Source organism: Heptranchias perlo, chromosome 2 (genome assembly GCF_035084215.1).
Source record: "Heptranchias perlo isolate sHepPer1 chromosome 2, sHepPer1.hap1, whole genome shotgun sequence".
Taxonomy (NCBI): Eukaryota; Metazoa; Chordata; class Chondrichthyes; order Hexanchiformes; family Hexanchidae; genus Heptranchias; species Heptranchias perlo.
Genome location: NC_090326.1, coordinates 79426142 through 80579574, shown reverse-complemented (window position 1 = coordinate 80579574; position 1153433 = coordinate 79426142). Strand labels below are relative to the sequence as shown.

At 43.5% G+C, this 1153433-nt stretch overlaps 4 protein-coding genes and 1 long non-coding RNA gene across 7 annotated transcripts; 3 read left to right on the top strand and 2 right to left on the bottom strand.

Annotated features, from left to right (window-relative positions):
* The first annotated feature begins 275567 nt into the window (after positions 1 to 275567).
* On the top strand, positions 275568 to 368299 carry sp4 (sp4 transcription factor). Its single transcript, XM_068003661.1, has 6 exons — positions 275568 to 275691; positions 276005 to 276087; positions 276447 to 278076; positions 315844 to 316078; positions 330842 to 331041; positions 365734 to 368299. The coding sequence occupies exons 1-6, from the start codon at positions 275685 to 275687 to the stop codon at positions 365982 to 365984; spliced, it is 2406 nt and encodes an 801-aa protein (XP_067859762.1). The 5' UTR covers positions 275568 to 275684; the 3' UTR covers positions 365985 to 368299.
* Positions 368300 to 382173: 13874 nt separating this feature from the next.
* LOC137332178 (dynein axonemal heavy chain 11-like) lies at positions 382174 to 762626 on the top strand. Its single transcript, XM_067995882.1, has 82 exons — positions 382174 to 382398; positions 386609 to 386752; positions 400443 to 400645; positions 405044 to 405233; positions 405408 to 405507; positions 409821 to 410032; positions 413644 to 413877; positions 414916 to 415083; positions 438010 to 438126; positions 451772 to 451909; positions 453672 to 453796; positions 456032 to 456227; positions 462835 to 462939; positions 466362 to 466757; positions 469634 to 469966; positions 471396 to 471650; positions 475768 to 475937; positions 476730 to 476949; positions 477786 to 477902; positions 478041 to 478127; positions 487749 to 487907; positions 489791 to 489874; positions 494577 to 494735; positions 495827 to 495949; positions 496600 to 496722; positions 497518 to 497742; positions 499310 to 499401; positions 502076 to 502202; positions 506071 to 506223; positions 521991 to 522224; positions 531994 to 532125; positions 536968 to 537128; positions 555505 to 555661; positions 555791 to 555936; positions 556029 to 556145; positions 558173 to 558311; positions 559991 to 560083; positions 561207 to 561401; positions 562526 to 562603; positions 574370 to 574502; positions 578398 to 578525; positions 586965 to 587113; positions 588374 to 588524; positions 591830 to 591961; positions 597228 to 597401; positions 603524 to 603728; positions 606150 to 606315; positions 612983 to 613085; positions 615522 to 615761; positions 623532 to 623693; positions 624808 to 625001; positions 626196 to 626358; positions 631173 to 631296; positions 632827 to 632969; positions 636692 to 636853; positions 645625 to 645858; positions 646701 to 646847; positions 650696 to 650809; positions 651535 to 651678; positions 655910 to 656092; positions 659567 to 659668; positions 663515 to 663649; positions 681193 to 681366; positions 684832 to 685067; positions 685202 to 685324; positions 697594 to 697798; positions 700341 to 700505; positions 701282 to 701422; positions 702383 to 702553; positions 704506 to 704628; positions 706261 to 706454; positions 711242 to 711390; positions 714353 to 714480; positions 717072 to 717299; positions 719027 to 719218; positions 737255 to 737374; positions 744943 to 745185; positions 747419 to 747601; positions 748466 to 748581; positions 749922 to 750034; positions 759239 to 759379; positions 760883 to 762626. Exons 1-82 carry the CDS (start codon positions 382174 to 382176, stop codon positions 761128 to 761130), a joined length of 13413 nt encoding a protein of 4470 aa, XP_067851983.1. The 3' UTR covers positions 761131 to 762626.
* Positions 761910 to 791068, bottom strand: cdca7b (cell division cycle associated 7b). Of its 3 annotated transcripts, none has more exons than XM_068003641.1 (13): positions 790993 to 791068; positions 790111 to 790215; positions 787279 to 787401; positions 785212 to 785346; positions 783332 to 783466; positions 775511 to 775645; positions 773669 to 773962; positions 771378 to 771452; positions 770537 to 770722; positions 770064 to 770195; positions 769370 to 769519; positions 768044 to 768180; positions 761910 to 762774 (listed from the first exon to the last, which is right to left on the bottom strand). In XM_068003641.1, exons 1-13 carry the CDS (start codon positions 791011 to 791013, stop codon positions 762747 to 762749), a joined length of 1656 nt encoding a protein of 551 aa, XP_067859742.1. In that variant the 5' UTR covers positions 791014 to 791068; the 3' UTR covers positions 761910 to 762746. The 3 variants fall into 3 exon arrangements, with proteins under 3 accessions (XP_067859742.1, XP_067859749.1, XP_067859754.1); XM_068003648.1 differs by having other exon boundaries at positions 770064 to 770192; XM_068003653.1 differs by having other exon boundaries at positions 771399 to 771452.
* A 121238-nt stretch (positions 791069 to 912306) lies between these two features.
* On the bottom strand, positions 912307 to 1120364 carry LOC137340821 (rap guanine nucleotide exchange factor 5-like). The gene is made up of 26 exons (XM_068003627.1): positions 1120056 to 1120364; positions 1092739 to 1092795; positions 1091018 to 1091124; positions 1086220 to 1086341; positions 1063224 to 1063395; positions 1055334 to 1055418; positions 1051996 to 1052044; positions 1049262 to 1049338; positions 1040425 to 1040574; positions 988038 to 988153; positions 987599 to 987687; positions 977680 to 977758; positions 967846 to 967993; positions 967660 to 967757; positions 960855 to 960885; positions 951566 to 951644; positions 949893 to 950042; positions 949569 to 949666; positions 948878 to 949000; positions 934400 to 934569; positions 929648 to 929738; positions 928740 to 928790; positions 927268 to 927355; positions 918774 to 918838; positions 917496 to 917550; positions 912307 to 916579 (listed from the first exon to the last, which is right to left on the bottom strand). The coding sequence occupies exons 1-26, from the start codon at positions 1120227 to 1120229 to the stop codon at positions 916461 to 916463; spliced, it is 2643 nt and encodes an 880-aa protein (XP_067859728.1). The 5' UTR covers positions 1120230 to 1120364; the 3' UTR covers positions 912307 to 916460.
* Positions 1120365 to 1122188: 1824 nt separating this feature from the next.
* On the top strand, positions 1122189 to 1126838 carry LOC137333918 (uncharacterized). The gene is made up of 3 exons (XR_010966014.1): positions 1122189 to 1122236; positions 1123586 to 1123659; positions 1126622 to 1126838. It is a non-coding gene; the product is annotated as an uncharacterized lncRNA (long non-coding RNA).
* The last annotated feature ends 26595 nt before the right edge of the window (positions 1126839 to 1153433 follow it).

The following is a 1153433-nucleotide window of genomic DNA, read 5'->3' as shown; positions in this document are numbered from 1 at the left end:
GATGTAGATTTTAGGTTTTTCTAGATGGATGAGCTAAGATGGGATGACTAGCCTTCCTCTTCTGTATTTATCTTGTGTTATTTTGACAAGGATATTTCTACATTAATGAGAAAACTGTTGTACTATGAAACTACTGAAAGATCGGAAAGTTCCAGTTTTATATTGCCTCACAGATGAAAATTACTCTAAAATTCCTTAAGAGGAATCAACTGCATTTAACGTGATCTTTTGTTAAAGCTGCAGTATTTCTTTTCAAATGACTCTTCTTGACAGGTTCACTAAAATTAAAATCAACCAAAGATACTTCAATTTTCCTATTTGACCTGTTAAAAAAAAATCAATGCGCACACACAGGTTAAGTTTGAATTTCTGATACTGAAGAAGTTGAAGTCAGAAACATATATTGCAGCTTTTACAGGATGATAGCATGATCTAGGAGTACATTTCTACATCTTCTAAACTCCAGAGCTGAGAATCTACTGATGATGTAGGAAGAGGTTTAAAGGTTTAAACTGTTTCTTTAAGCATTGAACCAGTTTTAATAAATCTGTCAATTTCACCTTCACTCTGAAAAATTAAGCAGCTCTTTATAGGGTAGTCTGATGACATTTTTTGGATTTTTAAGATAGCTACTAGAAAAAAAGGAGCCAGGAAAAACATAAAAAATGAGACAGTTGCCTTCTGTTGTGGCCTCAGCTGATTTACAACCACTTCGCGTTTGATGTTGACTGGGATAATTTCATCAGTCTCCAACCCTTGTGATCATGGCAAAAATGACTAGTCAGGTGAAGACATAGCAGTAGATTACTTGTCACCTGTAGGAAGTAGTTGTCTTGATCTGAGAAGTGGGTTTACTCATGAATGCAATCATCTATTAGTTAGTCACATAACCGCAGTTAGTAGCCTGGGTGTTGCACTAAGGATGTAATCACCATATTGAAAGGTTGTTTCAAAACAACAGATGTGCTCATAACACATGATCTTTGCATTTTGGGAAAAGACTATGTTGTTCTGTTTCTTATGCCTGTTAAATTTGGATATGTGAATATATATGAGTGTGTATCTGTCAGTGCATATATATATGTATGCATTTCAGTGTGTGTGTGCCTCCAATGTAACAAAAGACATAACACTCCTATAAATGAGTTATGTACAATGTAGAGATAGCCCTTGGCTAGTGCACAAGGTATTTGCAGCTTTGGTGCCTCTTGCCACTAATAAACAGAGACAGAAACAGTAGTGACTGGCGTCAGGAACATTCTGCATTCACCCCTCGAAGGCATTGCTTAATACATGCCAAATCTTGTAGTTGGTTCAGCAAAGCCTTTCAGTGATGTTTATGATGTACAGTTCCTCATTTTATACCCCTGTAAATTTTCATCAATGAAAGCGGATTTCAAGACATTTCAACCTTTTTGTCTTGAAACGTCTACTTTAAAGGATAACACAAGTTGCTTTCTTGTTTTTGTATAAGCATAGTACAACTTGCAAAAAAAAAACTAGTCGCAAACTAAGGATAAAAACGATCATAATTACAATGGGGCATTATTGTTAATTTAAAATATACATTCTTAATAACCTCAGGGTGACTGATTAATTATTTACAGTGTTCATGAGGTATTATCGAATCATGACCAAATTATGCAACAGATAAAACATACTGGCCTAACAAAACTGTCTTAAGTTTAATGCACAACTAATAAAAAGACCACAAAGTACCTCTATATTTTTATGTAAGATAATTTGGGTTAGACCAGTAACATTGGAGTAATATATTTGATCTTCAGTTAGATTGATGAGTGTCTCAATGTGAGAGATTAAATCAGCAGCTAAGAATTTATTTTGAAACAAGACAGTGTATAAGACTCCTCCAGGAGTAGCCTAATGTTCATATACAGGTTCAGCAGTAACTTCAGAAATCTTGGTGTAGGTTTCCTTCTTTTCAAATATCAATTTCTAGCAGCCTGCATATTTTACAACTGAGTATTTTCTGTAAAAACTTAAACGAGATAAAACAAACCATCTTGTGCGATAGCAGCAGCAGCCTATACCAAGGCAATACCTTTCCTAACTTCAATTTACAAAACTAAGAGTAAGCAAAAAATGCACACAAGTTTGTACTTGCTTTTCCGTAGGGAATCAGATGTACAAACACAAATGTTTTCAATCATATAAGCATGTTAAGGCTTAAAACATAGCCCCTGTCCCCACGAGACATTTAGATAGTAATTATTTCTCCTTTGTGAAGAGCAGGCATGGTTCTAACAAAGCATATTGACAATATTTTAAAAGTTGTTTTAAGCCAAGTTTTAAGTTTGTACTGTAACATATTGATAGCTCAGCTGGTAATATGGCAGACTGTAGTGGAAAGCAAAACAAATTCATATTTCAGTAAGCAAGTGGTCAATCTATGGAACAGGCTCCCTAGGGAGACAGTGGAAACAGTTAGTATTGATTCATTCAAATGCAAATTAAATAGATTTCTTTCAGAGAATAACATTTTGGGATTCAGTATATGAGTAATCTGAGACAATATATGTGGTAAGTGTAGCATGGTTGAGAGGAAAAAGGTGATTTTGGACCTATGGGCCCCGATATTACCAGCGAGACGGGTTGGCAGCGGGGGGGGGGGGGCCGAATGGGCACGTAGGCGCGTGGGTAAACCGCCGAGTGAAATCCGTCCGTTCCCCACACGGTCGCGGGTAAATTGAAGCCACTTAACGTGGCTTCCAGGTTTCCCATCGGAAACCTGCACAGCGGCGTACTGCGCACCCGCATCACAGGCTGTCAGCTGGAGGAGCCCTATTTAAAGGGGCAGTCCTCCAATGACTGATCCTGCAGCAAAGAACCACACAGCATCATGGATCAGCCTAAGGGAAAGGCTACCCCCAGGTTTAATGATGCTTCACTCCAAGTCTTTCTGGATGGGGTGAGGAGGAGGAGGGAGATCTTCTACCCGGCGGACGGGAGGAAGTGGCCTGCCTCTGCCACCAAGAAGGCCTGGCTCGAGGTGGCGGAGGAGGTTACCAGCAGCAGCAACGTCTCCCGCGTCTGGATCCAGTGCAGGAAGCGCTTCAATGACCTAACTAGGTCAGCCAAAGTGAGTACACTTACTCATTCTCCTACACTCCATCGTCCACATCACCGCCCCCACCCCACAACTCCTTTTGCACTGCCAACACTACTCTATCACATCACTCCTCACACCCACTCAAACCTCATCCTCAACTTAACTGCACTTACTCACCTCCCCAGTACTCATCCCACCACTACCACTCAACCCAATCCTCAAACAATGTCATGGCTATGTCTCATACTCACCCTCTGATGCATCTCTTTCATGGTCAGCCTCACCCAAATCAATGCATTCAGCAGTTGGCCATGTCACCATCCCTCACACCCGCCTCTATACTTTCTCCCCTTATAGGAGAAGAGAGCCCAGAATGCACGGGAGAGGGCGAAGACCAGAGGGGGGCCGTAACATCAGGTCGTCCTCACGGACGCAGAACAGGAGGATCTTGAATTGAGCCACACCATCGAGTGCCTGTCCGTCAGGAACGCTGAGACTGGCACCCGACAAACGGCTGGTGACAGAACTTTAACATTCAGCACTCACAACAGCAAATGATGTTAACGTGCCTTGCCATCTTCAGCACCTCAACATCTGTCAGCATGCTTAAGTTTGCCTTCTGTTCTCTTACAGGGCCTTCAGTGACTGCTATGATGGCGGAGGGCGATTCTTCAGAGGACCTGCCGGCCTCTGAGGGGGCACCGTCACATCTGAGCGAGCCATCCACCAGCACAGATACACACACCTCAGTGGGTCCCCATCCTCAGTTAGTTGGGGTTGCATATAGCGAGTCACCACACACATGTGAGCACGAGCAGACACAAGTGGCACGGGCAGCTGTGGAGAGTCTGCCTCGGTGGAAGCATTCTTCTCCAGGCTCTGCTTAGCTGGACACAGATGCTGAACACTGGGGGCCATCCTTTAAAAGGAGAATGATTGAGGGGCAGCAGCACATTTGCGAGGTGCTGGAACAGGTGCCACGCACACTCTCCACAATCGCACAGAGGATGGATGAACTCAAGTATCTAACTAACTATCTAAAGCAGCATCCTGCTGGCTTTAATTGCCGGTGGGAATCCCGCATTCGGGCGCTACGCGCGCACCCGAGCGCTTCACTGGGGAACCCGGAAGTCAGCGTGTTGGAGCCGGGCTCCGAACCCGCTCCGGGATTCCACGATTTTAAGAGCCCCCCGTCCCTAACGCACCCGCTCAGCCATCTGAAAATCGGCCCCATGGTTCCCAAAGCTCTCCACAACTGGGGGTTTTCCTCATGTCATTTCTGGATCTGTTGTAGAATAATTGATAGAGACTGATTGCTATGACTTGTCAACAACTCCATTATCATTGTATCATGTGACTACCAGGTTGGTAGAGATGGACCTTGATCTTTTTTCGTCTAGCAATTCCTATGTTCCTATATAGATGGCATAACCCGCTGGTGTTTCATGGCTCAATAATAAAACATCTAAAAAGTTTATAAGCTGGGAAAAAACATGTTTTCAAAAGTCAAATTTCACCTCAGTACGTGCATTTGTGTTCAATTGTTTATGACAAATTTTGGAGTTGTTCATCATTAAAACTCAAATGCTATTATCAAAATATTCCATAGAGAGGCTTGCAAAAATGTTGTTGTCAGTTTTGAGGTGCTGAAAGCTGTACAAACTTTAGAGGCAGACTGGCACCTTCTTCTATTATTTTCAAAGATAAGAGGAGACTAAATTTAAATCATTGTATCGTAGTATGATACAGCACAGGAGGAGGCCATTCAGCCCATCATGCCTTTGCCGGCTCTTTGAAAGAGCTATCCCATTAGTGCTAGTCGCCTGCTCTTTCCCCATAGCCCTGTAAATTTTTTCCCTTCAAGTATTTATCTATTTCCCTTTTGAAAGTTACTATTGAATCTGCTTCCACCACCATTTCAGGCAGTGCATTCCAGATCATTACAACTCGCTGCTTAAAAAAATGTTTCCTCATGTCGCCTCTGGTTCTTTTGCCAATCATTTTAAAGCTGTGTCCTCTGGTTACTGACCCTTCTGCCAATGGAAACAGTTTCTCCATATTTACTCCTATCAAAACCTTTCATGATTTTGTACTCCTCTATGAACTCTCCTCTTAACCTTTTCTGCTCTAAGGAGAACAACACCAGCTTCTCCAGCCCCTCCATGTAACTGAAGTCCCTCATCCCTGGTACCATTCTAGTAAATCTCTTCTGCATCCTCTCTAAAGCCTTGACATCAATCCTAAAGTGTAGTCCCCAGAATTGCAGGTACAGCAAGCAATTAGGAAGGCAAATGTTATGTTGGCCTTTATTGCAAGAGGGTTGGAGTACAAGAGTAAGGAAGTCTTGCTGTAATTGTAGAGGGCTTTATTGAGACCACACCTGGAGGGAATCAAGGGATGTGGGGATTGGGTGGGAAAGTGGAGTTGAGGTCAAAGATCAGCCATGATCTTATTGAATGGCAGAGCAGGCTAGAGGAGTCATATGGCCTACTCCTGCTCCTATTTCTTATGTTCTTAAATAAAAACAGAAAATGCTGGAAAAGCTCAGCAAGTCAGGCAGCATCTGTGGAGAAAGAAACATAGTTAACGTTTCAGGTTGAAGACCTTTCATCAGACCTGTTCTGAAACATTAACTCAGTTTCTTTCTCAACAGATGCTGCCTGACTTTGCTGAGCTTTTCCAGTATTTTCTGTTTTTATTTCAGATTTCCAGCATTCGCAGTATTTTGCTTTTGATCTTACAGTCTTCTGAACACAATACTCCAGCTGAGGCCTCACCAATGTCTTATAAAGGTTTAGCTTAACGTCCTTGCTTTTGTACTCTATGCCTCTATTATTAAATCCCAGGATCCCATATGCTTTTTTAACAGCCTTCTCAACTTGTCCTGCCACCTTCAAAGATTTGTGTGCATACACCCCCAGATCTCTTTGTTCCTGCACCCCCTTAAAAATGTATCATTTAGTAAATATTGCCTCTCCTCATTCTTCCTACCAAAATGCATCACTTCACACTTCTCTGCATTAAATTTCACCTGCCATGTGTGCCCATTTCACCAGTCTGTCTATGTCCTCCTGAAGTCTGTTACTATCCTCCTCATTGATTACTACATTTGAGTTTCGTGTCATCTGCAAATTTTGAAATTATACCTTGTATACCCAAGCCCAGGTCATTAATATATATTAAAAAGAGCAGAGGTCCTAATACTGACCCCTATGGAACACCACTGTATACTTCCCTCCAATCTGAAAAGCAACCGTTCAACACTGCTGTCTGCTTTCTGTCCCTTTGCCAATTTTGTATCCATGCTGTCAATGTCCCTTTAATCCCATAGGCTTTAATTTTGCTAACCAAGTCTATTATGTGGTACTTTATCCAATGCCTTTTGAAAGTGCATGTACACAACATCAACTGTACAACCTTCATTAATCATCTCCGTTACTTCATCAAAGAACTCAATCAAGTTAGTCAAACATGATTTTCCTTTAACAAATCCGTGCTGACTTTCATTTATTAGCTCTTACTTTTCCAAGTGCCAATTAATTTTGTCCTGGATTATTGTCTCTAAAAGTTAGGCTGACTGGCCTCTAATTGCCGGGTTTATCACTCTTCCCTTTTTTGAACAGGGGTGTAATATTTGCCATCCTCCAGTTCTTTGGCACCATCCCCAAATCTAAAGAGGATTGGAACATTATGGCCAGAGCCTTCACAATTTCCACCCTTACTTCCCTCAGTTACCTAGGATGCATCCCATCTGGACTGGGTGACTTTTCTACTTTGAGTACTGCCAATCTTTTAAGTACCCCCTTTTTATCTATTTTTATCCTATCCAATATCGCTACTACCTTCTCCTTTACTGCTACAATGGCAACATTCACTTCTCTAGTGAAGACCGATGTGAAGTATTCATTTAGTGCCTCAGCCGTGCTCTCTGCCTCCACAAGAAGATCTCCTTTTTTGTCCCCAATCCCTTTGACTACCCATTTACTATTTATGTGTTTATAAAAGACTTTTGGGTTCCCTTTTATGTTAGCCGCTAAACTATTCTTATACTCTCTCTTCGATGTACAATTTTGCCTAAAACAAGAAAATTGTACCATTGGTACTTCAAACTTTGCACTTGTACAGATAACAGTAATACAAAAAGTTAATAATTGGAAAATTGTTTAAAATTTGCAAACTAAAAAAAAAACAAGTCATTCAAAAGCGATGAAAAGAAAAATCACAAATGCTGGAAATGTGAACTAAAATTGAAACATAGAGAAAATGCCTGTGAGGTAGATCAGCATCTGAAAGAGAAAGTCAAATTAACACTGCAGGCAGGCTCATCAGGACACTGGCGAGAAGGCACACCCAAATCATTAACCTTGCCCTTTAATGAACCTCCAATGTTGCTACTTACTTTAATTGTCAGCTCTAACTTCAGAACATCTCTGATACAAATGATACAATTTTGGGATGTTGAAACATAATTGCAGCAAAATTCATATGACTGAGGTTGCCCCAAAGAACATCTAAGGGGGAAATGTATTTAGGATTTCATTATACATAGCACTCAGAGGAAATCTGTTCCGCAAACTGCCTTTGCCAATATTTGTTGCACTTATCATTTTCAACACTGACTGTCCACTGTTTCGGTTTAAGTGAATAATACTGAGTCTAAAAGGGTTAAATTATGAGGCTAGGTTGCATAGATTAGCCTTGTATTGCCTTGAGTTTGGAAGATTAAGTGGTGATCTAATTGAGGTGCTTAAAATGATTAAAGGATTTGGTAGGGTAGATGGAGAGAAACTATTTCTTCTGGTGGGGGAGTCCAGAACAAGGGGGCATAACCTTAAAATTAAACCTAGGCCGTTCAGGGGTGATGTCAGGAAGCACTTCTTCACACAAAGGCTAGTGGAAATCTGGAACCGTCTTCCCAAAAAGCTGTTGAGGCTAGATCAATTGAAAATTTCAAAACTGAGACTGATAGATTTTTATTAGGTAAGGGTATTAAGTGATACGGAACAAAGAGGGGTAGATGTAGTTAAAGTACAGATCTAATTGAATGGCGGAACAGCTTGAGGGCTGAATGGCCCACTCCTGTTCCTAAATTCACTACGTTCCTATGAAGTGGTTGAAATTCCACTGCATAACATTTATAATTCAATGGTTGACTTCTCCATATGATAATCATTTGTTTGCTATTTCAACAATGTCAATAACCTATTTATTTTATTTATCACTTTCCCCAGAGCATATTTTAAATGGCGTAATGACTGTTAAAATAAGAAATTGAAGAATTTCACATGAATGTATTAACCAATAGGCATTACAAATATCTCACAATGGAAATTTGACCCAAAAAAATGCACACGGCAGTTTACAACAGTTTTTTTTCATCTATTTCCGTGAAAGCCTTTAATATATCTGTAAATAAGCCCTATCCCACTTTGGTCACAAGAACAATTTAAACTTTATTTGGCTATCTAGACAGATTTGAGCCTCAGCCATATTTTGTACATTTCAAGTTCAAGTAAGGTCACATTACTTTCAAAAATCAGAAGTTTCACTTTTTTTGAGACTTGAAAATCAGACCTGTGCCCTTTTCTCGCTCTGATATTTATTTCAGTGACAAAGTGGTGATTTTAGCAATATAGTACCTGAAACCGTACTCCTAGTGCCACCAGCACAGGCGCAGGTGCAGGAAAGAGGGAGCAGAAAATCAGGAGTTTTATCCCTGCTGGTTCCATTGGGTCTGCACAAGAGGTTTGCACTGTTACCATGGGGGAATCTTTGTTTCAATATGTCTTAGGTGTATTCTGGGGAGGGGGGATGTCTAACCTCCTCCAAAAAATGCACTGCCTTGTGCCATAAAAAGCTGGAGCAGAGATCAGCTTAGCAGCAGCTACCAGGAGTTCTAAAAGGTGAACTCCTTGGGGTAGAACTTGAGTTTTTGCAACAATATAAAACGGGTGATAGTGAGTCGGCAGCCTGTTGATGTCACTGGAAATAAAAACCGGGAGAGATGCAACATGGGCTGCCGACTCGCCATCACCCGTTTTACATTATTACACGGAGTCAAGATCTACCCCCTTGTCTTGGATTCCTACTTTGCTGAGCTAGTTTTTATTGTGAATTTCTCCAGTTTAGGTTGTGTGTTTCTTTTAAGATTCTAAAGTCTTAGAATTGTTTTATTCACTTGTGTGTAATTTGCAGTGCAGCAACCATTATTTTATTTTTGCACTTCCAAAGTTTCAGTCACCTTGCCTTTCTTAATTGAAACAACAGCATGGACATTTCCTTAGAGAGATGGAGAATGAAGAGGAAATGGCCTACGTCACTGAGAGGGTGCAACGAAGAAGGGTCCGCCCAAGTACACAATTGTGCAGTCCCAGGCATAGTTTCCTCCAAGTGTCATAGTATCATAGTATGATTCAGCACAGAAGGAGGCTATTCGGCCCATCGTGCCTGTACAGACTCTTTAGTAGAGGTATCCAATTAGTCCCACTCCCCTGCTCTTTCCCCATAGCCTTGTAAATTTTTTCCTTTCAAGTATTTATCCAATTCCCTTTTGCAAGTTATTATTGAATCTGCTTCCACCACCCTTTCAGGCAGTGCATTTCAGATCATAACAACTTGCTGAGTAAAAAAATGTTTCCTCATGTTGCCTCTGGTTCTTTTGCCAATCACCTTAAATCTGTGTCCTCTGGTCACTGGCCCTTCTGCCACTGGAAACAGTTTCTCCTTATTTACTCGATCAAAACTGTTCATGATTTTGAACACCTCTATCAAATCTCCTCATAATCTTCTCTCCTCTAAGGAGAACAACCCCGGCTTCTCCAGTCTCTCCACATAACTGAAGTCCCTTGTCCCTGGTACTATTCTAGAAAATCTGCACTGCACCCTCTCTAAGGCCTTGACATTCTTCCTAAAGTGTGGTGCCCAGAATTGAACACAATGCTCCAGCTGAGGCCTCACCTGCGTTTTATGAAGGTTTAGCATAAATTCCTTGCTTTTGTACTCTATGACTCTATTAATAAAGCTCAGGATCCCATATGCTTTTTAACAGCCTTCTCAACTTGTCCTGCCACCTTCAAAGATTTGTGTATATAGACCCCCAGTTCTCTCAGTTCCTGCACCTCCTTAAAATTGTACCATTTAGTTTATATTGCCTCTCCTCATTCTTCCTACCAACATGTATCACTTCACACTTCTCTGCGTTAAATTTCATCTGCCATGTATCTGCCCATTTCACCAGTCTGTCTACGTCCTCCTGAAGTCTGTTACTATCCTTCACATTGTTTATTACATTCCACAGTTTCGTGTCATTTGCAACCTTTGAAATTATACTTTGTATACCCAAGTCCAGATCATTAATATATATTAAAAAGAGCAGTGGTCCTAATTCTGACCCTTGGGGAACACCACTTTATACTTCCCACCAGTCTGAAGAGCAACCGTTCACCACTGCTCTCTGCTTTCTGTCCCTTTGCCAATTTTGTATCCACGCTGTCAATGTCCCTTTAATCCCATGGGCTTTAATTTTGCTAACATGTCTATTATGTGGTACTTTATCAAATGCCTTTTGAAAGTCTATATACACAACATCAACCGCACTACCCTCATCAACCTTCTCTGTTACTTCATCAAAGAACTCAATCAAATTAGTCAAACATGATTTTCCTTTAACAAATCCATGCTGACTTTTATTTATTGGCCCGTACTTTTCCAAGTGCCAATTAATTTTGTCCTGGATTATTGTCTCTAAAAGTTTCCCCAACACCGATGTTAGGCTGACTGGCCTGCAATTGCCAGGTTTATCCATCTCCCCTTTTTTGAACAGGGGTGTAACATTTCCAATCCTCCAGTTCTCTGGCACCGCCCCTATATCTAAGGAGGATTGGAAGATTGTGGCCAGAGCCTCCGCAATTTCTATCCTTACTTCCCTCAGTAACCTAGGATGCATCCCATCTGGACTGGGTGGCTTTTCTACTTTGAGTACTGCCATCCTATTAAGTACCTCCTCTTCATCTATTTTTATCCTATCCAATATCGCTGCTACAATTTACTGCTACAATGGCAGCATTCTCTTCTCTGGTGAAGACCGATGCAAAGTATTCATTTAGTGCCTCAGCCATTCCCTCTGCCTCCGCAAGAAGATCTCCTTTTTGTCCGTAATCGGTCCCACCCTTCCCTTGACGACCCTTTTACTATTTATATGTTTATAAAAGACTTTTGGGTTCCCTTTTATGTTAGCCACTAATCTATTCTCATACTCTCTCTTTGCCCCTCTTATTCCCTTTTTTAGATCTTCTCTGTACTTTCTGTATTTAGTTTGGTTCTCTACTGTATTATGAACCTTACATTCGTCATATGCCTCGTGTCAAAGGAGCTGTGCCATCAGGACAATGAGATTCACCCAGGAGACAGATGCAGAGTTGTGCCGTCTCCTCCGAAAAGACCTGCAAGTCACCCCCAGCCTGTTCCAGTGAAGGTAGCAACAGCCTTACAGTTTTATGTGACTGGCTCCTTCCAAGGTGCTATGAGGGCACATGCCAGATTAGCCAGCAGGTAGCGCATTAGTTCACTGCTGCCCTGTTTCAAAGAGCAAATGCATTCATTTACTACTCTAAAGATGAAGTAACAGAAGAGGGCAGAACATTTCTACAAGAATTCCCCCCAGGTTCAGGGCCTAATTGAAGCCATTCATGGGTCTACACTGGCTCCTCCCATTAATCCAGTGGCATACATTAACTGGAAATGATTCCACTCCAGTAATATCCAGCTTGTTTGTGATAACCAGGTAGATATATAATATCCTGGAAGGAGTCACAACTCTTTAATAAAAACAGAAAATCCTGGAAACACTCAGCAGGTCAGGCAGCATCTTTAGAGGGAGAAAAACAGAGTTAATGTTTCATCAGAGCGGAAGATGTTAGAGATGAATAGTTTTTAAGCCAGTGCAGAGCCAGGGAAAAGGGTGGCAAGAAAGGAACAAAAGGGAGAGGTCTGTAATAGGGTAGAGGGCAGAAGTGATTAAATGACAAAAGTGACGATAGTGCAAGGCAAAAGGAGATGATAATGAGACATGTATAGAAGCAAAAGATGGGTCAAGAGCAGGTGTAAATGGTTACAGCAGAATAGCAGAGACAGAGGGCATGGATAATCCAGCAAAGGCAAGAAGGCATGCATGGCCCAAGAATGTGATGGAAGAAAAGCAGATAGACCCCAGGGGATTTTTAACATCTTCCAGTTCTGATGAAAGGTCATCGACTCAAAATGGTAATTCTGTTATAACTGACATAAATCAGTTACACGCAAAATTCCTTGGAAATAAACGACACAGCTCAGCTCTTACGCCATTGTAGCATGAAAAGTATGAGGACATTTCGGGCCTGTGTCTCAAAGTCTATTACGTTCAGTGAATTGCTTTGATATACAGCAGCAAAGATGGCAGCCATATTTGGCATGGTAAAATCCCACAAACAGTAATTGGATGAATAACCAGTTAATCTGATTTTGATGGAGTTGCTTAAGAAGGAATGTTGACCAGTACAACTCCCTGCTGTACTTTGAATACAGCCAATGACCTTTAACCTCCACCTGAACCACAGAAAACAGCACACAGGGCCTCTTCAACATTCTATCAGAAGCACAACTCTCACAATGAAGCAGTACAGTGCCAGCCTAGTTTATCTGCTCCAGCCCTGGAGCAGGGCTTGAATCCACAAACATATGATTCAGAGGTGAAAGTGCTACCACTGCAGCCAGCATTGGGAAGAAAAGCCTCCACCAACAATGTCTGCCAAAGTGAGGTTTGCTACCTCTCTCTGCAGTTGTTGAAGTGTGAGTGTGGGTGGAAGGACACAGAGCACATCACAGGCACCCTGACCTGTCTGGCGTCTTTCCACTAATGCCCGTTTCTTCTGGAGATATCAGCTTGGAGTACTCCTGTTGACATCCCTCTGGTGCCAATAAAGGGAGCTCGGGGCAAAATAAATAAATAACAGCCACTGGCAGAAAGGCTCTGGGGGGAAAATAACAAAAAAAAGTAGCAAAAAGGGCCTTTAAAAGGCTCTCCCACCTGGAGGTCCGCGGAGGCCGTGTTCTCATCAGGTTTCACTGGACATGGAGGACTGACATCTTGCTTTGGGTGGGAGTTTCACATGGCTGCCCCAGATCCAACCAAAAGACAGATGGAGCCTTAAACCAGAGAGAATCTGATGGACTTCTGACAGATTTCACAACTTCTACATCCCGCTAGTGCCCTAAATCAGGACATCAGGAAGACCAAAATTGCCGCCAAAGTGTCCTCTCTCGGACAATTGTAAAGATAAGTTTTGGTCACTCTTAATGTATTTCCTAGTGGGCATAAATCCACAACACCTACCAAAACAGAAGAAAAGACAAGAATGAGAAAGGCCATCAAAGCTCATTCCTGAAGGGCTCTAAGGCACGTGCTTTCTAGCCCAGGTGCCCTTAACACATACAGTTTGTTCATCACACATGCTTTACTGATGATAGGCAGGTTTTAGACAGGTATAGGAGTTGATTTGATGATGTATCTTCTTTGTCTGCAGTTTTCCATTGCTGCCACCTTTTTCCAGGATTGGAAGCTTCCTTTCTCTTGCTTCCAGCAAGCCTCTCAATGAACTGATATAATCTTTCACTTCCTCTTATCATTGACATAATTTCTCCCATTCTGCTGATGGTACATAATAAGGCACTAAATTGGCAATCTCACTTGGAGAGGCCATAAGGATAACTGATGTAAGACACTGCAATACGATCTGCTTTTCTGGCCAAATCCTGAATAATCTGGGTGGAGAAAAAATGAACTTATATTTCCCTAGTTAGGGTTGAGTTCTCTTTTAAATAACTTTTTAAAACACTTGTATTAAGACAAAAGAAAGGATGGAACAAGTAAACAGTACTAAAATGCACTAATGCACAAACTGTAAGCACCAGCTCAAATTATATTTGCGTATTAAATGTCTAGAGATGCATTGTCAGACACAAAGATTCAAAAATCCAAAGCAAACAAATCAGTTGGCCCTGGTACTACCAGAACGTTTCTAAAGCCTGCAGGCAAAACATCATTTATATCACACAACAAACCTTTGACAATCTTTTTTTTATTCATTCTTGGGATCAATAGATTTTTGTTAGGTAAAAGTTTCAAGGGATATGGAGCAAAGGCGGGTAAATGGAGTTGAGGAACAGATCAGCCATGATCTAATTGATTGGTGGAACAGGCTTGAGGGGCTGAATGGCCTACTCCTGTTCCTATAGGAGTTAAACTGTCTTTACTGTGAATGTTTGAACCCACATTCTGTTTTTGGAGCTACTGAAACTTGATTTTTCCATGAATGCCATTGTTTTAGGCAATTATGGAATTTGAAGAAGACATTTGCAGCATATACAATTCTGTGCAAATTTATTTTGATGGGGAAACTTTGAGCCATTTTTCTTGAGGGAAAACATGGCATGTGATATCACACACTCTTACTCGGCATTCACATGGTTAATAGGAAAGCTACGTGCAATTTGAAACCTGCGCCAACGCTGCCCCAGCGCCAGCAGAGCTGGTGCACCGAGATCGTGCACTAAACGTTAGGTTGCAGTTTGGTTGAAACGAGTGTAACAAGCTTGATGAAATGTATCAGCTTTGGATACCTGAGGAAAAATGACAAATTGCATACAACAACTTAGATAATTTGTAATATTTTTTGTCAGTTCCCTGTCTCAGCCGCTGGAGGACAATGCCAAGTGGATTTGAAGGCGGTGGGAGGAGCTAGGATGGTATTTGCTGTAATGGAATTCTGGTTTTGATGTGCAACTGGCATCAAAGTTAGCGCTCTAAATACTGATCTTCCAAGCACCAGTGCACTGTGGCATTGAAGAAAGCACTCTGCAAACAGTAGCAATGGGAGAATGAGCCAAAACTGGCCAGCTCCTTTCTGGGCAAAACTGCAGCAGCGCCAGCTGGAATCAGCTGGCCTTCTGGCCCACAGCGACCCCCATCCCCAGGCAACACACTCATAGTTAAAAAGAGATGCTTCATTCACTGCCAAGCTCCCTGGACATTGAGCCCAGAGAGTGGGTTGGAACAGGAAAGAGAGTAAAAGGTATAGAGGGTGCAACATTCTTAAAATGCATTCAGGAGAACTTTTTTTAGCCAGTACGTAGCAAGCCCAACAAGAGAGGGGGCAGTTCTGGACTTAGTTTTAGGGAATGAAGCTGGGCAGGTGGAAGGAGTATCAGTGGGAGAGCATTTTGGTGGTAGTGATCATAATTCAGTTAGATTTAGAGTAGTTATGGAAAAGGACAAAGATAGAACAGGAGTAAAAGTTTTCAATTGGGGAAAGGCCAATTTTACTAAACTGAGAAGTGATTTAGCAAAAGTAGACTGGAAACAGCTACTTGCAGGTAAATCAGTGTCAGAGCAGTGGGAGGCATTCAAGGGGGAGATAGTGAAGGTTCAGAATGAATATGTTCCCACAAAGAAAAAGGGTGGGACTCCCAAATCTAGAGCCCCCTGGACGTCAAGGAGCATACAGGATAAGATAAGGCAAAAAAGGAAAGGTTATGTCAGATACCGAGTGCTCAATACTACAGAAAGCCTGGAGGTGTATAGAAAATGCAGGAGTGAAATTTGAAAGAAAATTAGGAAAGCAAAGAGAGGGCATGAAAAAATATTGGCAAGTAAAATCAAGAAAAACCCAAAGATGTTTTATAAATACATAAAGAGCAAGAGGATAACTAAGGAAAGAGTAGGGCCTATTAGAGACCAAAAAGGTAACCAATGTGTGGAGGCGGAAGATGTGGTTATGGTTCTTAATGAATACTGTGCGTCTGTCTTCACAAAAGAGGGGGACGATGCAGACATTGTAGTTAATGAGGAGGAGTGTGAAATATTGGATGGGATAAACATAGTGAGAAAGGAAGTATTAAGAGGATTAGCACCTTTGAAAGTAGATAAATCGCCAGGCCCGGATGAAATGTATCCCAGGCTGTTAAGAAAAGTGACGGAGGCAATAGCGGAGGCTCTGACCATCATTTTCCAATCCTCTCTGGCTACAGGTGTGGTGCCGGAGGACTGGAGGACTGCTAACGTTGTACCGTTGTTTAAAAAGGGAGCGAGGGATAGACCAAGTAATTACAGGCCAGTCAGCCTAACCTCAGTGGTGGGCAAATTATTGGAATCAATTCTGGGGGACAGCATAAATCATCATTTAGAAAGGTACAGATTAATCAAGGACAGTCAGCATGGATTTATTAAGCGAAGGTCGGATCTGACTAACTTGATTGAATTTTTTGAGGAGGGAACGAGGAGGGTCGATGAGGGTAACACATTTGATGTAGTCTACACGGTTTTTAGCAAGGCATTTGACAAGGTCCCACTTGGCAGGCTGGTCAGAAAAGTAAAAGCCTATGGGATCCAAGGGAAAGTGGCAAGTTGGATCCAAAATTGGCTCAGTGGCAGGAAGCAAATGGTAATGGTCGACAGGTGTTTTTGTGACTGGAAGGCTATTTCCAGTGGAGTTTTTTTTATTCGTTCATGGGATGTGGGCGTCGCTGGCGAGGCCGGCATTTATTGCCCATTCCTAATTGCCCTTGAGAAGGTGGTAGTGAGCCGCCTTCTTGACCCGCTGCAGTCCGTGTGGTGTTAGGAAGGGAGTTCCAGGATTTTGACCCAGTGACGATAAAGGAACGGCGATATATTTCCAAGTCGGGATGGTGTGTGACTTGGAGGGGAACATGCAGGTGGTGTTGTTCCCATGTGCCTGCTGCCCTCGTCCTTCTAGGTGGTAGAGGTCATAGGTTTGGGAGGTGCTGTTGAAGAAGCCTTGGCAAGTTGGTGCAGTGCATCCTGTGGATGGTACACATTGCCACCACAGTGCGCTAGTGGTGAAGGGAGTGAATGTTTAGGGTGCTGGATGGGGTGCCAATCAAGCGGGCTGCTTTGTCCTGGATGGTGTCGAGCTTCTCGAGTGTTGTTGGAGCTGCACTCATCCAGGCAAGTGGACAGTATTCCATCACATTCCTGACTTGTGCCTTGTAGATGGTGGAAAGGCTTTGGGGAGTCAGGTGTTGAGTTACTTGCCACAGAATACCCAGCCTCTGACCTGCTCTTGTAGCCACATTATTTATATGGCTGTTCCAGTTAAGTTTCTGGTTAATGGTGACCCCCAGGATGTTGATGGTGGGAGTTTCGGCGATGGTAATGCCGTTGAATGTCAAGGGAAGGTGGTTAGACTCTCTCTTGTTGGATCCGCAGGGCTCAGCACTATGTCCCTTGCATTTGTGACCAGAACTGTACACAGTATTCAAGCTGTGGCCTAACCAATGTTTCATATAGTTCAAGCATAACCTCCCTGCTCTTATATTCTATGCCTCGGCTAATAAAGGAAAGTATTCCATATGCCTTCTTAACCACCTTATCTACTTGTCCTGCTACCTTCAGGGATCTGTAGACATGCACTCCAAGGTCCCTCTTAAATGTAGGGGGCATGATTAAGAAGATTGCAGATGATACAAAGATTGGCCGTGTGGTTGATAGTGAGGAGGAAAGCTGTAGACTGCAGGAAGATATCAATGGACTAGTTAGGTGGGCAAAAAGGTGGCAAATGGAATTCAATCCAGAGAAGTGTGAGGTAATGCATTTGGGGAGGACAAACAAGGCAAAGGAATACACAATAAATGTGAGGATACTGAGAAGTGTAAAGGAACAGAGGGACCTTGGAGTGCATGTCTACAGATCCCTGAAGGTAGCAGGACAAGTAGATAAGGTGGTTAAGAAGGCATATGGAATACTTTCCTTTATTAGCCGAGGCATAGAATATAAGAGCAGGGAGGTTATGCTTGAACTATATGAAACATTGGTTAGGCCACAGCTTGAATACTGTGTACAGTTCTGGTCACAACATTACAGGAAAGATGTGATTGCACTAGAGAGGGTACAGAGGAGATTTACGAGGATGTTGCCAGGACTGGAGGATTTTAGCTATGAGGAAAGAGGAGGCTGAGGGGAGATTTAATTGAGGTGTATAAAATTATGAAGGGCCTAGATTGAGTGGATAGAAAGGACCTATTTCCCTTAGCAGAGGGGTCAATAACCAGGGGACATAGATTTAAAATGATTGGTAGAAAGATTAGAGGTAAGCTGAGGAAAAGTGTTTTCACCCAGAGGGTGGTGGGGATCTAGAACTCACTGTCTGAAAGGGTGATAGAGGCAGAAACCCTCATCGCATTTAAAAGGTGCTTGGATATGCACTTGAAGTGCCATAACTTACAAGGCTATGGACCAAGAGCTGGAAAGTGGGATTAGGCTGGATAACTCTTTTTTGGCCGGCACAGTCATGATGGGCCGAATTGCCTCCTTCTGTGCCGTAAATTTCTATGATACTATTCTGTGAGAGTATCTGTCCTTACATGTTCCATCCATCCACCCTTTTTGGTAAGAAACACTCAAACAAATAATAATTTGGATCCTTTCTTTCCCTAACATTTAATTAGACTTGCTGAAAATTGTAAAATAAAGATGGAGAGAGCAATAGATGTGATATTCATGTATGTTTTAAAATGCTTACACCTAAGGGCTTTAGAGGCAACAGAGAACAACAACAAAATTTGGTGTCAGAGGCAAGAGCTATCAGAAATTATTTGGTTATCTAGGTCTCTTCAACGTTAAAAAGAGATGTCTTAAAGAGGGAGGATAAGTCAGCTATCGGAGGATGCAGCCACTAGCTCATGACATTTTGAATATAAACAGGCAGAAACACTGATATTGAATTTACCTGATGATTCCAACATCCAATAGAATACTAAACATAGTATAATGAAGGACAGATTGACAAACTTAATCCAAATCTGAATATACACAGCAGTCACATAACAGGTACTTCAGCCATTTCCTTTAGTACAGCAGATTTCCTTATAATGCCAAAAAATGTTTTCCAAAGTTGATTTTAACCAAACTATAACTGCTGCAGAAAATGCTAACCACATAAACTCAGAACTTGCTAACATTGATTTAATGTACTGCTTCTTAATGTTTATTTTACTTATTAAAGCAGTTTGATTCAATGAGAGTAAAATTCCTGTGTTTAAGTGTTTGTGAAACCCAAGGATATATTTACAAATGCTTTGGTTCACGATAGTAAGTTAAAGCACTGCAGTTTAAACAATCTTGTTTACTCCTGGTGTCAAGTAGTGTAAATATCCTTCTTGTTAAGACTTCTAATCTACTTAGTACACATTTTCATACACTGTACAAACAAATGAAACCAAATCTGTTTTGAAGTGATCTCACATAAGGTGTACTTTAGGATTACCATTTGAATCCTAGCTCAGACAGATCAGCTACTCCAATCAGCTTGAAATCTGAGTTACCCAGTGAACTTAATAGGCCCTTGGCATATCTGTGCCTGTTATCTGATTGAAAAAAGAAAATCAAAAGGTAAACTTCAGGGTTCGTGGAATGGAAGACAAATGAGATGTCATAATTATCAAAGTGGCTAATTTAGAAAATTAAGCTGTTCACATAGGTGACATAATTACTTGTCACAATCACTCTCTTCTTCTCATTAGTGTTCTTCCTTTCTGGCACATAATAATATGAGGGCATAATACCTTTTTAGTCATTTCTATTTTTGACATAAACATTCTGAGTTTGCAATCAATTTGTCGTATGGATCATATTCTTTATTCCTTCCTTTCTTTTTTTCCTCCTATATATTTACCTACTTTTAAACAAAAATCTGATTATTTTTGTTTTGCTCTTGTTATCTTATTCTTATATTTTTTGTTCCCCTTCTTATTTTTAATTGATTATCTGACAGATATTGTATTCCGTTGGTGTTTATTGTTTTTAATATTTTAATATTGGTTTCAGAAATTGTGTCATTTACAGGAACTAGCAGCAGTGCTGACAATCATGTTTTTTATGAGTCCTCACATATAGAGAATTATTAGGGACAATTTCTGAGAAGGAAAATGAGTCTGGTTTGTAATGCATGTTTGCAAGACATGACATTGTAAATGGGCAAGGTTAAACATTTTGGATTAAAAACATGACTGTGAGATTGATTAGGGACCTGCAGTCTTGTAAAGATGGAGGGAAAGGGCTGACATGACTTATAGTTTGCTGAATTCAGAGAGATTACACTGATGTCATTCATTTGAACAGATAGTTCATCCTGAATGCATACATTGTAACTGTAATTTGTAAATTTCAAGAAAATAAACATGTCTAACCAGTTGTATGTGCACTGAACACTGAGAGAAGTGGGGAATGGCTAGACTTCTCTGGATGGCTTGTATGTGACAAAATAATCACGTCACCAGCTACTTTCCGATGTTTTGTTCAATGTGCAGGTCATCCATAAATCAAAAATCATTGTAAGAGAGACAGTTTTATTTAATATTATTTATTACCTGTTTATAAACTGGCAATGGTGAAAAATGTGTCAGATGTTGAAATCTTGCAACAAATAGGATTACAGTATATTTCATTTTGACCACACAAAGTATTGTATCAAATAACACGAGGAAACAACTCAAATTCTCTTTCATCAGTTATAGAAAAAAAATGGATCATGCCTTAGAAATAGATATCAACATTAATACATACTACTGTCTTCCTTTTTGTGCATCACAACTAGCATCATTTCATAATTAGGCCATAATAATTTTAAAACTAACAAGTTATTATCATCCATGTAATAATACTGGATTGATTGTTTCATCCTACTCATTTATAAACATAATCCCACACTTTGCCATTTTAAACAGATTGCAGTGCCTGTGTTTCCTACTGAGCTTTAGCAGAATAGTTGGTGTTGGTTTGTGCTCAAATTACAGGCTGACAATCAAATGGCTTCCAGTTAGTTTTTGGTGAATTAGATAGATCACAAAGAGTTAAATTGCAGACCAATTTGAGTCACAATTCAACAGCCATAGTTTGTAATGCGTGTCTCCTAGCAACTAGAAATCTGAGCTCCTTTTTATTGCATTTCATTGTGCTTCAGAAATTCTTGCTATTGACTGCATCTTTAGTCATCTCACTTTTGATGGGCCCCAACAAACTAGTTTAACGTCAATTTTAAATGAGTGATTTTTAACACTAAAAACATGTAAAATATTCTTTTTCAAAACTGGAGAATGTCACAATTATGTGTTAATTGATACAAACTTTTTATATTTTGATATTCTGTATTTAGGACACCTTTCATGGTTCTGTAATGTCTAGGCAGTGTTTAGAGCACTGGAGATTACATTAACACCCAGTTGACATAATGATCAAAATGCTTTTGTTTTTAATTTTTTTTAACATATTTTTTGAAGAGAATGTTAACTGCTCTTGACAGATCTCCCCTGGGTTGTTCACATACAGATCTCCAGCAATCTAAAAGTTAAAGTTTGAATACTGCATTTTGGTTGTGCTAGAAAAATATATTTCAAACCTGTTTTGATCCAAGGAATATATAGTTTAATATGGCTTTGAAATCACACCGTTGTATATCAGTGCCTGAACACTTAATGTGTTCATATGAAGTTCCTTTGTCTGCTCTTTTAATGGAGGCATTAATGCTACTATCCCACAGCATAATTTCAAAACACGGAGTCGATCCGCTGAAATTAATTTGTTGATGTCATTATTGAGTAACAAGAGCAATTTTCATTGCTTCTCAAACTCTCAGCCTTCCAATCCTACTTTATTAAATTCCCCAATCTCACACTCCTGGTGGGGCGCCGTGCTGAAAGGGAGCATAGGTCAGAGACGGGCAACAACTGTGCACTGATTCTCTGAACTGCACTCCCGTCAAGTGTGGCTCACCACTGGAAGCATGAGATTGGTGAATTTATTCTTATACGTGGTGATGTATATGTGCAGAGGTGCATGTGGCTTTCTTACTATGTCCCAGTGACAGTTTCAGTATTCACAAATAAACCTAAAATGGATCAATTCCAGTCCCTTCAGATGTTTTTTTCAATTTTCACCCTTCCTGTACCGAAGGACTCACACTGAAGTACGATCACTTAGAGGCCAACAGTCCCCCAGCACCATGCCAGGGTGGCCATCCTTCATGTGTGAGTATCGACAGTGACTATCAGCAGGTTGAGTTGATTTGAAGGACATTACAACTGAGCCCAAACTTGGCATCACCTGATGTTCCAGCAGGACTCATGGACTAGTGACCAGCAGCAGGAATACTAACATACGGACATAGGAACATACAAACGTACAAACATATTGACATATAAACGTATGAACATATGAACATATGAAAACGACAGGCAGGAAAAGATCCACTGATCCGTCTATTCTGTCCCATATAATTGTGATGCCTAGTGCATCACAATACACACATTCCCCATCTGCCAGGAGCCATGCAATCTCCCGGGAAAGGCGAAAAAGACAAATAAAAACTTAAGCCAACTGGGGTAAAAAATCTGGAAAATTTCTCTTTGACCCCTTTAGGTGATTGAAACTAGTCCAAGAGATCACATAGACCCTGATTTATTGTACAGCATATCTACCTGTTGTACAAGGTGATCTCTGCCCCAGCCAGAAACAGGTCCACCTCTCTCTTGAAGAATCCTTTCAGATTTCTCCCTTCCTTAGCTCAGCACAACAACTGGCACACTAGCTAACTGTTTTTCATATCAATGTAAACTGTATGGATGTATTAGGAAACTTTTCTGTGATTTGAATAAATCAGTTGTAACGTTGCCAGTAAGTCTGGGTATTAGGACAGCAAACTATTTGCTTGCTTTCACAGTATCAGTGTAATTCTGATTTATTGGTCTAAAAATTTGACAGACACTTTCAAAGGGGCAGAAGTAGGGAGGGTTGGCACTTCCACCACTGCTTTGGTCAGCCAGTAACCCAATCTCAAATCCTAGGAAAGGGGTCATTTAATTATTCGGGCTAGGCGCCCTGCACCTGTAGTGACACAGCTGAGGCACCCATCCCACTGCAGAGGTGGAATTAAGAGCAGCCCGGCAGGCATTACCTGAAGATAAAAGTGCAAAAACAAATCTTCACTCGCAACAGGAAATGAATGGGCAGCAGTCTTAAGGTAATTGATCCCTCTAGGATTGATTACCTTTGTGTTCTCGTTGTTGGGGTCTTCAGGAGGCCCAGAATGAAACCCACAGCTGCGCTCAGCAGGTGTTGGTTCCGCTCGGTCAATCAGGGGCAAGCTGCGTGGAAATCCTGGGACAGCCTGGGAATGTCCCCAGACGCATCACCAAAGCTGGCTGTGAACATAACAGGAACAGGCCTATGAAGTGTGGGTACCAAGAAAGTACCAGTTAAGTGCACATTATGTGGATTCCTAATAATTCACCCAATGAGGTTTTGGAAGTCCACATAATGGACTCTGGTGGATGATGAAAGACATACCACATGATCATGGATGGTGTCAAGCTAGCCCCCACATTTAAATTAATATCCAGTAACTTCCAATTCAAAAATATACATTTTCTTTCCTTCTTGAAGTGAATGGCCTAAATAGCATATTAAATTGGTGACTCCAACACCATCTAAAACCACCACATGAAGAATTCGCTTGTGACTTCTGAGATATATGGTCATTTTTACTCTTGGGTACTGTATTTCCTAGTTACCTACTGAGTATCATCTAGTGATGAGATTTTACATTTTTGTTTGAAATACAGATAAACTGCTCTTTCTAATTCATGCCTGGGGTTAATCAAGTGAAATTTGGGTATCAGTTTAGGATGAAGAAATTTTCCAGTATCTATCAATCATATGATCTCTTCATGACAATCTTGAAATGAGGAAGAAATAGACCTTCCACTAAGATCTAACTTGACTGCATCAGCACCAAAAAGAAACTAATTTAACATAACCACTCTTTGTCAAAAGTATATTCCCTACTATCTGCTTTCATCATCAATATTATCAGACATACACTGCCTTCTGACCCATTCTCCCCAACCCATTCATTTTTTTCATAATATTATTAATATCCCTGAGCTTAGTCCCACTGAAAACTCTATGGTGTTTTGCTATAAAAGTGTGTTCTAACTATTTTCTCTTTTCATGGTACTTGGCTCACACAAAATGCAATGTTTGGCAATGTCTCTTTGTTCTTTCCAATGAGGCTGAAGTATTTTGCAATGCCAGCAAAAATCCAGATGCATTTTTTTTTAGTGACTCTAGCCCGTATTTTAACCTCCCCCCCACCCCACCCCGCGCCCATTGAGAACGGGGCATGTAGAGGGTTAAAATAGGGGCTGGATACTCACCTCCCCATTCATACCGCACTCCCACCTGCCGCCAATTTAACTCCTGGGTTTCGAGAGGAGTGTGAAGCGCTCACCGGAGGCCCTCACAGATGTTAAAAAGTTGGAGTCCTATGACACAAATGAGATCCCTACGTGATTTTAACACACAGTCATGCGGCTCTCGCTGAGCGATCGACTTGTTCATCAGGATCGGGACCAGAAGAGGCCCAGGAAGGTAAGTTTAAAAAAAATGTATGGTTTGCTTGTGGCCCAGGAAGAGCAGGAGTGCTTCTCTGAGCCCTGCAATGAAACTTTGGGTCTCCCCTACCCCACGACCCCCCCCTCCCCGCCTGACCGCATTCACCTCCAAACCCCCTGACTCATTTATCTGAGTGCCAAGGACAGTTCCCTCAGATTCACCGCAGTGGCCTCCTGCCATCTGAAATTCCTCTTCCATCCGCCAGCCAGGATAGTGATTCCAGCGTCACTTCAAACATGGATTTGAGGCCAGGGAATTAAAGCAGCCTGGGCCACACATCAATGTGGCCAAGCCTGCTGGACACTCGCTCCACCCCAGCACCCCACCCCTCCCCATGCTGCACTCACACCCCGAGTTAAAATCGGGGCTCCTATCTTTGTTTACCCTTTATTAAATGCTCAGTTTTTCAGCAGCACTTTGCAGAATATTTCACTTAAAGGATTACAAAATATCTGTTGTAACTTGAATTGAGCATTTGCATTTGTTGACACCTAAAGCTCATTCACATTTCTGAGCAAGGGGAGACAACTTGGCTCCGAAACATAGGCTGCCAGTGAGTTGCATAAACCAGGAAGCGCAAACTCCCACCACTGCCTTGACGGATTTTTATACCTGTTGAACACATGGTAGTTACTCTGACTGTCATGCTGCAGTGTACTTGGAAAGAGTGGCAATGTACGCTGGGAGTGTATTTAGCTGCCATACTGAATGGCTCTATGATGTGGCTTGAGCATGGCATAAATTAAGCTGTCATTTTTGGCAGCATGTGCAGTGAGGCGATTTTGCTGTACTGTAACATTTGAGATGACAATTTTCTGCCTTCAGCAGTTACTGACAGATTTGTGTGATACATGCTTGAAGTGTCTGCTTGAGGGGCTGCAGTTGGAAATTGCCCTGTGGGTAAGGTATTGCCGGCATGAGCTAATCAAGCAGACATTCACTGAGATACTTTATGCTTTATCTTTTGCTACAGTTGTTCATTTCAATCAATTGAAGGAACATTTTTTTCAAAGTGTTTTTCATTAAGGTCAGATCTCTTAATCAAATGTTGAATGCATAACAAGTATGAAAACACAAATGTCTTATCTATTACCATTTTATGTATGAACATTTTATATGTACTTTATATTTTTTTGAAAATATTTGTGCACCGGTTATCTCAAATACCATCTGTTTATTGGATTCTACAAGACAGTCCGCTCAGAGTCAATAGTATAACATACACGGTGGCAGCATGACCTTTTGCATTATCTTAAACTCACTCCTTGTTACACTTAATCACTACACTTTATTATAAATGTAGGGTTATCCAGGTTACGGGGCTGTACCAGTATAATATACTAGTTCAGGGGCTACAAAGAGTAAAAGGACTACCACCGCTTGACAGTAGGGAGTTAGGAGCAAACAAACAGGTGCAGTGGAATGTATTTGTGTTACTAAAATTCACTTGTTTATTACTCTGTGTGTCTGATCAAAGGAACTCACACCAACGCATGGTGACAGCAACTGTACTTTTGTCAAAAAACAAGTAAGAAGAAAAGCTGTGGACCCCACAGAAGCTTCATTTCAAAAAGCAGGAGGAGTGGATTAAAGGGTGATCCCCAGATCCACCGCTTTCACCAGGGAGTGTCGCTCACAGGGAGCCCACTGCGGATACACAGCCCATGATTTTCCATCCATTAATTTTAATGGACAGAAGATCATGGGCTGCATACCCATGGGGGGGTAATTTTCACCCTCACTGACTGGGCGGTAGCCTGGCAGAGCGAATCGCCCATCTGTTTTAGAACCCGCCTGATTTTCATCCCATTGAAATTAATGAGGTGAAAATTGGGCGGTTTTATACAATGGGAAGGTGATTCACTCAGCCAGATTACTGCCCAGCTAGTGTGTTTGAAAATTACAACCACGACGTCCTGAGATACAGTCCCTGTGAGCATTACTCTCCACTGGGAGGGCTGGATCGCACAATCACCATTAACTTTATTCAAAGCTTTTGGTTTACGCAAAAAGGATGAGGAAATACAGATCTGTTTCTCTGATATATGTAGTAGAGGAAGAAGGATAAGATATTCTCAATTCATTTAAGCCAACAGAGAGATGGGGTACAATTCAGTCATGAACAGATTGAGAGACATCTCATTATGCAGAGAAATATAATTTTCGATGGACCAAAATTTAATCAAAGAAAACAAGAACGGTTTCGTAGACAGTATTGTTAGAACCCTGAAACTGTAGGGTAAGGCATTGAGAACATGGTGCACTAAACAATGAAATGATTTGTGGTAGTTGGACTGCAAGATGAAAGGCAGTTGGAAAGGCTTCAGCTTGATCCTGAGTTTACACTTAAGAAGGCGATATAGAGTGAAGCTGTTAAAAAGCAACAGTCAGTAGTTAGAAACCAGCCAAATGGGAAAGTAAATATAGATCCCCTGAAGGTATAAAGAAAATCTCAGCAGCCAAACTTCCTTCTGAAGAAAAATCACAAAAAAAGAGAGACACTCACCAATAAACTGAAGCCTGCTTTGGATGTAGGCATTCACCAGCACACCCCAGAGATTTGTGTCCTGATAGAGACATGACACACTTGTCAGAAGAAAGAAAATTTCCAAGCAATACCCAAAAAAACAGAATTCGCCCAATCCCATTCAAGAGAATGAGCATGAAAATGTATTTGCCCAGTGATTCAAACCCCTGGACTTTCAGAGCAGATGCAGTGGAAATGGGGAAAGTAGACTACAAATCTAAATATCTCAAACTCTTCAATTGTCTGGGCATGCTTTCTGGGAATACCAGTTGAAGTGAAACACAATGCGAAATTATTTCCCATCCTTGTTTCCCAGTGCAGATCCATTCCAATCCTACCAAGGGTTAAAGAGGAACTTGGCAGAATGGAACAACGAGATGTAGTTTCTGAGCTAGAAGCACCCACAGACTGGCATGCTGACGTTCTTATTGTCCCAAATCAAAAAGGGCACAATACAATGTTGCATGGATTTGACTAAGTGAAATTAAAGTGTATATTGTCAGAAATGTGTGCCACCATCAGTAGACCAGACTTTAGACCAGACTTTAATCCTGCTGGAAAGATTAAAAGTCTTTTCCAAACTGAATGCCAATTCAAGCTTTTGGCCAATAGTACCTTTATCAGTCCCATTAACAATATTTATTACAGCATTCAGGCAATTTTGCTTCAGAAGGCTACGAATCAGGATTTCCTCAACTTTGGCATCTTTTCAGAAATTGATGTTACAGTTGTTAGAAAGTGTGATGGACCTAGAATTCATCTTGTTTTAATTGATAGGAAATCCTATAATGTAAGTTTCTATTTAATTTGTAACTATGTCTAGTATTGTAACAATTTAAAATGGCTTCTGTTAACTGCTTTCTGGAAGTAATTTCTTCTTGCCTTTGTGCCTCAGTGAGGAGGGGGGCGTTGAACAAATAGACAGATGAGCCTGGATTTTCTATTCTTGGTGAAGAACAGGGCAGAATGGCTTCAAACAAATGCAAAGCCAAGCAAAAGTGTAGTATGCTGAGACTGCACACAGTTTTCTGTGGTCAGCTCATTATTCATCACTTTATGTGCAGCTTTGTCTTTGTGCACAGAGATAACCTAATGGGGGTAGGGTTGCCACCCACCCTGATTTCATTTGGACAGTCCCGATTTTGGGCTTTGAGTCCTGTGCCCCGATTGAACCTTGTAGGGACGCTCATTTGTCCCGACTTTCAGTTTCAGTTGAGGTTTCTCCAACAAGAAAGGTAGATTTGACACTTCTTACAAGACTGAAGATGCGTGTGAACACGACCCATTCACACACATTCCTGCCGGTAGGGGAGCTGTTAGGGAATAACATCAATTCATTTGTCAGTTGTAAGTGTCACCCACTCTTTCGCCAATATACTAGGATGTCCTGTGGCAAATTTCGATGTGGAGATGCCGGTGATGGACTGGGGTTGACAATTGTAAACAATTTTACAACACCAAGTTATAGTCCAGCAATTTTATTTTAATTTCTGGCAGCAATAGAAGATTGGAGTGTGGAATAATCGTGCTTAGATTCAATTTTTGGAACTAAAATGTTTAAGGTACCTCTCCTACCCTTTTTTTAGAGAACGGAGCGATCACATGTAGAACAATACTCCTGCAGTGGCTGAAAAGGTATGGGCATATTTATCCTCACAAACCCAATTAAGGAAAGTTTGGGCATGTCTGTATCTTCTTTAGCAAACCAAAAGGCATCAACCCTAAATGGAGGAGCAGAAAATTGTGATTAGGTATAATTTCAAGGAACGCAGAGAGTTAAAAGTAAATGAGGAGTCAAAAAATCATTAAAGCCTTTGGAAAGTGTTTTAGGTCATGCTACGTTTTACGTCACAACACGTATTACATGACATCATGTTTTACATCGTGACTCATTTCACGGTGCCTCATATTTACATCGTGCCAGGTTAAACATTGTATCACGTTTTACATCACGTTTTACATCAAGTCACATTTTATGTCACGTCACATTTCGCAACATGTTTTATGTCATGACACGTTTTACATCACGACACACTTCATGTTGCATCATGTTTTATGTCACATTTCATGTTGTCTCACGTTTTACATCATATCATGTATTATGTCATGTTTTCGCGCTATACGTCACTTCACCATTTACGTCGCATTACATTTTACACCGCGGCACGTTTTCCTTCGCGACATGTTTACCACACGTTTTATGTCAGTTTTGCTTTACCTCGTATCACGCTTCATGTCACGTTTGATGTTTCACGTTTTACATCGCGTCACATTCTACGTAGTGTCATATTTTACTTCACATCATGTTTCACACCACGTCACATTTTATGTCACGATGTATTTTACGTCACATTTTACATCGCATCACGTTTTACGTTGCATCACATTTTCCGACATTTTTTTGACACATTCTAGCTCATGTTTTACATCGGATTTTGTTATATGTCATGTTGCATTTTACGTCACGTTTCCTTTTTACATCGTACCATGTTTTATGTCGCAGCACGTTTTATGGCATGTCATATTTTCCGTCGCAATACGTTTTACGTCACACTTTACGTCCCATCATGTTATACGCCGTGGCACGCTTTGCGTCGCATCAAGTTTCGCATCACGTTTTATGTCACATTTTATTTTGCATCATGTTTCAATTCACCTCTTGTTTTATGTCGTAACATGTCACATTTTACGTCGCGACATGTTTTACGTCATGGTTTATGTTGCGCACGTTTTCCGCCGCAACACATTTTAGCTCATGTTTTACATAGTGTTTTCTTTTACATCGCATTGCATCTTATGTTGTATCACGTTTTCCGTCGGGACATGTTTTAGCTCATGTTTTACATCGTGTTTTGTTTTATGTCAGGTCACGTTTTATGTCACATTTCATGTTTCACTTTTTACATTGTGTCACATTTTATGTCAAGTTATGCATTTTGCATCGTGTCAGGTTTTACTTCGCGTCACATTTTACACCACAGCATGTTTTATGTCACGTTTCATGTCATGTTTCATGTTTCACTTTTTACATCATGTCATGTTTTACGTCGCGGCTCATTTTACGTTGTGTCACATTTCGCATTACGTTTTACTTTATGTCATGTTTTACTTCACATCACGTTTCAATTTGCCTCTTGTTATATGTCGTATCATGTCACATTTTACTTCGCGTCACATTTTACATTGCGTTTTGTTTTACATCGCATCATGTTTTACGTTGCAACATGTTTTACGTCATATCACGTTTTACGTCACATCATGTTTCAATTCGCCTCTTTTATGTCGTATCACATTACATTTTACATAGCAACACATTTTACATCACATATTCCGTCGCGACACATTTTAGCTCATGTTTTATATCGCATTTTGTTTTACATCATGTCACGTTTTACTAACGTCACACTTTACGTTGCAACATGTTTTACGTCATGTTTTATATCCTATCAATTTTTACGTCATATCACGTTTTCCGTCGTGACACGTTTTATCTCATATTTTACATCATGTTTTGTTTAACGTCGTGTCATGTTTTACGTCATGTTTCATGTTTCACTTTTTACGTTGTGTCACGTTTTATGTTGCGATACATTTGAGCTCATGTTTCACATCACGTTTTGTTTCACATCGTGTCATGTTTTAGTCAAGTTTCATATTTTACATTGCGACACGTTTTACGTTATGTTTCGCATCATGTTTTACTTCATGTCACGTTTTACTTTGCATTACGTTTCAAGTCACCTCTTGTTTTATGTCGTTTCACGACACATTTTACATCGCGACACGTTTTACGTCATGTTTTACATCGTGTCATGTTTTACATCGTGTCATGTTTTACCAAAAGCAAAATACTGCGGATGCTGGAAATCTGAAATAAAAACAGAAAATGCTGGAAATACTCAGCAAGACAGGCAGCATCAGTGAAGAAAAAAAACAGAGTTAGTGTTTCAGGTCGATGACCTTTCGTCAGAACTGAAAGAAGTTGAAGATTTAATAGTTTTTAAGCAAGTACAGAGCCAGGTAAAGGCGGGAAAGGAAGGGAGGAAGAAAGGGGAGAGGAAGAAAGAACAAAAGGGAAGGTCTCTGATAGGGTGGAGGGCAGGAGTGATTAAATGACAGAAGGGATGATGGTGCAAGGCAAGGTGGGTGGGAATGGGACATGAAGCAATTGAAAGAAATACAAGCAAATCGCTATTTCACTGGAAGGAGTGTTTGGGGCTTGTACTTCTTTCAATTTAGTATACTGTATTCACTCCTCTACATTGGGGAGACCAAATGCAGATTGTGTGATCGCTGTGCTGAGCACCTCCGCTCAGTCCACAAGCGTGACCCTGACCTTCCGGTCGCTTGCCATTTTAATTCTCCGTCCCACTCGAACTCTGACCTCTCTGTCGGTCTCCAACACTGTTCCAATGAAGCTCAACGGAAGCTCAAGGAACAGCACCTCATCTTTCAATTAGGCACGTTATAACCTTCTGAACTCAACATTGATTTCAATAACTTCAGATTTTTTTTATCCGTTCATGGGATGTGGGCGTCGTTGGTGAGGCCAGCATTTATTGCCCATCCCTAATTGCCTTCTTGATCTGCTGCAGTCCGTGTGGTGAAGGTTCTCCCACAGTGCTATTAGGAACAGAGTACCAGGATTTTGACCCAGCGACGATGAAGGAACAGCGATATATATATCATAACCATTGCTCCCATTTTTTCAGACAGTAGGTGCTGGTAATGGTTCTGCTGTTGCCATTTACAGCTCCTCAAGACCCATCTTTTGTTTCTTAACTTGTCCCATTCCCACCCTCCTTGCCTTGCACCATCATCCCTTTTGTCATTTAGTCGCCCCACCCCCCACCCCCTTTGCCTGTCTCTGTTTTTGCTTAAAAACTGTTAAATCTTCAACTTTTTTCAGTTCTGACGAAAGGTCATCGACCTGAAACGTTAACTCTGTTTCTTTCTCCACGGATGCTGCCTGACTTGTTGAGTATTTCCAGCATTTTCTGTTTACGTCAAGTTTTATGTCGTGACACATTTTAGCTCATGTTTTACATTGCGTTTTGTTTTACATAGTGTCATGTTTTAGTCAAGTTTCACATTTTATATCATAGAATCATAGAATGGTTACGGCACAGAAGGAGGCCATTTGGCCCATTGAGCCTGTGCCGGCTCATCCTAAGAGCAATCCAGTTAGTCATATTCCCCCGCTCTTTCCCCGTAGCCACATGACGTGTTTTAGGTCATGTTTTAAGTCACATTTTACATCAACTTTCACGTTTTACATCGCATCATATTTTATGTCGCGTCACGTTTTATGTTGTGATATGTTTTAGGTCATGTTTACGTCGCGTCAAGTTTTACTTCGCGTCACGTTTTATGTTGTGATATGTTTTACGTCAGGTTTTATGTCTCATTACATTATACACCGTGGCATGTATTACATCACATTTTTCCGACACATTTTAGGTTTGTGCCACATTTAATGTCGCATCACAGTTTACACCACGACATGTTTTCTGTTGCAACGCGTTTTATGTCACATCACGTTTTACATTATGTTTTCGCCACACATTTTACAATGTGTCTCATTTTATAGTGCTTCTCATTTCACGTCATGTTACATTTTATGCGTATCACATTTTACATCACGTTTCCGTGACACCTTTGAAGTCCCGTTTCATTTTATGTCGTGTCACGTTTTATGTAATGTCATATGTCATATCCTGTTTTACGCCTTCGCACATTTTCCATCGAAACACATTTTAACGACATGTCACATTTTATGTTGTGTCACATTTGATATCACATTTAAACTCACATCACAAGTTACGTTGCGTCACATTTTACATGGAGACACGTTTTACATTGCATCATGTTTTATGTCACGTTTTATGTCAAGACCCTTTTTGGGTTGCATCTCGTTTTTTGTCGTGTCATGATTTATGTTGCGTTTTATGTCACGTCATGTTTTGCATCACATTTTCATGACCTGTTTCACGTCACATCTCATTTTACGTCACCAGACTCTCACCCATTAACGCAGAACCAACACCCCTCGTAAAGCAAAGAGGTCAACTTAGCTTTCAGAGCATAGGCTCCCAAAATATACAAGGATGCAGGTATCCACACTTGCTCTGGAAGACCATCTGCACAACCTAAAGAAAGGATTTCTAAAAGCTGTAATTTCCAGGCACAAAAGGAAAAACTGCCCCTGAATTTCCACAGGGGTTCTTCTGATCTCGCAGATCAGCAGAACCCGCACAGATATAGCATGAATGCCTAAATCGTTATTTACACCTTTTCTCCAGGATTATGCTGTTCTCCTGCCAAAATTACAAAGGACATCGGAAAAATGTCCAAGGAAATTCTGTGCCACTATTTAGACTTATGTCTCTGTAATCTCCACCATCTCTACAATCCTCCGAGAACTCTGTACTCCTCCAACTCTGGCCTCTTGTCTATTCCCCCATTCACGTCACACCATGACCGTGCCTTCAGTTGTCTACACCCTATGCTCTGGAATTCCCTCCCTAAACCTTTCTGCCTCTCCACCTCTCTCGCCTCCTTAAAGACCCTCTTTACTCTGAACAAGCTTTTGGCTACCTGTCCTAATGTCTCCTTCTTTGGCTCGGTGTCAACTTTTGTCTGATTATGCTCCTGTGAAGCGCCTTGGGACATTTTACTACGTTAAATGTGCTATATAAATGCGAGTTGTTGTTGTTGTTGTTGTTGTTGTTTAGCAAACTTGCAAGAGTATGAGGAAAATACAAACTACCTTAGAAATAACCCCAATGCCAAAAATGTTGATGATAAGTTCAATCAATGTGTTGATATTAGTATTCAAGGGTCAATGTCAATTGAGGCTTGCATGAAGGTAAATTTCTGTGTTGAGTCTTCTTTAACAAGCATTTCATGTCAATAGAATGGCAGCTGTTCTTGAACTATCAGACATGGAAAGATCATTTTAAGTCTTGACTGGACATGTTCTCTGAAAGTTAAAACTTCTCTGACTAATCTTTCTGGTCTACCAGTAATAGCCAAGGGCTGTCAACACTAGCTAAGATCGTGCTGGAGGTTACTTCGGAAAAAATTATCCTTTTCTTGGCCTCTGACTTTTGTTTGATGATTTTTCATCTTTCATCTTCATTCTTGCTCAGGAATTGAAGATTAAACCAGAATGTTAGACTTTCTTGTTAAAGTTTTTGATGAAGAAATGCAGCAGAAAACTCATGGAAGTATCCTGTAGTCAATTAATTCAACTTTTCAAAGCTTTTTTGTAAGTCAGTACAAATAATCCATCTATCAGGAAGATGACAAACACCCAGCCAGAAAACACATTTGTCATGAGTGCCCTGGGGGGTGGAGGGGAGCTTGGAATATCATCATTGACATATCATCATTCTCTCAACTGAACTATAGTAAGGAGGAGATGCTGTACCTTTCAAGAGAAAAGAGTAAGGAGCTCCCCTTGATAGCTCATTCAGTTGGTGTGGAACTAAGCCGTGGAGATCAAAATGGTTCCAAGTTCGATCCTTGTTCTGTGCTCAGTAACTTGGGGCTGGATTCTCTTATTGGTGGGTTAGTGGTGAAGTAGGAATAATGCCCATCCATGTGACTGCCACTGACCTGCAGCAATTTCCCTCCCAGGGCCCACATTATGTATACAGGGGTGGGTTTGGAGCAGTAATACTGCTCCTGACAGCTTTACTGCTGTGGGAGAAAGGGAAATTTAGAGCTGCAGCATTTAAAATGTTGTACAGACGGACTCCCCCTCACATTCTCAGATACATTTGTGGAGGCCCTTTTGACAGTAGTGAGGACCAGAAGATTAAGTATTGGAGGTAACCTATGAGCATGGGTAGGGAATTGGTTAGGAGGTAAGAGACGGAGAGTAGGGATAATGGATATGTCCTCCATTTGGCAGGATGTGACTAGTGGTGACCCCAGGGATCTGTACTGGGGCCTCAGCTTTTCTCTATATTTATTTATCAATGACTTGGCTGAAGGAATAGAGAGCCGTATATCCAAGTTTACTGATGAAACTAAGTTAGGTGGCACAGTAAGTAATGTAGATGGAAGCAAAATGTTGCAAAGGAACATTGACAGATTAATTGAATGAACAAAACTGTGGCTGATGGAATTCAATGTGGGGAAGTGTGACGTCATCCACTTTGGACCTAAAAAAGATAGATCAGAGTATTTTCTAAATGGTGAGAAGCTAGGAAATGCGGAGGAGCAGAGAGATTATGGGGTTTGTGTACAGAAGTAACTAAAGCTAGTGGACAGGAACAAAAAATAACTTAAAAGACTAGTGGATTGTTAGATTATAGTGGTTTATATCAAGGGGCTGGAATACAATGGGGTGGAAGTTATGCTATAGTTGTATAAAGCTCTGGCTAGGCCTCATCTGGTGTACTACATTCAGTTCTGGGCATCGCACCTCAAGAAGGATATATTGACCTTGGAAGGAGTGCAGCGCAGATTCACCAAAATAATGCTTGGGGCTTAAAGGGTTAAAATATGAGACCAGGTTGCATAGACTAGGCTTGTATTCCCTTGAGTATAGAAGATTAAGGGATGATCAAGTTGAGGTGTTTCAGATGATTAAAGGATTTGATATGGTAGATAGAGAGAAACTATTTCCTCTGGTGTGGAGTCCAGAATGTGAAGGCACAATCTTAAAATTAGAGCTGGGCCATTCAGGAGTGATGTCAGGAAGCACTTCTTCACACAAAGGGTAGTGGGAATCTGGAACTCTTTTCCCTAAAAAGCTGATGAGGCTGGGTCAATTGAAAATTTCAAAACTGAGACTGGTAGATTTTTGTTAGGCAAGGGTATTAAGGGATACGGAACCCAGATGCGGTCAGGGGTATAACTGACCAATGCACAGGAAGTCCTGCTCCAGCATTGTTACAGCAGCAAAGCAGAATCTCGAGTCTTCAGGGCCTCCATGTCTAGGCTCATAGATGAAGAATGGACACTGGGAAAGGTGCTGTCAGCACCTTTGGAAATGTATGTTAGGATAAAACACACCTTTAGAAAAGAAGGGAAGGAAACTGGAAAAAAATCCAGTAGTGAAATCTTTTTGTACAGCTTCAAAATGTTTAAGAAAGAAAGAATAAACTTGCATTTATATAGCTCCTTCAGCACTGCGCTGATGTGTCAGCCAAGAATACATCCTCAAGTCTCTGTAGTGGGGCTTGAACTCACAACCTCTAGACTCAGAGGGGAGAACACAACCACTGAGCCAAGGCTGACACTTAAATGCAAATATTGGATAATCTTCTTACATAGGAACATGAGTAAGCCATTTGCCCAATTGAGTCGTCGCCATTATTTTTCTGCCATTGCCATTCTGCCATCTTTTTAATCCCAGTCCCCTGCTTTTTCTCCATATCCCTTAATGCCCTTACTTCCCAGGTAAATACGTATCTTCCTTTTATAAACCTCAATTGACTTTGCATTTGCCTTTTGTGTCAATGCATTCCACATTCTCGTAGCCCTTTCTGTGAAAAAAGTTTTTCCTGGATTCACTTTTAGCCAGGTCAGCTTGAATTCTAAGAAATGTGACCCCTTGTTCTGGATTCCCCTACTAGACAGAGCAGTCATTCTCTATCTATTTTAATCCCCTCATCTTCAAGGAATATAACCCAAATTTATCCAGTCTCTCGTCATAATTCAGTCCTTCCATCCATGTATCATTCTGGTGAGTCATCGGCAGACTTTCACCATGGCCTTCTCCCTAAGGTGAAGTGCCAGAAGTTGAACGCAACATTTTTTTGGTGTTCCTTTCAATCACTGCCAACCAACAAAATGACAAGAAATGTAAAAATAATAACTCCAATGTAATGCTGCTTTTCCTGGGAGAAACATTCTAAATGAACTGCTTTGTAATATCATCAGAATAAAAGAAATTGCATACTTATTGCAATGACTGTTACTGCAGTTTTGTGGAGGTTTTAATTACATTAGACAGCGCTGCAACATTTACATCTCATTGAAGGGACAAAGAACAGCTGATAAAGCATATGTGCACACGAAATCTTTGTGTACATAAAAATGACAATAGGTGGGAACTGGCCATATAAAGCGATATTAGATCTTTCAAAAAATGAATGGGATCTAGTGACAAGAATTGGGTCTTTATGAAAACGTGACAATAAGTGAAATCCACTCTATGACCTTTATAGTCGCTATACTTTAGCAGCCAGCGAATAATGAGATGTTAAACCGACTTGTTTAGACAAATAATTAAGAGATTAGCAATTACAAAAGTGAGAATGGATGACGTTTAATCTATTGCTTAAATGTACATTGTATGTACAAACTGTAAAACTATACACAAAGATGAAAATGGCCCTAATTGGTCTACATTTACCAGGTTTCTATAGAAACAGGTACACAGTTAAGTGAAGTAGGTTATGTTTTATAAAACAGCCTGGACAACATTCCTTCCATATTGGCTCTTCACAAATCCATTTTTCTCTCTCTTGCAAAGTTATTTGCTCACATTGAGATTAAAACAATGTTATTCTTTTCTCATGGGAAAGTATTGGGTAGCTCTGTAGCACAGCAGTTACAAATAAGCATAGAGAAACAAGCATAACGTACTTGAAATGATGAAGCATCTATGAAGATAGCTTTTTTAAATTTCCAATATCCATTTTGACTGATGAAAATTCACTCTGTGTAATCTTTTTGTGAAACAAATTGTAGTTAATTTAATTCTTCATACCCGCTCCATGCAAGCTTCCATCTTCGACTCACTTAAGTACTGTATGCAAAAAAAGACTCACGCACAATAGAGATTTTATGTCACTCTGCTAAATTGATGACTGCAAATGCAAAATAACAAAACACTTTGGCTGACTGCATTTGAGTGACTAGACTGCCGGGATGAAAGGGTTGTAAGTGGCCAGTGAATGCCATTTAATTAGTCTTTGCTATGTTAGCATTTGAATGGCTGCTTAGCTTTAAAAGCTGCCATTGTTTTGCCTTTCTGCTAATGATTGCAATCCTTGCCTTGCTTTAGATTTATATGGATGAAATTAGATGGAATTAGAAAAGCAAAGCGCTGGCTGCTAACTTTTGCAATAAAGATGTCGTGCCACAGTAGTCTTTTAAAGCAATACTGTGACACCTTTTTGAACGCCATCAAATGATATGTTTTAAATCATCGTATTGTCAATTTCACTTAAGCAAAGTCTTGACAAGTGTTTTGTTTCTGGTAAGTGAATAGCTGAAGAACCTATTCCAGTTTTTATTTACATTTATTCTATTTATTTACACATGTATTTATTCCAATTAAATAAGTATGTTGAGCACCAAACTCCTATTGAGAGATTACTCTTGATCTCAGTGGAGCAGCAGTTGGGAAACTATGACTGGCCTCAGCACGCCTGGCAGGGAAGAGAAAATATGAGACAGAGTAAATGTACATGTTTGTTTAACCCTTTGCTCTCACTGGAACATAATTTTTACTGAAACAAATGCATCGTTTTATTAGGAGGAGGGTGGGGGATGGAGACAACAGTCCAGTTTAAAGTGTGAAACTAATGAAACTCAAGTCAGAGGTGTGGCTCACTCAATACTTAACCTGTGACCCAGAAATGAAAACAGAATCATAAAATCAAAGAATGTTACAGCACAGAAACTGGCCATTTAGCCCAGCACATCTATATTGGTGTTTTTCTCCCCGTAAGCCACCTAGTCTAATCCCATTCTCCTGCTTACTCCTCATACCCTTTAATATTCTCTTTTTAAAGTAACTATCTTATTTGATTTGGAAAACAAATAAAATGTTAAAAAAGGGAAACTATAGGGCTAATTCCATGATCCCACACTCCCAGTGGGAAATCTGTGCTCAAAGGGAGCATGGCTTGGAGATGGGGCTACAACACTGTCGTCCCAATTATCTACCTGCGTTCCCTATGAATCCATTCCCTGCTGAACGTACAGGATCTCAGAATCAGCCCTCGTTATTTTTCCTTTATGTCATGCTTTGCAGCCAAATCACACATTTTGCTAAGACATCAACTGATGTTGCAGAGCAAATTCTTAAACACCTAATTGATATTAAGTAAACAGTGTTATTGCTGTAGAATAGGATATTGCAAACAGGGATTGATTGTATTATTCACTTGTGAAATCTATAAGGTGCAAGTGATTTTATCTACAGCAATTACTAAAAACTGCTTGCATTGGAAAATAATCGCATCAGTTTATTTATGTGTCAGATGAATGGAATTTTTTCCTGTTTGTGTTGCCATGAATACGCAGTTGCCTAATTACCCATGGTGTTTGTGTGTGCGTGTGTGTGTGTGTGTGTATTTAGGGCCAAGGTAGCAATGGCAGTAAATACAAGTGCTTGCCAGGAAGATCTAACACAGTCCAATGTTGTATTCTGAAACTGCTTAGACTTATAGAAACCAAAGGCAGCAAGCAGTCTCCAGATGAGTGCCAACCTTCTTTGTTCCTAATGAACAGCTAAAAAAGCTTTTAGGAAATGCTTGCAGTTTCCAGACTTTTCATTTCAATAATTGCTGCAAGTTGTGTAATTATCTGACTTTTCACCACACCTACGACCTAAAAACAGTTGGTCCAGGCTTACACAGCGTCTGATCGTAGAAGACATTGCATGTGTAATCACTGACTAGTGTCTGTGGATTGGCTTTGCCAGTGCAGTTGCTGTACACCTGAAGTATTTTCCCATTAGTTAGAAGGATATTTTAGTGCTGCAACATTAAGTCATCCACATCAAAGCTTTAAACAATTTGTGGGGAGAAAACTAGCTGTTAATCAATGTTTGTATACATTTCTCTCAAGTCTTCAAAACGAACTACTCACTTTAAACTGGATGTCGTGTAATGTTATGAGGCAGAATAAATGTACATTTATTTAACCCTCTGCCCTCACTAGAACATAATTTTCACGAAAACAAATGCTTTCTTTTGCTGCAGGGTAGGGGAAATTATGGACTGCGCTTCATCAGTGGCTTGTGGAACATTTCCACATTCTAACCTCCCTAAGGATTTTTTTCTAACAGCAACAACTTGCATTTATATAGCGCCTTTAACGTAGTAAAACATCGCAAGATGCTTCACAGGGACGATTTTCAAACAACATTTGACACCGAGCCACATAAGGACACATTAGGACAAGTCAAAGAGGTAGGTTTTAAGGAGCGTCTTAAAGGAGGAGAGAGAGGTAGAGAGGCGGTGAGGTTTAGGGAGGGAATTCCAGAGCTTAGGGCCCAGGCAGCTGAAGGCACGTCCACCAATGATGGAGCGAAGAAAATCGGGGATGCGCAAGAGGCCAGAATTGGAGCCAATGTAAGTCACCGAGCACAGGGATGATGAGTGAACAGGACTTGGTGTGAGTTAGGATATGGGCAGCAGAATTTTGGATGAGCTCAAGTTTACGGAGGGTGCAAGGTGGGAGGGGAGGCCGGCCAGAAGAGCATTGGAATAGTCGGGTCTAGAGGTAACCAAGGCGTGCATGAGGGTTTCAGCAGCAGATGAGCTGAGGCAGAGGCGGAGATGGGTGATGTTAGGGAGGTGGAAGTAGACGGTCTTGGTGATGGAGAGGATAACCTCCCAAGTTAACGACACAAGCTCTCACAATGGCTTTATGGGTAAAAGGCTCAGAAATGGCATGGCACAGCGTAGAGCATCTGGGAGAGCAGGTAAAACAAAATAGAGTGAACAGACTAAAAAGAGACCACTATGGTAAAGAAATTTAAAAAGGCCAACATAGGCAGCAAAACATTTATTAAAAAGAGAGCACATAAGTGAATTCAAAGGCAAAAGGCACAGTTGAAAGTAAAAGACCCCAAGGAAAGTAATCATTAAAAGGGGGCATCTGACGGAAGTAAAATCAAAAGGAAGTACTTGAGATAAAAACAGTAAAACTAAAAGGGGACATATAGCAAAAAAGGGAAACAGCTGAAAGAAGTATAACTAAGATGGAAATCATGGGGTGTGTTTGCTGTGGGATATTCGCAAATGTGACAGCATGTACAATGGAGGGGAGATAAGATGAAGAAACTGTTTGTTAATTAGTAAGCTTAAAGGAAGAGTTATGGCCTTACAGAGCAAGGGCAGACAGAAGTGATGGGATTTTTGAGGGTGAGTGTATAATATTAGATTCAGAAAGTGAGTCATCTCAGGTAAGTGCTACGTCCAGGCTAGAATCAGATCTTGAGAGTGAACAATCAGGGATTGGAGCTGGAGACCAATACAATCAGGAACAGTATTGTCATGACAGAGGGACAAGTGCTGAAGGAAGCCAAGGAAATAGGAGTGCTGCATGGAGTAAGGTTGGTAAAAGAAGCAAGACTGGTAGAAAACCCTGTGAAGCTACCCTAGAGATATTAGCAAAGATATATCAGGCACTGTCCAACATTGCAGAAGGTAATAAGGTCCCAAAAGAAAAGGTAGGTAGAAATCCAGAGAGGGCAGCCTATAATGTAATGCATGGCTGTAATGTAATGAATGACTGCTTCTTGATCAAATGCATCAAGGAAACCACAAGAGGAAATGCTTAGCTTAGTATTCATAAAAGACCCAGAAAATGTCCATGAAATGGAAGTCACAGCACCCCTAAAGGAAGCATTCACTGAATTATAACATTTAACATAATCTGGGAGTCAGAAATATCTAAGACCAGGAGCTAGGTGCATAACTTTTAAAGAATTGAATTCAATGAAATGAGGGAACAACTAAAGCAAATAGATTGGGGGAGGTTGTTCAACAACATTTTAGTAGAAAACAAGTGGAATACCTTTAAGGGTATCATGCTGAGCAAGTAGGATAAACACATTCCTAAAACCAACAAACTCAACCGAAAAAACATGACCCTAGATGGATTAAGAAACAAATTAAAACTGAGATAAGGAGGGAAACGTCCTGTATAAATCTTGCATGGAGAAAGGAGAAGGGGCGTGCCAGGATGAATACAACAAAATGCACAAACAAGTTAAAAGAGTAATTATAGAGGCAAAGAGAGAACTAAAAAAAAGCATAGTAGCTGAGGATGAGCAAAACAGTAAAAACTTCTTTCAGTATCACAATAGCAAGAGGGCAGTCTTAGAAGTAAGGGAAGATATGAACAACATGTCTTCCCTAAACAAAGATATCCCAAGCAGCAAAGTCATTGATTTTACATGGGATATCTTTGTTTAGGGAGGGCATGTTGTTCATATCTTCTTTTGTGAATTCTTGGAAGAAGTTGTAATTCAGAATATTTACTGTTTTGTGCTTATTCTCAGTTTCGTCATAAATGAGAGGGAGGTCCTATATAGGCTAAATGGGCTAAAAAAAAATAAAATCCTAGGAATAAATGTTATTTATGCCTGAGTGTTGAGGGAGGCTAGGAAGGAGATTTGTGAGGCACAAACCATCATTATGAGGGAGTCAATAAAAACTGAGGAGGTACCAGTAGATTGGAAACAGGCAATACGATGCCCATATTCAAAAAGGGTGACAAAACAGATACAAGCAACTACAGGCTCATTAGTTTTCCAGTCTATGTGAAATAATGGGCCGGAATTTGCTGAGAAAATAACAGTGTGTGAACGACGCACACCATTATTAATGTACAAATCATCTAGCAACTTGTGGCGAGGAAGAGATACCCCATAAATTGCGAATTGCCCAAGTTGCTGGTCAATTTGCTTCACTCCGCCATTAGCGACACAAAAACGGTATCTTGCCCTTAACCTCCCTGTGAGTCTCATGAAGTTGTTGTATTTGCATGTTAATTGCCAATTAAACTTGCCACAGAAAGTTAAGTCTAACAATTAATAGTGTAAGTACCCTTTTAATGACATGATAATTGTTAATGACTGCCAATCAACCTTTGTGGCCCAGAAAGTAAACAATTAAAAGTGTGGAGGCTCATTCCTTCAGCTGGTGAATTCTTGTTGGAGATTTTTAAAATGGCAAATTTAATATTTTTTCTTACCTTTTTTTTCTCTCTCTCTTAATCCAATCTTACTTTCTCTCCCTTTATTTCTCTTTCTGTATCTGATTTGACATTGAATACATCCACCTTCATTCACCCTCCGTCTCAGTTCTTTGTTTAATCCTCAATCCTTAAATCTCATTGGTTAAGGAGATACACTGCTGGTTCCGTCGTTCACCGTTATCAGTTCGGGCTTCCAGCAACTTACAAGGCAAAACACATTTTGAGCTGAAGGTTGCAAAAAAAAAGTTTAACTATCGGGCACGTCATGAGATGCCCCAGTCCAGCAAATTCCAGCCCATTGAAATTGATTATTAGGAGTAAACTTGAGGATCATCTAGTTAAAAAGGGAAAATCCTGCCTCACCAACCTCTTCAAATTCTTTGAGAAAGTGGCATCTCAAGTAGACTGTGGTAAGCCCTATGACATGATGTACCTTGATTTCCATAAGTTCCACATGAAAGGCTATTAATTAAACTCCAAACTGTCAGGTTCAGGATAACCTTGGGAATGAAATAAAAAACTATCTGAAGGGTAGGAAACAACGAGCACTCATTAGAGGAGTATTGTCAGAGGGATGGGAAATGATGAGTGGGGTGCCTCAGGATTCGCTGCTGAGGTCACATCTGTTTCTATTTCAGACACTAAGTGCAAAGGGATCAAATTTTCAGATGTTTCCAAACTAGGAGGGGCAGTGGAATGGGAGCATCCAGCTCAGAAATTACAGAATGAGTTATAGAATCATACAGCACACAGCCTCCTCCCGAGATCCCCACCATCACAGATGCCAGTCTTCAACCAATTCGATTCACTCCACATGATATCAAGAAATGGCTGAGTGGACTGGATACAGCAAAGGCTATGGGCCCCGACAACATCCCCGCTGGGGTGCTGAAGACTTGTGATCCAGAACTAGCCACGTCTCTAGCCAAGCTGTTCCAGTACAGCTGCAACACTGGCATCTACCCGACAAAGTGGAAAATTGTCCAGATATGTCCTGTCCACTAAAAGCAGGACAAATCCAATCCAGCCAATTACCGCCCCATCAGTCCACTCTCAATCATCAGCAAAATGATGGAAGGTGTCGTTGACAGTGCTAATGAGCAGCACTAACTCACCAATAACCTGCTCACCGATGCTCAGTTTGGGTTCCACCTGGACCACTCGGCTCCGGACATCATTACAGCCTTGATCCATACATGGACAAAAGAGCTGAATTCCAGTGGTGAGGCGAGAGTGACTGCCCTTCACATCATGGCAGCATTTGACTGTGTGTAGCATCAAGGAGCCCTAGTAAAATTGAAGTCAATGGGAATCAGGGGGAAAACTCTCCAGTGGCTGGAGTCATACCTAGCATAAAGGAAGATGGTAGTGGTTGTTGGAGGCTAATCATCTCAGCCCTAGGACATCGCTGCAGGAGTTCCTCAGTGTCCTAGGCCCAACCATCTTCTGCTGCTTCATCAATGACCTTCCCTCCATCATAAGGTCAGAAGTGGGGATGTTTGCTGATGATTGCACAATGTTCAGTTCGCAACCCCTCAGATAATGAAGCAGTCCGAGCCTGCATGCAGCAAGACCTGGACAACATCCAGGCTTGGGCTGATAATTGGCAAGTTACATTCATTCCACAAAAGTGCCGGGCAATGACGATCTTCAACAAGAGAAAGTCTAACCACTTCCCCTTGACATTCAATGGCATTACCATCACCAAATCCCTCACCATCAACATCCTGGGGGTCACCATTGACCAGAAACTAAACTGGACCAGCCACATAAATACTGTGGCTATAAGAGCAGGTCAGAGGCTGGGTATTCTGTGGCGAGTGACTCACCTCCTGACTTCCCAAAGCCTTCCCACCATCTACATGGTACAAGTCAGGAGTGTGATGGAATACTCTCCACTTGCCTGGATGAGTGCAGCTCCAACAACACTCAAGATGCTCAACACCATCCAGGACAAAGCAGCCCATCCACCACCCTAAACATCCAATCCCTCCACCACCAGCGCACTGTGGCTGCAGTGTGTACCATCTACAAGATGCACTGCAGCAACTCTCCAAGGCTTCTTCGACAGCACTTCCCAAACCCGCGACCTCTACCACCTAGGAGGACAAGGGCAGCAGGCACATGGGAACACTAACACCTGTATGTTCCTCTCCAAGCCACATGCCATCCTGACTTGGAAATATATCGCCGTTCCTTCATCGGTCAAAATCCTGGAATTCCCTGCCTAACAGCATTGTGGGAGAACCTTCACCACACGGACTGCAGTGGCTCATGAAGTTGGCTCACCACCACCTTCTCAAGGGCAATTAAGCATGGGCAATAAATGCTGGCCTTGCCAGTGACACCCACATCCCATGAATGAATTTAAAAAAAAGAAAAAGGCCATTTGGCCCACTGTGCCTTTGAAAGAACTATCCAAAAGTCCCATTCCCCCGCTCTTTCCCCGTAGCCCTGCAAATTTTTCTTTTTCAAGTATATGTCCAATTCCCTTTTGAAAGTTACTATTGAATCTACTTGCACCACCCTTTCAGGCAGTGTATTCCACTACGTAAAAAATATTCTCCTCATCTCCTCCCTGGTTCTTTTGCCAACTATCCTAAACCTGTGGCCCTTGGTTTCCGACCCTCCTATCAGTGGAAACGGTATCTCCCTATCCACTCTATTAAAAATCCTTCATAATTTTGAACACCTCCATTAAATCTCCTCTTAACCTCCTCTGCTCTAAGCAAACAATCCCAGCTTCTCCAGTCTCTCTACATAACTGAAGTCCCTTATCCCTGGTACCAATCTCCAAGCCTTGACATTCTTCCTAAAGTGTGGCGCCCAGAATTGGACACAATACTCCAGCTGAACTAAGTGTTAATTAACTGAGTTAAATTAAGTGGGCAGAACAATGGCTGGTGAAATTTAATGAAGACAAGAGTAAAGGTGTTACATATAGGAAGAAAAAATAGATGATACATGTACTCCATGAATGGAGTTGAGATAGCTCCATGCACCTACCTGCGGGCCTCTGCCGGTGTCCCAGCCAGCTGACATTTTCGAGGCTGAAGAGCAGCGAGCTGCATCAGGACTCTTGTTTGGCATCCGCAGCTCACCTGCCAAATTCAAATGAGGACAGGGCCTCAAAATCACAGCCGTCTCTTCAGTGCCAGAATGAGCGGCCGGCCAGTGCGCTTTGCCAGCCGGCCGCTCAGAAGTCAAAATCGACCTCAAAAAGTGATAAACATGTGGAGAAAATGTTCAGAGAGCAATGGAGGCAAAAACATTGGAAACATTTCAGAACCAATTGGATGCTACAATGGGTGGATGTTAGCATCTCTATGGATGGATAAATTAAACTGGACCAAATGGCTTTCTTCATCCGTAATTATATTGTGAACTTATAAATTCACTGCCCATTTTGGAACTGGGCCACACAGACCAGAATGGCACAACAACAACAAAAGCAGCAACAACAACACCACCACCACCACCACCACATTTACATGTTGCCTTTAATGTAGTAAAACGTCCCAAGGCGCTTCACAGGAGCAATTACCAAACAGAATTTGACACCGAGCCATATAAGGAGCTATTAGGACAGGTGACCAAAAGCATGGTCAAAGAGGTAGGTTTTACGGAGCGTCTTAAAGGAGGAGAGACAGATAGAGAGGCGGAGAGGTTTTGGGAGGGAATTCCAGAACTTAGACCCTAGGCATAATTTTATCATGGCAATGAATAGTCACGTGGGAAATGCAGAAAAATTTTCTACGCATCAGCTTGAGCGATCGCGACTAAATTGAAGGCCCTTAATGTTATTTCTGGGTTTCACATCTCCAAGCTACACAGCTGCCTTCTTCAGAGATGCAGCATCACAGGTGTAAGGCAGCTCCCCATTTTAGCGACTCCTCCCTGGAGTTGCTATTGGCTGGTGTCAAGAGCAGGAGCGACATACTGTACCCGGCTGATCGGGGGAGGCGCCCTGCCTCTGCCACCAAGAAGGCCTGGCTTGAGGTGGTAGAGGAGGTGAGCAGCAGGAGCATGGTGGCAAGGTCGTGGGTGCAGTGCAAGAAGCGGTTTAATGACCTAACCAGCTCAGGAAAAGTACAGCTACCGATTCACCTACATCCTGTGGTATACATGATCCCCCTCTCACTCTGTCCTGCCAAGGGTACTCCATCACATCACTCCTCACACTAACTTAAGTCTCATCATCAACTTACCTTCACATTCTGTGCACTTCCTCACCTCCCCATTTGTGAACCCACCACTCCCACTCACCCCAATCCTGATGCAATGTGATGAATCTGTCTGATACTCACCCTCTGATGCATGAGTTTCATTGTCAGCCTCACCCAAAGCAATGACCACGTCACCTTCACTCAGTCACAGGTCTGTTCTTTCTCCCCTTGTAGCAGAAGAGAGCGCAAAATGCACGGGAGAGGAGTAGGACTGGAAGGGAGCCAACACAAATAGTACCTCTGACAGAAGCGGAGGAGGAGACCTTGGATTTGAGCTGCATGGTTGAATGCCCGGCCGTCGGAGATACTGAGACTGGCAACCCGCAGAATTTGGTGACAGGACTTTAACATCCCTCACACACATCATGAATTGATGTTATCAGTGATTGACCTGTTGCACACCTCATTATGCTCATTGCAAACTAACTTCTGTGATGATTCTTAATATTGCTTTATGTTCTCTTCCAGGGCCTTCAAGGATTGGTGAGGAGACACGCGCCATGGAAGAGGGAAATTCCTCAGAAGGGCTCCATTCCTCTGAGGGTACACCGTTATATCAAATCGAGCCATGCACCACCGCAGATACTCACACTTTGGTGGGTCCTGTTAGGCAGATAGTTGGGTTGTCACCTGGTGATTCACCACTCACAAGTGTGCACGAGCAGACACTGGTGGCAGGCCCAGTTGTGAGAGTTTGCGTCAGGGGGACGCACTCCTTACTAAGCTTTGCTCAGCTGAACCCAGACGATGAACCACGGGGAACATCGTTGAGAGTGAGAATGTTCGAGGTACAGCTCCACCTATGCGAGATAATGGAAAATGTGCCACGCACACTCTCCACGATAGCAGATAGGATGGAGGAGTCCAACTCCATCACTAGTGGATTGGTGACACAGGTAAGTGTGGGAATGTCTTCGATGGAGAGAGCGGCAGCCTCCATCGAGCTTCAAAGACAGCTCTCAAATGAGTCTATTCAGGCCATGACAGCGACTGTGCGGACTCTGGATGCCAGCATGTCCGCCCCCATAAACAGGCACGTAAATACTTTTGCCGTGACCTTCAAATGCGTCACAAATCTGCTCCAAGCTGTTGTCCAGCAGAGTGGTAGGAGTGATGTGGCCCTGGCCCAGGAGAGAGATGATGGCAAAAGGGGATATGGAACTGGGGACTCCACTCAAAGCACTCCCACGTCTCACCTGTTGCCTCCCCCCCTCAACCAGTATCCGCAATGCTGCCTCCTCTCCCGATGGCCGAATCTGCCCCTGCACAGGTGCAGATGGAACAGTCTTTGGCGGGGCCCTCACGGGCTCCAAAACCCAGAGGGCGTAGGCCAATAGTATCTCAGCAGTAAGGGCAGGAATCTGAGCAACCTGCCACTGCCTCTGCTGAAGCCACAGGGGATGCACCACATAGAAGCGGTAGAAAGAGGAAAGCTAAGGTTTTGTAATCACCAAGGGTAGGCACAAGGATGTCTGACGGAATGTCACGTTTTTCATTTATATTTCTTACATGCACATTACATGTAATAATTGTCACCTCCACTTCCATGTCTTGTCCATTCTTGATTCCTTTTTGTGAAAGCGTCCTTTCATGTGCTTCATCATGAATGCCAAAACTTGATGCCACCCATTGGGCACGTTTACAATGGGTGCATGTATGGTTGAAGGATTATTTTGTGCAAGCCAGGGAAGGGGTGGGGAGGGGCTGGTGTTGGTGGTGGTGGTTGTTCCAAGTGATTTCAGTAGTTCACTATCTTCAGTTTGTAGATCTCCTTATGAGAACCTGTTAGAAAAGAGTGTCTCCCCAGCATCACGAGCGGCCAAGTGCACCGCTGCTCTGGTGATGGGTTGCCCATCTTCGTCCACCTCCTCCTCCCCCCCCTCCTCCTCCTCATCCCCCTCCTCCTCCCCCACACCTTCCTCCTCCTCCTCCTCCTCCTCATCTTCTTCAATGATGATTCATGAGCACATTCGAGCTCCTCCACCTGTAACCCATTCTGCTGAGCGATGTTGTGCAGGACGCAGCACACGACTATTATTCTGCACATCCTCGCTGGTGAGTACTGAAGGGCTCTCCCAGATCGATCAGGGCACCTATAGCGCATCTTCAGCATTCCAATGGTTTGTTCAGTGACAAACCTGGTGGTAATGTGACTGTCGTTGTACCACTGCTGTGCCTCATTCATAGGGTTTCTCACAGATGTCGTGAGCCACGTCTGCAAGGGGTATCCCATGTCTCCCAGGAGCCAGCCCTTAAGTCTGTCTTGTGCATGGAATAGGGCCAGGATGTTGGGCTCGTGCAAAATGAAGGAATCATGGCAGCTGCCAGGGAATTTGGCCCACACCTGCAGAAATCTCTTCTGGTGGTCGCACACCAGCTGCGCCTTAATGGAGTGATATCCCTTTTGGTTGATGAACACTCCTGGCTCACGTGGAGGTCCTCGGATTGCTACATGTGTGCAATCAATTGCGCCCTGCACCCGTGGGAAGCCAGCCAGAGAGTTGAAACCCACTACCCTCTCAGTCTGGCTGATGTAAACAATTTTACAACACCAAGTTATAGTCCAGCAATTTTATTTTAAATTCACAAGCTTTCGGAGGCTTCCTCCTTCCTCAGGTAAATGTTCAGGGTGTCTGGCTGATGTCTGGCTGATGACATCGCAGGAGAAGTTGACATAGTCGGATGCACTGGCAAACAAGCCATGTGTGACCTGTCGTATACACTTATGTGCAGACGACTGACACATCCTGGAGGTGTCACCGGTGGCGCCCTGGAAGGATCCAGATGCGAAGAAATTGAGGGCAGTGGTGACTTTAACTGCAATGGGCAATGCGTGGCCACCAGGTCCCGCCAGGAGCAATTGTGCATGAAGGAGCCTGCAGATGTCTGCGACCACCTGGTGACTCAATCTGAGCCTGCGTATGCACTGCTCCTCAGAGAGGTCCAGGAAGCTCAGCCTCTGCCTGTAGGCCCTCTCACATGGATAGTACCTCCTGCAACCTCGGCCCCTCCGTCGGTCCCCTCTCTGCTCTTCTGCTGGTCCTTGTGGCGCACCTCTGCTTTGTGCACCGGCAACTCCCAGAACTGCACACCGTGCCTGCTGCGGATGGTGATGTACATCTCCTCAGATGTACTGCTGAATAAATTCATTGCACCCCCCCCCCCCCCCCCCGATCTTGGTGTTGTCAGTTTGAGGGGGTCCAAAATGTAGGTTTACAAGAATTCTGAGTGTAAACAAAGAAATCTCAGTCTACACACAAAGAATTCCCAGCCACAGGTTTGTCTGAGAGAACTGATTGCTCTGCTGCAAAAACTCACCTTTTCTTCACGTGTCAATCAAATGTTTAAAGGTCCAAATGAGCGTCGGCTGCAACTCGCCTCCGTTTCCATGGTGTGTTTCAGAGTCCACGGGAGACACGTTCAGGAGAAGTTAAAATGGTTTGTGTAACCCAATACACAAAAAGTTAACAGCATTAAGTATGGCCCTTTAAATATCAGTCTGCCGGCTTTAGGTGCTGGCAGGACTTCCATGTGTCCGAAAACAGAGTATTTTTACTGCCCACCTGCCCCCAACCCACCCATTCTTGGGTGTTAAAATTTACCTCAATGTAACTCGATGTATTATCCTCCTCATTGTTTACTACATTTTCGAGTTTCGTGTCATCAGCAAACTTTAGAATTATGCCCTGTGTACCCAAGTCCAGGTCATTAATATATATCAAAAAGAGCAGTGATCCCAACACTCACCCCTGGAGAACACTACTACACACTTCACTCCAGTCTGAAAAACAACCTTTCACCAATACTCTGATTTCTGTCCCTTTGACAATTTTGTATCCACGCTGCCACTGCCCCTTTAATCCCTTGGGCTTCAATTTTGCTAACAAGTCTATTACATGGTACTTTATCAAATGCCTTTTGAAAGTCCATATACACAACATCAACCACACTACCCTCATCAACCCTCTCCGTTACTTCAGCAAAGAACTCAATCTAGTTAGTCAAACATGATTCGCCTTTAACAAATCCGTGTGACTTTCATTTATTAAGCCATATTTTTCCAAGTGAGAATTAATTTTGTCCTGGATTAATGTCTCTAAAAGTTTCCCACCACCGACGTTAGGCTGACTGGCCTGTAATTGCCGGGTTTATCCCTCTCCCCTTTTTTGTAAACAATTTTACAACACCAAGTTATAGTCCAGCAATTTTATTTTAAATTCACAAGCTTTCGGAGGCTTCCTCCTTCGTCAGGTGAACGATGTGAAATGAAATCCTCGAAATGAAATCGCATTTATAATTCACAGAACAATGCTTGGTGATTACAGACAGTTTTTTCAACTGCCCGTTGCCAAGGCAATCAGTGTGCAGACAGACAGGTGTTACCTGCCAGGTCTCACAGAATATACAAATCACCAAAAAAAAAACAACAAACAAAAAAAAACAGAGATAGAGAGGTAGAAACATAGAAAAGACAGCAACTGACCCGTTATATTAAAAACAGATAACATTTGTTCGCTGGTGGGGTAACGTGTAGCGTGACATGAACCCAAGATCCCGGTTGAGGCCGTCCTCATGGGTACGGAACTTGGCTATCAATTTCTGCTCGACGATTTTGCGTTGTCATGTGTCTCGAAGGCCGCCTTGGAGAACGCTTACCCGAAGGTCGGTGGATGAATGTCCATGACTGCTGAAGTGTTCCCCGACTGGGAGGGAACCCTCCTGTTTGGCGATTGTTGCGCGGTGTCCGTTCATCCGTTGTCACAGCGTCTGCATGGTCTCGCCAATGTACCATGCTCTGGGGCATCCTTTCCTGCAACGTATCAGGTAGACAACGTTGGCCGAGTCACAGGAGTATGAACCATGCACCTGGTGGGTGGTGTTCTCTCGTGTGATGGTGGTATCTGTGTCGATGATCTGGCATGTCTTGCAGAGGTTACCGTGGCAGGGTTGTGTGGTGTCGTGGACGCTGTTCTCTTGAAAGCTAGGTAATTTGCTGCGAACGATGGTCTGTTTGAGGTTGGGTGGCTGTTTAAAGGCGAGTAGTGGAGGTGTGGGGATGGCCATAGCGAGGTGTTTGTCCTCATTGATGACATGTTGAAGGCTGCGGAGAACATGGCGTAGTTTCTCCGCTCCGGGGAAGTACTGGACGACAAAGGGTACTCTGTTGGTTGCGTCCCGTGTTAGTCTCCTGAGGAGGTCTATGCGATTTTTTGCTGTGGCCCGTCGGAACTGTCGATCGATGAGTCGAGCGTCATATCCCGTTCTTACTAGGGCGTCTTTCAGCGTCTGTAGGTGTCCATCGCGTTCCTCCTCGTCTGAGCAGACCCTGTGTATTCGCAGGGCCTGTCCATAGGGGATGGCCTCTTTGACGTGGTTAGGGTGGAAGCTGGAAAAGTGGAGCATCGTGAGGTTGTCCGTGGGCTTGCGGTAGAGTGAGGTGCTGAGGTGCCCGTCTTTGATGGAGATTCGTGTGTCCAAGAAAGAAACTGATTCTGAGGAGTAGTCCATGGTGAGCTTGATGGTGGGATGGAACTTGTTGATGTTATCATGTAGTCTCTTTCGTGATTCCTTGCTGTGGGTCCATAGAAAGAAAATGTCGTCGATGTATCTGGTGTATAGTGTTGGTTGGAGGTCCTGTGCAGTGAAGAAGTCCTGCTCGAACTTGTGCATGAAAATGTTGGCGTATTGGGGTGCAAATTTGGTCCCCATGGCTGTTCCGTGTGTTTGGGTAAAGAACTGTCAACCCCAGTCCATCACCGGCATCTCCACATCATGACTACCATCCCCTTTTTTGAACAGGGGTGAAACATTTGTAATCCTCCAGTCTTCTGGCATCACTACCATATCTAAGGAGGGTTGGAAGAATGTGGCCATAGCCTCTGCAATTTCCACCCTTACTTCCCTCAGTACTCTCTGGAGTTTAGACGACTGAGAGGTGATCTCATTGAAACTTATAAGATTCTGAGAGGGCTTGACGGTAGATGCTGAGAGGATGTTTCCCCTGCCTGGAGAGTCTAGATCTCGGGGGCATAGTCTCAGGATAAGGGGACGGCCATTTAGGACTGAGATAAGGAGGAATTTCTTCACTCAGAGGATTGTGAATCTTTGGAATTCTTTACCCCAGAGGGCTGTGAATGTTGAGTCATTGAGTATATTCAAGGCTGAGATCGATAGATTTTTGGACTCTAAGGGAATCAAGGGATATGAGGATCGGGCAGGAAAGTGGAGTTGAGGTCGAAGATCAGCCGTGATCTGATTGAATGGTGGAGCAGGCTCGTAGGGCTGTATGGCCTACTCCTGCTTCTGTTTCTTATGTTCTTACGTTCAGCAACCTAGGATGTATTCCATCCGGACCGGGTGACTTTTCTACTTTGAGCACTACCAACCTTTTAAGTACCTCCTCTTTACCTATTTTCATCCTATCCAATTTCTCTACTACCTCCCCCTTTACTGTGACATTGGCAGCATCCTCTTCTTTAGTGAAGACAAACACAAAGTATTCATTTAGTACCTCAGCTATGCCCTCTGCTTCCACAAAAAGATCTCCTTTTTGGTTCCTAATCGGCCCCACCCTTCCTTTGACGACCCTTTTACTATTTATATGTTTATAAAAGACTTTTGGGTTCCCTTTTATGTTAGTTGCTAATCTATTCTCATACATTCTCTTTGCCCCTCTTATTTCATTTTTCAGTTCTCCTCTGCACTTTTTGTACTCAGCTTGGTTCTCTCCTGAATTATGAACCCAACATTTATCATAAGCCTCCTTTTTCTGTTTCATTTTAATCCCTATATCTTTAGTCATCCAGCGAGCTCCAGCTTTGGTTGCCCTTCCTTTCCACCTTATCAGAATGTGTCTAGTCTTGCCCAAACTATCTTCTCTTTAAGGCCTCCATTGCTCATTTACTGTTTTACCTGCCAGCATTGATTCCAATCCACCTGGGCCAGGTTCCTTTTCAACTCACTGAAATTAGCCTTCCTTCAGTTAAGTATTTTTAAGCTTGATTGTTCCTTGTCCATTTCAATAATTATTCTAAACCTGATGATATGATCACTGTTCCCCAAATGCTCCCTCACTGAAACATGCTCCACTTGCCCCACTTCATTCCCCAGAACTAGATCCAGCACTGCTTCCTTCCTCATTGGGCTTGAAACACATTGATCAAGAAAGTTCTCTTATATACATTTCAGGAATTCCTCCCCCTCTTTGCCCTTTACACTGTTACTGTCCCAGTCTATATTGGAATAATTGAAGTCCCCCATTATCACTACTCTAAAGTTCTTGCATCTTTCTGCAATTTGCCTGCAAATTTGCTCCTCTACCTCCTTCCCACTTTTGGTGGTCTATAGTATACACCCAACGGCTCCTCCATTGTTCCTTAATTATAACCAAATAGATTCTGTCTTTGACCCCTCAACTACATCATCCCTTTCTAGCGCTATAACAATATCTTTGATCAATACTGCCATCCCCCCCACCCCCACTCCTTTTTTCCTTCCCTATCTTTCCTGCATACATTATAACCAGGAATATTAAATGCTCATTCCTCCCTTTGTTTGAGCCAGGTCTCCGTTATTGCCACTATATCATAATCCCACGTGGCTACTTGTGCCTGCAGCTCACCAACATTATTTACTGCGCTCCGTGCATTGACACACATCCACTCTAAATCCATCTTAGTCTACCTCACATTTCCCCCCTGTCTGATCCCTCCTAATTCTGAACTACTCTTTATTCAAATGCTGTTTGTCTCTCTCAGTCCTCTGATCACCTTGTACCTCCTTTCTAATGTTTCATCCTGATGCCCCTTCCCCTGCCAAATTGATTTAAACCCTCCCCCACAGCACTAGTTAACCTCCGTGTGAGGACATTAGTCCCAGCCCTGTTGAAGTGCAACCGATCCTTCTTGTACAGGTCCCTCCTACCCCAGAACTGGTCCCAATGCCCCAGGAATCTGAAGCCCCCTTTCCTGCATCATTTCTCCAGCCACACGTAAACCTGTCTTATTTTAATGCTCCTCTACTCACTAACACATGGCACTGGGAGTAATCCAGAGATTACTACCTTTGAGGTCCTGCTCTTTAACTTCCTCCTTAGCTCCTGAAACTCTGTCTGTAGGACCTCAACCCTTTTCCTACCTATATCATTGGTTCCAACATGGACCATGACTTCTGGCTGTTCCCCTTTCCCCGGCAAAATGTTCTGCACCCGTTCAGTGACGTCCTTTACTCTGGCACCAGGGAGGTAACACACTATGTGAGACTCACATCGGCAGTTGCAGAAGTGCCTGTCTATCCCCCAACTATCAAATCCCTTATGACCACTGCATTTCTACACTTCGCTGTGCCCCCCGTGCAGTAATTTGCCCCACGGTGCCATGGATGTGCTCTAGACTGCACTCCCCTGAGGTGTCGTCACCCTCACAGGTATTCAGCATTGAAAACCAGTTAGTGAGTGCTACGGTCCGGGAGGATTCCTGCACTGCCTGCCTCTTCCTACCCTGCCGGATGGCCATCCCTTACTACCCTCCTGAACTCTCTGTAGCTGCGGGGTTACCACCTCCTGAAACGTCCACTCCAGGAAATTCTCAGCTTCTCGTATGCCCTCCAGTAACTCTTCTTTATCTCATTAGATTTAATTAATTACTCTGATTATTTTTATATTTATTTATTTACGGTTGCCCCTTGGTTTAAATTACTTAGCACCTCTTTCCCACTCTGCAGCGAATTCTCACTCTCACCAAATTCCCGTCGTCACTCTGTTTAGCAAATTCACCCAACCCTCACCAAGCTCTGTGCTTAAAGCACTCGCAATCCCAGGACAGGAACCAGTACAGACGGAAGATGCAGCCACCATCCCCCTCACTAAACCACCTCCCCCCACACCCCCCCCGCCCCGAGGCGGTGAGCAGAAGAAGATTCAGACACTGGTCTGTTCAAATTCAAAAGAGATTTATTACAAGAAATTTATATAGAAAATTAAAGCTTTTTGCAGTTCTCAAAATATAGCTATGTATAAGTGCAAAAACTTTAATGTTACAATTTGTAAGACCAAATGATGTAAACTTTGTAAAAATTGTGCAAAGACTATTAAACTTTAACATTTAAACATGAACAAGAGTGCAAAAATTTATCAAATTCCAAAATTGTACAAAAGTTGTATTACACTTTAACAAATATCTTCCAGCCTGGAAGCCTCCACCCCTCCCTCACCCCCCATCCCCCGATTGAACAATAAGGAGGAGCAAGTGGAGATGGTATTGACAGGAATTAAATTCCGCCTTCTGTTTCAAGGCGCCTCGCTTGGCCCCCCTGCCCAGAACCACTCTTCTACCAGCTACCCCCACCGCGCTGCCTAGCAGCCATAGTGAATGGTGCGGCTACTTAAGGTGTGGGGGAAGGATGCTGGTCTGATGAGCCATGGGCCTGTGCCACGTCGACTCTTATGGTCATCTGAGGGTGGAGCAGAAATGCTGCTTCCTGCATCCCAGGATTGAGATCCTGAGCTGTCTCATGCAGCCTGCCATAAGGCTGGAGTCCAGGGTGGTGCTGCCATCCATAGAGATGGAAGCATCAGCCACTCAGACTAAACGATTCAATCCACCAATGCAGGATTGATCTGCAGCCTCAGCCAATGCCCTGATCTGTGAAACGATGGCAGCTGCCAGATTCCGCAAGGTCTCATTGAGATACTGCAAACCGTGAGTCTTCATGCCCTCCAGTCTGTCTCCCAAAGCCTGAAGGGCAGAAGCCAGAGGGTCCATTAAGTCGGGAGCCCTGACTTCTACTTCGTCATCCTCTTGCAAGTGACCTGCCGGATGTCCCAAAGCAGCAGTCAACTGCTAAATAGGTTGCTAGGGTTGTACGGTTGGCTGTGCGATACTGCCGCAAATCACCACAGCAGAATCTGATGCCAGGCCAGCAAAGTTGTCCATGTTCTCGTTGAAGGAGCCCAGGATCCCCTTCCCCTTTGATGCTCGATCAGAGGCGCCTCTTCATGCCTGCAGCCGACATGTCAAGCTCCGCTGACTCACCTCTCTATGGGCACCTTCTGGCTGGTCTCCCCGAGAGACAGTTGCATCCTACACCTCCTCCAAATCTCCCCCCACCACAGTACTGCTGGAGTCAGATGCCCGGGAGCTATCGCGGCATGGAATAGCTCCCTGAGCACGGTTATCTGTGTCCATGCTTGAGCCTGGCTGAGGCGAGTCGGTTGACTCTGTCTCTGCTTGGAGGTTGAGGCTGCACCCCTAGGAAGGAGCGTTGGTGAGGAGCCCTAGCTTTCCATCAGCCCCTCATCTGCCTGCTCGATGAGCATGAGCTGCATTGTGAAGCCAGGGTGCTCTCTCCCCATTTCCCCCTGGAGCTGCTCCACCACACCTTCCCACACATTCACTCCCCCCTCCAAGTCATCCCTGTTCAACTCCTCCAAGGCAGCAGCCTTCGCTCTTCTCTTGTGACCTGCGGGGAGAAAACCAGAGGATTAGAATGATTGCCCTTGCCACGCTTTGGGGTGGCAATCCTGGGCCACTGTTCTATACAGTAGCATTGATAAATGGCCACTGGCTTGTAGGCTCTCCCCACCCACCTCGGCCGCCATCATAGCCATGATGGTACGGCTTCCCAGCAGCTCCACTGCCCTCTGCGCTTGTGTGGGGGGGAGGGGGGGTCAACGCACGGAGGTTTGGGATCCCACCACTCACCACTCTTCACCCATTCTCGGGCACTGTATACATTCTTGCCCCAGAAAGACATAGAAGAAAAAAGAGGAAAAAGTGTTATGAGCAATTGAAGGAGCTTCTGCTCTGCATCTATCAAGAGGGGTGGTTGTGGAAAGAAAGAAAGAAAGAATTTACATTTATATGGCGCCTTTCACGACCTCAGGATGTCCCAAAGCACTTTCTAGCCAATAAAGTATTTTGGAGTGTATCGCTCTTGTAATGTAGGTAATATCAGGTCACTGCTGCTTCGCCTGAGTCTGACAGATTGGGCATGGTAGAAAGTATTGGAAATTTGAATTTCTTACCTTCCATGACCTTGTCAGGTCATTAAACTTCGAGCAGCACTGGTCGGCCAGCCTGGGGACAGTGGATGAGGCATGAGTGCCTCAGTCACATCCGGCCATGCGCGCCTCCTCACCCCCCCTGATGAGGCAATCAGCCTCCCCGCCATGCCCCAATCTCTTCACGGAGGGCCTGAAGGTCCTGCTCTGCAAAATTGAAGACCTTCTTGCAGACATCCTTCTATCCTTCTTCTCACTATCAGTCATCTGCAGGGAGGGAAACGTTAAAGTACTTCAGACTCTCTACAGAGCGATTCAAATTAGTCACTGTGAAAGTTTGCAGGACAGAGAGATAAGTGTAGTATATCTTGTAGTCTCCAGCCTCACTCTGAAGGGGAAATTTTTATTCCTCACCTTTTGTGCTACTCCACCCTAGCACCTTGAGGCCCCATTAGCTCTGTTCCAGTTACGAATCGATTACGCTTGTTGATTGCACTAATTCATGGGAGGTTTTACGCTGATAACTGATGAAACCCACAGGAATACAATATCACTCAATGTTTGAGAAACTGCAAAACTCACACATCCTCCTTTTCTAACAGATTTACCATCTACTTAGGGCATCTCCAGGTGCAAGCTCACCCCGGGGCTGGGCCAAGAAGAAATGCAAATGCAGTTGCAGGCCTGTGAGCCTGCAGCCGCCCTGAGTGCCTCTGATCATTGTGGAGGGTATAAGATAAAGATTTCAGTACTTCCTTTAGTATCTTCAGGACTCCCATGGACTCTCCAGTTCACAGAGGGGGGCTAGGGGCAGGCCACTGTGCCAACTTTTTTCAGGAATCCAATGGTCAGATCAATCAGAAAATGAAACGGGAGACAAGTAATGCCCCCTCCCAACTCATTATAATATTACAGGCACAGTTATGTTCGCTCAGGATGCCCAGGAACATCTACTCATAGCATGCAGTAGTCCTAACATGAAACATTAAAAAAAAGGGTAATAAAAGGCCTTTGAATGTCTTAGACAATAATTATTGGACTATATGGTTAAGAATCACTGTTACTTGCTAATTGTGGGAAAACTGTGGGTTACTAAAAGTTTCTGGAAGAATTTACTCCTGCTGGTTTACCCACAATATTGTTTTCAGTCTGTGAGCAGAACGGTTGGAATTCTTTCCCATACAATCAGTCAGCCAATGGAAAGGAAGCAGTAGTAAATCCTATAAATCAATTGTGAGCTGCAATCAGGAGCCGATTAAACACCTGAAATAGGGCTAAGAAGACAAAGCGAGCTGATTATGCACCGAAATACTGTCAATTTGGGCATTACTGAGTGAGGAAACTTAATTTGATTAGTCAGGAGCTGCAAACCTTTCTGCAAGCACCTAGGGAAAGAAGGCAACACTTAAAAGGACTGATGGCTACAGTCCTCCACCTCTCTCCCTCCCAAAGCACTAGGTGCATCAGGCAAAAGAGGGATAGCATACAGCAGCAACACCAGTCAGCCACAATAGACCCATTACATCAGGTGTCCACCATTGAACTGTTCCTGGGCATCCTGAGCGAACATAACTGTGCCTGTAATATTATAATGAGTTGGGAGGGGGCATTACTTGTCTCCCGTTTCATTTTCTGATTGATCTGACCATTGGATTCCTGAAAAAAGTTGGCACAGTGGCCTGCCCCTAGCCCCCCTCTGTGAACTGGAGAGTCCATGGGAGTCCTGAAGATACTAAAGGAAGTACTGAAACCTTTATCTTATACCCTCCACGATGATCAGAGGCACTCAGGGCGGCTGCAGGCTCACAGGCCTGCGACTGCATTTGCATTTCTTCTTGGCCCAGCCCCGGGGTGAGCCTGCACCTGGAGATGCCCTAAGCCATGTGAATGGCCTGGGTAAAGAAGAAGAGGGGCAGCTGCTTCCTTTCAGGTACAGTGCACCTGAGGTGCCCTGTGCCTATCGATTGTCATAGAGGAAAACCTACCCTCATATTCCAGCTACAATCTAACCTTTCCTGCTTTTGCTGATCCTTCTCTGCCAGGTCCCGTGCTAGTGGAGCACAGAATACAAGTGGCCAAAACCTAGAAATATTGAAAAAAAATTCAATCTATTTACCTTTAAATGAGAACTCTCATTTTCTCACTGCAGCTTCTCCAGTAACGCCTGTTCATTTATGTAAGACTAACACATCACATCAGCAATATGAAGTGAGTTCCCCTGAAGTACCCAATCGGCCCAATTAAATACTCACACAATTTGAGCACATTAGCACTCTCACTTTGTTTTCTCCCTCCAGCAATTTTGATTGAGTCAGGAAACTTATGGTACACTAGAGCTGTGCAGCACGCCCGACATTGCTGTCCCATCTCACTCAGTTGTAGCCCATGTAATAGTTTACTTCAGCAACATTTTCAGGTTTACAACACTTGTACTGGCTAGTGAATGTTGCTAAACTGACCCATTTGTATTTGCTACAGGGAAGATAGGATGAAAAATGTCCTTCAAAAGTGTGCCTTGTGCAACAATGCATATTTAAAGAAAATGACCCTGTCAGTTGCAGTAACGCAGAAGGAATTGGTATGGTACAGTGTTTTAGTTCTTGTGAAGTTAGCTCCAAATTATTTTCCCATGTTACCTAAGTTCCTTTTGAGTTGAATCTGGTTAAATTGGTGACAAAATGTTATTGTACAAACTTCAAAATAATGATAGAAATGCAAACAGAAATCCACGTCACTGCCTTCTTCAGCATAGTTTGTTGTAACCTAACTATAGTTCTGCGTTCTACATTGTGAGTAGACTGAATATCGATGGATTATTTGCAGTGGGTTATTTCTGAAACTGGCCACTTTTTTCACTGTCAGAATTGTGCAATCTGTAACATGATGCATTCACATATATAACCAATAACATGAGCCTTTTAAACTGTCTGCTCTTGCAGCATTTTTTTTAACCAGATACAATTGCTCAATTTTCACTACATTCATTTCCAGGACTTTTTATCATAATGAAAAACTATAAAAGTTTCAGCTATTTTCTATCCCTCCATGATGTAATACACACCACACTGCCACCATATGGAACTTATGGCTGCCATGTGACCACATCCCTTTTTTAATGAGACATCTAGGTGGAGGGCAAAGCCTATAGTTCAGGGCAGTACCACAACTGAAATGAACCATACAGAAGATGAGGTAAATCAAGGGGCCAAAAATCCTTGGCTCCACTCCATCGGCTGAATTATGGGGTCACTGGTGACCTCAGTTCCTGACCCTGCAGGAGCATCTAGGGTCTGGGTGGGTGCAGTTCGTGGTGCCACCAGTATGGGCACATCTTGGACATCTGCCAGAGGAGATGGGGTAGGAAAAGCGGCACTAGCATAGCACCAATAGGAATATTTTTTAATTTAAGCCCATTCAGCCCCATTTTATAAGGAGGGCTGACATTGTTTATAGAGCCACCATTTGTACTGCGGGTCCAGGCCAGGAGTCAGACCTGGACCCACATGTGGGCCCAATTGAACTGCTGAATCTAAATACACATGTTACAGATTACACAATTTTGATGGTGAAAAAAGTGGCCAGTTTCAGAAATAATCCACTGCAAATAATCCATCGATATTCAGTCTACACACAAGATATAACCCAGACCTATATTTAGGTTACAACAAACATCCTAGTGTCCAGGACACTTGGCAGTAGCGAGGCCAGGGCCAAGGAACTGCCCAGCACAGAAATTCCCTTCCTTTGACCCAGCCGTCTCTGATGTCAGGGGCCACATTTTAGGCGAAAGCAAGCTACACCTGCAGCACCCTCCCCCACCACACATGCAAGCTTGCAACTGGCAAGAATCTGAGCAGAGACCTGGTGTTCCCTGGTCCCACCAGATTTCCGTTCGGCATCCTGTGCCCCAATTACACTGCAGAACCACCATTCTGGTCAAGGATTTTCATCGTGTTTAGGTAACACCAAACTTGGAGTTTAAAAGCCTGTGCATTGTAGGGAGAAGCCCCCCAGAATGAGGGAGGTAAGAAGTTCTGCAGTCCTTAGTTAAAGTGAACATAAGAACATAAGAAATAGGAGCAGAAGTAGGCTATCCGGCCCCTCGAGCCTGCTCCACCATTCAATAAGATCATGGCTGACCTTCCAACACAATGCCATTTTCCTGCACTATCCCCATATCCCTTGATGCCTCTAATTTCTAAAAATCTATCGATCTCTGTTTTGAATGTACTCAATGACTGAGCCTCCACAGCCCTCTGGGGTAGAGAATTTCAAAGATTCACCACCCTCTGAGTGAAGAAATTTCTCCTCACCTCGGTCCTAAATGGCCTACCCTTTATTCTGAGGCTGCAACCCCTGGTTCTAGACTCCCCAGCCAGGGGAAACATCCTCCTGGCATCTACCCTTTTTTTTCATTCGTTCATTGGATGTGGGCGTCGCTAACAAGGCCGGCATTTATTGCCCATCCCTAATTGCCCTTGAGAAGGTGGTGATGAGCCGCTTTCTTGAACCGCTGCAGTCCGTGTGGTGAAGATTCTCCCACAGTGCTGTCAGGTAGGGAGTTCCAGGATTTTGACCCAGCGACAATGAAGGAACGGCGATATATTTCCAAGTCGGGATGGTGTGTGATTTGGAGGGGAACATGCAGGTGGTGTTATTCCCATGTGCCTGTTGCCCTTGTCCTTCTAGGTGGTAGAGGTCGCAGGTTTGGAAGGTGCTGTGAATGAAGCCTTGGCGAGTTGCTGCAATGCATCCTGGGGATGGTACACACTGCAGCCACGATGCGCCGGTGGTGAAGGGAGTGAATGTTTAGGGTGGTGGATGGGGTGCCAATCAAGCGGGCTTCTTTGTCCTGGATGGTGTCGAGCTTCTTGAGTGTTGTTGGAGCTGCACTCATCCAGGCAAGTGGAAAGTATTCCATCACACTCCTGACTTGTGCTTTGTAGATGGTGGAAAGGCTTTGGGGAGTCAGGAGGTGAGTCACTCGCTGAAGAATACCCATCCCCTGACCTGCTCTTATAGCCACAGTATTTATGTGGCTGGTCCAGTTAAGTTTCTGGTCAATGGTGACCGGAATGCCCTCTTGAGCCCTGTAAGAATTTTGTATGTTTCAATTAGATCACCTCTCATTCTTCTAAACTCTAGGGAATACACTCCTAGTCTACTCAATCTCTCCTCATATGACAATCACGCCATCCCAGGAATCAGTCTGGTGAACTTCCATTGCACTCCCTCCATGGCAAGTATATCCTTTCTTAGGTAAGGAAACCAAAATTGTACACAATACTCCAGGTATGGTCTCACCAAGGCCCTGTATAATTGTAGTAAGACATCTTTACTCCAGTTCTCAAATCCTCTTGTAATAAAGGCCAACATACCATTAGCCTTCCTAATTGCTTGCTGCACATGCATGTTAGCTTTCAGTGACTCATGTACAAGGACACCCAGGTCCCTTTGAACATCAACATTTCCCAATCTCTCACCATATAAAAAATTGTAAACAATTTTACAACACCAAGTTATAGTCCAACAAATTTATTTTAAATTCCACAAGCTTTCGGAGGCTTCCTCCTTCCTCAGGTGAACGTTCACCTGAGGAAGGAGGAAGCCTCCGAAAGCTTGTGGAATTTAAAATAAATTTGTTGGACTATAACTTGGTGTTGTAAAATTGTTTACAATTGTCAACCCCAGTCCATCACCAGCATCTCCACAACATATTAAAAATACTCTGCATTTCTGTTTTTCCTACCAAAGTGGAAATCTTCACATTTTTCCACATTATATTCCATCTGCCATGTTCTTGCCCATTCACTTAGCCTGTCTATATCCCCTTGAAGCTTCTTTGCATCCTCCTCACAACTCACATTCCCACCTGGTTCTGTGTCATCAGCAAACTTGGAAATATTACATTTGGTCCCCTCATCCACATCATTGATATAGATTGTGAATAGCTGGGGCCCAAGCACCGATCCCTGCGGTATCACACTAGTCACAGTCTGCCAACCTGAAAAATACCCGTTTATTCCTACTCTCAGTTTTCCGTCTGTTAACCAATTCTCAATCCATGCCAGTATATTACCCACAATACCACGTGCTATAAATTTGTTCACCAACCTCCTGTGTGGGACCTTCTGAAAATCCAAATACACCACATCCACTGGTTCCCCCTTATCTATTCTACTGGTTACATCCTCAAAGAACTCCAATAGGTTTGTCAAACATGATTTCCCTTTCATAAATCCATGTTGACTCCGCCATATCTTATTATTTTCTAAGTGTCCTGTTATCACATTCTTTATAATAGATTCTAGCATTTTCCCTACTACTGATGTAAGGCTAACAGGTCTGTAGTTCCCTGCTTTCTCTCTCCCTCCTTTCTTAAATAGTGGGGTTACATTTGTTACCCTCCGATCTGCAGGAACCATTCCAGAACCTATAGAATTTTGGAAGATGACAATGCATCCACTATCCCTATAGCCACCTCTTTCAAAACCCTGGGATGTAGATCATCAGGTCCTTGGGATTTATTAACTTTCAGTCCCATTAATTTCTCTAGTACTATTTTTTTACTAATACTAATTTCTTTCAGTTTCTCATTCTCGCCAGACCCTTGGTTCTCTAGTATTTCTGGGAGTTTTTTTATGTCTTCTTCCGTTTTCTCTGCCATTTCCTTACTCCCCATTATAAATTCTCCCTTCTCTGTATGTAAGGGACCCACATTTTCCTTCACCAGTCTTTTCCTTTTTACATTCCTATAGAAGCTTTTACAGTCCATTTTTACGTTTCCCGCTGGTTTACTCTCATATTCTATTTTCCCTTTCTTTATCAATTTCTTAGTCCTCCTTTGCTGAATTCTAAAAAGCTCCCAATCCTCAGGCTTATTGAGAGACAGTGTGTTGAGTCTTGATTCCATGCTTGGCCCAAAATATGAACCACATTCTAAACAATACGGGGAAAAATACGGGGAATTCAACCTGGGACCACTTTGTAAGAATTTACATAATGTTGAAGGTTAAAATTGCAGCCAGTTTGCCCCATATCCACTTGCACAATAATATAACCTGTGGGGTGTAACAATAACACCTGAACCAGATATGGTCCTTCATATGTGTACTTTCTCAATCTCTCCATAAATGAACCGAGCAAAAGTTTGCTGAGATGAAGCTTGGTGCAATTCATATTTTACAGTGTGTGAACATACAGAGCAACAGCTCACATGGTTCAATCAATACATCATGTCTTTGCATAATAATGTAAAATAAAGAACACTCTAAGCTCTCCCACATCAGCAGGTCATTTGGCTTGTCATAAACAAAATGATTTCTGACTATGCTCTCTGACATCCCAAAGTTCTCACAGCCTTTGCTGCCTCACAGCATTCCATTTCAAAAACACGACTGACTTGCTGAGATCTGTATCTCTGTTTTATCCCTTGTTGTTCATAGCCAAAAGAAAAGGCCTGCCAGAACTCCTGCCAAGAACCCAGAACCAGCCATTCCCCAAAACAATAGGTGGGAGGTGGTTTATCAACTTCTGAGCAAATGAATTGCATAATATTTACAGTCAATGAGGAAACAACATCAAAGCTAATTTATTTGCATCTTAACCAGTTATTACATCACAGCTATTTATTTTAACTTGGGTGAATGCACTATGCTGTTAAACACAACATTTAAAAGTAAATCTTTCCTAAATCATTTCTATGGACAAAGTTACAAAAAATGCCAAAACATGACAGTGGCCTATAGGTAAGTAGTTACCATTAATAGTCCTTACTTTCTCCTTTAAGTGACTGGCACACGAACAATGGACTGGATGATCTCTTTTGCAATCATTTCTATGATATCTAAGTGTATAGCTTTCCCACAATTTGTGGGCTGTTTCAAGAACTAGTAAACAATCAACAGATTAGCATTTGCATAAGTAGGAATGGGGGTGTGGACTGCAACAAGACAATACACTTAGCAGAAAATAAGCCTCATTATAAGACATATAGCAGAAATAGGCTTACGTAGAATTAAACAGGTTAAATTGCTCTTTTAAGCACGGTATCTTGACAGGTATACACTTAAGGATAAGATTGGACTGTCAGTTTAAGCTGGGACAGAAAACTGCAATGCACATCCTACAACATTTCGAGAGAATATTCTTGTTTCAAATTGCTCATGAGCAAGAGTAAATTCCATGACATTTTGGACATGCATCTTTGCACCTTTTTGAACTGTGTAAAATGTACAGTACTTTGAAGAGATTATAGTTGTTTAAATATGAACATCTAAGTAGCCTGGAGTGGGTGACAAAATTCTGATGGTTAAAAAATGCCTGTCTAGGCCAATCAAAAGAAAGGGATATAACTTTTAAATTATCCACTTAGCCTCTAATGTTTCCTATAAATGGCATTTCAATCTTTTTTTCCACAGTACAGCAAAACAACAAGGCAATGATTGACGTTTATATCCTGAGGGGAGAGTGGAAATGTGTACTGGTGTCAATTTTACTGAACATGCATAGCAAACTCTTTTTTTCTCCCCCCAACTTCCAAAGATCAAAGGGGCAATAAACCTCTTTTAGGTTAAGCCATATTTAACAAGCAGTATCAGCTTATGGGAGGTTTTCTTAACCCTTCAGGTGCTAATCACCGCATTTCATAGGCTGGCTGCATGGAGCTTCTGTTTGTTTGGTAAGGTAAGGGTAACTCGACTCAGTTTTACTAGATTCAGCACAAAAGTGCATTCATACAGATGGCTCCGTGTTTATTATTCCATATTTTATGTTGTAATTATTGCATTTTGTGGGAGCCACAAATAGAGGTAATTGCATTTTAATATGTGGATTTATGGACTAATAAAGTATGAACAGGTCCCTGACAGAAGATGTCCATTTATTATTAAATCACATTGAGTGTGTCATAATTACTTCATTCGCAGGATACCAAACTCTGCTGTAATTACAGTTTAAAATATGGTTTAATAAATTATGCACATTTTCTTACTTATAAAATGGATCTGCATTACTGGAGCATTAACATTGTACTGATCTTTAATTTTCAGTCACGGAGAGGAGAATAATTTAAAGCACCATAGAAACAGACCACCAGCATACAAATAACCTACGACAACATTCCTAAATGGCTCACTTGGTGAATGTGCTGCTCATTGTGGAACTGAGCCAGATCAGGAAGGTCCCAGGCTCAATCCTCCTTGCTTTGTGTTGAGTTACTGATCTCCACAGGAGTTATAATTATTTCAGGGGCAAAAATCAGTCTAGATTCCCACACCTAAATATTATCCAGTGAATTATGTTAGAAAGTCCAAGGTTGCTAAAGAAAGACTTGAAGAAAATAAAACTGTAGAGGAGAGGTGAAAAGAGAGATGGGAAGGGACAAAAGAGAAATTGAAAAAAGGGCTAGCAGATAATATGAAAGAAAATAGTAAGTGTGTTTATAAGCATACAAAAAGTAAAAGAAATGCTTCAAGAGTGGATAGGACCAATCATGAAGTGAAGGAGGGAGTCTAATTTTAAGAGATGATGGTATAGCGGAGATATTAAATAAAGTTTGTGTCAGTTTAGGATGAACAGAGAGATCTAGGAGAGAGAGAGAGAAAGAAAGAAATTGCCTTTATATAGTGCCTTGCACAACCGTTGGGTGTCCCAAAGTGCTTCAGCACTTCACAGCCAGTGAATTACTTTTGAAGTATAATTTAGGGAAAGTATGAGTGCAAGTATATGCACCCCCTGGGCATGGGAAAGCAAAGAGGAGGGGTCGAGCCTAGGCTGCCAGCGGCCTGCAGTATTTTTGTGAAGCCAGGAGGAACATTCCTGCTCCTTCTGGCTCCACAGAACTTAGAAATGTTTTGCACAATTTCTGGAGCGGTCTGCTGGTTAGACAGCTCAAGACCTGGTACAACTAGGTGGAGCTTGCACGGGGCAAACTCTGCTAATTTGTACCCAAATTTTGCATCGGGGTCGTACAACTAGGGTTAGGACCCTGATTTGCACATGCAAGGTACCTAACACCCGTTTCAGGCAGGCACCTGGAGATCTAAATGTTGCCGGCTTCCAATTTAGCAGTCAGCGCACTTCCAGGGGAGGTCAACCACGGGAAATTGCGACCCAAAATTCATCCCCCATCCTTCGTTTTACACCCAAAAAACGAGCTAAATGATAATGAATTTCTCTCCCCATTGTTGAAGAAGATTTGTGAAAAATGGTAGGGCAAGACCATGGAGGAATTTAAAAATGATTAAATGAAGCTGATCCAGTAGGGAAAAGGGCACCAATGGAGCTTTGCAAGGGCTGGTTTTGTGGCTTTGTATATGAGAGGACTCAGGTTGCAGTATTTTGAATTAATGGAGGTTTGTAAAAGGTAGAGGAGGGGAGCCAGCAAGGGGAGCATCTGAGAAATCAATTTTGTGGCGGTGAAGCACAGATCAGAGTTTTAGCAATGGAAGGAGAGAGATAGGGATCCATAGTTCTAAAGGAGCCCATCTGAAATGTTAGGTTGGATCTTGCTGGAAAATTAACGGCGTGTTAAAGATGCAAGCCATTATTAATGCACAAATTAGCCAGCAAACTCAGGGGATTAAAAGATTTGCCATGAGTTGCAAATCTCCAGAACTTGCTGGTCGATTTACACCACTCCGCCGTTTGCTTCGTACAAACAGCATCTCACCCTTAGCCTCCCCGTTATTTTTAAGAACTTGCTGCATTTGCACATTAATTGCCCATTAAACGTGACACAGAAAGTTAAGTCTGGTAACTAATAGCGTAAGTACTCTTTTAATGATGTGATAAATGTTAATGACTGCCAATCAACCTCTCTGGCTCAGAAAGGAAACAATTTAAACTGTGACGTCTTAATCATTCAGGTAGTGCATTGTTCATAGAGATTTTAAAAATGTCAAATTTTACGCCTTAAATATTTTTTCTTTTTTCTTTTCTGTCTCTTTATTCCTCTCTCTCTTAATCCAATCTTTCTTCCCCTCTCTTTATTTCTCTCTCTGTACCTGATTTGACTCTAATTCACCCTATTTCCTTCTCCGTCGATCCACTGTTGCTTTCTCAATCCTTAAATCTCATTGGTTAAGGAGATAGACCGTTGGTCCTGCCGGTCACTAAGGTCCCAGATGCCCTGTTGTCCTCAACACGACATTAGCAGCTCGCACTTCCAGCAAATTCCAACCCAAAAAATTTTCAAGCTGATAGATGCACAAATAAGTCTAACTAACGGCGTGCGCCATGAAATGCCCTGCTCCAGCAAGATCCAGCCCGTTAACTTGCTTTTCTACACTAGCCATTTTTATGCTGCCACTGTTTTAGTTTGGATTCCTGGAGACTGGCATCTGTGAGCCTTTTCATGGGGTTTACAATCTCAAATCTCCTTACTTATTCTGGTGGCTGATTCATAGGCCCACAGAAAAACGGAGTTTAAAAGTGTGCCAGAGTAAGGGAGCCAGATTTTGTAGAGCAAATGCCAGGAGCTTAGTCACAGACGCCAGTCTCCAGGGGGGTAATTTTAACCACCAAGAATGGGTGGGTTGGGGGCAGGTGGGCAGTAAAAATAGTTTGTTTCTGGAGCGGGACCGCATCCCGGCTCCAATGCGCTCACTTCCAGGTTTAACCCAGGCGCGTTTGGATGTGCGGACACATCAGACACCCAGAAGTCCCGTCTACACTTAAAGCCAGCAGGCGGATAGTTAAAGGGCCAATTCAGGTAGTTGAAACACTTTAAGTAATTAACTTTTTGTGGATTCTGCAACAGAAACGGATTTAACTATTTCTGAACATGTTTCCCGTGGCTTCTGGAACACACCATAGAAATGGAGGTGAGTTGCAGCCGAAGCTAATTTAGCCCTTTAAACCAGTGATTGACACATCTCAATAAAAGGTCAGGTGTTGCAGGTGGGCACTCAGTTCTCTCAGACAAACCTTTGGCTGGGAGTTCATTGTGTTTAGACTGAGATTTCTTGGTAGAGACTGAGAATTCTTGTGTTCCGACAAATTTACCAACATTTTGGAGCCCCTCAAACTGACATGCTCAGGATGGGGACGCAAAGGATGTATTCCACAGTACATCTGAGGAGGAGGCACATCACCATCCGTGGCAGGCATGTCATGCAGTTCTGGGATCTGCAGGTGCACGAGACAGAGGTGCCCATTAAGTGCCTGGAGAACAACAGAGAGGGGACCAACAGAGGGACTGAGGTCGCAGGAGGCACTACCCATGTGAGAGGATCTACAGGCAGAGGCTGAGGTTCCTGGACCTCTCTGAGGAGCAGTGCCTCCGCAGGCTGAGATTGAGTCGGCAGGTGGCCGCAGACATCTATTTTAAAATTCTCATCCTTATTTTCAAATCCCTCCATTACCTCACCCCTCCCTATCTCTGAAAGCTCCTCCAGCCCTACAACCATCTGAGATCTCTCCACTCCTCCAATTCTGGCCCCTTGTGCATCCGCGATTTTAATCGCACCACCATTAGCGGCCGTGTCTTCAGCTGCCGAGGCCCTAAACTCTGGAATTCCCCCCTTTGGAATTCTCTCCGCCTCTCTAGCTCTCTCTCCTTCTTCAAGAAGCTTCTTAAAACCTACCTCTTTAAGCTTTTGGTCACCTGTCCTACTATCTCCTTATGTGGCTTGGTGTCAAATTTTGTTTGAAATCGCTCCTGTGAAGCCCCTTGGGACGTTTTACTGTGTTAAAGGTGCTATATAAATGCAAGTTGTTGTTGTTGTTGCCTCAGTTGTCTGCACATAAGTGTATATGACAGGTGACGGATGGCTTGTTTGCCAGGGCATCCGACTACATCAACTTCCCCCGCAACGACATCAGCCAGACTGAGAGGGCAGTGGGTTTCCACTCTCTGGCTGGCTTTCCATGGGTGCAGGGTACAATTGATTGCACACACGTAGCAATCCGAGAACCTCCACATGAGCCAAGACTGTTCATAAACAGAAAGGGATATCACTCCATCAACGCACAGCTGGTGTCAACCACCGGAAGAGATTTCTGCAGGTGTGGGCCAAATTCCCTGGCAGATGCCATGATTCCTTCATTTTGCGTGAGTCCAGCATCCCGGGCCCTCTTCCATGCTCAAGACAGAATTAAAGGCTGGCTCCTTGGAGACATGGGATACCCCCTGCAGACATGGCTCATGACACCTGTGAAAAACCCCACCAACGAGGCACAGCAGCGGTACAACAACAGTCACATCACCACCAGGTCTGTCATTGAGCAAGCCATAGGAATGTTGATGATGCGCTTCAGGTGCATGGATCGATCTGGGGGAGCCCTTCAGTACTCACCAGCGAGGATGTGCAGAATAATCGTCATGTGTTGTGTCCCGCACAACATCGCTCAGCAGAGTGGGTTACAGATAGAGGATGTCAAAAGCACTCATCAAGCATCCTCATCAGGTGGCAACATTGAAGAAGAGGAAGAGGTAGAGGATGAAGAGGACGAGGAGGAAGACGAGCAGGAGGATGTGGAGGAGGAGGAAGATGAGGAGGACAAGGAGTGCCGCACATGGCTGCCCATGATGCCAGGGATTCACTCATCTTGAACAGGTTCTCAGAATGAGATGTGCAAATTGAAGAGTTTGAAATACTCAAGCCATTTGGAACAACCACCACCACCACCCCCCAGCCCCTCCGTTTGCACAAAACAGTCCTTCAGCCACGCAAACATCCATTGCACACGTGTCCAATGGTGACATAATGTCTGGCCAATCATGATGAAGCACATGAAAGGGTGAATTCACAAAAGGGCTGGTGCAACATCACTCCCACTACCTGGCCAGCAGATTGGTGAGTAGATGTGTTGCGTTCTAAGGCCATGACTAATGTATCTGTCTGCCTGTTTATGGCAGCCGACATGTTGGTGTCCAGAGTCCATACAGCTGTTTGGACTCATTTGCGAGCCATGGTTGAAGCTCAATGGTGGTTTACCATTCTCTCCAGCGCAGACATTCCCATGCTTATCTGCGCCACCAATCCACTAGCGATGTGGTTGGACTCCTCCATCCTCTCCGCTATTATGGAGAGTGTGTGTGGCACGTTTTCCAGTACCTCACAAAGGTACAGCTGTACCTCAATCATTCTCATTCTCAACGATGGCCCTGGGGTTCAGCATCTGTGTGCAGCTGAGCAGAGCTTGGAGAGGGGTGCACCCTCCGACGCGGACTCTCCACAACTGCCCCTGCCATCAGTGTCTGCTCATGCACACTTGTGAGTGATGAATCACCAGGTGAAAACCTGACTATCGGCCTAACAGGACCCACCAAAGTGCAAGTATCAGCACTGGTGCATGGCTGTATGTCATGTGATGGTGCACCCTCAGAAGGAATGAAAACCTCTGAGGAATCGCTTTCTTCCATCTCGGCTCTTTGCTCTTGAAGGCATGAAGGCCGCGGAAGACAACAGAAGCCTATTTTAATTATTCATCAGAAAATTGACAATCTTTCCACTGACCATACTGAGGTCTGGAACAGTTCAATCATTGATAAAATCAATTCATCATGTGTGTGAAAGATGTTAAAGTTCTAGCCATCTTCAGATTGTCAGTCTCTCCATCTCTGACAGATAGGCAAGCAACGGTGCGACTTATCTCCATGGTCTCCCCCTCTGCCAGCTGGACTATTTGTGGTGGTCTGCCTCCAGCCTTCCTCCTCTCCCTTGCATTTTGTGCTCTCTTCTTCTACAAGGGGAGAAACAACAGACCTGTGAGTGACTGAAGGTGTCATATTCACCAAATGGATGCATTGCTTTGGGTGAGGCTGATAATGAAACTGAGAATTACTATCAGACAGATTCATCACATTGCATCAGGACTGGGGTGAGTAGCAGTGGTGGGTGAATAAATGGGAAGGTGAGGAAGTGCATAGAAAGTGAAGGATAGTTGATACTGAAACTTAAGTGGGTGTGAGGAGTGATGTGTGATGGAGTAGACCTGCCAACACAGAATGAGGCGGGGGGGGGGGGGGGGGGGAGCGGGGGCTGGGGGGAGGAAGGTTGCATTTCACAGGATATGGGTGAATCAGCAAATGTACTCACTTTTCCTGACCTGGTTAGGTCATTAAACCGCTACCTGTATTGCAGCCAAGACCTGGACACCATGCTCCTGCTGCTCACCTCTCCTGGCACCTCCAGCCATGCCTTCTTGGTGGCAAAACTAGGTTTCTTCCTCCCATCACTTGAGTAAATTACCTCCCTCCTGCTTCTCACTGCGAGCATCAGTAATTCCAGTGAAACATCAGTAAACCTGTGTACAGCCTTTGCATTCCTGGACTCCATTTCTCCTTTCTCCATTCTTGGACTGGCCCTTTAAATAGTGGGCTTTAAATCATATCATTCAGGTGTGCAGTAGGCCCACTGTGCAGCTTGGAGATGCAAAACTCGGAAGCAAAGGTAATTGACCGCAATCGAGTTACGATCGCAGATTTAAACGCTCACACTTGACTTTCGGATTCCCCATGCACAAATCCACCCACCCATTGAGTTCCCGGCTCCAAGTTAATATCATGCCCCCTGGAATCCGAAACAAAAATCGAAATACTGCAGATGCTGGAAATCTGAAACAAAAACAGAAAACGCTGGAGATAATCAACAGGTCAGGCAACATCCGTTAAGAAAAACACAAAACAGGTGATGTTTCAGGTATAAAACCGTACCTGAGAATTGAAAGATATTACAGATAAACAGCATTTAAGAAGGAACAGAATAAAAGAAAGGGGGTCGGGGGGAAATGCACTGAAAATATAAAAGCTGCTTTCAGATGTTGACTGACCAGCTGCATTAATCCAGCATTTATCAGTTTCAGATTTCTGGTATTCATGCTTTTCTTTGTACCTCGCTCATAGTTCAGTCCATTCTTGGCTGGCCCACTAATTGGTGTGCCTCACAATACTGCAGCATTTTACCATGGGAAGGGAGGGGAAAAAAAGGAATATTAGCCATCTTATTCCCAACTACCCATCAGCCAATCACAGTGTAGCACTGAGGAGGTTGAGGAAAATGCCCTGGTCCAGTCGATCAGCACCTCCTATTAGTGTAAAGATGCAGAATGAAGGCAAATAGCCATTTTAAAAAATGTGCATAAAAACACCAAAAGCTTCACAAACCTTTGATTGTGAATGACATTAGCCAATTCCTTTTATTTTTTCCTAGTCTAGATGCAGATTTACAGCTTACTATGACCCACTCCCCTCCCCCACACTTTATGTTTGTGTAATGCAGGTTCTAGCAATCGACCTAGGGCAAATGTTTTCTTTCAAATGCAGGCCTACTGTAATTGGAAGTCCTTTATATGTGAGAAACAGCTGAGATGTGTTCACAGGTAAGCATTCTTTCCCCCTTTACATGATCTTGTTCTTCTTTAGCCATAGAGCTTCATTGTCAGCAGGGGGGTTGGGAGGGGGGAAACCTATTCTCCTTGACTTTAATTATGTAGTGTTTTAAAATGCGTATTCCTGCAGGTGTGACCAAGTCTTTGTTGTGATTCTTTTCCCATTTCACCTGCATTAATCAGTAAAAACCTATTTGTATGCATACAGCTAATGTGCTAGGGGAAAAAGGCACAACCTGCTAAATAAACTCCTTGCACCTGTAAGAAGCAGTTAAATTGCTCTGTCTGCCATTATTCCCAGAGATCAAAGACTCATACTGTGAGGAACTGGAGAAAATGAAGAAAATGATAGACCTATTTGTCCTTGAGGTATAAAAGTGGACCTTTTTGAGCTTCTTGAAGGAGCAATTGTTTTACTCAGGTAGCGATGCAGATGTCTCATAATGTGAACTGTCTGAAGAGGAAGAAATTCATTTACCAGATATAGCTGGTAGCTGTAGTAGTCCTGCTTTGACCTTCAATCATTTTTTTTAGTTTAGCACAAGTTTTATCCTGTCCACAGGTCAGTTTTGTTGCAAAGGCCAATTAGTGGTGCTACCTTAGCCTGCAGCTAAAGCCAACTAATGGTGGGGCAAGCCCCATCGAGAGGTGATGAATAGCCTGTAGAGCCATAATTTGAGGAGGAAGCCTTTGAAGCATTTACCTTACATCGGACCTCATTGTCACTGCTGGCTGTTTGATCTTAAAATAATTCACTTAATGATCTCACCATGGGAGCTATTGGTACTACAAGATTAGGCTGCAAGGCCTAATGGACATGGGAAAAGTTATAAAGCACTCTGACGAAAGAAAAGTATGTACATGACAAAGATATGTTAGTGCTTCCTTTTGCATGGCTAGGAGGGAAATATTTTAACAGCATATTGAAAAATGCCATGGAGGATAGGTCACATGGGAAACAAAATGTCATTTCCTAAGACCGCCAGAGAGAGTGTCTTAAAGGTTGTTATTTTGAAAGAGAGGATCTCAATTTTTTCCTGAAGGGCCTAATGGACCCGTGTCTTTTCTACACTGTACGATGACATTGACACAAATTGGGGTGGTTTTTTATTACCCAGTGATAAAGCTATAGTGAGGGATACTGTAGGTCACTAAATTCTGATAATCATCTCTCCACTTTGCTTGCTTGTGTGTTGCTTTTGACTCTACTTTCTCAACCTGCTTTATGCCGAGCCTTTCCTAAAGTGACCCCTTAGACAAGAAAAGCTTTTAAAGATTTACATTACAGTGGATGCCTACAGACAGTGCAGGCTTTTGAATATTTTCAACGAGCTTTGATGCTACTTGTAATGCATGTATGTATTTTGCTGTATTTTTACACTTTCAAAAGCTCAGTTCAATTTTGTTAAAAGAGGAAACATTTCCTCTGTACACACCTCACAGGTTTAGAGAGCCAGGTGTGTGTTTGGAAGTAACTGCTTCAATCATTTTATAAAGTTTTGTGGTTTCTTTAAGTAATGGCAACATTTCTGAAAGAAAAGTTCATTTCACACAATACAATGTTTTGTTTTCCAATTTTCTCCCTTTCTCTCCCAAAGGCACTAACTCCAGTTCAGATACGGCTCCACAGCTGTTGATTCCCCCCCCCCACCCCCCCCCACAGTATCTCATCTCATTACTTAGATAGTGAGTGTTGAAAAGCTATTTTACAACAGAGGCCATTACAGCCAAGTCTGATCCTGTCCTCACCTGACAAATGTGCATTTTCCAACAAAAATCACAGGATACCATCAGCTGCTGGAACCATCGCTGATTTTTCCCTTCCTTAACCCAAGACTGCTACAACCAATTGTAACACTCCACTTCACACCCCAGCTGAAATCATATTAGCAAATCTCAGTACGGGCCAAGAATCAATACTGGGCGGTACCACACCAATGGGGTGAAATTACTTATGTCCATAATTTTGTTGAAAAATATTAGCATGAGTACAGTATATAGTATATGGTCTGTTGAAAATCCAAATGACAATTTGTTTTTCCTTTTTAAAATTAAAAATCTATTAATTGTGAAGTATAAAAGTGCTTAGGATTAACTAGAATGCGTAATTTTTAATGTAAAAATTCCAAATTTTCCGAGGGAACGTGCTCCCAGCACCCCCAGATATGCACCACCAATTTTATGCCTTCAACATTTGAATTTGCCTTTCACATTTTCAAGTACTTACCTCTCACATTTTCTACTCTAGTACAAATGAAGAATTGCATATACCCATTGCTTAAGGTACAAAGCTCTGTGTAACTACTTGCTTTCACATATCAAGTATGTTCTTGAGCTGTCAGCTGTTTGGGGGCTTGTCGGCTTTCTTGAAGCTATTTAGAGTCTGTGTCAGCTTTCTTGAAGTTGTTGGGCAGCTTTTGCTAGCTTTCTAGTTTGGCAGGTACATCATGGGGGTGGTGAACAGTAGGTTGCAACTAAAAGAAAATGCATCATGGCGATCTTGGTCCTATACCAGTAAACTGTATGTCAGATTACTACAGAGCAGCACTTTGGGGGGAGGGGTTCTGGATAGGCAACATTGGTCTGCTCTGCTCTTTCACCTAAAGTTAAAGGAGAAGTGACCTCTTGAGGAAAATGGGGGGATGGGGAGTGGATGTGAAGATAAATGCAATATAGTATTGATGCTGGATATTGCCAGCTTAGTTACTGCTGAATAGAAATTAACCTGAGGCAAAACATGGACGACTAGAACGTCACTTCTGGCAATGATGGACTCCAAATTTTACCCTCCCCCTTCCTCCTTTTCAAGTTTGTGGTACAGGTCAAGCATTGTGTGCTTGTGCCCCCTGGTGCCTTGCATCTCTGTCTGGTAAAGTTCTTCAGAACGAGGTTTCCATGGAATTTGGATGGTCAGATTAGAATACTGACAATCTAAAAGTCAGCTTTAGAGAACTGAAACAACCGCGGAAACCTGAGGATTGGATTAGGCTTCAGACTCTTCACGTTACGGGTACATTTTCCACACTCATGTCTACTGCCTGATGGTGGAAGGCTACTGGATATGGAATACCCTCTCAGGGAATTGGGGGGGTGGGGGGGAGGGGTGTGGCTGACAGCATCTCTTACTTTGCTGTCATGTTCAAAAGAAGAGCCAAGAGCCTGTTGCAAGAAATAAAATCAATATCAGTGGAATTTGGTACAGTGCTTGTGCTTGTGGATAAATAATAGGAATTTGAGCTCCTATGAATAAATTCTGCAGATCAGCAAATTTTAATGGAATACTAATTTTTAGTTCATGGCTTCTTCTGAATGGTTAATTCATCAAAATATCAGTAAATGGATTCCTTTCTTCAGTACCACAGTTTGAGAATACTCAGCATCCACAAACCCTCTGTAAAATGGTGTTTTCTGAAAAATGTACTGAAAAATACCAAATCTTAGATATTCTTCTTTGATATTATAATATCCAGTAACGAAACTTTCAATCATAGAATCATAGAATGATACAGTAAAGAAGGAGGCCATTTGGCCCACTGTGCCTATGCCGGCTCTTTGAAAAAGCTATCCAATTAGTCCCATTCCTCTGCCCTTTCCCCATAGCCCTGTAATTGTTCCCCCTTCAAGTATTTATCCAATTCCCTCTTGCAATCACTGCAAGATTGTAACAGAAATTATTGTTTTTACATTTTCATTAGCTACTGTATGTTATTATTACATAATATATGGATGACTAACTGATATAAAAATGATTATAAATACAAAACTAGGAAAGATTACAAGAAGGCAGTTTTAATTTCTAATAAGGCCACTTTCATAATGATGGCTAATTGATTCTATTCATTTGTGAATGACTAATGTACATTAACCTCTTCATTAGCCCTTATTTTGTTTCCGCTGTAAATTCTTACTTTGAATTGAAACTGTTGTTTGCATTAATACCAAAATGAATCTGGTATGAATTCAATTCCACATTGACCTGTACAAAGCCTCCAGAACCTTTCCCTCGGTTTGTACCAGTTTCTGCCTTGTGGAAATTATGGCTTTGATAACAAAGTTTGGGAGTAATTTAAACTTTTATCAGCAGGTGAAGAACGATGATAGCAAATCAGCTGTCCGTTTTACACCTCACTTGATTCTCTTTTCCATTTTTATCCTGGTGATAAAAAGTTAAAATTAACCCCTTTATCTTTGACCTGCACCATTTGACTCTAGGCAACAGAAGATATGTATGCAAGTGTGTGTGCGCGCTTGTATGTGTGCGCGTGTGTTTGCGCATCACGCATTGTGTGCCAGTGTGGTTAGATTCTAATGCTGTTGTTATGCTATGAATTTGGTCCCCAGATCATTCCACTATCAGTATAAGTTCAGTATAAGGTTCATTGTGTGCCACCAACAAATCCAAAACCAGCACACCTAGACCACAAGACCATCTTATGTCAGTGGTCTAGTATACAATGTTTGAATTGTCACATGCACCAGTGTTTCCATCACAACAGCATGACGCACATAGAAACCAATCCATCTACAATTTTTTACATCCAACTAATCTTAGGGTTATGTACTCATGTCAAAAGTAAATTTCAGTCAGTTGAAAAGGGTGCACACTGACTTTCCCAAGAAGCTGGAACTCCGAGTCTAACCTGGGGAGAGAATCGAGTGTGGGGCAGGTGGGGCAACTCGACCCAACTAGCCCGTGTGAGGGCCGGGCCATTTTAACACTCGGGCATCAGTATGACACTGAAGGAGCGACTCCTATCTGAACCTAGCGGAAGTGACGTGGACACTGGTGGGCAGGAGTGGGCCGCCTGTATTGCTGTGCATGCGTTTCGAGGACTTCTTGGGGTAAACATTTTTGGGCGCAAAGTATGCCAATTTAGCAGTGGGACGGTCTGCACCCAATCTGTGCAGGCATGGTCCCACTGCTAAATTTGTGGGACCCTTTTTAAGGCATCCAGGGTGGAAATATGTAAATATAATATGTGTCAAATGCCTGTTGAAGAACCACATTCAAAAACTAGTCAGCGATGAGCAGAGCAGGCATCGGGAGTCTTCAGCAGCCCCTCGGTAAGTTTAAATTTTTAAAAAATCATGTGGACCCAGGAGGAGCAGGAGTGCTCCTCCAACTCCACAGGAGTCGCGATCACCTCCCCCCTACCTCCCCCATAGCCCGCTCAGATCCCCCCTTCCGGGACTTACCAGAGGGCCACTGCCAACGAGGAAGTCAACCTGATAGTGAAGCCTTCGCTCAAGCAAGCTGCCTGTGGAGGCCTGACCGGCGTCGGCAGCTCATGCCGAGTATGCTGATGAGGCCCGAGGACCAATTTCCATCGATCCTCAGGCCCCTTGGTTTGGGCGTGCACAGGTCACTCAGCGCCGTGTCTAGGCCCAAACACAGGCCCAGACCAAAATCTACTCCTTTGACTTTATTTTGTAGCTGCCACACCTTCCCCAATGACTGTGGAAATTCTGCCCAGGCTAGTGAAAACAAAAGTACGTTGATGGGTTGCATGGAGAATCAAATTTCAGCCCACTGACATCCAGGAGTGATGGCTTCTTTTTATGGCTGGTCTGTTTATTTTGCTACCTGGGTGCCTCTGCTTCCACAGGCACCTCCTTCAATGGAGGCAATGGCACTGTCTCATTTACCCTACTGCACTCATTCTGGTGGCAGTGCTGTGGAGGTAAATGTAGTAACAGATGATCAAATATTCTGTGGAGCAACATTTCTGTGCTGTCGGGATCGGTGAACTGTAACTTATGGAAGGCAACCACTCAGAGTTGAGCAATAGAGGTTCTAATGTCAGGCCAAGAACCTGGAGCTTTCTGTTGAATTACCTTTGGAGGTCGGTGAGATATTTCACAGTGAGTGTCAGCGGGGTATTCGACTGCAGAGGGCATCAAAGACAAGCTTAATCGGGTCCTCATCTGATGTACACACATGTGCACTTTGCATCAGAGGGGTCACTGGATAGTGATCAGCAGCTGAAAATCTGTGTGATTTTTTCCTTCCCTAGCCCTAGGCGTGGAGGCCAATTACCAGCTAAGATGACTTATCTCAGCATAGGCCAAAGATCGACCATGGGACCCCATGGTCTGTATGTCTTAGCTACATGTTGCCTTTTTCAATTAAGCCATTGAAGGAGTTGATACAGCTTATTTTTATGTTGTACAATAGTGGATTCAAGTACAAAATGTATTTGAGAAACAATTGGAACTAAATAGATTACTATACTGGATACTATTTGAGATTCTGTGTAGTACTGCTCTAGTGTAAACCTGATTCTCAACTCCACCATATTGTAGTCACTATTTCCAAGATGCTCTCTCATATCCTGTGTTAGCATCGCCTGGTTATTACAGAGTATCAGGTCTAATGTCTAATGTTGCTTGCTGCTGCCTCACCTGCCCCCCGGACCTTGTAGGTTCTTTAATCATTTAGGTCCTTCTGTCCCCACAAAAATTCTTACCTATTTTTTTTTTGTCTTTTTCTGGAGTGGTCACCAGCAGTTCCTTTGAGGACCTCTGGTTAGGTTGCTCACCCCCTGATGAATCTGTGCTATATCGCCTCCAAGGCCAATATATATTTCCTGAGGATTGGTGTTCAAAACTGAACGCAGTACTCCAGGTGGGGTCTGTCTGCACCTTTAAATAGCAACTAACATGAGAATTATTAGTTGCCAGAATAACCACAGGTTTTTTAATGTTTAAGAGGATTTGTGACACTGGACAGCTTTTCCTCACTATCATATATTTTAATCTTACTTATACCTTCTCAGAAACACACAAAGGGGTCGATTTTAGGATGGCCGAGCGGGTGCGTTCGTGGCGGGGGGGCTCTGAAAATTGGGGATTCCCAGGTCGGGTCCGGAGCCCGGCTCCAACCCGCCCACCTCTGGGTTCCCCAATGACGTGCTTAGATGCGCGCGCAGCCCCCGCATGCGGGACTCCCACCAGCTTTCCCAATTAAACCAATTATTTTGATACTTCAGGTCGTTAGCAGACCTGATTGGGAGGATATTTTAGGAGGGGTAGTATTTTCATTTCAACTGAGCGTGTTTCCCGTACTGGGAGAAACACTCCAAGTTGAAATGGACGTGTTGCAGCCACCAGCCTGTGGGAGCTGCAAAGGTCCATTTGACAGGTGTGGGGGGGAGACCCTCACTCATTGCAGGAAGCCACTCTATCACTTTGGACAAAGTTTGGCCTCCACCACCCTCCTCCTAACACTACAATTCATCAACTTGGAACCTCAACTCCGGTGTGTAGACACATTCAGCTACCTTGCGGACCCCCTCAAATATACATCTTCCGGATGGGGGCCGCCATAGCTGCAGTCATGACCTCCTCGGAGGGCGAACAGCATCACCAGCCTCGCCGGCCACGCCGTCCACCTCTGACACGTGGAACTCCACAACACAGTGCTGACACATCCACCTGTACAGCAGGAGGGAGGGCATCCGCAGAGAGAGATGCATCGCAGAAGGCACTACCCTCGCCACAGGGTCGACAGACCAAGGCTCAGCTTCCTGGACCTCTCTGAGCAGCAGTGCACACGGAGGCTCAGAGTCAGTCGCCAGGTGGTCGCAGACATCTGCAGCCTCCTTAATGACGAGCTGCTCCCGGATGGACCGAGCAGCATATTCTTACCTGTCGCTGTCAAAGTCACCACTGCCCTCAACTTCGTCGCTTCCGCATCCTTCCAGGGTGCCACCGGGGACATCACCGGGGTCTCTCAGTCATCTGCACACAAGTGCATAAGGCAGGTCACCGATGGCTTGTTCTGCAGGGCCTCGCACTATATCAACTTCCCCATGGATGACCTCAGCCAGATGGAGAGGGCAGTGGGATTCCATGCTGTGGCTGACTTCCCACGGGTGCAGGGTGTAATTGATTGCACCCATATAGCAATACGAGCACCTCTACACGAGCCAGGACTGTTCATCAACAGGAAGGGCCATCACTCCATCAACACTCAGCTCATCTGTGACCACCACAAGAGATTCCTTCACGTGTGCGCCAGATACCCTGGCAGCTGCCACGATTCCTTCATCCTCAGGGAGTCCAACGTCCCGCCCCTCTTCCACTCATCCAACACCCACAAGGACTGGCTCCTCGGGGACAAGGGATACTCCCTGCACACATGGCTTATGACACCTCTAAGGAACCCCACCACCGAGCCACAGCATCGATATAACGACAGCCACATCGCTACCAGGTCTACAATTGAACATGCTATAGGGCTGCTCAAGATGCGCTTCAGGTGCCTCGATCGTTCTGGGGGAGCACTGCAATACATGTCACACAGAGTGGGACGCATTGTAGTCATCTATTGTGCCTTACACAACATGGCACAACAGAGAGGGGTGCCGCTGGAGGAGGCCCCATCCACATCTGCCACCCACATTGAGGAGGAGGACGAGGACGAGGAGGAGGAGGACGAGGAGGAGGAGCAACCCATGGGCAGAACAGCGGCTCACGTGGCTGCTCGTGAGGCCCGGGGGTTACTGATATGTGAACGGTTCTCCTAGCATCAGACAGTGTGAAGAGTCCAGTCCTCACCATCTGGACAGAGGAGTGGCCACACCAGCCCCCTCCCCCGCCCCCTGCAGAAAACAATGGTGCAACTACACCTACACCCACTGTAGAATGACCCAATGGGTGGCATCAAGTGTGCGTGTTCATGGTGAACCTCATGAAAGGGACATATTGCACAAGCCAGTCAAGAATGGGCAAGATATGACAGTAGTGGTGATAATAATAAGATTTATTGTGAATGTGGAAGAAAACAAATATAAATAAAAAACATGACAAATCATCAAACACCCTTGTGCATTCCCTTGTGCATTCCCTTTGTACTCACAAAACCTTTGGCTTACACTTCCTACTACTCCTACGTGGTGCTTCCCATGTGGCTTCAGCAGAGGTAGTGGCAGGTTGCTCTTGTCCACGCCCTGACCGATGAGATGCTTTGCGCGGACGCCCTCTGGGTTTTGGTGCCTGTGAGGACCCCTCCAAAGACTGCTCCACCTGCACCTGTGCAGGGGCAGACTCGACCACCTGGAGAGGAGGCAGCACTGCAGGTACTGGTTGAGAGGGGGGCAACGGGTGAGACGTGGAAGCTCTTTGAGTGGCGTCCCCACTTCCATGTCCCCTTTCGCCATCATCCCTCTCCTGGGCCTTCTGACATCTCATCTCCTATCAAGGCAAAACACAGAGAGGCGTGATTGAGTAATGGTTGCATAGTGACCTGCTGCATGCATTGGTGGGTGTGGAGTGACCGTGAGGGAGATGCATGGGAAGGTGCGTGTGAGACATGGCCATGAGATTGTATGAGGATTGGGTTGTGTGGTAGTGTTCGAATGGGAACTGGGGTGGTGAGTAAGTGCAGGCAAGGTGAGGATGATGGCTGAGTGGATGCGAGGAGTGATGCGAGAGCGTTGTGGTGGCAGTGCAGAAGGGGTTGTGTGGTAGTGGAGGTGATGTGGAAGACAGAGTGTGGGAGAATGCGTAAGTATACTCATTTTGGCTGACCTGGTTAGGTCATTAAAGCGCTTCCTGCACTGCACCCAGGTTCAGGAGATTTTAGTACTCCGGTGACCTCCTCTGCCACCTCGAGCCAGACCTTCTTGGTGGCAGAGGCAGGCCACTTCCTCTCGTCCGCTGGGAAAAACATTTCCCTCCTCCTCCTGACCCCATCGAGCAGCACCTGGAGTGAGGAGTCAGAGAACCTTGGAGTAGCCTTGCCTCTGGGCTGCTCCATGCTGCCAATTTGGTTGTTTGCTGCAGGAGGAGCATTGGAGGACTGCCCCTTTAAATAGGGCTCCTCCTGCTGACAGCCTGTGATGCGGGTGCGCAGTGCGCCCGCTGCGCAGGTCTAGAACAGGAAACCCGGAAGCACAAGTAAGTGCCTTCAATTAGGCTGCAATCGCGCGCGGAGCACCCTGATTTCACTGGGCGCGTTACCCACGTGCCCAGTCGACCCCCCGCTGCCAACCTGCCTCCCTCCTAATATTGGGCCCAAAGTCTCTGTAATTTCCATAATGTCATAACTTCCCTTGTTATCATAGACTTCAGATTTATTCCTAAGACTCCTGGCATTTGCAAAAAAATTTTGAAGGCATCTTAAATGGCCATTTGATCAAACTGCCAGAAGGCAGCTGGTGTCAATGGAACCATAACCCAGCAAAAGGCAGTGCCTTCTGGAGAGGAGAGGAGAGGAGAGAAGAGGGGAGAGGCGAGGGGACAGGAGAGGAGAGGGCAGGGGAGGGGAGGGGAGGGGAAGGGGAGAAGAGAGGAGAAGACTGGGGAGGGGAGAGGGGAGGAAAGGGAAGGGGGAGGAGGAAACTGGAGGTGAAAATTTAACTATTGAAGTTTTATTTTCTGGATCACTCTGTAAATGCTAAATCCACCAGCTGTATTGAGGAATATGACATTAGCATCAATGAGAAACAGCAGACAGAAAACATGCAAAATACTGATTCAAAAATGTCTATTTTGCTTTACAATATTGTGAAGTGGAAAATTCCTGGGTTACAAAAGCTGTTCCTGGTAATGAGCACATGATTCATCTGTAATCACAGACTTTTTAATGTTTTGATTTTACTGTATCACAGAACTATGATTTTCATTAGAGTAATAGGATAATAGATGATGAGGAGTGAGATATAGATTTTTACTTCATGATTGAATTACACAGGTCTTTCTTGTGAGTAATGTAAAAATTGGCATCTTGCTTATCATTTATTATTCTATTTATTATATGCTTGTGAATGCAAACAGATGAGGAATATTTGATTATAAATTTAACATTGGAATTTAAAAAGTGTTATTTTTTTTCTGGGCAGTGCAAAAACACACAGGTTCACACAGCTTTAATTTCATGGAGGTTTAGGCCCATTATCAGGCCTGAAATGGTCGGTGCGCTCTCAGCACATGCCAGAAGCAGTAGCCCAACGCTCGTCCAAAATTAGGCCTTGACCTCATCATAATTCCGGCGAGCTGCAGGCGCCTGTTGGGCCTCCTGAGGCAGCTTGGTAGTATCGTCTGGATCAATTTAGGCCGGTTACAGCTCCGGCTGCGGACCTCAGGTAGGTCCTGGCGGGAGGGGAGCCAAGCACGGGCCGACAACACCCCGCAATAATACCGTGGAGCCAGCAGGGACTTTCTTGTTCTTGGAATCGTAGAATCAAAGAAAAGTTACAGCACGGAAGGAGGCCATTCGTCCCATCGAGTCGGCGCCGGCTCTATGCAAGAGCAATCCAGCTAGTCCCACTCCCCCGCCCTATCCCCGTAGCCTTGCAAATATTTTCCTTTCAAGTACTTATCCAGTTCCCTTTTGAAGGCCATGATTGAATCTGCCTCCACCACCCCCTCGGGCAGTGCATTCCAGATCATAACCACTCGCTGTGTAAAAATGTTTTTCCTCATGCCACCTTTGGTTCTTCTGCCAATCATCTTAAATCTGTGTCTTCTGGTTCTTGACCCTTCCGCCAATGGGAAAAGTTTCTCTCTATCTACTCTGTCTAAAGCCTTCATGATTTTGAACACATCTATCAAATCTCCTCGCAACCATCTCTGTTCCAAAGAGAACAACCCCAGCTTCTCCAATCTATCCACGTAACTAAAGCCCCTTATCCCTGGAATCATTCTAATAAATCTCTTCTGCACCCTCTCTCAGGCCTTCACATCTTTCCTAAAGTGCGGTGCCCCGAACTGGACACAATACTCCAGTTGTGGCCAAACCAGTGTTTTATAAAGGTTCATCATGACTTCCATACTTTTGTATTCTATGCCTCTATTTATAAAGCCCAGGATCCCGTATGATTTTTTAAACCGCTTTCTCAACTTGCCCTGCCACCTTCAACGATTTGTGCACATTTACCCCCAGATCTCTCTGTTCCTGTGCCCCTTTTAGTGTTGTGCCCTCTAGTTTATATTACCTCTCCTCATTCTTCCTACAGAAATGTATCACTTTGCATTTTTCTGTGTTAAATTTCATCTGCCACATGTCCGCCCATTCCACCAGCCTGTCTATATCTTCTTGAAGTCTATCATTATCCCCCTCACTGTTTACTACCCTTCCAAGTTTTGTGTCATCTGCAAATTTTGAAATTGTGCCCTGTACACCCAAGTTCAAGTCATTAATATATATCAAGAAAAGCCTCTAGCGGTCCCTTTAAGGATAGGCCACAGCAGGAACCGGAAAAACCGAACAAAGCAAGCCCACCTACAGGTTCACCCAAGAGCCCTACCTGCAAGCCCTTTCTGTGGTGTGCTGGGGTTTTAGTATCCAGCATACCCATGGACCTGGAAATGGGTAAGCACGCTTCCCATACCCTTATGAATAGGTGTGCTTCACACAGGAGCTTCATACAACTGCTCCATGCCTGACCAGAAGATAGAATAGAGCCTAAAACCAGCAGGAGTCCGGCAAAACTGGTTACTGCTTGATTTCCCATTTTCTACTGCTCCATTTGCACCCCAATTCGAGCACTAAGCACATCAAAATGGGCCTCATTGGGCAAGTGACCAAAGTGGAAAATTGGTGAATTTTAAAGGGATGCATACTATTTATTAAATGAACGTGTCACAATAAAAGGACAAAAATTCTTACAGGCTTGGGAAAGGCTCAGATGACATTTTGACCCTTTGGCAAGTGTGAAGTGGAAGAGGGCTAAGAAATGGGAGGCAAAGATGAAACCCAACTATGCAGGCTTCAGTCTGCAGGCAAGTGATAGCCCAGCCACTATTTGACAGCTGCTGAAGTAGAGGTGGTGCAGCAGGAGGTAGTTATGATGAAGGTGGCCCTACTCCATAGAATTGCAAAGAGGTGGAGACAGGCTCGAAGTCGAACTGTCTCTGGCTCTGCCAGCACTATGCTGTGCTGCAGCAGTAGGTGTGCTAGCAATAGATGGCACAACCCTGCTTCTGGCTCTCTGGAGACCCAAAACCTTTGGAGACAGTTCACCATGTCATCACCAGGTAAGTGCAAAAATGCCTGCAGATGTGGTTGGTAGCTTCTTGGCGGGCATGGTCAATCAGGCCCCAGATCGCCCTGGAATGCCTTCCTTCATGCAGTACCACTGAAAGCATGACTCATTGCATCCAGCATTATGGTTATCCAGGAATCCAATTATCTATTTGTGCCATTGGCTCTGCTGTTCCAGTTTCCTTTAGGAATAGGAGCCTCTGCATGCACTAATCCTCTGCCAAAGTGATACATATGTGCACTCCTATCTGTCGATGTGGGTGCACAGATACAGATAGGCATAGAATACCTCTGGTGCTGTGTGACCACCTTGGCATCATTCCATTGCTTCTTCTCTTCTTAGTCCAAATGGCATTGATACAGAGGATTCCTAAAGGATTGGGTCCAGTGTCAGCTGGTGGGGAAAAGAGGCAGCCCTAGAACAAATGACACAAAGCTAGATATGTGCGTGCATGCGCGCGTGAGCACGCATGTGAATACACCATGGTGATGTCATCCGTGGTCAAATAGCTTACAGATCATCACTGCCTAGATTCACATATGAAAAATATTTATTTGGCTGAGGTACCACAGGGCTATGGAACCAGACCTCAACAAGAATCAGTGCCAATAGGGAGAAAAGGGAAGAAAATTGTTTTGTTAATATATCATATAAAATGGCCGTTTCTATCTGCTGAAATTGGCACTTCATTACTGAGTATCAAAATTTAACAACATTTTTAAATCCTAAGATGTATAACAGCCACTCATGTTTGCTTGTGACATTTTTGGGGGAAGGGAGAGGTTGGAGGGATGAAAGGGAACAGAAACATTTTGGATTTGAAGGTGAGTATTTGATTATTTCTGAGTGAGAAAAATTGTACATTTCTCCAGCAACTGTGGTGCATGAAGAGAAATCTTTGCACCTGCACCATTTGTGCTTCTTTTCTTTCTAATGAGAGAAATTCTAAGCAATTTAGCAAAGGTAGAGCTCAAGTTCCAGTTTATTCAGATCCTGGGAATTCAGATGAGATAAGATTTCAGGTTTAGTTCAATGCTCACTCCTCTCCCTGAGCGACAGTCCACAAGCTTACAGCAATGGACGTTTAACCCTCTGAGTAACACAGAATGTATTTTACAAATTGTCATGAGCCCACAGGTAAAGGCCATGATTTAAAATAAGAAATCAGATACTAAATGTTATAAAATAATAAACAGAACAATAGAGCCTTCCATATTTAAATATTCTCCAAATACATGATTTATATTCTGGTACAAAAACTGCAATTGCTGTCCTTGAAGAGTTAAATGAACGCTGACAAAATTAAATAGAATCAGAGTTCTTCCATGCCACCTTCTTAATAATTGTTGCCCATCAGAATTATGTGCAACTGATCCTTTTCAGCTCAATAATAATGTTGGCTAAAAATAAAATGGTACACGTCAAGGAAAATACATGCAGGTAGAAAGAGAACCACAGACAATATACTTTTTGTCCAAAATATTAATCAGTGGTTTATAATTATGATCCATAATCATTGCTGAAAACGGGAACAAATTAAATTTTAATTAACATTCAGATAAAAAAATTAAAATTCTTAAATAAAGACAAAAAATGCTGGAAATACACAGTAGGTCCATCAACATCTGTAGAGAGAAAAGACAGGGTTGCAATTTCACCAGAGACTACCCCGATCCCCCTCTCTGCCCCCCACCCCCCCACTTCCCTCCTAAGTTGAATTTGCCGAAGTGGCAGAAGCCCTGCTGATCCGAGTTCCGACCCAAATTCGGATGATCTGCCTCAACTGCACCTGAATTTCACCCCAGGAGGAGTGGAATATCTGAGCTATATACCCCTTGAAACATTTTTAAGTGATGTTTGTTGGAAATTGGAAAGGTAGATGGTACAATTATCGCATGCGTTGTTTCCTATGTGTTCCTAGCAAGTTAAATGTTCTTAAGTAATCAGGACACTTGCTGAAAGATTATAGTTTAAAATTAATTTTGACATTACATTCTGTAATTTAATTAAATTTTGGCATCAAATTTCTTCAAAATTTTGAGTGCTTATGAAACATAAGCCAGGTTGAAATATTTTAGAGATAATTCTAAAAATGTTGGCAACTCAGAAATGGTGCTTCATACCTGTTAAAGTATTTATTTATTGTGTCTGGTTTTTTTTTGAATCAATTCATTTGATTCTCTGTGAACTGTCAGCTTAAAAAAAATGAAATGACTTTTTTTTCTAGAGGACATTTTGAAAGCTTTAAGGGAGTTGAAAAGGGTAAGCATAGCTTTAAGTGGTCATGTGGTCAGTGCCATTCATCTAGACAGCACCTGACTATCCGTCAAATGTGGCAGAACCCTTCTCGACAGCCATGACCTCTGCCATAATGAGGGAAAAGTGTACAGTAAAGTGTCCATTATCAGGCAGTTGGGAGCAGTAAATTGGTGCAGTTTTCTAGCAATCTCCCAGCAAGTTGAGATGGAAGATGTGTGGGGGATCTGTAAGAGGTATTTTTTTTAGCCCACGATCATTTCTGTCAGATGATGCAGATCGCAGGCAGAGTGACTATTCAGTGGGATTTATGCTTTCAATTAAAGCAATGTTAAAGTGATGTAATGACTATCATTCCTATAGATGGTAACCACTCTGTGTCCCACCAGGAATAGTTCTAATGAGTAATGCAACACACCTGATGAACCCTAGGTCAAAAGTAAAAGCAGTAAATAATGTGAGATTTAAAACTTTTAAGTAGACAACTCTTTGATCTTTTCTGATAAGGCAGTGGGGGTCAATTTCCTCGGAGCTGCTCCGTCTTGCTGCCATAACTAAGTCGGAAGTGTGATGGAAACTCCGTTTCTGCACGCAAGCAGGGTTAATGCCGAATTGCCAGCGAAGTTAGGGCAGCGGAAGGAAATTCCTAGCCATTATTTTCACTTTGGGAATTAGGAGGGAGGGAGGGGGCAATAATGGTCCCTTTAAGGCCCACCGGTTAGGCCGCATGTAGACAAGGCTATCCTGAATGCAACCATCTGGGAAGTTTCAGGAAGGCATAGAGGCATTTGCAAACGCATAGAGCCTAACGTCTGTTTCAGGACACCTATACTGGAACCTTTACCAATATGGTGAGCGGCGCACTTCTGGCACAGAATTTGCACACGCACACCACCCGCCATATCAGACACTTAGGTGTCCGTTTTACACTTGTAAAACAGGTGCGGCATCAATGAATTTCTAGGCCAGGCTTTTTTCATTAGAACAGAGGAGATTAAATAGTTATTTGGTAGAGGTATTTAAAATTACAAAGGGTTGGGATGGAGTAAATAGAAACAGACTGTGATTGAGGAGTTTACAACAGGGGACATCAATATAAGATTAAATGTAAGAGATTTAGGACAGAACAGGAGGAACATTTACACAGAGGGTTGTGAGGCTGTGGAATGCACTACCAGGGTTAGTGATTGAAGCAGAGACCATGGGGGTAATGCTAGCCCGGAGCTGAGAAGGGGGCACGGGGGGTCGAATTGAGGACGGGAAACCCAGAAGTACGGGTTTCCTGGACGTCCTTACGATTTTGATGTAAGGACATCTTTTATTATTTTTTTGACGGTTTCCCGCCCGACAGGCCGGCCTGATTGACAGGCTGGTCTCAGTCGGACGGGAGAAGAGCAAGGAAAAGGTAAGTGTTCAGGTAAGTCTTAGATTGGCTGGATGGGGTGGGGAGGGGGATTGGGGAGGTCATGGGGGGGCCTGGAGGCATCGGCGGCCATGGAGGCATCGGGGGCATGGGGGTTACGGGAGGAGCTAGTCATCAGGGGGGGGGTCAGTCATCGGGGGGTCAGTCATCGGGGATCGGGGATCATGGGGGTATCGGGGGGTCATCGGGAGGGGAATCAGGGGTCATTGGGGGATCAGGGTCATCGGGGAGGGATCGGGTGTCAGTCACGGGGGTGTCAGTCACTGAGAGGGGATCAGGATCGGGGGTCATAGCGGGGCTCACGAACATTGGGGGGGGTGTCACGATCGTTTTGTGGGGGTCGCGAGCGTTTGGGGGGCTCGCTGCAGGTAGGTTTGTTGGACCTGGGGGAAGCAGTCCTGCTCCTCCTGGCCCACAAGCAGTGCTATAAAGGCATTTACCTGAAGTTTCAGGCCTTCTCGCGTCCTCTCACACAGCGTGAAGGAGAAGGCCCAGGAATCCCGGCCCCCTTGAAAGGTTTTAGTGACCAACCCACCTCCTGAGAGCAGGTTGGTTGCCTGCCCCTCGTCCCGCCCCGGTGAAAACCCAAAATGGGTGGGTTGGAGGCGGGTTGGGGGCAGGTTTGAAATTGTTGCAATTTTTAATGCCCCTCTATCCCCAATCCACCCATTTTTCCAAGTTCAAATCATGCCCCATGTCAACATTTAAGAATAGGTTAGATAGTCAGTTGATGGGAAGGTGATTAAAGGGATGTGGGAACAAAACAGACATGTGGAATTAGAGCAACTGCTCCTGTGAAGAATAAACACCCACATGGACAGGTTGGGCTGAATGACCTGTTTCTGTGTTGTAATTTTGATGTAATTCTATATATGTAATTTAAATTTCTTGTGTGAATCACAAGCATTAAAAGAAAATCACAGGATTTGTGAGTGAATCACAAATATTAGCGATACAGTTTTTTCCTCCCTAGCCCAGGGTACTGAGGTCAATTACACCACCCTCATTCTTACCTCAGCTGATATCAGATAATTCAGCACAGAACAGGTATTAAACCTCGGACTTTCCTGATCTATCAGGTTGATTTGAGCTCCCTTCGCCTGGTGGAAACTAGGCGGAAGGGCAGTTAAAATGGAGTGGGAGACTTAACGACTTCTTTTCCATCCCAATCTGGCCAAATGCAACATTAAATTGCAGGCGGCACGGATATCCGACCGAAGCCAGCAAGGTCCTCTTAAGTATCAGTCTCCGATGATTTAATCTTTTTTTAAACTTGAGGCCTGAGCGGAGGAGCCTTGATGGCTTCCTTACCAGGCTAAACCTGCCGTGAACAGCAGCCAGAAAGTAAGTGTGAAACATTTTTTTGAGTCTCCTTGTGAGCTAGGAGGATTCCTCTAGGCCCCACGACGAAACCTTGGGCTTCCCTTGCTCATGGCTTCCTCCCCTCCCCGACCGGGATTCCCACAGGTTCCTGGCGGTGGCCTCCTGCTCAAGCTCCGCCTATTTGTAAGCCAATTTTGCATCTGGGTCCTACACCTGGCGTTGGACCCCGATTTGCATAAACAATCAACCCAACACCTGTTTCAGGCAGATACTCTGGGCAACTAAAATTTGTCCAATCCAATATGATGGCCACCGAACAGCAGGTGCAGATCGGGCTTGGGAGATCACCACCCGATTTTGGTAAGTTTTTCCCTCTTTTTAAGACCAAGAAACGGGTGAAACGAGGCTGAATTTCTTCCACCCAGATTCAATTTGGAGAACATAAATCTATTTTTAAATGAATTAACATTTGCAGGAATGAGAAATAACAAAAATGCAACATAAGGAAGAACATTATTTTGTTTAAAGCAATAGACTAAAAAAAATGTGTCAACTTAGTTATATTTTAAAAATAATATGAATGCTCCTGTTTTAAAGCTAGCAGCCAGCATAAAGAAAAGTTGCAGAATTGTAAATAAGAGGTTAACACTTGAACAAGCCTGTGGGTGCAGTAAATGAATAAGCCTGTAGGCTTGTGGAGCTTTTACATTACAACAGTGACTGTACACTTCAAAAGTGCTTCATTGGTTATAAAGCGCTTTGCGACGTCCTGTGATTGTGAAAAGCACTATATCAATGCAAGTCTTTGTTTTTTTTAAATCACAACCTGAGCTGATGCTGATTTGCATTCAGACATGTTGCTGACCTTGGCTAGGTGGCTAGGCACTCAACCAAGCAAGGAGTGGAGAGGAACAAAGCAATTTGGAACCTAGCTCCACCACCAAATTTCAACTAGGGGAACAGATAAGGTGGTTAGAGAGAAACTATTTCCGCTGGTTGGGGATTCTAGGAGTAGGGGGCGCAGTCTAAAAATTAGAGCCAGACCTTTCAGGAGCGAGATTAGAAAACATTTCTACACACAAAGGGTGATAGAAGTTTGGAACTCTCTTCCACAAACGGCAATTGATACTAGCTCAATTGCTAAATTTAAATCTGAGATAGATAGCTTTTTGGCAACCAAAGGTATTAAGGGATATGGGCCAAAGGCAGGTATATGGAGCTAGATCACAGATCAGCCATGATCTTATCAAATGGCGGAGCAGGCACGAGGGGCTGAATGGCCTACTCCTGTTCCTATGTTCCTAGGTAGACCAGACTGTCTCGCTCTCCCTTAGGGAGAATTATCTGTGAAGCTGTGAGGGTAGGGGATGCAATTATCTTGTTCTTTAAGGGTACAACAGCCCTGGATGCCTATCCAGGGAACCAAGCACTGCTGCATCCAAGCTTGAGAGTGAGTTCTCAGCTTGGTCAATAGATGTTTTACTTGGCGGTGTCACCGGACTCCATCTAATTCCCTTGTTACACCAACATACCAGCACAAATACTGCTTCAGTCATACCATATGAATTATAGCAGCTGCACACACAGAACCCTTTAGCTCCCTCAGAGATTCACCACTGCACATATATGCTGGGTGTATGTGTCTGCCTGTGCACAGTGGTGGTTCAAGTTTGAAAGGAAGTTAGAACAGCCAGTATAATCCTGAGTATAATTTACCCACTGGCAGTCTGCCAACCCAAAGGTTCACACTCACATCAGTTGGTAGGTATTGGGCAGCTCCAATGTTGTCATGATGTTAAAACTTCATGTTGTGCGTTGAATTATAGACTGTTGTATAAGCTCCAGCTGTTAAATTGAAACCGACAAGTTGCTCCACTGACAGACCACCACCTTAGTTGGGTCTCAGTGAAATCAGAATTGTTCTTGGCATGCTACATTTATGTTGCAACGAACACACACTGCATGAAAATCTGGTATAACAAGGGCATTAGACACTGACAGGACCAGTCCCACCCCAGAGGTAGAAATAAATAACATCAGAAGAACCAACGATTCTACAAGTGCCAAATAATATCAATAAAGCGACAGATGTCCAAAGTGGTAACTGTTTACAAGCACTCACAGACCTTCTCCATACTTGGTTAACTTAACCCTATGTGAGTAGTCTAAATGCAATTCATATGATAACATTGTTAGTTAGAACTATCACCGCACATCTAAAACAAAGAGACTAGAAAACGATCTCTGGTGATGAAATGTTAAACATTTGAAACCTGTGACATCACACAAGTTCAAAACTGCAGCAACCAGTATTTAGTAGACTATCCGCTTCATTAAAATGGTTTCCTGGCATTCTGCTTTTTCATTAACTGACAGAGAAAAGAACAAATCAGCCATTGAAACAGCGCTGCCACTTTAGTGAAATGACTGAATTCTGTTTTTAGCAATTTTAAAAAATCCAACTATTAACTATGTTCAATTAGTCCAAGTGCCATGTGTTGCCTATTTAACCTTTTCAGCGACTTCGCCAATGGTCCATTTTATAAATGCACCACCTGGTGCAACACAGGGTCATACAGACCAGGAAGATCCAAGGTTTGAGCTTTGCTGAGATTAGTCTACTGACACCTGAGGGTAGGATCGTGCTGGAGAATAAGGGAAAATTCAGGTGGGATAGTCTACCACTGCCTCGCTTCCCCAATTAGGATTTCCCTACCCTCACCAGGACAACTGCTGGCTGCTCTGGCCCCACTGTCTAGACTGACAGATGAACAATTGAAATTTGGATAAAGCCCTGGAGAGCAGCTAGCACTGGTGAAACTTTACCTGAGTCATCAACTTTAGAAGAGGAATGGAGAAAATTAGGGAAAAAAATTAGGAAGGGAGAGAAGTAGGAAAATAGAAGAACAAATCAACACCAATATTTTTCAGTTTTCAACCTGTAATTTTTATGGTTTAATCTCTTGCTTCCTGTTTTATTTTTTTCTTCCGTCTTTTTTTTCCTCTCTACTCACAGATCATGAACCATCCCTTGGGCAAGAGATGAGCTGGCATCTTTTCTTCAGGCATCTTTTTTTAATATTCATTCCCGGGATATGGGCGTCACTGGCAAGGCCAGCGTTTATTGCCTGTTTGTAGTTGTCCTTGAGAAGATGGTGGAGGGCCTTCTTCTTGAACCGCTGCAGTCCGTGTGGTGAAGGTACAGCCACAATTCTGTTAGGTAAGAAGTTCCAGGATTTTGACCCAGCGACAATGAAGGAACAGCGATATATGTCCAAGTCAGGATGGTGTGTGACTTGGAGGGGAACTTGGAGGTGATGGTGTTCCTATGCACCTGCTGTCCCTGTCCTTCTAGGTGGTGGGGGTCACTGGTTTGGGAGATGCTGCCGAAGGTGCCTTGGTCAGTTGCTGCAGTGCTTCCTGTAGATAGTATACACAGCAGCCATAGAGCACCAATGGTGGAGGGAGTGGAAGTTTAAGCCAGTGGATAAAGTGCCAAGCTGCTAATTTTGTTGTGTTGCTGGAAGCTAATAAGAGTACGTTAGCAGCCTGCGATAACTCACCCACTGAATTTTCTTTCCCTCCCTGTGGGGAAATGTGTCTCCTTTTTTTAACTATGTTCCCCTCCATCTCTACATTGCCAAATTAAAATCAAATTCTGTGCCTTATCATACATCATCTGGGATTTTCTGCCTCAATGCTCCTGCTGCATGCCAGGATATTCCACATTTTCCAATCATTGGAGGTGTGGAATTCTCACCAGACATTCCGACCTGCACCAGGAGCATTGATGTGGTAAATCCCATCTGTAATATGATTTTCAGTAACTTTCTACTATTGAATATATTTAATACAAAAGTACAATATATAATATTTTTGAAAAGGGTATGAGGATGGAATATGTAGATTAAATAATGTTTTCTAACTCATGGTATTCCTTAGATAAGAAAAATATAATGAAAGTTAAATTTTGGTAGTGTTTTGAAGACTGTACTTCCACCATTTTGATTTTTATTAACCTGATTTTGTCGCAAAACAAGAGGCATCTGAAGCATACAGGTTACTTGACTTAAAGGATGAGGTAACTCTAGAGGTAAGTGCAATCAATGGCACATACTTAGCCATTGGGTACTTCAGTGAGTTTGCTTTTCAACATGTTTTATAGAGATCCTCCACAGAGCCTTGTAGATTATTATTCAGTACTATAGGCACTAAAGTAACATGCTGGAGTGACAGAGGACAAGGAGTGTGTGTAGCCTTGTACAACACCTGCTCATTATCATTGCTGTCAGAATGGTCGTCAACTTTAGAGCCTGAAAATGCATTTAGCCCTCATCAAATATAGATTAACATTTCTGACCAAACCCCCGCTACCCTTGATTACATAGATCCCTAGTCGTCTGCAAGGAATGGATGAAGTTTCGCCCCGTAGGCTGAGGACCCATCCACCCTTCTCAGACAGCCCCTTCAGAGGATTGCAAAAAAGGTAGATAGAGAATATCAGCAACCAACCAGGATGTTTACCCAAGACCTGGCAGTAGTGGAAAGGCCATCTCATGACCCAGTGAAAACAGGGTTTTTTTAGACAGGTAAATCACAGGGTCCTTTTCTCACATGTAGAATTGTACTACCACACTTGCTCGTCCCACTGAGGTGGCACTTAGAAGGAGCAGGAGATTAGGAAGTAGATAACACACACACGCTACACCAGTACCAATCAAACGTTAATGCAAGAATATAGATGTAGAGTAGAGAAATAAATTGATGACACCTTCCTTGGAATGACTGGCAATGATTTGTTGACCAGGAGGAACATGTAACTGTTGGTAACATACAAATGTCTAGTCAATCAGTCCTCACCATGCTTCAGCTGGGGCCATTTCTTCTTCATCCTCTTCCATCTGCTCTTCCTCTTCTTCATCCTCTGTAGGCTAGGGTTCTTCCAGACTTTCTGACGGCATGAGTTCCCTTGTCGTAATGGCAAAGTTGTCCAGAACACAACAGATGCAAACGATCTTTGAAACTTTCTTGAGGTTGTTGAGTAGGACACCACCTGATTTTTTTTGATGTGAGAAATACTGTTTCAACATTCCAGTGGTATAGTCTATGAGAATTACACGCATAATTGGGGTCTGGGCCGTACTTCTGGTGAAGTTATGGCAGCGGAGAAGCATCACCTCAGAGGAAATTCCAAGCCTAGGTTGGTTTATGTTCACTTTGGAATTTGCTGCATTAAAGGAGAATGAGCAGTTACATTGTGCTTTGTTATTAATGGAATTATAGTCATAAAGAAAGAGTGAAATTATTTTGTGCTGACTTACTCAATAAGGTGATTATTTTTTGCATGATCATGTAGGGCCAAAGAGGTCTGATGTGTTGTAATGTTCTAGGATGAGTATGAATTGAAGGATTTATCTTTTATTTGAAGGTGGTGGGGGAGGGGGTGGAGTTAAGGCAGTGGTGACAAAGGTCGTCTGTGTTAAATATGAGAATACTCATTGATAAGTTGTGCTTTGATGTCCCTTGCAGCAGTCACTGAGAGGTCCTCAGAGTGACAGTCATCCTGATGCTCCCCTCCATATTGTTCTGCCTCCAAAGCAGCTTGCACCACCTTGCCAGGAATGTCCAAACTGGATGAATTCCCCGGCTCTCCTGAAAAGTGTGTCAGTCACCTGATGAAGGCATATCCGGACAGCATCCTGGCTGATATTATACAGATCTTCCATGGTTGCCTGAAATGACCCAATGGGATAAGCATTGAATGCAATTGTCACCTTCCTGTGTGTCAGGAAGGGACAGAGAGTTTAACAAAGGTCACATCAGGGAAAAATAGTAAAAAGTTAAAATTAAAGGTGCTATATCTAAATGCATGAAGCATTCATAACAAGATAGATGAATTAATGGCACAAATAGAGATAAATGGGTTTGATCTAGTAGCCATTACTGAGACATGGTTGCAGGCTGACCAAGTTGGGAATTAAATATTCCAGGGTACTTGACTTTTAGAAAAGGTAGGAAAAATGGAAAACGAGTGGGGTAGCCTCATAAAGGATGAGATGCAGGCAGTAGTGAGGAAGGATCTTAGCTCAGAAAATCAGGATGTAGAATCAGTATGGGTGGAGCGAAGAAATAACAAGGGGCTGAAAACACTGGTGGGAGTAGTTTATAGGCCCCCTAACAGTAATAGTGTTGGACAGAGTATAAATCAGGAAATTAGAAGAGCATGTAACAAGGGTAATGCAATAATCATGGGGGACTTTAATCTTCATATAGACTGGGTAAACCAAATTGGCAAATGTGGTTTAGAAGACAAGTTCATGGAATGCATTCGAGACAGTTTTCTAGAACAATATGTTGAGGAGCCAACCAGGGAACAGGCTATTTTAGATCTAGTATTGTGTAATGCGACAGGGTTAATTAGTAATATTATAGTTAAGGATCCTCTGGCACAGAGTGATCATAATATGATAGAATTTCATATTGATTTTGAGAGTGATGTAGTTAAGTCTGAAACTAGGGTCTTAAATTTAAACAAAGCCAATTACATAGGTATAAGGGGAGAGTTGGCTAAGGTAGATTGTGAAATTAGATTAAAAGATATGACCGTAGATAAGCAATGGCAAACATTTAAAGAAATAATTCCATAATTCTCAATGAATATACATTCCCTTGAGGAATAAAAACTCCACAGGAAAAGTGATCCAACTGTGGCTAACTAGAGAAGTTAAGGGTAGTATTGGATTAAAAGAAGAGGCTTACAATGTTGTCAAAAAGAAGAGTAAGCCTGAGGAAAGGGAGGGTTTTAGATATGAGAAAAGGATGACCAATAATTGATAGAGGGAGAAAATTGAATATGAGAGTAAACTAGCAAGAAATATAAAAACAGATTGTAAGAGCTTCTACAAGTATGTAAAAAGGAAGAGATTAGCAAAAGTAAACATGGGTCCCTTGGAGGCAGAGACAGGACAAATTATGATGGGGAATAAGGAAATGGCAGAGACATTAAACAAATATTTTGTATCTGTCTTCACAGTAGAAGACACAAAAAACATATCGGAAATAGTGGGGAACCAAGGGTCTAATGAGAGTGAGGAACTTAAAGTAATTAAGATTAGTAAAGAAAAAGTGCTGGAGAAATTAATGTGACTAAAAGCTGATAAATCCCCTGGACCTGATGGCCTACATCCTAGGGTTTTAAAAGAGTTGGCTGCAGAGATAATGGATGCATTCGTTTTGATCTTCCAGAATTCCTTAGATTCTAGAATGGTCCCCGTGGATTGAAAGGTAGCAAATGTAACCCCGCTATTCAAGAAAGGACGGAGAGAGAAAACAGGGAACTATAGGCCAGTTAGCCTGACATCAGTAGTGGGGAAAATGCTAGACTCTATTATTAAGGACATAGTAACAGGGCATTTACAAAATCATAATATGATTAGGCAGAGTCAGCATGGTTTTATGAAAGGGAAATCGTGTTTGACAAATCTATTAGAGTTTTTTGAGAATATAACTAGCAGGGTAGATAAGGGGGAACCAGTGTATGTAGTATACTGAGATTTTCAAAAGGCCATTTGATAAGGTGCCACACAAGAGGTTGTTACACATGGTTAGGGCTCATGGGATTGGGTGTAATATATTAGCATGGATTGAGGATTGGTTAACGGACAGAAAACAGAGAGTAAGAATAAACTGGTCACTTTTGGGTTGTCAGGTTATAACTAATGGGGTGTTGCAAGGATCAGTGCTTGGGCCTCAACTGTTTTCAATATATATCAATGACTTAGATGAGAGGACCGAGTGTAATGTATCCAAGTTTGCTGACGATACAAAGCTAGGTGGGAAAGTAAGCTGTAAGGAAGTCGCAAAGAGGCTGCCAAGGAGTATAGACAGGTTAACTGAGTGGGCGAGAAGGTGGCAGATGGAGTAAAATGTGGGGAAATGTGAGGTTATTCGCTTTGGTCGGAAGAATAAAAAAACAGAATTTTTTAAAAGGTGAGACACTAAGAAATGTTGGTAGTCAGAGGGATTTGGGTGTCCTTGTACAAAAATCACAAAAAGTTAACATGCAGGTACAGCAAACAATTAGGAAGGCCAATGGTAGTTAACCTTTATTGCAAGGAGGTTAGACGACACAAAACTAGATGGGATCGTGAGTTGTGAGGAGGATGCAAAGAGGCTTCAAGGCAATTTAGATAACTTGAGTGAGTGGGCAAATATATGGCAGATGCAGTATAATGTGGATAAATGTGAAGTTATCCACTTCGGAAGGTAAAACAGAAAGGCAGAGTATTATTTAAATGGTGATAGATTGGGGAATGTTGATGTACAAAGGGACCTGGGTGTTCTTGTACACCAGTCACTGAAAGTAAATATGCAGGTGCAGCAAGCAGTTAGGAAGGCAAATGGTATGTTGACCTTCATTGCAAGAGGATTTGAGTATAGGAGCAAGGATGTCTTACTGCAGTTATACAGGGCCTTGGTGAGACCACACCTGGAGTATTGTGTGCAGTTTTGGTCTCCTTACCTAAGAAAGGATATACTTGACATAGAGGGAGTGCAGCGAAGGTTCACCAGACTGATCCCTGGGATGGCAGGACTGTCATATGAGGAGAGATTGGGTCGACTCGACCTGCATTCACTCGAGTTTAGAAGACTGAGAGGGGATCTCATTGAAATATATAAAATTCTGACAGGGCTAGACAGACTGGATGCAGGAAGGATGTTTCCCCTGGCTGGGGGGGTCCAGAACGAGGGGTTACAGTCTCAGGATACAGGGTAGGACATTTAGGACTGAGATGAGGAGAAATTTCTTCACTCAGAGGGTGGTGAACCTAAGGAATTCTCTACCACAGAAGGCTGTGGAGGCTAAGTCACTGAATATATTTAAGAAGGAGCTAGACAGATTTCTAGACAGAGAAGACATCAAGGGGTATGGGGAGAGAGCAGGAATATGGTATTGAGATAAAGGATCAGCCATGATTGTATTGAATGGCGAAGCAGGCTCGAAGGGCTGAATGACCTACACCTGCTCCTATCTTCTATATTTCTATATTTCTGTAAGAATAAGGAGGTCTTGCTGCAATTATATAGTTTCTGGTGAGACCACATCTGGAGCACTGTATATAGTTTTGGTCTCCTTCCCTAAGGGAGGATCTACTTGCCTTAGAGGGGGTACAACAAAGGTCCACTAGATTGATTCCTAGGATAACAGGGCTGTCCTATGAGGAGAGATGTGTAGAATGAGCTTATATTCTCTGGAGTTTAGAACAATGAGAGGTGATCTCATTGAAACATATAAAATTCTTAGAGGGCTTGACAGGGTAGATGCTGAGAGGCTGTTTCATCTGGCTGGAGAATCTGGAACTAGGAGTCATAGTCTCAAGATAAGGGTTTGGCCATTTGGGACCAAGATGAGGAAAAATTTCTTCAAAATCTTTTTTGCAGCTTCTCCAGTGCCTCTATATCCTTTTTATAGAGGATAAAAACTGTTCACAATACTCCAAGTGTGGTCTAACCAAGGTTCTATACAAGTTTAACATAACTTGCTTGGTTTTCAATTCTATCCCTCTAGAAATGAACCCCGGTGCTTGGTTTGCTTTTTTTATGGCGTTATTAACCTACGTCACTACTTTTAGTGATTTGTGTATCTGTACCCTGGATCCCTCTGCTCCTCTACCCCATTTAGACTCTTACTTTCCAAGGAGTATGTGGCCTCCTTATTCTTCCTAACAAATTGTATCACCTTACACTTATCCATATTGAAATTCGTTTGCCAATTACACGCCCATTCTGCAAGTTTATTAATGTCTTCCTGTATTTTGTCGCAGTCCTCCTCAGTATTAATCACACCTCCCAATTTGGTGTCGTCCACAAATTTTAAAATTGTACATTCGATTCCCACGTCCAAATCGTTTATGTAAATGGTGAACAACAGTGGTCCCAGCACCGATCCTTATGGAACACCACCTCCCACCTTTTGCCAGTCTGAGTAACTACCTTTAACCCCTACTCTCTGTTTTCTGTTTAGTAGCCAGCTTGCTATCCATTCTGCTACTCGTCCGCTGACTCCACATGCTCTGACCTTAGTCATGAGTCTACTACGCGATATCTTATCAACTGCCTTTTGAAAATCCAAATATATTACATTTTCTACATTGCCCTTGTCTACCCTTTCTGTTACTTCTTCAAAGAATTCAATAAGTTTGGTCAAGCATGACCTTTCCTTTTGAAATCCTGCTGACTGTTCTTTATTATATTTTCAGTTTCTAGATGTTTTTCTATTACATCTTTGAGTAAAGATTCCATTATCTTTCCTCCCAGTAGTAGAAGAATTAAGAGAGATGACAAAAAGCATGGCTTCACACACTCTGATTGTACTTCATACTCACTCATAAAATGATTAAACAATTCCCTGATCAACGGCTCCGCAAGTGTCTTCAAGGAATAGCTAAGCCATACAGACCAGACAGATCTAGTGTGTGCTGTTAGCTGATCTAGCCAGGACAGCAGTAGGAGCAATATTATTGGCCTCCAGGATTAGGGAGGGAAAATTGAGATGGGTTTCTGAAAGTATGGGCTCTATTTTAGCACCCGCGATCGGGTGCGTTCCTGGCGGGGGCGGCTCCAAAAATCGGGGATTCCCGGGGCAGGTCGGGAGCCCGGCTCCAACCCGCCCACTTCCGGGTTTCCCACTGACGCGCTGACATGCGCGCAGCCCCCGCATGTGGGACTCCCGCCGGCAATTAAAGCTGGCGGGGTGCCACTTAAGGTATTTATTTTGGTATTTCAGGTCGTTTACAGACCTGATTAATGAGATATTTCAGGAGGGGTGGGATTTTAGAAACAACTGGGACTGTTTCCCGTACTGGGGGAAACACTCCCAGTTGAAATGGACGTGTTGCAGCCATCAGCCTATGGCAGCTGCAAAGGTCCATTTGACAGGTAGGTGGGGGGAGACCCTCACTCATTGCAGGAGGCCACTCTGTCACTTTGGACAAAGTTTGGCCTCCACCACCCTCCTCCTAACAATAAAATTCACCAACTTGCACACTTACCCCGGTGTCCAGACACATGTACCTACCTTGCGGACCCCCTCAGATGTACATCTTCTGGATGGGGGCCGCCGTAGCTGCAGTCATGACCTCCTCGGAGGGCAAACAGCATCACCAGCCTCGCCGGCCACGCCGTCTACATCTGACATGTGGAGCTCCACAACACAGTGCTGTGACACATCCACCTGCACAGCAGGAGGGAGGGCAACTGCAGAGAGAGATGCGTCGCAGAGGGCACTACCCTCGCCATAGGGTCCACAGACCGAGGCTCAGCTTCCTGGACCTCTCTGAGCAGCAGTGCACACGGAGTCTCAGAGTCACTCGACATGTAGTCGTGGACATCTGCAGCCTCCTTCATGCCGAGCTGCTCCCAGTTGGCCCAAGCACAATCTTTTCACCTGTCGCTATCAAAGTCACCACTGCTCTCAACAACTTCTCCTCCGCGTCCTTCCAGGGTGCCACCGGGGACATCACCGACGTCTCTCAGTCATCTGCACAAAAGAGCCTTGCAAATACACCTACACCCACTCTGCAGTGACACAATGGGTGGCATCAGGTGTGGGTCTTCATTGTGATCCTCAGGAAAGGGCATTATTGCACAAACCAGACAAGATTTGCAATTACGTGGCAGTAGTGGTGCCAATATAATATGTAATGTGAGTTGGTCAGAAAATCAATATAAGTAAAAACCATGAGAAACCCTCAAACACCCTTGTGCATCCCCTTCATGCTCACGACACGTTTGCCTTACGCTGCCTACTGCACATATGTGATGCATGCCCTGTGGCTGCAACACAGGTAGTGGCAGGTTGAGTGAGGCTGACTGTGAAAGAGATGCATGAGAGGGTGAGTATGAGATAGAGCCATAAGATTGTTTGAGGATTGGGTTGAGTGGTAGTGGCGGGGTGAGTACTGGCGAGGTGAGTAAGTGCAGGTAAGATGAGGATGAGGTTTGAGTGGGTGTGAGGGGTGATGTGACAGAGTAGTGTTGGCAGTGCAGAAGGAGATGTGGGATGGGGGCGGTGATGTGGCAGACGGAGTGTAGGGGAATGAGTAAGTGTACTCATTTTGGCTGACCTACTTAGGTCATTGCAGCGCCTCCTGCACTGTATGCAGGTGGGCGATATGTTGGTGGTGCAGGTGACCTCCTCTGCCACTTCGAGCCAGGCCTTCTTGGTGGCAGAGGCAGGCCGCTTCCTCCCGCCCGCCGGGGGGAAGATCTCTGTCCTCCCCCTCCTCCTCACCCCATCCAATGATACCTGGAGTGAGGCATCATTAAACCTGGGAGCAGCCTTCCCCCTGGGCTGTTCCATGCTGTAATGTTTCCTATTTCTTGCAGCATCAGTCAGTGGAGGACTGCCCCTTTAAATTGAGCTCCTCCAGCTGACAGACCTTACTGCGCATGCGCAGTCCGCCCACCGCGCAGCTTAGCAGCGGGGAACCCGGAACAAGAGATAAGTGGATCCTATTAGCCTGCGATTGCACGTGGGGCTGACTGATTTCACCGGGCGCGTTACCCACGCACCCTATCGCCCCCCCCGCCGCAAACCCTCCGCCATGGTAATATTGGGCCCTATGTGTGTGGATGTTGGTGGACGGCAGGTTCAGGCTTGGCTGTGGTACCCCAACAATCAAATAGGCTTACACCTGAAAATCAACAATACTTTGCTAAGTATTGGAAAGTGCTCAGCACAGCCCATACAAAGTCAACACCTTCAGGAGGGGAAAAGGGGTTAGGAGATAATTGATTGAAAACGGAGTGAAGAAAGAAAGTGCAGGGACAATCAATGTCATACTATCAACCGATAAAACAGCTTTCAAATCTGCCTGCTGAAATTGTTCACAATGTGTTGATTTGACTGTTAAGCCACAGCTTTTATCATAATGAACAATTAAGAATAGTGCCAAAGAAGCTAGTTACTAATTTTGTTTGACGATATTGTATTTATAATCACATCACATACAAGCAGCACTGTTGATGATTTGATAATGCAGTCCATTAAATTCATGATGACAAAAGTTTCCATCACACTTGAATGAAAGCATGTGCACTATATAACATTGTATTGGGAACAATACACAACTGTGCTCTGGGGTGACAAGTTCTTTGTGAGTAACGCAGATTAAAAGTATGGGGGAGTTCCTTTTTAAAATGAAAAATAGAAATGTCTTTATTACTAACGAAAGATGCCCCCTCAAATATACGTGCTATCCACACTGATTAGGGTGCAAATTATTCAGCAATAATGCACAAACTATTTTGTGCTATAATTAGGTATTAAGTCATGTAATTGAATAAAAAATCTTGTCAACAATGTGATATATGAACCGATAGTAATGAGAACTTAGCAGCATTCCTTATTCTTTGGGCAAGGGACCTCTATATTAAAATATTAAAATTCAGTTACATAGTAAAGCTAGAAATCAGGCAGTTTAGTGAAATACAAGAAGAGAGAAAATACATAACTAATTCATTTTGGTTTAAAACTCAATGTAAATATTGAGGGAAGTGCCTCCACTTGACATCAATCACAATGTACATGTGTGCAGTTCACATTAAAAATTGTATTAAATCCCAGTTCAAATGGCAAAAAGATCTGTGTGGCATCCAACGGATCCCCAGATCACAAAATGAACAGATAGGTTCAGTTGAAGAAGACTCCATGACCAATGGAATCCATTCTTCCAGGATACCAAGCTTGCCATCTTCCCATTACAGCATTTAACTGTTACGGTCTCCTGGCTTCACCTAACCGTTCCAGATAGCAATCAGGCTCTCTGTGAGGAAATACTTCCTGTCAACTGTCCTAGATTTGTCCTTCGCAATCCTGAGCCTTTGCCCTCTTGTCAATGTGCGCTCCATTCACTGGAACCTTTAACACCAGGGGCCTGAAATTCCGAAATAGAGGAGGGCGTAGAGAGGGCAGATCTCCCATCAAAGGGGCAGAATTTGAAATGGAACCCAGATATGTGAGCATCCCAGGACAGGCAAACATCTGAGATGTTCCCCTATTAAGGTGAGGTGATCGCCCACTGATTCTGCAAGGTCAGCAGTGGAGGTCACAGTGGGCACAGTCCTAGCATAATTTCTGGCATCATGCCTCCTAGGAATTTCTGAACCAAAATGTGAATATACGATAAAGAACAGGTAAAGATCAGCTGGTCCATTGAGCTTGTCCTATATTGTCATTATGTAACTTCTGTACACCATCAACCCCATCCATTCACCCTCCCACCCAGCCCTCACCAACCAGCCACCCAATCTCCTGGGAGAGGCAAAAAAACAGAGAATAAAACCTTTGATCAATGTAGGAAAAAGCTGTGGCAAATTTCTCTCAAAAACCCAAAGGTGATCAAAGAAGTTCCAGGACACCACAGTGACTGGGAGATACATTCCCCAATACCCACCTACCTCTGTGTGTATTTATGTCGGCCACACTCAGGGACTCAGATAGTCAGATAGTTTGGATATCAGAAGTGAATCTGGGCTCACTGCCCGTGCCAACAATTGTTCTTGTTTTTAAATATTTTATTTATCTTACTGTAGCTTATGCTGGAAAATTAGATGTTGGATTCATTTTGCATAAAATGTTGTAATTTGGTTATGTTCTGTTTTATTATACATTCTATACTACATTCTATTAATCTTTGAACATTCTCATGAATTAATTTGGCAAACCATCCATCTTTACCCCTTGTAAAACTGAGAACTTACGCCTTATGGATGCTATGCCCCAAGGGGTATAGACAGCAAGTGATGTAGGTGAGCTTTTGATGTCTTAGCATCCAAGACACTCCCCATATTAACAACACTTATTGATCAAGGCTGCTGAAATATATTTACTCTGACCTTGCACGTTAGACAAAGCTTCTTATTGCCATAATGGATTGAGTGAACTTCATTAAAATAAATGTCCTGCCACTCAGTCTATATATTGTTCAGATGTTGCTAGCAAAGGTTTCTAATAGCCCATTTGAATCATTGGACACAAATAGGTTCTTCAGAGTGGCAAACATCCTTGGATATATCTTAAATGGCTGCAACTCTCTAGGGATAATCTTCCTAACTTAGTATAATATGATTGGGCGGCCCAGGTCCAAATGCTGATGCAGTAAGTAGATCAGTGTTTCTCCAAATGTTTTATGGTGGCAGTTGAAAGCAGACGTGTGCTTTCGCAGAGGAGGGGGGAGAATGTGTATATGAAGGTAGGTAACTTTCCCCCAAAGACTGAGGCTGATGTGCGTGTCTTATAAATGCTGAGGACATGAGACCCTCACCTGTGTGCCTGTGTGTGCTGGTGTTTTTGCAGAGTTCAGACTGTACCCACTACTAAAATGAGACCTCAATGTGTGTGTCCCGGGATGGTGAGGTTTTGAAGAGCTCAGACTTTACCCATTACAAAAGTGTAGCAGTTTTCATAATGAGCACCCAAATGGAAAATAAATAATTGCAGGCCTGGTTCAGAATGATGACTTCAACTCCTTCCAGCAGTTCTGGGAACAAGACAAAATTAGTAACACTGAATTTTTTTTCAGGTACCTTCAGATCAGATGCTTTGTTATGGATAATGTCAGTACATATAATTTATTATGCCTTGTGTTCCCTGTGGGAAATATCCCCCAGAATCTAAAATCAGGGGGACGATTTTAACTGTTCCCACTGGGCGGGAAACAGGTGAGAGTGGGTCAGCCGCCCGTTTTAGATCCTACCCAATTTTTTTTCCACTGAAGTCAATGGAAAGGAAAACTGGGTGGGAAGTAAAACGGACAGCCGGCGAGAACAGTTCACATCTGGTTTCATTGATTTATAGTATTTTTAATCAAACAAGTGATGAAAATTTGCACTCATGTTCTTTTGTGATGAAAGATGGGTTGTTTTAAATCATTCTACTTTCAGTTTCTAACTGTAATCAATTTGGGGACAGTCAAGTTAAAATCCTGAGTGGCACAATTAAACCTCACTTGCATAATCTCAAGTGTCTGTTGGAGAGGTGATGGCAAAATGGGCGTCTGTTACACACTGCTTGCATATGTCCTAAAATTCACCCCTTCTGAGGAACCTTTTTGGCAAAATTGGGTAATATTATAATTCTCCCACGCACAGTCATCTGTACATTTAGGCATACTACATTGAAGTGGAGGCTCCTTTGTTTCATGATCCATAAGATGAAGGCCTTACCCAGGCCAAACATTTACGGCCAGCTTGATTATCTCAGTAACCCTGGAAAGGTCCCAAAATGGCATCAGATATGCAGGCGTTCAAATCACAATGTACAAAACATGACTCAAGCTAACTTCCCACTATATTTAACAAATACAGTTCAAGACATATATACAGTAGGGCCGATTCTCCTCTGCCCTATTCTCAGATATCACCCAAAATAGGCGTAATGCAGAGGAAGAATGGCTACTAATCTTTTGCTCTGAATTTTGTTCCTGAATAGCACCGCACCTAAATTTACTCTATGGCTTTTCTGGTGTCTGTGTCTGAAGAGGAGGCGGCAATTCATGCAAATGAATGTCAGAGACCTCTGTACTCAGACTCCTTTTAATAGCACCATGTTCATTTCAAGGAGAAACTGCTCCCAGAAAAGCATGCTGTTACTGCTTCCAGAACTGTTGTTTAAGCGTCTTAAGGGACAGGCTGGTATTTATTTTTATAGGTTAATAAAGTTCTTTATTTTTTGAATAAAGAAATGATTTTGCTTCTTCTGTACTTGTTGTAGAATGCTGTTAATATTTTACGCTTAATGACGGTTCTGTACAGTGCTACCGTTGCTTTTATGATATTGCTTATTTGGAGGCAGACGGGGGGGAATAACCACAAGCCCCCATGACAGCTGCTGAAGTAATTTGACTGGGCCTCTCCTGAGCCACAAACACCTGTTTACTTACCACAGAGTAACGATCCCCACCTCTCTCCCTGACTGTACACCTTCACCATACCACCTGGAATAATCCCTTGTTCACAAGGGACCGAACCTCTAAACAAATGAAAAGACCACTGTTGTGCAATGTATAGCTTCTGGCCACATGTATATTAATGTAAAAACTTACCATTCTTCATCAGATAGTGTCCAGATAATAGCCCTGCACCGTTACCTGCAAAACAAAACCTTATGACTCTCCCATGAGGCTTTAACTGTACCTGCTCCATTAACAGTGCCTTTAAGGACGCACCCAAACTTCCTCCTCTCTTTTTGGCCTACGTACCAGTAGTGTTCCCCCACGTGTGCCCTCCTCATATTTAAATTATGCCTGACAGGAGGTTCGGGCTCTGTGGCAGTGAGATCTTGTGCAGCGCTCTCCTGGTCACAGTGTTCCCGGTCAGTATCGGGAGAGGAAGATTGCCTCTAGTATGTCTTTTTGCCTTGGGTTCCATAAAAATGAGTGTACTGCTGAGTATACTTGACTAAAATCATCCAGTAAACATATTGAAGGAAGGGAATGTTAATCTGTTTTTTGGTTGAAGGAGGAGTGTTAGTCAGAATGGTTCTCTTCAATTAGTGATGTCGTAGTTTTAATACCCACCCTAATAGATAGAGCATTGGTTAGGTATCTCATGTGAAAGATGACACTGCTCACAATGCAGCACAACTTTAGTAGTGCACTGAAGTATTAGCCTAGATTATTCTTCCAAATCTCTTCAGGGCCTGGGCCACAGTTCCAGCATAAGAGACCGGCAGGAGTGTGAAATCGGTAGGGACTTAGAAACACTGGTTCTCCGCTCTGAAGACATCACTCTGCGAATTCCCACTGGGAGCAATGGCTGGGGTGGGTGCAAGTCCCATCCATCTCATTGATGGTCTGACATCAGGAGGCAGACAAGACTGGTGGCATGGCATCACCCACCGGAATTCCCACTGCTCCCATCTCCTGTGTCCCAAGCAACCTGGATATGGCATCCAGGTCATTAGAGTGGTGGAAGTGGCACCCACAGGCGTCTCCAGGCAGGGGTCATGGCCTGGAAGACCCCCAAATTTTCCTGCAGTCATTTTTTTAATTGGCCCTCTTATAAAGGGCGATTAGCAACAGGTCCATAATTTTTTTGACAGGCCCCCCTTGGCTTCAACCCAAGCAGATTTTAAGCAGTGCTTTGACCTCTGTTCCACCGCCCCCCCCCCCCAAGGGGTGATCTGCTCAAGGTGTTTAAAATGATAGAAGGATTTTATAGGGTAGATGCAGAGAAGATATTTCCTTTGGTGGGAGAATCCAGAACAAGAGGATATAACCTTAAAATTAGAGCTAGGCCATTTAGGAGTGAAATCAGGAAGCACTTTTTCACACAAAGGGTAGTGGAATTCTGAAACTCTCTGCCCCAAAAGGCTGTGGATACTGGATCAATGGAAATTTTCGAGACTGAGATTGATAGATTTTTGTTAGGTAAGGGATGTGGAGCAGAGGCGGGTAAATGGAGTTGAGATACAGATCAGCTATCATCTAATTGAATGGCGGAGCATGCCGGAGGAGCTGAATGGCCTCCACTTGTTTCTAATGTTCCTGTGTTTCCTTTGTCACTCGGTTCCCACCACCTGCGATCCTAACCTGCAGCTGGCTGAGGGGCCCACCTAAAGCAGGGAGGGGCCTCATGGATTTATGCAAATAAGGGTCCTATTACATCAATAGGACCCAGTGGATTTTAACATGGGCCTGAGCGTGGAAGCTGTCCTCTGTATCTACCCTATAAAATCCTCTCATCACTTTAAACACCTCGATCAGATCACCTGTTGGGTGCCTGCTTGGGGGGGGGGGGGCAGTGGAAGAGAGGACAAAACTTCTCACCAGGTTGGAAGTCCTCCCTTAGGCCCCACAAGGAACGTTGTGGCCACCGCTCCTCTGGATTCCCATTCTTCCCTTCCCCGAGGCCCTCCCGAAACCCTCTCCCTGCCAATTACCTGCAAGCTGGCAGCTGGCCTTGAACGCTCAGTCTTTCTGTGCTGGCAGCCACTCTGTGCCATTTCCCACCCACGGGGCAAGAAGTGGACTGGCAGCATTTAGACGAGGCCTGACGGTTCTAATCGCCGAAGACCTTCTGCTGCCGCTGACAGGTGGGAAATTAACTCATCTGAGCAGTTTCCGCCTGAAAACTGCTCCGAGTGAATATCCACCTCTAGGTGTTTGTCTAACCAAGTGGGAGATATTAAACCCAAATTCAAATTTGACTTAAAACATTCAAGAAAAGGTCTGAAATTGTAGGTTGGTACATCTTGCCTACAAACCAACAGTGACTATATTTCAAAAGTACTTCATTGTCTGTGAAGCGCATTGAGAATATGAAAGGCTCTATATAAATTCTAGTTCTTTCTTTTTCTCTGTTAGGTCCACTTGCTAGTGATTAGTTTAATTGGTGTTTTAGTTATCACAGTAATCCATTTTGCTGCGTCTTTTTATATTAGGTGCTTTCACAACAGGGTGCAGCCAGAGGCAATTGTAATAAGGAAGGATGTCTTATCAGTTTGACCTTGCTGGTTGATTCACTGCAGAAATATGAATTGTTAGTGATTGCACTAAAATTAAGTTTGCCACCAAAATTGTAATAATCCTGTAATAGGCAATGATATGACAACAAATACCATTCCAGACAAATTATTTATGTGCGATAACTCAGTGGGTATATGTACCTTGTGGTGTGGTACTGAGCCATGTAGGTCAGGAACATTCCACATTCAATCCTGGTCTTTCACAAAATCATAGACTGCTACAGCATAGAAACAGGCATTCAGCCCATCAACAAGTCAGCCCATATTTCTCCAATTGAGCCTTCTAGTCTGATTCCATTATACTGCTCTCTCTCCAGACCCTTCAATATTCCTCTTTTTCAAGCAACTATTCAATTTATTTTTTTTAAATGTACTGTAGTCAACTGGGGTCACGTGGGAGATGCCACAATTGGCTCCGGGGTGGCAAGATGAAAAATCAGCCCAGCCCTAGTTCTTAATAATTACCTGGAGCCCTACTTCACACCCTGCTGCTGGTGCGTGTGCAAAGATGTCAGGTCAGGTTGAACTGTGATGCTCCCCATGACAAAATAACCCATTAACGTTCATTGTGCAGGAGTCACTTATGAATAATTACTATTTGGATGAGGTACTAGAGAGCAACTGTACCCTGGCATGAGTCACTACCTTCAGGAAAAAAGGATAGAGGTACAAAACAAAATTTTAAAGGTAAGTAAGTTGCAAGAAACACATACAAACACACAAGGGCATACACATACATGCTTTGTCTCTTTAGTCCAACAGATTTAAGATTTTTTAATGCTCATCAAAGTGAGGGTGCTGACACTGGGGAATGGAACACTTTTGTTTTCAGGTAGTGCATCAAGTGTCAGCTACAACTTATCCAACTTAGTAGGTATGATGGGAGATTTTCCTGGTTCTGTGTCCAGGCACACTGGACCGCATAGAATATCGGAAAATATAAATTAATAGAGGAAAATTGCATGACTTCTTTTACAGGCGTGCACTCTGACTCACCTAATGTTCCGATATTCGATGTTCCCAGGTGATCCAGTGCACCTAGATGCAGATTGACGAAAACCCCCCGTTAGATCTATAAAATGATAGAGATTTTACCTGTCTCAAAAAGCCTAGTTAAAAGCTATTTTGTCTTGTACATCCTATTGCTTTGCAGAAAAGAAAGTGCACTTTGCTGAAGAGGTTTGGTGGGGAACAGACTGGCTTGTGCCTACCACAAGACGAGGTACCCCACTGTTCTCGATACTACAAGAATCTGACAGTTATATACCCACACAAGATTACACATTTTCCTCTCTCCTGCACTTTCAAAAATTGCACTTACAAAAAAAGAGAAACAGACAAGTCTCTGCTTGTTTGGCAATTGCCATGATGGTCTGGAAATTTATGATGGGAAATATAAAATGGAGGAATGAATGTTTAGAGACACATTTTGGCCATGTTACACAGGTTGTTTTAAAAATATATTTAAAGTACAGTCCAATTCAAACGGAAAGTGTCCCAGTTGGACTAGATTTAGGAATTTGGCAAGTTAACCCAATTTGATTTGCCCCTCATTCTTGCAAACCACTAACTGTTATTAAGGTTTTCATTCTTTTAAGTGGTCTGATTGCCCAGTATTTAAGGTTCTCAATGAACAATGCTTCAGTTGTGAACCAGTCTTTTAACTGTTTAGTGTAATCACTTTGATCAGTTCTTTCCCAGTGTATTTTTGGAAGTGCCCCATTGCAGGAAAATGATTGACGCATTGATTTGTGAAACAGAAGAGCACCTCCTGCTAGCCTGAAGTGGAGCAAAGCATGGCAATTTGGAAAGTACAGCGATCTAAATTCCATTAACTAGTTCTCTTGACTGGAAAAGGATGGTTTTAATATGAACTGTTGTGCAAGAGAAGGACAGAAAGAAAGAAAAAATGGTAAATAAAAAAAAATACGCAAACCAAATAGGAAAAAAGGAAACCACCTGCCAGCAGATAACAGGTGCAAATCCTTTAAAAGTATAGTCTAAAGGCAGCATACAATCTACCTGTTGTGGTGGATCAGGTGGGAATTAAAGATGCCAAAGCATTACTTGAAGAAGGGCAGAGAGCTCTCCTGGCTCCTTGGCCAACATTCCTCCCTCAACCAGCATCACCAAAAACAAATTAATTGGTCATTCATGTCATTGCTGTTTGTGGGATCTTGCTGTGTGCAAAATTACTGCCATGTTCACCTACACAGCAACAGTGGTTGCACTTCAACGTAACTAACTGTATATGAAGCATATTGGGACATCCTGAAAGATGCTATATAAATGCAATTCTTTCTAATAAAGTTGCCAAATTTTTATGTATTTTCATCTTCAAATGCTTCGTGCCTAAATTGCATGTTCTTTTAGATATAAGTTTGTCACACTTGTTATTTTGTGTTTCACTGTTTTACATCTGTGGGCATAATGAGCCAATTTAACAGAAATCCATATTACTGAGTGAACGCCTAGTGCTTCATTAGACTCCAGACACTTAATCATATTTCTTACCAGCACAATATCCAACTGCTTTGTCACCATTACAGCACTAAAATCTTGCTGCTCCCATAAATGGCAGGCGCACAAAGCTTCCTTTATTATATGTTGTTGCTGATACACTGAGTAATAAGTGCCTAACTGAGCTTGCGCTTCATTATTCCAAACTAGTCAGCAGACGAACCCTTATCTTCAGCCTCAGGTTGCCCTTTAAAGGAAGAAGACTTCTCAATATTGCCACTTAGTGGTGACACTTGTAGATAATAAGCATCCTGGCTATAGCAGAAAAATAAATACTCTCTGAAAATCCATACAATGTGTGCATAAGGTATCAAATCAAAAATAAAATATGAAACACTAACTGCTTTATTTTTCATCAATGTCAAAAAAATATTGGATATTTATGTACAGTACAAAATCTTTAGTTCTAATCAATGGCTGGTTATTAACTTTCAGGCTGTTCACTGATTTGAAATGAAACCGGAAAACATCCTCTCAATCAAACATTTATAAAACAGGAATTTATTTTGAATTTGGTAATGAAATAAATCCCAATAACAATGCAGAATCGCATCTTAGATGTGTTGTTTTTAAGCACTAAATTGATCATAGAAATCACACAACTTCATCTTCTCAGATGTCTACTAACAAAGTGAAAATTAATATTTCACATGCAGATTTTTTAAAAACATCTTCAAGATATGATCTGATTTTATGGACACATTTTATTTCCAGAAGTTAATTGCCCCCTCAGTCATGCCATTCTCACTATCACCGGGAATTTGGAAATTGCAGATCCACCTATGGATCCTACACCTTGACAAGCTGGGGAGGTGGAAGTCATTTAAACAACAGTCTTTTATTGTTAATAAAAATGGTTCTTTGTTAAAATGTTCAATGTTAACAAAATGATCACTAGACTGCTGGGATGGGGATACAATTGTTTTCTTTATAAAATATGATTTTGTCATGCACCACTTGTTACAGATTACTACTATTATATATAGGAGATTTGATATTATAGAATCTTACAGCACAGAAGGAAGCCATACGGCCCATCGTGCCTGTGCTAGCTCTTTGAAAGAGCTATCTGATTAATCCTGCTCCGCCGCTCTTTGCCCATAGTCCTGCAAATTTTTCCTTTTCGAGCATATATCCAATTCCCTTTTGAAAGTTATTATTGAATTGCTTCCACCACCCTTTCAGGCAGCGCATTCCAGATTTATCCCTGTTTTAAAATCTTACTTAATTTATTTTTTTTAACTGAGAGTAAAAACTAGGTTGTATTTAATTTCCTGTTAATGTGGCCAAATTTGGTGAAAAGATTTGTGCTAGTAAAGTCATAAAAAATTTATTTATAAAACAATAGTAAAAATGCTAACTCAAGTGCAGGATTTCTTCTTGGTTCTTGATTGAGAGCAGGAATGAGTTGAAACCTTTTGTCTTCAGATTGTTTATCTTCATGGCCTGAATCTAATTTGTGCTAATTTGATGAAACTCTCAACAGATTTGTCTCAGCAGGGTCAACCAGAAAATGCAATTTTTGTTCAAAATCAAATTTAATTAGGTTTAATGCATCCAGAAACACCACTATATAAATAGTTAAAGAAAGTCCTTTTATCCTAGTGACTGGATGATTGTTTATACCTGACCACAATGTAAATTTTCATTCTTTTAAAATAATTAATTGTTAATTTTTCTTTCATTATCCTTGCCTTTTTATTCTTTCTTTCCTTCAATCTGATAGACATTTGTACTTTCATTTTTAAACTTCCTCTTCACCAGTGTTTCCTTTGTTTTATTTTCAGGACCAGAATTTATTTTTATTTTTTGGTTACAGTGAAGTTCTGGTTTCATAGCAGTAAATTAAAGTCACCTATAGCATGGCTGCAATAACTCACAAATAAGTATGACTCACTCAGCTTTACCTCATGAATCATCTGTGGCTCCTGAAGATCACGGCTGTGTTTGTCGCTGATAGACAAACGTATGGATTCAAACCCACTGCTGTAAATTTCTCACAGAATGACCCACAGTCATGTTAAAATCAGAAGCCCAGCTTAACACAGTTGTAGCATAAGGTGCAATATCTCATAGTTGAAGCTTATTAAATGTCACCCCACCCCATTTATGCAGTAGTATTTTCTAAGCAGTTGAAAAATAACTAAAGTGATTAATCATTTCTGTACCATTTATGGAAGACAAAGCTAGGCAAGGGGGAAATGCCTATAAAAAACAGAGGTTATTTTCATTACATTGCCAATATGGTTTTTATTTTTATTTACTTAAATGTGCTTCCCTTTCCCTTTAATTCATGGAGTAAATCTCTGTCATGGCAGTCTGTGCAAGTATTCAAGTAAAACATGCCCCATCTTCTATACCTTTGAAAATTTAGAAATAAGAGAAAAAGATATTATTCCTTATGGGCAAAATTTAATGATGAACTAGATGTGAGTAAATAGATTAATAGAAAGCAGTAACAAACGCTGCTACCTATCTGTTTTTTGGCTAGGCAGGGTTTTTTTTTGAGCAGGCAACAAAAATCCAATTTTCCAGGTTTTATCTATTTTTATTTGTGTCTGTTCTTTTAGAAGTTTTTTCTTATCCAGAAATGCAGGGTTCAAAGTAAAATATCAAAACTGAGCTGATCCAAACTATTACATTGGCTGCAAAATCATCGGGGCTTCAAAATGAAGTTCAATATCGCCAATAAGGAGAGAAGCAGCCGGGTCCAACTATATAAAGTGAGAGAGAACAAGTCCAAATAAATATCTGGCAAGTTATCCGGGAACCAGGGAATGCCTTCAAAAACTGGGTAGAAAATTTAAGGCTAGACGTAATACAAATATAAACAGATGAAAAGAAGGATAAGAATAGATCATCGGGCCCAACAAGCCCATCCTATCGAGTCGACAATGCAACCTCGAATATCATTCACTCTCACCCTTGCCACACTATCTCTTAGGAGTGGCGAAAAAACAGAGAAAAAAACCTGCAGTCAATGTTAAATAATAAATCCTCAGCATCTAAACATAGAGCTGACAAAAGGGCCCAGAAATCCTGCACGAGAGAGAGAGAGACTGCATTAAATAATATCAGATGATTGTTGAGGCCACACACAAGTTGAAATAATTTGCCTTAATACAATTTTTAAAAGCTTTTTCCTAGCCCCCAGCCCTGGCCCCACAGCCTGTCTGTTTTCGGATGTGGCAGATGGTGACAACCCCAACAGTAAAGGAATTCTTCCATTTGTGCTGCTACTCAGAATATGTTCCTATGTCTAAGTGTGTGTATGAGAGTTAGCCAACAACAAAAAAACATTTAAAAATTGCTTTTTAATCACCAATAAGTCGTTTTGCTGATTTTTTTTCGAGGTAAGATGACTACAAAGTTCATTACTCTCAGTTATACCTGTGGTTTAGTTTTATGATGGACAAGCATGAAAATTTAAGAAAAGCACTGACAAAAGCAGGGGGATGGAGGAGATGTGGGCCACATCTCCCTTATTAGCCAGCCAAATCCCACAGGAAATCACATCCAGTCACTTCTAACCTACACAACTCCAAGTAAGGGCCCCGGCCTGACCTCCTCCTACTGGAAACCCCAACACAATTTCCACTGGCAGCCCACACTCCCAAGGGCTGCCCCAACCTAATCTGATTTACACTCACAGCTCACGCATTCAAATAACTGAACTTACAACTGACAAGTTCGTCACTAGTTTAGTTAATTCAGCCTATGAGTAATTTATTTATTTAATTCAGACCATTAACAAAAAGTAGTACTAATAACTTCTACTCCTATATATAAAAATGATGTGAACTCAGTATTTTGTGTTTGGGTTATTATTTTCTACAATATATGGGTGATTAACCATTCATTCTCAAAAGAAAAAATATATCCTTTAAAATTTTACCCCATATGAAGTTCTGGTTTCACAGCAGTAAATTAAAAACAAATCCATGCTGACTTTCATTTATTAGCCCATACTTTCCCAAGTGACAATTAATTTGGTCCCGGATTATTGTCTGTAAAAGTTTCCCCACCACCAACATTAGGCTGACTGGCCTGTAATTGCCGGGTTTATCCCTCTCCCCTTTTATGAATCTTCTTCTGAGGTTTGGAATTAAGACATGTTGCTGAGTTAGAGTAGAGGGACCTTTACTCTGTAACGCGGCAGCACTTCCTCAGTGGTGGCACTGCCACCTCTGAGTCAGAAGGTCATGGGTTCAAGCCCCACTCCAGGACATTTTTTTTATTCGTTAATGGGATGTGGGCGTCGCTGGCGAGGCCGGCATTTATTGCCCATCCCTAATTGCCCTTGAGAAGGTGGTGGTGAGCCACCTTCTTGAACCGCTGCAGTCCATGTGGTGAAGGTTCTCCCACAGTGCTGTTAGGAAGGGAGTTCCAGGATTTTGACCCAGCGACGATGAAGGAACGGCGATATATTTCCAAATCAGGATGGTGTGTGACTTGGAGAGGAAGGTGCAGGTGGTGTTGTTCCCATGTACCTGCTGCTCTTGTCCTTCTAAGTGCTAGAGGTTGCGGGTTTTGGAGGTGCTGTCGAAGAAGCCTTGGCGAGTTGTTGCAGTGCATCCTGTGGATGGTACACACTGCAGCCACTGTGCGCCGGTGGTGAAGGGAGTGAATATTTAGGGTGGTGGATGGGGTGCCAATCAAGCGGGCTGCTTTGTCCTGGGTGGTGTCATCTTCTTGACTGTTGTTGGAGTTGCACTCATCCAGGCAAGTGGAGAGTATTCCATCACACTCCTGACTTGTGCCTTGTAGATGGTGGAAAGGCTTTGGGGAGTCAGGAAGTGAGTCACTCGCCACAGAATACCCAGCCTCTGACCTGCTCTTGTAGCCACAGTATTTATATGGCTGGTCCAGTTAGGTTTCTGGTCAATGGTGACCCCCAGAATGTTGATGATGGGAGATTCGGTGATGGTAATGCCGTTGAATGTCAAGGGGAGGTGGTTAGACTCACTTTTGGTGGAGATGGTCATTGCCTGGCACTTGTCTGGCGCGAATGTTACTTGCCACTTATGAGCCTAAGCCTGGATGTTGACCAGGTCTTGCTGCATGCAGGCTCGGACTGCTTCATTATTTGAGGGGTTGCGAATGGAACTGACCACTGCAAACATCCCCATTCCTGCCTTTATGATGGAGGGAAGGTCATTGATGAAGCAGCTGAAGATGGTTGGGCCTAGGACACTAACCTGAGGAACTCCTGCAGCAATGCCCTGGGGCTGAGATGATTGGCCTCCAACAACCACTACCATCTTCCTTTGTGCGAGGTATGACTCCAGCCACTTGAGCACGTAACCTCAGCTGACACTCTAGTGCAGTGCTCAAGGAGTGCTGCACTGTCAGAGGAGCCGTCTTTTGGATGCAATGTTACAATAAACTGGGGCCCCGTCTGCCCTCTCAGGTGGATGTAAAACATCCCATGACACTATTTGAAGAAGAGCAGGGGAGTTCTCCCAGTGTCCTGGCCAACATTTATCCCTCAACTAACACCACTAACACAGTTTAATTGGTCATTTATCTAATTGCTGTTTGTTCACAACTTTTGAAGTGCAGCCATTGTTATACAAGGAAATGTGGCAGCCAATTTGTGCACAGCAAGATCCAATAAACAGTAAAAGAAATTGAAAGAACAGTTTTTTGTTGAGGGGTTAATGTTGGTCCGGACACCAGACAACTCTTTGCTCTCCTTCAAATGATGCCTTGGGAACATTGCCTGAAACAGACATTAGCCCCTTTGCATATGTAAATAGGGCGCCTATACCTGGTTGAGGCCCCCTTCCCGAAAATGGGCTGCCTGCAACACAGCCGCTGGCAATATGCTGATGAGCATATCAAAACTCACTGGGAGCGGCGGAGGCGGTGGGAGACGGACCGGCGGAGGGAGCAGAGGCGGTGGGAGGCGGACCGGAGGTGGGAGGCGGACCGGAGGTGGGAGGCGGACCGGCAGTGGGAGTGGAGACGGTGGGAGGCGGACCAGCCATGGGAGATGGACCAGCAGTGGGAGACGGTGGGAGGCAGTGAGAGGCGGTGGGAGATGGTGGGAGGCGGTACCAGCGGTGGAAGTGGAGACGGTTGGAGGTGGTGAGAGATGGTGGGAGATGGTGGGAGGCGGTGAGAGGTGGTGAGATGCGGTGAGAGACGGTGAGAGGTGGTGAGAGACGGTGAGAGGTGGTGAGAGGCGGTGAGAGGCGGTGGGAGGCGGTGAGAGGCGGTGGGAGACGGTTAGAGGCGGTGGGAGGAGGTGAGAGGTGGTGGGAGACATTGAGAGGCGGTGGGAGGCGGTGGGAGACGGTGGGAGGTGGACCAGTGGTGGGAGATGGTGGGAGGCGGTGAGAGGCGGTGGGAGGCGGTGAGAGGCGGTGAGAGGTGGTGGGAGGCGGTGAGAGGCGGTGAGAGGCGGTGGGAGGCGGTGAGAGGCGGTGGGAGACGGTGGGAGGCGGTGGGAGACAGTGGGAGACGGTGAGAGGCGGTGGGAGACGGTGAGAGGCGGTGGGAGACGGTGAGAGGCGGTGGGAGGCGGTGGGAGGCGGTGGGAGGCGGTGGGAGACAGTGGGAGACGGTGAGAGGCGGTGGGAGACGGTGAGAGGCGGTGGGAGGTGGCGAGAGGCGGTGGGAGGCGGCGGGAGGCGGCGGGAGACGGCGGGAGCCGGTGAGAGGCGGCGGGAGACGGTGAGAGGCGGTGAGAGGCGGTGGGAGACGGTGAGAGGCGGTGGGAGACGGTGAGAGGCGGTGGGAGGCGGTGGAAGATGGTGAGAGGCGGTGAGAGGCGGCGGGAGGCGGCGAGAGACGGCGGGAGGCGGCGAGAGGCGGCGGGAGGCGGCGGGAGGCGGTGAGAGGCGGTGAGAGGCGGTGGGAGACGGTGAGAGGTGGTGGGAGACGGTGAGAGGTGGTGGGAGGCGGTGGGAGGTGGTGAGAGGCGGTGGGAGACGGTGAGAGGTGGTGGGAGACGGTGAGAGGTGGTGGGAGGCGGTGGGAGACGGTGAGAGGTGGTGGGAGACGGTGAGAGGCGGTGGGAGACGGTGAGAGGCGGTGGGAGGTGGCGAGAGGCGGTGGGAGGCGGCGGGAGGCGGCGGGAGACGGCGGGAGGTGGCGGGAGACGGCGGGAGGTGGCGGGAGGCGGTGAGAGGCGGCGGGAGACGGTGAGAGGCGGTGAGAGGCGGTGGGAGACGGTGAGAGGCGGTGGGAGACGGTGGGAGGCGGTGGAAGATGGTGAGAGGCGGTGAGAGGCGGCGGGAGGCGGCGAGAGGCGGCGGGAGAGACGGCGGGAGGCGGCGAGAGGCGGCGGGAGGCGGTGAGAGGCGGTGGGAGACGGTGAGAGGTGGTGGGAGACGGTGAGAGGTGGTGGGAGGCGGTGGGAGACGGTGAGAGGTGGTGGGAGACGGTGAGAGGTGGTGGGAGGCGTTGGGAGACGGTGAGAGGTGGTGGGAGACGGTGAGAGGCGGTGGGAGACGGTGAGAGGCTGTGGGAGACGGTGAGAGGCGGTGGGAGACGGTGAGAGGCGGTGGGAGACGGTGAGAGGCGGTGGGAGGCGGTGGGAGACGGTGAGAGGTGGTGGGAGACGGTGAGAGGCGGTGGGAGACGGTGAGAGGCGGTGCGAGGTGGTGAGAGGTGGTGGGAGACGGTGAGAGGCGGTGGGAGACGGTGAGAGGTGGTGGGAGACGGTGAGAGGCGGTGGGAGACGGTGAGAGGCGGTGGGAGGTGGTGAGAGGTGGTGGGAGACGGTGAGAGGTGGTGGGAGGCGGTGGGAGGTGGTGAGAGGTGGTGGGAGGCGGTGGGAGACGGTGAGAGGTGGTGGGAGACGGTGAGAGGCGGTGGGAGACGGTGCGAGGCGGCGGGAGACGGTGAGAGGCGGTGGGAGACGGTGAGAGGCCGACCGGTGGATCTTGCAGAGACGGTCGGCGGGAATCAAGAAAGAAAAACAAGGAGTGACGTCACAGGTCAGCAGGTAGTTGATTGACTGGTAAGTTTTACAGTTTCTTTTGCCCCTGTGAGTTAGGGAATTGGGTAAAATTAAAATAAAAGCTGGGAGCGTAAAACTGCTGTTAGTTTATTAAATTTAATAACAAATTAGTTTATTAACTAGACTAAGAAAACTATAAATAAACAGGGGAAGGAGCTGATTGGCTGGTAGCTGGTGAGCGTTTCTTTTTCTGTTGAGTGTTTTTTTTTAAGGCTTAATTTATTTTTGTTAAGTTTAGTAAACACTCTAATGAATCGAGGCCTGGCGGGGCAGCTCACACCCATCGAATGCACGGCCTGTGCCATGTGGGAACTCCAGGACACTTCCCGTGTCCTGGACAACCGCAAGTGCAGGAAGTGTCATCAGCTGGAGGAGCTTGAGCTCCGGATTTCGGAGCTTGAGCAGCAGTTGGCGTCACTGCAGTGTATCCGCGAGGCTGAGAGTTTCATGGATAGCACGTTTCAGGAGGTGGTCACCTCACAGCTTGACAGAGTGCAGGCAGAGAGGGACTGGGTGACCGCCAGACAGACAAGGAGGACCAGACAGGTAGTGCAGAAGTCCCCTGAGTGCATCTCACTCTCTAACCAGTATTCAGTTCTGAATACTGGTGAGGGAAAGGGTTCCTCTGAGGGGTGCAGCCACCAGGATGGTGTGTTGCCTCCCTGCTCCAAGTCCACAGCGCCATGGATGGCTCGGCTGTATGGGGGGGGAGGAGAAAGGTCAGGATGGCAATAGTGATAGGGGATTCTGTAGTTAGGGGAACAGACAGGCATTTCTGAGGCCGCAGACGTGATTCCAGGATGGTATGTTGCCTCCCTGGTGCCAGGGTCAAGGATGTCACTGAGCGGCTGCAGAACATTCTGGGGTGGGGGGAGGGTGAACAGCCAGAGGTCGTGATCCATATCGGTACCAACGAACTAGGTAGAAAGAGGCATGAAGTCCTGCAGGAAGGTTTTAAGGAGTTAGGAAAGAAATTAAGAAGCAGGACCTCAAAGGTACTACTCTCCGGATTACTCCCGGTACAACGCACTAGTGAGTATAGAAATAGGAGGATAGAGCAGATGAATGCATGGCTGGAGAGATGGTGCACGAGGGAGATTGGAGTCTGGAACTCACTGCCTGAAAGGGTTGTGGAGGCAGGAACCCTCACAACATTCAAGAAGCATTTGGATGAGCACTTGAAATGCCATAGCATACAAGGCTACGGACCAAATGCTGGAATATGGGATTAGAGTAGACAGGGCTTGATGGCCGGCGCGGACACGATGGGCCGAAGGGCCTCTATCCGTGCTGTATAACTCTATGACTCTATGGAGGGCTTTAGATTACTGGGACATTGGGATCAGTTCTGGGGAAGGTGGGACCTGTACAGGCTGGACAGGTTGCACCTCCACAGAGCTGGGACCAATGTCCTCATGGGGAGGTTTGCTAGTGCTGTGGAGGGGGAAGGGATTTAAACTAATTTGGCTGGGGGATGGGCACCAAGATGGAGCAAGGGAAAGGAGAAACACGGGGTACAAAGGATCAGAGAAGAAAGATAGCACGAGAGCAAGTAATTAGTACAGTATTAGGTGGGATCAGACTAAGAGAGAGTACAAGAAAGTCTAAGACTGGTTTGCAGTGCATGTGTGTAAACGCATGAAGTGTGGTAAATAAGGTGGGTAAGCTGCGGGCACAAATAGCCACATGGGAATACGATGTTGTGGCGATAACAGAGACCTAGCTCAAAAAAGGGCAGGATTGGGTACTAAATATTCCTGGATACAAGGAGTTCAGGAAAGATAGGGAAAGAAAGAAAGGAGGTGGGGGGTGGCAGTATTGATTAGTATTGATTAAGGAGAATATTGCAGTGCTGGAGAGAGAGGATGTCCTGGTGGGGTCAAGGACAGAATCTATTTGGTTAGAGTTAAGAAACAATAGAGGTGCCATTACACTATTGGGTGTATTCTATAGGCTACCAACTAGTGGGAAGGATATAGAAGAGCAAATTTGCAGGGAAATTACACAGAGATGCAAAAGCTATAGAGTAGTGATAACTGGGGACTTCAACTATCCTAATATAAATTGGGATAACAATAATAATATAAGGGGCAGAGAGGGGGAGGAATTTTTGAAATGTGTTCAGGATAACTTTCTTAATCAGTACATTCCGGCCCAACAAGGAAGGAGGCATTGCTCGACTTGGTTCTAGGGAATGAGGCAGGCCAAGTGGAGCATGTGTCAGTGGGGAAGCATTTAGGGAGCAGCGATCACAGTATCATAAGGTTTAGAATAGCTATGGCAAAGGACACGGACCGCTCTAAAGTAAAAATACTCAATTGGAGGAGGGCCAATTTCAATGGGATGAGAACAGATCTGGCCCGGAATCAAAGATTGGCAGGCAAATCTGTAATTGAACAGTGGGCGGCCTTTAAAGAGGAGATGGTTCAGGTACAGTCTAGGCACATTCCCATGAGGCAGAAAGGTAGGGCAACTAAAGCCAGAGCTCCCTGGATGATGAAAGAGATAGAGAATAAGATGAAACGGAAAAAAAGGGGCATACGACAGATGTCAGGTTGATAACACAAGTGAGAACTAGGCAGAATATAGAAAATTCAGAGGTGAAGTGAAAAAGGAAGTAAGAGGGGCAAAGAGAGAGTATGAGATTGGACTGGTGGGATAAAAGGGAATCCAAAAGTCTTCTACAGGCATGCAAACAGTAAACAGGTCGTAAGAGGAGGGGTGGGGCCAATTTGGGACCATAAAGGAGATCTACTCATGGAGGCAGAGGGGATGGCCGAGGTACTAAATGAGTACTTTGCATCTGTCTTTTCCAAGGAAGAAGATGCTGCCACAGTCTCAGTAAAGAAAGATATAGTTGAGATACTGGATGGGCTAAAAATTGATAAAAAAGAGGGACTTGAAAGGCTAGCTGTACTTAAAGTGGATAAGTCACCCAGTCCGGATGGGATGCATCCTAGGTTGCTGAGGGAAGTAAAGGTGGAAATTACGGAGGTACAGGCCGTAATCTTCCAAACATCCTTAGATATGGGGGTGGTGCCAGAGGACTGGAGAATTGCAAATGTTACACCCTTGTTCAAAAAGGGTGTAAGGATAAACCCAGCAACTATAGGCCAGTCAGTTTAACCTCAGTGGTGGGGAAACTTTTAGAAACGATAATCTGGGACAGAATTAACAGTCACTTGGACAAGTGTGGATTGATTAGGGAAAGCCAGCACGGATTTGTTAAAGGCAAATCGTGTTTAACTAACCGGATAGAGTTTTTTGATGAGGTAACAGAGAGGGTAGATGAGGGCAATGCAGTTAATGTGGTGTATATGGACTTTCAAAAGGCGTTTGATAATGAACCGCATGGTAGGCTTATCATCAAGATTATGGTCCATGGAATAAAGGGGGCAGTAGCAACATGGATACAGAATTGGCTAAGGGACAGGAAACAGAGAGTAATGGTAAACAGAGAGTAATGGTGAACAGTTGTTTTTCAGACTGGAGGGAGTTGTACAGTGGTGTTCCCCAGGGGTCAGTGCTGGGACCACTGCTTTTCCTGATATACATTAATGACTTGGACTTGAGTGTACAGGGCACAATTTCAAAATTTGCAGATGACACAAAACTTGGAAGGGTAGTAAACAGTGAGGAGGATAGTGATAGACTTCAAGAGAATATAGACTAGCTGGTGGCATGGGCGGACACGTGGCAGATGGAATTTTACGCAGAAAAATGCTAAATGATACATTTAGGTAGGAAGAACAAGGAGAAGCAATATAAACTAGAGAGCACAATTCTAAAAGGGGTGTAGGAACAGAAAGATCTGAGGGTGCATGTGCACAAATCGTTGAAGGTGGCAGGGCAGGTTGAAAAAGCGGTTAAAAAAGCATACGGAATTCTGGGCTTTATAAATAGAGGCATAGAGTACAAAAGTGAGGAAGTCATGATGAACCTCTATAAAACACTGGTTCGGTCACAACTGGAGTATTGTGTCCAGTTCTGGATACCGCACTTTAGGAAAGATGTGAAGGCCTTAGAGAGGGCGCAAAAGAGATTTATTAGAATGATTCCAGGGATGAGGGACTTTAGTTACGTGGATAGACGGCAGAAGCTGGGGTTGTTCTCCTTGGAACAGAGACGGTTACGAGGAGATTTGATAAAGGTGTTCAAAATCATGAAGGCTCTAGACAGAGTGGATAGAGAGAAACTGTTCCCGTTGGCAGAAGGGTCAGGAACCAGTGGACATAGATTTAAGGTGATTGGCAAAAGAACCAAAGGTGATATGAGGAAATCCTTTTTACACAGCGAGTGGTTATGATCTGGAATGCACTGCCTGAGGGGGTGGTGGAGGCAGATTCAATCATGGCCTTCAAAAGGGAACTGGATAAGTACTTGAAAGAAAAAAAATTGCAGGGCTACGGGGATAGGGCGGGGGAGTGGAACGAGCTGGATTGCTCTTGCACAGACCCACATGGACTCGATGGGCCTAATGGCCTCCCTCCGTGCTGTAACCTTTCTATGATTTCTATGATTCTATGAGGTCCCAGGCCCAATGTATGCAATTTCTGTTCATCTATGAGCTGAATCTTAAAACAAAAACATGAAAAGTATCTCTCCTATTCCTTCTTTATTTGCTCCCCCTAACCTAAGGGCAGGCTAATGCTCGGCTAGAGTCACATGGGCGCTGGTAGCCTTCTGACACCTCACCTAAATGGCCACTCTTAATGGGTGAACATAGGCAATGAGTGTTGGTAGGCTATTCAATTGTGGGGAAGGAGCATCACAGCAAAGCCCATTCCTGACTTCATATGATGCATATACATGCAATTGCCAGCAATAGATAGTAATCAGGAGTGAGAACTGAATGTTTGCCTTCCTGACCCTGGGACATTGAGGCCAACAGTAGCTCTTCCACCACACCTAGCAGAGATTAGGTAACGCAGCACTGAGCAGGGATTGAACCTGAGGCCTTTCCTGATTTTCACGTCTCAATATTCTCACTATTATACTAGGCTGTGCACTTACCCATTGATCCACCGAGGGATCCAACTATTTGGTACATTTTGATTATTTTCAACTTACCAACTGAGGTGCTGGATTTGCTGGCCTTTTCTAAGCTAGGGCCCTAAAATTCTATGGGGGCCTACTAGTCTCTCGCTGTAGCTCCAGTGAGTGACCAACAGAACTCCTGCAGAATTTCAGGGTCATTATATTTTGCATTTTATTTTTGGTAATAGCTACATCTTTCATCTAAGATAGTTTGTGTGAGCTATTTAAAGAGAATGGTGTTATTTGTAAACATGATAAACTTGAGCTATTTCACATCTTCACATCTGAAACAGTGCACTGTGCCTCCAACTTCAAGAAAAGCACAATGCACCATCATTCCTGGTGAATAACCACATCACTGCTCACAGGGAGTTTTCACGCTCTTGGTGGCAATGATATGCTGTTCTGCAAAAACTGTGGATGCAGAGTTGTAGATGTATATATTCCACTCGAGGTTACTTTGGTTAGTATAAAATAGCCTACTAGGTAAGGGGGTCAGACAGCACAAGATGGCGGGAAAAGACTTAAAGTGACATTACTTTTATTCAATCGACATGTAAATTACAATGAGAGCAACTGATTCCTAACTAGGATTATAAAGCAAAAATTGTTTTTGTGAAGAACTGTACTTCAATGTGTTAATATGCTTGTAATGAACAGCCCAGCATGCTATACGCTGGAATAGGGGACAGAGGGCTGATTAAAGTGCAAGGTGCAGATGAGTGATTTCACCAGCTTGAGGTCCCCTATTGCAGCGTTTAACACAGTGGAACATTCATTATAGCCATTAGTAGACAAGACAAAGGCAAGTGCGAGTCAGCAGTGGCAGTTTAAGAACTTACACGGTATTGCTTCTGATCTGCTGAACTTGCTCCAGGCTTGCAGGCTATTATCAGGCATTAATGGTTACACTCTCAGGCAATTGGATCACAGTCCTTTACAATAATCTATTTCCTAATCTTCAGTGTTTTCAGAGTTTTCCTGAAGAAATTAACTTGTTCTTTAAAGATCTCAAGTCAAGTAAAAACCTCTCAGCACATTTTTATTGCCATAGTTACAATCTGTAATTAAACCCATTCAAATTCTGGATTGAGTTGTTAGCAACACACAGAGCAGGTCAAAAAAGTAGTTTTGATGTTTTTTTGGTATTGCTTTTAATCTGAACCTGTAATGTCTGTCAATCTAAACCCTACAGTCAGTGTAACTTCAAATGAGAACTACCTGTAGCAATGTTGAAAGCTGCACTGTTTTACTTAAAGGTCTACTGTACATGATTGAAGGGAATCCTCAGGCTCGGGAAATAGACAACACTGTGCTGGTTATTAGAGCTTATCTTGCCATGTTATCTCTATGAGCAATGGTCAGAAAGGATTTTCATTCCATACCAGGGAAACTGCAGAGTGTCAACACGTTTTAACTAGATTGTTTTCCAGCAGTAATTCGACTGGGGGGACAGTTGTACTTAGAGTTCTGCATTAACTCCTAGAGTACTGAATGTTTCCATTCAACTTGTGGCAGGTCAATATAATTTCATCAATAAATAATCTTGCAGTATGAATTATGACTATACTGCTGCATGTAAGAAGAATTGAAACAGAAAGCACAAAACGAGTTCTATTACGAGTTGCAGTTCTCCGTACATGGATAGGTATATTATTTCTCGATGGAATCAGTTTGATCTTCTCCATGTTGTATGGAAACATTCAGTAATCAATTAGGGTTGTGATAAAGGGTCATATTGGAAACATTAACATCTCTTTTTCAGATGCTGATGGACCTGCCCTGCATTTCCAGCACTTTTTGTTTATATTTCAGATTTCCAGTGTTTGTGTTTTGCTTTTTATCTATTTTATTATGAGTGCCCTGTGAATAGAATAAAATATACAGGCTCTGTTTTGTGAGGTATGAAGGGACTATCCCTTTCCATCTGTCTGTGGATCATTGTGTCTATAATAGTGTTAAATGACCTATGTATTAAGTACAGGATTGCCTTTACAATTTATCACAGTTTACATGATGTGTACATAAATATAGGTCTGATATTTACTTAGGTGGCTCTCCATCTATTTAAAATAAAAATGTTGAAGTTTTATTTCCATGTGAAGTGACACTGTAGCAGCAGTGGGAGAAGCAGCAGCTATTTTGGCAGCATCAGCATTGACTGAATTAATGCTTACACATTTCGGTTGGTGACCTGATCATATGAGTAAAATATATAGAATAAATGAGTAAAATACATAGAATAATAATCATGGGAGATTTCAACTACACCTAAATAAACTGGAAAGAAGAGATCGGAAAGGGGAAAAGGGAGTGGAGTTTTTACAGTGTATTCAGGAATCCTTTCTTACCCAGTACTTAAGAAGCCCAACAAGAGAGGAATCACTGCTGGATCTAGTAATGGGAAATGAACCAGAGCAGACAAGAGGAGTAAGTGTAGGGGAACATCTAGGCAATAGCGATCATAACAATAAGATTTAAAATAATGATTGAGAAAGAAATAAGTAAAACAAAGATCAAAGTAATAGATTGGAAAAAAGTTAATTTTAAGGGGTCAAATGTACCAGGTTATAGTCCAACAGCTTTATTTGAAATCACAAGCTTTTGGAGCTTTCCTTCTTCGTCAGGTGAGTGAGGGGATGAGAGTGGAACTAGGGAAGATAAACTGGAAAAAAATTGACAGACAAATAGATAGAACAGCAGTGGGAAATATTTAAAAAGGTGATTAGTAGAGTTTTTTTTATTCATTCATGGGATGTGGGCGTCGCTGGCAAGGCCAGCATTTATTGCCCATCCCTAATTACCCTTGAGAAGGTGGCGGTGAGCTGTCTTCTTGAACCGCTGCAGTCCATGTGGTGAAGGTTCTCCCACAGTGCTGTTAGGTAGGGAGTTCCAGGATTTTGACCCAGCGACGATGAAGGAACGGCAATATATTTCCAAGTCGGGATGGTGTGTGACTTGGAGGGGAACGTGCAGGTGGTGTTGTTCCCATGTGCCTGCTGCCCTTGTCCTTCTAGATGGTAGAGGTTGCAGGTTTGGGAGGTGCTGTCGAAGAAGCCTTGGCGAGTTGCTGCAGTGCATCCTGTGGATGGTACACACTGCAGCCACTGTGCGCCGGTGGTGAAGGGAGTGAATGTTTAGGGTGGTGGATGGGGTGCCAATCAAGCGGACTGCTTTGTCCTGGATGGTGTCGAGCTTCTTGAGTGTTGTTGGAGCTGCACTCATCCAGGCAAGTGGAGAGTATTCCATCACACTCCTGACTTGTGCCTTGTAGATGGTGGAAAGGCTTTGGGGAGTCAGGAGGTGAGTCACTCGCCACAGAATACCCAGCCTCTGACCTGCTCTTGTAGCCACAATATTTATATGGCTGGTCCAGTTAAGTTTCTTGTCAATGGTGACCCCCAGGATGTTGATGGTGGGGGATTCGGCGATGGTAATGCCGTTGAATGTCAAGGGGAGGTGGTTAGACGCTCTCTTGTTGGAGATGGTCATTGCCTGGCACTTGTTTGGCACGAATGTTACTTGCCACTTATCAGCCCAAGTCTGGATGTTGTCCAGGTCTTGCTGCATGCGGGCACGGACTGCTTCATTATCTGAGGGGTTCAAGAAAAATATATTCCTCTAAAAAATAAGAACAAACCAGTCAATAATGAAACACCATGGATGAATAAAGAGATAATGGTAAAATTGAAACTAAGGAAAAAGGCATGCTCTAAGTACATAGGCAATAAAGGAGAGGATGACAAAAGGGGATACCAAGAGATTAGGAAAGAAGTCAAAAAGACAATTAAGAAAACAAAGAGGAACTACGAAATTAAATTATCAAGGAATATAAAAAGAAATAGTAAAGTATTCTACAAACACATAAATAACAAAATAAAAATCAGGATAGGGATAGGGCCACTAAGGGATGAACAAGAAAAACTCACAGGTAATGACAGCAAAATGGCAGAAATATTGAATAGTTACTTTGCCTCAGTATTTACCAAGGAGACTAACAAAGTGGACAAAACATTAGAAGAAGATATAAAGACATTTAATATAGATGTCTCAACACCATTCAGGACAAAGCAGTTCACTTGATCGATACCCCATCCACTCGCTTAAACATCCACTTCCTCCACCATCGGCCTACCATGGTTGCAGTATGTACTATCTACAGGTTACACTGCAGAAAGTCACTGAGGCTTCTGCAGCGGCATCTAGAAGGACGAGGGCAGCAGATGCATAGCAACATTATCACCTCCAAGTTCCTCTCCAAGTCATATACCACCCTGACAAATATTGACTATAAACAGAACCTACAAGAATATGCATAAATTACAGACTGGAGCCAGTCCAATTTGTTGAAATGGTACAAAATGTTATCCATACAAAGTAGGTTAAACATTTTTTAATGAGTATTTCCAAAGTCAATCTGAGCTGCTCCATTTGCATTGCTTCTCATAGTGGACAGCTCCTCTGGATGATAATATTGCACAGCATCTCATTGCTGATGGCTGGATGCCAGCAAGGTGTTTTCAGGTACAGATGGTGTCACCCTGTTAGTGGCAGCAACCTCACTAGCTATTGCAATGAAGTTATCTGCTTGAGACCCCAGCACCTTTGGGATTCAACGCCACATTTAATCTATCTGTAGAGTGTCAGGACTCTGTGCCAGTTCACCTCTAGAGTGACCAGTCTGGCAGTGTTTACACTAAACCCATTTAACGTCATTGAATTTGACCAAGAGTCACTCTGACATTAAACTGACAGTATAAGTAAGGCAGAAGGGGCTGTAGTGTATGCTCTGTGCTGAGCTACACCAGTGGGATTCTTTAATGAAAATACTCTGCAGCAATGTATGCAGAGATTTGACTGTTAGATCATATATATTTAACTTGTCAAAATGACAACTTCATTTTCTGATGGAGGAAAATTAAGTAATTATCTACTGAAAGTAAACAAAATTTCTCTATCCAACTGCAAAGCAAAGGTTTACTAATTGATCAGCTTGTTTACAAAAAAATGTCATACTTCATTTTGTGATTGTTCTGACAGTCGGTTGTCTGTTGGTTAATTTTCTTTTTTGGATGTTTTAATTGACAACCAAATCCTTTAAAACATTTGTCAAAGAACACTACAAAATAAGTGGATGTCAGTCCTCCAACCATATATTGAACTTTGAGAAGATAGATCTCGGGAGCGAATCTTTGTTTTCTGACTATAAACCACATCGATAAACCTAATCAAACATATCTAAAAAAAAATCCGGATTACCTGCATCTATAGAAAGAGGCATTTTCCATCATTGTTGAACTCATACAATGCAACACAAGGCTCCCACTATACCCACAGCCCCCCTCCCTGCAGTTACAAAGCCTCCATCAATCATAGTCCTCTCTCCTATCTCTGATTTATAAATGTCTGTGCTGAGTTAGCTTATCTCTGCCAATGCAGCGATAGGGGGTGTTACAGTTGGTCTTAGTGCCCCTGGGCAAGGTGAAGGGGAAAAACAATCAGCCAGCCAGCATTTACTATCCAGTGACCCTTGCTGGAATGCGTGTGTAGATTTTGGGTGAGAATAGAATCAGGCTCCGTTGTGATTACTCCTTATGAAGAGATAATATGCAGACACTCACGATAGGATTTTTTTTTCTCATCTGTTGCTTGATTGTGGGCATTACTGGGGTGGGCAAGAATGGACAATGGGACGGTGATCCAATACACCAGATCCATATCCAATTTTGCACAGTGAAATTGGTTTTCAGCGCTAGCGCAAAATGGGCAATAGCGAATCAGCCGCCCATTTTACACCCCTCACCCAATTCTTTTTTCCATTTGAAGTCAATGGAAAAGAAAATCGGGCTGATGTAAAACGGGTTGACAAATCGTTACTGCCCATTTTGCACTACCGCCGAAGTCCAATTTCACCCCCATAGGCATTTTCGCTGACATTTCCGTTGGACACCGGCAGGGGGGTTAATTCTAACCCCAAAGAATGGGTGGGAGGTTCAAATAATAGGTTTTGGAAGTGCGACCGCAAGCTGGCTCAAATGTGCCCATTTCCAGTTTTAACTTGAGCACGTTTGAATGCGCGCACCCAACCGAAACCCAGAAATCGAGTCCCCAATTAATGCCAGCAGGTGGATCATTAAAGAAGCAATTTATCTAGTTGAAATCCTTGAGTAGGTAATTTTTTGTTGATTCTGAACCTGAAACGAATTTTACTTCACCTGCACGGGTTTCCCATAGGTTCTGAATCTCATCATTGAAACGGAGGCGAGATGCAACCGAAGTTGATTTGGCCCTTTAAACCTGTGATTGACACATCTCAATAAAAGATCAGACATTCAACTGGTCTCTCATTTCTCTCAGGCAAATGTTTGGCTGAGAGTTCTTTGTTGAGAAAGTTTTAGGAAAATTTTGGAGCCTCTCAACCTGCCAAGATCAGGATGGGGGTGGGTGGCACAATGGGTGTATTCCAGAGGATATCTGAGGAGGAGGAAAATGACCATCCATGGCATCCATATCATGCTGTGTTGGGATCTGCAGTGCACAAGACAGAGGTGCGAAACAAAGACCTAGAGAACAGTAGAGAGGGGACCAACAGAGGGGCCAACATAGCAGGAGGCACTACCGTGAGAGCGTATACAGCAGAAGCTGAGCTTTCTGGGCCTCTCTGAGGAGCACTGCCTACGCAGGCTGAGATTGAATCGGCAGGTGGTTGCAGACATCTGCAGCCTCCTTCAGGAAGAGCTGCTCCCTGCTGAACCTGGTGGCCATGCATTTTCCTTGGCAGTAAAAATAACCACTGCCCTCAATTTCTTCGCCTCTGGGATCTTCCAAGGTGTTACCAGTGACATCTCGTGGGTCTCTCAATCATCTGTACATAAGTGTATAAGGCAGGCGACGGATGGGTTGTTTACCAGGGCATCTGATCACGTGAACTTCCCCCATGACGACATCAGCCAGAATGAGCGGGCAGTGGGTTTCCTCTCTGGCTGGCATAATCGATTGCACACACACGTGGCAATCCGAGGACCACCACATGACCCAACAGTCTTCAAAAACTGAAAGGGCTATCACTCTATCAATGCACAGCTGGTGTGCGGCCACAGGAAGAGGTTCCTGCAGATGTGTGCTAGATTCCCAGGCAGCCGTCATGATGCATTCATTCTAACATAGAATTACAACCCTGAAACAAGTCATCAGGCCCAACAGGTCCATGCCGGTGTTTATGCTCCACCTGAGGCTCCCCCCACCCTTCTTCATCTAACCCCATCAACATATCCTTCCATTCCTTTCTCCCTCATGTACATGTCTAGCTTCCCATTAAATGCATCTATGCTAGTTGCCTCAACTACTCCTTGTAGTAGCAAGTTCCACATTCTAACCACTTCCTGGGTAAAGAAGTTTCTCCTGAATTCCTTATTGGATTTATTAGTGACTATCTTACATTTATGATCCCTAGTTCTGGCCTCCCCCGCAAGTGGAAACATCTTCTCTACTTCTAACCCATTAAACCTTTTCATAATTTTAAAGACCTCTATCAGGTCACTCCTCAGTCTTCTCTAGAGAAAAGAGCCCCAGCCTGTTCAATCTTTCCTGATTGGTATAACCTCTCAGTTCTGTTATCAGCCTAGTAAATCTTTTTTGCACCTTCTCCAGTGCCTCTATATCCTTTTTATAATATGGAGACCAAAGTGTTCACAATATTCCAAGTGTGGTCTAACCAAGATTCTATACAAGTTTAACATAACTTCCTTGCTTTTCAATTCTATCCCTCTAGAAATGAACCCCAGTGCTTTTTTTGCTTTTTTTTATGGCCTTATGAACCTGCATTGCTACTTTTAGTGATTTGTGTATCTGTAACCACAGATCCCTCTGCTCCTGTACCCTATTTAGATTCTTATTTTCCAAGGAGTATGTGGCCTCCTTATTCTTCCTACCAAATTGTACCACCTCACAATTAGGTCTTCTGAAATTTATTTGCCAATTACATGCCCATTCTGCAAGTTTATTAATGTCTTCCTGTATTTTGTCGCAGTCCTCCTCAGTATTAACTACACCTCCCAATTTGGTGTCGTCCACAAATTTTGAAATTGTACTTCTGATTCCCACGTCCAAATTGTTTATGTAAATGGTGAACAACAGTGGCCCCAGCACCGATCCTTATGGAACACCATTTCCCACCTTTTGCCAGCCTGAGTAACTACCTTTAACCCCTACTCTCTGTTTTCTGTTTCGTAGCCAGCTTGCTATCCATTCTGCTACTTGTCCCCTAACTCCACATGCTCTGACCTTAGTCATGAGTTTACTATGTAGTACCTTATGGAAGGCCTTTTGAAAATCCAAATATATTACATTTACTACATTGCCCTTGTCTACCCTTTCTGTTACTTCTTCAAAGAATTCAATAAGGTTGGTTAAGCATGACCTTCTCTTTTGAAATCCGTGATGACTACTCTTTATGATATTTTTGGTTTCTAGATGTTTTTCTATTACATCTTTGAGTAAGGATTCCATTATCTTTCCTATCACCAACATTAAGCTAACTGGTTTATAGTTCCCTGGACTTGTTCTATCTCCCTTTTTAAATATAGGAATCACATTAGCTGTCTGCCAGTCCTCTGGCACTATTCCCTTTTCTAATGAATTTTTATACATATATGTAATAGTGCCTCTGCTATCTTTTCCCTAATTTCTTTCAATTTGCGTGGATGCAATTTATTCGAACCATGTGTTTTATCCTCACTAAGTTTGATTAGTTTATCAATTATCTCCCCCCTTTCTATCATAAATATCTTTATATCTGTTTTGATCTCTTCTTCTAATGTCACGCCCACCACATTTGTCTCCCTGGTAAATACTGAGGCAAAGTAATTATTTAATATTTCTGCCAATTTGCTGTAATTACCTGTGAGTTTATCACATGTGGCCCTATCCATATCCTGATTTTTCATTTGCTATTTATGTGTCTGTCGAATATTTTACTATTTCTTTTTATATTCCTTGACAATTTAATTTCGTAAATTCTCTTTGCTGGTCTAATTGTTTTTTTTACTTCTTTCCTAACCCTTTCATATTCCCTTTTGTCATCCTCTCCTTTGTTGTCTATGTATTTAGTGTATGCCTTTTTCTTGAGTTTCAGTTTTGCCCTTATTTCTTTATTCATCCATGGTGTGTCATTACTGGCTAGCTTGCTTTTTAGTGGGATATATTTCTCGTGGACTCCATTGATCAACGTTTTAAATGTTTTCCACTGCTGTTCTATTTCTTTGTTTATCAATAAATGTATCCAGATTATTTTCCCTAGCTCCATTACCAGCCCCTTAAAATCAGCTTTTTTCCAATTCATTACTTTGGTCTTTAACTTACTTATGTCCTTCTCAAACTTTATCTTAAACCTTATTATGTTGCGATTGCTATTGCCTAGACGTTCCCATACGCTTGCTTCCATTATCCGTTCTGGTTCATTTCCCATTACTAGATCCAGCAGTGTTTCCTCTCTTGTTGGGCTTTTTACATTCTGGGTAAGAAAGGAGTCCTGCACACATTGTGAAAACTCCATTCCCTGTACCCCTATACCTACCTCTTCTTGACAGTTTATTTTGGTGTAGTTAAAATCTCCCACGTTTATTAATCTATATCCTTTACTCATTTCACATATTTTCTTACATATTTCTTCCTCCACCTGCTTTCCACTATTAGGTGGTCTGTAGTATACCCCTATTAGTATGATTGATCCCTTCTTTTCTTTTATTTCAATCCATATGGATTCTGTTTCTATCCTTCTGTTAGGCATGTCCTTTTTTTCTACTGACATTATGTTATCTCTAATTAGTACAGCTACTCCACACCAACAACCTCCCCCCACCCCGCTTCTTCCTTCCCTATCTTTTCTGATTATGTTATAGCCTGTAATATTTAATTGTCAGTCTTGTTCTTTATTTAGCCATATTTCAGTTACTTGTACTACATCCAGTTCCTCGCTATGGATTATTGCCTCCAGTTCCCCCATTTTATTTTGGACGCTGTGTACATTGCTGTACAGGCAGTTTAATTCATCTTTAATAGTTATTCATTTTACTTTATTTTCAACAGTCCTTTTGTACTTCTGGCTTATAACAATATTTCTTCCTTGACCGTTGATGTTATCTTTATTCCTTACCCTGGCGTGACCTCTACACTCATCTCCTGTTTCTTTTATCTTTAGGCTTTTGTTATTGCTGCCAGATCCCTCCCCCCCATCTTGCTAGTTTAAAGCCTTTCTGTGTCAATGCAACATTCCAAACAGGAGGCCGACTTAAGGGCTGCCTCATTGGAGACAAGGAATACCCTTGTAGACCCCTGGCTCATGACACCCGTGGGGAACTCCACAAGAGCAATACAACCAGAGCCACATGATCACCAAGTGTGTCATAGAGCAAGCCATAGGCACGTTGAAGATGCACATCAGTTGCCTGGATAGGCTTGGAGGCAACCTTCAGTACTCGCCAGCAAGGGTCTCCAGAATCATAGTGGTGTCCTGCGTCCTGTACAACATAGCACAGCAGAGAGGTTTATAGGTGAAGTAGGACAAAAGCACTCATCCATCATCCTCTGTTGGTGACAACATTGAAGGAAAGGAGGAGGGGGAGGAGAGGAGGAGGAAGAGGAGGAGGAAGATGGGGCATCCATTGCCAGAACATTCATGCAAATTGCTGCCAGGGATGCCCTCAACTCTCATCGGTTCTCATAATAAAAATGTCACAATTAAGCCATTGAGATACTCAGGCCACCTAGCACAACCGTCACCAACCACCACTCCCCCCCTCCACCTTTGCCACAAAACAGTCCTTTAACCACGCATACATCCATTGCACATCCGCCCAATGGGTACCGTGATACATTGGCACTTATCATGAAGCAAATTAAAGAGTGACTTAACACTCGGGATGCAGTAATGACCAAGACATGGAAGTGGTGATAATCAATACATTTCATTGGGGCAATATAAAAAAAGGAAACTTCAAAACATAACATTTCTTCAAACACCGATGTGCACACCCTTGGTGAACTACAATTGCTTGAATGTACGATTCTATGTGGTGCATCCCCTGTGGCTTCAGCAGAGGTAGTGGGAAGCTGCTCAGATCCCTGCCCTGACTGCTGAGATGCATGCTTGGTTTCATTGGTCAGAACATTGAATACAGGAGTTGGGATGTCTTGTTGAAGTTGTACAAGACATTAGTAAGGCCACACTTGGAATACTGTGTACAGTTCTGGTCACCCTATTATAGAAAGGATATTATTAAACTAGAAAGAGTGCAGAAAAGATTTACTAGGATGCTACCGGGACTTGATGGTTTGACTTATAGGGAGAGGTTGGATAGACTGAGACTTTTTCCCTGGAGAGTAGGAGGTTAAGGGGTGATCTTATAGAAGTCTATAAAATAATGAGGGGCATAGATAAGGTAGATAGTCAAAATCTTTTCCCAAAGGTAGAGGAGTCTATAACAAGGGGGCATAGATTTAAGGTGAGAGGGGAGAGATACAAAAAGGTCCAGAGGGGCAATTTTTTCACTCAAAGGGTGGTGAGTGTCTGGAACGAGCTGCCAGAGGCAGTAGTAGAGGCGGGTACAATTTTGTCTTTTAAAAAGCATTTGGACAGTTACATGGGTAAGATGGGTATAGAGGGATATGGGCCAAGTGCAGGCAATTGGGACCAGCTTAGTGGTATAAACTGGGCGACATGGACATGTTGGGCCGAAGGGCCTGTTTCCATGTTGTAAACTTCTATGATTCTATGATTCTATGCTTTTGGCCTACGACCACTGGGTTTTGGAGCCCGTGAGAGCCCTGCCAAAAAATGCTCCTCCTGCACCTGTGCAGGGGCAGACTCGGCCATCGGGAGAGGGGGCAGCATTGTGGGTACCGGTTGAGGGGGGGGAAATGGGTGAGACGTGGGAGCACTTTGAGTGGAGTTCCCACTTCCAAGTCCCCTTTCGCCATCATCCCTTTCCCGGGCCAGTGCCACTTCACTCCCACCACTCTGCTGGACAGCAGCTTTGTGAACATAAGTGCCGCGGTGTAAGGCTACGGGTAAGGTATCTGTCATCCTGTTTTAGGTAGCAGACGTGCTGACTTCCAAAGTATGCACGGCCGTGGTCATGGCCTGCATAGCCTCATTTGAGAGCCTTGCGACCACTCTCTCCATGGCAGACATTCTTGCTATCAATCTGTACTCACCTTTCCTGATCTGGTTAGGTCATTAAGCCGCTTCCTGCACTGCAGCCAAGACCTGGGCACCTGCTGCTCACCTCTTCTGCCACCTTCAACCACGCCTTCCTAGTGGCAGAACCTGATTTCTTTCTTCCATCACTTGGGTAGATGACCTCCCTCCTAGTTCTCACAGCATCCAGCAGTACTTCAAGCGACGCATCCAAGAACCTGGATGCTGTCTTTGCTCTATGTGAAGCCATTCCTTCATTTACTCTTTTCTCCTCCAAAATTCATTTTTGTATTGGCCCTTTAAATAGTGGACTTCAGATTGTTTCATGCAGGTACACAAGTACACCCGCTGCGCAGCTTGGAGACGTGAAAATCGGAAGTAAAATTAAGTGCCTTCAATTGAGTTACGATCGCAGATTCTAACGCATTCTCTTTACTTCCGGGTTTCCCATGCGAAAATCTACCCACCCGCTGAGTTCCTGGCTCCAGGTAAAAATCATGTGCCGGATGTGAACAGATATAGTTAAATGAAGCTGTAAAGATACGGATGACATCATACAATCCATTATCCATCATTATCACCATGTTTCCAATGGACAAAATTAAAACCTGTATAAACAGACATCCAACTTCGCCAGGCTCAAATGGAAAGGTGGAAGTACTTTTAAAGGGCCACAGCAGGTAGTTTTGAAAGTCTAATGAAATCCTTGGCCAGGAATTTCTTCGGAGCTGCTCCCGCTCCACTGCTGTAACTGCACTAGAAGTGTGGTGGAAACCCTATTTTCCGCCACACTCAGAATGAAGTTAGGGCAGCGGAGCGGTAGTAGCTCTGAGGAAATTCCCGGCCCTTATTTTACAACCGTTTTGCAATTTTCTTCTTGCGACTGACTATTGCTTCAAACTCTACCATAGTGCCTTCTGCTATGGAGCTTTACACTTTTGCCCTCTCAGCCATTCTACAGAGGTCACAATGGGGTTTCCATTGGGAATATCCTACTACCTGTACTTATCAGAAAGAAGAAAGGATGAGGAATGGAGGGAGGCCAAGCTGGTCAGGCATGACAGGAGGCTTTTGCATCTTCTTCACATACCGCTCTGTGCTTTTCAACTCACATGGCTCCCATTGAAAACATCTCATCAATGCAACTTCCCAAATTTGCCAATAACAATGTCTGTATGCACAACTTCAATGGTACCATTATTTTATTTTCATTCCACTGAGGGTAATTTTGACTTTGTGCAATATTGTAGAATGGGTAATAGCAATATGGCAGCCTATTTTACATCTCTCCCGATTTTTATTTCCATTGTTGTCAATAGGAGTAAGGTGGCCCTTATCTTACTGTACCTAAGCCCTTAGATGGACTTGCTGCTGGCTGCAACTCTTGTGCTGTTGCGTGGGCAGCCTGGCCCTGCCTTCATTCCAGCCACAAAGGCCGGGCATTTCAGATAACTGAAGAGGAGGCAGCCATGTGTTGCTATCCTGAGAGTCAGCAGCCTCCCGATAGTGAATTCCTCACAGTCACTGGTCCTAGCTCTGCATGGCTATTGATCAGCAGGAAAGAAGGCCAAATGATGTCAATCAGATTAGTGAGCCCTGAAAGATGGCTAAAAGATGCTGTAACTGGTAACTGAGCCTGTCGAAGCCAGATGAGGCAGCCCTTTCTATTTTGGCGCCCAAGGTCTCTGTGGCACAAGTTTTGAGCATCTGTGCCAAAAGCACAGACTGGATTTAGGGTCTCTGTAATGGAGGTGCCCACTACAGATCATCCTGGAGCTGCCGCATGCTCCAGGATGACCTGCAGTGGTGCAAACCATTCATGATGGTGCCTCAGATGCTGACAGTGGACCCATCCAGTTGCCCTGTCATCTGCTGCACATTCTGGGAGATCATTTCCAGTGCCTGCACGTATGTGTAATGCTCTCCAAGCATCCTTTGTGAGATCTGGGTCTTTGGCCAAGGGCAGATACCTCTTGCTTCCTCAAATTCCAACCCCAGCTGCTCCTGGCTACTCAGGCTCTGTGCATCAACCTGTTACTCCCCTCCCCTCCCCCTATGTAATGCTCTTTTGTGTCAGCCTTGGTTCAGCAGTAGCACTCTCACCTCTGAGTCAGAAGAAACATAGAAACATAGAAACATAGAAAATAGGGGCAAGAATAGGCCATTCGGCCCTTCGGGCCTGCTCCGCCATTCAAAATGATCATGGCTGATCGTCTAACTCAGTACCCTGTTCCCGCTTTTTCCCCATATCCCTTGATCCCTTTAGCATTAAGAAATATATCTATCTCCTTCTTGAATACATCGAATAACTTGGCCTCCGCTGCCTTCTGTGGTAGAGAATTTTACAGGTTCACCACCCTCTGAGTGTAGAAATTTCTCCTCATCTTGGTTCTAAATGGCATATCCCGTATCCTGAGACTGTGACCCCTGTTTCTGGACTCCCCAGCCATCGGGAACATCCTCCCTGCATCTAATCTGTCTAGTCCTGTTAGAATTTTATATGTTTCGATGAGATCACCTCTCATTCTTCTAAACTCTAGTGAATATAGGCCTAGTCGACCCAATCTCTCCTCATACGTCAGTCCTGCCAGCCCAGGAACCAGTCTGGTAAACCTTCGTCGCACTCCCTCCATGGCAAGGATATCCTTCCTCAGATAAGGAGACCAAAACTGCACACAATACTCCAGATGTGGTCTCACCAAGGCCCTGTATAACTGCAGTAAGACATCCCTGTTCCTGTACTCAAATCCTCTTGCAATGAACGCCAACATACCATTCGCCTTCCTAACTTCTTGCTCCACCTGAATGCTCGCTTTCAGCGACTGGTGTACAAGGACACCCAGGTCTCGCTGCACCTCCCCTTTTCCCAATCTATCACCATTCAGATAATAATCTGTCTTTCTGTTTTTACAACTAAAGTGGATAACCTCACATTTATCCACGTTATACTGCATCTGCCATGTTCTTGCCCACTCACCCAACTTGTCGAAATCACATTGGAGCCTCTTTGCATCCTCCTCACAGCTCACATTCCACCCCAGCTTTGTGTCATCTGCAAACTTGGAAATGTTACATTCAGTTCCCTCATCCAAATCATTGATATATATTGTGAATAGCTGGGGCCCAAGCACTGGTCCCTGCGGTACCCCACTAGTCACTGCCTGCCACCCGGAAAAAGACTCGTTTATTCCTACTCTCTGTTTCCTGTCTGTCAACCAATTCTCAATCCATGCCAGTACATTCCCCCCAATCCCATGTGCTTTAATTTTGCACACTAACCTCTTGTGTGGGACCTGATCAAAAGCCTTCTGAAAATCCAAATACACCACGCCCACTGGTTCTCCCCTATCTATTCTACTAGTTACTTCCTCAAAAAACTCCAGTAGATTTGTTAAGCATGATTTCCCTTTCATAAACCCATGCTGACTTTGTCCAATCCTGTTAATGCCTTCTAAGTGTTCTGTTATCACATCCTTTATAATAGACTCTAGCATTTTCCCCACTACTGATGTTAGGCTAACTGGTCTGTAATTCCCTGTTTTTTCTCTCCCTCCTTTTTTAAATAGTGGGGTTACATTTGCCACCCTCCAATCTGTAGGAATTGTTCCAGAGTCTATAGAATTTTGGAAGATGATCACCAATGCATCCACTATTTCCAGGGCCACTTCCTTTAGTACTCGGGGATGTAGATTATCAGGCCCTGGGGATTTGTCAGCCTTTAGCCCCATTAATTTCCCTAGCACTATTTTTTTTACTAATACTGATTTCCTTCAGTTCCTTCCTCTCACTAGACCCTTGGTTCCCTAACATTTCCGGGAGGTTATTTGTGTCCTCCTTTGTGAAGGCAGAGGTATGTGTTTAATTGTTCTGCCATTTCTTTGTTCCCCATTATAATTTCCCCTATTTCTGACTGTAAGGGACCTACATTTGTCTTCACTAATCTTTTTCTCTTGACATATTTATAGAAGCTTTTACAGTCAGTTTTTATGTTTCCTGTTAGTTTACTCTCATACTCTATTTTTCCCCTCTTAATCAATCTCTTTGTTCTCCTTTACTGAATTCTAAACTGCTCCCAATCCTCAGGCTTGCCGCTTTTTCTGGCAATTTCATATGTCTCCTCTTTGGATCTAATACTATCCCTAATTTCTTTTGTAAGCCAAGGTTGAGCCACCTTTCCTGTTTTATTTTTGCGCCAGACAGGAATGAATAATTGTTGTAATGCCTGCACACGTTCTTTAAACATTAGCCATTGCCTATCCACTGTCATCCCTTGTGGTAAAGTTCCCCAATCTATCATAGTCAACTCGCACCTCATACTTTCATAATTTCCTTTATTTAGATTCAGGACCCTAGTTTTGGATTCGACTACTTCACTCTCCATCTTAATGAGGAATTCTAACATGTTATGGTCGCTCTTCCCTAAGGGTCCCCGCACAACCAGATTGTTAATTAATCCTTTCTCATTGCACAATACCCAGTCTAGGATCACCTGTTCTCTAGTTGGTTCCTCAACGTATTGGTCTAGAAATCCATCACATACACACTCTAGGATTTCCTCCCCCATAGTATTATTGCTAATTTGGTTTGACCAATCTATATGCAAATTAAAGACTCCCATGATTATAGTTGTACCCTTCTTGCATGCGTCTCTAATTTCCTGTTTAATGCCCTCCCCTACATCTCCACTACTGTTTAAGGGCCTATAAACAACCCCCACCAACGTTTTCTGCCCCTTGGTGTTTCTTAGCTCCACCTATACAGATTCCACATCGTGATTTTCCGAGCCAATATCTTTCCTCACTATTGCATTGATTTCCTCCTTTACTAGCAACGCTACCCCAACTCCTTTCCCTTTTTGCCTGTCCTTCCTAAATATTGAATACCCCTGGATGTTCAGTTCCCATCCTTGGTCACCCTGCAGCCATGTCTTCGTAATCGCAACTATATCATACCCGTTAAAATCTATCTGCGCTGTTAATTCATCTACCTTATTGCGAATGCTCTGCGCATTAAGACACAATGCCTTTAGACTTGTCTTTTTAAGATTGCTAGTCATCTTAGAATTATTTTGCACTATGGCCCTATTTGTTTTTCGCCCTTGTTTTCTCTGCCTTTCACAATTGCTTCTTCCCTTTCTGTCTTTTGTTTCTATCCTTGTTTCCCCCTCCTCTGTCTCCCTGCTCAGGTTCCCATCCCCCTGCTCGGGTGTAACCCGTCACGCTTGTACAGGTCCCATCTTCCCCAGAACCGGTCCCAATGTCCCAGGAATCTAAATCCCTCCCTCCTACACCATCCCTGCAGCCACGCATTCATCTGGTCTATTCTCCTGTTCCTATACTCACTAGCACGTGGCACTGATGGTAATCCTGAGATCACTACCTTTGAGGTCCTGCTTTTTAATTTATCTCCTAACTCCTTAAATTCACCTTGCAGGACCCCATCCCTTTTTTTTACCTATGTTGTTACCAATATGGACCACGACTACTGGCTGTTCACCCTCCCCCTCCAGAATGCCCTGCAGCCGCTCCGTGACATCCTTGACCCTAGCACCAGGGAGGCAACATACCATCCTGGAGTCACGTTTGCGGCCGCAGAAACACCTATCTGTTCCCCTTACAATTGAATCCCCTATCACTATAGCTCTGCCACTCTTATTCCTCCCTTCCTGTGAAGCAGAGCCACCCGTGGTGCCCTGAATTTGGCTCTTGCTGCTTTCCCCTGATAAGCCATCTCCCCCAACAGTATCTAAAGCGGTATATCTGTTTGAGAGGGAGATGGCCCCAGGGGACTCCTGCTCTACCTGCCTAATCCTTTTACTCTGCCTGGCGGTCACCCATTTCCTTTCTGCCTGCGTAATCTTTACCTGCGGTGTGACCACCTCACTGAACATGCTATCCACGATAGTCTCAGCATCGTGTATGCTCCACAGTGAATCCACCTGCAGCTCCAGCTCCAAAATACGGTTAGCCAGTAGCTGCAGCTGGACACATTTCCTGCATACATGGTCGCCAGGCACACTGGTATTGTCCATGACTTCCCACATAGTACAGGAGGAGCATATCACGGGTGCGAGCTGTGCTGCCATGACTTGCCTTAGATTTACACTGCGTTCACCTCTCAAACTCTCCTCCCGCTCTTGGACTCTCCTTTTATACTGTGCTCACCTCTCAGACTCTCCTGCCTCACCTGTGACGTCGCACAGTAGTTTTCTCTTGTTGCAGGTCTGTTGCTGCTTTTATCCCCGCTCTCAGTCTTCTGCCGCTCTGTGGAAAAAGTTAGGAAAAGCAAGGCAAAGCAGCACCTCCTTCCCCCACTTCACCGAACTCCCACACTCACCAAACTCGCAGCTGTTCACTCTGTGCTCCGTTGCACTCAGGTGTGGGTTCAAGTCTCACTCCATAATCTAGGCTGACACTCCAATGCAGTACTGAGGGAGTGCTGCACTGTCGGAGGTGCTGTCTTTCGAATGAGACGTTAAACCGAGGCCCTGTCTGCTCTCTCAGGTGGATGTAAAAAACCCCATGGCACTATTTCAAAGAAGAGCAGGGGAATTCTCCCAGGTGTCCTGACCAATATTTAACCAACATCACTAAAACAGATTATCTGGTCATTATCTTATTGCTGTTTATGGGACCGTGCTATGCTTCATCAGCTGTAAACTAACTTCTAGAGTTCTAGAGTTTCCTCCTCGTAAGAGGTGAGAGACCTGTGGTGGGGTGGGGCACCACCTGTATCCAATCTTTTCCTTGCATCAAGGGGTGTCTTCTCCTTTGAAAAGAATGCAGACAGTGTAAATGCCCTCTGGTTGACATGAGATGCTGAACAATCCAGCTGTTAACAGATAAACCATAATGAGGCGATGACAGGTGCAGGAAGTAAGCAATTACATATCACATGAGGCTTTCTATGAGGCACAAGCATGCAATGCTGTGAGTGAAGTAACAATTTTTTTTAAAATTTTTTTTTATTCGTTCACGGGATGTGGGCGTCGCTGGCAAGGCCGGCATTTATTGCCCATCCCTAATTGCCCTCGAGAAGGTGGTGGTGAGCCGCCTTCTTGAACGGCTGCAGTCCGTGTGGTGACGGTTCTCCCACAGTGCTGTTCGGAAGGGAGTTCCAGGATTTTGACCCAGCGACAATGAAGGAACGGCGATATATTTCCAAGTCGGGATGGTGTGTGACTTGGAGGGGAACGTGCAGGTGGTGTTGTTCCCATGCGCCTGCTGCCCTTGTCCTTCTAGGTGGTAGAGGTCGCGGGTTTGGGAGGTGCTGTCGAAGAAGCCTTGGCGAGTTGCTGCAGTGCATCCTGTGGATGGTGCACACTGCAGCCACAGTGCGCCTGTGGTGAAGGGAGTGAATGTTTAGGGTGGTGGATGGGGTGCCAATCAAGCGGGCTGCTTTATCTTGGATGGTGTCGAGCTTCTTGAGTGTTGTTGGAGCTGCACTCATCCAGGCAAGTGGAGAGTATTCCATCACACTCTTGACTTGTGCCTTGTAGATGGTGGAAAGGCTTTGGGGAGTCAGGAGGTGAGTCACTCGCCGCATAATACCCAGCCTCTGACCTGCTCTCGTAGCCACGGTATTTATATGGCTGGTCCAGTTAAGTTTCTGGTCAATGGTGACCCCCAGGATGTTGATGGTGGGGGATTCGGCGATGGTAATGCCGTTGAATGTCAAGGGGAGGTGGTTAGACTCTCTCTTGTTGGAGATGGTCATTGCCTGGCACTTATCTGGCGCGAATGTTACTTGCCACTTATCAGCCCAAGCCTGGATGTTGTCCAGGTCTTGCTGCATGCAGGCTCGGACTGCTTCATTATCTGAGGGGTTGCGAATGGAACTGAACACTGTGCAGTCATCAGCGAACATCCCCATTTCTGACCTTATGATGGAGGGAAGGTCATTGATGAAGCAGCTGAAGATGGTTGGGCCTAGGACACTGCCCTGAGGAACTCCTGCAGCAATGCCCTGGGGCTGAGATGATTGGCCTCCAACAACCACTAACATCTTCCTTTGTGCTAGGTATGACTCCAGCCACTGGAGAGTTTTCCCCCTGATTCCCATTGACTTCAATTTTACTAGGGCTCCTTGGTGCCACACTCGGTCAAATGCTGCCTTGATGTCAAGGGCAGTCACTCTCACCTCACCTCTGGAATTCAGCTCTTTTGTCCATGTTTGGACCAAGGCTGTAATGAGGTCTGGAGCCGAGTGGTCCTGGCGGAACCCAAACTGAGCATCGGTGAGCAGGTTATTGGTGAGTAAGTGCCGCTTGATAGCACTGTCGACGACACCTTCCATCACTTTGCTGATGATTGAGAGTAGACTGATGGGGCGGTAATTGGCCGGATTGGATTTGTCCTGCTTTTTGTGGACAGGACATACCTGGGCAATTTTCCACATTGTCGGGTGGATGCCAGTGTTGTAGCTGTACTGGAACAGCTTGGCTAGAGGCGCAGCTAGTTCTGGAGCACAAGTCTTCAGCACTACAGCTGGGATGTTGTCAGGGCCCATAGCCTTTGCTGTATCCAGTGCACTCAGCCGTTTCTTGATATCACGTGGAGTGAATCAAATTGGCCGAAGACTGGCTTCCGTGATGGTGGGGATATCGGGAGGAGGCTGAGATGGATTATCCACTCGGCACTTCTGGCTGAAGATGGTTGCAGGTGAAGGTTAGGCAGTGTATAGGGCCCCTTGGACTATCATGGTAAACTCTTGAAGCCCTTCAACACATTGAGGTGAAGGTGGTTGTAAGAGACAAACATGGTTAGCACAGTGGATTTTTGAATGATGTCGCTGACCCTGCCTTGTCTGACCTGGTCAGATCATTAAAGCGAAGGCACTGATTAACCATCCAGGATATCATGGACATTGTAATTACTGCTGAGGCCACTTCTCTCCACTGTGCTTGAGCTGTTCTTTTAGCCGGCCTCCTTCCCCATGTCTTGAAAGTACATCGCTCCTCATCCTCATTTGGCCAACAAACCCTTTATTTCAGGTTCCAAAAGTTTGGGGACTTTGCACCCTGAAGCCGCCCTCTCTGCCATTCAGCAAACAAGGTTTCTCCTCTACGGAAACAAAACTTGTCCTGAAGATGCCTGAGCTTTAAACTGTTACACTCATTTAAATCCTCCAGCAGCACATCATTCCCCTCCCCCATCCCCAACAGTGTGAAGCTCCCAATCGCAAGCAGCAACAATTCCAGGAGCCCACCTAAATTAGATAAATTAAGCTGATCCTGTAAAATTTGCTGGAGCAGCACTGAGTCATTGAACAGGTGGAAGTCCCACCTTGAGACATTTCATTGGTTCAGGCTCACACATGAACATTTGCCACTTAGGCAATGTACTGTAAAGTGGACTGCACCTATGGAATCATGCCCAACATGAGCCATTGTATTCAGGAACAGAGTGAAGACGGAAATATAAAGTAATGAATATATGCCAGCAGTGAAATGCCATCTTTCTCTGCTGTATCTATTTCTTTGCAATTAAAGTACAAGGACATGGTTATACTTTATATACCACCTTGATTTTCAGCAGTCCAAACCCAGTTTCCAAAACAAAGTGGGTTATCTTCAGGCAGATTAACCATAACAGGGTTAATTTTAACCTCAGCGGAAACTGACAGGATGGGATCGGCCGCCATTTTACACCACGTCCAATTTTACTTTCCATTGACTTCATTGCTCATGTGATACTCACATTTGCACAGAGTCTGGTCTTAAATAGCAGTTGTTTCTATTTATACTCATCATCAGAGGTGAAACCATTCTATACTATTACAGAGCAGTTTAATCTATACCATGTACATACATTCTTATAGCTCCTTTAATGTAAAAAAAACTCCCAAGATATTTCATATTGGAAGCAGTCTATGGAATAGATGCCAAACTATGGAGAAAGAAATTAGAATTGGTTACAGAACGCCTGCTGAAAGAAATGGGCTTTAAGTGGGTTTATAAAGGTGGAGGAGAGAAGTGGAGAGTCAGAGTGGTTTAGAGGCAGAGTTCTAGAGATTGAGGCCAAGGCAACCTTATGCCTCCATATGCCATCAAGGGTTGGGTGAAGGGAGGTGAAATGCACAAAAGACCAGAATTTTCGATGGGTTAGAAGGTGGGAGGAGGTTGCAGAAAATGGAGACCATTGGAATAGATTAAAAAAACATGGATAAGGGATTCAGCGAAAGGGCGATTTTGAGATTTAGCAAAAATGGGTCAATTGGTTTACATTTAAAATGTCTACTTACTGTGACAAGATAGATTATCATTTGCTGTAAATAGAAGTGACCACAACATATGATGCACTGATAGAACAGTTAGCATAAAATTTTACTATTTGTTTTATCTTGGCATTTAATATATGAAAGTACTTCTACTACAAATGAGAAACTAAAAGCTTAGAAAAAAGAAATAAACACCAATGTCAGAAATAGTCAAAATAGAAAGTGCAAGAAATGGTCAGGGAAGATATATTGGCCTTGGAGAGGGGACAGCACAGATTTACCAGAATGATATCAGGGCTTAAAGAGTTAAATTATGAGGACAGATCACATAAACTTGGTTTGTATTACCTTGAGTTTAGAAGGTGGAGTGGTGATCTAATTGAGGTGTTTAAAATGATGATGGGATTCAATAGAGTACATACAGAGAAGTTATTTCCTTTGGTGGGGGAATCCAGAACAAGGAGGCACAATCTTAAAAATGTTTTTTATTCATTCATGGGCTGTGGGTGTCGTTGGCAAGGCCAGCATTTATTGCCCATTCCTAATTGCCCTTGAGAAAGTGGTGGTGAGCCACCTTCTTGAACCTTCTTGAATTAGAGCTAGGCCGCGTAGGAGTGAAATCAGGAAGCACTTTTTCACACAAAGAGCAGTGGAAATCTGGATTTCTCTCCCTCAAAAGACTGAGATTGATAGATTTCTGTTATGTAAAAGGGAAATGGAGCAAAGGTGGGTAGATAGAGTTTAGATACAGATCAGCCATGATCTAATTGCATGGCAGAACAGGCTTGTGGGCTGAATGGCCTCCTTCTGTTCCTATGTCGCCAGCATCTGAAAGAGAGAGATAAATTAACATGTCAGGTAGAACCTTTCATTAGATGCAGGCCGTCATAGTCTGGGTATTCCCCAGTACTTTTGTCATAGCTAGAGGACAATTTCCATAAGCAGACCAAGTTTCCTATGAACCAAAATTTGCACCCTTATATATGTCTTGTGTGTTTGTGTGCCAATGTTTAATAATTAATCTCCAACAATATATTGCTCACTAGAAAATATGTGGGATGTTCACTATATTCTTCTGTCCTTTCTGACATGGAACATGTAAACTTTTAAGTTTAATCTCATGCTGCTCCTCGGTGATATCTGAATAGTGGAAGTGCATGAGGTGGCACAGGCTAAAATACATCAACAGATTTATGTACAAGGATTGGAACCATAGCGATCACGGTACTGGACTAGCAACCCAAAGGTCACAAGTTCAAATCCCACCATGGCAAGTTGTGAAACTGACAGCAAAGAAGTAGTTGTAGGGTCAAGAGAGGCGGTGAAGACATATATTTACTGTGAAACCTGTAATTTAGCGACACCTAAGGGAGTTGCATCAGTTGTTCTTTATTTGCAGGTGTCCTTATTTTCAAAACGGTCATTGTATGTACAGTAAATTATTTGGGACTGTCAATGAGTGTCCCTTTTTTGCAGATGTCCTTTTTTTGAAGGCGTCCCTTTGTACAGGTTTCACTGTATATGGAACATACCTATGGAAGTTATGTTTTCAGTACTTTCTACTTCTATAACTAAAACTTTGCTTTTGTTTTATTCATACTGAAGTACACTTGGCCAAAATTTTAGCCCGGAACTGGGAAGAGGGCGGGGATGTTGAATTGCGGACAGGTAACCCGGAAGTTCGACGTAAGGACTTATTTTTTTTGTTGGTTTGCTGTCCGACAGGCCAGCCTGATTGACAGGCTGGTCTCAGTCGGACGGTAGCATTAGGAAGGAAGAGGACATCTTCAGGGAAGTGTTCAGGTAAATCTTAGATTGTATGGATGTGGGGGCAGGGATGCGGGAGGCATGGGGGCACGGGTGGGCATGGGGGCATCAGCGGGCATGGGAGTTACCAGGGGGAGTCAGTCATCAGTGGGGGGGGGGTCAGTCATCGGAGGTCAGTCAATGGGGAGAGGGGACGATAGTCATTGGGTTCAGTCGGGGGGGGGGATCGGGGGTCATGGGGGGGTCAGTCATCGAGGGTCATTGGGGGGGCAATTGGGTGTCAGTCACCGGGGGGAGGGGGTCAGTCATGAGGGGGGGGTCGGGACTCGGGGTCATCGCGGGGGTTGCGATTGTCGGGGAGGTCACTGCAGGTAGGCTTGTTGGGCCTGGGGGAAGCACTCCTGCTACTCCGGGCCCACAAGCTGTGCCAGAAAGGCACTTGCCTGCAGTTTCGGGTCTTCTTGCCTCCTCTCACGCGGTGTGAAGGAGAAGGCGCGGGAATCCTGGTCCCCAGAGGTTGAAATCCCAAAACCTTTCAAAATGAAGGCCTGCAGCTCCCTTGAAAGGTTTTAGTGACCAACCCTGAGAGCAGGTTGGTTGCCTGCCCTTCGTCCCGCCCCGGTGAAAACTGGAAATGGGCGGGTTGGAGGAGGGTTGGGGGCAGGTCTGAAATTGTTGCAATTTTCAATGTCCCCCCCGCTTCCCCCCCCGCCACCGCCAACCCACCTGTTTTTCCCATTTAAAATCCTGCCCCTTGTGTTTCTTCCCCCTCCTCTGCCATGGGAACATAAGAATTGCTAGGTGAAAAAAGACCAAGGTCCAACTAGTTCGCCTTCTAGATCCTGGTAATTGCGATACGACGATAATGGAGTTGTTGACATAGCAATCATAGCAATTAATCTTTATCAATTAGTCGACAACAGACCCAGATATGAGACGAGAAAAACCCGCAGCGGTAGAAAGCTTTGGTAACCAAAGTTCCAAAGTCATTTGTTCCTTCCAAGCTTGCTGCACTTACTATGTGTTGTGTCTCAAATTATTCATATACTGTATCCTAAAATATTATTTTCTGAAGGAAATCTATCTAATTTGCCTTTGAATGAATCAACACTTTCTGCTTCCATCGTCTCCATAGGAAGCCTTTTCCATAGATTTACCACTCGCTCATTGAAAATGTTTATTTTTTTATTCATTTATGGGAAGTGATGCGACAGGGAAAGAGTGGGGGAGTGGGTCTTTTGGATAGCTCTTACAAAGGCACAGTGGGCCAAATGGCCTTTTTCTTTTTTTTATTCATTCATGGTATGTGGGCATCGCTGGCAAGTCCAGCATTTAGTACCCATCCCTAACTGCCCTTGAGAAGGTGGTGGTGAGCTGCCTTTTTGAATCGTTGCAGTTCGTGTGGTGAAGGTTCTCCCACAGTGCTGTTAGGTAGGGAGTTCCAGGATTTTGACCCAGTGACGATGAAGGAACAGCGATATATTTCCAAGTCAGGATGGTGTGTGACTTGGAGGGGAACGTGCAGGTGGTGTTGTCCCCATGTGCCTGCTGCCCTTGTCCTTCTAGGTGGTAGAGGTCGCGGGTTTGGGAGGTGTTGTCAAAGAAGCCTTGGCGAGTTGCTCCAGTGCATCCTATAGATGGTACACACTGCAGCTACGGTGAGCCGGTGGTGAAGGGAGTGAATGATTAGGGTGGTGAATGGGGTGCCAATCAAGTGGGCTGCTTTGTCCTGGATGATGTCAAGCTTCTTGAGTGTTGCTGGAGCTGCACTCATCCAGGCAAGTGGAGAGTATTCCATCACACTCCTGACTTGTGCCTTATGGATGGTGGAAAGGCTTTAGGAGTCAGGAGATGAGTCACTCGCCACAGAATATCCAGCCTCTGACCTGCTCTTGTAGCCACAGTATTTATGTGGTTGGTCCAGTTAAGTTTCTGGTCAATGGTGACCCCCAAGATGTTGAAGGTGGGGGATTCGGCGATGGTAATGCCGTTGAATGTCAAGGGGAGGTGGTTAGACTCTCTCTTGTTGGAGATGGTCATTGCCTGACATGAATGTTACTTGCCACTTATCAGCCCAAGCCTGGATATTGTCCAGGTCTTGCTGCATGCGGGCACGGACTGATTCATTACCTGAGAGGTTGCGAATGGAACTTTACACCATGCAATCATCAGCGAACCTTATGATGGAGGGAAAGTCATCAATGAAGCAGCTGAAGATGGTTGTGCCTAGGACACTGCCCTGAGGAACTCCTGCAGCAATGTCCTGGGGCTGAGATGATTGGCCTCCATCAACCACTACCATCTTCCTTTGTGCTAGGTATGACTCCAGCCACTGGAGAGTTTCCCCCTGATTCCCATTGACTTCAATTTTACTCGGGCTCCTTGGTGCCACACTGGCTCAAATGCTGCCTTGATTACAAGGGCAGTCATTCTCACCTCACCTCTGGAACTCATCTCTTTTCTCCATGTTTGGACCAAGGCTGCAATGAGGTCTGGAGCCGAGTGGTCCTGGCTGAACCCAAACTGAGCATCAGTGAGCAGGTTATTGGTGAGTAAGTGCCGCTTGATAGAAGTTTCGATGACACCTTCCATCACTTTGCTGATGATTGAGAATAGACTGATGGGGCGGTAATTGGCCGGATTGGATTTGTCCTGCTTTTTGTGGACCGGACATACCTGGGCAATTTCCCACATTGTTGGGTAGATGCCAGTGTTGTAGCTGTACTGGAACAGTTTGGCTAGAGGCACGGCTAATTCTGAGCACAAGTCTTCAGCACTACCGCCAGGACGTTGTCGGGGCCCGTAGCCTTTGCTGTATCCAGTGCACTCAGCCGTTTCTTGATATCACGTGGAGTCAATCGAATTGGCTGAAGACTGGCTTCTGTCATGTTGGGGATATCAGGAGGAGGCCGAGATGGATCATCCACTTGGAACTTCTGGTTGAAGATGGTTGCAAATGCTTCAGCCTTGTCTTTTGCACTCATGTGCTGGACCCTGCCATCATTGAGGATTGGGATGTTCACGGAGCCTCCTCCTCCCGTTAGTTGTTTAATTGTCCACCACCATTCACGACTGGATGTGGCAGGACTGCTGAGCTTTGATCTGATCCGTTAGTTGTGGAATCGCTTAGCTCTGTCTATAGCATGTTGCTTCCACTGTTTAGCATGCATGTAGTCTTGAGTTGTAGCTTCACCAGGTTGGCACCTCATTTTTAGGTATGCCTGGTGCTGCTCCTGGCATGCTCTTCTACACTCCTCATTGAACCAGGGTTGATCCCCTGGCTTGTTGGTAATGGTAGAGTGAGGAATATGCCGGGCTATGAGGTTACAGATTGTGCTGGAATACAATTCATTTTGAATTTATCCTCCTTCCAGCACATATCCTCTGGTTCTACTGTTCTGGACAAGGTGAAACTGCCATATTTGAAGTCAAAGCTTGGTATATTCACAACCAATCTCAATACTGCCTAGGATTCATAAAATGGAGGACATCCACAACACAATTAGAACAGTTACTGTTATACAGCAGTACAAAGCAGACACAATACATGTTCACTGAATAATATATCCTGCTTCCAAACCAAAAGCTTTAAATTTTGAAGAACAATCTCTTTCAATAAAAAACTGTTGTTTTCACTTACATAAAAACAGTAAATACTGGAAATGTACTGCAGTTCATTCAACATCTGTAATAGAGGACAACTGGATTAATATTTGAGGTATGACCTTTGATCAGAATCTTTCGTCTGTTGTGGTGAAGGGACACACCTGAAATAATAACCTATCTTTTCTTGTCCAGCTGTTGACCAACATGCTATGTATTTACAGCATTTTCTGTTTTTATTTCATATATTACCAGCCTTCATGTGCTCTTTTTGTCTCAATTGTTTTGTACCTTTTCCATGTCTAACAGAATTCACAAAAAAATTGTAGGCTACAGCAAGGTTACAGAAATTCTTTATAAGTGTGGAAGGTGCTGCATTCACTATCCCAAATAGATTACGCCTTTTCCTGTCCAAATTCTGTCACTATGTTAGTAATAGTTAAGCACAGTTAAAACCTTCGGTAGGTGTCTGCTAAGCGTACATCAGCCACCTACTTTTCAAGGTTATATAAAGCAATAATAAAGTTTAATTGGTGTGTACAGTTTACCAGGCACTCCTTTCAGCTCTAGTAATACAATTTCATGCTCAAGCCTCATTTGCACACCACAGCTGTACATTCACCTCTGTTGCGAATCTGTAGCTGACAAGCAGCAAAATTACTACTGTGGAGTTATTTACCTTGATCTACAGAGTTTAGACTCCCACCGCTTCAATCCAGACTCCAAACAAGCTGAGAATCAGGGGCCTTGCAGCAGGCCAAGTTAAACAGCTGGATGCAAATCTTCTGACATGCTGGTGCCAGTCAGACACACATGGTGGATTCATTGGATAATTTATCACCTCAACCTGGACTTTCAGCCAGATAAGTCCTGGAACAGCCTGCCCTGAAAACACCATTGGCCCTCTGCCACATACATAGGTGGCTACAGTAAGCCAGCACCAAAGCAGTTAATCGACCTGCCGCACACAAACTATTAAAAGTTATTTTGAATTGAATTGTTAAAGAAAAAGAAGGCAGAATGAATTGGCAGAAGAATGAATGATTGAAGACACAATGACATTGCTGCAATTGTGTCCTGCCTTTAAATATATAATAAAAGATTGCCTTGGAATACAGAATCAGCGTGGCAGACAGTGAAAACACAACAGTCAGTGGCACATTATGATCAGATCATCCTGATCCAAAACAAACACAGCCAGATAGTGTAAATAGCGCTGGAGTCTGTCTACATTGGATTTATTTGCACTCACAACAATTATTCTGCTTTCTCATGATATTGAAATTATACAGAAAAAAAATAACTCCGCTATTTTTAAAACTGAACTTTTATACTTCTTTTTGCAAAATATTAGAAAAACTTCAGGTGGATATGCACTGCATGTAAATATTGAATCAATGGAAATCAGTCTGTTCACATAGTAGCATTGCCTGTATAGAAAGCACTTGATTCATGGGTCACACTGCTGGGTAACATCATTACAAACAAAGATATTGCACCAAAGTTTGATGCTATGTCCAAGGGGATATACCTGAAATCATCTTTGGTCACCTCTCCTAATCTCCCTTTCTTTAGTTTTCCTTATGCTTCCATGAAGCACTTCTTTTGTTCCAGGAGTCATGAGTGTGTGTGGTTCATCAAGCAGCCAGAGGAAAAATAGATCAAAGGGCCCAGATTGAAATCTGGAGAATGGAGATGCTGGGTAGGGTAAACAAAGAGATAACAGTTGGAAGCTTACATTAAAACCTTCCACGCAGAGCACAGTCCATCTTGTTAGGAGCTCTTCTCCCAGGACAGTCAGAGAATTCCTTTATATCAATGTGAGCTGATGTCCAGAGATGCAGTTACCTGGTGCTTCTTTGAAGTGACTATTGCAACATAGTCATAAAAGACAGCCTACAAAACTCAGAAAAGCTGGCAGCTTCAAAACATCTGAAATAGTCCCAGAAAAGCTGACAACTCAAAAACAATGTACAACTGAAAAACAGCCCATGACCAAGGCCACTGCTTCAAGGCGATTGAATATCAACAGCAACAACAATTTGCATTTTTATGGTGCTTTAACATCGAAAAACAGCCCAAGATACTCCACTGAGGTGTATGGAAAATGGATGCCAAGCCAGAGAAAGAGAGATTAGGAAGGGTGACCAAAAGCTTGTTCAAAGAAGTGTATTTTAGGGAGAGTATTAAAGGAGGCGAGGTAGGTAGTGAGGTGTAGGGGTTAGAGAGGGCATTCCAGGGTTAAATAAGTTTAATTCCTTTTTATTACTTTTAATTTCAAAATTTGTATTATTGTTTTGAATCTCATTCTACAATTCAGTTTTTTTTGTGAAAACTGAAACCTATTGGCCTCATGTGTGACATATAGAAAGAAAAGAAAGTTGCATTTATACACTACATCTTGACATCCTAAAACACTTCACAGGCAATAAGTTACTTTTGAAGTGTAGACACTATTGTTATGTAGGCAAATGTGGTAGCCAATTTGCATACAGCAAGGTTCCACAAACAGCAATGAGATGAATAACTACCTTATCTGTATTATTGCTGTTGATCGAGAGAGGAATGTTGGCCAGGACACCTGGTAGTGGAGAACTCCCCTCCTCTTCTTCGAATAGTACTATGGGATCTTTAATGTCCATGTGAACAGGTAGATGGGGCCTCAGTTTAATGTCTCATCTAAAAGACAGCACCTCTGATAATCCTGAACTCACTCTGCTTCACTGAAGTGTCAACCTAGAATATGTGCTCAAGTTCTGGAGTAGGTCTTGAACCTATGACAGTATGACTCGGAGGAGAGTGCTACCACTGAGTCAGTCTGACATGAAAATTACGAGTTTCCATGGGAGTATAGTGGGACATGAGCTTGCCATTAGACCATAAGAGACTATAAGAGATAGGAGCAGGAGTAGGCCATTCGGCCCCTCGAGCCTGCTCCGCCATTTAGTGAGATTATGGCTGATCTGATTTTTACCTGAACTCCACTTTCCCGCCCTTTCCCCATATCCTTTGACTCCCTTGACGATCAAAAATTTGTCTAACTCAGCCTTGAATGTATTCAATGATTCAGCCTCCACAACTTTTTGGGGTAAAGAATTTCAAAGATTCACGACCCTCTGGGAGAAGAAATTCCTCCTCATTTCCGTCTTAAACAGGTGACCCCTTATTCTGAGACTATGTCCCCTACTTTTAGATTCACCCATGAGGGGTAACATTCTCTCAGCATCTACCCTATCGAGTCCCCTCAGAATCTTGTATGTCATGACTAAAGCTCCAGCTATATCAGTATTCTATCAGTTATATCATAGAGGAAAAAAATGGTGTATGCAAAAGTTAAGTTTTTTGGATTTAGAAGGTGCTCAAAGATTAGGAGAAGTGACATAAAATGTATTTCATTGAGGGGGGCAGGGGTTTAGGGTGTCTCCCACTAGAAAATTTTGATTTTTGACATTTTTTTGGTGCAGTTCACATCATATATGGAAAGAAAGCTTGGGCCACTGCCGCCCTGGACACCCTTCCCTACCAAGTAAGCACAATCCTCCCAAACCCCTTTACGATGACCTACCTGAGTACCGGCCAGGCGGCCTCTGGACCGCCTAATATTCAGTGGCCAGATCCCGGCAGACTGCCTTTGGTCAGCCAGGCAGCTTGTTGCATTTATGTTAATGAGGCCTGGCCATTAAATGGACTGTGCCTCTTGCAGCACCTCCCAGCCAGAAGCCCCCTTGTCTCACCGGCCGACTGCCCGGGAATTAAAAGTTCTCTAGCGATTCTAATTTCAAACACTTATGAGGCAGAGAGATAGAGAAAGAGACAGAGAGACAGAGAGAGACAAAGGAAGAGACAGAGAGAGTGAGAGAGATAGAGAGAGAGAAAGACAGATAGGCAGGCTCTTTCCTCATCCTAATGTGTTGTTTAAAAAAAAACAAGTTACATTTTGAAAGCCAACAGAGCCTCTTTCAGTGAAACAGATATTTAGGCAGGATAGGAGGGAGAATAGGGAAGAAACTGGTTCAAGGTGAGGGGCCATCTAGCCTTTCGCTACCCATCCTTTGGGGGTGGGGGGCAAGTGTGAGTTGAGAGGAGTGGATAGGGGGTTACGGGTGAGGTGAGTGACAGTAGAGCAATGGGGAGGGGAGGATGCAGGTGTTGAATGGGGAAGAGGTAGGGGTAGTGATGGGAGTGAGGAGCTTGTAAGAAGAGGAAGGTGAATGGGCGGGTGATGCAATGGGAGTGCAGGGTTGGAGGGAAGCAAAACTGATTGGGAGAGGGGATGAGAAGGGTGCCACTGAGAGCCACATTTTCCCCAAAACCTCTACACCAAATGAAACCTACATTGTCCCATCATACCACCTCCCATCCAAAAAGAAAGAAGGAAAAGACAAAGAGAAGCAAAAAGAAAGGTTAAGAGAGAGAAACAGAAGAGTAGAGGGACACAAAAGAGTATCGCGCAAAATCAAAATCTACCCCAGAGAAACAGGAGAAGAAAGACACAGAAGCCAGAAAAGGAGAGACAGAGCGAGAGAGAAACAGTAACACAAAGATAGCAGAGACAGGTAAGCGAGCAAACATATTCTCCAGCTTACCATGTGCAATGTCATAGACGATCAACTAGTGTAGGTATATATACACATACATATATATATATATATATATATATATATTAAGTATTAAAACAAAAGTAGTTATTGCAAGTCACAACAGGCTATTGAATTTTATAGTATCAGAAGTTAATACTCAGTGAGTATAACACAACAGGCCTATATGTATGCAGCTGCCATAGCTGAATGAGATAATAATGTAAATAATAATGTTCTTTAGGCCTGCTTACAATATCATAACATTATTGAAACAGACATAAATAATAGAACATTTTTAATGCAAAGGGCATTGATGTAAATGATGTAACAACAATTGGCATTTCCATAGCATTGTTCAGGTGCAGAAAGGCATCTCATTGCACTTTAAATCAAGAAGGAAAAAAATATTAAAATGAGTTAAATTAAAGCATTGGAGAATAAAATAAACTTTTAAATGTTTTCAACTGTCAGTCTCTCTCATCCAACCTCTAACTGCCTTAATTCACAAGGCACTCTATCCCCTCCAAACCTAGTTCACGGAGACACTGCACCCCATCCAACTCCCCACCCTTTCACAGAGACACTGGCCCTGAATTTCAATGAGGTCAGTGGTGCACTCCCAGCGTAAGTTAGTTGGGAGTACATCAGAGGGGACAGAAAATCAAATACACCAAGTCCTGGACCAGGCCATGAGTTTCCATTGGGACCCGTTTGGTGCCGAATCACCATCCATGGCAAACATGGTCCACGATGTTGGAGAGGGCAGGGAACGGGAATTCTCATGCTGTGAATTTCCTCAGCCCTAGTCACTCTTATGTTTGGTGACCAGAATGCTGGGATGAACCTGGTATTCAAAGCCTGTGAAGGGCAGAAGTGGAGCCCTTGTAAGGGGGCTGATTGGATATATTAAAAATATTTCTTCACCGGTGGCCCCAGCTGACACACTAATGGCAGGTCAGTGCCACTTTTCCCACCCTCTCCTCTGTTGGGCTCCCAAGATACGTCTATAGTGGTATGTGTGTTCACTAATTCTAATGAAATGACATCCACTGACCCCAGTCACCCAGTCCACCCAAAGCTCTGCCAGCAGAGTGGACCTGCAGAACTTCAGGGCTACTCTCTTCATGCTTCTCAGTTCATATCGCCACTCCTCTCCCTCTCCCTTGTCAAATCAACTTGGCACTATTATCACCCTTTAACCTAGAATATCTGGTCACGTTTCTCATTGCTGTTTATGGGACCTTGCTGTGCGCAAATTGGCTGCAGCATTTCCCTACATTACAACAGTGACTACACTTCAAAAGTATTCTTTGGCCGTGAATTGCTTTGGGATGTCCTGAGGTCATGAATGGTGCTGTAGAAATGCAAGTTCTTTCTTTCCTTTCTTTAGTTAAGCTGGTACTCTTTTTCCACCCCCCCTATTCAGGCACCTCCCTGCCCGCCAGAGTTCACGTTGGCACTCTCCCTTCCCATTCCCTTTCAGTTGATGTTATCCTTCCTCCCCAACCCCAAAGCACCCGTCCCAGCTTCTGCCCTTTTCTTCTCCCCTTTATTACCTTTGGTTTTCTCCTTCTCTCACCCTTTCTTATCCCCCCTTCTTTCTCCCTTCACTACCATCCACTCCTTCCTTGCTCTCCATTGATTTTCTCTCACCTCTTCCTATCCATTGTCCTCTTGCCATGCATTCTCCCCTCTCCCCGGCATTCTGCCCCACTCCCCTCCCCCTCTCTGCTTCCTTGCATTTAGCCCCCTCCTACCTGCCTTGCATTCTGCCTCTACCCCTCCCCCCTCCCCTTGCAATCTGCTCTTTTCCTTTCTCTTCCCTATCCTTGACATCTATTTGCCGCCACCTTCTCCAACCCGAGGCCAGTGACTAATACACTGGACGGAACCCCTTCTTCCTCTTTGTGTGTTCCCGACACTATTGGCTCAGGTTGCATGCTCTGTCTACTGTCTAGTGGAGGTGGGAACTTCCGTTCTCATAAGAGTTCCTGCCTCCAATGTACAGAAGCAGCATTCAGGGCTGAAAGTCCATAAAGAAGAGGAGTCGGAGCTATCACAGTACATTTGCCACCAAACACAGGAGGAATGGAATGGGGAGAAATGTGACAAGGACTTCATGCTGTCCACTGATTTCAAAACACAAGCACAACAGCATGATCGGAGCCCCAAATACTGTCAGTGCATGTAAATAGCGGATAGTTGGCATGTAACTATAGTTTAATTTCCCTGTTGATGAAATTGGAAGGCCGCTGTTGCTTTCCTGGCTTCTCCTGATGCTTCTAATGGTTCAATGAAATATGAAATAATGTATTACTATTGCTTTCATTGAACTATCCACACCTTGTAATGTGTTCAGAAATTACAATTGACATCTTTGTCGGAACCACCATGACTATTCACTCATTAACCTTTGCTCTCTGTTCAAAGTTATATTCATTACCATGTTAAGCTAATTACCACTTAAAACTGTCTTCATTTAATGCAGATCACCTAGTACAGAAATTCTGATCAGCCATGCAGCTACAGATTGTTAAATTTCTGAGGTTTTTTTCCTGCACAATGTTCTCCAGTCTGACTTCACCTTGTTCCACTACAACAAAGAGAGTTTTAATAAATACACTGAAATAGCCAACTCATCTCAATCAGAAAAGGGATATGTTGATTCTTGTTTTTTTAAAACTTTTTAACTACTTGATGACATTCAGGTTGGTTGTGTTAATTATACCAACTCTACAATAAAAGGCCAGGAAACATTTAAATACCAAGCAATACAGCATAAAAAAAATCAGACACAAATAGAGCTTTTATTCTAAATATCACAAAATTGCTCAAAGACGTACCTCAGAAGTTTGAGGAATTTCTGATTATTACACCAGAGTCTTGTTTTTAAAATTTCACTTTGGGCAGGCAGCCTCACCCACTTGGAGCTCATATCAGGAATTCAGGCTCACATTCGTAAATCAGTATTCGTAAAATCTTCCTTTAGTTTTTGCGCTAATAATAATAAAAAGGCAGAAAATGAGATGGCTGTGTGGAATTGGAGGAGAAATCATTGTTAGAAATGTACTGGATATGTTGAGACAGATAAGAGTGGAACCAAGTGAGGGCAGTTCAATGGACATGGACCATCGAGGAAAGGTGGTGGAGAAGGATAAAAGTGGTTGAGTGTATTGAATGCCACATAGGAACAGGAGTAGGCCATTCAGTCCCTCAAGCTTGTTCCACCATTCAGTTAGATCACGGCTGATCTGTATCTCAACCCCCTTTACCCACCTTTGACCCATAATCGCTTGATAACCTTACCTAACAAAAATCTATTGGTTTCAGTCTTGAAAGCTTCAATTGACCCAGCATCCACAGCCTTCTGGGGGAGAGAGTTCCAGATTTTTACTACCCTTTGTGTGAAGAAGTGCTTCCTGGCTCTAATTTTAAGATTACACTCCATTGTTCTGGATTCCCCACCATAGGGATGGAGGTGTACAAGGAGGGAGAGCACACCATGGTAACAGTCACAGAGGATGTCATTGGTGACTTTGAACAGTGTAGTCTTAGTGCTGTTGGCAGGGTGGAAACCAGATTGAAGGAATTGAAAAGGGAGGGGTAGGTGAGATGGGCACGGAGCTGGGGGGAGGGGTAGGTGAGGTGGGCACGGAGCTGGGGGAAGGGTAGGTGGGGTGGGCACGGAGCTGGGGGGAGGGGTAGGTGAGGTGGGCACGGAGCTGGGGGAAGGGGTAGGTGAGGTGGGCACGGAGCTGGGGGGAGGGGTAGGTGAGGTGGGCACGGAGCTGGGGGGAGGGGTAGGTGAGGTGGGCACAGAGCTGGGGGAAGGGGTAGGTGGGGTGGGCACAGAGCTGGGGGAAGGGGTAGGTGAGGTGGGCACGGAGCTGGGGGGAGGGGTAGTTGAGGTGGGCACGGAGCTGGGGGAAGGGGTAGGTGGGGTGGGCACGGAGCTGGGGGAAGGGGTAGGTGAGGTGGGCAGGGAGCTGGGGGGAGGGGTAGGTGAGGTGGGCACGGAGCTGGGGGAAGGGGTAGGTGGGGTGGGCATGGAGCTGGGGGGAGGGGTAGGTGAGGTGGGCACGGAGCTGGGGGAAGGGGTAGGTGATGTGGGCACGGAGCTAGGGGAGGGGTAGGTGAGGTGGGCATGGAGCTGGGGGAAGGGGTAGGTGGGGTGGGCACGGAGCTAGGGGGAGGGGTAGGTGGGGTGGGCATGGAGCTGGGGGGAGGGGTAGGTGAGGTGGGCACGGAGCTGGGGGAAGGGGTAGGTGGGGTGGGCACGGAGCTGGGGGGAGGGGTAGGTGAGGTGGGCACGGAGCTAGGGGGAGGCGTGGGGTGAAGTGACAATTCTTTCAAAGATCTTGGAAAAGGGAAGTTAGAAATGGACCAGTAGTTGGAGAGAAAAGAAAGCTTAAGGGTGGGCATTTTGATTAGGCGAATGATAACAGCGGTTTTGAAGCGGAGAGGAACAGTGCCTGTGAAAAAGGAACTGCTTACTTTATCAAGGAGCACTGAAGCAGGGAAAGGTAGTTGTGTGGTCAGGAGTTAATATGGGAGATTATCAAGAAAGCAGGAAATGGGTCTACTGGAGGAATTGTTCCTGGGGTTAGGGCTGGGAACAGCATACGGAAAAGGTTACAGAGTGATATGGAATTGTGTCTGGAGTGGGAGAAGAGCTGAGGCCTTGGGGAAAGGGAGGAGGAGGAGAAGGGGGAGACTAAGATAGCTGAGCAGATAGTCCCAGACACAGGAAAATCCATGAACTCCTCACAGTTGGCATTGGAAGTGAGGATGCAGGAGAGTGAAGATAGGATGCTGGAGGAGGCAATTTTAGAAGGGGAGGAGTCTGAGTTTGTCCTTACCCTTAAGGATAATCCAGGAGGATTTGGCTACAGATAGGGAGGCACAATACAACTTTAGGCGGGCGACCAGATTAGTCATGTGTCAGGTGTAGTCTGTGGCTGTAGTCTGTGGAACTGTACCAGGGGAACGGCACGGATCGGATATGAACATGAAGGGCCTGGTGTAAACAAGGGCAACAAAGATGGAGCAGGGAGCTATGAAGAAGGTCAACAGACAGTGATTTTATGGCTGGTGGAGTACTAGAGAAAAGGTAGATGAGACTTAGGGAATGTGTTGGTGTGGGAGCTGGAGGGAAGTTTTTCCCAAAGAGAAAGGTTGAAGGTGGACCAGAAGATGTGAATGTTGAGAGAGACAAGGAAATGATTAGACATGGCCTTGTCAATAATTAATACCTGAGATTGAATGAAAACAGGAGTAATCAGAGAAGCAGAAGCTGGAGAAGTTGGGTAAAGGTTAAAATCATAGATGATGAAAAGTGGTTTAGTGCAAAGATTAAGTGAAGAGACTAGTGAGGACACCTTGATGAGAAATTCATCATAGGGCTTGGAGAACAACAATGAATGTTTTAAAGGAGAGGTGGCAGAGGGGGATGTGCAGGAATGAGGAGTAGGGGGAAGCTGAAATGTGATGTGGCAATTTAGAGCCTGAGACTCTCTGTGGTTGGTGCTCTAGGTTTTTACTGAGGTACTGAACTCCACAACTGCTTGTTTGTGACACCATAAAACAGTGTTAATGTTAAGTCTTTTAGGTGGACGTAAAAGATCCCATGGTACCATTCAAAGAAGAGCAGGGAGTTAACTTAGTGTCCTGGCCAATGTTCATCCCTCAATGAACAGCACCAAATGGATAGGGTGGATAGAGAGAAACTATTTCCGCTGGTTGGGGATTCTAGGAGTAGGGGACACAGTCTAAAAATTAGAGCCAGACCTTTCAGGAGCGAGATTAGAAAACATTCCTACACACAAAGGGTGGTAGAAGTTTGGAACTCTCTTCCACAAACGGCAATTGATACTAGCTCAATTGCTAAATTTAAATCTGAGATAGATAGCTTTTTGCCAACCAAAGGTATTATGGGATATGGGCAAAAGGCAGGTATATGGAGTTAGATCACAGATCAGCCATGATCTTATCAAATGGCGGAGCAGGCACGAGGGGCTGAATGGCCTACTCCTGTTCCTATGTTCCTATGTTTAATTTCCTATGTTTAAAAAGAAACCAGATAAACTGGACATTCATTTCATTTGCTGTTTGTGGGACCTTACTGTAAACAAATTGTCTGTATTTGTCTATGTAATAACAGTGACTACACTTTAAAAGTAATTCATTGACTGTCAGCCTTCACTAACTTCCATAACCTCATACCATTGCTTGTTTTTGGTGATGTTTCTTTATACCTTTCAGATTTTTCATTTCCTTCTTTTGCTGTAATATTCTGACCTTGCTATTCAGTGAAGTAACCATCAGGTGAAGTTAGATTATACACGGCTATCATTTTTGCTAACTTATTACCCTTTTAAATAATACTATTGAAACAAACACAGAAAAACTGTATTGGTCTGTATGACAATCTTTAAAGGATGTAACACTCAAGAAAGTGACTCATAAAGATCAGCCCAGCTGTACTTTATTCATCAATCAACAGTGTTGTGCAATCTTCTGATTTAAAGTACAGTCATCCATTTACACCGGATCCTACTGGCTGTATGTTGAAATTTAATATATTAAATCTCACCTCACCTTTAGCACAGTATGGTGGAACACTGCATCGTCACGGAGCAGTAAGTTTGTGCCACTGAGGGGAAGACAGCAGGCAGACTCAATGCTTCCTTACAGAGTGATGATGTGGAGATGCCGGTGATGGACTGGGGTTGACAATTGTAAACAATTTTACAACACCAAGTTATAGTCCAACAATTTTATTTTTAATCCCACAAGCTTTCGGGGGCTTCCCCCTTCCTCAGGCGGTGTGGAAATGACATTTTCAAATCCTTCGCATTTTAAGATCACAGAACAATGCCTGGTGATTACTGCCCATTGCCAAGGCAATCACAGTGAGCAGACAGAAAGGTGTCACCTAAAAAGGCCACCGAATATACAAACCCCCAAAAAAAAGAGAGAGAGAGATAAGGAAGACAATCAATGACCCGTTATATTAAAAACAGATAACATTTGTTCGCTGGTGGGGTTACGTGTAGTGTGACATGAACCCAAGATCCCGGTTGAGGCCGTCCTCATGGGTGCGGAACTTGGCTCTCAATTTCTGCTCGACGATTTTGCGTTGTCGTGTGTCTCGAAGGCCGCCTTGGAGAACGCTTACCCAAAGGTCGGTGGCTGAATGTCCATGACTGCTGAAGTGTTCCCCGACAGGGAGAGAACCCTCCTGTTTGGCGATTGTTGCGCGGTGTCCGTTCATCCGTTGTCGCAGCGTCTGCATGGTCTCGCCAATGTACCATGCTCTGGGGCATCCTTTCCTGCAACGTATCAGGTAGACAACGTTGGCCGAGTCACAGGAGTATGAAGCATGCACCTGGTGGGTGGTGTCCTCTCGTGTGATGGTGGTATCTGTGTCGATGATCTGGCATGTCTTGCAGAGGTTACCGTGGCAGGGTTGTGTGGTGTCGTGGATGCTGTTCTCCTGAAGGCTGGGTAATTTGCTGCGAACGATGGTTTGTTTGAGGTTGGGTGGCTGTTTAAAGGCGAGTAGTGGAGGTGTGGGGATGGCCATAGCGAGGTGTTCGTCATCATTGATGACATGTTGAAGGCTGCGGAGAACATGGCGTAGTTTCTCCGCTCCGGGGAAGTACTGGACAACGAAGGGTACTCTGTTGGTTGCGTCCCGTGTTAGTCTTCTGAGGAGGTCTACGCGATTTTTCGCTGTGGCCCGTCGGAACTGTCGATCGATGAGTCGAGCGTCATATCCCGTTCTTACGAGGGCGTCTTTCAGCGTCTGTAGGTGTCCATCGCGTTCCTCCTCGTCTGAGCAGACCCTGTGTATTCGCAGGGCCTGTCCATAGGGGATGGCCTCTTTGACGTGGTTAGGGTGGAAGCTGGAAAAGTGGAGCATTGTGAGATTGTCCGTGGGCTTGCGGTAGAGTGAGGTGCTGAGGTGCCCGTCTTTGGTGGAGATTCGTGTGTCCAAGAAAGAAACTGATTCTGAGGAGTAGTCCATGGTGAGCTTGATGGTGGGATGGAACTTGTTGATGTTATCGTGTAGTCTCTTTAGTGATTCCTCACCGTGGGTCCATAGAAAGAAAATGTCGTCGATGTATCTGGTGTATAGTGTTGGTTGGAGGTCCTGTGCAGTGAAGAAGTCCTGCTCGAACTTGTGCATGAAAATGTTGGCGTATTGGGGTGCGAATTTGGTCCCCATGGCTGTTCCGTGTGTTTGGGTAAAGAACTGGTTATTGAAGGTGAAGACATTGTGATCCAGGATGAAGCGGATGAGTTGTAGGATGGCGTCTGGAGATTGGCTGTTGTTGGTGTTGAGTATTGATGCTGTCGCAGCGATGCCGTCATCGTGGGGGATACTGGTGTAGAGTGCCGAGACGTCCATCGTGGTGAGAAGTGTCCTGGTTCAACAGGTCCGTGGGTACTGAGTTTTTGTAGAAAGTCTGTAGTGTCGCGACAGAAGCTGGGAGTCCTTACAGAGTGGGAGAGGAAATCAATGAAAGCTTCACATCATGGGTTTGTTTGTCATGATCTACCCATTTATTAGCCTTTTTTAAAAAAAAACTCACTGTATCATACATGTCTGCATTATCTCACTGATGAGGGTAGAAATTCCTATGTGTTACGCCCATTTTTCAGCAAAGCAGATCAATTTAGCAGTGGGACAGCCTGTGCCCAATCTGCACAGGCATTGGTCCCACTGTTAAAATTCGTGGCAGCTTTCTTTTAGGCATCATGAGCGCACACCTAAAACAGATGTTAGGCCCCTTAAATATGTAAATTAAGGGCCTATCGCCTGTTGCAGGATCCCATCCAGAAATTAGCCAGCGATGAGCGATCTACAGCCGAAAAATATTTCTTAAAAAACCCATTCCTGTGGAGCTAGGAGGAGCAGGATTGCTCCCCCACCGTTATCGGAGTCATGAGAGTTTACCTGGTCAGGTTTTGCTGTTTATTGTACTCTACCTGAGATTATTTATATCTCAGTTTTTTTAACTGCTAGGAAATATCAATTCAGTGATATATAATAGAAACTAGTATTATCATCATGTTGTAAAAAATGCTTACTTCTCAAAGGTTAAAAATAAATTTTGCCTTCAAAAGGTTGAAACAGCACAAACCAACTGTAAATTGACAATGATCACAATTCTTCTATGATTCTACAATCAGTTCTGCCACCAGAGGGCACCAGTGCACAAGCTCTAGTATGGAAAACAAATATAGTAATTTAGTAATATTTTGGGCAGATCAAGGAAATTGGCTCATCTAGCCTACTTTCCCAAACAAGTGTGCACATGTGTGTGCTTATAACTTCATTCTCTTTCCTTTCGGGCAAAGCGTAATAAGAACATAAGAACATAAGAAACAGGAGCAGGAGTAGACCAATCAGCCCCTCGAGCCTGCTCCGCCATTCAATAAGATCATGGCTGATCTGATCCTAACCTCAAATTTAAATTCATGTCCAATTTCCTGCCCGCTCCCCGTAACCCCTAATTCCCTTTACTTCTAGGAAACTGTCTATTTCAGTTTTAAATTTATTTAATGATGTAGCTTCCACAGCTTCCTGGGGCAGCAAATTCCACAGACCTACTACCCTCTGAGTGAAGAAGTTTCTCCTCATCTCAGTTTTGAAAGAGCAGCCCCTTATTCTAAGATTATGCTCCCTAGTTCTAGTTTCACCCATCTTTGGGAACATCCTTACCGCATCCACCCGATCAAGCCCCTTCACAATCTTATATGTTTCAATAAGATCGCCTCTCATTCTTCTGAACTCCAATGAGTAGAGTCCCAATCTACTCAACCTCTCCTCATATGTCCACCCCCTCATCCCCGGGATTAACCGAGTGAACCTTCTTTGTACTGCCTCGAGAGCAAGTATGTCTTTTCTTAAGTATGGACACCAAAACTGCATAGAATCATAGAAGTTTACAACATGGAAACAGGCCCTTCGGCCCAACATGTCCATGCCGCCCAGTTTATACCACTAAGCTAGTCCCAATTGCCTGCACTTGGCCCATATCCCTCTATACCCATCTTACCCATGTAACTGTCCAAATGCTTTTTAAAAGACAAAATTGTACCCGCCTCTACTACTGCCTCTGGCAGCTCGTTCCAGACACTCACCACCCTTTGAGTGAAAAAATTGCCCCTCTGGACCCTTTTGTATCTCTCCCCTCTCACCTTAAATCTATGCCCCCTCGTTATAGACTCCCCTACCTTTGGGAAAAGATTTTGACTATCGACCTTATCTATGCCCCTCATTATTTTATAGACTTCGATAAGATCACCCCTTAACCTCCTGCTCTCCAGGGAAAAAAGTCCCAGTCTGTCTAACCTCTCCCTGTAAGTCAAACCATCAAGTCCCGGTAGCATCCTAGTAAATCTTTTCTGCACTCTTTCTAGTTTAATAATATCCTTTCTATAATAGGGTGACCAGAACTGTACACAGTACTCCAAGTGTGGCCTCACCAATGCCCTGTACAACTTCAACAAGACATCCCAACTCCTGCATTCAATGTTCTGACCAATGAAACCAAGCATGCTGAATGCCTTCTTCACTACCCTATCCACCTGTGACTCCACTTTCAAGGAGCTATGAATCTGTACTCCTAGATCTCTTTGTTCTATAACTCTCCCCAACGCCCTACCATTAACGGAGTAGGTCCTGGCCCGATTCGATCTACCAAAATGCATCACCTCACATTTATCTAAATTAAACTCCATCTGCCATTCATCGGCCCACTGGCCCAATTTATCAAGATCCCGTTGCAATCCTAGATAACCTTCTTCACTGTCCACAATGCCACCAATCTTGGTGTCATCTGCAAACTTACTAACCATGCCTCCTAAATTCTCATCCAAATCATTAATATAAATAACAAATAACAGCGGACCCAGCACCGATCGCTGGTCACAGGCCTCCAGTTTGAAAAACAACCCTCCACAACCACCCTATGTCTTCTGTCGTCAAGCCAATTTTGTATCCAATTGGCTACCTCACCTTGGATCCCATGAGATTTAACCTTATGTAACAACCTACCATGCGGTACCTTGTCAAATGCTTTGCTGAAGTCCATGTAGACCACGTCTACTGCACAGCCCTCATCTATCTTCTTGGTTACCCCTTCAAAAAACTCAATCAAATTCGTGAGACATGATTTTCCTCTCACAAAACCATGCTGACTGTTCCGAATTAGTCCCTGCCTCTCCAAATGCCTGTAGATCCTGTCCCTCAGAATACCCTCTAACAACTTACCCACTACAGATGTCAGGCTCACTGGTCTGTAGTTCCCAGGCTTTTCCCTGCCGCCCTTCTTAAACAAAGGCACAACATTTGCTACCCTCCAATCTTCAGGCACCTCACCTGTAGCGGTGGATGATTCAAATATCTCTGCTCGGGAATCCGCAATTTCCTCCCTAACCTCCCATAACGTCCTGGGATACATTTCATCAGGTCCCGGAGATTTATCTACCTTGATGCGCGTTAAGACTTCCAGCACCTCCCTCTCTGTAATATGTACACTCCTCAAGACATCACTATTTATTTCCCCAAGTTCCCTAACATCCATGCCTTTCTCAACCGTAAATACCGATGTGAAATATTCATTCAGGATCTCACCCATCTCTTGTGGTTCCGCACATAGATGACCTTGTTGATCCTTAAGAGGCCCTACTCTCTCCCTAGTTACCCTTTTGCCCTTTATGTATTTGTAGAAGCTCTTTGGATTCACCTTTGCCTGATCTGCCAAAGCAATCTCATATCCCCTTTTTGCCCTCCTGATTTCTCTCTTAACTCTACTCCGGCAATCTCTATACTCTTCAAGGGATCCACTTGATCCCAGCTGCCTATGCATGTCATATGCCTCCTTCTTCTTTTTGACTAGTGCCTCAATCTCCCGAGTCATCCAAGGTTCCCTACTTCTACCAGCCTTGCCCTTCACTTTATAAGGAATGTGCTTACCCTGAACCCTGGTTAACACACTCTTGAAAGCCTCCCACTTACCAGACGTCCCTTTGCCTGCCAACAGACTCTCCCAATCAACTTCTGAAAGTTCCTGTCTAATACGATCAAAATTGGCCTTTCCCCAATTTAGAATTTTAACTTTTGGGCCAGACCTATCCTTCTCCATAGCTATCTTAAAACTAATGGAATTATGATCACTGGTCCCAAAGTGATCCCTCACTAACACTTCTGTCACCTGCCCTTCCTTATTTCCCAAGAGGAGGTCAAGTTTTGCCCCCTCTCTAGTCGGGCCATCCACATACTGAATGAGAAATTCCTCCTGAATACACTCAACAAATTTCTCTCCATCCAAGCCCCTAATGCTATGGCTGTCCCAGTCAATGTTGGGAAAGTTAAAGTCCCCTACTATTACCACCCTATTTTTCTTGCAGCTGTCTGTAATCTCCTTACATATTTGCTTCTCAATTTCCCGTTGACTATTTGGGGGTCTGTAGTACAATCCTATCAAAGTGATCTCTCCCTTCTTATTTTTCAGTTCTACCCATATAGACTCAGTGGGCGAACCCTCGGATATATCCCCTCTCACTACTGCCGTGATGTTCTCCCTAATCAAGAACGCAACTCCTCCTCCTCTCTTACCTCCTGCTCTATCTTTCCTATAGCATCTGTACCCTGGAACATTGAGCTGCCAGTCCTGCCCCTCCCTTAGCCATGTTTCAGTAATAGCTATAACATCCCAGTCCCATGTACCCATCCATGCCCTGAGTTCATCTGCCTTGCCCATCAGACTTCTTGCATTGAAATAAATGCAGTTTAATCTAGACTTCCCTTGGTCTTTGCCCTGCTTTCTCAGACCATCTGTCCGGTCATGTTCTGTACACTCTCCCTTACTGCCTTTTGTTTCTGTCACCACTTTACTTCCCACTGACTTCCTGCATCGGTTCCCATCCCCCTGCCACATTAGTTTAAACCCTCCCCAACAGCACTGGCAAACACTCCCCCTAGGACATTGGTTCCAGTCCTGCCCAGATGCAGACCGTCCAATTTGTACTGGTCCCACCTCCCCCAGAACCGGTTCCAATGGCCCAGGAATTTGAATCCCTCCCTCTTGCACCATCTCTCAAGCCACGTATTCATCTTAGCTATCCTGTCATTCCTACTCTGACTAGCCCGTGGCACTTGTAGCAATCCTGAGATTACTACCTTTGAGGTCCTACTCTTTAGTTTAACTCCTAACTCCCTAAATTCAGCTTGTAGGACCTCATCCTGTTTTTTACCTATATCGTTGGTGCCTATATGCACCACGACAACTGGCTGTTCACCCTCCCCCTCCAGAATGTCCTGCAGCCGCTCCGAGACATCCTTGACCCTTGCACCAGGGAGGCAACATACCATCCTGGAGTCTCGGTTGCGTCCGCAGAAACGCCTGTCTATTCCCCTTACAATCGAGTCCCCTATCACTATAGCTCTGCCACTCTTTTTCCTGCCCTCCTGTGCAGCAGAGCCAGCCACGGTGCCATGAACCTGGCCACTGCCACCTTCCCCTGGTGAGCCATCTCCCCCAACAGTATCCAAAACGGTATACCTGTTTTGGAGGGAGATGACCGCAGGGGACCCCTGCACTGCCTTCCTACTCTTCCTCTGTCTGTTGGTCACCCATTCACTATCTCCCTCAGTAATTTTTATCTGCGGTGTGACCAACTCACTGAACGTGCTATCCACGACTTTCTCAGCATCGCGGATGCTCCAAAGTGAGTCCATCCGCAGCTCCAGAGCCGTCAAGCGGTCAAACAATAGCTGCAGCTGGACACACTTCCCGCAGGTGAAGGAATCAGGGATACAGGAAGGAGCCCTGAATTCCCACATCCCACAAGAGGAACATGACACGGCCCTGGGATCTCCTGCCATGACTTAACCCTTAAATTAGCTTAAGAACAACTACAATGTCAAGAGTATGCAGTATTCCAGGTGCGGTCTCACCAATACCTTATATAACTGCAGCAATACCTCCCTGTTTTTATATTCTATCCCCCTAGCAATAAAAGCCAACATTCCGTTGGCCTTCTTGATCACCTGCTGCACCTGCATACTAACTTTTTGATTTTCTTGCACTCGGACCCCCAGATCCCTTTTTACTGCAGTAATGGAGCAATGATTTTTCTTTGTAACTAAAGAAGTAGCGGCCATTCATTGCATTTATAAATTAAAAGAAGCAGTGGGTATTTAATGGAGTGGGCTTGGTTAAATCTTTAATAATTAATTAAAAGCAGTTGTCATTTTATTGTAATGGGATTGGGCATCTAAACCGGCGCACATTTATAAATTTATTAATTAAAAGAAAGTACTTGTATTTATATAGCGCCTTTCATGACCTCAGGACATCCCAAAACACTTTACAGCCAATGAAGTATTTTTGAAATGTAGTCACTGTTGAAATGTAGGAAAGTATATAAATGAAAGTAGTGGCTATTTAATCAAAGAGGATTGTGATAAACGTATTAATTAAATCAAATGAAGAAATAAAACATGGTTTCCCCCAAATGTATTAGAACCATAGAAAAGATACAGCACAGAAGGGGGCCATTCGGCCCATCGTATCCGCGCCAGCTCGAAGAACAACCAAGTGCCCATTCTAATCCCACCTTCCTGCACCCGGTCCGTAGCCCTGCAGCTTGCAGCATTTAGGTACTACAGGTCCAGGTACTTTTTAAAGGAGTTCAGGGTCCCTGCTTCTACCACCAATTCAGGCAGCGAATTCCATACACCCACCACCCAACGGATAAAAAAGTTTTTCCTCATGTCCCCTCTAATCCTTCCGCCAATCAGCTTAAATCTATGTCCTCTAGTTCTTGAACTCTCTGCTAGGGGAAACAGGTACTTCCTGTCTACTCTATCTGGGCCCCTCATAATTTTGTACACCTCAATCAAGTCTCCCCTCAGCCTCCTCTGCTCCAAGGAAAACAACCCCAGCCTATCCAATCTCTCCTCGTAGCTGCAATTTTCAAGCCCTGGAAACATTCTTGTAAATCTTCTCTGCACTCTCTCCAGGACAATTACGTCCTTCCTGTATTGTGGTGACCAGAACTGTGCACAGTACTCCAGCTGTGGCCTTACCAGCGTTTTATACAGTTCCATCATTACGTCCCTGCTTTTGCATTCTATACCTCGGCTAATAACAGAGAGCATTCCGTATGCCTTCTTCACAACTTTATCGACCTGTACTGCCACCTTCAGGGACCTGTGCACATGCACTCCAAGGTCTCTCACTTCCTCTACCCCTCTCAATATATTCCCGTTTACTGCGTATTCTCTTTTACTGTTTGGCCTCCCTAAGTGCATTACCTCACACTTCTCCAGGTTGAACTCCATTTGCCACTCCACCAACCCATTGATATCTTCTTGGAGTCTACAGCTATCCTCTTCACTATCAACTACACAGCCAATTTTTGTGTCGTCTGCAAATTTGCCAATCATGCCCCCTACATTCAAGTCCAAATAATTAATATATACCACAAACAGCAAGGGACCCAACACTGAACCCTGTGGCACACCACTGGAAACAGATTTCCATTCGCAAAGACATCCCTCAACTTTTACCCTTTGTTTCCTGTTACTGAGACAACTTTGGATCCAATTCGCGACATTTCCCTGTATCCCATGGGCTTTTACCTTTCTGACCAGTCTGCCATGTGGGACCTTGTCAAATGCCTTACTAAAATCCATGTAGGTAACATCCACTGCATTACCCTCATCAATCCTCCTTGTCACTTCCTCAAAGAATTTAATCAGATTTGTAAGGCATGACCTTCCCTGAACAAATCCATACTGATATCCCTGATTAAACCATGCCTTTTCAAGTGACAGTTTATCCTATCTCTCAGTATTGATTCTAATAGTTTGACCACCACCGTGGTAAGACTAACCAGCCTATAATTGTTCGGCCTTTCCCTCGTACCCTTTTCAAACAATGATACTACGTTTGCAGTCTTCCAGTCCCCCATTACCTCCCCTGTATCTAGTGAGGATTGGAAAATGATCCTCAGAGCATCTATTGTTTCCTCCCTGTCTTCCTTCAATAGCCTAGGAAACAATCCATCCGGCCCTGGTGACTTATCAACTTTCAAGGATTCCAGTCCCTCTAGTACTTCCTCTCTCGTAATGTTTACCTTATCCAATATTTCACACCTCTCCTCTTTAACTACTACATCCGGATCATTCCTTTCCTTTTGTGAATACGGAGATAAAATATTCATTTAAAACCCTACCCACATCCTCTGCTTCTACACACAAGTTACCCTTATCATCCCTGATAGGTCCCACCTTTTCCTTAGCTATCCTCTTGTTCTTAATGTACTGATAAAACATCTTTGGGTTTTCTTTAATCTTACTAGCTAATATTTTTTATGCCCTCTCTTTGCTTTCCTTATTTCCTTTTTTACGTCATCCTTGTACTTTCTATACTCCTCTAGGCTTTCTGCAGTATTTAGTTTTCTGTGACAGTCATAAGCTTTCTTTTTCTGCTTTATCTTGCCCCGTATACTTCTAGACAACCAGGGGGCTCTAAATTTGGCAGTGTCACCCTTTATCTTTGAGGGGACGTGTCTGCATTGTACCCGTAGAATTTCACTTTTTAGTGCCTCCCACTGGCTTGCCACTGATTTCTCCTCAAGTAGTTGCGTCCAGTCCACTTCTGCCAAATCACCTCTTAGTTCTGTAAAATTTGCCTTCCCCCAATTTAAAACGTTTACTCCTGATTTAACTCTGTCCTTTTCCATAATAATGCTAAAACTTGCTGAATTGTGGTCACTATCCCTAATATGGTCACCCACTGTCACTTCACCCACTTGCCCATCTTCATTTCCCAGGACTAAATCTAGAATTAATTAAATAAAAGGCTTAGAGATTTAATTGAACAGGATTGCATTAAAATGTATTAATGAAATATGAAAAGATTGTGCCAAAAATATAATAATGAAATGCAAGTAGTGAGTATTATTAAATTAATTATGTAGCATGTGGAAGAGGGCCGAAAATATTTTTTAAAGGTTTTTTTTGAGCTATTGGGACCAATATTTTCAAATTAAACTATATTGCAGATGGGAGAGAGAACTGAGGAGCAAAGCCTGAGGAACAGGGTTGGGCTGCGAAGAATTTGTAGATGCTAGTGGGGTTTGAAGAGTGGGGTAGGTAGGGAATATTTTTAATTACTTTTTATTGTGAATTGGGAGCGTGGCCTGAGCAGTGGAGTTGACTTGGGGAATGGGGTTGGCTGGGGATCGGAGCCTGGGAAATGGGGTTGACTTGAGAAGTGGAACTGAAGGAGCGGAGTTGGCTCGGGGAGTGGGTTTGGCTCGGGATGAGACCTGAGGAGTGAGATTGGCTTGAGGATTGGGGCCTGAGGAACGGGGTTGATTTGGGGAGTGGGGTTGGCTTGGGGAGTCACCTGAGCAGTGGGGTTGGCTGGGCATCGGAGCCTGAGGAATGGGGTTGGCTTGGAGCCAAAGGAGTGGAGTTGGCTCAGGAAGTGGGTTTATCCCAGGAAAAAGGCCTCATATACTATTTTTCTTATGTCTCTTCTATTTCATTTTCTTTCTGCTTTTCTTTTACTTACTCATTCATTAATTCTCCCATGTCTCATCTCTTTCCCATCATACCTTCTCTATTTTCTTTCTGTTTTTCTTTGATTGCACGTTCTTCCTCACCTTCTCCATCTTTCAGTACCTTTTCTCCCTCCTCCTTCTTTCTCATTGTATCTAATCTACTTTCTCTACTTTCTGGTTGCTTCTTTGTTTTTTAGTTTCTTCTGACTTAGTATGTGACACAGATAAATTTGAGGCATGCAGGAAGGAACAACAGAGTCTGGAGCTGGGAGGGAATGAGAATGTCCAAGACTTGCAGATAGTCCGAGAGAATGACCTGGAGTGTTCAGGGTGTGAGCGTTGAAGTGGCTCAGGAGGAAGGCTGAATATGTCACTGTTGGGGTAGCACATGTCACCTATGCTAACTGACACCAAGGTCAGGCATGCACACGGGGTATAAAAAACAGTGCTCGGGGGCACTGGTGTCAAGCATGTCATAAAGGCTGGGAAAAAATGACAATAAGGAGCACTGAGCTCACACATGCTCAAAATAGCAAAACATTGTGAAAGGGCCTGAGGCTCTGAGAGAGAGGCCTGTGTGGGCAAAAGTTGTTTGAGCTTTTTGGAAAATGGGATGGGAAAGTTAATGGATGAACTTGTGATTTATTTTCCAGAATTGTTTGACATTTTTTATGTGTCTGTTTATTATTTAGGGTTGGGGAAGCACCATGGCTGCTCAAAGAACTTTGCAAAACAAATTTCATGTGATTGGCTGTTTTCTTCTGAGTGGGAATTTTTTGAGAGACTTTGAAATGCGCTGCACGTGCTTTTAAGTAATTGGTTTTTGATTGTTTTTTCATGAATGTGAAGTTTAAGCCAATCAATCAGCACATGTGACCTATGGGCACATTGGGCATGTTTGACACTTTCCAGAAGCAAAACTTTTAATTAAATAGAATGAATAGATAAATGTACACGGTCACAACAATGTATTTAACAAATCTTTATAGTGTTATTAAAATAAATGAAAACATTACATTTTCATAAAGGAAGTAATATTACAGTTTTCTTTTCTTTTCTCCTCTTTTGGAATCTGGTTTCTCAGGCACCAGCAGCTCACCAGTACCTTGTCCAAGTGACCATTCCTCACCTGTGAGTCTAGAAAGCGTATGTTGGCAAGGTATTTGAATACGGGGGAGCATCACAGTTGAGCCTGATCCTGTCCTCAAATGAAGTCCACACACATATGCTTCTCAGCTAGATAGTGATCAAGGACCGATTGAGTTTTCACCTCCCTAGCGCCCAGATTTTGAGGCCAATGATAGCCGCAGCACCCCCCTCTCCCCCCAAGTTCCAAGCAGGATGGCTGAGATCAGGAACTCAATGTACGAGGAATAATGGAGCAAAACCGAATCCAGTTGTTGGCAAAGCATTGCACCACTTGACAGCTCAAAAGGAAATCAAGTCTTCCAGCTACCTTGCACAGTTTACATGAAGTCAAAGGGTTGATGTTATAAAACTGAATGGCTGCAGACAGCTGTCTATAGCAGGTGTTACTTTCTGATCCTTACACGAAGGTGTAAGGTTCAATCGACCAGGCTTCTCCAAGCTATTTTATAACATCATAAAAGATTGGGTTCCTTTGTAAACAGGTAGTCAAATCATTGGTGTAAATACTTCTCTATTCATAAGGTTTGAGGTCTGAGGCCACAGGTTTATGGTATCAGAAAAACGTTGTGAGGGTTTACGTTCTCTTTATATTGCCAATTGTGTAGCCAGCATGCTTCCAATCTCCAGTGTGCTCTGCTCCACAATTCACAATGATCAAAGATGAAGAAGGCCATTCAGCCCATCCTGGTTCATCCTGCCAGACAGAACCTACAGTTCCTTCCCTCCATCACAGTATTCAACTGGTTCTTTCATGATTCCAAGCTTTTGGCTTTCTCTATTCTATCTTTCTGCATGTTGATTAAATTTCATACAAAGAATTTCCTAATATCAGTCCTAAATTTGCCTTTTTCCATTTTGAACCTGCAAGCCTCTGTCCTGCTGGATTATTTAACTTGAAATAGCACTGCAGATATATCTTAATAGTATAAACTCCACAGAAATCTTACGCAACAAGCCAGATGCACACCTGGAATCATTGCTGGTCTGCAGAATCTATTTCAGGTACATCTAGGATGATCTTTGATCCAGCTACACTGGAAGGCAATATGTACAAGGTTAAGAGAGCTACACCCTAGTGTTATGTTGCATGAGGTAATGCAATATCTGGAGCATTTCCAATTGGAAAAACCTCTTTCTGAAATAACTCCCCAATATCGATTCTTAGTTCCAGCCAGATCAACTTTAAAGCAACTGCATCTGCACAAGCTTACTCTCAAATCAGAGCGAGTAGTACTGTGAGTTTACCTATTTCAGGCCAGATCACTACTGATACCAAACTGCCAGGACTTATGTGACATCTCCTGTTTATACCGTGATGGGTTCATCACCGGTGTGATACATTGCTGTAAAATAACCAGTGGTCACGTCCTCTAGTCACAGTGCACATCTCACCCATCGCCCACTTCCTACTGAACAATTCACAGAACAGTTCCAGATACCACTCCACCTTTGCAGAAAGTGCATTTAGTATTAATAACAATAAAATAAGTGATAATACTGGAAGATATTGGCTTTTTCACAATTTTTTTGGTGAAAAAATTAACCAAATGGGCACTGATGTGTTCTGAAGCTTTCAGACCCACTGAAACGCAAGTGACTGTCATAATATCAAATGATTGCCAGATGTGAGGACAGATCGACACATCAGTACATCTAGGCTGTCCTTTTGGTTTAAAAAACAGAATAAAAACCTTCTTATCCATGGTACCTAACTACTTGCTGTACACTTGCTTACATCAAAACAATTATAAAGGAAGAACTCACGAAGACTGATACACTGGCATGGTGCATCAAGAGAAGACATACACCTGTGCAGTGGAAATCAGCGATACACTAGCGCAGTGGTCAGTAGTGATAGACTAGTAAGGTGAAGAGCAGCAATACATTAATGCAATAGAAAGCAGCGAAAAACTAGTGCGATGGAGGGCAGCGATACACTAGTACGATGGAGGGCAGCGATACACTAGTACGATGGAGGGCAGCGATACACTAGTGCGATGGAGGGCAGCGATACACTAGTGCGATGGAGGGCAGCGATACACTAGTGCGATGGAGGGCAGCGATACATTAGTGCGATGGAGAACAGCGATACACTAGTGCGATGGAGAACAGCGATACACTAGTGCAATGGAGGGCAGCGATACACTAGTGCAATGGAGGGCAGCGATACACTAGTGCGATGGAGAACAGCGATACACTAGTGCAATGGAGGGCAGCGATACACTAGTGCAATGGAGGGCAGCGATACACTAGTACGATGGAGGGCAGCGATACACTAGTGCGATGGAGGGCAGCGATACACTAGTGCGATGGAGGGCAGCGATACACTAGTGCGATGGAGGGCAGCGATACACTAGTACAATGGAGGGCAGCGATACACTAGTACAATGGAGGGCAGCGATACACTAGTACGATGGAGGGCAGCGATACACTAGTGCGATGGAGGGCAGCGATACACTAGTGCGATGGAGGGCAGCGATACACTAGTGCGATGGAGGGCAGCGATACACTAGTATGATGGAGGGCAGCGATACACTAGTGCGATGGAGGGCAGCGATACACTAGCGCGATGGAGGGCAGCGATACACTAGTGCGATGGAGGGCAGCGATACACTAGTGCAATGGAGGGCAGCGATACACTAGTACGATGGAGGGCAGCGATACACTAGTGCAATGGAGGGCAGCGATACACTAGTACAATGGAGGGCAGCGATACACTAGTGTGATGGAGAACAGCGATACACTAGTGCGATGGAGAACAGCGATACACTAATGCGATGGAGGGCAGCGATACACTAGTGCAATGGAAGGCAGCGATACACTAGTGCAATGGAGGGCAGCGATACACTAGTGTGATGGAGAACAGCGATACACTAGTGCAATGGAGGGCAGCGATACACTAGTGCGATGGAGGGCAGCGATACACTAGTGCGATGGAGGGCAGCGATACACTAGTGCGATGGAGGGCAGCGATACACAAGTGTGATGGAGGGCAACGATACACTAGTGCGATGGAGGGCAGCAATACACTAGTGTGATGGAGGGCAGCGATATACTAATGCGATGGAGGGCCGCGATACACTAGTGCGATGGAGGGCAGCGATACACTAATGCGATGGAGGGCAGCGATACACTAGTGCGATGGAGGGCAGCGATACACTAATGCGATGGAGGGCAGCGATACACTAATGCGATGGAAGGCAGCGATACACTAGTGCGATGGAGGGCAGCGATACACTAATGCGATGGAGGGCAGCGATACACTAATGCGATGGAAGGCAGCGATACACTAGTGCGATGGAGGGCAGCGATACACTAATGCGATGGAAGGCAGCGATACACTAATGCGATGGAGGGCAGCGATACACTAGTGCGATGGAGGGCAGCGATACACTAATGCGATGGAAGGCAGCGATACACTAGTGCGATGGAGGGCAGCGATACACTAGTGCGATGGAGGGCAGCGATACACTAATGCGATGGAGGGCAGCGATACACTAGTGTGATGGAGGGCAGCGATACACTAATGCGATGGAGGGCAGCGATACACTAATGCGATGGAGGGCAGCGATACACTAATGCGATGGAGGGCAGCGATACACTAATGCGATGGAGGGCAATGATATACTAATGCGATGGAGGGCAGCGATACACTAGTGCGATGGAGGGCAGCGATACACTAATGCGATGGAGGGCAGCGATACACTAATGCGATGGAGGGCAGCGATACACAAGTGTGATGGAGGGCAACGATACAATAGTGTGATGGAGGGCAGCAATACACTAGTGTGATGGAGGGCAATGATATACTAATGCGATGGAGGGCAGCGATACACTAGTGCGATGGAGGGCAGCGATACACTAATGCGATGGAGGGCAGCGATACACTAATGCGATGGAGGGCAGCGATACACTAATGCGATGGAGGGCAGCGATACACTAATGCGATGGAGGGCAGCGATACACTAGTGTGATGGAGGGCAGCAATACACTAGTGTGATGGAGGGCAATGATATACTAATGCGATGGAGGGCAGCGATACACTAGTGCGATGGAGGGCAGCGATACACTAATGCGATGGAGGGCAGCGATACACTAGTGCGATGGAGGGCAGCGATACACTAATGCGATGGAGGGCAGCGATACACAAGTGTGATGGAGGGCAACGATACAATAGTGTGATGGTGGACAGCGATACACTAGTGTGATGGAGGGCAGCGATACACTTGTGCGATGGAGGGCAGCGATACACTAGTGCGATGGAGGGCAGCGATACACTAATGCGATGGAGGGCAGCGATACACTAATGCGATGGAGGGCAGCGATACACTAGTGCGATGGAGGGCAGCGATACACTAATGCGATGGAGGGCAGCGATACACTAATGTGATGGAAGGCAGCGATACACTAATGCGATGGAGGGCAGCGATACACTAATGCGATGGAAGGCAGCGATACACTAGTGCGATGGAGGGCAATGATATACTAATGCGATGGAGGGCAGCGATACACTAGTGCGATGGAGGGCAGCGATACACTAATGCGATGGAGGGCAGCGATACACTAATGCGATGGAAGGCAGCGATACACTAGTGCAATGGAGGGCAGCGATACACTAGTGCGATGGAGGGCAGCGATACACTAGTGCGATGGAGGGCAGCGATACACCAGTTTCCAGCTGGGCAGGACAGCAAGTTCGTGCTGGTCCATTGATTCCAGCTAGTGATATTTCTTCAACGCAAAACTGTCAGATCAGCAGGGAGTCAGGAAGAACAACTTCCGGATTTCTGCATCTTACTGCGCATGAGCGGTCAGGGAAACTTGCTCTTCAATTTGCCCATCGATAACGGTGAGCGCTGTTACGCTCACCATTATTTTACGAGCAATTTCCGGCCCACTATATAGTTCAAAACAAAGAGGGCAGCAGTGGACTCAGCGATAGGAGAACCTGTTGTTGGCTGCAAAAGACATTTGTGCCATTTGGATATGGAAGACCTTCTCTTGACCACCACATCTAGTAGTCCCCCTTTCTGTCACAAACATGTCATCATCTACAGAACCTCCTCTGTGTTCATCAACTCATATACTTCAATTCATGCCACCTCATTAAAGCCATTTCCAAACCTTACCAAAGACAACAGGGGCAAAATTGGTCTTTGATGAAAGCACAAAATGGGGAATAACAAATCGACAGCCCGTTTTACATTGCTCCCGATTTTCTTTTCCATTGACTTCAAAATCAGGCATGGTGTAAAATAGGCTGTCGATTTTCTATGGTCTGTTTCACACTTCCGATGAAGACCAATTTCACCTCCAATGTTTGCACGCACAACTTTAGTGCAATAAATTGCAATAAACTATAATTTTGTTTGCAACTTAAACTGTGTATGTGCCTACTTCTCATCACCATGCTTCACCTTGGTGCCGGCGTGTGACATTTGAACTCTTAACCCTAATCTAGTGCTCTTCCTTGCTGTGACATGAGTACTGGGAGAGTGTGAGCTCCTGTGTTCCAATAGGGACTGAGGTGGCCCCTGTCTCACAGCAGTTGAGGTGAATCTGCTGCTGTCTGCATCCCTTGTGCCTCTGTATGTGCAGCCGAAGCCCACCTTCTTTCTGCCACCTGAGCAGACAATCTGAGGGGCCTGTTGGGAAGGCATACGTGTCCTGCTATCTTGAGAGACAGCAGTATCATGTGAGCCCCTTCCTGTCATGCCAATCATACTGGGCTCTTGCAGTGTATGGCCAATGAGTTGCAGGAAGGAAGACTTAATGGTACAGATGATATCAGCGAAGCTCTGGGAGATGCTTGTCTGTATCCCAGCTCCAATTGCTCAGAGGACTGAAGATCCGGCCATCTCCTGTCTGGCATCCTACGTCTCTTCTGCAACAGTCTGAGCATCCACGGCAGAAGCACAGACTGCTCTTCGGGCTTCTACTGTGGAGGCTTGTACTGCTAATCAGGCTGGAGATACCACATGCTCCAGGGTGGACTGCAGTGCAAAGATCAGAATGCCATGGGTGCAGGTAGTGGACTCCTCTACTGATTTGCCATCTGCTGCACATTCTCAAAGATTATTTCCAGTGCCTGAATAGACGTTTGATGCTCTGCAAGAATCGTTTCTGTAAAAGCAAGCTCCATATTATCTGAGCCTCCAAGCTCTTCAACTGAAGGACAGTGTCTCCTGACCCTCCTAACAGTGAGGTCTTCTTCCTCATGTTCTGCTCCCAGCTTCTCCTGCCCATTCATTTTTTGTCTATCACTATGTGCACTTCCCTTTTTGCTGCTGTCAAATGCCCCTGGGTGCACATCTCTGGGCTGGTGCTTGGGAGAGAAATAGTGATTGATGGTGAACATGATGAAGCACTAGGGGAAGCCAGAAGCAAAGAGGCCGATTTGTTCTTCTACCTCTTCTGCTTCCTTTTGTGTCACATGTAGAGCAGAAGAAGACGACGAAAGATAAGAATACATTGATGAGGAACAGAGTTTACCTGACTTTCAGTACAAAGAGTGACATGAAGGTTTCATGATCTCGAAAACTGACAGGTTAGATATTTGTTAGGTAAGGGTATCAAGAAATGCAGAACATTAGGTAAATGGAGTTGAGGTACAGATCAACCATGATCTAATTGAATGGCAGAACAGGCTTAATGGGGTGGATGGCCTACTCCTGTTCCTACGTTTCTATATTTCTAGGTAACTTGGGGTACAATAAGATGACAATGAAGAGAAGCAGAGTGTTGTGATGAGCTTGCAGCTGATACCTGCCCTCCCATTTCCCTGTCTCCTTCGAATGCCTGCCTCCCCAGTAGCATCAAAGATACTTCCTTGTATGGAGTGAGATGGTGAAGGTTGGGGGATCCACTCACTGCCAACCTCTCCCTCTGTTGGTAAGGACAGTTTTCTCCTTTAAAAAGAATGCAAAAAGTGAGTGTGATCTCTGGTGGCATGAGATGCAGTCAAACTCAGCTGTCAGCAGGCAGACCATGATGGGGATGATAACAGATGCATGAACCAAGCAATTACACACCATGTCAGGCTTTTAGTAAGATGCATACATGTAAGACTGTAAGTGAAGGAACACTTCTAAGTAAGCTCTTCAAGCACTTTAACTCAGTCAGGTGGCTGTAAGTGGCAGGCAAGTGGAGTTCAGTGCATTCGTGGAAATGATGATTGGTCCCTCTTACCTTGCCTGACCTGGCAAAGTCATTAAATGTTTTGCACTGCTGAGCTGCTGTGTGCAGGGTCATGGAGCTGACACGACTGCATATGTCACCTCCTTCCACTGGGCCTAAGCAGATCCATTTCAGGGCCTTTGCAACTCAGACCCATACAGGGTCTCCTTCCATTGCTGCACTTCTATTGCATGCTTAGGAAAACCTGGAGGCTCTGTGCCTTCCTCCAGAACTAAAACATTTTTCTACTTAAAATCTTCAGCGTCTGTTCCCAAGTCAAGTTTCGGTGTGCCTGGCCCTTTAAGCTGATGCAACCAGTTAAATCCTGCCACAGCACACTATTTCCCATTCCCAAACTGCGGGCTCCCAATGAGAGGTGTTTACAACATCTGGAACCCACAATCAGTGTTACAATGAAGCTGTCTCTGGAAAATACAGAGGAGTCAGCACTAGTGCGGCCAGGTGGGCAGAAGTACCACTCCGCCACACTTCTGGCTGGCTTTGTGACCCATCAGAAAATCTCGGTTAAAAACATTAAATTCATACAAACACAAGATTTCAGTTTAGCTTATTTCCTTACGTTGATAACTGTCTATTTAAGTAAGCCAATCTGCTGTCACTCCTCTCCACAGTACAAGCCATGCAGCTGTTTCCTGCAAATTCACATTATTTTCGTCAGTTTTATTATATCTTCTCCTGCTATGATTCAAAGGTAAATAAATAATTTTAATTAATAATTCAAACACAGGGACATTGCATATTTAGTTTAATTAATTTGAAGTGTAATCTCCAGTGCATTTGAGTCTTGAAGAGAGACAGCTGGCAAATATGCCTATGGCAAATAACTTTCATAAACCTGTCATTATAGAAGCCTCTTCCTTGCAGCACAAGTTCTGTTTACTACCATTCTGTCATAACAATGCCTTCAGGAGAGAAGTCATCTTCCCACCTTGTGGGAACATCCAAGTTATTGTTTACCAGACAGTCTAAGTTCTTCTTGTCTAATCAAGAGTTATGGTTTGTGGTTAGTCTCAGGATTTAATTTTTTTATATATATCTGCACAAAACAAAGTTCTACAGCAGAAAAGTTGGGTGGAATTTTTAACTTCAGCAGGACATAAAACGGACGGTGGTGGATCGGCCGGCCAATATACACCTTGCCCAGTGTGACTTTCCATTGAAGTCAGGCAGCTGATCCGCTATCACCCATTTTATGCCTCTGCCAAAGTTGGAAGTTCCGCCCATTGTTTACAGCTTTCCAATTACTGCTTATATTAGAATGCCTTGCCTTACGGTTTGGCTGTAGGAATTATGGAAATTTTATGGGTTATGAGAACATTGGGAAATGCTGGAATCCATTATTAAAGAAGTGGCATCAGGGCACTTAGAAAATCATGGTTTTATGAAAGGGAAATGCAGTATAGCGTGGATAAATGTGAAGTTATCCACTTCGGAAGGAAAAACAGAAAGGCAGAGCATTATTTAAATGGTGATAGATTGGGAAATGTTGATGTACAAAGGGACCTGGGTGTCCTTGTACACCAGTCACTGAAAGCAAACATGCAGGTGCAGCAAGCAGTTAGGAAGGAAAAATGTATGTTGACCTTCATTGCAAGAGGATTTGAGTACAGGAGCAAGGATGTCTTACTGCAATTATACAGGTGCTTGGTGAGACCATACCTGGAGTATTGTGTGCAGTTTTGGTCTCCTTACCTAAGAAAGGATATACTTGCCATAGAGGGAGTGCAGCAAAGGTTCACCAGAATGATTCCTGGAATGGCAGGGCTGTTGTATGAGGAGAGATTGGGTCGACTAGGCCTGTATTCACTCGAGTTTAGAAGAATGAGAGGGGATCTCAGTGAAACATATAAAATTCTGACAGGGCTAGACAGACTGGATGCAGGGAGGATGTTTTCCCTGGCTGGGGGGTTCAGAACGAGGGGTCACAGTCTCAGGATATGGAGTAAGACATTTAGGACTGAGATGAGGAGAAATTTCTTCACTCAGAGGTTGGTGAACCTGTGGAATTCTCTACCACAGAAGGCTGTGGAGGTCAAGTCACTGAATATATTTAAGAAGGAGCTAGATAGATTTCTAGACACAAAAGGCCTCAAGGGATATGGGGAGAGAGTGGGAATATGGTATTGAGATAGCGGATCAGCCATGATCATATTGAATGGCGGAGCAGGCTCGAAGGGCCGAATGGTCTACTCCTGCTCCTATTTTCTATGTTTCTATGAAATGGTGTTTGACAAATTTATTAATTTTTTGAGGATTTAGCCAGCAGGATAGATAAAGGGGAACCAATGGATGTAGTATATTTGGATTTGCAAGAGGCATTCGATAAGGTGCCACATGAAAGGTTGTTACGCAAGATAAGGACTCATGGGGTTGGAGGTAACATATTAGCATGAATAGAGGATTGGTTAACGGGTACTGCAAGGATTAGTGCTTGGGCCTCAGCTATTTACAATCTATATTAATGACTTAGATGAAGGGACCGAGTGTAATGTACCCAAGTTTGCTGACGATACAAAGCTGGGTGGGAAAGTAAGCTGTGAGAAGGGCACAAAGAGTCTGCAAAGGGATTATAGACAGGTTAAGTGAGTGGGCAAGAGGGTGGCAGATGAAGTATAATGTAGGGAAATATGAGGTTATTCACTTTGGTAGGAAGAATAGAAAAACAGAATATTTTTTAAGTGGTGAGAAACTATTAAATGTTGGTGTCCAGAGAGACTTGGGTGTCCTGGTACAAGAAACACAAAAAGTTAGTATGCAGGTACAGCAGGCAATTAGGAAGGCAAATGGCATGTTGGTCTTTATTGCAAGGGTGTTGGAGTACAAGGGTAAGGAAGTCTTAGTACAATTGTACAGGGCTTTGGTGAGACCTCACCTGGAGTACTGCGTACAGTTTTGGTCTCTTTATCTAAGGAAAGATATACTTGCCTCAGAGGCGGTGCAATAAAGGTTCACTCGATTAAATCCTGGGATGAGAGGTTTGACCTGTGTGGAGAGGTTGAGTAGAATGGGCCTATACTCTCTGGAGTTTAAAAGAATGAGAGGGAATCTTGTTGAAACTTATAAGATTCTGAGGGGGCTTGACAAGATAGAGGTTGAAAGGTTGTTTCCCCTGGCTGGACAATCTACAACTAGGGGGCATAGTCACAGGATAAGGGGTCGGCCATTTAAGACTGCGATGGGGAGGAATTTCTTCACTCAGAGGGTTGTGAATCTTTGGAATTCTCTACCGCTGAGGGCAGTGGATGCTCTATCGTTGAGTATATTCAAGGCTGAGACGGATAGATTTTTGGACTCTAGCGGAATCAACGGATATGGGGATCAGGCAGGAAAGTGGAGTTAAGGATGAAGATCAGCCATGATCTGATTAAATGACGGAAGAGGCTCGACGGGCCATTTGGCCTAACCCTGTTCCTATTTCTTATGTTCTTATGTTAACACCATGAGAGGAATATTCTGTGAAAGGACAGCATGTGATTCCTTAACCCCTTCACCTTAACTCCTCAATAAGTATTGTCTGGGGTTTACCACCCAGTCTATGCCTATGAGTTAATAATGCCTAAATTTAGCTTAGCAAACTGTCCTATGTTACCAATTCAGATTATATTAGCATAAGTGACACACTTAGACGTACAAATTTTCCAGAGACAATGGCACTGGGGCTTCCGTCGAACTTTACCGAAGTCACGGTGGTGGAGGGGGAGAATCCCCGAGGAAATCCACCCCCTATGTTTAATAAACAATTGCCTGTATCTGGCTGGCATAGCCATACAATCTTAACTTCTGTAACCTATCTCTCTCTCTCTCTCTCTCTGTTGGAGATGCACTTTCTGATTTTACAAAGATACCCCTCTACATATACTAGACAATGAACTCCTACACCTTCTACTGAAAGACTACTACAAGAATGACTAAAAGAGCTAGAACTAAACTAAGAACTAAGGACTGAAGACTCAGAACTGAGGACTGAACTTTAGTATCAAGCACACTATCTTATATATCCTTAATTTCCACGAACGTCCTCAATTCTATTGACCAATCTGAGTGACACGTGTGTCAGAAGAGTTCAGCCTTTCTGGTATCGATCACCTCATACAGCTCTGTTGGTGTCCCCGATGAACTCAAAATCAATGAAACACTGACATTTAGATATTCCAGGTGGCATGTTCACTCCTGAGCTTCTCTATTCTTTGTTAACAAAGGGGTCACACACAGGTCTAGATAAGGCAGGACATCTTCATGTTACCTTAATGAGCCATCTCTGGGTCTGAGCATCACCCCCTTGGGATTAAAGAGACAGAGAAAGGAGTGGAAGGTTGTGGTTGTGTGGTGCTTTACAGGGATGCCAATGTACAGTGCAGGCGCTCATTCAGTAACCTGGTACCAGTAAGATGTCACTGACCTTGCCATCTCCCACAGCAAGAGCTGATTGCCTCCCCATGAATTGCATGGCCTTGTCCTGAAAGGACATGAGGGGTTTAAAGGTGGTGAAGCCCCCTCCGGTGGCCTGCCTTTGGTGGACTTTGTGCGCCAATTTCTCCTGCAAGGAGATAAGTAAGTAAAGTTAAGGCTGGCAGTTAAGGAGTGTGTGGCAAGTGGCATGGGAGAGATGATGTAACAGATGTGGGGGTGTGAGGGTATTAAAGTGGAAGAAGGAATTTTAAGGTTTTGCAAGGTAGTTGTTGATTGTTAGGGAAGCTGTGCAGTCATAGTGCAGGATAGGGAATTGGAGGCACCCTTAAGCAGGGAGCATCATGAAGGATTAATTGTGGAAGTGTTGCTTTAAGAGGATGAAGAGTGTGCTGGTGCCCAGGGTGGGTAAGGAGAAGCAGGGAGACATGTGCAGTATGTTGCCATGCCTGTCCTACTGAGCATGTGGAATTTCTTGCAGCATTGTTTCGCAGTCCTGGGGGTGAGAGAGTTGGCAATCACTGCCACATCTCACCAGGAAGGTTGGAGGTCTGGATAAGTGAGGTTGTGCATTCTTCTCCTCTGGCTTGGTGCCCTGCCCAGATGGCACTTAAATATTCTGTCCATGTGTGATAAAACTATTGATAAGATATGCAGTAAAATCATTTGCGATATGAATAAAAGAACCAAGCGGCATTCCTGTCTTACCTTCTTGTCCCGCAGTGAGTTGCTGAGTAATGCAGAGTGAACAGCATTTAAAAGGCTGCACAGAGGTTTCCTGCGGGTTCAGCTATTTGCACTGGTTTTACACCAACATCTGCACCAATGGGTATGCAAATGAGCAAACCCTCTGACAAAACTCCTGGTAACACTGGCAAAACTCCTCAGAAAACAGCAGAAACTCATTTGCATCAGATCACTACCATTTCTGGAAGTTTGTGACTAGCCTTAATTAATAAATATCAATTATGATAAACATGTTGCATAAATTGGTATTTCCAAAATGCATTTCTTTTTCTTTATGCTAATGAGCGATGCAGCAGGAAAGCTGGGAGCTGACCGAGTACATCACAGCTCAACTAAACATCACATTTACACGGTTTAATGTTCATGAAATGTTGATAGCTGTTATTATTGATAAATCCAGACAAGCATTATGTGCATATATAAATGAAAATCAAATTTGCTTTACTGTTATTTGTTGTTTATGATAATGAGATTGATTTTATAAAAAACACTGAACAAAGTAAATTGTATACACACATGTATAGTCGCATAGCAGTGTTCTGAAGTTGATATTTAAAGGGAACATATAATTTGGAAACAGAACCATGTGATCTTTGGTACCATTAGTAAGCAAGATTATACCATTGGGTACTCTCTCAAACATGTGTTTTCAGCAACTGTAAATAAATATCAGACTTCCTAAATGTTGTCAGCTCAGTTATCATCATCATCCAAGTATGTTAGTATATGACTAAACTCAGACATCCTGTAATAGCTCAAAAGATTACCTAAAGGGAGAATAGCTGAGAAGTCCTCCACCAGCATCAACTCAAAATGGCAAAAGCTCAGTTGGCTTAACTGCTGCCACAGATGTGATTAGGTTCAGACTGTGTAGGCTGAGCAATAAGTAACTGAGACTGGTTGGGATCACATGTGAAATGAGTCTGGCAGTCCTTTGCAGTAATCCCCATGAGTGTACAGTCACTGGCCAAAACTACAACTTTACACAATGACTATGCTTATTCTTAGATACATACTTTACATAGGGAGTGAATTTGATCTACAACACAACAACATGGATTCGGTTGCTTTATTTATTACTTATTCTTATTTTCAAATAGACTCTTTGTTACATATAATTAAGTGCCAAGTAGTAATGCAGTGTAAATGGAGGGCGAGAGGGGTGGGTTTGAAGTAACCTTATCAAGCAACCAAAAGTATATTTCAAGATTTCGGTGGTGGCGTAAAATGACTGTTTAAAAATTCTTCAGGAAATTGCTGGGTTTTATGGAGAAAATGGGATCCTTAAATCCTAACAGGCACAATCTGAATTATACAGAACTATTAACATTTATTTGAAAGATCTGGCAGGATCCCACTGGATATTTTTCGATGCCTGTAGGAGTTTTACTAAGGGAAAATTAAAGCTAATATAAATGGTTGACCCCTTTGGAACTGAGCGATGATGGGGTAAATTCCATTCTGTTGATTACAGTCAAACAGTTACCAAGATTCCTGAAAGAAAGTTTTGTCTTTGTACCTGAAAATCTGCTTGGTGCAACATCCTTTCAAATGGATTTATAAAATGGAATAAAAATATATGAGCTATTAATATGCTGTCACAAATTCAAAAACTAGTCAGCAAATTGATGTCTAGGTTCCAGTCAACAAAATCGCCAAATGGGAATTGTTGCTGCTGCTTGCCATCATGCAGGTGATAACACAGCTTCTCTGAGGCTGTAACCAGCATGGCAAAATACAGTTATAAAATCACAAAAAAGATACAATTTCCATGAACAATTACCACAGTCGTATGCATTTTAGTCTGAAAGGTATAGAAAGTTACTGATTACAATTAGTTACAAGGGGAGGAAAAAAATCAGTCTACACATTTACAGCCGCCTTAATTCAGTCAAAATCAATTGCTAAGTCAAACACACCCCAGCATTCGTTTGTTACATGCAGATTTCTTCATTAAAAATGCCAGGTACAGAGTCAGGCACGGTCACAGTATTCCACCTAATCTGCAATGTGCTGTCTTGATTGCTTGCAAGAAAACAGTATAGTTCTATCATATTTATCGTCTGTTTCCCAAAGGGAGAATGGAAATATTTCAATCAGCGTTTACATCTATCTGTAAACGACCTGAAAAATCTTTGGTGAATTTAGTAGATGGGGTTAAGGGGTTAACAGCTCATATATGTTTGATATCAGACTAAATTTTCAAGATGTGGCTATAAGGCGCTCGTGAAGTCTGAATTCTCAGAAGACTCTCATTATCCGAGAGGTTGCAAGGAACTGTTCGATCGTGCTGCATTATGTCCTTATCCAACTAATTTTGTGGCATAAATGTAGAACCAAGCTTATGGTAATAACAGCACAGTACACTTGTTCTTTGAGAATTAATAGGGGGAATTTTAACCCCCAACAATGGGCAGAACAGTGGTGGGGAGATAGGTTAAAATTTCAAAAATCTGAAACCCGCCTCCATTGGTTTTAACAGAGGAGGATTGGGGGGGGGAGGGGGGTGTCGACTAACCTGCTCTTGAAAGGCGGATCAGTTATTTAAATATGTTAATGAAGCTGCGTGCCTCAAATTTAACTGACTTTTACATTTAACGGCTGTGGGCCAGGTTTCACTGGGCTCGGGAAACTCAGCAGCTGAAGGGAGGCGAGAACGGCTGGATCCAGCAGGGAAACGCCTTTCCAGCACTGCTTGTGGGCCAGGAGGAGCAGGAGTGCTTCCCCCCCCGTCCCCCGTCCCCCCAAGCAAACCTGCCGCGATCTGCCGACACCCCCCCGCGATCTCCCCCCAATCCACGATCTCCTCAAAGCCCCCCGCTATCTCCAACCGACCTGTGATCTCTTCAACACCCACCCCCAACGCTCTCCCCCTGACCCGTGATCTCTTGAACATCACAGCCGCCTCCTCCCACCCCCCAGGATCTCTCCATCCCTCCCTTCCTCCTCTCTGCTCCCTGGCTGCGGCCTTCCAGCGCAGGCCTTCCCGGCTGCCAGCCGAGAAATGGAGATAAAAAATTCAAAGGAGGAACTGCGTTAAGTTGGGTAGAACCTCTGCGTTACCCGCATTTCCTGGTTTCCAGCCACTACGACCTTCCCACACCCCTCGCCACTTCTCCCTCCTCCCCTGCAGCATCATCACTAGACACTTTCTCCCTCTCTCTCCACCCTCCCCCGCACCCCCCCCTTCCCTTCCCCACAAACCTATGCAATCTCCTGGGAGAGACAAAAAACAGAAAAAACAACTCAGGGCCAATAACGGAGAAAAATTTCTGGAAGATTCCTCTCCAACCCCCTCAGGCAATGGAAACCAGTCCATCTGGTGTTATATTAGCACCTGACGAAGGAGGTAAGCTCCGAAAGCTTATGATTTTCAAATAAAACAGTTGGACTATAACCTGGTGTTGTAAGATTCCTTACACCATGAAAGGACACTGATCAAGCCACTTACATATATGAGTCTAACTGTCCACCCCTCTACCAAGGCCAGTAGATTGGTGCTAGTAATTGGATTTCATCATGTGTGGATGAATAAAGAATATCACAGACACTGAGACCCCGATATTTACAGGGAGGCAGGAAGGGTGCCTTGGGGACAGTCCCCGGCAAGCGGGGGGGGGTTGGTGGGGGAGGTCGGTGATCGGGTCTGGAGGGAGAGATGGGCCATCGGGGTTGGAGGGAGAGAGATGCCATCTGGGCTGGAGTCGGGGGAGTTCGGCAATCGCGGCAGAGGGGAGGCCGAAAGCTTCCTTTAGGGGCCAGGAAGAGCACTCCTGCTCCTCCTGGCCCACAAGGAGTGCTGAGAAAAATTGTCGAGCCAACAACTCCCGCCTCCATTTCACTGCTGAGGTTCCCGACCCCTGGGAAACCCATGCTGTAGCGAATTTTAAATCGGGCTCCCAATTGCACTGTGGGAGCCCGATTTAAATATTAAGGAAGGTCATAGGATATGCCATTTGGATGCACCAGCCAGCCTACTTGAAGAAGGACGAGGACCTGCTGTTGACTAATGTTGCTGAGTGGCTTAGGTTGCCTGCTACTCATTGAAGTAGCAAGCATTTTGAGCTTGACAAATATTAACAACTGTGGCGTATTTGTATATTTGTTATATTTAATGTAAAATGTGTCTTAATTAAGTGTCCCGCCTCTCCACAATAGCCGCTGCATTAAAAAAGGCGGCGAGCCCGTGCGCAGCGTGTTGAGGACGCGTATTTAAGTCTTTAACCCCTCCTCCTCCCAACCCTCTCCCACCCACCGTGGGGGTTTAATATCGAGGTCTGGATGATCAACCTCCCATGGTCAGTTCCAAGATTCGGAGGAAACTGGACCAACAGGCAAGCATAATCCAGCAGTGCAAGTGAGGCAATATTGTTTAATGTCAGATCACTTGTGCAGCACTGGTACTGCACTGTTATCATACAGTCACAGGTACAACAATGGCCTAAGTCTTCACTACAAATAGAGACTGAGGTTATTAAAGACTTCTGGAAGTATTTCACACTGCTGTTTAGATCGTATGCAATACAACTGTGTTTGTATTTCAATCAGTATTTTGTAGCTTTGTCTGAATTTCAGGTACATTATTTTTGGATTCCAAATGATGAGGATTGATGAATTGTCACAGACATGTAAGAAAAACTAGCACTGTCGATCGGGAACAAGCAACCTAAACAAAACCACATGAGCAAATCCTTAATATCTTTTCAAAGCTACCAATGAGAAACCAGCAACTCACAAATGACTGAAAAAGTTTCCTTCAGGTGCTTTGTGCGGCCATTTTACTTCTCAAAAGCCCATTTTATAAAGTTCAAAATAGCATATATAAAATAATAAATGTATACAATACTTAAACATAAAGTCAGTCAGTGGACGTTAGAAATGCCTCCAAGAAGCTTTCCCACATGTCTGTATTTCTGGGGCCTGGAGCCTGTGTTCTGCTACATTCCCAGCTTACATTGTGTAATGTGGAATTCCTTGACTGAAGAGCCTCCCACTGTCACTCTGAGTACGTCGCACAAGTGGATTACAACTCCCAAGATGCATTCAGTATCACTGTACATGTCACTTTCATGAGCTACAAGTTCCAGAGTGTAGCTTAAGAATTATTAATATGAGCCTAGAAATTCCAACCCCTGAAACTTACCCTGCAAATTCTGACCCAGGGACAGTGGGCAGACACATCCTCCATCTGCCCCATTTATGTCCCAGCACCACTATGGGGTCGTGTCTGGGGCATTCCCAGGAATTCCACTCATTGCATTCTCTGTCCAGTGAATCCCACACCTGCTGAGAGCAGATATGGTTTCTGCTGTAGGTCTACAAAAGGTCTGAAGATGAAAACTTTCAAAGGTAATCAATCTCTCAAAGTTCCCTGCAGGGATAAAATTCTTTTACTGAGCTCATTCTTCAACCCCAGAAGGGTCTTGGGTTTCCCTTTTCAGGGACGCAGTGGGTTGGGAGTCTCTTACCAATATACGAACCACGATGGACAGGAAAAGACCCACTGGTCCATCCAGCCTGTCCCACACAACTGCAATTCCTTGTCAATCACAATATATAAACTCCCCACCCGACCCAAAGGCCATGTAATCTCCTAGGAGAGGCAAAAAAACAGATTAAAAACTGGGGGAAAAAAATCTGGAAAATTCTTCTCCAACCATCTTAGGTGATCAAAACTAGTCCAGGACACCACTCTGGCCCTGATTAATGTCATACAGTACCTACCTTTTGTACAAGGTGATTTCTGACCCAGCCAGAAACAGATCCAGCTTTCACTTGAAGGAATTCAGTGAATCAGCGTTCACCAGACGACCTGGCAGCCTGTTCCACAGGTTCACTATTCTCTGGGAAAAATCCCTCTCCTGATATCATAGCATCATAGTACCATAGTAGACACACCACAGAGGAGGCCATTCAGTCCACCGTGCCTGAGCCGGCTCTTTGAAAGAGCTATCCAATTAGTCCCATTCCCCTGTTCTTTCCCCATAGCCCTGTAAATTTTTTCCCTTCAAGTATTTATCCAATTCCCTTTTGAACGTTACTATTGAATCTGCTTCCACCACCCTTTCAGGCAGTGCATTCCAGATCATTACAACTCGCTGCGTAAAAAAATGTTTCCTCACGTCGCTTCCGGCCCTTTTGCCGATCGTCTTAAATCTGTGTGTCATCTGGTTACTGACCCTTCTGCCACTGATAACAGTTTCTCCTTATTTACTCTGTCAAAACCATTCATGACTTTGAACACCTCTATCAAATCTCCCCTTAACCTTCTCTGCTCAAAAGGAGAACAACCCCAGCTTCTCCAGTCTCTCCACATAACTGAAGTCCCTCATCCCTGGTACCATTCTAGTTGATCTCTTCTGCACCCTCGCTAAGGCCTTGAAATAGTTCCTAAAATGTGGTGCCCAGAATTGAACACAATACTCCAGCTATGGCCTAAACTGTGTTTTATAAAGTTTTAGCATAACTTCCTTGCTTTTGTACTCTATGCCTTTATTAATAAAGCCCAGGATCCCATATGCTTTTTTAACAGCCTTCTCAACTTGTCCTGCCACCTTCAAAGATTTGTGTACTTACACCCTCAGGTCTCTCTGTTCCTGCACACCCTTTGAAATTGTACCATTTAGTTTATATTGCCTCTCCTCATTCTTCCGACCAAAATGCATCACTTCACACTTCTCTGCATTAAATTTCATCTGCCATGAGTCTGCCCATTTCACCAGTCTGTCTATGTCCTCCTGTAGTTTGTTACTATCCTCCTCATTGTTTACTACATTTCCGAGTGTCGTGTCAGCTGCAAACTTTGAAATCGTACACTGTATACCCAAGTCCAGGTCATTAATAAATATCAACATGAGCAGCAGTCCTAATACTGACCCCTGGGGAACACTATGGGGTCGATTTTCGCACCCGCGATCGGGTGCGTTCCTGGCGGGGGGCGCTCCGAAAATCGAGGATTCCCGGAGCGGGTCGGGAGCCCGGCTTCAACCCGCCCACTTCCGGGTTTCCCACTGACGCGCTGACATGCGCGCGCAGCCCCCGCATGTGGGACTCCCGCAGGCAATTAAAGCTGGCGGGGTGGCACTTAAGCTATTTATTTAGGTATTTCAGGTCGTTTACAGACCTGATTAAGGAGATATTTCAGGAGTGTTGGGATTTTAGAAACAACTGGGACTGTTTCCCGTACTGGGGTAAACACTCCCAGTTGAAATGGACGTGTTGCAGCTATCAGCCTGTGGCAGCTGCAAAGGTCCATTTGACAGGTGGGGGGTGGGGAGGGGGGAGAAGACCCTCACTCATTGCAGGAGGCCACTCTGTCACTTTGGACAAAGTTTGGCCTCCACCACCCTCTTCCTAACAACAAAATTCACCAACTTGCACACTTACCCCGGTGTCCAGACACATGTACCTACCTTGCGGACCCCCTCAGATGTACATCTTCCGGATGGGGGTCGCCGTAGCTGCAGTCATGACCTCCTCGCAGGGTGAACAGCATCACCAGCCTCGCCGGCCACGCCGTCCACCTCTGACACGTGGAGCTCCACAACACAGCGCTGTGACACATCCACCTGCACAGCAGGAGGGAGGGCAACCGCAGAGAGAGATGCGTCGCAGAGGGCACTACCCTCGCCACAGGGTCCACAGACTAAGGCTCAGCTTCCTGGACCTCTCTGAGCAGCAGTGCACACGGAGGCTCAAAGTCACTCGACATGTAGTCGTGGACATCTGCAGCCTCCTTCATGCCGAGCTGCTTCCGGCTGGCCCGAGCACCATCTTCTTACCTGTCGCTGTGAAAGTCACCACTGCCCTCAACAACTTCTCCTCCGCATCCTTTCAGTGTGCCACCGGGGACATCGCCGACGTCTCTCAGTCGTCTGCACAAAAGAGCCCTGCAAATACACCTACACCCACACTGCAGTGACACAAAGGGTGGCATCAGTTGTGGGTCTTCATTGTGATCCTCAGGAAAGGGCATTATTGCACAAACCAGACAAGATTCGCAAAGACGTGACAGTAGTGGTGCCAATATAATATGTAATGTGAGTTGGTCAGAAATTAAATATAAGTAAAAACCATGAGAAACCCTCAAACACCCTTGTGCATCCCCTTCATGCTCACGACACGTTTGCCTTACGCTTCCTACTGCACATATGTGATGCATGCCCTGTGGCTGCAGCACAGGTAGTGGCAGGTTGAGTGAGGCTGACTGTGAAAGAGATGCATGAGAGGGTGAGTATGAGATAGAGCCATAAGATTGTTTGAGGATTGGGTTGAGTGGTAGTGGCGGGGTGAGTACTGGCGAAGTGAGTAAGTGCAGGTAAGATGAGGATGAGGTTTGAGTGGGTGTGAGGGGTGATGTGACAGAGTAGTGTTGGCAGTGCAGAAGGAGATGTGGGGTGGGGACGGTGATGTGGCAGACGGAGTGTAGGGGAATGAGTAAGTGTACTCACTTTGGCTGACCTACTTAGGTCATTGCAGCGCCTCCTGCACTGTATGCAGGTGGGCGATATGTTGGTGGTGCAGGTGACCTCCTCTGCCACCTCGAGCCAGGCCTTCTTGGTGGCAGAGACAGGCCGCTTCCTCCCGCCCGTCGGGGGGAAGATCTCTGTCCTCCCCCTCCTCCTCACCCCATCCAATGATACCTGGAGTGAGGCATCATTAAACCTGGGAGCAGCCTTCCCCCTGGGCTGCTCCGTGCTGTAATTTTTCCTATTTCTTGCAGCATCAGTCAGTGGAGGACTGCCCCTTTAAATAGAGCTCCTCCAGCTGACAGACCTCACTGCGCATGCGCAGTCCGCCCACCGTGCAGCTCCGCAGCGGGGAATCTGAAGCCCTTCATCCTGCACCATTGCTCCAGCCACGCATTAACCTGTTTTATCCTACTATTCCTCTACTCACTAGCACATGGCACTGGGAGGAATCCAGAGATTACTACCTTCTCTGGCCTTACATAACTTGAGATTGTGACCCCTAGCCCTCCCTAACCTATTTAGTTGGAACAAACTGTCTACACAAACACAGTCTATTCCCTTCATCTTCTTTTAAACTTCGATCAAATCACCCCCAAGTCTACATTTCTCTAAGTTGTTGAGCCTATCTTGGTAACTAAGATGCTTCAAACTGGGAATTAATCTTGTGGCCCTCCTTTGCACCCTTTCAAAACCTCAATATCACCCACCATGTGAGGAGATCTAAACTGGGCATTGTCGGCCTCCACAGGCATGGGTCCTCCACCCTAATTATCCTATGATTTGGGGTACAGGGTACAGGGAGAAACAGGTTTTTTTTCTCAGATTTCTAATCCAGGAAAAACAACCTTTCAGAACAGCTGCCATTACAGTTCATCCTATCTATTAAACAAATAATCCATACTTTTTTTGAAGTCCAGTAGTGTTTATTTTGAAATTCTCTATACTGCCCCCCCTCCCCAGCCTCTCACTGTACTGCACTGTCCAGCCCCAGTGTATTATACTCACCCTACCCCCTCCCACTGTGCACGATTCAGCCACCTGCTTTCCTTTACTCCCTGGTCTCTTGCTGAAGTTCATTCCTCAGCCCCCCTCAGTGCTTCATTTCCTGGCCCAGCTGCACTTAATTTCCCAGTTCCCATGTAGTACTCTGCTCCCCGGCTCAGAATGGGGCCATGCTAAACATCACTACCAGAGTCTGGATCTCAGACTACCCACAAACAAAGCCGTGGGAAATCAATTAGTATGATATATGTTTATAGTGATATAAATATGTCAGTACAATATAACATTATCTCATGTACATGAATTATGACGATTTGATTGCAAACACCTGTAGTTAATAATGCCTTTTTTTTTAAAACCTAAAATTGTACTTATTTTTTAGATTGGACCTGGCCTGACCATCTGTGGATGGAAGCAACGTCATCCATCAGCCAGGTGCTTCCTCTTCCTCCTCAACCACCTCTCCCTGTTCCTACCCACCTGTGCAGTGTACATCACCTATGGTGCTCCCTCAACTTCACTATCTAAATCTCCCCGGTGTGAATGTACTTAAATATCTACTACCCTTTGTGTGAAAAAGTGATTCTTGATTTTGCTCCTAAATGGCCTAGCTCTATTTTAAATGATATGCCCCCTTGTTCTTGATTCCCCCACCAGAGGAAATAGTTCCTCCATATCTACCGTATCCGTTTAACATTTTAAACACCTCAATCAGATCACCCCTCAATCTTCTATACTCAAAGGGATACAAGCCTACTCTATGCTACCTGTCATCATAATTTAACCCTTTTAGCCACGGTATCATTCTGGCCAAGGCCAATATATTCTTCCTGAGGTGTGGTGCCTGAAATTAAACGCAGTGCTCCAGATGGGTGTAAAGTGGGCACAAAGAATACCAGTTGAGCAGTAGGCCAGCTTGCTCTTAATCTGCACAGTTGGTCTCACTGCTAAATTCATGGGGTCCATTTTATAGATGTGCTGGGCGGACATCTTAAACAGGGAATTGCCCCTTACGTGTGTTAATAGGAAGCCGAGCACCTGTTGAAGGGCCCCTCTACAAAATTTGTTCCCAATGAGTGGAGCAGGCGTCGGGTCCGCTCAGGATTCTTCAGTGGCCCCTGCGACCGCCAATTGAAGGTAAGTTTTTAATTTTTGTTTTAAAAAACCTTTCTAGTGGAGCCAGGAGGTGCAGGAATGCTCCCCACAATCGCCACACCCCCTCCCCCCCTCCGTTGCCCGATTCGACCCAACCCCACCTTCCTGGAAATTACCTGAGGATCACTGCCGACAGCACAAAATTCATTTTTCTCCTGGGGCGAGCTGCCTGCGGAGGTGCAACAGGCACGGCATCTTGTCCGTAAGATGTGGATAAGGCACGAGGCCCAATTTTGGGACAGCCTTGGGCCTCTCTATTTAGGTGTGTGCTGTTCACGCAGCACCAAGTCTAGGCCTGAAAACTAGAGGCTTCCATCATATCCCAAATGAAAAAGTTCACTTTGAAGCAGCCATTCTATTCAAGCTTCCTAAAGATGCCAGTGACATAAAAATTCAGTATGATAGTTACCTTCACTTCCATCAACACTGCTTGTTGATCTTACCTGCAGATCATCTTGCACCAGATAGCACAATTTGGCAACTGCTTCTGTGCTCATCAGATATTTCTATTTGGCTGTCTTGTGTGGATGTGTTTTGCCATAGGGTAGTTCACAGGCACCTTGCTGAACCTGCTATGCCCCAAATGCTCCTTTTCTGCAGTTTTCTCCATCTTGCCCTCCACAATATCGCAGCCGAAAATTGGTACTATATTCATCCTGCTGCCCCCAAATTTGCAAGAAAACAAGAATTCCAATAGGCACAGAATCCTCAGCAGTAGTCTTGCTAAATGCACTCCCTTACAATCAGAAGAACTGCACAAAGCCATATAATGTGCCAAATATGGTTTTGCACAGATGTGACGAACCAAACAACCTCCTTCTGTGCTGAAAAATTCTATGATTATTTGAACTTTTAATGATCTATGGTATGAATCAAATACTTCCACATTGAAGCTTCATGAATTTAAGTATGTCACGACTTGATTTACCAAAATTTTCCCTAACAAGTTCAAGGCACTCTTTATTTGGGTAGCAAAGCCATATTTCACAAATGAAACAGCTTGCTGCATTCCTCTGATTGTTCCAAAGGCAAAGGCCCACCCAAAATAAATGAATGAATGGCAAGGGTATTGTTCAGGCAAGTACAGCCATAATATTACATGGCATTAGTTATTAAAGTGTCCAACTTTATGCAAGTCAGTGTCTTTGTACATTACATTCTAGAAGCTGGCAATATCAATTTGACTAGGTGATTTACAGTATGTGAGCTCCCTGCAGAAGTTTACCACATATATGTTTTATTATGCTGTCAGTGTATGTTTTTTCTGCAAAGGCAATATACTTCATATACTTCATATTCAACTGTAGCTTGATCAGACCTAGTCTGGTTTTACAGCAGAAGCACGGGTTGAGTTTGACAGCAGGAGTCTTGTGTGAAAGCAAGGTATAGGTGAGAAATTACCACAGGATCATCATCTGCAGCCCACTTAAAGCAGCCACACTGCTTCCGGTAGCACATTCCACTGAGATTAAACAGCTTGTCCACTGTTTAAAAAATAATGTAAAATCTGGCTAGATGAAAAATTTACCTTTTTCAAATTGGTTCTTCCAAGTAGAAAGCACTAACTGTTTCTATCCAACTAACTTTAAGAGGAACATTAACAACCAATTAATGAGTTGTTGATAATGGCCCAGATTTTCCCACAATGGTGAGATTGGTGATTTACACTATAAACCCGTAAAAGAATACGCTGCAGTGAGCATTGCAGTGAATCAGGCACTCAGTGTCGATCTAAGAGCTGAAGTGACAGCAAATTCGCCATCCAGAACTGCTGTAGGGTTTCAGTGAATGGAAGTCTAACTTCGTAAATCAACTTTCATAGTATCACAGTAGGTACAGCATAGGAGGAGGTAATTCGGCTCATCGTGCCTATGCCGACTCTTTGGTAGAGCGGTCCAATTAGTCCCATTCCCCTGTTCTTTTCTCATAGCCCTGTAAATTTTTTCTCCTTCAAGTATTTATCCATTTTCCTTTGAAAGTTACTATTGAATTTGCTTCCACCACCCTTTCAGGCAGTGAATTCCAGATCATTACAACTCACTGCATAAAAAAATGTTCCCTCATGTCGCCTCTGGCTCTTTTGCCGATCGTCTTAAATCTGTGTCCTCTGGTTACTGACCCTTCTGTCATTGGAAACAGTTTCTCCTTATTTACTCTATAAAAGCCAGTCATGATTTTGAACACCTCTATCAAATCTCCTCTTATCGCTCTCTGCTCAAAAGGAGAAGAACCCCAGCTTCTCCAATCTCTCCACATACAGAAAGTCCCTTGTTCCTGGTACCATTCTAGTAAATATCTTCTGCAACCTCTCAAAGGCCTTGACATCCTTCCTAAAATGTGGTGCCCAGAATTGAACACAATACTTCACCTGGGGCCTAACCAGTGTTTTATAAAGTTTTAGCATAACTTCCTTGCTTTTGTACTCAGTGCTTCCGATAGCTGAGGTTCACCGATGAGGTCGTGACGGAATTCTGTCACCTGCTGCAGCCACAACTACAACCTTAGAGCAGGGCAAGGACAGCATTGCCTGTGGCTGTCGAGGTAACAGTGGCGCTGAACTTCCACGGCTCTGGATCCTTTCAGGCCTCTGCTGGCAAGATGTGCAACATCTCACAGTGTGCAGTGTACTGCTGCTTAAGGGAGGTCACGGAGGCACTGTACGAGCTACGCAACGAGAGCCATGCTGCCACACACAACGTCATTGAGCATACCATAGGTGTGCTAAAGCAACGCTTCCTCTGCCTGGACCGTTCCGTTGGAGCCCTGCAGTACTCAGCTGAGCAGGTATCCAGAATCGTTGTGGTATGTTACATGTTGCACAACCTTGTCATTATGAGGGAACAGCCCTTGCCACCGATTATCCAGCAAGACCTTGAGCCAGAGGAAGAGGAGGAAGAGGCTGAGGAGGAGGAGGAGGAGAAAGAGGCTGAGGATGAGGAGACGGAGGGGAAGTAGAGGAAGACGCAAGGGGGCAACAAGGAACACTGGTCCTGTCTGCCAGGGCTCTGATCCATAACGATATCAATAACGTGAACGACATCTCCCAAGTCACCAACAGTCCTACGCCACATGACCATCAAATCGTCCTCCATATGATTACACAATGCTTCCTCCCTCAGCTTATTGCAGAAAAAAAAACCACCACCAAATGCAAATTCAAACTTACATTTATAAATTAACACATGAAATGATGCAAACAAAATGAGACTATTCACCCCTGTACATTCCCTTAGTGCCTGTCGTTCGTGTGCCTTTACCTTTCCTAGTGTTCCTAAGAGGTGCAACCCAGTGGATGGAGCATGGGTGGTGAAAGGCTGCTGACCTTCAATGGAGGAGAGTGCAGATGGCCTTGGAGGACGACCTCAAGCAGCTCTGGGCCGGGAGGGCCCGGTTTCAGACTGCACCATCTTGGCATGGGCTGCAGCAGTCTGGCCTGGCTGGCTGACAGGCAACAGCAAGGGCACTGGCGGAGTGGCAGGGGTGGGAGCAGGAATGCTGTCGTTCGGACAGAGGACAGCAGGTTTGACTGCCATGGCGCCTCAGCACTCCTGGTGATCAGCTGGAGAATGGATTGCTGGAGTGCTGTGACGCCCTGAAAGCCCCGTTCCACAGTGGTACCCAGAGCCACAATAGCAGCAGTCTGTGCTTCCACAGCAGTGATCTGAGCTTCAACTGAAGCTTGCAGACCTTTAATGACACGGTTTGTGCTGTAACGGAAGTAGCGACATCGGCCATCAGACGCTGCATCATAGTGGGTTTCTCAGATGCGATGATGGAGGTGACCACCCATTCCATTTGGGTAAGGATGGGCTCCAAGCTCTGCGCAAAGTCCTGTGCCAAGTTCGAGGTGGACCCCTCCATGCCCCTTGATATTGTGCGTAGGCTTTTTGGCAGGCCTTCCAGTGTACCAAGCATTTGGTGGCGTACACCCATCAACCGTCTTCTGTAGCCTGAACTCGTGGGCAACGCTGTGTAAGAAACTGTTCCTTGGGGAACTGATTTAACCCTGGAAACACAAAACTGAGAATGATGAATTCATCATCTGACCCTTTTGCAGCAGAACCATTGTGCGACCTCCCCCTCCGGTGAGCTGGCACCTGTGGTATCCATTCCCCCCACCCCGACTCTTGCGCATTTATGCCTGGTGTCTCACCACACGCAGATCCCTCCTCTAACCTAGCCTCTAAAGGATGCGCGGTGTCAATATCTGAGCTGATGGATGCGAGTGTCAGATCAAGTGACAGTGTGGCTTCATTATCACTGTCTTCCTCCTCCTCCTCCTCCTCCTCCTCCTCCTCAGACTGTGCCGGCTCCAGTTCTTGGGTATCTGTAATGACAAAAGGAAACAGGTTGAGTTGTGGAGCGGGGAGAGGAGCAAGTAAGACGTGCGTGCTGACACCACCTACAGCACGTGAGTCAGAAAAGATTGTGGAATGAGGGAGATGTGGGAAACGAGAAAGAGGATTAAGTATGCGGAGACCACCTTCATTGGGACCTCCAGCGCTGCCAATAGGTGACAGGGGGTGTCGTGCGTGGAGCTGCGGTGCAGTTGGTAGGATGTGTCTCTTGACACTTGCATTCACTCACCTCGACCACTCGTATCAAATCATTGAATTTTTTTCGACACTGCATCCATGTGCGTGGTGCCATGCTTCTGGCTTTCACCTCCTGGGCCACTGCCTCCACAGGTGGTGTCTGGAGAGTCTCCTACCAACCTGCAGATACAGGATGGCCCTCCTATCGTCCACTCCCTCCACCAGGGCCTCCAGTGCGTCATACGAGAACCTTGGGGTGCGCTCTCTTTTCGGTCCAGTCATCCTGCCTGCCATCCTGCACTGTTCTCATTGACTGTGCACCTCCCCTTTAAGAGGTGCAGGCTGCCTTTAACTAGTGTTGGCCACGCACCATTTCGGGCATCCAGCTTGTGCGTGCAGCCTCTCAACAACGCGGGTAACGCTGGCTGCTCATACAAATCATGGTGATGACCAGGCAGCACGAATCTCACGTGCTGCCTGCATCGGAAGCACCAAGCGCAGGTTAATCTTGCACCGTGATGCCCGCGCCCGGTTTCAGAGGTTATTTGAATTTAACCCCCATTATCTTTGGTCATCCAGGGAGCTATAGTTTTGGATGCCCTTCCTTTCCCCCTCATAGCAATGTGTCTATTCTGTACCTGAACCAACTCCTCCTTGAAGGCCTCCCATTGTTCAATTACTGTTCTGTCTACCAATTTTTGATTCCATTCCACCTGGGCAAGATCCCTTTTCAACTCACTGAAAGTAGCCCTCCTCAAGTTAAGTATTTTCACATTTGATTGTTCCTTGTCCTTTTTTATAACTATTCTAAACCTAATGATATTATGATCACTGTTCCCCAAATGCTCCCCCACTGAAACATGCTCCACTTGCCCCACTTCATTTCCCAGAACTAGATTCAGCACTGTTTCCTTCCTGGTTGGGCTGGAAATATACTCTTGAACACATTTCAGGAATTCCTCCCCCTCTTTGCCCTTTACACTGTTACTGTCCCAGTCTATATTGGGATAATTGAAGTCCCCCATTATCACTAGTCTATGATTCTTGTATCTTTCTGTAATTTGCCTGCAAATTTGCTCCTCCATCTCCTTCCCACCTATAGTATACATCCGATAGCGTAATAGCTCCTCTGTTGTTCCTTAATTCTAACTTTCATCTACCTGTACAATTATTTTAAGCTGTATTGTGTCTTTTTGAGTTCTGAGTTTTTTGTCAGTTTCACTGCTGTGTGCGATCTATGAATTCATTTTAATTTTATACCACTAGTGATCTAATTTCAAAACTTTACATAAATCACAATGATTATGAAAATCATGGGACAGATTTCCTCGAGTCTTCACCACCCTCAGTTTTTCTGCATCCACCTCCTATCAGGTTAGCAGAGGAATTATCTGCAATATCACTGAACCTGCTACCCACAGATGCATCAAATAAGTGACTGTTGCATTGTTGAGTAGGGCCAACATGTTAATCCCCTTTCCTACTGAATCCGCCTTTTTGGAAGTGAGAAGAGGGCAAGGCATAACAACAGCAAGATGGTACTAGCCCTGAGCTGGTTCCTGTCATTCCTGCCAATCAGAAAATCTGCCCTAATATCTAATTAGGGAAATTCGCCAGAGTCAGCCATGTACAACTTGGTGCAAAGCCTACACTGCTGTGTTCCCACACACATCATGAAATTCTATCCTTCTATTCTTAATGCCAGATATACTCTCAGTCTCCAGTGAAAGAGGTTATAATCTGAAATTATAAATTCAGTTACAAATCCCTAAAATCAAGAGGAAAAGAGGCTCAATGGGACACAAAGGGCTCAATTTTAAAAGGGTGGTGGGATGGTGGTGGGGGGGGTCAATGGGCGCATGGCAAACCCGGATAATAAAAAATTACCTTTTCCCATGTGATCGCGACTTAATTGGTGGCCATTAATCTTGTTTCCGGTTTGCCGTCCGAAAGCTGCGCAGTGGGCGGACTGCACACCCGCATGACAGGCTGTCAGCTGGAGCGTCTGGATTTAAAGGGCCATTGCTCCAATGGATTTTGCTGGAGCAAAGACCAAAACGACCCAATGGAGCAGCACAGGGGCAAGGCTGCTCCAAGATTCAGCGGTGCCTCATTTCAGCTGCTATTGGCCAGGGTGAGGAGGAGGAGGGAACTATTTTACCCAGCCAACAGGAGGAAGCGCCCTGCCTCTGCCACCAAGTAGGCCTGGCTCGAGGTGGCAGAGGAGGTCACCAGCAGGAGCAACATCTCCCGCACCTGGATCCAGTGCAGGAAGCGCTTCAATGACCTAACTAGGTCAGCCAAAGTGAGTACACTTACTGATTCTCCTACATTCCGTCTTCCACATCACCCCCACCACCCCCCCGACACATTCTGTACTGTCAAGACTACTCCATCACATCACTCCTCACACCCACTTAAGACTCATCCTCAACTTACCTTCACCTCCTGATCACTTCCTCACCTACCTATTTGTCACCCCACCACTACCACTCACCCCAATCCTCAGCCAATGTGATGTCTCTGTCTCATACTCACCCTCTGATGCACCTCTTTCACGGTCAGCCTCACCCAAATCAATGCATTCATCAGTTGGCCACTTCACCATCACTCACTCACACGTCTGTACTTTCTCCCCTTCTAGGAGAAGAGAGCGCAAAATGCACACGAGAGGGCAAGGACTGGAGGGGGGGCCACAACAAATAGTGGTCCTCACAGAGGAGAAGGCCCTGCAGATCAGCTACACCCTCGTGTGACTGTCCGTCGGGGATGCTGAGACTGGCACCCCACAAACGTCTGGTGACACAACTTTAACATTCATCACGCACAATATGAATTGATGGTAACAATGATTGCCATGTTGAACACCTCAGTATCTCATCGCAACATGACACATCTGTGATGATGTTTAATATTGCCTTCTGTTCTCTTACAGGCCCTTCAACAACCGCAGTGTCGGCAGAGGGCGATTCCTCAGAGGACCTGCTGGCCTCTGAGGGCACACCGTCACATCTTAATGAGCCATCCACGAGCGTAGATACTCACACCTCGGTGGGTCCTAATAGTCAGTTAGTTGGGTTGTCACCTCACACAAGTGAGCACGAGCAGACACCGGTGGCAGGTGCAGCTGTGGAGAGTACGTGTCGGTGGGCACACTCCTCTCGAGGGTCTGTGAAGCTGGACGCAGATGCTGAACCCCAGAGGCCATCCTTTAAAAGGAGAATGATCGAAGGACAGCAGCACATTTGCAAGGTACTAAAACAGGTGCCAAGCACACTCTCTACAATAGCCCAGAGGATGGAGGAGTCCAACTCCTGCATTAGTGGAATGGTGGCACAGGTACGTGAAGGATTCTCTGAGATAGTGTCACAGGGATGTGAGGGAATCTCTGAGATAGTGTTGCACATAACTGCTGAAATGTCTGAGATAGTGTCGCAGGTAACTACGGAAATGTCTGACACATGTCACAGGTAAGTGCGGGAATGTCTGCGATGGAGGGAAGACTAGCCTCCATTGAGCTTCAAGCACGGCTCACAAATGAGTCCATTCAGGCCCTGACAACGGCTGTGCGAACTCAGGGTGAACAACATTCTGCCGCCTTAAACAGGCAGACAGATACACTAGCACTGGCCTTACAAGGCTTCACACATATCCTCCAAGCTCTTGTCCAACAGAGTGGTAGGATTGATGTGGGCCTGGCTCAGGAGAGGGATGATGGCAAAAGGGGACATGGAAGTGGGGACGCCACTCAAAGTGCTTCCACGTCTTACCCGTTGCCCCCCTCTCAACCAGTAACCGCAATGCTGCCTCCTCTCCAGGTGGCCGAGTCTGCCCCTGCACAGGGGCAGGTGGAGCAGTCTTCGGAGGGGCCCTCACAGGCTTCAAAACCCAGAGGGAATAGGCTGAAAGTATCTAAAGCAGTCCGGCCATGGACTTAAGCAACCTGCCACTACCTCTGCTGCAGCCACAGGGGATACACCACGTAGAAGCGGGAGGAAGAGAAAGGCGAAGGATTTGTGATCACGAAGGGTAGGCACAAGGGTGTCTAACAGATGGTCATGTTTTTCATTTATGTTAAAGTCACATTAAATGTTATCATTCTCATCACTACTGTCATGTCTTGCCCATTCTTGATTGGCTTTTGTCATGGGTGCTTCACCATGAACGGTGACACTTGATGTCACCCAGTGGGTCACTTTACAGTGGGTGTATGTGTAGTTGCAGGACTGTTTTGTGCAGGGGGGTGGGGGGGCTGGTGTTAGAGCTGGTCTTTTCAGGCGGTGTGAAGACTGCACTCTTCTCACTTTCTGATCTTATGAGAACTGTTCACGTATGAGTGACTCCCTGACCTCACGAGCAGCCAGGTGAACCATTGCTCTGCCCATGGGTTCACCCTCCTCCTCCTCCTGCTCCTCCTCAATGTGGATGGCAGATGTGGATGGTGGATGAGGGGATGGAGCCCCCTCAAGCGGTACCCCTCTCCGTTGCGCCATGTTGTGCAGGACACAACACACGACTATAATGCGACCCATTCTGTCTGGTGCGTATTGAAGCGTTTCCCCAGAATGACTAAGGCACCAAAATCGCATCTTCAGCAGTCCTATCACATGTTTAATTGTAGACCTGGTGGCGATGTGGCTGTTGTTGTATTGATGCTGTTGCTCGTTGATGGAGTTCCTCAGAGGTGTCATGAGCCATGGGTGTAGGGGGCATCCCTTGTCCCCGAGGAGCCAGCCCTTAAGGGTGTTTGGTGCATGGAGGAGGGTCGGGATGTTGGATTCCGTCAGAATGAATGAATCATGGCAGCTGCCAGGGAATCTGGCGCACACGTGAAGGAATCTCGTGTGGTGATCACAAACGAACAGAGTACTGATGGAGTGATACACCTTTCTGTTCAGGAACAGTCCTGGCTCATGTGGAGGTGCTCAGATTGCTATATGGGTGCAATTGATTGCACCTTGTACCCGTGGGAAGCCAGCCACAGAGTGGAATCCCACTGTCCTCTCCGTCTGGTTGAGGTCTTCCATGGGGAAGTTGATGTATTGCAAGGGACTGCGAAACAAGCTGTTGGTGACCTGCCTTATGCACTTGTGAGAGACCCCGGCGATGTCCCTGGTGGCACCCTGGAATGATCCGGAGACGAAGAAGTTGAGGGCAGTGGTGACTTTAACAGCTATGGGTAATGAGATGCCGCCAGGCCCAGCTGGGAGCAGCTCGGCATGAAGGAGGCTGCAGATGTCTGCGACCACCTGGCGACCCACTCTGAGCCTCCGTATACACTGCCCCTCAGGGAGGTCCAGGAAGCTGAGCCTCGGTCTGTAGACCCTGACGAGGGTAGTGCCTCCTGCGACGTTGCTCCCTCTGTTGTTGCCCTCTCTGCTCTTGTGTAGGTCCCTGTGGCGCAGCACTCTGTTGTGGAGCTGCAAGTGGTGGAGGTGCACGCCGTGCCTGGTGAGGACGTGATGTTGCTCGTCCTCGGATGTAGTGGTGAGTGCAGCTTTCACACCCCCCTCCTGATGGTGTCAGTTTGAGGGGGTCCAAAAAGTTGGTAAACATGTGTAAACAGAACAATTCTGAGTGGAAACCAAGAATTTTCAGTCTAAACACAAAGATCTCCCAGCCAAAAGTTTGTCTGAGAGAACTGAGTGCTCTGCTGCAATAACTTACCTTTTATCCCCATCTGTCAAACACGCATTTAAATGTCCAAATGGCTGCCGGCTGAAACACGACTCCCTCACCATAGCGTGTTTCACACAGCACGGGAAACATGCTGAGGAAGCGATGAAATCGCTTGCCAGTGTCATTAATTACATTCATGCACATTTCAAGTACTTTAAGAAGACTCTGGGTCGTGCGCGTTCTTCAGCGTGTTGGAGCCGGGATTTCTGCCCCCTCCAGAAGATCCCGATTTTCTTTGCCCCCAATGCACCCGGACTTCTGTTTTAAAATTGAGCCCATAAATTCACAAAAGTAGTTACTGAATGCACATTAACATTTAAAAAATTGAGATTTAAATACTTAAATTTGATTTTAAAGGTGCACAAATCCCAATTTGCAAATACACTTTGGTCGAAGCGTATATTTTGTCTTGAATTGCATTAGAATAAGGCCTGATATAAGCCAGCTGTGCACCAACATTACTGCAATACAGTCCCCGCTAAACTAATACTTCAAAACTTAGCATTAATACTTGTAGCACATAACATTTTAAAGAAGGTAACTTTCAGATTATTTGCCTAGTGACCTACTACTGTTGTCCTGCTAAATAAATGGCATTTGCAAAAGAGTGGAACAACAAACTCAGTGACAGGCATTTATACCAGTACTGAACTTTATAGATTATAAGGTTCTCCTGCAAACCCCAAAGGTATCAAAAGATGAGTGAACTCTCATTTATACTGCAGTCATTGCCTTCCCCAGTGCGCAATAAAAATGATTAACCTATTTTTCACAGCTATCAATGGCATCCCCTGTGTATCCTTATTATGATTAGCTTGTTTCCAGTGACACCCTTCAGGATCAGCAAAATGTAACTCCTGATGACCCCAATCTCATGCTAGGCAGCAACTCAGCTACAGAGTTAAACAAATTCTTTAACCTCTGATTCCATGCTTTTGCTTAGTATTGTGGGTCACAATTATAATCAGCATGCAGCTACGCAACATAACTTATACAACTAAATCACACATACATGTATATATTTTTCAATGAATTATCTTAAAGTTAGAATAGTGTTCACAAATCCTGTCTATCCTACAGCTTTTTATGAATTCTAATTGAAATTAATAGACCGTGTGCTAATTAGAAAACACTAATCACCTCTTTTAAAGGGACAGGAACACATGAGACCTGATTTTAACTCGGGGCAGGAATCGGGAGTGTGGAGCCAAAACAGGCAGCGATCTGTCCACCCCTGCCCAGAGTATGAGGCCCGAGAGATTTTAGCATGCTCTAATAAAGGGGCAGTTGAAATTTGCGGGGAATAGGAATGCTGCCTGGGACCCATGTCCCTGGCAAGGTAAGTCAGGAATGGAGGGGGGGGGGGCGGGGGGGATTTGGAAAGTTCGTGATCAGGGAGGGGAGGAAGCCCGGGGCAGGAGAAGCCCAAGGTATCTTTGTGGGGCCAGGAGTAGCATTCCTGCTTCACCTGGTCCACAAAGAACCTTTAAAAAGTAACAAAAAATGGACTTACCTGAGCCTCCTATCACCAGGATCCTCCCTGGTGCCAACTATCACTGGTGGGTTCGAGACTGTGCGGGCCTTAGTCGGGCCCACAATTAAAATGGTATGCACTCCCCAATGACGTCATTGGAATGCTACTTCACCATTTAAATTAGACCCCCTCTCTTCTGGGGCAGGCAGCCTTCCAGTGCCTGATTTTGGATTAATTAATGCGTCAGGAATGCATGATGTACCCCTCACCATCTTAACCCTCCACTCGCTGGGCGGGGAGGAATAAAATCAGGTCTAACGTAAAATAGAATATTCAGCATGTGCAAAGATTGGTGGTAAGATGGTAAGATTATTGTGATACATCAGTAGCTATTTGATAATATAGCAACCTTTATTTTTCTTGCATTTCTTCACACAAAGGGTTTTGCTGCTTCAGAAGGCCAGAGGTGCAGAGTCAATTGAGTAGTTTAAAAGAAAGATCAATACTTACTTGGGAAGGAAGGATATTAAAGGCATATGGAGAAAAGGCAAGGAATTGTGATTAAAAAGAAAGGGCTGCCATGGCTAACAAAAATTACAGTGCAGGGGCCAAATAGTCTATTTCTGTTCTTGGGAGAGAAAAATTCGACATTGTTGCATCCGTTTTTTGGGCATTAAATCAACGCTGGGGAGATGAATTTTGGGTTGCGATCTCCCATGCCAGATCTCCCATAGATGTGTGATGGCTACAAAATTGGAAGCCGACAATTTCTAGGTGTGAAAGGTACCCACCTGAAACAAGCATTAGGTGCCTTGTATATGGAAATCGGGGTCCTATTGCCAGTTGAGGATGAAGACGTTCCAAAGGTTTGTAGATTATATGGGATTATTTGGAACTGGGGATATGGGGATGTGGCAATCTTTTCTTTTATGATAAACCAATACACATTCAAGCAGATTAATTAAATTCAATTAATTCAATAAAATCTGGAATTAAAATACTAGTATCAGTAATGATAGCCATGAAACCACCGGATTGTCGTAAAAACCCATCTGGTTCACTAATGTCCTTCAGGGAAGGAAACCTGCCGTCCTTACCCGGTCTGGCCTATATGTGACCCCAGACCCACAGCAATGTGGTTGATTCTTAATTGCCCTCTGAAATGGCCTAGCAAGCCACTCAGTTGTAAAATCTCGCTAAAAAAAGTCATAATAAGAATTTTAAAAACTGGACGGACCACCCGGCATCGGACACGGCAATGGCAAACCAAGCCCAGTCGACCCTGCAAAGTCCTCCTCATAACATCTGGGGAGTTGTGCCAAAATTGGGAGAGCTGTCCCACAGAATAGTCAAGCAACAGCCTGATCTAGCCATACTCACAGAATCATACCTTTCAGCCAACGTCCCAGACTCTTCCATCACCATCTCTGGGTATGTCCCGTCCCACCGGCAGGATAGACCGACCAGAGGTGGTGGTACAGTGATATACAGTCAGGAGGGAGTCGCCCTGGGAGTCCTCAACATTGACTCTGGACCCCATGAAATCTCATGGCATCAGGTCAAACATGGGCAAGGAAACCTCCTGCTGATTACCACCTACCGCCCTCCCTCAGCTGATGAATCAGTCCTCCTCCATGTTGAACACCACTTGGAGGAAGCACTGAGGGTAGCAAGGGCACAGAATGTACTTTGGGTGGGGGACTTCAATGTCCATCACCAAGAGTGGCTCGGTAGCACCATTACTGCCAGACTGGGCCTGCGGCAGGTGGTGAGCGAACCAACACGAGGGAAAAAATAATTTGACCTCGTCCTCACCAATCTGCCTGTCGCAAATGCATCTGTCCATGACAGTATTGGTAGGAGGGACCACCGCACAGTCCTCGTAGAGACGAAGTCCTGTCTTCGCACTGAGGACACCATCCAACATGTCGTGTGGCACTACCACCGTGCTAAACGGGATAGATTCAGAACAGATCTAGCAGCTCAAAACTGGGCATCCGTGAGGTGCTGTGGGCCATCAGCAGCAGCAGAATTGTATTCCAGCACAATCTGTAACCTCATGGCCCGGCATATTCCTCACTCTACCATTACCAACAAGCCAGGGAATCTACCCTGGTTCAATCAGGAGTGTAGAAGAGCATGCCAGGAGCAGCACCAGGCATACCTAAAAATGAGGTGCCAACCTGGTGAAGCTACAACTCAGGACTACATGCATGCTAAACAGTGGAAGCAACATGCTATAGACAGAGCTAAGCGATTCCACAACCAATGGATCAGATCAAAGCTCTGCAGTCATGCCACATCCAGTCATGAATAGTGGTGGACAATTAAACAACTAATGGGAGGAGGAGGCTCTGTAAACATCCCCATCCTCAATGATGGAGGAGTCCAGCACGTGAGTGCAAAAGACAAGGCTGAAGCGTTTGCAACCAACTTCAGCCAGAAGTGCCGAGTAGATGATCCATCTCGGCCTCCTCCCGATATCCCCACCATCACATAAGCCAGTCTTCAGCCAATTCAATTCACTCCACGTGATATCAAGAAACGGCTGAGTGCACTGGATACAGCAAAGGCTATGGGCCCCGACAACATCCCTGCTGTAGTGCTGAAGACTTGTGCTTCAGAACTAGCTGCGCCTCTAGCCATGCTGTTCCAGTACAGCTACAACACTGGCATCTACCTGACAATGTGGAAAATTGCCCAGGTATGTCCTGTCCACAAAAAGCAGGACAAATCCAATCTGGCCAATTACCGCCCCATCAGTCTACTCTCAATCATCAGCAAAGTGATGGAAGGTGTCGTCGACAGTGCTATCAAGCGGCACTTACTCACCAATAACCTGCTCACCGATGCTCAGTTTGGGTTCCGCCAGGGCCACTCGGCTCCAGACCTCATTACGGCCTTGGTCCAAACATGGAGAAAAGAGCTGAATTCCAGAGGTGAGGTGAGAGTGACTGCCCTTGATATCAAGGCAGCATTTGACCGAGTGTGGCACCAAGGAGCCCTAGTAAAATTGAAGTCAATGGGAATCAGGGTGAAAACTCTCCAGTGGCTGGAGTCATACCTAGCACAAAGGAAGATGGTAGTGATTGTTGGAGGCCAATCATCTCAGCCCCAGGGCATTGCTGCAGGAGTTCCTCAGGGCAGTGTCCTAGGCCCAACCATCTTCAGCTGCTTCATCAATGACCTTCCCTCCATCATAAGGTCAGATGGGAATGTTCGCTGATGATTGTACAGTGTTCAGTTCCATTCGCAACCCCTCAAATAATGAAGTCCGAGCCCGCATGCAGCAAGACCTGGACAACATCCAGGCATGGGCTCATAAGTGGCTCGTAACATTCGTGCCAGACAAGTGCCAGGCAATGACCATCTCCAACAGGAGAGAGTCTAACCACCTCCCCTTGACATTCAGCGGCATTACCATCGCCGAATCCCCCACCATCAACATCCTGGGGGTCACCATTGACCAGAAACTTAACTGGACCAGCCATATAAATACTGTGGCTGCAAGAGCAGGTCAGAGGCTGGGTATTCTGCAGCGAGTGACTCACCTCCTGACTCCCCAAAGCCTTTCCACCATCTATAAGGCACAAGTCAGGAGTGTGATGGAATACTCTCCACTTGCCTGGATGAGTGCAGCTCTAACAACACTCAAGAAGCTCGACACCATCCAGGACAAAGCAGCCCGCTTGATTGGCACCCCATCCACCACCCTAAACATTCACTCCCTTCACCACCAGCGCACTGTGGCTGTAGTGTGTACCATCCACAGGATGCACTGCAGCAACTCGCCAAGGCTTCTTCAACAGCACCTCCCAAACCCGCGACCTCTACCACCTAGAAGGACAAGAGCAGCAGGTACATGGGAACAACACCACCTGCACGTTCCCCTCCAAGTCACACACCATCCCGACTTGGAAATATATCGCCGTTCCTTCATCGTCGCTGGGTCAAAATCCTGGAACTCCCTTCCTAACAACACTGTGGGAGAACCTTCACCACACGGACTGCAGCGGTTCAAGACGGCGGCTCACCACCACCTTCTCAAGGGCAATTAGGGATGGGCAATAAATGCCGGCCTCGCCAGGGACGCCCACATCCCATGAACAAATAAAAAAAGATATGTTAGATGTCCAACAGAACGTTGTGCAAGCAGACTGGCATACTCCATGTGATGTGGAAATATCTCCAACCCTTTCTGTTGTGGGTTGAAATAGTCTTGAATCTAGCCAGCTGTGCTTAAGTTAATTAAGCTATGCCTAGCCAACCACTATAGGCTACAGCACTATAATATTTGCTTTAAGTTTTATACTGGAATGATGATTCTATTACAACATTATTGTATGAGTCTGCATAACAACACACCATACAATAGCTCAATTCCACACAAGATTTAAAGACTGCAGAGGAAGCATAATTCCCCTTTATTTTTTAAATGAATTTCAACAAAACCTACTTCCTTCCACTAGAAGTCAAAATGATTGCTTTAGTAAATGCTGCACCATAGCACTGAATATGTTCACACTAGAATTTACTAGAATGGTACCAGGGATGAGGGACTTCAGGTATGTGGAGATTCTGGAGAAGCTGGTATTGTTCTCCTTAGAACAGAAAAGGTTAAGGGGAGATTTAATCGAGGTGTTCTGTAAGAAAAGCACTAAACAAGCTTTTTATATTATTATAAACCTATGTTGCATTATTAAAAATCTTATGTTAAAGTAAAATACATGTTAAGTCAGCTGTGAACAAAGGATTTCAGTCTGTGTAAAAAAACATGTTTCTCACGACCTTGTGAGAGAGAAAGCCCTTTTGGTTAACTAGCACCTGGGCCATCTTAATAGTGGTATCATTGAAGGAATGCAAAAGGGAGTTGGGATAGGACTATGAGAATTAATGTTGGGAGCATGGGAATGGGACTGATAGTCCCTTTCTAGACAGAGAAGGTGATTACTGGGAAGCTCAGACATACAGAGTTGTTTGTCTTTAAAACATATATAAGTGAGGTGCTTTTCAGTAACTAGCCAGAACATTCTGTGGACACGGCTGGACTGTCCATAAATCAGGCTGCCGAAGACGCGTTTTGAGGTCTGCTGTTTCGTGAACAATTAGCCAGGTTGTATCAATCTAACCAGCATACTTAATTGTACTATTGTACTTTAAACATCTCTGCGACTTGTTATAACTTCTTAATAAAGCTATTATACTTTGGCATCAACAGCCTCACAACCTTTATTCAAGGATAAGAACAGTATAAGTAAAAGGCATATTGGTATATATATTTTTACTTCATGTTCAAAATTATGAGGGGTTTTGATAGAGTAAATAAGGAGAAACTGTTTCCACTGATTGGTGGGTCGGTAACCAGAAGACACAGATTTAACGTAATTGGCAAAAGAGCCAGAGAGGAGATGAGGAGAATTTTTTTAACGCAGCGAGTTGTTATGATCTCGAATGAACTGCCTGAAAGGATGGTGGAAGCAGATTCAATAATAACTTTCAAAAGGGAATTGGATAAATACTTGAAGGGGAAAAATTTGCAGGGCTATGGGGAAAGAGCAGGGGAATGGGACTCTTTCAAAGAGCATGCATGATGGGTCGAATGGCCTCTTTCTGTGCTGTATGATTCTATGATATTTGCTATGGGGTATCCTGCCTACTGAACCAACTGTCGCATTGAAATAACTAGGGGTTAGAAATTCTCAAATCAGCAATAAATGCAAACAAATAGTTCACTAGTATTTTCTATCCCATTTTAATCACATATACTTTTTCACTAAAATTCTCTACAGAGGAAATATAGCCTTAGGTTATTTGTGTGAAAGCGTCAATCCTAGTTAATGAGTAGTTCTTTTAAAAAAATGGTATCTAATTCCATTTATTAAATTAACCTGCTTATGTGTTACCTCAATTGTGATCATCAGAATTTTTCTAATGACAAGTTTTTGGCTAACTCTGAACTGTTAATTAATTTTGATATCTTTCAAAATTGGAAGCAAATTTGCTGAATTTGGCCTGAGCCAACTTGAAGACAAACAAACTGTGGGCTTATAAAGTTGACAACAGACAAATTCTTGTGCAGTGCCCAAACTATGTAATCCAGAAACATAGTTTTTAGGGATCTGGTCCAGTCACTGAATAAAAGGCCTAATTTGCATGCTATGTAAAGCTATTTACTAATTTTCTTGGTCTGGCACTTATTCAATAAATAATGTCAGCTGTACCAACATGGAGAAAACTTTGCAAATTACCATTAACACCGGAATCAGTTCATCCTGATCAACTCCAGATACATCTTTAGGAACTTAGACAGGATGAATGTGTGGCTGCAGGGATGGTGTAGGAGGGAGGGATTTAGATTCCTGGGACATTGGGACCGGTTCTGGGGAAGGTGGGACCTGTACAAGCCGGACGGGTTACACCCGAGCAGGACTGAGACCAATGTCCTCGCGGGGGTGTTTGCTAGTGCTGTTGGGGAAGGTTTAAACTAGAGTGGCGGGGGATGAGAACCTGAGCGGGGAGTCAGAAGGGAATAAAGTTGAGAGCAGCAAGAGAGGGGAAGACCCAGGGGAAATTTACAATACAAATAGTACAAATAGTTGTTTAAGAACAAGTGAAAGGGAAAAGCGTAGAGCAGCGGATAGAAAGTGTACTCTAGGCACGACAGATAAAATAAAAACTAGAAGGCGTAAGGCGATTAACCCAGCATCAAAGCTGAAGGTCAGGCTAGGGTGTGTGGCCCAACTAAGAGTTCTATATACAAATGCACGGAGTATAAGGAATAAATTAAATGAACTACAGGTTCAAATTCAAATTGGAGGGTATGACATGATAGCTATTACTGAGACATGGCTGCAGGATGGTCAGGATTGGGAACTAATTATACCAGGTTATAAGGTCTACAGGAGAGATAGGGAAAATGGAAGAGGGGGAGGAGTAGCCTTAATGATTAGAGATGAAATCACTTCAATGATAAAGGGGGATATAACGAGAGGTAAGCAGCCAACCTTATGGGTTGAATTGAGAAATAGGAAAGGATCTAAGACTATAGTGGGAGTTATAAATAGGAGCCCTGGCAGCAGCTCTGAAGTGCTAGATTGTATAAATGCAGAGATTAGACAAGCGTGTAGGAAAGGCATAGTGGTCTTAATGGGGGACTTTAACCTTCACATAGATTGGGAAAAGCAGACTAGCAACTGTCAGAAAGGTAGTGAATTTCTTGAATGTGTCCGGGATAGTTTTCTACAGCAGTATGTCCTAGAGGCAACAAGGGGGCAAGCCATGCTAGATTTAGCTATGAGTAATGAACCAGATTTAGTTAACGGCTTAACTGTGCGTGAACATCTATCCAATAGTGATCATAACATGATTGAGTTCAAGGTAGTGTTTGAAAGGGAAAAAAGTGAATCAGCTGCTAAGACTTGGGCAAGGCCGACTTCAATGGGATGAGACAGAGACTGTCCGCAGTAAACTGGGCAAATCTGTTAATGGGTAAAACGACTGATGATCAGTGGGAAATGTTTAAAGAAACATTTAACGTGATACAGAATCGGTTTATACCCCTGAGGGACAAGAACTCTGCTTGCCAAAAAAAACAGTCATGGACAACTAAAGAGGTAAGCTACAGTATAAGACATAAGGAAAGGGCATACAAAAAGGCAAAAAATGGCACAGATCCTGGTGAATGGGAAAGATACAAAGAGCAACAAAGGGTCACAAAACAGATAGTAAGGGCTACAAAAAGAGAGTATGAAAAGAAACTCGCAAGGGATATCAAAACCAATACGAAGAACTTTTATAGTTATATTAGGAAAAAGAGGGTGGTCAGGAGCAGTGTTGGCCCCTTAAAAACTGAAAGTGGGGATATTGTCATTGACAATGGGGAAATGGCGGACATGTTGAACAATTACTTTGCGTCAATATTTACAGTCGAAAAAGAGGATAGCATGCCGGAAATCCCAAAAAAACTTATATTGAATCGGGGACAGGGACTCGATAAAATTGACATAAGTAAAGCAACAGTAATGAAGAAAATAATAGCACTAAAGAGTGACAAATCCCCAGGACCAGATGGTTTCCATCCCAGGGTTTTAAAGGAAGTAGGTGAGCACATTGCGGATGCCCTAACTATAATCTTTCAAAGTTCTCTAGATTCAGGAACTGTCCCTCTAGATTGGAAAATTGCACATGTCACTCCGCTTTTTAAGAAAGTAGAGAGAGGGAAACCGGGGAATCATAGAACAGTTAGCCTAACATCTGTTGTGGGGAAAATGCTGGAGTCTATAATTAAGGATAGGGTGACTGAACACCTCGAGAATTTTCAGTTAATCAGAGAGAGCCAGCTTGGATTTGTGAAAGGTAGGTCGTGCCTGACAAACCTGATTGAATTTTTTGAAGAGGTGACTAAAGTAGTGGACAGGGGAATGTCAAAGGATGTTATTGATATGGACTTCCAGAAGGCATTTGATAAGGTCCCACATAAGAGACTGTTAGCTAAGATAGAAGCCCATGGAATCGAGGGAAAAGTACGGATTGGTTAGGAAGTTGGCTGAGCGAAAGGCGATAGAGAGTAGGGATAATGGGAAGGTACTCACATTGGCAGGATGTGACTAGTGGAGTCCCGCAGGGATCTGTCTTGGGGCCTCAATTATTCACAATATTTATTAACGACGTAGATGAAGGCATAGAAAGTCTCATATCTAAGTTTGCCGATGACACAAAGATTGGTGGCATTGTAAGCAGTGTAGATGAAAACATAAAATTACAAAGCGATATTGATAGATTAGGTGAATGGGCAAAACTGTGGCAAATGGAATTCAATGTAGACAAATGTGAGGTCATCCACTTTGGATCAAAAAAGGATAGAACAGGGTACTTTCTAAATGGTAAAAAGTTAAAAACAGTGGATGTCCAAAGGGACTTAGGGGTTCAGGTACATAGATCATTGAAGTGTCATGAACAGGTTCAGAAAATAATCAAGAAGGCTAATGGAATGCTGGCCTTTATATCTAGAGGACTAGAGTACAAGGGGGCAGAAGTTACGCTGCAGCTATACAAAACCCTGGTTACACCGCACCTGGAGTACTGTGAGCAGTTCTGGGCACCGCACCTTCGGAAGGACATATTGGCCTTGGAGGGAGTGCAGCGTAGGTAGAATGATACCCGGACTTCAAGGGTTAAGTTACGAGGAGAGATTACACAAATTGGGGTTGTATTCTCTAGAGTTTCGAAGGTTATGGGGTGATTTGATCGAAGTTTATAAGATATTAAGGGGAACAGATAGGGTGGATAGAGAGAAACTATTTCTGCTGGTTGGGGATTTTAGGAGTAGGGGGCACAGTCTAAAAATTAGTGCCAGACCTTTCAGGAGCGAGATTAGAAAACATTTCTACACACAAAGGGTGGTAGAAGTTTGGAACTCTCTTCCGCAAACGGCAATTGATACTAGCTCAATTGCTAAATTTAAATCTGAGATAGATAGCTTTTTGGCAACCAAAGGTATTAAGGGATATGGGCCAAAGGCGGGTATATGGAGTTAGATCACAGATCAGCCATGATCTTATCAAATGGCGGAGCAGGCACGAGGGGCTGAATGGCCTACTCCTGTTCCTATGTTCCTACTTTCAAACGTTATCAGTGAAATAAGAACAAATACTGATTATATCACTTCTTTTCTGTTTATATTGGGAAGTACTAGTGCGTGCCCAGTGTTCTTAGCACTTGTAAAATGCTGTTATTTTCAAAAGAATACAAGCTGTATGTGCATTTTATCAAGCTGTCAATGTGACAAATTTCAAAAGAAAGTACCAGGAATTCATTAAAATTTTATGGCTGTGCTCTAACTTCAGAACAAATCTTTAACCAACTGCAGCACTGTGTTTAATGGTGTTGAGTGTATTTCTGCCTATAATGTGCATTGCACTTTATGACCATGGCTAGCAAGCAGATTCCTGATTTTTTTTAATTTAAAAAATAGACTTAATTAAAAAATATCAAATATACATATGGTTACCTATTCTGATCAGATACGGTACAGTGTCAGGGTGCCATCTTTACTTAAATACATACTTAAAAAGGAAAAATTTGCAGGACTAATTGGATAGCTTTTTCAGGGAGCCAGCTCAGACACGATGGGCCAAATGGCCTCCTTCTGTGAGAATGATTCTATTCCCGAGGGCAGGTATCATACATATGCCAATGGTTCTTTATATATTCATCCATTCAGATCAAGTACACTGTAACAAGGCAACTTTTAAGTAGCCTTTTTCTGCTCTTTGATACATCCACTTCTAAGACACAAAGGGACATTTTACATGTGCTGAGGTGCATAGAATTTGTATTATTTTTGTGTGGAACAGAAACCACGGAAACAAAGATCTCAGCTTCGGAAATAAATGTTATACAGATAATACAAGTAGTCTAACACTTCACAGTAAGGTCAGGCAATTTAGACGATTATATGCCATGATGCCACATTTAAATCAGCTGAAAATGAAACCTCCCATAATTCTCGTTTTTCCAGAATCTGCATAAACACACTTGTTTTCTTTGACCATTCTACATGGCATCCAATAGAGGGAGCTATTATATTACACAGCACGTGCATATTATAAAATTCCATTTTAGGGAGTGAGTGGTGCAAGTAGCAATCTTTCCACCTCCTGGACCCAAATTAGATCCAACCAGACTGATGGAATCAAAATCTCCTCTCTCTGATGGGTGTAGAGGCCCTTAGTGAAATTCATTTAGGCAGTTTTCGGTACACATAAGTTCACACCATAAAACTGGTCATAATTTGTGCACCAAAATGATCAATCTCATTTAGAGAGATCACAAGAATAGTTCTGTGAAAAAGAGAAAATTCACACTGCTGCCGTGGAGTGTGCTATTCTGAGAGTGAACTGAGGCATATTTTTGGGAAAAGTGCAAAGGAAACCTTTCTGCATTTAACTGGTGTTATACTTACATTGGCTTCAAACAGTGAAAGCAAAGGGCCAACACTCATTGAAAGCCACATAATTTAACCACACATACACACTACAGTTGCCAACTCTGGTTGGAGATATTCTTGGAGGTTTGATCACGCAACATCCGATCACGTGATGACTGATCACATTACATCTGTAAACGTTAGTGCATTTACCTTATAAAGGTTGGGTCCCCTATAGTTGAGTATCCTCGCTCGTAGTTCCCGCACAACAGTTGCTGGTGTGAAAGTTCTGAGAATCAAATATCCCCCTGCAGCCACAAACCACAGTGCAGTGTGAAGGCTGACTTGTGCAACTAGTCATTTTAGACAGTGAACAGTGTGCTGGTGCCCAAGGAAAAAAGGGGATAGTGGTTGATCTGTTACCTTGCCTGACCTCGTCAGGTTATTGAAACTGTTATAGCACTGGTCTGCAGTTGTGGGGATGAGAGAGGCGGCACTCAGTGCCTTCTTAATGTTTCCTCCCATGGGCACCCAACAGTCTTTTCCTCCTTTGCAGCATTTCAACCAGTGGTGTCTGACGGTCAGCTTTTTAAAATTGTTTACTATTCTTTTCTTTCTCCTTGCAATGCCCTGCTTCTTTCTTTGGGTGTCTCTGCCTGCTTCTCCTGTAGAAGACATTTTTCAAAAGTGTAATAAAACCTTACACCTTCTACTCAGTTACCTGATAGTAACCTCAGTTTTTGCCTGAGCATCACTGCTCAGCCCCAGCTTTTTACTGAAATCTCCTGCTAATTCTTGTATTTAAAGGCTGCACCAATAGCTTCCACCCCTCCCCCCTCATGGATTATTATTCCTGTGTTACACAAAAGTTGCACGACAGAAACGACAGAGGATACTTAAATGCCGTGACCCCAAGTGGAAGTCCTGGATCCTGGTGCAACAGTTGCCTAAAAACTTTGTTCATTTTCAGGGCCAATTATATTTTAAAATGTTGACCAACTGAAATGAAACAGGCAAAAATATTGAGCTGGCTCACTTAGCGGAGGAAGAAAAAGACAAGGAAAGCCCATTCCAGTTAGGAATGTTGAAATTGGAGGCTGAGAAAGAATGAGAGCAATATTGACAGGAAGAAGGACAATGCACATAGGAGGAAAAGAGGGAACAGCGTGAATTCAAGGCCAAAAAGAAGGAGACCCCGTGCCACCATGAGGCCAAGAAGAAGGAGAAAGAACACTGCTGTGCTCATGAACTGGCAGAGAAACACACATCAGCTGTGAGTTCAGTAAGTGAGGTCACAGACTATGGGCCCCACTATTCAGTTAAATTGAATCCAATTCCAAATTTTAAAGAAGGGAACGATATTAATAGTTTTATCCAGGCATTTGAATCGTTAGCCAGTCACCACAATTGGGACAAAAGAGAATGGGCCTGCCGACTCGCAACTTCACTATGTGGAAAGGTGCTCGTGGTGTTTTCTCTTTATCAATCCTATCAATAGTATGAACTATAGTATTGGTGCTTATGATTTAACTCCTGAAGCTTACAGGCAGAAGTAGAAGAAACTTGTGCTCCAGAATGAACCGCGCCTCTAGCCAAGCTGTTGCAGTGCAGCTACAACACTGGCATCTACTCAACAATGTGGAAAATTGCCCAGGTATGTCCTGTCCACAAAAGGCAGGACAAATCCAATCCGGTCAATTACCATCAGTCTTCTCTCAATCATCAGCAAAGTGATGGAAGGTGTCGTCGACAGTGCTGTTAAGTGGCACTTACTCACCAATAACCTGCTCACTGATGCTCAGTTTGCATTCCGCCAGGACCACTCGGCTCCAGCCCTCATTACAGACTTGGTCCAAACATGGATAAAAGAACTGAATTCCAGAGGTGAGGCGAGAGTGACTGCCCTTGACATCAAGGCAGCATTTGATCGAGTGTGGCACCAAGGAGCCCTAGTAAAATTAAAGTCAATGGGAATCAGAGGGAAAACTCTCCAGTGGCTGGAGTCATACCTAGCACAAAGGAAGATGGTAGTGGTTGTTGGAGGCCAATCATCTCAGCCGCAGGACATTGCTGCAGGAGTTCTTCAGGGCAGTGTCCCAGGCCCAACCATCTTCAGCTGCTTCATCAATGACCTTCCCTCCATCATAAGGTCAGAAATGGGGATGTTCACTGATGATTGCAGTGCTCAGTTCCGTTCACAACTCCTCAAATAATGAAGCAGTCCGTGCCCGCATGCAGCAAGACCTGGACAATATCCAGGGTTGGGCTGATAAGTGGCAAGTAACGTTCGCACCAAACAAGTGCCAGGCAATGACCATCTCCAACAAGAGAGAGTCTAACCACCTCCCCTTGACATTCAATGGCATTACCGTCGCCGAATCCCCCACCATCAACATCCTGGGGGTCACCATTGACCAGAAACTTAACTGGACCAGCCACATAAATACTGTGGCTACAAGAGCAGGTCAGAGGCTGGGTATTCTGCAGCGAGTGACTCACCTCCTGACTCCCCAAAGCCTTTCCACCATCTACAAGGCACAAGTCAGGACTGTGATGGAATTCTCTCCACTTGCCTGGGTGAGTGCAGCTCCAACAACACTTAAGAAGCTCGACACCATCCAGGACAAAGCAGCCTGCTTGATTGGCACCCCATCCACCACCCTAAACATTCACTCCCTTCACCACCGGCGCACTGTGGCTGCAGTGTGTACCATCCACAGGATGCACTGCAGCAACTCGCCAAGGCTTCTTCAACAGCACCTCCCAAACCCACGCCCTCTACCACCTAGAAGGACAAGGGAAGCAGGCACATGAGAACAACACCACCTGCACGTTCCCCTCCAAGTTACACACCATCCCAACTTGGAAATATATTGCCGTTCCTTCATCGTCGCTGGGTCAAAATCCTTGAATTCCCTACCTAACAGCACTGTGGGACGCCCACATCCCATGAACAATTTTTAAAAAATAGACTTCGGGAGGATATAGATAGGCTGGTGAAATGAGTGGACACATGGCAGATGAAATTTAACGCAGAGAAGTGCGAAGTGATACATTTTGGCAAGAAAAATTAGGAGTGGCAATATAAACTAAATGGTACAATTCTAAAGGGGGTGCAGGAACAGAGAGACCTGGGGGTATATGTACACAAATCTTTGAAGGTGGCAGGACAGGTTGAGAAAACGGTTAAAAAACATACAGAATCCTGGGCTTTATAAATAGAGGCATAAAGTACAAAAGCAAGGAAGTTATGTTGAACCTTTATAAAGCACTGGTTCAGCCACAGCTGGAGTATTGTGTCCAATTCTGGGTACCGCACTTTAGGATGGGTGCAGAAAAGATTTACTAGAATGGTTCCAGCGATGAGGGACTTCAGTTACGTGGATAGACTGGAGAAGCTGGGATTGTTCTCCTTAGAGCAGAGAAGGTTAAGAGGAGATTTGATAGAAGTGTTTAAAATCATGAATGGTTTAGATAAAGTAAATAAAGAGAAACTGTTCCCATTGGCGGAAGGGTCGAGAACCAGAGGATACAGATTTAAAGTGATTGGCAAAAGAACCAAAGGCAACATGAGGAAAACTTTTTTACGCAGCGAGTTATGATCTAGAATGCCCTGCCTGAAAAGGTGGCGGAAGCAGATTTAATTGTGGCTTTCAAAAAGGAATCGGATATATACTTGAAGGGAAAAAATTTGCAGGACTATGGGGAAAAAGCGGGGGAGTGGGACTAACTGGATTGCTCTTACAAAGAGCTGGCATGGGCTCAATGGGCTGAATGTCCTCCTTCTGTGCTATAATCATTCTATGATTCTATGATCTTATTGAATGGAGGAGCAGGTTTGAGGGGCCATCTTACCTACTCCTGCTCCTGTTTCTTATGTTCTTATTCCCAACTTCAAACCTGGTGGAGCCCAACACATGAGGACAAAAGATAAGGCTGAAGTATTTGCAGATGTCTTTATCCAAAAGCGTCGAGTGAATGATCCTATTCCGCCTCCTACCAAAATCCCCGCCATCATAGATACCAGGTTACAGCCTTTTCAGTTCACTCCATGTGATGTTAATAAATGCAATGGAAGCAGCAAAGGCTGTGGGCCCTGACAACATCCTAGCTGTAATGCTGAAGACCTGTGAATCAGAGTTACACACTTACCTAGCCAAGCTGTCCAGTATAATTATGACACTGTCGTCTACCCAACAATATTGAAAATTGTCCAGGTATATCCATATAAAACAGGATAAATTTAACCTGGCCAATTACTGCCCTATCAGCCTCCTCCCAATCATCAGCAAAGTGATGGAAGGAGTCATCAATAATGCCATTAAGCAGCACCTAATCACCAATAACCTGCTCAATGATTTATAGTTTGTGTCCCGTCAGAACCACTCGGCTCCAGACCTCATTATAACCAGACATGGAGACAAGAGCTGAATGCCAGAGGAGAAGTGAGAGTTGCTGCCCTTTACATCAAGGCAGCATTCAACTGTTTGTGGCCTCATGAAGCCCTAGCAAAACTGAAGTCAAAGGGGGTCAAAGAGAAACCCCCAGTGGCTGGTGTCGTACGTGACACAAAAGAAGGGGATTGTGGTTGTCAGAGCCAGTCATCAAAGGCCCAAAATATCACTGCAGGAGTTTCTTAGGGAAGCGTCCTTCGCCCAACCACCTTCAGCTTCTTCATCAATCACGTTCCCTCCATCAGGAGTGGAGCTGCTCGCTGACAATTCCACTGTGTTCAGCTCGAATTCACAACTTCTGTGATAATGAATCATCTCATGGTAGTCTGCAACATGACCTGTGTAATTTGCAGGCTTGAGCTGACAAGTGGCAGGTAACATTGAGGGTACATAGGTGCCATGTAATGACCATCTCGAACAAGAGAAAGTCCAGCTATCTCCTCTTGACCTTCAATAGCACCACCATCACCAAGTCCCACACCATCAACATCATGGAGGTCACCACTGACCAGAAGTGGAAATGGACCAGCCATATCAACTCTATGCCTTCAAGAGCAGGGAAGAGGCTGGGTACTCTGTGGTGAGTAGTTCACCTCTTGACTCAATATCCACCAACGGCACACAATGGCTAGGGTATGTACGATCTACAGGATGCACTGCTGCAACTCATCAAGGTTACTTCAACATCACCTCCCTTCCTTGTGACCTCTACCTCTGAAAAGGACAATAGCAACAATGTTGTGGGAACACGATCACTTCCAAGTACCCCTCTAAGTCGCACACCACTCTGACTTGGACATATTCCTTTATCGGCACTGGGTCAGAATCGTGAAATTCTCTATCTAACACCATTGTGGGAGCATCAGGATGGTGTGTTGCCTCCCTGGTGCAAGGATCAAGGATGTCTCGGAGCGGCTACAGAACATTTTGGAGGGGGAGGGCGAACAGCCAGCTGTCGTGGTGCACATAGGCACCAACGATATAGGTAAAAAAGGGGATGAGGTCCTAAAAGCAGAATATAGGGAGTTAGGAGGTAAATTAAAAAATAGGACCTCAAAGGTAGTAATCTCAGGATTGCTGCCAGTGCCACGTGCTAGTCAGAGTAGAAATAGGAGGATATTTCAAATGAATACGTGGCTAGAGGAATGGTGCAAGGAGGAGGGATTCAAATTCCTGGGACACTGGAAACGGTTCTGGGGGAGGTGGGACCAGTACAAACCGGATGGTCTGCACCTGGGCAGGGCCGGGACTGCTGTCCTAGGAGGAGTGTTTGCTAGTGCTGTTGGGGAGGGTTTAAACTAAAGTGGCAGGGGGTTGGGAACCTGAGCAGGGAGAGAGAGGAAAGCGTAACAGGAAGGGACAGAAGGTATGGAGTAATAGGTAAAGTGTTAAAAAAGGAAAAAGCAGGAACTAAGCGTCACAAAACAGATTTGAAAGTTCTTTATCTGAATGCACGTAGCATTCGTAATAAAATGGACGAGTTAACGGCACAAATAACTACGTATGGGTATGATCTTGTGGCCATTACAGAAACATGGCTGCAGGGTGACAACGACTGGGAATTAAATATGCCAGGGTATTTAACAATCAGGAAGGACAGGCAGGAAGGAAGGGGAGGTGGGGTGGCTATGTTAATAAAGGAAGGAATCACTGTAATACAGAGAAATGATATTGGGACAAAGCATCAAGATAATGAAACAGTTTGGGTGGAGATAAGGAATAATAAGGGAAAAAAAACATTAGTGGGCGTAGTATATAGGCCTCCTAATAGTTGCAACTCTGCTGGAAGAAGTATTAATCAGGAGATAGTCGGGGCATGTAATAAGGGAACAGCCATAATTATGGGGGATTTTAATTATCATATTAACTGGACAAATCAAATTGGGCAGAGCAGCCTTGAGGACGAGTTCATTGAGTGCATCAGGGATGGATTTCTTGAGCAGTATGTAACTGATCCTACAAGGGGGCAGGCAACCTTGGACCTGGTCCTGTGTAATGAGTCAGGATTAATTAATAATGTCCTAGTTAAGGATCCCCTTGGAATGAGCGACCACAACATGGTTGAATTCCATATCCAATTAGAGGGTGAGAAGGTTGATTCTCAAACAAGCGTACTGAGCTTGAATAAAGGAGACTATGATGGTATGAGAGCGGAATTGATTAAAGTGGACTGGGAAAATAGATTAAAGGGTAAGACGGTACATGAGCAGTGGTGTTCATTTAGGGAGTTATTTTACAACTTTCAAAATAAATATATTCCACTGAGGAAAAAAGGGTGTAAAAGAAATGACAGCCATCCGTGGCTAAGTAAAGAAATCAAGGATAGTATCCGACTAAAAACAAGGACATATAAGGTAGCCAAACTTAGTGGGAGGATAGAAGATTGGGAATTCTTCAAAAGACAGCAAAAAGTAACTAAAGGATTGATTAAGAAAGGGAAGTTAGATTATGAAAAGAAATTAGCAAAAAATATAAAAACAGATAGCAAGAGTTTCTATAGTTATATAAAAAGTAAAAGGGTGGCTAAGGCAAACATAGGTCCCTTAGAGGATGAGACCGGGAAATTAATGGTGGGAAACATGGAGATGGCAAAAATGCTGAACAAATATTTTGTTTCAGTCTTTACAGTAGAGGACACTAAGAATATCCCAACACTGGACAAACAGGGGACTCTCGGGGGGGAGGAGCTAAATACGATTAAAATCACTCAGGAGATGGTACTCAGTAAAATAATGGGACTCAAGGCGGATAAATCCCCTGGACCTGATGGCTTCCATCCTAGGGTCTTGAGGGAAGTGGCAGTAGGGATTGTGGATGCTTTGGTGATAGTTTTCCAAAATTCCCTGGACTCAGGAGAGGTCCCGGCAGATTGGAAAACTGCTAATGTAACACCGTTATTTAAAAAGGGTAGTAGGCAGAAGGCTGGAAATTATAGGCCAGTTAGCTTAACATCTGTGGTGGGTAAAATTTTGGAGTCTATTATTAAGGAGACAGTAACGGAACATTTAGATAAGCATAATTTAATAGGACAAAGTCAGCATGGCTTTATGAAGGGGAAGTCATGTCTGACAAATTTGCTTGAGTTCTTCGAGGATATAACGTATAGGGTGGATAAAGGGGAACCAGTGGACGTAGTGTATTTAGACTTCCAGAAGGCATTCGACAAGGTGCCACATAAAAGATTATTACTTAAGATAAAAAATCACGGGATTGGGGGTAATATTCTGGCATGGGTGGAGGATTGGTTATCAAACAGGAAGCAGAGAGTTGGGATAAATGGTTCATTTTCGGACTGGCAACCAGTAACCAGTGGTGTTCCACAGGGGTCGGTGCTGGGTCCCCAACTCTTTACAATCTATATTAACGATTTGGAGGAGGGGACCGAGTGCAACATATCAAATTTTGCAGATGATACAAAGATGGGAGGGAAAGTAGAGAGTGAGGAGGACATAAAAAACCTGCAAGGGGATATAGACAGGCTGGGTGAGTGGGCGGAGATTTGGCAGATGCAATATAATATTGGAAAATGTGAGGTTATGCACTTTGGCAGGAAAAATCAGAGAGCAAGTTATTTTCTTAATGGCGAGAGACTGGAAAGTACTGCAGTACAAAGGGATCTGGGGGTCCGAGTGCAAGAAAATCAAAAAGTTGGTATGCAGGTGCAGCAGGTGATCAAGAAAGCCAACGGAATGTTGGCTTTTATTGCTAGGGGGATAGAATATAAAAACAAGGAGGTATTGCTGCAGTTATATAAGGTATTGGTGAGACCGCACCTGGAATACTGCATACAGTTTTGGTCTCCATACTTAAGAAAAGACATACTTGCTCTCGAGGCAGTACAAAGAAGGTTCACTCGGTTAATCCCGGGGATGAGGGGGCGGACATATGAGGAGAGGTTGAGTAGATTGGGACTCTACTCATTGGAGTTCAGAAGAATGAGAGGCGATCTTATTGAAACATATAAGATTGTGAAGGGTCTTGATCGGGTGGATGCAGTAAGGATGTTCCCAAAGATGGGTGAAACTTGAACTAGGGGGCATAATCTTAGAATAAGGGGCTGCTCTTTCAAAACTGAGATGAGGAGAAACTCAGAGGGTGGTCGGTCTGTGGAATTTGCTGCCCCAGGAAGCTGTGGAAGCTACATCATTAGATAAATTTAAAACAGAAATAGACAGTTTCCTAGAAGTAAAGCGAATTAGGGGTTATGGGGAGCGGGCAGGAAATTGGACATGAAGCTGAGTTCGGATCGGTCAATGCCCTGTGGGTGGCGGAGAGGGCCCAGGGGCTATGTGGCCGGGTCCTGCTCCGACTTCTTGTGTTCTTTAGATTTGTGGTTGGGATCAGATCAGCCATGATCTTATTGAATGGCGGAGCAGGCTCGAGGGGCCGATTGGCCTACTCCTGCTCCAATTTCTTATGTTCTTATGTTCTTATCATCACCACAACGACTGCAGCAGTTCAAGGGGCAAGTCCACCACCACCTTTTTAGGGCAACTAGGGATGGGCAATAAATACAGCCTTGCCATTGTTGCATACATCCCGACAATAAAGAATAAAAGACATCCACACATTAATAGAATGGGAATCCATTTTTGTTTGTGAAGGTAATGAAATTTCTGGTAGAGGCCAGAATGGCCACATACGTGTTATCTATAATGCCCTGCATTTTGGGGAAATTTGCCTCAGAGAATAAGTGTATGTTGATGGTGCCTTCCCACACGGTAAGTTATGAAAGAGTTCTCGCTGGCCAGCAACGTATCTGTCACCTGCCATATGCATCGGTGCACTACTGATTAACTGATTTGGCCTAAGGTGGCTTGGAATGATCCAATGACATAAACGTTCATTGTAAACAATTTTACAACACCAAGTTATAGTCCAACGATTTTATTTGAAATTTACAAGCTTTCGGAGGCTTCCTCCTTCCTCAGGTAAATGTCCAACGATTTTATTTGAAATTTACAAGCTTTCGGAGGCTTCCTACTTCCTCAAGTAAATGTCAGGAAGGAGGAAGCCTCCGAAAGCTTGTAAATTTCAAATAAAATCGTTGGACTATAACTTGGTGTTGTAAAATTGTTTACAATTGTCAACCCCGGTCCATCACCGGCATCTCCACATCATAAACGTTCATGGCCGTGGTCACCTTCACAGATACCAGGAGAAATATCCCTGTAGCTGATCTTGTCTGAAGGTCAGGTTGGAAAATACAGCATATTTTGTGCATGCCTCCCTAGTGAAGATCATTGGACTCATCGAACTCCTCAGACATACCCAAGTAGCTGTGGCTAGATCTGTACACACAGCTCCTTGGGTAAGGGCAGGAAAGTGCAGTCTGATTACGGCATGAAACAGGCTGGCTTTTCATCCCCCTCCCTCAGATCCCCCTCCTCCAAAGACAAACAAGTAGACAGAAAAGAATACCCAGAAAAAATTCCAATCTTCTAAACTTAGTTGTAGCAAATTAAATTGCAGCTCCCAGAAATTCAGAGATAGATTGGTGAAAATCTATGGGCCTTTGATTCCAGCGTGTATGTCGAGATCTGCCCACCAGGAAGCTCTGCTGCTGACCCCACCAGATTTTCCATGGTCAGCGGGAGGTTTTCTCATTTTAAAGATACGTCTCGGGCATGCACCAGTCAAGGAAGGCCACACAGTGCAGCGGAGGCCCCCTCTGGATGAATATTCCCCTTTATAAGGGAGCCAAGAAAAATACTCCTTGTCAAAATCCTTGGGGATCTAGGCCAAATCCAAGGCTTATTTGTGCCTCTGCAACGATCGCTATGTCTTCCCTCACTGAGTGTACCAGCCACAACTCTTCTGACATGCGCACCAGAAGGGTGATAGAATCATAGAAATGTTACAGCACGGAAGGAGGCCATTCGGCCCATCGAGTCTGTGCCGGCTCTATGCAAGAGCAATCCAGCTAGTCCCACTCCCCGCCCTTTCCCTGTAGCCCTGCTGGTACAGGAACAGAGAGATCAGGGGGTATATGTGCACAAATCGTTAAAGGTGGCAGGGCAGGTTGAGAAAGTGGTTAAAAAAGCATACAGGGTCCTGGGCTTTATAAATAGAGGCATAGAATACAAAAAAATGGAAGTCATGAAGAACACTTTATAAAACACTGGTTCAGCCACAACTGGAGTATTGTGTCCAGTTCTGGGCACCGCACTTCAGGAAAGATGTGAAGGCCTTAGAAAGGGTGCAGAAAAGATTTACTAGAATGTTTCCAGGGATAAGGAACTTTAGTTACGTGGAAAGACTTTTTCCTTTCAAGTACTTATCCAATTCCCTTTTGAAGGCCATGATTGAATCTGCCTCCACCACCCCCTTGGGCAGTGCATTCCAGATCCTAACCGCAACCGTCTCTGTTCCAAGGAGAACAACCCCAGCTTCTCCAGTATTTCCACGTAACTAAAGTCCCACTATGAAAGCTACAAGCAGAACCATCCCTCTGACTCATGAAGACAGATATATCTGTGACTGCCTCCTTAATGAAGAGTAAGAAAAAAGGCAGATCTCCTCAGACATGTCTAGTGCGGCAAGACAGCATCATGTGTAAGAATTCTCCTTCTCATTCCTCCTCACATCCTCCCCTTCTTCCCCCAGCAAATAGAGAAGTATACTCAGCAGAATGCCAATCTTCAGAATTGTGCTGTTCACAATAAAAAAGCAAAGACGAGGCCAAACTGTAACTAGCGGTAAACACAATGAAAACAATGCTAAAGAACTGAATAAACAGTAAGTACTTCAGTAAAAAAAAGTTCTACAGCTAACAATGGTATTGCCCTTCAAGAGTATGATTTCCAAAATGGCTGAAGGTGCCTTCAATGCAGAATCTGTTTAAATAAGTGCTCAACAACTTCAATGTATTCCTGGTGCTGAGCATGTAAAATTTAAAATGAGGATACTGAATAAAAAACTGTGATCGCCCTCTTTGTACATATGACCTGTCCTTAAAAGAGCTCTGTGTGCATCAGGCAAGAAACAGGCTTGATTATGTGCCCCTGTTCATCCAATCAGTGCTAACAGCATTTCCAAACACATAATTTTCAGAAATTAATTTTACTGGCAAATCACTGGCTTGTGTGAAAATAGCTGTAGCATTTTGTTTGAAAATATTTGCAAGGGTTATAGGCCACCATTCATTAGAACAAAAGAAAAGGTTATTACATCATTTTATTTTTCAAAGTTTACACTTACATCATGGCAACTAAAATACCCATATATTACCCAAATATTGAAATTCCATTTACATTAAGGCCAGTTGTCATTACATCACCATGTTGTGAGTCAAGAAAATAGAATATTGAAATGAATTCATGCTAATGTGAGTCTCAGCAGATGTTACATTGTTATACTTTTCAAAGGTAAAATAAGACAGCAATTTTAAAATATCATAATTAACAGTTAAAGCAAAAAGATTGAAGAAAGGCTGAAGAGTTGACTGAAATCATAATTATGTTAATCAAAACAGCAATGCTGCTTAGCCAAGCTGTTTAGGATAGGTGAAACTATTCTATGAGGTTATCTGGTGGGTGTAGGTAAGCACCACCATCACTTGACTAGCACACTGCACAAGTACAAGGAATGAAATCCAGGTATGCAATGTTGAAGCCAGGAAGTAAGCCCACTTGTATGCAAATTTAAGGATGAATCATTTGCACTGAATTGAGATTTGCATACAATCAAAGCTTACATTGATCTGTGTAAGACTTATCTTACACATCTGATATGACATAGTGAAATGTCCCAAGACAGAATTCCACAAAAATTGGAAACAAATACTGTGCAAGAATTAGGAGAAACATTAAAAGATGGGGAAAGGCTGAGGAGTTAAGGAAGGGAATTTCAGAGTGCAAGAGAATGATGGCTATTGGAGTTCTTTGAGGATGTAACTAGTAGAATAGATAAGGGGGAACCAGTGGATGTGGTGTATTTGGATTTTCAGAAGGCTTTCGATAAGGTCCCACACAGGAGGTTGGTGAACAAAGTTAGAGCACATGGAATTGGGGGTAACATACTGGCATGGATTGAGAATTGGTTAACAAACAGAAAACAGAGAGTAGGGATAAATGGGTCTTTTTCAGGTTGGCCGACTGTGACTAGTGGGGTACCACAGGGATCGGTGCTTGGGCCCCAGCTATTCACAATCTATATCAATGATTTGGATGAGGGGACCAAATGTAATATTTCCAAGTTTGCTGATGAGACGAAACTAGGTGGGAATGTGAGTTGTGAGGAGGATGCAAAGAGACTTCAAGGGGATACAGACAGGCTAAGTGAGTGGGCAAGAATATGGCAGAATATAATGTGGAAAAATGTGAAGTTATCCACTTTGGTAGGAAAAACAGAAATGCAGAGTATTTTTTAAATGGTGAGAGATTGGGAAATGTTGATGTTCAAAGGAACCTGGGTGTCCTTGTACATGAGTCACTGAAAGCTAACATGCAGGTGCAGCAAGCAATTAGGAAGGCAAATGGTATGTTGGCCTTTATTACAAGAGGATTTGAGTACAGGAGTAAAGATGTCTTACTACAATTATACAGGGCCTTGGTGAGACCATACCTGGAGTATTGTGTACAATTTTGGTCTCCTTACCTAAGAAAGGAAATACTTGCCATAGAGGGAGTGCAACGAACGTTCACCAGACTGATTCCTGGAATGGCGGGATTGTCATATGAGGAGAGATTGAGTAGACTAGGCCTGTATTTTCTAGAGTTTAGAAGTATGAGAGGCGATCTCATTGAAACATACAAAATTCTTACAGGGCTCGACAGGGTAGATGCAGGGAGGATGTTTCCCCTGGCTGGGGAACCTAGAACCAGAGGTCACAGTCTCAGAATAAGAGGTAGGCCATTTAGGGCTCAGATGAGAAGAAATTTCTTCACTCAGAGGGTGGTGAATCTTTGGAATTCTCTAAATCGGAGGGCTGTGGAGGCTCAGTCATTGAGTACATTCAAAACAGAGATCGATAGATTTCTAGATATTAAAGGCATCAAGGGATATGGGTATAGTGCAGGAAAATGGCGTTGAGGTAGAAGATCAGCCATGATCTTGTTGAATGGCGGAGCAGGCTCAAGGGGTTGGATGGCCTATTCCTGCTCCTATTTCTTATGTTCTTATGGCTAAAGGCTCTTCCACCAATGATGGAGTTGGCAGAGTGGAGGATATGATCTTGGACATAAGTCTGAAGGAGTTATTCTTATTTCTTATGTTACAGAGCTAAGCCATGGGGTGGATTTATAAACAAGAAAATGGATATGTTGGGGAGTGAAGGTCAGTGAGGATGGGTGATAGGTCAGCAGGACTTAGTACAGAATAGAATGCAGGCAGATGAGCTTTGTACAAGTATCTGCAGGGAGGGGTAATCTATGACTTGATGTCGGGCAAATAGTTGGACAGTACTGTAACAGTCATGTAGTAAAGGGTAGTGGTGGAGGGGTAAAGCTGAATGTTGTCGTCAAACATATGGAAGCTGACCCCATGCTCACAGATAATCTCACCAAGGCGAAACACGTAGACAAGCAATAGGAGCAGACCAAGGATAAAACCTTGTGGCGCACCTGAGTTGATCACGTAGATGCATGGGAAGTCACTGAAGGAACTGTGCTGGCTATGGTGGGACTGGAACGAGTAGAACTATGAGGGATGGAAGACAGAGTGGTCTCCTGTTTCAAAGGCCATAGAGAGGTTACGAGGATGAGCAGGCGTAGAATGCATTGGTTGCAGTCACACAGTATGTCATTGGTGACTTTGACCAGGGTGATCTTGGTGCTGTGAGCAGGGCATAATCTGGAGTGCAACATTTCCAATAGGGCGTGGTGTGAGAGGTGAAAACAAAGCTAACTAGTGACAATGCATTCAAAGACATTAAAGAGCAAAAGGAGTTTAGAAAAGAAGAGGAGATTAAGGTAACATATTGGTAGGACAGGTCGAGTTTTGAAATGGGAAAACAAATCCTCTGTAAAGGGAGCAGTGATTGCATAAAAGTGATAGATTTAGTATTGAGCTCTATGTAAACAAATTGGGACATGGACAAAATTATGTTTAAACAGCTTATGCATATACTTAGATGGCCACAACTAAATATTATTAATATGTATATATTTTTTAAATTGTGTTTTATTACCATTTAAAATTCTCATCTTGATGGATGTTGTACGTGGACAGACACAAAGACAACAATTTTCATTTATATAGCACCTTTAACCTAGTAAAATGACAATACAGAAAGGATTAACTTTAATATATTTAAAATGTATATTTCCAAATTAGGTATTCCCCCAACACTTCAATATACTTGCACCTGTGATTTTTATCATCCTCATCTGTATTATTTGGAGAGGTCACAAGGGAAATCCATAGGAAAACTGTGTTACTTAAAGTTTCTAGGAAAATTTACTTCTGCTGAAGTACCCACAATATTGTGTTTTCAGGCTGGACAAAACTGTGGGAATTCAACAAATGGGCTACCCATTAAGGAGTGAGCAATGATCAATCCTCTAAAATAGCAGTGAGCTGCAATTGACCACGAGTTCAGGGAAAGCTAGCTGATTACTCACCAAATTGCTGTACATTTGGGCATTGTTGACTGAGAAAGAAAATAGTCTGACAAGTCATGAACTGTAAACTCTTTTGTATGGGCTCAGGGAGAGAAGGCACACATTTAAAAACACCCTCCCAGAAGCACATGGAAGATAGCTTAAAGCTGGCAACACCAGTAGGCAGCACAGTATGAGTGTGGCTGACTCACATTCTGGGCCATAAGACCATAAGCTCATAAGATCATAAGAGATAGGATTAGGAGTAGGCCATTCGGCCCTTTGAACCTCTGCCATTTAATGAAATCATGGCTGATCTGATTTTTAGCTCAACTCCACTTTCCTGCCATTTCCCCATAGCCTTTGATTCCCTTGCTGATCAAAAATTTGTCTAACTCAGCCTTGAATGTATTCAATGCCCTGACGATACATATCCTAGGGTGATCTGGGACTACCAGAATCCCAGCAGACTGTGCCAGAAACACTGCAATCAGCTAGCACACTTACATCTTCCACAAGGAAATTATCTACAAAGGGTGATAGGTTAGGTCCAACACATCTGAATAAAAAAACACAGGCACTATTCAAACTCAAGCGCCAATATTCACACACTACACACTAATGGAAATAAATGCTCTGCACTTGATTTTAACATTGTGCTGTGTATTTATTTGTCATTGGTGGCAATATAGCAAGAACCTGGTGTAAGGTGGAAACAGATAATTTTTGAAGAACTAAGAAGAAAGCATAAGGCAAAGTGGTTTGGGCAATGCTACGTGGCAGATATGGTTTGTCCCATTAAGAAGTGGTATTTTTTTTATTCATTCATGGGATCTGGGCGTCGCTGGCAAGGCCGGCATTTATTGCCCATCCCTAATTGCCCTTCAGAAGGTGGTGGCGAGCCGCCATCTTGAACCGCTGCAGTCCGTGTGGTGAAGGTTCTCCCACAGTGCTGTTAGGAAGGAAGTTCCAGGATTTAGACCCAGCGACGATGAAGGAACGGCGATATATTTCCAAGTCGGGATGGTGTGTGACTTGGAGGGGAACGTGCAGGTGGTGTTGTTCCCATGTGCCTGCTGCTCTTGTCCTTCTAGGTGGTTGAGGTCGCGGGTTTGGGAGGTGCTGTCGAAGAAGCCTTGGCGAGTTGCTGCAGTGCATCCTGTGGATGGTACACACTGCAACCACAGTGTGCCGGTGGTGAAGGGAGTGAACGTTTAGGGTGGTGGATGGGGTGCCAATCAAACGGGCTGCTTTGTCCGGGATGGTGTCGAGCTTCTTGAGTGTTGTTGGAGCTGCACTCATCCGAGCAAGTGGAGAGTATTCCATCACACTCCTGACTTGTGCCTTGTAGATGGTGGAAAGGCTTTGGGGAGTCAGGAGGTGAGTCACTCACCGCAGAATACCCAGCCTCTGACCTGCTCTTGTAGCCACAGTATTTATATGGCTGGTCCAGTTAAGTTTCTGGTCAATGGTGACCCCCAGGATGTTGATGGTGGGGGATTCGGCGATGGTAATGCCGTTGAATGTCAAGGGGAGGTGGTTAAACTCTCTCTTGTTGGAGATGGTCATTGTCTGGCGCGAATGTTACTTGCCACTTATCAGCCCAAGCCTGGTTGTTGTCCAGGTCTTGCTGCATGCGGGCTCGGACTGCTTCATTATTTGAGGGGTTGCGAATGGAACTGAACACTGTGCAATCATCAACGAACATCCCCATTTCTGACCTTATGATGGAGGGAAGGTCATTGATGAAGCAGCTGAAGATGGTTGGGCCTAGGACACAGCCCTGAGGAACTCCTGCAGCAATGCCTTGGGGCTGAGATGATTGGCCTCCAACAACCACTACCATCTTCCTTTGTGCTAGGTATGACTCCAGCCACTGGAGAGTTTTCACCCTGATTCTCATTGACTTCAATTTTACTAGGGCTCCTTGGTGTCACACTCGGTCAAATGCTGCCTTGATATCAAGGGCAGTCGCTCTCACCTCACCTCTGGAATTTGGCTCTTTTGTCCATGTTTGCACCAAGGCTGTAATGAGGTCTGGAGCCGAGTGGTCCTGGCGGAACCCAAACTGAGCATCGGTAAGCATGTGAGTAAGTGCCACGTGATAGCACTGTCGACGACACCTTCCATCACTTTGCTGATGATTGAGAGTAGACTGATGGGGCAGTAATTGGCCAGATTGGATTTGTCCTGCTTTTTATGGACAGGACATACCTGGGCAATTTTACACATTGTCGGGTAGATGCCAGTGTTGTAGCTGTACTAGAACAGCTTGGCTAGAGGCGCAGCTAGTTCTGGAGCACAGGTCTTCAGCACTACAGCTGGGATGTTGTCGGGGCCCATAGCCTTTGCTGTATCCAGTGCACTCAGCTGTTTCTTGATATCACGAGATGGATCATCCACTCGGCACTTTTGGCTGAAGATGGTTGCAAACGCTTCAGCCTTGTCTTTTGCACTCACGTGCTTGACTCCTCCATCATTGAGGATGGGAATGTTTGCAAAGCCTCCTCCTCCCGTTAGTTGTTTAATTGTCCACCACCATTCACGGACTGGATGTGGCAGGACTACAGAGCTTTGATCTGATCCGTTGGTTGTGGAATCGCTTAGCTCTGTCTATAGCATGTTGCTTCCACTGTTTAACATGCATGTAGTCCTGAGTTGTAGCTTCACCAGGTTGGCACCTCATTTTTAGGTACGCCTGGTGCTGCTCCTGGCATGCTCTTCTACACTCCTCATTGAACGAGGGTTGATCCCCTGGCTTGTTGGTAATGGTAGAGTGAGGACTATGCCGGGCCATGAGGTTACAGATTGTGCTGGAATACAATTCTGCTGCTGGTGGCCCACAGCGCCTCATGGATGCCCAGTTTTGAGCTGCTAGATCTGTTCTGAATCTATCCCATTTAGCACGGTGGTAGTGCCACACAACACGTTGGATGGTGTCCTCAGTGCGAAGATGGGACTTCGTCTCTACAAGGACTGTGCGGTGGTCACTCCTACTATTACTGTCATGGACAGATGCATTTGCGACAGGTAGATTGGTGAAGACGAGGTCAAGTAAGTTTTTCCCTCGTTTTGGTTCGCTCACCACCTGCCACAGGCCCAGTCTGGAAGCTATGTCCTTCAGGACTCGGCCAGCTCGGTCAGTCGTGTTACTACCGAGCCACTCATTGGTGATGGACATTGAAGTCCCCCACCCAGAGTGCATTTTGTGCCCTTGCTACCCTCAGTGCTTCCTCCAATTGGTGCTCAACATGGAGTAGGACTGATTCATCAGCTGAGAGAGGGCAGTAGGTGGTAATCAGCAGGAGGTTTCCTTGCCCATGTTTGACCTGATGCCATGAGATTTCATGGGGTCCAGAGTCAATGTTGAGGATTCCCAGGGCCACTCCCTCCTGACTGTATATCACTGTACCGCCACCTTTGGTCGGTCTGTCCTGCCGATTGGACAGGACATACCCAGAGATGGTGATGGAAGAGTCTGGGACGTTGGCTGTAAGGTATGATTCTGTGAGTATGGCTAGATCAGGCTGTTGCTTGACTATTCTGTGGGACAGCTCTCCCAATTTTGGCACAAGTCCCCAGATGTTAGTGAGGAGGACTTTGCAGGGTCAACTGGGCTTGAGTTGCCATTGTCGTGTCCGGTGCCTAGTATTCCATCCGGTTTTATTTTTATTATGACTTTTCGTAGCGAGATTTTACAACTGAGTGGCTTCCTGGGCCATTTCAGAGGGCAATTAAGAATCAACCACATTGCTGTGGGTCTGGAGTCACATATAGGCCAGACTGGGTAAGGACGGCAGGTTTCCTTCCCTAAAGGGCATTTGTGAACCAGATGGGTTTTTACGACAATCCGGTGGTTTCATGGCTATCATTACTGATACTAGTATTTTAATTCCAGATTTTATTGAATTAATTGAATTTAATTAATTGAATTTAAATTCCCCACCTGCCATGGCGGGATTGGAACTCATGACTTGGGATTATTAGTCCAGGCCTCTGGATCATTAGTCCAGTAACATAACCACTATACTACCGTACCCTTATTGCTGTCCTACTCCTTGGAAGCCATCTGGAATTAGTGCTTAGTGCACAAACCTTAATTGTTGCATTGCTGTAACCACTTATTCCTTATTGGCATTTTCACCCTCTTGCTCTGTTATGGTTTGGCTATTCTGGTCATCAGCATGCACACTAAGGCCTCCTTTCAGGTGAAGTTAAGACATTAATTACTTTGGATACCCTGGGGTGGAGGAGGGTTTCACTGTAAGGCTACCCTTGATAAGTTCAGATTTGTGAAGTGTTGCTCCAAGATCCCAATGGTATGTCTGATAATTCTGGTTGCAGTATAAGCTTCATTGTACTTGCACTCTACTTCTGTCTGTGGTTGCCTAATGGTGTCATGTGCCATGGCTACATAAAATAACCTTGGTCTTCTTGGTGCCATCCTTCCACTCTTCATTTTCCTTCAAATAAAGAAAGCACTGCTGACTGCCTTAAAAAAAGTAATTGAGAGAGCTTCTGAGGAAGCAGGTATTTCTGTTGGTTGCTGTTAGTCCACATTGAGATTTTTAAAAATCATGATAGGGCACATCATTGTGATGAGAGGCCTGAATGGATGCTGTTGATATGGAGCATCATCCATCAGCCATTCATGTCAGGAATTCATGTGCATCTACCTGTGCTATCCCGTCCATGGGCAGCACGCCTACAATTTTCCTGATATCTTTTACCAACAGGCAAGACTCCATGCCAGTAATGCACATTCAGAAAATCAACCCTAAAGACTCCAGCTTTGCCCCTACAGCCTTCCAATGCCTGATTCATCTGGGTGAGATAAATACATTGCATCCACATAACGTTCCTACAACAATATGGGGAAACCCCCCTGAAATATCCAATCTGGCACCTAAGTCAGTCAATCACATGATTTAAGCACATTAGAATTCACACTTGAATTTAACCCTATATCAACGTGGTTTAGGTCAGGAAACATGCGGTAAGTGAGCACTGCACTCTCAACATTGCTGCTCCCCTCACACTCAATTATCATCAGCATAATGCTTTACACTAACAGTAATTTCCAGAATGTCGGAGTCCTAAACAGCTCTGACTAGGTGATTATTCACACACCAATCTATTTTTCAGATTTTGTTAGATATGATTGATATGATATATATTTCTTGTGTTCTCATTGGGCATCAGGCAGGAAAGTGGAGTTGAGGTCAAAGATCAGCCATGATCTGATTGAATGGCGGAGCAGGCTCGAGGGGCCAGGTGGCCTACTCCTGCTCCTATTTCTTATGTTCTTATATGATATGATATCCACTTACCTGGAAATCAAGCTGCATCTCCCCACCAGTCTGTACAAACAAGTCTGATATAGATAAAGCAGTCATTACTCATACGCTGTTGTATGAATGTCTCTTTCCATCTGAACCATGTACAATCATTTCACCTGAACTATTTTGCCTTTGGCAAACATTGCTGCATGAAATGTGTCATGTGGTGTTGTTTCAAAGCTGTTTGACTCTGCTTTTTTTCCCCCTACATGAACAGGGCTATGTTACAATTTTATCTGAACACATGGCCATTTGCTTAATTTATTATACTGTGTGCCAGATCAACAGATGGTCTAAAATTACTGCACAAAGAATTCCTTCTTATTGTGTTATTAAGGGGAAATAATTCAGCGTTTGGTATAAGAATATAAGAATATAAGAAATAGGTGCAGGAGTAGGCCATACGACCCCTTGAGCCTGCTCTGCCATTCAATAAGATTATGGCTGATCTTCAGCCTCAACTCCACTTTCCCACCCTATCCCCATATCCCTTGATTCCCCTAGAGTCCAAAAATCTATCGATCTCAGCCTTGAATATACTCAACGGCTGAGCATCCGCAGCCCTCTGGGATAGAAAATTCCCAAGATTCACAACCCTCTGAGTGAAGAAACTTTTCCTCATCTTGGTCCTAAAAGGCCGACCCCTTATCCTGCAGCTATGCCCCCTAGTTCTAGACTCTCCAGCTATGGGAAACAACCTCTCAGCATCTACCCTGTCAAGCCTTCTAAGAATTTTATACGTTTCAATGAGATCACCTCTCATTCTTCTAAACTTCAGAGAATATAGGCCCATTTTACTCAATGTCTCCTCATAGGACAACCCTCTCATCCCAGGAATTAATCTGGTGAACCTTCATTGCACCGCCTTTAAGGCAAGTATATCCTTCCTTAGGTATGGAGACCAAAACCGTACGCAGTACTCCAGGTGTGGTCTCACCAATGCCCTGTACAATTGCAGCAAGATTTCCTTACTCTTGTACTCCAAACCCCTTGCAATAAAGGACAACATAGCATTTACCTTCCTAATTTCTTGCTGTACCTGCATGTTAACTTTCTGTGTTTCGTGTATAAGGACACCCAAATCCCTCTAAACATCAACATTTAATAGTTTCTCACCATTTAAAAAATATTGTTTTTCTATTCTTCCTACCAAAGTGAATAACCTCACATTTCCCCACATTGTACTCCATCTGCCACCCTCTTGCCCACTGACTTAACCTGTCTATATCCCTTTGCAGACTCTCTGCGTCCTCCTCACAACTTACTTTCCCACCTAGCTTTGTATCAGCAGCAAACTTGGATACATTACATTCGGTCCCTTCACCTAAGTTATTAATATACATTGTAAATAGCTGAGGCCCCAGCACTAATCCTTGCGGCACTCCACTAGTTACAGCCTGCCAACCTGAAAATGACCCGTTTATTCCTACTCTCTGTTTTCTGTCCGTTAACCAATCCTCTATCCATGCTAATATATTTCCCCAATTCCATGAGCCCTTATCTTGTGTAAGAACCTTTTGTGTGGCACTTTATCGAAAATCCAAATATACTACATCCACTGGTTCCCCTTTATCAACCCTATTAGTTACATCCTCAAAAAATTAATAGATTTGTCAAATACGATTTCCCTTTCATTAAACCATGTTGACTCTGCCTAATCATATTATGATTTTCTAAGTGCCCTATTACCACTTCTTTAATAATGGATTCCAGCATTTTCTGATGTCAGGCCAATTGGTCTGTAGTTCCATTTTCTCTCTCCCTCCTTTCTTGAATAGCGGGGTTACATTTGCTACCTTCCAATCCACTGGGACCATTCTAGAATCTACCGTCTACCTGTCATCTTAGTTGTGTAGAAAATGTATAGTTTCTTCCTCAAAACAAAATAGAACGTCAGAGTGTGTTGTCAATTATAACTACAATTGCACAATTCAGCTTCACTTGCTTTATTTAAAAAATATATTTTCATAGAGAAAAATATATTTTGTGAAGTAGCCGTCCAGTTAATTCATATGATACTTACAGAAGGGTACATTGAAAGACCATGCTGGTGATGTCCTTCATTGAGGGCTAAGATAATTTGGTGATGACCTCTGGGCATCAACTGGACCGGAAGGATTTCCGAGGTCCTGCCTGATTGGCGTGGTGATCTTGTGGTGTTGAGTCATCGATCTTTGTGGGGTTTTGGCAGGGATGAATGTTGTTAGTTTGTTCCTCTTTCAATTTCTTATAATAAGGTAGGAAAAGATCTTTCCTCTTTTACCAAGTGCAGTCTACATGGGTTATCATTCCAGTGATGGTGTGTTCTTGGAGTCCTTTCAGTAGAGTCAAAAACCCAGAAATCAAAGCCATTTCAGACACAAACAAGACATATGACTGCCTTTCACACACCTGTGATGTTCGATTTATTCTCTCAGTTTGCTTTTAAATGCATTCTGAAATAAGTCACATAATGAAGGCTGTTAAACAAAAATTAACTGCAATTAGCTGTTTTTATTCTCACCACAGCTAAAGTGAAACAGTGGTGCAGGGGTAAGTATTGAAGTACCCATAATCATAGGTCACTGGGCATCAGAATGCTTGGGATATGTTCCAACTGAGCTTTACAGCAAGATTTATCAAGTATTGATTCCAAAATATAATAGGTCACAATGTGTATTAACAAACCCAAATACTATAAACATTAATGCTGGCCAGCAGGTACATTCCATGAGAATCTCCTATTCATCACTAAATATAACCCTATTGAAACTGTTATATAATAATGTGCAACGGTAGCATTGTAGGACATGGGTTTGTGTTATTGATTCCCTATCACAGGTGTTAGATGTCAACTTCAGTTTTCAGAATAGTGGAAAGGAGGGAGATGCAGCTTAAGATTTGATTAACAACTCGAAGCGTTATTCCAAAATCTACCAACCAGATGCATTCTTTGAAAGTCTATAAAAACAGTACTCTGTATAAGGATGTTGTGGTAATACTGTGCTCTATAAAAAGTATTTGATAAGCTTTTTTGTTGGAATTGGAGAAAAGTTGTGTGTAATTTTTATTGTGATGGTATCAAACATATTTCAATATAGAATCATAGAAAATTTACGGCACAGAAAGAGGCCATTCGGCCCATCATGTCCACGCTGGCTGAGAAACGAGCCACCCAGCCTAATCCCACTTTCCTGCATTTGGTCCATAGCCCTGCAGGTCATGGCTCTTCAAGTGCACATCCAGGTATTTTTTAAATGAGTTGAGGGTTTCTGCCTCTACCACCCTCTCAGGCAGTGAGTTCCAGACCTCCACCACCCTCTGGGTGAAAATTTTTTTCCTCATTTCCGCTCTAATCCTTCTACAAATCACTTTAAATCTAAGCCCCCTGGTTATTGACCCCTCCACTAAGGGAAATAGTCCTTCCAATCCATTCTATCCAGGCCCCTCATAATTTTGTACACCTCAATCAAATCACCCCTCAGCCTTCTCTGTTCCAAAGAAAACAACCCCAGCCTATCCAATTTGTCATCATAGCTAAAATTCTCCAGTCCTGGCAACATCCTTGTAAATCTCCTCTGCACCCTCTCTAGTGCAATTACATCCTTCCTGTAATGTGAGGGCCAGAACTGTGCACAGTACTCAAGCTGTGGCCTAACTAGTGTTTTATACAGTTCCAGCATAACATCCCTGCTTTTATATTCTATGCCTCGGCTAATAAAGGAAAGCATTCCATATGTCTTCTTAACCACCTTATCTACCTGTCCTGCTATCTTCAAGGATCTGTTGACATGCACTCCAAGGTCCCTCACTTCCTCTACACCCCTCAGTATCTTCTCATTTATTGTGTATTCCCTTACCTTGTTGCTCTCCCCAAATACATTACCTCACACTTCTCTGGATTGAACTCCATTTGCCACTTTTCTGCCAATCTGACCAGTCCATTGATATCTTCCTGCAGTCTACAGCTTTCCACCTCATTATCAACCACACGGCCTATCTTTGCATCATCCGCAAATTTCTTAATCATGCCCCCTACGTTTAAGTCCAAATCATTAATATGGGCCTGGTCTTTCCATCAAATTCACCCCCCTGTTTGGGGCATATCTCCAACAGGGCAGGCCTTTTGTCCCCCATGCCCCAGAGATGACCCCCCCCCAACCCCGAACCTGCTGGTATTTCCTGTTCTGGGTTTATTTACATATGGACGTGGGCTCCCTGGCCACTGCCAGGGAGTCACACAGGTCTGGGATGGAGATTTGTTGCAGCAGGCCTTATGGTGGGATGTCCTACTCCAGAATGAGAATGAAGTAGCCAGTGAAATACGTTTTAAAAAATAAAATCTTTCTGATGAAATTTCCTTCTCAGATAGGCCTTTGCAGTGCCACGCTCTGAGAGCACATGACAGGCCCCTCTTGTCAATTTACCCAGAAGCCACTTCTGCTGACCTTTGAAGTAAAATTGAAGTCAATGGGAATCAGGGGGAAAACTCTCCAGTGGCTGGAGTCATACCTAGCACAAAGGAAGATGTTAGTGGTTGTTGGAGGCCAATCATCTCAGCCCCAGGGCATTGCTGCAGGAGTTCCTCAGGGCAGTACCCTAGGCCCAACCATCTTCAGCTGCTTCATCAATGACCTTCCCTCCATCATAAGGTCAGAAATGGGGATGTTCGCTGATGATTGCACAGTGTTCCGTTCCATTTGCAACCCCTCAGATAATGAATCAGTCCATGCCCGCATGCAGCAAGACCTGGACAACATCCAGGCTTGAGCTGATAAGTGGCAAGTAACATTCGCGCCAGACAAGTGCCAGGCAATGACCATCTCCAACAAGAGAGTGTCTAACCACCTCCCCTTAACATTCAACGGCATTACCATCGCCGAACCCCCCACCATCAACATCCTGGGGGTCATCATTGACCAGGAACTTAACTGGACCAGCCATATAAATAATGTGGCTACAAGAGCAGGTCACTGCGGTGAGTGACTCACTTCCTGACTCCCCAAAGCCTTTCCACCATCTACAAGGCACAAGTCAGGAGTGTGATGGAATACTCTCCACTTGCCTGGATGAGTGCAGTTCCAACAACACTCAAGAAGCTCGACACCATCCAAGACAAAGCAGCCCGCTTGATTGGCACCCCATCCACCACCCTAAACATTCACTCCCTTCACCACCAGCGCACTGTGGCTGCAGTGTGTACCATCCACAGGATGCACTGCAGCAACTCGCCAAGGCTTCTTCGACAGCACCTCCCAAATCCGCGACCTCTACCGCCTAGAAGGATAAGGGCAGCAGGCATATGGGAACAACACCACCTGCCCGTTCCCCTCCAAGTCACACACCATCCCGACTTGGAAATATATTGTCGTTCCTTCATCGTCGCTGGGTCAAAATCCTGGAACTCACTACCTAACAGCATTGTGGGAGAACCTTCACCACACGGACTGCAGCAGTTCAAGAAGGCGGCTCACCACCACCTTCTCAAGGGCAATTAGGGATGGGCAATAAATGCTGGTCTCACCAGTGATGCCCACATCCCATGAACGAATAAAAAAAAAAGCATGCCAGGGTCTAAAGGCAGTCCCTGCATCCAGTGTTCAAAGAAAGTAAATGGCAGGAAGCACGATGATGCAAAGAGCCTAACTCACGAAAAATGGCAGGAAGACAGGGATACGCCGTAGCCTTCCATCTCTGTCCACCCCAGATCTGCCAAAGAATCAGTGGGAGGCTGGCGCGGAGGGGGGGTGGTTGGCAAAGGTGGAAAGCATTGCACAATTTTCCTCTATGCACTTTACCCAGCTGATGAATTACGCACAAGCACAGAAAAAGATCTGCCCTTCTATCTCTTATATCCTTCAATTGCTTTGTTCATTAAAAAAATGTGCAACTCCCTCTTAAATTTGATCACACTCTCTGTCTCCACTGTCTCCCTTGGGCAGTCTGTTTTACATACTCACCACCCACTGTTTGAAGTAGTTAAATCTAAACTATCTGTTCTACTTCCTCTTCTGAGCTTGAGTCTGTGTCCCCTAGTTACAGGGTTTATGATCATGTCAAAAATGTATTTGGGTTCAGTTTATCTATTCACGTTGGAATCTTGAAATCCTCAATAAAGTGGCTCCTCAGCCTTCTATTCTCCAGTATAAACATTCCCAATTTCCTTTAGTGGCCCAACTCCATACTGTCCGCAAACCAGGATGTCTGATCTACAGCATGGTGACCAGGAGACAAACTTTTGTCTTCAGTGCTCCAAGTATTTCATACACCAGGGTCCTATATCGGGAACTCAGACACATGCCAAATATAATTTCAGCCCCACCTATATCGCACACAATTTTGGGTACATTTTCATCATCAGGGCTTCAGGAATGAAGCCCTGGAGTACGTATTGGGAATTTGGATGAATGCCCTTCACAATTGGTTCGAAAGCGCAGAGAGTTAAAGGTGAAAATTTACCCCAGAACTGCACACATTACTGCAGTCTGGGCTGAATCAATGCTTCACAAAAGTTCATTATTATCCCTGCACTTATGTTGAATCCTTCTCACTATGCACTCTCTTCATCTTCTGTCAAGCACTGTACCAAGGGTTTCAAAGATATATCCACCAGTAGCCTCACATCCCTCGGATATGTTCTGTTCTGTAGTCTACTACCATCCATCTAACATTTCCAGTGTTAAATCCTCTTCCTCAGTCTCATCTCCTTGCATTGGTCCACATTAAACAACATCTTCCACTTGTCAGCCCAATCTCCAATCCTTCAAAATGCCTCTGTAATTGGTGTGCTTCTTCCCTGCTATTTGGAGTCCCTCCAGTTTTATATTGGTCCCCATTTCCAAATAATTTATGCAAATCACTATACATTTTAGAAGGCTTCGCTCCCAGCACAGAGCCTCATTTGACAAGAGCACAGATCAGACAGACAATCAGGCACTGTGGTTAATATGCCCAATTCACAACACTCAATTGTCTGGTGATTGCTATACTATTCCAGTGATTAAATCAATGTGCCCTCTATTTAATTTTAATCGCCAGAAAAATGAGAGCACCAAGAATCAAGCAGTGCTCCCGTCAAGGTTCTACACCGGGAACAGTGCCTCACATAATTTATACTATAATGTAAATAACAGCATCCCTAACTCTGATTGCAGAGTTTATGGATTAGTCATATCACCAATTATGAGAATGTAGTAATGAATCTCTATTCACTTTATTCCCTGATAAAACTTTCCCCTTGTAAAGCTGATTACTGAAATCAACTCAGCAGTCAATATTTTCGAACTAACTAAACAGATAGTAATATTTTGAGTCCTTGAAATACCGAATAGCTGAGTTCATCTGCCATTGTTAAGTTACATTTTTTCCAGGCCAGCCTAATTAATAGAGATAAAAACAGAAAATGCTGGAGAAGCTCAGCAAGTCAGGCAGCATCTGTGGAGAAAGAAAGAGTTAACTTTTCAGGTCGAACACCTTTCGTCAGAACTGGAAGATGTTAAAAACTGGAAGGTGTCCTTTTAACATCTTCCAATTCTGACGAAAAGTCTTCGACCTGAAACGTTAACTCTGTTTCTTTCTCCACAGATGCTGCCTGACTTGCCGAGCTTCTGCAGCATTTTCTGTTTTTATTTCAGATTTCCGACATCTGCAATATTTTGTTTCTGATTAATAGAGAACCATATTAATATAGAATACATCATCAAGGGAGAGGATGGGCCAGGGAAGTAAGGAAATGAAGGGTAAACTGACTGTCGGCTTTTCCACCTCACAATGACCTTTTGTTGTATTGGCCAATAATAAAGTAGTGACAGCTGTTGTGGACACTTCAATGAGACAGGTAGAGGAGTCAGGTTACTGAAGGAGACTTGTGGCAAAAGGCATCTTCTATAGGAAATTGCAATGTAAAATATTGTTATAAACAAACAGGAAATAAAAAAATCTAATATAATACATTCCAGAGTAAATGAAAACAAAAATGACTTACACACCCTCAACTATTTTCTTTAAAAAATAGACCATTCTCCACACACAAGCTTATATTTTGCATAAAACATCATGGACACACAATAGCCTATGAGATCAATATTACCCCTTCTCCCAAACAAAGTAGGTGACCTCGTTCCCTAAACAGCAAACATTTCATTGTCTGACTAAGTTTGATTCCAATTTGCAGAAGTCATGGAATAATTAGGAAGAAAAACAGACAATTATTTGAAGATGAACTAAACTAAGGATTTTTTGAAGTACAATTGAAAAAAAATGTCACTTTTGCATTTAAGGTCCTTGAAAAATTACATTTTATTAGCATCAGGATTGGAGACATAATTAGCTAATCTGTTTATTAACGCAGCTTTATAATTAGTATTTTCTTTAACAAATTGGAGATAATCTTATCAGAGCTCAACTATACTAACTGAGGTCCAAGAGTAATTAAATTGAAGAAGACCATAAGTCTCAACTGAGGTGAGGCGTGGCTGTGGAATTTCTAATTAGAAGGAACTGGTTTGAGAGGCTGAGTCTGAATTTAATGTTTGATGTAGTTTCAATAATTGTTTATATTTTTCTTTTGATTTCTGTCTATCAGCCTATAGCTCACCAAATGACAAGAAATTAATCTCCATTCCAATTCCTTGGTTATAAGCACAGATGTACATTACATAACACAGCAAAATTAAAATAATTGCATTAAGCTTTTGTAAGAATTGCTGAATTATCTTTAGTTTGTTTACATGTTAAGTTAAGCACATATAAGTTTTGTTCTTATTTAATTTGTTTTGATTTTGGATAGAAACATAGAGAATAGGAGCAGGAGTAGACCATTCGAGCCTGCTCCGCCATTCAATATGATCATGGCTGATCCTCTATCTCAATACCATATTCCCACTCTCTCCCCATACCCCTTGATGCCTTTTGTGTCTAGAAATCTATCTAACTCTTTCTTAAATATATTCGCTGACTTGGCCTCCACAGCCTTCTGTGGTAGAGAATTCCACAGGTTCAGCATCCTCTGAGTGAAGAAATTTCTCCTCATCTCAGTCCTAAATGTCCCACCCCATATCCTGAGACTGTGACACCTCATTCTGGACCCCCCAGCCAAGCAAACATCCTCCCTGCATCCAGTCTGTCTAGCCCTGTCAGAATTTTATATGTTTCAATGAGATCCCCTCTCATTCTTCTAAACTCGAGCGAAAACAGGCCGAGTTGACCCAATCACTCCTCTTATGACAGTCCTGCCATCCCAGGGATCAGTCTGGTGAACCTTTGCTGCACTCCCTCTATGGCAAGTATATCCTTTCTTAGGTAAGGAGACCAAAACTGAACACAGTACTCCAGGTATGGTCTCACCAAGGCCATGTATAACTGCAGTAAGAAATCCTTGCTCCTATACTCAAATCCTCTTGCAACGAAGGCCAACGTACCATTTGCCTTCCTAACTGCTTGCTGCACCTGCGTATTTGCTTTCAGTGACTGGTATACAAGGACACCCAGGTCCCTTTGTACATCAACGTTCCCCAATCTATCACTATTTAAATAATACTCTGCCTTTCTGTTTTTCCTTGCGAAGTGGATAACTTCAGAAGGATCTGTTTTTGTTGAGCATTACTAGTGTGGTTGTTTGAATCATCTTTAAATTAACATCTTGACACAAATTTTCCCCCTGAAGGTAGGGGCCTGTTGGAAACGATGACACAATTTACTATAATTACAACTGAACCCTATTTGAGATTCTTAAGCTAATTTAACCCATCACACAAGGCATATTACATACTGCCTTGACTTGATTGTGTGGGTCTTCCTTTCTAAACTGTGAGTTCCTGTGATTTAATTAATTACCATGAAGAACAGGCATTTCACCCATCACTATTAGAGTCAAACATCCTTAGCTTAGCCCATCTTCAAATAATTGTTTTTTTTAAATTTCAGTTATTCCTTGACCCCTGCACAATTAAGGACCATTATTAAAGTCCCAATGAAAAGGGCAATTGAGATGTTATTCATAATGATATGTACAGATGAAAGAGAAAATCCATGATCCCACTCCAGCATCTTAACCAAGGTAGTGCAGGACTGCTGCTCACTGGTCCCAAAAACCCCTGATCTTAGCAGACTTTCCACAATAGGATAATTGAATAAAGTAGGTGGGTGTTCATGCCAGTATCAAGTGCCAGCAGGTCGAGCCAAAGAATTGCTGCATTTTCAAGAATTGATCTTTTTCCAGGAAGGCCACTTTCCTCATGACATCCAAACGCTTCCTGACCAGCTGCCATGAGGAAACTGACATTTTCAAATTTGGTTGGCCTCACCTGCACCACGTGGCAAGTACTGCGTGCCTTACAATGGGGATACCAGAGGTACCAGAGGAAATACCGCCAGTCCTGCCTTTTTCCCTGTTGTCACCAACAAAGGGGGCAGGTGCAAGAAGTGCCACCCCAATTTCCACCCCACCTACCATGATCATGGCCCCATTGCAACCAAAACCTCCAGGTAATTCAGGGCCGTGAACTCCAGGTCTGAAAAGGAGATTTTTGATTTTTGATCTGATTTTTGATTTGACTCTGCAGAATGCTGCACAAGTTTATCATTGATGACCTTAACAAGAATATTTTTTGATCTGTGTACTGGAAGACCTAATGGAAGAGTATCAATGGGCAGTAGGTAGCAGAGGAATGAGAGTGAGGTCTTGAGATGTCTATGGTCAGTCTAGTTATGAGGACTAATACTGAAGCAGGCATGTTTCAACTGCAGTACAACATCTGGAAGTAGTACAGAATTCCAGAAATCTACCTGCATTATGATAGCATGATATCACCCAACTTATCCCCAGGGGATGGGTTAAATGACCTTCTCTGCTATAAACTTCTATGATTCTATTAGAGGAAGATACAGGTCTCTGTGATTAGTTTTGGATTGTTCCAGCAAAGAGCTGGCACACACACGATGGGTTAAATGGCCTCTTTCTATGCTGTAAAGATCTTTTGACTCTATGGCACTTGTGATGGTAAATAGATTTAAGTATGTACAGACGGAGCAAAGCAGCCTGCATTCGGTGGGTGCTGCAGTTTCTTTCAAATCACAGAACGTTACTACACATTGACAGATATATATGCGTGATTGTGCATATGTACCTGTCTGTGCATAGAATTGCTCTGCTTTTTAAAAGGAAACCAGAGTGCCACTGCTGTGAAATAACATAAACTCACCAGTGTAAGCAAGTGTTTAATGTGCTTCACCCTTCCCGGGCCCCTGTGTATAAAATAAAAGGTTGCCATACATCCTGGAAGTCTGATCTGCTGTTTAGTCTGTTGAACACACAGTTGATTCTCTTAAATATATTCTCCCTTGTCTTTTGCTACTATTTTCTAAATAGATTTTCATAAATAATCAAAGCTCAGGAAGTTGATGAATGCTTCTAATATATTTTTTACAGCTGGACAAACTAATGAGATACTCAAACTGAAATAAACAGATCTTAAACTCATATCAGATAGTTACACCATAACGTTAGAGAAAGTCATACATCATTCTGGACTATTATAAGCCCTTCTTTGTAGCAGCAACTTCATTTGCACTTCCATAGTAAAAGCGGTATTCAACACCTGTTTCTAGATCTTTGTCTCAACACCGTGACATTTACTTTTTTGATTACAGATACTGCTTCCCTTTATCTACAATGCATGTCTATTTTTAGCCTTTTGACTCTAACTGAGGAAATCTGAATTTAGTCCTTAATACTTATTTCAGTTCCATTCGCAACCCCTCAGATAATGAAGCAGTCCGAGCCCGCATGCAGCAAGACCTGGACAACATCCAGGCTTGGGCTCATAAGTGGCAAGTAACATTCGTGCCAGATAAGTGCCAGGCAATGACCATCTCCAACAAGAGAGAGTCTAACCACCTCCCCTTGACATTCAACGGCATTACCATCGCCGAATCCCCCACCATCAACATCCTGGGGGTCACCATTGACCAGAAACTTAACTGGACCAGCCATATAAATACTGTGGCTACGAGAGCAGGTCAGAGGCTGGGTATTCTGCGGCGAGTGACTCACCTCCTGACTCCCCAAAGCCTTTCCACCATCTACAAGGCACAAGTCAGGAGTGTGATGGAATACTCTCCACTTGCCTGGATGAGTGCAGCTCCAACAATACTCAAGAAGCTTGACACCATCCAAGATAAAGCAGCCCGCTTGATTGGCACCCCATCCACCACCCTAAACATTCACTCCCTTCACCACCGGCGCACTGTGGCTGCAGTGTGCACCATCCACAGGATGCACTGCAGCAACTCACCAAGGCTTCTTCGACAGCACCTCCCAAACCCGCGACCTCCACCACCTAGAAGGACAAGGGCAGCAGGCGCATGGGAACAACACCACCTGCACGTTCCCCTCCAAGTCACACACCATCCCGACTTGGAAATATATCGCCGTTCCTTCATTGTTGCTGGGTCAAAATCCTGGAACTCCCTTCCTAACAGCATTGTGGGAGAACCGTCACCACACGGACTGCAGCGGTTCAAGAAGGCGGCTCACCACCACCTTCTCGAGGGCAATTAGGGATGGGCAATAAATGCCGGCCTTGCCAGCGACGCCCACATCCCGTGAACGAATAAAAAAAAATAATCCTATGATTATTCATTGGCATGGTAATTTATTCAGGAGGCAGCATCACATTGGTAGATAAACTGAATGTGAATTGCTTGTAGATTTGTGCAGAAAGTAAAAACATATAGAACCTTATATTCATTGAGTGTTAACTATGTTCATTGAGTGCTAACGACCAATATTCATACTCATTGCTTTATAACCATTGTTAAGTTGAAGCCATCCAATCATCAGACAATAGCAATACTCAGAACAGATTGGAAAATGGCAACTAAAAAAAATAAGAAAGCCAACATTTACAGGTGCTGAACCTTGTGACATAGGAGGCAATAGCCAAGATGGTGTTAATATTGGAAAGGAAAAGAATCCACTGAATCATCGCACACGAAAAGAGAGTTGAAGGGAGGTTAAATAGAATTTTACAGCACAGAAACAGGCCAATTGGTCCATGTCGGTGTTTATGCTCCACACAAGCCTCCTCCTACCTTAATTCATCTCAACATATCCTTCTAGTCCTTTCTCCCTCATGTACTTATCTAGCTTCCCCTTAAATGCATCTATGCTAATCGCCTCAATCACTCCTTGTGATAGTGAGTTACACGTTCAATGAGGTTGCTCAATACTGAACAGAATGACAAGATGGGATGGATTTTCCTTTGCAAAACTGTCCATTTTGGGGCAGTTTTGCAGTGTTAAAAATTAAAAAATTGAGTAGTGTAACTTTCCTACACAAATTTAAATTTGAGTGGAGAAATGGATTTCCGTATACGAATCACTCGCTTACCATGTTTTGAAGAGGAAAAAAAGAGGCGAAATTGGAAGAATTGGCGAAATTGTGCTGTAAAATTCTATTTAACCTCCCTTCAACCCTCTCTTCGTGTGCGATAATTCAGTGGATTCTTTTCCTTTACAAATATTAACACCATCTTGGCTATTGCCTCCTATGTCACAAGGTTCAGCACCTGTAAATGTTGGCTTTCTTGTTTTTTTTAGTTGCCATTTTCCAATCTGTTCTGAGTATTGCTATTGTCTGATGATTGGATGGCTTCAACTTAACAATGGTTATAAAGCAATGAGTATGAATATTGGTCGTTAGCACTCAATGAACATAGTTAACACTCAATGAATATAAGGTTCTATATGTTTTTACTTTCTGCACAAATCTACAAGCAATTCACATTCAGTTTATCTACCAATGTGATGCTGCCTTCTGAATAAATTACCATTCATTAATGTCAATGAATAATCATAGGATTATTGATGAAATAAGTATTAAGGACTAAATTCAGATTTCCTCAGTTAGAGTCAAAAGGCTAAAAATAGACATGCATTGTAGATAAAGGGAAGCAGTATCTGTAATCAAAAAAGTAAATGTCATGGAAGAACTTAAAATGAGGCAACACAGAAGACAGAAGTTTGTTTCCAACATCTTCATACCTACACCACAAGATTTAAAGAAAAAGCAAAATACTGCAGATGCTGGAAATCTGAAATAAAACAGAAAATGCTGGGAATACTCAGCAAGTCAGGCAGCATCTGTGGAGAAAGAAACAGAGTTAACATTTCAGGTCGATGACCTTTTGTCAGACTTAAAAACCTTGAAGAATTCTCTGCCCATCAGTGCCTCAGAAGGCTGCACTTTTCTGTGGAAGCTCTCGGAGAGTTATGCCTTATGCTGGATAAAGCTTGCAGCCCATATTAACAATGAGCTCAGCATTATCTCTAGCAGTGAAAGTGAATGCATTGAATTTTTCACCATTGGATTTTTCCAGATAACCTCAGGTAACCTTTGTCACATTAGTTAGGCAACAGTTCATCACTGTATAAAGTAGGTCACTGATGTTCTATTCAGGCAGGCCTCTCAACTCATTAGTTTCTCAATAGAACCCATAAAAGAAAGCGAGCAAACAGTTCAATTCTATAGACTAGCAGGGTTACCACAATAGCAGAGGGCAATTAACAGCACACATGGCCTTGAAAACTCCCTACAACAACCCCCTCAATTTCATTAATGAGAAAGGATTTAATTCCATTAGGATCCAAATATTGTGTTATGCCAATCACCTTATCCTACATATTGATACTCATTATCCAGAAAGCTAGCCAGAAAGCTGTCACAATGCTTTTATTATGCACCAATCCATGATACCAGCTCTGGTGAGTCAAAACCATATATCAGAATGATTGATAGGTGATCAAAGCTATCCCTGCAGTCATGGCTTATGACTACAGAAATTCTGCAGACAGGGGGGACAACAGATATATTGAAACCCATAGGACTACAAGAACTGTAATCAAGCAGATTATTGACATTCTGCAGTCTCATTTCAGATGCCTAGATAAATCCAGTGGAGCCCTGCAGTATAGTGCAGAAAGAGTGTCCAGAATCATTGTAGTTTGCTGCATGCTGCTTAATGTCATAGTGCAGAAAGGATTATTACTTCCTGAGGTAGAAGAGGATGAAAATGAGGAAGAGGGAGATGGCCTTCCATACCCTCGCTATGAGCAGGTTGCATAGGAGGGAGAGAAAGTGGAGCAAGAGACACAACAGCCTGCAGCCAGAGAAAGGAGGCATCAACTTATTGATAAATGAAATAAAAGTTTTTTCCTCATTGCCCCTTTACAACCCCAACATCATGCAGACCTACATTCCTATAGGGTATAGAGGGATATGGGCCAAGTGCAGGCAATTGGGACTAGCTTAGTGGTATAAACTGGGCGACATGGACATGTTGGGCCGAGGGGCCTGTTTCCATGTTGTAAACTTCTATGATTCTATGATTCTAACCTTGCTTCAGTAATACAAAACTCACATTCTCAGTTTAAAAAACTCATTCCCATTAAGTTACAATCTAGAAAAAGGAACTAAAAAGTCTGAGAGGTCAAGCGACTTTTGCCTTCTTTAACAATCTTTCCCAAATGAACCAACAATTACAAACACTCCAAATATAATTATCCCTTACTACCATGTCTACCCCTTGTGTCTAAATTCTAACTTACTTAATCAAGCTCCTACTCTTCTACATCTATGAGGTGTTTCCTGAGCAGTGTGAGGTTGAGAGGTAGATGGGTGGAAAAGTTCCCCTGGATGCATCAAGGAGTCAGGTGACACATATCTCAGTGATGCTCCAGTTTCTGAAAGACCACTTCTGATAGGATTTTGCTTGTAATGTAAAGGGTGCTGAGCCCAGGTCTGAGACTCCCTCAAGAGCTAGCATTGTAGATGTTTGCAAGGAAATCATCTCATTGTTATTCTCATAAGAGACAGTGACATCTGTTACTGCTCCTTGTAGCCCACTGGTGCTCGAAGATACAAGTGCAGATACAGAATGGATCCAGTAACTAAAGCGATTTACAGAAATGTTTTCTGTTCATTATCAGAAACTTACTTAGTTATCAGGGACAATGAAGATTCTCTGAAGACCTAAGGGAGCTAAGATTCACCCATGAGAGCAGTCCAAAATACAGAAGCTGAATTATCTAGAGTAAGAAGGATAGGAAAGACCCAAAAACATAAAAATAATCTTCCCCTTAGCCCCTTCTTCCCTAGATAGTATGGCTGTTGCTAAACCAAAGATAAGCATTTACAAATGAAAACATTAGTTTGGTGGCAGCAATAAAACCTAGTTTGTGATTTTACAGCACTGGTTTTAAAATAACAGAAAATCACAAGCTAAAGATAATGGGATTATCTTCCATCCCCAAGTTCTGAGAGCATTTTTTATCTCATTACTGCCATGTTTTTGGGCATAAACATTAAAGTCAATGGAAAAGAAAATTGGTCGGGATGTAGACCAGGCGCACAATTCTGTGAAGATTAGTGGCAGGTCAGAAGATTGGACAGAATATAAAAAACAGCAAAGAATGACTAAAAGAATAATAAGGAGGAAGAAATTAAGAGTACGAGAGAAAGCTAGCTAGAAATATAAAAACAGATAGTAAGAGTTTCTCCAGGTACTTAAAAAGGAAAAGTGTGAGTAAAGTGAGCATTGGTCCTCTAGAGAGTGAGTCTGGGGAATTAATAATGGAGAATAAGAAATGGTGGATGAATTGAACAGATATTTTGCGACCTTCTTCACTGTAGAGGATACAAATAACATGCCAGAAATAATTGTGAATCAAGAGGTGAAAGGGAGGGAGGAACTTAAAACATTTACAATCACCAGGGAAAGGTTCTGAAAAAATTATTAGAACTAAAAGCTGACAAGTGCCCAGGTCCTCATGGACTTCATCCTAGGGCCTTAAAATAAATGGCTGCAGAGATAGTAGATACATTGGTATTAATTTTCCAAAATTCCCTAGATTCTGGAAGGGTCCCATCAGATTGGAAAATAGTGAATGTAACTCCTTTATTCAAGAAAGAAGGGAGACAGAAAGCAGGAAACTACAGTTAGCTTAACATCTGTCATAGGGAAAATGCTAGAATCTATTATTAAGGAGGTTATAGCAGGGCACTTAGAAAATCTCAATGCAATCAGGCAGAGTCAACACAGCTTTGTGAAAGGGAAATCGTGTTTGACTAATTTATTAGAGTTCCTTGAGGAAGTAACAAGCAACATAGATAAAGGGGATCCTGTGGATATGGTGTTCTTGGATTTCCAGAAGGCTCTTGACAAGGGGTGCCACATCAAAGGCTACTACACAAAATAAGAGCTCATGGCGTAGGGGGTAACATATTAGCATGGATAAAGGATTTGTTAGTGAACAGGAAATAGAGAGTAGGCATAAATGGGTCATTTTCAGGTTGGCAAGATGTAATGATGGAGTGCTACAGGGATCAGTGCTTGGGCCTCAACTATTTACAATTTATATCAATGACTTGGACGAAGAGACCAAATGTATGGTTGCTAAATATGCTGATGACACAAAGGTAGGTAGGAAAGTAAGTTGTGAAGAGGACATAAGGGGCCTGATATTACCAGGAAGGCGAGATGGCAGCGAGGGAAGGCTAGCCTCTATGGAGCTTCAAGCACGGCTCACCAATGAGTCCATTGAGGCTCTGACAACGGCCCTTCGGACTCAGGGTGAACATTCAGGCAGGCAGATACTCTGGCACTGGCCTTACACGGCTTCACACATGTTCTCCAAACTGTAGTCCAGCAAAATGGTAGGAGTGGTGTGGGCCTGGCCCAGGGGAGGGAAGATGGCGAAAGGGGACATGGAAGTGGGGACGCCACTCAAAGCGCCCCCATGTCTCACCCGTTGCCCCCCTCTCAACCAGTAGCCACAATGCTGCTTCTTCTCCAAGTGGCCGAGTCTGCCCCTGCCATCGGTGACCTGCCTTATGCACTTGTGTGCAGATGACTGAGAGACCCCGGCGATATCCCCGGTGGCACCCTGGAACAATCCAGGGCAGTGGTGATTTTGACAGCGACTGGTAAGGAGATGCTGCTCGGGCCAGCTGGGAGCAACTCGGCATGAAGGAGGCTGCAGATGTCTGTGACTACCTGGCGACTGACTCTGAGCCTCTGTATGCACTGCTCCTCAGAGAGGTCCAGGAAGCTGAGCCTCAGTCTGTAGACCCTGTTGCGAGGGTATTGCCTCCCGTGACATCGCTCTCTCTGTTGTTGCCCTCCATGCTGTTGTGCAGGTGCCTGTGTCGCAGCACTGTGTTGTGGAGCTCCATGTGGTGGAGGTGGCCTGGCGAGGCTGGTGATGCTGCTCATTCTCGGATGAAGTGATGAATGCAGCCATGCCCCCCCCCAACCTGATGGTGTGAGTTTGAGGGGGTCCGCTAAGTAGGTAAATGTGTTTACACAGCAGAAATTTGGGTGGAAAGTGAGAATTTTGAGTGGAAACACAAAGGTCTTACAGCCAAAACTTTGTCTGAAGTGACAGAGTGCCCTGATGTAATAAATGAGGTATGCCCCCACCTTTCAAATAATCCTTTGCATCTCCCACTACCTGCTACAACAGGGAGTGTTTCCCATTGCACGGGAAACACGCTGAGGATCCTTCAAAATTGCACCCCTGCCAAAATCTCCATTAATGGGGTCTCTCAAGTACCTCAACTATCTCTCAAATTATGTAAATTATCATCCCGCCGGCTTTAATTGCCGGTGGGAGTCTCGCATTCGGGAGGTGCGCGCGCACCCTAATGCGTCACTGGGGAACCCGGAAATCAGCGGGTTGGAGCCGGGCTCCGAACCCGCTCCGGGTTTCTGCCATTTTATGAGCCCCCAACGCACCTTCTCCTCCATCCGAAGATTGGCCCCAAGGAGTCTGCAAAGGGATACAGATAGGTTAAGTGAGTGGGCAAAAATTTGCCAGATGGAGTATAATGTGGGAAAATGTGAACTTGTCCACTTTGATAGGAGGAATAGAAAAGCAGTATATTATTTAAATGGAGAGAGGTTGCAGAACTCTGAGGTACAGAGAGATCTGTGTGTCCTCGTACGTGAATCACAAAAAGTTAGTATGCAGGTACAGCAAGTGATTAGGAAGGCAAATGGAATGTTGTCATTTATTGCAAGGGGAATGGAATATAAAAGTAAAGATCTTTTGCTACAGTTGTACAGGGCATTGGTGAGACCACATCTAGAATACTGTGTGCAGTTTTGGTCTCCTTATTTAAGAAAGGTCATAATTGCTTTGGAGGTGGTTCAGAGAAGGTTCACTCAACTGATTCCTGGGATGAGGGGGTTATCTAATGAGGAAAGGTTTGACAAGTTGGGCCTGTATACACTGGAGTTTAGAAGAATGAGAGGTGATCTTATTGAAACATATAAGATCCTGAGGGGACTAGAAGGGGTAGATGCTGAGAGGATGTTTCCCCTTGTGGGAGAGACTAGAACTAGGGGTCACAGTTTAAAAATAAGGGGTCTCCCATTTAACTTGGAGATGGGGAGAAATTTTTTCTCTCAAAGGGTTTTGAGACCGTGGAACTCCCTTCCCCAGAGAGCTGTGGAGACAGGGTCATTGAATATTTTTAAGGCTGAGTTAGATAGATGCATGATTAACAAGGGAGTCAAAGGTTATAGTAGGTAGACGGGAAAGTAGGGTTGAGGTCACAATCAGATCAGCCATGATCTTATTAAATGGCAGAGCAGGCTCGAGGGGCCGAATGGGCTACTCCTGCTCTTAAGTTGTATGTTTGTATGATCCGCTACCAGCCATTTTGCACCTCCGCCGAGGTAGACTTTCACCCCCATGAACTCTTCTTTTTAGTCTGGCTCCTATATCATTGCCTTCCTATGGAATGCTCACCTTCCTCTCTGAGGATGCCTTTCGCAAATTTCTACCATGGTCATTGACTTCTTCTTTTGGTCACCTGCTTCTCATCCTAGCTTAACTAACCTGGAACATACTTTATTCTCCCTGGATTCAGAGAGTCTCTGTTGTGTAGTGGGGGACTGCTGTTCAGCAAGGGCCCTTGAGTATACTTTTTAATTGAAGTGAAATTGGTGGGATTCATTTAATTTGAATTAATTAGTTAAAGGGTAAGTCATGTCAGGACAGCCCAGCCCCGTGTTATGCTCTTCCTGCTCTATGTGGGAAATCAGGGACCCTTCCGGTGTCCCTGACGACCATGTGTGTGGGAAATGTATCCAGCTGCAGCTACTGACAAACCGCATTGCGGCACTGGAGCTGCGGATGGATTCATTAAGGAGCATTCGCGATGCTGAGAACGTAGTGGATAACACGTTTAGTGAGATGGTCACACCGCAGGTAAAGGTTGTACAGGCAGGAAGTAATTGGGTGACCACCAGGCAGAGTAAGAGGAGCAGGCAGGCAGTGCAGGGGTCCCCTGTGGCCGTCCCCCTCTCAAACAAATATACCGCTTTGGATATTGTTGAGGGGGATGACTTATCAGGGGAAGGCAGCAGCAGCCAACTTCCTGGCTCCAGGGGTAGCTCTGCTGCACAGGCTGGGAGGAAAAAGAGTGGAAGAGCTATAGTGGTAGGGGATTCTATCATAAGGGGAACAGACAGGCGTTTCTGTGGCCGTAAACGTGACTCCAGGATGGTTTGTTGCCTCCCTGGTGCCAGGGTCATGGATGTCACTGAGCGGCTACAGGGCATTCTCAAGGGGGAGGGGGAGCAGGCAGAGGTCGTGGTCCACATTGGGACCAACGACATAGGTAGGAAGGGAGATGAGGTCCTGCATCAAGAATTTAGGGAGCGAGGTAGCAGATGAAAGAGCAGGACCTCAAAGGTTGTAATCTCTGGATTACTCCCAGTGCCACGGGCTAGTGAGTATAGAAATAGGAGGATAGAACAGATGAATGCGTGGCTAAAGAGTTGGTGCAGGAGGGAGGGTTTCAGTTTCCTGGATCACTGGGCCTGCTTCTGGGGAAGGTGGGACTTGTACAAGTCGGACGGGTTGCACCTGAACCAGAGCGGGACAAATATCCTTGCGGGGAGGTTTGCTAGCACTGTTGGAGGGGGTTTAAACTAACTTGGCAGGGGGATGGGATACAGAGTGGAGCTACAATAGGGGGTGATGTGCAGCCAAATATAGAGAAAAAAACAAGTCAGCTTGGAAGACAGGGCAAATATGTGAGGGCAAGGCTGGATGGCATCTATTTTAATGCAAGGAGTCTTGCGAATAAGGTGGATGAACTGAAGGTGTTGATAAACACATGGGAGTATGATATTGTTGCTGTCACAGAGACATGGTTGAGGGAGGGGCAAGACTGGCAGCTCAATATTCCGGGGTACAGAATCTTCAGGCGAGACAGAGGGGGAGGTATAAGAGATGGGGGGGTCGCAATATTAATTAAAGAATCAGTTACTGCCATAAGGAGGGATGATGTATTAGCAGGTTCCTCCAATGAGGCCATATGGGTGGAGCTTAATAACAAAAAGGGGGCAAGCACTTTGATGGGAGTGTACTATAGGCCCCCAAACAGTCAGGGGGAGATAGAGGAACAGATATGTAGGCAAATCTCAGAAAATTGTGCAAATAATAGGGTAATAATAGTGGGGGATTTCAACTTCCCCAATATTAACTGGGATACTCAGAGTGTAAAAGGCTTAGAGGGTACAAAATTCTTAACGTGCATCCAGGAGAGCTTTTTGAGCCAGCATGTAGAAAGTCCTACAAGAGAGGGGGCGGTACTGGACCTAATTCTAGGGAATGTGGCCGGCCAAGTGGAAGAAGTGCTAGTAGGTGAGCACTTTGGTGACAGTGACCATAATTCGGTGAGATTTAAGGTGGTCATGGAAAAGGATATGGAGGGGCCGGAAATAAAGGTTCTAAATTGGGGGAAGGCCGATTTTAATAGGATAAGGCAGGATCTGGCCAAAATGGACTGGGATCAGCTGCTTGTAGGAAAATCCGCATCGGAGCAATGGGAGTCTTTCAGAAGGGAGATTGAGACCATACAATGGCAACATGTTCCCATAAAGGTCAAGGGTGGTTCCAAGAACTCCAGGGAACCTTGCATGTCAGGGGATATACGAGAATGGATTAGGAAAAAAAGGAGGGCTTTTGGCAGATACAAAAGGCTAAGGACGGAGGAAGCCCTAGAGGAGTACAAAAAGTGCAGGGGGATACTTAAAAAAGAAATTAGGAGATCAAGGAGGGGCCATGAAATAACACCGGCGAGCAAAATAAAGGAAAATCCTAAGATGTTTTATAAGTATATTAAGGGTAAGAGGATGACTAGGGAAAAAAAGAGGATGATTAGGGACAAAAATGGCAATCTGTGTGTGGAGCCGGCAGATGTAGGAGGGGTTCTAAATGAATTTTTTGCATCTGTTTTCACTATGGAGAAGGACGATGTAGACATAGAAATACGGCAGGGGGACTGTGATATACTCAAACATATTAACATCATTACATGGATGTTAGGTGAGGACAGAATTGTGCTGTTTTATCCCGATGGTAAAATAGCCCACTCACAAATGAAGGATGAATTATTTCAGGGTTGTCACTCCCCTTGGAACCTCAGCCCAATGTGGTTCAGGAAAGGAGGGGAGGAAAGATTTTGATGCAGTCCTTACATTGTCAATTATGCTTTGGTCAATGGTCCTGAATGTTCCATACACATTTGCAACAGCTTAAAAGGAATTGCTATTGGACTATGGTATGCTTTGTGACAGACAAACATATGTAATGCAGTATTTTTGCCTCACAGAATAATATGGCAGACCACATGGTACCATGTTATGGTAAATGGCCCACCTGGGAATTTTGTTTTTATTTGTTCCTGAGATATGGGCAACACTGTCCAGGGAGTATTTATTGTCCATCCCTATTTTCCCTGCAGGCATTTTGAGTGAACTATGTAATGTTGGACTGGAGTCACGTGCAGGCCAAATTGGGTGGGAGGGGGATGGTTCCCTTCTCTGAAGGACATTAGTGAACCAGTTGGGTGTTTAATAATTCAGCAGCTTTCCTGGTCATTTTCTACTGCTAGCCCATAAATTACCAGATTTATTGAATTCAATTTCATAACTTGCCATGGTGGGTTTTGAACTCACAACATCTGGGTTGCTAGCCCAATACCATAACCACTAGGTTACAAAATATGATATCCCTTATTCATATAATGGCTGTATGATTACAGTGTATTGGATGGACTCCAGAAACTGAGAAATCAATAAGGATAGATTTTCTGCCCATTGACTATGAATGGGTGAAAGATCTAGCACTATGTACTCATCAAATGAGAAATGCGAGTGAATGAGAGAGAGAGAGACAGACAGTGAGAGAGAGAATGCAGATAGACAAAAAGTAAGCATTAATGCAATTCTAGAAAGTTCAGAGGAATCTCTAAAAGGAACATCCCAACTGAAAGATATTTCTGCAAGTTATGTAACCTGTTATTTAGTATAATGCCTTTACATTGTACATGATGTGGAGATGCCGGTGATGGACTGGGGTTGACAATTGTAAACAATTTTACAACACCAAGTTATAGTCCAACAATTTTATTTGAAATTCACAAGCTTTCGGAGGCTTCCTCCTTCCTCAGGTGAGGAAGCCTCCGAAAGCTTGTGAATTTCAAATAAAATTGTTGGACTATAACTTGGTGTTGTAAAATTGTTTACAATTTACATTGTACAGTCTTTGACTGTTCCTTCATATTATTACTAATTGGGTTTACAGCGAGATGGAGCCTCCAAGCTCATACCTGCTAATATGCCTGTTAACCTATGCTCTGAAGACATTAAGAGCTCTGCTGGTGGTGGTGAACATTACAATATTACATTTTTGAAGAATTAACATTGAAAGGCAATTTTTAAGCAACAGATTTTATCACTAGGCCATCTTTCCAAGCAAATATATAAACTTAATAAACAGAAAAAGCTATCAACTTTCAATATTTATTGAAATTAAGGTGAATATTCACTCACTCCTGGATTCTAACAACCACAATTTATAAGTAGTAGCCTGTAGTATGTAGAGAAAATGTGATGGGGTTGATGATTTATGGAGAATAAAATCATAATTCATCAGGCTGCATAACCATAATTATGTAGTAAACCACCAACTCTGAGTTGTATTTCTGTTTTTATTTTCTGCTACATATAACTTATCCCAATTTTTAAACCTTTATTCAAGGAGACTTTTGAACCTTTTTATCACCAATTTTCTCCTCCCTCCTCCTCACAGTGTTAACCCTAGGGTGGGATACAGTTCCATGAGCAGTGGGGTTCCTTTGGTACATTGCGCAAGTTGTTGTTGTCCGACACTTAAGTCTTGATGGGGACAGTAAGCAGGCTTTTCAACTATGATGGATATCATAGCTCTGTACAATCCTTTCCTCATCGGCATCCACACATGCACACTGCCAGCAGGCATCACTGGCTAGCAATTAGAAGTGTGAACTTGGCCAGTTTTCCTTTCCTTAATCCAGAATAGTTAACCTGTTATAGACTTTCTTGTTGTATTTATGTTTGTATATTTATAATCGCCCCATGATTTTCAAGGAGCTCAAGTGAATAAGGCCATAAAAAATCTAATGGAATACTGGGTTTTATGGCAAGAGGTATAGAATATAAAAGTCAAGATGAGTGGTGAATCTATATGAAACCTTAGTAAGACTACAGTTAGAATAGTGTCTGCAGTTTTGGGCTCTACACTAAAGGGAGACAATAGAGTACAGCATATTCTCTAGGATATTGTCTATTATGAAGAAATACAAATATAAAACTTGAAAAATTGGGGCAGTTTTCATTAGAACAGAAGAGATTAAGAGGCAATTCGATGAGTTGTTTAAAATGGTGAAGCAATGGGACAGAGAAAATAGAAAAAGATTGTTTCCAGTGATTGAGCGGTCCAGAACGAGGGGATATAGGTACATGATTAAATGTAAGAGATGAACAGGAGAAACTTTTTTTACACAGAGAATTGTGAAGCTGTGAAATGCATTACCAGTTAATGGCCCCGATAGTAACAGGAGTGTGGATCTGGTGCGCACAAGCCCCAAATCAGAAGCGAGAGTAACGTTGAGACTGACCAAATAGCCGAAAAGTCAGCAGGAAGCAGCCGCCTAGCCGTTAAAATCGTGCTGGTTGGAAGCAGCCGGGGGAACCTGATGGAACGATCAGGGAAAGCCAAAGGTTTTCTTGTGGGGCTCCTTCTGGTCCGCAATTAAACTAATTTTTAAAAAAATTACCTTTCTGGGTCTCTTCTGGCCACGGCTCCTGTTCCTGGCAGGTTTTGCCTGTCGGGGAAGCCAACACTGCTACCCACTCAGGCCTCAGTTTAAAAGCTCAGATCGGGCCCCGGTGACATCATTGGAGCCCAATCTGCGTATTTAAAGAAGACCCCACTGGCTAGGGGTAGGAGTCCTTGTCGCCTGCAATTTAAAATTGCAGTCAGTCAGATATGTCTGGATAGGTAGGCCCGCGCTCCATTTTAACTGCTCTCCTGCTTGGTTTCCGCCAGGTGGAGGGTGGGGTGGGGGGGGGGGGGGGAGTTGAATTGAGGCCAGCGATTGAAGCGGAGACCACAGCCTAAATTTTAACCCTGATCCAGGAAGAGGGCGGGGCGAGGGTTCCTGGCGGGAAACCCAGAAGTACGGGTTTCCCGCAAGTCCTTACGATTTTGACATACGGATGTCTTTTTTTTCCTATTGGTTTCCCAACCGACAGGCCGGCTTGTCGGACGGGAGAAGAGCCAGGAAGTGGAAGCGAGCAGGTAAGTCTTAGACGGTGGTGGGCGGGGAGGCGGTGCGCGGAGACGGCGGCCGGGGGGGGGGGGGCGGCAGTGTGCGGAGACGGCGTCCGGGGGGGGGGGGGGTGCGCGGAGACGGCGGGCGGTGCGCGGAGACGGCGGCCGGGGGGGGGGGCGGTGCGCGGAGACGGCAGCCGGGGGGGGGGGCGGTGCGCGGAGACGGCGGCCGGGGGGGGGGCGGTGCGCGGAGATGGCGGCCGGGGGGGGGGGGGGGGGGGGGGGCGGTGCGCGGAGACGGCGGCCGGGGGGGGGGGGGGGGCGGTGCGCGGAGACGGCGGCCGGGGTGGGGGGGGGGGGGGCGCGGAGACGGCGGCCGGTGGGGCACGGAGACGGCGGCAGGGGTGGGGGGGGGGCGGAGGGTGGTTGCTGCAGGTTGATTTGTTGGACCTTGGGGAAACAATTCTGTTCCTCCAGGTCCACAAACAAATGCGATAAAGGCACTTACCTGCTGATCCGGGCCTTCTCGCTTCCTCTAATGTGGCGTGAAGTAGAAGGCCCAGGAATCCCGGCCCCCAGGACTAAAAAATAAAAAAGCTGTAAAAATGAAGGCCCACAGCCTCCTTAAAAGCTTCCACTGACAAACCCACCTCGTGAGAGCGGGTTGGTCGCCCTCCCCTCGTCCCGCCTCCGTTAAAATTGAAAGTGGGCAGGTTAGGGTCAGGTTTTAGTTTATTTTTTTTTTACAATTTTTACCTTCCCAGCCTCCCGATCATGGGGTTAAAATTTAGGCCCATGTCTTTTAAGAATAGGTTAGATAGGTGGTTGAACGAAATGGGAATAATAGGAAGTGGGAAGAAGGTAGATACATGGGATTAGGACTACTGCTCGTGTGGGGGATAAACACCAACTGGTAAGGCAGAACAGCCTGTTTCTGTGTTGCGATTTCTATGTAATTCTAAGTAAATGTAATTCCACTTTGTACTTTTAGTTTTTTCTGACCTTTTGTGCTTCATATTTCTTTAGCCTGTAGGCTCTAGTCTGAGAGGGTTACATTCACCACTTAAAGAGAGTATGTTAAATCCAGAAAACAGACTACTGTATGTGGGATAATTGTTAACCTCTCAAATATACACATTGGTAAGGACCAAATACAGAAAAGGTATAACTTCCAGATCTTAGGGGACACTATCTGTTTGCTTGAGCTGATTTTAAACTGTTGATAAATTGAAACACTGAGGGATATCAATGATGAGAAATGGAACATTTTTTACTTTTGACATCAGAAGTCCATTTTAACTGTAACAGACTTCAGGAGGACACACAGACACATGGCAGATGAAATTTAACGCAGAGAAGTGTGAAGTGATACATTTTGGTAGGAAGAATGAGGAGAGGCAATATAAACTAAATGGTACAATTTTAAAGGGAGTACAGGAACAGAGAGACCTGGGGGGGCGGGGGTGGTGGTGGGTGTACACAAATCTTTGAACGTGGCAGGACAAGTTAAGAAGGCTGTTAAAAAAGCATATGGGATCCTGGGTTTTATTAATAGAGGCATAGAGTACAAAAGCAAGGAAGTTATGCTGAAGCTTTATAAAACACTGGTTGTGCCTCACTGGAGTATTGTGTTCAATTCTGGGCATCACACTTTAGGAAGGATGTCAAGGCCTTAGAGAGGATGCAGAAGAGATTTGCCAGAATGGTACCAGGGATGAGGGACTTCAGTTACGTGGAGAGACTGGAGAAGCTGGGGTTGATCTCCTTAAAGCAGAGAAGGTTAAGAGATTTGATAGAAGTGTTCAAAATCATGAAGGGTTTTGATAGAATAAATAAGGAGAAACTGTTCCCAGTGGCAGAAGGGTCAGTAGCCAGAGGACACAGATTTAAGGTGATTGGCAAAAGAACCACAGGCGACATGAGGAAACATTTTTTTACGCAGAGCGTTGTAATGATCTGAAATGCACTGCCTGAAAGGGTGGTGGAAGCAGATTCAATAATAACTTTCAAAAGGGAATTGGATAAATACTTGAAAGAAAAAAAATTACAGGGCTATGGGGAAAGAGCAGGAGTGTGGGACTAATTGGATAGCTCTTTCAAAGAGCCGGCACGATGGGCCGAATGGCCTCCTTCTGTACTGTAGCATACTATGATACTCAGCATCAAACACTGTCCGGCATATCATGGAGTAGATGCATGGTAAAGCTCCTCTAATCTATTTCAACTCCAGCCTCAGAAAACCACCCTGTTTCCGCACAAGTGACATTTCAATTTTCTTCACCAACCCCAATATCGTGACCCGAGTGAGGGAATTGCCAGTTTGCAAATTATAACCATTTTTTCACTGCACTCACTATGAAAGGGGTTGAGACTACCCACACTCATTTCATGTAAAAGCTTGCAGCTACCAGGAAAGAAGACTTTCATCTCACAAGTTTGGGCTGGTTTCAAACCTAGGATTCAGAGGTGAACGGACATGGGTGTAGAGCTGTCAACATTAAATAATTCCTGCATGCGAGATTTTAAGTCAAAAGCCGTATATCTGAGGCATTGCCTTGCAACATAAATATTAACTGCAAAGCCTTGCCACAAAAGGTTTGTTTTTAAAAACAAATCCTAGTGACCCAATGTACTACTATTCATATTTTAATAACTGAAAAGTACTGACTGCCTTATCACCTATTTTCAATCATGAAAAATTGTAGTTAGTGGAAAGCTCATGGACAGTGCTGCTTGCATGCATGAGTGGAGGTCTGCTCTCCCTAATCTAGTTCCAATTTGCATTCCTGTGAAAATAAAGCTAATTTCTCCATTCACCTCCTCTCCCAAAGCTAATTGTAATGTCCCTACTATTACCCAGTCTGAAAACAGCTAACTCAACAGTGTCCAAGAATCGAACCTGGAGCCTTCCTTTCTATTTTAATACGGTTCATCTATTCATTGGATAAACTTGTTGAGCATCGGAGCTGACATTTTTTTAATGGTGCGTTTTTAACAAGGATAAGGGAACATCACCATAGGCATGTTCTCATTAGGAAGTATCAACTTTATAATAGTTTCTATGAAACAGTCACAATGGCCAAAATACCTTCTTCTGTACCAAACTTTCTATAATTGTTTGAGTATCAGTTTTGATCACAATCTATCCAGTTGCTATTAAATTGAGAAGTAGATTGCCATTCACATAACAATTCATATGATTTTATTTCCCAAATACTGGTGTCTTATAATAGGTGAGGTTGATACTATGGTAAGCAAGGATTTTTGTAAAGAATCAATCTTCTTTTAATTATATTAAATTTTGGTACAGCTATTGTGGCTTTAAAAACTACAAATACATTGACATGTGAAAAGGAACCAAAACAGAAATAGAAAATCTGAAGTGATTAAGATACAATAATCTGATGTACAGTCAGTGCAAGTATATAAAGTGCAATTCCTAAATAAGATATTACATAATGTTTATTTGTCCTTAAATATTCAGGAAAAAATACACCAGCAACTGCACGGTTAACGTCCTGTGGCGCAGAGTTCAGAACTACAGTACTAGTTCAAAGAACAATGAATATTTACTGCTCTGGTCAGAAATTTAATCCCAATCGCAGATCAGGTTCAGCCCAACCAAAATGACTCCAGGGTTTATTTCCAAATGACATCTTCATTTATGGGACAATGTAGTGATAATGAGGTACCATTAGCAAGATCTGAATTCATCATATTGCCTGTCAGTATCAGTGTTAAGATTTTGTACAGCAACTATTCTAAAAGCTCTATTACCAGAAAACACAGACCATTACCAGTACCTGACACTCCCCATTGGGAGGAGCTGTGAAAATGTAGAACAGGCCAGGTTTCATCATTAATACAGGCTGAGCAGAATGTAGAACCCATAAAAAGGCACCATGTCACCCAGCTTTTCATGTGTACATCTAAAACTGGAGCTCACACTATTTCCATTACTGTAAAATTTAGTACACAAATCTCCATGCTTTAAGCCCTTAAAGTATAGGAGGGGTGACATACAAATGTAATTTGTGTAACATGCTTTAAAATCAGCAGCATGCAGTAAAGCATATAATAAATGACATGGCACAGGTACTGGTCACTTATGGACACTGACATGATGAGAACTCTCAGTAATAACACACCACTCTATTTACTCAAGGCCTACTCCTCTCCACCCCCCCCCCCCCCAAACACATCAACTGGGTTCTCAGTGTTCAATGGAAAAGTGTCTTCAGAAGCATTCCCTAAGGTTGGTATTGAAATCACTGAGCAACAGCAATTGCATCAAAGCAACCCAAGCTACATAATCCCTAGAGATATAAACAATTTGTATTTGCCTCCACCTCTCAGTCAAAACTGCAACCCCACCCCCTCCCCTCCCTCTTCTCCTCCCCTCCTCTCTCTCTACACGAACACAATACAAAGTTGCATTCCAGGCATACATTACAATACTGTTCTACTCCCACATGCACACAAATAGAAAACTGCACTCCACCCCCAACACACATTACAAATCTGCACCCACCCACATTACAAAACTGTATCCACCCCCACGTACTTTCTAAAACAGCATCCAGCCTCCTTACACATACATTACAAAACTGCACCCCCCATGTCATATGTTACAAAACTGCACCCCCCCCCCATGTCATATGTTAAAAAACTGCATCCCCCAACAAAACCACGTCCATCCACCCATACATTACTTCTCGATTCAGTGATCTGCTGTCCCTCTCCCTCCTAAATCTGCTCTAGGATGTGATGAGCCACAAGAGACTTGAGATACAGTTGGCAGGAATCCCAAGGCCTGCTAGCTCTGACCCTGACGCTTTAAATAAATGACCACCCCCACCTCCAAATTGAGCCCAAAGCGCCGCCTTTGTTCAACTTCCACTCAGCCTAACCTGATGGGAGAGGGGGAGGAGGGAAAAGGGCAGCTCCGGGGCGGGAGTCCGTCAAAAACACATTTCACCCACCACGCATGCGCGCCGCGCCGTGCCCCGCTCCATCGAGGGACGTCAGCACGGGGGCGGACTACAACACCCGGCATGCTCTGCGAACAATCCGTCCCAACACTCCACCGCCGCAGCCCCACATCCAATCAAGTGGCCGGCTGCAAGGCTAGAACGCGGAACGTCAAGTCTCCGGGTTCGTTGGTGCTGTCGCTGGATTCGAAGCGCCGCCTCCCAGTTCCATTTCCGTCAATCAAGAGGAACCTGATTATTCCGTCCTACGCAAACAGCCATTCGTGGAAAGAAAGGGCCAGCCCTGCCTTGTTCTGCCTACATTTTGTACTGGCCTTATTTTTTTTTTCCCTTCTTAAGCAATGCAGAATGAGTGGTACGTAACCCTCCCTCTATCCCTCCCTCCTTTAAAAAAAACAAGAGGGAAAAGTCAATTTACCTTGGTGACAAGCTTTCTGCTAATTGATCAGCTTGACACCAAGAATCTACAGTAGTGAGACAACCCTCTTTTGGGTGTTACTTTGTATCCACTGGGTCGGGTTTCAAACCACGTTTCTGGTTTTTTTTCCTCCCCTTCCTGGGGAATTGATAGTTGATTGAGACAACTGTGTGCAAGTAGAGTGTATCTTATATATATATAAAAAATGAACTTATTTTATTATGATTATTTGTATTTTTTTTGTTCACAGATCAAAAGGAGGAAAGTATGGCCACCCTCACTGAAGGAGGGAAACCTGGTGAATATTTGCAGATCAAAACATCAGGCTCACAGGTATGAAAACTAAAATTTCAAAACAAGACTTATAATATGCGTGTGTAACATTTTATTTTACGTGTTTAGCTAAAAATGCTTCCTGTGCCTCAACTGCTGTTGAACTAATTTTGCTAACCACTTGTCTGTGTTGCATTTGTACGTGAAGCCATTTTTTTTCCTGTAGATCTGAACACCTACTTCCTGATTTTAACGAACTACAACTGCATGATTTTAGATTTATTCTAATATTATTGAAATGCATGTGTTTTATCGTTAATTACTCTGTACTTCCTGAGTGAAGCCCCTTTTTGTGCTAATGTAAATTCACACCCACTCTTTCCTCTCTAAACCCGCCCACTGTGTGTCTATGTGGGTAGGACACCCAGCCCTCTCCTCTCGCCCTGCTCGCAGCGACTTGCAGCAAGATCGGATCCCCGGGTCCGGCGGAAGGCGCAGCAGCCTCCAACACTCTCTCGGCCGGACAAGTTCTTATCGACCAGAGCTCGGGAGCGGTACATCAACAGCAACTAGAGCTTGTAACTGCTCAGCTTTCTGGAAACGGCTGGCAGATTATTGCCGCCGGCCCTGCAACAACTAAAGACAGCGTTGTACAACATCAAGTGGCGTCTACCACCACCACCACTAACGGTAATGTTATAAGCATTCAAGATGGCACAGGGTCTCCCGTCAAAGCCAGGCCCATCGTCTCAGCAGCGGGGCAGTATAACGTGGTACCGGTGCAGAGTCTCCAAAATCCTACCATGGTGGTCAACGCAGCGGCAGCAGGAGCTGCCGGATCTTCAGGCAGTGTCCAGTATCAAGTTATCCCGCAGATCCAGACAGTGGACGGGCAGCAGTTTCAGATCAGTTCCGCTGATTTGCACGGGCAGATTCAGATCATATCCGCGGGACACAACCAAGCCATACTGGCCCCAATTACAAGAACGACTTCTGGAAATGTAGTGACGCAGAATACGTCTCCTCAGACTACTACTGTCCCACTCCAGATCAGACCCGGCCTGTCCATCCCGTTACAGCTGCAAGGAGTTAATATTTCTGGTGCTCAGACTCAAATGGTCGCCACCTTGCCTATTAATATAGGAGGTGGCGTGACTTTGGCCATGCCCATAAACAGCTTGGCGGCAGCGACTGGAGGAGGATCTATTCAGTTCGTCCAGCCTTCAGATGGCGGGGTCTCTAATGGGAGTCAGGTCGTTACCACGCCCATCTCCACCGCCTCTTTGAACAGCATGCCTGAATCTCCTCCTTTTTCCACATCTACCTGCGTTACTACCGTTTCCCCTTCTCTGTCCAGCAGTACTTCGCTGGTAAATTCGGCAGATACTGTTCAGTCCGTCTTCACGGCTACATCAAGTTCAGAAAATACAGAAGAGGAGTCATCGTCAGTCGTACCCGTCTCCGAAGCACAAAGTACAAATCTCGCTCAGTCCAATGGGTTGCAAAATTTGCAAGAACAGGGTCAGCTTCAGCAGGTACAGCTGGCTGTTGGACAACAAATACCGATTCAGCAACAGCAGTCCTCTCAAATACAGCAACAAATTATTCAGACAATTCCACATCATGCTCTTCAAACCATCCAAAATGCTGCAGTGCAAGGACAAACTATTCAAACTGTCCAGCAACAGGCCTTGCAGAATGTTCAGTTATCAACATTGCAGAACCCAACTCAGGTGATCATCAGGGCACCAAGTTTGACACCATCTGGGCAAATAAACTGGCAAACCATACAAGTGCAGCATATCCAGAACCTTTCAAATGTACAGATCCAGAATGCACATCAACTGACTGTGACACCAGTGTCTTCGAGTAACTCTGGTGGAACTGCTATTGCCCAAATTACCCCTGTTACAGTTACTGGCGGTACCATTAATTTAAGTGCTGCCCAACTTGCATCAGTTCCTAACCTCCAGACAGTCAACCTTGGCAGTTTGAGTTCAGGAGGAGTCCAGGTGCAAGGAATACCAGTGGCCATCGCCAATCTAGCAGGTATGACTATTCTTTGAAAGTATTTCTTGCAAATAGTGTAAATGTGTGTAAAATAACTTTTAATGTAGTATTACTTCAAACTTAAATTTATATTAATTATTTGGTGTCGGGCATTTACAGCAAAAATTATTTGAGAATCGTGTTTTTAATATCTAGCATGTTGTAGGAACTCATTTTGGATGTGTATGTGTTGGGGGATAGGAGGGAAAACAAAGGATAAAAGAAACCTGGGAGAATTGTGGTTTGTTTAGGATTTAAGTGACACCCCTAGGTGCCAGAAATCTCTCAACAGTGTAAAGACTGCAGTACTATGTACAAATCAAAGTTGAATAAAACAAGATTAGTTTATTTCTAGAATTCCAAATTAAGAGAGGTTCTATGTTTTATATTCTAAATTTAAATTTTACAGAAAATCTTTTTAATGCAGATAGATGACTGGGTCAGTCATTAGGGCCATAAGCTTCAAGCAGTTTGTTTCTGCTTTTGGTGTTTGTTTCTTATGTAGCTTGTGTTCTATTTAATCAAACCTATAGCTAAAAAGTTGACGATTACACATTACCTGGTTAAAATGTGTAGCAAAACATTTTGTGAGGGAGGGAGAAAAGCTGTGCATTCCTTTCTGTTGCATTAAAGTGACAGAATGATGCCTTTCAATACAATTTACATCAATGTGTTGTTGATAAACAGAAAATATTTTGTCCAACACTTGCTCCTTTTAAGTTGATTGCTTCCACATTAGTAGTGGTGAGTTTTGATTTCTGCAGGCATAATAGTTGTATTTTATTAATGGCTTTAGCTGCTTCTTGGCTGGTGAGTTACCAGAATGTTGTTTGCACACTAAGCAAAAATAGTAGTAGAATCAAGCTGCAAAACTGAATGTAGATCCAGATCATTTAGCCATCCTGATAATTTGTTCCTGATGTAATATGGGTGATGTAATTGTTCCTGATGTAATATGGAGTATGTAATATGTTAGTATTTTGATCGTGTGCATTCGCCAATGGAAATGGACATGTGGCAATGGCAAAGACTTTTGAGGATCAAAATCTCCCCAACAATAAATAATTTGCAGATTAAAATTTTATAGGACATGTTTTTTTATTATCTTTTGTCCTGTTTTCTTTGAAATACAGTTTCACCTTCTAAACTATTAAACCTTCCCGCCTCAAACTGGAAAGCAACCAGACTGATTTCACAATGCAGAAAACTTCCCAAATGAATCTTATCTATTCAAAACATGTTGCAAATTAGTTTTGTTTTCTACTGAGATTTGTGTAATTCCAAATGAGAGAAAATTGAACTCTCAACTATATTTCAGACTGAGAAGCATGGCTAGATGGCTTGTTTTGGCACATTCTCCCGTCTTGGCCTCCAGTATGTTATCTCATTCTGCAGCTTGTATCATGTTTTGAGTTGGCCTAAAATCATAACAAATGTTTGACTTGTTGTTTTGCTGAAGTTCAAACTTCAACAATACTTCTTTCTGACAGCCTTGTAAATTATAATATTTTCAGTCTGTAAGGCAATTTTAGTGATGCAGCTTCAGCTCCAAATGTTTTTTGAGATTTCGGTCATTATGGGTAAACAATCCATGACACACATCTAACTTGATTATTGTTCAGTTACTGAGGAGATTACACATACAGAAGGCGATATGGTCTAAATCCACGTTCTTTAATGATCAGATTAACTATTCAGTTCAAGGGTGACAGTCCATAAACAGTATACTAATCAAGCGGAAGAGAATATGTATTAAGCTCCTGTTTGTGCTGTGGGTGCATAGTGAGAAAATATTATTTCAGTAAAGCCAGTTAGTCATGAAGACTGGTGAGGCAGATTGGCCCAAATTTACTGTGTGAAATGCTTCTGTGCATTTACAGGAGTACTCAGGATTAGGCATAGAAGGAGTAGGCCATTCGGCCCTTCGAGCCTGCTCTGTCATTCAGTATGATCATGGCTGATCCTCCATCTCAATACCATATTCCCACTCTCTCCCCATACCCCTTGATGCCTTTTGTGTCTAGAAATCTATCTAGCACCTTCTTAAATATATTCAGTGACTTGGCCTCCACAGCCTTCTGTGGTAGAGAATTCCACAGGTTCACCACCCTCTGAGTGAAGAAATTTCTCCTCATGTCAGTCCTAAATGTCCTACCCTGTATCCTGAGACTGTGACCCCTCGTTCTGGACCCCCCAGCCAGGGGAAACATCCTCCCTGCATCCAGTCTGTCTAGCCCTGTCAGAATTTTGTGTTTCAATGAGATCCCCTCTCATTCTTCTAAACTCGAGCAGGCCGAGTCAACCCAATCACTCCTCATATGACAGTCCTGCTATCCCAGGAATCAGTCTGGTGAACCTTCACTGCACTCCCTCTATGGCAAGTATACCCTTTCTTAGGTAAGGAGACCAAAACTGCACACAATACTCCAAGTGTGGTCTCACCAAGGCCCTGTATAACTGCAGTAAGACATCATTGCTCCTAGACTCTCATCCTCTTGCAATGAAGGCCAACATACCATTTGCCTGCCTGTGTTTTTAAGGAAAAAATGCTCTGTCCTGTGTCTATTTAACTTTTTAAAAAATATATTGCAAATAGAATTACTGTTTAAAGAAAATTGTTATGCTGCCTGACTTTCAATTGGAAGCTGCCATCTTTGAGGCTAAATGTAGAAATGTGGCATTTCCTTGTTTACTCTTGGTTCCAAATAGTCCACTGAAAGCAGCATCGGGGGCTGAGGCTAAGTGAATGGATTTGTTTCAATGAGACTTGGAAATAGCAAAAAGTTGACATCTCCATTTGAGGGCACCATATGATGAGTTTTTTTAGAACAGTTTTCTTCAGTGGGTATTTCTTCTGGGAATACTTGAAAGTTAAATCCATCCTTTAAGTTTTTTGTAGTATATTTCCTCACTTTTATTGGAATCTATTTGTGTTCTGTGTATTTAATATATAAAAAATAGTAGTTTCCCTTGATAGCCTTGTGAGTGAAGGCTATGACCAGTGTGGCACCACACCATGCAGGCTGGGAAGGCCCCAAGTTTGATTCCTGTTTTACCCCATCCTAACAAGTCCAATTGGTGCTAAATATGATATGCTGGTGCCATTATTAATTTATATATGAATATGGTGGTTACAGATTATGTAGAAGGCCTCAATCTAATTTAAATAACTGTCACTTTGTGTTCTGCTGTTGTCACTTTGGCCTCATTCCTTACTTAAAATTTGTATTCTTTATACTTAAGCCATATAAATTGCCACTATAATCCCTGGAATGCATTGAAAATTCAAAGGTGTATCTGTTCTGATAGTCTGTGTAGGAATGTGAGTTGTTTGGAGTCTTGTCATTAGTAGCTATTTTGGAAAGGGTTTACATGATTGCAAAATTGCAGTTTCCTCACAGCACCTGATTGGCATCATATACAGGTACCCTAACCTTTCTTTGATGATTCACATTTGCACCTTATCAGGACACCACCAAATTCTGTTTAGATAAATGCATAGTGGTGCTGTAATAAAGCTAGAGTAGCTCTGCACTGAAGTTACTGATCTGCAATCCTATCACAGGCCAGCACATCCATGGTTTGTGCAGTGGATCCTTGTCATGAAGTTTCAATGGAATGTTAATTTTGGAAATTCCCTCTGTGACTTGTTAGGTGAATGTACCACCTGTGTAGTACTGAGCGAAGATGGTCTTGGGTTTGATCCATGGTCAGTGCTGTTTTTCTTAAGGGTAAAGAAATGGAGTTATAAATTGATTAGTTTTAGTACACATAATAAAAAACAAGGAAGTAGTTGGGACATGACATTGTGCTTTGGTGACCCTTAGTTAAGGAAAGCTACTCCTTGATTGCTGCCCAGTGACCCCTGCTGGAAAGTACAGTGCATTGTGAGTACTGGATTTGGCTCAATTATGATGTCTTCTACAGCTGAATAGTCTACCAAGACTCCATGTCTAGGTCTATGTACAAAGAGTGCTATTTAAGTCAGGTATTGTCGGCTGCCTGTACATAAAGGGACTGCATCTCAACGAGAATTAGCACCTTCAGGCATAGTGGGGGGGAAAACTTGAGGCACGGAAATTTAAGTTGCAGATCAGAGATCTTAGGTGATGGGAGAATTAATGGAACACTGCACACAGAAATTTGTTTTTTTTTAATGTGTACTAAAACTAATCAATTTATAACTCCCTTTCTTTTCACCCTTAAGAAAAACAGTCCTCTTAAAAACCATGCTGATCATGAGTGACATCCAAGTGTATGAAAAGAGGTACAGGTGTACTATGTACATGTATGTGAAAAATAATTGTAATAGGATAAATCAGATTGTACAACATGTATTAGATATTCAGAGTTCTTAAAGTACAGATGTTCTATTAGTTACTGTCAGAAATGTATATATTTGCTTGTGTTAGTTTAAAGTATGATTTCAGACAGCCGATTCTAAATGGCTAATTAAATACACTGATGGACATAACAACATTTCCTGTTCCTGGAACAAGCTAATTTGAAGAGGAGGGTTCCACTGTATTTGTCTGGGACCTAGCTACAATCACATGCTAATCAGACAGCATAAGTCACTATTTGCTCTTATTGGGAAAGGAAATATTTCAGATTTCCAAGATGGATTAGTGGCTCTCGTACCCCAACAGGTTTTTAAAAAAAAACTAAGGTTATTCAATTCATTCTAAATTCTAAGATTGAGTTGCCCAGGAGATTTTATAATGTAAGAGTTGCATCACTAGTCAATTCCACTTGACACCGAAACCATAAATGGGATAAGTGATCAAAGATGGACAGAATGGACTCCGTTAATGGTAGGGCGTTGGGGAGAGTTATTGAACAAAGAGATCTAAGAGTACAGGTTCATAGCTCCTTGAAAGTGGAGTCACAGGTGGATCGGGTGGTGAAGAAGGCATTCGGCATGCTTGGTTTCATTGGTCAGAACATTGAATACAGGAGTTGGGATGTCTTGTTGAAGTTGTACAAGACATTAGTAAGGCCACACTTGGAATACTGTGTACAGTTCTGGTCACCCTATTATAGAAAGGATATTATTAAACTAGAAAGAGTGCAGAAAAGATTTACTAGGATGCTACCGGGACTTGATGGTTTGACTTATAGGGAGAGGTTAGATAGACTGGGACTTTTTTCCCTGGAGAGTAGGAGGTTTAGGGGTGATCTTATAGAAGTCTATAAAATAATGAGGGGCATAGATAAGGTTGATAGTCAAAATCTTTTCCCAAAGGTAGGGGAGTCTATAACGAGGGGGCATAGATTTAAGGTGAGAGGGGAGAGATACAAAAAGGTCCAGAGGGGCAATTTTTTCACTCAAAGGGTGGTGAGTGTCTGGAACGAGCTGCCAGAGGCAGTAGTAGAGGCGGGTACAATTTTGTCTTTTAAAAAGCATTTGGACAGTTACATGGGTAAGATGGGTATAGAGGGATATGGGCCAAGTGCAGGCAATTGGGACCAGCTTAGTGGTATAAACTGGGCGACATGGACATGTTGGGCCGAAGGGCCTGTTTCCATGTTGTAAACTTCTATGATTCTATGAATTTGCCAATCTGAAGACTTTATTATCCAAAGACCTGTCTCAAAAAGGGTAATTAAACCATTGAAGACGTTGTACATATTTCTGTTTAATATTTGTACTCTATAGTATTTGCTAAATTCTTTTGTGCATCATAATTCCGTTGAATTACAATTTAAATATTTTGGATGTTTTAGTCTGTAAAACTGCTGGTTTAACATTCCACAATTTCCACTGTCGCTGTTCTGACTGGGACAGGACAGATCTAGCAGCCCAAAAGTGGGCAACCATGAGGCATTGTGAGCGAGCAGTAGCAGCAGCAGCATTATTACCACCACAAATCAGTAACCTCATGTCCCAGCACATCCATCACTCATCCATCTCCATCAAGCCAAAAGATCAACCTGTTTCCATGTGAAGTGTAGAAAGGTGTGCCAGAAGAAGCACCAGGCATATCTTAGAATGAGGCACCAACCCAGTGAAGCTACAGCACAAGACTGCCTGCATGCTATAGACCGTGCTAAGTAGTTCCACAACCAATAGATAAAAGCAAAGCTCTGTAGCCCGACAACATCCAATGAAAAATGAAAGCTGCCCGATTGTTCACCATCGGGAAAAGGAGTCTCCGTGAATATCCCCTTCCTCAACTATGGTGGAAACCAGCATGTGCGTGTAAAAGACAAATCTACATGCCACCCCTTGGCAACATCATCCGCAGTCATGGGTTCAGCTTCAACGTGTATGCCAACAACATCCAGCTCTACCTCTCTCGACTCCTCCACTGCCTCTGAGTTGTCAAATTGCTTGTCCAATATCCAGTCACAATTTCCTCCAATTCAACATTGGAAAGAACTGAAGCCATCGCCTTCTGCCCCCATCAGAAGCTCCATACCCTCGCCACCGATTCCATCCTCCTCCCCGGCCATTGTCTCAGGATGAACCAGACTGTAAGCAATCTTGGTTTCCTGTTTGCCCTGAGCTGAACTTCCAACCCCATATACTCTCCACCACAAAGACCGCCTACTTCCATATCCGCAACATCACCCGTCTCCGCCCCGCCTCAACCTATTTGTTGCTGAAACCCTCATCCATGCCTTTATCACCTGCAGACTCTATTGTTTCAATGCTCTCCTGGCTGGCCTCCCATCCTCCATAAACTTCAGCTCATCCAAAACTCTGCTGCCCATATGCATACATGGAATTTACAGCACAGATACAGGTCGTTCGGCCCAACTGGTCTATGCCGGTTTTTAATGCTATACACAATCCTACTCCCACCCTACTTCATCTAATGCTATCAGCATAACCTTCTATTCCTTTCACCCTCGTACTTACCTAGCTTTCCCCTTAAATGCATTAATCTTACACCTCACCAGGTCCCCCTCACCTATCCCTGCTGATCTGCATTGGCGTCCGGTCTCCCAACACCTCCATCCTCATGTTAAAATCTCTTCATGGCCTCGCCCCTCCCTATCTCTAACCTTTTCCAGCCCTGCAGTGTCTCCAGAACTCTTCGTTCCTCTGTCCCTGGCCTCTTGCACATCCCACCCCCTTTATTTCGCTATCGGCGACAGTGCCTTCAGCTTTCTAGGCCCTACTGACTGGAATTCTATCCCTAAACTATCTCATCTCCTTCTTAAAGCCCAGCTCTGAGCAAGGCCACCACTTAATATCTCCTATGGCTCAGCGTTTATTTTTGTCTGATTTCACCTTTTGTAAACCGCCTTGAGAGGTTTTTCTACATTAAAGGAGCTATATAAATGCAAATTGTTGGATGTGTTTGCAACATCTTCAGCCTTAAGTGCCAAGTAGTTGATCCTGCTCGGCCTCCTCCCTAGGTCTCCATCATCAAAGATGGTTAAAAAGTATCCAGCCAATTCGGTTCACTCCACATGACATTAGGTTCGGTGTACTCATACACTTCTTAATGAGGGCTTTGGGCCCTGTTAACATCCTGGCTGTAGTGTGGAAGACCTGCATGCCAGAATTAGTCGGTCCCCTAGTTAAGTTATTCTAGTGCAGCTATGATATTGGCATATATCCAACAGTTTGAAAAATTGCCCAGGTATGTTGTATGTAGCCACAAAAAAACTAGACAACTTTAAACTAGACAACTATCATCCTATCAATCTTCCCCACACAATCATCAGTAAAGTGATGAAAGAAGTAATCAACAGTTCCATCAACCTGCTCACTGATGTTCAGTTTGGGTTCCGCCAGGACCACTCAGCTCCTGCCCACAGCCTTGATCCAGACATGAATGCAAGAGCTGAATGTCAGAAGAGATGAGAGTACCTGCCCTTGACATCAAAGCACCTTCGACTGAGTATGACACCAAGGAGTTCTTGCAAAATTGGGGTCCATGGGAAAACGTTCCAGTGGCTGAAGTCGTATCTGATGCACTGGAAGATGGTCATAGTTGTCAGAGGCCAATCATCATAGCTCCAAGGAAATTGCTGCCGGTGTACCTCAAGGAAGAATCCTTGGCCCAACCATCCTCAGTTACTTCATCAATCATAAGTTCAAGAGTGGGGCTGTTTATTAACTTTTTTTTAATATTCGTTCACGGGATGTGGGCGTCGCTGGTGAGGCCAGCATTTATTGCCCATCCCTAATTGCCCTCGAGAAGGTGGTGGTGAGCCGCCTTCTTGAACCGCTGCAGTCCGTGTTCTATAGTGCTGGGCTATATATTCTATAGTGTTCGGCTTCTGTCACAACTCCTCCGATTAATAAGAGCCTATGTTAGCCTGCAACAGGACCTGGACAACATCCAGGCTTGGTCTGAGAAATGGCAGGTAATATTTGCAGCAGCAAAGTGCCAGGCAGTGACCATGTCTGACGAGAGAGAAGGCCTAACCAACCCCCCCATATCATCAACAGTCTACCATCACCTGAGCTCACCGATGCTCAGTTTGGGTTCCACCAAGACCACTTGGCTCCAGACCTCATTACAGCCTTGGTCCAAACATGGAGAAAAGAGCTGAATTCCAGAGGTGAGAGTGACTGCCCTTGACATCAAGGCAGCATTTGACTGAGTGTGGCACCAAGGAGCCCTAGTAAAATTGAAGTCAATGGGAATCAGGGGGAAAATTCTCCAGTAGCTGGAGTCATACCTAGCACAAAGGAAGATGGTAGTGATTGTTGGAGGCCAATCATCTCAGCCCCAGAACATTGCTGCAGGAGTTCCTCAGGGCAGTGTTCTAGGTCCAACCATCTTCAGCTGCTTCATCAATGACCTTCCCTTCATCATAAGGACAGAAATGGGGATGTTCGCTGATGATTACACAGTGTTCAGTTTCATTCGCAACCCCTCAAATAATGAAGCAGTCCGAGCCCACATGCAGCAAGATCTGGACAACATCCAGGCTTGGGCTGATAAGTGGCAAGTAACATTCGTGCCTGGCAAGTAACATTCGTGCCAGGCAATGACCATCTCCAACAAGAGAGAGTCTAACCACTTCCCCTTGACATTCAACGGCATTACCATCGCCGAATCCCCCACCATCAACATCCTGGGGGTCACCATTGACCAGAAACCTAACTGGACCAGCCATACAAACAATGTGGCTACAAGAGCAGGTCAGAGGCTGGGTATTCTGTGGCGAGTGACTCACCTCCTGACTCCCCAAAGCCTTTCCACCATCTACAAGGCACAAGTCAGGAGTGTGGTGGAATACTCTCCACTTGCTTGGATGAGTGCAGCTCCAACAACACTCAAGCAGCTCAACACCATCCAGGATAAAGCAGCCCGCTTGATTGGCACCCCATCCACCACCCTAAACATTCACTCCCTTCACCACCGGCGCACTGTGGCTGCAGTGTGCACCATCCACAGGATGCACTGCAGCAACTCGCCAATGCTTCTTCGACAGCACCTCCCAAACCCACGACCTCCACCACTTAGAAGGACAAGAGCAGCAAGCACACGGGAACAACACCACCTTGCACGTTCCCCTCCAAGTCACACACCATCCTGACTTGGAAATATATCGCCGTTCCTTCATCGTTGCTGGATCAAAATCCTGGATCTCCCTAACAGCACAGTGGGAGAACCTTCACCACACGGACTGCAGCGGTTCAAGAAGGTGGCTCACCACCACCTTCTCAAGGGCAATGAGGGATGGGCAATAAATGCCGGCCTCGCCAGCGATGCCCACATCCCATGAACGAATTTAAAAAAAGTTCTCCCTCCATTACTGTCCTGAAGGTCACTATTGGCCAGAAACTTAACTAGCCCAGCCATATCACTGGAGTCTTTAGTCCAAGCTGCCCACAGACCACTAGGATGTCCTAACTTTTATACTTTTTACTATAATTACACCCACTTTTGGTCACAGGCTATGATATAACCGTAATTCAATACCTCTTGTATTGCACACTATCCTACAATTCTGATTCCTCAACAAGCTATTCTCTTTGTTTGAAAATGAATAAAATCAGTTTTGTCCAATTCTTCCATACAGCCAGCAGGCCTCAGCTCTTATCTCTTATCAATATTACTCCCCCTTGTTTTAATACAGCACAGTAGGAAGCCATTCGGCCTGTCATACCTGTGCTGATTTTTTTTTTGAAAGAGCTAACCAGTTAATCTCACTCCCCTGCTCTTTCCCCATGGCTCTGCAAATTTTTCCTTTTGAAGTATATCAATTCCCTTTTGAAAGTTACGACTGAATCTGCTTCTTACCACCCTTTGAGGCGGTGCATTCCAGCCTAAATATTTTCTGTATAGTATTCTGGTTGAGTGTCTCTCTTTTTCCACTTATCTGTTCCATGTTAGCCTCCCCCCCCCCCCCCCCCCCCCCACCACCCCGTGACTAATTTGACTAAAGTCATGTGATATGTAAGTTTCATCTAAGCGTCTACTGTCTAAATCCGGTCTTACAGGAATACAGTACATTTTTCTACAGCAGCTGCCTTAACTTGCTCAGGCTGTGTCTTCCGCATGGAGATGGACCTAGCATATCTCGTCTCTCCCTATCTCTCTTTTCCCCCGCCCCCATGACATCCTGTTCCATTTCACGCTGTTAACCTCTTGTATTGCACACTATCCTACAATTCTGATTCCTCAATGCCTCTTGTACGAACATATGAAATTAACAGGCAGGAAAAGACCAGCTGGTCCATCAGCCTATCCCATGCTCATGATGACCTCCCAGCAATGATATGGGTATACCATTACTTCCAAATCACTTACATAGAAACATAGAAAATAGGAGCAGGAGTAGGCCATTCAGCCCTTCAAACGTGCTCCGCCTTTCAATATGATCATGGCCGATCCTCTATCTCAGTACCATATTCCTGCTCTCTCCCCATACCCCTTGATGCCTTCTATGCCTAGAAATCTATCTATCTCCTTTTTAAATATATTCAGTGACTTGGCTTCCACAGCCTCCTGTAGTAGAGAATTCCACAGGTTCACCACCTCTGAATGAAGAAATATCTCCTCATCTCAGTCCTAAATGTCCTATCCCATATCCTGAGACTGTGACCCCTCGTCCTGGATCCCCCCCCCCACCCCACCCCGGCCAGGGGAAACATCCTCCCTGCATCCAGCCTGTCTAGTCCTGTCAGAGTTTTATACGTTTCAATGAAATCCCCCCTCATTCTTTTAAACTCGATTGAATACAAGCCAAGTCAACACAATCTCTCCTCATAGGACAGTCCTGCCATCCCAGGAATCAGTCTGGTAAACCTTCGCTGCACTCCCACTATGGCAAGTATACCCTTGGGTAAGGAGACCAAAACTGCACACAATACTCCAGGTGTGGTCTCACCAAGGCCCTGTATAACTGCAGTAAGACATCCTTGCTCCTGTACTCAAATCCTCTTGCAATGAAGGCCCATGTACCATTTGCCTTCCTAACTGCTTGCTGCACCTGCATGTTTGCTTTCAGTGACTGGTATACAAGGACACCCAGGTCCCCTTGTGCATCAACATTTCCCAACCTGTCACCATTTAAATAATACTCTGCCTTTCTGTTTTTCCTTCCGAAGTGGATAACTTCACATTTATCCACGTTATACTGCATCTGCCATGTATTTGCCCACTCACTCAACTTGTCTAAATCTCCTTGAAGCCTCTTTGCATCCTCCTCACAACTCACAATCCCACCTAGTTTTGTGTCATCAGCAAACCTGGAAATATTACATTTGGTTCCCTCACCAAATCATTGATATACATTGTGAATAGCTGGGGCCCAAGCACTGAACCCTGCAGTACCCCACTAGACACCCACCTGCCACCCCGAAAGAGACCCATTTTTTCCTACTATGTTTCCTGTCTGTTAACCAACTTTCAATCCATGACAGTATATTATAACCAATCCCGTGTGCTTTAATTTTGCACACGAACCTTTTATATGGGACTTTATCAAAGGCCTTCTGAAAATCCAAATAAACCACGACCACGACCACTGGTTCTCCATTATCTATTCTACCAGTTACATCCTCATAAAACTCCAGTAGGTTTGTCAAACACGATTTCCCTTTCATAAATCCATGCTGACTTTGTCTAATCCCGTTGATATTTTCTAAGTGTCCTGTTATCACTTCCTTTATAATAGACTCTAGCATTTTCCCTACTACTGATGTTAGGCTAACTGGTTTGTAGTTCCCTGTTTTCTCTCCCTCCTTTTTTAAATATGATGTGGAGATGCCGGTGATGGACTGGGGTGGACAAATGTAAGGAATCTTACTACACCAGGTTATAGTCCAACAAATTTATTTTAAAATCACAAGCTTTCGGAGATTATCTCCTTCGTCAGATGAATGACGAAGGAGATAATCTCATTCATCTGACGAAGGAGATAATCTCCGAAAGCTTGTGATTTTAAAATAAATTTGTTGGACTATAACCTGGTGTTGTAAGATTCCTTTTTTAAATAGTGGGCTTATATTTGCAGCCCTCCAATCTGCAGGAACTGTTCCATAATCTATAGAATTTTGGAAGATAACAACCAATGCATCCGCTATTTCCATGGCTACCTCTTTTGGTACTCTGGGATGCAGATTATCAGGTCCTGGTGATTTATCGGCTTTCAGTCCCATTAATTTCTCCAGCACTTTTTTTACTAATACTAATTTCCTTTAATTCCTCCTTCACACTAGTCCCTTGGTTTCCTAGCATTTCTGGGAAGTTATTTGTGTCCTCTTCTGTGAAGACAGAACCAAAGTATTTGTTGCTCTGCCATTTCCTTGTTTCCCATTATAAATTCTCCCGTTTCTGACTGTAAGGGACCTACATTTGTCTTCACTAATCTTTTTCTTTTTACATACCTGTAGAAGCTTTTACAGTCCGCTTTTATGTTCCTTGCAAGTTTACTTTCATTCTCTATTTTTCCCCTCATAAACAATCTCTTGGTCCTTTTTTGCTGAATTCTAAACTGCTCCCAATCCTCAGGCTTGCTACTTTTTTCTGGCAACTTTATATGAATCCTCTTTGGATCTAATACTATCCTTAATTTCTTTTGTTAGCCGTAGTTGGCCCGTTTTCCTTTTGTGTTTTTTGCACCAGAAAGGGATGTATAATTGTTGCAATTCATGCATTTGTTCTTTAAATGTTAGCCATTGCCTATCCACCATCATGCCTTTTAATGTAACTTCCCAATCTATCATGGCCAACTCACTCCTCATACCTTCATAGTTTCCATTGTTTAGATTTAGGACCCTAGTTTCGGATTGGACTATCTCACTTTCCATCTTAATGAAGAATTCTATCATGTTTTGGTCACTCTTCCCTAAAGGACCCTGTGCAACAAGATTATTAATTAACCCATTCTCATTGCACAATAACCAATCTAGGGTAGCCTGTTCCCTAGTTGGCTCTTCAATGTACTGGTCTAAAAAACCATCTCGTACACACTCCAGGAATTCATCCTCCACAGTGTTATTGCTAATTTGGTTTGGCCAGTATATATGTAGATTAAAGTCACCCATGATTACTGTAGTACCCTTGTTACATGCCTCTCTAATTTCCTGTTTGATCCCATCCCCTACATTACCACTACTGTTTGGAGGCCTATAGGCAACTCCCACCAGTGTTTTCTGCCCCTTGGTGCTTCTTAACTCCACCCAGACTGATTCTACATCTTGATTTTCTGAGCCAATATCCATTCTCACTATTGCTCTGATTTCATCCTTTACTAACAATGCCGCCCCACCTCCCTTTCCTTTTTGCCTGTTCTTTCTAAATATCGAAATCCCTTGGATATTCAGCTCCCAGCCTTGGTCACCCTGCAGCCATGTCTCCGTAATTGGAATTATATTGTATCCGTTTACATCCATTTGTGCTGTTATTTCATCTACCTTATGAATGCTTTGTGCATTCAAATACAGTGCCTTCAGATTTGTCTTTTTAACATTTTTAAACGTCTTAACATTTTTTTGTAGTATGTCTTTGCCTTATTACCATTTTTTCTTACCCGGACCCTATTTGTTAGTGTACTCTTTTGTTTGTACGCTCTGTCCCTTCCTGACACAATCTGGTTATCCTTACCCCAATCACTTTCCTGCACTCCTTATTTGTCTTTTCCCTTCAGCATTCTAGATTTCTCTCCACCGGGACCCCCCCCCCACCCCCACCCCACCCCACCCCACCCCACCTATTTAGTTTAAAGCCCTATCTACCTCCCGAGTTATTCAATTCGCTAGAACTCTGGTCCCAGCATGGTTCAGGTGTAATCTTGACTTGGACATATACTGTTGTACCTTCATTGTTACTGGGTCAAAATGCCAGAACTCCATACCTAACACCATCATGGGAGCACAGTGACCCCAAGGATTGCAGCAGTTCAAGGCAAACGCCCACCACCACCAGAACTTCTGTGTAGAGTTTTTTTTTATTGGGAAACCAAGATGTAGGGCCATATCCAAATCCCGAGAACATTAAAAAAAAAACGAATTCCAAAGGCGATGCACAATTTAGTAAGCAAATGACTAAGTAAGGTAACTTAATCATCAGGTCATGCAACTCTGCAAGGGTAGTCTGTTGGAAAGAACTGCTTGCAGGAACTGTTGTAAAAGAAAACCATTATATTTTAATCTAAAATGTAACTGTTCCGTATATACTTCAAAATACTTGTAAACTATTCACTTGGATATGTACAACTTTGGATATTCAGTGGTGCAATAGGTTAGCACACTATCCATCTACCTCTGGCAATTGTGGTCAAATCTACCCCCAGACCCCGATGGGATAAAAAAATCTTCTCTCAACTACCTGTGGGAGACCTATGTGAAATGTATTTGCTCTTAAGAGTGAGGATAATTTTGGATTTAATTGACAATCTCAGAGAAGCCATGGTTGATACGAGAAATGGTGCTGCATTTCTGAGAGTGCCAATATGGTACATTGTTGGGACAGAGTAGAGGGAGCATTACTCTGCATCTACCTGTGTCGCAGTTGGTTAGATGTTGACACTAGCTGACAAAAATGTCCCATTCTCTAGCCTTGATATCTATCACTTAATGAGCCCCCATTTCCCCCTCCCACCACAACCTCCAGCAGGAGTACCATACCAACAAAGACTGTGGTCTGTGGATAGCTACACTCTGTCCTGCCAAAATGCTATTAGCAACAGGGTGAGCAACCATGGACCATGAGACAAGTAGTCATTAAGGGCACAGCACTGAAACACCTGTAGAAGAGGTGAAGGCTGCCCTGGAGGCTGAAAAGAACAGTGCTCATAAGTTTTACAGACTAGCTGCAAAACATGCCTACCCATAAGACTCATCAGTGACCCAAGAGAAACCTGAGCAGACCCAGAAGCTGGCTGAAAGCAGTTTATTGTTTTTCTCTTCCACTTCAGAGTGGAGGAGGCAAACATTCCAGCTATGACTACTCTGTTCCAAGTGTCAGGGACTCAGCCACAGAATAGCAAGAGTGCAAAATGTGTCTGGTTTGGCTGGGGTCATACAGCATCCCAGTGCTCTTGACGAAAGCATGATGCTACCTGCACCAACTATGGAGGACCCACCCAGTAGGTGCACAAAACCACCCTGATTTCAAGTAAGCTTCAAATATCCAAGGGGCAAATTTAGCCAGTAGGTAACCTGAAAAGCATACTTCAGTTGCTGCATTAAAGAGGCTGCTTGTGGCATCATGTGAAAGTACAGAGACCAGTACCCCAAGTAGCAACAAGGGTGATGAAAAAGTAGAAAACTAACTGGAGTTCTCAAAACCAGTCTCTAAATGCTGACCATGACCTGCTCACTTACTTCGGTACCACCAACCAGCATGATGACAATATGAAGGGCATGGTGACATTCACCAAGCAATGCCATAAGTCTCTATTGAGCCCCAATAGCATTCGCTAAGGGCTACAATGAATCAACTACGTTAAAACATAGCCCCATTAGTGTCCCCTGTGAAGGGAATAAGCACATTACGTGTGAATATTAGAAGAACAATAAACAACTATTGAGGACTCCACAGAAAAACAATGTCCTCATAGCCTCAACAAATAGGAACGTAGGAATTGCTAGATGAAAAAAGGCCAAGGTCCATCTTGTTTGCTTTCTACCATTCTGGTAGTCGCATGATGCAACGATAATGGAGTTGTTGATTAATCATAGCAACCAATCTCTTATCAATTAGTCCACAACAGACCCAGACATGATGTGAGGAAAACCACAGTGGTGCAGAGCTTTGGGAACCATAGATCCAAATGAGACCTATCTCCTGAGCAAAGACAATTCAGCCTACTGAACTAGAGCATTCATTGTTAGATCAGAGAGGAAAGGAGGAGGAGGAGTCTTCCTCCTACATTGCAGTCTGGCGTTCAGCGAAATTGACGTCCCTGGTGCTGCCTGTGGACTGTAGTGTGTAGTCGCCCGAGAGTGCCTAGAACAAGGTGCGCACTAAGTGTTGTGTCTGTCTACACAAGGCACTTCTGCACCATGGGATCTTTTCTGGACATAACTCCAATTTAGAAACAGCAGGCTTATCCTGGGGGATTTCAGTGCAAAACTTACCACGTGGGGTGGCCAGTCCATCAACATTACAAACAAAGAGCTACTGGATATAATGGGTGGACTAAAGCATCTTGAAACCTCCAGAGTTCACATAGCAGAACAGCAGCTTCGACTCCCACAATGTGCTTGACTTCGCCATTGTAACACCAGCTGTGGCCAGCAAGTGTTCAGACTTAAAGTCTGGGGAAGATGTGGGAAATGAATATCTGCAAGTCTGTTCACACTGACGCTCTCTGCCTGACTCCAACTACCAGGCAGTGATGATAAAAGAGCTAACTGGGCTTCCTTCGGGGTGCATCTAATAGAGGACAGCTTCCACCAGATCACCTGGGAAACCTCTGATGACCTACAGCAGGCCAGGAAGCAGCTAACTGGTGCATTAATGGGAGTGGCAAAAGCAGCAAAACCATTCAGAAGGATCCTGGTGATGGGACAGCTGCGATACCCCAACACATCACTTGGCTAATTCTCTTTCAAAAAGTACGGATTTGGTAGGGACTACATTAAACGTAGCTCAGGCAGACAAAAAAAAATCAATTAACCATACGCAGATTAAAATCCGATGGCTCCTCAAAATCAATTCTGAGAAGCAATGGGATCTTTTCTGCAGAAAGTCAAGATCCCACATAATTCTGGTTTCAGATCCGAAGAGCTACAGGTCGGAGCCAGTGCAGAAACTGACTTCACGAAAGCAGAATTGTTCAAAAAATCACAGTGCCTGAACACACCCAACCAAATCTCGAGGAATTCAACAGTGGCTTGGAAAAAGGACTGGACCATCATATCCATATACAAGTAGAAATGTTCAGTTGCTAATCACAGGCCCTGCAAGTAACGGAGAGGATAATGTACCGAAGAGCAAGGCAACTGCCATGGCCCAGCCAGTTACTCCTGCTGAATTCTGATTGAGGCTAAACAACATGTGAGAGAGCCTCAGGAGAAGATGGCATAACTAAATGTAACCTTGACTAGGCACCCAACAAGATGATGGCCATGATAGCTGAGGTCTTCACCAAGTCATTGGTCGTGGGCTACTTCCCCAGATGCTACAAGTCAGTTATGTTCACAATGGTCCACAAATCAGGCAAAGACTAATGACCACAGCAATTACAGTCATATCAGCCTGTTGAGCTGCTTTGGAAAGCTTCTCCAATATCATGAGAGCATTGATGAATTTAACTCAGGCCAAGCAGGGTTTAGGAGTGGAAGAAGCATTAGTGCAGCTCACTACAGTTATCAGAGACACCCTCTGAACCTTTAATAAGGAAGAATGCACTTTGGATGTGGAAAAAGCTTTTGACAAGGTTTGGCACAATGGACTATGATGCACCATCTTGTAGCTCGATGTCCCAGTGAGTTGATTTAATGGATGTCAGATTTCCTGGCAGAGTGCTCAACTGATGTCAGTGAGGACAGCAGTCGCCACCAGGTCTCGTCAATGGCTGGAGCTTGCTAGGGCTTGGTTTTCAGCCCACTCCAATTCCTTATTTATGTCAGTAACATTCCAACCCACGAACAAAGGATGGGAACTTGTTCAGTTTGCTGATGACATCGCCATTTGGATATCCCCCATCAGAAAAGCTTCAAGAGATGCCAGGATGATCTGGAGGAATAGAAGTGGCAATGGCGACTTCTGCTGAACCCACATTGAACAGGATCTGAGGACTGAGCTTCTATCAAAACCACTTATAAGCAGCAGACGGCAGAAGTTTCTGGGCATTATTTTCTAGAGGAATATAGCTTGCATGCATCACATCGAGGGGATCAGCCAGATTGCAATTCTTCTATTGAAAGAAGCATGGGGTCAGCCCCAGAACTTTCCTCAGACTGTACAAAGCCTTCATCCATCCAGTCCTGGAATGTGGCCATCCAATCTGTTGCACAATGAGTCAGCCACTGATTAAGAGGCTACAAACAATACAGAAGGAGCAGTAAACGTAGCATATCCCCTCCTATGCTTTATCTGCTCCGCCTATCTGTACAACATCTGGGGACTCCAAACAATAGAAGAAAGGCTTCTGAGACTTCAGCAGAGGTATGGTACAAGACAAGGATGTACGGAAGGACAGAATCCACTCCAGTATACTAGCAATGCGGCACTGTCTGTGGGCCTGCAGTGGGTGGTAGATCTTAGCAATATTCAATCACAAGAGAAGATTATGTCATGGGGTCAACTGAGTGGCACTTGAATCCACACACCAGTCAGAATTGATTTCCACTAATTCTAGAACATCTATTACCCTTTTCACATCCTTTTTGTAATAAAATATGGACCACCTGTAGCAAGCTCTCAGTATTACTAGCCAGCTCGCTAGTTCATCAAGGGCACACTTCTTCTCGTTGAGTGCACAAATTACAAAGCTGATTTCAATTATGGTTAGTTTCAGCTTTTGCAGTTAAAACTGGCTTTGTGGTTTAATACAAGAAGATGCACGGACCAGATGAAAGAAGTCAGTGAGCATCGTGTGCACTGCTGGTCAAATTGAGGTGAAGAAATAATTGAATCTGATAATTTAGAATGTTGCCCTAGATTAATGTACTTTTGTTTTGCTAAATTTAAAATTTTGTTGAGACTGCACAACTTAACTTCACCAGAAGAGAAATCAGGCCCATTCAGTCTGGGCTGAAACTGAATTAAATCAAGTTGTCAAGATTTCAGTGTGTAGCCTGGTCCATTTTTGGGGAAACTGAATTCATTTTGGATCCAATCCTATTTGTAGGATTCAGACTAATGTAATTTTAATTCCTGACCATGTACAGATTCATATTGTCATTTTGTCCAGGATAACTATATCAAATGTTTGTAGCATTTTCATATCCCTAGAGGTTATTCTGAAAGATGTTCATCATCCAGACTTGTGTCTTTTAAACAAAAGACTGGACATTATTCTGAAATGATATTAGCATCCAACTTGAGCTAAGTAGTTGGAAATGTTAGACTGCACCATATTACAGGAATGGGGTGGCACAGTGCCATCTGTTTTCCTGTATTGTATGTCAGCATTCCTTGAGGAGAAACAAATAATAAGGCCGCTTCTAGGCTTTACTTCAGTACCTTTTACAAATAGCTGCTAATAATAAAATGTATCCGTTAGCATTTGATAGATTTGTTTTTCTTTATCCATTAAGTTTTTGAGTAGTGGCTCTATGTCGTTCGGTGATCAGGTTAACGAGTCACGTGGCAATAAAAGATGGCTAAGATTTAATTGTGCTCACTTTAAAGCATAATCAGAATTTCAGCAACAAGTAATGCAAAATAGAGAAATCATTATTGATTATTTTGTTTTAAAATGGAATACCTTCCATTATACATAAGTGGCAATCTTATTAGATGAGATTAGATTGAAGTCTTGTTAGTGTCACTTCTCTTCACCTCCACCAATGCTGCACTGTGGCTGAAATTAGCAATTTAGCACGGGGTGGGGTGGGTGGGGAGGATGCCAGTAGTAGTGCATTGTGCTGCCAGTTATTGGTGCCAAGTATACATTGTTACGTCTTTCAAATTACCGGTAACAGGAAAATGATGCCTGTGCAATGGATAACTGGGATTGAATCATAGAATGCTTACAGCACAGAAGGAGGCCGTTCGGCCCGATGAGCCCGTGCCTGCTCTCTGCAAGAGCAATCCAGCTAGTCCCACTTCCCCACCCTTTCCCCGTAGCTCTTCAGATATTTTCCCTTCAAGTACTTATCCAATTCCCTTTTGAAAGCCACGATTGAATCTGCCTCTACCACTCTACCATCCTTTCGGGCAGTGCATTCCAGGTCATAACCACTCGCTAAGTTTTTAAAAAAAAAAGTTTTTCTTCATGTTGCCTTTGGTTCTTTTGCCAGTCACCTTAAATCTAGGTCTTCTGGTTCTCAACCCTTCCGCCATTGGGAACAGTTTCTCTAAATATACTCTGTCTAGGCCCCTCATGACTTTGAACACCTCTTTCAAATCTCCTCTCAACCTTCTCTGCTCTAAGGAGAACAACCCCAGCTTCTCCAGTCTACCCACGTAACTGAAGTCCATCATCCCTAGAACCATTCTAGTAAATCTTTTCTGCACCCTCTCTAAGGCCTTCACATCCTTCCTAAAGTGTGGTGTCCAGAATTGGACACAATACTCCAGTTGTTGTCGAACCAGTGTTTTATAAAGGTTTATTATAACCTCCTTGCTTTTGTACTCTGTGCCTCTCTTTATAAAGCCCAGAATCCCCAATGCTTTTTTAACTGCTTTCTCAATTTGCCCTGTCACCTTCAACGACCTGTGCACATATACTACCAGGTCTTTCTGTTCCGGCACCTCCTTTAGAATTGTACCCATTAATTTATATTGCCTCTCCTCAGTCTTCCTACTAAAATGTATCACTTTGCACTTCTCTGCGTTAAATTTCATTTGCCATGTGTCTGCCCGTTTGGCTGGAAAACACTTTCTGAAGGGAGTGTCATTGATCGTCTGTGAGGATTCCCGTGGGCTCTACCATTAGGCCTTTTGACAGCGAATAATGGCAGGGGAAATGACAGAGAAAAACCTGACTAATTTCAACCCAAATAAACTGCCCAGCAACTAGTAGGGGATATTTATTCTTTGTTGTTTTGGATGTCAAAGATCTGATAACTAGCTCTGGACGGGTGGTATGGTTTGAACACTATCTTTTCTTCTATGTGAGTTTAATTACAGCTTATACAAATAGGATGAAAGTCAACTCTCCCTAATGATTATCAAAATTGCCTTAATTAAAATAAGTTTTGGAAATTTCATTCCATATTTCACCAACAGACACTTCACAAATCTGCCCTCTGTTATACAATTGACAATCTTTCTTATATTTTCTTTATAGACACAAATAAGCACTGATTTGACTTAGAAGTGGTAGAAGCAACTGATTCAATATCTATTTGAAATTGTAAATATTACACATGAAGGAAAAGCAAAATAAACTGCCCCTGTGTGTTTCAAAATTCAAGATTTGAAGGTGTAGTTTTTCTGTCTCTGAACTGCACTCAGAATTTGAGGAGGGAAAAAAATACCATGGATACCACTTGCATCCCAGCTGCAACTTTGCCTTCATTTGGACACAGCTCATTTCTTTATGCAGGTGAAAAAATGGAGCTTTTCTCTTGTGTGTAATTTATTAAAAAATATTATATTTGTGTGCACTTACTATATACAAAACTTACTTTCTGTTGTCATGTTTTTATTGTACTTTTGCTTACTTAAACTTGTCACACTGTAACTGTACTCGCCAACCAGTGGTAGCATTATAATGCTTCAGTTTCACGTCTCCAAACCCCTTAGCTTGTGCTGTAAAGGAACTCTTTTTTTTGTACTAGGGATACATCAGAAATGAAAACCGTAATTCCCCCCCCCCCCCCCCCCCCCCCACCTCCCGCTTTAACATGGACACTGTGGCCAGTTGTAGCGCTCCTTCTGAAACCAGCTAATACAGCACAGACCAAATAGAAAGCCTAGGACCTTCCTGGACTTTATGACTCTGTTACATGCTGAATTTACCTAGTCAGCCATCAAGAGTCTATATGTAACATGCACATTTATCAATGTTTTGACCTACTTTCACAATTGCACAATATTGTTTACAGAAAAAAAATTCTGGGCTTCCCTATATTTATAAGCTCTCTCTTCCTTCAAGCTGCCTTCACCATTTTCTGGGTTCAAGCCTTACTCCAGAGAGTTAGGCCCCGATGTTAGCGGGAGGTGGGATGGCAGCGGGGGGGGGGGGAGGCGATTGGGCGCGTGAGTAACCCACCGAATAAAATCTGTGCGCAACGGGTGGACCGCACACCTGCATCACAGGCTGTCCGCTGGAGGAGCTCTATTTAAAGGGGCAGTACTCCATTGGTTGCTCCTGGAGCAAAAACACCCACACGGCACAATGGAGCAGCCCAGGGGAAAGGCTGCTCCTAGATTTAGCGATGCCTCACTCCAGGTGCTACTGAACGCAGTGAGGAGGAGGAGGGATGTCTTCCACCCGGCGGACGGGAGGAAGTGGCCTGCCTCTGCCACCAAGAAGGCTTGGCTTGAGGTGGCAGAGGAAGTCACCAGCAGCAACAACATCTCCCGCAGTTAGTTGGGGTCGCACGTGGTGAGTTATCACACACGTGAGCATGAGCAGGCACTGGTGGCATAGGTAGCTATGGAGAGTCTGCGTTGGTGAGAGCACTCCTCTCCAGGCTCTGCTCAGCTGGACACAGATGCTTAACCTGGGGGGCTATCCTTTTAAAAGGAGAATGATCGAGGGGCAGCAGCACATTTGCGAGGTGCTGGAACAGGTGCCACGCACACTCTCCACAATCGCGCAGAGGATGGAGGAGTCCAACTCACGTGAGTGGAATGGTGGCACAGGTAAGGGAGGGCATCTCTTAGATACTGTCACAGGGACGTGAGGGCATCTCTGAGATAGTGTCGCGGGTAAGTGAGAGGATGTCTGTGATGGAGGGAAGGCTAGCCTCCATGGAGCTTCACGCACGGCTCACAAATGAGTCCATTCAGGTCCTGATGACGGTCGTTCGGACTCTTTGAACAACATTCTGCTGCCTTAAACAGGCACGCAGATACACTAGCACTGGCCTTACAAGGCTTTCACACATGTCCTCCAAACTTTCGTCCAGCAGAGTGGTAGGAGTGGTGTGGGTCTGGCCCAGGGGAGGGATGATGGCGAAAGGGGACATGGACCTGGGGACTCAGAGCGCTCCCACATCTCACCCGTTGCCCCCCTCTCTACCAGTACCTGCAATGCTGCCTCCTCTCCAGGTGGCCAAGTCTGCCCCTGCACAGGTGCAGGTGGAGCAGTCTTTGGAGGGGCTCTCACGGGCACCAAAACCAGAGGGCGTAGGCCCAAAGCATCCAGTTGGTCAGGGCATGAACAAGAGCAACCTGCCACTACCTCTGCTGCAGCCACAGGGGATGCACCACGTAGAAGTAGTTGGAAGTGAAAGGCGAAGGTTTTGTAAGCACATAGGGGATGCACAAGGGTGTTTGACGGTTGGTCATGTTTTTTATTTGTTAAACTTATATTAAATATTATTATTGTCACCACTACTGCCACGTCTTGGCGGTGCTTGACTGCATCTGTAATAAGGCTCACCATGAGGTTCACCATGAACGCCGACACTTGATGCCACCCATTGGATCACTCTACATTGGGTGTATGTTTAGTTGCAGGACTCTTTTGTGCCGGAGGTGGGCGGGGGGTGTTGCTGGTGTGGGCGCTGCTCTATCCAGGTGGTTTGAGGACTGGACTCTTCACACTGTCTGATGTTCGGAGAACCGTTCACATCAGTGACTCCCTGGCTTCACGAGCAGCCAGGTGAGCCGCTGTTCTGCCCATGGGTTCCTGCTGTTCCTCTGCCGCCTCTTCATCCTCCCCCACCTCCTCACTGTGAGTGGCAGATGTGGATGGGGCCTCCTCAAGTCGCACCCCCCTTTTGTTGTGCCATGTTGTGCAGGGCACAATACACGACTATAATGTGTCCCACTCTGTCTGGTGCGTATTGAAGCGCTCTCCCAGAACGATCGAGGCACCTGAAGTGCATCTTGAGCAGCCCTATAGCATGCTCAATTGTAGACCTGGTAGTGATGTGGCTGCTGTTATATTGATGCTGTTGATCGGTGGTGGGGTTCCTCAGAGGTGTCATGAGCCACGTGTGCAGGGGGTATCCCTTGTTCCCGAGGAGCCAGCCCTTACGGGTGTTTGGCACGTGGAATCGGGGCAGGATGTTGGATTCCCAGAGGATGAAGGAATCGTGGCAACTGCCAGGGTATCTGGCGCACACGTGAAAGAATCTCTTGTGGTGGTCACAAATGAGCTGAGTGTTGATGGAGTGATAGCCCTTCCTGTTGATGAACGTTCCTGGCTCATATGGAGGTGCCCGTATTGCTATATGGGTGCAATTGATTGCACCCTGCACCTGTGGAAAGCCAGCCACAGCGTGAAATCCCACTGCCCTCTCCGTCTGGCTGAGGTCGTCCATGGGGAAGTTGACGTCGTGTGAGGCGCTACGAAACAAGCCGTCAGTACCTGCCGTATGCATTTGTGTGCAGACGACTGAGAGACCCCGGCGATGCCCCTGGTGGCACCATTGAATGATCCGGAGGCGAAGAAGTTGAGGGCAGCGGTGACTTTGACAGCGACAGGTAAGGAGATTGTGCTCAGCCCAGCCGGGAGCAGCTCGGCATGAAGGAGGCTGCAGATGTCTGCGACTACCTGGCAACTGATTCTGAGCCTCGGTATGCACTGCTCCTCAGAGAGGTCCAGGAAGCTGCGCCTAGGTCTGTAGACCCTGTTGTGAGGGTAGTCGCTCTCTCTGTTGTTGCCCTCTGTGCTCTTGTGCAGGTGCCTGTGGTGTAGCACTGTGTTGTGGAGCTCCACGTGGCGGAGGTGGATGCCGTGCCTGACTAGGCTGGTGATGTTGCTCATCCTCAGATGTAGTGGTGAATGCAGCCATGGCCCTCCATTCTGACGGTGTGAGTTTGAGGGGGTCCGCAAAGTAGTTAGTATGTTTGAACAGCAGAGTTTTGGGTGGAAAGTGAGAATTTTGAGTGAAAACACAAAGGTCTTACAGCCAAAACTTTGTCTGAAGTGACAGAGTGCCCTGCTACAATAAATGACGTTTTCTCCCCACCTGTCAAATATGCATTTGCATCTCCTGCTGGCTGAAACAAATCTGTTGCAACAGGGAGTGTTTCCCACAGCACGGAAAACACGCTGAGGATGCTTCAAAATCGTACCCTTGCCAAATGTCGTCAATCAAGTAGTTGAAGTACCTCAACTATCTGACACGCTATGCAAATTATTATCCCGCCAGCTTTAATTGCCGACGGGACTTTCGTATTCGGGAGGCAGTTCAGCGATTTTCGGAGCCCCCAATGCCCGAAAATCAGCCCCTTAAGTGCAGTACTGAGGGGTGCTGCCTTTTGGATGAGAAATCAAACCGAGGCTCTGTCTCCCCTCTCAGGAGGAAGTAAAAGATCCCATGTACTATACGAAGAAGAGCAAAGATGTTCTCCCAGTGATTTATCCCTCAACCCATGCTGCTAAAAACATAATCTCATAATTTATCTCATTGCTGTTTATCGGACCTTGCTTTGCACAAATTGGCTGCCACATTTGTCTACATTACAACAATGAATACACTTCAAAAGTACTTAATTTGAAGCACTTTGGGACATCCTGATATTAACATACAAGTAATTCTCTGATTTACCCTTGATAATCAATTCTATTATTTTAACTAGAATTAATTTAAGACCAGCTACCAAACATAAGATACCTACTATCTTATGAAACTACCGATTATGTACTGGAATGTGTGGCACCCTAGGAGGCTAGGTACTAGTATATCTTAAAAATAATCCAGGAAATTTTTGTGGAAGAGGGCTTGTAGTTGAGAACATAATAGTTAGGACAAGCATTTAAACTTTTAACAGCAAGAATATGAGCATTGCAATATCAGTGAAGAGTGGAATCCTCTTCCAGATGGTTATATCGTGCTGCAGAGATAGTAGGTATCTTATGTTTGGTAGCTGGTCTTACATTAATTCTAGTTAAAATAATAGAATTGATTATCAAGGGTAAATCAGAGAATTACTTGTATGTTAATATCAGACCAAGCTGCAAACACAGCTTTAGAAAGGATTCTGCCTGATTGACTCCACCTAGCTTTTTTGCGGAAGTGATATCCCAAGTGGATTGTGAAAAACCATATGACTTGTTGTAACTAGACTATCAAAAGTCTTTGGCAGAGTTCCACATAAAAGGCTTCTGCTTAAGTTTAATGCAGTAAGAATCCAAGGTAATGCCTGGAAATAGATAAGAAATTGGCTGAAGGGCAGGAAGCAACATGTACTTATGAGAGGAGGTGTGCAGAGGTGCTGGGGGGAGGGGGGGAGTGCTGAATGGGGTGTACCAGGGATCACTTAGAATTCCTGCTGTTTCCGATTTAAATTTATAACTTGGATTCAGAAGCTCAATGCAAGGAGAGTAAATGGGGAAAGCTGCTGGCCCAGCATACAGTCATTATACAAGGGATGGAGAGAATACATTGGATGACAGCACAGCACGAAGCAGATTAATGGAATATTTTGCATGTTTGATGATTAATTGTATTGCTCAACAGGGACACTATAGTACAGGGTTGACTGGAACTGCCCAAGATATCACTTAGATGAAGGAACTGGAAAAAGTTTTAAAAGCAGTTTAGAGGGGTTAGAAAAGGTTATGAGGAAAAAGGGTGCGCTTCCAGTGGAGCTTTGTAGATCCTTTGAGAAACACTGAGCGATAGTTCTTCTAGTCTTGTATTAAGAGACATATTCTGGAGGATGGCTTTCGACTTTAGGACAAAAACACCTGCATTTTATACAGCACTATACCACATCTCTCAGGAGTGCTTTATACCACTTCACATACAATGAATTACTTTGAAATGGAGTGACTGTTGTGTCAGCAACCACAGCAGCTATTTTGCGCATAGCAAGACAATGAGTTTTATTAAACTTTTTATTAAAGCATGATTTTTAAAAACAGCTTTATGTAATAACTTTTGTGCCTTTTTGAACCATTTTTGAAATTCTTGGTTTAAAAAAAATGGCCAAAGGGTTTGAGATTGTTTAATGTTATTTAATTGTTTAATGCATCTGGTTTGGGCTGGTGAAATTTGTCAGGCAACCTCTGCACATAGCACCCATAGATCTAGAATACCCCTTTAGTGAGGTGCAGGGGAATTAATTGTTTTTCACTTTGGAGAGATGTGGCTATGGTCAGGAGTTCGTTGGATGTTACTTTATCTCCATTTCCTTCGACCATAAAAGCACTGTGTGGTGTTACTGAGCCATTAAAAATCTGATATTACTTGGGACAGCAGCTTGAGGGCTAAGATTAGTTTCAGCATCACTGAGTTGGAGAGGAAGAAGGTTCTCACTAACCAATATGCTTTGCCGGAAAGCGTGTGTGTATATGGCTGTGACTTGCCCATGATGCCTACCACAGTTGAATAGTTTACTACCATTCACTCTCTAGACTTGTGCATGAAGAATGATCATTTGGGCAAGATATCAATGGACATTGGTTCCTGTGAAACTGTGATCTATCAAAAGTTGTCATCTTGAGAGAACAGGAAAAAATGAGGGGAAGGAAAGAAAAACAATTTATACTTATCAGAGGACATTGGCCCTTATCAATAAAGCACTTTTATGTTGTAGTTGGACTCTGTGTTCAGGTGCCGCACTGTCAGTAGCACCATCAAATGTAAACCTGGCAATTCTGAGTCATGCAAATCATAAAGCAAACTGATGATACACAACTAACTTGGCATCAGATTACTTTTGTGGCATTAAGTTTAAATTATTTGTGTACATGTAGTACTCCGAAACTCACCATGCCTGTGGAAGATAGCTGTGCAATCATAAAGCAATGGGTTTCCATTTTGGGAGCCACCTACGTGGCTCTTGGCTCCATTTTACTGTATAAACGCAGGACAGCAGCACAGTAGGTTACACTCATGAGACCTGGAAGCAGACCAAATAGCATAGTATACACTATTCTCAGGTTCTTTACTGATGACCAGGATTTAAGAAAGAATGCCGCCTTCTCCCATTTGTTTGACGTAAAACTCTATGGCTAATACAGCTAGGATGATTCATACAATCAAGGGCTAAAAGTGAGATGTGAGTTCTTTAAACAATGTTTGCATATAGATATAGATTTTCATGGGAACTCTGAATGCCAGAATTTTGCATTTAATTGATTAATTGCGGAGCATGCCCCTTTAATGAACATTGCAGTAGAGATGTAAAAGTGCAGAGCTGATGAAACTTATGGAGATCTGGCTATCCCTAAATGTTGGAACAGTTTTGATTATGAATGATAGCAAGATTATAGAGAATTGCATAGAATTATCTACAATTACATAGAGATTACGACCCCGATATTTACAGGCAGATAGCGTGGGGGGGAAACCCAGAAATCTGAATTTAATGGCAGGACCTCATTATCATTTTTAATTTCATTTCCCGCCCGGCAGCTGGCCAGATTGGTAGGCTGGCTGGCTGCCAGGAGGGAAAGCCAACGGCAGGAGGCCTCTGCCAGGGACCGTTAGTACAGGATTGGGTCTGGGTGTGACATTCCCCATGGCCGAAAAATGGAAAATAGTCACTTGGGTGAGACACTGGGGAATTGCAGGTATGTGTAAAACCATATGACCGCAAAGTCACCAATTTCAGAAGGGGAAGAAAATTCCTCATTCTGAACACCTTGGGGCTGATTTTCCTGGCCCTTCCTCTGCTCAGTTCTGGATAGGTGTAGTCTGCCTGTCCAGGCAAAGCAGTGCTTGAATGCAGTGGATGAGACCCATGTTAAAATGTACATGATTCTAAAGATGAAATTAAGCCACCTGCCTTCTGCTCTTGCTGCTTAGCCCCCTCAAGACACTGATCTGAGGAGGTTACCAGCACAAGGCTCGCTGCCATCTCCTTGGGTGCCCAAGGAAAATGAGGCATGAAGACCAAAGATGTCTGCTCCCGTCTCATTTAGTTGGGTTTGTTGGGTCCATGCCTGTTGCAGTTGTGGGACCTGCTCTGCCCATCAGGGGAAGCCCAGAAATCCTGGGAAATGCCGAGGGGATGGAGACCAAGCATAATGGTTCTACAGACCATTTTTCCTCACCTTTGTGCCCAGGGAATAGGTAGTCCCCAGAAACAAAGGTTAGGAAAATTGGTTCCTGATTCATAATATCGCCACTGTACCTTTTTGTTGTCCAAAATTTCTATGTTCTTAATTGCATTAGTTGTATATGCATAGTTACATTCAGAAATGTTATGTTCTTACCTTTGTTTTTCATGAAACCGTTCTTTGGTCTTGTGCTTGTTTGAAATGACAACTTTGGACCTTGTACTCCGAGTTTACTTGGTGATTTTTGAGAATTGGCCATACCGCTACATATTTTCAATTGCATTTTTAGTTAAAAGGATGGATCTATAATTTCTCACTACCTGCCTCAATGGATCAGTATTTTATTGGGTCAGCAGAAACCTCTTTTACTTGAGAAGGTTGAGATCTTGCTGTATATAGAATTGCGGCGTGAGTCCCTACTTTACATGTAGGTTGTACTTTAATGACCAGTTGCTGGGCTTATTTTTATATTCGGAACACATTTTATATTCCCTCAACCTGGCCTATTGTATACTCCTGATGGTTTATGATATCTTCATCTACAGTTCAAAGTAGTGGCTACATTTAAGGTATTCTAGCCATTTTGATTCTTTGCTCATTTACAATTTCCTGTTTAAAACCTATCTAATGGAAATAATTTGTTAGCGTGCACACAGTTGAGTATTTTCATTATTTTATTGACCTCAATTAAATTGTCCGAGTCCAGACTTCTCAAGCATATAGACACATCTCTTTTTAAGACTACCTGATTAGCTACAGTGTTTTAAACTGGGAATCAATTTTATGGCCCTCCTCTGAAGCTTGTCCAAAGCCTCTGAATCACTCACCATGTGAGGGGAACAAAACTGGACACATTATTCTAAATCAGGCCTAACCAAGGTCTTGTAGAAAGACAAAATGGTATGTTTCATTTTTTAATGGATAGTCCTGTGAATGCAACCCAGTACCCTGTTTGCTTTAGCTATAGCTTCACAGCATTGGTTGTGAACCTTTTAGAGAGTTATGAACTATGATACCAAGATCTTTTTTTCTTTTACCACAGGCTTCAGTTCTGTTCCTTGTAAGATGTAAGCATGCTTAGCATTAGTCCTGCCCACAAATTAGAAACCAAATTAGCAATAATACTATGGAGGATGAATTCCTGGAGTGTGTACGAGATGTTATTTTTAGACCAGTTCGTTGAGGAGCCAACTAGGGAACAGGCTATCCTAGATTGGTTATTGTGCAATGAGAAGGGGTTAATTAATAATCTTGTTGTGCGGGGTCCTTTAGGGAAGAGTGACCATAACATGATAGAATTCTTCATTAAGATGGAAAGTGAAGAAGTCCAATCCGAAACTAGGGTCCTAAATCTAAACAAAGGAAACTATGAAGGTATGAGGAGTGAGTTGGCCATAATAGATTGGGAAGTTTCATTAAAAGGCATGCTGGTGGATAGGCAATGGCTAACATTTAAGGAACGAATGCATGAATTGCAACAATTATACATTCCTTTCTGGTGCAAAAACACAAAAGGAAAAACGGCCCAACCATGGATAACAAAAGAAATTAAGGATAGTATTAGATCCAAAGAGGATTGATATAAAGTTGCCAGAAAAAGTAGCAAGCCTGAGGATTGGAAGCAGTTTAGAATTCAGCACAAAAGGACCAAGAAATTGATTAGGAGGGGAAAAATAGAGAATGAAAGTAAACTTGCAAGGAACATAAAAGCGGACTGTAAAAGCTTCTACAGGTATGTAAAAAGAAAAAGATTAGTGAAGACAAATGTAGGTCCCTTACAGTCAGAAATGGGAGAATTTATAATGGGGAACAAGGAAATGGCAGAGCAATTAAACAAATACTTTGGTTCTGTCTTCACGGAAGAGGACACAAATAACTTCCCAGTAATGCTTGGGAACCAAGGGACTAGTGAGAAGGAGGAATTAAAGGAAATTAGTATTAGTAAAAAAAGTGCTGGAGAAATTAATGGGACTGAAAGCCGATAAATCCCCAGGGCCTGATAATCTGCATCCCAGAGTACTAAAAGAGGTAGCCATGGAAATAGTGGATGCATTAGTTATCATCTTCCAAAATTCTATAGATTATGGAACAGTTCCTGCAGATTGGAGGGTGGCAAAAATAACCCCACTTTTTTTTTTAAAAAGGAGGGAGAAAGAAAACGGGGAACTACAAACTGGTTAGCCTAACATCAGTAGTAGGGAAAATGTTAGAGTCTATTATAAAGGATATGATAACAGGACACTTAGAAAATATCAATGGGATTAGACAAAGTCAACATGGATTTATGAAAGGGAAATCATGTTTGACAAACCTACTAGAGTTTTTTGAGGATGTAACTGGTAGAATAGATAAGGGAAAACCAGTGGATGTGGTGTATTTGAATTTTCAGAAGGCCTTTGATAAAGTCCCATGTAAGAGGTTAGTGTGCAAAATTAAAGCAGATGGGATTGAGACTGACATGGATTGAAAATTGGTTAACTGACAGGAAACAGAGAGTAGGAATAAATGGGTCTTTTTCAGGGTGGCAGGCGGTGACTAGTGGGGTACCGCAGTGATCAGTGCTTGGGCCCCAGCTATTCACAATATATATCAATGATTTGGATGAGGGAACCAAATGTAATATTTCCAAGTTTGCTGACGACACAAAACTAGATGGGATTGTGAGTTGTGAGGAGGATGCAAAGAGGCTTCAAGGAGATTTAGACAAGTTGAGTGAGTGGGCAAATACATGGCAGATGCAGTATAACGTGGATAAATGTGAAGTTATTCACTTTGGAAGGAAAAAATTACATGGAGAGGCTAGGATTGTTCTTCTTGGAACAGAGAAGGTTGAGAGGAGATTTGATAGAGGTGTTCAAAATCATGAAGGGTCTAGACAGAGTGGATAGAGAGAAACTGTTCCCATTGGCAGAAGGGTCAAGAACCAGAGGGCATAGATTTAAGGTGATTGGCAAAAGAACCAAAGGTGACATGAGGAAAAACTTTTTTACACAGTGAGTGGTTAGGATCTGGAATGCACTGCCCGAGGTGGGTGGTGGAGGCAGATTCATGGCCTTCATGTACTTGAAAGGAAAAAATGTGCAGGGCTACGGGGATAGGGCGGGGGAGTGGGACTAGCTCGATTGCTCATGCATAGAGCCGCCACGGGCTCAATGGGCCAAATGGCCTCCTTCCATGCTGTAACCTTCTATGATTCTATGATTCATTGCACGAGGATTTGAGTACAGGAACAAGGATGTCTTACTGCAGTTATACAGGGCCTTGGTGAGACCATACCTGGAGTATTGTGTGCAGTTTTGGTACCCTTAGCAAAGAAAGGATATACTTGCCATAGAGGGAGTGCAGCGAAGGTTCACCAGACTGATTCCTGGGATGGCAGGACTGTCTTATGAGGAGAGATTGGGACGACTCGACCTGTATTCACTCGAGTTTAGAAGAATGAGAGGGGATCTCATTGAAACATATAAAATTCTGACAAGGCTAGACAGACTGGATGCAGGGAGGATGTTTCCCTTGGCTGGGGCGGGGGGGGTCTAGAACGAGGGGTCACAGTCTCAGGATACGGAGTAGGACGTTTAGGACTGAGATGAGGAGAAATTTCTTCATTCAGAGGGTGGTGAACCTGTGGAATTCTCTACCACAGAAGGCAGTGGAGGCCAAGTCACTGGATATATTTAAGAAGGAGCTAGATAGATTTCTAGACACAGAAGGCATCAAGGGGTATGGGGGAAGAGCGGGAATATGGTATTGAGATAGAAGATGAGCCATGATCATATTGAATGGTGGAGCAGGCTCGAAGGGCCGAATGGCCTACTCCTGCTCCTATTTTCTATGTTTCTACGCATATCACTGCTTTAAGTTATATGTCATTTGCCGAATGCAGGTTCATTCCCCCAATACATCGAGATCTGCTTGCAGTTGGTTAGTCTCTTCCACAGTCCTAACACCCGCACAAATCATCTTATCATCTGCAAACTTGTGGATCTTTCCCCTAACACCTTCATCTAGGTTATTAATATGGACATTAAAGAGCAAAGGCCCCATCACTGACCCTTGTGGGACACTCCTGATGACTGGTCTCCAAACAGATCCATAGCCACTGATAACAACTTTCTGCATACGAGCATGCAGCCAATTCTTTATCACCGCGACAGCTTTCCACTAATTCACAAGTTTCTATCTTGTGGAGTAACCTATTGCGAAGCACCTTATCAAATGCTTTCTAAAAATCCAGGTAGACAATGTTGTCGGTTACCGTCGCCCACTAATCTGGTGACTTCTTCAAAAAATTAAATCAAGTTAGTAAGACATAACCACCTTTTCATGAAGCTGTGTTGGGTGTCCCTGATGATTCCGTTTCTGTCTAGGTTCTCATATAGAGCATCTCTTATGATCCCTTTGAGCATCTTACCTATAACTGAAGCCAAACTAATAGGCCTATAGTTCCCTGGTTCTGCCCTTTATTTGAAAATTGGAACTATGTGGGCATCCTTCCAGTCTGAGAGAACAGTCCCTGATGCTACTGAGCTGTTGAAGATGTGGGCAAGAGGCTCGCAAAGCATTCTCTTCAAGAACTCTCGGGTGGATATCATCTGGGCCAGCAGTTCAATCTATTTTAAGGTTTCTAATTCTATCTAAAACGATATCCGTATCTATTTTAACGTTTACAATTTTTCCGTTAATAGTTTAACTTCCTTTTGGCAGTTGAACATCGTCTTCAGGATTAAGGAATGATGCAAAGTAATCATTTAATTCATCTGCCATCCTCTGGGAGTTAATTTGAATCTGTCCCTGGGAATTTTTCAAAGACCTTGCATAGTCGTTAATGGTTCTCTGATTCCTAACATAGCTTAAAAAGGCTTTTACCATTTCTATCACAATTGTCTACTATCCTCTTCCCCAGTGACCTTTTAGCTGCTCTGATAGCCATTTTTGTTTCTTTTAATTATGTATGATGTATATCTTTGTTTTCTTGAGAATTACATTCTTTTAATCTATGAAAACATTTTTGTTTATTCATAATCTGTTCTGTAATATAGCCTGTCTCCGCCCCTGCCTCATCTCATCTGCTGCTGAAACCCTCATCCATGCCTTTGATACCTCCAGACTCGACTATTCCAATGCTGTCCTGGCTGGAGTCCCACCTTGCACCTTCTGTAAATTTGAGCTCATCCAAAATTCTGCTGCCCATATCCTAGCTTGCAGCAAGTCCCATTCACCCATCACCCCTGTGCTCGCTGACCTACGTTGGCTCCCAGTCCGGCAATGCCTCGATTTTAAAATTTTCATCATGTTTTTTAAATCCCTCCATGGCCTCACCCCTCCCTATCTCTGTAACCTCCTCCAGTCCTACAACCCTCTGAGATCTCTGCGCTCCTCCAGTTCTGGCCTCTTGCGCATCTCCGATTTTCATCGATTTCCCCCATTGGCGGCCTTGCCTTCAGCTGTCTAGTCCCTAAGCTCAGGATTTCCCTCCCTAAACCTCTGGCTCAGTACCTCTTTCTCCTCCTTTTGGTCACCTGTCCCAATATCTCATTATGTGGCTCGGTGTCAAATTTTGTTTGATAATTGCTTCTGTGAGTACTCTCAAAATAAAAATGTGACCGACAATATAGCAATGTCATCATATGAAGATTTTGATGGAAGCTTGTAATTTACCATGCAGGTGAGTTTTATGATTTGAATTGATTTACTAACCTCCAAAAATAAAATTATTCAGCTGCTGTTTGATTGGAACTGATGATGCTTTGGATTTGGTTTGATCACAGCGTAAAGAAATAAAATAGTAGCTGTAGGCAAGTTGAATTGTCACATTCCATTATGATCCTCTTGCTTTTGTTTAACTGTGTAATGCTGCTACTTGTATCACAGACTGTATTTAGTAGAGGTTTTAAAAGGACAGAATCATTGCTGTGGTTGCCTCCAAGTGAGATAATTATGTAATTTTGTATGAAAGCAGCCATAGCAAAGAAGACTTGAAGTTTTCATCTATTCAGTAAACATGCAAAAAAAAGTTAGATTTTGTTGAACCTTTTGGATGTTTCTGTGTGGCTGCAGAAGTATAAGAATTTTATTGTGTAGGTCTCACTGGCTCATGAGGTGCATTCCTGTTTTATAATTGTCTTTTCAGTTAAAAGAAACATGCATTGTACCCCATATTCAAAAGGCACAATGTGTGAAAGCATAAATTGTTGAGTTATGTTTAATGATCACAGTGATCTCCGGGAACTCGTTTTGATTGCCTTCAGGGGTCAGAAAGGATTTCCTAGATTTTTTTTCTCTTAATTGGCCTAGGGTTTTTTAAATCTGTTTTTTTGCCTCTCTGAAGAGATTAGATGACTAAGTGGGAGGGTACACTGGGAGTCATAGAATAATACAGCACAGAAGGAGGCCATTCAGCCTATCGTGCTTGTGCCGGCTCTTTGACATTGCTGTTCAATTAGCTTCACTCCCCCCTCTTTCTCCATAGCCCTGCAATTTTTTCCTTTTCAAGTATATATCCAATTCCGTTTTGAAAATCACTGTTGAATCTGCTTCCACCACCCTTTCAGGCAGTACATTCCAGATCATAAAAACTCGCTGTGTTTTTTTAAAAAAAATTCTCCTCCTCTCCTCTCTGGTTCTTTTGTCAATTATTTTTAATCTGTGTCCTCTAGTTACTGACCCTCCTGCCAGTGGTAAGTTTCTCCTAGTTTACTCTATTAAAACACTCATCATTTTCAATACCTCTATTAAATCTCCCCATAACCTTCTCTCCTCTCAGGACAACAATCCCAGCTTCTCTAGTCTCTTCACATCACTGAAGTCCCTCATCCCTGGTTGCTGACTGCATTATGACTGTTTGGGAAAGGCTTGATGGACCAATTGGCCTTTTCCTGTCAGTTTTTTTTATGTTCATATATGCTAACAGTTTTCATAATCGTTTGCAACACTTCACTAGACAACTAACAAAACTTAACTGAAGGTTTAGTGGCGCTTTAGCCCGCACAGTTAGAAATTATATTTTGTTACAGTTTGTTGTTGTCATGGGCCATAAGATGCATGTTTATCAGTTTGAGTTTCCATGATCAGTGTTAAATTACATTGTCATCTTTTTTAAAAATCGGTTGCATGCCAAAAATGTTTTAATGAATAATTTGGCATTTTTTTTTGTCTAACCTGCCTCTTTTTCCCCGCACCCCCCTCTCCAACCACCCACCAGCCGTATACATTTTATTTTGTCATAAGATTAATCACGTGGATATGTGTTCCTGCCTTAAAAGTGTTTAGGCATAAATTTTGTGTGTAAATACAGAAGTGAGGAAGTGATGTTTCAGTTATACAGACCCCATCTGAAGTGCTGCATTCAGTTTTGGGCCCCATACCTCAGGAAAGACATATTGCCCTCGAGGTGGTATAGCGCAGATTCACCAGAATGATGCTGGGCTTAAGGGATTAAATTATGAGGATAGGTTGCAAAAATTTGGTTTGTATTCCCTTCAGTTTAGAAGGTTCAAGGGTGATCTAATCGAGGTCTTTAAAATGATTTGATAGGTTCTCTGTAGCTACTAGCTACTCTATTTTCTCCAGTGAGGGAATCTAGAACAAGAAGGCATAATCTTGCAATTAGAACTAGGCCATTTAGGACTGAAATCAGGAAAGATTTATTCATACAAAGGGTAGTGAAAATCTGGAACTGTCTTCCCCCAAAAGGCTATGAATGCTGGGTCAATTAAAATTTTCAAATGTAAGCAATCTTACAACACCAGGTTATAGTCCAACAGTTTTATTTGAAAATCACAAGCTTTCGGAGCTTACCTCCTTCATCAGGTGAGTGAGGTTCTAAAATCGCAGAGCATATATTAGGCTGGGAGACGGTCACAGCAATCAAAAGTGTCGGTGTTCAGACAGGTTAGCCACGGAAAACCCCACCAGCGGAAAAAAAAGTTATCCTTTTTCCGCTGGTGGGGTTTTCCGTGGCTAACCTGTCTGAACACCAACGACACCTTTGATTGCTGTGACCGTCTCCCAGCCTAATATATGCTCTGCGATTTTAGAACCTCACTCACCTGACGAAGGAGGTAAGCTCCGAAAGCTTGTGATTTTCAAATAAAACTGTTGGACTATAACCTGGTGTTGTAAGATTGCTTACATCTGTCCTCTCCAGTCCATCACCGGCATCTCCACATCATAAAATTTTCAAGACTGAGATCGTTAGATTTGTGTTAGGTAAGAGTATTGACGGTTATGAAGCAAAGGCAGGTAAATGGAGTTGAGGTACAGATCAGCCATGACCTAAGAGAATGGCAGAACAGACTTGAGTGGCTGAATGGTCTACTCTTGTTCCTATGAAGATTGACATTTGTATAAATGCTTATTCAGTAGGTATTTCAATGATGTCTGTACAGTACAGAGTATGGACATTGTTCAATTTAATCATTTTGATGGTGACATTTGGAAAAAAGGTTTCATTTACAAAAACTGGATATGTAAGTAGAAAAATGAAGAAAGTATTAGAATTCTGTTAATTTTATTGGATAGATGCTATGAGCACTTTTTATGTGCACAGTTTACATATGAAGACCAAATAGCTTTACATGTAATATTGCTCCACAGGTCAACAGCAGACCCATGATGGAGATACAAAATGGCATCTGAAAGTACAGCCTGCAACTGTAACTCCAGTTACAGTAGCTGTTGGCAGCCTTGCCAATGCAGCACTGGGCACTGTTAGCCCTAATAACATCACCCAAGTACAGCTCCAGCCAGCTAGTGAGCAGGATGTTCAACCTGGCAAAAGGCTAAGAAGAGTTGCCTGCTCGTGCCCTAACTGCAGAGATGGAGAAGGAAGGTGAGTGATGATTAGTAAAATTTTATTTTTTACTTTTACCACGTGTCCTAAAGCCTGAATTTCTCAAAGCTATTTTAAAAGTTATTTGGACTTGATGAATGCTCTGCAAAATGAGTGTTAATGGATTTTTCCCATTACTGTCTCTCAACAAAGGGTTCATTTGGCATGGAGAGTGCAGAGGAACTAATTTTTAACTGGCTTCTTTTCAAACTACTTTTAACCCTAGTTTGAAAACCACCATTACAGACAGGTTTGCCTTCCATTTCCTGCTGGCCTTGCCAGCAGCACTGACGAACCGGATTCTTTCCCCTCAGTCTGGTTCAGCAAGAACTGATTCGAGTACACCGTAAAGTTCAAACAACTTTAATAGCAGATCTTAGTCTGTAGCTTCAATTCAGATTCCTGAGAGAATCCGAACGATTCTAACAGAATAAGGAGAGACAAAGACAAAGACAAAAACTCATACCTTTATACAAATCCATAGAGGTTGGAACATCATTAACACAAAGGTCAACACCAATCATAAGCCGGGCACAGGCTGCCATGCGGGGTTACATTATTTCCGGCCAATCATAGACAATCCATGTGCTGACCATGTTGCTATTAGACATCAAAGGGGTTACTTCCTCACTTTCCAACTTGGAAGGTTCTTCCCTGTTCCTTCTATTCCTTATCTCCCAACCTGGAATGTCTTTCAACTTTGGCTAAGCTCGTTCCCTATATTGATCTGCCATAAACATGGAGACATTCAGACCAGTCCTTGACTCACATCAAAGACCTATCATTGATAAGACAATGCAGGCCTGCTGACTAAGCAACCATATGGCCCAGCAGGAGGGCCAGGCCACTTGTATCAATCTCAGTTACTAACTAATTAACCCTTTCTAACCATTTTGCATTCTGCTTCTTTGCCACATAGGCATTTTAATATTTTACTAAAAACTGACCACGTAGGGATTATCATTCCCCCCTTTTATCATTTAATGATAACCAACCCTTGTTCACTCATCAGTTCTGCCTAAGCAGAGTCTCATACACGAATCTGTTCCATTGCCGCCTTACAGCAGATTTTAACGCAAGCAACGATCAGGCCAAAAGTAAGTATTGCTACAATTAGAATAACTAATCCATGCATCAAGTACGATCCCCATGAGCCACTGAGGAGCCATTCTAACCAACCTTCTCCCAGGGTCTGGTGTAATTTTGTTACGGCTTTCTGTATATGCTCAACCAGATTAGTTATATTTTCTGAGTTATCTGGTATGTAGGTGCAGCATTCTGATCCAATCAGTGCACAGGTTCCCCCTTTTGCGGCTAACAGGTAGTCTAAAGCCATGCGATTCTGCAAGGCCATTGTCCGAATGGCTATCATTTCTGCATTTGTATCCTTCAGTGCCACTGCGGTGTCATTAGCTACTTCTTCTAATACCGAAGCCATCTGCCGAATTTCCTTAATTGTCCTGGCTACCCCATACCCAGGGAACAAAATAGCGAAATATCGCTCCGTTTCTGTAATTTCCCTTTTAGACCTATATTGGTAATGATCCGCTAGGGAAGGCAAGTGATGAACATGGGGTACTACATATCCTAAATAACAGGACCCGATCCAGTTCTGAGGCAACCATGGGTATGCCTTATGGCCGCATATGAAATACGTACCATTATATGCAGTTAAATTTCCCTTTTTAGCCATATATATAAGAGGCTGAGAGTCAAGGTGATTCCACAGCAACCCACTGGTTTTATTAAGCGTTGGGGCCCATTGGCCCTGGAACATGCCCTGGGTAGTCAGGTTGACTATGGGCGGTAGCCAATAGTGGGTGGTGCTGCAATCACTATGTCCCATAAAAGGGCCATTATTTGGGGCATTCTTATTCCAACATACCGTCCCGTTTGGTCTAGACGTATTGGTCAAGAGCAAGAACGGGGGCTCATGGGCTTGATTGTAATTAGGCTGGTACCATCCTCTAAACTCATTAAGACTATACCCCGCTGATGCCCATTCTATTGTTTCCGGGGTTCCTATCGCATTTCCCGAATTGTTTCGTCTAATGACCCATTCCGCAGATTCATGGGACATAAAGGGAATCGGCTTTAAAGGGATACCTCCCTTGGAATGGATAGGAATGTGAGAACACACCCAACAGCTAGAGATACCCTGCCGTTTGGCATACACATAACTCATGTACAGGAAGGTGTTAACGTGCAGTTCGCGCTTTTGGAGTTGGAGATCTCTCTTTCGTCTCTGTAGCAGAGAACCCCCTAATCTTGGATAGTTAAAAATCTCTATGGGGGCTAACCCATTACGCTTTCTCCCTTGGTTAAATCTCAGGTACCGATCGTACCTCTGTGTATCTCTCTCTTGTTCACACAACTCAGAGGTCTTTTCCCCTTCACGTTTACAAACATAATCATATTTGCACTCAGTCCAATAACAAGGTATTCCTCCATGCGATATTCCAAACTCTATCGAGCGGTGGGGCTGCCTCAGGAGCCCGGCACATCCATCTATCCGGGTGATGTTCCACCTTCCGAATCCGTCTGGGTCATTATCGTTGCATCGAAGTACGTCTCCTTTGCATAAGTGGTGTATGCGCTTAGGCTGGTCCCGTCGACATGTTCTCTCTTTGGTTACTCCCAGGGTCAGCAAGAGTTCAAGGCAGAAGATCCAAGGGAAGACTTTCATAGCTGGTCACGATACCTATATAGGGAAGATTTCTTAGAAGAAAAGAAAAGTTAGCATTTTAAGTTTGAGACGTGGGACTGATAGTTTTACAGTGGTGGAGGTGAACCCACGCACTCTTCCCCTCTACCTTCACAGCGGTAGGGGTGGTGAGTAGAACCTGATAGGGCCCCTCCCAACGAGGTTCCAGTCCTTTCCTTGTCCAATTCCTGATTAACACGTACGTTCCCGGTTCAATTTTAGATGGACTGGCGATAGGAGGAAGTTCGACGTAGGCAGCTCGTACCCGAGAGTGGAGGCTTCTCAATGCCTTAGTTAATGACAAAATATAGTTAGTCATTTCTGTCGTCATGTGGTGAAAGTGGACAGTTTTCGGAACGTTTTGATTCCACGGGGTCTTGAGGGGTCTCCCGTATATAATTTCAGCAGGACTTAACCGTGCTACCCCAGCCGGAGTAGTACGTATCTGAAATAAGGCTATAGGAAGAAGTTTAAGCCAAGTAGTACCAGTCTCTGCCTGCAGTTTAGCCAGTTTATTTTTCAAAGTCTGATTAGCTCGTTCGACCAACCCAGCGGCCTGTGGCCTGTAGGCACAGTGTAACTGTTGTTTAATGCCCATTTGGGTGCAGAATTCCTTGTTCACCTGACCCACAAAATGAGGGCCGTTATCTGAACTCAATTGATTTGGGATTCCGTATCTCGGGATGATCTCTTTCATCAGAACTTTTACAACAGTGGAGGCTTTGTTATCTGTTGTCGGATAGGCCTCTATCCATTTACTAAATACATCAACAATAACTAGGACATATTTATAACCCTGACATCTTTCCAACTCAATGTAGTCCATCTGGAGGGTCTCAAAGGGACCTTCCGGCAAAGGGGTCTTTCCCCATTCGCAAGGCACTCCCTTCCCAGGGTTGTATTGTTGACAAATGAGACAACGACTGCTGATGCTCTGAGCTAGGGCTTGCAACCTAGGATGCCACCAAGTGGCCAGCAGCGTACCACTAACAGCTTTGGCACCACAATGAGTTGCAAAGTGTACACATTCAATAACCCATAATGCTAATTTATCTGACATACAGGTCTGCCCCACAGGGGTAACCCATAATTTAGATACACAGTCATAAGTACAACCAAGTTGTTTCCACAATTGTTTATCACAGTCAGGAGCGTCCTCCTGTAATTTAATGACGTCTTGGATGGTTGGCATTGGCTTTTCAGAGGGAGACTTGCTCTGTTTTGAGCTTTTAGTCTGACTCATCATTCTAGGGACAACCACCCTCTGTGTCTGGGACACTTCCTTAGCTTCCTGATCAGCATATCTATTCCCTATATCTACTGGGGTCTGTCCTGTCGTGTGGGCGGGGCATTTTATAACCGAGATCTGTCTTGGTAGCATAAGGGCTTGTAACAAATCTGAAACTAACTTCTGATGGGAAATCTGCGTACCTACAGAAGTCAGAAACCCTCTGTTTTTCCATAACTGTCCAAAGTCGTGAACTACCCCGAAAGCATATCTCGAATCTGTATAGACATTAACCCTTTGGTCTTTCCCGAGGACACAAGCTCTTATCAATGCAAACAGCTCCGCTTGCTGGGCAGAATATGGAAACTCAAAAGCAGCAGATTCGACAGTTTTACCGTCCTGGTCCACTATTGCATATCCAGAAAGTTTCTCTCCAAAGGAACCAATAGAGGCACTCCCATCCACGTACATAGTTATGTCCGGATCTTTTATTGGGACATCAGATAGATCATCTCTGACAGAAGTGTCTTCCTTAATTAAAGATAAACAATCATGTCCTGGATCAGTCTGTTCCATGGGTGGTTCTGTGAGAAAACATGCTGGGTTGATAGTAGTACAATGTTTAAATCGCAGTCTAGGATTATTAAGCAGATATATCTCATACTTATTCTGTCGAGCCATGGTAAGATGTTGAGTCTGCAGCTGTCCTAATAATGCAGTTACCGAGTGTGAACTGTATACAGTAATGTCCTGTTGTAAAGTCAGATTAGCCGCCGACTGTAGGCTATTGTAAATGGCCGTTAAAATCTGAGTACAAACTGGATGTCCTAGTGCTACTGGATCTAACTTTGAAGAGTAGTACGCCACCGGTCTATGCTTGTCGCCATGTTTTTGAGTCAAAACAGCAGTCGAGCAATCAGCGAGGATAGTACAGTACAACTGAAAGGGTCTGTCATACAAGGGTGTCCCCAATGCGGGTGCTTGTGACAAAGCTTCCTTTAATCTCTCAAATGCTCCCAAGGCATCAGAATCTAGTTGAAATTCACCCTCTATGCTGGTGTATGGTGTTAATAATTTAGTGTCCAAAGCAATGTTAGGGATCCACTGTCTGCAATAGTTTACCATTCCCATCCACTGCCGGACCTCCTTTGCAGTGCGAGGTACAGGGAATTGACAGATTGGTTCAATCCTGCTTCTTTCTAGGCTCCGCTCAGTTGCTGAGAGCATAACTCCAAGAAACTTAACCCTCTGTTGGCCCACCAGTACTTTCGACTGGGATACTATGTACCCTAGCGAGGATAAGTGATTTAGCAATTGGGCAGTGTCTTTTCGGTTACTCTGCTCATCAGGGCTGGCTATCAACAGATCATCCACATACTGGACTAGTTCAGACCCTTGTTTCAAAGTCAAGGTCTGTAATTGTTCCTGTAAGCATCTAGAAAATAATGTTGGGGAGTTAACAAAGCCTTGTGGCAGTCGGGTCCAAGTATATTGCTGTCCCTTGTAAGTGAAGGCAAAAAGGTACTGACTTGATGGGTCTAGCGGTAAGGCGAAAAAGGCGTGTTGAAGATCGACTACTGCAAAGACTTTGGCTGTTGCAGGAACTTGAGCCAGAATATGAGCTGGATTGGGCACTAGCGCGTGGAGTGGCTGTACAATGGCATTGATTGATCGCAAATCCTGTACTAATCTGTACTGGTCTGGCTTGCCTGGCTTTGGAACTGCCAGTATCGGCGTGTTACACGGGGACTGACATTTAATCAAAATCCCTTGTTTTAACAACCCAGCGATCAATTTGTCAATGCTTGGTATCGCCTGTTGCTTTAGTGGATATTGTCGAATAGAGGGTAATACAACATTTTCCTGCAGGGCAATATGAATAGGAATCATTTTAACGCATCCCACCTGTGTGGGATCCTCCGCCCACACTTGCGGATTAACATATTCTGGTTTTTCATTGCCCACATGGTGGCGCAATTGTGCCCTGTTAACCCTTGGTGTCTGGTAAAACAGAATAGTCCGACCGCATGACAGGGTCTGTTTCTGTCGGTTATTTGAATCAGCTTGTTCGACTGTCTGTTTTACCATGGGTCCTAAATCTTTCGCATGGTACGGGTAATTCACCTCCCAGGTGATATGTGGGGCTCCCTTTATTTCAAAGGGTCCTGGGTCCCATCCTATTGTTTTTGCAGCACCCCGAGGGATGTAACCTGTAACAGGTGCTTCCTTCCACAACTCTGAGGGGATCTCAACATACTCTGCTCTCCCTTCTGGTCCTGTAACCATAGCCCGGCGAATAACCTCCCATTCCGTTCCTATATAGCTTCGGTAAAAGTCCTCCAATTCCTTATTTCTCCCACTCATATCGTAGGCCAAGGTTACATGAAGGGAACCCTCATCTTCGAAGTCTAGAGACCACCATTGTGGGGTGATGGAAACATAACACTGCATTTTGGGAGCCCATGGTTTCACAATCAGTCCTTCGTCCCCGCATTCAATGCTCAGGCGGAATGCACATAGCAAGTCTCTAGCCATGAGGTTACAGTCTAGTCCACTTGTAATTACAAATTGGTGTTTCACTGACTCATTTCCAAATTGTACTTCCACTGGTTCAGATATCGGGTATTGGCTCACTTGTCCCTGAAAACCAGACAGACTCTGTTTTTCCCCGGACTCAGGGAGATTGAGCTCCGATCGGACAGATGACATGGTTGCTCCGGTGTCTACCAAGAATGTATGTGGGTTTCCTTTAATCATCAGTGACAAAACGGGCTCCTGCTCTGACTGGATCCCGTTTACCACAAGGTTAGCTAGTCAATACTGGGGGAACGGATTGTTTTGGGAAAAGTCCGTATATCTTCCTCGTCCTCGATTCCCTTGCCAACCTCCTCTTCGCTGCCCTTGCATATGGCCCCCTCTTCCCTGTCTACGGGAGGGACATTCCTTGCTCCAGTGGCCTAGCTGACCACAATTGAAACAGGCATCTGACCCTGTTTGTCTCCCTCCTCCTCTTTTCCCTTCAAAATTACGTCTCGGAGGAACGTAGGGTGGGCCATAGTTAGGGGCGGTTGGTCCGTTAGGGTGTGTATCGTACCCATACCCTTCTCTATTAACCCATCCTGGAACACAATACTGAGGCTCCATCTGATATCCTGTTCTGTCTGAGGTGCGTTTCGGCCCTTCCTTTTTCACCACATACTCAGTTTTAACTTGAACTTGGGCCTGACCTTCCTGGTGCTTATTATCTATCCAGTAGTATTTTACTGCCCTATTCATCTGGCTGGAAGTATTCTCTGACCAGTCCATATTATTAGTCCTAATTGCTTGAGAAACCGGAATCGGTAGGCAGTTCAGTAGCATAGCGCAGTACTGTGGTGAGTCTCTTCCCTCACGGTACGCTGTGTCCCCTGATTGATTCCGGTATACTTCCGAGAATCTTTCCAAATATTCATCTGCTCCTTCTCCCTTTTTAGGCCTGGTGTCTAAGATCTTAGTTATGTCAATTGGTTTTTGTAGAGTAGCACTAAGGGCACCCAAAAGACGCTCCTGGCGCTCAACATCATTGTTTGGTATCTGTGCTACCAATGCGACATGAGTCCGGACATTCAATTGGTCCAGGAATTTGGTATGTTCAGCATGGGTTAAAACTTGCTGTATTAGCGACCATAAGTCCCTTGATTCTGCATTATAGACAGAAACGGTAGTCTTAAGGAATTCTATAAATGCGGTAGGTGACTTTCTCCTATCCGGCACCCCAGATAGAATGGCCATTATCTCGTTAGGTTTCCATGGACAGTACACATCTATCGTTCGGGAGTTGCCGGCTACTCCAACATTGTCTGGGTTTGGGTCAAAAGTAGGATTAGGCATCGGCCTCATTGGTAACTGACGAGGGGTCGGCTCATCCCTAGCTAGTGTCTCAGTAGTACGTTCTAAGTTTAGTGATGGCAAGTCGTCTCCTGACTCTTCAGTTTCTGCGTCTCTAAGTCCCTGACTGTCCAATCTCTGATCTCTCTGCTGACTTAAACTAAGTGGGCTGACTGAGAATTTAAATGTTGGAGCCAATAATTCCCTAGTTTTACTTCTAGTACGGGAAGCAACCGGGGAGACAGTTTGAGGCATTATCACAGGGGTCTGAACAGTCTGTACCATAGGCCCTGAAGAATAGATATTACTGTACTCAGGAGGGGCACTAGGACCCTGGGGAGCTACACGGGACCTACAATTCCACTCATCCAAATCATCATCGTCTCCCCCAGCCAAGGCAAGGCCAATCATTGGATTACATAATCCACTTTTCTCAACCAGTTTGGGCTTGCCCGAAGTCTTTTCAGACCTCTTTTTAGAGCACTTTTCATGAGCACATTCTCCTTTTAGGACCTCTACGGACTTGACCACCCCTCCTTCAGTGAGTCCTATCCCTAACTTCAACGCATTATCCTGCCAACTTGCTAATAACGAAGCTTCTTTCAGTTCTTGACAGTACTGTCTCCATAAAGCAATTAAATCTTTGGCTACTTTATTTCCGTTATTTTTCCAAATTAATTCCTGTGCTTTTATGGCAGTATCTAGGTCTTTAACTCCTCCCAATGGCCATTGACCATTCCCCAGTTTTTTATTCAACCCGCCTGACAATTGTCTAAATTGTTTTGCCTTGTCCGGATATTTTTCACACAAAGTCTGTAAGGCACTCCCTGGTTCTGCAGAGGTATCCAGACAACTACCCATTCTATGTCCCGTTTTCCTTTACTCTTAGTCAACTAATTAATACAACCGTATTTGAACAGAATTCAAAGATGGACCTGACTCCTTGTGCCTCACAATCCCAAGTGCCTTTGGTCTCTACGCCCACTTCAGGGTCCTGACCTTCGCGTGGGGGATCTCCCCTCTTAACAACCGGTCGAAGGCTGCGCGTTGAGACAGGCACTTCCTCCCTTAGTCGATCAGCACAAGCAATCAGTTCCTGTTTATACCCACTCACCAGGAACTCGAACTCTAACTCTCAGTGATAATTTTAATCACTGACTCAAGATTCTGGTTTATAACAAATCACCAAAAACTTGAACTCTAACTCTCAGTGATAATTTTAATCACTGACTCAAGATTCTGGTTTATAACAAATCAACAAAAACTCGAACTCTAACTCTCAGTGATAATTTTAATCACTGACTCAAGATTCTGGTTTATAACAAATCACCAAAAACTCGAACTCTAACTCTCAGTGATAATTTTAATCACTGACTCAAGATTCTGGTTTATAACAAATCACCAAAAACTCGAACTCTAACTCTCAGTGATAATTTTAATCACTGACTCAAGATTCTGGTTTATAACAAATCACCAAAAACTCGAACTCTAACTCTCAGTGATAATTTTAATCACTGACTCAAGATTCTGGTTTATAACAAATCACCAAAAACTCGAACTCTAACTCTCAGTGATAATTTTAATCACTGACTCAAGATTCTGGTTTATAACAAATCACCAAAAACTCGAACTCTAACTCTCAGTGATAATTTTAATCACTGACTCAAGATTCTGGTTTATAACAAATCACCAAAAACTCGAACTCTAACTCTCAGTGATAATTTTAATCACTGACTCAAGATTCTGGTTTATAACAAATCACCAAAAACTTGAACTCTAACTCTCAGTGATAATTTTAATCACTGACTCAAGATTCTGGTTTATAACCAATCACCAAAAACTCGAACTCTAACTCTCAGTGATAATTTTAATCACTGACTCAAGATTCTGGTTTATAACAAATCACCAAAAACTTGAACTCTAACTCTCAGTGATAATTTTAATCACTGACTCAAGATTCTAGTTCGATCACTGACCCGAAGTTCTAGTTCGATCACTGACCTACCGCTTACAAGTTATTCCCTCAGTCCCTGTACTGACCCTCAGTGATATTCAACCATTGACCTCTTTCTGCTATTTCTGTGTATTCGCCAGACTGACCTGAATCTCGTAAAGACGCCACTCGAGTGTTAGCGATTGGACGATTCGTCGTCAGACTTAACAGATTTAGGAAAGCCGATATAGTAAAAAAAAGTTTACTCACACCGGGCGCGCCCTTCCCGTCCTCTGTGTCCAAGACAAACCGCCTCTTACTCCGCGAACTCTCGGTGAACGACCGTTGAAATCCCCGTACGGGCCACCAAATGACGAACCGGATTCTTTCCCCTCAGTCTGGTTCAGCAAGAACTGATTCGAGTACACCGTAAAGTTCAAACAACTTTAATAGCAGATCTTAGTCTGTAGCTTCAATTCAGATTCCTGAGAGAATCCGAACGATTCTAACAGAATAAGGAGAGACAAAGACAAAGACAAAAACTCATACCTTTATACAAATCCATAGAGGTTGGAACATCATTAACACAAAGGTCAACACCAATCATAAGCCGGGCACAGGCTGCCATGCGGGGTTACATTATTTCCGGCCAATCATAGACAATCCATGTGCTGACCATGTTGCTATTAGACATCAAAGGGGTTACTTCCTCACTTTCCAACTTGGAAGGTTCTTCCCTGTTCCTTCTATTCCTTATCTCCCAACCTGGAATGTCTTTCAACTTTGGCTAAGCTCGTTCCCTATATTGATCTGCCATAAACATGGAGACATTCAGACCAGTCCTTGACTCACATCAAAGACCTATCATTGATAAGACAATGCAGGCCTGCTGACTAAGCAACCATATGGCCCAGCAGGAGGGCCAGGCCACTTGTATCAATCTCAGTTACTAACTAATTAACCCTTTCTAACCATTTTGCATTCTGCTTCTTTGCCACATAGGCATTTTAATATTTTACTAAAAACTGACCACGTAGGGATTATCAGCACCACTACCATAACTACTCTCCCTCCACCTAAAAATAATTTGGAAATACGCATATCTAAATCTGTATATAGTTGCAAAGATACATTTGGATTAAATGTAAGATGTTTTGAGACTTTTTCAGCAGGGGCAAGGGAAAATGGGTCTAGCAGGCCAAGTTACCTCAAATAATCTTGGAGGCCCATGGGAATTTTGCCTTGCAGATATTGGAGTAACATGGATTCCCAAGTATTTTAATTCTCAAGGACATCATTTAAAGAGGAAGCAGCCTTTGGTAACATGACCTATGTTTTGGTTTAGTTAATCTCGTACCCAGGGAATGAACCATAAGTGCAAGTTATAGTGAATATTTCTGAGATTCACAGGTGGCCTCGGTGAGTTTGCTGAGGGGGGTAGTTGAATCTGAGGAGGCAACTGAGGAACTACAAAAGGAGTTGAATAAAATATGTAAGTAGACAGAACAATGGCAGATTACATTTAATACATCTAAAGTACTGCATCAGGAAGAAAAAATGGACAACCTAAGTATTCCAGTCATTGGTGCAGAAAAAATTAAAGATGAAGTTGAAAGAAATCTACAACAATTTGCATTTGTATCGTGCCTTTAATATAGAAAAAAAACTTCCCAAAGCGCTTCATAGAGATGTGAGGGGGGAGAAAACATACCAGGCCGAAGGAGGAGATTTAAATGGGGTGAACAAGCTGGGTCAAAGAGGTGGGTTTTAAGGGTCTTAAAGACGGAGAGGGAGGTGGAAAGGTTTGGGGAGTAAATTCCTGAGCAACTGTAGGTAATGGACGCCTACAAAGGGAGGGGGAATGCATAAGAGGCTGGAATTACAAGAGCGGAGAGTTCCTGAGCGGACAGGAAGAGGCAAGGCCATGGAAGAATTTAAACATAAGGATGATCATTTTAAATTTGAGGGGTTGGGGGATAGGGAGACAATGTAGGCCTGTGAGGACAGGGGTGATGGACAAGAGGGATTTGTTGCAGGATAAGATACTAGGCTGCAGAGTTTTGGATGAGCTGACGGTGGAGTATAGGTTTTAGTAGATGTAATGCTCAACATATGCAGTCACTGCTGAGCAGCAATCAACAAGGTAGATAAAATGCTAAACTATACAAGCAAAACAGTAGGGTATAAGTCAGGAAGTCATGCACAAGCTACATTGTACTCTGGTCAAACCACACGTCGAGTTTTGTGTCTAGTTCTGATCACTGAGACATGGGGAGCATTCAAGTCCTGGAGACTGTGAAAAGAAGAGCCACAAGTCAGAGGACTGAGTTATGTGCAAAGGCTGGAGAAACCTGGGCCTTTCAGTCTATATAGACTGAGAGATGATCTCCTGATGGATCCAGAACAAAAGTTCAAACTACTAAAAGTTAAATTTAGGACTTGTGTCAAGAGGAGTTCACACATGGAATAGAATTCTGGGTGATGTAGTAGAGGCAAACATGCTGGCATCATTTAGGAAGCAATTGAAATCTACGATGGAGAGACAATAGAGCATTATTGAATAGATAAGCTATGATGGGCCTTGCTGTGTTGATATTGTAGTGTGTGTAGGAAACAGAAGCTTGGTGGCTTGCTTGCACCACTCTCTGAAATGCTTCAGATGCTGGGCATCAGGCTTTAAATGCATGTAAATACAGTGACTGTACCAGAATTGGCTGACATTAGATTACTCTGTTAAAGAAATTGATAGCATGATACTGTAAATAAATTCAGTTAAAAGTAATTTAATTTTCCACTGAGTAAGTAAAGCTTTAAACAATTTCATGAACTGCCTCTTTAAGCAAGAGCTGATAACACTCGGAATAGAGACTGAGGAAAGGCCTATATTGCCAACACAGCTTTACAGCTCTTCTGCACCTGTTCAAGTCTGTGCGAGTAAGTACATTGAGAAGTTTGATGTTGGAGCTTATTTGAATTGAAACCATAGTCTTCAGACTGATTGTGGGGGCCTAGCTTCTTTGGGCTGGGTTCCACCCATTTGCTATTAAATCCAGTTTCCATTTGACTGGTGGCAGATTTGTCTTCCTGGCAGTTGGTCTCAATGAAACCCAGGAGTTTATTTGGTTTGCTGCTCGAAACCTGCACTTGGAGAACCTGCAGGCACTAGCACAGATCTTGCACATAGGAACTTCAGGAACAGGAGTAGGCCCTCGAGCCTGTTCACCCATTTAATTAGATCATGGCTGACTTGCACCTCAACTGCATTTACCCACCATTGTTCTGTAGCCCTTGATACCCTTACCTAACAAAATATCTATCGCTCAGTCTTGAAAGCTCCAATTGTCCTAGCATCCAAATCTTTTTGGGGGGTGAGTTCCAGATTTCTGCTACCCTTTGTGTGAGAAAATGCTTCCTGATTTCGCTCCTGGATAGCCTAGCTCTAATTTTAAAATTATGTCCCCTTGTTCTTGATTTCCCCAACCAGAGAAAATAGTTTGCCTGCATCTACCCTATCAAATCTTATTAACATTTTAAACACCTCAATTAGATTACCCCTCAACCTTCTATACTCAAAGAATACAAGCCATGTTTAAGCAACCTGTCTTCATAATACAACTTTCTAATCCCCGGTATCATTCTCGTGAACCTGCGTTGCAGCCCTTCTAATGCCAATATACGCTTCCTAAGGTGTGGCACCCGAAACTGAATGCAGTACTCCTGATGGGGTATGACTAAGGCTTTATACAACTGAATCATAACTTTCTTTCCTTTTGTATTCCAGCCCCCTTGAGACAAAGGCCAATATTTGATTAGCCTTTTTGATTACTTTTTGTGCCTGTCTACAGGGTTTTAATGATTTGTGTACTTGGACCCCCCAAATCTATTTGCTCCTCTACAGTTCCTAGTTTTTCACCATTTAGAAAATACACCGATTTATCTTTCTTGGATCCAAGTGTTTTAATAAAAGTTAACTAAGCAGTCAAGTGTTGACATGCCAAGACCTGTGAACATATCTTGCACTCTTGCTCAGGAGACCAGAGTTAAATCTAATCTAGACTGGTTCCTCTAGGGGGCAGAATTTGCCAGTCATTTCTGGAAAGGAAGTTAAACATGCCACAGGTGTACTTTCTTGATACATGGCTGAAGTGTGTCTCCGAGTAGGTTAATCTAGCAGAGGTCCAGATTAAAGCCAAAAAATGCCAGCAATACATAGGTCGGCATTTGAAACAGAACGTTGGGATAATATTCCAGGTGGCATCCTTCAGTATGAACCCTATCTGCACACTGAGCTGTCCTGCTTTAATGCCTGAGAATAGTATGGATGCGGAGGGGACTAACTTTCGAGGAATGGGAAAAATAATTGAAATAAAAATTGCAAAAGAAACCAAAAATGAAACTGGTAACATTGTGGAATTATTGTAGTTGTAGTCTAAATGGAGTTATGATTCAGCTGATGTTTATAGGGTTCATTAAAATCAGTTTCTGCCAATTTCTTTTTGAAGTCCACATATACCTCCTGCAGTATATTCCTTTTGATTATGCTCTGTGGTTTCCTGGAAGAAATTGATTAATGAAGCATGGCCTGTCTTTTATAAATTCATGTTGACTGTCGCTGATTAACCCATAAGTGTTTACTATGTGTATCCCTTAATATGGTTTCTTACCACTAACGTGAGGTGGGTGAAGGCTTTGCCCCGACAGGGCCATCCTGGAAAAGCAGACTTAAGGCCAGCACTCAATGTAGCCAGGTCCCAACCAAACTTGCAGCTGTTCCAGTGGATTCCCATTGAATTTATGGCAGGAGTCTGCATGAATGACGGGACAATTTTGAGGCCAATGGAGGCACCTTAACTTTAGCGATTTTTAAACCAGCCTTTCTTTAATGCTTCAGTAATTTATTGAGGAAAAATAAACTCTTTATATTTGAATGCTGCATCATTTTCACAGAGAAGGATGACAGGCTTACAGAAAATGTTGGCATGCTTTTAATTTTTTTTTGGAATCTTCCAACTGTCATTTCTGTTTAAATAGGGGCTCTAGTGAACCAGGGAAGAAAAAACAGCACATTTGCCACATGGAGGGCTGTGGAAAAGTCTATGGGAAAACTTCCCACTTACGGGCACATCTTCGCTGGCACACTGGTGAGAGACCATTTGTGTGCAACTGGCTGTTCTGTGGCAAACGTTTCACACGGAGCGATGAATTGCAGAGGCATAGAAGAACTCATACAGGTTAGTAAAGAACAATGTAGCACTTCCTTTGTTTCTCTTTAAGTAACATTTAAGACTGGGGTGTTTATAAGTGAAAATTGTAACCAAAATAAGGTGTGATTTCAACGTTCAAGTCTATTCTCCCTTTTTTTTCCCCCCCTGGCCATCACATTCTTCCTCCAACCTGGAGAAGGATACTTTGCACTATGTTTTTAACTCTGGTCTCACCAATGTTGCTTCCTAATCAGCCAGCAGGAGATGTGATTCAAGTGTTAAGAGGCTGTGCTGGAACAGACCCCTTACTAAGAGAAAAGAAAATGTATAAAGTATTGGGAGCAGATGGGGGCCTGTGAATGTCCCAATGCAAAGAAAGCCTATGAAACATCAGGTGATTAAAAAAAATGTAATATCTTCATCATTGACTCTCTCAAACCCAAAGCTAAACCCGATATAGCATTTCAGTGCATAAACCTACTTCATGTTCTCTCTTATAAGGAATTGATGGACTAAGTATACATTGTTCCCAATTATCTAACTTTTTAATCCTTATCAAGCTGTTCAAGTCCATCCACTGCCAGATTTCATTTAGAAATAGGAGTCTAATTGTTCAGTGTAATTTTTTTTATGTGTTTACTGTTTAGATTGACGTTTTAATTGACTGGACTGTGGTACTGAAAAACAAATATTTGTATCTGAAGTTGGTTGAAAGATTCAAATCAAATTCTGAGGTGTGCTGGTTGATTATTAAGATTTAGCTGTGTGGCTGAGGCAGTATAAGCATGCATGGATATTTTGAATATTTGTTTATTATGGTTTGGAACAAGTCAGAAATCAGGAGCATCGCCATCGCATCTAACAAAGGAGCCATTAGACTAGCTTCAGTTAACCAGTAACAGCGCTCAATGATTGTCTTACAATTTGTAGTAATGTTGGATACTGATGTAATTTCTTATAAAACTTTACAATGCAATCTTAAGTGCCTGCATGAAGGCACTTAATGTTTAGAGGGGATTTGAGAAAGAACTTTTTCACCCAGAGGGTGGTTGGAGTCTGGAACTCACTGTCTGAAAGGGTTGTGGAGGCAGGAACCCTCACAACATTCAAGAAGCATTTGGATGAGCACTTGAAATGCCATAGCATACAAGGCTACGGACCAAATGCTGGAATATGGGATTAGAGTAGACAGGGCTGATGGCCGGCGCGGACACGATGGGCCGAAGGGCCTCTATCCGTGCTGTATAACTCTATGACTCTGATATTAGTCTGGCAGGAAAATGTACATGTAACTTTGTTATACCAAAATACTGAACCTCTGTAGCAAATTTTCATTTTTGAAATATATATTTAAAGTGCACTTTTTCTTGAAGATCATTGACCTGGCGGGGTCAATTCTTCGAATGCGTGCAGTCAGTGAAATGTATGCCTGCAATTTCCCCATACGTGAGGCGAACAAGACTTTCTGGTGGCAACACACATTGGTTAAATTGGCGTGCAAATGTCCATCTGAAAAACTAAAACTGTAAATGCTGGAAACACACAGCAGATAATCAGTCAGCATCTGAACAGACAAGTTAATGTTTTGGGTGCAGAACCTTCATCAAAAAAGCTAATTTTATTAGCTTTTGTCTTACTGTGGTATATAATGATTGAATGTAAAATAACCAATTTGAAATTGTGTTGAGTATAATTAAATAGGTGCTTTTGATCTGTTGGCTTTTGGAACATATTTTGTGATGCACATTTACCATTTCCTTTCTCTTAAATGTCTAATGTTGAACTTTTACAAGTCAAATATTTAAGCATTGTTTGACAATTGGTATGATTGGTCTAATGGTGCTGTTAACAGCTCCCATTCTGCTAGAAAGCCACTGATGAAGATGTGACAATCAGTCAGAAGTACTTAATTTTCATAGAACCAATGGGATCAAGCACCTCATTGACTGTTCTCCTTGGGACAATATATCAGCATCCTCAAGTCTTAAAACCAGTTGTTTGTAGCAAGTTAACAGAGGACTAGCTTTAAAGGAATCATTCAGTTATGAATTGTATGAATTGTTAAATGCAAAACAGGTTTTGTTCTCATCAGGCTGTTTTACAAGGACATTCAGAGATTTAAAAAGCGATGGGATCTGCTTTATCACAGAACAGTCGTAAAGCTGCAAAGGTTTAATGTTTAGCCTATCCATTTTAGTTGGTCTTCTGTTGCTAGTACTGGGGTGTTGATAAATTAACATTTAAGTTGAAATTAAATTATTTGTTTTTAAGTGGCTGCTGGCACCTCCTTTCTCTCTGTAACTAATAATCAGCTTGCTTCAAAGAGCAAAGGGTTACCAGCTAATACTCCCTTCCCTGTAGCTGAGGTGTCATATGTTTAAAAAAACATTAAAAATTACCTTTCATTCTTAAATTAGGCTACTGACAAAAAGAATTTCCCTGTTAGTTATCTCCTCATCCAATTTTACACTGGTGCTATATAGTTCAGATTCTGGGAGAACAACCTTCATGAGATGACTCCATGCTTGTACTACTAAATCCAACCCTGTTATCCCAGCACCGGTTTTTGTGGGTCAAAATTCTGCTGCTTGGATGAAGAAGCTGGATTTAGTAGTGTAAATGGAGGGAGTCGACTCATTGATGTGAAAGCGGGCATAGTCTCCATTTCTATGCTGTACTACGTTGACCTCAAGCTATGCAGATTCCATTTCTTATTAAGATATCAGCCTTGGTTTAATGGTGGCACTCCAGTCTCTGAGTCAGAAGGGCATGGGTTCAAGCCCCACTCCAGAGATTTGAGCATATAATCTAAGATGACACTTCAGTGCAGTACTGAGGGAGTGCTGCACTGTCGATGAGATGTTAAAACCAAGGCCCTGTCTGCACACACAGGTGGATGTAAAAGATCCCATGGCACTTTTCAAAGAAGAGCAGGGGAGTTCTTCTGGTGTCCTGGCTAACATTTTGACCTTCACCAAAAACAAATGATCTAGTAATTTATCTCATTGCTGTTTGTGGGACCTTGTTGTCTGCAAATTGGCTACCACGTTTCCCTTCATTACAACAGTGACTACAATTCAAAAAAGAGTAGCTGCAAGCAGCTTAGTGATGTTCTGGGGTTATGAAAGGCACTATATAAATGTAAGTTCTTCCTTTCTTTACTTCAATCTGTCTCCTGATTCTTATCATACTGTGACTGTGTATGAATCTATTTTTATATAAAATATTAAACGCACTCCAGACATTGCACTTTGTTGCAGATGCAAAACAAATTTAAAATGTGTGCTTCTAAGACGCACTATTAACTTCCAGAGTGAAACTAATGAGCACATTCCATTCTGCAAACTGCCCTGACTAAATAACCACTATGCCACCAGGTAAGGTAGCATAGTGGTTGTGTTACTGGACTAGTAATCCAGAGGCCTGGACTAATAATCCAGAGTTATGAGTTCAAATCCCACCACGGCAGCTGGGGAATTTAAATTCAATTAATTAAATAAAATCTGGAATAAAAAAGTAGTATCAGTAATGGTGGCCATAAAACTACCAGATTGTCGTAAAAACCCATCTGCTTCACTAATCTCCTTTAGAGAAAGAAACCTGCCGTCCTTACTAGGTCTGGCCAAATGTGACTCCAGACCCAGAGCAATGTGGCTGAATCTTAATCGCCCTCTGAAATGGCCTAGATTGTACAATCGCACCACAAAAAGTCTTAATTAGAATAAAACTGGACGTACCACCAGGCACCGGACACGACAAAGGCAAACCAAGCCCAGTCGACCCTGCAAAATCCTCCTCACGAGCATCTGGGGACTTGTGCCAAAATTGGGAGAGCTGTCCCACAGACTAGTCAAGCAACAGCCAGACATAGCCATACTCACAGAATCATACCTTTCAGCCAACGTCCCAGACTCTTCCATCACCATCCCTGGTGATGTCCTGTCCCACCGACAGGACAGACCCACCAGAGGTGGCGGTACAGTGATATATAGTCAGGAGGGAGTGGCCCTGGGAGTCCTCAACATTGACTCTGGACCCCATGAAATCTCATGACATCAGGTCAAACATGGGCAAGGAAACCTCCTGCTGATTACCACCTACCGCCCTCACTCAGCTGATGAATCAGTCCTCCTCCATGTTGAACACCACTTGGAGGAAGCACTGAGGGTAGCAAGGGCACAGAATGTACTCTGGGTGGGGGACTTCAATGCCCATCACCAAGAGTGGCTCGGTAGCACCACTACTGACCGAGCTCTGAAGGACATAGCTGCCAGTCTGGGCCTGCGGCAGGTGGTGAGTGAACCAACACAAGGGAAAAACCTACTTGACCTCATCCTCACCAATCTATCTGTTGTAGATGCATCTGTACATGACAGTCTTGATAGGAGTGACCACTGTACAGTCTTTGTGGAGAAGAAATTCCCGTCTTCGCACTGAGGACACCATCCAACGTGTTGTGCGGCACTACCACCGTGATAAACGGGATAGATTAAGAACAGATCTAGCAGCTCAAAACTGGGCATCCGTGAGGTGCTGTGGGCCATCAGCAGCATCAGATTTGTATTCCAGCACAATCTGTAACCTCATGGCCCGGCATATTCCTCACTCTACCATTACCAACAAACCCTGGTTGAATGAGGAGCAGCACCAGGCATACCTAAAAATGAGGTGCCAACCTGGTGAAGCTACAACTCAGGACTACATGCATGCTAAACAGCGGAAGCAACATGCTATAGACAGAGCTAAGTGATTCCACAACCAACGGATCAGATCAAAGCTCTGCAGTCCTGCCACATCCAGTCGTGAATGGTGGCGGACAATTAAACAACTAACGGGAGGAGGAGGAGGCTCCGTAAACATCCCCATCCTCAATGATGGCAGAGTCCAGCACGTGAGTGCAAAAGACAAGGCTGAAGCGTTTGCAACCATCTTCAGCCAGAAGTGCCGAGTAGATGATCCATCTCTGCCTCCTCCCAATATCCCCACCATCACAGAAGCCAGTCTTCAGCCAATTCGATTCACTCCATGTGATATCAAGAAACGGCTGAGTGCACAAGATACAACAAAGGCTATGGGCCCCAACAACATCCCGGCTGTAGTGCTGAAGACTTATGCTCCAAAACTAGCTGTGTCTCTAGCCAAACTGTTCCAGTACAGCGACAACACTAGTATCTACCTGACAATGTGGAAAATTGCCCAGGTATGTCCGGTCCACAAAAAGCAGGACAAATCCAATCCGGCCAATTACTGCCCCATCGGTCTACTCTCAATCAACAGCAAAGTGATGGAAGGTGTCGTCGAAAGTGCTATCAAACGGCACTTACTCACCAATGACCCGCTCACCAATGATCAGTTTGGGTTCCGCCAGGACCACATGGCTCCAGACCCCATTACAGCCTTGGTCCAAACATGGAGAAAAGAGCTGAATTCCAGAGGTGAGGTGAGAGTGACTGCCCTTGACATCAAGGCAGCATTTGACCGAGTGTGGCACCAAGGAGCCCTAGTAAAATTGAAGTCAATGGGAATCAGGAGGAAAACTCTCCAGCGGCTGGAGACGTACCTAGCACAAAGGAAGATGGTAGCGGTTGTCGGCAGCTAATCATCTCAGCCCCAGGGCATTGCTGCAGGAGTTCCTCAGGGCAGTGTCCTAGGCCCAATCATCTTCAGCTGCTTTATCAATGACCTTCCCTCCATCATAAGGTCAGAAATGGGGATGTTCGCTGATGATTGCACAGTGTTCCGTTCCATTCGCAACCCCTCAGAAAATGAATCAGTCCGTGCCTGCATGCAGCAAGACCCGGACAACATCCAGGCTTGGGCTGATAAGTGGCAAGTAGCATTCGCGCCAGACAAGTGCCAGGCAATGACCATCACCACCGAGAGAGAGTCCATTCACCTCCCCTTGACATTCAACGGCATTACCATCGCCGAATCCCCCACCGTCACCATTGACTTAACTGGTCCACCACATAAATACTGTGGCTACAAGAGCAGGTCAGAGGCTGGGTATTCTGCGGCGAGTGACTCACCTCCTGACTTCCTAAAGCCTTTCCACCATATACAATATAATACACAATGGTGGAGTAATATCTCTTTTAAAAAGTCATGAACTCTAATTCTAGTCAAGGAAGGAGAATTTCAGCCAGAGTTCGTTTTTTTATTCGTTCATGGGATGTGGGTGTCGCTGGCAAGGCCAGCATTTAATGCCCATCCCTAATTGCCCTGGCGAAGGTGGTGGTGAGCCGCCTTCTTGAACCACTGCAGTCCGTCTGGTAAAGGTTCTCCCACAGTGCTGTTAGGTAGGGAGTTCCAGGATTTTGACCCAGCAATGTTGAAAGAACGGCGATATATTTCCAAGTCAGGATGGCACAAGTCAGGAGTGTGATGGAATACTCTCCACTTGCCTGGATGAGTGCAGCTCCAACAACACTCGAAGCTCGACACCATCCAGGACAAAGCAGCCCACTTGATTGGCACCCCATCCACCACCCTAAACATTCGCTCCCTTCATCACCGGCGCACAGTGGCTGCAGTGTGTACCATCCACAGGATGCCCTGCAGCAACTCGCCAAGGCTTCTTCAACAGCACCTCCCAAACCCGCAACCTCTACCACCTAGAAGGACAAGGGCAGCAAGCACATGGGAACAACACCACCTGCACGTTGCCCTCCAAGTCACACACCATCCTGACTTGGAAATATGTCGCCGTTCTTTCATCATTGCTGGGTCAAAATCCTGGAACTCCCTACCTAACAGCACTGTGGGAGAACCTTTACCAGACAGACTGCGGTGGTTCAAGAAGGCGGCTCAACACCACCTTCTCCGGGGCAATTAGGAATGGGCATTAAATGCTGGCCTTGCCAGCGATGCCCACATCCCATGAACGAATAAAAAAAACGAACTCTGGCTGAAACTCTCCTTCCTTGACTAGAATTAGAGTTCATGACTTTTTAAAGAGATATTACTCCACCATTGTATTATATTGTATAACGCTCTTATTCTTATACAGTGACTGATCTGAGGGTGAGCAATGCCATACAAAATCTTTGATCACATCTGTCACACCGTAGGCATTGCAATTTCTGGAATTGCTAATTATTTGTTTCGCGTCAATCTGGCTGAAAATGTCATTCACAAGCCAGCAGCATATCATAAATGATTGAATTTACCAATGAAGAAGTAGCAAATGGGAATCAAAACTGCCAATCAAAAGGTAATGGGAAGCTCAAGAACTAACAAGCAGCAAACATTTACCAATAAGACAAGTAATGAGGAGAAAAGGAACCAATAAACTCCAATATTTTTTTTAAAAATTCTTTTGGCTGCCACTGTTTTTGTCCTCCATCCTTAGTCAGAGTGATTGATTGTTTCGGCTCAGGCACCAAATTTGAGAAAATCAAACATCTTATTTTGTATGTATACTGATAGTACTGAGGCCAGTGGCAACACTGACTGTGGCAGGCCAATTACCATCCCACCTCAGGCGAACTTCCCCCGGCCTCCAAAAATAATTAAATGACCCCGAGGCCGGCACATCAGCCAGGGTCAGGGACGCACTTTGTGGTCACAGATGTCCTGCTACGTTAAAAATGCTCCCCATTTGCACTGAAGCAGAAAATCCCAGCCAAGGTTTCTAACATTGCATTAGAAAGTATGTAATTCACAAAATCATTAAACTTAACCAGACAGTAATCTTTTCTGTGTTTGAAATCTCAGTAATGGTTCCTTCTGGAGTCCTGCTGCTCTCTCAGGTGCTTGTGACTTAAATTCACAGGGCTACCCACATCTCTCACTATGTCAGCAATCAACTACCCTGAATGAAGATGCTCAATCAAATCGAAGACAATTCCCAGAATGCACCAGTGCCACTGCCGTAGCGGGGTTCCCCAGGCTTTGCTAGGTTCCTTTTTTATTCTGTTAATGATCTAGAGCAGGGCATAATAGTATAGTTATTAGATTTGCAGATTATCTTAAGTTGTACAGTAGAGTCAGGACTTTAGAAGAAGGGAATAGATGACTATGGAATTTGGATAGATTGGGAGACTAAGCCCTAGATTGGCAAATGTCTTTCAATATAGATAAGGGTGCAGTTATGCACAAAGTCGCACAGAATTCAGATATAGAGTATAGGATGAGGAGGTGAATGGGAGTGAAACTTGGGAGAGATCATTGACTGGTGCATAAAAGATTCAAGCACAGTGACTGGAGGCTGTGGCCAAAGCAAACAGGTTCCTGGACCTGGTATTTCCCAGACTATTCAGTATAAAACTAGGGTCACGAAAATAGGGTTTTACAAGGCTTTGGTGAGTTCTCATCTGGACTATTGCAATTCTTTCCTTCCTTCCGAAAGACATTCCTTCTCTAGAGAAGGTACTGAGAAGGACAACGAGGGTGATCCTTGCCCTAAATGCATTGAGCTATGAAGACCGAGTTGTGCTTTGGTCTTGGATCCACTGTAGAGGCGTAACTATAGAGGGGGTCTGATTCAGGTATTTAGAATTAGTAAGGGTATCAATAATATACAAGTAGATAGATTGAGGTGATGGGAGAATTAGAGACTAGCCATTTAAATTGAGAAAGCAGGGAGTGAAGTTGGATGTTTATAAATGTTATCTTTGAGAGAACGATTAACATCGCACGATTAATAATTACCATTTAATTTAGAATCATAGAAGTTTACAACATGGAAACAGGCCCTTCGGCCCAACATGTCCATGTCGCCCAGTTTATACCACTAAGCTAGTCCCAATTGCCTGCACTTGGCCTGTATCCCTCTATACCCATCTTACCCATGTAACTGTCCAAATGCTTTTTAAAAGACAAAATTGTACCCGCCTCTACTACTGCCTCTGGCAGCTCGTTCCAGACACTCACCACCTTTTGAGTGAAAAAATTGCCCCTCTGGACCCTTTTGTATCTCTCCCCTCTCACCTTATTTTTTTTTGAGCTATAATAAACAAGAGATCACAGTGGATGCACACCATGATCTCATGTTCGCTCTAAAATGTGACGCAGTGGTTATGTTACTGGACTGGTAATCTAGAGGCCTGGATTAATCCATAGAATGTGAGTTCAAACCCCATCCCTGGCAGTTTGTGAATTTGAATTCAGTTTTAAAAAAAATGGAATAAATCTGGAATAAAAAGCTGGTATCAGTAAAAGTGATCATGAATCTGTCGCATTATCCTAAAAACCCAACTGGTTCACTAATGTCCTTTAGGGAAAGAAACCTGCCGTCCTTACCCGGTCTGGCCTATACATGACTCCAGTCTCACACCAATGTGGTTGACTCTTAACTGCCCTCTGAAACGGTCTAGCATGCCACTCAGTTGTATCAAACTGCTACAACAACAAAAATAATATAACTGGATGGATCACTCAGCTTTGACCTAGGCATCGAATTCAGACACAACAAAGGCACATCCAGCCCAGTCGACCGTGCAAAGTCCTCCTCACTAACATCTGGGGACTCGTGTTAAAGTTGGGAGAGCCTGCCCACAGACTAGTTGAGCAACATCCTGACCTAGCCATACTCAGAGTCATACCAACAGCCAATGTACCACATTGCTCCATCACCGTCCCAGAGTATGTCCTGTCCCAGCAGCAGGACAGACCGACCAGAGATGGGAACCCAGTGGTATAAAGTCGGGTGGGAGTGACCCTGACCGTCCTTAACATTGATTCTGGACCCCATGAAGTCTCATGGCTTCAGGTCAAACATAAGCAAGGAAACCTCCTGCTGATTACCACCTACCACCTTCCCTCAGCTGATGAATCAGTCCTCCTCCATGTTGAGCACCACTTGGAGGAAGCACAGAGGCTAGCATGAGGTCAGAATATACTCTGGATGCCATTGTCTTTGGTCCCCACCGCAAACTCCAGTCCCTAGCCACCAACTCCATCCCTCCCCCTGGCCACTGTCTTAATGCTGAACCAGACCGTTCGCAACCGTGGCGACCTATTTGACCCTTGAGATGAGCTTCCGACCACACATCCGCTCCATCACCAAGCTTGCCTACTTCCATCTCCGTAACGTTGCCCATCACCGTCCCTTCCTCCGCTCGTCTGCTGCTGATACCTTCATCAATGCCTTTGTTACTCTAAACTTGTCTATTCCAATGCACTCCTGGCTTGCCTCCCATCTTCCACACTTCATAAACTTGAGCTCATCCAAAACTCTGCTGTCTGTATCATAATTTGCACCAAGTGCCGTTCACCCATCACCCCTGTGCTCACTGATCTACATTGGCTCCCGGTCCGGGACCGCCTTGATTTTAAAATTCTCCTCCTTGTTTTCAAATCCCGCTGTGGCTTCGCTCCTCCCCTATCTCTGTAACCTCCTCCAGCCCTACAATCCTCCGAGATCTCTGCACTCCTCCAATTCTTATCTCTTGTGCATCCTTGATTTTAATCGTTCCACCATTGGCAACCTTGCCTTCAGCTGCTAGGCCCTAAGCTCTGAAATTCCTTCCCTAAACCTCTCCACCTCTTAACCCCTCTCTCCTTTGAGATGCTCCTTAAAACCTACCTCTTTGACCAAGCTTTTGATCACCTGTCCTAATATCTTCTTATGTGGGTCAATGTCAAATTTTGTTTGAAAATCACTCCTGTGAAGTGCGTTGGGACATTTTACTACGTCAAAGGTGCTATATAAATACAAGTAATAGTTGTATTGATGGGTGACTTCAATGTCCATCACCAAGAGTGGCTCAGTAGCACCACCACTGACTGAGCTGCCTGACTGGGTTTGTGGCAAGAAGTGAGGAACCAACACAAGGGAATAACCTACTTGATCTCGACCTCACCAATCTATCTGTCGCAGATGCATCTATCCGTGACAGTGTTTGTAGGAGTGACCAAAGATTTTTGGAGAATTATGATTGGTGCATCTTTTATCTCCTTCTCAACATTTTTTAGTATTCTGGGATACACACCATCTGGACCTGGTAACTTTTCTACTTTTATTTCTATCAACTTTTTTAATACAATCTTTTTTTGAATGTTTAGAAGTGGAACTTCCACTTTTTCCTCAAGCACTCCAAGATTCTACTTCCCTGTCAAGTATATTTCCCTAGCTGTAAATCTTTTTAAAATACAAAATTTTTCCCAATTTGATGCCCTGTTTCTGTCACCCAGCTCTTTGTGATGCTGGCTGCTTATATAGCTACAGTGGTTTTGTGTGTTTGCATCTTGTGTATTTGGTGTTTTAGAGAGGGTTGTTCTCTATCAACCACATGGCCAATTTTTGTATCATCTGCAAATTTCTTGATCAAGCCCCCTCCACATTCAAGTCCAAATCATTAACATATATCACAAAAAGCAAGGGACCTAGTACTGAGCCTTGCGGGACCCCACAAAGCTGTAGACTGCCGGAAGATAACAATGGACAGAAAAGATAACAATGGACAGTGGGCAGAAAAGTGGTAAATGGAATTCAATCCAGAGAAGTGTGAAGTAATGCATATGGAGAGGGCAAACAAGACAAGGGAGTACATAATAAATGGGAGGATACTGAGAGGTGTAAAGGAAGTGTGGGATCTTGAACTGCATGTCCACAGATCCCTGAAGGTAGCAGGGCAGGTAGATAAGGTGGTTAAAAAGACATACGGGATACTTTCCTTTATTAGCCGAGGTATAGAATATTAGAGCAGGGAGGTTATGCTGGAACTGTATAAAACATTGGTTAGGCCACAGCTTGAGTACTGCGTACAGTTCTGGTCACCACATTACAGGAAAGATGTTATTGCACTAGAGAGAGTACAGCGGAGATTTACAAGGATGTTGCCAGGGCTGGAGAATTTTAGTTATGAGAAAAGATTGGATAGGCTGGGGTTGTTTTCTTTGGAACAAAGGAGGCTGAGGGTAGATATATAAAATGCTTACGGGACTAGATGGAGTAGTTAGGGAGGACCTATTTCCCTTAGCCGAGGAGCCACTGACCAGGGAGCATAGGTTTAAAGTAATTGGTAGAAGGATTAGAGGGGAGCTGAGGAGAAATGTTTTCACCCAGAGGGTGGTGGGGGTCTGGAACTCACTGCCTGAAAGGGGGGTGGTAGAGGCAGAGACCTCAACTCAATTAAAAAGTAATTGGTTGTGCACTTGAAGTGCCGTAACCTGCAGGGCTACAGACCAAGTGCTGGAAAGTGGGATTAAGCTGAATAGCTCTTTTTCGGCCGGCACGGACATGATGGGTCAAATGGCCTCCTTCTGTGGCGTAACTTTCTATGATTCAGTGCTGCTCCCTTATTGTTGGATTTAGGATTTGCCTAGCAGCACCATGCTGAGAAGAGCCTTTCCCACAATCCCACACTCTACATTCCAACAGCTAAAACTAGTAAGCAAATAGAAATCGAGCCACTAAAGCTTCCTAAATGTAAGACCTAGATGCAAAAAATTTCATGTTTTCTATTTCATGAGACTTGTATGCCTCCTCTAATGCTTGAACTTGAGTTTAATGACATAGTGGTCTTGCAGCATTGCAAATTTGCATTTTACATTGTGAAATTCACAAAAAAATTGAAGTTTGTTTTCTCTGACAGTCTTAGTGTTTTCCAGACATTCTCTAAACAAAGTTTAGATTGTTTCAAATTAGGACAGTGCCAGACCAGTGTCACCTTATTTTTCACAGCTGCTGATCAATGCCAGCACTTGGCCTCAAGGTTTATGTAGATTGCTGTAAGACCTCGGGGCTTGACTAATGCCACATACCCATAATACCTAACCTCAGGGCTTGACTTTTCCATATGTGAAGCTTGTTCCAGACTCTGTTTTAGAGTTTGCAAGGTGACTTGCGAGGTGCCTGGAGCAGCCACTTGAGCAACCTGATACAGTTGCCCTGTTTTAGGAAGGCTTTACAATATTCATAATATATATCAATGGGTGTGGAGACACGGTATCAAAATTTGAGGGCTATGGTAGTATAATGGTCATGGTATTAGACTAGCTGGAAGTCATAAATTCAAATCCCACCATGGCAAGTTCTGAAATTGAATTCTATTAAAATCTGTGGGCTAGCACCAGGAAAAAGATGACCACGAAAGCTGCTGGATTTTCGTGAAGACCCAACTGGTTCACCGATGTCTTGCAGGTTAGGGAACCTGCCACCGCCAACCAGTTTGGTCTACATGTAACTCCAGTTCCGCACTACGTGGTTGACTCTTAATACCCTCAGGGCCATAGTGGATGGGCAATTGAATGCTGTCTTGCCAGCGTCGCCCACATCACAAGAACAAGTTTTCCTTTAAATTGTAGATGCCACAAAAATAGTGAGTATGGTTAACTGAACAGAACTGTAAGTGACTTCAGGAGAACACACACAGGTTAGTCGACTGGGCAGATAGATGTTACATGAAATTTAATGAGGATTCGGGAGGAAAAATGAAAGAAAACTTTTGGAGAAGCAGAGTCTTGGGTTTCAATACAGAAATCTTTAAAATATGAGGTTTGCGTGGATGGGGAAAAACGGCAGATTGTTTATAGAAAGTCTTTATCATTCTTTGAAGTTTATTTCCACATACAAAGCTTTCTGGCCAAATCATTTCTCTTCTGACCTGCTATGATATAGAGCTGTGTCTTGGGAGTGTTTAAATACATGCTAACCTTTATGATGTTTTACAGCCGCATGTTTTTTTTATAGTTGCATTTGTTAACTAGCATTTATTGGAAGTTATTTACACAAAATGATATTGTCACTGATGTGTTTGTGCTTTTGCTAGTCGTGTAGGTTCTGCTACCTCATCTGGGCAAAGAGCTTTATTTGCCTGTGAGACTGAAGGAATCGCTGATTGTAATGTGCAGCCTAAACTTTAAAGAATGAGGAATACTGTGCCTCCATTAAGTAATTCTTTTGGATCACAGTAACAAAATTACTATTGAGGGCTATAGAGCTGGATTCCAGAGGTGAGGTGAGAGTGGCTGCCCTTGACATCAAGGCAGCATTTAACCGAGTGTGGCACCAAGGAGCCCTAGTAAAATTGAAGTCAATGGGAATCCGGGGGAAAACTTTCCAGTGGCTGGAGTCATACCTAGCATAAAGGAAGGTGGTAGTGGTTGTTGGAGGCCAATCATCTCAGCCCCAGAACATTGCTGCAGGAGTTCCTCAGGGCCATCTCCTAGGCCCAACCACCTTCAGCTGCTTCATCAACGACCATCCCTTCATCATAAGGTCAGAAATGGGGATGTTCGCTGATGATTGCACAGTGTTCCGTTCCATTCGCAACCCCTCAGATAATGAATCAGTCCGTGCCCGCATGCAGCAAGACCTGGACAACATCCAGATTTGGGCTGATAAGTGGCAAGTAACATTCGTGCCAGACAAGTGCCAGGCAATGACCATCTCCAACAAGAGAGAATCTAACCACTTCCCCTTGACATTCAACGGCATTACCATCGCAGAATCCCCCACCATCAGCATCCTGGGGGTCACCATTGACCAGAAACTTAACTGGACCAGCCATATAAATACTGTGGCTACGAGAGCAGGTCAGAGGCTGGGTATTCTGCGGCGAGTGACTCACCTCCTGACTCCCCAAAGCCTTTCCACCATCTACAAGGCACAAGTCAGGAGTGTGATGAAATACTCTCCACTTGCCTGGATGAGTGCAGCTCTAACAACACTCAAGAAGTTCGATATCATCCAGGACAAAGCAGTCTGCTTGATTGGCACCCCATCCACCACCGGCGTACAGTGGCTGCAGTGTGTACCATCCACAGGATGCACTGCAGCAACTCGCCAAGGCTTCTTCGACAGCACCTCCCAAACCCACAACCTCTACCACCTAGAAGGACAAGGGCAGCAGGCACATGGGAACAACACCACCTGCACGTTCCCCTCCAAGTCACACACCATCCCGACTTGGAAATATATTGTCGTTCCTTCATCGTTGCTGGGTCAAATTCCTGGAACGCCCTACCTAACAGCACTGTGGGAGAACCTTCACCACATGGACTGCAGCGGTTCAAGAATGCGGCTCACACCCTTCACAAGGGCAATAAATGCTGGCCTTGCCAGCGACGCCCACATCCCATGAATGAATTTTTAAAAATCAGTGGCTTATTAGGAGTTGCATAGTTGACCAAGATGAAAATTGAGAAACAAGTAAAATGGTCTATCCTCTATTTTAAAAAAAAATCAATTTGAGAAAATTATAGCTGCAACCATGACAACTTGCTGCTTGCTGTTCTTCATTGCCCAGTTGGCCCATAAACAAGTTCCAGTAACAAAGTTTTATCAAGGAAACCATGGAGTTTATTTTATGCAACTGACATCAAAACTAGTTATTAAGTTGTAATTTTTGTGAGTGATGGCACACAGACAGATTCAACCATGAAGGACACTTTGTTTGCAGTAATTGATGGTGTGCTGGGCAGGGTTGAACCTACTGCCAACTTTCTTCTTTATAAACAAATGTCCTCGCTGATTTTAATCTGGTAACTTTTGTTACTGTGTTAATAGAAAAAAAGCCTTATTTTGACCTCAAAAACACAAACATTGCTGTTTTATATTGCTCTGTTGGAAACTTTATTGTGAAATAGCTAAGCTTCGGTTATTCTCAAAAACAGATCCCCTGTTACAAGGATGTATTTTCAAACAGACTATTTGAAGCCCCATTGATATTTGCGAATGACCCAATACAGATCGCGTTGATCTGAATTGCACATACTATATTTGATTTGGGTGATGTTGATATATAAACCTTATCAGCCCTTTATGTCTGGCACCTGTGTGTACAAGAATAAAACTATCAGATAAGCGTGATCCAATAAGTGAAAGATTTCTCTCCCAAAGTATCAAAGCCACATCAAGGGCTACTACACAAAATAAGAGCTCATGGTGTAGGGGGTAACATATTAGCATGGATAAAGAATTAGTTAGCTAGCAGGAAACAGAGAGTAGGCATAAATGGGTCATTTTCAGGTTGGCAAGAAGTAACAAATGGAGTGCCACGGGGATCAGTGCTTGGGCCTCAACTATTTACAATCTATATCAATGACTTGGATGAAGGGACTGAATGAATGGTTGCTAAATTTGTTGATGACACAAAGGCAGGTAGGAAAGCAAGTTGTGAAGAGGACATAAGGGGCCTGATATTAGGAGGGAGGCGGGTTGCCAACGGGGGGTCGACTGGGCGCGTGGGTAACCCGCCCAATAAAAGCAGTGAATTCCCCTGCGATTGTAAGTAAATTGAAGCCACTCACCTTGGCTTCCGGGTTTCGTGCTGGAAAGCTGCGCAGTGGGCGGACTGCGCACCTGCATCATAGGCTGTCAGCTGGAGGAGCCCTATTTAAAGGAACAGTCCTCCACTGACTGATGCTGCAGAAAAGAGCCAAAATTACAGCATGGAGCAGCCCAGGGGGAAGGCTGCTCCCAGGTTTAATGATGCCTCACTCCAGGTCCTACTGGATGGGGTGAGGAGGTGGGGGTGGGGGGGGACAGAGATCGTCTCCCCAGCGGACGGGAGGAAGTGGCCTGCCTCTGCCACCATGAAGGCCTGGCTCGAGGTGGCAGAGGAGGTCACCAGCACCACCAACATATCACGCACCTGCATATAGTGCAGGAGGCGCTTCAATGACCTAAGTAGGTCAGCCGAAGTGAGTACACTTAATCATTCCCCTACACTCCGTCTGCCACATCACCGGCCCCACCTCACATCTCTGCACTGCCAACACTACTCTGTCATATCAGTCCTCACATGCACTCAAAGCTCATCCTCATCTTACCTGCATTACTCACCTCGCCAGTACTCATCCCACCACTACCACTCAACCCAATCCTCATACAATGTCATGGCTCTGTCTTATACTCACCCTCTCATGCATCTCTTTCACAGTCAGCCTCACCCCACCTGCCACTACCTGTGCTGCAACCACCGGGCATGCATCACATATGTGCAGTAGGAAGCGTAAGGCAAACGTGTCGTGAGCATGAAGGGGATGCACAAGGGTGTTTGAGGGTTTGTCATGGTTTTTACTTATATTTGATTTCTGATCAACTCACATTACACATTACATATTACATTGTCATCACTACTGCCACGTCTTGGCCATTCTTGACTGGCTTGTGCAATAATGCCCTTTCATAAGGTTCTCCATGAACACCCTTGATGCCACCCATTGGGTCACCCTATAGTGGGTGTATGTGTAGTTGCACAACTACTTTGTGCAGGTGCCTGTTGCACAGCACTGTGTTGTGTGGCTCCACGTGGTGGAGGTGGACGGCATGCCTGGCGAGGCTGGTGATATTGGTCGTCCTCCAATGGAGTGATGAATGCAGCAATGGACCTCCCCCCCCCCCCCACATCCTGACGGTGTGAGTGAGGGGTCCACAAAGTAGGTAAATGTGATTGGACAGCAGAGTTTAGGGTATGATTTAATAATTTGGAGTGTGGAGACAAGTGTGGCAGGCAAAACATTGTCTGAGGTGACAGAGTGCCCTGCTGCAATGAATGAGGGTTTACCCCGCACCTGTTAAATGGACCTTTGCAGCTGCTGCTGGCTGCAATATGTCTGTTCAAACAGGGAGTGTTTCCCCCAGCATAGGAAATACGCTCTGGGTAGTCCAAAATCCGAATCCTCCTACTAATCTCCAACTAATGAGGTCTGTAAATGACCTCAAGTGCCCAGATAATGATCTTAAGAGGGATCGTGCTGGCTTTGATTGCCGGTGGGAGTCCCACATGCGGGGTCTGCACGCGCATCGATTCGCATCATTGGAGAACCCGAAAGTGGGCTCCGGACCCGCTCTGGAAATCCCCAATTTTAAGAGCCCCCCGCCATGAACGCACCCGCTTGGCCATCCGAAACTTGACCCCAAGGAGTCTGCAAAGGGATATAGATAGGTTAAGTGAGTGGGCAAAAATTTGGCAGATGGAGTATAATGTGGGAAAATGTGAACTTGTCCACTTTGGCAAGAGGAATAGAAAAGCAGTATATTATTTAAATGGAGAGAGATTGCAGAACTCTGAGGTACAGAGGGATCAGGGTGTCCTAGTACATGAATCACAATAAGTTGGTATGCAGGTACAGCAAGTGATTAGGAAGGCAAATGGAATGTTGTCATTTATTGCAAGGGGAATGGAATATGGGGTACAGAATCTTCAGGCGAGACAGAGGGGGAGGTATAAGAGGAGGGGGGGGGTCGCAATATTAATTAAAGAATCAATTACTGCTATAAGGAGGGATGATATATTAGCAGGTTCCTCTAATGAGGCCATATGGGTGGAGCTTAAAAACAAAAAGGGGGCAAGCACTTTGATGGGAGTGTACTATAGGCCCCCAAACAGTCAGGGGGAGATAGAGGAACAGATATGTCGGCAAATCTCAGAAAATTGTGCAAATAATAGGGTAATAATAGTGGGGGATTTCAACTTCCCCAATATTAACTGGGATACTCAGAGTGTAAAAGGCTTAGAGGGTACAAAATTCTTAACGTGCATCCAGGAGAGCTTTTTGAGCCAGCATGTAGAAAGTCCTACAAGAGAGGGGGCGGTACTGGACCTAATTCTAGGGAATGTGGCCGGCCAAGTGGAAGAAGTGCTAGTAGGTGAGCACTTTGGTGACAGTGACCATAATTCGGTGAGATTTAAGGTGGTCATGGAAAAGGACAGGGAGGGGCCGGAAATAAAGGTTCTAAATTGGGGGAAGGCCGATTTTAATAGGATAAGGCAGGATCTGGCCAAAATGGACTGGGATCAGCTGCTTGTAGGAAAATCCGCATCGGAGCAATGGGAGTCTTTCAGAAGGGAGATTGAGACCATACAATGGCAACATGTTCCCGTAAAGGTCAAGGGTGGTTCCAAGAACTCCAGGGAACCTTGGATGTCAGGGGATATACGAGAATGGATTAGGAAAAAAAGGAGGGCTTTTGGCAGATACAAAAGGCTAAAGACGGAGGAAGCCCTAGAGGAGTACAAAAAGTGCAGGGGGATACTTAAAAAAGAAATTAGGAGATCAAGGAGGGGCCATGAAATAACACTGGCGAGCAAAATAAAGGAAAATCCTAAGATGTTTTATAAGTATATTAAGGGTAAGAGGATGACTAGGGAAAAAATAGGGCCCATTAGGGACAAAAATGGCAATCTGTGTGTGGAGCCGGCAGATGTAGGAGGGGTTCTAAATGAATTTTTTGCATCTGTTTTCACTATGGAGAAGGACGATGTAGACATAGAAATACGGCAGGGGGACTGTGATATACTCGAACATATTAACATCGAGCGGGAGGAGGTATTGGCGGTTTTAGCAGGCCTAAAAATGGATAAATCCCCAGGCCCGGACGAAATGTATCCCAGGCTACTGTGTGAGGCAAAGGAGGAGATTGCGGGGGCTCTGACACATATATTCAGAACCTCTCTGGCCACAGGGGATGTGCCAGAGGACTGGAGAACCGCTAATGTAATACCATTATTCAAGAAGGGGAGTAGGGAAAAACCGGGGAACTACAGGCCAGTGAGCCTAACATCAGTGGTAGGAAAATTATTGGAAAAAATTCTGAAGGACAAAATTAGTCTCCACTTGGAGAAGCAAGGATTAATCAGGGATAGTCAACATGGCTTTGTCAAGGGAAGATCATGTCTGACTAATTTGATTGAATTTTTTGAGGGGGTGACTAGGCGTGTGGATGAGGGTAACGCAGTGGATGTGGTATACATGGATTTCAGTAAGGCCTTCGATAAAGTCCCCCACAGGAGACTGGTCAAGAAGGTACGAGCCCATGGAATCCAGGGTGCCTTGGCACTTTGGATACAAAACTGGCTTAGTGGCAGAAGGCAGAGGGTGATGGTCGAAGGTTGTTTTTGTGACTGGAAGCCTGTGGCCAGTGGGGTACCACAGGGATCGGTGCTGGGTCCCTTGCTGTTTGTGGTCTACATTAATGACTTGGATATGAATGTAAAAGGTATGATCAGTAAGTTCGCTGATGATACAAAAATTGGTAGGGTGGTAAATAGCGAGGAGGATAGCCTCAGTCTGCAGGACGATATAGATGGGTTGGTCAGATGGGCGGAACAGTGGCAAATGGAATTTAACCCGGAAAAGTGCGAGGTGATGCACTTTGGAGGGACTAACAAGGCAAGGGAATACACAATGAATGGGAGGACCCTAGGCAAGACAGAGGGTCAGAGGGATCTTGGTGTGCAAGTTCACAGATCCCTGAAGGTGGCGGAACAGGTAGTTAAGGTGGTAAAGAAGGCATATGGGATACTTGCCTTTATTAGCCGAGGCATAGAATATAAGAGCAAGGAGGTTATGATGGAGCTGTATAAAACACTGGTTAGGTCACAGCTGGAGTACTGTGTGCAGTTCTGGTCGCCACACTACAGGAAGGATGTGATCGCTTTGGAGAGGGTGCAGAGGAGATTCACCAGGATGTTACCAGGGCTGGAGCGCTTCAGCTATGAAGAGAGACTGGGAAGATTGGGTTTGTTTTCCTTGGAGCAGAGGAGGCTGAGGGGGGACATGATTGAGGTGTACAAAATTATGAGGGGCACAGATAGGATGGATACTAAGGAGCTTTTTCCCTTCGTTGAGGGTTCTATAACAAGGGGACATAGATTCAAGGTAAAAGGCGGGAGGTTTAGAGGGGATTTGAGAAAGAACTTTTTCACCCAGAGGGTGGTTGGAGTCTGGAACTCACTGCCTGAAAGGGTTGTGGAGGCAGGAACCCTCACAACATTCAAGAAGCATTTGGATGAGCACTTGAAATGCCATAGCATACAAGGCTACGGACCAAATGCTGGAATATGGGATTAGAGTAGACAGGGCTGATGGCCGGCGCGGACACGATGGGCCGAAGGGCCTCTATCCGTGCTGTATAACTCTATGACTCTATGACTCTAAAAGTAGAGATGTTTTGCTTCAGTTGTACAGTTGTAAACAATTTTACAACACCAAGTTATAGTCCAACAATTTTATTTTTAATCCCACAAGCTTTCGGGGGAAAGCTCCCGAAAGCTTGTGGGATTAAAAATAAAATTGTTGGACTATAACTTGGTGTTGTAAAATTGTTTACAATTGTCAACCCCAGTCCATCACCGGCATCTCCACATCAGTTGTACAGGGCATTGGTGAGACCACATCTAGAATACTGTGTGCAGTTTTGGTCTCCTTATTTAAGAAAGGACATAATTGCTTTGGAGGTGGTTCAGAGAAGGTTCACTCAACTGATTCCTGGGATGAGGGGGTTATCTTATGAGGGAAGTTTGGATATGTTGGGCCTGCATACACTGAAGTTTAGAAAAATGAGAGGTGATCTTATTGAAACATATAAGATCCTGAGGGGACGAGAAGGGGTAGATGCTGAGAGGATGTTTCCCCTTGTGAGAGAGACTAAAACTAGGAGCCACAGTTTAAAAATAAGGGGTCTCCCATTTAACTTGGAGATGAGAATTTTTTTCTCTGAGGGTTGTGAGTCTGTGGAACTCCCTTCCCCAGAGAGCGGTGGAGGCAGGATCATTGAATATTTTTAAGGCTGAGTTAGATAGATTACTGATTAACAAGGGAGTCAAAGGTTATAATAGGTAGACGGGAAAGTAGGGTTGAGATCACGATCAGATCAGCCATGATCTTATCGAATGGCAGAGCAGGCTCGAGGGGCTGAATGGCCTACTCCTGCTCTTAATTCGTATGTTCGTACGTATGTTTGTATTAGGATATTGGTTGGCTGTCAGAGCAGGTTTGTTAATAATCCAATTAAAGAGCGAAGCTTAAGTAGTTTGTTTATCAAATGAACTAGAGGTTGGATTACTGCCAGTAATTTACTAACTGCCATATAGTAGTATTTCATATTTTTCCACTTATGTACTAGGCAGTTAAATGAAGCTAAGGGCAGATCTCAGCTGGGGCAACAGCAGGGGCTATGTAATTAGTCTTGGCTCACCTGGGTTACTGAATGGAACGCCGGATAAAATTCCTTGTCCTGATAGCAATTCAGTGACCCCTACTAGAAATGCACAAGTGGTGATGATTGGGCTTGGGCTTGGGCTTAGCTGTGATGCCTTCTGCAGTCAATAGACTGCCAACATTCACTGTTGAGTCTTGTATATGGTGGAATGGTCACCAGAGATGACTGCTACTAGACGAACAGTATCTCTTCAAGAGAGCTTTTAAAAAAAGCCATTAGGGCAGAGCTCAATGCAAGATATTGTTACTACAGTGTAGGCTCATTTAAAATTCCAATTCGCTGGAGCAGATTTTTAATATACTGTGTAATCTAAGAAAAGAAAAACTTTTTCAATGATAACTTTTAATATTGTGTTGGCTGCCTGACTTGAGAGAGCCCTCAGGAATATCCAATATATGTGAAGAGACCTCGAAGGACATTGGGTTGTAATAATCTATTATATATTAAAAGTGGTGAGCCGTCTCAAAACTTTAAATATATCGTGCCTGTAGGTTCCACTGTGATTGTAATCATTGCTCCGGTCAACATCCTGGGGGTCACCATTGACCAGAAACTTAACTGGACCAGCCATATAAATACTGTGGCGACAAGAGCAGGTCAGAGGCTGGGTATTCTGCGGCGAGTGACTCACCTCCTGACTCCTCAAAGCTTTTCCACCATCTGCAAGGCACAAGTCAGGAGTGTGATGGAATACTCTCCACTTGCTTGGATGAGTGCAGATCCAACAACACTCAAGAAGCTCGCTATCATCCAGGACAAAGCAGCCCGCTTGATTGGCACCCCATCCACCACCCTAAACATTCACTCCCTTCACCACTGGCGCACAGTGGCTGCAGTGTGCACCATCCACAGGATGCACTGCAGCAACTCGCCAAGGCATCTTCGCCAGCACCTCCCAAACCCGCGACCTCCAGCACCTAGAAGGACAAGAGCAGCAGGCACATGGGAACAACACCACCTGCACGTTCCCCTCCAAGTCACACACCATCCCGACTTGGAAATATATCGCCATTCCTTCATCGTCGCTGGGTCAAAATCCTGGAACTCCCTTCCTAACAGCACTGTGGGAGAACCTTCACCACATGGGCTGCAGCGATTCAAGAAGGCGGCTCACCACCACCTTCTCAAGGGCAATTAGGGATGGGCAATAAATGCCGGCCTCGCCAGCGACGCCCACATCCCATGAACGTATAAAAAAAAATGTGACATGATCGACTACAATAGGGCACCACCTACCGTTATGTAACAGCCTCTAGCACCCTTTCTCCCCCTCCACACATTTGGAAATGGCAGGTATTCTCAAAACTTTAATTACCCAACTGTACAATATGTTCTAAAAGTGACTCCTTGCCACAATCCATGCATAACAGACAAAGTTGTTTAAATTCTTGATCTTTGTCCGAAGCGCGAAGCAGTTGTTGAACTCCTGCATTAGCGAACCAATGTTTAAAATTCCCCAAAATGAATCTCTGAACTCTGTTTGAGGCTCCTGATGATTTAGTGTGGAATGGATCCTGCAATGTGGAATCCCCAAGGCAAAAGAAGAACAACTCACTTAAATAAATCTTTTCAGGTTGGCCCCCACACCGAGCTAGTTCAGTATCGATACTCAAGCTCAGGATCTAAATTGCCTGCCCCTGCTCTCCCATTTCAGCCAGTTTAATACTGTCTCTTAGCTTGTTTGTTGATTATGGTTGCTTAACTGGCCAAGTGGAGCTTTTACCTTTTAGGGGTATATACTGGTCTTGTATTCTACCAAATACTTCTTAGAATACTTCCCACTGTTTGTCTGGAGGTTTACCCATTAGCAGCTCAGCCCAGTTTACTGTGGTCAATTTATTTCTCATCCCTTCGAAGTTTGCCTTACTTAAATTTAAAATCTTTGTGAATCTTGCATCTCCCTCTCAAACTAATATCAAATTCAACCACTATTTGCACGATGTTCCCTTACAGTCAGATTGTTAACTAATTCTGGTTTGTTACTCATCACTAAATCTAGTATGGGCTCTTCCCTTGTCACTTCTAAAACATACTGTTCCAGAGAACTGCCCTGAAATACATTCCAGAAATACATTTCCTTTACTACTTGAGCAATTATGCCGCTCCCAGACTTTGTGAAAATTAAAATCTGCCATTATAACCACATTGTTTCTGCTACATGCTTTTCTGATCTCTGTATTGGCCACTACTTTTACTCTTGCTGGCTGGTGGGCTGTTCTTCAATGGTGCTGCTTGCTGCCTGGCTGCCCTTACTGGTCTTGCAGCTCATTCTGAGTCATTCCCACTCCCTGCCACCCACCCATCGTTGTCCGATTTGGAGACTGCTCTTCGGTCCAATTCTGGGCCCCTTCCACATCCTGCTGGTTGGCTACTGTAGAGCCGGTTCGGCCATATTACATGTGTAATCCCTGATCACATTGGTCTGCAGCCCGTTCTCAGCCGCTAAATCTGCCATTTGTAAAAAATAAATTGAATGCGGCAATTATTATTTTCACACTTTTATTTGTTGGGGGTAATATTTGTGTTAATGACTCTATGTATCTGTGTGAAGGGAATTTTTTCAATATATAATTGTTGTTTATTTATTTGTATATTTTGTTAGACTTATTACCTTGTATAGGGGATAAAGTTGATTTTTTTTTTGTGGGAGTATATATTTTTGTTATAAGCTCCAAGTAGGAACATAGGAACAGGAGTAGGCCATTCAGCCCCTCGTACCTGCTCCGCCATTTGATAAGATCATGGCTGATCTGTGATCTAACTCCATATACCTGCCTTTGGCCCATATCCCTTAATACCTTTGGTTGATAAAAAGCTATCTATCTCAGATTTAAATTTAGCAATTGAGTTCGTATCAATTGCCATCTGCGGAAGAGAGTTCCAAACTTCTACCACCCTTTGTGTGTAGAAATGGTTTCTAATCTCACTCCTGAAAGGTCTGGCTCTAATTTTTAGACTGTGCCCCCTACTCCTAGAATCCCCAACCAGTGGAAATAGTTTCTCTCTATCCACCCTATCTGTTCCCCTTAATATCTTATAAACTTCGATCAGATCACCCCTTAACCTTCGAAACTCTAGAGAATACAACCCCAATTTGTGTGATCTCTCCTCGTAACTTAACCCTTGAAGTCCGGGTATCATTCTAGTAAACCTATGCTGCACTCCCTCCAAGGCCAATATGTCCTTCCGAAGGTGCGGCGCCCAGAACTGCTCACAGTACTCCAGGTGCGGTCTAACCTGGGTTTTGTATAGCTGCAGCATAACTTCTGCCCCTTTGTACTCGAGTCCTCTAGATATAAAGGCCAACATTCCATTAGCCTTCTTGATTATTTTCTGAACCTGTTCATGACACTTCAATGATCTATGTACCTGAACCCCTAAGTCCCTTTGGACATCCACTGTTTTTAACTTTTTACCATTTAGAAAGCACCCTGTTCCATCCTTATTTGATCCAAAGTGGATGACCTCACATTTGTCGACATTGAATTCCATTTGCCACAGTTTTGCCCATTCACCTAATCTATCAATATGCCTTTGTAATTTTATGTTTTCATCTACACTGCTTACAATGCCACCAATCTTTGTGTCATCGGCAAACTTAGATATGAGACTTTCTATGCCTTCATCTACGTCGTTAATAAATATTGTGAATAATTGAGGCCCCAAGACACATCCCTGCGGGACTCCACTAGTCACATCCTGCCAATGTGAGTACCTACCCATTATCCCTACTCTCTGTCACCTTTCGCTCAGCCAACTTCCTAACCAAGTCCGTACTTTACCCTCGATTCCAGGGGCTTCTATCTTAGCTAACAGTCTCTTATGTGGGACCTTATCAAATGCCTTCTGGAAGTCCATATAAATAACATCCATTGACATTCCCCTGTCCACTACTTTAGTCACCTCTTCAAAAAATTCAATCAGGTTTGTCAGGCACGACCTACCTTTCACAAATCCAAGCTGGCTCTCTCTGATTAACTGAAAATTCTCGAGGTGTTCAGTCACCCTATCCTTAATTATAGACTCCAGCATTTTCCCCACAACAGATGATAGGCTAACTGGTCTATAATTCCCTGGTTTCCCTCTCTCTCCTTTCTTAAAAAGCGGAATGACGTGTGCAATTTTCCAATCCAGAGGGACAGTTCCTGAATCTAGAGAACTTTGAAAGATTATAGTTAGTATTCATGTGGGTGTAATATTTTTACATTTCTATTATTGGCCCTTTAGATCTTGCATACCATCACCCATATTTCCTGTGCTCTACTTCATTACCTCTCCAGCACTCCCTATCACCTGGAGACGACACTTAGTCTTTACTCCCCATGTGCAATGCATTGGTGATCAACTAGTTACATAAAAATTCATTATCTTCCAATTTACAAAAATATACCGTTTTGGATACTGTTGGGGGAGATGGCTCACCAGGGGAAGGTGACAGCGGCCAGGTTCATGGCACCGTGGCTGGCTCTGCTGCACAGGAGGGCAGGAAAAAGAGTGGCAGAGCTATAGTGATAGGGGACTCGATTGTAAGGGGAATAGACAGGCGTTTCTGCGGACGCAACCGAGACTCCAGGATGGTATGTTGCCTCCCTGGTGCAAGGGTCAGGGATGTCTCGGAGCGGCTGCAGGACATTCTGGAGGGGGAGGGTGAACAGCCAGTTGTCGTGGTGCATATAGGTACCAACGATATAGGTAAAAAACGGGATGAGGTCCTACAAGCTGAATTTAGGGAGTTAGGAGTTAAACTAAAAAGTAGGACCTCAAAGGTAGTAATCTCAGGATTGCTACCAGTGCCACGGGCTAGTCAGAGTAGGAATGGCAGGATAGCTAGGATGAATACGTGGCTTGAGAGATGGTGCAAGAGGGAGAGATTCAAATTCCTGGGCCATTGGAACCGGTTCTGGGGGAGGTGGGACCAGTACAAATTGGACGGTCTGCATCTGGGCAGGACTGGAACCAATGTCCTAGGGGGAGTGTTTGCTAGTGCTGTTGGGGAGGGTTTAAACTAATGTGGCAGGGGGATGGGAACCGATGCAGGAAGTCAGTGGGAAGTAAAGTGGTGACAGAAACAAAAGGCAGTAAGGGAGAGTGTACAAAACATGACCGGACAGATGGTCTGAGAAAGCAGGGCAAAGACCAAGGGAAGTCTAGATTAAACTGCATTTATTTCAATGCAAGAAGTCTGATGGGCAAGGCAGATGAACTCAGGGCATGGATGGGTACATGGGACTGGGATGTTATAGCTATTACTGAAACATGGATAAGGGAGGGGCAGGACTGGCAGCTCAATGTTCCAGGGTACAGATGCTATAAGAAAGATAGAGGAGGGGGAGTTGCGTTCTTGATTAGGGAGAACATCACGGCAGTAGTGAGAGGGGATATATCCGAGGGTTCGCCCACTGAGTCTATATGGGTAGAACTGAAAAATAAGAAGGGAGAGATCACTTTGATAGGATTGTACTACAGACCCCCAAATAGTCAATGGGAAATTGAGGAGCAAATATGTAAGGAGATTACAGACAGCTGCAAGAAAAATAGGGTGGTCATAGTAGGGGACTTTAACTTTCCCAACATTGACTGGGACAGCCATAGCATTAGGGGCTTGGATGGAGAGAAATTTGTTGCGTGTATTCAGGAGGAATTTCTCATTCAGTATGTGGATGGCCTGACTAGAGAGGGGGCAAAACTTGACCTCCTCTTGGGAAATAAGGAAGGGCAGGTGACAGAAGTGTTAGTGAGGGATCACTTTGGGACCAGTGATCATAATTCCATTAGTTTTAAAATAGCTATGGAGAATGATAGGTCTGGCCCAAAAGTTAAAATTCTAAATTGGGGAAAGGCCAATTTTGATGGTATTAGACAGGAACTTTCAGAAGTTGATTGGGAGAGTCTGTTGGCAGGCAAAGGGACGTCTGGTAAGTGGGAGGCCTTCAAAAGTGTGTTAACCAGGGTTCAGGGTAAGCACATTCCTTATAAAGTGAAGGGCAAGGCTGGTAGAAGTAGGGAACCTTGGATGACTCGGGAGATTGAGGCCCTAGTCAAAAAGAAGAAGGAGGCATATGACATGCATAGGCAGCTGGGATCAAGTGGATCCCTTGAAAAGTATAGAGATTGCCGGAGTAGAGTTAAGAGAGAAATCAGGAGGGCAAAAAGGGGACATGAGATTGCTTTGGCAGATAAGGCAAAGGAGAATCCAAAGAGCTTCTACAAATACATAAAGGTCAAAAGAGTAACTAGGGAGAGAGTAGGGCCTCTTAAGGATCAACAAGGTCATCTATGTGCGGAACCACAAGAGATGGGTGAGATCCTAAATGAATATTTCACATCGGTATTTACGGTTGAGAAAGGCATGGATGTTAGGGAACTTGGGGAAATAAATAGTGATGTCTTGAGGAGTGTACATATTACAGAGAGGGAGGTACTGGAAGTCTTAACGCGCATCAAGGTAGATAAATCTCCGGGACCTGATGAAATGTGTCCCAGAACGTTATGGGAGGTTAGGGAGGAAATTGCGGGTCCCCTAGCAGAGATATTTGAATCATCCACCGCTACGGGTGAGGTGCCTGAGGATTGGAGGGTAGCAAATGTTGTGCCTTTGTTTAAGAAGGGTGGCAGGGAAAAGCCTGGGAACTACAGACCGGTGAGCCTGACATCTGTAGTGGGTAAGTTGTTAGAGGGTATTCTGAGAGACAGGATCTACAGGCATTTGGAGAGGCAGGGACTGATCAGGAACAGTCAGCATGGTTTTGTGAGAGGAAAATCATGTCTCACGAATTTGATTGAGTTTTTTGAAGGGGTAACCAAGAAGATAGATGAGGGCTGTGCAGTAGACGTGGTCTACATGGACTTCAGCAAAGCCTTTGACAAGGTACCGCATGGTAGGTTGTTACATAAGGTTAAATCTCATGGGATCCAAGGTGAGGTAGCCAATTGGATACAAAATTGGCTTGACGACAGAAGACAGAGGGTGGTTGTAGAGGGTTGTTTTTCAAACTGGATGCCTGTGTCCAGCGGTGTGCCTCAGGGATCGGTGCTAGGTCCGCTGTTATTTGTTATTTATATTAATGATTTGGATGAGAATTTAGGAGGCATGTTTGCAGATGATACCAAGATTGGTGTTTGTTTGCAGATGACACCAAGATTGGTGGCATTGTGGACAGTGAAGAAGGTTATCTAGGATTGCAACGGGATCTTGATAAATTGGGCCAGTGGGCCGATGAATGGCAGATGGAGTTTAATTTAGATAAATGTGAGGTGATGCATTTTGGTCGATCGAATCGGGCCAGGACCTACTCCGTTAATGGTAGGGCGTTGGGGAGAGTTATAGAACAAAGAGATCTAGGAGTACAGGTTCATAGCTCCTTGAAAGTGGAGTCACAGGTGGATAGGGTGGTGAAGAAGGCATTCGGCATGCTTGGTTTCATTGGTCAGAACATTGAATACAGGAGTTGGGATGTCTTATTGAAGTTGTACAAGACATTAGTAAAGCCACACTTGGAATACTGTGTACAGTTCTGGTCACCCTATTATAGAAAGGATATTATTAAACTAGAAAGAGTGCAGAAAAGATTTACTAGGATGCTACCGGGACTTGATGGTTTGACTTATAGGGAGAGGTTGGATAGACTGAGACTTTTTTCCCTGGAGAGTAGGAGGTTTAGGGGTGATCTTATAGAAGTCTATAAAATAATGAGGGGCATAGATAAGGTAGATGGTCAAAATCTTTTCCCAAAGGTAGGGGAGTCTATAACGAGGGGGCATAGATTTAAGGTGAGGGGGGAGAGATACAAAAGGGACCAGAGGGGCAATTTTTTCACTCAAAGGGTGGTGAGTGTCTGGAACGAGCTGCCAGAGGCAGTAGTAGAGGCGGGTACAATTTTGTCTTTTAAAAAGCATTTGGACAGTTTCATGGGTAAGATGGGTATAGAGGGATACGGGCCAAGTGCAGGCAATTGGGACTAGCTTAGTGGTATAAACTGGGCGGCATGGACATGTTGGGCCGAAGGGCCTGTTTCCATGTTGTAAACTTCTATGATTCTATGATTCTATGATTAGCTTAATTTAGCATTCATTAAAGATACAAATAATGTATTCGACTTCTACTGCCTATAGGCATTGTGAAAAGCACTGCCGATTGGTGTTAGGAATAAGTCACATGTTTAGACCAATGCCCAGAGATTTTGTGTCTACTCTTAATTGGTAAAATGCATATATGTTGCTTTGCACGACAAACCAGACTAGTTAATTTAAGCCATATCTTGTCATTGGAATGATTATTAACCTTGTCCTACTAAACAGGAGCACTACACCTTTGGTTGAACAAAGTATCACAATGCAGCTAGAAAAAACTTGAGATTACTAAACAAGTGGGCATTCTGTTGAAGTAGCCTCAAGGTTGTTAAAAGATTGAACATTCAGTCTGAATTTGTCCAATTGATCCGAGTTCCTCGGCACGTTATTTATTATGTTTATGATCCAGGTTAAAAGCAATATTTATTTCTTGTTTCCCTTCAGATATTAATTTTCCATAGAGTGAATCAGAGGGGGTCTGAGTTGCATTTTGATCTGATTGTACTGATATATATTTGTAACTTTTGGTGTACAGAACTGGCTTGAATCAACTTGTTTAATAGGCCATCAATGCCTGTGGCAGTTTTCCCAGACAGAGAGCTTTGTTGCATCTGATAGGATGAAGCTTGGTAAATTATTAATGTGTTTTCAGGGCACTGTATACTAAATGCAGTAATATTTTTATTGGCTGGAACTGGCTGATGGTTGCACATGTTGATAATGGCTCTATAGCAACTAAGTTAAATGTGTCTCCAAATGGTGGTAGTAAAGTGCAATCTGACAGCAGCAGATAGTTTCAGTTGTCATGGAAATTGGAATTAATCTTTATATGATTGGATTATAGCCTTTGTACATTATCCAATAATCAGACACGTGTAAGCATAAATATTGAAACAAAAATCAAAATTAAATAGATGATCTGGTGAAAGACACCACGGACAAAGTGAAAATGATTTGCCGTAGGTTGCTAGAAAACCCAATGATTGCTACAGACCCACCCTTACAAACAACGTACAATCAATTGCTTTTGGAATTGTCTTAATTGAAATTATTGAATTTTCATGTACATCAAATCACCTTAAAAGTGGTTATCTCGGTAGTCAAGTGTGTATTTCATGCCAAGCCCAGTACTCTGCTAAAGTCACATCGAATCCTCTCCAGCTTCTTCAGATTGCCATTTAACACTAATGCACATGTCAAAAGCCAGACAATAAATGAACAAAAGAAAAGATCGTCTGAGTAGCTAAACCAAGTGTGCACAGTTGTGTATATTGTTCGTATAGGGGAGTTGGTGATATTTAAATATGAATTGACCATTTATTTTATTGCCTGAAAAGCAATCCATTAATTGATTTTTCACAGCCCTAATTAAATGTAAGTTAAGTTTGCAAATTTAGAAAATTGAGTTTGGGTTTCTGTTTGGAAGGGTGATAGTTAATGAAGGGATTTGATGAGTGCATTGACATTCTACTCTCGTCACTGGACATTCTTTTAGTGTGCTAATTGTATAACATCTAGGGAAAACAAGTGACATTTAGTCATTTTTATTATTTTGTATGGTTGGGAAAGCCAGGATTCATTAAATTTGGATAGTTCATTTGGAAATAGTGTTGCATGAGGCACCCACCAATGTAGTGTTTTGGGGTTTTCCTTCGCTAACAATTTTTCATAAGCTTATGGTGTATTGTTCCTTTTTATTTGATTTTCTTTTTGCATTAATGCACAAGTATATAATGCAGGTCAGCTATAAACTACAGAAACTAACTATGAGAACAAAAGTGTTATTAAGGAGCACAATAAAATCTAAAGATTTCCCCCTCTGAGAAATATCAGAAAAGAAATATCAAACTCAATGATTTAAGGGTTTTGTTTTACCCTCTATCTTTCTCCTGATCTATCCTGAAGGTAGCGACTCTTGCTGAGGTACAGTTACTAGCGTGCTGGCAATCCTCCAGTACCTCATTCAATTGGCCATTCTTCTGTAAACCTAGATGGTCAGGGTCAGCAGGCTATTTTATGGTGATATGCATCACAATTGAGCCCAATCTTGTACACACCTACCATCCACACATACAAACTTTCCAGCAAAGCAACTAGAAACAGGGGCATGAAGATGAATTCCCCAACTGCTCCCTGCCTGAGACCTTTGCACAGGCTGGGAATTGAACTTTGGACTTTCTGTTTATATGGCAGTTAAGGAATCGGTTGTGCTGTAGATACCATCTTGGTATAGTGGAATCGGTCACTCCTGTATGCGGTCTGAGTGGCGTACTTTTGCGGGAGTTGACTCACACTGCCCTATATTCACTTGTACGATAGCATGAGCTAGTGGTGTAACAAAAGTACCCCTTTGTCACCTAAGCCAGATATTTGTATATTTCACACGTCTACTTCTTCAGTCTCTTTGAAGGTGTGATGTGGAGATGCCGGTGATGGACTGGGGTTGACAAATGTAAGGAATCTTACAACACCAGGTTATAGTCCAACTGTTTTATTTGAAAATCACAAGCTTTCGGAGGCTTTCTCCTTCGTCAGGTGAGCGAGTGTGGGATTCCCTGGAAGGATATCGCATTTATAGTCAGAGAACAATACCTGGTGATTACAGATAATCTTTCCAACTGCCCGTTGTCAAGGCAATCAAAGTGTTCAGACAGAGTGATGTTACCTACAGGACCACCGAATACACAAACGGCCAGAACAAAAAACAGACAGAGAGAGAGAGAGAGAGAAACATCCGAAAGGAAGAGAAAGACAGAGAATGACCCGTTGTGTTAAAAACAGATAACTTTTTGTCGCTGGTGGGGTTACGTGTAGCGTGACATGAACCCAAGATCCCGGTTGAGGCCGTCCTCATCGGTGCGGAACTTGGCTATCAATTTCTTATCGACGATTTTGCGTTGTCGTGTGTCTCGAAGGCCGCCTTGGAGAACGCTTACCCGAAGATCGGTGGCTGAATGTCCTTGACTGCTGAAGTGTTCCCCGACTGGGAGGGAACCCTCCTGTCTGGCGATTGTTGCGCGGTGTCCGTTCATCCGTTGTCGCAGTGTCTGCATGGTCTTGCCAATGAACCATGCTCCAGGGCATCCTTTCCTGCAACGTATCAGGTAGACAACGTTGGCCGAGTCACAGGAGTATGAACCATGCACCTGGTGGGTGGTGTCCTCTCGTGTGATGGTGGTGTCTGTGTCGATGATCTGGCATGTCTTGCAGAGGTTGTCGTGGCAGGGTTGTGTGGTGTCGTGGACGCTGTTCTCCTGAAAGCTGGGTAATTTGCTGCGAACGATGGTCTGTTTGAGGTTGGGTGGCTGTTTGAAGGCGAGTAGTGGAGGTGTGGGGATGGCCTTAGCGAGGTGTTCGTCATCATCGATGACATGTTGAAGGCTGCGGAGAACATGGCGTAGTTTCTCCGCTCCGGGGAAGTACTGGACGACGAAGGGTACTCTGTTGGTTGCGTCCCGTGTTCGTCTTCTGAGGAGGTCTATGCGATTTTTCGCTGTGGCCCGTCGGAACTGTCGATCGACGAGTCGAGCGTCATATCCCGTTCTTACGAGGGCGTCTTTCAGCATCTGTAGGTGTCCATCGCGTTCCTCCTCGTCTGAGCATCATTGAAGGTGGGCTGAGCAAACATTTTTGTGACTAGATATGAGTCATTAAGCTGTTTTGTATTTTGGTATGGTGAACATGCAGAACAGCTGTCATGACTGGATTTATATAATTCTCTCTCTTGCTTTCTAATCTCCCTCTGTTCATAGACTTTTTGGCACTATTGGGTGTGAGCTATTTTTCAATTACCAAAACAAGCTAACAAATTACTTATGGTTTAGATTCTGGGGAAAACAACTGCCATTTAGAATACTAACCACAATTCATCTAGGTGCCTTTTTAAAAAAAAACTTGTTAGAATACACTTTCCTTGGGAAACCCAACATTAAAGGTATCTCCACAGGTGCTGCCTGACCTGCTGAGTGTTCACTGCATTTTCTGTTTTTTAAAAAATTCTTTCTGTGGAAACGGTAAAAAAATTCCTGAAATGTGACAATGGCTTAGTACTTTTTCTAATAAGCAACCTGGACAGCCTGTGAAATGGTTTTTAATAAACCTTACCAAACAATATATAGTGGAAAAAGTGCTCTGACATGTGTATGCATGGATGAATTGATAGAAAAGTTTGCTGTTGACAAGTACTTAACTGTCAGAGTCTCTCTTTCGACTATCCCATACTCAAGGCCACTGATTTGGGTTTGTCGTGGAAAAATGGGCAGCATTGTGAAATGTGTTCCCCAAAATACCTTGAAATAAAAATAGAATTTCACTTGTTCAATCACCATAAATCAATGGCCATAATAATAAAATGATAGAATTGCAGTATGTAATCCCCAAAACACCAGTAATCGTCCCAGACCTGAGTGTAATAAAAACGGAATTTGACTAACCTCGGCCACTACAAACCAGTGGCCGTGCTCATAGGTAAAGTTACAGCTTAGAATAACCAGGTTGACAAGATGGAGCTATTCTGTATGCAGGATATTGAAAATGATGATGGTTAAGGTTAGTGACACTTTCAAAGTGAAAACAGGAACCCATATGTTTCTATAAAGCTAAGAAGTGAAACATTGACAAATCTATACCACTGAAATATGAATTCCCACATATCCTCCCTTCTTCCACATCCCCCCCCCTCCCAATAAAAGACCTAAGTGCAATAGTATTTTCTCAGGTAAGTTATTCACCTTTATCTTTCTTCTTGCTTTCAGGTGAAAAGAAGTTTTCCTGCCCAGAGTGCTCAAAGCGGTTTATGCGGAGTGATCATCTTTCGAAACATGTTAAAACCCATCAGAACAAGAAAGGTGCTGCTGTTGTCCAAAGTGTTGGGAGCGTCTCGCCAGACATGGAAGCATCTGTGGCAGAGGTTCTAGTCTCTCCCAGAATAGTTGCCATAACCACCACTTCCCAGGATTCCAGTCCAACAATGCCAGCTATGGCAAATAGCATTGATGAATACTGATATCTTCAACATGCAGCAGTCCAGATTCAGCACTTATCAATTTATTTCAAAGAAGTAGAAACAATATTAAAAAGTTAGAAGAGCGTGGGGGGAAGAAAACAACTCTTAGATTGCAATTCGTAACTTGTTACGTAGATTTGGACCTAACATTTTAACTGGACATAGTAGCAATATGCAAAATAGCTGTTCAGTTTCTACCATTATTAAATTTATTGAGTATTGTGATTTAAACAATATGCAACAGCTAACCACTGTTTACTAAAAACACCATTATTAAGATAATCCCTGTTGTAAACAAAATTGCTTGTTTGACACTATCCAAACTAAGTCTTTTCAGTGATGCTTTTTTATTTTTTAAGGAGTTTAATTGTGCAATCTTAATCTACAGACTTCTATTAATTAGAGAGAGCTCTTTATTTTTTTTTAAAGGAATTTTCTGTAAAGATCTCAGTAATCTTGCTTTATACCATAGTCTTGGGCAAATCTTATCTGATGGTCATAGTGTAGTAACCACATTGATTATTCTAAGATGTTACTGATTGTTTAAAAAAAGTGTTTAATCAGTTTCTCAACTCACCATCTTCTCAGAGTGGATGACAATCGAAATTTAAAAATAATTCTATATACTAGAATCATTTGCTTTAACAGGTACCCAAATTAAAAAGGAATATATTAAAAAAAAAGTGAATCCAGATACATTGATAAGTAGCTGCAATAATGTAGAGAGGCTTAAAATGATTCTGTTTTGATTCAGCTTCTCTGTAAGGAGGATGATTTTATTCCAAGTTTTATTTACATGTGGAATAGATCTCAATTTGTATTTAACATTTAATTGTGATGAGCGTGTTCTTAGAAATCCGATGTCTGCAGCTGTTTAGTTATTGGAATAGCTTTCCAGGATCCTAAGTGTTGGACGATGTCAGCTAAGGGGACATTTTGGATACAGGGTGATAATTGCAACTCCCCTGTATGTCTAAAAAAAAAACCCACTTCTATTTTTCTTTTCTTATGTAAAATATTTGTTTTGCAAACTTTGAGTCAAGCAGGTTCAGAATAGACTTTTCAATTAAACTTGTGCATGAATTTTTTTGTACTCCTATTTAGATTTCTTTTTCATCCAACAGTAATTGTTTAGGCAGAAGTTTGTTGATTTGTTAAAATATTTTTATGGACCAGTTAACTGTTACTAGCCCTGTGAGAGAGGGTTTATTTTGTTCAACTTTCATTCACTTATTCGGCGTGTGTGTGTGTGTGTGTGTGTGTCTGTCTGTCTGATTTTTTTGCTCCCTAGCTCCATCTTCCATGAATCATACATTTATATAGTGTCTGCTTTTCACCAAGCTATCCTTGATAGGGCCTTCTCCTGGAGATAGGCTAGGCACTGATTTAATCTAGTGTCTCAGTAAATCCCGTCTTGAAGACTATTTCATTGCTCATTCCTTTTTGTATAAATATGTTTATACCACCGACTTACTCGTGTACTTTGTTCGTCTTAATTCTTGGTACAACTATATGAAATTATGATATATGTATAGTTCTATAAATGGTCAGTGTTGCCATTAGTAATACTTGTGTTTTTTTTCCAGTGAGTTAGTGTCTGTTGCAAGTGGTCATGGCTGTAGAAAATTACAGATCTGAAATTTGCATCTTGATTTATTATTTATCATAAGTATTATTTACTTGCTTATCTTATGCAAGGCCAGGAATGAAGGAGATGTATTTGTAGGTGCAAGTAAACTTGTCCTTTTGGGAAGCAGTAAAATATAAAATTATATATATATAGAATTTCATCAATATAGTAATTGACTACCATATTGTGATTATACAATTTGTTTCTGGCCTTGCAAAGTACTTTTGCTTTAACTTATGTCTGCTTCCATTTGTGGTTATAATCATGCATGTAATGATTAAAAATAAATAATTGCCCACCGAACTGAATTCTAAGTAACTTACAGATGTTTAAGAGTAAAAAGTACACAATTAACATGTGTAAAAATATTAAGAGGGAATATTGTTGATGGTAGTGTTTAGGGAAAAAAGAAATTTTGGTTTTGAATATCAGACTTTCTACAACAAAATTATTAACCTGAATATTTTGTTACAATAATTCACTTGTAAATCTTTTTTTAAAATGTGTTTTCCTGGCATCATAAACTTTTAATAATGGATTCTGCCAGTATGGCCTTAAAGGCACGATTTGTTCACATTTTTATAATGCAAATTTGTATAAAAGAGTGCATTTGTGGGGGAAAATGTGTTTTTTCACCTGCAGCAGAAAACCGAACTTGTCCATTAAAATATCCTTTAAGTTGAAATGCTTGTGCTTGTTCTTTTATTAGTTGAATATTCTTGGTCATTGTTTTCTTTTATAGGGGAGGAGAAGACTTAGTAAAACTGTTTTTATATTAGACCTTTTGATTTATCTTTTCGGTCAAACCACGAACAGAAAGTAATTTACTTTTAACAGGAAAATGAAAACATTCCTTAAATGGAAAAAGAACCTGAATACACATCAACAGGCCTGCAATACAAAATAAAATTCAAGGTGACTCTGAATAATGAGATAAAATATGTAAAGAAATGTCAATATGTTAGAATACAAATGGTCTGAAACACTGCCCATATATGTTCAGTCTGTTGATTCAGTAACAGGTTTGGAAAAGTAATGCAGTGCCTAGTTTCCTTCCTTTGGTCAATATGACTTTTCTTGTTTTATTTTGAGCAGTGTTACCTTTTGTTCTGCAATTATTGTCGCCTCTGACCTTTTTGACTTGACACTGCTGCAGCTAAGTGGGCTGGGTCAGACCTGCTCCCAGGCCACCACCAATGACCTGTATAGCTGGCTGCTAGGAAGCACGATTAGCTATCCAGGCATAATTCACTCTGATTTCTCCCCCCACCCCAACCCCTCCCCTGCTGGGAAATACTACATTCTCCATTCAACACTGCTCAGAATGAGGACTGAATGCTATTGGACTTGAATCAGAGTGCTTTGCCTATCATTGTACTGAGCATGGCTTTTTCTATTTCCCACTCACCTTGTAAAGTGTGATTCTTAATGGAACATTCTTTTCTTCTGCTGATACCGATACATTGCAACTTGTCTGTTATGATCATCCATAGGCTGGGCCCGATTTGCAGTAATACATAGATTGGCAAATATTGGAGTGCGCTCTCTGTATTAAAATGGACGGCCTCATACGAAGAAAGATTGGGTCGACTCGGCCTGTATTCACTCGAGTTTAGAAGAATGAGAGGGGATCTCATTGAAACATATAAAATTCTGACAGGGCTAGACAGACTGGATGCAGGGAGGATGTTTCCCCTGGCTGGGGGGTCCAGAACGAGGGGTCATAGTCTCAGGATACGGGGTAGAACATTTGGGACTGAGATGAGGAGAAATTTCTTCACTCCAGAGGGTGGTGAACCTGTGGAATTCTCTACCACAGAAGGCTGTGGAGACCAAGTCACTGAATATACCAAAGAAGGAGATAGATAGATTTCTAGACACAAAAGGCATCAAGGGGTATGGGGAAAGAGTGGGAATATGGTATTGAGATAGAGGATCAGCCATGATCATATTGAATGGCGGAGCAGGCTCAAAGGGCCGAATGGCCTACTCCTGCTCCTGTTTTCTATGTTTCTATAAAATCATTTCAAAGCTCAGGTGGAGCAAGACCCTTCAGCAGTAGCTCCCAGCCTTAAAATAAGTGAGAGGTTCTAACTCAAGTTGCTGGCACAAGGTTGTGCCATAAGTGGACTCTTTGACATATTTAGCCCTATTACTGCAGACTAAAGTGTTGAGTGGTGAGAATTTAAATCCTGATTGGCTCCAGTATTCAGGCTCCACTCTGGTCTTCAAGTCCTGTCTGTAATCTACAGGTGAAATAAAGTGGAATATAACACAAAACAACTAAATAAAGAGTTATATGGGCCACACAGATTTAAAGGAGGAAATTTTACATTGCCTTCAATGGTAATTATTTCAGAATTTTACCATAGGTCCCTATAACAAGAGTGAACACAACAACGTAGATTTATATAGCGCCTTTAACGTAGTAAAACGTCCCAAGGCGTTTCACAGGAGCGTTATCAAACAAAATTTGACACCGAGCCACATGAGATATTAGGACAGCTTGGTCAAAGAGGTAGGTTTTAAGGAGTGTCTTAAGGGAGAGGCGGAGAGGTTTGGGAGGAAATTCCAGAGCATAGGGCCTACGCAGCTGAAGGCAAGGTCGCCAATGGTGGAGCAATTAAAATCAGGGATGCGCAAGAGGTCAGAATTAGAGGAGTGTAGAGATCTTGGAGGGTTGTAGGGCTGGAGGAGGTTACAGAGATAGGGAGGGGTGAGACCATGGAGAGATTTGAAAACAAGGATGAGAATTTTAAAATCGAGGCAAGCACTGGTGATGAATAAACAGGACTTGGTGTGAGTTAGAATACGGGTAGCAGAGTTATGGATGAACTGAAGTTTACAGTGGCCTGCCAAGAGAACATTGGAACAGTCGAGTCTATGAAACTAACTGACCTTAAATCAATATTTCTATAGCTATAAGTTTATTTGATCACTAATTTGGATTTTCTGTTACTTTCATTTGAAATGTTAAACTTAAAGGGATGGTTATAAAGCAAGACACTGATTAATTTATTCTCTAACGTAGGATTGAGAGAATTTAACCAGATCAAGAACAGAAAATATTTTATTGCTCTCTTGTGAAAATAAATTTGTTCTTTTAATGAGTCCCAAACTAGGAATTTGGTGCACTTTAAGACTTTTCTGTATAGTTCATTATTGTCAGTATATGAACAATTCAAAATCCCTTATATTCACTGCACCAATTACCACCAAAGGTATAGATTCATTTCCATGCCACCCAGCAGGTAGACTTCTTTCAACATGCAGGGATGGTCTTTGGAGAAAATGAGAGGCTTTATGACCTCTCCAGACAGCCTGCAGGGAACTGTGGTCAGGCTTTCTTTGAACAACACCTTTGGAATTCAACCCATGTTGCTCAAATTCTAGCTTTGAGGAGATTTATTTATAGCATGTTGAGTTTTTGGAACAATTTATGTATTGATTTTTAATTAAATATTGTAGGTATATTTAAGTAAATAGTAATTTTCTTCCACTTTGAAAAGTGTTGATGTCTTTATACTAAATTTGATGTCAGATTTTTTTTTTATTCGTTCACGGGATGTGGGTGTCGCTGGCGAGGCCAGCATTTATTGCCCATCCCTAATTGCCCTCGAGAAGGTGGTGGTGAGCCGCCTTCTTGAACCGCTGCAGTCCGTGTGGTGACGGTTCTCCCACAGTGCTGTTAGGAAGGGAGTTCCAGGATTTTGACCCAGCAACAATGAAGGAACGGCGATATATTTCCAAGTCGGGATGGTGTGTGACTTGGAGGGGAACGTGCAGGTGGTGTTGTTCCCATGTGCCTGCTGCTCTTGTCCTTCTAGGTGGTAGAGGTCGCGGGTTTGGGAGGTGCTGTCGAAGAAGCCTTGGTGAGTTGCTGCAGTGCATCCTGTGGATGGTACACACTGCAGCCACAGTGCGCCGGTGGTGAAGGGAGTGAATGTTTAGGGTGGTGGATGGGGTTTCTTTTCTATGTCTGGAACCTAAAAGGTTCATTCTATTATACTGCTTTGGGAGGCTTTAGCATGATTAGTGAAAGGAAGATTATTGAAATTAGTCTTGAACACTGTAAAATAAATCTCTTTCAAGTGCTTGTAACTTCTCCAGATTGTTGAGAGAAAAGTTGAGTAGATGAGATGCTGACTTATGGAACTAAAATGGAGCGAATGAATGAGGTTGACCTATTTATAACTTACAAGAAAGGAGTTCTTGGGTATGGTCATACAAAAATGTATGAAGCCAAGTGTATGCTATCTGTTACAGGCATTGACCAGTGGGATTTGACTTGAGGTCAAAGGCTTCTGTTTAAAGACCAAGGACAATTGCACCTTTGACGAGCAATTATTTTTTGTTGCTTAGGGGGGATATACTGTACATGAGATGAAGACATTGATAAATTAGAGGTAAATCTTCAATAATCTACAATAGAAAACAGGATTGTATATGGTCTGCAGACTGTCCTCTAATTGAAGCATTGGGCCCTAGTGGGCTCTATCATTTTAGTTCCACTCTCTCACAAAGTAGACTAAATGATTTGTTCTTGTATTCTTAAGATACTGACATGAGGTACTTGACAGGTTTGAGGGACTGACTAATAACAAATCCCTTAGGCCAAAAGATGTATAGCATAAGAAGCTGAAGAACACTAGGGAGGAAATTTATAGGCACTGACTATTGTTATGAGGGGATCATTGGGCACTCCTGAGGTTCTGCAGGACTGGAAGCTAGGAAACATAGTACCACTATTTAAAAAGGGTGACAAATCTGACCCAAACAAGTAGAGTTCTACTAGCCTAGCATGAATAGTCGATGAAATCAGTGAAATCTTTGATGGAGCAGACTAGAGCGTACCTATAGAGCAACAATGTTATAAGAAACAGCGAGCATAGATCTGGAAAGGGTATATTCTGCCTGAAAATCGCCTTGACCTCTTTGCAGATGTAGCAAATAAAATAAATAGCGGAATAAAAATAGAAAATACTGGAAACAAAGAGCAGGTCAGTCAGCAGCTGTAGAGAGAAAAGATAGGTTATGATATTTTGTGTGCGTGCCCTTCATCAGACTGACAGCTAAAAGACAAGCAGACACTTCAATAAAGTTGGAAAAAGAGAAAGGGCAAAGAATTGAGGGGAGAACCAACAGGTACACCAGTCACAAACAGGGAGTTAATGTATTGAATAACCTGCAAACTGCTAAATAGAAAATGGGTGATCTAAAAGATAATTAGTGATGTAGTGTAGAGATATAGAAAAGACCATCCCAGCATAGGGAGAGGGCTCAGTAGTGCATAGTTCTCCTCAGGCCTCAACTTATCTGTTTTTCGGTCTTGTCTCTATCCGAGGCCTAAAACAAACTCAATCTGAGACTCTCAGGTGCTCTTCTGACCCCTTTAAATGTGCTCCTTTCTTCAAATGCTGTAGCAGAGGTTTTGCCAGCACCACCCACATTTTCCTTGTTGGCAATTGCAGGCTGTCTCGGAAGAAAAGATCCTGTCAAGAACCCACCCTGCATGAATAATGCACCCAACTCGGGTAAATGGGTCAGGGTTGGGGCAGCAAGCAGAAGTCACACCCTGACCATTCTCTGCCAGGAAGAGGGAAATTCAGTCCTAAACATTCTCTAGTTTAGGCTGAGGAGGTGGGAGATGCAAAACGGAGGTGCTACGGTGCCGCCACTGGTGGGAAGGTTTGATTACAGCATAATTAGTTATCACAGACAGTTCCCATTATACATGGGATAGGAATTTATCACTGGGAAAAAGTTGACAAAAAGAGTGATGAAAATGTGGTAAGAAGGAATAGGGTCTTGCAAGCGCATGCAAATGCAAGATTTTTAATATAGATAGATATATTTTCAGTTTCTATGTTTCAAACCACTCTCATAAGCGAACCTTGCTCCCTATGTTCTCAAGAGTGTTCACACTTGCTCTGATATCTTAATAAATTTGATAGCGTGCCCAGGATAGGAAACAAAAAACCTTTCTCTAGATTGATTTAGGTACTGGTTCTATCCTGTGCCTTCACAGGATCCTCTTTGCATCCTTGTTTTAAGTTTTAACTGCCAAACAAATTTACTGAACAGTAAATGAACAAGCAAATAATAGTAATATCTATATAATATATTAAAAATCTTACACCTGTACACTTCTGTCTGCACCACTTAACTTTCTGTTCTGTGTTTTTCCAATATAAATTCCTATGCCCACATTCATAATGGAATTACACAATCTGGGTGACTGTGCCCAGGCTGTGAATATTTTCTCAGACCCTCTGCAAATTTTAAGAGTCGGATCCGCCATCTTGTTTTCTTTGTCGGTAAGTTTTGCTTCAGGTTTCAGCCTTCTTTTCAACTTTTTTAAAACCATTTCATTTTATATACTTTTGCTTATTGTTTAACAGCTTCTTGTTTGTTCTAAAGCAAAGGTGTCAAACGTACGGCCCATGGAACAGTTTCATCCGGCCCGCAGTGTGCTGTGCCAAGTCTCCTGAAATTGGACACCGATCTTCCTGACACTGCTTCGAACAGCCCGGGAGAACTGCGTCTTTTTAAGTTTTGGGTTGTCACCCTCCCCTGGCACAGGGAGCTGGCACTCACTTAGGAGTGACAGAAAACGTGACTGGCTGGTGGACGGAGCAGGGAGAGCTGCAGGATTGGGCTGGAGGAGGGTGACCTACGGGACATGCGATTGGGACTCGGTGAGGAGGGGGTGGTGGTTGTTAGACTGAAATTCGATCTTAGGAGGTGGGGGAGACTGAGAATGACACTGGGGAGCAGTTGGTCGGGATAGCTCGGGAGGGAAAGGGTTAGTGGCAAATAGGAGTAGAGAGATGGCTCAGAGGTCAGAAACTGGGAAATGGGGGTCGGTGATGGTGGCTCGGATGGGGGAGAGAAGAGGACTGGAGGTCGAAGCAATTGAGGCTTGGGGAGGGGGGAAGAGAGGACATGGGGGTGGGGTGGGCACAGCAGCAGCAACATGGTGAGTGGAAGCAGTGCCAAGAGGGGAGCAGCCAGTAAATGGGTGAGTAAAACCTGGGGACTATACTGTGAGTAAATAGTGAAAGATTGTTTCCACTGATGGGCAAATGGAGAACAAGGGTATGGAGACTGAGGTTACTCACTCCGCGCAGGGAGCTGCATGCCCTGATTTTACACCGCAAGCTCCAACACATGGAGGAGTGAGATTCAAGAGGGTCGTGTGTGGGCTGGCAATGGCCCATAGTAGTTCTGGGGAGCTTGGAGGTGCACTCGTGCTCCTCCACGCTCCACAGATGGGGAAGTAAAAAAAAACTTCTCTACCATTTCTTCAGTGGCCTTGTTTAGGCCACTGTAGAACTGGAAAAACTAGCCTGAGCTTGCACGGCGCATGCTCAACCTAGTTTTTGACGCATCTCACAGAAGGGTCCTGAAATAGACGCAGGATCCTTTGCATATTTAAATTGATCCAATGCTAATTTCAGGCAGTCCTGAGGTACGCCTAAAATCAGTGAGGCAACAACCATGCCCCCAGCGCAGATTAGATGCAGGACCTCGTGCCCAGAAATTGGTATATGTTGCGCCCATTTTACGCCCAAAAAACGCATACTAATTTCTACCCCAGCGTATCCAAATAACTTTGGCTGAATGGCCCGTGCCAAGTGCCAGGATGTCGGATCAGGCCTACCATGGAAATTGAATTTGACACCCCTGTTGTAAAGCCTTTGAAATTTATAATTAATTGGGTTTTTGACTGATTCTTTTCTCTGCCTCCCCATCTCTCCTAGACAACATCACATGCTTACATGCTCATAGTTAATTAGGTTGGCATAAACCTACTCCACAGCAAATGTTAATATCCTTAATAAAGTAATTTATTATAATGTGTTAAATTGTCTTCCTGTTCTCCTGTCCAGAAATCCTGGCCATTCCACAGCCTCAGGCCTCCATTGATTTAGACTTGCTGGTATAATTTGTAGTCGCAGATACGCAAAGGAGTCCAACAGACGAGTTGGTTATCACCTTACCTCCCACAGCAATCATTTAATTTATACCTGACTCCTCAATCCTACCATGACATCTTCGATTCCGCGTGTACCATGCTTCAGTAGACGAGCACAATTGGGCCCCGGGTCGGCTTATTCAGTTTTCTACACTTCAGAGGCCAATGTGAAAATTGAGATCTGAACCTAAAGTGATATATTCACTCTTGTAAAGTTCCTTCATATCTATCCATCTTTCTATACATTCAGCACAAAAATCTACCATTTAACTCTTTACCCCATTCCCAGCCTCCCGCTCTCCCTTCTCCTCCTCCTGCCACTATGATTTCCCTCTCCCTCTTTGGCTTCTAGCCCTGCTCTACTTTCTCCCCCAGCCTATAACCCTGCTCCACCTTCACTGCCAACCTCTAACTATGTTCTTCCTTCTCCCTTACCCTTCTGACCTCTAACCCTCTTCTACCTTCCCTATACTACTCTCTACCCCCACCCTCGTTCCATCCCTCTGTACCTTCTCACTTTTTAGGCTCCAGTGTCACAATCCTCTCTTTGCCTTGGTCCAAATATCCAAGACTCTAACCTCTCATGACCTGAAGACTGCACTTACTCTTGAGTCCCCTTGTGCAAAGGCATGGAAGATTAAGAGAATTATATGTATATATATATTCTCTGTATATAGACTATGCTATCCCTCATATAAAGAAAATAATCTTTATGCTAAACTATATCTCAGAATTAACTTTTATATATGCACATAGGTATTCCTACCAACTATATGACTATCTGGCTCGATAATACTTCGAAAGCTTCAGACCTTATCACTCTGAAGATTGCAGAAAGCCTCTCATCTGTACATTAGGTCCAAGTGGACTCACCAATTTTAAAGGAAGCATGCAGATAACTGTAGTCAAAACCAGGTAGAATTTACAATATTGTTTATTCAATTCAAAAGACTGTAAATCATATACATATTTCAACAAATCTACTAATTTATGTTTGAATTGTGTGGCTTAGCTCCTCCCTCAAGTAAACTGTTCGGTAGCAACCTGTAAGTCATCACGTTAAATCAAGTTTAAGTTTAGTCCGCCTATTTCTTTATCTTACGTGCTGTGACTTAATTTTAAAGGAGCTGATACCAAGCTAAAACTAGACCAGAATGTTTCACTCTTGTCATATCTTCATCAAAATATCAAAGTTCAAATGAAAGATCACTCCTGAAATATTAACTTTTCAATCTCTTTGAGTGGATCTGATATCAAAGCACAAGAGTGATATTTGGAAGGTTCATGATAGTTATCTGAATCCAGAGATTAATCACACTTTTGAAACCATTCCCTTCTCTCTGCCTTTATAATATATGCTAGACACATTTAAGTCACTAGTTTAATTTGTCACTGTTTCTACACCTGATCCTGCAGCAGTAAGCTGTGGATACATTTCAGGTCTACAATTTAATTTTTTTCCATATTGTTCTCATTCTCTGGTTAGAGCACAACACAACTTCTATCAGAATCCCATAAGTACTTGGATTATGATTCTTTCCAAACTTGTTCCTGCCAAGACTACATTCCTTTCTCAGTTTTCCCATTTCTATAGTATTTGTTTGAAAGATTCCATCTGCTGCACCAGTGTTGAAATGGGTTTTTCCCCCTCTACAGAAGTTTTCCCTTGTCTGTGGCCAAGAAGGTGCTAAATCATGTTTTCTCCATTTCCTATGCTGCCCCCTCCCCTCACAAGAAGAGTAGCTTTTGTTCTCACCCTCGATCCTACTAGTTTCTGCATCTGCCAAATTATATTCTATATTTTACCTACAATGTGATCTTGACATTAAATGCATCCATCCTTCCCCCTCCCCCTCCCCTTCCTGCTTTCTGAAAGGAAAGTTGCTTGTAAGACATCCTTGTTCACTCTTCCATCACTTTCACTACTGGATATTCTTGCACAAGCACTTTTTTTGTGCCACAACAGAAACAACACCTTAATTTCCTCCTGAGTATCAGTCCTCCTCTGAACCTTTTACAGGGCTTCTATATTATCCACCATGAGAGGGGACCAAAACTGGACAAAATATTCTAATACACATATCATTTTCTGCTGTCTTCATTCCCATTTTGGAGCTATATTTAACTTGCCCCTTTGTATTTATCTAAAGGTCTGCATACAGAATTGGCTAAGTAACAGGAAGCAGAGAGTAGTAGTGAACGGTTGTTTTGCGGACTAGTGTTCCCCAGGGGTCAGTACGAGGACCGCTGCTTTTCTTGATATATATTAATAACCTGGACTTGGGTGTACAGGGTACAATTTCCAAATTTGCAGATGACACAAAACTTGGAAGGGTAGTGAACAGTGAGGAGGATATTGATAGACTTCAAGAGGATATAGACAGGCTGGTAGCATGAGCGGACACTGGCAGATGAAAATTAACGCAGAAAAATGTGAAGTGATACATTTTGGTAGGAAGAATGAGGAGAGGCAATATAAACTAAAGGGCACAATTCTAAAAGGGGTACAGGAACAGAGATCTGGGGGTATATGTACACAAATTGATGAAGGTGGCAGGGCAGGTTGAGAAAGTGGTTAAAAAAGCATACGGGCTTTATAAATAAAGGCATAGAGTACAAAAGCAAGGGAGTCATGATGAACCTTTATAAAACACTGGTTCGGCCACAACTGGAGTATTGTGTCCAGTTCTGGGCACCGACTTTAGGAAAGATGTGAAGGCCTTAGAGAGAATGTAGAAGAGATTTACTAGAATGATTCCAGGGATGAGGGACTTTAGTTACATAGATAGACTGGAGAAGCTGGGGTTGTTCTCCTTGGAACAGAGAAGCTTGGGAGGAGATTTGATAGAGGTATTTTGATCATGAAGGGTCTAGACAGAGTAGATGGAGAGAAACTGTTCCCATTGACGGAAGGGTCAAGAACCAGAGGACATAGATTTAAGGCGATTGGCAAAAGAACCAAAGGTGACATGTGGAAAAACTTTTTTACACAGCGATTGATTAGGATCTGGAATGCAATGCCCGAGGGGGTGGTGGAGGCAGATTCAATCATGGCCTTCAAAAGATAAGTACTTGAAAGGAAAACATTTGCAGGGTAGGGCAGGGGATTGGGACTAGCTAGATTGCTCTTGCACAGAGCCGGCACAGACTTGATGAGCCGACTGGCCTCCTTCCGTGCTGTAACCTTTCTTTGATTCTATCTAGTCCCTCACTGATATGGCCTTTGTATACTGTATTGTATTTCTCATTTCAGCATGATACAATTGGTTAATAGGCTATTAAATGTATTGCTGCTCTTTGTGAATTCTTGAACTCTGTTGTTCTCACTCCCACTCTTTGTTTTCTTAGGCATGCGGTGACTTGTTCTGGTCAGAACTAGTAAAAGAGGCTTCTGACTGTGCCAATTCTGAAGGGTCACACCCAAAATATTAACATATTGTTCTTTTTCAGATGCTGGTTACTTTGATGTGCAATTTCAGTCTTTTTTGTTTTCATTTTGGATTTCCAGCATTTGCAGTTTTCTTTTTCTCTCTACCTCTATCTGTTTTCCAGCACTTGAAATTCTTAACCTCCATGAGCAATTTTGCAAGATGTTGATTATTTTTTGGCTCTCATAATGTTCTTTGTGTGGGATAATGAGGATCTAGAGGTTAAGACAGCAGTCAGAGAAGTGATTTACACATTATATTCTTTTGTGTCTCAAATTCCCACAATCATTACCAATTAAATTATTTAAACATCTCACGTTCATAACTGAAGCCATACTCCTTTGAGATTATAATGTCTCTGCTTTGAAATCACTTCTAAAAACCTTGAGAGATCAGTATGATAACCCTTCTTACATGGAAAAAGACCCATTGAGCTATATGTTGAGACTTTCCTATTCAAATAAAATATATATTGTCCTTTGATTTTACATAGGTCTAATGTTATCAGACCAGGATAACTGCTTGCTGCTCTTTGCACCCATAGATCAGCAATGGCCCAGTGACTAAATGAGCACTCAAACAAAGAATATGTTGGATTTGATCCTTAGTCTGTGCTATAATAAAAGGTGTGAAAATTCTATACCACAATAGCCATTTCAGGTCCACACCGAATTCACCAACTGTAACCTGATTGCATAAAATATGTATCGCAGAGTACACAGCAGCCTTTCAACAGAATAAGTCAAAAAGCTAACATAAAAAACTTGTACAATTAGTTAACATTTAGTATAAAAGAACTTGGTCGTTTATGGAAAAATAAACTACGTCACTCAAGCACCTTTCAGACTGCTGAGCTATGTGCCTCATGGCGCTCCATGTTTTATTTTTCAGTAAACTGTCAATTCATGTGTATTAATTATTTCACTGCATGTTAAAGGAGAATAGCCTTCTGTGTGTATATATTAAAATAGTACATCAGTTTAAATCATGTGATTCAATGGATGCAACCAGTTTGTCTCTAGCTGTCTACCACGATACAACCTTTCCTGGCCCCAAGCTCACCGGTATTGTTAATGGCTCCCTCTATTCAGGTACTGTCTCTTTTCCAGCAGGACCCTCCTCTTCTAAAAGCCCATCCTTGACTTGTCCCTCCTTCCAACTACTGCCAAATATCTAACCTCTTCTTATCAAAAGTTCCAGCTGCGTGCTCACCTCTGCCGCAACTCCCTTTTGGAATCCGTTTTGGAATCTGTTTTCTGCCTGCTCACAGCACTTGCCAAAGTCAGCAGTCACACCTGTGACTGTGATGCTTTATCCCTCCTTATCTTCCATGGCCTTTCTGCAGTGTTCAATATGATTGATTATGCTATTCCCCCTCCACCACGTTTTCTCAGGGGGCCTTGCATGGCTACATTGCAGCCATAGCCCTTTTCTCAATGTAACCAGCCTACCTCCAGCAAAGGCTTCTCCTCTAGCTCCAACATGCTCACTGCTAGGGTTCCGTCAAGATCCATCCTTGGTCCACTCCTTTTCCTCAAGTACATTCTGCCTTTCAGTGACATCATCTGCAGACATGGGTCCAGCTTCCACATGTACACTGACAATACACTCTGCAACACTTCCCTTGGTACCATTAGCATTTCTGGATTGCCTGATATTAAGTTGTGGCTAGGGCTGAATTTTCTACAGTTGAATATCAGGAAGACCAAAACCATAGTTTTCAGCTGCTGTCAAAAACTTTACACCCTTGCGGTCAACTCTCTTCCTCTCCCTGGTTGCTCGCTCAGGCTGAACAAGGCTGCATGGAAGCTCATGAAGTCAATGGAAAGGAGAATTAAGCAAGGTGTATAATGAGCAGCTGATGTGCTACTGCTTGTTTTACACCCTACCGAAGATTAATTTCACCCTCATAAGACGCTTAATAACCACCTGAACATCAGATTGAGCCTTGTTTTAACATCTCATCTGAAGGACGGGATGAGACGTTTAACAAAAGCCCCATCTACTTCACTTTTGGTGCTTTATACCATCTGAACCTCGATGCTTTACATTACAATCTTGGCTACCTCCCTCCAAGTTATACTTCATTGTAATGGGCACTACTTTGTATCACGAAGACCATGTGTGAAATTTTCCAAGACTCATTGTCACCAGTGGGGCCATACATGTAACAAATGGGTTATGGGAAAATTGCGGGTGAACTACCTGTGACTTTACATTCATTTAAATGAATGGGCAGAAAATCGAGGCAGTGCACCCGATACTGTGCGTGACGCCCTACTGAGGCTGCAGACTCTTGGAAAATTTCACCCCTTGGCTTTTCTTGGAAGTTTTGTTAGAAATTTCAATGCTACTGTACTTCTAGCGCTCGCTACAGCGTGTAATGCTTTGTTTCTTTGGTAATTTTGAACATTTACAAAAGTTGTAAACATGTTTTACAGAAATATACTGAAAAAAATGCTTTTCATTCTTTTGTGCTACTTATACGGACACTAAAGCGTTATGGGCCTTTGAGGGACAGCAAGGTGTCCTAATAGATAAGATTCTTGTACGTTACTAAACACAGTACAACCGATGAGCTTTTCTAGTTTTATGCAATGCCTTTCTCTAGTCAAGGTTCAGCTCTAGTGCATGCAGATTTGTTATTTACTCTTGCTGATTCATTGTATCTACAGGTGCTGCACATTGCTACCCATTTTACTTTAGTAACGCATTTGTCCTGAAATTAATGAAAACAATTGGTGATAAATATGTCTCACTTTATTTATGTATATGTGCCTTTCATATTGGTACTTGTGCATTTTTAATTGACTCTTGTGATATTTGATAGCAGTTTCCCCCTCGGCCGTATTGGTTTGTTCCGGGGAGACCATGTGGAAAGTAGGGATCGACTTGAAGTGGAATCGTTCACTGGCGGAAGCGGGGAAGCGCCTGATACAAACGCTACATTTCTTCTTCCCATTGCCAAGGAAACCAGACCATAGCAGGATTCAGCTCTGGGCAGTTTGATCGTCTGTTAAATGCGCAGCTTGAACACTCGCGCTGGATGAGACCGGCGCAGTGAGAATAAAAGTTAGGCGCAATTTTAAAAATATATACATTTCAAGCCCTTTGTTGCAAGTAAAAGTGCCAAAAAAAATCAAAGTGGAGGAAATGGCTGAAGAAGATGAGGAAAACCATGTTGAAAGTTTTGCAGACGACGAGAGAGTGCAGTACATTGCAGACCGTATTGTCTTCTCATTGAGACTCAGAGCAGACAAATGGGTCAAATTCATTGCGAGCCAAGAGAATCAAAAGCTGTTGTCAGATTTTCTAGAAAAAGAATATTTGCTGGTGTGGTACATGAGCGCAGCGGGACTCCTGGCAGCCTCCCGTGAGGTAAGAACAAATCCGCATTTACACTGTCGACTTTATCCGGTATCCTAATTAGTCATTTAATGAAGAGTAAATGTACAAAATGTTACAAAAAGTTGTGCTTTATGACCTATTTCCCCAAATACGGAGAGAAAACTAAAAACAAAGTGAATAACTTTTTTTGAACAGCACGTTACTTGTTTCATGTGGGTTAGCAGTACTGCGAAGTAAAGATATTGCATGAGTCATAAAACACCACGAAAAAAAGGCAAGTTTTTAATAATAGAGCAACGTAAAATAAAATTTAAGGCACGTATTTTGTCATAAGTCCTGTTTGACAAATACAATAAATTGCATTTTCCTTAGAACATACTAAAATGGTTTTGCTCTGCTTAAATAGTATTTAAAGAAAATTAATGTCTTGTGCAGCAAATTTCTTTAAAACTTGTAATTCAGAATTTGAATATTGCTAGTGTATTATGTTAACAGGTTATTTTTATTAACAGTATAAATTCGCAATTCCATACATGTGGGTACATAATCCAAATGTTATTGTTTCAACTGTGATATGAATGTTATTTTATAAATGAATTATTTCAGACATGTCAACCTGTTCAGGGAAGGAGAGAATGATAAACAGGGTAACTATGTTCCAATTTGTCTAACATGAGTATGTAAATGAACAGAGAAACCTAGGGATTTAAATATATAATTCCTGGAAAATATGTGATCAGCTGGATAAAGCCCTAAAAAGGCTCATGGAATTTTGGGTTTTATAAATAGAGGTATAGAATACAAGTGTAAAGAAGTAATGATAAATTTGTACAAAACATTGGTTCGGTCACATTTGGAGTACTGTGCACAGCAATGGGTGCTCCATTATAGAAAAGACATTAAAAGACATAAGCCTACGAATTCAAACACACCCATTTTTGGCGCAACAGGCCACTGGCGAAGACTCGAGAAGAGTACAGAAAAATCGGGCCGCTGCTAAGTTGGTTCGGGGGTCGGATTGGAGGTGGGGGAGGGGGCAAGACAACGTGGGATCGGGGGGCCTGGAGTCATGGGGGTCAGAGGTTCTGAAATCATGGGGGCTGGGGGAGGGAGATCGGGAGGCTGGGAATCTCGGGGGTCGGGGGGCTGGGAATATGGGAGATCACAGGTTGGGAGGAGGGGTTGAGATCACGAGAGGATGCGAAAGGGTCCGCGATTGGGGGTCAGGAGAGGAGGCCAGGGGCTCCGCAATTGGGGGTCGGGAGAGGATGCGAGGGGGAATTCATGATTGGGGGTCAGGAGCGGAGGCCGGAATGATTTTAGGATTGGGGGTCGGGAATGGCGGCGATAGGGAGGGGAGTTAAATGTGGTGTCGGGCTCCACATTCAGGTAAGTTACTTATCTTCTTTGTTGCGGGCCATCCCTAGGGCCCACGATGGCACTGGCTATAGAGAGAAAGCAGGTCAGTGGGATTAGTTTTGGATTGCTCCAGCAAAGAGTTGGTAGAGACATAGTGGGCCAAGTGGCGTTCTATGCTGTAAAGTTTCATGGCTCTAGTGAAAATTAGCAAAAGCTGAAGAACAGCTTCAAAAGACCAGACACAGCCTTGGACATTTGACAACCCAAAAACTATCCTGAATTTAGGTCTACTACTTGTAGTTCTACTGAAAGTACAATGGGCTAGGTCTTGTTATAACTTAAGCTGCAGGCATATCCAGTATTCCATCGCTTGTATAATGGAAATTTGTGGCAAAAAATTTGAATATTCCTTTATTTCTTGAGAAATTGTGGTCTCTTATGGATATGTACTGGTCATGTATTATATATTAATGTATGATGTATTAATACAGTCATCATAATGATATTGAGGCACTCTTCTCCCTACCCCCCAGTTCACCCAGGCACTCTTCCTCTCCGACTTATTTATGCTGGCATTCTTTTCCCCCTCCTCCCTCAGTTTTCATGGCACTTTTCTCCTCCTTCCTCCCCTCTCCTTCATGCAAACACTGTTGTGCATCCTTTCCCTCCACTTCAAGCTGCCCCCCCCCACCTCAGTTTATGCTGGTACTCTTCTTCCTATCCCCCCTCAATTCAAGTTGGCACTTTTTAGGCCTTCCTGCATAATTTATGCTGATATTCATGTCTCCCCTCCAGCTCTCCCCCTCCCACCACCCCATGTTCAAATTGGCACTCCTTGCCCTCCCCTTATTCCCCTGGCAGTCTCGTCTCCTCCTCCCTCAGCACTGCTCCCAGCTCAGCACTGCTTCTGGCTCTTGCCTGTTGCTGCTCCAGAGGATTGAATAATGCTGCACACTATATGCAGGAATTACTGATTTTTTGCTGTTATTCATGCTCAGGATATGGGCGCCACTAGCAAGACTAGCATTTATTGCCCATCCCTAGTTGTCCTTGAAAAGGTGGTGGTGAGTTTTCTTGAACCGCTGCAGTCCATGTGGTGAAGGTATTCCTACAATGCTGTTAGGCAGGGAATTCTAGGATTTTGATCCATCGATGATGAAGGACTGGCGATACATGTCCAAGTCGGGATGAAATGCGAGTTGGAGGGGAACTTGGAGGTGATGGTTTTACCATGCACCTGCTGCCCTTGTCCTTCTAGGTGGTAGAGGTCGCAGGTTTGGGAGGTGCTGTCGAAGAAGCCTTGGCGAGCTGCTGCAGTGCATCCTGTGGATGGTACATACTGCAGTCACGGTGTGCCGGTGGTGAAGGGAGTGAATGTTTAGATGAGCTGCCGATCAAGCGGGCTGCATTGTCCTGGATAGTGTTGAGCTTCTTGAGTGTTGTTGTAGTTGCACCCATCCAGGCAAATGGAGATTATTCCATCACACTCCTGACTTGTGCCTTGTAGGTGATGGAGGGTGTTTGGGGAGTCAGGACGTGAGCCTCTCGCCACAGAATACCCAGCCTCTTATATGCTCTAGTAGCCACAGCATTTATGTGGCTGGTCCTGTTAAGTTTCTCGTCAGTAGCGACCCTCGAGATGTTGATGGTGGGGGATTTGGTGATGGTAATGCCAAAGGGATGGGGTTAGACTTTCTCTTGTTGGAGATGGTCATTGTCTGGCACATGTGAGATGTGAATGTTACTTGCCATTTATCAGCCCAAGCCTGGATGTTGTCCAGATCTTGCTGGATGCGGGCATGGTCTGCTTCATTATTTGAGGAATTGTGAAGGAACTGAACACTGTGCAATCATCAGCGAACAGCCCCATTTCTGAGCTTGTGATGGAGGGATCTCACAAAACTTGTGAGAACTCCTGCTCACAATGCAGTGACATTCAATTTCCTGGAGCAGCAGCACCAAGTAGGAGCTGAGAACAGCATTGATTTTCATCTGTGAATGTAGACCGTTGGACACAGAGTCCAAAAGGCTGAATGTCTGTATGAAGCATAGATGGTTGGCATGTATGTATTATATATAAATCACAAAGAAGACAAAGGTGGCAGATTAACGGTGCAGTTCTTTTTTGAGGGAGTGGATGGCAGAATTTGCTGAGCTGCGTTCAAAATATATTTGGGAAGTTAAGCTAAAGGATATCTGCACTTTTTAAACTGAATGTTTCACAAAAGCAAAACAAAACACATCCCAAAGTGCTTAAATGGAAAATGGAAAATTAGGAAGTGGATTGAAGGCACAGTTGAAGAGAAGGACTTTGAGGAGGCTTTTGAAAGCAGAGAGGGAGGTGGCCAGGCAGAGGGATTTAGAGACTGATTTCCAAAGGGCAGGGACATAGTGACTGAACGACTGGCCACCAATAGTGGAGTGGGAAGTGAGGAGTGGCAAAGAAGCATAGTATGTGCTGAGATAAACTGGGGTGAAGTCACTCTACCACTGAGGATTTGAAAGCATGGGTGGGGATCTTGAAGTCAGTTCTCTGGGGCATGAGGAGCCACTGGAAATTAACTCAAAAATTCAGGAGTTCAGGAGATGGAAGTGTGGGACATTTTAGTGGTGAGTAAGTGACCATAGCATTGTAAATGAGTTGTGAGGACCAGCAAGGAGAACATTAGAGAAGCCAAGGCTCAATATGATAAAGGCATGCGCTAGGTTCTCCACAACACTGGGAGAGAGGGACACAGCAGTTGCAGAGCTCATGATCCTTTTGTGTGCACAAAGGTAAAGTACTTTGCACATTACAGTATTTATGTTTATCAACTGGCATGTAAAACAAATCATTAAATGTTAGTGTCAATATATCTAATAACATCTTATTTATTTCCAGTTACCTTCAAATTTGAAAAGTAAAACTGTGTACATAATCAAGAAAATTAGAGGTCCCATTCTTAAAGAAAATTACAGAAGAGGTCTACTGTTTGGGCACTTGTCTAGCACACCACTGAATCAAATAGCCACGTTGGTCGAAGAGGTGAGTACTCTTTCAGATAAATTAAAACCACTTTTTCTGAAAATGCAAAGCAAAAGGAGCCAAAATACACCTTCTAATTTAAAACTCTTGCTGTAAGTATGAATTTATTCTTATGTTTGTTTTAATGCTTTACTTTGGTAGAAATTACATTTACTGAACACAATTTTTTTTTATTCGTTCATGGGATGTGGGGGTTATTGCATTATTAAGATAAAGAATACTTAAAGCAGATTGAAAATTAATTTGTTATTTTTTTAAGTATATAGGCACATAATCAGCAGCCATTCTGGAATGACTAGAAACGAGACCAGGCCCCAGTTATGTTGTGCCTCGCCCTAGTAGGAAACTTTTCAGGTTGGCCTTAATGAGGCAGATTTCACTCTGGAATTGCCACTCTAGAATTGCCACTCGAAACCCCTCTGCCTCTCCACCTCTCTCCTACTTGGACCCTCCGTAAAATCCACCTCTTTGACCAAGCCTATGATCATCCCTTCTAATCTCTTCTTCGGCTTGATGTCCATTTTTCTTATGCCTCTGTGAAGTGCCTTTTCCTGCATTAAAGGCACTATATAAATTCAAACTGTTGTTGGGTCACCAGTGCGCTGTTGCTCGAAAGCCACAAAAGCAAGATTGTATATACTCAGCTGTGTTACAAAATGGCATTTGTGGCTTTCCAATTCTGATCCCAGTCCTTTCATGCTATTTGGGCAAGATCCTGCAGGGCCAGCAATGTGAAAATAACAATGTTGGTCTGTATGGGTGGCTGGTTGTTCAGCACATTGATGGTCACAAATAAATGCCAGATTCAATGGCAGGTGGTATCGGTTGCAGTCAATTACCTTTACCAGTGGTGGCAATTTGCCTCTAGAGGCAGGGAATGAAGTCACCTCAGTTCTTTACTTCTATGGATATATACATAACCTAATTTATATTACAGTGCTGTTTGTAAAGCGAGAGCTATCTCCAAAAGCAGTGCTGTAATGTAAATGGGATATTGCACTCTGAGAATGACTGACTGTCAGCTTATATATGAAAAAAATGGAAGAATGAAAAGCACATCTGTAGTTATATTTCCCCTCTAATGAGGGTCAATAAAGGCCGAGCAGAAATGTAGAATTCTGAAATTTAGAACAAAGATTCATATTAATTTTTGATTCTGTGAGGTCTGACTTTCTGGAGTAAATTTTATAAGTTAGCTGTCGTGACGCAGAGCCTTGCTTGGCAGGAGGGTTGATTGTATAAATGGGTGAGGAGGTCAGCATGCCCGACTCATGACTCTCCTGATTTTATAGTCATTAAAATGAACACCTGGAAAATTGGGAAGGTTGCAAATTGGGAGGACTGATTTTGTGTCTGATTGTCTGATCTGCCTGTTGCGTGAGGCTCCAAACCAGAGAGTTTAACTTAGAATATTTACCCAATTGTTTTTTTTCCTTTTGAGAAGTGAATTATGCAAAGGAATATCTTACATATTTGACTTTTCTTGAATTTTTAAATAAAATGTACTTCAAGAACAGACAAATTTTACTGTGATGAGAAACAGGCTCAAAAGAGCATTCTGTGAGAAAAACAAATCCTTTTCAACATAAAGTCAGCAGCTAGCACTTAACTGAACAATGAAAACAAACTTATTTAATCAAAATTGTGAAGTGTGTAGGGACCATTGCAGAGCCCAATGATCATTTGAGCCTAGCAAAAGGCAGTCTATATCTATTCCCATGCGTAGTCAGTGATCTGTATCTACTCCTGTTTCGTACTGCAAAAAAAAACTGTATTGGCTTTTGCCATTTTGTTGTTACAACAGCAACTTGCATTTGTATAGTACCTTTAACGTAGTTAAAAAGTCCCAAGGCGCTTCACAGGAGCGCAACGCATAGAAAGATGAATTACTTACGAAATTCATTTTATAAAACATGAATGGTGTCTAAAATACGTACACACACACACACACACACACACACACACACGCGCGATAAAACTGATTAGATGCTGCAGGCTAGTACAGATATTGTGAATTATTTTCAAAGATCAGCACTTTCTAGTTCAGAATTTAGTTCTATAAGTACATATTGATAAAGCTTTGAGCTGTTTGAAGATAATATTCTCATACTATATGTAGAGTTTGCATTACGAACATACGAATTAAGAGCAGGAGTAGGCCATTCGGCCCCTCGAGCCTACTCTGCCATTTGATAAGATCATGGCTGATCTGATTGTGACCTCAACCCTACTTTCCCATCTATCTATTATAACCTTTGACTCCCTTGTTAATCAGAAATCTATCTAACTCAGCCTTAAAATAATTCTAAACAATTTTACAACACCAAGTTATAGTCCAGCAATTTTATTTTAAATTCACAAGCTTTCGGAGGCTACCTCCTTCCTCAGGTGTATACTGGCCCAACTTGACCAACCTTTCCTCATAAGATAACCCCCTCATCCCAGAAATCAGTCGAGTGAACCTTCTCTGAACCGCCTCTAAGGCAATTATGTCCTTTCTTAAATGAGACCAAAACTGCACACAGTATTCTAGATGTGGTCTCACCAATGCCATGTACAACTGTAGCAAAAGATCTCTACTTTTATATTCCATTCCCCTTGCAATAAATGACAACATTCCATTTTCCTTCCTAATCACTTGCTGTACCTGCATATTAACTTTTTTGATTCATGTACTAGGACACCCAGATCCCTCTTTACCTCAGAGTTCTGCAACCTCTCTCCATTTAAATAAACACTGCTTTTCTGTTCTTCCTGCCAAAGTGGACAAGTTCACATTTTCTCACATTATACTCCATCTGCCAATTTTTGCCCATCTATATCTATTTAACCTATCTATATCCCTTTGCAGATTCTTTATGTAACACAACTTACTTTCCTACCTACATGTGTGTCATCAGCAAATTTAGCAACCATACATTCAGTCCCTTTATCCAAGTCATTGGTATGGATTGTAAATAGTTGAGGCCCAAGCACTGATCCCTGTGGCACTCCACTCGTTACATCTTGCCAACCTGAAAATGACCCATTTATGCCTACTCTCTGTTTCCTGTTAGCTAACCAATCCTTTATCCATGCTAATATATTACCCCCTACACCACAAGCTCTTATTTTGTGTACTAGCCTTTGATGTGGCACCATGTCAAAAGCCTTCTGGAAATCCAAGTACACCACATCCACAGGATCCCCTTTATCCACGTTGCTTGTTACTTCCTCAAAGAACTCTAATAAATTAGTCAAACACGATTTCCCTTTCACAAAGTTGTGTTGACTCTGCCTGATTGCATTGAGATTTTCTAAGTGCCCTGCTATAACCTCCTTAATAATAGATTCTAGCATTTTCCCCATGACAGATGTTAAGCTAACTGGCCTGTAGTTTCCTGCTTTCTGTCTCCCTCCTTTCTTGATTGGAGGCGTTACATTTGCTATTTTCCAATCTGATGGGACCCTTCCAGAATCTAGGGAATTTTGGAAAATTAATACCAATGCATCTACTATCTCTGCAGCCACTTCTTTTAAGACTCTAGGATGAAGTCCGTCAGGACCTGGGGACTTGTCAGCTTTTAGTTCTAATAATTTTTACAGAACCCTTTCCCTGGTGATTGTAAATCTTTTAAGTTCATCCCCTCCCTTTCACCTCTTGATTCACAATTATTTCTGGCATGTTATTTGTATCCTCTACAGCAAAGACGGTCGCAAAATATCTGTTCAATTCATCCGCCATTTCCTTGTCCTCCACTATTAATTCCCCAGACTCTCTAGAGGACCAACTCTCAAGAGTTTACTTACTCTTTTCTTTTTTAAATACCTGGAGAAACCCTTACTATCTGTTTTTATATTTCTAGCTAGCTTTCTCTCGTACTCTAATTTCTTCCTTATTCTTTTAGTCATTCTTTACTGTTTTTTTATATTCTGTCCAATCTTCTGACCTGCCACTAATCTTCGTGGAATTGTATGCTTTTTCTTTCAAATTGATACTATCTTTAATTTCCTTAGTTAGCCACGGATGGTACTTCCTTCCCCTAGAGTCTTTCTCACTGGAATGTATCTTTGCTGAGTGTTATGAAATATCTCACAGATATTACAGATTACTATTTCCTAGTAGGAATGGTAAATCAAGGAACATTTTCATATAAAGTTCTATTATTTAAGATAAATATGGCCCCTGAGCTTTTTTTTGTTTCCAGTTCAATTTCCTTCATCCTCTTCCCATGAGGGAAGTGACTCATGTTGGGGTATGTTTGCACAGAATACAGCAGCTCTCCAATATCTCACCTAAGCTGTAGTTCTTCATCTGTGAGTCTGAACATTGAGTGTCGGAAGATTATTTTATTTGGGGAGGGGGAGCATCACAGCAAAGCTTGATCCTGTCGTCAGTTGGTAACCTGTTCTTGCACTTCAGCAGGATTCCTTCCTCTGCCTGAGGCTAGTTACACTGCTACTCCATTGAGGCACTTACATTGCTACTCCAGCTGAAATCTGCTAATTCAATGTGGACCAGGGATTGGCACTGGGAACTTCTTGTTCTGTATAGTTCAATATCCTATCATGTGGTGCAGTGCATATTAGCCATTGGGACAGTGCTCCCCCTTATTTAAATCTTTTCATGCTACATGTAACTCATCAACTGAGAGGGAAAGCGCATTACCTATTTCCAGATTTCTGCAACTTCAACTCCATCTAGCCACTAAGAAGCACACAAGAGATCCATGGAATGACTCACTCATGTAATTCCCTCCTCCGCAGTGCTAGTTATAGGAATATTATCATCATGGTAATATTATCATCATGGTAATATGAGTTGGCACGGTCTAGTATCAGGGTTTCATCCAATCCTTTGCCCACAGTCTGAAATTTTTCATTATTTTCGTGGTTGCTAGACTAAAACAAACCTATATGAAAGGAGGTCTTATCTGTATCTGTTTTATGATTTTACAGAAATATTTTTATTGTATTTTTGCTCATCCACCCATCTATATTTCTGGCGGGTGTCCATATTGTTCTGGCGCAACCGGGGATGGGAAGGAATTTCATTGCGGCACATTGCTGCAGTGTTAGCAAGTCCACGGGGCTCTGGGAAGGAGGGCAATGAGACTAGTGGACGTGCTTTCAAACACTCCACTGTTTTTGAAGTGTTCCACATCAAAAGGAAAAATTGATTGAGAAAATATGCAGGTTTGCCAAACAAAGCTTTGCTTTTTTTCTGATGTTACTATTACTGAGTGCACAGAATAGTTGTGACTGTGTGCAGGCAGCTACAATGATGTATCTGCTCTCTGCTACTGATTGACTGCTGGTTAGTAGTGACATGCTGAAGAAATTTGTGGTGGAGTGGACTGAGAGCACAGAACAGTACCTCTCTGTTTGAGACTTAATGATAGATTTTTTGTGGAGTCCTTGCTTGTGATGAAGTACCTAGCTCACAGCAAGCATGGATTGGGAAATTTCAGCTGCGCTGCCCATGATTTGCCATCCATTAGGCTTCAGTTGTCAATCCAAGACATAGGGTGACCAAAAATTAAAGTGCAATAGAGAAACAAGTCAGGGGAAAGAAAGAGTGAAACCCCACAGGGAAGACTGACTAAGGCAAAAATCAAACAGATGCTGCATTTGTGCTGTCTGGATTCCAGCCGGGCAGTGCCCCATTTACACTGTTTGGCTGGAACTTTAGTTCTTGTACCAGGCAGATATGGTTACACATATGTGCAAAGCTCCTGTCCATCAGTTTACAATTTAAATGTTTAGAGAGCAGGGGTAGCAACATCTGCACAGTTTAATCATTAAATTAAAAAATTAAAGAAAAATGTCTAAGTGGCCGTTTTGCATTTTTTAAAACCTGTTTGACACTGTTCTGCAGTTAGGCTTCTTTAAATAATTGTTAATTTTTTGCTGCATTTTCCTCTCTACATTAATTTATGTTGCTTTGAAGGGCTGACTTTTTGCATTACAAGACATTTTATTTGCCAATAGTTTTCCGATAATGCTTGCAGCTGGAAAATAATTTGCAGCAGAGTGCGGAGGGTGGGAATTCCTCTGGGGACTCCTATTGCGTTGCATGATTTAGATGATGAAGATGAATTTTTGACTGGATAACAAAGGCAGGTACAAAAACAATGTCTGCATTACCCCAAGACCCCCATCTACAGGCCCAAGACCATCCTCCCTATGCTGACCTATCAGAGTGGACCTGTTTGCTGCCTTTACAGGGAGGCTGTCACAGAGCTATGCCATCTGCTCCAAGCTGATCTGGAGACAGACTTCTACACCAGAAATTGCTCTCTCAGTAGCTGTGATGATCACCATTGCATTTCATGACAGTGTCTTTCTAAGCCACCACAGAAGATACCTGCCAAATCAGCCACTATGCTGTCAGTAGATTCATCCAGCAACTAACTGGTGCAACATTTGCAAGAGGCAACATCTTCATCACTCTCCCTGTGTAAAGGAGGTATCAGCTGGATATGGCACAGAACTGTTACCCGATGGCTGGATTCCCAAGGTGTAGGAGATGACACCCATGTGGACATCATATCAACTCATAGCTTACACAAACCGAAATAGCTTCCCTTCATGGCCTTATCCCTCCCTATCTCTGTAACCTTCTCCAGCCCTACAACAAGCCCACCCCCTCCCCGCCTCCAAAACCCTTGGTGCCTCCAACTCTGGTCCATTGTACATTCCTCCCTCCTTTTGCCCCACTATTGGCATCCGTGCCTTCAGCCAACTGCTGTAGAAATTCCCTCCCAATACCCCTTTCCCTCCCAACCTTCCTCTTCTCCTTTCAAACCTACCGACTGATCAAACTGTTGGTCACCCCTCCTAATATCTCCTTTAGTCCAGCATCTATTTATGTCTGATCACACTTCTGTGAAAGGCCTTGGAACGTTATTCTACATTAAAGGCGCTATATAAATGTGTTGGTTGTTCCACTCAATTAATGTTTAGGTGATGTCTGACCACAAAAACATAATAATGTGCATGAATGTTTGATATCCTGAAAGCACCATAATATTTTCATTGATCACGATGCCTGGATTATTTGAAGGCTCAGCGGAACTGAATGAATGGCTGATTAGAGATCTGGGATGATCCTCTGCGGCCCTGAATAATGATTTCACCCCCACCTCCAGGTCTGAAAAACTCCTGAACAAAGTTACTGCAGAACATATTCTTGGTTCCTGTATAGCCAAACAAAGGCATCAAATAAAATCACAATCTGCTATATATTGCATATCTTTGCAATATTAAGAGAAGTGAGCAGGATAAAGAGGAGGCAAAACTGGAGCTATAGTGTAAACAAATCCTGAGATGCCAAGGTGGGGAGAGAAAAAAGCAAAATGACAGTTGCAGAGGAATTAAGGAGAAAAATAAAGTAGAGATGTGGGAGGGGAGAGGAAAAGCCACATTAAATTTTACAAGGGAGGCAGTGGGTGCAATTTTCAACTGCTGGCCGTCCTGTTTACAAGGTGTCCGGCAGTTGAAAATAGCAAGGAAACAGTGGCTGCCCCTTGGACGCCCCAATGCGCTTCCCCTATATCTAGGACTAACTAGGTATAGTAATGAGTAATGAGCCAGACTTAGTTAATAATCTAACAGTAAGGGAACATTTATCTAAGTGATGATAATATGATCAAATTCAATTAAGTTTGAAAAGGAGAAATGTAACTGATAGGGTTAGATGAAGTAGGGAGGGAGGAGGCTTGTGTGGAGCACAAACACTGGCATGGACCTATTGGGCCGAATGGCCTGTTTCTGTACTGTGCATTCTATATAAGTTACTAAGATTCTAGATTTTGGTAAGGTTAACTTTAACAGGATGACACTGACGACTGCAAATTGGTCAAAACTGTTACTGGGTAAAATTACAGATGAACGGTGGGAGATGTTCAAAAAAGAATTTAGTTTAATACGGGACTAGTATATATCCCTAAGGAGCAAGAATTCTACTTACCAAATAAAACAGCCATAGTTGACAAAAGAGATGAGCGATAACATAAAACTAAAGGGAAGAGCATACAAAAGTGCAAAGAATAGTGTAGACCCAGAGGACTGGGAGAGATATAAAGAACAGCAAAGAAAGACAAAAAAGATAGTAAGAGCTCAAAAAGTAATACAAAAAGAAACTTGCGAGGGAGATCAAGATTAACACAAAAAGTTTTTACAATTACGTTAGAAGAAAAAGGGTAGTCAAGGGTAATGTGGGTCATTTAAAAACAGATGCAAGCCATAAGCAATAAGGAAATGGCAGACTTGTTGAATAATTACTTTGTGTCAATCTTCACAGTAGAGGAAGAGGATAATATACCTGACATTCCAGGGAAACTAATAATAAATCAAGGACTGGAACTCACTAAAATTAACGTAAGCAAGAAAACGGTATTAGAAAAAATAATGGCACTAAAGACAGACAAATCCCCAGGACCTGATGGTTTTCACTTCAAGGTTTTAAAGGCAGTGGGTGAGGAAATTGCAGATGCTTCAGCCATCATCTTCCAAAGCTCTCTCGATTCAGGAATTGTCCCTTTAGATTGGAAAATTCCAAATGTAACTCCATTATTTAAGAAAGGTGCGAGAGAGAAACCAGGAAATTATAGACTGTTAGTGGGGAAGTTATTGGAATCTATAATTAAAGACAGTGTGACTGAGCATTTAGAAAAATTTGAGCTGATTAGAGAGAGCCAACATGGATTTGTAAAGAGTAGGTGATATGTAACGAATCCAATTGATTTTTTTTGAGAAAGTAACTAAAGTAGTAGAGAGGGGAATGTCTATGGATGTAGTTTATATGGGCTTCCAGAAGGCATTTCCAGAAGGTTCCGCATAAGAGACTAAGCTAAAATTAAAGTTCATGGAATTGAAGGCAAATTATTGACCTGGTTAGGAGATTGGTTAGGCATTAGAAGACAAGAGAGTAGTGTCCCAAAAGGATCTGTGTTAGGGCCTCAACTATTCACTATATTTATTAATGACTTAGATAACACAATAGAGAGCCATTTCTCCAAGTTTGCCGATGACATAAGATTGGTGTTGATGAGAGCATAAAATTACAAAGAGACATTGATAGATTAAGTGAGTGGGCAAAACTGTGGCAGATGGATTTCAACGTAGGTAAGTATGAGGTCATCCATTTTGGAGCAAAAAAAGGATAGATCCGAGTATTCTTTTAAATGTACACAGATCACTAAAATGTAGTGGTCAGGTACAAAAATGATCAAAAAGGCTAATGGAATGTTAACCTTTAAAACTTTAGGGCTAGAATATAAAGTGGAGGAAGTTTTGCTACTACTATACAAAGCCCTGGTTAGACCACATCTGGAGTACCACGTACAGTTCTGGGTACCGCATCTTAGAAAGGATTTATTTGGCTTGGAAAGAGTGCAGCGCCGATTCACCAGTGTTACCAGGGCTCCAAGGGTTAGATTATGAGGAGAGATTCCATAAACTAGGCTTGTATTCCTTGGAATATGGAAGGTTAAGGGGTCATTTGATTGAGGTTTTTAGAATTTTGAAAGTAATTGATAGAGTAGATAGAGAAACTGCTTCCACTGGTGGGGGAGTCTAGGACAAGGGAACATAACCTTCAAATCAAAGCCAGGACATGCAGGAGAGAATTTAGGAAACACTTCTTCACGCAGAGGGTGGTAGAAGTATCAAACTCTCTCCCACAAAAAGCAGTAAATGCTAGCTCAATAATAATTTTAAATCTGAGATCGATAGATTTTTGCTAGCCAAGGGTATTAAGGGATATGGAGCCAAGCCGGGTGGATGGAGTTAGGATACAGATCAGCCATGATCTCATTGAATGGCGGAACAGGCTCGAGGGGCTGAATGGCCTACTCCTGTTCCTATGTTCCCTTCCCCTTATACTGCCTACTTTTGATTCGGCTCACCCATGAAGCTGCCGGATTTCCTGTACCCCCGCCCACAATCCGGGGGAATGCCGCCTGGTGCTATTGAGCGGTGGGCAGCTCTTGACTATATTCTAATGAGGCCAGAACCTGAAAATGGTTCGGGCCTTCTGATCTATGCACTGGGCAAGCTCTGTGGAAGCATTGGCAACTTTGTGTAGTTTTGGGTGAAAGTTCAAAATCGGCCTCAGTATCTTTTATACCTATTAAACTTTACTGTAAATTTTGTTCAGCGCTAACATGTAATAAACATTTTGATTGTTTGCTCTACATTGGACGTTTGTGAGTAAGTTCATGAATCCCTTGCTCCCAATGGGGATCTTTACTCAAAGACAGCACAAAGTTGAACACGGGTATACAACACTGCAGGGCTTATTCTCCGACATGCCCTTCCTTTGAGTGTTGCATCCTGCTGGGAGCATAGGATTGATGTATTTGCCCTTTAACGTATTTAGAAGTTTGTCAATAGATCGTCACTTTTTATGTTGTATAGTATAATTTTATGAAATAGCTCCCAGCTGCACAATCTCAGCCACCAGAAGCATATATCGGGAATTCAGGCATAAAATCAGTAGACAGAAAATCATGGGGAGGTACGTGCCCGAATTCCCAATATGTCCTTCCAGTGGATGAGGCTGCATGCCAGCAGCACAACTTTACAAATGCGCTTTTTTTTTTGGATAAGCACTATTTTATTCCTTATTATGTCAGGTAAAATTCTTGGCTGCCATGAACAGTGTAAGTATGAGGACTGTTTATACTAAATGATATAAAAAATGGTAAACTAGTTCCAGTTTAAAAACCTTGTTATACTTTATTACATGTTGTGGAGATGCCGGTGATGGACTGGGGTTGACAATTGTAAACAATTTTACAACACCAAGTTATAGTCCAGCAATTTTATTTTAAATTCACAAGCTTTCGGAGACTTCCTCCTTCCTCAGGTAAACATTTACCTGAGGAAGGAGGAAGTCTCCGAAAGCTTGTGAATTTAAAATAAAATTGCTGGACTATAACTTGGTGTTGTAAAATTGTTTACATTTATTACATGTATCATTGCACTTATTCTTAAGGTCAAATATCACAATATTTGTAATATCCTTTGGTTTAAAAAAAGTTACTTTTTAATAAAGCTGAGGATAAATACATTTATCAATATAAAAGCAGAAATTTGAATTGTATATATTGAATTTTTTATTTAAATCTATATTTTTCTAGTCTTAATGATGTACATAGCAAATTTTTACCTCACTGGGCATTAAAATGGACATTTAGTTTTGCACCCTTTGGTGTTGCAAATTATTGATCTTAATTACATAGTCAACTCTCTAGAACGATCAATTCCCCCTGATGCAATAATGGTGACATGTTTTAGACACAGAGAAAGTGAAAACAACGACCATTAACCGTATAAGAATAGAACTTTTTATTGTAGAATCATTTGATTATAAGCAGAAAAACTAAAATTTCACTTTGTGTTTCTTGTAACTGAAGAAAATATACCAAGAAGTTTTTTTCCTTTTAGAGTAACCGATAAGAATTTTGTTGCCTATTTTCTGTTCCTCGATTTGTTTATTTAGGTTGGTCAGGGGTGGGGGAAGGGTGGTGGTAAAAGGAAATCTCATTCTCCTGCCTCTAACAAGATTGTAACATGTTGTTTCTTTATTCTAGACTGAGCTACTGCTTTTCAGTTAGGTACAAAGCACAGCAAAGACCTTGCCTGTTTCACCTGTTTTGTTTTATGCATTTGTCACCATGGAGTTAACGAGTAGCCATCACCAGTACAATCACAGCTAAACTGTTTTATGACTATTTGTTTGTACTTCCAATAAAACATTGCACAGAAGACTTATACATACAAGGAAGAGATTTGTATGTTTGATAACATGAACCTCGTGGTTGAGACATCACTGGCAACCTAGCAGCACTTGCTACACGTCTGTGTGCTGTGATGATGCAGTGGAAACATTGATAGGTTTTAATATGTATACTGTAGGGGTAATTTTCTGAAGTCTTGTTCCCAGCGAGGAACCTTACCTGCCAGCAGTGCCCATTCAGACGCAGTGGTTAGATCTTGACTTTGTGCAATAATGTAAAACGATATAGCGGTGATAGCAAATTGGCAGCTTGTTTTATATTTCTCCCTACTTTAATTTCCATTGAAGTCACACTATGGTACAAAGTCAAGACCTACCCCCCATATTGTGCATGATATCCAACCATGTTGCCAGTAGCTCCCAGAATGCTCATTCAGGGAATTTTCAGGGAACAAGGTTTTCAAGAAACTGGAACGAACAACACAATTAATTCCCTTCATGACCTCACCCATGTCTGTCTCTCTAATCTTCCTCCTCCATCTCTGGCCTTTTGTTTATCCTCCATTCCCTTCAGCCCAACATTGGCGGCTGTGTCTTGAGCGATGTAGAACCTAAGCTCTGGAATACCTTTCCTAAACATCTCAAACTCTCAGTGATGTCTTTTGGAGTGCCAAACAGGACAAGCCTCCCTTCTCACTCACCTCACGTAGCAGAATGTCGACTTCGCCATCCATGAAATGGGTGGGTGGCAGTGCCACTCTGCCATTTGCTTACAGCTTCCATTTCATGCCTGTTCTTTCAAGCTTTTCCGGTAGTTAGTTCCATCCATCACCCCCACCCCCACACCTGGACAGCCTTTGCAAAGGCTAAAAACTACTGTGACCATTTTAGAGCCTTAAAAAATGTTTTCTCTATATGCGGCCGCTTCCTTTTACATGTCCGCATCGCTTTAATTTTGAGTAACACAATCATTATTCAGCTGGCCTCTCTTCATGACGCTCCCGTGCAAGGCTGAAGTCAGGTTGGTCTCTCGCTACATCTGTGCAAGTGTACGTGGGCACGCAGCAATCCTAGGACCATTTCCCCCAGGGTTGCTGAATCAGCCGGAATATTTAATGAAACCTTATGTCTCATATTAAGTCAACACATTTTTCAACTATCATTAATTATAATTTTTCTACTTTTTTTGGTCCAGTATTCTCCAACCCCCCCCATCCTTCCTGTTTTGAAAGTGGTGATCACGCTGGGGTAGAGTCAGATGCAGTGGCTTCAGAATCTTACTAAACTCTAATCTTCACCTGAAATGTACACGCACGCACGCACAGACCTTCCAGTAGTGGTCAATAGATAGTGATCTGGAACAGAAACTCTTTATGATTATTTTTCTCCCTCCCTAGCCCACAAAGGCTGAGGCCTGAAAGTGTAGTTTGAATCTCCCAAAAAATATTTTAAAAGTAAGCAATCCCCTGGTTAAGAGCATTGAACTTAGCACAAATCAAACCTGGCACTTGTTGCTATGGCTCAATCACACACTAAATGTAAACCTAAGCCTCAGACAAGAAAGGACTGGTATAAGCTACCAAAGTCCAAGTACGTAAATCCTAGACTTTTGAGAGTGTTTTGTGCTCCAAATCACATTGACACCTGCCACATCATTTTTAGGCTGTTTATAGTGTTGACAGCAAATGGAATGGTGCTCTTTACTTATTATGCTTATATTTGTATATACGTATATTCCTCCTTCAAAATTTCTAACACGAACATTTTATAACAAGTAAACCATTGCTTAAAATGAAGAATCTAAACAGTAAGAACATACATTTAAAAAATATCATTTACAGCCAAAAATTGTACAGTTTTGATATGTTTCTAGGTTTGGTTACATATATTCTACAATTATTAAATAATGATATCAGTTATGAAATGCACTTAAACCAGTAAATAATCTCTTGACATTTTCTTTAGGTTTTGGTGCCCGTCCTTTCAAGCAAGAGAAACCACGGAACATGGCCACACTTTATTTCACAAGATGTAGATCGTCATGTGGAAAATATCAGAAACAAGGTTTATGTTGTGAAAGGTCAAGCGATGGGCCGGACCCTCCTGCCTATACCAAGCATCACAGCCAAAATGGGAGGCAGCAGTCAGAAGCAGGGGAATGGGAACAAGTAAGGATAGTTGGCGAAAGTGTTAAATACACGTAACAGACATAGGCATTAAAACTGTTCATATACACAGTTGGAAAGTGCACAACTTAAAACTCACAACTAGCATGTCTTTCTATTAATCATTTTAGTAATCTCTATATTAATCAACACCACCTGCATGTTCCCCTCCAAGTCACACACCATCCCGACTTGGAAATATATCGCCGTTCCTTCATTGTCGCTGGGTCAAAATCCTGGAACTCCCTACCTTATAGCACTGTGGGAGAACCTTCACCATACGGATTGCAGCGGTTCAAGAAGGGGGCTCACCACCACCTTCTCGAGGGCAATTAGGGATGGGCAATAAATGCTGGCCTTGCCAGCGACGCCCACATCCCATGAACGAATAAAATAAAATTGTTAATTTAGAAAAGCCGATTGACAGTACTGTGTACATAAAATACACATTGGGGTAATTTTGAACTTTACCAGCTGGGTGGTAATGTGGCAGAGTGGATCGCCTGCCCATTATAGAACTTGTCCGATTTTCATCCCATTGAAACCACTGGGTGGACGATCCGCTCTGCCACATTACTGCCCAGGTGGTGAAGTTCAAAATTAGCCCCATTGTGTCTCTTCTGCTGATAACTCTTTACAGGCAAATGTTCACCTCTGTCTAGGTGGACTGCCTAGTGAGTGTTAGATGCACTGGACGTTAGAAACAGTTAATATTGATCAGTGGGCCAACAATTGATTATATCTGTTCAAGGTCTTTGCAGTTGCCTCGCCGGTGGGAAAGATATCACGCTGAGTGTGAAACTTGTTTTGTTTCACAGTGCTAATCATTATATCAGGGAATCATGTTGGCTGTTTCTATGTGCCTTTGAAACCTATTTGTGATTGACAACTTTATTTAATCATGAAAGATACACTATTGGTCTTTTGGACTTTTGTCCCAAGGTTTCTTCTGTGAATTTCTGCTCTGCCAGGTAGCTACAAGCAGAGGCTAATGGAACACTCGTGAATATCCTATTTCACATATAAACGTAGCATCATGGGCATCGGTCCAAAGTGAAAGTGTGATGCCATCGAGAATAGCTAGAATTTTGAGTTATTTTATTGCTTTGAAACAGGGACTGTGGATTAAGTACGGTTCTGTAAACTAGTGAAATCTGCTGTGTTTGCACTTGATTCGGTTTAATTTAACTTAATTAACCTGATATGTGGTTTATTACCTGAGATATAAAGTCTGTGAGTGTTATTTGTTTGTCAGTCAGAGAGACCAGGGATCACTGTGGAATCTATTATTTACAGTCTGTGGTTCATTGGTAAAAGGGTTTATTATTCGCCTCATGGCTCACTAGTCCAGATTACTTTGTGCATAATGCTAAGTGTGGCCTTCACTGTAGAAGCAGACCTTTGCATTGGGCACTAGAAAAACTATCTGGAGTGTGATTAAATCATAATATGTAGCATATTTTACAGTGCTGCACATTCATTGCTTCATACTGTTCAAATTGCTTAGATAACATATTTGATTTCAATTGTATAAACCAGGAGCATGTTCCTCTCATCTAGATTACACACTTCGTATTGTCTCCCATCCAATGACCTCCATTATCAACACTTTAAAGGGGCTGAGTGATTTGGCCTGCTGAAACCCTCTGCCCATCTGTGCTTGGTGCCTTCTGTTGTATGTTGCTGTAAAGAGAAAACATATATATTGAATGAACAGTTATCTTGTGCATTTTATTCTGCTGTACAGTTTTTTGAGCTTGTGCATAGCAAAACTGAATGTAAAGTACCTTGCCTACAGAATATTTGGCAGAATATCTGAGATCTAATTGAGTGTAATGTAATTGTCAGCTGTATGTGATTATGTTTAATTATAGTCAGTCTTCCAGTCTCCTCAGTTGCATCTTTGTGCATTATCCTTTTTTGGTCTGTTCTGCTAGTTCTCAGCCATCTTCATTACTTCTGTTTTTGAAGATGAAGAATTGTACCTTATCACATCCCAATGTGCTTCACAGACAGTGAATTATTTTTGAGGTGCAGTCATTGGTTTTATGTAGGCAGCCATTTTGAATACAGTGACAACCCATAAACAGCAATGAGATGAATTATCAATTAATAAATTTTTTTTGGTATTGGTTCAGGAAAAAGAAGACCCAGAAGAGTGCTCTGCTCTTCTTCAAATAGTACCATGGAATTTATAACCTCCACTCAAGTGCACAATTTAATATCATATCCAAAGAGTAATACAACATTCCCTCAGTACTTCACTGAAGTATCTGACTAAGTTATGTCCTCAGGTGGGGCTTAATCCCACAACCTTCTGATTTAGGTGAGAGGGCTATCAACTGAGCCAAGCTGACAAGTATGGTAGGTTTACTGGGTCAATTCAGGTTAAGTATATAAAAGTACTGCAGCAAACTCATCTGACATCTATAATGTGCTTTGATTGGCATCAACAGCTATATATACTATACAAATGCAAATGGTTGTTTTATAAATTGAATACCATGTGCAGTGCCCAAGTGTATCCTGTTTTAGATTTTCAGTATAAGATTACATTATAGACTGTGAAGCTTTTGTATACGTCATCCCCACAAGGGCAATCACCTCCCAGGATGGTTAAGACAGTTCCGACCAATATTTAGCAGGAGCTAGCTGAGCAGTTTCTTCCTACTATCTATTTTCTTTTGAAACCCCTGTGTTTTTCTAGCCTTGCACTGCAGCCTTTTTAAAAAAAAGTTTCTTGGTTGAGAGATCTAGCCGGTTGGCGCTCTCATTTTCTCATGCTGCTCCTTATGTAGCAATACCAATGCTGTAGAAGTAGAGTGAAAAGAAAACTGTTGAAGAGACAAAAGTGAAAAATAAGAGGAAAAGAAGGGATGTGTGAGGGAGAGGGTGATAAACAATTGGAGAAGAGTGAAAAAACACAAGTGAAAGAAGAGAGGGAAATAGAAATGGAGGAGAGTGAAAGATGGAACTAAAGGAGGAAAGTGAGACTGAAGTGGAGGATGAGAGACATTTTTTGTAGACTTATCATTATCAGGATCCTTAGCTTGAGAGACTAATTCTTTTTTTTGGTGGGACACAGTCTGAAAAAGTTTTGAGAAGCTCTGAATGAGAGAAAGTTGTTCAGATTTACAATCAAGAATGATATTTGTGTTCAGTGAATTGGACCTGTGGTGTTGGGCGAGTTGTGTAGGCAGGGTATGTGTGTAAGCAGACCTTTGGTGTCCATGGTTATGCCCCTGGTTACAGTGTACGGGTTGAGTTTATTCTGAATATTTTATAGTTTTTCTTCCCTGTATAGTTTTTCTTGTTTGTTACCTTTGCACTCTGTCTTCTCAGAACTGCATTACCCTCAATCATTAGCCCATTGATTGCTGTCAGGTCCAGAGAAATTACTGTCTTGCTTGGATGCCTATAGACTGACACTGTTACTGAAACAAAAGCTAATGTAATGTAATACTATAAAACCACTGAAAAGCCAGTAAATTTATTATTGTAATAGTGCTAACCTACAAAGAAAACTTAAAATTGAATTTAAAATAAAATGAACAAGTTAAATACTTTTCCCCGTCTTCCCTTTTTCCTTCTTCTATTTATATTGTAACTTTAACTTCACGTTTTCCTTAATGTAACCATTTTTCCTTTTATTTTAAGCTTTACATACTTGCCTTGTAAATTTCATTCTGCCTTCCTGATCCCGCTGTCTCATTTGGAGTTGGGAGCAATTTAAGAAAATTTGCCTTTGATTGGCTAAAAAAAAATCAGCCAACCAAAAGGCAAAGACCATTGTGTCATAAGTGTAACCAGGTCAAACTTTGATGCTTCGAACTTCACAAACTAGTATGGCTACTGAAAGCTGCAGTACTCAGTTGCGACTTGTTTTAGGTTAATGTGGGGCAAGATGTTTAACTTTAATGCACCCAGGACTGTTGGCAGACAGCACTAATGACTAACAAAAACACAAAATGCTGGAAACACTCAGCAGGTCAGGTAGTGTCTGTGGAGAGAACAAACAAGTTAACATTTCAGTTTTGCACTCTTCGTCAGAACTGGAAGGTATTACAGATGAACAACATTTAATAAGGAATAGAACAAGGGGAAGGGGGAGGGGAAAAACACAAAGAAACACACAGGAAAAGAGATAGAAGGACCTGTAAAGTGCTTAAGTAGAAAACAGGAAAATTGAATGGCAGAAGTGACATAAATATGCAACAGTAGGAGGCATAATGAGAAAATTCAAAGAAATAAAAGACATATACGAGACATAGAAAGTGTATAATCGCTGTGTGTGTTTTGGGACTTCCTTATATTGGTTAAAGTGCAATTTCAATTCATAATATTTAACGGAAGAGAAATTGTTTGGGCCTTTCATTCTCATTCCTGCTTTGCGCTTTTTAGGCTAGATCATTATGACCGGTTAATAGTTCATCCGGTTGAATCAATGGTAATTAAATGGACTCATCAAATTCGGGATGTACTGAAGAAGGACTCTTCTGAACCTTTGCTGCAAGGACTAAATCCAGGTCCAAAGACGGAGTTGGATTTCTGGAAGGCAAGGAAAGAAAACCTGCTGTGTGTTCATGAACAAGTGAGTGGACTAAAAGCAGATAAACTAGAGTACTTATCAATTCTTTCTTTCTCAACTTTCAAATTTTAGTCAGCACCTAAAATTACAGAATGTTTAGTTTTCATTGCCATGATATTTGTTTATTAATATGTGCCGGAAATTATTCTTAATTTAATTGCTGCATTCTTCTTCTAGCTTCGGACCCTGATTGTTCGGAAAATGGCCAAAATTCTAGAAACAACAGAAAGCAGTTATTTTCCCACTTTCAAAAAAACTTTCCAAGATGTTGTAGGTGGTAGGTACTGCTCCACAAATTTTGTAAGTAACATTTATGGAATGTTTTCTAGTGCAAATATGGTCAGTAGTGACTCTGAACAGTGTAAGTATTAGTTCTAGTTTTTTAATAATGAGGCCGATTATACTAACCATTTTACGTCCATAAAAAAGGTTTTGGCTTAGTGTTGGTGGAAAACTTTTGCTTGCAAGTGAAGTTGCCAGTGCTTTTTGTTTGAGCAAAATCTGTGAGGACACCTTAAGGAAGTACTCTCGCACTATTTTAGCTTCATACGGGTTACAGTTTGGCAATTGCTGATGTTTAAGAAGTTCCCAGAAAACAGGAAAGTTTTTTTAAACTTAGGGGTATAATTTGCACAAGCGTTCTCCCAATCTTCAGCTGTTTATGCCTTTTCTCCAGGGTTTTTGTCAATCTTCTGTCGAAGTTATGGCTGGATTTTTAGTCTTTTTAACATTATCACTACTCCTACCTTTTCCTCTTTGAACGATTTACCCAACCTCTGCGTTCTCCCCTCCCCCTAGCTAGCCTGTCACTCACCTCATCCTAAACCCTTCACCCACTTCTCACACTCCCAGTCACTCCTCCCAAGGATGGGTGCCGAAAGACCAGAGGCCACCTCACCCTCAGCCAGTTTCCCTCTAACCTTTCCCCTTCGACCCTCCCTGACTGTTTCCCTCAAAGACGTTTTGTTTTCTTCTAAGAATCAACAGAGTTGAAATTCATTGGCGCCTGTTTCGGGCCCAAAGGCGATACGGCCCATGTGCGCCCAGATTGGGAGGCCCGAGGCCGGCCTGCAGTTGCGCTTTGTGGTCCATCTAAATAATCTGGGCAATCTGGGCACCTGTTGTGCCTCCACAAGCAGCTTGCCCTTCTGCAGCATCGATTTTTAGGTTGCCTGCCTTGCCAGCATTGGCCTCGTGTGAGTGCGGGGGAGGGAGGACAACAGGTGGGGGGCCATTCGCGGCTGTCAGGAGTGCTGTGCAGCCGGAAGGAGCAGACCTGCTCCTCCTGGCTTCACATCAAAATTTTAAAATGTTTTGGTGGTGGTCACTTGCTAGGCCCCATCTCTCCACCACAAAAACCTGAGTGGAGCAAACCTGACACCTGCTCCGCTCAGGGCAACCCAATTTCAAAGAGGGGTCCTAATATAGGCATAAGGCCCCCTCATTAGCACATGCAAGGCACCAAACGTCTGTTTTAGGCAGCCGCCCGTGAATATTTGGAAATAGAAGCAGGAAATGCAAAAAAAAAGTGTAGTGGTATTCTGTATAAAAAAAATTGATTAGTATTGGACAAAAACGGTGCAGAGGTTATTTAATATACAGATAATTATTTTTATAGTTACATTATGGAGTTTGTGAAAAATGGCCCGATCCAATATCAGATCAGTTGTCTTTCAGGTATTTTTCGGGCGCAGAATGTCATTCCCCGAAATTGGCTCTTCTTATGCCCATTTTATGCCTGAAATTGAGCCTCAACTTGTTTTTCCTTAAAAAAGAAATAAAATTAGAATGAGGAAAAAAATCTGCCTTTCTTTCTATTTGTGTGTGTCTCTCTCTCTCTCTCTCTCTTTCTCTCTCTCTCTGCTATCTGTCCCACAGCTGTTAGAAGTTAGGGGCCCGATTTTAGCAGGGGTGCGGGTTCTCGGCGGGTGGGCAAGACGCGCCCGGTGAAATTAGTGGGTTTCCCGCGCGATCGTAGCAGGCAACCCACTAATTGGAGCCACTTACCTGCTCCTCCGGGTTCCCCGCTGCTGATCTGCGCGTCGGGAGGGCTGCGCATGCGCAGTAAGATCTGTCAGCTGGAGGCGCTCTATTGAAAGGGGCAGTTCTCCACTGACAGATGCTGCAACCAATAGCAAAGATGACTGCATGGAGCAGCCCGGGGGAAGGCTGCTCCCAGTTTAATGATGCCTCACCCCAGGTATCAATACATGGGATGAGGAGGAGGGGGAGGACAGAGATCTTCCACCCGGCGGGCGGGAGGAAGCGGCCCGCCTCCGCCACCAGGAAGGCCTGGCTCGAGGTGGCAGAGGGGGTCACCTGCGCCACCAACATATCGCCCACCTGCACACAGTGCAGGAGGCAGTCCAATGACCTCAGTAGGTCAGCCACAGTGAGAACACGTAATCTTTCCCCTACACTCCGTCAGCCACAACACTGCCCCCAACCCACATCTCCTTCAGCACTGCCAACACTACTCTGTCACATCACCCCTCATACCCACTCAAACCCCATCCTCATCTTACCTGCACCTACTCACCTCGCCAGTACTCACCCCACCACTACCACGCAACCCAATCCCCATACAATCTCATGGCTCTATCCTATACTCACCCTCTCGTGCATCTCTCTCACGGTCAGCCTCACTCAACCTGCCACCACCTGTGCTGCAGCCACAGGGCATGCATCACATATGTGCAGTAGGCAGCGTAAGGCAAACGTGTCGTGAGCATGAAGGGGATGCACAATAGTGTTTGAGGGTTTGTCATGGTTGTTACTTATATTGAATTTCAGAACAACTCACATGACACATTATATTGGCACCACTACTGCCATGTCTTCGCGAATCCTGTCCGGTTTGTGCAATAATGCCCGCTCCTGGGTATCATTATGAGGACCCACCACTGATGCCACCCATTGTGTCACTGCAGAGTGGGTGTAGGTGTATTTGCAGGGCTCTTCTGCGCAGACGACTGAGAGACATTGGCGATGTCCCCGGTTGCACCCTGGAAGGCTGTGGAGGAGAAGTTCGGGAGGGCAGTGGTGACTTTGACAGCGACAGGTAGGAAGATGGTGCACGGGCCAGCCAGGAGCAGCCCGGCATGAAAGAGGCTGCAGATGTCCACGGCTACATGTCGAGTGACTCTGAGCCTCCGTGTGCACTGCTGCTCAGAGAGGTCCAGGAGGCTGAGCCTCGGTCTGTGCAACCTGTGGCGAGGGTAGTGCCCCCTGCGACGCATCTCTCTCTGCGGTAGCCCTCCCTCCTGCTGTACAGGTGGATGTGTCACAGCACTCTGTTGTGGAGCTCCACGTGTCAGAGGTGGACTGCGTGGATGGCGAGGCTGGTGATGCTGTTCGCCCTCCGAGGTCATGACTGCAGCTACGGCGGCCCCCATCTGGAAGATGTACATCTGAGGGGGTCCGTAAGGTAGGTACATGTCTCCAGACCCCGGGGTGAGTGTGCAGGTTGGTGACTTTGACCGTCAGGAGGAGGGTGGTGGAGGCCAAACTTTGTCCCAAGTGACAGAGTGGCCTCCTGCAATGGGTGAGGGTCCCCCCCCCCCACCTGTCAAGTGGACCTTTGCAGCTGCCACAGGCTGACGGCTGCAACACGTCCATTCGATCTGGGAGTGTTTCCCCCAGTGTGGGAAACAGTCCCATGTTGATCCAAAATCACACAGTCCCTTAATCAGGTCAGTTAATGACCTGAAATACCAGTATAAATACTCTCAAGTGGCATCCCGCTGGCTTTAATTGCCTGCGAATTCCCACCAGCGGGGGCTGCGCGCGCACGCCGGCGCGTCAGCGGGGAACCCGGAAGTGGGCGCGATCTGGTCCCGCTCCTGGATTTCGCAATTTTCAGGGCCCCCCCGCCGAGAATGCACCCGATAGTGGGTGCTAAAATCGGGCCCTAGATGTCTCACAGTTTGACGTGATTAGCATTAAATGAAGAAAGTACACTGTCTTTTTTCTTTGACCCTAGTCTCTCCCTTTCATTCCCCTCTTTCTTACTCTTCCCTCCTTCTCTCTTCCTGTCAGTTTAATATACTATTTTAAAAAGTGTATAGAAGTCATTTCTTTTCTGTCTCCCTCACACACGGAGACACAAACACAGAGAGACAGACATACGTGCACAGCCTCTTTTTAAAAAAATCACTCAGGATAAACTCTATTTCAGTAAAGCATTTGAAATTTGTCCATTTACATTTAAAAATTATTTGAGTAAATGCTGCTGAGCAGAATCTGCTAGGAGGTAAAGAAAAATATCCCATCAGTCGAGCTAACTGAAAGGTACTGATGCATCTAGGGAAATTAGGTACACTACACATACTCAGTACACAATTGAAATTCAGCTCACAGGATCACAGCAGTGGGCTAAAATATCAAGCCCCAGCACAGGCTTTTGAGAGAGGCTAAGGCCCTCAAATAAAAGCTTAAAAGACACAAGACAATTCGATAGATAAATTTATTCATCATAATGCAAAATATGTATTTTAAAATTTTGGTTAAACCTTTATTGGAATGTTTTTTCCTGAATGCACCTGTATTATGTACTAATATCATATTTTTTAATTTTATAATTTTATTAAGCGCTGGTTGAAGCCCAAGATATTGACCTCCATCTTAGACCACTGGAATGCCATATTGAAATAATGCAAGAGACCGAATTTGCAAAGATTTTTGTGTTTATTCCAGTTCTCTTTCACACCATCTGTCTCATCTGGAGCCATTCCAAATATTATTGCATTCCTGTTCGGATCATTGTCCTCCTGCAGGAATTCTGCAATTTGTTAATTGAACAGGTAATTTTAGATAAACATTACATCGACTTATAGCTTTCAACGTGCAAAGTGATAGTGATTATAAGTGAAGAAATACTTGTTATTAACAGTAAGATGTTGTAGACATTTGGCTGTGCTCGTTAATTGCAATAGGCAGTCTTTTGAAACCGGAGAAGGATTTGATCAAGTTACAAATAGAGTTGAAAAGAAAGAAGCCGATTAGCTGCAGTCAAAAAACAGCTAAGCTGCCACGGCTTTATTTATTTCAAATACATGGTGATAGTGTCTAAATTAAATATAGTATCTCAAATTGTTTATAATGCTACATCCAGTGACCTTTCCGTGTGACTACTAATGGATTTTAAAGTAGGAAGGTGCTTTCAGAATAGTCTGCTTTTATTGCCATAACTTTTTCACTACAATCCTAGGTTTTTAAAAAAAAAATTAAGTTGCAACAGTAGAAAAATATACATTTAAAAATAATAATCATTGCAGTTCAAATTAAAATACCTCTACTGATGATCTAGCGGTAGTTTGGGTTAATCTATATAAAAAATAATGTTAAGTTTAGTAACACAGATCTCTCACTACAGTTGTTTTTCCTCCAATTTTTTCCCATTTCTCCTTCCTTTCCTCAAGGCACTAACTCTTGCTGGGACATGATATTGTGTGCACTAGCTTCTTCATGTATGAGCTTAGATCATGAGTGTTGGCGGAATATTCTACTTTATCCTATCATGACATGCTGAAAGTTCCTTTCAGAATGAATCACTAGGTATCCCTCAAAAGTGAATCTCCTGGCTCATTTAATTTCCTTAGCTCAAGGGTAGCTAGGCCTGTTTTAGTGCTCCAGCACATCACAGCCCCGTCTGAGATTAGCTCTCCTATGATCTTAAACCTGTTATCAAACCAGTTCAGCAGAAACTTGTGAAAAATTGAGTTGGAAATTAATTAAACATATATCAACTACTAAAATTGTGATCCAGTAATGCTTTTGCACGCATATGAAAACAAGATTTTATTCTCACAAAGTGTATTTGCATTAACCTTGGTTTTAAGATAATTTTGAATGACATAGTCAGCAGGTGAACATTCCAGTCGTCAGTGCAAGTTCTCTTAGTGTAGCTGACATGTTAGAAGCAACATTTTCCAAACTTTGAAGCCTTTTCAATCAGCAGAGAGATCAATGTCTGGAAGAATACTTGCAGCCAGGGGCTGTTCTGTTTCCATGGCAACTCCCACTAGAGGATTGAACTGTGGATACTAGTGCTGAAATTCGATTACAAACATCTAAAAATATTTTCCAGTGCATTGTTACATAATAAGAAAAATTAAACACTATTGGACAATTAAATATTATGATGACACAGAGAGGTATGTTTTTCTGTGTTAAGAGCACCTTCTGTTGACTCCCTACCCCTCACCAGACTGCTTGGCCAATGCCTTGAAGTACACTTCGAGTATACTTCTGCCTAGAATGTCTCTCCCCTGAAATGCTTGGCTCAGATAAGAATAAACTCAAAAATGGTACATCCATTAACAATATGTTGATTTAATTTTCAAAACTGAAATAAACATAGGCCTGAGAATATATAGCTACTGCATAGCCACTTTTAAAGTGGTGTTAATATTGGTGCTAACCCAAAGTCCATACATTTCCAATACTTTTTCATTCCATTAATAGAGACCTGACTGTCCCCACTCCCCTTCATGAAAATCCCATTCTTCCTAGTGCGGGGTTAGAAGATAGCATTTTGGTTGCATTTTACTGAATAGCAGTGGTGCCCAATGTGGTAGGGGAGTTTTAATTTAGTATTGTGACCTAAGCGTTCATTTTATTTGATTTTCTTTTTCATTTTAATAAGCTCCTTAGCAGAGAAGGCAACGCAGCTATTTTGTTATCCAACACTGGAACTTGAAAACTGCCAGGCCTATTATTCACTTAATATGGACATAGAAAAATTTACGGCACAGAAGGAGGCCATTCGGCCCATCGTGTCTGTGCCGGTCGATAAAGAGCTACCCAGCCTAATCCCACTTTGCCTCTGTCACACTTTCAGGTAGTGAGTTCCAGACCCCTAACACCCTTTGGGTGAAAAAATGTTCCCTCAGCTCCCCTCTAATCATAGAATCATAGAAAGGTTATAGCACGGAAGGAGGCCATTCGGCCCAACGAGTCCACGCCGGCTTCATGCAAGAGCAATCCAGCTAGTCCCACTTGCCCGCCCTATCCCCGTAGCCCTGCAAATTTTTTCCTTTCAAGCACTTATCCAGTTCCCTTTTGAAGGCCATGATTGAATTTGTCTCCACCACCACCTTGAGCAGTGAATTCCAGATCCTAACCACTCGCTGTGTAAAAAAGATTTTCCTCATGTCACCTTTGGTTCTTTTGCCAATCACCTTAAATCTATGTCCTCAGGTCCTTGACCCTTCTACCAATGGGAACAGTTTCTTTCTATCTACTCTGTCTAGACCCCTCATAATTTTGAATACCTCTATCAAATTTCCTCGTAACTGTCTCTGTTCCTAGGAGAACAGCCCCAGCTTCTCCAGTTTATCCACGTAACTAAAGTCCCTCATCCCTGGAATCATTCTAGTAAATCTCTTCTGCACCCTCTCTAAGGTCTTAACATCTTTCCTAAAGTGCAATGCCCAGAACTGGACACAATACTCCAGTTGTGGCCGAACCAGTGTTTTATAAAGGTTCATCATGACTTCCATACTTTTGTACTCTATGCCTCTATTTATAAAGCCCAGAATCCCGTATGCTTTTTTAACCGCTTTCTCAACCTGCCCTGCCACCTCCTCTGTGCCTGTACCCTTTTTAGAGCTGTGCCCTCTAGTTTGTATTGCCTCTCCTTGTTCTTCCTACTGAAATGTATCACTTCGCATTTTTCCTCGATAAATTTCATCTGCCAGTGTCCGCCCATGCCACCAACCTGTCCATCTGTAGATTTTGAAATTGTGCCCTGTACACCCAAGTCCAAGTTGTGAATATACGACACTTCCCTCCAGTCCGAAAAGCAACCGTTCACCACTACTCTCTGTTTCCTGTCCCTTAGCCAATTCTTTATCCATGTTGCTACTGCCCTCTTTATTCTATGGGCTGCAATCTTGATGATAAGCCTACCATGCGGCACTTTATCAAATGCCTTTTGAAAGTCCATTTACACCACATCAACTGCATTGCCCTCATCTACCCTCTCTGTTAGCTCATCAACAAACTCATGGGCTGGTACTTTTTTGACCAGTCTGCCATGTGAGACCTTGCTAAAATCCGTGTAGATTTTTTAGAAATTTTTTTTAGACATTTTTTAGAAATATATATACCCACATGCACAGTGCATATTCTTTTTCATTCAATCATTTTATAGTGGAATGACAAATTGTCCGGTAGGGGGTTGAGGGAAGGTTTGATTCAAGCCACAAATTATACGCAATATTTAAAGTACAATTTTTGAAATTGATTCAGATGAAAATGTAATTAGTTAAAAATAAAGATGTAATTCTGTTCCATTTAAGTTGAAAAACTATTATGGTAGTTATTAAAAGTTAGATATTCAGATTTGCTTTTTTGTAATTAGGTATTCGTGTTTAAAATTAATTTGCATTGTAAATGTGTTCCCTTCTAGGCCATAGCTTATTTGTCACCAGAAGAACTTTTGAAAGAGGAGATTGAAGAGTCCCTGGAACATGTGCAAATATGTATGAAAACCTTCAGAGCTTTTAAAGACTGCTTCTTGAAGCACAAAGAAAAGCTGGCAAGCTATTACACAAACTTGCAAGATTTCAGACTCTGGGACTTCCCATTATCAATGGTTTTCACACGGTTTGACAGGTTTTTTAACCGTCTACTACAACTTGAGGTGAGTGTTACAACCTTGTTATTTAGTGGATTCCTTTTAACATTAGCAGATCTTACATGACATTGCAGGAGTTGCTACTGTATAACAGTGAATATATATCTATCTACATATCTAATTAAAAATCTTACATCTGCACACATTTCCCATTTGCACAACTTGACTTCCGGGTGTCACGTTTTTGTCACACTTTTGTGTCAACTTTTTTGCCATTATAAATTCCTATGTCCACATTTATAATGGATGCTTTCTAAGTAAATGAATCACTCTGATTGTACAGTCTGGACACCAGCTTCCCAGAAATTGCTCAAAATACATTCAGAATTTTTTTTCTCGGTAACCTGTCTAAATATAAGGCTTTAAACAAAGTTTAAAAATACGCATTTCACGATAAGATGATTAAATATATCCATTAAATTGTTTATTGTGCCTTTTAATGCCTGCATTAAAATTTTTACTTGAAGGCTTCGGCCTCTTCCAAAAGCCAAGACTTGGACGTGAAATTTTTGCTTAGAGCTGTAAACCTATGAGCTGAGTTTGGATTGTGCAGTCTGAGCATGTGCAGCGTACCTTATTTTCCAGGATGCATCAGTACCATTAAGTCTTCTCTACTAATGGAATATTTTTTGTAAGCTTCTATGAGTTTCTGCTCAAGCACTTTTTTAAATATTCAAGAGGGTGTGGACAAATGATATGGCTGGGCTAAGGAATGGAAGATGAAATTTAATATGGAAAATTGTATGGTAAAGCAGAGAAAACATTTTAATCCATCTCAGATCATCATCAACTGTAACAACTTTCAACAAAGAATAAAGTCGGGAATAATTTAAGTCATGGAGAATGCTCAGTTATCCCTCACCTCTCTTTACATATATATTTATATTTTCACATTTTCAAAAATACACAATTTTTTGCTCTCACATGAAAGTGCACATGCGCACACACACACATACCTACTGTTAACTGAAATGCATTTCCTGAAATTAATATTTACAGTCCCTTTGTTCAACATGTTAGTGATGCTGTTTCTTTTTAATGCAGGACTTGTTTGTTACCATGCTAGAATTCCAAAAACTGGAAAAACTGGAGTTTGGTGGCATGAAGGGAAAAATGCTAAGTGAACAAATCTCTAAAATGAACAATGAGTTCTTGGAATGCTGTAAGGTTTTCAAGGAAAGCACCTATGATCCTTTGGATTACAAAAGCATGGTAAAGGAAATTCTTTGTCCTTGATCAGATTTAGGTGAAAAGTAAAACTTCAGTCTTTTAAGTGCTATGGCCGTGAAATTCCTTTGGGTTCTCTTGTTCTCCCATCATAACTTTGGGGTGAGGCCAGCGGAACCCTTGGAGAAATGGCATAAGTGGCTGAAGTCCAAATTGATTTGCAGGTATCAATATCTGACCTGTGTATATCCTAAAATACACACAGGTCAGATATTGATACCTGTACGTGGTGTATGTTTGATCCTGCAAATCGATTTGGACTTCAGACCTGAAAGGTCCAAAATTATGATTCAAATCTAATGTATGAAAAATGCATATGGATGAGCAAAGAGATTGTCCAAAGACCTAGAAATAATGTAGACACTAAGGGGGTAAATTTGACTTTTTGCAATAGTATACATTGGGAGATAGTGAATTGGCAGCCTGTTTTACATCTCTCCTGATTATTTTTTCAGTCGATGGAAATAAAAATTGGGAAAGATGTATAACGAGCTGCCGATTTGCTATCACAAAAATTTTACACTATTGCAGAAAGTCAAAATTACCCCCTAAGAATTTAGATTACCTTCCCTCTATTCCCCATATAAAGAATTAAAGGTGTGTGAAAATATGGGATATATTTCCCAGGACGATTCAATATGATCTTGGCTGATCCTCTATCTCAATACCATATTCCCGCTCTCTCCCCATACTCCTTGATGCCTTTTGTGTCTAGAAATCTATCTAGCTCCATCTTAAATATATTCAGTAATTTGGCCTCCACAGCCTTCTGTGGTAGCAAATTCCATAGCTTCAGCACCCTCTGAGTGAAGAAATTTGTCCTCATCTCAGTCCTAAATGTCCTACCCTGTATCCTGAGACTGTGACCCCTCGTTCTGGACCCCCCAGACCGTATCATGACAATACCAAAAATAAACCTAACAAGATTCTATTTGAATAAGAAATGAGGACTAATTTAAAATCCAGTACAGACAGATGTTATTTGTATTGTTTTGGGAGAGTGCTTTTATTAACAAAAAACAAATGTTCCGTTATACTTAGCAGCCACTGAGACTTACAGCCAGCTCTTTTTTCCGTTTGAAATAAATTAGGAATCTCTTTCTGCATGTCAAACTTAGGATGTTGTCATTGACATGTCATAAGTCACATTTCTTGCAGCAGAATAGCTGCCTGTTGTTATGGAGTCTTGCCTATTTGTGTAGTAGTATTTTATGCTTTTGACAGATGCTCATGTGTCATCTTGAATTTTAAAAATGTCTTGTAATATGCAATCAATATGTTCATGCTGCTTTTGATAAACAGTATTCAAGCCTTTTCACAGTTTTGAGATATTTTTAATAATCTCAAGGTTGTGTTTACAATGAAGATGCTAGTTGTAAAATTCAAGTGTTGGAATCTGTGAATATTAGAAAAGCATATTTATAAACCATATTAGAATGGTTCTCCTGACAAGGTAGGACATGGGGATCTCCTTGGCAATGGAGGAAATGCTATTTTATATGAAAGGAGCATTATATATCATGTAAAACATAATAGGGATGAAAAGCTGCAAGCCCTTCCAGTGTACTCCTGCCATAAACCTGGTGGAGTGTGGCAGAAGAGCCAGGAATTAGGATGTGCTTTCAGTCTCCCAACTATCGAGCCTTTGGCCCTCCATTCACCACGATACCTCTGCAATTCTCAACCACTCCCTTACCTCCACCTTTGATGCCCTTGTCCCCAGAAAAACCTTCACTCTCTTCATCCCTGTCATTGCTCCTAATATGCCCCCATCTTTGTTTCCTCAATGGAATGCAAACTTAAAATTATCTGGCACACAACTGGCTTAGCCCTCCATCACCAGACCTGTCTGGACCACATCAAGCTCTACTGGGCCTCACTTACCTTTGTCAAAACCATTCACTACCCTAGTATCATCCTGAAGAGCAAAGGTAGTCCTTGACTTATTTTCTCCACTGCCAACTACCACTTTGAACCCATATCTCCTGTCCCCTCGACCTTCACCACTAACAAGTGTGAGGATTTCTTTGTCACCAAGATAGAAACTACTTGTTCAGCTGTCTCTGCTGCTTTCCCACCCACCCTCCCTCATCCACCAAGCCAAATCTTCCTCCATGGCCTCCCATCCAAGCCCTGAACACCCACCCCTCTATGTCTGTGTCTCTCTTGTTTCTTTCTCATCTCCTCCCATGCCCTCTACGAGCTCATCTCACCCATGGGTGGAAATAAACAATCCCGTGGCACTTTTTGAAGAATATCAGGGAGTTCTCCTAGTGGCTTGACCAACATTCTCCCTAATTACCAAAAACATGTCTGGCTGGATTTTCCTCCAAATTACTGCTCCTTTTGGGGTAGTAAATGGAATAAAATGGGTTTTTAACACTATTGACACTTAAAAAACTCCAGCTTAATTATCATCCCAAAAAGCAGAAGTCTCATTTAAGGTCTGTTAAGAGCCCGATCTGCTTTATGTGAATGGTGGCAAGAGGACGTGGCAAACCCCACAGTCCATATGTCCCACGTCTGTCACAAATCTGCCTCATAATTACTGCCACAATATAAGTGGTGGTAAGAGACCAGGAAGATAACCCTCAGGCGGATACCACCTTGAGAAGACCATATTTTGTGCTGTACTGAAGGTTGGTGTTACTTTGTCTGTATAGTAACCTCTTTCGTACTTTGGAGTTTCAGCTGGATCTTTTGCTGCTAGTTTTACTCAGCTCTGCTAAAGTACTGCTTTGTAAATGTGATATGGATTTCTGAATGGGAATCTCTCTATTCTTATGCCATGAAGAGAAGGAGGAAGAGGACATGGAAGAGATTAGTTTGGTGGGTTTAGAGTCAGGCATCACAGAAGGCATCTCATCCTTACACACTCCTATCCACTCACTAGAACTACAGATTCTTACTTAGACTTTTTGGACTTCTCAGAAGGCTGCATTTCCCAGAGGCTACTGGGGAAATATGTCAACTACTGACGAAGATCTGCAGTCCACTTCCACCAGGAGAGTGGCACTGTTTGTACCATTCAAGGTCATCAACAATGCCCTGAATTTCTTTGTGACTGGATCTTTCAAGGCAGCATTTAATAATCTTTGCTACGTTATTCATGCAGCTGCTCACTATTACATAAAGAAGGTCGCTGATGCTTAATTCAGGAGGCTATGCAATTCATATCCTTCCCAATGGAACCAGAAAAACAAAGAGAGAGAGAGCTATGCAGTTCCACAGACAGGCAAGGTTCCCATAGGTGCAAGGAGCAACTGACAGAACTCTTGTGCAACTCAATTTTATGAAAAGGAAAGGCTTTTATTCTATTGATGTACAGCTAGTGTGTGCTGCCAATCACCTTATCCTGCACGTCAATGCCAGATACCTAGGAAGTTGCCATGATGCTTTCATCGTGCGACAATGCACCATTGCCAGTCCTCGTGACTCAGAGCCAATCCGGATGGTTGATTGATGATTAGGGCTTCTGATGCTGGGCATAAGCTGAGAGATGCAACTGGTCTGTGTCAATACACACTGAATAGTCCCATCCAGTTCTTGGAAGTCCCGTGCAAGTGTGGCATTCAGGCTAACTCCAAAGGCATCTGTTGAAGCTGTGGTAGTTTCCACTTTGGAAACCATCAATGTCCTTAGGATCTGTTCCTTATGGTCTTGATGCTGCAGAAATCTCCCGGGCTATCACAGCTCCAGGATGTTTTGCAGGTCTTGGGAAACTTCCCACATAGCGGTTAATGAACTCCTTCCATTTGTCCATAATCCCAATCACTTGTGTGGAAACCATCTTCATTGCCTGCACATGATCATAGTACGGTAGCATAGTGGTTATGTTACTGGACTAGTAATAGAGGCCTGGACTAATAATCCGGAGTCATGAGTTCACATCCTGCCACGGCAGCTGGTGAATTTAAATTCAATTAATTAAATTCATTTAATTAAATAAAATCTGGAATTAAAATACTAGTATCAGTAATGGTGGCCATGAAACTACCGGATTGTCGTGAAAACCCATCTGGTCCACCAATGTCCTTTAGAGAAAGAAACCTGCCGTCCTTACCCAGTCTGGCCTGTATGTGACTCCAGACCCACAGCAATATGGTTGATTCTTAATTGCCCTCTGAAATGGCCTAGCAAGCCACTCAGTTGCACAATGTCGCTACGAAATGTCATAATAAGAATAAAACCGGACGGACCACCCGGCACCGGACCACTAGGCACCGGACACGACAAAGGCAAACCAAGCCCAGTCGACCCTGCAAAGTCCTCCTCACTAACATCTGGGGACTTGTGCCAAAATTGGGAGAGCTGTCCCACAGATGAGACAAGCAACAGCCTGACATAGCCATACTCACAGAATCATACCTTTCAGCCAACGTCCCAGACTCTTCCATCACCATCCCTGGGTATGTCCTGTCCCACCGGCAGGACAGACCAACCAGAGGTGGCGGTTCAGTGATATACAGTCAGGAGGGAGTGGCCCTGGGAATCCTCAACATTGACTCTGGACCCCATGAAATCTCATGGCATCAGGTCAAACATGGGCAAGGCAACCTCCTGCTGATTACCATCTACCGCCCTCCCTCAGCTGATGAATCAATCATCCTCCATGTTGAACACCACTTGGAGGAAGCACTGAGGGTAGCAAGGGCACAGATTGTACTCTGGGTGGGGGACTTCAATGTCCATCACCAAGAGTGGCTCGGTAGCACCACTACTGATCAAGCTGGCCAAGTCCTGAAGGACATAGCTGCCAGACTGGGCCTGCGGCAGGTGGTGAGTGAACCAACACAAGGGAAAAACCTACTTGACCTCATCTTCACCAATCTACTTGTTGCAAATGTATCTGTCCATGACAGTATTGGTAGGAGTGACCACCACACAGTCCTCGTGGAGACGAAGTCCCGTCTTTGCACTGAGGACACCATCCAACGTGTTGTGTGGCACTACCACCTTGCTAAATGGGATAGATTCAGAACAGATCTAGCAGCTCAAAACTGGGCATCCATGAGGCGCTGTGGGCCATTAGCAGCAGCAGAATTGTATTCCAGCACAATCTGTAACCTCATGGTCCAGCATATTCCTCACTCTACCATTACCAACAAGCCAGGGAATCTACCCTGGTTCAATGAGGAGTGTAGAAGAGCATGCCAGGAGCAGCACCAGGCGTACCTAAAAATGAGAAGCCAACCTGGTGAAGCTACAACTCAGGACTACATGCATGCTAAACAGTGGAAGCAACATGCTATAAACACAGCTAAGCGATTCCACAACCAACGGATCAGATCAAAGCTCTGCAGTCCTGCCACATCCAGTCGTGAATGGTGGTGGACAATTAAACAACTTATGGGAGGAGGCTCTGTAAACATCCCCATCCTCAATGATGGCGAAGTCCAGCAAGTGAGTGCAAAAGACAAGGCTGAAGCATTTGCAACCTTCTTCAGCCAGAAGTGCCGAGTGGATGATCCATCTCGGCCTCCTCCCGACATCCCCACCATCACAGAAGCTAGTCTTCAGCCAATTCGATTCACTCCACGTGATATCAAGAAACGGCTGAGTGCACTGGATACAGCAAAGGCTATGGGCCCCGACAACATCCCGGCTGTAGTGCTGAAGACTTGGTCTCCAGAACGAGCTGCGCCTCTAGTCAAGCTGTTCCAGTACAGCTCCAACACTGGCATCAACCCGAAAATTGCCCAGGTATGTCCTGTTCACAAAAAGCAGGACAAATCCAATCTGGCCAGTTACCGCCCCATCAGTCTACTCTCAATCATCAGCAAAGTGATGGAAGGTGCCATCGAAACTGCTATCAAGCGGCACTTACTCACCAATAACCTGCTCACCGATGCTCAGTTTGGGTTCCGCCAGGACCACTTGGCTGCAGACCTCATTACAGCCTTGGTCCAAACATGGACAAAAGAGCTGAATTCCAGAGATGAGGTGAGAGTGACTGCCCTTGACATCAAAGCAGCATTTGACCGAGTGTGGCACCAAGGAGCCCTATTAAAATTGAAGTCAATGGGAATCCGGGGGAAAACTCTCCAGTGGCTGGAGTCATACCTAGCGCAAAGGAAGATGATAGTGATTGTTGGAGGTCAATCATCTCAGCCCCAGGACATTGCTGCAGGAGTTCCTCAGGGTAGTGTCCTAGGCCCAACCATCTTCAGCTGCTTCATCAATGACCTTCCCTCCATCATAAGGTCAGAAATGGGGATGTTCTCTGATGATTGCACAGTGTTCAGTTCCATTCGCAACCCCTCAAATAATGAAGCAGTCCGAGCCTGCATGCAGCAAGACCTGGACAAGATCCAGGCTTGGGCTGATAAGTGGCAAGTTACATTCGTGCCAGACAAGTGCCAGGCAATGACCATCTCCAACAAGAGAGAGTCTAACCACCTCCCCTTGACATTCAACGGCATTACCATCGCCGAATCCCCCACCATCAACATCCTGGGGGCCACCATTGACCAGAAACTTAACTGGACCAGCCATATAAATACCGTGGCCATAAGAGCAGGTCAGAGGCTGGGTATTCTGCGGCGAGTGACCCACCTCCTGACTGTCCAAAGCCTTTCCACCATCTACAAGGCACAAGTCAGGAGTGTGATGGAATACTCTCCACTTGCCTGGATGAATGCAGCTCCAACAACACTCAAGAAGCTTGACACCATCCAGTACAAAGCAGCCCGCTTGATTGGCACCCCATCCACCACCCTAAACATTCACTCCCTTCACCACCGGCGCACTGTGGCTGTAGTGTGTACCATCCACAGGATGCACTGCAGCAACTCGCCAAGGCTTCTTCGACAGCACCTCTCAAACCCGCGACCTCGACCACCTAGAAGGACAAGAGCAGCAGGCACATGGGAACAACACCACCTGCACGTTCCTCTCCAAGTCACACACCATCCCGACTTGGAAATATATCGCCGTTCCTTCATCGTCGCTGGGTCAAGATCCTGGAACTCTCTTCCTAACAGCACTGGGAGAACCTTCACCACACTGACTGCAGCGATTCAAGAAGGCGGCTCACCACCACATTCTCAAGGGCAATTAGGGATGGGCAATAAATGCCGGCCTCGCCAGCGAAGCCCACATCCCGTGAACGAATAAAAAAAAACATGTTCATAGCTCTTTTGAAGACTGGGCTACTGAGATTTGGGTTCTTGGATTCCTCAGTCAAGGATCGTTTTTCTATCCCTGTGGTGAATCGGCACTGTCCGTCTCTTCCACTCCCAGTTCCACATTCTCACTAGTACTCCTTCTGACTCACTAGCTATTTTCTCCCAAGTGAGTGTCTGTGCTGGTGCTTGTACAAGTACGACACCATGACGCAATTGGTGGTGAAGTGGAAGGAGTTGAGGCTGTGGTACTAGCAGCACATTCTCCAGTGGAAATATTTGGGTGGTCATCATCATGGCTGGCCTCTTCAGGCAAAGCATCCCCTCTGGTGTGAAACACAGAAGAGCTTGTTTAGCTGCACAAACAGTGACATTCTCCCTTGAAGAAATAGCGGCTGACTGTAAGGATATTGCAGTATTTTGATAAAGCACATGAAGCTGAGACTAACTACGATGAGCATTTCCCAGCTTCTGTCAACCTTCTTTTGCCAACACGCCTCCAACCTCCTCCTCTCCCACAGGCCTTCCTGATGCCTGCCCATTATTTGCAGTGCCTCCTCCTCTTCATGTGTGCTTAGTGTTTTTAGTGCTGCTGCTCCTGCCCCTAGTTGTTTTTCTGTGCCACTGGTTGTAGACCATCTTTTCTTTTGGAGGGAGGGAAGGTACATGAGTGGCATGGCCACTTTTCCTCATAGGATTACATGCGTCCCGTGATGTTGAAATGTGGAGGTGCATTGACCTTTTAAATGAAATGTCTTTGAAGACTAGTAGTAGCCCTTCTGGCAGGCAATGTGCGTTGGCAGAGTGGTTTTGAGTGAATAAGGTGCTTGAGTGTTTGCAGAGGTTTCACTTTGCAGAAATGAGTTCCCCTGAAACCTAGATGCTGACAGAGAAAGAGTTTGAGAGGTAAGGAGCTGAGTGAAGGTTCTATGAGTAATAGAGGATGTGTATTGACAACAGTGCCTTAACTTACATTGGCCACCCTCATGAGGTTATTGAACCTCTTCCTGCACTGTGTGACAATTCTTGGGATGGTGCAGGCTGCACTGGTTGATTCTGCCACATCCCTGTCGGCAACCTGCACCACCCTTTTATAGAGCTCCCTGCGCTCAGTGCCCAGCAGTCTGCCTCTTCTGGCTATCACTTCAACGACCAACACCTGCAAGAGATGCATCTGAGAATTTGGGGACCCTTGCATCTGCCAACCCACTTTTAAAGGCTGCATCAGAACTGTATTTCCCTCTCTCCCAGTCATGGTAAACCTATCGGAAGTGGTATTACCATTCCAAACTTGCCCTGCATAGCAAATCACAGCCCAGGAGAAAAATTCAGCCTATCAAGTCAATCATTAATTTGCTGTTTGTGAAACCTTGCTGTGCTAAAATTGACTGCAATGTTTGCTTACATAACAACAGTAACTGCACTTTGAAAAATAATTCATTGGTTTTGAGGTGCTTCAGAACATCCTGACGATGTGGTGAGGTGCTAAATAACTGCAAGTATTTTCTTTTCATTCTTAAAAAAATTGTGAACCTGGTACTAAGTGATATTGTTGCTGAACTGGAATGAATGTTTTTGTTAAATTCAATGACTAATTTATAAGACTACAAGATGGATATAGATGAGGAGGGCCATTCAGCCCATTTTAGCTGATCCATCTAAAAAGACCTTACATTTTGCCCACTACAGCATCCAATTTTTAAAAAAATACATCAGGGTTTTTGCTGTCACTACTGAATTCAGAAGTCCATTCCATGTGTTGATCTTTGTGTTAGTCCTAAATGTGAATTTTATTTATCTTAAATCTATGTGTCTTGTCTTACTGAGTTTGAAGTCATTTTCTGGATTTATGTTTTTGATATTGATTATCATCTTGTACAGCTCTCACCTCTCAGTCGCATCCTTTCAAGGCTAAAACATCAAAGTGTCTCCAGTCTTTTCTCAAAACCAGTAGTCTGAGGCATGGGGTCTGTCCCGAGGCTCTTCTTTATACTGTCTCCATTTTGTCTCAGTGACCAGAATTGGACCCAGTACTCAAGGTGTATCTGATGAGAACCCTGTACATTTTAAGCACGACTTCCTCTAATTTTTACTCTTAAAATTTGGTTCTATATTTCAGCATTCTACTTGCTTTGTAGATTGCTGCTGCACTGTGTTTGGACATGTTAAACGCCAAGTCTTCTACTATCCCTAGATTCCTTAAAACTTTTTTCTCAGGTATTTTAACACCATTCATATTCTGTGTACAGATAGATAAAAATTCTCAGGGATGGAAGACACGGGGTTCAATTGACCTGACAGACACATTTCATTTCTACTTAGGATGAAACAATGAAAAATTGTAATGCAGCTTTTTTGCGGTCTAGATAAGAGTTTAATAACAGAAGTGTTCTGTTCAGTATATGTGGTAAGGAATTTGAGAAACTGACTTTTTTCCCACTGAAATGTAATTTCACAATACCTAGGTATTCTGTAAATGGGACTGAGTATTTAAGAAAATGGCTTAAAAGTTTTTAGATAAGGATTTTTCATTGCCAACTCACTCATGTTGTCAGGGGTGGAAGGGGTTGAATTTGATGACTTTAATCAATGGAACATGAAATTAGCATACGTCTGCTGGACTAAAACTGGTAAATTTAACTGGGAGAATAACTGCCTCACTGGAACAGTGGATACGTTGCAGCACTTAATGTGTAGTCTCATAGTCAGAAAGCTTCTGTGAAAATCATGTCAAAAATCTGTACTTATGAGGTACTGTAACTGCATTTGTAATTTTCGTTATGTTGATGGATCAGTAATTTTGTGTGTGCCATTGACTTTTCTCATCAACTGGTCTTTCAAATTGTTTTCAAGAGTTAATTCTATATCTTGAACTAGTAGTGAAGCAGTACTGAAGCACAGATTTTATAGATAATATGGAGATTGTTCATTGCTGGCCAGAATTTTTTTTTAAAAGATAGCCTTTGTTTACTGGTAGTAATCATTCATGACAGGGTGATGTTATCTTAGGAGTCAAGAGAGACGAGTCTGATGTTGTCATCTCTGAGCAGTCCTACCCGCTCTCTAATTTTTTTACTTTTAATATGTTTTTAAAAGCCCTTTCTATTTCTTTTCATATTACTTGCTAGTCTCTTTTCATATTTCCTTATTACCTTCAAATCTCCCTTTTCACCTCCTCACTACATTTTCTATATTCTTCATGATTTTCTTTAGAATTAATTGATATCCTGTGGCTTTGCACACGGAGGGAGAAATTTAACAGCATTTTGTCTGTTTATTGGGCGAAAAATGAAGAATGGGCAATGATTTTCAGAAATGCATCGCCTGCGTGCCTGTTTTCAAGTGCGATTGAATTTCCTGCACTGATGATGCTGAGGGATTCCTGTCGGCAGAGTTTGGTTAAGTGGGTAATTCAACAGGCACTGTTTCATAAAAGTTTAACACATCTTATTTGAATGGAAAGAAAGAAATAACTTGCATTTATTTTGCGCCTTTCATGACCTTAGGATGTGCCAAAGCAATTTACAGCCAATTAAGTGCTTTTGAATTGTAGTCATAGTTTTAATGTAGGAAATGCAGCAACCAATTTGTGCACAGCAATGTGATAATGATCAAACATTCTGTTTTAGTGATACTGGTTGAGGGATAAATATTGACCAGGACACTGGGGATAACTCCCCTGCTCTTCTTCGAAATAGTGCCATGGGATCTTTTATGTCCACCTGAGAGGAAAGATTTGTCTCAGTTTAACATCTTATCTGACAATTCAGGACTCCCTCAGTACTGTACTGAATTGTCAGCCTAGATTACCTGCTCAGGTCTCTGTAAAGGAACTTGAACCTACAACCTTCTGACTCAGGGGTGAGAGTGCTACCATTGAGCCACAGCTGACACCTCCAAAAGCATTTGAGATCCAACATTGAAGGAGAAAAATACTAATAAAATTTAGCCCACTTGGATAGACATTGTTATCCAGAATGTTCCTGAAGTATTTAGTGGTGCCTACTTTTGTCTTTCTATAGCACCATCACATTATCCTTATTTCAATTATTTTCTCATCATAAGGCCACCTCAAAATGCTTCAATAGGTTTTCAGCATTCTTGGAAATCTTTGATAAATCAATTGATTGGAAATCTATCAGCCAAATCCCAATGAGAACCAATACAAGCTCTGACCCTCATCTGTTAGGTTCCAAAAAGCTCTAGCATAGTTTACTTCCTACAGGATTGTTGTACATAATGTAAATACTCCTTGTAGGCAGGATTGAATATAACACTATTTGCAATTCCTGATGGAGCAGCCAGCTTTGCAGTAGAACTTTAAATATGCCATTTAAGGGTATTGTTGTTCTCACACTTTGGCATGACCCAGCAGCAAGTAATTCATTTCCTTTTGTTTGGTCCAGTATCCTTGGATATATAGACTGCACGCATAAATAACTTCAGAGCCAGTAAAGTTTTAATTTCATGAATATACAGGTGCTGGCTCCTTAATCTTGATGCTCCAATGCCTCAGTGATTACCTAGCAATGCAGAATCTTAGAATTTCTACTCTCATTGTAAGTCTCTGTTTTCATGTGAGTTGTAGTAAAGTTATGGGAAAAATGTAAACTTTGGAAAGTTCAGATCCGAACTATCTGGCCTACAGGTGACTCTGGTCCCACACCACGGGCCCGATATTACGAGGGAGGCGTGTTGGCAGCGGGGGGTCGACTGGGCACGTGGGTAACGCGCCCAGTGAATTCGGGGTGCTCCGCATGCAATCGCAGCTTAATTGAAGGTACTTACCTTGGCTTCCGGGTTTCGTGCTGGAAAGCTGCGCAGCGGGCGGACTGCGCAGGCGCATGATAGGCTGTCAGCTGGAGGAGCCCTATTTAAAGGGGCAGTCCCCCACTGACTGATGCTGCAGAAAATATGCAAAATTACAGCCTGGAGCATCCCAGGGAGAAGGCTGCTCCCAGGTTTAATGATGCCTCACTCCAGGTCTTACTGGATGGGGTGAGGAGGAGGAGGAGGGAGATCTTCTCCCCGGCGGGCGGGAGGAAGCGGCCTGCCTCTGCCACATGAAGGCCTGGCTCGAGGTGGCAGAGGAGGTCACCAGCACCACCAACATATCACGCACCTGCATACAGTGCAGGAGACGCTTCAATGACCTAAGTAGGTCAGCCGAAGTGAGTACACTTACTCATTCCCCTACACTCCATCTGCCACATCACCGCCCCCACCCCACATCTCCTTCTGCGCTGCCAACACTACTCTGTCACATCAGTCCTCACATGCACTCAAAGCTCATCCTCATCTTACCTGCACTTACTCACTTCGCCTGTACTCATCCCACCACTACCACTCAACCCAATCCTCAAACAATCTCATGGCTCCGTCTCATACTCACCCTCTCATGCATCTCTTTCACGATCAGCCTCACCCAACCTGCCGCTACCTGTGCTGCAGCCACAGGGCATGCATCACATATGTGTAGTATGAAGCGTAAGGCAAATGTGTCGTGAGCATAAAGGGAATGCACAAGGGTGTTTGAGGGTTTGTCGTGCTTTTTACTTATATTTGATTTCTGATCAACTCACATTACGTATTATATTGTCACCACTACTGCCATGTCTTTGCAGATCTTGTCTGGTTTGTGCAATAATGCCCTTTCCTGAGGATCACCATGAAGACCCACACCTGATGCCACCCATTGTGTCACTGCAGAGTGGGTGTAGGTGTATTTGCAGGGCTCTTTTGTGCAGACGACTGAGAGACGCCGGCCATGTCACTGGTGGCACACTGAAAGGATGCGGAGGAGAAGTTGTTGAGGGCAGTGGTGACTTTGACAGCGATAGGTAAGAAGATGGTGCTCGGGCCAGCCGGGTGCAGCTCGGCATGAAGGAGGCTGCAGATGTCCACGACTACAAGTCGAGTGAATCTGAGCCTCCATGTACACTGCTGCTCAGAGAGGTCCAGGAAGCTGAGCCTCGGTCTGTAGACCCTGTGGCGAGTGTAGTGCCTTCTGCAATGCATCTCTCTCTGCAGCTGCCCTCCCTCCTGCTGTGCAGGTGGATGTGTCACAGCACGTGTCAGAGGTGGATAGCGTGGCCGGCGAGGCTGGTGATGCTGTTTGTCCTCCAAGGAGGTCATGACTACAGCTATGGCGGCCCCCATCCGGAAGATGTACGTTTGAGGGGGTCTGCAAGGTAGGTAAATGCATCTGCACACCAGGGTAAGAGTGCAAGTTTGTGAATTACATTGTTAGGAGGAGGGTGGTGGAGGCCAAACTTTGTCCAAAGTGACAGCGTGGCCTCCTGCAATGAGTGAGGGTCTCCCCTCCCTCCCTCCCCTCCCTCCTCCCCCCCCTCCCTCCTCCCCCCCTCCCCCCTCCCCCCCCCTCCCCCCTCCCCCCCCCTCCCCCCGCCACCTGTCAAATGGACCTTTGCAGCTGCCACAGGCTGCAAACGACCTGAACTTTCTAATTAATTGGTTTAAGTGGGATCCTGCCGGCTTTAATTGCTGGTGGGTGTCCTGCATGCGGGGGCTGCGCGCGCATCTAAGCGCTTCACTGGGGAACCCGGAAGTGGGCAGGTTGGAGCCGGGCTCCGGACCCGCCCTGGGAATCCCCGATTTTCAGAGCCCCCCCCCCCCCCCCCGCCACGAACCCGCCGTCTCGGACGTCCGAAAATCGAGCCCTACGTGTTTGACTCTTAACACGTCAGGGCAACTAAGGGTGGGCAATAAATGCTGCTTTGCTAGTGTCAATCACACCTCAAGAACATTTTTTAAAAATCTGTAACATTCGTATAGTTCATTTGGATGCTACAATTTTCTGAGTTTTATTAGGCCTGGCTGACAGACACCAATTTTGGCCCATCACCATGACCGCTAATTTGCAGTTTTCATGGAACATTGAATGGATTTACAGAACATAACTTCCAAAATACCAATGAAAATCTCATAACTCCATAAAATAAAAACAGAATTTGCTTTATTGAGTCAGCATAAACCAATGTGCCTAATTATTAATGAATGGAATCAAGGAATGTGATCCTCAGAATACGAGTAAAAGTCCCAGAATCCCATGTAATAAAAATGGAATTTGACTTGGTCACTATGAAACAGTGGCCCTGCCCATCACTGATCAAACTATTATTTTAAGTGTATGTTTAAATGAGAACAAGCCTATATTGCCTAGAAATTTTTCTGTCATTAAAAACTTTGCTGCAGCAGGAGAAGCCACAAGAACATTTGCTCCCTTATAACATTATCAGGTAGAAAGAGTGGGGGAAACTAATAAACATATTCTTTGTATCAGGTATGACTCCAGCCACTACAGGATTTTTTTTTTGATCCTCCATTAACCTCAATTTTGCTAGGGATCCTAGGTGCCATACTTGGCTGAATGATGCCTTGATGTTGAGAGCAGCTACTCTCACCTCTCCTCTGGCACTAAGCACTTGTGTCCATGTATGGTTCAACCTGATGAGCTTTAGAACTGAGTGGTTCTGGCAGAACCTGAACTGAGCATCAACGGACAGGTTATTGGTGAGTAAGTGTTTCTTGATGGCATTATTGATGACTCCTTCTAACACTTTACTGATGATTGGGAGGAGGCTGATTGGTTGGTAATTAGCTGAGTTAGTTTTATCCTGTTTTGTTTTGGATGGGATATCCCTAGGCAATCTTCCAGATTGCTGGGTAAATGCAGTTGCCATAGATGAACTGAAACAGCTTGGAGTGGATAGCTCCGGTGCATAGGTCTTTGGTACTACAGCCAGAAAGTTGTCAGGACCCATAGCTTTTGCTGTGCCCATTGCACTCATTTGCCTCTTAATGTCAAGTCGACTGAACTGAATTGGCTGGACTCTGGCATCTATGATGGTGGGGACCTCGGGAGGAGGCTGAGCAGGATCTTTTGGTGAAGACGGTTACAAACGCTTCAGCTTTGTCACTTGCTGGGCTCCAGCACATTAGTGAAACACAGAGCGTCAGTGAGGAGGAGGACCTGGGAGGACATGATGAGGAGGGACGTAGAAAAGACTGTCCGTGGCTGAAGAGGCCAGGGATCCAGTTATCAGGGGTCCCGTCTTCACAAGAAGTATGATTCAGGAACATAGATCATGTGTGCAACGGTGGAGACAGTGTCCTCTCGTATGTTAGAGATAGCGGATAAGTTGGAGGAGTCTTCGACTCGCCTCTGCAACACAATGCAGGAGATATGTGAGTGCATGCAGAACACCCTGTTCAATGTAGCAGTCCAGGAGATTTCTGCAGCAACAAGACATCAGGAGAAGGTTTTAAGGGCGATTATTGCCTTCGGAGTGGCAGCCATGATTATGGGGTTTCTGCCACACTTCAGGAGAAGTTACAGCAATGAAGCAGGAGCAGTTCTGAGGAAATTCACCCCTATTAACTTGCCTATAAAATGAAAACAGTAGAACAGGAGTAAATTCTCCCAGAAACTTTTAGATAGCCAGTTAATCCCTGAACAGCATACCAATAGGCTGCATAAATAAGAAGGCCAAAAGTAATGCCAACATTTTTCAATCTTCAGGCATCCAAGGCTAGAACCTCAGTTGAGCCCCGCATCCACCAGTTGGCCTGCTTTTCTGATGTTCTGCCATGTTGGGAACAAGGAAACTCCTGACCTGGGAATCCCCTCCCCTGTCATGCCCTTTCTGGTGCTGGTGCCCTAGCTTGGGGTGCAGGGAAGGAATTGTCTCCATTAGGGTGGGAGAAACGTAATGAAATTTATTCAAGAAGGTAGTTGGTAGATGATAAACGAGCATTTATTGCTGAAAGACAAAAGTGCTACTTCTGTAGTGATACGACCATGGCCTACAAAAGGTGCTAGGACCAGTAACGAACAAAAAGAGAAGGCTTTTGTAAAGTTAAAGGAAAGTGGCCAGAATGAGGAATGAGTATTCTAGAATAGTGATGCCCAATAGAAATTGCTGACTAGCCACAGGTGTGACCACAGCAACACTGTTTTAGCCACATGCACTAATTTTAGTAGCAAACATCTTAACTACACACGCAATACGGGTAAATGTACTTCACATGCGTATATTTACTGAACAGACATCTACCACCATTCGGTAACTAAGGAAGTAAAGCACTCATAATCAAAAAACACTCACACACACTGCTTTTTATCTTATCATTTTACCATCAAATGCACAAGAAGGTTAAAGTACACATACATGTGTCTTATGAATATGTGTATTGAGATCACATGCCCAACGGTGGAGTCTATTACTTGTTTTTTATTTAATCAGAAATGCAATTAGCACATCTGGATTTCCAAGTAGTCAAACAAGGCTAGTGGCTAATGTATTGGAGAACACTGATATAGAAACCAACAAAAGGAGACCAAGAAAATAATGAGGGCAAAGAGGGAATATACTGCAGATGGTATCAAGGGTAATAGCAAAGGTTTTAATAGTATATCAAGAAAAAGAAAGTGATAAAGAAGGAGGTAGGCTATAAACAACAAATTTAGGCATGACAATAGTGGAAGATAAGGATGTGGCAGAACTGCTAAATTAATATTTTGCCTTGCAGTTCAAAATAGAAAAGGCCCAGTTTCCACATTAAAGTAATTAAAGAAAAAGATGAGGAAATTGAATTTGCATCTTCCAAAGCTCACTGAATTCAGGGATAATACCAGAGGATTGTAGGATACTAAAAATACACCAACATTCAAAAAGGGAGGAAGTGATAAACTTGCTGGCCTGTAGTTCCTTTTATGTCAGTAATGGGAAAGTTGCTAGAATCCATAATCGGAGACAAAGTAGGTGAGCACATGGAAAAGTATGATTATTGGCAAGATTTTGTGTAAAGAGGGTTATGTCTTATTAATTTGATAGACTTCTTTGATAGAATCACAGTGATGATAGAATCATTTACATGGATCTTCAGATGGTATTTGATGGGTGCCATGCAAAAGATTATTGGCTAAAATTAAGGCATATGGAACCAGATATAATCCTGTAGCATGGTTTGAAAATTGACTGCAAGGTAGTATGTAGAGGAGGTAATATGCAGAGGGTTGGGATAAAAGGGACATATGACAAGTGTTGTCCCCAGGGATCAGTGCTGGGGCCCCAGCTTTTCATTCTATATATAAATGACTTGGATTTGGGAACAGAGAAGTATATCTTAAGTTTTCAGATGATAATAAGCTGGGAGATAGAAGCCTAGAAATTACTGCAGGTGATAGTAGCATGACATTCTTTTGTGCTCAATTTTAAGGTGACTAAATGGATTAACACATTCACTGAAACAGTGGGCCAAAGAATGTCATCTGATTGCCTTTGGTAATATTGCAAACAGTAATTTCTAAACTATGGTAAATTGTGAAGAAGAGAGCAGAAAATCGCAAAAGGACATAGATGGGCAAATGATGGCAGATGCAGTTCAGGATACTGAGAGGTGAGGTAGTACATTTTGGACATAAGAATAGCTAATGGGAATACAGTCTAAATGGGGAAGCATTTGGGGGTTAGATGAACTATTGGATTTAGTGATCCAGTTACACAAGACATGAAAAACTGGTTTGCAAGTTCAAAAAGCGATCAAGAAGACAAATGGGATGCTGGCTTCGGTGCAACAGGTATATAGAATATTAAAGCAGTTATACAGAGTGGTGGCCAGGCCTTATTTGAAGTACTGTGTTCAGTTTTGGATGCCCCACATTTGGAGGATGTACTGGCCTTGGAGAGAGTTCAGAAATAATTTCTCAGGATGCTACCTGGGATGAAGAGACAGCTATCATGAAAGAATCAGTAAACTTGGATTACATTTTTTGAGATGAGAAGGTTACGGGTGATCTGATTGAGGAGCTTAAAATAATGAAAGACATTGACAAGAATTACTCTTCCTGTTAGTAGGGAATCCAGAACAAGGGGATGTAAATTTTAAAATTATAACTAAGTAGGTTTAAAGCAAATTCAGGAAACATTGGGGTTTAAATTGGTTAACCCCTGAAAACGGGCGCTGGGAATGCAGTGCACGATTAACCTGCGCCTAGTCGTTGAGATGCAGGCAGCACAACATTTGTGCTGACTGGTGACTGCAGTGATTGCTGCGTGCAGCCAGCACTACCTGCGCTATTGATTGGCAGCACGCACCAGCAGGGGGCCCCGATATCGGGAGTGGCTAGCACCACTTAAAGGCAGCCTGCACCTCTTAAAGGGGAGGTGCACTGTGGCTACAGGGAGACCTAGAATTGGTGTGGCAACTAACTCTGTTCTGGAATATACTGAAGAATGGCTGGGCCTGTGAGAGAGTGTGCATCAAGGTTTTAGGACGATGCACTAGAGACCTTGGTGCAAGAGGTGGACGCATGGAGGGGCATCCTTTATCCGCAGGAGTGTAGGAGGCCCTCCAGACATATGCTCCCGAGGCAGTAGGGTACGCAGACAGTGCCAGGTGCATAGCACCACGAATATGGATACAATGCAGGAAGAAGTTCAATGCTTTGACACGAGTGGTCAACTGTTAAGTGGCATATCCTATCAACTGCACCACTAGCCTCATCCACTGCTCCACGCACTACACCCCCCATCACCCACCTACCAACAAATGCTTTCCACCAGTATGCAACTCTTCAAATCAGATGCTGCATCTCACTCTCACACATTACCACTCTTGCAAGCCGCACACCCACAACTCACAAGTCACACATACTGGCAACTATTCAACCATGACAGCCACATCACCCAAACATCTTGCAGGACACTCACTAACACATTTCCCTCTTTCTTGCAGGAGAAGGTGGCGCATAACAACAGGTAGCAGGAAAGACCTGGGGTAGTTCAGGTATGCCTACATGTCCTCACTCCCATGGAAGAGAGTGCTGTTGATCATTGGGCAGGCCGTCGCTACGGCCATGGCCACTGGCGGTGCTGGAGGTATTGATGATGAGGGTCTCTGCATTCCTAACCCTCCTTCTCGCTTCCCACTTCTCCCTCATCCCACAATCTTTTCTGATTCACTTGCTACAGATGGTGTGAACACGCATGTCTTACTTTCTACTTTCCCCTCACCACAATTCAACCCTTCATTATCATTGCAGATACCTAAGAACTGGAACCGGCACAGTCAGAGAAGGCAGAGGAAGGTGACAGAGGAAGATGATGCAGACACTCTGTCATTCGATCTTACACATGCAGCCACCAGCTCAGAGACTGACACTGCGCATACTTTAGAGGCTAGGTTCGAGGAGGGATCTGCATGTGGTGAGACACCGGGCAGGAGTCGGGGCGGGGGCAACGGATACCACAGATGCCAGCTCGCCAGAGAGTGAGGTCACACACTAGGTCTGCAGCAAAGGAGTCAGATGATGATTTCAATGGGCCAGGCTTCAGAAGAAGACTGATAGGCGTACACAACCAAATGCTTGGTGCACTGGAAAGCCTGCCAGAAAGCCTGTGTGCGATGTCAAGGGGCATGGAGGAGTCCAGCTCCAACTTGGCACAGGGCTTTGCGTAGAGCTTGGAGCCCATCCTTCCCCACATGGAATGGATGGTCACCTCCATCAGCACACCTGTGGAACCCACCATGATGCAGTGCCTGATGACCGATGTCACAGCTTCCATTGCATCATAAACATCTTCCATCCAAGGTCTGACTGCTACATTCGGAGCTCAGACTACTGCCTTGGAAGCTCAGATTGCTGCTGTCATTGCTCTGGGTTCCACTGTGGAACGGGGCTTCCAGGGCGTCACAGCAGTCCAGCAATCTGTTCTCCAGCAGATTACCAGGATTGTTGAGGCGCCCCCCCCCCCCCCCCCCCACCCACCCTGGGAGAGTGGTAGTGGCGCCATAGAAGATAAACCTGCTGTCCTCTCCCAGGATGACAGCATGCTTGCTGCCACTCCGCCAGTGCCCTCCCGGCCCAGAGCTGCTCGAGATTGTCCTCCAAGGCCATCTGCCCTCTCCTCAATTGAAGGTCAGCAGCCTTCCACCGCCAATGAGCGAGCCACTGAGGAAGCATCTCGTAGGAGCACTAGGATAGGCACTAAGGGAATGCACAAGGGTGAATGGTTTCATTTTGTTTGAATTATTACATGCAATAATTTATAAATTCGGATTTGAATTTGCATTTGGTGTTGGTTTTCATTTTTGCAATGAGTTGAGGGAGGAAGCAATGTGTAATCATAAGGAGGATGATTTGATGGTCACGTGGGAGCGGAAAGGTAATGAGTGCGGGGAGGTGTCATTGAGGTTACTGTTATCGCTCATTAATCAGCTGATCATGCAGAGCCCTTGCAGACAGGGCCTGTCCACCTTGTTGCCTCCTTGCTTTTTCACTTCCTGCCGCACTTCCTCCTCCACCTCTTCCCCTGGCTTAGGTTCTTGTCGGATAGGCGGTGGCAAGCGCTGTTCCCTTATAATGGCGAGGTTGTGCAGCATGCAGCATACCACGACAAGTCTTAATACCTGCTCAGCTGAGCAGGGCTCCTCCAGCGCGATCAAGGAGGTGGAAGTGTTGCTTGAGACCACCTGTGGTGTGCTCGATGATGTTCCGTATGGCAGCATGGCTCTCATTGTATTCCTGCTGCGCATGCGTGCGTGCGTTCCAGACCGGAGTCATGAGCCATTTCAGGAGGGGATAACCCTTGTCACCCAATAGCCAGCCTTTGACTTGCCATGCTGGTTGAAATATAAGTGGCACGTTGGACTGCCGCATAATGAAGGCGTCATGACCGCTGCCAGCATATCAGGCACTGACCTGCATGATACGCTGCGTGTGGTCGCACACCAGCTGCACATTGAGGGAATGGAATCCCTTTCTGTTTGTGAATATGGCCAGGTTCAGATGTGGAGCACACACGGCAATATGCGTGCAGTCAATGGAACCCTGCACCATGGGGAAGCCTACAATACGACCAAATCCTCTTACTTTCTCTTGCTGCTTGTCTCTGTCGAGGGAACATGATGAATCTGTTTCTTAGTGCGTACAGAGCCTCAGTGACCTCCCTTATACAGCAGTGCACTGCAAACTGTGAGATGTTGCTTATATCACCAGCAGCAGCCTGAAAGGAGCCTGTGCTGTAAAAATTAAGTGCCACGCTTAACTTGACAGCCACAGTCAATGCTGTCCTTGCCCTGCTTTGAGGCTGCAGTTGTGCCTGCAGCAGTTGACAAATCTCAGTCATGGCCGGCGGATGCACTGGTCATCACTGAAGTTGAGGGAAGACAATTGGTCCCTGAAGATCTCCGTTAGATATGGCCTCCCGCTGAGTGCCCTGCGCCGCCTCCTCTTCCCCCTCTTGTGGCAGCTTGTCCTAGTGTGCGTGGAAGTGTGCGCGGCCTCTTTGCATGCTCCCAGTCATGTTCAATTCCCATTGGAAGCTCTAGCAGGCCATCCATGTCTGGCAGCAACCTTGTTCAGCACATTATTTTAAATGCCACTAACAGTACTACTCGACCAGCTAGACCGCTATCTGTATAATATTGCAACTTTCTTCAAGTATAGGAAACTTCCACAAACATTCACAATTGTACCAGCAGCCAGAGTAACTAATCCAGCAACTCCTACATGCCACCTTTAAATAGTGCTGGTGGGTGGGTGAGGTGGGGGGGGGGTGATGTCTTTCATGTCCTTTAACTCCTGCTCAGCTGTGCGAGGTTAGGATAGTGCGTAGGCTGGAGTGGGGAGTTTGAAAATGCTGCTGGCTGCTTCAAATTAGCGTTGCACGTTGATTAACATTATTATCTCCCTACTTTACATGCTGCCGGCGTTCGTTAGGTGCACGTGCACAAAGCCTGTACCAAGATGGCGTCGTGCGCACGTCATGCCGGAAGTGTGCGTGTGCATCTTGGATGCCATTTTCGGGGCTTAGAAGTCCACGTAGCGCTCGCACAATGGGCGCTACGCAGCCCAATTTGGCCCCCAGTTTGTCACACACACAGCCATAAGAATAGGAATGAACTTCCCAGAATTTCATAATTGCACAATCAATTGAGCAGTTCTCAAAAGAATTCCAGTAGTTTTGTTTTTCAGCGTCTGTATCTTGTTTCAGTTGCTCCATTTTGTTTTATATCTGTGTTTACTTCAATAATTTTCTCTCAATTTTAATTTATTAACTTTTTAAAAAAATTGATGCTCAGGGCTCAGAATTTTTTGCATAAGACATGAATCATCTATGTATTTGTTTCTGATGCTTGCTTTACTGATTAAACTATGTCTTCTGGACAGATATGTATAACATAATGCCAACAACTCCCAGTCTACTCAGACCAGCACTAAATGTTACATTTCAACTTTTCTGATCTTTATGAAAGTGTTACAGTTTAATTAATATTTTAAACATTGACATGTCCACCATTGTTACTTTTATGGTTCATGTCCAGCAGCAAGAAAACTGTAAAAAGTTTTAATAATGAAGTGAAAGTTGAGGCAGTGGTATTAAAATGACAATCAGTATGTCACAAAATAAGTTGGCCCCAGTTAGCTTTAAAAAAACTGGGAAACTGCTACAAGTGTTCTGGTGTTAGCAAATTATTTGAAAGGATTAGGTTTAGCTTTAAAAAAGATTCAATGCTACATCAAATATAACTTTTTAAAATAGGCAATGATACATCAAAAATAATTTTAAAAACACAGTGCTTCATCAAAAATAATGCTATCAGCCATTTTAACTATATTTGATGTTGGGTACTAACATGTGAATACCAGCAGATCAAAAATTTCCTGCTGGGTAGTTCTTACATCCCTTTGCTGGTGATATATTTTGGAGTAATTTTGCAAACTACACTATTCACTCAGATTTGTTGTGTTTTATGACAGGATTTTGAAAAAAACTACAATGAGTTTAAAGAAAAAATCGTGGATTTTGATAGGCAACTTGGGACCGTTCTATGTGTGGCATTTAAAGACTGCTCGGGTTTGGAGTCTGCTTTTAAGGTATGGATTTGTTTAAAGTTGACATGCAGAAAACAATGAAAGTAGATACAAAGTGTCATGCTATTTTTTAAGTCAGGATTTTTTGTACTGTATCTCCTTGATGCATAAAATCATGTCTCCATGCTTTTAATAAACATTTTGAATATTTACTTTTATACAAAAAGACCAGTTGTGCATTACATATTTACAGTGATGCAAAAAATCATCATATATCTATAAAGTGCAACCATTTTTTAATGAAACCTTATTAACTATGGTAAAGTCCCTTTGTTAGAGGCCAGCTTGGTATGACTGTCTAGGAAATTGATGAAGCAGCATTAATAATTGGGTTAATAACTGTGGTAAATAGCATAGATGAGAAATTAATGTGATCACATTAATAATGCTCTAAAAATAGTGCATGGAGAAATTAAATCCAAAAGAGTTATCTCAAGAAGCTCCAATAAAATGACTTCTTGGCCCTAATACTTATTCGAAGCCAGGAAAAGAGCAGGTGGGAGGAATTTCTGACGTGAAACTGAAGATTTTGACGGTAGGACGTCTTTTAAATTTTTTCAACAGATTGACAGGCTGACTGCCTGTCGGGCGGGAAAGCAGCCGGGGAGCATTCGGGGTCTTCGGGGTTTGGATGGGGGAGGTTGGGAAGAGATCGGGATCTTCGGAGTTTGGATGGGTGGAGATCGGGGAGCGATCGGGGTCTTCGGGGTTTGGATGAGGAGATCGGGGAGCGATCGGGGTCATCGGGGTTTGGATGGGGGGAGATCGGGGAGCGATCGGGATCCTCGGGGTTTGGATGGGGAGATCGGGGAGCGATCGGGGTCATCGGGGTTTGGATGGGGGGAGATCGGGGAGCGATCGGGATCCTCGGGGTTTGGATGGGGGGAGATCGGGAAGACATCGGGGTCTTCGGGATTTGGATGGGAGGGCTAGTCTTGGAGGGATGGATGGAGTCTGACATGGCAGGGGTAAGTCGGACATCGTGGGGGGTTGAATCAGGGGGGTTCATCATGGGGTGGGGGGGTTCGGCCAATCATGGGGGTCCGGTTGTGTGGAGGTAAGCTTGGTAGGTTGGGGGGAAGCACTGCTGCTCCTCCTGGCCCACAAGCAGTGCAGTAAAGTTACTTATCTCATGGATCTGGCCCTTCTTGCCTCCTTTTACCTGCCAGAATTCCTGCGGCCCGGGAATTCCGTCCTCCAAGGATGGGTGGGTTTGGGGCGGATGGGAAGGTAAAAATCTTAAAATTCTCAAACCCGACCCCAGCCCACCTCCGTTAAAACTGAAAGTGGGTAGGTAGACATTCCCACCTGCCCCAAACCCACCCATCCTTGGGGACTAAAATTCCTCCCCCTATTTCTGCTTTTTCAGGTTGTGATCTTGAACTGAAACTGACTACTGAGTTGAAAAGCCATTGTGACCTATGCTGACGATTCTCATTGTCAGAAGTAAATGAGACCAATTAAAAGAGTGGTCGTACCATGGTAAAGTGCCTTGAAGGATCATATTTCTGCAATGTCTGCTGTAGAGAGTCGGATATCGTTGAGGGATGCAGCTGTGGTCCCAATTCTCAAAGCTCATATGGATCCCCTTATAATCATAGAATGATAAAACACAGAAGGAGGCCATTTGGCCCATCATGTCTGTGCTGGCTGTTTGAAAGAGCTGTCCAATTTACTCCCAACTTGGACATACAGGCTTAAATGCCAGTTTGGCTCAGTGGTGACACTCCCACCTCTGAGTTGGAAGGTCATAGGTTCAAGTCTCATTGTAGGACTTGACCCCATTGCCTAGGCTGACAATTCATTATGGTACAGAGGGAGTGCTGCCTTGTTGGAGATGTAGTTTTTCGGATAAAATAATAAACTGAGCCCTGTCTGCTTGTTTAGGTGGGTGTAAAAAAGTCACATGGTATGCAGGAGATTTGGGAGACTAGGAAAAGGAAATGCACCTTAAATGATAAGTTTTTAAATGGAATAGAAGAGCTGCGCCTCTAGCCAAGCTGTTCCAGTACAGCTACAACATTGGCATCTACCCGACAATGTGGAAAATTGCCCAGGTATGTCCTGTCCACAAAAAGCAGGACAAATCCAATCCAGCCAATTACCGCCCCATCAGTCTACTCTCAATCATCAGCAAAGTGATGGAAGGTGTCATCGACAGTGCTATCAAGCGGCACTTACTCACCAATAACCTGCTCACCGATGCTCAGTTTGGGTTCCGCCAGGACCACTCGGCTCCAGACCTCATTACAGCCTTGGTCCAAACATGAAGAAAAGAGCTGAATTCCAGAGGTGAGGTGAGAGTGACTGCCCTTGACATCAAGGCAGCATTTGACCGAGTGTGGCACCAAGGAGCCCTCGTAAAATTGAAGTCAATGGGAATCAGGGGGAAAACTCTCCAGTGGCTGGAGTTATACCTAGCACAAAGGAAGATGGTAGTGGTTGTTGGAGGTCAATCATCTCAGCCCCAGAACATTGCTGCAGGAGTTCCTCAGGGCAGTGTCCTAGGTCCAACCATCTTCAGCTGTTTCATCAATGACCTTCCCTTCTTCATAAGTTCAGAAATGGGGATGTTCGCTGATGATTACAAAGTGTTCAGTTCCATTCGCAACCCCTCAAATAATGAAGCAGTCCGAGCCCGCATGCAGCAAGATCTGGACAACATCCAGGCTTGGGCTCATAAGTGGCAAGTAACATTCGCTCCAGAAAAGTGCCAGGCAATGACCATCTCCAACAAGAGAGAGTCTAACCACCTCCCCATGACATTCAACGGCATTACCATCGCCGAATCCCCCACCATCAACATCCTGGGGGTCACCATTGACCAGAAACTTAACTGGACCAGCCATATAAATACTGTGGCTACGAGAGCAGGTCAGAGGCTGGGTATTCTGTGGCGAGTGACTCACCTCCTGACTCCCCAAAGCCTTTCCACCATCTACAAGGCACAAGTCAGGAGTGTGGTGGAATACTATCCACTTGCTTGGATGAGTGCAGCTCCAACAACACTCAAGATGCTCGACACCATCCAAGATAAAGCAGCCCGCTTGATTGGTACCCCATCCATCACCCTAAACATTCACTCCCTTCACCACCGGCGCACTGTGGCTGCAGTGTGTACCATCCACAGGATGCACTGCAGCAACTCGCCAAGGCTTCTTCGACAGCACCTCCCAAACCCGCGACCTCTACCACCTAGAAGGACAAGAGCAGCAGGCACGTGGGAACAACACCACCTGCACGTTCCCCTCCAAGTCACACACCATCCCGACTTGGAAATATATCGCTGTTCCTTCATCGTTGCTGGGTCAAAAACCTGGAACTCCCTTCCTGTGGGAGAACCGTCACCACACGGACTGCAGCGGTTCAAGAAGGCGGCTCACCACCACCTTCTCAAGGGCAATTAGGGATGGGCAATAAATGCTGGCCTAGCCAGCGACGCCCACATCCCATGAACGAATTTAAAAAAACATTTTTGGAAATTAGTGGTTATGAGGACCAAGCGGGAGAGTGAGATTAGATGAGGTGCCTCATGGGAAGAAAATCAGCATGACAGACTTCATGGGTTGAATGGCCTGTTTCTATGCTGTAACATTCTCTGATTCTATGAATAGTGTTTTTTTGGTTAGCTTGGTTTCTAACATGCATGGAAATCAATCACTGTGTTTAAGAGTCTCCAAATCATGCTACTGAGAAATCCACATAGATCCATACAGGTATTGTTTCTGTTTGCCTGACATGGAGTGCACACTCTGTCCCTGTCAGGATACACTTATCTAAGTCCAGAGAGCTTAAGCTCAAGAGCCAAGACCAAGACTTCAGGACTGTAAGTGTACGCAGGGGCACTCTTGAAGTTTAACCAGCTAAAACCATTCAATCTACCAGCACGGAGCTCTGGTAAGCCTCTCGCTACTTGTCCAGCCAGGGCTATCCTGCCAGCTAGTGTGTTCGCTTGCAGGGTTATCTGGAACCAATGGGAAGAATTCCAGCTGCCACTGACACATCTACTCCAGGTCACATTAAAGAGCCGGGCTGGTTGATCAATAATCTGGAGTACTGCGGACCTGCTTTGCTCAGAGTCTGCTACAGAAGGTTGACTTGGTTCTGATTTTCCATCGTGGGCATATTATCTTGAGTCACCTTGATCCCAAAGAGGAGAGTCGTTACATCATTAAGCAACTGACAAGTACAGATTTGAGCTCTAGCTAGATGAACAACAGGTATTGGGAACACATCTCGAGCAGCATGTTGAGTGGCACAACTCACCATAAAATGTTTGAGTGCATTTCTGACCACAACACCAACATGTGCCATACCCCAACTGAATGGTAATTCAACCAGTTGGGGGTGCACAGCTTCTGTTTACCTCCCTCGCCAACCCAATCATAGTAAGCACCAAACCTAGGAAATATGAGAAAAAAACAGAATACTGCAAATGCTATATGAGGACATGTTTTTATATCCAGTGTTCAGATAATGCTTTCCAGCAGCTGTGGTCCCAATTCTCAAAGTTCATATGGATCCCCTTTCTTAGAACCATAGAATCATACTGCACAGAAGGAGGCCACTCGGCCCGTCGTGCCTTTGCCGGGTCTTTGAAAAAGCTGTCCAATTTAGTCCCATGCCCCAGTTTTTTCCCCATAACCCAGCAAATTAGTCCCCTTCAAGTACATGTCCAATTGCCTTTTGAAAGTTCGTATGGAATCTGATTCCATCACCCTTTCAAGTAGTGCATTCCAGATCTTAACAATCCTCTGTGTGAAAACATTTCTCCTAATTTTCCCCCTAGTTCTTTTGCCAATTATTTTAAATCTATGACCTCTGGTTACTGACCCACTTGCCAGAGGAAACAGTTTCTCTCCTACTTGCTGTATCAAAACCCCTCATAATTTTGAATATCTCTATTAGATCTCCTCTTTACCTTCTCTGCTCTAAGGAGAACAATCCCAGCTTCTCCAATCTCTCCACAAAACTGAAGTCCCTCATCCCTGGTATCATCCTGGTAAATCTCCTCTGTACCCTCTCCAAGGCCTTGACATCCTTCCTAAAGTGTGATGGTCAGAATTGTACACAATACTACAGCTGAGGCCTAACCAGTGATTGTAAAGGTTCAGCATGACTTCCTTGTTTTTGTATTCAGTGCTCCTATTTACAAAGCCAAGTATCCCATACGCTTTCTTAACCGCCTTATCAACTTGCCTTGCCACTGTCAAAGATTTGTGAATATGCGCTCACAGGTCCCTCTGCACCCCCCCCTCAAAATAGTACCATTTAAATTATACTGCCTCTGCATGTTGTTCCTCCCAAAGTGAGCCACTAAACACTTATGTGCATTAAATTGCATCTGCCATGTGTCTGTCCATTTCACCAGTCTATACCCTCCTGAAGTCTGCTACTATCCTCCTCACTATTTACTAAGTTGCCAAGTTTTGTATCATCCGCAAACTTTGAAAATGTACTTCCTATACCCAAGTCCAGATCATTTATATATAACAAGAAAAGCAATGGTCCTAATTCCAATCCCTGGGGGACCTCACTGCATACTTCTCTCCAGTCAAAAAAAACATTTGTTCACCACTACTCTCTGCCTCCTATACCATAGCCAATTACGTACCCAAGTTACCACCGTCCCTCTAATACCATGTGTTTCTATTTTCCAAATAAGTCTGTTATGTGTTACTTTATCAAATGCCTTTTGAAAATCCATATATATACATCTACTGCACTACCTTCATCAACCCTCTCTGTTACTTCATCAAAGAACTCAATCAGGTTAGTCAGACACGATTTGCCTTTAACAAATCCATACTGGCTATCTCTTATAAAACCATGCTTCTCCAAGTGAGAATTAATTTTGTCCTTGACAATGGTCTCTAGTAGTTTTTCCACCACTGACATTAAACTGATTGGCTTGTAGTGACCAGGTTTATCCCCCTTCCCTTTTTTGAACAGGGGTGTAACATTTGCAATCCTCCAGTCCTCTGGCACCACTCCTATTTCCAAGGAGGATTGAAAGATTGTGGTCAGAGCTTCTGCTACCTCCACCCTAGCTTCCCTCAGATGACTTGTTAACTTTGAGTGATGCCAACTTATTTAGCACCTCCTTTCTATCTATTTTTATCCTATCCAATATCTCTACTCCCCCCTCCTCTACTGCAACATTAATTTCATCCTCTTTTGAGAAGACAAATGTAAAATACTCCTTCAGTAGCTCAATCATGCCTTCTGCCTCCACAAGAAGATTACCTTTTTTGTCCCTAATGGGCCCCACCATTCCTTTAACTATCCTTTTACTTTTTATATGTTTATAAAAGATTTTTGGATTCTCTTTTATGTTACCTGCTAGTCTTTTCTCATACTCTCTTTGCCCTTATATGCTTTTTCAATTTTCCCCTGCACTCTCTGTAATCTGCCTGGTTTTTGACTGTATTCTGTACCTGACATTTGACGTAAACCTTTTTTTGTTTTATTTTAATCTCTATTTCCTTTGTCATCCAGGGAGCTCTTTCCTCTGTATAGGAATATGCTTGGCTTGTACCCGAACTATCTCTGCCTTGAGGGCCTGTCATTGTGGTAGGGGATTCTATCGTAAGGGGAACAGACAGGCGTTTCTGTGGCCGTAAACGTGACTCCAGGATGGTTTGTTGCCTCCCTGGTGCCAGGGTCATGGATGTCACTGAGCGGCTACAGGGCATTCTCAAGGGGGAGGGGGAGCAGGCAGAGGTCATGGTCCACATTGGGACCAACGACATAGGTAGGAAGGGAGATGAGGTCCTGCATCAAGAATTTAGGGAGCGAGGTAGCAGATGAAAGAGCAGGACCTCAAAGGTTGTAATCTCTGGATTACTCCCAGTGCCACGGGCTAGTGAGTATAGAAATAGGAGGATAGAACAGATGAATGCGTGGCTAAAGAGTTGGTGCAGGAGGGAGGGTTTCAGTTTCCTGGATCACTGGGCCTGCTTCTGGGGAAGGTGGGACTTGTACAAGTCGGACGGGTTGCACCTGAACCAGAGCGGGACAAATATCCTTGCGGGGAGGTTTGCTAGCACTGTTGGAGGGGGTTTAAACTAACTTGGCAGGGGGATGGGATACAGAGTGGAGCTACAATAGGGGGTGATGTGCAGCCAAATATAGAGAAAAAAACAAGTCAGCTTGGAAGACAGGGCAAATATGTGAGGGCAAGGCTGGATGGCATCTATTTTAATGCAAGGAGTCTTGCGAATAAGGTGGATGAACTGAAGGTGTTGATAAACACATGGGAGTATGATATTGTTGCTGTCACAGAGACATGGTTGAGGGAGGGGCAAGACTGGCAGCTCAATATTCCGGGGTACAGAATCTTCAGGCGAGACAGAGGGGGAGGTATAAGAGGAGGGGGGGGGGTCGCAATATTAATTAAAGAATCAATTACTGCCATAAGGAGGGATGATATATTAGCAGGTTCCTCTAATGAGGCCATATGGGTGGAGCTTAAAAACAAAAAGGGGGCAAGCACTTTGATGGGAGTGTACTATAGGCCCCCAAACAGTCAGGGGGAGATAGAGGAACAGATATGTAGGCAAATCTCAGAAAATTGTGCAAATAATAGGGTAATAATAGTGGGGGATTTCAACTTCCCCAATATTAACTGGGATACTCAGAGTGTAAAAGGCTTAGAGGGTACAAAATTCTTAACGTGCATCCAGGAGAGCTTTTTGAGCCAGCATGTAGAAAGTCCTACAAGAGAGGGGGCGGTACTGGACCTAATTCTAGGGAATGTGGCCGGCCAAGTGGAAGAAGTGCTAGTAGGTGAGCACTTTGGTGACAGTGACCATAATTCGGTGAGATTTAAGGTGGTCATGGAAAAGGACAGGGAGGGGCCGGAAATAAAGGTTCTAAATTGGGGGAAGGCCGATTTTAATAGGATAAGGCAGGATCTGGCCAAAATGGACTGGGATCAGCTGCTTGTAGGAAAATCCGCATCGGAGCAATGGGAGTCTTTCAGAAGGGAGATTGAGACCATACAATGGCAACATGTTCCCGTAAAGGTCAAGGGTGGTTCCAAGAACTCCAGGGAACCTTGGATGTCAGGGGATATACGAGAATGGATTAGGAAAAAAAGGAGGGCTTTTGGCAGATACAAAAGGCTAAAGACGGAGGAAGCCCTAGAGGAGTACAAAAAGTGCAGGGGGATACTTAAAAAAGAAATTAGATCAAGGAGGGGCCATGAAATAACACTGGCGAGCAAAATAAAGGAAAATCCTAAGATGTTTTATAAGTATATTAAGGGTAAGAGGATGACTAGGGAAAAAATAGGGCCCATTAGGGACAAAAATGGCAATCTGTGTGTGGAGCCGGCAGATGTAGGAGGGGTTCTAAATGAATTTTTTGCATCTGTTTTCACTATGGAGAAGGACGATGTAGACATAGAAATACGGCAGGGGGACTGATATACTCGAACATATTAACATCGAGCGGGAGGAGGTATTGGCGGTTTTAGCAGGCCTAAAAATGGATAAATCCCCAGGCCCGGATGAAATGTATCCCAGGCGACTGTGTGAGGCAAAGGAGGAGATTGCGGGGGCTCTAACACATTTATTCAGAACCTCTCTGGCCACAGGGGATGTGCCAGAGGACTGGAGAACCGCTAATGTAGTACCGTTATTCAAGAAGGGGAGTTGGGAAAAACCGGGGCACTACAGGCCAGTGAGCCTAACATCAGTGGTAGGAAAATTATTGGAAAAAATTCTGAAGGACAAAATTAGTCTCCACTTGGAGAAGCAAGGATTAATCAGGGATAGTCAACATGGCTTTGTCAAGGGAAGATCATGTCTGACTAATTTGATTGAATTTTTTGAGGGGGTGACTAGGCGTGTGGATGAGGGTAACGCAGTGGATGTGGTATACATGGATTTCAGTAAGGCCTTCGATAAAGTCCCCCACAGGAGACTGGTCAAGAAGGTACGAGCCCATGGAATCCAGGGTGCCTTGGCACTTTGGATACAAAACTGGCTTAGTGGCAGAAGGCAGAGGGTGATGGTCGAAGGTTGTTTTTGTGACTGGAAGCCTGTGGCCAGTGGGGTACCACAGGGATCGGTGCTGGGTCCCTTGCTGTTTGTGGTCTACATTAATGACTTGGATATGAATGTAAAAGGTATGATCAGTAAGTTCGCTGATGATACAAAAATTGGTAGGGTGGTAAATAGCGAGGAGGATAGCCTCAGTCTGCAGGACGATATAGATGGGTTGGTCAGATGGGCGGAACAGTGGCAAATGGAATTTAACCCGGAAAAGTGCGAGGTGATGCACTTTGGAGGGACTAACAAGGCAAGGGAATACACAATGAATGGGAGGACCCTAGGCAAGACAGAGGGTCAGAGGGATCTTGGTGTGCAAGTTCACAGATCCCTGAAGGCGGCGGAACAGGTAGTTAAGGTGGTAAAGAAGGCATATGGGATACTTGCCTTTATTAGCTGAGGCATAGAATATAAGAGCAAGGAGGTTATGATGGAGCTGTATAAAACACTGGTTAGGCCACAGCTGGAGTACTGTGTGCAGTTCTGGTCGCCACACTACAGGAAGGATGTGATCGCTTTGGAGAGGGTGCAGAGGAGATTCACCAGGATGTTACCAGGGCTGGAGCGCTTCAGCTATGAAGAGAGACTGGGAAGATTGGGTTTGTTTTCCTTGGAGCAGAGGAGGCTGAGGGGGGACATGATTGAGGTGTACAAAATTATGAGGGGCACAGATAGGATGGATACTAAGGAGCTTTTTCCCTTCGTTGAGGGTTCTATAACAAGGGGGCATAGATTCAAGGTAAAAGGCGGGAGGTTTAGAGGGGATTTGAGAAAGAACTTTTTCACCCAGAGGGTGGTTGGAGTCTGGAACTCACTGCCTGAAAGGGTTGTGGAGGCAGGAACCCTCACAACATTCAAGAAGCATTTGGATGAGCACTTGAAATGCCATAGCATACAAGGCTACGGACCAAATGCTGGAATATGGGATTAGAGTAGACAGGGCTTGATGGCCGGCGCGGACACGATGGGCCGAAGGGCGTCTATCCGTGCTGTATAACTCTATGACTCTATGCTCATTTACTGTTTTCCTGGCCAATCTTTGTTTCCAGTCCACCTGTGCTAGATCCCTTCTCAAATCACTGAAATTGGCTCTCTTCTAGTTAGGTATTTTCACTGTTGAATTATCCTTGTCCCTTTCCATAACTACTTTAAACCAAATTATATTATGGTCAGTATTACCCAGATGTTCTCCCACTGAAACACACTTCACTTGCCCTACTTCATCCCCCAGAACTAGATCCAGCATTGCTTTCGTCCTCTTTGGGCTAGAAAAGTACTGATTAAGAAAGTTCTCCTGTACGTATTTTAGGATTTCTTCACCCTCCTTGCGCTTTACACTTTTTTTCCCCCAGTCTGTATTATGGTAATTGAAGTCCCTTACTATTACTGCTCTATTATTTTACATTTCTCTGAAATTTGCCTGCAGATTTGCTCCTCTATCTCCTCCTCACTATTCTCCTCCTTCCAATGATAAGACATTGTAAGAACTATGAGCAACATGTCGGCTTTTCAGTGCCTTTTGTTGTGTTATAGCACATTGTGATCTGTAACTTCTGATTTGAAGTCCAAAGACGTGGAGAATCTATAACCTGGTTAACAGTTAAAATACTAGTTGTAAGTACTAATCCGAGTGAACTCAAATGGGGTTTCGGTAGGTACCATCCGTGACCAGTCTCGCATTACTGTTTATCCATCTAGCTGCAATCAGGAAGTTCAGATTACCGGTAAAGCACTTTGCACACTGATAGTTTTAGGAAGACTGAGACACAATGAAGATATATCACAGACTACAAATACCACGTGTTGGTGTCTGTGATCAGGCATTGGTAAGGTATGGTTGATTGGAGATTCTGAATTGACTTTGGAAAGCCATCGTGCTTATGGTACAGCACTTTCATCTCTGTGGGAGAATTCCCATATTTTATCGTATTCTTGGTAGGGATACAGACGATTGTAATCTCTTATTTCCTAATTAATAGAATTTCCAGTCCAACACTTGCTTCTAGGCAGCTCTCTTCTTCATTGCTCCATGTTTCACTATAACGGGCCACTCTAGTGCAATTGAGATTTACTGTGATGCATGGGAGCCTGGATAAGCTGCACCCACAAGTAGCATCAAAGAAGCTGCCTTATATGGGTGGGAGTAGGAAGGGTTCAGCAAAATGAAACAAGACATAGACAAAAAAATATTAGAAAAGAAAAATAAAAAAAAAATCTTATATTTTCGGACATCAAGGGATATCGGCATATGGTGGGAAAGTGGAGTTGAAGTAGAAGATCAGCCATGATCTTATTGAATGGCAGAGCTGATTCAAGGGGTTGTATGGCCTGCTCCTGCTCCTATTTCTTATGTTCTTATTTGGGGGCTTATAGTAAACTTCCAGCATTGTAACAGCTCCTTTTCTGTTCCTTAACTCTAATCAAATAGATTTAGTCTTTGAACTGTCTAGTATATCAACACTCTGTAGAACTGTAATATTATCCTCCATCAATACTGCCCCTCACCCCATCCTGTCTTTTTTTCCCTTCCCTATCCCTCCTGAATACATTGTAACCAGGAATGTTTAATTCACAATCCTGCCCATGTTTAAGCCAGGTCTCTGTTATAGCCATTATATCATAAACCCAAATGGCAATTTGCACCTGCAGCTCGTCAACCATATTTGGAACACTCCTCACATTAACACACATGCATTCCAACACCATGCTCATCATTTTCTCCTCCATCTAATTCCTTAATTTTTTTTCACTATTCTTTGTTCTTTATGATAGAAACCATAATTGCACTCTGTGGCACCGGGAGTACACGTGCCTCACTCAAAATCCTATTCTTCAGCCTCAAAAGGGCAGCATCAAGATGAATTATTCATTCCTGGAACTGTTCTGAAAGACCATTGAGCAGCTATGTAAATAGGGATATCATTAAATATAGAAATTCTTCTTAGACCTAAAGTTTTTTTTGTACAAAGGAATGTATAATACTTTTGCTCAGTGGTGTATCATTTTAGCAAATGTTTTACAATATATGGTTTGATCTTTGAAAAGAATACTCATCACATGCACAACAGAAACTCTCAGATGATGTTTGTTTTCACTTCAGTAACGTTATGATTAAAGGGCAGTACAAATTCTTCAAAAACAATCATGCACAATATTTTTTTTCTAAGAAATATTCCTGCTTGTCCTGCACCTGTGCTCTGGCAAAATGCAGGCATCCTGTGCATTCAAACGTTGGAAGTAAGGCCCACAAGAGTGTTCCAGGACCGGTTCTGGTCTCATTGATATCGATCATCTGACAAAGGGGCCAATTTCACATGCATTCTTTATTTTCCAGCTGGATCTACCTACTGTGCCCGCATGCGGTTGTCCAGCACTGGGTTTGTCTGCCCATTTGCTCTAATGGGCACCCTTCTTACGCCAATAGTTGCATGGCTGTCCACCGCCATTATGCAAATGACACGAGTCTGAGAAGTCCAGTAAGGTCAAACACATGGGGTGTACCTCCTGTTCCACCATAATGATGGCAGCAGAGTGGGATCGTGGCTTATTCTTAGCTATAACCTGCCTAAAACCTTTGTAATAGTGCTAAAGGATCTTAAGTTCGTCTGTAATGTCATTTGTTTTGTAGATACATATCTTCTCATTTAATGCTCTAATAAAAACCTTCTTGAAAACCTGCTAGCATCAACAAGTGAAATGAATTATCAATGCATACTTATAGTACTTTAGCGAATGAATGCAGTGGAGACTCTGATGCACCTTGCAAAATAACTGAATGAGGCATATCATAAGTTGCCATCTATATGATAAATTACAGTATTATACTAAGAGATCGGAAGAACCCGCTCAGAAATTCTACCCACATGCCTTTAAAATAACTGCACTTGTTGATAAAAATGGGTGGCCTCTACATCACTGGAACCATTTCCTGAAGCAGTCCTGCAATGTAAATACAGCAGTAAAATAATCTGCACCCAGTGTTATAGTTGGCAACACAGCACTATTCTGGGGATAGTGTTCTGTGAATTGTTTATCTGGCTTCTGTAACATGTTATTAAGTTTTAGGATAGATCTATAACAGCACATTGATGACTGGCATGTCGTCATATTATTGTTTAATGCATTACTGAGCACACAATCTAGAAAATGGACAAACCTTGCAGTTATCCTTGCAGCTATAGAATTATAAATGGATAGAAAATTACAATTACATGTGCATTTTAGTTACACCTCTTTGTGAAGCACCTGGGGGGTGTTCCTTACCATATAAATGTAAATTGTCACCAGGCTGCATCTGGAGTCACACAGCACTACTGACAGTTTCTGACAGTACTACATAGTTTGAGAGGTAATTATACCACCCTTTTGGGACTGGATTTTTGCCTATATTTAAAGCAGTACTGGTAGCCAATAACAGGGGTTAAGAAAGATGTTCAGTATTTTCAATACAGTGAATATATATTTTACATCTTTGTAAAGATGAGGTATACATAAGCAGCTTTAATCACTCCTAATCTGTAATTTGGTTTTATTGTATTACGATGAGTGAAAGCCAATGATAATCATCTGTATTTATTTGTTTTCTCTTAAAGCTTCTTGCTGTCTTTGGTGTGTTTCTGGAGAGATCCACCATTGTGGAGATTTTTAGTCCAAAGTACTTTACTCTGCTAGAGATGTTTGATCAAGAACTGGACAGATGTAAATGTTTATATGATAGGCACGTGGAACAGGTATGTTTAACAAAAAGCAGTCTTTAATAAATTTTTAAAGTCTTGAAAAGGACTTCTTTTTATGACCTCTAACCTCTTCCATTGTGGCGCTTTGCCTCAGTGGAATTTTTGGCTCTTCCACAGCTTTGCTGATAATTTTGCTCTGTGAATTGGCAAGCTCAATGGATGCACATGTGAAACCCAATATGGCTGAACTCCTGAGTGGGAAGCCCCTCAAGTGGTCTGGCTGAGGTCTGATGAAACTCCTCATACTCTCCATTAATGCATCCCTGTGTGGGTTGGATAAATGAAACTTGGAATAAAGTGCTTCTAAGTCAGCTTCTGAATGGTGCAGTGGGTAATTTTTTAATTCATACTCGGAATGTGGATGCGCTGGGAAGGCCGGCATTTATTGCCCATCCCTTTTGAAGGTGATGGTGAGCCGCTGCCTTGAACCTGCTTCCATTTGTGTGGTGAAGGTGCTCCCACACTGCTGTTATGTAGGGAGTTCCAGGATTTTGACTCAGTGACAATGAAAAAATGGCGATACATGTCCAAGTCAAGATTCCCGGGTATCCTGCCAGAATCAAGACACCTTAAAGTAAGAAAAACATTTATGAAATCGTGACGCAGATGTTTTAAACAACATTGTTTCAGTGATTACCTGAAAATTCCCAAACTATTGGCACCTCAGTTTTTCAAAACAAACCTCTCCGCTCCAAAATATTGAGAGAACCACAAGAGCTTGGCTCTGGAACACACTCCACAGAAACCTGGTTTTATGATTAGTTCAGACATCTGCCGAGCACGTTTTAATGAAAATGCAAAAGATATCTTTCAGATTGCATGTCAATTTTAAGCTTGAGCAGTATGACTGTTGAAAAGAAATGAGAATTTTTAATGTTTTCATTATGACATTTCAGCTTTGTTATTTCAGAAAGTAGAGGCAGAGAGTGATCACTGCCGGATCCAGGGCAGGTTAGAGCATTTTCTGAAGCATAGGCAAGAATTACTCCAGAATTTATTCCACTGCTCAAAGTTAAAAATGGAGATTATGGCCTAGAAATTGGATCCTTGTGCAGCTGCAAATTGGTCGGCCAGCCTCATTTGCTTATTATTAACGAGGTGTGGGCGCTAGTCGTAGCCTAAGAGGCAGCTCGCTAGTCCCGTGGGGCAGGATGATTGGCTGAGGTCCTTAGAAGAGTCCGGGAGGGGAGCAGGCAGGTGTGGGGCAAGATATGGCCGGCAGTGGATCGACAATAAGGTAAGTAAAAAAGTTAAAACTTACGCTTCTGATAGCAGCCACCAGTAGTCCCTTTAAGCTGGTTTGACTGGTCAGTTGCAATCGAATGTTACAAAGGGAGCCTCAAATAAGCATTGTGCCCCTTAGTTGAATATACAAAGGGCCTAAGGCCTGTTTGAGGCACACACTCTGGATGCCTATGTGGGAGCCCTAACCAATATGGCGGGCCTGCTATATTGGCCCCTTAGGAGCCTGTTTTATGCCTGTAAAATGGCATAGTACAATCCAATTTCTAGGCTAGTGTTTTCTTATTTTCGTTTACTTTTTTCTCCACACTTCACTCTGCCTTACAGCCTGCCTGTGGGACAGACCATGCAGTTTAATGACCATTGGTGTAACAGTTGATTAACTAGTAAAATATTTTAAATGAAACAAAGAATGTACACTAGTTTGGTAGGGCTTAAAGTAAGGATTTATGTTTGATTACCTATGTTTAATTTTTTGTATGACATAATATTTGTCGATTTATTTGACATATAGAAAGAAAAAGGTGCTGCAGTATTAAACAAGAACATGCCTGAAACTTCAGGAAACTTAAAATGGGCCAAAGAACTTAAGGAAAGGATTCAGACACCGTGGTCAAATTTCAAGCTTATTTACCACATGTGAGTGTGATGAGTTTTCTGCATTATTCCATAAAATAATTGTAAGTTTTGTATTGGAGGTACTTAATGATATTTTTGCAATAATTCAGTGTTAGGCCCCAATTTTCAGTATTTTCCACAGCTGTTTGTCCTCACCAAGCAAATGAAATACTAATTTTTAAAAAGTATTTGAGTTACATACTGTGCATAATTTGTATGTGAGAACTATTCCTTTAGGAAACATAACCTCCACAAATCAGCTTTCAGGACCATATCAGCAAAATTTCACACTCAGAAGGTAACACTCACACTTAGTGAAAGCACCACTTGTAGTTAATGTATTGGCTATCACTGTCTGAAACATTTTGTGGGAACAGGAGACCTCTTTGCCAGGAAAGGGGGAGGAAAATTTATTGCACTATTGGGGAGCAGCAAGAGCATAGCTCCTGCTATTTTGTAGTCTCTAAAGGTAAAAATTCTGTTGTGCCACTCCTTGGCATGCACTGAGATTGCATATTACAACATTGCACACTCCCAGCCCACAATTTCGATCCAAAATTTTACCATACGTGCTCAAACTTGAATAAACTTTTGAAAGAAAAAGTTCAGGATGCTCTGGTAACAGGATTTACTGTCACCCAAGCAATGTGCCCAAAGACTTAATCACAACTGGTAGCTATTGGGCGTGATACAAAAGTGCTTACACTTTCAAGGCCAGACAGGTTATCTACCAGTATTGCCTACATGCTCTTCCTCTGCCCTATATTCTCACTGTGTTGACATGAAAGGTGTGATTCCGTGATTCAGTGCCTCTAGCAGAGACCGATGCTTACCTCTCACAACTCAGGAAATCATGACCACACAGCCTGTGATTTTATGTTTGTCAATTTTAATGGATAGAAAAAAAATAACAGGCCATATGTCTGTGATTTCTGAAGATGCATTTCCTGCGAATGCTGCTCGGTACTGATAGTAGTGGATCATGGGATCACGGGTCAAGATTTGTCACACAATCTTCTGCTGTAACTTATTCTTTCCCAGGGCTTCAAACTGTGAATTCCTCAGTCGTTACTGCTTAATCTTTACCTACTCCTTCAGTCTTGAGGATTTTAAAACCTAAGCTTGGTCCCACTTAATCATTGTTTCCAGATTTATTCTTTTACTCTTTTCAACTTTAATGGGTGTAGTGCGCTATGAGATTTTCGCTTGGTTTCAAAGTTGAAAAAATAGTGCTTTTCACCTCATCACATTTTTTACAATTTTCATCAAATGCCTGTCTATATTAACTTCAGATCTGTGCCTGGAGAGCTTGCATGTTTATTTCTGCTCGAATAAAAACCTTGCACAGGTAAACACTTTGCGCTGTCTGTAGTGACCCATATCCCAAGCTTGGGTTTTAAGAACCTAAAGATTGTAGGAGTAAAGAAAAGCAGAAGGAAGTAAAGGATTCTATGATAGTTGGGTGCCATTGTTCACCAGGTGAAGCAAATTAGGAATTCGTGATTGGGTAATGTTAAACTTGGGTTTAGGAGGAAGGATAAACTAAAGGAAATAAGCAATTCCACAGTTTTGAGGTTCTGGGAAAGAATGAATAAGAGGAGTTTGTTCATTGAATCTTAGTTTCATCACAATGAAATTGTAGGTAGAAACAAGAGTCTTAGAATGGGATATTTTCACTTTATAAGAAACAAGAAGAAAGTTCAGAGGAGCAATGAACATAGTACTATTAACTTGAGAGGGAAACAAGAAAAATTGTGATGATAGGGTTGGAGATTTAACGTGAGAAGAATTGCCTATAAGATGACAAGTTTTTTCTTGGATTAACAGCAAATAAATAAATATACATATAAACTTGCTCCTGGTTCAGAATTATTTTGCCAATAAATGTTTTCCACATAGTTTTAGTTTTTTTTTAAATCACTTTCAGATCTCCTGTACCAAGCACGATTACCTGGTTACAATCCAACCTGCTGCCAGGTGTCTTTGCTGCTCTGCAACCAGCTACTTTGTACACAGAAGCAGTCCAGGGTGATTTGGGCTTTGATTTATTTTCCCTTGTCATGTTGTAGAGAGCAACTGACTTCTGTCATAGGATAAACAATGTGTAGGATAGACTAGAAGGATACAATCAAGATTCAATAATAATTCTTTGAACTTTATAATGAAATGAAGCTGTATCTATTGTTCCTTTATTATATCATCTACAGTTTATAAATGAAATGAACTGGAATGAGTTTTGCATAATTTCTGTTTCAGAAATCTTGAAGGCCCAGAAGCTGGGGTAGCGTATCAAAAATATATGGAGATGCTGACTTTACTCGATGAGTATGAAGAACAGGTTTACTTGTCATGGGCAAGCGGAGTCCATACGATCTGCCAATTCAACTTGGATCAGTCACTTATCAAGCGCAATCTCAAAACTGGTTTTCTCAGTGTGAACTTTGACCATCAGGTACAATAGTGATTAATAATAAGATAATTTTTTAAAAAAAGAACCCTATAAAATTAAATCCCTGGAATTTCTGTAGGGGTTTCTCGATTGTTCTCTGTAACTTTGGTGTAAGATCAGCCGTTTACTTAGTTTCTCTGGGGTTTCTGTTGATCTTCTGCCAACGTAGTCTAATCCCAAACTAGGGTCCTAAATCTAAACAAAGGAAACTACGAAGGTATGAGGAGTGAGTTGGCTTTGATAGATTGGGAAGCTTCATTAAAAGGCATGACGGTGGATAGGCAATGGCTAACATTTAAGGAACAAATGCATGAATTGCAACAATTATACATTCCTTTCTGGCGCAAAAACAAAAAAGGAAAAGTGGCCCAACCATGGCTAACAAAAGAAATTAAGGATAGTATTAGATCCAAAGAGGGGTCATATAAAGTTGCCAGAAAAAGTATCAAGCCTGAGGATTGGAAGCAGTTTAGAATTCAGCAAAAAAGGACCAAGAGATTGATTAAGAGGGGAAAAATAGAGTATGAGAGTAAACTTGCAAGGAACATAAAAGTGGACTGTAAAAGCTTCTACAGGTATGTAAAAAGAAAAAGATTAGTGAAGACAAATGTATGTCCCTTACAGTCAGAAACGGGAGAATTTATAATGGGAAACAAGGAAGTGGCAGAGCAATTAAACAAATACTTTGGTTCTGTCTTCACAGAAGAGGACACAAATAACTTCCCAGAAATGCTTGGGAACCAAGGGACTAGTGAAAAGGAGGAATTAAAGGAAATTAGTATTAGTAAAAAAATAGTGCTGGGGAAATTAATAGCACTGAAAGTCGATAAATCCCCAGGGCCTGATAATCTGCATCTCAGAGAACTAAAAGAGGTAGCCATGGAAATAGTGGATGCATTGGTTGTCATCTTCCAAAATTCTATAGATTATGGAACAGTTCCTGCAGATTGGAGGGTGGCAAATATAACCCCACTATTTAAAAAAGGAAGGAGAGAGAAAACAGGGAACTACAGACTGGTTAGCCTAACATCAGTAGTAGGGAAAATGCCAGAGTCTATTATAAAGGACGTGATAACAGGACACTTAGAAAATATCAACGGAGTTAGACAAAGAACAACATTGATTTATGAAAGGGAAATCATGTTTGACAAACCTTCTGGAGTTTTTTGAGGATGTAACTGGTAGAATAGATAAGGGAGAACCAGTGGATGTGGTTTATTTGGATTTTCAGAAGGCCTTTGATAAAGTCCCACATAAGAGGTTATTGTGCAAAATTAAAGCACATGGGATTGATGGCATGGATTGAAAATTGGTTAACAGACAGGAAACAGAGTAGGAATAAATGGGTCTTTTTCGGGGTGGCAGGTGGTGACTAGTGGGGTACCGCAGGGATCAGTGCTTGGGCCCCAGCTATTCACAATATATATCAATGATTTGGATGAGGGAACCAAATGTAATATTTCCAAGTTTGCTGACGACACAAAACTCGGTGGGATTGTGAGTTGTGAGGAGGATGCAAAGAGGCTTCAAGGAGATTTAGACAAGTTGAGTGAGTTGGCAAATACATGGCAGATGCAGTATAATGTGGATAAATGTGAAGTTATCCACTTTGGAAGGAAAAACAGAAAGGCAGAGTATTATTTAAATGGCGATAGATTGGGAAATGTTGATGTACAAAGGGACCTGGGTGTCCTTGTACACCAGTCACTGAAAGTAAACATGCAGATGCAGCAAGCAGTTAGGAAGGCTAATAGTATGTTGGTCTTCATTGCAAGAGGATTTGAGTACAGGAGCAAGGATGTCTTACTGCAGTTATACAGGGCCTTGATGAGACCACACCTGGAGTATTGTGTGCAGTTTTGGTCTCCTTACCTACGAAAGGATATACTTGCCATAGAGGGAGTGCAGTGAAGGTTCACCAGACTGATTCCTGGGATGGCAGGACTCTCGATTGAGGAGAGATTGGGCCAACTCGGCCTGTATTCACTCGAGTTTAGAAGAATGAGAGGGGATCTCATTGAAACATATAAAATTCTGACAGGGCTAGACAGACTGGATGCACGGAGAATGTTTCCCCTGGCTGGGAGGGGGTCCAGAACGAGGGGTCACAGTCTCAGGATACGGGGTAGGACATTTAGGACTGAGATGAGGAGAAATTTCTTCACTCAGAGGGTGGTGAACCTGTGGAATTCTCTACCACAAAAGGCTGCGGAGGCCAAGTCACTGAATATATTTAAGAAGTAGCTGGATAGATTTCTAGACAGAGAAGGCATCAAGGGGTATGGGGAGAGAGCGGGAATATGGTATTGAGATAGAGGATCAGCCATGATCATATTGAATGGTGGAGCAGGGCCGAATGGCCTACTCCTGTTACTATTTTCTATGTTTCTATGTTACATCAGGAAAACACGTGTAAATTCTGTCCCAGAATAACCTGTAATCGGGCCAAACTGGAATTACAGGAGGTGAATTTCTCACCCCTTTTGATCACAGGTTAGAGGGAAAAAGAATCGGGCCCCATGCTAGAAGAATGCAGCCCACCGGATATTACCCCCCTTAAGGAATTTACAGGCTACACAGGTCAATGTGTTAGATGAGTTCGCTTCCCAAAAGCTACATTTGGGTATCTGTGTGACCTGCTGCATGAAGATCTCAAACCACGCTCATCTGTGCTCTTAATGGCTATGAAGGTGCCCATCGCCATCAAATTTTACAGCTCGAGCTCCTTTCAGCGAACCACTGTGGTTTCTGCAACGTAAGCCAGGGAGCAGGTTTACACAGGACACTGACGTCCTGTAGAGTAGAGCACGCACTTCATTAGTTTTGGTACCACAGCCAGGCAGTAGAGAGAAAGTGCCACACAATTCTATGGAGTTGGTGGCTTCCCCAAGGCATAGGGTGGCGTCAATAGCACTCGTGTTTCGTTGACGATGCCCACAGAACTGGAAGAGATTCCAGTCCGAGAATGTGCAGATAGCTTGTGACATGATTCAGGGGATTCTTCATGTCAATGCCCGGGATGCAAGAAGCTGTCTTAACACCTTCATCCTCTGGCATTCAGTCCTCCCTGACCTCTTCAGGGAAGGAAACCATATAAATGGTTAGTGGGCGAACAGACATATTCCCTGCTCCCATGGTTGATAACCCCACTCTGACTACCGCAAACACAAGCAGAGGAGCGGTCCAACGAGGCACATACAGCAATCAGACTCGTAATTGAGAGGGCCATTGGGGTACTGAAAGCACACTTTTGCTGCCTGGACAGGTTGGATGAGGATCTGCAGTATGCCCCAGATAGGAGGCTGATGGGGCCTATGCGGAAGAGGCCTGCAAGTTAAAATCGGCTTGCTGTCCGCCATGGACCTCACCCGAATGACTGCAGCCAGGAGTTAAAATCGGCCATGGGCTAGATACCAGAAGGTAGTTGCTGCCTGCAGGTGTGTACCCCAACACCGAGTCAACGTTGTATCAATACTGGTGTGACTTTGTATCCACAGGAAATTTCTGGACTATTCCTCTGATCTGCAAATGTTTGTATGATTGACGGGAACTGCAGGTTCTGTGCTAAAATGAATACAAACCACAGCCTGGAAATTGACGTTGTGCTCATTTTCCGGGCAGAAAAGAGGTGCAATTTAGGGGTCCAGCCTCCTGTGCCTGAATAGTGTCGGAAACATGTCCAATGCCATATTAGATTGGGTGCTGTAGAGGAATCACTGGCGGCTGCCTAAAACAGGTGTTATGCTATTTGAATATGCAAATAAGGGGCCTAAAGCCTTTTTAGGTCCTGAACTGGAAATCGGTGGACACTGAACGCTGCAAGGCGTCGGGTCTGCTGTCTTCTGCATTACCAAGTTTACATGCGGCCTAATCACTGGAGATCGCCACCAAAAAGGTTAAGATTAAAAAAAATACGTACTTGAATTTGGAGCCAGGAGGAGTAGGAGTGCTCCTTCTTGCTTTACATTAAAACTGTGCGCCACTGTCAGCCGCCACTTACCCTACTCCTGATTTCCTTCTCCCCTCCCGGACTCACCTTAGGTCCCCCATAGCTGCCCTCCCCGTGACTGGTGAGCTGCCTCTGGGGCCGCGACTAATAAACAAATGAGGCTGTGGTCCTGCCGCTGGCCTCTTTAGGTGTGTGCAGTATGCCCTGCATCTGAACCGCACCCCAATTTGGGCATGGTCCAATTTCTAGGCCCTTATGCTTTGAAACTTTGTAATCTTCTCTGATTTGTTATTAACTAAACTTAACTTAATAAAAAATGTCACATGGTGTCAGAATAGAAATAACTTGCTCTGAATCTGCCAGAATGCTTTGAAAGAAGGTATAGAAGAAAGAAAGAGAAGACTTGAAGCCAGGAAAGTAGCTTCGTGCAACAACATGTGCTTTTTGGCTAAGTGCTCTGAACTGATAAAATCCAGACCCTACATTATTTGTGCTTGACTATATTCCTGCTCAAGTCACATTGGAATCAAAGGTTGTCTTAGCAAAGTTGGAGAAGTGATTTACTGGCCTCAGGTAATCAAAGACACAGAGACATAAATATATTAAGGTGTGCTGTATGCCAGCAATTTCAAACCAAACAGAAGGAATTGCTTATTGAGTCGAACTATTCAAGGCTAGATTGGATGGGTGGATGAAGGAAAGGGGGATGATAGGAAATGGAAACAGGGTGGGTAAATGTGATTCGGACTATTTGCTCACCTGAAGGGACATGGACTGGTTGGGCTGCATGGCTTCCTTCCGTGTTGTAACTTCAATCTATTTCTATGAATAACCAAATACTAGAAAGGCCCTGGAAGAAAATAGGATGTGTGTGGCATGAAAGAAATGGGAAAAAAACTACCTATGTTATTGCTGTTTCTCTGATTTTTATGAAATTGACAGACTGTCAAATAAAAAGGGAAAGAAGTTCTAGCTTCGATGAAAGCTCTTTTTGCATGTCATTGTATTACAATTTAGGTTAATCAGATAATGGACAACCATTTAACTAAAGGGAATTCTAACAGCTTCAGAACAATATAAGTTCAGTCAAGTCACTGGATTGCCAACTATCCACAATCAAATGGCATGACTGACAACACTGTTAAAATTGCAAAGGCACACCAAGAAAAAGCACATAAGTGTGGCACAGACTTGCCTCCCTCTTCTTAACTGGTATACTGGTATTTTTGGACTCTAAGGGAATCAAGGGATATGGGGATTGGGCGGGAAAGTGAGTTAAGGTCAAAGATCAGCCATGATCTTATTGAATGGCGGAGCAGGCTCGAGGGGCTGTATGGCCTACCCCTGCTCCTATTTCTTCTGTTTCTTCTGTTTCTTATACACCAACTGAGATACTGGCAGCTCACCAGCTCAAAGACCATTTGGCAGTTAAACCAAAGCATTCCTCCCTGTAGCAAGCTGACTTCTGAAACACCGGCTAGTGAGTGAAGTAAAAAAGAAGCTGGGCTAGAATTTGGATCATGTGTCCATTTTTCAGGGCACTACGCAGCCTTCCAAGTGCCTAAAATGGCGAGAAGGAAACATACGGACATTTCCAACCGGAAGTGTGCCACCACCATATTGGGTAAGGATATAAAAGAGACATTTACCCACGCCTGAAGCAGTTTGGTTTGTCCTGAGGCAACTTGTGCCAGCGCTGGCTGTACTGAGGGAAACCAACGCTAAAAGTCACCCATAAAGCACCATCCCGATCGCAGCCGCTGCTGACCGCCCCCGTCCCAAGATTAATGACACCCGACCTCCAGACTCCAGCCCCCAACTCCTGAACCTCCCTGCCCTGAAATTCTCAACCTCCAGGCCCCGATCCCAGGGACCGCTGCCAGCTGACACCACCCCACCTCCCACCACCAATTGCTCCCCCCAAGGCCTGCAATTGCTCCAGAGCCCTGGGTTCACCCCCCAGCCACCAATCACTTGCAGAGCCCCGAATCTCCATTACTTACCTACCTGAACTCCTCCCGCAGCGCCATCTCCATCTGAATGAGGTCCGAGGTCCAATATGCGGTGCTCCTCGGACCCTACCCAAAAATGGGCACTCCCGAATTTCTAGACCATTATGCCTTAGTAAAAGTTAAACAGATCCAGTTCTACATTAAAGGTACCGAAAAGCTTAGAAAAAAAGTTGTCAGAATTTTATTAACAGGAAAAGGGAAATGGATGTCAGCTCAAGTGCAATAGCAAGTGGATATTAAATCCTACAGTGTAAGAACTGAAGATGGGAAGGTATTTAGGAACCAAAGACAGTTGCTGAAAATGGAACCATCATTTGTAGAGTAACCTAACAGTCCAGTTAAATACTCTAATATTAGGCAGGCTCTGTTATAAGTGTGTGATCCTCCCCATATAACTTCTTCTCTGTGCTTTGCCCAGACAAAGCTTAATGACCAAAATCTATCCCATTCAATCTCCAGCATAGCTTGTAAATTTATAAACAAGTGTAGGAAATAAATAAACAATAGATGTTCACACAGATTTTAAAATAAAGTAACCATTTAGAGATTTCTACCTGTACTGCACAATGGCTATTTAAGAAATATTTAACTGGATGTTACGCCAATTTTTTTTGGAACAGTGTAATGATGATGGAATGTTGTGTTGCAGCTTGTTGCTGTACTGCGAGAGGTGAAATACCTTCAGACATTGAATCAGTCTGACATCCCGGAGGCAGCTGCAGCCATCTTCAACAAGAAGGAAACTTTGACTAAGGTTTGTCTTTTCCAAGAAGAGTAGAATATACATTAACCAATAGGCGGTCTCATTTTGAATTTTAACCTATAAATCACACATACTAAATTAAAACATTCTTTACAGATATCTTCTTCATGTTCATTGAATTTCATGAAATGGGATTGATTAATGTGTTTTTTTGATGCAATGGCCCCGATATTTGCAGGAAGGTGGGAGGAAGTAAGGGTGCCTGTCAGCGGCCGGGAAACTCAGAAATACAGGAAAGGCGGAGGTCCTGCCGAATTTATTGGCAGGACCTCATTATCATATTTTTTACTCAGTTTCCCGCCCGGCAGCAGGCCAGATTAAGAGGCTGGCTGCTGTGCGGTTTGCCTGCTGCACAAGGCTGCAACTGGGGACCGGAGGGAGGGAGGGAGGAAAGATTGCTGGGTGCGGGGGGGGGTGTTTGGGCAGGGATCGGATCACGGTGGGAGACATCACTGAGTGGGGGGGGGTCAGAAGATCGCGGGGGAGACCTGGAGATCGCGGGTGGGGGTCGGACGATCACAGGGTGGGGGGTGGCGGTGGTCGGCCGATTGAGGTGGGGGGGGGATAGGAAGATAGCGGCAGGTTAGCTTGAGAGGCCGGTGGGTGGGGGCAGCACTCCTGCTCCTCCTGGCCCACAAGCAGTGCTGGAAAAACACTTATCTGCTGGGTCCGGCAGATCTTGCCTCTCTTCAGTTGCCAGGTTTCCCGAGCCATGGGAAACCCAGCCCGCAGCCGTTAAGTCCAAATGGCTGCCAAAATCTGAGCCATGGGGCCTCATTAACATATTATAATCACAGACCCACCTCTCGAGAGTGGGTTATTCGCCCATCCCCCAACTTGATCTGTTAAACTGGAAGTAGGCACGGCGGGGTGAGGTCGGGTTTCCCATTTTTAAGAATTTAACACCCTCCCCCTCCCCCTCTGCTATTATCCTGCCGTTCCTGGGGAGGGGGATTAAAATCCCCCCCAATGATCGTTTAGAATTTTAAAAAAACCTTAACATTAAATGTGAAAAAGAGGGGTTCTTCTGATTCCTCCCCGCCCCCCTATGACATTTTGGGATGGCTGTTAATGTTTTAATTGATCACTGTCTCTTGAGATTGGCATCTTCTGAAAATTTGTAGCAGCTGTTTTTACTCTGCTTTTTTTAACTAAGTTTAATTCAAGTAAGTGTGATATTTAGGTAGGAACATTGTGAGCCCACAATTAGTACTGGAAAACTCCACTCCACAGTTGCCCACAGATGAGTTAGTTTTTAGCCTTTGTGAGGTAAAGATAAAGTAACTCCCTCAGGTACAAGTAACTTTGGTTTCCCTTTCTCGCCATCGCCAATCCTTCATGATTTCCCTTCTTACTTCATTTAATCTTTTGTTGCCTATTGCAGCTGTTCCACACGCGATTGACTAGTTCCACATCTATCCCAAAGGTGTATCTGATTCCTTTTTAGGATTTATTTTCTTTAGTTAAAATTATCCAATTTTCTAACAAGTTTAAATTAAGCCATGCTAAGCATTGAAACAGTTTCTGAATCTGTCACAGATATGACCACATTGAGAAACTAAGGGCTCGATATTAGGAGGGAGGCGGGTTGGCAGCGGGGGGGTCGACTGAGCGCGTGGGTAACTTGCCCAGTGAATTCAGGGTGCTCCGCACGCGATCGCAGCCTAATTAAAGGCACTTACCTTGGCTTCCGGGTTTCCTGTTCTAGACCTGCGCAGCGGGCGCACTGCGCACCCGCATCACAGGCTGTCAGCAGGAGGAGCCCTATTTAAAGGGGCAGTCCTCCAATGCTCTTCCTGCAGCAAAGAACCAAATTTGGATCATGGAGCAGGCCAGAGGCAAGGCTGCTCCAAGGTTCTCTGACTCCTCACTCCAGGTGCTGCTTGATGGGGTGAGGAGGAGGAGGGAAATTTTTTTCCCATCGGATGGGAGGAGGTGTCCTCCCTCCACCACCAAGAAGGCCTGGCTGGAGATGGCCGAGGAGGTCACCAGCAGCGGCAATGTGTCCAGAACCTGGGTCCAGTGCCGGAAGCGATTTAATGACCTAACCAGGTCAGCCAAAGTGAGTACACTAAGGTGGCCGTCAGGATCAGAGCGGCGTCCGGGATGCTCTTCCCCCCTTTGTCTGGGGTCTCGTACATGATGGTCCTGCGGAAGCGTTCTACCTTGAACCTCCAGACAAAGTGGAAGATAGCTCAGGTGACTGTGACGGTGAAGTTGAGGGGAATGGACCAGACCCTGGCCACGTAAAGCAGCACCGCAAGTACCTCACACCTTATCACCAGGTTCCTGCCGGTTATGGAGAGGAATCGCACCATCCACATACCAATCTTCTTTTTGAATTTTTGCCCCCCCCCCTTTGTGACACTCCCCTTTAATTGTCTCATTCTCTTTATATTTCACTTCCACAATTTTCCCCTTCTACCACTGGTATCACCCCTGGGTCCATCTGAGCTTGCACTTTGAGTTGTAAATAATTTTGCAAGTAAGCTTAGACTGGAGAATTGACTGCTATTTGCACTTGATTTCAGGCGGGTGTTAAATCAGTGAAAACCAAATTCGAACTAACTCATATCTGAAGACAGAAATTGGCCCAAATCTCTTTTACATTGTAGTTTGGCGTATTCTGTTATTTACATAGATTTTTAAAAGGAATATATTATACTCTGGCAGTGAAAAATCTAACTTTGATTATTGGGGATTGTGACTGTTGCGACTGACTCACCATTTCTGCTCTTTTAGCATCTTCTTGAATCAAGAAGTTGACAGCTGAATAATTGAAATCCTATGCTCCTACAGCCCCTGGAAAAAAAATGTTTTTGTGACAGATATATGCTATATAAAGTTAGATGATATTAAAATATATTGAGTACACTGTCCCTTCACTAGAAGTGTTTGGCAAACTTGCTTTTATTTGTTTATAAATACACAAGAAGATGTAAACCTAGTCATAGCATGTCAACTTGTCATTTCCATGCGACATCACTGTGATGAAAATGGCATTTTTTTTATTCGTTCATGGGATGTGGGTGTCGCTGGCGAGGCCAGCATTTATTGCCCATCCCTAATTGCCCTTGAAAAGGTGGTGGTGAGCCGCCTTCTTGAACCGCTGCAGTCCGTGTGGTGAAGATTCTCCCACAATGCTGTTAGGAAGGGAGTTCCAGGATTTTGACCCAGTGACGATGAAGGAACGGCGATATATTTCCATATATAAAGAAATTGTCAAATACTTTGCCATGAAGACAGGGCCTTCAATCAGTCGAGGTAAAGAAATAGATTTACAGAAATAAAATACTGGATTTGTCATTAATTTATTCATTCTTATGAAAAATGTCCTTCACACCACTCTGGTGGAAAGTTAGTATTTGTAAAGAACTCTGCTAATCATTGCTTGTTGTTTGTAAATTATTTAGTATGTTGGAACCTTGGAGTTAATGGTGAAGTGGTACAATAAGCTGAAACAGACTGTCTTGGAAGTGGAATTTCCACTGATTTTTGGTGAGCTGGAAGCCATTGATGAACAGCTGAAGGCTGCAGAGGAGACTATTACCTGGCAGAGTGAAAACTGCTGGAGCTACATTGTACAAATCAAGGACACAGTGCATGATCTGGCAAGCAGGGTTCAGAAGACAAAGGAGAATGTGGAAACTCTACAAACACTTATGAAAACTTGGAGTGAGTGTGCTATGTTTACAAGGAAAGATAACAAAAAAGATTCTCTGCTGAACCTGGATGACAAAGAAGACAGAGTAGCCAAGCGGTACAAGTTGATAAGGGAGGATGGTGATAAGATACACGACTTGGTTGAGGTATGCCTGAAGAAGAGAAGAAAATGTAATGCAGTAAGCTTAGCAAAATATAATTGTCAGATGAAATATTTTGTAGAAAGTTTTAATGCAGCTGGATGCTATATTAAATGTGCTAAAACTGTAGTGCTTGATAACCAAATTCTGCCTACACAATTTGCAGGGTTTTTTTAAGCCCTGTAGTATTAAGTCTTGCTTATAGAGTGCACTTCCTGTCCACAAACCTTACTGTCAAACGTGGCTCAGTGATAACGTTCTCACCTCTGAGTAAGAAGCTCATGGGTTCAGGCCCCACTCCAGAAACTTGAGCACATAATTTAGGCTGAAGCTTCAGTATAGTATGGAGGGAGGTAGTGCTGTACTGTCGGAGGTGCTGTCTTTCAGATGAGATGTAAAACCGAGGCCCCACCTGCCTTCTCAGATCGACATAAAAGATCCCATGGCACTATTTGAAGAAGAGCCGGAGAATCCCGGTATTCTGGGCAATATTTATCCCTCAGTCAACATCACTAAAAACTAATTATTTGATTTATCTCATTGCTGTTTGTGAGACTTTGTTGTGCACAATTTGGCTGCCGTAACATTACAATAGTGACTAAACTTTAAAAGAAATTCATTGGCTGTAAAGTGCTTTGGGATGTCCAGATACCATGAGAGGTGCTATATAAATGCATGTTCTTTCTTTCTTTACTTCCGGTGTCACAATTTTGAGTAATGGTTTTTCTGTCAACATTAACAATGGAAACTGCCTGTGTAATGTTTGTAATGTCAATTCCGTATGTTAAAAGTTGAAGGCCTCTTGTTACTAGGTGGTGCTATGACATGAGTCATTTTACATTTTCAGGTAAGTTTTACATTTTGAAATTTTAACCTTTTTTTTTTACACAGAGGGTGGTCAGATCGTGGAATACCCTACCAGAAACAGTGCTGGAGGCAGAATCCATAATAATAACTTTTAAAAGGGAAGTGGACAGATATTTGAAAAATAAACTTTTAGAAGTTTCTGGGGAAAGGGCAAGGGAATGGAGCTAAGTGGAAAGCTCTTTCAGCAAGCCAGCATGGACACCACCTGCTGTGCTGTAACATTTTATGATTCTATGAAAAAATGTGTTTAGAAAATTATTTCTCTTCTATTCACCCAACTCTGGCCACGTCCCCAGCCACAATTTTTACAAAAAATTACAGGCCTGTTTGCTGCCATCCGACCTAATTCGGACTCCAAACAACTAAACTGTTGCTGCATAGGCTGCTAAAAAGCTGGGTTCTGCTGCTGAAAAATGCTAAGGATAAGCATTTCATTGCTTCAGTTAAAAAGATCTTGGGTCACATCCGTGCTATATAGCTGCTTTAAATCATGTACATAATTTGAATTAAAGTCAGCATAATTGATCAAGACAGTAGTAGCCTGTACCTGTTAAAATGTGTGAAAGCATTTCTCCTTCAGTGAGTGGATTACAATAGTCACTGGTGACATTTATTCTGTAATTTATAGAAGCTTGTTGTTTATGGCTCCCTTGTTAGTAGAAACCAGCACTGCCTCCAGAACAGACTCATTGTTAGAATTCTTGGTTCCAAAAGACAACGTTATGGAGAACTCTGATTTTGTCTGTCACACCCCTTTCAGCAGGTCTTATTTCCCTCAGGGTGGGTAGTCTTATTCTGGTGAGCACATAAACCTTAAAATTGAATGCAGTCTTTTCCTTGGCATTCTACTTAACATGAAACTGGTTTCTGAGATTCTCCCAGGTTATTTATTGCAAGGGATTGCATTCTACTGCTGAGGAAACTTCTCCCGTTCTGTTTGACATGCAGACGATGGGGAGGATATATAGTGATGACAACGATGGAGGGTTCTCCACTAAACACCATATCCATAACCAAGTCTGCCCCCATTCAGAAGAATCTTTTTTTTTCAATCTTTTCTATAAAGAAGCTTTTTTCCACGACTGTGAAGTGATAGTTTATATTTACTGCCACAATAGCCTTAGTGTTTGTATATAGGTTTATTCTTCACTTTGTTATTTTAGTATCATTAGACCTCCAAGAATCCAGATTTAATACTGTGCAATTAGGGTGGCTTTTCCAAGTTCTTGCATGCAACAAGGTATCTGGCACATTGTGAGCGCACATCAAAAAAGCATGGGCCTGCTGCTAACAATTTTCCATATATTGGTTTTAATCGACTCGGAAAATCTACCTTATAATGTTTACATATAAATTACAAAATAAATGGGTAATACTCTTATTACGAGTCACATGACATGAGCAATTCTACAAAAATCCATTCCTGGTGCAGAGCTTTGCCTACTGGGAGTACACATTGGGATTTCAAGGCTTGCATCCCCCCCCCTCACCCAATGATTTTCTGTCCCTTTATTTCAATGGATGGAAAATCACAGGGAGTGACTCTCAGATTCCCAAAATTCACTCCCCACAGGCAAGGTTCAGTGCTTAGAATGCAGTTTCATAAAATTACCCCAATTATTCGAGTTAGGATGTCGCAATGTAATGGCAGCAAGTCTGCTCGCGTGCTATAATGCTGAGGTTCTCACTGACTCTCACTCCCTTCTGTCAGTTCCTTCTTATCACAACAACCTCAAAATATTTTTTAAACCATGCTGGTATTTCTTGTGTATACATCTTTGGAATAAAAGAGAAAGTGCAGTGCGATTCAGGGATCTAACACATCTCAGACCTGTGATATGTGACAGCAGCACCTGTTATCCTGTGTGTACTTTCAATTAGTTTTTTGCTTTGTCCACCTAAAATAATTGAATGGTAGCACATTGTTTTGTGAATCGGAAAGATGAAGACATCTTTTTAAGCCTCAAAGAAGACCTAAGATAATACTTTTACCTTAATTTGTTTCTGATTAACAGGAGAATCTCAGACTTCTGAAGGCAGACACAGTTACTGAATCATGGAAGGCCTATTTGGAGTACATTGATGATATGGTTTTAGATGGTTTCTTCAATGCGATTTCATGCTCTCTGGAGTTCTTCCTTGAGAGCACTGAAGCTGTTTTAAAACCTTCTCCTTTGTTTGTGTCACAAATGATCCTAAGTATCCCAGATATTTTATTCAAACCTTCACTGGATAAGGATACTGCTGATGGATTCTATGATTCAGTTGAAGAGTTAGTAAGTGACATTTACAAAATGGCTGCACAGGTGAAGAGAATAGCTGATCACCTTGAGATGGATAATTATCAGGTAATTAATATAAATTTTACTCTATAGAAAGTCAAATTTGAAAGAATGTTTTAATCTATATTTTAATCTAATTTCTGATGGCCACGAAAGTGAAGAGGCACAGTTTCTTTGAATCATAGAAGGTTACAGCATGGAAGGAGGTCATTCGGCCCATCGAGTCCGTGCCGACTCTATGCAAGAGCAACCCATCCAGTCCCACTCCCCTGCCGTATCCCTGTAGCCCTGCAAATATTTTCCTTTCAAGTACTTATCCAGTTCCCTTTTGAAGGCCATTATTGAATCTTCCTCCACCATCCCCTCGGGCAGTGCGTCCAGATCCTAATCACTCGCTGTGTGAAAAAAAGTTTTTCCTCATATCATCTTTGGTTTTTTTTGCCAATCACCTTAAATCGATGTCCTCTGTTTTTTGACCCTTCTGCCAATGGGAACAGTTTCTCTCAATCTACACTGCCCAGAGCCTTCATGATTTTGAATACCTCTATCAAATCTCCTCGCAACCGTCTCTGTTCCAAGGAGAACAACCCCAGCTTCTCCAGTCTATCCAGCTAACTAAAGTCACTCATCCCTGGAATCTTCTAGTAAATCTCTTCTGCACCCTCTCCAAGGCCTTAACATCTTTCCTAAAGTGCGGTGCCCAGAATTGGACACAATACTCCAAAAACTTTGCTTTTCTTTCTTTTGGGGATTTTATTCCAAATTTTTATCCAAACAAAGTAACTATAAATCATGCTTCTCAGACTGTATCCTTACCTTATTTTCACAGTTTCCTTACCTTATTTTTACAGTTTATGCTATGTTATTGAGTCCAGACCCTCAATATGGATTGGGTCTCCTGTAATCACTATACTGCGGCCGGCCGAACACCCATAATCTGCCCCGGTGGAAATCTGCCCTACCATGTTTGCCATCAAAATTCAGAGAGATCTAAGTTGCGCAAATTTATCAATATGTAAATTGACTGAAATCGGATATATTTGGATTCCTTGAGGTCAAGTGTTAGTCTCTAAACCAACATTTCCAAAACTCAAAAGTTCAATCTAATAGCACTAGGCAGGTTTTGTTTAATTTGTTCATGAAATGTAGATGACACGAACAAATCAGTATTTATTGCCCGCCTCTAGTTGCCCTGAAGGTATTAAGTGTCAACCACCTATGGTGGGATTAGAGTCACATATTGGCCAGACTAGGTAAGGGTGGCAGATCTCTCTCTGAAGGACAGTGGCTTTCATAGTCATTTTTGTTGATGCCAACCTATAAATTGCCAGATTTTTTTCCATTCAGTTTCACACTTGCCATGTTCTACTTTGAACTTAAGACTGCTGGATTGCTAGTCCAGTACAATAACCACTAGGCTACTGTACCTCAGGTAGGCAATAATAACCATTGTGGCCATAAAGGAGACTGTAAAACGGTTTGCTTCTTCACACAGAATGACATGGAAGATATACTAGACCTATCAGAGATACGCCAAGAGATCATGGATAGGGTAACGGAGATCATTAACAAAGCTATAGAATACAGGAATTCATTTGACATCTACTCTTACCTGTGGGTGGATGATAGGGCAGAATTCATGAAGCAGTTCTTGCTGTATAGCCACGTGTTGACTGCAGAGGAGATTGAAACTCATGCTGATGAAGGTGTTCCTGAGTGTCCTCCCACTACAGAACAGTTTAAGGAACAGGTAAGGCCATTTTATTCTAAAAAATAAAATCATTTACTCAGTTGAAAAAACATTAATATTTCATTTTTAAAACTTGCAATATTAAAACTGTAAAATAAATAAAATTTCAGGGATTCAGAATAATTCTAAATGTGTGTCTTCAAACACAGACTATTCACAATGACTTGTCTTAGTATTGAAACCTTTTAATAATCTTTGTCATCTGGGAATGTTGTGTAAGTTATGCATGGTTACTATGAGTACAAATGGTGTGTATTTATAGCCCAAACTCATTTGTGAGAAAGATTCAATTTTCAAAGAATGGGGAGCAGCTCGAACCCCCAAAGAAAGGTGACACCATTTTAAGGGTGATAGGGGGCTGGTTAGAATCTCAGAGGGTGGGAGTTGGCCTGGACAACCACCTCCCACACAACATTGAGCAGGTGGTGGATTTACAGTTGCACGAGGTGGGCACCAGAGGTGTGGGGCACGATTTTAACATTGATAAACGGGTGGGTTGGGGGCGGGGGGGCATTGAAAATCGCAACCGTTTTAGACCGGTCTCCAACCCGCCCATTTCTGGTTTTCATCGGGGCAGGGCAACCAACCCGCCCCCAGGAGACGGGTTGGTGACTAAAACCTTTCAAGGAGGCTGCAGGCCTCCATTTTTACAGATTTTGCAATTTCAACCTCTGGGGGCCAGGATTCCCAGGACTTCTCCTTCACGTCATGTGAACGGAGGCGAGAAGGCCTGAAACTGCAGGTAAGTGCCTTTCTAGCACAGCTTGTGGGCCAGGAGTAGCAGGAGTGCTTCCCCAAGGCCTAACAAGCCTACCTGCAGCGACCCCCCCCAACAATTGCAGGCCCCCCCTCCCGGATCTCCGACCCTTTCCCCCCCCCCAATGATCGCAGACCCTCGACCCCCCACCCCCAATGATTGCGGACCCCCGCGATGACCTCCGATTCCGACACCCAACAATCAATGACCCCCGATCCCAACACCCAACGATCGTGGACCCCCGCGATGACCCCTGATCTCGACGATCCCCCTCCCCCCTGACCAACCCCCGATCCCTCCCCCCATGACTGACTCCCACCCCACCCATGCTTTTCGGTGCACCCATGCCCAGCAGTACTTCGTGCCCACCCATCCATACAAACAAAGACTTACCTGAAGACTTACCTTTTCACGTCCTCTCCCTGGCTGCTCTTCCGTCCGACTGAGACCAGCCTGTCAATCAGCTGTCAGTCGGACGGCAAATCGACAAAAAAAAAAAGGTGTCCTTACATCAAAATTGTAAGGACCTCCGGGAAGCCCGTAATTCCAGGTTTCCCATCCGCAATTTGAACCCCCCCTGCCCCCTTCCCGGCTCGGGGTCAGAATCATCCCCATGCTCATGGTGATATGCGTGCACTCCTGTTGATCTCGCAAACGCCGGCGGGATGAAGAATGGAGGGCATCACAGGATGCAGTCCGACCTAATCTCTGGGATTGTGGCTGTGGATTATCAGGGCCTTTACTTTTAGCTCTACATCTCTTCCTCTTTTGCGTTACCCCTCCGCAACACCCAACCCCCCACGACCACCCACCAAGAGCTGGCTAGCAACTGGCTGTTAGCTGGTGGGTTAGAGTGACCTAGCTTTACTTGCCTTTTTTCTCTTCCAGGGAGTGCCAAGTCTGTGCTCTGTGCCTTCTACAGATGACACAACCACAATTAGAATGTTGGTGTCTGAGTAATCGGAATCATAAGCTCAGTGGCGTAACATATTGCAACACCAGTGTAGTGTACTACTAAGCTATCAACAGATACTCTGAATAATATTCAAACATAATTGCTGTATTCCTTATTTCAATATTAACTTATTGAATTTGGCGTTTTTATTTTCTGGGGTACTGAGGTAGCCATGCCCCTGCCCTAACCATGAACCTGCGTCTTTCACTAGTTACTCTCATCTCTCTTCTCATGCCCTTTCCGAGCTCACCTTGTCCATGAGATCCACCTCCTGCTCTCTTGACCGCATTCCCACTGCTGATCACCCAACTTCCCTTCCTGCCCCCGCCCCCTCCCGCTAGCTTACATTGTAAATGATTCCCTCTCCTGAGGTACTGTCCTCCTTCCTTTCAAAACTTCCATCTTCACCCCCTCCTCAAAAAACTCACCTTCGATCCCTCTGTCCTTGCAAGCTGCTGCCCCAACTCCAACCTCCCTTTCCTCTCAAGTCCTTGAATGTGTTGTCACCTCCCAAATCCGTGCCCACCTTTCCTACAGCTCCATGTTTGAACCCCCCAATCAGGTTTCTGCCCTGCCACAGCACTGAAACGACCCTAATCAAAGCCACAAATGACATCCTCTGTGACTGATTGTGGTGCACTATCTCTCCTCATTCTCCTTGACCAGCCTTTGACAGGTTGGACCACATCATCTGCCTCCAACATCTCTCTTCCGTTGTCCAGCTCTGTGGATTCCACTTTTACCCATCTAATCATAGCCAGAGCATTTCCAGCAATGTCTTCCCTTCCTACCCCAAAACCTTACCTCGAGTCACCCAACGATCTATCCTCTTCATCATCTACATGCTGCGTCTCGCGACATCCAAAGACATGGGATGGGTTTTTAACAGGGAAAAATAGGTGGGTTGGGGGTGGGGGGGAGGGGCATTGAAAATTGCAACAATTTTAGACCCGCCTCCAACCTGCCCATTTCCAGTTTTTACCCCGGGGCAGGATGAGGGGCGGGTGACCAACCTGCTCCCAGGAGGCAGGTTGGTCACTAAAACCTTTCAAGGAGGCTGTGGGGCTCCATTTTGATTCAACCCTTGGGGGCCGGGATTCCCGGGCCTTCTCCTTCAAGCCACGTGAGAGGAGGCGAGAAGACCCGAAACTGCAGGTAAGTGCCTTTTATAGCGGAGCAGGAGTGCTTCCCCCAGGCCCAACAAGCCTACCTGCAGCGACCCCCCCTCCCCCCGCAACGATACGTTCAAATAGTAAGGATGTCCGGGAAACCCATACTTCCGGGTTTCCCGTCCGCGATTCGACCCCGCCCCTTCCCGGCTCCGGGTCAAAATCCTGACATGAGGTCAGGTTCCACATGCATGCTGATGACACCCAGCTCTACCTTTCCACCACCTCTCTTGACTCCTCCTCTGTCCCTATGTTGTCAGACTGCTTATCCAACATCCTGTCATGAATGAGCCGCAATTTCTTCCAGTTAAACATTGGGACCATCATCTTCGGCCTTCGCCACAAACCCCGTACCTTGCCTCTGCTTCCATTCTTCTCCCCAGCCACAGTATCAGGTTAAACCAGACTGTTCGGAACCTCAGCACCTTATTTGACCCGGAGCTCAACTTTGACCCCATATCCTCTTCTGCTTGGCGTCTCTCACTGTCGCTTGGTGAGGTTGTTAACTCAGTATGTAGAGGATTGTGGATGCAAATTCTGGTGCAGCAAAATGGTGCTTGAAGCTACCTTTTTAATCACCTTTCTTACTTCTACCTTTGTTTCTCCTTTTCTTAGCTCCCCAAACCACTGTCCAAGAGGACAAATATGTCCAAAGCCAATACTAATGCTGCTGAGAGCCAACCATTCGGAGGTATTTTAGAATGGTCCAGCATGATTTGTCTTTGGGTTTTTTTCTTACATTGTAGGGAAGCATCTGGTCTCTGCTCAATGCTCCCCTGTGGTGAGGCAACTGAGATTGAGATTGAGAACTCACTGGGGTAGATCTTGACTTTGTGTGATAGTGTGAAACGGGTGATAGCGAATTGGCAGCCCATTTTACATCTCTCCTGTTTTTTATTTATTGAAGTCAATGGAAATAAAAATTGGGAGAGATGTAAAAAGGGCTGCTGATTCGCTATCATTTGTTTTACACTATCTCACCAAGTCAAGATTTACCCTGCTGTGGGGGAAATTCCAATGCAAACCCATATCCTGTCACCCCACAGCACAGTGCATTAACACTTTCATCTTTTTTACATCAATTTTTCCAATGCTTGCAAAACTGTTTAATGATTTTGAACAGAGCACATACCATGCTGCAAGTTATTGTTTGTAATTTTAATATTGTGATTGCTGAACTTGAAAGAATAAAAATTCTTATGGTTATGATTCTTAATTTTATATTTTGTTTTACAGATTGATATCTATGAAAATCTATATAGCCAAATCAGTAAATTTGAAGACACAAAAGTCTTTGAAAGTTGGTTTAGAGTTGACATTAAACCATTTAAAATGGCATTGTTAAATACGATCAAAAAATGGAGCTGGATGTTTAAAGAACATCTCATGCGTTACGTTACTGACAGGTAAACAACTGACCATTTTTGGATTTGGAAAAAAATGTGCGCTCCACCTTTTTATAAAGTTCTCAGATATAGTAGTCACTCTGCTTTAAGGCCATTTTACCATAGTTACAGACTTTATCATGATGTGGAGATGCCGGTGATGGACTGGGGTGGACAAATGTAAGGAGTCGCACAACACCAGGTTATAGTCCAACAGCTTTATTTGAAATCACAAGCTTTCGGAGCTTTGCTCCTTCGTCAGGTGAAGTGAAGAGTTGCATAAAAGCACAGCATATATAGTCAGAGAACAATGCCTGGTGATTACAGATAATCTTTCTAACTGCCCTTTATCATGTTACACTGCTGGTTGGGGCATCTTGTTGTGATGTACCAAATCATTTACTCACAAAGATTATAACCAAGAAAAAATGCAATATGTGTGCTTTTTGCGGTTAGGGGATAGCGATTACTCACGCAGCAGAACTGATTATTCTGTTCCATTTTACATCAGGTTATGTTCGCAAGGTCACGTAGAATCCAATCAGCAGTGATGTTAGGCCCCTATAGCAGTGCTTAACCATGGAGCAAAAACGTCAGTCTTAAACAGGCACATCAGAATACTGAAATTACTACTTATTACTAATTTTTAACAAAATTTGAGAACATTTAGACAATACAGGCTGGATTTTCATCTACTGTCCTGCCTGAAATGGGGCAGGACAACTTAAGGTTATGCATTTTAATATGTTTTGCATTATAATATGCTCTTCACAAGAGTGAATTCAGTTTTTGGCTTCTTTTTCTTTCACTCAGCCTAAGTGAACTTGAAGAATTTATAAAGGTAACAGATAAAGGACTTAAAAAGGTGAAAGAAGGAGACTATAATGGCCTTGTCGATATAATGGGACATTTAATGGCTGTGAGAGACAGACAGATCAACACTGATGAACTCTTTGAACCTTTAAAGGAGACAATTACACTTCTGGAGAGTTATGGTCAAAGTATGCCAGACCAAGTTTACATGCAGTTAGAGGTAGATACCTGTCTTTGTTCAGATGTAATTTCAGCATGTTTATTGAGGAAAATATGTGTGGTTGATTTAAAAAAAGCTTGGATATTTACAACATAAAAAGGTTCCTTGTTTTGGTGGCTTAAGTTTAACATCGGACAGTTGAAGCGTCTGCCTGAGTTTGGCGGACACCTCATCAGCATATGCTGATCTACTGGCCAGAGCTACTGAGCAGGAGTGTTTCTCCATTCCCCACAAGGAAAGACTGGACTTCCGCTGCCCCAGGCTATCTCTCCTACCCACCCGTGAGACCCTGCTGAACCCACCCCCTGTGATTTACCTGAGCACCAGCAGGCAGTGCTCAGGCTGTCTGATTTTCGCCTGCCGGTAGCCAGCCAGCTGCTTCTTTACACCCATTTTGGGCGGGCAGCTGGCAGGCAGGGTGTTAATGAGACTGGGCCTCCCATGGAGAGTCCTGGGCTTGAATTTCGGTGGCTACCCCTGGCTTTCCGCCTGGGAGTTAAAATCGACCCTTTGGTCTTCAGTTCCTGGAAGTAATTTTCAAATTTATCGCCTGCAAGGTAACCTGGCAGAGTGGGTCACTTGCCTGTTGTAGAACTCAATTGCTTTTGTTCCATGAAACAAAAATCAGGCAGGAACTATAAAAGCTAGATGATCCACTCTTCCAGAATACTTCCCAGGCGGTAAAGTTGGAAACGACTCCTTTGCCCCCCACTGTGCGCAATGCCACAGAAGATCGACTAGTTTTTATAAAAGGCTTTTCTGTATTCAAGATAAGTTTACAGGAATTGTAGTGAAAATGTCTTCTTTTAAGCAATAAATTGTTCAATGATCAATAGGAATTACCAGAAAAGTGGAATAATACAAAGAAGATTGCTGTTTCTGTGAAGCATGCAGTTGCAGCCCTCCAGACTGTGGAGGTGTCACTCGTCAGAAAAAAATGTGTGGCGTTTGATGTAAGTGCTACCTTTTTTCTGCTAAAAACAATGTAGCCAAACTTGATTTGATTCACCTTGTACTTAGAAAATCTTATAAGTAATGAAATCTGAAACACCCATCCAAGACATTGTGTATGTTTCTTTTTCTTTTAACAGGCTAACCAAATAGAGTTTAGAGAAAAATTCCAAATGGAAGCACCTTTCTCATTTAATTCTGTGAACCCATATACACTACTAGATAAGGTAGGAGCAAAGTCTAGATGGGAACACTATACAGGTTTGATATGGCATGTCAAAATCAATATAAAGCAGCATGTCAATGGAATAGACTGATGTGCTTGATGGTACATTATACTGTTTGAGGTTTGAAAACTATAACCATATTTATGTGCCTGTCAAGTATTGTGGTCGTTAAGTTCACTTCCAAAATGATAGGTGCTCAAAATCTGTTTCAAAGTTACTCCAAAATGAGAGACCATAAGAAAACATAGAAAATAGGAGCAGGAGCAGGAGTAGGCCATTCGGCCCTTCGAGCCTGCTCTGCCATTCAATATGATCGTAGTTGATCCTCTATCTCAATACCATATTCCTGCTCTCTCCCCATATCCCTTGATGCCTTTTGTGTCTAGAAATCTATCTAGCTCCTTCTTAAATATATTCAGTGACTTGGCCTCCACAGCCTTCTGTGGTAGAGAATTCCACTGGTTCACCACCCTCTGAGTGAAGAAATTTCTCCTCATGTCAGTCCTAAATGTCCTACCCCGTATCCTGAGACTGTGACCCCTCGTTCTGGACCCCCCAGCCAGGGGAAACATCCTCCCTGCATCCAGTATGTCATAATTTTATATGTTTCAATGAGATCCCCTCTCATTCTTCTAAACTCGAGTGAATACAGGCCAAGTCAACCCAATCTCTCCTCATACAACAGTCCTGCCATCCCAGGAATCAGTCTGGTGAACCTTCGCTGCACTCCCTCCATGGCTAGTATATCCTTTCTTAGGTAAGGAGACCAAAACTGCACACAATACTCCAGGTGTGGTCTCACCAAGGCCCTGTATAACTGCAGTAAGACATCCTTGCTCCTGTACTCAAATCCTCTTGCAGTAAAGGCCAAAATGGCTTGCACATCTGTTACAGGTCATCTCCTACTCTGCAAATTGCTGGCTTTATCCACTCTCTTTCCACATGACTAAGCCTGTACCAGCACCGCTCCCTGATGCCCACATTATAGGAACTAACCTTGACATTTGTTTCAGATGAGAATAAGTGAAACATGGTGACAAATGTTGAAAAGTCGAGAAGATTTAAAAAGCAATGCATTTCACTTACGTTGCGTAGTTATAACCTAAAAATTACTATTTGCACATTTAACAACAGCAACTTGCATTTATATAGCGCCTTTAATGTAGTAAAACATCCCAAGACGTTTCACAAGAGATTATAGAACGAAATTTGACACCGAGTCACATAAGGAGATATTAGGACAGGAGACCAAAAGCTTAGTCAAAGAAGTAGGTTTTAAGGAGCGTCTTAAAGGAGGATGGAGAGAGGCGGAGAGGTTTAGGGAGCGAATTCCAGAGCTTAGGGCCTAGGCAGCTGAAGGCAAAATTGGGGCTATGCAAAATGCCAGAATTGGAGGAGCTCAGAGATTTCGGAGGGTTGTGGGGCTGGACGAGGTGACAAAGATAGGGAGGGGCAAGGCCATAGAAGGAACTGAAAACCAGGATGAGAATTTTAAAATCGAGGCGTTGTCGGACTGGGAGTCAATGTAGGTGAGGCAGCTTGGGATGGTGGTGAATTGGACTTGGTGCGAGTTAGGTTATGGGCAGCAGAGTTTTGGATGAGCTCAAGTTTACGGAAGGTTAACATATTCACATGACATTCTTCTGTCTGTTACTGTAATAAGAACATAAGAAATAGGAGCAGGAGTAGGCCAATCGGCCCCTCGAGCCTGCTCCGCCATTCAATAAGATCATGGCTGATCTGATCCTAACCTCAAATCTAAATTCATGCCCAATTTCCTGCCCGCTCCCCGTGACCCCTAATTCCCTTTACTTCTAGGAAACTGTCTATTTCTGTTTTAAATTTATTTAATGATGTAGCTTCCACAGCTTCCTGGGGCAGCAAATTCCACAGACCTACTACCCTCTGAGTGAAGAAGTTTCTCCTTATCTCAGTTTTGAAAGAGCAGCCCCTTATTCTAAGATTATGCCCCCTAGTTCAAGTTTCACCCATTTTTGGGAACATCCTTACCGCATCCACCCGATCAAGCCCCTTCACAATCTCATATGTTGCAATAAGATCGCCTCTCATTCTTCTGAACTCCAATGAGTAGAGTCCCAATCTACTCAACCTCTCCTCATATGTCCGCCCCCTCATCCCCGGGATTAACCGAGTGAACCTTTGTACTGCCTCGAGAGCAAGTATGTCTTTTCTTAAGTATGGACACCAAAACTGTATGCAGTATTCCAGGTGCGGTCTCACCAATACCTTATATAACTGCAGCAATACCTCCCTTGTTTTTATATTCTATCCCCCTAGCAATAAAAGCCAACATTCCGTTGGCCTTCTTGATCACCTGCTGCACCTACATACTAACTTTTTGATTTTCTTGCACTAGGACCCCCAGATCCCTGTGTACTGCAGTACTTTCCAGTTTCTCACCATTAAGATAATAACTTGCTCTCTGATTTTTCCTGCCAAAGTGCATAACCTCACATTTTCCAATATTGTATTGCATCTGCCAAATCTCCGCCCACTCACCCAGCCTGTCTATATCCCCTTGTTGGTTTTTTATGTCCTCCTCACTCTCTACTTTCCCTCCCATCTTTGTATCATCTGCAAACGTTGATATGTTACACTCGACCCCCTCCTCCAAATCGTTAATATAGATTGTAAAGAGTTGGGGACCCAGCACCGACCCCTGCGGAACACCACTGGCTACCGGTTGCCAGTCCGAGAATGAACCATTTATCCCAACTCTCTGCTTCCTGTTAGATAACCAATCCTCCACCCATGCCAGAATATTACCCCCAATCCAGTGATTCTTTATCTTGAGCAATAATCTTTTATGTGGCACCTTGTCGAATGCCTTCTGGAAGTCCAAATACGCTACGTCCACTGGTTCCCCTTTATCCACCCTGTACGTTATGTCCTCAAAGAACTCAAGCAAATTTCTCAGACATGACTTCCCCTTCGTAAAGCCATGCTGACTTTGTCTTATTAAATTATGTTTATCCAAATGTTCCGCTACTGTCTCCTTAATAATAGATTCCAAAATTTTACCCACCACAGATGTTAGGCTAACTGGTCTATAATTTCCAGCCTTCTGCCTACTACCCTTTTTAAATAAGGGTGTTACATTAGCAGTTTTCCAACCTGCCGGGACCTTTGCCGAGTCCAGAGAATTTTGGAAAATTATTACCAAAGCATCCACAATCCCCACTGCCACTTCCCTCAAGACCCTAGGATGTAAGCCATCAGGTCCAGGGGATTTATCCGCCTTGAGTCCCATTAATTTACTGAGTACCAATTCCTTAGTGATTTTAATTGTATTTAGCTCCTCCCCCCCAGAGCCCCCTGTTTGTCCAATGTTGGGATATTCTTAGTGTCCTCTACCGTAAAGACTGAAACAAAATATTTGTTCAGCATTTTTGCCATCTCCATGTTTCCCACCATTAATTTCCCGGTCTCATCCTCTAAGGGACCTATGTTTGCCTTAGCCACCCTTTTTCTTTTTATATAACTGTAGAAACTCTTGCTATCTGTTTTTATATTGCTTGCTAATTTATTTTCGTAATCTATCTTCCCTTTCTTAATCAATCCTTTAGTTACTTTTTGCTGTCTTTTGAAGACTTCCCAATCTTCTATCCTCCCACTAAGTTTGGCTACCTTATATGTCCTTGTTTTTAGTCGGATACTATCCTTAATTTCTTTACTTAGCCATGGATGGCTGTCATTTCTTTTACACCCTTTTTTCCTCAGTGGAATATATATTTTTTGAAAGTTGTAAAATAACTCCTTAAATGAACACCACTGCTCATGTACCGTCTTACCCTTTAATCTATTTTCCCAGTCCACTTTAATCAATTCCGCTCTCATACCATCATAGTCTCATTTATTCAAGCTCAGTACGCTTGTTTGAGAACCAACCTTCTCACCCTCTAATGGAGGCAGTGACCTGCTTTAAGTAAGCTGGTTGACTCCTGCATTAATATAAGAGGAATACCACACTGTATGCTAATATTGCAAATAATCATTTTTAAGGTGATTTCTGTATGTACTTCAATCTCAATTTCCCAACTACCTCTCCTCTGGGCCGCCACCCATCATGATACCTCTCTTGCTATTGTTCACTCACCCGCTGAGTTCAATGCCCATGTTGTTAACAAATCTGTCTCCATTTTGCATCCCTGATGTTACCACTGTTACAGTTTCCACCTTTACTTCCTCAAATCAGAGCTGCAACTTTCGAGCACACCAGGTGTACAACCGGTCTCGACCTCCTTCCCAGACATGGGTCGACCATGTCAACCATTACATTACCTCCCTCTCCTCTGACAAAATCACTCATCACTACAAGTTCATCCTGGAGAGGTAGGACAACCCAAGGCTCCTTTTCTCTATGATTAACTGCTTCCTCAAACTCCTTTCCCCCATCTCCTCCACTCTCGCCTCCAATACCAAGTATGAAGAGCTCACAGAATTCTTTGTCTCTAAGATTGAGATATCCTTAACGCTGTCTCTGCTGCTACTGTCCCTTCCTCTGCCCTTCCACTCCCTCCAGAATCTCACCCACTCTAGTCCTGATACCCTGTCACTCTGCAGTTTTTCGCCCATGATCTTTCCGAGCATTTCTCTTCCAAGCGATCCGTCTCCTGCTGTCTTGATCCCATTCCCAACCAATTCCTGATCACTCATCTTCCCTTCTTGGCACCCTTGCTAGCTGACATCGTTAATGGCTTTCTTTCCTCGGGTACTGCCCCTCTCTCTTTCAAAACCATCCTCATCACCTCTGACTCTTCTGCCTTGTACAATTATCACAACATTCCAAACCACATTTTCCTGTCTAAGAGGTAGGGAAAGGGGAATGGAGTTTTTGCAGTGTGTACATGACTCCTTTCTTACCCAGTATGTGAGAAGCCCAACCTGAGAGGAATCACTGCTGGATCTAGTAATGGGGAATGAACCAGAGCAGGTAAGAGAAGTAAGCGTAGGGGAACATCTAGGTAGTAGCAATCATAACATAATAAGGTTTAGAATAATGATTGAGAAAGACATAAGCAAGACAAAGACCAAAGTAATATATTTGAAAAAAGCTAATTTTGAGGGGATGAGAATGGAACTAGGGAAGGTAAACTGGAAAAAAAAATTCACAGACTAATAGATAGAACAGCAGTGGAAAATATTTTAAACGGTGAGTTAGAGTTTAGAAAAAAAATATTCCTCTAAAAACAAGAACAAACTAGCAAATAATGAAACACCATGGAGAAATAAAGAGATAAGGGTAAAATTGAAATTCAAGAAAAAGGCATACTCTAAGTTCATAGACAATAAGGGAGAGGATGACAAAAGGGGATACGAAGAAATTAGGAAAGATGTGAAAAAAAACAATTAGGAAAGCAAAGAGGAACTACGAAAATAAACTATCAAGGAACATAAAAAGAAATAGTAAAGTATTCTACAGACACATAAATAAAAGAAAAATCAGGATAGGGATAGGGCCATAAGATGAACTCACAGGTAATGACAGCTAAATGGCAGGATTATTGAATCGTTACTTTGCCTCAGTGTTTACCAGGCAGACTAACAAGGTGGGCATGACATTAGAAGAAGAGATCAAAAAAGATATAAAGACATTTAAGATAGAAAGGGGGGAGATAATTGATAAACAAATCAAACTTAGAGAGGATAAAAGCCCTGGTCCGGATGGTTTGAATCCACGCATATTAAAAGAAGTTAGGGAAGAGATAGCATAGGCACTATTACATATGTATAAAAATTCATTAGAATAGGGAATAGTGCCAGAGAACTGGCGGACAGCTAATGTGAATCCTATATTTAAAAAGGGAGATAGAACAAGTCCAGGGAACTACAGACCAGTTGGCTTAATGCAGGTGATAGGAAAGATAAAGGAATCTTTACTCAAAGATGTAATAGAAAAACATCTAGAAAATGAAAATATAATAGAGTAGTCAGCACAGATTTCAGAAGGGAAAGTCATGCTTGACCAAACTTATTGAATTCTTTGAAAAAGTAACAGAAAGTGTAGACAAGAGTAATGTAGTAGATGTAGTATAATTGGATTTTCAAATGGCCTTGGATAAGGTACTGCATAGTAGCAGAATGAATAGCAAGCTGGCTTCAAAACAGAAAACAGAGAGTAGTGGTTAAGGGTAGCTACTCAGATTGGCTAAAGGTGGGAAGTGATGTTCCACAAGGATCATTGCTGGGACCACTGTTATTCACAACTTACATTAATGATTTGGACTCGGGAATTGGAAGTACAAAATTTGCGGACAACACCAAATTGGGGGGCCTAGTTAATAGAAAGCAAGAATGCGTCAAAATGCAAGAAGACATTAATAAACTTGCAGAATGGGCGTGTAATTGGCAAATGAATTTCAATATAGATAAGTGTGAGGTAGTTCATTTTGGTAAGAAGAATAAGGAGGCCACATATTGCTGGGATAATAAGTCAAAATGGGGGAGGGGAGCATTGGGATCTTGGGACAGATACACAAATCGCTAAAAGTAGCGATGCAGGTTAATAAGGCCATAAAAAAGGCAAACTAAGCACTGGGGTTCATTTCTAGAGGGATAGAATTGAACAGCAGTGAAGTTGTGTTATACTTCTATAGAACCTTGGTTAGACCACACTTGGAGTACCTTGCACAGCTCTGGTCTCCATATTGTAAAAAGAATATAGAGACATTGGAGAGGATACAAAAAAATTCACAAGGATGATACCAAAATTGAGAGTGTTTACTTAACAGGAAAGGCTAAACAGGCTGGGGCTCTTTTCTCTAGAAAAGAGAAAGCTGAGGGGTCACCTGATAGAGGTCTTTAAGATAATAAAAGATTTTGATAGGATAGATGTACAGAAAATGTTTCCACTTGTGGGGGAATCCAAAACTAGAGGTCATAAATATAAGATAGTCACTAACAAATCCAATAAGGAATTCAGAAAAAAACTTCTTTACCCAAAGAGTGGTAAGAATGTGGAATGCACTATCACAAGGAGTAGTTGAGGCAGCTAGAAATGATGCATTTAAGGGGAAGTTAGATAAGCACACGAGGGAGAAAGGAATAAAAGGCTATGGTGATAGGGTTAGATGAAGTAGGGTGGGAGGAGGCTCATGTAGAGCACAAATGCTGGCATAGACCAGTTGGGCCGAATGGCCTGAATCTATGCTGTAGACTTGATTTTAACTCTGAAATGCATTGTCACCTCCCAGCTCCATGCCTATCTCTCTCAAACTCCCTATACAAATCTGTGCAATCCAGCTTCTGCCCTTCTCACAGCACTGTGACAGCTCTGGCAAAGTCACAAATTACATCCTTTGTTGGCCGTGTCCCTGGTGTGTTATTTTTCCTTGTCCTTCTCAATCTCTGTACAGCGTTTTATATGGTTGACAATGCCATTCTCCTCCATTGTTCAGCTGTATGGGAGTGTCCTTGCTGATTCTACTCCTACCTATCCGGATGCAGCCAACAGAACTCCAGTAATGGCTTCGCTTCCTACCCCCACTCTGTAGTCTGTGTAGCCTCTCAAAGCTATGATAGTGTAGTGGTGTGGCACTGGAATAGCATCAAAGAGGTAGAGAGTTCAGATGCTATCATAGGACGTTCTGAAATTGAATTCAGTAAATCTGGTAGTTTGTATGCTGGCAACAGAAAAATTGACTGTAAAAAGCTACCAGATTGTTATAAAAACCTAACTGGTTTACTAATGTCCTTTGGGGAAGGGACGCTGCCACTCCTACTGGTCTGTCCTACTCTATATGGCTGGTTCTTAATCCTCTCTGAAGTTGCCCAACAAGCCACTCAGTTGTGAACAGGTACAGGATCATGTATGTGCTTGCTACCCAGTCTCTATTTCACCATCACTTCTCTCAACTCCATGACTTCTCCACACTGACGAACATCAAATTGTGGATAGCTAAATGTTTTGTATGAAGTGCAAAATCAACAAAGATTTGAAAACTTGTTTTAAATATTAGCGCATCAGTTTGCCAGTGTTGTGGTGAACAGTGAAAACTGATTAGCTTTCAAAAGCTGTGAGATTAATTTGCTGTTATCTAGTCATTTGGGAGGCATTGATAGCAATGTGGCAAACATATCAAAATCCTGTGTGAGGGAGAATGCAGTAATCCGGATAAGAGGCAGTCTACAAAGAAGTATAAACATTTAGTGCATCAAATGGTTTTATATTACATAGTTGTTTCCCTTCTCTCTAGAGAGAGCAGCCTTCGTGCATCACTCTCTTCCTTTTAAAGTTAGATGTCAGTTTTGTTGGATTCCACCAAAGAATGTGGAGACCCATTGCTGTATCAGTGGAAATGTGAAGGCCAGCCCTCTGTATTTACTTTTCTGAAGCTGATTCCATAATCCAGCAACTGATTCATAGACCTACATTTTTGTGGTTCTTTAATGCTGTAAGTTCCCTTGGTATGAAAGCATTTATACCATGGAGTGCAAACGGCAGAGGTAGATGATTGTACATCTCCTGTCAACTGCAGTACTACAATATAAAAGTGCCTGAAAACAACATTGTTTGCTCCCCCTATCCCGTTGTGTCTAGCTAGTTGTAAAAAAACAGTGACAGCATTTCTTTGACATGAAATTGATTGGCTTGCACCTTTGTTTTGCAAGTAACATTCACAATGATCATTTTCACCATTGGAACAATTGCAGATTAATTATTTTATAAGGTCAAAACATGCCTCTAGCTCAAAGGGGTAATTCTGCAATTCCAATGGGGAAATTGCACCTAAGTACACCTCAAACTGTGTCTTAACATTGTTACTGCAGCTGAAGTAGATGAAATGCAGGATATCTTCCTGTTAATGCTGTTACAGCTTTAAAAAAAAATACGTGAAACCCATAACTCATGTGGATCCTAGTGCTGAGTGAATATTGACAATCTTTCATGCAAGTGAAAGAACATTCTAAACTGTCCATTCCTGATGAGGAATTGTTTATAAGAGCAGGAGCAAGACATTCAGCCCCTGAGCCTATTCTGCCGTTTAATTAGATCGTGGCTGATCTGTACCTCAACCCCATTTACCCATCTTTGATCCATATCCGTTGATACCCTTACCTAATAAAAAATCTGTCAATCTCAGCCGTGAAAATTTTAATTAACCCAGTACCACAGCCTTTTGGGGGAGAGAATTCCAGATTTCCAGTGCCTTTTGTATGAAAAAGTGCTTCCTGATTTTACTCCTGATTGGCCTAGCTCTAATCTTAAGATTATTCCCCCTTGTCCACCCCGAGGTACGGTGCCTAAAACTGAACGCTGTACACCAGATGGGGTCTGACCAAGGCTCTGTACAATTGAAGCATAACTTCCCCCCCCCCCCCCCCCAACCTTGAGATAAAGGCTAGCATTCCATTAGTCTTTTTGATTAGTTTTTCACTTATTCTATGGCAGTGGTCATGTGGATTTCCAATCTTTGCTAATTGCTAAGCATTCTGTAAACAAAATAAAATACTGCTGCACCACCCATTAATAAAGACTACATCACCTGTGTGAATTATTCTATCTGATACTCACAGGTGTGGAATACTGACCCAGTGGGCAGTAGAATTACCAGTTATGCCAATAGAATAAACTGTACACTTTCCAATTCTGCCATTCAGGCTAACCAGGAGCTCAGTGCCCTGGAGGAAGTGACAATACAAATGCAAGAATCAGCCAACCTGTTTGAAGTGACCGTTCCAGAGTATAAGCAGTTAAAGCAGTGTCGCCGAGACATAGTTCTACTCAAGCAACTCTGGGACATTATTGTAAAAGTGAAGGTAAGCTGCATTCATTTATTGTTCGATAAAAATGCATTTTTGTCATTATTTTCCTTGTAAAGTTCTCACACACCACTACTTTCTGTTGGTACTCTTCTTCCTGACCTTCCTTGACCGTTGTAAGGAATCTTACAACACCAGGTTATAGTCCAACAGTTTTATTTGAAAATCACAAGCTTTCGGAGGCTTTCTCCTTCGTCAGGTGAGTGTGGGATTCCATGGAAGGTACTGCATATATAGTCAGAGAACAATGCCTGGTGATTACAGATAATCTTTCCAACTGCCCGTTGTCAAGGCAATCAAAGGAGTCGAATAGTGGTCAGACAGAGAGACATTACATACAGGACTACTGAATATACAAACGGTCAGAACCCAAAGACAGAGAGAGAGAGAGAGAAACATCTGAAAGGAAGAGAAAGAGAGAGTATGACCAGTTGTATTAAAAACAGATAACTCTTTTTTCGCTGGTGGGGTTACGTGTAGCGTGACATGAACCCAAGATTCCGGTTGAGGCCGTCCTCATGGGTGCGGAACTTGGCTATCAATTTCTGCTCGACGATTTTGCATTGTCGTGTGTCTCGAAGGCCACATCATTCCTTGACTGCTCCAGGAGGGCCATAATAAACATTATCCTGAGATCATTCAATAGGGGGAGCATATCAACAAAGGCAAGACTAGCATGGTTGGTTTTTCCTGTGCCCTGAGATGAAATAGTGTGCTACCATGTGATGCTTCACTTAACAGCCTAAGTGAGAACTAGTGAACTTTGCCCTGTAAGGGCAGGCAAGGTCCAACTACAGTGAAGACTGCATTGGCACTCACAACCCAATGCACAACACTCTATTGCTACAACAACAACTTGCCCAAAAATGGGCCCAGACTGAAATCTATCCATAGAGTCAGAGACCCAGCTCAGGGTCAAATAGGACACGAGATTGTGAACAGTTTGTGATGGGACTGAAGACAATAACTTCAGTCTTCCCAATGTTTAACTGGAATAAATTGCGGCTCATGCAAGGCTGTGTGTCGGAAAAGTAGTCTGACTGTGCAGAGACATTGGAGGGGATTAAACTACCTTTTAAACCAGGGGGGCTAATTCCTGCCAGGCTGGAAACTGACAGTATTGGATCGGTTGCCCGTTTTACACCCTGCCCGATTTTACCTTCCAATGAAATCAATTCAATCCCGTCAAACTGACGGGATTGAATTGATTTCATTGGAAGGTAAAATCGGGCAGGGTGTAAAACGGGCAACCGATCCAATACTGTCAGTTTCCTGCCGAGCAGATTAGGTTAAAATTGCCCCCATGGTATTCACACTTTCTATATGGACGCTCCCTGAAAATATAACATACTCCTGGGAATCCCTGTCCTAACTTCTAAAATATAATGTAAGATAACCAAAGCAAACCTGTGCTATAATTGTAGAAAATGTTTATTTGTATATGTAGCAACAGAAATGGTGTGTTAGTTGGTCAGCACAAAAATGCAGAGATCTGATGATAGATTGATGAAAATCTGATGGTTTTAGAAATTTCCTTGCAGACCCCTTACGATCTGGACACCCCAGTTTGAAAATCTGTTCTTTATGTCACCTGCTTACTCACTGGCAACCTTCTCAGGGGAGGGTACAGAAAAATATCTATAGTCTAAGTAAATTGTTATAAGAAAACATTTATGCTCTCTGTTTCTGTATTTCTGAACTTCTATTTAAGAAAATAGCACTCACTTGTAAGGGAAGGGTGTGTATTGAGTCCCCCATATATTTAGTTCATTTTTGTCATAAATTTTACAAAGATACACTGCATCTACTGATTGTCAGTAAAAGTGTTTTAAAGACATTAAATGTTTCAGTTTGTATGTTTATGTTTCCCCATTTAACAGACTAGTATTTATGACTGGACCAAGACACAGTGGAGACAGATCAATGTGGAGCAGATGGATGTGGAGCTCAGGAGATTTGCAAAGGCAAGCCAGCTTGTTGCATAATATTGTATTCTTCTCTTTATAACCAGTTTTTCAACAGTTTAAACCTTGCATCCTCATGCACTAAAATCTTAAACAGCAAGAACTTATTTATTATCGATGTTATTCTATTTTGGACCACTCTTCAAACCTATTGCATCGTCTATTAAATATAACCAGGGAATAAACTTGTGCCAGCTTAGTGTCATGCATATATTGGATCACCAGTTTGTGTACAGGCTCAGTCTCCCACAGTCTTCAATCTCTGTTCAGTTCCTGATCTCAGCTACATAATGTAAAGAAGCCTCTGGCCTCAGCTGAACACCTTTTCTTATGGGGAAAGTGAGTGTTCTTGTTGGACTGTTGTTACATGTTGTTGAACCATCTTTGAGTGTTCTGCCAGGATCAGCTTGTGGTGGAGGATTTTGCTGTGAATGAATTGCCTTGTGTCTCTCCCTTCTCGATTTAGGTTTAGGTTATTCTTTGTTGGCCATCACCTCCTCCACCAACACGTTCAGCTCCATTTCTGTGAACTTTGGTTTCTGCATTGCTTTGATCTTTCTTTGCTTAAATTTCTGACCAAGTTGGTGGAAGATAACCTTCATATGTCCTTATAGAGCGTCAAAGTTGAACTGATAGTTCATTATGCAACTTGATATTTGTTATTGATATTTGATTATTGATCGCCTAGTTCCATGTACATAATATCACCCACCTTAGCGTATCTGAGGCTAAAACCCTCATCATTGTATTTGTCACCTCCATAGAATACCCCATTGCTCTCCTAGCTGGTCTTCCATCGTTTGTAATATTTAGCTCATCAAAAACTCTGCTTCCCAAATCGTATTCCTGACTGTGGCCTTGTGCACCCCCCAACCCCCCCACCCTTTGCCTCATCATTGAGGCACATACTTTCAGCCGTCTTGCTCTGGAATTGCCTCGCTAAAGCCTTCCGCCTCTCCATCTCCCCTGCCTCCTTTAAGACCCCCCCCTTAAAACCCATCTCTTTGACCAAGCTTTCGGTCACCCTTCCTAATCATTCCTTTGTTTGGTGCAGCATCTGTGTTTGCTTACACTTCCGTGAAATGCCTTGGGACATTTTTCTTTGTTAAAGACTCTTTATAAATGCAAGTTGTTGATGATGTTTGATTATTGATGTTATGATTTGGTGTATTAAATACCCACTGGTGGAAATTTTATATCAGTCTGGTAGATACTTCAGCCACGGTGCTGTCTAAAGTTATTTTCAGTCTGCTATCTGAATGATTCATACCTAAATATTTTGTTGGGAAAAGCTGTTCTTTGAAGCTCCTGTTTTCTAAATCAATGATTCCCTTTGTGATATTGTAAATGGTCTCTGTGCCAGAGTATGCCTCCTTTAAAAAAAAATGTTAATTGATATTTTTTGTTCCTTAAATATCACATTCATTTTCAGGAGATTAAAAAAAAGCACTTTCACAGCATACCAGTGAAAAAAGACAACATGAGCACTGGTGCTTGCTCAACATACTTTGTGATTTACTGCGTAACTATCATTGACTTAACGTGGGAGCTGATTGGGGGAGGGCATATAGGAGACATATGTGGCACAGATGGAAAATACATATCACTCTAAAGGTAGAAAATCTGGAGTAGTGAGTGCAGAAGCTGTTTATGCAAATTGAAAAAAGCTTGGCAGTAGAATACAGGGCATATCACTTCTTTATCTCTAATGTAAACTCTAAAGGGAAAGTGTAACTCAAGTATGAAAGTCTCCGTATTTCGAGATCAGTGCAAATCCAGAAATAAAACCCAAGTATATTTAAACTTGGGAAGTTCAACTCTCCAAGATTAAGGCTCCAACAATCTTTTCTGCTTAGTCTTTTATTTCATCGGTGGCCAGATGAAAACTTAGAGATGAACCAAGATTTCATTTTGTCAGTGAGTTGGAGTAGGGGATAATGAACTGTAATCATAAATTTGGACAGAATTTAGTTTAGATTCAATGGGAGATTGTTTATCCTTTCATGTAGCACTGTGATTATCATAGTATCACCAGCCAATCATCTTTTCAGTTTTTACATTTTACTTGTACCTCAACAACAGTTATAGAGAAGAAAATTGTAAGATGAGTACTTGTTTGAAGTGCTCTCCCGTTCGTTACAGAAATCTGCATTCCCAGCCTGTAGTGTAATTTCACAAGATGATAAGATAGATATGGATCAGGAAAGCCATTCAGCCCATCTTAACCCATCCATCAAGAAATTTCCTACAGTTGTTCTTCCACGTCACAGCATCCAATTGTTTCTTAAATGATTCCAGGGTTTTTGCCTCCACTACTCTACCTGAAAGTCCATTACATGTGTTAATTCCTCTTTGCTGTTTTAACCTTGTGTCCCTTTGTAGTATTGTCGTGTTTTAATTTGACATGGTGTTCTGGACCTAACTTTTCCATACTGTTTACTGTTTTACATACCTCTATTAGATCATCTCTCAGTTGCCTCCTTTCAAAGATGAAAAGCCCAAATATTCCCAGTCTTTCCTCATAATATAGTCTTCTGAAGCTAAGGATCTGTCTTATGGCTCTTCTCCAAACTGCCTCCAGTGCTTGAATGTCTCCCCTATGTCTCCATGACCAGAACTGAAGAATTTGGTCTGACCAAAGCATTATATGCTTTAGGCATGACTTTGACTTTTGTATTCTACTGTTTTGGCTGTATAGTCCAGTATTCTGTTCACTTTGTTGATTTCTGCGCTGCAGTAATTGGACATGTTGAATGTCAATTCAACTAAGACCCCTAGCTCTCTTTCAACTTCATCTTTAGCTTTTTCATCATCATGCATGGAGTATCTATGTAACCCATTTTCTTCTTCCTATCTGCAGTACTTGTCTGTATTAAATTCTATTTGTCATTGTGCCACCTATTACACATTTTGTCTAACTCATTTTATAGTTGACTACTCAGAATCAGCTACTCCTGATGGTTTGGCATCATCTGCAAATTTGAACAGTTTGCACTGAGTTTCTGAATACAAGTCATTAATGTAAATTAGAAACAAAAGGAATCCCAACACCATTCCCTGGAGTGTCCCACTAAGTATTCCTCGCACCATCTTCCTCTAATAAGTACTCTTTACTTCCTACTCTTCAGCCAATTTTTTACCCATTTCCCAGTTTTATCCTGAATTCTTACTGCTTTAAGCTTAACTGGTAGCCTTTCATGTAGAACTTCATCAAATACTTTTTGGAAGTCTAGGTTGTAGAGCTTTCAACAGTACACTTGAAATGTTATACTATCATATAAGTAATCCTCATGTTTGCTCCTGATTATTGATTGCAGTATTTTGCCCGGTATTGAAGTAAGATTAAACAGGCTTCAGTTGCTTGGGTGTGCTTTGTTATCCTTGTTAAATTACTTTTCTGAAAATGGGCACCATATTAGCCTGTTTCCAATGTGAAGCTCCCCAAATTTCCTCCCCAAATACTTTGCACATCAAAGGTTTATTTGTTTTGAGCATTTTTATCCTGTCAAGGATCTTGGCCTCATTTATTTCAAAATTGTTAATTCTACTAGGATATCACTACCTGGGAAGGGCATGTTGCTCATGTTTTCCTTATGTTTAGCTGGAGACCAGCAGAACCCCCACAGGAACAGTGTAATCCTCCACTATAACTTCAGCAGGAGATCAAGAAAACCCCTGTGGGATTTCAAGGATCTTGTGTTCATCCTTGGTTCTTGGTTAACATCTTTTAGGATCTTCACTTCTTCTCTGATTGTCCTTTTACAGTTATAGTTCTGTTTTACATCTTTCCAGGGGTTGGGCAGCTTCAGAGTGGCAATCGGGTGATTTGAACTTGCCTTCCCACTGGCTTAACAGCCAGAGCCTGCCTGAACGGCCACGGATTTTTGGGCCGCAGAAATTTCCAATCATGTATTATGCAATAACCTACCTTTTAAGAAACCAACTTGAACAGGCCAGGAAAAATGATCAGACACCTGCCCATTTTATATGGGTGAGGTCAGTGCTGGGGAAGTAGTAGGCCAAAAGCACGTGCTGTATGAGATTTGGTGAGGGACCTGTTTGATATAAGTTTGCTCACATGTAACATAGCCCAAAATGTCTTCATCGCAAAATGTAGTGTGCTGTGCTTTGGGGACATGGGCCTAATGCACTGATTTTGCGATGACCTCTCAGTCTAAGTGAGCTTCTTGCCAGAAGCAGAAACTTGCAAAATTGGCCCTACTATATCACTGTGCAGTAGTACTATTTCTGTGTGTGATAGAAAATTACAGAAGATAAAAAATGTATTGGCATCTGAGTATAAATTCACCAATTCTATGCACTCAACTGAGAATCATGCTCAAAGAGAGCACAGGTCAGAGAATTAGCACGACAGAATCATAGAATGGTTACAGCACAGAAGGAGCCCGTCGAGCTCGTGCCGGCTCTCTGTAAGAGCAATCCAGCTAGTCCAACTCCCCCACCCTCTCCCCGATAGAGTTGTACCCCTATCGCTGATCTGCACAGGATCAGTGAATTTACCACAGTCTTTCGGGGCAAATCATTTCCCCCTCACACCTACATACTGTATGCTTTTACATTGTTTTTCAGTACCATAGATGCCTTTTATTTTTCTAGTTAGTAATGTGCATGATAAAAATGATCTGCTGCATGCTGTTTTCATTCAAAATTCTCATTTCATGTTGCTTTACACTTTGTTTAGGAGATCAGAATGTTAGATAAAGAAGTGCGTGCCTGGGATGCATATACTAGTCTGGACTCCACTGTAAAGAACCTACTCACATCACTACGAGCAGTGACGGAATTACAAAACCCAGCCATCAGAGACAGGCACTGGTACCAGCTGATGAATTCCACAGGGGTCAGTCAGAAATAAGTTACTGCAACATTTTGAGATTTTTACTAATTTAGCTTGCAAAGAATTTTGTTTTAATTTATATTATGTTATTGATATAAGGCCAGATTCAGCTCACAAATGATTAACTCTCAGAGATGCTTAGAATTTTATTTAGGATGGTTCATGCGATTAAATACCAGACAGGCCAGTCATTATAGACATGAGACATTGGAAAGTCATTGGGTGCATTCCATAACAGTTTGCACCCAGACGGATGAATGGTTCCCATTTCAGTACTCCCCACTTAGCTGAACAGAAAATACAGGTGCCATCAGCTTCAGCATCAAAGAGGTAGAATAGCATTTCCTTCAAGGTGGCAACTTTGATTGGCTGCTTTATGAGCCAATTGTTGGCACACCGAAGTGAGGGGGGGCACTCTGGGTCAATGAGAGACACAAAAGGATCTCCCCCTCTTGTCTGTCAGAGAGAGCGACTTGAGGCTAAAGTCTGAATATAGACAGCCCATAGCAGATGAAGTCAGGGGCCAGCAAGTTTGTAAATTGGTTCTGCCTAGAAAGTGGTAAAGTTGCATATTTTATTGCTTTTATATGGCATGAGGAGGGGATGTCTCTCACTGGTAAACTATTCTGTTCATTCATATGTTTCATGTAAAAAAAATCAATTTGATGGCTTTCAATTGGCATGATCTCACTAGACTGCTTTTTAGTTTGCCTTCTGAAAAGACAGGAGAAAGCACGTCTTTGTTATCACCCCTGGATTATGGCAGCGTTTAACCAGATATTGGGCAGTAAAAGTGGACTCCTGATTGTAGAGGAGATGAGGTCTGCTTATGACAGTGACCAGTGTTGCTGATTCTAAGAGAAGATCTACCCATTAAATTTGTAACGGTTACTTTAAACCTAGCTAACATTTACTCCAACCTCAGTCTTTCATGCCAAAGCAAAACTTATGCATGAAACTGTTTAATCTGCTGAATGCCTCAGTAATGTTTCTATGCAAAAGTCCTAGAAAAATATAAGATTACAATTTTCATAATATTCACAGTGCTTGTATTTTTAATAAAGGGTTGATTTGCTTTCTTACCTGTTTTTCAGGTTAAATTTATTATGAATGATGATACAATCCTGGCTGATTTGTTAGCCCTGGAGTTACACAGAGTGGAAGATGAAGTCCGGAATATCGTGGAGAAGGCTGTGAAGGAGTTGGGAATAGAGAAGGTCCTTGACTTTTCTATTGCTGAATTTTCTAATTCTGGACTGGGAGAACAGATAGTTCAATTAAACTCTGTTTCTTCAACATTAATTTCTGGCATGCCTGTCAGTTACATAATCCAGAAGGGTTTTAAAAATAATTTGGTGATCCAATTCTGTTCTTAAGACTGGAGTCAGGCTGGAAGTCTAGTGGCAGCTTTTTATATATTTTGGAAGAGTTAAATGACACTTGACATGCCACAGACTATGTAATTTTAATACTTCTAGCCCTGATGTACTGTCCAACTTCACATGCAACAGCTGAAAAAAAATACTTTATCCAACTGTATTTGTGATGTATGCTGTGGTGGAAAAAGAGTATAGTGCTCCTAATTATTCTGACTGTTGTTGTTATTTAATTAGTTATCACCTTTACCTGTAAATGCTGAAGGTAGACTCAGTCTCATCTGTCCAGACAGAAAGGGAAAAGTCATGACTATTAAGTTGCTTATTGTGCATGTAGCTAGATGAAGGAATAACATTTCTATTCAAGGAGGAATATGCGAACAGTGTGAGATTAGAAACTTAGCAGTTAAATGGTGATATTCAGAACTGATTTCAGAAAACTGGATCGTGCTTTTATCCTAGATGAATATCCAATGAGCTCTCATTTTCAGGTCCTCAGAGAGATCAGTCATACATGGACCACCATGGAATTTTCGTATGACGAACACCATAGAATGGGTACTCCTTTGTTAAAGTTTGATGAAGAACTCATTGAAATTCTAGATGACAACCAAGTATGATTCTTTAATTTTATATATCTTATATTTGTTGTGAGATGAGACAATATTAGCACTAAAGATAGAAGAGAGCTAATTGAGAAGTATGGGGGTAATTTTAACCTAACCCAAAGTCAATGGAAAGTAAAACGGGCAGCCGATCAGATAGAATCAGTTTCCTGTCGGGCGGGTTAGGTTAAAATTACCTCCCACAGGGGAGAAATTGGACCACGCTGCACCTGTTTTTTTGGGTGTAGAATGGAGGAAGAAACACCAATTTCCCGGTGCTGTCTCCCCGCCCCATATGGCCGATGCCATATTGGAGCGGGCGATATTCAGGCGCTTATGGTGGCCGACTAAAACATGCGTTGGTCACCTTGCATATGTCAATAGGGGGCCTAATGCCAGTTTTAGGACCTCTCTTGGAAATTTGTTAGGACTGAGTGGAGCGTGCTCGACTTAGGTTTTTGGGTTCATTCTGCGCCCAAAAATGTTGATACATTTCATCAAAGATTCGCTGAGTTAGCTGAAGTCAAAAATAAAATAAGGTTCTCCGCTGTATCTTGAAAGACCATTTGTCTTTAGAAGATGTATTTTACAGTATGAATAATAGAGTATATAATGCCACTATAGGCGTGAAATCAATTTTTATAGCAATAGAGGTATTGCATTTGAATCTGCATATTACTTTCTCAGCTATCAGGTGCTATCTTATGGTAGACAGTTCTTCTTTCTCTCACCCTTGTAGTATTAATCCCGGATGAGAGAAAGATTCCTCTCTTTGTCTCAAAGTTATTTCTTCTTGCTTTATAGGTGCAGTTACAAGTTATACTGCTGAGCAAATATGTGGAGTATTTTATTGAGCAGGTCTCAACTTGGCAAAAAAAGCTGACAGTGGCAGACTCTGTCATCTTTATCTGGATGGAGGTACAACGAACGTGGTCTCACCTGGAGAGTATTTTCATTGGCTCTGAGGACATTCGAAACCAACTTCCTGAAGATGCCAAGCGATTTGATGGAATAGATACAGACTTTAAGGTTGAATTTTTGTTTTGTTTTATTTTTGGTGAAGGTAATACCCCATTTTTAAAAGTTATAAGTCTGGATTTTCCTCAGTGCAGTAACAACACTGGTGGTGTGGAATTTCAGACTAACATATGGTTAACCTAAGTGAATTTGCTCAAATCGGCCTAATTTAAATAGTTCTGGTTGGGCTTCCATTGGATTCATGCCTTCATTTAGGAACTCCCCATTAGGAGGCAGGAAATGCCAATTGCTGCAGGTATGCAAGGCTTGTAACAGCTTAAAGGAGCAGGCAGTTTCATTAATAAAAATTCTTGGTGCGATGAAGTGGCAAATCTGTTGATGTATAATTGCTGCTCCATTGAGTCTCAGCCAATTGGTCATCCCTGTTCAGGTCTTTATATGCTGGACATCATTGCGCTTCTTCTGGAAATGTGGGACACATGTTGAATGTTGGTCTTAGCATCCATCATTGCCAAAGCAATAATGATGAAAAATGTGATGTATGGCATCATTATATTAGTATTGTCCATACTTGGGTAGGTGCATCTGATATACACCATCACTTCATACATGTTTCAGAAATGGGTGGAAATTTGGCATTATGTGTTACCCACACCTGCCCCATTACAGCTCCTAAAGCGGCAGGTGAGAGGAGGAACATTTTATCTTTATTTTCTCTCCATTTCCAGCTGGGTGCTCACCTATCAGACAAAATTATTGGCTGAAAAGGCAGATCTGTACTCAGGACATTGCTTATACCACATTAAAACCAGCCAAGGTAAATACAAATGAGAAAGGTCATTCCTCCAATTTAGTTCAGGGGGAAAAAAATCTTACTGTCTTCATCATACATATAACTGTATCTTAAATGAATCTAAGATCCTTGCAACATTCCAAGGGTGAAAAAGATTGTTGTGATATTGGTCCTAAATTGTCCTTTCCGTTTCAGCTGCTCTTCCCACTGTGAATGATTCTCCCTATGATTACCTTTTCCTTGGTGTGAGGACGTCTTTGTGTTGGACGTCTCTAAAGTGACGTGGCTGAGATCAATAATACAACGTGGAGGATTGTGGGCATGAACCCTCCTTTCCCCACTCTGCAGCAGTTTGTGCCAGTGCTCCAATAGGCTGCAGCCACTGTGCCATCTAGACTGAAATTCTTGTATCCTGATGTCTGAATAATCTCAGTTAAACTGTTGTGAAGTTAACAGTGACATATATTGAAAAGCATAGATTTTTTTCTTATATGAAGATATTCAAAATGACAATTATCTTCTTTGAGCTTAGCACGAAAATCACGACTCAAAAGCGCTGACTTTTTTGAATCATCAGACTGGGTTTTACGAACAAAGCAGAATCTTCAATTGGAATGACTTTGTGAGGGCGTGATTGTAGTTAGCATAAAGGTTCAGATGATAAAAGACAATGTGGTAACCACTAGTTTTATTCAAAATGGAGATCCGATAAAGATGCATGATACCGAATAAATATTCTGTGGTCTTTTGTTGAAGTTATCCATAAAAATGTGGTTATTATTTCAAATCCAGATAATTATTCCTGCTCTCCTTTTTTTAAAAAAGGAATTAATGTTTGAAACAGCTCAAACAAAGAATGTTATTGAAGCAACAAATAAGCCGAAATTATATGAAAAACTCGAAGCTCTCCAGCAAAGGTAAAATTTAAAAGTATTGTGTTGTTTAACACATCCAGATATGTATGTTTATAGCTAGTTGCTTGTACACTTCCCTGATGATCTGGACCCCTTAGTCTTAAATATAGGTTATTGGAGATGTGGTTGTACTTTTGAGAAATAACAAGCACAGTTCTTTTCTTCAATAAAATGTCTTAGTGCTGGATTTTTGCTCTGGGCTGGTATTGTAGAGTGGGGTCCCAAGGGTACTTCTGCTCTAATGAGGGACCCTACCACCGCACAACCTGAAAATGCAGCAGTTACAGAGGGGCACTCCCTGCAGCACCCAAAGTGGGAGGAGCTACAGGTAGATGCCCTCTGAAGAACAGAATAAAATCTAGTGTAAATGGCTTGGAATAAACCCATTAATGAAAGTAGATGGCATGAAGAAGGCATAGGAAAGGGAGACATTGTTAGGATTAGGTCCTTTCCCTACTTCAGTGGTAGACCGCCCTGCCCCATTTTCCCTGCTTCACCACTGTTATACCGCCAAATTTGGACAATATAGCAAAGGAAACGCCAGTCTTTAGTTTCCAGAACCACCATAGTACTTTTGGGAAAGGCGGAACACTTTTAATTGCACCGAAAACCATGCAATTTCTTAATGCATTTAACAGAAATGAACATTTAGCAAGCGACCAAAGAATGAAATTCATAGTAATTTTAAAGAATGTTTAGAAATTAAAAGAAAACCTCAGAATTTTGGAAATTGGAAGTGGAATTAGAAAATGCTGGAAATATATTTCAAATCCACCAGCATCTGGAAAGAGAAGGGAGGTTCATGGGTAGGATTTGCTGTAAAAATAACGGTGAAGCTAACAGTGCTCGCCATTATTTATGTGCAAATTGGACAGTAACTTCCGGCGATCACACATGCCCAGCTAAACGCGGAAATCCAGAAGTTGCTGTCCAGGATGCGACGCTCCTCCAAAAGCTGCGTGAAAATGGCATTGCGTTGTCTGGCTCCCCGTTCAAATGTACTGAACGGCGTGAAGTTCCTGTACTTACCTGATAGATACGGATGAAACTCTCCAAAAAGAAGTTATGTCAAGTCCTTTCAAGTCTAAGCACCCTTTTAACAGTGTGATAAGTCTTAATTACTGCCAACCAACCTCTCTGGCTCTGAAAATTAACTTTTTACAAGTGTGGAGTCTCATTCCTTCCGATTTTAATTATTGTTGGACAGTAATACTTTTTTTTACTTTTTCTTTCTGTCTCTTTAACTCTGTCTCTTAATTCAGCCTTTCTTATCCTCTCTTTATTTTGCCTTCTGTACCTGATTTGACAATGAATTCACTATTGTAACTTACACTTCCTGGTTCTGACTGCACTGTTATTAAAGATGCTTCAATCTGATTGGTTAAGGAGATACACAGCTGCTTGCCCTGTAGAGGGTGCCGTGCTTTTTGGATTTCTAATTTCCCGGAACTTGCCGTGCAAAAGCTCATAGAAAGCCCATGGGCAAGTGCAGTCAGAGGGTTGTTCTATGAGGAGAGGTTGAGTTGAATGGGCCTATACTCTCTGGAGTTTAGAAGAATAAAAGGTGATCTCATTGAAACATATAAGATTCTGAGAGGGCTTGACAGGGTAGATGCTGAGAGGCTGTTTCCTCTGGCTGGAGAGTCTAGAACTAGGGGGCATAGTCGCAGGATAAGGGGTCGGACATTTAGGACTGAGATGAGGAGGAATTTCTTTACTCAGAGGGTTATGAATCTTTGGAATTCTCTACCTCGGAGGGGTGTGGATGCTGAGTCGCTGAGTATATTCAAAGCTGAGGTAGATAGATCTTTGGACTCTAGGGGATTCAAGGGATACGGGGATCGGGCAGGAAAGTGGAGTTGAGATCGAAGATCATCCATGATCTGATTGAATGGCGGAGCAGGCTCAAGGGGCCATATGGCCTACTCCTGCTCCTATTTCTTATGTTCTTATGCAAGTCTAACGAAAGGGAAAGAATGGAAGGAAGGTGGGTGGGAGGAAGTGTTCCCAGCCTCCCAATGTCATTTTCCTCTACATTTGCCAGAAGGACCCCCAAATGCAAGGGCGTTGGAAGAACTTGGTGATAGACCTTGCATCTGGATTCCCACAGAGCAGAGGATCCAGGGGGCAGGGGTGAGCAGGCAGCAAGGCAGTGAAGTTAAAAATGTATCTTCAGGTATGGAGGCATTCTGGTTGCTGTTTTTAGACCTTATGCCGGCAGATCTCTCAACGCTATATTTCCACGCCCATTTCGATATCCTTCCAGGAGATAGGCCTGTAATGGAGCTGTGTTAGCTACATGTTAATGATCTCAATCCAGAAATATAGGTGGGTTCAGGTTTTTGCACGCAGTGTGCTCTTCAGGTCTACCTGGTACCCAGCGGAGGGGGAAACTTGCAAATCTGCCCCATTGTCCCTTATTCAGAATACATTATATAAATAATATTAATTCCTCACTTTGAAGGCATGGTTGAGTAATAGGATTATATTGAAACCAACAAACATTTAATTATAATTTAATTAGAAAGAACTTGCCTTTATATAGCACCTTTCATGTCCTTAGGATGTCACAAAGCTTCAAGCCAATTAAAAGTAGTTTTGAAGTGTAGCCACTGTTTTAATCTACGGAAAATTAGGGTATAATTGTATCAATTATTTTTCCTCTCTTTTCCTGTAGGCTAGCCCTCTGTGAAAAAGCTTTAGCTGAGTATCTCGAAACCAAGCGTTTAGCTTTTCCGAGGTTTTACTTTGTGTCCTCGGCAGACCTATTGGATATCCTTTCCAAAGGAACACAGCCTGGACAGGTATGCAATCAAGAACAGTAATCTCATTATTATGTTGTTTTATTAAGTATTAAGCAAAAACATATAAGAAAAGCTATGCTAGAGAACAATTTACATCTTCTGCACAGCCGATCTTTCAAGTTCACGCCACTTACGGGTTCCCTGCCAGCAGCGCGCACTCGGAAAATCATTAGCATATTGAAAAATACGTCAAAGTCAGACACGAAGAAAGTAATTCATGCAGTTACTGTTTTAAAAAAAAAGGGTTGTTTGTAAAGGGTCTGGAACGGAGCCATTAATTCATTGTTGAAACTGTCAGCCAAAAATATTGATATAATTGAAACACTGTTTGAGTTTTTCAGGGTTAGATTCAGTATCGTCAAGGAAAGGTGGTGAGGGTTGAATAGGTCATTGTTCCTTTTTGACTTTTGATCTCTTGAGAACTGCAGTGCTAATCATGGAATGACGCCACTGTTGAAATGGAGGAATATGATTTTATTTCCAAGGCTCAAAAATAAGGCTAAAAATTATTTTTGTAATATTATCTTACGAGCCCTTAACACACTGGTATCAAATTTCTCTCTCCACTATTTTGATGTTGGCCATTAATCCATTTACTATAATTTAATTAACTGTCTGGATTTAATGTTGTCAGAAAAAACTTTCAGTAAAGAAAATTCACCAAATACACTAATTAAAAGTTATATGAAAATGTATATCCTGCAGTCTTAAAAGTACAATACCCTGTAGAATGTAATGAAGAAAACTTTTGGCACTCCCAGAAGGTGTGCATGATTACTTACATTGAGTTTGCCCACTGTGGTTTATCAATAAGATCTTATTAAAGACTGTTCATTTAGTGGAGTCTGTAACTCACAATTCAGTGAGACAAAGGGGTAAATTTTAAACTCACGGGCGGGTGGGAAGGTAAAAATTGTAAAAAAAAACTAAGACCCGCCTCCAACCCGCCCGTTTCTGGTTTCAACGGAGGCGGGTTGAGGTGCGGGCGACCAACCCGCTCACAGGAGGCAAGTCGGTCAGTGAACGCTATTAAGGAGGTTCTGGGCCTCCCTTTTGACAGCTTTTTCATTTTTAACTAGTGGGGGGCCGGGATACTCGGGCCTTCTGCTTCACGCCACGTAACAGGAGGCGAGAACGCCCAGATCAGCTGATAAGTGCCTTTATTGCACTGCTTGTGGGCCAAGAGGAGCAGGAGTGCTTCCCCCAAGCCGAACAAGCCTACCTGCCGCGATCCCACAAATGCGATCCTCCGACGTCCCCTCACAATCTCCGATCCCCCCCCAACGATCTCCGACCCCCCCACTACGATCTCCGACCCCACCCCCCCCACGATCTCCGACCCCCCCCAACGGTCTCTGACCCCCCCCCCCAACGGTCTCTGATCCCCCCCCCACAACGGTCTCTGACCCCCCCCCCCCAACGGTCTCTGACCCCCCCCCCAACGGTCTCTGACCCCCCCCCCCAACGGTCTCTGACCCCCCCCCCCCAACGGTCTCTGACCCCCCCCCCCAACGGTCTCTGATCCCCCCCCCCACAACGGTCTCTGACCCCCCCCCCCACAACGGTCTCTGACCCCCCCCCCCACAACGGTCTCTGACCCCCCCCCCCACAACGGTCTCTGACCCCCCCCCCCCCAACGGTCTCTGACCCCCCCCCCCAACGGTCTCTGATCCCCCCCCCCCCCCAACGGTCTCTGACCCCCCCCTCCCCCCCCCCCCAACGGTCTCCGACCACCGCCCCCAACAGTCTCCGACCACCACCCCCCCCGACGATCTCCGACCACCGCCCCCCCCAATGGTCTCCAAACCTCCCCACAATCCCCAACCCAGATGTTTCTCCCCATTGACCAACCCCCCAATGATCCCTGACCCCCCGATGACCCACGACCCCAATAACTCCCATCAGTGACCAACCCCCTTTGACCACCAACCCCCTGATGACCAACACCTCCTCCGATGACCCCCGACCTTCCCCCCCCCCCCCCCCCCCACCCCACCCCCATCTACGATTTCCCTGCTGGCATCCCCTCCCTGTCAATCAAGCTGGCCTGTTGGGTGGGAAACCTACAAAAAAAAATGAAAGACATCCTTGTGTCAAAATCGTAAGGACATCCGGGAAACCCGAGCTTCCGGGTTACCGATCGGGAATTCCACCACTGCCCCCCACTCCACTCTTCTCAGCTCCCGGTTAAAATTTACCCCATAGTTACTGGTTAATCAATACAGAGAATTTATTATTGTTTTAAGATAAATATTATATAAATGTAATCAATTTTATTGAACTTTTCCTTATTGAACCTATTATTGTCTTATTATGACAGAGAAATTATTTTATCTAATCAAAAGCTACGTGATGTTGACATTTCATTAGAATTATAACATGATCCTACTTAAAAAGATCTGTTGTTAATGATTTAGAGAGCATTGCTTTTTCACCTAATTTTTCCCTCTCCTCTTCCTTTCTTGATGACATTGACTCCTGGTTGGGGTACAGTTTCACAGGCACCCTCTGGTACTCATAAGAACATAAGAAATAGGAGCAGGAGTAGGCCATACGGCCCCTCGAGCCTACTCTGCCATTCAGTAAGATCATGGCTGATCTTCGACCTCAACTCCACTTTCCCACCCGATCCCCATATCACTTGATTCCCTTAGAGTACAAAAATCTATTGATCTCAGTCTTGAATATACTCAATGACTGAGCATCCTCAGCCCTCTGGGGTAGAGAATTCTAAAGATTCACAACCCTCTAAGTGCCTGTTTTTCATGTATGAACCTGGACAGTGGGTACTGGCAGGTTTTTTGACTGGGAACCATCACAACCAAACCTGGTTCTGTCTTCTCCAATGTTACACAAGTAAAATTTCCACCAAGAGTCTCTGGATAGCAAATAAGAGCCTGGGTTCTACCTAATTTCCATTCCTTGTTATAGAGACAGTGAGGCCAGTTGCAGTACTCTTACTGCCCGCTGGCTGAGCTCAACTAACTTAAAATAGGCTGGAATCAAATGTAGGACTTTTTGGCCTGCCTGTATGACCCAGTTGCATGCTGCCTTTACCAAATGTGCCATCAGGGACAAATGATTTTCTTAATATTTTCACTGTCTCCTTTTTCATAAACGAATAGGATGTTCTGTGTAGTTATTGCTTTGCATTACTATGAAACTGTTTAAACATTTGCATTAGTATACAAGTCCTATTCAAAAAGAGGTGTTCTGTGGAAGCACCAGTTAGTTGTAGCTATTTGAATGCTGTGAGCACTTTCAAAAGAACCATCTTTCTTATTTGAAAAAAACAAGCACTGTCTTGAATATCTGTTTGTGAATTTCTGTTGTGCCATGACAATTTAATTGCCTGAAAACCACAAGCTCACAAGGTGGCTATTGTACTTTTTAATTGTTTTGGATAGTTCTTCTACTAAGGGTATATACTGCTACAATGACATTTAGTACAATAAATAGTTTGTTATTGAAGTAAATTTGTGTCTTTGGCTTTTTTCAGTTTGATGATTGTAGCAAATGGTAGCAGTTTATTTTCCTCAGAATTTTGATTTTCATTATTATTAGTGTGATCATATTGAGCATTCCTGACGGGCTGATCATACTAAATGGTAATTCACTGATTCCACAGTCCCACCTGGGAGTCCGCTCAAAGTGCGCGCGGGTTGGAGAATTGGTGCTACACTGTTGTTGCCCTATCCTTGACCTGTCCTCTGTGCTGGCAGTGCATGAAAAAAAATGAATTTAATAAAATTTCTTTCAAATAAGATTTTGTCAGGAACTTGCTTACATAATGAAATACATTTTATATGCTGAGGTTCTCCTTTTAATTTCTCAGTCACTACCTAATTGTGAAAATTTTGTACTTTAGGTTACTCGTCATCTTGCCAAACTCTTTGACAACATGGCCGATCTAAAATTTGAAGAAGGTGGTGAAAAGCAAATAAATAAAACTGCAATAGGAATGTACAGTAGAGAGAAGGAATATGTCCCATTCCAAGCAAAGTGTAAATGCATTGGGCAGGTGAGATTGATAGTATGTTAACTGTGGTATACTTGAGAGTTTAATTTGCTTAGTGCACTAATTGTGCATTAAATGAGAATTAATGTTTCCAATTTTTAAACACACTTGCAAGAGCACTATAATGTACTTAGTGCACTTTCTTGGAAGACAGGTGCATTACAACTAATGTTCAACTGATCAATGACTCAGAACATATCTGCAATAATGCTGTATGGTCAATTGTGAAACTCTTAATTGGTAGATTAGAGATACAAAGAACATAGTGATTATATCCAGCTGTGGAATGTGCAAATTTGAGCATCAATGGAGGGAGCACGGTATAGAAGGACAGGTTTCATGTGATAATAGATGGGGTCATAATTTGCTGTGGCAGGACATCTAACGGCATCTGCCGTGAGTTAAATTTGCCCTTGCACATTTAGGTTTTAAAATTTTTTGCATGACAAGTTGCTGAAAGTGCATGCTGATAACATCGCAGCGAGGGAAACAGGACACCTGGGGCTCGATTTTCGAGCTGAAGTGGGGATACGTTGGGGGCGGGGGGGGGGGGCTCCGAAAATCAGGAAAATTCCGAGCAGGTGAGGAAGCCGGCTTCAATCCGCCGACTTCCGGGTACCCCACAGATGCGTCTGTGTGCCTCACGAATACGAAAGTCCCACCGGCAATTAAAGCTGGCGCGATGATAGTTAACATGGTTATTTAGATAGTTTAAGTATTTGAAGTAGTTAATTTCATGGTGATTGAGGCAGGGGACCGATTTTCATTCAGCCTCAGCGTGTTTCCTGTGCTGTGGGAAACACTCCAGGGGAAAGATTCGATAAGGGCCGTTTTCGGGCGGGGGTAGCGTGATGCGCTAGTACCCCACGCCCGATGGCCCCTATGCACGGAGAATGAGGAAGTTGGAAATGGGGCGTGCACAGCGCACGTCATCAGCAGCCTGCACCTCTTAAAGGTGCAGGTGCACATTTCAAATGGCAGGTACATATCTCACTAGGAGAAGGGAAAGGTGGCCACGAGGATAGCAGGACTGCATGAGAGACGGTTCCACGCTTCTCTGATGATGCACTGGAGGCCCTGGTGGAAGGGGTGGACGAAAGGAGGGCAAACATGTACCCGCAGGGTGGAAGGAGACCCTCCAGACTGCAGCTCCGCAGGCATTGGCATGCTGTGGCGGAGGAAGTTAACGGAAGGAGCATTACACCACGCATGTGGGTGTAGTGCTGAAAGAAGTTCAATGATTTGACACGAGTGATCAAGGTGAGTGAATGCAAGTGTCAAGTGGCACATCTTACCAACTGCACCACTGCTCCATGCATCACACTCCCCGTCACTCACCCACCAACAAACACTGCCCATCCATACCCAATGCTGCACTTGGCATGCTGTATCTCACCCGCACATAGAACCACACTTGCAGGCCACACAAACTGGCAGCTATTCGTCCATGACAGGCACATCACCTACGCACCTTGCAGGATACTCACTGTCCTCTGTCTTGCAGGAGAAGGTGCCGCATAACAGCCGGCAGCAGGAAGGACCTGAGGGTGGACGGGCACGCTTAAACATCCTCACCCCCGAGAGGAGACAGTGCTTCGGATCATTGGGCGAGCCGTTGCTGCAGCCGTGACAACATGCCGCGCTGGAGGTCCCGATGAAGGGGGTCTCTGCATATCTAATGCTCCTTCTCCTTTCTCACATCTACCTCCTCCTATAATCTTTTCTGACTCACATGCTGCAGATGCTGTCAGCACGTAGGTCTTACTTGCTGTTCTCCCCACTCCACAACTCAACCTGTTCCCCTTTGTCACTGCAGATACCCAAGAACACGTGGCGGCACCGGTGGAGGAGGAGGAGGAGGAGGAGGAGGAGGAGGAGAACAATGAAGCCACACCGACACTCGATCTGACACTTGCTTCCACCAGCTCAGAGATTGAAACTGCACATCCTTTAGAGGCTAGGTTAGAGGAGGGATCTGCACGTGGTGAGACACTGAGCATAAGTTCGTAGGAGCTGGGGCAGGGGGAGCGGATACTAGAGGTGCCAGTTCACCAGAGGGCGAGGTCGCTCACTAGTTCTGCTGCAGAGGAGTCAGATGAGGACTTTGGTGGGCCAGGTTACAGAAGACAGCTGATGGGTGTACACCACCAAATGCTTGGGGCACTGGAAAGCCTGCCAGAAAGCCTGCGCACAATGAGAAGGGGCATGGAGGAGTCCAGCTCCAACTTGGTACTCGGCTTTGTGCAGAGTTTGGAGCCCATCCTTTCCAACATGGAACGGGTGGTCACCTCCATCAGCACACCTGTGGAACCCACCATGATGCAGTGTCTGATGACTGAAGTCGTAGCTTCCATTGCAGCACAAACATCTGCCATCCAAGGTCTGATTGCTGCATTTGCAGCTCAGACTGCTGCCTTGGAAGCTCAGACTGCTGCTGTCGTGGGTCTGGGGACCATTGTTGAACGGGGCTTCCAGGGCGTCAAAGCACTCCAGCAATCCGTTCTCCAGCTGATCACCAGGATTGCTGAGGCGCCGCCCCTTGCGAGTGGCAGTGGTGCCATGACAGTCGGACCTGCTGTCCTCTCTCAGAATGACAGCCTTCCTGCTCTCACCCCTGCCACTCCGCCAGTGCCCCTGTTGTTGCCTATCGGCCAGCCAGGCTAGACTGCTGCAGCCCATGCTGAGATGGTGCAGTCTGAACCCAGGCCCTCCCGGCCCAGAGCTGCTCGAGGTCGTCCTCCAAGGCCATCTGCACATTCCTCCATTGAAGGCCAGCAGCCTCCCACCAACCATGCTCTAGCCACTGGGGAAGCACCTCATAGGAGCACTAGGAAAGGTAAAGGCACAAATAAAAGACACTAAGGGAATGCGCAAGGGTGAATAGTTCTGTTATGTTTGCATAATTTCATTTATTCATTGATCAAACTTTGATTTTGCATTTGGTGGTGGTTTTTATTTGTGCGATGAGCTGAGGGGGAAACCAATGTGTAATCAGATGGAGGGTGATTTGATTGTCTTGTGGAAGTGGAAAGGTGGGGAGTGTAGGACTGTTGGTGAGTTGGGGGATGTAGTTCACATTATTGATAGTGGGCACGGATCAGGCGAGCACGGAGAGCCCTTGCAGACAAGGCGTGTGGTTCCTGTTGCACTCTTGCGTCTTCCTCCACTTCCTGTTCCGGCTCCAACCCCTCCTCCTCCTCCTGCTCCTTTTCCTCATCCTCCTCCTCTTCTTCTTCTACCTCAACCCCGTCCTCTTCCACCTCTGGCTCAGGATCTTCTCCAATCATTGGTGGCAAAGGCTGGTTTTTCATGATGGTGAGGTTGTGCAGCATGGAGCATACCACCACAAATCTGCCCACCCACTCGGGAGTACTGCAGGGCTCCTCCAGACCGGTCCACGCAGCGGAAGCATTTTTTGAGGAGGCCTATAATGTGCTCCATGATGTTGCATGTGGCAGCATGGCTCTCAATATAGGCCTAATGTACACATGTGCGTGGGTTCCTGACCAGTGTCATGAGCCATGCCGTGAGGGAATAGACCTTGTTGCCCAGTAGCCAGCCTTTGACTTGCCGAGTCGGGTGAAAGCTGGCACGTTGGACTGCCGCATGATGAAGATATTGTGACTGCTCCCGGGGTAGCAGGCATCGACCCCCATGATTCGATGCGTGTGGTCGTGCACCATCTGCACGTTGAGGGAATGGAAGCCCTATCGGTTGACGAAGACAGCCGGGTTGATGTGCGGGGCATGTAGAGCAATGTGCGTGCAGTCAATGGCACCCTGCACCATGGGGAAGCCAGCAATCCGAGCGAACCCCCGTACTCGCTCGTTCTGCTTATCTCGGTGGAGAGGGAAGGTGATGAACCCGTTCCTCATCTGGTACAGTGTATCTGTGACCTCCCTTATGCAGCAGTGCACTGCATACTGCGATATGTTGCACATGTCGCCAGCCGAGGCCTGAAATTATTCTGAGCTGTAGAAATTCAGCGCCACGGTGACCTTCACAGCCACAGGCAATGCTGTCCTCGCCCTGCTCTGAGGCTGCAGTTGTGGCCACACCAATTGACAGATCTCAGTCACGGCTTGCTTGGTGAACCTCAGGCATCAGATGGAATCCTCCTCAGTCATGTTGAGGTAAGAGAATTGGCCCCGGAAGGCCCTCATTGGGTAGGGCCTCCTGCTCAGTGCCCTGCGCCTCCTCGTCCTCCATCTCCTCACAGCTTGACCTGCTATGCGTGGCCTCTCTGCATGCTCCCAGTCATGCTCAATGGCCAGCAGGAACCCTAGCAAACCGCTCATGGTTGCCAGGAATGTTTTTCAACCACGGTTTAACTTTCCGAACCATAAGGCAGTACCTGCCAAACCACTCTCAAATGTACTCTAGGAACTCTTAGTAAGAATAGGGGGCTTCAAAAAACACTCCCTACTCCACCAGCAGCCGCAAGCCATAATCTAGCAACTAACCTGCAAGGCCTGCGTGGCCCCTTTAAATAGCGCTGGCGGGGGGGTCCTCCAGGCACCGTTAGACACGTTCAGATGGTCGGAGTTAAGACTGTGCATTGAGTTGAGCGTTAAGGTCCAAAATGGTGTCTATCACTTTAAATCAGCTTGTACACTGATTGCACACATTCTCTCCTTACTTTACATGCTTCCAGCATTCGGTATTTGTGCATGCGCTAACTCCTGTACCAAGATGGCGACCGATGCACATCACGCTGGAAATGTACGTGTGCATCCAAGATGCCATCTTGGATGTCAGAGAGACCGTGTAGTGCCGAAACAACGGGCCCTACACGGCCCAACTTTGCGCCCTCCATGTTTTAGGAGATGTGTTTCAGCCAGCAGCCAGCTGAACATTGAAATGCTTGTTTGACAGATGGGGATAAAAGGTGAGTTATTGCAGCAGGGCACTCTGGTCTTTCAGACAAACTTTTGGCTGGGAGATCTTTGTGTTTAGACTGAAAATTCTTAGTTTCCACTCAGAATTGTTCTGTTGACACATGTTTACCCGTGTAAACCCTCAAACTGACACCATCAGTATGGGGGGTGCCATGGCTGCATTCACCACCACATCTGAAGACGAGCAACATCACCAGCCTAACCAGGCACGGTGTGCACTTCTGCCACTTGGAGCTCCACAACACAGTGCTGCTCCTCAGGCACCTGCACGAGCACAGAGGGAAACAGAGAGGGTGACATCGCAGGAGGCACCACCCTCACCACAGGGTCTACAGACCAAGGCTCACCTTCCTGGACCTCTCTCAGGAGCAGCGCATAGGAAGGCTCAGAGTGAATCGCCAGGTGGCCGCAGGCATTTGCAGCCTGCTTCATGCCGAGCTGCTCCCGGCTAGGCCAAGCGGCATCTCATTACCCGTCACTGTCAAAGTCATCATTGCCCTCAACTTCTTCGCCTCCGGATCATTTCAGGCAGCCACTGTGGATATCGTCGGGGTCTCTCAGTCATCTGCACACAAGTGCATAAGTTCATCGATGGATTGTTCCACAGGGCCTCGCAATATGTCAACTTCCCCATGAGCAACCTCAGCCAGATGGAGAGGGCAGTGGGATTCCACTGTGTGGCTGGCTTTCCACGGGTGCAGGGTGCAATCAATTGCACCCATATAGCAATCAGAGCACCTCCACATGAGCCAGGACTGTTCATCAACAGAAAGGGGTATCACTCCATCAACACTCAGCTCGTTTGTGACCACTGCAAATGTGTGTGCCAGATTCCCTGCCACGATTCCTTCATTCTGAGGGATTCCAACATCCCGGGGCTCTTCCATGCACCGAACACCCTTAAGGGCTGGCTCCTCGGAGACAAGGGATACCCCCTGCACACATGGCTCGTGACACGTCTGAGGAACCCCATCATCGAGCAACAACGTTGATACAACAACAGCCACAGCACCACCAGGTCTACAATTGATCTATAGGGCTGCTCAAGATACGATTTAGGTGCCTTGATCGTTCTGAGGAGTGCTTCAATACACACCTGACAGAGTGGGACGCATTATAGAAGTGTGTTGTGTCCTGCACAATATGGCACAACAGGGAGGGGTGCCATTTGAGGAGGCCCCATCCACATCTGCCATCCACATTGAGGAGGAGGAGGAAGACGAACCCATGGCCAGTGCAGCGGCTCACCTGGTGAAGGCCCCGCCAAAGACTGCTCCACCTGCACCTGTGCAGGGGCAGACTCGGCCACCTGGAGAGGAGGCAGCATGAATGGACTCATTTGTGAGCCGTGCTTGAAGCTCAATGGAGGCTGCCATTCTGTCCGTCACAGACATTCCCGCACTTCCACTAATGCAGGAGTTGGACTCCTCTATCCTCTGCACTACTGTGGAGAGTGTGCATGGGACCTGTTCCTCCCTGAGGCCAGGGAGTCACTGATATGTGAATGGTTCTCCTAACATCAGAAAGTATGAAGAGTCCAGTCCTCACACCACCTGGAAAGAGCAGCACAAACACCCTCCCCACCCCCCCGCCCCCCCACCCTGCACAAAACAGTCCTGCAACTATAAATACACCCACTGGAAAGTGACTCAGTGGGTGGCATCAAGTGTCGCTGTTCATGGTGAAGCTCATGAAAGGGTACTATCACAAAAGCCAGTCAAGAATGGGCAAGACGTGGCAGGAGTGATGAGAACGATAACATTTAATGTGAATACAACAAAAAACTAATATAAATAGCAAACGTGACAGTCTGTCAGACACCCTTGTGCGCAAACCCTTCGTGATCACAAATCCTCAGCCTTTCTCTTCCTACCGCTTCTACATGGCTGCAGCAGAGGTAGTAGCAGGTTGCTTATATTCATGCCCTGACTGCTTAGATGTTTTCAGCCTGTATTCTCTGAGTTTTGGAGCCCGTAAGGGCCCCTCCAAAGACCGCATCACCTGCACCTGTGCAGGGGCTGATTCGGCCACCTGAAGAGGAGGCAGCATGAATGGACTCATTTGTGAGCCGTGCTTGAAGCTCAATGGAGGCTGCCATTCCCTCCATCGCAGGAATTCCCGCACTTACCAGTCTCGCCATTCCACTCATGCAGGAATTGGACTCCTCCATCCTCTGCACTATTGTGGAGAGTGCGCGTGGCACCTGTTCCAGTACCTCACAAATGTGTTGCTGTCCCTCGATCATTCTCCTTTTTAAAGGATGGTCCCTGGGGTTCAGCATCTGCGTCCAGCTGAGCAGAGCCTGGAGAGGAGAGCGTCCACCGACAGAGACTCTCCGCAGCCACCCCTGCCACCAGTGACTGCTCATGCTCACTTGTGTGTGGTGACTCACCAGGTGCCAACCCAACTGGCTGAATACGAGGACTCACCGAGGTGTTTTTTTCATTCGTTCATGGGATGTAGGTGTCGCTGGCGAGGCCGGCATTTATTTCCCATCCCTAATTGCCCTTGAGAAGGTGGTGGTGAGCCGCCTTCTTGAACCGCTGCAGTCCGTGTGGTGAAGGTTCTCTCACAGTGCTGTTAGGAAGGGAGTTCCAGGATTTTGACCCAGCGACGATGAGGTCAAAATCCTGGAACTGGCGATATATTTCCAAGTCAGGATGATGTGTGACTTGGAGGGGAACGTGCAGGTGGTGTTGTTCCCATGTGCCTGCTGCTCTTGTCCTTCTAGGTAGTAGAGGTCGCGGGTTTGGGAGGTGCTATCGAAGAAGCCTTGGCAAGTTGCTGCAGTGCATCCTGTGGATGGTACACAGTGCAGCCACTGTGCACCGGTGGTGAAGGGAGTGAATGTTTAGGGTGGTGGATGGGGTGCCGATCAAGCAGGCTGCTTTGTCCTGGATGGTGTGGAGCTTCTTGTGTTGTTGGAGCTGCACTCATCCAGGCAAGTGGAGAGTATTCCATCACACTCCTGACTTGTGCCTTGTAGATGGTGGAAAGGCTTTGGGGAATCAGGAGGTGAGTCACTCGCCGCAGAATACCCAGCCTCTGACCTGCTCTTTTAGCCACAGTATTTATATGGCTGGTCCAGTTAAGTTTCTGGTCAATGGTGACCCCCAGGATGTTGATGGTAGAGGATTCGGCGATGGTAATGCCATTGAATGTCAAGGGGAGGTGGTTAGACTCTCTCTTGTTGGAGATGGTCATTGCCTGGCACTTATCTGGCGCGAATGTTACTTGCCACTTATCAGCCCAAGCCTGGATGTTGTCCAGGTCTTGCTGCATGCGGGCTTGGACTGCTTCATTATTTGAGGGGTTGCGAATGGAACTGAACACTGTGCAATCATCAGCGAACATCCCCATTTCTGACCTTATGATGGAGGGAAGGTCATTGATGAAGCAGCTGAAGATGGTTGGGCCTAGGACATTGCCTTCAGTAACTCCTGCAGCAATATTCTGGGGCTGAGATGCTGAGATGATTGGCCTCCAACAACCACGACCATCTTCCTTTGTGCTAGGTATGACTCCAGCCATTGGAGAGTTTTCCCCCTGATTCCTGTTGACTTCAATTTTATTAGAGCTCCTTGGTGCCACACTCGGTCAAATGCTGCCTTGATGTCAAGGGCAGTCACTCTCACCTCACCTCTGGAATTCAGCTCTTGTCCATGTTTGGACCAAGGCTGTAATGAGGTCTGGAGCCGAGTGGTCCTGGCGGAACCCAAACTGAGCATCCGTGAGCAGGTTATTGGTGAGTAAGTGCCGCTTGATAACACTGTCGACGACACCTTCCATCGCTTTGCTGATGATTGAGAGTAGACTGATGGGGTGGTAATTGGCCGGATTAGGTTGTCCTGCTTTTTGTGGACAGGACATACCTGGGCAATTTTCCACATTATCGGGTTGATGCCAGTGTTGCAGCTGTATTGGAACAGCTTGGCTAGAGGTGCAGCTAGTTCTGGAGCACAAGTCTTCAGCACTACAGCTGGGATGTTGTCAGGGCCCATAGCCTTTGCTGTATCCAGTGCACTCAGCCGTTTCTTGATATCATGTGGAGTGAATCGAATTGGCTGAAGACTGGCTTCTGTTATGGTGGGGCTATCGGGAGGAGGCTGAGATGGATCATCGACTCGGCACTTCTGGCTGAAGATGGTTGCAAACGCATCAGCCTTTTCTTTTGCACTCACGTGCTGGACTCCTCCATCATTGAGGATGGGGATGTTTGCAGAGCCTCCTCCTCCCGTTAGTTGTTTAATTGTCCACCATCATTCACGACTGGATGTGGCAGGACTACAGAGCTTTGATCTGATCCGTTGATTGTGGAATCGCTTAGCTCTGTCCATAGAATGTTGTTTCCGCTGTTCAGCACGTATGTAGACCTGAGTTGTAGCTTCACCAGGTTGGCACCTCATTTTTCGGTACGCCTGGTGCTGCTCCTGGCATGCTCTTCTACACTCCTCATTGAACCAGGGTTAATCCCCTGGCTTGTTGGTGATGGTAGAGTGAGGAATATGCCAGGCCATGAGGTTACAGATTGTGCTGGAATACAATTCTGCTGCTGCTGATGGCCCACAGCACCTCATGGATGTCCAGTTTTGAGCTGCTGGATCTGTCCTGAATCTATCCCGTTTAGCAAGGTGGTAGTGCCACACAACACGTTGGATGGTGTCCTCAGTGCGAAGACGGGACTTCGTCTCCACGAGGACTGTGCGGTGGTCACTCCTACCAATATTGTCATGGACAGATGCATTTGCGACAGGTAGATTGGTGAGGATGAGGTCAAGTAAGTTTTTCCCTCGTGTTGGTTCGCTCACCACCTGCCGCAGGCTCAGTCTGGCAGCTATGTCCTTCAGGACTCGGCCAGCTCGGTCAGTAGTGGTGCTACCGAGCCACTCATTGGTGATGGACATTGAAGTCCCCCACCCAGCGTACATTTTGAGGATGAGCCTTAAGTGGGTGTGAAGAGTGATGTGATCGAGTAGTCTTGGCAGTGCAGAATGAGTTGTCGTGGGGTGGGGGGGCGGGGGGTGGGCAGCGATGATGTGGAACACGGAATGCAGGAGAATCAGTCAGTGTACTCACTTTTGCTGACCTAGTTAAGTCATTGAAGCGCTTCCTGCACTGGACCCAGGTGCGGGAGATGTTGCTGCTGCTGGTGACCTCCTCTGCCACCTCGAGCCGGGCCTTTTGGGTGGCAGAGGCAGGGCACTTCCTTCCGTCCGCGGGGTAAAACACTTCCCTCCTCCTCAACCCGGCCAGTAGCAGCTGAAGTGAGGCATTGCTGAATCTTGGAGCAGCCTTGCCCCTGTGCTGCTCTGTTGTGCCTTTTTGGTGTTTGCTGCAGCAAAATCCTTTGGAGCAATGGCCCTTTAAATAGAGCCGCCCCAGCTGACAGCCTGTCGTGCAGCTACGCAGTCCGCCCCCTGCGCAGCTTTCGGACCGCAAACCCGGAAGCCACATCAAGGGCTACAAGATTTTATTCGTTGGGTTACCGGGCGCCCATTGGCCCCTCGGCTGCCATCCCGCCGTCCTTTGAAAGTCGAGCCCCTGGGAGTTGAGTGAACAAGGCAGGCAACTGTGTATCTCCTCAACCAATCAGATTGAAAGATTTTGAAATTAATTGTGCAAGGGCTGAGAAGGAAGTGTAAATTAGAATGGGTGATTTCAGTGTCAAATCAGGTGCAGAAAGAGAAATGAAGAGAGGGAAAGAAAGATTGGATTAAGAGAGAGAGAAAAAAAAGCCACAAAGGAAAAGTAAAAAAAAAAGTTAAATTTTACATTTTTTAAACCTCCAACGACAATTAAAACCTGAAGGAATGAGACTCCACACTTGTAATAGTTAATTTTCAGTGCCAGAGAAGGTGTTTGGCAGTAATTAACACTTATATTGTCATTAAAAGGGTACTTAGACTGCAATGGACAAGACTTAATTTTCAGTGGCGAGTTTAGTCCATACCTACCGCGCAAATGCAACAACTGCACGCCATTCAATGCATTTCACTGGTGAGGCAGACAGCGAGATTCTCTTTCCGCAAAACTAACAGTGGAGTGGCGTTTCTCAGACAGCAACTTTTGGATTTCCGAGTTTAACCTCGCATCTGCCCCTCGCCTGAAGTTGCTGTAGCATTTGCGCATAAATAATAGCAAGCGGCATTAGCCTCACCGTTATTTTCACAGCAAGTTATCGCCCATGGTGTCCAAGAAAGGTGAAATGTCCTGTACAGTTCTGAAAGGCACAACATGACAACTAATGTTACAGCAGGGGGACGTTGTGGGAGTGAAGGGTTTGTTGGAGGGGGGAGGGGGGGAGGTGCTGTAAATACAATGCCTGACGCACTCTGCACCTGGAAGAGTGTTTTGAAAAAGGTGTCCGATTTGAAGAAAATTTTCAATGAGAAAGACTGTCAATTATCTTATACCTCCATATATGGATATCCAAGGAATCTATGAGCTGTGTTTGCCTGACAAGTTTCACAAAGAGCAATGTTAACTCAAATCTATCCATTAGCCTGCTGGAATTGAAACACGAAAGAAAACTAAGGAGGACATGACAGAAGTATTACAACAGGTTACAAAGTGGCAGCTGATAATGATTTTCCGTCAATCTCTTTATGCACACATAAAATTGAAAATCTTAAAGTATCTGTCTGCTTTTCTACCTGCCGCTAGAAAGATATTTTACATTTTGTTCCAGTATAACTATATATACCCACCCACACACACACTGGCTCATATCTTTCCATTATCTCTGCAAAATTTGCTCTCGTAATCCATATTCATATCTTTTCTCCAACAGGTATTTTGGAGAAAAGACTGATTGTGTCACATAACAAGTGAAACTCCTCACTTACTATGAATTCATAGTGTAGGTCATATGCTAACTAGAGATGTGCAATAAATCACTCCCACAGCGTCACCTACAGACAGTGCATAAATAAAAAATCCTTTGTTAATGCTAACTATCATCCCATTTCCAACCTCCTTTTCCTCTCCAAGGTCCTTGAACGTGTTGTCACCTCTCCGTTCCATTCTCACCTTTTGCACAACTCCCAACAAAACAGCCTGGACCAAAGTTACTAATAGCATAGGAGCCAGCCAATTTCCCGCCCTCCCACAACTGGTGAGCTGCAGTAGAGCGCCCGTTTGGTGCCTACTCCTTGCCGACTGCATTCAAATGAGGCCCAAACCTGACATTGGCTTTGGGTAGGTGGCATGGCTGCTCGACCAACTACATGCCCGTTTTTGGAGTGGAAATTGAAAATCCCCCCCACCCCCCAAGATATTCATGACTTGACATTCCCTGGTCTGCTATTTTAAGGCGGCATTAACCAATTCAAAGTAAGCAGGTCAACAATTCTATAAAATAGGAAAAGAATGTTACATGAATGATATCCGATGCTTTCTTTGAAAATAGAACATTAGCATGAACAAGGAATGCTCAGCCTCTCCCTCCCCCTCCACCCCTCTTTCACACCCCATTCTCTGTTACCCCTCTCTTTTTCTGATTCTATCTGTCAGATTAATACATTTTCTGACTTTTATAGAATATAAAACAAAAGCTACAAAGGGTCTACAATTAGTAGATATGTCATATTTTCTCACTTTCTCGCTCACACACATTGGAACAGCCTCTTTTAAAAAAAAACACTATAAATTTTATCAGCTTTTGAAATTTGTTCTCATGTTTCTCAAAATTATTTGAAGAAAAGCTACTAAGCAGAAATATGACAAAGCTGAAGAAAAATATTGTATTAGTGCAGCTGAATGAATGGTACTGATAGAAAAACAATTAAGTAGATAAGTTCAATTATGTTATTAATAAATGTGGACCTAGGAATTTATAATGGAAAAAGTTGATATGAGGTGAGAGATTTTCCTGGGGCGAGGCACACTGGATCGTCTTGTCGCAGAAAATTGTGGAAAGTTCAGGTAGGTCATTGCGTACATCTATAAAGGAACCTGCCAGTTTTTCTTTCCATTTAAATTAATGGAATGAAAATCAGTCAGATTTCTTTGCAGGCATGCGCTCCAATCCATCCAGTTTTCTGATAATTGCTGTGTACTGGGCACAGACCCAGAAAAATCTCCCCTAAAAGTGTGACAATAGGAAGTCAAGTGGTCCAGCCAGGAAGTGGATGCAGACATAGGATTTTTGATATAGATAGATAGGACTCACTAAACGCAAGTTCTTTTCAAAGTGAGAATGAGGAAGCAAGTTTATAGAGATTGAGTGTTGATTTATTTTCTCTTCTTACCATTTCTTTGTCTCTCCATGACCTGTACCATCACTACTAAGGAGAATAGACTCCAGACCAGCTCCAGGCCTCCATCAATGGTGTGTTGAAATCAGTTACTGGATGTGCATGAAAATAGCTCAAGGTTGCTCCTCCATTGATATTTTTCCTTCATTTTAGGAAGTGCTCGGCACTTGCCCAAAGTGATACAGCTGCAGTCAGAAATTCCCTTATTGCACTACTCTCTGATGCAGTATATTGGAGTTCCAATATGTAGTGTAACCATGTCACCATGACTGGTACAAGATTTAATATAGAAGAGAAAGTTACAAGTTTTAGTTGAATAATTAAATTGCAGTAAGTTTACTGTCTCAAACATACAGGAGCCTAAAATCCTCAGACCCATTCTGCCAACAGAAGTGTGGCAAAGCAAATGCTGATGACCTCCCACAGCTGACCCCACCAGATTATCCAAGGTCAGGGCAGGTCCACTTAATTTGGATGCCGAAGTGGGAGCCTATGTGACTTTAGATGCCCTCCAGAGCAGGGTTGTTTGGTGGTGGTGGAAACAGCGCCGGTAAGGCCGTTATTCTGCATCCGGTGCCATCGGTTCAAGATCATTTTTAAAGGGTTGCCCAATTGGCCTCGTGTATAAGGACACCAAAAAGAATAATTGAGTTGCTTTCCTATGGGATTCTAGGCCTGGACCCTCACTTCAGCCACTGAACAGACCTCTTTACTGGGTTCAGCCTGGGGTCCAGGTCACTCAGCAGTACGGAGGCTGGGGCTGAGGAAATTCCCAATATGGGAATTCCCTCCTCTTGGGCTTCGCGCCCCTGACATCAAGGGCCAAGTTTGGAATCTAAGGAAATTGCTCTCATCCCAGAAACCTGCATAATTTGCAAGCCAGGAATCTGAGTGGAGACTCAGTGTTCCTGACAGAATTCTCATCTCCGTCAGGTTTCCTGTGCCCAATTTGTGTTGTAGCCGAGGATTTTCAGCCCTAACATATTTACATAGAATCATAGAAACGTTACAGCATGGAAGGAGGCCATTTGGCCCATCGAGTCCGCACCGGCTCTATGCAAGAGCAATCCAGCTAGTCCCACTCCCCCGCCCTTTCCCCGTAGCCCTGCAAATTTTTTCCTTTCAAGTACTTATCCAGTTCCCTTTTGAAGACCATGATTGAATCTGCCTCCACCACCCCCTCAGGCAGTGCATTCCAGATCCTAACCACTCGCTGTGTAAAAAAAGTTTTTCCTCATGTCACCTTTGGTTCTTTTGCCAATCACCTTAAATCTAAGTCCTCAGGTCCTTGACCCTTTCGCCAATGGGAACAGTTTCTCTCCTTCTACTCTGTCTAGACCCTTCACGATTTTGAATACCTCTATCCAATCTCCTCGCAACCTTCTCTATTCCAAGGAGAACATCCCCAGCTTCTCCAGTCTATCCACGTAACTAAAGTCCCTCATCCCTGGAATCATTCTAGTAAATCTCTTCTGCACCCTTTCTAAGGCCTTCACATCTTTCCTGAATTGCAGTGCCCAGAACTGGACACAATACTCCAGTTGTGGCGAACCAGTGTTTTATAAAGGTTCACCATGACTTCCATACTTTTGTGCTGTATGCCTCTATTTATAAAGCCCAGGATCCCGTATGCTTTTCTAACTGCTTTCTCAACCTGCCCTGCCACCTTCAACAATTTGTGCACATATACCCCGATCTCTCTGTTCCTGTACCCCTTTTAGACTTATGCCCTCTAGTTTAAATTGCCTCTCCTCGTTCTTCCTACCGTAAAGTATCACTTAGCATTTTTCTGCGTTAAATTTCATCTGCCACGTGTCCGTCCATGCCACCAGTCTGTCTATATCTTCTTGAAGTCTATCACTATCCTCCTCACTGTTTACTACCCTTCTAAGTTTTGTGTCATCTGCAAATTTTGAAATTGTGCCCTGTACACCCAAGTCTAAGTCATTAATATATATCAAGAAAAGCAGTGGTCCCAGCTCTGACCCCTGGGGAACACCACTGTACACCTCCCTCCAGTCAGAAAAACAACCATTCACCACTACTCTCTGTTTCCTGTCCCTTAGCCAATTCTGTATCCATGTTGCTACTGCCCCCTTTATTCCATGGGCCGCAATCTTGATGATAAGCCTACCGTACGGCACTTTATCAAACACCTTTTGAAAGTCCATATACACCACATCAACTGCATTGCCCTCATCTACCCTCTCTATTACCTCATCAAAAAACTCTATCAGGTTAGATAAACACGATTTGCCTTTAACAAATCTGTGCTGGCTTTCCCTAATCAATCCACCCTCGTTCAAGTGATTGTTAATTCTGTGCCGGATTATCGTACTTTACTTGTGTATATACAAAAAAAGGCAAGTGAAAAACATACTTCAAGATACTGTCATCAAAATTATTCTATCAATTAAACCTTATGCGTAAGTTATACCTTAATTGAGGTTTTCATGATTTGTAAACCTGGTGGCATGACCAATGCACCAGCGCAAATGAATTTCCAGCCGGCTTTTTGGTATAAAAGTCGCAGGTACAACTTTTTCACTACTGTGACTAAAATTGATTTGATGGCTGTACAGATGTTTATATAAAAACAGTCCCGTCTCTTTTTAAGGTTGAAGCTTGGTTAAATCGAATAGAGGAGACCATGCGTGAAACCGTCCGTCATCAGATTACCGAGGCTGTAGCAGTTTATGAGGAGAAACCAAGAGATCAGTGGATTTTTGACTATCCAGCTCAGGTGGCGCTCACCAGCTCACAGATATATTGGACTACAGATGTAGGAATTGCATTTGAGAGGCTTGAGGAGGGCTATGAAACAGCACTGAAAGATTATAACAAAAAACAGGTACACTGTATATAACAAGACCATTGTGCTACAAGGTTTCAGTATAGTTGTTTAAATTATAAATGTGAAGTGTTTATGCACTTTTTATTTTAAAGCAAGAATACTTGGATGATAGCTGTTGTACTTAAAAGTTAGGTTGGCAACTCTCTGTTCCATGTTAATAGTGAATGTACAGTTATGCACATTGGAAAATAGCAACCACAACATGGTTAGATTCAAGGTAAGAATTAAAAAGGATAGTGAAGAGTCAAAGATAAGGGTGTTGATCTGGAAAAAGGCAAAGTTTGCCAAGATACAAAAGGGATCTGGCCTAAACTAACTGTGCAGAAATTTTAGCAAACAGATTGATGAGTCAGCAGTGGGAAAACTTCAAATATGGAATGGATAGAGCGGAAAATAAATATATTCCTATAAGGTGAAAAGAGGTTGCATCAAAGAATAGAATTTTGTGACTAAGTAGATTAAACTGAAACTTAAAATGGATGCATATGATAAAGTTAAGCCTTACAATAGCAAGGAAAATTATGAGGAATAGAGAAAATGTAATCGGGAAGTGAAAAGAGATTAGAAAAGCTAAAAGAGATTATGAAAAAAAGCCAACAGATAATATAGCAGGAAATAGAAAGGACTTTTATAAGCATGTAAAAAGTAAAAGAATAACTAAAGAGAGGCTTGAACCACTCAGGAACTTAGAACTTGTATTATTCATCTTTGACCAATTGCCTTTGATGTTTCTATGGTCCCAGAAGCTCAGGACCCATTGGAGGGAATGTTAACCCCCAAGAATGGGCGGGTTGGGGTCGGGTGGGAAGTAAAAATTGTAGAAATATGAAGCACGACCACAACCGGCTCCACCGCGCCAACTCTGGGTTTAACAGAGGTGCATTTGGCTGCGTGCGAGTAACCTACTCACCGGAGACGGGTCAATCATTAGGACAGGCGGGTCGGTAATAATCACAGCCATGTAGATGATTAGCAGATGTTAATGAGGCAATATTAAATTGAATTCAACAGGCATTTGAATTTAACGACTCCAGCGCAGGTTTCCGGGCCTCGGAAAACTTGCCAGTGATATGGAGGCGAGCTTGAACCACGATTCATGGGGACCTTTAAAGCCCAATGTGAATGAAAGCTCAGTGCTGGTGTCTTCGTTCCCTCTGGCAAACGATTGGCAGAGAGTTCTTGTGATCATACAGGTTTTTTCAGAAATTTGGAGGCTTTCAGATGGACAAGATCAGGATGGGGGGCACCATGGATGTATTCAATAGGACATCGGATGAGGAAGACAATCACCATCCAAGGCAGCGGCGTCATGCTGAGTTGGGATCTGCAAGTGCACAAGAGAGAGGTGCACAACACAAATGTGGAGAACAGCAGAGAGGAGAGCAACAGAGGGGCCGAGGCCGCAGGAGGCACTACCCATGTGAGAGGGTCTACAGACAGAGGTTGAGCTTCCTTGACCTCTCTGAAGTGCAATGCCTACACAGGCTCAGATTGAGCTGGCAGGTGGTCGCGGACATTGGCAGCCTCCTTTAAGAAGAGCTGCTCGATGCTGGACCTGGTGGCCACGCATTGTCTGTCGCTGTCAAAGTCACCACTGCCCTCAATTTCCTTGCCTCTGCTCCTTCCAGAGCACAACCAGAGACATTTCGAAGGCCTCTCAGTCGGCTGCGCATAAATGTATAAGGCAGGTAATGGATGGGTTGTTTGCCAGGGTGTCCATTTATGTGAACTTCCCCCGCGATGACGAGGGCCAGAATGAGCGGGCAGTCGGTTTCGCTCCTCTGGATTCCCATGGGTGTAGGGTGCAGTCGATTGCACACATGTGGCAATCCGAGGGCTACCAGATGAACCAGGAGTTTTTATCAACTGCTAGGGATTTCACTCCATCAACGCACAGCTGGTCACAAGATGAGGTTCATGCAGCTGTGCACCAGATTCTCTGCCAGCTGCCATGATGCTTTTATACTGCGGCTGTCCAACATTCCAGACCTCTACCTACCAGGAGAGAGACGTAAGGGCTGGCTCTTAGGAGACAAGGGATACCCCCTTCAAACTTGGGTCATGATCCTTGTGAGGAACTGCACCAATGAGGTGCAAGAGCAATACAACCAGAGCCACATCACCACCAGGTGTATCATCGAGCAAGCCTTTGGCGTGTTGAAGAAGAGCTTCAGGTGCCTGCCAGCGAGGTTGTCCAGAATCACAGTGGTGTGCTGCGTCCTGCACAACATAGCACAGCAGAGAGGTTTAGAGGTGGAGGAGGAGTCATCAGTCATCTTCTGATGACAAGAACAGTGAAGAACAGGAGGAGGAAGACGACAAACAATATGAAGATGGGGCACCCATCGCCAGACCAGCCATGCACATTGCTGCCCAGGAAGCCCTCATATCTCAAAGGTTCACTTAGTTAGTCAAACTGGGAAAAATTTAAATTTAAATACTCCGGCCTGCTCCCAGCATCAAACCCCCTTTGCACAAAACTATCCTTCAACCATGCACACACCCATTGCACATCTGCCCAATGGGTCCTGTCCTGTATTGACATTCATTGTGAAACAAATGAAAGGGTGAGTTGGCACTTGGGATGCAATAATGGGCAAGACATGGAAGTGGAGCTAATCAATAAATTTTATGTGCCGATATTAAAAAAAAGGAAACTTCACAACATAACATTTCTTCAAACACCCATGTGCCCTTGGTGAATTACAATTGCTTTAACTTTCGTTTCCTACCACTTCTATGTGGTGCACACCCTGTGGCTTGAACAGAATTATAGAATCATAGAAAGGTTACAGCACAGAAGGAGGCCATTTGGCCCATCGAGACCGCGCCGGCTCGATACAAGAGCAATCCAGCTAGTCCCACTCCCCTGTCCTATCCCTGTAGCCCTGCAAATTTTTTCCTTTCAAGTACTTATCCAGTTCCCTTTTGAAGGCCATGATTGAATCTGCATCCACCACCCCCTCGGGCAGTGAATTCCAGATCCTAACCACTCGCTGTGTAAAAAAGTTTTTCCTCATGTCACCTTTTGGTTCTTTTGCCAATCACCTTAAATCTTGTTCTCTGATCCTTGACCCTTCCGCCAGTGGGAACAGTTTCACTCTATCTACTCTGGCTAGACCCTTCATAATTTTGAATACCTCTATCAAATCTCCTTGCAACCTTCTCTGTTCCAAGGAGAACAACCCCAGCTTCTTCAGACTATCCACGCAACAAAGTACCTCATCCCTGGAAGTAGAAGCAGGCTGTTCAGATCCCTGCTCTGACTGCTGAGATGATCTTGTCTACAAACTCTGGGTTTTGGAGCCCTGAGGGCCCTGCCAAAGACTGCTGTACTTGCACCAGGGGCAGACTTGGCCATTGGGAGAGGAGGCAGCATGTTGGTGGGGGGGCAATGGGTGAGATGTGGGAGTGCTTTGAGTGGAGTTCCCACTTTCATGTCCCCTTTCACCATCATACCTCTCCTGAGCCAGCGCCACATCACTCCAACCACTCTGCTGGAGTGCAGCTTGGTGCAGATCAGTGATGCATTGTAAGGCCACAAATAAGCTGTCATCCTGTTTCAGGTGGCAGACATGGCCTGCATAGGCTCATTTGAGAGTCGTGCTTGAAGCTCCATAGAGGTGGCCACTCTCTCCATGGCAGACATTCTCACAATTACCTGGGACAACATTCCACTACTGTTAGAGATGGACTCCCCCATCCTCCCCACTATTGTGGAGAGTGTGAATGGCACATTTTCCAGTACCTCTCAATGTTGCTGCTATACCTCTATCATTCTCCTTCTCATAGTCTCAGAATAAGGGGTCGCCCGTTTAAGATGGAAATGAGAAGGAATTTCTTCTCCCAGAGGGTCGTGAATCTTTGGAATTCTTTACCCCAAAAATCTGGGAGGCTGAGTCATTGAATACATTCAAGGCTGAGTTAGACAAATTTTTGATCAGCATGGGAGTCAAAGGATATGGGGAAAGGGCAGGAAAGTGGAGTTGAGGTAAAAATCAAATCAGCCATGATCTAATTAAATGGCGGAGCAGGCTCGAGGGGCTGAATGGCCTACTCCTGCTCCTATCAGCTGAGCAGAACTTGGAGAGAAGTGCATCCTCCGATGCGGACTCTCCACAGTTGTCCCTGCCACCAGTGCCTGTTCGTGCTCACTTGTGAATTGTGAATCACGAGGTGAAAATCCAGCTAACTGTCTAACAGAACCCCCCGAAGTGCCAGTATTTGCGCTGGTACATGGCTGTACGTCCTGTGACGGTGCATCCTCAGAAGGAATGAGGTCCTCTGAAGAATTGTTGTCATGCATCTCTGCAGGCTCTTGTTCTGCGCGTGAAGGCACTGGAAGACAAAAGAAAGCGATATGAATTAGTCCTGGCAAAGTAACAATCTTGACAACCATTATACTCAGCCTTCTCATAATTCAGTCATTGATGAAATAAAGTCAGCATTTTTGTCAGAGATTTTTAAAATTCTGTCACCAGGCTTCTGTGAGTTCCCAGTCTTTCCATCTCTGATTCAGAGGGACTCAGATGTGCCACTTATCTCCATGGCGCCCTCCTCTGCATCAGTGAGCTGCATAATTTGTGGCGGGCCACCTCCAGTCCTCTCCCTCTCCCTTGCATTTTACGCTCTCTTCCCTTACAAGAGGCGAAAGAACAGACCTGTGAGTGACTGAAGGTCACGTATTCACCCGATGGATGCAGTGCATTGGGTGAGGGTGACTATCAGGCAGATGCATCACATTGCTTAAGGATTGGGGTGAGTGGCAGTGGTGGATGGATACATGGGGAGGTGAGCAAGTGCATAGTAAGTGAAGGATGGGTGCTGCTGAAACTTAAGTGGGTGTGAGGAGTAATGTGATGGAGTACACTTGGCAAGACAGAATGAGGTGGGGGGGGGGTGGGGTGTTGTACACCACAGGATGTAGGTGAATCAGCAACTGTACAGACTTTTCCTGACCTGGTTCGGTCATTAAAGTGCTTCCTGCACTGGATCCAAGAACGGGATACAATGCTCCTGCTGTTCATCTCCTCAGCCGCCTCCAGCCTCGCCTTCTTGGTAAGAGAAGCAAGTTTCTTCCTCCCATTGCTGGGGAAAATGATTTCCCTCCTGTTCCTCACTGCACCCAGCAATACTCCAAGGGAAGCATCACTGAATCTGGGTGCTGGCCTTACTCTTAGTGAAACCATGGTAACTACCTCCTGGCTCCTCCAAATTCCATTTTTGCATTGGGCCTTTAAATAGTGGACTTCAGATTGCGTCATGCGGATGCGCAGTATACCTGCTGCACAGCTTGGAGATGCGAAACCTGGAAGGAAAAATGTAATCATTCAATCAAGTTGAGATCACAGAATCCGACCTGCTAACTTTACTTCCAAGTTTCGTGCACGCAATCCCCCCCCCCCCTTAATATTGGGACCATTGTGTTCCGTAGTATTTTATAACTTCTGTAAATAGTTGATCTTGTAATCTTCAGTCCTGTTTTTATCCATATAGTTATTCAGATCTCTCTTAAAGAAATGAATTGACATAGATACATTGCGAATGCAGTTAATACTATCTGTAACCCTAACACATCCGCTACAATGTGGGAAAAAAATTCTAATCTCTCGTTTATCTTGAGGCCTATTGTACCCTTGCCTTCTAGATCTGTGTGTGGTCCTAGTTAAAAATAGTATGCTTACATCTACATTTTCCATATACTTTTTTAGGACTTTGTTGCTCTTGGTAACCATTCTCCCTGGTATGTTTAAAAATGGGGGCAGAGTTTCCTATTGTACTTGGCATAAAGAATCACCAAAGCACAGAACACAGAGGAAAACAAGGCCAGAAGGATCACGCGTCTATAATGGATTTTTCATCAATATAAATTAACGGGCAGAGAATAGTCAGGCTCTGTCACGTGCTTGCAAACGTCCCCGCCCAATTTTTCTTTATGCGCAGTGCCCAGGTGATCCTTTATGCCAAGAGAAGTAGTAGGAACATCTACCCATTGTGTCTTCACAACCCATTTTTCTTTGTACAACCCATTTTTCTTTGTACTCCATAAAGACACAAAATGTTAATAGTAGAATTTGAAGAACAATGTAATATCTCTGAGACAAAGTCAGCAATAGTTAAATTCATTGAGTTGACACAGCTTCCTTTGGAGATCTTAATGAGGAATAAAGAAGAACTTCATTGAATGTGAAGGTGTCAGCTTATGTAAGTTGTATTTCTCAACAGAAATAATTTATGTGAGCTTTACGATTTTCTTTGAAAGAGCTTCTTTTTAAAAAGAATGTTCAGCATCCTATATCTAACTCTGTCTTTGTGCTTCTAGAGATTTGCACTTTCAGATTGGATATGAGCTGTCAAGGGAATTAAGGAGCTTGTTGATAGTCTACAAGAAAGTCATATTCTCTTTTTGGCTATATCCAGTTCTCCAAAAGATGTCAGATTTACATGCTAATTTGCTGAATAAGCTATTCTTTTGGAATAATAAATGAACCAGACAATGTGCTTGAACTCCCAGTTGACTGAGCCTCCACTCAGTTGACAGTCTCACTGCTGAAACAACTTTGACTCTGTTCAGTGTGTAAACTCCACTCCTGAAACCCATGCAGCTAAAATCAAGCATATTTTCAATTTATCAAGTTCATTGCCTCTGCAAATTTCTGTAACAACAAAGTACACTCGGGCATTTTTAATCATTGTTGCTACTTGTAGAAACTGTATTAAATATGTATAGAGTACCTTAATGAAAGAACTTTCATTTATGTAGTGCATTTCACAACCTCAGGATGTCCCAAAGCAATTTACAGCCAATGAAGAACTTTTGGAGTATAGTTACTATTGTAACATACAGAAACGCGACAGCCAATTTGTGCACAATATAGTCCCACAAACACCAATCAAGTGCAAATATTTCTGGTCCAAGTTGCAGATTGATTGGATTGTACAGGCCTGGTCGTCATTGCATCACAGTCTGAGAGTCAGGAGACAAAGTATAGAAACAGGAAACAATGAAATAAATGACCAGATCATCTGTTATAGGTGTTGGTTGAGGGGTAAATGTAGGCCAGAAGAAGCCCCTTGCTCTTCAAATAATGCCATGAGATTTTTTACATCACTAGAGAGAACAAAACAGGGCCTCGGGTTTAACATCTCATCCTTAAGACATGACCTCCAATGGTACAGCTCACCCTCAGTATTACACTGTAGTGTCAGCCTGGATTATGTGCTGAAATCTCTAAAGGGGGGCTGGAACTCATAACCTTTTGATCCAGAGGCAAGAGTGCTACCACTGAGCCAAGCCTGACACCTTACAATAGCGACAGATTCTATTAGTGTTCCCTCTCCCATTCTTAAAAGTGTGCAAAAAAGCTGTTTTCAAAGTGTTAATAAAAATGAAGTGTACAGCTTTGTAATTTTTCACTGTATTAAAACAGCAGGTGGGGTTACTTGGCATGGTAGCAAAATATAATTAGCAAATTGCCTCATTCATTGTCAGGGGCATATTAATCAGGTGATTAATTCTGCTGTCATTGTCCCAGTGTTGTCAAGTTTAAAGATCTAAAAGGTGCTGTTAATGGTTAGTTTAGTAATATTATATCAAGTGCAAATATTTCTGGTCCCAGTATCAGATTGATTGGATTGCACAGGCCTGGTCGTCATTGCATCACAGTCTGAGAGTCAGGAGACAAAGTATAGAAACAGGAAAGAAAGATGGGAGAAACAGAAAAGAAATAGTAGGGAGAACAACAGAAGCAAAGGGAATGAAGAAAAACTGTGAAGAAGAGAAATAGAAAGCAAGCAGAGACTTAGGGGTATGGAATGGAAGATAAGCAGAGCAAAGGTTGATGCCTCAATTCTTAAGAAAAGCTTGACAGAAGAAAACTCGCTCTGGCTGGTTAGAACCAGAATACACGAGTAAAACTACAAGGACTGTCTAATCCAAGCAAAGGCTTTTTCCAATCCTTTAATGAGAGGCATGACATGAGGAGTAGAGAACACAGCCCTGAATTTCCACAATGTTCTAGTCATAGAGTTATACAGCACGGATAGAGGCCCTTCGGCCCATCGTGTCCGCGCCGGCCATCAAGCCCTGTCTACTCTAATCCCATATTCCAGCATTTGGTCCGTAGCCTTGTATGCTATGGCATTTCAAGTGCTCATCCAAATGCTTCTTGAATGTTGTGAGGGTTCCTGCCTCCACAACCCTTTCAGGCAGTGAGTTCCAGACTCCAACCACCCTCTGGGTGAAAAAGTTCTTTCTCAAATCCCCTCTAAACCTCCCGCCTTTTACCTTGAATCTATGTCCCCTTGTTATAGAACCCTCAACGAAGGGAAAAAGCTCCTTAGTATCCATCCTATCTGTGCCCCTCATAATTTTGTACACCTCAATCATGTCCCCCCTCAGCCTCCTCTGCTCCAAGGAAAACAAACCCAATCTTCCCAGTCTCTCTTCATAGCTGAAGCGCTCCAGCCCTGGTAACATCCTGGTGAATCTCCTCTGCACCCTCTCCAAAGCGATCACATCCTTCCTGTAGTGTGGCGACCAGAACTGCACACAGTACTCCAGCTGTGGCCTAACCAGTGTTTTATACAGCTCCATCATAACCTCCTTGCTCTTATATTCTATGCCTCGGCTAATAAAGGCAAGTATCCCATATGCCTTCTTTACCACCTTATCTACCTGTTCCGCCACCTTCAGGGATCTGTGAACTTGCACACCAAGATCCCTCTGACCCTCTGTCTTGCCTAGGGTCCTCCCATTCATTCTATTGATCTTTTGGCCGTAACTTTGTCAGAAGATCGACGGAACCCACAGTGAAATGGTGAAAATGGCTGCTTTTAGCTGTTTACGTTGTTTTCCCGAGGTTTCTGCCAATTTCCCACTGGAGAACCCCTGTGGAAATTCCAGGCAACAGTCTTGTCAGCTGGGGAAATGTCCTGGTGTAAGGGGCTTTCTACAATGCAGGAGTAGGAAATCATGTGCTGTAGTACTTGCAGCACTTGGTATCTTATGTGCCTGCTAAGAATTTCTGTGGGGGTTCTCCCAATTTCTCACCATCACTTCAGTGGAAGATTGGCGGAAATCCTGGACAAACATTGTAAACAGCCGTTTATACCGTTCCTCTGGGGTCTCGGCTGAACTTCCACCAAAGTTACGGTGGGCGATTAGAAAAACCTCAGTCGAAATTCTACCTCTTGGCTTCTCCAGAACCAAACAAGTTATGCTTTACTTTTATTGGTGTACAGAGATGTAGGCTATTTGACGATTTGAGCAGATCCAACAAGTAGGGCTTCCCTTCATCATGAATGCTCAGGTGAAGTCACATAAGGTGAACATCTTTGTGCAAACAGCAGGAGCACAACTTCAAGCTAGCCTGAGGACTGCTCAAGTGCTGCATGTTGCTTGGGAAACCATGTTGCGTCAAATAAATTTCTGGGAAGATTTATTAGAGACAATTTTCAATTTTTTTACTCCTGTAAAATGGGTACGGGACAATCCGATTTCTAGGCCAGTACTCTGGATTTAAAATTGAAGGTAATATTTGAATAAAATCACTAAAACAATCAAGTGAGGGACTGAGTGGTGTAATTTGTAAAACTGTGCCTGAATTCTGGCCACAGTAGTAGAATTAAATATCAGGAACTTACACAGGGCTCCTCCTGATCAGCCACCATAACTATTCAAGCTGCTAATTTCTGTTTATTTTACATTTGTTCTCCAAGTTTCTGCGACTAAAACATAGTGATTTTTTTGAAAAAACTTTTCCAGGTGGTGCAGCTGAATGTTCTGATCAACATGTTGCTGGGAGAGCTGACACCAGGTGACAGGCAGAAGATTATGACTATATGCACTATAGATGTCCATGCTCGGGATGTTGTGGTGAAGCTCATTGCTCAGAAGGCATGTTAGAGAGTTGATTGCAAGTTATCTATGGCTTCCTTTTGTTTGTTTTACTTGAACAGCCTATTTTCCCCCCGCTACCTTTTTTTCCTTCTAATTTGTCTGCTGTTTATTCATGTTTCTTTGACTAAAATATGAAACACTGCCTTCAGTTGTGATATTATATCATAGTAACAGAATAAGGTAAGGTACCTCATAGTATACTCATGGCTAAGGTCAGAGCATGTGGAGTCGGGACAAGTAGCAGAATGGATAGCAAGCTGGCTACAAAACAGAAAACAGAGAATTGGGGTTAAGGGTAGCTGCTCAAACTGGTAAAAGCTGGGAAGTGGTGTTAGGAACATAGGAACAGGAGTAGGCCATTCAGCCCCTCGTGCCTGCTCCGCCATTTGATAAGATCATGGCTGAGCTTTGATCGAAATCCATATACCTGCCTTTGGCCCATATCCCTTAATACCTTTGGTTGCCAAAAAGCTATCTATCTCAGATTTAAATTTAGCAATTGAGCTAGCATCAATTGCCGTTTGCGGAAGAGAGTTCCAAACTTCTACCACCCTTTGTGTGTAGAAATGTTTTCTAATCTCGCTCCTGAAAGGACTGGCTCTAATTTTTAGACTGCGTCCCCTACTCCTAAAATCCCCAACCAATGGAAATAGTTTCTCTCTATCCACCCTATCTGTTCCCCTTAATATCTTATAAACTTCGAACAGATCACCCCTTAACCTTCTAAATTCTAGAGAATACAACCCCAATTTGTGTAATCTCTCCTCGTAACTTAACCCTGGCAGTCCGGGTATCATTCTAGTAAACCTATGCTGCACTCCCTCCAAGGCCAATATGTCCTTCCGAAGGTGCGGTGCCCAGAACTGCTCACGGTACTCCAGATGCAGTCTAACCAGAGTTTTGTACAGCTGCAGCATAACTTCTGCCCCCTTGTACTCGAGTCCTCTAGATATAAAGGCCAGCATTCCATTAGCCTTCTTGATTATTTTCTGCACCTGTTCATGACACTTCAATGATCTATGTACCTGAACGCCGAAGTCCCTTTGGACATCCACTGTTTTTAACTTTTTACCATTTAGAAAGTACCCTGTTCTATCCTTTTTTGATCCAAAGTGGATGACCTCACATTTGTCTACATTGAATTCCATTTGCCACAGTTTTGCCCATTCACCTAATCTATCAATATCGCTTTGTAATTTTATGTTTTCATCTACACTGCTTACAATGCCTCCAATCTTTGTAAACAATTTTACAACACCAAGTAAACATTTACCTGATGAAGGAGGAAGCCTCCGAAAGCTTGTAGATTTCAAATAAAAATTGTTGGACTATAACTTGGTGTTGTAAAATTGTTTACAATTGTCAACCCCAGTCCATCACCGGCATCTCCACATCCAATCTTTGTGTCATCGGCAAACTTAGATATGAGACTTTCTATGCCTTCATCTAAGTCGTTAATAAGTATTGTGAATAATTGAGGCCCCAAGACAGATCCCTGCGGGACCCCACTAGTCACATCCTGCCAATGTGAGTACCTACCCATTATCCCTACTCTCTATCGCCTTTCGCTCAGTCAACTTCCTAACCAAGTCTGTACTTTTCCTCGACTCCATGGGCTTCTATCTTAGCTAACAGTCTCTTATGTGGGACCTTATCAAATGCCTTCTGGAAGTCCATATAAATAACATCCTTTGACATTCCCCTGTCCACTACTTTAGTCACCTCTTCAAAAAATTCAATCAGGTTTGTCAGGCACGACCTACCTTTCACAAATCCATGCTGGCTCTCTCTGATTAACTGAAAATTCTCGAGGTGTTCAGTCACCCTATCCTTCATTATAGACTCCAGCATTTTCCCCACAACAGATGTTAGGCTAACTGGTCTATAATTCCCCGGTTTCCCTCTCTCTCCTTTCTTAAAAAGTGGAGTGGCATGTGCAATTTTCCAATCTAGAGGTACAGTTCCTGAATCTAGAGAACTTTGAAAGATTATAGTTAGGGCATCTGCAATGTGCTCACCTACTTCCTTTAAAACCCTGGGATGGAAACCATCTGGTCCTGGGGATTTGTCACTCTTTAGTGCTATTATCTTCTTCATTACTGTTGCTTTACTTATGTTAATTTTATCAAGTCCCTGTCCCCGATTCAATATTAGTTTTCTTGGGATCTCCGGCATGCTATCCTCTTTTCCTACTGTAAATACTGACACAAAGTAATCGTTCGACATGTCCGCCATTTCCCCATTGTCAATGACAATATCCCCACTTTCAGTTTTTAAGGGGCCAACACTGCTCCTGACCACCCTCTTTTCCCTAATATAACTATAAAAGTTCTTCGTATTGGTTTTGATATCCCTTGCAAGTTTCTTTTCATACTCTCTTCTTGTAGCTCTTACTATCTGTTTTGTGACCCTTTGTTGCTCTTTGTATCCTTCCCATTCGCCAGGATCTGTGCCATTTTTTGCCTTTTTGTATGCCCTTTCCTTATGTCTTATACTGTCCCTTACCTCTTTAGTTGTCCATGGTTGTTTTTTTTGGCAAGTAGAGTTCTTGCCCCTCAGGGGTATAAACCGATTCTGTATCACGTTAAATGTTTCTTTAAACATTTCCCACTGATCATCAGTCATTTTAACCCATTAACAGATTTGCCCAGTTTACTGTGGACAGTCTCTGTCTCATCCCATTGAAGTCGGCCTTACCCAAGTCTAGAATCTTTGCAGCTGACTCACTTTTTTCCCTTTCAAACACTACATTGAACTCAATCATGTTTTGATCGCTATTGGATAGATGTACGCGTACAGTTAAGCCGTTAACTAAATCTGGTTCATTACTCATTACTAAATCTAGTATGGCTTGCCCCCTTGTTGCCTCTAGGTCATACTGCTGTAGAAAACTATCCCGGACACATTCAAGAAATTCACTACCTTTCTGACAGTTGCTAGTCTGCTTTTCCCAATCTATGTGAAGGTTAAAGTCCCCCATTAAGACCACCATGCCTTTCTTACATGCTTGTCTAATCTCTGCATTTATACAATCTAGCACTTCAGAGCTGCTGCCAGGGCTCCTATATACAACTCCCACTATAGCCTTAGATCCTTTCCTATTTCTCAATTCAACCCATAAGGTCTCTGTTGGCTGCTTACCTCTCGTTATATCCTCCTTTATCATTGAAGTGATTTCATCTCTAATCATTAAGGCTACTCCTTCCCCTTTTCCATTTTCCCTATCTCTCCTGTAGACTTTATAACCCAATCCTGACCATCCTGCAGCCATGTCTCAGTAATAGCTATCACGTCATACCCTCCAATTTGAATTTGAACCTGTAGTTCATTTAATTTATTCCTTATACTCCATGCATTTGTATATAGAACTCTTAGTTGGGCCACACACCCTAGCCTGACCTTCAGCTTTGATGCTGGGTTAATCGCCTTACGCCTTCTAGTTTTCACTTGATTTGTAGTGTTTAAAGTACACTTTCTTTCTGCTGCTCTACGCTTTTCCCTTTCACTTGTTCTTGAACAACTGTTCGTACTATTTGTATTGTAAATTTCCCCTGGGTCTTCCCCTCTCTTGCTGCTCTCAACTTTACTCCCTTCTGACTCCCCGCTCAGGTTCCCATCCCCCGCCACTCTAGTTTAAACCTTCCCCAACAGCACTAGCAAACACCCCGTGAGGACATTGGTCCCGATCCTGCTTGGGTGTAACCCGTCCTGCTTGTACAGGTCCCACCTTCCCCAGAACCGGTCCCAATGTCCCAGGAATTTAAATCCCTCCTTCCTCCACCATCCCTGCAGCCACGCATTCATCCGGTCTATTCTCCTGTTCCACGGGGATTGGTGCTGGGACCGCTGTTGTTCACAATTTACATAAACGATTTGGACTCGGGAAACGGAAGTACAATTTCAAAATTTGTAGACGACACCAAATTGGGGTATAGTTAATACTGAGGAAGAATGTGGCAAAATACAAGAAGACAGAATGGGCGTGTAATTGCATGTGAATTTCAATATAGATATGTGTGAGGTGGTGCATTTTGGTAGGAAGAATAAGGAGGCCACATACTGCTTGGATAATAAGAGCATAAATGGGGTAGAGAAGCAAAGGGATCTGGGGATACAGATACACAAATCACTAAAATTAACGCGCAGGTTAATAGGGCCATTAAAAAAAAGCAAACCAAGCACTGGGGTTTATTTTTGGAGGGATTGAATTGAAAAGCAAAGAAGTTATGTTAAACTTGTGTAGCACCTTAGTTGGACCACACTTGGAGCACTGCGTACAGTTCTGGTCTCCATATTATAAAAGGATATCGAGGCATTGGAGAAGGTGCAAAAGACTCCAGAGGATAATACCAGAACTGAGAGCATATACGTATCAGGAAAGGCTGAACAGGCTGGGACTCTTTTCTCTCGAAAATAGTGGCTGAGGGGTGCCCAAATAGAGGTCTTTAAAATTATGAAAGGGTTTGATAGGGAATTGTAGAGAAAATGTTTCCACTTGTGGGGGAGTCCAAAACTAGAGGCCACAAATATAAGATAGTCACTAATAAATCCAATAGGGAATTCAAGATAAACCTCTTTACCCAAAGAGTAGTCAGAACGTGGAACGCGATACCACAAGAGTACTTGAGGCGAATAGCATAGGTGCATTTAAGGGAAAGCTAGAGAAGTACACGAGGGAGAAAGGAATAGAAGGATATGCTGATAGGGTTAGATGAAGAGGGGCAGGAGGAGGCGCGTGTGGAGCATAAACACTGGCATAGATCAGTTGGGCCGAATGGCCTGTTGCTGCGCTGTAAACTCTATGCAACTATGTAAATATGTTGCATGCTTTCCCCTCAGGTTACAAACTCCCAAGCCTTTGCTTGGCTGTCTCAGTTGCGGCATCGCTGGGACAGCGCCCAGACTCACTGCTTTGCCAACATATGTGATGCTCAGTTTCAGTACTCTTATGAATATCTGGGGAACACTCCTCGTCTGGTGATCACGCCTCTGACTGACAGGTAAGTAATACTAACCCATTTTAAAGGCAAATGCTCTCATTTTTTTAATATTATACTTTGTCATTATATTATTACTAGTCGATCTTTCATGGCATTGCACATGGGAAAGCCAATTTAACACTGGATGGATCATGATGGGGTGGTGGGTAGAGCACACCCGCCCATTGCCAGCGTGATGTCCATGCCATTTTGAGGCTCGAGCTTCATTTACAAGCTGCTGGCAAGCTGTGGGCACCAAGCAGTTCCCCGCAGAAGCTCACTGGTTGTGGAAGGGTTGGAAATTGTTCCCAAGCAGGCTCAAGTCGCCACATGAGATTATGATAGTGATAATAACAGAGACCTGGCTCAAAGAAGGGGAGGATTAGGAACTTAATATTCCTGGCTATAAGGGATTCAGGAAAGATAGGAAAGGAAAGAAAGGAGGGGGTGGTAGTATTAATCAAAGAAACTATTATAGTATTGGAAAGGGATTTTGCAGTTGAGGGGTCAAAACAGATTCTATTTGGTTAGAATTTGGGAACAATAGAGGAGCTATTATGCTACTGGGTGTATACTATAGGTCACCAAATAGCGGGAAGGAGGGACAGAAGCAAATTTGCAGGCAAGTTATGGAAAGATGCAAGAACTATAGAGTAATGATAATGCGGGACGTCAATTATCCCATTATAAATTGGGAAAGTAACAGTGCAATGGGCAACGTGAGGGAGGAATTTCTGAAATGTGTACGAGAGAACTTCCTTGAACAGTGTTTCCAGCCCAACGAGGAAGGAAGCAGTGCTGGATCTGGTTGTGGGGAATGAAGTGAGGCAAGTGGAGCATATTTCAGTGGGGGAGCATTTGGGGAACAGTGATCATAATATCATTAGGTTTAGAATAGTTATGGAAAAGGACAAGAAACAATCAAGCGTAAAAATATATATTTTTTTTATTCGTTCATGGGATGTGGGCATCGCTGGCGAGGCCAGCATTTATTGCCCATCCCGAATTGCCCTTGAGAAGGTGGTGGTGAGCCGCCTTCTTGAACCGCTGCAGTCCGTGTGGTGACGGATCTCCCACAGTGCTGTTAGGAAGAGAGTTCCAGGATTTTGACCCAGCGACAATGAAGGAACGGCGATATATTTCCAAGTCTGGATGGTGTGTGACTTGGAGGGGAACGTGCAGGTGGTGTTGTTCCCATTTGCCTGCTGCTCTTGTCCTTCTAGGTGGTAGAGGTCGCGGGTTTGGGAGGTGCTGTCGAAGTAGCCTTGGCGAGTTGCTGCAGTGCATCCTATGGATGGTACACACTGCAGCCACAGTGCGTCGGTGGTGAAGGGAGTGAATGTTTAGGGTGGTGGATGGGGTGCCAATCAAGCGGGCTGCTTTATCTTGGATGGTGTCGAGCTTCTTGAGTGTTGTTGGAGCTGCACTCATCCAGGCAAGTGGAGAGTATTCCATCACACTCCTGACTTGTGCCTTGTAGATGGTGGAAAGGCTTTGGGGCGTCAGGAGGTGAGTCACTCGCTGCAGAATACCCAGCCTCTGACCTGCTCTTGTAGCCACAGTATTTATATGGCTGGTCCAGTTCAGTTTCTGGTCAATGGTGACCCCCAGGATGTTGATGGTGGGGGATTCGGCGATGGTAATGCCGTTGAATGTCAAGGGGAGGTGGCTAGACTCTCTCTTGTTGGAGATGGTCATTGCCTGGCACTTATCTGGCGCGAATGTTACTTGCCACTTATCAGCCCAAGTCTGGATGTTGTCCAGGTCTTGCTGCATGTGGGCTCGGACTGCTTCATTATTTGAGGGGTTGCGAATGGAACTGAACACTGTGCAGTCATCAGCGAACATCCCCATTTCTGACCTTATGATGGAGGGAAGGTCATTGATGAAGCAGCTGAAGATGATTGGGCCTAGGACACTGCCCTGAGGAACTCCTGCAGCAATGTCCTGGGGCTGAGATGATTGGCCTCCAACAACCACTACCATTTTCCTTTGTGCTAGGTATGACTCCAGCCACTGGAGAGTTTTCCCCCTGATTCCCATTGACTTCAATTTTACGAGGGCTCCTTGGTGCCACACTTGGTCAAATGCTGCCTTGATGTCAAGGGCAGTCACTCTCACCTCACCTCTGGAATTCAGCTCTTTTGTCCATGTTTGGACCAAGGCTGTAATGAGGTCTGGAGCCGAGTGGTCCTGGCGGAACCCAAACTGAGCATCCGTGAGCAGGTTATTGGTGAGTAAGTGCCGCTTGATAACACTGTCGACGACACCTTCCATCACTTTGCTGATGATTGAGAGTAGACTGATGGGGTGGTAATTGGCCGGATTGGATTTCTCCTGCTTTTTGTGGACAGGACATACCTGGGCAATTTTCCACATGTCAGGTAGATGCCAATGTTGTAGCTGTACTGGAACAGCTTGGCTAGAGGCGTGGCTAGTTCTGGAGCACAAGTCTTCAGCACTACAGCTGGGATGTTGTCGGGGCCCATAGCCTTTGCTGTATCCAGTGCACTCAGCCGTTTCTTGATATCACGTGGAGTGAATCGAATTGGCCGAATACTGGCTTCCATGATGGTGGGGATATCGGGAGGAGGCCGAGATGGATCATCCACTCGGCACTTCTGGCTGAAGATGGTTGCAAACGCTTCAGCCTTGTCTTTTGCACTCACGTGCTGGACTCCGCCATCATTGAGTATGGGGATGTTTGCAGAGCCTCCTCCTCCCGTTAGTTGTTTAATTGTCCACCACCATTCACGACTGGATGTGGCAGGACTGCAGAGCTTTGATCTGATCCGTTGGTTGTGGAATCGCTTGGCTCTGTCTATAGCGTGTTGCTTCCGCTGTTTAGCATGCATGTAGTCCTGAGTTGTAGCTTCACCAGGTTGGCTTCTCATTTTTAGGTACGCCTGGTGCTGCTCCTGGCATGCTCTTCTACACTCCTCATTGAACCAGGGTTGATCCCCTGGCTTGTTGGTAATGGTAGAGTGAGGACTATGCCGGGCCATGAAGTTACAGATTGTGCTGGAATACAATTCTGCTGCTGCTGATGGCCCACAGCGCCTCATGGATGCCCAGTTTTGAGCTGCTAGATCTGTTCTGAATCTATCCCATTTGCACGGTGGTAGTGCCACACAACACGTTGGATGGTGTCCTCAGTGCGAAGACGGGACTTCATCTCCATGAGGACCATGCGGTGGTCACTCCTACCAATACTGTCATGGACAGATGCATTTGCGACAGGTAGATTGGTGAGGACGAGGTCAAGTAAGTTTTTCCCTCGTGTTGGTTCGCTCACCACCTGCCGCAGGCCCAGTGTAGCAGCTATGTCCTTCAGGACTCGGCCAGCTCGGTCAGTAGTGGTGCCACCGAGCCACTCTTGGTGATGGACATTGAAGTCCCCCACCCAGAGTACATTTTGTACCCTTGCTACCCTCAGTGCTTCCTCCAAGTGGTGCTCAACATGGAGGAGGACTGATTCATCAGCTGAGGGAGGACGGTAGGTGGTAATCAGCAGGAGGTTTCCTTGCCAATATTTGACCTGATGCCATGAGATTTGATGGGGTCCAGAGTCAATGTTGAGGACTCCCAGGGCCACTCCCTCCAGACTGTATATCACTGTACCGCCACCTCTGGTGGGTCTGTCCTGCCGATGGGACAGGACATACCCAGGGATGGTGATGGAAGCGTCTGGGACATTGGCTGAAAGGTATGATTCTGTGAGTATGGCTATGTCAGGCTGTTGCTTGACTAGTCTGTGGGACAGCTCTCCCAATTTTGGCACAAGTCCCCAGATGTTAGTAAGGAGGACCTTGCAGGGTCGACTGGGCTTGGTTTGCCGTTGTCGTGTCCGGTGCCTTGTGGTCCGTCCGGTTTTATTCTTATTATGACTTTTCGTAGCGAGATTTTACAACTGAGTGGCTTGCTGGGCCATTTCAGAGGGCAATTAAGAATCAACCACATTACTGTGGGTCTGGAGTCACATTTAGGCCAGACCGGGTAAGGACGGCAGGTTTCCTTCCCTGAAGGACATTAGTGAACCAGATGGGTTTTTACGACAATCTGGTAGTTTCATGGCCATCATTACTGATACTGGTATTTTAATTCCAGATTTTTATTTAATTAATTGAATTTAATTAATTAATTGAATTTAAATTTGCCAGCTGCCGTGGCGGGATTTGAACTCATGACTCTGGATTTTAGTTTTAACTGGAGGAAGGTTAATTTCAGTGAGTTAAAAAGGGATCTTGCCCAGGTCGATTGGAATCAAAGATTGGTAGGCAAAACATTAAGTGAACAATAGAAGGCCTTCAAGGAGGAGATGTTTCAGATGCAGAGTAGACACATTCCCATGAGGGGGAAAGGAAGGGCATCCAAAGCTAGAGCTCCCTGGAAGACTAAAGATATAGAGATTAAAATGATACAGAAAAAGGAGGCTTATAACAAATGTAAGGTTCATAATACAGTAGAGAACACAGCTAAATACAGAGAGTGCAGAGGAGACCCAAAAAGGGAATAAGAGGGGCAAAGAGAGAGTATGAGAATAGATTAGCAGCTAACATAAAAGGGAACCGAGAAGTCTTTTATAAACATGTAAATAGTAAAATTATAGTCAAAGGCAGAGTGGGGCCGATTAGGGATTAAAAAAAGGAAATCTCCTTGTATGGCTGAGGTACTAAGTGAATATTTTGCATCGGTCTTCATTAGAGAAGAGGATGCTGCCAATGTAGCAATGAAGGAGGAGGTAGTAGCAATATTGGATAGGATAAAAATAGATTCAGAGGAGATACTTAAAACGTTGACAGTACTCAAAGTAGAAAAGTCACCCGGTCCAGATGGGATGAACCCTAGGTTACTGAGGGAAGTAAGGGTAGAAATTGAGGAGGCTCTGGCTACAATCTTCCAATCCTCCATAGTTAGGGCAGCGATGCCAGAGGACTTGGGGATTACAAATGTTAAACCCTGGTTCAAAAAAGGGGAGAGGGATAAACCTGGCAATTAAAGGCCCGTCAACCTAACATTGGTGGTGGGGAAACTTTTCGAGACAATAATCTGGGACAAAATTAATTGGTACTTGAAAAAGTATGGGCTAATAAATGAAAGTCAGTGCGGATTTGTTAACGGAAAATTGTGCTTGACTAACTTGATTGAGTTCTTTGATGAAGTAATGAAGAGGGTTGATAAGGGTAGTGCGGTTGATGTTGTGTTTCTGGACTTTCAAAAGGCATTTGATAAAGTACCACATCATAGACTTGTAAGATTAAAGGGACAGTGGTAGCATGGATACAAAATTGGCTAAGGGACAGGAAGTAGAGAGTCGTGGTGAATGGTTGTTTTTCAGACTGGAGGGAAGTATACAATAGTATTCGCCAGGGGTTGGTATTAGGACCATTGCTCTTTTTGATATATATTAGCGACCTGGACTTGGGTATACAGGGTATAATTTCAAAATTTGCAGATGACGCAAAACTCCAGAATGTAGTAAACAATGTGGAGGATAGTAACAGACTTCAAGAAGACATAAACAGGCTGGTGATATGGGTAGATACATGGCAGGTGAAATTTAATGCAGAGAAATGTGAAGTGATACGTTTTGGTAGAAAGTATGAAGCGAGGCAATGTAAACTAAATGGTACAATTTTAAAAGGGGTGCAGAAACAGAGAGACCTGGGGGTGCATGTACACAAATCTTTGAAGGCTGTTTAAAAGAAGCATATGGGAGCCTGGGCTTTATTAATAGAGGCATAGAGTACAAAAGCAAGGAATTAATGCTAAACCTTTATAATTGTAAACAATTTTACAACACCAAGTTATAGTCCAACAATTTTATTTGAAATTCACGTGAATTTCAAATAAAATTGTTCGACTGTAACTTGGTGTTGTAAAATTGTTTACAATTGACAACCCCAGTCCATCACCGGCATCTCCACATCAAACCTTTATAAAACATTGGGTAGGCCTCAGCTGGAGCATTGGGCCCGATTTTAGCACCCGGTTCCGGGTGCGTTCTCGGCGGGGGGGCCTCTAAAATCCCGGTTTCGAGGAGCGGGACCGGATCGCGCCTCGATCCCGCCCACTTCCGGGTTGCGCGCTGACGTGCGGGGGTGCGTGCGTTGGCCCCGCTGGTGGGAATCCCGCAGGCAATTAAAGCCAGCGGGGTTCCACTTGAGTGTATTTATCTTGGTATTTCAGGTCATTAAATGACCTGATTGAGCTGTTTATTTAACAGGTGTCGGATTTTACAGTGAAATGAGACTGTTTCCCATACTGGGGGAAACACTCACACTCTCAACGGACGTGTTGCAGCCAGCAGCCTGTGGCAGCTGCCAAGGTGCATTCCACAGGTGGGGGGGGGGGAGAGCCTTCACCAACGCAGGAGGACACTCCGTAACATTGGCCAACGCCTGCCCTCCACCACCCTCCTCCAAGCAAGAAGATTCACCGGCGTGGAAGTCCAACCCCTGTGCGAGGACACACTTTTCTAGCGTGCACAACCCCGCAAACCTAAACCTGCCAGATGGGTGCTGCGTTGACATCCTCGGAGGACGAACAGCATGACCAGCCTCAGCAGCCTCGCAGTCCACGCCGTCCGCCTCAGAGACATGCATCCCCACAACACGGTGCTGCGGCACATCCACCTGCACAGCAGGATGGAGGGCATCCGCAGAGAGAGATGCGTCGCAGGAGGCACTACCCTCCGCACAGGGTCTACAGACCGAGGCTCAGCTTCATGGACCTCTCTGAGCAGCAGTGCATACGGAGGCTCAGAGTCACTCGCCAGGTAGTCGCCGACATCTGCAGCCTCCTCAATGACGAGCTGCTCCCGGATGGACCAAGCAGCATCTTCTTACCCGTCGCCGTCAAAGTCACCACTGCCCTCAACTTCTTCGCCTCCGGATCCTTCCAGGGTGCCACGGGGGACATCACCGGGGTCTGTCAGTCGTCTGCACACAAGTGCATAAGGCAAGTCACCGATGGGTTGTTCCGCAGGGCCTCGACCTACATCAACTTCGCCATGGATGAGCGCAGCCAGACGGAGAGGGCGGTTGGATTCCATGCTGTGGCTGGCTTCCCACGGGTGCAGGGTGTAATCGATTGCACCCACATAGCAATACGGGCACCTCCACATGAGCCAGGGCTGTTTATCAACAGGAAAGGGTATCACTCCATGAACGCCCAGCTCATTTGTGACCACCGCCAGAGATTCCTACACGTGTGCGCCAGATACCCTGGCAGCTGCCACGATGCCTTCGTCCTCAGGGAGTCCACCGTCCCGCCCCTCTTCCACGCACCCAACGCCGGCAACGGCTGGCTCCTCGGCGACAAGGGATATCCCCTGCACACGTGGCTTATGACACCTCTGAGGAACCCCATTACCGAGCCACAGCGTCGGTATAATGACAGCCACATTGCTACCAGGTCTACAATTGAGCAGGCTATAGAGCTGCTCAAGATGCGCTTCAGGTGCCTTGATCGTTCCGGGGGAGCGCTCCAATACACGCCACTCCGAGTGGGACGAATTATAGTTGTCTGCTGTGCCCTGCATAACATGGCACTACAGAGAGGGGTGCCGCTGGAGGAGGCCCCATGCACACCCGCCACCCACATTGAGGACGACAATGAGGAGGAGGTGGAGGAGGAAGAGGAGGAGGAGGAAGAGGGAGAGGAGGAGGAACGACCCATGCGCCGAACACCGGCTCACCTGCGTGCTCGTCAGGCCAGGGAGGCACTCATATGCCAACGGTTCTCCTAACATCACACTGTGTGAGGCGTTCACATGTCATAACGTGCACAGACGAGGGTCCATACAGGCTCCCTCCACAGAAGAGTGGTGCCTGTACACCTGCACCCACTGGATTATGCTCAATGGGTGGGACGGGGTGGTCGTCGTCATGATGAGGCGCACGGAAGGGACATATTGCACAAGCCGCAGAATTATGGACAAGAGGTGGCAGCATTGGTGAGAAAAAGTGAGTTTATTTTGTGGTGACATTCAAAGAGTAGAAAATTAAAAAAAAACGACAAACACCCTGGTGCAATCCCTGTGTGCTCACGGAACTTTAGGCGTTCGTTTTCGGGACCCCCTACGTGGTGCTACCCCTGTGGCTCCAGCAGAGGTGGTGGCAGGTTGCTCCTGTTCGTGCCCTGACCGGGTAGATGCTTTGGGCCGACGCCCCCTGGGTTTCGGTGCCCGTGAGGGCAACTCCACAGACTGCTCCTCCTGCACCTGTGCAGGGGCAGACTCGGCCACCTGGAGAGGATGGACTATTGCGGGCACTGGTTGAGAGGGGGGCAACGGGTGAGACTTGGGGGCGCCTTGAGTAGCGTCCACACTTCCATTTCCCCGTTCACCATCTTCCCTCTCATGGCCAAGGCCCACATCACCCCTTCCACCCTGCTGGACGGCAGTTTGGATGACGTGGGTGAGACCTTGCAAGGCCACCTCCAATGTATCTGTCAACCTGTTGATGGCGGCAGAATGTTGTTCACCCTGAATCCGAACAGCCGTTGTGAGGGCCTGGATGGACTCATTGGTGAGCTGTGCGTGACGCTCGAGGGAGGCTAGCCTGTCCTCCACCGCAGACGTTCCCACACCTACCCGCGACACTATCTCAGAGATGCCTTCACGTCCCTGCGACACTATCTCGGCGATACCCTCCTGCACCTGTGCCACCATTCCCCTCATGCAGGAGTTGGACTCCTCCATCCTCCGTGCGATTGTGGAGAGTGCGCGTGGCACCTCTCCCAGTACCTCAGCAATGTTCTGGTGCCCCTCGACGACTCTCCTTTTGACAGGTGGCCCCCTGGGTTCAGCATCTGGGTCCGGCTGAGCAAAGCCTGGAGAAGAGTGCTCCCACCGACGCGGACCCTCCGCGGCTGACCCTGCCACCAGGGTCTGCTCATGCTCATGTGTGCGCGGTGACTCACCATGTGCAATCCCAACTAGCTGAGGGGGGGGACCCACCGAGGTGTGTATATCTGCGCTGGTGGATGCAAGGCTCATGTGTGACGATGCACCCTCAGAGACGGGCATGTCCTCTGAGGAATCGCCCTCAACCGAGACGTCGATCGCAGACGGTCCTGGAAGAGAACAGAGGGAAATATCAGGCATGTGACCAAATGTGGCGGTGCGACATATGCCATGTGATGCTACGATCATTCACGATCATGAGTGATGAGTGCCAGCTTTCCCTTACCGGCCGTTTCGCCAGAACCAGACTCGCCATCCGCCATCGACAGGCAATGCAGCGTGCGGCTGATCTCCAGTGCCTCGACCTCGGCGTCTGTCAGGGCCATCTCGTGTGGCGGGCCCCCTCCGGTGCATGCCCTATCGCGTGCGTTCCTGGCCCTCTTCTCCTGTGAGGGCAAAACACAAAAACGTTATTGAGTGATGATTACAATGTGAGACGCTTCAAGCATTGGTGTGATTGGGTTGAACGTGTGCCAGATGGATGGGAGGATGCGTGTGCCACATGGCCATCCCATTGTATGGGCATTGGGGTGTGTGGTAGTGGTCGAGTGGGGACAGGGACGGTGGGTACGTGCAGGCACTGTGAGGATGATAGTTGGGTGGCTGTGAGGATTGGTGCGGGAGCGCAGTACTGTCAGTGGAGATGGGGTTGTGAGGTGTTTGAGGTGATGTGGAAGACGGAGTGATGCAGAATGCGTTAGTGTACTCACTTTTCCGGACCTGGTGAGGTCATTGAATCTCTTGCGGCACTGAATCCAAGTGCGGGTGGTGTTTCCCCTGCTTGTGACCTCCGCGGCCACCTCCTCCCATGCCCTCTTGGTGGCGCTGGCAGGGCACCTCCTTCCATCCGTGGGGAACAGCGTCTCCCCCCTCATGCGGACCCCGTCCAGCAGCACCTGGAGGGCGTGGTCCGTGAAACGGGGAGCAGCCTTACCCCTGTGCTCCTCCATCCTTGATGGAGTGTAGTTTGTGGCTGGAGGGGCTTTGGTGGACTGCCCCTTTAAATAGAGCGCAACCATCGCTCAGACGTCAATGCGCATGCGCAGGCCGCCGGCACGCAGCTGAGAAGCGCGGAACCCGTAACTGCCGGCTAATCACATCAATCATCCCGCGATCGCGTGCGCAACGCACTCAATTTGGCCGGCGCGTTTTCCTCGAGCCCGCCCGACCACCCGCTGCCAACCCGCACCCCTGGTAAAATCGGGCCCATTGTGTTCGATTCTGGGCACCACACTTTCGAAAGGATGTCAAGGCCTTAGAGAGGATGCAAAAGAGATTTACTAGAATGGTACCAGGGATGAGGAACTTCAGTTATGTGGGGAAGCTGGGGTTGTTCTCCTTAGAGCAGAGAAGGTTAAGAGGAAATTTGATAGAGGTGTTCAAAATCATGAATAGTTTTGATAGAGTATATAAGGAGAAACTGTTTCCAATGGCAGAGGGGTTGGTAACCAGAGGACACAAATTTAAGGTGATTGGCAAAAGAACCATGGGCTACATGAGGAAACATTTTTTTACAGGTACCATTCACATCCTGCTGTGCCAAATAATGCATAGGACATACCAATTCTTTCCCACCATTTTAATGACAGGATGTGAATGACAGTAGATGTACATATTTCTTCTCCATGTAATGCCCGCTCTCCATTTCCAGAGATTTACCTTCCTTTATTGGACAGCCCTTGCTTTCCTTACAATTATGAATTAAAAACAGCCATCAAATTGAGTTTTCCCATATTTTGGGGCATGTACTGTTTGTTCCTTATTTGCACGTTAATATCAATTTTTAGACCATATTTACCTGATGTAAGTGGATGCCTCAACTGTCGGCATTTAAGTCGCTATGGAGCAGTATTGGAGTGGGTAAAAGAGCCGTTTAATTTAAACTCCCCTCCCGCCTAGCATCAGAAGTTAAAATCCCCCCTTGGCTGTTCCATATACTCGTTAATTAAGCCACTACAGGAGTGTGAAACCAGCATATCATAAGTAAAAATTGGCCAGATTTGCAATGTTAATATTTGCAATGTTTGCGACTAGGGTAAAGCGTGTCATTTCACAAGGAATAACATTAGCATTAGTAAATCTGAAGAATAGGTTTATTAATGCTTCAGGAATAGAAAGCTTATGCAACTATTTCCATTTTTTCTATTCTATTGACTGCTTTTACAACAAAAGTTTCTTTGACCTGCGTGCAAGTGTTGCAGCGTTTATTCTGTAAGACAATAACACAGCAACACTAGATGGCAGTGTCAGAGGTTATTATGATGCTAATTCTAAGAACTGTTACAAGGGATTTAACTTATTAATCTCTTAAACTGTCATTGACTGTAGTCATTTTCTCCTAAGTCTTATGAAGTGTATTTAATATATTTCATCTTTTTTTAATGTTTACAATGACCGTAATGTTATTAAAAGAAACTTCATAGAGTTATACAAGATAATAAATGATACAGAAAAGGTAAATTGGAGCACGACTTCAAATTAGAATATGAAATTTGAACAAGGGGCATAGGTTCAAGTTAGTGAAAGGCAACTATAGCACTGATGTGCGAAAGTTCTTCATGCAAAGAGCAAGCAATATGTGAAATGTATTTCTAGATAGGGTAGAACCCTGGAATCAATTGGATACTATGAGATAGGTAGGCCATAAGATCTTCCTGATTCATATATTTTTACCTTATGAGACAGCAGTAAGACATGTTGGTACTAATTCCAATACATACTGGTGCCAGGATGTCACTAAATGGGTGCAGGACATTCTGTGAGGAGAAGGGGAATAGCCAGAAGTCGTGGTCCATGTTGGAACCAATGACATAGGTAGGAACAGGGTTGAGGTTCTACAGGCAGAGTTTCAGGAGCTAGGGAAAAGATTAAAGATCAGGACCTCAAAGGTGGTAATCTCCCAGTGCCACGTGTTAGTGAGTAAAGAAACAGGAAGCCATTGCAGTTGAATGCGTGGCTGGAGAAGTGATGCAGGAGGGAGGGCTTCAGATTCCTGGGGCATTGGGACCAGTTCTGGGGCAGGGGGGACCTGTACAAGCCAGACGGTTTGCACCTGTACAGGGCTGGGACCAATGTCTTCGCAGGGAGGTTGACTAGTGCTGCGGGGGAGAGTTTAAACTAATTTGGCAGGGGGATGGACATCAGGACACAGCAGCAGAGAGGAGAGACAAGGTGCATAGAAAGCTTGGAGGAACAAACAGCAACAGAACAAAGAATAGTGTAGAAAGAACAGGAATTAGATGGCAAATAAAAGCAAAACTGACTAGCATGGTGTTGGAATGCATGTATGTTAGTGTGAGGAGTGTTACAAATAAGGTTGACGAGCTACAGGTGCAAGTTGCCACATGGGATTATGATATAATGGCTATAATGGAGACCTGGCTTAAACATGGGCAGAATTGGGAACTAAACATTCCTGGCTACAATATACCCAGGAGGGATAAGGAAGGAGAAAAGACAAGATGGGGTTGGCAGCACAATCAAGGATAATATTACAGTTTTATAGAGGGACGATATACGAGAGGGTTCAAGGACTGAATCTATTTGGTTAGAGTTAAGGAACAAAAAAGGAGCTGTTATATTGCTGGGTGTTTACTGTAGACCCCCAAATAGTGAGAAGGCGATGGAGGAGCAAATCTGTAGGCAAATTTCAGAGAAATGTAAAAAGAATAGAACAGTAACAGTAGAGAACTTCCATTATCATAATATAGACTGGGGGCAAAAAAGAGTAAAGGAAAAGGAGGGTGAAGCATTACTAAAATGTGTACAGGAGAACTTCCTTAATCAGCATGTTTCTAGCCCAATGAGGAAGGAAAAAGTGCTGGATCTAGTTCTGGGGAATTACAGGCCAACCAGTCTTACGTCTGTGGTGGGAAAACTACCAGAGACCACTGTCGAGGACAAAATTAATTCTCACTTGGAGAAGCATGGGTTAATAAGGGACAGCCAGCACGGATTTGTTAAAGGCAAATCATGTCTGTCTAACCTGATAGAGTTCTTTGAAGAAGTAACAGAGAGAGTTGATGAAGGTAGTGTAGTAGATGTATATATATGGACTTTCAAAAGCCATTTGATAAAGTACCAGATAACAGACTTATTCAGGAAATAGAAGCACATGGGATTAAAGGGATGGTGATAACTTGGGTACGTAATTGGCTTAGGGATAGGAGGCAGAGAGTAGTGGTGAACGGATGTTTTTTCTGATTGGAGAGAAAGAAGTATGCAGTGAGGTCCCCCAGGGATCGATATTAGGACCATTGTTTTTCTTGTATGAAAATGATCTGGACTTGGGAGTACAATTTCAAAGTTTGCAGATGATACAAAACTTGGCAACATTGTAAATAGTGAGGAGGATAGTAGCAGACTTCTGGAGGATATAGACAGACTGGTAAAATGGGCAGACACATGGTAGACGCGCTTTAATACGAATAAGTGTGAAGTGACGCACTTTGGGAGGAACAACATGGAGAGGCAGTATAACCTAAATGGTACTATTTTGAGGGCGTGCAAGAGCAGAGGGACCTGGGGTGCATTTTCACAAATCTTTGAATGTAGCAGGGCAAGTTGATAAGGTGGTTAAGAAAGCTATGGGATACTTGGCTTTGTAAATTGGGACATTGAATACAAAAACAAGGAAGTCATGCTAAACCTTTACAAATCACTAGTTAGGCCTCAGCTGGAGTATTGTGTACAATTCTGGCCACCACACTTTAGGAAGGATGTCAAGGCCATGGAGAGGGTACCAGGAAGTTTACCAGGAAGATACCAAGAATGAGGGACTTCAGTTATGTGGAGAGATTGGAGAAACTGGGATTGTTCTCCTTAGAGCAGAGAAGGTTAAGGGGAGACCTATTAGAGGTATTCAAAATTCTGAGGGGTTTTGATGGAGCACGTAGGAGAGAAACTGTTTCCTCTGGCAAGTGGGTCAGTAACCAGAGGTCATAGATTTAAAATAATTGGCAAAAGAACTAGAAGGGAAATGAAGAGAAATGTTTGCACAAGGAGGGTTGTTAAGATCTGGAACGCACTACCTGGAAGGATGGCGGAATCAGATTCCATAGGAACTTTCAAAAGGCAATTGGACATGAGCTTGAACTTTGCAGGGTTATGGGGAAAAAGCTGGGCTGTGGGACTAAATTGGGCAGCTCTTCCAAAGAGCCAGCACAGGCATGACTGGCCGAATGGCCTTGTTCTATGCTGTAAGATTCTATAATTCAACGATTCTATACTTAATTTTGAAGGCGTTCAGGTAGTTAGTTATTTTCTCTGATAATTTATCATGAAAATAATTACTTACATGGCTCCTTGGTAGAGACTAAAAAAGTATGTCTCATAATTAGTCTGAAAACAGTCTGCCATCAATGATATATGGCAAGCAATTGGACATGCTCTGCGTTTAGCCATCAGAATACATCTGCTCTACTGATTGATTGGGTAAATGTTCTCTGTGGAGGAACCTTTAAAGTGTAATTACTTCTAAAACAAAATTTTATTTCAAAAATCCATTTCGGACATGCCAGGGAGCAAATCACAGCACAAAAAGGATTTAATAAAGATAAAAACATTGCACAAAGGATTTATAAAAATAAAAGGGGTAATTTTTCAAATTGCACTGCTGGTGCCGAGATTCACTACAGAGTTCAGTAGTCACCGGATTATCATCCGTTAACAAATTTGTAAAATTTACCCAACATAAAAAAGTGGTGGTGCTGCTCTGCAGTCACAACGCTAAAACGATTTTTCAAGGATGCAAAGTGAACCTTCCATGGCATTGCTCACAGATATTTTTTTTTAAATTAAGATCATGAAAGACTGAAGACTTGTATTTACCTCTAAAGAAATATTTATCTTTATTCTATTAAAAATCTTATATCTGTGTGCACTACCTGTCTGCGCTACTTGATTTCCAGTTGTCACATTTTTGTCACACTTGTGTCAACCTTTTCTGTTATAAATTCCGATGTTCCATTTATTATTATTCCATTTATTATTATTGATTTTGCCTGTGTAAACTCACCACTCTGATTACACAGTCTGGCCTCTGGGTTTCCACAAATTGCTAAAAGTGCTCTCTCAAATTTCTTCATCTGCCATTTATTCTCAGCAACTAAAATTTCTAATGTCCAAGCAAGGGTTTAAACAAAATTAAATTTCAAAAAAGTACATATTTTACAATGGAATTATTAAATATATCCATTGGATTGTCTTTTGTGTCTTGTAATGCCTTCATTAAAGTTCTTACTTGAAGGCTTCAACCTCTTCCAAAATCCTGGGCTTGGGTTTTGATGACCGTGAGCAGAATTTGTATTGTGCATTCTAAGCATGTACAGTGTACCTAAAACCCCAAAGTCCTAGGATACATCAGTACTGTTCAGCTAGCTGTATTAATGGAATATTTTCCTCTCAGTGCACTTTCTCTCAGTTTTTTTTCAAATCATTTCAACAGCCGAGAGAACAAATTTCAAAAACTTCTTTGAGATAAAATCTACGTTGAGTGTTTTTTTAGAACTAAGAGGAGATATATATGTGTGTGTGTGTGAATGAGTGTGTGAGCTAAAAAATTGACAAGTGTATAATTACACACCCGCTGTAGTTCTTGTTTTGTGTTGCATAATCTTGAGAAAGTATAATAATCTGAGGGAACACAAGGGACAGGGAGAGAGAAGGGGAGAGAGAGAGAGCTTATCTTTCTTCAATTTAAAAAAAACATCAGTTGAATTTTGAAGCCAACTAATTATCTCATCTGTGCTTTGTTGCTAATTCCAGATACCTGTGAAACAGAGATTCTAATTTCTAACACCTATGAGACCGAGGGGAAGGAACCAGAGAGACAGAGAAAAGTATTGATTGGTAGAGACAGAGGGAGGTTGAGAAAGAAGCGTTGAGATCGATACAGAGAAAAATACAAATAGAGAGAAAGGCAGACAGCTCATTTCCCCATTTTCTTTTTAAAAAAATGTTGAATTTTTAAAGCAAAGCCTCTTTGAGGGAAACAGATAGGAAGCGAACATAGGAGAATAAAGAGAAAGGAAACAGGTTGAGGGTTAGAGGGTCTCTGGCATCCTGCCGCCTGCCTTTGGAGGGTCCAAGTGGGAGGTTCTGATAGAGTGATAAGGGTGGGGTGTTTGACAATGGAGCAAGGGGAGGGCAGGACAGGGTTAGGTGGAGAGTTCAAGTGATATTGATGGGAGGGAGAGGTGGTAGGGGGGATGGGGTAGTGAGAAGGTGAAAGGATAGGGGATGCAATGGGAGTGAAGGGGTGGGGAAGCACCTGTTATGGGAGAGGAGAAGGTGAGGGAGTCGCTAAGAGCCACATTTTCTATGGAATCCCCACCTGAAATGCAGCTTGCTGCTGTTTGTGGCTCCTTTCCTGCCATACCGTACCATATGACCTGTCCTCCTTGCCCCCTCTTCCCCTCACCTCCTTCTCTTTCCCTCCCTTTCTCCTACCCCTCGCTGTCCCCACTATCCTCTCCATTCCCCTCTCTTCCTCTACTGTTCCTCCCCTAAAATGATAAAGAAGCAGAAGACAGAGAAAAGTAGAAAAGAGAAAGAGACAGAAGCGGATGAAGAGAGATAGAGAGAGAAACAACAACGACAAAAAGACATCCCGGGGGTCACCATTGACCAGAAACTTAACTGGACCAGCCACATAAATACTGTGGCTACAAGAACAGGTCAGAGGCTGGGTATTCTGCGGCGAGTGACTCACCTCCTGACTCCCCAAAGCCTTTCCACCATCTACAAGGCACAAGTCAGGAGTGTGATGGAATACTCTCCACTTGCCTGGATGAGTGCAGCTCCAACAACACTCAAGAAGCTCAACACCATCCAGGACAAAGCAGCCCGCTTGATTGGCACCCCATCCACCACACTAAATATTCACTCCCTTCACCACCGGCGCACAATGGCTGCAGTGTGTACCATCCACAGGATGCACTGCAGTAACTTGCCAAGGCTTCTTCGACAGCACCTCCCAAACCCGCGACCTCTTCCACCTAAAAGGACAAGAGCAGCAGGCACATGGGAACACCTGCACGTTCCCCTCCAAGTCACACACCATCCCGACTTGGAAATATATTGCCGTTCCTTCATCGTCGCTGGGTCAAAATCCTGGAACTCCCTTCCTAACAGCACTGTGGGAAAACCTTCACCAGACGGTCTGCAGCGGTTCAAGAAGGTGGCTCACCACCACCTTCTCAAGGGCAATTAGGGATGGGCAATAAATGCCAGCCTCACCAGCGACGCCCACATCCCATGAACAAATAAAAATAAAGTAAGGGAACGACCTTGTTTTCAAACTCACTACATGCTACGTCATGGGAGATTGACTAGTATATTATTAAAAATCTTACCAACGAGGTTGCAGTGGAAGGTCAAGAGAACTCTCGCAGGAACTACTGGCACGTATAATTCATGGCGACCCAATCTATAGCTCCACTGGTGCTACTACCAGTCGGAAAAAAATGGCGCCCCTGTTTTTTCTGTGAGCTGTTATGGTGGCCATTGCTCCCTCTAGCACTTCAAAAAAAAGTTGTCTTCACTCTTGATGGCCGCATTTACCCCTAAAAGCCACTCCCCAGATCCCCAGCAGCACACTCCATGTCTCCCCAGATCCCCAGCAGCACACTCCATGTCTCCCCAGCTCCCAGTCAGCCTATCAGTTTGCCCTGTTTTCTCACTCCTTCTGGCATTTATGGCAGGTTTACTTAGCTCTTTTTTCTTCAGGTGCCCCACCCCTTGATTCACCTTGACCCTTCCTGTTCCTTCCTTCACCCCAACTAGCCAGAGCCATTCCAATGTTTGCTCTTCAGCCTTATGAGCCATTTGAAAATTGCTTCTGGCAGAGACGGAGTCTGATGCCAAGCTTGGGGGCAGGAGCAAATGGCAATGAGCATGTTGGTGTATGGAGCACTGCAGGATTAGGCAGGGAGAAAGGAAATAATGCAATGTAGGAGAATATTGGGTGGAATAGCAGGGAAAAAATTGCTATAAAGCAATGCAAAGTAGACACAAACTCCAATATGACTGCCTTTTGTGTTTTATGAAATTGATTATCGGGATCTCATTGGTTCACAGTGAAAATGTGAAAGGATAGTGTCACGTGATTAGTATGGACCAAATAGCAACATTTTTCACACTCTACAATCACACATCTCTTTGAGGAAAAGATTTCTCTGCACCATTTGTAGCAAAATTGTAATTTGTAAAGAACATATTTTTGTATTTGCTGCATAGTGCACAAAGGAAATTTTGGCCCTACATTTCTACAGCCTTACAAGCTCAAAACTATTAATAGTGTACATTGTTTTTTTAAAAAGCTGATGTGAAAAATTAATTCCTCTGGATCCTTCATTATACTTTTTGTGCTGTTGTGAAAATTAGGATAGTTGTTATAAACCACTGCTTTCTGTTTCTTTCTGTTTGAAGGTGCTATATCACCCTCACACAGTCTCTTCACTTGACCATGAGTGGAGCACCTGCAGGTCCTGCTGGGACAGGCAAAACAGAGACCACTAAAGATCTTGGGCGTGCCCTAGGTGTGATGGTGTATGTCTTCAACTGTTCTGAGCAAATGGATTATAAGGTATGTTTGCTAGTGACTGTTATGGTTCTACCACCTCATATTTATAAAACAGAATATATGAATAGTATTTTTACATCGTACGGTCCATTATAGAAAAGAATATATGAATACTATTTTTGCATTGTACAGTCCATAGGAAACATCTACAAAGGTTTGGCACAAACTGGTGCTTGGGGCTGCTTCGATGAGTTTAATCGGATTTCCATTGAGGTTCTGTCAGTTGTAGCAGTGCAGGTCAAAACAATACAGGATGCCATTAAAAACAAGAAAAAGAGGTGAACGTAAAAGATTAAATGAACAGTGTCATCATTATTTATTAATATATAACAATTTGGACAGTTTAATGTATCTTATTTATTGTTTGCAGATTTGTCTTTCTTGGGGAAGAGATTTCTCTAATACCTTCCATTGGAATATTTATAACCATGAATCCGGGTTATGCTGGTCGAACAGAGCTGCCAGAAAATCTTAAAGCACTTTTCAGGCGAGTGAAGTTAGTTCTTTTGAGTACTGCTGGTATAATTGCCTGCTGACTGCAGATATGAATTCTGAGTGCTGTAACAAGATTACTGAGATTTCATTTGGAAGCACAATGAGAACTACTGTGCTACAGCTATCCTCAAGGAATCCACCCAATAATTTTACTGTCTGTAACATTTATTAAAGAAAAATACTATCTTTTGATAGAAATACTGGCCACCAAAGTACTAAATGCAGCACACTGAAAAAAGTAAATTTTTAAATATTAATTGTGTTAACAAAAACAAATATGATCTCTGTGTCTAAATAGAATTTGGTTTTAATGATAACCATGCACTTTTGAAAATCTTTGGGGGTAATTTTGACTTTGAGAGATAGTCTAAAATGGACGATGTCAGATCAGCCGCCAGTTATACATCTTTCCCGATTTTCATTTTATCGGGATGTATATGGGCGGCTGATTCGATATTGACGGTTTTACACTATTGCCCAAAGTCAATATTACCCCCTTTGAATGTTGTTTTGTGGGACTATAAATGGCGTGCCTTTCCAGTACACTAAGACCACTTAAAAATATACATTGAGTATGATTGGCTGATGCAGTGGGTCAGTCACTGGCTGTTCACCTCTAGGACCAGTTTTCAAATCCAACCCAGATTGGTGGGACGAAAGCCTGCTCTGTATTCTAACAGTAAGGGTCTCATATGAAATGAGTTTGGGCAGATTAGGGGGTGATTTTCAACTGCCACCTGCCCATTTCTCACCTGAGAAACAGATGGCCCACAGTTGAAAATCCGGGATGGCATCTCGGCAGCCCCTTGGACACTCAAGGACCCCGATTTAATTTTCAGGTGGGCCTACAACTGGGTGAACAGCATGCCTGCCTGTTTCGGGCAGGAGGCTGATTAAATATGTAAATTGGGGCTCTACGGCAATGTAGGACCCTGATTGCAATTTTGAAGTGCAAATTGGGTGAGCAGCCTAAACTGGTGATCCTTAAAGGGACTGCTGGGGGCTGCTCAAAAAATGGCTCAAAAATACTGCAGCCCACTGCGATTTGGTACTTGGACCCGCTGGGATCGATTACTCCCCCTCTCCGAGGTCTGACCTGCCAGTTGGCTGGCCCAGCATGGTAATCGTCTGATTTTCTGCAAGCTGTTATTGGTTAGCACGTGTATGTTATGATGAAACATAAAACTTGAATTTGTGAGAATGGTAAAAATGGATTTAAGCTGGACCATGTTCACCTGCTCCAGCAGTTAGAGGTCGGCCATGCCATGCTGAATTTGGAGATGGGAATCCCTACCGCTAATTTTATGATTCGCACCTGTAAAATTGGCCTTATAATCTTTGGTTGTGTACACCATATAATTAAAGTGGAAATCAAATAATTTACTCAAGAGTAAATGACAATGGCACAGAAATTTTAGATTTTGAAATCAACTTTTACACGTAGAATGCTATTATGTATCAAAATCTGTTACTTGCATAAGTCCCAAACCCACGACATCTACCACCTAGAAGGACGAGGGCAGCAGGCAAATGAGAACAACACCACCTGCACATTCCCCTCCAAGTCACACACCATCCCGACTTGGAAATATATCGCCGTTCCTTCATCGTCACTGGGTCAAAATCCTGGAACTCCCTTCCTAACAGCACTGTGGGAGAACCTTCACCACACGGACTGCAGCGGTTCAAGAAGGCGGCTCACCACCACCTTCTGAAGGACAATTAGGGATGGGCAATAAATGCTGGCCTTGCCAGCGACACCCACATCCCATGAACGAATAAAAAAAACCAAATCCATTAATGCATAGTATCTAGAGTGCCATGTACATATAACAATAGTGTGGAATTGATTATGCATTGAATATGGATGCAGCAGTTGTGTAAATGACTCCTGCTCAAATGGCTGACTGATGGTATGTGTACAATATGTGTTCCAATTCAATAGCTTTAATTGTGTGTCCATATGTATACAGTGGAGTTACAGTAAAATTTGTCTAACGTATTTTGCTTGTTTTTTAGGCCTTGTGCTATGGTTGTCCCTGATATCGAACTGATCTGTGAGATTATGTTGGTTGCTGAAGGGTTTATAGATGCCAAATTGCTGGCCAGGAAATTCATCACTTTGTATACACTTTGTAAAGAGCTGCTTTCAAAACAGGTTGTTAGCTTCTTTGGTTGATCTGCTGATTTCCAGGATCACTGTTTGCTTACAGAAACATTTGAAATTAATTATTTTAAGTGTGAATATTACTTTAAAGGGGTAATTTTCTGATTTCAAGCTGTCATAAATGTCAGAAAATCATGTGCAACAAATTTCCATCATGCATTCCAGTGGGCGTGGCTTCCTGCCAGCAGTGCAAAGTCAGAAAATTACTCCTTAAATGTTTACATTTTTCATACTGTATTTTGATGTTAAACCAATCACTTTAGACGCTGACTTTAAGACCAGGAATTTTCTCAGAGCTGCTCCTGTTCTGCCACTGTAATTTCACTGGAAGTATGGCAGAAACCCTGTTTATGCGCTCAAAAGGGGTTTCCATCTCATATCCGGTGAAGTTACGATGGCAGAGTGGGAGAAGCTCCGAGGAAATTCCTGGCCTGAATCTGTATGTATTAGTGATGGAATATCCTGTCAACAGCTATTGTGAGTTAAATCAAGATATTTTAAAGGTCAACTGACACAGTGTCGTGTTTTGAAACAATTGACTTGTTTCAAACAAAACATTTCAAACTAGTGCATGACCAGAGGTCGTCATATGTTTGTTTTCTATATAACATCGCCCAAAGTAATGAAAGGTAGTGAGAAAATGTCATGGCAACTACACTGTTCTTTTGCCCACAATGAAGCTGTCGGTCCTCATGATGTCATGTATTATAAACAGGAAATTAGACGAAGATTAAAAATTCCAAAAAGGGAAAAGATTTCCATTATGGCTAACCGCCCACCACACTGATAATTATATAGAACTAAAATGTCAGCCTTGTCAGCAAGCATTTAGAGCTGGAATTCAAACAATAAAAGGCCTCAGTCTACCAGTGTTATTTGTCCCTGTAGGCTTTGGTATTTAAGGTATAAGCTGATCATCAGTTTAAAAAAAAGACTGCATGAATTGTAGAACGAATTAATTAGCAATGGTGTGGAAAAACATAAGATAATCTAGTACGGCTACATTGTTGTTTTAACATTAGAGTTATAGAACAGTAGTGTTTCCTGAGGAAAATTCCTTTTTGGATTTTTCAGAGAAGAGTGTATTTTAGAAAACATGTGATATCAAACTCATACTCAGTGCATATTGATTTTTTTTTTTAAAAATTGTTATAATGGATAGCTCAGTGATGCAATACATTGGAACCTATGATTTCCCCTCACTGTGTGCTCATAGAGTGTCGAAGGCGATGATTTGTCCATATTGTGAGTACCAAATTTCATCCAAGCAATCCAAGGACGAGTTGCTGAACAAAAGTGAGGTGATTTGCAGTAGGAGAGGAGAGAAAATTCAAAGTTCTTGCCCTCGAACTGCAAATTCACTAGTTTTGAGGACAAGCACTCACCTGACTTTGCTAATATGATTTGCCTGGGCTTTCAGGTAGGTCATTAAAGGAAGTATTGTGTGACACTGAGGTGTTCAGTCTCAGAGGGAGGAAAAACTGGCATTGCATGGTGTGAGTCATGTTTCATGGATGATCACAAAGCAAGCTTTGCTACTTTTTAACTTGAAGTCGTAGAATTTTGTTGCTACAACACAGAAAATTTTGGAAATACTCAGCATCTGTAAAGAGAAAAGACAATTTTTTTGCTCTTTGTTGCTCACAAGGTTCACTTTGTTTCTTGTTAAGGACCATTATGATTGGGGTCTTCGTGCAGTGAAATCTGTTTTAGTTGTTGCTGGATCCCTTAAGAGAGGAGACAAGAATAGGCCAGAAGATCAGGTAATCCAAAATTAATAAATCTTGCAGTTTCCCTCAGCACTGGATATTTTTACCCTCATACAGCCAATAAGTTCAGAGAAATTGATGTCATCCTGAGCTGACTGGTTTTGTTAATTTACAGCTCATGTGCTGTGATTCTGAAATAAACATTTTAGTAATGAAGCTATTCAAACATAATGTAAACACTTTACATATAATCGCCCTATTGTCCTTTTCCCTCCTATTTTTTTCCACTATTCTCTCCCTGACCTATTTTTATTTAGATTTTAATTGTATTTTTAATCTAACTGATATACTCTGTCCTACCTAATTTAACTCTTTTTTTGCCTATTTTTATTTTTAAACTTGAAATTTGCAGTTTACCTTTATTTTCCTCCCACCTTGTTTCCACTGTTCAATTGATTTAAAGTTTTAAAAGTTATTTTCCTAGTTAATTGAAATCCAGATTCCAAAGATAGATATGGTTGTGCCCAAAACCAGGAAATGCTGCTGCCACATAAACTTGCCAAATAAATGAGCCTGAAAATACCTGGATAAGTTAACTCAATAAAGGTGCTCAAATCTATATGCAATAACTAAAGACTTATTTTTTACATAACATCTTGAAAGAAAATTGCACCAATAGAAATTTTTATTTTATTTTCAAACCAGCATGATTATTTTTTTTAAAATGTAGCCTAGATTGCCTGCTCAGTTGTTACACCAGCAGAACTGCAATAGGGCAGGACTAATGACTGTGGGTCACCTAAATAATTTTGGTGGGCTCCCTGGCCTCCACAGGAGTGCACCTTGGAGGGGTGTCAGATATTGGCTGTGCAGCATAGCATGGCTACAACCTCCTGGGCTGGATAGAAACATTTGTATAGTATTTGTATAGACCTACCTATATTTAGGTGACAGATTCTATGCCCCCTCTCTTCTGGTACTTCTGGTGAGAAATCTTGGAAGTGGCAGGGACAAACATAAAGCTGTCGGAGCAGCTTGGGAAAAGTTTCGAGCCACGTTCGATTGGAGTTATCCTGGCTCTCCGGCAGAAAATTTGAGTATATTTACTTTTTATGATGTTACTACAAACTGATGAAAATGATATAATTATTTAATAACAAGTTATTCCTTTTCCAAGGTGTTAATGCGTGCTTTAAGGGATTTCAATTTGCCGAAGATTGTGACAGATGATGTTCCCGTTTTTATGGGTCTTATTGGTGATCTGTTTCCTGCCCTGGATGTTCCGAGAAAGCGAGACCAGGAATTTGAACAGATGGTTAGGCAGTCCACCCTGGAACTCAGCCTACAGCATGAAGAAAGCTTTATCCTCAAGGTATGAAGTCTTTCATCTTAATAAAAACATTTTTTCTGTTTTGTCGGTAAAAGTAACATCTGATTTTTTCTCTTTGTTTGGATTGGGAAAGTCACGCAGTTGGCTGTTGAATTGTGCCATGTTACACCTGTATGCCAAGTCACAATTTTCCTGTTGTGCTTTCCCAGAATTAGTATTCAAATACTAATGAATAGGAGCTACATCTCTACCTAAAAAGCAGCAATTGTTTTAACTGTAATGCAGGAGAAATAGCTGCAAAGAACAAGAAAGCAGTAAGTGGCTATTTGTTCCTGTGTTAACACTTTTGCAGAATGATACAAAAGAACGTGTGGTTTCCTCTTTTTTTTTCTGTGCATTTTTTTTTGGATAAATCTCTGTGGCCATCCTTCTTAAGTAGGTCAGTGCTGAGAAAAGAACCTCTTTTTCCATTTCTATCATCCAGCGTCAACATCCAGCACCCAGAGCTCTCCAGGATCAGATATAGCACAGTTGGATGCAGAGTAAACGAGGGTGAAATTCAACCTTGGCCAGGCGGCAATGGACAATGAAGACAATGGAAAGGAAAATCGAGCTGTGTATAAGGGGTGGCCAATCCTCGACCGCTCATTTTGCGCCCCTGTCGAAGTTGAATTTCACCACCAACGCCTTTTTTTACTCAGCCCCAACAATTGGTTTAAATCTAACTTGGAAGGAGCACTTCCTACTTTACAGTTTAAATTTTTCCACTTCCAGCACTTGCCAACTTGTCTGAGTAGGATTGGCAATTTTTTTTCAATTAGTTCCAGATTCTGGGTAGTTTTGTGCTGTGGGCCACACACAGGAGGAACTGAGTCAGAATCCCAAAACTTAGTCCATACCTGGCAAGAATGGCCAAAAATTCTGGGGTTGAGGATTGACGGAGAGGTGGAACAAAGGACTGTGATTGCAGGTGAAAACGGGATAAAAGTTATCATGTGATAGCACAGACGGTCAAGTATTATAATATTAATGGCATAGAAACTCAAAACTTATTTATGTAGCTAGATATAACTGGAATTTTTCAGAAATAAAAATACCATTGTATTCTTCTAACCAGTTCCTTCAGTTATAAATAATCATCATTATCAATGTTGCCTTCACCATAGGTGGTTCAGCTGGAAGAGTTGTTGGCTGTCCGTCATTCAGTCTTTATAGTTGGAAATGCTGGTACAGGAAAGAGTCAGGTAGGCAAAACACCAACAGCTGAGGCTGCTGAGCTCTAGAATTGCTCAAAAGAAGTATCAATAGATTCACCCTTTTGGCAACATTGGGTTTGTGTGCATATATTGAATATGTTTTTTTAATTTGGTATCAGATTGTGGGCAACACGAATGAGTTTGCATTTATTGCCCATCCTGTTCCCCTGAAAACTGCAGCAATCCTTGTGGTGATAATGTTCTCACAACTGTGTTAGGTCAGGAATTCCAGCATATTAAACAAGTGCCAGTGAAGGAACAACAATGTATTTCCAAGTCAGGATGCTGTGTAACTTGGAGGGGAACCTGGAGGTGATGGTGTTCCCACGACATTGCTGCTCTTGTCCTTTTCAGAGGTTGCAGGGGAGGGAGTTGTCGAAGTAGGCTTGGCAAGTTGCTGCAGTGCATCCTTTAGATAGTACATACCACAGCCGCATTGCGCTGGTGGTGAATATTGACTCAGTGGCAGAGGGGTTGATTAAGCAAACTGCTCTGTTCTGGATGGTGTTGAGCTTCTTGAGTGTTGTTGCGGCTGCACCCATCCAGGTGAGTGATGAGTATTCCATCAAACTGCTGACTTAAGTCTTGTAGATGGTGGAGAGGCTTTGAGGGGGCAGGATGTAAGCCACTTGTGACAGAGTACAGCTTCTGTTCTGCTCTTGCAGCCACTGTACTGATATGGCTAGTCTATTTCAGCTTCTGATCAATGGTGACCCCAGAATAATGTTGGTAGGGGACTTGGCGATAGTAATGCCATTGAACATCAATGGGAGAATGACTGGGCTTTCACATGTTCAAGATAGTCATTATCTGGCACTTATGTGGCGTGAATGTTACCTGCCATTTGTCAGTCAAAGCCTGGTTCACCCATCACCCCCTGTGCTCTCTGACCTACATTGGCTCCCGGTCCGGCAACGCTTCGATTTTAAAATTGTCATCCTTGTTTTCAATTCCTTCTATGGCCTTGCCCCTCCCTATCTCGATAACCTCCTCCAGCCCTACAACCCGCTGAGATCTCTACACTCCTCCAATTCTGACCTCTTGCACATCCTCGATTTTAATTGCACCGCCATTGGCGGCCGTGCCTTCAGCTGCCTAGGCTCTAAGCTCTGGAATTCCTTCCCTGAATGTCTCCACCTCTTTACCTCTCTCTCCTCCTTTAAGACACTCCTTATAACCTACCTCTTTGACCAAGCTTTTGGTCACCTATCCTAATACCTCCTTATGTGGCTCGATGTCAAATTTTGTTTGAAAATCGTTCCTGTGAAGCGCCTTGGGACATTTCACTATGTTAAAGGTGCTTTATAAATACAAGTTGTTGTTGTTGTTGGATGTTACCCAGATCCTGCTGTATCTGAGAAATTTGGCCAACAGAGGATGTAATGTTTCAATGGTAGAAATTTAAGTGTTTACTTTTGGAATTATCGCTAACAAATAGAAAACTAAAATCATGGGCATTAACAATTTATCTGCTGGCTTCACTGGCAATAAATCCACTGCTGTCTGCCATGAATCGAGTTCTGCCAATTAAGTTATTCTTGCAGTTATGATCTGTTGCCCACAATGTTGGAAACTTTAAAATGTATATATTAACAAAGAAGGTTGTTAACTGAACACAAGAATCTCTTCAAAAAGGCTTAGCATTTCCATAAAGCAAATAGACCAGGAAAGTGGCCAAATGACAAGCCAAGCTTGTATCAGTTTAATTTTCTGTTAATGGTATTCATTGATTATAGCAATGGAAGAAAAGACTAAATGGGTTATATCACTGCCCCTCATCTATGGACATATAGGTTTCTGACTGAGTTGGTATTATCTGACATTAACTCATGGAGCAATGCTCCAGTGCACAGGATGTTTCTAATTTAACCATTTAGAAGGTTAATTGATTTATGAGCATTATAAGGGTTAACTGTTAGGCTGACACTGATTTTACTGTTGACTGATTTCTAAAATTACATTTCAGAGAAAGGGAGAGCAATGGAGGCATGACACTGACTGGGAGAAACTGTTTTATTTATCTTCACTAAATGTTCTACCACCACACTGTTTTCAGGACACTGTCAGACTTCTCTAATTGAACCTGGCTTTTTTTTGAATTTCTTTCATTTTGTCCTATATGTCACAATAAAAACAGCAAAACAATTCAGTCTTTTGGCAAATACTAAAGAATTAAAGTACCACATGTTAAGACTAGCACATCTCATTAATGGATAAAGGCCACTTCTAGTTTGGGATGTAAAATTTACATGAATCAAACTTCCTGTCTTGAAAAGATGTACAAACTTGGCTACAAAACAGAAAACAGAGAGTAGCGGTGAAAGGTAGTTACTCAGACTGGTGGAAGGTGGGAAGTGGTGTTCCACAAGGATTGGCGCTGGGACCACTGTTGTTCACCGTTTACATAAATGATTTGGACTCAGGAATCGGAAGTATAATACCAAAATTTGGGGGTGACACCAAATTCAGGGTATAGTTAATACCGAGGAGGACTGCGACAAAACACAAGACGACATTAACAATCTTGCAGAATAGGCATGTAAATGGCAAATTAATTTCAATATAGGTAAATGAAGTGCTGCATTTTGGTAGGAGGAATAAGGAAGCCATCTACTCCTTGGAAAATAGTTAAACCACACGAAGGGTACTGTGCACAATTCTGATCGCCATATTATAAAAAGGATAAATAAGCACTGGAGAAAGTATAAAAATGATTTACAAGGATGATACTGGAACTGAGAGGAAAGACTGAACAGGCGGGGGCTCTTTTCTCTAGAAAAGAGAAGACTGAGAGGTTATGAAGGGTTTCGTTGGGGCAGATGTAGAGAAGATGTTTCCACTTGTGGGGTAGTCAAAAACTAGGGGTCATAAATATAAGGGGGTCGAGTTTCTGCTTGTTTACGCTGTAATATCAGTGCAATCTGGGCAGAATCGGCTGAACCAGCGCAAAAGACCGGGGCATTTTAAACCTAAGTGAGTTACGCCCAAAACCACTTACGCTTGTGTTTCCTGCCATCTTTTACGCTGGTTCAAGATTCAGTTTGCCCGGGTCAGGCCCCGCCCACAAAACTGGTCGCGCCCCCAGGTCGGAATTACGATATTCTACCGATTGCACTGGTTTGGGAAGGCTCTTCAGATTGCGCTCATTTTCTTAGGCGCGCAGGCACGAGTAGGCATGTTGTAAAAGTTTTTTCATATCAAAAAATATTTAATTTACTAAGAAACTGACTAGTGTACACCAATGAAACTATTATGGTTCAGTATAGTTTTTTAAAGTCATTTTCAGTGATTTTAAATCAAGTTACTCACAGGTGGAGGACTTGACACCATTATTAAAAGTGGTTATTTTTGGTGATAAATCCGTATTAATAAAACTGCACCAGGTTACCACTCTTAAATACATCAAGGAATACTTTTTAATGGAAAGGAGAAAAAAAAGAAACCATTACATTCTATTACACTGCCCAATTGCGCTGGTTCATGGAAGATTTTAGGTTTGTGATTATGCAAATGAATATTAGCAGAAACGTGAACTGTAACCTAACCGGCACAATTTCAAGTGCATTTTGATCGCAATTTCCTGAACGCGCCCAAAGCGGAAACTCTATCCCGAGATAGTCACTAATAAATCCAAAAAGGAATTTAGGAGAAACTTCTTTGCTCAGAGAGTGGTGACAATGTGGAACTCGTTATCACATGGAGTAGTAGATGCATTTAATGGGATGCTAGATAAGCACAAGAGTGAGAAAGGATTAGAAAGATATGTTGATAGCGTGAGATAAAGTAAATAGGGTGGGAGGAGGCTCATGTGGAGCTCATGTTGGGCCGAATGGCCAGTTTCTGTGTTTTAAATTCTATGTAATTGATATAACACAAACAACTGATTGATGGGTCAGCTTGAATTCCTAATAGAGTCTCATGTGCAGACTTATAATTCAGTCAGTATGACACGTTTTATTTTTTATTTTTTATTTTTTTATTCGTTCACGGGATGTGGGCGTCGCTGGCAAGGCCGGCATTTATTGCCCATCCCTAATTGCCCTCGAGAAGGTGGTGGTGAGCCGCCTTCTTGAACCGCTGCAGTCCGTGTGGTGACGGTTCTCCCACAGTGCTGTTAGGAAGGGAGTTCCAGGATTTTGACCCAGCGACAATGAAGGAACGGCGATATATTTCCAAGTCGGGATGGTGTGTGACTTGGAGGGGAACGTGCAGGTGGTGTTGTTCCCATGCGCCTGCTGCCCTTGTCCTTCTAGGTGGTAGAGGTCGCGGGTTTGGGAGGTGCTGTCGAAGAAGCCTTGGCGAGTTGCTGCAGTGCATCCTGTGGATGGTGCACACTGCAGCCACAGTGCGCCGGTGGTGAAGGGAGTGAATGTTTAGGGTGGTGGATGGGGTGCCAATCAAATGGGCTGCTTTATCTTGGATGGTGTCGAGCTTCTTGAGTGTTGTTGGAGCTGCACTCATCCAGGCAAGTGGAGAGTATTCCATCACACTCCTGACTTGTGCCTTGTAGATGGTGGAAAGGCTTTGGGGAGTCAGGAGGTGAGTCACTCGCCGCAGAATACCCAGCCTCTGACCTGCTCTCGTAGCCACAGTATTTATATGGCTGGTCCAGTTAAGTTTCTGGTCAATGGTGACCCCCAGGATGTTGATGGTGGGGGATTCGGCGATGGTAATGCCGTTGAATGTCAAGGGGAGGTGGTTAGACTCTCTCTTGTTGGAGATGGTCATTGCCTGGCACTTATCTGGCGCGAATGTTACTTGCCACTTACGAGCCCAAGCCTGGATGTTGTCCAGGTCTTGCTGCATGCAGGCTCGGACTGCTTCATTATCTGAGGGGTTGCGAATGGAACTGAACACTGTGCAGTCATCAGCGATCATCCCCATTTCTGACCTTATGATGGAGGGAAGGTCATTGATGAAGCAGCTGAAGATGGTTGGGCCTAGGACACTGCCCTGAGGAACTCCTGCAGCAATGCCCTGGGGCTGAGATGCTTGGCCTCCAACAACCACTACCATCTTCCTTTGTGCTAGGTATGACTCCAGCCACTGGAGAGTTTTCCCCCTGATTCCCATTGACTTCAATTTTACTAGGGCTCCTTGGTGCCACACTCGGTCAAATGCTGCCTTGATGTCAAGGGCAGTCACTCTCGCCTCACCTCTGGAATTCAGCTCTTTTGTCCATGTTTGGACCAAGGCTGTAATGAGGTCTGGAGCCGAGTGGTCCTGGCGGAACCCAAACTGAGCATCGGTGAGCAGGTTATTGGTGAGTAAGTGCCGCTTGATAGCACTGTCGACGACACCTTCCATCACTTTGCTGATGATTGAGAGTAGACTGATGGGGCGGTAATTGGCCGGATTGGATTTGTCCTGCTTTTTGTGGACAGGACATACCTGGGCAATTTTCCACATTGTCGGGTGGATGCCAGTGTTGTAGCTGTACTGGAACAGCTTGGTTAGAGGCGCAGCTAGTTCTGGAGCACAAGTCTTCAGCACTACAGCTGGGATGTTGTCGGGGCCCATAGCCCCGACAAGTGACCATGGAGAGAATTACTGTGGTGACATTGTACACCTGTTAATGCACATTTTCTCTGGTCAGTATCTTTAATTAAACTATATAAATGTGTTTTATTTACAATTCACTACACATAGCAATCAGATCAGTTCTTCCCCCCCCATATCTCCACATATGTCATTAACTACCAATAGTTATCACTGTTGTCCTTTTTCATATATTGATTTTAAGTTGTAAAAATCGACATAACAAAAATGAGATGATTATGTACAAATTAGTTTTAATCGATATTTGTAAGTCCCAAGTATGTGCCTCTGACATTGTGAGTGTGTTTGAAGAATCTTCTGTGTGGTACAAATGCCCCCTGTGGTCAAGAAAATAAAGCTCTCTGTTCATGAGCACGCACTGAATAAAACTAGAAATGTAATTAAATACAAGAATATATTATCAAGAAGCATGACTTGAATCGGAAATGTTATGTTTAAAAAAAAGCAGTAGTGTAAATTAGTTAGTGATTACTCTGTTATTAAAAATGAACTGGTATAATAATGTGAGACACTTACAGAACGTTGCATTACAACTGATAGAGAACACAGTAAAATGATGAAGTGTACTGTTTTCCTAATTTAACTGCAAAAAGTTTTCACTATTGATTGTCAAAAAAAATTGACAAGTACAATTGTGTCTATTGTAAACAAATACACAAATACTTCTACATAATTTGAACTACTTTTTATAAAAACACCCAGATATGGCTTTGTGTTTAAATTTCTTTGTCCCTGGTTACAGTGCAGAACTTTCATGCTGAAATACTATAACTAGGGTACCCATTATGGTCATGTACTTGTTAGGTCATTTACTGAAATCATGATCATGCTCAAAACTATATACCACAACATTCCTCCTCACTTATACTTTATTATCTGCTAGTAGCTATCACTATTGTCCTTACTTTTTCAGATATTGATTTTGAGTTGCAAAGATTGATTTAACAAAAATACTTATACTTCAAATTTCACTCAGGAAAACCATGTCTGCATATGTCCTTAAAGGGACCACATGCTAGGCTGCAACCAACAAGGTAAGTTATATATACTTACCTGAATGTGGAGCCGGGAGGAGCAGGAGTGCTCCTCTCAACTCCACATTGAAAGAACACGGGCTCTGCTGGACACCAATTTCCGCCCTCCCCCCCCCCCCCCCCCCCCGCCAACAATTGCTATTGCTGCCGCTACCAACTCCCCCCCCCGCCCCCCCCCACCCCCCCACCGGATCACTGTCACTACTCCCCTGATTGCTGCAGCTACCCCCCAATGACTGTCACTACAACCCTCCCCCTCGTCACGGCTATTATAACCACATTTATAATTAACTAATTAACTAAACTTAAGGTCTGCAGGTTTTATAGCAGGTAGTTTTTTTTTAGTGAACCTAGGTCCCTAGTATAGTTAACATTTTCTAATTTCAACGTGATTTAAAAGGGGTAACTAAGCTAAGGCAATTCATGGCAGCAGACCTCGCACCCCTGATATGCCCCTCCTGCAAGATGTGGGAAGTCATGGACACTACCAGTGTCCCTGCCGACCATGTGTGCAGGAAGTGTGTCCACCTGCAGCTACTGACCGATCGTATCTCGGAGCTGGAGCTGCGGGTGGATTCACTGTGGAGTATCCGCGATGCAGAGAAACTTGTCGATAGCACGTTTAGCGAGTTGGCCACACCGCAGGTAAAGGGTGTACAGGCAGGAAGTGAATGGGTGACCACCAGGCAGAGTAAGAGGTGCAGGCAGGTAGTGCAGGGGTCCCCTGTGGCCATCCCCCTCTCAAACAGGTATACCGTTTTGGATGCTGTTGGGGGAGATGGCTCACCAGGGGAAGGTGACAGAGGCCAGGTTCATGGCACCGTGGCTGGCTCTGCTGCACAGGAAAAAGAGTGGCAGAGCTATAGTGATAGGGGACTCGATTGTAAGGGGAATAGACAGGCGTTTCTGCGGACGCAACCGAGACTCCAGGATGGTATGTTGCCTCCCTGGTGCAAGGGTCAGGGATATCTCGGAGCGGCTGCAGGACATTCTGGAGAGGGAGGGTGAACAGCCAGTTGTCGTGGTGCATATAGGTACCAACGATATAGGTAAAAAACGGGATGAGGTCCTACAAGCTGAATTTAGGGAGTTAGGAGTTAAACTAAAAAATAGGACCTCAAAGGTAGTAATCTCAGGATTGCTACCAGTGCCACGGGCTAGTCAGAGTAGGAATGACAGGATAGCTAGGATGAATACGTGGCTTGAGAGATGGTGCAAGAGGGAGGGATTCAAATTCCTGGGCCATTGGAACCGGTTCTGGGGGAGGTGGGACCAGTACAAATTGGACGGTCTGCATCTGGGCAGGACTGGAACCAATGTCCTAGGGGGAGTGCTTGCTAGTGCTGTTGGGGAGGGTTTAAACTAATGTGGCAGGGGGATGGGAACCGATGCAGGAAGTCAGTGGGAAGTAAAGTGGTGACAGAAACAAAAGGCAGTAAGGGAGAGTGTACAAAACATGACCGGACAGATGGTCTGAGAAAGCAGGGCAAAGACCAAGGGAAGTCTAGATTAAACTGCATTTATTTCAATGCAAGAAGTCTGATGGGCAAGGCAGATGAACTCAGGGCATGGATGGGTACATGGGACTGGGATGTTATAGCTATTACTGAAACATGGCTAAGGGAGGGGCAGGACTGGCAGCTCAATGTTCCAGGGTACAGATGCTAAAGGAAAGATAGAGCAGGAGGTAAGAGAGGAGGGGGAGTTGCGTTCTTGATTAGGGAGAACATCACGGCAGTAGTGAGAGGGGATATATCCGAGGGTTCGCCCACTGAGTCTATATGGGTAGAACTGAAAAATAAGAAGGGAGAGATCACTTTGATAGGATTGTACTACAGACCCCCAAATAGTCAACGGGAAATTGAGGAGCAAATATGTAAGGAGATTACAGACAGCTGCAAGAAAAATAGGGTGGTAATAGTAGGGGACTTTAACTTTCCCAACATTGACTGGGACAGCCATAGCATTAGGGGCTTGGATGGAGAGAAATTTGTTGCGTGTATTCAGGAGGAATTTCTCATTCAGTATGTGAATGGCCCGACTAGAGAGGGGGCAAAACTTGACCTTCTCTTGGGAAATAAGGAAGGGCAGGTGACAGAAGTGTTAGTGAGGGATCACTTTGGGACCAGTGATCATAATTCCATTAGTTTTAAGATAGCTATGGAGAAGGATAGGTCTGGCCCAAAAGTTAAAATTCTAAATTGGGGAAAGGCCAATTTTGATGGTATTAGACAGGAACTTTCAGAAGTTGATTGGGAGAGTCTGTTGGCAGGCAAAGGGACGTCTGGTAAGTGGGAGGCTTTCAAAAGTGTGTTAACCAGGGTTCAGGGTAAGCACATTCCTTATAAAGTGAAGGGCAAGGCTGGTAGAAGTAGGGAACCTTGGATGACTCGGGAGATTGAGGCCCTAGTCAAAAAGAAGAAGGAGGCATATGACAAGCATAGACAGCTGGGATCAAGTGGATCCCTTGAAGAGTATAGAGATTGCCGGAGTAGAGTTAAGAGAGAAATCAGGAGGGCAAAAAGGGGACATGAGATTGCTTTGGCAGATAAGGCAAAGGAGAATCCAAAGAGCTTCTACAAATACATAAAGGGCAAAAGAGTAACTAGGGAGAGAGTAGGGCCTCTTAAGGATCAACAAGGTCATCTATGTGCGGAACCACAGGAGATGGGTGAGATCCTAAATGAATATTTCACATCGGTATTTACGGTTGAGAAAGGCATGGATGTTAGGGAACTTGGGGAAATAAATAGTGATGTCTTGAGGAGTGTACATATTACAGAGAGGGAGGTGCTGGAAGTCTTAACGCGCATCAAGGTAGATAAATCTCCGGGACCTGATGAAATGTATCCCAGGACGTTATGGGAGGTTAGGGAGGAAATTGCGGGTCCCCTAGCAAAGATATTTGAATCATCGACAGCTACAGGTGAGGTGCCTGAAGATTGGAGGGTAGCAAATGTTGTGCCTTTGTTTAAGAAGGGCGGCAGGGAAAAGCCTGGGAACTACAGACTGGTGAGCCTGACATCTGTAGTGGGTAAGTTGTTAGAGGGTATTCTGAGAGACAGGATCTACAGGCATTTGGAGAGGCGGGGACTGATTAGGAACAGTCAGCATGGTTTTGTGAGAGGAAAATCATGTCTCACGAATTTGATTGAGTTTTTTGAAGGGGTAACCAAGAAGATAGATGAGGGCTGTGCAGTAGACGTGGTCTACATGGACTTCAGCAAAGCCTTTGACAAGGTACCACATGGTAGGTTGTTACATAAGGTTAAATCTCACGGGATCCAAGGTGAGGTAGCCAATTGGATACAAAATTGGATTGACGACAGAAGACACAGGGTGGTTGTAGAGGGTTGTTTTTCAAACTGGAGGCCTGTGACCAGCGGTGTGCCTCAGGGATCGGTGCTGGGTCCGCTGTTATTTGTTATTTATATTAATGATTTGGATGAGAATTTAGGAGGCATGGTTTGTAAGTTTGCAGATGACACCAAGATTGGTGGCATTGTGGACAGTGAAGAAGGTTATCTAGGATTGCAACGGGATCTTGATAAATTGGGCTAGTGGGCCGATGAATGGCAGATAGAGTTTAATTTAGATAAATGTGAGGTGATGCATTTTGGTAGATCGAATCGGGCCAGGACCTACTCCGTTAATGGTAGGGCGTTGGGGAGAGTTATAGAACAAAGAGATCTAGGAGTACAGGTTCATAGCTCCTTGAAAGTGGAGTCACAGGTGGATAGGGTGGTGAAGAAGGCATTCAGCATGCTTGGTTTCATTGGTCAGAACATTGAATACAGGAGTTGGGATGTCTTGTTGAAGTTGTACAAGACATTAGTAAGGCCACACTTGGAATACTGTGTACAGTTCTGGTCACCCTATTATAGAAAGGATATTATTAAACTAGAAAGAGTGCAGAAAAGATTTACTAGGATGCTACCGGGACTTGATGGTTTGACTTATAGGGAGAGGTTGGATAGACTGAGACTTTTTTCGCTGGAGAGTAGGAGGTTTAGGGGTGATCTTATAGAAGTCTATAAAATAATGAGGGGCATAGATAAGGTCGATAGTCAAAATCTTTTCCCAAAGGTAGGGGAGTCTCTAACAAGGGGGCATATATTTAAGGTGAGAGGGGAGAGATACAAAAGGGTCCAGAGGGGCAATTTTTTCACTCAAAGGGTGGTGAGTGTCTGGAACGAGCTGCCAGAGGCAGTAGTAGAGGCGGGTACAATTTTGTCTTTTAAAAAGCATTTGGACAGTTACATGTGTAAGATGGGTATAGAGGGATATGGGCCAAGTGCAGACAATTGGGACCAGCTTAGTGGTATAAACTGGGCGACATTGACATGTTGGGCCGAAGGGCCTGTTTCCATGTTGTAAACTTCTATGATTCTATCTTCTGACCTCCCCTCCTGGTCACCTCCCTTGTTTACCCGAGGGCTGCTATGATGCCAGCAGCAGGCCAATCTTCGATCACACTTCACCATCAATTTGTCTCTTGCTCTCCACAGCTCACCGGCTTGATGGAAATGAGGCCCAAGGCCCAATATCGGGGATGCCTCGGGCCTCACCATTCAGGCGTAGGGATTGTTCCCCGTTGCTCCTGCGCACCCAAAAATGGGCCAAGGAGTCTAGTGTGCAGCTTGTGCACAGGCTCCTCGCCCCCACCCCCGCATTGCGCTTTCTGCCTGGAATGGGGCATGCCGATTGCTTCAGATACATTAGCCGCCTCAGGCCTCTTCCTGATTTATTTTGGAGTGCAGTTGCACTGGAGCCTTTCGCACCCTCATAATATCAACACCACAATGTTGTGAGAAAGTAGAATGCACTGCCCCAGAAGGCAGAGTTAGTTAAGATTTTTAAAAGGGAGATAGGCACTTGGGAAATTAGGTTATTAAGGGATATGGAGAAAGGAAGGGGAATTGGGATTAATACCATAGAACTGCTGTGGCAGACCTGCCCTTGTAGTGATAGGATAAAGTCTCTTGGATACACGAGAAATGTTATAGCAGTGTCAGAAAGGTGAAGTTACCTTAAATGCATCTTTACACAGGAAATTAATTTTTAATAGAGCAATCAAGTAATCAATGGAACCTGTACTTGTGTAATGTGATTGACTTTAATGATGAACATTTTTGAGAATTAATATTCTTTCTATGTATAGATCTTAAAGACTTTGTACAGGACATATGTAAACATGAAACGAAAGCCTGTCTGGAATGATCTTAACCCGAAGGCAGTCATCACAGATGAGATGTTTGGTTTTATACACCCTGCAACCCGAGAGTGGAAGGATGGCAAGTATACCAAATAGAGTATTTTGAACAGCTGTAGCTCTGCTGATAAAACTGCAATCATGATTATTGACAAAGACATTGAATCTTACTATCAGTGCTCACACCAGAAAGTGCTGATTGACCTGTTTCATTTGGCAGTAAGAAGCACTTTGCTGCTGCCAATTAAATATTCAAAAAGCATTACAATCCATGTCCATTTCAGAATTTTATCAGTGAAAATAGGTGCATACAAAATACAGAAGCCAACAGTATCCCACAGCAGAGCAACATTTTTAATCTTTTGGGGTTTAATTTTTGTGCTCATCACGGAGAGGGATATCAATACTAGGGAGTGGAATACTTGTGCCCTTTGGGCAGTTAGTATCAATATCAAGCACTCCCACATCACAGTTAATATCCTGTCCTGCACAGTGTACTTTACCCCAACATCAGAAGTGCACCCCCTACTGCACAAATGTGAATTTAATAATTTCCAACACCAGTGATCCTTGTGACCTAAGTGATACAGTTCAATGTCAATTGTGCCAGATTATGGACTAAGTTGCCTAAATTAATTTCACTTAATTCTACAGCTGGCAGAAAGAAGAGACCTTTGTCTCATTAAATTTGGGCCCCAAAGCTGAAAGAATAGCACCTTAATCTATTCTATCACCTAGTCCTTATTAGCTTTGAAAAAAAAGCTGGCAGATTGAAGGAAATGGAAGAAAACAAAGTAGCCAGATGACCTATGGTAGATCCAGTACAGTTCATTACGGCTGCCTCCCACCACCACAGTATCTCTACTACCTCTTCCTTTCAGGTCTTCCCTGCCATCAGCAATGCAGAGGTGGGAACAGTGGGAAATCCACTGAAGACATAAGCTCCACCTCTTTGTCAACATTTACATGCACTGGGTCAAGCGATAGGCTGTCATTGGAATTAGAGGTGGTGGAGGAGGAAAATTTCAGCAGCCAATTTTAGCAATAGGGATTTGGCTGAAAGCCTCGCTGCTCCATTTTCCTCTATTGTTCACCCTGGAACCCTCACTTTTGGGTGGTAGTACAGAAATAATTCCCCCCCCCCCCCAGCTTTCTTAATGTAGCCTATTCAGCAACACCTGCTCCACCTGAGAAAGTTTGACTCGTTGAATAAGCAATGCGTTACTGCTGTGAAATGGAGCATTTTGCTCTTGAGTGTCAGCTTGGCTCAGTTGGTAGCTCTCTTGTCTCTGAGCCGGCAGATTGTGGTTTCAAGTTAAGCACACAATCTAGGATGATTCTTTGGTGCAGTACTGAGAGAGTACTGCAATGTTGGCGGTGCCATCCTTCAGATTAGATGTTAAATCAAAGCCCCGTTAGCTTGTCCTGGTGATTCAGATGGATGTTATATATTTTATGGTTCTATTCAAAGAAGAGCAAGAAGTTTCTTGGTGTTCTCACTAACACACTTCCATCAACCAACACCACCAAAGACATGAACTGGTCATTCACCTCATTCCCATTTGTGGGACATTGGTCTGTGCAAAATGGCTGCTGTCTTTCCTTACAACAGTGACTACACATTTGGGCATGATAAGGTGCTATATAAATTAAAGTCCTTTCTTTGTTAAGTGCCCAGTGTACAAGGTTGATTGGTTTGACTGTATAAATTGAGTGCATTAGCACTTGATGTAAAAAATCTTCAAGCAGCAAGTTCTGTTGGGGTTCGAAACATAGGGTAAGTGAGTGCTATACCACACTCCTGACATTGTGGGCCTCTATTGCACATTTGCTGTCGCTGTTAAATTTAATGCCCCTGCAATATCTGAGCTTACAAGGTACCAAAGCTGTCTTCAACACTTGATTTTATCAGGTGTAAATAAAATATATATATATTTTTTAATTGTATTTACAAATCGTAAGTATTCCACTCCTTGTAGCATTTTGGGTTGCATTGATTGTGGCAGGTGCCTCATCAAAACTTAGCAGCTCATTGTATGCGAAACACAAAAAGCAAATTGGGACTGTAATCAGAATATGTTTTAATTTGTAATTTAAAAAATAGAACAGACACATATCTGTCATGATTTTGTCCAGCACATAGTTTCATTTATTGCTACAGAATCAGACCAGTAACCACACTGGTGTTTGGGAGTGTACTTATTTCAAACAAATTTCTATAAAGACTTACTAGGACTGATTCCCCCATCAGGTGCTCCCATTAATTTAACTGGATGGAAAATCAAAGTCAGTGAGCACTAATCCTCTTTGGGAGCACCCAATCAGGGAACCAGTCTTTCTGGGTAAATGCCTTGAGCCTTGTGTGGTACTGAGTCGTGCAGATCAAGAAAGGTCCCAGGTTTAATTTTTGTTCTGTGCTCGTCTCCCTCAACTATCTTCAAGAACATTGATGTATTGGAGGGAATGATGAGAAAGATTCCAAACTTAGGGCTCTGAGTAATGAGATGACACTCTCAGAATTGAACTAACAAAGAATGAGGAGACACAGATCTAACATTACATGTAGGAAATTTAGGATAGAGAACAAAAGAAATTTTCTTCCACAGAGGGTTGTGAGGCTGTAGAATGGTGGAGTGAACTACCGGAGTTAGTGATTGAAGCAGACACCATGGTGAGAATTTTAACTGCCCCGCCAGTGGAAACTGGTGGGCGCGCAGTTAAAATACCCACTCTGTTCCCGCTCCTTTTCAATTTTAACATGCCTGATTTTTCAGGCGTTTGCCTGAATCAGGTGGGAGCCTCACACATTTATGCAAATAAGGGTCTTATTATGTCAATAGTATCTTGAAGTTGTTTTAGCCAGGAGGCCAGCAGGGCACTCACAGCAGCCATTCCGACAGCAAAAATCTGGTCTGAAGACCGAAAGGGCCCTGTAAGGTAAGTTTAAAATTCTCCTTTGGAGGAGCAGGAATGTAGGCTTCCCTGCACTAGACTCCCCCCTCCTTCCCGTACCGCTGACCGCCTGGAACCCCCCCCCCCCCCCGTCAGATTCCTGCACTTTGGGCCTTGTGGGTGCCTGCTGGGCCGCCTGACTTAACTCTGATGTCCAGCTGACTTTCCTCCTGTTTTCGGTTAATGAGGCTCGGCTGTTTAAATTGGCTGGGCCTCTTTCTGCCATTCCTGGCTGGCCGCTCACTAGGCCAATTTTCTGCCCGGGAGTTAAATCGCCTCGTGCCCCCAAGGTCAGCATATAAGAAAAGGTTCTATAGGTGGTTGGAAGATAAAGGGATATTGGAACAGTGCAGGCACATGGGATTAGGACTCTGCTTATGTGGAGGATAAACACCATCACAGGCTGGTTGAGCCAAACGGCCTGTTACTGTATTGTAATTTCTATGTAATACTTCAAAAATTTGTTGCTCTTAGGCTTATGACGTTCCATTGTGCTAAAGTCAATAAGTAGTACTTGCTGTACTGTTGTATAATGAAATACAAATGGAATTATAATAAGGAAAGATTTCCTTTGGTTACGATGAATAAACAACAATATAAACATAGCAGGAAGATTTCTTTTGTTCGCTATTTCTAATGCTCTAAATGTAAGATGTGGTAATTGTTTGAAAAACACTGGAGGCTATTTGCCCAATCAAATCCTGTCCTCTTGTTTTTTCTCCCATTCCCTAGCTTAGGGACACCAAGACCAATTGTAACAACTCTGTCGCCACCCCAGGTGAAATTTGTTAACTCAGCACAGACCATCCTGCTTTGTATAGCTCAATACCTCAGTACTAATTATAGTGCATTTACTCGCTAAGCAATTAGAAAACAGTCAGCAGTGAAATATAAATGAATATTATGCTCTTACCTATTGCACATAGTAATAGTTTTTCTGCAGGAGGAAAAATGTTGAAAGTTAGTTTCAGTAAAGCTGTGCATAACTGCAGTCCTTTGATATTTGCTGTTTCTGATGTTCACAGGTCTTTTTTCATCTATCATGAGAGAGCAAGCCAACATAACTCATGATGGTCCAAAATGGATTGTGCTGGATGGTGATATAGATCCCATGTGGATTGAGTCACTAAACACAGTTATGGATGATAATAAGGTAGATAATGCTTTCATTAGAAATATTACATGTGTGTGTTAGGAAGTATCAATATGTTCGAGATGGGCACTCATCTGAAACTATTGATTAAACTAGTTTATAAATATGCATGCATATTTTTCTGTTCTCTTTTAAAATTCTGCATATCACACTGATGTCTTAATCAGCCTGAAGCATCCCAACTTAATGTAATCTTTCTTTTCATTTTTTAAATCCACTATTAATGCTGCTAAACAAAATTTTATTGAAAAAAACATCACCTGCTCCTTCAGCAGCCACTACTTCTGGGTTCTTGCCAAAGTTGTCTCCTAATTTCTCTGAGGCCTTTTTTCCATTGCTGCAATATCCCAAAGGTGCATTTGCTAGCTCTCCTAAAGTGAAAACTGACTTTTTCAGCTATTTTTTTTCCTCCAACTATTACCTTGATGATCTGGATAAAGAACCTCTTTTCATTGTTCTATTCAATCAATTTGAAGAATGTCAAGTTTTATTCCCATCAACTCCATTGTATCCTCAGCTCTCTGGACTCCAGTTAAGACCTCTGATTCTGCTGGTATCTAAGTGTATGCCTCTGAACTTATTCCTGTTCTGTGCCATCTTTTAGTATCTTAATTCTGTCTACATTTTCTTCTGGAAATTTGCTCCTGTACAAAACATCTCTATGAAAGGTGACCCTATTGGCTTTTCTCAACTTCCTAAAATCATCGAAACTTCTGTTCATCAGTTTCATCTAGATTGCATAACTACAGTCCACACAATCTCCAGTCTTCTCATGGTGTAATGGCTGAATCATTACATCTTGATTTGTGCCATGCCCTTTGATGGTGCATAAAAACTGATTTATTTCAGTTCTTCAAAGACACAGTCCTTCATGTCTCTCACAAGTTTATCCAACAGCTACCATATCTTACTTTGGATAGCTGCACCGTTAGTCCTTCTTAATTCTTTGACATTCACTATCTCCTCTAAATCTCCACTTTTCCTTAATTGTTATGGGTGCCTCCAAGATACTTGGTGCCAAACACATCTTTTCTCCTCAAAAACTCTCAACCCTGATTGAAGCCCAAGTCCACTCCTGGACTGGAAAAAGAAAAAGATGTTATCTGTTATGCACAATGTTTGTCACTTCTCGCCCCCAAATCTCTTTTTATGTTACAACCTTTCTTGTCTTACTATGGCCACCGCTCCTTCAAATTTTTTCTCTTGTTTTTCCAAACTGTAGCGATCTTTTTCTGCACACATTTTTTCCTCCTTTTATTCTCATTTTGTTTAAATTCAGGCTCATTGCTCAACTCCCGACTCTTTAACTCATTTTTTTGAGGTACCTCAGAACTGTATAATTCCTTTCCTCCTTCAGTCTTTTAAGATCCTACAATCTTTAGTTTTTTAAAACTTAAACTTGGCATCACCGGATCATTCCTTCCTGATTTACCTCATCTCTTTTACTGTTTTCAACCTTAATGGTGTCCTGCAATGTAGGCCTTAGCCCTGCACTCTTGATAATTAAAAAAATCCTAAGAGTTGTTAGCAAAATTGAAGCCCATGGGATTGAAGGGGCATGGATACAAAATTGGTTGAGACAGAAAGCAGAGAGTAGTAGTGAACGGTTGTTTATCAGGCTGGACAGAAGTGTGCAGGGATCGGAATTAGGACCACTGCTCTTTTTGATATATATTAATTACCTGGTCATGGGTATAGGGGGCATAATTTCAAAGTTTGTGGATGACACAAAGCTTCACAATGTAGTAAACAATGTTGAGGATAGTAACAGACTTGAGGGGGACATAGACTGGTGAAATGGGCAGACATGTGGCCTATGAAATTTAATTGTAAACAATTTTACAACACCAAGTTATAGTCCAGCAATTTTATTTTAAATTCACAAGCTTTCGGAGATTTTCTCCTTCCTCAGGCAAATGAGGAAGGAGAAAATCTCCGAAAGCTTGTGAATTTAAAATAAAATTGCTGGACTATAACTTGGTGTTGTAAAATTGTTTACAATTGTCAACCCCAGTCCATCACCGGCATCTCCACATTATGAAATTTAATGCAGAGAAGTGTGAAGTGTTGCATTTTGGAAGGAAAAATTAGGAGAGGCATTATAAGCTAAATGGTAAAATTTTAAAGGGGGGTGCTGGGACAGAGAGACCTGGGCGTTCACATACACAAATCTTTGAAGGTGGCAGGACAATTTGACAAAGCTGTTAAAAAAGCATACGGGATCACTATCACTAGAGAAAAGTACTAGGAAAACTAATGGGTCTAAAGACTGACAGGTCCCCTGGACCTGATGGCTTGCATCCGAGGGTCTTAAAGGAAATGGCTACAGAGATAGTGGATGCATTGGTTGTAATCTTCCAGAATTCACTAGATTCTAGAAGGGTCCCAGAAGGGAGTGAGATAGAAAGCAGGTAACTATAGACCAGGTAGCCTAACATCTGTCATTGGGAAAATGCTAGAATCCATTATTAAGGAAGTAGTAGCAGGACATTTGGAGACTCATAATACAATCAAGGAGAGTTAACATGGTTTTATGAAGGCGAAATCATGTCTGACAAATTTATTAGAGTTCTTTGAGGAAGTAACGGGCAGGGTGGATAAAGGGGAACCAATGGATGCAGTATATTTGGATTTCCAAAAGGCATTCAATAAGATGCCACATAAAAGATTATTGCACAAGATAAGAGCTCATGGTGTTGGGGGTAATATACTGGCACGGATAGAGGATTGGTTAACAACAGAAAACAAAGAGCCGGGATAAAAGGGTCATTTTCAAAATGGCAATCTGTAACTAGTGGGGTGCTGCAGGGCTCAGTGCTGGGGCCTCACTATTTACAATATATATCAATGACTTGGATGAAGGAACAGAGTGTCTTGTGGCCAAATTTGCTGATGATACAAAGATAGGTGGAAAAGCAAGTTGTGATGAGGACACAAAGTGTCTGCAAATGGATATTGACAGGTTAAGCGAATGGGCAAAAATTTGGCAGCTGGAATATAATGTGGGAAAATGTGAAGTCATCCACTTTGGGAGGAAAAATAAAAAAGTAAAATATTATTTGAATGGAGAAATACTACAAAATGCTGTGGTACAGAAGGATCTGGGTGTCCTTGTACATGAAACACAGTCAGCTTACAGATGCAGCAGGTAATCCGGAATGCAAACGGAATATTAGCTTTTATTTCTAGGGGGATGGAGTATAAAAGCAGGGAAGTCATGCTACAACTGTACAGGGTGCTGGTGAGACCACACCTGGAGTACTGCGTACAGTTCTGGTGCCCTTATTTAAGGAAGGACATACTTGCATTGGAGGCAGTTCAGAGGAGGTTCACTAGGTTGATTCCAGGTATGGAAGGATTGTCTTATGAGGAAAGATTGAACAGGTTGGGTCTATCCTCATTGGAGTTTAGAAGAATGAGAGGAGATCTTATTGAAACATACAAGACCCTGAGGGGACTCGATAGGGTAGATGCTGAGAGGATGTTACCCCTCATGGGGAATCTAAAACTAGGGAGCATAGTCTCAGAATAAGGGGTCGCCCGTTTAAGATGGAAATTAGGAGGAATTTCTTCTCCCAGAGGGGAGTGAATCTTTGGAATTCTTTGCCCCAAAAAGCTGTGGAGGCTGAGTCATTGAATACATTCAAGGCTGAGTTAGACAAATTTTTGATCAGCAAGGGAGTCAAAGGATATGGGGAAAAGTTGGGAAAGTGGAGTTGAGGTAAAAATCAGACCAGCCATGATCTCATTGAATGGTGGAGCAGGCTCGAGGGCCGAATGGCCTACTCCCACTTCTACCTCTTATGGTCTTATGGATCCTTGGCTTTATAAATAAGGCATAAACCTTTATAAATCACTGGTTAGACCTCAGCTAGAGTATTGTGTTTAATTCTGGGCACCACACTTTAGAAAGGCCTTGGAGAGGGTGCAGAGGAGATTTACCAGAATGGTACCAGGATGAGAGAATTCAGTTATGTAGAGAGACTAGAGAAGCTGGGATTGTGTTCCTTGGAGTAGGGAAGGTTAAGGAGAAATTTAATAGAGGTGTTCAAAATTATATGTGGCTTTGATAGAGCAGATAGGGAGAAATTGTTTCCACTGGCAGGAGGGTTGGTAACCAGAGGGGACAGATTTAAGATAATTGGCAAAGAAGCCAGGGGGGAGATGAGAATTTTTTTTCTCAGTGAGTTGTTATGATCTGGAATGCACTGCTTAAAAGGATAGAAAGTAACTTTCAAAAGGGAATTAGATATATAGTTAAAATGGAAACATTTGCAGGGCTATGGGTAAAGAGCAGCGGAGTGGGACTAATTGGTAGATCTTTCAGAAAGCTGGCACAGGCATGATATGCCGAATGGCCTCCTTCTGTGCTTTATGATTCTATGAGTTACAAAGTTTCCATTTTGATGCTGGAGTCTTAGAAAGTGCCCTTCAGCAAATCTACACGGTAGTTGTAATACTAAAATGTTCAGATCCACTTATTTTATAATTTCTTGCCCTATAGTAAATTTAGAACTTTGCTGAGCTGATCTCTCTCCACTCCATTGGTATTCATAGAATCGTGGAATTTACAGCACAGAAGGAGGCTGTTGCAGTGCTAACTCTTTTACTCTAATCCTATTTCCATCCACTTTCCTTATATTCTTCTTTATTATTTCTTTTCCAATATTTCTCTAATTTACTTTTAAATGATGTTATAGTCTCTGCGGTCTCTTGTGGTATAGCATTCCATGTTTTAATAAAGCTCCGTATGGGAAAAAAATACTTTTTAACCTCCCCCTTTGTTCTTCTAGTGATAAACCTGAGTCCATGCCCCCTTGTTACCGATTCACTAACCACTGGAAGCAATCTTTCACTACCCTCTTCAGAATCTTGAAACCTCTACTGGATCTCTAAACCTTAGTTTCAGTGAAAAAAGCCCCAATTTTTCAAGCCTGTCTTTATAATTGTAACCTCTCATTCTTGGTATCATTTAGTGAATCTTCACTGTACCATTTCCATGTTTCTAATATCCTTGCTGGCACTGTCAAGAACTGCATGCAATACTCCATCTGTGCCCTAACTAATGCCGTGTATGAATTCAACATAATTTTCTTACATCTTTATTCAGGCCCCCAAATATAAAACCCAGAAACCCATTTGCTTTTTTTTTTGGCCTCTTCTACCTGTACTCCAATCTTTAAAGATCTGTGGGGTAAATTTTTGTCTTTAGCCCCTGGGTGGTAGCCTGACTGAATGGATCACTCACTCATTGTAGAATCCACCTGATTGAAAATTGGATAGGTTCTACAAGGTGCTGAGAGGTAGTATCCCATGGCTGGAGAGTCCAGAACTAGGGGGCATAGTCTCAGGATAAAGGGTGGGCCATTTAAGACTGAGATAGTGAGAAAGGATATTGGCTCAGAAAATCAAGATGTAGACTCAGCCTGGGTGGAATTAAGGAGCAACAAGGGGCAGAAAACACTGGTGGGAGTTGTCTGTAGGTCTCCAAACAGTAGTGGTAATGTAGGGGATGGCAACAAACAGGAAATTAGAGATGCATGTAACAAGGGTACTACAGTAATCATGAGTGACTTTAATCTACATATAGACTGGCCAAACCAAATTAGCAATAATGCTGTGGAGGATGAATTCCTGGAGTGTGTACGAGATTTTTTAGACCAGTATGTTGAGGATCCAACCAGGGAACAGGCTATCCTAGATAGGGTATTGTGCAATGAGAAGTGTAATTAATAATCTTGTTATGCAGGGTCCTTTAGGGAAGAGTGATCATAACATGATAGAATTCTTCATTAAGATGGAAAGTGAAGTAGTCCGTTCCGAAACTAGGGTCCTAAATCTAAACAAAAGAAACTACGAAGGTATGAGTAGTGAGTTGGCTATGATAGATTGGGAAGCTTCATTAAAAGGCATGATGATGGATAGGCAATGGCTAACATTTAAGGAATGAATGCATGAATTGCAACAATTATACATTCCTTTCCGGCGCAAAAACACAAAAGGAAAAGCGGCCCAACCATGGCTAACAAAAGAAATTAAGGATAGTATTAGATCCAAAGAGGAGTCATATAAAGTTGCCAGAAAAAGTAGCAACCCTGAGGATTGGGAGTAGTTTAGAATTCAGCAAAAAAGGACGAAGAGATTGATTAAGAGGGGAAAATAGACTATGAGAGTAAACTTTCAAGGAACATAAAAGTGGACTGTAAAAGAAAAAGATTAGTGAAGATAAATGTAGGTCCCTTACAGTCAGAAATGGGAGAATTTATAATGGGGAACAAGGAAATGGCAGAGCAATTAAACAAATGCTTTGGTTCCGTCTTCAAGGAAGAGGACACAAATAACTTCCCAAAAATGCTAGGGAACCAAGGGACTAGTGAGAAGGAGGAATTAAAGGAAATTAGTATTAATAAACAAATAGTACTGGAGAAATTAATGGGACTGAAAGCCGAGAAATCCCCAGGGCCTGATAATCTGCATCCCAGAGTACCAAAAGAGGTAGCCATGGAAATAGTGCATGCATTGGTTGTCATCTTCCAAAATTCTATAGATTATGTATCAGTTCCTGCAGATTGGAGGGTGGCAAATGTAACCCCACTATTTAAAAAAGGAGGGAGAGAGAAAACAGGGAACTACAGACCGGTCAGCTTAACATCAGTAGTAGGGAAAATGGCATGTTGGCCTTCATTGCAAGAGGAGTTGAGTATAGGAACAAGGATGTCTTACTGTAGTTATACAGGGCCTTGGTGAGACCACACCTGGAGTATTGTGTGCAGTTTTGGTCTCTTCACCTAAGAAAGGATATACTTGCCATAGAGGGAGTGCAGCGAAGGTTCACCAGACTGATTCCTGGGATGGCAGGACTGTCATATAAGGAGAGATTGGGTCGACTCGGCCTGTATTCACTCGAGTTTAGAAGAACGAGGGGGGATCTCATTGAAACGTATAAAATTCTGACAGGGCTAGACAGACTGGATGCAGGGAGGATGTTTCCCCTGGCTGGGGGGGTCCAGAACGAGGGGTCACAGGCTCAAGATACGGGTAGGACATTTAGGACTGAGATGAGGAGAAATTTCTTCACTCAGAGGGTGGTGAACTTGTGGAATTCTCTACCACAGACGGCTGTGGAGGCCAAGTCACTGAATATATTTAAGAAGGAGATAGATAGATTTCTAGGCACAAAAGGCATCAAGGGGTATTGGGAGGGAGGGGAACTATGGTATTGAGATGGAGGATCAGCCATGATCATATTGAATGGCAGAGCAGGCTCGAAGGGCTGAATGGCCTACTCCTATTTTCTATGAGATGAGGAGGAATTCCTTCACACAGAATGTGAATCTTTGGAATTCTCTACTTCAGAGGACTGTGGATGCTGAGCCGTTGAATATGTTCAAGGCCGAGAGCGATAGATTTTTGTACTCTAAGGGAATCAAGGGATATGGGGATTGGGCAGGAAAGTGGAGTTGAGATCGAAGATTAGCCATGATCTTATTGAATAGCGGAGCATGCTCGAGGTGCCATATGGCTTACTCCTGCTCCTATTTCTTATGTTCTTACAATGAGCAAGCAATCCAACCCACCAGACTACCATCCAGGGCTGAAGACAAAAATCTACCCCTATGATCTGCACCCCTAAGATCTCTCTGTTCCTCTACATTATTAATAGACTTGGGAAGATGAATTTCCATTTATGACATTTTTTGGGGGTTTCCACAGCTCTTTCACCAAAGTTAAGGCAGATGGGCTGGAGAGCCACTGCAGATATTCACCCCTTTGTGATTTAGAGTATACTTCTTTCGCTGTTCTTTTTTTTCCAGATTTTATCACTTCACATTTCTCTGCAATGAACTGCACCTCTGAAATTGCTGATATGGTGCCTCACTAGACATAAATGTGGGTTGGAGCTAGGACTACAGCGTTGTAGCCTTGATTCTGCATCCTGCACTTGCATCTAATGAGGTTCTGCTCTGGCCGAATAGCCCTGCAGTTTCTGCCCTCAATTTACCCACAACCAAGGTTACGCCTGTAATTTGCTGACTTATCGCTCTCTCCTTGCTTGAACAGGGATGTAATATTTGACCCCTTCCAGTCCTTTGGTGCAATTCTCACGTCCAAAGATCATTAGTAAATTGTTAGTGTCTCCATTGTCTCCTTCCCAGCCATCTTCAGTATTCTGGGCTTGGTGATTTTTCTAATTTTACTCATCTGATATAGTGCTGGGTTCTTGGGAGGGAGACTTACATTTTATTCCCAGTCGATGACATTTGCATTTGAGTTTCCCTTGGTTGATGAGTCACCTATTCATATTGTAGAGAAATATATTAATTTTATTACTAATTTAAAACTTTAAATACAAGCTTTAACTATTTTTCTGTTGTTTTAAATTGTAGCCTGTGTACTACTATTAACTTTTGAACACTTTTTTTTGCTGTTTGTATGCAGGTCCTAACACTTGCCAGCAATGAACGTATTCCACTTAATCCTTCCATGCGCCTTCTGTTCGAAATAAGCCATTTAAAAACAGCTACACCGGCCACTGTTTCCAGAGCAGGCATTTTATATGTTAATCCTCAGGATTTGGGCTGGAATCCGTGAGTGACTGATTTTATTGGTGTTGCTAATAACACAATGACTATGAATGTTTTACATTACACCTTTTGACAGATGCATCTTGCTTGTAAAGTACATAGTGGAACAGACCTGTTACCGTAAGCTGAAGGATTTGTGGCTTTGTAATTACAGGAGCATTATATCATGTAACACACAGTGGTCGAGAATTTCCTTAGAGCTGGTCTGAGAAAATTCCCGGCCAGTGTTTTATTATAGAATAAGAGCGACAGGAACGTACATTTATATAGCACCTTTAATGTTAAAAAAAAAGTCCCAAGAAGGGCCTTTAAGGAGGAGAGGGAGGTAGGGAGGTGGAGAGACAGAAGGATTTTGGGAGTGGATTTCAGAGCGTGGGGCCTAGGCGGCTGATTGCACAGCCTCCAATGGTGGCGGGGGGTGCGTGAGGGGGTTGCACCAAAGGCCAGAATCAGAGGAACTGATAGTTCTGGGGGGGGGGGGGGTTTAAGGCTGGAAGAGGTTACACAGATAGAATGGAGCGAGGTCATGAAGGGATTCAAACATGTTGAGAATTTTATATTTGAGGCGTTAGCGGACCAGGAGTGAATATAGCTGATAGGTGAGTGGGACCCGGTGTGGGATAGGATACAGGCAGCGGAATTTTTAATGAGTTGAAGTTTAAAGAGGGTGGAGGATGGAAGGCCGGGCAGGAAAGCAATGGAACAGCCATGTCTGGAAGTGACAAAGATGTGGATGAGGGTTTCAGCAGCAGATAGGTTGAGGCAGGGGCGTTTTTTGAGTCAAAACTCACCCTCGACTCCTCTGTCTTTGCAAACTCCATCTCCAACTTCCCTTTCCTCTCCAAAGTTCCTGAATGTGCCATAAGCTGGCATGTTCCCCCCCCACCAACACCACCACCCCCGGAAGCGGAATCTGACTGCCTGCTCAACCCCTGTGTCAGGAAGCAGCCTTAAAGTATAAAAAAAATCCCACCCCTAATCTCCACATGCCCAGGTCCCGATCCCTGGACCTCCTTCCACCACTATCAGCCTTAAGGAAACCTTATTCCCCTTAAGTCGATGGTCTTGTAGGGGCAAACAGAGCCTCTGCTCCCACAATGCCATAAAGGAATCTTAAACTTAAGGCTGGGACAAGGTGTACCTGGATCCCAGCCATGTCTTCAGCTATTCAGGCAGACTTCTGTGCAGTTTCAGGACCTTTCTGTTTACTTTTTCTGGAAAAATATTGCATGCAGCCATAACTTTGTGACTCTTCATGTATAGATATGTGACAAGCTGGATTGACACAAGGATTTACCAGTCGGAAAAAACCAATCTGACCATTCTCTTTGATAAATATGTTCCTTCATGTCTGGAGCAGCTACGATCTTCCATAAAGACCATCACCCTCATTCCTGAAAACAGCATGGTACAGGTAATCATCACATCCACTGGCTCCCATAATCTGCTCTGGAGGTCGTAGATTTTCATAACAGTCACCTAAATAAGATAAAATTAAATCTGCTTTTGATAACTTAAAATAGAATTATTTCGAATCATTTCACCACAGTAACCTTTCACTCGCTCAATATTTTTACTGAGGAGACGGAATCAATAAATTTAGGAATGTGCATAAGGAATCTCAGTTGCTGGGAGCGCATAGCAGAAATTTGGGTACAGCTACACATGATTTTTCAACCATTTAAAATAATATCCAGAAATGTGTTTGCTGCATATGCCCAAACTGCCGTTATTTACTTCCGGAGGGTGAGGTTCCCCAGTGTCGACATGCAATCGGAAAATTAGTCATTTGATGAAATTCCAAGTGAGGCTCTTGAGAGGTGGTCAGTAAATATATCCACCAGTTTAAATGCAGATACATTAGGATAGATTTTTCTCTGAGGCCTCAGGAACCAATGGGGTCTCACTTGGACCCCCCACTCCCCCGTTCCTCTGCTTTGAGGATGAAGAGGCAGGAAATCAGAAGGACCTGCAGGAATGCCAGGATTAACAGGCACTGTAAGTGGCCTCTGACTCCCTGCTCACTGGTACTCTCGCTTTCCTGTCTGCAGACCCAACTTGCTACTTCATTGTGACCCATCAACAATGCTTTGGAAGGCTGTGCTTTCCTCACAGTTAGAAATTGAGTTGTGCCAGCTGACAGGCAACTGCAGTCACATCTTATAAGGGAAACCTCCAACTTACTAAGATCTGAGCCCACTGCTAAATTATTTCTATCGTCACAGTCCCCATTTGGCAACAAACTTAACTCAGTTGCTTACTTGACACTGAGCTCTCCTCCACAACTTCCAAGATTATGGGGCAAGAGCAGGGGAATGGGACTAATTGAATAGCTCTTTCAAAGTGCTGGCACAGGCACAATGGGCCGAATGGCCTCCTCCTGTGCTATACTTACTATGATGCTATGATACTCCCATTCGGAGATCATTGTGCCACTCCTTCATGCAGGCATTTCCCCCACCTTGCCCCAAATAATTTTGTACCTATCCCATTAGTGGCAAAAACATTCACTGACAACAAATCTAACAGCTTTCTCACTGTGGCTTCCCTTGGTGTTTACTCTTGTGTGCCCTTTCAGTCTGATCCTCCTACTTCACCTAAAGTGGCAGTAAGTTCTGAGATGTTTGACTGATGATTTACAGCAAGAGCCTTCGGGGATTGAGGAGGTACTTCCTTGTCTTTGATTGTAGGCCGTTTCCCCTTTAAGAAGAAAACAGAGAGTGTGAAGGCACTCTGCATGCCAAAGTATGGAATGAAATCCAGGTATCCGAAGACATTCCTTAATGCCAAGACCATCTCCTTCCATGGGTCTGATCATGCCTTTCACGGGCCTCCTTCCCTCATGGCCAGAAAGTTGGGTCCTCCTTTGCCGGATTACAGCCTGTAGCACCTCAACTGTGTGTTTAAAACTGTGGGCTTGTTGCCTTGAAGAAGCACCGGTCTCAGACTTTGCAATAAGCCACACTGTTACAGGCACAAAATGCTTGCTGTGACACTTTCAGTTGTTATAGCAGTATTAGATTTTCCACCCTCTGGAGAGGCAGGCTGCCTATAGTAGGCGCTAATTGGACTTGGAACCCACCATGAATTGGGTTGGTTCTCGCTGGCATAACACCCAGGGTTAAAGAACAGTTCCAGTGCACTTAACGTACATACTAAACATATGAAAATAACGAGCAGGAAAAGACCAGCTGTTCCATCAAGCCTGCCACACACTCGTGATGGCTAGAGCATCATGAATAGACACTTCCTAGTCCCCACCCCCCACTCCCAGCCATGTAATTTTCCAGGAGAGGGGAAAAAACAGAGAAAAACCGAGGACCAATAAGACAAAACAAAACTCTGGAAATTCCTCTCGAAATCCAGGCTATGTACATTTTGATCATAGAAATGGGCATTTAAACTACAATAATTGAAAAAAAATGTTACCCCAGGCAGTGTCCACTGGATGGATCGGTACAAATTGTGTGCTCTATCTCAAAAGCATAGTTTAATCACTGAGTTTTGTTTCAATCTGTAATTAATATCAATAATGTAATAGATTGAATCCTTACAGTTTCAGCAGATTAAATATTTTTATTTTTGGGCCTAATAGTTAGACCCTGGCCCTAGCACTGATTTTAGATAGTTTCCTTGCCTCTCTTTCTATTGATGTCTCCCTTGCCCCCTCTGCAGCCAGTCCAGCTTTAAACAACTCTTATTAAAGCATCAGGTCAAAAAGCCATTTATACTAACACAATACTGCTTTCACCGCAGTGTCAAACTTTTGACTTGCCAAGTGATTTTACACCTTATTTATATATATTTATTAGTGTACACTTACAAGTCTTAACAGGCCTTTGGAGATCTAGGTCATTGCCTAAAACAGTACTAATAGCTGGAGAGCAGGAGAAGGGACATGTTTGTCATGCACTATTAGAGGCTTTTGACACTGGATGATAAATAGCCCATGGCACTGCTGCAACAAGCAGTAAGTCACATTGATTTGGCTGATACTCATCCCCATTCTTCCAAAGTGACATATTTTGCCAGTAAATACTGTCAATAAAATTAAAATTATCTACTTCATTATTTTGACATTATTTGCACTCTAGTTTACTCCCCTCAGCTCGCATTTTGTTGTGCAGTGCTCTCTGGTACCTTGCCCATGTGAATGTACTTGCACATGAACCTGAACACTGAGTATCGGTGGGATTTTCAACCTCGGGATCAATTGCTACCAAGTCTGTCTCTGTCTTCACCCAGTACTCACACGTGTTCTTCTGGCAAGGGTCAATGAGGTAGATTTTGACTTTGTGCAATAGTGTAAAATGGGCGATAGTGAATCAGCAGCCTGCTTTACATCTCTCCTGATTTTTATTTCCATTGTAATGAAATAAAAATCGTGAGACTTGTAAAAGGAGCTGCCAATTCGCTATCTCCCGTTTTACACTATTGCACCAAGTCAAAACCTACCCCCATCGATCAAGAGCTGGAATGCTAGCTATAATATTTTTTCCCCTCCCTCATGTTGGGAAACTGAGACCTATGTAGCACACCGACTGCTACTTTGGCTAATTCAGCACAGAACATAAATTAACCTAGTCTCTAAGGCCCTGTGCCACACTGTATGAAACATTTACCCGGTGAGCTGTAGGTTGTGGGGGAGGGATAGGCAAACTTTACTTCCCTGTTTTGATCATTTTCCTTTGCTTATCTATTCATGTTATTACCATTTAGACCCTTTGTTCCCTTTTGGACTGTCTACTGACTCCTAAGAATGTGCCTCCTGATTCTCCACGAGAACTATATGAGCTGTATTTTGTCTTCGCCTGCATCTGGGCCTTCGGTGGAGCAGTTTATCAAGATCAGGTTGGTTCTTGCCTATTCGAGGTTTGACTCTTTGGGGTGATTTTAGGAGGCAGTTGCGGGTGCGTTGGGGACAGGGGGGCTCCGAAAATCGCAGAAATCCCGTTTGGGTTCGGAAGCCAGCTCCAACTCGCCGACTTCCAAGTTTCCTAGGGATCCACCTGTGTGCGCGCAGGCGACCCGAAAACGGAAGTCCTGCCGGCAATTAAAGCCGACGGGATGACAGTTAAAGAGCCAAATGTACCTAATTGAGGTACTTAAGGCACTTTACCTGTGACAGAGTAAGTAGTTATAAAGATTTTTAACTTACCTGTGGGCGGCTTGCCCACCGCTTCTGATTCACGCCTGGTGAAACCAAGCATGAAGGGCCGGATCAGGGAACAAGAAACTAAATAAATTAAATAAGAAACCATGGAAGGACGTGAAAACATTAAATGAACCTACCTGTGAAACCTGCTCCGATGTCCGATGTATCCTGCTCCGATGTCCCCCTCTTCACCCCCCCCGATGTGCCCCTCTTCACCCACCCCCAATGTCCCCCGCTTCACCCCCTCCGCTATCCCCCTCTTCACCCATGATCACCTCGCGGTCATCCCCTCTCCCTCCCCCCCCCCCCCCCCCCCCCGAACTTCCCCTCTCTTTCCCCCCCCCCCCCCGCCGGATCTTCCATTCTCTTCCCCCCCCCCCCCCACCACCGGTCTTCTGTTTCAGCGCTAGATGACATCTTGCTCTCTCTCGCCCGCCCCCGCCCCCCCACGTTGCAGCTCCTGACGGCAGCCAGCCTGTCAATCAGGCTAGCTGCCAGGCGCGAAACCCAGAGAGGACGTTAATCACTATCAATCAATGTGCGATTGCGTCGGAAACGGTAAGCTTTGTTCATGCGGGTTTGCCACGCGCACCTTCACCCCCCGGTGCCATCCCCGCCACCATTGTAAAATTGAGCCCTTTGTGTTTATGTTATAGATTTTTACTGTGTTGAAAAATAGTTCTGACCATGAGAGTTTTATGTGCCTGTTACGCTGTGAGATGGTTTCATCAATAAGAGGAGATGGCTGCTGTGGTATAAAACATGACCACCATCATATAGCCTGCTCTTGTACACAAGGGTTGTCTTCTGATTTGTGTGGAATTGACCACTATCTTGGCATCCTTTTTGGTATTTTGTTTAGAGCACACTGAACTATACCACTTTCCTGAGAACTAATTTTGACTTTTGAATGTAAAATGGAGATTGTTTTTTGATCAAAAAAGTACTAATATCATGTGGGAGTTTTGAAATCCTACACTTGTATTAATTTATAGTGAGACTTGAATTAAGAACCACTCATTTCGAGAGACAGCATGGGGCAAATTTTCTTCCATTGTGTTTGCTTGTGAAGCAGAGCACATAAAGGCAGTCAGTTGAGGAAGAAGGCATACTAGTAACAGAGCCCGCTGATTTTCCATCCATGCCCAATTGTCTGCTTTGCATTCTGCCCTGGTGATTACTTACAACCAAGTGCAACAGAGGAAAATCTGCCCCTGCCTGTTCAGAGAAATCACCTAACATCAGTAACGAGTTCCTAAGGACCCTAGAGGAACAGTAGGCCGGAGCCCTCAGGATCTTGGGAATGGCAGGAATGCCCAGAGTCCAAGGGGTGATGATGCCGTATTGTTCATCATGCAACACCTGAAATGAATGCCCCCTACATAAACCTTTCTGTTGCATCAATATGAAGCTTGTGTGTAATCACTTTCAGTGCATTATGAAAGTCACTGCCAGATTTCCAGGGGCAAGCTGCCGGCGCCAGTTCACCCCATGAGAAAAATCAATTTCAGGTCGCCTGCCTTGCAGGCAGCGGCCGTCAGGTAAGTTCCAGATTTGGGGGTTGGAGTGGGCAGTGGGGGGGGGGTTGCCGGTTGCCAGGAATGTGGAGTTGAGGGGGACGTCCCCTGGCTACACAGAAGAAATTTTTCCCCCAAAAAAACTTAACTGTAGTTGGCAGCCGCAGGGACCGCTAAAGAATCCTGAGTGGGGCCAGTGCTGGTAACACAGGGGTCCTTCAACAGGCCCCGAATTAACAAATTCAAGGAGTCTCATCTGTTTGAGAACGCCTAAAAAATTGGCCCTACAGATTTAAGAGTAGGCCCAACGCCTGCTAAGTTAGTATGTTTTGCACCCATTTTATGCCCTAGAAATGGGCCTATCACATACCAATTTCTACTCCATGCTGCCTTCATTTTACAGCGGTCTTCCATTCCACTTTTTTAAAGTCCCCAGGCAGTGAAAGGCTGCCATGTGGAAATTAAGGATACCCACTGCTGCCTTGGCTCATGACCCCTCTGACATTCAAAGTCATACACAGGTATAATAAGACCCATGTCTCCATCAGGACTATCATTGAACAATGAATTTGCATTCTGAAGCAACGATTCTGATGTTTGGACAGGTTGGGGCATTCTGCAGTCCAAGCCTGCCAAGTGTCCAGGATTATCATGGTATGTTGCATTCTGCACAGTCTTGTCATAAGAAATAGGAGCAGGAGTAGGCCAATCGGCCCTTCGAGCCTGCTCCGCCATTTAATAAGATCGTATCTGATCCTAACCTCAAATCTAAATTCATGTCCAATTTCCTGCCCGCTCCCCGTAACCCCTAATTCCCTTCACTTCTAGGAAACTGTCTATTTCTGTTTTAAATTTATCTAATGATGTAGCTTCCACAGCTTCCTGGGCAGCAAATTCCACAGGCCTACCACCCTCTGAGTGAAGAAGTTTCCCCTCATCTCAGTTTTGAAGGAGCGGCCCCTTATTCTAAGAATATGGCCCCTAGTTCAAGTTTCACCCATTTTTGGGAACATCCTCACCGCATCCACCCGATCAAGCCCCTTCACAATCTTATGTGGTTTCAATAAGATCGCCTCTCATTCTTCTGAACTCCAATGAGTAGAGTCCCAATCTACTCAAACTCTCCTCATATGTCCGCCCCCTCATCCCCGGGATTAACCGAGTGAACCTTCTTTGTACTGCCTCGAGAGCAAGTATGTCTTTTCTTAAGTATGGATACCAAAACTGTATGCAGTATTCCAGATGCGGTCTCACCAATACCTTATATAACTGCAGCAATACCTCCCTGTTTTTATATTCTATCCCCTAGCGATAAACGCCAACATTCCGTTGGCCTTCTTGATCACCTGCTGCATCTGCATACTAACTTTTTGATTTTCTTGCACTAGGACCCCCAGATCCCTTTGTACTGCAGTACTTTCCAGTCTCTTGCCATCAAGAAAATAACTTGCTCTCTGTTTTTTCCTGCCAAAGTGCATAACCTCACATTTTCCAATATTGTATTTCATCTGCCAAATCTCCGCCCACTCACCCAGCCTGTCTATATCCCCCTGCAGGTTTTTTATGTCCTTCTCACTCTCTACTTTCCCTCCCATCTTTGTATCATCTGCAAACTTCGATATGTTGCACTCGGTCCCCTCCTCCAAATCGTTAATATAGATTGTAAAGAGTTGGGGACCCAGCACCGACCCCTGCGGAACACCACTGGCTACTGGTTGCCAGTCCGAGAATGAACCATTTATCCCAACTCTCTGCTTCCTGTTAGATAACCAATCCTCCACCCATGCCAGAATATTACCCCCAATCCAGTGATTCTTTATCTTGAGCAATAATCTTTTATGTGGCACCTTGTCGAATGCCTTCTGGAAGTCTAAATACACTACGTCCACTGGTTCCCCTTTATCCACCCTGTACGTTATGTCCTCAAAGAACTCAAGCAAATTTGTCAGACATGACTTCCCCTTCGTAAAGCCATGCTGACTTTGTCCTATTAAATTATGTTTGTCCAAATGTTCTGCTACTGTCTCCTTAATAATAGACTCCAAAATTTTACCCACCACAGATGTTAGGCTAACCGGTCTATAATTTCCAGCCTTCTGTCTACTACCCTTTTTAAATAAGGGTGTTACATTAGCAGTTTTCCAATCTGCCGGGACCTTTGCCGAGAGCAGAGAATTTTGGAAAATTATTACCAAAGCATCCACAATCCCCACTGCCACTTCCCTCAAGACCCTAGGATGTAAGCCATCAGGTTCAGGGGATTTACCCGCCTTGAGTCCCATTAATTTACTGAGTACCAATTCCTTAGTGATTTTAATCGTATTTAGGAACTTGCTGAAGAGGAGTGGGAGGAGGAGACTTGTGTGACTGAAGAAAGCACATGACGTCACCCTACAAGGCTGTTTATCAGCTGCCAGAGAGATTTGTCAGGCACTAATTTGGTTCATCGATCAACTCTAAGCAGCACTCATCCCACCTTGGCGCAGAGACGGCACAACTCAATACTGGAAATTCAGGGCCTTGATCTCGATAAAAAGGCTTCATTCTGTATTTCATGTTAATTTGTGGTTTCAATACATATTTTCAAATTGATACTGTTATTGGTCCTGAATTTGCGTGAGCTGCAATCCCAGTAGTTATGCTGGGATGATATCCAATGGTGCTGTCCTGTGCTGGCCCACCAGAGTATGCCGGATTAGTGGGAAGGCACCTCTTCTGTGGGCCCACTGGGTACCCACGCCACTAAAGGTGTATCTCGGACACCTACCAGCCCACACAGGCTACAAACTCTAGCTTGTAGCCATCTGACAGGAGAGAGTGCCTGGTTCCCCACCCAGGGAAATGTTTTTTCTACTCTTTCTATCCCCCTGTGTAAGGGAGTCAATAATCATTTTTTCATTTTTTTAAATGACGAGTTCTTCGGAGGTCCAAGCCACTTCCCTGCCCCGCCTCCCTCCCCTTTGGGGCCCACTTGCACTCTTGTAGGCCAGTGTGCCTCACCTCACTGGGCGTATTGGCCTTCAACCTTGCCCTGGGTCCCACTGACGTCAAGGAAGTATGAACTCCTAACATAAGGCGTCCTTGCTCCCGGTCCCGCCCTGTCTGATGCAAGGGACCATGTTTGGCGTGGATGGGGATTCTGCCCCAGAGAAGGCCTCCCAGAAACTCTCTTAGCAAAGGCTGACACCTGGCCTATCTGGGTCTTGGCCTATTTTCAGGGCCTTTCACTGCTTTCCTGTCAATTTGGTGCCATTGTCCTATTAGATAATTCTGCAGAGCAGAAATCTTAATCCAATCTACTTGTAGAATTCTAAATGAACCTTACATGATGTTAGTTAAGGGCTGTGGCTGGTGGTGTATGGTACTATCCATAATGTAGCGGCAGTGGACCACGTAAGTTTGATTGTGTGGAACAGTGAACTTGATAGTTGATTTTTTTTTTCAGCTGGTAGATTATCGTGTTGAATTCAGTCACTGGTGGTGCAAAGAAATGAAAGCTGTTAAACTTCCATCCCAAGGCACTGTCTTTGATTATTACCTTGATCCTGAATCAAAAAAATTCAGTCCCTGGTCTGAAAAGGTACCAGCATTTGAAATGGAAGCAGATAATCCTCTTCAAGTAAGTGAACTGATGCCTATCATTGAGATGAAAGAAAAAATGCCAGAAATCTCAAAATAGAAAATGATGGAGTTACACAGCCAGTCCATCAGCAGCTGAAAAGAGAAAAGGCAGGTTAATGTTTTGGAGCAAATCCTTTCAGATAGTAGATTAAAAACTAATTATGAAATTATAGATATTTAAAAATACAAACACCTATAAACCCTGATTTTCCAAAGCCATGCCCCCAAACTGGCATTGGGCACAGGTTGAAAAATGGTTGATGCCTTGACCTTGTGATCAATTTGCAGGACACCAATTTGCAATTGGCTGACTTGGGGCCAAAAGTGACCGTGCTATGGACAAGGACATATGCATTTTAATATTTAAATCCCCCCATTAAAGGTCCTACGCTAAGTTTTATATTTTAGGGCAAGACTACACCCAAAATGCAAACTTAGCACAAAAAAACAGGCACAGGAGAGTCCTGGGACTTGGCTGGTTTAATAGACCTCTTAAAATATTAAATTTCAAGGTGATATTTTCTTATTGCATTTTTATTTCCTTCTTATTGCATTTTGCTCCAATACATTAGTTAGTTTATGCATACTATTTATTTATTTTTTTCCTTGCCTGTACTTGGCTTTGTTATTCTTTATTGCTGCTGGCTTTGAAAGTGCACCATACAAAAAGATGAGGGAGAGGAGTTTGTGAAGAGCCAAGAAATACAAGTTCCAAATCCCCCTTCGAAGATAGGTCGCACCTGTCACTGCCCAGGACCTGTGTTGGACATGCACCACATCAGGTAGTCTGCAATGCACACACGCATAAAGCAAATGACAAGTTCTGTTTGCAAGGAGCAACACCTTCATTAGAGGCATCAATGGGACAGGACACCCAGCCTCACTGCAAGGCATTGTAGGTAACACCAATTTGGGCATCAGGATTCTTCACAATCAACACCATGGCTGTTATGAACAGAAACGATTTGCACTCAGTTTTGTTCAGGTGGTATCACAGAAATGTTATTATGCATGCTGTGATCGAGGAAGCCATGCCCGATGCTGACATGGGACCTGTATGTAATGCCTTATACTCTAGGAAATCTTGCCACCCTGTGGAAGCTCTCCACTCTGTTCCACATAGTGAATTAATTGTTTGCAATAACCTAGCTAAGACATATGTCACTATTCCGTTTGATGCTGTAGAGACTGAAGCCTTTCTGCAGGAGGTGTACCAAAGGAGGGTGTTCCTATTTGAGGCTGAATGCCACCCTACAGTAAAAGCACAGATGGCAGCTGCATGGAGAGAGGAAATCAAGTCCCTTGCTTGATACATGTATGCACTGCAGATTACCTGATGTGGCAGATGTCTCTTGGGATACATTGGAATGATTCAGTAACATGAAAGCTTCATGCTGCGATAACCTTCACTTGTATAAGAGCAGCTGTCCCTGATCCAGATGTTATCTGTAGGTCATTGTGCAGCAGATGACACAACTCTGTGGCAATGGATCAACAAAGACAGGTCACCTCTGACATTTCCAGGTTTGTGTGAAAAGGCCATCATAAGTAGGTTCTAGGGTAATGACAGGTGTGGCCAAGTCATCTCCGGTGTTGGTGAACTTACATTTGTTGGCCTCTCGTAAACTCATCTCAATTATGCAGCGTGTGTGGAACCTCCAAATATCCATGGTCCACCCTTTTGAATGGTGCATCTTCAATACTAGCCACAACCATGAATAAAAGGAAGGCATTGAAAAGTAGAAAACTAACCAGGAAAACCAATTAATGAATGGAGCAAAATGTGTCTTCTGCAGCACAGATGTGATGTGGCCTAAAATCATAAAACAAAATTTAAAAAAACTTCCAGTGAACAAAAACCACCATCTGCTTCCAAGAAGTGTATTTGCGCAGGCCAGCTCCCAGGACTTCCACAGCACTCATTGACGCATACCAGGAGCAAATAATACAGAACAACTGGATCAGGGACGCTTCCTCATGTACCCATGGACATTAAGTTGCAGGCTGGGAGTGTGTAATTTTATAATATAAACTTGCGGCATCAAAATATTTTCCCCATGTTGTAATTATGGGGCTTGGGAAGATAATAAGGAATGATTTATTTGATTGATCACATGAATATGCCCGAGGTGGATATATTTCAATGAAAACTCAATATAAGTACCCTTATAGGTGGTTCTGCAATAAGTATTTTCAATGTTAACGTTGTCACACTGTATAACATACAATAACCGCTGTTTTATAGTTAGAGTATATTACCTTGAGACTGTGCAATCTGGCCTAGGTGTGTAATGAGATAATTTGTATTTGTTTATTTCTATTAAAATGTATAAGTTGGCAAACTGACGAATAGTGCTATCCTGTTGTTAGGAGTGCATATCAGGAAATTGAGCACCACAATTTACTCCATTAATGTTAACAAGTAAAAAATTTCACTTAAATGTTTGATGGCAAGAACATTAAGATATCAGTTGGCTAACGATGGGGAAAGTGGTGGTTGGGGTAACTGACATAGTAGACTGATGGTTCAAAAGGGCCAACAGCAATTTGTGTCCCATTCCTGCTGGACCTCAGGATCTCCCTCAGATTTTCTTTTCCCCCCAATTCCCCACCCCATTCCTAGATCCCACAACCTCCTCTCATTGCTCTTGAAACCTAGACCATTTTCTCAATTTTCCCTCATCCCTGAACTGCCCCCCTTGTTCTCTCAGGCCTTGATAGTTCCTTTCCCAATGCTCCAAAGTCCCTCAATCCCACTCCCAGAGATCTCAGTGTTCCTGGAACCCTGGGAGCCCCCTCCTAGTGTTTACAGACCCTCAAAGTATTACTTGACCCTGAGACACCATTGTAATACTGCTGTATCCCAGAATCACACCTAGTACTGATATATAAGAACATAAGAACATAAGAAATTGGAGCAGGAGTAGGCCAATCGGCCCCTCGAGCCTGCTCCGCCATTCAATAAGATCATGGCTGATCTGATCCCAACCACAAATCTAAAGAACACAAGAAGTCGGAGCAGGACCCGGCCACATAGCCCCTGGGCCCTCTCCGCCACCCACAGGGCATTGACCGATCCGAACTCAGCTTCATGTCCAATTTCCTGCCCGCTCCCCATAACCCCTAATTCCCTTTATTTCTAGGAAACTGTCCATTTCTGTTTTAAATTTATCTAATGATGTAGCTTCCACAGCTTCCTGGGGCAGCAAATTCCACAGACCTACCACCCTCTGAGTGAAGAAGTTTCTCCTCATCTCAGTTTTGAAAGAGCAGCCCCTTATTCTAAGATTATGCCCCCTAGTTCTAGTTTCACCCATCTTTGGGAACATCCTTACTGCATCCACCCGATCAAGACCCTTCACAATCTTATATGTTTCAATAAGATCGCCTCTCATTCTTCTGAACTCCAATGAGTAGAGTCCCAATCTACTCAACCTCTCCTCATATGTCCGCCCCCTCATCCCCGGGATTAACCGAGTGAACCTTCTTTGTACTGCCTCGAGAGCAAGTATGTCTTTTCTTAAGTATGGAGACCAAAACTGTATGCAGTATTCCAGGTGCGGTCTCACCAATACCTTATATCACTGCAGCAATACCTCCTTGTTTTTATATTCTATCCCCCTAGCAATAAAAGCCAACATTCCGTTGGCTTTCTTGATCACCTGCTGCACCTGCATACCAACTTTTTGATTTTCTTGCACTCGGACCCCCAGATCCCTTTGTACTGCAGTACTTTCCAGTCTCTCGCCATTAAGAAAATAACTTGCTCTCTGATTTTTCCTGCCAAAGTGCATAACCTCACATTTTCCAATATTATATTGCATCTGCCAAATCTCCGCCCACTCACCCAGCCTGTCTATATCCCCTTGCAGGTTTTTTATGTCCTCCTCACTCTCTACTTTCCCTCCCATCTTTGTATCATCTGCAAATTTTGATATGTTGCACTCGGTCCCCTCCTCCAAATCGTTAATATAGATTGTAAAGAGTTGGGGACCCAGCACCGACCCCTGTGGAACACCACTGGTTACTGGTTGCCAGTCCGAAAATGAACCATTTATCCCAACTCTCTGCTTCCTGTTCGATAACCAATCCTCCACCCATGCCAGAATATTACCCCCAATCCCGTGATTTTTTATCTTAAGTAATAATCTTTTATGTGGCACCTTGTCGAATGCCTTCTGGAAGTCTAAATACACTATGTCCACTGGTTCCCCTTTATCCACCCTATACGTTATATCCTCGAAGAACTCAAGCAAATTTGTCAGACATGACTTCCCCTTCATAAAGCCATGCTGACTTTGTCCTATTAAATTATGCTTATCTAAATGTTCCGTTACTGTCTCCTTAATAATAGACTCCAAAATTTTACCCACCACAGATGTTAAGCTAACTGGCCTATAATTTCCAGCCTTCTGCCTACTACCCTTTTTAAATAACGGTGTTACATTAGCAGTTTTCCAATCTGCCGGGACCTCTCCTGAGTCCAGGGAATTTTGGAAAACTATCACCAAAGCATCCACAATCCCTACTGCCACTTCCCTCAAGACCCTAGGATGGAAGCCATCAGGTCCAGGGGATTTATCCGCCTTGAGTCCCATTATTTTACTGAGTACCATCTCCTGAGTGATTTTAATCGTATTTAGCTCCTCCCCCCCGAGAGTCCCCTGTTTGTCCAGTGTTGGGATATTCTTAGTGTCCTCTACTGTAAAGACTGAAACAAAATATTTGTTCAGCATTTTTGCCATCTCCATGTTTCCCACCATTAATTTCCCGGTCTCATCCTCTAAGGGACCTATGTTTGCCTTAGCCACCCTTTTTCTTTTTATATAACTATAGAAACTCTTGCTATCTGTTTTTATATTTTTTGCTAATTTCTTTTCATAATCTAACTTCCCTTTCTTAATCAATCCTTTAGTTACTTTTTGCTGTCTTTTGAAGAATTCCCAATCTTCTATCCTCCCACTAAGTTTGGCTACCTTATATGTCCTTGTTTTTAGTCGGATACTATCCTTGATTTCTTTACTTAGCCACGGATGGCTGTCATTTCTTTTACACCCTTTTTTCCTCAGTGGAATATATTTATTTTGAAAGTTGTAAAATAACTCCCTAAATGAACACCACTGCTCATGTACCGTCTTACCCTTTAAACATATATCAACATCCCTGGTAAGATTACTTTGCATAACACTCCTATTCCCATAAAACCTCTAACACACCATGAGAAACGCCACAGGAAATCTACTAGTAGCCAGTAGATCAGCCATAATCTAATTGAATGGCGGAGCAGGCTCAAGGAGCTGAATGGCTGAATAGTAAGTAAAATTTGTTGGTGAATTTTACTTTGGTATTCATATAGAAGTTGATATTGCGATTCTCTGTGCTTATGGTGCTGATGTATATTGGGTGCAGGTGACCCGTACTATCTGATGCTGAAGCCTGCAATGCACCCGTTACGCTTAGTATAATGAAGTGAGGAAACACCTGTGGTGCTGAGGGTCTACACTTCAGGCATGGGATTGGCATATTAATGCCTGAAAAAATGTATTAATGTAGTTCTTGTCCCATAATACAGTCTTAGCGCCCATATAAAACAGATGCTGGCTGGTTGGCTTGTTCAGGATTCAGTGTTCTTTTTCTTTAAAGTGGAGTCAGCTTGGTAGTTACATCAAATAGCTGCATGTTGACCCAGCAATGTTATTGTTTATTTTGTGGAATCCTTGGTTGTGCAGCTACTTACATCTTAGAGCTATACCCAGCACCACAATAGTATGTAAATGAGCTGACCTTGCATTATAGTGCACGATCAGCTCAATGCACTGCAGACGCGCACAGTCGCAGAAGGGCAGCAGTCCTGCTACCACTATGGATCGCATCATTGGCCTCAGCAACTTCTGCAGCATGGATGTTAAGTGGCATAGAACAGTGGACTTGTCTGAGCAGCTGTTCCAGGAACTAAACCTATCTGACGACACTCTACTGAAATGACAATACTCCTTTAAAATATTTAACTATGGTATTAAACTGGGTGAACTATGATATTGGTCAGGAATAACTCAACTTCTGTGTTAATGCTGTTATTAGTCAGAATTTTCTACAAAAGTTGCTCTTTGTTCTTTGCAGGCAGTTCTTGTCCCTACAGCCGAGACCACCCGACTGCAATACTTTGTAGATTTGTTGCTGGAGAAGGGGAAGCCAGTTATGCTTGTGGGAAATGCAGGAGTTGGCAAAACCATCCTAGTGGAAGACAGACTTGCTAATCTATCAGATGAATTTATGGTGTCCAAAGTGCCTTTCAACTACTACACCTCTTCAGTGATGTTACAGTGTAAGTTATTGATGTTTCAGGGACTATTCCCCAACTCCAGTTGATGCCAAGTGAAGCTTCGTGAGATCAACTCCATTCAGAATACAGATTTTTAAAAAATTTGTCTTTTCAGTGGGAGTTTAGACCAGATTTAGTTCCCAGACACTCTGGGTCCTGGCCTTGCGAGGGAATTCCTGCTCAGCCTACTAAATGATGGAGCCTCTCACCACCGTTTACAAGGCCAGAAGGGGGCAACACTGTGAATTGCCATATTCCCAGCCCTTAGAGGTACTCAGTGTGCCAATAGTGGAAGTGGGTCCCACCTGGTGGCTCATGTTGGGATCATGGCCTGGACCCCTTGAAGAGAAAGGAATTTTTTTTCGTTATTTATATATGGAACCTTACTGATCTGAGTTCCTTCGGGGGGAAGGTGGCAAACCTGGCATCCTCCCTAGAACTGGCAAGTTGTATGACTTTCAGGCCTCTTGGAATTGGCAGGTGCCCCAGATGCACCCCGAGTGGTGCAGATGCCCGATGATGGGATGTACATTAGGGGGATCGACCTCTTACACCATGAACTTCGAGGTGATGCACTTTGGAGGGACTAACAAGGCAAGGGAATACACAATGAATGGGAGGACCCTAGGCAAGACAGAGGATCAGAGGGATCTTGGTGTGCAAGTTCACAGATCCCTGAAGGCGGCGGAACAGGTAGATAAGGTGGTAAAGAAGGCATATGGGATACTTGCCTTTATTAGCCGAGGCATAGAATATAAGAGCAAGGAGGTTATGATGGAGCTGTATAAAACACTGGTTAGGCCACAGCTGGAGTACTGTGTGCAGTTCTGGTCGCCACACTACAGGAAGGATGTGATCGCTTTGGAGAGGGTGCAGAGGAGATTCACCAGGATGTTACCAGGGCTGGAGCGCTTCAGCTATGAAGAGAGACTGGGAAGATTGGGTTTGTTTTCCTTGGAGCAGAGGAGGCTGAGGGGGGACATGATTGAGGTGTACAAAATTATGAGGGGCACAGATAGGATGGATACTAAGGAGCTTTTTCCCTTCGTTGAGGGTTCTATAACAAGGGGACATAGATTCAAGGTAAAAGGCGGGAGGTTTAGAGGGGATTTGAGAAAGAACTTTTTCACCCAGAGGGTGGTTGGAGTCTGGAACTCACTGCCTGAAAGGGTTGTGGAGGCAGGAACCCTCACAACATTCAAGAAGCATTTGGATGAGCACTTGAAATGCCATAGCATACAAGGCTACGGACCAAATGCTGGAATATGGGATTAGAGTAGACAGGGCTGATGGCCGGCGCGGACACGATGGGCCGAAGGGCCTCTATCCATGCTGTATGACTCTTTAGGTAGGTCAGTGGTGGAAAGCACCCGCCCTCTTTCCCCCGCCCCCCAGACCAAAAATTATTTTTGTCTGTAACCAATGTCTTGAATCTCAACAAATTATAGTACATTGTGTCATAATAAAATAACACGTCCACCAACTCACCAGGCCTGTTGGCACAGGAAATTTCATAATATGTCTTAGATATATTTATACAGGAGATAATATGAGGATAATATGGGGTGGACATATGAGGAGAGGTTGAGTAGATTGGGACTCTACTCATTGGAGTTCAGAAGAATGAGAGGCGATCTTATTGAAACATATAAGATTGTGAAGGGGCTTGATCGGGTGGATGCAGTAAGGATGTTCCCAAGGATGGGTGAAACTAGAACTAGGGGGCATAATCTTAGAAAAAGGGGCTGCTCTTTCAAAACTGAGATGAGGAGAAACTTCTTCACTCAGAGGGTGGTAGGTCTGTGGAATTTGCTGCCCCAGGAAGCTGTGGAAGCTACATCATTAAATAAATTTAAAACAGAAATAGACAGTTTTCTAGAAGTAAAGGGAATTAAGGGTTATGGGGAGCGGGCAGGAAATTGGACATGAAGCTGAGTTCGGATCGGTCAATGCCCTGTGGATGCCGGAGAGGGCCCAGGGGCTGAGTGGCCGGGTCCTGCTCCTACTTTTTGTGTTCTTTAGATTTGTGGTTGGGATCAGATCAGCCATGATCTTATTGAATGGCGGAGCAGGCTTGAGGGGCCGATTGGCCTACTCCTTCTCCTATTTCTTATGTTCTTATGTTCTTATGTAATATACCGTAGAATTTATAGATTCACACACACCGGAAACATATATTGGGAATTCATGCATGGAGATCAGCAGGCCCTACAGGATTTTCCGAACATAGAAATGAATCAATGGAAAATCCTGCAGTGCCCCGACAGCGCCGGGATATTCCCAATATGTCTTTCTAGTACATGACGTTCCGCGGTAGGAGTACAAATTCATAAATTCTGCTCTTATCTATATGAACATATTTGTTGACTTCAATTGACATGCTAATTACAGTTTCATGTTTTTATTTTTATAAATACAAATCAGGTGTTCTTGAGAAGTCACTTGAGAAAAAGGCTGGTCGTAATTATGGACCCCCTGGAAATAAGAAGCTAATTTATTTCATTGATGACATGAATATGCCCGAAGTAGACACTTATGGAACAGTTCAGCCCCACACACTTATCCGCCAGAACATTGACTACAAGCACTGGTGAGCATTACACATTAAGATGAATACACAGACCAAAGTTGAGATATTCATTAGGTAGAAATGGATTCTTATAGACTGAGTATTCTTAGCTGGTTGTTTCATACTTTAGCACATAAAACAGAAAAATATCTTTTTTTGTTAAAGAGTAGAATCCTGTTATTTTATATAAGAAAGAAAAAAAGAATTGCATCTTTATAGTGCCTTTTATGTCCTCAGAACATTCCAAAGCACTTAATGCCAGAGGACTGGCATTAAGTTTTTTGATGAGGTAACAGAGAGGGTAGATGAGGGCAATGCAGTTGATGTATATATGGACTTTCAAAAGGCATTTGATAAAGTGCCGCATGATTGCGGCCCATGGAATAAAGGGGGCAGTAGCAACATGGATACAGAATTGGCTAAGTGACAGGAAACAGAAAGAAGTGGTGAACAGTTGTTTTTCGGACTGGAGGGAGGTGTACAGTGGTGTTCCCCAGGGGTCAGTGCTGGGACCACTGCTTTTCTTGAAATATATTAATGACTTGGTCTTGGGTGTACAGGGCACAATTTCTCAATTTGCAAATCACACAAAACTTAGAAGGGTAGTAAACGGTGAGGAGGATAGTGATAGACTTCAAAAGGATATGGGCAAATGTAGCAAATGAAATTTAACGCAGAAAAATGCGAAGTGATACATTTCGGTAGGAAGAATGAGGAGAGGCAATATAAACTAAGGGCACAACTCTAAAAAGGATACAGCAGCAGAGAGATCTGGGGGTATATGTGCACAAATCATTGCAGGTGGCAGGGCAGGTTGAGAATATGGTTAAAAAAACATATGGGTTCCTGCGCTTTATAAATAGAGGCATAGAGTACAAAAGTATGGAAGTCATGATGAACCTTTATAAAACACTGGTTCAGCCACAACTGGAGTATTGCGTCCAGTTCTGGGCACTGCACTTTAGGAAAGATGTGAAGGCCTTAGAGGGGGTGCAGAAGAGATTTACTAAAATGATACCAGGGATGAGGGGCTTCAGTTGCGTGGATAGACTGGAGAAGCTGGTGTTGTTCTCCTTGGAACAAAGACTGTTGCGAGGAGATTTGATAGAGTTATTCAAAATCATGAAAGGTCCAGACAGAGTAGATAAAGAGAAACTGTTCCCATTGGCGGAAGGGTCAAGAACCAGAGGATATAGATTTAAGGTGATTGGCAAAAGAACCAAAGGTGACATGAGGAAAAATTTTACACAGTGAGTGGTTAGGATCTGGAATGTACTGCCTGAGGTGGTGGTGGAGGCAGATTGAATCATGGCCTTCAAAAGGGAATTGGACAAGTACTGGAAAGGAAAAAATTTGCAGAATATGGCGAGGGAGTAGGACTAGCTGGATTGCTCTTACTTAGAGCCGGTGCGGACTCGATGAGCTGAATGGCTTCCTTCCATGCTGTAACCTTTCTATGATTCTATGACCAATTAATTATGTTTCGAAGTGTAGTCACTGTTTTGTAGACAAATACAACAGCCAATTTGTATACAGTGAGATTCCACAAACAGCAGTGAGATGAACAACCAAATAATTTGCTTTGATGGATGAACGTTAGCCAGACATCAGGAAAACTCACTGCTTTTTTTCGAAAGAGTGTATGAGGTCTTTTACGTTCACCGGAATAGGTAGACCGAACCTCTGTTTAACATCCAAAAGACAGCACCTCTGACAATGCAGCATTCCTTCAGTATTGCATTGAATTATCAGCCTAGATCTTGTTCTCATGTTCTGGAGTGGGGTTAGAGTCACGCAACTCGATTTTGCAACCAACGGATCAGATCAAAGCTCTGCAGTCCTGCCACATCCAGTCGTGAATGATGGTGGACAATTAAACAACTAACGGGAGGAGGAGGCTCTGCAAACATCCCCATCCTCAATGACGGCGGAGTCCAGCACGTGAGTGCAAAAGACAAGGCTGAAGCGTTTGCAACCATCTTCAGCCAGAAGTGCCAAGTGGATGATCCATCTCGGCCTCCTCCCGATATCCCCACCATCACAGAAGCCAGTCTTCAGCCAATTCGATTCACCCATGTGATATCAAGAAACGGCTGAGTGCACTGGATACAGCAAAGGCTATGAGCCCCGACAACATTCCAGCTGTAGTGCTGAAGACTTGTGCTCCAGAACTAGCTGCGCCTCTAACCAAGCTGTTCCAGTACAGCTACAACACTGGCATCTACCCGACAATGTGGAAAATTGCCCAGGTATGTCCTGTCCACAAAAAGCAGTACAAATCCAATCCGGCCAATTACCGCCCCATCAGTCTACTCTCAATCATCAGCAAAATGATGGAAGGTGTCGTCGACAGTGCCATCAAGCGGCACTTACTCACCAATAACCTGCTCACCGATGCTCAGTTTGGGTTCCGCCAGGACCTCTCGGCTCCAGACCTCATTACAGCCTTGGTCCAAACATGGACAAAAGAGCTGAGGTGAGAGTGACTGCCCTTGACATCAAGGCAGCATTTGACCGAGTGTGGCACCAAGGAGCCCTAGTAAAATTGAAGTCAATGGGAATCAGGGGGCAAACTCTCCAGTGGCTGGAGTCATACCTAGCACAAAGGAAGATGGTAGTGGTTGTTGGAGGCCAATCATCTCAGCCCCAGGACATTGCTGCAGGAGTTCCTCAGGGCAGTGTCCTAGGCCCAACCATCTTCAGCTGCTTCATCAATGACCTTCCCTCCATCATAAGGTCAGAAATGGGGATGTTCGCTGATGACTGCACAGTGTTCAGTTCCATTCGCAACCCCTCAAATAATGAAGCAGTCCGAGCCCGCATGCAGCAAGACCGGGACAACATCCAGGCTTGGGCTCATAAGTGGCAAGTAACGTTCGCACCAGATAAGTGCCAGGCAATGACCATCTCCAAAAAGAGAGAGTCTAACCACCTCCCCTTGACATTCAACGGCATTACCATTGCCGAATCCCCCACCATCAACATCCTGGGGGTCACCATTGACCAGACCTAACTGGACCAGCCACATAAATACTGTGGCTACAAGAGCAGGTCAGAGGCTGGTTATTCTGCGACGAGTGACTCACCTCCTGACTCCCCAAAGCCTTTCCACCATCTACAAGACACAAGTCAGGAGTATGATGGAATATTCTCCACTTGCCTGGATGAGTGCAGCTCCAACAACACTCAAGAAGCTCAACACCATCCAAGATAAAGCAGCCCGCTTGATTGGCACCCCATCCACCACCCTAAACATTCACTCCCTTCACCACCGGCGCACTGTGGCTGCAGTGTGTACCATCCACAGGATGCACTGCAGCAACTCGCCAAGGCTTCTTCGACAGCACCTCCCAAACCCGCGACCTCTACCACCTAGAAGGACAAGAGCAGCAGGCACATGGGAACAACACCACCTGCACGTTCCCCTCCAAGTCACACACCATCCTGACTTGGAAATATATCGCCGTTCCTTCATTGTCGCTGGGTCAAAATCCTGGAACTCCCTTCCTAACAGCACTGTGAGAGAACCTTCACCGCACGGACTGCAGCGGTTCAAGAAGGCGGCTCACCACCACCTTCTCAAGGGCAATTAGGGATGGGCAATAAATGCCGGCCTCGCCAGCGACGCCCACATCCCATGAACGAATAAAAAAAAACTCGATTTTGCAATGGTAGCGGGTTGGCAGCGGGGAGGTGAAGGTGCTCGTGGCAAACCCGCATGAACAAAACTTACCGTTTCCAACCCGATCGCATGTTGATTGATGATGATTTAACGTCCTCTCCGGGTTTCGCGCCCAGCAGCTAGCTTGATTGACAGGCTGGCTGCCGTCAGGAGCTGCAATGCGGGGGGGTGCAAGCAAGAGAGAGATACGTCATCCGGCGCTGGAAGGGAAGACCTGGGGGGAGGGAGAATGGAAGATCCAGCGCTGGACCGGAAGACCAGGGGGGAGGGAGAATGGAAGATCCCGTGCTGGACCGGAAGACCAGGGCGGAGGGAGAATGGAAGATCCATTGCTGGACCGGAAGACTGGGTGTGGGGGGGGGGTGGGGGGGAGAAGGAAGAGGGGAAGATTGGGGTGGGGGGGTGAGGAGAAGATCGGGGAGGTGGAGAGAGGAGATCGGGGGGGTGAAGAGGGGGCATCGGGAAGATCGGGGTTGAAAAGAGGACATCGGGGAAGATCGGGGGGTGAAGAGGGGGATATCGGGGGGTGAAGAGGGGGACATCGGGGGGAAGATTGGGGAGGTGAAGAGGGGGACAGCGGAGTGGGAGACATCGGACATTGGAGCAGGGTGCAAAGGTAGGTTCATTTAGCATTTTCACTTCCTTCCATGGTTTTTAATTTAATTTATTTAGTTTCTTGTTCCCCGATCGGCCCACCAGGCGTGAATTAGAAGCGGTGGGCAAGCCTCCCAAGTAAGTTAAGAATCTTTCTAACTACTTAACCTGTCACAGGTAAAGTGCCGTAAATACCACAGAAAGGTACATTTGGCTCTTTAACTGTCATTGGCGGGACTTCCGTTTTCGGGTCGCCTGCGCGCACACAGGTGGGTCCCTGTGAAACTCGAAAGTCAACAGGTTGGAGCCGGCTTCCAAACCCGAACGGGATTTCCGCGATTTTTGGGGCTTCCCCCATCCCCAACACACCCGCAATTGCCTCCTAAAATCACCCCTATAACCTTCTGTTTCAGAGGTGAGAGTGCTACCACTGAATAGATCAAAGTGGGTGAAGTTGTGCTCATCCCAATCAAAACTGACTTCAAGTTTGAGAAACATAGATTCAGAAAGTTTTGTTGTGGTAGATCAAGTCTGAATGGAACTGTTCTTCTAACATTCAGAAATGTGGATCATATAAATACCCAGTGTTGATCCTAGATACCCAATGCCTATTACCATACTGAACCATTTCAACTTGACTTGATATTTTCTTCATGCTGACAAAAGAACTGCAAATTTGAGGCCACAGTACTGATTTCTAATAATTTTGTCTCACAGTAAAAATTTGAGAGGTTTTTTTGAGTTATTTAGTTAAAGCACGAACATTCATAATACAGGGCATCACCACGGTTGAAAAGTAGGAGAGAATTGAGATAAATCAGATAATGATCAAATGTTGTCCAGCTTTGGTTTTGAAAAACCAAGGGAGAGCAAGACTGAGGGAGGTAAGGAGCTCCATTGTTTTGAAGTCCTGGGGGAGAATGAGTTAGAGTAGGAGACTGTGTGATATGATTTCAACACAATCAGAATGCAGGGAGGATGAAGAGCATGTAAGATGGCATATTTGGAAATTAGGGACAACAAAAGAGGAAAGTCCAGAGAAGCAATGACCATTGTAATATTGATAAAGTAGAAAGAAAAAAATTATTGTGATGGAGAAAAAATGTTTAGTGGTTAAGAAGGATCAAATGTTAGATGTTTATTACATCTTTCATGGTAGAAGTGTATTTTGCCCTGAAATGGTTTTTGTTTACCTTATGGAGGAAAATGGGTGTGTTCCTGCAATCTGTGCCCTGATTTCTTCTGGTTTTATTTAACCATTTTGATGAATGAAGTAGCTCATCTGGGCCAAATCAAAGATTGCTTTATTTAGTTATTTATTTATTCCAAGATTACAGTGTATTAAAAAATGTGCTATGGTTCCTTCAAATAGAAGAACTTCCTTCTGAATTTGCCCTTGTATGTCATTTGTTATAAAATTCATGGAAAGTCATTTGAAACTGTTAGAGGTTATATGAACATCTGTATTTTTCCAAGTTAAAAAGATCCCTAGTTCTCAGAAGGTTCATTTTATTAGCAGATTGGGGTTTTAAAGTGCTGTACAGTTCAGCATGTAAACAACAGAAAGCTATTTTGTTTATTTTTTGGGGGATGTTTCTTCATATCTCCTAATTAGAAAGAGAAAAAGAGCAGAAAAAGGAGAAAGTCATGTCTTAATGCAAGTCACAATTGTTGAATTACCATGGCAGTATAATTATAGTGGTGTTCGCACCTAAGATGTTTGCTTCAGCTTTCTACATGCATAAGAACAGACTTTGGACACTTGCAAATGTTTTACTTGCATATAAATGAGAATTTGCATATGTATATAAAATTGAATATGAACCCAGGAAACAGCAGAAAAATAAATAGGAAAAAAAAATCAGTACTTCACATATAAGCAGATTTTGCATATATTACATTTATGTAGATATGGATTCATTGTATATAGTTGAAACAATAAATCACTAGTGTTGTGATTGATAGTTTTAGATTCTCTAATCCTAGCTTCATTTTTTAAACTAAGGAACCTGTTGTAACACAGTAATTACTTACCAAACTACAGCATGTGGATGTGTTCAGAATGTGATTTTATTTTCTCTGTTTTCTAAGAGAACACTCGTACGGTATAATAATAAATCCTATGCAGCTAACTCAGTTGTCATGAAGTGCAACAAGCATGCATTTTAAATGTGGGGGAGTGAAATCAGTCTTCAGCGGTCGCATATTTCCATTGCGGAAAAGAAAATTGTGTGAGGTGCAGAACGGGCTGTTGATTCATTATCTCTCATTTTGCACAATCGCCTCAGACCAATTTAACCCATGTGATGTCTCAAGTTACTTTTACTATTTATTCCTATTTTATCAATTTGAATGCATTTGCTAAGGATCTTGATTTTTTTTTTCTGAATTCTTTGTATTTAACATGATCAGGTATGATCGGCAGAAGTTAACTCTGAAGGAAATTCACAACTGTCAGTATATTAGCTGCATGAATCCAACAGCAGGAAGCTTCACCATCAATCCTCGGCTTCAGGTAAAAATGAATCACGAGCTAACTATGAACGTATGATTTTTCTGTTAATGTGCATATTCCAATTATTCCTTCAATTTTGTATGTTATAAACAATTCCAGGACTGTGGGTTCACAATCTCCAGTCCAAAATTCTGCCAACAACTGAAAAGTGTTAATGATCTGGACTAGTAAATAAATGGTTTTATGTTGGTTTGTTTGAACCACATTCGTATAGTTTGCACAACACATGCATCTGACAAAACAAAATGAGCTTTTCTGGAAAGACTGAAGTATCTTGATTCCTTCCATTTCAATGACACATCTATCTTCATATAAACATTGTATGACGGTGTATATTTCCTGTCTGTTCACCATTCCTGCAGATTTCTGTGTCGCACTTGCGCTTGATTGGCTGAAATTTCATATTTGTAAAAAAGCAACAAGTCACAACTGAATAGGAATGAAATGTGGTAATGAACACGTTGGCCCCGATATTTACGAGGGCGCAGAGTAGCGCTGGGAAGAACGGCAAGGCTGGGGCGCGGAGGTCCTGCCGAATTTAACTTTTTTCTTTAGTTTCCCAGCCAGCAGCCAGGCTGATTGACAGGCTGGCCAGCTGCCGGGCGAGTAAACCAGTGGCGGAAGACCTCAGCTGGGGACCCTTGGGGATGGTCCCCAGCAATCAGCAGGGAGGCAGGCCAGAGATCGGGGCTTGGGGGTGAGTGGGGAAAATAGAGGTGATCGGGACGGGAGAAGGCTGGAGATTGGAGCTTTGGGGAGGGAAAAGAGAGAGGCAATCAGGAGGGAGGAAGGCTAGAGATCAGTGCTTAGGGGCGGTAGGTCTACAATCATGGCTGGGGGGGTGAGATCGGCAGAGGGGAGGCCGAAGGCTTCCTTGAGGTGCCGGGGCCCAGAAGAAGTGCTATAAAAGGCACTTATCTTCTTGAGCCGGCAGCTCCCGCCTCCCTTTTACTGCTGGGTTCCTGAGCCCTGGGAAACCCGCACGGCAACTGTTAAATTTAAATCAGGCTCCCAATTGCAAAGTGAGCCTGATTTAAATATGTTAATGGGGTGTCGCTTCTCTCCACGACAGGACACTCGAATGCCTCAAAACCCAAATCCATGAAAATGGCAACGGGCACATATGCGGCTGGTTGGGGACTCGTTCCACGTTTAAATTTTTAACAGACCCTCTCCCAACTGGCGTTGAGGGGTTAATATCAAGGCCATAGCAACCAAGAATAAAAGCTGCTGATCAGCAATTGCAAAAAACTTCCAATCAAAAATCGTCAGTCAACAACAGCTAACGAGCAGAGGAGAGAGAGACAATCAAATTAATTAAATTCTTTTTTAAAATCATTTTATTCGCTATCTTGATTTCTCAGTAACACAACTAAGTATGGCAAGTAACCTTTCTATGGCAATAAACAAATAAAGTGAAAAATTCAGTGTGTTACTATTAAACTTCCTATATGTAATAATTTTACAGGCATTCGAATGCACAGCTCCACCATAATTTTACATCCATCAAAATAAATGGATGGGCAATTGTGAGAGAGGCACATGAATGATTTCACAGTACCCAGTCCTGACGGGTGAAACTCTACACCAGAAATTAAAATTATAAGTTACTTGTATAGAATTGTGTTTTCTATGTTTGAAATGTCTCCATGAAGATACATATTCTTGGGCCTGTTGCTGACTGTGAAGCCTGGAGATGGATATTCAGGAGACGAAAATACACAATCCTTTGATCCATGCGTACGTTCTGGGATCAACACTTTGGAAACTTCTGCTGCTGACTCCGCCAGAGTCTGGGGGAGGTTCCCCAATTCAAACATTCCTGGTGGGCACCCACTCCATTGGGCCCGCATCTCCAGTGCCTGCCATAGCCGGGAAGGGGGGAGGAATTAGTAGCAGAGGTCCATCCACTATCCAGCACAGAATGTGACTGGAAGGAGTTTTGAGGCCTCTTTGTAAATGAGTCTGATTTAGTTTCACTGCCAGCTTCTGTCTTTGAACATCCAGGCCTGGACCCCGAGGTGAGTCCCAGTTCCAATGCGGAAAAGGCCATGCAAGTCACCCACAGATCTCAGGCTGGGATCAAAGACCTGGGAGTCGCTTCTCCAGGCCACGCCTCCTTTGATGTGCAAAAGACATACCACCCCAAGCAAGGCCCAGCAGGCACTTGTTGCGGGGACCAGGTCTCAGTACATCCAACTTAGGGTGAAAGTGTGCCAGAAGGGCAGTGGATATTGGGGGCCCCAGATTCTCCAGCATTGTTGCTTATTTGCATGGATTTTCAGGCCATTTTTTTTTTCATTCTTAATGGACTTTTGGCTGATGTGAGGCCTCCGATTAATCAGTCTACTCCTTTGCGATTGAGCCCCATATTCCACGAGGCACCTTTTTGTTTTCTGTTGTATTAATTTTTCTCCTCATTTTTCCCCCTTCTAGAGACATTTTACAGTGTTTGCAGTGAATTTTCCTTCATCACACTCCATGGAGACGATCTATAGCAAGATTCTAAGTTTTCATTTTCAGCGTTTAAATTTTCCAGCGTCAGTAGTAAAGACCACTCCTGCCATGGTCCAAGCAGCCATCTGGCTTCAGCAAAGACTGACCCACAATTTCTTGCCAACAGCCATTAAATTTCACTACATTTTTAACCTTCGTGACCTCTCCAATATTTTTCAGGTGAGTAAGGTTACAGATAACAGGACCGTGCAGTTTGTTTCATCTGATTCCTATTAGAGGCTAATATTTGATAGTGCCTTCATTTTCCTGGAATTAATTCCTGTTTCAGTGTGTTATGGAAACAAAATTTACTACAAGTAATTAATATACAGTACAGTGAAGGGGATTGGGTGGCAGACCAAGGTTAGACATTGGCCTTTCATGTTTATGACTTGAGCTTATCAGGCCGGTGGATGAAAATCTCCTCTGTCTCCTGACTGGCCCCACATCAAATGAGTTTGGACAGTCTCAGTCTAATTCCTGGTAGGTTCGTGCCCACAGCCCAAACTGCTACTTGAACACATGGAGGCCGATTTTCGGGTGACGGAGCGGGTGCATTGGGGGCAGGGGTGCTCTGAAAATCACAGAAATGCCGAGTGGGTTCAGAGGCTGACTCCAGCCCGCTGACTTCTGGGTTCTCCAGTGACATGTCCGGCTGCACGCGCGCCTCCCGAATGCGGGAGTCCCACCTGCAATTAAAGCCGGTGGGATGATAGTTTGTCCGATAGTGAGATACTTGAACTACTTGATTGACTAGACATTTTGGCAGGGTTGCGATTTTAAAGCATCCTCAGCGTGTTTCCCGTGCTGTGGGAAACACTCGCCGTTGCAACAGACATATTTCAGCCAGCAGCCAGTGGGAGATGCAAATGATTATTTGACAGATGGGGAGAAAACGTCACTTATTTTAGCAGGGCATTCTGTCACTTCAGACAAAGTTTTGGCTGCAAGACCTTTGTGTATTCATTCAAAATTCTCACTTTCCATTCAAAACTCTGCTGTGCAAACATATTTAACTACTTTGTGGACCCCCTCAAACTCACACAATCAGGACAAGCAACATCACCAGCCTCGCCAGGCACGGCGTCTGCCTCCACCACGTGGAGCTCCACAACACAGTGCTGCGCCACAGGCACCTGCACAAGAACACAGAGGGTAACAACAGAGAGAGCGACGTCGCAGGAGGGACTACCCTTGCCACAGGGTCTACAGACCGAGGCTTAGCTTCCTGGACCTCTCTGAGGAGCAGTGCATACGGAAGCTCAGTGTCAGTCGCCAGGTAGTCGCAGACAACTGCAGCCTCCTTCATGCCGAGCAGCTCCCGGCTGGGCTGAGCTGCACCTCCTTACCTGTTGCTGTCAAAGTCACCACCGCCCTCACCTTCTTCGCCTCCGGATCCTTCCAAGGTGCCACCGGGGACATTGCCGGGGTCTCTCAGTTGTCTGCACACATGTGCATAAGGCAGGTCACCGATGGCTTGTTTCGCAGGGCCTTGCTCTACGTCAACTTCCCCATGGATGACCTCAGCCAGACGGAGAGGGCAATGGGATTCCACGCTGTGGCTGGCTTCCCACGGGTGCAGGGTATAATCAATTGTACCCATATAACAATACGAACACCTCCACACGAGCCAGGACTGTTCATCAACAGGAAGGGCTGTCACTCCATCAACACTCAGCTTGTTTGTGACCACTGCAAGAGATTCCTTCACGTGTGCGCCAGATACCCTGGCAGCTGCCATGATTCCTTCATCCTCTGGGAATCCAACATCCCACCCCTATTCCATGCACCAAACACCAGTAAGGGCTGGCTCCTCGGGGACAAGGGATACCCCCTGCGCACGTGGCTCATGACACCTCTGAGGAACCCCATCACCGACCAACAGCATCGATATAACGACAGCCACATCACTACCAGGTCTACAATTGAGCATGCTATAGGGCTGCTCAAGATGCGCATCAGGTGCCTTGATCTTTCTGGGGGAGCGCTTCAATACACACCAGGCAGAGTGGGATGCATTATAGTTGTGTGTTGTGCCCTGCACAACATGGCACACAGGGAGGGGTGCCGCTTGAGGAGGCCCCATCCATATCTGCCACCCACATTGAGGAGGAGGTGGAGGAGCAGGAGCAACCCATGGGCAGAACAGCAGCTCACCTGGCTGCTCGTGAGGCCAGGGAGTCACTGATATGTGAACGGTTCTCCTAACATCAGACAGTGTGAAGAGTCCAGTCCTCACACCACCTGGATAGAGCAGCACCCACGTCAGCCGCCCCCCCGCCCCCTGCACAAAAGAGTCCTGCAACTACACATACACCCACTGTAGAGTGACCCAATGGGTGGCATCAAATGTCGGTGTTCATGGTGAACCTCATGAAAGGGCCTTATTACAGAAGCCAGTCAAGCACGGCCAAGACATGGCAGTACTGGTGACAATAATAATATTTAATATGAATTTAACAAAAAGCAAATATAAATAAAAAACATGACCAACCGTCAAACACCCTTGTGCATCCCCTTCATGCTTACAAAACCTTCACCTTTCGCTTCCGACTACTTCCAAGTGGTGCATCCCCTGTGGCTGCAGCAGAGGTGGCAGGTTGCTCTTGTTCATGCCCTGACTGATTAGATGCTTTGGGCCTTTGCCCTCTCGGTTTTGGTGTCCGTGAAGGCCCCTCCAAAGATTGCTCCACCTGCACCTGTGCAGGGCCAGACTCGGCCACCTGGAGAGGAGGCAGCATTGCGGCTACTGGTTGAGAGGGGAGCAACGGGTGAGATGTGGGGGCGCTTCGAGTGGCGTCCCCACTTCCATGTCCCCTTTCGCCATCATCCCTCCCCTGGGCCAGACCCACACCACTCCTGCCACTCTGCTGGACGACAGTTTGGAGGATATGTGTGAAGCCTTATAAGGCCAGTGCTAGTGTATCTGCCTGCCTGTTGAAGGCAGCAAAATGTTGTTCACCCTGAGTCCAAATGGCCGTTGTCAGGGCCTGAATGGACTCATTTGTGAGCGGTGCTTGAAGCTCGATGGAGGCTAGCCTTCCCTCCATCGCAGACGTTCCCGCACTTACCCGCGACACTATCTTAGAGATGCCCTCACGTCCCTGTGACAGTATCTCAGAAATGCCCTTCCTTACCTGTGCCACCATTCCACTCCTGCGGGAGTTGGACTCCTCCATCCTCTGCGCGATTGTGGAGAGTGCGCGTGGCACCTGTTCCAGCACCTCACAAATGTGCTGCTGCCCCTCGATCATTCTCCTTTTAAAGGATAGCCCCCAGGTTCAGCATCTGTGTCCAGTTGAGCAGAGCCTGGAGAGCAGTGCTCTTATCGACGCAGACTCTCCACAGCTGCCCCTGCCACCAGTGTCTGCTCATGCTCACGTGTGTGGTAACTCGCCATGTGCCACCCCAACTAACTGCGGACTGGGACCCACCAAGATGTGAGTATCTGCGCTGCTGGATGGCTTGCTCAGATATGACGGTGTACCCTCAGAGGTCGGCAGGTCCTCTGAGGAATCGCCCTCTGCCGTCGCAGCGGTCGCTGAAAGCCCTGTAAGAGAACAGAATGCAATATTGAGCATGATCACAGATGTGTCATGTTGCGATGAGCATACTGAGGTGCTGAAGATGGCGAGGCATGTTAACATCAATTCATATTGTGTGTGCTGAATGTTAAAGTTATGTCACCAGATGTTTGTCGGGTGCCGGTCTTGGCGTCCCTGACGGACAGGCACTCGAGGGTGCGGCTCAGCTCCAGCGCCTCCTGCTCCACGTCTGTGCGGATGACAATCTGTTGCGGCCCCCCTCCGGTCCTCGCCCTCACTCGTGCATTTTGGGCTCTCTTCTCCTATAAGGGGAGGAAGTACAGACGCATGAGTGAGTGATGGTGACTTGGCCAACCGATTAATGCATTGGTTTGGGTGCGATTGACTGAAAGATATGCGTCAGAGGGTGAGTATGAGACAGAGCCATGACATTGTATGAGGATTGGGTTGAATGGTAGTGGTGGGGTGACTAATGGGGAATTGAGGAAGTGCAGGTAAGTTGAGGATGAGCTTTGAGTGGGTGTGAGGATGTGATAGATTAGTGATGGCAGTACAGAATGAGTTGGGGGGTGGGCACGGTGATGTGGAAGATGGAATCTAGGAGAATGAGTAAGTGAACTCACTTTGGCTGACCTGATTAGGTCATTGAAGCGCTTCCTGCACTGGATCCAGGTGTGGGAGATATTGCTGCTGCTGGTGACCTCCTTTGCCACCTCGAGCCAGACCTTCTTGGTGGCAGAGGCAGGCCACTTCCTCCCGTCTGCTGGATAGAAGACATCCCTCCTCCTCCTCACCCCATCCAGTAGCACCTGGAGTGAGGCATCACTAAATCTAGGAGCAACCTTTCCCCTGTGCTGCTCCATTCTGGTATTTGGGTGTTTGCTCCAGAAGCAGCCATTGGAGGACTGCCCCTTTAAAAAGAGCTCCTCCAGCTGGCAGCCTGTGATGCAGCTGCGCAGTCCGCCTGCTGCGCAGTTTTCGGACAGCGAACACAGAAGCCACATTAAGTGGCTCCAATTGACCCATGATCGCGTGGGGAACGGACAGATTTTATTGGGCGGGTTACTCACGCGCCCAATCGCCTCCCCCACCCCCCCCCCCCCCCCCCCCGCCCCGCTGCCATCTCGCCTTCCCGCTAATATCGGGGCAGTGATCTAGGTTGACACTTCGGTGTAGTATCGAGGGAGCACTCCATTGTCGGAGAAGTTGGCCTTTAGATGAGATGTTTAACCGAGATGCAGTGTACCGTTCAGATGAATGTTAAAGATCTCATGGCACTTCTTGAAGGACCAGGCGTTCTCCTATTGTCCTGACCAAACTTCTTCCCTCAACTAACAACTTGTTAACTGGGTCATTCATCTCATTCGTGTTAAACAGGTTATTCATCTTACTGCTATTTATGGAATTTCGCTGTGTGCAAAATGGCAATGCTGACTCCATTTTCAAGTAATTAATTTTATGTGAAGTACTTTGGGTTGATTCTGAGCGACATGACAAAGTACTACGTAACTGCTTTTTTTCTTCAGCCTGAAACTTTTGGGTATAAAATGGGTGCAAAGCATACCAATTTAGCTGTGGGACAACTTGCAGCCAATCTGCGCAGGAGTTGGCACCATTGATGGACGCCTAAATCAAGCGTTAGGCACCTTGAATATGTTAATTTGGGGCCTAATGCCTGTTAAAGGCCCCTTTGGAGAAATTAGTTCCCAATGAGCTCAGGATTCTTTAGCGGCCCCTGCAGCTGCCAAATAAATGTAAGACTTGAAAATTTATTTTTTTAAAAAACCCCTTGCTGTGGAGCCAGTAAGAAAACGAGTGTTGCTCTGACTCCACAGGTGCATGATCTCCCCCTCCCCCAGAGCCTGCTCCAAAACCCCTCCCGAGACTTACCTCAGGGGTGCTGTTGGCAAGGCTGGCAGCCCTAAATTGGTTTCTCCTGTTGGGCGAGCTTTTTTTTATTCGTTCGTGGGATGTGGGCGTCGCTGGCAAGACCAGCATTTATTCCCATCCCTAATTATCCTTGAGAAGGTGGTGGTGAGCCGTCTTCTTGAACCACTGCAGTCCATGTGGTGAAGGTTCTCCCACAGTGCTGTTAGGAAGGGAGTTCCAGGATTTTGACCCAGCGACGATGAAGGAACGGCAATATCTTTCCAAGTCGGGATGGTGTGTGACTTGGAGGGGAACGTGCAGGTGGTGTTGTTCCCATGTGCCTGCTGCCCTTGTCCTTCTAGGTGGTAGAGGTCGTGGGTTTGGGAGGTGCTGCCGAAGAAGTCTTGGCGAGTTGCTGCAGTGCATCCTGTGGATGGTACACACTGCAGCCACAGTGCGCCGGTGGTGAAGGGAGTAGTGAATGTTTAGGGTGATGGATGGGGTGCCAATCAAGCTGGCTGCTGTGTCCTAGATGGTGTGGAGCTTCTTGAGTGTTGTTGGAGCTGCACTCATCCAGGTAAGTGGAGAGTATTCCATCACACTCCTGACTTGTGCCTTGTGGATGGTGGAAAGGCTTTGGGGAGTCAGGAGGTGAGTCACTCGCCGCAGAATACCCAGCCTCTGACCTGCTCTTGTAGCCAGCTGATGTTGTGATTGATATCCTGAGCTGTTCTTCATGGCAAAGGATTTTGTGTTTTCTGTTTTGTAATAATGGAAGCTTTCTGTGTAGCTGAATATCTTTTATGGTGTGCAGTACCATTTGCTCAGTCAGTTTTATTGCATTTTGAACAAGGTAAATATGGATGTAATTTTATTTTACCCTATGTGATTGGCAGTTTGTGTTTGAAAACTCTTATGTTGGACCAGTAAAGGATGTCACATTACGATGTTCTGATTTCTCCTCACTCCCTCTCAAACAACAATTAGTTAATTCAAGAGAGTACATTCTGTTCAGATTAAGGATTCACAAAGCTGAGAAACAATGGCCTCGATATTAATCCCCCCCCGCCCCCGCCACAACGGGCGGGAGAGGGTCGGGGTTAAAGAGTTAAATATGGTGAACGTGACCCCAACACACGCCCACTGCCTTTTTTATGTGGAGAGGCAGGACACTTAATTAACATAGAATCATAGTATTTATATGGCTGGTCCAGTTAAGTTTCTGGTCAATGGTGACCCCCAGGATGTTGATGGTGGGGGATTCGGTGATGGTAATGCTGTTGAATGTCAAGGGGAGGTGGTTAGACTCTCTCTTGTTGGAGATGGTCATTGCCTGGCACTTAGCTGGAGCGAATGTTACTTGCCGCTTATCAGCCCGAGCCTGGATGTTGTCCAGGTCTTGCTGCGTGCGGGCACAGACTGCTTCATTATCTGAGGGATTGCGAATGAAACTGAACACTGTGAAATCATCAGTGAACATCCCCATTTCTGACCTTATGATGGAGGGAAGGCATTTATGAAGCAGCTGAAGATGGTTGGGCCTAGGACACTGCCCAGAGGAACTCCTGCAGCAATATCCTGGGGCTGAGATGATTGGCCTCCAACAACCACTACCATCTTCCTTTGTGCTAGGTATGACTCCAGCCACTGAAGAGTTTTCCCCCTGATTCCCATTGACTTCAATTTTACTTGGGCTCCTTGGTGCCACACTTGGTCAAACGCTGCCTTGATGTCAAGGGCAGTCACTCTCACCTCACCTCTGGAATTCAGCTCTTTTGTCCATGTTTGGACCAAGGCTGTAATGAGGTCTGGAGCCGAGTGGCCCTGGTGGAACCCAAACTGAGCATCGGTGAGCAGGTTATTGGTGAGTAAGTGCCGCTTGATAGCGCTGTCGACGACACCTTCCATCACTTTGCTGATGATTGAGAGTAGACTGATGGGGCGGTAATTGGCCAGATTAGATTTGTCCTGCTTTTTGTGGACAGGACATACCCGGGCAATTTTCCACATTGTCGGGTGGATGCCAGTGTTGTAGCTGTACTGGAACAACTTGGCTGGAGATGCGGCTAGTTCTGGTGAACAAGTCTTCAGCACTACAGCCGGGTTATGTTGTCGGGGCCCATAGCCTTTGCTGTATCCAGTGCACTCAGCCGTTTCTTGATATCACGTGGAGTGAATCAAATTGGCTGAAGACTGGCGTCTGTGATGGTGGGGATATCGAGAGGAGGCCAAGATGGATCATCCACTCGTCACTTCTGCCTGACGATGGTTGTAAACACTTCAGCCTTGTCTTTTGCACTCACATGCTGAACTCCGCCATCATTGAAGATGGGGATGTTTACAGAGCTTCCTCCTCCCATTAGTTGTTTAATTGTCCACCACCATTAGCAAAAAACATTAGTTTTGTTTATTTTGGGAACTTTTCTTGTTGATGTCCCCATCTTTAGAGGTACACTCTCTATTGAATCAAACTTTTTATGTAAGTCTGTTGAAATTGATGGCTGAAGTATTCCAGACAGTTTCTGTTTCTTTTCAGGGAATATTGTTCACACTTCCTGATTGCTTAAAACAGTCAATGGATTTGGTGTCACTCTGGCTTCATGAATCATCCCGTGTCTATGAGGACAAGCTAGTAGAATCGAAAGATTCTGAACTCTTCCAGAAAATTCTGTTAGACACTGCCAAAAAATTCTTTGAAGTAAGCCTACTGTCTACGACAATATTAAAGAAAATACTAGAGGGTAAATTTTGTGGGACTGTTTTCCCAGCACAGAGCCTCACTTAACGGAAATGCAGATCCCCACTTGACAGCAGCATGAATCAGAGTTTTGGGCGGAAGGATCAGTGTGTCTCATCCTGATCCATCAAGTGAGTCTTCATGCCAGGATCACAGGCTCTCAAAGTTTACCCTTAGATTTAAATTGTTTGTCAATAGGTGAGAGTAAAAGTTTGCACTGTGGAAAATGATCAACAGTTGTTGAAGAACTTCAATGGTATTTTCTTGAACTAATGAAGTAACCTGTATTTTTTGCTAGTAATCCATTTCTGTAAATTGGCATTGTAAAAAATCACAGGTAATTCATATTTTTGTATCTGACTATTTTTGTGAATGCCTCAAAGTTGCCTATACTGTTGCTCCAAGTCAATTGGTTAATCTTAATCTTCCTGTTTCACTGAAAATTCTGTTTAATGTGAAGATCTAATTTCCATTTTAGTTAATTATTTTCCACATGAACCATTTTGCTTCAAATTGACTTAATTTGGTATATTGTAAAATTTGGAGAAAAAAACTTCAACATACATGAATGTTGAGACTGGTTTTAATTTATTCTATCCCAGACATGTGACATGAAAGCCTGGATTTTCCTCGGAACGGTGGTGTTCTGTCGGGAGGGGACTTCTGCCCATTCCTCCAACAATGCCACAACCCTGACCCATTTTCTTGGCTCATGGTTCATTACGCATGCACAACAGGCTCACAAAAGGATTTCTGCTACCGAAGAAACTTCCAGAGTGCTGCAGTGGGCATGCCACTGCAGCAGCATAAGAGACATGGGGGGGATCCTAAAGGGGCAGCAGATCCCCAATGATGGCAGTAGCTGCATCCTTGTAAACCTTGGTTGTTTTAAATTTATAGTTTAAAAAGCTTTGCTTGTCTCAAGTGAAGAAAGGTCTTTTTGTTTATTTTTAAGTTCTCAGCATTGAAAAGACAGGAGGTGTAAAGGGAAAAATCCTGAATCTAGATCAAACGTTCCCTTATCCAACTTGGTCCTAAGTGGAGAATTGTTTATTTTTCTCTTTTCATATTTCAGGGTGTTGGTGATAGTATTTTACTTCAGAAACCATTGATTTATTGCCATTTTGCTCTTGGAATTGGCGATCCCCATTACATGCCTGTAAAAGAATGGAAGGTCCTAAAGAAAATACTGACTGAGACTCTTGACAGCTATAATGAGCTCAATGCTGTGATGAACCTAGTTTTATTTGAAGACGCAATGCAACATGTGTAAGTATAAGTAAAAGGGCTTGTTGTTTAATTCACTGAAATTTGTTTTTAAATTCACCATTCATTTCTTGTGATGCTTCTAATAAAAGGAAACATCCACACAGGGAAGTCAGCAACATCATATACCAGCAGTTACTGCACTTGGGTGCCCAAATTCCTGACGGCTAATTTTACTGATAAAATAGATGTGACTAAAAAGGTCATGGAATTTGTAGAGAAATGCTAATGCACTACTTGTCTGTGTTTAGAGCCTCTCTGAATGTTGCTACCCCTCCCTCGCAAAATGAGGTGCTTGATGAGGCCTTGCTAATGGGTAATTGCTGCAGACTTATTTGGGGGCTGATGATAGGAAATGACCACAAGTCCCCTTGACAGCTGCTCAAGTCATTTGACTGGCCCTCTCCTGATCCAGTGTTTCCCTCGCCCAGGGTAGGAATCCCACCCCCTCCCTGATCGTACACCTGCTCTGTGCCGCCTGCAATAAAAAGAGAGGTCTCACAATCTCTCCTGTTTACACATCAACATTCTTCATAACCATACTTGTTTTCCTTGTTCCTCCACCTACAGCTTGGCACCACAGTGCTGCCCTCTTTCCAGCTCTCTCTCCAAGTCAAACTGTAGGACCACCCTGACCACTCTCATCCCAACCATTGCATAGCAGCACAAAGATATTTACAGGGGGTTAACCATTTCACTAAAGGGGAAGACCACAAAAAAAATCACAGCTTTTGTTGGCTATAATCAATGTCAGCACTCACCAATACACTTCTGCAGCTGCCACTTTTAATACTTGATGTTCCATGGACCAGGAAATTCCCAAAAAAATTATTTATTTTATGTGATTATGTACGCTCCTTTAGGGTTAAGGGTGCCGTTAAAGCTTGGGACATATTCGGACTTCCTCTTTTCTTCATGGCTGCAGCCAATAGTCCTCCCACATGCACCCATGTTGCACTTCCTTTGTTCTAATTAGGTGTAGAGGAAGCTTGGGCCCTGAACTCTGGGTCCTGGAGCAGCTCACTTCTGGTGCGCTCCACACTAAATACTCCCAGGCGTTATCGGGAGAAGAATATTGCCCTTAATGCCAGGTTAGTCCTGTCATCAGTTAGATTAGGTCTTGTACAATTTTACTTGAAAGCATTAGAATATACCTATCAATGTAGAATTTTAAAGGTTCTGTTTCTTTATCGCAAGGTGTCGGATAAATCGAATATTGGAGAGCAGCCGAGGATATGCTCTACTGGTGGGGGTTGGTGGCAGTGGGAAGCAAAGTCTATCCAGGTTGGCTGCTTACATTAGCTTTCTAGAAGTATTCCAGATCACACTGAAGAAAGGCTATGGGATTCCAGACTTGAAGGTAAATATTTTCCATTCACAGTCCTGCATTATTAAAAGTGGTGATCACTATTTGGTGTGTGCTTTTTTATTCATTCATGGGATGTGGGCGTCACTGGCAAGGCCAACATTTATTGCCCATCCCTAATTGCTCTTGAGAAGGTGGTGGTGAGCCACGGCCTTGAACCACTGCAGCCCGTGTGGTGAAGGTTCTCCCACAGTGCTGTTAGGAAGGGAGTTCCAGGACTTTGACCCAGCGACGATGAAGGAACGGCAATATCTTTCCAGATCGGGATGGTGTGTGACTTGGAGGGGAACGTGCAGGTGGTGTTGTTCCCATGCACCTGCTGCCTTTGTGCTTCTAGGTGATAGAGATCACGGGTTTGGGAGGTGCTGCCGAAGAAGCCTTGGCGAGTTGCTGCAGTGCATCCTGTGGATGGTACACACTGCAGCCACAGTGTGCCGGTGGTGGAGGGAGTGAAGGTTTAAGGTGGTGGATGGGGTGCCATTCAAGTGCGCTGCTTTGTCCTAGATGGTGTTGAGCTTCTTGAGTGTTGTTGGAGTTGCACTCATCCAGGTAAGTGGAGAGTATTCCATCACACGCCTGACTTGTGCCTTGTAGATGGTGGAAAGGCTTTGGGGAGTCAGGAGGTGAGTCACTTGCCGCAGAATACCCAGCCTCTGACCTGCTCTTGTAGCCAGCTGATGTTGTGATTGATATCCTGAGCTGTTCTTCATGGCAAAGGATTTTGTGTTTTCTGTTTTGTAATAATGGAAGCTTTCTGTGTAGCTGAATATCTTTTATGGTGTGCAGTACCATTTACTCAGTAAGTTTTATTGCATTTTGAACAAGGTAAATATGGATGTAATTTTATTTTACCCTATGTGATTGGCAGTTTGTGTTTGAAAACTCCTATGTTGGACCAGTAAAGGATGTCACATTATGATGTTCTGATTTCTCCTCACTCCCTCTCAAACAACAATTAGTTAATTCAAGAGAGTACATTCTGTTCAGACTAAGGATTCACAAAGCTGAGAAACAATGGCCTTGCTATTAACCCCCACCCCCGCCACGACGGGCGGGAGAGGGTCGGGGTTAAAGAGTTAAATATGGTGAACGTGACCCCAACACACGCCCACTGCCTTTTTTATGTGGAGAGGCAGGACACTTAATTAACATGGAATCATAGAAAGGTTACAGCACGGAAGGAGTCCATTTGGCCCATCGAGTCTGTGCCGACATAAAAATATCTAAATCGGGCTCCCACAGTGCAATTGGGAGCCCAATTTAAAAATGATTATTGCTGCATGGGAGTCCCAGGAGTCAGGATACCCGGCAGTGAAACAGAGGTGGGAACCACCCCCTCTGCAGGCCAATCACGGGCCCTCTCTCCCCCCTCCCGATCGCGGGCCCTCTCTCCCCCCTCCCGATCGCGGGCTATCTCTTCCCCCCCCCCCCCCCGATCGCGGACCCTCTCTTCCCCCCCCCCCCCCCCCGATCGCGGACCCTCTCTTCCCCCCCCCCCCCTCCCGATCGCGGACCCTCTCTTCCCCCCCCCCCCTCCCGATCGCGGGCTCTCTCTTCCCCCCCCCCTCCCGATCGCGGGCTCTCTCTTCCCCCCCCCCTCCCGATCGCGGGCTCTCTCTTCCCCCCCCCTCCCGATCGCGGGCTCTCTCTTCCCCCCACCCCTCCCGATCGCGGGCCCTCTCTTCCCCCCCCCCCTCCCGATCGCGGGCTTTCTCTCCCCCACTCCCGATCGCGGGCTCTCTCTTCCCCCCCCCCCCTCCCGATCGCGGGCTCTCTCTTCCCCCCCCCCTCCCGATCGCGGGCTCTCTCTTCCCCCCCCCCTCCCGATCGCGGGCTCTCTCTTCCCCCCCCCCCTCCCGATCGCGGGCTCTCTCCCACCCCCCCCCTCCCGATCGCGGGCTTTCTCTCCCCCACTCCCGATCGCGGGCTCTCTCTTCCCCCCCCCCCCCCCTCCCGATCGCGGGCTCTCTCTTCCCCCCCCCCCCCTCCCGATCGCGGGCTCTCTCCCACCCCCCCCCTCCCGATCGCGGGCTCTCTCCCACCCCCCCCCTCCCGATCGCGGGCTTTCTCTCCCCCACTCCCGATCGCGGGCTCTCTTCCCCCGATTGCCGGTCCTCTCTGACTTCCCAATCGCCGGGGTCAGTCCCCAAGGGTCTCCGACTATGGCCTCCATCCATTGGCATTTTCTCCCGGCCACTGGCCCGCAAGACCTCACACACCAGGTAGCTTATCAGAAAATCAGTGACATGACATTCCAGTAAGCCGTGTGTGAGCATCTGCTGGTGGTGTGGTGTCGGCTGACTGCCGGACAGAAAATGGAGCTAAAACAAGTGAATGAGGTCCTTCCCGTTAAGTTCAGCAGGACCCCCGCGTCCCTGGCCTTGTCGGGTTCTTCGGCTGTTTTCAACCTCACCCACACCCTCCCCTCTTCCCCGTAAATACCGGGACCAATATGTTTGAACTGTGTCATTTGACAATTCTGAGAGTTTGTTTGCATTTGCATCACTGCTGCAAATTTCCATCATTAAATGTGCTGTTCATTGGCCTCTAAGTTATCAGAAATAGTGAAAATATTTACCTGCAACACTTAGGAAGGAACAAATCCAAAAATCGGCTAACGGGTCAATGTAGAAATACAGGGACTGAAAATACTTGGACCCATTCCGCTGCATTAGCCCATGGTAACCAATTCTGAACTATGTATCTGTAATACTTTATAGAACTCAATTGCACTTATGGTTCTCTACGGACAAACTCACCAGTTTAGCTTCAGCATTGCCATGCAAAATTGCAGTTACTTAAGAATATACAAATTTTTAGAAACAGAGAAAGGGGTCATTGCTGTCCCTTTTCCATAGGTTGTATAAAACTTCCTAATTATTGACCTTGTTATTTGAACTCTTCACCATAGTGAGTAATTTGTATGAATCATTTTTGTCATCTCCCTTCATAATCTTGAAAACTTTGCTTAGATTTCCTTGAAAGTTCTTTTCCAAAAAAAATTAAGTCCAACTTCCTTAAGGTTTCCTCATGACTGAAATTGCTTATAACTTCGTCGCTTGCCTCTCTACCCTCTGAACAGCAATGATATTCTTCCTGTGATTATGGAACAGAATTGCACACAATACTCGATGGGTTTGACCACTTTCACAACAATACAATCTCTTTTTTAGATTTGTAATCTATCCCTTTGCTAATGCAACCCAGTACCTATTGCCTTTTTTACTGCAACTGTGCTGATGGTTTCGAAAGTTCATCCACTATAACACCAAGATCTCTTCTGTAATTAACATGCTGATCCACTTTTCCTTTAAACACAGACTCCCTCTTTTCATTCCTTGCTCCCATGCTATTTATTTTACATTAATGTTGAATTTTATCTGCCATCTATTGGCCTGTTTGCCTAAAAGAAAATCTAAATCCTTCTGAACTTAGTTTTATTGTTCCTCATTATTTGCTCTGCCATCTATTTTGATACCATTTACAAACTTGGAGATTTTGTTTACTATAACCTCATTCAAGTCATTAACATATATCCAGAATAACAAAGGTCCCAAGGCCGACTCAGAGTATCACATTGACAGCCTCTTTCCAGCCTGAAAAATCCTCATTTATAGTAACCCTCTCTTTCCTATTTTTTAAGCCAGTTTTCTATCGAGCACCACATTTTATCTATTTCATGACTCTTTACATTATCCATTAATCATCATTAATTACTAATGTGGAACCTTGTCAAAAGCTTTCTGAAAATCCAGGTGTGTAATGTCAACAGTATTTTCCCTCTCCATCATGTCATCAATGCTTTCAAAAATATCCAGCAGGTTAGTTAAGCATGATCTTCATTTCTTAAATCCATGACATTCCACAAGATATGCTTTTCCAAGTTTTAACCAGATCATCTGAAGATCATTTTAAGGGCTTTTCCTGCAAGTAATGTTAAATTCACTGGTCCAAACTGCCCCAACATCGTCAGCTAGGGCAGTAAATAATTTATTTCTGTGAATATAATGTCCTGTGGACTTCATATTGTTACTTTTCCACCTGCCTATTTCCTCTCCTTAGGCTTTACACCCTGCTATTTCAACTTTACAAGCAATGCCTTGGTGTAACCAGTTCTCAGCTATTCAAATACATCACAGATTTCTTCAAAACACATTTCCGGTTCTTATTTCATATGCTCCTTGTATTTGCATGAAATACACAGCTATCACTTTTTGTTTTATTGTTTCTCCTCTCTCACTATTGCCCATTTCCTCCCCCTCCCCCCCAACTCAGCACACACACACCATTTACTTGAAATTACTTTTCCTGGTGGAAATGATGACACCCGGGGACCTGTATACATACTATCTGTTGTACGCGGGAGACACAACTTGTGTTTGATTTTCTGTTCAGTTCAATCTATGGGTGTCCAGAGTTTACATGTGTGCGTGAAATATAAGTCTAACTTAAGTATATGGAGAGAAGGTAGTTATGTAATTTGTGAATTTATTTTTAGGTGCTTTCGCTCCTTTTCCTGTCCTTTGCTGCACACGCTGGACTGCAGCTGAGAGAAGAGGCAGGTGGCCACAGGTCTCTGCCAGAGCACTTCTGTGGCCAGCTGGTAGGGGCAATGAAGGTCAACCTAATGAGCATCCCTTGCTCAGTTATCCTTCTCCCTATTGGTTAGGCACAACGCTGTATTTCACAACTTGCTGACTTTCAATTCTCGCTCTCACAGTCTGCTGTGCAGCTCTCTAATGTGTTGCGGCATTGGGCCACCTTTTTTTTAGTAACATTCGTAACATTTCACCTTCTGCTCCATTTAGGTTGATCTTGCTAATTTGTACATCAAGACTGGAGCCAAAAACCTGCCAGCAGTCTTTCTCCTGACAGATGCTCAAGTTCCAGATGAACGTTTCCTGGTCCTGATCAACGATTTGCTGGCATCAGGTAAAAAACAAACCAATATAGTGGCACAGGTTCATTTCAGAACACAAGCCACTTTTTGCAAAGTGCTGCCAGGCCTCTGCCAGTGCATTGGGAGGCTTGTGACAGCTACACCTTCACTCCGGACCCCCCTCTGAAGAGCCAACTGAGATTGTCAATCTACAATGTGGGGAACTATTTGTGTCATCCTGTGTCAATTTTAAACTGCTAAATAAGTGTATCTGACCTTGTGAAAAGACCAGTGAAAGGTGAATTTGTAGTTCTGAAATGAAATGAAACACTCTTTGTCCTCCCTATATCCTCACTGTATTTGAAATTAAGACTCATCACGCATTGTCCCACTCAGACTCATCCTTTCCTAGGATGCAAAACTGTGGTCCTGTTTATTTCTGTCAGCCTTTTCTTTCTTCTACAATCTTCAGACTTTTAAAATGCAAGTTTGTTATCACCTAATCATTAATTCCTGATCTACCTCTTCATCGTTACTTTTTCAACCTTGCTGGTGTCCTGTGCTATGGGCCTTAGCCCTTCATCTTGGTTTCTCAATGTGAAAAAAATTGTGGGGTTTCCACTGAAGTTACGGCGGTAGTTTGGGAAAATCCCCCCACCCCCATCCCTGAGGAAATCTAAAGGTAGACAAATACACATTTTATTACCAGGCTTTCTGCTCTGCGCTCGGTAGCCCGTATTTTCCATCATTGAAGTCAATAGGTAGAAAATCATGTACCAGCAGGCGTAGAAACGGAAAACCCCAGCTGATATCTCTATGCATTCTGACTTTATATTATGGCCTTTTGTAGTGGCACTCTTACTTAGCAGCACAATTCAGTGGAACAGATCTCTCTCCTTGTTATTCACCTCATTGTTCTGCCATCCTCACAGTCTACATCCAATTGAAAATCAGAGCGGTGAATTGGTAAAATTATTAACAAATTATGCTTTGTTCTTTCATTTTAATGATACTATACCATATGCCATCGCTAATCAGTGCCAAATGATTGCTATGATCATGCTGAATCAAGTACACTGCAGTTGGCAGAAGTGCAAATAAATGGCTTTAGCAATGAGTCAAAAGTGGATTTGCATGAGCAGGCAGGAATTTTGTTGTATGTGACTGACCTCATTATAAAGTCAAAATGCAGTAAAACCATATCTTGTGGTATGAGATGAAGTGGCTGTAATTAAAGGGAGTTGGAGAGAGTTTTTTAAAACATTATTTTGGAAGCACTTTAGAGTGAAAGGAAATTGTGGATATGTACAATTTTTATTTCCAGATTACTCTCTTCAACAAAAGGTTTAGTTCAGGAATTTTTTTTTAAAAAAGAAAAGAAAATGTAATCGTGATAAAGTAGCTTAAATTAATATGCGAGAAAAGTAATAAAGCTTAATTTTGAAAATATTTAGAATACATCTTTACTCCCAAGGTCCCATTACTGCCCCATCTCCCCAAAACAATCAGCAAAAATACTGCTGTTACACTGACATCCTTTTGATCAGACTGTGAAAATCAAAATCCTGACATGCTTTAAACAGGTGAAATTTCAGATCTGTTCAGTGATGAAGAGGTTGACAATATAATCTGTGGTATACGTAATGAAGTCCGAGGACTAGGCTTGTTGGATAACCGGGAAAATTGTTGGAAGTTCTTCTTGAACAGAGTACGACAGCAGCTTAAGGTATTTATACTCCACAAAATCAATAAAAGTATCAGCAAACCTTTTTCCTTCTAAAGAAACTGCAAACATTTTTAACTGTAAACTTAATACACTCATTCTTCATGAGGGCAGTTTTTGGAATTAGATTACTTTTGGTTCATTTTCACTTAGAAAATTGAGGGTAGAGTTTCCACTAGATTGCGCTGGTCTTATCCGCCTGAGCCAGCGTGGAAAATCACGTGCAATTTACGTCAAGCATAAATCGAGTTTCCACAATCTTTTGCACTAATTCAAAAATCATTGTGCTCGAAGCCGCCCCCCCCCCCCCCCCCCAAATCGAATTAATGAGGATGGCGAGTTTCTGCTGATTGTGGCCATTTGAGGAGGGTCTTCAAATTAAGCTAGTTTTCTTAGGCGCAAAGGCACTATTGGCATGTTTTTAGCATTTTTACATATTAAAAAATGTTTAATTTACTAGGAAATTGACTAGTGAAACTAGTAAATCATTCAGTATAGTTTTTTTTAATGTTATTTTTGGTGATTTCAAATCCGGTTACTCACAGATGGAGGACTAGACACTTTATTAAAAATGCTTATTTTTTGTGATAAACCCATCTTCAGCTGTATTAATAAAACTGCACCAGGTTACCACTCTTAAATACATAAAGGAATATTTTTTATTACAAAGAAAAAAATGATTAGCACTCTGTTAAGCTGCTGGATTGCGCTGGTTCATGGAAGATTTTATGTTTGTGTTTATGCAAATACATTTTAGCGGAAACTTGAACTGTAACCTAACCGATGCAGTTTTTAGACACAATTTGCACCCAATTACCGATTTTACCCAAAGCGGAAACTCTACTCCTTAATTCCTAATCCAAATCGTTTTGTCCTGCCTCCTTGCAGGTCAGCTTGATGCCCAAGCACAGTAGTGAGTCTATCAAATCTATCACCACAACTAGTGCTATCTGTCAAATGGATAGTAAAAGCCCAATCGTTTTTATATTTTTAAGTTTTAATTTTTGAAGTTTCCATGGTAGAATTGTCTTACCACCAAAAATGACAAATTAAGACATGCAGCTCTTTTCGCGAAAATAGCTCATTGATGCATTTTAAAAATAAGGTTATGCATGTTGGTGTAATATACTGGTAAGACAGCAGATTATTCCACATAATGGCAGGATTTCAGTTTAAACCTGCAGTTCCTCACGGAGTGCCTAAGCTCAACAGTGCTGTCAGGGGTAATAATGCCACATAGAATCCAGTAACTTCGCCACAATGAGGAAAGATTGTAGTTTAAGCCAACCACAGCTGCATTCACACACCTCCTAGTGGCCACTGCATGAGTGTCATCAACAAAGACCTAGGAGCAGTTTATTAAATACAGTACAATGCGATCCTTTGGTTAGGCACTATTGAACTGATGTGAGTGGGACATAATTATGAGGGGGGAAATTTAAAAGCAGGAAAAATAAACTTTTTGAAATGTCTTTCTATACTTAAAAAAATTAGTTTTCTGTTAGTTCATTTGAATTTGGTTTGAAAATTTTGTGTATTTTTTAAAAGTTTTTTGTTGGAAGCATGACCCAGCTACAGATGCTACTTTAACAAAGGGTGCAAAATAGAGGGGGGCTGAAAATCCCTCTTGCAGTGCACTCCTGCCATAACTCCAGTGGGAGTGTAGCGGAAGGACCACAGAGAAGACCGGGACCTGGAAACATCAGGTCCAACCTTCCCTGGCAGTCTCCATGCATCCTTGTAAGGGGGGATTGCCTCAACCCACAACACACAATGTTATTGGCATAGGAGAGGGCATGGCAAAGGAGTGGAGAATAAAGGCAGACTTATCGGTCTGCCAGTTGGTGAAAGTTGGACCTACCTATAAAGGTCCAGACCTAGCACTTGGCTTGGACCCCTGAAAATGTCAAATATTTTCAAGTTTAGTTTTGACTAATGGGTGTACTTTCATCCTCCTGGGGCCGCTGGGTGCTGGAGATACACACCTAGTGGCGTGGATGCCCACCCAGAGTGTTTAAATTAGATGATTCCCCCACTGACCAGAGTTTTCTGGCCATGACCCCTTCCTACTCATTGACAAACTGTTCCTACTTGTTAATTGTATCCATGTGATTTATTATGAATTAGTGTTAATTGTATTCAGGTGGTGTGTATCAATTGGGACTCTCCTGTATCCATATTTAAGAGAGCTTATCTAGGGTGTGGTATGGGTGTAATATGGAGCTCTGTGAATAAAGGCTTGGAAGCAACTGAAGACCAGGCTCTAGTATTCTATCCTTCACCACCAGGCTATCCAGCTTATAACCCTACTCCTTCCATCTCCCACCCCCAACCTCCCATTCCTCCATCCCCTCATCTCCTTCAACCCCCTCCTCTCCCTGATTCTCTACTCATCTACGCCCTGTCCCTCTCCTCTTCCCACTCCCTTCCTCTTTTCCTCTCACCTCTCCTCCTGTCCACTCTCCACCTCCCGTCCCACCTTCCCTTCTTTCCACTTCCCTCCCACCACCTCCCATCTGCCTCCTGCCCCTCCCTCTTACCCCTTCCTGTGCCTTGATCTAGCTACCTCCCTGCTCTCTAACATTGTTTGAATTGAATATTGCACTTAGTCTTGACTCCCTGTGTGCAATGCTGCAGAGATTGACTAGTATAACAATAAAAGTGATTATACTTAGGGAAATAATGTAGTTCAGTCCAATGATCTTCATATCTTTGTTCTTGTGACAAAATAACCTTGTTTCCATGGTCTCCCACTGCAGCACAACATGTTATTAAATTCTGTATGACACAGGCACACCAGACTCAATATTTAATGTTAGTTTAAAAAAAAACATTGCTTCTTCTATGTGGCAGTCCCCAAATTGTATAAAATATTTATTTAGTTATTATTTACCTAAACCCTTATAGCTTAAACATGTAATTTTATAATTTAGCTTTAACTTTTAATAAAGATTAAGATTTTGTAGTTCAAACTTTAGATCTTCAGAGAAGAGGTGTTCTCACCACTTTCCTGATGGTATTGGGGCTCAGCTGGGGTTCCAGGCCTGGATCATAACCTGGGTCTCCAAAGAGGTAAGAAATATTACAAGGGTTTCTCATCCTCCTTATAAAGTGGGCCAGTGGGGGTATCTTTCCATGAAGGCACCTGGGAACTCTCATCCTTAGAACTGGCATACTCCGTCAGACTTTCAGCCATACTGCAGGGGCAGATATGGGCTCCAGATGGGAACCTAGTAGTACTGACGCCCGCCAAGACTATTCAAATGCGATGACCTCTCATTGGCTCCACACAGTCCGATGGGGTCAGCGCCGGAGGTCACTAGCAAGTTCAATTCCAATGTAAGTGCTGGGATTGTGACCTGTAGATTTTCAGGGCCACTTTCTTTTTCCAATAACTGAAAAGACCCTTTTTTTAAAAAAAAACTTTTCAGAATTCAAATCTGTGGAGAAATTACAGTACATTTAAAATGTTCCTACACCTTTCTTAAGGATAATCATTTTTATGTCTTAAATGATTCACTAGTACTGTATTTTTTAGTCCATTCAGAGAGAAACAACCTTCTATTAATTTAAATTACATTCAATTCTTACATAGGTAAGTGGCTTCTTAGCTGAACTTTAGAATTCTGATCCACTGATAATCTTCTCGTGATCATAATTTACCCTGAGTACTTGCTTTGATCAAGGCTATTATATGGTTATGTTTGTAATCTTGTCCCCCGCAGGTTGTTCTCTGTTTTTCCCCAGTTGGTTCAACCTTACGCGTGAGAGCCCGGAAGTTCCCAGCCATAGTTAACTGCACAGCTATTGACTGGTTTCATGAGTGGCCACAGGAGGCCCTAGTGTCTGTCAGCAGGAGATTCATTGAGGAGATTGAGGGGATTAAGGTGCGTATCTTATGAGTGTCAGTCAAAGTTAATGTGCAGAAATGCATCAACGTATGAGAATTCAAGGACATTCTTATCTTAATCGCATTGTTTTAAGTGATTACAAACATTGAAACATAAGATCCTTTTTGCTAAATATTCTGACAAACTTGAAGTGCATCCATTAGTATTCCTTTAAATGAGAAATACTTCAGAAATCGCATTGTTGTGAATAATTACAGGACTATGATGAACATTATACAATTCTTTGAGGAATCATTTTCAATCTGCAAATTAAGAGCTGCAACATTCTGTAAATATTAAAACTAAAATATATATTTATACACACAAATACATACATAGACATTTACTAAAACATTAGTTTTATTAATTATAGTGCCCACAATCATTTAACAATTTTATTTTACAGATTTGAGAAGGAGATGTCAGAATATCAATATTATTATTAATTAAAAAATTAATTAACAAAGAACAGAGATTAGGGTAGTAATTGACAGGAATTTCTAAATGCACTATTTCATTTCCTTCACGTCGCTACTTATATGTTCATGACTAGAACTAATGGAGAGGGTTGATGAGGATAGTGCGGTTGATGTTGTGTATATGGGCTTTCAAAAGGCTTTTGATAATGTGCCGCATAATAGATTTGTTGGCAAAATTAAAGCCCGTGGGATTAAAGGGAAAGCGGCAGCGTGGACACAAAATTGGCTAAGGGACAGAAAGCAGAGAGTAGTGGTGAACGGTTGTTTTTCAGACTGGACGGAAGTATACAGTGGTGTTCCCCAGGGGTTGGTATTAGGACCACTGCTCTTTTTGATATATATTAATGACCTGGACTTGGTTTACAGATGACACGAAACTCAGAAATGTGGTAAACAATGTGGAGGATAGTAACAGACTTCAGGAGGGCACAGACAGACTGGTGAAATGGGCAGATACATGGCAGATGAAATTTAAAGCAGAGAAGTGTGAAGTGATACATTTTGATAGGAAGAATGAGGAGAGGCAATATAAACTAAATGGTACAATTTTAAAGGGAATGTAGGAACAGAGAGACCGGGGGGTGAATGTACACAAATCTTTGAAGGTGGCAGGACAAGTTAAGAAGGTTGTTTTTTAAAAAAAAAAGGATATGGGATCCTTGGCTTTATTAATAGAGGCATAGGGCATGATTTTGACCCTGAGCCGGGCAGGGGGCATGGGGGTCAAATTGCGGATGGGAAACCCGGAAGTACAGGTTTTGACGATTTTGACTTAAGTACGTCTTTTATTTCTTTTGTCGGTTTGCCGTCCGACTGACCGGCCTGATTGACAGGCTGGTCTCAGTCGAATGGCGAGCAGCCGGGGAGAGGACGTGTTCAGGTAAGCCTTTGATTGTATGGATATGGGTGGGCATGGGGGCAGCAGTGGGCATGGGGATCACAGGGGGGAGGCAGTCATGGGGGGAGGGATCGGGGGTCAGTCACCGGGGGGGGCTTTTGGGGTCGGGAGCCATAGTGGGGGTCCACGATCGTTGTTGGGGGGGGGTCGGGGCTCATGAAGGGAGTCTGTGATCATTGGGGGAGAAGCGGGGATCCGCAATTGTTAGTGGGGCCCACCAACGATCCGTGATCGTTGTGGGGGTCGTTGCAGGTAGGCTTGTTGGGCCTCACCTCCTTTCACATGGTGTGAAGGAGAAGTCCCGGGAATCCAGGCCCCCAGGGGTTGAAATTGCAAATTCTGCATAAATGGAAGCCTGCAGCTTCATTGAAAGGTTTCAGTCACCAATCCACTTCCTGGGAGTGGGTTGGTCACCCACCCCTCATCCCGCCCCGGTGAAAACCAGAAATGGGCGGGTTGGGGGCGGGTCTGAAATTGTTACGATTTTGAATCCCACCAGTTCTTCACTGTCAAAATTCTGCCCATAGAGTACAAAAGCAAGGAAGTTATGCTAAACCTTTATAAAACACTGATTAGGCCCCAGTTGGAGTATTGTGTTCAATTCTGGGCAACACACTTTAGGAAGGATGCCAAGGGTGCGTGCAGAAAAGATTTACTAGAATGGTGCCAGGGATGAGGGACTTTAGTTATGTGGAGAGACTGGAGAAGCTGGGGTTGTTCACCTTAGAACAGAGAAGGTTAAGTGGAGATTTGATAGAGGTGTTCAAAATCATGAACGGTTTTGACAGAGTAAACAAGGAGAAACTGTTTCCAGTGGCAGAAGGGTCGATAACCAGAGGACACAGATTTCAGGTGATTGGCAAAAGAACCAGAGGTGACATGAGGAATCTTTTTTTTACGCAATGAGCTGTTATGAACTGGAATGCACTGCCTGAAATGGTGGTGGAAGCAGATTTGATAGTAATTTTCAAAAGGGAATTGGCTAAATACTTGAAGGGAAAAAATTTACAGGGCTATGGGGAAAGAGCAGGGGAGTGGGACTAATTGGATAGCTCTTTCACAGAGCCGGCACAGGCACGATGGGCCGCATGGCCGGCTTCTGTGCTGTACCATACTACAATATAAAATGTTACATCAAGTGATTTAAAAATATTATTAATAAAGAACAGTAAGTGGAATTTTGTGCTTGAAGTGTTAGCTTAATATTGGGCAGAAATCAGTCATGCTGATGCTGTGATATCACCAGGAGATGTAGCAAAGCTGTTTCAATTACATAGGCCAGTCAGCCCTTTGTTTTAGTACGGATTTTTATCAAGTCCAGGAGTCAATTACATTGATTTTGCATTTACAGTTTTTTTTTAAAAAGCCAACTGCTTCAAATATCTGTATTTTCAATAGTTCAGTGCAGAAATTCCTCTAAAACATGTGGGCGTAGAAATTGAATCACGCCCAAATTAGCCCCAATGAGGCCAGTGGCAGGACTATGGCAAATTGGTCCGCTGGCCTGTAGGCACCATTTACGGCCCCAGAGGCAGCTTGCCGGAGACAGGGGGGAGCAGCAAGATCGGTTAGCTCGGAAGCTGGCCAAGGGCCTCGGTAGGGAGGCAGTCAGGAGCACTGCTACTCCTGGCTCCACAATAAAGCAAGTAAAAAAAACATGAAACTTACCCTTTGGGTTGCAGCCTCCAGCGGTCCCTTTAAGGATTGTTAGTTTGGCTGCTAAGCACCTGGAAGAACTGACGGCAGTATGCACGGCGCACGCTGTGATCAGTCATAAACCAATTTCTCAAAGTGGCCTGGAACGGGCATTAGGCCCCCGATTTACATATGCAATGGGCCTAACTCCAGTTTCAGGCACATGCCCTGGGCGTATACTGACCAGCCTGATCCAATATGGCAAATGACCACTTCCGGCGCAGAATGAGCACACGCATGCCGTTCGCCATATTGGCCCCTTAGGCGCCCGTTTTATGCCTGTAAAACAAGCGCAACACGATTGAATTTCTAGGCCATGCTGTTCTAATATAGTTGTTGTGTAGGAACATAGCTTTAAGAGCTCCGTACAGTTAGCTAAACAAAATCACAGAATTGTACTATATGCACATTTATTAATTTTTAATGTTTTCAAGCTCCATCTGAAGTCTGAAGAACTTAATTATAGGCCTTAAATGATCATATAGCAGTCAGAAGCTCAAGTTCTGTATTGTGGTAACTACTGATTGTATTACAATGTGCTAATTGTATTACTGTTAATGTCTGGGTTTTCTGTGAAAGCCCCAGAAGGAGAATTTTAAATTATTCAGCCAGGAAGACAATTTAAAGGTTTCCTTTATCTCGTGCTCTGAATTATGTGTGAAATTCTAACATTGATTCTGCAATGCTAGTAGGAGAAGCAGAACATGTTTTTAACTATCGCAATTAAAATTATATTCATAACCACAACATTTTTGTGAATTTGGCTTATGCAGGACCTCATTAATAGATATTTTTTCCTTTATGGTAGAAGTATTCACATTTAAGCCTGCTAGTTATGCAATATTTGGTCAAATTTGATGTGATTTAAAAATTAATGAAAGGAAGGTTATAAGTGCCTTTTCTATGGGGCAGACTGTTGCAAGGTTTTGCATTGTGGGCATTTCCATACCTTGTGCAGCTCTACAAACATCAGTAATTATTTAGAAAATTATTAGATGTAACATAAAATCAAGCTATTAGATTTTAAGAAAGAAATTATGGAATTCAAATGGTGTTTTGTGATATTTTAAATGGTGGTTAATGCCTATGTAATTTCTTTTGAACACATTAACATATGTGTTACTAATAATGTACAGTGCAGTTTCAACTTCATATGACTAACCAATGTTTTATTACTAACAAAATTAATTTTAAAAATACAATACAAGCAAGCTATGCAGTTTTCAAAGTCTGTTCAGATATGTGCCTTTCACATCATTTACTATAATTTAAATAAAATCAAATATTGTTTCATGCCTTCACAAATCAGTGCAGGTGTGTTAAAAATACAGTTTTTAAAAACTGAAAGAAAATACCAAACATCTTTTCTCTTGAGGTGTTTTTTTGTTTACACAATCAGTTTAATTCATTTTCAGAAATTTGGTTTTATTTTGCTGAGTTTTTCTTTTAAAAAAATCCATAGTCATTGTAGTTCATGTTATGAACTCAAACAGATAATAAAATAAAACCGCTGGCACCAAGAACAAAGTGACTGAGTGAGAATTTGCTTTAAGTGAAATTTAAGCCTTTTGAGACTATGATTTCATTTTGCAAATCCCAAAAAAGAACGATTGACGCCTCTTTTGACATAAAACAAGGGCATTAGTTGCATGCATCACTGCACTGTGCTCACAGACAAATGCAAAGAGGATGGTGTTGAAAAAAATCATAGCGATCAATCATTGGCGGGACAAATAATTTATGCTAATGAAATTACAATAATTAGTAGTCACACAATGACCCTTTGAGAAGCCACAGCTGTTAAAGTCAGGAAGTGCTGTCACCACTGAGCTTATCCGAACAGAAGGGACAAATTGTGAATGAAGGATAGAGCAGTCATCAAAGAGTTCTGTTCTGGGGCGATTATCGTTATCTGAAAGCAGTGTGAATTACTACCAGCTGCTCTCTGACTGACTGTGTCTTCCATGCTGTGCTGTTTTGTTAAGTTAATGACAACTGCCATTTTACCCCTTGAGATGTGTCTTCTCAAAGCAGTTTTAGTGCTACGAGATACAGGTTTAGCAAATTGGTTTCCGGCACAAGTGTTTTGACTTGGGGTGGACCATTCCCCAACAAAGATTGAATTAATATATTGTATTGGTATACACTGCCATCTTTACAGAGCTTGAAACACTCTGATGAACAATTATTGTATTTCTGAAATGCTTCTCTTCAATCAGATAGGTGTCCTTCATTATAAGTGTGTTAAACAATTCTTCACCCTCAAGACCATCATGAAAAAGCTGTTGTTATCTCATTTATACAGAGAAGTCTTGCCATGGAGTTTAGTCTGTGGTGCTTTACACCTTAGAATATAAAGAGTGATAGGGTAAAGTAGACAAGTGGTTTATTCAGTTTTAATAACTGTAGGAATAGATTTTCAGAAAATCATGTAGAGACTCCCAAGTTCCAGATCTGAACTCCTGGCACATGGCACTCTGCACCAGGAGCACTCGAGATGAAATTTTGCCTGGGGAATGCTCTTAAAAGTGAAACTTTCATTCCAACTGAGAAAAAGGACAACCAATGAAAATGTAAGAAAAACTAGGTGGATAGTTTGAATTTTAAACAAAGCTTTAATTTTGTACAATTTCCTGCAACTTCAATAATTTATCTGTCCACATCTAAAATCAATTATGCCTGACTTTTATCTAAATATACTAAACATATAACGACTGTGTGATGGTGAATAATGTATAGCCTTGCTTAGTGTTTGTGTACCTCATTTAATTCATATTAATTGATTTTTGGGCATCTGTTGATTAATTAAACTAGCTTCATGTGTACAAGATTCATTAGATCAACCATTAGATGTGATGTGATATAAAATAAACCAAACAGAGGACATCAAGAGGACGATGTGGTGAAAAATCTGTAAGTGACTCAGGCGTTAAAGGAGAATGTAGGTGTATAGTGCAGTGTGTGAGTGTACAGTATTACCTATATGTAGGTGTAGAATGCAGTGTGTGAGTGTACAGTATTACCTATATGTAGGTGTAGAGTGCAGTGTGTGAGTGTACAGTATTACCTATATGTAGGTGTAGAGTGCAGTGTGAGTGTACAGTATTACCTATATGTAGGTGTAGAGTGCAGTGTGTGAGTGTACAGTATTACCTATATGTAGGTGTAGAGTGCAGTGTGTGAGTGTACAGTATTAACTATATGTAGGTGTAGAATGCAGTGTGTGAGTGTAGAGTATTACCTATATGTAGGTGTAGAGTGCAGTGTGTGAGTGTACAGTATTACCTATATGTAGGTGTAGAGTGCAGTGTGTGAGTGTACAGTATTACCTATATGTAGGTGTAGAGTGCAGTGTGAGTTTACAGTATTACCTATATGTAGGTGTAGAGTGCAGTGTGTGAGTGTACAGTATTACCTATATGTAGGTGTAGAATGCAGTGTGTGAGTGTACAGTATTACCTATATGTAGGTGTAGAGTGCAGTGTGTGCGTGTACAGTATTACCTATATGTAGGTGTAGAATGCAGTGTGCGTGTACAGTATTACCTATATGTAGGTGTAGAGTGCAGTGTGTGAGTGTACAGTATTACCTATATGTAGGTGTAGAGTGCAGTGTGTGAGTGTACAGTATTACCTATATGTAGGTGTAGAATGCAGTGTGTGCGTGTACAGTATTACCTATATGTAGGTGTAGAATGCAGTGTGCGTGTACAGTATTACCTATATGTAGGTGTAGAGTGCAGTGTGTGAGTGTACAGTATTACCTATATGTAGGTGTAGAATGCAGTGTGTGAGTGTACAGTATTACCTATATGTAGGTGTAGAGTGCAGTGTGCGTGTACAGTATTACCTATATGTAGGTGTAGAGTGCAGTGTGTGAGTGTACAGTATTACCTATATGTAGGTGTAGAGTGCAGTGTGTGAGTGTACAGTATTACCTATATGTAGGTGTAGAACGCAGTGTGCGTGTACAGTATTACCTATATGTAGGTGTAGAGTGCAGTGTGTGAGTGTACAGTATTACCTATATGTAGGTGTAGAATGCAGTGTGTGAGTGTACAGTATTACCTATATGTAGGTGTAGAGTGCAGTGTGTGAGTGTACAGTATTACCTATATGTAGGTGTAGAATGCAGTGTGTGAGTGTACAGTATTACCTATATGTAGGTGTAGAGTGCAGTGTGTGAGTGTACAGTATTACCTATATGTAGGTGTAGAATGCAGTGTGTGAGTGTACAGTATTACCTATATGTAGGTGTAGAGTGCAGTGTGTGAGTGTACAGTATTACCTATATGTAGGTGTAGAATGCAGTGTGTGAGTGTACAGTATTACCTATATGTAGGTGTAGAGTGCAGTGTGTGAGTGTACAGTATTACCTATATGTAGGTGTAGAATGCAGTGTGTGAGTGTACAGTATTACCTATATGTAGGTGTAGAGTGCAGTGTGTGAGTGTACAGTATTACCTATATGTAGGTGTAGAGTGCAGTGTGTGAGTGTACAGTATTACCTATATGTAGGTGTAGAGTGCAGTGTGTGAGTGTACAGTATTACCTATATGTAGGTGTAGAATGCAGTGTGTGTGTACAGTATTACCTATATGTAGGTGTAGAGTGCAGTGTGTGAGTGTACAGTATTACCTATATGTAGGTGTAGAATGCAGTGTGCGTGTACAGTATTACCTATATGTAGGTGTAGAGTGCAGCATTTGTAAAACTTATCTCAGTCTTTCAGGGTAATCCGACTTTGTGATTGGCTATTCTACTCTTTATAAAACTGGAAGTTTTATTATTGAATAGGTAATTATAAATGAGATCCTAGGGTCAATTTTTATCCCCTCTGCCGGGCAGGAATGGGGGGATAGTGCGATGAAAATTGTAGCGCAACGCTCGCCGCCCCATTGCTGTGACAGCTGGCAATTTTGGAGGGGGCAGGAAAATAGACAAGCGGCACTACCATCCGAAACAGATACTTAATATCTGTTTCAGACGGTAGTGCCGCTTGTCTATTTTCCTATGACTTACCCCGTTGGAATTTTGGGCTTGTGCTGAGCAAGCCCCATCCAGTGGGATTGTACATTGAGCAGCCTAACCAGCGGTCCTTGAAGAGACCGCTGGAGGCCGCTCCAAAAATGGAAAAGGTAAGTTGCTGCAACAAACTTGCGAATGGTCCCGCCTGCTGCTGGTCGTAGGAACATGGTTGATCTAATGAATCTTGTGCACATGTTAGAAACACGCTCGCCTATCGAATTAAAACAGGCCCGACCATGAAAATCATTCAAGCCTCTCACCAAGACATCAGGCAGGCCTCCCAATCGCAAAACCCAACGCCTGCCTGATGTCCACCCACAATGAAAATTGGCTCTCCATCTTTGAAACTGTTCACATTATTATTACAAAACTTCCAATACTATCCACAGATACTCTCAAATATCCCTCATATAGCGAGATGATATGATAAAAAGATAAAAATATTAAGACCACGCATTGCTTTAGATCACAATTTCTTCTTGTCTCAATTTGCAATCTCATAAGGTTTTAACTCTTAGTCTTATGCCAATTCTTTTCAGCGATAAATCAAATTAAGTAATTACTGATTAAAAGTCCAATGTCTATAGTGTTTAAAGTACATATTACTGAGAACAATGCGAATGTTTTTATAGTTAGATTGAAATATCCTTTTTTTTGATTATTTTGAAGCCAAATTTGCAAGACTCAATCAGTCTATTCATGGCCTACATTCACACCAGTGTAAATGAAATGAGTAAAAATTATCGCCAGAATGACAAGAGGTACAATTACACAACTCCCAAGAGTTTCCTCGAGCAGATCACACTCTACAAAAACTTGCTGCAGAAAAAGCAAAAGGAATTAATACAGAGGATGGATCGCCTTATAAATGGTATCCAGAAACTAAAGACAACAGCCTCACAGGTAAACATGATTAATCATTTACTGGAGTGTTGCTGCATTTTTTTTAGATGAGGTGACACAGTAAAAGGATGAACCTGGAGATAACTGTAACAAAGACACATGTCTCATGGGACACAGGGAGACTTACAAAAATTGTACAGTGATACCAGTAGGCAAGTTATCGTTTTCTCATAGCTTAATACATGCTCTAGCAATTTGATCCAGCACCTAAAAAAAAATGGACCCCATGAGTTTAGCAGTGGGACTAATGCCTGTGCAGATTAGGTGCAGGCCATCCCACCGCTAAATTGGCATGCTTTGCACCCATTTTACACCAGAAAAACTTGGATTTGTCTCCCATATGCAACTCTACATGCTGGCCGTCCCCAGGCAGCTCGCCGGCAAATCAGAGATTAACTAGTAATATATCTTGAGTCTAGCTCTCCTTTGCTTGTCGCGTATACTTCCTGTTGTCACGTTTGTCTACACACTTTTCTGTAACGGTTTGTTGGTTGACTTAAAGTAGAACAGCTGCGAAACAGAATTGAGGGGGTAGAAATCAAACATGAGGAAGGAGGCTGGAAAGCAGCCAATGAGAAACTCCTAAGTACTTATGAAAACAAAGAATCCTAAATGACTCATGTAGCATCTTATCATGTCTCGCAGAAACATCTCAAAGTGCTTCACTTGCAATAAATTACTTTTTGAAGTGTAACAATTGCCGTTGACAAACAGTGGTATTTAGCTTGCTGTATATCTGAATGCTCTGACTATAATTTTGAATAAAAACATTCGACTTTTGGAAAGTAAGATGCATGCTTGTTCAGCTCACATTTATTTGACACAGTTCTTCTTATGGTTAGGTGGAAGACCTGAAAAGCAAGCTTGCATCGCAGGAGGTTGAATTGAAATTCCGAAATCAAGATGCTGAAGCTCTAATAACTAAAATTGGATTTCAGACAGAGAAAGTGAGCCATGAGAAGGCAATTGTCGATGCAGAGGAGCAAAAGGTCTGTATTTATATGGATTTTGCTTTCAATTATCTCCTAGTTTCTAAAGACACTGGCCGTGAAATTCTGACCTTAGCTTGCACAGTAGTGAGGTGTTGCCAATTACCAAAGACAGAGTGGGTAACTCACCCGGTAGGAAACTGACAGGATCGAATTGCTGTTTTATACTGCGCCTGATCTTACTTTCCCTGAAGTCAATAGGAAAAAAAATTGGATGGGGTGTATAAAAGGCAGCCGATCTGCGACCACCCATTTTAAATTGGACGGGGTGTATCACAGGCGGCCGATCTATGACTGCACATTTTAAATTGGACCGGGTGTATAACATGCAGCTGATCTGCAATCGCCCATTTTAAATCCCACCAAAGTTGAAAGTTCCACCCATAGTCACTTTTACTAATCTAACCTATTGAGCTTGCTAAATTAATTAGTCAAATGTTAAATTGAAAAAATACATTGTTCTACTCAACTGTCATAATTTTACATAAAGTGTCCTTATCAAACAAGTCCTTTTTAGCAAAGTTCTACATTCAGTTTGTTTCTGCTTGTGAGATCCAATCCCAAGGTTTTTACTCTGGGTAGTAGAGTTTACTGTCTGTTTTATTGTTTTTAACTTGATGGTAATGGCTACTGCAGAACAAAATTATGTTTTCCCTGCTGCTATCATTGAATTACTGGCAAAGGGGCAAGGTAAGGTAACGGCAGCTGAAATAACAGACCCTTTTCCTTATTTTCCCATTATCTCAGGTAAGGGGTAGATTTTGGTGTGCGGCGGAAATCAGTGAGCAGGATGATTGATGCTGCGTGGCAAAATTTATAGGCCTATGGGCTAAGACCTGGATGATTAATATTTCCTTTGTCATTTTTGAAAACAAGTAAAGCCTATTCCCTGTTCATTTGATGATGTGTACAGAGCGTTTCTGTCGTAGGTGTGGACTTAGCAACGTCAGGTGGGATGTATATGAATGATGGTCAGTGGGATGGAAGTTCTTTATTAGAGGGTAGATGGACTGGTTCGGCTGATCTGAGTGGGAAATGGGTGGGGGGAAGGGGTAATTTAAGAGAAGCACTGGTTAATGGTCAGCTGATATACAGCTCTGGCTGTAGCCTGAAGTTGCAGACCTCCTGTTGCTGTTGCATCCTTTGGCTCATCAGCTTCACCCTCCTCATGTGGTGGATGGTACACTTCATCTGTTGCAAACAGTAGCTCTCCCCATTGCAGAGCATGAGGCAGCATGCCACTACTATCCTGGAGACTCCGGCAAGAATACACTGAAGGAATCCTTCAGATTTTGGCATGCAGCAAAAATCATTGTTTCAACACCCCTATGGACTACTTGATGACTGCTCAGGTTAAGCCTTAACTGATGTTATATTGGATCTCTGCAGGAGTCTGTGGGTTTCTGAGCAGGGTCATCAGCTACATCTGCAGAATATATCCCTTCCCTCCAAGCAGCCAGCCTGTGATGTGTTTCTCCTCGTCAAAGAAAGGGGGCACTATTGCAGGATATAGGCATCATGGGAGTTGCCTGGAAAGCAGGTGCAAACCTGTATGAACTGCTGCCAGTGTCACCAACCTACTGGACTTCATGAGAGTGAAACTCTTTGTGGTTCATGAAGGGGCCAGCCTCGTTGGTAAAATGGCCACAAGTGGCAATCAGTACTGCGAGAATCCTGCACTGGCTGAAAATTCCGTAGGCTATTGCTGCTGAGGAATCTGATAAATCATTAGCCCTGGAAAACAAGTTGTCTGTGATCTGTTTTATGAAGGGATGTACTATAGCCTGATTGATGTTACAGATTTATCAAGCTGTAGCCTGAAATGGCCTTACGCATAGAAATTCAGGGCTAAGGTCAGCTTAACTGCCACAGGCAAAGCAATGTCAGCTGTAGTATTGGGTTGCAGTTCCTGCTGTAGCATTCTGCAGATTTCTGCAATGGCAATTCAAGAGAATCTCAAGTCTCCTGCACAGCTTCTCACTGAAGTTCAGGTAGCCTAGTCTGGGCCTCTAGGCCCTATGAGCAGGGTAAGGCCGCTGGCAAGCAGCCCTCATCCTTCTTGGACTCCCTGGCACGGATAAGTTCTGGCCCCTGAAGCTCCCCCACCTATTGCTGCTGCTGTTCTCTTTCTCCTCTTCCTAAACTCAGTAAGGGGTGGCCAAAATCACTCACATTTTGCAGTAGTGCAATCACCTCTCTTTACTAAGAGAATGGTTAAGTTGGCCAAAAATGTAAAAAAAACACAATTTCATGCAGAAAATGCCGTCAGAAAACTTCCTTCTACTCACCAAATACCAATTAACTATTTGCAAGTGAATGTCCCTTTAAATTGCACAGGAAATGTCCATTACCAATCTGTACCACCCAATAGTACTGGGTAGGGCCAGCACTGAACATTCACCATGCTAAAGTGCATGAAAATGGCATCAGGATCCTATCGACATCATAAGACCTGATTTACATGCATGTATGAGGCTACCACCTGATTCAGGCAGGCACTCTGGCCACCTATGTCTGGCTTAGAAAGGTAAGAGTGGAACCCAAGTGAGGGCAGCCCCACTCAGGTGGACAATGGAGGAGGGGTGTTGGAGGAGGATAGTCTAGTAGCAGTGTCCGCTGTAGGCAGTACACCTCTTGGGGTGTGGGAGTAAATTCCAAGGCTGCTGGAGCAACTGAAAGGGTCAAGGCAGCATTTTTATATCTAACTATGTTGCTCAATGAAGTGTTGAGGCTGGTGCGTCTTCAGAGGACCAGCCTACAATTTTAAAGTGTCTTTAGTTGAGGTGTTATTGACTGTTTAATCTGGCAAAGGAGGAGTTCTTAGGCTCCAAGGAAAGGAGGCCCATAAAGGGCAAAATCCAGAAAGAGGTGGCCTTGGCAGTGAGTGCCATCTAACACCCATTAAGGAATGCCTTCTGAAACCTGAGTTACATTCCATATGATGGAATGCAGAGTTCCTTCACACTCTTTGCTTTCTTCTTAAAGGATAGTGGCCCACAGCCAAACACAAGGAAGTACCACCTCAATCCCAAAAGTGCCTGCTGCAAATCATCAGTCAACCACCACAGAACCTTATGTTACGGATGAGGATGAAAGGGCCCATAAAAGTAGGCACCAGGGGAAGCAGTGGTGGTCTTAAACAATAAGAAGGTTGTCAGTGAAATATTTTTGTCACTGACAGGATACATGCAGAATGATTTGAGGAAGGATGAGGAAACGCAGAGTAGCAGAATGATCTCCATATGGGAGACTTGGTAGTTCTGTAGGAGAGCTACATGTCAGCGATCAGCTGAGTTGAGTTTGTTGCCAAAAGGGGACCATAATGGAAGGACACATTTGGCAGTGGGTCTTAGTTAGCTGAAGATCTTTATTTTGAACAGTGCCTGCAGCTGTTTGGCAGCTGACACAACTCAGTTATTGCTTTGTGAGGAAGCTGAAACCTTCTGAAGCATTGCCGAGATTCACCATGAAGTAAGCAGCTGCATCTGTGGTATCCCTACCCCATCCACCTGCTGCCATTTACATGTGGTGGGGTGAGGTGGGAATGCAGCTGCTGAAGATGTCCAACCCCTGGCCGGGCCTGAGGAAAATCTGCTGTTAAGCTTTTGCAACAGTGGTGGGCCTTAACCCCCACCCCATCCTCAATTTTACGTTGTTGCCAGCTCTAGATATGATTGAAAAAGGGGGAACTAATGGAGGAAAATCCAGCCCTAAGTCTCAGTTATAACATTCTAAAATGTACTCATAAAAACATGAATTCTCTCTCCTTGCCACTCTCCTATCCCGGCATTGTCATAAATACAAGAGTATGGCATAAACATTAAATATAACAACATTCCTCTTTGTAGGTAGTAGCAATTCAGGCTGAAGTGGCTTTGAAGCAGAAAGAATGTGAAGACAATCTTATCAAAGCCGAACCTGCACTGGTGGCAGCAACTGCTGCTCTAAATACCCTAAACAAGGTACGGTCATACCTCAACAGCATTTGAAATGGTGTATTATGTTTTTTCAATCTGAGGACATGTATTCAATGGAGTCACAAAAGGTGCCAGATCCTCGCGCTCATTTGCTTTTTATGTGTATCACAACTGCAGGGATTGGGCTTGCAATTCCTGAGCTGTGGCGGTGGGGGCGGGGTGGTGGGCGGTGCGGTGGATGTGCGGTGGGTGCTTTAGCACTGCAATCGGGCTGGTGGATCACAATTTGGGGCAGGACCCGGTTCCACTGGATCTCCACCACTTTTATTTACTGTTGGAAAATTCTGCTGAAAGTGGGAGTGGCCCTGTGACCTCTACCACCCAGAAGAACAAAAGCAGCAACATCATAGGAGCACCATCATCTGCAAGTTCCCCTCCAAGTCACGCATCATTCCTGACTTGAACATATACCGCTGATGTTCCTCCATCATCACAGGATCAAAATCCTGGAATTCCCAACCTAACACCAGTATGGGTGCCTCATCACCACAAGAACTGCAGCAGTTCAAGAAAAGGGTCCACCACTTTTTTTCAGGGCAACTAGGGACAAGCAATAAATGTGGCCTTGCCAGCATTGCTCACATCCTGAGAACAAATTAAGAAGATATTAATTAATGGTAACATTTCTTATAGTAGTGCAGTGATGAGCTCATGTGTGGACTTGCCTTTGTTATAAAGTATAACATTTTCTGTTACTATTTCTGTTCTAGATGAACTTGACCGAGTTGAAAACCTTCCCCAACCCTCCCGTGGCAGTCACGAATGTTACTGCAGCAGTTATGGTGCTGTTAGCTCCCAAAGGCAAAGTACCTAAAGACAGAACTTGGAAGGCTGCTAAGGTCTTCATGGGAAAGGTGAAATCATTTTACTATTTAAAAATTATTGTTTGGTGGCAGTAGCAGTAGATTGCATTTAAAAGTGTTTAACAAGATAATCAGTCTTCACAGTATAGGAAGAGGATAAAGTACCAGAAATACGAGGAAAACTAAAAATAAATCAAGGGGAGGAACTTACTAGATTTAATATAAATTTTAAAATGGTAATGGAGAAAATAATGAGACTGAAGATAGACAAATCCCCAGGACCTGATGGCTTCCACCCCAGGATATTAAAAGAAGTAGGTGAGGAAATTGTAGATGCTTTGGTCATCATCTTTCAAAACTCTCTTCATTCAGGAATTGTCCCCTTGGATTGGAAAATTGTTAATGTCACTCCATTAATTAAGAAGGGTGGGAGAGATATACCAGGAAAATATAGACCTATTAGTCCAATGTGTGTTGTGGAGAAGTTACTAGTTACTGTTATTAGGGATAGAGTGACTGAGTATTTGGACAAATATGAACTGATCAGAGAGAGCCAGCATGGATTTGTAAAGGGTAAGCCATGGCCAACGAACCCAGTTGAATTTTTTGAGGAGGTCACTAACGTGGTGGATAAGGGAGTGTGTATGGATATTATTTTTTATGTGCTTCCAGAAGGCATTCGATGAAGTTCCAAACAAGAGATTGTTAGAAAAAATGGAAGCACATGGAATTGGAGGCAACCTTTTGACCTGGGTAGGGAATTGGTTAGGAGGTAGGAGCAGATGATACAAAGATGGGAGGGAAAGTAGAGAGTGAGGAGGACATAAAAAACCTACAAGGGGATATAGACAGGCTGGGTGAGTGGGCGGAGATTTGGCAGATGCAATACAATATTGGAAAATGTGAGGTTATGCACTTTGGCAGGAAAAATCAGAGAGCAAGTTATTATCTTAATGGCGAGAAACTGGAAAGTACTGCAGTACAAAGGGATCTGGGGGTCCTAGTGCAAGAAAATCAATAAGTTAGTATGCAGGTGCAGCAGGTGATCAAGAAGGCCAACGGAATGTTGGCTTTTATTGCTAGGGGGATAGAATATAAAAACAGGGAGGTATTGCTGCAGTTATATAAGGTATTGGTGAGACCGCACCTGGAATACTGCATACAGTTTTGGTGTCCATACTTAAGAAAAGACACACTTGCTCTTGAGGCAGTACAAAGAAGGTTCACTCGGTTAATCCCGGGGATGAGGGGGTGGACATATGAGGAGAGGTTGAGTAGATTGGGACTCTACTCATTGGAGTTCAGAAGAATGAGAGGCGATCTTATTGAAACATATAAGATTGTGAAGGGGCTTGATCGGGTGGATGCGGTAAGGATGTTCCCAAGGATGGGTGAAACTAGAACTAGGGGGCATAATCTTAGAATAAGGGGCTGCTCTTTCAAAACTGAGATGAGGAGAAACTTCTTCACTCAGAGGGTAGTAGGTCTGTGGAATTTGCTGCCCCAGGAAGCTGTGGAAGCTACATCATTAAATAAATTTAAAACAGAAATCGACAGTTTCCTAGAAGTAAAGGGAATTAGGGGTTACGGGGAGCGAGCAGGAAATTGGACATGAATTTAGATTTGAGGTTAGGATCAGATTAGCCATGATCTTATTGAATGGCGGAGCAGGCTCGAGGGGCCGATTGGCCTACTCCTGCTCCTATTTCTTATGTTCTTATTAGAGAGTAGGGATAATAGGTATTAAGGGATATGGAACCAAGACGGATAAATGGAGTTAAGATAAAGATCAACCATGATCTAATTGAATGCTGGAACAGTCTCGAGGGGCTAATGGCCTACTCCTGTTTCCATGCTCCTATGACAAAACTTTAATGGTACTGGGTGAACAATAGCAATTATGCCAATTATTGAGGGTGGGACCAATTAACTTTAACGAGCTAGCAATTCCCAAGTCTTATGTGGCAGAGCTACCTGGATCTTCAGGGTACATTTTACAAATTCGTGCTTCTGGCATGGAGCTTCACGCACTGGGAGCAAATATTGAGAATTTGGACATGGGAATCATTGTCTCTGCATAGGTTTTCTGTCTGTGAATTTTTCTAATCGACTATTTTTAGTCTCACTCTGACCAGGTTTCGATGTAGTGCTGATCAATGTAGTGAGAATCGCTTTTGTTATTCTGTACAATCAAAACTGGTAAATCTTGTATTGATATATGTGTAGGCATCATTCTTCAAAACCGAGGAATAGCATGCACATTTTTCAGACACTTTATGCTTTATGTGATGCATACTACTATGTATTGCATTACGGTGGTGCATTATTCTGAATACACGCATACTCAATAGATAAATGTGGAGTGTTTACATGGACAACAAATTCAAGATTTTCTCTGAACAAGCGACTGATTGAATAGATGAAGAGAATGCAGCAGATGTAGTGTGCATGGAATTTCAGAAGACATTCAAGAAAGTGCCTCACAAGTGGCTTGTTAAAAAAATTCAGGTGTATGGTATGAAAGGAAATGTGACAGCATGGAGAGAAAGTTGATTGAAAGGCAGGGACAAAGAGTTAGGATAAATGGGTGTTGCTCGGATTGGAAGTGGTTTGTCCCAGGGGTCAGTGCTGGGTGCATTTTTGTTCTTGGTGTATATGTTGATGTATTGGAATTGGACATAGGGAGCACAATCATGAAATTTGCTGATGATACAAAAGTAGGGCAGTCGGTCAACAGTGAGGAGAACTGTGAAAGACTTCAGAAGTATATAGACAGGTCAGTGGAATAGGCAGACAGGATAGCAGATGCAACTTAATGTGGATAAGTGTAAGGTAATACATTTTGGAAGGAAAATCAAGGAAGGGGAATATACACTTAATTGAATAAAGTGGAGGTCCTACTGGATTGAAACAAGCCACTATGGTACCTATTTTCAAGAAAGGTGATAAAGTAAACACGGTAATGGCAGTTATTAGTTTTAGATCTGTACATTCCAAATGAAATTGAACATTAGGTGTAAAGTTGATGAATATTTATTGGAAAATAACCTAATAAATGCAACCAACACTGTTTCAGAAGGGGCAGATCTGCGTAACTAAACTCTTTGACTTTTTTTGAGGAAGTGGCATCCCAACTGGACATTGAAAAGCACTCTGATATAGTATGCATGCATGGGAATCTAGCCTGAATGTTAGTTGGCTGCTAAGAAAGGAAGAATATACATTTATATAGCACCTTTCATATCCTCATGACATCCCAAAGAGCATCACAGCCAATGATTATATTTGAAATGTAGTCATTGTTATTTGGGTGAATGCAGCAGCCAATTTGCAAGGTCCCACAACAGAAATAAGTTAAAGGACCATGTAATTTGTTTTGATGTGTTGATTGAGGGATGAATGTTGGTCAGGAAACTGGGAGAGCTCCCTGCTCCTCTTTGAATAATGTCATGGGATCTTTTACATGCACTCGAGCAGGCAGACATGGGCCTCGATCTAACATCTCATCCAAAAGACGGCACTTCTGACGGTGCAGCATTCCATCTGTGCTACAGCAAAGTGTCAGATTATGTGGTCAAGTCTTTAGTGGGGCGTGAACCCATAATCGTCTGACTTAGTGAAAATATTGCTATCCAACTGAGTCAAGCTGATAGTTAATGGAAGGATGAGCTTGATGGACTTAATTCTGTACTTGATTTTTATGATCTTTGTGATAAAAGCAGATAACAGAAGTATTTATTTTTTATCTGGATGCATAGTATTTTGCATCTGCTGTAAATAATCAACTGAGGAAAAGATATCACAGAAGGGGGATACTATATCGGCACAGGATGAAGCCATGTGGTGAGATAATACGTTTCACCATCAAAGGAAAAACTTTCTCATGGACCAGGCTGTTTTTAATGAAGATCATGAAGCATAATTTTATTCTGAGCATGAACTAATATACATCATCAGCAATCAACCCATTCTATTCAGAATAAAAAATTAAGATAATGAGGATTGTTTTCAACTTACCTATGGAGCATAAAACCAGAGTATAAGAAATTAAAAGGAAAATCAGGCAATTTCTATAATGGGCACCCAACCCAGTTTTACACTCCACCAGTAAGTTGGAGATTATCCACGAAGTTTTTGAAGAGATTTTTCAATTTTTAGAAATCTTGGTTTCAAGTTCCATAAGTTTGCATATAATAATGCTTTAGTTTTTAAAGGAGTTTGTCAGGCAATTCCAAGTTTTCACTGTAGTAATGACAGCTGAGTTTTGTGCTGTTACCCTCAGGTTGATGACTTCCTCCAAACTCTGATAAATTACGATAAAGAACATATCCCTGAAAATTCACTGAAAGTAGTTAAAGAACACTATCTGCAGGATCCAGATTTCAACCCTGATCTGGTTCGCACAAAGTCATTTGCAGCATCAGGTCTCTGCGCTTGGGTTATTAACATCATCAGATTCTATGAGGTGAGAAATATTTTTGAACTACAGTAACGCAGTTTTATTTTAGTAATCTAAAACAAGTATTTTATTGGCAGAAAAAAATCTTCCTGCATAAAATAATATTGCTAATTATTAACCAATTTAAATTAGTTCTGTAATTATGAACATATGTGAGTGTGTCCATATGTACAAGATCTCTTATTTTTTTCTCCCATCCATTAATTAAAGAGTTTGAATAGTCTGCAGCTGAGGAAAAATCTTTTCTATACAAACTCATTCACTATATTGTGCCAACAATGATCTTTAAAAACGGAATCAGAAGCAAATTACTGCAGATGCTGGAAATCTGAAATAAAAACAGAAAATGCTGGAAATACTCAGCAAGTCAGGCAGAACTCTGCCGAAGGGCCATCAACCTGAAACATTGGCACTGTTTCTTTCACCACGGATGCTGCCTGACCTGCTGAGTGTTTCCAGCATTTTCTGTTTTTATTATCTTTAAAAACTGTATTGTAGAGTGAAGAAATTGCATATTTGTTAGACATCATTTTGCAAAGCTCTCTAGATTCAGGAATTGTGCCTTTAGATTGGAAAATTGAAAATGTCACTCCATTATTCAAGAAGGGAGGGAGGAAGAAACCAGGTAACTACAGATCCATCAGTTTAACATTAGTTGTGAGGAAGTTACTGAAATCTACCTTCAGGCACAGAATGATTTGAGCAGTTGGACAGATATCAGTTGATCAAAGAGAGTCAGCATGAATTTGTGAAGGGTAGGTCATGTCTAACTAATCTAGTTGTCTATATGGACTTATAGAAGGCATTTGAGAAGGTTTTGCACCAGAGATTATTAAAAAAATGAAACGCACGTAATTGGAGGTAACCTTGTAACATGGATCGGTAATTGATTGGAAGGTAGGAGACAGAGAGTAAAGGGAACATTCTCTGATTGGTGGAATGTGACTGATTAGCGGAACGTGACAGGTGGTGTTCTCCAGGGACTTATATTGGGGCCTTAGCTTTTCACCAGATATATAAATGACTTAAGTGAAGGAATAGAGAGTTGCTTAACTAAGTTTGCAGATGACACTAAATTAGGAGGGACAGTAAGTTGTGTAGATGGGAGCAAAAAGTTACAAAGGAACATAGACATACTAAGTGAATGGCCGAAACTATGGCAGGGCAGTGTTAAAGTGGAGAAATGTGAGGTCTTCCACTTTGGATTGGAGAAAGTCAAATTGGAATATTTTTTGATGGTGAGAGACTAGGAGCTGTGGAGGAGCAAAAGGTGTTCATGAGCACAGATCACTAAAAGCTAGTGCACATGTACTTTTGTAATCAAAGTAATCAAAAAGGCCAATGTAATGTTGGCCTTTATCTCGAGGGTAGGAATGCCAAAAGTGAGGCAGTGATGCTTCAGTTGTACAGAGCTATGTTCAGTTTTGGGCACTGAACTTCAGTAAAGATATGGAGCCTTGGAGATGGTACAGTGCAAATTCATCAGAATGTTACCAGAGCTTAAAGAGTTAAATTATGAGAACAGGTTACATAAACTTGTATTGTTATCCTTTGTTTTGGAAGATAGAGGGGTGATCTAATCGGGGGCTTTAAAATGATAAAGGGATTCAAAAGGGTAGATACAGCAAATCTAATTCCTCTGGTGGGGGAATCCAGAACAAGAGGGTATAGTCTTAAAATTAGAGCCAGGCCATTTAGGATTAAAATCAGGAAGCACTTTTTCCACATAATAGGTAATAGAAATGTGGAAATCTCTCCCGCAAAATGCTGTGGATGAAGGGTAAATTGAAATTTTCAAGACTGAGATCGATAGATTTTTATTAGGTAAAGGTGTGAAGAGATATGGATCAAAGATGGGTAAATGGAGTTTGAGGTACAGATCAGCTATGATATCATCGAATGGCAGAACAGACTCAAGGGGGTGAATGGTATACTCCTGTTCCTATGAAAATGTTTCCATTTCCCTACAAGTGTGACTCAAATTTCAGTCACTAAATTTAATACATTTAAAATGTGTGGCTGAATTGTAATGGTTTGTGTAATGTGATACAACAAATTATTTGATTTTCCTTTATTTTAAAGATTAAGATGTAAATTTTGTAAATTAGTGCTCCTGGTGCAGAACCTCACTCCACAGGAGAGGAGACCCAGAAGTCTGGATGCCTAATTTGTGGCCCTCCTGATTTTCCGGTCATTAAAATGAACTATTGGAAAATTGAGAGGGCTGTGAATTTGGTCACTGAACACTGCATCCAATTGTTCGATCTGGACTCCACACCAGTACTACTAACACGTATAATTTATCCTAAGGTACTTATATTAGATTAGCTCATAATACAAGAGCAATTTTACAAATATACACTCTTGATGCCGGGTTTCCCTGCCAGGAGTGCAACCTCATAAAATTACCCCTTCCATGTAAAACTAGTTGCTTTTAGTACACCTATGTAAATGTATTCAAACCAATGGGGGTTTACAGTAGGATATATTAAAGATAGGTAGCTTGACCGTATGATGAGTCAACTGTAAAAGGATAGATATTTTGGTCCCAACGTAGACCAGATCGCAGTGTGTTCGCTTGGGCAGGCAAGTTGACCTCACGTGATTTTGCAAGGTCATCTTATTTAAATTATTTGAATTTGTTCCTTGCACGTACTGGCACAAGCTTCAAGATTGTCCAGCGAGCAGCAGTTCTTAAAGGGCTTCTGGGAACATGTAAAGGGATGTGACTACTTAAATGCCCTGTTTGGCACTCTAGAACAACCTCTACACAAGATGGCAGTGCAAGAGGTGATAGCCTGGCTCAACACCATGTATAGTATTAGCAGGATCCAGGAATGGATGTGAGAGACCATGTCATACTTTAAGGAATCTGGCAAAGTAAGACTGCCCAATACAACCAAGTACCAGAAAGATCGCCCAAAACTGCATGCCATCTGTCAATCTGTTCCACAAGTACTGCTACATATGACAGGCCATCAAACAACCGTAGAGTTTTTTCATAGCAATGCATGCATACCCATACTTCAGCATACTGGTATACTGATATCTTTCAAAAGCTTTACACATCAAACCATTGTAACACAACCCAAATGCATGATCACTTACTGACATTCAGAACATTCTCTTTTTACTGATGTATTTTCTTTTAAGAAAGCTAGCACCAGAATATGACCATGAAAGCTGCCAGATTGTTGTAAAAACCCAACTAGTTCACTAATGTCCTTCAGGGAAGAGAACCTGCCCGACTCTACCTGGTGTGGCCTACTTGTGACTCCAGTCCCATACTACATGCTTGACTTTTAATGACCTCTGAAGTGGCTGAGAAAACCACCCAGTTGTGAAAACAATTGTTCAAGAAAGCCCACCACCACTTCTCAGGCCAATTACGGATGGGCAATAAATGCAACTATTCGAAAATCGCCATATTCTGAAATTACTTTTTTTAAGTTATTAATTGCATTTTATTATCACTGCTAGGTGTACTGCGATGTGGAACCAAAGCGCCAGGCTCTAACCCAAGCAAATGCTGAGTTGGCAACAGCCACTGAAAAGCTGGAAGCCATCAGAAAGAAACTTTCAGTAAGTACATAGGACACTTCAGAGTAACACACCTTAAGGATATAAGTAAATGTAGAACAAACAAAAAACAAGATTTGGTCAAAAAAGCCCATTCCCTCCACAGACCATATCCAGTTTGCATTATTAAGGATTCTAACCCATTCAATTTTATAAGGGAGGCAGCCAACCACAGGTAAAATCTCCAAAAAGTTAAAGTTATATGAAATTCCTCCCTGTCCCTTGAGAGAGAGGAGAAAGGGAAGAGGTGGAGAGGGAAGGAACTGGGAAAGAGAATGGGAACCGAGGGAAGAATGGGAGGAGCTAGGAGCAAAATCTAGGCGGGGCTACCTTGACAGCACCAGAAAAAGTGGGAGCCAGATTAAAGGGGCAGAAAAGCCACGAAGACTACATTAAATCTCTCACTGAAGGCATCGGCTGAGACCAAGAACTTCAGCAGATAAGTGCTGGAGGGCAAAATAGAGGAAGAGAAGACCGCTATGAAGTGATTTTCTTCCTCCATCAGGGAACTTTGGGGCCTGCCTGCCACTGCCACAGAGACTACCTCCAGACCTAAGATTTTCTGACCATAGCTTTGAATGGATTAAAAATCAAGGCCTGCGCACACACAGTTTCTCAAAAAGTACTCCAGGAAGGCATGCGTGTGACTGGAAAATATATCTGCATCTTATCAGATAATATGAATAGGAGATGATTTTGAATGTTGGTGTAAAACTTGAGTTGGATCACTAGAGAGGTAAAGTGTTGTCTGGAAATGTTACTGCAGACAATCTTTTGATTACTTTTAAGTATGAACAGATGTTGGCAAGAGAAAATTGTGTGTGTGTTCAGGGTAATATTGAGGGACAGTGATCCTGAGTCTACAGTTAGTAATACCGATGAAACAGTGAGCGTGTCTGTTGATTAACTAAGGAATGAATATATAGGTATAATTATGATACATCTTCACAGTGTGTAATCTCTACAGATAATCACAGCTTTTCAGTTCTACCATTAAAGCCTTGGTGACTAAATTAGGTCAGGTACTGCTGAGTCATAGATGTTTTCCAGTTTATGTAACTTGAGTCTGATTAACAGAAAGTAATTTTGACTTTTACATTTTGGGGTTGATTTTCCTTTTTACTGCAATGGCAATGGATCTTCTGTGGGCCAAGATCAACACCCACTACTTGCAAATACCTCTGACCCAAGCCCATTTCCTGAGGTCAGGTCTTTTACATATTGAGAGTCGGCACCATCAGGGCACCAACTTCAGATGGGGCGGTCAGATTGCTGTGGCAACTTACAACAACTTAGGATGTCCAGCAGTGTCAGCTGAAGGGGGAAAAAAAACAGATTAAAAAGGTTTCAATTTTTATAAAATTCCTGCTTTGACTAAACCTTAGTGAAAGCAAAACAGCCATTTAAATTTTACACCCCCCGTCCTCTCCCTCAGCGCGCTTGCAGGCCATAGCACAGGCACAAGTTCTTTAGCTGTCCTGGAAAGCTGAAACTGGCTCTTGCTGGTAAAATAGACCTCCCACAGAAATACAATGCTAACCCCTTTGAAGTTAGACAGAAACAAATGTCAACAGACGATTGCATCTCTCATAATTACATTAAATCCATAGAAGGCTGCATATCTGTTATCAATATTGAATGTATAGACAATCTTTTGGCAAAAAAGTTTGTGGTTGAATATGACGATTCCAGCCATTTGGACAACTAACACCTTAGGCATCCCATTGTGCTTTCCTTAGCAACACACACCTTGTTAAGCCAGCTGCACCCAACTTATTTAGTCTCTGAGCTGATGGTTTTTCTTTGAGAACTACTCCATGTGACCCAATATTAACTCTTTACATGCTGTTTCTATTAATACAAAATACAAGTTAAAAATTCATTGCAGACAAAAATCCATCTTTTTAAAAATCTATATGATTTCAGTGTATTTGAATGTAAAGTTTATCTTTCCTCAATTTACTTAAGTCGCTCTCTGCTCTTTCTGTAGGTTGACTTTCTTTCCAAATGTTCTATTTGCTTTTGCCTTCTGGCCTGCATCAGTTATCCTTTTGCCTGCTCCCAACCTTTGTGAAACACAGACCACACTGCTCCTTTGCTGCACTAATATAAGCCTCCTGCCTGATCACTGTCAAATTTGTCTCTAACTCAAAGAGCCGCTCCTGCCCATGTATATGGTCTCTGGTTTTGCTACCTTTTCCCGGTATCTCCCGGCTAAGAAGAGTCCTGATTGCTGCTCCCTGATAAGTTTTGTATATTTTCCAGATAGATCCTTAGACAAGGATTAAAGAATTCACAATCCTGAAGAGATGATCTCTCATATTAGTAACTCATCATAAGAACAGGACATGTGCCACAAAGTTTTACAAAAATTGATTCTAAAAAATCTCAATCGCTGTAAAAATTTTATTTCTCAGCAGTTTTGTAGTATAATGATTATAGTAGACTATGGTAACTTGAATTATATAATACAATTGCAGCCTTGTTACTTGCATTATGTAACAAGGTCACTGATTGTAACCACAGAACACTTGCCAGCTATCCTCAGTCTCTTAAAGTGAAGAATAGTCTCATGGGGTATAATGTGGGGAAATGTGAGGTTATTCACTTTGGTAGGAAGAATAGAAAAACAGAATATTTTTTAAATGGTGAGAAATTATTAAATGTTGGTGTTCAGAGAGACTTGGGTGTCCTCATACAAGAAATACAAAAAGTTAGTATGCAGGTACAACAAGCAATTAGGAAGGCAAATGGCATGTTGGCCTTTATTGCAAGGGGGTTGGAGTACAAGAGTAAGGGAGTCTTACTACAGTTGTACAGGGCATTGGTGAGACCTTACCTGGAGTACTGCGTCCAGTTTTGGTCTCCTTATCTAAGGAAGGATATACTTGCCTTAGAGGCGGTGCAATGAAGGTTCACTAGATTAATTCCTGGATGAGAGGGTTGTCCTATGAAGAGAGGTTGAGTAGAATGGGTCTATACTCTATGGCGTTTCGAAGAATGAGAGGTGATCTCATTGAAACATATAAGATTATGAGGGGGCTTGACAGGGTAGATGCTGAGAGATTATTTCCTCTGGCTAGAGAGTCTAGAACAGGGGACATAATCACAGGATACGGAGTCGGCCATTCAAGACTGAGATGAGGAGGAATTTCTTCATGCAGAGAGTTGTGAATCTTTGGAATTCTCTATCCCAGAGGGTGGTGGATGTTGAGTCATTGAATATATCCAAGGCTGAGATAGATAGATTTTTGGACTTAAGGGGAATCAAGGGATATGGGGATCAGGCGGGTAAGTGGAGTTGAGGTCGAAGATCAGCCATGATCTTACTGAACGGCGGAGCAGGCTCGAGGGGCCATATGGCCTAATCCTGCCCCTATTTCTTATGTTCTTATGTCACGATTTTCTCCCTCTCTGTAAATTTAGAGAAAATGTAATTGTCTAATGAAGCGTCATACAATTAGGATGACTACTGTTTTATGTGAGATAAAATAGCAACTGTTTTAGGTTTTAATCTCTATTTATTTTGGTTCTTGTATTTGAAATTAAATGAAATTACTGTAATTCATGAGATCAGGGCACATGATTTAACAGCACTCGATCAAAATGTGTCACATCAGAAGGAGGGTATGATTTTTTTTCTCACTTCTTATTTCTTTAATGTTTATTATTTACTCCTGTTTAGGTCCTCCCTCTCCTTAATCATAAAATATTTTTTTTTAAATAAAAAAGAGGTCTAAATTGTATAATCTCTAAATAGACATGAACACAATCTTTCAGTTACTGCTTCAACAGCAAATTAAATATTTTCTGTAAGTAAGCACTTTATTTTCCTTTGTCTGTGTATAGGATCTAGATGCTAACTTATGCAGACTCACTGCTGGTTTTGAAAGAGCCACAGCGGAGAAGGTACGATGTCAAGGTGAAGTAAATCGGACCAACAGGACAATTGAACTAGCAAACCGTCTTGTCAAGGGGCTTGAGGTAAGGCATTATTTTAGAACATAAGAATAGGAACATAATTTTTATAATCAGAAAAAGGTCATTTAATCCAAACAAACCTGTCCCTTATTTGTCAATCAACCTTACCTACTCACCACATCCCTCAATCCCTTCTTTCTTCAGAAACAGATCCAATTGTCTCTTTATCCTATTTATATTATTTACTTCAGTGGCTTTCTTTATTTGGTTGTTCTTGGGATGTGCACAATACTGGCAATGCAGTATTTATTGTCCATTTCTAGTTGTCCTGAGGGTATTAAGAGTCAATCACACAAGCCCCAATTTTAACCGGAAGCAGGAATCAGGCGAGGCGAGCACCAAGCCCCCCCTGACCTCGGCAGTGAGAGACCCAGGTGATTTTAACACCTGGGCCTCATCTACATGCCTTTGGCCAGTTTCCCACCCAAAATGGATGGGAAGCGGCAGCTGGCCGGTGGGCGAGAGTGGAGTTTTGTGTGGGAGGAGGCCACCGGCCAGCACCACAGGGAAGCTCAGGGGAAGGAAGTTTCGAGATGGTCTCGCAGGAGAGAAGGGGCGAGCCCAGGGCAGGGGAGGTCTAAACTTTCCTGTGAGGCCCAGAGGAGCACTCCGGCTCTTCCAGGCCCTAGAGGAAAGTAAAAAAGCTTATATGCTTGCACCTCTTCTAGTCCTAAATCCTCTTCCCATTATCTTCACCTGGTGGGAAATCCACAATGGCTGCCCTGCTCAGGCCACAGATAAAATTGCAGTTGGGGCTTAATGAAGTCATGGGACCCCAATATTTAAAGAAGGCCCCCCCCCAGCTTCAGATAGCTGACATTGCTGCCTGCTCAGAAGAGCAGGATAAAATTGGAGATGGTGGGATCGGTGTGGGATGTCGGGTATATCTCCCGGCTGATTTTAACTATAGTGTAGGACCAGGTATGGGTGGCTGATTGCCTTCCCTGAAGAATTAGTGAACCAGTTGGGTTTTTACAACAATCCAGTTGCTTTCATGGTTATTTCCCTGGTGCCAGCTCATAAATTACTAGATTTATTTAATTCATTTTCACAGCTTGCTGTGGTGAAACTTAAACTAACAACCTCTGAGTTGCTAGTTTGATACCATAATCGTTAGGCTACTGTACCTTGCTCTGATAACTTATTCTACAAATCTATTACTCTTTGTGTGACTTACCTGCTTACTTCTAACTTGCTCATTTTTAATGTTACCTTTGGTATTTGAATACTTCACTATATTGAACAATTTATCTGCAATTTTGTCAATGCTTCATGATCTCAAAAAAAAGTAATTTAAGTCATTTCAAAGTTCTGATCATACGTCCACCACAAACTCCGTTCCACAGCCACTGATTCCACTCCCCTCCCTGGCCACCATCTCAGTCTGAACCAGACCGTTCGCAACCTCGGTGTCCTATTTGACCCTAAGCTGAGCTTCTGAACCTATATCTTCTCCATCACTAACTCCTCCTACTTCCATCTCCATTATGTAGAAATCATAGAAAATTTATGGCACAGAAGGAGGCCATTTGGCCCATCATGTCTGTGCCGGCCGAAAATGGGCCACCCTGCCTAATCCCACTTTCCAGCACTAGGTAGGTTATGGCACTTCAGGTGCACATCCAGGTACTTTTCAAATGAGTTGAGGGTTTCTGCCTCTACCACCCTTGCAGGCAGTGAGTTCCAGACCCTCACCACCCTCTGGGTGAAAAAATGTTTCCTCATCTCCCCTCTAATCCTTCTACCAATCACTTTAAATCTGTGCTCCCTGGTTATTGACCTCTCTGCTAAGGGAAATAGGTCCTATCTATCCACTCTATCTAGGCCCCTCATAATTTTGTACCCCTGAATTAAATCACCCCTCAGCCTTCTCTGTTCCAAAGGGAACAACCCCAGCCGATCCAATCTTTCCTCATTGTTGCCAGGACTGGAGAATCTTCGTAAATCCCCTCTGTACCCTCTCTAGTGCAATTACATCCTTCCTGTAATGTGGTGACCAGAACTGTACACAGTACTCAAGCTGTGGCCTAACTAGTGTTTTATACTGTTCCAGCATAACCTCCCTGCTCTTATATTCTATGCCTTGGCTAATAAAGGAAAATATTCCATATGCCTTCTTAACCACCTTATCTGCCTGTCCTGCTACCTTCAGGGATCTGTGGACATGCACTCCAAGGTCCCTCACTTCCTGTACACCTCTCAGTATCCTCCCATTTATTGTGTACTCCCTTGCCTTGTTTTCCCTCCCCAAATGCAATACCTCACACTTCTCCGGATTGAATTCCATTTGCCACTTTTCTGCCCACCTGACCAGTCCATTGATATCTTCCTGCAATCTACAGCTTTCCTCCTCACTATCAACCACACGGCCAATTTTTGTATCATCTGCAAACTTTTTAATCATGCCCCCTACATTTGAGTCCAAATCATTAAAATATATCACAAAAAGCAAGGGATCTAGTACTGAGCCCTGCGGAACCCATTGGAAACAATGTTCCAGTCACAAAAACACCCGTCGACGATTACCCTTTGCTTCCTGCCACTGAGCCAATTTTGGATCCAACTTGCCACTCTCCTTTGGATCCCATGGGCTTGTACTTTTTTGAGCAGTCTGCCATGCGGCCTTGTCAAAAGCCTTGATAAAATCCAAGTAGACCGTCTCCATCACTGCCTCAGCCCAACTGCTGCTGAAGCCCTCATCTATGCTTTTGTTGCCTCCTGACTCGACTATTTCTATGCTCTCCTGGCCAGCCTCACATCTTCCACCCTCCATAAACTAGAGCTCATCCAAAACCCGTATCCTAACTCGCATCAAGTCCTGTTCACCCATCACCCCTTTGCTCGCCAACATTGGCTCCCAGTCCACTAACACCTAGAATTAAAAATTCTTATCCTTGTGTTCAAATCCCTCCATGGCTTCGCCCCTCCCTAGCTCTGTAACATCCTCCAGCCCTACAACTCTCCAAGAACTCTGCGTTCCTCCAGCTCTGGCCTCTTGTGCGTCCCCAACTTCCTTTGCCCCACCATCGGCGGCCGTACCTTCAGCTGCCTAGGTGCTAAGCTCTGGAATTCCCTCCCTAAACCTCTCTGCCTCTTCACCTCTCTCTCCTCCTTAAGACGCTCCATAAAAAATATATCTTTGACCAAGCTTTTGGTCACCAGTCCTCAGGGCAGTGTCCTAGGCCCAACCATCTTCAGCTGCTTCATCAATGACCTTCCCTCCATCATAAGGTCAGAAATGGGGATGTTCGCTGATGATTGCACAGTGTCCAGTTCCATTCGCAACCCCTCAAATAATGAAGCAGTCCGAGCCCGCATGCAGCAAGACCTGGACAACATAGTGGCAAGTAACATTCGCGCCAGATAAGTGCCAGGCAATGACCACCTCCAACAAGAGAGAGTCTAACCACCTCCCCTTGACATTCAACGGCATTACCATCGCCGAATCCCCCACCATCAACATCCTGGGGGTCACCATTGACCAGAAACTTAACTGGACCAGCCATATAAATATTGTGGCTACGAGAGCAGGTCAGAGGCTGGGTATTCTGCGGCGAGTGACTCACCTCCTGACTCCCCAAAGCCTTTCCACCATCTACAAGGCACAAGTCAGGAGTGTGATGGAATACCCTCCACTTGCTTGGATGAGTTCAGCTCCAACAACACTCAAGAAGCTCGACACCATCCAGGTTAAAGCAGCCCGCTTGATTGGCACCCCATCCACCACCCTAAACATTCACTCCCTTCACCACCGGCGCACAGTGGCTACAGTGTGTACCATCCACAGGATGCACTGCAGCAACTCGCCAAGGCTTCTTCGACAGCACCTCCCAAACCCACGACCTCTACCACCTAGAAGGACAAGAGCAGCAGGCACATGGGAACAACACCACCTGCACGTTCCCCTCCAAGTCACACACCATCCCGACTTGGAAATATATCGCCGTTCCTTCGTCGCTGGGTCAAAATCCTGGAACTCCCTTCCTAACAGCACTGTGGGAGAACCTTCACCACATGGACGACAGCGGTTCAAGAAGGCGGCTCACCACCACCTTCTCAAGGGCAATTAGGGATGGGCAATAAATGCCGGCCTCGCCAGCGACGCCCACATCCCATGAACAAATAAAAGAAAATGCCGCCTCCTTTGGCTTGGTTAATTTTTTGTTTTGTGAAGCACCATGGAACATTTTACTATGTTCAAGGCGCTATATAAATGCACGATGTTGTTTGTTCACAGCATCAGATGTTGCAAGCTATGAACTGAAATTAATACATTTTGATTTAGTTCATTTATTAGAATAAACAAAACATTATTATACTTATTTACTGCTTGTTTTTGTGTGCAAGTGGACACCAAAGCAACCCTTTAAGCTGTTGTTATTCATGTGAGGCTAATAGTGTTTGTTTGTGCCCCAAGCAATATTTGCATTCTGTTTGATGATAAGCTTCAAATTAATTTCACAGCCTCTGCCCCCTTTACATTAGTGGATTACAACCAAGTCAGAACTAATCTGTGCATGCCAGGCATTACATATGTGCCAATCAGGCTTGGTGACAAAAATCCTAAATTGAGTACGGGTATCCAATCGAGTTTATTCTTTGTCAGTAATAGCAATTATAAGAGGAATGATTTTGCAGTAAGTTTGATGGAGGTACAGTCAGATTCCGTTCAGCATACATTATTTACAGATATATATTGAATAATACAATTTGACCACTGGTAAATTTAATAATGTTTCTAATTTGTTTAGATTAGAATGGAAGACTACTAATGACTCAGAACATTAGTTATGGAGCTAGTTTGAGAGACATAGTACATTTAAAACCTTTCAGTGATTCCAAGACAGATGATTTTGTCTATATATCATAGACAAGCATTTGGATAATAAATCACATGGAAGGACCCCAGTATATATTTAATCATTAACTTACTCCCAGGCCGAACAGCTGCTGAAAATTAGAAAGGGTCACCTTAGACTAAATGACATTATGTGCAATCTATAACACATTAGGATGAAATTATAGTGATTTTTAACTGTCTGAAAATTTATTGCAGTACATGAAATAGCTCCTAAACCCTTGTTGCGAAAATGTCATCAATGATAAATTATGTAAAGATGGTATGTTAAAATTATTACAACACTAACTAGAGTCCAAATTGATGAACAGTGAATATTTTCACTCAACTTTCAATGCCATTTGCAAGATCAACTTGTATACTTTGTCAGTTATTGCCCACCAACCAGAGATGAAAAGAGGATGGATTAAGCAAAATGTGTCTTACAAATAAATATCTCCTTAGCAGGATTGCTCATTCAATGATTTATTGAGACAGGCAATTGTACCCGTAAAAATAAAGAAAAAGATGCCAGAAAAAGTTTTTGCTGTGGAACTACATAAAGAACTGATTTAATTTGTATATTCCAAGACAATTAAAAATTATATCTGCACACTCTGTTCCTATATTTAGACTTTTAAAATATTGCCAAGGTTACTTTCCATCTTTCTGAGTGTATGTCCAGAATTATTGATGGAAAGCTACGACACAGTATTTCACAACAAGCTAAATATCAATAAAATATTAGGGATTATTTTCATATATGTAAAGTTGAGAACTTAGTCTACGTATTACATTGAAGTAGCCTTAATGGACAATTAATGCATTACTTGTTGGTTTTCATCTTTGCATGATGTCAAACTCAGTAACATTTTATTCCCCAGAAATCTGAATATATAGTTTATGACAAAACATAAGGTGCGTCAGGGAGCTAGTAATAGTCTTTGGTTTCCAGGATGCAATTGGTCTGCTCTTATATATATATTTTAACTTTTGACTCGTTATGTGCAAGGGGGTCATTTATCATCAAGGCTTAACTAGGTGCAACCTCCCTGAAGTAATTCCAATGTTTTTCCTATTGCAATGAGTGTGTGGCTTTATTTTTTTTATTCGTTCATGGAATGTGGGCGTCGCTGGTGAGGACGGCATTTATTGCCCATCCCTAATTGCCCTTGAGAAGGTGGTGGTGAGCCGCCTTCTTGAACCGCTGCAGTCCGTGTGGTGACGGTTCTCCCACAATGCTATTAGGAAGGGATTTCCAGGATTTTGACCCAGCGACGATGAAGGAACGGCGATATATTTCGAAGTCGGGATGGTGTGTGACTTGGAGGGGAACGTGCAGGTGGTGTTGTTCCCATGTGCCTGCTGCTCTTGTCCTTCTAGGTGGTAGAGATCGCAGGTTTGGGAGGTGCTGTCGAAGAAGCTTTGGCGAGTTGTTGCAGTGCATCCTGTGGATGGTACACACTGCAGCCACAGTGCGTCAGTGGTGAAGGGAGTGAATGTTTAGGGTGGTGGATGGGGTGCCAATCAAGCGGGCTGCTTTATCCTGGATGGTGTCGAGCTTCTTGAGTGTTGTTGGAGCTGCACTCATCCAGGCAAGTGGAGAGTGTTCCATCACACTCCTGACTTGTGCCTTGTAGATGGTGGAAAGGCTTTGGGAAGTCAGGAGGTGAGTCACTCGCCGTAGAATACCCAGCCTCTGACCTGCTTTTGTAGCCTCAATATTTATATGGCTGGTCCAGTTAAGTTTCTGGTCAATGGTGACCCCCAGGATGTTGATGGTGGGGGATTCGGCGATGGTAGTGCTGTTGAATGTCAATGGGAGGTGTTTAGACCCTCTCTTGTCGGAGATGGTCATTGCCTGGCACTTGTCTGGCATGAATGTTACTTGCCATTTATGAGCCCAAGCCTGGATGTTGTCCAGGTCTTGCTGCATGCGGGCTCGGACTGCTTCATTATTTGTGGGGTTGCGAATGGAACTGAACACTGGGCAATCATCAGCGAACATCCCTATTTCTGACCTTATGATGGAGGGAAGGTCATTGATGAAGCAGCTGAAGATGGTTGGGCCTAGGACACTGCCCTGAGGAACTCCTGCAGCATTGCCCTGGGGCTGAGATGATTGGCCTCCAACAGCCACTACCATCTTCCTTTGTGCTAGGTATGACTCCAGCCACTGGAGAGTTTGCCCCCTGATTCCCATTGACTTCAATTTTACTAGGGCTCCTTGGTGCCACACTTGGTCAAATGCTGCCTTGATATTAAAGGCAGTGACTCTAACCTCACCTCTGGAATTCAGCTCTTTTGTTCATGTTTGGACCAAGGCTGTAATGAGGTCTGGAGCCGAGTGGTCCTGGCGGAACCCAAACTGAGCATCGGTGAGCAGGTTATTGGTGAGTAAGTGCCGCTTGATAGCACTGTCGACGATACCTTCCATCACTTTGCTGATGATTGAGAGTAGACTGATGGGCTGGTAATTGGCCGGATTAGGTCGTCCTGCTTTTTGTGGACAGGACATACCTGGGCAATTTTCCACATTGTCGGGTGGATGCCAGTGTTGTAGCTGTACTGGAACAGCTTGGCTAGAGGCGCAGCTAGTTCTGGAGCACAAGTCTTCAGCACTACAGCCCGGATGTTGTCGGGGCCCATAGCCTTTGCTGTATCCAGTGTACTCAGCCGTTTCTTGATATCACGTGGAGTGAATCGAATTAGCTGAAGACTGGCTTCTGTGATGGTGGGGATATCGGGAGGAGGCCGAGATGGATCATCCGCTCGGCACTTCTGGCTGAAGATAGTTGTAAACGCTTCAGCCTTGTCTTTTGCACTCACGTGCTGGACTCCGCCATCATTGAGGATGAGGATGTTTGCAGAGCCTCCTCCTCCCGTTAGCTGTTTAATTGTCCACCACCATTCACGACCGGATGTGGCAGGACTGCAGAGCATTGATCTGATCCGTTGGTTGTGGAATCGCTTAGCTCGGTCTATAGCATGTTGCTATGCAAGTGTAGGTGGGTAAAGGACAGAATATTATAAAACCATTTGTGCTACAGCTGCCATGATCCTGGTTTAATAATTCTTGTTTACCAGAAAATCTGTATTTTGTTCAATGGCATGGCGCAGTAGTTTACGCCATTATTGGAATGATTAAATTCCTAAGTTAACTGGTTTTCCAGCATGCTTAAAGACTGCTCCTGCACATTCTGTAGTGCAGCATTATGGAGGACAAATGGGCACTTAAACCAAGATAGGTTTGTGGTTATTTATCCGTATCTGCAGAAATAATAACACTAATATCAAGGATGCTTGGGTTAGATTTCTCAAATTTGATCCCCTCTCACTCAAAATTCTATGCCAGAATCACAAATTCAAAAATCCACTTCCTTGTTCCACTGGAAAACAAAACTTGTTCAGTAAGAATTTTTATTTTTCATTTTCCTTCAAATTGAACACATTAAAGCTCGGTGGTGAACTGAAATTGGTTTCATTTGTACTATTGCATTGGGATCCTTGTGCTACTACCTGTTAATTCCGATTTTAATGTGTTCGCACTGTCTACATCACGCAAGAAATAGTTTTTTAATATTGTTTCAAAAGAATTGCCTTAAAAGGAGTTCCAGCACCAGATCAGCCAGTGAAGAGAAGTTGGAAGATTTGCTTACTGATAACAAGATCAATTCTTTTGAAGAGTAAAATGTTGGGGCTGTTTTTGGTTCTTTTTTAGTTTTTTAAAGAGTTCATTATTTTAATGAGTAATCCTGAAATGAAAAAAAAATAGAAATTGTGGATCATGCAGCTTTAATAGTACTTAATGACAGTACTTAATGTTGTAAGGGTGTCATCTACAGCTGTTTATAGTGTAATGGGAAACTGGGTCATAACAAGTATAAGTCTGTCTCCATTACCCTAGCAACGTGAATAAAGACAAAACAATCAAAAAATCTTGCAGCTTTAACATAGTGTGTGGGGCGAATTATGGGTCTAGTTTATGGACCTAGTTTTAATGTGATATGGTTATAGTGCATATTTTTCTTAATAAGAATTAATGGACTTCCCAGGGCATTCCTCACGACAAGTCAGATGATACACTACTTTACAAGAAGCATGTTAAACTGTTGAATTTTGAGATCTTTTTAAACCATCTTACCCTAGATTATTTCTGCTCTGGTATCTTGGATCACTCTCATGGGTGAGCTCCAACTCCCCAAACCTTCAAGGATGTCTATCCTTACCTGGAGATCTAGGCAAACTTTTGGTAACACACCCAGATAAATGAGCCAAAAATCCTGCTTGGTAATTTCTTTTAGGCACTCAATTAATTTATGCTTCAATAAGATCCCACTTTAATATTTGAAAGTAGTAGAATATCACAGTAGCAAACAAATTTCTTACATATGTGAATAATCCAAGAATAATAAAACATAGTTATATATTTTTAGTAGAGCATTTTTCTTCTTTTGAACAAACAAAATAATAAAAAATTGAAGAACTAAACTAATCCTTTGAAAATGGTTTTTAAATGTTCACAGTATTTCTCTTCTTTCATGAATATCAACATGTCCTATCTGAATTGCTTTTCTGAGACTTTTAAACTGTTGCTCTCATGAAATTATCTAACTGACAACGGCTGTATGAACAGAACAGCTCCTTTTTTATATACAGGAAAGAGTTACTGGAACTTCCTGGACCTATTTGGCCCTGAGCTGAGCTTCTGACCTCCATCCTCTCCATCACCAAGACCGCCTACTTCCACCTCAGTATCGTCGCCCGTCTCCGCCCCTGCCTCAGCTCATCTGCTGCTGAAACCCATATCCATGCCTTTGTTGCCTCTGGATTCAACTATTCCAATGCTCTCCCGGCTGGCCTCCCACCTTGTACTCTCCATAAACTTGAGCACATCCAAAACTCTGCTGCCCGTATCCTAACTCGCACCAAGTCCCGTTCACCCGTCACCCCTGTGCTCACTGACCTACATTGACTCCTGGTCTGGGAATGCCTCTGTTTTAAAATTCTCATCCTTGTTTTCAAATCCCTCCATGGCCTAGCTCCTCCCTATCTCTTTAACCTCCTCCTGCCCTACAAACCTCTGAGATGTCTGCACTCCTCCAATTCTGGCCTCTTGCGCGTCCCCTGATTTTCATCGCTCCACATTGCTAAGCTCTGGAATTTCCTCCCTAAACCTCTTTACCTCTCGCTCCTCCATTAAGACGCACCTTAAAGCCTACCTCTTTGATCAAGCTTTTGTTCACTTGTCCTAATATCGCCTAATGTGCCTTGATGTCAAATTTTTTTTTGATAACACTCCTGTGGGAGCCTTGGGACGTTTTACTATGTTAAAGACGCTATATAAATGCAAGTTGTTGTTGTTGATCTTCTGACTTAGAAGCAAAAGGCCCACGAGCTGAGCTAAGCTTACACTGAGCCACTATCCCTGTTGGGTGAATCCTACTACCACATTATTCCCCTTAAACTCCTGTTTTCATGCATAGGACTATATATCAGATTTTTATTTTAATATTGATTGTTGTGAATTCAAGCCCATTCAATCTGACATGCCTTGATAATTCTGAAAAACATTTAGGCCAAGATTTTCTGCCCCTAATTCACCGAGTTGTTTGGCTGGCGAGAGGGGGAAATGGGTCAGGAACTTGTTCTGTCAGGTCCCCACCTATTTTACGGTTATCTAATTTCCCACTGGACATGAGCACATGTTTTATAATGATATGCAAGTGATGTAAAATGCATCACCGTCCGCAGTTCTGTAATTTGTTCATAAGAAGACAGTACATAAGGGACGAATTTTCGTCCATGGCTTACAAAACCACAACTTGAATTTATATAATGCCTTTAACATAGTAAAACGTCCCAAGGCACTTCTCAGGAGTGCTATTAAACAAAATTTGAACATCAATGCTATGCTTGGCGCAAGGGGGGTTTAAAGGGCCAAAAAGTCTATGCAATCGGTAATTGACCAATTGTATATGCATCAGCAGCTATGAAGGGTTTCTGGTTTCCCTTAAAATACGATCATTTTGTTTTTACAATGAGCCCTTTTATGGATTGGCCTTTGGAGGCCCAATAAATGAGGTCCAGGACAAAGGGTGGCCCTCTTAGACTGAGATGACTATGCAGATAAAAAATCTTTTTTTTTGTATGAGCCCTCTTTGAAATACCTGTTCTAAATTGCTGTTGAGTATCCAGAATGGCATTCAGGCATCCCAACCACATTAGGAGAAGCATCCCTAATTTAAATGAAAACCAGGGCCATAATGAGCACAGCCATAGGCACTTTCATGAACATAAGAACGTAAGAAATAGGAGCAGGAGTAGGCCATATGGCCCCTCGAGCCTGCTCTGCCATTCAATCAGATCATGGCTGATTTTCAACCTCAACTCCACTTTCCTGCCCAATCCCCATATCCTTTGATTCCTCTAGAGTCCAGAAATCAATCTATCTCTCAGCCTTGAATATACTCAACCACTCAGCATCCACAGTCCTTCGGGGTAGAGAATTCCAAAGATTCACAACCCTTTGAGTGAAGAAATTCCTCCTTATCACAGTCTTAAATGGGCGACCCCTTATCCTGCGGCTATGCCCTCTAGTTCTAGACTCTCCAGCCAGGGGAAACACCCTCTTAGCGTCTACCTTGTCAAGCCCCCTCAGAATCTTATATGTTTCAATGAGATCACCTCTCGTTCTTCTAAACTCCAGAGAGTATAGGCCCATTCTACTCAACCTCTCCATATAGGACAACCCTCTCATCCCAGGAATTAATCTAGTGAACCTTCGTTGCACCGTCTCTAAGGCAAGTATATCCTTCCTTAGATAAGGAGACCAAAACTGTACACAGTACTCCAGGTGAGGTCTCACCAAAGCCCTGTACAATTGTAGTAAGACTTCCTTACTCTTGTACTCCAACCCCCTTGCAATAAAGACCAACATGCCATTTGCCTTCCTAATTGCTCGCTTTACCTGCATACTAACTTTTTGTGTTTCTTGTACCAGGACACTCAAGTCTCTCTGGACACCAACATTTAATAGTTTCTGACCATTTAAAAAATATTCTGTTTTTCTATTCTTCCTACCAAAGTGAATAACCTCACATTTCAGCACATTATACTCCATCTGCCACCTTCTTGCCCACTCACTTAATCTGTCTATATCCCTTTGCAGACTCTTTGGGCCCGAATTTAGCAGGCCTGCGGGTTCCCAGCGGGTGGTCCTCCGGGAGCGTGGCCAACACGCTCGGCGAAATTAGTGGGTTGCCCGCGCGATCGTAGCAGGCAACCCACTAATAGGAATCAATTACCTGCTGCTCCGGGGTCCACGGCGCTGGCCTGCGCGTCGGTCGGGCTGCGCATGCGCAGTACGATCTGTCAGCTGGAGGCTCTCTAGTTAAAGGGGCAGTCCTCCACTGACAGATGCTGCAACCAATGGGACAAATTGCAGCATGGAGCAGCCCAGGGGGAAGGCTGCTCCCAGTTTAATGATGCCTCACCCCAGGTATCATCAGATGGGGTGAGGAGGAGGGGGAGGACACAGATCTTCCCCCCCGGCGGGCGGGAGGAAGCGGCCTGCCTCTGCCACCAAGAAGGCCTGGCTCGAGGTGGCAGAGGGGGTCACCTGCGCAACCAACATATCGCCCACCTGCATACAGTGCAGGAGGCGCTGCAATGACCGCAGTAGGTCAGCCGCAGTGAGAACACGAAGTCTTTCCCCTACACTCCGTCTGCCACAACACTGCCCCCACCCCACATCTCCTTCGGCACCGCCAACACTATTCTGTCACATCACCCTTCGTACCCACTCACACCCCATCCTCATCTTACCTCCACCTACTCACCTCGCCAGTACTCACCCTGCCACTAACACGCAACCCAATCCTCATACAATCTCATTGCTCCATCCCATACTCACCCTCTCGTGCATCTCCCTCACGGCCAGCCTCACTCAACCTGCCACCACCTGTGCTGCAGCCACAGGGCATGCATCACATATGTGCAGTAGGCAGCGTAAGGCAAACGTCTCGTCAGCATGAAGGGGGTGCACAAGGGTGTCTGAGGGTTTGTCATGGGTGTTACCCATATTGAATTTCAGAGCAACAAACAGCACACATTATATTGACACCACCACTGCCATGTCTCCGCGAATCCTGTCCGTTGTGTCCAATAATGCCCGCTCCTGGGTATCACTATGAGGACCCACCACTGATGCCACCCATCGTGTTACTGCAGAGTAGGTGCAGGTGTATTTGCAGGGCTCATCCGCGCAGACGACTGAGAGACATCGGCGGTGTAGCCGGCTGCACCCTGGAAGGATGCGGAGGAGAAGGTGTGGAGGGCAGTGGTGACTTTGCCAGCGACAGGTAAGCAGTTGGTGCTGGGGCCAGCCAGGAGCAGCTCGGCATGAAAGAGGCTGCAGATCTCCACGACTACATGTCGAGCGAATCTGCGCCTCCCTGTGCACTGCTGCTCGGAGAGGTCCGGGGAGCTGCGCCTCGGTCTGTGGACCCTGTGGCGAGGGTAGTGCCCTCTGCGACGTGTCTCTCTCTGCGGTAGCCCTCCCTCCTGCTGTGCAGGTGGGCGTGCAACAACACCGTGTTGGGGGGATCCACGTCTCTGCGGCGGACGGCGTGGACTGCGAGGCTGCTGGTGCTGGTCATGCTCTTCGTCCTCCGAGGGTCTCCACACACCACCCAACTGGCAGGTGTTGGTCTGAGGGGTTGTGCAGGGTAGGTGTGTGGTTCCTCAGACTGGGGCTGCGGTTTCGTGTCGGTCTGTCCTCTGGCTTGGCGGGGGGTGGTGGAGGGCAGGGGTTGCCCTATGTGACGCGGTGGCCTCCTGCGTGGGTGACGGCTCTCCCCCGTGGAGCGCACCTTGGCACCTGCCACAGGCTGCTGGCTGCAACACGCCTGGTTGGAGGGAGACTGTTTCCCCCAGTGTGGGAAACTCACTGCCTTGAACCGAAAATCCCACACTTCCTCTTTTGACAGCTGCTTCAGCTCATTAACTGACCACAACGAGCAAGGTAAGTACTCTCAAGTGGAACCCCGCTGGCTTTAATTGCCTGCGGGATTCCCACCAGCGCTGACGTGCGCGCGCAGCCCTGCACGTCAGCGCGGTACCCGGAAGTGGCCGGGATTTCGTCGCGATCCGGTCACGTGACTGGATATCGGGATTTTCGGGGCCACCCCGCTGGGAACCCGCCGGAAACACGATCCTAAAATCGAGCCCTTTGTGTTCTCCTCACAGCTTACTTTCTCACCCAGCTTTGTATTGTCAGCAAACTTGGATACATTATACTCGGTCCCTCCAACCAAGTCATTAATATAGATTGTAAATAGCTGAGGTCCAAGCACCGATCCTTGCGCTACCCCACTAGTTACAGCCTGCCCACCCAAAAATGATCCATTTATCCTTACTCTGTTTTCTGTCCATTAACCAATCCTCTATCCATGCAAATATGTTACCCCCAACCCCATGAACCCTTATCTTGTGTAACAACCTTTTATGTGGCACTTTATCGAATGCGTTTTGAAAATCCAAATATGTTACATCCACTGGTTCCTCTTTCTCTACCCTGCTAGTTACATCCTCAAAAAACTTAAATTTGTCAAACATGATTTCCCTTTCATAAAACCATGTTGGCTCTGCCCAATCATATTATGATGTTCTAAGTGCCCTGTTACCACTTCCTTAATAATGGATTCCAGCATTTTCCTGACAAAAGATGTCAGGCTAACTGGCCTATCGTTCCCTGTTTTTTCTCTCCCTCCTTTCTTGAATAGTGGGATTACATATGCTATCTTCCAGTCGGCTGGGACCGTTCTAGAATCTATGGAATTTTGGAAGATCATGACAGATGTATCCACTATCTCTGCAGCCATCTCTTTTAGAACTCTTAGATGTAGGCCATTAGATCCAGAGGATTTATCGGCTTTTAGTCTTATTAATTTCTGAAGTGCCTTATAGTACGCTATGTGAACAGGATGCTGAGAAGGCCTCTGAGAAGGCGCCTGATGTGCATCAGTGCTATGGTAATTAAGCATCGTGCTATCTCTCTTCAGTTTAGAAGAATGAGAGGTGATCTCATTGAAACATGTAAGATTCTGAGAAATTAACACAATTAAAAAACTTTGGGTTTCTATCTTCCATTCTGTATAAATAGGTTTCTGGGGTAGAGGGATATTCAGTCTTGTGGTGTATATTTATCTTTCTAATTTCTGATAACCTAATGAACAAACTCTTCACAACGAAACATCCACCTCATATGAGAAGGGACTTTGTAGCGGGTACCATCCAATTCTTGATCATCTAGTGTTGAGCTGGTAAATGATCCCACATTAACAGTGTGAACTCTATAGGGTCGATAAGAAAGGCTTGACAGAGTAGATGCTGAGAGGCTGCTTTCCCTGGCTGGAGTTTCTAGAACTAGGGGGCATAATCTCAAAATAAGGGGTCGACCATTTAGGACTGAGATGAGGAAAAATTTCTTCACTCAGAGGGTTGTGAATCTTTGGAATTCCCTACCCCAAACGTCTGTGGATGCTGAGTGGTTGAACATATTCAAGGCTGAGATCGATAGATTTTTGGACTCGAGGGGAAGCAAGGGACATGGGGATTGGGCGGGAAAGTGGAGTTGAGGTTGAAGATCAGCCATGATCTTATTGAATGGCGGCGCAGGCTTGAGGGTCCATATGGCCTACCCCTGCTATTTCTTACGTTCTTAAGTTCTTATCGACCCTATAGAGTTCACACTGTTAATGTGGGATCATTTACCAGCTCAACACTAGATGATCAAGAATTGGATGGTACCCGCTACAAAGTCCCTTCTCAATGGCTGGTTACATATGAGGTGGATGTTTCGTTGTGAAGAGTTTGTTCATTAGGTTATCAGAAATTAGAAAGATAAATATACACCACAAGACTGAATATCCCTCTACCCCAGAAACCTATTTATACAGAATGGAAGATAGAAACCCAAAGTTTTTTAATTGTGTTAAATTTGGACATTTGGTGAATTAACATAAATTGGCAACTTCAGGTAATAAGTTTGATTTGGAATTTATCTCTAGCTCTAACAGCCCATATTTTTTTTAACATCTGCCGTTATTAAATCTCCCTTGAAGATTTCAAAAATAGATGCTGTAGAAAGTTAGCTTCAACAATGACAATATTGCTGAGTTATTTTGTGACATGTTACAAATAAGGCTAACAAATTTCTGATGTGTGCATACAATTGGAGCTGACATCATGTACAAATTCTCAGTTAGCTGTCCTTACACTGCTGGAATAGTGTCAAAAGGCCACAAAAAATAGAGTGACAATATCGATCGTGGTTTCATTGTTGTTGAATGTTCTAGATTTTGGATACATTACTCACCCAATCTTGATACCTGAGTGGTTAGGATCTAGAATGCACTGCCTGAGGGGATGGTGGAGGCAGAGTCAATTATGGCTTCAGCCCATAATCTAATTGTTTGGGCAAATTTGTTTTTAAAAGGAATGTCACAGTGGTCACCCAGCATAAAATGTGAAAAATCTGAACCATTTGTCCTGAAACCTGTAATAAGGTCGTTCCGCAATTGCACCTGAAATGGGTTTTGTTTGTAGGCCTACTCCTCTGTTATACAGTAAATCCATTCTCATTCTATCCTATCTTCTATCACCTCACAATGTCTGCGAAATGTGATTGCTTCATATTAGTCCACGCCTAGCTATAGAGAAATATTATCACAACACGTTAAAAAACAGCATTGTATCCTACAAATACCAATTTTGTCTTCCTAGGGGTAGGAAGTATTATGTTATAGTTAATTAATGCAACAAACATAATATGAAGAAGTTTGGTTTTTCATCTATTTTCTGTTGCTCTTACCAAAAATTACTTTCAGCTGTGTGTTGTGTAGTTAGAATCATAGAATGGCTATGTATGGAAGGAGGCCATTTGGCCCATCGAGTCCATGTGGCTCTCTGCAAGAGCAATCCAGCTAGTCCCGCTCCCCCGCCCTTTCCCCGTAACCCTGCAAATTTTTTTCCTTCAAGTACTTATCCAATTCCCTTTTGAAAGCCATAATTGACTCTGCCTCCACCATCCCCTCAGGCAGTGCATTCTAGATCCTAACCACTCATTGTGTAAAAAAGTTTTTTCTCATGTCGCCTTTGGTTCTTTTGCCAATCACCTTAAATCTATATCCTCTGGTTCTTGACGCTTCTGCCAATGGGAACAGTTTCTCTCTACCTACTCTGTCTAGATCCTTCATGATTTTGAAATCTCCTCTCAACCTTCTCAGCTCTAAGGAGAACAACCCCAGACCCCCAGCTTCTCCATTCTATCCACATAACTGAAGTCCTTCATCCCTGGAACCATTCTAGTAAATTTCTTCTGCACCCTCTCTAACGCCTTCACATCCATCCATAATTGGGTGAATTTTATCATTGTGTTGATATCAGCAACATATTACATGAATAACACAATCCTTTGATGTTAACCTGCTATAAATCTCCAGTAATGAGAGACTACAGTTTCAAAATTCACTATTAAAATGTTGATAGTTTAGTAATTAATGCTGATTATTAATATTAGTATTTAATTTTTTCAAAGTGAGGAATAAAATTCCTTTTTCTTATCCAAATTGATCAATTCGATGAAATAAAGCAGACAAGTTTGTGTTGCATAATGATTAATTGCAAGATATCTTTATTTCCTCAGTCAGAAAATGTCCGCTGGGCCCAGTCTGTCCAGTTCTTCGAAGCTCAGGAGAAGACACTGTGTGGAGATGTGTTGCTGACAGCTGCCTTTGTGTCATATGTTGGATCCTTTACAAAAGGTTACCGTCAAGAATTAGTAGAGGGCATGTGGCTTCCTTTCCTGAAATCACTAAAGGTACATTTTCTTTTTTGCACCCTTTTGTAAGTTGGACTATTGTTTCATATAATGATATGAAATGTGCTCAGACACCATTGTCTTCACTGATACTATTATTTACCATGGCAGGAAATAAATAAATTTCAGTTTAGAAATGCAGTAATAAGTGGCAATTCTGCCACATGGAATGTGTCACTTTCATGAATTTTGCTTTTGTATTTCATGGAGATGATGTCATGATTAAGAACATGTGGCATTGAGAAAAAAGAAACAATTCACAATGAAACCGGTAGCACAAGTTAGCAGTCCACTTATTAAAATCTAATATATTTCCCTGTAATTCTAGTCATTTACCTAACACGCAATATAAAGCAAATATATAATGAAGAGCTGTAAAATACTTTTGCTGTTGGCTATGACTCACAAGCATTAGGACACTCCACTTATGAGATATAAATTATATTCTAGAGATGTATCCTCTGTATCAACACCTTATTATGCATGCACCAGCAGAAAAATAGAAAGATTTTCTGATTGTTAGTGGAAGTCTCATTTAAACTGATCATCAAAGGGTAGCTTGTATGAAAAGTAAGTTTTTAAAGGCACACAGACGATTTTATTGTTTTTTCTGTGTTTTTGCTGGTTTTTTTTCAAGGGGGGAGGTTCTTTCTATTTTTGTTGTTCCAAATATGCATAATTATTTTATGTTAATGCAACAGAGAGTAGTGGTGAACGATTGTTTTTCAGACAGGAGGGAAGTATACAGTGGTGTTCCACAGGGGTCGGTATTAGGACCACTGCTCTTTTTGATATATATTAATGACCTGGATTTGGATGTGGAGGTTATAATTTCAAAGTTTACAGATGACACAAAACTTGGAAATGTAGCAATGGTGCGGGAACAGAGACATCTGGGGGTGCACATATACAAATCTTTGAAGATGGGAGGACAAGTTGAGAAAGCTGTTAAAAAAGCATATGGGATCCTGGGCTTTATTGATAGAGGCATGGAGTACAAAAGCAAGGAAATTATGCTAAACCTTTATAAAACACTGGTTAGGTCTCGGCTGGAGTATTGTGTTCAATTCTGGGCACCACACTTCAGGAAGGATGTCAAGGCCTTAGGGTGCAAAAGAGATTTACTAGAATGGTGCCATGGATGAGGGACTTCAGTTATGTGGAGAGACTGGAGAAGCTGAGGTTGTTCTCCTTGGAACAGAGAAGGTTAAGGGGAGATTTGATAGAGGTGTTCAAAATCATGAACAGTTTTGACAGAGTAAATAAGGAGAAACTATTTCCAGTGGCAGAAGGGTCAGTAACCAGAGGACAAAGATTTAAGGTGATTGGCAAAAGAGCCAGGGGTGACATGAGGAATCATTTTTTAACGCAGCGAGTTGTAATGATCTGGAATGCACTGCCTGAAAATGTGGTGGAAGCAGATTCAATAGTAACTTTCAAAAAGGGAATTGGATAAATACTTGAAGGGAAAAAAATTTACAGGGCTATGGGGAAAGAGCAGGGGAATGGGACTAAATGGATAGCTCTTTCCAAGCGCCAGCACAGGCATGATGGGCCAAATGGCCTCCTTCTGTGCTGTACCTACTATGATAGTATCAAAAGCAGCCAAAATCAAAATTGGCTGCAAAATCACCAGAAAGCCATCCATAAATAAAGACTTCAACAGAACAGGAAGCTTCTTAAAAAGAGTAGATCTGTCAATTAGCTTATGGTATACAAACTTTCACATCTGCTCAAGGAGCAGCAAGGCATCTATCAGGCTGTTACAGGTTCTTAACCTGTTTGACAAGTCAATGTTAAATTAATGATGGGAGTTTCTTTTAACGCATCCCTGTTATAGTATTTAGAGGTTAAATAGGTTAAAGATAAAAGAAGGTACACCAGTGAAGTCAGCCTGTACCAGAACCAACTGCTCTCACCTGCCATTATGCCACAAAACCATATTTGTAAGCCCTGGTTCACCTACCTGGCAATAACTGAGTGTAACTGCCTCCACAAGCTCTAGGTCAGCACGAAGGCAGTTGCAGAGCTGTGCCATCCACTGCTAGGAAACGTTCAGCCAGCCTCCATTATAGGGAAGGCACTGCCTGTGACAACCAAAGTCGCCAACCTTCCTCAATTTTTCTGTCTCCAGTTCTTTTCAAACTATCATGGGATCATTTGCAGTATTAACCTATAAATCAGATGTATTAAATGTGACTGGTGAATTGTTCTGCTGGGGTCGCACTTTCATTTCTTTTCCCACTGAATAGTAACAGGAGCATTACATGACTACCCAATTTCACTGAATGCTGGAAATTCACAAAGTACATTGTCATTGATGGCATCAGTTTTTTGCTCCTCCCCTAGCAGCGCTGCCTCCTCTACATCCATCCCAGAAAATTTATGTAGCTACAGTAAACCTAATACAGCAATAGTGGAGACAAGTTGGATATTATATACGACTTGATCAATTTATTTAAAGCATTAATGGTTGCCCACCTCCTGTTGATAAAAATGATGCTGGTTTTCCCATTTTGACAAAATATGATAACTTGTGAGTTAATGAAAAGAGTCAGGACCATAAACGTTTAAACACCAGGGGGAAAGAAAGTTCCTTTCACCTCTGGAATGCTTGACCTTCAGAGTTAGCTTCCTAGCCTCCTGTGCTTTTCCAGAACCAATTAGTGTTTAAACTCTAGCTCCCTTCAGATTTAACTTACTTTGTGTACACGTGAGGTCAAATTGGTTGACGTCAAAGCCACGGATGACCAGAACACAGTTACCATGGTAACCCGGTCATAATTTCTGTTCAGAGTACTTTGTTGCTAGAGGGTAATATAATGCATCCTATAGATTGCATTATAAAACTCTTCTGTCACAAGTCTGCATTTGTTTCAGGTAGCACAGAAGCATGGCACAGAAAAAAACAGTGAAATGCACCACCGCCAAGATCTTAGGGTGCACAGTAGTGATGCTTCACACCCCTGAGTTGCTAATCCCAGGCACTCTACTGTAGGGAGGCATTGAGCAAAGGCCAGGCATCTCCCCACATAAGGTAGAAAGGGAAAATCAGAAGGAAAGTCATCCCTAGACCACTGTTGCATTCCTCTTTGTGGTTTATTCAAGCAGGGAATTGATCGTTATAAGCACAGGATCAGACCAGCACCCTACCCCTTTGGATACAGGTGTTGTCAGTCTTGAAGAGACAGAGAAACTACTGAGTAAATAAAGATTCATGCCATGCCTTCACACATACAATCTTAAAATCTACTTTTGATGCATGACACTCTGATTAATACATTACTTTCTAGTTAAAATCAAACTAACAAAATAACAGTAAAAAATTAAAAGAAAAATATGGTGAATACATTTATCTAAATATGCTAACTTGCTGCACAAAATAATGGCCAATTACAGTGTAATGTATCAGCTATGCATTAGAGAAAAATCTTGAATTGTACACTTTCTTTACTGATCTCTCAGGTTTCTATACCAATAACAGAAGGTCTAGATCCTATAGCAATGTTGACAGATGATGCCACAATTGCAACTTGGAATAATGAAGGATTGCCCAGTGATAGGACGTCAACAGAAAATGCCACTATTCTGGCCAACTGTGAACGCTGGCCACTCATGATTGACCCACAGCAGCAAGGGATCAAATGGATTAGGAACAATTATGGAAGTGAGCTGAGAGTTGTACACATAGGACAGAAAGGGTAAATGGTTTGAAGATAACTAAAATAACTGACTTATTTATAAAAAAACATTTTTAATTTAAAGCATACTCATTCTATTGTTCTTATGAAATAAATGTGATTACCAATGTGCATTCTGAATCTTTTTTTAAAAGTTATTTAGACACCATTGAATGCGCACTATCTTGTGGTGATACCATCCTCATTGAAAACATTGAGGAAACAGTTGATCCGGTTCTCGATCCAGTACTCGGGCGAAACACAATTAAAAAGGGAAGGTGAGTGCTTTGAGTGACTAAATCATTAATTAAATTACGTAGTAATAATCAGGCAGTAACTATGAATACAATAACCCATGCATAATGCTATAGCATGTCATGATATCTGCTCAGCCTCCATCCTACATCTATGATTTGATAGGGTAACTTCTCTCTGCTTTGCACCCCAGGTATGCCGATTTATTGGGTGTAAAGCAGAACAAAAGGGTAGAGACTGATTATAGCAGGTTTCTTACCCTTTTGCACTTTACATGCAATTTGAGGAGTTTCCCAAAGTTGGGGGGGGGCAGCAGCTGGAGGAGGTTATAGAGGTAGGGAGGGGCGAGGTCATGGAGGGATTTGAAAACAAGGATGAGAATTTTAAAATCGAGGCATTCCCAGAGCAGGAGCCAATGTAGGTCAGCGAGCACAGGGGTGATGGGTGTACGGGATTTGGTGCGAGTTAGGATATGAGCAGCAGAGTTTTGGATGAGCTCAAATTTATGGAGGATTGAAAATAGGAGGCCGGTCAGGAGCATTGGAATAGTCGAGTCTAGAGGTAACAAAGGCATGGATGAGGGTTTCAGCAGCAGATGAGCTGAGGCAGGGGCGGAGATGAGCAATGTTACGGAGGTGGAAGTAGGCAGTCTTGGTGATGGAGCGGCTATGGGTCGGAAGCTCATCTCAGGGTTAAATAGGACATCAAAGTTGTGAATGACGTTGGAGACATTACCTCATTAACCGTCCATGAGAAGCTATAAGAAACATAATAGGTATATAGTAAATAAGTGAGGAGACTGTAGTGGAGTAATCTGGTATGAATAGGCTTGTGTTATGGATGTACCAGGAAGAGATAAGACCTTGAAGGCTACAGAGAATTAAGAGCACTCATGTGGACTGTCTGAGTTGTAATAAACAACTGAAGACATTAATGGGCATGCACAAATGATAGTAGCTAACCTTACCACTAAACAAGCTCACATATTAACAGCATACACAAAGAACTCACTGACATATTGTACCCACGTTTGTCCTATGTAATTAAACCTATTAAAGATACAACACACTGGAGATCCTTGGGGACCTCACCCTAGTCTTGATAAGGCTAGCGTAAGCAGTCAAGACGACACGCTTGCAACCTCTTGAGGAGTCGTTGCACTTGAGTTATAATCGGTACCAATCTTGTGCATTGCATGTAAGGGGTTGTGTTTTATTACCTAATTGACTTGATTTAATGAAGTGTATTATCAGAGGTCTCACTGTTTCCCAATCCTCGAACCTGTATTAGAGGTAAAGGATGTATGACAATATCCTATAATACCTCCACATAAGGGCAATAGGGATATATCCTATATATATATAAAAACCCAACTGAAGTGACCTCAACAGACCACATGCCTCAACTTTCTGGGTATCCATGAGGCAAATACAGCAATGCCCACTGAAAGTGTGCTTTTGAGGTTGAATCTAACCCTCTTAGATTGGAGGATCTGAGAAGGAGCTGTCAGCTACCTCTAAACAAATAAGGTTGCTGACAAGTTCAGCAAGGAGGATCATAGGGACTTGAAGCTGCTGTTTTTGGATAGTCCCAAAAGAAGTCCCTAAAGCTAGCTGCCATGGTTCACTTGCTTCCCCTATTTTTGAGTGCTTCCCCTCTTTCAATGAGCATTCCTATGCCAGGAAAACTTTGGGGCCCTAGTAATGACCTGAACCCCACAAATACAGGTGAAGCACACTTCGGGTGCACTCTACCCAACCTGTGCCCAGACAGTGGGGAGGATAATTGATCACATTATCTACAGGTTTCCCAGCTCAATGATCATTTTTTATTATAATAATTCTGAATTCCTGTATGGCTCTAAGTGTTTTTTTTGTGCACTTTCGAAAATGAAATGCTGGCAAAATAGTATGGAAACATTGCAATTGTGTTATTTTGCTAAATAATAAATACAAATACTTCCTGCTAAGTGTTTCACAAGTAGTTATTTATTAATCACAGTTAATTTAGCCTAAAAATATCACATTAAAACAGTCAGTCAACTACAAATGTCTTTACTAGTATTATTTTCAGTTTACTAAATGCTAAAACTAATTATATTCAATGTGACATTTGTGAATATAAAAGAAGTGTTAAATTATATTATTACAAATTTACATTTTTAATAGGATTTGGGGGAGTACTTTACACAAAAAGTAATTCCCCCAGACCTACTTCTACTTTAATTGAGAATAACAAATAAGTAACTATAAACACTTAATAGACAGCATTTATTTATTATTTAACAAAGCAGCACCACATCGCACCATTTCCAGGTAATTTATCACAGCTGCTGATGGGAGAGAACTGGGACCAGCTAGGCGAGAACAGCTCAAACAAAAGTACAATTTAAAGTTACCGTTGGAAAGGGAAGGGTAGAATATACCTTCATATTTAAATAAATAACACTGCTCTTTGTACATCCCTCACTAGCTGTGACCAAACAGCTGGGGGGCAAAAATGGCCGTTTAGCGACTGTATTGTCAGTGATGTGCGGACAACTAAGCCCCGCAAATGGCGTCCGAGATGCGCGCGCGCACACTACCGACATTAAGTGTGCAGGTAGCCATATTGGTAAGGGTGTTTGCGCACATGCACCTAAGGACCGCTGGCAGCATGCAGAGTAGGGAGATGATGACGCGAATCAGTGTGCAACGATGATTTGAAGCAGCCGGTGACGTTTTGGAACTCCATGCTCCAGCCAACACCCTGTCTTTACCTCGCACAGCTGAACAGGACTTAAACGGCATGAAGGACCCCCCCCACCAGCGCTATTTAAAGGGCTCATGAAGTACTTACAGGTTAGTTGCTGGATTATTTCTGCTGGCTGCTGGTGCAATTGTACATGATTTTGAATGTTTCCTATACTTGAATAAAGTTTCAATATTCCGTAGAGAGTGGTCTGACTGGTCTTGCAGTACTTTTAGTGGCATTTACAATATATTGTTGAAAAAAGTTGCTTCCAGACATGGGTGGCCTGCCAGGGCTTCCTTTGGGAATTGAACATGACTGGGAGAATGAAGAGAGGCCACGCAGAGCAGGACAAGTTGCTAGAAGAGGGAGGTGGAGGTGGAAGAGCAGGGCACTCAGCAGGAGGCGATATCTAAGGAGGGTCTTCAGGGATCAATTCTCTGACCTCAACTTCAACGAAGACCAGTGCATCAGACACCTGCGGTTCACTAAAGAGGTCATGACTGAAATTTATCAACTGCTGCAGCCACAACTGCAGCCTCAAAGCAGGGCAAGGACTGTGGCTGTCAAGGTAACTGTGACACTTAATTTTTACAGCTCTGGCTCCTTTCAGGCCGCTGCTGGAGATATAAGCAACATCTTGCAGTTTGCAGTGCACTGCTGTGTAAGGAAGGCCACTGAGGCTCTGTACGCACTAAGAAACAGATTCATCTCATTTCCTCTTGCCAGAGGCAAGCAGCAGGAGCAAGCACAAGGGTTTGCTCGCATTGCAGGCTTCTCCATGGTGCAGGGTGCCATTGACTGCATGCATATTGCCTTGCGTGCTCCACATCTGAACTCAGCCATATTCATGAACAGAAAGGGATTCCACTCTCTCAATGTTCAGCCTGTGTGCGACCACACACAGCGCATCATGCAGGTCACTGCCCGATATCCTGGCAGCAGTCATGATTCTTTCATCCTATAGCAGTCCTCTGTTCCACCTGTATTTCAACCAGCAGGGCAAGTCAAAGGCTGGCTATTGGGCGACAAAGGTTATCCCCTCAAGAAGTGGCTCATGACTCCGGTTCTGAATGCACACACAAGTGCGCACTAGGCGTACTACAAGAGCCATGCTGCCAAGCGGAACATCATTGAGCACACCATAGGCCTCCTCAAGCAACGCTTCCACTGCCTGGACCTCTCTGGAGAAGCCCTGCATTACTCAGCTGAGCAGGTATCAAGATTTGTCGTTGTATGCTGCAGAAAATGGAGGGAGAGGCAGGGAGGCTACAAGGTAGACAGGCCCTGTCTGCCAGGGCTCTACGTGATCAGATTATTAATGAGTGATACCAGTAACCTCAACGACACCTCCCCATTCACCAACAGTTCCACACTCCTTACCTTTCCTCTCTCACGTGGCCATCAAATCATCCTTCTTATGATTACACATCGCTTCCTCCCTCAGCTCATCGCAGAAATAAAAACCACCACCAAATGCAAATTCAAATGCACATTTATAAATTAACACAAGAAATAATGCAAACAAAATGAGACTATTCTCCCTTGTGCATTCCCTTATTGCCTGTCATTCATGTGCCTTTACCTTTTCCAGTGCTCCAAAGAGGTGCATTCCCAGTGACTGGAGCATGGGTGGTGGAAGGCTGCTGACCTTCAATGGAGGAGAGTGCAGATGGCCTTGGAGCACGACCTCAAGCAGCTCTGGGCCGAGAGGGCCCGGCTTCAGACTGCACCATCTCGACCTGGGCTGCAGCAGTCTGGGCTGGCTGGCTGACAGGCAACAGCAAGGGCACTGGTGGAGTGGCAGGGGTGGGAGCAGGAATGCTGTCATCCTGAGAGAGGACAGCAGGTTCGCCTTCCATGGCATCTCTGTCACTTTCCCGGTGCGGTGCCTCAGCAAACCTGGTGATCTGTTAGAAAACAGATTGCTGGACCCGGCTGGAAGCCCCTTTCGACAGTGGTACCCAGAGCCACGATAGCAGCAATCTGAGCTTCCAAGGCAGCAGTCAGACCTTTGATGGCAGTTATTTGTGCTGCAATGGAAGCTGTGACATCAGTCATCAGACACTGCATCATGGTGGGTTCCACAGGTGTGCTGATGGAGGTGACCACCGGTTCCATGTGGGAATGGATGGGCTCCAAGCTCTGCACAAAGCCTTGTACCAAGTTGGAGCTGGACTCCTCCACGCTCCTTGCCTTGTGTGCAGGCTTTCTGGCACACTTTCCAATGCACCAAGCATTTGGTTGTGTTCACCCATCGGCTGCGTTCTGTAGCCTGTTCCATCGAAGTCATCATATAACTCCTCTGCAGGAGTACTAGTGAACGACCTCGCTGTCCGGCAAGCTGGCACCTGCGGTATCCATTCCCCTCTCCCCGACTCCTGCACACTTGTGCCCGGTGCCTCACCATATGCAGATCCCTCCTCCAGCCTAGCCTCTAAAGTATGCGCAGTGTCAGTTTCTGAGCTGGTGGCTGAGAGTGTAAGATCGAATGACGGTGTGTCTTCATTATCACTGTCGTCTTCCTCTGACTGGGCAGGTTCCAGTTCTTGGGTATCTGAAATGACAAAGGGACATGGGTAGAGTTGTGGTGAGGAGAGAGGAGAAAGTAAGAAGCACGTGCTTACACCATCTGCAGCACGTGAGTCAGAAAAGATTGTGGGATGAGGGATAAGTGGGAAGCAAGAAGGAGAATTAGGTATGAAGAGACCCTTATCATCGATCCCTCCAGCAGCACCAGTGGCCACGGCCTCAACAATGGCTCTTTCAGTGATGGCCAGCACTGTCTCCTCCAGGGGAGTTAGGACATGTAGGCGTGCTTATCTTCCTCCAGTTCTTTCTTGCTGCCTACTATTATGTGATACCTTCTCCTGTAAGAAAGAGGGAATTTTGTCAGTGAGTGTCATAAGAACATAAAAAACAGGAGCATGAGTAGTCCATACGGCCCCTCGAGCCTGCTCTGCCATTCAGTCAGATCATGACTGATCGTCAACCTCAACTCCACTTTGCTGCCCAATCCCCATATCCTTTGATTCCCCGAGGGCTCGATTTTCGCACCCGCGATCAGGTGCGATGGTGGCGGGGGGGCTGGGAAAATCGCCCCCGCATGTGAGACTCCCGCCGACAATTAAAGCCGGCGGGGTGCCACTTAGGGTAATTATTTAGGTATTTCAGAGACCTGATTAACATGATATTTTAGGAGGGGTGGGATTTTGCAAACAACTGGGACTGTTTCCTGTACTGGGGGAAACACTCCCAATTCAAATGGACGTGTTGCAGCCATCAGCCTGTGGCAGCTGCAAAGGTCCATTTGACAGGTGGGGTGGGGAGACCCTCACTCATTGCAGGAGGCCACTCTGTCACTTTGGACAAAGTTTGGCCTCCACCACCCTCCTCCTAACAATAAAATTCACCAACTTGCACACTTACCCCGGTGTCCAGACACATGTACCTACCTTGTGGACCCCCTCAGATGGGGGCCGCCGTAGCTGCAGTCATGACCTCCTCGGAGGGCGAACAGCATCACCAACCTCGCCGGCCACACCGTCCACCTCTGACACGTGGAGCTCCACAACACAGTGCTGTGATACATCCACCTGCACAGCAGGAGGGAGGGCAACCGCAGAGAGAGATGCGTCGCAGAGGGCACTACCCTCGCCACAGGGTCCACAGACCGAGGCTCAGCTTCCTGGACCTCTGAGCAGCAGTGCACACGGAGGCTCAGAGTCACTCGACATTTAGACGTGGACATCTGCAGCCTCCTTCATGCCGAGCTGCTTCCGGCTGGCCCGAGCACCATCTTCTTACCTGTCGCTGTCAAAGTCACCACTGCCCTCAACAACTTCTCCTCCGCATCCTTCCAGGGTGCCACCGGGGACATCACCGACGTCTCTCAGTCATCTGCACAAAAGAGCCCTGCAAATACCCCTACACCCATTCTGCAGTGACACAATGGGTGGCATCAGTTGTAGGTCTTCATTGTGATCCTCAGGAAAGGGCATTATTGTACAAACCAGACAAGATTCACAAAGACGTGGCAATAGTGGTGCCAATATAATATGTAATGTGAGTTGATCAGAAATTAAATATAAGTAAAAACCATCAAACACCCTTGTGCATCCCTTTCATGCTCACGACACGTTTGCCTTACGCTTCCTACTGCACATATGTGATGCATGCCCTGTGGCTGCAGCACAGGTAGTGGCAGGTTGAATGAGGCTGACTGTGAAAGAGATGCACGAGAGGGTGAGTATGAGATAGAGCCATGAGATTGTATGAGGATTGGGTTGAGTGGTAGTGGTGGGATGAGTACTGATGAGGTGAGTAAGTGCAGGTAAGATGAGGATGAGCTTTGAGTGGGTGTGAGGAGTGATGTGACAGAGTAGTGTTGGCTGTGCAGAAGGAGATGTGGGGTGGGGGCAGTGATGTGGCAGACGGAGTGTAGGGGAATGAGTAAGTGTACTCACTTTGGCTGACCTACTTAGGTCTTTGCAGCGCCTCCTGCACTGTATGCAGGTGGGCGATATGTTGGTGGTGCAGGTGACCTCCTCTGCCACCTCGAGCCAGGCCTTCTTGGTGGCAGAGGCAGGCCGCTTCCTCCCGCCCGCCGGGGGGAAGATCTCTGTCCTCCCCCTCCTCCTCACCCCATCCAATAAGAGCTGGAGTGAGGCATCATTAACCTGGGAGCAGCCTTCCCCCTGGGCTGCTCCATGCTGTAATTTTTCCTATTTCTTGCAGCATCAGTCAGTGGAGGACTGCCCCTTTAAATAGAGCTCCTCCAGCTGACAGACCTTACTGCGCATGCGCAGTCCGCCCACCGCGCAGCTTAGCAGCGGGGAACCCAGAACAAGAGGTAAGTGGATCCAATCATCCTGCGATTGCGCGCGGAGCAGACTGATTTCACCGGGCGCGTTACCCACGCGCCTAATCTACCCCTGCCGCGAACCCACCGCCATGGTAATATCGGGCCCCTCGAGTCCGAAAATCTATCTATCGCAGCCTTGAATATACTCAAAGACTAAGCATCCACAGTTCTCTGGGGTAGAGAATTCACAACCCTCTGAGTGAAGAAATTCTTCCTCATCTCAGTCTTACATGGCCGACCTCTTATCCTGCGACTATGCCCTCTAGTTCTAGACTCTCCAGCCAGGGGAAACACCCTCTTAGCGTCTACCTTGTCAAGCCCCCTCAGAATCTTATATGTTTCAATGAGATCACCTCTCATTCTTCTAAACTCCAGAGAGTATAGGCCCATTCTACTCAACCTCTCCTCATAGGACAAGCCTCTCATCCCAGGAATTAATCTAGTGAACATTTGTTGCACCGCCTCTAAGGCAAGTATATCCTTCCTTAGATAAGGAAAGCAAAACTGTACGCAATACTCCAGGTGAGTTCTCACCAAAGCCCTGTACAATTGTAGTAAGACTTCCTTACTCTTGTACTCCAAACCTCTTGCAATAAAGGCCAACATGCCATTTGCCTTCTTAATTGCCTACTGTACCTGCATGCTAACTTTTAGTGTTTTTTGTATCAGGACACCCAAGTCTCTCTGGACACCAACATTTAATAGTTTCTCACCATTTAGAAATATTCTGTTTTTCTATTCTCCCTACCAAAGTGAATAACCTCACATTTCCGCACATTATACTTTATCTGCCACCTTCTTGCCCACTCGCTTAACCTGTCAATACCCCTTTGCAGACTCTTCCTGTCCTCCTCACAGCTGACTTTCACACCTAGCTTTGTATCTTCAGCAAACTTGAATACATTACACTAGGTCCTTTCATCCAAGTCATTAATATAGATTGTAAATAGCTGAGGCCCAAGCACCGATCCTTGCGGTACCCCATTAGTTACAGCCTGCCAACCTGAAAATAACCTGTTTATCCCTACTCTCTGTTTTCTGTCCATTAACTAATCCTCTATCCATACTAATATGTTACCCCCAAGATGTTTGGGTGATGTGGCTGCCATGGTTGAATAGCTGCCAGTGTGTGTGACCTGTGAGTTGTGGTGTGTGGCTTGCAATCGTGGTTGAGGATGAGATGAAGCATCTGATTTGAAGGGATGAGTACTGATTGGAAGAATTTGTTGGTATGTGGGTGACGGGGTGTAGTGTGTGGAGCAGTGGATGAGGCTAATGGTGCAGTTGGTAGACTATGCCACTTGAAACATGAACTCACTCACCTTGACCACTCGTGTCAAATTGAGCTTCCTGCACTGCATCCATGTTCTTGGCGCTATGCTCCTGGCATTGACCTCATCCGCTACTTCCTCCCACTGCCTCTTGAGCATATGTCTGGAGGGCCTCTTGCCCCTCTTTGGATACAGGCTGCCCCTCCTTCTCTTCAGTTCTTGCACAAGGCCTCCAGAGCACCATCAGAGAACCTTGGTGCACGCTCTCTCATAGGTGCAGCCATTCTTCAAAGTATCACAGCCCAGGAATCGCTTCTCACACGACTCCCATCACTTCCTGCAGCCACAGTGCACATCCCCTTTAAGAGGTGCAGGCTGCCTTTAAGGAGTGCTAGCCACTCCCGATATCGGGGCCCCCTGCTGATTCGTGCAGCCAATCAACAGCGCAGGTAGCGCTGACTGCACACAGAAATCATTCAAATCATCAGGCAGCACGAATGTTATGTGCTGCCTGCATCGCAACCAACGGATGCAGGTTAATCGCGGACCGTGATCCCAGCGCCCCTTTTCGGGGATCGACCAGTATAAGCCACGTTATCTTTTCCCACTGTTTCCTAGGTTCTTTCCAATCTTCTTGCTTGTCTTCTGCTCTCATTCTGGTTCTCTTCCGTGCCTTCAGTATGCTGTTCTGTCTCCAGAATCTTCCACTCCAAATGTGTCTCTTAAATAGGAATAACATCTAAATGTCAAACTGGAAGATAAGCAACTTTTATAAAGCTGAACATAACACAAAGGGGATGGAAAAACTACAGGTAAAAGTCAACAAGTAGGTGTGGTCACTACTGTCACTGATTTTAATAATCTATTAATATTTTTTTCATTTGAAAAGACTTGGCAGAAGTGCTGGATAACTTACAAAAGTGTTCTGACAGGCAGTGAAAAGGCATTAGAAAGGCAAAAGTGAAATAGAAGGGAAAGCTAGATAAGCACACGAAGGAGAAAGGAATAGAAGGGTATGCTGATAGGGTTAGATGAAGTAGGGAGGGAGGAGGCTCATGTGGAGCATAAACGCCGACCTAGACCAGTTCGGCCAAATGGCCTGTTTCTGTGCTGTAGACTCAATATAAAAATAGTTCCAAAATGAGGGAAATTAAATGCATAGGAGAAACAGGCAGGAAAATGGGAAAGATGACAGATCCGAAGTTGCCAAGTTACTGTTCAGTCCTTGGGCTGCAGAGTGCCAAGGAGAAAGATGAGATCCTACGGTGAATTTAGTGAAGGAAGGTGAATCTCCTGGCACAGACCCCCATTCATTAAGAGCTCGGATGGGAGAATCAGGCGAGGTCAGTGCGCACCTGAATTTCCAACATGGGCTTCCAGTGAGCGTCACTCCCCGCCGGGAATTGGACTCATAAAATTGCCTGCTATATTTATACTTTCACAGAGGAAACACTGAGGTACAACAATGTCATAACAATAATGTTTTACTTCTAAAGAGAACATAGGCTGGAACTTCCTTGGAGCTGCTCCTGCTCCGCCACTGGAAGTGCAGCGGGAATACCCCATTTATTTGTGTAAACATGGTTTCTGCCATACTTCCAGCAAAGCTACGGCAGCAGAGCGGAAACAGCTCTGAGAGAATTCAGGGCCATAGTGTTGTTGAAGTTTATCGGTGCATCAAGTTTTTTCTGATTTCACCTTACACATTTTGTTTATGTTATTGCCATTGCTGCATCTTACTTTTTCTCTAATTAGTAATAGCTGCAGAGAGGTTGGTGATGGATTTCGCACAGTCAAGGAATTGAACTTCATTAATAATTGGAATGTTGTAGAGTGTAAAGTAATGAATACTAATTATTTCTTTCATGTCTTACAGTACCCTATGGCCCAATCCATCAGCAAAGACTTTAATTTGTTTTAGTAATGTTCTATCAATAGTGCATTAATTCTGTTTTGAGAAGAAATGCAATTGAACCTGTCCTATCAGTGCCACTTTGTAGTTTCAATGACTAAACCCACTTAATTTGAAACAGCCTTAAGAAAGAAAACCTGTACTGAGAAATATTATTTCTGTGTAGTAAAATATATCAAATCATGCCTAGGGTCAGGCGAGATAACCAATCATAAAAAGTATTATAGAATTGTACAACAAATAAGTTACATGAAATGACCCCGACTTTAAACCATGTGATGTATTTAGCGCACTTAGCATTCGCCACACTGAGAGGTTCTAGTTATGAAGAAAGACTTAGAAAAAGAGGGCTTTCTCCACTGGAGCAGAGAAAATTGGAGGAATCTAACTTATGAAATGTTTTGAGAGGGTAAATAATGAACGGCTGGTTGGCGAATTAATAATAAGGAAGCATAGGCTCAGGATTATCATTAGAAGAATGAAGGGGGAGGTTAGCAGAATTTTTTTACACAACATGGATTGCTCAATCATAAGTAGGTATTGTGACAGCAACTATAACATAAATCAAAAAGGGAATTGGATGTTTATGAAAGGAAGAATGTAAAGTGGATGAAGGGAAAGGGCAGGATTAGAGTAGGTAGCTTTAGTTGAAGAGTTACCTGCAGCACAGATATGATGAGCTACGTGGCCGCCTTCTGTGCTGTGATTTCTCGAAATTCTGATTTTCCATTATTATTCTGATTTGTATTCTGGCACAGTTTGCAAGATTATAGTTCTGACAGAGAAATTTTGTGGATGATTTTCAAGTTTAAAATGTAGGGTGAACCAACATAACAACGCAAAATTTCCACTTATCCCAGCTGAGTGCACAGATAAGTCATCCAAAATTCAAAGAGGATAAATGTTTGACATTATAGGGCTGATTTTAACTCAGTCTGCCAGGCAGGAACGGAGTGGTAGCAGCCCTAATATCGGCGTGCTACACTTACTACCCTGTTCCTGCTCCGAACCCGACCGCTACCGTTTTGCCCAAGGCCTTTACAGCAGAGTCCAGGGGTTCACCTGAACCAGGCAGGAGCCTCATAAAATTATGCAAATCAGGGCCCTATGACATACATAGGACTTTGATTGCAATTTCGAGGTACAAGTAGGTTGAGTATACGTTGTGCACACTCCACCCATAATGAGTGGCCCAACCAACAGTTCTTAAAGTGACCACTAGATGCTGCTCAAAAATAACCCAGAAATATCTTTTTTTTGGTGAGATCATGAAGCAGGAGTGCTCTTCCTGAGCCCGAATAAAATCTGGGCAACTGCCGTCCCGTTGAAGTGTCCAACACCCGCCCCCTTTCATATTGGCCGGCCCCACGCCTGCCACTCGGCACCTGTTAAAATCGGGACTAAAGTGCACAATTCCTCTACACTGAAGTTCACAAAGTAAAGAGCAGACGTATTTAAAAGGACTGCATTATATTTGTCCATCTAAAAAAACTACTTTATTCATTTATTTCTCAGATACATTAAGATTGGAGACAAAGAATGTGAATTTCACAGCAGTTTCCGACTCATTCTTCATACAAAGTTGGCCAACCCTCACTACAAACCTGAGATGCAAGCTCAGACTACACTTATTAATTTTACCGTCACAAGGGACGGACTTGAAGATCAGCTGCTGGCTGAAGTGGTCAACATTGAGAGGCCAGATCTAGAACACCTGAAGGTACTGCACTTGTGAGGTCAACGCTGATTAGAGATGTGACAGAAACAACTGTAATTCCATTAGGTGCAATTGCAATTCCTTTTTTTAACAGGGCGAATTTCTGTTTATTTAGAATATACATGTTTGCGACAGTGTGCAATATATATTTTGTAGTAAATCATTGAGTAATTGACCATTTCAAAGGGGGTGCAGGAACAGAGGGACCTGGGGGTGCACATATGCAAATCTTTGAAGGTAGCAGGACAAGTAGAGAAGGCTGTTTAAAAAAGTATATGGGATCCTGAGCTTTATTAATAGAGTCATAGAGTACAAAAGCAAGGAAGTTATGCTGAACCTTTATAAAACACTGGTTAGGCCTCAGCTGGAGTATCGTGTTCAGTTCTGGGCACCACACTTTAGGAAGGATGTCAAGGCCTTAGAGAGGGTGCAGAAGAGATTTACTAGAATGGTGCCATGAATGAAGGACATCAGTTATGTGGAGAGATTGGAGAAGCTGGGGTTGTTCTCCTTAGAACAGAGAAGGTTAAGGGGAGATTTGATAGAGGTGTTCAAAATCATGAACGGTTTTGACAGAGTAAATAAGGAGAAACTATTTTCAGTGGCAGAAGGATCGGTAACCAGAGGACACAGATTTAAGGTAATCGGCAAAAGAGCCAGAAGCGACATGAGGAAACATGTTTTTTATGCGGTGAGTTGTAATGATCTGGAATGCACTGCCTGAAAGGGTGGTGGAAGCAGATTCAATAGTAACTTTCAAAAGGGAATTGAATAAATAATTGAAGGGAAAAATTTACAGGGCTATGGAGAAAGAGCTGGGGAATAGGACTAATAGATAGCTCTTTCCAAGAGCCGGCACAGGCACGATGGGCTGAATGGCCTCCTCCTGTGCTGCAACTGCTATGATACTATGATTTCAAATTACCTTGCCCAACAGTTAACAGATTGTATTCTACATACAAACTGTATTTTAGAAAATATTCATTTCTTTAGCTTGACTTGGTGAGGAGGGGGAAAGGATAAAAAAAGAAAAAAAGGAAAATTACAACCCATGTACAGATACTAACATAAAACCACATGCATAGGCCATACATATACTTTTACATTGTTTCTTGAGACCTGCAATCTTTACGTATCAGTGCAAATGATGTTTTGCTTATCACCCACCTTGCAGAAAAATTGTGAGTTGACAATTATACCTGCATGTGTTCTGTATAGCCGAGCTAAAGCTTTCAGTGAAGTTTGCAGCTGTTTTTGTTGCATGAATATCAAGAAATACAACAGTATTAGAAAATAGAAGGCTGAAGGGTGACCAGATAGAGAAAGGGTAGATGTAGAAAAATGTTTCCACCTTGGGGGTGTCCAAAACTAGAGGTCATAAATATAAGATAGTCACTAATAAATCCAATAGGGAATTCAGGAGAAACTTCAAAGAGTGGTAAGAATGTGGAATGTGCTACCACAAGAGTAGTTGAGGCAAATAGCATAGATGCATTTAAGGGGAAGCTAGATAAGCATATGAGAGAGAAAGGAATAGAAGGATATGCTGATCGGGTTAGATGAAGTAGGGAGGGAGAGAGCTTGTGAAGAGCACAAACACCGGCACAGACCAGTTGGGCCAAATGGCCTATTTCTGTGCTGTAGACTCAATGTAACTTGATGTAAGTATAAGAGAATGTAGTAGAGCATTTTCACTTTTTAATTCCCTTTACTGCATCAAGCATGATTTTAACCAAGCCTGCCTGGCGCGAACAGGTTGGACAGGTGATTAAAATGGTGGTCGGGAAATTTGCACCGCATCCCCAACGTGTTTGCATCCACAGCCACTTGAACTGCCAGGATTCTGGCAGCATGAAGGCTGCCCACTACAGGCAGGCGTGAAATTAAAATGTGAAAGTGACGGGCAAATAATAGTGCCACGCATTCAAATTGCGGGAGGCCCACACAGCACCAAAGCTGTGAGTGAAACCTGGTGTGAGGTAGAGTGTGGCCAGAAGAGGCCAAGGTAAGTTACATTTTTTAATGTTAATTCTGAGAGTGTCTCTTGTATGTATGGACATGAGAGTAGCAAAGGGCTGCATGCTGTGGCTGTTGGCTATGGGCTTGCTCTGTGAACCCCATGGCCAATCGCATCGGGCATGATTGAACTGCATCCTTCCCTACATCTCTGTGCCCGAGAACTGGTGTAGCATTGCTCTGACACTGTGAAGCTGAGAAAAGCAGCCCCAGATAGGCAGCAGAACCATGAGAAGATGTCAGAGAAAATGTAAAGTTTTCTTCACATAGGGGACATAGTGTCCCTCTATGCTGAAGGCACTGTCAGTGGCTTTATCAGCAATCTGGGGTGAACATAGATTTTTAAAGTTTGCATCAGTACCATGGAAATTTTAAAAACAAAGTTTGAGACGTAAATTCAGCTAGATCTGAACAGGAAATAGTGCTAATGATAATATCTTGCAACCATTTTTTGAAAAGGATGTGTTTATGGCGGCACTGAAATTCAATTATACTCCGATGCACTGAACATTTTGTTTTCTATGCACAGTCTGAGTTGACTAAGCAGCAGAATTATTTTAAGATCGAACTGAAACGACTTGAGGACGAGCTGCTTACCCGTTTGTCCGCTGCTGAGGGCAACTTCCTTGGTGACATAGAGTTGGTGGAAAAACTAGAGACAACAAAGCTAACTGCAGCAGAAATTGAACAGAAGGTAAAACGATGTAGTCTCATTACTGATGTTTCAGGGCATCTGTTGCATTGCAAAAATTGTATTCTGAATCCAAATCTATAAACCATTCCTCAAGTTCAGCTGTCTGTGGAAAGGGCCAATTGTTATAATGGTACTGAATTCTCACTACAGCTGATATTGGTTGGAAATTCTTCACGGCCACAGCGTAAGTCGGGTGTAAGAGACCCAGCGAATTTGCAGATGTGGGCGGGACACAAAAACCTTGGGGTATAAATTTGTCTTAGGCAGTAGTGCCAAACGGATGGTAGTGAATCCACAGCCCGATTTGGACTTCGCTTAATTTTCTTGTCCATTGAAGGACTTTCCAGCATTGGGGAGGTTCAATACTTCGAATTCCATTGGCGGATGCTGGCACCACTAATGCATTTGGTGCTCCTGCCAATGGCTGCAGGGCTGGAAAGTCTGGTGGAGGGGGCTTATCCATCTATATACCATTTAATATTCGATGTACCTTACTAACAGACCCACCTTAAGTGCTATCTTTCTGGACTGTAAAACTTAAAGGAGTAGTTTTCTGACTTTGCACACCAGAGGTAGGCTTTGAGGAGTCTTCTTATGGTATGGAGAATGGTAGCAATGGAGAGGGCAGAGTGATCCAGGAGATTCGATAGTCTTAAGTTCCTTTAATTTACCAAGTACCTCTGCGATACTGAATTCAAAATCCTCAAGGAACCTTGCCGTGGATTTACGTCTGTTAACCTTATAGAGTAATCCATTGGGTACCTGTTGTTGTACAGGTGAGTGAAGCAAAGGAGAACGAATTGAAGATCAACGAGGCTCGTGAGCGCTATCGGCCAGCAGCAGCAAGAGCTTCTCTTCTTTACTTCATCATCAATGATCTCAGAAAAATGAATCCCATTTACCAATTCTCACTCAAGGTACTGAATTAAATTAGTCACTTCCCATAGGTTTGGAGGGAAATTGGAGAATGAGTCATCCTAAAGGAGTCTTGGGCACCTTCAAATGACCAAGTACAAAACAGCACTCGTAGAAGCATTAAAGTGAAACAAGAAGTGGCACGGGAAGATGTTTATTTTTGTTAAATGGGGTTGGGGGAGCAAATAAGTATGTTTCTCTTTCCAACATGCTTTAACAGTATTAGAATGTATTTTGAGAGTCTCTATCCCTGAATCTGGTTTCATTGGCAGTAGAATCACTAACACTGTGATTTTACTACTAACTGTACTAAATTAAAATACATATGAACACTTTAGGTTTATGTTTCATTAGAAGCAGGATCTTGCTCCTGCTGTACCATCAAATCGCCATTTTGATTGGAGACGAATTACTAAACCGCATACTCCCAACTACTTGTAGACAGACCTACTTCCCAAACAATAAAACAATACATGTTATCGTGACAGGCAGCAAAGGGATGACTTTATGAATATGTGCTCTCATCAGGGAGCTTTGCCCATTGCGAGCATATATTGGGAAATCACTCCATCCATTAATTTTAACGTACAGAAAATCACGGCGAGCATGCTCACAATTTGTCTTAATTGCATTTTCCATGTTGGCGCATGTATTTGTAAAATCGCCCCTCAGAGGCTCATCATTTTGCCTTATCTGGAGACAAAATAGAGGTAAGACAGGATATAGGGTTGAGGGGTTAATGAATTGATTCCACATTCCATTAAGAATTGCAAAATAAAATATGAAGAGATTTTAAAAATGAATAACGTCTGACGATGAAGAATGGAGTAGAGACCATGTGCTGTATCGTAGGAAGGAAGAGAAAATCAGAGGTGTTCTCTCCACTTCTCTTAAGGTGCCAGATGGAGTGATAAACACACTAATGCCCTTTGCATAACTGACTTTTTTTTAATTTTCTTTAGGCCTTTAACATTGTATTTCATAAAGCCATTGAACGGGCAGAACAGTCAGAGGGTTTGAAGGAAAGAGTAGCAAACCTTACGGAATACATCACATACTCTGTGTTCCTCTATACTAGCAGAGGTCTTTTCGAAAGGGACAAGGTCGTATTTATTTCTCACACAACTTTCCAGGTGTGTAACTTTTTTCAGCGCAAGTTGACTGGTGTTGTAGTCATTCCAAGTGTTCTGTTGCTTGCCGCAATACATTTCAGCATAACGTATGACCAGTAGGTGTTGCAGATTACCATCCAACAACAGGATTGATTATCAAAACCCTTGGGTCTTCATTAATAACACATTTATAGGAATATCTATAGAAATAGTGTTAATCGTGCCAAATCAAAAGCAAAATACTGCAGATGCTGGAAATCTGAAATAAAAACAAAATCCTGGAAACACTCAGCAAGTCAGGCAGCATCTGTGGAGAAAGAAACAGAGTTAACGTTTCAGGTCGATGATCTTTCATCAGATCTGGAAAAAGTTAAAGATTTAACAGTTTTTAAGCAAGTACAGAGCCAGGCAAAGAAGGGACCCTTCCCTCGTGACACCCTGGTCCACTCTTCTGTCACCCCCAACACCCACTCCCCTTCCCATAGCACCTTCTCGTGTGAGCGCAGGAGATGCAGCACCTACCCTTTCATCTCCTCCTTTCCCCACCATCCAGGGCCCCAAACACTCCTTCCAGGTGAAACAGTGATTTACATGTACTTCTTTCAATTTAGTATACTGTATTCACTGCTCACAATGCGATCTCCTCTACATTGGGGAGACCAAACACAGATTGGGTGATCGCTTTGCTGAACACCTCTGTTCAGTCTGCAAACGTGACCCTGACCTTCCGGTCGCTTGCCATTTTAATTCTCCGTCCCACTCACACTCCCACTCTGACCTCTCTGCCCTTAGCCTCCTGCACTGTTCCAATGAAGCTCAACAGAAGATCGAGGAACAGCATCTCATCTTTCGTTTAGGCACTTTACAACCTTTCGGACTCAACATTGATTTCAATAACTTCAGATCATAACCACTTCAGATCATAACCGAAAGCTTGTGGAATTTAATTTAAAATAAATTTGTTGGACTATAACTTGGTGTTGTAAAATTGTTTACCCATTTTTTCGGACAGCAGATGCTGGTAATGGTTCTGCTGTTGCCATTTACATCTCCTCTAGACACATCTTTTGTTTCTTTGTGTCCCATCACTACCCTCCTTGCCTTGCACCATTGTTCTTTTTGTCGTTTAATCACTCCTGCCCTCCACCCTATCACGGACCTTCCCTTTTGTTCTTTCCTCCCCCCCCCCCTTGCTCCTCCCCTTTGCCTGGCTCTGTACTTGCTTAAAAACTGTTAACTCTTCCAGTTCTGACAAAAGGTCTTCGACCTGAAACGTTAACTCTGTTTCTTTCTCCACAGATGCTGCCCAACTTGCTGAGTGTTTCCAGAATTTTCAGTGTTAATTGTGCAATGATTTGCTCCTATTGATGTTACTAATGAGACTGCTCTATAATCAGTCAGTACCTTATATTCTCTTTTGTTTGTCAACAGAAATTTCTCATTTGCAAGTAGGAAATTCAGGGTGACACTGGGTCTTTAATACATTTTTACCAACAGGGAATCAAACTTTCTAGATAGATCACAACAAATTATTTTTGTGCTGGAAAGTTATGTTTGCCAGTATAACACATTAGCAGAAAGGTGTAAATTGAATGCTAGGTTTTATGTACATATGGTAGGCTGCAATGAAAGCTATTTAGAATCTGTAGAAATTGGAACTTGGTTGCAGTGATATTATGAGACTTTATCCACTGCAGTCTCCAAGCGGCATTTGCTACTCACCTGACGAAGGAGGAAGCCTCTGAAAGCTTGTGATTTTAAATAAAGCTGTTGGACTATAACCTGGTGTTGTAAGACTCCTTACATTTACCTAGATAGGACATGCTATCAAAAACTTACCTAGATATCAGATCCAGTGAAGATATTCCTGAGGTCATAGGGAAATAAAACTTATTAATGAGAGTTTATCTAAAGAATATAAGAACAATAGGAAAGATGCCAAACATCACATTTTTAATTGTTTCATTTTCCAGATCCTGTTGATGAACAATGAAATAGATCTGCAGGAAATAGACTTTTTCCTGAGATTCACTGTTGAACAAACATACAAGAGTCCTGTTGATTTTCTCTCCAATCAATCTTGGAGCGCCATCAAGGTCATTTTATCATTATATTCTTTTTTCCTCTTGCGTCTCTGTGTAGTACCTTGGGATGTTTTTTTACATTAAGATCCCTATATAAATGCAAATGCAAGTTGTTGTTGTATATATCCTTATTAGAATCAAATTCAGCATATGTTCAGTTAGCATGCTTAAATTAATATTAAGACAATTTCAGGCTATTGCTAATCTACCAGGGTCTTAACTCAGGACCTCCAACTATTATTCTTGCTTTGAAAGAAAGGCAAATTGAGCTAGATTTTTGTCTTGGCACTTGGGCATTAACCATTGCCTGGGTGCAGGGAGGAGAAGAGAATTGGACAGGGAGGATCACATGCCCGTGATAGAGCCTAGCCCAATTTTCCTTCCATGTAAAATGTGCTATTCCAAGAGGAACGCACCATTTATTGTGGCTACATTACAGTTCTCCAGCAGGACTGTACTAGTATATTCCTCATCTATTTCTCATTGACAAGCTGCCCCTCGTTGACATCATCCAAAAACACAATGTCATATTCCACATGTACGCTGACGATACCCAGCTCTACCTCACCATCACCTCTCTCGACCGCTCCACTGCTGTCACGCAGCTTGTCCAACATCCAATACTGGCAGAAATTTCTTCCAACTAAATACTGGACGGCCGAACCCATTGTCTTTGGCCCCCGCCACAAACTCCATTCCCTAGCCACCAATTCCATCCCTCTCCCTGGCCACTGTTTGAGGCTGAACCAGATTGCTCGTAACCTCGGCATCCTATTTGACCCTGAGCTGAGCTTCCGACCCCATGTCCTTTTCCATCAACAAGACCGTCTACTTCCACCTCCGTAATGTCATCCGTCTCCACCCATGCCTCAGCCCATCTACTGCTGAAACCTTCATCCATGCTTTCGTTGCCTCCAGACTCGACCATTTCAATGCTCTCCTGGTCGGCCTCCCATCTTCCACCTCCGTAAATTTGAGCTCATCCAAAACTCTGCTGCCCGTATCTTAACTCGCACCAAGTCCCGTTCACCCATCACCCCTGTGCTCGCCGACCTACATTAGCTCCAGGTCCAGCAATGCCTTGAATGTAAAATTCTCATCCTAATGTTCAAATCCCTCCATGGCCTCACCCCTCCCTATCTCTGTAACCTCCTACAACCCTCCGAGATCTCTGCGTTCCTCCAATTCTGGCCTTTTGCGCATCCCTGATTTTCTTCGCTCCACCATTGGCAGACATGTCTCCAGCTGTCTTGGCCCTAAGCTCTGGAATGCTCTCCCTAAACATCTCTACCTCCCTCTCCTCCTTTAAGACGGTCCTTAAAACCTACCCCTTTGACCAAGCTTTTGGTGACCTGTCCTAATATTTCCTTATGTGGCTCGGTGTCAAATTTTGTCTGATAATCGCGCCTGTGAAGAACCTTGGAACGTTTCACTATGTTAAAGGCGCTTTATAAATGCAAGTTGTTATTGTTGTTGACTAGGGAACAAGAGCAGATAAAAGCACAGTTGTTAGAAGTCCATTAGCAGTGACGTGAAAGGATGTATGAACAAGGATCTTGCACATTCCATTATTGCTTTTCCCATGAGTGGTATGAAATCTGTAAAATAAAAATGACGCAAATGTGCACTTTTGAATGTTTCTAGACTATGACAATGATGGATGAGTTCCGTGGGTTAGACAGAGACATTGAAGGCTCAGCCAAACGCTGGAAGAAGTTTGTTGAATCAGAATGTCCTGAGAAGGAGAAGTTTCCTCAGGAATGGAAAAAGAAGAGCTCCCTTCAGAAACTTATTATGCTCAGAGCTTTGCGGCCTGACAGGATGACATATGCAGTGAGGTAATTGCATCAAATGGTGTGAAAAATATGTGCAGTGATATGAGGGCATAGTTGCTAAGCTTTTCAAGACATTCAACACCATCTTCAAACTAATGCATCACTAGAAATCTGTGCTGTTGATAGTTATTGATTTTCACCGAAAAATTAACCCATGATTTTTTTTCTGATATTTATCTGATTTTTCACCCTTTTTGGTATGTCGTTATCTTTGAATTTCCAGATTTTGAATAAATTTTGCTTAGATTTGAGCCGCAAGTGTTGTTTCTTCTGTCCCAGCAATCCACACTTTCTCTTCCTGTCCTAACTTCTGATTCTAGACAACTCCAGTTACAAAATAGTCACTTTTGCTAGCCTCAGAACACCACGGAATGAAAGTAGGAGAGAATACTGATGACATGCACATTTTTTTTCAATAATAATTTTTTTTCTGTGATTTCCACAAAACTTTTGTCTTTTATATTTGTCTTTTCTGATTTTTACTTGTTTTTAAAATGTCCAAAACATACCCCCCAAAAAGGTCAGGGAATTTTTTTCAAAAATAGAAAATTCAAAATGCAAAGGTCTAAGCGTAACTAAAAGCTAAAAAAAAATTCTCTTCATACCAGTTGTTATCTCTTAAAACTTACATGCTTTTTATTGCCCATCCCTAATTGCCCTTGAGAAGGTGGTGGTGAGCCGCCTTCTTGAACCGCTGCTGTCCGTTTGGTGAAGGTTCTCCCACAGTGCTGTTAGGAAGGGAGTTCCAGGATTTTGACCCAGCGACAATGAAGGAACGGCAATATATTTCCAAGTCGGGATGGTGTGTGACTTGGAGGGTAACGTGCAGGTAGTGGTGTTCCCATGTACCTGCTGCCCATGTCCTTCTAGGTGGTAGAGATCGTGGGTTTGAGAGGTGCTGTCGAAGAAGCCTTGGCAAGTTGCTGCAGTGCATCCTGTGACTGGTACACACTGCAGCCACGGTGCGCCGGTGGCGAAGGGAGTGAATATTTACGGTGGTGGATGGGGTGTCAATCAAGCGGGCTGCTTTGTCCTGGATGGTGTGGAGCTTCTTGAGTATTGGAGCTGCACTCATCCAAGCAAGTGGAGAGTATTACATCATAGTCCTGACTTGTGCCTTGTGGATGGTGGAAAGGCTTTGGGGAGTCAGGAGATGAGTCACTCACCGCAGAATACCCAGCGTCTGACCTGCTCTTAAAACTTTTAAAACAGGCAGTCACTTATATCAGCCAAAAGACGATAACCATTAGCCATTTGCATTAACATCAGTTTCAAAGTTGCCGATTATAGCGTCTTAAGTGCTCCGTTTAGTTCGAGCACAAACAGCTGTGCTTGCTCACTAATCTTGAGTCTACCCATTGTATTTAATTTCTCTTCTGATTTGTGAGCAGCAGTGTGAGGAATGTTAATGCTAAGAAACTGAACAGGTCTCCATTCATTTTTGTATCCGTTACGTTTATCGGGCATTCCCAAGTCAGGTATAAGTGGGCCATTTGCAGCACGTTTAAATTAATCTATGGCACTCAGCAAACTTGCTGCTCGCATGCCTCCGTGTCTCAGTTCATGGCCTGTTTGCCTCGAGACAGGGTCGGCGGCAGCAACAGCAGCTGATTGTATTTTCAACACACGCTCGCTTGGGTGCATCGGCGGTCGGCACTTATCTGATATTTGTTTGGCTGAGTGCTTGCTCCTGCTCTGTAGCCTCAGCTCCCATTTCACCTCAGATCGGAGATCCAAGTAACAGACCAGGGTGATCTACAACAATTTTTTAAAGAGGGGATTTCAATATACAGTTAGCAAGACAGCTAACTTGAAAGGTGGTGTAACGGGAGAGTGAGTAAAACTGAACCTGTAACTGAACCACGTTATACAGACCATCGAGTATAGTGGGTAAATTGCGTTCGCACGAATGCACCCACTACAAGCAGTGGGTACTGTTGTTAATTGACCAGCCAGCCTGGCCCATTCATGGGACCTGAAGGAGTAGACCTCTCACAGAAGGCTGGCATTCCTCTCAGTCAGCTCCAGATGATCCTATAAACAAATGATCTAATTGGTAGGATGGTCATCGCTGGATAAGCAGTGGGATGCTTACCAGCACATTGCAGTTTTAGATAGTTAAACTCCAACAGTATCCCTCACACTTGGAAGTTCCTAAGATTTGGCTCTTGTCAACTTGTACTTAAGCTGAATAGATTTTTTAAAAATGGAGTGTGTGCCTGCAGGGAGAGAGTGTACTCTCTATGTTGGGCAGATAGAAACTCAATACCTGTGCATTTCTTATTAGCTTGGGCTGGTGACTCTTAAACATGCTGATGAATTTTTTTGTGCATGTCAGATAACCAGCTGGGCAAAAACACATCAAATTGTATGAAGTTGTGCATGACGAATGCAATGGTGCTAATTTGCTGTTACTTTACTTTTTATTGCACAGCACTAAAGTTGCACAATACTAAAGCTACAAATGATCTATAAGTGAGGTTTGTCGCACTTTATATTGCCTAAGCTGCCATCTTTAAGTAAGTTGATTGGAAAGGAATGATCACAACTTGTGCTGGTGAAGGGTGATTCCTCCTGTGTTCATCTGCTCTAGTAACGTTTTTAATTACAGAAAAGTGGATTTTTATTTGCATTATTGTGTGTGTGTGTTTTGTTTAATTTATTTATAAAATAGCATTTGAGACACAGGTCTGTGACTGATCCACATAAAAATGTTTGATGAACGACAGCACACAGTCGTTGTATGCCAACAAATTTCAAAAATGCCCTGTAATGGTAACTGTTGCTACCGACATAAAATTGATCTGTGTATGTCTGTGCACGCTTGTGCTCATACAAGTCCAAATCTGTACCTTTGACAATAACGAGCACAAGTTTGATTTGCATAGTGAAAATTGTAATAAAGCAGAGCAATGGAGCAAATGAAAACCTTATTAAAGAGCTCAAATAAAAGGTATTCACACTTTGATGTTTTATATAGATTCCCATATAGCTGATTTCAAACTCTTAAGGCTTGGATGTAATGTTTTAATAAGCCAAAACAACTGATTATACAGTTTCCATATACTAACTAGAGGCCTGAGCACTGGGTGGTGCAGTATTCTGCAGCACTACTCTTTCAATTATATGTAGCTAATGTTATCTCTGGTTAAACAACATAACCTTCAGTAGGCACTGAGCTGTTTTAGTATAGGAATATAGGAACAGGAGTAGGCCATTCAGCCCCTCGTGCCTGCTCCGCCATTTGATAAGATCATGGCTGATCTGTGATCTAACTCCATATACCTGCCTTTGGCCCATATCCCTTAATACCTTTGGTTGCCAAAAAGCTATCTCTCTCAGAATTAAATTTAGCAATTGAGCTAGTATCAATTGCCGTTTGCAGAAGAGAGTTCCAAACTTCTACCACCCTTTGTGTGTAGAAATGGTTTCTAATCTCACTCCTGAAAGGTCTGGCTCTAATTTTTAGACTATGCCCCCTAGTCCTAAAATCCCCAACCAGCGGAAATAGTTTCTCTCTATCCACCCTATCTGTTCCCCTTAATATCTTATAAACTTTGATCAGATCACCCCTTAACCTTCGAAACTCTAGAGAATACAACCCCAATTTTTGTAATCTCTCCTCGTAACTCAACCCTTGAAGTCCGGGTATCATTCTAGTAAACCTACGCTGCACTCCCTCCAAGGCCAATATGTCCTGAAGGTGCGGTGCCCAGAACTGCTCACAGTACTCCAGGTGCGGTCTAACCAGGGTTTTGTATAGCTGCAGCGTAACTTCTGCCCCCTTGTACTCTAGTCCTTTAGATATAAAGGCCAGAATTCCATTAGCCTTATTGATTATTTTCTGCACCTGATGTGAGGCTTGTCTTACCTATGTTTGCCATAAGAGTATGTTTCTATTATTGTCGTAAACACACTAGGGCTGCAGGTTTATGGCTGTTCCAAAAGATTCCTGCTGGAAGTTTACCGGGACAGACACAAAGTCGGCAGAACCTGATACTCCGAGCCTCGACCACAAAGCAAAGTTTCCTGTATGGCGTTATATGCGCATGAGCCTTTTCTTACCTCTACAAGGCCAATGATGTAAGAGGGGGCGGGGGCTTCCTAAATCAGGAGTTCCTGCACCCCAACCCTCAATTGGGACCTAACATTACCTCACCAACGGGCAGATGTGGAGCCCACCTGAAGGTCGAAGCCAGGATTAGGGCTTGAACCCCTGAAGTTGAGGAGTGGAAATCTTTCTTTAATATTATAAGTGGCCCCCTATCACGGGGCAGCTGGAGATAGCCTCTTCTCCTTCCCCGGGCCAACAGACTTTTGCCGGACTTTCCAGTCACTTCGACGTGGGACCATTCCAGATATACCCTCAATCCACCAGAGGCTCAGTACCCATAGACTCTCCCCCTGACCCTGCTGACTTCGCAGGGTCTGCAGCGGAGGCCACAGGCGGGTGTACCCAGGTCTTTAAGATAGAATGTACCCACCCCCGCCAAGATTTTCAGGGTCACTATATTCCAGATATATTTGTTTTATCTATTTCATTTTTCCAACATTCTTTGATTAACCCTATAAACCACCAGCAGGCAAAGTACACCCAAGTTATTATTAGAAAGTTACAAATTACGTTGGTTTGCAAAGATACATATATGAGTAGAAAGTAGAAAAGTAACTTGTCTGATAAATGTTTTGAAGTTTAGCACAGTTGAGACTTTTAGTGAAGGTCAAAAGACTAGCAGATAGAAGATTCATTTGAATCACTAAAAAAACTTCTTCCTCCTCTTCTTTTACAGAAACTTTGTTGAAGAAAAATTAGGAACAGAATATGTTGATGGTCTACGGATAGACTTTGCAAAATCATTTGAGGAAAGCGGCCCAGCTACTCCCATGTTTTTCATCTTATCCCCTGGTGTCGATCCTCTTAAAGATGTTGAATCGCTTGGTATGAATCACTTGGCCACTGAATTTTTATTTTTACTGATTTACCTTAGAAATATTCAACCCAGTGTGGAATTTAGGCATGGCAGCTTAGAGATTAACTTAATTTTAAACCCACAGATTTTACAGTCTCTGCGTTTTACAGTTAGAATTGAAACTGCCTGTGTAAGCATTTCTAATGGGAATTCTATTGTAAACACTTAACTGTCACAGTGTAATTGCAGGCCTCCCACTACTGGTGGCACTGTGGTGTCTTTCCCTTCCTACCTCCCAACTCCTTTAAGTTTTTAGCTCAAACAGCCTGCCTCAAAATGCTACCTTAAGTGTTGTGGGCAGCCCTTTAAGGAATCCCACTCCTACCCTGCCACCTAGGTCTGCCACTTCCCAGCCCTGCTGTTCCACCTTCTCTATTCTGCTTTTCGGCCTCAGCCAGGTTTATTTTTCCTTTACAGCTATCACTTTTTAGTCTTTTCGTGGCCCCATCCTGCATCTTATCAATTTGTTTTCTTCAGCCTCTGCCCAGTCGCGTCTTCAGCTTCCAGTCCATTTCAAAACATTTTTTTAAACCTCCCATTCCCTCTCTTCAGTCTCACACCCCATTTTCTCCTCTAGCCCATTTCCAGGTGATTTTTTTTTTACAATTTATCTGAGCTCCAGTCTCCTATTGCCTCTCCCCACTCCTGATGCACCACTTCCATTTTCCCACTACCAGTCTGAACCCTAGCACCAGCCCCACGGCCTAACACAGTGCCAGCCCCAATCCTCATAACCCACTGAATCTTCACCTGCATCAGACCTTCCCAGTTCCCTCATACTACCACCCTCACCATGCGCTGGTGTTTTAGCCACGTAAATTTTATCAATTAAATAAGTTAAGTTCTTCCTGTGACATAGCATGTTCATCTTTAGTAGCTTGAGGGTGATTCTTAAAATATATATTATTTTAGGGTAAACATTCTTTCTTTTTCTCCGCATTTTTCTTTCCAAATTGTTTATCGACGACAGTCAAGAAGCTAAATGGCCTGTTTCCAGGCCTCTGTCACTGCTACTTTGGACCAACTCCTCGGGCTGCAGGAGAGTAGTCTGGAAAAGACTCTTCAGTTTCCCCTCTTTCCTGTGGGATGGTGTTTGGCCTGCATTCAGAGCCTTCTCACAGCAATGTGGCTGACACCAGGAACTTGGCAGCATGTGGGACCAAACCTGTATCCTAAATTTGCTTGGTGTCATGTTCTTGTGCTGCAATTTCCTACCGACTGAAGACACAATTTAATAAGGTTGGGCATCAAGCAGAATTTATAATTATACCAGTTTTAGGTTAATTTGCAGAATCCCTAAATTTCAGCAATTTGGATTCAGATCTGCCTGTTCCTTCTTAAAAATTAAAATGCTGCTTAGCATTAGCAAATGTCTATCCACACAAACACTGCTATGTTCTTTATTGTGTTGTAAGTTTCCTCACCATTATGTCAGGCTTTGGGTGTGCAGCTGTCATGTACAACATCAACAAAAGATAGAGATTATGGTCCCAGAAATCTGCAGGAGGATGGATACCAAAGTTCGCAGGTTAAGGAGAAGGGGCCAAGAGTAATTGGCTTTTGTCAAATTGGGGCACCTCAAGGCTGAAGTGACCAGAAAGTCCGGTGGAAGTCTTCTGGCCCAGAAAGGGGACGAGGCTGACCCAAGCAGCCCCCTGAGGAGGAGGGCCATTGTAATATATTTTTTAAAATTGTCCCATACCTTCAGCGGCCCAGGCCCCAGTCATGGCCACGTCCACCCTTATCGGTGAGTTATGCCTTGTGAAGCTAGGCATACATGCACCGACCCTATGCCGGATCCCAACCAAGGGCAGGTTGCAGGGAGTCCTCACTCCCACTTATCTCAGTAGCCTTGTAGGGGCGGACAGAGACACTCCCCCTACAAGACCATGCAGGAAAATTTGCCCTGCAGTCAGGACCCAAAGTATCTGGATCCCAGCTGAATTTGTGGACTTTCCAATGGAGTCTGCTTGAACAGCTGTGGATTTTTGCCCTACATTTACTTAGAAATGGAAATCCAATCCTTGGTAATACAGGTGTGGTTAAAGCACTGTGAGATTAATTTCCCTCTCCAGGCTACCGCTGAGCACCCAACAAATGCAGCATACTAAAGCTATGTTGTGCCTGTGAGGGGAGGAGTCCTCCAGAATTTCTGGCTCTTGGGACACAGGTCTGCCCTCTGTCAGGGCCTTGCGTTGAGATCTGGAGGAGGCAAGTGAAGCAAAGCTGCAAGCTGGTCACCAGCGTCCTGGTCTTCTGGCTGCTGCAAGCCAGCAGCAGCCAGAGAGCTCCAAGGTCCAAAGATTGTGCTGGGGTACTCATTTTCTACCATTGCCCAACCTTATTCCATCATTGATCATCAAGATGCTCCCAGGACCTCACAGACCCTCTGGTCACAACACTGGATCCACTACCAGGATTTTTGGGGCATCTTTCTGTTTGGATGCCCCACGGGCTTCGTCAGAAGATGGTGAAGCTGGAGCCCAGGAACGCAATACCATACCTCATTAAAAACCTTATGTGAGCCATTAATTTGAGGAAGCCCGGGAAATCCCGAGGCAGTTTTGTAGGGTAGAGACCTGAGCATTCCCCAAGTGTAGCAAAGAGAAAAATCTACCTGTAATTTTCAGTTGGTATCTCTTAAAGTCTAATTTTTGAGGCTGCTTTGAACATTCATCTAGCCAGGATACCTCCACCAGGATCCATACAATCTGATTTTAAGGATTATATTTATCTGAGCTTTCGGAAAAGTCAAAGCTTTCAAAAAGTCTCTTGATAGGTTTACGTGAAGGGGTTAAAATCTTGGATTATCAAGCCACACTTTACATCACAGCTTATTCCAAAGTCAAATTTAAACTGATGAAAGTTTCACGTATTATGATTATAGATATGTGATGAAAAGCTATTGCTTGTGTGTTGCTTTCTTTCTAGGTAAAAAGCTAGGATTCACTATTGATTCTGGAAAATTTCATAACGTTTCTCTCGGACAAGGACAGGAGGTGGTAGCTGAAACGGCTTTAGAAAAAGCTTCCAAGGAAGGCCACTGGGTCATTCTGCAGGTACATTATAAAGAACACTAAAAAGCATAATGATAGTCGAGTATTAATTAACAAATATTTCCTACCTGGTTCAGATGATAAAAGAGCCATTTATTTGTAAGTACTAATTTTAGAAACCTTTTTTTCCTGAGTTACTAGATATTTAATTGGGCCTTTCAGGTAGCATGTCACATTCTTATTTAAGTTGTTCATGATGGTTGGTAGGAGATTTTTGTTTTTTTGCTTTTTGGGGGGGTGCAGGGAGAGAACAGGTAAGACTATTTCTATTTTGCTCTCATTCAATGATCTACACTAGCCATGCAGTACATTTGCTGTGATGGGTCCATCAATGCCACCCTGAGCTGACCATAGACAGTGGCTGTTCCTCCGTTTTCCTGGTACCTGGTCTGCACCTAGCACTTAATCACAGCAAGCAGCTGAGACATGGCAGTCGCATTATGATAGTGCTCTAAAATATTATGCTAAACTCTATTTGGAGAAGCTTGAGCTCAGAACATGGGGATGTATCACTTTTATTTATAGTCAGTGCTGCATGATCTTTAATCATACAATGTAGTGGTCAATATATCAGGCACAACCCCTTAATATTGTATTTGAGTGACAGTATTGGATATGGGTCAGGCTGTAAAGAAACTTACCAGTTAAACCAGCTGTCTCCTTTTATGCAAAGTGCATGTGGAAATTAAAATTGTCCTGAGTGTGTGGGGCTAAAATTCTTTGAATCCCGCTCGCCGCTGGAAGTGCGGCATAGCAGGACCTCCAGCCACCAGTCCACCCCGGCATTGGTCCCATTCCAGATCTTGGGGACGGGGTTATTTACATTAAGGGGGTGGCACCCATCCATTTTACAGTGCTTTGTAGGGGGTAGTGGGCCTTTGCACCCAAAGAGAATCACAGATTTAATGGAAGTGTCAGTACAGAGCTTGCCATTTTCCTAGCTACAATTGAAAACTGCCTTGTGGGCCCCACTTCCATAGGATTAATTTTAAGTATGCCTGCACCATCCAGGCATTTGCTTCAGACGAAAGTGGTTGGATTTCTGATGGGTGACATAATGCCACCTGTCCTGCCTCTTTTTCTTATGTCAAGAAAGGAAAAGACATGCATTTAAATAGCACATTTCACAACATCCCAAAATGCTTTACAGCCAGTGAAGTACTTTTGAAGTGTAGTCACTGTTGTAGTGTAGGAAATGTGATAGCCAATTTGCACACAACAAGGTACCACAAACAGACCAGATAATCTGTTTTTTTAGTTACGTTGGTTGAAGGATAAATATTGGCTAGGACACTGGGAGAACTCCCCTGTTTTTCTTTTAAATAGTGTCATGGGATCTTTCACGTCCACCTGAGAGGCCAGACCGTCTTGGTTTACTGTCTCATACGATAGACGGCACCTCCCACAGTGCAGCACTCCCTCAAGTCTCTGGAGTGGGGCTTGAACCTATGACCTTCTGATTTAGAGGCGAGAGTACGACCACTGATCCAAGGCTGACACCTACAGGAGGGAAAGGTCTGGGCACAAGAATTGCCCAGTCTCTTTTCCCCCGTCAGAATTTATCCTCCTCAGTAAAAACAGGAGATGACCCAGTGGTACCTACAGTTCTGCCCTCCTTCATCCCAGCAAATATGATTGCCCCACTCTCTAAAACCTAGGAGCTTGAGGGCCTATAACACTTTAATTAGTGTAATTAATAAATATCTTGACCCTGAAATTATGCAGTGGAGTAACAAGGTATGAATGCATAAGTTATTTCTCTGAAATTCCTCTCTCCACTACTCTAGAAGAGTTGTTAATCCATTTAAAAAAGATGACTTCACATCTCCACTAAAGATTTTTAGAGAGGAATTTCAGAGAAACACATACATGTTCATATATTAGTATATCATAATTTACTGCCCTAGAAATTACAGTGGACCACATGTACAGCAGTAATTATACTTATGAAGACAAAGAAGGGGTAATTTTCTCTGGCAGGAAACACATATTGGAAATACAGGCATGCTTAGTGCACGATTTTCAAACCATTAATTTTAAATGGTCAGAAAATCGTGTACAGCCCACACCCAAATTTGCAATGTACACCCTTCAGCTGACAAGGTTCCCTGCAAAGTTGGAAGATTACTCATAGAATGTCAGTGATAGGAAATGGAAAGCATTTCTACTTCTAGGATTCTTAAAATTCTGGTTTTACATACATGGTACAGCAATATTCTAGGCATGGAAATGGAGACAAAAATAATACAAATAACAAAAGAGGCAGGTAGTCTTACTCATCAAGAAAATGAGATGAAATACAAGTACCAAAAGAAGCTGTAGATTGAAGTAATGTCTCATGCAAGGCTTTGTCCTGCAAAATTTTGGCGAATCATAAAGTGTGGATAGGGGTGTGAATTTTTGAGTGATAGATGAGCACTTAGGGATTCTATTACCAGCAATGCTAATTGAGGATTACCCTTCTTTTTCCTTCCTTTACATTTAATGAAATTAGGTATCTTGTCACTGTCAGCATATAATAAATGTGTAAATTATTCAAAAAATTAATTCCCAGATTTTAAGACTTAAAATCTTGTACATGCTCTTGTTTCCAGAATGTTCATCTAGTAGTGAAATGGCTAGGAACCCTAGAAAAGCTGCTGGAGCAATTCAGCGAGGACAGTCATCCTGACTACAGGATCTTTATTAGCGCTGAGCCTGCCCCAACCTCAGAGGAGCATGTAATTCCTCAGGGAATACTGGAAAGCTCAATCAAGGTCACGGATGAGCCACCTACTGGCATGCTGGCCAACCTACATGCTTCCCTCTATAACTTTGACCAGGTAGGAGACAGACAATTTGCAGATTGCTGTCCTGTCCAGTGCTTGCTTTATACTTTTGTCTCAATGTCAAGCTCACTTTTCTGTCAAAGAATCTTTAAAAACTTACAACAAATTTATTCAGTCAAAAAAGCAAAAAAATTAAGACTGAAACACTTTCAAACACTAAATATTATTTATACGACATTTTGTTTTATTATTTGGAGAAAAATTACAAGGGTCACAACAATACATGTCATTCATAGTAGGAACATACGATTATGCTCCATAGCAACACACAACCGGTAACAAAATCTGATGTCATACCAGAATTTAGATACTGTGACAACAGGAAAACTTGTGATGGCATATTTTGTCCCTTCATGAATGATTGCTGTCACTTTAAAAACAAAACAAGCAGATTGAAACCTGAATGGGGTCATTTTAACTTTCAGCAAAGGTGTAAAATGGTCATTATGATCAGCCTCCCATTGTATACTGCGCCTGATGCCATTAACTTCAATGGAAAGGAAAATCGGGTGAGGTGAATAATGGGCAGCTGACCCAACATCATACAATTACATAGAATTTACAGCACAGAAACTGGCCATTCGACCCAACTGTTCTATGCCGGTGTTTATGCTCCATACGAGCCTCCTCCCTCCCTACTTCATCTAACCCTATCAGCATATCCTTCTGTTCCTTTCTCCCTCATGTACTAATCTAGCTTACCCTTAACTGCATCTATTCTATTTGCCTTAACAACTCCATGCAGTAGCAAGTTCCACATTCTAACCACTCTCTGGGTAAAGAAGTTTTTCCTGAATTCCTTATTGGATTTATTAGTGAATTTCTTATATTTATGACCCCTGGTTTTGGGCTCCCCCACAAGTGGAAACATCTTCTCTACATCTACCCTAACAAACCCCTTCAGTTTTCTCTTTTCTAGAGAAAAGAGGCTCAGCTTGTTCAGTCTTTCCTGATAGTTATATCCTCTCAGTTCTGATATCATCCTTGTAAGTCTTTTTTGCACCTTCTCCAGTGCCTCGATATCCTTTTTGTAATATGGAGACCAGAACTGTACACAGTATTCTTAAGTGAGGACTAACCAAGGTTCTATACAAGTTTAACATAACCTCCCTGCTTTTCAATTCTATTCCTCTAGAAATGAACCCCACTGCTTCGTTTATGGCCTTGTTAACCTGAGTTGTTACTTTTAATGAATAGTGAATCTGTACCCCTAAATCCCTTTGCTCCTCTACCCCATTCAGACTCTTATTTCCCAAGAAGTGTGTAGCCACCTTATTCCTCCTACCAAAATGCACCACCTCACAATTATCTATATTGAAATTCATTTGCCAATTCCATGCCCATTCTGCAAGTCGTCTTATATTTTGTCACAGTCTTCCTCGGTATTAACAATAGCCCCCAATTTGATGTCGTCCATAAATTTTAAAATGTACTTCTGATTCCCGAGTCCAAATTGTATATGTAAATGGTGAACAGTGGTCCCAGCATGGATCCCTGTTTTACACCATCACCGAAAGTTAAAATTACCCCCAAAGTGTCTAAACTGGGGCAGGCTTACCTGAGTTGACCCAATTAGGAATCCATTTGGGTTTGTGATCATGCCTAGCTGTCTGTTCCCAATTTAAGTGTAAAATATCTATTATCATACACTATAGTCATTTTAATAAGTTTTATGATTTAAAAACATTGCACCTGATTCATTTTTATATTGTGTCTTGTAGAATATCCTGGAAATATGTTCTCGAGAACAGGAGTTCAAAACCATTCTCTTCTGTCTCTGCTACTTTCATGCATGTGTAGCAGAAAGACGCAAATTTGGCCCTCAAGGTTGGAATCGAAGCTATCCTTTCAATACTGGAGATCTCACTATATCTGTCAATGTCCTTTACAATTACCTGGAGGCAAATACTAAAGTAAGAGACAACCTTTTGATTATTTATTACAACTGATAGCACAACAAGACATTTGTCTGGTAGAGAGTAAAAATTAATGCTGAAAGGATTTAACATTGAGGGATTTAACATTGATTTAACATTTAACATTTAACAAAACAGACGATAGTCAAGAAAAGGCCATAGGTGTCTTCAGTTGGAAGATCTTCCACAAGGCCATTTTGCAAAAGAATAAGAAAGTCATTGGTTTCAGCTAAAAAAAACACAATGGGGACCAGACCAACCAGCGACATACAATTCAATATAGTGAATAACCAGTATTTAAAATAAATAAACTTTAATCAATGCAGTACAGACTGGCATCAGCCAGCTAAGTACCATAGTGGAAGAATGCATTGTTGCTGATTTAAACAGTTTATTGTTTTAATAGCCTACGGTGTGAACATTAGGACTCATGAAACCCATATAGTTCTTCTCACCTTGTGCCTGCTTCTTCTGTGCACCCCTTGTAATGATAGTAACACTGATAGAGTCAACATGAAGAAACAACAGAGATAATTGGCTTGTCTCAAGTGTGGGATATTATGACAGCCTTTAACAGTTGCCATGGAAGGCTCATTGCCTTCAGGTGGGACATCCAAAAATATGGTAACTGAGCTATCTGACATCAAGGATTGCATGCTGGCCTAAATTCTATGTCCATCTCTGAAATCCCCTACCTAGGCTACTGGTGATCAGCATCTGCTCATGATATCACAAGGTCAGAGAAACTTTCTCTCACAGTTTACTGTAACTTCTCTGCTAGATTGTCCAGCAGTGCTCTGAGTGATCCTTGAACTTGTGTGAACCATAGATATTTCTGTTTCCGGCATCATGTCAGTTTTGTTCCCTCCACGGTGGATTGCAATGGATCTTTCCATTCTTTGGTCTGTCATAGTGTGCATTGTGGTCACAATGTTGTGGGTATCTTTTTGGTGCTCAGAAACTTGGTTTGAAGGCAGAACCATTGACTTTCATATCTTCTTGTTCTTCTGTTTGGATCTCAGGTCTTGAATGCCTGTGATCACTGATTACTTCCTGCAACATACCTTCAAATAGTGTAAGATCTAGTGTTGGTGATTCACTAACTTGTGAACGTGCAGGTGGCACTGTACCTCCACTGGTGGTGGATATATGTATATTTATGTATGTGTATGTGGCATACATCTATCTATAAGAAGAAACCAGGCATTACTGGCCAACCCCTGCAGAGTGTAGGAAAACGGCATCCAGTTTTTTAGGGCTGAGATTTGGTATTAAGTCATACTGCTCAATTTTCCTCTGTTGACCGCCATAGGTACTCTGAAAAACTGGCATTAATATGAAGGAAAGTATAGGTCTGTGCCTCTCCCTCTCAGCTTGATACATTTCTAAAGTTTAAAGAATGTTTATAATTGGAACACAAAAAAAAAAGCTACAAGTATGTAATCAGTGCCTGAATAAAGCCTTTGAAATTTGTCCTCTAGGTTTCTTCAAATAATTTTGAAAAACAGAAAATATTTTTAGAGACTGAAGAGAGACGTTGGGGGTTGGGGGCGGGTTGGCAGTAAAAATAATTGATTTTTGGAGCAGGACTGCATCCCAGCTCCAAAGCGCCCACTTCCAGGCTTTACCCAGGCACGTTTGGATGCACTCGTCCCCTCTTAAAGTTGGCGGGCTGATACTTAAAGGGGCAATGTACGGCATTGTGATAGTTGAGGCAGTTAATTTTTTGTGTATTAGAAATCTAAAACAAATTTAACCTTACCCGTTTGGGTTTCCCATTGCTTCTGATTCACGTCAGGTGAAAGCAGGCGGGAAGGGCCGGATCCATGAGGTGAGTGGGCCAGGAGGAGCAGGAGTGCTTCACACAGGTCCAGCAAGCTCACCTGGCATGATTGGACCCCATCGATCGGCCAACCCCCCCTCCCCCGTTGCTGGACTCTTTCCCCCCCCCCCACAACAGCATGGTGAACATCCCCTTGGATGTTGGACCCCCCTCCGATGGTGGACCCTCCGATCTTCACCCAATGTCCACGTCCCCCACCTTTCCCCACCCTTCCGATTTCTTCCATGGCCCACAATCTCTCTTTCCCTCCCTCCCCCCTCTCGAATTTGCGGCTCCTTTCCCTTCCAACAGGCAGTGAGCCTTTCAATCTGGCTGCCTGGCGCAAGGGAAACCCGGAAGCACAAATACTATCTTCAATTGAGTTATGAGCACAGATTGCGACGCACTCATTTGGCTTCCGGATTCCCCACGCGAATATCTACGCACACACTGGATTCCCGGCTCCTAGCTTAAATCGTGCCCATTGTATTGGTTGGAAAGCTAAATGCTACAGCTGCTGTTTGGAAAATTGTTCACACTGCACATGACTGCAGGATATCCCTTCTAACAAAATGACAACTCGAGGAAAAATTACAAGTTCCAGCCCAGGCTTTGCAAGAGGCTGAGGTCTTTAAACAAAAACTTTAACAAATAGATTAAAAGACATAGGACATGAAATTTGTTTTCGGCAGGGACACAAAACGAGTGGTAGCGGATCGGCTGCCTTTTATATACACAACCTGTTTTTGCTTTCCATTGACTTCAGTGAATAACAGGCAACTGATTCATTGCTGCCTACTTTGTGCCCTTAAAGAAGTTAAATTTCACCTCTACAAAAGACAATTCACTGAGTAAAATTAATTATGTTATTATGAAATGTGTGGTCTTTTGGTGGTTTTATTTTGTTTAAAACCGTAGAAATTTGAACATTGGATGGTGAAATTGGTGTATGACGGTAGTGCAAAACCGGGGATATCAAATCGGCAGTCCCTTTTACACCCCGTCTGATTTTCTTTTTCATTGATTCCATTACCGATCTCTGGCTTGAGAAATCCCGTGGGGATTGTAGTTGATAGATTTCAAGTTGTTGTAATCTCCTCTAGTGGCTATCCTGACCTGTTGTAAACAATTTTACAACACCAAGTTATAGTCCAGCAATTTTATTTTAAATTCACAAGCTTTCGGAGACTTCCTCCTTCCTCAGGTAAACATTTACCTGAGGAAGGAGGAAGTCTCCGAAAGCTTGTGAATTTAAAATAAAATTGCTGGACTATAACTTGGTGTTGTAAAATTGTTTACAATTGGAAACTATTTTTTCTTTGCTTGTTTCCTTGATGTCATTGAATCTATTTGGACCTCTCGCCAATCCTTCCGATTGATGAAGACAGCATTCAACTGCCTTGTTATTTCCTCCCAAGCCAACTTCTTGCCGTTTGAATTGTGGTTGGGGTATGCTACCATGCCAAAAGGTTGCCCCCTCTGCAACAGTCTCTCCTTGATGATAAAGGACATGTTGAAATCAGTCAAATACATCTTTTGTATTTTCTGTGCCACTTAAGCTGCAATTTTCTGATCAGCACATCTGGATTACAGCCTTCCTGATATTTTTACAGGGGTCAAGAGGCTAATTTCCTGCTTGTTAAGGTGCTAAACTGTGATTATCGTGGTTGGGCTCTGATTAGGTGGCTTAACATCCAGCCGGGCAGGAGCCATGCTGCTTATTCGAGGGATGCTGAATTCCCACTTGAGTGGCTTGCATGTAAGATAACTGTGTAATGGACTCTAATTCTTGACTCTTGCAAAATCACCTTTGTATTCCTTTGGGAAAACCCCCAGGTCATGTGGGTTGTAGTAAAGAAAAAATGCCCTTCATTATGTTAACCAAACATGGTTTACATGTGAATATACACAAAATTCATTAGGCAGGCAATGAAGCATTTGAAGAAAAGTAATTGGATACAGCATATCTGACAGTTTGTAACACTAAATGAAAAACGTTGACAATTACTTATGATGGTAGCTATTTAGGACATGTCAGATGTACAAATGACTGTATATTTTCCTATATTTGTCATTATTATGAGTTTAAGCTTCCTCCTTCCTTTGACTTTCTCTGTTCAGGTACTTCATATACATTTTAACAGATGTATATTACTTAGTGAGCCATGTTTTGATTGTAATCGAGGGTGATTAAAAGTAATTAAATCTGCCTGAGACCTTAATGGTTCATGTAATTTGAATCTGAAATGTGAATAAGTAAACAATCCACAGCATCTAAAGTGTAAAATATTTTGTGCTGATTTGTTTTGAGCAATTTGTATAATTCTAATATTTAATTAAAACAAAGTAGTTAAACAAAATGCATCCTAAAGTAGATTGTAATTTGAAAGTTAATTAATTTCATATCTCCCTGGCTTGATAGTGAAGTTTTGTCAGTGAAATCTGGCAAATGCTAATGAATACTGTACTCTGTTAACAACCAGAAACAGATTATATGCATTAGCCAAACCCAACTTTAAAAATTCTGAAAATATTTAACCTCTTCAATGCTAAATATGTTTATATATTTTTAAAATATTCACTTTTTCAAATATATAATTTGCATAGTTATTTAGTTTTAACTTCGGGCTGTAAATGATACACTGTGAGTAAGTCACAAAATACCTTCACAAATTGGAGTTGAATTGTGCAGAAATGCTGCTACAGTCATATAATGAATAATGTGCGCTTCTATCAATTTAGCGTTCGCAAAAAGAGAAAGAAAAAGGAACATGAGATATGGTTATCCCTTCATTCTTTATGGCAAGAGACCAGGAGGAGTGTGGAAACACCATAGTTGCTGTAATCTTATGTATCTGGAGAGAGGCCTGATCATTGTTGAAGATCCCATTGGTTGTCAACTGTCTGTCCAACAAATACAAAACTGAGCTCCTGTGTGTGCTTCCTGTGAACAGATTCAGAATCTGCCACGAAGAAGCTTATCACCAGGCTCAGTCAACTCCTCCACAAGGGCAAGATCTTATCCTTCTAATAATTAACAAACAAATCCTACCTCACTCAGCAATACATGTTCCACTTCTTCCAACTCAAGCACTTCCTCCAGGATTCAAAGATGCATTGCACACTCCAGCAAGACCCAACAGCCCCCCCCCCCACCCCACCCCCAGAATTACACCATCTGAACATCAAAGTGTATCATGCCCACCTCCATGACAACAGACTCCATCGAAGGATGAAAGAGAGCTTGGGAGCAAAACCAAACAACTCAAGAGGAATGAAGAAAAAATTGTGGGAAAAGCCTCACAATCACCACATGGAGTGAAATACAAAAAAAACCAACTCATGCTGCTAAACAAATCTTACCACACCTATCATGAGCTCGACAGATTCCATTCTCTTTGCCTGAGGAATGCTGGCGAGACATATCTTCTAGTCTTGCTCTCAAATCGAACCGTTCTGACCAGCGGTACGAGACACCAAAAAATGTCACAGCCAGCACTGAGATACCCTCAGACTCAGTTTCCTGTCCTGTGGACATGCCCCGAAGGAATCCCAAGCACAGTTTCGATACTCCTGATAAGAAGGTGCAACCTAGAGTTTGGCGAAGCCCCTTCCTAACACCACCACAAATATGTGGGTTAAGCACCTGGGAATGGGAAAGTACTAGTCAATCTTCCTTGAGGTCTGCACAACTAGATCTCCTCGGCAACTCTACAACATACCGTCACAGGGAAGGACAAGTTGATACAAGAGAGATGGGAGTGTACATTGTTAGCCACCTTTCACAATGACATCCCCAGATGAAGCAGCATAATCCCTTCTGCAACCATGCCCAGCTAGCCCATCCAAAGCTACACCAATCCTGAAACATGTATTATTACCACACCAACGTGGGTCACCATTGACCAGAAACTTAACTAGACCAGCCACATAAATACTTTGGCTACAAGAGCAGGTCAGAGGCTGGGTATTCTGCGGCGAGTGACTCACCTCCTGACTCCCCAAAGCCTTTCCACCATCTACAAGGCACAAGTCAGGAGTGTGATGGAATACTCTCCACTTGCCTGGATGAGTGCAGCTCCAACAACACTCAAGAAGCTCCACACCATCCAGGACAAAGCAGCCCGCTTGATTGGCACCCCATCCACCACCCTAAACATTCACTCCCTTCACCACCGGCACACCGTGGTTGCAGTGTGTACCATCCACAGGATGCACTGCAGCAACTCGCCAAGACTTCTTCGACAACACCTTCCAAACCCATGACCTCTACCACCTAGAAGGACAAGGGCAGCAAGCACATGTGAACAACACCACCTGCACGTTCTCCTCCAAGCCACACACCATCCCGACTTGGAAATTTATCGTGGTTCCTTCTTCGTCGCTGAGTCAAAATCCTGGAACTCCCTACCTAACAGCACTGTGGGAGAACCTTCACCACACGGACTGCAGCGGGTCAAGAAGGCGGCTGACCACCACCTTCTCAAGGGCAATTAGGGATGGGCAATAAATGCTGGCCTTGCCAGAAACACCCAGATCCCATGAACGAATAAAAAAAATTTGCACAATTATGCCAACAGATTTGTCAGGCTCCTGTAAATGTACATCAACTTCAACACAATACAAACCAGTGTGTTTTTTTAATTTAGAAAAATGTAGTCTCATATGCCACAGTAATGGCTGTCTATAGGAAAAATATTAAATTTTAAGGATAAAGTTGTTGGTTTGCTACAGTTTATATACACATAAGTGATTTACTATTAGTTGAACTTTTATTAGACCATATAATTTTGACAAGGATCCAGAATAAATATATTCAAAATAATTATATGATTACATTTTCACATCTAGGGGTTGCATTGAATTGGTTGGTACAAGGTGAAGCAAATGAACAAGAAGCATATGCTTGGAATGCTAACAACCTCTCTCATAGTTCCTAACAACTGAATTACAATTGATTATGGTGGTCCTAATGATTAAAGGACTAGATCAGAGTAATGTAAGGGCTGATTTTAAGTCTGACTGCCCGGCGGAAATGGTGCGGTTGGGGGGTTTAAAATGGAGGCCAGGCGGCAGCTGCTGCGTTCCCACAGCATTCCCGCCCCAGACCTTTTAACTCCCGGGTTTTCGGGAGCATGTTGGCCACCTAGCGAAAACAGGTGGGGACCTCATAAATATTGAAACGATGGTGTCTGATGATGTCATTCGGACCACGACACTAATTTAACTCAGAGATGTGCAAATCGCTCGTAGTCTCGAGGGAATTCGATAAGTACTTGAAAGGAAAAAATTTGCAGGGCTACAGGGATAGGGCGGGGGAGTGGGACTAGCTGGATTGCTCTTGCATAGGGCCAGCACAGAATTGATGGGCCAAATGGCCTCCTTCAGCGCTGTAATCTTTCTATGATTCTATGATTCCAAACTGCCAGCAGCACCTTACCAGAAGAGTCCCAGGTAAGGATTAAATTTTAAAATCTTTGAGAGGTTCCTTGTGGCCCAAGAGGAGCAGGGCCTCCTCCACCCCGGGCATCCATGACCCCACCCCCCTCTCGGTCGCAATCCACTCAGATCCCCCTCCATTGCTCATTTAGCTTGCCGGGGAATGTCTCTTTTGGTCACCTGTGGCGACCTGTAGCTGTGCAATTTTCTACTCCCATCCGCTGGCCTCCACATCATCCCTGCCAGCACCGGATGAGGCCCAGGAATTAAAACCTCCCGGGCCTCAGGCTCTGGGGAGCCGGACGGATCGCTGTCTGCTTCGGCCTCCACACCACCGATTCCCACCCTGAATTAAAATCAGGGCTGTACTGTCTCCGAGCTTGTATGGAAACTTACTGATCCATCCTGCTGAATCCTTGGTGATTCATGGAAAAAAATACTGTACGTGATAGTCCATGTATTGGACTACCCGCCCCTTTCCAGAAAAAACAAGATCAATGACCCACAAATAAGACATTACTGACTAAGTTTACACACTATTCTCTCATATGCCGAATCCCCAGTTTACTGGCAGCTGATAGTGATTTATTTTTAAACAGCTTTTTAATGTAAAAACAGCACCTGACTTCACTTATGGGCAGAACCCAACCTGACTGCTCTCAGGCAGATCAAAGTCTGACCCAACCCCTTTGCAGACAGAACCCAATCTTACCCTCCTGTTAGCCAGAAATGCTCCAGCACCAGCTCATCTTGTCAGCAAGAACTTGTCTTGACTGAAAGTCATGACTTGCTGTGGTCCAAAAGGACAAGCGTAAGTCTTTGTGGCATTCCAGATCATTGTCCAAAATGATTGGATCCTGAGGCAGGGGAGGAATCTTTGAAGCTTATGTGGGGTGTGGTACATTTAGTAGTTGATCTTCACACATTTTACTGCAAATGATGGTTGTGATTGTTTCCAAATTTTCCTTCTGTTATTCTTCTGTTATTGTTGGTCGTGGTGACGCTTTGCTGCTCCCTTTAGATTTTATGTGGATTCTGTTTATGTGGAAGTGAGCACAGTATAAAGGGCAGAGATATGTTTATCAGTATCTTACAGTTCTTGGGGAAGTTGGCTCCCACTGGAGTTTGCAGAGAATTGCTAACTCCTGGAGGAAGTGCTTATTTTGGAAATATCTGGAAAAAGTCCTGCTGAGTGAGGTGGAAATTGTCAGGATGTTGCTAGACAGGCAATAAGGTAAGGCTACCAATCCTATGCTCCAAGTAGAGATCTGCACTCAAAGGAAGCATAAATTGGAGAATTGTCACTACAACCCACTTCCTTTTCGGTCTGTCTAAAACCTGCAAAACACCAATTCTGAAGTTGGATTACACCAAATGAGAAAATTATAGTTCCCCATTTCTCACCATTCAGGTGTAAACTGTGCCTAAATTGGAAAATCTGGGACAGGGGTATTCAACCTGTGGTTCCTGACCCCTACTAATCTGACCCTTGAAGCCCACATAGCTCAGTCGCATTTTTACTTACATTTCTAAAGCCAGAGCTCCCTGGATGACAGAAGAAATAGAGAGGAAGATGAAGCAGAGAAAAGGGGCATATGACAGATGTCAGGTTGATAACAAAAGTGAGAACCAGGCTGAATATAGAAAGTTCAGAGGAGAAATGAAAAAGGAAATAAGAGGGGCAAAGAGAGAGTATGAGAATAGACTGGTGACAAACATAAAAGGGAATTCAAAAGTCCTTTATAGGCATGTAAACAGTAAACGGGTGGTAAGAGTAGGGGTGGGGCCAATCAGGGACCAAAAAGGAGATCTATTCATGGAGGCACAGGGCAAGGCCGAGGTACTAAATGAATACTTTGCATCTGTCTTTACCAAGGAAGAAGGTGCTGCCAGAGTCTCAGTAAAGAAAGATGTAGTTGAGATATAGGATAGGCTAAAAATTGATAAAGAGGAGGTACTAGAAAGGCGAGCTGTACTTAAAGTAGATAAGTCACCCGGTCTGGATGGGATGCATCCAAGGTCGCTGAGGGAAGTAAGAGTGGAAATTGTGGAGGTACTGGCCATAATCTTCCAAACATCCTTAGGTATGAGGGTGGTGCCAGAGGACTGGAGAATTGCGAATGTTACACCCTTGTTCAAAAAAGGGTGTAAGAATAAACACAGCAACTATAGGCCAGTCAGTTTAATCTAGATGGTGGAGAAAATTTTAGAAACGATAACCCAGAAGAGAATTAGCAGTCACTTGGGCAAATGTGGATTGATTAGGGAAAGGCAGCACAGATTTGTTAAAGGCAAATCGTGTTTAACTAATTTGATAGAGTTTTTTGATGAGGTAACAGAGAGGGTAGATGAGGGCAATGCGGTTGATGTGTATATAGACTTTCAAAAGGCATTTGAAAAAGTGCCGCATAATAGGCTTGTCATCAAGATTAAAACCCATGGAATAAAGGGGGCAGTGACAGCATGGATACAAAATTGGCTAAGTAACAGGAAGCAGAGAGTAGTGGTGAACGGTTGTTTTTCGGTCTGGCGGGAAGTGTACAGTGGTGGGTACTAGGACCACTGCCTTTCTTGATGTATATTAATGACTTGGACTTGGATGTACAGGGCACAATTTCAAAGTTTGCAGATGATACAAAACTCGGAAGTATAGTGAAAAGTGAGGAGACTAGTGATAGACTTCAAGAGAATATAGACAGGCTGGTGGCATGGGCGGACACGTGGCAGATGAAATTTAACGCAGAAAAATGCAAAGTGATACATAGGAAGAACGAGGAGAGGCAATATAAACTAGAGGGCACAATTCTAAAAAGGGTACAGGAACAGAGAGATCTGGACTTATGTGTGCACAAATCGTTGAAAGTGGCAGGCCAGGTTGAGAAAGCGGTTAAAAAAGCATACGGGACCTTAGATTTTATAAATAGAAGCATAGAGTACAAAAGCAAGGAAGTCATTATGAATCTTTATGAAACACTGGTTGGATTACAACTGTAGTATTGTGTCAGTTCTGGGCACTGTACTTCAGGAAAGATGTGACGGCCTTAGTGAGGGTGCAGAAAAGATTTACTAGAATGATTCCAGAGATGAGGGACTTCAGTTACGTGGATAGACTGGAGAAGCTGGGGTTGTTCTCCTTGGCACAGAGAAGGTTGAGAGGAAATTTGATAGAGGTATTCAAAATCATGAAGGGTATAGACAGAATAGATAGAGAGAAACTGTTCCCGTTGGTGGAAGAGTCAAGAACCAGAGGATATAGATAAGGTGATTGGCAAAAGAACCAAAGGCGACATGAGAAAAAACTTTTTTACACAGCGAGTGGTTATGATCTGAAATGTACTGCCCGAGGGGGTGGTGGAGGCAGATTCAATCGTGGCTTTCAAAAGGGTATTGGATAAGTACTTGAAAGGAAAAAATTTGCAGGGTGGGTGAGTGGGACTAGCAGGATTGCTCTTGCATAGAGCCGGCGTGGATTTGATGGGCCAAATGGCCACCTTCCTTGCCCTAACCTTTCACTGATTCTATGATTCTTATTTGCCGGTTTATCCTGTGTCAATTTTCAAGACTGAAGGTTTGCAAAGGGCACTGTTGCCTCATTGGTGAATAAATCTGAAATCAGAGCAGCAAGATTTGTTAGTATCAACACCATGAGGCATATGCAAATGAATGCACCTATGTGACAGACAAAGATTGAATGTTGGGCATTCCTGCTATTGTGCCGTACTGCAGAATTCACCTGGGTTTTAGTGAGTGAGTTTGAAGGGCAAACAAGAAGATTCAGTAGAAGGTAACAATAGCCTTGCTGGAATGGAACCAAGGGATAAAAATTCTACTGCACCGCTCCTGTCATACACCATGAATGCATATCAAGAAATTGTGTACCCACTCATGACTTCACTGACTGGGAGTGAGCAGTTTTCCACAATGTTTTTTATTATTCGTTCATGGGATGTGGGCTTCGCTGGCGAGGCCAGAAATTATTGCCCATCCCTAATTGCCCTTCAGAAGGTGGTGGTGAGCTGCCGCCTTGAACCACTGCAGTCCGTGTGGTGAAGGTTCTCCCACAGTGCTGTTAGGAAGGGAGTTCCAGGATTTTGACCCAGCGACGATGAAGGAATGACGATATATTTCCAAGTTGGGATGGAGTGTGACTTGGAGGGGAATGTGCAAGTGGTGGTGTTCCCATGTGCCTGCTGCCCTTGTCCTTCTAGGTGGTGGAGGTTGCGGGTTTGGGAGGTGCTGTCGAAGAAGCCTTGGCGAGTTGCTGCATTGCATCCTGTGGATGGTACACACTGCAACCACGGTGTGCCGGTGGTGAAGGGAGTGAATGTTTAGGGTGGTGGATGGGGTACCAATCAAGCGGGCTGCTTTGTTCTGGATGGTGACGAGCTTCTTGAGTGTTGTTGAAGCTGCACTCATCCAGGCAAGTGGAGAGTATTCCATCACACTCCTGACTTGTGCCTTGTAGATGGTGGAAAGGCTTTGGGGAGTCAGGAGGTGAGAATACCCAGCCTCTGACCTGCTCTTGTAGCCACAGTATTTATGTGGCTGGTCCAGTTAAGTTTCTGGTCAAAGGTGACCCCCAGGATGTTGATGGTGGGGGATTTGGCGATGGTAATGCCGTTGAATGTCAAGGGGAGGTGGTTAGACTCTCTTGTTGGAGATGGTCATTGCCTGGCACTTGTCTGGCCTGAATGTTACTTGCCACTTATCAGCCCAAGCCTGGATGTTGTCCAGGTCTTGTTGCCTGCGGGCATGGACTGCTTCATTATCTGAGGGGTTGTGAATGGAACTGAACAATGTGCAATCATCAGCAAACATCTCCATTTCTGACCTGCAGGGATAGATTAGGTGAATGGGCAAAACTGTGGCAAATGGAATTCAATGTAGACAAATGTGAGGTCATCCACTTTGGATCAAAAAAGACTAGAACAGGGTACTTTCTTAATGGTAAAAAGTTAAAAAACAGTGGATGTCCAAAGGGACTTCGGGGTTCAGGTACATAGATCATTGAAGTGTCATGAACAGGTGCAGAAAATATTCAAGAAGGCTAATGGAATGTTAGCCTTTCTATCTAGAGGACTAGAGTACAAGGGGGCAGAAGTTATGCTGCAGCTATACAAAACCCTGGTTGGACCGCACCTGGAGTACTGTGAGCAGTTCTGGGTACCGCACCTTCGGAAGGACATATTGGTCTTGGAGGGAGTGCAGCATAGGTTTACTAGAATGATACCCGGACTTCAAGGGTTAAGTTACGAGGAGAGATTACACAAATTGGGGTTGTATTCTCTCGAGTTTCGAAAGTTAAGGGGTGATCTGATCGAAGTTTATCAGATATTAAGGGGAACAGATATGGTGGATAGAGAGAAACTATTTCCGCTGGTTGGGGATTTTAGGAGTAGGGGACACAGTCTAAAAATTAGAGCCAGACCTTTCAGGAGTGAGATTAGAAAACATTTCTACACACAAAGGGTTGTAGAAGTTTGGAACTCTCTTCCGCAAATGGCAATTGATACTAACTCAATTGCTAAATTTAAATCTGAGATAGATAGCTTTTTGGCAACCAAAGGTATTAAGGGATATGGGCCAAAGGCAGGTATATGGAGTTAGATCACAGATCAGCCATGATCTTATCAAATGGCGGAGCAGGCACGAGGGGCTGAATAGCCTACTCCTGTTCCTATGTTCCTATGGAAGGTCATTGATGAAGCAGCTGAAGATGGTTGGGCCTAGGACACTGCCCTGAGGAACTCCTACAGCAATGTCCTGGGGCTGAGATGATTGGCCTCCAACAACCACTACCATCTTCCATTGTGCTAGGTATGACTCCAGCCACTGAAGAGTTTTCCCCCTGATTCCCATTGACTTCAATTTTACTGGGGCTCCTTGGTGCCACACTCGCTCAAATACTGCCTTGATGTCTAGGGCAGTCAGTCTCACCTCACCTCTGGAATTCAGCTCTTTTTCCATGTTTGGACCAAGGCTGTAATGAGGTCTGGCACTGAGTGGTCCTGGCGGAACCCAAACTGAGCATCGGTGAGCAGGTTATTGGTGAGTAAGTGCCGCTTGATAGCACTGTCGACGACACCTTCTATCACTTTGCTGATGATTGTGAGTGGACTGATGGGGCGGTAATTGGCCAGATTGGATTTGTCCTGCTTTTTGTGGACAGGACATACCTGGGCAATTTTCCACATTTTCGGGTAGATGCCAGTGTTGTAGCTGTACTGGAACAGTTTGGCTAGAGGCGTGGCTAGTTCTGGAGCACTAGACTTCAGCACTACAGCTGGGATGTTGTCGGGGCCCATAGCCTTTGCTGTACTCTTGGTGTGTGCCAGGAATGGCACAGCAGAATATTTACCCCAGGTTACCAAATACTGCCTTGTCCACATCCTCAGTTGGCTTTTGTGAGTGCTTCCCATGACAAGTAAATCTTTCTTTTACCTAATTGATATTTTATTGGCCTAAAGCCCAGAAATACACAGCAGATCCAAGACCTTTGTACATCATCCATTTTTTTTTACACCTTTGCAGCATTTTTAAAAATCGGTTTACTGGCCGTTAAACCATAAGCTGCCTCTTTATAATTGTAGGTAGCATACTTATACTGTTGACCTCCATTTGTTGTTTTCCTTAGTTGTACCTGGGTCTATAAGTCTAGCTGGTCTACAGAAAATAAATTTAACTGCATAGATGCCAGGAGATGGCTCATGGAAGCCAGAATCCCAGAACCCTAATTGGAAGATCAATATAAAAGGCCCTTTTATTTTAGGCATTCCTAAAAAGAAGCTTTCTTGCCCTCTATTCCCCAGCTTTTAAGAAGGGTCTTCACCTGAAATGTTAACCTACCTGTTAAGCATCTTCTGTTATTTATTTCATTCCAGCATTTGCATTTTTATTGTTTATCAAAACCACAGCAGACAGAGAAATTAAATTCTCTTGAATGACATGCAAATGGTGTGAGGATTAGTCCAAATTTGAATGTTAAAATATGATGAGTACTGTTAGATATTCTTAATTGAATTGCTGTGGGGTACAGAAGCTGTTACCAGTGGTATGACAAATTTCTTTTCATGGTATCATAGAAGGTACAGCACAGGAGGAGGCCATTCAACCAATCGTGCCTGTGCAGGCTCTTTGAAAGAGCTATCCAATTAGTCCCATTCCCCTGCTCTTTCTCTGTAGCCCTGTAAATTTTTTCCCTTTAAGTATTTACCCAATTCCCTTTTGAAAGTTACATAGAAGCTGCTTCCACCACCCTTTCAGGCAGTGCATTCCGCATCATTACTCTCTGCTTAAAAAAATATTTCTTCATGTCGCCTCTGGCTCTTTTGCCGATCACTTTAAATCTGTGTCCTCTGGTTACCGACCCTTCTGTCGCTGGAAACAGCTTCTCCTAATTCATGATTTTGAACATCACTATCAAATCTCCCCTTAACCTTATCGGTTCTAAGGAGAACGACCCCAGCTTCTCCAGTCTCTCCACATAACTGAAGTCCCTGATCTCTGGCACTATTCTAGTAAATCTCTTCTGCACCCTCTCTAAGGCCTTGACGCCCTTCCTAAAGTGTGGTGCCCAGAATTGAACACAATACTCCAGCTGAGGCCTAACCAGTGTTTCATAAAGGTTTAGCGTAACTTCCTTGCTTTTGTACTCTATGCCTCTATTAATAAATGTAAACAATTTTACAACACCAAGTTATAGTCCAGCAATTTTATTTTAAATTCACAAGCTTTCGGAAGCTTCCCCCTTCGTCAGGTGAACGATGTGACGAAGGGGGAAGCCTTCGTTCACCTGACGAAGGGGGAAGCCTCCGAAAGCTTGTGAATTTAAAATAAAATTGCTGGACTATAACTTGGTGTTGTAAAATTGTTTACAATTGTCAACCCCAGTCCATCACCGGCATCTCCACATCTATTAATAAAGCCCAGGATCCCAGATACTTTTTTAACAGCCTTCTCAACTTGTCCTGTCACCTTCAAAGATTTGTGTATGTGCACCCCCAGATGTCTCTGTTCCTGTGTCCCTTTAAAATTGTACCATTTAGTTTATATTGCCTCTCCTCATTCTTCCTACCAAAATGAATCACTTCACACTTCTCTGTGTTAAATTTCATCTGCCCATTTCACCAGTCTATCTATGTCCTCCTGAAATCTGTTACTATCGTCCATATTGTTTACTACATTTCCGAGTATCGTGTCATCTGCAAACTTTAAAATTATACCCTCTATACCCAAGTCCAGGCAAAAACAGTGGTGCTAATACTGATCCCTGGGGAACACCACTGCATACTTTCCTCCAGTCTGAAAAACATCCGTTCACCACTACTCTCTGCTTTCTGTCCCTTAGCCAATTTTGTATCCATGCTGCCATTGTCACTATTTAAAAGAGGAGGGAGAGAGAAAACAGGGAACTACAGACCGGTTAGCCTAACATCAGTAGTAGGGAAAATGCTAGAGCCTATTATAAAGGATGTGATAACAGAACACTTAGAAAATATCAATGAGATTAGACAAAGTCAGCATGGATTTATGAAAGGGAAATCATGTTTGACAAACCTACTGGTGTTTTTTGAGGATGTAACTGGTAGAATAGCTAAGGGAGAACCAGTGGATATGGTTTATATGGATTTTCAGAAGGCCTTTGATAAAGTCCCACATAAGAGGTTAGTGTGCAAAATTAAAGCACATGGGATTGGTGGTAATATACTGGCATGGATTGAAAATTGGTTAACAAACAGGAAACAGAGAGTAGGAATAAACGGGTCATTTTCAGGATGGCAGGCAGTGACTAGTGGGGTACCACAGGGATCAGTGCATCGGCCCCAGCTATTCACAATATATATAAATGATTTGGATGAGGGAACCAAATATAATATTTCCAAGTTTGCTGACGACACAAAACTAGGTGGGATTGTGAGTTGTGAGGAGGATGCAAAGAGGCTTCTAGGCAATTTAGACAAGTTGAGTGACTGGGCAAGTACATGGCAGATGCAGTATGATGTGGATAAATGTGAAGTTATCCATTTCGGAAGGAAAAACAGAAAGGCAGAGTATTATTTAAATGGTGATAGATTGGGAAATGTTGATGTACAAAGGGACCTGGGTGTCCTTGTACACCAGTCACTGAAAGCAAACATGCAGGTGCAGCAAGCAGTTAGGAAGGCAAATGGTATGTTGGCCTTAATTGCAAGAGGATTTGAGTACAGGAGCAAGGATGTCTTACTGCAGTTATACAGGGCCTTGGTGAGACCCCACCTGGAGTATTGTGTGCAGTTTTGGTCTCCTTACCTAAGAAAGGATATACTTGCCATAGAGGGAGTGCAACAAAGGTTCACCAGACTGATCCCTGGGATTCCCCTGACCCACTATTTGATGGCTACCGAAGTGCAGCTGGTGCTGCATGTGGTCGTTGTGAAGAGAGCTGCCCTCTGTGCTACTGCACAGCAACATCTCCTTAAAGCCCAATCGCAGCAGGCCTGGAAAGAGGTGGGAGCAGACTTGATGCTGCAGCTGACTGGTGGTATCACTGGTGTTGCTTAATAGTAGCAGGTTTCTTTACAACAGATTCACAGCTCTACAGCTGGTTTTCTCTTGACCTGGACCCTGTGAAGATAGTTGCCAGGTAGGTACGGCAGTGCCAGCAACTGTGGCTGGTGGCATCTTGATGGATGCAGCAAATTAGGGTTTACTGGCTGATGATCACCTTGACCTGACTGCTTTCAAGCAGCACTATTTAAAGCACTGTGATGAGGGTGTTCCTGAAGAACCATCCAGTTTAACATATAGTCAGGCCTTTACGCAGATCAGTGCATCTGTTACAGTCACAATCTACATTGAGAGTTGGACCCCCTGCAAGCACTAATCGTCTGCCTAGGTGAGGTATATTCACCTTTTTTGTGGGTATGTGGGCACTGACAGGGGGCACAGAGCATCTTTCGTGCAGCTTAACTACCTGGCTTCCCCTTGAAGATCCTCCTCCTCCATCCACAAGCTCATCAGATAGAGGGATTCCCATTGGGAAACTCACTGGTTTCAGTAACGATGCTGGGGGCAACAAAAAAAATGAAAACAATTGTCAGAAAAGCTTATTAGAACCTAGGTGCCAGCTGAAATAAATCATAAAAGATTAAGGAAAAGGGGCCAGAAATGGTCTATAATTGCTGAGTACTTACTAATCTTTTTAAACTTACTACTGCCTAACACCCCTCGCCGCACATTTATATGGGTATGATTTGGAAGCAGTGTAAAGGTGGGATAAAGAAATGGAAGATGGTATTATATCACTCAAGCATCATTTGAATATTATAATGAAGCTCCCAGCACAAACTTCCTGTGCCCAGCCAGCCGAAAAGGGTCAGAGACCTGACATTTTCTTGTGCCGTAATGCCTGTGAACTGGTATACACAAGACGAATATTGGTCTCGGCTTTCCCGAATTATATGTGGACAGACAGTAAGCTCTCAGGGCACTTCCAGATCACATTAACAAGCATGGTGTGCATGCAGAACAGACCTCAGGCCCTCATGTCTGACAATACAGGGCTCTGGTTCCTGAAGCACAGGAATGCTCCAGATGCCTCAGATCGCACTACTAGCCTTTTTAGTGTGATAGAAATGAATGGGAAAACTTGCTAGTGAGAGTAATAAATGTTATTAGTCATATATGTGAAAAAGCTCAATCTTATTTTACAATATGAATGCTATATGTGACAGTTAACCTTGTGTAAATTAGCTAGACCTGGGAATAATTTAAGTGTTTTCCTATTGCTGTAGGTACCTTGGGAAGACCTGCGCTATCTCTTTGGGGAGATCATGTATGGAGGGCACATTACTGATGACTGGGACAGGAGGCTGTGCCGTACTTATTTGGAGGAATTCATGCATCCAAACATGGTAAGTATTGTAACCCTTTAGACATTTTGGACACTGATTTTAACAAGAAAACTATTTTTTTTAATGCCAGAACAAAAGGATTACACATATTGGGCAATTTTACAATTCGCGAAACTGGTAGTTCAGACTTTCAAAATTGCCCCCATAAAGAAAACACTACAAAAAGAAACAGTGATAGTGAAAAGATTACACCATGCCAATAAAGTTGCATCACTCACCATTTAACAAAGACAAGCCGTTGACAGATGAACACTCCATATGTTAATTTGAAATTAAACTGCATTATCCAAGAATTAAGTTATGCCATAGGAAACCTTTCTACCCCATTTACCTTTTTTGCCCCTTCTTATCCTTCTTCAGACAATGCATCTCTTCAGACTGAGAGAGTGGATAGGTGGATGGACTGTCTTCAGGCCATTATCAATTCAACTCTTCAGTCAGCCACTTGTGACAATGGCCTGGCAAAAACCCTTGGAACAATTCCACCCTCCTTGCCCTCTTTGAATGAAGGACAGTGAGTCTTGATAGAGGATACATGATGATTGATGCCATACATAAACCAGCCCCAATCAGTTGATGGGAAAGGCAACGTAAATTACTAAGTGTTTAATGTAAAAGTAAAAACAGATTAATAAAAATCTGGAATCAAAGCAGGGTTGGCATTTGCCGTGTGGGTGCCCCATGCAAAGGTTCATTTTGAGGACTGGATCTGCTTGGGACCCCTGACTGTGCAATTGCATGACTTTAACGCTGCCCCTGACTTCGCCGATGATGGGGAAGAGCCATACAGATCAGCCATGCAGAAACAGAATAGATTAGGCTGAGAGCTGAGCCTACCTGGACTGACCAATGTTGCCGGCGGCGGCTGGTTACAGGGACTGGATCTGCTCAGGGCCCCATGCAATTGCACGTGCTGCTCAGCCCGATCACTGCCCCTGAACCAAAGCATAAACTTCTTTAAAAGAGAATTTAATTTGTCATTGTCAGTGGTAGGAACTTCGTAAACAAAATATCACTTCGTGTGTAACCTCTATATTGAAGTGTTACATAATTAAACATGGGAAGGAGGGAGAAATGGTAAACAAAAGCATGTACGTACACATGGATCTCCCTTTATAACCTTTAATATTATTTGGCAATTCTGATAAAGTACAGTCTCCTCTAAGGTGTGATTGCATAGTAACAATGAACAGAAGGTTGGACAGCAGGCCATAATTGAGGATCGACAGCTTGTTTGAAGGACTCGACCCATGTTCTTGTTCTTCAATCAAGCAATCTACTAATTACAACCTCTTGCTTGCCCATTATTGTTTCATTCTATTTATTGCTTTCAACTGTAAAATGTCTCAACTGTAATCACCATCTACTGTGCTTGGATTTAACATAAGATGACTAATAAAAGGTTACTAGAAGCCCTAGTCAACCTCTTTGCATTCCTGCTCTTGGTTTTATATAGAAGGTTCTAAGAACTTAATAATTCCTAAACGCATTTAGCATACTATTACTAATGGGAATGACATTTTACTAATAATGACTACTTGGAAAATATTTTTACAAATAAAACTGGAATTCTTCCACTGATATGATTTTCAATATATTTTTAAACATCATTAGTGATTTACAGTAAATAACCTTCAGATTCCACGCCAGAATTTATAGGGCTCTTGGCGCCCTCTACTGAGAGATCAAGAAAAATGCATTACAGCTGATTAAAAAATTTTCTTCACTTCAGCTATTAACATTTTACAGAGACCCTAACTATCAGTCACTGCTATTTAATAGTAGTTCAAAATAATTAAAACTTCTGAAGTACTGTGCCAAGCCTTCATATTAAAAAGTTGCTTAACTGCTATAATCCTTTACTGACATATTCAAGGAAATGCATTTCAGCTTCAAAAATTGCACTAAGCCTAACCATAGTATTTTCAAACCTTGCTGTTGGTCTTCTATTAATCAGATAGCGATAAATCCAAGCTCTCCACAGAGTAATTATTTTCACAATTGGAAGAAATAAATAAAATAAAATTATTATTTGTAATACCTCCAGAGTAATAGTCCCTTTAGAAAATAGTGTTAATTTTAAGCAAAATACACAATTATAGACATTGTGCCTAATTCATGTCACTGTACAGGTAAATCCATAATCCCCATGGTTACAAGTACCATTCCTACTTCATGTCACTATTTATGCAGCTAGATAAATCAGATATACATAAGAACCTAAGAAAATCCAGAGCGAAAAAACGCTATTCATCCCATCAAGGCTTCTTCGTCAAAAGTCCATGTATGATTATTCTGTCATTGACTTTTCTCCCATTCTTCTACTATCTGTTAGCCCCCTACTTTAAGGAACACCAGTTTCCTTCTGTGGCCTCCCCTGGAGAAAAAAAATCAAGCTTTGTTAAATATCTGTATAATTTTCAATCTCACTTCTCAACAGATATCAATCCATCTCCCTTTCATAGGTGCCAATTAACCAAAATCATCTACTTTCTCTAGGAATCTGTTCCATATATCCACTATCCTGTGGGAAGAAGTTTTTTTCCAACCACTAACCTTGCTCAAGGCTTGTGAAACTGGTGTCTTCTAGTCTTTTGCTCACTGTCCAAGTTAAATAACATGTTTACTTCAATTTAGTCTATCTGTCATTTATTGAAGATCTAAATCATGTCAGGCCTCAGTATTTTTTCTAGTAACAGTGAGTTTAATCAGATGAGCCTTTCTTCATAACTTAGTCCCATAAAACTTGGAATCATCCTGGTCACTCTTTTCTGAATCCTTTCTAATGCCTCTATATTCTTTTTGAGGAAGGGTGACCAAAATTGCACACCAGGCTTAAGAATAGGTCTCACATCTCACAATGTCAATATAATTTGTTCCGACTCGTACTCCAATACCCTCCAGATGCACCCCAGTACCTGATCTTTACTTAATAACTGCCTCACACTGACCAGATGCTCTCAGAATATGCTTAGTGATTACTGCCAAATCTTTTTTCTTTTTGGAAAATGACACTGAAGAATTTAAAGTAGGACCATCTTTTTGTTATTTTTGTTTTAAAAAATCAATTTACTAGGCCACACCCCTGAATTTCAGTAATGTTGCCCTTAAAGGGGAGGCACTTGAATGTGTCCCTTCGGGGTTAGGTTTGCCTGGGCTTACATTTAGGCTTCTAATCTCAATATAGGACCTTTTCATGTTATATACATGTTTACTGTTACATGTTCTTGTATGCATTAACCTATATTTATCCACATTAAAATCCATTTACCATATCTGAGCCTATCCAAATAATTGGTCAGATCTCTCTGAAAATAATCAATCTTCTCTCTACTTGTTACCCGTCCACATAACTTTGTGTCGTGAACAAATTTAATAATACAACAATAGACACACTGTTCCATACCATTCACAAATAGTGAAAATAGGAATCCCAGAATGGATCCCTATGGAAGTCCACTGATAACTTTCTTGCAGGCAAAGCATTTTCCATTCATCAACACCTTCTGTCGTCTGTTGTTATGCCAGTTCTCAATCCATGTAAACAATTTGTTAACTATTCCAAGAGCCTTGCACTTCCTCACTAATGTAGTTTAGAAAATCCAACTACATCCAAAGGAACACCCTCATTTATTAGCTTAGTTACTCCTTCAAGAGTTCTAATAGGTTTGTAAGGAATGATCCTTTTATTTCTAAAATCATGCTGACTCTCCCTAATACCCTGAATTCAGCAAAACCCTGAAATAAATTGACTGAGATGAAATTAAGAAAGATAAAGACAAAAAAAAGAGAGTACATTTGTGCCACTTTTGTACTGCACCAAGGGATGCAGCAACAATTGTTTATTACAGCTGTACTAGTAGGAAGCTACATTTTATAGATTATCCACATCACACTAAAGTTGAGGAAGGCAGAGCTCAAACTTACATGCTGTTTAAATGTTCATTTATAGCATCGCAAAGAATGCCTTCAAGCAATTTTCCACTATGGGTGTTAGGCTAACTGGCTTGTAAATAGTATTAATATGCCGAATGCCTTCTTACAATATTGGAGCTATATTTGCCCACCTCCAGTCCTCAGTTACTTTTCCAGTATGTATGGAGCTTTTAAAAACATCAACCAAAGCATTGATAATTTCCTCCTTTAATTCCTTAACAATTTTAGGACATCACATTTGGCCCAGGAACTTTATGGATATTTAATCCTTACAGTTTTTGTATAACATATTCTTTGATATCAAGTATCCTGAAATATTCATGATGGCCTGATTCAAGAGAGAAAGAACAACCTTTTCCCTGCTTGCTCTGACTGATAGTTCCTGACAGAGACTTTTTCAGGTTCTTTCATTCACTCTCCATAGACTAACCCAGCATCTGTAGCAGAGGGCTAAAGGGATCAAAAATACATGGCCTTTAGAGTGCATTTGCCCTGTAACTGCAGCAGAAGAGTGACAAAGGGCTGTGAATTAGGCCAGGACACAGTTATACCGGGCCCTGACCTTGCACTAGAGTTTCCCTTTAGCCATGTTGGGGACAGAACCTCCTTCTGCCCCAAATGGACATTGTTGTCGACAGTGCTATCAAGCGGCACTTACTCACCAATAACCTGCTCACCGATGCTCAGTTTGGGTTCCGCCAGGACCACTCGGCTCCAGACCTCATTACAGCCTTGGTCCAAACATGGACAAAAGAGCTGAATTCCAGAGGTGAGGTGAGAGTGACTGCCCTTGACATCAAGGCAGCATTTGACCGAGTGTGGCACCAAGGAGCCCTAGTAAAATTGAAGTCAATGGGAATCCGGGGGAAAACTCTCCAGTGGCTGGAGTCATACCTAGCACAAAGGAAGTTGGTCGTGGTTGATGGAGGCCAATCATCTCATCCCCAGGACATTGCTGCAGGAGTTCCTCAGGGCAGTGTCCTAGGCCCAACCATCTTCAGCTGCTTCATCAATGACCTTCTCTCCATCATAAGGTCAGAAATGGGGATGTTCGCTGATGATTGCGCAGTGTTCAGTTCCGTTCGCAACCCCTCAGATAAGGAAGCGGTCCGTGCCCGCATGCAGCAAGACCTGGACAACATCCAGGCTTGGGCTTATAAGTGGCAAGTAACATTCGCGCCAGATAAGTGCCAGGCAATGACCATCTCCAACAAGAGAGAGTCTAACCACCTTCCCTTGACATTCAACGCATTACCGTCGCCGAATCCCCCACCATCAACATCCTGGGGGTCACCATTGACCAGAAACTTAACTGGACCAGCCATATAAATACTGTGGCTACGAGAGCAGGGCAGGGTATTCTGCGGCGAGTGACTCACCTCCTTACTCCCCAAAGCCTTTCCACCATCTACAAGGCACAAGTCAGGAGTGTGATGGAATACTCTCCACTTGCTTGGATGAGTGCAGCTCCAACAACACTCAAGAAGCTCCACACCATCCAGGACAAAGCAGCCCGCTTGATTGGCACCCCATCCATCACCCTAAACATTCACTCCCTTCACCACCGGCGCACAGTGGCTGCAGTGTGTACCATGCACAGGATGCACTGCAGCAACTTGCCAAGGCTTCTTCGACAGCACCTCCCAAACCTGCGACCTCTACCACCTAGAAGGACAAGGGCAGCAGGTACATGGGAACAACACCACCTGCACGTTCCCTCCAAGTCACACACCATCCCGACTTGGAAATATATCGCCGTTCCTTCATCGTCGCTGGGTCAAAATCCTGGAACTCCCTTCCTAACAGCACTGTGGAAGAACCTTCACCACACGGAATGCAGCGGTTCAAGAAGGCGGCTCACCACCACCTTCTCAAGGGCAATTAGGGATGGGCAATATATGCCAGCCTCGCCAGCGATGCCCACATCCTATGAACGAATAATATTTTAAAAATTGACCACGAATATCTGCACCCCCACTTTCCCATAGGATTGGCAGAGCATCGACAGCTGGTATGCCTGATAAAGACGTAGCTTACCAGACTGCTAAATGGTAGAAGTGGAACCTACCTGGGGCTTCAGATTACAGTCCAGGCTGGTCCACTGAAGAGGTCTACTGAGATCATATTTCGGGGGGGGGGGGGGGGGGCGTCCTGGCTATAGGGACTGATTATCCTGTCTTTTGCCCCAGGGGAATTCCCACTCCCTGTGTACAAAGGACAGAAAAAAGGCACTGGAGACCTGTTATGCTAAGTCTCCACCCCTTTTGCATTTTGCGAGCTTTCCCAGGGGATGGAGCTGCCAGGCTTTGATGTTGAAAGGGACATTCCCAGGCTCTTACCTTTGTTTCCTGCAGTAACATCAACAGGGTGCCCTGGTGCAGGGGCACGCCAAGAAGCTGGTGGTGTGCTTACACCAGGACCCTTCTCAGATCAGAGGCTTTGAGGAGGGTCCAGCACCAAATCAAAGAGGACTGAAACTGGTAAATAAGAAAAGTTTGACTAGTCTCTCAACCTTATCTATGGGTCTTCAGGCCATCTGATTGCTGCTCTCCAGCAACAACCAGAAAGCCCCAGCCAGGCCCAAAGCTGCAAGCCGTTCAGGCCTAAAATTATATAATTTTATACTGTGCTTGTGCTGGAAGGGCCAAAATGGACACTGCAACAAAGCTAAAAATGCAGTATATAGCAGCGTAACTGGTGTAATGCAAAAACCAGATTCCTCGCATAAGCTACACCTCGACTTTAAAATTCTCATCCTTGTTTTCAAATCCCTCCACGGCCTTGCCCTTCCCTATCTCTGTAACCTCCTCCAGCCCTACAACCCTCCGAGAACTCTGCGCTCTTCCAATTCTGGCCGTTTGTGCGTCCCCGATTTTAATCGCTCCACCATTGGCAGCCGTGCCTTTAGCTGCTTAGGCCCTAAGCTCTGGAATTCCCTCCCTAAACCTCTCCGCTTCTCTGCCTCTCTCTCCTTCTTTAAGACGCTCCTTAAAACCCACCTCTTCGACCAAGCTTTTGGTCACCTGCCCTAATATCTCCTTATGTGGCTCGGTGTCAAAATTTGTTTGATAACGCTCCTGTGAAGCACCTTGGGAAAAGCGTTATATAAATGCAAGTTTTTGTTGTTTTAACAAGTGAGTTACTTTGTTATGTTATGCTATGCAGAGAAGTTCAAGTTGGGGCTCCAGACAGAATCTAGGTGCTGCATACAATAACCTGATTTTGGTCATTGCTCCCTGAGTTTTGTCTGAAAGTACCATAGGCATTCCTCTATATCTTTCCACATCATCTGGAGCTGTATTATAGTCCTGTAATTCTATATAAGAAAATTATGTCCTCCTTAATATAGTCGTTAAATTGTGGTAATTTCAGTTAAACATTATGCTTCATGAATATTTCTAACCAACACATTTACCTTATACGCTGTCTTATTGCTTAAAATTTGTTCTGTTTTTTAAAGTCCAAATTAATTGGGTTTTACCCACCAAGATACAGTTTAGTTGATGAATATTTACCCATTTTATGCACTGTGATTTCCATTTTTTTAATAAAATCTTGAAACTATTGTGCAATTTGTTTATTATTTATCAAAGTGTACTTTCTGAATGCAATTCTTTTTTGTTGTAATTTAGCTTGAAGGAGAGCTTACACTGACACCAGGTTTTGTTGCTCCTCCCAACTTGGATTATATTGGGTACCATAAGTACATTGATGAAATGCTTCCTCCAGAGAGCCCAGTACTGTATGGCCTGCACTCCAACGCTGAAATAGATTTCCTCACAGTAATGTCAGATAATCTCTTTCGAACATTAGTGGAGATGCAGCCCAGAGATTCATCTATTGGAGAGGGATCTGCTCAGACTACAGAGGAAAAGGTCAGATTTACTCTACAGTTGTGTATAAGGAAATTGATCTTTCTTAATACATTGCAAAGTTAATTTACAAAAGTTGCAGCATCCCAAGTTGTTTAACTCACCTTTTATTTAACGTAAAAATACAAATGAACAAGAGTGTGAAAATGCCAAAGTAAGCCCCTCAGAATCTTCACCTATGATGAAGATTTCACCTGGTAATCGAAGTCTGGATGACATGGATTACGTAAGCACACATGCTCTGTGTTCTTAAGTTATAGCTTTGCAGTTGATCGGAATGCAGGGCAGAGACTGGAAGTCAGCAGCAGTAATACACAAATTACATATTCCTAAAGTTGGATTCAGATGCCAAACTTGAATACCCTTTTAAATTAAAAACAGAAAATGTTGGAGACGTACAGCAGATCAATCAGCATCTTAAAGAGAGAGAATAACTTTTCAGTTATTTATCATCATTATAATGGTGGTGCTGTGTCTGCTAAGATGCAGGAAGAATACTTGTTAGATGGTACTTCCTGCTGCTGGAGACACTTGCACTACCTCATTTAGATTACAGCATCGCTGCCATGCCAGTAGAGCTGTATATAATAGTATTATTTACCAATAACATTGGCTTTGAATGTAAATGTAATTAAACTTTACTTAGGAGAACCTACCAGACATTACACTAGTAATGAAAAAATAATAACAATTCCTAGTGCATGGATGCTGCCAGGTTGTTGATGAGTGTTGATGATGGCTATTAGTACCTACTATAGCACCTAACTGTCTGATGGACGGATACAGATTAGCAGTTGGTGTGTTTAATGTCTCTGAGCGTAAAATCATTAGCAGAATTGCCATAGTGATCACTTCTTTGGAACAAATCCAAAAAGGGAAGACTGCCTACATAATAATAAAAAGGAAAGTGCCACTTCTGTATTTTCGCTTACTTTCAATTTTATTATCTTAATTTTCACCAAAAGACATAGTATGGCTGTTTACCATCTGCATCTGCCATTAGTTGGACACGCCCTTGCAGGTTTAGTTTTTTTTGCGTGGCAAGTAATTGAAAGTGCAAGCTGATAACGCCGCAGTGAAGTGAACAGGGCAACCAACTGTATCTCCTTAACCAATCAGATTGAAGGATCGAGAAATAAACAGCACAAGGACTGAGAAAGAAATGTAAATTAGAGTGAGTGAATTCAGTGTCAAATCAGGTACAGAAAGAGAAATAAAAGAAAGATTGAATTAAGAGAGAAAAAAGAGACAGAAAGGAAAAGTAAAACAGTTTTTTTTTAAATTGACATTTTTAAAATCTCCAACAATTAACACCTGAAGGAATGAGACTCCACACTTGTATCAGTTAATTTTCAAAGCCAGAGAGGTTGATTGACAATAAATAACGCTTATCACTTCGATAAAAGGGTACTTACACTTGAAATGACAAGACTTAACTTTCTGTGGCAAGTTTAGTTTGTATACCGTGCAAAGACAGCAACTTTGCACCATTCAATGCATTTCAGTGGTGAGTCAGACAGGAAAATGCCATTTTCGTGAAGCTGATAGTGAAGCGGCGCAACTCGGACAGCATCTTTTGGATTTCCGCATTTAACCGTGCACCTGCCCCTCGCCTGAAGTTGCTGTACCATTTGCGCATAAATAACGGCGAGTGCCATTAGCTTCACCGTTATTATTGACAGCAAATTCTGGCCCATGGTCTAAAGCACAGCATTGCTCAGATTCATAATTGCATTGGTCCCACAGATTCACCTCTAGACAGAAATATAAGTGAATTGGTGAAAGACTGGCCAAAGCTTAGTTGTCAAAAATCAACAGTCATGTTGGGTCATAAAACCAGTTTGGCAGTAAGCCAATTTAACATTGAAATGTTTCATGCAGTGCTGAAATTCATCAGTCACACCATTTATAGTTTTGTATTTTAATCTGATTTAATGGTGTGTAAGTTAAAATGGACAAACATAAAAGATGAGCACAACAGGATACAAGTAAGTGCCGAAGAGCCACTGAGTCATGCACTTAGGCTTTGAGGTTAAGCAGAAAATATTCATAAGATCTGCAATCTAAGTTCAGATGTAGGTTTTGTTAATCATAAATTGTTACAATGATTCATATCACTGACAAAAAATAGCAATTAAACCTATTTGAAATGAAAGGCAATTAATAATATGGCCTGAATCTGTTTGTGTGCTAATTATCTATGCCAGAATTCTAACCACGCAGTAATTTCTTTCAGGTGAAGAATATTCTGGATGATATTTTAGAGAAACTGCCTGAAGAATTCAACATGTCAGAAGTTATGGCAAAGACAGCAGAGCGTACACCTTATATTCTTGTTTGTTTCCAAGAGTGTGAACGCATGAACATACTTACACGAGAGACAAGGAGATCACTTAAAGAACTGGACCTTGGACTGAGGGTAAAGTTATTTTATAATGTACTGTGTTGATTAATGAAAGAGGTAGAACACATAGGGGATAATTTTGAGTCCACTGTCCTAGCAAGAAGCCTCACTCGCCGGGACAGATTTTGGAAATTCAGATGTGTGCATTGTCCGCGATTTTCCAACTATTAAATGAACAGTTGGAAAATCCTGGGCTGTGCACACCAAATTTCCAATATGTACTCCTAGTGAGCAAGGCTGCCCACTTAGACACAGACTCATAAAATTACCTCCACATTTCTAATAGGTGTTTATCATTTAATCTAACGTTTTACTGATTTCAAGTATTTCAAAAAAAAAATGAAAGAAGGAACTGAGTGCTACAGTGGGAGAGTGCTCCATTTCATAAACTGGTGGGCAAAGGTGCAAATCCAGGTCTGACTGATGGAGTGAAAGCCTTTACTGCGAGCTTTAAAGTTCCTAATTGAAATGAGTTTGAGTTGTCTCCACCTAGTTTCTAATGAATATAAGCCCAGAGCACAAATAAACTCATAATGCAACACTAAATTGTTGCTCACTATCAGAAATGCTGCAAGAACAGCTGGCATGCGAAATTGATATGTCACATTGGTACAGTTGGAGGTGCTTTTCTTAGTTTAGGACCAAACACCATTGTTGGGGGATGTAAAAGGAGCTTCACACTGTACTTGATGTAGGCATTTATAAATAGCCAAAACTATTAATGGAAAGGGCCAAGTTCTTGATTGGAAGATAAGGATGGATGTTCTGTGTGAAATTCAAGATTAGAAAATACATTTTAGTTAAAGGAAACTAGGTGCATGAATCATTCCATTTTCTTTTCCTATTTTTCTGCTCCTGTTTACATTTTTTGATGCACAGGGAGAGCTGACTGTCTCAGCTGAAATGGAAGCATTGCAATCAGCATTGTACTATGATAATGTTCCCGAGATATGGAGCAGGTTGGCATATCCATCTTCATATGGACTGGCACAATGGTAAGGGATGTTGGCTTGAATAAATGAATTACTTAATAGTTAATTACGCAATTGAGATAAATGAACGGCCAAGAAAAATACTTCTGATAGTTTAATAAGGCTTGATTAGATTTTTAAAAATCAACATTAATCCATTAGCATTACATATCTAATACCATTTAAAACTTAGATTAATACTCCTCCTGACACAGAGTGGAATATGAATAAAAGGAAAATGCTTCAAAGGAGTCATGTACCGACTTCAGCCTGCCAATGGGGAGCCTCACCCGCCAAGAGCTCGGATCAAAAACTCAGGCAAGTGCTGTGCATGATTTCCCAACCGTTAAATTAAATGGTTGGAAAATCAAGTGCAGTGCAAACCCAAATTTCTGATATGCATTTCCAGGGGATGAGGCTCCCTGCTGGCAGCATGAAGTCAGATTGCCCCCGTTACTTACAATAGGTTTTGAAGCTATCGTTTTGTAGCTATCCCAACTGAGGGCTCCCTTATAAATGCCAAATAATGAGCTATTATTTTTCAATTGATCCACTTAATATTAAGTGTCACTGCTCCCATTGGCATATTTAAAGGACTCTTAACAAATTGACACTAGCTAGCAGATGCACTCCTTGGTGGATCCATCCCTACCTATTTCTAGAGCACATCTACATTAAGAACATAAGAAATAGGAGCAGAAGTAGGCCTCTCAAGCCTGCTCCGCCATTCAATAAGATCATGGTTTATCTTCAACCTCAACTCTACTTTCCCTCCCGATCCCCATATCCCTTGATTCCCTTAGAGTCCAAAAATCTATCATCGATCTCAGTCTTGAATATATTCAACGACTGAGCATCCAAAGCGGTCTAGAGTAGAGAATTCCAAAGATTCACAACCCTCTGAGTGAAGAAATTTCTTCTCATCTCAGTCCTAAATGGCCAACCCTTCATCCTGAAACTATGCCCCCTAGTTCTAGACTCTCCAGCCAGGAGAAACAGCCTCCCAGCACACATTGAATCTAATGGATCAAAGGGACACCCAAAAGGCACATTGTAGGTCTCTGACAGAGCCAGAGCATTTCACCTCTGCCCTAATATTTTTTGTAAATATCAAGACCCTAAAATGCCACACGGCCATCACAGATCTCCATCGTACCAGCAAAAATTGCATAGAAGGCCATTTACAATGGGCTTTCTACTGAAGTTACAGCAGGAGATTAGCGGGAGACCCGCGGAATTTCAGGGCCCAAATTATGGGGAGTAGTCCAATCAGAATACATGAAGATGTGTAATCTTCTGCTGACTGAATTGTGGTAATTCAGGTATATATTTTTGTTGCAACTTTCTCTTCCTTTGTTTTGGAGGTTCAATGATGTTCTTTTGCGTTGCCGTGAACTTGATACTTGGACTCAAGATCTTGGTCTTCCTGCTGTTGTCTGGCTTTCTGGTTTCTTCAATCCGCAGTCTTTTCTTACTGGTAAGTTTAACTAGTGCAAATAGATTCAAATGTATAATGAACTCAGGCAAAAGCCATCGTTACGACTAAATTTCACAAAAAAGATTCTTGAAAATATAATGTAATTGGACAATACGGCCCTGAAATTTTGCAGAGCTACTTCCAATTTCCCTTCATAGCTTTGGCGGGAGACCAGCAGAAACCCCAGAGAAATAGCGTACTGATGTTAGAGACACAAAATTTCTTAACATTTATTCCAAACTGTCCAGGTTTTCTTTTCTTTTTCTAGTTTCCCAGAAGGTTCAGCAAACATTGGCACCTGCCAACAGACATTCAAAAAATAATGTACTGGGCTGTCCTTTTCAGGAAACCAGTCTGAAACTCTTTAAATGGCCATGCAATAAAGCAGACAAAGACTAACAAAACCACAGCATTAACATACAAGGGTCTACAGCACAAATTGGAATTTAACACTTAGCAGAGTAATTGTCACCATATGAAACGCATTTTGGCACTGAACTTTTTGATACATCACCCTCATCAAAACAAATGAAATTGTCTATGTATGCCTGCATGTCTGCACTAACAACTGCCAAAGGCTTTAAATACTGTACAAAATGCAGTAGTCCAATTATGATCACTGACACTTACAACTGTACCATGAAATGCTCGTCACTTAAACATATACGAAATTTACCTCAACTTCAGGAAATGCACTTGTAAGGAATAGCTGCACTATATTACCCACATTATTCAGAACAAAATAGACAAGCACAGTGGTGTTTCACTGAAGAAACATCGGCACTGAGGTAACATTGGCATTATACAACACCAGGGACACAAGGATTTCATTCTAATGCCTGGCAGCAAATCACAAGCCCATCCATGATTAGGAAAAAGTGCATTGTGCTGAAAAACCTAAATAGAAGATGTGTAATTTTCAATGTGACGTTTTGCCGCTATTTCATTAGAGTAAACTTTCCTCCATTGACCCATTTTAGCATGGGGTCGATTGTCACATGTTTCGCCTGGCGTTAACAAGACGATAATCGCCTCAAAATGGAGTTGGTAGTCTTACCACCCCGTTAACCCTGACAATGCAGCCAGCTGGGCTTGACATCAGCTAATATGGCTCTGTATCTCTGGCTACTCATCAATCTGCTTTGGCATCAAAAACTTTGAATGACTGGAATGTGGCGTGTGGCCAAAATTCTTGGGATTGCAACACTAACATTCTCTTTGCATCTGCGGTCCGGCTGATCCCATAACTCCAGCGCCATATTAGCTGATGTCAAGCCCGGCGGTAGGCCCCTTTCAATTTGCGTCTGGCTGCATTGTCAGGGTTAACGGGGTGGTAAGACTACCGACTCCATTTTGAGGCGATTACCGTCTTATTAATGCCAGGCGAAACATATGAAAATCGACCCCATGCTAAGATGGGTCAATGGAGGAAAGTTTACTCTAATGAAATAGCGGCAAAACGTCACATTGAAAATTACACGTCTTCTATTTAGGTCAAGGACTCCGCTTGCTCGTTGTTCAACGGATGTTTTTGGCAATTATCTGCAGGAGGGGACGTATTGCTGATTTTATTTATATAATATTGTCACCTTTTGGGATTTTTTCACCATTTATTTCACAGAAAAGCTTTGGAAAAAAGTTAACTTTAAAAGTTGGGTAAGGGTTTGAAAGAAAATTTGCACAGGTACAAAAAGAAAGGACACAGGCTGAAGACATTTGATGCTGTTAACCAGGACACGCAGGAATAACAGGGAGCTGTTCAGCTGCTCATCCTAGGGTCACCCAACACATATTCACGCCACAGAAAGGATGGAACGTCCCTTCCTGTTAGGCTTCACATGAAGCTAGTTTCAAAGGGAAGTGGCACGGTAGCAACAAGATGAACCATTAGCGAGTAGATACAAGGTGCACTGAGGACTGGGAGAATCAAACAGCATTACTATAAAGAGTAGTTCAGAAATAGGAGGGATCAGACAGGGGGGAAATGCGAGACAGTCTAAGATGGGTTTAGAGTGGATGTGTGTAAATGCACGGAGCGTGGTAAATAATGTTGGTGAGCTGCAGGCACAAGTCACCACATGGGATTATGATATAGTGGCAATAATGGAGAGCTGGCGCAAACAAAGGGAGGAATGGGCACTTAATATTCCTGCCTACAATGTATTCAGGAAAGATAGGGAAAGAAAAAAAGGAGGTGGGGGGTGGTGGTGGCAGTATTGATCAAAGATATTATTATAACACTAGAAAGGGATGATGTACCTGAGGGTTCAAAGGCAGAATCTATTTGGTTAGAATTAAGGAACTATTACGCTGCTGGGTGTATACTATAGGTCACCAAATAGTGGGAAGGAGATAGAGGAGCAAATTTGCAGGCAAATTACAGAAAGATCAAGAATTATAGAGTAGTGATAATGGGGGACTTCAATTATTCCAATATAGACTGGGACAGTAACAGAGTAAAGGGCAAAGAGGGGGAGGAATTCCTGAAATGTGTACAAGAGAATTTTCTTGATCAATGTGTTTCCAGCCCAATGAGGAAAGAAGCAGTGCTGGATCTAGTTCTGGGGAATGAAGTAGGGCAAGTGGAGCATGTTTCAGTCAGAGAGCATTTGGGGAACAGTGATCATAATATCATTAGGTTTAGAGTAGTTATGGAAAAGGACAAGGAAAAATCAAATGTGAAAATAATCAACTGGAGGAGGGCAAATTTCAGCGAGTTGAAAAGGGATTTGGCCCAGGTGGATTGGAATCAAAAGATTGGCAGATAAAACAGTAAACGAGCAATGGGAGACCTTCAAAGAGGAGATAGTTCGGGTACAGAGAAGACACATTCCCACGAGGGAGAAACAAAGGCCACCCAAAGCTAAAGCTCCCCGGATGACTAAAGATTATAGAGATTAAAATGAAAAAGAAAAAGGAGTCTTATGATAAGTGTTGGGTTCATAATTCAGTAGTGAATCAAGCTGAACAGGGGAGAACTGAAAAAGTAAGTAAGAGGGGCAAAAAGAGTGTATGAGAATAGGAATAGGAGTAGGCCATTTAGCCCCTCGAGCCTGTTCCGCCATTCAATGAGATCATGGCTGATCTGTGACCTAACTCCACATACCCACCACAGCCCCATATCCCTTAATACCTTTGGTTAATAAAAATCTGTCAATCTCAGATTTAATATTAACAATTGAACTAGCATCAACTGCCGTTTGCGGAAGAGAGTTCCAAACTTCTACCACCCTTTGTGTGTAGAAGTGTTTCCTAACTTCACTCCTGAAAGCCCTGGCTCTAATTTTTTGGCTATGTCCCATGGTCCTAGACTCCCTGACCAGTGGATATAGTTTCTCTCTATCTACGCTATCAGTTCCCCTTAATATCTTGAAAACTTCAATCAAATAACCCCTTAATCTTCTAGATTCCAGGGAATACAACCCTAGTTTGTGTGTAATCTCTCTTCGTAATTTAACCCTTGGAGTCCAGGTATTATTCTAGTAAATCTATGCTGCACTCCCTCCAAGGCCAGTATATCCTTCCTACAGTTCAGTGCCCAGAACTGAACACAGCACTCCAGGTGTGGTTTAACCAGGGCTTTGTTATAGCTATGGCGTAACTTCTACCCCCTTGTATTCTAGTCCTCTAGATATAAAGGCCAGCATTCCTTTAGCCTTTTTGATTATTTTCTGTACCTGTCCATGACATTTTAATGATCTATGTACACAAACCCTTAAGTCTCTTTGGACCACCACTGTTTCGAGCTTTTCCCATTTAGAAAGTACTCTGAACTATCCTTTTTAGGTCCAAAGTGCCTACATTGAAATCCATTTGCAAATTTTGCCCATTCACTTAATCCATTAATATCTCTCTGTAATTTTATGCTTCCATCTACACTGCTTACAATGCTGCCTGTCTTTGAGTCATCAGCAAACGTGGATATGTGATTCTCTATCCCATCATCTAAGTCGTTAATAAATACAATGAATAGTTGAGGCCCCAACACAGATACCTATGGGACACCACTGGTCACATCCTGCCAATTTGAGGGTGGAAATTGCAGAGTCTCTGGCCACAATCTTCCTTAGATATGGGAGTGGTGCCGGAGGACTGGAGGATTGCAAATGTTATACCCCTGTTCAAAAAAGGAGAGAGGGATAAACTTGGCAACTATAGGCCAGTCAGCCTACATTGGTGGTGGGGAAACTTTTAGAGACATTAATCTGGGACAAAATTAATTGGCACTTGAAAAAATATGGGTTAATAAATGAAAGCCAGCACCGATTTGTTAAAGACAAATCATGTTTGACTAACTTGATTGAGTTCTTTGATGAAGTAATGGAGAGGGTTGATGAGGGTAGTGTGGTTGATGTTGAGTATAGGGACATAGAAACATAGAAAATAGGAGCAGGAGTAGGCCATTCGGCCCTTCGAGCCTGCTTCACCGTTCATAATGATCATGGCTGATCCTTTATCTCAGTACTATATTCCCGCTCTCTCCCCATACTCCTTGATGCCTTTTGTGTCCCAGAAATCTATCTAGCTCCTTCTTAAATATAGTCAGTGACTTGGCCTCCACAGCCTTTTGTGGTAGAGAATTCCTCAGGTTCACCATCCTCTGAATGAAGAAATTTCTCCTCAACTCAGTCCTAAATGTCCTACCCCGTATCCTGAGACTGTGACCCTTCATTCTGGACCCCCCCCAGCCAGGGGAAACATCCTCCCTGCATCCAGTCTGTCTAGCCCTGTCAGAATTTTATATGCTTCAATGAGATCCCCTCTCATTCTTCTAAACTCGAGTGAATACAGGCCTAGTTGACCCAATTTCTCCTCATACAACAATCCTGTCATCCCAGGAATCAGTCTGGTGACCTTCGCTGCACTCCCTCTATGGCAAGTATATCCTTTCTTAGGTAAGGAGACTAAAACTGCACACAATACTCCAGGTGTGGTTTCACCAAGGCCCTGTATAACTGCAGTAAAACATCCTTGCTCCTGTACTCAAATCCTCTTGCAATGAAGGCCAACATACCATTTGCCTTCCTAACTGCTTGCTGCATCTGCATGTTTTCTTTCAGTGATTCATATACAAGGACACCCAGGTCCCTTTGTACATCAACATTTCCCAATCTATCACCATTTAAATAATACTCTGCCTTTCTGTTTTTCCTTCGAAGTGGATAACTTCACATTTATCCACATTATACTGCATCTGCCATGTATTTGCCCACTCACTCAACTTGTCTAAATCGCCTTGAAGCCTCTTTGCATCCTCCTCACAACTCACGATCCCAACTAGTTTTGTGTCGTCAGCAAACTTGGAAATATTACATTTGGTTCCCTCATCCAAATCATTGATATAGATTGTGAATAGCTGGGGCCCAAGCACTGATCACTGCGGTACCCCACTAGTCACTGCCTGCCACCCCGAAAAAGACCCATTTATTCCTACTCTCTGTTTCCTGTCTGTTATCCAATTTTCAATCCATGCCAGTATATTACCCCCAATCCCATGTGCTTTAATTTTGCACACTAACCTCTTATGTGGACTTTATCAAAGGCCTTCTGAAAATCCAAATACACCACATCCACTGGTTCTCCCTTATCTATTCTACCAGTTACATCCTCAAAAAACTCCAGTAGATTTGTCAAACATAATTTCCCTTTCATAAATCCATGTTGACTTTGTCTAATCCCATTGATATTTTCTAAGTGTCCTGTTATCACTTCCTTTATAATAGACTCTAGCATTTTCCCTACTACTGATGTTAGGCTAACCGATCTGTAGTTCCCTGTTTTCTCTGTCCCTCCTTTTTTAAATAGTGGGGTTACATTTGCCACCCTTCAATCTGCTGGAACTGTTCCATAATCTATAGAATTTTGGAAGATGATAATCAATGCATCCACTATTTATGGCTACCTCTTTTAGTACTCTGGGGATTTATCGGCTTTCAGTCCCATTAATTTCTCCAGCACTTTTTTTACTAATACTAATTTCCTTTAATTCCTCCTTCTCACTAGACCCTTGGTTCCCTAGCATTTCTGGGAAGTTATTTGTGTCCTCTTCCGTGAAGACAGAACCAAAGTATTTGTTTAGTTGCTCTGCCATTTCCTTGTTCCCCATTATAAATTCTCCCGTTTCTGACTGTAAGGGACCTACATTTGTCTTCACTAATCTTTTTCTTTTTACATACCTGTAGAAGCTTTTACAGTCTGCTTTTATGTTCCTTGCAAGTTTACTCTCATACTCTATTTTTCCCCTCTTAATCAATCTCTTGGTCCTTTTTTGCTGAATTCTAAACTGCTTGATACTTTTTCTGGCAACTTTATATGACTCCTCTTTGGATTTAATACTATCCTTAATTTCTTTTGTTAGCCATGGTTGGGCCGCTTTTCCTTTTGTGTTTTTGCGCCAGAAAGGAATGTATAATTGTTGCAATTCATGCATTTGTTCCTTAAATGTTAGCCATTGCCTATCCACCGTCATAACTTTTAATGAAGCTTCCCAGTCTATCATAGCCAACTCACCCCTCATACGTTCGTAGTTTCCTTTGTTTAGATTTAGGATCCTTGTTTCGGATTGGACTACTTCACTTTCCATCTTAATGAAGAATTCTATCATGTTATGGATACTCTTCCCTAAAGGACCCCGCACAAGAAGATTATTAATTAACCCCTTCTCATTGCACAATACCCAATCTAGGATAGCCCGTTCCCTGGTTGGCTCCTCAACGTACTGGTCTAAAAAACCATCTCATACACCAGGAATTCGTCCTCCACAGTATTATTGCTAATTTGGTTTGGCCAGTCTATATGTAGATCACCCTTGTTACATGCATCTCTGATTTCCTGTTTGATGCCTGTTGGACTTTCAAAAGGCGTTTGATATATTACCACATAATAAACTTGTTAGCAAAATTGAAGCCCATGTGATTAAAGGGGCAGTGGCAGCATGGATATGAAATTGGCTAAGGGATAGAAAGCAGAGTAGTGGTGAACAGTTGTTTTTCAGACTGGGGGGGGATAAATATACAGTGGTGTCCCCCAGGGGTCAGTGTTGGGACCACTGCTCTTTTTGATATATATTAATGGACTTCGTATACAGGGCATAATTTGAAAGTTTGCAGATGACACGAAACTCAGAAATGTAGTAAACAATGAGGAGGATAGTAACGGACTTCAGGCGGACATGTGGCAGATGCAATTTAATGCAGAGAAGTGTGAAGTGATTCATTTTGGTAGGAAGAATGAGGAGAAGCAATATAAACTAAATGATCCAATTTTAAAGGGTGTGCAGGAACACAGACCTGGAGGTGTACGTACACGAGTCTTTGAAGGTGGCAGGACAAGATGGGAAGACTGTTAAAAAGGCATATGGGATCCTGGGCTTTATAAATAGAGGCATAGAGTACAAAAGCAAGGTAGTTATGCTAAACCTTTATAAAACACTAGTTAGGCCCCAGCTGGAGTATTATGTTCAATTCTGGGCACCACACTTTAGGAAGGATGTCACGCTCTTACAGAGGGTGCAGATGAGATTTACCAGAATGGTATCAGGGATGAGGGACTTCAGTTATGTGGAGAGACTGGAGAAGTTGGGATTGTTCTCCTTAAAACAAAGAAGGTTAAGAGATATAATAGAGGTGTTCAAAATCATGAACAGTTTTGAAAGAGTAAATAAGGAGAAACTGTTTCCAGTGACAGTAGGGTCAGTAACCAGAGGACACAGATTTAAGGTATTTGGCAAAAAAAACAGAGATGACATGAGGAATCATTTTTTTACGCAGTGAGTTATGATCTGGAATGCATTGCCTGAAAGGGTGGTGGAAGCAGATTCAATAATAATTTTCAAGAGGGAATTGAATACTTGGAAGTGGAAAAATTTGCAGGGGAGTGGGACTAGTTGGATACCTTTCAAAGAACCAACACAGGCATGATGGGCCGAACGGCCTCCTTTTGTACTGTATCATTCCATGATTCTATAATAGCAGCTCTTTTGGCCAACCCCTGGACAGGAGGAAAAGGTCAGGAACCAGGCCCCAATGTCCAATTGGAACTGGAAAGAGGGGAACAAAGACGCTTGGGCAGTCAGGATTTATTAAGAGAAGTAGTGAGGGTCTTCACTGAAAGAGGTTAGAGATGCAGAAGATTAGTTAGAAGAAATCTTATTGTCAAGATGACCCACTTGTATGGTAAAGCGTGGTCATATTAGCTGATATCAAGCCATCATGTGTCCCAGATGCATGGAGTGTTGACAAAATTGAAATTCACCTCGAAGGCCTAGTTTTTTGGTGGGGGAGGAGAGCCATTGCCTGGTCATGTCAGAGTTAAATGGCAGCCAGTTAGTCTCTACTAGATTCCTTTGAGGGTCACAGCTTAGTGATAATACTTAAGATTTTCAGAATTGGTTCTAACAGACACTTAGAAATTGAGAACAGGAGAAAGAATGAAATGAGAAAAGGTCATTCAGCACATTCCTTTCACAGATCGTGTACAATTGGCTCTTTCATGGATTATGTCCTTCCCATTTAATCTCCTAAAGGTTCAAGTTAAGGTGCATGGATAAGGATCTATATTGTATGAACACACTTTGTAAATATAAATTAGAAACAGAAAATGCTTGCCAACATTGTTTAAAAAAAATTCAGACTGATAAGTCACACATTAGTTTTCTTGAAAGATAATAAAATGTCAACACTAGATTAGCACTCTTCACCCCTGAGACCAGAGTTTGAATTCATCCATGGGATGAAAGTATCCTTTCTTTGCTGGTTATAAGAGACCTATGAGTTTAGGTAGTCTCTACCTAATAGGTTTGGACCACAGTTTGACAATGTAGCATGGAGAGGCTGGTGTGGAAAATGAAAAAAAAAATCATCCTAGTAGAGGCTGCTGTTATGAAGTTAAGGTTGAAACATTGTGGGGTAGAGGGAGCTTTACTTTGTATTTGACTAAGCTGTACATAGCCTCGGAGTTTCTGATTAGGATAGAGTCCCTCAAATGAAAAAGTGTTCCAGTCCCTGCACAGGTATCACTCAAAATAGAAACAGAAAATGCTGGAAACACTCAACTCAGGCAGCATGTGTGGAGAGACAAAGGTAGGGTTAACCTTTCAGGTCTATGGTATCACTCACCTTGATAAAACACAAGAAGTCATCAAATATATATTTAAATAAGACTAATTCTGTCGAGGAAAAAAACTAACATTGCAAAATTCTTCAGCAATTATGCAGAGTATGGCCCGAAAGAATGAGTGGCCTTTGGATAAGATGTGTCTGACTGTGGATGTCACTAAGAAGACCAAAGAAGATTATAGTCATCCACCAAGAGAAGGTGCCTACATTCATGGACTCTTCTTGGAAGGTAGATGTAAACATTTCTATTTTAACAAAGTTGGAATCCAAAGAAATCTTTAAATTATAAGCCATATAAGGTAATGGAAAGAAAATTGTCTTTTTTACCTTGGTTACAAATTAATTTATGAGCTTTTTACTGACAGGTTTTCAGTTCACACACTGTGATGCTGGAACAAATGTTTATGACAGGAAGAATGCTAGTCAAATGTCTAGAGTAATATTACTAGATTATCCTCATGCAACCAATACTTAAAAACTAAATCAGCAAAGCCAATAGGATGTTGAACTACATTGCCAAAACAGAATAGAAGCCAGAGGAAAACATGACCAAGGAGTACAAGGCACTGATCAGACCACACCTTAAGGGGTATGCAATTCTAGTTATCAAGACACAAAGGGTACATTCAAGCACTGCAGGTGCTGCAGAGAAGAACCACAAAGCTGCTCCATAATGTCTGGGGTCTGAGTGTGAGAAAAGACTGGAGAAACCTGGGGTTTTTAGTGTGGAAAGAAAGTATCCAAGAGATGGTATTACATAGCTTTGTAAAAGCTAGTTAAGGGAATGGAAAAGATGAATCTGGAATATTACTTAAAAGTTAAACTGCAAGAGTAGGGCAAAAGGACATATTCAGGAAAGACAACAAATCCAAACTGACTTGTTCATTCCTATTCATATTATTTCTTCCCTCTACATAATACACCATTGCTACCTTTAGGGTGGGCACAAACCTACTTCCAGCCAATTGCAAGTCAGGAACAGGTAACATTTTCTCATACGAGATCTTCACCCCACCATAATTCAATTATGAAACTTAAGACACTTAGTTCCAAATTAACATGCTAGTTTAATATGGGTTTGCACTAGGTATGGTAAGGGTAGGGGAACATCTAGGAAACACTGATCATAAGGTATTTAAATACAAGAATTGAAAACGCAATGGAATTCAAAGATAAATGGTACTTGACTAGAAAAAAAACAATTTCAATTAGATAAATAGGGAAAGTAACCCAGCAAAAATGGCAGGTAAAACAGTGCACAATAAGAATCACTCAGAGGTAATGATTAAGGCACCAACTAGAGCTATTCCCACAAGAAAGTGGTGCAGCAAAAGCTGGATATCCAGTGTAACTCAGTCCTGCCCCCACATACCTCCAGTAGACTGGGAGCCCTGGCCACAATGATTAAAGCCACTTATAAAAGATGCTGTTGCACATCTATATATACATTTCTCTAGCACTCGTATAGGAAGACATCTCAAAGCACTTTAACTTACGAGACAAAACAGTGATGTCAAGCAAGATGTGAGAAATGGAGAGTTAGGGTGCAGCCAAAGAACAGTGTTTTGTGGATGTTTTTAAAATTGAAATCTTCATTTCTACAAGACCATAAATGCTAAACATACAGCTGGAGTGGTGTTTACCACAGGTGAGCGAGAGGATATCTACTAAACTTAAAAAGTGGTACATCAAGTGTTTATAGTAATACATATGCATTTATTTGACATTTTAGGTGCAAGATGGGACATCCAGAGTGGTATCATTGCAGAAGCACGTCTTAAAGACCTGACTCCCACAATGCCAGTCATCTTTGTACGGGCCACTCCAGCAGATAGGCAGGAGCTGAAGAACATTTATGAATGTCCAGTTTACAAGACGAAAACTAGAGGACCTACGTATGTCTGGACTTTCAATCTGAAGACCAGAGAGAAGCCTGCCAAGTGGATTCTTGCTGGAGTGTCATTGCTCTTCTCTGTTTAGGGCTACAAATATTGATTACAGTTGTTGAGGGTTATAGCAGTATAAAGCATTAACCTGAACATTAACTGTTTTAGTTGAATAACTGTATTTAATATTTATTTCAGTATGTTCTTAGAATGGTTATGGCACAGGAGGCCATTCGGCCCATCGAGCCTGTGCCAGCTCTCCGCACGAGCAATCCAGCCAGACCTGCTCTTTCCCTGTAGCCCTGCAAATTTTTCTCCTTCAGGTACCTATCTAATTCCTCTTTGAAAGCCACAATTGACCCTGCTTCCATCACCCTTTCGGGCAGTGCATTCCAGATCCTAACCATTCGCTGCGTAAAAAAGTTTTTCCTCATGTCGCCTTTGGTTCTTTTGACAGTCACCTTAAACCTATGTCCTCTGGTTCGTGACCTTTCCACCAGTGGGAACAGTTTTTCTTTATTTACTTTGTCTAGACCCTTCATGATTTTGGACAGGCATTTAGAAAAAGGAAGCCTTTTTTAAAAAAATGCATGCGTCTGAGCTTTACGATGCCAGTGCGCAACAGTCCAAGGGTGTAACTTCTAAATATTCCATAAATTAGGAATTCACAATACATCGAGAAGGCAACTAATCAAATGGAATACAGATTACACGTGACATGTAAAAAGATATCGTATTTATTGTACTAGCAAGAAAATTGTTAACTACTAAAACTGGATCTAGATGACAGTGCAAGTCTACAAGCTAAAATATTTATTATGAAATCCAATACAACAATTTTATAATTTTATTTAACATTTGAAGTCAATGTAAAAGATTATGCATAGATTGTCATTCTTACAGAAAATATTGTTTACAACAACAAAAAAAATCACATCTTCCATACAGCATTTTAATTAAAAACAAGTCCAAAATTTTCTGTTTATTCACAGATTAACATTTCTTAAGACAGAAAAAAAATACTCTAATAATTTCAAGGCAGCATATCGCTGGATTCTAGATTAGCAGGAAGGTGATTAGTTATTTTGCCAAAACCTAAATATAGAACCATGCATTAACACCTATTAGATTTCCAGCTGCTTTATTTATTCTTGTGGTACATGGTCATGTTGTATGCAACAAGTTAAGAGAAGATAAAACAGCAGCACTGCATCCACATTGCTATCAGGTAACGCATTAGAACAGCATTATAATACCTCTCATTTCCAGCTTCTCTTTAGTGTTAATGTGGTCCATGTAAACAAGACATTTACCTTTGAATAGCAACAAGAACAAAACAACACATGCAATCATTTGATTCCTGACATTGCAATTAACATAGAATCACCCATTTGCATGTAAAACAGATTCTCTAAGGTTAAACAAAGGTCAGAAATCAAGAAGAAACTTTTCAATTATTATGAAGCTTCTTAGAAAAACTTTTACAACTCAAGTTCTCCTGACCTCATTTTACAGTTTCAGTAATTATATTTTCTAATTATTTACAAGTTCTAGTAATTACCAGTGTTTGTAAAATTAAAATAAAAAAAGTGTGAGATTTTTACAGATGTTTCTGTTTCATAAAAAATGAAATGGTCATTTTACTAAAAGCAGCTGCGAGAAGCTTTTTAATCATTTAGCCTCTGTTTACAGCTCCCAGGTGTTGCTGTTTCAATCTTCAGTCAGTTGTTTCTGCAAGCTTAAATAGGAGAAAAAGTTATTTTTCATAGATAAAGTTGTCAAAAATTCTAGCCATTAGTTTGTGATGAGCTCTAAATAGGAAGTATTTCCTACTAAATTAGTGCACAAAGCTAAATCTTACAAAAGTAGGTAACCATATTTTACGAGAAAATAATTAAAGTTTTAATGTCATGAACAATTCTGTCAATTTTGTACAGTGTCACTCCCTTTAACTATGGATCATTCTGTGATTGATATGGAAACATGTCACCTTTCTACTCGCCCTCTCTGCCTGGATTATGAGCTCCCAGGAAATGCACAAGATCAATCCAGGATGATACTGCCGATCGCTTGCCATTTTAATTCCCACTCCGACCTCTCTGTCCTCAGCCTCTTACACTGTTCTAATGAAACTCAACAGAAAGCTTGAGGAACAGCACCTCATCTTTCGTTTAGGTACTTTACAACCTTATGGACTCAACACTGATTTCATTAACTTCAGATTATAACCACTGCTCCCATTTTTTTCTGGACAGCAAGTACTGCTAATGGTTCTGATGTTGTCATTTACACCTCCTCCAGACCCACCTTTTGTTTCTTTACTTGTCCCATTACCACCCTCCTTGCCTTGCACCATCATCCCTTTTGCAATTTAATCACTCCTGCCCTCCACCCTATCACAGACCTTCCCTTTTATTCTTTCCAACCCCCCCCCCCCCCGACACTTCCCGTAGCTCTGTACTTGCTTTAAAAACTGTTTAATCTTCTAATTTTTCCAGTTCTGATGAAGGGTCGTCGACCTGAAACGTTAACTCTTTCTTTCTCCACGGATGCTGCTTGACTGGCTGAGTATTTCCAGCATTTTCTGTTTTTATTCCAGAATGATACTCTCCTGATTTACCCCCACTCTGTGAGAAGCACAGGCCCTCCACTTCCCAACCCACTACAGCATAACTGAGATCACAACTCATTGAGGATATGAACTAGTATGCTATCCCTCCTACAACAGGCCAGAATTTTCCTTTTAAAATTCAACCTAAACAAGGTCCACCACCATGAACTGTACAAACCAGGAAGGTCCCACTGTTGCATTAGCTAATCTTAACCAGGGTGATGGTAGGGGTTTCTACAAATTGTCCTCTATATCCCCAGGGATAAAAGAACAAGCAGGGATCTCTATCTCCATTCAATACTCTGCACAAGCATGTATCTACTTGGATAGGATCAATCGTAACTCTGATGTTCTCCATGGTCAAATAATCTTAACAGTCACCGTCTAACTTCACATGAAAAGTGGCAAATTGAAAGTAATATCCGAAGGCTGTGAAACAAGATCTCAGCGTGACATTTTCAGGAGCGAGGGAAAAATTAACCAGAACAAATAATTCTAGATTCTCAAATTCTATAACTTGTGTAAGTCTAACTAGCCCATTTTCCTTCCTTTGAGTACACAGATTGCTACAGTCAACAAGTGAGAGAATGGGATGGGTATGATACAGTCCCCAGTAATTTCCGCAGTGGTTCACCGTAATTTCACTGGAAACACCGGAGAAACGGTGTAAACAGCCTGTTCTTCCGGGGCTCCTGCCGAAGTTGCAGCAGGAGATCATTGAACCATCAGCAAAATTCTACCCTAATATGTGCAACAGTAAAACCCAAGAAGAAATCAGGGATCTTTTTTGGGGTTCATTCACCAGTGTGCATCAAAACTTTGGGCACACTTAAATAAATGTTGCCTGCCTGGTGCCAGGGTTCAGGACATCTGCTCTGGGGGAGGATCCAGTTGTTGTGGTCCACGTAGGTACCAACGACATAGGTAGGATGAGGGTCTGCTTAGGCAGTATGAGCAGCTAGGGGCTAAATTAAAAAGCAGAACCTCAAAAGGTAATAATCTCTGGATTATTACCTGACCCACGAGCAAATTGGCATAGGGTAAATAAGATTAGAGAGTTAAATTCGTGGCTCAAAGATTGGTGTGGGAGAAATGGGTTTCGATTCATGGAGCACTGGCACCAGTACTGGGGAAAGTGGGAGCTGTACCGTTGGGACGAGCTTCATCTGAACCGTGCTGGGGCCAGTGTTCTGGCGAATCGTATAACTAGGGTGGTAAAGAGGGCTTTAAACTAAATAGTGGGGATCAAGTAAGAGAAGATGTGATAAATTAAAGAAAGAAGACAAGGCAAGACAGCAAGGTAAATGATAAGCAGAGAGTGGCAGGAAGGGACTGAGCATGCAAACTTAAGACTAGAGGTTGCAAAAATAGTATCTGAATGCGGGTAGCATTCGTAACAAAATGGATGAATTGACAGCTCAAATAGAAATAAATATGTACGATCTGATAGCCATTACAGAGACATGGCTGCAAGATGACAAAAGCTGGAACCTGAATATTCAAGGGTACTTGACATTTCGGAAGGACAGGAAACTAAGAAAAGGTGGAGGGGTAGCTCTGTTAATTAAGGATGACATGAGTATAAGAGAGAGAAATGACCTTAGTTCTAAAGACCAAGATGTAGAATCAGTTTGGATAGAGATAAGAAATAGTAAGGGTGAGAAGTCACTTGTGTGAGTAGTTTACAGGCCCCCTAACAGTAACCACACAGGACAGGGTGTACAGGAAGAAATAATGGGGCTTATGAGAAAGGAACAGCGATAATCATGGGTGATTTTAATCTACATATAGATTGTAAAAATATGAATGGCAAAGGTAGCCTGGAAGATGAGTTCATAGAGTGCTTTCGGGACAGTTTCTTAGAGCAGCACATTCTAGAGCCAACCAGAGAGCAGGCTATTCTAGATCTGGTAATGTGTAATGAGACAGGATTAATTAATGAACTCATTGTAAAGGAGCCTCTAGGTAGCAGTGATCACAATATGATTGAATTTCACGTTCAGTTTGAGGGAGAGAAGAGTAAGTCTAAGGCTAGTGTTTTAAACTTTGAATAAGGGCAATTATGAGGGCATGAAGACAGAGCTGGCTAAAGTGAACTGGGAAATTAGGTTAAGGGATAGGTCAGTAGAGATGCAGTGGCAGACATTTAATGAGATTTTTCACAACACTCAGCAAAGATACATTCCAGTGAGAAAGAAAGACTCCAGGGGAAGGACGTACCATCTGTGGCTAACTAAGGAAATTAAAGATAGTATCAAATTAAAAGAAAAAGCATACAATTCTGCAAAGATTAGTGGCAGGTCAGAAGATTGGACAGAATATAAAAAAACAGCAAAGAATGACTAAAAGAATAATAAGCAGGGAGAAATTAGAGTATGAGAGAAAGCTAGCTAGAAATAGAATATAAAAACAGATAGTAAGAGGTTCTAGAGATATTTAAAAAGGAAAAGAGTAAGTAAAGTGAGCATTGGTCCTCTAGAGAGTGAATCTGGGGAATTAATAATGGAGAACAAGGAAATGGCAGATGAATTGAACAGATATTTTGCGTCCGTCTTCATTGTAGAGGATACAAATAACATGCCAGAAATAATTGTGCATCAAGCGGTGAAAGGGAGGGAGGAACTTAAAACATTTACAATCACCAGGGAAAGGGTTCTGAAAAAAATATTAGAACTAAAAGCTGACAAGTCCCCAGGTCCTGACTGACTTCATCCTAGGGTCTTAAAAGAAGTGGCTGCGGAGATAGTATTTGCATTGTATCAATTTTCCAAAATTCCCTAGATTCTGGAAGGGTTCTATCAGATTGGAAAATAGTGAATGTAACTCCTCTGTTCAAGAAAGGAGGGAGGCAGAATGCAGGAAACTACAGGCCAGTTAGCTTAACATCTGTCATGGGGAAAATGCTAGAATCAATTAGTAAGGAGGTTATAGCAGGGCACTTAGAAAATCTCAATGTAATCAGGCAGAGTCAACATGGCTTTGTGAAAGGGAAATCGTGTTTGACTAATTTATTAGAGTTCTTTGAGGAAGAAACAAGCAATGTGGATAAAGGGGATCCTGTGGATATGGTGTACTTGGATTCCCAGAAGGCTTTTGATAAGGTACCACATCAAAGGCTACTACACAAAATAAGAGCTCATGGTGTAGGGGGTAACATATCAGCATGGATAAAGGATTAGTTAGCTAACAGGAAACAGAGAGTAGGCATAAATGGGTTGGCAAGATGTAACGAGTGGAGTGTCAAAGGGATCAATGATTGGGCCTCAACTATAACAATGACTTGGATGAAGGGACCAAATGTATGGTTGCTAAATATGCTGATGACACAAAGGTAGGTAGGAAAGTAAGTTGTGAAGAGGACATAAGGAGTCTGCAAAGGGATACAGATAGGTTAAGTGAGTGGGCAAAAATTTGCCAGATGGAGTATAACGTGGGAAAATGTGAACTTGTCCACTTTGGCAGGAGGAATAGAAAAGCAGTATATTATTTAAATGGAGATTGCAAAACTCTGAGGTACAGAGGGATCGAGTGTCCTCGTACATGAATCACAAAAAGTTAGTATGCAGGTACAGCAAGTGATTAGGAAGGCAAATGGAATGTTGTCATTTATTGCAAGGGGGATGGAATATAAAAGTAGAAATGTTTTGTTGTACAGGACATTGGTGAGACCACATCTAGAATACTGTGTGCAGTTTGGTCTCCTTATTTAAGAAAGGGCATAATTGCTTCAGAGGCGGTTCAGAGAAGGTTCACTCAACTGATTCCTGGGATGAGGGGGTTATCTTATGAGGAAAGGTTGGACAAGTTGGGTCTGTATACACTGGAGTTTAGAAGAATCTTACTGAAACATACAAGATCCTGAGGGGACTTGAAGGGGTAGATGCTGAGAGGATGTTTCCCCTTATGGGAGGGACTAGAACTAGGGGCCAGTTTAAAAATAAGGAGTCTCCCATTTAAAACGGAGATGTGGGGAAATTTTTTCTCTGAGGGTCTTGAGTCTGTGGAACTCCCTTCCCCAGAGAGCGGTGGAGGCAGGGTCACTGAATATTTTTAAGGCTGAGTTAGATAGATTCCTGATTAACAAAGGAATCAAAGGTTATAGTAGGTAGACAAGCAAGTAGGGTTGAGGTCAGATCAGCCACAATCTTATCAAATGGCAAAGCAGACTCGAGGGGCCTAATGGCCTACTCTTGCTCTTAATTCGTATGGTGGTCAAAGAATCATACACAGCTCACACCCAAATTTCAGCAGAATGCACTCCAGTCTGTTTCAAACACAAAAGGCTCAAGACAGGTAAGGATATTGTCACAGACAATTTTCACCACTTTCCTGACGCTGAAAATAATGTTAAAAGTATCCAGTTTTCTAAAAAATCAAATGAACTTCACTGGCTTACCTTTCCAAATAAGCTCGAACATTGTCATATCCATAAAATTTTGCCAAATGAACAAGAATGCCAGTGGCACAGCGTCCATCCCGACGACGGCAGAAGCTACAATTACAGATCCCTCTGCAAGGAGGACACACCCAGTCCTACACAAAGCAGAATCAATATTACACAGATGGTGCATATGAACAAAAACCCTGTAACTAGATGGAAAGAGAATCTGGAACTAAAAATCCTTTGGGTGGGGGTGGGGGCGCCACGCACTGCTGAATGTACCTGCCTGAGACCTCCACCACTGGCCCCACCAAAGTTTGGAAGGTCAGGCGGAGGTCCCGTGATTAGCAGATGAATGGCAGGCGCCCATCTGCCCCAGCATGCTGAAAAATCAGACACAACTTGCCAGCTTCTGGGGGAGGGGGCAGGCAGGTCTTCTCTTCCCTCCCAGAAAACACGTGAGCCCCTCAGTGACTCCCCTTTTCCAATAGAAATACAATTTTTAAAATATATATAAAACATCTCTTTTTCTTCAGGGGTCTAGACCACGACCCCAACTTTAGATCCTCAGGTGGGTCTGCTTACGCTGTTTGGCAGCCTGGTATATCTGGTCTCACCAAGCATACTGCCGCTGAACAGACACCAGGTCCCTCTGAGAGCTAGGGATGCATTAACTCCCAAAGTTAGGGGATCCCTGCCCTGACCAGTAAGGACTGGTGGAGGCTCAGCCCCTTAAAACGCCCAGCCTATCTGGGTCCCGACTAATTTCTGGGTCCCGACTAATTTCTGGCCCATTCCCTCCATGGTGACAGCAGGAGTTGCAGCAGAAGGAATGAGGATTTCTGATCTCCCTACATATCAAGAGTCAAAATACCCACTTAATACATTGTTGACCTCTTGATGTACAAATCTAATTCATTCATATGATAACCAACCACATGCACGTTCTGCTAGGTTCAGCTGCTGTAAGGTCAACAGATTATGTCTAATGGAACCAGCATTTGAATATCACTGAGGCCTGATCAATTTTCTTGTACAGCTGAAAAAGAATAGGTTATACCAGTACTCAGCAGCAATACTGTTTGTTTTAGGACTCTCAAAGGGCCATGCTAGTCAGATGATGCAAAATAAGACAGTACAGATTAAGAAAGAATTGAAATGGAATAAAAACACAAGAAATTTAAGGAAAAATATATCCTACCTAACAGCAGAAAAAAACAATACCCAAACTCTACCTGTGTTTCCAAGTCATGGACGTACAGTAATTAATAAAAGCCGTCTGGCATCAACCCTGACAGATTACTGCAACCATGTAGTGCTTTTAAATGTATATATACTTACAGGGTTTAGAAGGGCTGATTTCACATTTTCACCATACCGATTGCGCAGACAGGGTCCACAAAATTGTCCTCTCACGCCATAACAATCTTGATTTCGACAGATTGTTTTTGTATCTATTGTTTTCTGCCGACACTGGTGGCAGGTGTTACCCTAAAAGCAGAAAGAAGTAAACATTTTACCCGGCAGTATGACATTAGTGGAGGAATACTTTAGTGACAGACTAAAATTCAAACAGGAAAGTGATAGAAGTGTGGTGGAAAATGTTAAATTATTTTTCACAGACTAAGAAATGGGCATTTAGCAGATTCCATATTCAGTTATGGTCACCAATGCAAAAAGGTACAAATTACCATTAATGTTCTGTGTACTTTCATATACACTAAGAATCAATTAGGATCAATTTTATCTGTACCTAAAAAGGAGAATATAAACCATTTCAGAATGATTTACAGTTAAACCTACTTTGGAAACAGCTGTTTGTATATATAACTATAATAAAAATATTGTGGAACTAACCATAATATTGGCCATGACTGTTCATGATAATAAAGTGCTATCATTCTACATTCCTGACTCCCAGCAACTGTAAAATGCTGCTTTTATTAAGCAGTTAATTAAGTATTTAAACATTTTCATTATAAAGTCATGTACAAACACCAGGGTTCAGTAGTACTCCAAAAGGTCTGACAGTTACCATACAACGATCATAAATTTTATCTTTAACTGTGACAGCGACATTTTCCAAATCCTCTTCTGTGATATCATCAGCAGGTCTCGGCTTGCCTTTTGAAGACCTTCGCCTCCTCTTGCTTAAACTCCCATCCTGCTAAGGTGCATCAATACTTCAAAATTTGTACCAAGATACTCATACTAACACTAAAAATTAATGAAGACAAAAGGACAGTTTGACAAATGCTCAATTGTTGATCATACGCATACATAAAAACAATTAAATTATAATTGAACAATAACACAAGTGTAGTGATTCTCTAGCTTTGTAGCAGCTTACTCCAAAACACTACGGTTGTAAGCTTATTGGGCCGGGGGGTGGGGGGGGGAGAAGAGAAATGATGCTGTAATTAATTCTACAAGGTTGTATTTTCACTGCCTACGGGATCTGTAAGCAATCCATGATCATAAAAATCTATTTTTTAAAATTTCAGTTACCTCAACAAAATGATTTGATAGACCAGTTCTCAAGCGGAAATTTTTTACTTGGTCCATAAGTTTGGTTGGAGAAATAGCAAACTTTTCCACAGAGAATCCCTCAGGAGGTCGTGCACTCCTGGTTGGATTGACACGGCGCTCGACCTTTCCTTCAGAAAATGTCCTCTTTGGGGTTCGTTTTTGTTTCTGGAAAGAAAATGAATGCTGCATTTAAATTTAGAGCAACTAACAAACACCAGCAATTATACCAACTTGCATACACAGTTCAAAGTAAAGCTTTGATTTAATATACAATAAAAAGCTGCTGAGGCACCTTTTCCATCACCACTCGCTTCTGTTCGGTTTAACGTCTCATCTGAAAGACGGCACCTCCGAAAGTGCGGCACTCCCTCAGCACAAAATGTCAGCCTAGATTACGTACTCACGTCTCTGGAGTGGAGCTTGAAGCCACAAACTTCAGACTTAAGACTGAACCAAAGCTGACACCTAAATATTTTCACTAATCACATGACTGCTATTATTTTGGCATTTTAATAGATGTAGGCAGGATTGTGTAAAAGTCCAAACTGGTGTCACATTTTCTTTGAGTTTATCTATTCATGCTACAAACGGATGTACTGAGTTTGTGTATGATCATCAGATAAAAGGAAAATTTTATTGTGCAGAATTTCTATAGTCAGTAGTTTCGGAAGAAAACCATAATTTAGAAATCTTGATAAAGTTAAATTCTACTTATGCTGTAAATTCCATTGGCACTTGATCATCAGTAGCCAAGTTTTTTTATAAGTTGCAATTTCATCAAGAAAGAGAATAAAGATTTTATACATTATACAATACTTACTGGAGGTGATGAAGTGCGTACCTTCATTGGAAAGAGCCCAGGCATTGTTTTTAGTTCTGCCATTAGTTTGGCAAGCTGAAAAAAATTAAACAGATTAAATTCAACATAGCACCAGTAAATGTGAATCCATAAAACAATCACTAAAGCAAAAATTGACATCAAAAGCACAACTTGCTAGAATGCAAGGTGCTGACAATTACCACAGGAACAGGCTGAACTCACCAAAAACAAGTTTGTGATAGTTGGGACAGGCAATATGGCGTGTTCCACCAATCACAACTCTCCTAATTGTAATGAAAAGGCTGTTAATGACACTGCACCTTTCGTGTGGTATGATAACTATGGTAATGTGATTTCATCCTTATTTCACCAGGCTTTTCATGTTTGAACAGCCAGCACCCAACCTACCAACACTCACAAAACTAGTAAAAATGTGGCACGTTTAGCTCAAATTTGATGGATTCCACTTGTATTGAATTCTGCTGTCACACAACAGTATCACAACATTAGGGAGAATATCAACTACATTTATCTGCAAAGGAAACAAGAATCTATATGCAACCATTCATCAGTAAAAGAATCACTGTTAAATATTATTTTAAGAAGAACAGATTTGAGGAACAAATTCTGACTGTTAAAGCATTCAAAAAAGGATGTGATCAGATATTAAATGGATTTAGGATTGGTTCTAATGCGAGAGGCAATAAAGGTCTTTTGGGGATTGTGACCGTGCATGTTGGATGGGCTTAATAACAGTCTCATTGCTAACATCAGCTGTGTGCTTTTGATAACTAAACTAGCATTGCTATTTCACTGATTTAATGCACCCACTGTATCTACAGCGGGACTTCAAAAGTTTGATGCTAATCTTGAGTTTAATACGAGTCTTAGTTATCACCCCTATTAGGTTAAAGATGATGGCCTCAAAAATACAACAGCCTTACAACACATTCCTGCTATAAATCATGCAGAAGACTGGCAGAAAGCCCACAGCTTCCACAGAGACTTGATGGGGCAGAACCTCCATTCACACTAAACATGGTCCCCTACACCTGAGGGCATAGCCAGGGAGGTCTCTGAGGCCAGGAGTTTATACAACTCCATCCTGGGATTTGCTAGGTGGTCAGTATGCCAGAGGGTCAGTATGGAAGAGGACAGAAGGCATACTGGCTGATGGAGGAGCCCAAGTGGAGACAACCTGGGGCTCCAGGGCTGGGTTATAGTTTGGACCCCCATAGAAATGCTAGCAAAAATATTATTCTTGACATCCTATTAGGAGAAGGGGGTTGGGGGGGGGGGGGGGGTGGCGGGGGAGGAAGAAAGGGAAGGCCCCCTTTCACTACGGGTGTCCAAGATGTACCCATAATTAATTTGATATTCAAAGTAGGGAACCTCCCACTGACCCTAGAAAGTCCGGCAGGGTCAGCATGGTGGCTCCCAATGGGAACAGCCCGGCACTTACATCAGGATGTCTGCCCTGCAGATTTTCATGCCCAATATACGGGCACTGCACCAGAGACTGGCCAGACCCAGATATACACGAACTGTTCCCTGCGTCGTTAGTTACCGATATCAACAGTGTCTGTATATATGTGGACAGTGCCGAGTAGAGGTCAGCCATTTTCCCCACAGGGATGGGGGTATAGAAATGCTCTTGTTCACTTCCCAGTGACTAGTCATGAAGCTGCAGGAAACCCAAATGACATATTCGCAGGCCTTTGCGCGTCTTCCTGCATAGGGAGTGCAGGGAAACCACTGCAGGAAGAAATACTGTCAGGATTTGTTAGCTATTTTAGGGCATTCCATTGCCTTTTCTGTCATCTCATTCTATTCAGGAGATAAAGGAAAGGGCTCACCTATATTTCTCATCACAGTAAACAGAAAGGCTGCATTCTGCTTATATGCGAGTATTCTGAGGCAAATCAAACTCCAGCTCAAGCAAGGTTGCCTACATTAGCACAAAAGTATTCCTGTGGGCTTGGTTTTCTTCACTTTCAAGTTATTTCAGTAATCTTGCAAAAAGGCAAAACATTACAAACCCTTAAAGTAAAATATGATTGTACCTAAATGCTGTACATTTGAAGGCTGAGTGGCAACTGTTTGAGGAAAAGAGATGCCAGAAAAGTAACATAAGCAACAACAATTTGCATTTATATAGCACCTTTAACATAGAAAAACATCACAAGGCACTTCACAGAGGCATAATCAGACAAAAAGCAGCATCATCACATCCCTCATTAACTGTACATCAATTGCAAAGAAGCAAATAAGACTGTTGAAAACATTCCTACCATTTCTTTATTTTCTTTAATGTTCATGGCCCTCTTTAGCAATACATTGGAGTTTTTCTTTCCTGACCCAGAGTCATCGTCTGATTCAGACTCAGAGTCTGGAACCTCTTGCTCCTTTCTTTTAGCTGGTCGCCTTGTAGGAAATTTAAATGCCACACGCAGTCCAAAATGGCCTTTCTTTGGTGTTGCTTCCATCTCGCTTTCTGTGGAAGATTCTGCTGCATCATCATCCTCATCATCATCCTCACATTCGGTGAAACCTTCATCTTCATCCTCCACTTCCAAATTCACAGACTGGAAGAAACATAAACTCATTACAAAAAAACAGGCTAGCAGATGGCACTTATTCTGTACCACTGGGTAATTGTCTGCATCCGTTAGTGAACGTTTATAACGTCTAAAGTCCAACAGCTGAGAAAAATACAACAAACAGAATTTAACATTTCCTTTCCTTATATCTTGGAGGGGAACTGTCTTACATTGTGAGTTAACAGTCATTTCGCCTCTGGGTTTGAAAGTAGCCCACGCAGATAGGATGGATGTCTTCTTTCTGCCAGCTGTGAAACTCCTGTGAAATGACTGTGGGGTGTTGCGACCCAGTTCCCAATGGGCACGACAGAGAGTAGGAATAAAGGGGACATCTTCCGATTGGCAGGTTGTAACTAGTGGGGTGCCGCAAGGATCAGTGCTTGGGCCTCAGCCATTTACAATCTATATTAATGATTCAGATGAAGGGATTGAGTGTAATGTATCCAAGCTAGGTGGGAAACTAAGCTGTGAGGAGGACACAAACAGTCTGCAAAGGGTTATAGACACGTTAAATGAGTAAGTAAAAAGGTGGCAGTATATTGAAGGCTCAATCACTGAGTATATTCTACGCTGAGATCAACAGATTTTTGGACTCCAACTGAATCAAGGGAAGTGGGCATTGGGCAGGAAAGTGGAGTTGAGGTCGAAGATCAACCATGATCTTACTGAATGGTGGAGCAGGCTCGAGGGGCCTTTTGGCCTACTCCTGCTCCTATTTCTTATATTATGTCCTTATGATTCAAAACACTGGGCTATCTTTAATCAGCAGAATTGGTGGTATTGGTCCATCAGGTTGACCAATTTCGTTTTCTATTGTGGGCTTGTAACCACTTAAGAACTGGATTTTCAGAAACATGAAGGGCAATTTTGAAATCACGCCCAAAACGAACGCAAAGTAGGCGAGGCATCTCCCGCATTTCAGCAGCTCGTCAATTGGAGGGATAAAAATCTGGAGCTCCAGCGTAGAACACCCATCCGGTAGGTAGGTAAAAGTGGAAGGGGGTGGTGATCCCAGGGGAGGGCCTCAGAGGGTGGGGTATAGCAGGGCTCCACTTAGTGGTACCTAAAATGGCAAACAGGGTCCTATAACTTGCGTTGGACCCCGATTTGCACTGGGCAATTAGACTCCCACCTGTTTTGGAACAGAGACCAGCCATTTCACCTGAAAAATCTCATCAGATGGGCCTTGGGCGACCAATTTGATTTCCAATTTTCAACTGCCAAATACCCCATTTACAATAGAAAATTCCCCCCATCTTGGACTTTATAACAGGGTTTATTCATGTTGGGATTGGTATAGAGATAGAATTAACTGTCACTTTGTTTGCCTGGTACTAGTTACCTCTATCTGGCCAACACCTGCCCTTTTGGAGACAACTTACCTTAAAATCCAGTGTGTAAATGACTATTTTAACAGTGGCCATTTTGATAAACTCTCATAAGTTGATCTCCTAACTTAAGAGGCAAGGCAAAAATACACAACTGTGTAGCTGGTACACTAGTTGTTAATTTAGCTCTCATCTCAGTACTTACCCTCGAATCTAGGTCACCGTTAGGTTCAACACTACATTCAGGGAACCCTTCAAAAACATAATCAGCTGAGCAAGTATCGTCGGTGAAAACTTCAATTAGTTCTTCTGTAATAAACTTGGACTGGAAACTGGGAACCTGAGAATCAAAAAAGAGAACGAAGAGCTTAATACAAATACGAAGGTGGCAGATGGAGTATACTGTGGCAAAATGTGAGGTTATTCACTTTGGTAGGAAGAATAGAAAAACAGAATATTTTTTAAATGGTGAGAAACTTTTAAATGTTGGTGTTCAGACTCTCCAGTCAGGGGAAACAACCTTTCAGCATCTACCCTGTCAAACCCCCTCAGAATCATATGTTTAAATGAGATCACCTCTCATGAACAGAGGCCAGCCATTTCGCCTGAAAAATCACATTAGGTGGGCCTTGGGCGGCCAATTTGATTTCCAATTTTCAACTGCCAAATACCCCATTTACACCAGGAAATGGGGCGGTAGGAGTTGAAAATTCCCCCCATCTTGGACTTGATAACAGGGTTTATTCATGTTGGAGATAGAATTCCCTGTCACATTGTTTGTCTTATTCTAGTTCATAGAATCGTAGAATGGTTACAGCACAGAAGGAGACCATTCAGCCAGTCGAGCCCGTCCCATTCCTCTGTAGCCCTGCAAATTTTTTCCCTTCAAGTACTTATCCAATTCCCTTTTGAAAGCCACGACTGAACCTGCTTCCACCACCCTTTCAGGCAGTGCATTCCAGATCATAACTACTCGTTGCGTAAAAAAGTTTTTCCTCATGTTGCTTTTGGTTCTTTTGCCAATCACCTTAAATCTGTGTCCTCTAGTTCACGACCTTTCCGCCAATGGGAACAGTTTCTCGCTATCTACTCTGTCTAGACCCCTCATAATTTTGAACACTTCTATCAAATCTCCTCTCAACCTTCTCTGCTCTAAGGAGAACAACCCCAGCTTCTCCAGTCTATCCATTTGGCTGAAGTTCTCATCCCTGAAACCATTCTTAAATCTTTTCTGCACCCTCTCTAAGGCCTTCACATCCTTCCTAAAGTGCAGTGCCCAGAATTGGACACAATACTCCATTTAGGGCCGAACCAGTGTTTCACAAAGATTCATCATAACCTCCTTGCATTTGTACTCTATACCTCTATTTATAAAGCCCAGCATCCCATATGCTTTTTTAACCGCTTTCTCAACCTGCCCTGCCATCTTCAACGACCTGTGCACATATACCCCCAGGTCTCTCTGTTCCTGCACCCCCTTTAGAATTGTAGCCTTTGGTTTATACTGCCTCTCCTCATTCTTCCTACCAAAATTCTACCAACCGGATCTGGTGGAAGTGGGACCTGTACAAGCCAGATGAGTTGCACCTCAACACAGCCGGGACCAATGTCCTCGCAGGAAGGTTTGCTAGTGCTGTTGGGGAGGCTTTAAACTAGCTTGGCAGGGGGATGGGAACCTGAGTGCAGATTCAGAAGGGAGAGAAGCAGAGCTGGAATTGGAAGGCAGAAAATTAGTAAGCAAGTTTGGAAGCCAGAGGAAACAAGGGTTAGAAACTAGACGCAAAGGAGATTGGCTGAGCTTAATGGTATAGACTTCAATGCAAGGAGTCTAGTGAATAAGGCAGATGAACTAGGGGCACAGATAGACATGTGGAAGTACGATATCTTAGCTATTACTGAAACATGGCTTAAACAGGGGCAGGAATGTCAGCTCAACATTCCTGGTTACAGGGTTTTCAGATGAGATAGAGAGGGGGATAAAAAAGGAAGGGGGGTGGCAATATTGATTAAAGAAACAATTATGGCTGTGAGGAGGAATGATATGTTAGAAGGATCATCAAATGAGGCCATATGGGTTGAGCTGAAGAACAAAAAAGGGGCTGTCACACTACTGCTTTTTGGCAATCAAAGGTATTAAGGGATATGTAGGGTACGGTAGCATAGTGGTTATGTTACTGGGCTAGTAATCCAGAGGCCTGGACTAAAATCCAGAGTCATGAGTTCAAATCCCGCCACGGCAGCTGGCGAATTTAAATTCAATTAATTAATTAAAATTCAATTAATTAAATAAAAATCTGGAATTAAAATACTAGTATCAGTAATGATGGCCATGAAACTACCGGATTGTCGTAAAAACCCATCTGGTTCACTAATGTCCTTGAGGGAAGGAAGCCTGCCGCCCTTACCCGGTCTGGCCTATATGTGACTCCAGACCCACAGCAATGTGGTTGATTCTTAATTGCCCTCTGAAATGGCCTAGCAAAATCTCGCTACGAAAAGTCATAATAAGAATAAAACCGGACGGACCACCCGGCATCGGACCACGAGGCACCGGACATGACAACGGCAAAACACCAAGCCCAGTCGACCCTGCAAGGTCCTCCGTACTAACATCTGGGGACTTGTGCCAAAATTGGGAGAGCTGTCCCACAGACTAGTCAAGCAACAGCCTGACATAGCCATACTCACAGAATCATATCTTTCAGCCAACGGCCCAGACTCTTCCATCACCATCCCTGGGTACGTCCTGTCCCACCGGCAGGACAGACCCACCAGAGGTGGCGGTACAGTGATATACAGTCAGGAGGGAGTGGCCCTGGGAGTCCTCAACATTGACTCTGGACCCCATGAAATCTCATGGCATCAGGTCAAACATGGGCAAGGAAACCTCCTGCTGATTACCACCTACCGTCCTCCCTCAGCTGATGAATCAGTCCTCCTCCATGTTGAACACCACTTGGAGGAAGCACTGAGGGTAGCAAGGGCACAGAATGTACTCTGGGTGGGGGACTTCAATGTCCATCACCAAGAGTGGCTCGGTAGCACCACTGCTGGCCGAGCTGGCCGAGTCCTGAAGGACATAGTTGCTAGACTGGGCCTGCGGCAGGTGGTGAGTGAACCAGCACGAGGGAAAAACTTACTTGACCTCGTCCTCACCAATCTACCTGTCGCAAATGCATCTGTCCATGACAGTATTGGTAGGAGTGACCACCGCACAGTCCTCGTGGAGATGAAATCCCGTCTTCGCACTGAGGACACCATCCAACGTGATGTGTGGCACTACCACCGTGCTAAATGGGATAGATTCAGAACAGATCTAACAGCTCAAAACTGGGCATCCATGAGGCACTGTGGGCCATCAGCAGCAGCAGAATTGTATTCCAGCACAATCTGTAACCTCATGGCGCGGCATATTCCTCACTCTACCATTACCAACAAGCCAGGGGATCAACCCTGGTTCAATGAGGAGTGTAGAAGAGCATGCCAGGAGCAGCACCAGGCATACCTAAAAATGAGGTGCCAACCTGGTGAAGCTACAACTCAGGACTACATGCATGCTAAACAGCGGAAGCAACATGCTATAGACAGAGCTAAGCGATTCCACAACCAACGGATCAGATCAAAGCTCTGCAGTCCTGCCACATCCAGTCGTGACTGGTGGTGGACAATTAAACAACTAACGGGAGGAGGAGGCTCTGCAAACATCCCCATTCTCAATGATGGCGGAGTCCAGCACGTGAGTGCAAAAGACAAGGCTGAAGCGTTTGCAACCATCTTCAGCCAGAAGTGCCGAGTGGATGATCCATCTCAGCCTCCTCCCGATATCCCCACCATCACGGAAGCCAGTCTTCGGCCAATTCGATTCACTCCACGTGATATCAAGAAACGGCTGAGTGCACTGGATACAGCAAAGGCTATGGGCCCCGACAACATCCCAGCTGTAGTGCTGAAGACTTGTGCTCCAGAACTAGCTGCGCCTCTAGCCAAGCTGTTCCAGTACAGCTACAACACTGGCATCCACCCGACAATGTGGAAAATTGCCCAGGTATGTCCTGTCCACAAAAAGCAGGACAAATCCAATCCGGCCAATTACCGCCCCATCAGCCTACTTTCAATCATCAGCAAAGTGATGGAAGGTGTCGTCGACAGTGCTATCAAGCGGCACTTACTCACCAATAACCTGCTCACCGATGCTCAGTTTGGGTTCCGCCAGGACCACTCGGCTCCAGACCTCATTACAGCCTTGGTCCAAACATGGACAAAAGAGCTGAATTCCAGAGGTGAGGTGAGAGTGACTGCCCTTGACATCAAGGCAGCATTTGACCGAGTGTGGCACCAAGGAGCCCTAGTAAAATTGAAGTCAATGGGAATCAGGGGGGAAACTCTCCAGTGGCTGGAGTCATACCTAGCACAAAGGAAGATGTTAGTGGTTGTTGGAGGCCAATCATCTCAGCCCCAGGGCATTGCTGCAGGAGTTCCTCAGGGCAATGTCCTAGGCCCAACCATCTTCAGCTGCTTCATCAATGACCTTCCCTCCATCATAAGGTCAGAAATGGGGATGTTCGCTGATGACTGCACAGTGTTCAGTTCCATTCGCAACCCCTCAGATAATGAAGCAGTCCGAGCCTGCATGCAGCAAGACCTGGACAACATCCAGGCTTGGGCTCATAAGTGGCAAGTAACATTCGCGCCAGATAAGTGCCAGGCAATGACCATCTCCAACAAGAGAGAGTCTAACCACCTCCCCTTGACATTCAACGGCATTACCATCGCCGAATCCCCCACCATCAACATCCTGGGGGTTACCATTGACCAGAAACTTAACTGGACCAGCCATATAAATACCGTGGCTACGAGAGCAGGTCAGAGGCTGGGTATTCTGCGGCGTGTGAGTCACCTCCTGACTCTCCAAAGCCTTTGCACCATCTACAAGGCACAAGTCAGGAGTGTGATGGAATACTCTCCACTTGCCTGGATGAGTGCAGCTCCAACAACACTCAAGAAGCTCGACACCATCCAAGATAAAGCAGCCCGCTTGATTGGCACCCCATCCACCACCCTAAACATTCACTCCCTTCACCACCGGCGCACTGTGGCTGCAGTGTGCACCATCCACAGGATGACTGCAGCAACTCGCCAAGGCTTCTTCGACAGCACCTCCCAAACCCGCGACCTCTACCACCTCGAAGGACAAGGGCAGCAGGCGCATGGGAACACCACCTGCACGTTCCCCTCCAAGTCACACACCATCCCGACTTGGAAATATATCGCCGTTCCTTCATTGTCGCTGGGTCAAAATCCTGGAACTCCCTTCCTAACAGCACTGTGGGAGAACCGTCACCACACGGACTGCAGCGGTTCAAGAAGGCGGCTCACCACCACCTTCTCGAGGGCAATTAGGGATGGGCAATAAATGCCGGCCTTGCCAGCGACGCCCACATCCCGTGAACAAATAAAAAAAAAATATGGGCCAAAGGCGGGTATATGGAGTTAGATCAAAGATCAGCCATGATCTTATCAAATGGCGGAGCAGGCACGAGGGGCTGAATGGCCTACTCCTGTTCCTATGTTCCTACTTGCAGTGTACTATAGACCCCCAAAGAGTCAGAGAGAGTTAGAAGAGCAAATATGTAGGCAAATTTCTGAGAAGTGCAAAAACAATAGGGCAGTAATAGTAGGGGATTTCAACTACCCTAATATTAACTGGGATACAATCAGTGCAAAAGGTATAGAGGGTGCAAAATTCTTAAATTGCATTGAGAACTTTTTTAGCCAGTACATAGCAAGCCCAACAAGTGGGGCGGGGGGGCAGTTCTGGAATTAGTTTTAGGGAATGAAGCTGTGCAGGTGGAAGGAGTATCAATAAGAGGGCATTTTGGTGGTAGTTATCATAATTCAGTTAGATTTAGCATAGTTTTGGAAAAGGACAAAGACAGAACAGGAGTAAAAATTCTAAATTGGGAAAAGGCCAATTTTACTGAGCTGAGAAGTGATATAGCAAAAATGGACTGGAAACAGCTACTTCAAAGTAAATCAGTGTCAAAGCAGTGGGAGACATTCAAGGTGGTGATTCAAGGGGTGCAGAGTAAACATGTTCCCACAAAGAAAAAGGGTTGGACTACCAAATCTGGAGCCCCCTGGATGACAAGGAGCATACAGGATAAGATAAGGCAAACTTATGTCAGACACAGAGAGCTCAATACTGCAGAAAGCCTAGAGGAGTATAGAAAGTGCCGGGGTGAAATTAAAAAGTAAATTAGGAAAGCAAAGAGGGCATGAAAAAATACTGGCGACTAAAATTAAGGAAAACCCCAAATGTTTTATAAATACATAAAGAGCAAGAGGATAATGAAGGAAAGAGTAGGGCCTATTCGAGATCAAAAAGGTAACCTATGTGTGGAGGCAGAAGATATGAGTATGGTTCTTAATGAACACTCTGTGTCTGTGTTCGCAAAAGAGGGGACGATGCAGAGATTGTAGTTAAGGAGGAGAAGGAGTGTGAAATATTGGATGGATAAACATAGTGAGAGAGGAAGTAGTAAGGGGTTTAGCATCTTTCAAAGTAGACAAATTGCCAGGCCTGGATGAAATGTATCCCAGGCTGTTAGGAGAAGCAAGGGAGGAAATAGCGGAGGCTCTGACCATCATTTTCCGATGACAAGGTCCCACATGGCAGACTGGTCAAAAAAGTAAAAGCCCATGGAATCCAAGGGAGTGGTAAGTTGGATCCAAAATTGGCTCGGTGGCAGGAAGCAAAGGGTAATGGTCAACTGGTGTTTTTGTGACTGGAAGGCTGTTTCCAGTGGGGTTCCGCAGGGCTCAGTACTAGATCCCTTGCTTTACATGATATATATTAATGATTTGGACTTAAATGTAGGGGGCGTGATTAAGAAATTTGCAGATGATACAAAAATTGGCCACGTGGTTGATAGTGAGGAGGAAAGCTATAGACTGCAGGAAGATATCAATGGACTGGTCAAGTGGACAAGAAAAATGGCAAATGGAATTCAATCCAGAGAAGTGTGAGGTAATGCATTTTGGGGAGGGCAAACAAGGCAAGGGAGTACATAATAAATGGGGGGATACTGAGAGGTGTAGAGGAACAAAGTGACCTTAGAGTGCATGTCCACAGATCCCTGAAGGTAGCAGGACAGGTAGATAAGGTGATTAAAAAGGCATACGGGATACTTTCCTTTATTAGCCGAGGCATAGAATATAAGAGCAGGGAGGTTATGCTAGAACTGTATAAAACATTGGTTAGGCCATTGCGCACAGTTCTGGTCACCACATTACAGGAAAGATGTAATTGCACTAGAGAGGGTACAGAGGAGATTTACGAGGATGTTGCCAGGGCTGGAGAATTTTAGCTATGAGAAAAGATTGGATAGGCTGGGTTGTTTTCTTTGGAACAAAGGAGGCCGAGATGAAATTTAATTGAGATATATAAAATTATGATGGGACTAGATAGAGTGGATAAGAGGACTTATTTCCCTTAGCAGAGGGGTCAGTGACCGGGGGTATAGATTTAAAGTAATTGGTAGAAGGATCAGAGGGGAGCCGAGGAGAATTCTTTTCACCCAGAGGGTGGTTGGGGTTTTAAAAAGTAGTTGGATGTGCACTTGAAGTGCCATAACCTACAGGGGGCAACGGACCAAGTGCTGGAAAATGGGATTAAGCTGGATAGCACTTTTTCGGCCGGCACGGACACAATGGGCCGAATGGTCTCCTTCTGTGCCATAACTTTCTATGATTCTATGAATGTATCCCATCGCACTTCTCTGCATTAAATTTCATCTGCCACATCTCCGCCCATTACACCAGCCTGTCTAGTTACCTCTATCTGGCCAACACCTACCCTTTAGGAGACAACTTACCTTAAAATCCAGTGTGTAAATGATTATTTTAACAGTGGCCATTTTTGATAAACTCTCACAAGTTTCTCTCCTAATTTAAGAGGGGAGTCAAAAATACACAACGGTGTAACTGGTACACTAGTTGTTAATTTAGCTCTCATCTCAGTACTTACCCTCGAATCCACCTCACTGTTAGGTTCAACAGTACATTCAGGGAACCCTTCAAAATCATAATCAGCTGAGCAAGTATCATCGGTGAAAACTTCAATTAGCTCTTCTGTAATAAACTTGGACTGGAAACTGGGAACCTGAGAATCAAAAGAGAACAAAGAGCTTAATACAAATACAAAGATGGCATATGGAGTATACTGTGGCGAAATTATTCACTTTGGTAGGAAGAATAGAAAAACAGGATATTACTTAAATGGTGAGAAACTATTAAATGTTGGTGCTCAGAGGGATTTGGATGTCCTTGTACACAAAACACAGAAAGTTAATGTGCAGTTACTGCAAGCAATTAGGGATGCAAATGGTATGTTGGCCTTTATTGCAAGGGGGTTGGAGTATAAGAGTAAGGAAGTCCTGATGTAATTGAACAGGACTTTGGTGAGACCACACCTGGAGTACTCTGTACAGTTTCAGTCTCTTTACATAAGGAAGGATATTCTTGTCTGAGGCAGTGCAACGAAGGTTCACTAGGTTGATTCCTGGGATGAAAGGGTTGTCCAATGCGGAGATTGAGTAGAATGGGCCTATACTCTCTGGAGTTTAGAAGAATGAACGGTGATCTCATTGAAACATATAAGATTCTTAGAGGGCTTGACAGGGTAGATGCTAAGAGGCTGTATCCCCTGGCTAGAGAGTCTAGAACTAGGGGGCATAGTCTCAGGATAAGGGGTTGGCCACTTACGACTGAGATGAGGAGAAATTTCTTCATTGAGGGTTGTGAATCGTTGGAATTCTCTACACTAGGGGGGGTGTGGATGCTCCATTGTTGAGTATATTCAAGGCAGAAATCAATACATTTTTGGACTCTTAAGGGAATCAAGGGATATGGGGATCAGGCAGGAAAGTGGAGTTGAGATCGAAGATCAGTCACCTCATTGAATGGCGAGCAGGCTCAAGGAGCCATATGGCCTACTCCTATTTCTTATATTATGTCCTTATGATTCAAAACACTGGGCTATCTTTAATCAGCAGAATTGGTAGTATCAGTCCATCAAATTGACCAATGCAGTTTTCAATTGTGGGCTTGTAATCACTTAAGAACTGGATTTTCAGAAACATAAAAGGGCAATTTTGAAATTTCACACAAAACGAGCACAAAGTGGGCGAGGTGTCTCCTGTGCATGCCCAATGGCCACAGGTCATTTCCATACCATCAGTGAGCTTCTCCTGCATTTCAGAAGCTCGACGATCGGAAAGGGATGAATAGCCGGTGGCTCCAGTGCCCATCCGGCGTAGGCAGCTAAAAGTGGAAGAGGGTGGTGATCCCAGGGGAGGGCCTCAGAGGGTCGGGCATAGCAGGGCTGAATCTACTGGTACTGAAAGTTGCAAACAGGGTCCTATAACCAGTGTAGGACCCCGATCTGCATTGGCAATTAGACTCCCACTTGTTTCGGGAAAACAGGCCAGCCATTTCACCTGAAAAATCTCATCAGGTGGGCCTTGGGCTGCCAATTTGATTTCCAATTTTCAAATGCCAAATACCCCATTTACACGAGGAAATGTGGCCGTGGCAGCTGAAAATTCCTCCCACGCAATTTTATGCTTATCTTGGACTTGATAACAGGGTTTATTCATGTTGGGATTGGTATGGAGATAAAATTCCCTGTCACTTTGTTTGCCTTCCACTAGTTACCTCCATCTGGCCAACACCAACCCTTTAGGAGACAAATTACCTTAAAATCCAGTGTGTAAATTACTATTTTAACAGTGGCCATTTTGATAAAACTCTCATAAGTTGCTCTCCTGATTTCAGAGGCGAGACAAAAATATGCAACAGTGCAACTGATACACTAGTTGTTAATTTAGCTCTCATCTCAGTACTTACCCTCAAATCTACATCACTGTTAGGTTCAACAGTACATTCAGGGAACCCTTCAAAATCATAATCAGCTGAGCAAGTATCGTCAGTGAAAACTTCAATAAGCTCTTCTGTAATAAACTTGGACTGGAAACTGGGAACCTGAGAATCAAAAGAGAATGAAGAGCTTTGTACAAAGTCCAAATAATTAAACCTATACAAAATAAGGAGTCAAAGGCTCAGCAGTAGCTGCAATTGCTGATACGAACTGAATATTTAGAAAGGACCTCAGCTTCAGTTTTGAAATCCAGTACCAGCATTCCTGTAGTTCTGAACACCAAACCGTTTGGGCCAGGGGTAGTTCTTGGAACCAGGAAATGGAGATGGAAATGATCACCAATCTCACAGAATTCCCAGTTGGCCATTGAGTTAAAACTTTAGCTGTGCTTCTTTTTGTTACTTGGCCAAAGGAGGAAAGAAAAATGCCTACTAGCTCAGAGGTTCAAGCCAATGAAGAGAAGATGGCATGCAGAATGCTAGAGTAGGCTAATGCACCCATTTACTGTCAGATTAAGATCTGAAGTGGGTTTCAACCAATTCAAAGTCCAAATGAAATAACACCAGGATTATGGTACAATCCTGAGGGTTCTGTTCTGCTAATTTGCTGAATTCAATGTCCAAATAAATTTGATGAAATCAAGATGCTTAGTATTACAAAGGAAGGGATAAATTTGGCTGAATCCACTGAATCCAAATACTAACAAGAGTACAAGAGCGCATGATTCCTCCACATTATTGACATGGAAGCAACCACCTGGCTGGATGGTCTCATGGATGCTGGGACCAATCAAATCCTCAAAGGGAGGAAAACTGTCTGGGCTGCTTACTGTTAAAAGAAATGTGCAAAAATACTACATGGATGTTACCATACATCATTTTTATTCAGATTTTCAATGCAAGACAAAGGGCTCAATTTTCAAAGGGCTGCGGGATGGCAGCGGGGTGGGGGGTTGTAACTTGTGCGTGCCAAACCCGGAAGGCAAGTAGGCGGATTGCGAACCCTAATGAGGCCAATTGAAGCCTCTTCCAGGTTTCGCGCCCAGCAGCCAGCCTGATTGACAGGCTGGTTGCCGACAGGAGCTGCAATGCTGAGGGGGGGTGGGGGGAGGAAGAGAGAGAGAGAGAGAGAGAGAAACCTCATCAGCTGCTGCAAGAGAGAGTGGGAGACAGGGGAGACCTTGGAGAGACATCGGGGGGGAGGGACGTAACCTCGATATCAGAGCAGAGGGGGTGCAAGTGACATCATTTGAAAGGTAGGTTTATTTATTTTTTTACATTGTGAAACGTTATTTTGTTTCATTTACTTACTTTATTTTTGACTGTTCAGGCGTGAATCAGAAGCCGCCCAGGTAAGTTGAAAATCATTTTAAGTGGCCAATATGTAAGAAATAAAGTACCTTATGTACCTCAATGAGGTACATTTGCTTGTTTAAATATCGTCCCGTCGGCTTTAATTGCTGGCGGGACTTCCAGGTTCGGGAATGGCTCACGCACCCAGATGCGTCTGTGTGAAACTCGGAAGTCAGTGGGTTGGAGCCAGGATTCATCCCCACTCCGGATTTTTGCGATTTTCTTTTCCCCACTGCCCCCAACGCACCCGGACTTGCATTTGAAAATTAAGCCCAAACAGTGCAAAGATACCGTTCAACAGATTAGTTAAATATTATACAAGTGATCAAAAAGTATTGATAAATGCAACCTCAGCTATTAATGAAGTTTTATTTTCCATTAAATTTACTAGTGTCACAAAACTTTTCACATTCGGTTGTTGATTTGCATTCCAACAGTGAAAAGCATTTGACCTTAAAAAATCAGGGGACACTGCTGCACACCATGGGTGGGAAAGACTTATGGGTACATTTATTTTTCCTGTCAACCACATTTTAAAGCAATGTGGCGATCACAAGCTAGAGTAACTTCAGACCTCCTCACTCGCTTGGATGATTACTTGAAAAAGTGAGGGTGGGGGGAAGGGGAAACTTTCCAAGAAAATGGTTTAAAATATAAATTAAAATCCCACTTATGTCTACTTACAGTCACGCTCCAGTTCACTTTGTTATCAGCATAATCATGTGACTTGTTGAATTCAACCTCTTGAAAACCCATAAACTCATCATCACTTGGTGCATCAAAGATGTCTGCTACCAATTTTGGTATCTGTGAACGTAGAGGGGGAAATGATCAAAACAGAATCGCCTTAAAGTGCTCACTCAAGAAATTTATCTGGATTTTAGGTTTTTTTATCTTCACAAGCAAGTTTTAAAATTATAATTGCAGTAACCTGCAGATCTCAACAGGGTTAGCACTGGAAACATTACAGCTTGCTACAGGATGCCTGGGCAGGGCCAAAGAAGGTGGGAAAAGTACATTTGTGGATGATGGGCGAGAATGGGATTACACTCTGTTGTGATGGCCAATGTGGTTGAATACCTCATTGAAAACTATTAAACCTGTCTTACAAAGAATGATAATTTACCTGAGTGAGGTATTAGCCCAAAGTGAAACAGTATTCCAGCATAAGTTGTCGGCTTCAAAAAATTGGAGGAAAACTGTACAGAAAAGTAAAAGTGTATATATACAAACACATTTCACAGGTTTATCTTTGTAATTTCTCAAGTTGCCCTATTCTGAATCCACACAATCTCATTTAAAAAAGAACATGCACTTTTCACAACCTCAGGATGTCCCGAAACACTTTACAGCCAATTAAGTGCTTTTGCGGTCACTGTTCTAATGTTGGGAAACACCAATTTGCGCGTAGCAAGGTCCCACAAAGAGCAATGAGATAATAACCAGATAATCTGTTTGCAAATCCAGCATAAACTCTTAACCAGCATGTTACTAAAATAAATTCACAACAGTGAACAACGCTAACATCATGCTTACACGTTTGATGTCTGTACTTTTTTTAAATGTTCATTCAGATCTCTAAACCAACCGAAAATGTAAATCTAAACTTTTGTATCATATGATCATTCTTACTTTGAACATAAACTATGTGCTACTTCTACCCCAAACCTACGTTTACAAAAATTTGTACATTTATTTTGGACCGTATCTCAAAAACCTGTAACAACTTCCATCCAACTGGTTTAAAAGATGAAACTCTCGAAAGGTTTTCCTTTCTTTATCCTCTCCCATTTTCTACTGCAACTGGAGTTCAGTCACAGAAATATATTGAATTCTCCAGATCTTTATTGACAATCAGCACTTTTGCAAATTGATTTTTTAAATGATAGCTTGTGCCATCAGTCTTTGAACTTAAGCCAACACATCCCCCCCAATGCAAGTCTCAAGCTTGGTCAGAATTGTTCTTAAAACAATTTCTGGGCTTGTTTTCCTTGTAACAGAGGAGGCTGAGGGGTACAAAATTATGAAGGGCCTAGACAGAGTGGCTAGAAAGGACCTATTTCCCTTAGCGGAGGGGTCAATAACCAGGGGGCATAGATTTAAAGTGATTGGTAGAAGGATTAGAGCGGAAATGAGGAAAACTTTTTTCACCCAGAGGGTGGTGGAGGTCTGGAACTCACTGTCTGAGAGAGTGGTAGAGGCAGAAGCCCTCAACTCATTTAAAAAGTATCTGGATGTGCACCTGAAGAGCTGTGACCTGCAGCACTACGGACCAAATGCGGGAAAGTGGGATTAGGTTGAGTGGCTCGTTTCTCAGCCGGCGTGGACACGAAAGGCCGAATGGCCTCCTTCTGTGCCGTACATTTTCTATGATTTCTATGAACAATTCAATCAATTTTTGTGGTTTAGTGTAGTACTCCAATCCCTAGCCACCGATTCCATCACCCTCCCTGGACGCTGTCTCAGGCTGAACCAGACTATTCGGCAACCTATTTGGCCCTGAGCTGAGCTTTCGACCCATTTCCTCTCCATCACCAAGACCGCCTACTTCCACCTCGGTAACATTGCTTGTCTCTGCCCCTGCCTCAGTCCATCTGCTGTTGTAATGCTCATCTATGCTTTGTTACCTCCAGACTTGATTATAAAGCTCTCCTGGCTGGCCTACCATCTTCCACGCTCCATAAACTTAATCTTATCCAAAACTCTGCTGCCCATATCCTTACTCGCACCAAGACCCATTAACTATGTGCTCGCTGACCTACATTGGCTCCCAGTCTGGCAACACCTCGATTTATAAATTTTCATTCTGGTTTACAAGTCCCTCCGTGGCCTCATCCCTCCTATCTCTGTAACCTCCTCCAGTCCTACAACCCTCTGAGATCTCTGCACTCCTCCAATTCTTGCCTCTTGCGCATCCCCAATTTTAGTCGCTCCACCACTGGCAGCCGTGCCTTCAGCTGCCTAGGCCCTAAGCTCTGGAATTCCCTCCCTAATCCTCTCCACCTCGCTCTCCTCCTTTAAGAAGCTCCTTAAAACCCACCTCTTTGACCAAGCTTTTGGTCACCTGTCCTAATATCTCCTTACGTGGCTCGGTGTCAAATTTTGTTTGAAAATCGCCTTGGATGTTTCACTACATTAAAGGCACTATATAAATGCAAGTTGTTGTTATATCTCTGAAGATTTCTTTCCTTCATCAATTCAGCTCACAAAGGCTATTGATCCTAATAGCACAACTTGTCACAAGCAGACAACTAGTTTTACTAGTTAGAACAAGTCGAATTCATTAGACTACGGCGACTGGCAAACCCAGGGGGACTTGTAGGGCAAACAATCCATTGCTCCATTCACACACGCTAAACAAGGAGTGTCAACCACTTCCACAAAATGTATAATGGTCAGAAAGGGAGAACATTTAAGGTAATCTACCTCCCACGTAATACTTTACCAACTACTGCACTAAAAATAATTAAATGGAAAAGTTATTTCTGCATTATTTACTTTTCCTTATTTACTTACATGTTTGAGGTGCTCACATCTATTCCTAAAATCAGACTCTTGAAAACCCATAAATTCCTCATCATCACTCTGTGTATTAAAGATATCTGCAACCAATTTTGACATCTGTGAAAGTAAAGAGAGAAGTGATTAAACTGAATTGTCCCATTAAGTTTTAATAACACAAATTAACTTTCAAATCAATGCAAGAATTTACTACATATAGCATATATGTTCATTAAAGAATGACTAAGCTGCCATCATCTTTCATTAAGGAGAAAGGTTGAAGAAATGCAAATGTAAGATTTAATACAATAAAACCAATGCTAAAAAAATGTCATTGATCACAACAAAAAGTTAAATACATTAAAACCATTCTCTGTTCCACACGGTTTTCTTTTTTGAAAACCGTTCTGGTTTAGTCGTCGTGTACACAAACGCAGCATAAACAAGGAAACAAACTGCACAGGATCAAAACAACCTGCACTTTATTGACTTGTGCGCTGTTAAACGGTATTTCAAAGCAATTTAGGTCACTTCAGGTTTAAATTCGACGAACACGTTTTAAAAACTAAACAAAAAAAATTCACGTGTCCATATTCTTATTCCCGCGAAGAACAGAGGTTTAAAATTGTCCTGATTTAAACCTGATTACCGAGGATCACCCGTTTTACCTACTATTATATCTTCGATAGTTAATCTGCAGTTCACAAATGCTCTACTGGGGAACTGTGCACATTTCGCGCCAAACCCCCATTTGTTTACACAACGAAATGCAAACGTTAAAAGGTGAGAAAAAGGAGCAAGTACAACTTGTTGCATGAACCAAAAAAAAATTAACAAAAATCACAAATGCAGATGTCGCAGAATACGTGTTTATGTAGAAGGTGCACCCGAACCCACCGCGCTGCAGAATACGGCCATGCTGCTGGTTAAATGTCCCAGGGAATCAGGACAACTTTGACAAACTTCTCGCGCCAGCCCACCTCGCGACAAGGACAAAGGGATAGAACCGAATGGAACCCCGCGGGACAATGGGCAGCGTTCCATCAGCGGAATGCGGGGGGAGCGGATCCACGCGGCGTTGAGCCCGTGCCCAGGGAGAGACGGCAATGTTGCCGTTCTCTGCACATTAATAACGTTGACATGTTCTTTCACTCTATCGTCCATTTTATTGCGGATCGACTTTGCATTTTACACTTGGTGTTCCTACTTGTGCGTTTAATTTGTTATGCTCCCCTCTGATATACGATGGTGTTGCCCAGCTGTAGGAAGGCGCTCTTGTTTTTTTTTGGCGCGTAAAATCGTGCATTGCCTCAGTCAGTGTGGGTACAGTAGGGGCGGGATCTGTGGTTGCCAGTAAGGTTAAAGAGAAAGTTGTTGTTTTTCCAACACTATCACTTATCGCCCGACTGTAAACCGTAGGCCAGTTAGTCAGCTGGCGACCACAGTTTATTAAAAAAATATTGCTGATGCTGGAAATCTGAAATAAAAACAGAAAGCGTTGGAAACACTCAGCAGTTCAGGCAGCATCTCTGGAGATTATTTCTTCCCAAGATCCACAAACAAGACTGAGCCAGTAGACTCGGTTTCAGCCTGATCCTGCCCGACCAAACTTATTTCATCTTATAGAATCATAGAAAATTTACGGCACAGAAGGAGGCCATTCGGCCCATCTTGCCCACGCGGTCTGAGAAACGAGCCACCTAGCCTAATCCCACTTTCCCGCATTTGGTCCGTAGCCCTGGTGGTCATGACTCTTCAGGTGCACATCCAGCTATTTTTTAAATGAGTAGAGTGTTTCTGCCTCTCACCCTCTCAGGCAGTGTGTTCCAGACCCCCACCACCCTCTGGGTAAATTTTTCTTTCTCATTTCCGCTCTAATCCTTCTACCAATCACTTTAAATCTATGCCCCCTAGTTATTGACCCCTCCGCTAAGGGAAATAGGTCCTTCCTATCCACTCTTTCAAGGCCCTTAATTTTGTACACCTCAATCGGAAATGAGGAGCAATTTCTTCTCCCAGAAGGTTGTGAATCTTTGGACTTCTTTACCCCAAAAAGCTGTGGAGGCTGAGTCATTGAATATTAAGGGATATGGGCCAAATATATTTGGCCCATATCCCTTAATAACTTTGGTTAGCAAAAAGCTATCTATCTCAGATTTAAAATTAGCAATTGAGCTAGCATCAATTGCCGTTTGCGGAAGAGAGTTCTAAACTTCTACCACCCTTTGTGTGTAGAAGTGTTTTCTAATCTCACTCCTGAACGGTCTGGCTCGAATTTTTAGATCCCTAGTCCTAGAATCCCCAACCAGGGGAAATAGTTTCTCTCTATCCACCCTATCTGTTTCCCTTAATATCTTATAAACTTCAATCAGATCACCCTTTAACCTTCTAAACTCTAGAGAATACAACCCCAATTTGTGTAATCTCTCCTCGTAATTTAACCCTTGAAGTCTGAGTATCATTCTAGTAAACCTCGCTGCACTCCCTCCAAGGCCAATATGTCCTTCCGAAGGTGCGGTCTAACCAGGGTTTTGTATAGCTGCAGTATAACTTGTGCCCCGTTGTACTCTAGTCCTCTAGATATAAAGGCCATCATTCCATTAGCCTTATTGATTATTTTCTGCACCTGTTCATGACACTTCAATGATCTATGCACCTGATCCCCTAAGTCCCTTTGGACAAACACTGTTTTAAATTTTTACTATTTAGAAAGTACCCTGTTCTATCCTTTTTTGATCCAAAGTGGATGACCTCACATTTGCCTATGTTGAATTCCAATTGCCACAGTTTTGCCCATTCACCGAATCTATCAATATCACTTTGTAATTTTATGTTTTCATCTACACTGCTTACAATGCCACCAATCTTTGTGTCATCGGCAAACTTAGATATGAGACTTTCTATGCCTTCATCTAAGTCGTTAATAAATATTGTGAATAATTGAGGCCCCAAGAAAGATCCCTGCGGGACTCCACTAGTCACATCCTGCCAATGTGAGTACCTACCCATTATCCCTACTCTGTCGCCTATTGCTCAGCCAACTTCCTAACCAATCCGTACTTTTCCCTCGATTCCATGGGCTTCTATCTTAGCTAACAGTCTCTTATGTGGGACTTTATCAAATTCCTTCTGGAACTCCATATAAATAACATCCACTGACATTCCCCTGTCCACTACTTCAGTCACCTCTTCAAAAAATTCAATCAGGTTTTTCAGGCACAACCTACCTTTCACAAATCCAAGCTGGCTCTCTCTGATTAACTGAAAATTTTCGAGGTGTTCAGTCACCCTATCCTTAATTATAGACTCCAGCATTTTCCCCACAACAGATGTTAGGCTAACTGGTCTATAATTCCCCGGTTTCCCTCTCTCTCCTTTCTTAAAAAGCGGAGTGACATGTGCAATTTTCCAATCTAGAGGGACAGTTCCTGAATCTAGAGAACTTTGAAAGGTTATAGTTAGGGCATCTGCAATGTGCTCACCTACTTCCTTTAAAACCCTGGGATGGAAACCATCTGGTCCTAGGGATTTGTCACTCTTTAGTGCTATTATTTTCTTCATTAATGTTGCTTATGATAATTTTATTGAGTCCCTGTCCCCGATTCAATATTAGTTTCCTTGGGATTTCCGACATGCTATCCTCTTTTTCTACTGTAAATACTGACGCAAAGTAATTATTCAACATGTCCGTCATTTCCCCATTGTCAATGACAATATCCCCACTTTCAGTTTTTAAGGGGCCAACACTGCTCCTGACCACCCTCTTTTTCCTAATATAACTATAAAAGTTCTTCGTATTGGTTTTGATATCCCTTGCAAGTTTCTTTTCATACTCTCTTTTTGTAGCTCTTACTATCTGTTTTGTGACCCTTTGTTGATCTTTGTATCTTTCCCATTCGCCAGGATCTGTGCCATTTTTTGCCTTTTTGTATGCCCTTATGTCTTATACTGTCCCTTACCTCTTTAGTTGTCCATGGCTGGTTTTTTTGGCAAGTAGAGTTCTTGCGCCTCATGGGTATAAACCAGTTCTGTATCACGTTAAATGTTTCTTTAAACATTTCCCTCTGATCATCAGTCGTTTTACCCATTAACAGATTTGCCCAGTTTACTGTGGACAGTCTCTGTCCCATTGAAGTCGGCCTTACCCAAGTCTAGAATCTTAGCAGCTGATTCACTTTTTTCCCTTTCAAACACTACCTTCAACTCGATCATGTTATGATCGCTATTGGATAGATGTTCACGCACAGTTAAGCTGTTAACTAAATCTGGTTCATTACTCATTACTAAATCTAGTATGGCTTGCCCCCTTGTTGCCTCTAGGACATACTGCTGTAGAAAACTATCCCGGACACACTCAAGAAATTCGCTACCTTTCTGACAGTTGCTAGTCTGCTTTTTCCAATCTATGTGAAGGTTAAAGCCCCCCATTAAGACCACTATACCTTTGTTACACGCTTGTCTAATCTCTGCATTTATACAATCTAGCACTTCAGAGCTGCTGCCAAGGGTCCTATACACAATTCCCACTGTCTTAGATCCTTTCCTATTTCTCAATTCAACCCATAAGGTCTCTTATGGCTGCTTACCTCTCATGATATCCTCCTTTATCATTGAAGTGATTTCATCTCTAATCACTAAGGCTACTCCTCCCCCTCTTCCGTTTTCCCTATCTCTCATGTAGACCTTATAACCTGGTATATTTAGTTCCCAATCCTGACCATCCTGCAGCCATGTCTCAGTGATAGCTATCATGTCATACCCTCCAATTTGAATTTGTGCCTGTAGTTCATTTAATTTATTCCTTATACTCCGTGCATTTGTATATAGAACTCTTAGTTGGGCCACACACCCTAGCCTGTCCTTCAGCTTTGATGCTGGGTTAATCGCTTTACACTTTCTACTTTTCACTTTATCTGTAGTGCCTAAAGTACACTCTCTGCTGCTCTACACTTTTCCCTTTCACTTGTTCTTGAACAACTATTTGTACTATTTGTATTGTAAATTTCCCCTAGGTCCTCCCCTCTCTTGCTGCTTTCAACTTTACTCTCTTCTGACTCCCCACTCAGGTTCCCATCCCCCTGCCACTCTAGTTTAAACCCTCCCCAACAGCAGTAGCAAAACCCCCTGCGAAGATATTAGTCCCGGATCTGTTGAGTTGCAACCCGTCCGGCTTGTACAGGTCCCACCTTCCCCAGAATCGGTCCCAATTCCTCAGGAATCTAAATCCCTCCCTTCTGCACCAACCCTCCAGCCACACATTCATCTAGTCTATTCTCCTATTTCTATACTCACTAACGTGTGGCACTGGGAGTAATCCTGATTACTACCCTTGATGTTCTGCTTTTTAATTTATTTCCTAACTCCTTATATTCTGCTTGCAGAACCTCAATCCAATCTGTCATCATAGCTAAAATTCTCCAGTCCTGGCAACATCCTCGTAAATCTCCTCTGTACCCTCTCTAGTGCAATTACATCCTTCCTGTAATGTGACCAGAAATGTGCGCAGTACTCAAGCTGTGGCCTAACTAGTGTTTTATACAGTTCCAGCATAACATCCCTGCTTTTATATTCTATGCCTCTGCTAATAAAGGAAAGCATTCCATATGCCTTCTTAACCACCTTATCTACCTGTCCTGCTACCTTCAGGGATCTGTAGACATGCACTCCAAGGTCCTTCACTTCCTCTACACCTCTCAGTATCCTCCCATTTATTGTGTATTCCCTTGCCTTGTTTGCCCTCCCCAAATGCATTACCTCACACTTCTTGGGATTGAACTCCATTTGCCACTTTTCTGCCCATCTGACCAGTCCATTGATATCTTCCTGCAGTCTACAGCTTTCCTCCCCACCATCAACCACACGGCCTATCTTTGTGTCATCCACAAATTTCTTAATCACGCCCCCTACGTTTAAGTCCAAATCGTTAATGTATACCACAAAAGGCAAAGGACCTAGTACCGAGCCCTGTGACACCCCACTGGAAACAACCTTCCTGTCACAAAAACACCCGTCGACCCTTTGCTTCCTGCCACTGAGCCAATTTTGGATCCAATTTGCCACAGTCCCTTGGACCCCATGGGCCTTTACTTTAGTGACCAATCTGCCATGTGGGACCTTGTAAAAGCCTTGCTAAATTCAATGTAGACTACATCAATTGTGGTGCCCTCATTGATCCTCCTTGTCACCTCCTTGAAAAATTCAATCAGGTTAGTCAGACATGACCTCCCCTTAACAAATCCATGCTGACTGTCCTTGATTAGTCCTTGCCTTTCTAAGTGACAGTTTATCCTGCACCTCAGAATTGACTTTTTTTTCTTTTTTTATATACGTTCATGGGATGTGGGTGTCGCCGGCAAGACCAGTATTTATTGCCCATCCCTAATTGCCCTTGAGAAGGTGGTAGTGAGCTGCCTTCTTGAACTGCTGCAGTCCGTGTGGTGAAGGTTCCCCCCCAGAGCTATTAGGTAGGGAGTATTTTTTAATTCGTTCATGGGATGTGGGCGTCATTGGCGAGACCAGCATTTATTGCCCATCCCTAATTGCCCTTGAGAAGGTGGTGGTGAGCCACCTTCTTGAACCGCTGCAGTCCGTATGGTGAAGGTTATCACACAGTGCTGTTAGGAACGGAGTTCCAGGATTTTGACCCAGCGACGATGAACGTACGGCGATATATTTCCAAGTCTGGATGGTGTGTGACTTGGAGGGGAACGTGCAGGTGGTGTTGTTCCCATGTGCCTGCTGCCTTTGTCCTTCTAGGGGGTTGAGGTCACGGGTTTGGGAGGTGCTGTCGAAGAAGCCTTGGCGAGTTGCTGCAGTGCATCCTGTGGATGGTACACACTGCAGCCACAGTGCGCCGGTGGTGAAGGGAGTGAATGTTTAGGGTGGCGGATGGGGTGCCAATCAAGCGGGCTTCTTCGTTTTGGATGGTGTGGAGCTTCTTGAGTGTTGTTGGAACTTCACTCATCCAGGCAAGTGGAGAGTATTCCATCACACTCCTGGCTTGTGCCTTGTAGATGGTGGAAAGGCTTTGGGGAGTCAGGAGGTGAGTCACTCGCTGCAGAATACCCAGCCTCTGACCTTTTTTTTTATTCATTCACGGGATGCGGGCGTCACTGGCGAGGCCAGCATTTATTGCCCATCCCTAATTGCCCTCGAGAAGGTGGTGGTGAGCCGCCTTCTTGAACCGCTGCAGTCCGTGTGGTGACGGTTCTCCCACAGTGCTGTTAGGAAGGGAGTTCCAGGATTTTGACCCAGCGACAATGAAGGAACGGTGATATATTTCCAAGTCGGGATGGTGTGTGACTTGGAGGGGAACGTGCAGGTGGTGTTGTTCCCATATGCCTTGTAATTACCGTATTTATATGGCTGGTCCAGTTAAGTTTCTGGATGTTGATGGTGGGGGATTCAGTGATGGTAATGCTGTTGAGTGTCAAGGGGAGGTGGTTAGACTCTCTCTTGTTGGTGATGGTCATTGCCTGGCACTTGTCTGGTGCGAAGGTTTCTTGCCGCTTATCAGCCCAAGACTGGATGTTGTCCAGGTCTTGCTGCATGCGGGCACGGACTGATTCATTACCTGAGGGGTTGCGAATGGAACTGAACACTGTGCAATCATCAGCAAACATCCCCATTTCTGACCTTATGATGGAGGGAAGGTCATTGATGAAGCAGCTGAAGATGGTTGGGCCCAGGACACTGCCCTCAGGAACTCCTGCAGCTATGGCCTGGGGCTGAGATGGTTGGCCTCCAACAACCACTACCATCTTCCTTTGTGCTAAGTATGACTCCAGCCACTGGAGAATTTTCCCCCTGATTCCCATTGACTTCAATTTTACTAGGGCTCCTTGGTGCCACACTCGGTCAAATGCTGCCTTGATGTCAAGGGCAGTCACTCTCACCTCACCTCTGGAATTCAGCTCTTTTGTCCATGTTTGGACCAAGGCTGTAATGAGGTCAGGAGCCGAGTGGTCCTGGTAAAACCCAAACTGAGCATCGGTGAGCAGGTTATTGGTGAGTATGTGCCACTTGATAGCACTGTCGACGACACCTTCCATCACTTTGCTGATGATTGAGAGTAGACTAATATGGCGGTAATTGGCCGGATTGGATTTGACCTGCTTTTTGTGGACAGGACACACCTGGGCAATTTTCCACATTGTCGTGTAGATGCCAGTGTTGTCGCTGTACTGGAACAGCTTGGCTAGAGGCATGGCTAGTTCTGGAGCACAAGTCTTCAGCATAACAGCTGGGATGTTGTTGGGGCCCATAGCCTTTCCTGTATCCTGTGCACTCAGCCGTTTCTTGATATCACGTGGAGTGAATCGAATTGGCTGAAGACTGGCTTCTGTGATGGTGGGGATATCGGCAGGAGGCCGAGATGGATCATCCACTCAGCATTTCTGGCTGAAGATGGTTCTCGCTCATCCAGTCTCTTTTAACCTACATTTCTTCCAATGCCCTCCGCCACTTTAACCATATCCAGTTTCCTGGCCCTAACCATCTCCATGTCACCATGGATGTCCAGTCCCTCTAAACCTCCTTCCCCCACCAGAATGACCGGCAGACTCTCTTCTTCTTCCTTGAAGAGGGGTCCAACCAGTCCCCATCCATCACCACTCTTCTCCGCCTGGCTAAACTTGTGCTCTCATTGAACAACTTTTTCTTTAACTCTATTCACTTCCTCCACATAAAAAGTGTCATTATAGGAACCTTTATGGGTCCAAGCGTATGTCTGTCTTTCCATGGGATATGTAGAACCATAGAACCATAGAAAAGATGCAGCACAGAAGGGGGCCATTCGGACCATCGTGTCCGCGCTGGCTCAAAGAACAACCAGGTGCCCATTCTAATCCCACCTTCCAGCACCTGGTCCGTAGCCCTGCACTTTCTATATTCCTCTAGGCTTTCTACAGTATTTAGTTTTCTGTGACAATCATAAGCTTTCTTTTTCTGCTTTATCTTGCCCTGCATACTTCTAGACAACCAGGGGGCTCTAAATTTGGGAGTGCCACCCTTTTTCTTTGAGGGGACATGTCTGCATTGTACCCGTAGAATTTCACTTTTTAGTGCCTCCCACTGGCTTGCCACTGATTTCTCCTCAAGTAGTTGTGTCCAGTCCACTTCTGCCAAATCACCTCTTGGTTCTGTAAAATTTGCCTTCCCCCAATTTAAAATCTTAACTCCTGATTTAACTCTGTCCTTTTCCATAATAATGCTAAAACTAACTGAATTGTGGTCGCTATCCCCAATATGGTCACCCACTGTCATTTCACCCACTTGCCCATCTTCATTTCCCAGGACTAAATCTAGAATTGCATCCCCTCTTGTTGGGCTTGTCACGTACTGGCTAAAAAAGTTCTCCTGGACACCGATCAAGAATTTTGCGCCCTCTGTGCCCCTCACACTGTTTGACTCCCAGTTGATGTTAGGGTAGTTGAAGTCCCCTACTATTATTGCCCTCTTATTTTTGCATTCAGAAATTTGCCTACATATTTGTTCTTCTATCTCCCTTTCGCTATTCGGGGGTCTATAGTACACTCCTAGTAGTGTGACTGCCCCTTTTTTATTTCTTAGCTCAACCCATATGGCCTCGATTGATGATCCATTTAGCATATCATCCCTTCTCATAACTGTGATTGATTCTTTAACCAATAATGCTACCCCCCCTCCTTTTTTATCACCCACTCTATCCTGCCTGAAAACTCTATATCCAGGGATATTGAGCTGCCAATTATCCCCCTCTTTAAGCCAGGTTTCCGTTATAGCAACGATATCATGCTGCCATGTGTCTATCTGTGCCCTTAGCTCATCTGCTTTGTTTGTAATACTCCTTGCATTGAAGTATATACCCTTTAACCCCGTCAAATTCCTGTGCTGAACACTATTTAACCTTTGCTTCTTTTGCCTTTCTGAGTTGCTAACTACGTCACTAACTGTTTTTCTACTTCCTGTTTCCTGGTCTGAATTTGTCCTATCTGTACTTGCCCTTTGGTTCCTATCCCCCTGCCATATAGTTTAAACCCTCCCCAACAGAACTAGCAAATGCCCCCGCGAGGATATTGACCCCAGTTCTGCTTGGGTGCAACCCATCCAGCTTGTACAGGTCCCGCCTTTCCCAGAGTTGGTCCCAATGCCTCAGGAATTTAAACCCCTCCCTCCTACACCATCTCTCAAGCCATACATTCATCCGGTCTATTCTCCTATTTCTGCTCTCGCTAGCACGTGGCACTGGGAGTAATCTTGAGATTACTACACTAGAGGGCCTGCTTTTTAATTTATTTCCTAACTCCCTGTATTCTGCTTGCAGGACCTCATCCCTTTTTTTACCGATGTCATTGGTACCGATATGGACCACGAACTCTGGCTGTTCACCCTCCCCCTTCAGAATGTCCTGCAGCTGCTCCGTGACATCCTTGACCCTAGCACCAGGGAGGCAACATACCATCCTGGAGTCATGTCTGTGGCCGCAGAAATGCCTATCTGTTCTCCTTACGATGAAATCCCCTATCACTATTGCTCTCCCATTCTTTTTCCTCCCCTCCTGTGCAGCTGAGTCACTTGTGGTGCCACGGTCTTGGCTCTTGCTGCATTCATAAGAACATAAGAACATAAGAAATTGGAGCAGGAGTAGGCCAATCGGCCCCTCGAGCCTGCTCCGCCATTCAATAAGATCATGGCTGATCTGATCCCAACCACAAATCTAAAGAACACAAGAAGTCGGAGCAGGACCCGGCCACATAGCCCCTGGGCCCTCTCCGCCACCCACAGGGCATTGACCGATCCGAACTCAGCTTCATGTCCAATTTCCTGCCCGCTCCCCATAACCCCTAATTCCCTTTACTTCTAGGAAACTGTCTATTTCTGTTTTAAATTTATCTAATGATGTAGCTTCCACAGCTTCCTGGGGCAGCAAATTCCACAGATCTACCACCCTCTGAGTGAAGAAGTTTCTCCTCATCTCAGTTTTGAAAGAGCAGCCCCTTATTCTAAGATTATGCCCCCTAGTTCTAGTTTCACCCATCTTTGGGAACATCCTTACTGCATCCACCCGATCAAGACCCTTCACAATCTTATATGTTTCAATAAGATCGCCTCTCATTCTTCTGAACTCCAATGAGTAGAGTCCCAATCTACTCAACCTCTCCTCATATGTCCGCCCCCTCATCCCCGGGATTAACCGAGTGAACCTTCTTTGTACTGCCTCGAGAGCAAGTATGTCTTTTCTTAAGTATGGAGACCAAAACTGTATGCAGTATTCCAGGTGCGGTCTCACCAATACCTTATATAACTGCAGCAATACCTCCTTGTTTTTATATTCTATCCCCCTAGCAATAAAAGCCAACATTCTGTTGGCTTTCTTGATCACCTGCTGCACCTGCATACCAACTTTTTGATTTTCTTGCACTAGGACCCCCAGATCCCTTTGTACTGCAGTACTTTCCAGTCTCTCGCCATTAAGAAAATAACTTGCTCTCTGATTTTTCCTGCCAAAGTGCATAACCTCACATTTTCCAATATTATATTGCATCTGCCAAATCTCCGCCCACTCACCCAGCCTGTCTATATCCCCTTGCAGGTTTTTTATGTCCTCCTCACTCTCTACTTTCCCTCCCATCTTTGTATCATCTGCAAATTTTGATATGTTGCACTCGGTCCCCTCCTCCAAATCGTTAATATAGATTGTAAAGAGTTGGGGACCCAGCACCGACCCCTGTGGAACACCACTGGTTACTGGTTGCCAGTCCGAAAATGAACCATTTATCCCAACTCTCTGCTTCCTGTTCGATAACCAATCCTCCACCCATGCCAGAATATTACCCCCATTTCCGTGATTTTTTATCTTAAGTAATAATCTTTTATGTGGCACCTTGTCGAATGCCTTCTGGAAGTCTAAATACACTATGTCCACTGGTTCCCCTTTATCCACCCTATACGTTATATCCTCGAAGAACTCAAGCAAATTTGTCAGACATGACTTCCCCTTCATAAAGCCATGCTGACTTTGTCCTATTAAATTATGCTTATCTAAATGTTCCGTTACTGTCTCCTTAATAATAGACTCCAAAATTTTACCCACCACAGATGTTAAGCTAACTGGCCTATAATTTCCAGCCTTCTGCCTACTACCCTTTTTAAATAACGGTGTTACATTAGCAGTTTTCCAATCTGCCGGGACCTCTCCTGAGTCCAGGGAATTTTGGAAAACTATCACCAAAGCATCCACAATCCCTACTGCCACTTCCCTCAAGACCCTAGGATGGAAGCCATCAGGTCCAGGGGATTTATCCGCCTTGAGTCCCATTATTTTACTGAGTACCATCTCCTGAGTGATTTTAATCGTATTTAGCTCCTCCCCCCCGAGAGTCCCCTGTTTGTCCAGTGTTGGGATATTCTTAGTGTCCTCTACTGTAAAGACTGAAACAAAATATTTGTTCAGCATTTTTGCCATCTCCATGTTTCCCACCATTAATTTCCCGGTCTCATCCTCTAAGGGACCTATGTTTGCCTTAGCCACCCTTTTTCTTTTTATATAGCTATAGAAACTCTTGCTATCTGTTTTTATATTTTTTGCTAATTTCTTTTCATAATCTAACTTCCCTTTCTTAATCAATCCTTTAGTTACTTTTTGCTGTCTTTTGAAGAATTCCCAATCTTCTATCCTCCCACTAAGTTTGGCTACCTTATATGTCCTTGTTTTTAGTCGGATACTATCCTTGATTTCTTTACTTAGCCACGGATGGCTGTCATTTCTTTTACACCCTTTTTTCCTCAGTGGAATATATTTATTTTGAAAGTTGTAAAATAACTCCCTAAATGAACACCACTGCTCATGTACCGTCTTACCCTTTAATCTATTTTCCCAGTCCACTTTAATCAATTCCGCTCTCATACCATCATAGTCTCCTTTATTCAAGCCCAGTACGCTTGTTTGAGAATCAACCTTCTCACCCTCTAATTGGATATGGAATTCAACCATGTTGTGGTCGCTCGTTCCAAGGGGATCCTTAACTAGGACATTATTAATTAATCCTGACTCATTACACAGGACCAGGTCCAAGGTTGCCTGCCCCCTTGTAGGATCAGTTACATACTGCTCAAGAAATCCATCCCTGATGCACTCAATGAACTCGTCCTCAAGGCTGCTCTGCCCAATTTGATTTGTCCAGTTAATATGATAATTAAAATCCCCCATAATTATGGCTGTTCCCTTATTACATGCCCCGACTATCTCCTGATTAATACTTCTTCCAGCAGAGTTGCAACTATTAGGAGGCCTATATACTACGCCCACTAATGTTTTTTTTCCCTTATTATTCCTTATCTCCACCCAAACTGTTTCATTATCTTGATGCTTTGTCCCAATATCATTTCTCTGTATTACAGTGATTCCTTCCTTTATTAACATAGCCACCCCACCTCCCCTTCCTCTGATAAACCCCAACAATATCCAAAGCGGAATATCTGTTTGAGAGGGAGATGGCCCCGGGGGACTCCTGCTCTACCTGCCTAGTCCTTTTACTCGGCGGTCACCTATTTCCTTTCTGCCCACGTAATCTTTACCTGCGGTGTGACCACCTCACTGAACGTGCTAGCCACGATAATCTCAGCATCGCGGATGCTCCACAGTGAATCCACCCGCGGCTCCAGCTCTGAAATGCAGTTAGCCAGTAGCTGCAGCTGGACACATTTCCTGCACACATGGTCGCCAAGGACACTGGTAGTGTCCATGACTTCTCACATAGTACAGGAGGAGCATATCACGGGTGCGAGCTCTGCTGCCATGACTTGCCTTAGATTAAGCTCGTTAGGTACTCCCTTTAAGGAGTTTACTCCTTCAAATTACTCTTAATTTATAGAACATTAACTACCCTAAGGACCTTGATTCACTAAAAAACGCTACTTGCTATAAGACCTACAGACCTTGCCTTTCTTTTTACTTGAGTTACTGCACTGTAGAATAGTAGAAACACTCACCGGAACCTACTTGCCATTCAACTGCCTCCCCTGCGCCGCGTCACTTTTTCACTGGTGACGTCACCTCTGGAACTCTGCCGCTGGTCTCAGTGAGGGTCTCAGTGTAGGCCCCGCTGCTGCCTCGCCGCTTTTAAACTTGGCGCCGCTCTGGTGCTCCTCCCAGGTCCGCTCCCCGATGGTTCTGGAGGCCTCTCCGCTGCCTTGCCGCTTTTAAACTTGGCGCCGCTCTGGTGCTCCTCCCAGGTCCACTCCCCGCCGGTTCTGGAGCGGAATATTCTTGTTCCTGTCCTACTCAGGTCCCTTCCCTGACCTCTTTTTCCGGTACATCAATGAATGTCGGTAATGCTTTCTGCTGTCACTCTGAACTGGAAAATTTCATCAATTTTACTTCTAATTTCCACCCCTCACTTACCTTCACCTGGTCCATCATCTTCATGTGGTCCATCTCCAACTCTTCCCTTCCTTGACTTCTGGCAATAGGCTGTCCACCAATTTCTATTACAAGCCCACCAATTGACACAGCTACCTTGATTATACTTCCTCCCACCCCGCTTCCTGTAAGGACTCTATTCCATTCACCCAGTTTCTCTGTTGCATCTAATCCAACAATGCCACCTTCCAAACCAGAGCTTCTAAAATGTCTCCTTTTTTTCTCAGCCGAGGATTCCCCTCCACTGCAGTTGTTAGAGCCCTCAACCGTATCAGTCCCACTTACCACACTTCGGCCCTCATCCGTTCTCCTCCCTTCCAGAACCATGATAGAGTCCCTCAAGTCCACATCTTCCACCCCACCAGCCTCCTTATTCAACAGATCATCCTCTGCTACCTCCAACGTGATGCTACCACCAAACATGTCTTCCCCTCTGCTTTCAGAATTCCGAAAGAACAGATCCCTCCATGGCACCCTGGTTCACTCTTCCATCACCTACTTCCCTTCCCCTGGCACCTTCCCATGCAAGTGCAGGAGATGCACCACCTGCCCTTTGACCTTCGCACTGTCCAGGGCCCCAAACACTCCTGGGTGGAGCAGCGATTTACTTGTACTTCTTCTAACTTAGCATACCGTATTCGCTGCTCATGATGCGGTCTCCTCTACATTGGGGAAACCAAACGTAGATTGGGTTATCGCTTTGCTGAACACCTCCGTTCAGTCTGCAAGTGTGATCCTGAGCTTCTGGTTGCTTGCCACTTTAATTCTCCATCGTACTCCCACTCTGACCTTTCTGTCATCGTTTCCTACATCGTTCCAATGAAACTCAATGCAAGCTCGAGGAACAGCACCTCATCTTTCTACTAGGCACTTTACAGCATTTGGGCCTTAACACTGAGTTTAACAACTTTAGCTCTTAACCGCCACTCCCATTCTCTCTCGGACAGCAGGTCCTGGTAATGGAGATTGCCAGCATCAGGGCTACAGGGAATGGAGGAGGTGCTGGCTGCTGCTTCGGGGTGGGGATCCCCTGTTGGTACACAGCCGGGGTGGTCAGCACCCCTGGGGTCTACCTGGCTTTCTTCCACCGCACTCCTTGGACATGGGACCCTTCCTATCTTTGCCAGATTTGCTTCCCTCCTCTACTTCTATTCTGCTAAACACCTCCTCTGAACCCATCTTTTGTTTCTATACTTGTCTCATTATCACCTCATTTTGCCTTGTCTATCACTTTTGTCATTTAACCACTCCTGCCCTCCACCCTTTCCCTTTTCAAAAGCAAACATCTTCGTACCTACTCCACAAGATTTAAAGAAAAAGCAAAATACTGCAGATGCTGGAAATCTGAAATAAAAACAGAAAATGCTGGAAATACTCAGCAAGTCAGGCAGCATCTGTGGAGAAAGAAACAGAGTTAACGTTTCAGGTCGATGACCTTTCGTCAAAACCCTTTCCCTTTTGTTCTTTTCCTGCCCTCCCCCCACCCCCCCACACACAGTTTTCCCTGGCTCTGCAGTTGATTAAAAGCTATCCAGTTCTGATGAAAGGTCATCGACCTGAAACGTTAACTCTGTTTCTCTCCCCACAGATGCTGCCTGATCTGCTGCGTGTTTCCAGTATTTTCAGTTTTTATTGCAGAAATGTTTATCTTTGGCTTGTTTAGTTACACTAAGATTTTTATGCTGCATTTTACAACTGGTGTATCTATTTAAGCTTCCATTATATAAGAAAAAGAACTTGTATTTATATAGTGTCTTTCGTGTTCCTCAAAAGTCCCAAAGCGCTTCACAGCCAATGGGTTATTTTCTCACTATAGTCACTGTTGTTTTGTTGGCAAGTAGGGCAGCCAATTACTTTTGCATAGATTCAAAGCAGTTTCGGATGTACGTTGATATGGTAACAGAAGTGTGACTGGGGAATTACAACAACAGCTTGCATTTATATAGCGCCTTTAACGTAATAAAACATCCGAAAGTGCTTCAGCGAAGTGTTATCAAACAAAATTTGACACCAAGCCACATAAGGAGATATTAGGACATGTGAGGAGGGTTTTAAGGAATGTCTTAAAGGAGGAGAGAGAGGTTTAGGGAGGGAATTCCAGAGCTTAGGGCCTAGGCAGCTGAAGGCATGGCTGCCAATAACGGAGCAATGAAAATCAAAGATGCGCAAGAGGCCAGAATTGGAGGAGTGCAGAGTTCACGGAAGGTTGTAGGGCTGGAAGCGGTTACAGAGATAGGGAGGGGCGAGACCATGGAGGGATTTGAAAACAAGGATGAGAATTTTAAAATCGAGGTGTTGCTAGACTGGGAGCCAATGTAGGTCAGCGAGCACAGGGGTGATGGGTGAACGGGACTTGGTGTGAGTTAGGATACGTAGAGCAGAGTTTTGGATGAGCTCAAATTTATGGAGTTTAGGTCCCTTTCTGATTGAGTGCATTGAAGCCAGTAGGTGTGAGACAACCTCTACCAGGGCTTTGCATCAGTTGTACTATAATTCCAAAACAAAAATAGAAAATCCTTCAAACACTCAGCAAATCAGGTAGTACCTGTGGAGAGAACAGGGGAGTTGAATATCTTCCAGGCTGGATAAAGAGCCCAAACCCGGGATATCAGTTTCTCTGTTTTCTCCATAAATGTTACCTGACCTGTTGAGTGTTTCTAGAATTTTCTGTTTTTCTTTCAGATTCCTTGCATCTGCAATTTTATGCTTTTTGTTTGTAGTGTAACTCCAACACAGTGTGAAGCCATGTTTTACTAGTCCGTCCATTGGACATCATTGAATCATAGAATAGTTACAGCACGGAAGGAGGCAATTCGGCCCATCGAGTCAGTGCAGGCTCTCTGCAAGAGCAATCTCGCTAGTCCCACTCCCTGCCCTTTCCCCAGTGCCCTGCAATTTTTTTTCTTTCAAGTACTTATCTAATTTCCTTTTGAAGACCACGATTGAATCTGCCTCCACCACTCCCTCAGGCAGTGCATTCCAGATCATAACCGCTTGCTGCGTAAAAAAGTTTTTCCTCATGTCGCCTTTGGTTCTTTTGCCAATCTGCGTTCTCTGGTTCTTGACCCTTCTGCCAATGGGAACAGTTTCTATCTATCTACTCTGCTCTGAATGTGCACTTCAAAACAATTCAACAATTTTCTCTCCCATGGAATCGGAATTGCAGCCCTCGGTTGCAAAGTGCAGCTGGCATTGTGACTGGGCTGCCAGCTGCATGTCCCACCAGTTAACTAGCCTTTAACTGGCAATTAGCATAACAGCAGCCTTAAACAGATAAGCGGGCAGATTCACCAATGTACCACTCAGCAAGTGACCACCCAGCAGCAGGTAGGCTGGAGGACATTCAGTCTGCACTCACTATTAAGCCATGCATGCTTGCAGTTCAGGTTTAATATTCCTCCTGGCCCCAGAAAAAATGTTTTAAAAATATCAAAAGCTTACATTGTCCGGAGCAGCCTGCAATGGTCCCTTTAAGGACAACTGGTTAGGTAGCCTAATGCCTGGCACAACTGGGCATGGTGCACGCTCTTCCCATTTCTACATGGGATGAGCAAAACATGGGATGGGCAATAAATGCCGGCCTCGCCAGCAACACCCACATTCCCATGAATGAATAAAAAACATGAAAATTGTGATTGGGCTCCCATAATCGGCATAGGATCCTGATTTGAATATTTAAACAGCATCCCGCCTGTTTTGGCCGATTGAAAAGCCAGCCTGAAAATTAAATCAGGCAGGCTTTGGGCATCAAAGAGTGTCCAAGGTGCTCACCCCAATCTTCCTCTGCCAATTGCCTGTTTCTCAGGTGAGAAATGGGTGGCCGGCAGTTGAAAATCACCCCCATTGTGTCTGTGATTCACCCAGCATAATTTTTAATCTTGGTTTAGTCATTGGGGAAGAGTCTGAGTAAAGTCCTACAGAAAGAGGAAAAATTGGAGGTGACCCTCCCAAATCATCTAGAAGCCAATTACACAGAACAGTATTTCCTGCAACTTTGTTACTGGGTCACTTGTTTGCTCTCACAGCCTTGGGATGGTCATGAAGAAGGGAAGAAAATCTAAATGTAAAATGGAGCAGAGAAAAGTTCACTCAGAAATCAACATTAGAATCAACAGTGTTATGCTTCAGTATTTCCATCTTTAAAATTCCAGTTCATAGTGAAAAAGGTAATTTTGTAGATAAGTACTGTAATTGGAAGTAATTCACTGTAGATCAGCAACGTGATTTTTTTTAACTCCTACTTGTAAAAATCTATGCACTTATTGGGCTATTCTGTGAAGCTCTGAATAGCCTCCATTTTGTTGAACTAAATGTGAAACAAACATCCTAGGTGACCTCTGGAGAAGAAATTCTTATTCATATATCATTGATGTAAATGGGATTGGTTTGTTTCAAAAGAAAGACTTGCATTTATATAGCAACTTATCATATCATCAAAACATCTCAAAGCACATTCCAATTATTTACCCTTCGAAGTACAGTGTAGTGTAGGTTGAGAGACTGAGTGTGGGTCTTCATCATGTACCTCTGGCTGGGTATTTCCTATGTTTCAGCAAATATTCTCAAGACTGAAAAAAGACAGCCCTCATTTCAAACAGTCTTCAAACAGACCAATATAGTGCAATAGTACTTACCCCTATAGTTACATTTTATTTTTAATTCAAGAAAGTTTTGCAAGTGACTGAAATCCATACTGTTTCAATAACCTCTTGGTACGAAAATGAAGTCATCAGCTTGTCTTTATTCCACATTCTCGTATTGTTTAAAAGTGAAACTTTAATGATGTGTAAAGGAAATTCTGAGCAATGAAATACAGTTCAGATTGAAAAGCCATTATTTTTTGAATAATTTATAGGAGTCTATGTAAACACAAAGCTATTGTGTTGGGATTTATTGCCATGTTTCAGCTTCTCTTTGCAGAATGGTAATTGCTGCAAAGATTTATGGTAACTGGGGCACGTTTTTTAGCACAAAAGAATTTCAAATTTCAATTGTAGTTACCAGAATGGAGAGTCAAAACCTGCTGTCACTTAACATTTTCATCTTTATATATCTGCAAATACATGGAAACTTGACTTTAATTGCAACAGTTAGTTTTAACCACAGCCAACAAGCTCTGTGTTAACCACCAAGATCCTGGATTTTTACGTGGGTGTGTGATCGAACTTCCTGCTGATGATGAATAATTCTGCATTGTCAACATAAGCCCACATTTTAAAAATATATAACTTTTGCAGTGGCAATATTTAAGTATTTTAACACCATAAAAAAAGTGAATATCTCACTTGAAAACCAGAGAAAGGGACTTTTAACCTAGTGGCAAACATGATCAAGATGCAAAGAATTCAAATTTCAATTTTCTTTCCTTTTCACTCCTTCTCCGTTCATTTCATGAAGGCTGTGGATCACGTTAGGGTATGATTCCAAGGCTGATGTACCCCTTCGCGGGTTAGTCTAAATGTGAGTGTTGGCAAGCTATTCAACATTGAGGGCATCACATCTAAGTTCCATTGTGTCCTTGTTCAACATCCATATGCATTTTCTTTCCAGCAGGGTTCACTGGATAGTGATCAAGAGCAGGAACATTAGCTGATTTTTCCATACTACCACTCCTTCACCCTCTCCCTGGCCCTAGGGCACTTAAGGTGACTTTAGTGCCCCTCTTATCATCCTGGCTGCAACCTTCCAGATATGTCTGGCTTAAGTACTTCATAACATAGTGCATCTATTGGCTAAGAGAGAGCTACTTTTAAAAAAAATCCTGGATGTTATCTGCTATAGTCAATTTTCTATGTGACCTGAGAATGGTCTTCTGCGCTGAACTAGAACCTGAGATCTCTCTGCAATGAATTAAGCAACAACATTCTTTCAACCAATTCCATCTCCCTCCACAGCCAATGTCTCAGGTTCGAAACCTTGGCATTTTATTTGACCCTGAGCTGAACATCTGACCCCATATCCTCTCCATCACAAAGACTGCCAACTTCCAACTCCATAACATTGCCCACTTCCGCCCTGCTTCAACCCATCTCTTATTGAAACCCACATCCATGCCTTTAACACTCTAGACTCAATTACTCCAATGCCTTCCTGACAGCCCTCCATTCCTCAAGCCTCCGTAAACTTCAGGTCATCCAAAACTCTGTCGTCTGTATCCGATTCTGCACCATCCCGCTCATCCATCACCCTTGTCCTCCTTGACCTACATTGTTTTCCCAGTCCGCCGATGCCTCAAATTTAAAATTCTCATCCTTGTGTTTAAATTCCTCCATGGCCTCTCCCTTTCCCTAGCTCTGTAAACTCCTCCAGTGCTACAACCACATCCCCCTTCCGAGCTCTCCGTTTTCCTGATTCCGGCCTCTTGTGCGCTCCTCTCCAACTCACCATTAGCAGCCATGTCTTCAGCCACATAGGCCGCACGCTCTGGAATTCCCTCCCTAGACCCCTCTGCCTCTTCACCTCCCTCTTCTTTAAAATCCTCTTAAAATCCATGTCTGTAACCAAGCTTTTGGTCATTCTTCCTTCTTTGGTTTGGCATCCATTTTATACTTACGCATCTGTAAGTGCTTTGGGATGTTTTTCCATGTTAAAGGCTCTATATGTAAGTTGTTGTTGCTGTGTTTACAATATATTAAGCTTCTATTTTGTCTTAATGATTTCAAAAATTGAGCTTGTCTGCGTCTATTCCTGGCCCTGAAATTATGCTGTTAGATGCTCAGTTTGGGTTCCGCCAGGACCACTCTGCTCCAGATCTCATTACAGCCTTGGTCCAAACGTGGACAAAAGAGCTGAATTCCAGAGGTGAGGTGAGAGTCACTGCCCTTGACATCAAGGCAGCATTTGACCGAGTGTGACACCAAGGAGCACTAGTAAAATTGAAGTCAATGGGAATCAGGGGGAAAACTCTCCAATGGCTGGAGTCATACCGAGTACAAAGGAAGATGGTAGTGGTTGATGGAGGCCAATCATCTCAGCCCCAGGACATTGCTGCAGGAGTTCCTCAAGGCAGTGTCCTAGGCCCAACCATCTTTAGCTGCTTCATCAATGACCTTCCCTCCATCAAAAGGTCAGAAATGGGGATGTTCGCTGATGATTGCACAGTGTTCAGTTCCATTCGCAACCCCTCAGATAATGAATCAGTCCGTGCCTGCATGCAGCAAGACCTGGTCAACATCCAGGCTTGGGCTGATAAGTGGCAAGTAACATTCGCACCAAACAAGTGCCAGGCAATGACAATCTCCAACAATTGTAAACAATTTTACAACACCAAGTTATAGTCCAGCAATTTTATTTTAAATTCACAAGCTTTCGGAGGCTACCTCCTTCCTCAGGTGAACGATGTGGAAATCTCCAACAAGAGAGAGTCTAACCACCTCCCCTTGACATTCAACGGCATTACCATCGCCGAATCCCCCACCATCAACATCCTGGGGGGTCACCATTGACCAGAAACATAACTGGACGAGCCATATAAATACTGTGGCTACAAGAGCAGGCCAGAGGCTGGGTATTCTGCGGCGAGTGACTCACCTCCTGACTCCCCAAAGCCTTTCCACCATCTACAAGGCACAAGTCAGGAGTGTGATGGAGTACTCTCCACTTGCCTGGATGAGTGCAGCTCCAACAACACTCAAGAAGCTCCACACCATCCAAGACAAAGCAGCCAGCTTGATTGGCACCCCATCCACCACCCTAAACATTCATTCCCTTCACCACCGGCGCACAGTGGCTGCAGTGTGTACCATCCACAGGATGCACTGCAGCAACTCGCCAAGGCTTCTTCGACAGCACCTCCCAAACCCGCGACCTCGACCACCTAGAAGGACAAGGGCAGTAGGTACATGGGAACACCACAATCTGCACATTCCGCTCCAAGTCACACACCATCCCGACTTGGAAATATATCGCCGTTCCTTCATCGTCACTGGGTCAAAATCCTGGCACTCCCTTCCTAACAGCACTGTGGGAGAACCTTCATCACACGGACTGCAGTGGTTCAAGAAGGCGGCTCACCACCACCTTCTCAAGGGCAATTAGGGATGGGCAATAAATGCCGACCTCGCCAGCGACGCCCACATCCCATGAACGAATTTTTAAAAAGATACAAGTAAACAAGGACTAATGTGTTTAACTGAAATTCCTCTCTCTCTGCTAATTTAGTGGAGGTTTAACCCATTAAAATAAGATTGCAGAGAGAAGAATTTCAGATGAACATGTTTATACCTTCATATCCCAGGGAGTAATTTCAAGGTCTTTGTGTGAAAAATGCATAAAACATTTTAAAATATCATCCAACATTAAGTGCAAGAAAAAAGTCAGTTGCTCTACCAATGGCTTAGTTATACTTTCCAGGGTGATTCTGAGCCATAAAGACCAGGAAGGTTGCAGGTCCAATCTCTGGTCTGTGATTAATTCGCTGATCTCTTGTCAGAACAGCAGTTGTTGTACTACAGTTGGCTTTAGTGCCCCTGAGCTAGGGAGGTGAAAATTCAGTCATGATCTCTGCTCCTATATCCAATTCAGCGACTCCTTTTGGAAAATGTATGTGTGTGGAAATTGTGTGAGGACAGGATTGGTGCCCACTACAGTTGAATAGCCTTCTGGCACTCCAAAGAATGGCTGACACCTGTGGAACTGTGGGTCTATATAAATCAGCATCTTAAGGAGAGATAGATGAAGAAGGGGAAAAAAAGAGAAAGAAAATCAGAAGCTTTTGTACATGGCTATGAACATAGGAAACTGTTATCAATGCAGGAAGCATGTATTTTTCTGAGGGAGGAGTTGTGAGGTTGATACAAGATCCATAAAACTGCTCAGTAAATAAGCTCCACTTACTTTATTGGTTTCTAACTACCTAATAATAATGTTAAATAAAGTGTCCGAAAATCTGAAATATCAGTTGAGAAAATTCAACATGGTTCTGTATAAACAACAAATCTAATCCATTCCTGTCATTAAAATGAGCTGACGTTATCAAATCCTCATCTTATAATGTTTGTTGTGAAGCTGTTGAAAGTTATGGCATGCCTTAGATATTTTATATTTCACATTTATGCTTGTCAGGAAGGCAAGCTAGCATCATTGAGCATGGAGAAAGATTGGTAATCAGAGCTGCACATTCTGTCATCCATGCTTGTGAAGAAGATTGATCAACTAGATAACTGGACAGAACCGTTTTGTTGTCTGGTGGTAATGAGGCAGAACCTGAATCCATGTAATACATCTGGTGGCAGGCTGCCAGACAGACCTTGCAATTCTTTTTCCTTCTGAAGGCTCTCTTTAAAAAAATGGATCAATAGCAAAAAATGTGAACCATGTTTATAAATGCAAAGCCTGTAATGGTGCCAATATCCACTGGGTCATTTTTACCACCAGTGCAGGCCTTGTCAGTATATGATGGACTAACTTTGACTGGAGTTCCCATGAATGCTAATTGCATTATTAAGGGACCTGAATGCAGATTCAGTGCATCTCCGTACCTTCGCTTTCTTGCAACCTTTTTTTGCGCTCTATTTTATTGATACTTCATTGTGATTATTGATTCTGTGAACTTTCTGCTCTTGTTTCTTCTAAGTGCCAAATGCACTGTCCTTCAAATTCTTCCTCTTCCCTGGATCCTCACCATGTTCATATCAAAGGAATAATTTTCCAACTTCCTCTCGCCAGTACGGAGCTTTGCCCTCCTAAAGTGCATATCAGAAACTTAGGCATGCTGCAGATGATTTTCCAACTACAGGCAGAAAAATAGCCCTCAAAGCCCACCAGGGCTGATTCTGCAAACCTGAGCAAATTATCTCTGGGATCACAGGCCAGCATTCCCCACCCAGTGTGCAGCAAGCATGACAGTCAATGCAATCTCCCTCGTCCATAGGTCATGGGAGTTGATGCAAAAGAAGTTCTCTGGCCTGAGGAAGAGTGCCAAGGTACAGTTGCCTATAGTTTGCCAATTGAAATGAAATGACTGCCTGTAGTATGCATGCAATAAGTACTGAGACCCCAACATGGTGCGTCATCAAGAATACAGCACAATCCCTCACATCTTGCACACCCAAACCATTATGTCTATAAAGCTTTGACTGGAACTTGGTGGCTGACAAAGGGAAAGGCTTCCATTTCCTTAAATAACTGTTGCATGTTTTGCTACCAAGTCCAAATTGCACCTTAAATGACTTGCATTCTTAATGATGTTTAGTCATACCTCCACTCAAGGCACTATGTAGACTGGGCCTTGTGTTGCATGTTGTTGCACCACAATGCTGAAATCATAAGTTCTCACTGTTTTTAAAGTATAAAGCTGCTCACAACCAAGAGAGACATAACTGTTGACAGCCCAGCTAACCTGCCATGATGAGATAGCATTGCAAATTGTTATGGTGGAGGCCATGGAGGGTGAGGGGGAAGGGAGAGCGTGGTAGCTTCATACCATGCCAACAATGTAAGTGTTTTCTTCAGCTTCTTCCTGCTTGCCCTCCTAATTGACTCAAACCATAACATGCAGTCACTATATTGACCTTGCTACTCTGCGCAGAGCCAATTCCCACAGCGGGGAAGAGGATCGGGGTCAGAAGAGGTCCTAACAAGTACGTCTTTTAACTTTTCTTGTGGGGCTAGGAGCAGCGGGAAGCCCTCCTCTGGGCCCCACAAGAAAAGCTTAGGCTTCCCCACCACAGGCTCATCCCCCCCCCACCCTCCTCGATAGCAAGACCCCTGTGGGACGCCGCAACAGCTGACCCCGCCACCTGTCTGATGTCGATGGGCAGGCTCTAGGCCACACAATTTTGCATTGCTTCCTGCTAACTTCCTGCTCAGAATAGGTGGGAAATCGGCCGGCGGGATTTGAATGTGACACAGGAGTTAAAATATCACGAGCCTCATTTCTAAGTACATTTCTAACTCCCACCTGCCCAAAATGGGCCTGGAGATAAAATCGGATCTTTCTTTACATTCTGGCCATGTCTGTTACTTTAAGCTTTCCTGTTGAAGGATGAACCAGTAGAGGATGTAGTGGACTCAGTAACCTATATAATGCTTCTGGCTTAAAGCCAGGACACAAAGAAGGAATATTTGGACAGATTCTACATGTGCAATTATGATATAATTGGGGTACAATGCCTAAAAACATTTTTTTTTAAAATTAGTGGAGAAGTTGCAAATGTCAGTGATTATAGAAACGTGAGCAGGTAAATGTTATGAGGCTGTGCCAGTGGCTTGAAGCCTCACTGGTGGCAGCATAAATCAGCAGGCACCATGTGGCTTAAATAAAATAACATAACAAATAACAGACGGTCTGAATTTTGTATGAAGGCATTAAATGTTTGTCTGCTAATATTGCCAACAGCAAATTTCTTTCAAAGGAGAATAGAGATCATTTAAGGATTAGGAAGTAACAGAAGTGGGACCCAAATGGGCAGCCTATTCCTCCGGGTGTGAAATACTGGAGACCATAATACTGGACTGAGCCTTAATATTGCTCATTGATCCATTCTAACCATGTGTACCATGGAACAATCAGATCCCATTCTAACCGTCTGATATTACAGATCAAACACATTCTTGGAAAAAATATTCCAACCCATTTCTGGTCACCATGATAATTCCAGATTCGTCCCTCTATTAATTCATCACGTAGGCATTTTACCTGCTTTTCCTTCCCCCCCCAGAATCACTGCTGGGTCTCCACTTTGCTCCCACCCAGAGTGCATTAGCTCTGGTCCCTCGCAAGCCTCCACCAAATACCCGTGCTCTAGTTCTGCTCCCTGCTTCCTTCCACCAAAGCCTTGCGGTAAGCTTCACATTCTTTAATGGCACCACCCAGATCCCTGATCATCCTGTCATGATGCAGCTGCTGGCTGGCCCAGGAAGAAGAGAAATGGAAGAAGATTTGACCTCCAATCTTAAACTCCACCAGAATTCTAATGGAGGGATGAACATTATAATATTTTCTCTCCTCCTGGGTGTGGCAGTCCCTGACTGGTGTTAATAGCCAGGGTTCTTGGGGTAGCCCTGGTCACCCAGCAGCCATCTGTCCAGTGTCCCTGCTCCTTCAAGTAATAGTGACTGTTGCAACATATAAGCATGGTGGCTACTACCAACTATTTTGCAGTCACCTGCAAAATTCTGTTGTGATGACCTGAGAACACCTGGATGTTGATAGAATAGAATGGAATCTTTTCCTATTTATTTATACCATGGGGTTGTTGTTAGGCTCCCTGCTGACTATGTGGCTGCCATCAATGATGCCCTGCACTTTTGGGAACTCAGCCACTCGGTAGAAGTGCTGGGCCCTCTTGAGTTGTTCCCTCCTCTCCTTGTGGAAAATGAAATTTGTGTTGCCACAGTGAACAAGGCTTCAGTGAACTGCATCTGAGTACAGACAGCAGGCTGATCTGGCAGGTGTCACTAATGGTGGCTTGAAATGTGCCAGTGGCATAAAAGTTCAAAGCAGTGGCGACTTTGACCGTAACAGGCAGGGCTTTCCCTGTTCTGGATGTAGTCTAAAGATCACGGTCCAGTAAACAGCAGAACATGGTAACTGCCTCCTTGCTGAATGACAGATGTTGAAGGCAGATCTCTTCCAACATGCCCAAATAGTTGTGCCCGGGTCGTAACACGTAAATTCCTGGGCCAGCTGCGGGTGGATGCCAGTTGCCTGAGCTGCCAGCACACTTGTTTTCCTACATCTGCAAGAACTCCTCTTCCTCCTCCAAATCCAGCACAGCCATTGGCAGGCCAAGTGGATTAGCCATGCTGAGCAACTGATGGCAACAAGAATGGTGCAGTTGGAGGTGTGCACCAAAGGAGTGCTGAATTGCAGAAAAACAGCAGCAAGCAGCAGAAAAAATAAACGCAGTCACGGGTATGTACAAAAGTCTGTTTGTATAGTCAGAAACAGAAGTCGAATGCAACTCTTATAACTATGGCAACCTAAATTTAAGTGGTGGAGTTCTGTAGCAAAGAGGAGCCATCCCAGGAACCATTTTATACAGATGCTCAGGGAATCAGGATTTGTGGTGCAAATCAGGGAATTCATCGTAGGACACATACATTAAGAAATTGCTTCGAGCAGCAAACTAACAGGGCTCGCCGCTCCATAGATTTATACTAACCTACTAACTTACTGGGTGCACTTTCTCTAATAGGAAGCGATGAAGATCCCAGCGTTAGCTCTAGTGAAGCTAGGACCCATGGGAGAGACAAGAGGAGCGATCTGTCCCCTCGACCAATCAGATAGCAACATCTTTGACAAGCTGCGAAGAGTTTCTGCAAGCTAGAATGTAAAGTTCAGGAAGTGAAAGGTTACAACACTAAAAACAGTTATAGACAGCGAAAAAAAGAGAGGGTAAGAAATAATCGAATTAAATCAAAGAGACTGAAGGAAAAAGTTTTTAAAAAATTTTAATGACCAAAAACTATTAAAATAAAGAGTAATGAGACCCCACATTTTTTAGAAGTTAATTTTTAGTTGCTTGGCAATCATTAAGACTTAGTGATTTAAAGACTTAATGACTTAAGACTTAAAACTTAGCTTAGACCTGGTATTTAGACCCGATACTTTTAAACGTACCTGTTTTGTGGCGATATTAGTTCCTTGCCAGCTGGGCAGATGAGCAAGTTGGCACTGGTCCATTGTTTCCACTGATTCCAGCTGGCAATATCCCTTTAATTTGAAGCTGTCATGTCGCCGGTGAACCAAGAGGAGCAAGTTCCGGATTTCCGCGTTTGTCTGCGCATGTGCGAACACCGGAACTTGCTCCTCGATTTGGCCACTAAGAAAGGTGAGTGCTGTTGAGCTCATCGTTCTTTCTTAAGCAGTTTCTGGGCCATTATGTTTTTCAGGCATTAATGAGGCCGGCGCATGCCTAATAGCAGGGTCTAGAAGTTTAAGGGTGATTTGATCAAAATTTTCAAGATGTTATGGGGAATTGATAAGGTAGATAGAGAGAAACTATATCTGCTGGTTGGGAAGTCTAGGACTAGGGGACATAGACTAAAAATTAGAGCCAGGACTTTCAGGAGTGAAGTTAGGAAACACTTTTACATGTAAAGGGTGATAGAAGTTTGGAACTCTCTTCCGCATATGGTAGTTGATGCTAGCTCAATTGTTAATTTTAAATCTGAGACTGATAGATTTTTGTTAATCAAAGGTATTAAGGGATAAGGGACTACGGCAGATACATGGGGCACGATTTTAACATTGAAAAATGGGTGGGTTGGGGGCAGGGGGGCTTTCAAAATCACAACCATTTCAGACCCACCCCCAACCTGCCTCCAAACCACACATTTCCGGTTTTCACCAGGGCAAGATGAGGGGCGGATGACCAACCCACTCCCAGGAGGGGGGTTGGTCACTAAAACCTTTCAAGGAGACTGCGGGCCTCCATTTTTGCAGATTTTGCAATTTCAACCCCTGGGGGCCGGGTTTCCCGGGCCTTCTCCTTCATGCCACGTGAAAGGAGGCGAGAAGGCCTGAAAATGCAGGTAAGTGCCTTTCTGGCACAGGTTGTGGGCCCGGAGGAGCAGGAGTGCTTCACCCAGGCCCAACAAGCTACCTGCAGCGACCCCCCCCTCGATCTCTGACACCCCCCCCAACGATCATGGACCCCTCTCCCCGATCTCCGACCCCCCCACAATGATCATGGACTCCCGCGATGACTCCCTGATCCCTGTGTCTGACCCCCGATCTGTCCCCCATGACTGACTTCCTCCCCATGCCCACCCATGCCCCCACCCCCGGTCCATACTATCAAAGACCTACCTGAAGACTTACCTGAACACGTCCTCTCCCTGGCTGCTCTCCCATCCGACTGAGACCAGCCTGTCAATCAAGCCGGCCAATTGGACGACAAACCAACAACAAAAAATAAAAGACGTCCTTACGTCAAAATCGTAAGGGCGTCCGGGAAACCCGTGCTTCTGGGTTTCTCATCCACAATTTGACCCCTCCGCCTCCTTCCCGGCTCGGGTTCAAAATCATGCCCATGGATTTAGGTCACAGATCAGCCATGATCTCATTGAATGGCAGAACAGGCTCAAGGGGCTAAATAGCCTACTCCTGTTCCTATCTTCCTATGTTCCTATGTCTCCAAAAATGTAAAAAGAGTGCTGTAGAATTGGGAGTTCAGTACTAAGGGTACTAAGTCCTAACCATTTTACTCTGCTGGTGAGGGTCGCTTCTGAGTGTGGCATTGGGAAATTGCACTACGGAGACAACAATAAGAGAATATATGTGTGAGGCATATAGAGAGAGGGAGAAAGGGTGAAAGACACAGGAAAAAACAAAGAAACAGAAAAGCCAATATTACGAAATCTTGCTCCCAACAGGGAGCCTTGCCCATCGGATTCACTTGCAGGGCATTCAGATGTGCGCTGTCCCCATGATTTTCCATCGAAATGGATGGAAAACTGTGGAGAGCACATGACTAAATTCCTGATATGTGCCAAAAGCACTTGATTAGATTGACTCCAGAAATTATTAAAAGTCAGAGAGAAACAGAGATAGTTATAGGAAGAGAGAAACAATTTTTGTTTCATGAACAACACAACACAAGATCACCTAGTATAATTGTGTAGGGTTGTTGTAGTTTTATTATTGTAAACTTAATGTTTATTTCAATGTCATGGGATGTGATCTAAAAGTTATAAAACCATCTGTCCCAAAGGAAGAGTCATTTCCCTGGACAGACACACATATAGACAAAAGAAATAATAGTTCAGCATGAGACTCCCTGGCTGACAGCAGCGGTATAATTGGGAAGGTTCCACTGATGCATCCACATGGAATCAATATTCCAAGCAATGAATCTTTGTATGACTGACACATTAAAGGTTTTGTGCTTCCTGATAGTATCTTCTACTTTCTTTTCTTTGCTGTTGCATTCTTTAACAAATAAGCTATTTCCTCTTGTAGGGGAATCCAGAACAAGGGGGCACAATATTAGGATTAGAGCTAGGACATTCAGAAGTGAAATCAGGAAGAAAATGTTCACACAATGAGTAGTATAAATCTAGAATTCTCTCCCCCAAAAAGCTGTGGATGCCAGTTCAATTGAAATTTTCAAGATTGAGATCGACAGATTTCTGTTCGTTAACGGCATCAAGGGATATGGAACAAAGGCGGGTAAGTGAAGTTGAGGTACAGATCAGCCATGATCTAACTGACTGATGGAATAGACTCGAGGGGCTGAATGGCCTACTGCTGTTCGTGTGTTCCTGAATGGCTACTTACTGGGCATGGCTTTTAGTAATGGTCATTGTGGTTGCAGCTGCCAAGTGTTAACCATTTGTCCCACTTGCATTTTTATCTAAAATAGCCATTGCCACTAGGCTACCAATGTCTGCTGTGCTAAGGGTGATGGACCACATTATAATACTTTTTACGGTTGCAGACAAGCTCTCAGGGTAACAATTTCCTCTTTAAAATTCAGGTGGTAATACATAGTAAATAGAGTTAAGAGCTCAAAAGGAGTAGATGTAACATGAGCAGAATGGGACTAGAGTCGGAGAGGAAGTAACAGGGGGGAGTAAACACAACAGAATGAGGCACAGGATTACTGAATGAATGCGAATATTGGGCTGAGTGTAAGTAGAAAGGACAGTAAAGTTTACAAAGGAATGACAACAGCTTGATTAAATACAACTATTTCTATACCACTACAATTTAAAACAAACAATAGAAATAAAGGCACTACTTTTGTATAGTCATTTGTTTTTAAAATTTCTTGGTTGAAGATTTTCAAATGCACAATAGTGAGAAAGCAAAAGACAAGAACACAACAATAATAGAACATAGATTATCCCAACAGTTCATCATAATCAGCAGTCAGCAGTGATCAGAACAAACACAAATAAGTGTGAGGAAAGGAACCAGTGTCAGATATAGCTGTAGTCTGTCTGTTTGAGTGGTTGAAGTGCTTATCTCCCATGGTGAACCTTGAATGAAACAAGCCAGATATGAAGTGGTAATCGGTGAATGCTAATTAAGGACTGGTCAGATCTTGTCTTGTTTTCCTTACATACAATTACATGAAATTCCCTCCAAGTGTTGATTTAATTTTTCAGGTTAAAGATGTAAGGGTAACATTTCTGGATGGCTACCTGGGTAATATTGACATGGAATGTGTGAATGCGGGTCAGAAAATTGGGTGTAGAAGCCCTTCAACAGGGGCATGGGTGCCCGCAGTGGCATGCAAAATAGGGACACTTCCCCTGTGCAAGGAAAGTCCACCTGGGTCAGCAGTGTAAGTGCCAGGATATGTCTCCCCCTCTGTGGATTTTCAACCCTATTTCTTTACACAGAGGGTGGTTAGAATGTGAATTCTCTGTTGTTAAAGCATATTCCACGATTTTTTTAAAAAAGGGAATTAGTTGCTTGAAAAAGAATATTAAAGCATACGGGAAGTGAGCAGCAGATCGGTTTCAGGCCAGGACCCTAGATTTCCTGATTGGGTCTGCCCAATTAATGGGCGTAAATCACAAAATCACTAAAAAATAATGGATGAGGGAAGCCATTCCATCCATCTTAGTTCATCCATCCAGAAATACCCCAAAGTTCCCCACTGCAGCATCCAATTGTTTCTCCAATGATTCAGGGTTTGTACCTCCACTACTCTATTCCATTCCATGTATTGATCGTTCTTTGTGCAAACATGAACTTACGCTATCAGTCCTAAGTTTGCCTGTTTACTAGTTTGAACCTACGTCCCCTTATCCCATTCACACAATTTACTTTAAACCAATTTTCTGGATTTGCTTTTTCCATTCCCTAAACTATCTTATACACCTCTATAAGACCACGGGGGGAAAATTCAATTTCAGCCAGGGTGCAAAACAGGCGGTAGGAGATCGGCTGCCTGTTATACACTTCACCTGAAAATTGGTGTTTTGCGCCCCCGCCAAAGTTGAATTATACCCCCCACCTCTTAAACATCGCCTTTCAAGGCTGAAATGCCCAAGTTTCTCCAATCCCGAAGGTTTTCATCTCTTCTGCTGATCTGAGTCTTGCCAGGAAAATTGCTTCTGTGCACCTAAACTAATGATGATGCCTTTCCTTCTAATGCCTGTAGCAGACATCTGTGATGGAGCTCTAAAGCTCGTTTGAAATATTAAAATGAGGTTGAGCCCAGAAATGATGGCGGGACCAGTGATCATAACATCAGGTGGGCACAATATTTCCAGTAAGGGTTGTGTCCAATTGGAAAATTTATGCTGGTAGTTTATTTGAAGAAAAACACAGGTGCAGACTTGATGGGCCAAGTGTCCTGTTTCTGTGCTGTTACTTTCTATGATTCTAATGTTCTTTTTCAGCCTTTCCAAAGACTGTATGGGGAAAAAGAAATGGCTTGCAGAAAAATGGTGGATGGCATCCTTCTCCCTGTCCATCACTGCACATGCTGGCGGTTCTACTTCAGTGGTCACCCAAGCAGCCATATTCCCTCTCCTGATGTCTTCCCCAGTCACCTTGCTCCTCTGATGCAGAATTCTCAAATCTCTTTCACATTCCACTCTTCTCCTTTGGCACTCTTTCTGCCCACCCCCAGTGAATCTTTTTTTTTATTCGTTCATGGGATGTGGGCGAGGCCGGTATTTATTGCCCATCCCTAATTGCCCTTGAGAAGGTGGTGGTGAGCCGCCGCCTTGAACCGCTGCAGTCCATGTGGTGAAGGTTCTCCCACAGTGCTGTTAGGAACGGAGTTCCAGGATTTTGACCCAGCGACGATGAAGGAACGGCAATATATTTCCAAGTCGGGATGGTGTGTGACTTGGAGGGGAACGTGCAGGTGGTGTTGTTCCCATGTACCTGCTGCTCTTGTCCTTCTAGGTGGTAGAGGTCGCGGGTTTGGGAGGTGCTGTCGAAGAAGCCTTGGCAAGTTGCTGCAGTGCATCCTGTGGATGGTACACACTGCAGCCACTGTGCGCCGATGGTGAAGGGAGTGAATGTTTAGGGTGGTGGATGGGGTGCCAATCAAGCTGGCTGCTTTGTCCTGGATGGTGACGAGCTTCTTGAGTATTGTTGGAGCTGCACTCATCCAGGCAAGTGGAGAGTATTCCATCACACTCCTGACTTGTGGCTTGTAGATGGTGGAAAGGCTTTGGGGAGTCAGGAGGTGAGTCACTCAATATATACCACTACTGATTCACTTTACATCACTACTACATCAATCTGCCTTATTGCATAGTCAATTTAACCACTGCTGTATCAATATGCACCACTATCAAATCAATATACACCACTACTGTATTAAACTACATTACTATCATATCAATATACACCACTACTACATCAGTGGATTAGTGGTAGCATTCCAGCCTCTGAGCCAGAAGGTGAAGGATTCAAAGCCCCACTCCAGGCTGCCCTGTTGAGTGGAGACTAGAATATGGTCTCTAAATGCTGGGTTGACATCCAGTGGGGAACTTGCATCTGGATAGAGTAACCACTGGCTCAGTGGTAGTTTTCCTGCTGTTGGATACACGTCCTACTCCAGACAACCCCAGCTAGTGGAGACTGGAGCGCTGGCTCTGAATAAAGGGTTGACATCCAGTGGGGGTACTTCCATCTAATAGGTGTGGGTGCCCCCTCCCCCCATCATAAGGGTAGGTGGGGCTCTTTAGCCTTGGTTGCAGCTCACCTAGGAAAAGGTACTCCGACAATAAAAACCATGAAGAAGGCAATCTACATTACTACTATAATATAGTAATTACAATGGGAAACCACCTCAGCTACTCTTCCCTAGTAAGTGGCTCAAGAATCTCATGTGTGAGACTTAAGTTAGGGCAGAACACAACGGACGGACTGCATCAGTATGAAAACCAGTGTTTGATTTTTCACTTTGTAAAAAAAAAGAATTATACCTTGATTGTTAATTGTTCGGCTGTTTTCCTGTTTCAATTTGTAATCTATTTGTTTGTAATGATTGCCATTTTGAAATAAAGTTCTTAATACAAAACCAAAATCATGTAATTACACCTGCTAATGTGAACTAATCTGTTCAAGTTCCATGTGTATTTTCTGAGATCATAGAAAACATCCAAGTGGGATATCTGCTTTTTATAGACAGAGACGGCATGTGGATATCTAGTAATAATGACCTGTTTAAGTGATGATCTCAGAGCCTCTCACACACCTTTGTTGGCAGCTTCTCAAAAGAAATGTGTCATGTTGTGCCACATGGTGCTATAACAGGTTAAGAGTGCTTTGACAAATTAGAAAACTCGTACAAGAACAAATCAAAACATAGGTGTCTCCTGCTGAAACCGATGATTATCTCAATTTCATCCATTGCATTCACTAATACCACATAAGCACGCAGCTCATGGAGTTCATTGAGAGATATTGGATGTCCTGGTTGTGATTTGTTAAGGAGTCTATAATCACAACTTACTTCCACCACCTCCTGGTGATGAATCAGTTATTTTTACACAAAAGGTTTGCAACAGCCTGTTTAACAACAACAACAGCAACCTGCACTTGTACAGCACCTTTAATGCACTAACTATCTTAAGGTGCTTTACAAGAGGTAGACTGGGCAATGAGTAGGGGTTAGGAAAGAGGTAACAGGGGTGACCAAAGACATGGCCAAAGAGGTGAGTTTTGAGGAGGCCTTTGAAGGTGGGGAAAGATGAAGCAAGGCAGATGGGTTTAGGCAGGCATTGCAGAGTGCAGGGCTGTATTACTGATGATAAACCAGAGGGTGTGAACTGGGACATTGGCATGGAGAAGGCTGCAGATGAAGGGAATGTGAGGCCACGGAGTGATTTGTAAACAAGAATGAGGATTTTGAAACCAATACGCAGGGGAATTTGGAACATGTGGAGCTCAGTGGGGGCAGGGGTGAGAGGTGAATGGTACTTCATAGAATCATAGAAAGTTACAGCACAGAAGGAGGCCATTTGGCTCACTGTGTCCCTGCCGGCCAAGCTCTTACTGCAGTTATACAGGGCCTTGGTGAGACCACACCTGGAGTATTGTGTGCAGTTTTGGTCTCCTTATCTAAGAAAGGATATACTTGCCATAGAGGGAGTGCAGCGAAGGTTCACCGGACTGATTCCTGGAATGGCAGGACTGTTGTATGAGGAGAGATTGGGTCGACTCGGCCTGTATTCACTCGAGTTTAGAAGAATGAGAGAGGATCTCATTGAAACAAATAAAATTCTGACAGGGCTAGACAGACTGGATGCAGGGAGGATGTTTCCCCTGGCTGGGGGGTCCAGAACGAGGGGTCACAGTCTCAGGATACGGGGTAGGACATTTAGGACTGAGATGAGGAGAAATTTCTTCACTCAGAGGGTGGTGAATCTATAGAATTCTCTACCACAGGAGGCTGTGGAGGCCAAGTCACTGAATATATTTAAATGTAAGGAATCTTACAAAACCAGGCTATAGTCCAACTGTTTTATTTGAAAATCACAAGCTTTCGGAGGCTTTCTCCTTCGTCAGGTGAGCGAGTGTGGGATTCCATGGAAGGTTACCGCATTTTTAGTCAGAGAACAATACCTGGTGATTACAGATAATCTTTCCAACTGCCCATTGTTAAGGCAATCAAAGTGTTCAGACAGAGTGATGTTACCTACAGGACCACCGAATACACAAACGGCCAGAACAAAAGACAGACAAAGAGAGAGAGAGAAACATCCGAAAGGAAGAGAAAGACAGAGAATGACCCGTTGTGTTAAAAACAGATAACTTTTTTTCGCTGGTGGGGTTACGTGTAGCGTGACATGAACCCAAGATCCCGGTTGAGACCGTCCTCATGGGTGCGGAACTTGGCTATCAATTTCTGTTCGACGATTTTGCATTGTCGTGTGTCTCGAAGGCCGCCTTGGAGAACGCTTACCCGAAGATCGGTGGCTGAATGTCCTTGACTGCTGAAGTGTTCCCCGACTGGGAGGGAACCCTCCTGTCTGGCGATTGTTGCGCGGTGTCCGTTCATCCGTTGTCGCAGTGTCTGCATGATCTCGCCAATGTACCATGCTCCGGGGCATCCTTTCCTGCAAAGTATGAGGTAGTCAACGTTGGCCGAGTCACAGGTGTATGAACCATGTACCTGGTGGGTGGTGTCCTCTCGTGTGATGGTGGTGTCTGTGTCGATGATCTGGCATGTCTTGCAGAGGTTGCCGTGGCAGGGTTGTGTGGTGTCGTAGACGCTGTTCTCCTGAAAGCTTGGTAATTTGCTGTGAACAATGGTCTGTTTGAGGTTGGGTGGCTGTTTGAAGGCGAGTAGTGGAGGTGTGGGGATGGCCTTAGCGAGGTGTTCGTCGTCATCGATGACATGTTGAAGGCTGCGGAGAACATGGCGTAGTTTCTCCGCTCCGGGGAAGTACTGGACGACGAAGGGTACTCTGTTGGTTGCGTCCCGTGTTAGTCTTCTGAGGAGGTCTATGCGATTTTTCGCTGTGGCCCGTCGGAACTGTCGATCGACGAGTCGAGCGTCATATCCCGTTCTTACGAGGGCATCTTTCAGCGTCTGTAGGTGTCCATCGCGTTCCTCCTCGTCTGAGCAGATCCTGTGTATTCGCAGGGCCTGTCCATAGGGGATGGCCTCTTTGACGTGGTTAGGGTGGGAGCTGGAAAAGTGGAGCATCGTGAGGTTGTCTGTGGGCTTGCGGTAGAGTGAGGTGCTGAGGTGCCCGTCTTTGATGGAGATTCGTGTGTCCAAGAAAGAAACCGATTCTGAGGAGTAGTCCATGGTGAGCTTGATGGTGGGATGGAACTTGTTGATGTTATCGTGTAGTCTCTTCAGTGATTCTTCGCCATGGGTCCATAGGAAGAAAATGTCGTCGATGTATCTGATGTATAGCGTTGGTTGGAGGTCCTGTGCAGTGAAGAAGTCCTGCTCGAACTTGTGCATGAAAATGTTGGCGTATTGGGGTGCGAATTTGGTCCCCATGGCTGTTCCGTGTGTTTGGGTAAAGAACTGGTTGTCAAAGGTGAAGACATTGTGATCCAGGATGAAGCGGATGAGTTGTAGGATGGCGTCTGGAGATTGGCTGTTGTTGGTGTTGAGTACTGATGCTGTTGCAGCGATGCCGTCATCGTGGGGGATACTGGTGTAGAGTGCCGAGACGTCCATCGTGGTGAGAAGTGTTCCTGGTTCAACTGGTCCGTGGGTGCTGAGTTTTTGTAGGAAGTCTGTAGTGTCGCGACAGAAGCTGGGGGTTCCCTGCACGATGGGTTTCAGGATGCCCTCGACGTATCCAGAGAGGTTCTCACACAGGGTTCCATTGCCTGATACGATAGGACGTCCGGGTGTGTTGGCTTTGTGTATCTTTGGGAGGCAGTAGAAGTCTCCCACGCGGGGAGTACGTGGGATGAGAGCGCATAGGATGTTTTGAAGGTCTGGATCGAATGTCTTGATCAGTTTGTTGAGCTGGTGGGTGGAGGAGCCATCGTCATACAGAACAGAACGGACCATTGCAAAGAAGCATACCGACAACTGGACAACCAGGAACACTACAGATGGTTACCCGCAGATCCGACCAAGGTATGCTTCTTTAAATCTATGCCCCCTGGTTACTGACCTCTCTGCTAAAGGAAATAGGTCCTCCCTATCCACTCTATCTAGTCCCGTCATAATTTTATATACCTCAATTAAATCTCCCATCAGCCTCCTCTGTTCCAAAGAAAACAACCCCAGCCTATCCAATCTTTTCTCATAGCTAAAATTCTCAGCGCTGGCAACTTCCTTGTAAATCTCCTCTGGACCCTCTCTAGTACAATCACATCTTTCCTGTAATGTGGTGACCAGAACTGTACTCAGTACTCAAGCTGTGGCCTAACCAGTGTTTTATACAGTTCTAGCATAATCTCCCTGCTCTTATATTCTATGTCTCGGCTAATAAAGGTAAGTATCCCGTATGTCTTTTTAACCACCTTATCTACATGTCCTGCTACCTTCAGGGATCTGTGGACATGAAGTCCAAAGTCCCTTTGTTCCTCGACACCTCTCAGTATCCTCCCATTTATTATGTACTCCCTTACCTTGTTTGCCCTCCCCAAAATGCATTACCTCACACTTCTCCAGATTGAATTCCATTTGCCACTTTTCTGCCCACCTGACCATTCCATTGATAGCTTCCTGCAATCTACAGCTTTCCTCCTCACTATCAACCACACGGCCAATTTTTGTATCATCTGCAAACTTCTTGATCAAGCCCCCACATTCAAGTCCAAATCATTAATATATACCACAAAAAGCAAGGGACCTAATACTGAGCCTTGCGGGACCCCACTGGAAACAGCCTACCAGTCGCAAAAACACCAGGCAACTATTACCCTTTGCTTCCAGCCACTGAGCCAATTTTGGATCCAACTAGTCACTTTCCTTTGGATCCCATGGGCTTTTACTTTTTTGACTAGTCTGCCATGTGGGACCTTGTCAAAAGCTTTGCTAAAATCCATGTACACTACATCAAACGCCTTACCCTCATCAACCCTCCTTGTTACCTGCTCAAAAAATTCAATCAAGTTAGTCAGACATGATCTTCCCTTAATAAATCCATGCTGACTGTCCTTAGTACAGGATAGGATGTGAGATGTAGAGTTTTCAATAAGTGTAAGTTTGTGTAGCATGGAGCTTGTGATGTCAGGGAAGAAAGCACTAGAGAAGTTGAATGTGGAGGTGGTGAAGGCATGATGAAGGTTTCAGTGGGAATGAAGTATGGATGGAGACTGGGTGATATTCAGAGACAAAACAAACAATCTTAGTGATGGACTGGGTGTGGGATTTGATTTTCAAAACAGAGACAATTGGTATGAGAAACCACTGGAGAAGATGTTCTTTCTATATCTGGGAAGATAAAATCAGAACAAGGAAAGGGCAGTGCCACTGAGGTACACCATGGATGTAAGGAGGTGGGGTGGTCAACCATATAAAGACCAATGAGTGGTCACAGAGGACCAATGTGATAATGTGCTGTGGTCACAGTAACACAGGATATTGCTGCTGACTTTAACCAAAGTTGCTTGGTTCACAACCCTGCACCATCATTGTTACTTGCCCTGATCATCCTGCCCCTCCCCACTGAAAGAGACATTAGGCTCAATTTTAAAAGCAATGTTTGGGGGCGGGTGGAGCAAAGAAAATTGTGTTTTTTTGGAGCGGGCAGGAATCCCAGCTCCAACACGTTGAAGAACGCGCATGATCCAGAGTCATCTGGGTGCGCACGCCGTTCCCGAACCCGGAAGTCCCACCGGCAATTAAAGCCGACGGGACGATATTTAAACCAACAATTCAAGTACTTAAACTATTTGTAAACAATTTTACAACACCAAGTTATAGTCCAGCAATTTTATTTTAAATTCACAAGCTTTCGGAGACTTCCTCCTTCCTCAGGTAAATGTTCAGGATCTCCTTGAAGCCTACGCATTTATACATATAGAACAATACATGGTGTTTACAGACTGCCCCTGCAACTGCCCGTTGCCCGTTGCGAACAAATGTTATCTGTTTTTAATATAATGGGTCATTTGCTGGCTCTCTCTGCCTTCCGGATGTTTCTGCCTCTCTCTGTTTTTCTTCTCTGTTTTTTTTCCCTGTTTGTTTTTTTGTTGAATGTGTATTCGGGGGTTCTGCAGGTGACACCTCTCTGTCTGAACACGGTGATTGCCTTGGCAACGGGCAGTTGCAGGGGCAGTCTGTAAACACCATGTATTGTTCTATATGTATAAATGCGTAGGCTTCAAGGAGATCCTGAACATTTACCTGAGGAAGGAGGAAGTCTCCGAAAGCTTGTGAATTTAAAATAAAATTGCTGGACTATAACTTGGTGTTGTAAAATTGTTTACAATTGTCAACCCCAGTCCATCACCGGCATCTCCACATTAAACTATTTGAAATGTGCATGAATGTAATTAATTACGCTGGCAAGTGATTTTAACGTTTCCTCAGCGTGTTTCCCGTGCTGTGTGAAACACGCTATGGTAAAGGAGTCGTGTTTCAGCCAGCTGCCATTTGGACCTTTAAATGCCTGTTTGACAGATGGGGATAAAAGGTAAGTTATTGCAACAGGGCACTCAGGTATCTCAGACAAACTTTTGGCTGGGAGATCTTTGTGTTTAGACTGAAAACTCTTGGTTCACACTCAGAATTGTTTTGTTTACACATATTTACCGACTTTTCAGACCCCCCTCAAACTGACACCATCAGGATGGGGGGTACGATGGCTTACGTACCTGTGCCACCATTCCACTAATGTAGGAGTTGGACTCCTCCATCCTCTGCGCTATTGTGGAGAGTGTGCGTGGCACCTGTTCAGTACCTCGCAAATATGCTGCTGTCCCTCAATCATTCTCCTTTTAAAGGATGGTCCCCGGGGTCCAGCTGAGCAGAGCCTGGAGAGGAGTGTGCCCACCGACTCGGACTCTCCACAGTTGCCCCTGCCATCAGTGTCTGCTCGTGCTCACTTGTGTGTGGTGACTCACCAGGTGTCAACCCAACTAACTCATTACTAGGACCCACCGAGGTGTGAGTATCTGCGCTGGTGGATGGCTCGCTCAGATGTGACGGTGCAGCCTCAGAGGCCGGTAGGTCCTCTGAGGAATCGCCCTCAGCCGCCACTGTGGTCATTGAAGGGCCTGTAAGAGAACAGAAGGCAATATTAAGCATCACCACAGATGTGGCATGTTGCGATGAGCATACTGAGGTGTTCAACATGCCAATCATTGTTAACATCAATTCATGTTGTTTGTGATGAATGTTAAAGTTGTGTCACCAGTGTTGGCCAGAGGCTGCAGAAACCTATTGAGGTTAATTCGAATTGCTAACAAAGACACTGACTTTTGAACTGAGGTGACCTGGAGTTCAGTCACTGGTCTGAACTGGCCAGAACCGGTTTGAATTCGTTCCGCTTCTTAGAGGGACAAAGGAACTGTGATGAGACACCAGTCCTTATTTAGGAAAGGAGTATGAGGTGATGCTACCTAGGCCCTTGGAACAGAGCCAATCAGGGGATGACATCGATCACTCCAGCAACTTTGAGCCAACCAGAGAAGACAGCATCATTCGAAAAGACAGACTTGGGAATAAAACTGAAGAATTGCTGGCTTGGTCCCAGTTTTGTTTGTGAGGGAGACTCCGGAGACTGACCATCGTGGAAGTAGGGACCCTACGTCAGGGACGTAGAGACTACGTCAGGGACGTAGAGACGACGTCGGGAGTGAGAGAGAGAATTGCCTGGCCAGCAGTATCTCTCCTTTCCGGGTAATATAATATCCTTTCTATTCTGTGACCACTCAGGGAGTGTTCATCAGAGAAACCTAGTGGGTGTGCGTTTAAATCCTAATACTCAGGGAGTGTTAGTCAGGGAAACCGAGTGGGTGTGCGTTTAAATCCTAGTTTGAGTATAAAACTGTATAACCTGCTGTAAACTGCATGCCTATATCTAACTAGACGTATAAGTGGTATGTACATGATCTAATAACGTTAATAAAGCGAATTGAGAATTAAGAGAGAATTGACTCTTCCTCTGTGTACTAAGCCAAAACCGTTAACCGGTGACTTCCGGTCAACACCAGAGATTTGTGGGGTGCCAGTCTCAGCGTCCCCGACGGACAGGCACTCGAGAGTGCGGCTGAGCTCCAGCGCCTCCAGCTCCGCATGTGTGAGGACCACTATTTGCTGCGGCCCCCTTCCAGTCCTCACCCTTACACGTGCATTTTGCACTCTCTTCTAGAAGGGGAGAAAGTACAGACGTGTGAGTGAGTGATGGTGACGTGGCCAATCGATGAATGCATTGCTTTGGGTGAGGATGACCATGAAAGAGGTGCATCGGAGGGTGAGTATGAGACAGAGACATCACATTGGATGAGGATTAGGCTGAGTGGTTGTGGTGGGGTCACAAATGGGGAGGTGAGGAAGTGCTCAGGAAGTGCAGGTAAGTTGCGGATGAGCCTTAAGTGGGTGTGAGGAGTGATGTGATGGAGTAGTCTTGGCAGTGCAGAATGAGTTGGGGGGTGGGGGCGGTGATGTGGAACACGGAATGCAGGAGAATCAATAAGTGTACTCACTTTTGCTGACCTAGTTAGGTCATTGAAACGCTTTCTGCACTGGACCCAGATGCGGGAGATGTTGGTGAGGCAGCTGACCTCCTCTGCCATCTCGAGCCAGGCCTTCTTGGTGGCAGAGGCAGGGCACTTCCTTCCGTCCGCAGGGTAAAAATGTTCCCCCCTCCTCCTCACCCTGGCCAGTCGCAGCTGAAGTGAGGCATCAGTAAACCTTGGGGCAGCCTTGCCCCTCCAGCTGGCAGCCTGTCATGTGGGTGCACAGTCCGCCCACTGCACAGTTTTCAGATGGCAAACCCAGAAGCCATGTTAAGGGGCACCAATTGAGTCGCGATCGCGTGGGGAACGGAAAGATTTCATTAGTTGGATTACCCGTGCGTCCATTGACCTCCCTCCCCCGCTGCCATCCCGCTGCCCTTTTAAAATCGAGCCGAATGTGAGGACAAAAATACTATGAATTAACATATAAATCATTACATTTTCAAAAACATGCACATGTTTATAATACAAAAAGTGCACTGAGAAATATGATACATTTTCTTTCCTGCAGCATTTTTTGGTTTTGTTTTACCTGTTTTAGTTCATAATCATGACGCAGTAATACTTGTGTTTTAATTATTCTAACTTGTAGGAATGAGGTTTAACCGTCAAACACCTCTTCAGTGGGGTGGCCCAGTAGGTGCAATGATGGAGTGCCTGACATGCCCACAGATGGATTGTATGTCACTCAAACTCACTCACATTAATTAGTGAGATTTCCTAAGTTTTCAGACAGCCCATAATGTGGCAGGCACAGAATTGTTGTGCCATACAGGAAGAGAATGATTAATGTGTGACTCGGCCAGCCTGAATCGTGCCTCTTCCTGCCCACACACAGAATGCAGTTTCAGAACTGTCCTGTCCCAGCTGAAAGGGTTGGCAACCAGCTTGCGAGAGGAAAGAAAAATATCCTCTTTTTAAATTTCAGCTTTTAAATGGGCTCCTCATTTTTCCCACGTTGTAGTGGAAATGTGGAATAGGTTCTCAGCAGAAGCAGCTACTGCTGCATTGCTAAACGGTTTTAAAAACAGCTGGAGAAATATCTGGTTAGGAACAGGAATGAAGGTTATAAGCATGGGCACAGACAATCAAATTCTCTATGAAGCACCGCCAATTGTGTGCTGCTCGGCCTGTCTCTGCGGAATGGAGCTGGTCCTGTTTTAGAGCTGTGGGTCATAGGGTTTGATTAATATTCTAGCAATTTTCACTAATTAATTTGGAGGTCGAGGAAAAATTCCTCAACTTGTTTGTTGTCTCCTTCAGGAGGTTGAATGGATTTTAGATTCAATAGTGGGGCAGGTTATACACATCTGTGGAGCTTGTTGGGTCAAATGGTGTTATCTGTTCCACATTTTCTTACATTTTTATTGAGCTTGTAGATCAATGCAACATTTTGGTATGCTACTGTCTGATTGCACGGGGGGATGGGCACCATTTAGCCGTCTCCACCAGGTCATGAAGCACAGCAGCAGATGGAAGTGAGGTGCCCTGCTGATAGGAGGGAGAATCAGCAAGACTACCATCCCAGTTTGCTTTGAGTTACCTAGACAGGGGCATTGGTGGAGGTCAAAGGTATGTTGAAGGTCACGCACCTGCCCTCCCAGCACGATACATGGTGAGCAGTGCTCAAAGGCTACGAAAAGGATCAAACACATGACATTCAACAAACCAAGAAGTTGCAATTATTTAGTTCTCTGAATACCACAGCTCTGAAAAATATTTATTTTAGTTGCATAATGCTGATGCAATATCTTGTGAAAACTGTAAATGTTTCTATGGTGAAAATACAGTATCATAATATATAATTACTGGTAATGTACCCTTCCTATCAAACATAACAACATGCCTGGACAAACTGGATGTTGATAACCTCACAATATTTTTGCTCAGTGACAATGAATGCCACATACATGGTGACCAGGGCTGGCAGCTCTCCAATCACCTGCTGAGATTAGTTCATCCTCCACAGCTGCCAGTTTTGCAAAGAGTTGATCCTGATGCCAGTTTCAAATGGAGATTGTGCTTTTTGAAGCCAATTTAGAAATACTGAAAATCTTTAAATCTTGAGTATAATGTTACCTCAGACAGTGTGTTACCTGCAGACAGAAATCAAGCGGCAAACAGGGATGGCGGAGATGCCATGTTCAGCCATATCTCTCCAGTACCAACTGTGATTGGTGTTCATGAGATCATTGTAATTGGTTTTTTAATATACCTGCATAATGCAGAGTGACAGGAGGTATTTCATATATAGATATGCAGTTTAGTCAGTTAATTAAGAAAACATATTTTATATGTAAAAGGGCAGCTGGGTGAGAGTAGTAAGGCAGTGATTTAATCAAATTATATCATAAGGTATAAGTTCAAATTGTTTATAACCATCATCTAGATCCCCAAGATTAATTGCTGCCTTGTACTAACTTTTGTCAATTTACACATTTAGATTTTTTTAAAGTATAAAAGTAGCACCTGATTCTTGGGAGCTCACAAGGGCAAATCTAGAGCAATCTATTAATTTTTACTAGTTGAATAGTTTGACATCATAACTACAGAAAGGTGGTCATGTGATCCAGAGGAACGAATAATAAGGGAATTAATTTGCAGTTGCAATGCAAAGTTACAGGGCAGTTAACAGCTACTATATGTTATAACTGGATCTGAATTTATTTTGATGTGTTTGTATTATTCTGCGAGCAACTTTAAAATGCACGTTTAGTGAAATCTGTTAATGGAAATAAATGATAACCAGTTTCTGGAAACTGTTCATTTCTAAAAATCGCCTGTCACTAAACTCAACATTCTGCCACGAGGATGGTCACATTAAAGGGCTTATTTGATCAGTCTGTGCTGCCGGCAGGGAGTCCCCAGCAGCACATATCAAGAATTCAGCAGCAAGCTGCCCACAGTTTTCCAGCCAATAGTCCAAAAATTATGGTCAGCGGCCACCCGACGTTCCGATACGCGTGGCTGGCAGTGCAGACTCGTGAAATGACTCCTTACACCTCTCCTTTCTCGGCCAAGTGCTGTATTTTTGATACGTACAAAATGTGCTGTTGGAAACCAGGCACATTTATTAAATTATTTATAATATATGCACATTGAGGGTGTTTTTTTCTCAATAAACTGTTGATTATTACTCAGTAATATTGCTGTGCTCGAATGTGGACATCATCACACATCAAATGCACGGAGTTTCTTGCCTGATGATATCTGTTATGACACCTGCCACCAGCGAACAGAAAGGCTACATGCCAGTGATTTTAAGACAGTAATCTCATCTCGGGGTTCAGGTGAGGGTTATAATTATCATCTTGAAATCACTCCCAAGTATCCATTATTTCCTATTAATGAAAGATTACATTTTTGATATTGTGTTAAACATTCAATTTATTTCATGAAAATAGAAAAATGACATTAAATGCATTTGTATTATGAGAAACACATTTTTATTTTCATGCTTTCCTCAGTGAAACAGAGATTATGATTTTTAAAAAACTTATGGGGGTAAAATTGATTGACTTCAATAGAAAATAAAATCCGGCGTGGTGTGTAATGGGCTGCCGATTCACCATCGCCCGCTTTGCACTATCGCCGAAGATCAATTTCACCCCCTGACCTCAGTATGCAGCTTCAGTGTTTTTATTTTTCAGTTGATTGATTTAATGAGAAAGTGTGAAGAAGTTTCAACCCTGTGAGGTACTTAAATATCTAAAGTAGTCTCATGAGTAAAAGTTCATGGATACACGAGTTTTTTGAAAAATCTTTTAAAAAACAATTGCTACTATCCCAAATTACAATGCACCAAGTAGCACAGATTTCACCTGCATGTTTCACCTGAACATGGCACGGTGGAACATTGAAAAGATAGAAGTCACCATGAAAATCAATGTGGTTTGTTATTGAGGTACTGATTGATAGATCCCAAGGCTCACATCACCTGTACAAAGATAAGAACAGGGAAAATATGGTAAAGAAGAAAAAAACTGCAAATTCTGAAAATCTGAAATAAAAACAAAAATTGGGATAAAGCAGCAGGTTTAGTAACGTTTGAACAAGAGATGGTTTAATGTTTCCAGTGTAGACCTCACATCAGAACTGGAAACTGGAACATAAACTTTTACATTTGCCCCATAACAACAGTGACTACACTTCAGAAAAAGTAATTCATGGGCTGTGAAGTTTTAAGGGAAGTGCAACGAGACCTGGGTGTCCTTGTACACCAGTCGCTGAAAGCGAGCGTTCAGGTGCAGCAAGCAGTTAGGAAGGCAAATGGTATGTTGGCCTTCATTGCAAGAGAATTTGAGTATAGGAGCAGGGATGTCTTACTGCAGTTATACAAGGCCTTGGTGAGACCACACCTGCAGTATTGTGTGCAGTTTTGGTCTCCTTATCTGAGGAAGGATGTCCTTGCCATGGAGGGAGTGCAACGAAGGTTTACCAGACTGATTTTTGGGATGGCAGGACTGACATATGAGGAGAGATTGGGTCGACTAGGCCTATATTCACTAGAGTTTAGAAGAATGAGAGGTGAGCTCATCGAAACATATAACATTCTAACAGGACTAGACAGACTAGATGCAGGGAGGATGTTCCCGATGGCTGGGGAGTCCAAAACCAGGGGTCACAGTCTCAGGATATGGGGTATGCCATTTAGAACTGAGATGAGGAGAAATTTCTTCACTCAGAGGGTGGTGAACCTGTGGAATTCTTTACCATAGAAGGCAGTGGAGGCCAAGTCATTAGATATATTCAAGAAGGAGGTAGATATATTTCTTAATGCTAAAGGGATCAAGGGATATGGGGAAAAAGCGATAATAGGTACTGAGTTAGACGATCAGCCATGATCATTTTGAATGGCGGAGCAGGCCCGAAGGGCCGAATGGCCTACACTTACTCCTATTTTCTATGTTTCTATGTTTCTATGGGAACTGATAGGGTAGATAGAAACTATTTCCGCTGGTTGGGGAGTCTAGGACTAGGGATATAGCCTAAAAATTAGAGCCAGGTCTTTCAGGAGTGAAGTTAGGAAACGCTTCTACATGCAAAGGGTGGTAGAAGTTTGGAACTCTCTTCCGCAAACAGCAGTTGATGCTAGCTCAATTGTTAATTTTAAATCTGAGATTGATAAATTTTTGTGAACCAATGGTATTAAGGGATATGGGGCTAAGACGGGTATATGGAGTCAGGACACAGATCAGCCATGATCTCATTGAATGGCGGAACAGGCTCGAGGGGCTAAATGGCCTATGTTCCTATGTGAAGCGCTTTTGGAAGTCCCGAGATTGTGAAATCTGCTATGTAAATAAGTTCTTTCTTACTTACAAGAAAGTAAGTTTTTCATTGAAGAGGGAGAAGAACAAAAATTGTTATTTTTATCATGATCACATGACACAAAAATGACCCAGTGATGGGTTTCAACTCAATTTATATTATTCTATCATGCATTCGGAAATAGAAAATTATTTGCCAAAGATCTTTTTATGAACTAATTGCCCATTTCCGTCTATGGCTCAATTTTACATATTCAGACACGAAGTTGGCAGTGCATCCGCTATATCCGCATAAAACCCTTCAGCGGGAGGTCCGAACCATTTTCAATGAGCTCTGGGCAGCTTGCTGACTGTATTCTAATGAGGCCCAAACCATTTTCAGGTAGTTGGCAGTAAAAGGGGGAGGAGGCACACCATGGGGTGGGGCTGGGGTGGTTGTTGGCTACCCAGTGGCCAGCAATAGACCACAGAATCCTCCTCCTGTCTCCACAGAAATTTCTCCCAAAAATGTTTTGGTCCCTTTAAGGACAGCTGGTTAGGCATCTCACTGCCTGGTACAAATAGGCAGAGCGTGCGTGCGAACACGTTCCCCATTTGTACTTGAAATTTGCAAACCGGGTCCTACAACTGGTGTAGAGCCCCAATTTGCAAATGCAAGTAGTCTCCTGCCTGTTTCAGGTGGGAGTGCTGGCTGCTCATTTACAGGCTCAACTGAAAATCACATCGGTGGCCTTGGGTGTTCAAGGGGAGGTCGCTGTTCCTTTGCCATTTTTAATTGCCGGGCACCTCTAAATAGGGTGGGCAGCAGTGGAAAATTGCCTCTTTATGAAAAAGCAGCACTTGATATATCAAGGCTGCTCATTGTAAACAGGCCTAGTATAATTTATTAATTAAGAAATACATTTTTGCTCAACAGATTATTTGGCAAAAGTAACTAATGTCAATGTACTCTTCCAATGAGAAGCTGGACAAATATTAGCTTAAGAATGCTTTAGGAATAAGTGTAGATATAGATGTTCAAACACTCTGTGGAAGACTAAGCTTCCTGTTATTTTCTTGCCTATTTCTCCCATTTGTGCACAGCAAGGTCTAACAAATAACAAAGGATAAAAATGAGCTGTTAATCTGTTTTTGGGGGTGTTGGTTGTGGGAGACTGGGCAAACTCCCTGTTCTTCTTTGAAATAATTCCATGTGATCTACTCAACCATGCAGGGGCCTCAGTTTAGGATCTCATCAGGATGGACAGTACCTCTGATAGAATGATAAAATGCACTAAAATGTCAGTCTAGATTATGTACTTGAAGTCTTGGAGTTGAGTTTGAATCCTCAAGTCTCTAACTCAGAGATGAGAATGTTACCAACTGAGCCAAACTAGCACTTGAGATGAAGATAGTGCACTTTCCAAATGCAGAGTTTGGAGAGTAATGCAAGTTTCAGCATATCACAGGTCTCACTGAAGTTAGACTTACTATCTTGCTGATGCACAATACACAATACACAGCCATAACGGGCCAGGGATCCAAATCAGATCCAAAGTAGAAGGCCCACCACCACCTTTTCAGGGCAATTAGGGATGGGTAATAAATGCCCCCATCCCCAGAATTAATTTTTAAAAAAACAATAAAGTACTTTTGAATTGTGTTGTAATGTAAGGAAATACAGCATCCAATTTGTGAACAGCAAGGTCCCACAAACAGCAATGAGGTAAATTGCTAAATTATCTGTTTTAGTGATGTTGGTTGAAGGACAAATATTGACCAGCACAACAGGAGCACTCATCTGCCCATCCTTGAATAGTGCTACGGGATCTTTTACATCCACCTGTAAGGGCAAACATTGGTTTAATGTGTCATCCGAAAGGCAGCATCTCCTTGGGAGCAGCAAAATCATCCAGGACCCCTGCTCGTGATTGGCTCTGCAGAGATTCCTGTTGGAAGTTTGCACATGTGGATATCGGGCAAGGAAAGTATTGCAATTGGATGTATTGCCCTCTATGGTTGAATAGCTTGCCAATATTCGAACATCATGGCTCACACATAATTAATAGCTGCTTTGGGCAGAGTACTAGAGGCCAACTAGAGCCTGTGGAATAATATCCAGCAAGGAGAAAAAACTGTTATAAAAAATTCTCAAGTCATTTAAAGGTGTGGAGCATAAGAATCTAACATTATAATTCCAATTAGAAATGGGATCATTTGTTGCTTTTGCACTCTGGGTGCAGTGAAGTGCACATTGGGAGCACATAATTGGAATATAGGGCACAGAGGATAGCGGGCTGCATAACAGGCACACTATTCGCTGCACCCAATCTTCCAATACATGCTCCTGGTGCATGCTGCTCTGCTCTGGAAGTGCGGAAAAGTGTCCGCTTATATCCTGTCATCATAGAAGACAGCACTTCAGTCTGTAATGTTTAGTTGATGAATAAAGATAAAGCCCTTTCCGAAATGTCTTTAATCTGTGTTTTAATCATTATTATATTAGTTTCATGTTTAGAAAGATGTAAACAATTGAAATTGCAATGTCTTACCATTGACAACTTGACAATTAATTTTTTCCAAATCTAATTTATTTGAAATTGTATTGTAGTTTGTAAATATTTGTTAGAGAGATGCGTCAAACGATTAAGTTAGAGGTGTAAGGGGACTACATCGGAAACAGACAGAAGGCAAGTCATAATAATACAGCTGGCACAATGAGGCTTGAGTGCCATCTACTGGGAGCACCAGGCATTGCAATTAGTTACAAAATAAATTTGTGGCAGCAGAAGTGCTGAAGTAGCTTCTTCAGCTCTTGTGGTTACCGTATATTGCACAATTTTACAATCCAACTGTTCAGAAATTTTTGCACCATTGTAAATAGTGTTGTTACATAACTTCTAAGCAAACATTTATTCCAAAATTTACAAAGCAGCTAAAATCCATGAGGTCAATTTTAACCCTACCAGCCTGGCAGTTAAAATTGAGTTCCTGTCGATGTCACGCCTGGATCCCACCATTTTCAATCTTAACGTGCTTATCTGAGTAGGGCCGGGGTCCTTCTTTAAATATTCAGATCGCGGCCCGATGACATCATCAGGCCACCAACCGCTATTTTAACTCTGACCTGAGTGGGGAAGCCACTGCGGCTTTCCGGTCAGGTGAACCATAGTCAAAAAAGGATCAGAAGCAGAAGAGACAGTTCAAGGTAAGTTTTTTACTTTCCTTTTTTAGGGCCGGGAGGAGCAGGAGTGTAATTTTTCACACAAAGGATAGTGGAAATCTGGAGCGGGAATCTAACTGAAACCAGCAGGTTCCCACCGAAAACCTGCCGGCTGTTAAAATCCCACCCCCCACCCCCATATTTACCATCACCCAGAGTGGTGAAGCCCTTCCATTCCCCTGTGCAATAGTGCAGCCATTTTGCTCATATTTACTGATATGGTGCTGTTGGAATGAACTTTTTTTTAATACCTGTACATCTAGGAGTTCTTCAATTTATTCCCTGCTTAAAGTGGTATTCTCCTTTGCAGTTGCTTCTTATTCTAGTGGCCAGTCATGATTTTGTAAAACTAGCCAGGTTGCTGCTACTGATTGTTATCCAGTGATTGCTGTTGGAAGTGGACATGGCTTGTCTGTGATGCCTTCCACAGTTGAATAGACTGATAACATTCATGAAGAATGATCACTTAGGTGAATTACTGTGAATCCACAGTGAAACCGTACTCCAGCAAGGAGTCAACACCTTCAGAAGTGGTGGAGGGGAGAAAACTCCCACATAAAAGGGAAAAAATGGCTGTTCGTGACTTGTTCCAGCTCAAATTATTGAATTATTTAAAATGGGTTTGTTATTCAATGGCCTATGCTGCAGCTGTCAAGAGGATGTGTGTCTCTCCTCCTAAGAATTGCTCCATTATTAGAGTTCGGGGAAGTGACAGCTTGTGACCCGTCCCACAGGAGGATCACACAACCCTAGCTGATCTTCTGCTCAACTCTCTGAATTTTGGGAATAGCAAAACTGACAGCTTTGAAATAAAAGTCTCCTTGAAATATGAATTATTAAAGCAGGCTTTGCTAAGTGGAAATTATTAAACACTTCATGTGAGGAATGTGAGCATTTTTGCGTGAAGATGCTAATTTTTTTATCTGCATAATGATAGAATGACAGATTGAAAGATTAATCACAACCTAATTAGTTGTATTAATTTTTGCAGTGCTATGTGTTTAATGTGTTTTGCTACCTCATTTACTGCTTGTGGATTACAGTCTTCTCTGTTATGGACTTCTCTTTGATTGGCCAGTCAGGTAGTCCCAGTCCAGAGCAGTGCTCACAGGAAATGCTGGTTGGCAAAATGTGGACCCACAGTTCCAGATTTTCAATCCATTAATTTAAATGGGAATTTGTCCTTTGGAGAAAAAATAGGGAATTGGGATTAAAAAGGTACAGCTACCATGGCTAACAAAATGGCAGAGCAGGCTGAAAGGTCTCTTCCTGTTCTTATATACTGTGTAACTGACGTTTTCTGCTGCAATTGCCAGTAGTTTCCACTTGCTCAATACCAGACTGCAGTGCAGATGACTTTTAAAAAATTTGTTCTAAGGATGTGGATGCAAAGCCACATTTATTGCTCATCCCTCGTTGGCCTGTGCCCTCTTGAAATAACAAATGTTTTTGCAACTGTGTGGTTTTCTAGGCCTCTGCAGAGGTGCGGGACTTTAATCAAGTACAGGCCAGGTGGGGAAGAAATGGTAGGTTCTTTTCCCTGAAGGAAATAAGTGAACCAATTGGATTTTCACAATAATCTGGCAGCTTTCATGGTTTTTTTCTGGTACCGTCCATAAATTACCAGCTTTACTGAATTAAATTTCACAATTTGCCACTGTGGGATTTGTTAATCAAGTACCATAAACGCTACACTACCATACCATTATTAGGTGCCTGTTGATGAGGAGGGATGATCAGAATGTAAGTCACTCCTTGTTGCTGAAGTGCTTGTCCTAGTGTCTGGTTAGAGAGCAGCACTGGCTCAGACCCAGGGAGAAGATTTTTCCTGGACATCACTATTTTCTTCTCCTGAAGAGAATGTATCTGTGCTGGTTGTGACACACTGCTGTGGGGTGCTTTGTAAGGACCTGGTGATCCAGTGGGCTCTACTTGCTATATGAAGAGAACAGATGGTACATTATGAGTACATAAGCACACACACCACTTGGGATACTGTATTGTCATTTTAAGCACTATTATGCCTATGTGCACATTCAGTATGTATAGACATGTTGATATAAATTATCATGCAAATCATAGAGCATAGGATATATTCTAAAAATATGCACTTCCAGTGTGGAGCTTTTCTTGCTGGGAGCGCACATCAGGAATTTGGGTGTGAGGTTCACTAGGCTTCACAAGATTTTCCATCTACTCTATGTCAGTTTTGTGTTTAAAGATGAGAACAATAATTTATCCCATAGTATGTACAATGCAGTTTGCATAACCCTTCAATTTTCATTTGCAAATCTTATTTGCTGCATCCTTTCTGACATTTCTCCACATCAGTACAGTGTTTTTCACATCGTCTTTTACAACTATTACTCTACATCATGTCCATGTGTGTCTGATGCTGCTACTCATGCCTTAACTGTATACTCCTGAAGTCGTGTGCTTTTCCGGAGACACCCGTTCACCCTGTCCACCACATGTTGTTAAGCTTTGTGCCTTCTTTGATTCTGGGGGTTGTACTCTTTCACTAAGAATGAGTTTGTATCACTTTATTACTGTGCTTATCAGTACTTCTAAGACCTTTTTCTGTGCTAACATTTTCTCCAATAATTGCCCCCCCCCCCCACACACAGCTGGATTATCGAACTTTTTGACATCTATTCCAGTTAAGGGACTGTTTGAATAATATGAAAGGAGCAGTATAGAAGGCACATCATGATTGACTGCTACTTTTTCATTGCAGATAATGAAATCATATTCTCACAAATTGCATGGGCTCTCATGATTGTGTTAGCATTTCATTGACACTGGCAGAAAACGTGTTTTTTTTCTTGCATTTTGCAAAAGCAGGAATGTTGTATTCCCGAAATGTGCTGATGTACCTTGGTGACATTTAACTGTAAAATGACCTTATTTATATTGCTGAACACTGTCAAACACAAATAAAGAATAGGTCTACTTGAATCAGGATTTTGTTTTTTCACTACTGCTCATGGATCTGGCATTCCAGACAGTAGGAATTAAAGTGAAGTGGATTGATGCACTGGAATCTTGAGGTTTGCTGGGCTTGCAAAACTGGTTAGAACAAAGGTGTAAATCAGATGCTAATGACACAAAGTTGTAAATTTAAAAGGAAGCTGTGACTGTGAGAACTTCCCGAAGGGTTTTAAAAATAAATAAGTAGTGCAGGAAGAGGCGAAGAAATGTAACCCTGAAGTGCCTCATTTCAGGGATATAGAAACAGAGCCAAGAAAGGCTGCAATAAATAAAGATCAAAGTATTGACAGCATTAATTTGACATTAGGAACTCGAACAAACCAACTTGGAATAGCCTCAAGGAAAAAAGAAAAGCTGGCATGTATCTCTCATTTGGCATAACGCAGAGGTGGGAGAGGAGACAGCGTCTGTAGGACTATCCAGGGAAAAAACAATCCATCTTCTGGCCTACAGTCTTGAGTAGTTAGGGGAGGTGCTGATCGAATTCTTCAGGATTGTGAAGCATTATGATAAGATAATTGTAAACAATTTTACAACACCAAGTTATAGTCCAGCAATTTTATTTTAAATTCACAATTTAAAATAAAATTGCTGGACTATAACTTGGTGTTGTAAAATTGTTTACAATTGTCAACCCCAGTCCATCACCGGCATCTCCACATTATGATAAGATAAATAGTGACAGATTGTTTCCACTGGTCGGTAAGACAATAACAAGAGGGCACAAATTTAAGATCATCACAAAAAGAATTAAAAGGGAGATTAGAAAAAAAATCTTTACACAGACTTTGGTGAAAATGTGGAATTCCCAGCCATAAACTGTTGTCAAAGTTCATAAATTATTTTAAAAGGGAATTATATTAAAGGACCATTAAAGAGTTTGGGATATGAGCAGAAGAGTGGGAATAGACTGGATGGCTCATATGGAGAAACAGACCAAGGCAGACTTGATGGGCTAAACAACCCATTCCTGTGTTGAAACACCATGGGGCGATTTTCAACTGGAAGTTGCCCGTTCCTCTGGCGGCTGGCAGCTTAAAATATAGGGGGCACCTTGGCCACCCCATTGATGTCCAAGGCCCACCTGATGCAATTTTCAGGCCCTGCTTGTAAATGGGCGAGAAGCACGCACTGCTTAAATATGCAAATTGGGATCCAATGCCCGTTGTAAGACCTCAGTTTCAATTTTCAGGTACGAATGGGCAGAGCATGCGCCATGCATGCTCCAATTATTTGTATCAGGCGTTGAGTGGCCTAACCAGCGGTCCTTAAAGGGACCACTGGAGGCTGGTCAAAAATCGGGAAATTTTTTATTTTTATTTTTGTGAGGTTGTTTTCTGCCACCGTTGAAAATTAATATCAGCCCTGTGGATGCTGAATCTTTCACTAGCCTCGACAATGTAAATATCTAAATAAGATTATCAAAAATATAAGATATCATCACAACTTGATCAAAAACACGTAAACAACTAAAAAAAATTACTTGGTTGCCTAATGCACAAATCTGTAGATTTTTGAGTTAAAGTAACTGAATTTGCACTAGTAACTGGTACAAATAAAAAGCGTTTTGTGTGTATAGCTAATAACTAACAAGGTAAAGCCAATTTTTGAAGTTAAACGCAATAAAATCCCAGGCTGACAAACTGAATATGTTACATTCAGTTTTTGGGTGTCAAAGTTTGAAACCTTAGCTATGAGATTGAAATCTGGCTATACTAGGGATTCATCAAAGAAAATCCAATCAATAAAGTGTGTGATAAAGAAGAAATAGTTCAGGGACTGATGGACTGAATCGATGTGTCACTGGAAAATTGCAGTGTGTTTTGTTGTTTGAAAACCTGGTCTAGAAAGATTTTGTAAAATTACTTAATTTAAACGGTGTAGATTAACCAGCTGGAGAATCATGCTAAATATTCTTACCAATAAAGAGGGCGAATTTCAAAAGAGGGATGAGGAATTATTAAGAATGTTAAAAATTACAATAAGGGGGTAATGGGCAGGGTTTGGGCACAAAAAGAGGACAAGATGCCCAGCCTGGAGGGACTGCACACTAGGCTACTTAAGGAAATGCCTCATGAAATCAGTCACAGCCTGGCAGGAATTTTAGGGATTCGCTGGAGAACAATGTTAGAGGATTAGTGTAATGCCAAATAACAAAGAAGGATATAAAAAGAACGTTGGGGACTATAGGGCATTTAGCCTCATCTTAGAGGACATTCTGTAGAAAGGAATAATTAAGTACCTAGGGAAATATGGAATAAGAGAAAATCAGCATAGTTTTATGGGGAGGGAGGTCAGATAACTTTAAAACATATCTTTGTGGGGCCTGGAGAAGCAGGAGTGCTCCTCTGTGCCAACAATGAAAGTTTGGACTGCTGCCACCCCAGGTCCTCCGCAACTCCCCCCCCCCCCCCCCCCCAACTCCTTCTGTCCCGCGGAACACACCCGAACCCTCCCCCCTCACTGGTGATTTACCTGACTGCTGGCCTGGCAGCATCCAAGCCACCCAATCTTTGCAGACCCCAAGCCAGCAAGCTGCCTCTGGATGCCTGTTTCGGGCAGGCAGCTGGCTGGTGGAATGGTAATGAGGCCTGGCCGTTAAGATGGAGTGGGCCTTCCATTGCAGCTCCCAGCGGGCAGCCTATATCTCCCAGAGGCTTTATGTCCAGGAGTTAAAACACCTCCCCTATAGATTTACAATAAGCGTTTCTTTTTATCTCTGTGCCGGACCCAGTGTCTCTCTGTACAGTTCGTAAACCTATCTTGGTGCTGTGCTGAAGTGCTACCTGACAGTCAGTGGTGCTTGGCTGTGCTGTGGTATCATGAGCCTTCAGGGAGTGTGGTGGCCCTCGTCTTGAGACCTGGGAGGACTCTTCAGCCAGCTGCGTCACCACTGCACATGTATGGACAGCTGGGTCCTGTAGCCTGCCACCAACATGAGCAGGCATTGAAGGACTGGCAGGAAAGATCACACAAGCTGTCATCAGGAGAAAGGATGACATTGTGAAGGTGGATTCTGTGCTGAGTCCTGGATCTGAGTGCCCACTGGTCAGTGGGAAAGGCAAAACTCTGCCGCCCGTATCCTCACTCGCACCAAGTCCTGTTCACCAACCAACCCTATGCTCGCTGACTTACATTGGCTCCTAGTCCGGCAACAAACTTGATTTTAAAATTCTCATCCTTGTTTTCAAATCTCTCCGTAGCCTTGCAGCTCACTTTCTCTGTAACCTCCTCCAACCCCCTGAGATCTCTGCGCTCCTCCAATTCTTGCCTCTCGCGCATCCCCGATTTTAATCACACCACCATTGGTGTCCATGCCTTCAGCTGCCTAGACTTTAAGCTCTGGAATTCCCTCCCTAAGCCTCTCCACCTCTCTACCTCTGTCTCCTTAAAACCTACCTCTTTGACCAAGCTTTTGGTCACGTGTCCTAATATCTCCTTACGTGGCTCGGTGTCAAATTTTGTTAAAGGCACTATAAAAATGCAAGTAGTTGTTGTTGTTATATCAGTTAGATTTTGCAGACCCTGAGAGATGTTGTCCTGAAACTCTCAGAAGGTGCTTTCTGTTGTTTTCTCCAAACAATTCCCAAAGCCTTAAGGTCAGTGGTCAAAGGATCCATTTGGATGCACTGATGCATCCAGAGACCTATGTCAGGGGGACAGAAGCAGATGTTTGTAGTGTGACCACTCATTGCAGGTAGCACTGTATTGTGTCGATCACGTCTCAGATATTGGCACTGAGGCTGGCATTAGACTTTGCTGTCACCCTTGTCCTCATTGACCTGCATTGGCTCCCAGTCCCCAAACTCTTCCAATTTAAAATTCTTAACCTTGTGTTTAAAACCTCCCATGGTCTTGCCTCTTCTATCTCTGTAACCTCCTTTAGCAATACAACCCTCCCCCAAGCTCTCCATTCCTCTCCCTCCACCCCACCATTGGCAACTGTGTCTTCAGCCACCTAGGTCCCACACTCTGAACTTCCCTCCATAAGCTCACCTGCCTCTCCAGCTCACTTTAAGATTCTCATTAAAACCCACCTCTGTGACCAATCTTTTGGTTACCCCTCCTAATATCTCCTTCTTTAGCTCAGTGTCCATTTTCTTTCTTACATCTCTCTCAAGCACCTTGGACAATTTTCTATGTTAAAGGGGCCTTATAAATGCAAGTTATAAGGGCCAGGAGAAGCAGATAGCTTACGTGAGCTGCTCTAATGAGATTGTTAACCATCTTCCTGCACTGCAAAGAAGTCCTGGGGTTCGTAGAGTTGGCACTCGCTGAGCAGCCACCTCCCTCCATAGAGCGCATACCACATTCTTTGCAGATCTCCAGACCTTGACCCCAAACAGTCCATCTCTTCTTCTCCGTTTCTCCATCAGGAGGACATCCAGGTCAGACTCCCCAAAACTGGCTGCTATTCTTTTGGCACTTGCTGCCATTCTTCTCACCCGGTTTCCTGCTTCCCCCAGTGCTGCCATTGCCCTTTTATGCAGCAATAGGTTTCATATCCTGCTGCTGCATCAGGTCTCTACCTCTTCTCCAGCTATTACCCCTCCCCCCCGTCTGACAAACAGTCAGGCCTATTTGGGGCACAACCTCCACCTCTTCCCCCTGGTAGAACTGAGGCATAGCAGACTGGATTTAGATAGCTTTCAACACCTCTCTATTAGTAAATGAACGAACCCCGTAATTTATGGCGGGGTGAGTGGCACCACCTCAGGCTGGGTGAAGGTCTCACCCTGCCTCACTTCTGGTGGAGTAACGGCGCCTGGGGATTTTCGAGCCCCGTTTTTTTAAAATTCCTAATCGGAGACAATGAGCTCAATAGGAAATTTACAGCAAAGTCCTCGAACTGCTCGATTGAGTGGATGAGCTTTGTTGGAGTGCAAGTACTGGGCAGGGGTGGAAGAGACGAGGCTCCATGTGCAGCGTTTCCCCTCAATTCTAACAAATGAGAAGAAATTACACTAATTCGTCCTGATATAATCTTATTTAAGAACCCACCCAGAATTAACATGAAAAACTCTAACTGATTTTCTTGTAACAAAAAAAGGATTACTGTTTCTGTAAAAGAGTAGCGGGACTTTAACCCCTTGAGTGCCAAATATACAGTGTTAAACTGTATAATTTTTATATTTGGTATTGTATGAGAAGTGGAGGGAGGACAGCGGAGGGAATCACCGTGCAGCTTCTACATCAATAGTATTTGTAAGGATTTGAATTGCTGCAAAGCTACGTTATTACTTTTCAGATAAGTTAAATAAGAACAGCTTTCAAAGAGTTAATAAGAGGTTGACGGCAGCTTAAATTGTGACAGTTTTGAGGTATGGTTTCAAAAGGATGCTGTTGCAGGTGGCTTCTGGATGATGTTGGCTTTGGTACAGATGGCAGTTAGCCTGGAATGCTTTGATTTTTTTCCTAGGACTGCATGCACAGATGCAGTTGCCCCAGATATTCTCTGTGAAGATGGATGAAGCGCTTTGTGTACCAGCTTCCTTTCACGGTCACCTACTTCCATAAATGCTACAAGTCGGAAATTAGTTATGAGCACCAAATGTCTGCACATTAACTCCAGACACCCTCGCTTAACGTGTGAAGCACAAAGAAAAATTATATCTGTTCAGGGTTTCTGCTGTACCGTGCTATCAGAGTGCTAGAAAGAGGAAGCTAGAAGATTTTGAGTCTGCATATTTTTTCTTTCTCCTCTCCCCTCCACCCCCCCCCCCACTTTACTCCCTTTCTCCTGTGGAGGTGTTGACTCATATTGGGTATGGTTCGACATATGCTGGGTGCCCTCTGGTACCTCACACACCGCACACTTTCCAGTGGTGATTCAGACAGTGACCAGAAGTGGAAACCATGGCTGATTTGTGTACTCTTTAGCCCAGTTGTAGTTCCCCTACCGGTAACCCAGCTGAGATCAGCTTAGCAGGGATCGTAACCGAGACCCCTCTTGGTCTGGAAAATGTTTAATTTTCATTCTACTTAGAATCATAGAATCAGGCCATTTGGCCCATCGTGCCTGTGTCAACTCTTTGAAAGAGCTGTCCAATTAATCCTAGTCCCCTGCCCTTTCTCCATAGCCCTGCAAATTTTTCCCCTTCAAGTATTTATCCCTTTAATCCTATCATCTGCTTTCTGCCCACTTTGTCCTTTCCCCAGGAAGGTCAGATGGTGTGGGTCACTAGCTGTTCATATCTGTTATCACCCTTGCACCAGTATTGACTGGAAGAAGGACACTTTTGCAGGACTGAGGCCGGTAATATTAGTGCCTGGCTTGAAATTCAACACATCACCATCGTACCATTCTCTTTCTACTGATGTATTTAAGAGCTACCAAACTTGTCCAATGGAAGCATTAGAGTTTGTATAGTCAAGACGAAAAGCAGCCTGACAGGCGCAAATTGTATCACACTCATCCCACGACACTACCAACCTGTGCTGACCCCGTGGAGATGTAAGTCTGGCTTCAGATATGACATTGTACACTGTAGATTGCCAGTGATATATGGCAGTGACTGGTAGGCGGTCCTTCTCTACAACCTGGATTTAATTACAACGCCAATCTCAAGGTACAGAATATCAAGTGAGTCCTTCTATGTCTTAAATCTCCAGCAAGGGAAATGTCCTTTGCAGCTATTGAAACGTGTATTACCAATTTTAACTAATAAAGAAGGATTAGAAAACCATAAAAGCAGACTGCTTCTTAATTCACAGTATTAACTGGATAAAAAAATATAAACTGCATTGGTCTTTATTTAAATTATAGTGCAGAAAAGATAGTTTAATCCTTAAGGACTCAACATAAATGTAACTGAATGTGATTTGTTTTGTGTCACTATGTAGTATTAAATCTTCATTTTTATTTGGGCTTTATCTCACCATGCTGCAAGTGAAATTATTTATGAAAACTATTAGCAGATCTCGCATAGTGTTGCTCATGGGTATTTTGGGCTGTGGAGTGTGGTGTTGTGTATGTTACCTCTAATGAGCTGATGGCTCACTTTGGCATCCAAATTTTGCATTTGTCTCTTGAGGTCATTGGAACCGAGCGGGAAACTGTGAGTCTTTTCGGAACATTGAGTGGACATTTTAGCTGCAGTGTAGTTTTTTTTGGGGGGGGACGGGGTCGGAAAAGTTTTATGCAATATGATTGGTAAATGAATAAAGTGAAAATTAACCAAGGAGAAATGAAAGATTTACCCAATGAGGAAGAAGATAAACTGGAAGCATGTGAGAGGATGTGCTACAAATATAAGGGGAGTAGGAATGTGTGATAGCAATATCTATAATCCCTTTTGAGTTAACATGCCTTAAATCCAACGGCTACAAGATTCATGGGGGTCCCCTCTGATGGTGCAAGTGCAGTGGATCCAAACTCCCAACTGCCAGAAATCCAATCCCAAATTCCAGGGACAGGGTCATTTGCAAGGCTACGGCGTCTGAAGGGGCACATCAGGGGCGCCCACCCCAATCTGCCCTTATAAGGCAGAGCAGTCCACAGCCGCTCCACCTGAGGTCCCCGGACAGAGCCAAAGAAAAGAGTAAACGTTTTGCAGTCTTCGGCCGGTGCAGAGGGATGCGGGAAAGTTGAAGGATCTCTTCGTGGGTCTGATCCTCGGCCTGGCCAAGGTGGCCATCCGCTGGTCCAGGTTGGATACAGCCCGTGGGGGTGGTCGCTCTGACTGCCTGCCTCTCTTCTGCAGCCTTGTCCACCTCTGGGTGGCCCTGGAGAAGGAGCACGTGGTGTTCACAGGTATGCTTGAGACCTTTCGCGACTGGTGGACACCGCAGGGACTGGAGTGCACAGTGGATAATAGTAATAACATTATGATTTAATTTGATAAATTTTCCATGTCCTTTTTTATGACTTGGGTTTTAATAGTTGTACAAAAAAAGGAGTCATTTTGCCTTCAGGCAAAGTAACTGATCCCTCCTAGGTAAAGTTTGTGGCCTTTCATTCCAGTTCTCAGCCTGGGAAGTCCCCCGACATGCTCCCTTGATGGGGCTAGGAGGATGGAAGATCCACCCAGGTGCCCCCCACCCCCACCCCCCCCCCACCCCCAACGAAATGTAAAGTGCCAGTGCAAATGGGGCTGAATCCTGATGTAACCAAAATTCCAGTGCTGATGATACGCCAGGTTACAACTGAGGGCCTAGATGCAGGAACATTTCAATTTAGGAAGTTTTCCACCTTTAATCCCATTCCACTTATGTCGATAGACTTGTTGGGGTGGGCGGAAGCTCTGGCCCCATAAATCCATACTGGAAATTCACACTGGGGTATCCATTTCCTGGCTGAGGTTGTGGCCATTCTGGTGGACTACGGTTGGACTTATGGTAGGGCTCCACTAAAAGAGCCGCTCAATTTTGGGGTCTTTTTGTTTAGCCCTATATGCATCAATTCTTTCTCTCTACTTTCTCACCGTGTTGAAATCAAGATTCGTCTCACCTGCCAAACTTGGAAAATAGCAAAGGCTGATTGACAGCTTCAAAAACGTTGACACAGCCACAAAAAGCTGTCAGCTCAAAAGCAATCATGAATATAGGCATTATGACACTTGAATCTAAGGGTGGGCGATTTTAGACTTCTGCCCAAAACAGGCGTGAAGTCAGTTGAGCGACTGCGCCACCTGCCCAAAGCCAGCACTGTGAAGACTGAACCATTATTGATTTGGGCCTCATTTGAGAGCTACCGATGAACTGTGGGCACCAAATGGGAACTCTGCTAAAGCTCACCGGTTTGCGGAGAGCAGGAAATCAGCAGGCTCCCACGCTGAGCTGGCCGGTAAGTCAGGCCTGTGGGGGGGTGAGTGGCAGGGGGTGGGCGGGGGGGGGGGGGAGTAGATCCCAGGGTGGGGAGTCTCGCATAGGCCTGCAGCAGGCCGGTGATTTTCTGTGGGCCCAGGAGGAGAAGCAGTGCTCTGCTCATTTGTACTTGAAAATTGCAATCGGGATTCTGCAGCCGCTGTAGGGCCCCGATTTCCGTATTTAAGCAGCCTCCTGCTGGAAACAGGCAGGCGTGCTGCTTTTCTGTTTACAGGCCTGCCTGAAAATTGCATCAGGCGGGCCTTGGGCGTCAATGGAGCAGCCAAGGTGGCTCCCCCCAACCCCCGCAATTTTCAACTGGTGGCTGACAGTTGAAAATCACCCCTAAGGAGTTAGACTGAAAATGAATGGTGCATGGGCCTTTCATAACTTAAGCTGCTTGTATGTCCTTATGTCTTTGATCATCCTTATTGTAGTACACAAAAAGGGATTTGTAGCTGTGGTAGATTTAGAAATCAAAAAAGGGGATGTGAATACTGAAGTTCTGAGATTGTTTTCTAGGGTATGGCTCCCCTTTGCCAGGAAATTTTGAAATTTGATATCTGATTCGCTGCTTTTCCTCGCATTTTGGAGCCAACTGCGAGCCTGAGTTTAAATTTCAATATAATTTTTAAAATTAAGTAAAATTTATCACCTCTTCAACCTACTCCTCATTTTATTTCCAAACCCGAGCAATTCTACAAGCGCAGCGACGGAAATGCTCAAGTAACGCAAATTAGTGCATTCAGAATAGGGAACATCCTCCTTATCTCAAAAAAAATCTCCAAATAGTCTTGAAGCAAATAAACCTTCACATAAAACTGATAAGCTGAAGATGCCTCAGAAAGTTCCTTTGAGCCTATATATACTCCAGAACCACAGCAATGTGGTTGATTCTTAATTGCCCTCTGAAATGGCCTAGCAAGCCACTCAGTTGTAAAATCTCGCTAAAAAAAGTCACAATAAGAATAAAACCGGACGGACCACCCGGCATCAGACCACTGGGCACTGGACACGACAAAGGCAAACCAAGCCTAGTCGACCCTGCAAAGTCCTCCTCACGATCATCTGGGGGCTTGTGCCAAAATTGGGAGAGCTGTCCCACAGACTAGTCAAGCAACAGCCAGACATAGCCATACTCAGAGAATCATACCTTTCAGCCAACGTCCCAGACTCTTCCATCACCATCCCTGGGTATGTCCTGTCCCACCGGCAGGACAGACCAACCAGAGGTGGCGGTACGTGATATACAGTCAGGAGGAAGTGGCCCTGGGAGTCCTCAACATTGACTCCGGACCCCATGAAAACTCATGGCATCAGGTCAAACATGGGCATGGAAACCTCCTGCTGATTACCCTCAGCTGATGAATCAGTCCTCCTCCATGTTGAGCACCACTTGGAGGAAGCACTGAGGGTAGCAAGGGCATAGAATGTACTCTGGGTGGGGGACTTTTTTTTTATTTGTTCATGGGATGTGGGTGTCGCTGGCGAGGCCAGCATTTATAGCCCATCCCTAATTGCCCTCGAGAAGGTGGTGGTGAGCCGCCGCCTTGAACTGCTGCAGTCCATGTGGTGAAGGTTCTCCCACAATGCTGTTAGGAAGGGAGTTACAGGATTTTGACCCAGCGACGATGAAGGAACGGCAATATATTTCCAAGTCAGGATGGTGTGTGACTTGGAGGGGAACGTGCAGGTGGTGTTGTTCCCATGTGCCTGCTGCCTTTGTCCTTCTAGGTGGTAGAGGTCACGGGTTTGGGAGGTGCTGTCGAAGAAGCCTTGGCGATTTGCTGCAGTGCATCCTGTGGATGGTACACACTGCAGCCACTTGGCGCCGGTGGTGAAGGGAGTGAATGTTTAGGGTGGTGGATGGGGTGCCAATCAAGCAGGCTGCTTTGTCCTGGATGGTGTCAAGCTTCTTGAATGTTGTTGGAGCTGCACTCATCCAGGCAAGTGGAGTGTATTCCATCACACTCCTGACTTGTGCCTTGTAGATGGTGGAAAGGCTTTGGGGAGTCAGGAGATGAGTCACTCGCCACAGAATACCCAGCCTCTGACCTGCTCTTGTAGCCACAGTATTTATGTGGCTGGTCCAGTTAGGTTTCTGGTCAATGGTGACCCCCAGGATGTTGATGGTGGGGGATTTGGCGATGTTAATGCCATTGAATGTCAAGGGGAGGTGGTTAGACTCTCTCTTGTTGGAGATGGTCATTGCCTGGCACTTGTCTGGCGCGAATGTTACTTGCCACTTATCAGCCCAAGCCTGGATGTTGTCCAGGTCTTGCTGTATGCGGGCTCGGACTGCTTCATTATTTGAGGGTTTGCTTCAATGTCCATCACCAAGAGTGGCTCGGTAGCACCACTACTGACCGAGCTGGTCGAGTCCTGAAGGACATAGCTGCCAGACTGGGCCTGCGGCAGGTAGTGAGTGAACCAACATGAGGGAAAAACCTACTTGACCTCGTCCTCACCAATCTACCTGTCGCAGATGCATCTGTCGATGACAGTATTGGTAGGAGTGACCACCGCACAGTCCTCGTGGAGACGAAGTCCGGTCTTCGCACTGATGGCACCATCCAACATGTTGTGTGGTACTATCGCCATGCTAAATGGGATAAAATCAGAACAGATCTAGCAGCTCAAAACTAGGCATCCATGAGGTGCTGCAGGCCATCAGCAGCAGCAGAATTATATTCCAGCACAATCTGTAACCTCATGGCCCGGCATTTTCCTCACTCTACCATTACCAACAAGCCAGGGGATCAACCCTGGTTCAATGAGGAGTGTAGAAGAGCATGCCAGGAGCAGCACCAGGCGTACCTAAAAATGAGGTGCCAACCTGGTGAAGCTACAACTCAGGACTACATGCATGCTAAACAGTGGAAGCAACATGCTATAGACAGAGCTAAGCAATTCCACAACCAACGGATCAGATCAAAGCTCTGCAGTCCTGCCACATCCAGTCGTGAATGGTGGTGGACAATTAAACAACTAACAGGAGCAGGAAGCTCTGTCAACATCCCCATCCTCAATGATGGCGGAGTTCAGCACGTGAGTGCAAAAGACAAGGCTGAAGCGTTTGCAACCATCTTCAGCCAGAAGTGCCGAGTGGATGATACATCTCGGCCTCCTCCCGATATCCCCACCATCAGAAGCCAGTCTTCAGCCAATTCGATTCACTCCACGTGCTATCAAGAAACGGCTGAGTGCACTGGATACAGCAAAGGCCATGGGCCCCGACAACATCCCAACTTGTGCTCCAGAACGAGCCTCGCCTCTAGCCAAGCTGTTCCAGTACAGCTACAACACTGGCATCTACCTGACAATGTGGAAAATTGCCCAGGTATGTCCTGTCCACAAAAAGCAGGACAAATCCAATCCGGCCAATTACCGCCCCATCAGTCTACTCTCAAATCATCAGCAAAGTGATGGAAGGTGTCGTCGACAGCGCTATCAAGCGGCACTTGCTCACCAATAAGCTGCTCACTGATGCTCAGTTTGGGTTCCGCCAGGACCACTCGGCTCCAGACCTCATTACAGCCTTGGTCCAAATATGGACAAAAGAGCTGAATTCCAGAGGTGAGGTGAGAGTGACTGCCCTTGACATCAAGGCAGCATTTGACCGAGTTTGGCATCAAGGACCCCGAGTAAAATTGAAGTCAATGGGAATCAGGGGGAAAACTCTCCAGTGGCTGGATTCATACCTAGCACAAAGGAAGATGTTGGTGGTTGTTGGAGGCCAATCATCTCAGCCCCGGGACATTGCTGCAGGAGTTCCTCAGGGCAGTGTCCTAGGCACAACCATCTTCAGCTGCTTCATCAATGACCTTCCCTCCATCATAAGGTCAGAAATGGGGATGTTCGCTGATGATTGCACAGTGTTCAGTTCCATTCGCAACCCCTCAGATAATGAAGCAGTCCGAGCCCGCGTACAGCAAGACCTGGACAACATCCAGGCTTGGGCTGATAAGTGGCAAGTAACATTCGTGCCAGACAAGTACCAGACAATGACCATCTCCAACAAGAGAGAGTCTAACCACCTCCCCTTGACATTCAACGGCATTACCATCACCGAATCCACCACCATCAACATCCTGGGGGTCCAGAAACTTAACTGGACCAGCTACATAGATACTGTGGCTACAAGAGCAGGTCAGAGGCTGGGTATTCTGTGGCGAGTGACTCACCTCCTGACTCCCCAAAGCCTTTCCACTATCTACAAGGCCCAAGTCAGGAGTGTGATGGAATATTCTCCACTTGCCTGGATGAGTGCAGCTCCAACAACACTCAAGAAACTCGTCACCATCCAGGACAAAGCAGCCCGCTTGATTGGCACCCCATCCACCACCCTAAACATTCACTCCCTTCACCAATGGCGCACCATGGCTTCAGTGTGTACCATCCACAGGATGCACTGCAGCAACTCGCCAAGGCTTCTTCGACAGCACCTCCCAAACCCGTGACCTCTACCACCTAGAAGGACAAGAGCAGCAGGTACATGGGAACAACACCACCTGCACATTCCCCTCCAAGTCACATAACATCCCGACTTGGAAATGTATCGCTGTTCCTTCATCGTCACTGGGTCAAAATCCTGGAACTCCCTACCTAACAGCACTGTGGGAGAACCTTCACCACATGGACTGCAGCGGTTCAAGAAGGCGGCTCACCACCACCTTCTCAAGGGCAATTAGGGATGGGCAATAAATGCTGGCCTTGCCAGCGACGCCCACATCCCATGAACGAATAAAAAAAAAATGAAAGGTGAAAAAACCTTTTCGCAGTTTATTTGTTCTATGTAACCTCTTTGGAGATAAACGCCAGGAATTTCCTTGGCAGTTCTCCCGCTTTGCCGACAGCATAACTTGGTCAGAAACCTTGTTTACGTGCATCAACTGGTCTCTGCCGAACACCTACTGAAGTTACTGAGGCAGAGCAGGAGAAGTTCCGAGGAAGTTCCCGATGAAATGCTATATAAATTCATCTATGACTTTCAGAAATCGACAACTCATTTTGAATCTTTCTGCCTTGAGTCTGTGCAAAACCAATACTGAGAGAAACAGATGTCTGATTAATTCTGACAGCCACCAGTCCCACTTTACAAATGATCTGATTCGTTGATACTGACAGCCTCCAATCGCAGTAGAATAAAGCTGATTTTTCATGTGAATGCTAACAAGCTGACACATGGGTTGAAAAGCTGACAGTCACTTTAAGACACTGACAGTTAGCCTATTCTAACTCATTCTTTCCCATAACCCCAGAACTGTGGATCTACTTATTTTTCTAAATCTTTCCTTTAGGCTTTTAAAACACAAGCTTGGTGTCGCCTAAATGCAACTGTTTAATTTATCTTGTCTTTTCTTTTACTCTCTTTAACTTGGTACTGCCTCAACCAAAGGCCCTGATCATTCACCTGTTTTTTTCAGTAAATAAGCTCAGATTTTGTCAAAAACTCATTGCCTGAAAAAACGTCACCTCTCTACCCCGTCAGTCAATTACTCTTTTCCAGGCGTCAACCTTCAAATGACCAGTCCCAGTTTTTTTTAGCAGTGGTGGTAATACTTTGGAGGGGGAGAGGTAAGAAGGAGTGTAACAGTCTACATCTGTCAGCTAGCTCAGCGTTGAAAACAATGAGACTTAATACTTTGATCCTTAAATTGCCTGAATGGGATCTGTTCAGCTGAGATGTCTGCACTATGAAATATAAGCATGATTTTATCGGGGAGCCGGGGGTGTCAGTCATCAGGGGGGTGCTCAGTCATGGGGGGGTGGGGTCAGTCATCGAAGGGCTCAGTCATCGGGGGGGGGGGGGGGGTCGAGGGCAGGAGTCATCGCGGGGGTCCAAGATCTTGGGGGTGGGGGGGTCGGAGATTGTGGTGGGGAGGGGGTTGGTCAATCACATTTGTAGGGTCGCTGCAGGTAGGCTTGTTGGGCCTGGGGGAAGCACACCTGCTCCTCCAGGCCCACAAGTGCACTATAAAGGCACTTAACTGCTGATCCGGGCTTTCTCGCCTCCTCTCGTGTGGCGTGAAGTAGAAGGCCCAGGAATCCCAGCCTCCAAGGGGTTCAAAACAAAAAAATCTGTAAAAATGGAGGCCCGCAGCCTCCTTGAAAGCTTTTACTGACCTACCTGCTTCCTGAGAGCGGGTTGGTTGCCTGCCCCTCGTCCCGCCTCCTTGAAAACCGTAAGTGGGCGGATTGGGGGCGAGTTTTAGATTTTAAAAATTTTTACTGCCTCCCCCGCCCCTAACCCACCCTTTTTTCCCATTTAAAATCATGCTCATAATATTTAACACTTTATCCTCCAGCAGTTCCTCTAACCTTAGTTTACCAATGTACACATTTTACTATTCCCAAGTATTACATTTAAATACGGTTTTACGATCCACTGGTTTTATATAAATGCAGATTTTGAATGAATTCATAAAGACTGTTTAATTTTTATTAGTAACATTTTTACATATTAATGAGCACAAGTCTCTCACAGAAACATGCTTATGATCACTGCAAGGTGATATTATTCTTTCAAATCTAGGATGTCAAAATCTTGAAATTTGGAAATTCCGTTGTATTTTTTTCAAATCCTATTTCTAAATCATTGTAAGATTCACTGTTCATTTTATATATACTGTGAAGTCTTGTGAGTTATCCAGTTAGCTTCAAGTATGAAGATATTTATCATATCACTGTTGGCCATGACATAGCCTCTACTTATACAAAATTATTGTATTTGCTTTGATTATAACTCACAACAACAGAATTACATTGCACGAGTGATCGAGACGGAGGGGAGTCTGACATATTTGATAATAGCAAGCAAGCTGGATGACTATTGAAGGTTTCAAGTTAGTTGTCAACAGTCAATGCACTTAGTGAAAACAGATTGTCACATGGACTAGATATCACCATTCCAGCCCTCTATATAATTGTGTACTTTTTTCCCCTCTTTCAACACAAGTGCATGAACAGTAAATATATGTTTCATTTTGAATTAAATTCCTTTGTGGTTGGCTGGGGAGGGGATAAAAATTCAGGAAAAGTTATTCCCATTTTATACGAATATTTTTGCACCAAATTTACAGCCAAAGCCAAATACAGTAGAACCTCCAATATCCACATTTTCATTATTTGCCAACATTTTTGCAGGACAAAGACTTCCATGAGACCATGCTTCTTTTGTTACTTGTATTTAGAATTATTGAATCTTACAGCATAGAAGGAGGCAATTCGGCCCATCATGCCTATGTCAGCTCTTTGAAAGAGCTATCCAATTACTCCCACTCCTCCGCTCTTTCCCCATAGCCCTTTCCTTGATGAATAAAACTACATGTTTCTCATCACTTCCATGCCTCGGACCAGCAGATGTGTTAAACCATATTTTGAAAAAATCTTGATTATCCACCAATTTCCATTATGCACCAGGGAGGTCTCCACCATTGTGGCAGATAACGGAGGTTCCACTATAAGCATAATACAATATTAAAGAACACATGTGCCACTTCCTTCATTTTTAATGTAACATTTTCAAAAAGTGGCAGGACAATATATTTACATCCATGTTCTGTGAACCTAACCTTTTGTTTTTGTGCTAACACAAAAAGATGTAGGAAGAGTTTGCTCAGCATGCTTAGTGCAGACTCAATTTGAGCTAGCTCATGAACCAAGAACATGGGCACTAATGCAAAGTCTATACAAGGCATAAAACACCCTTTTCCTCGATAGAATTATCCTGATCAGAAGTCTTAAAGCAATAATAGTTAAATAAGATTGCCACTGTATATAGAACATTTATGAGTCCCTCAAACAGGTGGTTCCAGAATCTGAGTTGCAATGCTGCCAAACTGAGCACAAAGGTAAGTTTGTGCTTCAACAGACGGATTTGCTGTAGTTTGAACTATTACAATCCCTTTTTCTGGATTTTGCTAGAACACTACTGAAATTCAGGAAGCTGTAACAGCAAAAATAAAATTAGTGATATAATAGAATCACCGTTTAATCCATTATATCACTGTAAACTCTTTTTCATATACAAACCTAAAAAAGAGCTTCAACAGACACTTTGCTGTGGTAACAATTCTCCCTTAATTACTCAGTCTTGCTATTGATGTGATGTCTAATTGTCTTGACAAGCCTCAATAAAGACAAGACTTGTAACCCCAATACTAGAGTTTAACCTCTTCACATAGGGGTCAGAAATCCACATTAATGACCAGATAGACTATCTCTGCTGAAATTTCCTTCAAGAAGCCAAATACTTTTTTCCCCCCAATTAACTTGTACCTCCATATAAAGCTCAAGTACTATTCTCATATATGGAGAGGTTCTTCAGGCATCTCTCTCACTCCTGGACAGGGTACAAAAAAGTATATCGTCTGATAGGCAATCCCTCTCTCATTCCTGGCCTCCAAACTCTCTCTCTGGCCCTGATATTAGAGTGGAGGCAGGATGGCAGTGGATGGGGTGGGGTGGGGGGTGGTGAATAGGAGTGCAGGTAACCCAACCAATAAAAAATGTCCGTTTCCCACGCGATCGCGATTCAATTGGTGCCACTGAACATGACTTCCAGGTTTGCCGTCCGAAAGCTGCGCAGCGGACGGACTGCACCCACATCATAGGCTGTCAGCTGGAGGAGCTCTATTTAAAGGGGCATTCCTCCATTGGCTGCTCCTGGAACAAACTCCCACACACCACAATGGAGCAGCACAGGGGCTAGGCTGCTCCAAGATTCAACGATGTCTCACTCCAGGTGCTACTGGATGGGGTGAGGAGGAGGAGGCATCTGTTTTGCCCGGCAGACTGGAGGAAGTGGCCTGCCTCTGGCACCAAGAAGGCCTGGCTCGAGATGGCAGAGGAGGTCACCAGCAGCAGCAACATATTATGCACCTGGATCCAGTGCAGGATGCGCTTCAATGACCTAACTAGGTCAGCCAAAGTGAGTACACTTACTGATTCTCCTACTGATTCTGCACTGCCAACACTACTACCCTGCAATAGCGCAGAGGATGGAGGAGTCCAACTCCTGCATGAGTGGAATGGTGTCACAGGAATGTGAGAGAATCTCTGAGATACTGTCACAGGTAAGTGCGGGAATGTCTGCGATGGAGAGAAGGCTAGCCTCCATTGAGCTTCAAGCACAGCTCACAAATGAGTCCATTCAGGCCCTGACAACGGCCATTCGGTCTCAGGCTGAACTACATTCTGCCACCTTAAACAGGCAGACAGATACACTAGCACTGGCCTTACAAGGCATCACACATGTCCTCCAAACTGTTGTCCAGCAGAGCGGTAGGAGTGATGTGACCCTGGCCCATGAGAGGGATGATGGCGAAAGAGGACATGGAAGTGGCGACGCCACTCAAAGCGCTCCCACGTCTCACCCGTTGCCCCCCTCTCAACCAGTACCCGCAATGCTGCCTCCTCTCCAAGTGGCTGAGTCTGCCCCTGCACAGATTTAGGCGGAGTAGTCTGTGCAGGGCCCTCAAGGGCACCAAAACCCAGAGGGCGTAGGCCCAAAACATCTAAGCAGTCAGGGCATGAACAAAAGCAACCTGCCACTACCACTGCTGCAGCCTCAGGGGTAAGGAATCTTACAACACCAGGTTATAGTCCAACAGTTTTATTTGAAAATCACAAGCTTTCGGAGCCTTTCTCCTTCGTCAGGTGAGTGTCACACTCACCTGACAAAGGAGAAAGCCTCCGAAAGCTTGTGATTTTCAAATAAAACTGTTGGACTATAACCTGGTGTTGTAAGATTCCTTACATTTGTCCACCCCAGTCCATCACCGGCATCTCCACATCAAGCCTCAGGAGATGCACCACATAGATGTATTTGGAAGAGAAAGGCAAAGGTTTTGTAAGCATGAAGGGAATGCATAAGGGTGTTTGACGGTTTGTCATGTTTTTTATTTATATTTGCTTTTTGTTAAAATCACATTAAATGTTATCATTCTCATCACTACAGCCACACCTTGCCCATTCTTGACTGGCTTTTGTGATAGGGCCCTTTCATGAGGTTCACCATGAAAGGCGACACTTGATGCCACCCATTGGGTCACTTTACAGTGGGTGTATGTGTAGTTGCAGGACTGTTTTGTACAGGGAGGGGTGAGGGGGCTGGTATTGGCGCTGCTCTTTCCAGGTGGTGTGAGGGCTGGACTCTTCACACTTTCTGATGTTAGGAGAACCGTTCACATATCAGTGACTCTCTGGCCTCACAAGCAGCCAGGTGAGCCGCTGCTCTGCCCATGGGTTCCTCCTCCTCCACCTTCTCCTCCTCAATGTGAATGGCAGATGTGGATGGGGCCTCCTCAAGCGGCACCTCTTTCTGTTGTGCCACATTGTGCAGGACACAACACACTACTATAATGCTTCCCACTCTGCCTGGTGTGTATTGAAGCACTCCTCAGAACGATCAAGACACCTGAATCGCATCTTGAGCAGCCCTATAGCATGCACAATTGTAGACCTGGTGGTGATGTGGCTGTCGTTACATCGATGCTGTTGCTCGGTGATGGGGTTCCTCAGAGATGTCATGAGCCAAGTGTGCAGGGGGTATCCATTGTCCCTGAGGAGCCAGCCTTTAAGGGTGTTCAATGTGTGGAAGATGCCCGGGATGTTGGTTCCCTGAGGATGAAGGAATCATGGCAGCTGCCAGGGAATCTGGCGCATAGGTGAAGGAATCTCTTGCGGTGGTCACAAACGAGCTGAGTGTTGATGGAGTGATAGTCCTTCCTGTTGATGAACAATCCTGGCACATGTGGATGTGCTCTGATTGCTTTTTGCGTGCAATCGATTGCACCCTGCACTCATGGGAAGCCAGCCACAGGGTGGAATCCCACCGCCCTCTCCACCTGGCTGAGGTCATCCATGGGGAAGTTGACGTACTGCGAGGCCCTACGAAACAAGCTGTCGGTGACCTGCCTTATGCACTCGTGTGCAGACGACTGAGTGACCCTGGCGATGTCCCTGGTGGCACCGTGAAATGATCCGGAGGCGAAGAAGTTGAGGGCAGTGGTGACTTTGACAGCGACGGGTAAGGAGATGCTGCTCGGCCTAGCTGAGAGCAGCTCAGCATGAAGGAGGCTGCAGATGTCTGCGACTACCTGGCGACTATCTGAGCCTCCGTATGCACTGCTCCTCAGAGAGGTCCAGGAAGCTGAGCCTCAGTCTGTAGACCCTGTGGTGAGGTTAGTGCCTCCTGTGATGTCGCTCTCTCTGTTGTTGCCCTCTGTGCTCTTGTACAAGTGCCTGTGGCACAGCACTATGTTGTGGAGCTCCAAGTGGCAGAGGTGGACAGCGTGGCGAGGCTGGTGATGTTGCTCTTCCTCGGATGTCGTGGTGAATGCAGCCATGGCGCCCCCCCCCCCCCCCCATCCTGATGGTGTGAGTTTGAGGGGGTCCGCAAAGTAGTTAAATATGTGAACAGAAGAAATTTAAGTGGAAAGTAAGAATTTTCAGTGAAAACACAAAGATCTCACAGCCAAAACTTTGTCTGAAAGAATTGAGTGCCCTGCTGCAATAAACGACTTTTTCTCCCCATCTGTCAAAGAAGCATTTGCATCGCCCACTGGCTGCTGGCTGAAACACGTCTGTTGCAACATGCAGCACGGGAAACAAGCTGAGGATGCTTCAAAATCGCACCCCTGCCTCAATGTGGAGAAAATTAAGTAGTTCAACTACTTAAACAATCCAAACAACTGTGTCAAGTATCATCCCGCTTTAATTGCCGGTGGGACTTCCGTACTCAGGAGGCGCGCGAGCACCCAGACGTGTTAGTGGGGAATCCGGAAGTCTGTGGGTTGGAGCCAGGTTCCGAATCTGATCAGGATTTCCCCGATTTTTGGAGCCCCCCCCCGCCCCCAATGCTCCCGCAATTTCCCTGGAAAATCCCAGGAGCCCTCTCTCTCTCTTCTTGATACTGCTATGATCAATGTTCCTTTAAACTTTCCTCTCTTCTAAGCTGTTTCCTCTGAGCTGCAAATGTACTGTCCTACATACACTTCCCTCCCCCTGCATCCTCACAGTGTTGAAATCTACATTCGTTGCAGTCACCTGGTGCAGCTTGTCCTTTCTCAGGGACTATGGATCCCCTTATGTTCCTCAGTATTTCCTTCCTACTACAATCTTCAGGCTGATAAAACTCAAGCTTGCAATCACATGATCACTGCTCCCTGATCTACTTCACCTTCTCTTTTAAAGGTAGAAATGATTGTTGTTATTGTACGAATACTTAAAATGCTCATACCAATTTCCCCTCTCCGTTATTTGAATGAAGGTATTAACCCATTTAAAATAATCGGGTAAACGCCTCCACTAAAATAATGCAAAGAGTAATTTTGTATGATAACATCGACAACAGTAATTTCTACCCTTTACTTTTTTCAACCTTTGTGGTATCCTGTAAAAGATTTAAAATGTAAAAGGAAATATATCTGCACATCTTTTAGTAAATGGAGTTAATGGAGCATGTGTTTGCCGGACTACAAGAACTTATCTTTTGCGCTAAAGATAAAAGGAATAATTTTACAATTTAGGTGCAGGCCCTTCCCCACCGGAAACACATATCTGAAACTTGGATGTGCACTGCACACAATTTTCTTACCATTTAAATTAATGGTCAGAAATCAAGTTGGAAAATTGCCCCTATAATCTCAATTTGGAGCATTTACCATTTTTGTCCTTTTTTTGCCAATTTTTCCCCTTCTCTCTTCCTTTCCTGAATCCTTGCTGGGTTATTATACTACTGGTTCTGGGCCTAACTGGAATTACTTCCATGCAGCCATTCTTGATGTAGATAGTGAATGTTGGCAGGTTATTCAACTGCTTAGTACATCATAAACAAGCCTGATTCTGTGCTCACCTGATATCCACAAATCAGCACTTCCATCAGGGGTCACTGGATAGTGATCAAGGATGAGTCCCGGCTTACTTTTTACTCAGTAACCCAAGGACACAAGGACTTATTTTAGCTAGCCCAGCACAGTAATCAAATCTGGGACCTTCTCATTCTGTACAGTTCATCTATTAACCAGCTGCGTCATGAGTGAAGTATCATTGCTATGTTTATAAGTGTATAAGAAGAAGATCATACTGTTTATCTCTCCTCCCACTATTCTATAAGATGCATTTAATTTTCTACAATCTTTTTCCTCATATCTTCCTGTCAATTTCTGAAATTCAAAATCATTCACTTCTATTTACATCAACACATGCTTATTATGGGTAGTTAGCATATTTGAACTCCTGACTTCTGTCTGTTTTCTCCCCACACCTCTTTGTTTTGGTGAACACTATAAAAAGGTTTCTCTATTGATGAAGGATCCCCCTTGAAATATTACCAAATTGTCCCCTTTCAGATGCTGATGACCTGCTATTACCAGTCATTTCCGTTTTTATTTCCGATTTCTAACCTTTATGGTTTTTCTTTCGATCAAAGATTTCTAGGCGGTTGAGGAAAAAGTCAGGAGATCTTCAGAAGTACTATTTGAAATTATTATACTCTAATTATGAACAAAAAAACTTGAATAATACTAGATTATTTTGGAGGATATAAATTCTCTCCATCTCACTCCTTTCAAAGAACGCAAGAATACATGAATAAGTTTAATCCATCCAAATTCAATAACCGTGGATGTAATTGCTCTCTGTGACCTATCTTTTACAATGCTGTAATTCTTGTATTTGATTGGAAATTTCAGTTTTCCAGAGCACATGTGGCACATATTAATTTCCTTACCCTCATCTTCAGGTTCCACAGTGATAGTAACAGAATCACCAGTGTAAAGGATTGAGTAAATCATCACAGCTGATGGGAGCTGCGATTGAAAAAGATCATTTTAAACTTTGTAAGATTGTAGTTAGAGATTTTATACTTAAATTTCATGCCCACAACACTTTCTAAATAATGTCTTAGATTGCCTTTGATTGTTACAGATTCATGTTCTCACACTTCAAATGACTGGGTTACCCTTCCCCTTCCCCCACTTAAAGTATAATTATATTATTTTTTATCCAAAATGTACCACCTCACTTTGACATTAAATTCCATCTGCTATTTTCTGCTCATTACTGCATCTTATCAATAGTTCCTTCCAGCATCATTTGGTCCTCAGAGTTATTTACAATGTTTCCTATTTTAATATTGTCTGCAGATGTGGACACCAGTCCCTCTAGCCCTATATCCAAATCAATTATGTCGGGTTTGCTTGTTCCCTAACATTTATTAGCCTCCCAATTTGGTAGCATCGAGAAACATGGCGAGCTTTGTTACTACACCCTCCTCCAAATCATTAGTAAATGTTGGAAATAATAATGACCTCAAAACCAATTGCTGTCTACCCCTCCAGTTGCCCTATCCCTAAATATCGCAAACACGATAATATTCAGATGAATTAAGAACTGGGTTTGACCCATCAATTCTTGACACTAGCTATGGAAATGTACCGAGATACCCCAGAATGCAACAGAACCTAATATGCCTAGTTCCAGGGAAAACATACAACAAAAATACATGGACAACATGGTCATATATTATCGACTTTTATGATACAGTTGGACACCTTGAAAAACCTGATTCAGCCTTGAACTGTTATAATTTTTTTTCCAGATTAAATGTGTTTACATAAAAAATGGACACGCTATCTATTAAGTGAGGCTTCAAAAATTTCTACAGAAGAATAAACTACAAATCATAAACATCAATCTGATATCCAGCACAAACCAAGGTGCCAATTGTTCTAAGTCAGGATAAAGACAGCTGAATACTTATCCTGTGAATCCACTGTATAGATGATGGCTCACGATGAGTATCTTCTTGCACAAATAACAGTTTTTTGCACTTAATTTTCTGCTAAATTGGAAGCTAACTACTTCCCACATTGTTTTCCGAACACCTGCAGCTGCGCTGAATCTCTGTGTTCTGTTCCTTTTAGGTAAAACAGCACTGCACTTCCGTCATCTCTTTATTATGCTTATCTCTTCCTTTCATTACACTGCGGAGCTAATGACTCAGACAGAATGGTCAGTCATTAAGTGACAGGCAAATGATACCATTTGCATGCGTGACTAATCGGTCTGAATAAATGAAATCACAGACTTTCATTCTCATCATTCATTTTACAAACATCGACACAGGCGCACAGCAGGTAGTTTGTTAGAGCCAGCCTTGTAAAACAAATTTGCTGCAGCTGCTTAAGCATGTTAAGTTTGATTTGTAGGTTTAGGGTATTTTTTTCTTTTTAATTGTAAGCTGAGGACTAAGGGAAACAGAAAATAATACAATTGCGTCTTTACTTCTGTGTTTTTATATAATGTATTTTTAAATTATTTCCAGTGGTGAAGTATGCTATATGTGAGCATAAGTTATACAAGATCAACATGCTTCAATTAAAAAAAAAATTATAGTGGTATTTTTGGATGTATCTTTGTGTTCCTTATTTTTGGGATCATAGAATCATAGAATGGTTACAGCACAGAAGGAGGCCATTTGGCCCATCGAGCCCTTGCCAGATGCTGTAAGAGCAATCCAGTTAGCCTTATTTGCCCGCTCTTTCCCCGTTGCCCTACAAATTTTTTCCCTTCAAGTATTTATCCAATTCCTTTTTGAAAGCCACGATTGAATCTGCTTTCACCACCCTTTCAGGCAGCGTATTCCAGGTCATAACTACTCACTGCGTAAAAAAGTTTGTCCTCATGTCGCCTTTGGTTCTTTTACCAATCACCTTAAATCTGTGTCCTCTCAGTCTCGACCCTTCTACCAATGGGAACAGTTTCTCTTTATTTACTTTATCTAAACCCTTCATGATTTTGAACACTTCTATCAAATCTCCTCTTAACCTTCTCTGCTCTAAGGAGAACAACCCCAGCTTCTCCAGTCTACCTACGTCCCTGAAGTCCTTTATCCCTGGAACCATTCTAGTAAACCTTTTCTGCACCCTCTGTAAGGCCTTGACATCCTTCCTAAAGTGCAGTGCCTAGAATTGGACACAATACTCCAGTTGTGGCCAAACCAGTGTTTTATAAAGGTTCAACATAACTTCCTTGTTTTTGTACTCTATGCCTCTATTTATAAAGCCCAGGACCCCGTATGCTTTTTAATTGCTTTCTCAACCTGTCCAGCTCCTTCAACGATTTGTGCACGTATACCCCCAGATCTCTCTGATCTTGCACCCCCTTTAGAATTGTACCATTTAATTTATATTGCCTCTCCTCATTCTTCGTGCCAAAATGTATCACTTTGCATTTTTCTATGTTAAATTTCATCTGCCATGTGACCGCCCATTCCGCCAGATTGTTTATGTCCTCTTGAAGTCTATTACTATCCTCCTCACTGTTTGCTACACTTCCAAGATTTATGTCATCTGCAAATTTCGAAATTGTGCCCTGTACTTGTGCCCAAGTCCAAGTCATCAATATATATCAAAAAAAGCTGTGGTCCTAGTACCAATCCCTGGGGAACACCAATGTATACCTTCTTCCAGTCCAAAAAACAACCGTTCACCACTACTCTCTGTTTCCTGTCACTTAGCCAATTTTGTATCCATGCTGCCATTGCCCCTTTTATTCCATGGGCTTCAATTTTGCTGACAATCTTATTATGTGACACCTTATCAAACGCCTTTTGAAAGTCCATATACACAACATCAACCGCATTGCCCTCATCAACCCTTTCTGTTAGCTCATCAAAAAACTCAATCAAGTTAGTTAAATACGATATGCCTTAAAAAAATCCGTGCTGGATTTCCTTTATTAATCCCCACTTGTCCAGGTGACTATTAATTTCATCCTGGATTATCTTTTTTAAAAGCTTCCTCACCAGTGAAGTTAAACTGACTGGCCTGTAATTGCCGGGTTTATCCTTACACCCTTTTTTGAACAAGGTTGTAATATTTGCAATTCTCTAGTCCTCTGGCACCACCTGTGTATCTAAGGAGGATTGGAAGATTATGGCCAGTACCTCTGCAATTTCCACTCTTACTTCCCTCAGCAACCTAGGATGCATCCCACCTGGACCGGGTGACTTATCTACTTTCTAGTAACTCCTCTTTATCAATTCTTAGCCCATCCAGTATCTCAGTTGCCTCCTCTTTTACTGTGACTTTGGCAGCATCTTCTTCCTTGGTAAAGACAGATGCAAAGTACTCGTTTAGTACCTCGGCCATGCCCTCTGCTTCCACGGGTAGGTCTCCTTTTTGGTGCCTAATCAGCCCCACACATATTATTTAAGGTGTTAGCCTTGGCTCAGTGGTAGCACTCTCACCTTGAGTTAGAAAGCTGTGGATTTAAATCCCACTCCAGAGACCTGTGCACATAATCTAGGCAGACACTCCAGTTCAGTACCGAGGGAGCACTGCACTGCCGGAGGTGCCAGCTTTCGGATGAGACATTAAACTGTAAAAATTTTCAGGTGGATGTAAAATATCCCATGGCATTAATTTGAATAAGAGCAGGGAAATGCTCCCCAGTGTCCTGGCCAATATTTATCCCTCAACCAACATCACTGAAACAGATTATCTGGTCATTATCACATTGCTGTTTATGGGATCTACCTGTGCACAACTTGGCTGCCGCTTTTCCTACATTACAACAGTGACTACAATTCAAAAGTACTTCCTTGGCTGTAAAGCACTTTGGGATGTGCTGATGTTGTGAAAGGTGGTATATAAATGAAAGTTTTTCTTTCTTTCTTAATAACTTTATAGAACCTATTTTGTATACAGTAATTAAACTTTATATTTGCATAAGGGTATATTGGCCTTGGAGGTGGTGCAGCACACATTTACCAGAATGATACCGCAGCTTAGAGGGTTAAATTATGAGGACAGGTTGCATAAACTTGGCTTGTATTCCCTTGAGTATAGGAGATTGAGGGGTGATCTGATCGAAATGTTTAAAATGATAAAGGGATTCAATAGAGTCGATGCAGAGAAACTATTTCCTCTGGTGAGGGAATCAAGAACAAGGGGACATAATCTTAAAATTAGAGCTAGGCCATTCGGAAGTGAAATCTGGAAGCATTTTTTCACACAAAGGGTAGTATCAATCTGGAACTCTCTCCCCCAAAAGACTGTGGATGCTGGGACAATTGGAGCTTTCAAGGCTGAGATAGATAGATTTTTGTTGGGTAAGGGCATCAAGGTACATGGAGCAAAGGCAGAAAAATGGAGTTGAGGTGCAGATCAACCATGATCAAGGGACTGAGTGGCCTATTCCTGTTCCTATGTCTCTAAACCTTCTGAGAGTAGCTAAGGAGTAATGGTTGAACACTTGGCGAATTCTAGACTTCTGAAACTGAAAGCCAGTCCCATTGTCGCTGCTGAGCTGATGGACGGGAATTTAGTAGTAGTAGTATATAATCAGTATGGAATTCTAAATGCTGAGATCAAATGTAAAACCAGAGAATCGGTGCAGAGGTCAACTACACCTGATTTGCAGTGCTCCCAATTTTCCAGTTATTGGAATTAATCATCAAAATATTGGGAATGACGTCCAGTTCTTCAATCTGCATTGCCATTGAGTGAGGCTCCGCAGAAATGTAGCCATACAAAATTTACTCTACAGCGTTTTACATACTGATATGTGGCACTACCCTTCCTGAAGTCTCCCAGAACCAGAAAATATAAATACCAAATTAAAATAATGCATGATATAGGCAAGAGGATATATGGGGCCAGTTCCATCCATTTAGCAAGCAAATATAGGAAGTGCCTAATCCAATTATAGCCCATAAGACCCCATCTGTAATATCACTGAGTCTCTGGAGTTTGGAAGCATTTCATTTTTGACTGCAATCGACAACAGGAGAAACTTGCATCTGCTATCATTCAATATAAAATGGAGACTCCCTCTGAGTGAACCGGCAGCTCCCTAAGATCCAGGTTAGCTCTTAACACCCAGCACCAAGAAATTCCCTCATCACCAGCTCCAGTCCAGCTTCATACTCAGACCTGACTGTGGGGCTCTTTCTAAATGTACATGGAAAGACTTTGTGATGAAACTAACTTAACGAAGCCACAATGTCTAGGAATTAGGAGACAGAAGCTCAGACTACTACCATTCAGATTCTGGGCTCCACCATCTCCACAGGCTTTCACAGTTTGCATGAAAACATTGAGAGAGGCTTCTTCCAAAATTCTATAGATTCTGGAACAGTTCCTGCAGATTGGAGGGTGGCAAATGTAACCCCACTATTTAAAAAAGGAGGGAGAGAGAAAACAGGGAACTACAGACCAGTTAGCCTGACATCAGTAGTAGGGAAAATGCTAGAATCTATTATAAAGGATGTGATAACAGGACACTTAGAAAATAATAGTAGGATTTGGCAGAGTCAACATGGATTTATGAAAGGGAAATCATGTTTCACAAACCTATTGGAGTTCTTTGAGGATGTAACTAGTAGAATAGATAAGAGGGAACCAGTGAATGTGGTTTATTTGGATTTTCAGAAGGCTTTTGATAAGGTCCCACACAGGAAGTTGGTGAACAAGGTTAAAGCACATGGAATTGGGGGTAATATACAGGCATGGATTGAGAATTGGTTAACAGACAGAAAACAGAGAGTAGGAATAAACGAGTCTTTTTCAGGTTGACAGACTGTGACTAGCAGGGATTGGTGCTTGGGCCCCAGCTATTCACAATCTATATCAATGATTTAGATGAGGGGACCAAATGTAATATTTCCAAGTTTGCTGATGACAGAAAACTAGGTGGGAATGTGAGTTGTGAGGAGGATGCAAAGAGGCTTCAAGGGGATATAGACAGGCTAAGTGAGTGGACAAGAACATGGCAGATGGAATATAATGTCGAAAAATGTGAAGATTTCCACTTTGGTAGGAAAAACAGAAATGCAGAGTATTTTTTAAATGGTAAGAGATTGGGAAATGTTGATGTTCAAAGGGACTTGGATGTCCTTGTACATGAGTCACTGAAAGCTAACATGCAGGTGCAGTAAGCAATTAGGAAGGCAAATGGTATGTTGGCCTTTATTTCAAGAAGATTTGAGTACAGGAGTAAAGATGTCTTACTGCAATTATATAGGGCCTTGGTGAGACCACACCTGGAGTATTGTGCACAATTTTGGTCTCCTTACCTAAGAAAGGATGTACTTGCCATAGAGGGAGTGCAGCAAAGGTTCACCAGACTGATTCCTGGGATGGCGGGATTGTCGTATGAGGAGAGATTGAGTAGACTAGGCCTGTATTCTCTAGAGTTTAGAAGAATGAGAAGTGATCTCATTGAAACATACAAAATTCTTACAGGGCTCGACAGGGTAGATGCAAGGAGGATGTTTCCCCTGGCTGGGGAATCTAGAACCAGGGGTCACAGTCTCAGAATAAAGGGTAACCAATTAGGACTGAGGTGAGGAGAAATTTCTTCACTCAGAGGGTGGTGAATCCTTGAAATTCTCTACATCAGAGGGCTGTGGAGGCTCAGTCACTGAGTACATTCAAAACAGAGATCGATAGATTTCTAGATATTAAAGGCATCAAGGGATATGGCGATGGTGCTGGAAAATGGTAGAAGATCAGCCATGATCTTGTTGAATGGTGGAGCAGGCTCAAGGGGCCGGATGGCCTACTCCTGCTGCTATTTCTTATGTTCTTATGTTCAGTGCTGTCACAGCCCTCCTGCGGTCCGCTTTTCTGCAGATCAGTGTGAGTGCTGACGCAGAGCCTTATGTGAGTGGCAGTGGCACTTGCTGTCCTCTCTCAGGATGATAGCAAGCCTGATTCCCAACCAACTCCTCAACTAATGTCCGTCCTGGAGCCAGAAAGCCAGACTGCCTGGGCAAAAGCCGCGATGCTGCAGTCTGCAGCCGGTCCCTCTCAGATCCGAGGTTCTCAAGGTCAGCGACCACGGTGATCTCAAGGGTCCTGATTGGAGTCTCAGCAGCCTTCCAACTCCCATGCTGAAGCCACCAAGGTCGCACCTCGTAGAAACACTAGGAGAGTCCTAAAGTCAGGCACTAGGGCCTTGCCCTTGGGTGATCACTGATTTTTGAATGTGTTAATGTTCATTATTAATTACAGTCTTTTACAGAATTCTTGGTATGCAGAGATTGTTTGATGAGTATTTGTTGACCAGGCAATGTGATTTGACTGAAAGACCCATGCTGGTGTTTGGATTGAGTGCAGTCCTAAGGATAGTGGAGGGCCTGGATCTGAGTAGGAAGTGAATATTCAGTTCATCAACAAATTATTCTCCTGTAGTTGTCACTTTAACAATAGTATAAGCAAAGACTTGCTGGCAAATTGGCACACCTTTGGCACATCTTTTTCTAAGGAGGGTGGAAGTGAATTCACTGTTTGTCCAATACTCCAGTAAATCCATTACTGCCTAAACTTTTACCTACATATTTTTTTAAAAGTCTTCACACACTGCAATGATGAATTTCTTTAGCCAATGGTGACAGAACACTAGGAACCAATGGAGGCATTTAATTAATCCCTTATGGTCCATAATCATGACTCCAGTGGGCCAGAGAGCTAAGTTTTTCAGTGAGGTAGATATAAGACTGGCAGCAAACCAAAATAGGAAATTCCAACAGGAGCTCACTAGTACAGCTGACCAGCTCACTCATTAACTGGCCCATTTCCTTCTCCAATCTCCAGTGATAGCTCCCTACCACCAGTGTTTAGCGATAGAAGGTAAACTAGAAAACTGGCAGTATTTCAGAAATACCGCTACCTCCATCTGGAAAGTCAGGCACTACACAGCTGAAGAGAAAATCATGTCCGTTTTGTTTAACAGTTGACCTTTCATTGGCCATTTCAGAGCTCCAAATGCAATGGCAACACAGCCAAACTGTATTGTAACCCCCCACCCTGCCCCACCCCACACACAGACACACACATACGTACACAAAACAGAAATGTTATTTTCTTAGCACGAAAATGGCTTGAACCGACTGGTTTATACGACGGGATCACAAACCTGGAGAGGTATAAATTATACCCTATGGTAATTCATTGAGATTTTTTCCTCCATAAAAATTCCAACTTAAAGCTATTTCACAGCTCTAATCAACTTCAAGGGCAGGGGGTGGGATAGCTTCACAATAAGGCTGGAGTAAATAACTGTGCTGATTAGACGCAAGGCTGGTCAGCGATTCAGCTGCAAGTCTGCAACAAATGTGAATTTGCATTTCAAGTACAAACAAGGTTTGTTAGAATTTACACAGAATGGTGATAAACCTCAGTATAGCTCCATTCTGTAGAGCAGCGTATTTGCAACACTCTTAAAGAGAAAAAAAAAATCAGACCGCTCATTAACCAAGGGGCCCTTGCTGTAATGAGACCTCGAATCCATGTAGTATTTTTCTCGTAGTTAACACGATAACCCCTAAATATGTACTTGATGTAATTTTTGTTAGCAAAACCCAGTTTCAAAAAACATGCACTTTGCAAACAAATTTTAATTTGATGACTTGCAGGCAGACATCTAGTGGCATGTATTTAATCTGATAATAGATGCTGGCAGGATAATGAGCATTTAGCCATCTGAAATGGGCACACTGAGTCATGGTGCTCTATACATGAACAGATTTTTAAAACTGTTTTGTTGCCAGGTGTTTCAGAGGCTGTTGGTAAGAGTCCAAAAGCAGTAACCCTTTGTATAAATGGAGAATAGCATTTTTCCTAAAGAGATGGTATCTCTGTTCTATACAAAGTATGATAATGCGACAAAGTCTTTTAAATATATGAATAGTCATTGAATCAGTCCTTACAAATCTCTGATACTTTGATACTGGAATGTGGGTAAATGCATACCTGATCCAAGGGTAGAATTTCAATGTACTTTTGCCATTCACTCCAGTTATATAGAATTTCTTAATCTAAGCGTAATCATGATCCAAACCCAACATTTCTTGGCAAATTAGCTATATGTTTATCAGGATTCATCCAAATCTGGAAGTGACAGTTAAAAAGTTTTCTATTTCCGTACACAGTCCCTCAACAGGGAGATCAGCATTTCACAGCATGGGTGCTGGTGCTGAGGGATAGTCAATGTTTCTGAAAAAGACGTTCCTTAATAAATACAGTATGCATTTAGCCATTTGATGAAGGGATTTATTTGGCAGTTTTCAAACATCTACAAAAAAAAGTGCATTTCCAATTCTAGGTATTTGTAAAGTAACAACACTGTATTTGTGGCTGCAATTCTTCTAGAAAGGAGAATAATTCAGGAAGCAAATCACTATGGACCACTCATACGCCACCTTGTGGTACATTGAGATCTGGATGTGGATTGCCAGCCCATCTTCTTGCCTGGACTATGATGCATGACATGTGGGTATCTTAGAAATGGGGGATTAAAAGGGCAGGTACTCAGACTATCAGGCACAAAGGGCTGTCATTTGAACCAGAGAACCATAGAAGTTTCCAGCATGGAGGAAGGCCATTTGGCCCATCTTGTCTGTACAAATACTTTGTTAGAGCAATTCAGAATTAATCCTTCTGTCCTGCTCTCTTCCCATGGCCTGTAACTTTCTCTACTTCAAATGTTTATCTATTTTTCCTTTAAAAGATACTGGGGGAGAAATTGAACATCGCTGCACCTGTTTTTTGGGCACAAAATCAATGTTGGGGGTGGCGAATTTCAGCTCTCCCTCGCCCGATCTCCCTTGGAAGTGCGTCGGATGCCAAATTGGAAGTCCATGACTTCTAGGCATGCAGGATGTTTGCCCGAAACAGGCTTTAGATGCCTTGTAAATGTAAATTGTGGCCTTAGCGCCATTTGTAGGACCCCGATGCAAACTGCAGTTGTTCCTGGTCTTCAGCGGCCTAACTAGCAGTCCTTAAAGGGACCGCTGGGGGTGCTCTCCTGAATTTATTCCGCAAAATTTCTCCTAGTCTCACTTTCTAACTGGCTCTACAGAAATATTGTGGGCTGCTGCTAGCCCTGGCTTGCCCCTCTGCTTCGCCTTCCCCTCCCAGGGCTTACGTGGGAGCCAGCTTGGCATTGGAGTCAGCCGAAATTTGTGAGGCCCTGACCGAGGAACTGCAGGTCCTTATCGGGCATCACGATGCAGCTCGCTGGTCAGGGCCGTATGAATTTCTGGTGTCTGCGGATTGCCAGTTTAATTCAAATGAGGCCTAATGCTGAGTTTGGCTCGGTCCTCATGCCAATGTCTTTGGGTATGCGATCAGGTCGTGCCACCCATTTCATGCCAGAAACCTGCAGGAGTTGAATTTATTCTGCAAAATTTCTCCTAGTTTCACTTTCTAACTGGCAATTTTGAGTAGATAGCCCTTCGTCACTGATTCCCCAGAAAAAATATTCTTTCCCTATTTACCCATCAAAACCCTTCAAAACATTAAAATCCCCTATTACACCTTGTCTTAGATGTCTCCCCTCTAGTGGAAATAGCACCACTATCTCAAGCTTCCTATCCCTGGTATCATCCTGTTGAATCTATGCTGTACACTCTATGGTTTTAATGTCCTTTCTATAATAAAGCACCCAAAACTGTGCAAGGTACTCCAACTGTGGATTAATCATTGCTTTATACAAACTTGTCATTATCTTTTTGCTTTTGTGCTGTATGCTCCTATTTATAAAACCCAATATGTTATTGGCCTTTTTTATGCTTTTGTCCACCTACACTCACACTTTCAAGGAATTATATATTCTCACCCACTGATTGTATTAATAGTAAATATATCAAATTTAAACATGATTTTGTTTATATAACAGAACAGAATTGTTCCCAATATACAGGGCCATTGAAAGACCTGGGCAATTACTTTAATTAAAATTCATGTGTACAGTCTGTATCACACCAAATGTGTCCATCACACCCAGAGTGCCACATGTACAAAGTATGAAAAATGATTCATCACACCTTTTCAGTTGTTAATGTGCAAATCGGCCAGCAACTTGTGGCGAGCAAATGCAAATCGGCACAAGTTGCTGGACAATTTGTGCCGCTCTGCCGTTAGTTTTGTGAAAAAGGAATCTCGCCTTTAACCTCCCCGTGTGTTTCATGAAGTTGCTTCATTTGCACATTAATTACCAATTAAACAGACCACAGAAAATTAAGTCTAGTAATTAATAGCGTAAGTACCCTTTTAATTTTGTGATAATTGTTAATAACCGCCAATCAGCCTCTGCTGCCCTAAAAGTGAACAATTAAAAGTGTGGCATCTCATTCCTTCAGGTTGTGAATTGTTGTAGGAGATTTTAAATATGTCAAATTTAAAATTTTTTGCTTTCTTTTCCTTCCTTTCTTTTTTTTCTCTCTCTTAATTCAATCTTTCTTTCCCTCTCTTTCTGTACCTGATTTGACATTGAATTCACCCACTCTAATTCACCCCCCTGCTCAGTCCTTCCTCTGTTTATTTCTCAATCCTGAAATCTCATTGGTTAAGGAGATACACTGTTTGTCCCGTTGTTCACCAAGGCCCCTGATGCCCTGTTGCTCTCACCACACTGTTATCAGCTCGCACTTCCAGCAACTTTGTGGGCAAAAGATTTTTAAGCCGAAGGGTGCAGGAACAAGTCTAACAGGGCATGCCCCATTCCAGCAAAATCTGGCCTGATGTCTACTGAACCAGTCTTGTCAATGATATCAATTAACTTTTGTAAATCGCAAGTCAATGTACACAATCATTTTCTGTGCTTGAAGTAAATGAATTAATGATTGGTTCTGTGATCTGAAACAGACCTATTGTTAAAAACCTGCAGTTCTGGGATTACTCAAAGACATTCAATGAAAAATTCTTTCATGTCTTTACATTTGATTCTTCCACATCCAGCTTCTTGGAGTCACTCCAAGAACCCATCACCATCTTAGTTAGACAAGGAAAGAAAACAATGCTGACAATGTAGAGTCACAGAACATTTCTTCCTTTGTAACAAAAACAAAAAATGCTGGAAATACACAGCAGGTCAGTCAGCATCTGTGGAGAGAAGATTCAAGTCTAGGCAGGGCCAAATTTACAGCCTTTGCTGTTTCTTGCTTTTTAAATCTTCAGTTGTGTTCCTTTTAAATGTATTTTTCAAAATTTATTATTTCTAATTGTTATTCTATTTCATTGCATCTTACATCATCCCTCAACCCAACAAATAGTCAGGTGATCTATTCCCAGAACTCTGCCAATGCATCTCAGGAACTGACTTCTTGAAGGTGATTAAGAGGGATCTCAGTTGACTTGGTTGGTGATTTGCCATTTGTCCTTGCGGAGAAATGCCCTGCTACCAAGGGAGAATCTATAATCTTTATTCAACCATATCCTTCCACTCCATGAGGCAGTCATTGTTAATTTCTGAAGAAAAGGTCTGACTTTTAACTATGTTATTTGCAGTTTTGATTAAAAACTGCATTGAGGTCCTCAAAGGGCTAAAATTGCATTTATTCGGAATCTTGTGTCAACTCATGAAAAAACAGAAATCATGGAAAGTGTTTTAATTTAAAAGCAGAACTCATTCAACTAACACAAAACAAAGACTAAGATTAAGTTACCATATTTATATCAGGTATAATGTGTTCCTAATTTTGGAGAAATCATTCTGCTTTATTTTCTGTCTTTTTATTTCTGAGTTCTGTCCCATCATATGTAAAAAATGTGTGTTTTAAGCCATCAAGTGACTACATTATCTTTCTACTACAGACGACTCCAGATAAACACATACCTGATCCAAGCGTAATTTAGCTCTGTGTATAGAATTGCAATGTACCAGCTCACTTTCATTTCATTTCTATTGTAGAGAATTCCTGATCCAAACATAACACTTAAATACAATGTCCTGATCCCTGTACTCAATATCCCCCAATTATCCATGTTTTAATGTTTCATGCACTAAATATGGCCAGTCCTCTGCCAGATTTCACTCTGAGACAGCAGCAGAAGTCTGATCACTTTTGTGTAAAATGTAGAGCTTTTGTTAAGTATTTTCTGTTGGGCTTGTTTAGATCAAAGTGTTAGATGAATATTCAGTGAGCTGTGGTAGAAAGATGTGCTATTTTTATCTGCAGTTTTTAGATATCCTGATCCAACTCTAATCTTAATTCAAGCATAAAATGTCTCTGCAAACTAGTTTTCTGTTTATCAGGATCTAACTTTAGCCACACAGGGTGCAAAAGCATTACAATCTGAAGAAGATTCTTGTTCTCTACTAACCAAAACGTAATTCAATCAATTCAGCCACAGTAGTCTCAGTAGGTCATCAAACAGAACACGATAGCTTGGCTCACTTCATTGAATAGACTCCTTTGCTCAAAATATTTTGAAGTCATTTTGCATCATTATTAGCACATAATTATAAGACGCTGACACATACAAAGTAATTTTGAAGGATCACAAACCTTTTGTTTTGCTTGAGGAGGTAGAAAAGCCAGAAATGAGTATTTTTTGACTTGATGGCATTGTGAACAAGTGATGTAATTTTGCGATTTTGTAAGATTTGAATCATTGCTCAACCAATGAAGTTAACAAAATACTTTCTCATGAAGACTAGGGGATCAATTTTCACCGTGTGGGGACAGTGCAGTAGTGTTCTGAAATCGTGATGCTGAACTTACTTCACCATTGCCGCTTCTGATCCGCCCGCCGCCATTTCCAACCAGTTCTGGAAATGGCGCCTCGTTAAGGTATGCAAATTAGGGTTCTATGATGTACATAGGACTCCGATGGAATTTTCAGGTACCAACAGGCAGAGCATTCGTGTTGCATACCCACCCATTGGTAGTGGATGTAGAGCAGCTTCACCAGTGTTCCTTAAAGGGACTGCTGCAAACCACTCACGGAAAACGTAGGTTTCCATTGTTAAAATCATTTTTGTGGGATCAGGAGGAGCGAGACCCCTTCCAAGCTCCAACTTCCGGTTCGGCTCCGCAGAGGAGCCAATGAATTTCCAGCCACCCCTTCTCCAACTGGCAAGCAGCCTGTGAATGTTGGTTCAATGCTCGCAACTCGTCAATCAGATGCAAATGAGGCCTGACCATCGAAATGGCTTCGCCCTGTTGCCGAGGTCATCGGGCAGGCCAGCCTGATGTCCTCCTAATAAAAGAAATAGGCCTTAGGACACAAATCTAATGGATTTGATTTTAAATTTAAAGCTTCTTTCTCATGTTTAAAGCATTTTAGTTTTTCTCTCTCTTTAGGACCCCTGTGCCAGGCATCATTATTTGAGGAATAGACGACCTCCGCTGAGTTTTCTGATATTGCTGCTCTTGAATCGATCACTGGCAGGCAGGTGAGAGCGTCATAGAGTGACTCACCCTATAATTTGCTCCCCTTCCCTGTCAGGAACTCTTAGTCTCCACTCAGCATGTCCTCAGATAACACAGCTGACATCTGGACTAATATTGCAATTTTACCATTAACATTCTGAGAAATTATAATATATACACATTACAAACTATTGACCTTTTAAAAAAATTAACCGATGCGATGCTCCCACCCTGCTAGATCACCATTTTCCATGTGGATTGGGTAAAAGAAGTGAAACTGCATATTTCCAGCCACTGGTAGTCTGATCCAGTTTCCCAGGCAACCTGTGGCACAGGGCCAGATGTGCTAATTCAATGTCATGTCTGCCACTCAATCTGACTTGGAGATGGGACAGAGTTAGATGAGACCTGTTGGGTTGACGTACACTAGTGTAACAACCGTAAAAAAGTAATTTGAAACCCTCAGGAGGGATTAGGATGTTAAAAGGAAGCAGTTGCTTCAAATTCTTTCCATGCCAGTGGTTAAAATTTCTTTGTGATTGGTGAGTGAAATTTCATATGGCTTGGAATGAAGCTGGGGCTGAAAATCTGCGATTCTGCCCTGTTGCTGTAACCATGGTGGAGCAGGACCTCCATTTCGCCATGAACTTACGTGCCAGACCCATTGGAATTTCAGGGGTTAGACATATAGTGGGTGGGCAGCCATGCCAGTATCGCTGCAGCTGGGGTGCCCGCTCAGTCGCAATAGGAGGGGCAGAAATTTGAGGCGGAAGAAAGCCATTGGGATCCAATGTTGGCAGGTCTGGTAGAAGGTGGAGGTGATACACAAAAATTGGCCCGGGTTGCTTTCGACCTAGTCTGCTCCAAACTCAATTTAACTTCGATCACTGAGCCATTCAAAATCCAGGTTTGCAGACTCAACCCAGCTTTGGTGCCCCATTTCCACTGCTGTAAATTATTATACTCATTATTTGGGGGTACTGGTGGTAGGACTGATGGTATTTCTAGTGGGTGACCTCATACCAGCAGTCCACCCTCCATTCCTGATGTCAGGCTGCAAGGGGTGGGGGAGTTAGATGCAAGAACCGCCTGCTCCCACTCCTGTATTCCCCCCAGAAATCCCAGCACTTCTGGAGTGGTGCAGAGACCTGGCATAAACAGCTACTGCCCCAAAATTTACTCCACGCAACCTGGTAGCACCCAAATCGACCACAAGGATCATAGATTTTTGGGCAAGTATTCTTAATAACTGTGGGAAAACATAACATTTTATGGATGATGCTTTTTGAGTTGTCCCTGAAATCAGGCCATGCCTTTGTTACCTCTAGATTGGACTATTCCAATGCTCTCCTGGCTGGCCTCCCGTCTTCCACCCTCCATAAACTTGAGCTTTTCCAAAACTCTGCTGCCCGTATCCTAACTCGCACAAAGTCCCGTTCTCCCATCACCCCGTGCTCGCTGACCTACATTGGCTCACAGTCTGGGAACGTCTCGATTTTAAAATTCTGATCCTTGTTTTCAATCCTTCCATGACCTCGCCCCTCCCTATCTCTGTAACCTCCTCCAGCCCTACAATCCTCCGAGATCTCTGCGCTCCTCCAATTCTTGCCTCTTGCGCGTCCCTGATTTTAATCGCTCCGCCATTGGCAGCTGTGCCTTCAGCTGCCTAGGCCCTAAGCTCTGGAATTCCCTCCCTAAACCTCTCGCCTCTCTATTTCTTTCTCCTCCTTTAAGATGCTCCTTAAAACCTACCTCTTTGACCAAGCTTTTGGACACGTGTCCTAATACCTCCTTATGTAGCTCAGTGTCAAATTTTGTTTGATTAGGCTCCTGTGAAGCTCCTTGAGATTTTTACTACGTTAAAGGTGTTATATAAATGCAAGTTGTTGTTGTTGAATAGACGAAGACTTAACATGTCCGCCTGAAACTCCCCTCTTTGCTATTTTAATGGCGTGTTAACCCATTTATTTTAAATAAGTTGACACTGCCCCTAAAATAGTGGAGAGAGGAATGTCAGATGAATGCATGGAGCATGATTTCAGGGGCCTAGAATGACTGTCAATTAACATTTAACCAAAATATAAATAAGGAGATTTTGTGACAAATTACTGAATGGTTTGAAAAAATAGTGGTGTACTTTGAAATATCATAACAGCTTTTTCAAAATGTCATTGTAAGAATAATGATGTTACAAAATGCAATTGATCTTTTTTCTCTTTCAGCAAAGAAATGGATAGTCTTTTAATTTTTAAGTTGGTTTTATTTGGTTATAATATTTTATCAAATAGCTTGATGGCCAGAGCAAGTGACTTGGAACTCTTCGTTAGTCTTGACTCTTTTATCAGATGATTCCTGTAATTCCCTTTTGGTCAGATAACCAAAAATAGTGAAGTAAACATGAAGGGACAAACATAAAATTTCACTACAAAATTATATGATTTTCATTAAAGAAACATTCAAGATGAAGCATTTTAAAATAAAATTGCTCTAAAATAGTCAGTTATTTGCCACATTGATTAATGCCGCAATTATGTGGACATTTGGCTATGTGCCTATTTAAAGGGAGCTAGGAATGTTTGTGTCCAAATGGTATAAAAGATGATGAGAAAATATATGTGTTCATGAAAATATTGTTTATAAAGTCAGGACACAACACTTTAAAAAAGTGACTTCAAATTTAAAAATGAACAAGGACATATTTTTTTTAAAACTGGGATATGTCAGAACAAAGCCACAATAAACCGAATGGTAAAAAGTGGACCGTACTATAGCTTGTACTGTATATCAGGGAAATTGTAGCCCAAATTAAACTATGGGGGCAGAAGTCCTTTCATCCCTCAATGTGAACAGCAGTTCCACCACAGGAAAAAACATTACTTTGGATTAGTGCTGGGAAGATAACACTGTTGTCATCATCGGGTGAAAGGGATGCACGAAACTCTGCATTAGTGGGAAATTGGACGGTGAGCATAAAAATCTCCAAAACAATACACAAAAAATTGGCACAGCCAGATGCATGATGCATGGATGGGACTTCACTCATTACTTTATTAAAGATGTGGAGATGCCGGTGATGGACTGGGGTTGACAATTGTAAACAATTTTACAACACCAAGTTATAGTCCAGCAATTTTATTTTAAATTCACAAGCTTTCGGAGACTTCCTACCTGAGGAAGGAGGAAGTCTCCGAAAGCTTGTGAATTTAAAATAAAATTGCTGGACTATAACTTGGTGTTGTAAAATTGTTTACAATTACTTTATTAAAGATACAAGGGGAGAAATTCTGAGAATCGGAAAGACAGAACTAGGGCATGGTTCCAGTGAGGGCTCAGAGGGATCAACCACTTTAAGCAAGTTGCTGCTCCATTCCCTGAGAGGAATCAAGTCAATTTTGTGGTCAATTTTCTTCAGTCAATCTGGGCCTTGTGTGTTCCTATAAGAGCGGCAGGGTATTACTCTCAGTTCCACCTGCTCAGCAGGGTAGGCGCCTCTATTGTGCCATTTACAAGCATGGACTCTGGCCTTGAATATTCAAATGACTTCATCCTCAGGATCCGGGACAGGGTCAGCCCTGGGTCCCTCCCATCACACTTCCACCTTCTTTGCTGGTTCCATAAAATTTCTACTCCACATTTTTTTAGGCTTTATGATAAGCACCATATAGTGTCATTTCTAAGAAGCTTTTTGTACAAATCTTTGGACAGGAAATCCAGGATCTGAACATTAAACATGTAAACACTAGCCTTCCCCCATGCAGAATACAAATATTAGCTTTTGAATATCATTTCATATTGGAGAGGTTAATATTACCCTGGCTGGTTTGTTCTAATTCTTGATCTAAAAATAAGTCGGGGTTCCTGTACCAGATTAATGTCTATTAATATACTTGAACTTCCATAACTATTTACACAAACCAGTTAAAACAAGAGAAACATTTAATAAGTAGAGGTACATGTCTTTATGGATGGCAGCTGGGATTGGTTCCTTACATCATCTTCACCAATGAGCTGGCAGATGTCACTAACAGTGGTATTAGTCTCTTTGGTGACAACACCAACTATTATGAAGGGGTTAACTCTCCGTCTGAAAAAGTAAGCAGTGACTGAATCACTGCAGGCAGATATGGAGAGAATCAGACAGTGGGCGGACAACTAGTGTTATCGTAAGTGCTGAGAAGCCTAAGTCAATAACTGTCAAAAAAGATTGGATCCTGATGTTGCCCACCCACCTCTCCTATATAAAGGTACCAAGCCATCTTCAGCTGCAAACATTTAGTTCTTTGGCATAATAATTATATCTGAGCTGTGCTGGAGAAAATAAGTATTGAAAATAGCAGGAAAAACTGGTAGATCCATTATATTCTTCAAGAAAGCTGTCCCAAATTAACACAAAGCATGTATCTGCTCAGTGAAGAGATATCACAGTTCATATTTGCATGTTGCAGACATGTTGCGCAAGTGACCGACCCCACACAGAACCATTACCATTAATAACTATTCTCTGTCTAGACAAATGTTCTATCCAACCTATAATCTGTCTGAAATCTTACCCAGCAGCCTTTTGTGTGGCACTTTATCAAAGTCTTTTTGAAAATCTAGATATACAGGTCCTGAAATTCCATGAGTGTTCTGGTTTCCTCTCATAACTTTGGGCGGAAACCCCAGAGAAATGGATTAAGTAACTGTTTTCAGCCATTGACACTGTTTCTCTGGGGTTTCTGTAGGTCTCCTGTTGACGTTAAGGTGGGAGACCAGTAGAACCCTTCGTGGAATTTCAGTGCCACAATACCTACTGGGCTCCCATCGTCCACCAACTTTGTAACTTCCTCAAAAAATTCAATCAACTTGGAGAGACAAGACTTCTTTTCCAGAAGCCATGCTCTGATTCCCTCATAGCTCTTTCTCTTTCAAGATACAACATATCTTTAATGACCATTTCCTACAGCTTGCCTATAACCGAAGCTAAATGAGCCTATAGTTTCTTGGTTCTGACATACTGACCTTTCTTAAATATAGGTACCATTTGGGCCTTTCTCCAGAATAGGGGAACAATCCCACATTTCAGTGAGCTGCTAAATCTATTAGGCAGTGGTACACATAGCACAGCCTTCATTTCTTTCAGCACCCCAGGGTGAATACTATCAGGGCCAGTATCCAATCATCTTTAAGAGTCTTAATTTTATTATTATGGAATTCCAGGATTTTTACCAATGTAATGGGGATCACATTTTGGATTGGGGTAGGCACACCTCATTTTGTTTGACCGAAACTTTGAAGTTCTGGAGCAAAAGTGTATTTTATTTTTATAAATGCTCATGTTTTCATGCAGCTCGCTCACACAACACATTATTCTTGACCATAAACACAAGCAAAAACAAGAGTTCTCAAAACTCTTTACAACCAACTTCACCAAAACATTATCCACCTCGCGAGATCCTCTAACAATAGATACAGATACTGATACCCTATCAAGCCCCATCAGAATCTTATATGTTTCAATGAGATTACTTCTCATTCTTCTAAACTCCAGAGAGTATAGGCCCATTCTACTCAACCCCTCCTCATAGGACAACGCTCTCATCCCAGGAATTAATCTGGTGAACCTTTGTTGCACCACCTCTAAGGCAAGTATATCCTTCCTTAGATAAGGAGACCAAAACTGTACACAGTACTCAAGGTGAGGTCTCACCAAAGCCCTGCACAATTGTAGTAAGACTTCCTTACTCTTGTACTCCAACCCCCTTGCAATAAAGGCCAACATACCATTTGCCTTCCTAATTGCTTGCTGTACCTGCATGCTAACTTTTTGTGTTTCTTGTACCAGGACACCCAAGTCTCTCTGGACACCAACATTTAATGGTTTCTCACCATTTAAAAAAATATTCTGTTTTTCTATTTTTCCTTCCAAAGTGAATAACCTCACATTGCCCCACATTATATTCCATCTACCACCTTCTTGCCCACTCACTTAACCAGACTATATCCCTTTGCAGACTCCTTAGGGGAAAAAAATGGATCGGATCGGGGCCGTTTTTGGGCGTAGGTAGCGTGATGTGCTATTACCCCGTGCCCAATGACCCCTGTGCAGGCAGGATGCAAGTTTTGGCCCACCCAAGGACTTACCTGCAATCAGCGTTCCATTCTAAGCCTTGCACGTGGAATCAATGCAATTTGCACATTCCACCACCAGGGGGAGTTCAATCTCTTAAAAGGAGGATATTTCTTAGAATAACTTAAAGCTTATTTCCTGAAAATAACAGTCCAGTGTCTGCATGGAGTCTGAACAGAAATCACACATCGCACATGTAAAACACAGATGCAGGTCCAATCCCTATGTTTACACACTGATGAGTTATGTTAAAACAATGAATAAAGGTTGCACACTACTAAATCCCACATCCTCCAATATGTACGGCAGACCTCACCAATCTGCCGATCTGAGTTGGTACCAGGTCTGCGAGAGTGAATGCACCAAGGGTCTCTGCTGATGCACTAGAGACCTTGGTGCAAGAGGTGGACAGAAGGAGAGTCATCCTCTATCCGCCGGCGGGGGGGGAGAGGGTTGGGTGGGGGGTCAAAAGGCCCTCCAGACATATATCCAAAAGGCAGTATGAGGTAGCAGGGGACGCAGTCAATGCCAGGCACACAGTATCATGAACATTGATGCAGTGCAGGAAGAAGTTCAATGCTTGGACATGAGTGGTCAAGGTGAGTGAGGTCAACTGTCAAGTGGCGTCTTCTACCAACTGCACCACACACTACACCCCCCATCACCCACATACCAACAAACGCTTTCCATCAGTACTCAACTCTTTCAACCAGATGCTTCCTCTCACCCTTACACATTACCATGGTTGCAAGCCATCCACCCACAACTCACAGGCCACACACACTGGCAGCTATTCAACCATGACAAGCACATCACCCAGACACATGTCCCGCTTTCTTGCAGGAGAAGGTGGCGCATATCAGGAGGCAGCAAGTGGCAGTGGCATTTAGCCCCTTGAGCCTGTTCCACCATCCAATGAGATCATGGTGGACCTGTGACCTAACTCCACATATCTGCCTTAGCCCCATATCCCTTATTACCCTTGGTTCACAGAAATCTATCAATCTCAGATTTAACATTCACAAGTGAGCTAGCATCAACTGCTATTTGCAGAAGAGCGTTCCAAACTTCTCTCACCCTTTCGTGTAGAAGCATTTCCTGACTTCACTCCTGCACGTCCTATCTCTAAATGTTAGGCTATGTCCCCGTGTCCTAGTATTCAGATGTAGGAGACCTCCAAAAACAGTTACAAATGTCTCAGCAGCCAGAGGCAATAATCCAGCCACTAACCTGTAAATCCTGCATGGTCCCTTTGAATAACGCTGGTGGGGAGTCCTCCAGGCACTCTAAGACACGTTCAAATGGTTGGGGTTAAGACTGTGCGTTGAGTTGAGCGTTAAGTCCCAAAATGGTGTCTATCTCTTTAAATCAGAGTTGCACACTGATTGAAGCCATTTTCTCCCTTTACATGATTCCAGCGTTCGTTATCTACGTCTGCGCTAACTCCTATATCAAGATGGCGCACGTCATGCTGGAAACGTGCATGCGCATCCAAGACGCCATCTTGGATGTCGGCGAGGCCGAGTAGCGCTGAAACAACGGGAGCTGCACAGTTCAATTTAGTGCCCTTTGTGTCCCACCTTACTTTCCCACCTAGCTTTGTATCATCAGCAAACTTGGATACATTACACTCGGTCCCTTCATCCAAATCATTAATATAGTTTGTAAATAGCTGAGGCCCAAGCACCGATCCTTGCGGCACCCCACTAGTTACAGCCTGCCAACCTGATAATGACCCATTTATTCCTACTGTCTGTTTTCTGTCCGTTAACCAATCCTCTATCCATGCTAATATGTTACCCCCCACTCCATGAGCCCTTATCTTGCATAACAAACTTTTATGTGGCATCTTATCGAATGCCTTTTGAAAATCCAAATATACTACATCCACTGGTTCCCCTTTATCTACGCTGCTAGTTACATTCTCAAAAAGCTCGAATAAATTTGTCAAACATGATTTCCCTTTCATAAAACCATGTTGACTCTGCCTAATCATATTATGATGTTCTCAGTGCCCTGTTACCACTTCCATAATAATGGATTCCAGCATTTTCCCGATGATTGATGTCAGGCTAACTGGCATGTAGTTCCCTGTTTTCTCTCTCTCTCCGTTCTTGAATAGCTGGGTTACATTTGCTACCTACCAATCCACTGGGACCGTCCTAGAATCTAGGGAATTTTGGAAATTCATAACCAATGCATCCACTATCTGTGCAGCCACCTCGATTACAACCCTCAGATGTAGGCCATCAGGTCCAGGGGATTTATTGGCTTTTAGTCCCATTAGTTTCTCGAGTACTTTTTCTCTACTGTCAATAATTACTTTAAGTTCCTCACTCTCATTAGCTCCTTGGTTCCCGACTATTTCTGGTATGCTTTTTGTGTCTTCTACTGTGAGGACAGATACAAAATATTTGTTTAATGCATCTGCCATTTCCTGATTCCCCATTATAATTTCTCCTGTCTCAGCCTCTATGGGACCAACATTTACTTTTGCTACTCTCTTCCTTTTTACATACTTGTAGAAGCTCTTACAATCCATTTTTATATTTCTTGCTAGTTTACTTTCATATTGTACTTTCTCCCTTTTGATCAATTTTTTGGTCATCCTTTGCTGGTTTCTAAAACTCTCCCAATCCTCAGGCTTACTACTCTTCTTGGCAACATTGTAGGTCTCTTCTTTCAATCTAATACTCTCCTTAACTTCTTTAGTTAGCCACAGGTGGATCACTTTTCCCGTGGAGTTTTTATTTCTCAATGGAATGTATATTTGTTGAGAATATTGAAATATTTCTTTAAATGTTTGCCATTGCTTTTCAACCATCATATCTTTTAATTTAATTTCCCAATCTACCTGAGCCAACTCGCCCCTCATATCTATATAATTGGCTTTATTTAAGTTTAAGACTCTAGTTTTGGACTTAAGTACGTCACTCTCAAACTCAATGTGAAATTCTATCATATTATGATCACTCTTTCCCAGATCGCTCTTTGCTAGAGCAATCCAAAACTATTCCCACTGCTCCATGCTCTCCCCATAGCCATGCATCTTCTTCTCTTTCAAATATTTATCCAACAACTCTGCACAAAAAAATTTCTCCTAGCATCTCTCCTCACTCTCTTAGTCACTATTTTAAATTGATGATCTGTCATTACTGAGTCCCCTCCCCCCCCCCCCCACCCCCACCAGAAGAAATAATCTTTTCTTATTCACCATTCATTAATTATATTAGTGTTTTGGGATCACATTCTGCAACTCAGTTTGTTTTTCTGTGAAACGTTATTTTTCATTCATTCCTACCCTAACCTTTCTCTCACTCTCTGCATTATTACTCAGTATCAGCTAAATCCTCCACATGGATTTGGATGGCTAACGATTTAAAACTGGTCGATAAATCTGGGCTGGCAGGGTTTATGGAGAAGTGTGCATCGGTAAGGCAGAGTTGTCAACTAGCTCCTTTTTGCATAGACAAACAGTTCTTCCAGCCCCTAGTCATGCCCCAGTTTGTGCAGGGCCTGGAAATCAGCTATTTTTGTGCGAACAACTTGACCACAGGCCGGAAACACTGATCTCTGCATGAATGGTTGGCAACTAGGCTATAGATTTTATTCAGGGTTTATTTAAGAATTACTAATAAATAAATAACTAATCGCAAATGTAATAAATAAATATTGACTTTATTTCATGAAGGCATAAGCCATTAACTAACAAGCTGTAAAGATATTAAATAGATGTATAAATAATCAAATGTATAAATAATCAAATTACTAGCTGGATAGAACAAATAAATGATTGTTCTGCATAAATTATAATTCACTTGTTAAGTGGAATAACTGAATAAATCATTAACCCTCTGAATGAAATATTAAATTCCCTGACAGGAATAAATCAATAATCATTTGACTTAAATAAATGCATATGACACTGACTGGAGAAAATAAATAGTCAATTACATAGAATCATAGAATCTTACAGCACAGAAGGAGGCCATTCGTCCTGTCGTGCCTGTGCCGGGACTTTGAAAGAACTGTCCAATTTAGTCCCACACCCCAGCTTTTTGCTCATAACTTTGCAAATTAGTCCTCTTCAAGTGCATGTCCAATTGCCTTTTGAAAGTTCCTATGGAATCTGCTTCCACTATCCTTTCAGGTAGTGTGTTCCAGATCTTAAAACCCTCTATGGGGAAAAATTTCTCCTCATTCCTCCTCTAGCTCTTTTGCCAATTATTTTAAACCTATGATCTCTGGTTACCGACCCACTTGCCAGTGGAAACAGTTTCTCTCTATTTGCACAAATCCCCTCATTATTTTGAATACCTATTATGTCTTCCCTTAACCTCCTCTGCTCTATGGAGAACAATCCCAGCTTCTCTAATCTCTCCACATAACTGAAGTCCCTCATCTCTGATATCATCCTGGTAAACCTCCTCTGCACCCTCTCCAAGGCCTTGACATCCTTCCTAAAATGTGGTGACCAGAAATGTACACAATACTCCAACTGAGGCCTAACCAGTGATTTTTAAAGGTTTAGCATGACTTCCTTGTTTTTGTATCCAATGTCCCTATTTACAAAGCTAAGTATCCCAAACACTTTCTTAACCACCGTATCAACTTGCCCTGCTACATTCAAAGATTTGTGAATATGCTCCCCCAGGTCCCACTGCACTTGCAACCCCTCAAAATACTATCATTTAGATCATACTGCCTCTTCGTGTTGTTCCTCCCAAAGTGCATCACTTCAAACTTATCCGCATTAAGAAATAATTATTTGTCTGAATGAAATAAACAAAATGTGGAATAAACAAATTGCTGGATTAGTCAGAGGTTCTGATTCAGTTGTCTGAATAATTCATTCCCTTTCCAGTAATCACTTCCCAATTTACCCTAGCAGTTGTTCCTCCAACTCTCAAAGTGACAAAGGCAGATTAATGAGTGGGAAAACTGTGGCAGATGGAGTTCAGTATGGGGAAGTGTGAGGTCATCCACTTTGGATTCAAGAAAGACAAATTCTAATATTTTCTTAATGATGAGAGACTGTGGAGGAAAGGGATTTGGGTGTCCAGGTACACAAATCACTAAAGGCTAATGCACAGGCACAAAACAGTATTCAAAAAGGCTCATGAAATGTTACATAAGAACATAAGAAATAGGAGCAGGAGTAGGCTATACGGCCCCTCGAGCCTGCTCCGCCATTCAATAAGATCATGGCTGATCTTCGACCTCAACTCCACTTTCCCAGCCTATCCCCATATCCTTTGATTCCCATAGTGCCCAAAAATCTATCGATCTCAGTCCTGAATATACTGACCGACTCAGCATCCATAGCCCTCTGGGGTAGAGAATTCCAAAGACTCACAACCCTCTGAGTGAAGACATTTTTCCTCATCTTGGTCCTAAATGGCCAACTGCTTATCTTGAGACTATTACCCCCTAGTTCTAGACTCTCCAGCCAGGGGAAATAGCCTCTCAGCATCTACCCTGTCAAGTCCTCTAAGAATTTTATATGTTTCAATGAGATCACCACTCATTCTTCTAAACTCCAGAGAATATAGGCCCGTTCTACGCAATCTCTCCCCATAGGACAAACCTGTCACCCCAGGAATCAATCGAGTGAACCTTCGTTGCACCGCCTCTAAGGCAAGTATATCCTTCCTTATATAAGGAGAACAAAACTGTACACGGTACTTTTTTAAAATTCGTTCATGGGATGTGGGCATCGCTGGTGAGGCCAGCATTTATTGCCCATCCCTAATTGCCCTTGAGAAGGTGGTGGTGAGCCACCTTCTTGAACCGCTGCAGTCTGTGTAGTGAAGGTTCTCCCACAGTGCTGTTAGGAAGGGAGTTCCAGGATTTTGACCCAGCGACGATGAAGGAACGGCGATATATTTCCAAGTCGGGACGGTGTGTGACTTGGAGGGGAACATGCAGGTGGTGTTGTTCCCATGTACCTGCTGCTCTTGTCCTTCTAGGCGGTAGAGGTCGCGGGTTTGGGAGGTGCTGTCGAAGAAGCCTTGGCGAGTTGCTGCAGTGCATCCTGTGGATGGTACACACTGCAGACACTGTGCGCCGGTGGTGAAGGGAGTGAATGTTTAGGGTGGTGGATGGGGTGCCAATCAAGTGGGCTGCTTTGTCCTGGATGGTGTCGAGCTTCTTGAGTGTTGCTGGAGCTGCACTCATCCAGGGAAGTGGAGAGTATTCCATCACACTCCTGACTTGTGCCTTGTAGATGGTGGAAAGGCTTTGGGGAGTCAGGAGGTGAGTCACTCACCGCAGAATACCCAGCCTCTGACCTGCTCTTGTAGCCACCGTATTTATATGGCTGGTCTAGTTAAGTTTCTGGTCAACGGTGACCCCCAGGATGTTGATGGTGGGGGATTCGGCGATGGTAATGCCATTGAATGTCAAGGGGAGGTGGTTAGATTCTCTCTTGTTGGAGATGGTCATTGCCTGGCACTTGTCTGGCGCGAATGTTACTTGCCACTTATGAGCCCAAGCCTGGATGTTGACCAGGTCTTGCTGCATGCGGGCTCGGACTGCTTCATTATCTGAGGGGTTGCGAATGGAACTGAACACTGTGCAATCATCAGCGAACATCCCCATTTCTGACCTTGTGATGGAGGGAAGGTCATTGATGAAGCAGCTGAAGGTGGTTGGGCCTAGGACACTGCCCTGAGGAACTCCTGCAGCAATGTCCTGGGGCTGAGATGATTGGCTTCCAACAACTACTAACATCTTCCTTTGTGCTAGGTATGACTCCAGCCACTGGAGAGTTTTCCCCCTGATTCCCATTGACTTCAATTTTACTGGGGCTCCTTGGTGCCACACTCGGTCAAATGCTGCCTTGATGTCAAGGGCAGTCACTCTCACCTCACCTCTGGAATTCAGCTCTTTTGTCCATGTTTGGACCAAGGCTGTAATGAGGTCTGGAGCCGAGTGGTCCTGGCGGAACCCAAACTGAGCATCAGTGAGCAGGTTATTGGTGAGTAAGTGCTGCTTGATAGCACTGCCGACGACACCTTCAATCACTTTGCTGATGATCAAGGGTAGACTGATGGGGCGGTAATTGGCCGGATTGGATTTGACCTGCTTTTTGTGGACAGGACATTCCTGGGCAATTTTCCATATTGTCGGTTAGATGCCAGTGTTGTAGCTGTACTGGAACAGTTTGGCTGGAGGCGCGGGCTAGTTCTGAAGCACAAGTCTTCAGCACTACAGCCGGGATTTTGTCGGGGCCCACAGCCTTTGCTGTATCCAGTGCACTCAGCCATTTCTTGATATCACGTGGAGTAAATCGAATTGGCTGAAGACTGGCTTCTGTGATGGTGGGGATATCGGGAGGAGGCCGAGATGGATCATCCACACAGCACTTCTGGGTGAAGATGGTTGCAAACGCTTCAGCCTTGTCTTTTGCACTCACGTGCTGGACTCCTCCATCATTGAGGATGGGGATGTTTTCAGAGCCTCCTCCTCCCTAATTATCCACCACCATTCACGACTGGATGTGGCAGGACTGCAGAGCTTTGATCTGATCTGTTGGTTGTGGAATCGCTTAGCATGTTGCTTCTGCTGTTTAGCATGCATGTAGTCCTGAGTTGTAGCTTCACCAGGTTGGCATCTCATTTTTATGTACGCCAGGTGCTGCTCCTGGCATGCTCTTCTACACTCCTCATTGAACCAGGGTTGATCCCCTGGCTTGTTGGTAATGGTAGAGTGAGGAATATGCCGGGCCATGATGTTACAGATTGTGCTGGAATACAATTCTGCTGCTGCTGATGGCCCACAGCGCCTCATAGATGCCCAGTTTTGAGCTGCTAGATCTGTTCTGAATCTATCCCATTTAGCATGGTGATAGTGCCACACAACACGTTGGATGGTGTCCTCAGTGCGAAGACGGGACTTCATCTCCACGAGGACTGTGCGGTGGTCACTCCTACCAGTGCTGTCATGGACAGATGCATCTGCGGCAGGTAGATTGGTTTTTCCCTTATGTTTGTTCGCTCACCACCTGCCGTAGGCCCAGTCTGGCAGCTATATCCTTCAGGACTCGGCCAGCTCGGTCCATAGTGGTGCTACCGAGTCACTCTTGGTGATGGACATTGAAGTCCCCCACCCAGAGTACATTCTGTGCCCTTGCTACCCTCAGTGCTTCCTCCAAGTGTTGCTCAACATGGAGGAGGATTGATTCATCAGCTGAGGGAGGTGGTAGGTGGTAATTAGCAGGAGGTTTCCTTGCCCATGTTTGACCTGATGCCATGAGATTTCATGGGGTCCAGAGTCAATGTTGAGGACTCCCAGGGCCACTCCCTCCTGACTGTATATCACTGTACCGCCACCTCTGGTTGGTCTGTCCTGCCGGTGGGACAAGACATACCCAGGGATGGTGATGGAAGAGTCTGGGACGTTGGCTGAAAGATATGATTCTGTGAGTATGGCTATGTCAGGCTGTTGCTTGTCTAGTCTGTGGGACAGCTCTCCCAATTTTGGTCCAAGTCCCCAGATGTTAGTGAGGAGGACTTTGCAGGGTCGACTGGGCTTGGTTTGCCTTTGTCGTGTCCGGTTTTATTCTTATTATGACTTTTTTTAAGCAAGATTGTACAACTGAGTGGTTTGCTCGGCCATTAAGAATCTGGAGTCACATATAGGCCAGACCGGGTAAGGATGGCAGGTTTCCTATCCTAAAGGGCATTAGTGAACCAGATGGATTTTTATGACAATCTGGTAGTTTCATGGCCACCATTACTGATACTAGTTGTTTTTAATTCCAGATGTTATTTATTAATTGAATTTAAATTCCCCAGCTGCCATCGCAGGATTTGAATTCATGATTCTGGATTATTAGTCCAGGCCTCTGGAGTACTAGTCCAGTAACATAGCCACTATGCTACCGTACCCAATATATTGGCCTTTATCTCAAGGGTGCTGGAACACAAAAGTGAGGGAGTTATGCTTCAGTTGTTTCGAGCCTTGGCCAGACCCCATCAGGAGTATTGTGTTCAGTTTTGGGACCCAATATTCTGTATTGAGGGGGCACAGTGCAGATTAACAGAATGATACCAGGGATTAAAGTGTTAAATTATGAGGTCAGGTTGCATAAACTTGGATTGTATTCCCTTCAGTTTAGAAGGTGAGGAGCGATCCAATGGAGGCATTAAGGGGTTCAATAAGATAGATACAGATGAACTATTTCCTCTGGTGGGGGTATCCAGAACAAGAGGGCACAATCTTAAAATTAGAGCTAGGCCATTTAGGAGTGAAATCAGGAAGCATTTTTCACATAAAGGCTATTGAAAATCTGGAATTCTCTCCCCAAAAGGCTGTGGATGCTGGGTCAATTGAAATTTCCACGATTGAGATCGATAGATTTTTGTTAGGCAAGGATAGCAAGGGATATGGAGCAAAGGCGGGTAAGTGGAGTTGAGATACAGATCAGCCATAATCTGATTGAGTGGCAGAACAGGCTCGAGGGGCTGAATTGCCTACTCCTGTTCCTATGTTCTTCCAATGGACCGTAATTCCTTAGCAATGCTGGGTACCAGTAATGGTCTGGCATTATTAGTGTCCAACTTTATTGTAGCAGTAATGACAATAAATGTGATGTATATGCACTGTTATTATTGTCTACTTTGATATATTGCGCCTGCCCAAATATGGATGGGCGCATTCAATGTCTGCCATAATTTCTGGCGGAAATTTCAGGAAGTGGTAGCAATCGGCGGGGAGCTTGCAGATTGGCTCTGCAGCTGATTTCATGCCCCAGTACACTTGTAATTGGGTAGTAAAATTGAGGAAAATCTGCTAACTGGCTCTGAAAATCTGCGGTGATCGTGACGAGTCTCTGTCATTTCTAGGATTTTCCAGCCAGCCTCATAAGGGTCAGAGCCTCTGTCCGCCCCTCACAAGGCAAATTACGCCAGTAGGCCCACCCCAGCGGCAGAGTCTCCCTACCCTGGGAATTCCCTCTTCCCCAGCTCTGTTGGGACCCGACGTTGGGCTGGAGGCTGGTTCACTGAGTGAGATGAGGCATACTGGGCAGTGATGCACCCCATGGTGGAGGGGAGGGGGCACGGAGATTCAGACCGGAGAAGCAGATGGGATCCCCAAAGAAGGGACAGAATTTTTTCAGAAAGAAATTCAAGGTCAGCCTCCTTTACACAGGGGGTCGATGAGAGATTGCAAGGAACCTTCTGGGAGTCCCCAGAAGGTGGCCAGGAGCGGGATTTTCAAGCTGCATGGGGCAGACAGGCATTTGATGTGCGATGTTGTGAGGTGTGGGCCTGTTCAGCCCCATGCTAATTCAGTGCTCTCCTACTGAACCTGTTAACTCTGGCAGGGTCTGTACTGGAGGACACTGGTGGGCACAATTCCAGCATAACCACCAGGATAGTGTCCTACCGATTTCTAGGACCACTGTTTTTAATCCTCATTAATAGCTTCGCCTCCAAAAAACCAGAAGTGATATATTTCAGTACAACCAAGTGTATATTCTATTATGTGCTGCCAAAAAGTGAGCATATCCTTGCTTCCAAAAACAACAAGTATATTTGGTTTACCCTCCACTAAATGCTGCTGATGTCAATAATAACTTAATGTTTCTTGCTTTGAAAATAGGGTCTATGGTTTATAAATAGATCTTTGGTGAAAACTTCATCAAGCTGGCTAAAAAAATAAAATTCAGAACAGAGGCAGGGTGGTTTTACATTCCATGAAATCTTCCTGCTAGATATATATATACACACGCACTGTACTAATCTTTATTTCACAGGAACTGAACGTATGCATCTGTTCCACTAGACGGCGCGCGATTCTTTCTGAAATTAAACACTGTTTATATTAAGTTAGACAGTAGATGGTGCTACACTTCACTATAATAAATGTACTTTGTGTCACACGTTCAGTGCTGTATTAGACCAGTTTGATTCAGTCGGGGGTATTTTATCATTTGGGTGGAGGGCTGGCAGAATGCACAAACCGATGGTCTGGGAGGTGCAGCGGGACGACCAGACCATTTCAAAGGCTGGGCCTCATTTAAATAGAACCGGCAAGCTGCCCGCCCCTAACGGGTGTCCTGATGCAGCTCGTTGGATTTGGGCTGGCGCAATATCAGGCGGCCCGGAGGCCAGGCGTTCTGCAGCAAGCTAAGTCCTGTGTTCACTATTGCAGGGGGGGTGAGCCCAGGGTGGCAGCGACCCAGATAACTTTTATGAGATCCGGAGAAGCACTCCTGCTCCTCCAAGCCCCACAAAAATGACTGTTTGTCTGACCTTTGATGCCTCAGCTTCTTGGCTGACAGGTTTTATTGAGCGGAGCGCCCACAGCAGAAATTCCACCCAGTAATCCATAAAAATGGCTCTGGCACCCTACCTGTGTAATAGAACCCCGATTTAAATTTATTCATGAAGTTCCTGCCTGAGTCAGGCGGGCGCCTCATCCGCCTATTAAACCAGCGACGGGACGAAGGCAGCGGGGCAGAAAACCAGCGGTGAGTCTACTGCTTCGATTTTAACTCTTGGTATCCGCCAGCAGAGGGAGTAAAATAGAAACCATAAAATTAAATAATGTTCAATGGTCATATTCACTCAAACAAAATCAGAAGATTTAAAGATGTAAAAGAACAAGCATTGAGGGGGCTGATATTTTTTGCTTTTTTAGCGTGAGTATATTCTAAGAAAATCTATTTTTGCAAATTGAAGTATCCTGTTTCTTGCTCAGGCTTCACTTCATTGATAATAAAACACTGGTGTAAATATCCCAGACTGCTTCCAAGACAATTCCAAACAGTTTTCTACCCACAATGTGTTAACATTTTAAAGAGGTATTTCTGAGAGTGAGTGAAGGTAGGGATCAGTAATGACAATAAACAATTGTTCAAAAAGATTTTTATAAAGACTTTATTTATTGTACAGTAGGCCTATAGGTGCCTAATTACCAAGGATATGTCTCTGACCCCTCACATTCCCGGACCAGTCTGGAGGGTTGTATTCCCTGATGCACAGTGGTATTTGGAGGTGAATTTCTGTGGGGCTTCTTCCAATTGCCCACCATAACTTCAGAGGAAGAGCTTCAAGAACCCTGGAGAAATTATGTAAATGCTGTTTACGCCATTTCTCTGGGTTCCCACAGCTCTTCCGCTGAAGTTACAGCATATGATCAGATCCACTGGGTTTCTGAAATCGGCTCAAGATCTGGGCGGGGAAGGGGAGTGGGTGAATCTCCCACCCCCTGCGCCAAAAGACAGGCTTGGGTTGGGGATGTGACTGGGGGCATTCCTGGGTTATCCTGGGAGTACCATCTATTTTGTCCTCATTTCACTTAGCAGCAACTACATCAGCTAAGAGCTGGCATGATTTTCATGTTGGGCCTCCTAAAGCTTCCAAAATGCTTCCCAACAAAGGTAATTGATCCCAGAGGGGATTGATTACCATTAGAGGCCTACCGAGGTCAGAATAACAAAAATTGAACTTACTTCCTTGGGCCAACAAAGGCCTCTAACTCCCCCATTGGGGTGGCAGGGTGCTGCTCTGATTTTCCATCTGGTAGTTGGGGCTGGCACTTCTGATGTGCTTGTAGAATTCTGCGCAACTTGCTCCGATTATTTAAATTGCCCTGTCTCCACAATTTGGGACTGATTCTATGTCCCTTTCTGCTGGCGGAGTTTCACTCTGCTGCTCTAGCAGTGAAGGAGCAGGGATCCTGGAATTTCAGGACCTTGGAGTTGATATTTTGACCAACATGCTGTTAGCTTCAGGAAGATGGCGCTGTCTGAGCATGTGCTGCCGAGCATGCATCAATAGGGATCTTATCAGTGCGAGTGGCAATCTGACTCACCAGAAGAATATATCTCCTCGTGGCAGATAAGGCGTTTGAGTTTCTTTGAGTTTTTACAAGTTATTTCTAAACAGTATTCATCAGGTAAAGGTTTAATTTTTAGTTCAGACAGTACAGTAGAACTCGGACAACTGGCTAGAGACAGAGACAGTCAAGGGTAGATTTTTCAATTGGTCACCACCCAAATAAGGGATGTAAAGTGGGTATAATCAATCAAAAAAATGGGCGGGGATGCATTATATCAAATTTCCATCTATTCTGTTTTCAATCCAATTTTCTGGTCAGGATACCAAAAAGTTTTCAGTTACATATAGTAAAGATAGCGCTCAACGATGGACTTTTGTCATGTGTGGAACTTCCCTGTGTTTATAGCGATACACAGGGAAGTTCCACACATGTTTAGAGGTACGGTAGCATAGTGGTTATGTTACTGGGCTAGTAATCCAGAGGCCTGGACTAAAATCCAGAGTCATGAGTTCAAATCCCGCCACGGCAGCTGGCGAATTTAAATTCAATTAATTAATTAAATTCAATTAATTAAATAAAAATCTGGAATTAAAATACTAGTATCAGTAATGATGGCCATGAAACTACCGGATTGTCGTAAAAACCCATCTGGTTCACTAATGTCCTTGAGGGAAGGAAGCCTGCCGCCTTGACCCGGTCTGGCCTATATGTGACTCCAGACCCACAGCAATGTGGTTGATTCTTAATTGCCCTCTGAAATGGCCCAGCAAGCCACTCAGTTGTAAAATCTTGCTACGAAAAGTCATAATAAGAATAAAACCGGACAGACCACCCGGCATCGGACCACTAGGCACCGGACACGACAACGGCAAAACACCAAGCCCAGTCGACCCTACAAGGTCCTCCTTACTAACATCTGGGGACTTGTGCCAAAATTGGGAGAGCTGTCCCACAGACGAGTCAAGCAACAGCCTGACATAGCCATACTCACAGAATCATATCTTTCAGACAACGTCCCAGACTCTTCCATCACCATCCCTGGGTATGTCCTGTCCCACCGGAAGGACAGACCCACCAGAGGTGGCGGTACAGTGATATACAGTCAGGAGGGAGTGGCCCTGGGAGTCCTCAACATTGACTCTGGACCCCATGAAATCTCATGGCATCAGGTCAAACATGGGCAAGGAAACCTCCTGCTGATTACCACCTACCGCCCTCCCTCAGCTGATGAATCATTCCTCCTCCATGTTGAACACCATTTGGAGGAAGCACTGAGGGTAGCAAGGGCACAAAATGTACTCCGGGTGGGGGACTTCAATGTCCATCACCAAGAGTGGCTCGGTGGCACTCACTACTGACCGAGCTGGCCGAGTCCTGAAGGACATAGCTGCTAGACTGGGCCTGCGGCAGGTGGTGAGCGAACCAACACGAGGGAAAAACTTACTTGACCTCGTCCTCACCAATCTACCTGTCGCAAATGCATCTGTCCATGACAGTATTGGTAGGAGTGACCACCGCACAGTCCTCGTGGAGATGAAATCCCGTCTTCGCACTGAGGACACCATCCAACGTGTTGTGTGGCACTACCACCGTGCTAAATGGGATAGATTCAGAACAGATCTGGCAGCTCAAAACTGGGCATCCATGAGGCGCTGTGGGCCGTCAGCAGCAGCAGAATTGTATTCCAGCACAATCTGTAACCTCATGGCCCGGCATATTCCTCACTCTACCATTACCAACAAGCCAGGGGATCAACCCTGGTTCAATGAGGAGTGTAGAAGAGCATGCCAGGAGCAGCACCAGGCGTACCTAAAAATGAGGTGCCAACCTGGTGAAGTTACAACTCAGGACTACATGCATGCTAAACAGCGGAAGCAACATGCTATAGACAGTGCTAAGCGATTCCACAACCAACGGATCAGATCAAAGCTCTGCAGTCCTGCCACATCCAGTCGTGAATGGTGGTGGACAATTAAACAACTAACGGGAGGAGGAGGCTCTGCAAACATCCCCATTCTCAATGATGGCGGAGTCCAGCACGTGAGTGCAAAAGACAAGGCTGAAGCGTTTGCAACCATCTTCAGCCAGAAGTGCCGAGTGGATAATCCATCTCAGCCTCCTCCCGATATCCCCACCATCACGGAAGCCAGTCTTCGGCCAATTCGATTCACTCCACGTGATATCAAGAAACGGCTGAGTGCACTGGATACAGCAAAGGCTATGGGCCCTGACAACATCCCAGCTGTAGTGCTGAAGACTTGTGCTCCAGAACGAGCTGTGCCTCCAGCCAAGCTGTTCCAGTACAGCTACAACACTGGCATCCACCCGACAATGTGGAAAATTTCCCAGGTATGTCCTGTCCACAAAAAGCAGGACAAATCCAATCCGGCCAATTACCGCCCCATCAGTCTACTCTCAATCATCAGCAAAGTGATGGAAGGTGTCGTCGACAGTGCTATCAAGCGGCACTTACTCACCAATAACCTGCTCACCGATGCTCAGTTTGGGTTCCGCCAGGACCACTCGGCTCCAGACCTCATTACAGCCTTGGTCCAAACATGGACAAAAGAGCTGAATTCCAGAGGTGAGGTGAGAGTGACTGCCCTTGACATCAAGGCAGCATTTGACCGAGTATGGCACCAAGGAGCCCTAGTAAAATTGAAGTCAATGGGAATCAGGGGGAAAACTCTCCAGTGGCTGGAGTCATACCTAGCACAAAGGAAGATGGTAGTGGTTGTTGGAGGCCAATCATCTCAGCCCCAGGGCATTGCTGCAGGAGTTCCTCAGGGCAGTGTCCTCGGCCCAAGCATCTTCAGCTGCTTCATCAATGACCTTCCCTCCATCATAAGGTCAGAAATGGGGATGTTCGCTGATGACTGCACAGTGTTCAGTTCCATTCGCAACCCCTCAGATAATGAAGCAGTCCGAGCCTGCATGCAGCAAGACCTGGACAACATCCAGGCTTGGGCTGATAAGTGGCAAGTAACATTCGCGCCAGATAAGTGCCAGGCAATGACCATCTCCAACAAGAGAGAGTCTAACCACCTCCCCTTGACATTCAACGGCATTACCATCGCCGAATCCCCCACCATCAACATCCTGGGGGTCACCATTGACCAGAAACTTAACTGGACCAGCCTTATAAATACTGTGGCTACGAGAGCAGGTCAGAGGCTGGGTATTCTGCAGCGAGTGACTCACCTCCTGACTCCCCAAAGCCTTTCCACCATCTACAAGGCACAAGTCAGGAGTGTGATGGAATACTCTCCACTTGCCTGGATGAGTGCAGCTCCAACAACACTCAAGAAGCTCGACACCATCCAAGATAAAGCAGCCCGCTTGATTGGCACCCCATCCACCACCCTAAACATTCACTCCCTTCACCACCGGCGCACCGTGGCTGCAGTGTGTACCATCCACAGGATGCACTGCAGCAACTCGCCAAGGCTTCTTCGACAGCACCTCCCAAACCCGCGACCTCTACCACCTAGAAGGACAAGGGCAGCAGGCGCATGGGAACAACACCACCTGCACGTTCCCCTCCAAGTCACACACCATCCCGACTTGGAAATATATCGCCGTTCCTTCATTGTCGCTGGGTCAAAATCCTGGAACTCCCTTCCTAACAGCCCTGTGGGAGAACCGTCACCACACGGACTGCAGCGGTTCAAGAAGGCGGCTCACCACCACCTTCTCGAGGGCAATTAGGGATGGGCAATAAATGCCGGCCTTGCCAGCGACGCCCACATCCCGTGAACGAATGAAAAAAAAAACAAGTCATCTACCTGCCCATTTAAAATGGATGTCAGGGCTGCCAGAGTCCGTTGTTTGTGGAAATACATTTAAATAGACCAATTGTAAGATTTCAAACGGTATTTTGAGGTTATTTCTGAACCTCTTTTCTTGTTTATTTTTGTTTCTCTCCTGTTTCCACTTGGTTGATCAGGAAACTTTGTGCCAAGTGGTCCGGCACAGTCATTTTTGTGATATTGTGATAATGGTTTCCCCTATAGGAATCCCCTTTTACTTATGACAGTAATGGTCAGCTGCACTCTCGATTTCTCTTCCTTTGCCTCCTTACAGGCCTGTTGCAATGCTGTCCGATGAGGAGGGTCCCCTGGAGTAAAACGCAGGGCCACTTTCCTCGCTACCACCTCCACTTCACCAACCATCAGACATTTTTAGAGATTGCACTGTTCCATCACTCAGCCACAAACTCCATTTCCATTTATTTCACATTTATTGGGCTCAATTTTTGGACGTCTGAGCGGGTGCGTTCGTGGCGGGGGGCTCCGAAAATTGGGAATTCCCGGGGAGGGTCCGGAGCCCGGCTCCAACCTGCCCACTTCCGGGTTCCCCAGTGACGCACTTAGATGCGAACGCAGCTCCCGCATGCGGGACTCCCACCGGCAATTAAAGCTAGCGGGATTCCACTTAAACCAATTAATTAGATAGTTCAGGTCGTTTGCAGACCTGATTTGTAGGATATTTTAGAAGGGGTGGGATTTTCATCTAAACTGAGAGTGTTTCCCCTGCTGGTGGTTGCAGCCACCAGCCTGTGGCAGCTGCAAAGGTCCATTTGACAGGTGGGGGGGGAGACCCTCACTCATTGCAGGAGGCCACGCTGTCACTTCGGACAAAGTTTGGCCTCCACCACCCTCCTCCTAACACAAAAATTCACAAACTTGGAACCTCAACTCCGGTGTGCAGACACATTTACCTACATTGCGGACCCCCTCAAACGTCCATCTTCCGGATGGGGGCCGTCATAGCTGCAGTCATGACCTCTTCGGAGGGCGAACAGCATCACCAGCCTCGCCGGCCATGCCGTCCACCTCTGACACGTGGAGCTCCACAACACAGTGCTGTCACACATCCACCTGCACAGCAGGAGGGAGGGCAACCACAGAGAGAGATGCGTCGCAGAGGGTACTATCCTCGCCACAGGGTCTGCAGACTGAGGCTCAACTTCCTGGACCTCTCTGAGGAGCAGTGCACACGGAGACTCAGAGTCACTCAACATGTAGTCGTAGACATCTGCAGCCTTCTTGATGCCGAGCTGCTCCCGGCTGGCCCGAGCACCATCTTCTTACCTGTTGCTGTCAAAGTCACCACTGCCCTCAACAACTTCTCCGCATCCTTTCAGGGTGCCACCGGGGACATCCCTGCGTCTCTCAGTCGTCTGCACAAAAGAGCCCTGCAAATACACCTACACCCACTCTGCAGTGACACAATGGATGGCATCAGTTGTGGGTCTTCATGGTGATCCTCAGGAAAGGGCATTATTGCACAAACTAGACAAGATTTTCAAAGACGTGTCAGCAGTGGTGATAACAATTTTTTATGATTTTTTGCAAAACAAACGAAAATAAATCAGAATCATGACATTTCGTCTTACACCCTTGTGCATATCCTTTGTGCTCACGAAACCTTCACCTTACGTTTACGGGAACCCCTACTTGGTGCTACCCCTGTGGCTTCAGCAGAGATAGTGGCAGGTTGCTCTTGTCCATGCCCTGACTGATGAGATGCTTTGCGCGGACGCCCTCTGGGTTTTGGTGCCTGTGAGAGCCCCTCCAAAGACTGCTCCACCTGCACCTGTGCAGGGGCAGACTCGGCCACTGCGGGTACTGGTTGAGAGGGGGGCAACGGGTGAGACATGGGAGCACTTTGAGTGGCGTCCCCACTTCCATGTCCCATTTCACTAACATTCCTCTCCTGGCCCAGGCCCACATCACTCCTTCCTCCCTGCTGGATGTCAGTTTGGAGGACTTGTGTGAAGTCTTGGAAGGCCAGTTGTAAAGTATCTGTCAGCCTGTTTAAGGCGGCAGAATATTGCTCACCTTGAATCCGAACGGCAGTTGTCAGGGCCTGAATGGACTCATTGTTGAGCTGTGCTTGACGCTCGATGGAGGCTAGCCTTTCCTCCATCGCAGACATTCCAGCAACACTATCTCAGAGATGCCTTCACGTCCCTGTGATGGTATTCCACTCATGCAGGAGTTGGACTCCTCCATCCTCTGCGCGATTGTGGAGAGTGCGCGTAGCAACTGTTCCAGTACCTCGGCAATGTGCTGCTGCCCCTCGATGACTCTCCTTTTCACGGCTGGCCCCCAGGGTTCAGCATCTGGGTCCAGCTGAGCAGAGCCTGGAGAAGAGTGCCCCCACCGACGCAGACTCTCCACGGCTGCCCCTGCCACCAGGGTCTGCTCGTGCTCACATGTGCGTGGTGACTCACCATGTGCAAGCCCAACTAAGTGAGGACGGGGCCCCGCCGAGGTGTGTGTATCTGCGCAGGTGGATGGCTAGCTCAGATGTGACGATGCACCCTCAGAGGCCAGCAGGTCCTCTGAGGAATCGCCCTCCACCGTCACGGCGCTCGCAGATGGGCCTGCAAGAGAACAGAAAGCAATATTAAGCATGTGGACAGATGTTGAGGTGCTGCAGATGCCAAGTGATGCTAAGATCATTCGCTATCCTGAGTCCTGAGTGTTAGATTTCTGTCACCAGCCACTTGTGCAATCCCAGTCTCGGCGTCCGCCACGGACAGGCACTCCAGCGTGCGGCTTATCTCAAGTGCCTGCAGCTCCGCATCTGTTAAGGCCACCTGGTGTGGCGGGCCCCCTCCGGTCCTTGCCCTCTCCCGGGCATTCTGGCATCTCTTCTCCTATCAAGGCAAAACACAGAGGCGTGATTGAGTGATGGTTGCATAGAGACCCACTGCATGCATTGGTGTGGGTGTGGGTGGGGGTGAGCGTGAGGGAGATGCATGGGAGGGTGCGTGTGAGATACAGCCATGAGATTGTATGAGGAGTGGGTTGCATGGTAGTGTTCGAATGGGAACCGGGGCAGTGAGTGCAGGCAAAGTGAGGATGATAGTTGAGTGGTTGTGAGGAGTGATGCGAGAGCGTTGTGGTGGCAGTGCAGAAGGAGTTGTGTGGTGGTGGAGGTGATGTGGAAGACGGAGTGTGCGAGAATGCGTAAGTATACTCACTTTGGTTAGGTCATTAAATCGCTTCCTGCACTGGACCCAGGTTCTGGACACATTGCCGCTGCTGGTGACCTCCTCGGCCATCTCCAGCCAAGCCTTCTTGGTGGTGGAGGGAGGACACCTCCTCCCATCCGATGGGAAAAAAATTTCCCTCCTCCTCCTCACCCCATCGAGCAGCAACTGGAGTGAGGAGTCAGAGAACCTTGGAGTAGCCTTGCCTCTGGGCTGCTCCATGATCCTAAATTGGTTCTTTGCTGCAGGAGGAGCATTGGAGGACTGCCCCTTTAAATAGGGCTCCTCCTGCTGACAGCCTGTGATGCGGGTGCGCAGTGCGCCTGCTGCGCAGGTCTAGAACGGGAAACCCAGAAGCCAAGGTAAGAGCCTCCAATTAGGCTGCGATCGTGTGCAGAGCACCCTGGTTTCATTGGGCACGTTACCCATGCGCCCAGTCAACCCCCCCCGCTGCCAACCCGCCTCCCTCCTAATATCGAGCCCATTGTGTCAGACACTGGGTATCGTCAGGTATTTTTGTTACCCAATCTTTGCAAAATCTGAAATATACATTAAAAACATTAGCAGTCTGCAATTGCTGCCAACATTTTTATCTCCATTTGGAGCTCACCCAGTGAGAATTGAGCACAGCAAAGGGTTTCTAATGAGAGGAATAAAACCATCTACAAAAATGAGGAGAATTATCTTTAATAGCTATAAGTGATCATAGGAATGTAAGTTAGAAATTAGGAAGCTGGGGAGTGAGAAGGGAAGTCAGTTAGTACTTTTTTATTTGAATGGTAACAGAGTTGTGGATAAATGACCAAGGAAAGCCATAGGTGCTGACAAGGCAATTAGATTTCTGGCCATTCCTGGAGAGAAGCAAGTGAGGATATTCACCAGAATGATACCGGGGCTAAAAGGGTTAAATTACAAGGACAGGGTGCACAGACTAGGCTTGTATAAAAGATTAAGGGGTGTTCTAATTTAGGCGTTTAAGATGATTAAAGGATTTGATAGGGTAGACAGAGAGGAATTATTTCCTCTGGTGGGAGAGTCCAGAAAAAGAGGGCATAATCTTAAAATTAGAGCTAGGCCATTTAGGAGTGAAATCAGGAAGCACTTTTCACACAAAAGGTAGTAGAAATCTGGATATCGCTCCCCCAAAAGGCTATGGCTCTTTTCCTGATGTCATCTGGAAGGTGGCGCGGTCGCAGGAACTGCCTGACCCCACTGCCTTAGGAAACCTGAGCTTAGGCCAAATGGAGCAGAAACCCAGTGTTAACCTTTTGCTGTCTCTGTTCTGTTAGTGTCTCGGATCTGCCAAAACGATTGTGGATTTTCAGAGCCTCCCAGGTGAATAATGACCAGCTGGGCCCTTGTCTGAATCCATAGGAGTGAACAGTAGCAAGTTGTCAATTTCTTCAGAAAAGGAGAGAAAAATGGCAGAAAATAGAAAAAGAGACAGGCTGGTTGGACTTAATAACTCTTTCCTATTCCTCCAACATTTTATGCAGCAAGTGATATTTCTGATGTTGCCATTAGATGGCACTTTAAGAGTGAGAGAAGAGAATAGTTTCTAAAAGTGAAGATGTGGAGATGCCAGTGATGGACTGGGGTTGACAATTGTAAACAATTTTACAACACCAGGTTATGGAAGGAGGAAGCCTCCGAAAGCTTGTGGGTTTTAAAATAAAATTGTTGGACTATAACCTGGTGTTGTAAAATTGTTTACAAGTTTCTAAAAGTGAAGTCATTTGAAGGGGCAGTGGTTCTCAGCAGCTCATGTACTTCATCAGAAGCAGGCGCAGGACTTAGAAATGACTGCACTTCAAATTAATAGCACACCACCACTTGAGATATAGGAATCGATTTTAAACCCCACCCCCCACCCCCCACCCCAGCAGAAACCAGGCGGGTGGCAGTTAAACTGGATTGGAGAACTTAACCATCCTTTCATGCCCAGATTTAAAATTGCAGGCAGCAAGGACATTCACCCCAAGCCAGCGGGGACATCTTTAAATATGCAGATCGAGCTCCGATGACATCATCTGGGTCTGAGCTGGGGGAATAGTGGTGGCTTCCCCGCCAGACAAAGACAAAACCTGCCGTCAATAGCAGCTGGGGCCAGAAGAGTTTGAGGTAAGTTTAAAATTAATTACTTAATTAATTTTTTTTAAACAGGTTTCCTTATGGTCAGGAGCAGCAGGAGTGCTCCTTCAGGTCTCATAAAAAAACCCAATGGGATCCACCCCCCCCCGACCAGGATTCCTCTCCCAGAGCACTTACCATGTGCCGGGGAGAGTTCCCCCGGGTCCCCTGCCGCTCGATTTTTGGCTTCCTGCCAAATTCCCGGCTATTTTGATTGAGAAATCAGCAAGCGACATGATATTAATATCAGCCAGGCATTAGTATTGGGAGAAACACTCAGTGTGGTTTAAAAATGTGACCTAGTTAAATATTGCTCTCAAAGAAAATCGCAGTGCTATGATTGGTTTGCAATCTGTGTTACTCTTGGTGATTGTAATTTGTAACATTTTTCTAACGTTGTTTTGCCGGTTCACAATTCACAGGGACCAATGTAGATTTTAATATTCTACGGCTATTATGAGAGAAAAAAAGTCACATTCTGAGTTTAGTATAAAAGTTACATTTTATTTGTTAAACATTTCAAACATTATTGTAGATAAGACTATGGGGCAGAAATTCGACTCGTGCCCAAAACAGGTGTGAAGAGCTTCATTTAGATGCTGCCAGTTGGTATTGGGGGGTGGGGGGCAGGAATTTGGCCAGCTTTCATGTGAGAGCCTGCCGGTAGATCGGGGGGGTGAGGGGAAGTGGGGTTAGACGATACGTGGGGGGGGGGGAGCTGGCAACGGGCCGGAGCTTTTCGCATGGACCTAGGAGACTCATTCCCGCTTCTCCAAGGTCCATAAAAATAAAAGCGGAAAATTTCTTGGGCCTTTTCTTTGGGTGGTATCCTGCAGTCCCTTTAAGGACCATTAGTATTGGCAAAGCACCTCATTTGTACCTCAATTCAGGGTCCTACAACCAGTGCAGGAACCCAATTTACACATTTAAGAAGCTTAACGTCTGTTCCATGTGGACATCCTGGAAGACTAAAAGACGCCTGAGCCAATATGGCGTCCAGCGCACTTCTGGTCCAGATCGGACACGACAGATCACAACACAAAATTCAGAGGCCTAGCGCCCATTTTACAGGTGCAAAACAGGCAGCTGCAAGTTGAATTTCTCCCCCTGTATCTCCTATTCACAACAGCAATAGCTTACTTCTCATGAAGGAGAAAAAAGACAATTCACTGACTGAACTGAGTATATTACTGGAGACTGGTGAAGATTTGTGCTACAACAATCCAGACAAACATAAATTATTGCTATTATATATCACAAAACTATTGTATAATAAAGAATTAACATAATGTAAAAAGCTTTCATTTTCCACAGGAACAATATCTGTAGATAAGATGGATGGTTTCAGTTGACCATTTTTTGGCAATAAGAATGTGTTTGGAGTTTATTGAAATGCAATCCACATAGAATTTTAATGCCTCCATGTATGTTCAGTCTCTGAAATCTGGCCTTCCTGAATAGCAGTGCTTTAAAATATAACATTGAATACAGAAAATACGTATTTCTGAGCACAAACAGCTATGATATAAATAAATTCATTGCACCAATAAATAGTTACTAGATACAATGTCAAAGCATCATTGATATATACAGATGAACATAGAATATAATGGCCCTGTATTTATTACGCACCATCACTACAGCAAACACAGGTACATCATTGCACAAAATTTTACCCAACGTGAAACAGGCTTTTATTTTGGGAACTGGCTATAAAATATAATGGGAACATTTAAGTTATATGTAAAGAATGTGCATGGCAATCTATGTTACTTCTACTTGTGTCAAGGTGGGAGCAGCAGGGCGGAAAGTGATTGGCCAGTACAAATTGCCCCAAATAGTTGCCAGTTTCTGTTTATTTATTAAATCCTTGTGGTAAAATGTCATGTTTTTTACTTGTAATAAAATCATAAACACAAACACACTTATGATGTTGCTACAAATAATGAAGAACAAATCACCCACCATTATTGTGTTATTCTGCTTCTGGATTCTTGTTCCCTCAGTGAACAGCAGTCTCTCAATAAATCTCATTTTTAACCTCTTGTTGGAAATTATTAATTTATTGAGTGATGCATTGATTTTGCCAATGCTCTTATTGCATCTAAGCAGTTTGCAACTCTGCTCAAAGAGCGTTTAATAAAATTTCAGGCTTAGATGCTCAGAGCAGATATCCCAAATGCTGGAACCTAGTGCCAGTATCGGGCAAAAAATAATTCACTCTATGCTAATGGCAGAGTAATGACTCTGGACCTGTTTGTGCTATGTAGAAGTTCAAAATACACTGGCAATGAGCAAGCTATTCAAAAACTAGGGGTGACAGTGAAAAATATTGAATTCTCACTACTCTTCTAAAATATTACAATTCAATTATAGCCAAAACTTTATCAGTATTAGTAGGGTGAGGTAAGAAATTACTTTTTCCTCTAAATAACAGTAGATTTAAAAAAAAATATTACAGGTGGATTTTTTGTGTGTTGATGAAGGAGAAGGATATTAGTGTGGAAAATAGAACTTTGTTTTCACTTTGGCCACCCATTAAGCACTCCATATTAGGTATATCATAGGCTAAGTGCAGAGCGAAGTTCTTTCTTCTCTGCAACAGAAATGTGCCTCAGCCCCAATCTCAGAGCACTCCTATCTGCACCAGTGTGATTCTCCCCCCACCCCCCCATTTCCCACACCTTTGGCCTCTCTGAGCAACACTAACAAGTTAATTCTGATGAAAGGTCATCAACTTGAAACTTTAACTCTGTTTCTCTCTCCATAGATGCTACCTGACCTGCTGAGTGTTTCCACCATTTTCTGTTTTTATTACTGACAAGTCAGGGTCAGACTTCAAGGGCTCGATTTTAGGGTCGGGTTTCCTGCGGGTTTCCAGCGGGGGGGCCCCGAAAATCCCGATATGCGGTCACGTGACCGGATCGCGCCGCGATCCCGACCACTTCCGGGTTCCCCGATGACGTGCGGGGCTGCGTGCGTGGCCCCCGCTGGTGGGAATCCCGCAGGCAATTAAAGCCAGCGGGGTTCCACTTGAGAGTACTTACCTTGCTTGTTGAGGTCAGTTAATGAGCTGAATCAGCTGTCAAAAGAGGAAGTGTGGGATTTTACCTGCATCGCAGAGTGTTTCACACACTGGGGGAAACAGTCTCTCTCCAACCAGGCGTGTTGCAGCCAGCAGCCTGTGGCAGGTGCCAAGGTGCACTCCACGGGGGAGAGCCCTCACCCACGCAGGAGGCCACCGCGTCACATAGGGCAACCCCTGCCCCCCACCACCCCCCGCCAAGCCAGAGGACAGACCGACACGAAACCGCAGCCCCAGTCCGAGGAACCACCCACCTACCCTGCACAACCCCTCAGACCAACACCTGCCAGATGGGTGGTGCGTGGACACCCTCGGAGGACGAACAGCATGACCAGCCCCAGCAGCCTCGCAGTCCACGCGGTCCGCCGCAGAGACGTGGAGCCCCCCAACACGGTGTTGTTGCACGCCCACCTGCACAGCCGGAGGGAGGGCTACCGCAGAGCGAGACGCATCGCAGAGGGCACTACCCTCGCCACATGGTCCACAGACCGAGGCGAAGCTCCCCGGACCTCTCCGCGCAGCAGTGCACACGGAGGCGCAGATTCGCTCGACATGTAGTCGTGGAGATCTGCAGGCTCTTTCATGCCGAGCTGCTCCTGGCTGGCCCCAGCACCAAGTGCTTACCTGTCGCTGTCAAAGTCACCACTGCCCTCCACAACTTCTCCTCCGCATCCTTCCAGGGTGCAGCTGGCTACACCGCCGATGTCTCTCAGTGGTCTGCGCGGAAGAGCCCTGCAAATACACCTGCACCTACTCTGCAGTAACACGATGGGTGGCATCAGTGGTGGGTCCTCATAGTGATACCCAGGAGCGGGCATTATTGGACACAACAGACAGGATTCGCGGAGACATGGCAGTGGTGGTGCCAATATAATGTGTGCTGTTTGTTGCTCTGAAATTCAATATAGGTAACACCCATGGCAAACCCTCCGACACCCTTGTGCACCCCCTTCATGCTCACGAAACATTTGCCTTACGCTGCCTACTGCACATATGTGATGCATGCCCTGTGGCTGCAGCACAGGTGGTGGCAGGTTGAGTGAGGCTGGCCGTGAGGGAGGTGCACAAGAGGGTGAGTATGGGATAGAGCCATGAGATTGTATGAGGATTGGGTCGCGTGTTAGTGGCAGGATGAGTACTGGCGAGGTGAGTAGGTGGAGGTAAGATGAGGATGGGGTTTGAGTGGGTATGAGGGGTGATGTGACAGAGTAGTGTTGGCGGTGCCGAAGGAGATGTGGGGTTGGGGCAGTGTTGTGGCAGATGGAGTGTAGGGGAAAGACTTTGTGTTCTCACTGTGGCTGACCTACTGAGGTCATTGTCGCGCCTCCTGCACTGTATGCAGGTGGGTGATATGTTGGTTGCGCAGGTGACCCCCTCTGCCACCTCGAGCCAGGCCTTCTTGGTGGCAGAGGCTGGCCGCTTCCTCCCGCCCGCCGGGTGGAAGATCTCTGTCTTCGCCCTCCTCCTCACCCCATCTGATGATACCTGGGGTGAGGCATCATTAAACTGGGAGCAGCCTTCCCCCTGGGCTGCTCCATGCTGAAATTTGTTCTATTGGTTGCAGCATCTGTCAGTGGAGGACTGCCCCTTTAACTAGAGAGCCTCCAGCTGACAGATCGTACTGCGCATGCGCAGCCCGACCGACGCGCAGGCCAGCAGCGTGGACCCCGGAGGAGCAGGTAATTGATTCCTATTAGTGTGTTGCCTGCTACGATCGCGCGGGCAACCCACTAATTTCACCGAGCGTGGTCAACACGCTCCCGAAACCCAACCCGCCGGAAACCCGCAGGCCTTGTAAAATCGAGCCCATCGTTCCTTAAAACTACCTGATCAAACTCCTTGCTATTAACATTAGCTTAACTCAGGTAACAAACTACAGGTAACAGTACTAAAAGAAACAACACAGTTATATGCAGATGTTTGTTAAAGCTGCAGTTGTTAGAGAAACAGTCACTGCAAAGGTAAGTTTCAAACGTGCCTACTCCACTCAGCATCTAGATTGTGCATGAATTTCTAGCACACAACAGAGTGATGCAATGGGTCCATTCAAGGCCTGGAGGTTAAATACACTGAGTACCCTTGTTTAAACATATTGGCCTTGAAATTCCACCAGGGTTCTCCTGCTGTAACTTTGGCAGAAGATCAGTAGAGCCCCCAAGAATTGGTGTAAATAGCCATTTTTAGTTGTCTATCCTGATTTTCTGGGGGCTCATAGGTCTCCCACCGTATCTTGGCAGAAGACCAGTAGAATTCCCACAGAATTTCAGGGCCATTAATTCTATATACAGACTTTACAAAATGTGCTTTATTTATCTTATTTCACAAATACTTTTGGCATGGTTTTGATTATGGGACAATAGGCTTTGACATCAAAGGAAGTCCAATCAATATCAGTCATAAAATTAAATAAAATGCTATTTAGTCACTTGCTTAGCTTGGCATAAGTTTATAGTCCTGTAGTGCAGTATTTTTTATTTCATTGAACTCTTCTGAAGAAGAAATACATTACAAACCATTAAAATATCAGGCAAGATTTTCCAGTGGTGCTGGAACAGGCAATGGCAGAAAATGTGTCAAGTGTTAATAATGCCAGATCCCTGTACATTTAAACATGCATTAGATTTTCCAGCATCACTACTGCCAGAAGCACCTGCCAAAAAATAGCTGGGCATGGGGCATTTAAATGAGGCGATAACCACAAAATGATATCATGTCACACATTTTCCATCACTTTGACAATGCTGGTTGCTAGGAACGCCCACATTCAACAATAACAACTTGCATTAATATAGCACTTTTAATGTAGTCAAATGTCCCAACGCTTTTCACAGGAGTGTTATCAAACAAAATTTGACACAGAGCCACAAGCTATTAGGACAGGGCTTAGTCAAAGAGGAGGGTTTAAAGAAGCATCTTAAAGGAGGGTTAAGGAGGGAATACCAGAGCTCAGGGCCTAGGCAGCTGAAGGCAAGGCCGCCAATGGTAGAGCGATTAAAATCGGGGATGCGCAAGAGGCCAGAATTAGAGGGGCGCAGAGGGTTGGGGGGCTGGAGGAGGATACAGAGATGGGGTGGGGCGAGGCCATGGAGGGATTTGAAAACAAGAATGAGAATTTTAAAATTGAGGCGTTCCCGGATCGGGAGCCAATGTAGGTCAGCGAGCACAGGGGTGATGGGTGCACGGGACTTGGTACGAGTTAGGATACGGGCAGCAGTGTTTTGGATGAGCTCAAGTTTATGGAGGGTGGAAGATGGAAGGCTGGCCAGGAGAGCATTGGAATAGACAAGTCTAGAGGTAACAAAGGCATTGATGAAGGTTTCAGCAGCAAATAAGCTGAGGCAGGGGTGGAGGCAGGTGATGTTATGGTGGTGGAAGTAGGCAGTCTTGGTGATGGAGAGGATATGGGGTCAGAAGCTTATCTCCGGGTCAAATAGGACATCACGGTTACGAACAGTCTGGTTCAGCCTCAGACAGTGGCCAGGGAGAAGGACGAAGTCGGTGGCTAGGGAATGCAGCTTGTGGCGGGGACCGAAGACAATGGCTTCAGTCTTCCCAATGTTCAATAGGTGTCCAGTATTGCTAGGAGAGGCACAACAGCATAAGGAATTTAAAGACCCAAGACAAGTCGAGCAATCTATTAAACAAGTTGGAGTGGCATTTCTAATTGGCAGATTTTGCCACTCCATTGGACCATGGACATTTGTTTTTTAATGTTCCAGGCTGACTGCCTTTTTAAGTCACTGTAGCTATCTGTCTCCTGCAGCAGCGGCCATTTCCTGGACTCATCAGTGACAATCTACCGAGAAGACTTGGAAATCCTGCCAAAACATATTTAAATTAGCCCAAATCTGGATACTTTGCTGGGGTCAGTGGCAGGTTAGTCCAACAGGCGCAGAGCCCACCCTGCCACATTTGCACCACACACCAGGCCAGAGAGGAAGGTCCTGGTCATTGTGTCATGAAATAGTTCTAAACATCTGTGCTTTAACAATTTGGCACAAGAAAGTGGATTAAAAATAATTTTCATGTAATCTGACGAAAATGGACACATTTATTTGCGTAGTTTAAGCAAATTCTAGTGGTGATTGTTTCTTAACTTGTTGAGTTCTCAGTATACTGCTGTCAAAGTAGCTTGGATGATGCAACAGGGCTTCTGGACTGCATACCACACAAGTGCCTCATCAAACCCATTGTTACTTTCTCACCTGAAGGTAACCTAGTTTGTTTTTCACCTCTTGTGTTGAATTGGCATGTAAACTGTCTGTGGTTTCAGAAGAGGCCCCTCATGTAGCGCACTCGTTAAGTCACTTTGCCGCAGTTGCTGCGTCCGCAGTTCCCTGTAATATCAGTAATCTTACAAGATGCAGCTTTGGTTAAGTTCTTGGCTCAAGTCTGTGAGAGAGCTGAAATAATGTCTGTTGGTTGTCAATAACGTGCAAGTGGTGAACATAGGTTTTCACATCCTGGTGGTCTTTCTGAGTATCTTCCATACCTGGAGTCAGAGAAGGAAATACTGTCATCACTGTCACACTGAAGCTTTCTTATTGGTCAGCTGGATGTCTCATATCTGCGGAAATCCATCGATATGGGCGAGAATTTCCTCGGAGCTGCTCCCCTTCCGTCACTGGAACTTCGCCACAAATGCAGCGCAAAACCTGTTCACATGTGTAAATGGCATTTCTGCCGCACTTCCGGTGACGTTACAGTGGTGGAGCGGGAGGAAACTCGTGGTGCATGTTTAGGAGTCTCCAAAAGAAGCTCCTGAGAAATCCAATAAATCCAGCTAGAGTTTCTGTTTGTCAGTTCTGGAGTGCACACTCACACCCCCAAGTCCAGAGCCAAGGCTCAGGGACTCCAGGTGCAAGCAAAGCTTTATATGAGGGTTATTCATTGCATGCTGCATGTTGTTCCACCTTGTGCCTTTTCTGTAAGTCCTTCAAATATGCTGAGGTGGTTTGGAATGTGCATCCCTTACACATAATGCTTGTCTTTGCAAAGCTTGGAATAAACTCTGAATTATCTGCATGGGGGAGGGGGGGAGGAATGGTTGGAGGGGAGAGCAAACCTGCACTTTGAAAGTACAGAGTGATCATCCCTAATTACAGTTTGAACAAATGTTAACTTATAGTGTGAAGTTTTTTTACGAAGTCAAAATGTTAGAGAACTAATTTTCTCTTCTCAAATCTTTCCTACGGATGCACCTGTCAAAAAGGATGGCACTGTGGCCAAGTGAGAGGGAGGACTCTTGTACTTCCTGCCTGCAGTCCCAAAAGCAGTCAGTTAATCCAGTTTGAAACCACCTTTACTATCGCCTACACTGCCTTCCAGTGGCATGGAAGCAGGGCCCATCTCCATTCCCCCCACCCCCAGCACCAAGCACATCAACCACAGGTAAGACTGACACTTACTGATCTGGTTACTTCTGCAGTGTCTCAGCAGCCTGATGGTGTCTGCGATCATGTGCTAGGAACAAAGTGACAAATTATTAAAACACAAGCAGAAACTGGTTAAAAAGTAAAACAGGAATTACTTTCAAAAATTTCTTCTGGAAGTACGTTTGATTGGATGTCATTACTGTGGCAAAACATTTCCATTTGGAGGAAGACAAAATGATGTGATTGCCAATGGAATGTCACCACATCACAGATCACATCTGTTCATACAAATATAGAGTACCTAAATATAAACATAAAAATATAAAGTACTTAAATTTCCCCAGGGATTGTCCCAAACTCCTGCCATAATTTAGGTGAGAGATTAGCAGAACTCTTGGAAAAGCAATATTAAGTGGTTACACCGTTTCCCCGGGAGCTCTGCTGATCTCCCGCTAAAGTTACAGCGGGAGATTGGAACAAACCCCGTGGAAATTCAAGGACAGAATAGTTTAGATTAAGCCTTTCCCCAAAACTTCTAAATGCAGCAAGAACTCTCCCTTCAAATAAATACGACAAAGCCCCTTGCTGCTAGTCGATGCACTAAATATGAAGCAGTGACAGTACAGTTCAATAATCCTGTGACACATTAATGCTTCAGTTCTTTAATCCAGTTTAATAATTGTACTTTTAAGGGGTAATTTTCTAACTTTCTGCTCCCGTCGGTGAATTTCACCCACTGGCTGCGCTTATTGGAAATTTAGGTACGGGCTGTGCACAATTTATTGACCATTAATTTAATAAGGTGGAAAATCATGTGCAGTATGTCCCTGCATTCCGAATATGCCAGGTTTAATCATAGGTTTAAATTAAAGAGGTAAGTATCCTACTTTGTGCAAAGGCTTCCCACAAAGTAGGATACTTACCTCTTTAATTTAAACCTATGATTCTAACACGACCATGGCCAAACATACGGTTTTAGTGAATTTACCTTTAATTCCCCAAATCCAGTTTTTGATATGATTTGTTCCACAGAAGGTTGTGCAGAAACTATGAAGAGCAGGAAATTCCCACTTTGCTGTGTTATTCTTGTTGCTTGATTTAAACTAATAAACTGGATAATTCAAAATTCTTTAGCTCAAAAATGAATTTGAATTATCAAGAGTAGACAGCCCTTGATTGGTAAAATTTAAATCCAATTTTCCTTGGGTCTACTACAGGCCTATGGACAATCAAATACTTAAGCATTTAGAAATTAACCTCCTTTTAATGGTAATCATTTAAGAAAATACAAAATATATGAATTTCACATACCAGCTTTTCAAAGTTGACAAGATTGCCCAAAAAGGTTTTGTTTCCTTCATGGATAAATGTCACATCTAACAAAGAGGAAAAGAAATGAATGACAGAACAAATGGGCTCAATAGTAGAACATTGAACACAGCAGAAAAAGTGAGTTGGACTGCAGTGTTAATTGGGGAAACTATAATATCTCATGAACTATTTAGGCAACATGGCATTTTCAATACACATGAAATAAATATATATATTAATATAATTGAAATATTTGGGCAGCTTGTTTAAGACACAATGGGATAAAATTATGTAATACAAAAGTGGCTCTAATATTTGCAGTGATCTCATAAATTTCTATGGAAAGTACACATACAACATGAGGGTATATTTTCATCTTCACTGCCTGGGTGGTAATCTGTTAGAGCAGATTGCCCAATTTTTATAGAACCTGCTTGATTTTCGTTCCATTGAAATCAATGGAATGAAAATCAGGCAGGTTCAATGTGGGAGGAAGATTTGCAAATTAATAAAATGCACTTAGGAGAGGTACTGAACCATACCCGGTGCTCATACATCTGTACTCCATCAAAGGGCACAATTTTAATATGCCGGCAGGAAGATTTGTAGGTGGGGGGGGGGGGTGATTTCCGGGTGCCAAACCCGGAAGGGAAGTAAAAGGGCTGTGATCGCAACCCGAACGAGGCCAATCAAAGCCTCATCCAGGTTTCGCGCCCGGCGGCCAGCGTGAGTGACAGGCTGGCTGCTGACAGGAGCTGCACATCCGAGGTGGGGAGGGGAGAAAGAGAGAGAGAGACCTCATCGTCGGCAGTTAGGATAGAGATGGGGCGGTGGGGAATAAAGATTAGAGTGGAGACATCAGATGTCGGGATCAGAGGGCAGACATCGGGATCAGAGTGGGGAGGTGGTTCCAGGCAACACCGTTTTTAAGGTATTTATTTACTTTGTTTACAATGGGAAATGTAATTTTAATTAATTAATTTAGTTTATTTTTCACTGATCCGGCCCTTCCTGCCTGGTTTCACCAGATGTGAATGGGAAGCTGTGGGAAAGCTGCCTAGGTAACGTTAAAATCTTTTTAACTAACCAGTACACAAAAAATGAACTACCTTAAATACCTCAATGAGATACATTTGCTCCTTTAATTATCAGCCCGTGGAATTTAAGTGGGGGCGGGACTTCCTGGTGATTGCTGTACGCACACACACAGCTTTGCTTGAGTCTCATTTAAAAATGTGTGGTTTCCAGCCGGGATGTCTGCCCGCTCCCAAAAACAGCGATTTTGATTGCCCCCCACCCCGCCCCCAACCCACCTGTTTTCCCTTTTAAAATCTTGCCCTAGGAGTCAATACCATCAGCAGAGGAAGGAGGGGGAAGGGTTGGTGAAACTATTTGAGAGAACAAGAAAGATATAGGTTTAGTTTTTTTAGAAAATTTTTGACAAGCTTCCACATTGGCAATTCATGGCCAAGGTAGAGAATAGCAGGTAAAGTGTAGTGCTAAATAGAAAATTGGCTTAAAAACAGAAAGATAGCCATAAACGGAAGCTTTTCAGACTAGAAAGAAGTTGCAAGACAGGTACCCAGAGATTGGCCTTAGAACCCTTGTCAAGAAAGAGCCTGCCAGTGCGAGCATCAAAAAGTCCTGGTGGTGCTGCAGCACCACTAAAGCCGGTGAAGGACTTTAAAGGGGCAGAAGTGCATCAAAGATGGCAGCAAGATTGTAACTGAAGGTCTCGGCCAAAACCGGAGCCTTCAGCAGGTAACTGCTGGGCTGAACTTGGAGTAAGAGAAGGCCATTACAAGGTCCCCTCCTTCTTTGGGGAACTTGGTGCCTACCAACACCTTCCACATGGTGGCCCTGGGAAGTGGCGGCAAGGGAGACGGACAGGAGGGAAATCCACCCTGTCTCCACCGCTCTGCTGTCATTCACATGTATTGGGAGAGGAACGAATGGCCAGGGGCTGGGCGAAGCCTCAGCACCCGAGTTTTGCCTTGTTCTCCAGCGTGACCGTGGACAGGATCGAAGAGGAGAATTGCCCTCAAAATGTTAATCGGAATAGTTGCTTGGTGTGCTCGTTAGAAGAAAGATCTAGAGGTCACAGTGGAAAATTTATGAAAGTGTCAGCAAATTGTTGAGCCGCAATAAAAATGCCAAATAAGGGAAGGGGTGGCATCAGTAGAGGCATACAAGTTGTACTGTTAATTCATAAGATGTTGGTCATCCTATCTGGAGTATTGTGTGCAGTTCTGATCACCCAATCATTCAAAGGATATTATTATCCTTGAGATAGTATGCAGGCAAATAATGAAGGTAATTCTAGGGGCTCGAATTTAGCAGGCCTGCGGGTTCCCAGCGGGTGGTCCTCCGGGAGCGTGGAAAACGCGGACGGCTAATCGTGTGCGTCCCCCACGCGATCGCAGGATAATTGGACCCATTAAGCCCAGCTTCCGGGTTCTGCGCTCCCCAGCTGCGTGCCGGCCGGCTGCGCATGCGCAGTACCGTCGACGCGATGTAGGAGCTCCAGTTAAAGGGGCAGTCTCCCAAAGCCCCTCCTGCTGCAAGCAAGAGGTTTGAGAGAATGGCTCAACAAAGGGGAAAGGCTGCGCCCCGTTTTTCAGATCTGGCACTGCAGCTGATGCTGGAGGGCGTGAGGAGGAGGAGGGAAACACTCTTCCCAGAAGATGGGCGCAAGTTCCCTGCCGCCGCAACCAGGAAGGCATGGGCAGAGGTGGCGGCGGAGGTGAGCAGCAGGGGCAACACCCCAAGGACTTGGGAGCAGTGCCGCAAGCGCTTCAATGACCTGACTAGGTCTGGCAAGGTGAGTACACCAACGCACCCTCCCACATCCCGTCCCCACCATCACGCCAAGCAGATCACAACCCCCTCCTGCACAGCCACCACTGCGCTCCATCAGCAATCCTCACAGCCACTCATTCATCATCCTCGCCGTGCACGCAAGTACCCACCGTCCCTGACCCCACCCGAACACTACCACACACCCCAATCCCCATGCAATGGGATGGGCACGTGGCCCACGCTTCCCCCCATCCGTTCCGCGCCACGCTCAACCCAACCACACCGATGCTCGATGCGTCTCACGATGCAATACGCACCCACTCACACATCTGTGTTTTGCCTTCACAGGAGAAGAGAAGCAAGAACAATAGGGAAAGGGCACGCACCGGAGGTGGGCCGCCGCAAGTGGTGGAGCTCACCGACGCAGAGGTGGAGGCGCTCGACCTCGCCCGCACGCGACATTGCCTGTCGGTGGCCGATGGCGAGTGTGTCGCTGCCGAAACGGCCGGTAAGGGAAAGCTGACACTCAACACCCATGATCGCGAGTTACCGTCTCATCACCTGCCATCAGGCGCACTGTCAAGTTGGTCCACATGCCTCAAAGTGCCCTCTGTTCTCTTGCAGGTCCGTCTTTGGGTCAAGCGAGCGTGGAGAGCGATTCCTCAGAGGACATGGCGGTCTCTGAGGGTGCATCGTCACATCAGAGCCAACCATCCACCAGCGCAGAGACACGCACCTCGGTGGGTCCCCCTCGCCAACTAGTTGGGGTAGCACTTGGTGAGTCACTGCGCACGAGTGAGCATGAGCAGACCCTGGTGGCAGGGGCAGCCGCGGAGGGTCCGCGACGGAGGGAGCACTCATCTCCAGGCTCTGCTCAGCCGGACCCAGATGCTGAACCCAGGGGGCCACCAGTGAAAAGGAGAGTCGTTGAGGGCCACCAGCTAATTGCTGAGGTACTGGCAGAGGTGCCGCGCGCATTGTCCACAATAGCGCAGGCGATGGAGGAGTCCAACTCCTGCATGTGGGCATTGGTGGCGCAGGCACAGGAGGGTACCGGCGACACAGTGTCGCAGGTAGGTGCGGGACTGTCTGCGGTGGAGGACAGGCTGGCCTCCCTCGAGCGTCACGCACAGCTCCACTTCGAGTCCATGCAGGCCCTGACAACGTCTGTACGGATTCAGGGTGAGCAACATTCCGACGCCACCAACAGGCTGAGGGATACACTAGGGGTGGCCTTGCAAGGCCTCACACATGCCATCCAAACTGCCGTCCAGCAGGGTAGAAGGGGTGATGTGGGCCGAGGCCAAGAGAGGGATGATGGTGACCGGGGACATGGAAGCGGGGACGCCTCTCAAGGCGTCCCCACGTCCCACCCGTCGCCCACCTCTCAACCAGTACCCGCAATGGTGCCTCCTCTCCAGGTGGCCGAGTCTGCCCCTGCCCCGGTGCAGGAGGAGCAGTCTGTGGAGGTGCCCTCACGGGCACCGAAACCCAGGGGCCGTCCGCCAAAAGCATCTACCCGGTCAAGGCAAGAAGACGAGCAACCTGCCACTACCTCTGCTGGAGCCACAGGGGTAGCACCACGTAGGGGTTCCCGGAGAAGAATTGCAAAGGCCTTATAATCACAAAGGGAATACACCAGGGTGTTTATTATTTTGTACTTTGTTTCTTATATAATGTCACATTCCAGATATTAAATACTCTATTCTCACCACTCCTGCCACCTCTCGTCCATTCTTCCGCGGCTTGTGCAATAGTTGCGTTCCGTGGAGGCCATCATGACGGCGAACACCTGCTGCCACCCATTGGGCACACTGCTGTGGGTGCAGGATTACTGGCAGCACTCTTCAGTGGAGGGGGCTGGTATGGCCGCTCGCATGTGCAGGTGAGGAGATGCGAGCGCCTCGCAGTGTCTGACTCTAGGAGAACCGTTGACGTATGAGTGCCTCCCTGGCCCGGCGACCATCCCGGTGAGTCGTGGCTCGGCGCATGGGTCGTCCAACATCCTCTGGCGCGTCCTCCTCCTCCTCCTCCTCCTCCTCGCCCTCGCCTTCCTCAATGTGGGTGGCGGGTGTGGATGGGGCCTCCTCCAGCGGCACCCCTCTCTGTTGGGCCATGTTGTGCAGGGCACAGCAGACAACTATGATTCGTCCCACTCTGAATGGTGTGTATTGCAGCGCTCCCCCAGAACGATCAAGGCACCTGAAGCGCATCTTGAGAAGCCCTATGGTCTGCTCAATTGTAGACCTGGTAGCAGTGTGGCTGTCATTGTACCGACGCTCCGGCTCGGTGATGGGGTTCCTCAGAGGTGTCATGAGCCACGTGTGGAGGGGATACCCCTTGTCGCCGAGGAGCCAGCCATTGCCGGCGTTGGGTGCCTGCAGGATGGGCGGGACGGCGGACTCCCTGAGGACGAAGGCATCGTGGCAGCTGCCGGGGTATCTGGCGCACACGTGTAGGAATCTCTGGCGGTGGTCACAGATGCGCTGGGCGTTCATGGAGTGATACCCCTTCCTGTTGATGAACAGCCCTGGCTCATGCGGAGGTGCCCGTATTGCGATGTGGGTGCAGTCGATTACACCCTGCACCCGTGGGAAGCCGGCCATGGCATGGAATCCAACCGCCCTCTCCATCTGGCTGCGCTCGTCCATGGCGAAGTTGATGTGGTGGGAGGCCCTGCGGAACAACCCATCGGTGACCTGCCTTATGCACTTGTGTGCAGAGGACTGACAGACCCCGGTGATGTCCCCGGTGGCACCCTGGAAGGAACCGGATGCGAAGAAGTTGAGGGCAGTGGTGACTTTGACGGCGACAGGTAAGAAGATGCTGCTTGGTCCATCAGGGAGCAGCTCGTCATTAAGGAGGCTGCAGATGTCGGCGACTACCTGGCGATTGACTCTGAGCCTCCGTATGCACTGCTCCTCGGAGAGGTCCATGAAGCTGAGCCTCGCTCTGTACACCCTGTGCGGAGGGTAGTGCCTCCTGCGACGCATCTCTCTCTGCGGTTGCCCTCCCTCCTGCTGTGCAGGTGGGTGTGCCGCAGCACCGTGTTGGGGGGCCCCACCTCTCCGAGGCGGACGGCGTGGACTGCGAGGCTGCTGGGGCTGGTCATCCTGTTCGTCCTCCGACGATGTCAACGCACCACCCATCTGGCAGGTGTTGGTGTGAGGGGTTGTGCAGGGTAGGTGGGTGGGTCCTCGGACTGGGGCTGCGGTTTCGTGTCGGTCTGTCCTCTGGCTTGGCGGGGGTTGGTGGAGGGCAGGGGTTGCCCTATGTGACGCGGTGGCCTCCTGCGTGGGTGAGGGCTCTCCCCCGTGGAGCGCACCTTGGCACCTGCCACAGGCTGCTGGCTGCAACACGCCTGGTTTGAAAGGTACTGTTTCCCCCAGTGTGGGAAACTGACTGCGTTGAACCTAAAATCCCACACTTCCTCTTTTGACAGCTGCTTCAGCTCATTAACTGACCACAACGAGCAAGTTAAGTGCTCTCAAGTGGAACCCCGCTGGCTTTAATTGCCTGCGGGATTCCCACCAGCGGGGCTTGCGCGCGCAGCCCCGCACGTCAGCGCGGTACCCGGAAGTGGCCGGGATTTCGTCGCGATCCGGTCACGTGACCGGAGATCGGGATTTTCGGGGCCACCCCGCTGGAAACCCGCAGGTAACCCGACCCTAAAATCGAGCCCTAGGTATCAGGAATTTAACTCATGAGAAAAGGTCAAGGAAATAATTCTCGTTTTCTTTGGCAAGGAGGAAACTTTGAGGTGATCCAATTCAAGTTTTCTAGATTACGAAAGAAATTGACATGATTTTATCTAGACAAATTGTTCACAGTGGCAAAAGATTCAAATCATAATATGAATAGGCAAAGTCAACATGGTTTTATGAAAGGGAAATCATGTTTGACAAATCTATTAGAGTTTTTTGAGGGTGCAACTGGCGGGATAGATAATGGGGAACCAGTGGATGTAGTATATTGAGATTTTCAAAAGGCATTCAATAAGGTACCACGCAAGAGGTTGTTACACAAGAATAGGACTCATGGGATTGGAAGTAATATATTAGCATGGATTGAGGATTGGTTAACGGACAGAAGACAGAGAGTAGAAATAAACGGGTCATTTTTGGGTTGGCAGGCTGTAACTAGTGGGATCAGCGCTTGGGCCTCAGCTGCTTACAATATATATCAGTGACGTAGATGAGGGGACCAAGTGTAATGTATTTGGGTGTCCTTGTACACGAATCACAGAAAGTTAACATGCAAGTACACCAAGCAATTAGGAAGGTAAATGGTATGTTAGCCTTTATTGCAAGGGGGTTGGAGTACAAGGGTAAGGAGGTCTTGCTGCAATTATATAGGGCTCTGGCGAGACTACACCTGGAGCACTGTGTACAGTTTTGGTCTCCTTACCTAAGGAAGGATATACTTACCTTAGAGGGGGTACAACGAAGGTTCAGTAGATTGATTCCTGGGAGGAGAGGGTTGTCCTATCAGGAGAGATTGAGTAGAATGGGCCTATATTCTCTGGAGTTTAGAAGAATGAAAGATGATTTTCATTGAAACCTATAAAATTCTTAGAGGGCTTGACAGGGTAGATGCTGAGAGGCTGTTTCCCCTGCCTGGAGAGTCTAGAACTAGGAGTCATAGTCTCAAAATTAGGGGTTGGCCATTTAGGACCGAGATGAGGAAAAATGTCTTCACTCAGAGGGTTGTGAATCTTTGGAATTCTCTTCCCCAGAGGGCTGTGGATGCTCAGTCGTTGAGTATATTCAAGACTTAGATCAATGGATATTTGGACACTAAGGGATATGGGGATAGGGCGGGAAAGTGGAGTTGAGACAGAAGATCAGCCATGATCTTATTGAATGGCGGAGCAGGCTCGAGGGGCCATATGGCCTAATCCTGCTCCAATTTCTTATGTTCTTAAATGCCGAGGGACACCAGTTAAAATTAGAAAGCTTGGGCAAAAATGGAAGCCATGCAGTACTTTCTTACCCAAAGGGTGATAGAATTATAGATTAAGTTACCAATAAAGGCCATCGAAGTATGCAATATTAATGGGTGTTAGAAGCAATTGGATATGTTTCTGGAGAGAGAAAAGATTGAGGGATATGTGAGCAGGTGGGTAGGTGGGCTAGATCTGTGAACATTATTTGGGCTTATTTGGGCACAATGACCTTTTCCTGTACTGTAAAATGTTTGGACCTGAATTTCCACGGGTTTCCCCCGATTTACTGCCTTAACTCCAGCCAGCTGACTCTTACCCATACCATCTATGGTGAGTTTTTAGACTTATTTGTTTAAAGATTATAATCCATATTTTACCATTGAGCTTGATGTTCCTCTGTTAACAATTTGTCGACAATATTCAATTTTTCAGTTGTCAAACAGACAGTTAAATTCTGTCTTTAGTGAACTAAAATATTTAAATAAAACCTTACTGCTCATACCTGAAGCTAGCTAATGGTTGGTAAGGCTTCACACCTGCCCACTCAATCTGACCTCTATAATTATCAGTGACACTGAACTTATTTTGTAACTCACTTCAGTCTGAGATGGACTCTCTTGTTTCGAATCATAGGATTTAGGTGCCTTAGAACCCAAACACGTGTATAATAAATGGGATTAAATTGATCAATTTTAATAATAAACTTAACAGTTATAAGTTCTTGCCAAAAAGAACCCTGTCTGAGATTACCTTTTAGCAGCAGAAGCATGAAGGGAATCTTTGGTGGTTGCATCTTTTTGAAAGCATCTCTGTATGCTTTATGATTTAGAGACGGATCCTATAAGGTGGTGAGACATTTAATGTGTTTAATACCAAAAGTGCATTGACAACAAATACATGCAAACATATGCAATAATAAATCCTTGCCATTTCCTGCCTTTCAGCTTTTAAAAAAATATATAATCAGCAGTAATTTCCTTGGGGATTCTCCTGATCATCTGCTGTAACTTCAGCAGAAACCCTGGAGAAATGGTATCAATAGCTGTTTTTTCAAGGTTTCTGATGATCTTCCGCTGAAGTTACGGTGAGTAGTTATAGAAATACTACTGCATAGTTGTCAATATTTTTGGGAGGACGGGATGGAAGGGAAGTAAATTTTTGCACTCATCAAAGCAAGAGATGTTTATGTTGAGGATTGCAGAATCTTTCCCTTGTCAACACCCATCGATCACTCCCAGGTCAAGCCACTGGCAGAGCCAGTGGGGATCGGAAGAGGGGTGGGATCACGACCCCTCCAATCATTTTGAGGTCAGCCAATGCAGCTTTGGTGTTCCGTCTCTATTTCGCACCAATCTAGGGTCAATTAGTGCTAAATTGTGTTTCCTTTTGTGCTAATAAACCATATCCAATAGGAATGGGGCTGAGATGACCCTAACTTATTTCACATAGGACCATGACAGCCCGCACAGAGAGGTCTTCAGTTCAGCAATTGGCTGGATTGGAGCCTAGCTGAAAAGCAGTGTTCAACCCCCTTTGGGGCTTAGTGTATTTCAGTGTTTTATCACCAATAAAAAGAAAGAACTTGCATTTACATAGCACTTTTCATGACCTGAGGATGTCTCAAAGCGCTTCACAGCCAATGAAGTTGAACACTGCTTTTGAAGTGTTTCACTGTTGTTATGAAGGAAACACAGCAGCCAATTTGCGCACAGCAAGGTTTCATAAATAACAATAAAATAATTGACCAGATCATCTGTTGGTTGAGGGATAAATGTTAGCCAGGACACCGGGAGAACTCCCCTGCTCTTCCTCAAATAGTTTTGTAGGATCTTTTACTTCTCATCTGAAAAATGGCACCTCCAACAGTGCAGCACTCCCTCAGTACTGCACTCCCTCAGTACTGCACTGAAGTGTCAGCCTAAATTATGTGCTCAAGTCTCTGGAGTGGGAATTGAACCAGACACAGAGGCAAGCGTGCTACCACTGAGCCAAGGCTGACACATGGATTTGTGTTCCTGCCATGGAGCTACACCCATCAGTGCAGATCTGGAATTTGGCCATGGATGTTAGAGGATCCTTCATGATTTTACTTCCATTAATTTTCCTGGCCTTCACATCTGAATTTTCAATATGTAAAGATCTACATTGGGAGTGTAAATTCATAAAATTACCCCTATAATGTTCTGAATATTGTAAATATTCTCAAGTGTACTGCCACTTACTGTTAAATGTTCAAGTTCAGAGAAAAGCTTCTTAAATTTCCCAGGCACTTTCTAGAGTAGAAACAAACCAGTGTAAATATGAAAACTCTAATTAAATAATATCTCATAAGCAAAATGTTTATGCAAATAGCAGGAACCTGCTCTCTCTTTGAATTCAGTGTGCATATCTGAAGCCTGTTATTCTGCCTCATTCAAAGATTCACATGCTCATTATTTCATCCATCAGACTCAAAGAAACTAAACGTGGAATATTAAAGTATCAAAGGCAATTCTTTGATGTCTGTGTGCGTGCAGGGGAGATTTCATTTATTCTGTAGTTTGACACCTCTGATATATCTCCAATATAATAATGAAATCAAATTGTGATTCTTCCTCACAATAGCCCAAAAGAGTACATGGAATAGTTGAGGTGAATAGCCTAGATGCTTTTAAGGGAATGCTAGATAAACACGAGGGAGAAAGGACTCGACCATTATGCCGACAGGGTTAGATAAAGAGGGGTGAGAGGAGGCTCGTGTGGAACATAAACACCGGCATGGACCAGTTGGGCCAAATGCTGTGCATTCTATGTAATCTATATAAAAAAATCACGGCAGAACTCTTGAAATGTTTGAACATTCAGCTACAGAGCCTTGGGCTTCCCCCTATTTGAAAGACATGTGGAAAAATTGTGTAACTCATTGCTGCCTGTTCATGCCTCTCAAAATCTTTGTGGCATAAAAATCAATAGGCATGGTATAACTGCACCCTCATTGATGGTGTGCCTTTACATGCTAACAAGTGTGAATCTGTAGCTCACCCTGACCTCCCATTATATTACAATTATATGTATTTTCTTATGATTGCACAAAGAGATCTCAATTCTTGATGATAATAGATTGAGTGCTTTGATTAAAATCTCTCCTTACCTCCCATGTCTGTGAGAGTCGGCAGACGGCGGCACTATTGAGACCCATGATTATAGCAAAGAAAGAGTTAAGGTTCCGCAATGCCCTGCAGCTAGAAATTAGAAGATGATTCAAGTTAGACTGTTGTGTAATAAAAAGCCTAGTGTTATACACAAGAACTGGCATATGCTGAAATACTGTACATCACTCATTGAATAAGGTCCTGCTTTCTACTTTCTGTTGCCTGTCTATTGCACACAACTGGCAAGTTAAAATGGGTCTTTGCCTCGGAGAATTAGTATAGACACATTTTTTCATATCCTTACTTTTCTGTCTCAAACTGTACAAAAAACTTTAAAAATACAGTATAGGTTATTTATGTGATAGTGTACAAAATGCTATCACTTGTTCCTGTAGGATCCTTCATTATTTTAGATAGGGTATACAATATGTGGCTAGTCTCAATTCTTTTGATAAATCTACTGTTCAACTTTACCTCCATGCTACATCCCAAGATTCAGATCATGTACAGAAGTTCTGATCTGCAGTTATCTCACGTAGTTACATAATTTACTTTTCAGTACATAATAGTCACATCTTTATTTACACCTCTATCGTCACATTAATCAAATAAAGGTTTCTCATGCCTCATTAGATGTTATTATCTAACAAAGTATTATGTAAATTGACAGAAATGCACTAATTGTAGCAAAATATTGTGTGAAAAAGGGATGGAAGCTATTTCAGTTCACAACAAAGAGTAACTAAAACTGACAAGTTTAATCTGGTAATATTTGCATATTACAAAATTGCTGCTACTTGCTTGTGAAAGTTAAAAGTAAATTAACTAGCCGGCATCAATAATAAACACCATAAGCATGCACACAGATCTAAACCAGTCAGCTCCAGACTGCTGAGGTCCTTCTTCCTCAGGCTAATTCTGCTCGGTTTAGACCAGGCCAGTTGGAAAATGGTGTGGGGTGTAAAATGGGTCCTGCCGACATGCTGCAACCTGTTCTCCGTCTGGCAGGAACAGTTAAAATCGACCCCAAGAACATAAAGCTTTAAATCTATTCTCCTGCCCTGTCAATCTTCTGCTGTCTGTTCTGTTTTGGACTTGGTAAAAAGTTGCAATGCCAGTTGGGTTCAGCGCAGCCTATCTGAGGCCTTACCTACTTTTTTTGTTCCGTTACACCAGGGTTGAAGTGATATTTCTTTGTGCTGTGTCCCATTGTATTTATTTTCACTTAGAGGTCATAGGAGTCTAAATTGGGCCGCCTACCGCCCATTGTGTAGGTGCTACGTGGACTCCTAAGGACCCAAAATGGCGTCCACAATGCTCGCACACACTTCCGGCGTGACGTGTGCAGGACGCCATATTGGTAAAGGCGTTTGCGCAAGCGCACCTAACAAACGCCGGCAGCACGTAAAGTAGGGCGATTATGTGGTAGATCAGTGTGCAACGCTGATTTAAATGGACAGATGCGATTTTGGAACTTCATGCTCCAGCCAACGCACAGCTGAACAGGTCTTAAACGGCATGGAGGACCCCCCACCAGTGCTATTTAAAGGGATCACACAGGAGTAAGAGGTTAGTTGCTGTATTATTGCGTCTGGCTGCTGATGCATTTGTAACTGTTTTTGGAGGTCTCCTACACTTGAATACTAGGACGAGAGGACATAGCCTAAAAATTAGAGCCAGGACTTTCAGCAGTGAAGTTAAGAAATGCTTCTACACACAAAGGGTGGTAGAAGTTTGGAACTCTCTTCCGCAAACAGCAGTTGATGCTAGCTCAATTGTTAATTTTAAATCTGAGAGTGATAAATTTTTGTTAACCAAAAGGTATTAAGGGATATAGGGCTAAGGCGGGTATATGGAGTTAGGTCACAGATCAGCCATGATCTCATTGAATGGCAGAACAGGCTCGAGGGGCTAAATGGTCTACTCCTGTTCCTATCTTCCTATGTTCCTATAATAAAGTTTCAATACTCTACAGACAGTGGGCTGGTTAGCTGACAGGCAACAGCAAGGGCACTGGCAGAGTGGCAGGGGTGGGAGCAGGATTGCTGTCATCCTGAGAGAGGACATCAGGTTCATGTTCCATGGAGCCACTGCCACTTGCTGCCTCCTGTTATGCACCACTTTCTCTTGTAAGAAAACGTGAAGTATGTCAGTGAGTGTCCTGCAAGATGTTTGGGTGATATGGCTTTCATGATTGAATAGCTGCCAGTGTGTGTGACCTGTGAGTTGTGGGTGTGCAGCCTGCAACAGTGGTATTATGTGAGGGTGAGATGAAGCATCTGATTGGAAGAGTTGAGTACTGATTGAAAGAGCCTGTTGGTAGGTAGGTGATGGGGGGTGTAGTGCTGAGCAACCTTTATTCAATGTTTTGAAGGAACTCAACAGTTTGGAAACATAAGGATGAGACCTGCAACTGTGTTTTACGTGTGCGATTTCTGATCTCCGTTTGGATTCCGTTCAGACCCGTATATTATACTTTCAAAATATAAGAGTCTCGCAAACTTTGAGCAGCCAAGTTGTTGCTCATTAAACATTTCAGAGTTCCAATCATCACCAGGCTTCACTTTATTGCAGCACAGATTCACTTCACCATTGACTTCCACCACTTCCTGCAGCCATAATTCACCTCCCCTTTAAGGGGTGCAGGCTGCCTTTCAGTGGTGCTAGCCACTCGCAATATCTGGGCCCTCTGCTGGTGCGCAGCCACTCAACAGCTCAGGTGGAGCTGGCTGCATGCAGCAATCATGGAAATCACCAGGCAGCATGAATGTTACGTGCTGCCTGCATCTCAATGACCGGGCGCAGGTTAATCGCGCAACGCAATCCCTGCGCCCGTTTTCGGGGTTAATCCCCATCATTCCTAAAACAGTGATAGACCACCCTGCTGAGGCTCTGTCTCTTTTTGACAGCCCACCTGTCCTTATTTTTTTAGCCTACATCATTCACCTTCATTTTCGGAGGTTAACCAATTTAACCCCCATCGTTCCTAAAACAGTGATAGACTACACTGGTGAGGCTCTGTCTCCTAAGAAATAAGGGTAGCCCACCTGCCCTTATTTCTTTAGCCTGCATCATTCACTTTCTCTGATGACTTGTTTATTCACAGTCATACATACTATCCTTCTTTATCCTAAAATAGGACTACAATTATAGATAGCAGCCAATCTTGAGGATTCCCATTGTTAATCTAATCTGATCTGTCTGGAACAACAGGCCACATTGTATTAAGGGAACATTGGCTTTCATTCAGAAACAAGTTTGTCAATGAAAGGGATACTGTCTCTTTAATACTTAATTTTCAAAACTTCCCTCACAAACCTGAGTACAATGGCGTCAAGCAGGAATGCTACTGCGGGTCTGTGTGCTTAATTTACAAATATTTACAGTTCCAATTTATGATGGTAAATTCTGCTTGTGGTGGATGATCCTTTGACTGAAAGTAATCACTGAAAGTGTTGTACAACAGCGGAAGCCAAATCTTCTTACTACTGCTCTATCAAAATGAGTCAACATTTAAGCTTTTGGACCTACTGCATGGTGCTCTTTGCCTTTTCACATACAAGAAAATATTTCTGTCATGTTGGATCTCAACAAAAGCATATTTTCTGGAAATTTACGATATTCTAGCATTAGGTAATTAAAAAGGAACAAGCCTCTTGTTTTTTATTACAGAATTCTCAGCATAAATGAAAAAAAAATCTTGGGAGTAAGCAATAATTTAATTCCCCTGTAGGGTGGTAATTCACACCAGTGAAATATAAAACAATAATCTATCCATGTAATGAATTATCAATCGAGAGTTAGGATAACGTTCCAGTAATAAATCAAATGCTCCCTAGCATCCCAGGACTCATTTTCGTTCATAGTACAAACAGAATTTCTCCCTGATGACCATGAATTCCAAATGTTCTTTCACTTGTGTTAAAGAGGCCATCATAACTCACTCAGAACATTCCTCCAAGGGCTAATGCACAAGGCCAGTGGTTAAAGAAAGAGTCTCGTGATCAGTATAACACTTAGGATTCAAACTATTAGAAAGACCATTGATTAAATTTGGTCTGCTGTTGTTTTCTACTTTTTTCTGTTATTTTTGTTTCGGTAATGGACGGTGATGATGTCATTGGTAAAGCTGGTTTGGAGGAGTTACTATCCCAGCAGAAGGAGGAAGCTGAATTAACATCAATGTAGATAATACTGATTAACATAATGGCCTTCAGCAACTATCAGTTCAGCTGCGCATATGTTAGTTACACTTCCTCGTGTCACGAGGCTCAATATCTCTCGAGACAGATCCCCTAATTAGATCATTAGCGATCATTAACCAGCACTCACTCTTTGTATACAAATGGAAGAGTAAAAAGATAATTATGTTTAAGGGTTCATCATTATTTTCAACTGTATTTTTAAAGAGTTTTATGTGGTTCTCGCTTTATTGTATAAAGTGTCATAAATCTTCACAAGTTTCTCCGCGATTAGGAAAGACACCATTTTCTTTTTAAAGTTTGTTTGCAAACACAACAATGCAATGAAGTAAAATATACTGAAATGCATTGTTACGTCATTTGTGTATGATGTGATTGTGATGAAAATGGTAAACAGTTCTTGCTTCCTAGCCAAGGACCTCAAGGACAGTGTCCCTTTGAGCATTGCGGGTGTGTCTTGAAAACAGTATGACCTTGAAATTACTCTTGTTTTCAAATCCCTCCACAGCCTCGCCCCTCCTGTTTGTACAGTCTGACATTTTCACTTACTGAGCAGCAACCTTTATGAACTTTTTGACAAGCTGCACACGTTTAGACAGCTGGCTGCAGAGAAGGACTTCAGTAGCGACCCATAGTTGAACCTCATTGCAACGTTGCAGCAGAAAGTCAAGGTTGGCAGTGGTGTTCCCTCTGCGGAAAGTGTAATAAATCAGTTCCTGCTGCAAAGGAGACACAAACAAAGAAAGTCAATGCATGCCTCTGTGTTATCAATGTATGTACCTATGAAAAGCAAATACCTGTTATTTATTGTAAGAAATGGATTGAACCAATAAGTATCTGCATGTACACTCGCTAACCTAGATGTTTCACTTTTTTCTCTGCATATACTTTATTGGTTGCAATACATTGTCACACATCACATTTATAGTATACAGTTTATAGTATATTTAGGTATCAGCCTTGGCTCAGTGGTAGCATCCATGCCGCAGTCAGAAGGTTATGGGTCAAGTCCCATTCCAGATACTTGAGCACATAATCTAGGCTGACAGTTTAGTGCAGTACTGAGGGAATGCTGCACTGTTGGAGGTGTCATCTTTCAGATGAGACGTTAAACCAAGTCCCCATCTGCCATCTCAGGTGGATGTAGAAGATCCCATGGCAATTTTGAAGGAGAGCAGGGAGTTCTCCCTGCTATCCTGGCCAATATTTATCCCTCAAACAACATCACTAAAACAGATTATCTGATCATTATCTCATTGCTGTTTATGGGACCTAGCTGTCTGCTGCTGTGTTCCCTACATCATAACAGTGGCTACACTTCAAACATACAGTAAAGTACTTTGGGGTGTCATGAGGTAGTGAAAGGCATTATATAAATGCAATTTCTTTATTTGTTATACTGTATAGAAAGTATATAGTTCAATATGACTGGCCATGAGGCTTATATTGGCTTGGGATGCAGTCAACGGGGAGACCATTTCTGGAGATAGTTGTTGTACAGTTTTTACACAAGCAACATTTTTGGGCTTTATAGTAAATAATGCTTTTTGCGTCAGAATGATTTTTTAAAGAATCAGTGCACATTATCCCACTATTCCCCCTAAAAACAATGAAAATTCAGAACTTTTTGCTACTCTCTAAGTCCTAACACAACAGTCTTTGGTCTGGCTGCACCATATGGATTCTTCTCTGTGATTCTTCACGCAGTGAATTCCCCAATTCAACCAAAGGAGGTGCTCAATGGAGTCAAGGCCGAAACTCAGAGAAAGGGAGACTGGATTGAGTCCATCCACAGAGCTTCCACAAACCTCTTACTTTGCGCCATAGGCAGAAAACTGGGCATAGATCTTACCCACCTTCTCACATGGGTAATGGCATCTGGAGAAACAAGGCACTGTTACATTCTCAGAAGGGCCCATGGAGCATATTTAATTGCAGACCTACAACATCCCCCTCAGGTCAGAGACCCACAATAGCTATAATTGAAATAAAGTGAATCTGCTGCCATGGGTTTAATTTTACGTGAACACCCAGTGGGAACTCAAAAGACCCATGAAAATGTGGTTGTCCATTGCTACAGGAGGGGTCCTGTGCAGTACAGAGTGCCATCGGCGGCAGAAGTACTGGCCACGGAATCCCTTCGATGAATATCACAGTTAATTAAAGCTGTAAGCAGGTAGGAGATACACAGAGCATAACTGACTTCCCTATCAAATTTCCCGCCCTTCTTCTGCTCATCTGACTTTGTTCCAATGGCAAGACTGAGGGGGTGAATTTCTGGCAGTGTTCTCCCGCTGGTCTGTCATAACATTGGTGGAAGAGTGTGGAAACCCAGGGCAAATTGCGAAAACGGTGTTTATTCTGCTTTTGCAGAGTATCGTTGGCTCTTCCACCGAAGTTACTGAGGACGAGTGGGGAGAACCCCCACAGAGATTCACCACCCGATTGATCATGTGAGGAATCACATCCTACCGATCTGTGCCACAGTGTGTTGGTATGCCTTGGAGGGCAAAATTGGACCTCGTTGCACTCATCCCTGGCAGCCACCTAAAACAGGGGTTAGACCCCTTGAATATACGAATAAGATGCTCAATGTCTGTTTTAGGATCCATTCCAATAATTAATTTGCCCTGAGGAGAGCAGGCATCGGGTCTGCTGTGTTCAGGATTACCGGGTCTACATGCAGTCTAACCAGCGGTCCTTAAACCAGAGGGTGTCACCAGAAAGGTACTTTTTTTATAAATACTTACCTTAATGTGGAGCTGGTAGCAGTAGAAATGCTCCTCCTGGCTTCTTAGCACCACTGCGTGCTGCTGCTGGCCTATGCTCGGCACCCCTCCTGTTCTCCTCCTCCTCCTCCCTTCCGAGGACTAACCTTAGGGCTGCTGATGGTGAGGCAGGCAGCCTGAAATTGGAGGGGACCAGAGTGGCGAGGTGCACCTGGGTGCACGACAGACGGCAGCAGCTCACACGAACTATTAAGATGAGCCCGAGGAACAATATCCTTAAAGGGACCGCAACCAATAAGTGTTTAAATTATACTTACTTGAATACCACACTCAAACCACGCAGGCCACTGCTGGCCACAGTTCACCTCAACCCCCCAATTGCGACCTCGGGCCTCCCCCCCCGATTGCCACTGCCGACATCACCTCCGATGCTACTGGACGCTAACCTCCCTGATCGCCGCTGACCACTATGCACCTTTCCCGATCCTGGTCGCCACTACCCTCCCTCAAGATCGCCCCCTTCACTGATCGCTCTCCCTTCCAGGTTGCCACCTTCCCGATCACCCCCCTCCTCTTTAAGGACTTACCTGAGGGCTGGTGCTGGTGTCGCGACGGCCCGATCTTCGAACCCTCTTCTCTGGCGAGCTCCCTGGAGATACCCATTAGGCTTCCGCAGCTCACCGGCTCGATGATAATGCGCCCGATGCCCAATATTACGTGTTGTAAACAATTTTACAACACCAAGTTATAGTCCAGCAATTTTATTTTAAATTCACAAGCTTTCGGAGGCTACCTCCTTCCTCAGGTGAACGATGTGGACATCGTTCACCTGAGGAAGGAGGTAGCCTCCGAAAGCTTGTGAATTTAAAATAAAATTGCTGGACTATAACTTGGTGTTGTAAAATTGTTTACAATTGTCAACCCCAGTCCATCACCGGCATCTCCACATCAATATTACGTGCACCACGGGCCTGTTCAGTCAGGCCCTGCGCCACCTGCATGCCAGTTTATGGGCATAGCATGGATTTCTAGGCCATTAAGTCTATAAACCTTGTGGAGCAGGTGTTGAAAACAAACATGTTCTGTGATCTCACAATGTGAGCCTCCAATCTAGTCTCCTCCATTTCCTCATCATAAAACATGAAGAAAGGGATCCTCTATGGGAAATCCATTTCTCCAGCCCAAATATTAACTTTGCGCAGTACTCACTATAACTGGCAAGAGAAATCTTCAAAGAAATTCTAGAGCAATAAACAGGAAAAATCGATGTACAGGCAAAGTTTCACAAAGTTTTAGATATCACAACCAACCAAGATGGCCTCCTCAATGCAGTATCTGCCTCAAGGATACCACTGTGCTACTCATACCACCACTTATGTAGTGACAGCACTCTCAGAGATGAGGTTGGGATGCTATTTGGGAGAATACCAAGAGACCTAAACACAAAAACTTAATGTAAGGAATCTTACAACACCAGGTTATAGTCCAACATTTTTATTTGAAAATCACAAGCTTTCGGAGATTATCTCCTTCGTCAGGTGAGTGAGTGAATGAGAGGTTCTCAAATCACATATCTTATATTAGGCTGGGATACCATCACACCAATCAAAGGTGTCGTTGGTGTTCAGACAGGTTAGCCACAGAAAACAGTAGGTCTCGGTATACTGAATACACAATGGGTCAAATTATACAGACAAAGAGAGAAAGAGACCTGATCTGTCTGAACACCAACGACACCTTTGATTGGTGTGATGGTGTCCCAGCCTAATATAAGATATGCGATTTGAGAACCTCTCATTCACTCACTCACCTGACGAAGGAGATAATCTCCGAAAGCTTGTGATTTTCAAATAAAAATGTTGGACTATAACCTGGTGTTGTAAGATTCCTTACATTTGTCCACCCCAGTCCATCACCGGCATCTCCACATAACAAAAACTTAAGAAATAGGAGCAGGAGTAGATTGTGGTCCATGGAATAAAGGGGGCAGCAGCAACATGGATACAGAATTGGCTAAAGGACAGACAACAGAGAGTAGTGGTGAATGGTTGTTTTTCGGACTGTAGGGAGGTGTACAGTGGTGTTCCCGAGGGGTTAGTGCTGGGACGACTGCTTTTCTTGATATATATTAATGACTTGGACTTGGGTGTACAGGACACAATTTCAAAATTTGCAGGTGACACAAAACTTGGAAGGATAGTAAACAGTGAGGAGGAGAGTGATAGACGTCAAGAGGATATAGACAGGCTGGTGGCATGGGCGGACACGTGGCAGATGAAATTTAACGCAGAAAAATGTGAAGCGATGTATTTCGGTAGGAAGAACGAGGAAAGGCAATATAAACTAGAGGGCACAACTCTAAAAGGGGTACAGGAACAGAGATCTGGGGGTATATGTGCACAAATCGGTGAAGGTGGCAGGGCAGGTTGAGAAAGCGGTTAAAAAAGCAAATGGGGTCCTGGGCTTTATAAATAGAGGCATAAAGTACAAAAGTATGGAAGTCATGATGAACCTTTATAAAACATCGGTTTGGCCTCAACTGGAGTACTATGTCCAGTTCTGGGCATTGTACTTTAGGAAAGATGTGAAGGCCTTAGAGAGGGTATAGAAGAGATTTACTAAAATGATTCCACGGATGAGGGACTTTAGTTATGTGGATAGACTGGAGAAGCTGGGGTTGTTCTCCTTGGAACAGAGAAGGTTGCGAGGAGATTTGATAGAGGTATTCAAAATCATGAAGGTTCTAGACAGAGTAGAGAGAGAGAAACTGTTCACATTGACGGAAGGGTCAAGGACCAGAGGACATAGATTTAAGGTGATTGGCAAAAGAACCAAAGGTGACATGAGGAAAAACTTTTTTACACAGCGAGTGATTAGGATCTGGAATGCAATGCCCGAGGGGGTGGTGGAGGCAGATTCAATCATGGCCTTCAAAAGGAAACTGGATAAGTACTTGAAACGAAAAAAAACTGCAGGGCTACGGGGATAGGGCGGGAGTGGGACTAGCTGGATTGCTCTTGCATAGAGCCAGCATGGACTCGATGAGCCGAATGGCCTCCTTCCATGCTGTAACCTTTCTATGAGTAGGACATATGGCACCTCAAGCCTGCTCCGTCATTCAATAAGATCATGGCTGATCTTCTACCTCAACTCTACTTTCCCGCCCTATCCTATGATCCCTTGATTCCCTTTGTGTCCAAAAATCTATCGATCTCAATCCTGAATATACTCAACGACTGAGCATCTACAGCCCTCTGGGGTAGAGAATTCCAAAAATTCACAATCCTCAGTGAAGAAATTTTTCCTCATCTCAGTCCTAAATAGCCAACCCCTTATCCTTGAGGCTATGACTCCTAATTCTGGATTCCCCAGCCAGGGGAAACAGCCTCTCAGCATCTATCCTGTCAAGCCCTCTAAGAATATTATAGGTTTCAATGAGATCACCTCTCATTCTTCTAAACTCCAGAGAATATAGGCCCAATCTACTGAACCTCTCCTCATTGGACAACCCTCTCATCCCAGGAATCAATCTAATGAACCTTCGTTGCACTCCCTTTAAGGCAAGTATATCCTTCCTTAGGTAAGGAGACCAAAACTGTACACAGTATTCCAGGTGTGGTCTCACCAATTGCATCAAGACCTCCTTATTCTTATACTCCAACCCCCTTGCAATAAAAGCTATTCCTAATTGCTTGCTATACCTGCATGCTAACTTTTTGTGATTCGTGTACAAGGACACCCAAATCCCTCTGACAACCAACATTTCTTAGGCCCCAATTTTAGAATGAAGTAACGGTTGTGTTGGGGGTGGGGCGGCTCTGAAAATCAGGGAAATCCCGAGTGGGTTTGGAACCGGGATCCAACCCGCAGACTTCCGCGTTTCCCTCTGACGCATCTGGGTGCACGTGCGCGCCTCCCGAATGCGGAACTACCACCGGCAATTAAAGCCGGTGGGATGATACTTAAGAGAGTTATTTAGAAACTTGAAGTACTTAATTTTGTGCACACTGAGGCAGGGGTCTGATTCTCAAACATCCTCAGCGTGTTTCCCGTGCTGTGGGACGAGCAACATCACCAGCCTCGCCAGGCACGGCGGGCACTTCTCTCGCTTGCAGCTCCACGACATGGTGCTACACCACTACACCTGCTCAAGAGCACAGAGGGAAACAACAGAGAGAGTGACATTGCATGAGGCACTACCCTCGCCACAGGGTCTACAGACCAAGGCTCAGCTTCCTGGACCTCTCTGAGGAGCAATGCATACGGAGGCTTAGAGTGAGTCACCAGGTGGTCGCAGACATCTGCAACCTCCTTCATACCGAGCTGTTCCCGGCTGGGCCGAGCGGCATCTCATTACCCGTCGCAGTTAAAGTCACCACTGCCCTCAACTTCTTCGCCTCCGGATCATTCCAGGGTGCCACCAGGGACATTACCGGGGTCTCTCAGTCGTCTGCACACAAGTGCATGAGGCAGGTCACCGACTGCTTGTTTCGCAGGGCCTCGTAATATGTCAACTTCCCCATGGACGACCTCAGCCAGATGGAGAGGGCAGTGGGATTCCACTCTGTGGCTGGCTTCCCACAGGTGCAGGATGCAATCGATCGCACCCATATAGCAATTTGAGCGCCTCCACACGAGCCAGGACTGTTCATCAACAGAAAGGGGTATCACTCCATCAACATTCAGCTCATTTGTGACCACCGCAAAAGATTCCTTCATGTGTGCACCAGATTCCCTGGCAGCTGCCACGATTCCTTCATTCTGAGGGAATCAAACATCCCGGGGCTCTTTAATGTACCGAGCACCCTTAAGGGCTGGCTCCTCGGGGACAAGGAATACCCCCTGCACACGTGGCTCATGACACCTCTGAGGAACCCCATCACCGAGCAACAGTGTCGAAACAACGACAACCACATCACCACCAGGTCTACAATTGAGCATGCTATAGGGTTGCTCAAGATACGATTTAGGTGCCTTGATCTTTCTGGGGGAGCGTTTCAATACGCACCAAACAGAGTGGGACGCATTGTAGTCGTGTGTTGTGTCCTGCACAACATGGCACAACAGAGAGGGGTGCCGCTTGAGGAGGGCCTATCCACATCTGCCATCCACATTGAGTGGCAGGAGGAGGAGGAGGAGGAGGAGGAACCCAGGGGCAGAGGAGCAGCTCACCTGGCTGCTCATGAGGCCAGGGAGTCAGTGATATGTGAACAGTTCTCCTAACATCAGAAAATGTGAAGAGTCCAGTTGTCAGACCACCTGGAAAGAGCAGTGCCATCACCAGCACACCCGCCCCCAACCCTGCACAAAACAGTCCTGCAACTACACATACACCCACTGTAGACTGACCCAATGGGTGGCATCAAGTGTCGCTGTTCATGGTGAACCTCATGAAAGGGCCCTATCACAAAAGCCAATCAAGAATGGGCATGACGTGGCAGTAGTGGTGAGAATGATAACATTTAATGTGACTTTAACAAAAAACAAATATAAATGAAAAACACGACCATCTGTCAGACCCCCTTGTGCAGACCCTTCGTGCTCACAAGTCCTTAGGCTTCCTCTTCCTATCTCTTCTACTTTGTGCATCCCCTGTGGCTGCATCAGAGGTAGTGGCAGGTTGCTCATGTTCGTGCCCTGACCGATTAGATGCTTTGGGCCTACGCCCTCTGGGTTTTGGAGAGCCCCTCCAATGACTGCTCCACCTGCACTTGTGCAGGGGCAGACTTGGCCACCTGGACAGGAGGCAGCATTGTGGGTACTGGTTGAGAGGGGGCAATGAGTGAGAGGTGGGAGCACTTTGAGTGGCATCCCCACTTCCATGTCCCCTTTCGACATCATCCCTCTCCTGGACCAGGCCCACATCACTCCTACCACCCTGCTGGAGAACAGTTTGGAGGACATGCATGAGGCCTTGGAAGCCCCGTTGTAAAGTATCTGCCCGCCCGAGTCCGAACGACCATTGTTAGGGCCTGGATGGACTCTTTTGTGAGCTGTGCTTAAAGCTCAACGGAGGCTAGCCTTCTCTCCATCTCAGACATTCCTGCACTCACCTGCCACACTATCTCAGACACTTGCTCACGTCCCTGTGACAGTATCTCAGAGATTCCCTCCTGTACCTGTGCCACCATTCCACTCATGCAGGAGTTGGACTCCTCCATCCTCTGCGCTATTGTGGAGAGTGCACCTGGCACCTGTTCCAGTACCTCGCAAATGTGCTGCTGTCCCTCGATCATTCTCCTTTTAAAGGATGGCCCTGGGGTTCAGCACCTGCCTCCAGCTGAGCAGAGCCTGGAGAGGAGTGCTCCCACCGAAGCGGACTCTCCACGGCTGTCCCTGCCACCAGTGTCTGTTTGTGCTCACTTGTGTGTGGTGACTCAGCGGATGCCTATCCAAGTAACTCACTACTAGGGCCCACCAGTATCTGCGCTGGTGGATGGCTCACTGAGATGTGACGGTGCGCCCTCAGATGCCGGCAAGTCCTCTGAGGAATCGTCCTCTGCCATCTCTGCGGTTGTTGAAAGCCCTGTAAGAGAACAGAAGGCAAAATTAAGCATCATCACAGATGTGTCATGTTGCGATGAGCATACTGAGGTGTTCAATATGGCAATCATTGTTAACATCAATTCATATTGTATGTGATGAATGTTAAAGTTGTGTTACCAGCCATTTGTGGGGTGCCAGTCTCGGCATCCCCGACGGACAGGCACCCGAGGGTGCGGCTGAGCTCCAGGGCCTCCTGCTCCACGTCTGTGAGGACCACTATTTGTTGTGGCCCCCCTCCAGTCCTCAACCTCTCGCGTGTATTTTGCGCTCTCTTCTCCTAGAAGGGGACAAAGTACAGACGTGTGAGTGAGTGATGGTGAAGTGCCCAACCGATGAATGCATTGATTTGGGTGAGGCTGACCATGAAAGAGGGTGAGTATGAGGCAGATACATCACATTGGATGAGGATTGGGGTGAGTGGTAGTGGTGGGGTGACTAATGGGGAGGTGAGAAAGTCCTGAGGAAGTGCTGGTAAGTTGAGGATGAGCCTTAAGTGGGTGTGAGGAGTGATGAGATGGAGTAGTGTTGGCAGTGAGGAATGAGTTGGGGGGGCAGGGGGAGCAGTGATGTGGAAGACGGAGTGTAGGAGAATCAATAAGTGTACTCACTTTGGCTGACCTAGTTAGGTCATTGAAGCGCTTCCTGCACTGGATCCAGGTGTGGGAGATGTTGCTGCTGCTACTGACCTCGTTTGCTACCTCGAGCCTGGCCTTCTTGGTAGCTGAGGCAGGGCACTTCCTCCCGTCCGCGGGGTAAAAGACTTCGCTCCTCCTCCTCACCCCATCCAGTAACTGCTGCAGTGAGGCATCGCTGAATCTTGGAGCAGCCTTGCCCCTCTGCTGTGCTATTTTGATTTCTGGGACTTTGCCCAGCAAAATCCTGTGGAGCAATGGCCCTTTAAATAAAGCTCCTCCAGCTGACAGCCTGTGATGCGGATGCGCAGTCCACCCACTGCACAGCTTTTGGACGGCAATCCCGGAAGCCACGTTAAGGGGCACCAATTCACTTGCGATCGCGTGCGAAATGGACATATTTTATTTGCCGGGTTACCCACGCGCCAATTCATCCCCCTCACTGCCATCCCGCCTCCATTCTAAAATCAGGGCTTCAGTCTCTCACCTTTTAAAAAATATTCTGCTTTTCTATTCTTCCTACCAAAGTGGATAATTTCACATTTCCTCACACTATACTCCATCTGCCACCTTTTCGCCCACTCAACCCGTCTATATCCCTTTGCAGCCTCTTTGCGTCCTCCTCACAGCTTACTTTCCCACCTAGCTTTGTGTTGTCAGCAAACTTGGATACATTACACTCGGTCCCTTCATCTAGTTCATTAATATAAATTGTAAACAGCTGAGGTCCAAGCACTGATCCTTGCAGCATCCCACTAGATACAATCTGCCAACCTGAAATGGCCCTTTTATCCCTACACTCTGTTCTCTGTCCATTAACCAATACTCTATCCATGCTAATATATTACCCCCAACATTATGAGTCCTTGTCTTATGAAGCACCTTATCAAATGCCTTTTGAAAATTCAAATATACTACATCCACTGGTTGCCCCTTACCTAGCCTACTCGTTACACCCTCAAAAAATTCTAATAGTTTTGTCAAATATGATTTCTCTTTCATAAAACCGTATTGACTCTGCCTAATCATATTATGATTTTCTAAATGCTCCGTTACTACGTCTTTAATAATAGAGTCCAGCATTTTCTCTGCTACTCACCCACTCCCACTTCCATGCTGGTGGGGGGTGGGGGGTGGTGGTAGTGCAGGTAGGCCTGGCAGTTGTCTGGACTGGCAATTTTTTACTACAAGAATTCTGGTGAGCATTTTCTGGGACAGGATGGTGACAGTAAGCCACACTGCCCTATTTCACTATTTTTACCAACTCTGAGTCCAGTGCTATTGGAGAGTTAGCCTGGTGGTATCATTGTTCAGTTACCTCAGAGTACAGGCGCTCATTCATTCTGTTTATAGCTAGAGTTTCTGTTCTCGCATACAGAAACCCTGTCAATAATCTGCCTTGAAGAATAACACAAATATTGTTTAAATAACAGCAACATTTAATTCATGAACCTCACTGTGAACAGGGTTTGGCCAGGACACTCCCATGCCTGCTTTCTGTATGGTTCCAGCATTACTTTATTCACATATGAATATTTTCTCATGTATTGCTTTTGAAACTTGGCACACAGCAGTCACACACTGCAGCACTTACAAGGATAGGCTGACATGAATTTCTGCAAAGCGTCACATTCACAGGTTTGAAGTTTGCATTAATTGATAAATTATTTTAGTAACAAATGTTGTCTGGTGAAGCATGCACTTGAAAACAAGGAATTAAGTACAGTGCTGTAAGACGGGCACAACATATTCCAATTTCTGGGCGCGAGGTCCTGCATCTGATATGCAGCGAGGGCATCGACCCTGGCAGCTGACTGAAAGAAGCACTGGCCCAATAAGCAAAGAAGGGCCCTGCGCTTGTTGCAGGATCCTTCTGCCATACTGGGCAAAAACCCATTGGAGCTTGTGGTGTGCAAACTCCAACAAGACTTTTGTTTCTACAGCAGCCTAACCAGTGGTCCTTAAAGGAACCAATGAAGGCCTTGGATAAACACAAAGGTAAGTTTTTAAAACCTACCTGAATGTGGAGCCAAGAGGAGCAGGATTGAAACTGAGTTGCTGCCGACCCATGCTCACTCCACCCCCCCCACCCCCACCCCCTCACCTCCCCCCCCCCAACCCACATAACACCAGAATTATTGTACACCCTTAACCAGCATCACCTTCTGCCATATTGGGCAAAAACCTGTTGGAGCATGTGATGCGCAAACTCCGACAAGTTTTTTTGTTTCTGCAGCAGTCGGCCAATTTTGCTTCTCCCCGTGACCGGCGTACTGCCTCTTGGGGCACGTCTAGTGCCTGCAGTTTGATGGTCGCCTCCTGATGACACAAGAGGATCAATATCGCGTGGTCCATTTGTCCATCAGTTTAGGCATGGTGGTTGTTGCCACCTGAAAACAGGCTCAAACTAGTTTTCAGCAGAGACTCAACTCAATGCTGTTATTTGATAATTTGTTATATTTAGTAGCAGAAATCTTTAAAGCGATGCTAAGGGTCAAACACATTTTTGAAGCTGAGCCTGTTGGCTGACACAGTAAGCTAATTTACCAATCTGCTGAAGAAAACAATGGTAGAATGTGGGTTACCGTCTCAAATGAATTCCTGTTCTTGTCATGATGTCAGGAGGAAGGAGAGAGCAAAGACTAGCCATTTCCCTGAAGGGTATGAGGAGAAACTGGGGGCAGTATCATTCTATGACAATCTAACTTGACACCTGCAGGGAAGTTACAGAGCAGAAGAAGCAGAGTTCTGGGAGAGGATTGTCTGCTCACTCTCTCAGACAAGGAATGCACTGTGGAATGGGGACAGCAACTAAAAAGAAGTGGAGGAAGCAATTATCAGCTTTATTTGCCCTTCACTTATTTCTCTTTTGATATGCATAAATGAATCAGCTGGAGTTTAGACATCAATCGTGCATCAAACAAAAGCCATTCAGTAAAAAGATTCTTTTTTATTATAATCACTCTGTACTCAACTATTTCAAAATCAAAAAGGATCATTCCTCCATATTTTTGATTTTAACAATACAGAAAAATCCACTAATAACCTGAGCTCTGATTGAACAGGCCATGAATCTGGCTCAGCCTGATCATACTGGCCCAATTCAGATTCACACCTGGGCTTTCACTCTCCTCAACAATCAAGTCAAATTTTTTCTGTTAATTTAAATGGTGATTCCAACATTAATTTGGATTTATATAACGCCTTTAAAGTAGAAAAACGTCCCAAGATGCGTTACAGAGGTATAATCAGAAAGAAAATGGTCGCCGAGATACGAAAGGAGATACTAGGAGAATGTGACCAAAGGCTCAAGAAAGAGGTGCGTTTTAAGGAGGAGAGAGAGGTGGGGAAGTGCAGGAATTTCAGAGCATGGGGCCTAGGTGGCTGAAGGCATAGCAGCCAATGGTGGGACAAAGGGCGCAGTGGGGAGGGGAGAGGGGATGTGCAAGAGGCTGGAGTGGAGTCAGAGAAATGGAGCGTTTGGGGATGGGGGGATTTGTAGGGCAAACAAACATTCCCACGAACACATATCCAATGGTTCTGTATTTTACTCAAAAACAGATTATGAATATTCATCAGGTAGAATTGATTTCTGCTAAATATTACATGATGTTAAGTAATAAAGTGCAGGCTGGTTAATGACCATCCAGCAAATGGGCTTTTGTGTTTAGACAAATTGTTTACTCTGCCACTAATTTCAGTGTTTGCTTAACACAAACGGCTGACTAAAGGGAACAAAGAGCATGATGCACGGGTGCTTCCTTTGAACACCAAAGCTATTTATTTCAGAAGTTGCCAAGAAAAAGTTTCACCTTTACTCAAAAGGTTCATTTATAACAGTGAAGATCCTAAACAGCAATGATTAAATTTTTTTATTATTCGTTCATGGGATGTGGGCGAGGCCAGCATTTATTGCCCATCCCTAATTGCCCTTGAGAAGGTGGTGGTGAGCCGCCTTCTTGAACCGCTGCAGTCCGTGTGGTGAAGGCTCTCCCACAGTGCTGTTAGGGAGTTCCAGGATTTTGACCCAGCGACGATGAAGGAACAGCGATATATTTCCAAGTCGGGATGGTGTGTGACTTGGAGGGGAATGTGTAGGTGGTGGTGTTCCCATGTGTCTGCTGCTCTTGTCCTTCTAGGTGGTAGAGGTCGCGGGTTTGGGAGGTGCTGTCGAAGAAGCCTTGGCAAGTTGCTGCAGTGCATCCTGTGGATGGTACACACTGCAGCCACTGTGCGCCGGTGGTGAAGGGAGTGAATGTTTAGGGTGGTGAATGGGGTGCCAATCAAGCGGGCTGCTTTGTCCTGGATGGTGTCGAGCTTCTTGAGTGTTGTTGGAGCTGCACTCACCCAGGCAAGATGAGTATTCCATCACACTCCTGACTTGTGCCTTGTAGATGGTGGAAAGGCTTTGGGGAGTCAGGAGGTGAGTCACTCGCCGCAGAATACCCAGCCTCTGACCTGTTCTTTTAGCCACAGTATTTATATGGCTGGTCCAGTTAAGTTTCTGGTCAATGGTGATCCCCAGGATGTTGATGGTGGGGGATTTGGCGATGGTAATGCCATTGAATGTCAAGGGGAGGTGGTTAGACTCTCTCTTGTTGGAGATGTTCATTGCCTGGCACTTGTCTGGAGCGAATGTTACTTGCCACTTATGAGTCCAAGCCTGGATGTTGTCCAGGTCTTGCTGCATACGGGCTCAGACTGCTTCATTATTTGAGGGGTTGCGAATGGAACTGAACACTGTGCAATCATCAGCGAACATCCCCATTTCTGACCTTATGATGGAGGAAGGTCATTGATGAAGCAGCTGAAGATGGTTGTGCCTAGGACACTGCCCTGAGGAACTCCTGCAGCAATTCACTGGGGCTGAGATGATTGGCCTCCAACAACCACTACTATCTTCCTTTGTGCTCGGTATGACTCCAGCCACTGAAGAGTTTTCCCCCTGATTCCCATTGACTTCAATTCTACTAGGGCTTCTTGGTGCTACACTCGGTAAAATGCTGCCTTGATGTCAAGGGCAGTCATTCTCACGTCACCTCTGGAATTCAGCTCTTTTATAAATGTTTTGAAGTATGCAAGTAGGTTAATCTGTAGCATGTTTATTGCATAACACTTACCTCGCAGATGCAGTTAAACAAATCCCAATCAAAATTGGTGAGTTTGTTGGCCAACTGCCAGGTGTTCATTCCAAGCATTTGGATAGTTCTCTGAGGTGTTTCGTCACTTTCTGCTGTAAGAGTCTGGAACAGATATACGAACACCACATCAATAACTCTATGTGTGCTCTCTGTTGCATAAATTATAAAGTTCTATGGCCCTGGAATGATGCTGTGGGATAATCGATACAAAAGCTTAATGTGTTTGTCTGAAATTTCTCTCTGCTATCTTAGGTGAGGTGTGAATCCATTTAAACAAATGATCTAACATCTCCGCTAAAGTACCAGAGAAATGAATTTCAAATGAAGCTTGCTGATTTTAAAATGATGATGTGATGTCACACTGGCACAGGCAGCACAAGGAGGAAGCTATACAAACTTAGGAAGAATAATACCAACATTGAGATGGAATTAAATGGATGTTTATGTCTATAATCTTCCAAAATTGAGCAACAACTTAGAGTCTAGCATTCTTCCTGCTTGTCGTCGATTGTGTAATGCAGTCTAGTGTCCAGTCTTATCTTCAATACAGCTACATTCATATCTGATATTGCATAAGTAAACACCACCCAGCAGAGATCAGAAAGTAGACAAAGAAACCAGGATTGTTATGCATGGGTTACTTCACAAAAATAGGAAAATTGTTTCTTACCAAGAAATCACTGGGATCTTTTCTACAAACAAATATGCGAGTGGTGGGATCCAGAGATTTAAAAATGGACACATCATCAGGTTGAAGAAATTGTCTTTCTAAAAACAGAAAAAAACTTGGATTAAAAATCTCTGCCGCCTCGGACAAAAAATTATTATTTCAATTCCTAAAAACCTGTCAAAACAGTGATTGGTAAAAACACTTTTCACTCCACACAAAAAACAATCAATAGTTCTAAAACCATCAACCTAAACAGCAATAATAATTGAAGTCTCCATTTTTGCATTAAAACTTATCAATTTGATCGGGCAAAAGGAAACTCACCCTCAGTGGAAGTGACTGCCACCAGTATCAAATCCTGCTCACATCGCTGGAGCTTTTCAGCCACAGTGTGAAGAACTTCCTGTGCTGAAGTTGACATCTTAGTTCGAAAGCTGACATAGGAATGGTCTGCCAGATACACACGGCAAAAAACTGCAGGGGAAATGAAAATAAACGTTTCAAAATGATTTAATTCCAAACATTTTGGAGTATATAGGGAAAACCTGCGTACAAGAAGAAAACATGGAATATTCATTCAAGAAAGTGCTAAACATTTCTGTATTTTATGCGTGTTAGCTATTTGTACCTTCCATATACAAACAGTAAAATGGTACGTGCAAATGGATAGGAAATTTTCGCGACTACACCTTTCTGTAATTTTCCATTCTGTTTGATCAGTGTGGATTAAGGTCACAGGGAGCTAACGGTCCATCTTACCTACTATTAGAACTATTCTAAGTTTTAGGTTGAGAGATCACTGTCTAAATGAGCTATATTCACACAAAAAGAGCCTTTTTTCTTACATTTGAGAGGCTGGAATCTGTTATAGCATAATATTTCTTAGGTTTGGAGTATGAATACAAGCCGAGGGATATCACTCAAACTACATGGAGCCTAAATTCCTTAGCGCCCCAAACCGGGCATGATTCCGGCAGTGCCCAGTGACAGAGGTCTGAGGACCGAAGTAAATTCATCCTCAGACCTCATCAGAATAAATCAGATGAGCCTTGGGCACTAATGAGGTGACCCGATGCAGCTCTCCAGTCGGGGCCTTACGCATTTCAGTCCATGCCAAGGTAAGACTGGGAATGGGGAGGCAATCGGGAGGAGGGCAAGTGTGGACTGATAGTGGCCGGCAGATATTTTGTGGAGCCAGGAGGAGCACACCTGCTTCTTCCAACTCTATAAAATACTAAACATTTTTGAGCAGCCTCCAGCAGTCCCTTTAAGGTTCAAGACCCAGAAATGCTGCAAGCTCCAACTATGGCAAACAAATTTAAGAACCCAGGTCAAAATGGAGCCTCATTTCACCAGGGCTGCCTAAAAATGGCACTGACCAATTTAGCAGCGGCCTGAACTCCTGTCCAGACTGGGCGTGGGCCTCTGCACTGGTTATTGTTGCGGCCGTTTTGGCCCATAAAATGGGCACAACAGTGTTAAATTTAGACCCTCATGTATCCAACCATTTGCACTGCAATAAAATGTCAGCACCTATAAAGGCCAGTTATGTCGGTTAAATAAAGTGTCTTAAGTTGCTGGGTGGAGTATTTGGTTTATCCTAGTTTTGAATAACCTAGCAGCATCCTTCACATTTATTTACTAAGCTGAGTCTCACCCATGGAGCCAGCATAGATATTGGCTCCTAACACAAACAACGGAGATCTGCCAATCGGTCACAACCAATGAGGTTGTAAAAATTAGCCCCTTTTCTCCACACTGCACCCATCTGAAAAATACAAGTTATCTTGACACCAAATGCTGAAATTTGAAAATACTTTGCAATTGCAAAAGCTCCACGTGTTCTTCAATTAACTAGAAGGAGTTTCAAATATTTCTGAAAATCCCAGAGTGGAAGAGAGGCCGGACGACCAGAATTTGTGATCCTATTGAAATGGATCAGCAATACGGAGGCTGAGAGTATTACTTTGTCCTCAGATCTCTCCTCCAAAACTAACCTTCTTCAGCTTCATAGGAATATCCTTTAGGTTGCAGCCACTTCTCTCTGCAACTGAGCTGGTGGAAAGTTGTTGTATTCTGTAAATAAATAAAACATATATATATGTTTTATATATGGAGTATATTGACAGATGTTAGAAATCATGATACTATTGCTAAGCAGGTACAATTATGCAGATTAGTATCTTGGCAGTAGTGTTGCACATCTGTTATGAATATTTTGAAAATATTTTTTTAAACCTTTGGTGGGAATGTATACAGCAGAGTTCAGTCAGTTTACATTGTATTCATGTGGTATTTCATACACTGCTATCTTATAGTGAGTGCACTGGCAAGGGTATACATGGTAGGCCGACATTGCACTTGAGAAAGTTGGAGAAAGAAAAAAATTCTGTGTATTCCCCTTTCTTTACATTTATTCATACATAAAAAAAACACAAATAACGGTTTAGGTATTGTGGTTTTCTGTGGAACTTCACACACTGGATTGTTACACTGTAAAGAATCTGAGGAGGCAGCTCAGGAGCTACGCAGTAAGTTGGACATTATAGGGAGAAAAATGGATGGCATAAGATCTCCACAAATGGTGTTGAAATAGTTATCAAAACATTTCATTATTTTAAAAATATATTTAAATCTCCTCTTAGGCATTTCCACTCCTAGTCCCAGTATCAAAATCGTGCTCTGTATGCTCAAATTCAAATCATCTTTATACATCAAGAGCAAAAGTGAATCCAGCACCAACTCCTGGGCTACACCGTTTAATGTTTCTCCAATCTGTGCAACACCCATTTACCCAAATCTTTTGTTTTCTGTCCACCGATATACTTTCTATCCATACTGTTACATTTCCTTTTTTACCATATGACTGAATTTTTGTAACATGACTCCTGTGAGATAACTCATTGAAAACCTTCTGAAAATCCATTGTAACTACTGCATTCCCTTTATCGAGGTATTTAAGATCATTAAAGGCATGGGCAGCTGCAAGCAGATAGCATGTCTGAAGTGATATGGTCAGGTAGACTAGGGTCAACCCATACAAGCCGAAGAAGCAGGTTGGATGTCTGAAAATGTTACTTTTCCCAGAGGATTCTGGCAGAGGTAGCAGAATGGTCCTTGGCAGTAAGGAGGCTCTAGGTGCAATCGGGGGACTCCGGGGAAAAGGCCGGAGGAGTAAAATTAAATAAAGATTTCCCAGAGAAGGACTGTTAGAAATAGTTTAATGGATCACATAATAAAACATGGTAAAAGACATTTTGAATGGAATGGAGTGTTTTGGTTATGTATGAGGCCCTGAAGCAGTGTCTTAATTGTAGTAAGAATCACAAAGTGAAGGCAAGATTATTTCAGTGGAAACCTAGTCTCACCCCAACTGGAAACTTATACCGTCTACTGTGGCTGGTAACATCCTTTCTCCAGCTGGACCAATGGCTAAAGAATATCTGGGATATTATAACAACACTGTCAGGGACCATGCTCAGAGACTGGAGCCCAGCCCAACACCTAATGACAAAATGCATGCACTCTGCACATGGGAAGCGAGTGGGAATGGCTAACAAGGAGCAACATAGTGCCAAAGGTAAAGTCCGCAAAGAAGCAGGGACAGTGTTTGGGCAGGAGGGACAGAGGGAGCCGGTCCAGCATGGGAGCTGGGGAAGTTGAAAAATGATTTACAGCACTAAGCCCCAGCCAATCCCTGCCCGGTCCGTCTCTTAAAATAGGGCCAAATTTATTTCTTTTTTAAACTAAATGGAAAGCATTTTACAGATACTGTTCTCTATCCTGAAAGGTTTACAGAAGATCAAATTGACGGTTTCCCATTCCTAGTCCCAAGAAAATGAAGCAGTAAACAATAGTCAACAATTTGTAGTTAGATTCTCCCCATAACAGGAGTTTAAGTACATCGCCTTGCGAGAACCCCAAAGTGAATAAGCATTTGAAATGGTGGGAAAATGGTCTCTCTGCATGGGATAAAGAGGCTGATTAAAAACATGTTAAAATGAGCAGTAAATTATAGTCAACCAACTGTAGCTAGAGGCTCCCCTAAATTACAACAAGCAGAGCTTAAATAATTTCCTGCTCAAAGAAAATAATGGTGGAAGTTATATAGTCAGAAAATTGTACTTAAAGGCTTCCCCATTAAAAGTTCCTCCATTATAACAAGAGATTTAATGTTTCTTTTTCAGCCCGTCTAAATAAAGCGAATGTGCAATAAATTATATATGGTTATCAAACCGCAGTTAGAGGCTCCCCCATTACAAAAAGCAAACACAGCTATTTGATAGCTAAAGGATGAGATTGATTGTCCTTTAAGTGTTAAGATCATTCAGCAGCCATTCTTAATTCGCTCTTTTAATGTTTCTTTTCCTCTGTGAGGCGAGTTGATGAGTACTTTTAATTACAAATTCAGATCTACCTTCCATTGACTAATTATAATTTGCAATCTCTTCCTCCTGAGTTAAATATTGGGAAATATATCTGGCACAAATGAGATTGAGAGTGAAGAAGCAGATAAAGCAAAAAGGGGAGGAAACTGTAGTTTAACAGCAAACAACAAATCGTTAGCTCTCAGCTTCTCCATATGCACTAACACTAAGCTCTTCATCTCCTCGAACTCACATGCCAATACGTCTCAAACAGGCCGCACAGCTAGGTGGCGCTGCAGTAACACACAAGGTCGCCCATAAATATTACTTTATCCCCCTTTCAGGACCCGAATAAATATATTTCCAGTAGCAATCCTAATGGGAGATCCGTGTTAGAAGATTATTTTTAAAGTCTTTTGTTTAATGTATTTGTTCACTGTGCCTTCACTCCTCTCAAACCGAAAAACAAGGCCTGACTGACTCTGGGGAGGATCTTGAAAAAAATAAGAGAGTTATTTCCTATGGTCTCTCTGCATTAGGCTGAAGGGACCAATTAAAAACATGTTAAAATTAGCTCTCCTGGGGAGAAGTGGGCCATTTTTAAAACTTTTGCTAAGAGCTCTACAACGTTCTCGCTCTCTTTCTTTCCATTTGAGGTAAAGCGGGGCTAGCTTTTGAAAAAATGGTATTCTTTTGAGGTGAGCAATTTTGGTTTTTGGCCCAGTGGGAGCAGGATCAAATGAAGGGAGCCAACGGAAGTTGTAGATTCAGCACCTAGCCCACAGAAGATAGCCATTGATATATATTGTACATGCATATTATTAATTGAACACTAGACGGTCCCTTGATGGAAGTACACGTTTCGTAGCAATTACACTCCAGGGTATCATCTTATACTGTTTGTTATATCTAAAGAGAATATTCCAGAGGGTCGAAAACTAAAAGCAGCCATTACATTGCCACACCAACTTGAGTGTTTATTAAGATATAACAGTCACTACAATGCCACCACTGGTTCTAGAGCTGGGCAACAGGACTGACTATGTACTTCAGGGGCACCAATGGTGGCAGGGTATAATTACAGGATGACAAATTTACATAGGAGAAATCCACATTAAATGTAGACATAGGAAATTATAATGCAAAAAAGTTGACATAGAAAAAGTGAGACAAAAACATGAAAACATGAAAACATGAAATCAGAATTATGCAGATAGGAAGTGTGAGCAGATCACAAGTTTTTAAAATATACTATAGATAGATCTCTGCCATACCAACATTCTCTACGAGTAGATTCCCACTCATCCCAGAGCAGTCCTACCCTCTCTTTAACTATTCTTTTACTTTTTGTATGTTTATAAAAACCCTTGCTATTTCCTTTCATATTATCTGCTAGCCGTTGCTCATATTCCCTTTTAGCCCTTCTTATCTCCCTTTTCACCTCCCCACTACATTTTCTGTATTCCTAATGATTTTATTAATGTTAGCCATAACTTTAACATGTACTTCCCTTTAAGTTTCAGTTTAGTTTTAATCTTTATTTAGCCATAGAGCTCTAGCCTTTGGAGAACCTCTTTTATGCCTCATAGGAATATATTTATTTTGTATTCTATCCATCTCACATTTGAAGATTTCCCGTTACTGATCATTATCTTGCTTAACCTCTAAACTTGACTATTCCAATGCTCTCCTGGCTGGCCTCCCAACTTCACCTTCCATAAACCTGAACTCATCCAAAACTCTGCTGCCCATATCCATCTCGCACCAAATCCCATCGACCCTGTGCTCACTGACCTAAGTTGGCTCCCGGTCTGGCAACACCTCGATTTTAAAATTCTCATCCTTGTTTTCAAATCCCTCCATGACCTCGCCCCTCCCCATCTCTGTAACCTCCTCCTGCCCTACAACCCTCCGAGATCTCTGTGCTTCTCCAATTCTGGCCTCTTGCGCATCTCCGATTTTAATTCCTCCACCATTGGCAGCCGTGCCTTCAGCTGCCTAGGCCCTAAGCTCTGGAATTCCCTCTCTAACTCTCTCTCCTCCCTTAAGACGCTCCTTAAAACCTACCTCTTTGATGAAGCTTTTGATCACCTGCCCTAATATCTCTTTATGTGGCTCGGTGTCAAATTTTGTTTGATAACACTCCTGTGAAGCATCTTGGGATATTTTACTATGTTAAAGGCGCTATATAAATGCAAGTTGTTGTTGTTTGATAGTCATGGCCAGTGGCCAGTGTACGCAAACCACAACTCCACTCTGTTCAGAATGCAGCCATTCTCGAAGGGAAAACCTCAGTTTTGCTTATATGTACCTTTGATTGTTCAAGTATGTAAAATATGTGTATATGAGTGCCATGTGATCTTAAATGTACCATAATGACTCACTCAAATATGCATATCTTGCAGATAACAATGTCATTAAATTGTGCAACAAATAGTGCAGAAACATAGATTAGCATGCTAACTAAAGAAACGATGATCAATGCAACTGTATGGCAAAATAACCTTTTAAAAAATAAGCTACAAATGTGAAAAGATGTACTAAAAGGCTGTGAAAAGGAACCACCAAATAGAATCATAGAAAGGTTACAGCATGGAAGGAGGCCATTCAGCCCATCGAATCCGCACCAGCTCTGTGCAAGAGCAATCCAGCTAGTCCCACTCCCCCCGCCCTATCCCTGTAGCCCTGCAAATTTATTCCTTTCAAGTACTTATCCAGTTCCCTTTTGAAGGCCATGATTGAATCTGCCTCCACCACCCCCTCAGGCAGTGCATTCCAGATCCTAACCACTCGCTGTGTAAAAAAGCTTTTCCTCATGTCACCTTTGGGTCATTTGCCAATCACCTTAAATCTGTGTCCTCTAGTTCTTGACCCTTCTGTCAATGGGAACAGTTTCTTTCTATCTACTCAGTCTAGACCCTTCATGATTTTGAATAACTCTATCAAATCTCCTCGCAACTGATTCTGCTCCAAGGAGAACAACCCCAGCTTCTCCAGTCTATCCATGTAACTAAAGACCCTCATCCCTGGAATCATTCTAGTAAATCTCCTCTGCACCCTTTTTAAGGCCTTCATATCTTTCCTGAAGTGCAGTGCCCAGAACTGGACACAATACTCCAGTTGTGGCCGAACCAGTGTTTTATAAAGGTTCATCGTGACATCCATACGTTTGTACTCTATGCCTCTATTTATAAAGCCCAGGATCCCGCATGCTTTTTTAAACCGCTTTCTCAATGCCCTGCTACCTTCAACGATTTGTGTACGTATGCCCCCAGATCTCTCTGTTCCTGTACTCCTTTTAGAGTTGTGCCCTCTAGTTTATATTGCCTCTCTTTGTTCTTCCTACTGAAATGTATCACTTCGCATTTTTCTGCGTTACATTTCATCTGCCACGTGTCCGCCCATGCCACCAGCCTGTCTATATCCTCTTGAAGTCTATCACTATCCTCCTCACTGTTTACTACCCTTCCAAGTTTTGTGTCATCTGCAAATTTTGAAATTGTGTCCTGTACACCCAAGTCCAAGTCATTAATATATATCAAGAAAAGCAGTGGTCCCAGCACCAACCCCTGGGGAACACCACTGTACCCCTCCCTCCAGTCCGAAAAACAACCGTTCACCACTACTCTCTGTTTTCTGTCACTTAGCCTATTCTGTATCCATGTTGCTACTGCACCCTTTATTCCATGGGCCACAATCTTGATGATAAGCCTACCATGCGGTACTTTATCAAACGCCTTTTGAAAGTCCTTATACACATCAACTGCAATGCCCTCATCTACCCTTTCTGTTACCTCATCAAAAAACTCTATCAGGTTAGTTGAACACGATTTGACTTTAATAAATCCGTGCTGGCTTTCCCTAATCAATCCACACTCGTCCAAGTGACTGTTAATTCTGTCCCGGATTATCATTTCTAAAAGTTTCCCCACCACTGAGGTTAAACTGACTGGCCTGTAGGAACATAGGAACAGGAGTAGGCCATTCAGCCCCTCGTGCCTGCTCCGCTATTTGATAAGGTCATGGCTGATCTGTGATCTAACTCCATATACCTGCCTTTGGCCCATATCCCTTAATACCTTTCGTTGCCAAAAAGCTATCTATCTCAGATTTAAATTTAGCAATTGAGCTAGTATCAATTGCCGTTTGCGGAAGAGAGTTCCAAACTTCTACAACCCTTTGTGTGTAGAAATGCTTTCTAATCTCGTTCCTGAAAGGTCTGGCTCTAATTTTTAGACTGTGCCCCCTACTCCTAAAATCCCCAACCAGCGGAAATAGTTTCTCTCTATCCACCCTATCTGTTCCCCTTAATATCTTAAACTTCGATCAGATCACCCCTTAACCTTCGAAACTCTAGAGAATACAATGCCAATTTGTGTAATCTCTCCTCGTAACTTAACCCTTGAAGTCCGGGTATCATTCTAGTAAACCTACGCTGCACTCCCTCCAAGGCCAATATATCCTTCCGAAGGTACGGTGCCCAGAACTGCTCACAGTACTCCAGGTGCAATCTAACCAGGGTATTGTATAGCTGCAGCATAACTTCTGCCCCCTTGTACTCTATTCCATTTGCTGCCTTGATTATTTTCTGCACCTGTTCATGACACTTCAATGAATCTATGTACCTGAACCCCTAGGTCCCTTTGGACATCCACTGTTTTTAACTTTTTACCATTTAGAGAGTACCCTGTTCTATCCTTTTTTGATCCAAAGTGGATGACCTCACATTTGTCTACATTGAATTCCAATGGCCACAGTTTTGCCCATTCACCTAATCTATCAATATCGCTTTGTAATTTTATGTTTTCATCTACACTGCTTACAATGCCACCAATCTTTGTGTCATCGGCAAACTTAGATATGAGACTTTCTATGCCTTCATCTAAGTCGTTAATAAATATTGTGAATAATTGAGGCCCCAAGACAGATCCCTGCGGGACTCCACTAGTCACATCCTGCCAATGTGAGTTCCTTCCCATTATCCCTACTTTCTGTCACCTTTTGCTCAGCCAACTTCCTACCCAAGTCCGTACTTTTCCCTCGATTCCATGGGCTTCTATCTTAGCTAACAGTCTCTTATGTGGGACCTTATCAAATGCCTTCTGGAAGTCCATATAAATAACATCCATTGACATTCCCCTGTCCACTACTTTAGTCACCTCTTCAAAAAATTCAATCAGGTTTGTCAGGCACGACCTACCTTTCACAAATCCATGCTGGCTCTCCCTGATTAACTGAAAATTCTCGAGGTGTTCAGTCACCCTATCCTTAATTATAGACTCCAGCATTTTCCCCACATTTCCCCTGTAATTGCTGAGTTTATCCTTACACCCTTTTTTGAATAAGGATGTAACATTTGCAATTCTCCAGTCCTCTGGCACCTCCCCTGTATCTAAGGATGATTGGAAGATTATGGCCAGTACCTCCGCAATTTCTACCCTCAGCAACCTAGGATGCATCCCACCCGGACCGGGTGACTTATCTACTTTAAGTACATAGTACATACACATAATTGCAGACATGCCATCAACAGACAGATTAACATCTAGGGAATAACCTGCAACTCCCAGGAATCAAGTTATATGAGAGAAGCATAAATTTGTTCACCAAACTAAGTATTTTGAATTTTACTAGACCTGATGTCAGCAGATTGGAATTCCTGAAGTAATTATCTTTCAACAACACCAGTTCAGTTGGGTACTGCGGGTCTACATCAGCAGTAACACACTGCAGTCTGTACTGATTCGTATTAATACCTAATTATATTTGTTAGTTAATCCCTTGATTTGCAATCTAAAGTATTGTTTGACAGTGAGTTATTTGAGGCTGGATGTTTTGCTCTGATCTGATTCCTGACCCTGGTTAGTCTGAATGCCTCTGTCTCTAGACATTGTTATTACTTGTCAGTATTCACTTGTAAATATGCAGTACATGAAAGTCCCTTTGTACAGTGGATTGACTCCATTAATTCAATTTTTTTCTTGTCTTCAGTGTGCTGTTAAGTGTAATTATTTCAGGATATTTTAAACTTTTTATTATTATGACTGCTAACTTGACTTAACTTAAAACCTCCAGATACTAAATTTAGTACAATTTGTTCTCATCAGCAGTGCTACCTAGCTGCCAATTGGACTTTGATAAAACTGAGTACGCAAAACAATTAACTGGGTAACATGAATATGGATAACTAAATAGAGCCACAAACTGTATGCTCAAGATAATGGAGAGAAAATGTCCTGATGTAGCAACATTTATTCACATAATATAAGCATGACACTGATACATTCACATGAGGTTGATATCTGGCACAAAACAGCATTTTCTGATCATAATCTGAGGGCGTAGTCACACTATAACAGTAGCATTGCTGCAAAGCAGTCTCAGTCTGCTTCACTCCAGAGTCAGGTTGGGCTCTAACTCTTGATGTACTCTACAAAACTTTGATGTGGAGATGCCGGTGATGGACTGGGGTTGACAATTGTAAACAATTTTACAACACCAAGTTATAGTCCAGCAATTTTATTTTAAATTCACAAGCTTTCGGAGACTTCCTCCTTACTCAGGTATACATTTACCTGAGGAAGGAGGAAGTCTCCAAAAGCTTGTGAATTTAAAATAAAATTGCTGGACTATAACTTGGTGTTGTAAAATTGTTTACAATTTACAAAACTTTAGCATTGGTTCAAAGCACCCTGAGGCTAAATTGCAGTGCAAAAGCACCGGCCTTTTTATCACATTGTGTTCTAATTGGCTTCAGCCTAAGGACCAATGGATGTATTCTACATGTATTGCAACCTGTACCACTACAATCACTATACATTGTAACTTTTCCATTTGGAATAGAACACTATTACATTTTCATGGTTACGCACAGGAATATTGTAAGGTGCAAATCTTGAGTGGAACATAAATAAATTACCTTTTTGTGCGGTGAATATTCATCAATGGTGCTGAAACAAAAATAAATCAATTCAGACTAAATGCAATTTCAAATAAATTATCCATTTCTTATTTCTTATTTAGTTACATTTGCATTATGCCTAGAGGGCAGGAGAATAGCCTGCACCAAGCTTCTGTTCCTCTGAAATAATTTACTAGGACGTGTGTGAAAGTGGCTGCGATCAATGAACTCTCTGATTTACCTCCCTCCTGCCCTGTGCAGAAGTGCCCATTAATGCCTAGACTCATTGCTGACCCCCGGCAGGATAGGCCAAAATCGAGAGCTTGTTTCATTGGGCTATAGGTGTGAATTCATATTGCATCATCATTGCTTCTAACCATCTGCTTTTTGCATGGATGTTCAGTCCATGGTTTTTCCAGCCTCTGCTCACACTGGCAAAAGAGTTGATTTGGAGCGAGATGAAATTGCCCCATAATGCAGAGCGCCTCATCTCTTCAGCTTCATGTGAAATCAGGTTCCATGGAAGTCAGGCAGCAAAGAGAGGAGCTAAGAGGAACAAAACACCCAGGGGGGAGCTAAGAGAAACAAAACACCCAGGAGGGAGCTAAGAGGAACACAACACCCAGGGGGGAGCTAAGAGGAACACAACACCCAGGGGGGAGCTAAGAGAAACACAACACCCAGGGGGGAGCTAAGAGGAACAAAACACCCAGGGGGGAGCTAAGAGAAACAAAACACCCAGGAGGGAGCTAAGAGAAACAAAACACCCAGGGGGGAGCTAAGAGAAACAAAACACCCAGGGGGGAGCTAAGAGAAACAAAACACCCAGGGGGGAGCTAAGAGAAACAAAACACCCAGGAGGGAGCTAAGAGGAACAAAACACCCAGGGGGGAGCTAAGAGAAACAAAGCATGCAGGAGGGAAATTTCACAAATGGATTCTCCATGTTGGGAGGATGGAGATGCCCAAGCAATATCAGAGGTGGTGGAATGTGAGGAGATTGGACAAAAAGGAAACCATATTAAAGAAAGGAGAGAACACTTCAGGCAGTTCCTGAAAACCCTCCAAAACAAAAGGAGTATGAAGCAAGCCCCACAGAAATTAAGCAAGGCTATGAAATGAAAGATCAAAGATTGTGGAATGATAAGAATCACAGAAGAAGTTAAACTAAAAGCTTTATAATCAGACCAAACATCTGGCACATTTAGAGTATAGGGGGCACGTAGACCTGGAAAGGGGAATGGCATTCAGACCCTGACCTCTATGAGCTGTACTCCTCTATTAATCTTCCTTCCATCACTCTACGTTAGGACCCGCTGGAGGTCAGAGTACTACAATGATCCAGCTGAAAGGGAGCTGTTGGCCAGAGGCTGCAGAAGACTGCTGAGCTGAATTCGAAGTGCTAACAAAGATACTGACCTTTTGAACTGAGGTGACCTGGAGTTCAGTCACTGGTCTGAACTGGCCAGAACTGGTTTGAATTCGTTCCGCTTCTTACAGAGACAAAGGAACGGTGATGCTACCTGGGCCCTTGGAACAGAGCCAATCAGGGGATGACATCGGTCACTCCAGCAACTTTGAGCCAACCGGGGAAGACAGCATCGTTCGAAAAGACAGACTTGGGGAATAAAAACTGAAGAGTTGCTGGTTTGGTCCCAGTGTGTGTGTCTTTGTTTGTTTGTGAGCAAGAGAGAGAGTCAGTGTGTGTTTTTGTTGGTGTGTGTTTGTGTCTTTGTTTGTGAGGGAGACTCTGGAGACTAACCCTCGTGGAAGTGAATACCTTACGTCAGGGACGTAAAGACTGCGTCAGGGACGTGGAGACGACGTCGGGAGTAAGAGGGAGAATTGCCTGGCCAGCAGCGTCTCTCCTTTCCAGGTAATATAATATCCTTTCTATTCTGGGACCACTCTGGGTGTGTTGTCAGGAAAACCTAGTGGGTGTGCGTTTAAAGCCTAATACTCGGGGAGTATTACTAGAGAAACCTAGTGGGTGTGCGTTTAAAGCCTAATACTCGGGGAGTATTACTAGAGAAACCTAGTGGGTGTGCGTTTAAAGCCTAATACTCGGGGAGTATTACTAGAGAAACCTAGTGGGTGTGCGTTTAAAGCCTAATACTCGGGGAGTATTACTAGAGAAACCTAGTGGGTGTGCGTTTAAAGCCTAATACTCGGGGAGTATTACTCAGGAAACTTAGTGGGTGTGCGTTTAAATCCTAGTTTGAGTATAAACCTGTATAACCTGCTGTAAACTACATGCCTATATCTAACTAGACGTATAAGCGGTATGTACATGATCTAATAACGTTAATAAAACGAATTGAGAATTAAGAGAGAATTGACTCTTCCTCTGTGTACTAAGCCAAAACCGTTAACCGGTGACTTCCGGTCAACAGAGCAAATCTGAATCTGCAGGTTTGAAGACTCACAAAAATGTCGTTCTCCAATATACTCTTCTCTGAGCTACATTGGGGCATCAATGGTACTTCCTGGGAGTGAATTACAGGCTGGAATCTAATCGAGGCATCATTCTCAACTATTCACTTTTTGTGCAGGCAATCAGCTATTTTATCCCCTATTTGTTCTGTTTGCTCTGGTAGTTGGAACTCAGGCTGTTTTCCAGCTGAAAATGGTTGACATGTATGCATGAGATGCATCTGTGCCTGAAACTCTGGCTTCGTTAACTGCCATTAAAGCTCATTACAAACTACAATCAGAGCAATCCAAGGGGCAGCTACAAGTTATCAGCTGCCAAATCCATATGCCAGGGACCCCACCATTATCTCAACTTGTGAAGTTTTCGCTTATGACACTTCCCATAATGCCCAGGCTGAGCTGAACATGTGCAGCGGTTTGTAATGCGTTCTGGGAGTTATAGTCTACTCCGCTGTGTTTTGTGCTTACAATCATGGGTTGTAGGACAACAATTCCCAGGACTGCCTTCCTGGTATCATCATCAAAGAGGACAAAAGGAAGTTATAGAATCATACAACACAGAAGGAGGCCATTCGGCTCATCGTTCCTGTGCTGGTTTGGAGGAAAATTAAATGTGTAGGGTTGGTAGTAATTGCTAGAAGTTAAAGTGTGCTGCTTTCTACCAACCAACGATAGGATGGATTGGGCCAACCACTAACAATAAGTAGAGTAGACAATGTTCAAAGAACTGGAAATTATCATGAGGATGTCATAAACTCTCTTTTTGATTTGGAAGCTCTGGATTTTTTCATACGCTGAAATACAAACCTGCAACTTTAGGGCTGAGGCAAAAACGAGTAAGAATAGGGGAGTAAAAAAAAATTGTAAAAGCTTGTAAGCTTTGAATTCAACTTTCAGGCATCAAAGCCACGTGAATCAATTAACGCTTCGAAGTGCAGGAGCTTATTACAGTCTTGAGGATGATGGAATGGAACCCATTAATAATTAAACCTTGTTTTTCATGAGAGCACTTTTACTGTATCAGGATTTTCACTAAACCAGGAGCCATCTGATTGAGTATTACTGAGTGACACTTTGATGAAATAGTGCAGTAATGTGTCCTAAACTCTGAAACTGACTACATACACCCTGGTACCAAGCATTACAGCATTATATAGAATTACATAGAATGAAGAGCACAGAAACAGGCCGTTCGGCCCAACAAGTCCATGCCAGTGTTTATGCTCCACATGAGCCTCCTTCCTCCCTCCTTCTTTATCTAACCCTATCAGCATATCCTTCTATTTCTTTCTCTCTCGTGTTTATCTAGCTTCCCCTTAAATGCATCTACGCTAGTTGCCTCAACTGCTCCTTGTGGTAGCGAATTCCACATTCGAACCACTCTCTAGGTAAAAAGGTTTCTCCTGAATTCCCTAAAGAATTGATTAGTGATTATCTTATATTTATGGCCCCTAGTTAGAATCATAGGGCAATAAATTGGGCCATGTAGCGCCCATTGATTCGGCACTACACAGCCTCTCCGACATCCAAGATGGCGTCTTGGCTGCGCACACACATTTCCAGCGTGACGTGTGCCAGACACCATCTTGGAATAGGAGTTAGTGCAGGCACAGATAAGGAACGCTGGAAGCATGTAAAGTGGGAGAAAATGGCTACAATCAGTGTGCACGCTGATTTAAAATGATAAACACCATTTTGGGACTTAACGCACAACTCAATGCACAGACTTAACCCCGACCATCTGAACATGTCTTAGAGTGCTATTTAAAGGAACCAAGCAGGAATTACAGATTAGTGGCTGGATTATTGCTTCTGGCTGCTGAGACATTTGTAACTGTTTTTGGAGGTCTCCTATACTTGAAGTCCTAGTCCTAGTATGTGCAGGAGTGAAGTTAGGAAATGCTTCTACACGAAAGGGTGAGAGAAGTTTGGAACGCTCTTCTGCAAATAGCAGTTGATGCTAGCTCGCTTGTGAATTCTAAATCTGAGATTGATAGATTTCTGTGAACCAAGGCTATTAAGGGATATGGGGCTAAGGTGGGTACATGGAGTTAGGTCACAGGTCCACCATGATCTCATTGAATGGCGGAACAGGCTTGAGGGGCTATATACCACTGCCACTTGCTGCCTCTTGATATGCACAACCTTCTCCTGCAAGAAAGCGGGACGTGTGTCTGGATGATGTGCTTTCATGGTTGAATAGCTGCCAGTGTGTGTGGCCTGTGAGTTGTGGGTGGGCAGCTTGCAACAGTTTTAATGTGTGAGGGTGAGAGGAAGCATCTAGTTGGAAGAGTTGAGTACTGATGGAAAGAGTTTATTGGTATGTGGGTGATGGGGGGTGTAGTGTGTGTTACAGTTGGTAGGAGATGCCACTTGACTGTTGACCTCACTCACCTTGATCACTCATGTCAAAACATTGAACTTCTCCATGCACTGCATCCATGATCATGATGCTATGCGCCTGGCATTGACTTCGTCCCCTGCTGCCTCCCACTGCCTTTTGGATAAATGTCTGGAGGGCCTCTTGCCTCCCCCTCCCTGCGGATATAGGATGTCCCTCCTTCTGTCTACCTCTTGCACCAAGGTCTCTAGTGCATCAGCAGAGACCCTTGGTGCACACACACTCACAGGCCTGGTACCAACTCAGATCGGCAGATTGGTGAGGTCTGGCATGCAGATTGGATGATGTGGGATTTAGTAGTGCGCAACCTTTATTCAATATTTTAGCATAACTCATCAGTGTGTAAACATAGGGATGGGACCTGCATCTGTGTTTTACGTGTGCGATATCTGATCTCTGTTCAGACTCCGTGCAGACAGTAGACTGTTATTTTCAACAAATAACAGGTACCAGCTACCTTTAAGAGATTTCTAAGACATATCTTCCCTTTAAGAGATTGAGCTCCCCCTGCTGGTGGAAAGTGCAAATTGCATTAATTCCACGTGCAAGGCCCAGAAGGGAATGCTGATTGCAGGTTAGTACTCAGGCCGGCTGAAACTCACGTCCTGCCTGCGCAGGGGTCATTGGGCGCGGGGTAATAGCGCATCACGTTACCCGCGCCCAAAAACGGCCCTTATCCAACTTGCCACATTTTAGCTATAGATGAATTTGCCAATCACCTTAAATCGATGTCCTCTGGTTCTTGACCCTTCCACCAATGGGAACAGTTTCTCTCTCTCTACTCTGACTAGACCCTTCATGATTTTGAATACCTCTATCAAATCTCCTCGCAACCTTCTCTGTTCCAAGGAGAACAACCCCAGCTTCTCCAGTCTATCCACATAATGAAAGTCCGTCATCCATGGAATCACTCTAATAAATCTCTTCTGCACCCTCTCTAAGGCCTTCACATCTTTCCTAAAGTGCAGTGCCCAGAACTGGACACAATACTCCAGTTGTGGCCGAACCAGTGTTTTATAAAGGTTCAACATGACTTCCATACTTTTGTACATTATGCCTCTATTTATAAAGCCCAGGGCCCTGTATGCCTTTTTAACCGCTTTTCAACCTGCCCTGCCACCTTCAACGATTTGTGCACATTTACCCCCAGATCTCTCTGTTCCTGTACCCCTTTTAGAGTTGTGCCCTCTAGTTTATATTGCCTCTCCTCATTCTTCCTACCGAAATACAACACTTCGCATTTTTCTGCATTACATTTCATCTGCCACGTGTCCGCCCATGCCACCAGTCTGTCTATATCCTCTTGAAGTCTATCACTATCCTCCTCACTGTTTACTATCCTTCCAAGTTTTGTGTCATCTGCAAATTTGGCAATTGTGCCCTGTACATCCAAGTCCAAGTCATTAATATATATCAAGAAAAGCAGTGGTCCCAGCACCGACCCCTGGGGAACACCACTGTACACCTCCCTCCAGTCCGAAAAACAACCGTTCACCACTACTCTTTGTTTCCTGTCCCTTAGACAATTCTGTGTCCATGTTGCTACTGCCCCCTTTATTGCACAGGCCGCAATCTTGATGATAAGCCTACCATGCGGCACTTTATCAAACGCCTTTTGAAAGTCCATATACACCACATCAACTGCATTGCCCTCATCTACCCTCTCTGTTACCTCATCAAAATTTATCAATTCAGCACCAGTTTGTACAAAACTCAAATTTATGTTAATTTGTACAAAAGTGGCAAACACATGGGAATCTGTACTAGTGATTGGGTGGAAAAGTATCATGGAATGAAAGTTGTCAATATTCTGTTGACTGTGTGTAGCCATGGAATGAGTGGTTTATTGAGTTCCTCATGCACCATGCACTTCCCCTTGCTCTGTTGCCAAAATGAATAATGGTGTCGCCACATCTTGTCAATTCCACAAACATTAAGAGCAGTAAATAGAGCAGCTCTGACCAGGGAATGTTCTTTCTGTTGTACTTACTGTCTGCGAGGTATCCGAAACAGGCTCTGGAGTTCTTTCAAATCTTTCTCCAAACTGGGATACTCAAAAAGATCATCGAGCACGCACCTATAAAGACTCTGTAACACAAAGATTAAGAGCAATGTATTAGTTTGTGAAGGCTTAAAAAAAAATTATTATAATTTTTTTCTTTTCAAAGTACTGTACCTTAAAAACCAATTTAGCATTTTCATCTTCTCGTAATAAAGTCCTGTAAAGATATACCCATTGTGACACAATGCGTAGCACTTTGCGCTTTCGGTACAAGCTGTTATCTGAGTCTCCTTGTTTTTCTGTATATGTCTTAGAACAATAGGTAACATTCAGTCAAGGAAAACACCTTTGTGAATAAGAAAATTAGAATTCATATCTTTAATGTAATGCATATTGTGTCCGCTTGTGTGCTTATTGAAGTCACAATCTGTTTTATTTTCTGGCTCAAATGGTTGGGAGAAATCTGTACAGGCCAGAAATAAGCCTGTATTCATGGGCTACCAGTGGTTAACAAAAATGGTGGTCAGCGGCATCAGCTTCCAAAGCTGCTCCACTGCTTCTGCCTCCAGAAGTGCTGGGGAAGGGCAGCAAGCAATATTTGATTGAATATTTCTGAACAGCAACCGTACAGAATGCCGTATTTCAGGGATGTTAAGTTCGGTATAGTCCAAGCTAACATTGATGCTGTCGTTCCCAAACACTGCCCACCGATGCAGCTCTCAGCCTATACATCAAGAGTGACAGGTGTTGTTTTATTTTTTCAAACTCTCAATGAAACTCTTCAATGTGAAACCCCTCAAGGACATGTCATGTTTGAAACTTTCTTCCACCCTGGGATTTTTGCTCGTCAATCATCACTCACATTTTTCTGATTCTTAATGAAGTACTGTTGTCACTTTAATATCCCTCTAAACTGCCATGATTATGTCCCTGCATATTATAATGTAATCACATCATTCCCATTCACCAAATTTTACTTGCTAAATGGTTGTTCCAACACCATTTCCAGATGGAGCACAGGGAATATCAGAGGACATGACACCAAAACAAACACTGGCCTGACAAGAACATTCACCACCACCTTCTCAAGGGCAACTAGGGATGGGGAACAAATGCTGGCCTTGCCAGCGATGCCCATATCCCAAGGATGAATTAAAAAAATCAGAGCTGTTATGGAAATAATGCATGAGGAGAAATAATTGCACAAAATTGTGTCAGTTCCCTTTAAAATATCCATTAGTTGAAAAGACTTCATGATCTTTCCTCGTACTGCCGAGTCTCCAAAGGTGAAGGGTAAGGCCTCAAATCTTGTCTTTCCTGTAATACCCAACAATGCCCTCCTAAATCAACCATACCATCTTTCTTTAAACCGACTGCAGAAATCTCAGCCAGTTACACCACACATAATAACAAGGTTTGTCGTTAAATCAAGTCATCCTCTTATCTTCTGGAGAAGGGCTCTACTGCAGTAATGACCTTGCCTGTAGGAAGCACAAATGATTTAATAACTGCACTGGCAGTTCATGCACTTTCATTATAGGAGTAGCTGAGTCTCAAGGAACCGACACATTTCCTGCCACTAATTCTGTTGACTCGCCTTGTCTTTTCAGAGGATGTTAACTTGTAAAATGTAGCTGTAAGATGAATGTAGAGCCGTTCTGCAAACAGTAGTAGCTCAAGAATATAAATTTCCTCTCTGGGAGTTCAGGTCCCTAATGTGCTAGCTTATCTCATTCATTACATGGAGTTTTGCAGTACTGAGTTAAAAATTTTAAACTATGCAACTAGACATCAGCTGGGCTTTGTCATTTTTATTGCTTCACTTTTCCCTCCTTCCTCTCTTAAAGGTGCTGAATCTTAGTGGGTTAAAGGTTCACGGGCACCAGCCACCCTCTGGTACCTGGCCTAAGTAGCCATCCTTCATATAAGCAACTGGACAGTGAGCGATACACTCTTCAACCATTGAGAGGCACTCTAGCAAAGCCCCATCCTCTTCTCATCCACACATTCGCTCTTTCCTACAGGAGTCACGCGAATCCGTCAGGAGCAGGAACCTTGGCTGATTTCTTTTCCTCTCACTGGCCTAAGGGCACATAGGTAAATGGCAACACTTTTGCTGCTATGCTAACTAAGATCAGCTAATGAAGCACTGACCAGGAATCAAACCTGGGGCTCTTCTGGTCGGAATAGTTCAGTTCCACATTGGGCAGTGCATTTACCAATGGGATTGAGGGATCCTATGAACATTTATTACAGACATCAAAGTCTGGCATCCGGCAAGTCCATCACCTTTCAGACATCACACTTTGTAAAAATACCAAAATATATCACAACTGAACAACCTCCTAAAAAAAACTATAAAAAGATAAAGAAAGCCAGTCATTTCCTTTTGTTTTTTTCTGATACTTAGATAACCGGCCTCTTCCTGAAAACTGGAGCCCAGCAGCTGCCAATCTACAGAAACTTCTAACAGCAATTAACCTGTAATTGACCTCAGTATGTCCTGCTTAGACCATTTCTTACAGGGAGTACCTGAGAAGTAACCTTAAAGGGACGGACTAGGATGGCAGGTAACATCAGAAGCAACAACTTGCATTCACATAGTGCCTTAACATAGAAAAACATCCCAAAATGCTTCACGGGGTTCAACAGTGTTCCAGACCTTAAACTACCCATGAGGAATGTCAGGGGAGATCAGAAGTTACTGTTTAAATTTATTTTTTCCTTCATTTCTCCTCATCCATATGTGATGATTATTTGTACCTAATGATGATCATTTGGCTGAGAGAATAGGCTGCCAGTTACACTAGCTGCTAATGTTGTTCCATCTGTTGGCCAGTTGGAAAGTACAAACTAGGGATGGGTTTCACTCTGATGGAAGTAAGCTTGAAAGCTTTATGCCAGTGTACTGTAGAGGAAACATGGTATTTTTTAAGCCTCTTGAATTGTCACCAGCCCAGTTAGTCTATCATTTATGTAAAAGGAAGAAGCCACCCAATAACAAGTTGCACGATCATGAAAATGATAGCTCACAAAATGGACGAGATAGCCTTAATTGACTCAGCTTGAGTTAGGCTCAAGAGAATGATTAGCTAACAATATATGGGGGTTGCTGGGGTTTCCTCCCATTTTACTGTTATTATACAAGTACATTGAATAAAACATACACCAAGAGTGTTCCACTATAAAATTAGGGTAATAGGCATTTAATAATATATCTCAGGAGGAAAAGATTACAATAGATATATGTGATGTTCGCAATTCCCTCTAAGTTGTCCTGTTTTGCTTTTCAAAAGCACCTTAGGATGTTTTACTACATTAAAAGTACTATACAGGTACTATAAATGAAAGTTGTTGTTGTTTGAAAATACATTGGCCAGGAAATTCCTCGGAGCTGCTCCCTACTCTGTGTTACTTCGCCAGAAGTGCGGCAGATACCCCGTTTATGTGTGTAATGTGGCGGAGCAGCATCAGCTCCGAGGAATTTCCTGGCCATTATGCAACTGGTGGGTAAATTTTCTAATCCACAATCTTTTGGTGCAAATGCTTAAGGCACTCACACCAAGTTCTTGACAGTGTTACTTTAAGTCAGGCATTAATCTGTTTAAAATAAACAGATGCCTTATGCCTGCCTTAAACTAATACTGACAGGAATTTGATACCAGAGCAAAGCATTTGCACCAAACAACTATCAGAAAATATTCCCTATTTTACATATATTTCAACATAATTACATGAATTCCACTTTCACTGGTCGTGTGTTTAATTGAAATAACGTCCATATAAGTTTCTTTTTCTACTACCGGGTTTGTTATCACCTGAAAGCTCCATGCTGTCATGACAACAGTCTGCAATTCAATGGTGAAATGCTTTGGGACACTGAAATGTGATAAGGCATTACATAAATGCAATTTTATTATTACTTACAGTCTGATCTTATAATGAGGTAGTCTTTAACTGACCTAGTGAAAGCATCCTAGCACGTACCATGGGTTTACCATATCCTAGACATATGTCTGGCGCACAGCGCAGAAAGGCTGCCAGATTACTGCAAGATCAATAGGACTGTCAGATACTGCATTCACAGTCCATTACATGTCTTTAAAATGTAAAATTTATGGGTAAAGCAATAATTAATCAAAAACAATAATTGTGATAAAAGTAATTGGAAATCTCTACATTAGAATTCTGGTAGAAGTAAATAATCATCAGATAATTGGTTGGAATGTAATTTGTTAGAATACTGCCTTTAACTCATGCTGTACAGGGCTGAATTCAAACCAAACAGATGGGCAGGAATGTTTTGTCTTTCTAATGGCTCTTAATGGTCATAAAATGAAATACGTCTGGGGGAATATCAGTCCAGCATTCATAGAGTCATAGAGTCATAGAGTTATACAGCACGGATAGAGGCCCTTCGGCCCATCGTGTCCGCGCCGGCCATCAAGCCCAGTCTAATCTAATCCCATATTCCAGCATTTGGTCCGTAGCCTTGTATGCCACGGCATTTCAAGTGCTCATCCAAATGCTTCTTGAATGTTGTGAGGGTTCCTGCCTCTACAATCCTCCCAGGCAGTGAGTTCCAGACTCCAACCACCCTCTGGGTGAAAAAGTTCTTTCTCAAATCCCCTCTAAACCTCCCGCCTTTTACCTTGAATCTATGCCCCCTTGTTATAGAACCCGCAACGAAGGGAAAAAGCTCCTTAGTATCCATCCTATCTATGCCCCTCATAATTTTGTACACCTCAATCATGTCCCCCCTCAGCCTCCTCTGCTCCAAGGAAAACAAACCCAATCTTCCCAGTCTCTCTTCATAGCTGAAGCGCTCCAGCCCTGGTAACATCCTGGTGAATCTCCTCTGCACCCTCTCCAAAGCGATCACATCCTTCCTGTAGTGCGGCGACCAGAACTGCACACAGTACTCCAGCTGTGGCCTAACCAGTGTTTTATACAGCTCCATCATAACCTCCTTGCTGTTATATTCTATGCCTCGGCTAATAAAGGCAAGTATCCCATATGCCTTCTTTACCACCTTATCCACCTGTTCCGCCGCCTTCAGGGATCTGTGAACTTGCACACCAAGATCCCTCTGACCCTCTGTCTTGCCTAGGGTCTTCCCATTCATTGCGTATTCCCTTGCCTTGTTAGTCCCTCCAAAGTGCATCACCTCGCACTTTTCCGGGTTAAATTCCATTTGCCACTGTTCCGCCCATCTGACCAACCCATCTATATCGTCCTGCAGACTGAGGCTATCCTCCTCGCTATTTACCACCCTACCAATTTTTGTATCATCAGCGAACTTACTGATCATACCTTTTACATTCATATCCAAGTCGTTAATGTAGACCACAAACAGCAAGGGCCCCAGCACAGATCCCTGTGGTACCCCACTGGCCACAGGCTTCAGTGTGCAGGGGTCCACAGCTCAAAACTGGCTACAAGTCTGCATTAATTAGCCAATCTCAATTAAACAGACCATGAGAAAAAAAATAGAAAATTCCAGAAATAATGGGTTTAATGGAATTGCCGGCTGGCTTTTTAAAAAACAAAGTTGTAAAGAGGTGGATGAGAGAAGTGACTTTAGCAACTTCAGGCCATAGCTAACTCTTCAATTTTCTTGCCTGTTTCTCCCATCTGCCTTCCACTTCATTCACCTCCATTTGGAAGATTTTTAGTGTGTATCTTTCTCATGCCTGTTCACTGTGCTTCTTAATAATTTTCATGCCCTTTTGTTCTTTTCATGCCTTTTCATTACTTTATTGAGCTGATCTTTGTATATTATACCAGTTTTCATCTCTTTCTAGCTTTTCTATATCCTTTTTGCTGGCCTTTTAACCAATTCTCTCTCTTTCTCTCTCTCTCTCTCTGTGACACAAGTCAGTACTCCTTACATTTATCTGTTAACTTCCCACTTCCCCAGTACTGCCCTGAAGCATCAAGCTGGATTGTCTGATCAAGTCTCTAGAATGGGTCATGAACCCACAACCTTCTGACTCAGGTGACAGTGCTACCATTGACCCAAAGCTTACCTGGGTACTGATGAACCTACTGTATGTTTCCAGCATTTTCTGTTTTTATTTCAGATTTCCAGCATTTGCAGTATTTTCTCTTTTTACTTAGGCAGGCTGTGGGACTGGTTAATGTGGGAAGCAGAACTGCCTTGTTGATGAACGAGGAATCCTCACCTGAAACGGGGGGATAAATTTTAACTGGGAGCCAGGAAGAGGGCGGGGGGGATTCCTGATGAGAAACCCAGAATTATGGGTTTCCTGGACGTCCTTACGATTTTGACGTAAGGGCGTCTTTCATTGTTTTTTTGTAGGTTTCCCGCCCGACAGACCAGCAGATTGTCAGTCAGATGGGAGAACAGCCAGGGAGCAAATGCCAGCAGGTAAGTTGTAGATGAGGCAGGGGGGGGGGTCAGACACCGGTCATCGGGGTGTCATCGCGGGGGAGGGTCGGACATCGGGGGGGTCGGAGATCGTGGGGGCGTCGATCGATCCCGGCAGGTAAGCTTGTTGAGCCTGGAGGAAGCACTCCGGCTCCTCCTGGCCCACAAGCAGTGCAATAATGGCACTTACCTGCTGATCTGGGCCTTCTCGCCTCCACTTACCTGGAGGGAGGCAGAAGGACTGGGAATCCCGGCCCCCAGGAGTTAAAAATAAAAAAGCTGACAAATTGGAAGCCTACAGCCTCCTCAAAAGCTTTCAATGACGAATCCGCCTCCTGAGAGCAGATTGTTCTCCCGCCCCTTGACCCACCTCCGTGAAAACTGGAAGTGGGCGGGTTGGAGGCGGGTTGGGGTCGGGTTTTAGTTTTTTACAATTTTTATCTTCCCACCCACCCCCAACCCACCCGTTCGTGGGGTTAAAATTTACCCTGGGAGTCAAGTGCAAGTGGCATACATTTAGCTGCATCGTTCTCCTTTAAAGACTGTTCCATTCTATTTCCATATTCCGCTAAGCAATTGTGTTCTTTGTTATCCCAGTTTTAATTTTAGTGTGTCATTTTATTGGAAACAGAAACATCGAACAAAATAACATACGGGCAAAATGTGATCCCAGCATCCTGGCAACAGGACTATTGTTTCTTGGGCACCGTGCACACCTGCAGTGCTGAGAGTTAAAATTGCCTTAGAATGTGCTTTGTTTTGGAGCTGAGGCACATTGTCTGGTGAACGGCAATACCACTGCAGGCTGGAAGGAAGTGGCTGAAAGAACCAATGGTGATCATCTGTGCACCATACCTGGGAGCAGATGAGGAAGAAATTTACTGCTCTTCGAAAGGTTGTCATGGTAAATGTGCTAATAATCTGCCTAATTTTACAATCTCGCCTTACGATGCATCTCAACAGCATGTCACTATAAACCTAGTGGAACAACGTGAATGGAGAATACGCAGCACTCTGGCAATTGTTCATCTACTTTCCAAATACAAAGGCAAGCACAGGATGCTAGCAGCGCATTCTATATTGCTGCCATCCCAATGTGCTGATCCTGAGGCCTATTAAATGTGGCAAACACCAAGCACACTGCCAACATAAGGTTCCTCCTGCATGGTGCATGTTTACAAACTCACAAAAAGTGCCTGCTCTGTTGGACACTTGGGTGACACAACTACCCTCAGATTCTTTGTTGCTGCATATGTCCCTTTTCTACCTGCTTGAAGGAGAAGTATGTATATAACAAGCATCAGAACGTGCAGGTCAGAGGAGGGTCAATTCATTCAAGACCCTTGACTCCTTACAAGAAGAGGGCACTGGAGGTTCTGGGCCCAGAGACAATAAGAAGGAATGACAGAGAATGAGGTTGAAGGTCTCCCCAAAGCTCATGGCAAGTATCATCTTTGTTTTTAATTCTTTTTCTATGTACTCATTTGCTAATTCACTCCCTTACGTACATTGTAATGCTGCAGCATAACATACTAGAATGTCTTGCCATGCAAGTTCTGCTGTAAGGGGTGCCTCACTGCCCGCATTCTGAAATATGTTTTTCTCCTGCTCCTTCGGTGTCCAAGAGGAGGAGGTGGAAGAGTCCATCCTCAATCAATTAACCCCCAGTACCCTGCTTCACCCACTCCTACTGTGGCAAGCACCAACATAGGTACATCCACTTTGTGGGGGTCAGTTCGTGAGTTACAGGAGGGATCAATTGGTGAAGCACAGAGCACAAACAAGGTCCGGAGCAAATGCTGGTGGAATTGGAGAAACTGAAATTGTTGGCTGGAGGGTCTGTTCAAAAACACATTCAGCTATTAAGTCCAAGGATTTGGACTTCAAAGGGTTCACCTACAAAGTTAGCAGTTATTAGCAGTGTGAGAAGTAGTCTGCACAGTTTGGGGATATCTATGGAGGTGTGCACAATCTACATCTGTGCAGTGCTGCATGTCCACCTAATGAGGTTGCAGACCACTCCAGCACCCACTGCAGCAGAGCCCTCCACAGCCAAGATCCTAAACTCATGCACAGCTTCCACAATAAATACTATGATTGGGCCCTAGAGACTTTGAGCTCCAACCTACAGTAGTCTGTCATGTCTGGATTTACCATGTTGGGGAATCAGATTGAGATAATCATAATGCTGGGCTTCAACAACCTCATTATTGCTCAATGTTCTGCTCCCACACAGACCTCTGGCCATGCTGGGTGAGTTCCCAGCAGCAGAGGAATAGCAGGAGTTGGCACAGATGATGGAGGTGTCTCTTCCACAAAGCCACATTTGTATCACTCAGCCACCCTGCCCAATGACATCAGATGTGTCAGATAGCATACATGCCCAGGCAACAACACCTATAGTGCCTTTACTTATAGATCCATCTACTGACCCAGCACAAGAAGGTACTGGTCACCTCCACCTCTAGAGGCAGACACTAACACAAAGCAACCAATCACCTCACTTCTTTCTCGTATTGGGGAAACAGAAGGAGCACATGATTAGGAAATAGAAGACACACAAAAGGGAAGCACTGGGGTAAAACTGAACACACCTGCACCACACAGTGTTATAGTAAATAGAATTTGGGTCAGCTGCTACTCTATCGTGTTGTGATACTTCATTTAGGATGGTGCAGAATAAAATAGTTGTGGAGAAATGCTGTGATATGGATCTTGAAATAAGACTGAGGACAACACCAAGTATCTTTTTCTTTTGCCAGGATATTGGGCACATGTGCAGACGACTGTCGTGCCTAGGATGGTGCAGGTACTAAAATAAAGGTGCTGTCCATTGCATCTTTCTTTAAGCGTCAGCTTGACTCAGTTGGTAGGACACTTTATGCTGATTCAGAAGGTTGTAGGTTCAAGTCCAACAATGAGTTCACAGCATGTCTCAACACCTAATAATATGGGTTTCCTGCACCATATTATTGATCCCATAATGATATGATGCTTTTACCCACCATTTTGACAATTCAGTCTCTATGTGACATCACAGCCACACACTCTACAAGTCACAGCTGCAGTGTCGATACCTAAGTTGGACCAGAGTTGAACACATATAAAATAGTGTCAGCATAGAGATAGAAAGAGCAACTGACTTACGAGCTCAGAAGTGACACAATTCATCATTTGTAAATCAAGAGGGTCAGTCTTGAATATGTCATTATTAAGATGTACAACATTCATATTGGTATCCCTGAATCCTGTGTTTGGAATCAGTATTTTCAATTGTAAAAAATGTAGAAAATTTTACCTGTTATGTTATAAGCTTGTGGTACAAGTAAAATTGCACATTAGAAATTCCCTAAAACATGTAAAACTAATGTAATATAAATGGCACATAAGCAGCATTTTTAAGTTTGTCACCTGTTGAATACTGCACGTTTATTTTCTTGAAATCAATAACATTCCAACATAAGGAGATCTAGGAGAAAATTTCAATCTCTTTGTTTTTGAGACATTAAGCAGGGATTGCCCTTACGAAAAAGTGTTCAACAAACAAGCTTTATAAACATAATAATCCCTTACATATTAGTTGCTTTTTGAGTATATGTCGAAGCCTGGAAGGATATTGCCTCAGTAATGCATGGCACAAGTCACTGGTTGACATGAAGACGGTGTATGTGAGAAGAAAATCATCCAGCAATATATCTGCAAAACAAAATTTTGTTTAGCCGAAGTATCTGAACATTAATTCTTTGAGTGGTGAATTATTCTCCACACAAAATATATGAACCCTGCTAGTACCAAAATTCAAATGATTATTTCCTTTTGCTACTTCTGCAGCAGCCCAATTCATCACTACTGACTTCTCACAAATGTACAATGTGCCATAAGGGTCAGTTTTACACAACTTATTAAAAGTCATGCTATGCTCCAAGATATTCTCTTGTACCTAACTACAACAGAAAATCTTTTCATTTCATGTCTGAGACTTTTTTTATAAGCAACATGTTTGTGTTGAAATTGCACCAACCCAGTCTCCTACTATGACATTACCCAGATGCCCAGTAGAAACTGACAGTTAAAAACTTTCTTATGAGGTGCAATGCTTGCATAAAAAAATAATTGCTTCAATTAATCTATTTTATTAATCGCAGTCTTCTTCTACTACATGTGCATTTGGCTATTTGCAAAAGAATATGATATACATACTTGAACTAGAAAACATCTTCACTAATTTATTGAAATAATGTTCCATCCCAATGTTCTGGCTGCTGAGAGCTTGTGGCTGAATACAGCTTGTGTTAATCAAATGATAGTCATTTGTAATTGATTTTTAAGGATTTGTTGAGTGTTTTTACATAAAATGCCAAATAGATGGAAATGATCATTCCTTCGGGAAATATAAGATAACAGCCTGATAAAGGAATCTCCTTAATTCTCCTTGTAGTAAACACATGGGCTACTGCCAGTGTGCTGCATACTGGAGGATCACCAGTCTGCCATCATCTTTTCAGCAGCATTATATAAGAGTTTTAAACAGTGTGATATTTATAAGACAGTTTCCCTATGATAAAGACACTTTAAATATAGCATCACTGGAGCCATCATCGTCAGGTTGCATTGTACTACCATGATTTGTAAAAGGTTGGTGTCATCTACACAGATGCCATGTTTGCTCACCTCTCATAGACTGTCACTTTAAGCTGCTGAATGTACAAGGACTATATAGACATGCTTTTTAGATTGTGGACCGCACATGAATTTTGGATGCAAGCGCACGCGACTTGCGTCAGACCACAGAAATATAACCACGATCTCAGAGCAAGGTACCAACAATAACTACAACTTACATTTATATAGTATCACTCAGGTATAAGAAGAACAAATTGTGCGTGGAAATGAGAAGTAAAGATCCATATTGGATGCCAGGAGAAACCTACATAGAAAGTGCTTTCTGAGCTACGTGGACATACTGGTCAAAAATTTCGCCCTACCAATTTCTTTGCAAACAAAATAATTACATTTTAGCGTAGGACTCTTGTCTCTTTGAGAAAATGAATTTGATTTTGTTTCATTTGGGGGAAATAGTATTTTAATGGGATTTGGGAACAAGACTGTCAAGCGGTAGTTTTGCTACTAGAGGTGATGGAAAGAACAGGTATTGCATGGATGCTGCAAACTCTCTGTCTGGGCTGGAGCCAGGTGCAGCACACACTTAGTGTCAACGCCAAGTTTGAAAAATTGGGCCCAAATATTTACCACAGGATTTGAGGGTCAATGCTGTCTAGAAGATATTTATAAATTCAGGTATTGTTTTTTGCTGGTGAAAGTGCTCCACAACAATAATTCTGAATTGAAACAACTCTCTGCACTATATTTTCAGTACTGGCATTGTTAAAATAAACTCTGTGTGACTCTCTCACAATGAACTGAGTCATACAGATCAGGAAGGCCTTAAGTTTAAACCCCAGTCAATGTGCATGTGAACATTGGGAGAGGATAGGTTTAGACCGAACTCTGATGCTTTCCATGGTTGAATATCTTGCTTGCACTTATTATCTATCCATTTGGCACAAGGCACTTTCTTCATAGTGCTAAGTGTTGGAGCTGGCATCACAGGGCTGATATCTGAGTGTCTATTAAAGGAAGGTGTAATTACTGAGATTTAGGTCTGAATGCATGAAATCTACATTTTGTCAGCTTAAACAAGTATATTTCAAAACTATGGACCATTTTGTGAATGAAAACTGGATAATATTCAGTAAGAATTAAGGCAAAATGACAGTATCTGCACAATCAGATCAAGCCAGTGAAAGTGTTAATAAGAATATCCCCCAAAAAAACACCAGCACTTGGGCTAGGAGGGGGAAAAAAATCAGTCAGTGTTTCCACTCCTGATTGTTATCCAGTAACTCCTGCCAGAAAGTGCGAGTATGTGAATGATGGGTACGAGCAGGATTAGGCTTGGCTATGATGCTCCCGTGTTTGTATAGCCTGCTGGCACTCACAGTCTAGATTCACACAATAGCTGCTAGAGCAGGGTACCAAAATGCTCCTGGTGTCATGGAACTGAACCACAACAGTGTGTCAGCATCTTCAGGAGAGCTGGAAAGAAAAGGTTAGGAAATTGGGGATTAAAAAAAAACACAGCAATGCTCCCTATGGACCTAACAATGATTGAGCTGAATTTTTGCCTATTGATGAAATATGAACGTGAGTATTAAAAGCTACACCATTTATATACAAAAGAATAAATAGCAACAACCAATAACCACGGCCGCGCTGCTTTTCTTTTGAAAGAATTGCAGCCCACAGATATAAGAGATTGTCTTGGGTTAGAAGGTATCAGTACAGTAGTTACATACTGCAGTTAGAGACCCTGAATTTAGAATGATAGAATACTCTACAGAGCATTGTGCAAAGGCTGAAGTGCTGTATGTGTGGCAGAGGTTTAATGCTTTTAGAACTGGTCTGCAGAGACTGCAATTTAGTAAATAAAAACATGACTATGAGGTATTGTCATGATACACAGCAGTTATCTCTACCAGTGGAATCCTTTAGCTGCTAAACTAAAGATTTCACAAACCCACATTGATTTGTGATTATTTTATCTTAACATTTAACGATCAGTGCAGCTCACTGCTGCATTGTATTGCGGAATGGAGTGTGAAACGTGCTGGCAAGCTCCCAGTTGTTCTGCAATGATTGATGGGAAGAGTGTTGGTTGTGCCTTAAGGTATTAGCAGTTAAGTGAAGAGTTTGAACTCGGTATTCAGGGCTGTTGGATTATTCCTGCAATAACCTGCAATGCCTCTGAACATTGCATTGTATTGCAAGCAAGTTAAAACACATACCAGTATGTTCTGGGAAAATAATAATTAGGCAAGATAGGCAACACAAACAGCATATTAAGACTTTATATTCTGCTGTTTTTGTTAAACATTAAGAAAAATAGTGATAAAACCTGCTTCCACCTAAACCATTTGACAATTTTCAGTGGATTTCAAAAAGAACATCAGCTCATCATCAATAGGTGAAAAGTCCACCGTAATTTATCCAATAATTTAATCAGAATATCAAATCAATTAATCAGAAATAAAAATCTGGCTGTCCAATTGAATACTTTGAATATAAACAGAAGTTCTAAAGGCAGCCGCTGTCCCATCAATTTTCCATAAATCTCATCTGGGATGTCTAGGAAGGAGGTGAATGGAGGTGAGCTGCTTCCACAGAGGGGAGGAGAGGAAAGCTGAGAGAGACTGCAGTGGTGTACTCAGGGGTACAGTAGTTATGGTGCAGGACTAAGTAACCCAGAGGTTATGAGTTCAAATCCCACGAAGATAAATTGTAAAATTTAATTCAACTGGCACCAGGAAAAAAAGCAGTGAAAACTGCAATCTCAGTTGATTTACTAGTGTCCTTTAAATCTGGTCTCCATTTGACTCCAGTCCCCCACTACATGATGTGAGGAAGTAGCAGATCATTAGTGCAACCAGGGACAGAGAAACAGCACATAATAAGGAGTATGAGTGTGTTAAATATAGGGATAACAAATAGATGTAAATGAAGGGATCATACATAGGTATGAATAATACAAAGCTAGGGTGTGCTACATAGAGGTTTACATATAAATAGGAGAGGGATATGAAAGATTCAGATGGATTTGTAAACTAATTCCATTTTGTTCTCCTAACTATGAAATCATGCAAACCCTCTTGCTCATGACAAGAGAGATCAAATGATATCATAATTAGGAGAGAACAATGAAAGCAGCTTACAAATTCATTGGAACCCTGAGATATGTCACTGTCTTGCTTCAGTCCCCTAGGTATGTGTTAGTACCTACATAACAACATTCATTTTGTGTGAAGCACTTTGGAGCATTTGTGAGAAATATAATAAGGCATTATACACAATGCCATTAAAGTCAGTTTTTATTGCTGATTTAAAAACTCATTTTTTTTGGGTGTTTTTCAGTTTTTACTTTTAGCCTCAAAAACTGGGAGAAAATCAGGGGAAAAATCAGTTTTTACTTTACTTTGAACATAATTAAACCTCAAGAAAACAAGCAAGAGACTAACATTTAAGCTGGATGATAGCCACAGTTATTTACAAATCAGCAGTGGGGAGAAATAGGAAGGTGTGAAAAATTGATCAAAAGAAAGTCAAGTCCATCTGGAAATATCATATCTTCTGACTATAACCTAGGCTATTAAATTACCAGCATGTTTTGATTGATTATGTGTAGATCACATATCGTTTTTTCCCTCTCAACCTGTTACTTTATTTGTGTCAAAAGCATATGCAAGTACTTGAAGCTCAGAATTCACATGGTCCAGAATAAAAACATCAAACCAATTGTGCACACTAACAGCTATCATCATGGGTATTGTTTCTACTGTAACGTTGTTCTTGAACTTTACGGCAATATATTTTGCTTTCACCACATATACTGGGAGTTACAGCATTCATTTGTATCCTTAACCTATAAAAACATTATAAATGTTTATATTGGGAAAACTACTAAGATGAGTGGGAAGCTTTCACAGTCCTTGATAATGACATTGAAACATAGCAAAATAGTAATAGCCGATAAAATGGTATATCTTGCTCAATCAATTAACTTAAATATACTGAAGGCACAAATGTCATTCAGAAATGTGATTCAGAAAGCAGTCTGACTTTTCAAGTGGAGTACTCTGCTAATGAGATCATGTATGCATTCACCTGTTTTCTGATCCTGAAAGGACAGGCAGGTCACGGGATGCCTCCACATCGTGCTAGTGATATCATGTCATCATGTAACATATGTGATGATGTCAATAGCATGACGCGCATGCATCTCGAGATCATCTAAGAACAAAGAGAATTCCTCTTCGGGCAGAATTCACGTTTTCTGATCCGCCAACTCGGAAAAATGTGGGAATTTATCAGCGGAAATTGGTAAAAACTATTTTAAAGGTCTCTGTTTAAATAAATAACAGCTTTTCTAATTTCTTTTTGTGTTTCCAAAGTGGGAAGTTTCTTTGGACAAAAGTGTCATATGGGAAAATCTGGACAAAATATTGGTCCAAAACATCAGACAGGCTCATAGCTCAAATGCTTGAAAAGTTTGCTTCCCAACCAGAATCATTCCTGTGTGATGCAGATCTGCCTGTCACTCCACCCTGCCTGTCTCAGTTGAGTGAGTTTTGTCCATTTTTGGACATGCTGCTGGAAGAAGCTTTATTTGGAAACAAAAAAATTCCATTGCATGGGAAGGATCAACTGACAAAATCCAGCAAGAACCACATCTCCTGCTGGCTGATCACAGGAAGGCATCAACAGTTGTCGTGAACAAGTCCATGGCTGTGATTGTGGTCCTCTTCAAGTTAAAGAAGAAAACTTGATGCTGACTGGCTTCCAACCGGTGGGATACTGGGTCCATTATCTATACTTCACGACCTGGATGGGGGTGGAGCTGTGGGTGTGGATGGTACAAGCACGTGGAAAACATCTTATGGATCAGATAAAATGGTCCTACATTATTGAAAATTTCTTGGGCGAAGATTACAGAATCATAGAAAGGTTACAGTGTGGAAGGAGGCCATTCGGCCCATCGAGTCCACGCCAGCACTATGCAAGAGCAATCCAGCTAGTCCCACTCCCCCACCCTATCCCCGTAGCCCTGCAAATTTTTTCCTTTCAAGTACTTATCCAGTTCCCTTTTAAAGGCCATGATTGAATCTGCCTCCACCACCCCCTCGGGTAGTGCATTCCAGATCCTAACCACTCGCTGTGTAAAAAAGTTTTTCCTCATGTCACCTTTGGTTCTTTTGCCAATCACCTTAAATCTATGTCCTCAGGTTTTTGACCCTTCTGCCAATGGGAACAGTTTCACTCTGTCTGCTCTGTCTAGTCCCTTCATGATTTTGAATACCTCTATCAAATCTCCTCGCAACCTTCTCTGTTCCAAGGAGAACAACCCCAGCTTCTCCAGTCTATCCACGTAACTAAAGTCCCTCATCCCTGGAATCACTCTAGTAAATCTCTTCTGCACCCTCACTAAGGCCTTCACATCTTTCCTAAAGTACGGTGCCCAGAACTGGATTTGTGTACATATACCCCCAGATCGCTCTGTTCCTGTACCCCTTTTAGTGTTGTGCCCTCTAGTTTATATTGCCTCTTCTCGTTCTTCCTACTGAAATGTATCACTTCGCATTTTTCTGCGTTACATTTCATCTGCTACGTGTCCGTCCATGCCACCAGCCTGTCTATATCCTCTTGAAGTCTATCACTATTCTCCTCAATGTTTACTATCCTTCCAAGTTTTGTGTCATCTGCAAATTTTGAAATTGTGTCCTGTACACCCAAGTTCAAGTCATTAATATATATCAAGAAAAGTCGTGGTCCCAGCACCAACCCCTGGGGGACACCACTGTACACCTCCCTCCAGTCTGAAAAACAACCGTTCACCACCACTCTCTGTTTCATTTCACTTAGCCTATTCTGTATCCATGTTGCTCCTGCCACCTTTATTCCATGGGCCACAATCTTGATGATAAACCTACCATGCAGCACTTTATCAAATGCTTTTTGAAAGTCTATATACACCACATCAACTGCTTTGCCCTCAGCTACCCTCTCTGTAACCTCATCAAAAAACTCGATCAGGTTAGTTAAACACGATTTGCCTTTGACAAATCCGTGCTGGCTTTCCCTAATCAATCCACACTCGTCCAAGTGACTGTTAATTCTGTCCTGGATTATCGTTTCTAAAAGTTTCCCCGCCACTGAGGTTGAACTGACTGGCCTGTAGTTGCTGGGTTTACACCCTTTTTTGAACAAGGATGTAACATTTGCAATTCTCCAGTCCTTTGGCACCACCCCCGTATCTAAGGATGTAATTTGAACATAATTAAACCTCAAGAAAACAAGCAGGAGACTAACATTAATCAAGCAACGACATTACACAACATTATCTGAAGCTGAATAATTCAAATATTGCAACTAGGCAATGGAGGTAAACAATTTTGCGATAGAGTTTTGAACTGGACCCCAAAGGCAAGTGTCCTCCAAAAGGAACCACAATCACTTAATTTGTTTTCAAAATGTAATCTATACTATGTACATCAATCTGAAAAAGAGACCCATTTCTATATTTTTCTATGATTCTTGCTGATCATAAATATCACCTTGTTATTGACAATTCAGCAAAAGCTTTTGGAAATTAAGGCCTTCTGTAAGTAGTGAAATGAAGGTGGAAATATTAGAATAATCAGGTAAGGATTAGCATAAAAGCAACAATAAATACCTCGGTGAGAGTTATAGGCTGCTTTCCAGTTGTGTGGTTAGGTTGATACAGTAGACAATTCATTAACACTATCTGAATTTTAAAATTTGGTGACACCATTTACTTTCTTCCCAGTATTTGTTATTCTTTGTTTAATAAATGTTACTTGTGTGTTTTCTTTTAAAGTGATGACTTTACTGTCATGATCTAATGCTGGTTGGTAGCATCACATGCCAGGTAGAAGTAAATCATGGGGTTTTGAAGGCCTAAGTACAGCAAAATTTTGACTTATAGGAGTGAACTGCATATTTCCAATACTTTGCCTGATTACTTGCTAAGCATCGTATGCTATATTATATAATTATTTAAATTGTTCTAAAATATTCTGTCAGAAGCATATATATTGAATATGACAGTGCACAAAATAAGCTCAAAATGTAGAAAACCATAACCATATGTATTTATGTTGAATGTACTTAAAGAATAGAAAATTTGAGTTGCACTACTTTTAACCAAAGTAAAAATATAGCAGAGGGGAGAACTAGTTCACTGAACCCAATAACGGAATTTAGTAGCGATTTTATAGAAATCTTATTTAAAAAGTGATGACATCAATAGTTCTTTATGTTCACCTGTTTCTGTTCATTGCTGAAGCCTCGATGGGAGAATTTACATTTTTTTTGCTCAAAGACAAAGTTTGCAAATTTTGTTTCAAACATTTGGGGTGGATGGTGGAACCGAATTATGAGCTGACAAATGGGGATCGATTTTAACTGAGGCCGCATTAGGAGCGGGCAGGGAGTAGGGCTGAAGGGAAACCCCCGCGGAGAGTTCAGCGTGAGGACCAGGCTATTTTAATTCCCAGGCCTCATTTCTATAAAGCAGCAAAGTTGCCTGACTGAAAATGGCCAGAGTGACATCAGGGGCGGTCTGGGCAGGAGCAGAAATCGTGTTGGGAGTCCAAGGACACTGAGGAGGCAAAGGAACGGGTTCCTGGCATAAAGTTAGTGGGGAGGGGTTTTAAAGGAAGATGCTGGCGCTGGGAGGGAGAGGCAAGGACAGGGCTGAGAAGGCCCCAGGACTCCTTGCGGGGCTCAGGGGAGCACTCCTGCTCCTCTTGGCCCACAAGGATTTCACATGAAAGTAAAGTTTTGATAATCACATTGGCCTCTTTGGGCCACTCCGTGCTCTCCCACCAAGTCATGCTGTTATGTTTGACGCTATGCAGTCAATCAATAGCAGAAGAAGCAAGCCAAGGATTTTAAAAAAATTGTAATGCCTCATAGAGCCCCACAGGCCCACAAACACTGCGGCAAAGTGGCACAGTAACATCCCTCCCCCACCCTGCTGAGGCATCGGAAGTAGCACGAGAGCCTTGCCAAAAACATTTCAATAACCCTGACCACAAGATTTCAGATGGATTCAGGGATATAGGCAATGGGTTAGATGGAAGTTCCACTCTGCCCAGCTCCAGGCCTCTCCAGGAATTTTGGGGATGAAAAATGCAAAATTTATTCAAAAATCGTACCAGATTTTGGAAATTTTCTAACATTATCCAATTAAATCTAGCATGGCACAGTCAAAAGCTAAAATAGTGTGCTGCACATTCTAGAATCCCACGGGTTTGATTACTATGTTAGAATTCAATGTGATTTACAGTTAAACTTTTAGCACAAGTTAGTAAGAGCCAGTAAAAGTAATGCAGTATTTCAATTTCAAGTGTCTCCACTAAACGTAACAATGCTTTACCTCTTAATTCATCATAAGGAAATCCTGAACGTCCTACCTCTTGCATTATTGTCATCAGTTAGAATATTGATAGCCTTTCGATCTTTCTATCCCGTGCACGGTGCATGATTACGAACCATTTTCACTTATTTTGCTATAGATTTACAATTTGTATCTTAGGATGGGAAAAATGCTGGCAGACAGTGGGTTAGTTAACATCGAGAAAATCATTACTTTGAATTTAGCTTTCTGCAAATGATAATATAAAAATTTGCTTCAAATTCCTCAGACTGGTAGCAAGGGTTAAAACCTCAGAAACTTCAGTAAAATCCTGGAGAGCTGTTTAACATTCCTTGTGCTACAGCAGTTATATAAAGTATATTCAGTTAAAAAATTAACAAAAATATTTATTTCAAGAAAATCAAAAGAATAATACATTGAACTTCAAACACTATGCATGGGGCACAGATTAATGGAACATATGTTAAATAATATAATCATATAAATGTATCTATTTGATTCACCGGAAGGATTATAGCCCTTACCTGTCTCTTTGCATTCACCTTCCTCCAGGTGTATATCATTGAGCAGATGCTCCAGAATCTTCTCGGGCGTTCCTGCCACCACCACATACCTGTCAGACAGTGAAGATTCAACTGAGTCATCTTCTGCTGAGGATTGTGAAGGATTACTCCATTCATCCTCCGAATCCTCATCAATATATTTAAAATAAGGCACATCAAAAGCAGGCAAGGTCACACCAGTACTATCTTCAAAGATTTTGGAAACCTTGTCTCCTATGTAGGGATCAAAAACTCTTAGTATTGAACTTCCCATACTGTTCCCTTCTCTTATTATTTTCTTTCCAACTGCCAGCACATTACATAATATCAGTGTTGTATTACGCTCTTTCCCACTGTTAGACTACAGCTGATATGATCCATCTGGCTGTTGAGTGCTCTGCAGAGTATGTGAACCACTTACCTCCAATCATTCTGGGCACTCCCTGCTGTGGGGGCTGGGCTAGATGACGACACTTTTTTCAGGATGAGTACATCTTGGCCTCGTTCTTTCACTCGAGCTGCGCTCACTTCATCATTCTGTTATATGGGAAAAGAAGAAAAGACTGGACTTTCAAGGGATTTGCACAAGCAACTGAACAGTGCAGCTTCATCAGCTGAAACAGAAATTGCTGTGTTATACAATATTCACTTAGAAGCCTGACTTATTTTTCTCTTCAGTTAATGCTGTCTATACACAGCTAAATGCCAATTAATAGTTCATGCATGCAAAAAATGTTATTTAATTTTAATTAATGTTTTCATACACAGATTTTTTAACACAAAATAAAGATGTTTGATTTTTTTTCCATTTACTTTTCAGATTTAAAGGTGGGAGATTAAAATACAATATTCCAACTGTCAGTATTTTTTATGCTGATTTACCACAATGGGAACATTGGCAGTCTGGGCATTGACTTTGGGTGATATTAATGTAAATTTGCATATTTTGATACAGATTTAACACAGCTGAAAATATTTTATGCCAGTAGGTTAAAAATATCAACTGAGGCAATTATTGAGGTAGCAGATCAAATTAATTTACTTTACACTGCATATTTCAAATAATGACATGGTAGGTGTCAGCCATGGCCCAATGCCCCTGAGTCAGAAGGCCACAGGCTCAACTCCCACTCCAGAGGCTTGAGTGCATTATTTGAGGGAGTGCTGCAGTATCAGAGGTGCTGCCTTTTGGACTTTGCTGCGAGCACATTGCTGCTGCGTTTCCCTACATTACAACAGTGACAATACTTCATTGACTGTGAATTGCTTTGGAATATTCTGAGATTGTGAAAGGTGCTATATAAAAGCAAACTTGTTATTTCTTTCTTTCTTTACTGTACCAGCATTATAATTCAGTCAGCTGGGCCTTAAACAAGACAAAAGGTAAATACGAGTAAAGTCATATTTTTTATATCTTTTGGAAAGTATCATACTGATCATCATACACTAATACTAATGAATTTTGCCCATATTGAATGTGCACTAAATATGACTAATGACCTCCTTTGCGCATTTCAATATACTATTGCTTATTGTATATTTTTAACGGCTATGTTGAAAATGGATGCAAGTGCAACATTTACATGGAGCAAATAATTTATTGCAACAGTTGCAAGTTAAGGCACCCAACATAAATATTTTATGCATAGGAGAACCCAGAGAGAAAAAGAAGCAGCACAGGTGACTGACCATTCCTGACGCTGTTATTCACCACCACTAGGGTCATCAGACAATACACTGAAGAGTTAAGTGTACATTTGAAATAAGAGGCAGAATGGTAACAGAAGTGAGAAAAAAATAAATATCTTGTACTTCAAGACCAAAGAAAATTATACAGGTAAATATCCACTTTACTGTTAAATCAAAACATATGTCAATGTACTTATTTTCACTAAATATTTTAAAAATTTGTTCTCAGGATGTGGGTGATACTGGCAAAACCACACTTATTGCCCATCCCTAGTTGCCCTGAGAAGATGGTAGTAGCCCTTCTCCTTGAACCGCTGCAGTCGTTGTGGTGATGCTGCTTCTACATTAATGTTAGATAGGAAGTTCCAGGGCTTTGATCCAGTGACAATGAATGACCAATAATATATGTTCCAGTATCAATCATGTGTGACATGGAGGGGAACTTGGAGTTGATGGTCTTTCCACAACATTGCTATTCTTGTCTTTCTTGGTGGTAGGGCTCGCAGGGGAGGGAGGTGCTGTAAAAGTAACCTTGTTGAGTTGCTGCAGTCCATCCTGCAGCTCATACATATTGCAGCCAGAGTGCGCTAGTGGTGGATATTGAGTCCAGTAACAGGGGCACTGATCAGCCAAACTGCTCTGCCCTGGAGTGTATAGAGTTTCTTGAGTGTTGTGGCTGTGCCAATCCAGGTGAGTGGTAAGTATTCCATCACATTCCTGACTTCAGCACTGTCAATGGTGGAGAGGCTTTGAGGGATCAGGAGGTGAGCCAGTCATCGCAGAGTACCCAATCTCTTCCCTGCTCTTATAGCTGTGGGTGTTGATATGGCTAGTCCAGCCCAGTCCAACTTCTGGTCAGTGGTGACCCCAAGATGTTGATGATGAAGGACTCAGTGATTGAAGATCAAGATGAAATGGTAGGGCTTTCGATGGTCATTACCTGGCAGCGTGTGGTGTGAATGCTTTCTGCCACTTGACAGCCCAAGTCTGGATGTTGTCCAGGTCCTGCTGTAAGTTGCCATGGGCTGCTTCAAAACAGTTGTGAATGGAGCTAAACACTGTGGAATCATCAGCGAACAGCTCCACTCTAGACCTTATGACAGAGTGAAGGTCATTGATGAAGCAGCTGAAGATGGTTGGGCTGAGGACGCTTCTATGAGAAACTCCTGCAATGATGTCCTGTGGCTTTGATAATTTGTCTTTGACAACCACAACCACCTTTCCTCAGGTTATGACTCTAGCCATTGAAGGGTTTTCCCTTTGATCCTGATTGACCAGTTTTGCTAGGGCTCCTTGGTGCCATACTCAGTTGAATGCTGCCTTTAAGTCGAGGGCAGTTACTCTTGCCTCCATGTCTAGGTCAATGCTGTGACCAGATCTGGAGCTGAGTGGTTCTGACAGAACCTGAACTAAGTGTCAGTGAACAGGTTATAAGTGTAAGGAATCTTACACTTATAGTCCAACTGTTTTATTTGAAAATCACAAGCTTTCGGAGTCTTTCTCCTTCGTCAGGTGAGCGAGTGTGGGATTCCATGGAAGGTTGCCGCATTTATATTCAGAGAACAATACCTGGTGATTACAGATAATCTTTCCAACTGCCCATTGTCAAGGCAATCAAAGTGTTCAGACAGAGTGATGTTACCTACAGGACCACCGAATACACAAACGGCCAGAACACAAAACAGACAGAGAGAGAGAGAAAAACATCCGAAAGGAAGAGAAAGACAGAGAATGACCCGTTGTGTTAAAAACGGATAACTTTTTTTCGCTGGTGGGGTTACATGTAGCGTGACATGAACCCAAGATCCCGGTTGAGGCCGTCCTCATGGGTGCGGAACTTGGCTATCAATTTCTGTTCGACGATTTTGCGTTGTCGTGTGTCTCGTAGGCCGCCTTGGAGAACGCTTACCCGAAGATCGGTGGCTGAATGTCCTTGACTGCTGAAGTGTTCCCCGACTGGGAGGGAACCCTCCTGTCTGGCGATTGTTGCGCGGTGTCCGTTCATCCGTTGTCGCAGTGTCTGCATGATCTCGCCAATGTACCATGCTCCGGGGCATCCTTCGCACCCCAATACGCCAACATTTTCATGCACAAGTTCGAGCAGGACTTCTTCACTGCACAGGACCTCCAACCAACGCTATACACCAGATACATCGACGACATTTTCTTCCTATGGACCCATGGCGAAGAATCACTGAAGAGACTACACGATAACATCAACAAGTTCCATCCCACCATCAAGCTCACCATGGACTACTCCTCAGAATTGGTTTCTTTCTTGGACACACGAATCTCCATCAAAGACGGACACCTCAGCACCTCACTCTACCGCAAGCCCACGGACAACCTCACGATGCTCCACTTTTCCAGCTCCCACCCTAACCACGTCAAAGAGGCCATCCCCTATGGACAGGCCCTGCGAATACACAGGATCTGCTCAGACGAGGAGGAACGCGATGGACACCTACAGACGCTGAAAGACGCCCTCGTAAGAACGGGATATGACGCTCGACTCGTCGATCGACAGTTCCGACGGGCCACAGCGAAAAATCGCATAGACCTCCTCAGAAGACTAACATGGGACGCAACCAACAGAGTACCCTTCGTCGTCCAGTACTTCCCCAGAGCGGAGAAACTACGCCATGTTCTCCGCAGCCTTCAACATGTCATCGATGACGACGAACACCTCGCTAAGGCCATTCCCACACCTCCACTACTCGCCTTCAAACAGCCACCCAACCTCAAACAAACCATCGTTCGCAGCAAATTACCCAGCTTTCAGGAGAACAGCGTCCAGGACACCACACAACCCTGCCACGGCAACCTCTGCAAGACATGCCAGATCATCGACACAGACACCACCATCACACGAGAGGACACCACCCACCAGGTGCATGGTTCATACTCCTGTGACTCGGCCAACGTTGTCTACCTCATACGTTGCAGGAAAGGATGCCCCGGAGCATGGTACATTGCCGAGACCATGCAGACACTGCGACAACGGATGAACGGACACCGCGCAACAATCGCCAGACAGGAGGGTTCCCTCCCAGTCGGGGAACACTTCAGCAGTCAAGGACATTCAGCCACCGATCTTCGGGTAAGCGTTCTCCAAGGCGGCCTTCGAGACACACGACAATGCAAAATCGTCGAACAGAAATTGATAGCCAAGTTCCGCACCCATGAGGACGGCCTCAACCGGGATCTTGGGTTCATGTCACGCTACACGTAACCCCACCAGCGAAAAAAAGTTATCTGTTTTTAACACAACGCGTCATTCCCTGTCTTTCTCTTCCTTTCGGATGTTTCTCTCCCTCTCTCTCTCTGTTTTGTGTTCTGGCCGTTTGTGTATTCGGTGGTCCTGTAGGTAACATCACTCTGTCTGAACACTTTGATTGCCTTGACAATGGGCAGTTGGAAAGATTATCTGTAATCACCAGATATTGTTCTCTGAATATAAATGCGGTAACCTTCCATGGAATCCCACACTCGCTCACCTGACGAAGGAGAAAGCCTCCGAAAGCTTGTGATTTTCAAATAAAACAGTTGGACTATAACCTGGTGTTGTAAGATTCCTTACATTTGTCAACCCCAGTCCATCACCGGCATCTCCACATCAAGGTTATAAGTGAGTAGGTGTTGCTTGATGGCATTCTTGATGACTCTTTCCATCACTTTACTGATGATTGGGAAGAGGCTGATTGGGTTTTTTACAACTATCTGTGAGTAATTAATTCAGTCAGTGAAAAACAGTGCTCACTCTCATCGAGAGAAGCTTGTGGACAAAGTCAAAAAAGCAGTAAGTAATGCCTCTTTTTTGTACAAATGTCTATTTTTTCATTTAGATGAAGCAATGCACAAAGAAGAAAGGCACTTTGGAAGCTTAAGAGACACAAGAGCAACTATTCTTTTCAAATACTATTTCAAGTCTATTTGTATTTGATTTAATCTCTTATCTATTAAAGCTGCCTAATGTCATGACCCCCTCTCCCCCCCCCAACTCCGAAGTAACAATGACAAAAAATGTCATGAACTCTCCATGACTATCTGACACAGGAGGCAGCTTGTGTTAAATGTATAGGACCCGCTGTCATATAGCCTCAAGAATTCCATCTAATGAGTCAAATGGAAACTAACAAATCTCAGAAAGGCTTTTTGTGCAGCAGATTGTATTTAAGCCAATGTGGGAACTCAGAACTGTCACCCTTACTGGTGTGAAACAACAATTTTAACTGCCACATCAATGGTATTTTCAGTTTATTCTATGTCAGGTAAAATCTGATCACAATCAATATTTCTATAGGCCAGTTATCTTAATGTCAATGGTAGAAAAGATAATAGAACCTTTGCTCAAAGATCAGATAACAAAACATCTAGAGATGGAGAATACAATAAAAAATAGTCAGCAGAGATTTCTAAAAGGAAGGTCATGTTTAAACAGCCTCAAATTGTTTGAAGTAACAGAAAGAGTAGACAATAACAATCACAACTTGCATTTATATAGTGCCTTTAATGTAGTAAAACATCCCAATGCAGTGGATGTGGTACACATGGGGGTAGAAATTAGTCTGGGCCTGTGCATGAGCAGCACACCCTTAACAGCAATGCCCCAGGACAATTTGAAATTGGGCCTCTAAGTCTTCCGGACGAGCTGCCCGAGCCTGTCACGCCCTTCTCCAGGATTGAATTTTGGGCTGCTTGCCTCGCCGGAGCGCGATCGCCAGGACTTTGAAGTCTGTGGGGTGGGGGGGAGCATTCCTTCTCCTCCTGGCTCTACAGAAAGGCTTTTTAAAATAAAAATGAAAAATAAACTCATTACAAAGTTAGGGGCTGGTAGCAAAATGGATTGAAAGTTGGCAATAAACCAGAAAAGAAAAGATTAGTATTCCTTCTGTCTCGGACTGGCAGAAAGTGGGAAGTGGTGTCCTGCAGGGATTCATGCTAGGACCACTGTTGTTCACCATATACATAAATGATTTGGACTCAGAAATTGGGGGTATGGTATTAAACTTTGCAGATGATACCAAATCGGGGGATATAGCTAATAATGTGGAGGAATGCACCAAAATACAGGAAGATATAAACAGGCTTGCAAATTGGTTGGTTTAAATGGCAAATGAAATTCAATGTGGTGAAGTGTGCAGTGGTTCATTTTGGTAGGTTGAATAAGGAGGTCTCTTATTCCTTAGAAAGTATGGAACTAAATGGGGTAGAGGAAACAGCTACATAAATCACTAGAAGTTGTTAAGGCTATAAAGAGTGCAAAGTACTAGGGTTAATTTCTAGAGGAATAAAATACAAAAGCAGGGAGGTAATGTTAAATTTATATAGAACCTTTGTTAGACCACACTTGAGTACTGTGATATTGATGCACTGGGGAATGTGCAAAAAGGATTTACAAGGACGTTACCAGAATTGAGAGGTTGAAACGATCAGGAACGATAAGATATCTGGAAAAAATAAGACAAAGTGGAGACCTGATAGAGGTCTTTAAAGTTATGAAGGGGTTCAGTAGGGTGGATGTGGAGAAATTTTTTTCACTTGTGGGTGAGTCCAAACATGGTCTCATTAGGTCACATTTTGGGTAATGGAAAGTGTCGGCACAACGAAAACTATCTGGTGATCACCCACATTGTACCAATTACATTACAACACCTTATCTTACTTGTCTAAACAGCTCTCTGTCTACTTGTTCATTTTCAGCTGGTGATTGATTGCAGTTGCTGATTATTTTTTAGAGCCGTTACCATAACTAAATGTAAGCACATTCCTTCTGCTGACACTAAAAAACAATAAAAAAGAGCTAAATACATACTCCTTTGATCAACAAATGATATTTATTTTTTGCCCTCAAAGTTACTTTCCAGACCAAGCAAATAAATAAAACGGAGTTGAAATGAATGGTCTATCAAACCCATACTAAAAGACTGGAGAAAGCTAGTACAATAACATCTCTGCAATGAAAAGGTTGGAGTTCAATGTTCCTCAGTCTTTAACTAGTAAAGCATTTGGATGAACAAATGTCAAGGATAAGACAATAAAGACTGTTGCATATTTTGAAGTGAACTTCAAGGTTTATGTGATTAGTACATCAGTGACTCGAACCATTGCTGGAATCTGATCATAGAAGAAGACTGTCGTCAAATGGAGATCAGCCATCCCTAAGGGCAACTGATACCTTTACAAGTCTTTCTTTCAACTACTTTCAAAGTCATTCAACTACATTCAGAAACAAAAGCAGCACAGGAATATTTGTTGGACTGATGAGCTCCTTTTTTGTTAAAGAAAAACTATTCAGCCACCCAGGAAGAAAGACCAGTAATGCTAAGAGAAAGTGCCACATGAAGATAGACATTCCCAACGGACTTAAGAATCGGCCTCTCTCCCCTATTGCATTGAAGTATTAAAGTCTACATTTCTCCAACAGACTTTTGGAATTGATTTTCCTTAGAATTTATTGAGTTTTTTTTGTTAATTTTTTTGCTATAGCCTTAGTATTCTGCAGGGAATTGACTCTCATTCAGTAATGACTCATATATCATAAGTAGTTTAGTAGTCTCAGAGTAGTATGTTAACATCACTGTTTCATTCTGTGACATTTTCTTATTTCTCATATGCAGGCTCATACAATGTGAGCCTTTCTGTGATACTTCCCAAGAAGTATCACACTTTAGGAAGGATGTCAAGGCCTTACAGAGGGTGCAGAAGAGATTTACTTTTTTTTTATTCGTTCATGGGATGTGGGCATAGCTGGCAAGGCCAGCATTTATTGCCCATCCCTAATTGCCCTTGAGAAGGTGGTGGTGAACCGCCTTCTTGAACCACTGCAGTCTGTGTGATGAAGGTTCTCCCACGGTGCTGTTAGGTAGGGAGTTCCAGGATTTTGACCTAGCAAAGACGAAGGAACAGCAATATATTTCAGGGTATATTAGAGGGTAGTAGGTCTGTGGAATTTGCTGCCCCAGGAAGCTGTGGAAGCTACATCATTAAATAAATTTAAAACAGAAATCGACAGTTTCCTAGAAGTAAAGGGAATTAGGGGTTACGGGGAGCGGGCAGGAAATTGGACATGAATTTAGATTTGAGGTTAGGATCAGATCAGCCATGATCTTATTGAATGGCGGAGCAGGCTCGAGGGGCCGATTGGCCTACTCCTGCTCCTATTTCTTATGTTCTTATGTTCTTATTTCCAAGTCAGGATGGTGTGTGATTTGGAGGGGAACGTGCAGGTAGTGTTGATCCCATGTGCCTGCTGCCCTTGTCCTTCTAGATGGTAGAGGTCGCGGGTTTGGGAGGTGCTGTCGAAGAAGCCTTGGCGAATTACTGCAGTGCACCCTGTTGATGGTACACACTGCAGCCACGGTGCGCCGATGGTGAAGGGAGTGAATGTTTAGGGTGGTGAATGGGGTGCCAATCAAGCGGGCTGCTTTGTCCTGGATGGTGTCAAGTTTCTTGAGTGTTGTTGGAGCTGCATCCATCCAGGCAAGTGGAGAGTATTCCATCACATTCCTGACTTGTGCCTTGTAGATGGTGGAAAGGCTTTGGGGAGTCAGGACGTGAGTCACTAGCCACAGAATACCCAGCCTTTGACCTGCTCTTGTAGCCGCAGTATTTATGTGGCTGGTCCAGTTAAGTTTCTGGTCAATGGTGACCCCCAGGATGCTGATGGTGGGGGATTCGGCGATGGTAATGCCGTTGAATGTCAAGGGGAGGCGGTTAGACTCTCTCTTGTTGGAGATGGTCATTGCCTGGCACTATCCCCGTAACCCTGCAAGTTTTTTCCTTTCAAGTACTTATCCAGTTCCCTTTTGATGGCCATGATTGAATCTGCCTCCACCACCCCCTCGGGCAGTGCATTTCAGATCCTAACCACTCGCTGTGTAAAAAATGTTTTCCTCATATCACCTTTGGTCCTCTTGCCAATTAAATCTATGTCCTCTGGTTCTTGACCTTTCCGCCAATGGGAACAGTTTCTCTCTATCTACTCTGTCTAGACCCTTCATGATTTTGAATATCTCTATCAAATCTCCTCGCAACCTTCTCTGTTCCAAGGAGAACAACCCCAGCTTCTCCAGTCTATCCACGTAACTAAAGTCCCTCATCCCTGGAATCATTCTAGTAAATCTTTTCTGCACCCTCTCTAAGGCCTTCAGATCTTTCCAAAAGTGTGGTGCCCAGAACTGGACACAATACTCCAGTTGCGAACCAGTGTTTTATAAAGGTTTTTTAAAGGAATAGTACCGGGGATGAGAGACTTCATTTATGTGGGGAGACAGTAGAAGCTGGGGTTTTTCTCCTTAGAACAGAGAAGGTTGAGAGGAGATTTGATAGAGGTGTTCAAAATCATGAATGGCTTTGACAGAGTAAATAAGGAGAAACTGTTTTCAGTGCAGAAGGGTCAGTGACCAGAGGACACAGATTTAAGGTGATCGGTAAAAGAGCCAGAGGCAACTTGAGGAAATATTTTTTTACACAGCGAGTTATTATGATCTGGAATGCACTGCCTGAAAGGTTGGTGGAAGCAGATTCAATAGTAACTTTTGAAAGGGAATTGGATAAATACTTGAAGGGAAAAAATTTTACAGGGCCACAGGGAAAGAGCAGGGGAATGGGACTAATTGGATAGCTCTTTCAAAGAGCCGGCACAGGCACAATGGGCTGAATGGCCTCCACCTATGCTGTACCTACTAGAATGATACTGTGATACTATTTGGAAAAATGTGTCAAAATAAGGCCATCAACATAGCATTCATAGTATTTAGTCCTATTTCTCAAATGTTCATCTCCTCCATTCTGTTGAACAAAATGTATTATTTTTTGCACACTGGAGCATCTATATCCCAAACTCCAAATGCATCTTACCCATTACAGATGAATTTCCAAAGTCAATAGAAGTAACTTCTAGAAAAACTGAAATATCTTTGTCTGATGGCTTGGTTTTCCCTGTCAATAATTTTAGTGGAAAATATCTGCATGAGAACACATTGGGATTTCCTGTTTTGTATTTACACAGGCTTTTTTAGTTAAGTTTTTGCCTGAGGAATTCCGTCATCAAATCAGGAAGGATTCAATCACCAGTGCAGTGAGCTTGATCAAGGACTTTTACCATTTAAGTCTGTGAAGAACTTTCCAGTGATAATTCTACGTGTTATATGTCAGTCACCTCTTCAAAGGCATGCATATAAGAAGGCCCTTTGATTCATTATAAAATAAGGACATTATCAGTTCCTTTATTTAGGATTTTGATACATTTGTTTTTCAGACATCTACTGGGTTCTATTTATATAACACATCTAGATTTGTTAAATTTACTAAACATTTTGAAAGTAATAACTTATCCTCTGCAGACTAAAGGCATAGTAAAATAAACACAGATAATGAATCATCATTTATATTTTTCACGTGGGAAATTAAACTAATTCCTACAAATTCTGCATATGACAGAGTTAAAGATTGGGCTATCCCTTAAGATTTTGTCAGAATCTGCATAGTAACATTAGACATACTGTTGTATTTTCTAGAGTTTAGAAGTTTATAAGATATTAAGGGGAATAGATAGGGTGGATAGAGAGAAACTATTTCCGCTGGTTGGGGATTCCAGGAGTAGGGGGCACAGTCTAAAAATTAGAGCCAGACCTTTCAGGAGTGAGATTAGAAAACATTTCTACACACAAAGGGTGGTAGAAGTTTGGAACTCTCTTCCGCAAACGGCAATTGATACTAGCTCAATTGCTAAATTTAAATCTGAGATAGATAGCTTTTTGGCAACCAAAGGTATTAAGGGATATGGGCCAAAGGCAGGTATATGGAGTTAGATCACAGATCAGCCATGATCTTATCAAATGGCGGAGCAGGCTCGAGGGGCTGAATGGCCTACTCCTGTTCCGATAGAATCATAGAAGTTTACAACATGGAAACAGGCCCTTCGGCCCAACATGTCCATGTCGCCCAGTTTATACCACTAAGCTAGTCCTAATTGCCTGCACTTGGCCCATATCCCTCTATACCCATCTTACCCATGTAACTGTCCAAATGCTTTTTAAAAGACAAAATTGTACCCGCCTCTACTACTGCCTCTGGCAGCTCGTTCCAGACACTCACCACCCTTTGAGTGAAAAAATTGCCCCTCTGGACCCTTTTGTATCTCTCCCCTCTCACCTTAAATCTATGCCCCCTCGTTATAGACTCCCCTACCTTTGGGAAAAGATTTTGACTATCTACCTTATCTATGCCCCTCATTATTTTATAGACTTCTATAAGATCACCCCGAAACCTCCTACTCTCCAGGGAAAAAAGTCTCAGTCTATCCAACCTCTCCCTATAAGTCAAACCATCAAGTCCCGGTAGCATCCTAGTAAATCTTTTCTGCACTCTTTCTAGTTTAATAATATCCTTTCTATAATAGGGTGACCAGAACTGTACACAATATTCCAAGTGTGGCCTTACTAATGTCTTGTACAACTTCAACAAGACATCCCAACTCCTGTATTCAATGTTCTGACCAATGAAACCAAGCATGCTGAATGCCTTCTTCACCACCCTATCCACCTGTGACTCCACTTTCAAGGAGCTATGAACCTGTACTCCTAGATCTCTTTGTTCCATAACTCTCCCCAACGCCCTACCATTAATGGAGTAGGTCCTGGCCCGATTCAATCTACCAAAATGCATCACCTCACATTTATCTAAATTAAACTCCATCTGCCATTCATCGGCCGACTGGTCCAATTTATCAAGATCCCGTTGCAATCCTAGATAACCTTCTTCACTGTCCACAATGCCACCAATCTTGGTGTCATCTGCAAACTTACTAACCATGCCTCCTAAATTCTCATCCAAATCATTAATATAAATAACAAATAACAACGGACCCAGCACCGATCCCTGAGGCACACCGCCGGTCACAGGCCTCCAGTTTGAAAAACAACCCTCTACAACCACCCTCTGTCTTCTGTCGTCAATCCAATTTTGTATCCAATTGTCTACCTCACCTTGGATCCCGTGAGATTTAACCTTATGTAACAACCTACCATGCGGTACCTTGTCAAAGGCTTTGCTAAAGTCCATGTAGACCACATCTACGGCACAGCCCTCATCTATCTTCTTGGTTACCCCTTCAAAAAACTCAATCAAATTCGTGAGACATGATTTTCCTCTCACAAAACCATGCTGACTGTTCCTAATCAGTATATTCCTATGTATTCCTATACTGACAGTTCCATAGACTAATCCTATGAATTGATTCATCTTTTACAGTACAATTTTCCATCATGAAGCTGTGTATATTGCTTAATTTTCCAGGTTTAAATTCAAGTTTTAAAACATATTTTTCATTTACCAATTAGCAGTTTTCACAGGAACTGAAGGAAAATATTAGCCCTTTGTTCTTCTAACAAAACAGAACCATTAAAAGAAAAACACTTTTGGGACCAATTTATAACGTAGAAGTTTCAAGGCAGCTGAATTGTGCACTGCAAAAATATTCACACAGTTTATGTTGCAGCTGGAAGACTCTAATGCATCTGCATTCATCGGTTCCTAATCCATCCTGGAGTCCCATTCCAGAGACGTAAGCACATAAACTAGGCTGACACCTCAGTGCAGTACTGAGGGAGCGCACTGAGATGAAATATTAAACCGAGGCCCCATCCGCCCTCTCAAGTGGACATAAAAGTTCCCATGGCATTATTGGAAGAAGAGCAGGGGAGTTCTCCCAGTGACCTGGCCAATATTTATCCCTCAGCCAACATCACTGAAACTGATTATCTGGTCATTATCACACTGCTGTTTATGGGACCTTCCTGTGTGCAAATTGGCTGCCGCATTTCCTACATTACATCAGTGACTACACTTCAAAACAGTACTTAATTGACTGAAAAGCACTTTGGGATGTCCCAAGATTGTGAAAAGCGATATATAAATGCAAGTTCTTTCTTTCTGATTTCATTACAGTATTCATTCTGCTCAGCTACAATTTGTCTGAAATTCGCTCTCAGTGTTTATGTTTATTGGCAGTCATCCACTGACAAAATTAAGATCATTATAATATTGAAGAACAGAGGAAGTCATCAAGTGGGTCAAGTCTGAATCATTCAACAGATCAACCAGCAAAGCACCAGTACTAGGATCCAGGATGTATAGTACCCTGAACAAACAAATTTATACTTTCAAGAAACAGATGAAAAAGCATCATAGCTATCAGGTTTGAAGGTACAAAAGACATTAAACTTGAAGACAAATTCAGTTTAAACAAAGATGTTAGTTATATGTCCCCAATATGTTGCCATTACTCAAAAAGCTGAAGAGATTCAAACTTGAAAATGCCAAACTTGGGGATCATAAACTCTGACAAATATGGGTTGTTTTAAGTTACGTCACCTGTATGAGTCATAGCACAGGCTCATTAATGAAAATCTGCATTTTGTACAAGAAAATTCTAACTTCACTGATGCTTTGAGAAAGGCAATTACAGAGCTCTTTGGGACCATAAAGAAAATGCCTTCAAATCCTGATTAATAGTCAACTACAAAGCACTTGCACATATGTATCCCTTAGTTTATGTTCCAGTGGAAGCTTATTATGCATTTTAACAGAGATTAAGTGTTATTTGTTTTCTTGAAAAGGGGGACTAGACCTAGATTTACATTGCTAAACATTTTTATTAAAAACATAATGCCTTGAGTACGGCAAGGTCAAAAATAGCAGCATCCATTGATTGATTCAGTTATTCTACTATAGATGGTCTTTCCATTGCCGCACATCTCTATATTATGAATAAGAGGGCCAGAACGAGCTATAACTTGAGTCGGACCAAGACATGATCTAACGTCTAGACACTCTTCTCAATAGGTAAGCATGTAATTAAATTGTGTGAGAGCGGCCCTTCTGACAGCGGCTTCTCCAGCCAAAGACTAATAGAGATAAATCAAACTGTTTGGGGGTAATTTTAACCCCCAAGAATGGGTGGGCTGGTGCGGGTGGGCAGTAAAAATAGTTGAATTCTTCAGCAGGACCACATCCTGGCTCCGACGCACACACTTCCAGGTTTAACCCAGGCGTGTTAGGATGCCCGCGCGCATCAGAAACCCGGAAGTCCCGTCCCTACTTAAAGCCAGCGAGCCAATTCTTAAAGGGGCAATGTACCTCATTGCGATAGTTGAGGCACTTAATTTTTTGTGTATTAGAAATGTAAAATGAATTTAACCTTACCTGTTCGGGTTTCCCATCACTTTAGATTCATGTCAGGTGGAAGCAGGCGGGAAGGGCTGGATCCATGAGGTGGATGCCTTTATTGCACTGCTTGTGGGTCTGGATGAGCAGGAGCGCTTCATCCAGGCCCAACAAGCTCACCTGGCATAATTGGACCACCACGATCGGCCAACCACCCCCCTCCAATCCGATGGTGGACCCACCCCCACCCCCCAATGGTGGACCACCCCCACTCTGATCTTCTCCAAGGCCCACCCGATGTCCCCCCAACCTTCCCCCACTGATTTCTTCCATGGCCCATGAACTCTCGCTCCATCCCTCCTCCACTCCACTCCGATTTCTGGCTCCTTTCCCACCTGACAGGCAGCCAGCCAGTCAATCTGATTGCCTGGCATGTGGGAAACCTGGATGTTCAATTACTTACCTTCAATTGAGTCGCGAACGCAGATTGTGACGCACTCACTTGACTTCCGGATTCCCCACATGAATATTTACGCACATGCTGGCTTCCTGGCTCCAAGCTAAAATCATGCCCTTTGAATTTTACAGGAATTCAGTGATACCATGCTATCAATTGGAATAAAGGGAATTAAAGATTAATATCAAACTGTGCTATTTGAATTTTTTTAACACTGTCTGCAGAAGACCTGCAAAAAGACACCCGGGGTTAAACTGAGCCATGTACTGCCCGTTTTTAAAAACGCTATGCAGGCACCTGAGGTTTCAAGATGGTGTCCAAGATGCGCATGCTATTGTGCTGAAAGAAGTTGCTTCCAGACATTGATGGCCTGGCAGGGCTTCCTCTAGGAATTGATCATGACTGGGAGAATGAGGAGAGGCCATGCAGAGTAGGACAAGCTGCTAGAAGAGGGAGGAGGAGGAGGAGGAGCAGGGCACTCAGCAGGAGGCCATATCCGCAGAGGGTCTTCAGGGAGCAATTCTCTTACCTCAATTTCAGCGACAAGCAGTGCATCAGATGTCTTCGGTTCACAAACGAGATCGTGACTGAAATCTGTCAACTGCTGCAGCCACAACTGCAGCCTCAAAGCAGAGCAAGGGCAGCATTGACTGTGGCTGTCAAGGTAACCATGGCTCTTAATGTTTATGCCTCTGGCTCAGTTCAGGCTACTGCTGGAGATATAAGCAACATCTCACAGTTTGCAGTGCTCTGCTGTATAAGGGAGGTCACTGAGGCTCTCTGTACAATGAGAGACACATTCATCTCATTCCCTCTTGCCAGAGACCAGCAGGAGGAACGAGCACATGATTTTGCACAGATTGCAGGCTTCCCCATGGTGCAGGGTTCCATTGACTGCACGCATATTGCCATGCATGCTACTCATCTGAACTCGGCCATATTCGTGAACAGAAAGGGATTTCACTCCCTCAATATGCAGCTGGTGTTCGACCACACGCAGCGCATCATGCAGGTCAATGCCCGCTATCCTGGCAGAGAGTCATGATTTGTTCATTCTGTGGCAGTCCTCTGTTCCACCTGTATTTGAACCAGCGCGGCGAGTCAAAGGCTGGCTACTGGGAGAGAAGTGTTATCCCCATATGACATGGCTCATGACTCCGGTCAGAAACCCACGCACACGTGAACAGCAGGCCTACAACATGCTGCCACAAGGAACATGATAGTGCATACCACAGGCATCCTCAAGCAATGCTTCCGTTGCCTGGACTGCTCTGGAGTAGCCATGCAGTATTTGTGGTAGTTTGCTGCATACTGCACAACCTGGCCATTATGAGGGAACAGCCCTTGCCACCGCCTATCAGATGAGAAGCTGAGCAGCAGGAGCACCAGGAAGAGGAGGAGGAGGAAGTGTATGAGGAAGTGGAGGAAGAGGAAGAGGAAGGGTGGCTACAATGTAGACAGTCCCTTTCTGTCAGGGCTCTATGTGATCTGATTATTCATGAGTGATGCCAGTAATCTCAGCTACACCTCCCCATTTACCAACAGTTCCACGCTCCTTATCTTTCCACTCTCACTGACCATCACATTGTCCTCTTTCTGAGAACACATATTGGGTCCTCCCTCAGTTTGCCGGAGAATTAAAACCCACCACCAAATGTAATTTCAAATCCAAATTTATCAACTCACTCATTAAATAATGCATACAAAAAGAAACTAATCACCCTTGTGCATTCCTTTATTGCCTGTCGTTCGTGTGCCTTTTCCTTTCCTAGTGCTCCTACGAGGTGCATCCCCAGTGGCTGCAGCATGGATGGTGGAAGGCAGCTGACCTTCAATCGAAGAGAGTGCAGATGAGCTTGGAAGATGACCTCAAGCAGCTCTGGGCCTAATGGGCCCAGCTTCAGACTGCACCATCTCGGCCTGGGCTGCAGCAGTCTGGGCTGGTTGGCTGACAGGCAACAGCAAGGGCACTGGTGGAGTGGCAGGGGTAGGAGCAGGAATGTTGTCATCCTGAGAGAGGACAGCAGGTTCCTCTTCCATGGATCCACTGCCACTCTCCTGGGGCGGTGCATCAGCAATCCTGGTGATCTGTTGGAGAACAGATTGCTGGACTGCTGGAAGCCCCTTTCAACAGTGGTACTCAGAGCACGATAGCAGCAGTCTGAGCTTCCGAGGCAGCAATCTGAGCTCCCAATGCAGCAGTCAGACATTTGATAGAAGCTGTTTGTGCTGCAATGGAAGCTGTGACACCGGTCATCAGATACTGTACCATGGTGGGTTCCACAGGTGTACTGATGGAGGTGACCATGTTTGAAAGGATGGGCTCCAAGCTCTGCGCAAAGCCCTGTGCCAAGTTGGAGCTGGACTCCATGCTCCTTGACATTGTGCACAGGCTTTCTGGCACACTTTCCAGTGCACCAAGCATTTGGTTGTGGGGTATGCCTATCAGCCTTCTTCTGTTGCCTGGGCCATGAAAATCCTCATCTGACTCCTCTGCAACAGAACTAGTGTGCGACCTTGCCCTCCAGCGAGCTGGCACCTGCGGTATCCTTTCCTCCTGCTCTGGCTCCTGTGCACTTACGTCCTGTGTCTCACCATGTGCAGATCACTCCTCTATCCTAGAGTCTAAAGTACGTGCAGTGTCAGTCTCTGAGCTGGTAGCTGTGAGTGTAAGATCGAGTGACGGTGTCTCTTCATCATCACTGTCTTCTTCCTCTTCCTCCTCTGACTGGGCAGGTTTCAGTTTTTGGGATGCAGAAATGAAGGGGCAGGTTGTGGTGAGGGGAGAAGAGAAAGTAAGCAGCGCGTGCCCACACCATCTGCAGCTTGTGAGTCAGAAGAGATTGTGGGCTGAGGGAGAAGTGGGAAGAGAGAAGGAGGATTAGGTATGCAGAGACCCTCATGATCAATCCCTCCAGCTTTGCCAGTGGCCACGGCCTCAGTGATGGCCCTTCTCATGATGGCCAGCACCTATCTCCTTCATGGGGGGTAAAATGTGTGCGCGCTTGTCCTCCTCCAGTTTTTTGCTGCCTCCTATGATGTGCCATTTTCTCCTGCAAGAAAGAGGGAAGTATGTCAATGAGTGTCCTGAAATATGCTTGGGTGATGTGGCTGTCATGGATGAATAGTTTCTAATGTGTGTGAACAATGAGTTGTGGGTGTGAGGCTTGCAGCAGTGCTAACTGTGTGAGGGTAAGGTAAAATATGTGAATTGAAGGGTTGAGTACTGATTGATAAAGATTGTTGGTAGGTGGGTGAGGGGGTGTAGTGAATTGAGCAGTCGATGAGGCTAATGATGCAGTTGGTAGCATATGTCATTTGAAGATTGGACTCATTCACCTTGACAACTCGTGTCAGGTCATTATACTTCTTCCTGCACTGCATCCATGTTCTTGGAACTGTACTCCTGTCATTTAGCTCCGCTGCTATTTCATCCCACTGCCTTCTGAACATATGACTCGAGGGCCTCCTGCAGATAAAGGATGTCTCTCCTTCTCTCCACCTCTTGCACCAAGGCCTCCAGTGCATTATTAGAAAACCTTGGTGCACATTCTCTCGAATGTTCAGCCATTCCTCAAAGTATCAGATTCAGTTTTCAAACAACTCCCACCACTTCTTGCAGCCACAATGCACCTCCCCTTTAAGAGGTGCAGGCTGCCTTTAAGAAGCGCGAGCCACTCGGGATATCGAGCCCCCAGCTGATGTGTGCAGCCAATGAACATCACGGTTAGCGCTGGCTGCCTGTGGCGCACGGAATGGGCACGGGTTAATCATGGATCGCGATCCCCGCGCCTGTTTTCGGGCATTATTCATTTTAACCCCCATCAGATTTGAAATTTGAGAATCTATGTGAGATTTGTACCAACCTTATGAATATTTTATGGACAAGACTTATAAGGTCAACTCCAACGCCACTACGGCTGGGCGCTGAGATCTACAAATACCCAAGCTTTAAAATGATGATTCTTACTTAAGATTTAAGATAAAATCAAGACATCTTCAAGTGGTTTTTTTTGCACATATATTGGGGAATTAGATTAAAAACCTGAGGATATGCCAGGTACAGAGATGTCAGATCAATGTGTTCCATTTCTAGCTGAAGCAGACTGTGCAAAATTACTGAGGATCAGCTAACATAAATCTAGTGATGAGTGCACAGGAAAATATCTATAATTATGAGTCACCCACCCTGTAATGTTACATAACTGACAACAGTCAATCTAATTAACTAACCAATGAGTCATTGCTGACAGTTTGATAAGTATATATGTACTCACTTATATTTTGAAAACTCCAATACTTTTATAAATATAACATTTATTTGCAAAATCTATTTTAATTACTATTCAGCTCCAAGCGTTTTAAGAACTTAGAATAAGAAAATTCTATGACAAATTCAAACTGGAGTACACTAGTCAACAAAAAAGGATTTTGCAAGTAGGTGAGAAAGAACATAAACCGAGAAATTACTGTGTGCGATATTAACGTGTAAATGCTTTAGGCATTCGAGTGATAGTCCTTCATCCAATATTTTAACAGTAATTTCTAGGATACAATTAGATACTATAGCAGCAAGAAAAAGACCTTTTAAGTTATCTCGATCATCCTGTGATTAAGGTCCACTTTCAGGAGAGACCATTTTATTTTCTGCCTAGAGGAATAACTTTCTGTAACTGATTAATTTTTTTTGAAAACATCTTTCTTCAATGAAAAAGACACACAGCTGTCTGCCTCGCAGCCCTGTTTGAAAGGATGCATCATGAATCAGCTCCATCAGAACAGCAGCTGCTCAAACGGAACCTTCCCTCTGCCTACGTCTTAAAATACACTGCAAAGTAAATAACTTATAGAAACTTCACAAACACTTTTTAATAGCATTGTACCTGTCACATAATGGCGCAATCTTTATTTATTTACTTAAGAAGGATTGCATTGATCTTTCACTGAGCTCAGTTAGTTGTAATGCTCTATCATTAACATAAACCAAATGCTGTTAAAACCTCTGCTGCTCTTTTAAAAGCCTCAACTCTCGGAGCAGGACCAGAAACGGCTGTCAGTCAGCTTGAGCTCAGTCCTAGCACGGCAATTTTAAGTATCATTTATATAATAATTATGTACGTACTTAATGACTCCGAAAATACATGACTCTGATATGCCAGAATCACACCCACAAATGTCCTCGAGAATAACCCCGCCAGGGTTGGTGGAGTTACTGGGAGGGTACCAATTAACATGGGGCTGGCAGGCACCCATACCCCTACGGGCATATCTCTGGCGCCTGCTTGCTCTATTCCTGAATCTAGCTGCCATGTTGGTGGGGGGGGGGGTGGGTGCAGGCTTGGGGAGGGGCTCAAGAGACCTACTGAGTTCCCCCTTGCCCCAATCGAAGGAAATGCATTCCTGAATTTTTTCAAAACAAATTCCTTATCTTATCTTTGGGGGTCCAGTCTACTTCTCTGGCCTAGATCCCCTGCCCTGTAAGGCTCACTCAAGCTCTCTGGAGGTTGATACTTCTCATCTCTCTTGGAGTATTGGCCTCCAGTCTTATCCTGGTGCCTTCTGAGCCAGGGAAGCAAATGGAATCCCGACCACTGACCTCTGCCCCTTGGCATCATTGGCCTCATAAGGACTGGGCAGAGGCTCCATCCCTCACAAGGTCGACCAGGAACTCAGAGTCAGCAGGGACCTGGTGTATGCGGGTGTCTGTGTTCCATTTCTAGCTGAGGCAGACTGTGCAAAATTGTTGAGGATCAGCTAACATAAATCTAGTGATGAGTGCACAGGAAAATATCTATAATTATGTGTCACCCACCCTGTAATGTTATATAACTGACAACAGTCAGTCTACCAAACTCTAATTCCATGACTCCACACTCTCAGCGGGAAGCTGCACTCAGAGACCATGGGTTAGAAAGTTAGAGTCACAGTGTTGTCGTCACATCTCCAACCGGCACTGCCTTTGCGCATGGCTTCCCCGCTGGCAGAATGGGATTGTGAAATTAGCCCCTATATAAAATACTTTTTGAGGGAATTAGAAACCGCAACCCAATCCCTGGTTGCAGATAACATTTCTTAACTGCTTTCACTGCCTTTTTATAAAACGTCGTACTCATCAAGGTGATGCCCGTCATTACTAGGGTAAGGAATACTTTTCTCACTGAGTAACAGCATCAAGCACTTTCCAGTCAGGCAAAGCATGAACTGGATGCAGAGTAAAACTCACTTTATTCTGTCCCAATAATAAACCTCAACCACAAATTCGGAACAGCGCTCCCTACTGCAACAGAGTGATTCTTTTTTTAATGCCACATCAGCCACCCTGAGGGACTGCCAATTTAGCATTGAATAGTTGTGAATTATGGCTAGTTTTGTGCTATAAATCCCAATGGCCATGAATCCAATTATGTTGGGTCTATCCACACTTCTTCCACATTCAGAGGAGGATTTCATCCATCTGTCCCAGCTGGATTCAAACTCGGGTTTCACAAGTGAAAAGACAATGGGGATAAGAACATAAGAACATAAAAAATAGGAGCAGGAGTAGGCCAATCGGCCCCTCGAGCCTGCTCCGCCATTCAATAAGATCATGGCTGATCTGATCCTAACCTCAAATCTAAATTCATGTCCAATTTCCTGCCCGCTCCCCATAACCCCTAATTCCCTTTACTTCTAGGAAACTGTCTATTTCTGTTTTAAATTTATTTAATGGTGTAGCTTCCACAGCTTCCTGGGGCAGCAAATTCCACAGACCTACCACCCTCTGAGTGAAGAAGTTTCTCCTCATCTCAGTTTTGAAAGAGCAGCCCCTTATTCTAAGATTATGCCCCCTAGTTCTAGTTTCACCCATCCTTGGGAACATCCTTACCGCATCCACCCGATCAAGCCCCTTCACAATCTTATATGTTTCAATAAGATCGCCTCTCATTCTTCTGAACTCCAATGAGTAGAGTCCCAATCTACTCAACCTCTCCTCATATGTCCACCCCCTCATCCCTGGGATTAACCGAGTGAACCTTCTTTGTACTGCCTCGAGAGCAAGTATGTCTTTTCTTAAGTATGGACACCAAAACTGTATGCAGTATTCCAGGTGCGGTCTCACCAATACCTTATATAACTGCAGCAATACCTCCCTGTTTTTATATTCTACCCCCCTAGCAAAAAAGCCAACATTCCATTGGCCTTGATCACCTGCTGCACCTACATACTAACTTTTTGATTTTCTTGCACTAGGACCCCCAGATCCCTTTGTACTGCAGTACTTTCCAGTTTCTCGCCTTTAAGATAATAACTTGTTCTCTGATTTTTCCTGCCAAAGTGCATAACCTCACATTTTCCAATATTGTATTGCATCTGCCAAATTTCCGCCCACTCACCCAGATGATTTTAACTTTGGGAGATGGTGCAAAATTGGGTGATATGGCCCGCCCATTATAAACCCCGCTCATTATACACCCCGCCCATTGTACACCAGGCCCATTGTACACCAGGCCCATTGTACACCCCGCCCATTATACACCAGGCCCATTGTACACCAGGCCCATTATACACCAGGCCCATTGTACACCAGGCCCATTGTACACCAGGCCCATTGTACACCCTGCCCATTATACACCCCGCCCATTATACACCCCGCCCATTATAAACCCCACCCATTGTACACACCATCCATTATACACCAGGCCCATTATACACCCCGCCCATTATACACCCTGCCCATTATATACCCCGCCCATTATACACCCTGCCCATTATACACCCCGCCCATTATACACCCCGCCCATTATAAACCCCACCCATTGTACACACCATCCATTATACACCCTGCCCATTATATACCCGGCCCATTGTACACCAGGCCCATTATACACCCCGCCCATTATAAACCCCACCCATTGTACACACCATCCATTATACACCAGGCCCATTGTACACCAGGCCCATTGTACACCAGGCCCATTGTACACTACGCCCATTATACACCCCGCCCATTATACACCCGGCCCATTATATATCCCGCCCATTATACACCCCGCCCATTATACACCCCGCCCATTATACACCCCGCTCATTACATACCCCTCCCATTGTACACCAGGCCCATTGTACACCCCGCCCATTGTAAACCAGGCCCATTGTACACCAGGCCCATTGTACACCAGGCCCATTATACACCCCGGCCATTATACACCAGGCCCATTATACACCAGGCCCATTATACACCCCACCCATTATATACACCACCCATTATACACCAGGCCCATTATATACCCCGCCCATTATACACCAGGCCCATTATACACCCCGCCCATTGTACACCAGGCCCATTATATACCCCGCCCATTATACACCAGGCCCATTATACACCCCGCCCATTATACACCAGGCCCATTATATACCCCGCCCATTATACACCAGGCCCATTATACACCCCGCCCATTGTACACCAGGCCCATTGTACACCAGGCCCATTATACACCAGGCCCATTATATACCCCGCCCATTATACACCAGGCCCATTATACACCAGGCCCATCATACACCAGGCCCATTGTACACCAGGCCCATTATATACCCCGCCCATTATACACCAGGCCCATTATACACCCCGCCCATTATACACCAGGCCCATTATATACCCCACCCATTATACACCAGGCCCATTATACACCCCGCCCATTATACACCCCGCCCATTATACACCAGGTCCATTATACACACGGACTGCAGCGGTTCAAGAAAGTGGCTCACCACCACCTTCTCGAGGGCAATTAGGGATGGGCAATAAATGCCGGCCTTGCCAGCGATGCCCACATCCCGTGAACGAATAAAAAAAAACACCCCGCCCATTATACACCAGGCCCATTATATACCAGGCCCATTATACACCAGGCCCATTATACACCCTGCCCATTATATACCCCGCCCATTATACGCCCCGCCCATTATACACCCCGCCCATTATACACCAGGCCCATTATACACCAGGCCCATTATACACCCCGCCCATTATACACCCTGCCCATTATACACCCTGCCCATTATACACCCCGCCCATTATACACCAGGCCCATTATACACCAGGCCCATTATACACCCCGCCCATTATACAACCCGCCCATTATACACCCCGCCCATTATACAACCCGCCCATTATATGCCCCGCCCATTATACACCAGGCCCATTATACACCAGGCCCATTATATACCAGGCCCATTATACACCCCGCCCATTATACTCCATGCCCATTATACATCATGTCCGATAGTCCTTTCCACTGACTTCCATGAAAAGGAAAATCTGCCACGTTGTATAATGGATTGACAATTCAGTATCACCCATTTTACACCAAGGTTAAAATCACCCCCATTGTGCTCGCTCCTTGTGCTTCCCATCACCTCTCAATGACATCAATTTGAGGCTGCATCATGTTTGTGCTACACTGCGGTCTTTAGATCACAATCAAGTTTCATATGTTGTTTGGCTTGTTCCAATCATGTAAAAAATGAAATATTTTCTAGTTATTGAAGCAAAATGGCTGCTTTAACACTTGGTACCAGCTGCAGCCCTTTTTTCTTTATTGCTCAACTGGACACTTGACTTAGAAACCATGGCAGACATTGAAAGTAACTTTCGAATATAACTCATAGACCTAAATCCTCTAATCTGTATTTGGCTTCTTTCTTAACTCATGCTCATTATAGAATAGTGAAAACATACACAAATCTTTGAAGGTGGCAGGACAAGTTGCTAAGGCTGTTAAAAAAGCATATGGGATCCTTGACTTTATAAATAGAAACATAGAGTACAAAAACAAGGAAGTTATGCTACCCCTTTATAAATGATTGGCTAGGCCTCAGCTGGAGTATTGAGTCCAATTCTGGACACCACACTTTAGGAAGGATATCAAGGCCTTGGAGAGGGTGCAGAGGAGATTTCCCAGAATGGTACCAGGGATGAGGGACTTCAGTTATGTGGAGAGATTAGAGAAGCTGGGATTGTTTTCTTTAGAGCAGAGATAGTTAAGGAGAGATTTAATAGAAATGTTCAAAATTTTGAGGGGTTTTGATAGAGTAAATAAGGAGAAACTGTTTCCACTGACAGGAGGGTCGGTGACCAGAGGACTCAGATTTAAGGTAAAAGAACCAGAGAGGAGATGAGGAGAATTTTTTTTTACACAAGTTGTTATGATGTGGAATGGCACTGCCTGAAAGGATGGTGGAAGCTGATTCAATCATAACTTTCAAAAGGTAATTGGATAAATACTTGAAAAGGAAAAAATTACCGGGCTATGGCGAAAAAGCAAGGGAGTGGGACTAATTGGATAGCTCTTTCAAAGAACCGGCACATGCACGATGGGCCGAATGACCTCCTTCTGTGCTGTATGATTCTATGATTCTATAATTATGTTGGTACTCATCAACAGTCCATGTAAATATCCATTGCTGTCACATTTCCTTTCATATTTCAGTTCAGAATTGTCTTGCATAATACATTGTTCCTTATTCAGCATTTCTGTCTTTTCTGCATCCGAGCTGCTATATTTGACATAGCAGGATACTGAGGACATCCATTCCTTGAAATTTTTAGACAAGATTATTTAGTAGACAAGAAAGCATTTGTTCACTTCATATGACTACTTGAGAATTCCCTTCCTGTACCTGTCCATTCTTTTCAGGGAGGCAATCATATTAATTAAGCAATGTTCTGAATTGTGCTTTTTTGCTGACAGTATTAAAATGAAAGATATTTTGATGTTAAAAACACAGGTGTGATCACTGTGAGATTTGTAGCCTAGTTGAACTACAACTCTCAGGAGTCTATGTGCAGCATGTCTTGAGCTTTATTCCAAATGTGTGCTTCATTCTCTGAGCACATGAGCCTAGAAATCCAACTCCTTGAGGGTGGAGGGTTCTGAATTTGGGGCTGAACCCATTTCTACTTCTTTCTAGCTTTGAAGACCAATTCTGTCAGGGAGAGGGGCTGAGGGGGGACATTTTGGGGGGCAGGACTGCCTGGATCCCAGGCACTCCCTGGAACCTCACCAATTTTTCCTGCCTATACAAATATCCTTAATTTTCAAATTCCGCATCTGCAAAATTTGAGACAGAGTCAAGTTGAGGGCAAACGGGTGGGAGAAAGTTCCATCTCATTGCACTTCCGGTGGTGCAGCATCAGGGCCATCATTTCTGGGCTAATGGTGTTTCTTTATCAATTCAATCGCCGGCAGAGGACTGAAGGTAAGTTCCGAGAGTGGGTGTTGAGCGGCAATGAATGGCGGGGGGAGGGGGTGATCAGGATATTATGAAGTCGGGGGAGCACACCTGCTCCTCCTGGATACACAGGAACATTTTTCAACATTTTTTTAAAATGTCCTTTTGTTGGCGGCCACTGAAGAATCCTCGGGGGAGCTGGCTCATGCCTACTCTGTTCCACACTGTCCAATTTGGCAGAGGGGATCTAAAGCAGGCATTAGGCCTCTCATTTACATATTTAAGGGGCTTAAACCCTGCTATAGGCGACTGTCCGGGCAGCATTACTTACTGTGCCATGAGGGCAGATAAGGTTGTGGTTTTAAGAGTATTTTTTCCAAGATCACTGTAGCCAAGAGCTGATTGTTGATCTTATATGATTTTTGGGGAAGAAAAGGAGCAAATTTTTGCTCATCATCATGAGGCCTGGGGTTTTGAGGAATCAAATATCAGCAGCCAGCTGGGCATAGAATGGGCAGTTAGAGAATAAAACACTTTCTAGTCTGCCCAATTTCATAGCAGAATCTCATAGCCTAATACAGCAGTGTGGATGGCCTTGTCTCATAGCAACCATTATTGCAGCCTCCATTAGTGAGATTAGCAATTTAGCCTCAATTAATGCCAAATTAAATTTGTGCTTTGGGACCGTGTCCACTAGGAACTTACCGAGACTGTCCTAACTTATTGTGTGCACTACCCTTACAGCCAACAGACAGAAAAGACTTTCATCCCCTTAATCTAGGCTATAATCAAATCCAAGGCCAGTGTCTAACACACTGCACCACATTGTCCTTCATATACATTTTTTCTACTTCTGTGTTATATTTTATCATTATATGTTTATAGAAAATAATAAGTTTTGCAGCCATTAATTTGAAAGCTGAAGAGGTCCTCCAGTACTCAATGTGTTAAATTTTATGGAGATACATTTCCAACTAAATGATAATGGCAGGGAACCTCACTTGGTGATAGTGCATGTTGGAAAATCATGGTCAGTTAAAATGCCCCAGGTCACTTACCCACCAGAAAGCTGCCTGGATCCTGCCCTTACTGACTTTAACAGACACTACTCAGCAGGTGGTTAAGCTGCCTGCCCAAAGCCGGTAAGGTCCTAATTCACATATGCTAATAGGGGCCCAATTACATCGTTGGGCCCTGACAGCGATTTTAACTTTGACCTAAGCAGGAAAGCCACTACGACTTTCCCACCAGGTGAAAACTAGCATAGAGAATCGGGAAGTTGAAGAGGCCTTGCAGGTAAGTTTTTTTGCTGTCTTTTGCGGGGTCAGGAGGAGCAGGGGTGCTCCTGTGGGCCCCACAATGAAAGTTTAGGCTTCCCCTGCCACGAACTCCCCCTTGCCTACTGCAAGACCCCCTTCCCCACATTTACCTAGGAACCCAAGGGCGAAAACGAACCATTCAATTTCCCAGAGGCCTGCAGCCATTTCCTGTTCTGGGTGGGAAGTGGCACCAAAGGTATGTTAATGAGACCTGCTAGTTAAAATCGCATGGCCTCATACTCTTGTGGGCAGGCAGGAAACTAACCGAAACTCGTTGTTTCCCGCCCAAAATCCATAAGCAGTTAAAATCTCTCCCCCACCCCATAGCCTTGACAACTATTCCCTATATTTATTAATGACTTAAGTAACACACTAGAGAGCCATATACCCAAGTTTGCTGATGACACAAAGATTGGTGGCGTAGTAAGTAGTGTAGACAGGAGCATAAAATTACAAAGAAACATTGATAGATTAAGTGAGTGGGCAAAACTGTGGCAGATAGATTTCAATGCAGGTAAATGCGAGGTCATCCATTTTACATCATCGAGTTACATCGAGCTTACAGCACAGAAACAGGCCATTCGGCCCAACTGGTCTATGCCGGCATTTATGCTCCACACGAGCCTCCTCCCACCCCTCTTCATCTAACCCTATCAGCATACCCTTCTATTCCTTTCTCCCTCATGTGCTTATCTAGCTTCCCTTTAAATGCATCTAAGCTATTTGCCTCAACTACTCCTCGTGGTAGCGCGTTCCACATTCTTACCACTCTTTGGGTGAAGAAGTTTCTCCTGAATTTGGACCAAAGAAGGATAGATCCAAGTATTTTTTAAATGGTGTAAAGCTAGGAACAGTAGAGGACCAAAGAGATTTAGGGGTCCATGTGCACAGATCACTAAAATGTAGTAGTCAGGTACAAAAAATAATCAAAAAGGCTAATGGAATGTTAGCCTTTATAACTAGAGGGCTAGAATATAAAGGGGAGGAAGTTTTGCTACAATTATACAAAGCCCTGGTTAGACCACATCTGGAGTACCACGTACAGTTCTGGGTACCGCACCTTAGAAAGGCTTCTTGGCCTTGGAAGAAGTGCAGCGCAGATTCATCAGAGTGTTACCAGGGTTTTAAGGGTTAGGTTATGAGGAGAGATTCCATAATCTAGGCTTGTAATTCCTGGAATATAGAAGGTCACAGGGTATTTTGAAAGGAATTGATGGGGTAGATAGAGAGAAACTTTTTCTGCTGTGGGGGAGTCTAGGACAAGGGGACATAACCTTAAAATCAGAGCCAGGCCATTCAGGAGAGAATTTAGGAAACACTTCTTCACGCGAAGGGTGGTGGAAGTGTGGAACTCTCTCCCACAAAAAGCAATAGATGCTAGCTCAAATAATGATTTAAAATCTGAGATCGATAGATTTTTGCTATCCAAGGATATTAAGAGATATGGAGCCAAGATGTGTGGATGGAATTAGGATATAGATCAGCAATAATCTCACTGAATGTCCGAACTTGCTTGAGGGGCTGAATGGCCTACTCCTGTCCCTATGTTCTTCTGTTCCTGTGTTCTTATGTTCCTAGTTGGCAGGACAGCTTACTGTGTATGGTACTCTGCAATTGGTGAATTAGATCATCACACTTACAGTGGAGTGAGGTTTTACCTTCCCTCATGCTGGAGTTTCTCAGCTTAGAACTAGCAAAACTTGTTGCCAGTAGTGGCGGATGGTTCACGTAGCAAACGGCCTTGGGACTCAAACTCATGATCACCTGGTTTGGGATACAGCCAATGCTCCCACCTCTACTATTGAACTGCGATGACAAGTTTCACCATTCAAACACTTTTGCAATGTTATATCTGTCAGTTTAAGTTTTTGAAAAGTGAGAGCACTGACTAAAGGGCAGTTGCCTCTTTCTATTAGTATTATGAAAAGTAACTATTTGTATTGCCAAGCTAAAGACCCAGACAGTCAAATCAATAGAATCAAGTAGCTGCTCTCGATGGTCTATAATGTAATGATTTGTGTCATTAAAAAAAATCACTCTTTAAGAATGTTTGGAATGGAGCATTGAATTATGTTAGTAACCAGGAGGTATATATAGTAAATACTGTATGCTGTAGGGCACTGAAATATTTAATTAACCAAGCCTTTAGTGACTGGAACCTTCCTTCATGCAGTAACATGTTGCTATCCCTACAATGAGGGATATATTTGCTAGTGCTGCAGGAATACTCAAAAAAAAGTAAAAACAAATCATTAAAATACCTTCAGTTGTTATGCACAGAAGATTACAGAAGCAGAACTGGTGAGTGAGCTTGTGATGTCTTCAGATAATAACATAGAAAAATTATTTAATCACACAATTGGATGGATTTTAACATTTGGTGGGGGAGGGCAGCCACTTGAGAACAGCGCTGGGAAGCCCGGGAGCAGGGGTAGGAGGCCCGGGAGCAGGGGCAGGAGGCCCGCGAGCAAGGGCGGGAGGCCCGCGAGCAGCGGTGGGAGGCCCGAGAGCAGCGATGGGAGGTCTGGGAGCAAGGGCGGGAGGCCTGCGAGCAGCGGTGGGAGGCCCGAGAGCAGCGATGGGAGGTCCGGGAGCAGCGGTGGGAGGCCCAGGAGCAGGAGTGGGAGACCTAGTCCATTTCGAGGGATGGCTCTCATTAACATATATGTGGCGAGCTGCACGCCCCGAATGGGCGGCCCGATGCAGCACTGCTGTTCCTCTCGGCCCCACAAAAATATCATTTACCTCAAAGGACCTCTTCTGCTGTTGTACCAAGTTTTACTGAGAGGAGGTCCATGGAAAGCAGTCCATGGAATAGGCTGTTAAAATGCCACCAGGGCCTTATACACATCATGAAATCATGAGGCTCCCGCCTGATTCAGGCGGATTCCTCGACCGCCTAGCAGAAGGCCCTAGGAAAAACGTTAGCAGAGCAGGAATGGAGCAGCTCGAATATGTTTTAACATTGGTGTGTGGAAAATAGATTGAGGGTAAATTTGACTTTGGGCAATAGTGTAAAATGGACGATGGCGATTCTGCCACCCATCATACATCTCTCCTGATTTGAAATCGGGAGAGATGTATATCAGGTGGCTGATCCAATATCGCCTGCTTTACACTATTGCCCAAAGTCAAAATTAACCCCATTGACTCCCAATAGCTGGCAGATGTTGAGAGCAAGTTCAAAGGCTTTTGAGGTACTAATACATTTATTGTAGCTCTGTATATCATGGAAAGGTGTTGCTAACTGAGTGGAGACAAGAACACAGGATAGTTTGTCTGCTATATTCTTTTATTCCTCGATTGGGAAATCCATAAACCAATGAACAATTGCCTTCATGCATAGCTAGGGTTTCTTATCATTCAGCAATTCATGCAGAAATTTAGAAATTTACAGAACTTATAAATTCACTTTGTACACCGAATTATTAGATAATTGGATTTCTAAACAAGTCAGCCATGTAAACCATGGATGATCAATCTTAATATGCTCCCCCATAGGGTCCAAAAATTAAACTTTGGATAATATTGCATTACCTGACTATGATGCTGTGGTACAGGGGAACTGTAAAGGCTGCAATTAGTCACAATACAGAATAATCAAACCAATGATGTCATCATACCTCTCAATAATGGCCATATAGGGACAAAGTTTAATTAAGATCTGCTAGTATTAGTTACGTCTCTAGCGAATCATTCTGTAGTGCAATACATCCCTAAATGTAGAGCACAATCTATCATTTCTGCTTGGAGAGGGTTGAGAAGCAGTGCTGGAAAAACATGTTAAAAATTAGTCACCACATGACTAGTAACACTCCATTTATTTTGCCTGTTATCTTTTCACAAACCAAAAACTGCTGTAAAATCAAACCGGAGGAAATGAATCCAAAAAAAGGAGTAAAATACACCATTTTTTTTCAGGAGGGAAATTCCATATTCCTCAAGGTCACGGGGAGTCAGGGGGAAGCAGCAGAAAATCGTGTGGCCTGGAGGCTGCCTGCCGATACCAGGTGGATGTCGGGATCAACTTTGGGGGTCATCTCATGAGGGTCTCATGTGCGGGAAGAGAAAGGAATCCATGGCAGCGAAGGCCTAAGCTTTCCTTGTGGGGCTAGTAGTAGTGCTCCTGCTCCTCCCTGCCCCACAAGGAAAGTAGAAAAAACTTACCTGTTTGGGTCTCTTCTGACCCCAGCTCCTCTTCCCGCTGTCTTCACCTGGTGTGAAAGCCACAGCGGCTTCCCTGCTCAGACCATCCAGTTAAAATTGTAGACGGTCCCGATAACGTCAGTTTTGTCACCAAGAGTTAACATTGAACACTCCAAAGTCAGGCACAGAACAGCTAGCTGTAGAGCACAGACCCAACAATAAACTCCAGCCCGAACCTCAGAAGGGCACTGTTAGGAATTGCTCCAGTGTGAATTTTCCATTTCCAACACCAACCATCCTTACAACCTTTCTTAGTGATAGTGCCAATTTTGTGCTAATTAGTGCTAACTTATGAGTAGTTTTGTGCTGCGGATTCACACCCACCAGGAACTGGATTGAGACTGCCTAAACTCGTTTCCACATTAGACTTTTACTTCCAGTAGAGACAAGAGACTTTCATCCCTTCAGTGTGGCTTGAATTTGAACCCAAGCTCAAGGGAAGGGCAGTGTGCTAGCCCACGTTGTCATTCTGGACCTACTGTTAATATTTGCAGACAATTAGGTTCGGGATGCAGAACAGAAACATGAAACACGAGCCCTGAAATTGTAAGACTACATTCCTGGCACGGAGTCTCACTCGAGGGGAGTACCGATTGGAGAGTACAGTGCAGAGCTTACTGTGTCCAATTCCTAGTGTTCCTAAATTTCTGGCCATTAAAATCAATGGTTGGAAACTCAGGTGAGCTGCGAATTGGGTGCTCTGATCTCTGAGCCCAATTTTCTGATTTGCACCCGTCAGGCAAGACTCTGCACTAGGAGCAGAGTAACGCAATTCTAATGCTGAGGTCTAAGCTAATAGAGAGGCAGTGTGAAAGACATGGAACAGTTGGGGACAGAGAAAAAAAACAGCTGATGTTAAAAATCACACCAGTGTGCAAGTCGCATAATTATATAATTTATTTCCAAAGATACCGTCGCACTTTATCTTAAAGAGTAGGTTCCCAACATAAAAAAAACTGCTTTCTTGGCAGCAAAACTTCAATACTAGAATAACATTCTTAATAATTCTGTATTTAAAGAATTTTAACATGTTCCTCCTACAGAACAGGAGTTGGCAGTCCAATTTTAGCATTGTCTTCTGTGCCTTAAGAAAATCTGCTTGACGTCGATAAGCGCTGAAGAATTCAGTAATGTTTACGCCAGCATCTATTAATCTATTAATGGGCTTTTTAATCACAATGCACTTCTCAATCCAATTAACAATTTGAGCTGTTTCCCAGCACTTGAGACGAGGAATGCACAATTCTGAAATAACTCATATCAAAGGTTTATAAATATCAAACCAGACAAAAAACTTTAGATTTGAAAGCAAAAACAACAAAATTCAGACTTAGACTCAAGTCTTCTGTTTGTGTATTCACCCATCAGACTGTCAATTGGGTGCCATCTTGGATACTGTTAAGCACATGCAGTAACTAGGAAGTTTTAAGGGAAAGATTTTCTTTTGTTTTGTGCCCAGTTACATTTCTTTCTCAAAGGCTAAGCAGAGGCAAAATGGGCAGAGACCTGTGATGCCCAGTCTTCATCCCCTTTGTGTTTGTTGGTTACTTCTGGGGTATCAAGCGCAAGAATTTAAGTGGTGTGGAATTGAGGTGCAAGTGATTTCACTACACCTCCTGCATCTTTGATCGATGCATTGGTTTAAAACGTCCATTAATAGACACTTGCCAGAGACCAAATTGAGCAACAGCAACTGGGCTGCAAAAGATCAGCGTAGGGTCAAGCAGCAAGCACGTGGAGACACCAGAAGGATAAGTAATATTTTCAGGTGTAGCCCTGGAGCCTTCAGTACTGGAGACCATCTGCAGGCTGTTTTTGAACAGCAGCCACAAGGTCCCAATGTTAATGGCCATTACCACTGCTACAGGCCTGATAGAGTTTTATTCCCCTCTTCTGGATACAGGGTGGGCCTATGCCAGGGAATGTTAAGCCAGTTCAAATGACCTGAAGCTTGAAATATGGGCACATTCAGCTGAGGTCAGGTAAAGCACATTTACACCCAGGTTGGCGGGGGGTGGCGGGGTTGTGAAAAATCTGTCCCAATATTTGTTATATCTTCACCAGCAAGACAGCACAGCCCCTGTAACAAGTCAGGAAAACCTGAACACTAAAGCAAATAATGTAACTGAGTTTGGGCTGACTGATACAGGACAGATATTGTAAACATTCATGTGAAACTGGCCAATTGCAGTCTGAAAACTATCAAGGCAAATACACAGCGTCAACTATCTACACAGAGTAATGACCCCATTCATGAACAAGTAGTTGCCAAAAAGTTTAAGATTAGGCCTTAGAAAATATTTGGCCATTCTGAGAAAAATCATAACAAAAATATTCCCTACATAGCCTGAGGAAATGATGAAACTTTTGAAATAGTTCTTCATGCTACTACACATGGCTCATGGTTTCAGATCTAAACATTAATGTTTTTTTTTTAACCTGTAAAACAAGGGCAGCATGGTACTATACTGAAGTAATATGGTGTATGTCTTCACCCACAATTACCCACACATTCCGCTCAGCTCTGCCATTGGAAGAAAACAAGAGGGCCAATTTTCATCTCGAGGCCACTGCTGAGTGCCCGACAGGCACAGCGTACTGGAGGCTCACTGTGCCTGTGAACGGAGAGATGCCTACAACTTTCCTGGCTTGGGCCTGGTCTGGGCACACTCCTGGTGCAGAGACATTCCCTGGCAAGGCCTTGAATTCTAATTGGAGGGGACGGGAAGAGGAGAATAGCTGAAAGCCCAAGAGCAACAGCCAAAAGGTTGTCGTGGGGCAGGGTGGACATTTTTGAAGTTCGCTTGCCTGCTTTCCTTCAGGCTGCCCCATGGATTTCGGCAAACCCTCTGGGCTGTGGAAAGCCCTTCTGCCAGGCTTGTTGGGTGCCCCTCATCTTGGCGCCAAGGCGTTGATAAGGAGGAAACTGAGACGGAAGGTAGAAATGTCCCCTCTTGCCTCATTAACATTCTTACCATGGGCCTGTGCCTCCTGCAGAAGCAGGCCCACTACTGACCGAGCTGGCCAAGTATATAGCTGCCAGACTGGGCATCAGTAGGTAGTGAGAGAACCAATACAAGGGAAAAACCTACTTGATCTCGTCCTCACTAATCTACCTGTCGCAAATGCATCTGTCCATGACAGTATTAGTAGAGGTGACCACCGCACAGTCCTTGTGGTTTCGAAGCCATGTCTTCACACTGAGGACACCATCCAACATGTTGTGTGGCACTACCACTGTGCTAAATGGGGTAGATTCAGAACAGATCTGGCAGCTCAAAACTGGGCATCCATGAGGCACTGTGGGCCATCAGCAGCAGCATTGTATTCCAGCACAATCTGTAACCTCATGGCCCGGCATATTCCTCACTCTACCATTACCAACAAGCCAGGGGATCAACCCTGGTTCAATGAGGAATGTAGAAGAGCATGCCAGGAGCAGCACCAGGTGTACCTAAAAATCAGGTGCCAACCTGGTGAAGCTACAACACAGGACTACATGCATGCTAAACAGCGGAAGCAGCATACTATAGACAGAGCTAAGCAATCCCACAACCAACGGATCAGATCAAAGCTCTGCAGTCCTGCCACATCCAGTCATGAATGGTGGTGGATAATTAAACAACTAACAGGAGGAGGAGGCTCCGTGAACATCCCCATCCCCAGTGATGGCAAAGCCCAGCACATGAGTGCAAAAGACAAGGCTGAAGCGTTTGCAACCATATTCAGCCAGAAGTGCCAAGTGGATGATCCATCTCGGCCTCCTCCCAATATCCCCACCATCACAGAAGCCAGACTTCAGTTAATTCGATTCACTCCACGTGATATCAAGAAACGGCTGAGTGCACTGGATGCAGCAAAGGCTATGGGCCCCGACAACATCCTGGCTGTAATGCTGAAGACTTATGCTCCAAAACTAGCCACAACCCTAGCCAAGCTGTTCCAGTACCGCTACAACACTGGCATCGACCGGACTAAGTGAAAAATTGTCCAGGTATGTCCTGTCCACAAAAAGCGGGTCAAATCCAATCCGGCCAATTACCGCCCCATCAGTCTACTCTCAATCATCAGCAAAGTGATGGAAGGTGTCATCGACAGTGCTATTAAGCAGCACTTACTCACCAATGCTCAGTTTGGGTTCCGCCAGGACCAATCGGCTCCAGACCTCATTACAGCCTTGGTCCAAACATGGACAAAAGAGCTGAATTTCAGAGGTGAGGTGACAGTGACTGCCCTTGATATCAAGGCAGCATTTGACCGAGTGTGGCACCAAGCTGCCCTAGTAAAATTGAAGTCAATGGCAATCAGGGGGAAAACTCTCCAGTGGCTGGAGTCATACCTAGCACAAAGGAGATGGTAGTGGTTGTTGGAGGCCAATCATCTCAGCCCCAGGTCAATGCTGCAGGAGTTCCTCAGGACAGTGTCCTAGGCCCAATCATCTTCAGCTGCTTTATCAATTACCTTCCCTCCATCATAAGGTTAGAAATGGGGATGTTCGCTGATGACTGCACAGTGTTCAATTCCATTCGCAATCCCTCAGATAATGAAGCAGTCCGTGCCTACATGCACCAAGACCTGTACAACATCCAGGCTTGGGCTGATAAGTGGAAGTAACATTCGTGCCAGACAAGTACCAGACAATGAACAGCTCCAACAAGTGAGAGAGTCTAACCACCTCCCCTTGACATTCAACGGCATTACCATCGCCGAATTCCCCACCATCAACATCCTGGAGGTCACCATTGACCAGAAGCTAAACTGGACCAGCCACATAAATACTGTGGCTACAACAGCAGGTCAGAGGCTGGGTATTCTGCAGTGAGTGACTCACCTCCTGACTCCCCAAAGCATTTCCACCATCTACAAGGCACAAGTCAGGAGTGTGATGGAATACTCTCCACTTGCCTGGATGAGTGAAGCTGCAACAACACTCAAGAAGCTCGACGCCATTCAAGACAAAGCTGCCCACCTGTTTGGTACCCCATTCACCACCTTAAACATTCACTCCCTCCACCACCAGTGCACCGTGGCTGCAGTGTGTACCATTTACAGATGCACTGCAGCAACTCGCTAAGAGTTCTTCGACAGCACCTCCCAAACCCGCAACCTCTACCACCTAGAAGAACAAGGGCAGCAGACGCATGGGAACACGACCACCTGCACATTCCCCTCCAAGTCACACACCATCCTGACTTGGCATTATATCACCGTTCCTTCATCGTCACTGGGTCAAAATCCTGGAACTCCTGACCTAACAGCATTGTGGGAGAACCTTCACCCCACAGACTGAAGTGGTTCAAGAAGGTGGCTCACCACCACCTTCTCATGGGCAATTAGGGATGGGCAACAAATGCTGGCCTTGTCAGCGATGCCCACATCCCATAAGTGAATTGAATTTAAAAAGTGTCTCCACCCCCATTTCCTGCACCTGAGAATTGAATGTACACTAGGTGCAACAAAGGTCAAAATTTCCTCTTAAAAGCAGATGCTAGGGTTTTCCAAAAAAGAAGAAATCAAGATTGGGTCACTGTGTACTATTCTCATGTACCTTTTAGAAGCCTGTCGTACAATGACATTAGCAAAAGCCAGAGAGAAGCCATCAGATTCTCCTTCTGTTTTGCTTGGGCTTAAAGGATTGTGTGGTCACAATGCATGAGGAAAATCGGGGCAGACGATTGCACACACATAATGGACCCTGCCCAATTTTCCGTCCAGTAATTTAAATGGACAGGAGGTTGGGCAGACTGTTAGGTGCATGCGATCCTCCCTAGGCGATCCCAGGCAATCCTTTACACCCAAGCACAATAAGAGAAGAATTTGCCCAATGGTCTCCTTCCTTCTCCCATCTTTAGGAATAGTACATGGAATGTGGAGACATCAAGAAGGGAAGGGCAGAAAACAAAAAAAATTCACTGGCAAAACAGTGAAATAAAGAGATAATTTATGAGATAGAAAAGAGAAAAACCGTGACTGTTTCAAATACAATCTGAGAAGAAAATGAACCTGCAAATAAGTTACTTTCATGAAGCAGTGCAGAAATGATAAATAAGGTAAAATTTAGTAACTAAGGCTGCAATATTGATTTGGGCCCATTTTCACCCAATGCAAAACTGTACACTTTAACAGCACAGAAAGTGTAGGTGCCTCTTTAAGGCATCAGATTTCCCACCCCTGTCCCCCTCTCCCCGGCCTCCATGCTCTCAGTACTTTGCCCAATCAGGATTCACTGCATAATTGTTTAAATGAGGGAACCTCAGAAAATCTCCAGAGGTCCCTTCCACATGCCCGCGATGCACAACACGTTTGCGCACATCTGGTTATACTGCTGCTGCACCTCACGCGGTAAGTCTCCCCAGAGATCTTCTTTAATTTGTTTCTTAGCTGGAAAGTTAAAAGGGGACAAGTTCCAATTTAAAATATATTTTGAGCAGCACTGAATTATTCCACATTCAATTTCAAAGCATGAAATCAAAGATGACAGGTAATACAATTCCTCAGAAGTCAGGCTATTGCTTTTTTAAGTACTGAGTTTGTAACGTATGAGGGCATTTTTCCATCACCTCATCTTTGATAGAATGATGTATAAAATGATTGCTAAAGGGAGAATGAAATAAGTTTAGCCAAAAAAAACACTGTACTAGCCGGGGCGGGGAGGGGGTGTGTGGGGTGGGGGGAGGAATCTCAAAAAGAACAACAAATTCTGAACTACTTCATATCCAAACATTTTAAAGTTTTAGCAATTCTGTTTGTGGTGTAAGTATTTGATACTGGAGATCATGGGGTCTACAACCCTAACACTGACCAGCAAGAGCAATACATAGGTATTAACCAGACACTTGAAAAGTCAGTGCTGAGCACACCCCTGCATACCAGCTTAACTTGGTACATTGGCATACCCAGCTGTCTTGGTCGGTTCAAATGTTTCCATTCTATCAATTTATTCTTGAACGGTAGACAGAGTATAGATTGTACACATTCTGGTTGACTAGCCAGTAGATGTTCATCCCAGAGAGACTTGTGTTTCCAAGAGTGCTATTCTTAGAACTCAATCTGAATTTGAAATTAATGCTGCTGGTGATCTATATTTTCTGCTGATTATAAAAGTGGTTTCTCCAGTTGGAACAGGGACCTTAGGCTGACTAAGGCATTCAACAACTGCGTTACCTACTGCTCTGATCAACTCCAATTACATTCCAGGGCCCAACATAGAAATATAGACACATAGAAAATAGGAGCAGGAGTAGGCAATTCGGCCCATCGAGCATGCTCTACCATTCAATATGATCATGGCTGATCCTCAATCTCAATACCATATTCCCGTGCACTCCCCATACCCCTTGATGCCTTTTGTGTCTAGAAATCTATCTAGCTCCTTCTTAAATATATTCAGTGACTTGGCCTCCACAGCCTTCTGTGGTAGAGAATTCTACAGGTTCACCAGCCTCTGATTGAACAAATTTGTCCTCATCTCAGTCCTAAATGTCCTACCCTGTATCCTGAGACTGTGACCCCCTTGTTCTGGACCCCCCAGCCAGGGGAAACATCCTCCCTGCATCCAGTCTGTCTAGCCCTGTCAGAATTTTATATGTTTCAATGAAATCCCCTCTCATTCTTCTAAACTCGAGTGAATACAGGCCGAGTCGACCCAATCTCTCCTCATACGACAATCCTGCCATCCCAGGAATCAGTCTGGTGAACCTTCGCTGCACTCCCTCTATGGCAAGTATATCCTTTCTTAGGTAAGGAGACCAAAACTGCACACAATACTCCAGGTGTGGTCTCACCAAGGCCCTGTATAACTGCAGTAAGACATCCTTGCTCCTGTACTCAAATCCTCTTGCAATGAAGGTCAACATACCATTTGCCTTCCTAACTGCTTGCTGCACCTGCATGTTTGCTTTCAGTGACTGATGTACAAGGACACCCAGGTCCCTTTTTACATCAACATTTCCCAATGTAGCACCATTTAAATAATACTCTGCCTTTCTGTTTTTCCTTCGAAGTGGATAACTTCACATTTATCCACGTTATACTGCATCTGCCATGTATTTGCCCATTCACTCAACTTGTCTAAATCGCCTTGAAGCCTCTTTGCATCCTCCTCACAACTTTTGTGCATTTGCAAACTTGGAAATATTACATTTGGTTCCCTCATCCAAATCATTGATATATATTGTGAATAGCTGGGGCCCATGCACTGAACCCTGCAGTACCCCACTAGTCACCGCCTGCCACCCCGAAAAAGACCCATTTATTCCTACTCTCTGTTTCCCGTCTGTTAACCAATTTTCAATCCATGCCAGTATATTACCCCCAATCCCATGTGCTTTAATTTTGCACACTAACCTCTTATGTGGGACTTTATCAAAGGCCTTCTGAAAATCCAAATAAACAACATCCACTGGTTCTCCCTTATCTATTCTACCAGTTACATTCTCAAAAAACTCCAGTAGGTTTGTCAAACATGATTTCCCTTTCATAAATCCATGTTGACTTTGTCTAATCCCGCTGATATTTTCTAAGTGTCCTGTTATCACTTCCTTTTTAATAGAACCTAGCATTTTCCCTACCACTGATGTTAGGCTAACCAGTCTGTAGTTCCCTGTTTTCTCTCTCCCTCCTTTTTTAAATAGTGGGGTTACATTTGCCACCCTCCAATCTGCAGGAACTGTTCCATAATCTATAGAATTTTGGAAGATGACAACTAATGCATCCACTATTTCCATGGCTACCTCTTTTAGTTCTCTGGGAGGCAGATTATCAGGCCCTGGGGATTTATCGGCTTTCAATCCCATTAATTTCTCCAGCACTATTATTTTACTAATACTAATTTCCTTTAATTCCTCCTTCTCACTAGTCCCTTGGTTCCCTAGCATTTCTGGGAAGTTATTTGTGTCCTCTTCCATGAAGACAGAACCAAAGTATTTGTTTAGTTGCTCTGCCATTTCCTTGTTCCCCATTATAAATTCTCCCATTTCTGACTGTAAGGGACCTACATTTGTCTTCACAAATCTTTTTCTTTTTACATACCTGTAGAAGCTTTTACAGTCCACTTTTATGTTCCTTGCAAGTTTACTCTCATACTCTATTTTACCCCTCTTAATCAATCTCTTGGTCCTTTTTTGCTGAATTCTAAACTGCTCCCAATCCTCAGGCTTGATACTTTTTCTAGCAATTTTATATGACTCTTCTTTGGATCTAATACTATCCTTAATTTCTTTTGTTAGCCATGGTTGGCCCTCTTTTCCTTTTTTGTTTTTGAGCCAGAAAGGAATGTATAACTGTTGTAATTCATGCATTCGTTCCTTAAATGTTAGCCATTGCCTATCCACCATCACGCCTTTTAATGAAACTTCCCAATCTATCATGGCCAACTCACTCCTCATACCTTCATAGTTTCCTTTGTTTAGATTTAGAACCCTAGTTTCTGATTGGACTCCTTCACTTTCCATCTTAATGAAGAATTCTATCATGTTATGGTCACTTTTCCCTAAAGGACCCCGCACAACAAGATTATTAATTAACCCCTTGTCATTGCACAATACCCAATCTAGGATAGCCTGTTCCCTAGTTGGCTCCTCAATGTACTGGTCTAAAAAACCATCTCGTACACACTCCAGGAATTCATCCTCCACAGTATTATTGCTAATTTGGTTTATCCAGTCTATATGTAGATTAAAGTCATCTATGATTACTTGTTGCATGCTTCTCTAATTTCCTGTTTGATGCCATCCCCAACATTACCACTACTGTTTGGAGGCCTATAGGCAACTCCCACCAGTGTTTTTTGCCCCTTGGTGCTTCCTAACTCCACCAAGACTGATTCTACATCTTGATTTTTCTGAGCCAATATCCTTTCTCACTATTGATCTGATTTCATTCTTTACTAACTACGCCACCCCACCTCCTTTTTGTTTTTGCCTGTCCTTCCTAAATATCGAATACCCTTAGATATTCAGCTCCCAGCCTTGGTCACCCTGCAGCCATGTCTCCCTAATTGCAATTATATCGTATCTGTTTACATCTATTTGCGCTGTTAATTCGACAACCTTATTACCAATGCTTCGTGCATTCAGATACAGTGCCTTTAGATCTATCCTTTTAACATTTTTAGACATCTTACCATTTTTTTGAACTATGGCCCTATTTGTCTTATTAACACTTTTTCTTAGCCGGACCCTATTAGTTCGTGCACTCTTTTGTTTGTACATTCTGTCCCTTCCTGACATAATCCTGTTATCCTTACCCCAATCACTTTCCTGCACTGCTTCTTTGTCTTTTGTCTTTAGCATTCTAGATTTCTCTCCAACAGGACCCTCCCCCCCGCTTATTTAGTTTAAAGCCCTATCTATCTCCTTAGTTAACATGCTGGACACTGCACTGAAAGTTTGTAAGTAGATGGTTTGTAGGTTTGTCTCTTTGGCTGGTGAGTAGATCCTGATACCCAATAAAGTCCTGCTGCAATATAGACCTGAGGCTATGAAAGAATATTTTGCATGTCGCCTTAGTCAAGATGTACCAGGATAAGAGGGAATTCTTTATCATATGCATTCATTGCTCATTTAGTTTGTATAAGGAAATGCTAGATAGCTTTGTCCTGGCAGATTTTCTGATGCTGCCAAACTTTTTTGTCATCTGCAGTCAGATCATTTGGGTGTTGGGCATTCTGTTGACTCCAAATACCAATTTCTTGTATTGTTTGACATTGAAAGGCATGTTCCCCACAGTAGGTTGTACTGTGGGCAGGATGCCCTTCAATGCCAAACAGTGCAAGCCTCCTTTCATCCATTTTGTATAGCAACAGCTCCATGGGAATGTTCAGGGGATGGAGAGATACTTTGGGTGCACTAAACCAATTCTGAACAAATTCAAGCATTTCATCCATTGTTCTTCTGCAGTGCAATGTGCTACCCTTTAATGCTTAGCTGCAGCCCCTTAAAAGCTGCAGCTGTGCAGCTTTCCCACCATCAGTGAGCCCTTAGCTACAACACCGAATCAAGACTAGACTTTTATTCTTGTCCAGTCACCTGATTCAGTAGCATTCAATTCTGATAATGGGTGTACGAAGTCCTCTTACCGAGCACTAATGTCTTTCAACTTGATCAGCATATTCACAAAAGAACTGTAAAATAAAAGAAAGTCCCATATCTTAAGAAATTAATTTTTAAAATAGTTTTATTTGGTATGTGAGTTTTATAGGGGCCATGTATCAATTTATCCTGGAAAGTCGAAGCCTGAAAGGTGAACTTTTAGAGTTATTTAAGATAGTAAATAATATCACAGTATCATAAGAATTTAGGAAATAGGAGCAGTAGGAGGCCATACAGCCCCTCGAGCCCATTCAATAAGATCATGGCTGATCTTTGACCTCAACTCCACTTTTCAGCCCAATCCCCATATCCTTTGATTCCCCTAGATTCCAAAAATCTCTATTTTTTTTTTATTCGTTCACGGGATGTGGGCATCGCTGGCAAGGCCATCGGTTATTGCCCATCCCTAATTGCCCTTGAGAATATGGTGGTGAGTTGCCTTCTTGAACTGCTGCAGTCCTTGTGGTGAAGGTTCTCCCACAGTGCTGTTAGGAAGGGAGTTCCAGGATTTTGAACCAGCGATGATGAAGGAACGGCAATATATTTCCAAGTCTGGATGGTGTGTGACTTGGAGGAGAACGTGCAGTTGGTGGTGTTCCCATGTGCGTGCTGCCCTTGTCCTTCTGGGTGGTAGAGGTCGGGGGTATGGGAGGTGCTGTCTATTTCAGCCTTGAACATACTCAACAATTCAGCATTCACAGCCCTCTAGGGTAGAGAATTCCAAAGATTCACAACCCTCTGAGTGAAGAAATTCCTCCTTATCTCAGTCTTAAATGGCCGATCCCTTATCCTGAGATTATGCCCCCTAGTTCTAGTCTCTCCAGCCAGGGGAAACAAACTCTCAGCATCTACCCTGTCAAGCCCCCTCAGAATCTTATATGTTTCAATGAGATCACCTCTCATTCTTCTAAACTCCAGAGAGTATAGCCCCATCCTACTCAATCTCTCCTCATAGGACAACCCTCTCATCCCAGGAATCAATCTAGTGAACCTTCGTTGCGCCGCCTCCAAGGCAAGTATATCCTTCCTTAAGTAAGGAGACCAGAACTGTACATCATACTCCAGGTGAGGTCTCATCAAAGCCCTGTACAATTGTAGCAAGACTTCCTTACTCTTGTACTCCAACCCCCTTGCAATAAAGGCCAATATACCATTTGCCTTCCTAATTGCTTGCAGTACCTGCATGCTAACTTTTTGTGTTTCTTGTACGAGGACACTCAAATCTCTCTGAACATCAACATTTAATAGTTTCTCCTCATTTAAAAAATATTCTGTTTTTCTATTCTTCCTACCAAAGTTAATAACCTCACATTTCCCTACATTATATTCCATCTGCCACCTTCTTGCCCACTCACTTAACCTGTCTATATCCCTTTGCAGACTCTGTGTCCTCTTCACAGCTTAGTTTCCCACCTAGCTTTGTATCATCAGCAAACTTGGATACATTACACTCGGTCCCTTCATCTAAGTCATTGATATAGATTGTAAATAGCTGAGGCCCAAGCACTGATCCTTGTGGTACCCCACCAGTTACAGCCTGCCAACGTGAAAATGACCCGTTTTTCCCTACTCTCTGTTTTCTGTCCGTTAAGCAATCCTCTATCCATGATAATATATTACCCCTAACCCCAAGTGCCCTTATCTTGTGTGTCAACCTTTTATGTGGCACCTTATCGATGCCTTTTGAGAATCCAAATATACTACATCCACTGGTTCCCCTTTATCTACCCTGCTAGTTACATCCTCAAAAAACTCTAATAAGTTTGTCAAACACGATTTCCCTTTCGTAAAATCATGTTGATTCTGCCTAATCATATTATGATTTTCTAAGTGCCCTGTTACCACTTTCTTAATAATGTTTTCTAGCATTTTCCTGATGACTGATGTCAGGCTAACTGGTCTGTAGTTCCCTATTTTTTCTCTTCCTCCTTTCTTGAATAGCGGGATTACTTTTGCCACCTTCCAATCAACTGGGACCGTTCTAGAATCTAGGGAATTTTGGAAAGTCACAACCAATCATAGTATCATAGTAGGTCCAGTACAGGAGGAGGGCATTCGGCCCATCACGTCTTTGAAAGATCTATCCAATTAGTCCCATTCCCCTGCTCTTTTCCATTAGCCCTGTAAATATTTTCCCTTATCTAATTCCCTTTTGAAATTTATTATTGAATCTGCTTCCACCACCATTTCAGGCAGTGCATTCCAGGTCATTGCAACTCACTGCGTAAAAAAATGTTTCCTCTCATCACCTCTGGCTCTTTTATCGATCACTGTAAATCCGTGTCCTCTGGTTACCGATCCTTCTGCCATTGTAAACAGTTTCTCCTTATTTACTCTATCAAAACCGTTCATGATCTTGAACACCTCTATCAAATCTCCCCTTAACCTTCTCTGCTCTAAAGAGAACAATTGTAAACAATTTTACAACACCAAGTTATAGTCCAGCAATTTTATTTTAAATTCACAAGCTTTCGGAGATTTCCTCCTTCCTCAGGCAAATGTTTCAAGAGCTCCTTGAAGCCTACGCATTTATACATATAGAACAATACATGGTGTTTACAGACTGCCCCTGCAAATGCCCGTTGCCAAGGCAATCACCGTGTTCAGACAGAGAGGTGTCACCTGCAGAACCCCCGAATACACATTCAACAAAAAAACAAACAGGGAAAAAAAAACAGAGAAAAAAAACAGAGAGAGGCAGAAACATCCGGAAGGCAGAGAGAGCCAGCAAATGACCCATTATATTAAAAACAGATAACATTTGTTCGCTGGTGGGGTAACGTGTAGCGTGACATGAACCCAAGATCCCGGTTGAGGCCGTCCTCATGGGTGCGGAAAGAGAACAATCTCATCTTCTCCAGTCTATCCACATAACTGAAGTCTCTCATCCCTGGTAATAGTCTAGTAAATCTCTTCTGCACCCTCTCTAAGGCCTTGATGTCCTTCCTCAAGTGTGGTGCTCAGAATTGAACACAATACTCCAGCTGAGGCCTAACCAGTGTTTTACAAAGGTTTAGCATAACTTCCTTGCTTTTGCACTCTATGCTTCTATCAGTGAAGCCCAGGATCCCAGATACTTTAACAGCCTTCTCATCTTGTCCTGCCACCTTCAAAGATTTGTATATGTGCAGCCCCAGGTCTCTCTGTTCCTGCACCCCCTTTAAAATTGTACCATTTAGTTTATATTGCCTCTCCTCATTCTTCCTACCAAAATGCATCACTTCACACTTCTCTGCGTTAAATTTCATCTGCCATGCGTCTGCCTATTTCACCAGTCTGTTTTCATCAGACTCCTGAAGTCTGTTACTATCCTTCACATTGTTTACTACATTTCCAAGTTTTGTGTCATCTACAAACTCTGAAATTATACCCTGTATACCCAAGTCCAGGTCATTAGTATATATCAAAAAGAGCAGTGGTCCTAATACTGGCCCCTGGGGAACACTACTGTGTACTTCCCTCCAGTCTGAAAAACAACCGTTCACCACTACTCTCTGCTTTCTGTCCCCTAGCCAATTTTGTGTCCACACTGCCACTGTCCCTTTAATCCCATGGACCTTAATTTTGCTAACAACCATATTATGTGCTACTTTATCAAATGCTTTTTGGTAGAAACTGTGCATTCCTGTTCTTTATATATTCTTCTCATGATAATCCAGCAGCCTATAGTTATTATAATTCTCCAGACTATTCTGACATTGCAGGGCCAATTTTACGAATGTGTGTTTTAAGTGGGGATGCTCGCCTGCTGAATGCACATATCAGGAAATTACAGATTCGCAAGCACGATTTTCTGTCCATTACTTTTAATGCACAGATAACCGGGGGCAGCAGGGCCTGCAAATTCCCAAAATTTACTCCTGATGGCTGACGCTCCCCATCGGAACCGCACATTTGTACAATTAGCCTTTAGAAATGTTTTCATTCCGTCAGTCTGGTCAAATTCAAAGCCAGGTCCCAGAGGTGAAGGAAAAAGAAAACCTGTAAAGAACATTTCAATCAGACATGCAGAAGAAATATTGTTCTTCAGCCAAGGTTTTTTCTCTCTCTAATATTTTTGGTGGTCGATATTAGAAATTGATCTGATTGATGCTTGCACACTGAGACAGTGCTGAGCTGAAAGATACCATGTATGCTTCCATAGAACTAAAACTTAAATGATAAAAAAGCTATAAATTGGGTAAATCCGAAGATTTCCGACATTCACTGTTACTAACAGCTATAAAATAGAACACTAGACTCGCCGTCATCTCCACCTATATTCAATTCATTTTAAACGCTGGTCTTTGATCCGAGAGAAGATAATCATGTAAGTATTATGATCAGAAATGTATATATCCAGACTCAGAATATCCCCCCTTTATCTAAGACTATGCCTCCACCTCTGATGTATTATTTTTGTCTATAGTTCCCTCATTCATATTTACTGTACTCAAATTTTAGTGCTGCATTCAATCACGATGGTTGTAAATATAGTACTAAAATTCAAATGTAGACCAGCTGGTGCAATGCCATTCTTTACTGTGTCATCAGGATTTAGACTTCCACTAGGTAAGTGGATTGCGCTGGTGCTGTAATCGTACAATGGAGCAGGGGCAGAGAGAGGAAACAGGAGGGAGCACTAGTCTAAACACAGCCCAAATCCCTAACACAACTTCACCCTCAAGCTGCTGAACCCAGCTCATGGTTCAGAACTGCTTAGTCCATCTGTGTGTGCATGAACATTTGTGTGCGTGTGTACATTTGTGTGTGGGAATGCACCAGTGTGTTAACAAATGCTAACTGAGTGGGGCAACGTAGCTGACCCCACCTCAGTAAATCTACTTCTGCAAATTCAATGTTAGGCACCAGCACCGCACGGCTGAAACTGGTACTTCACTTATTCAGTGCCATAGACTGCACTGATTCACTGGCAGGGATTAGTGCTCCTCTGATTAAATGATGGGGATTAGTACTGCACTAATTTAACAGCAGGGTCTGGTATTACAGCAGCCTCAGAATAAAATATGCGGTTTGTGTGGTGCTGTTAACAAATTCCTCTGTGTTATATGGCCTTTACTATAATCTAGTTTCTATCCAGTTTTTAAATGCAAAGTGGGTCTGCTGTACCACTATATAGAATACCTCACAAAACTAGCCAGGGCACATAAATGGGAAATTCTCCACATTGAAATGAATGGCATACACCGGGAATGTCAATGGATGGAAGTTACGGTCTGGGGGTGTGCAATTTCCCACTATGTGTTCCCAGCATGTATGGGAGCACCAAAGGAGAAAATCTTCCCTATAGCTCTGAAGGTTGTCCTGATTCTGTATTACTAAAAGACATGGAAGCCAGAGAAAATCTGCTTTTCATTTCAGATATGCAGCATTCACGATTTTTAAAAAATCTCTCATTATTTTGTTAAATTAAATATTCCATGAATTTTCCCTTGATGGCTGAGTTGGTATCTGCATTGCCCAGTGTGGAAGTGAATGATCCAGATTGGAGGGTTCCAGGTTCAATCCCTGATCTGTGCTAATCTCAGCCAGTGCTGTGGTAGTGATGCTGCAATTGATCTCAGTGCCCTGGGATATGGAGGTGGAACCTTAGTCAGGGTTCCCACTCCAGTGACCTTCGCTAAAATGTGCAACTGTGGATGTACATCGAGGACAAGATTGGGCTCTGCTGTGTTGCTTCCTTGGTTGAATAGCCTGCTGACATATGCAAATGGAAAATGGCCAGTTGGGCATGGTAGTAGAGGGCAAATGGTACCATGGGACTGTACCCCTGCAGAAATCAGTGCCTTCTGCAGACAAATGGAGAACATTTTTTCAAAATATAGTTCATGAACACAGAGATGAGACTGGCACATGCAAGTCATTTTACTTTCTCATCTCATATTTGTTCAGGGCCCTATGCTTGTCTTCACTGATATTCAGATGCCTGTACACTGTACATATATTGATTATGGAAGCATAAGACATTGCTTCCAACTTTTTAACATACAATTTACTAGATACAACTTACTAAATCACCGCTGCAGGTTTTTACTTTACCTCCAAACCCCATTTTGGAGAGTAATCATTTTCTTTTTATGGGGGTGATGAGTTGGGGAGGTGTTGGAATTCTCTCCTTTGCTGTATCTGTAAATGTGAGACTCCAGCTGAACTTATCACGCATACACTAATGCAGCGGGTGCGCGTCTGCTTAATGCCGAACAAAGGTGAGTCAGATTCAAAACAGTTTCACTAGCGCCTCCTCCACTTCCTTGTAAAAATACACACACACCCTTCTCAAGCCTGTGCCATATCAGTGTAAGGACTATACACAACCATCCCACTACCAATCAGTTCTCTCATGTGGTTTTAATAATTATGGAGTATGCTCACGATATGCGTGATTTTCCCTGAAAGTCACAGATGTCTGATACTCAGACAGACTATTTACGTTATATTTATAGTACATCAATGTTTTCATTGTCGAAGTATGTAATGAAAGGTTAGCTGTTCGTATAAAAAAAATAATTCTGGGGTAGGAGTAAATGCTCTGCATGCACTTATTCTGTTAATACTCCGGTGGAAGGGAAAAGGCATTTAGGTTGATTTAACCTCACAGACTGTCGGTGACATTGTTTTAGACTTCCCAGCATAAACAGTGACATCTTCCATCCACTCCAACAAACTTTACCCAGATAGACTTTAGTCTCAACATATCTGCCATCTCTCACGTAAGCACCTTATGAAGGAGGATTTGCCGAGAATTCATGTTTTATAACAAAAAAAGTTTGAAACATGTGAATCGGAGGAAATGATAATGGCAAAATAATGAATTTTTAGTCACATCAATATCTAACTTTAGATGTCAAACCATTTATTTTAGAAATATTATCATATATTATTGAAGAAAAATATGAGACTATGTGCGTCACTAAAGCACAATTTCAAGTCAGTGATAAGATGATTAATGAGTTTCCTTATACCTCACTGTGTTCTCCTTTATTGCTTAGTATCCTGGAGAAACCAGCTGATTTCACAATGTCATTTCAGTCCAAGCATACCCACTGAATAATTGCCCCCAAAATCTGTAAATAAAAGGTTACCCTTTTCAGACATCGCAAGAAGACAGTATTCCCATTATTGACTTACTGTATATAAATGAGCTGAATTTAAAAAGTCAGTCCTCATTTTCACTTCACCCTTTTATAAAGTTTAGTACAGAAAATGAAGTAATCTTGCTTCCAAGAAAAAGATCAGCCTTTTCCTGAAACATCCATTTTGTTTCCTATGTTTTTCAAGAGATTTTCTTGTATTTTTATCTGTACAGATATAAAGTGAAAACATATCAAGAAGAGCATAAAAGCAACATTATTATGATATTTTGCTAAACCTTTTTTTGGGACTCGCCAAACAAATTTCCAGCAACTCACTAGCTATAGAAACTTAGTGCTACCATCTTCTGCAAAAAATCAAAAATAGCCCTATAGAGACATGCGGCCTGGGGAAAGAATTGTGTCCAATGGTCAGAAAATTCTTAACCATTTCTCTTCTTTCAAGCACAGTATTGTAACATAACCCAGGTAACTTTATCAAAGCACACACCATAGTTAAAAACAAAATATCCTTGTAATTAAAGTCCAATGTGAACAAGAAATACACGAACCCCTGTGAGAATTAGATGCATGATGTTAACATCATTATTGCTTTTCAGTGCACACTGAACTTTCTCTGGTGTCAGAAAATGCTACTTTCATCATGAAATTAGGACTGTTTTACTGATGTTTTTATGGATAACTGTTTTATACCTACAACTTAGTAGTAATCTGAACAAGATTTAAAGCCTAGACGTTATTTTGTTGAATTTTCAGCCTGATAAGAGATAATGTAGCACATGCGGAGTCCAATGCCATATGTACCATGAGAGACATTAATGGTAATGGGCCGGAAATTGCTTGTAAAATAATGATGAGCCTAACAACGGTCACCGTTATTAATAGGCAAATCAAAGAGCAAGTTCCGGCAACCGCACATGCAAAGTCAAACATGGAAATCCAGAACTTGCTCTTCCTGATTCACCAGTGATCTGACAGCTTTGCATTAAAGAGGTATTGCCAGCTCCAATCAATGGACCAACGCGAACTTGCTGCGCTGCCCAACTGGAAACTAACTAATCTCACCACAAAATAGGGATGCTGAGTTATTTAGGTCTAAACTAACTTTTAACAGCATGGTAAGTTTTAGTGACTGCCAAACAACCTCTCTGGCACTAAAAATTAACTTTAAAAAATGTGGAGTCTCATTACTCTTGATTTTAGTTGTTTATGGACATTTATAAAAAATGTTTTAATTAAAAAAGATCTTAAATTTTTTTTAACGTTTTCATTCTATCTCTTTTAACTCAGTCTTTCAATCTCTTTCTTTTCTGATTGTCAAATAATTTATATACAGACTGCAACATTTCCTCTTATACCATATGCTGAATTTTGAAGAAAAAACTTGTATTTATCTACTGCCTTTCATGATGTCAGGATGTCCCAAAGTGCTTCACAGCCAATGAAGAATTTTGAAGTTAATCACTGGTGTAATGTATTCAAACACAGCAACCAACAGCAAGGTTCCACAAACAGGAATGAGATAAATGACCAAATAATCTGTTTTGATGGAAATGGTTCAGGGATAAATGTTGGCCAAGATGCTGGAAAAACTCATCTTCAAATAGTGCCATTAGGATGATCTTTTATGTCCATCTATGAGGGCAGACACGGCCTTGCTTTAACGTTGCATCCAAAAATCAGTACCTCTGACAGTGCAGCACTCCCTCAGTACTGCACTGAAGTATCAGCCATTTGAACCTACAACGTTCTGACTCAGAGAGAGGCAAGAGTGCTACCACTGAGCCAAGGCTGACACATGCATTTTTCTTACATGATCTTAATAATTGGGTAGTAAATACAGACCACCATCTGCAAACATATCACAGTACTCAAACAATTATTCATTGATACTAAAAATTCAGTAAGCTATTCAACAGTGGCATAGGTAAGGGCTTGTATCAGTTACATTATAGTGCACAGAAATAATACTGAGGATTTCAACTGAATGCAGTCACCCCCTGCTATTTTTAGAACTTATTTTCCCTTGTTTTTACCCTTCAAGCACCATTCTTTAATTGAGGACTTACTCCTGAGAGACTACAATACTGCTCTATAACTGGCTACTAAGAGATGCATAAAGGCAGACTGGGTGGCTCTCCTGAAGATTATTCTGCCTGTCGTAGTGCGGTGGGGAAGGAATTGTCTTTCACTTGCTGTCTCCCCCCAATGTTACAGCAGAGATCAGGAAGTCAGCACACTTGAGGAATCAGTGCAGGCACGGTAAACTGCATGTTTAATAAGGCACAGTGTACAGCTCTTTCACAAAGGGGAAAGTGTTTTGGAAACGAAAAGTCTATTAACTGCATTTAATATTTGGCATTTTTCTGTTTCTGCCTGAGAGTCAAAACAGAAAGGGATATTTTCTTTTTAATGTAGACTGTATTGACACATAAAGAATTTCCCAGTGAAACAATGAATACAGTTAAGCCCAATATAACCCAACAAAACTGCACTGTGTTCCATTTAATGAGTTGAATACAAATACTGTCCATGTCTCGTGCAACTGTAAAAATGAGATTTTAATAAGACTCACCTTCAAAATCCTGCTGAAATTGTCTTGGACCAGTGGCTGAATGTGGTAACTGTCTTCAGTCAGAATGACATGAGATGCAGTTGAATGTTTCTGGACTAATTCGATGCCATCAAAATCATCTCCCTCCCTTAAACTGCAAACTATACCATCCTGGATAGGAAAGGGAAGAGCAAACAGATATCTTAACCCACAATCCCAAGACATACAGCCTGAGCTTTACTACAGATTACTATAAAATATCCCAGCACTGTATCTATTCAAAGTATTTTGTCATGTCTGAATATCGGTAATACTGTCGCTCAGATACTTCTTTCTTTAAACAGAAACTTTGTGTTATATCTTTCCCAGAAGGCAAATACACAATCTCACAGTGTAGCCTGATGACGTGCTCAGATGGTTTGTTTTCTGCTCTTAGACCCCATTTCCTGTAAGTATACAAGGCAGTACAATCACTCAAAAATTCCTGGGAAAAGTTGGCCAAGCAGAACTTTGGGGGAAGGGAATGAACTGAAGCTCCTCAAAATAATTAATTGCTATAAAATATGCCATTTTTCCAAGCAAATTGCCTGTGAAATATTTACTGTACGTAATCCTCTTTTTTTGCTTCCTACTCTGCTATTTGAGGAGAAAACAGTTTCCATGTGAGTCAGTTTTTGTGAAAGTATTTTCTTGACATTAGTTCTGTCTTGTATCTAAAATAGCAGTGTCACAGCTCCAGGACTGAATCACAAAAGCCACGAGAGGGAACCGAGAAAGTGAGACACTGAAACATTGGGATGGATTTTCCCCCGAGCAGACATCGGCCTCACTTTGCTACAGTCGGAGTTCGAGGTGATATGCCCGGGAGTTAAAATCGACCCCAGAATGTGAGAGTGTCAAGGGAGTCTCAGGAGACAGTGCAGTCTTACGTTACGAAGCAGAGACGCTGCAGAAGCCAGCCCCTGGCGCAACAGGTTCTGCTCTAAAAGGAAGGATGCTGGAAGAACATCTCAGAAATCAGGTGCAGTACTGGCAGAAATGACCAGGATTTCTAATGGATCATGTTGTCTTTTAATTCACCCATCATTTGCAAACCTTCGCCACTTTGGGCGCAGATGGTTCTTCCACCCACCACAGTTGCATTGGTATTTATCATACACGTCAGAAGGGGCGGATCTCTGGCGTTTCTGAGTTCTACCCCAATTCCCAACCACCCCACAGAAATCTGCCATTTTTGCCCCAAAATGTGAATCAATATTTAGGTTTGTGATTAAATTAACTGGGGCTAAATTGGGCAGCCCATTCTGTAGGTACTACGCGGTCACCTGAGCCTCAAAAATGGTCTCTGAGATGCGCGGGCACACTTCCGACATGACGTGCGCAGGACGCCATCTTGGTAAAGGTGGTTGCCTAATGAACGCCGGCAGCATGTAGAGTAGGGAGATTATGACGTAAATCGGTGTGCAATGCTGATTTAAAGGGACCGCTGCTATTTTGGAACTCCACACTCCAGCCAACGCACTGCCTTAACCTCGCACGGCTGAACAGGTCTTAAACGGCATGGTAGACCACCCCACCAGTGCTATTTAAAGGGATCATGCAGGAGTTACAGGTTAGTTGCTGGATTATTGCTTCTGGCTGCTGATGCATTTGTACCTGTTTTTGAATACTAGTTCTAGGGGACATAGCCTAAAAACTAGAGCCAGGACTTTCAGGAGTGAAGTTAGGAAACGCTTCTACACACAGAGGGTGGTAGAAGTTTGGAAATCTCTTCTGCAAATGGCAGTTGATGATAGCTCAATTGTTAATTTTAAATCTGAGATTGATAGATTTTTGTTAACCAAAGGTATTAAGGGATATGGGGCTCAGGCGGGTATATGGAGTTAGGTCACAGATCAGCCATGATCTCATTGAATGGCAGAACAGGCTCGAGGGGCTAAATGGCCTATTCCCATTCCTATCTTCCTATAATAAAGTTTCAATACTCTACAGCGAGTGGGCTGCCTAGCTGACAGGCAACAGCAAGGGTACAGGCCGAGTGGCAGGAGTGGGACAGCAAGTTCATGTTCCATTGAGCCACTGCCACTTGCTGCCACCTGTTATGAGCCACCTTCTCCTGCAAGAAAGCAGGACATGTGTCAGTGAGTGTCCTGCAAGATGTTTGGGTGATATGGCCGTCATGATTGACTAGCGGCCAGTGTGTGACCTGTGAGTTGTGGGTATGCAGCTTGCAACAGTGGTAATGTGTGAGGGTGAGATGAAGCATCTGATTGGAAGAGTTTGTTGGTATGTGGGTGATGGGGGGTGTAGTCTTCCCATACTACTCATCATGTCTTGGCTAAGGTCAGACAGGCAAGAGCTCTGCTAATGCTGCTTTTCAAAGTATCTCTACAAAACATTCAGTAGGAGGAGTATGTTGATTCTCCCTTTGACTAGGCGTGAAACCAGGCGTGAATCAGAAGCCGTGGGAAAGTCGCCCAGGTAAGTTAAAAATTGTTCTACCTAATATGTTGCAAGTAAAGTGCCTTAAGTATCTCAATGAGGTACATTTGGTTCTTTAACTATCATCCCGCCGGCTTTAATTGCCAGTGGGGCTTCCGGATTCGGGAAGCCCATGCACACACAAGTGCGTCTGAGGGGAACTCGGAAGTCGGCGGGTTGGATCTGGCTTCTGAACCAGCTCTGCATTTCTGCAATTTTCTCAGCACCCCCACCCCCAACGCACCCACAATTTATCTTTAAAATCGAGCCCATGCTCCCGAGGCAGTAGGGGACGAGGTCAATGCCAGGAGCATAGCACCACGAACATGGCTGCAGTGTAGGAATAAGTGCAATGATTTGACAAGAGTGGTCAAGGTGCATGAGTGTCAAGTGGCGTATCCTACCAATTGCACCACTAGCCTTATCCACTGCTCCACGCACTACACCCCCCATCACCCACATACCAACAAACTCTTCCAATCAGATGCTTCATCTCACCCTCACACATTACCACTGTTGCAAGCCGCATACCCACAACTCACAGGTCACACACTGGCAGCTAGTCAATCATGTGAAAAATCTCCAGCGTGTTAAATTCATGGGGCCATTTCAGCTCCAAACACAACCTGATTCATCAAGCTGTGCTGCTAATAGAGTGATGATGATACAGGAAGCATGGAATAATGAATATCAATTCTTCACTTAAGAACCCATTTGAGTGTCATAAATAAATACGGCAATAAAATTCACAGTTGGAGATTAGAGCCTAAACATTCCTCTTAAAGAAGCGTTCCATCCAAATCACAGTTCATATATTATTTGGGATATGAAAGGAAGCGATTAAGAAAATTGAGTAGTCAACTCGAACTGGAGAAACTGCTTCAGCTTGATTATTGTTTATTGTTAAAATGATGGCGGTCCTGACAATTCCTCCTCACATCTGTCATTCTGATGTCAGTGTACGTATAGGGATGTGGGAAGGGATGTTTCTATGACATCTGTATTTCATTTAAGACTTGTTTACAAATAACAGGAACACATTCCAGGAAAAAGAATCATGTAAGTCTCATTATTTCTGGCTTGCACTGAAGCAAGTGTTTGGGACTAGTTGAGAATATGGGTTAGAAATTGGACCTCATTGTGCCCATTTTAAAGGCGTAAAACAAGTGTAATGAGTCACAATTTCGGGGACCAATGTCCTGCACCCCAAGGACTCCAGTAAAATGTTCGGACTGAAATTTGGTCAGGCCATTTTTCAGTCAACCCTAGCAGCCGCCTAAAACAGATGCAAGGTCCCTTAAATATATAAATGAGGGGCTTACCGTCTGTTTTAAATCCTCGCACAGAAATTGGACAGTGATGAGTCAGGATTCATCAGCAGCTGCTGCAGCCTAAGCAGCAGCCACCAACGAAAGGTACGTTCTTTTTTAAATAAAATTTTAAAATAACTGTGGAGCCAGAAGGAGCAGAAGTGCTCCCTAACTCCAGTCATCGTGACTGCCCCCCACCCCCTCGTCTTTGCTCCAACTCCCTCCCAGGACTTACCTTTGGGTCACTGCCAGCAAAGCAAACGGCCTGACAATCTTGTTCAAATTCACGAGCTGCCTGTGACGGTGCGACAGCTCACATGTAAAGTGTTAATAAAGCTCAATTTCAGGCTGGCCTCGGGCTCTCAGCTGAGGCGCACACTGCAGAAACAGGAGGAGATGAATTTCTACCCCTATGAATTTAGGAGTGCATTAAACACATTCCTTTCAAATTATTTCAAAATTGATCATCACTTGTATTTAACCCAGAGCAACGACTGCAGTAGGTGCTGGATTTCAAACAATGGAATTCAATTTTTAGCTAACTTTAACTGTGTAAAATGGGGCATGGGGAAGAGAGGATGAGTGTATGTTTATAAGCCATTAGAATTGTTTGTCTAAACTAACAACAATAAGAAGCGGAGGCAGAGTTATACTCTAAATAACTGGGATTTTTATTAATGACACAGTGCCACACTACAGATTGTCTTCTCACTACCAAGTTCGTCCACATGTCTCACACTAGCTTGAGCACTACTGAAAACTATATAATCTCGATATGGAAACATGTGCACCATCACTATCCATCATTGGGACATCTTATCGACTATGCCTAATCTCTACCTAAACAGCCAAACTGGAACGGTGATCCGAGCAAAAAGCAGTCCCACCTAGACCTCCAGAGTTGTCTATATCCATGAAGTTCTGTTGCAGTCCATGGCCTTCCCTGCTGCATCTGTGCCCAGTCTGGTAATCACTCCAAATGGCTAGACCTGGATCACTTTAGCTCTGTGTCTGTTGGCAACTCGTTAGCCCAAAAGCCAACCAGAAAAAAAAAGCTCTAATTCTACCTCCCGTGCTTTTTATTGTTTTGGAGCCAATTGTCCATTATGGATGGAATCTGGGAAAGCTTGATGGCGTTGGAAGATGGAGTCATGAAATCACGCATGTGTCCTTCTGACCTCCATGATGTTACAAGTTCAAGCATCTTGGCAGCGAACTATTTGTCATCTGCTCCTAGGGCAGTTGCTCTTTTTCACTTTTGCAGTCTTCAGTTTATAATTTAATAGAGAGGGAGGAAGAACTTGGTAGGCAATGCACAGCCTCCTGAGAGGGGGAGTAGTGCCTTCACAGGTCCAATTGCAAACATGGTGGGAGCTCCCTACAGCCTTCTCCGCAGGAATCCTCCTCGTCTGCTATTGTAGGTGTGGGGCTATGATTGTAAGTTTGTTTGTTAACATCAAGGGGGTGAATTTCCTCAGTGGTTCTCCCGCTCGTGTGTCATAACTTTGGTGTTTGCACTGCTTTTCCAGCATTTCCGCAACTCTTCCACTGAAGTTATGGCGGCCGATCAGGAGGCACCTGCAGAAATTCACCCCCACGTATCTCGGGATTTCTGACTATTTAACCTAGAAGGGACTTTTGGTTTAAGTTATAATCTGAATTTCCTCGGCCGAGGTTTCCGTTGGACTTCCGATGAAGTTACGGCGACACAGCGGCAGAAAGTCCGAGGGAATTCAGGAGCAATATCATTTTGCTATAAAGTCAAATTCAAAATTATAAGAATTAATTCCCCAAAGTCCAGCACCTTTTTTAACTTGACGGAAAAAAAACAACTGGAGTTGCTGGAATAAAGGTGACAAGGTATGCTAACGAGCTCACCCGAAAAAAGATAGGCCACCCATCCAAACTTTGTCAGGGATCATTCAGTATGCTGGCTGGGCTCCCGGTGATATCTTCACCACTGAAAGGAATAAAGACTCGGGAGTGCTGTGTAGCATGACCCTCACTGCAGCACCAAAAGGAGGAGAGGGCATCTTAAAGGGGGCAGAAGCACCCCAGGATTTTTTTCTCACTAGAGAAGCTCTCCGTGAGTCACAGGCCCTCAAGGAAGAAGGCCTTCTCCCTCTCAACTTTGCTAACTTGCTGCCACTACCCCGTGCCCTCTCCTGTAGTCCCTGAGGTGAAAAAGAATGAAGTCATCCAGTTTTCCCAACCCTACCTCATATCACTGTTTAGATGCAGCAGGGTAAGCCAAGGTGCCTGAGGAGGAGGGAAATTTACTGCAATGCTGGCAGGGGCAGGGATACATTAGCTGGCCTTCCCAGCCCATTTCTCTTCATTTTCTGTCGCTAAACCACCCAATTATAATAACGGTATAACAGAGGAAAATCCAGCCTTTAATGTCAGAATGGCTTCATTCATGTGAGCTCAATGGGGAAGGTACCACCAGGGAAGTTCACACTTAGGAGAGTGATTGCCAGTTTGGTTGGCTATTCAACTTACCAATCCCTGGACTAAAAAGAGCTCGAGGAGGGTCTTAGCTCAAGCTTTGACTTCCTGTTCCGCTAAGAATGAAAACACACGGTCTGCAAGAGATGGGCTGGAGTCGGACACAATGAGGGCTCTCTCCATTAGCTTAGTGATGACCAGTTAAAAAGAAATCACTGGTCAGAAGAGCACATTTATCCCACCAACAGGGACAATGTGGCATGCTTTGTTATTTTCTATGTTATGGGAAGTGTTATGAAATAGGTTAGAATTCATTGTAAATGTAACTGTGTTCAATCATATATTATCTGTAAAGTAAATCAGCCTACTGGTTTATAATGTCCTATATTGTTCATCAGTCTGCCTTTCAAAGGATAGATGAAACATGTGGGGTATGTGTGAGATTACAATATCCAGTTCATGTAACAAGAGGTTTCTCCATCACATGACTGGATACTGGACAGTAAAAGTAAACTCCTTGGGGGAAAAATTCAATAGGGTCCGTTTTTGGGTATAGGTAGCGTGATGTGCTATTACCCCGCGCCCAATGGCCCCTGCACAGGCAGGACGCAAGTTTGGACCAACGGGAGCACCTACCTGCAATCAGCCTTCCTTTCCAGGCCTTGCATGTGGAATCAATGCAATTTGCACTTTCCACCACCAGAGGGAGCGCAATCTCTTAAAGGGAGGATGTTTCTTTGAAATCTCTTAAAGATAGCTGGTACCTGTTATTTGCTGAAAATAACAGTCTTCTGTCTGCACGGAGTCCGAACGGAGATCAGACATCGCACATGTAAAACACAGATGCAGGTCCCATCCCTATGTTTACACACTGTGAGTTATGCTAAAACATTGAATAATGGTTGCGCACTACTAAATCCCACATCCTCCAATCTGCACGCCAGACCTCACCAATCTGCCAATCTGAGTTGGTACCAGGTCTGCGAGAGTGCATGCATAAGGTTCTCTGCTGATGCACTAGAGACCTTGACCTTGGTGCAATAGGTGGATAGAAGGAGGGACATCCTACATGGGGGGGGGTGGGGGGGGCGAGTGGTGCAAGAGGCCCTCCAGGCATATGTCCAAAAGACAGTGGGAGGCAGCAGGGGACGAAGTCAATGCCAGGCGCACAGCATCATGAACATGGATGCAGTGCAGGAAGAAGTTCAATGCTTGGACATGAGTGGTCAAAGTGAGTGAGGTCAACTGTCAAGCGGCGTCTCCTATCAACTGCTCCACGCACTACACCCCCATCCCCCACATACCAATAAACTCTTTCCATCAGTACTCAACTCTTTCAACCAGAAGCTTCCTCTCACCCTTACACATTATCACTATTTCGAGCCGCCCACCCACAACTCACAGGCCACACATACTGGCAGCTATTCAACAATGACAGGCATATCACCCAGACACAAGTCCCGCTTTCTTGCAGGAGATGGTGGCGCATATCAAGAGGCAGCAAGTGGCAGTGGCATTTAGCCTGTCGAGCCTGTTCCGCCATTCAATGAGATCATGGTGGACCTGTGACCTAACTCCATATACTCGCCTTAGCCCCATATCCCTTAATACCCTTGGTTCACAGAAATCTATCAATCTCAGATTTAACTTTCACATGTGAGCTAGCATCAACTGCCATTTGCAGAAGAGCAGTCCAAATGTCTCCCACCCTTTTGCGTGTAGGAGCATTACCTAACTTCACTCCTGCACGTCCTGGCTCTAAATGTTAGCCTATGTCCCCGTGTCCTAGTATTCAAGCGTAGGAGACCTCCAAAAACAGTGACAAATGTCTCGGCAGCCAGAAGCAATAATCCGGCCACTAAGTGATAAATCCTGCATGGTCCCTTTAAATAGCTCTGGTGGGGGGTCCTCTAGGCACCCTAAGACACGTTCAGATGGTCGGGGTTAAGACTGTGCATTGAGTTGAGCGTTAAGTCCCAAAATGATGTCTATCGCTTTAAATCAGCGTTGCACACTGATTGAAGCCATTTTCTCCCCACTTTATATGATTCCAGCATTCGTTATCTGTGCCTGCGCTAACTCCTATACCAAGATGGCGTCTGGCACACGTCATGCAGGAGACATGCATGCGCATCCAAGACACCATCTTGGATGTCGGAGAGGTCGCGTAGCGCCGAAACAACGGGCGCTACACGGCCCAATTTAGCGCCGCTCATCATTTACAGGAGAGACAGGTGACACAGAAGCTGAAAGCATATCCAGTGTAGACTTTGTAACACATGTAAAATTTATTCACTGACATCAGGAACTGGAGGAAAGTATAACTGCCTGTTAGTTGCACGAGTCATCGAGGACCTTAATGGAAATGACAGACATAGCTTTTGGCTTTTCTTCTCCCCAGAGATAAAAAGAATTGCCAAGGACTTTTTCATGAAGATAGGACCCCACCTTTAAAAGTCTACAGAACAAAAAGCACATGTAACTCCTTCTACAAGATTCATTATAACAAATTTTAGACATGGTGGTCAGTGTTCAAGTTAGCAGCACATGGTGGAGCATGTAGCATTTATTTTCTGTTTGATAGAGATCAAACACCTCATTGCTATGCAGTAAATTTACCTTATTTTTCTTGACATTTTTTGCAGAGCCTTTCAAATCAACTTGTTTGTTGTCACTTCTGTTCCCTTCACCACAAACTGAAAAGAAATCCATAAATTTATCAATGCCTGAGTATCGCAAGATATTTTATAATTAAGAAAAGCACAGGAAATATTTGAATCTCTTTGACAATTTGTTTCTGAAAGCTCCCCATAATGTCAATCAGGCATTCCACCTGCAGGATTTTCAAAATGTGTTGCATGTTCTCCTTCAGACAACATTAATGTTCTTGTCACCAAATTCCTTACTAAATATTTTTATATATATATATATTTTAGCATTGTTCAGAATGTGGGCATCATTGGCAAGGCTGACATTTAATGCCCACCCCTAGTTGCCCTTGAGAAGGTGGTGATGGGCCTTCTCTTGAACCGCTCCAGCCCACGTGGTGAAGATACTCCCACAATGCTACTCGGTAGGGAGATCCAGGATTTTAACCTAGTAACAATGAAAAGACAACAATATATGTCCAAGACAGGATGGTGTGTGACTTGGAGGAGAACTTGGAGGTGATGGTGTTCCCATGCAGCTCGTCGGAGAAGAGGACTCAGCGACCCTCAAGTAAGTCGTTAGAGGGGGCGACCAGAGAGGAGGACGAGTGGGAGGAATGGTAGCAGGGGCTGGGGCAGGGGAGGTAGCGGTGACCAGGATCGTGAAGGGTGGGTAGTGGTTGGCAGCGATCAGGGAGGGTAGAGGCTGGGAGTGGGAGGGTAGCAGCAGTGATTGGGGTGGGGGGAGATGTTTGGCGGCAGCGGGTCGCATTGTTTGAATGTGAGATCGGGAGGAGTGCTCCTGCTTTCCCGGCCCTACATTCAGGTAAGTATATTTTAAACACATACCTTTTTGGTTGTGGCCTGCAGTAGTCCTTTTAAGGACCGCCTGTTAGGCTGCATGTCGACCTGGTTTTCCTGAACCCAGCCGACCCATCGCTAGCTACGTTCACCACAACTCAAGGCAGAGGGGACTTCAAACAGGCGTTCAGACCCTCATTTGCATAAGCAAAAGCCTTGACGCCTGTTTTTTTTGCCTAAACCAATGGTGTAGGCAAAAAATGGGTGGCGCACTTCCAGCTCATAAAGAGCATGCGCTTCCTGCCTGCTACATTGGAAGCTTAGGAGGCCGTTTAGTGCCTGAAAAACAAGTGCTATGTGGTTGAATTTCTAGGTCTACAATTCCTTAGGTGCTTTATCAGCTGGAAATATGTTCCCCATCAGCTACAGGCTGCAGCAGGAACCTCCAGACACAATTATAGTGCTCAGGATTAATAGGGACTTAGAATAAAGTGCACAACCAAAAGAGTGGTTTGAGTGGTTCTTTAAACATGTGGCAAAAAATACAGCGCTTATTGTAAAGTATTTCTTGTTGTCAAAAACAATGCAGTCAATGAAAGAACATTAAGTGGTTAAACAGTTAATGAGAGAACATGGCAGTAATACTGTAAAACTAAACTGCCATATTTGTACAAGCTTAATATAATCTCTGCCTCACATTAACCAAACTGGAATTTAAAGGATCTACATGGAAATCTGAAAAGGCTAGAAAGCTTAGGGTGCCTGGGACTGTGCTGTGCCAGCTGGCTGAAGTGACTCTGCAGAGTCTGAACAAATCTAACATAGTCCCTAATTTTAAGTATGTTTCATGAATCTGATTGGTGGAAAAAGGCACTGCTGTATAAATCTCTGTTGTATATAAAAGAGAGTTTCAAAAATCAATGTAGAATTATGGACCAGATTTTACAACGCTCAGGAACTTTTGGTGCCAATGGTTTTGAGAAATTGTACCACACTGTGTGAAGGAAATCAGCCCTGTGTGTTTAGTGTTTGATAATGCTGAATTAAAATAACCTTTTTTGAAAATTATAAACATGTCTGTTTTGTGTATATCTCTGGTAACTGCACCCACAAAAATACACTTGGTTATTAAAATAGGTCTGTCAACATCTGTAACGATTAATATTTCAAGTTTAGATCCTGGTCTACTCCCGAATTGTTAATCTATTTTTTTTCCCTTTCCAGATGCTGACAGACCTGCTGTGCATTTCAAAAACAACAACAACGTGCATTTATACAGCGCCTTTAACATAGTAAAATGTCCCAAGGCGCTTCACAGGAGTGTAATCAGACAAAATTTGACACTCAGCCACATAAAGAGATATTAGGACATGTGACCAAAAGCTTGGTCGAAGAGGTGGGTTTTAAGGAGCATCTTAATGGAGGAGAGAGAGGTGGAGCAGTTTAGGGAGGGAATTCCAAAGTTTAGGGCCTAGACAACTGAAGGTACGGCTCTGAATGGTGGGGTGAAGGAAATCGGAGATGCACAAGAGGCTAGAATTAGAGGAGTGCTGAGTTTTCAGCACTTTTTGTTTTAATTTCAATTTTTAGCATTTACAGGTTTTTTTTCCTTTTTAGCTCTCCATCTGGTTATTATATATGCAGTTGAAAGTTATATATATTTGATTTTGACCTTTTGTATAAAATAAACTTAGAATTATATTTAAGGAAGCAGCTGGTTTAAAGCATGTTGCAGCTATTATACAGGCCCAGTTTGGTAGGAAGTCCCAACTGGGTGTTACAGCTATGAGGTCAACCCTTTGTCCTTCACAGGAAGTAGTGTCAGGAATGTACGATAACCTTCTGCTTTGTGTCAACACTCCTGACGGAAAGCGAGTGGGTGGGAATAGGATGGAATTACTCACGTGATGTTTCTGCTTTTGAAGCAATAGCAGCAACCAGCTCCTTCTTCACCTATTGTCCAAACAAGGAACATAACATGAGAGTGGTCATTGGCTCAGATCAATAAGCTGCAGCAGAAGAAACTGAAGAATAATTGAATTCTTAAGAATGGGATAAAAAACATTAACCACATTTCTCACTTACACAGAAAGATATTTTCAGCCAAATTTTGCAGCAAAAAGAAAAAGCCTAATTTTATTACAGCAGAATGCTGGCACTAGGGAATACAGCTCCAAACCATTAGGGGTTCTGCCAGCTGCACTCCAAGCACCCAAGGACGAAATGTTAACTTTTAAATTGTTGCTGTGAAAATAAGACTTTAAATGGTGCAATTAGGACACTACACTACAAACTCTTTTCTGCCAGAAGCAGTTTTAATTTAGTGATTGCACTTATACTTTTTTCCCCTCAATAAATTGAATTTTTTTCTACACTACAACAATAGTTCATCATGCAAAGCACTTTGAGGTGTTTCAATGTGGCAAGGCACTATATAAATGCAAGTGTTATTTTTACTATATCGGAGAGAAGCTCTCTCATTTCTAATCAGGCCTTCCATTTTGAATGAGAATTTCAAGAGGTAATTCACACTGTTTTACAAGCATCATAGACATGGCCCTGAATTTTCTCGGATTTTCTGCTGCTGCACCACCATAACTTCATCGGACATGTGGTTGAAACCCCATTTATGTGCGTAAACCACCGCATTTCCGATGAAGTTATGGCGGAGCAGTGAAATAATATCCAAGGAATTCAGGGCCAAATCAATAGAACAAAGAACAGTGGATCTCCTTATTCCCTAGTGCAGCAGTTCTCAATCTATAGGCTGCAACTTCCCCCTCACAACCCCCCATATCCCCAAATGACTGTGAGCACCAGCCAGTGAAGAGGAAGATGTCAGGAGGGATGTCACGGCCTTGGAGAGAGTGCAGAGGAGATTTATCAGAATGGTACAAGGGATGGGGGACTTCAGTTATGCGGAGAGACCAGAGAAACTGGGATTGTTCTCCTTAGAGCAGAGAAGTTAAGGGGAGATTTGATAGAGGTGTTCAAAATTATGAGGGATTTTGATAGAGTAGATAAGGAGAAACTATTTCCTCTGGCAGGAGGGTCAGTAACCAAAGGGTGGTAGAAGTTTGGAACTCTCTTCCGCAAACGGCAATTGATACTAGCTCAATTGCTAAATTTAAATCTGAGATAGATAGCTTTTTGGCAACCAAAGGTATTAAGGGATATGGGCCAAAGGCAGGTATATGGAGTTAGATCACAGATCAGCCATGATCTTATCAAATGGCGGAGCAGGCATGAGGGGCTGAATGGCCTACTCCTGTTCCTATGTTCCTATGACACAGATTTAAGATAATTGGCAAAAAATCCAGGGGGAAAATAAGGAGACTTTTTTTTTACGCAGCGAGTTGTTATGATCTGGAATGCACTACCTGAAAAGATGGTGGAAGCAGATTCAACAGTAACTTTCAAAAGGGAATTGGATATATACTTGAAAAGGAAAAATTTGCAGGGCTATGGGCAAACAGCAGGGGGGGGGGTGGGGGGTGGGACCAATTGGACAGCTCTTTCAAAGAGCCAGCACAGACACAATAGGCCAAATGGCCTCCTCCTGTGCTGTATGATTCTATAATTCTAAGTGCCTCAGGAAGAAAGGGGTAGAGTCCTGCTATGAAAAGGTGGGATGGTGTCTCTGAGAAGAGGAGAGAGAGAGAGAAAGAGAGGGAGAGAGTGCCTTTGTGAAGGGGGTGAAAGAGTGGCTCTGTAAAGGGAGGGACAATGTGGCTCCGTGCAATGAGAGGAAGAGAACTTCTGTGCAAACAGAGAGAGGGGATATGTGAGTCTGTGAAGGAGGAGGATACTTTCGTATTTAGTTAGTCATGGACACTAATGGTTACAGAGAAAATGGTCACAATTTTTTTCGATCTTGCCAAAAGATGTCCTGGTATGATAAAGATTGAGATTGGCTGCTCTAGTAGGTAAGGACCAGGTGTAGCAGTACGCCATACTGGTCAGAAAGTCCCAATCTATGCTGAATTAATTCATCTCAGCAGCGGCAATTGAGGAGCAACAACTGACCCGGTCCCGGGCTAGGGAGGAGATAAACCAGCCAAGCACTATCCAGTGACTCCTCCTGGAAGGTCTCTGTGTGTCAAGTGAGAACTTGATTGGGTTTGGCTGTGATGCTTTCCATGGTCAAATACCCTGCAGACACTCAGGGGGTGATTTTAAACCCCAAGAACGGGTGGGTTGGGGGCGGTTGAGAGTTGAAAATAGTTGTATTTTGGGTCGCGACCGCAACCCGGCTTTATTTCCGGGTTTAATATCGGCGCCTAAAAGTACAGGCTTCCCACTGGGAATGCAAAGTCCGAAAATTTTGAGGTTGCGACCCAAAAAAACAACTATTTTCAACTCCCACCCGCCCCCAACCCACCCGTTCTTGGGGTTAAAATCACCCCCTCACTGTCTGGACTCACACACAGGGAATGGCCACTTGAGTGAGATACCAAAGATGCTGGTGGAACCATAACCCAACAAGAGCCAACTCCTTCAGAAGAGGAGGGGGAACATTTTAAAAACAAAATGAAGGACTGTGACCAGCTGTGGCAGAGCAATATTATCATTTATCTTACAAAAACTAATAAGAACACTTGAAACAAGAGAAGAAAGAATAATTGAAACAGCTTAGGGGTATGTTACTTGGAAGCTGATACAATTCTATTTGGATTTCCTTTTTAAACTGTCTTTCTAAAAATTGATGGGGAGAGATTGAGGTTTCCTTAACCAAATATTTTTTTAAAATTATTCGAATTAAAGTTCCATCTAAATTTCTGCTTTGCAACTGATCAAAGATACTGTAATGAAAACTAAGGCAGACACGACAGTCACTGTTACTTAGCGAGAACATCCCTGTGTACTTTTTGTCCTGAGACATTACAACCTCTCGAGTAACTGTTGCTCGTGGTGCTCCTCAAAAGTATTCAAACCTTTCAGAGAAATGTAGGGGGTGAAATTAGTCATTGTCGGTAGCACAAAACCGGCGAGACCGAATCGTCAGCCGTCTTACACGCTGCCCGATTTTCTTTTCCATTGACTTCAAATCAGATGGGGGTCAGAACAGGCGGCCCATTCGCTGTCGCCCATTTTGCGCTACTGCCAAAGACCAATTTCACCCCGCCCCCCCAACCTGAGCTACAGTCGCTGCAACCCCAGCAACTTGTGTGATTATTTTTAATGAAGAGAGGAGTGTTCCATAGTTAGCTTCTGAATTAATAAGACAAGTTTATTTTTTTACCGTTGCTGATAAGACAGCAAGAGCCTGAATTTGGAGGACTTCATCACATGGAACTATTTCTTCCTCTGCTGATCTTTGCTCTGAACTGAAAAGATAAAATGAGTGGAAAATCCATTAATTCTTAATTTCGTTCTGTGTTTATTTAGTTTGGAACAGTATAAAATAGTTTGCTGTCTGCTTGGAGCACAGAGAAGAATATCAGCCTGTGACTTTTTGTTACTCATCCTAAAGGCCAATGGCTCAGAAATATTTTTGTGTTCATTTACTCTTTTTTTAAACTGGTTATGATCCAAAGGTTTTAGGAATGTTTGCAGCTCGGATAGCCAAACATTTCCTCAGACTCCATGGGGCTCGATTTTGAAAGGGTGGCGGGATGGCAGCGGGGGAGCGGGGGAGGGGGGGGGGTTCAATGGAAGCGCGGGTAACCGGACTACAAAAATCTTACCATTTCCCCCGTGATCGCAAGTTAATTGGTGGCCCTATACACGGCTTCCAGGTTTGCCGTCCGAAAACTGGGCAGTGGGCGGCATCACAGGCTGTCAGCTGGAGCGACTCTATTTAAAGGGCCATTGCTCCAAAGGATTTTGCTGCAGCAAACACCAAGAACACACAATATGGAGCAGCATGGGGCAAAACTCATGCTCCAAGGTTCAATGATGCCTCTCTGCAGCAGCTACTGGCCGAGGAGAGGAGGAGGGAAATGTTTTACCCTGTGGACGAAAGGAAGTGCCCTGCCTCTGCCACCAAGAAGGCCTGGCTGGAGGTGGCAGAGGAGGTCACCAGCAGCAGCAACATGTCCCGCACCTGGGTCCAGTGCAGGAAGCGCTTCAATGACCTAACTAGGTCAACAAAAGTGAGTACACTTACTGATTCTCCTGCATTCCGTCTTCCACATCACCCCCACCCCCAATCTCATTCTGCACTGCCAACACTACTCCATCCACATCACTCCTCATACCCACTTAAGGCTCATCCTCAACTTACCTGCACTTGCTCAGCACTTCCTCACCTCCCCATTAGTCACCCCACCACTACCACCCACCCCAATCCTCATCCAATGTGATGGCTCTGTCTCATACTCACCCTCTGATGCATCTCTTTCATGGTCAGCCTCACCCAAACCAACGCATTCATCGGTTGGCCACTTCATTACTCACTCATACATCTGCACTTTCTCCCCTTCTAGAAGAGAGCGCAAAATGCACGCAGTAGGGTGAGGACTGGAGGGGCCCACAAAAACTAGTGGTCCTCACAGAGGCGGAGGAGGAGGCGCTGGAGATCAGCTGCATCCTCAAGTGCCTGTCTGTCAGGGATGCCGAGACTGGCACCCCACAAACATCTGGTGACACAACTTTAACATTCATCACACGCAACATGAATTGATGTTAATGATTGCCATGTTGAACACCTCAGTATGCTCATCGCAACATGTCACATCTGTGATGATGCTTAATATTGCCCTCTGTTCTCTTACAGGCCATTCAACGACCGCAGTGACGGCAGAGGGCAATTCCTCAGAGGAGCTTCAGGCCTCTGAGCATGCACCGTCACACCTTAGCGAGCCATCCACCACCTCAGTGGGTCCTAGTAGTCAATTACTTGGATAGGCACACAAGTGAGCACAAGCAGACACTGGCGGCAGGGGCAGCAATGGCGGGTCCGCGTCGATGGGCGCACTCTCTCCAGGCTCTGCTCAGCTGGACGCAGATGCTGAACCCTGGGGGCCATCCTTTAAAAGGAGAATGATCGAGGGACAGCAGCACATTTGCGAGGTACTGGAAGAGGTGCCACATGCACTCTCTACAATAGTGCAGAGGATGGAGGAGTCCAACTCCTGCATTAGTGGAATGGTAGCACAGGTACAGGAGGGAATCTCTGAGATGGTGTCACAGGGACTTGCGCAACTGTCTGAGATAGTGTCGCAGGTAAGTGCGGGAATGTCTGCGATGGAGAGAAGGCTAGCCTCCATTGAGCTTCAAACATGGCTCACAAATGAGTCCATTCAGGCCCTGACAATGGCCGTTCGGGCTCAAGGTGAACAACATTCTGCCGCCTTAAACAGGCTGACAGATACTTTACGAGTGGCCTTACAAGGCATCACACATGTCCTCCAAACTGTTTTCCAGCAGGGTGGTAGGATTGATGTGGGTCTGGCCCAGGAGAGTGATGATGGCGAAAGGGGACATGGAAGTGGGGATGCCACTCAAAGCGCTCCCACGTCTCACCTGTTGCCCCCCTCTCAACCAGTACCCGCAATGCTGCTTCCTGTCTAAGTGGCCGAGTCTGCCCCTTCACAGGCGTAGGCCCAAAGCATCTAAACAGTCAGGGCATGAAAATGAGCAACCTGCCACTACCTCTGCTGCAGCCACAGGGAATGCACCACGTAGAAGCGGTAGGAAGAGAATGGCGAAGGTTTCGTGATCATGAAGGGTATGCACAGACTGTCATGTTTTTCATTTATATTTGGTTTCTGTTGTATTCACATTAAATGTTATCATTCTCATCACTACTGCACTTCTATCCCATTCTTGACTGGCTTTTGTGATAGGGTCCTATCATGAGCTTCACCATGAACGGCGACACTTAATGCCACCCATTGAGTTACTCTACAGTGGGTGTATGTGTAGTTGCAGGACTTTTTTTTACATGGAGAGGGGTGTTGGCACTGCTCTATCCAGGTGGTGTGAGGACTGGACTCTTCACACTGTCTGATGTTAGGAGAACCGTTCACATATCAGTGACTCGCTGGCCTCACAAGCAGCCAGGTGAGCCACTGCTATGGCCGTAGGTTCGTCCTCCTCCTCCTCTTCCTCCTCCTCATTATGGATGGCAGATGTGGATGGGGCCTCCTCAACCGGCACCCCTCTCTGTTGTGCCCTGTTGTGCATCTTGAGCAGCGCTATAGCATGCTCAATTGTAGATCTGGTGGCGATGTGGCTGTGGTTATATCGACCCTGTTGCTCGGTGATGGAGTTCCTCAGAGGTGTCATGAGCCACGTGTGCAGGGGTATCCCTTGTCCCCGAGGATCCAGTCCTTAAGGGTGTTCAGTGCTTGGAAGAGGGGCGGGATGTTGGATTCTGTCAGAGTGAAGGAGTCATGGCAGCTGCCAGGGAATCTGGCGCAAACGTGAAGGAATCTTTTGTGGTGGTCACAAATGAGCTGAGTGTTGATGGAGTGATACCCTTTCTGAGATGATGAACAATCCTGGCTCGCATGGAGGTGCTCTGATTGCTATATGTGTGCAATCAATTGCACCCTGCACCCGTGGGAAGCCAGCCACAGAGTGGAATCCCACTGTCCTCTCCGTCTGGCTGAGGTCGTCCATGGGGAAGTTGACGTACAGCGAGGCCCTGCGAAACAAGCCGTCGGTGACCCGCCTTATGCACTTGTGTGCAGATGACTGAGAGACCCTGGCGATGTCCCCGGTGGCACCCTGGAATGATCCAGAGGCGAAGAAGTTGAGGGCAGTGGTGACTTTAACTGCAACGGGTAATGCGATGCCGCTCAGCCCAGCTGGGAGCAGTTCGGCATGAAGGAGGCTGCAGATGTCTGCGACCATCTGGCGACTCACTCTGAGCCTCCGTATGCACTGCTCCTCAGAGAGGTCCAGGAAGCTGAGCTGCGGTCTGTAGACCCTGTAGCGAGGGTATTGCCTCCTGCGACGGCGCTCCCTCTGTTGTTGCCCTCTATGCTCTTGTGCAGGTGCCTGTGGCGCAGCACTGTGTTGTGGAGCTCCAACTGGTGGAAGTGCACGCCGTGCCTGGCGAGGATGGTGATGTTCCTCGTCCTCAGAAGTATTGGTGAATACAGACATGGCGCCCCCCCCATCCTGATGGTGTCAGTTTGAGGGGGTCCAAAAAGCTGGTAAATATATGTAAACAGAAGAATTCTGAGTGTAACCAAGAATTTTCAGTCTAAAAACAAAGATCTCCCAGCCAAACGTTTGTCTGAGATACCTGAGTGCCCTGCTGCAATAATTTACCTTTTATCCCCATCAGTCAAACAGGCATTTAAATGTCCAACTGGCTGCTGCCTGAAACACGTCTCCTTGAACATGGAGTGTTTCCCACAGCACGGGAAACACGCTGAGGTTGAATTAAAATCGCACCCCTGCCTCAACCTCCACAAAATGAATGACTTAAACAAGATCAACAATGTCAATAAATGGTTTAACTATCGTCCTGCCGGCTTTAATTGCTTCCAAACCCGCTCGGGATTTTCCCGATTTTGGCAGCCCCCCGCCCCCAACACACCGGCAATTTGATTTTAAAAATGAGGCCCATATGCTTAAAGCAATAATGTTTTCATATAAGGCATTGTTGACCACACAGTTTTTAATTCAAATGACAAGGTAGCAGATTCCAGTCCATAAGGTAGGTGTCCATTTGTGATAAGCTTGCAACTAATCACAAATAAATTGGATTCTGTTAACCATGAGATCTAGTGGCAAATCTAAATGAGACCGAGGTAATGGCTCTGCTTTGCTTTCCATCACCATTGGTTGATACAGTTTTTAATATGATGATGATCTTTTTCATTCGCTAACATGTATTTCAGTCAGCTGATAAATATTCAAATGAGCGCTGACTGAAAATCAATTATTTGAATTCTATTTTTTAAGTTCCATGTGGTATCAGAAACAACTCTCAATGATTTCAGCTATTCTAAAAATGTACGTATTTATGACATTTTCATTCCAAGCATAAAATAATACAATTTTCCAGGTATTGTATTGTATTGAGAGCTTGGCTGGAATGGGAATACTCTGTTTCTATGTCCCAGTTATATGGAATGTTTGCTGTTGGCGATGTGACACTAACACATTAACTATAGTGCAGGCTCCTTTTAAAAATGTTAAACAATTGAGCAGTCCACTATACAACCATTCAATTTCAAATGGCTCAAAAGAGTTGACTATCCCTTCACCTCTTTTCTATCATCAGAAACCTCACCAGCAGTGGGAGACTGGTAGTCAGGTCTGTGTACACATTTGAGAATACATGCATGGAACTCTGGTTCCTCCACTCATCCAAGCAGAATAACCATTCCCCCCCCCGACCCCCCCCCACCCCCCGATATAGAAAAGTAGCCAGGACTACAGTATTTTTCACAGTATAAGTGAGGAATAAGAACAACTTCCAGTTGGTTTGAAGTCAATACAATCAGTGTACCAAAGTCCAATTACAAAAGCACAGGCAAACGCAATTTAAAAATCTGCCGAAGATTATTTTCTCATAATGGTAATCTTCTATTGGGTTTTGATATCACAAGGCATTGGAGTATTTTAAGCCGATTAATAATTTTTTTGTGAGATCAACCTATTGAGTATTTGTACCATTAGTTGCATGCATTGATCACCTATTTATAAATCAGAAAGACATGTTAAACAAGGGCTTGTATAACGACAACTGATGTACAAATACTACGTTACCTCAAATAGTTACTTTTGTTTTTCACCCCATTTCCTGGTGGGTTAAGTTGCTTTATAAAATTTTATCCCAATCTCCTATCATCCTCTATAATCCTGAAGATGTTGCTCATGCTGAGATACAGTTCTATGGGCACTAACAGCCTCTGGTACCTCACCCAAGTGGCCATTTTGTATATATGCACCTAGATGTCCAAGGGGGTCACTTTATGAAATCATGGTCCCAGCGGGGATGTTTGCCTGCTAGGTGCACGTATTAGGAATACTGGCATGTCATTAAAATTAATGGATGGAAAATCATGGGAAACATATGCCTGATTTCCAGGAATACACATCCAGCTACCCCTCTAGCATGTTAAGCAGCTATTTTACCATGATGGTCATCACAGCTGAGTCCGCCACACATTTATTTTTCAGCAGGGATTACTGAAGCATGCCATCTCCCAGCTGGTGGAAAATATACACCAAAGAGTTAAAATGTGAGGTGGTGATGGGGAGAAAGTAAATGTAATCGGTACATAGGTCATGCATTCCATTGAAAGTTGCTATGTAAACATTCCTATGGGATTCTCATGTTAAAATGCCCATAAAATGTGACGTTTCCCATGATACTTCTCTCTGATGCCAGTAGACAGCACTCTAATTGGATTTCCACTATTAATCTGATCACTGACTGTAATAGTCCCTGTAACACTACTACTAAATTCCTGCCTGATACCTCAGCAGTGACGATGGTGCCAACCCTGTAATACTACAAATCACTCAAGATGTTTTGAGTCTTCAGCAGGCAGTTGCAGAACTCCCAGTGCTAGGAACGTTGTATGGCCTCTGTCTCCTGTCCCCTAGTTCCACCACAAGTAGTGGCGCTGAAGACCTTGTTCTTTCGCAGCTGAATCTTTCTTCAGAAAGTCAGGCAAGTGTTTGAATTTCTGTTTAATTCAAATTTTTTATTATTTTGCTTCTCTGCTCGACCCACACCTGAGGAAATGGCTCCCGTTGCCTGTTTGTCCGCACTGGAGGAAATCTCTTTCCCTAGCCTAGCATCATGCCCCCTTCCACCCACCAGTTGGCCTGTTTCAAATGGTTCCCACAACGGCTCACTCCAGCCTTCTTCCTTTGGGCTTAGTGCTCCTTTCTTCGTACTACCATTTTTTCCACCTTCCCAAGCCTCTAATCCTTCTCTACCTCCCGATTGTCCCTCCTGGCCTCTGATCTTGCTGTACCACCCCCCCGCCTCCCTCCATGGTCTCTACCTCTTCCTTTTCCTACTCACGGCTTCTAACCCTACTCTACCCCTGGTGTCAGTAATTGCTAACAATTTTACAACACCAAGTTATAGTCCAGCAATTTTATTTTAAATTCACAAGCTTTCGGAGGCTTCCTCCTTCGTCAGGTGATGAAGGAGGAAGCCTCCGAAAGCTTGTGAATTCAAAATAAAATTGCTGGACTATAACTTGGTGTTGTAAAATTGTTTACAATTGTCAACCCCAGTCCATCACCGGCATCTCCACGTCAGTAATTGCAGCAGTGCAGTCATTTCCCTGGTCTCCAGCATTCTTAATTCTCACCCTCGCTCTTGGCCTCTAAATCTGTGCTAGCTTGCACCTGGCCTCTAACTCTGCAGAACCTTCCATCCCAGCCCCCTAGCTCTAACCCCCTCTACCTTCTCCCTCCCCTCCCAGCCTCTAACTGAGCTCTACCTTCCCTTCCCCTCCCTGCCCCCATCCCCTCTAACCATACACTACAATCCCCTGGCCTCTAACCCCACTCAACTAAAAAGCTGCACTTGCTATTGACTTGCTGTGTGCAAATCACAACATGTACTCAAATATATGGAAAGACTCACCTAGTTCCTGCCCTCTCCATTATAATAGTGCAGCACTTCCCAACCAGAATTAGCAACAGGAGCAATGTCGTACAACAACTATATTTATTTTGGTAACATCAGGCGGATATAGCTATTGATAATCTTGATAGCGATGTTTGTTTTGTTAACATGATGTATTTATGGCCGTCTGATACTGCTCCCCAGGCAGTCTTTTAACTTAGTCAGTGAAGCAGTGCTGGGTTTTGTGTGTGTGCAGGTGCAAAAAAGTGACTGCCAGCAAACGCCTTGAAGATTTTGACAAATAAACCAGCTTACATTTTCAGTCTCTTTGAAATCACACTAAGTTCAGGGCAGGTTGACCCAAATTAAATGCCATACAACACTGGGCTTGTGGAGACTCCACCACTGAGTAAGCCGTAGACTTCAATGGAAATGAAAATCGGGAGAGGTATATAACCGAGCAGCTGATTCGATATCAGCCATTTTACACTACCGCTCAAAGTCAAAATGACCCCCACTGCTTTGTGCCACAGGATGACATTCCCCTCTGCTTTTCCCTTTTTGTCTCCTTGTTATAGAGCAGTACAAAAAAAAGAGGATAATAATTTAGAAAAAATTCTAAAATATACTTACGTTATTTGCAGATTTGTTCTGGATTGAATATAAGGGACTATGTGTCCAAGAAGTCTTACACCATTTTTCCACTCTTCCTCCTTTCCAAAGGGGCAGACCACGACATCACATTCATCATTTGAAAACTGGTAGTAGATATCCTTATCTTGAAAACTCTCTTGCTTTTCCATTGCTAGGAAAGAAAAAGATCAGGTGTGATATTTGTCAGTGGTTTGTGCTGTGACAATGTTATACTGCAATGCCCTTTTCTTTTTTTTTTGTCTTAAGGACCTAAATGAAAGCCATTAACAACTGCCCAGGTCTGCGGACTGACTTGTTGTAGAAAATTGTTGCTGACAGAGATTAGTAAAGATTTCTAGTTCAATCAAGTGGTGTATTTAAAGTGGTTGTATCATCTAGGAAAAAGACCTTGCTGGAAAAAGATGTATAGGGCCAAAATCAGTTACCCAACACAATTTTCACTGGATACGCCACCATTTAATTTTCATAATTGTACAGTAGTGCTTGGGAATTATTTAAATCGTCTCAAATCTCCAAAGAATAAGTTAATATGAACCAAAGTGCCAATGTGTCCTTAATGTACTTTTGCTCTGCTACTCGTATCCTAACTCGCACCAAATCCCATTCACCCATCACCCCTGTGCTCGCTGACCTACATTGGCTCCCAGTCTGGGAACACTTCGATTTTAAAATTCTATTCTTGTTTTTAAATCCCTCCATGGCTTCGCCCCTCCCTATCTCTGTAACCTCCTCCAGTCCTACAACCGTCCGAGATCTCTGTGTTCCTCCAATTCGTGCCTCTTGCGCATCCCCAATTTTAATCGCTCCACCATTGGCGGCCGTGCCTTCAGCTGCCTAGGCCCTAAGCTCTGGAATTCCCTCCTTAAACCTCTCCGCCTCTCTACCTCTCTCCTCCTTTAAGATGCTCCTTAAAACCTACCTCTTTGACCAAGCTTTTGGTCATCTGTCTTAATATCTCTTTATGTGGCTCGGTGTCAAATTTTGTTTGATAACACTCCTGTGAAGCACCTTGGGACATTTTACTACGATAAAGGCGCTATATAAATGCAAGTTGTTGTTGTTTATGAGAAAGACTTTCATACCTGTTCATTGATGTAATGTGAATTCATGTCATTACTTAGGTGGAGCTAAGGTAACATTCTTTTAATTAAATCATCATCATGTGATAAATATATTGTAATTAGAGACAAATTGCCCATGAGTGCGCCTGAATAAGGTCACATTTTTGAACTATGGCTGATGGAAGGGAATTATGTCACCATTTGCAGAGATGCTAATTGAAGGCATAATTTATTCCAAGTTCTTTTTAAAATTCAAATTACAATAATGCTTCAAATGTATAAAGGTCAATTCAGCTTCCTGCATCTTTTCTGGCTAAATTCAATCAACCAAGACATTCCCAGCAAATCACTATATATCCTATGAACAGTCTTAGTACAGGATTTATTTTCCTTGTATGATGACAAAACAAAAAGACATTATAGATATTCAAATTCACTCCATTCTCATTTGATAAACATGACTAGTGTTTCTATCCATTTGAACATTACTAGGCAGAATGAAACAAATGACTTGTCATCTTGAGTATAAATCAGATTAGGACAACTGGATTTTGCTGCTATTTTTAAACAATGCTCTCGTACCTCACAATATTTTGTTAGTTTAATAGGTGCAAGACTGACACTCCCAGTGCAGTACTGAGGGAGTGCTGCACTGTTGGAAGTTCCTATCTTTTGATCAGATGTTAAACCGAGGCTCTGTCTGCCCCTTTAGGTGGATGTAAAAGATCCCACGGCACTATTCGGAGAAAAGCAGGGGATTTCTCCCCAGTGTCCTGGCCAATATTTATCCCTCAACCAACATCACTAAAACAGATTATCTGGTCATTATCACATTGCTGTTTGCGGGAGCTTGCCATGTGTAATTTGGCTGCCGCGTTTCTTAAGTTACAACAGTGACTACACTTCAAAATTACTTAATTGGCTGTAAAGCACTTTGGGACGTCCTGAGGTTGTGAAAGGCATTACGAAAATGCAAGTTCTTTCTTTTTAAGAGAGCACACAATATGACTCCCCAGCTTTTCTTGACACAATCCTATCTCTAAATTTATATTAAATTTATATTATATATATATAAATTTATTTATATATAATATAAATTTAATATAAATGCATTGACATGAAAGTGGAAATTACAGAGAGGTGCAAGAACCATAGAGCAGTGATAATGGGGGACTTCAATTATCCTAATATAGGCTGGGATAGTAATAGTGTAAAGGGCAGAGGGGGGGAGAATTTCTGAACTGTGTTCTGGAGAACTTCCTTGATCAGTACGTTTCCAGCCCAACAAGGAAGGTGGCGTTGCTGGATCTGGTCCTGGGGAATGAGGTGGGTCAAGTGGAGCAAGTGTCAGTGCGGGAACATTTAGGAAACAGTGATCATAGTATCATAAGGTTTAGATTAGTTATGGAAAAGGACAAGGAGCAATCTAGAGTAAAAATACTTAATTGGAGGAGGGCCAATTTCAGTGGGTTGAGAACAGATCTGGCCCAGGTAAATTGGAATCAAAGATTGGCAAGTAAAACTGTAATTGAACAATGGGCGGCCTTTAAAGAGGAGATGGTTCAGGTACAGTCCAGGTACATTCCCACGAGAGGGAAAGGTAGGGCAACTAAAGCCAGAGCTCCCTGGATGACGAAAGAGATAGAGAGTAAGATGAAGCAGAAAAAGGGGGCGTATGATAGATGTCAGGTTGATAATACAGGTGAGAACCAGGCTGAATATAGAAAGTGCAGAGGAGAAGTGAAAAAGTAAATAAGAGGGGCAAAGAGAGAGTATGAGAATAAACTGGCAACTAACATAAAAGGGAATCCAAAAGTTCTCTATAGGCATATAAATAGTAAACGGGTAGTAAGAAGAGGGGTGGAGCTGATTAGGGACCAAAAAGAAGATCTACACATGGAAGCAGAGGGCATGTCTGAGCTACTAAATGAGTACTTCGCATCTGAAGAAGATGCTGCCAAAGTCACAGTAAAGGAGGAGATAACTGATATACTGGATGAGCTAAAAATTGATAAAGAGGTGAAACGAGAAAGGCTGGTTGTACTTAAAGTAGATAAGTCACCCGGTCCGGATGTGATGCAACCTAGGTTGCTGAGGGGATTAAGGGTGGAAATTGTGGAGGTACAGGCCATAATCTTCCAATCATCCTTAGATACGGAGGTGGTGCAGAGGACTGAAGAATTGCTATTGTTATACCCTTGTTCAAAAGAGGGTGTAAGGATAAACCCAGCAACTACAGGCCAGTCAGTTTAACCTCAGTGGTGGGGAAGCTTTTAGAAACGATAATCCGAGACAAAATTAATAGTCACTTGGACAAGTGTGGATTAATTAAGGAAAGCCTGCACGGATTTGTTAAAGGCAAATCGTGTTTAACTAACTTGATTGAATTTTTTGATGAGGTAACAGAGAGGGTTGATGAGGGCAACGCGGTTGATGTGGTGTATATGGACTTCCAAAAGCCGTTTGATAAAGTGCCACATAATAGGCTTGTCAGCAAACTTGAAGCCCATGGAATAAAAGGGGCAGTGGCAGCAAGGATACGAAATTGGCTAAGAGATAGGAATCAGAGGGTAGTGGTGAATGTTTGTGTTTGGACGGGAAGAAGGTATACGGTGGTGTTCCCCAGGTGTCAATACTAGGACCACTGCTTTTCTTGATATATATTAATGACTTGGACTTGGGTGTACAGGGCACAATTTCAAAATTTGCAGATGACACAAAACTTGGAAGTGTAGTGAACAGTGAGGAGGATAGTGATAGACTTCAAGAGGACATAGACAGGCTGGTGGAATGGGCGGACACGGCAGATGAAATTTAACACAGAGAAGTGTGAGGTGATACATTTTGGTAGGAAGAACGAGGAGAATGAGGTGGGTCAAGTGGAGCAAGTGTCAGTGCGGGAACATTTAGGAAACAGTGATCATAGTATCATAAGGTTTAGATTAGTTATGGAAAAGGACAAGGAGCAATCTAGAGTAAAAATACTTAATTGGAGGAGGGCCAATATAAACTAAAAGGTACAATTCAAAAGGGAGTGCACGAACAGAGAAACCTTGGGGTATATGTGCACAGGTCGTTGAAGGTGGCAGGACAGGTTGAGAAAGCGGTTAAAAAAGCATACAGGATCCTGGGATTTATAAACAGAGGCATAGAGTACAAAAGCAAGGAGGTTACGATGAACCTTTATAAAACACTGGTTCAGCCACAACAGGAGCATTATGTCCAATTCTGGGGCACTGCACTTTTGGAAGGCGGTGAAGGCCTTAGAGAGGGCACAGAAGAGATTTACTAGAATGGTTCCATGGATGAGGGGCTTCAGTTACGTGGAGTGACTGGAGAAGATGGGGTTGTTCTCCTTCGAGCAGAGATGGTTGAGAGGAGATTTGATAGAGGTGTACAAAATCATGAGGGGTCGAGACAGAGTAGACAGAGAGAAACTATTCCCATTGGCAGAAGGGTCGAGAACCTGATGACATAGATTTATGGTGATTGACAAAAGAACCAAAGGTGACATGAGGAAAAACTTTTTTTATACAGCGAGTAGTTATAATCTGGAATGCACTGCCTGAAAGGGTGGTGGAGGCAGATTCAATCATGGCTTTCAAAAGGGAATTAGATAAGTACTTGAATGGAAAAAATCTGCAGGGCTACGGGGAAAGGGTGGGGGAGTGGGACTAGTTGGATTGCTCTCACAAAAGCCAGGCTCATAGAAACATAGAAAATAGGAGCAGGAGTAGGCCATTCAGCCCTTCGAGCCTGCTCTACCATTCAATATGATCATGGCTGATCCTCTGTCTCAATACCATATTCCTGCTCTCTCCTCATACCCCTTGATGCCATTTGTGTCTAGAAATCTATCTAGCTCCATCTTAAATATATTCAGTGACTTGGCCTCCACAGCCTTCTGTGGTAGAGAATTCCACAGGTTCACCACCCTCTGAGTGAAGAAATTTCTCCTCATCTCAGTCCTAAATGTCCTACCCCGTATCCTGAGACTGTGACCCCTTGTTCTGGGCCCCACGGCCAGGGGAAACATCCTCCCTGCATCCAGTCTGTCTAGCCCTGTCAGAATTTTATATGTTTCAATGAGATCCCCTCTCATTCTTCTAAACTCGAGTGATTACAGGCCGAGTCGACCCAATCTCTCCTCATACGACAATTCTGCCATCCCAGGAATCAGTCTGGTGAACCGTCGCAGCACTCCCTCAATGGCAAGTATATCCTTTCTTAGGTAAGGAGACGAAAACTGCATACAATACTCCAGGTGTGGTCTCACCAAGGCCCTGTATAACTGCAGTAAGACATCCTTGCTCCTATACTCAAATCCTCTTGCAATGAAGGCCAACATACCATGTGCCTTCCTAACTACTTGCTGCATCTGCATATTTGCTTTCAGTGACTGGTGTACAAGGACACCCAGGTCCCTTTGGACATCAACATTTCCCAATCTATCACCATTTAAATAATACTCTGCCTTTCTGTTTTTCTTTCCGAAGTGGATAACTTCACATTTATCCACGTTATACTGCATCTGCCATGTATTTGCCCATTCACTCAACTTGTCTAAATCGCCTTGAAGCCTCTTTGAATCCTCCGCATAACTCACGATCTCACCTAGTTTTGTGTCGTCAGCAAACTTGGAAATATTACATTTGGTTCCCTCATCCAAATCATTGATATATATTGTGAATAGCTGGGGCCCAAGCACTGATCCCTGCGGTACCCCACTAGTCACTGCCTGCCACCTGATAAAAGACCCATTTATTCCTACTCTCTGTTTCCTGTTTGTCAATCAATTCTCAATCCATGCCAATATATTCCCCCCAATCCCATGTGCTTTAATTTTGCACACTAACCTCTTATGTGGGACTTTATCAAAGGCCTTCTGAAAATCCAAATAAACCACATCCACTGGTTCTCCCTTATCTATTCTACCAGTTACATCCTCAAAAAACTCCAGTAGGTTTGTCAAACATGATTTCCCTTTCATAAATCCATGTTGACTTTGTCTAATCCCATTGATATTTTCTAAATGTCCTGTTATCACTTCCTTTATCATAGACTCTAACATTTTCCCTACTACTGATGTTAGGCTAACCGGTCTGTAGTTCCCTGTTTTCTCTCTCCCTCCTTTTTTAAATAGTGAGGTTACATTTGCCACCCTCCAATCTGCAGGAACTGTTCCATAATCTATAGAATTTTAGAAGATGACAACTAATGCATCCACTATTTCCATGGCTACCTCTTTTAGTACTCTGGGATGCAAATTACCAGGCCCTGAGGATTTAATGGCTTTCAGTCCCATGAATTTCTCCAGCACTATTGTTTTACTAATACTAATTACTCGACGGGCTGAAAGCCCTCCTTCTGTGCTGTAACCATTCTATCATTCTTTAGCTCTGGAGTCAGGTTGCCAATCTAATCCCTATGCCTGTTAAGGAAGCCCATTGTACATCCTGGTGAATGTTATAACCTTACTTTCCAAAGTTTTTAATGATAACAGTGGGCTGATGCTCCCTTAACATTTAAAATGAGCCATCTTGGGAGCAGAGCTCTGCACACACATCCGAGCACAAGTACACAGCACTCCTCACTAAAGTCAATGCAGCTAGCAATATAACTGGGGTCTGCTAACTGAACTTTGCACTACATTGCAGCTAAATTGGGTAATATAATTGCAGTACAAAAAATCTACATACAGCTGTTTTTTAAATTTTGCCCACAAAATCATTAATAGAGCACAATAAAGTGAGAGTCGTGAAATGTATGTTTTTCCATTATTAATCTGAGCATTGGTTTCCCCCCCACATTTTCTTTATAACAAATGTCACTATTTTTGCGAGGAAGGCGGGGTGGAGGGACTCTTTGGGCACTCTGGATCACTGTGAACCTCCTACACTGAATCACTTCACGTGCAGTGGACCCAATAAGCAGTAAAGCACCAAGCAGTTCAGTTCTTGTTTTCAAATTCCTCCGTGACCTCATCCCTCCCTGTCTCTGTAACCTCCTCCTGCCCTACAACCCTCCGGGATCTCTGTGCTGCTCCAATTCTGGTCTCTTGTACATCCCCAATCCATCAATGGCGGCTGTGTCTTCAGCTGCCTTGGCCCTAAGCTCTGGAATTCCCTCCTTAAACCTCTCCGCCCCTCCACCTCTCTGTCCCCCTTTAAGAGGCTCCTTAAAATCTAACTCTTTGACCAAGCTTTTGGTCACCTGTCCTAATATTTCCTAATGTGGCTCAGTATCAATTTTGTTTGTAAACGATTCTGTGAAGTGTCTTGGGACATTTTACTACGTTAAAGGCGCTAGATAAATGCAAGTTGTTATTGTCTAATCCTTTCTCCTCCCACTTATCATGTACATGACACTTCTCTTAAACTCCTGCCTTGCTCTAAACAAAAGATGGCCCAATCAGAGATCGCGAGCAGTCTTTGATTTCCTCTATTCATTTTGCTTGGCGAAAGTCTGACCAAGTTTATTTCATTACGTGTAGACACCAAGAAAGTATTTTCCCAAATGTTTCCTTAGGTATGATCCACTTTCATAGTAATGGTACTAATAAGATTTTGATCTTCCAGATGCATATATGTGTTTACTCCTTAGTGTATAAATGAAGAATCTGTGTCTGAATCCAGTCTTCCAGTACTTTTCATTGAACCATCAAGAATTTAAATGCAAGAAAGCCTTTGATCGAACTAATTTCATGGAACCCATCGAAACCATCGTCATTAGGTCATTAGGAAATATCATGGATTATACCTGCAAATATAAGAACATAAGAAAAAGGAGCAGGAGTAGGTCATACGGCCCCTCAAGCCTGCGCCGCCATTCAGTAAGATCATAGCTGATCTTCTACCTCAACTCCACTTTCCCGCCCTATTCCCATATCCCTTGATTCCCCTAGTGTCCAAAAATCTATCAATCTCAATCTCAAATATATTCAACGACTCAGCATCCACTGCCCTCTGGGGTGGAGAATTCCAAAGATTCACAACTCTGAATGAAGAATTTTTTCCTAAATGGCTGATCTCTTACCTTGTGACTATGATCTCTAATTCTAGACTCTCTAGTCAGGGGAAACAGCCTTACAGCATCTACCCTGTCAAGCCCTCTAAGAATTTTATATGTTTCAATGAGATCACCTCTCGTTCTTCTAAACTCCAGAGAATATTTTTTTTTATTATTCGTTCATGGGATGTGGGCGTCACTGGCGAGGCCGGCATTTATTGCCCATCCCTAATTGCCCTTGAGAAGGTGGTGGTGAGCTGCCTTCTTGAACCGCTGCAGTCCATGTGGTGAAGGTTCGCCCACAGTGCAGTTAGGAAGGCCCAATTTACTCAATCTCTCCTCATAGGTCAACTCTCTCATCCCAGGTATCAATGTAGTGAACCTTCGTTGCATCCCCTCTGAGGCAAGTTTATTCTTCCTTAGGTAAGGAGACCAAAACTGTACACAGTACTCCAGGTAATGTGTTAACATTGCCGGCCAGACTATGATATTTGTTTAAAGAACTCATTAACAGATGTAAGCCTCACACAGGAATCTTCCTTATATTGACGGTGTCAGTATAGGATCAGCATCACAGTGGGGGAAGGGAGCACCCAATTACGCTTTGCAAAAGGTGCAACATTGCAGAAGAAAATAGAATGGTGGCACAGGAGGCGAGCTGAGCTTTAAGGAAAATTATATTACATGTGGCTGTTGTGCTAACACAAAGGAAAACTGATGCAAGATAATCCAATGAAAGTAACCTGTTTGTGGTTACAATAGTTGAGATTAGGTCAGCACCAGTAGTTTTATACTACACTTGTACAACTGGGGTGAAGAAAAATTACAGTGCAGCACCAGCCTCGAAAATTAGTAGATTAATAAACACTTTCTTAATAGGAAGGACAACAACAAAATGAGCTGGAACATAGGGTTATTATAGTACTGACTCTGTTATGAGGAAAGCTCACTACTCGAGTACCTTTAGTGCCCAGTCTATGATAGGTTTAGTATCTGACCCTGAGCCTCAGTGAACAGTGAAAACAAAACCGTTTCTTTTGGTCACAAAAGCTGGGCATCTGAATTTTTTTTTTGCTCTCCACCTGCATGCATTCGCCCATTTTGATCATTCGATCATTCTCAAATGAGTTTCCAGTAAAGTAGTTTTCATGTTTTCCTCTAACTTTTTTTAAATTTGTTCATGGGATGTGGGTGTCGCTGGCGAGGCCAGCATTTATTGCCCATCCCTAATTGCCCTTGAGAAGATGGTGGTGAGCCGCCTTCTTGAACCGCTGCAGTCCGTGTGGTGAAGGTTCTCCCACAGTGCTGTTAGGAAGGGAGTTCCAGGATTTTAACCCAGCGACGATGAAGGAACGGCGATATATTTCCAAGTTGGGATGCTGTGTGACTTGAAGGGTAACATGCAGGTGGTGTTGTTCCCATGTGCCTGCTGCCCTTGTCCTTCTAGGTGGTAGAGGTCGCAGGTATTGGGAGGTGCTGTCGAAGAAGCCTTGGCGAGTTGCTGCAGTGCATCCTGTGGATGGTACACACTGCAGCCACTGTGCGCCGGTGATGAAGGGAGTGAATGTTTAGGGTGGTGGATGGGGTGCCAATCAAGCAGGCTGCTTTGTCCTGGATGGTATCGAGCTTCTTGAGTGCTGTTGGAGCTGCACTCATCCAGGCAAGTGGAGAGTATTCCATCACACTCCTGACCTGTGCCTTGTAGGCAGTGGAAAGGCTTTGGTGAGTCAGGAGATGAGTCACTCACTGCAGAATACCCAGCCTCTGACCTGCTCCTGGAGCCACAGTATTTATGTGGCTGATCCAGTTAAGTTTCTGGTCAATGGTGACCCCCAGGATATTGATGGTGGGGGATTCGGCAATGGTAATGTCGTTGAATGTCAAGGGGAGGTGGTTAGACTCTCTCTTGGAGATGGTCATTGCCTGGCACTTGTCTTGCGCGAATTTTACTTGTCACTTATCAGCCCTATCCTGGATGTTGTCCAGGTCTTGCTGCATGCGGGCATGGACTGATTCATTATCTGAGGGGTTGTGAATGGAACTGAACACTGTTCAATCATCAGCGAACATCCCCATTTCTGATCTTATGATGGAGGGAGGGTCATTGATGAAGCAGCTGAAGATGGTCGGGCCTAGGACACTGTCCTGAGTAACTCATGAAGCAATGTCCTGGGGCTGAGATGATTGGCCTCCAACAACCACTACCATCTTCCTTTGTGCTAGGTATGACTCCAGCCACTGGAGAAATTTCCCCCTGATTCCCATTGACTTCAATTTTACTAGGGCTCCTTGGTACCACACTCGGCCAAATGCTGCCTTGATGTCGAGGGCAGTCACTCTCACCTCACCTCTGGAATTTAGCTCTTTTCTCCATGTTTGGACCAAGGCTGTAATGAGGTCTGGAGCCGAGTAGTCCTGGCGGAACCCAAACTGAGCATCGGTGAGCAGGTTATTGGTGAGTAAGTGCCGCTTGATAGCACTGTCGACGACACCTTCCATCAATTTGCTGATGATTGAGGGTAGACTGATGGGGCGGTAATTGGCCAGATTGGATTTGTCCTGCCTTTTGTGGACAGGACATACCTGGGCAATTTTCCACATTGTCGGGTAGATGCCAGTTTTGTAGCTGCACTGGAACAGCTTGGCTAGAGGCACAGCTAGTTCTGGAGCACAAGTCTTCAGCACTACAGCTGGGATGTTGTTGGGGCCCATAGCCTTTGCTGTATCCAGTCCACTCAGCCGTTTCTTGATATCACATGGAGTGAATCGAATTGGGTGAAGACTGGCTTCTGTGATGGTGGGAATATTGGGACGAGACCGAGATGGATCATCCACTCGATACATCTGGCTGAAGATGGTTGCAAACACTTCAGCCTTGTCTTTTGCACTCACGTGCTGGACTCCTCCATCACTGCAGAGCTTTGATCTGATCTGTTAGTTGTAGAATCACTTAGCTCTGTCCATAGCATGTTGCTTCCGCTGTTTAGCATGCATGTAGTCCTGTATTGTAGCTTCACCAGGTTGGCACCTCATTTTTAGGTACGCCTGGTGCTGCTCCTGGCATGCTCTTCTGCACTTCTCATTGAACCAGGGTTGATCCCCTGGCTTGTTGGTAATGGTAGAGTGAGGAATATGCCGGGCCATGAGGTTACAGATTGTGCTGGAATACAATTCTGCTGCTGCTGATGGCCCTCAGCGCCTCATGGATGCCCAGTTTTGAGCTGCTAGATCTGTTCTGAATCTATGCCATTAGCACGGTGATAGTGCCACACAACACGTTGGATGGTGTTCTCAGTGCGAAGATGGGACTTCGTCTCCACGAGGACAGTGCCGTGGTCACTCCTACTAATACTGGATAATCCACTCGGCACTTCTGGCAGATGCATCTGCGACAGGTAGATTGGTGAGGACGAGGTCAAGTAGGTTTTTCCCTCGTGTTGGTTCGCTCACCACCTGCCGCAGGCCCAGTCTGGCAGCTATGTCCTTCAGGACTTGGCCAGCTCAGTCAGTAGTGGTGCTACCGAGCCACTTTTGGCGATGGACATTGAAGTCCCCCACCCAGAGTACATTCAGAGTACATGCATTTGCAACCATCTTCAGCCAGAAGTGCTGAGTGGATGATCCATCTCGGCCTCCTCCCGATATCCCCACTATCACAGAAGCCAGTCTTCAGCCAATTCAATTCACTCCACGTGATATCAAGAAACGACTGAGTGCACTGGATACGGCAAAGGCTATGGGCCCTGACAATATCCCGGCTGTAGCGCTGAAGACTTGTGCTCCAGAACTAACTTATTTTAATGTTCTTTTTTAAAAAAATCACGTTCATTTCTAAGTCCCATTTAACATTGCTGCTGATATAACTGTTAAGAGGTGGGTGATAGCAACTTAGAGTGACTCCTTCCTTCATTGTGGAAAAATAGAAAGATTCCACTTGTTATCTCCTCCAAGATTGCTGCAGTGTTTGGCACCATAGCCACTTAACCACTCATGACTTACCACTCCCTGATATAGCCCCATTACAACATGTTTATTGTTTCTCTTCCCAGTGCAAATGGTAAGTAAGCCCTTCATTGTTATCAGGGTCATCAGAAAAATCACCTCTGTGGCAAGTGGCTGCTTCATACAGTCCAGTTACACTGCAGCTGACATTCAATAACTGCTCTACACAATCCAGTAACTCTGCAGCTCCCCTCCCTACTGCTCTCCTCAGCACCATCCTGGCTTCAGCTTTTCATAGAAAGGTTACAGCACAGAAGGAGGCCATTCGGTCCATTGAGTCCGCGCCAGCTCTATGCACGAGCAATCCATCTAGTCCCACTCCCCCGCCCTATCCCCGTAGCCCTGCACATTTTTTTGTTTCAAGTACTTATCCAGTTCCCTTTTGAAGGCCATGATTGAATCTGCCTCTACCACTCCCTCGGGCAGTGCATTCCAGATCCCAACCACTCGCTGTGTAAAAAAGTTTATCCTCATGTCACCTTTGGTTCTTTTGCCAATCACCTTGAATCTATGCCCTCTGGTTCTTAACCCTTCCATCAATAGAAACTGTTTTTCTCTATCTACTCTGCCTAGACCTTCCATGATTTCTACCTTAGAACTCCCCTACTTTTCTTTGAATATGACCATGGGAACTTTTACATCCACCTGAGATGGCAGCCAGTGCCTTCATTTGAGGTCTCATCTGAAAGATGGCCTCTCTGACATTGCAGCACGCCCCACACTACTGCCTTGAAGTGTTAGCCTAGATCATATGCTCAAGCCTCTGTAGTGAGGCTGGAATCCACAACCTTCTAACTTAGAGGCAAGAGTGCTACCACTGAGCCAAGGCTGACACTAATGGGGGAACAGTGTCTCCAAAGAAGGAGAAGACCTTTTAGTATTTAGCAAGGATAAATTATGTGTGCAGTGAAAGAAGGTTGTAAAAGTTTCCAAAATGGGGAACCCTAAATAAATAAGCTTGAGAACTGCTGCTGTATATAGTGTGTTAAATTTTTTTTTATTCGTTCATGGGATGTGGGCGTCGCTGGCGAGGCTGGCATTTATTGCCCATCCCTAATTGCCCTTGAGAAGGTGGTGGTGAGCCCCCTTCTTGAACTGCTGCAGTCCGTGAGGTGAAGGTTCTCCCACAGTGCTGTTAGGAAGGGAGTTCCAGGATTTTGACCCAGCGACAATGAAGGAACGGCGATATATTTCCAAGTCGGGATGGTGTGTGACTTGGAGGGGAACGTGCAGGTGGTGTTGTTCCCATGTGCCTGCTGCTCTTGTCCTTCTAGGTGGCAGAGGTCGTGGGTTTGGGAGGTGCTGTCGAAGAAGCCTTGGCGAGTTGCTGCAGTGCATCCTGTGGATGGTACACACTGCAGCCACTGTGCGCCGGTGTTGAAGGGAGTGAATGTTTAGGATGGTGGATGGGGTGCCAATCAAGCGGGTTGCTTTGTCCTGGATGGTGTCGAGCATCTTGAGTGTTGTTGGAGCTGCACTCATCCAGGCAAGTGGAGAGTATTCCATCACACTCCTGACTTGCGCCTTGTAGATGGTGGAAAGGCTTTGGGGAGTCAGGAGGTGAGTCACTCGCCGCAGAATACCCAGCCTCTGGCCTGCTCTTGTGGCCACAGTATTTATGTGGCTGGTCCAGTTAAGTTTCTGGTCAATGGTGACCCCCAGGATGTTGATGGTGGGGGATTCGGCAATGGTAATGCTGTTGAATGTCATGGGGAGGTAGTTAGACTCTCTCTTGTTGGAGATGGTCATTGCTTGGCACTTATCTGGTGCGAATAGCATGGTAATGCACGTGGTAAAGGCAGCTTAAGTTTATTTTTGTGTGCTAAAACATTTAACGATACTGGGGCCAAAATTCTTGATTTTGTTAATGTAGTAAAGAATTAGAATCAAGTAACGGAATGTAGCTTTCATCAGTCACACAGTAAAATCAAAAATGAGCATTTTACTCCAATGCTGACCTAATGCTTAGAGAACAGCAGCTCGAGAAATCACCTCTATTATAATACATTGTGTGTCACATGATATAATGTGTCTGTCATTGCAAAATAGATTATCCTCCAACTTACCGTGAGCAATGTCCCAGGAGATCTAATATTTGTATTAAATTATTGTCTCTGGCACTTTATTGTTTTACTCGCAGTGAAAGTCTCACTTGCTGTGGTGTGACCTTCAGTGTGTGTTATATTGTTTTATATACAGCCAGGCTTGCTCTTTACTGTGTTATATTCTATCACTGCAGTCTAGATATGACTGTTGCTGATATTAGCTGATGGACAATTAACACATTAATATGACATCACTTTGTCTGCTAACTTAATGCAGGCATTAACCTGTTTATTTTACTTGTTAAAATGGCAATTGGTGGAATATCTCATGAACACATTAACCGTTCATCCACTTTTTATTGCCAAGAATAGTTTCTACCCTAGTATTATCATTATATCCAGGCTTTCATATTTTATTTTTTTACCTCACTCATGCTCCACTCTCCGTGACTCCCTCAATTTTTAGGCCCACATCATGTTATATTATTCTATTCGTGTATGTTATGTTACACATAAAAAAGAAATAGGCAAAGCAAGATGATGGCAGGGGAAATCAAGATGAGGGGTACTCATAATTAGTATTCATCTATTGATTATTTTATGCTTTTTCACATTGAGCTGGGCCTGTTATCTAAAAGATTCAAATCCTTCTGAATCTGAATGTATTGTTCCTCATTATTTATCCTGCTGCCTATTTCAGCATCGCCTGTAAATATGGAGATTTTTGCTTATGCTACCTCTTTCCAAGTATATGTAACAAATATAACAAAGGCCCTCAGGGTTAACCAGGCTTGTAACCTCTTTCCAATCTGAAATGTTTCCTGCTTTTAAGACAATTTTTATACAAATATGCAAAATGAAGGCTAAAAAATACCATCAGGCCCATCACTCCCGTCCTTTTCAAACAACAACGCAAACTCCCCCCCCTCCATTCCATTCACAAGCAATGCTATCTCCTGGGAGAGACAAAAATCAGAGAAAAAGACCTGCAGCAATTCAGGAAAAGCTCTGGAAAATTCCTCTTTGACTCTCTAAGACAATGAAACAAGCTCTAGGAGAGCAGTTACTCACAACTCATCACAATCACCCACAACTCACCACAATCACAATTAGGAATTTACATCCTATAACTGAAAATATTCTCTTCACTCAGGAACTTGTCAAGTTCCCTTTTAAAGGACTGGAAAATTCTTATTCACCACATATCTTGACAGCTTGTCCAATACGTTACTTCCTGCTCTATAACGCCTTTCTGTAGCCTTTAATCACTAATGCGGAAACTTGTCAAAAGACATCTGGAAAATCTAAGTATAGTCCCCACCACTTAAATCACATTTAAATCGGGTAATTGTTTAAATGGGTTAATTGTTTAAATCAGGAAATCGTTTAAATTGGCCAAATTTCCATTATAGTCAGTTACAAAGTATGCCACTTATAACATGTTAAGCGCACAGGTAATCCTGACAGAAACGGGTGTTCACTTAGTAGTTCACACCTTGTTAAAGTGCAATTACCTTTTATACCTAATCACCTGTAACTGGTGTCGGGTTACAGCTTCCACTACTCACCACTGACTGCAATAACAAAGTAAATAGCACCTCGTCAAGGCCAAAGAACAAAGTAGTGACAGATGGATAGTTACTCAGAACCAGTAAGAGAGCCGGGGGGGGGGGGGGGGGGGGGAGTTTTTCAGATGTGACACCCAGAAGTGAACTTAGCGGGTCGGATTCTGCGACCGCAACTTCATTGAAGGATCGCATTTTTTCTTCCGGGTTTTGCGTCTCCAAGCTGCAGTGGGCGTAATGCACACCCACACAATGTGATCTGAGGTCCACTGTTTAAAGGGCCAATGCAAAAATGGAATTTGGAGGTGATAGTGAATTTAAGCTGTGGATTCACAAAGAGAAAGGCCAGCACCCAGATTCACTGATGCTTCCCCTGAAGTATTGCTGGGTGCAGTGAGGAGGGATATCATTTTCCCCAGCAATGGGAGGAAGCAACCTGCTTCTGTTACCAAGAAGGTGAGGCTGGAGGTGGCTGAGGAGGTTGAGCAGCAGGATCATTGTATCCCATTCTTGGATCCAGTGCAGGAAGCACTTTACTTTCCAGGTCAGGAAAAGTCCGTACAGTTGCTGATTCACCTACATCCTGTGGTGTACAACACCTCTCTCTCACTCTGTCTTGCCAAGTGTGCTCCATCACTTCACTCCTCACACCCACTTAAATTTCAGCAGCACCCATCCTGCACTTACTATGCACTTCCTCACCTCCCCATTTATCCATCCACCACTGCCACTCACCCCAATCCTTAAGCAATGTGATGCATCTGTCTGATAATCACTCTCTGATGCATCTGTCTGATAGTCAGCCTCACCCAATGCATTGCATCCATCAGGTGAATAAGTAATCTTCAGTCACTCACATCTGAAAAATCTAAGTACTGTCCCCACCACTTAAACCACTCACATTTAAGTGCCCCTTGTAGGAGAAATAAAACGCAAGGGAGAGGACTGGAGGTGGGCCTCCACAAATTGTGCAACTCACCGATGCAGAGGAGGGCGCCATGGAGATAAGTGGCACATCTGCTCCCTCTGAATCAGAGATGGAGAGACTGGGAACTCACAGATGCCTGGTGACAGAATTTAAACACCTTTCACACATGCTGACTTTATTTCATCAATGACTGAACTATGAGAAGCTTGAGTATGGTGATTGGCAAGATTGTTACTTTGCCAGGATTAATTCTTTTGTCTTCCAGGGCCTTCACATGTACAACAAGATTCTGCAGAGATGCATGACAACGATTCCTCAGAGGACCTCATTCCTTCTGAGGGTTCACCGTCACAGGACGTACAGACATGCAACCAGTGCAAATACTGGCAATTCGGTGGGTCCTGTTAGACAGTTAGTTGGATTTTCACCTGGTGATCCACAAGTCACAAGTGAGCATGAACAAACACTGGTGGCAGGGGCAGCTGTAGAGAATCTGCGTCGGAGGATGCTCTCCTCTCCGAGCTCTGCTCAGCTGAACACAGATGCTGAACTCTGGGGGTCATCGTTGAGAATGAGAACGATTGAGGTACAGTTGCATCTTTGCGATGTACTGAAAAATGTGCCACACACACTCTCCACAAAAGCGGAGAGGATGGAGAAGTCCAACTCCAACAGTAGTGGAATATTGTCCCAGGTAATTGCGAGAATGTCTGCCATGGAGAGAGTGACCGCCTCTGTGGAGCTTTAAGCACGACTCTCAAATGAGTCCATGCAAACCATGACCACGGCCGTGCAGGAGATGTCTGGATGACAGATACCTTAGCAGTGGCCTTACGACACCTCTACGACACTGATTTGCACCAAGCTGCACTCCAGCAGAGTGGTAGGAGTGATGTGGCGCTGGCCCAGGAGAGGGATGATGGCAAAAGAGTAAATGGAATTGGGAACACCACTCAAAGCGTTCCCACATCTCACCTGTTGCCCCCCCTCAATCAATATCCAACATGCTGCCTCCTCTCCCGATGACTGAGTCTGCCCCTGCACAGGTGCAGGTGGAGCAGTCTTTGGCGGGGCCCTCATGGGCTCCAAAACCCAGAGGTTGTAGGCCAAGAGCATCTAAACAGTCAGGGCAGGGATCTGAACAGCCTGCCTTTACTTCTGCTGAAGCCACAGGGGATGCACCACGTAGAAGCGGTAGGAAACGAAAGTTAAAGCAATTGTAATTCACCAAGGGCACATGGGTGTTTAAGAAATGTTATGTTGTGAAGTTTCCTTTTTTTATATCGACACATAAAATTTATTGATTAGCTCCACTTCCACGTCTTGCCCATTATTGCATCCCAAGTGCTAACTCACCATTTCATTTGCTTCATAATGAATGTCAATACATAACGGGACCCATTGGGCCGATGTACAATGGGTGTATGAGTGATTGAAGGGCTGTTTTATGCAAAGGGTGGGGGGGGGGGGTGTTAGTGGTGGAAGCGGGCCAGAGTATTTCAATGTTTCTTTTTCCCCCTCTGACTAAGTGAACCTTTGAGATATAAGGGCATCCCTGGCAACCCAGGCAGCAATGTACATGGCTGATCTGGTGATGGGTGCCCCATCTTTATATTGCTCAACGTCCTCTTCCTCCTCCTCCTCCTCTTCTTCACTGTTCTCGTCAACAGAAGATGATTGACGAGTGCCTTCATTGTCCTCCACCTCTAATCCTCTCTGCTGTGCTATGTTGTGCAGGCCGCAGCACACCACGATTATTCTGGAGACCCTTGCTGGTGAATACTGAAGGGTGCGTCCAGACCTATCTAGGCACCTGAAGCACATCTTCAACATGCCGATGGCTTGCTCAATGACACGCCTGGTGGTGATGTGGCTCTGGTTATGGCGCTCTTGCGCCTCATTGGTGGGGTTCCTCACAGGTGTCATCGTTTTCAGGGGGTATCCCTTGTCTCCTACAAGCCAACCCTTAAGTCTGCCTCCTGATAGAAAGAGGTCTGGAATGATGGACTGCCACAGTATGACAGCTGCCAGTGAATCTGGCGCATACCTGCAAGAACCTCTTCTTGTGGTTGCATACTAGCTGTGCACTGATGGAGTGAAATCTCTTGCGGTTGATAAAAACTCCTGGTTCATCTGGTAGCCCTCGGATTGCCACATGTGTGCAATCGATTGCACCCTACACCCGTGGGAATCCAGAGAAGCGAAACCGACTGCCCGCTCATTCTGGCCCTCATCATCGCGGGGGAAGTTCACATAAATGGACACCCTGGCAAACAACCCATCCGTTACCTGCCTTATACATTTATGTGCAGTCAACTGAGAGACCCTGGAGATGTATCTGGTCGTGTACTGGAAGGAGCCAGAGGCAAAGAAATTGAGTTACTTTTACATCGACGGGCAATGCATGCCAACCAGGTCCAGCAGGGAGCATCTCTTCTTGAAGGAGGCTGCCAATGTCTGCGACCACCTGCCAGCTCAATCTGAGCCTGCGTAGGCACTGCTTTTCAGAGATGTCAAGGAAGCTGAGCCTCTGTCTGTAGATCCTCTCTTGTGGGTAGTGCCTCCTGCGACCTTGGCCCCTCTGTTGTTCTTCTCTCTGCTGTTCTCCAGATCTGTGTTGTGCACCTCTCTCTTGTGCACCTGCAGATTCCAACACAGCACAACGTCGCTGCCGTGGATGGTGATTGTCTTCCTCGAATACATCCAAGGCACCCCCCGATCCTGATCTTGTCCATTTGAAAGCCTCCAAAGCTCTGAAAAACCTGTATGATCACCAGAACCTTTTGCCAAATGTTTGCCAGAGGGAACTGAGGCACCAGTTGTAACCACTGAGCTTTTATTCACTTCGGACAATCACAACGTTAAATGTTTCATTGGCAAGATTGATGAATCTGCGCTGGAGGTGTTAAATTTAAAGGTCTCTTAAATTCAATTTAAAAACACCTACTTAACATCTCATAATGAAGTAAATTGCTCCCATAAATACCCGCCCGCCTGCATTAATTATGGAGCTGCCTCCAATGAGTAGGTTACTCACACGCCTCCAAACACCTCAGTTTTAACACCTCCATTAAAACTGGAAGTGAGCAGGTTGAAGCCGGGTTGTGGCCATGCTGGAAAAGTTCATTATTTGAACTTCCCACCTGCCCCCACCCCACCCGTTCTTGGAGGTTAAAATTTCCCCCAAAACGTTTCATCTCCACCATCGCCTATCCTTACAAATGCACTTCACTTCCCATCAATTATTTTTCAGCTTTCTGATTACACCTACCTAAGGAATATTCTAAAATATTCAAAATCATTAGGTACTTTTACAAAGGAATAGCTGAATCTTGATAAATGATTTTTTTAATACATAGCTGTCAACATGTTAGCATTAAATCTATTTCATCGATATTTCAGTTCTTTCTTCTGAACATCACGAATGTTGCAGATGGAAGGGATGAACAGTCCACCGCGTATAGTGGGCAAATCACGTTAGCACCAACGCACCCGCTAGAAGTGATGGGGACTGTATCTAACGTCAACCATGCCTCTCCCTGTCCACAATGATAGTAACATCTTCAAAAGACTCCAGCAGCTCAGTTAAACACAACCTTTGTTTCCTGAATCCATGCTAGTTATTCTTTAACAAGTTTTTCTAAGTGTTCACCTATTAGATCTCTCAAATCATTTCAAAGACTTTCCTTACAGGTGATATTATGCTCACTGGTCTGGTTTCCAAGTTTATGCCTTGACCTTGTGTAAAATAATGGAGTTGTAAGCAAGTGATTTGCAGTTAATAGTGCATGCTTACACCATGTAAGCACCTTGACAGCGTAATGGCGTTATAACTCATAGCCATTTCATATTGTATAACATAAACCTGGTTGAACCTGATGATATACAGCAAGCAGATCTAAAGCCCAGATACAGTTTAATGCCTTCTGTTATTCATTTGCACCACATGCAAAGCAGGTGATGGGAGGTGGGGGTGGCGGCGGGGGGGAAGGTTGAGAGGAAAATTTGACATTGCTGAATCCATCGGAGTTTCACTGGCAGATATTACACAACGACTCTGCCTGCTTAGCTAAAAGGAGTTGATGGAGGCAAAAGTCTTTGAGGATAATTCTAAACCCCAAGAACGGGTGGGTTGGGGGCAGATGGGAGTTGACAATAGTTGTTTTTTGGGCCGCAACCGCAAAATTTTCAGACTTTGCATTCCCAGTGGAAAGCCTGTACTTTTACGCGCCAACATTAAACCCAGAAAGAAAGCTGGGGTTTAAAATCACCCCCTTTGTTAAAAAAGCAAAAAAAAAAATCAGAATATAGAAGATATACATATCATAAAGACATGGCATCCATGCTTTTTTTTACCCATTGCTACTACACACTGGAGGTAGTTCATAGAATCATAGAAAGATTACAGCAGGGAAGGAGGCCATTTGTCCCATCAAGTCTGCACTGGCTCTATGCAAAAGTAATCCAGTTAGTCCCACTCCCCCGCCCTATCCCCAAAGCCCTGCAAATATTTTCCTTTCAAGTACTTATCCAGTTCCCATTTGAAGGCCATGATTAAATCTGCCTCCACCACCTCCTTGGGCAGTACATTCCAGATCCTAACCACTTGCTGTGTGAAAAAGTTAAAAACAGTGGATGTCCAAAGGGACCTAGGGGTTCAGGTACATCGATCATTGAAGTGTCATGAACAGGTGCAGAAAATAATCAATAAGGCAAATGGAATGTTGGCCTTTATTTCCAGAGGACTAGAGTACAAGGGGGCAGAAGTTATGCTGCAGCTATACAAAACCCTAGTTACACCGCACCTGGAGTACTGAGAGCAGTTTTGGGCACTGCACCTTCGGAAGGATATATTGGCCCTGGAGGGAGTGCAGCGTAGGTTTACTGGAATGATACCCAGACTTCAAGGTTATGTTACGAGGAGAGATTACACAAATTGGGGTTGTATTCTCTAGAGTTTCGAAGGTTAAGGGGTGATCTGATCGAAGTTTATAAGATATTAAGGGGAACAGATAGGGTGGATAGAGAGAAACTATTTCCGCTGGTTGGGGATTTTAGGAGTAGGGGGCACAGTCTAAAAATTAGAGCCAGACCTTTCAGGAGCGAGATTAGAAAACATTTCTACACACAAAGGGTGGTAGAAGTTTGGAACTCTCTTCCGCAAACGGCAATTGATGCTAGCTCAATTGCTAAATTTAAACCTGAGATGGATAGCTTTTTGGCAACCAAAGGTATTAAGGGATATGGGCCAAAGGCAGGTATATGGAGCTAGATCACAGATCAGCCATGATCTTATCAAATGGCGGAGCGGGCTCGAGGGGCTGAATGGCCTACTCCTGTTCGTATGTTCCTATGTTCCTCTTGTCACCTTTGGTTCTTTTGCCAATCACCTTAAACCTATGTCCTCTGGTTCTTGATCCTTCTGCCAATGGGAACAGTTTCTCTCTATCTACTCCGCCTAGACCCTTCATGATTTTGAATACTTCTATCAAATCTCCTCACAACCGTCTTTGTTCCAAGGAGAACAACCCCAGCTTCTCCAGTCTATCCACGTAACTAAAGTCCCTCATCCCTGGAATCATTCCAGTAAATCTCTTCTGCACCCTCTCTGTGGCCTTCACATCTTTCCTAAAGTGCGGTGCCCAGAACTGGACACAATTCTCCAGTTGTGGCTGAACTAGTGTTTTATAAATGTTCATCATGACTTCCATACTTTTGTACCATACGCCTCTATTTATAAAGCCCAAGATCCCGTATGCTTTTTTAACCGCTTTCTCAACCTGCCCTGCCACCTTCACCGATTTGTGCACATATACCCCCAGATCTCTCTGTTCCTGTACCCCTTTTAGAGTTGTGCCCTCTAGCTTATATTGCCTAGTTTCATGATGCTAACTTTTTAAAACCAGTCCCAAAAATGCAAGAGTCCAATACTGCCCAGCACCAGATCTTTCAATACAAACTGGACCACAAGTGGTGGCAATGTTACTGTTTAACCTCATGCTGGCTGCAGTAAGTGCAAGCCTGCATCTCCAAACTGCTTTCAGTTGACCAACCTGTGCTTTATTTTTTGAATATAATAAATTTTTGAGTCTGCGTTTGATAAGTCAACAGGGTAATGACTTTTTTTCTGCTTACAAGCGTGGCTTCTTAAAATAACTGGGATAATGAAAAAGTTTGCAGTCATACACATGCATAGGCAAACTCACTTGCCTCTAACTGGTATAAACGGCCCACCTGTGAATATATGCACGCTTCTGTGGAATCAGAGACTAAAGCTAGGATGAAGTTGGCAGGTGAGTGCACGGCAATAATTGGCATTTGCCTCAGTTCCTAAAACTATTCAATTCACTGAGCGCGTGTGATCACCTGAATAAAGAATTCCCATTTCCGACAGAATCTGCCAAATGCCCTCCGCCTTGGTCCGAGTGTAGATGAACGGACATTGATCGAGCAACCAGTCCACCATTTCAAAACCCACACAGCTTCTCCTGTAGATGAGAAATAGTTCAAACAATTTCAAGTTTAAAGAGATGCACGTCATATGAATTTGTTTTGTGTACCCCTGCAGTGAAGTGTTAGCATATTTATTCATCAGTATTTTGCCCGTGTCTATTACATTATAGAGTTTTCCCTGATGGAGTTCTGAGAATAGAAAAGTACACAGCCTTTCACATGTAAACATTTAAATAACCTCAAAGGTCAGATACTATTTGCATTTAATTATACCGTGCTAATCCGCAAAAGGTCAAATCACCCTCTGAATTTATACTCATAGATTAAAACAATGAATAAAAGAAAGTGATCAATGCTACTTTGTCCTTGTCAGTGTAATTTATTCAGATCTTTTTGCGTAGAATAAGCATGGAAAAGGCTTTGAAAATTCTTTAGAAAGTTATTATAAGAAAGAATTCTTAATATGATTAGAAAAGAAAACTGAATACATCAAATGTTAATGTAATAAAAACAGAAAATGCTGGAGAAGCTCAGCAAATCAGGTAGCATCTGTGGAGAAAGAAACAGAGTTAACGTTTCAGGTTGAAGACCTTTCATCAGAACTGGAAGATGTTAAAAGAGTTAGGGGGAAAATTTGGATAAGAGTCCATTTCGGGCAGGGGTAGCGTGATGCGCTAGCACCCTGCGCCCAATGGATCCTACACAGGCAGCACGTGGAGCTAGCACAAACCGTGCTGCTGAGAGGCTGCACGGAGAATGGGGAAGTTGGAAATGGGGCATGCACCACACACGCCATCAGCAGCCAGCACCCCTTAAAGGTGCAGGCACATTTCAAATGACAGATATACAGCTTACTTGCAGTAGGGAAAGATGGCCACGAGAATAGCTGGACCAGCACGGGAAAGGGCTCCACGCTTCTCTGATGATGCTCTGGAGGCCCTGGTGGAAGGCTTGGACGAAAGGAGGGCCGACATGTACCCGTAGGGTGGCCAGAGACCCTCCAGACTACAGCTCCGCAAGCAGTGGCAGGCTGTGGCCCAGGAAGTAAACGCCAGGAGCATTGCACCACGCACAGGGGTGCAGTGCCGGAAGAAGTTCAATGATTTGACACGAGTGGTCAAGGTGAGTGAATAGAAGTGTCAAGTGGCACATCCAATCAACTGCACCACTGCTCCATGCATCACACTCCCAGTCACCCACCCACCAACAAACACCGCCCATCCATACGCGATGCTGCCCTCAGCATGCTGCATCTCACCCGCACATAGTACCACACTTGCAGGCCACACAACCATCACTCACAAGTCACACAAACTGGCAGCTATTCTACCATGACAGGCACATCAACCACACACCTTGCAGGACACTTTCCTCTGTCTTGCAGGAGAAGGTGGCACATAACAGGGGCAGCAGGAGGGACCTAAGGGTGGACGGGCACGTTTACACGTTCTCACCCCCCCCACTAGAGGAGATAGTGCTTAGGATCATTGGGTGGGCCGTCGCTGCAGCCATCACGACATGCCGCGCTGGAGGTCCCGATGAAGGGGGTCTCTGCATATCTAATGCTCCTTCTACTTTTCCACATCTCCCTCCTCCCATAATCTTTTCTGATTCATGCGCTGCACGTGCTGTCAGCACAAACCTCTTATTTGCTCCTCTCCCCATTCCACAACTCAATCTGTTTCCCTTTGTCATTGCAGATACCCAAGAACATGTGGCCGCACCCGAGGAGGAGGAGGAGAGGAGAAGAACACTGAAGCCACACCGTCACTCAATCTGACACTTGCTTCCACCAGCTCAGAGACTGACACTGCGCGTCCTTTAGAGGTTAGGTTAGAGGAGGGATCTGCACGTGTGAGACACCAGGCACAAGTGCGCAGGAGCCGGGGCGGGGGGAGCAGATACTAGAGGCGCCAGCTCGCCAGAGGGCAAGGTCCCTCACTAGTTCTGCCGCAGAGGAGTCAGATGAGGACTTTGATTAGCCAGGCCACAGAAGACGGCTGATGAGTGTACACTACCAAATGTTTGGGGCACTGGAAAACCTGCCAGAAAGCCTGTGCACAATGAGAAGGGGCATGGAGGGGTCCAGCTCCAACTTGGCACAGGGCTTTACGCAGAGCTTGGAGCCCATCCTTTCCGACATGGAACAGGTGGTCACCTCCATCAGCACACCTGTGGAACCCACCAGGATGCAGTGTCTGGACGACAGCCTTCCTGCTCCTACCCCTGCCACTCCGCCAGTGCCCCTGTTGTTGCCTATCGGCCAGCCAGGCCAGTCTGCTGCAGCCCATGCTGAGATGGTGCAGTCTGAAGCCGGGCCCTCCCAGCCCAGAGCTGCTCGAGCTCGTCCTCCAAGGCCAGTGCACGCTCCTCCATTGAAGGTCAGCAGCCTCCCACCACCCATGTTCCAGCCACTGGGGAAGCACCTCGTAGGAGCACTAGTAAAGGTAAAGGCACAATTAAAAGGCGCTAAGGGAATGTGCAAGGGTGAATAGTTCTGTTATGTTTGCATAATTTCATTTATTCATTGATAAATGAGACTTTGATTTTGCATTTGGTGGTGGTTTTTATTTATGTAATGAGCTGAGAGGGAAACCAATGTGTAATCAGATGGAGGGTGATTTGATTGTCTTGTGGGAGCGGAAAGGTGGGGAGTGTAGGACTGTTGGTGAGTTGGGGGATGTAGTTCAAATTATTGATAGCGGGCACGGATCAGGCGAGCATGCAGAGCCTTTGCAGACAAGGCGTGTGGTTCCTGTTGCACCCTTGCATTTTCCTCCACTTCCTCTTCCGGCTCCACCCCCCCTCCTCCCCCCCTCCTCCCCCTCCTCCTCCTTCTCCTCCTCTTCCTCTTCCTCGACCTCTTCCTCCTCCTCGGCCTCCTTCTCCTCCTCGGCCTCCTCCTCCTCTGACTCAGGGTCTTCTGCAATCATTGGTGGCAAAGGCTGGTCCCTCATGATGGCGAGGTTGTGCAGCATGCAGCAAACCACCACAAATCTGCCCACCCACTCAGGGGAGTACTGCAGGGCTCCTCCAGACAGGTCCAGGCAGCGGAAGCATTGTTTGAGAAGGCCTATAGTGTGCTCCACGATGTTGCGTGTGGCAGCATGGCTCTCATTATAGGCCTGCTATGCACGTGTGCACGATATTAGCTGCTTGTGTCGTCAATAATAATGTTCAACAGACAGAATGCCGATTGGCATAATTTTTGTTTGGTGATCCGAACCAACAATTTTTTTGCTGAAGTAAAACCAGTTGGCGATAGATTTTCACGTTGACTGCCTGGGCAGTAATCTGGCCGGGCTGATCACAAGCCTCACACAACTCGTCTGATTTTCATTCCATTGAAATATATAGAATGAAAAATCTGTAAAGGGCATGTGGTCAGCCCTGTCAGATTGTCACCCAGGCAGTGAAGATGAAAGTTTACTCTAATATAAAAACAGAAAATGCTGGAGAACCGCAAAAATTTTTGAACTTTGCATTCCCAGTGGGAAGCCTGTACTTTTACACGCCGACATTAAACCCGGAAATAAAGCCAGATTGCGATCGCGACCCAATAAACAACTATTTTCAACTCCCACCCGCCCCCAACCCACCCATTCTTGCAGTTTAAAATCACCCCCTATGCTTCTATTTATAAAGCCCAGGATCTCATATGCTTTTTTAATTGCTTTCTCAACCTGTCCTTCCACCTTCAAACATTTGTACACGTATAACCCCAGGCTCTCTGTTCTTGCAACTTGTTACCAAAGTGTCTATTATTGTCCTCAGGCTTAACTTTCATTCTGTAAACATTACAACACTTTGTCTGCCCATTTGCTTTTTGGATAACTCTTGAACTTAATATCTACATTAACTAATTTAACATTTTTAACTCTTTGCATCCTGTGTCAGATCAAGCATTCCTAGGTCAGTTACAGTTAAAATTAGAAGAAGCGTAAGCTCCCTGCATGCTACCCAAACAAAGTAGCCGGATTACTATCTTAAAAGAGCACCGTTCTTGCAGTAGGAGATTGAAAGATACATTTTGTGAGGAAAGGCTGCCAGCGCAGAGCCTTCCTTGACAGGAGTGAGGATCAGAGAATTGGACACAAGGGACAGCGCACTTAGTCCACAGCCCTCCCAACTTTCTAGTGATTAATTTTAATGACCTGAAAATTAGGAGCACTGCAAATTGGGCAGGCTGACCTCTGTGCCTGAACCTCTGATCTGCACTCCTGTCCAGGGAGGCCCTGCGCCAGGAGCCTCGCCTGGCAAAACCTATCCTTTCGTGCCAATTAGTGTTGCATTTTGAACAGTTTTGTGCTTTGGCTTCACTAGGGGTTGGGTTGAGACTGTATTACTGAACAAACTAATAGCACTTAGAACTCCAGCCCCATTAAGACCGTCTGTCAACCAATTCCCCATGGCTTGATTTGAGCCCAAGGTGAACTATTGGTTTTATTATACAGTCTCTCTCACAGTTACTTCTGTGACTCATTGTTTTCACTCACAATTTGCTGGCTCCAAGCTAAAGGAATGACAACCGTTTTAAATCAGAGCTTTATTTTTACCCCAGATTGTTGTGCTTATTTTTTTTTACTACTCTAGATACTACAAACATGTGAGAAATTTATTTCTTGTATTTTGCGCCAATAAAATATTGCCAAATATTTCACTTTGATCTTCACAACCACTTTCACAGATTGGTTGATTTATTTTTACTTACTTGCATTTTCCTGTATTGGTCACACGATCTTTTATCAGATGAGGCGCCTGTGCTACAAAATTGTTTCTCAGTGCTTGCCCTGCACAACAAATGGTCTCAGAATATATCTATGGCAGAGAAAAATAAAGAATTTGCTTTGGCTCCATAATTTATCTCGAATTTATAACAACAACCCAAGATATCTAACATGTTTCAGAAAGCCATCTGATTTTTGGGATAAGCCCCAATTAAATCTAAAAATTACACCCCCCAAAAGATTAATTCAAAAGTTAGGATTAAACCAAAGAAGACCCAGAAATGTCAACACCAGCATATTGCCACTTTCCCTGTTTGGCCCATGAAGGGCTTCACCTTCTCTCCTTCAGATGGGCAACATTTAAGTAGTGTCCATCTTATGTCTCTTGAATCACATACAGATGGGTGAATGAAGTTCCGTGGGGGAGGGTTTGCTGAGAATGCAGCTATTGATTCATGTCAACTTCTTTTAGCATTAAACTTTGTGAATTCAGCGCAAGTGTTTCTTAGTTACTTAAAGCATTTTATTTGTTCCTACCAAAATGGTATCCTTGACTATCCCAAAATTTTCTCACTACAGGTGTCGGGGTAGAAATGTGTCTGGACCCGTTTTCAGGCATCTTGCCCAAGCTTCAATTTTGAACACTTCAATTTCAGGCAGCGCCCCTCAGGTAAGTCTCAGGAGGGAGGGTTGGGGCTGGTTATGGGGTGGTGACAATCGCAACTCCTGTAGAGTCAGAGGAGCAATCCTGCTCCTCCAGTTCCACAGGAAAGGTTTTTTTTCACAACCTACCTTTGGGTGGTGGCCTCTAGGGCGGCTGAAAATCCCTGGGCAGGGCAGGCCCCGACACCTGCCCTGCTCATCGGAGACAAATTTCTAAAAGGGGTCCTTAACAGCGTTAGGCCCCTTGTTTATATATTCAAGGGGCCTAATGCCTGTTTTAGGCATCCTCCCGGGACGCCTAAAAAACGAGCCCCAGGAATTTAGCAGTGGGCCAACGCCAGCGCAGATTGAGCGCAGTCCCATCCCGCTGTTATGTTGGAATGCTTTGCGCCAGTTTTGCACCCAAAAAACAGACGCAATGCATATCAATTTCTACCTTATCCTCTGGTTTCTGAATTGAAAAAACACTTATTTGCTTGCAGGTGATTTCAACCAATGTTTTTTTGACTCAAATTGAGGGTTAGATAAACCTTAAAAGTAAGACGTAAGGATGAGACCAAACCCATCAGGCATCTGTATTGCACATAATGGGTGTTGTACATAATTGGCTTCAACTGGGGCCATGAGTTTGGCTATAATACATGAACTAGCTTGGGGCTTTCATCAAGCCAGCCTCTTTTACAAGTGCTGCGTCTGGATATTCCTGTAAACAGCCACAAAGATCAGGGTTACACTGTATCCAGTTATTCCATTTCAGAATATGCATGGCACCAGTTTAATACTAAAATAAATCACATTACTCCATTAAGAATTAGTGCCCACTAGACAGACAATCATTCTATTTTAATGAACTACCTACAAATAACTATCAGCTAGAGCAGATGACTGATTGTAGATTTTTTTTTCTTGACACTAATGGTATAAAACATTGCCATCTGCAATGGTCTATTGATTTTCACCTCTTGGTCATCTCCTGACGCTCCTTGGCACAGAAACAGTGGGCCAAGTGGCCTCCTTCTGTAAACGTATATATGATTCTTACCTTTCTTTTGGAATTTGATGGATGAGAATCAGCATTCTTTTCCAAGTTGGCCATCTGCTAATGAAAGAATGTAACCATTATTACTGTGTACCAGAAGAAAATCTGACAACTGTTATTCTTGGCATAACTAAGCAAACCCTAGAACCTATCAGCATGCCTGTGTACTTCCTTTGCTCAATTGAACTACCATGCTTTAATTTGGTTTGAAATATGGAAAGAGCGTGAAAACGTGCCTGCTATAAGTGGTGGGGATTGTATTCCCTACAACGTTAATGGGTAGACTTTGACTTTGGGCAGTTTTCAGTCAGGTGGTGGGTGAGATTTGGGCTGCCCACCTGATGTCATCAGTCAGAGACCAAAGCCAATTTGATGGTCGGGCCTCATTTAAATTTAATTGGTGGACTGCCCTTACATTTCCAGCGGTGAACCGCACACTAACACATTCCCACTCTTTTTGCAGAACAAGCTGGCTCACAACAATTAAGAGAGGATCAGAACCAGGGGAAAGTCTGCCTACGTGGAGGCCCGCATCCAGCAGGAGCAGGGGCTAATGGAAAGGACAGCCCAGGAGACGGCTCGCCTGAGGGAAAGCTCAGATCCTAGCTCTGCTGGAGAGGCACCCGTTTGAGCTTCAGTCAAATCTGCAAGAGCTGGTGATACAGACTCTGCCGGAGGAAACAGATTTGCCAACTTTAGGGGCCCAGCCTACAAAAGGCACCAGACCTGTCCAAGCAACAAAAGCATTGTTTGAACAGTCCAATAGCCTGCTCAACGATGGCTGCAATGATGTCATGACTCAGGTTGTATCTCCACTCAGCCAACGAGCGTAGGTTTAGTAGATGTGTCATGAGCTGGGTCTAAAGAGGATAGCCCTTGTCCCCAAGCAACAGGCCTCTGACTTGTTGTGCTGGGGCAAAGAGTGGTGGAGATGGAGGTCTGGTATAGTATGTAGGCATCGTGACAGCTGCGAGAAAGCAGGCACAGAGCTGCTTGATACACTGGTGCTTCACTCACCAGCTGAACATTACAGGAGTGGAAGCCTTTTCTGTTCATGAAGCCTGCTGCTATATTGGGAGTTACCCTGATAGCTACATGGGTGCAGTCAATTACAGCCTGAATTTGGAGGAAATCTGCTATGGCCGTAAACCCTGCAGCCTTTTATTGCTGGCTGCTAGCATTTATGGGAAATTTTATAAATTTTTTGGCCTTGACAAAGAAGCATCAATGATCTGCCAGGTTCATAATTATGTGATGCAGTGAAATTGCTGTTGATGATCACATAAATGTTTAACATGCTCATATCAAATTCCTTGCTCCGTTATTTTAACAAAGGCATTAACCCTAATGTCTCCATTTTTGCAGCAGAGAGGAATTTGGCATGAATAACTTTATTGTGGATGATTGTATTGACATCCTGCCCTTGACTGAAACTTGACTCACGTGTGACGCCGCTCCTTTAAAATCTTCATTGTCTACTTCCCGCACCTCCCAACCCAAGCCCCATCCCGAGTTTCTCCCGAAAACACCCACCCTTCTATTTTCCCTCAGCCTCTATGCAAATCCTGATCCTCAGTCATTTAACTTTTCATCTCAGCTCCCCTTGCTCAACTCTCCTATCGGTTCACCAATGTTAGACGGACATCCAGTCTTGGCTGAGCTGTAACTTCCTCCAGCTAAAAATTGGGAAAACCAAAGCCATCATCTTTGGTGAGCTTCCGAACCCATATCCTCTCTGTCACAAAGACCATCTACTTCCATCTTTGTAGCACCATGCATCTCTACCTCTGCCCGTCTGCTGATGAAACTCTCATACATGCCATTTTGACCTCCAGACTAGAATCATAGAATCATAGAAGTTTACAACATGGAAACAGGCCCTTCGGCCCAACATGTCCATGTCGCCCAGTTTATACCACTAAGCTAGTCCCAATTGCCTGCACTTGGCCCATATCCCTCTATACCCTTCTTACCCATGTAAATGTCCAAATGCTTTTTAAAAGACAAAATTGTACCCGCCTCTACTACTGCCTCTGGCAGCTCGTTCCAGGCACTCACCACCCTTTGAGTGAAAAAATTGCCCCTCTGGACCCTCTTGTATCTCTCCCCTCTCACCTTAAATCTATGCCCCCTCGTTATAGACTCCCCTACCTTTGGGAAAAGATTTTGACTATCTACCTTATCTATGCCCCTCATTATTTTATAGACTTCTATAAGATCACCCCGAAACCTCCTACTCTCCAGGGAAAAAAGTCTCAGTCTATCCAACCTCTCCCTATAAGTCAAACCATCAAGTCCCGGTAGCATCCTAGTAAATCTTTTCTGCACTCTTTCTAGGTTAATAATATCCTTTCTATAATAGGGTGACCAGAACTGTACACAGTATTCCAAGTGTGGCCTAACTAATGTCTTGCACAACTTCAACAAGACATCCCAACTCCTGTATTCAATGTTCTGACCAATGAAACCAAGCATGCTGAATGCCTTCTTCACCACCCTATCCACCTGTGACTCCACTTTCAAGGAGCTATGAACCTGTACTCCCAGATCTCTTTGTTCTATAACTCTCCCCAACGCCCTACCATTAACGGAGTAGGTCCTGGCCCGATTTGATCTACCAAAATGCATCACCTCACATTTATCTAAATTAAACTCCATCTGCCATTCATCGGCCCACTGGCCCAATTTATCAAGATCCCATTGCAATCCTAGATAATCTTCTTCACTGCCCACAACGCCACCAATCTTGGTGTCATCTGCAAACTTACTAACCATGCCTCCTAAATTCTCTTCCAAATCATTAATATAAATAACAAATAACAGCGGACCCAGCACCGATCCCTGAGGCACACCGCTGGTCACAGGCCTCCAGTTTGAAAAACAACCCTCTGCCGTCAATCCAATTTTGTATCCAATTGGCTACCTCACCTTGGATCCCGTGAGATCTAACCTTATGTAACAACCTACCATGCGGTACCTTGTCAAAAGCTTTGCTAAAGTCCATGTAGACCACGTCTACTACACAGCCCTCATCTATCTTCTTGGTTACCCCTTCAAAAAACTCAATCAAATTTGTGAGACATGATTTTCCTCTCACAAAACCATGCTGACTGTTCCTAATCAGTCCCTGCCTCTCCAAATGCCCGTAGATCCTGTCTCTCAGAATACCCTCTAACAACTTACCCACTACAGATGTCAGGCTCACCGGTCTGTAGTTCCCAGGCTTTTCCCTGCCGCCCTTCTAAAACAAAGGCACAACATTTGCTACCCTCCAATCTTCAGGCACCTCACCTGTAGCTGTCGATGATTCAAATCCAGCTTACTCCAATGCTCCCCTGGTCTGTCTCACATCCTCCACCCTCCATAGGCTTGGGTAATACAGTTGTGAGTGTGCAATAATCATGTGTAATGGCTCACAAAAATGGAGAAAACCCTGATTTATCCATTGAGCCTTCTAATTCCAATTTCTGCTTATAGTCAGCCTGCCATTATGTACAATTGACTTTGGGGTAAATGTTTGCCTTCACCATACAAGTGGTAATCTGGCAGGGCAGATCATCTCCCTGTTATAGAACCGGTCTGATTTTCACTCCATTGATTTCAAATGGGTTTTATAATGGGTGAGCGATCCACTTCACCAGATTACCACCTGTATGGTGAAGATGAAAATTTACATATATCCATACAGATCCATCCAGTCAGCCTAACGTTGGTGGTGGGGAAACTTTTAGAGATGATAATCTGGGACAAAATTAATTGTCACTTAGAAAAACATGGGTTAATAAATGACAGCCAGCATGGATTTGTTAAAGGTAAATCATGACTGACAAACTTGATTGGCTAGCTCTTTCAAAGAGTCGGCACGGGCATGATGGGCCAAATGGCCTCCTTCTGTGCTGTATGATTCTATGATTCTACAAAATCAGAATTGACATTTCTGACTTCAGGCTTCCGGTGGGAAACCTCATCCTCTGGAAGTGCGTATTGTAAATTCCAGTGCATACTGTTTAAATTAATAGTTGGAAACCATATAAATTAATGGTTGGAAAATCATGTGCAGCACATACCGAGATTTCTGTTGTGAACTTCCAGCAGATGAGTCTCCTTGCCAGGACCTCAGAATACCAATGATTTAAAAATGCAAAATTGCCTAATAAGTGAATGCATTTTGATAAACAATTAGAAATTTTAAATAGAAAATCATTTCTCTCTTTACATTGGTTATATCGACAACAGATAAGTCAGTGCTGTTGAATTATACTTTTGTTTTATTCAGATTATTAATTGTATTACTTTTACAACCTAAGTTACATTTATGCACAATTTGTATCATCTAATGTTTGATTTTGGTTATTTTAACTTTCTTTCAAACTAAAATAAGTTAAATTAATAAGCCTGGAAGATATTGTGAACTATATTATCATACAAGTGCTTAATGTACTTGTACCCAGTCTCTCTCTTCCTCTGCTATTTTAACTGAGTCACTAACCTGTTCATTTTAAATGGTTAATACTTCTGCTGTTATAGTAGAGCAAGGGATTTGATTTGTGCACATTAACAGTTGATATGATAACATCGCTCACAATAACTCCAAGCTAAAAAGTTTTCAGACCATTTACATTTCCTATCTCACTTACTACAATTAATAATGTAGCAGAAATTATTCAACTGAGAATTGTGTGAATAATTCAAAGTAAATTATCTAAATAATTAAGTATTACAGTGAATAGCTTTATATCCTGAATGTTGAAAATATGGAATATGATGGTCTTGTAATATTTAGAAATTCTACCATATTTTGTGCCATCAATCCAGTACCAAATGATATATATATATATATATATATATATATATGTTGTATTTTTGTTGGACAGAATCTTGCACTTCCTTTGTATAACTAATAGAAGCTCTGAAATTGAGTTTAGGACTTACTTTTCATTTATTCCTTCCCCCCATTGCCCTCCACTGCCCTCCACATACAAACACAATTCTGAACATTATCTCAATAGGCTTGTAATAATTAATCCTCATTTGTATTCACCCATTTTAAGATGACAGCAATGTTCAGAGTAGTCGTAATAATGGACAAAACATCCGGTACTACTTTCTGCGAGTCTTGTTGGTGTTCACTCACATCATTTCTTTCCTTAAAATTTACGACAAGGGGAAGATATTCACCATAGTAACTTTTTTTGTTTTGTATTGCAGATTAAGACCTTCAGTGACCCAGGTCACTCTGCCTTTCAATATCTTTTTGTTCATTTTACTATGTACAATAATTCATATTTAAGACAACTAATGAACTTAAAAGTGGATGTAAATATGGCAGCTTTCAGTTTCATTTCCTAATTTGTTCTGTTTCTAATTCAGTGTAGAACTTCCCTATGCACATTCTTGTAAAGGAATCTTGGAATTGTGCCATACACCAATCTGCCTGACTCTGGAGAAGATGCATGAAGGAATGCTGCTGAATAGGATGATGAAATACTGAGGACACCTATTAGTGACCCTAATGTCTCTGTTATGTAGTAGAGAGGAATTTGGCATGAATAACTTTATTGTGGATGATCGTATTGACATCCTGCCCATGACTGAAACTTGACTCATGTGTGGCGCCGCTCCTTTAAAATCTTCATTGTCTACAAGCCGCACCCCCCAACCCAAGTCCCATCCTGAGTTTCTCCCCAAAATACCCACCCTTCTATTTTCCCTCAGCCTCTGAGCAACTCCTCATCCTCAATCATTTCAATTTTCATTTCAGTACCTATCAGCTTGTCTGTCAAAAAGTAGTAATAAGAGAGTTCAACTCACCATGGGGAGCAGAATTGTTCTGGTTGCGATGTACAATGAATTTCACTATATATAGTGGCCAGATCAATTCTTCCTCCATGGGCTGCTAGTTTCCGCAGAGAATATTTGACAATGAATCGTGTTGCAATACTATTACTCTAAAAGAAGCCAGGCTCTGTTTGCAGTGATTTTTACTGCAATGTAATGGAGATTAGACTGCATTCCCCATTCAGTAAGAACTGTGACTGGTGTAATAACAATAGCATGATATCACAGTAATGAGCAAAAAAAAAGACAATATGCAGCAATTAACGACACCCCTAAATGTAATATAATCTGGATTTTGTATAGCACCTTATCACATCAAGTCATCTGAAGGACTTCACACACTGAATTACTTTTGAAATACAGTGAATGTTGTGTAGTCAAACACGGCAGCCATTTATCACCAGCGATGCTTCTCAAGCAGCATACACACCAACCACAAAAACTCCCAAAAGCTGATCAACAGCTTCTGAAAGGCTGACAACTCAAAAACAGTTCTGAATATAAACCCATGATATATGACAGCAAGGAGTTAGGCTGAGAGTGCAGTGGAATATGGACTTACCATGACCCAAGTTGAAGGAATCTCTAAATTCCATCACTTTTATTAAATCCGTGATAATTTAGAAGTTACTGAAGGGTGAAAGGAGTGCTGAAGGCATGGGAATTATCTTCTACGGGGACATGCATCCCTCGCCAGAACACGATGATCTTTGAAACCTAACTTGGTGAATGTATTGGCATTTTGGAGCCTACTGTAATTCACAGTGTGAATCTCAGTATCTTTTAAATTAAGTAAAACCCATCACCTCACCAATCTACTCCCCATTTTATTTCTAAACCTTGGCATTTTCACAAGTACAGTGATAGTAATTGTCAAATGAATCCATTTAATGCACTTACAGAAGGCAACATCCTTCTCATCCCAGAAACCAGTATTGAAGAAAATACACCTTCACATAGAACAACAGCCACAGAGAGTTCCTTTTGAGGAAAATAAAATGTTTTTAATAGCTGTATTTGAAAAGTTTATATCTTTAGGGGACAAGCACCAAATAAATAGACTAGGACTCTCAATAGCTCATTTTACATTTATCTGCATCAAGTCTGTGTAAAACAAGCAATGGGGTAAAATAGCATCTGATTGGTTCTCGTCCCATACTCTCACCTATGGTTCTGGCAGGCTCTAGTCTCATGTTCTAATTGATCTGATTGGTTGTTGCTGATGACCTCCAAAGCATGGCTGATTTTACTTGTAAAACATTGACAAGCGGACGCCTGGGTTGAAAGATTGATTAGCTGCTCAAAAAGCTGATGGTTAGCATGTATGAAACAGCCATCTGATGAATGACCAGTTAATCTAGTAATGTTGATTGAGGCAGGAATGATGGCTAGACCATTATGGTAACTCCCTGTCTTCTTTGAATAATGGTATGGGAACCATCACATCCAGAAACAACACCTCTGACCATGAAGCACTCCCTCATTCCTGCCTAATTTATTGCCTGGAATTTCCACGGGAGTCCCCTGATCTCCTGCCATAACTTTGGCTGAAGATTGGCGGAAACCCCAGAGAAACAGCCATTTACACCCTTTCTTCAGGGCTTATGCCGATCTTCGGTCAAAGTTACGGCAGAGGAGTGGAAAACTCAATGGAAATTCTGCGCCTATGAGTTACAACTCTAGTATGGAGATTGAACCCACAACCTCCTGACCAAGAGAAACTAATGCTGCCAACTGAACTCAGCTGGCACACAAACATCCGTCTCTTGTCACCCTGTATCATGCTTGCTGTACACCATGAAAGCAAGGTATGCAAACACAAAGTAACTGAAGGGCAATTTCAAATAAGAAAAAAAATATAAACTTGATACATGACAAAATAAATTGATTGATTGCAAGAAAATGGAACTTCAAGAAAAAAGTGTGTGTGTGTGTGTATCTATATATATATATATATAGGTACAGATATACACACATTTAGTTGCCTTAGTCACTTTTTGGCCTGTGCATTACACATCCCTGGCATAACTCAACCTACTACTAAAGTTTTATCCCCTATATATAATTATATTAAATAAAAGGGATTTTTTTACATTATTCTTAAATAAATACCTTTCTGCTGTACACAATATAAGAGATGGGAAAGAGAGAGATGGGGAAAAGGGAAAGAAATATGGAGCAAGAAAAAGAGAGAGAGAAGTGGAAGAGAGACCAAGATTGAAAGGAAATGGGGAGATGGGGAAAGAGACAGCCAAGATTGTGAATTCACAGAGATAAAGGGAAAAAAAACAAGGAAGGGGTGAGAGAGAATGCTTAGGAGAGAGAGGGCGATTAAGGGTCGAAGACAGAAGAAGAGTTTGGGTGGAGGGTGAGAGATCAATGGGTGAAAGACAGAAGAAGAGATCATGGGGGGGAGGACAAAGATCAGTAGAGTCAAAGCAGGAGAGAGAGGTCAAGGATGGAGTTAAAAATTAGAGGGAGTGAGAGAGAGCTAGGGTGCTGTGAAACTCCATAACCCACTCCCCATTACTCCCACTTCCCCAAACTACCTGCATTGCTGTCAGGTCCCATAAACCCACTGCACTTCATCCCTATCCTAGTAACAACTTCCTTTCACTACTTCATACATATACACACTCCCATATCCTGTGACCCCTCCCACCCCGCCCATTCTCTCACACCACTCGCCACTCCCTCATACTGCCTACCGCCTCAAGTGCCTAAACCTTCTCCCCTACTCCCACACTTTTTGCTAGTCCTGGTTTAAAAGTGATGCCTTCCTATCCATTTCCATTCCCCAATCCCTCTTACCTGCCTCCTGCCCCAAGCACCCATACATTCCCCCCAATCTCACTCTTTCCTACCACTTTTTCTGGCTTTCACCCTAAACAACCATGTCTTCCTGCCACTTGCTACTCACTTCTATCACCTCCCACACCAAGGAGTTGTACCTTCCAATGCTCTCCTACCAGCTTTTGTTCCTCCTGCCCTGAACATCCACCCCTCCATGCACAGTACTAAAAGGCTTCAGCACCGCCCTCCAGTATTACCAAATCCAAAACCACCCTCTCAGTGCTACTAAACTCAGTGCCACTAACCCAGTTCTACCAAACTCAACACCACCAGCCCTTGAAAATTAAAGAGTTTCCCACTGCTGGCAAATTCCATCAGTTCTCCCCATACCCCACTCTCCACTATTACCATATACCTGCTATTTACCTGGAACTACGAAAATCTTCCTACCATCTTCCTGTGCATCCTAGACATTAAAAAGGGTAAGTGATAAACCATAAGTACATAGACGAAGGAACGTATAATAATCAAGACCACTTATTTATAACTTTCACTGGAAAATGGTCAGACTTCCAAATTTGATCTGCAAAACATTGCAACATGATAAAAACACGATATGCATACTTCATCACCAAAAATTAGTGGCATTACATGGCATAGCACCCCGTTGTTATAAAACAGCCTTTCATCCAACTCATGGGGAGAAACATCACTGGACATCTGCTTGGAATGACACCAGAATTGTGCTCACACAATCTGGACTTGAATCTACAACACGAATACTCCAAGTCTTCCATGACACATGGATCCTGAATAGCTTTTGCGCTATTTGCAAAATCTTGAAACATTTCAAAATCTAGGGAAAAGAGGGTAGAGTACTGCCAATCCTTCCTCCACAGCACACAGGCCCTACAATAGCATAATTGCTGCCAAAGTATAGATATATATTGCTCATGAAAATGAAATGCAAAATGTGCTTTTACATCATGATGCAAGAGATAATTATTAATAAGAATTTTTAGGAACAAGAAAAGGCTATTAGTTCCAATGATTCCATCCCTTTTACAGAGAAAAGTGTCCGACTATAGAAAGGATGTTGAGGCTGTGGAAAGGTACAACAGAGATTTACTAAAAAAAATCAAGACTTAGAGGCTTTAATTGTGAGAAGGGACTAGAGAAGCTGAAGCAGACAAGACTAAGTGGAGATCCGATAACAGTGTTCAAAATAATGAGAGGTTTTGATAGGTAAATCGGGAAAGACTATTTCCACTGGTTATGTGATTGGAGAACCCGAATTTAAGATTAGTACCTAAAGAATGAAAGAGAAGGTTAGAAGATTTATTTTATTAGGACAAAGAGGGCCCGATAATAACGCAGAGGCCGGTTTTGAGCTCGATGACACATCTGGTTGACATGTGGCTAATGTTGTAGCACTCTTGGGGTTCATTGGTGGGGTTCCTCAGAGGTGTCATCAGCCAGGTTTGAAGAGGGTAGCTTTTGTAGCCTAGCCGCCAATCCTTAACAGTGCTTCCAGGTATGAACTGTTCAGGGATGTTGGACTGCTGCAGTATGGAAGTATCAGCTCCAAGGGAATCTGGCACAGACTTGCATGAACCTTTTCTTGTGGTTGCACACCAGCTGCACGTGATGGAATGAAATCCCTTGAAGTTGACGAATACTCATGGTTGAGCTGGTGGTGCTCGGATTGCCATGTGTGTGCAGTCGATGGCACCCTGTGCTTGTGGGAAGCCAGCCAGTGACACAAATCCAAGTGCCCGTTCATTCTGGCTATTGTCATCCCAACCCTGGTAAACAATCCATTCGTCATCGGCCTTATGCATTTATGTGCAGCCGATTTGTCTCCGGTAGCGCCCTGGATGGAACTACTGGCAAAAAAATTGAGGGCAGTGGTGACTTTCACAGCTACTGGTAATGTGTGGCCACCAGGTCCAGCAGGGAGCAGCTCTTCCTCTAGGAGACTGCAGAGAACATCAGGATGGGTGGTGCCAGGGCTGCTTTAGATTGGATTTCGGACGAGGAAGACAATCACCATCCACAGCAGCAATGTCGTGCTGTGGTGGGAACTGCAGGTGGGCAAAAGAGAGGAGAGCAACAGCGAGGAGAGCAACAACGAGGAGAGCAACAACGAGGAGAGCAACAACGAGGAGAGCAACAACGAGGAGAGCAACAACGAGGAGAGCAACAACGAGGAGAGCAACAGTGAGGAGAGCAACAGTGAGGAGAGCAACAGAGACCACCTGACTTGACAACCTCAGCCTCCGGAAGCACTGGTCTTCAGAAAGGTCAGGGAAGCTGAGCCTCTGTCTGTACACCCTGTAAGGTGGGTAGTGCCTCCTGTGAACACGACCTCTCTGCTGCTCCCCTCTCTGCTGCTCCCCTCTCTGCTGCTCTCCTCTCTGCTGCCCACCTCTCTTTTGCCCACCTGCAGTTCCCACCACAGCACGACATTGCTGCTGTGGATGGTGATTGTCTTCCTCGCCCAAAATCCAATCTAAAGCAGCCCTGGCACCACCCATCCTGATGTTCTCTGTGTGAACACCTCCAAACTGTACATATAAGTCTGTCACAACAAGAGCTCTCACCAAATCATTTCCCAGAGGGAACTGAGAAAGCAGCAGTGAGCACGGAGCCTTTATTCATATCGGAACACCTGACCTTTAACCATCCCCATGAAGTGCCGCTCAATCTCGCCTCGGTTTTACTGCCGAGTTTCCCGAGCCCCGAGGAACCCGTGCAGGAAGCGTTATTTTCAAATCGCTGCCAAAATCTCATGAAAGGACTGTCATTAACATATTATAATGATGGGCCCGCCACTCGAGAGCAGGTTATTTGGCCGCACCCAAACCTGCCTCTGTTAAAGTGGGCGCATTCGTGGCCGGTTGAGGTCAGGTTTCAAATTTTTGCAATTTTAGCACCCCACCCCACCCCACCTTCTCCCGCCCGTCGTGAGGGTTTAAAATTCTCTCCCAAGAATATCCTTCCAGAAACAGAATCTATAATAGCTTTTAAAAGGGAAGTGGAGAAATATTTGAAAAAGAAAAAAATAAACTGTATGGGGAAAAGGCAGGGGGTTGGGAGTATGTGGGTCACACACAGTGGGCCAAATGGCCTCCTTCTGTGCTGTAAAATTCTACCAGATCCTTAAATTCCTTCTCTCTACAGAACATGTCTAATTGTCTCTTAAACCCTGCCTGCCTCACTGGTCTGCTCTGGTAAGTTATTGCTCAGCTCTATTACATTTTGGGTGAGAATGTTTTGCCTGACTTCCTTTCGTGCTCCACTCGAACCTTTTACCATCTTGAATAATTTGCCTGGATCAACTTGCTTTTCTTAATCTTGAAAACTTCAATTAGATCACCATGAAGTCCAACTAAACCAAACCGAACTCCTTAACCTATCCTTACAACTTGAATGCCTGCTACACGGAATCATCTTTGTTGCTCACCTCTGTAGTTTCTAAAGGGGAATAGATCCTTCCTATGATTAAGTGACTAAAACTGCACCAAGTGCTCCAAATGAGGTTCGATATTTTATACATCAAGAATACCATGATCTTATTGAATGGCGGAGCAGGCTCGAGGGGCCGATTGGCCTACTCCTGCTCCAATTTCTTATGTTCTTATGTAATACAACCTCTTTAGATTGGTTCTCTATACCTCTGCTAATACAACCCAGTAACTTTTGTGCCTGTTTAATTACAACTAAGCATTGTCCAGACAGTTTCCTAGATTTATAATTTTTAGATCTCTTTCCCAATCAGCACTGTTTAATTTAACACATTGGGGGTGAAATTCAACTTCAGCAGCAGCACAAAATAGGCAGTAGAAGATCAGCCACCCGTTATTCTTTCCTGTCCGATTTTCCTTCTCAAATCCATTTGAATTTTACCCCAATACTCTCTATTTTTGTTTAGATTTTAGTTAATTTAATTGCACTTGAAATAAGTTGCAGAAAAATAGATATTTGCACTGTCAGGACCAATTATTGTTGGATAAATTTGTTATCTCTGCCATTTAAAAAGTTAGCAGACCAGCCTTTTTAAATTTGTTCTCGGGATGTGAGGAAAGCTGACAAGGCCACATTTACTGCCCATCGCTACTTGCCTGACAACAGGGTGGGGGGGGTTCTTCAGTGCTTTGTAATGATTGTTTGTATATCTGAGGGACTTGTTTGTATATCTGAGGGACTTGTTAAGTTCACGTCAGAGAGCATCAAGAGTCAACCATATAGTGCAGACCAAGGCCATGTGTAGTCTAGACTGGGAGAGGTTTACTGAATTTAATGTCTCAACTTTCCAGGGTGGGATTTGAACTCCTAACTCTGGTGTTAGTCCAGCACCTTTTCCACTGCATTACCTTCCCCTAAACATAGAATCATAGAATCATACTGCACAGAAGGAGCCCATTCGGCCCATCATACTTGTGCCGGCTCTTTGAAAGAGCTATCCAATTAGTCCCACTCCCCTGCTCTTTCCCCATAGCCCTGCAAATTATATACAAACAAATATAAAGTAGATTTAATTTTTAGAGCTTTGTTTCAATTTGGAATCGCTCCTTACACTTCCTTGTGTTCATTATGAATACTAAATAGCAAAAACAGGTCTTTAATTAATCAATTTGAATAATTCCAGATGCTCATTCAATTTTTCCTTTGAGCCTAAATTACCAAAAGTAAATTGGGCACTAAATAACTTAATTACATTGTTGGTAACATTCTGGATAAATCATGTACTCTGTCCCCATCCTGAAAATACTCAGGAGACAGAGTGGCTGGAGCTCTTCCCACCAGTGCTATACAAAGGCACATGCACCTGCATCCCACTGCGCAACACTTACATACCTATTCATGCAATAGAAATCAGCTTTAGAGACTAATATTATTGTCTCCTTGGCCTCACCATAACTCAGCCCTGCAAAATTTTTATTGCTCTTTTTCCCCAGGTGAAATGGGAGCTGTCTCTCTGACCATTCCACACCTACAACAACCCACTCACACTAGACTATATCTACTAACCATGCTACAAACAAGCCAGCATCCAGATCTATTAATATCAACTGAATACTTCAGATTTATGCCTAAAGATAATTTCAGGCATAAGTATGTGCTCTTTCTATGCAGCTAATACCTAAAGACATTTTTTGCAAAGGTGAAAAGTACTCGGTTTTGTATCTAATGCACATTTACAAATATTGGTTATATTATTGATCAATATATGTAGCTATTTATTATCTCTATCACTAATTTTAAAAAGTACAAATGCAAGCAATCAAGATTTTTAAAAAGTAAACCTTTATTCTTACATAACATTAAATGTGGCATTTTTGAACCTTTGGGCAGTGAATCTCCACTGGCACTTCATTAAAGATGAGCACAGCTCCCATCATCCATTTATTACAATAATCTCTACCCTTTTATTAAATTGTGGTGCTGAATAGTAACAAGGGTAACTGGAATAAAGTATGCAATGCAAAGAACTTTTCCATGAATTAACAGTCTTTGACTGTTGTTATAATCTTGAGTAACTAATAGCTGCATGTAACATAAATAACTTCAAATTGCTTAGAGCAATTGTGATCACAATAATTCAAATTACTGTGATCTTTATGACAGGACCATTTTCTGTGACAGTCATGCCTTGCTAAAAGTTACGACAATTTCTGTTTACCGTATCTAACGCTTAGTTGCCAATAGCGCCTTATGTCACCATCATATGTTAACCCCAAACTTTTGTAAGATGGTTATAAATATATATCTAAATTATTTAACGTGTCTATATCACAGTATTCTTCACTCATTTTTTCTCAAGGGCTATAATCCCAAATAATACCTTGTTTGAAGACCACTCTCAGAAGAACTCCAATTTGGAAATGTACCATCCATGGGTAGTGAAGACTTACCATTCCTCCACAAGGGGTGAGCAGTTCAGAAACTGCAGGACGGGTAGTTTGATTATAGGCCCTATAGTTTTAAAAGTCTCCTTTTACTTGCTGACTGGTTGCTGGGGTAGCATTGATTTTCTGATTGAATTTCCTTACTTTCTCATGTTGGACCACAAGAGGAGTGAACAGGGCTGCATCCAAACTCTGGCAACATCCCACGGCAGGACAGGCCATGAATAGAGGCCCAGATGTACTTGAAGAAGCAGGTCTGCAAGGTCTACAAATTAAAGGGAGGCTTCTGTCTCCCAAAGTGACATATTCATGAGGACTGCCCGTGGTATGAGATCAAACAGGTGAGAAAAAGCTTCGGCTTAGGGCTTAGCAGTCCGGCCCAGACTAAATGTGACCTTGGCCAAAGCGAGTGGTTCACAAGAGAAATCCGTCAGAAGGTGCCTCAACCATGAGCACTAAGCCCTTCACTTTTTATTTGCAAGCTTGGGATCTTGGGATATCATATCAATAATAATTATTTTGATTTATGTTAAATTATTGCGCCTAGATCTGCGTCTCACAGTTGCAGTTAATTCATTTTTTAGATCAACCTCAATTAAAGCTAATAAAAATGAAATCCATGTGGAATCCTACACCCCTTCCTCAGCCTGATGAGGTTTCTCCTGATGCTACTAACATAGGAGATAGTCAGTGTTCACTGAACAGAATTCATTATTTATAAATCAGCAATCAGCAGTGCCATTTTACAAAGTGAGAAGATGCTCTCAGTAGGCACAGTGGCCTGGGATTCATAATTTGAGCGTGCTCCAATTCCACAGTAACTCTCAATCCTGAGTGTTCAGTTTGGATTTCAGACCTCAAAATATTTTGTATCATTTTTTGGAGTATTTATTTCATTCTATTTTGTAATTTTTACTAAATTATAGAAATGTTGGAATGATTTCTGGAGGTACTTACCATCCTGTTGGGAGTGTCGTCTTCAGCTCCCTCCCACATCATAGAATTGCTCAGCGAAAGCCTTGGAATTCTAGAGCAATGAAGGAAGTGTGGAGAAAGCACTCCCTCTCAAGAGTAGGTACCTTTATATGCTACCATAAATTTATAAGTTAACACAATGCAGGCTGCTTTCAATTCACTAGCGAATCCAACCATATCATTTTGCATTTTCTCTCAGTTGTTTCAAAAAATTCCACTGTTTGTAATAAAACTTATGGATATATTTTGCTCTTTTATGAAGAAAAATTTTCTTTCTGCGTGTTTTCTTAATTTTAACAGCTGCCAATTGGAATGATGACGGGTGTCACTTGCTGTCAAATTCATGAAATTCATGAAGCACTAGAACGACAACAATTTGCATTTATATAGCGCCTTTAATGTAATAAAACGTCCCAAAGCGCTTCACAGGAGCATTATCAAACAAAATTTGACACCGAGCCACATGTTACGACAGGTTTGGTCAAAGAAGTAGGTTTTAAGGAGCATCTTAAAGGAGGAGAGAGAGGTAGAGAGGCGGAGAGGTTTAGGGAGGGAATTCCAGAACTTAAGACGTAGGCAGCTGGAGGTGTGGCCGTCAATGGTGGAAGGATGAAAATCGGGGATGCGCAAGAGGCCAGAATTGGAGGATTGTAGGGTTGGAGGAGCTTGCAGAGATAGGGAGGGGCGAGGCATTGGAGGGATTTGAAAACAAGGTGAGACTTTTAAAATCGAGGCACTGCAGGACCAGGAGCCAATGTAGGCCAGTGAGCACAAGGGTGATGGGTGAATAGGACTTGGTGCATGTTAGGACACGGGCAGCAGAGTTTTGGATGAGCTCAAGTTTATGGAGGGTGCAAGGTGGGAGGATGGCTAGGAGAGCATTGGAATAGTCCAGCCTAGAGGTAACAAATGCATGGATGAGGTTTGCAGCAGCAGATGAGCTGAGGCAGGGGCGGAGACAGGCAGTGTTATGGAGGTGGAAGTAGGCAGTCTTGATGATGGAGACGATATGGAGCCAGAAGCTCAGCTCAGGGTCCAATACGATGCCAAGGTTGCGAACAGTCTGGATCCACCTCAGACAGTAGCCAAGGAAAGAGATGGAGTAGGTGGCTAGGGAACGGAGTTTGTGGCGAGGACCGATGACAATGGGGGAAATTTTAACACTCAAGAGCGGGTGGGTGGGTAGTTAAAATAATTGATTTTTCGAGTGCGACCACAACCCGGCTCCAATGTGTCCACTTCCGGGTTTAACAGAGGTGCGTTTGGATGTGTGTGAGTGCGTCCAGTGTTGGTTTCCCAGGGCTTGTGAACCTCACCAGTGAAAAGGAGGCGAGAAGGGCCGGATCATGAGGGAAGTGCATTTATTGCACTCCTTGTGAGCCAGGAGGAGCAGGAGTGTTTCCTCCAGGCCCAACAAGCTTATCTGCTGCAATCAGATGCCCACGATCAGCCGACACCCCCCCCACCCGATGTCTGAGACCCCTCCAATATCCGACAGCCCCCTCCCCAACGATCTCCGACTTCTCACCTCCCCAACGATCTCCGACTTCTCACCTCCCCAATGATCTCCGACTTCTCACCTCCCCAACGATCTCCGACTTCTCACCTCCCCAACGATCTCCGACTTCCCCCACTCCCCCTGCGATCATCCTCTCATCCAACACCCAAAGATCCTGATCTCTGCCCGACCCCCCCCATCCAAACTCCGACATACCTTCCATCCGCTCCACGACTGCTTTCCCGCCCGTCAATCAAACTGGCTATCATGTAGGTAACCGTTTGAAAAATTTAAAAACAGGTCCTACTGTTAAATTCAGTAGGATCTGCGGGAAACCCTTACTTCCGGGTTTCCTGTCCACAATCCCCCCCCACCCCCCACCCTTCCCGGCTCCTAGTTAAAATCCAGGCCAATGGCTTCGGTCTTCCCAATATTTAATTGAAGGAAATTTCTGCTGATCCAATACTGGATGTCGAACAAGCAGCATGACAAATCAGAGGCAGCGGGGGCATCAAGAGACGTGGTGGTGAGGTAGAGCTGGGTGTCATCAGCGTACATATGGAACCTGACATTGTGTTTTTGGATAATGTTGCCAAGGGGCAGCTTGTAGATGAGAAATAGGAGGGGGCCAAGGATAGATCCTTGAGGGACTCCAGAGGTAAAGGTGCAGGAGTGGGAAGAGAAGCCATTGCAGGAGAGGGCAACAATGTCAGAAAACCAGACAATCATCACATACCTAAAGTATTGTTGGTTTCAAAGTTCTCACTCATCTAATCGCTTATTAGTCGGGAGAAAGGACAAAAAGTTTGAATAGCAAGCTGTGCATGAACAAAACGTTGCAATAATAGTTACAAGAAAATGTAGAAAATCTTGATGCCTGTAGTGAGAAATCCAGAAGACTATTCTCTTCTGCATTGTGTCATTAAAGTAACTCAGCATGAGCGTTGTTGATTATGCTGCATAACTCTGTTTGTAGATGCAAGTCACAGAATTTAACACTTGAGTTGTAATGTTTGGACATTGATAAAAGCACATCGAAATTATGGCAACAGCATAACTCTCAATTAATTGGTATTATTTTGGAATTTGCTGTATATATGGTGTAATTTGACATATACTCCATTTTACATCAGAATAATTTTATTTTTATCCCAAAGTTTAAACTTCTTAACATCTAAAATGCTAAAGGGTGAAAATGGTTCCCTTGACTTGCACTATCCAATTAACCGCTGTGGTGCATAATGTATTTATTTGTTACATAGAATTGCATAGAAATACACAGAATGAACGGCACAGAAATAGGCCATTCGGCCCAACAGGTCCATGCCGGTGTTTATGCTCCACATGATCCTCCTCTCACCCTTTTTCATCTAACCCCATCAGCATATCCTTTTATTTCTTTCTCCCTCGTGTGTTATACTAGCTTCCCCTTAAATGCATCAATGCTAATCTCATCAACTACTCCTTGCGGTGGCGAGTTCCACATTCTAAACATTCTCTGGGTAAAGAAATTTCTCCTGAATTCCCTATTGGATTTATTAGTGACTATCTTATATTTATGGCCCCTAGTTCTGGTCTCCCCAACTAGTGGAAACATCTTCTCTACATCTACCCTATCAAAACCTTTCATAATCTTAAAGACCCCTGTCAGGTCACCCGTCAGTCTTCTCTTTTCTAGAGAAAAGAGCCCCAGCCTGTTCAATCTTTCCTGAGAGGTATAAGCTCTTAGTTCTGGTATCATCATAGTAAATCTTTTTTGCACCTTCTCCAGTGCCTCTATATCATTTTTTAATATGGAGATCAGAACTGTTCACAATACTCCAAGTGTGGTCTAACTAAGGTTCTATACAAGTTTAACATAACTTCTGTGCTTTTCAATTCTATCCCTTTAGAAATGAACCCCAGTGCTTTGTTTGCTTTTTTTATGGCCTTATTAACCTGCGTCACTATTTTTAGTGATTTGTGTATCTGTACCCCCAGATCCCTTTGCTCCTCTACCCCACTTAGACTCTTATTTTCCAAGGAGTATGGGGCTGCCTTATTCACAGTTTAGTGGACTGAGGGGGAGAAATTGGGTTAGGGCCGTCATCGGGCCCTGAACGCAATTTTAACTCCCACCTGAGTGGGGAAGCCGTTGTGGGTTTCCCATTAGGTAAAGTCAAATGACAAGAGGATTGGAAGCAGACAAGTCCATTCAAGGTAAGTTTTTTACTTTCCTTTGTCAGGTCAGGAGGAGCAGGAGTACTCCTATGGACCCCACAATTAATGTTTAGGCATCCCCAGCCCCGGACTCCCCCCATCTTCCATACTGCAAGGTCCCTCAGGTAAGCCACACTTACATGAGTGGTGGAATTTCCACAGACCGGAAAACACTTCCTGCCTGTTCCAGAGGGGACGTCAGCCAATGAAGCCCGGTGGTTAAAATTGTCATGGCTTCATTCTGCCACGTGTGGGTGGGAATCTAATTGAAACCAGTGGTTACCCACCAGAAACCCACAGGCAGCTAAAATACACCCCCTCGCCCCCCTCATTTCAATAGTTTTTCTATAGAGGTGCTCTCTATACTTATGTGTAGAAGAAATCATCCTTCCTTCATATCATTTTGGCTCATGCCTGTTCTGTAGCCCCAAAGCTATTTACTTCCTTTACCATCATGTAATGAAGATGATTGTTAGAATATTGACGAGAATCAAGTTGTGCGTGTATATATTTATATCTTTTCCAACATATAACTTTCAAGCTTGTTGTTGATTCCTATGTTAATATAAACATTTTTAATCAATATATTTTATTAATCTCTACTATGTTTACTAATTTAACTTCTTAGTTTCTTAGCATCACGCCTCCCTCATCAGAACTATTTATCTTAGGACTACACGTTTTCTTATTCTTCTGTCTCCTTTCCCTTAGATTCAATTTTAACTATTTCCCAATGAAAGTGAATTGTATCCTTTATTTCTAGTGTATTTGGTTTTAATCCATCTCTTCTAAACAGGCCAAGATCTGTACAAACCCCGTCCAAATTTAAATATGCACTATCTAGTCATATGAAGAGATTTGCCTACAACAACTATCAGGTCAAATTGTTACAGGCTGCTGTGATAAATTACAAAAACTATTTTCTCCATCCTGATTCTGTCAGAATGTGTCCAAATTTCTTCTCTTGTTTGTCTTGATGCAGTCTACAAATGCATGCTCACAATCTAAAAAAATTTGTGCAATTGTGGTTAACTGAGTTCAAAACAAATTTTTATTTGCTTTCACTTCCTTTTTATTACTAATGCTCGTTTTGAATGGGAGTTCAGAATATACATTTCCGTTTATTTTCACATCCACCACATGCAAAATTGGATGTTTCTTAACAGCCTTCGCAATCCTTAATAAGTGCATAACAAGCACAATTTTTTTGCTACTCTCCTTACAAGAAGTTAAGCAATAAGCAAAATTATAATTAAAAGGTAATAATGGAAGAAAATTCTGTCACTGCTTTTGCTCACAGGTTTAGTCACATTTTGTCATTGCCATTAACACCCAAATATATCCCTTAATCAGAAAAGGTCATGAAACCACAGTAATGCTAGGCTATGTAACCTTCTAGAGTTCTTCCAATGTAAAAGAATTAATATTGCTCAGCATAGTTTCTTGGGAGCAATGAAAAAATGCTTCTGGAAACATTATGGACTCTTTTTAAGGTTTGCAGTAATGAAAAGCAGGATGTCTTATTTTTACTTTTATTAAATGAATGTAGTTTTCTTCATCGAATTATAGAATCATACAGCACAGAAGGGGGCCATTCAGCCCATTGTGCCTGCTGTTTGAAAGAGCTATCCAATTAGTCCCATTCCTCCACTCTTTCCCCATAGCCCTGTAAATTTTTCCTTTTCAAGTATATATCCAATTCCCTTTTGAATGATATTATTGAATCTACTTCCACCACCCTTTCAGGAAGTGCATTCCAGATCATTACAACAATGTATTCAGTGAAGACTCCTGTGAGTATTTGACTTATTGTTATTAATGATCCTTATATACAGGAGAATAAATGCCTGACAGTGAGTTATGTGGTTGTAATTCAATCAAGCAATTCTCCTGACACCATAAACACTGAAGTTGGAGAGAACTACAAACCTCAGCAAAAGCCCAAAATTGAATTACTGTTTTAAACACTCAAGCAGCTACGTGTTCTTGTGTCTATGAGAACTATTTTGCTGAAGGTAGTGCTCCTCTTTTTTGATGGTCTTTTGTGCTCGTCAAGGTGAGCGATGTCAGGAACCCTGTGCCAGCGCCAAGCACTCCTAAATCCTATAAAGTATAAGCCATATGCAGAGTAAAACTCTATCTATTCTGTTCCAACAATGTCCTTCAGCCTCAACATCAGAACAATCTAATTGTTTTCACTCTGCATATCAATTTTATGTCCTATCTGAGTGAGATTGACTAAGTATGGATAGCTGATGGTCCACGGTCACTAGGACTTGAACTGAGGCTGCTAAAATTCGTTTCACATCCAGCACCACACTTTAGAAAAGATGTCAAGACTTTAGGGAGGGTGCAAAGGAGATTTACTAGATGGTACCAGGAATGCGGGACTTCAGTTATGTGGAGAGACTAGAGAAGCTGGGGTTGTTCTCCTTAGAGCAGAGAAGGTTAAGGGGAGATTTAATAGAGAGGTAACCAAAGGACGCAAATTTACGGTAATTAGCAAAAGAACCAGAGGCGAGATGAGGAGGAATTTTTTTACGCAGCAGCTTGTTACGATCTGAAATGCACTGCCTGAAAGGGTGGAGGAAGTAGATTCAATAATAACTTTCAAAAGGGAATTGGAAGATGCAGCCGGCTCCATTTTGAAAGAGGCGTGCCCACTGCACCCTCTCTAAGGCTTTGATATCCTTCCTAAATTTGGTGCTGGATGTGAAATGATTTTTAGCAGCCTCAGTTCAGGTCCGAGTACCCGCCTGTTTCAAATGGTAGATCCTTTTAATGTGCAAAAATTACCATTTTAGGTTGGAAATGGTCAGAGAGTGCGTCGTGCACCATTCCATCATTTCCACGGACGTTAGAGGAGACGAGACCCCTTACAAAACACAATTTTGTAGCCCAAAGGAAACTCTCCTTTGGAAATCAAAATTGTGGAGCATGCAGCAAACCACAACATATCTAAACACTTGCTCTGGGCTGTACTGAAGGAGTCCGCCAGATCTGTCCACACAGCGGAACCTTTGTTTCAAGTCGCCAATCGTTTGCTCTATTTCTGGTTCTTGCATGGCTCTCATTGTGTCGGCGCTTCATGTCTATGCCTGGGTTCCTGCCAAGAATCATGAGCCGGCTGGTGAGGAGATACCCCTTGTCTCCCAGCAGCCAGTCTGTCACCTGATGGTTTTAGTGGAACAGAGGGGGCATTCAGGACTGGCACACTATGAAAGCATCATAATTACTGTCAGGAAACTGGCCACAGACCTGCATGATTCACTGCCTGTGGTCAAAAACAAGTTGCACGTTCAACGAATGGAAGCCCTTCCTGTCGTAAAACATTGCTGGTTCCTGATGGGGAGCAGGCAAGGCTACATCCTGGCTGACTATGATGCCTTGTTCTTTTCATCTGTTTGACAGCCTCCAGTGGGGAATATGATGAACTGTTGGTGCCTTGCAAACAGTGCATCAGTCACCTGCTTGGTCATCGTGTGCACAACAAACTGACTGATGTTACTAATGTTCCCCCTGGCTGTTTGGAAAGCCAGTGGCATAAGCTTTTAGAGCCACTGTGACCTTCACTGCCACAGGCAGCGCAGGGCATGCCCTGCTGTTGTGTTCCAATTCTCGCTGCAACAGGTGACATAGGTCAGTCACGGCATCCCTATTGAAGCGGATATAGACAGGCTGGTGGCATGGGCGAACAGGTGGCAGATGAAATTTAACGCAGAAAAATGCGAAGTGATACATTTTGGTAGAAAGAACGAGGAGAGGCAATATAAACAAAAGGGCACAACTCTAAAAGGGGTACAGGAACAGGGAGATCTGGGGGTATATGTGCACAAATCGTTGAATGTGGCAGGGCAGGTTGAGAAAGTGGTTAAAAAAGCATACGGGATCCAGGGCTTTATAAATAGAGGCATAGAGTACAAAAGTATGGAAGTCATGATGAACCTTTATAAAACACTGGTTCAACCACAACTGGAGTATTGTGTCCAGTTCTGGGCACTGCACTTCAGGAAAGATGTGAAGGCCTCAGAAAGGGTGCACTAGAGTGATTCCAGGGATGAGGGACTTTAGTTACGTGGATAGACTGGAGAAGCTGAGGTTGTTCTCCTTGGAACAGAGACGGTTGCGAGGAGATTTGATAGAGGTATTCAAAATCATGAGGGGTCTAGACAGAGTTGATAGAGAGAAACTGTTCCCATTGGCGGAAGGGCCAAGAACCAGAGGACATAGATTTAAGGTGATTGGCAAAAGAACCAAAGGTGACAAGAGGAAAAACTTTTTTACACAGCGAGTGGTTAGGATCTGGAATGCACTGCCCAAGGAGGGGTGGTGGAGGCAAATTCAACAATGGCCTTCAAAAGGGAACTGGATAAGTACTTGAAAGGTAAAAGTTGGCAGGGCTACAGGGAAAGGGCGGGGGAGTGGGACTAGCTGGATTGCTCTTGCATCGAGCCAGCGCGGACTCGATGGGCCGAATGGCCTCCTTCCGTGCTGTTACCTTTCTATGATCCCCTGTTTCAGAAGACCAGCAGCTTTGCTGCTGCTGCTCTTCTGCCTGATTTGGTAGCCTCAACAGTAACCCCAGTAGCATCCCCACATTCAACAATTCTGCTGAAGCCAATCCTATGAAAGAATTCAGTACCTCTGAAAACTCACTCTCCAAAACTACTTAACAGCCAAAACAGTCAAAATTGTGGCCCAAAAGTAGCCTAAAACTACTAACCAGAGACTTACCTTAATGGAGGCGAAGACCCCTTTAAATAACGCAGCTGCGGCTTGACTGTTCCCGCCATCACTTGCTGTACGGGCTTAGGAAGTGACAAATCAGGCACTGCCAGACACCAGTTTCTCAAAAGGGTGCAGGACCCTTATTGGCATACTTTATTGATGGCTGTGTTTCTTTCAGGCAGCCACTAGGTACGACTAAAAAGCGCTGATCACAATATGGCTTTGAATGCACTTCTGGAGCAGTTCGAGTGCGGGACCTCTCACGGGTAAATGTGTTTTTTTAACGGCTATTTCAGGCCTAAAAAAGCAGACGAAAAGCAATCCAATTTCTCTCCCATAGATCTTGATCTAGAATGGTAGGCTTCAGGCTACTTAAGGTAGCTAATCAAATCTCCTTGCATTGAACACAGCCATATTAATAGGTGATTGAATAAATCTAAAGTTTTGGTGGTTGGATAATAGTCCTTTACTTACTACACACAACCTAAAGAACAAGAACCAGGCCAATCATATAACAATTATGTAATGTGTTACACTAAGAATTAGTTTGCAATCATGTGTAACCAGCACACCACCATCCTAACAGTCAATAAAAAAAATCCTATAGATTGATTTATAAACAGCAGAAAAAAAATCATTTTTTCAAGATAGAATTAGTCATGGCCGAGCCCAACCATCTACCTTTAAAATATGAGGTGCGAGAACTTAGCTGTTAATTCAAACTTTGGTTTTGGAGACTCAAGCTGGTCAACATAATTCGTAATAATATTATTTAATTTGATAAGCTTCCTTTGTCTTTTGTATGATTTGGGTGTTTATTAGTTGTGCCTCTCTAAAAAGGAGGCACTTTTGTTAGATTTATTTTATTTGGGTTGATGACACTGGGGCAACCCTGTGTCTCCTAATGGTGATTTTAGAAATGGCATCATTCGGTGTTATGATTTTCAATTTGCCTTTGGACCACCTGAGTTGCATCAAGAGCCAAATTATGCACGTGATGTGCAAATGATTGAATAGCTTCTATTCAGCAATAAAAGAATACCATTGACAATCTCTTTGTACTTTACCATGTTCCCCCAACCCATTATAGGGCATGTCCAGTCATAAACTAGTCTCATCAGTGTTATATTTACACAGGCTAGATCCCTGGTCTTCAAGTATGAATGGAAACATTCTAACCCATGACTCAATCAGCTCAGCCTCCATTATTTTTCTCCTAATTTTGATTTTCTATTGGCCAACTTCCTATCACACATCCTGTGGAGGCCTCTTCATATGCACCATGAATGCCATTCCTTTTTGAGACAATAGAAAGCATGATACAGTGGGGGAGGGGAACTGAAATGAACAGTTCTTGATTTTCAATCCCCAGTGGGGAGCCTTGCTGCCACACTGTGCTCCATTTAGCTGGAAGCTGATGAAATTCATCCAACCAAGGCAGGCAGGTTGGCCTGAAAGGCTGAATGCCCTAAGACTGGACTCATGACCTTCTGGAAGAGAGTCAACACTTGTTGTTCATACTTGAACTATCAGGAATCCGTTTTTCACATAAATTAAAAATAATAATTGACCATTTATGTCATATGATAAAATACATTGAAATATATTGCCTTTGATAGTGGTACATGTATATTTAACAGCCAAGCTCAATGGACTGCCCTCAAATGCATATTTTCTTAAGCAGAAAGCTGCATAGCTAATAATTTGACCTCATTCATACAACATCTCATCAAATGAATATTCAGTGATGACTAATGTTGCCCTTTGACAGACCACAGTATATTCTTAAAGTCACAATAGAGATATTAACAAGCAATTTCAATGAACTGATCCATTTTTAGAAAATATTTTGATTGACCATTTATAATTGACTGCAATGTTTATATGTAAATTATTAAGTCACAATAGGGACACAATAATTTACATATAAACATTACAGTCAATTATAAATGGTCAATCAAAATATTTTCTGAAAAATGGATCAGTTCATTGAAATTGCTTGTATAATTTGCAGGTTCTACCTGTCAGCACTGTTAAAATAAGCAAAGATCCCACAGATTTTATATCACAACCCATTGACAGTCTGGCAATAGCTATACTCTGCATCATGAAGAGGAATAAAAATTGAGGCATAGCAATTACTGACAGCTGCAAGGTAAATGTACAAAAGGCTTTTGAAATAAAAAGGCACATTAATAGCCACATCATCACCCAAAGAAGAGAAGCTTTTGTGTGTACTGTAAAATAAGAGCAGTCGTTGCTATTACTATTCGTATAATTACATGATAACTAATTAATAAAAAATGGGTTAAGTAGTAATGCCTCCCCTGTAGCATTCCCCAACTGTATGGCACTTCCAAGCCTTTTCCAATGTCACTCTTGGTGGGACATGTGAACACTGCAGGCTGAGTTGCTCTAGAATTTTCTCTCTCTTTTTCTCCTTACATCCACTCAACTGAGTTCTGTAAGTAACCCAACTGAGAAAGAAAGCTGCTTGTATAGGGAACCACAAAGGAGAAACTTCATCCACATTGTGGTGCACTGTGTCCCTGTGCACCAGGGGGAAGATTTCCTCTTTTCCTTGTATGCAACAAAATCGTAAATACTAGTATAAAGAAAGCTGTTGCAATTTTGCTGCAAATAGAAAAAAGAGGAAACTTTCCACTCAGGTGCCCTCTGGCATTATTTTTAAATACCTTGACCAGATACCTAAGACAGAGTAATATACTGTAACACAATCTAACAGTTTAGATGATATAATGAACTGTTCAAGCTCCCTTCAATTTTACCATTGGAATTCCCTTAATTTCTATTTCAAATGTAGCTCTCTATTCTCTCCCTGAGAATTTTTGCAAAAATGCTTTTCCCTTTAAAGCTATCAGTTCTGATGTGTAATATGTGAAACTACAATAGTTACATATTTTTTCAGCAGTGAATAAGATCTTTAGGATGTTTACCATACAGTATCAGGTGGTTCAAATTAATAAAGCAATCAAACTCTCCTGACAGTCTCAAAAACTGTTGTGACAACAAGATTGCCACTTTGTTGGTGCATTGCCCCAAAACATTTCAGGAAGTTACTGGAGATTAAAACTTTTTAAAAAATAACTCCTTATTCACCTCAGCTGGTATTTAACATATGTTCCGCTATCAACAGCAGTCAATCTATTTGTAAAGGTTTCATTCCTGTTAGCAAATCATCACAATCACATCTGATTAATATTTATGCTGTTCAACATAGAGTTTCCTCTTGTACCTTCCAGAATGTATATTAAATGAATGTCTAATCATATAAAGAGCAGCATAGCACATCTTCTCACAACTGTGAAGCAAATCTACTCCAGTTTATTCTAATGTATAATAAATTGTAGAATTACCACGTCAGCTTGCTTCTTCTTGAAGTTCAATCCATTTTTCAATAGTGCAGGCAGGTCTTTTATCTTCTGTTTTAATTGTCCGTGCTCCTTCGCATTTCTGCTCCATTTTAAAGCAGCTAAAAGTCCTACTTCTGGGACACAGAGACTGCTAGGAATATCAGTCGGTTGAGCCATCCTCTCACAAGCTGTGACAGATACTCATTTTTCCTTCCTATGCTGCAATGTACTTCAGTTTGTAGCTGAGTCCACTGTGTTCTGTTTGACAAGCTGCAGTTTTACTTACTCCACCCAGCCATTTGCCTTCTGCTATGCATATAATCTGCATTCTGCATTGTATATCACATACTGAATGAGGTCATCTACAGGTGCAGGATGTCCCATTATGCACTGTTTCCTCTTTTCCCATTGTAAACCCCAGTGTACTGGGAAAGCTGGCTCCTGCCTCGATTTCTGTTCCATATAAATGTGAAAATTCATATTTAATAATTAGGATTTTTTTTTACACTGAAACTCTTCAGTTGTGGCAATGCCACTGCTTTTTGACAATGAAGCACAAGCCAACTCGCACAAAGAGTAAATATTGAAATACAGGTCATATTCCTGTTGACACTTGACAAGCACAAATGAATTTCTAAAGCAAAGTTCTGTAGCTGAAATGCACTTTGATCTTTATCAGAGTTCTATAAACACCAGTAACCACAGTAACTACTTTTCACGTGCCTCGCATTTTATCTTGCCTAGTTTAATCTATTTGATTATTATTATTCCAATACAAATAATTATACCAGCAAATTGTTAAAAAAAGTAATTAGTTAATAATCAGAAACTTTACTTTTACTTCTGTTGCATACTGGGTGAGAAATTGTTCCTTCTGGTGTCTAAAAGTGATAAATCATCATCTACTGAAAGGTCATGGCTTTCTACCAAACAGTTTTGAGATTTTAAAACCTCTGTGCTTCAACAACAACAACAACTTGCATTTATATAGCGTCTTTAACAGCAGCAAGTTACTTGCTATTTGTACCTTACCAATGCCCCACTTCCAGGTGGCTGTTCTATTGGTCATTGGCAGGCAACAGAATCAAGTTAATTTTGCCACTTGACCTCTTGGCCTGTTTAATGAGTGAGAACATTGTAAGCAGGCATTGTGTGTCACAGCTTTAGTCTGTCCTGTTCTAAATTACTTTTAGGATAACGCACAACCTGGAATGTCCTTCAAGGTAGTAACATGTCAATAGATTCACAATATCTGAGACACTTTGGTATACATATTTATTATAAGCTTACAGGTTATATACTATACATGTTTTGTTGATGTAAATAGGTTTTGGCTGTGCATCTATGTGGTATGACTGAGAATGAAGTCACCCAGATCTAATTCTGGCAACCTGTATGAAGCCACATCCAGGACGTATTCTCATGTCAATTCAGCTTCATACTGGCCGCAGTATAACTGCAATTGGTATAAAGTAAACTTTACAAAGTTCCCAGGAGTTTGGTTGGACTTTCCAGTAACGTTGCAAACTTAATTTTAAAACATTCAATGCTGGCTGCCAATTATCCTGTCAGCCCTTCGCTAACATTGAACTGAAGCAGCATTTGGAATGCGATGAGGAAAGCTCTGTGTGTGCACACAAACACACGGAGTTCCACATTATCTGGCCGGAGAGCGATGCAGAGCTAGCAGTGTGTCTTAGGTTGGCCAGCTCCACATCGTTTACAGCAGGTACATGTCTCGAACTAGTGATTGCAGCATAACAGCAGCATTACTGATGGCCACCTAACAATTTCAGCACTAATGTTGACGCCAACAATGAACAAAGATTTTGCATCTATTATCCTGGACTAAATTTTTCTCCGTGAGCTCCAAATGGAATTTGAATTAAGCCACTGTCTGTCTTTGTATTCTTCATTAAACGTTGGATATCTAAACAAGCTGAGACGCTGTAACAGAATCCCAATGAAAACATTTGGGGGAATTATTGGTTTCTTTTTTGTTTGGCATGTGCATGATAGTTTTACAGAGTGAATATTGGAAGGTATAATTAACAGCCAAAACAATCATCCAGCAGCATGCCTGTTTGAGCATGAAACATTTAAACACAGGGAAAGACTGTCTACCCAGTCTCTGGAGAACAGGACGGTGAGGATGATCTTGAAAGGTCTTTCAGATTTCCACAGGTATGGAGATTTTGGATCCAGGAGAGTTCTATCAGGTGCAGCATTCGAGGACGAGGAATGCAATTTAAAGTTAACGTTGTCAAAGGAAAATAATAAAGTTAGCAACATTTTTTTTAGAATTGTGTAACGGAATACCAGCAGTGTAATGGAGCAGAAAACCATGTTAGGCTTTTAAAAAGGTCTGGATGAATTCCTATTGGTAAGGGGGATACATGGTAATTAGTTCCAGAATCACAGTAACAAACCTGATAGGAGGCTTTGAAGGGTAGGTGAGGTGGACCAATGGCCTTTTCCTGTCCAACAGTGTAACAATGCCATTCAAAGTCTTCCTTGATGGCTCAGTGTGAGTTTAGCCAGTGAGCAGCTAAATCAGATCAGGATAGTGCCAAGTGCTGCAACTGGCCTCAGCATGTTTGGGTTAGGGAATAGAAAACTGGACATAATTCCTGCACCAGATCATTATCCCTGCTGTAAGTATGCGCGTATCTGCATGTATGTGTGTGCGTGCGCGCGTATGCATGTGTCTGCATGTACAGTATGTGTGTGTGCTTGTGTGTGTGCGCATGTGTTTGTGTGTGTATCTGCATGTCCAGTATGTGTGCGTGTGTGTGTACATGTGTCCGTGTGTGTCTGCATGCATCAGCTGATGGCAAGATTAATATCAGTGCATTGCCACCAAAATTGAAACACCTGCCAACAGTCAGTGTCAAGTCTCACACAAGAAGGCACTGGCACCTGTGGAAATGTACCCAAGTAAGGAGTCAATAGTCTTAATGAGAGGGAGCAAGGACAGGTTGCTAAGAGAAAAAAGCCACTCAAAGTCAACAGGAGGTGTATTATTCATGATAAAGCATAAGAAAACAAACTGCCTGCCATGTATTTCCTGATAAGAATATTTGAACAGTTCCTCCTTCCTCCCAATCATAATGCACAGCATATAAAATGTTGTACAGATCACTCGTGTATGAGGCAGTCACCCTGCTTCCTTTCATCAAAGATATCCATTTCTGTCACTGAGTTTAGCCATTAGCAAAAGCTATTAAACAGAATTATACTGGTCTTGCATTACTCACAGAGAATTGTGCATAGAATTACAATAGTGGAAAAATAACTAAGATTTAATGATTCTTAGCTGTTTTGCACTTAATGTATGATTGTGTGCTTTAAGTTTTTGTCAATAATATGCTATCGTTTTACAGTCCAGTTCATGTTATCTGAGCTTTTAAAACAGCAAGTTTTATTAATAAAGTTATTCTTTTACAAATGGAACAGTTAGAAGGAATCATGATCAAAATTAATATCCTTTTTTTCCTTGTTTGTTGATTTCATCATTAATTTTGTTTAACCAGTACTACGTCATCGAACGAATTGGGCTTGTGGGAGTTACTGAAGCTTCTGGTGTAAGGGAACAGATTTAATGACGGTAGGTATTGTCCGGGCTTGTTTAAAGAACTTGTCATTCGAGCCACATATCTATTTCAGCTATTTTCTATTTTTGAACAGAGTAGCTCTATCAAGCCATTTCCCCCCACATGTTCTTTCTGATGCATTTCTAACATTGCTGCACTTAGTGACTGGAGCAATTCTTCCTCCATGATGTCATCATCACTTACTAAAAAGATTCCAACAGTCGAAACACTAACACAAAATAACTGTTTTTTAATCATTTTATTTATTTTGTACAAGAAGTTTACACACTTCTTCAGGACATGGTTTATATCGAGTACACGCTATAATACAGGTTTTAAAATACTTGCAGATGCACATAATGAGAGCCATATAGAGTTGCATTAGGCTGGGGCTGCAGCGAGTCCCTGTCAGAGATGCTGGAGACTGCCTTATCAGCAGACAGGCCAGGGGCCAGTCCAGTTGAGTGGATCTAGGGTGGGTGGGAGGCTAGCTCACAGGAAGAGGCCTGATGTTTCCTGAAGTTTTCCCAGCAGAATGCGCAACTCGTACATTACTTCCTCCAGCTGGAAAATTTCTCACATGTGCATTGGTCATAGGTTTATTGCAGGGGGGTGTTAAATTATGCCACAGCAAGCGAATGCATCTTCTTGCTACCAGAAGCAAGGTCAGTACAGGGGTTCCTTGCCCTGACAGCAGCAGAGCAAGCATGCATGGGTTTGGATCTGGGGAAATGGATAGGCCAGTCATGGCAGCAATGACCTCTAGGACCTCCATCCAAAAAGAATTGAGACTAGGTCAGGACCAAACTATCTGCAGGAGCGGCAGTAAAGGATTTCAATCCATTGTCTAATCGTGTCACCAAAGGCCATCCACTGGAGCTGGGGGAGTAGCAAACTCAACTGTGCCTGGCTGAAGGCCTTTTCTACATTCAGGGGTAGCATCAGGGTGGGTGTGTCCAGAAGTGACTAAGTCTAAGCTGGAGGTCAGGACTTTGGCAAGTTTTTTATAATAGAGAGGGATTTGGACTTGTAGAACGTACAGGTGATGGGTTCTTTTTCTGCCCTTTTTATCTATAAGGTTGATTATGGCCAATTTGAGGAATTCCAGCGAAGTGCCAACCATCAGTATGTAATGGAATAGCTCCATCAGCATAGGGTCAGGTCAGGGAATAGGGCTGTATAGACCTCAACAAGGAAACCCTTGGGCTAGAGCGCTTTGCCGAACTGTAGGCTTGTGACAACCTTTTAAACTTCAGTAGCTAAGATTGGGACACCTGTGAGGTTTACTCTGTGAGGTTGGGCAGTGGGAAGTCGGCTAGGAACCATTCTGTTTCCTGTAGTGTGACGGCACCTTACTGGTGTACTGGCTGGCAAACTCTGTTTATTTCAGCATGGTCACTGGTGGTTTTAGGATTGGTGCAGTGATTCTATTCTTTTTACAGAGTGCAGGTGCCAAGAGTTGTCCTGGTTTGTCACTTTGCTCATTGAACATAAAAAATAGGAGCAGGAGTAGGCCAAACGGCTCCTCGAGCCTGCTCCGCCATTCAATCAGATCATGGCTGATCTTTGACCTCAACTCCACTTTCCCGCCCAATCCCCATATCCCTTGATTCCCCTAGAGTCCAAAAATCTATCTATCTCAGCCTTGAATATATTCAACAACCGAGCATCCACAGCCCTCTGAGGCAGAGAACTCCAAAGATTCACAACCCTCTGCGTGAAGAAATTCCTTCTCATCTCAGTCTTAAATGGCCGACCCTTTATCCTGCGACAATGCCCTCTAGTTCTAGACTCTCTAGCCAGGGGAAACAATCTTTCAGCATCTACCTTGTCAAGCCCCCTCATAATCTTATCTGTTTCAATGAGATCACCTCTCATTCTTCTAAACTCCAGAGAGTATAGGCCCATTCTACTCAACCTCTCTTCATAGGACAACCCTCTCATCCCAGGAATTAATCTAGTGAACCTTCACTGCACCGCCTCTAAGGCAAGTATATCCTTCCTTAGATAAGGAGACCAAAACTGTACTCCCTCTCTTACCTGTCCGTGAGTTTGAAGCATTTTGCAGTTTGGTACAGGCTACTGTGTGGCCCTGAGAAAGGGGATTAAGAGTTATAGAGATATTAACAACATTGCTTGAACTATTTTAGGGGAGGTAGGGGAAGGAACTTAGTGGGGTACTGATTTTCTGATTTTCTTTTCCATGTCAATGGAAGGTGAAAGAAGGAAAAAATAAAAAGGGACAAAATTCCATGTTTAAGTAAATAGTTAGTTTTAATTAATGTCCAAATATCAAACAAATATAAATTCAATGCCATTAATAATAATAAAAAGGAAGAATTATGGTTTGGGGAGTTTTTGGGTTGTGCAGTTTCAGGAACAACGTGTTCCAAAAACTTTGCTTCAGTGCTCTATACTGATCACAGGGAAAGTTCACGCTACAGCAGATGTGTTATCTGCTGCATCATGAACTACTGCAAACTAGATTTCATTCTAATCTTACCATTTTTGAGAAATACTGAATCATTCCTTTAGTGCAGATATATCCATGAGATAATTACATCATCACTTCACCAGTCACATTATTATTCCTCTCGGTTTACAGACTTCACAGAGCTCCTTTAAAAACAGTTCTGATATTTTAAACCCAGTACAGGAAAATTACTAAAAACACAAAACAAGACAGTTTTCTCTTCTTTTACAAGCTGCTCCAGCTTTTATATTGGTGGGATCTGTGATGTACATGTTTATGTAATACCTATGCTATTGGAGGGTTTGTGCCTGTTTTTCACAAGGTGGAAAATTGCTGTTCGGGAAAGTGAATTTGGTGCATTGTAGTGTTGAATGTTGAAAGTGTGCATAATAAGGCAGTTGTGCTTGTTATTGTTGGCACAATTGACACAACTGGAAAGCACTGGAACAAAAATTAAACATTTTTAACGTTATTGGCAATATTCTTTATGTGCCTGTACATAGGGAGCCTGGGCCTGCAGTGAAGCACATCTCAGCACCAATGCCAAGATCTACCTGCCGGGAACCTCCTCCACTGACTCCAACAGACCTTCTGGGATCAACAGGATGTTCCCTGATTTGCGCCTCAGAAGCAGGCACCCATGCCACTAGGATTTCATTTGGGATGCCCGGCATCAGACGCTGGAAAGTCTGGCCAAAGATTGCCAAGCCTGGAAAAATTAAAGGGATGTGGCCTCTTAAAGGTAAGTGGATAGAGAGGGAGGTATAAGAGGAAGAATAGGGAGGAAGGCAGAGATCTTGACTTGTTTGTATATGGATCCTCACATAAGCTAAAGCTAAACTAAAAAGTGGGGGGGGGAGGGTTCAGGGAAGGGTAAATTTATAAATCTAAAGAGAAAAATCAAGGCCATAGAGCAGTGTAGCGATTGGGTAAAGACAAGCAGAGTGTGTCAGGAAAGGACAGAGAGTTTAACAATAATGGTGCATCAGTGAATAAGGTCAAATCAGGGAAAAAAAGTAAAAAGTAAAAATTAAAGGCGTTTTATCTGAATGCACAAAGTATTCGTAACAAGATGTATGACTTAATGGCACAAATAGAGGTAAATGAATTTGATCTAATAGCCATTACTGAGACGTGGTTGCAAGGTGACCAAGGTTGGGAACTAAATATTCCAGGGTACTTGACTTTTCGAAAAGGCAGGCAAAATGGAAAAGTGGGGGGGAGGAGGGGGGGGTAGCCCTGATAATAAAGGATGACATAAGGACAGTAGTGAGAAAGGATCTTGGCTCCGAAGATCAGGAAGTAGAATCAGTATGGGTGGAGATAAGAAATAACAAGGGGCAGAAAACATTGGTGGGAGTAGTTTATAGGCCCCCTAACAGTAGTTATACTGTTGGATAGAGTATTAATCAAGAAATTAGAAGAGCTTGTAACAAAGGTAATGCAATAATCGCGGGGGACTTTAATCTTCATTTAGACTGGGCAAATCAAATTGGCAAAAGTAGTTTGGAGGACAAGTTCATGGAATGCATCCGAGACAGTTTCCTAGAACATACGTTGTGGAACCAACCAGGGAACAGGCTATTTTAGATCTTGTCTTGTGTAATGAGACAGGGTTAATTAGTAATCTCATAGTAAGGGATCCTCTGGGGAGAGAGTGATCATAATATGATGAATTTCACATTGAGTTCGAGAGTAACGTACTTAAATCCAAAACTAGAGTCTTAAACTTAAATAAAGCCAATTACATAGGTATGAGGGACAAATTGACTAAGGTTGATTGGGAAATTAGATTAAAAGATATGACGGTAGATAAGCAATGGCAAACATTTAAAGAAATAATTCATAATTCTTAACGAATATACATTCCATTGAGGAATAAAGACTCCACGGGAAAAGTAATCCATCTGTGGCTAACGAAAGAAGTTAAGGATAGTAGTGGATTAAAAGAAGAGGCTCATAATGTTGCCAAGAAGAGGAGTAAGCCTAAGGATTGGGAGAGTTTTAGAAACCAGCAAAGGATGACCAAAAAAATAATAAAAATGGAGAAAATAGAATATGAGAGTAAACTAGCAAGAAATATAAAAAGATTGTAAGAGCTTCTACAAGTATGTAAAAAGGAAGAGAGCAGCAAAAGTAATTGTGGGTCCCTTAGAGGCTGAGACAGGAGAAATTATAATGTGGAAGAAGGAAATGGCAGAGACGTTAAACAAATATTTTGAATCTGTTTTCACAGTAAAGGACACAAAAAGCATACCGGAAATAGTGGGGAACCAAGGGTCTAATGAGAGTGAGGAACTTAAAGTAATTAATTAAAATAAAGAAAAATTACTGGAAAATTAATCAGACTAAAAGCCAACAAATCCCCTGGACCCGATGGCCTGCATCCTAGGGTTCTAAAAAACGGTGGCTGCAGAGATAGTGGATGGATTGGTTTTGATCTTCCAAAATTCCTTAGATTCTAGAACAGTCCCCGTGGATTGGAAGGTAGCAAATGTAACACCGCTATTCAAGAAAGGAGGGAGAGAGAAAACAGGGAACTACAGGCCAATTAGCCTGTCAATAGTAGTTGCTGGAATCTATTATTAAGGCCATGGTAATGGGGCACTTAGAAAATCATAATATAATTAGGCAGAGTTAACATGGTTTTATGGAAGGGAAATCATGTTTGACAAATCTATTAGAGCTTTTTGAGGATGTAATTAGCAGGGTAGATAAAGGGGAATCAGTGGATGTAGTATATTTGGATTTTCAAAAAGCATTCGATAAGGTGCCACATAAAAGGTTGTTACACAAGATAAGGGCTCATGGGTTTGGGGTAACATTTTAGCATGGATAGAGGATTGGTTAATGGACAGAAAACAGAGAGTAGGAATAAACGGGTCATTTTCAGGTTGGCAGACTATAACTAGTGGGGTGCCGCAAGGATCAGTGCTTGGGCCTCAGCTATTTACAATATATATTAATGAATTAGATGAAGGGACCGAGTGTAATGCATCCAAGTTTGCTGATGATACAAAGCTAGGTGGGAAAGTAAGCTGTGAGGAGGACACAAAGGGCACGATTTTAACAGTGAAAAACGGGTGGGTTGGGGGTAGAGGGTGCATTCAAAATCGCAACAATTTCAGACCCGCCCCCAACCCGCCTCCACCCCGCCCATTTCCGGTTTTCACCGGGGCGGGACGGGGGGCGGGCAACCAATCCACTCCCAGGAAGCGGGTCGGACATTAAAACCTTTCAAGGAGGCTTCGGGCATCCATTTTCCCACAGTTTCCGATTTCAACCCCGGAGGGCCGGGATTCCCAGGCCTTCTCTTTCATGACTCATGAAAGGAGGCGAGAAGGCCTGAGACTAACAGTTAGGTGCCTTTCTGGCACAGCTTGAGGGCCTGGAGGGGCAGGAGTGCTTGCCCCAGGCCCAACAAGCCTACCTGCAGCGACCCCCCACAACGATCGCGGACCCCCGCCCTGATCTCTTCCCCCCCCCCAACGATCGTGGACCTCCGATCCCGATCCTCAAACCCCCCCAATGATCACGGACGCCCTGATCCCGACACCACTCCCCCGTGACTGACCCCTGATCCCTCCCCCATGACTGACGACCTCTGTGCCAACCCATGCCCCTGTGCCAACCTATGTTCTGTGCCAACCAATGCCCCATGCCAATCCATGCCCACCAAGCACCCATGCCCACCCATGCCACCCCCTCATACCTGTGCCCACCATGCCCCCCCCCATCCATACAAACAGAGACTTACCTGAAGACTTACCTGAACACGTCCTCTCCCGGCTGCTCTCCCGTCCAACTGAGACCAGTATGTCAATCAGGCCGGCCTGTTGGACGGCAAAAAAAGTAAAAGATGTCCTTACGTCAAAATCGTAAGAGTGTCCGGAAAACCCATACTTCCGGGTTTCCCATACCGCAATTTGACCCTGCCCCCTTCCGGGCTTGGGGTCAAAATCATGCCCAAAGAGTCTGCAAAGGGATATGGACAGGTTAAGTGAGTGGGCAAGGAGGTAGGAGATAGAGTGTAATGTGGGGAAATGTGAGGTTATTCACTTTGTTGGAAGAATAGAAAAACAGAATATTTTTAAAATGGTGAGAAACTATTAAATGTTTAATTTGGATTTTGGGTGTCCTTGTACATGAAACACAGAAAGTTAACATGCAGGTACATCAAGCAATTGGAAGGCAAATGGTATGCTGGCCTTTATTGCAAGGGGGCTGGAGTACAAGAGTAAGGAAGTCTGCAATTGTACAGGGCTTTGGTGAGCCCACACCTGAAGTACTGTGTGCAGTTTTGGTTTCTTTATCTAAGGAAGGATATACTTCCCTTAGAGGTGGTGCAACGAAAGTTTGCTAGATTGATTCCTGGGAGGAAAGGGTTGTCCTATGAGGAAAGGATGAGTAGAATGGGCCTATACTCTCTGGAGTTTAGAAGAATGAGAGGAGATTTTGAGGGGGCTTGACAGGGTAGATGCTGAGAGGCTGTTTCTCCTGGCTGGAGAGTCTAGAGCTAGGGGGCTTAGTCTCAGGAGAAGGGGTCGGCCATTTAGGACTGAGATGAGGAGAAATTTCTTCACGCAGATGGTTGTGAATCTTTGGAATTTTCTACCCCAGAGGGCTGTAGATGCTGAGTCATTGAATATATTCAAGACTGAGATTGATAGATTTTTGGATTCTAGGGGAATCGAGGGATATGGGGATTGGGCGGGAAAGTGGAGTTGAGGTCGAAGATCAGCCATGATCTTATTGACTGGCGGAGCAGGCTCAAACGGCCATATGGAACACTCCTGCTCCTATTTCTTACGTTCTTATGTTCTTATTTTTCTGTATGAGGTTCTTGCTTTTCGCATCTATGGATTCTCACATATGGTGGTTTGGTTTCTCTGTGCATAGAGGATCTTTCATTTTTGTATATGAAGTCTCACATTTGTGTGTATGGTGGGGCTCACATTTCTGTGTAAAAGTAGCCCGTTTACTAGTTGTAACACACATGCAGCAACTTGCTCCGAAAGGTTGGACATCCTTATTCAGCACAGGCTGTGTGCAACAGGCATACTGGCCGCTGCGGTATAGTTGAAGTATGGCAGGGCAGGTGACCCACCGTTACCTCTGGAATCCCCCAACGTTCTATCCTTGGCCCCCTCCTGTTTCTCATCTACATGCTGCCCCTCGGTGACATCATCCGAAAACACCTAAGATTCCACATGTACACTGACGACACCCAGCTCTACTTCACCACCACCGCCCTCAACCCCTCCACTGCCTCTGATTTGTCACACTGCTTGTCCGACATCCAGTACTGGGTGAGCAGAAATCTCCTCCAATTAAATATTGGGAAGACCGAAGCCATTTCTTCAGACCCCATCCCAAACTCCGTTCTCTAGCCATCGACTCCATCCCTCTCCCTGGCCTTTGTCTGAGGCTGAACTGGAACGTTCACAACCTTGGTGTCCTATTTGACTCTGAGTTGAATTTCCGACCCCATATCCTCTGCATCACCAATGCCTACTGCCACCTCCATAATAATCACCCGTCTCCGCCCCAGCCTCTGCTCATCTGCTGCTGAAACCTTCATCCATGCCATTGTTACCTCCAGACTCGACTATTCCAATGATCTCCTGGCCGGCCTACCACTTTCCACCCTCTGTAAACTTGAGCTCATCCAAAACTCTACTGCCCGTATCTTAACTCACAAAAAGTCCTGTTCACCCATCACCCCTGTGCTCACTAACCTACATTGGCTCCCACCTCGATTTTAAAATTCTCATCCTTGATTTCAATTCCCTCCATGGCCTCCTTCCTCCCTATCTCTGTAACCTCCTCCAGCCCTAAAATCCTCCGAGATCTCTGCACTCCTCCAATTTTGGCCTCTTGTGCATCCCTGATTTTCATCGCTCCACCATTGGCGGCCGTGCCCTAAGCTCTGGAATTACTTCCCTAAACCTCTCTGCATCTCTACCTCTCTCTGATCCTTTAAGTTGCTCCTTTAAACATACTCTTTGACCAAGCTTTTGGTCACCTGTTCCAATATCTCTTTATGTGGCTTGGTGTCAAATATGTCTGCTAGCGCTCCTGTGAAGTGCCTAGATATTGCTAATTATGCTTTTAGTGTTAATAAAGAAATGTTAGTTCATGATTTCATTGTCTGATTTCTCCCTTGATGATTTGGCAAGGAGAGGTTAACTCATTCAACATGTTCTAATGGGGGTTGGTTTAAATAACTTAATATAATTTGGACCAGTTAATGCAAGGAGTTTCAAGAGAGCTAAATGTTAGGCATTCAATAATCCCTAGACATGGACAGCAAATCTCCAGAGGGTTCTTTAATGAGAAGTTATGGTGAAGGAGTTAAAGATTCATCTGGTGCCATTTAAGTAATATACTTTGTTGTTACAATATAAACGGTGATAGTGGGCAACCATGTCATAGTCTTTTGAGACCAATAGGCTGAGTGACAGTCGTAAAGCTCAGTAGATACCTACTTATATTGCTTTCATTGATTTCCAAAAAGCTTTCACGTCAGTTTGGCTCAGTTGATAGCACTCTCACCTCTGAGTCAAATGGTTGTGGGTTCAAGCCTCATTACAGGCTTGCGTACACAATCTCAGCTGACACTTCAGAGCAGTACTGAGGGGGTGCTGCCTTTCAGGTCCTGTTTGCCTGTTCAGGTTGACATAGAAGATCCTATGACACTATTTGAAGAACAGCAGGGTGTTCTCCTAAGGTGTCCCAGCCAACATTCTTCTATACGCAACATCAACAGATTATTTGATCATTTGCTCTTTGTGGGACCTGGCTGTGAAAGATAGTTGCTGTGTTTACCTACATTACAACATTGTAATTCAAATTGATTGTACTTCAAAAGTAATCCATTGGTTGTAATGTATGATAATACACGATATAAAGACAAGGTTTTTCTTTCTTTTTTTTCTTTAACATGAAAAAGTTGTTAGTACTTACCTGAATCTTGGAAGCAGTAAAGATTTAACAGCTTTTAATAATAAGGTAAAATCTTGGATTTTACTTCAGGATAGAAGCTTCAACAGTGGTATGAACAAATCTTGGATTTTACCTTGGATATATACTCCAACTCCAAAATCTATGTAAAAGTTGAATGAAAACTCATTGAATCTCCACATGATCCACCAACTTTAAAATTGAAACTTTAAAAACAGAATAAGCTCCAAATAAAATTGAAATGTTATAGATAATAAATAACAACAGATATCACTGTGTGGTCTCAAGGCTATATATGATTGTGGGATTCAGATGTTAATTATAAACTGCAGGAGATTTGTTCTTGTAGTTTATAGCATCACCTGAATCCTACAATTCATTCCTGCCCTGCAATCAGTCTCTGACATCCATTATTCACTATGTAATTCTCTCTGTCCCATCCAAAAAATGCTTTATGCCTTATTAATTTCCTATTCAAAATCATGGAGAAAACACTAGGGCTGATTTAATGAATTTATGCTCCTGGCACAAAGCTTCACTCACTAGGTGCTCAAATTTGAAAAATTGCCCTATATTACTTGGAAGGTGTCATTTTACACATTTGCATTCTCAGTACAGAGCTCTGCCCTCCGCAAGTGGATGGTGGGAATTAGAACAACATAATCTCATCCATTTACCATCCACGTCAGTACATGCTCAAATTCCCAATACACGCTCTTGGCAGATAACGTTCCATACTAGGAACGTAAACTTGTAAAATAACCTTTTCCAGCCATTTGAACAGAAAATGGCGGAGAACATGATTAAATTGCTGATAAGTGTCCTCTTCAGGTGAAGTTTCATACCTAATGCATAACATTCATAAAATTGCCCCTTATATTGGAAGAAATAAAGATTTAACAGTTTTTAACAACAAGGTAAAATCTTTTAAACTGTTAAATCTTTACTTCTTCCAGTTCTGACGAAAGGTCATCAACCTGAAACGTTAACTCTGTTTCTCTCTCCACAGATGCTGCCTGACCTGATGATCATTACCAGCATTTTCTGTTTTTATTTCAGATTTCCAGCATCTGCTGTATTTTGCTTTTGCCACTGTGCAGCAGTGGGTCAACAATAACAGCACATGCATTGTAACCTCCATGAACATTCCACCCACTCACACTGATTAGCTCTCATCATGTACCATAGTATCTGCAAGGGCATTTACGACACTCACAGCAAAAAGCACACCATATGCATAGGAATTTATTGCTGTCTCCGCACATACCTCAACCTTCTCTAAGACCCATGACTGCACTTCTTAGTTACTAACCTAAGATTGTGATGAAGTTCTGTCCAAATGGGAGGAGGAACTATGGTGGCAGGTTGGTGTGGGGTGATGCAGCTCAGTGGGGATGCTTTTGGCCTGGATCCTCTGGCTGCAGGAACATATGATGTCCCTGTAACAGTTGAAGCTGTATACATTGCCACTGTAGCCACCCAGCATCTGCCCACTCTCTGCCAAAAAAGGTAATGCAATAATCATGGGTGATTTTAACTCTCCCATAGATTGGACAAATCAAATTGGCAAAAGTAGCCCTGAGAATGAGCTCATAGAGTGTATTTGGGACTGTTTCTTAGAACAACACATTGTGGAACCAATCAGGGAACAGACCATTTTAGATCTGGTAATGGGTAATGAGACATGATTAATTAATGACCTCAAAGTAAAGGATCCCTTAGGAAACAGTGATCATAATATGATAGAATTTCACATCCAGATTGAGAGCGAGGATCTTGGATCTGAAACTACTGTATTAAACCTAAATAAGGGCCATTACAATGGCACGAGGACAGAGTTGGCTAAAGTGGACTGGGAAAACCAATTAGAAGGTATGATGGTGGATAATCAGTGGCAGACATTTAAAAGATATTTTATGACTCTCAACAAAAATATATCCCAGTAAGGAGGAAAGACTCCATGAGAAGGGTGTACCAACCATGGCTAACTAAGGAAGTTAAGAATGGTATCAAGTTAAAAGAAAAGGCATACAATATGGCAAAAATTAGTGGTAAGCCCGAAGATTGGGCAAACTTTAGAAACCAACAAACGAGGACTAAAAAAAAATAAAGAGGGAGATTATAGATTATGAGAGTAAACTAACAAGAAATATAAAAACTGACAGTAAGAGCTTTTACAAGTATATAAAAAGAGAGTAGGTAAAGTAAGTATAGGTCCCTTAGTGGATGACACTGGGGAAATAATAATGGAAAACAAGGAAATGGCAGAGGCATTGAACAGATATTTTGTATCTGTCTTCATAGTAGAAGACACTAAAAGCATACCAATAATAGTAGAAAATCAAGGGGCAAAGGGGAGGGAGGATCTAAAAACAGGAGAAAAAGTACCAGGCAAACTAATGGGTCTGCAGGCTGAAAAGTTCCCTGGACCCAATGGCTTGCATCCAAGGGTCTTAAAAGAAGAGGCTGCAGAGATAATGGACACATTGGTTGTAATCTTCCAAAATTCACTAGATTCTGGAAAGATCCCAGCGGATTGGAAAACCACAAATGTAACGCCCCCAATCAAGAAAGGAGGGAGGCAGAAAGCAGGTCAATTAGCATAACATCTGTTATTGGGAAAATGCTAGAATTGATTATTAAGGAAGTAGCAGCAGGACATTTAGAGACTCAAAATAAAATCAAGGAGAGTCAACGTGGTTTTATGAAAGGGAAATCGTGTCTGACAAATTTATTAGAGTTCTTTGAGGAAGTAACGAGCAGGGTGGATAAAGGGGAACCAGCAAATGTAGTGTATTTGGATTTCCAAAAGGCATTTGATAAGGTGCCACATAAAAGATTACTGCACAAGGTAAGAGCTCATGGTGTTGGGGGTAATATATTAGCATGGACAGAGAATTGGCTAACTAACAGAAAACAGAGAGTCGGGATAAAGGGGTCATTTTCAGGATGGCAATCTGTAAGGTTCGTGAATCTTTGGAATTTTTTACCCCAAAAAGCTGTGGCGGCTGAGTCATTGAATACATTCAAGGCTGAGTTAGACAAATTTTTGATCAGCAAAGGAGTCAAAGGCTATGGGGAAAGGGCGGGAAAGTGGAGTTGAGGTAAAAATCAGATCAGCCATGATCTCATTAAAGGGCGGAGCAGGCTTGAGGGGCCGAATGGCCTATACCTGCTCCTATCTCTTATGGTTTCTTATGGCCTTATGGTCTTATGGTAACTAGTGGGGTGCCGCAGGGATCAATGCTGGGATCAAGGAAGTATATACTTGCATTGGAGGCGGTTCAGAGAAGGTTCATCTAGGTTGATTCCGAGTATGGAAGGGTTTTCTTATGAGGAAAAATTGAGCAGTTTGGGCCTTTACTCACTGGAGTTAGAAGAATGAGAGGAGGTCTTATTGAAACATATAAGATTCTGAGGGGGATTGACAGGGTAAATGCTGAGAGGATGTTTCCCCTCATAGGGGAATCTAGAACATAGGGGCATGGTCTCAGAATAAGGGGTCGGCCATTTAAGACGGAGATGAGGAGGAATTTCTTCTCTCAGAGGGTTGTGAATCTTTGGAATTCTTTGCCCCAAAGAGCGGTGGAAGCTGAGTCATTGAATATATTCAAGGCTGAGTTAGACAAATTTTTGATCAGCAAGGGAGTCAAAGGATATGGGGAAAAGGCGGGAAAGTGGAGTTGAGGCCAGAATCTGATCAGCCATGATCTCATTGCATGGCGGAGCAGGCTTGAAGGGCCAAATGGCCTACTCCTGCTCCTATCTCTTATGTTCTTATGTTCTTATTATGTTCAATCCTTTGAGGGGCCAGGCTGGAGGGGAACCTTGTGCAGTCTTTTTGAGAGGAAGTCACTTCATAGAATCCTTTCTCTTCCACGCCTTTCAGACTGAGGTTCCAAGCTGCCTGGCATGCAATCTGCATGAAAGAAGTCCATAAGGTGTCTCCAATATGGCTGACGGCAACCTTCACTGTTTGTTCTCAAGAGTTACCCAATCAGTCAAACCCAGGGCTTTGAAGATGCCGCTTGCTCCATGGTACCCTGCACTTGAATAAATCCTTCCCGAAGAACTTAAGTGATGAAAGTGCACCACTGCATATCCTTTGACATGTACTGGTGACGGACTCAGTGGATATTCTGAATGCCTTCTGCCCCTGTATTAACTGCCTTCTGAGGACAGGACCAGTAGGTTACCAATTCCTTGCCCAGGCTGCTGGAAGATAGTGTGGGCTCAGAGCCTGGCCATCTGCTCTCTTCCTCTCCAACCACCTCCATGGGCTTCCCCGTGCTTGTGCATTGTGCCCCTTCCTGTAACTCTCAGACTATTCTTTCCAGGGTATGTGCATCTGGTACTGGTGCTAGGGGTTGGTGGAGAGCCTGTTGCAACATTCTTTGAGGTGCTGGTGCTACTGACATCACTCCCTTTGGGTACTCATCTTGGGAAGGATTTTAATGCGTCATGCAGGTGAGTAACACATGTAGATCTTGCTATGGAAATTGGGTAAGGCAGTGCCAACATGAAGGATCATAACAAACGGAAGATACTTGCTGAATCGTGTCTCCTAACTCACTTTCCCCAATGCATTCCACAGCTTCCCAGGCACACAGGATGAATGCCATCTCCTTGTAGATTGTCATTTGGTCATCTCCTGTACTTATTCACTCTATCATATGGCCATATTGACGAACATGTTAGTTTGTGAATGAGCAATGGAAACAACATCAGCACATCCCTCCCTGACCCTGACTTCTCCCCGTAATTTGCACACTGCAAAATTCTCTTTTGTGGGTGACCTGTGAAGAGCTCTGTGCATGGAAACTGTGTGTCCCCATGTCAGTGCACCATGTAACTTCTAAAGAATAAGAATATGCAGTTTCTGCATTCAGAGTGCAGCCTTTGCAGCTACTCACCCAGCAAATGGACAGTTACTTTGGGGCATGCTTTGTATGAAAGGTGACTTTGCATGTATGCCTCATTGAGTAAACTTACCTTGAGACTTCTTCTGATGTCACAGAATTTCTTCCACATTTGTTCCTAGAACCATGCAGTAACTTGCTGAGCCATCTCCTCCCAGGGAGCTTAAGCCTCTGGTTTTAGGAAGGAAAGGAGTGGCCTTCTGCCCTGAAGGGGGAAATCCTCCTTTGTTGCACTTCAACATCTCCAAAGTATTGAGGTTGAAAGTTAGCATTTTCCCCATTGTCATCTGCAGAACAACTCCAATCAGTATGCTACAGCTTCAAACTCCTGGTGAAAATGTCTCCCCTTTAAAGGCCAGCTGCATCCCTTTATGAGCTGCGGGATGCCCCAATTTTCCTGTTGGCAGCCAACCAGCAATGAGGCCTCCCTCTCTGCACAAATTCTGGTTGTGCAGAGAGCCCATTCTATTGAAGGTACAGAGCACAAGTTGGAAAATCGTGTCAGGTCGGACCAACTTGTAACATATGCAAGCATGTGCCGCAAGGCCTCACAAAATTTACCCTTATGTATTGTTAAAATCTGTAACAAATTATTGAAATGATTAGCAAATCTATTGTTCAAAAAATATTAACTGTTAATTGGCTTTTTTAAGCTGCTAAAGAAATAAACAAAGACATTTCCTATAGTGAATTCTTGCCCTGCAGCCAAAAAGTATTAAAAAGTTGAATTGCACTGAACACAGCTTTGAAAGTGTGTGGAATTTTCTCAGCTATTAAGACAAGATGCTTGCATAGTTTTACTAGTGGTTAGAAATAGTATTTCCTTAAATAACATAATTTATTCTGTGAGGATGATACTTATTTAACTTTAAATAAACAGTAGTGGTTCAAAAGTATCATTTACATACATTACTTCCCAAATGAAACAAGTTCATATCACTGTTGATGCTTCTATCCTGAAGTTTTCAGGATTAATGTTTAGATGCCAGGATGTTACCTGATAGAAAGGGAGGGTGATATGTATGCCAAACAAGATTACACAATTTTCAGAAGCTGTGAACTGTAACTACACACCCAAATAAAGTTCACTTCAATAATCAGGTTACTCACTGAAAAATTATGTTCAGATAGTTGATTATAGATGAAAATGTCATATTGTTAATGCTTTAATAAGCACACCAATCTCACTGTTATAAATGGCCATTACATCACATGCAACAATGCTATAGCATCAAATGCAGTACCAACAAACATCCCATTTGTGTTAGTTGCACTCTACCTCATATTTTCATGCTAAAAAACAGCAATCATTCCTTCAATGACTCAGTGGGTAAATGTATTGAGTTGTACAGACCAACAAGGACCAAGGTTTGTTCCTTAGTTTGTCCTGGGTTTGTTCAACTCTGGGTGACAGGAAGGAAGCTACAATTGGCCAATTGATTGATATTACAGAGATCACCTGTGGTTGCCTGAAATGAGCTGGTGCCATAAAAGTTGAGTGTGTGAGAGTGCGGAGTAATATCTGGTAGACTGCATCCTCCTTAAATGCTGGCTGATACTCCTTTGCTCCATTCATGATAATGACATACAGGGATATGTCCATAGGGACTGCCATACCTGCTCCCGAGAAGTCCTGACTGTGGGTAGAGAGTGGGGAGGGGTGAAAATCTGCCAGTGGTCTGATCCTGTCAGAAGCTGTGAGAAGTAAATCCAGGTCTGTAGGCGGAATGGAAAAAAAAATTAAAAATCGCTTCAAAAAGCGTTTCCCAGCTGCAGAAATCGCTAATGAAACTCTCCAGACATTTTAGGTTCAGAGATTCTTCACTTCCTCCTATCTCCACTGATCCTGGCAGCAGTTACACCTTATAATTCTCAGTCCAAGTTACTCCAAATGCATTGTTAGTGTAAAAGCAGGAAACTCAGAGCTGCAGTGCCACTGGACCACATTATAATATATATAAATGAGGGCACACAGGACTCAGCGACAGATCGCAACAAGGGCCAAGATGTGCGAGGAAACTTGAGGCGGGCGGGGTGGGGGGTGGGAATAAGCAATTTTATGGCAGAAAGCCAAAGGAAATGGCTTCTGCTTGATTTTCCTGCCACAAAAATGTACTCACCTCAATTATGCACCGGAAATACGTTGAAAACAGCAAGGAAATTCACGACCCCCCCCCCCACCACTCCCCACCTAATATCACTGTCTACATGGCTTTATAGTACAACAAACTGAACTTATGTTCCATCAAAGTTTGTGATTTGCACATCAGCCATCATAATACCATATCAGCGATCTCTCAGAATCCTTCCACGTAGCATTGAAGTCAGAATGAAACAGTGCAGAATAACAGGAGTAACATGTAACACTGGACAACTGGCTTGTACATTAAATGAACTGCAGACCTGATTGTTCACTGGATGGTAGTTTTTTTCAATTCTTGAGGGTAACACACAGATACACTTATCATTACAGTCAGCTACACCTTTGAAACCTTGCCTAAGGAATAGAACCTGTGTTAACTCTACACTTGCTATCCATTGCTCAGTTGGTAGCATTCTTGCCTCTAAATCAGAAGTTTGTGGGTTCAAGCCCCACTCCAGGACTTAAGTGCAAAAATTGAGGCTACCCTTCCAGTACAGTAGTGAGGAAGTGTTTTATGTCAGAGATGCTATCTTTGAGATGAGATAATAAATTGAGGCCCTGTCTGAATGTTCAAATGGGCCACTATATAAAGAGAACACATGATTGTCAGCTTTAGTAATTTTTAAAACTTATTTCCATCCAGCCTCACTTTTTAGCTAGGTTTCTACAGTTTAGGCTTTCCCCCTGCTCCCAGTCCTTTGCCAATGCCATTTTAAGAAGGTCACTAAAAGGTACACAAGACTGCAATTGTTTTTGCTGCCCACTGATTTTCCTTCTCTCATTTGCCTTAATTGTGCTTTCATTTTTCCGCTGATAAATGATTGTAATCAGGAACTCAACCCACTACTCTGGTGTGGGGTACATCAATAATGTTAAAACAGAAAATGGCAGCAAACCACAGCAGGTGGGCAGTTTCAAAGAGAGAAAATGAGATTAACATATAAAGTGTAACCTTTCATTGGGCCACATTAATAATGACATTTAATAACGGTATCACTAATGAACCTCACCAACATAATTAACTTGTTACTCTTGCACCTTGGGTATGCAGCCAAGTTCCTCTGTGCTACTAAAATCATACACCAAAGCTGGAGAACATGTAATCCTATTTACATTATGTAATGGTTTGGGATCAGATTGAATTTCTGAAGGGCCTCTCTGTGCTCTGTTCTAAGCTTACAGTCTGCCGTCAATCCCAAAACACTGTGCTATGTAATAATCAGTTATTATAATTTTTCATTCTGATACGACAGCATGAATTTAAATATGAAGCAAGGTCGTCAAAGGTTAGCATGCTGTCAGAAGTGGTGTTTCTCTTTACATTGCAGTTTTACAAATGACAGCATTAAAACAAGGAATTGTTTGCCCTGAATTGAGGGGAGAAAAAATATTTACTTAAACTATTTTTTAAAAGTATAAGTAAGATACAATATCCAATGGCAGTGCAGAAAATATTGCCATCATCATAAGGGAACTGATCTACAAAGAAAATAGTGACATGTTAAAATGTCAAATTTATATAGAATCTTCGTTTGACCACACTTGCAGTACTGTGTACAGTTCTGGTCTCCATACTACAAAAACGATATTGAAGCACTGAAGAAAATGATGTAAAGATTTACAAGGATGTTACCAAAAATTGAGAGGATGCAACACTCAGGAAAGTATGAGCAGGCTGGGGCTCTTTTCTCTGGAAAAGAGAAGACTAAGAGGAGACTTGATAGAGGTCTTTAAAATTATGAAGGGGTTCGATAGCGTGGATTTGGAGAAACTTTTTCCACGTGGGTGAGTCCAGAACAAAGGGACATAAATATAAGATAGCCACTAACGGATCAAATGAAGAATTTAGAAAGAATTTCTTTATACAGAGAGTGGTGAGAACGTGGAACTCGCTGCCAAGTGTAGTGGGTTCAAAAATATAACATTGATGCATTTAAGGGGAAGATTGATGTATACATGAGGGAGAAGGGAATAGAGGGTTAAAGGGGCAGGGTGGGAAGAGGTAATTAGAGTAGAAGGAGGCTCGTGTGGAATATAAACATTGGCATAGGCATGTTGGGCCGAATTACCTGTTTCTATGCTGCAGATTCTTTGTAAATCAATGTAGCAGCCAGTTTCTTTAAAACAACATCTTCAAGGAAGATAGAATAAGAGGCGATGTCAGATGGAAAATTGAAGGGAAAAAATAAATCCAAACAAAAAGGTGTAGCCATTAGGCCCAAAAGGTCTATAAGTATTTATTTTTTACTTGAAAAATAGGGATTGAATTTATTCAATTTCTGTACTGGGGAAGTTCCAAAGTAAGCTGAAGGCCCATTACCCAAATTATAGTTAACTTGAGGAAGCTGTAGACTGCTTTTCTTGCTGGAATGCATTGAATAGGTTTGAAAGGGAGCTATGCTGATACATTTTATTATATAGTCAAGAAGATAGGTTTTTTCACATTTATGCATGAAAATAATAAGCTAGCTTTTAGTGTGTACTCCACAGGGTCACAATTTATTCAGCATCTGTCTACCATATAGATGAAATTTAAATTATTATACATTCGGAGTGTAGAATTATATTGCTCTTGCCCTGAGACAATCCTGACTGTTCTATTTTGAGGAACTGGTCACTGGCAAACAGAAGGCACATATGATCATAAGAGGTTGAATATGCTGTGTTTTAATTTGCTGTGATAGTTGACAGTCTTTGAGCCAAGAGCTAATTTACAAGGAAGTCCTGTTAAAAGCAGGATGTTCAGAATCAAATATCAAATATCTGCCTCAGGCAAGAAATGAAATAAGTCAAACTTTGGGTTTGAATTTGGCTTCAGATCTGTATCATAGTGATTAACACATTGAGGCAACACATACAGAATCATTTAATTGTGCTACCGACTTTTTGGACCATATTTCTAACATGCAGAGAAATATTAGACCTGATTTCACATACTTTTTGGCTCTATGACAGCATTATTTGGATCTTGTTTCTGCTGCCCGTATCCTAACTCGCACCAAGTCCCGTTCACCCATCACCCCAGTGCTCGCTGACTTACATTGGCTCCTGGTCCAGCAACGCCTCGATTTTAAAATTCTCATCCTTGTTTTCAAATCCCCCCATGGCCTCGCCCCTTTTTATCTCTGTAACCTCCTCCAGTCCTACAACCCGCCCAGATTTCTGCAGTCCTCCAAATTCTTGCCTCTTGCGCATCTCCGATTTTAATTGTTCCACCATTGGCGGTCGTGTCTTCAGCTGCCTAGGCCCTAAGTTCTGGAATTCCCTCCATAAACCTTTCCGCCTCTCTACCTCTCTCCTCCTTTAAGTCACTCCTTAAAACCTAGCTCTTTGATCAAGCTTTTGATGACCTGTCCTAATATCTCCTTATATCTCAAATTTTGTTTGATAATGCTCCTGTGAAGTGCCTTGGGACCTTTTACTATGTTAAAGGTGCTATATAAATGCACGTTTTTGTTGTTGTTGTTGTTTGGTACAAAATATTTATGATATAATTCACCACGGCACAATAATGGGCAATTGAATCTGAGCATGGTTAAAATTAGACATAAAGAGAGGCAGCTTGGAGGAGTTCCAATGCTCTGTGTCATGGAATGGTCAGATCAGACAGAACTGTATATATAAAAGATCCCATGACATTTTTTTCGAAGAATGCGCAGGGAGTTCCCCTAGAGTCCTAGCCAACATTCATCCTTCAACCAGCACCACCAATACAGATTAACTGATCATTTATCTCTTGCCATCTTGCTGTGCAAAGATTGACTACCACGTTTGCCTATATACATTTCAAAAGTAATTCATTGGCTGCAAAGCACTTTGGGACATCCCAAGGACATGACAGTCCTATATAAATACAAGACTTTCTTTCTGACAGTTCTGCAATTTTCCATTCAGTGAGTTTTTCAATCTCAGTCATGCTATAATGAGCAAATGCCATGAAGAGACTAGGCACTTCTTCACAGAGTGAGATGAAAAATGGACTGCATCACTCAAAACACTTCCATGCTCTTCCCAGTAATGGCAGTGGTGAAGGCCTGGCAGCAGGCTATTATCTTGGTTGAAGAAGATATATGCTGTGAGGAGATTTTAATGGTGGAAAAAAAGGAAGAAAGTAAAAAGCTTTCAAAAATAATAAAACCAAATGTAAATCAGTCTCGTGACTCATTATAGCTGATGCAGAAGACAGTGCCTCAGACTGGTGCTGCAAGATGGTTGAATACAAGTCCTATGTAAAGGCAGCAAAATTTCACAGAATTTGTATTGGGCCTTCTCGCTGAGGTCTACAATTCATGGGATTGTTAATTATTTTCCACACTGCCTGAAGGGGAAAAGGTATTGAAATCTAATGCAAGATACCATCTTCGTTGTGATGTGAAGTGCCACAGATCGGCATACATCATGAAATTATTTCACAAAGAGAACTCAAAAAGTTATTTACCCTGGCAAATCCTTCTCCATCCCTCCCCCAAATACATTTTAGGCAAGGTAGAGCACGCAGCCTTTATTTTTACAAATGAAAAGGAAATGGCAGAACTAGGAGTTTTCATTCAGAGTCTGAATCAAAAAGAAGGAAAATCATACGGGGCACACTGACCTCTGGGCCCAAATTCACAATTTGCATTCCTGCCACACAAAGATCTACGCTGAGAGTTCTAATTCATAAAATCCACCCCAATATTCCTTAATTCCAGCCTGAGGGCAGTCCCGCATTTCACCCGTGTGACATTTCCCTTTCCCGAACTAACCATTGTTGTAGCATCTCAAAGTGAGATTGCCAATTTAATACTGTAATAGGAATTTGTTTTTGTGCTTTGGGCCCACACCCTCTAAGAGCTGACTTGAGTCTGCCATAACCTCATTTTACGCTAATTCACTGTGGCATCCACTCCCCGGTGACACCCTTCTGTTGAAAGTTGGAAAAGCCAAATATGTCAAGTCACTTCTATGTTATCTTTGGTTCAGAATTATTCTGTTCAGTTAAAGTCAAAACTCATGTTTAATGATGATAATTGCATCAATATCCCACATATGGACATGTGGAGCTCACCTACTGCCCTGGCTTCCTAGAAGTTACTGCTAATGGTATAATTTATAGTCATCAATATCAAGGAATCTGATCACAGAACACTTGCCAGCAGTCAGGCTTAACCAACAAAATACATTACTTGGGAATTATTCTTTTTTCATATCATTAAAAGAGATGTTATTACTATCACTGAATAGTTAGAAGATATAGCATTGAACTTATGTCCGTCCTTTGTGAAAAAAAACAGGGTGTTAATATCAGCTAACATAGAGGGTTTTTATTTCCTTTGTACAATACAGCTAGCACACAAGTTAACTGTGCAGTAAGGTATAGTCATTTTGTGTGTTAGCATTAGGGAAGATGTTGAGGCAATAGAAAGGGCACAGAGCAGATTCACTAGGATGCTGCCTGGTATGAGGAAATACAAATACAAAGAAAGACTGGGATTGGTTTCATTAGAACAGAGGAAGTTATATGTTGATTTGTCTGAGGTGTTTAAAATTATGAAAGGATTGGGCTGAGTAGATAGGAATAGATTGTTTCCAGTGGTTGATGGGGTCTAGAATGAGAGGATAGAGATACAAGAAATGTGACAGATTAAGGACATAGAGCAGGAGAAACTTTTTTACACAGAAGGTTGTGAGGCTGTGGAATGCACTACCACAGTTAGTGATTGAAGCAGAGACCATGTCAACATTTAAGAATACATTAGATAGATGGTTGAAGGAAAGGGGAATAAAGAGCACATTATATTAGGACTAGTCCTCCTGTGCAGGGTAAACACCATGGACTGTTTGGGCTGAGCAGCCTGTTTCTGTGTTGTAATTTCTATGTAATGGAGCAGGTGCTAGCATGTGCCGATAGTCTGAAAATTGCTCTGGGAAATGGCAGGTCTCACACTCACAAATACACCGACTATGTTAAAGGTGTTTTTGCTTGTTTAGGAACAATTGAAGGGGTTCACCCTAAATTTCTCAAGCTTGACATATAAAAGAAAAAGTGTTATTAATGCCCATTCAGAGCTGGCATTACAGCAGCAGATGGAATGGGAAGATAGGTAAAGTGACCCGAAATAGCACATAAGACAATGGAAAGCCGAGACAAACGCACAGAGTGCAAAGAACGCTGCAGAAAACTGCAGGTTGTCCTGATGGAAGAGAAATTTACATACTGCAAACATCTCCATAGAGTACCTAGAGAATGTGTTACTGTTGCTATCAAGGCCATTCGTTATATTGCTGTGATACAGCCGCCTAGAATTTTCATAGGGGTTCTCCTGATCGTCCGCTGTAACTTTGGTGGAAGATTGACAGAGATGCTAGAGAAACAGCGTAATCGGCTGCTAGCACAGTTTCTCTGTCTATCGCTGAAGTTATGGCAGGAGATTGGGAAAGCCCCGTTCTACCACAATATATCTGCATTTAAGTAATGGCGCCAAATTCTGCTAAAACAGGATCTTTACATTGTGAACAATGACATACTCAGGATTGCAGTAACAACAATTTGCATTTATATATAGTATATTATATTACCAATATTTATTAAATTTGCTGACATTCAATGGCATAATTGAATTTGATATTTCGATGCAATACAGCCATTCAAACTGGCGACCTACAAAGGATTTCTGTGTAGTTATATTTATAGGTTACGATGTGTCAAAAGACCTCTTTTTCAACTGACTCCAGTATTTGGCTCCTGCTACTGTCAGTACAGGATTACTCATGCTTCACCAATTTTCCAGTGTACAATAGGAACAGGTATTAGTGTCATGTGTCATGTATCCAAACCTGTAAGATATACCCACAGTGACAGGCACAACTTTACTGCATTAGAATTAATAGCAGAAAGTGCTAGAAACAGAAGGTCTGACAGGATTACTGAGGGGAAAGACAGATTTCAGTTTCAGGTCAACAATATCAAAAAAAGTTTTTCCTCATGTCACCTTTGGTTCTTTTGCCAATTACCTTAAATATGTGTCCTCTGGTTCTCAATCCTTCTGCCAATGGGAACAGCTTCTCTCTATCTACTCTGTCTAGACCCCTCATGATGTTGAACACCTCTATCAAATATCCTCTCAACCTTCTCTGCTCGAAGGAGAACAATCCCAGCTTCTCCAGTCTATCCACGTAACTGAAGTCCCTCATCCCTGGAAACATTCTAGTAAACCTTTTCTGTACCCTCTCTAAGGCCTTCACATCTTTCCTAAAGTGTGGTACCCAGAATTGGACACAACACACCAGTTGTGGCTGAACAAATGTTTTATATAGGTTCATCATAACCTCCTTGCTTTTGTACTCTATGCCTCTATTTATAAAGCCCAGGATCCCATATGCTTTTTTAACAGCTTTCTCAACCTGCTCCGCCACCTTCAACGACCTGTGCACATATACCCACTTGTCTATCTGTTCCTGCACCCCCTTTAGAATTGTACCCTTTAGTTTATATTGCCTCTCCTCGTTCTTCCTACCAAAATGTATCGCTTTGCACTTCACTGCGTTAAATTTCATCTACCACGTGTCCGCCCATTCCACCAGCCTGTCTATGTCCTCTTGAAGTGTATCACTATCCTCCTCACTGTTCACTACACTTCTAAGTTTTGTGTCATCTGCAAATTTTGAAATTGTGCCCTGTACACTCAAGTCCAAGTCATTAATATATATCAAGAAAAGCAGTGGTCCTAGTACCGGCCCCTGGGGAACACCATTGTATACCTTCCTCCAGTCCGAAAAACAACTGTTCACCGCTACTCTCTGTTTCCTGTCTCTTAGCCAATTTCGTATCCTTGCTGCCACTGCCTCTTTTATTCCATGGGCTTCAATTTTGCTAACAAGCCTATTAAGTGGCACTTTATCAAGCGCCTTTTGGAAGTCCATATACACCACATCAACCACATTGCCCTCATCAACCCTCTCTGTTACCTCATCAAAAAACTCAATCAAGTTAGTTAAACACAATTTGCCTTTAACAAATCCGTGCAGGCTTTCGTTTATTAATCCACACTTGTCCAAGTGACTATTAATTTTGTCTCGGATTATCGTTTCTAAAAGCTTCCCCACCACCAAGATTAAACTGACTGGCCTGTAGTTGCTGGGTTTATCCTTACAACCTTTCTGAACAAGGGTGTAACATTTGCAATTCTCCAGTCCTCTGGCACCACCCTAATCTTCCAATCCTCCTCTAAGGAGGAAGATTATGGTTAGTACCTCTGCAATTTCCATCCTTACTCCCCTCAGCAACCTAGGATGCATCCCATCCGGACCTGGTGGCTTATCTACTTTAAGTACAGCCAGCCTTTCTAGTATCACCTCTTTAGCAATTTTTAGCCCACCCAGTTATTCAACTACCTCCTCTTTTCCTGTGACTTTGGCGGCATCTTCTTCCTTGGTAGAGACAGATGCAAAGTACTCATTTAATACCTCAGCCATGCCCTCTGCCTCCATGAGTAGTTCTCTTTTTTGGTCCCTAATTGGCCCCACCCCTCCACTTATTACCTGTTTACTATTTATATGCCTGTAGAAGACTTTTGGATTCCCTTTTATGTTAGTTGCCAGTCTATTCTCATACTCTCTCTTTGCCCCTCTTATTTCCTTTTTCACTTTCCCTCTGAACTTTCTATATTCAGCCTGGTTCTCACATGTATTATCAACCTGACATCTGTCATACGCCCCCTTTTTCTACTTCATCTTATACTCTATCTCTCTCATCATCCACGGCGCTCTGGCTTTGAATGCCTTACCTTTCCCCCTTGTGGGAATGTACCTGGACTGTACCCGAACCATCTCCTCTTTAAATGCCACCCATTGTTCAATTACAGTTTTACTTGCCAATCTTTGATTCCCATTTACCCGGGCCAGATCTGTTCTCAACCCACTGAAATTGGCCCTCCTCCAATTAAGTATTTTTACTCTAGAGTGCTCCTTGTCCTTTTCCATAGCTAAGCTAAACCTTATGATACTATGATCACTGTTCCCTAAATGTTCCCCACTGACACTTGCTCCACTTGACCCACCTCATTCCCCAGAACCAGATCCATCAATGCCTCCTTCCTCATTGGACCGGAAAGGTACTGATCAAGGAAATTCTCCTGAACAAACTTCAGAAATTCTTCCCCTTCTTTGCCCCTTAAACTATAACTATCCCAGTCTATATCAGGATAATTGAAGTTCCCCATTATCACTACTCTAAGGTTCTTGCACCTCTCTGTAATTTTCCTGCAAATTCGTTCCTCTATATCCTTCTCACTAGTTGGTGGCCTATAGAATGCACCCAGTAGTTTAATGGCACCTCTTTTATTTCTTAACTCGAACCAAATAGATTCTGTCCTTGATCCCTCCAGGACATCCTCTCTCTCCAGCACTGCAATATTCTCCTTAATTAATATTGCCACCCACCCTCCTTTCTTTCCTTTCCCTATTTTTCCTGAACACCTTGTATCCACGAAAATTTAGTACCTAATCCGGTCCTTTTTTGAGCCAAATCTCCATTATCGCCACAACATCATATTCCCATGTAGCCATCTGTGCCCGCAGCTCACCCACCTTATTTACCACACTTTGTGCGTTTACACACATGCACTGTAAACCTATCTTAGATCTTCTTGTATTCTCTCTTAGTCTGATCCCACCTAATACCGTATTATTTCTTACACTAGTGCTATTTGTCTCTCCCAATCCTTTGTGCCCCTTGTTTCTCCTTTCCAATGCTATATCCTGGTGCCCATCCCCCTGCCAAATTAGTTTAATCCCTCCCCAAAGCACTAGCAAACCTCCCCGTGTGGACATTGGTCCCAGTTCCATTGAGGTGCAACCCGTCCAGCCTGTACAGGTCCCACCTTCCCCAGAATCGGTTCCAATGCCCCAGGAATCTAAAACCCTCCCACCTGCACCATCTCTCCAGCCATGCATTCATCAGCTCTATCCTCCTATTTCTATACTCACTAGCACGTGGCATCGGGAGTAATCCGGAGATTACTTTGAGGTCCTGCTTATTAATCTCTTTCCTAACTCCTTAAAATCTGCCTGCAGGACCTCATCCCTCTATCTACCCATGTCGTTGGTACCGTTATGGACCACGACCTTTGGCTGTTTACCCTCCCCCCTTCAGAATGTTCTGCAGCTGCTCAGTGACATCCTTGACCCTGGTACCAGGGAGGCAACATACTATCCTGGAATCATGTCTGCGGCTGCAGAAGCGCCTGTCTATTCCCCTAACTATTGAATCCCCTATCACTATTGCTCTCCAGACAGTTCTCCTCCCCCCCCACCCCCCCACCCCGTACAGCTGAGCCACCCGTGGTGCTATGGACTTGGTTCTGGGTGTACTCCCCAGCAAACCATCGCCCTCACCAGTATTCACCGGTTAGAGAGCGAGATGCACTACCTGCCTGGTCCTCCTTGTCTATCTGGCGGTCACCCAGTCCCTCTCTTCCTGCACTCTCTTAAGCTGCGGGGTGACCACCTCCTGAAACGTACTATCCACAAAGTTCTCAGCCTCGCGGATGCACCGCAGTGATGCCAGCCATTGCTCAAGCTCCAAAACCTGGAGCTCGAGCTCCTTCAGCTGACGACACTTCCTGCACATGTGGCCGTCCAGGATACAAGAATCGTCCTGGAGTTCCCACATGGCACAGGATGTGCATTCAACGCCATACTGCTATTTATTTATTAGCGACTAACTAAACTGACTAAACTTACCAGAAATAGACTAGAGTTGAGGTAGAAGATCAGCCATGATCTTGTTGAATGGCGGAGCAGGTCAAGGGGCCGTATGGCCTAATCCTGCTCCTATTTCTTATGCTCTTATGTTCTTAAACACGAGGATGACAATTTTAAATTTTAGGTATTGGAGGACTGGGAGCCAGCGAAGACAAGGATGATAAGAATTTTGGATGAGCTGAAGTCTACAAAGCATTGAGCATGGAAGGCTGGCCTGAAAGCTTTGGAATAGTCGAGTCTGGAAGTGACAAAGGCATGGATGAGGGTCTCAGCAGCAGACGGGCTGAGATAGGGCAGAGACGAGCAATGTTACAGAGGTGGAAGTAGGTGATCTTTGTGATGGAGAGAATATGGAGTCAAAAGTTCATACCTGCCTTTGGCCCATATCCCTTAATACCTTTGGTTGCCAAAAAGCTATCTATCTCAGATTTAAATTTAGCAATTGAGCTAGTATCAATTGCCGTTTGCGGAAGAGAGCTCCAAACTTCTACCACCCTTTGTGTGTAGAAATGTTTTCTAATCTCGCTCCTGACAGGTCTGGCTCTAATTTTTAGACTGTGCCCCCTGCTCCTAGAATCCCCAACCAGCAGAAATAGTTTCTCTCTATCCACCCTATCTGTTCTTCTTAACATCTTATAAACTTCGATCAAATCACCCCTTAACCTTCCAAACTCTAGAGAATACAACCCCAATTTGTGTAATCTCTCCTCGTAACTTAACCCTTGAAGTCCAGGTATCATTCTAGTAAACCTATGCTGCACTCCCTCCAAGGCCAATGTGTCCTTCCGAAGGTGCGGTGCCCAGAACTGCTCACATTACTCCAGGTGCGGTCTAACCAGGGTTTTGTATAGCTGCAGCATAATTTCTGCCCCCTTATACTCTAGTCCTCTAGATATAAAGGCTAGCATTCCATTAGCCTTATTGATTATTTTCTGCACCTGTTCATGACACTTCAATGATCTATGTACCTGAACCCCTAAGTCCCTTTGGACATCCACTGTTTTTAACTTTATACCATTTAGAAAGTACCCTGTTCTATCCTTTTTTGATCCAAAGTGGATGACCTCACATTTGTCCACATTGAATTCCATTTGCCACAGTTTTGCCCATTCACCTAATCTATCAATATCGCTTTGTAATTTTATGTTTTCATCTATACTGCTTACAATGGCACCAATCTTTGTGTCATCGGCAAACTTAGATATGAGACTTTCTATGCCTTCATCTAAGTCGTTAATAAATATTGTGAATAATTGAGACCTCAAGACAGATCCCTGCGGGACTCCACTAGTCACATCCTGCCAATGTGAGTACCTACCCATTATCCCTACTCTCTGTCGCCTTTCGCTCAGCCAATTTCCTAACCAAGTCCGTACTTTTCCCTCGATTCCATGGGCTTCTATCTTAGCTAACAGTCTCTTATGTGGGACCTTATCAAATGCCTTCTGGAAGTCCATATAAATAAGATCCACTACTTTACAGTGGCCAGAGAGGGGGATTGAATTGGTTGCAAGGGTACAGAGTTTGTGACCAGGGCTGAAGATGATGACATTGGTCCTACCGATGCTTAGCTAGAGGAAATTGCAGCTCATCCAACATTGGATGTCAGACAAGCATCTCCATGATTTGCTGTCCATTTTGAACATGCAATAAGTTGCTGACATGCACTCATGGCGGGTGAGGCTCCGTGTCAGGAGCATGAACCCATAAAATTAACCCTACAGTGCAAACCTCGCTGTCTATTTAAAGGATTTTTTTAATAATTGAAGCAAACATTGTTCAATAAAGGCAGGCATTTAAAAAGAAAGTGTTTTATCACCTAGGATAGTTACATTCAGTGGAGTTCATTAGTGGAATCCCACTACAGAAACTTGAGCAGTTAATCTAGGCTGACAATTCAGTGCAGTACTGAGGGAGTGCTGCATTGTCAGACATGCCATCTTTCAGATTAGATGTTAAGCCAAGTCTGCCCTCTCGGATGGATGTAAAAGATCCCATGGCACAATTACGAAGGATGTGGAGATGCCGGTGATGGACTGGGGTTGACAATTGTAAACAATTTTACAACACCAAGTTATAGTCCAGCAATTTTATTTTAAATTCACAAGCTTTCGGAGGCTACCTCCTTCCTCAGGTGAACGATGTTCACCTGAGGAAGGAGGTAGCCTCCGAAAGCTTGTGAATTTAAAATAAAATTGCTGGACTATAACTTGGTGTTGTAAAATTGTTTACAACAATTACGAAGAAGAGCAGGGAATTTCTCCCTGGTGTCCTGATCAATATTTATCCCTGAACCAACACCTTAAAACAGATTATCTGATCATTATCAGATTGCTGTTTGTGGGGCCTTATTGTGTGCAAACTGGCTGCTGTGTTTCTTACATTACAACAGTAACTACACTTCAAACGTACTTCATTGGCTATAAAGCATTTGAGCCATCCTGAGGTCGTGAAAGGCGCATGTTTTTTTTCTTTTCTTTCAAAACTCCACAAACACCATTCTGAAATTGATTGCTGTGAGGAAGCAAACTAGATGACTCTCAGAAT

Coding starts and splice junctions, on each gene's coding strand:
- sp4 (XM_068003661.1), top strand. Junction 276,088..276,446: donor TCAAAACATCAGGCTCACAG/GTATGAAAACTA, acceptor CTATGTGGGTAG/GACACCCAGCCCTCTCCTCT. Junction 331,042..365,733: donor GCATAGAAGAACTCATACAG/GTTAGTAAAGAA, acceptor TCTTGCTTTCAG/GTGAAAAGAAGTTTTCCTGC.
- cdca7b (XM_068003641.1), bottom strand. CDS start 791,013: ATGGCCGTATTCTGCAGCGCG. Junction 785,347..787,278: donor AAGTGAACTGGAGCGTGACT/GTAAGTAGACAT, acceptor TTTGATTCTCAG/GTTCCCAGTTTCCAGTCCAA. Junction 783,467..785,211: donor ACAGTGATGTAGATTTGAGG/GTAAGTACTGAG, acceptor TTTGATTCTCAG/GTTCCCAGTTTCCAGTCCAA.
- LOC137332178 (XM_067995882.1), top strand. CDS start 382,174: ATGGCTGAAGAAGATGAGGAAAACCATGTTGAAAGTTTTGCAGACGAC. Junction 701,423..702,382: donor TTTACCAATTCTCACTCAAG/GTACTGAATTAA, acceptor AATTTTCTTTAG/GCCTTTAACATTGTATTTCA. Junction 748,582..749,921: donor TCATATGGACTGGCACAATG/GTAAGGGATGTT, acceptor TTTGTTTTGGAG/GTTCAATGATGTTCTTTTGC.
- LOC137340821 (XM_068003627.1), bottom strand. CDS start 1,120,229: ATGGCTCAACCGACTGATATTCCTAGCAGTCTCTGTGTCCCAGAAGTA. Junction 967,994..977,679: donor TGCCATGCATTACTGAGGCA/ATATCCTTCCAG, acceptor ACTGAATGTTAC/CTATTGTTCTAAGACATATA. Junction 918,839..927,267: donor CATGCTTCTGCTGCTAAAAG/GTAATCTCAGAC, acceptor CCTCTTTGTTAG/ATGTGACATTTATCCATGAA.